This window comes from Sorex araneus, chromosome 3, assembly GCF_027595985.1.
Source record: "Sorex araneus isolate mSorAra2 chromosome 3, mSorAra2.pri, whole genome shotgun sequence".
Lineage (NCBI taxonomy): Eukaryota > Metazoa > Chordata > Mammalia > Eulipotyphla > Soricidae > Sorex > Sorex araneus.
In genome coordinates this window covers 78390599-79354775 of record NC_073304.1, presented here as the reverse complement: position 1 = coordinate 79354775, position 964177 = coordinate 78390599, and the positions used below count along the sequence as shown (strand labels likewise).

At 41.1% G+C, this 964177-nt stretch overlaps 5 protein-coding genes and 1 pseudogene across 10 annotated transcripts; 2 read left to right on the top strand and 4 right to left on the bottom strand.

Moving 5' to 3' along the window:
- Positions 1–19468: 19468 nt before the first annotated feature.
- LOC129403474 (transmembrane and coiled-coil domain-containing protein 5B-like) lies at positions 19469–29219 on the bottom strand. The gene is given in 9 exon segments (XM_055132100.1): positions 19469–19667; positions 21186–21229; positions 21486–21561; positions 23848–23912; positions 25312–25466; positions 27622–27794; positions 28096–28109; positions 28111–28246; positions 29185–29219. Coding segments are annotated over 9 exon segments (897 nt in total).
- A 5953-nt stretch (positions 29220–35172) lies between these two features.
- On the bottom strand, positions 35173–35281 carry LOC129403771 (U4 spliceosomal RNA; annotated as a pseudogene).
- Positions 35282–113461: 78180 nt separating this feature from the next.
- On the top strand, positions 113462–718666 carry RYR3 (ryanodine receptor 3). Of its 6 annotated transcripts, XM_055132595.1 has the most exons (105): positions 113462–113674; positions 308031–308150; positions 343730–343837; positions 374519–374593; positions 376703–376781; positions 383369–383481; positions 384539–384638; positions 387711–387804; positions 393937–394011; positions 396108–396264; positions 407065–407238; positions 411245–411366; positions 417571–417739; positions 421342–421477; positions 423223–423318; positions 424770–424888; positions 432811–432944; positions 440291–440532; positions 448973–449165; positions 458713–458933; positions 461071–461171; positions 467298–467401; positions 470040–470123; positions 472221–472380; positions 475238–475385; positions 476335–476540; positions 477075–477249; positions 486787–486995; positions 488786–488961; positions 490287–490323; positions 491738–491901; positions 495273–495438; positions 504068–504154; positions 504575–504801; positions 506858–507653; positions 510755–510955; positions 516649–516751; positions 517695–517832; positions 537908–538181; positions 540922–541036; positions 542584–542713; positions 543974–544077; positions 547684–547819; positions 572212–572392; positions 574548–574659; positions 577723–577843; positions 584152–584321; positions 587080–587300; positions 590843–590933; positions 592803–592943; positions 595119–595282; positions 598188–598266; positions 604791–604880; positions 605834–605980; positions 606199–606261; positions 607988–608063; positions 608188–608311; positions 612716–612831; positions 613573–613640; positions 614717–614838; positions 618558–618607; positions 619014–619074; positions 620824–621062; positions 623395–623476; positions 628239–628369; positions 639127–639447; positions 642548–642788; positions 651073–651160; positions 651266–651358; positions 654352–654372; positions 655691–655705; positions 659083–659253; positions 659571–659630; positions 667832–667963; positions 668790–668902; positions 671598–671694; positions 673282–673394; positions 673744–673795; positions 674807–674863; positions 676913–677012; positions 677155–677234; positions 679667–679743; positions 682475–682548; positions 682804–682821; positions 683229–683309; positions 683933–684021; positions 684832–684960; positions 688063–688167; positions 689868–689949; positions 690608–691938; positions 693653–693711; positions 694420–694591; positions 696084–696170; positions 697984–698184; positions 702343–702473; positions 706162–706204; positions 707749–707876; positions 708214–708274; positions 708568–708714; positions 711808–711942; positions 713243–713399; positions 714386–714450; positions 715144–715244; positions 716911–716962; positions 717749–718666. In XM_055132595.1, the coding sequence occupies exons 1-105, from the start codon at positions 113624–113626 to the stop codon at positions 717842–717844; spliced, it is 14643 nt and encodes a 4880-aa protein (XP_054988570.1). In that variant the 5' UTR covers positions 113462–113623; the 3' UTR covers positions 717845–718666. The 6 variants fall into 6 exon arrangements, with proteins under 6 accessions (XP_054988570.1, XP_054988571.1, XP_054988572.1 ...); XM_055132596.1 differs by lacking the exon at positions 654352–654372 and having other exon boundaries at positions 574551–574659; XM_055132597.1 differs by lacking the exon at positions 654352–654372.
- Positions 718667–718850: 184 nt separating this feature from the next.
- On the bottom strand, positions 718851–892854 carry AVEN (apoptosis and caspase activation inhibitor). The gene is made up of 6 exons (XM_055132602.1): positions 892465–892854; positions 856343–856520; positions 724824–724894; positions 722636–722731; positions 719844–720159; positions 718851–719140 (listed from the first exon to the last, which is right to left on the bottom strand). The coding sequence occupies exons 1-6, from the start codon at positions 892732–892734 to the stop codon at positions 719025–719027; spliced, it is 1047 nt and encodes a 348-aa protein (XP_054988577.1). The 5' UTR covers positions 892735–892854; the 3' UTR covers positions 718851–719024.
- On the top strand, positions 831985–913403 carry CHRM5 (cholinergic receptor muscarinic 5). The gene is made up of 2 exons (XM_055132601.1): positions 831985–832762; positions 908011–913403. Exon 2 carries the CDS (start codon positions 908111–908113, stop codon positions 909707–909709), a length of 1599 nt encoding a protein of 532 aa, XP_054988576.1. The 5' UTR covers positions 831985–832762; positions 908011–908110; the 3' UTR covers positions 909710–913403.
- A 12715-nt stretch (positions 913404–926118) lies between these two features.
- On the bottom strand, positions 926119–944353 carry EMC7 (ER membrane protein complex subunit 7). Its single transcript, XM_004609538.2, has 5 exons — positions 944064–944353; positions 938410–938529; positions 931790–931928; positions 929669–929749; positions 926119–928361 (listed from the first exon to the last, which is right to left on the bottom strand). Exons 1-5 carry the CDS (start codon positions 944294–944296, stop codon positions 928209–928211), a joined length of 726 nt encoding a protein of 241 aa, XP_004609595.1. The 5' UTR covers positions 944297–944353; the 3' UTR covers positions 926119–928208.
- Positions 944354–964177: the final 19824 nt, after the last annotated feature.

Here is a 964177-nt window from a genome sequence, read left to right as displayed (position 1 = left end):
AAACCAGTAACAATGATGGACTGATCTCATTCCCCTGACCCTGAAAGAGCCTCTAATGTGGCACCATTGGGAAGGACAAGTAAAGAAAGACTTCTAAAGTCTCAGGGCTATGACGAATGGAGATGCTACTGAGAACCACTTGAGAAAATCGACAATCTAACGGGTTGAAGATGATGATGAAAGATAATTCAAGACTAAAATCCTTCATCTAAAATAGAGCAATTACAAACAATACAGCATTAGAATGGCAAACTGCATTTATGAACAATAAAAGGATAAAAAATGTGCCATTTATATCTTATGGAATATTATCTACCCTTAAAAAGGAATGGACAGGGTCTGGAGAGATAACACAGCAGGCAGGGCATTTGCCTTGCATGCGGCCGACCCAGGTTCGATTCCCAGCATCTTATACGGTTCTCCAAGCACCGCCAGGAATAATTTCTGAGTGCATGAGCCAGAAGTAACCCTTATGCATCGCCAGGTGTGACCCAAAAAAGAAAATAAAAAAAGGAATGGACATTATGCTAAGAAAAATAACTCAGGCACAAAATAACATTTATCGTATAATGTACCTATAGTAGAGAGATTCATAAAGAAATAAGGTAGACTGGTGGTTGCCAGAGGCTGGGTAAGAGGAAGAGGAATAATTATTTAATGGGACAGAGTTTCAGTCCAGGAAAGTGAAAATGCTCTGAAGATGTATGATCTTTATGGCTGCAAAACATTGTGAATATATACTTAAAGCCAGTGAAATGTGCACTTAAATGGTTTAAATATTTTTGTACATTTTTCTAAAAAGCAATATAATAGTTCAGGTATGGAAATTATATCCTAATTATTTTGTTTTTTAAATTAAAATTAGAAATGGTATGTGCTGACTATATAACAATTTCACTAGCATTATATAATGATGAATCTTATAATTTGTCACTGATTTTAATAAATATAGATCCTAAACCTTAGAATCTCTGATTTTTAATTGGAACAATAGAGGGACATATAGAATAGGAGTGTTGTAAAGAGTAAGCAAGATAACTATATGTGTGAAGTAGTAAGCAAATTCCAGAAGCTGCCTGCAGTTTTCAGCTTGTGATCCCTCCCATCTTCAAAGTCCTCACTCTGACCTCTGCTCATATCTCCTCCAACATCACTTTCATTCCTAACAACCTTGGTGCTTAACTTTTGGTTCACTTGGAAAAACCAAACAGGAGAATCTCATCTCATTATCATCAACTTAATCACAGCTGCAAATCTCATGTGAGACACAGAATTACAGATTTCAGAGATTAGGATGTGGATATGGAAAGGGATCATTATTTAGCCTACCACATTTGATAAGAGTAAATTGCTTTAGCACCATCTCTTTATACTCTCCATGGAGTGAAAAAGACTCAGTATTGCAGAGAATATCAATGGGAGATAGATAGAAGCAAATGTAGATCTAGTTACAAGATGCCAGAACCGTTATAAAAATAAATAATAATCTTATTTAAAGTCAGTTTTTTCTTCTTCATAGAGAGGTCCTTGTTTTTATTTATTTATTTATTTTCTCTAAGGAAACAACAAAATAACAATCCTTACCTCTCTCATCTATGTATATAATCTTTTTAATTTTATTATTATTATTTTTAATGAGTTACCCTGAGATACACAGTTACAGAGCTGTTCAAGATCAAATTTCAGTCATACAATTATCCAACATCCATCCCTCCAGCAGTGTCCATTGCTCACCAATGACCCCAGTTTCCCTCCCACTACCACCCCTGCCCCCGCCAGCCTCTATGGCAAGCCCTTTGCAAGCCCTTTGCTTCTCTCTCTCTCTCTCTCTCTCTCTCTCTCTCTCTCTCTCTCTCTCTCTCTCTCTCTCTCTCTCTCTCTCTCCTTCTTCTTTTTCTGGTGTCTGCAACACTGATACTGAGAGGTTATCATGTTCATTCCTTTACCTACTTTCAGCACATTATCTAGAGCGATCATTTCCAACTGTCTTTATCCTAATGGTTCTTTCTTTATCCAAGCTGCCTTCTCCCCAAGCACTTGGGGCAGACTATCTATGTATCTGTGTATCTATACTTATCTATCTTTCTATCTATGTATGTATAATTTTAAAGTTATTTTCAATAATTTTCGAACAATGTCTTTTAACTGTGGTCCTTTATATAGAACTATGCTGATTGGGATTTAGGGTGGTAGGGTTCTTTTAAAAAATGTCAGTTCCCTACATGAAACTGAGCTATTAATGTGAGGAGTGGACAGATAATACAGAGTTTGAGGTGCTTGCCTCACATACAACTAACCTTTGTTTGATCACTGGCACTACATATGGTCCCCTGAGCACTTCCTGGAGTGATCCCTGAGCACAGAACTAGGAATGAGAATTCAATAGCACCTGGTGTACTCCCCCACCCCCAAATACTGGTTTGAGGTCCATGTGCTATTATTTTTAAATATCAATGGATAATTTCTAATGCTTTACTAAGGTTGAGAACCTCTGGTGCAAAGGAAGTAAATGAATTTTTCTTACAGGCCAGCAAAATACCCACTCCCCTTATTATTACTAAATAATGGTTCATTTTGATTTTGGTATTTCTGGAGACAAGTGACCATAAAAAATTTAGAAAGAATCACAATATCCCGTTAATCACCGATTTCTCGGGCGGGCTCAGTAACATCTCATTTCGTCCTTTCCCTGAGATCTTAGAAGTCTATTTTGACTTGGCCCTCCTAAAGATGTTGCACTGGGGGCTCTTCAGGGTCAGGGGAATGAGATCCAGCTTGTTACTGGATTTTGCATATGAATACACCATGGGGAGCTTGCAAGGCTGTCCCATGGGGGCAGGAAACTCTCAGAAGATTGCCAGTTTCTCCCTCTGGCTAAAGATATGGCTTCTGAGAGCTTGCTTTTAAGTCTCTCTCTGGATGTTGGCCATTGATGGGATTACACACACCTGGGTTCCTCTGCTGGTACCTTCATGCATGAGGCCTGTCCGAACGTGTGGAGAGGGGCCTCCAGCATGGCTGTAGCTAGGTTCCGGTGGTCTTTGGCCACCAGGAGTTCTGCTTAGGGTGGGAAGGGAAGCTGGAGCCCATCCCCTCCGAGGGGCCCCGGGGAAGACAGCCAGGTGTGCGGGCAAGATACTCTCTACATCACTCTCTTCTGAGAGCTTGCTTTTAAGTCTCTCTCTGGATGTTGACCGTTGATGGGATTACACACACCTGGATTAATAGTCCTCATAATATGGCTGATGCCACGCCACCCGACAAAGGAAAAACAACTGAGAAAGAAGGATATTTTCCATCCTTGGCCAGCGTGGGGCTATGGCTTAGTTCACAGTCTAGAGACATAATGGATATATTTCTAGAATCTTACATTCTAGAACATAATATCTGAATAGACTTTTATTTCCACCACAATGATTGAGACAGTAGTCAGAAATTTCCCGAAGGATAAAATCTGGCCCAGAAGGGTTCATTGGTGAGTTCTTCCAACCTTCAGAGAAGATTTTCTACCTATCCTTGTTCAGCTCATCTCTTCCTGGGCATCTACTCAAAGACACTAAAATGCTAATCAACAAAGATGCTTGCAACCTATGTTTATCAGGGCTGGAGCAATAGCCCAGCAGGTAGGGCATTTACCTTGCATGTGGCCAACCCGGGTTCGATTCCCAGCATCCAATATGGTCCTCTGAGCACTGCCAGGAGTAATTCCTGAGTGCAGAGACAGGAGTAACCCCTATGCACCGCCAAGTGTGACCCAAAAAGCAAAAAAAAAAAAAAAATCCCCCATAAAACAAAAAAAAGCAACCTATGTTTATCAAAGCATCATTTACAATAGCCAAGATTTGAACACAATTCCAATGCCCAACAACAAATGAGTGATTGGTGAGATTGTGTCATACAAACACAATGGAATACTATTCAGCAGTGAGAAAAAATGTGTCTTGCAGTTTGCGGAAACCTGGATGTAACTGGGGGATATCCTGTTAAGTTTGTAGGATATCATAATTCAGAAAGGAAAGAACCAACACCAGATGATGTCACTCACAGGTGGAGTATAATGAAACAAGTATAATTTTTTTAAATTTATTTATTTTTAATTAGTGAATCACCGTGAGGGTACAGTTACAGATTTATACACTTTTGTGCTTATGCTTCCCTCATACAAAGTTCAGGAACCCATCCCTTCACCAGTGCCCATTCTCCACCACCAGTAAACCCAGCATCCCTCCCACCCTCCCCAATCCCATCTCCCCCCACCCCACCCTGCCACTGTGGCAGGGCATTCCCTTCTGTTCTCTCTCTCTAATTAGCTGTTGTGGTTTGCAATAAAGGTGTTGAGTGGCCACTGTGCTCAGTCTCTAACCCTCATTCAGCCCGCAATTCCCTTTCCCCACATGGCCTTCGACTACATTATAGTTGGTGATCCCTTCTCTGAGTTGCCCTTTCCCCAGAATGTGAGGCCAGCCTCCAAACCATGGAGTCAACCTCCTGGTACTTATTTCTACTATTCTTGGGTGTTAGTCTCCTAGTCTACTATTCTATATTCCATAGATGAGTGCAATCTTTCTATGTCTGTCTCTCTCTTTCTGACTCATTTCACTTAGCATGATACTTTCCATGCTGATCCACTTATATGCAAACTTCATGACCTCATTTTTTCTAACAGCTGCATAGTATTCCATTGTATAGATGTACCAGAGTTTCTTCAACCAGTCATCTGTTCTAGAGCACTCAGGTTTTTTCCTGAGTTTGGCTATTGTAAACAGTGCTGGCTATTGTAAACAGTGATTCTGGCTGTTGTAAACAGTGCTGCGATGAACATATAAGTGCAGATGTCATTTCGACTATACTTTTTTGCTTCTCTGGGATATATTCCCAGCAGTGGTATTGCTGGGTCAAATGGGAGTTCAACCTCTAGTTTTTTGAGAATCATCCATATTGTTTTCCAAAAGGGCTGAACTAGTCGGCATTCCCACCAGCAGTGTAGAAGGGTCCCTTTCTCCCCACATCCTCTCCAACAGCGGTTGCTTTTGTTCTTTTGGATGTGTGCTAGTCTCGAAACAAGTATAATTTTAAAAAGCAATGCATCACACAATTCCCAATGGAAACAAACCCTGTAATATTGCCAACAGAATATAAAACAGAGGCAGCAAAGGTATTGCTGTAGGCAGGTAGGTAGGAAAAGGCCCTTGGCAACAAAACTTAGGTCAACAGAACTTCTGGGAGGAAAATCCTAAGACTGATCCATCCTGTGTATACAGAAAACAGAACTGATAAGACCTTCAGCTGACCCTGAGGAGGTTGGACCCATCCCCATTAAGTTCCTCAAACCCTGGGGCCTCTCCCTTAATATGATTAAAATGTGATCCAGTCCCGAGAAGACTCCAGAACTTCCGGATCAAGACAACCCAAGAAGAGCCTATAAAAGACACCTTGAACAAAGGAAGCACACGCGCATGCTGCCTGAGCCCCAGTGCTGCTTGCACCCCCGTGGCCGAGCACATGTGGTGCCTGAGCACATGTGTCGCTCGAATCTCCCCTCTTGAGATGTGTACTTTCATGCTTTCCTATCCAACGCTGGGATGTATGTAGGGGCTCTCTTAGCTCTTGGAGAAGCCCGTGTTCTCTTTTGAGAGCGTTACTCTGTCTCTCTTACTCTCCACTCTCCCACTTTTCTCTTCCTCTTTCCCTTCAAAAATCCCCCAAATAAAATCTGTTTTACTTCACTGCATGTCTACTCCTGAAATCTTTCCTGTGAGCGAGACAAGAACCCAGTAACCCTGGGTCCCGGGTGGCAGAGGCAGATTGGGAGAAAGTGACTTGTCTTTCTCCTCCTGACTCTTGTGAGCCACCTGTGGGCTCCACCTATATCAGAATGAAGGGTGGTGTGGGGGTTGTGGCAACAAAGGACCCTGGAACAATGGTGGAGGCCTAGTGACATTGGTGATAGGATGGTGAAGTAGCGTTAAAAATAAATGGAAACTGTTATAAATGGTATTGCCTCAGTAAAATAAAGTTAAAAAAGAAAAAAGAATTTAGAAAGCTTACCTAGGATTAACTGGTGTATTATCCTCGCCTTCCAGTCTGTCAATACTTAGGCCATTGGAGAGAAAGTTTATTTAATTCATTTTCTCTTTCTTGCATACAAAATGAAAGTGAATAATTGATATAGTCTTTTCAGCAATTAATTAGTAACAAATAAGCTACTGTTCAGATTTTCTTTGCTGGGAGCATTTTCTTTCAGTTCTTAGACATGGGTAGCTCTATCCTCCTCATTAACAGTTTAAGTTCATAATTTAAAAGTCTAGGGGAGTCACTAAATCCTCACCCCTCACCCCCCTCCTTCATCTGTATGGAATAAAATCCTCTGTCAGGCTGTTTCATTGGGGCAACCTGGAACGGGGTGGGTCCCTGCCCCAAGGAGCCAGTCCTGGCAGCTGAAAACCTATAGAACTCAACCACTGCCATGCTCACGGCTGCTCTCCACATGCTCGGACGAGCCTCACCCATGAGTGAACCTATTCATGGACTGATGGACTGTGGGACATCTCATACTTTATACCACTGATACAACAAGAGTAGCACACTACATTTGATGGGGTTTTAAGTAGAAGGCAACCAATCTTAGAGGGAAATATATTTTTCAGATATATATATGCATATATATGTACATATACATATGGGCTGGAGCAATAGTGAAGTGGGTAAGGCGTTTGCCTTGCACGCGGCCGACCCGGGTTCGATTCCTCCATCCCTCTCAGAGAGCCCAGCAAGCTACCGAGAGTATCCTGCCTGCATAGCAGAGCCTGGCAAGCTATCTGTGGCATATTTGATATGCCAAAAAACAGTAACAAGTCACAATGGAGACATAACTGGTGCCCACTCAAACAAATCATTGAACAATGGGATGACAGTGACAGTGACATATATATACACATACACATACACACACTACACACACTACACACACGTCACACACTACACACACTACACACACACATACATACACACACATATGTATAAGCACACAAGGCTCAACCTTTAACAACATGTTAGTAATCTCTTATAGAAGGGCTTAACAACCCCTAGGTAAAATATAACAATCTTCACACACTTTCCTCTAAGGAAAGTTTTTGGGAGTATTTTCAGCACTTTAGTCATAACAAACAATACAAAATAAATTATTTTGCTTCTGCTTTTGGGCAGGGGTTGGGGTTCGGGACAGAAACATCTGAAATATGGTGGTGGGAATGTGTGATGGTGGTGGGATTGGTGTTCAAATATTAAATATAAGCAAATATTGTGAACTACTTTATAAAAAATTAAAATAATAATAATAATAATAATAATAATAAAAAGAAACCCTCTGTCCGTGCTCCTGCCTGACAGTGTATCCCCTGTGAACACTCTCCTGTTCTAGATGCAATCTATTTCCTTTGGCCCTCATTTGTCCTTCATTTTGGCTTCTTCATTCTCTGCAGCTCACTTCTTTTTTACTGGCTAGTAGATTATAAACTCAAGATAGCATGCAGTCCTCTTATGCCAGTTTCTTCTAGCTCAGTAAGTCAGGGAGGAGAACATAAAAATGTGCCAGATTCAGATTTTTCTCTTGAGCTGATCTTTCTGTTAGAACAGAACACTGGGGAGTGGATGGGTTTTCCTGTAGCACAGGAAGTCCTTGCTACACAAGGCTCTAGGTTTACGTGGACTCAGCAACTTCCTAGGCCAGAGTTCCTCAGACCAGGTGGAACTTTCAGCATCTTATCTCATATCAATTTCATTTCCAAAATGCTGTACTGTAAGTTGTCTATGTGTTAAACTATCACGTGCCTAAAGCTTACTGCAAATGTACACCTGGGTGAAACTGTCCTGAAAAGTAAGGAACTTTCTTAATTACCTACTTAAAAAAATTATTTTTCATTGGTGTTTTAAAAATTGAATCACAGTGAGATACACAGTTACAAAGTTGTTCATGATCGAATTTTAGTCATACAACCTACAACTCTTACTAACACCTATTTTTTTTATAATGTAGGAGCACTACTATTTATTCAGCCATTGATTAAGCTGATTTAATTGGGCATGAACTGCACATTACATTTTTTAAAAATTTTAAATTTTTAAGTTAGTTCACAATGTTTGATTACATTTAATATTCAAACACCAATCCTGCCACCTTTACACTTTCCCATCACCAAATTCGGGATGTTTCCATCCCAAACCCCCAATCCCTGTCCCAAAACACAACCAAAATAATATATTGCATATTGTCTGTTATGAAGAACTGCTGAACATGCTTACAAAAAAGTGTTCATATAGGAAACAGTGTGAAGATTGTTCTAATTTGGCAGGAGCTAGTAAGACATTCTATAGGATATCACTAACATGTTGTTAAAGTTTGGGTGATGTGAGCTTTGATATATATATCTGAAAATATGTATATATATGTTTATATGTATATATATTTCCCTCTGTTATTTGCTGACTACTATCTGAACCCCATCAAATGTGGTGTGGTTATTATGAAGAATGGGTAGGGGGTGTTTTATGATATGTCCAGGAATATGTTTACTCATATGTGAGGCTTGGCCCGAGTGCAAGGGGAGCAACCTTGAGCGTGGCTGAGGTTGGGTTGTGGACGGTTTTGGCTGCCAGAGCTGGGTCCCTTGGGCGGGGAGGGCTCTCACACACCACCCTCTGGGGTGCCCTGTGCGAGACAGCCTGGCATGGAGTCTGGTGGCACGACTAACCACCTAATCTTACAGCAGGAACATTCTAGCAAAAGGAAGGATATAGAACCAGAAAATTTAGCCATTTCTGACTAAGACCTTCTCAAAATTTTCCTTTGCCATGCTTTCATAAGACTCCACCTCCCCCACAACTCCCACCCCCACATCTTCACTCCCAACATAGTAGTTCTGGGAACTGCTAAAAGCTGTTCTCAGGCCTCCTTGCATGATGTTGCTACTTTCCTCAGTGGGGCTAAGTAAACTGAGACCTGAAAACCTTAGGTTCTCCAGGCTTCACCAAGCTACCAACAAATCTCCCAGAAGATAAACCCTAAAATTCAAGCAAGAGATCAGATTCCGACTACTGAGAACCCCAACTTGTGACAACTTTGCCTGCAGGAAAATGTCAACATTCATGTAAATAGAGGGAGCAGCATGACCTGTTCCTGGTCCCTGCCACCAAGCTGGAAGGTTTGAGTTTGGGCACCAGAAGGCCCTTCAGGACTCACTCTCATTGGTGTTCTTTCAAGCTGACTCTCCCCTATGGAGAGATGACCTGGGCATAAAGGCAAATATTTCAGAGGAGCTTATGAATTCCTAACTGAAGAGTGAAAATCCCACCATGAACATTTCAAAGGAACTTTGCAATAGAGCAATCTGCTGGGGATAATGGCACCCCAAGATGGAGTTGACTTCCTTCCAAGTTCAATTTTGTTACTCTCAAAGCCCCTACATAAGAGAACTAATTTTTTTCCCACATGACTCACTTTCCAAATCATCTCAAGCAAAGCTACTCTTTGCAGCCATTACTTTAATGGTTATTGTTTTCCCTGTTATCTTCAAGATTCAAGCCCCCTCACTTGGCCTTCGAGGGCCAATGGCCTTAGTATTTCCCTCAAGTTCTCTTTAAAAACCTAGCTCCCCAATCTTGTACTCATTTATTAGTCAGGTATGTACAGCATTGTTTGTTTTCATGGAAATGATTAAACTGAAGATGTAATTGAAGGTCCAGAGTAAAATTTAAGGCAGTGAACTGAAAAGGATGTTGGATTTCTATGGATATGGCAACTTTAAATTATGGAGGGCAGAGGATAAATAATGGAAAAGTAACTGATTATAATGAATAAATCAATTGTTCTACCAAAATGAAGATTAACATAAGATTTAAAGGTGATTTTAGGGTCTTTATTGCATCTGAAAGATAGGTCTCCTGGGGGGGAGTCCTACTGGGGCCTGATGTCCTGGCTCTGCCATATAGTCTATATATTACTAGCTATATAGTCTTGGGCAAATCATCAAACTGTGAAATGCAGACCAAGTATCTACATAATGTACTTAACATAATGTCTTCAGTGCAGTAGATAATCAACAAACGGTTAGTTCCTAATCCCCATTAGATTAGCATTTATGCCTCAAACAAGCTTCCCTGCTCTCTCGGGGCTGTGCCACAAAGCAGAATCCTGGAGAGTATGACTGATGCCAGGGTCATTTCCCTCTCTCCTCCTCCCAGTGTATTTATTATGCAGCACCTCCCTGGCATTTAATGGCAAGGAAGTCAATAAATGTTTGTTGAACTTGATCTTTACTTATTTGCTTATTGAAGGGAACCTCCCAAATGGTCTTCAGACGACTCTGGAGTCCCTCTTGAAGATACTCAACCAACAAGGCTTGTAAGTTCGGTGCAAAGCCCCAAGATCCAGTGATGCTTAGGCCCTGTGTTGCGAGGGACCAGCTAAGCCATCCTTATAGTGTTCAAGAGACCTCTGGGTCACAATTATATACTTTCTCCCAGGCCTTTGAACTGCATTTAAAAATTTTTTTTTTCCTTTTTGGATTACACCTGGCGATGCTCAGGGGTTACTCCTGGCCTTGCACTCAGGAATTACTCCTGCCAGTGTTCGGGGGACCATATAGGATGCCAGGTCGGTTGCATGCAAGGCAAACGCCCTACCCACTATACTATGGCTCCAGCCCCTGAACTACATCTTTAGACTGAACTTTATAACCAGTCATAAGAAATACTTTTTTTTTTTTTGCTTTTATCCTTTACAGTAGATTTTTTTTTTTTATTGAATCACCATGTGGGAAATTATAATGCTTTCAGGCTTAAGTCTTAGTTATACAATGCTGAAACAACCATCCCTTCACCAGTGCTCATATTCCACCACCAAAAAACTCCCCCAGTATACCTCCCATCCCCCCCGCCTGGGTAACTGATAAATTTCACTTTACTTTCTCTTTACTTTGGTTACATTCAATATTTCAACAAAAAACTCACAATTATTGTTAGAAGTTTTTCACTAGAGTCAGACCTGCTGTGAAGAGATATGAGGTTTTGGATTTCCGTATTTTAGCAACTAAGTCCAGGGAAATTTCTTCCAGAAACTGGATCATTGCAAGCTTGTATCTCTCATTAGTGGTCCTCATAATATGGCGGTCGCCACACCCCATGCCCTCCTGCCCCCCACCCCCAAGGGAAAAGGTGAGAGAGAAAAACCTTTACCCTCCTGGGCAGGCATGGGGCTGCGGTTTAGTTCTCAGTCTGGAGACATTCTTCAAGGAACTGCCGGTATCAGAAACACTTATTTTAAGAGAAAAATTATGACTATCCCAATAAAAAGTCTTGACTAAAGAGAAGTTCTGGAAAGCCTCACCTTCCAAATGGATTCTGGGAAAGAGAAGTTGCCCTATGTTAAAATGGGGGACTAAAGCAGCCCCCTCCAAGTCTTAGAGCATAAAGAGAGAGAGAAAGACTTGTTCCTCACACAAGCACCTGAAAGAACTCACTAATAAAATTCAAGAATATCAGCACAAATGATCTTAGAAAGCACCCCAAAAAATCGAACTGTGGGTCATATTAAAAAATAACATATCAGAGGCCAGATGATAGTACAGCAGGTCGGGCACTTGCATTGCATATGACCCACATGGGTTCAATTCCTGGCACCCCATCCGGTCCTTTGAGCACTACCAAGAGTGATCCCTGAGCACTGCCAAGTGTGGCCCCCAAAACAAAAAGCAAAATCAGAAAGGCAAATACATATCAAAAGGGTTAGAATACAGTCCTAGACCTGACTGCTGTTCAATGCCTTTTTTTTTTGAAGGCAGCAATGAAGGTTGCAAAAAGTTGTTATAAATATATTATAAAAATAAGGGCCCTATAGGCAGGTGGTCACAGGGATGTGATCTCCCTAAAATGCAGGCCAGAGGATCTTGGTAGCCACCATGGAAATACTTGCAATGCCAGGATCAAACTTGGCCTCACGCATGATAAGCATATGCCCAACACTTGTGCTAACTTCCTAGCTCATTGGTACATTTTCAAAGGCACTTTTTAATGATGTGTGGAACAAGGAGAGATGAAAAATATAAGATACTCTTAAGAGCATGACGTGTAAGGGTAATAGATGTGTCTTATTTCACATCATCCTTTCCTATCAAGGAAATTATCTTCAGCATGATGAAATAGATAGCCCCAAGTAGTTTACAGGTAATTAAGTTTTTCCCCCCTTTTTTTGGTGGGGGTTCACACCCAGCCATGCACAGGGATTACTCCTGGTTCATGCACTCAGGAATTACCCCTGTCGGTGCTCAGGGGACCATATGGGATGCTGGGAATTGAACCCCCACCCTGTTGGTTGCATGCAAGGCAAATGTCCTACCTGCTTTGCTATTGCTCCAGCCCCCAGTACTTAAGTTTTAAGATAAAGGAGAAGGTAGGAAAGAGTCTACTACATTTATTTCCAACTTTCAGACCCAAAGAAATTCCATTTCATCATACTGAAAGAAATTGCAGTTGTTATAACAATCTACTGCAGGAGAATATTGCTAACCATTTCCAGGAAAAGTTAACTCGCTGTCTGGGACCAACAACTTTTACAAAGCAGGAAGGAAATTGCACACCCAAATCTCCAGGTACTCGGGGTTCAGCAGTTTCTGCCCTTCAGTTAACACTCATCACTAAGCGCATTAATTCATCTCTTATAGATCAGAAATTTTCAATGATTCCCAGCAAAATAAGATGAAACCCAAATCAATACAATGCCACTTAATGGAGCAACCGGGACACTCTATTTTTAGAACTGCTTTTAAATTTTATAACTATAAAACAGAACATGTAGAGTAAGAACAATTCATGTTCAAAGGAGTGAGGAAGTTTAGAAGACCCCGAGCTAACATCAATGTGTGATATGGTTGCCAAATAATTAAGGAAATCTTAGAAAGCATGAATAAAGGCATAGTGTTCAGAACAGAAAGATGAAATAGGTACTGTAGTTTGCCAGTCAGACCTCATTTATAGTGTTATGATCAAGGTATCCGGGAAGGATAAATAAGATAATAGAAGATCTAGAAGTCATGCTATATGACAGCTAAAATATTTATTTGGAGAACAGAAGACTGATCAATCTCAATGACTTAACTATGAAGAAAGTACTCATTTTGCTGTGTTGCTTTAGGTTAGAACTAAGACCAGCTACTAGATGAAGGCACATTTTAATCTAAGGAAAAGAAAACTAACACATTGTTCTTTGTTGTATGAAGTGTTTTACATTTTTTATCACTGTTTCACTGTCATCCCATTCATCAATTTGCAGGAGCTGGCACCAGTAACATCTCCATTCATCTCTGTCGCCTGCTAGTGTCGCCTGATGGCGAATTGGAGGTGCTTTCAGGGTCAGGGGAATGAGGACTGTCATTACTGTTACTGTTACTGTTTTTGGCATATGCCACAGGTAGCTTGCCAGGCTCTGCCGCGCGGGTGGGATACTCTTGGTAGCTTGCCAGGCTCTCTGAGAGGGATGGAGGTTTTGGGGGCGGCCTCTAATCACCTTTACCAGTATTCTCAGTCTACAGAATGTAAGCTTTTGGTCAACTGGCATGTTGTAACGATCTGCACACTGACAAACACACACCTGCCTGTGTCTCCGGCTGCATCTGGGACATTTGTGGCTTCAGGTTGATCTCCTTGAGGTTGATGGAATGTGCCCGGAGGTTGTTTTACATTATCTTATTAAAATATCTCAAATATAACACATGGGTTAAGCTGCTGCCTTACATGTAGCCAATCCTGGTTTGATTCCCAGCACCGAATATGGTCACCCAAGCACTGCCAGGAGTGAGCTCTGAGCACAGAACCCAGAGTAAGCCCTAGGCACTGTTGGGTGTGATCCCCTAACAAAACCAAAACCAAAAACTGCCCATTGCTCGTGATGTAGGCAGGCAGTCAGATAGGGAAGGCCCCTCCCAAGGCGGTGGCAGTAAAGTCCCTGGGAAGCAACACCTCTGAAGCTGCAAAAGCCAACCTTGCAGAAAACAGGAACTAAGGCCTGGCAGTGAGGACCCTCAGGAGGTTGGACCCCACTCCGAACAGAAGCTCCAGCAAGAACAAAAGGCCAAGAAAGAAATTTCAAAGAAGACCATCACCACTCCCTACCTTACACCCGTAGGCAATCTCCTTAGCAACAGATTTTGACCTAGGTAGAAGCCCCACATGGGGGCAGGTTAGAGAAAACCTATAAAGTCACCTTGAACAAAGGAGGCACGCACATATGCTCCTCGAGCCCCTGTATTGCTTCGCCCTCATGCCTGAGCACATGCGGTGCCTGAGCACATGTGTCACCCGCATCTCCCCGCTTGAGATGTGTACTTTCATGTTTTCGTGTCTAATGCTGGGATGTGTGTAGGAGCTCTCTCCACCCTTGGAGAAGCCCATGTTCTCTCTTGACCACGTTACTCTCCACTCTTTCCCCTTTCTCTCCCCCTCTTACCTTCAAAACTTCCAAAGAAAAACTGTAATTTTAACTGCTTGTCTACTCCTGAAATTTTTTTCTGCTAGGCGAGACAAGAAACCAGTAATCCTGCTGATGTCGGTGGGCCCACGGGTGACTTATGCGAAGCAGGGAGGAGAAAGACTTTCTCTCCAACCTCCTCTGCCACCTGGGACCCAGTGTTACTGGGTTCTTGTCTGGCCTTGCAGAAAGGAATTTCAGGAGTAGACAAGCAGTGAAGTAAATAGATTTTATTTGGAGGTTTTTTAAGGTGTGGCGAGAGAGAGAGAGAGAGAGAGAGAGAGAGAGAGAGAGAGAGAGAGAGAGAGATGCACTCAAAGGAGAACACGGGCTTCTCCAGGGGCAGAGAGAGAGCCCCTACACACATCCTAGCTTTAGACACGAAAGCATGAAAGCACACATCTCAAGAGGGGAGATGCAGGTGACACATGTGCTCAGGCTCCACAGGTGCTCAGCCGCGTGAGCGCAAGCAGCACATGGACTTTGGCAGCATATGCGCAGTCTTCCCTTGTTCAAGGTGGCCTTTATAGGGTTTCCTCCAACGTGCCCCCATGTGGGGCTTCTTCCCAGGTAAAAGTCCATTGCTAAGGAGGTTACCAGGGAGGTTGGGAGTGGTGATGATCTTCTTTGGGCTGAATTAATCAGATTAAGGGAGAGGTCCGAGAGTTTGAGGAACTTCGTGGGGAGGGGTCCAAGCTCCTCGGCTTGGAAAGAAATTCATCAGGTCCATTTTCTGTATCCACAGGGCGGATCAGTCTTAGGATTTTCCTCCCAGAAGTTCTATTGACCTAAGTTTCGTTGCTGAGGGCCTTTCCCTATCCACCAGCCTACATCACTAGGTCCCAGGTGGTAGAGGGAGAAAGTGACTGTTTTTCTCCTCCCCACTTCACACGAACTGTCTGTGGGACCCACCGACATCACTTGGAAACCAGATGTCCAGCTTAGGCTTAATCATTTAAAGCGCCCATAACCCCTTCTGCTTTCCAGCCTTGGGAGTGTCATGCAGAACCATCTGCCACTTCCTATTTGGAAAAAGTCCTTTGGGTGGCAGAGGCTTCGGTCACTGTGTTTCTGCAATGTGGATCTCTAACACAGCTTCAAGATTTCAGATCCCACTCGGTCACTGATGGCAATGACGGGGTTACCTAGTGCATGGGTACACAGTTTACCAAACAGCTTTCTCCTAGCCAGTTTCAAATGTTGAGATGGGCCCTGTGCTTGTCATGGGATGTGACTATGGGAGGGCTGGGAATTCCAAGTGTTTGTGAGGGTTTGTATAATTGGCCACAGGAGCCGTTGAGGAAATATGTGTGCCATTGTTTGATCAGTAATCTGTATTTTTCTAAGAATTTTGGTCATACAATCATCCAGCCCCATGGGACCCTCAGGCCAAAGGAATCCTTCCAGTCAGTAAACAGCTTACCTGCCCTTTTCCCTCTGGGCATCAGAGTTCTATTCAAATTCCAATACAGAGAGTTTAACAAAGGGATGGTGAAGGAAGTGGAGCCTATTCTTTCTACCTCACCCACTCATTTGGCTTTTATCACCTAATATTATAAATTATTTCTCTGTCTTAATTTTTAGACTTGGAGTGATAGCACAGTGGGGTAGGGTGTTTGCCTTGCACGCGACCGACCCAGGTTTGATTTCTCCATCCCTCTTGGAGAGCCCGGCAAGCTACTGAGAGTACCCCGCCCACATGGCAGAGTCTGGCATGTGTCACCCACATGGCATACCAGTGGTGTGTTCGATATGCCAAAAACAGTAGCGAGAAGTCTCACAATAGAAAAGTTACTGGTGCCCGCTCGAGCAAATCGATGAACAACAGGATGACAGTGCTACAGTGCTATTAATTTTTTGGTTTTGGGGCCACACCTGGCAATGCTCAGGGATTACTCCTGGCTCTGCACCCAGGAATCATTCCCACTTGTGCTCTGGGGACCATATGGGATGCTGGGGATGGAATTTGGGTCGGCCTTTTTTAAGACAAGCACCCTACCCACTATACTGTCTTTCCAGCCCTCTGTGATTTATTATCTGCTTCTACCTACTAGATGCCTACTATTTTTGTTGTTGTTGTTGATTTTGGGTCACACTCAGCAATGCACAGGGATTTCTCCTGGCTCATGCACTCAGGAATCACTTCTGGCGGTGCTTGGGGAACCATATGGGATGCTGGAAATAGAACCTGGGTTGGCTATGTGAAAGACAAAGGCCCTACCCGCTCTGCTATCGCTCCAGTCCCACTAATATTTTTAATCTGTGTTGTTCATTTGTAATACCAGCACTTCTCCCACCCACAGAAGATATTAAGCATTTGTTAAATGAAAATTACTGGCACATGTTGAGAGAAATGCTGTCCAATCGTGACAGTTGATACCCCTTTCTGGCTTCAAGGTTCTCATCACATTGGATAGTGTAGCAGGTAGGGCACTTGTAGTGTAGCATGGTGGACCCTAATTCTATCCTTGTAACCATACATGTATGACTTGTCCTAACCCCTTCAGGAATGATCCCTGAGCACAGAGCCAAGAGTAAGCTGTGAGCACCATGAAGTGTGTGTGGTCCAGAAATTTAAAAAAACCAAGATACCTATTATAGTTTCTTGTCTCTTTAGGGGGTGAAGCCCACTGGAAACGCATAGTTTTGACTTGGTCACAAGAGGGCAGTGTTGCTCAGATTTTCATCTGTGGGCCATATTCTGAGACCAGGTACCCTCTCCAGCCCCAGAACCCACAAAACAAAACGTTGAGTCTCATGCTCTGGTGGCAGCAGAGAGGGTCGCACCTTCCAGTCCCCGCTTGCTTGGGGTCCTGGTTGTCATGCCCACGATCTGCCTCCAGGGCCATCTCAGCGCATCAAACGCTGACTCCCAAATGAATCTCAAAATGGATTAGCTCCCTATAAAGATGTCTCTGGACCCCAGCCATTTACAATTTTAGAATTCCAGAAGCGCAAAGCTGCGAAACCTCTCGGGATAATGATAATAAGCAGTAGAAAATAAACTACCTAGCATCTGTCCCTGGCAGGCAGGCTTGAATGGTGGTGGGAAATTTTGAAATAATGGTAGTAGGAAGGTGTAATGGTAGTGGGATTGATGTTGAGATATTGAATGTAATCAATGTGAACAATCTTATGAAAATATTTTTTTAAAAGTCTCATGTTCTACCTAAAGTACCTGCCATAGAGGCAGGCAGGGGTGGGGAAGGGGGGTGATGGGAGGGAACCTGGGGACAGTGGTGCTGGGAAATGGACACTGGTGGAGGGATGGGTGTTGCAATACTGTAGGACTGAAATTCAATCATTAACAGATTGGTAAGGGTCTGTCTTACAGTGATTCAATAAAACCGTTTAAAAAATATATTTTCTACTACACACACACACACACACACACACACAGAGAGAGAAAACATTAAACCAGGTAGGGTCCATATTCAAAGCAAATGTGCAATGGGCCTCTTCAGCGCAGGCATTGATGCCCACATGAAATTTAGTTAAAACCTATGTTTTTTGATCTTGGAAGGAGAATATGTTAAGCAGAAAGCCAGACTTTGGGGAATATGTAAGGAGCTGTCAAGGCACCTTCCCCGTTTAGTTCAGTGACCAGGAGGTGCTAGCAGCTTTATGACTGACTCGTGTTATGCACCAAATACCTCTGCACCCTTTCCCATGACTCATTTCCAATAGGCTATACCAGTAAATGGGTGAGCTCACACAATACAGGGTCAGTCACCCTCCAGATGCCAGAAAAAGAAATAGACTCTGAGTAGTCATTATCTCTTTTAGTATGAACCTGCCTTGTAATGTCAATGCTAGGGACCATGTGGGACCACACAGATCAAAGGGGTCATACAGGGCACACAGAAGTGATATCACAAGCCAAGAAATGGGCGACGAAATTCAGAAAAGGTAGAAGGAACACTGGGGGAAAAGCTCCATTGCAAACCACAACACCCAAAAAGGAGAGAGAGAGCAAATGGGAATGCCCTGCCACAGACGAGGTGGGGGTGATGGAAGGGATACTGGGACCATTGATGGTGGAAAATGAGTGCTGGTGGCGGGATGGGTACTCGACCATTGTATGACTGAAATGCAAGTACAAAAGTTTGTAAGTCTGTGTCTCACAGTGATTCACTAATAAAAAATGTTTTATAAAAAGCAGGTGTGGCTCCGAGGACAGGAGGGAGTGGAAAACTATCATGGAAGAGAATATTTGAATTAGAATCTGAACAAGTGGGTGCAAAAAACTATGTTCATTGCACCTAAAGCAGTTATAATTTTACACACTGCCTTTCATACTGCTGTGCAATTATGGTAATCTTCTCCTGCATTGAAGAGAGTGGTGACCATCTGTGAAAATGGTGAGTTTATCTGAATATTCCATTCTTTTGCGACATGGCATAAGGTGGAAGAAAAAAAAAAGAACCATGGGTGGGGATCAGTAATATCCTATTAAAATATCAACCACACAAAAATTTTTATTAAAAAATTAAAAATAAAATAAATAAAATAAAATATCAACTATGAACAAGTTGTATAGCCTTCTAGTGGTCTCTTATTTAAACACCCTTTGTGTCAAGCCACCTTCTTCCTTGCCCCCCAAAGTGGATGGAGAATCAAATAAATGGAAAAACAGGTTTCTTTCTGGATTTTTTTTTTTAAATGAATGAGCCAGAGAAGAGAAATCCCAGGGGGAACTTTTTTTATTTCCCCTTATAGTTTTTTTTTTCCTGATAGGACTGTGAATGCTTAACCTCAGACCAAATTCACACAGACACCGTGAACTCTGATCAAACATGTTTTCATTTTAAAGGATGGCACTCAGAAAGTAAGGGAAGAGAATGAAATAAAGGGGTTACATGGGGGACAGTAACAGTTCCTGGCGCCTTTCTCCATGGGGGGGGCCACAGCCTGGCCCCTTTTTACTAGACATCCCGAGTCTCTGTTGTACTAGTGTGGTAGAACTTCTTCAACCTCTAGAGTAAGGAAGGGGCGTAAGATGTCCTGCAGCCTCTTCAAAGTGTTTCTGCTCATCAACCTGGGCAAGGTGTCCACAAGAAGGTCTGGGTTTCTGTACTGCAGGTAGAAAAACATACAGCCCAGCAGCCTCATGGAAATCATGAGTGTGAAGATGAGGGTCTGGAAATGCCTGCAAAGAGACTTTCATCATTAGCATGGGGAATGGGCTCCAGAACAAAGGAGGGGAGACCTGTCCTCAGGAACAGTAAGTGAATTACTCTCTTCAGGCAAAACTGAGGGACTTGTGGAGAATGGGGACATTAAGGGAAAAGGTAGGGGACAATTACAATTACAGAAAAAAAAAACTGACGTAGTGGTCAGGAATTGAGTATAGGCCTCTGCCCAGCTGAGTCTTCTAACAATAGGTATTCATGTAGAAAAGTCAGAGGTGCCAAGGAGAAGAATTTATATGACCTATATGTGAGGATACCTTTAAAGGGTTGTCAGAAAATGTCAGCAACAGTCACTCTTGTGGATCTCCAGTAAACCGTTTCCGGTCCTCAAGAGCATTCTAAAATTCTAATTACTTTTTTTGGGGAGAGGAGGGTCACACCCGGCGATGCACAGGGGTTACTCCTGGCTCTGCACTCAGGAATTACTCCTGGCAGTGCTTGGGGGACCATATGGGATGCTGGAAATTGACAATATGGGATGCCTGGGTCAGCCATGTGCAAGGCAAACGCCCTACCCGCTGTACCATCGCTCCAGCCCCTAAAATTTTAATTACTTTCAAATTTTTAGGAAGTGGTCGAAATTCAGACGATGACTGGGTTATTTACAACATTAACATTCAGGTAGATGTTATGTAATTAAGTGTATTTTATATCTATGTTAAATGGCAAAAGAGAACATCTCAAGAGGGGACGCTTTCTTGTGCATATGAATGTTTAATGCTCACACAAGAAAGGTCTACCCTGAAAATCATTCAAGCTCAGCTGAGCAGAGCTGTTATATTTTGAATTTTTTTATTAAAGTGATACAGGGAGCACTGCAGGGTCAGTCTCTGTTTCAAAAATTAAAAAAGAAAAGGTACAAAGAATTTAACTGATCTCCCTTCCCCCAAATGTGTTAGCTTTCAGGAAAAGAACTAAGAAAATTAATGCACCCAGAACTGTCTTTCTAGTGAAGGAAATAGCATAAATGATTGTTTAAAACTGTGAAAAACAGAAAGAAACCAAACAATGCATCATTATAAAAGTAGTATGCAGGGGCTGAGCAATAGTATAGCGGTTAGGACACTTGCTTGCATGCAGTTGACCCGATTCAAACGCTGGCACCCCATATGGTCCTCTGAGTCTTACCAGGAGTGATCCTTCAGTGCAGGATCTGATTTTCTCTGACACAACAAGACTGACTGCAACCCTACCACCTCACTGTAATGCCGGGAGTGGTCCCCCCAACCCCTTCTTTTTTAAGTGAAAAGCAACTTACAGCTTTCTTCTTGCATGCTTATAAATAGCTACTTTCTCCAAATACCAAGACCTGTATTAGTCTAGCGTTAACCAAGAAGGGTTGGAAGTGTTTTGAGAAGTCTGGTGCTGCCTGGTGCTTTTCCTGAATAACGGGTATGTTCTTCCCTTTTAAGTTACTTATTTTTACAAAGTGCACATGGCTAAGACTAGGTAAAAGCCAGCAGTCTGCCACTTACCAGTACCAGAAGGTTCTCTTCTCTTTCTTAGTGGATGTCTGCTCCTGTGGGAAGCAATCAAAGCCACAGCTATGCCTTACATTCCTACAGAATGGTAGGAGAGGAGGGTGGCCAAGTGGGCAGAGCGAGCCAGGCTGCCTCCATATGAAGCCGCCATTTTCTGGCTTCCTGGTCTAGAAGAAGGTACTGAAAATTATTATTTCCCAACTCTGAGAGGTTATAATGAGGGGTGGTGTGGTGCGGAGCTGCAATTTGACCGGGGTGGGGAGGGTGCTGCAATTTGAGACAGGAAAGACTTACCCTCTTGCTCTGAATGGCCCCCACCAGAACTGACCCAAGTTTTCTTATTTGGGAGGAATTGTTTTGGGCTCTGAATCTGGATTAAGAAAAAAGAGAGATCCAAGAATTATGTATTATATTTTGAGGGGTTCGCAAGAGATATTAACAAACTAAAACCAGATGAGCTCCAAGAATTATGTAGCGTTATTTTGAGAGTTTGACTAAAGGTATTTGTCTAAGTTTTAGAGCATTTATGCCTTTTTTCCTACATCCCAGAGAACATTCATCATGCTCACATTCCAAATTCATAACTGCTCAAAAGACAAAGAACCAGAATTATGCGGTCCATTGTCAAGAGTAAAGACAACCAACCAATGTGTAAGCCACACCTAACCCAGATGCTGGATTCAAACTGCAAAGTCGGCCTCTTGGTAGTTGTTCAAATCTCACTTCCGGCCTTACAGCTGCAGCTGGGTTATGCCCAGACTTCCCTGAGTAGGCATGGTTTGGAGGGCAGCCAAGAGATCTGGACAAAGGTTGGATATACCCTCTGAGATTCCCAACTCTCTGCTTTCTATCAGTTCTCACAGCCTTAATTTCAGTAATCTCAAGTCTAGAAAGATTGCAGGAGCTTTTTACTAGTGTTTTAGCTGCCCTGATGCACCCAATTCAGCCAACTCTGGTGTTAAAAGTCACCAGATTGTACATTATGATCTGAGAAATTATTTTATATCTGAAGTTTGTACCTTTGACTACCTTTATGCACTTGGTGAATCATAGTGGAGTGGGGAGATATCTAAATGTTTGATTGAAAGAGTGAAAAGGAGGTGAGGGTATATCACAATGTATCTGATAAATTCCTTAAATATTTGAGAAATAGGTCAGAGAAATAGCTTTGGGGGCTAAGTATATGCTTTGCATGCAGGAGGCCCAGGTTTGACCTATGGTCACAGCAGCAACCAGAGCCAACCCTTGAGCACAGAGATGTTACCCCCAGCACCCCAAGACATGGCTCCCAAACTAATGAGGAGCTCCTACATAAACCAATAGGAAAGGCGCTGATAATCCCTCAAACACAGGCAAGAGACATTAACCTAAAAATGATTTGTAAATTTCCAATAAACATTTGAGAAATGATATGGAACATCATTAGTAATCAGTAGTGAAATGCATTATTAAAATCAAATTTAGAAATCAAAATACCCCTGCCAGAATGAATAAAATTAGAATGACTAAATACATAGTGAAAGCGAAGACATTAAGAGTAGTAACTAGATGCATCAATATTCCTCTTGTGAGATATTTGTACTGCCGCTTTTGAAAATTGTTTGTCTTTGTCTCTTACCAAAGTGCAGATTTTCCTCAAAATTAATATTTAAATGGCCCACTCACAAAGGCATTCAGGGTTCCTGGGGTCACGCCCAATGACACTCAGGTTGATACTGTTTGGAGACCACCAGGCCAGAACAACTTGTCTCGTGAATACTTTGCAATTCCACCCCTTGGTATTCCGGGTGAAATAAGTATATGTATTCACTAAAAGACATACATATGAATGTTTGTAGCAGCATCACTTAATAGCTCCACGCTGGAATAATCAAAATGACACAATAGAATGGACCAATTGTGCCCTTATTCAGGCAATAGGATACTTTTATCCCCATAAAAATGACAAACCATAAAAATGGGGGAAAATCTTTTTGAGAGCCAAGCACAAGAGAGAGCCTACTGAATTCAGAATTGTGTTGTTTTTTTTTTTTGTAAGAAGTACTTCATAAGGAGGTCAGCACAGGGTGTCTTGTGGGGGTGCTCTAATATTCTATAAATTCATCGGTGTGCAGTTAACTTGTGTCTGCGCATATGAAAATTCAAGCTATCATCAGGTTTGTGCAATCTGTGTATATCATCTAACACAGCAAAGACTAGAAGGGAAGGACAGACAGAACAGACAGGAGGATAGTCTTGAACCACACAGATCTATAGAGCAGAGCATGGGTGAAAGGGCCCTTCTGGAACACCCCATCAATGTAGAGGCTTGCTGTGTCTGGTAAAGGAATTGACACACCTGGAAGCAGTATACTCTGGTCTTGGGCCTTTATTGGTGGTCTTTCTTTCTGAACCTAGCTTGAGTAAATTTTTAAGACTGACACGTGAGTGTTGAAAGACCTTTTGATATTGATTGCGGAGAAGGGCAGGAGAGAAGGCTGAATGCTGATAAGTTTTCAGCCTGGAACAAAGAGCAGAAGTTGATAGACATGATTTATTGGGGGCCTACTAGGGGAAACAAGGGTCTGAGAAGTGCCCTGCTCTTCAAAGATCCTGGGGACTGTCATTTCAGGTTAACAGAAAGGTCACTTTTATACATGTAAGAGGTCAAACTTACACTTCTTTCTCAAGAATCAGCACCTCATTTTCCTTTTCCATCTTTTTCAGTATTTCCTGGTATTTCTTCCATGGAAATTAAAAAAAAGAGGCATAATCAAGAATTTCTAAATATCTCATTACAATCTCATTAATAAAAGATTTTCTAATGACAAATTCTCAGTATTCCAAGTGATAGCATGCATGAGCATGCACAAATAAGTTGAAAGTTGTTTTTACAAAAAAAAGGAAGTTTTTAGAGAACAAATAAAATGAAAAAAAAAGAAGGAACAACTTTAAAAATGAAAGAAAAAAGAGAAGAATTCTTCATTTGGATCTTGTTGGGTTTTAAATCCCAATTCTGATGCCTACTAGCTATGTTCAACAATATCATCCCCCCTGGAATGATTGAACAAATTGAGAAAAATGCTGTGTATGGTCCTGGCTGGCTCAAAGTAAACCACTAACATACATTGTTTTTGTTCTTCTTGCCACTGTGTAGGTGGTATTTTCCCCAGTGGCAGATTTTAGCCTAATGAAAAAGCAAGCAGCTCATAACTTTGGCTTTATAGAAATTTTGCCTCTGCTTTCAACTTTTCACTAGAGGCATTGTACCTGTATGTGGTCCTTCCAGAGCCAATATGTAGCTTGGTTGTCACTCTATCTAGAAAGAAAAGACAGTGAACATACATGGCAACTTAAATCTGAGCCAAGTTCAGGCTGCTTCCTGGGCCCCAACAGGTGCCCTGGCTATTTGGCAGTTACCTAGCAACTCCAAGGAAAAACAATCAAGTCACAAATCAGTGATCTCCTCATTCAAGAGCAGGGTCTAATTATGAGCAAAGGAAGTTGTTTGCCTGGGTTTTCATGATAGAGCAGTTAGGTTCAGAAGTCAACAGCAAAGTCTGGCTCAAGTAGTTCTGCTCTAGACTTTCTTTTTTTTTCTTTTTTGGAGTGATAGCACAGCAGGTAGGGCATTTATTTGCCTTGCACTCGGTCAACTTGGGTTCTATTCCTCCATCCCTCTTGGAGAACCCGACAAGCTACCGAAAGTATCCTGCCCGCATGGCAGAGCCTGACAAGCTATCCATGGCAGATTTGATATGCCAAAACAGTAACAAGTCTCACAATGGAGACGTTACTGGTGCCCGCCCGAGCAAATCGATGGACAATGGGAGGATAGTGCAACAGTGCTACATGGTTGTATCACCATGAGATGCAATTACAAAGCTTTCATGATACAGTTTCAGTCATACTGAACTCAATGAACACCCATCCCTCCACCACTGTACCTTTCCCACCACCAATGTTCCCAGTATCCCTCCTGTTACCCCCATCCACCCCCATCTGCCTCTATGGAAGGCACTTTCCTTATTTCTCTCTAGTTTTGGGCATTATGGTTTGCAATACAGATACTGAGAGGCCATCATATTTGGTCTTTTATCAACTTTCAGCACACATTTCCCAGGCTGAGCTATCCTCCAACCGTCACTGACTTAGTGTTCCCATCTCTATCCCAACTGCCGTCTCCTCCAGCACTTTTAGACTCTGGACAGTCCCTCAGCGGAGAAGACAATGTCTCGACCTTGTCCAAATCTTTGTCTTGCTTGCTGCCGACTGCTGTCGACTTTGCAGTTTCCCCTAGGGAAGACAGTGAGGGATGGTAGAGAATGAACAGCGTATACTTGGAAGGCAAATGAAACATGATCACCCTCTAAGTAGATGAACGAAAAGCAGGAAAAGAAGTGGCTCTCCTATATTGAGGACATACTGTCACAACATGGGGTAGGCAGACATGGATGAGGAGACATAGACAGCAAAGAGAAGAGCATAACTTATTTAAAAGCCACACAGGACAATGAGGCTGACATTTAGGCTTCAGTCTGTGGTCCCAGCTGTTCTCTTTCCTCCAGTCTAACTGACCAAATCTCGCCAGCTTCTTTCTCCCTGTTATCTCTCAGGGTGAACTCTGAGGCTAATTCACAAAAGAAAAGATAAACCCTGTTCCTCTATTTTGGAGAAAAAACTGGCATGGTGGACTCAGTGAAATCGTCTTATTCACCAGATGAATCTGCATGCAGAGAACTTCTCATTGGAAGCCTTTTATTGGGCATCCAGTTTACTCACTCATTCATCCAATGTTCATTGATCCAGGCATTGCATGCCGTACCAGGCTCTATTCTGGTCACTGGGGGAAATAGGAGTAACATTAGCAAAGTGATATGCCTTTGTTGGGTGATGTAACACAATGTAATACATAGAAATAAAATATAATACCCTAAGGGAGGGGTCACTTTCTTAATTTGTAAGCCATGGGTTAGAAAATTAGAATCACTGGCTCATCCCCAAACAATTGCGAGTTAATATTCTTTTCCTTTTTGAACACTTTTATTTCCAATTTGGAAATAACAGTTCCCTGTGGGCAAGTGCATTCTATTGACTGATCTGAGGAAGAGGTGCTGGAGCAGCTCTCTCTACTCTGATGCCTGCAGTTATCTGCCACCCGTGTGGCCAGTGACTGTGAATGCCTCACAAGCTTTGGGGAGGGGGAGGTGGATGAAGGATTCAGATTCACCTCTGATGAGCACACAAATGTACTTTTGCCTGGAGGCATCCTTGAAAGTCCTTCCTTCTAAAAACCTCAAACTGATGCACCTTCCAGTGCAAATATCCAGGATTGCTATTCTACTCACCTTTAATTCTTCCAACTCTTGTTTTAAAGTTGTTTTTATCAAAGCTTCTTAAAGCTTCTTTAAACCTGAAATAGCCCCTGACCTCCCAATGCGTCCCCAGTTGTAAACTGAACAAGGCAGAGAGACAAGCAAACATGCAGTGGAGGAATTGATTATAGGGGGAAATTGTCACTGGGAAACAACAGGAGTTAATACACATTCAGACAATGTTTGATGACGGTGTTTCCTCCTTCTGTAGGAAGCTGCCTGACTCCGTGAAAACTGGAGAGAACAATCTGTATCCACTACCCAAGGCAACTAGGGTGCAGGAAGAACAAATCCATTTCCCCTCTGCTGCCCTTTCTCTCTCTCTCTCTCTCCCCACAGTCTTTAATTCCCAGAGAACAGAGGGTGGTGAAAACAGACTATGCCAAGATTTCATAGATGACTGGTGAAGGAACACACAATTTTGCTGGTTGCTCCGTCTCCTCTTCTCTGGAGTTTGGAGGACTCTAAGTGGGTTCCTTTAGCTTGGATGGAAGTGGTATGAATAGCTGATAGTGCTCAGACTTTACTTCTGGCTCTGTACACCAGGGTCATTCTTGGTGGACTCAGGGGAACCATATGTGGTGCCAGGGAGCAAACTGGGATTGGCTGTGTACAAGGCCAGTGCCTTAGCTCTATGGAGTTTCTTAAAATATGAGATTCTTTTTGAGACTATCCTGGATTCCTGGAAAACCCAGGCCCGTCATATCTTCTTCTGGAGCTTTGTCACATTCCTACCTACTGTTACTTCTCTCCTGTAAATAGAGTTGAAAGGGACCAGCCACTTTTCTTGTACCTTCGCTGGCAGTGGGCCACGAGACACAGTGTGGGGATAGGGTATGAGACAAAGAGATAATGTCCTTTGCCCTCCCCCCAGCCCACTCCTGAAGACCCACGATGAGAGCCCAAGCCTGGGTTCTCACGCCAAGCGCCCTTTCCCTAAGCACTCTGCTCAACACCTGTGATTTCTACAGACACAAAAGCAATGACTGAGCGCAGAGGATTCCCAGGGAAAGGACAGGCCCAGGAGAGAGAGAAGCTGAGCTACAGTATTTCTGAGAAGGAGAGAGGGCTGAGACAGTAGGAACTGGAGGCAGCAAATGCGCCCCAGAGTCCCTTCCTGGATGCCCCCCTATCAGCTTTGCTGCCTCCAGTTCCTACTCTCAGGCCTCTCTCCTTCTCAGAAATGCTGTAGCTCAGCTTCTCTCTGTCCTGGGCCTGTCCTGCTGTTAGGGTGATCACCTCTGCCAGACTGAGAAGAAGATAGAGTCACCCAGGGACCAGGCCCCAGGAAGACCCCAACTTGGGAAGCCACTGACACAAGATTTTGGAAAGTTTGTGATAATATGTCAAATATGGAAATTTAATATAAAATAATCTCTACATAAAGCCTATTGAGAAACTCCTGCCCCCCCGCCCCATTCTTGTGTTAGAATTAAATTTACATTTCAAAATTTACTTAAAATAAGAAAAGCTTCAGTCCCTTTTCTCTCCACCCCAAGGGGCAGTTAAGTGAGGAACACCCACCACCACCATCAACCGCAAAGTCTGACCTTTGAACAGTTTTTTTCTTTCTCTTGAATTTTTATGAGAAGAACCTGATTCTCCTCATGTAATCTCAGTAGATCCTTTTCCAGGTGTGAATTATAAGAGTCAAGGTTCTGTTTTATGGTTCCTAATTTTGGAATTTTGGTTGTCTCATACCTGCAAGAAAGCCATGTCCATTAGTATACTCAAGACTGGATACTGTACCAGTCCTAAGACCACCTCCCTCTGTGATCTCATTCTTTCTCCACCTCTGATGTCACTATGCTGAGACAACCCTGAATTGTCATTGGGGTCTACAGTGTCTTGTGTAAAGCAAATTTCTGGAGTCAAATTGAATTGAATTTTGAATCTGGAGTCAAATAATTTGAATTTTAAGTCTTAGCTGTGAAAATTATTTAAACTACACAAACTTGTTATGAATAGAGGGTTTTTTTTTTCATATGAAGTTGATCTTGTTTCAAGTTCTTGTGTGGAGTGGCTGGAGTGATAGCACAGTGGGTAGGGTGTTTGCCTTGCATGCAGCCAACCCAGGTTCAATTCCCAGCATCCTGTATCCCATATGGTCCTCTGAGCACCATGAGGAGTAAGTCCTGAGTGCGAGTCAGGAGTAAACCCTGTGGAACACTGGGCGTAACCCAAAAAGAAAAAAAAAGTTCTCGCATGGAATATCAACATCCAAGCCACACCAATAATGCATTTAAAAGTCTACAAGGGAGGGGCTTTTCTTTAATCTTCTCTTCTTATAATAACCTGGGGAGTAGGTTGTGAACACTTTTCAACCCCTGTGAAAGAACACATAAGAAGGGTGGGAAGCGACGATGTACATGGGTCTTATCCCTAGATAAAACTGATTTTGTGGGTTTTAAAACAAGCAACAAACAATATTAGTTATCTCTGGAAGCCTCGATGTTAGTAGAATAAAATCTAAGGAGTTGAAATCATGTCTTTTCTACCCAGACCCTCCTTGTCTGTCCTTCCCCCACCCCAAACCTGGGTAGGGATGGCCTGTACATGTGAGTTTCCTTCCTCATTGGATTGTCACCCCCTTCTCTGAGGACTATGCAATCCTTGTTATTCAAGAGGATTTGAATTACCTAACATTCACTGGGTCTTGTACTAGCTCTTCCATGGTAAGTTTCCTCAAATATAGATGTGCGTTACAGAAATGAAGCCAATGGGTTCCAAGAGAACAGTTATCCTAGAAGGAACGCACACACACAAAAATGTGACCCAGGGCCAGGGCAATAGGCCAGTGGGGAAGGCATTTGCCTTGCACACGGCCCATCCAGATTCAATCCCCGGCATCCCATATGGTCCCCCAAGGACCTCCAGGAGTAATTCCTGAGTGCAGAGCCAGGAGTAACCACTGAACATCAAGAGGTGTGACCAAAAAAGAAAAAAAAAAAAGAAGGTCATCCAGCAAGACAGAATCAAGAAGAAATACTCAAGTTTTCTAAAATCTCTCACTTTCTGGAACTCATGATGCTTCCCTAAGATACATTCAGAACAACATCCTCACGCTTTACATCTCCTAAATGAATCCCTCCCACATGCAGTATAAACATTTTTTTTGTTTTAAAACTTTTTATAGTTTCACTCAGCCTATCCCCTTACTTGCTGCATCTTCTTGGCCCTCAATAAAGTGTTAAGAGTGACCATATTGATGTCTGTGAGGAAATACACGCCAAGTTATGTGTAACACTGACTTTCAGAGAAAATTAGAATAAGTCTACAGTTGGCACCAGAGTTGACTGCCTGGTATGCATTGCCTTCCTATTTCTACAAGCTCTGGGTAATAAAGGGTCCCAGGAAAGGCATCTTCTAATCATTGCACAAAATTATAGTCCAAGACTGATGCGATAAAGAAAGTAGAAATCAACTCTGTTCCATTTTCACATTTTGTTTTTTCTTCTTTTGCCCTCCCTTTGGGCTGTAGTGATAGCAAAACATATAGGGCCTTTGCCTTGCACGTGGATGACCTGGGTTCGAATCCTCTGCCCCTCTCGGAGAGACTAGCAAGCTACTGAGAGTACTCCGCCCACATGGCAGAGCTTGGCAAGCTACCCGTGGCGTATTCGATATGCCAAAAACAGTAACAACAAGTTTCACGATGAAGATGTTACTCATTCCCAGCTCGAGCAAATTGATGAACAACAGGATGACAGTGCTACAGTGCTACAGTGCTTCCCTCCCTTTGATTATCTTTTAAAATAGCTATCATTCTGCATTCCCTTTTCTATTTTTCTAAAAATACCATTCTGTCCATAAAAATGTCTTTGATGCCCATCTTCTCTTAGCGTACCACAGAATTCTTTCAACTGAGATTTTCTACCTGCCAGTTAGAAATTTCAGAAAAGATAACTCCTCTATCCCTAACTGAGTGGGCAGAATGTCATGGTGGGTCGGGGTGGGCTGTAACTGCTAATCATTTTTCCTGTAACAGAGTCAGAGCAGAGTTTAAACCAAAGATCATTTTCATCTTTTTCATCTCCTTCTCAATGATTGCTATTGAACAAATTTCTGAACACAGTTTAAATCTCTTATGAAATAGAAACCATAACTTAGGAACAGATTTCTTCATTTACTCAAATCTTTAGACCTAGTAATAATTGAGTTCACTTTCAATTTTTCTTCCATAATCTGGTATGACAAATTCAGACCCGAACACCTGAAGAATCTGCCGCCAGTACTCATCAATACACTGGCTCGACTCTTCACACGCTACCTGTCTGAATGCAAGGTTCCATCTCAGTAGAAAACCAGTAGGACCGTTCTGTTGTACAAGAAGGGAGACATCCATGACATTGGCAACTATCACCCAATCTGCCTGCTGTCTGTCATCTACAAGTTGTTCACTCGTGTCATCCTGAATAGAATAGGCAGAACACTAGATGAAGGACAACCATACAAGCAAGCCCGGTTTCTAGAGGATTCAGCACGATAGACCATATCCACACAGTGACCAAACTCATTGAAGTTTTGTGAGAGTTCAAGATGCAGCTCTATCTAACGTTCATCGACTTAAAGAAGGCCTTCGATTCTGTTGAGACTGAAACGGTCATCGAAATCCAAGCTGAACAGGGTGTTCAAACTCAGTATATTAAAATTCTCCGCGAGCTGTATTGTGGATTCACCACCAGGATCTCACCATTCTACAAGGAAGTGATCATTGATGTAAAGAGAGGGGTGCGGCAGGGTGATACCATTTCACTGAAACTCTTCAGTGCCGCCCTCGAGAACATCATTTGACGACTGGAGTGGGAAGGAATGGGAGTGAAGATAGACGGTCGACAATTTCATCACCTCCCCTTCACTGATGACATCGTTCTCATAATGCCAAACATTAGCCAAGCGGCACAAATGCTGGCCGACTTCGACCACGAGTGTGGAAAGGTCGGATTGCAGCTCTATCTCAACAAGACAATGTTCATGAAAAACGAACTAGTCCCTGAAGCTCCATTTGCTCTCAATGGATGAACATCTCTGAATGCAGCAGCTATGTGTACCTGGGTCAATAAATCAACACGAGGAATGACTTGGCACCAGAACTGTGCAGGAGGAAGAGAGCAGCGTGGAATGCCTTCAAGAGCGTCGAAGAGGTGGTTAAGAGAACGAAGAACCTCTGACTCCGGGCACATCTTTTCGATTCCACCATTCTTCCTGCACTAACATATGCCTCAGAGACCTGGGCCCTATGCAAACAGGATGAGAACACTATTAGGGTATCCCAGAGAGGAATTGAAAGAGCTATGCTAGGAGTATCACATCTCACTCAAGTGAGAGAAGGAATCCGGAGTTCTGACCTCCGTCGAAGCTGGAGACGCTGTCTCATTTGCCAAGGCATCAAAAATCAGATGGGCCGGTCATGTAATTCGATTCAGAGATGACCGCTGGACTAGAGCTGTTACCGACTGGATTCCTCAGGACGTCAGAAGACATTGTGGCCGCCCACCAACTAGATGGTCAGATTTCTTCGTCAAATCCCTGAATGAACGATTTGAGGCTCTTCCTGTTCCTGGAGCAAGCAGATATCATTGGGCTGCACTAGCATGCGACAGGGAAAAATGGAGACATTACTAGCGCCCGCTCAAGCAAATCAAAGTTCAATGGGATGACAAGTGATAGAAGTGATACAAGTGAATCTGGTATGTGTGTATATTGCTGCACCCAAATCTAAATCATCCAACTTTAGTCAACACTTCCAAGACAAAGGTCTGAGTTTGGAGTATCTGAAGTAAGCCAGGAAGAATTTTAAGAGTCTGAGCCAAGAAAGTCTTTGTTTATACCAGGTTGAATTCTTTTTTTTTTTTAATTAGTGAATCACTGTGGGGTACTGTTACATACTTACAAACTTTCGTGTTTGCATTTCAGTCATACAGTGATCGGGTACCTATCCCTCCACCAGTGCCAGGTTGGATTCTTGGAGCTGTAACATAGCACACACACCACCCCCCATCACCACCACACACACACACACACACACACACACACACACACACACACACACAGAAGTATTCCCTTATTCCCCTGATCTGGCACTGCCAAGTCATTGAGAAGAAGACATCTGCAGTTTCAAACATGGAAGATGTGAAGGTAGGTTATAAAAGAGGAAAAGAAGATGTTAGTTCCAGAGACCCAGTTTTACCATCTACTCCTTCAGAATTATCTTCTCATTTTTGAGGTCGGTCTTATATTTCTTGAACAAAGATGGGATTTCACAAATCACTGTCACTCCACTAAGTTGTTCAAGATTTTTCTCTGTTGGGACTATGAAGAAAGATGAGATCAGATACAGAATTAAAGTGGTATCAACAGACACCAGAGTGATAGGACAATGGGTAGGACACTTGCCTTGCACGTGGACAGCCTGGGTTTAATTCCCAGAATTCCATAGGATACCACAAGCCCTGCCTTGAGTGATCCCTGAGTGCAGAGCCAGGAATAAGTCCTGAGCACTTCCAGGTGTGGCCCAAAAACCAAAATAACATTGTAAAGTGCTATCAATAAAACTACATGCCTGGATTTCAGATCTTTCTATTTTGTTGGTTTGGTTTGTTTTGCTTTTAGGTCAATATCACTAGAGACTATTCCCAACTCTAATTAGGAATCACTGCTGGTTGAATTCCAGAGACCATCCCGTGTCAGAACTGACACAGGCCCTTGCATGCCAAGTATGCACCACAACCTATTACATTACCTATGGATCCCAAAGCTATCCACTTTTGTCCCTCACATATAATTTTCTCCTTCATGATCAAAGTCTAAAGTTTCCAGATAAATTGCACTAATCACAAGTCCCTGAATATACTTTAAGGAACATTTCATTGTTTTCCAGGAAGTGGTCTCTCTCACTGTCTCAAACTTACCCATCTTTCTCAGCTTAGCTCAAATGCTCCTACTTCTAATTTCAGATCCATACCCTCAATCAATCCTGCCAGGATTAATTCCTCTGGCTTGTCTTCTCTTTTGGTGATCCATGTTAGTTTCAGGAATGCACACACAGTGGTCTTCACTCTATAAGTAAGTCATAAACCCGATTTGAGAGAGTGCTGTAAAATTATTTTGATTTTACTCTCCCGTTGTGCTCCAGGGACGCCCCTTGCATTAAATTCAGTGGGACAGATGACCCTAGAGCTGCTTAAGAGGGAATGACCCTGAAAATGAGACTGGAGGTAGACTGGGTAAGATACAGAAAGCTGAGTTCATTCTATCTGGTACTTAATAGCCATGTTATCCTGCACAAGTAGTCTAATCTCTCTGAGCTCTGACCCAGAGAGAAAAGGGCATTGCACCTGCCTTATATAATTGTGAAGATTGGAGGAAATTCTCTATGTAAAGCTCCTAACATTCTCCAACATGGTATCTGTTTTATTTTTCAATCTCATGCTATCTTTTGTTGTAGCTGTATTTTGGGGGCTCACACTTGTGTAGTCACATAGCACGTGCTGAGTGTTTTTTAATGCATTTGTGAATAAATTTCTCAATCCACCAACTTTGTTTAGAACACATAATATTCTCCCCTTCTTTCCAATATCCCAGAGAGAGTTTGCTCCCATTAGCAATACAGTGCATGATGGCAGAAAACTCAACAAATGGCCATTTGTCATAGGATGCTGCTCCACAATCACCAGGGCTGCTATTTGAAAGCCTCTGGTTAACATCCCAGAACTGTTTTTGCCTCTGATTAAGAAACAGATAAAACCCTTCATGACATTGAATTGAAAGGTATTGTCAGTGATTCAATACCGTTAGCTAAGGAAACAAAGCAAAAATAAACAGATGGGACTACACCAAACTTAAGGAGCTTCTATACTGCAGAGGAAACTATGACTGGAATACAAAGATACCCCACAGACTTGGAGAAAATACTATCCTACCTTTTGTCTGACTAAGAACTAATGCCCACCACTTCTGAGATTTGTGGTTTTAGGTAAGTCATCCAACCCCTTGACTATGGGTTGGCTAATTTAAAACTAAAGAAGAGGTGTGCTCACTTCTTATAAGTATTATAACATTAGAAAAAGGACTTTTCCCAATGCTGGTAAAATCAGCATTCAGCCAATAGTTACTAAAACAATCATCACTGCTGTGTGCAAGCACACAGCCTGATTGGTAACATCTCCATTCATGGTCTCATGGTTTGAGTTCCTCTAGGTTCTGCCTCCAATAATGCTCTAGGTTTTATGCTGTCGTGATAGCTCCGGTTTTCTTTATTTTTTTTTGCCACGTTCTCTTTGATTTCTCTTTTTCTTGGTTTTAAGGGTTTATCCCACTTAACTTCATGATTTTGCTGCCAAGTTGACCTTAGATATTTAAGAAAATTTTCTCTTGGACACTTTCTTTGGGATTTGCTTTAGTTTCCCTCCCTCCCTCCCTCCCTCCCTCCCTCCCTCCCTCCCTCCTTCCTTCCTTCCTTCCTTCCTTCCTTCCTTCCTTCCTTCCTTCCTTCCTTCCTTCCTTCCTTCCTTCCTTCCTTCCTTCCTTCCTTCCTTCCTCCTTCCCTCCCTCCTTCCCTCCCTCCCTCCTTCCCTCCCTCCCTCCTTCTTTCCCTCCTTCCTTTCCTCCCTCCCTTCCTTCCTTCGTCTCTGTAGAGACTGTCATCACAGTGGGATATTGGGAAAAGTTTTCAATTAGCAATAATTGTGCCTTGGATAAACCTCATTGGCTATGATACTGTCACTGCACAAAGCTTTTACTTTAGAGTAAAAAGTTGTATGTGGTTACTATCAGAAACTAAGGCTTTAGTGGACTTTTGTAAAATTAAGGGGTCAGAGATGTAGCTCAACAGTAAAGTACATGCCTTGCATTTATGAGAGAGCCACATGTTTTATATCCAATACCACACATACACACAAATTAAATTTAAAAGTCTGTACCCTGGATAGAGAGAAATGAATTAATGTATTTTCATCAACTGGGTAGAAACAAATGTCATTGTTCTCTGACCAGGAAAGAGTATTCAGTGAGATCCAACAAAGATTGAGCATATTGGAGTCCTAGAGTTTATAATTATTTCTCACTTTTTGATAAGTTGCTTCAATATGTAAGTCTGTCACTGTCATCCAGTTGCTCATTGATTTGTTCGAGTGGGCACTAGTAATGTGTTTCATTGTGAGACTTTATTGTTACTGTTTTTAGCATATCCAATATGCCATGGGTAGCTTGTTAGGCTCTGCCATGTGGGCATGATACTGTAGGTGGCTTTCCGGGCTCTCCGATAGGGGTGGAGGAATCGAACACAAGTTGGCGGCATGAAAGGTGAACGCCATACCTCTGTGCTATTGCTCCAGATCATGTAAGTCTATATTGTTTAAATTTTTATTTTGCAATAATAATAGTAAGTTTAGAAATAATGCTAAAGGCATGATATGCCCTTTATTCAGTTCCCACCTAAACATCTTAGTTAACTATAGTATAATAGTGAAACTATGAAAATGATCTTGGTAATATGAGTATGAATATTTCAGTAACATTTTATTCCAACTGTGTCTTTTTATATCAACCACTGCAAGGGAGATTCAGAAGCACTCTGTCTCTCTAACGAACTTTCTCATGCTTTCTTCTTAGATCTATTTCCTTCCCTTCTAGAACCTTAAGTCCCTAGTAATCATTAGTTGGTTTTTATCTAATGTTGGCTTTTTGAGAATGTTATGTTAGGAATTATGCAGTACCTGATCTTTTGATACTGACCTTTTTTTCTCTTTGAAACAAAAAAGGCATTAAGATCTGTCCAAGTTGCTCCATGTATCACTGGTTTATTCCTTTTAGTGCTAATTTCCGTTTTATGGTTATACCATAGTTTTTTTTAAATCATTCATCTCTGCAGGACATTTCAGCTATTTCCAGGATTTACTCATAAATATGAATATATGTCTAAAAAAATATATATGTTTTTGTGTGCATGGTAAATTTCATCTCTCTGGATAAATACTCAAGAATGCAATTGCTTAGTTATGTCCTAAATAGGTTTTATTTCATTTTTTAAGAAACTTTCTAAAACCTCCAGAGTAGCTATACCAGCTGAATCAGCTGTACAAACTAGATTAGCAAAATATAAAAGTTTTAGTTTTTCTTGCATCCTTTGCTAGATTTATTCTAGTTATTTCTTAGGACTTATTTTTTAGCACAATTTTAGGTTTGCTGCAAAACAGAGAGGGAATCACAGAGATAGCACATATTCTCCATGCTTCTCCTTTTGTCACACCATTCAGGCTTACTAAATGGTGCATATTTTTTTTTACCTAGGACGAACCTACAATGATCCATCATTATCACCCTAAGTTCATATTTTACCTCAACATTCACTCTAGGAGTTGTACGTAGCGTGGGTTTGGACAAATTTTAAATAATGCATCATTGTACTGCTCCCCAAATCCTATATATTCTTCCTCTCCATCTTTCTCTCTGTCTCTGCCTTCCTCTGTCTCTCTCTCTTCTTTTAATTCTGGCAATCAATGATCTTTTCATTGTGTGCATTGTTTTGTCTTTTCCAGAATGTCGAAATCATAAGTCTATGACCTCTTCAGTTTAACTTATTCCACCAAACAATTTGCCTCTGAGATTTCTACAAGTCTCTTTATGATCTTATAGTTTTTCCTCTTTTTCTCACTAGAGAGTATGGCATTGTCTGGCTTTAATAGTACACTTATCTATTCACATATTAAAGGATGAATTGATTGCTTCCAAAGCTTGCAGTCATGAATAAACCTGTGATGAACATCCATATCTAGGTTTTTGTATCTACTAAGTTTTCAACTCCTTTAAGTAAATAGCACCAATGAGTGCAATTAATAACATGTACCGGTCTGCTTAGTTGACTGAGAAACCACCAACCTCTTCTAAAGTGGCTGCATTGTTCTGCATTCTTACCACCAATGTGAGCACTCTTGTTGCTCTTCACCCTTACCAGAATTTGGCATTGTTAGTATTCCAAATTTTGGGTCATTCTAATAAATGTGTGCCTATATCCAATACTGTTTTGTTGGCATTTCTCTGAGGCATTTGACATGGCACATCTTTTCAGAAACTTGACATCTGTATGGATTATAATACATTTCTCAATTGGCTGCTTTTTTCTTAAATTTTAAGAGTTATTTTGTGCATTTTGAAAAATAGTATTTTATCACATGTGTCTTTTGCAAATATTTCCTTGTAGATTGGGCTTATCTTCTTAAAATAAATATATACGCAAAGCAGTAGTTTAAAATTTATTTTGGATAGTAGGGCCACATCAACACTGCTTAGATACCATACCAGGGTTGGTGCTCAGGAGTGACCCCTGGTACTTCTCAGGGGACCATATACAGTGTTAGGGAATGAACCAGGGAGGGCCACATGCAAAGCAAATATCTTATTTTCCATCCTATCCTTCCAGCACCCAATTTTTTTTTGGGGGGGGGTCACACCCGGCGATACACAGGGGTTACTCCTGGCTCTGCATTCAGGAATCACCCCTGGCAGTGCTCATGGGACCATACGGGATGCTGGGAATTGAACCCGGGTCAGCCGTGTGCAAGACAAACGCCCTACCCGCTGTGCTATCTCTCCAGCCCTCTAGCACCCAATTTTTAATGTAATTTTTTTGTTGTCCTGGAGGAGGGAACTACATTCAGCAGTGCTCAAGTATCCAGGGTCACTCTTGGTGGTTCCTGGGGGTTATGAAGCACTAGGGATATCTGGTCTCTTACCAATTATTAATTTCATGGATTGTCTTTGGTCTTATATCTAAAGAGTGATCACCATACACAATTATCTAGATTTTGTCCTAGGTTATCTTCTATGATGTATTTTTTAAATTACAATAGTGTAATGACTAAATATACATTAATTCATTTTGCTCATGGATGTTCTATTCCAGTTCCATTCATTGAAGGGATTACCTTTGATTCACTGGATTGCTTTTGCTTCTTTCAAAAATCAGTTGACCCTATGGGGACATATTTCTGAAGTTGCTGTTTAATTTCATTGATCTATTTGTCTATTCTTTCACAGCTGCCATTTTTTTCTTGATTACTAGTGGCTAATAGTAAATCCTGAAATTGGAGATTGTCATTTCTTCAACCTTGGTTTTTCACTAATGAGTTGTCTATTCTGGACCTCCTGTCTCTTTATATAAAGTTTAGAATCAAGTTCTCATATTCGTAAAATAACTTGCTGAAATTTAATTAGAATCCTACTGGAGCTACAGATCAAATTGGTAAGAACTGACATAGAAACATTATTGAGTTTTTTATTGATAGATATAAAATATTTCTACATTGATATAGTTTTTTTAGGGTTATCAGAATTTTGTATTTTCCTCATGTGGATTTTATTTTATTTATTTATTTATTTATTTATTTATTTATTTTTTGCTTTTTTTGGGGGTCACATCCAGCAATGCACAGGGGTCACTCCTGGCTCATGCACTCAGGAATCACCCCTGGCGGTGCTCAGGGGACCATATGGGATGCTGGGATTTGAACCCGGGTCGGCCGCGTGCAAGGCAAACGCCCTACTCGCTGTGCTATCACTCCAGCCCCCCTCATGTGGATTTTAAAGATATTTTGTCAAATTGATATTTAAGTATTCTATTTGGAGCTCATGTTAATGTAAATGGTATTGTTTTTAATTTCAAATTCCATGTGCTCATTGTTTATATTGAGGAAAGCCACTGACTTTTACATGGGTATTGGGCCTCATCTGGCAGTGCTCAGGGCTCACTCCTGGCTCTATGTTCAGGGATCACTTATGACTATGGTTTTTGGGTTTGTTTTTTTTTTTTTTGCTTTTTAAAATTTTGGGGGAGAGGTCACACCTGGTAATGCACAGGGGTTACTTCCTGGCTCATACAGTCAGGAATTACTCCTGGCAGTGCTCAGGGACCATATGGGATACTGGGAATTGAACCTGGGTTGACCAAGTGCAAGGCAAACGTCCTACCCGCTGTGCTATTGCTCCAGCTCCCACTCCTGACCAATCTTAGGGGCTACATATGGGGAACCAGAAATCAAACCAGGTTTGACTATCTACAAGGCACGTGTTATCTGCTGTACTATAGATCCAGCCCCAGCAAAAACCATTTGTTTGTTGCCCTTATATCCTACTACCTTGCTCATAAGATCTTATAAGAACCGATTGTTGTTGCTCTTTTGTCAGATCTTTAAGATTTTCTACAAAATGACTGTGTCATATGCAGAGTGTTGTATATCATATTCCTTTCATTTTAAAGGTTCAGTGCATTTTCAAAGAGTTACAGTACACTGTTGGAAAGGAGCCAGGAACAGGGCCTCTTTGTCTTATTTTGTTGTTGTTGTTGTTGTTGCTTTGCTTTTGTACACACTTGGTTGTGCTCAAGGCTTACTCCTGGCTTTGTACTTAGGGATCACTTCTGATGGTGCTTGGAAAACCATATGTGGTACTTGGGACTTAACCTAGGTTGAGTTAGTTCAAAGCACCTTATCCAATGTATTTATTATCTCTGTGGCCCAGTGTCATGTGGGAAAGCTTAAAGTTCCTCACCACAAATTGGATATTTTTATGTAGACAGTCTTTATCAGCTTGAGAAAGTTCTTTGTTTTCTGAGAGTTGTTATTATTAATGAGTGTTTATCATCATTTTTTATTTAAACTATCATAATAGGTTTTCTGTAATAGCTCATCATATTCTTAATTTACATTTCCCTAATGGTTAATGATGTTGAACATTTTTCATGTGCTTATTAGTCATCTGTGTAGCCTCTTTGTTGAAAAGTCTTTCGGTGTTCTTTGTCCATTTTTCACTTGGAGTTTTATTATTATTAAATATGGATTTTTTAAATATTTCATGATCACGATCATGAAATCCCGTTGATCGTCGATTTCTCGAGAGGGTTTTTGAGCTAGGTTTTCGGCCGCCAGGAGCTCTGCTCGGGGCAGGGAGGGAAGCTGGAACCCATTCCCTCTGAGGGGCCCTGGGGAAGACAGCCGGGCGTGCGGGCAAGAGACTCTTCATCGCTCTCTTCTGGGAGCTTGCTTTTAAATCTCTAGATGTTGGCCATTGATGGGATTACACACACCTGGGTTCCTCTGCCAGTACCTTCATGCGTGAGGCTTGTCCAAATGTGTGGAGAGGGGCCTTGAGCATGGCTGTGGCTATTTATATTTAAAAAATAAAATTATTTGCTGCATATAATATTTGCATGTATTTTGTCTCAGCTTGTAATTCATCATCTTAACAGTTTCAAGAGTAAAATATTTGCTTTGATGTTTAATTAATGTAAGTTTTTAATTTGATGAGTCATGTTTTTGAAGTTATGTCTATCTAGATCATCAATTCCGAGGTCCCTAAGCTTTTTGCTATTTTGTTTTTTTCTAAAGTTTTTAGTTATAGGTTATATGTTTAAATCTATGGTCCATGCTTTAGTTAGTTTTTGGTAAGATGTGAAATTTATGTTGCAGTTTATTTTCTTCCCCAAGGATTTGCAACTGCTGTAGCATCATTTGTTAAAAACCATTCTTCCTTCAGCAAATTGCTTTGCACCTTTGTCAAAAATTAATTGGCCAGACTATGACCTTTTGGCATTCTTTGCTGGCTAAGTCCAGACATGGTGATATAGTGTTTAGTCTTCATTATCTCCTAGGTACTTGCTACTGTAATTCCTCTAACCCTACCCCTGTCAATAATACAGACAGGTTGGAATGTATATTAAAAATATTTTTCTTGACCTTTCAAGTAATCTATCAGCCCTTAGTAAATATGTATGACTAATTAGTAAAATGTATTTGGATATTTATGACATATAGCATATTTTACAGTTGTCAGTTCTCATAAATATGAATTTTTAAGACTATGTGTTTGAATTTCCCCCTTATTTTGCTCTTAAAGTTTTAAGAATATGGACCATGCATTTGATTATTTCCTGTTTTGTAAAGCATTTAAGCCACAAATGTCAACTACATGCTATTAATACTCAACCACTCAACCAAATACTACTTTATATAGTTTCATTTATATCATCCTAGCAAATAGGAAGAATGATACCATAATCATACCAAGGTGACAAAAACCTTCTTAACATCTGTTTTTAAAAAATAGGTTTAAAAGCAAAATGTCTTTCTGACTTACCATATTCTTCCCAATACCAGCCTAGCAAGTGCTCTTAAAATGATATATCCAGGAAGCTCTAAGTTTTAGCAGAGTAGTAAACAAAGAATTGAAAGCCCCTATTATTGACTGTTTCAAATTCTTACTTTTTATTCTCAATGGCTTAGTTTTGTTGAGAAATCCTCCGCTTTTGTTCCAATACCTGAGGCTATAGAAGGAGATCTGTGCTAATTTGTACAACTGTGGAATGCAGTTTTAACCTTTTTGTTAGAAATCCCTCGAGTCAGAGGGTTTATGTTATGCTATTTTGGTTTTCTACAAATATCACATCATGGCAAGATAAATTGTTGCAGTGTCAGGAATTAACTCTGTTTTCTAATTAAGGAGAATCAATTTTCAGTGACTAGATTGTATTCCTGGAAAAAGACCAAAAATGCAAACTTAATTCATGTGTTAGAGACCTGACTTTCCCCCTCTTTACATGCAAATGTGTGAAAATCAAATCTTTTAGGTCTAGAAGAGATCCAACTAATCTGCATTTTTGTATATCATTATCACTAAGTTGCCAGAAAACTAATAGAATTATATTTTATTTTATTTTTTTTTGCTTTTTGGGTCACACCCGGCGATGCACAGGGGTCACTCCTGGCTCATGCACTCAGGAATCACCCCTGGCAGTGCTCAGGGGACCATATGGGATGCTGGGATTCGAACCCGGGTCGGCCACGTGCAAGGCAAACGCCCTACCCGCTGTGCTATCGCTCCAGCTCTAGAATTATATTTTAATAAATTTTTTTTAATTTAGTTTTAATTTGGGGGTCACACCCAGAGGTGCTCAGGGTTTACTCATGGCTGTGTGCTCAGGGATTACTCTTGACAGGGTTTATAGGGATCATATGAGGTGTTGGAGATAGAATCTAGGTTGGCTGCAAGAAAAACAAGCATTCTATTTGATGTACTACCATTCTGACCTGAGAATTAAATTAAATTCTTAGGGCTTGGAAATAGTACAGTGGGTAGGGTATCTGTTTTGCATACAGCTAAAAATCCTGGCAACCCATATGGTTCCCACAACACCACCAGAAGTAATTCCTGAGTGCAGAGCCAGGAATGAACCCTGAGCACCACCGGTTGTGGCCCAAAAACAAGCAACAAAAAAGAATTAAATTTTTAATTCTTCTGTCATTAAAAGAGCTGTTAATAAGGTAGCTGTTGTATCATACAATTTGTAACCAGGGTTTTAAGTGGGATAATGAAATATAATGGAAATTTTGATCCCCCAAAAGAAAATATTTCTCTACCTTATCATGACAAGAAGCTTTTCTCAGGGTTGTCTTACAATTTGTAAAGGCTTTAAACTTCAAGAATTCTTTGGGTTGATTTTATTTTTATTTTTCATTGATTTTAGACCAAAATAAAAGCAACATTAACTTTTTACACATTCTAATATCTGACTTCTCCTTTCTAATGCAGTTTGTGGTAGAGTATGTTGATAAACTCTTAGCCAGTATCTTGCCTTTTATATTAGCTGGATTCACTGGGGGAAAGGTTTGACCATTAATTAGATAATGTAAACCTAATAATTCATGTCCACTGATAAGGAATTTTATACATTACAAGTGGGGTTTAAATTAGCACAAAACCATGGAAATAATTTGGACTAATAATCACTTTTGGAAAGTCACTTTAGAAAAAAAAATGGTAATACATAACATACATAACTTGTAGATGTCCCTATCTACAAGTTAAAAAAAATATACTCTTAAAAAAAGTCTTGCATATGTATTCCTGGAGATAATTTGTTATAATTTTTGCACAACATTGTTAATAATTACAAAACACTGAAAGAAGTCTGAATATACATCACCAGTAGGCTGGAGATTTGGGTGATAAAATACAGAAGAAAAGATAATTTACTATTATATTCAATAACATGATTACATCCCCAAACACAATACTGACCAAAAGAGGTTAATCATGGAAGAATTCATGAATTCTAATTTGAGAAATTAAAAAAATCAAAATATGTTAAATCATATAATATACATTTTACTCCCTATATGCATAGTTCATCTAAAGCATAGAAGCAAGAAATTAATTACACAAAAGTCATAAAAGCTAATGTTTTAATATTACAAACCACAATGCCTAAAAGGAGAGAGAGAAAGATAGATAGAAAAAGAAATAGAGAGACAGAGAGACAGAGAGACAGAGAGGAAAAGCACCTTCCATAGAAGAAGGGAAGTGGATGGGGAGTGGGGGGTGATGGGAGGGAACTTGTGGGCACTAGTGCTGGGAAATGTACACTGGTGGAGAGATGGGTGTTGCAATACTGTATGACTGTAATCCAATCATAAACAGCTTTGTAAGGGTTTATTTCACAGTGATTCAATTAAAAATTTTATAAAAATTTAATGTTTTAGAGGAGAAAGAGGATATTCAAATAGCTTGTTTTCTGACCAGAATACATGAGAATTGACTAATACTTCTTGAACACTATCACATGTGTTCTCATGCTCCACAATATTTTGCAATGTGATGCTTCACAATAAAACATATAGGAAAGGTATCTGGGATTCTGGTTGTTGATATCCCAATTCTCTATATTACCAGTAGGGGTGTAAGATGCTGGGGAGGCAGTTCACAGTTAATAGCTGAAAGAAAAACAGAGAAATAACCTTTACAATAGACAATCCCTAAATCTGACATTTTTGTTTATGGCCATACCACACTGAAAGTGCTCAATCTTGGGGGCTGGAGTGATAGCACAGCGGGTAGGGCGTTTGCCTTGCACGCGGCCAACCCGGGTTCGAATCCCAGCATCCCATATGGTCCCCTGAGCACCGCCAGGGGTAATTCCTGAGTGCAGAGCCAGGAGTAACCCCTGTGCATCGCCAGGTGTGACCCAAAAAGCAAAAAAAAAAAAAAAAAAAAAAAAAAAGAAAGTGCTCAATCTTGTCACAAAGAACCCACAAGGCAGAGCATTCATTTACGCCTTTAATAAGGCATTTTACAATGATACATTTTGATAGTCTAACAAAAAGATTGATACTAAAATGTCCCATCTTCCATTACTTCTATTCAGAAAAGCAAATTTTATGTTTGTTAGTTCATCTTGCTCTTCCTCACTCTCCATTTATGTCTCCCAGAAAGGTTTTTATCCACAAGGTACCAGAGTAGAATCAGAGATGAGTGAAAAGCATCCCAAATATTTTAAAGTGGAAGAAAGAAAAAAATGTAAGAAATAGGCTCAATTGAGCTTCATGACACAGAGGAGGGCAGGAGGGCAGGAGAGAGTGAGTTTCCTGCGTAGGAAGAGACTTGGATGCAACAAAAAAGATTCCTCTAGGAGCCAGGTGATAGACTATAAATTTGAAGGAAATAGCAAGGTGAACACAAAGATAACATCTATTATGAAATAGGCAGACTCCCTTTAATGTTGAGAACATTTCCTATTTATAAATGATAATAAATGATATAAGTCAAAGATCGGAATGGAGACTCAGCACTGAATCCCAGAATACAGCAATTGGCCCGAGATTTCTCCAGACCCTGTGCCAAGTCCATTTCACTGGGCCACCTCAGATGCAGCAGGTGTCCCCTCTTCACCTACTCCAGAAGAACCCCTGGTGACCACAAACTTCCAGAAGATGGGAGGTATCACCTTCCCCAACCTCAAACTCTACTACAAAACAGTAATAATTAAAATAGCATAATACTGGAACAAAGGCAGAGCAGCAGACCAATGGAACAGGGTTGAATATCCTTACATACACCCTCAAATATATGATCATCTAATCTTTGATAAGGGAGCAAGAAATGTGAAGTGGAGCAAGGAAAGCCTCTTTAAGAAATGGTGCTGGCTAAACTGGACATCTACATGCAAAAAAAAAAAAAATGAGCTCAGACCTCTACCTAACACCATGCACAAAAGTCAGATCAAAATGGATTAAAGACCTCAACATCAGACCGGAATCCATAAGGTACATTGAAGACAAGGTCAGCAAAACCCTCCACGACATTGAAGCTAAAGGTATTTTCAAAGATGACTCACCACTGACCAGACAAGTGGAAACAGAGATAAACAAATGGGACTATCTTAAACTAAGAAGCTTCTATACCTCTAAAGAAACAGTTATCAGAATACAAAGACAATCCACAGAATGGGAAAGGATATTCACCCAATTCCCACCTGATAAAAGGTTGATATCAAGGATATACAACGCACTGGTTGCAATCTACAAGAAGAAAACATCCAACCCCATCAGAAAATGCGATGAAATTAATAGAAACTTTCTCAAAGAAGAAATCCAAATGGTCAAAAGGAACATGAAAAAATGCTCTTCATCACTAATCATCAGGGAGATGCAGATCAAAACAACGAGATATCATCTCACATCACAGAGACTGGACACATCCGAAAGAACAAAAGCAACTGGTGTTAGTGTGGATGTGGGGAGAAAAGGACTCTCCTTCACTGCTGGTGGGAATGCCGACTGGTTCAGCTCTTTTGGAAAACAGTATGGACGCTTCTCAAAAAATTAGAAATTGAGCTCCTATGACCCAGCAGTACCACTTCTGGGAATATATCCTGGAGATGCAAAAAAGTATAGTCGAAATGACATCTGCACTTGTATGTTCATTGCAGCACTGTTTATAATAGCCAGAATCTGGAAAAAGTCTGAGTACCCGAGAACAGATGACTGGCTAAAGAAACTTTGGTATATCTGCACAATGAAATACTATGGAGCTGTTAGAAAAGATGAAGTCATGTCATTTGTATGTAAGTGGATTAACATGGAGAGTATCATGCTAAGTAAAATGAGTCAAAAAGAGAGGGACAAACATAGAAGGACTGCACTCATTTGTGGAATATAAAGTATAAGAATGGGAGACTAAAACCCAAGGATAGTAGAGATAAGGACCAGGAGGATTACTCCACAGCTTGGAAGCCAGCTTCACATGCTGGGGGAAAAGAAAGCTCAGATAGAGAAGGGACCACCAAGTAAAGCATCCTTGGAGGGCCTGCTAGGGATGGGAGATGTGTGATGTGTGCTAAAAATAAATTATAGACCGAACATGGTGGTCACTTAATACCTACATTGCAGACCACAACACCCTAAAGGAGAGAGAGAGAGTAAAAGGGAATGCGCCTGCCACAGGGGTATGGGGCGGGGGTGATGGGAGGGATACTGGGATCATTGGTGGTAGAGAATGAGCACTGGTGGAGAGATGGGTACTCGATCATTGTATGACTGAAACATAAGCACGAAAGTACCTCATGGTGATTCATTAAAAAATTAAAAAAAAAAATTTAAAAAAAAACCTTCCAGAAGAAAAACCCGGAAAATTGGGGAAGCAGGGACTAAAGACTCCAGGTCACATGGAGGCAGCAGGGACTGGCTGTCCCTTTCCATCTCCCTGGCCCCCTCAGAGTCCTGGCTGTCTGTAAAAAACTATGGAATGCCAAGGGACTGGACCAGGATAGCCAAAGGAAAAGCGAAGGAAGAGGACACAGCTGGCTGCTGATTTGTTACTCTTTATTCAACCTTTAAACTTCCATCTCCCACAGTTCCAGCTCCACCCTCTCCCTGGATCTACTCAGCTATTTTCTAGTCTCTCTCCTTCCCCATGTCTCTCTCTCGGAACCCCGTTTTGCTCATGGTGCAATACATTGACAGTCACCAAAGGCACCAAAAGATCTTACAGGAAGAACATTGAGGCAACATTATTCTCTTGTATCTGCAGGCCAGTAATCTAGGCCTCTGGAAAGAAGATATAGAACCAAAACCGAAGCCTTCCTTGGGCTGAAAAGCACTCAGATTTACATACCAAAGACTGGGCTGGGCCAGAGCCTGGAATCTACAATGTAACAATTCAAGCTTTCAGCAGGACCCATCAATGATGAAATCCCATGGTTGTGTTTCTCTTCTCCTTGTCCAACAAACATATGAGTTTTGCATGGGCATAGCAAGAGACGTATTAAACTTTTAGAATTGCTCTCCTGGGGTCATCTCAATCTCAGACTACAGTGCTCAGGCCAGATTAGTCTTTCCTATCCCTAGCAGGGTCCTAGTCTCATCATTACTTTAAGATCATGACAGCACTTGTCCATGATCAGACTCTTAACTTACAGTTAAGAATGAGGCACTTTGGCCAGGCCCATCTCGATGCCAGGGTAGCACATAACTTACCGCTTGCCCTGGGTCCGTCTTGTCCCACGTCGGGACCCTGCTTTGGGGATGCTAGGAAGTAAGGGCAGCTGAGGCTACAGTCAAGAAAGCAGATGCCCGGGAATTAATAATATTCAAGGCCAATTAAATGTCTTTCTTTGTCCATACAAAAAGGACTTGCTCTGAATAAACTATGCAAAGGATTCAAGGAGAAGAGAAAAACATTATTTACAAGTTAACAGAACACTAAGAAAGAAGCTACAAATAAACACAGAGGAATGGGAGCACTGTGACGGGAGCAACCCAATAAACCTAAACTACCTGAAGCTATGTAATCCTACAGCTGTCATGCTCACAAACTGCCTCTGGGCCACGGTTAAGCACGTCACCAGTTTTGATCCAGAGACATAAAAGTGAATCTCAAAATGGATTAGCTCCCTAAATAGATGTCTCTAGATCCCAGTCATTTACAATTTTAGAATTCCAGGAACACATAGCCACGTTAGCTGCTGTACAACCTCTCATGATATTCATAATACGCAATAGAAAATAAAGAATCTAGCATCTGCCTGTGGCAGGCAGGCTCGAACGGTGGTGGGGAAATTTGAAATAATGGTGGTGGGAAGGTGTAATGTAATGGTGGTGGAATTGGTGTTCAAACATTGGATGTAATCAATGTTAACAACCTTATGAAAATAAAATTTAAAAATTAAAAAAAAAGGAATGGTGAAGGAGGAGTGGTACAGGATTTTGAGTTAGTTGAGCCTGATGCTAACCCTTTCAGAAACAAGACAAGGATCTAGTACACACTAGGATTACTCATCGTGTGAGATCCAACAGCTCTTTACGTGAAGGAGAGAATTTTCAGTTAAATTGGAGGGACCAGTCCAGCATTGGAACCCCACAGATAAAGGTACAAATCTCCAAGTCTAAGTCCTGAACTCCAGCCAGTGAAGAAGTCACTCGCAGAGGTGTAAGTGATCTGTCTGATGACAACAGAAACTGAGGTTCTGTCCTCATTTCTATTCAGCCTGCTGGACTGGGAAATTCTCCTGTTTAAGCAAGGAGTAAATTGAAGTTAGGTAAATCCTGTATTGTTTGCTGCTGAAATCACTACAAGATCCCATCCAAGGAATGATATTTGGTTTAAAATTTTCCATTTATTTACCTAACTTGACCACTTTGAGTTGCCATTTGTGTGAGATTTATTGGAATGTAAACAAGTTTATAATTTTTCTAATGTTAATCATTTCCTCCTGGAGAGCCTGGCAAGCTACTGAGAGTATCTCACTCACACAGCAGAGCCTGGCAAGCTACCCATGTTGTATTCGCTATGCCAAAAACAGTAACAAGTCTCACAATGGAGATGTTACTGGTGCCCGCTCGAGCAGATTGATGAGCAACGGGATGACAGTGATACAGTGATACAGTGAATGTTAATCATTACATTCTAGATATTTTAATTCAAATATAGTTAGATTAAAATGATTTAAATTAAAAAATTTGCAATGCCTATTGCTTACATGGTATTTTGCTCATTGTACCAATAGTGTTTTTTTTGTTTTGTTTTGTTTTGTTTTTAGTGGCAATAGCCTCATATCCAGGCTATTGCCAGGCTATATCCATTCCATCTAGGATTATACATTTCACACAATTGTAATGTCTCTCTCTCTTTTTTTAATTTATTTTATTGAATCACCAAGTGGAAAGTTACAAAGCTTTAAGGCTTGTCTCATTTATATAATGCTCGAACACCCATCCCTTCACCAGTGCACATATTCCACCACCAAGAACCACTGTAAACCTCTCCCCTACCCACCAGCCCCCCAGACCCCCACCCCGCCTGTGTAGCTGATAAATTTCACTTTACTTTCTCTTTACTTTGATTACATTCAATATTTCAACAAAAAACTCACTATTATTGTTTGGAGTTCCCCATCCCCCCAAAGTCTGACCTGCTGTAAAAGAAGCATTTGATAATTTGTTTTCCATTGCTGAGAATGAAGAGATATGAGGTCATGTGGCCACACTAGCAGCCGCGAGATTTTGGATTCTGCACCTCAAAAGATACAGTGACCAAAGTACAAAGACAGCCTACAGAATGGGAAAGGATATTTACCCAATACCCATCTGATAAGGGGTTGATATCAAGGATATACAAGGCACTGGTTGAACTCCACAAGAAGAAAGCTGCCGACCTGATCAAAAAATGGGGTGATGAAATGAACAGAAACTTCCCCAAAGAAGAAATCTGAATGGCTGAGAGGCACATGAGAAAATGCTCTACATCACTAATCATCAAGGACATGCAAATCAAAACAACAATGAGGTACCATATCACACCACAGAGACTGGCCCACATCCAAAAAAACAAAAGCAACTGGTGTTGGGGCAGATGTGGGGAGAAAGGGACTCTTCTTCACTGCTGGTGGGAATGGCGACTTCTTCAACCCTTTTCTAATGTCTCTTTAGTTCCGTTTTATATGAAATAGTTCTGGCTTCTTTAGTTTTTTGTTGCTTTGATATTTTGAGTACAAGATCTTGTATAGTATGTTCCTCATGGTACATAATACATACTTTAGATGCTATCTTTTAAAAAAAAATTATTGAATCACCGTGAGATAGTTACAAGTTTTCATGTTTGGGTTACAATCTCACAATGATCAAACACCTATCCCTCCACCAGTGCACATTCCCCACCACCGATATCCTGGGTATACACCCCTTTCCCACCCTCCCCCTGCCTCCATGGCAGACAATATTCCCCATACTCTCTCTCTACTTTTGGGCATTATAGCTTGCAACACAGGCACTGAGAGGCCATCATGTTTGGTCCATTATCTACTTTCGGCATGCATCTCCCATCTCAACCGGTTCCTTCAGCCATCATTTTCTTAGTGATACTTTCTCTATTCCATCTGCCTTCTCCCCTCTGCTCGTGAAACAGTCTTCCAGCTATGGGGTAATTCCCCTGGCCCTTGTATCTACTGTCCTTGGGTGTCAGCCTCATGTGATGTTATTTTATACTCCATAAATGAGTGCAGTCCTTCTATGTCTGTCCCTCTCTTTATGACTCATTTCACTTAGTATGATACTCTTCATGTCTATTTTTTTCATTTTATTGAATTTAGATGTTATCTTAATACAAAGATAGATACAGAGACATAAAATAGTGTGCTCAACTACCTGTGAAGTTATTCCGCCTTGCTTAATTGTAAAAGTAAGGAAAAAATCTCTGGAGAGATAGTATAGCAGGTAAAGTGCTTTGACTTGCATGTGGCCAACCCTGGTTCAATCATTGGCACCATATATAGTCCCCTGAACCCTGCCAGAAGTGATACCTGAGCATAAAGCTAGGAGTAAGGCTGTGTGTGGTCCAAAAACCAAAACCCAAATGAATGAGTGTTCTATGAGATATTTTAAAATTAATTTTGAAAGAGTAATTAGACATTAAGCTTTCATCAGAGAATTGGCACATAAGGAACAATTTGGTTTATACATCATATATCCAGAAGGTTCCAAGAAGGAACTAGGAGCCTGAAAATTGGCCAAACTTAGAGAGAAGATTTAGGTACTTTTGTGTCATATTTTATTTTCTAAAGAGTGCCCTAATAGTACCTTCTTCCGAGATCTGGCCACTCCCTATCAGGTGAATTCAAGTCCTCTCATACTTGAATTTGACTGAACTATGTCTGTTTCCATAATGAGAATGCACCAGAAATGACACTGAGGCTAGATAGAGAAAGTCATGGAGCTACTCCATGGCTGTCTTGGAATTCAGCACCATGCTTTTAGGAAGTTCAGGGAAAGAAAATTGCTGGGCCTTAGGGGCCAGGCTGACCTTTGGCACAAAAGAATTGTAAGAAACCATTAAGCAAATAATTATCTTAAAAATCATTTAGAATTACAAAAATAGATGAATATAGCTTTTTACTTATTAGAATAGAATAAGTTGTTAAAAGGGAATGCCCTGCCACAGTGGGGTGGGGGGGGGTGGAGAAAGGAGCTTTAACCTTTAACATTCCATTCTCATTTTGCATACTCAAAACTACATCTTGTCTTTGGCTGCTTGTGTGTGTGTGTGTGTGTGTGTGTGTGTGTGTGTGTGTGTGTGTGAGAGAGAGAGAGAGAGAGAGAGAGAGAGAGAGAGAGAATATTATATTCTCTCCTTGTCTTGTGAGAACATTAAATTCCAGGTAGCTGAAATCAGGACTCTTAAAAATGTTCTATGGAAGTCCTCTTTTTTTTTAAATTTTAAATTGAATTAATGTGAGATTAAAAAAATGTTCAAATCTATTCATGATCCAGTTTCAGTCTTACAATGTTTTCACAGCCATCCCTCCACCAGTGTGCATTTCCCAGCCCCAATATCCCCAAATTTCCTCTCCACCATTCCCATGCCACCTTGCTCCCTCAGCCTGCCTCTATCGTAGCACTCTTCTCTCTCTCTCTCTCTCTCTCTCTCTCTCTCTCTCTCTCTCTCTCTCTCTCTCTCTCTCCCTCTCTCTCTCTCTCTCTCTCTCTCTCTCTTTCTCTCTCTCTCTCCTTTTAGGTATTATGTTAGCAATACAAATACTGAAAGGTTGTCATGTTTGTTCCTTTTGCACCATGCAGTTCTTATGCAGAGTGATCATTTCAACTATCATTGTCATAGTGTTCCTTTCTCTATCCCAACTGCCTTCTCCCCCAACACTTGAGGCATGCTTCTAATAATGGTCCATTCTTCCTGGCTCTTGTTTCTATTATCCTTGGGTATTAGCCTCGTATTATGTTTTTTTAACATCCCACAAATGAGTGCAATAATTCTATGTCTGTCCTTCTCTGGCTCATTTCACTCAGCATGATACTCTCCATGTCCATCCATTTATAAACAAATTTTGTGACTTCATTTTTCCCGATGGCTGCATAGTATTCCATTGTATAGATGGTCCATAGTTTCTTTAACCATCATTATCTTGGGTACTTAGGTTCTTTCCAGATTCTGGCTATTGTGAAAAGTGCTGCAATGAGCATAGGAGTGCAGATGGCATTTCTGCTGTGTGCTTTTGTGCCCTGGGGTATATTCCCAGAAGTGATATTGCTGGATCATTTGGAAGCTCAATTTCTAGGTTGTTGAGGAATGTCCATTTTGTTTCCCAAAAAGGCTGAACCAATTGGCATTCCTACCAACAATGAAGAAGAGTTCCTTTTCCCTGAACCCATGCCAGCACTCGTTGTTCTTGTTCTTTTTAATGTGTGGCAGTCTCTGTGGTGTGAGATGATCTCCTGTTGTTTTGATTTGCATCCCCCTGATGATTAGTGATGTAGAGCATTTTTTTCATATGCCTTTGGTTATTTGTATTTCTTCTCTGAGGAAATTTCTGTGCATTTCTTCTTTCCATTTTTTGATGTGGCTGGATGTATTTTTTTCTTGTAAAGTTCTACACTTCCTTACATATATTTGCCATTAATTCCTTATTGATGGGTAATGTGTAAATAATTTTTCCATTCCACGGGCTACCTCTACATCTTAGCCACAATCTCTTTTGAGATGCAGAAACTTTTTTGTTTAATGTAGTCCCATTTGTTTATCTTTGCTTCCACTTGGTCAGTGTGTTTCATCTTTGAGAATGCCTTTGGTTTCAATGTCATGAAAGGTTATACCTGTGTTTTCATCTATGTACCTTATGAATTCAGGATCAATATTGAGGTCTTTATTCCATTTTTATCTGACTTTTGTACATGACATTAGAGTCTGAGTTAATTTTTTTTTTTGCATGTAACTTCCCAGTTTTTCCAGCACCACTTATTGAAGAGGCTTTCTTTGCTACACTTCACGTTTCCTGCTCCTTTATCAAAGACTAAGTGATCATATATTTGAGGGTCTGTGTCAGGATATTAAACTCTATTCCATTGGTCTGCAGGTCTGTTTTTATTCCAATACCATGCTGCTTTAATTACTACTGCTTTATATTATAATTTAAAGTTAGGGAAGGTCTATTGCCATACCACTATGAACATGTCCAATTCCATCAACAGAAGTTTTACATTACAGACCTGAAGTCAACAAAGGCAGCCCTAGCCATCTGCTATCTTGCTGAAGAAGAGCAACTGAACTCCACAAGATTTTCCACCCAAAGAACCCATGTCCTGATTCCCACTAGAGTCACAATTACCAAAGGCAGATTTTCTCCCATATGCTCCTTGGAAGTCATGGAAAGAGATTTCAGTATTCCTCAATGTTTATTAACATTTCTTTTTTTCTTTTCACAAGTACATCTAAGAAATATTTGGAAAACTTAATTGCAACTTCTTTTTTGCATTTTGGGTCAAATCCAGCGATGCACAGAGGTTACTCCTGGCTTTGCACTCAGGAATTACTCCTGGCGGTGCTCAGTGGACCATATGGGATGCTGGGAATCGAACCTGGGTTGGCTGTGTGCAAGGCAAATGCCCTGCCTGCTGAGCTATTGCTCCAGTCCTTCATTGCAATTGTTAAGCTTTCATTAAGGACTTAGTTTTCCCTGGTGCCTAGGGCCAAAAACCATGGAATCTTATTAGAAAGTTAATTTAATATACTTCTGTTTTATTTTGAGTAATTAGAAAAGAAACTTGAGTGGTAATAAAAAATATTTTATAAGAAAGAAAAAAACCCTTAGATAAATTTCTAAATTACTAAATACTTATTACTAAAGAAAAAACTAATTCAATGTTGTTCAACTTAAAGAGCAAAAATATTTCTTATACCTTAAGAGAAAGTCAAATTCCTTTTCTCATATTTTAAAGAAACAAAGAACCCCAAAATAGCATTCAGTAAAATTAGTTCATCATGAATTAAGAAAATATAATTTTGTTTATAAAGGGAAAATGGAATGAAGATGACCATGGTTAAGAGATATAAATGTTGAATACTCAAAGATGGGATAATACTTCACATAGTTCTTCCCGAATTGTGATAATAGGCAATATTATACTCACATATGTCCCCACCAATCTACCACAATGATTAAAATTCCACAGATATTCTTTAATTTGTAGTAAACCTTCTTACATTGAAGTTCAACAAGTTAATATTAATACAATGATGATTCTCATTCCTCTGATCCTGAAAGAGCCTCCAATGCGGCATCATTGAAAGGACGAGTAAAGAGAGGCTTCTAAAATCTCAGGGCTAGGATGAATGGAGACATTACTGAGACCACTTGAGAAATGGGATGATGATGATGATGATGAATATTAATACAAAAAGTGTTGGATTAATTATAATAAGTTATTAGGGCTTTTATGTTGGAATAAATGAGATATATATATATTTTTTTACCATTGATAAATTTTTTTTAAATTTATTTATTTTTAATTAGAGAATCACCGTGAGGGTACAGTTACAGATTTATACACTTTTGTGCTTATACTTCCCTCATACAAAGTTTGGAACCCATCCCTTCACCAGTGCCCATTCTCCACCACCCGTAAACCCAGTGTCCCTCCCACCCTCCCCAATCCCATCTCCCCCCCACCCCACCCTGCCACTGTGGCAAGGCATTCCCTTCTGTTTTCTCTCTCTAATTAGCTGTTGTGGTTTGCAATAAAGGTGTTGAGTGGCCGCTGTGCTCAGTCTCTAGCCCTCATTCAGCCCGCAACTCCCTTCCCCCACATGGCCTTCGACTACAATGTAGTTGGTGATCGCTTCTCTGAGTTGACCTTTCCCCGGAACGTGAGGCCAGCCTCGAAGCCATGGAGTCAACCTCCTGGTACTTATTTCTACAGTTCTTGGGTGTTAGTCTCCCACTCTGTTATTCTATATACCATAGATGAGTGCAATCTTTCTATGTCTGTCTCTCTCTTTCTGACTCATTTCACTCAGCATGAAACTTTTCATGCCCATCCACTTGACTACAAAATTCTTGACCTCCTTTTTTCTAACAGCTGCATAGTATTCCATTGTATAGATGTACCAAAGTTTCCTCAACCAGTCATCCGTTCTGGGGCATTTGGGTTTTTTCCAGATTCTGGCTATTGTAAACAGTGCTGCGATGAACATACATGTGCAGATGTTGTTTCGATTGTACTTTTTTGCCTCTCTGGGATATATTCCCAGCAGTGGTATTGCTGGGTCAAATGGGAATTCAATATCTAATTTTTTGAGAGTCGTCCATATTGTTTTCCAGAAGGGCTGAACCAGTCGGCATTCCCACCAGCAGTGAAGAAGGGTCCCTTTCTCCCCACATCCTCTCCAACAGCGGTTGCTTTTGTTCTTTTGGATGTGTGCTAGTCTCTGTGGTGTGAGGTGGTATCTCAAAGTTGTTTTGATCTGCATCAATGAGATATATTTTGATGTGAAAAGAACTTAATAGCTTTTCAGAGGAGCACATCTTTGTAGGAATAAATGGATACACAAAATTGAAACTGAAGAAGAGTTTTCTCATAATGTCTCAGTGTTGGCCTTTATCTTTGGTGGTAGAAACAGTGTAAACCAGCTCCTGAATCCTTCTTTAGGAGACTTCCCCCATAATCTGGATGCTTCCTTCCATTTCTTTCCCTTCCTTTCCTTTTCCTTAAATAATTTAGTTTTCTGAATTTTGGGGAAAAATCACAGAATTGAACACAAAGAAATACTGTTCTTTTTAATTCAAACATCCTATTGGACTTCCCCTGGAAAATACTTAGACTTTTATCAAGATTTAGTTATTCTGTTAGCCTTCTGTTCCCTGAGCAATTAGCAATTAACAGTCTCATCTTTAATTTTATAGCACTTTGTATAACTCTTCATTATAAATACATAATCCTATTAAAATATGATTTTCCCTCTAAATTTGGGTGGTGTCTGAACAGTACGAAGGTTAAACAATAAAATAAAGTTTAAGAGACAAAAGAAAAAAAACTTTTTATTTTTTTTAATTAGAGAATTGTTATATGAATTCAAAGGAAACATACAAGTTTTTTTTCCTACAGAAGCTTCAGGAACATACATAATAGAGACAGATAAAAGGCATCAGCAATATGCAAATAAAAGCAGTATTTTAATAAGCATATTTGGCAAACATCTTGCCAAACATTTTTTTCAAGCAAAGCATAGCTCCGAAGAAATAGAATTGATGAGAACCTGTTGTATAACATCTGAACCTGTGTATCTGAAAATCAAACAAACAGAACTCCAGAAAATGGCAGCAAGTGCTTTGATTTAGAACTACTTAGGGTGTATACAACATGCACACAGAAGGATGTGTGTTTGAGGGCTCTCTGGGCTGCTGCTCTCTCTCGCCGCCTGCGTTCGGTGCTCTTGAGCAGCTGTGTGTGGACTGGATCTGGACGGCTGTTGTGGATGGGCAAGTAAAGGAAGAAAGAGGACCAAACTGGTTGCTGATTAGTTGCCATTTATTTAATTTCTCCTCTCTTCCATCTCACATATTCTTCCTTCCTAGCCCCTCATTCCTCGATTCCAGCTCTCGGGATTCTCCCTCTGACTCCGACCCTGACTCCAGATTCTCTCACTCTAACCTCTGGATTCTGACTCTGATTCTTCTCTCCCAAGGACTCCCTGACTCCCCTTTTCTGCCTCTCCCTACTCATCTCTCCACCCCTCACCCTCTGGGCCCAGCTACACCCAGTCTGGTAGCAAAATCAACATAAGAAAGCCCCTCCTGACTGCTCATCAGACTCAAGGGCAGAAACACCACCTAGGGGCATTCCAAAGCCCTTCCTGACTGCTCACCAGGCCCAAGGGTGGAAACACCACCCAGGGGTATTCATCTCCTAGCATCTTAATTAACATCTTAATAAGTTATTTTTGTATGGGCACAGTAAGAGATACATTGAGGCTTGTAGGGCAGCTCTCCTGGGAATATCTCGCCACAGACTCAGACTACAGTTTTCAGACCAGATTAATCATTTCTAACCCTAACAGGGTCCGAATCTAGTTATTACTTTTTGGATCATGACAGAAAAGTTAAGAGCTTGTCCATGACCAAGCTCTTGACTTAGAGTTAAGCATTACAACATTTTGGCCAGGCCCATTTCGATGCCAGGGTAGCACATAGCTCACAGCTTGCCCTGGGTCCATCCAGTCCCTTGTCAGGACCCTGCTTTAGGGGGGCTCGGAAGTAAGGGTGACCAAGGCTTAAATTGAGAGAACAGATGTCCAGGAAGTAAATATCACTGAGAGTCAATTAACTCCCACTTTACAAAAGCATAGCATTTACTATCTTCCTGTGCCCATACAAAAAAGACATTGCTGTGAATAAACTATGCAAAGGACTTAAGGAGAAGAGGAAAACAATATTTGCAATTCAACGGAGCACAAAGAACGAGGAATGGGGGCACTGTGATGGGAGTAACCCAAATAAACCTAAGCTTTCTGTGGCAATGCTATCCTACATTAGGGGACAGAGAAATAATACAGCGGGTAGGGTGCTTGTCTTGCACGTGGCCAACCTGAGTTCAATCTCTGGCATCACATATGGTGTCCCAAGCCCTGCCAGGAGTGATCCCTGAGTGCAAAGCCAGGAGAAAACCCTGAGCATATCCAGGTGTGGCCAAAAAGCCAAAAGAAAAGAAAAAGAAAGAACCATTTAAGACTAGAACAGCATGGAGCAACTCTCAGAATCTGAGAAAGGAGAAAAGACCGAGTAATCTATGAAGTAGAGATATATTGGAAATGTAATCAAATAATGTTTGTAACTTTTTTCCTCCCCTCCCTTCCCACAAAATTCAGAAAGACTTCTTGTGATTAAGAAAGTAAAAACAGGGCCTGGGAAAGAGGTCAAAGTACTGGAGCACATGCCCGACACATGGAGAACTCAAATTCTATTCTCAGCACCATAAGTGGCCCTGAGCACTGTCTGGTTGACCCTGGTGGTCCACAGTACCACTAGGTCTAAGCAACACTGCAATGCCATGACCTAGTGCTGAATTGTTCAGCTAGGAGAGTCAGGAGGAATATCTCTCAGACTGGCCTCTTGTCCACTGAGCACAGCCTGAAAGAGGGAGGGAGGGAGAGAGAGAGAGAGAGAGAGAGAGAGAGAGAGACAGAGACAGAGACAGAGACAGAGACAGAGACAGAGACAGAGACACAGAGAGACAGAGACAGAGGAGAGACAGAGACAGAGACAGAGTCAGAGAGACAGACACAGACACAGAGACATAGAGAGACACAGAGACAGAGGAAAGAGGAGGAGAGAGGACAGGAGAGAGGAGAGAGGAGAGAGAAGGGCTATTATAGAATGTGACAACCTCTCTCTGGGATTCATTGGAGTCCTTAGAAAAATAGCCAGGAGAATGGAAATAACCCAGGCATATAACAACAGAAGAGTGACTACCTTTGTATTCATAAAGGACTCACACTCCTGGCATGACAGAACTGGCCAGCAAAGTCTTTGCACTAGAACCTTTATTGATCTACAACCAACTTTCTCTTCATTGTCTTACTAAAAATCCACACCCCTTCCATGCTTCTCTGACATTTTCTATATATGTACTACATAATTAGTATACTTGTTATATATCATTCAACTATGCATGCCACCTTTACCCATCATAAATATGCATTAGTTTTCTTGGAAAGTGCTAAATATATAGACTATTATGTCACCCTAATTCTGCCTAACATACAATCAAACCCCACTTCCTCAGTTTGAAGCTTGTTTTATTTCTGTGCTGTTAGATCCTTCCCAACTTATAAACTGCCTCTTTATTAATAGCATTCCCCTTTTAAAATCAGTTATTTCTGTGATCTGGGGATGATATATATACTTCCCAAGCACATATTCATATTCTGTACAATTTTGCATTACAACTGCTGGTGCTATGAATGACACAAAGTAGGCAGTCAATAAATATTTATTAGATGACTAAGTAAAGAAAAGATGGTAACAGCTCCTTTTATCTAATCCTCAAAGCCAAGTAGTTGAATGTTATAATGGGAGACATATAGTCTATTTACTGTTGATAGATATCATACAACAGAATGGTTGGTTAACAATTGTTGCTACTACATGAAAATTTTTGTCTTCTCTTCCTATTAGTATACCAAACAACTGATATGTATGCTATCATTTTTTAAAAAACCATTAATGGTATTTTTATAATTTTAGTGAATTAGCTTAATGAGGTCATCTAGAACCCTAAGATACTGGATTTTCTTACTTTAAATTTAACTTAGAACTTTTTTAAAAGGTGTTGATGATTAGAAAGATTTTCAGCTCATACATATAAACAGTATCTTTCTCCAAAGACATGCAATGATCCACTTAAATGCCTTATTTGCAAAACCTCTGATCATATTTCTAGACCAAAGTAAGCCAGAAGAAAACTTTTTTAGTTGAACTCAGATTGATATGAGTTTCTGGAATCTGAATGGAGGTTCTTGGTGTCAGATTTTAAAACTCCTTGACACCAAAGTTGGGCTGGAGCAATAGCATAGGAATAGGGCATTTGCCTTGCGCACGGCCGATCCGTGTTCGATTTCTTCGTCCCTCTCAGAGAGCTCAACAAGCTACCGAGAGTATCTCACCTGCACGGCAGAGCCTGGCAAGCTACCTGTAGCATATTGGATATGCCAAAAACAGTAACAGCAAGTCTCACAATGGAGACGTTACTGGTGCCCACTCGAGCAAATCAATGAGCAAAAAGATGACAGTGACAGAGACCAAAGTTGTATTTTTTATAGTCTTTCAGAATCAGAAAAGTGGACAGTTTACTTTTCTGATAAAAGTGTATGCCATATTTATAATGTTGCTGAAAGTAGATAAAGTAGGAAGAAAAAATATTTAAATCACTTTTTTGGCAGATATTTAGGGTTAAACATACTTTTGATTAAAGTATTTGAAACTAAACAGCATGTCAACACCCTCAGTAACTGTCACTATTTGTACTGACATACCAAGGTAAAATTGTAAGTCTTGGAAAAATGAAAAGTAACAAATAATGATGGATAAGAAAATACCTTTATTAATTTATAAGCAGAGTTATACAAAGAAACCTATTCTCAAATTAGATTCAGAGAGGTGGTTCATGCAAAATGATAAACCTGAAGAAAGACTCAAACCTTAAATATTCCCAGTTCTTTCTAATTTAATTAAAATAACCCTTTTGATTCCTTAGAACAGGCCCCATTCATTGAAAGATCATATTTCTCATTCTCATGTAACACCTTTGTAACCCTAATTAACAGAATAATGCATTTTTTTAAAAAAATCACTCCTTAGTTTATGTTGTTTTCATGGCCATATCTGGCTGTGTTCAGGGATTCCTGCTGCTTTGTGTTCAAGGATAACTCCTGATGGTACTCAGGAGAACATATCAGTACTAGGGATCAAGCTCCTCTCAGCAACATGCAAGGTAAATGCCTTAACCCCTGCGCTTTCTCTCCTGCCCCTAGAAAACAGTTATTTGTCTAGAATCAGAAATATTTTAGTATGAGTCATGTCTACCAGGAATTAAACCAAGAGGCAAAAGGGCTCAGAAATGGTCTCTCTTTATCCAAACCAATCCAGCATCCTCGGAAATTTGGGAAAATAGCAGCACCAAGAAACTCTAAAATTCAGGATGAAGGGGGCATTAAAAAGGTGCCTGAGATAAAGCTGAAAGTCAGGTCAAGAGGCCCCAGCCCTCATCACTACCCAAGCGCTATTAGCTGTTCAAGAAGCCCTGTCTCCTCCTGTACTTTGTGACCAACAGAGAGAGGCCTGATCCGTTTTCATATTTTATTTCCTTTAATTGGCTTGGGGGCCACACCCAACGGTGTTCAGGTCTTATTCCCTCTGCTCAGAGATCTCTCCTGCCTGTGCCCGAGGAACTATATGCAATGCCAAGGTTTGAACTGGATTTGGCTATTTGCAAGGCAAGTGCCTAAACCCCTGTGTTGTCTCTCCAGCCCCAATTTTAGATTTTAGTTGGAAAATGATGATCATTAGACTCTTGGTATATAGAAGGGATTAAATTAAATTAAAATGAAATAAAATTAGATTAATATGATGAATCATATGGATACACACTAACAACCAATCCTAAAGAGCTCTGGGCCTGAGGAAGATCTATTAATCTACTACTCATATTCACTTTTGCCTAGTGAAGTTTATTTTCCATATATATTTTTTCAATATGGAAGCAAGATTTCCATAAAGTCTTGTTCTGCTGATCTATTTTATTGACCTTTTTCCTTATTCATAAGTGAGAAGACTAGTTCCTAGTGCAAATGACTATTATTAAAATGCATTATTTAATGTAAAGGCAGAAAAGAGCTTATTTTGTTAACTTACTCATTCTCCCTCTAAGCTCAAGATGTTTCTCTTTTATCCTTATAGTTAAGGTAATATGGTTACAATAGTGTTAATATTTATGTTTTCCATGTAAAAGGTTATGCACCACCATCAAACTACCCAAAACCCTCTGCCAATGACCCAATGCCAGTTCTTTTTTTATTTTCGTTTTTTTCCAATGCCATTTCTTACCAACTCTTTGTGTGTGTGTGTATGTGGTGTGTGTGTGTGTGTGTGTGTGTGTGTGTGTGTATTTGTACCATAGTTTCTTTTCCACTGATCTGTGAGTTGGACATTTGGATTGTTTACAGATCTTGGTTATTGTAAATAGCACTGCAGTGAATGTAGATATAATATTTTTCTTTTAACCACCTTTACTTCATGTTCCACGCTCAAATCAGATAACTTTTTTCATATTTCACTAAGAATCCAAAAGTAAGCATGAGAATGTCTATGAATCCCCTTCAATTTAACCCAATAACCAGGATCTGTGCCAGAGAACTCAGCCTCCCTTCCTGATACTGGGGTATGTGTTAACTTCTCCACTCACACTTGAAGTCCTATTCTCCTAGTCAGCACCAGAATACCACACCAGTAATGTTCTCTCTTTTCTGTATAATAATTTCTCTAGTGACTCATACTCAATAACATATAAATAAGTTGTAAATAAATAGTCTTTTCTTTTCCACCTCTGACTACCATCCCATTGATCTCTTTCCCTCTAGAGAAAAGCTTTCAGAAAGAATGGTCTATTTTGTTTCCAATTTCTTTTTCCCCATGCTATCTCAAACGGGTAAAAAGAAGCTTCCAACAAGATTTTATTGAGGAATATTCACCATTCCCACTATACCCACCAGTCAGTTTCCCTTCCACAATAAGGGACATCAGTGACCAATTTTGCTCCTTCATTCTGGCTTCCACTCTTGGTCTCTTTTTACCTCCCTTGTTCTCATGTTGAGTTTCATACTCTGAATTTTCTTCCTTATACACTTTCTTTTTTTTTTTTTTTTTGCTTTTTGGGTCACACCTGGAGATGCACAGGGGTTACTCCTGGCTCTGCACTCAGGAATTACCCCTGGCCGTGCTCAGGGGGCCATATGGGATGCTGGGATTTGAACCCGGGTCGGCCGCGTGCAAGGCAAACGCCCTACCCGCTGTGCTATCTCTCCAGCCCCTTCCTTATACACTTTCTATATGCTATGCTGGAGCGATAGCACAGTGGGTAGGGCATTTTCCTTACACACGGCCAACCCAGGTTCGATTCCTCTGCCCCTCTCGGGGAGCCTGGCAAGCTATGAAGAGTATCTTGCCCACACGGCAGAGCCTGGCAAGCTACCCATGGCGTATTCAATATGCCAAAAAAAACAGGAACAACAAGTCTTCATGGAGACATTACCGGTGTCCGCTCGAGCAAATTGATGAGCAACGGGATGACAGTGATACAATGATACACTTTCTAAATAGAGCCAAAATCCAGGGATAGTCCTCAGGCCCTTCTCTTTGTTTTCTCTCAAGACAGACTTCCATTTCAATTGCAGTCAATCCTCAATTATACCCCTAAGAACTTTAAGCATTGGTCATTTTATTTTGGGGCAGTAGGGTGGAGTTGGAGGAACACCCAACTGTTCTCAGGGTTTATTCCTGGCTCTGTGATCAGGGATCACTCATAGAAGTATATGGGGTGCCAGAGATTGAGTCCAGGTCAGGAGTGTCAAGGCAAATACCCTAACCACTGTACTATCTCTCTGGCTCCTGGAGTCCTTCCCCATCCCATCTCTTCTTTCTTCATCCTCTCAACTCCCTCCAGTCTAGACATTCTGGCTGCAAAGGCCTGGACCTTTGCTATTATCTCTGCTTAGAAAGTCTCTCTCTTCCACCCAGATTTCACAGGATTTACTTTCTGACCAACTTCTCATGCCTATTTAAATGCCACCTGTCCAAGAGACCTTCTTTAACACTACTCCCCTCCAACTTTCTGCCTTTTCCCACATTACTCTTCTCAGTAGCATAGATCATTCAACGTGCACTTTGAAAAATTGTTTGCCTCCACCTGGCAACAGAAGTGTTTTTTTTTGTCTTGTTTCTTATCTTCAGTATGTAAGAAAAATGCTCAGAGCAAAGCAGACCGCCAATAAATAGCCAGTGGTTTGACATACAGCAAATGATCCATAGTATCAACAGTAATAATCATCTTGGTCCCAGCTGACCAGTTCTGCTTCCCTGTGTGGGATCAGGTCATTAAAAAACTTCTGGCACACAAGAACATGGGCTAAGCAAAGTCCTGGAATCTTGAGTGTTTTTGCTACTATCTCCTTGTGGGGTATGACTGTTGACAACTCAAAGTGGGGCCAGGACCTTAAGCACACTTGAGTTTCTCCCCCTGAAACACTGCTGACTGTGGACGCTGATGGCTCTCAGTGCCCCGGTCCAGAGGCACTGTGTCCCTGTGTCTCATGCCTTTGGTTGGGATCCCAAGGAATCAGAGTTATTGTGAAAGTCTTTGGGAATTTTATTTTGTGTACTTCTCCTGCCTGAGTTTTCTGTGGCAAAGCAAAAGGAAAGTGCCCCCCAAATAACAAAAACGATGTTTTATAAATAAGGAAGACAAGTTGGGTTCAGAAATTTTTTGGTCAACATTCTGTATTCTGTATCCTAATTTCCAGGATAGAAAGTGCCCCGCCAGGGCAAGAGAGATAGTACAACAGGGAAGGTGCTTGGCTTTCATGCAGTCAACCTCACTGGCACTCATATGGTCCCCTGGCAACCACCAGGAGAGATTCCTGAGCACAGTATCAGGAGTAAGCCCTGAGCACAGCCAGGTATATCCAAAACCATAAAAAGAGGTAAAAAAGAAAGTGTCCTCCCTCACAACGAGGAGTGAAAACAACTTTCTAGAATGGGGCTGAGATGCATCTATCTGTTTCCATGGAGCGTTGGGATCACTTGACTAGGTCCAATTGTCCTGTTGCCATGGACAGAAAGCAACTTTCTGATAATAATTTAATATTTTGGGAAAATCATCTCCAGGGAGCAGGTGCACTCACCAGCATTCATTTGTCTAATAGTTACAGTTTCTTCATTAAAAATTCATGTGAAGTTTCTGGATTTGGTTTCTAAGATGATGAAACTTTTCTTTTCAGATCCTAATAATACAGGAGCAGTATTGGCAGACCTCTCTGTCCACAGTTCCATACTCAGAGTTAGAAAATAGAAAAGTTTATTGAAAAGTGAGTATAAGAGAAAAAAAAAACTCCCCAGAAGGGAGGAACTTAGTATGGGATGACGTCAAGTGTGGTTAATTTTGTAGAGTTTTTTATAGGAAAACTGTGTCTTTGTGTTTCTTTTCAAACTCTCAGCAGATTCCCATTTGATTCCCAGAGATGTCTCATTAATTTATGGTCCATCTGTGTTGCTAAGACAAAACTAACATCCTGTGTGTAATTATTTTTCCAGTTAGGATATTGAGGCTATTTTATAATGGCCTTTTAAGTTATTTATTTGACCATCTCTCTGCATATTGTCCCTTATTTCTTGGTCTCCTGTGAGCCCAAGAACTGGGTAGAATTTATGGTATCAAGAATGTGTAAACTACCAAGTCTCAGAGAGTCCAGAAACTTGCAGGAATGTCTAAAATGTAGACTTAAGTCAGTTAAAATGGAACCACAAACAACAGTGTGCAAAGGGAAACTGAGGCTTCCTCTTTCACTAAAAGCAGAACCTACCCCCAAAGGCTTCTCATTCAAAATTTACTTGCAGTCCAGATCTTGTCCCTCAACTGTGAAGGAATCTAAATCTCTCACTAGCAGCAAGCACGACTAAATTTCAGTAAGTAGCTCTAAGTGATGGTTGAGGTTCTTGCAGAAGACTAAACATTTTGTCACAACTTGGACATGGACTAGAAGGGAAACTCCACTGAAAGAAACAAACATGTCTTGTAATGGCAGAGAAGTGACCACACCTCACTCTGATAAGTGGTCACAAGCTAAACATTTATTTCATACATGTAACTGCCAATTTTCATAATGAATGGCTTAGTTCAAGCACAGTATTATCTACCTACAATTTTATTTTCATCAGAAAATCCTGAAGAGTTAAATTTGGTGTGTGGCAGAGGGTGGAGTGGGGATTATTGGGTTGGGATGGGATGTGTCTTAATCAGTGTTCCGGAATTCTGGGCCTAAATATTCTTGATCAGTTCAACAGCAATTCCATGGAGAGGGCTTGAGGGTGCAGTGCTGCTCAGTCCTGTGGTGTCTTACACTCCTTGGGCCCCTCCCAGCAAGGTGCTTGAGGACCTCTCCTATCACATCCAGCAATGCTGGGGTTGGGGCAAGAGGATGATGTAGTGATGGCCTGAGTCTGACCTCACTTGGCTACTCCTTTTGCATTTGCAAAGACAGCAAGGCTTCACCCTGCCCCCTCGTTCTGCTTTCTTCAATTTCTGCTTCCCATGCATATTGTTCTCTGTCCCAATCTCTGCTGCCCTCTGGGGCTGATGCCAAAAATCCCATCAGCACTGAATTCAGATTTGCCCCCTGGGGCCCTCCTTATTCTTCAGATCCCATAGTTTGACCCTGGTTGAAGGCCCATGCAAAAATGAGAATAATGATTGGCAGCAGTGTCATAGTCAAATCCTTCTAGAAAAAATACAGCTTTCAAAGTCTAGGAAAGAAATGTAAGAAATCTTCAAAATGGTGCTTTATTTATTTGTTTGTTTGTTTGTTTATTTATTTATATTTTGGTTTTGGGGCCAAACACAGCTGTGCTCAGGGCTTCCTATGGCTCTGTTCTCAGGAATCAGTCTGGACAGATTCAGAGGACCATATGAGGTGCTGGGGATTGAACCCAGGTCAGCCACATACAAGGCAAATACAAGACCTGCTATACAATCTCTTTGGCCCCAGAAAAAAAAAAAAAACACCTGTTTTAAACAAGAGCATCAGAGGTTCATAACCTCAGGGAGATAATTCAAGTGGTAGGACACATGTCTAGCAGGGCCAAGTTTCGAGTTCATTCTCAGAATTACATAGTGCCACCAGAGTTAGCCCTCATGGTGGCCCGATGCCTCACCTAGCACAACTGCTTAGTTGTCAGGTACAGTCCTGTTGACCTCAGAAAGCTGCCAGTCGGCCAAGGGCTGACCTCTGCCTGGAGTGGCTCCAGGTGCCCAGCTTTGCCAATAAGTAAAAGTAAAATATAATTTCCCCAGAGGATTCTGATATAGTGTTGTGTGTGTGTGTGTGTGTGTGTGTGTGTGTGTGTGTGTGTGTGTGTGAGTGTCTGGGGAGTGGGTATGGAGAGGATGTGTGTGCATGTGTGCATGTGTACGGGAGTAGGGTGACAGGGATGAAGTCTCTGGACCACATTTTGGACATTTTTAAAGGAGGTATACATTATTCCAGCTATAGATCATAATGAACTAGTGTGTCAATTTTAGCACATAAAAAGAAAAAATAGAATATAAATAAAAAACAGAACAAACCATATTGCATTGCAAGAAATAGAATACATTTCTTACTATATATTACAATTTTTAGAAAGAATATAGATATAGAAATCATTAGTATGAGCATTCAGCAGAAAATGCTGGTTTTGCTTTTTATATTAGAAAAGTACATTTCCCTAGACCAACAGTATCTCTAGTTTAAACAATGTGTGGTTTGCAATTGCTATGGTGAGTTGATATTGGGTCTAGCCCTTGTGATTCCTTAACAAATGGGGTTTTCCTTATTTTCTAAGCTTTTTGTGAAATTTAATTAGGCAAGGCTGAAGATCCTTCTTCCATTTAAATATTCAAAGATTATCCTATAGCATTTTCAATTTCATTCCTGAACATAACAGTGGACAGATATAGAAATCTGCAGGAGTAATTTTAACCAGTCATCAGATCATTCAGGGAAAATGTATAGATTATCCAAAAGTGCAGAAAAACGATATTTTTTTTCTCTGTAAATGAGCAGCCAAGGAGAGAAGAGAATGGACAGCACACTTCTAGGGAAGTGGGTGAGAGAGTCCTCCACATGATTCCATTCCTGACTCCTAGTGCTGCTAATTATATATATATATATATATATACACACACATATATATGTATATATCACTGTATCACTGCATCACTGTCATCCCGTTGTTCATCAATTTACTCGAGCAGGTGCCAGTAATGTCTCCATTCATCCCAGCCCTGAGATTCTAGCAGCCTCTCCTTACTCATCTTTGCCAACGATTGGAGGCTCTTTCAGGGTCAGGGGAATGACACCTGTTATTGTTACTATTTTGGCATATCAAATATGCCACGGGGATCTTGCCAGGCTCTTCCATGCGGGCGGTATACTCTTGGTAGCTTGCCAGGGCTCTCCAAGAGGCATATATATATATATATATATATATATATATATATATTTCCCTTTATGATGATGTGTCCAGGAATATGTTGACTCATGCTTGAGGCTCGGCTCCAGCGTGTGGAAAATGACCTGGAGTGTGGCAATGGTTGGGTAGTGGAGGTCAGTTACCAGGACTGGCTCCTTTGGGGTGAAGAGGGCTCTCACCCGCCCCTCTCTGGGGTGCCCCTGTGCCCCTGGCTGGAGTCTTGGGACATGGTTTTGGGGGCCTCATTTTATGCTCCCTTCTGGGAGAAGCAGCCATGAGTTCTGGAGGGTGGCTGTTGAGGTTATCTGGCACCGGCAGGTGGTGGCTTATGGGTGTGACCCCCTGGGTCACCGGAGATTGGGGGAAGCAGGCAGAGGATCTCTGCTCCTGGGTCCCATTGAGCCCAGAGTCCAAGATCACAAAGTTCTGCATTACCTGGGTTCCGTGGAATTTTGCTCATATGTATATATACACACATATAACAATATATGTAATATATGAAGATATTACATGTGCAATATTGTATTACACATGTCAATAATACATTATAAATATATGATTATAGATATTTTTATAAAGCAAGTATCGTTCGTTTATTGTCACTTATTTTTTAAGTCCAGTACTCTTTGGGCTCTTAGTACTCTAAGCAATCTTGAGACTCATCACACAGGAAAAAAGTTAATATTCCATAGGAAAAAAATACATAGAAAAAAAGAAAAGCCATTTGAATTTCTAATCAGGTTTTTTTTCACTTTGTTAATTTAGTATATTCAAAGTCTTCAAAGCAAAACTTTTGGGAATAGAGCTCTGTTTCTTAACTCTTCCTACCCTATTTATTTCATGTACCCCCTTGTCCTAAGATTGGCCCCCTTAGTTTCATGCCAGACCTCCCCCAACCCAATTTACATGACTTTTACCTTTGGCCACTTTGAAATATCCTGGAGGCTCATGAGAAATGCTGGGATAAAGAACAGAGGTATAAATTCCACAGCTCCTTTCTCGAGCAGTTGCTACCTGGTGTCCTGCCCTTAGGGTCTCAGGTAAGGAGAAGAGTGTGAGATAAAAGGACAAAGTGACAGCGCTGAGCTTGGGCACCTTGAGGTCTGTGAAAAGGAGGGATTTTATCCTCTTTTGGAGCCTTTATTGAGAGAAGTGGAACATGGTACCATTCAGGTTGGTGCTGAGACATCTGTGATTCTGGGGCTTAGGAGAGCTTTTCTCTGAGGTACAAGCAGGACCCTGAGTTTGTTTTCTTATAATTTTTAAAATTTTATAAAGTAGTTCACAATATTTGATTACATTTAATATTCAAACACCAATCCCACCACCATTATACCTTCCTACCATCATATTTTGGATGTTTCCATTCCAAACCCTGCCCCAAAGCAGAACCGAAATAATATATTTTGTATTGTTTGTTATGAAAAACCACTGAAAATGCTACAAAAAACATATCCTTAGAGGAAAGAGTGTGAAGATTGTTGTATTTCACCCAGGAACCATTAAGCCCTTCTATAAGAGATTACTAACATGTTGTTAAAGGTTGAGCCTTGTGTGCTTATACATATATCACTTTATCACTGTTTCACTGTCCTCCCGTTGTTCATTGATTTGCTCGAGTAGGCACCAGTAATGTCTCCATTCATCCCTGTCACATTCAGGGTCAGGGGAATGAGGCCCATTATTGTCACTGTTTTTGGTATATCAAATACGCCATGGGTAGCTTGCCAGACTCTGCCATTCGAGATTCTGCATTGCTCTCTTTTGAGAGCTTCATTTTATAGTCTCTGGATCTTAGTCATTGATGAGATTACATGGTGGGGGACAATTGATGAGATTACATGGTGCGGGTGGGGGGACAGTTGATGAGTTGATGTGATTACATGGTTCCGGAGTTGGGGGGACAGTTTGTGGGTGTGACTGCCAAGCTACTGAAAAACTGGGGATCTGGGTGGAGGAGGTCCAGTCACAATCAGAGCAGGCTTGGAATCCTCAGTCACAGGTCCCACATACCTGGGTTCCTCTGTCAGTTCCTTCATGGATGAGGCTCGTCAGAGCATGTGCAGAGTGACCTTGAGTATGGCTGTGGCTGAGTTCTGGAGGTATTCGGCTGCCAAGGCTCTGCTTGGGACATGGAGGGAGACTCAACCCGCCTCCCTCTGAGAGGGCCCCAGTGAAGACAGTCTGGCATGGGGGCAGGAGATTCTGCCTATACATATAGCCTATACATATATATATATGATATACATATATATCATATATACACATCTACATATCTATATATCTGTAAAAAATATTTCCCTCTAAGATTGGTTGCCTCCTACTTTGAACCCCATTCTAATATGGTATGCGGCTGCACAGTCCAGGAATAGGTTCACTCATGGGTGAGGCTCAGCCTGAGTGTGTGGAGAGCGCCCGTGAGCATGGCAGCAGTTGAATTCTGGAGGTTTTCGGCTGCAGGGGCTGGGTCTCTTGGGACGGGGAGGGGTCTCATCCTCCCTCCTCTGAGGCACCCTGAGTGAAACAGCCTGGCGTGGGTCCAGCAGCATGGTTATGGTGAATGTCATGTTATGCTCCCTTCCAAAAGAGAAGGACATGCAATCTGGATGGTAGCCAATGATGAGATTATCTTGTGCCTGCCAGAGGTGGCTCATAGGCATGACTGCTGAGTTGACAGAAATAGGGGGATGGGGCAAAGGATCTCTGATTCTGGTCCTGTCAAACCCAGGGTTTTCAGTCACGGAGTCCCGCATACCTGTATTTTCTGGGGATTCACTTGTGGACATGGACCACTTGTAAGCACGGCAGGACCCTAAGATTTTAACAATCCTTGACCCTCTAGCTTAGCTCCATGCTCAACAGGGAAGCAGAGTGAAGGATGACCGTAAGCATGGGGCTGTACTTCTGACTCCTTGCTGACCTCATCTTCCCTGCAGAGATCCTGCCTGCCCAGCTAAAGAGATGGAAGGGGGCTAAAAGCAGGGGGCTGACCCACGAATAGCTAAAGCAATCCTTGGGAAAAAGAAAATGGGAGGAATCAACCTCCCCAACTTCCAACTCTACTACAAAGCAGTAGTCATTAAAACAGCATGGTACTGGAACAAAGGCAGAGCGGCAGACCAATGGAACAGGGTTGAATACTCTGACATACACCCCCAAATATATGATCATCTAATCTTTGATAAGGGAGCAAGAAATGTGAAGTGGAGCAAGGAAAGCATGTTTAACAAATTGTGCTGGCAAAACTGGACGGCTACATGCAAAAAAATGGGCTTAGACCTCCATCTATCACCATGTACAAAAATCAGATCAAACTGGATTAAAGACCTCAACATCACACCAGAATCCCTAAGGTACATTGAAGACAAGGTCGGCAAAACCCTCCACGACATTGAAGCCAAAGGTATCTTCAAAGCTGACACGCCACTGGCTAAGCTAGTGAAAACAAAGATAAATAAATGGGACTATCTCAAACTAAGAAGCTTCTGCAACTCAAAAGAAACAGTGACCAAAATACAAAGACAGTCTACAGAATGGGAAAGGATATTTATGCAGTACCCATCCGATAAAGGGTTGATAACAAGGATATACAATGCACTGGTTGAACTCTACAAGAAGAAAACTGCCAACCCGATCAAAAAATGGGCTGATGAAATGAACTGAAACTTTTCCAAAGAAGAAATCCGAATGGCTAAGAGGCACATGAGAAAATGTTCAACATCACTAATCATCAGGGGGATGCAGATCAAAACAACAATGAGATATCATCTCACACCACAGAGACTGGCCCACATCCCCAGAAACAAAAGCAACCGGTGTTGGCGTGGATGTGGGGAGAAAGGGACTCTCCTTCACTGCTGGTGGGAATGCCGACTGGTTCAGCCCTTTTGGAAAACAATATGGACGATTCTCAAAAAGTTAGAAATTGAGCTCCCATTTGACCCAGCAATACCACTCCTGGGAATATATCCCGGAGAGGCAAAAAGGTATAGTAGAGATGACATCTGCATTTCCATGTTCATTGCCGCTCTGTTCACAATAGCCACAATATGGAAAAAACCAGAGTGCCCGAAAACAGATGATTGGCTAAAGAAACTCTGGTATATTTACACAATGGAATACTATGTAGCTGTCAGGAAACATGAAGTCATGAAATTTGCATACAAGTGGATCAACATGGAAAGTATCATGTTGAGTGAAATGAGTCAGAAAGAAAGAGACAGACATAGAAAGATTGCACTCATATGTGGAATATAATGTAACTGAGAAGTACAAGTTGGCAACGATGCAACTTCTGGCAGATATCTCTCTGGACTTAGTTACTAAAATACTAAATTACAGAAACCCAAAACTGAGAGGCCGCTAAGTGTGGTCACTCGACCTCATACCTCTTCATCCTCAGCAATGGAAAACAAATTATCTAATGCTTCCTTTTCAGCAGGTCTGACTTTAGGGGAGAGACTCTCCAAACAATAATAGTGAGTTTTGTTGAAATATTGTATGCAATCAAAGTGAAAGTAAAGTGAAATTTATTAGTTACACAGGCGGGGGGGGTTAGTGTGGGGGGGCTAGGGGCGTGGGGGGGTTTGGGGTGTGAGGGGGCGGGGTGGAGCTATACTGGGATTCTTGGTGGTGGAATATGAGCACTGGTGAAGGGATGGGTATTTGAGCATTGTATAACTGAGATTTAAACCTGAAAACTTTGTAACTTTCCACATGGTGACTCAATAAAAAATTAAAAAAATAAAAAATAAAAAAAAATAAAAGCAGGGGGCTGAAGAGATTCCTAAGATAGGGGAAATTGTGAAGGGGCAGATGCTTCAGTCACACACTCCAGAGGCAGTACCAAGACCTGACTAGAGAGGAACATTTAGAATTACCTACAGAACAAAGATGACCAGTTAAGGGTGCAGACAGAATGAATGAACCTGGCATAGTGCAGACCAGCAAGGCCCCAGAGGATATCCAAATACAGGAGACTTGAAGGGTACTAGCTAAAAGAAATCCAAACCCAAGACACATCCTAATCAGAATGAGGAAAAACACAGATAGAGATGGAATACTGAAAGCAGCGAGATCAAAGAAGAAAATAGCTTATAATGGAGCATTCCTAAGATTCACGGCAGACCACACCCGAAGACAGTGGTGGAACATAGAGAAACTAATTAGGAAATCAATCAGGATTTTCTGGTACCTAGTATTATTTTGGGGTATATATGAGTATTTGTACCGTTTGTTATTTATAAAATTAATTTATTTGTAACTCTGCTACTTTGGCTCAGCAAACACACAGGATATCTCAAGGATATCTTTGCTTCTTTTTTTCACTTTGATTGCAAATACTGCTTAGTCAGAAAGATGGACCCACGGGGTTTGGGAAGGGCATGATGGGAAAGAAACTGGGGACACTGGTGTTGGGAAATGTACACTGGTGGAGGGATGGATGTTGGAACACTGTATGACTGAAATCCAGTCATGAATAGTTTTGTAAGAGTCTATCTCACAGTGATTCAATGACATATAATAATAATAATAATAATAATAATAAAAAGATGGACCCAGTCTACCTAGGCTACCTTACTTCCTATTAATGAGCACAGGTGTCTATCTGTGCTTTGAGACTAGACTCTGTAGACATTCCTCTCATTTTGTACCAAACAACCCCTGCACCTCTCCCTCTTCTCCAGGATTTCATGAGTAGACAAGAAAATGAAACTATTTTTTTGTAGTACGAAGTCTAGAAGCTTCTAATTTGGTTCAGTGATTCAGTAATGGTTCTGAGTTCTGGTTTTGAGCCATTTCTCTGACCTGCTCTCTGAGTTCTGTCTGAGCTCTCAGACTGATGGGAGACAGCTGAGGTGGTTCCAAGAGGAATGTGCAGACACAGCAATATCCCAGGGAGGCAAGACAATTTCTTCCTGTGTGTCCTGAGAGCCCTAAGCTGACTCCTAGCAAAATAGAATTTTTTTACCAGCCTAAGTATAGCCAAACGCTGTCAAGGTGATGAGATTACAAAAATGAAATTATATGGATTATCTTCAATAAAATATGTATTATGAGATATTAACAGATAACCACTTCTCATATTCCACTGGAGGTTCCAGGAATGAGTGATTAATCTCTTCCTATCTCTTGAAGTCATGAGTCTGTTCTTGGTGGAATCTCCAAACCTCTTCAAGCTCTTAACATCACATTGTTCACTTTGATGACTCTTAGTTCTGGGAAAAGGGAGATGCTGAGCCCCATCTTCACATACTTTTTTATCTATTCTTTTTCTCCCAATATAATCATCTTAATTATATTTCATAATTAAAATTTCATTGCTTTAATTTAGCAAGGACACCAAAAAATATCTCCTTCCCTCTCCACCTTTTGCTCCTTTTGTTGTGATAAGCAGAGGTCAAACAATTGGTCTGACACTTGGACATTTGGGTATACTTCAATTGCAATGCTCACACCCCTGGTTGTGGAGAATTCACACTCTTTTGTTTTTGTTCCCCAAATCTCACACTTTGTTATAGAATGGGAATCTCTGAGATTGCTCTCCGGCATATGGGGCAGCATTAGGGATGAAACACTTGACCCAAGGCTTGCAGGGCAAATGATTTTGTCACTGAGCTATACCTGGCCCTAATATCATAAAATTTCATAAGGGAAGAGTCATTACTCCCTATAGGGGCTAATCTTGCGCACAATCTTTGAAGGTAATTGTGCCCGAAGAGTGTTCAACTTCTTGTGAGAATCCACACCACAAAACTGCCTCTTCTTCACTTCCATTGTCCTTGTCTAATTTAACTTTTAGGTGCTAACTTTTCCTTATCAACTTGGCAGATGCTGGAGATGCTAAGATTGAACTGTTACACTGATTATTAAATATTTATCAGAGTGCAGAATGCAAAAAGACTCAATGAAGAGAGAAGATGTTGGATCTGTATATAAATAAAGACCACAGAGATCAGTGTAGAAGGAGAGAGGGAGAGCAATGCTCTACATCTGCGGTGTCTATAGCCACTAAGCCCCAGACTGGGTAGGGCTTGCCTCAGTCTACTTGACTAATCCATCAATTTAATAATTTGGAATCTGATTGGAAAAGGCTTGCAGTTTATTTACATAGAGTAGAGTTTATTATGTAGCTGCAAAACTCCAGTCTTGTCATTAACAATTAATTCTCCTTTCAATTCCACATGTATAAAAACAAAATATTAGCCCCATTATAAAGCACATGTATTAACTAAATGGTCAGAAAAAGTCGTTTACAGAAATTACTTTTTTTTTTAATAATATGAAACCTGTGGGGCTGGAGCGATAGCACAGCGGGTAGGGCATTTGCCTTGCACGCAGCCGACCCAGGTTTGATTCACAGCATCCCATATGGTCCCCTGAGCACTGCCAGGAGTAATTCCTGAGTGCAGAGCCAGGAGTAACCCCTGTGCATTGCCGGGTGTGACCCAAAAAAGTAAAAGTAAAAAAAAACTCAATAATATGAAACCTGTAATTTATTGAAAATGATAAAACACAAAACACACCTCAAACAAATAGCAATTCAAATGTCACCACAGCTAATAATCTGCTTTGCCTTGGTATGACTTATGTATGCTTGAAAATATTCTCTGTGCAAGCACACCACTTTGAAAAATCACTTTTTTCACTTTAAATATGTCATAAATATTTCCCTATTTCATTAGCACTATTAGCACTGCTGTCCCATTGTTCATCAATTTGCTCAAGCGGGCACCAGTAACATCTCCATTGTGAGACTTGTTATTGTTTTGGGCGTATTGAATATGCCATGGGTTGCTTGCCAGGCTCTGCTGTGCAGGCGGGATACTCTCGGTAGCTTGCCGGGCTCTCTGAGAGGGACAGAGGAATTGAACCTGGGTCAGCCACGTGCAAGACCATTTCATTAAGTTATTTATTTAAAATCTGTGTTTGGCTCATTTTTTTTCTTACTGACTAGAAGTGTTCAGAATGAACATCTGGTGCAGTAAGGTGCCTCTGGAAGAGATGCAGGGAAGAGTCAATCTTGTTCCCTTCCCTGGCTTGTGGAAGACACATTCAGAACTAGCCTGGTTTACTTTTGTTAAATAAGCACAGAATTTACAGGAGATTAAAAAAAACAAGTTATGACCCAGGCCTGTTGGCTTCTAATTTCCAATTCAATAAAAAATTATACCCGACATCTCAAATTTTCTGAACTGGTAGGTGTAGTGAAATAGTATTGTACGCGTGAAACATTAACATTATGATAATCATGTACTTAATCCTTTTCTGCCCCATTGCATCATGTTCATCCTTCTTTCTTCTGACTCAGTGTTATGCTGGGATATGAGTAGCAAAATTTGAGACCATATAGATAGCTAGTCCTCTTACAAATAGGAACATGAATGAGAATAGCATCTTCAGAAAATATTAAGTGAAATGTGTGACCAGGAATAACAGAATTTAGTTTACAATCTTGAACTCAACATCCAAAAACTGCCAACCATCTCACTAATAGAAACTCGGTGTTCTTTCCATCAAGATAACACACAATTAATATTTGTCTTTTGTTGTCATGATTGCAATGCAGGTTCCCTGATAATGTGCAAGTCAGTATTAGTCATTTAAGGAATAAGTATTGGGAAGAATATTGGTTTCCAGATATGAAGAAACCAATGGTACACCAGGAAGACATGTCTTAAGGGAGCTGAGTTCATTGAGGACACTCACAGAAAAGAACATGAGTTCCACAATCATGAGTAAACAAAGTAGGATGAGGGTGCTTCACTGGGGGCAGGGGTGGAAAGTTTTGGAAACACTAAAACCAAATTGAACAGATGAGTCAGGAAATCCCTCTCAAATGGTTTCTTTGTTTTGAGGGCAAGGTGTTTTGGGCCACAACTGATGATGCTCAAGGGTTACTCCTGGCTCAAAGCTCAGGAATTACTTCTAGTGATGCTCAGGGGACCATGTGTGATGGCAGAGATTGAATCAATGTCAGCTGTGCACAAGGCAAATGCCCTACCCACTGTACTATGGCTCCAGCCCCAAAGATGGTCTCTTTTTTTTATTTTTTAAATTTTATTGAATCACCGTGAGATAGCTACAAGCTTTCATGTTTGGGTTACAATCTCACAATAATCAAACACCCATCCCTCCACCAGTGCACATTCCCCACCACCAATATCCCAGGTATACCTCCCTTTCCCACCCTCCCCCGTCTCCATGGCAGACAATATTCCCCATACTCTGTCTCTATTTTGGGGCATTATAGCTTGCCCCATAGCTGGAAGACTGCTTCATAAGCAAAGGGGAGAAGGCAGATGGAATAGAGAAGGGATCACTAAGAAAATGATGGCTGGAGGAACCAGTTGGGATGGGAGATGCATACCAAAGATGGTTTCTTAAAGTGAGAGTGGAAGGATAAGAAGGAGTTGGCCAGAGAGGAATACATGGTTGGAGGCATGAATATTACAGTGAAGGAGAAGCACATGTGATCAATGAAAGTGGATGATGATAACTCAGTTTTCTTTAGTTAAACCATAGAGATCCATGTTTGTGTTTATAATGGTTTATCTCAGTCAAACTCTGTCCCCACCTCATTTAAGCCCAGAAATTTAAATGTATTTTTTCTTTGACATTCAACCAGAATTTTCTTTCTTATGTGCTTTACTAGTAGAATTCTTTATTAACTTAGTTATACATTAACACTTAAACTTTAACTTGAGCATAACTATATCCTACCTTAATTAAAAAAAAATACCACCAATAAATAAATAAAATACCAGTAACAACTTTGATTTTCTATGTCATAGGGATGTCTCAGAGTATATAGGAATACTTACAATGCACTTTTTGTCTTTTTTTTCTTATGTCTAAGTTAAGTGTATTTTTTTCTTCTCTCTTGTCAAAATATTACATGTCTCCTCTCATTGATACTGTTAACTCTGCCACTGTACTCCTTCTCTAATTAGAGATGAACTTAAAAGTCAAATAACTATGTTTTTTGGTGTACACAATATATAAAAGTATACAGTTTTTGAATACTCTCAGTAAAATTCATTCATTCCCTTGGGCATAAACTTTGGGATCATTTATGATTTTCACTGTTCCAATCTATTTTTTTTGCATCTCTTTAAGTTGTAGTTTAAAGAGGAAAGCTTTTTAGATAACAAAATTTCAGACTTGTATGAACCTTTGTGTTCTGAATAGTTCCACACACTTCACATATAGTTCCTGATCTAGAAGCTTCTGAAACTCTCAAGGGGGATAAAATAACCAAGATACAAACATATAGGTCAGAGTTGAAATTCGAAGGTCAAAAACCACAGGGTAGGGAAAGTTTATAGGAGTGGCAAGAAAGTTTGAGTTAGAGAATCCTGAAGAATTCTTCATAAACATCTGATGCCAGGAATGAGTGGAATGCCATAAATCAAAGAGATGAGATACTGGAAGTTACTGCTCCTTTTATGGGTGGTAATTATGCTGTGTAATAACTCGTGTTCAGTGAAAACAACAGCGACCTTTGTTTTTCTATCAGGTGTCTGTGCTTTCTATGGCTTTGCTGAGTTCGTTTGGGCTTGAATGAGCTTGTCTCCACATCTGTGTAGGAGTGGGGTTCAAACGGGAAGAGCAGATTTTAACTGACACATGTAGTTCTGACCAAAGATAAGAGGGAAGTAGAATTAGGAGATGCTGCTGCTTAGAAAGAGTCATTTCCTTCAGAAACCCTAATCCAGAGTTAACACATGAGGGAAGTTGAGAAATTTAAGAAAAGCCAAGAGAATGAAAACTTAGCATTTCTAGATACGAAGGTGAAGGCAAAAGGGCACCAGCAAATTCTGGGTGATAGAGAACTGTCTTACTGGATCTCTCTACATAAATTGCAGAGAAAAATATAGAACTGGGGGAATCCCAGGCTCAGGAGAGAGTTGGGAGAACCAGGATAATGGTTAGCATGATTCAGAGCCTACTTTCTTTGGAAAACTTATCTTGCAACTTCAGGGCTTGCATTTATACTTTTCAGTATTTGGAACTTTTATCTTCATTGGGGGGTGAGGCAAATCATTTCTATCTGGCTGGTTGCACAAATAAAAATTTACCAGCTGGATCACAATTAAACTTAATTAGACATCTTAACAGCAACTAAAAAACTGTTTAGCTTACTTATTAAGTTATCAGTGATTCTAGATTAAGTCATCTTTTTTCTAAGACACCTCTTGGTAAAATGATAGTTTTTATTTGGAAATCTTATTATGCCTCTCCTCCATGATCATTATAGATATGTTTTCAGCTGTGAAAACAATGCTACGTTTCTGTCATCTTGAGGTAAAAACTTCAAGTTTTCTGAGTCCCCTGTATCTTATCTATAAATTGCCAAAGGTGGGCATATTTGCCTTTTGAATACCTCTGCCCTTTTTTAAAATCTGTCTGTGTCACCGCTGCACTAATTATCCCTCATACAGAAAATTACACTAGCCTGGGGAGAGGCTCCTAATCAGTCACTCCACTCCATTACTTCATTGGGTGTCTTATTCTTTCTTTTCTTTTATTTGACACGACTTTAGGTCTACAGGGAAAAAGAATTGAAACTTTAAGAATTCTTGAACTTTTGGGGGCAAAGAGGATTTTTAGCTGCATCCATCTTATGCCCAGGGCTTACTCCTGGGTCTATGCTCAGGATCTGAAATATCTAAAACAAAATACATATTTTTGAGGGGAAATATTAATTTTCATCAAATTTTCTTCTTGACCATTCATAGATATATAAATTCCCATATATGTGTAATTTTCTCTTTCTGTTCTACTTACCTTTTGGAATAAGCCTATTACATCATGTGATTTTCATTCTCAACCTTTCTTAGTTGACTATCCAGTTATTTGTTATCTGTAACCATACTTCCTGGATACACTTATTAGAACAGGGCTCCCTCCAGCAGTGATACATGGTTCTGTGTTCTATGTCAACCCTCCACTTCGGCAGGTGTGTTATTATATCTAAATATTTTCCAAAAAATCATCCTAACCTGTCATTCTCAATTATGGGTAGCCACACTACTGCTCATTACTGCAGTGCTAGCTAATTAAATAACCATATTTGTGAACTGATGATGGCTGGATCGATGTCAATTTGGCATGAGCTCACTAGAGAATACTGGATGTATCTGGATTTGGCATTGATCCATTCAACTTTTTAAAATCAAGGACTAGAAGAAAGTTAGAAAATGAATATTTATCAAATTTTCAAATGATCTCATGCAGAGTAAATAGGGACTATAGGCCTTTGATAAGTTAGTAGTGTTATAAAACCACAATGGAAGGGGAAAACTGATCATATAAATATTAAAGTTGATATATGTTTTTAATAAATTACTTTGGTTCTAAACTTCTCAAGATATTTAGACCATAAAAGAGAAAAAGTTGACTCCTAGCAACTTATTCTGTACTATTCAGCAATGCAGTCACAAGTGACTCTTTTTTATACCATGTTATTTCCTATTCTCTTGGCCTTCACTTGATTTGTCTTTTCCATATAGAACAGGGGTGAGTAATGGGCCATCTAAGGATCATGAAATCATGTGTCCTAACCCTGGAACATGATGGAACAGATATGAATGCCTGTCATCAGCTGTCCTCCGGATTGCCTGTTTTGGATGACCCACAGACAATGTTATAAACATCCAATTGATCCTTGAAAGAAAAACATTTCTCTCTTCCTGGTTTAGAAAAATCTTCCCAATTCTTTCATCTGTCCAACTTCTCCACCTCCCATAAGACTCTGACAATCACTTCCTTCAGATATCTTGCTCCTTTCTTTGGCCTTTATACTTCTCTGTCACTATACTGACCACATGACTATCCATGTGACATAAGAGGCTGTGGGGGTTTGAAATTGGGCTATAGGTTTTCTTTATCTTTTATAACTTCTGAGACATGGTACAGAGTAAATGTGGAAGTAGTAAAGATGCTAGAACAGGCTTGTCTTCTTAATCATTTATTCTCCTCAAATCTCACTCCTTGTAGACCATCAAGTTATCTTTCTGACTCCACTGCTGAAACATTATTTTCACAATTGATTATCCCTTACCACAGCCATTTCATTTTTGCATCTAAATTTTTAAAATTTTAATTTGCTTCTTAAATGTTAAGGTTCTAACTTTTCCTTGTTTTCTGGCCAATTCACATTCAGCCATCCTTTTTCATTTTTTCTTGGTCAGGACCCCCCCAAGCCTATGATATGGATTCCCCTCATTCAATTCTCTGCCCATTGGTCTAGATAATATTTGTGAACCCCAACTAGTGCAAGAAACATTTCCTTAGATATGATAGCCTGCCTTCACTGATTTTCTCTGCCCAGTATATATCAGACTTCTGGCCAGGATTATGACTGGAGCAACAGATCTGAAGCATTATTTAATTTTAGATATAATACAAGCCCTCAATGTGTCATACATACTGCATAGCATACACTTTTGAATCATTCATTAGTAGAAGTGTAACAAATATCATGAGATGAAAGAGTTCTATTGTAGTTCAAATAGATCAGATCCAATTTGGTATCCTATTTAAGGACAATATAAATTCATTTCTTCCAGGGAGGCAAATCAAAATGCAGAAAGATCTTCAAGCTTTCTCCAAGAAAACAGGCAAACTAGGAGAGCTGGGTTTACTATTTGAATATCAATGATACTGCAGGGTTTTGAAAACAGCATAGCTTTCTAAGAAAAGATTAAATTAAGAGAAGATTCTTGCTAAATTCTCAGCTAAAGCTATTCAAATGTGTAAGTTATTTCAAAACAGAATTCTCCGATGTCTCTCACCCTTTCACTGCTTTCAGTAAGCACAGTGCATAGAAATACAATATAGAACCTTCTAAATCTCTTGGTACTTAGATATTCCTCCTTTATTTACTGACTTTTAATACTGCTCATTCTTTTGGCTAACAAAAGTAATAAGATTGATGTAGAAAAGTTTAAAAATAAACTGCTCAAATGCAAAATGTCAGTTTTCATAGGTTATAGTTGTAGAATAGGTTGTAGTATAACCAAGTATACCTTTAAAATCTTAAACTCTATCTCGCCTGCACAGCAGAGCCTGGCAAGCTACCCATGTCGTATTCGATATGCCAAAAGCAGTAACAAGTCTCAAAATGGAGATGTTACTGGTGCCCACTAAAGCAAATTGATGAGCAATGATGACACTGACAGTAAATTATTACATATATTACATAATTAACTTAAAGTGTTAAGTAATGACCTTAGATATTCTATAGAATTAATATTACTATGGGAGAAAGTGGAGTGTATGATTTCTAAGATTCCTTTAGATTCAAAAATGTTTTAGACCCTCTGACTGTCTAAAACACCAATTTTAGTTTGTTTTTTATATTTAATGCATAGTTGTCTCATTTCCTACTGTAGCAGCATCCTTCTTGTACTTTTTGAGAGGTAGTTTATATAATTTAACTTTGATATCTATAGAAAGATATGACCATAATATATAAATTTGATTAATTAGGTATCTGATATATAAAGGAACTAATGAATGAATCAGTCTATCAAAAATTATCTGAGCTCCACCAGGGATGTTTTGTGATGTTAGAAATTCCTTTGCTTCCCCTTAATTGATAAAATGGATATTTGCTAACAATCCTACTATCTGCAATGTTAGCGAAAGTAAATATTATATAAATTTAAAGATACTGGAAATCTGAAATATATTAGACAAAGTCTAATAAAATCTGGTAAAAGATACCTTATCAATGACATTGCTCCCATCTCAAATCCTCCAGTTAAAACTTTCTTTTATTTTTCAAATCATGGAGTTCTATTACAAACATTTATGGCTCAGATGCATTTTTATCCAAGAAATTATTTTTTTTACTGTGCCATATTCTTTGTGAAAAATCTTTTACAGAGCTATAAAACCTTGTGGCATGGGCTTGATAGAATACATTAACTTAAAAATATAGTTTAAGTTATACTACAAAAATTCAATGTGGTTTTAAAAAACCCGATCTGCTTCTTTATAGTCAACAATAGCAGCTGCAACAGTAGTATAAATACATACTTAACATGGGCCAGCCAAATACCTCTCTTTTTAAAGACGGATATGTTTATCCCTGCAAACTCTACTGAGTTATCTACTCTAGTTGCCAATTTCATCATCTTCACTCTCTTGGCAGTTACACAAACTCTGACAAAAGTTAGAATCCTCTTTCTCTAAGATAAGAGTTTGAGACTAAATATCAGGTGCTTCCCTGGAGCTGTGCCTATAATATGTCAACTTGGATGTTCTGCCACATTTCTGGTTGTCTTTCAAAGAAACAGAGAAAACTTCCTTATTCATTGTTTCTAAACACATTTATGATGTATATGTACATATTATCGGGTCTATGTTTATTGGCCTTTTCTAAAGAGTATTTCTAATAATGTGTTTGATAGGGATGACAAGTAACATTAGAAGTGTAAGAAGAAAGGAAATGCATTTTGAATTTATCAAGGTATGAAAAATTCAAGAATATGAATAGGTTAGAGGGTGACTGTATTAGGACAACATCCCTGTGTGTTGATTAACTCTGCTGCTTGAACAATTAAAATTTATTTCCTTATTATCTCTAGGATATTTTCAATGATTATAGTCTTAATTTTTTTCTTTTGGAGTCTAGTTTAAGTAGATTTATGAAGGTTGTCCTAAAGAGGTTGTCTCTATGTATTTTTTTCTTTTTTGGGTCATACTTGGTGATGCTCAGGGGTTATTCCTGACTCTACATTCAGTAATCACTCCTAGTGGTGCTTAGGGTACCAAATGGGGTGTTGGGAATCATACCAGGGTCAGTCACTTGCAAGGCAAACACCCTATCCATTGAGCTATTGCTCCAGCCAGACGTTGTCTCTTTATCAGAGTGATTTCTTCACTATCAAGAGCAAACACCTAGTAACCAGACGTTCTGTAAATCTGAGTAACACAGAATTCCTACTAGTGACCCAGCTTCTCTCTTAATAATATAATGGACATTATTTTGGGTCTTCAGACCCGAATTTCTGAATTATTTAGAATAGATTAAATAAGAACTTAGATACATATTGTATTTTCTGTTTCTCCATTCCTCAAAACGTATGCATTTGTATTTGGTACATTTGAAAACAATGTAAAACAGAACATTGAACTCAAATCCTACAGTAAGCACAGGAGACGCTGTTTTCTCAGACACTCTGTAAGCTCCCTGTCGCCAGAGGGCGACCTAACTTCATTATGGACTGTGAGAATCAGTGTGAGAATCTGGAAGTGCTAATTTTTTGCTGTATGAATTTTAAAAACAAATAAGAACACATACTTAGAAAATTAAGATAAATCAACACATTTCCACAATCTTTCACTTTTTCCAAATCACCCCATATTGCTTCTAAAAATACTGTTTTATTATTTCAGGATGTTTTATTACTTGTCATGTGATATTTTTATTTCCTATCTTAGTTATCATTTATTCATTATTTATTTCATTTCTCCACTTTTTTTGAGTCATCACGATTTAAAATAATTGAGTTTCAGGCACACAATGTTCTCATACCCACCACCAGTTTCGGATTCACTCTACATCCAGATTTTCAGGGTCAGTTACCAGTGTCCAATTATTATTTCCTTATTATGTTTGTTTCTGTTTGTTACTATTATTGTTCTTGTTGCTATTATTTTGGTTTGAATGAGGCCAATTGTTGTTACTGTTGTTGGCATATCGAATACGAGATGGGTAGCTCGCTAGGCTCTGCCATGCGGGCTCAATACTCTCGGTAGCTTGCCGGGCTCTTTGAGAAGGACGGAGGCTTTCAGGGCGGCCTCCAATTGCCCTTAGAGGTGTTACCATGGTTCACACTAAATGTGAACCCTATCAAATATAGCATGAGAATAATAGGTATTAAGTGTTTTCTGGTGTGTCCAGAGAGCAACCTGGAGGGTGGCGGTGTCTGGGTAGTGGATGTAGTGGGTTTGGCCAGTGAGGTACTTACCTTGGGTAGGGTGGGGAGTCTGGGTTGGACCCCTCCCTCAGATGCCGGGGATTGGAGGAGGCAGACAGAGGATCTTGTTTCCAGGTCTCATTGAACCTAGAGCTAAGGTCACAAAGTTCTGCTTACCTGGCTTTTCGGGGCTTCACTTGTGCGAGAGCTTCGGCCCAAGTGTCCGGAGAGCAACCTGGAGGATGGCAGTGTCTGGGTAGTGGATGACACCGCCTTTCCTATCACCAAAAGAGCCCCCAATATGGCAGCGTTAAGAAAGATGAGCAATGAGAGGCTGAAAAAATCTTGGGGAAGAACTAGACTGCCAAAACGAAGAAAGACTAAGATGATTGTCTGTACTTTCAATGCATGGTCACTGGCATCAAAAGCATCTATCGAGGACCCAATGGTGCAAGTGCAGAAGATCAAGTACAACATCATTGGTCTGACCGAAACGAGGAGACATCAATCACATCACGCCATTTTCGACACTGGAGAAGAATTGTTCCTTGGAACATGCGACAACAGAGGCATTGGTGGCGTTGGTGTCCTTGTCAACATGAACTTGGCCATGAACATCGATTCATTCGAAGGCCTAACAACCCGAATTGGACGATTACGCTTGAATAGATGTGGCTCACTGCCTGCAGTTTCTATCTTCATCGTCTACGCACCAACTTCCAATTACGATGAAGAAGAAATTGAGAGGTTCTATATGGAACTGGAGAAGTCTATAAAGAAGACCACACCTTCTACAAGATCATTGTTGGTGATTTTAATGCCAAGATAGGTCTGAGAAGGTCGCCCGAAGAACTCCACATTGGGACACATGGCCTAGAATGGAACGATCAGGGTGAGAGACTATCTGAATTCATCATGCTGACCAAGACCATCCATGGTAACTCACAGTTCCAGAAGGATGAATCTAAATGCTGGACATGGGAGTCTCCCGGTGGACAGTTCTACAATGAAATTGACCACATCATATTCAATCAAAGGTTTTGCCTGACTGATGTCGCTGTTGTCCCAAAATTCCAAAAGGGATCAGACCACCGTCTCCTTCGTGCGAAATTCTACTTCACAGAGCAGGGAGAAAAGTCTGCAAAATTTAAGTCTAAGAAGACAACTCCCAGAATGACCACCAAGTGGGAGCTCTTTGCACTATTGCAGCAATGTGGGAAGATGCCGTCCTTGACAACATCGACGAGGAATACGATGACTGGTTCAGCACCTCCCTATCTGTGCAAAGAATGCTGAGAGTGAGAAAGCTACAAACAGACGCCTGTCTTCGGGAACTCTCTAACTCATTCATCAACATGGTTTGGCACGAGCCTCAGGTAACCACAAGCTAACGTCCGAGCTCACAAAGCTGTGCAGAGATGCGATAAAAGAAGACCTCAAAGAGAGAAGAGCAGCAGTGTTGGCCAGGGCAGCAGAGGCCAGGAAAAGTATTCGCAACGCTCGCCTGTCCTTCGCCAACTACAAGACCAAGATGACTGCCCTCCGACATCCTGATGGATCTATCACATCCTCCAGAAAGCCAAAGGAGAAAATTATTCACGAATTCTACTCGGATCTCTTTGACAGCCATGTCCACCTGCCCACATACCAAATTCTGCAGGATGGATATGTCGTTCCCAAAGTTCTCCCTTCTGAAATCCGACACTCCATTTCGCTGGTAAAGATGCAAACAGCACCTGGTCTGGACAAGGTCAGACCCGAACACCTGAAGAATCTGCCGCCAGTGTTCATCAATACACTGGCCCAACTCTTCACACGCTACCTGTCTGAATGCAAGGTTCCGTCCCAGTGGAAAGACAGTAGGACCGTTCTGTTGTACAAGAAGGGAGACATCCATGACATCGGCAACTATCGCCCAATCTCCCTGCTGTCTGTCGTCTACAAGTTGTTCACTTGTGTCATCCTGAATATAATAGGCAGAACACTAGATGAAGGACAACCATGCGAGCAAGCCGGGTTCTGAAGAGGATTCAGCACAATCGACCATATCCACACAGTGACCAAACTCATTGAAATTTCGTGAGAGTTCAAGATGCCGCTCTGTCTAACGTTCATCAACTTAAAGAAGGCCTTTGATTCTGTTGAGACTGAGGCGGTCATCGAAGCCCTGGCCAAACAGGGTGTTCAAACTCAGTATATCAAAATCGTCCGTGAGCTGTATTGTGGATTCACCACCAGGATCTCACCATTCTACAGGGAAGTGATCGTTGATGTAAAGAGAGGGGTGTGGCAAGGTGATACCATTTCACCGAAACTCTTCAGTGCTGCCCTTGAGAACATCATGCGACGACTGAAATGGGAAGGAATGGGAGTGAAGATAGACAGTCAGAAATTACACCATCTCCGCTTTGCTGATGACATCGTTCTCATAACGCCAAACATTAGCCAAGTGGCACAAATGCTGGCCGACTTCAACCCCAAGTGTGGAAAGGTAGGATTGTAGCTGAATCTCAACAAGACGATGTTCATGAAAAAAGAACTGGTCCCTGAAGCTCCATTTGCTCTCAATGGAACGAACATCTCTGAATGCAGCAGCTATGTGTACCTGGGTCGAGAAATCAACATGAGGAATGACTTGGTGCCAGAACTACGCAGGAGGAAGAGAGCAGCGTGGAATGCCTTCAAGAGTGTCGAAGAGGTGGTCAAGAGAACGAAGAACCTCTGACTCTGGGCACATGTTTTCGATTCCACCATTCTTCCTGCACTAACATATGCCTCAGAGACCTGGGCCTTACGCAAGCAGGATGAGAATGCTATTAGGGTATCCCAGAGAGGAATCGAAAGAGTTATGCTCGGAATATCATGTCTCACTCAAGTGAGAGAAGGAATCCAGAGTTCTGACCTCCGTTGACGGTCAAAAATCAAGGATGCTGTCTCATTTGCCAAGGCATCAAAAATCAAATGGGCCGGTCATGTAATGTGATTCAGAGATGACTGTTGGACTAGAGCTGTTACCATCTGGATTCCACGGGACGTCAGAAGACCTCGTGGCTGCCCATCAACTAGATGGTCAGATTTCTTCGTCAAATCTCTGAATGAACGATTTGAGGCTCTTTCTGTTCCTGGAGTGAGCAGGTATCATTGGGCTGCACTAGCTCGCGACAGGGACAAATGCAGATGTTACTGGCACCTGCTCGAGCAAATTGAAGATCAACGGGACTACAAGTGATACAAGTGAAGTGATTTTGGTTTGAAGGCCACACTCAACAGTGCTCAGGGCTTACACCTGACTCTGCTCTTGGGGATCATTCCTAGTGGGCTTGGAGAACCATACAGGATGCTCATGATCAACCCAGATCTACTGTATGCAAGGCAAGCATCCTACCTTCTGCTCTCCCATTTCTCTGGCTCCCATTCCTGTTATCTTTAATCATTGCTATCAATCTGTTATTGTTTAAAACAATAAAGCAAGTATCTCTTTAGATTCAAAGGCTAGAAGAAAATAATTATATTACAATATTTTCATCTCTGCCTAGAATTAAAAATGGGCCCCCTTCTGTTTGAAAGTTTCCTTGAATCATAGCTTCCTGGTTTCCTTCCATTGTTGATGCAAGAGAATGTACCTGGTCGAACCCAATTCTAAACTAGAAACCCACTTTCCTTTCCTTTGTTCTGTAGTAATGGAATTTTTTTTAGATTGTAAAATGGAAGCTGGTTCAATGAAGAGTTCAGTTATAGACTTTCCTTGATGTTATCCTTCTGGCAAAATCACATTCAGTATTTTCATTTCTTTTCAAACATTCTTACTTTCAACCTTTTCTATTATTATCTACCCTCCTCTAACATAAATGATAAGTTTGATTTCCAATTCAGTATGTGCCTGACTCAGCTTCTGCCCTTAGTTTGGCTGTATCATAATAGGGCAGTGTTGAGTGTTTTCTTATTTACTTTGATTTTTAAACACCCTCTGGAGCCAGCCACTCAGTCTGAAGTCACACTGCTTTCTATGCCCTTAGCAGGAGAACTGGAACGCTGTCCCCAAGTCTAGCTCCAGACAAACAATATCTCAGTGACTGAAATCAGGCTTCGATTCTCAAATGCAACTACTGGGGCTCTCACACTCCCTTCCTTGATGATATATCTTTGGGGAAGGGGGAAGGAGGCGACAACTGTCTTGACTCAGCTTTCAGGACCCAGAGGAAAAAGGCCTTTGAAGTCAAATGGCTGCTGTCTTCAACATACATCCCTCTCAACAGTCACCCCTAATAATATCCCATGAAGACACTCTAGCTGGGAAACGATGCAGGCAGCCGCTGCAATCTGTGAGCGGGGCTTCCAAGTCTGGTGTCATTCTGCAAATATGTGGTCATTAAGGAGGATGTTTTCCTGGCTCCAGATCTGCAAGTCAACTTTGTACTGAGATGTCACCAGCAGTCCCAGGATCTATGGCAAACAAACATGCTGCTTGGTAAATGCCTGTTCTTTAAGCACCAGCAGGGCAAGAGAAACTCCTATTTCAACCCCAGCAGACCTGGGGAGGGAGCCGTATTGTTACGCTTGCAGCAGAAAGTCCTCAAAGAAGCACATTTCTTTAGTGTATGAAAAAAATAGTGGGTACTTTCCTTTTTTCTTACCTTCTCTTTTCTTCAGTATCTGGGCATTTGATAAGGAAAAAGAAGCAAGACAAGTTCTATTTTTTCCTTTTTCAGTTTCAGCAAGGATGGTCTCTCAGGTGTTTAACATATTAAATATCAACTACAAAGCAAGAACAGAAAGTTCATTTACCAGCTGCTCTACTCTGCCTCAGAGTATGAGATACATAAATGTAATGCTAAGCTGTTCAGATCTTTCATTGTGCCAGCATCTATGCTAAGTACTTGGCATAAGTAACATTTCATTTTGCCCCAAACTTTTCAGGTAGTATCACTATTATTTCTATTTTAAAGGTGGGGGAACTGGGACTGGCAGTGTAAAAAATGTGTCCAGTATCTCACAGCCAGTTCAATGAGCATTGAATAAGTAGCACTGTAGCACTGTCGCCCCGCTGTTCATCGATTTGCTTGAGCAGGCACTAGTAACATCTCCATTGTGAGACTTGTTGTTATTGTTTTTGGCATATTGAATATGCCATGGGTAGCTTGCCAGGCTTTTCCGTGAGGGCAGGATACTCTCCGTAGCTTGCTGGGCTCTCTGAGAGGGATGGAGGAATTGAACTTGGGTCGGCCGCGTACAGGCAAATGCACTACTCGCTGTGCTATTGTAATAATAATATAGTTCATTCAAGACACCATGGTTGAAGTCAGGTGCCATACTCTGCCAGTTTCTCTAACCAAAAACGAATCTATGGAATTTCCTACACTTATTGACTCAGGGACAGAAAAAGGACAAGTCTTGGAAATATCTATTCCAGTTTTTTTTTTCATGGTTCATTAAATCACAGTGATATACACATTTGCAAAGTTGTTCATGATTGGATTTCAGTTATATAATGTTCCAACACCCATCTCTTCCCGTTTCTTGAGTGTTGTCTGGCCCTTTCTCAAATCTCTTTACTCTCTGCCTAAACTTTCTTGTAATTGCAACCTGCTCCTAGAGAAAAAGTTTCTAAAGTTTAGGGTTTAGAAACCTAGGTGTTTTTTTTTTCTTTTTGGGTCATACCTGGTGACGCACAGGAGTTACTCCTGTCTCTGCACTCAGGAATTACCCGTGGCGGTGCTCAGGGGACCATATGGGATGCTGGGAATTGAACCTGGATCGGCCTCGTGCAAGGCAAATGTCCTACCCGCTGTGCTGTTGCTCCAGCCCCAGAAACCTAGGGTTTGGAAACCCTGACACAACTCAGGGTTTAGTCCCTAAGGTTGACAATAAAATTCTTGAGCTTTATGACATACCCCATTACATTTTCCCTGATATGTTTTGCAAGACTAGAGATGAACAAAGATAAGTCAATATGTTGTCTAAAGTATGTACTATATGCCCACAGCCCTGCTGACACTAAGGAAGGAAGAAACTCCTCTGTGGCTGTCGATGTGGATTTGGACTTTGGAAAGAGGGACAGGGCTGGAGTCTCCCTAGCATTCTAAGTTGCTCCAAAATCCTGAGGCCAGTTAGTCTTAGGGGATGTATTTTGCTAATCCTGAGGCCAGTTAGTCTTAGGGGATGTATTTTGCTTCCTGGGGCAGAAAAACATCATCAGTGGTCTATGGAAGCAGTTTCTTAAGCTTTTTGCTTTTAGGACTCCTTCCACGCTACCAATGAAATAATATGGAGCTGTTAGGAAAAAAAAAGTCATGAAATTTGCTTATAAATCTATGGAGAGCACCATGCTGAATGAAATGATTTAGAAGAAGAAGGACAGACAGAATGACTGCACTCATTTGTGGGATATAAAAAAATATGAGACTAATACTCCAAAACAGCAGAAACAAGGACCAGGAGGATTGGCCCATAGTTGGAAGGCTGCCTCGAGTGCTAGAGGAGAAGGCAGCTGGGACAGAGAAGGGACCACTATGACAATGACAGCTGGAAAGAAAGGTAAATGAACAAACATGATAACATCTCAGTATCAGTATCTGTATTACAAACCATAAGAGGTGACGGGAGGGCTACTGAGGATATCCATGGTGGAAAATGTACACTGGTGAAGGGATGGGTTTTTGAACACTGTATGACTGAAACCCAAGCATGAACAGCTTTGTGACTGTGTATCTCACAGCGATTCAATTAAAAAAATTATTGAGAACATAGGGGCCAGAGCAATAGTACAGCAGGTACGACGTTGCTTTGCATGCAGACAGCCTGACCTGGGTTTGATCTCCAGCACCCCATATTGACCTCTGAGCATTGCCAGGAGTAAGCCCTGAGCACTGCCAGGTGTGGCCCCCAAAACAAAAGCAAAGACATCTTGAGAACACAAAAAGATTTTGTTTATGTGGCTCATAACTGATATTTATCATATTAGAAATTGAAAATCATTTAAAATATGAATTATTTTTTAAAAATAATAAAGCAGTGCATGTAACATTCTATATTGCCTACAATCCCCCCTCTAACATTGGCATTATTTCACCTTTCTTTCAAACTCTTTCTTGGATGTCAATAAAAGAGATGATTTTAAAAATCATAGCATGAGACTGATACCCAAGGATAGAAGAAACATGGGCCAGGAGGACTGGTCCATAGTTGGAAGTCTGCCTCAGTTGCTGGGGGGAGAAGGCAGGTAGAAAAGAGAAGGAACCACTATGGCAATGATAGTTGGAAATGATAGTTGGAAATGATAGTCTGGAGAAAAGAGAAGGAACCACTATGGCAATGATAGTTGGAAATGATAGTTGGAAATGATAGTCTGGATAAGAACTGCATGCTGAAAGTAGGGAAAGGACCAAACATGAAAACCTCTAAGTTTCTGTATGGCAAATCATAATGCCCAAAAGGAGAGAGAGAGAGAGAGAGAGAGAGAGAGAGAGAGAGAGAGAGAGAGAGAGAGAGAGAGAGAGAGAGATACAGAGAGAGAGACAGAGACAGAGAGACAGAGACAGAGACAGAGACAGAGAGACAGAGACAGAGACAGAGAGACAGAGAGAGGGAGATAGAGAGAAGAAAGAGATAGAAGAGTGAGGGGGGGAAGAGAGAGAAGAAAAATGCCTCTGAGTGATAGGAGTGACATTAAAGACATCAGTGGTGAGAAATGTACCGTGGTAGAGGGATGGTTGTTTGGAACATTGTATGACAAACACAATCATGAACAATTATTTTCAGCTATTTGTGACTGAATTTAAATAAATAAAAACATACATAGGTATTTAAAAATAAATGAAATTTAAAAATAAAAATAAGAGATGATTGTCTTGTCTGTTTAATATATGTTTCTTATATGTTGAGATATACTGTTTTGCTTAAAGTATATGAACAAAATACACAGAAATGTAACTGGTAGAGGAAAACCTAGCAGACACCCCAAAGTGTCTAGGGCCAGTAGGGGCCCTAAAGACTGAACTTTGAGAGCAGTTATCTTTATGAATAAGTAGTTTTCACACCTTAGTTTATGATCACCTATTGGTACAAAGGAAAATGTCACTTTGGACAAGATCTGTTAAAAGTAGGTAAAGGGATACTCTTGATAACCTTTCATTATCAATATTGCAAACCACAATGCTGAGAGAGAGATAGAGAGAGAGAGAGTAGAAGAAAAGCACTTGCCATAGAGGCAGGCAGGGGTGGAGGTGTGGGTGTGATGGGAGGGAACATGGGGACACTGGTGCTAGCAAATGTACACTGGTGGGGGGATGGATGTTGGAATACTGTATGACTGAAATCTAAATTAACAGCTTTTTAAGGGTCTATTTCACAGTGATTCAATAGTAAAAGTAATAAATAAATAACTACGTGTGGCCAATTAGTGGTAACACCTAAAAATATGAAGAGGAGTTCCTGTTCCAAAATATTTTCCTTTCACTGACCCCTCTTTGGAATGCAACTGATCATTAGTCTATCTTTGAGTTATGACATTGCTTCTACTTAAAAAAATGTATTCAACCATGAATTACACTGCTCTACTTAAATTTAATAGTCATCTTTTAAACTTGGATTAAGTAAAACAATTCTGTCAGACTCAGAGCCAGAGATATAAATGTGAATAACAACATAATAGAACACATTATTGGTAAGTAATTTCCTGAGGGGAAGGGCATGGCAGGTGTTGATGGGACAGAGTAGAGTGACTAAAAATGTCTACAAAGGTAATGACCAAGGACTTGTTCTGGCCAAAGTGGAGATGCCAAAACACATCATTTGAAGGACATCCAGAATTCTCATTCAGAGGAAGAAACTGCTTATGAAAGCTTATTTCTTTATTATTCAATACTTTTTTTTATTTTTTAAAGTATGTTTATACCTCCCATTCTAAACACTGTCATACCCATTATAAGAATTACTGAACATTCCTACCTGTGTCAGGATATCACCAGAGACATAGAAATCATATATTCTGCATTCATTTGCATATCTCAAATATTTTATTATAACCAAGGCTGGGATTATAGTCATATAAGTATATATATATTAAGTCACATAAGTACATATGCATGGACACATGAAACATACATATGCAAATACCTAAAAACATACATTTTAAAATGTATTGGAATAATGGCAAACAACTGGGAGGGGGAAAGCAAGTTTTTTTAAAAATTTATTTTATTAAGTACCAGGAGGTTGTCTCCATGGCTTGGAGGCTGGTCTCTCATTTTGGGCAACTCAGAGAAGGGAACACCAAGTAAAATGTGGTTGGAGGTCATGTGGGGGAAAGATGATGCGGGCCGAATACAGACTAGAGACTGAACACAATGGCCACTCAACACCTTTATTGCAAACCACAACACCTAATCAGAGAGAGAGAACAAAAGGGAATTCCCTGCCATAATGGCAGGGTGGGGTGGGGGGAGACAGGACTGGGGAGGGGGGGAGGGATGTTGGGTTTACTGGTGGTGGAGAATGGGCACTGGTGAAGGGATGGGTTATCAAACTTTGTAAGGGAGAAACATGAGCACAAAAATGTATAAATCTGTAACTGTACCCTCACATTGACTCACTAATTAAAAATAAACTATTAATTTAAAAAAATATATTGAGACTAAAGCAGAGATAAAAGTTAGGACATTAATATGAAAAGAAATGTGTATAAACAAACAATAAATTTTGTGTTTCTTTTTTTTATTTTTTATTTTTTATTTTTTTTTGGTTTTTGGGTCACACCTGGCGATGCACAGGGGTTACTCCTGGCTCTTCACTCAGGAATTACCCCTGGCGGTGCTCAGGGGACCATATGGGATGCTGGGATTCGAACCCGGGTCGGCTGCGTGCAAGGCAAACGCCCTACCCGCTGTGCTATTGCTCCAGCCCCAAATTTTGTGTTTCTTTTAAAAAAAATAAGTAAAAAATAATAAAAATAAAAATGTATTTTATTGAATCATCATGTGGAAAGTTACAAAGCTTTCAGGCTTAAGTCTCAGTTATACAATGCTCGAACACCCATCCCTTCACCAGTGCACATATTCCACCACCAAGAACCACAGTAAACCTCCCTTCCACCCCCCACCTCCCCAACCCCCCACCCCACCTGTGTAGCTGATAAATTTCACTTTACTCTCTCTTTACTTTGATTATATTCAATTTTTCAACAAAAAACTCACTATTATTATTTGGAGTCCCCCCCACCCAAAGTTGGACCTGCTGGAAAAGAAGCATTTGATAATTTGTTTTCCATTGCTGAGAATGAAGAGATATGAGGTCATGTGCCCACACTAGCGGCCATGAGATTTTGGATTTCTGTATTTTAGTAACCAAGTCCAGAGAAATTTCTGCCAGAAGTTGCATCATTGCAAGCTCGTACCTCTCTGCTACTTTATATTCCACATATGAACGCAATCTTTCTATGTCTGTTTCTTTCTTTCTGACTCATTTCACTCAACATGATACTTTCCATGTTGATCCACTTATAGGAAAGCAAGTTTTTAATCTATAGGACATTCAAGATAAGAAAACTGGAAACTCTCAGATTCGAACTAATGAAGCAGTCCACAGGCAAAACTTCTTCCTCAGTAAGGAAATCTCAGTTTCAACAATTTGGATCAGGCTTCTAAGATTATCCAGGATAATCTTCATTACATGAAGTCAAATAACTATGGATCTCAATTACATGTATAAAATACTTTCACAAAACATCCTGGATTAGTGTCTAAGTGGGCACTCTTGCCTAAAACAAACATACACAAACCTTGTCTACCACATCATCCTGTGAATTTGTTTGACTTTGTCCATCCTAAAAACTTTCTATAAGTTGAACTTTTAAAATAACCTAGGGACTAGTAAGGAAAGAAGAAAAGGAAAATATCCTATGAAATAAAAATAGGAAGAGACAGCTGGTCAGTTGGAAGGGTATTGGAGAAGAACCACCCAAATGAGAGCAAAAAAAAAAAAAGATTGCTAGAGTAACAAAAATTATAGAAGTAACAAAAATTGCTAGAGTAACAAAAAATGCTAGAGTAACAAAAATTATAGACAAAGGACGAGAAGAGAGAGGACAAGGAAAAAGGGTCTGTTCCTGAACCACTTTCATCATCAATTTTAAAACAGGACTTAGAGAAACCATTATTCACTTTATTTACTCTTTACTTTTACTCTTAAAGGCTAAGAGGCAAAGCTATCTATGCTTGCCAGGTAGGGAACATAACTCTTGTTCCTGCCAGAGTTTGCTGTTTAGATCCTGTTGTAACTGATCTCTGAAGTAGCACTTCCCTGTCCCTTGTTAAGGTAGGTTTGGGTCATCTGAATTTGACCACAAGAAAATTGGTGATCTTTCTCCTCTTTCGTAAATATCACACACTCTGCACCCTGTGTGGAAATAATTTAAGATGGTCAAGTTAATGTTTCTGCCCTGTGATATATTCAACTTGGTGTTTTCATTCTCCTTAAGTGAGGGTTAGGGCTGATGAATCACCATTAATGGGCAGACTATAGCAGAGTAGTGGGATGCCACTTTTTTGAGGGTGTGTGTTTGTGTGTGTGTGTGTATGTGTGTGTGTTTTAAGTAAAACAAAAAAGTTCTTAAAGAGAAATTTATAGAGATGTAATGAGAGAGACAGAGACAGAGAGAGATAGAGACAGAGAGAGATGTTTGCCTAAAACAAACATACACAAACCTGGTCTACCACATCATCCTGTGAATTTGTTTGACTTTGTCCATCCTAAAAACTAAAAACATAGAGACAGATGTTCAAGAGATGAACAGGGATTTTCCAGAGTGTAAAAGCAGAGGAAATAAAGTAATGCTTGTTCAAGAGAGAATAGGAGCCTGGGATAAAAAGTTAGAGTAGCATTTCTGAGATTAGATTACAAGAGACTGATTGCCATTTTACCAGATCTCTTCCACCCACCCCACCTAAACTTTCTCTCTCTCTCTCTCTCTCTCTCTCTCTCTCTCTCTCTCTCTGCCTCACTCACTCTCTCTCCCCACTATTACTCTCTCTCATGTTCTAATAACTCAAGATATCAGAGGATTCACTATACAGAGGCCCAGTGGCAAGGTCAAATAAGGATGACCTTTGACCAACAATAAGAAAAGAACTGAGATCTTATCCCAACCATCCACAAAGAACTGAATCCTGTCAGGAGATCTGTGAGATATGTTGAAAGGAGATTAAGCCTTCTCTAATAAAGCCTTGATATGATTTACCCCTGCTGACAAGTTTACCATTGACTTGTGAAAGACCCCAGTCAGAGGACCCCACCAAGGAAAACTCAAATTCTTACCAGCAGACCTGGGAGACCAGTATTATCATTGTAAGTCATAATGTTTGGGGTTACTTAGTTATAAATCAATAGGTAACTCATATAGACTATCTAAATTGAAATCCCACTACTTAGAAGCTATGTGCCTTGGGCAAATAACTTGAATTCTAGCTTGAGTTCATTCATTTATAAGATGTGAACAGATAATACTAATACTTGGCTGCATAGGGCCACTATAGGATCTGATTATTTGATACACATAAAATGCCCTAAACATTTTAAATATCCTGTCAGGAGCCCTAATACTGCCACTACTACCACTGTTATTCATATCATTCTTCATTAAAAGTTCAGAAACGGATCACAGTGTATATCCTTCTAGGGAAACCCACATAATGTCATTGTTAGGTCATTAAGACTAATGGTTACCCCATGGGGAGTTAGCCTTAATTTGTCAACATTATCATCCCAAGTGCCTGCTTATTCCATGAAGCACTAAATTTGGAATGGCATGTCCACAGACACAGGTGGTCCCAAGGAGCCAATGCCTCATGGAGCCCAGAATATCCTAAAGGGCTTTTGAAGTATTTAAGAAATGTCCTTCATGGTCATCTTTTCATATTTGATCTCTTTCATCATGGTGTGATTTTATATAAGGATATTCATGCGTGGTCATGGAGTTCTTGACTGAAAAAGAATGGAGAAGACCTTTGGCCTCAGGAACTGGCAAGCCTAATTTAAACAGAACACTCAGCAGAGCCTGCAATCTGCCCTGCTGTGATTTACTCCAGAATCTTTCAGTTTTTTCTTCTGGGGAGGCAGACTGGGGTAAAGAGAATGGGGAGTCTATAAAAGGACAAGACTCAATTAAAGAGTCATAATGTATCATCTCCCTCTACTTACCTGTAAATTCAGGATAATATCTGGCTTTTCTGTCTTATGAGGGATGAATGAATAATAAATATCAAAATGTATTTGAAATATTCATTACAGAAAAAGGGAGCTTCAGGTAGTGAGAACTTTGGCTTATTTAAATTTGTCGTTTTGTTATTGTCGGGGACCATAAGTCACAGTGATCAGATCTTATTCCTGGCCCTGCATTCAGGGAACATTGCTGGTAAGCTTGGGGACCATATGGAGTGCTGGGGATTTAGCCCAGGTCAGCCACATGCAATATAAACAACCTACCCACGGTATGATCGCTCTAGCTTCTCGGTTTGTTTTTTTCAAGGCCACTAAATGTTAACAGATGGAAAGTGAAGTATTAGTTGAATAAGTCTTGCTATTTTGCAGAAATGAGGCAGAACACAGATCTCAAGGAATGTGTCCATTCCTAGAGACCCAAGAATGACACAGAAGTAACATCTGTTGACCAACACAAGAACCTGTATCTCAGATAGATTAGTATCCTCCCTCTTTTGTTGCTTCTCAATACGTTCTTCAAAAGTTCTAAGAAGTTGTTAAGACACATAGTTTTAGAAATCCTTATAACTCTATTGATACTGAGGGAGACTGAAGAAGTTATATATACAAACACTATAGGTAAATAAACACTTAAGGTTATTAAGCATTATTTTTCTTCTCTTCATTTGACTTGGAGGCATCAAAGCACAGAAGTGGTTTTGAATATATACATACTAGAGTGCAAAGCTCTTAGTTTTAAAATTTTAGGGAGAATACTTTGTCCTTGGACTGGAGCGATAGCACAGTGGGTAGGGCATTTGCCTTGCACGCAGCTGATCCAGGTTTGATTCCTCCATCCCTTTTGGAGAGTGCGGCAAGCTACCGCATGGCAGAGCCTGGCAAGCTACCTGTGGCATATTCAATATGCCAAAAACAGTAACAAGTCTCACAATGGAGAGGTTACTGGTGCCCACTTGAGCAAAAATCAAATAACGGGACGACAGTGCTACAGTGCAGTGCTACTTTGTCCTTATTATAAGTCTTCTCAACAGTAAAATGACAAAATGTCTAATCCAGATGGTTATTGGTAGTAGTTGCCTCTTATGTCATTATGGGAGATTATGTCTGAGGTTGTAGGATGATGAATGAGACTGAAAGTTATATCTGCCCCTGGGAATGGTGATTCGGGGATAGTGGCATTACTACCAGCATAGATATTCTGTCCTTTGGATAAAAACCATAGGCTACCCCAGGGTCTTTAGCAAAACTCATTTTCTTTAACTAATTCTTGAATTTTGTCTTCACTTTTAGATTTTTTTAATGGAATCACCATGAAATAGTTACAAAGCTTCCGTGATTAAACTTCAGTCATAAAATGATCGAACACCCATCTCTCTACCCGTGTACATTTTCCACCACCAGTGTCCCCAGTCCCCAGTATCCTTTCCATCCTCCCACCTTACCCTACTCCTCCTGACCCTATTCCTCTCTCTATGGCTCTATGGCAGACAATTTATTTTTAGATGTTTTAAATCTTGATAACCTTGGTCTACAGTTTGAAGGCAGCTTTCATTAAAGGTGTGGCTCATTCCTTATACATGACACTCAGGGGCTAGAATAGTGACAGTGCAACTGGGAAAAATTTGGTGTCCTGATGCTTAACCGAGTGGGACTAATTACTTTGCTGGCTCCCTTTTCAGTGTCACAAAGGAAAAAAAGACATTTTATGTTAGTCTTTTGTCCATCTATAGATGGTGGTATAATTTCAGAGACAGCTGTTATGAGGAAGCAGAAGTTTGTTGATGTGAAAAGGAGAGTTGGTTGGGAGGTCCCTTACATATAAGATGAATTCTGTTTTAGTCATCTTATATTTGAAAAAGAAAATGTGAAAGGAATGACTGGAAATATTTAATATGCTATTAGTAAAGTGAGTGTGAAAGTTGAAAAAGCTGGTAATAAAGATCTGAATAAGCAAGGTGTGGCGACTAGTGGATCAGAAGAGATGAAAACTGAATTTTTTAGAGAATTAAGGAGATTCAAGGAGAATCTTCTTGGCAAGATGAAAAAGAGAAGCTACAGAAGAGGTGGTGAAGGAAGAGAGCCAGAATAGCATTCTTCAAGGATGAACCCCAAAGATGGAAAGTCATTCTAAGAAGTAGTGTTGTGGAGTGGTTTACTGTGCTACCGTCTATTCAGTGTAAAAACACATCCTGTGGCAAGCACCAAGGAGCCTCATTTTCTTAATTTATAATGAGATAATGTTAGTTTACAAGCCCTTTTGTCAAGGGTACAACTTCATGTCTCCTCAACATGTCTGTTATTGCATCTTCCCATCACCCCAATACCATTTTCCTTCCATCATAGTCCATTGAAGTCCTTTCATTCTTTCACATCTCCCCTTTTGGTGACCTCAGTTTTGTGGTTAGTCTCAGGATTTGTTTTAATATAGTTTTGCCTGTTACCTTTCTTCGTTTCTTCATATCTATCCTACACATAAAGTCATTCAGTATTTGTTTTCCCTTTTTCACTTAGCATAAACCACATCAGTTCTAACCATGTTAGGGCAAAAAGGCAAGATTTTATCTTTTCTCTTAGCCAAATAATGTTCCATTATATATAAATATACCACCCCTACATTAACAATGTCATTATCCACTCATATGTAATTGGGTACTTGGCTTGTTTCTGTATCTTTACTATCATAATTAGTATTGCAATGAATATAGTTTGTGCATATCTTTCTGTGGCTTATTTTGCTTATTTTTCAAATAAATATCTAGAAGTAGAATTGAGAAATCATATATTAAATCTATTTTTAATATTTGGAGAAACCTAAATACTGTTTAAGAGAAAGGCCAAATAAATTTATGTTCCCATCAACAGTAAATGAAGGTTCCCTTTCTCCATACCAGTAGGTGTTGTTCACCAATCAGATATAGGCCATTCTTATTTATAGACGATGTCTTATTTTTTATTGATTTATATTTTCCTTAGCATCAGTGATGATGTGCTTCATATGCCTGTTGGTTTTAAAGACTAGCAAATAGTCTTTGGAGTTCATTTAGGGAACTCTAGTCAGTGGCTAGAGAAAGTTCATACATGTGTTATTGTTTTGTATAGAATTGGACTATTAAATTCACTTAACATCACAACCTTACAGAAGATAAAGTAAATATTTGATGATTAAGGAGGTACTCAAGGATTTTTCTGTAGCTCTGGGGTTTTTGCCCTGACTTTCCCTACAAAAGAAGACTGGAAAAATAATCAGGAGATCTGGAATCTAGTTTTAGTTTTCACCCATTTAATTTACCTCAGAGAGCCTCACTTTCCTCATTGTAAACTGAGAACACTGACTTTATCAGTGATTCCTAAACTGGTTTCTGATATTTTAATCTCTTTAGCAGTAAAGGAAGGAGAACAAAAATTGGAAGTGGAAAATCACGACATTAGTTATTCATAAAGTAAATCTACCAGATTTGAATTCTAGAATTTGTCTTCTCTATTGCTATATTAAAATATCTTTTTGGAGAGACTCAGTTCACTCGTGATTGTTACACTTGGGTCTTTGTTTCTACCTTATTGTGTATCTCTAAGTCCCACATGAGAGAGAACATTCTGTATCTGTACCTTTCTTTCTGACTTCATTCAATATGATAGTCTCTACTTCAACCATATTGCTGCATATTGAATGATTTTGTTCTTTCTAAGGGATGCATATTATTCCATTGTATATGTAACATATGTATACATAAATACACCACAACTTCTTTTTTTTTTGTTTTGGGTCACACCCGGCGATGCACAGGGGTTACTCCTGGTTCTACACTCAGGAATTACTCCTGGCATTGCTCAGGGGACCATATGGGATGCTAAGATTCGAACCCGGGTCGGTCGTGTGCAAGATAAATGCCCTACCCGCTGTGCTATCTCTCCAGCCCCCTTTTTTTTTTCACCACAACTTCTTGATTCATTCATTCATCTGCAGTTGGACATTTGGGTTGTCTTCATACACTGGCTATTGTGAAGTTATGAGCATAGGTATGCATATATCCTCTAAAATAAATGTTTTTGTGTTTGGAGCACAAATCCCAAGAAGAGGTATTGTTGGATCATATGGGAGTTTTATTCCTATTTTTAGGGGAGGGAGACTAGTAAATGGTGATGAGTGTGGTACTAGAATTATTACTGTCACTGTCATCCCATTGCTCATCGATTTGTTCGAGTGGGCACCAGTAACATCTCCATTGTGAGACTTGTTGTTACTGTTTTTGGCATATACACCATGGGTAGCTTGCCAGGCTCTGCTGTGCAAGCTAGATACTCTCGGTAGCTTGCTGGGCTCTCTGAGAGGGGCGGAGGAATCGAACTTGGGTCAGATGCGTGCAAGGCAAGTGCTGTGCCCTCTGTGCTATCGCTCCAGCCCACTAGAATTATGTCCATGAGAAAACATCATTAACAGTATTGTAAAAAAATTAAAAATTAAAAATGCAAGATAAAATCAAATTACTAGTAAAATATAGACAAATATTCTTATAAAATAAAATATTGAAAAAAGAAAAAATATAAAGTACTTTTTAAAATAGAATAATGATTTTCAGAGGTAATCAGATTTTTAAAAATTTTATTTTATTTTTATAAATTGTTCACAATAGTTCACTACAGATAATATTCAAACACCAATCCCACCACCATACACCTTTTCACCACCATAAGAGGAAAGTGTGTGAAGGTTGTTTTATTTCATCCTGCAGCCACTTAAGCTTTTGTATAAGAGACTACAAACATATATGTTAAACGCAAACAATTGTGTGCAACTTTTGGTACATCAGTGGGCTAGAGTATAAGAGGTCACCCAGGATGTTCTGTGTAGCTCTCTTCCGGGAGCTTTATATCATAGTCTCTGAATCTTGGCTATTGATAATATTATATGGTGCTGGAGGCAGTTTGTGGGCATGACTGCCAAGCTACTGGAAAACTGGGGAGCTGAAGCGGGGGTCAGTCCTGTTCCAAACAAGCTTGGGTATCTCAGTCACGGGTCCCGCCTACCTGAGTTTTTCTGCAGGTTCCCTCATGGGTGAAGCTCATCTGAGCCTGTGGAGAGTTGGCCCTGAGCATGGCTGTGCGATTCGGCTTGGGAGTTTTTTGGCTGCAGGTGTTTTGCTGGGGTGGGGAAGGAAACTCAACCTGCCCGTCTCTGAGTTGCCCTGGTGAAGATAACCTGGTTTGGGGTCAGCATGTTCAATCAGATATTTAAAACAAAACAAAACACCTCATGGTGGGGCCGGAATGATAGTGCAGCAGGTAAGGGCGTTTGCCTTGCATATGGCTGACCTGGGTTTGCTTCCAGGTGTCCATTATGGTCCCCCAGCATCACCAGTAGTAAGTTCCGGTTGCAGAGCCAGGAGTAGTCCCTCAGTATCACTGGGTGTGACTCAAAAAGCAAAAGAAAAAAACAAACCAAAATGACCACCCCCTCGCCCCCCCGCCACCCTCACCAAAATTCCCCTAGTAGTGCTGATTTTGATGGGCACCAGGACTGTACCCAATAGTGCTCAGGAACCAAAGTTAGAGCCTTGCACATACAAGGCTTATGTTTTAATACTTGAGCTATCTCTCTGGTTTGGGTTTTTAGTGTGCTTAAATAGTGATTAAAAAGTTAGCAACCTCAAGATACTGCTGAAAACATCCTCCAAGTACTCTTTCAGATTATTTACCTGTTGTTTTTTGTTTTTTTGAGATATCATGGTTTATAATAAGGTCAACATGATTACTTTTCATTTGTGATGCTACTATACCACACCCAGCACCAGAATGTTAATGTACCTCCCATTCTCCCAAGGTTCCTCCCCAACCCAGCTCCCTCTTTGCATCCTATGTTTAAAGTTCTATTGACAAAAATTCAGAGTTTGTTTCCATTAGAGAACATCAAATTCTTTTTTTTTTTTCTTTTTGGGTCACACCTGGCGATGCACAGGGGTTACTCCTGGCTCTGCACTCAGGAATTACTCCTGGCGGTGCTCAGGGGACCATATGGGATGCTGGGATTTGAACCCGGGTTGGCCGCGTGCAAGGCAAATGCCCTACCCGCTGTGCTATCGCTCCAGCCCAGAGAACATCAAATTCTTTTGTTTCTTCCTTATCCTTCACATATGAGCAACATCATCTAGAATTTGTCTTGTTCTTTCTGATTTGCTTCACTTAGCATGCCAACCTTCAATTCCATTTATGTTGCTGCAAATTGCAGATTTCATCTTTTTTAATAGCTAAGCATTATTTTATTCTGTATATATATATATATATATATACACACACCATTGGAGTCTCTTTATCCATTCACGTGTGTGCTAGACATGAGTAATTTGTAGATTTGGGCTATTGTCTGTTCATTGTGAACAGTATAACAATGAACATAGGTGTGTATATGCCCTTTGACTTAATGTTTCTTGCGGTAGATGCCTAGAAGAAGAATAGCTGGGTCTTAGCCAAATAAAATAAATAAATAAATAAATCACTTGTATCACTTGTATCACTCTAAACCCCTTTGATCTTTAATTTGCTCTAGCGGGCACCAGTAACATCTCCATTTGTCCCTGTCACATGCCAGTGTAGCCCAGTGCTATCTAATTGTATTTATTTATCTATTTATTGGCTCACAGTAACAGCAATGAGCCAATAAATAAATAAATAAAATTAGACCCATATCTCAAGCCATACACAAAGGTTAATTCCAACTGAATTAAATACCTTGACATAAGACCTGTTTCTACAAAACATACTGAGAAACACAGAGGCAGAACTCTCCAAAATATTGATCTGACCTTGGAGGAGTCTTCAACAAGAGAATAGCACTGGCAAAGAAAACAAAAGCAAAAATAAATAGGACTACCTACAACTAAAAAGCTTCTGCACTGTGAAAGAAATGAGGCCTAAAATTAAAAGACACCCTACTGACTGGAAGAAAATATTCACACATCATACATTGGACAAAAGGCTAATGTTCAAGATAAATAAAACATGCAAAGCTCAGTAGCAAAAAAATCCTAAAAAAACACAAAACAAAATAAAACACAAATTATCTCATCAAAAAATAAGGGAGAGGAGATGAATGACACTTCTTCAAAGAAGACAAAAAGATGATAAACAGGCACATGAACAAGTGTTTATCATCACTAATTATCAGAGAGATGCAAATCAAAATGACAGCAAGATATCACCTTATACCAGAGAGACTGTTTTATATTAAAATGTTCAGGAAACAATAAGTACTCTCAGGCTTGTGGTGGAAAAGACACTCTCGTTATTGCTGGTAGATCTGTGGGTTTTGTTTGTTTTTGGAGCATACCCATCAATGCTTAGGGGTTACTCCTGGCTCTGCACTCAGGAATTACTCGTGGCGGTGCTAGGGACCATATGGGATGTCAGAGATTGAACCTGGGCTGGCCGCATGCAAAGCAAATGCCCTACCCACTGTACTATCACTCTGGCCCATTGCTGGTAGATCTGATCTGTTGTCTGGTTAAGCCTCTCTAGAAATCGTTTGTTGACTTTTCAAGACTATAAGCATTTTTCCCCTTCAATTTTATTTGTTTATGGACTGACTTGGCTAGTTCCTCTTTAGTTCTAGATGAATGTGGAAGGTAGAGTTAAAATATCTGATGAAATTTGGTTCTTAGCTGAGAGCAATGAGAGTCTCCCAGCAGCTCTGCACATCTCCTGAACGCTGGCAAGTCTGTGAGCAAACTTGTCAGCACCAATGGCATACTGAGAAGGAATGTCACAGCAGATTGCGCATCCCAGGCTGGTTCTGGAGCTCTGAATGCCAACAGAAAACTGGGCCCTGATAAATATAAAGATTTGCTTTGTTAAAGTCCTTGAATCCTTTTAAAGAACAGCTCACAAGCTCAAAGACACTGAAGATGATCCCTGCTCAGAGCAGGTGATTACAGCAAATTGAACCCAGGGCCTGGCCACAGAAACACTCTCCTTGAACCAGAATCAAAGTTATTTATCTCCATTTTTGCCTGCTGAAATGTGGGTCTTACCTTGGCATCTGAAATAAATGAAACAAAACTCCATTCATCTCCTTCCCACTGTGTACCTGCCTGTTTTGGCAGAAACTATTAAAAGTATAGCAGGTCAGAGCAAACTGTTGCTGGCAGTAGCTTCAAAATATCTGTTCAACTGCAGGCAGAATTAAAAGGCAGGAATTAGAAATCAAAGGCATTGAATTTAGTGTAAGTGAGACTTATCTGATTAAGGATAGTCTCATAAACTACTAGATCTCACTCTCTTATAGCCCTGGAGTAAACCTGAGGCAGGAGGGTGCTACTGATTCCACCTTCCAGAGGAAGCCAGGAATTTCAGTATGCCATAGCAACAGAATACATTTCTCATTAAAGATGCAGACATAACACTGCTCAGAACAAAACTCCCTAGGAAACCTAGGAAAAGCGGTATTGGAGTTCACCATTAACTCGCAATGCATGAGATCTGTCCAGAATGTTTTGCTTATTGGGGCAGGAAATTGTTTCCTAAAATCAGCAGCATGCTGCCACACATGCATGCATGTATGTCTGTGTGTGTGTGTGTGAAGTGTGAAGTGTGTGTGTGTGTGTGTGTGAAGGCTTCATGAAAATTGAAATGAGAATGAAACTTTAAGAAAGGGAGGAACACAAACAGCCCCAAAGGGCAGGCATTGGAAACCTATACAAGGTGAGGCAGGGAAACAGATCTGCAAGAGCTATTTCAGGATTTTCTACTGAGCACTTTTACAAGACACTCTGCTAAGCATTTTCTAATCAGCAAGTCATGTAATCCTTAAAATCACCTCTAGAAATGGCATTTTGATCCCCATTTTCCAGAAGATGCTATAGGCTTTAATATTTTAAGTATATGCTTCAGACTGTACACTCTTTAAACTGTAGAGGACTCAAACCCTCCTCAGCTATTGTCAGTTCATACACAAACCTGAGGACAAGTTCCAGGGTAAAGAGGTTAGTTGACTTACGGGCAAATGTAAATGTGTTTTGATACTGGTGGTGGTTTAATCTATTGCTTTGGCAAATGGTTCCAGCTGGAGAAGCCTGCCTGGTGCCCTGTGGATGAGTCAGCGTGGTGGATGGTACCTGGCAAGTGGTTCTACCATCAGCCTTCTGTAGGTATGCTCGGTTAGTCTCCATCTATTAAGACTATTAAGACTACGGAAAGCCCCTCTTTGAGTGGGCAAGTCTAATGTGCCCTTCACTAGAGTGGCATATTAACTATGGCCGGATTAAGTGATCTTTCCATCTAAAAGTGACAGGAAAAAATTAAAAGACATTTTCCTGTAATTCTATGATCTTTCATGAGATAAAATATGTACCAGCAAGAAAAAATATTTTCCTGTTCCAGTCTTGATTTTTAGTGTTTGGATAATACCTGGTGGTGCTCAGGGCTTACACCTGGCTCTGTGTTCAGCCATCACTTCTGGCAGTGGAGACTTTGGTATGACAAGGAAACAAATGCAGGTCTGGCACATGCAAGGCAAGCACCCTAGTTGCTGTATTATCTCTCCAGCCTCAGCAGCATAATCACCTCTTAACAACAAAAAGAACCCAGGCTATCAGATGAAGACAGGCTTACTTTTAAGAATTACCTCTGCTCATGATTTTAATTTGTCACAATATGTCCTTGCCTGTCACCTATTAAAAAATATATAATTTAAATGCGTAAAGAAGAATACAGAGAGGTGCTTTTCTCTTTTCCTCTTTACTAATGAAAAAATAAATCCAGAGTCAGTCTATGGAAAATACTTATGTATATGGTGATATATTTAAAAAGATGGAAGTTGGGAGAGGTCAAATTCCTCAATTCTACAGTTATTCTGACAATTGCCTTTTATGCTTTGTCTTGGTGGAACCTGAGTCAGTGAAGACCAAAGCCCAGTTAAAAATGCAGACCAAAGCACAATTAACTGGAGAACGTATTTTCAGCAAATGAATGAGTTCTATAGTTAAGGGGTGAGGCTGCATTGTCTGTTGAACACAGGCTCAGTGTTGTATGAAATTAATATGCTTGTAATATTGTAAATGAAGGCTATCTTTGTCAAATATAGCATCTTACATACAGTGTTTCTAAGCATTATAGTTCTTATTTAAGTCACCAGACTTGGGCCTGCCTTTTCTATGGCTAAAATATTTGTGAAGCTCTTAACCAGAATGAAGGGGCCAGGGTCTTTGGACAGCAAATGGAGTGAAGCTAACTAACCCCCCAAGAATTGAATCCACAGCCCTCATTGGCGTCATTAGCATCACTTAGGCAAATGGTCACCATGAATAATAGAGCATAGCAAAGGAGATACTGAGTGATATGACTGTGGTCTGTTTCCCTTAGTATTTTAAACGTGTGTCAATCTTGCTGTTAAAATAAAGATAATAGCTTCTGTAATGTGTGGGAAATCCTTAGAAGTATTGGTTCAGATCAAGAATCTGACAGAGTTTGGGAAAATAAATACGTGAACTTATTTTAATAATCAGCTGTCAGATTTTCTCCAGCCTTTATAAAGGTTCAGATGTACATAAAATATTAAAAATATAATTTTTCTTCACCCTAATGGCCAGGCTGTTAACATGTGCTTTCTAGCTATTGTTGATAATTGATAGCATAGCACTTCAAATTTAAATGCTCTTAATTTGGGGGTCTTATGCTAACAAGTTCAACATTCAGGAGTATTTTATTTCCCTGTGGGCACTCACTGCAGTCCTAATAATATCTGAGAGTTTTTATCCAGGGGCCTGAAAGCTTGGAGGCTTGTTTTATTTCTGATGTGAACAAAGTAGCTGCCATATTTTATAAGACCTAATGTCCAAGTGCTGGAGTTCTCACCTTTTAGGTTCTCATCTTTTAGAAGCAGGTTTGGGAAGAGCTTCTATTTAAAATACAGGGTGTGGAGCAACAAACCTGATATGTAAGAGTGTAAGTGATGGAAACAAGGGATAGAAGTCTGAAGAATTTCCACTTTGTGGCCCAAGGAACAAGGTGGTGTAGTGTAAAAAGTCCTACAAAAAAATTAGTATTAGATTTGAGAAGGCATGCAATCGAAGACTAAATGCCAGTGCTGACAATTACCAGATGTCAAACTGAGACAAGTTACTTAATCTTATTCTCTTCTGTATTCAATGAATAACAAAGCAATATCCAGGCTCAGTGTCTCAAATCCATCTGTTTATCTATTTTTTTTCTCTGTATACATATGTTGATATTTACACATACATACACATTTATGTATATGTTTACATTTTTATATATTATAATTAATCTATTTTCTTTCCATTCCTTATTCTCTTTCCATTATTTCAACTGTTTGGAGGATTTTGACTGCCAAATGTTAAACTAGTAAAATGCTTTGATAACCTGACAACAGCATCATTATTGGTAAATTTGGGGAAAATCTTAGAGAATGGACTATAGATTAATATGTTTTATTTCCCCTCACTGCTATGTGAACACTGCTATGTTCACAACATATAGGCCAAGATTAAAATGAGCCTGATTAATGAATCAACTCACTTTGAACACACTAAAGGAACACGAAAAGCTCCAAGGAATCTAAGTGGTTGTGCTAATCATGTTCTAGCACTAACCCACTTCCTGCTGTGGGAAAGGTATTTGTCTGATAAAGCAGATTTTGCTCTTTCTCATGTATCTTGACTTCAAATAAGCTCGTGGAATGGGATTTATAGTTTTCTTATTAGTCAGAAGAAATTTGGGGTACAAATAAGGGATTTAAGTAGATGCTTGACTATTACATAACCATAAGAAATAGTTGCAAGTGTCAGTAGATATGCCATGTTGGTCCGAATAATAAGATTAAAGTTTTAGGGGGCCTCATCTGGCTGTGCTCAGGGCTCTCTCCAGGCTCATCTATCAGAGATCACTGCTGACAAGGTTTGGGCATTGATATGGTGTGCTCTGGTCAGTTGCATACAAGGAAAGTGTCCTGCCTTCTGGACCTTCAATTCAGCCCCAAACTAAAGGTATCTTAAATATGCAGACAGAAATTAATAAAAAGAAATAGGTAGGGTGTGTGCCTTGCACACAGCCAACCAGGATTCAATTCCTCTGTCCCTCTTGGAGAGCCTGGCAAGCTACTGAGAGTATCCCGCCCACACAGCAGAGCCTAACAAGCTAGCTGTGGCATATTCAATATGCCAAAAACAGTAACAAGTCTCACAATGGAGACGTTTCTGGTGCCCGCTTGAGCAAATCAATGAGCAATGGGACATGACATTGTGACAGTGATACAGTGATATTGGAAAGGGATATTTTTTAAAGGTGGCTCTTAGGTAAGTGGACACAGCCATGGTGGACAAGACTTATATGATTGCTTCATATGGAAATGGGGAAAAAAAGAACTACTAAAAATTCTAGTTAAATGCAAACTCAATATGTGTCATTGGTGCTGCACTAAATCCAATCCAATTAGACTACAAGTACAAGCTGTCTGCTAGGGAAGCGACACTTCACTTTGGAGGGAAGAAGACACTCTCATGCTTGCAGTAAGACCATCAGAGGTGGGGTTGACACTAAACTGTGCTATTGGAGATGTAGGGGGAAGGGATTCTTTAAAAAAATACACATTTAAATACAAATGCCCTTTTAATTTTTTAATTTTTCACCTTTTTGGGTCACACCCGGTGGTGTACAGGGGTTACTTCTGGCTCTGTACTCAGCAATTATACCTGGTGGTGCTTGGGGGACATCATATGGGATGCCAGATCGGCTCCGTGAAAGGCAATCATCCTACCTGCTGTATTATCGTTCCAGTCCCACAAATACTCTCTTTTTATATGCAGTCCCTTTGTTCTTTTATTTCCATAACAAGAACGCACACACATGCCACAATGTGGTGCTCACACATTTGTCTATTGTCTATGGTATTGGCTAGGGGACACACTCTCTTATTTGTGCTCAGAGGGTCTTACACCCAGTGATTTCAGTGCCTGCACATGTCTGGTTATGGTGGGCTAGAAACACTTGTGGCATCAAGGAATCCAAAAACACAAAACTGCAGGGACCATTAAAGGCACAGCGATCCAAGTCTGGATTTTAGGCTTGCAAGGCAAGGCTCTTTTGCAACCAAGTCATTCTAGGTGGTTCAGGGAAAGAAATCTTCAGTTAGGAGTTGAAAAAAATGGATGGAGGGTAAGACGTAGAGGTGAGTATAGTAGGTGGCTTTTATTATGTGAAGGGTCACAGGTATACAGTTTAACTTACTCTACGCAGGCTTCAGAAGGGTTGGAGTGATAGTACAGTAGGGTGTTTGCCTTGCACCTGGATGACTCAAATTCCATCTAAGGCATCCCATATGGTCCACCAAGCACAGTTAGGAGTAATTCATGAGTGCCAAGCCAGGAGTAACCCCTGAACACCATCAGGTGTTCCCCTGCTCCCCCAAAAGAAGAGACTCAGAAGGGACATTTGGGAAGAGATGCAGCCTGTAGAAGGAAGCAGTTTGGGTGCAATATGAGGAAAACATTTCTGAACCGTTCTGCTGTCCAATAGAAAAAGTGTGTCTGGAACTCAGGATAAAAATCTTTGGGCAGAATTAAGAGAGTGAGCTTAAGTACAAGGAACCTGGGAGCTTCCCATGTTCACGGTCATCATCATCCAGAATTGTCCATTGCCCACTTTCTTCTGGGTTACTCTTCAGTGTAGTTCTGCATCCCTTCTTCCTGTCTCTTGAAGCTTCTTGGCAACTTCCAGACCACAGACAGAAGGGGGCACCCTATCCTCTTAGCTTAACAGCCTCAAATCCTGGAAAACCAGAAGACTGAGGGGGATGTCAGCGGCCCAAGGACCTGGACCGCGTCCCTCTTAATACAGAACCCTCCGTTCCTGTTCGAGGCCACCATTAGTTTCTTTAAAACGCAGAGTAAGTTTAGGAGGATTCTGATGCCACCGGATCTCTTAATATTCAACGGGGAGCCCTCAAGCTTCCTGGGGTAGAGAGGTCACTTTCTCCAGCAACAGTGGATAGACAAAAGGTTTGGTACTGCTGTTTTGTTTTCTGGACACTGGAAAGGATTCTCTTATGGCACAGAGCGGAATCTCTGGGGCATTGCAAACTTTGTTTTGAATGGACAGTTAGCCTCATCCGTGCACCGTTGTGTGTGTGTGTGTGTGTGTGTGTGTGTGTGTGTGTGTGTGTGTGTGTGTTTTCTTTCTGCCTTTCCAAAAGACCTCTCAGTTTTCTACCACTGGGGTCCCAACAAAGATACAGGTCCGAACCAAGCATCAGAGTTTCCCAAACACAGACACAGAGACAGACAGACAGACAGACAGACAGACAGACAGACAGACAGACACACACACACACACACACACACACACACACACATTCCCAGAGGGCCAAGTGGGCACAGCGAGGAGATCGACGTCCAGTCTCCGCACACTCGAGCAACTGGCCTTTGTTTGTGAATCGAAGCCGGGCAGGGGGCACCCTCCGGTGGCCGCGGGGCGGGCGCCTCCGCCGGGGGCTGGGGGGTGGGGGGTTTGGGGGTGCGGTGCGGCTCGGCGCTGAGCGGGGCGCTGCGGGGGAGGCCCCAAGCTCCAGCCCCGGCCGCCCGCGCCGCCCCCGCCCGCGCCGCGCGCCCAGCGCTGCGCTCTCCAGTCCCGCTCGACCGGCGGCCGCGGCGCGCTTGGCTGGGGCAGAGGCGAGAGGGGTAGGCGGGCTGCTGGGTTGGCGCTGGCGCTCTGCAGTGCAGTGGAGTGTTAGCCCAGCTCCCTATATGGTCGGAGCTTAGCTCGGCGCTGCTGAGACGGAGCCAGAGGTGGGAGGAGGAAGAGGAGGGAGAGGAGGAGGAGGAGGAGAAGGAGGTGGAGGAGGAGGAGGAAGAGGAGGAAGAGGAGGAAGAGGAGGAGGAGGAGGAGGAGGAGGAGAAGGAGGAGGAGGAGAAGGAGGAGGAGAGGAAGCCGCGAAGGAGGAGGAGGAGGAGGAGAAAGAGCGCAGCAGCAGCCGGCGCGCGCCGAGCGGCTGCCGGGGGAAGCCGAGGTGCCCGAGGCTGGGGCCCCGCCGACGCCTTGGGAGCCATGGCCGAAGGGGGAGAAGGAGGCGAGGACGAGATCCAGTTCCTGCGGACTGTGAGTCCCGGCGGCCGGGAGAGGCGGCGGGCAGGTGGGGAGGAGCGCGGGAGCGGGCGAGGAGGGGCTGCGCTGCGCCGCGGTGCCGGCTGCGCGGTGCCCGGTGCCGGGTGCCCGGCGCGGGCTCCGCACCCGCCCGCTGCAGAGGCGTTCTGGCCACCTAGCCCGCGCGGCCGCGAGGGGCCGACGAGTGCTCAGGGGCCCCCTTCTCCTTGCCTCTTCTTTCTTCCCCGCCCCGCACCCCAGACCTCCATCTCCACCTCTATTCGGTCGCCGGGACAACTTGCCACTAGATGGGAATCCTTGGATACCCAAACTTCCAACCGGGGCTCAGCTCCTTGGTTTGCCCGGACCTGGAGAATCACAAGTGGGAAGATCTGGCCCCCAAATCGGCCCTCTCTGTCTTCCCCAACATGCCACCCCTAGGTCTCTTTCGCCTCCTCCGGGGCGCCCCCCATGCTGGGGCGTCTGCACCGAGGTGCTGGCGGGGCACGAGCGAGCGTGGCGAGCGCAGCGGGAGTGGCGGGCGCCCCGTTCCAGTCCCGGGATCGCGGGGCAGCAATTCACCCACTCCCCGACCCTCGCTCTTTCAGCTCGGAACCGGCCCCTGCTGGTTGGAGCCGTACTTGCTCGCCCCGCGGGTCAGAGCCCAGGCTTCTGCCGCTCGCTCCTAGCTAGGAGCCCCGCTGGAGAGGGAAACCCCGGCTTGTGGCTTCGCGTCACTCAGGTCCCCTCGCTGGCACCGGAGGGTGCTGCTCCTCCCACATTTTAGGGGGGTGGTGGGGGAAGGGGAGTCTGTTGTAGCCAAGTCCACCTCGCCCCATTCGGAGGTAAGATAAAGCCCTTCAAGGTGAACGATTATCAGGGGGCATGCTGTGAGGTTGAAGATGAGGATGGGGCGTCGAGGTGCGCCCCAGCTCCGATTTGGGCCAGGTGACCTTGAGCCAATCGCACTACCCACCCTCCCTCGACTCAGTTTTCTCAGTGGTCAAGCGGAGAAAATATTTCAGCCCATTTCCGGGTGGTAGGGATGACATGAGATCGCGAATGTCACAATGTTTGGCCAAGTGTAAATTGCTCGCTAAGTGTTGGACTGTAGTGTGTGCGCTAACTGAAGAATCCCTCCCAACGGAATTCTTTCCTCTTCCTGGCGCCTTATCTTGAAGTGCCCCCATTTGATCGACTAGCTGAAGACCCCCCTTCTTAGCTCTTTTGCTTCTTTGGGGTCCTTCCCTTGACTTCTTGTTTCCTTAGGATTTTCTTTTGTTTCTCTTCAGAACACGGTTCCTCTTTCACAGTTAGGACTTGGGTCACACTTGGGGGACACAGATGGCCCCAATCACCCTTCTGGTGTATCTTTGTCCTGGGACTGATCTGCAGTCCCAGATGCCATCCTCACTCGTTACACTTCACAGGCAGACAGGATGACCCTGCCCACATGCGTCTGCATAGCAGTCTCCTTGTGAAGCTGCTGGTGCTTCCCCAAGCCCCAGGCTCTCCCCCAACAGGTGTCCTTGGTCCTGGCCTGGTGTTAACTCAAGTTTCCCCTGCCCTGATTATTCATTTTTCCCCCTTCTGATCACTGAGGTCTTCTCGGCATTGTTGATAGAAGAAATTTGCTTATGCCAGAGTCAGCATTGAAGAGAAGACCTAATCCCTACATTACATGTTCCCCGGGGCCTTCAGGTCAACAGCATCCCTGGGTTTTTGGTAGACTTGGAAGCAAGGCTTTGCTGTGTGCAGCAGTGCGTGGTGATGGTGTCCTGCATATTTATTATGACAGCGACCAACAAAGAAGCAGCTAGAAACCCCAGTGACGTCACATCACAGGGTTACTATTGTCTTCACTACAGGTGTGGACAGTGGATGCTTGGCCACTAGAGTGGGACTTTGGGCATTTGGAAGGCAGTGTGGGGGTCATCTTGTTTAGGCTTCTTTCTTGCCTTAGAGATCAATGCAGGTGGACTCCTTGAAAACCCATCTATGGCCCACATCCTGTGGAGTTCTGGGACCCAAACTCAGAACCCCATTTGCAGAGGCGCTGTATGGCTGAGAGGGTGGAAATAACTACGGGACAGCGACTACCAATGTGACATTGTCGATTCTTTTTTCTTCTAGCAATCAGCTCAGGTGTTGTTTAGTACTGTTTCTTAGTAACCTTGTAACACAGCTTAGCATTTCCCACTTTGGCTCATAGTAGAGATAATAGGTGATGAAACTGAGGCAAAAGAAATCATGTGACTGAGCCCAGGGTTGTCCAGCAAGTTCCTGAGAACTGTCATTACATAATGATAAATTAAATCTCCACTAGCGCCTCGCATTGAACATTTAGTCCAGAGGTTATAGTCTTATGAATGTACTGAGATGAGAACTGCCTCTTTCTGAACTCTGACACTCCCTCTAGAACCACAAACTAGACACAGTTATTTCTTTGAACCCAGTGACTTTAAATTTCCCATTTACACGGAATTTTGTCTTGTTCTCACTGCTTTTAGGAGAATCACAAATTCGTGAGATTTTCTATTTAGAATTTGCTGAAGTTCAAGAACGTCAGTTCTGTTGGAAGTCCCACACCTCTTTACCTCAGTGTTTCTTTCTTTCCCCAAAACAGTGTCTCTAAAAGAATTTTGGGCACAGCGTGTAAGTCATAGCACAGCTCCTCACATAACATTGCCCTGGACTGGAAGGGGTTGATAAATGATAAAGAAACAAAATCATCTCGTTGCCCCATGAAGCTTTAGAAGACTGTCATTGCAGAAAGTCGAGTCTTTAAACCAACTTTGAAAATTATATGTTTAGAGGGGTCTCACATCCAATTCCTGCTGGTGATGATGTCCTGCTTATTATGACAGTGACCAATAAAGAAGTGGCTAGAAATCCCAGTGACATCAAATCACAGGGTAACATTTTTCTTTTCTGTGGGTGTGGACAGTGGACACTTGGCCACTGTAGTGGGGCTTTGGGCATTTGGAAGGAGGTGAGGTGTGGAGTTCATCCTGGCTCTGTCAGCAGATCCTCCTGAAGCCCACCCTCTCCTAAGTAGGGGGCAGATTCTGAACGAGGGGTTTGATGCTTATGATGTGCTCATGCACATCGTGTTGGCTAACTGCTCCTGTACCCCAAACCTTGTAAAACTCCATGTCCTCTTCTGGCCTTTGGAAATCACTGGCAGTTACTTAAATCAATGAGAAAGAAGCAGGGAGGGAGAAGAAAAGGGAAGGGGGGGAGGGAGATGGAAAGTGCAATAAGACTTCTATAAGCCTAAAATTTTCCCTCCCCCTCCACCCCCCCCCTCGCTGGCTGTAGCATCATCTTTGTCCAATTGCTCCTGCTGACGCTGTAGCTGGTGTCACTGACGTGGCTCTGAAGCTGCTCAGAAGCAGATAAACCTGCCAGCCACTGATACGCAAGCACGAAGTTTAGGGTGAGAAGGGTGACAATTACCCTTTCTGCAGACAGTTGGTGGAGTGGCTGGCACTGTATCCTGCATTGAGAGTGCCAGGGAGAAGATATTTTCCTCCCCCACCCTCCTGATTTCCCCTCTCCCTCCACCTAAAAAAACAGCATATGAAAAAGAAAGGGAAAAATCCCCAAGTCTCAGCTTATTGTTTTGAGAATATTACCCGGAGCCTTCTGTGTGCCAACCCCCTCGCTCCCCCACCAAGTTCATTAAAACACAGCTCCACGTGAGATGGGCCTTCGTTTCCACTTGTTTCAATTAAAGATTGGTGATAGAGGCCTAATTTAGCTCTCCTTGTAGAAAGTTGTCCTCCTTCCTCTAAATTTATGGCTCTCCAGGGGCAAGAAAAGGCACTTGGGCTGAGAATCCAGATTGCTTCCTGCCCGGGCACGGAGGCAGATCCTGAACTGGGGCTGGGGCACAGTCTGCTCTCTCCAGAGCACTGTGCCAAGGTTGGAATGGTCAGGGAGTTTCTTTCTCTCTGTCACTTATACTTACTCTCCTGCAGGCTTCTCCCCCTTCCCTCGCTGGAGCCTATTTACATAACAGTTGTTTGAGGCCAGACTCCAGCTTTTGACCCCTTTCCTTCAGGAGTCCTTGGGCAGAGATGGGATAAGGGAAGGAATGACTTTCCCTTAGGCACAGCCACATGTGGCCTGAATAATAATGGGTAACTTAAGGAGGGGGTCCAGGGATGTGGACCCCAGATATCACAAGTGTCTGCAGTTGGAGAGCTGGCCTGCTGAATTCAGTTTGAAGTTGTCACTGTCACTGTCATCCTGTTGTTCATGGATTTCTTTGAGTGGGCACCAGTAACATCTCTATTACACTGGGCCCTGAGATTTTAGCAGCCTCTCCTTACTCGCCTTTCCCAACGATTGGAGGCTCTTTCAGGGTCAGGGGAATGAGACCTATCGTTACTGTTTTTGGCATATCGAATACACCACGGGGAGCTTGCCAGGCTCTGTCCTGCAGGGGGATTACTCTTGGTAGCTTGAAGTTACTCAGTTTGAAGTAACAAAATGCCGAAAGAGTCCCATACTCCGGGGCTTCCACCATCACTTTCCACCCTTACAGTCTCCTTTTCTCCCCTTTTCAGAGTTGGTCTGATTTTTACTTATTTGTTCTTGCAAAAATAATGTGTTTGTACCAGCTTTATGCTTGAGCAAAAAAACACAAAAAAACCAAACTAAAAACCAAAACCCCAAACTGGAAAGGCACCAAAAAATTACCCATTAAAGTGGAAAGGGGATAAAGTTAGGATCCCAATCGTCTGGTCTGCCATAGAGGTAGGGGGTGGGGCCTGGAGGCGATAGAGGAGGAAACTGGGGACATTGGTGGTGGAAAATGCACACTGGTGGAGGAATGGGTGTTGGATCATTTTATGGTTGAATTTCAATCATGAAAGCTTTGTAACTGTAGCTCACAGTGATTCAGTAAAAAATTAAATTTTAAAAAAAGCATGAATTACTGTTAACAGGCCAAACTGATCTTATTTAAAACCTCACCTTTTAGGTACTAGTAGCTAAACACCCCAATCCCTCTGCTCCCAGGAAATGTCCTTGATGAGGAGGAAGTGAGGTCCTTCTTACAAAGGAACTAGTATCTAAAAGGCCCTATGGCCACTAGCTCAGGATTACCCTTGACCAGGATTGTCCTGAGGGATTTTAAACTGCTTCATTCCAGGAGAAAGAGACAGCTACAGAGTGACTGTGAATTTGGAAATGATTGGAGTGCTTTATAACCCACTGTAAGAGATGTGAGACCAAGAACGGGGTCCACAGATGCCTGATGTCCGTGCACATTCTTTCTTTGGCTAATATGATCTTTAAGCAACACAAATGCACTGTAAGTGAATACACTGTTGAATAATTCTGCATTCCGTTTCCAATATTGACTTAGAAAATAAGCAGCCATATTTCTTTGGTCCCTTAGGACTGAGCTGAGGGGAAATGGTGGTGGTGGTGGTGGTGGTATGTGGTCAGGGAGATGACTCAGAGGGCTGGAGTGACTGTTCTGCATCCAGAGTCCTGGGTTTGATCCCTGCCACCTCGGGGTCCCTGCGACTCTTTCAGACATGGCCCCCATTCACTCCCCAAAGAAAAAGACAAGATGAAATTTATTTGGATGCACAGTAGTTGATAATTTGTTTTGGAAGGATTTGTGTTTAAAGATATCTTACTGTGTCTGTTTATTTGTATCTTCTGTTTCTTGATGATTTTTAAAATTTTCATTCCCTTCCTGGAAAGGATATTTTCTTTACTTTAGCACTTAATGAGACTTTTTTAGAAGTCACTTACTCCATCATTTTCTAGTTGATCTGACATCTTCCTAAATATTCTTACCAATTTCTTATATAGGACCAGAAAGACGGCCCCGTGTCTTTGGAAACCAATATTTCAGCTCAATTCCCGAAGTATTAGTTCTATATCCATATAACCCCTTCTGAATTTGCTCTGCTTTAAGCAACCTTAACACAAGTTTTATCCAGAATGAGTGGAATGAGGTAGTGGTTTTTTTTTTTTTTTAAGTTTTCAATTGAGGCAGGAATTCTTAGCTCATTGTGACCTTGAATTCATCACTTAAGAGCACTGAAGTTTTGTTTCCCTTCTTCTATGAAGACAGAACTTGCTTTAACAACACCTCAGAAGTGGTAGGAGAGGCCTCGGGATTCCAATTCTGCTCCACAGAGAGAAAAGAGTATTTTTGATATATTGGGTGCAGGGCAAACAGGGCTGCCTAAGAATGGGTCTGTGAGTGAAGTAGCACCCTCTCCCTCAGAGGCTCAGTATGCAGGCCCCTTACCTTCAAATTGGTTTATCAGTACATTTTGGAGATTGCTTGACTTAAGCAAATGCCAAGTCCTCTCAAGTTGCTCATCGATTTGCTTGGGTGGGCACCAGTAACATCTCCATTGTGAGACTTGTTGTTACTGTTTTTGACATATCGAATACACCATGGGTAGCTTGCCAGGCTCTGCCGTGCGGGCGAGATACTCTCGGTAGCTTGCTGGGCTCTCTGAGAGGGACAGAGGAATTGAACCCGGTTCCGCCACGTGCGAGGCAAACGCCCTACCCATTGTGCTATCGCTCCAGCCCCCTCTCAAGGTATTTGACTAAAACACCTAATTGAGAAGACAAGTCTGATGATAACAATAGCCTCCTGAAAGTCCAGGGATGCGTCCAGCCACCAAGGAGAACATTCAGAGTTATTTTTGTCGTTTTAGAAAATTACCAAAGCAACTGTTTCCCACAGGGCCACCTTTTCTTATTGAAATCCATATCTCTACCTCTCAGAACTGTCCCTTCATTTCTTCTGTTTGTTCTCTCTGTCTCTCTCTGTCTCTCTCTCTCTCCCTCCACCCCCCTCCCCCCGTCTCTCTCTCTTTTTTTTAAATTAGATATTCCTTCCTTCTAGAGCTCTGGGATCAGCTTGATTATAATGCCAACTCTGCTTTTTTCTACACCGGAGTTTGCTTCTATTCTCACGTCTCCTTGGGAGTCAGAGCCTTTACAAAGTTTCTTTTGGCTGCACCTGGACAGAGCAGATTCTTTTGTGGTGGGGAATCCTGCCAGAGCTGAGGCTGCAGGCCATCGCTTCTCCCCAGGGAAACAAACGGGGTCTATCTGGCTTCAGCCTGGTGTCCTCTCATGTTCATCTTCTTGTAGGAAGTCAGTTGGGACAAAGACATCTCCAGCTTCTGCACTTTCTCTGACTTCAGGGAGTTTTGCCATCCTAGCATCTCTGTAGTTCAAAGACAAGGAAGACAAAGCGCCGGCACCTTAGACCCAATTCTGCTGTGGGAAGGGGACTTGAGAGGTGCCAAGACATTTTCATCCCTCTTGCAGTCATTTCTGTTTCTGAATTGTTAGAAAACAAAGTTCATCTCTGAGACTGATGAGGCAGGATTCAGAAATGAGAGAGCTGTGTCTGCTCTCCTGCCATATCCTCTGTACACTCTCCCTAGCTCGGGGCACATTGCTGAGACTATTGGAATTTTTTAGATTTTTGTTATTCTAGGTGGGACACAGATGTACAGGTAGGAGACACTGAGACACCAGGCACTGTTTAGTTTTAGTGTGTGTGTGTGTGTGTGTGTGTGTGTGTGGTTTTTCTCTTTTGTGCTAAGGATTAAAACTAAGGTAGGGCCTCACATATACAAGGCATGAGATCTATCATGTTAGATGACTACAAATTACATTGGATTTTTGGCCCTTTGGGGATGGGGATGATGGTGGCCCCAGTCCTTGCATTGGGCAAGGCTTAGCTATCTTCTAAAGAAGAAAGGGGCCAGGGTAGTGCTTTGAAATAAGCCCTTCCGAATGGGGTGGGCATGTCTCAAATGTCTGTGGGACAGTGCACCTCCCTTATAACATACTTGGATCTGAGTCTATGTTTCTTCCTGAACTTCTGTAAATAAAATAAAGTTAATATATCCTCTAAAAAAGAGGGGTATGGAGCCATACCTATATCCCTGACCCACCAGGCCCTATTTTCCTGATGTTTTTATTTTCTTTGATCTCTCACCTTCTCTTCTCATTGACTTCTATTCTTCCTCTATCCCCAACATACACACACACACAAACACACACACACTCTACAGGTTTGTCTACTTGAGAAGATCTTATTTTTATTGGCTTCAGCACCCAAGAAAAAGGAGAGCAAACATTATACCTAAAATGAGATTGCAAAATAGTCCAGAAATTTCCTTCACAGTGAGCCGTCCCCTCTGGGCTGACAGCTGCGTGCTGCTGTTTGGAGCAAAAGAGGCAGACGGAAGCTCTGGAGACCGAGCTGCAGCCGCCAGTGCAGAACCTTATAGGCCATCAACAGTTTTTTCTGCAACTTCCGTTTCTGTGTGGTTTCTGTTGGAAGCAGCCCGTGTGATGGGAAAAGCGGCACATCCTAAATAAAAGATGAAAGAGTGGATTGGGGGTCAGTGTCAGTGTGAGCCCTGTTCAGAAGTCTTATCTTTCTCCTTGATTTGCCTTTGGGATAAATGACATTGACTCAGGAAATCTTCTCCATCAAAATACTGAAATGCAAAATCGTTAGCTCAGCAGGTAACATTAATGATTAGCATCTTTAGCAGTGGAGCTAAGCAGAGTCAGTTCCTCAAGGAATAAGAATCAGATCAGTTGCTGAAAGATGAAAGCGCTTGGGAGCATTATCCAGAGGGGAAAGCCTCAGTGGGCATTGCACTGGTTCTTGGGAGAACCCTGAGTAGACAGAAGAAGTCCTCAGGGCATAGAAGTCTGGGTTTGGGGTTGGGATACTGAGAGTCTATCTTTATCTACTTATGACCTTTTATCAGAGTAGGCATACCTTTGAACTACCTGAGGGGAATGGCAAATCTCATTAGAGGAATTGGGAAAAACCCTCTGAAGCGGGCGCCCGGTACGCGCACGCGCGCGCACACACACACACACACACACATACATATAAACACAGTATGTTCTAACTATAAACACCATTGATAGGTGCTTGTAGGAATCTTTAAGCAAAATAATGTGTAAACAGAACAGGTCCTTTAGTCACATTGTTCAGTTCAGTGCTGGCTGTTATTGTTTTTCCTCTCATTACCATTATGATGAAACAACTTTGAATAAAACAATCTTGTTGGAGGACCTGTCATATTTTGTTTTAGGTCATTCTGGATTTGTATCTCAAACTGTATAAGATGAGGTGACTCTACATCAAAGTGAGCTAAGGGGCTGCCTTCCTGAAGGAGAAAGGTGTTTCAGGGAAAAGAAACTCCAAAATCACGGAATTTATTTGTTTGCATGTTACCCATTGACCAGGCCAAGCAACTGCTCTGGAATCCTGAAACCAAGTTGGACCAATTCCTAGAGCAAATCAAAGGAGCATGCCTTGTATAGCTGAGCCAACAGAGCAATCCTCCAACAGAGCAAATGGAAAAGACTCTTACTGGAAGCTGGGTTTGTCAACGGGACCAGTGACAGGGCCTGACATTTTCTCTCTGATAATTTCACAGTTGAATTGTCTAATGGATCTTAGAGGCAAGAGCTAGTCAGTGGAACTATAGGAAAGAATGGAAAGTTCTCCATCAAGGGCACATCAATGTCTAGAGTATAAGAAGTATTGATTCTCTGTGCCATGAACCAGATCCAGACTGTAAATAATACCAGGGTAGTAAGAGAGATCCCGTTAGCCACAACTCCGCATTGAACCAAAAGCTGAATCCAAGAGATTGAATCAGAAGAGGACCACCATGCCTGAAAAGATCATCTTTATCATTCAGATATATGAATGTTGTTCTGAAATAAAGCAGTGGTTCACCACAAAGTCATATGTCTTTTATTTCCAGGCTCACCAGGAGAGGAGTTCAAAAGTAAACCTTAGTGATGTCTTGAGCAAATCTCATTGCCAAAGCATTCAGACTGAGAAAATTAACAGAGAATATACTAGTCATATGGGTAAACTCAGAGCTAAAGTACTCACTCTCTTTGATGGTATTTCTTTTGCCAAATACCTAGAGGATTGTCAGCCGTTCCTTGGGGTGTAGTTCCAGTTACAAAGACCTGCTACTGCTGCTTACAGCTCCAGGGTGCTTTGAAAATAGGAGGAGTCAAAAGATAGTACATTTTTTTGGGTAAATGTCTAGCATTTGCCTAATCCACATACAATTCCAGACGCCACTTGGTCCCCAGCATCTTACCACATGTAGCCTTGAAGGCCTCTGAACACCATCCGGGTACCTTGGCAATTTCCAGAACCAAAGGGTCAGAACAGGATTGCATCCTTGTCCCTTGCACTGTATCATAGCCCAGTTGGCCAGGAATTGATGGTGGGACTCCTAGATCTTTTGAGCACTTTTTGATAAAAAGAAAACAAAAGTGGTGAAGGAACTGAGGGTGTTTGTCAGGAGTACTAAATATTTTTATATAGAAGGGGTTGTTTAAAATAACAGTTGTCCAGTTGCCTGATTATCTAAAAATAGATTCCAATCAACCTAAAGCATTAACCTTAGATTATAAACTATAGGAACACAGAAGTCTTCAATTCAGTCTACTCCAAATATCTAGCTGTACATTGTACATTGTACATTGGAGGACTTTCAAACTTAAAACTTTGGGAGCTGGGAACATAATTAAATGTACGAATTCAGTATTATTTATGAATAAAAGAGGGCTTGATCCACACATTAAAGACTTCGTAAATACTGTCAGACAAACAAGAATACTTGTGCATCAGAATCTGCATTGCCTGCCAGTTTGCATGCAGCCCTGGATGAGTTTTTTGCAGCCTCAAAACCTGAGTGAATACAATCTCTAGAATGATGAGTATTTTTAGGAGGATAGCACTCACAATACACATTAAGGCTCTTGGATGAAAATGTTAGCATGAAGACAATGTATCATTTATCACAGTGTTTAAGAGAGAGATTGGCAGACAGACAGATTAATGGGCTTAATAAATGATAGACTTGATCACCAAAGTGAATTCACATCATGCTAGCATTTAAACACTCCTTAAAATTGTAACATAGATAGAGATGAAATTTAAAGTTAATAGTATATCCATTCAACATTTGTTGACCAGCTACTTATTTTATGTTCCTAAAAAGTTACTGTTAGTTGCATAAATGAATAAAAATATTTTTTTCTTTCAGGGGAGGGTGTGATGTTGGGCTACAGTTGGCTGTGCTTAGGGATTATTCCTGGCTTTTCTCAGGGATCACTCCTCATCGTACTTAGGGGAACCGTATGCCAGGGAGCAAATGCAGGTCAGCCACATGCAGGCAACTGCCTTACCCGCTGTGCTATCTTTCCAGCTCAATAAGACTTCTTCATGTTTGAAGCGTTTCAATAAAAGTACAGCAAAGATACTGGTCATTTCAGATGAATTTATAGCAATTATTTTAACTTTGCCGTGTTTATATGCCGCAAAAATTTTCTTATTAATGTGTGTGATCTCGGTGAAATTTTTAATGTCTTTTCCTCTTCCCTCATGTGCTGAGAGTAAGAGTAGAGTTTGTCTCAAAGGGTCATCATGAGGATTAAATGAGTTAATGATGTAAAGTGCTTGGAAGAGTGTTATGCACATAGTAAGTCCTCAATAAATAATTTTCTGTTAGTATTGTCTTAGGGAACAGTGTAAACATTGACATGAGTTATACTTGCTGTTCTGAATGTCATTGCACACTCATTTTGTGTTTGAAAAATACAAGGGTTTATTACTGAGTGATTGTTCTGTGTTCTTGATTCCTGGCATTATACCTGGAGAATGGGAAAGGGCTTGGAATAGACTTGGAGTCCTCAGGAGTCAAACTGACAGGTCAGTTCTTGGAGGGTCTACTTTGTACAACCTTTTGATGCAAATGTTCACGGATATTTCCTTAAGCAATTTTTGATACTGTATATGATTGGATGGGCGGCAGAAGTGGAGAACACTAAACACAAATAGCTTATTTTCCTGGATTTTGAAGATTATTTTTCAGCCTATGTTTTAGATATGGAAATTCACACCTACTTGGGAATTCACTGTGTTTTCAGTAACACAAGGTAATCCCACCTGGACTGTGCATCAGGACAGACAGATCACCTTTTCAGGTATAAGAATGTAAAACAGGAACTCCATAAATAAGTTCATTCTTGTTACATGCATTTAACAAGTGTCCCCCCTTTCCTCTGAGGGGACATTTTTCCCCTGTCAAAAGAAAAATATAAAGAATGCATAAATATAAAAATATAAATATTAGAACCTAGGCAGGAGTAAAGTCTTATTGCATATGTATAAAGCTCATATCCTAATCAAATAAATTTCAAAATAAAATTAAAGTTATTATGGCATATTTATTTATTTATTTATTTATTTATTTATTTATTTATTGCTTTTTGGGTCACACCCGGCGATGCACAGGGGTTGCTCCTGGCTCTGCACTCAGGAATTACTCCTGGCGGTGCTCAGGGGACCATATGGGATGCTGGGAATCGAACCCGGGGGGGTCGGCCTCGTGCAAGGCAAACGCCCTACCCGCTGTGCTATTGCTCCAGCCCCGGCATATTTATTTTTATACATCAATATTATTGTGCTAATTCACAATTAAGCATAATTGTATACAATTTTCATAAATGACTATCATTAGTAAAAAATTTGCCTCCCAGATCAATTTTAATTTTTATGAAATGTCCTAGTGTTCCCTTACAATCAGTCTTAAAGTTGATGATTTCTCTGGTAGCGCACACCATTTTCATATCACCATTAGCACCATTGTCATCAGTGTCAACCCCATTATCACATGTGGTCTCTGATGAGAGAAGCCTTGAGAGTAAGACAGACCAGAGTGTGAACTTTAGATTCATCTATTGCAGCCTGTGAGGCCCTAACATTTTTTATGTGTTTAAACTGGGAATATATTGTTTTCAGGGGCTTTTTGAGATAAGTGTGAAAATGCTGTGGACTTGAAATAAACTTAATAGCTGGCTCCTCCTATGCACGTTTTCCTTGTGTGTTACAATTACGATGTGGCATAGTTACCATTTTAATGGTTGGTCCTGCTCCTGGACCCTTAGTGAATGGGGATTCCCTTTGCCAGGTCCCCAGCATCCAGGTTCAGCTTTGCTTCCACAAGACACCTGGGGTCTTGGAGCAGCTGCTTTTCAGTGATATGAAAACTGTTTGGGAGTAGAGAATGTACACAAAACTGCTTATTTACTACAATTTCTAACTCAATTAATTGGGAAAAAATTGAAAACGCTATCCCACCTGCTTCCTAGAAGCCTCAGCTAAATGAAAACCCGTGGGCATGTATGCGTTCAAGCTTTATTTCCTGAATCCAGGAAGGCTACAGTCCCAAACTGCCTTTAAGCAGACACCAGGCCCTGACTCTCAGCTGCCGGGTAGGTGATGACATATTCATGGCTTGGTCCCAGGACTGCTTTGGTCTCTGGTCAGGCTAAGTGCATGCCACTCATGTTCATGTCTTGGTGACTCTTCCAGAATAAGCAGACAGATATCTCACCAATCTAGAGAAGGCTTCCTAATATGTTTAAACTCCCCAAGTCAAATGAAAATAAAATAGCAGATTTCGAATTGTAGAGTAAGTGAGATTTAGGGGCAGCCTCTCTCTATAGCCTTTAGAAGTAGCCTCCCTCCTTCCCTCTTTCTCCCTCCCTCCCTGTCTTTCTCTCCTTTCTTTCTTTCTTTCTTTCTTTCTTTCTTTCTTTCTTTCTTTCTTTCTTTCTTTCTTTCTTTCTTTCTTTCTTTCTTTCTTTCTTTCTTTCTTTCTTTCTTTCTCTATTTCTTTCTCTCTCACTCTCTTTCTTTCTTTCTTTCTTTCTTTCTTTCTTTCTTTCTTTCTTTCTTTCTTTCTTTCTTTCTTTCTTTCTTTCTTTCTTACCTTCTTTCTTTCTCTATTTCTTTCTTTCTCTCTCTCTTTCTTTCTTTCTTTCTTTCTTTCTTTCTTTCTTTCTTTCTTTCTTTCTTTCTTTCTATTTCTTCATTTCTTTTCTTTTCTTTCCTTATTTTTGGTTTTGGGGCCACACTGGTTATACTCAGGGATTACTCCTTGTGGGCCCAAGGGAATGTATATGGGGTGTCTGGTATTGAACCCGGATTGGCCATGTGCAAAGCAAGTGTCTTACCCTCTGTACTATCTCTTGGCCACTGAACTATATTTCTTTTTGTTTTTTCTCTTTTGAAGTTGAATTGCTATGAGATGCACAGTTACAAAGTTAATCATGATTAGATTTCAGTCATACAATATTCCAATACCTGTTCCTTCACCAGTGTACATTTCTACCACCAATGTTCCCAGTTTCCCTCCTGACACCCCAACTCCCCAGGCTGCTTCCATGGCAGGCACTTTTCTTCTCTCTCTTTCTCTCTCTCTCTCTCTCACACACTCTCTCTCTCTCTCTCTCTCTCTCTTTCACTATTTCCTTTTGGGTATTATGGTTTGTAATATAGGTATTGAAAGGTTATCATGTATATCCCTTCTGGAGTGATAGCACAGTGGGCAGGGCGTTTGCCTTGCACATGGCCGAGCCGGGTTCAATTCCTCCATCCCTCTTGGAGAGCCCAGAAAGCTACTGAGAGTATCCCGCCCACATAGCAGAGCCTGGCAAGCTACCAGTGGCGTATTCAATATGCCAAAAACAGTGATAAGAAGTCTTATAATGTAGATGTTACTGGTGCCTGCTTGAGCAAATCAATGAACAACAGGACGACAGTGCTACAGTGCTACTTTCAGAACTTCTGGAATATCTTTCATTGCTTTGGCACTCATCACTAACAATACTATATATATTTACTTATTTATCCTGTTTGTTGTTCTTCTAGCACTAGGGACAAGAACTTTGTCTTCTCACTCCCACTATTTTTTTTAATACTAAGGAAAATGCTTTGGACATAGTAGTCATGTTGAAATAGTTCGTGTATTAATGACTAAATCTCACCTGCTGGTCTTCCTGAGATCTTGCTATCAAAATTTCCTTTTCTGTTCCCTTATGGTTGGCAAGACTGGTGCCAATGAAATGTGTTTCCAGCAAAGATAATGAAGATAAAAATAAATTAAACACTCGGGAAGGAATAGTTAATTTTGACTAGGGAGTCAGGGGAAATTGAAGAGAAGGGAATAGGTAAGTTGGTTGAGTTTATTAAGTGTTAGTGGGCAAAAATGGGGTTAAAAGTGTATTTCACTATGTCTGTCCCTCTCTTTCTGACTTATTTCACTTAACATACTTTCCATGTTGATCAGACAAAGAACGATTGAACTCATTTGTGGAATATAAAGTAACAAAATGGGAGAGTAACACCCAAGAATAGTAGAGATAAGTACCAGGAGGATTACTCCACAGCTTAGAAGCCGGCCTCACATGCTGGGAGAAAAGGCAGCTCAGATAGAAAGAAAAGGAAACACCAAGTAAAGGGTGCTGGAAGCCCCACTCAGGATGGGAGATGCGGGCTGAAGTGGACTATAGACCAAACATGATGACCACTCAGTACCTCTATTGCAAACCACAACACCCAAAAGGAGAGAGCGAACAAAAGGGAATGCCCTGTCACAGAGGCAGGATGGGGTGGGGGGGGCGGGGTGGGGGTGGTGGGAGGGATGCTGGTACCATTGGTGGTGAAGGATGGGCACTGGTGGAGGGATGGGTACTCGACCATTGTATGACTGAAATCCAAGCATGAAAGTTTGTAAGTCTGTAACTGTACCTCACGGTGTTTCACTAATAAAAATTTTTTTAAAAGTGTATTTCACATTGAAGGATCATTGTAAACTGTAATTCGAGTTTGGAAGTAGGTGGCATGATCAGGGAGCAAGGAAGACTGTGGGGAGATGACTATGGGAAACCATTTTGGAAGGAAATCAAGATCTTACTTTTCTCCTTTAGGTAATGGAGAACTAGCTAACAAATTCAATTAAGGGATTTGAAAGGCGTCTCCAATGTTAATTCAGTCCTGTAATTTTGGCAAAGTAGAATATATAGACATAGATTATATAAGCGCACTTTTATTCCCCCATGAGCTGCTTCACAATTGGTTTGATGCTGTGAGAACTGAACCCCAAGAATTGGCCCTGGAAGGACAAATTTTGATGATCTGTGCTGTTGTATCTGGAAACTCAGGGGTTGAGAAGTCAGAAATTATTAGTAAGAGTGAACATCCGCTGATAGGACCTGGCCTTACTCCTGGAAACTAAAGTTCAAGTCAGTGATTCCCAAAGTGGGTGATACCATCGCCTTCGAGGTGCTGGAGCAATAGGGAGATTTGTAGGAGCAGGTATACCTCAGGGGTGTTAATGGTGCAGCTTAAGCAGAAATCGTGTTTGCTTAAAGAAGTTAGATTTCCAGGGGAACACACACACACTCTCTGTCTCTGTCTCTCTCTCTGTCTCTGTCTCTCTCTCTGTGTTTTCTGGAAAGGCTGGTAGGCCAAATAATTTTAAGAAACCCTGGTCTAATAGAGGGACTGCACTCATTTGTGGAGTATAGGGTAGCATCACATGAGGCTGACACCCAAGGATGGTAGATACAAGGGCCAGGGGGATTGCCCCATAGCTGGAAGACTGCTTCATGAATGGAGGGGAGAAGGCAGATGGAATAGAGAAGGGATCACTAAGAAAATGATGTCTGGAGGAACCAGTTGGGGTGGGAGATGTGTGCCGAAAGTAGATAATGGAACAAACATGATGACCTCTCAGTGTCTGTGTTGCAAGCTATAATGCCCCAAAGTAGAGAGAGAGTATGGGGAATATTGTCTGCCATGGAGGCAGGGGGAGGGTGGGAAAGTGGTGGGGGATACGCGGGATATCGGTGGTGGGGAATGTGCACTGGTGGAGGGATGGGTGCTTGATCATTGTGATATTATAACCCAAACATGAAAGCCTGTAACTATCTCATGGTGATTCAATAAAATTAAAAAAATTAAAAAAAAAAAAGAAACCCTGGTTTAGGTTTTACCTAAACTTTCCTTCAAGGGACTTAGCACTGCTCTTAGCTGGAGAAGATGAAGATGATTCACCTTGGCTCAGGACAAAGGGGTTAAAGTGACCAAAAAAAAAAAGACATGTTAAGAACATCTAGAAAATAGAAAGTGATTAGCCCGAAGGGCTGGGGCTCTGAGAGCAGCGTTATTGGGGACAGTGGCTATTAAAGTGAAGAGTCAGCAGTGGCGCTGTGTCCCAGACACTCCTGGATCCTTCCTTCTTTTTTTCACACCCATTTCCTCCTCGCTGACTTAGAGGAAAAAAGAGTTTCTGGAAATAAGGTGTTTGGAAAGAATGTCAAGCACATCTGCTGCAGAAATTCTTTCTATATTTTATATGAACATATAAACATTATGTTTTATATATATGTATATATAACAAATATAGAGTGTATATATAAGAACTGGTATGTATTGCCTGGCAAGCTCTCCATAACGTATTCAATATGTCAAATATAGTAACAATGATGGGTCTCTTTCCCCTCACCCTCCAATGTGGCACCGCTGGGAAGAATGAGTAAAATCGAGAAAGGCTGCTAAAATCTCAAGGGTAGGATGAATGGAGACATTACTGGTGCCCACTTGAGCAAATTGATGATCACTGGGATGAAAGTGATGACAGTGATTCAGTGATGTATTGCTAAGATGAATTTCCATGAGCAGGTTAGCAACAAAAATTGGGCTTCTATCCTAATATCCTAAAATTTTTGCGTCCCTCGGAAAGTTGTTTACTGGGGGACTTGAGTGATATTAATAAATACTCCAAAATATTTATATGAAAACTTATCAAGTCAGACTTCAAGTTTACCAAATGAATAATATAATGGTTCAAATCTATTATCTATGTATAGTTTTAAAGTTCATTAAGCTATTTGATGAGTGAAGAATTGATAGGGAAAATAGAAATGGATGTTTCTGAAAGGATGTTTGCCTCAGACTCACACATTTTAGTGTACATCTTGGGTCCTTTTTTGTCACAAGAAGTAGAATGCATAAGAAGCTTCAGCCCTACTAGTAAATACTTACTCTCCAGTTCTCAGTATTCTTAAACACCAAAACTTTTTGCCCCCATCTCTTTTCCTATTAAAACTGGACATGTGACAGTCTAGTTTTCATTCAGTGTGTGCCCACTGGACAGGTCTATGCCCAATATAAGCCACCCACAGGATATTACCCAATTGCAAGAGACTCTTGACCATATTGAACAGAGACATTTTTTCAGTGGTAATATAACTCCAAGGAGATCTTAATTGGAACACAAAAAGTGGAAAAAAAGTTAGGAGTTAGGAAGGTAACAGTTGGTAAATTAAGATGGCAGTGCAAATGGTTAAAAGGTTGTGTATTGAATCTAAATGCAAAGATCCTGAGGGCTCTTCAGGGCAATCTTTTCATAGGCTTGATTTATTTGGGGCCAGCATCAAACCCACAGCTGTGCTCAGGGCTTGGTTCTCTGTTTGCACTCAGAGGTCACTCCTGGTGGGTTTGGGGAACCATAAGGGATTGGGCCAGGGTCAGCCGAGTGCAAGGCAAGTGCCTTACCTGCTGTATGATCTCTCTGGCCTCAAACTGATCAGTTTTTTATGGCCGTAAAAGTTTTGGGGCTTGTTTTATGGCTGTAATAAAGCTTTTATGGCCAAAAGAAAGAAGTGGCACGATTACAAGCTTTGGTATCCATATAGCAGGAAGCAGGGAAGCAGTTGGAAAGTGATTGCCATGGTCCAAGTGACTGAAACAAGTTTTGTTGCAACACTGAGCCAGTTTGGAGACCAGTCCACGGGCCTGTGAAGTTGTATATCTTGGTGTTTGGTGTGCTTATTTGGTCTGGGCTCTGTTGGGGGAAGTAGTACTTTTAGATGAACCAGTCCTTTCTAAGTGTGGTGGATCTCACTGGGGGTCCCAGATAACTACTTTCCCAAGAGCAGGCTTCCAGGTAAAAAGTTAGGAGTTAGGAAGGTGACAGTTGGTAAATCAAGATGGCAAGAGCCTTTTTCTATAGTCTTGTGGACAGAGTTGAGGGAACCATTTTAAATATAAGTTAGTGTTCACATTTTTCAGCTTCTTTAACTCTTTTGTGAATGCTCCTCACCTTTTTACTGATTTATCATTAGTTTATAATATTATATAATTTTGTAAGTTTAACCCCTTTCTTGGGGGTATCGTGCCGCCAGCAGGTCAACCAGTACCTGTGGGGCAAGTGCATCAACAACCTAATGGTGCCTTCAGACTTCCAGATACCCCCAAATTGCTGCTCTGCTTTTTGTCCAGACCTCAACAACTTGGGGCCAACTTTATCAAGAAATTAAACAGCCAAAAGTTAGGTATGTAGGATACACACCCACAAACCACCTCTGGCTCAGCTATATAAGCTCAAAGCTGCTGCCCCCTCTCCTCTTGGAGAGCCTGGCAAGTTACTGAGGATATCCTGCCTGTACGGCAGAGCCTGGCAAGCTACCTGTGACGTATTTGATATGCCAAAAACAGTAATAGCAACATGCTCTTCATGTTCCTGGAGCGAGCAGATGCCATTGGGCTACACTAGCATGCGACAGGGACAAATGGAGACATTACTGGTGCCCGCTCGAGCAATTGATGAGCAGCGGGTTGACAGTGATACAGTGATACAGGGAACCCCTTTCTATGTGTATTTTATTCACTACATCCACCACCAAAATTCTGGTGTCCTCCTAAGCCCCCCCCCAGAAGATCAGTCTGCTTACTCCTTTCACCCCACCTCTTTCCCTCTGCTACACTCCATAGCTTTTATTGAGTTCTGAGTTAGTTTTGCTGTTTTTCACAGATCATTTGTCTTAGTTATTTATATTCCACATATGAATGAAACTACCCTGTAATATTTTCTATTTCCTTGTTTTACTTGGCATAATCACCTCAAGTTCAATCCATTTTTCCCAAAGTAACATGATTTCTTTTTTTTTCTAAGCAGTGAGAGTAGTATTTCATCAAATAGATATGCATCACAACTTATTTGCTCAGTCGCCTGTTTAAGGGCATTTACCATGATTCGATGATTTGGCTATGTTCATATAGCTGTGAACATGGGCACAAACTCTTTTTGAATTTGAATTTTGAATTTGTGTTTTTTTATTCTTTGGATAAATGCCTAGGAATGGTTTCATTTGCTCAAATGATACTTCTAATTTTTATTTTTAAAAGAATGTCTATGCTCAGCCTCTATGTTTACCATAGAGGCTGAACAAATTCACATAACTTTTTGTGATAAATTAAAAAAAATTTAATTACCATGAATTGCAGAGTTATACGGTTATCTATTACTTAGTTTCAGGGCATGCAATGTTCAACACAAATCTCTTTATCACATTCTACCAACAGTGTTGAAGAAGAGGCTTGACCCTTCTTCTTCCAACTCTCACAGTCCTCCAACCCTTCAATATTCATTGCTTGGATCTTTTCTTCTGGGTGTGAGGTAATAAGTTACTGTGGTCTTTATTAGCATTTCCTTACTAATGAACATTTTTTATGTATCTTTTTGCCATCTGCATCTCTTTTTTAAAAAGATCCTTATTTCTACTATATTTATTCTTTAATGCATTGATTATCATTTTTCTAGACAAATATTCCTCGGGTCTTTTGGAATAATAATGTTTAAAAATGGAGTCATTTAAAAATACTAGCTTAAAAAATGTTCTCTTTGATACCTTCCACCTTAGGATACTTTTCACATACTTAGGGCAAAAGAACTCATCCTAAATTTATCCCACTTATTATCCTGTGCTTAATTTGCTGATTACCTTACAAAGTAGACCACTAGCTAATTCCACATTTAGGAAGAGGTACTGAAGCATAGTCTGGTTTAATTAAGTAATTTTTGTTAGCAAATCAGAAATAGCCTACTACCTAGAAAATAAATGGTCTCAGTAGTTTAAGTGGAAATAGACTTAGTTTTCTAATTTAACCTAGTGATGACAGTGTCTTTTCTGATCTCTTGAAAGGTATATTCTTACAATATATATTTATATATTCAAAACAATTGTTGTTATTCTTTTAATGAGTATATAAAATGATTTTTTCATAATTAAATCATACATATCATATACACTTTTACATTATAGTTACATGATTTTAGCAATTATATGAGTAGATATTTTGTGACAAAATCATATATATGATATATATTTGCATGTGAAATATAATTGCTTGATTCTATCATTAAATATGTTGTGACAAAAATGTATGAATATTCTATAAATATTTGTGCATTAAGTGTTAAAAATAAAATATCTAGTGAAATTATCTTTCAAGAATGGAAACAAAATATATATTTACAGACACAACAAATCTAAGAAAGTTTGCCCCAACAAAACTTTAGAAATTAAAATGACCCCAACAGAGCATCTGAAAAGGAAAATAAAACTAGAGTAAGCAAGTCTATATGAAGTAACTTTTAACTTGTAGGATTAGAAATAGATCTGTAGCACTGGCACTGGTGTCCCATTGTGATCGATTTGCTCTAATGGGCACCAGTAACGTCTCCATTTTGAGACTTGTTGTTAATTACTGTTTTGGCATATTGAATACACCACTGGTAGCTTGCCAGGCTCTGCCATGCAGGTGGGATACTCTCAGTAGCTTGCCTGGCTCTCCGAGAGGGACGGAGGAATCGAACCTGGGTCGGTCTCGTTCGAGGCAAACGCCCTACCTGTTGTGCTATCACTCCAGTCCAGACTGGACTAGAAATAGATCAGTGTCCAAAACTCTAGCCAATAATAGCTTATTTATCACTAAGGAAATGATTTGTAATGAAGAATTCTTAGATCCTGGTACTGGAGAAACTGCCTACCATGTTCAACCCCCCAAGTTTGACCCCCTGGTACCTACCTCCTCCATCATTAACCAGAACCCACAACTCTGACTCCTATATCTTTTTTGATCCTATTTAATTTTTGATAGAAAAGTTGTGATATTAATTTTAAGTTTTAATTTAAATACGCAAGTTAAAATGTCCAAATTGCTCTGAAGAAGAAAAAAATTACACATCTTTAGGGGGCTGGAGCAATGGCACAGTGGGTAGGGCGTTTGCCTTGCACATGGCTGACCCGGGTTCAATTTCCAGCATCCCATATGGTCCCTCCAGCAGCGCTAGGAGTAACCCCTGAGTGCAAAGCCAGGAATAACCCCTGATTATCACTGGGTGTGACTCAAAAAGAAAAAAAAAGTATGCAACTTTAAAGCAAATATATAAGGATATGTCATAGACATGCCTCCAGACCTTGCACCAGGCTGTTTCATTCAGGGGAACCTAGAGGGGGCGTGTGAGTTTCCCTCCCTGCCCCAACAAAGCCAGCCCTGGCAGCCCAAAACCTCCCAAACTCAACTGCTGAACTCATACTCACAGCTGGTCTCCACATGCTTGGATGAGCTGCACCCATGAGTGAATCTTTTTCTGGACCATGCAACATCTCATGCTTTGTACCACTGATATACCAAGAGTAGCACACCACGTTTAAAGTAGAAGACAACCAATCTTAGGGGGAAATACATTTACACACATATATTTATACACACACAAGCCTCAACCTTTAACAACATGTTACTACTCTTTTATAGAAGGGCTTAATGGCTTCTGGGTGAAATACAACAATATCCACACACTTTCCTCTAAAAAGCCCTTTTAGGATCATTTTTAGTGGATTTTTCATAACAAGCAATCACTGTATCACTGTACCACTGTCATCCCGTTGCTCATCAATTTGCTGGAGCGGGCACCAGTAATGTCTCCATTGTGAGACTTGTTGTTACTGATTTTGGCATATCAAGCAACACAAAATAAATTATTTCAGTCTGCTTAGCGGCTAGGGTTTTGGGTTTGGGATGGAAACATTCAAAATATGGTGTGTGAAGGTGTAATGTGGTGGAATTGGTGTTCAAATATAAAATGTAATCAATCAAATATCGTGAACAACTTTATAGAGATAAAAAAGTTAAAAAATAAAAATAAATAAAGTATGCAATAAAAATATGGGGGGTGGGGGAAATGTGAGTCAATCTAAAAGAAAAAAAAATAAAATGCTCAAAACAACTCAGGTAGAGCAATAATTATAATAAATCAAATGGATTTATTTTTTAGTGTAAGTCAGATATTCTCACAGTGGACACATAAACAGAATTCAACTGTATTGTTCATAAGAAAACACTTTTAAAACAGAAAACTGAAAACAAAAATGGTGTCAGAAATGAATGAGAACAATGTTAATCTTTATAAAGCAATCAGTTTCCCTAGAAGTCATAAAAAGTTTAATTGGTATATATCCCTAAAAGACAAAGCAAAAATGGTTAGTGATACAATGAAAGTAACAAGTCCACCATTTGGTGACAAATTTTAATGCTTTTCTGAATAAAGTATTGATTAAGTAGACAATCAATAAGCACATAAAAGATTTAATAGATACAAGTAATAGGACATTGCATCCAAGAACCACAAAACCCATTTTTAAGCACACATTTAAAACAGAATAAATGATCCCATACCAGGTCATGAAAAAAAATTCTAAAAGTTAAAAAAAACAGTTTTGTTTCATAAGGACTGGAGTGATAACACAGCGGGTAGGGCATTCGCCTTGCACGCCGCCAACCCGGGTTTGATTCCTCTGCCCCTCTCAAAGAGCCCAGCAAGCTACTGAGAGTATCTCGCCTACATGGCAGAGTGTGGCAAGCTACCCGTGGCGTATTCAATATGCCAAACACAGTAACAACAAGTCTCACTTGGAGACGTTACTGGTGCCCGCGTGAGCAAATCAATGAGCAATGGGATGACAGTGATGACAGACAGTGATTGTCTCATACAAAATCTGTTCTGTCATCACTTGAGCAATTTAGGATAAAAGTCAATCATTGAAAGATAGTGCTGAAAAAACCCACATGGAAATTAAAAACAAAAGTTCTAAATGACCCACAAGTCAAAGAAATCATGCTCCATATTTGTTAAGCACAAAGTTCTGAAAAGTTACAAAAATACTGTAGAACAAAATTCAACTTGTAATCCAAGGAATAATTAGGGGGAAAGATATACACTTAAGACAGCTTTGCAAACATTTCTGGTGAAGGAATAGATAGTAAATCTCACTGTTTACTGTCACAGCTATAACCTAACTACACGGTTTGCTGCAGCAGCATAAAAGCAGTTGTAGGCAATATGAAAATAAACCGGCTTAGCCCATTATCACAAAACTTTACTTTCAAAAAATGACAACGGGCCACTTTGGAAGAAGAAAAGTGGGCTTCCTAGATTATAAACAGGGGACAGTTTCTGCTAGAAAGGCAAGTTCTCTGAACCTGTAAACTCTGTACAGGTTTTGTCACTGTGAGAAGAAAGACAACTACCAAACCATAATACCATGTTAAAAGAAATGTAGATGATACGTAAAATCAGTAGAAGAAGAAATCAAATTGGATTGCTTCTATAATAAAAAATAATTTGATGTATTAAAAATGTTTCCTCCTTTGGTACACAGTGAAATACTATGCAGCTATTAGGAAAGATGAAGTCATGAAAATTTCTTATAAGTGGATGGACACAGAGAGTATCATGCTAAGTGAAATGAGTCAGAAAGAGAGGAACAGACCATAGATGACTGCAGTCATTTGTGGAATAGGTTTTAAACAAATGCTTAAACTGAATTTATCAATAGACGAAAGGTGCATGACTGTCAACATGATTGGTTCAGTCTCTTTGGAAAATCACCTGGCACTGTCCACTAATATAGGTGATGTGAACCTACACATGCCAAGTGACTCCGGGTTCTTCAAAAAAGAGTCTGTGGGCTCATACACATGCACACGAGCATTTCTCCAGCTTGCTCCTCTAATGAATGACCCACACCCATCAAGAACACAAGGGAGAAACTGGGCAGACCATGAAGATAGCACTATGTAGAATTTTTTTTAAGTTTTGGGGTTTTTTTTTGGCCCACAACTGGCAGTGCTCAGGACTTATTCCTGGAGCCTTTACATCACTGTGCTCAGGGATCACTCCTTGTGAGACTTAGGGGACCAAGTATAGTGCTGGGGATCAAATTTGGGTTGGCCCTGTGCAACCACTGCACTATCATCTCCTTGGTTGCTCACCATGTGCTCAGTGAAATGAAGTAGCTACAGTTCCCCATGTAAATCTTACGGACACATTATAAACCTTATAATGTGAAAAAGGCTGCCCTTGAAAAACTACAAAAGTTTGATTTAATTTCGAATAAAAACAAGCAAAACTGAACAATGCATTATTTGTGAGAAAAAGCACATGCTGTGAAACTGAATTGAAGGAAGAAGCTGCAAATTAAGGTAGCTGCTACCTGTGACAGATGGGAGAAGGGAGATGGGAGAAGAGAGTGTCCTGAGATTGATAACATTCTGGGATGCGAAGGGGAATGAGAAAGAGACTGACAGACTTTGACTACAGTCACAGTTTTGGGTAAGTGACTTTTTTTTCTATATCTTGTAAACCTGTATTCCTCACCTGTGGTATAATGCTGGGATTTTGGCAGGGAGAAATGTACTATCACATTTTTTTCTTTTTTTTTTTTGCTTTTTGGGTCACACCCGGCAATGCACAGGCGTTACTCCTGGCTCTGCACTCAGGAATTACTTCTGGCGGTGCTCAGGGGACCACATGGGATGCTGGGAATCAAACATGGGTTGGCCGCATGCAAGGCAAACGCCCTACCCACTGTGCTACACTCCAGTGCCCTAACTATCACTTTTAAAGGTGATCTGTTGTGGCTAAAGGCAAGATGGGGAGGAAGGCAAGACTATGCAGTCATGTTTGAGTATTGTGTTTTGGAAGAAAAACTTCTCATGGGGGAAATGGGACAATATTGAAGAAACAAGGCCTGTGACCAGGGACTCATCAAACTTCAGGTTTATTCAAGGTAAGATCTGACAAAAATGTCATCAGAAGTAATGGCAGGCAGGAAAGAATAAAGTACTTAAAACGGATCTTGAAAGTGCAACTGACGGGTTGCTGCCTTAAGGATATGCGAGATGAAGGAACCAAGAGTGTCAGGGACCAAGTTAAAAAAAAATACTGTTGATGATGCTATGAAACACCTGAAGGGGGGGGGATTTTGTGGCCCAACGGAGACAGGGATAAATGACACATTAGGCTTGAAGTGTTGGCAAGGTCCTTTTTTGACTCTCCTGGGTAAAGCTCACTTAGAGATTTGCCCCCCTCCGAATTCCTGTTTCCTTACCTGTCTTACTGGAGGCTTAGTATCCCTTCCTTAGCTTTTGTCATTTAAGTGGCCCCTGTTGATCTTTTTCTGAAGTCTTATCATGGTGGCCAAACCATCCTCATGTTGCAGGTCCCAAGAACTTCCCGCCTAAGTAGGACTCGACCAGAACCCAGGGCTCAGCCCCCCTTTGCCTGCTCAGTCCTCAGAGAACAGTCTTCCCAAAGAGTTATTTCTTCAGGTGTTCAAGCCTGGCTCCAGAATTCCAAAATGACTTCTCTAAAATATTTTTATCTGGAGAATTAGAAGACCTAGTGTATTCATTTGCTGACCTGCCTTAATAAAATATCCCAGACAGCGTTAAGCAACAGAAATTTGCTTCTCATAGTTAGAGGTCTAAGATTGCAGTGTTGGCAGCTTTGGTTTCTCCTGAGGTTTTTCTCCTTGGCTCGAAGCTGGCTCTTCCTCACTGTGTCATCAGCATCAATGCAGCCTATTTGTGTGTGTGTGTGTGTGTGTGTGTGTGTGTGTGCGCGCGTGCATACACACATTCCGCTGTTTTTTCCTCTTCTCATTTCGTGGGATGGGATCCTTCCCATGTGGCCTCATGTACCGTAATGACCAATTTAAACCTTTTCCTCCAAATTTGGTCATCGAAAGGATGAGGATTTTAATATATGTACTTGGAGGGAGGACAGTATTCAGTCCATTACTCCTGGCTTCTCCTCAAGGGCTTACTTCATACTCGAGGTACAGTCTTGGGCAAGAGGCTTTCTTGCTCTCCTCTCCTCTGCAACTGAAAATGAAGGTGTATGGATTAAAACGGTGTCTCTCAAACAGTGGCATGTGTTAGAATCACCTGTGCAGCTAATTGAAAATTCCCTGAGCCTTATCTCTAGTTTCTGACTCAGTACATTGCAGCGAGTAAGCCCACATTTGGACAAGTTTCCAGGTGCTGTGGCTGTTGTAGGGACCTTTGAATAGAATGAGCTATATCAGAAATTTCCAGACTTATTTGGCTACCATCCATCCCCTTTTAAGAAAAGCAAATTACTCAGCATCCCCCTGAAAATCTATCTTCTTTAGGGGAACAAACAGAAGGTGGCCCACAGTTGCCCTGGTAGCTACTACCGCCACTGCATTCCCCATCACTCCAGTGACCCTTCCCTCAAGAGGGTTGATGGTATCATCCCATTCGGAAACCCCTGATTTATCTTTTAGCTTCATCATGCTCTTATGATTTTATGGGAAGGCAATGTCTTATAGTCTTCCTCTCAGTTCCTCAACTGAGCCATCTCACCTGGAGACTGAGCTATATCTTTCCTGTTTCCTTTCTCTTTTTTCAGCTATCTCAAGGATGGTATCTAACAGATACTACTGGGATGGCAGGGAAATCTGGCTGTGACATCTGTCACTCTCATTGGTTGGCAGGGTTAATTGGGCTGATCTGCTGGTCCGTGAGGTTGCTCCCTCATTGCTCCATGTACTGCCCTCCCAAGCTATGTGAATAGGAGTGTGTATGGGCGGGGAGGGGGTGGTAGGGAGAGGTCCAAGAAGATGATCTTCCCAGACTCAGAGCTTTCTTTGGTCAAGACTCTGTCCTCACTAGAACCACCATAAGGCTCGTGAGGGCCCCGACAGGTTCTAGTGTACATACACAGGAGGGAAGTTCTTTTCCCAGAGAAGGGTTGTCTGAGGATATTAAAGCTGAGCTCTCTGGTGCAGCCCTTGGAAAAGGCTGATACAAATGCCTAGGCATGCTGTAAGAACTCTAGTGAGGAGTGTTATTCCCCTTAAGTGGTGTCCACAGGCTACAGTAGAGCAGAAACCCTTGTATCACTATTTTCTGCCTGTAAAAGATAGAAAAGAAGTCAGAGGGTGTTAGAGATTGTAAATAATTTCTAAAGGAAAGTCATATATAAAAATTATATATCTCAGAGGAGCAAACAGATTCAACTATGACTTGCGTAAAGGCACACAGCTCATCAGTGGCAGGGCCAGAACCACTATTTAGACCAGTTCATATGCTCTGTCTCTGTATTTAGCAAGAGAAACAAGTGATTTATGATGGGAAAAAAGAAAAGTCAACTTGGGAATGGACTACAGGATTTCTGCTTTTCAGTATTGCGGTAGGTCCTGTGCCCATGGCTAGGTGGGGAGGTGACTTCAGCATTTAGGAGAGTTGGCATATGTTAGATAGGCACTCCTGCTGGGCACCATTGCTGAATGTTGGATCCTGCCATCTGCAGCTCTCTATAGCGTGGGTTTAGAAAACAAGAATTTGTTGTATTGGTTTAACTTCGGTTTTACAAATTTAAAATAAAAACAATATAAAGAAAGTTGAGACATTCCTGGCTGAGTTGGGATTTAGTAGTAGTCTTTTATACCAAAATTGCAGCCCTTGATGTTACTTTTCCTTTACAGACCTGCTTGATGAATTGATATCTATCAAGTAATATTTAAAACAAATTAATAGGCTGAATTTCCACAACCTTAAATCATTTAAATAATTTTCAAGAAAAGCAAGTCTGTTATTTTATGTGAATAGTATTGCCCAATTATCTGCTTTTACTGTAGGTAAAGCTAATTTGTATTAGTCAGTTACTTTCAGAAACTCTTTCAGAAGCCTTCTTCCTTCTTCCAAATTCAGAATCAAAATCAAGATGCTTCTTTGCAGAACCACTGAATGATTTTTAAAACTTTGCTCTGGCAACTGGAGTCTATGCCTCAGATTTCTCCTTTATATTGCTATTTGTAGTAATCAAACTAGAGAAATTTTCTGATCATACTCTGAGATTCAACCTCAAAATTATTTTCAAAGGAAAAACTTTTTTTACTGATACTAACTCATCACAGAAGCTCAGAAATTCAGTTAAAACTCATCCCCAAGGTCCGTCTTCATAGGTAACGTTGCCATATGTACCATGGTATCCAGGTAAGTTCTCTTTATGGAATTCTAAATAGCCAGAATTATAAGCCTGAAAGAAACAGATTTGTTTTTTACTTTTCTATATGGATTGGAGCGATAGCACAGTGGGTACAGCGTTTGCCTTGCACATGTCCAACCTGGATTCCATTCCTCTGCCCCTCTCGGAGAGCCCGGCAAGCTACCGAGAGTATTTCGCCCACACGGCAGAGCCTGACAAGCTACCTGTGGCGTATTCAATATGCCAAAAACAGTAACAAGTCTCACAACGGAGACATTACTGGTGCCCACTCCAGCAAATCAATGAGCAACGGGACGACAGTGCTAAAGTGCTAATTTTCTATCTGGACACAGTTAATTAAGACATTAAGATAAAAGCAAACAGGGCCAGGATATTGTAGAGATTTAGGTGCTTGGTTTGCATGCAGCTGACCCTGATTCATTACCTGTATCACTGTATCACTGTCATCCCGTTGTGCATTGATTTTCTCGAGCGGGCACCAGTAATGTCTCCATTGTGAGACTTATCATTTCTGTTTTTGGCATATCGAATATGCATGGGTGACTTGCCAGGCTCTGCCATGGGGGCAAGAGATGCTCTCGGTAGCTTGCTGGGCTCTCTGAGAGGGGCGGAGTAATTGAACCCAGGTAGACCTCGTGCAAGGCAAAGGCCCTGCCTGCTGTGCTAATGCTCCAGCCTAGTATCAGAAATTGATCCCCTGGAGCACCATTAGGTGTGATTGAGTTGCCCCCCGCCCCCCAAGAAAAGCCTGCAATAAACATCCACAACGAAACTCTTTGAGAATGAAAATAAGAAATTGAAATGGGGTGGGATCGGTACATGATTTTCCATCTTCCCACCTCTCCACTGTGTAAAAATAGAAGCAACCATGAAGCCATTGCAGAGTTTCACAGCATCCTTGGGGTATTAATCAAATTGGAAATCTGTTTCCATGGGTCTTTGGAAAGTTCTGAGTTCTTTAACATTATGGTGGTAGCTCTCCTTTCTTCCACAAACTTCCAGTTTCCCAAACCTGCCTTTTTTTGTCAAAGTAAAATTGAAAGAAAAAAAGATCCTTCATCTTTTATTCTCTTTTTTTTTATTCTAACCTAATGAACACCTACTTTTAAATTTCTCTTTGGACTGTCTTTGTGAGACCTCTTGCTAAATCACATTGGTGATCATATTGGTGAATTTATTTTGGGTTATTTTGTCACTTTTTTGTGCTCTCCCCTCCCTTTCTTGACTTTCCAGATGTTCTCTTTTCACTGTTAAATTCTCTTGCCTTGTCTTCACGGGACATTCTTTTCTATCATCTTTGCCTATTTTTCACTGTCTTGGGAAAAATAAAAATATTGTGGAAAAAAGTTTCTTTAGTTTGCCCCTGATTATTATTTTCTATCCTCATTGTTATGATTTCATTTTGTTCAAATGAAGTAAGCTTAAGGACAAAGGAGATGTCATATTCTAGAAATGGAAGCAGGCTTTTCCTTTAGATTCTGATCATCTGATCCGGTTGCATTTAACTTAACTATTAGTGACTCAGAAACTTAGGCGTTTGCATTTTTTCTGTGCACTAGGTATTCTAGATACCTTCTGGTTTGGAAGCATCAGTTTGTGGTATGTAGAAAGTTAAGAAAATTTCCAAAGATGGCAGCTTCTAGCAATAATTCTTTAATATTCTGAAAATTCTTTGCTAGAGAAAAAGTCCTGAATAGTTGTAGCAAGATTACATTAAAAAATGTATAGTAGTAGTCACTTACTGGAATTACTGTTGTCATTTTTTACAAAACAGTATTACTGGAGAGCAATGTAAGGCTAATTTTACTTATCAGCCCCAGAATGTATGCTGTTTGCTCCATTCCTCTACATAAACCTTAACTGAAAATGGAAACCAACCGTGTTTTGCTAACACTGAGTTGTGTAATGAAAAGTCATTTCTTCCTAAAAAATATTTCCCAGTAGTGCTACTTGCCAATTTAAGCTAAAATTAGGAAAATTGGAACCTACCAGGACTGGATCCTACTGTCCTAAATTTTCTAAATTTTTCTAATGAAGTTTTTAGCTTGCTGCTTGCATGTTTTTATGTGTTAATTTTTAGCAGACAATTTTCTTTTACAAAATACATTTTGGAATTAGCTAGTTCATATAACAAAATTATGCATTTATTTTTTTTTCTAGGCAGAGAGCTTTTCTGGATGGTTCTTAAGATTGCTGATTTCAAAACCTTTCTCGAATGTTTCTATTTAATTCTAACTTTAAGAATTGGTTCTGAGTGAAAGACTTAATATGAGGATGAAAATATAAATATTTGAAGATGGTTTATTTTAACAGAAGTATCTCTTTCATGTCATTCTACTTTCAAATGAGTTATCAAACCATTCCTCATCAGAAAGCTGAAGTGGTAGAGGTGTGAGATTTAACTTGATACAAAAAACATAAGAGACCAAAACATCAATCACACAGATATAATAATTGTAATCAAAACACCCAGAGTCTTAGTTAAGTATGACAATCTACTAGTTAAGTATGATGAGCCTCACGCATGAAGGACACGGCAGAGGAACCCAGGTGTGTGGGATCCGGAGCTGAGATCTTCGAGCCTGCTCAGATAGGGACTGGGCCTCCTCCATCCGGATCCCAAATTTTCTAGTAGCTTGGCAGCCACACCCACAAGCAGTGGCCGTGTAATCCCATCAATGGCCAAGATCCAGAGACTATAAAACAACACTCCCGGAAGCATGTGGCCACAAATGGGCCATGCGACCTCTTATAGCCTAGTCCTCCCTCTCAGAGAACCTGGCGAGGTACCGAGAGCATCCTGCCCACATGGCAGAGCCTGGCAAGCTCTCTGTGGCATATTCAATATGCCAAATACAGTAAAAATGATGGGTCTGATTTCCCTTACCTCGAAAGAGTCTCCAATGTGGCACTGCTGGGAAGAACGAGTAAAGAAAGGCTGCTAAAATCTCAGGGCCAGGATGAATGGTGATGTTACTGGCGCCCACTTGAGCAAATAAATGATCAATGGGATGACAGTGATACAGTGATGACAATGTGATACAGCATTTCATAAATCCTGGTCAATAGATCATTTTTAGAATAGTTTTGCTGACATTCACCTTCCAAATCCTCCCTTTATTTTATAAGTAGCAAAGAGGAGTTCAAAGATGTGAGATATCTTGTCAGGCTGACAAATAGCACAACCAGAGCAGACTCATGGTTCTTGTTTCTAATCAGTTACTTTTTCCCTTCCAGATAATTGTGACATTTCCCTGTATGTAACTATGCATAGTGCCCTAAGAACAGGAGCACAAATACAGATAGAAGAATGGCTCAGAGTCTGTCTTCCCACTCCCAACATTCAAATTATGTATTCAATAAATATTTACTGAGTAACCAGTTTATGGCATGCATTGTGCTAGGCAAAGCATTAAATTTGCTATTCAGTATGTCATTGAACAGTTGTTCTGTAATTTAAGCAGCTTCTATATTTTTTTTTGAAATATCAGCAACAACAACAACAACAAAACCCTTATAAGACTGTAACAGCTGTCTTATGAGGTATTGCAGTCATTATTTCCAGCCAGCACTACTCGTAACCACCAGGTGGGATCCAGGGAGCGTTTCTGCAATAGATGGAAGGTTGAGTGAGATAACCTCCTGAGAATGCTCAGGGTTTTCAGACTTCCAGAATCCCGTGACTGCTGAAAATGCTTCTAGAGATATTTTCATGACAACACTTCAAGTGTATATTGAGCTCTTCCTTATTTGAACATGTGTATCTAGGGAAATATTTCTGATACTGACATTCATATGTAATAATTGACATGCTGTTGTCAAAGTTCCAAAACTTCAGAATGCCCTTCCTTGGGAGAGTAGCTTGACATGATTAGAAATCCTGTTGACATAGAAAACAAATGGTAGATAGGTTCTCCTGTGACCCTGTCTTTGTAGGATACCAGAAAGAGGAGGCAGAAACTTTGCTTTTATGGTAAGGGTTAAAAACAGCACATTAGGGGCTGGAGCAATAGCACAGCAGATGGGGTGTTTGCCTTGCATGCGGCCGACCCGGGTTCGATTCCCAGCATCCCATATGGTCCCCTGAGCACCACCAGGAGTAATTCCTGAGTACAGACCCAGGAGTAACCCCTGTGCATCACTGGGTGTGACCCAAAAAGCAAAACAAACAAACACACAAACAAAAAGCAGCACATTAGAACAAAAGTTAGTACTGTTGATTTTTCCAACTAATAGTTCTATTTTTATAAGTTTCAGATCTTCAAGTAAAAGGTGGGCAATTTGTTCAGAACCCCCATTATAATGTCCCTCCCCTGAACTTTCCGGTTTTTTGTTTTGTTTTGTCGTTTGTTTGTTTTTTCTGGGTGGTGGGCACACATGGCTGTGCTCAGGGTTTTTTTATAGGCTCTGTGCTCAGAGGTTCACTTCTGCTGGTGCTCACTGGACTGTATGTGGTGCTGGGATTGAACAGGGGCTGGCTGTAGGCAACATCTGTACTACCTCTCCGAGCCCAGGTTTTTCCATTGTTAACATGTTACATTAGGATGATCTGTTTGTTAGTATCGTAAAACAAATCTTTTAACTTCCTTTTTACTTAATTTAAAAAATTTTTTAATTTTATTTTATAAAGTAGTTCACAATATTTGATTGCATTTAATATTTGAACACCAATCCCAACCACCATTACACCATCCCACATTTCACCATATTTCGGATATTTCTATCCTGAACCCCAACCCCTGCCCCAAAGCAAAACCAAAATAAGTTATTTTTTTATTGTTATGAAAAACCGCTGAAAGTATTCCAAAAAGTTTTCCTTAGAGGAAAGAGTGTGAAGATTATTGTATTTCACACAGGGGCCATTAAACCCTTCTATAAGAGATCACTAACATGTTTGTACAAGCTGAGCTTTGTGTGCTTATATATATTATATGTATATATAATATACACAAATATATATATATATACACATATATGTCACTGTCACTGTATCTCTATCATTCCGTTGCTCATCAATTTGCTCGAGCAGGCACCAGTAATGTCTCCATTGTGAGATTTGTTACTGTTTTGGCATATTGAATATGCCATGGGTAGCTTGTCAGGCTCTGCTGCGCCGGCTCGATACTCTCGGTAGCTTGCCGGGCTCTCCGAGAGGGGCGGAGGAATTGAACTCAGGTTGGCTGCGTGAAAGACGAATGCCCAACCGCTGTGCTATCACTCCAGCCCAGCCCATATATATATATATGCATATATATGTAAATATATATATATATTTCCCTCTAAGACTGGTTGTCTCTTACTTTAAACCCCATCAAATGTGGTTCAGTACTCTTGGAGTATGGGTGGTATAAAGTATGAATTGTTGTGTTCTCTCTGTCTAGGACTAGGCTCGGAGAGTGGCCATGAGCATGGCAGTGGTTGAGTTCTGGAGGCTTTTGGCTTCCGGGGCTGGGTCCTTTGGGGCAGGGAGGGATCTCACCCGCCCCTTTCCAGGGCGCCCTGAAAGACAGCCTGGTGCAGGGCCCAGCCGCATGATTATGGCCTGTGTCGTGTTATGCTCCCTTCCGTGAGGGAAGGACATGTGACTCTGGATCGTGACCGATGACAAGATTATCTGGCGCAGCCAGAGGTGGCTTATATATTGTAGCTAGGTAACACTTTTACTTCCTGTCATAAAACATGTTGTGTATTTCTACTCTAGTCCAACAGGTAGCCACTTCTTTTAGTAGAAAGTATAGACCAGTATAGAAACTGAGTTCTGGATTGTAAGTGTGCTTGTTGCTACTGCTGTTTTAAGTACTTTCAACTGACAGAGCAAAGAAATACACAGTATAGAGTAGCCTTTGCATATGCATGTGTCTATAAATATTTCTGTATGTAACAACCTAGATCTATATTAAATTAAATATGAGTGCTTATTGATGTCTCCAGGTCTAATACATTAACCACATGAATTATTCTAAGCTTCTCCCTTTGCTTACTTAAAAATTCCACTCCCACAGGGAGAAACCTGCTTCCACCATCCACCATCCAATGACTTAATTGTTCAGTCCCAGTCTACATAGATAGCAATATGTACATAGGTAGCAGTATATATAGCGCACAGAGCAGAATTGTTAACCCAAAGCCCAGTGGGAAACAACTAAATCAACTCTAGTGCAGAGCTTTGTGCTATTCATTTTGCCTAGAGTCTTGTAGACTGCGTTCTCCTCCAAAGTTACTTAGGTTAGCATTTTTCCCGCTCTCCAGTCAGAGAAGTTGTATCCTATGTTTATAAACTGGTTGGATTCTCCCATCAAAGTCTTAATTCTTTCCTGATGTTTCTAATTCACCTAAATGATTTAAAAAATTCTCATGCATTTAGGCTCACTTTTTGAACAGTTGTTACAAGGACAGGTGTGTAATGTCCACCGTTATAGTGTCAGGCAGAATAGTTTTTTTACTCCAAAAATGCCGTTGGGACCTGGGGGATGACTCAGTGGCAAAAGATGCCTGTTTTGCAAGCATGAGTCCTAAGTTCCATCCCTGTGCCACCCACATGTGCCAAGAGGGCCCAGTGACTCTGCTGTTTAGGGTCCTGGCACCCAGCAGAGTATGTGTGATCTCCAAGTGTGTGTGAACACCGTAACTAAAAGTGTGTGACCTCCCCAGCATTCAAGCTTCACAATGAGAATTGAGCCCTGTGCCCAGGTGGTCACTATCTGATGAGCACCTGTGCAAGTACTTCAGCCAGAATATGCCTGTGCAGCTGCCAAGCATGTTTGCATGTATTGACATTGATAGCAAGACCACTTCTTGCAAGCATTGTGTCAGACAGCCTGGTGCAGGGCCCAGTGCATGGTTATGGTATGTGTCCTGTTATGCTCCCTTCCGGGAGAGAAGGACATGTGAGTGTCCTTCTCGCATGTCAGAGTGGCAGAGTGTATGAACACTCTCACAGTGGCAGAGTATATGAACACTGCAGGCGGATATGTGACCCCTAGTGAGCATGTATGAGAATCTGTGTCAACAGTCACAACAGAGGGGAAAATGTTCTCTGCTTCATCTCTCTCCCACCTCTCCCTCTTCTTCTAAATTCTTGCTTCTCTCTGACCTTTTCCAGAAGGTCCCATAGTTAAAATCATACAGTCAGGAACCTTTTTATACTGACTTCTCTCACTGGCAACATGAACTATGACATTGTATGGTTTTGTGGCCATACCTCCCCCCCTTTTTTTAGATTAAATCACCATGAGATAGACCATCACAAAGCTATTCATTATTGGGTTTAAGTCATACAGCGTCCCAACAGCTATTCCTTCACCAGTGTATATTTACCACCACTGATGTTCCCAGATACCCATCACCCCTCCTACAATTCCCCACCCCCACATGCCTTATGGCAGGTACCTTTCCTCTTTCTCTCTCTTGGGGTTTTGGATTGTGGGAGCAATTGGCTGTTGGCTCTGTTTGGGAAGGCACTGGGATAACCTGCCCCGCTCTGATGTACCCCTATCTGTTCAGCTTTGTGAGATTAACTGTGGCTTTTGATCTCTTTTGAGATTTATTTTTGGGTCTCTGAAGCAAGGCTGATAAATGAGTTGTATGACTGAGCCAGAGGTGGGTGTGGCTCCCATATACTTAACTTTGGGGGGTTTAATTTCTTGGGACATTTGGTCCCGAGTTGTTGGAGTCTGGCCAAAGGCATAGTAGCAATTTTGGGGTATCAGGAAGCCTGAAAGTACCATCAGGTTGTTGATGCACTCAGCCTGTGAGTCCAGGTTGACTTGCTGGTAGCACCATGATCCCTGGTCCCAGTGGTAATGGCAGCACTGACTCTGGCAGGGACCAGGACCAGGACCAGGACCAGGGCTGCTACCATTTTCTGCTCAGATGCTCTGGGTGGGCCATAGAGCAGAGCCTGCCCATGGGGGCAACCCCTGTCCTGGGTCCCCAGATGGTTAGCACTCAGGGAGATTTTTCTTCATAATATGTTGTGGGTAGAGCAGGCTGCTCTGGGGAAGAAATTATGGTGGGGCCACCCACTGGTGGCAAATCACCGAGGCCCCATGGTGGGAACTTGGGGTGCCCCGTCAATTCTCAGGACCTGTGCTTCCTGGTGGTGCCACGTGGGATCCAAAGAGCCTTATTCAGACACATTAAAACTCTGCTGCTGTCCATAGCGTGGAGAGCTGTGGTAGCTCTGTTAGCTCCAGCCACGCTGCCGTTATTCTCACAGTGCCACTCCAGACTGGTACTCCATGGTGGGCAATCAGTCGGTTTCGTTTAATGGCGCTCTCCAGGAGAGAGCATTTCCAAGGGGCATCCACATTCACTCACGTAGAAATTTTATGACCCCATCGGCTGTTCAGAGAGCTGAGAGCTGCAGTGTCCACTAGCTGTATCACTTGCCACTGTGAAGCCACCATCTTTTGGACATACTTTTTATACTGAATAATATTCCACTGGATGAATATATCATAGGCTTGGTTTTGTTTTACTCTTTAATTCCTTATGAGTTTTGTTTTTAAAGGGCAATTGCCAGACCTTGCAGTGTTCTGAGGTGATTTCTGACTCGGTGCTCAAGAATGTCCCTTTGTGTTGTTCAGGAGAGCATATGTGGTACCAGGGATTTGAACCAGGGTCACAGCTATTGCCACCAGATGCAATGAAACTTCCTTACCCACCGTGATTTCCCTCCAGCCATGTTTTCACTTATGGAAGCACATCTTTGGTAGCTTCTAGTTTCAACAATTATGTTTAAAAAGTTGCTAGAAACAGTACAGGTTTTTGTGTAGACAGAAGGCTTCGATTTAGGCAAATATTATGAATAGTGAATATTGGATTGTGTGGTCAGACAATGTTCAATTTGCAAGAAGTTTCCAAAGTGCTTTGCAATGTGTCTGCCCACTTTGCATTTCCAAGCAATGAGAATCCTGTTGCTTGCTTTTCTTGCTTGGATTTGATAAAACAATATTCTGGATTTAACTATTCTTGTAGATGTGTCGTGGCATCTTATTGTTTTAATTTGCAGTTCCCCACTGACAAATTATGTTGAATTTTTATATGACTTTCATCATCTATACATATATTTTAAAGTGACTATTCAAATACTTTTGTAATGCGATTCAGAGACGACCGTTGGACTAGAGCTGTTACAGACTGGATTCCACGGGACGTCAGAAGACCTCATGGCCGCCCACCAACTAGATGGTTAGATTTCTTCGTCAAATCTTTGAGTGAACGATTTGAGGCCCTTTCTGTTCCTGGAGCGAGCAGGTATCATTGGGCTACACTGGCTCGCAACAGGGACAAATGGAGATGTTACTGGTGCCCGCTTGAGCAAATAGAAGATCAACAGGACTACAAGTGATTCAAATACTTTATCTATTTTTAATTATATATAGGTATCACTGTCACTGTCACAGTCATCCCATTGCTCATCGATTTGTTCGAGTGGGCACCAGTAACGGCTCTCAATTGTGAGACTTATTTGTTACTGTGTTTGGCACATCCAATATGCCATGGGTAGCTTGCCAGGCTCTGCCGTGCAGGCTCGATACTCTCGGTAGCTTGCTGGGCTCTCCGAGAGGGGCGGAGGAATTGAAATGTGTCGGCTGCGTGAAAGGTGAATGCCCTACCGCTGTGCTATCGCTCCAGCCCATATATATGTATATATGTATATATGTGTACATATATACATATATTTGCTTTTTGGGTCACACCCAGCAATGCACAGGGGTTACTCCTGGCTTTGCACTCAAAAATTACTCCTAGCAGTGCTTGGGGGACCATATGGGATCCTGGGAATTGAACCCAGGTCTGCCGAGTGCAAAGCGAATGCCTTAGCCACTGTACTATCGCTGCAGTCCTGTTTTCATATTTCTTTAATAGGGACCACACTCAGAAGTGTGGGGGGCTGGAGTTATCTCCGGAAGCGGCTGGTTTATCTATAAGGGACTTTGGTCACTGTGGCCACATTTGATAGTAGTTGAAGAGCCATAATGTACTAGAGATCAAACTCTTGGCTCACACATGCTAAACCTGTGTCTAGTCAGACATCTGTACTATCTTCAGCCTCTCCTGTTATTGGATATTTTTTGCTTGAGAGCCACAACTGGTGATGCCAGGGGGTCATACAGTGCTGGGGATCAATTAGGGTTTCCACAGGCAATTCTAATGCTCTAGTCTTGAATAATCGCCTGGTTTGTCTGTTATTGAATGGTTGTTTTCTTTCTGCTGTGAGTTTGTGGAGGGCATACCTAGTGGTGCCTAGGGGCTATTCTTGGCTCTGTGATTAGGAGTGACCCATGGCAGTTCTTGAAGGACCATAAGTGGTGCCAGGGATTGAACTGTGGTAGGCAGGATGCAACGTCAGTACCTTAACCCTTGGACTATGGTTCTGGTCCATTACTAAGTTCTAAGAGTTTTTTTTTTATCTTCTGAATATAGGTCCTGGACCAGAGATGAGTTTTGCCAAGTTTTATTCCATTCTATAGCTTGTATTTTTTAAGTCTTTAAGAATTAATGTACAGTTAGATTTGTCATCATTTTCTTAATTCTAAAGGAGTAATATTGGAGTTGAAGCATCTGGTGGTAGACAAGATAAGTTGTTCTGATGGGATCAGGGCTTTCTCTTTCCTATGTTGATGACACATGGTTTAGAATTTAGTATGGGTCCAGGCAGATAGCTAAATGGGCTGGAGGGCATGCTTTTTATGCTGGAACATTGGGTTTGATTCCTTTTTTCAGCCTGGTCTCCTGAGCACTGTTGGGTGTGATCCAAAATTGGTTAGAAAAACTCTTAGAATTAATTGTCTTTTAAAGTGGGTCATACTATTCCCAGGGAGCGGTATGGACTGATCTGTGGTTGGGTGGGGGATGGTGGGGTGGGTACTAATCTTGGCTGCAGTTGGGGATAGGCACTTTCCATTTGCTTAAAAATGCTAACATTCCAGTGAGACTTTTTCCAGGGAGTTACTTTTTAAAAACTTTATGTCAAGTAAGTTTGGAAACCACTGTCTAGATTCTTACTGTTGAGCCATCCCCACCCTTTGGAGTTTTCTCTTGCTAACCTAAGTTGTTTGAAGCAGTTGGAAGTAGGTGCTGAGAAACCTGAACATTTGGGACTTACTTCTGGCTCTTTTCATTCCTAGCTTTTGGGGCCTTAAGTGAAATGAGTCAGAAAGAGAGGGGCAAACATAGAATGACTGCACTCATTTGTGGAATATAAAATATTATAATAAGAGACTAAAACCCAAGGACAATAGAGACAAGGACCAGGAAGATTGTTCCATGGTTGGAAGCCTGCCTTATGAGCTGGGGAAGAAGGCAGCTGGAATGGAGAAGGGATCACTGAGTCAATGATGGTTGGAGGGATAGTTTGGGATGTGTTGAAAGTAGGTAAGGGACCGAACATGATGGCCTCTCACTATCTGTATTGCAAACCATAATACCCATAAGTAGAGAGAAAGTAAGAGGGAAATTGTCTGCCATAGAGACAGAGGGAGCGGTGGCATGGTGAGGGGAGGGAAACTGGGGACATTGGTGGTGGAAAATGTACAGTGGTTGTAAAGGGATGAGTGTTTGATCACTACATGACTGAAACTCAAACATGAAAGTTTTGTAACTGTAGCTCACGGTGATTCAATTAAAAAAAGACAATCGTGGGGCTAAAGAAATTGTTCATTAAGGTATAATTATTAAGGTGCTTACCTGTATGCAGCCAATCATGGTATAATGTCCACAGAGTATATGCCCCCTTCACCCCGAATACTTTCAAGTATGGTCCACTCAAAAATAAAAGCCCGAAGAAAGACAATGATATTTCTCTAAGTTAACTTGGGTCTTGTACCCAGGAAGCTAGTAGTGTATATAATATGCACAAGCAAAAACATTTTTGTGAGAAAGTATTTGGTATTCTCACTGAGGTTCATAGTTGACTAGTGCAGTTAGCTTTTAATATGTATAGAGCAGTTATTGCTTTTATCCATTCATCATGATATTTGAATCAATGTTAAAGTTGTAACTGGGTCTTTTCTAGAAAATATGTACAAGCAAACATAACTTAGCCATGGGGAAAATAGCACTGTACCATCACATTCAAGTTTTGCTATTGTAAGGAATTCCCATGTTACTCTATTTGCCAAGGGATGAAACTAAAGGATTTTAGGGAACATATTGATATGGCTTGATCTCTTTACTGAAGGCATTATTCTTGATGACATGTAGAGCCAGGGAAACAAGAGATGAGCAAGGAAATAACTGAGGAAGTAATTGTGATAGAAAGGTGAGAGAGTGACTTGAATGGTGGTCCCTGTGAAAATGGACGGGAGGGGCTGGGGCGATAGCACAGTGGGTAGGGTGTTTGCCTTGCACCCGGCCGACTCTGATTCAATTCCCAGCATCCCATATGGTCCCCTGAGCACTGCCAGGAGTAATTCCTCAATGCAGAGCCGGGAGTAATGCCTGTGCATTGCCGGGTATGACCCAAAAAGAAAACAGAAAACAAAAAAACAAAAAGAAAACCAAAAATGAAGTGGAATTTAATAGGCAGAGCAAATTATACTTGCTACTGGATCAAAACTGGGTTAGAAATATTTCACTAATCTTCCAGGTTTGCCTGGGCCAAGCTCATGGTGGGAATTACTCCCTCCATTAATTCAGAGGAAACTTCTTCCAGTTCCCAGAAGGTCTGGTGGTAATTGTGGCAATTTTTTTTATGCCAGGGTCAGGTCATACACTTCAGAAGCCAGCTTATTCTATAAGAACTCAACTCATTTTTATAAAATTCATACAGCAGAAAATTCTTTCCTGGTAGGAGTGATATAGCTTCTTGTAGAAGAGAAAATTTTTTAACTGTATAACCCTGAGAAATGGAACACTATGTCTCTTGCATTTCAAAGATTTTTTGAAACCCAGGTGGAACAGTTATTTATCTGAAGACTGAAAAACCAAAGGGAAGGTTGTCATAATCTCACAAGGCCACTCTTGTATCTCTGTCAAGTGGTTTGAGTTCTAGGGTGAGAAAAATTAGCAAATGCAAGTGTTAATGTGTATTATTGTCATTATCCAAGACAAATTTTTACCATCACATTGCCTAAGATTCAGGTGACATGAGAGAATCCCTTAGGAATGAATTTTACCTTGCAGCTGTTCAAGTCAATCTCTGCAGCATCTGCCAAGAAGTCACATGTAAAGAAACAAGGTAGTAAGAAGCCCATTTGTTAGTGTTTCCATCCACATACTCTGTCTCTTTCAAATCAGGTCTGCCTTTCAGTCTTCCAAACCAGCGTTGTGTTCTGTTTGTCTTTCTTCCTGTAAGTGCTCACATTAAATGCAAACACTTGACTAAGGCCAAATGTGATGCCTCAAACCCACCTGAAGGGAAATATCAAGAGGCATTTTTGCATTTTGTCAAGGAGAATGTCTTTACAAAAAGGGAAAACTTCTCAGTGTCAAGGATCACTTCATCCTACTGTTCTTGCATTCTTGCGTGAATGTGAACGCAAGGCCTTTAGTTTTATCTACAGACCTCTTTTGGTGTTGATGTCATCAGCTTCCTGAGTGTGACTTGAAGAAAGGGGACAGGAAGAGTTCACAGAAACTCTCAGAGAGGCTCTTGAAAATAAGAAGATGGAACTAGTTTATATCTAGGTTCACCTGGAAGAGTGCCCTTTATATGATCCTCAATTTGCTTAGCAATTCACAAGTGGAACAGACGGACGTCATTGACCAGTCTGTGACAGCACAGCCTTTCAGCAGCATTCACCACACCACTGACAGCCAGGACCAGGCCATTTGCTAGTTTTGGCAGACTTGCCATCCTTCAACCCTCCTAAAGAAGCACTGGACTGGGGAAGGCTGTCTTTCCAATATTTAAATGGGAAGTTTTCTAGCTTAAATGTCAAAAGAGTCAGATTTGGCATGATACAATCAATACCCTACGTAGCAACCTATCAGTCTCATGTATGTTACTCCCCACTCAGAAGATGATAAAACAGAGGTCTGGGCACTGCATATTCACATTGACATTAAGTATTAGGATGGGTTGAATCTTATTGTGAATATCAAAAGATCAACCACGCCATATGTTTGTCCATGTTTCTCTTCTACTGTAATAGTTCCTTATGGGATCTTAAAGTGTCTTTAACTCAGTCAAGAGACACCCAGAATGTCTAGGTACTCTGTAGTATTGCTCTCTTTGTAGCTGGCTCCAAAGAGGTCCTTTGTTACTGAAGCTTCAAGAAAGAAATAGCTAGGGAATTGCAGCCATGGGCTTGCCTTGCATGAGGCCAAGTGTACTTCATTCCCTGGCATCATATAGGATCCCCAACCAGCATCAGGAGTGATCTCTAAGTAGAGCCACGAGTCAGCCCTGAGAAAAACGGGGTATGTTTCTAAAATAAAAACAAAACAAAATGAAAAATAGCCTCCTTTCATCTGGTTTCTCCCACTTCCTACTCTGTTTTTGTCCCAGCCATTCTTCATGGAAGAGCCTGGTCAGTGAACTTTCCTTTTTTCAATCTGTAAAATCCTAATTTACTTATTCAAAACAGTTACATATGTCTTCCACATTATCACAGATCAATAGTAGATACTGTGGGGAGAAACAAAAGAATAAGACCTTCACTTAGGGCATTCAGATGGAGATGCCCAGCAGATGGATAGCAGAGTTGTGCCTGAATTTCAGAGATAGATAAAGACTGGAAGTATAGATTTGTGAGTCATGCCTATAATGAGGTTTGCTGATCCTAAGTGAAGCTGTATAGTTTGTTGGAAAGAGCCCAGGATTTGAGTGAAGACTGTCATAGTCTCATTTTTGTCTCTTACTAGATGCTTGACCTCAAACAATTTATATTACCTCAGCTAAGCTCTGGTGGCTTTATTTCTTAGCAGAAAAATTATTATTCCTATTCACAGTAGTGTCATGAGGATAACAATAAAGTATTATAACATGCTTTGTAATGTGCTATTCAAATTTCAGTTGATGTTAATGCTGTTATTATTATTAACAAGTGAGAAAGCAAATGTAGGTGAGGACAAATGAACAGATGTAATGACATAGAAGAAATAATGATAGTAAGAACATATCAAAGTAAAATTATAGCTAGAAAACTTTAAGACATTTAACACCTCTAAAACTCAGTTTTTTCAGTAGGAAGGAAATGGTTATGTACACATCATGTTTTTATTTTGAGAATATGATGTGCTATCTTGAAAATAGGATGTGTGTATCACTGTATCACTGTATCTCTCTCATCCCATTGTTCATCGATTTGCTCAAGCAGGCACCAGTAACATCTCCATTCATCCCAGCCCTGAGATTTTTAGCAGCCTTTTTTTTGTTTTTTGGATTGTTTAAAAAAAAAATTAAATTTTTATTGAATCACCGTGAGATAGCCTTTTCTTACTTGTCTTTCCCAATGATTGGAGGCTCTTTCAGGGTCAAGGAAATGAGACCTGTTATTGTTACTGTATTTGGCATATCGAATGCGCCACAGGGAGCTTGCCAGGCTCTTCCGTGAGGAATGTGTGTATAAGAAGATTAAAACTATGTATAAACTCCATAGCATAGACCCCAGTGCAGAGTGACTATGTAAGGGGTTGGCTCAGAGATTGTTTAGAAGTAGCCATTGTATTATACTTGGCATTACTTGCTTTGATCAAGTTCTCTACCCATTGCTCCTTTCTGCTTTTTTTGTGAAAGTAGCTGACATATAGTAAAAATGCAATAGATGATACTTATTAGTAATAATAATAAATTTATATAATGAGTTAGAGAAGTTGATGGAACCCAAGTATTTAGACTGATGAGAATAGATAGGAATTTATCATCTATTTTCTCCCCTTTCAATTTCTTTGTCCCATTTTTCCTTCCTAGACCTATAGGAAGGTAGAATCCATTTTGCATCATTTTGGTATCCAACAGAGCTAGTGACAAAGACAAGTGGACCTGGGATTGCCACAGCTGAGCTATTTATAGGTAAAGGTGAGAGAAGGAAGCTGAAAATAATCAACTAGTTTTATTGTCATATTGCATAAGGAAAAGGAGAGATCAATTTATTTTGCTTACATGAAAAAATTTGACCAAATGTAATATTAAGTTTTGTTGTTTTATGAATTCACTTACTTCCATGAGCATCAACTTTGTAGTTAGACTGTCAAGCAAAATAAAAGAAGTTGCTATCTCTAAAACAATAATTAGAATGATGGATTGTTATGGTACATCATAGTTCATCAAAAGCTATTCACCAAAGCTGTAGTTCTAAGTTTATGTAAGGAGTTCTTAGTTGTATCTGTTATATAAGAAGCACTAGGCTCTTGCTGGGGAAGCTTACTATTAGCAGATTTGAGAATGGCTTTTTAAAATCTGGTGATTCAGTGGTGTCTGAAATTTCAATGTATGTGGTAGGTCACTGGAGTTGAGCAGAATAAATGATAAAGATATCAACACTATATACCCAACTCATTTTAAGAGGTGTCATTTTGGACTAGATTATCAGCTTGAGCTCTGCCTTGACTGAAGGGAGATTTGCTTTAACAAAAGCAGCAGAAGCTTCCTTTGTAATGCCCTGAGCTAGCATCTTGGATTCTATTCCTCAACCCTGGGAGAATTGCTTTCCCAGACAGGCAGATTCCCAGAGCACTGGTAGAAGTCTTCTAAACTGCTGGGATTGAGCCTCAGGTATATATACTTTGCAAACCTCCCCACTCACTTTGACATCTCAAAAGCAGAACTTTCTTTCAAGTCCTATGGAAGTTGTTCGGTAGTTTATCCTAAGTTTTCTCTCCAGGGACCAAAGCAACATTTAATTTCTCTTTCACTTTGTATCTAATAAATTATAGGTGGGTAGTTATAACACAGGGGTCGGAGGCGAGACTTTTGGGAATTTAGCTCTAGCAGCATCATTGATTAATAAAAGAGTGTGGGTGTGTTTTTTGGAGAGGAATGATTCTTTATGGTTTGGGCTTCATTCTCGGATTCTCTAGGAGGTCTCTTTACGAAGTAGAAGTGACTTGTGTCCCATCCTTTTCCTCTATGGTCTACCTGACCTGTCTGTTGGCTCCCTCTGCCTTTGCTTCCTCATCATGTGTGGTGTCTGCAGCACATACATGTCTACATATTTTAAAAAAGAACTTTTCTGCCCTGTATCAGACCTAGGTTATTTAGGCACCAGTATAGCAGTTTTGTTTTTTTTTTAATTCACACTTGCCTTGCATGCAGTTGATTTGCATTTGAACCCTAGGGCCATGTATGATCCCTTGAATCCCACCAGGAGTGATCCCTGAGTAGAGAACCTAGAGTGGTTCCTGAGCACAGCTGAGGGTAGCCCCCCCAAAAATAAATAAAATAAATTAAGTTCTGTTCTTGAATGACCTGAAAATAATTCCTTAACAACTGCAAACATAAATAGAAGCCTGCCCTGTTAGATATGTACTTTGCAAATGTTAACTGCACTCTGGATGATAATTGGTAAGATTATATGCATCAGTGTGACCTTGGCATCGTGTTCCTCCCATAGTGATCTATATGCCTCTCTATATCAACCTATATGTCAGGGCTGCCAGATTCTTCTTAATTGGGCCAGGCCCAGTAGTGCTGGGAGCTACTCCTCACTCAGGACTTGGAGATCGCACCTGATGGGGGAACCATGCAAAGACAGGACTGGAACTCAGGCCTCTTATGTGAAAAGCATGCACTCAAATTCTTTAGTTCACTCCCAGGCCTTCAACTTTCTTCATTTTTGTTTTTACTGTTATCTTATAGTACCAATTTAAATGAGCAGTAGTCTTTCTAAATATTATGAGAAATTTATAATAAATTTGTAATTCCTCTATGAATATTTTAACAATCTCTTTCCACTAATCTGTAGTTACTATTTTGAAGTAAAGTTACAGGGTACACACTTTGCTAATGTTAACTGCATTTAACTGCATCTCTATTCTTTCATCACCATTAAAGCTTATCACGTTTTGGATCTTTTTAGATGAAAATTATTTGGCATGGATGATATTAACACACTTGTATTGGACCAGATGGCAAATGACACTGTGAGGAAGACTGTGTCTTGGCTCTTTTTATGCCAGTGTAGCCTATAAATAAGTAAATGCCAGTCCATAAGGAAAGGGGCACCAAGACTTAAACTGACACTTTATATCTCAGCAGCAGCAGGTCTGGCTTCTGTATTGTTTCCTTCTCTCTGGCAGATTCGAGTCATAGGAGCATGGAGAGTCCAAATCCTGACTAAGTGACCAGTAGCCCCACTCGTCAATGCCTCGAGCCTGACTTTTGGGAGAATAAGTTTAATAATGGACTTGTTTAGATCCACCACCGAGGATCAAGGGCAGTGGGATCCCAGGAGATCTGGATGTTGAGGAATGCTGAGTGCTGGGCGGGATGCAGTGCAATCCTGGTGCAGGGACTTTACTCATAGCGGCGTGATTAGCCGCTTGTGATCTCAGACTGGCAATAATAAAGGGATTGTGGCCAGGTGTTCTCTGGCCAATTCCCTGGACCTCTATTTGACTTGCTTTGACAGTATCTCGAGCTGACCCATCGGATTCATTTTTGGCTCTGCAAATAAAAACTCTTTGTGCTGGGAAAGTGAAAACGGGCTGCAGGTGTGTGGTGACTGGGCATTCAGAATTGAGCCTGAGCTGTCCTCCTGCCTGCTCCAGTGGCTAATCTTTACAAGAGTTTTGATGACATCCTCCCCTAGTAATGACTTTGAGACCAGAGAGATGGGAGCCTGGAACAACAGGGTTGCTCTTAAGTTCATTTTAACACTGTGCTCAGTTCTGCTTCTCTTACCTTAGCTTACTTGGGACGATGAGACCCGCTCGCATTTCTTGGCCCTAAAGAGCCATGGTGCCCTGTTCTGCTGAGGGATGCTGACTCATCTCTTCCCAAAGAGGAGTTGGCATTAGGCTCATGGGCTGAGGACCTAGGGCTTTTCTGGCCCTTTGAAGATTCTGGGCAGATTTCTCTAATTGGCTAATTTTTGCAGTATCAGTGGTTGCTCCTTGAACCTGGCACATGTAAGACAAGTGCTGTCCCTCTGAGCTACATCCCCATTCCTGGTCTTCCTCTTATGTTTTTATCTTTAAATATTTTAAGTAGTATTCAGGTGCTATTTCAGATGATGCTAAGTAATACTTCTCAGGTGCTTAGAGTTTAAAAATTACTTTTTAAATTTTTCCTCAGAGTTTCCTGCATTCCTCCCTGGCAGGTAACCTTCACTCCCAAAGCCCCCCCTGTCTTTTGCCACCTCCAATGTTACACCTCATCCAGGTCACTGTCACCTGTGACTTGGATACTGAGGTGGTCTCTTAATATTTTATTATACTGTCATCCTTTTTCCTCTCTTGTTCACAAAGACACTTTAAAAATAAAAATTAGGGGCTGGAGCAATAGTACAGTGGGCATTTGCCTTGTATATGCCTGACCCAGGTTTGATCCCCAGCGTCCCATATGATTCCTTAAGCACTGCCAGGACAAACCCCAAAATATGACATCAGAAATTATATACATATATAAGTAGATATGTAAATCATATTAAATAATATCTCTTCCCACAAAAAAACAAACTAAAGTTTTCACTCTTCAATATATACTTCACATTCTGGATTTGTGTGTGTGTATGCTGGGGACAGAACCCAAGGCCTCATATATCATTATATATAGTATATATAGAGATAGATCTACATCTATCTCTATATATCTACATATATATATGCTTATTTTAAGTAAATAAATGGTCAGTTCCCCTGTAGTATTAATGCACATATGAGTTTATTGTTGTTTCTGTTTTTAAAATTGTAATGTAATATTGCAAGTATTGCATTGCACTATACCGAACTATCATCGTTTATCAGCTCATCTGTGATGGATATTTGGGTTGTTCCCAGTCTTTGCCTATGATGAATAAAGCTATTATCAACATTTATTTTACTTATTTTTGTGCCATACCTGGTATTATTCAGGACTTACTCTGGCTCTGTGCTCAGGGATCACCCCTGGTGGTTCTTGGGGGGACCATATGTGGTACCAGAGATCAAACCTGGATTAGCATATACAAGGCAAGTCTTGCTTCCAGTGCTATCTTTCTACACCTCCCCACCCATGAACATTTATGTACAAGTCTTCCTGAAGTCATATATATATATATATCTTTATTAATATTAAGTACATTAGTATAGCCTGTATTTCTTCTAGATACATATTTGGATGAATTTGCAAATGAAGAATTGGAGCCATAGAGATAGTTAAATAAATTTACTTAGAACATACATCTGGGGCTGGGACTTGTGCCTGGGTGCTGAAATCAGCCTTTCCTTGAAAGTTTCTACAGGGCAAGGCAGCTAAGGACTCTAGCATATGTTTTTGGGTGGCCATCCCTGTGTCATGAGAGACAGAACTGTAGTCTGGTCTCTGCTGAGAGTGTCACCCACTTTCCTTCTTAACTCCATTCTCCATCTATTTCTTTTCTTGCATCCCTTCTCCAGAGCAGTGAGAAAGAAAAGCCTCTCTTCCTATTAACACAGCTGAACTGGTGTGACTCTGCTGCTCTCCTCCACATGTATGCCAAGAAATAATATGGTCCCCTGAGCTCTGCAAGGAGTGATCCCTGAATGCAGAGTCAGGAGTAAGCCCTGAGCACTGCAAGGTGTGGCTCCCAAACAAAAGCAAGCAAACAAAAACCAGATAGAAAAAAGATAAAGAAATGGACACAGATGCATTATATTTGCTTAAGAAGGTGTTATTTACCCAGTGATTGTTAAATGTGAGACAGATTTATTAAAAGGATGAAATCCTGACATAATCTGCAGTCCAATTGGAAGAATGGTGAACAAATATGCATCAATCAGTTTTTGAAAAAAATGATATGGGAGTAAGACTTTTCCCGGGCCCTACTCTCTTCTTGCCAGTGTGGAGTTATACGGTGATATCAGTAGCATCAATTTTGAGCCAGAGAATGAGGAAAGACAGATTACAGTGCAGCATGACAGTGTCTGCTCTGACTGCCTTAAGTCAGAGCAAAGACATGTCAACAAAACTGCAAGGACTGCAGGTGCGCAGGCCTGAGGCGGCGTCAAAAATATAAACCAGGATAAATAAACAACAGAAAGGATTTGGTCACTGTGAAGTTAACACCTCTCCAACCCAGAGGAGCCTTTGATTCTGTGTTCCTTTCCTGAGTTTGAGTCGCCTGACTTGGATATGAGGCATTGGTCATTCCCCAGTGTGAGAGGAATAACCAGGAATGTACATTCTAGCAGTTTCTAGATGATTCTCATGTCCATTGTCAGGAAATCTTCTTAAAGACAGTGGGATGGAAGTCCAGTGTTTTCTCTGTGAAGGAAGCTGTGAGGAGGCCCACAAAGATGCCTGGAGTCCAGGGCAGGGCCTTCTGGCTATTGGCCTTCTACCCACAGTCAGGCCTGACTCTCTTGGGATCATCTTCATGGTATCCCATGGGTGCTAGATTCGACAGGCTAATGTTGTGTATTTTATAACACCATCCTCCTGTGGTGTGGTGATGAGTATTCTTTGTACTGAATGCTCTGCAGCTCTTATAAATAAGAACTCCCTGTTGGGTGTGTTATTGCATTTGTTGTTTGGTATTTTTGTCTTCTGTTCTCGTTTGCCTCACTGTGTTCCAAAATGAACAGCCTGAATTTCTTCCCTATTCTCCATAGAGCTGTGAGTAGAGTTACCTGAGATAAAGCATGTAAACAGTGAAGACAGGAACTGGCACATGAGCTCACTTGACTAATGTTAATCATCATCGTCATCATTTCATCCACATAAACCTGCACATTTGTAGCAATACATGCATATGTTTAAACCTTCTGTTCAAACGCCTTTATTACTCCCAGTGTTCTTGTTAGAAACCACTCCTGACCTGACAGCCAAAGGGCCTGACATTTCCTTGGATATCCTAATTTCTCTTTTAGCCATACAGTGTTCTTATTGGTTCTTTCTTTTTTTGGGGGGGAATATTTTTCTTTTACTTTTTAAATTGCATCACAGTGAGATAACAGTTACAAAGTTGTTCATATTGGGTGTCAGTCATATAATGTTCCAGCACCCATCCCTTCACCAGTGTGTGCTTCCCAGCACCTGCCGATTTCCTTCCCATCACTGCCCTCTTCCCCACCCCCTGCCTCTGTAGAAGGCACTTTTCTCTCCTCCTCCTCCTTCTCCTCCTCTTTCTCCTCCGCCTCATCCTCCTTCTCTTCTTCTTCTTCTTCTTCTTCTTCTTCTTCTTCTTCTTCTCCTTCTCCTTCTCCTTCTCCTTCTCCTTCTCCTTCTCCTTCTCCTTCCCCTTCCCCTTCCCCTTCCCCTTCCCCTTCCCCTTCCCCTTCCCCTTCCCCTTCCTCTTCCCTCCTCCTCCTCCTCCTCCTCCTCCTCCTCCTCCTCCTCCTCCTCCTCCTCCTCCTCCTCCTCCTTCTTCTTCTTCTTCTTCTTCTTCTTCTTCTTCTTCTTCTTCTTCTTCTTCTTCTTCTTCTTCTTCTTCTTCTTCTTCTTCTTCCTTCTTCTTCTTCTTCCTCCTCCTCCTCCTCCTCTTCTTCCTCCTCCTCGTCCTCCTTCTTCTTCACATTATGGTTTGCAATACAGATACTGATTGGTTCTTATTGAATTGCTCAGTAAACCTCCAATGCTTTCTCCCGCTAATATCACTCCAGACTGCATGTTTGAAAAGCCCTTTTTTGAAACATCACACACCATCCTCCTCCTTCTATACAAAACATGAACGTTCTCTCTCCTTATGTTCCCTGAGTCTTCCTGGACAGTATTAGTATTTCCCTCCTATAAAATCTCAGTCGGGAGATGGGTAGATTCTGGGGCAAGAGTGCAGTGGATAGGGAGCTTTCCTTACATGTGGTCAACTCGGGTCTGATTCCCAGAATCCCATATGGTCCCCAGAGCCCTCCAGGAGTGATCTCTGAATGTCAGGCCTGGCATAAGCTCTGAGCACTGCCATGTGTCGCCCCCAAACAAAACAAAACAAAACAAAACAAAAATATCTCAGGTGGTTCCTGTATTGTTTATCTCACTTCCCTTTTATTACCTACACTTTCTACCTTGTGGTATAAGCACTGGCACTTAGGCCTTCCCCTCCCTATAAGAGAATAAGAGTTGTGACTCTCGGACAAGACTGGGCATTGTACACTTCTTTGTATCTCTACCCTGTTCTACTTGTCTCTTCCCCATCACAGGGACCTACAAATGAGGCATCTCCTTGCATATTAGTAGAAGGGATGAATAAATCTCTAATAAACACCTCACAGGTGTCTTGTGTAGGAATCAGCCTCAGGCAGCAGAGACAAAGCAAGCTGCTTCTGCAGTTCCTGCCCTCCCTTTTCACCTCTCTTTGTCTTTAGCAGAGATGCTGAGTTAGCTGGTTAAGTGTCTGTTCTGAATGTTTTCTCTTACTCTGCTGTCTCACACATGCAGAACAAGTACTCAACTACTGAGCTACACTTCCCTGAAATAACTCTTTTGACATATGTTGTTTGGTAGTTTAAAAAATACACATATAAAAAAAATACACATATAAAAAGTATAATTATGAGTAAAATGAAATTGTTTAAATAAATTTCCTAACACATACCTTTTTGCCAGTTTGCATTGTCTCAAGCTTGAAAGCACTGTTACATGTGGAACCAAAGAAATTTTTTTCCTAAGAAAAATTTTATTAAAAGGGTGGTTATCGGGGCCAGAGATATAGTACAGCAAGTAAGATGCTTGGCTCCCTGGCACTGCATATGGCCCCATACAGAATAAGGGATAAATGCTGAGCACTCCCAGGCATAGTCCTACCCTTTCTTCCCAAAAGGAGTGATTATCATACTCAAATTTTGCTGTGTCTACACTGTGCTGTCCACTGTCTCCTGTGGCTATTATATTTTTTAAATGCATGTGATACAACTGAAAAAATGAACTCCTGAATTGAATTAGCTAAATTTAAAAGTTGATACTAAATCCAGCTATTGGAAAATATTTAAAATGTATTGGGAGCAACTTGAGTATAAGGATCTATTTTTTCCATTGTAAATTTTGTAAAATACATGTACAGATCAAATATTCATGACAATGAAGCCTCTGAAAGGACCAAAGAGCATACAATGGAAGAAAGGAAAGTCTCTTCAACAAACGTTTTTGGGAAAACTGGAAAGTCAAAAAAATGAAATTGGATTATCATCTCGCATCATACACAGACATTTACTCCAAATAGATTTTTGTTTGTTTGATTTTGAATCACACCTGGAAATTCGCAGGGCTTACTCCTGGGTCTTCCTCAGGGGGCACTCCTGGCATGTATCAGGGAATCGTATGGGGTGAGTGCCAACAATTGAACCCAGGTGAGCTGTGTGCAAGGAAAGTGCCCTACTTGCTGTACTGTTGCTTTGGTCCTGACTCCAAGTAGATTAAAGACTTGAATGTTAGAGACAGAACTATAAAACATTTGGGTGAAAACATTGACAAAACACTTCATTGTATTGACCTTGGTGGTATCTTAAGGGATTCAACTCCATTGGCAAGTAAAACAGAAGCAAAAATAAAGCAACTGGGAATACATCACACTATAAAGTTTTTGAACATTGAAGGAAAACAATTATTAAAACAGAAACCTATCCTACTGAGTGTAGGAAAGTAGAAAAGATCCACATACTATATATCTGAAAAAGAGTGGCTATAAAAGTTATATTTTTATTATTTTTTATTTTTGGAGGGTGTTTCTACGTGTGCTGTGCTCAGGGCTTTCTTATAGCTTGGTACCCAGGGATCATTCCTGGCAGTATTTAGGGGACCGTGTTTGGTGCCAGGGATCTAGCCCGGACTGGCCAAGTATACTACAAGCATCTTACCTGCTGACTCTTCAGCCCCCAAGATACATGTTTTTTAAAAAATTACAAAACTCAGCAACACAGAGCCAAACAAGTTCATCAAAAAAAAAAAGTGAGCTCTGACCAGACATTTCACCAAAGAATACATGAAGATGACCAAAAGACATGAAAAATGCCCCTTGTATGTGATTATGGAAATGTAAATGAGATATACCAGTGAGAGTGGCCTATATCAGAAAGGCCAGAAACTACAAGTGTTGACAAAAGTAACAGGAGATATGTGTGTGTGTTTGTGTGTGTGTGTGTGTGTGTGTGTGTGTGTGTGTGTGTGTACGGGGGGTGCTATAGGGAACTTCATACACTTTTTATGGGAATGGAGTTTGGTCCTCTATGAAAAACAGTACAGAGATTTCTTGAAATGTTAAATGTAGGTTCACTGTATGATCCAATAGTTCTACTTGATACTTATCCAAAGAACACCAGAATAAAAATTAAAAACAAATACACACCTGTGTTTACTACAGCACTGTTTACAATAGCCAAGATTTGTAAGCAACTAAGAATCAAATGACAGGTGAGTAGATATTTTTATCTACTGCAGTATACATAAACAATGGAATACTACTTTACTGTCGGATAACAGAGTTTTGCTACAAAATGGTTGGAATTAGAGGTTTTTATGCTAAGCAAAGTCAAAGGAGAAACAAAAATATCAGTTTATCTCACTCATTTGAAGTATTTAAGGAAGCAAAGTGAGGTAATAGACACTGCACAATGACACAACACAACTATACAACCATACAAAACACACGACACAATCATACAAATAAAAACACAACTATACAACTATGCAACACACAATTACACAACACAAGGCACAGTAATATAAGACACTACACCAGCTATACAACTATACAACACACCATTATACAACTGTACAATATAGCTACACCACATGACAACACACAGCTATACAATTATACAACAACCACACAACAACACACAACTATGCAATACACAACTGCACAAGTCAACAGCACACAAGGACACAATGACACACAACTATTCAACATTATTAAACTACTACACAACACAGAATTGTACAACTACACAACACAGAATTACAACAACTATACAACACATTACATAACACAATAACACAAGTACAAAACTACACAACACAAATACACTGTACTACACACAACTGCACAACACACAAACAATTATAATTAAACACACAACTACATAATTATACTACTAAAATACAACTTCACAACTACAGAACACTATATTACAACTATACAATGACACGAAACAACTACATAATATGGTATATCACTTCTACAACATACAATTATACCATTATACAACACAATTGAACAACTGCACAACACATAACACACAACTGCCCAACACAGTTATGCCACATAATACATAACACAACTAGATATCACACAACTAAATGCACAACTACACTACTACATAATATAAAACTACATAAGCATACAGTGACACAACTATATAACACAACCACACAACTACAAACTACGTCATATACAATTACACAACTCCACAACACAATCACAACTCTACAGCACGCAACTACTCAACACACAGCTACACAGGACACAATTATGCAAGTACAAACTAAAAACACAATTACACAGCTACATAAGACACAACTACAGAACTTCACAACTATATTTTGAACCAAATTGAGAGAGAAAAAATTGAGTTATGCTGAAAGTATGCTGATAGATGAATATATTATACTATTTTGGGGGTTTTCCCATGCAGTGCTCAGGAGTCCTGAGGTCCATTCCCAGCCATACTCAGCAAACCTGGCCATTAGCTAGTGCGAGGATCTGAAGATGTTCAGTCCTTGTAGTGCTGGGTTTGATGGTGATGTCAGGTTCTTATGGTGCTGGGGCCACCCAGGCTGCTTCCTCAGTGCTCAGGGGGCTCCAGAGCCCCATCCGAGAGTGCTCAGGACACCATGTGATACCTGAGGAACCCAAGTCTGTCTCATGTCTTGTTTCTTCCCTGACATCTACAGTGTCTCCCCAACCCTTATATTTTATATTAACAAAATTAATATTTTAAAACATACATAATAGATAATTGTAACTAAAGGACACTTCTTATTTGTTACTTACTAGAAAGCAAACAGTGATGTCAATGAACTAAGCAAAGTTGGGAGAAGAGGCTTTTAAATTTTTAGATGTCACGAAGCTTTCAGGAATAGCTCATGTATTGGATGACAGAATGAAAAACAACTCCAGTATGACATTTAGGAATATTAACCCTCATCCAGGAAGATGGGCTTTTCTTTTATGGGGATGGGGTGCACACCCAGTGCTGCTCAGGGATTACTCTTAGCTCTGCACTTAAGATTTACTCCTAGTGGTGCTTGGTTGGTGCTTGGGGGGCCAGATGGAATACCAGGGATCTGACCCAGGTCACCTATGTGCAAGGCAAATGCTCTACCCTCTGTACTATTGCTCCAGCCCCAGGAATATAGCTTTTACTAGGAACTCATGTGGGCTCCTGACCTTAGTTTCAAAAATGAAGAATTAGTAGCAATGGTACATGTGAACTAGACCGAGGGATTCTTAATTGACAATCAGTTTAACATGAGTCAACAGCTGGGTTGCCTAATGAAGACCTAATGTGAACTTGGGTTACTTGGAAACAGATACATTGGAGACGTTGCTAAGACAATGACGGCTATGCTGAACAGCAACTTGCAAACCATTAGCTGGAAAACAGGCTTCCTGGGCGCTTGAACCCAGGAGCACACAGAACAGAGATGGATCTCTTTATCCAAAATTCTAGGAGTTTGCTCTACCTTAGACACATGCCGGGCCTGATCCAAAAGGGCAGCTATTGGACCAACCAATAAAACATGATGGGGGCATTCATTTGAGCCCAGAGAAGGGAAGCATGTTCTAACAGCAGAGGTGGAGGAGATGTCACAAGAATTTAGCCCCCTTCTGGGATGAGGGGTGGGGACAAGGCCCATCTGGATGACCTTGGGTGTATCTGATATCAGAGAGGTCATCATCGTGTTGGGAGGACAGTGTTTCATTGCTTCAGTCCTTTAAATGTGACTAAAGACATTGCAAAGGATTTCAGAATTGAAAAATAACTACCAAAACATCATTTATATTTTTGTATGTAAATTATTTTCAGCAGTAGAGCCTGGTACCCTCCTAGTGGTTATGCCATTAAATCAGAAAATATGTGCTTTATCACCAGATGTTAACTTCTGTCACATGCATTTCTGAAAGTGTTCAGAAAGCAAAAGAACACCAGTAACCAAGTAAAACTTTGGTGACCTCACCTCAGCCTTTCTGGTCTTCCCCCCTCCCCCACCTCTCTTCTCCTTGCTTTCCCCTCTTTCCTACCCATCCTTGTCCCCTTTGCTCTGGATCCTTCCATTTTTCTCAGTTGTAATCTTCAGAGGGTTTTGGAGGGAATAAGGGGGCAGGATGGGGAAGGAAGGGGTCTTCCCACACAGTGCTCAGCAGTACCCAGGGACCCTCTCCTGATAATTCTTGCCCAAGCAAGCCCAAAATTTAATGTAATGCAAGGGCTTGAGGATACAGTACTGTTTAAGTCTTATGGTACTAGGGATTACCAGAATCGCTTAAATGGTGTTTAGGGGCAGCCACAGTCATACTCATTGGTGCTCATCGGCCTTGCAGGCATTGCTTAAGGCATCATGTGGTGCTGGGGATCTAATCACTGTCAGCTGCATATAAAACCTGTGCCTAAAGCCCTGCTCTATCTCTCTAGCCCCCGGGAGTTTAAATATGTGTTTGATTTAGCACTGTAGCACTGTCCTCCTATTGTTCATCGATTTGCTCGAGTGAGCACCAGCAATGTCTCCATTGTGAGACTTGTTACTGTTTTTTTTGCATATCGAATATGCCACGGGTACCTTGCCAGGCTCTGCCATGCAGGAGGGATACTCTTGGTAACTTGCCGGGCTTTCCGAGAGGGACGGAGGAATTGAACCCAGATTGGCTGCATGCAAGGCAAACACCTTACCTGCTGTGCTATTGCTCTAGACCGTGTTTGATTTATCTATATTAATTATTTTTTTGCCACAAAGATGAAAAATTTGCTGTCTACAATATGTGTATGTTCTTTCAGCATATACATGATGCACATATATTGTGAAATACATAAGATTAGTTGATATTTCTATGCCCTCATATAGTCACCATTTTGTGCATTTGTGATGATATTGTGATGCTACTCTAAACTTTCAAGTAGACAGCACAGTCATCATATTAACCATTCTGTACATTTTGATTTCCAGAACATATCCCTTTTCTATGAGTACTTTTAATTATAATTTGTATTGAGGTATAATTGACAAAAAAATAGAGCATATTTTAGTTTCTGGTGTACTCCATGATGATATTTGCATCACGTTAAAATTATCGTAATGCATCTACTTACCATCTTTAGCAGCTTTACAATACTATATTAAATTTAATATTTATTGAAGTGATATTGGTTTATAACATTCCCTCTCTCAGGCAGGTATACAGCATTATAGTTTGACATCTGTTTACACTATGTCATGATCTTCACATCACAGAGAGCTGACTAATGTCCTTCACCATGCTTGGCATTACATATATATATGTGTATATATATATATATATGTTGCTTTTGGGTCTTTGCACTCAGGAATCACTCCTGGTGGTGCTCAGGGGACCATATGGGATGCTGGGAATTGAACCCAGGTCGGCCGTGTGCAAGGCAAATGCCCTACCCTCTGTACTATCACTCCAGCCCTGGCATTACATATTATTGACTTAATTTACTTGGCAACTGGAAGTTTGTATTTCTTGACTAATTTAACCCTTTTTATGGTTTTGTTTTTGGGACCACACTGGTTGGTCAGCGCCTAAGGCTTATTCGTGGCTTGGACTTTATTCCTGGAGGTGCTCATTTGTGGTGCTTGGGACAATACTGGGGTCTGTGTCATGCAAGGCAAGCACCTTACCCTGGTACTATATTTTTAGCTCCATATTTCATCCAATTTGCACCATTGTAACCCTCCATCCTTCTAGTGATCAACTGTTTTCTTTCTCTGTGACTTTATCTTAGTTTGTTTGGATTCTACGTATAAGTGAAATCATAACAGTATTTTTCTTTGTGTTTCTGATTAATTGCACTGATTATTAAATCCTCACATTCCATCCATGTTGTTACAAATAACAATAATTTTGAGATGGACATAAGATTTTATATTTCATTAATATATCACATTTATTTGGTCTGTGTATATTTTGTCGGGAACTTTCAATGCTGAATTCAGTGCAAGTATTTTATTCGGAAAGAGTACTGATTTCTGTGAAGTTGTTAGATTTCTCTGAAATGAAGACCAGTCACATCAGCTGTTTTCCTTTGCTTTATTTACATAACAAACATTTTCTAGAATAAAAGTAAATAAGTGTGTGGGCAGTGTTATTTAGAAAGGGGATTTGAGGCTTAAATTGAACTCTGATTTTGTTCATAGTTCATTATACTGTCAATAAATCACAAAAGCCCTTTAACTTTCCTCAGGCTGCCTAACTGTTTCCTTTGGGAAAACCAGCCTAACAATTCACAGAAACAAACCACAAAAACACCCAAAGATTCAATGAAAAGAACAAACAAGCCCTTACAGCGTCTGAACTACCTTTGCTTGTCAGACCATAAAAGTTGGCCTAGATTCAGGGTCATAGCCTAGTTCTGTCTCCTTGCCTCTATTGCAGTCACTTTTGCTCTTTTTCTCCCCTGCTGATTCCAGAGGGAGCCCTGGCTAAACATTCTGCATCTTTCCTGATAGAGCCAGTAGGCCTTGTAGCATAAAAGTCAGCGGGGTTGGGGCTGGAGCAATAGCACAGCGGGTGGGGCGTTTGCCTTGCACGCGGCCGACCCGGGTTCAATTCCCAGCATCCCATATGGTCCCCTGGGCACCGCCAGGAGTAATTCCTGAGTGCAGAGCCAGAAGTAACCCCTGTGCATCGCCAGGTGTGACCCAAAAAGCAAAAAAAAAAAAAAAGTCAGCGGGGTTCAGTTTTTGCAGCCCATATGTCCTCTGATCTGTATGGTCTGCATCTACTTCTGGCTTTGTTTGGGATGGGGGTGGGGGCCTTCTTGAGGCCATGGAAGATGCAACCACAGGAAGTTCTGAGGTGGAAATATGTTCACTGAATAGTGTTCACATATGTGATCACGCAGTAGGGAATGGTAGCACCAACTGTGAGACACACTGCTCCCAAGAGAATTGCAGTGCATTAGTTTCCTGTTCCACTTTCTTGGTGCTCAATCTCTTGTCTCCACCACAGTTATGCCTGCAGCCACTGTTCAGCATCATTCATGAGGGAACTGCGTGAAAAAAGCCTCTCTCAGCCATAGATTTTTAATGCTGTGAGAACTGAGAAACAAGCAAAAAGACCTAAACTTATAGTAGGTCCAGAGAGAATTTTACATTTAAAAGAACACAGTGTCCTGAAAGCTTTATCATATTTCATTGACCTCAAAGTTAAAGGGCTATTTAGTCATCACTTGAGGCATTTCATGAGGCATTTCTTACTCTGGACCAGCCCTGTTAGAAGGACTTACTTTACCTGGAGCCACCCCTCTTTGCTCAGCTGGTGCTGTGTGCCAGACACTACCTTATTTGAGTTCTGTCAGATCATTTAGTCTGTAAATTAGCTCTGTAATTTCCAGTTTGTTGAGAAGGAATTTGAAATTATCTAAAAGTTGTTTTTGGCCAGAGGTCATACACCTAGGACATGACTGAACGCAGCAGAAACAAGTCCATTTTGCTCTTTTGTGCCAGCTTAACCTCCTTGACTTCCTCCACCTTTTCTCATACCCACACCTTCCATTGTAACCCAACACAGCCGTTCCACTGATACCGTTCTCTCTCTCTGTGCCTTTGGACTGCCTACACAGTCCTTGGATGCCTTTGGTCCTTCCCTGTTTGTTATTCATCATCCATGCACAAGCGCACATGCTATCTCCTCCATTAAGGTTCCCATTCTTCTTCCAAAAGTCACAATTTCCACACCTCTGTGTCTTAGGACACTGTTATTATAGGATCTTATAAGCATCACTTTGTAATCTCTGTCTCTGTTTCTTTGTCTCTCTCTCTCTCATCCATCCATGCATCATCTGTAGAGTACCTACATATCCATCCACGCTACTTTTCCTTTGGTAGCATCATGCCTTATGTCTTATCTCTCATTGTGAAATATTTCTCTGCCACACCTATTATAACCCCCTCCCCCTGCCCAAGGCTTAGAACATAGACTGGCTTGCCTTGTATAGCCCACCATCTCCCTTACCTAATGTACTGTCCCTCGCACATCAAACAGTGCTTAACAAGGTCTGTGGGGTTCACTTGAATTTAAAGGGCCTCATGGCACTTTCAGCCATCTCATTGCCACATTTGAATATTTGAAACAAGCGTTCGAAAATGCATCTTCCCCTTCTCATAAGAGCCTTGGTACCATGGCAACCAAATCAGTTTGACTTAGAAGTATGTTTTAGGAGCTGAAGGCTTTTTCTTCTACCTGCTGCTATAAAAACCTTGTTCTGCAACACTTTCCATAAAAAGGCTATTGTTTCTCTTGGGTGGATTTGGGTAGGTAGAACTTCACTCAGCTTTCTCTGGCACTGTTTCCACCTGGTCAGCCGAACCCCTCCTATCACCTGGAAATGATGAGTTATTTTGAGGTCTGTAATCATGATGTCAGTTGATCAATGGTGAATCTTCCCTGGGTACTCTCTTTGGCTATGACTCCCAAGTCTAGAACTTACATGCGAGATGTGCTGAGGAAAAACATCTGGCAATCGGTGCTGCTCCCGGACTGGACACAGCTGGCTGTCGAGAATGCTGACTCTCAGTTCTTGGCTCTTGTTCTCTTCTTTCACAGAGGTCATCGCTGTCTTGGCTCAGATGCAAAATAAACTTCTTGGAGTGGTTATCTCTACCTAGATTTCCATTTTCCAGCTGGGTACTTTATGGGAATTGTCATATCAGGATGTTGGCAGCTTTGGTGCAAGACAAGCAAGGCTGCGAGCCAGGATGGAGAAAGTCAAGAACAGCATCCAGAGAAGCTGTTGAGAAAACTGGAACCAAGACAAAGTCAGGATGGAGGCATCTTTAGCCAACTGGGAACCCAGATATGTGAGCATCGGAGTAGAAGTTTCTCATAATCAACCGAATAACAATTAGAAATAGAGCTTTTTTTCACACTATGTACCATGTACATTCTATGAGTATCATTTCATACTGGAGGTCTCTGTTTGTTTTCACCCTTTTTTTCAACATGAAAAAGCAAGAGATGTTCCAAATTACATATAGGTATTCCTAGTCTACCAAGTAGATGACAGAATGTGACACAGGATTTATCTTCTTTGAACCTTATTTCTGTATCTGTAAAGTGAACCAAGCAATCACCATGTAAAGTGAACCTGCTTCACCAGGCTGCTACCTTGTTTGAGTATTGTAGGCAAAGTATCTGGCATGATAGTTAATTGACTTCTCCTTAGGAATAATAAGTACTGGTGATACAACAGTTGGTGGAATCCCTATAAATACTTCCAGGCCTCTCAAATACTGATGCAATTATGGTTCCGTGTTGTACTTTGGTCTGCTTTTTGTCCTGGGTAAGTTTCTAGAAGGCCGCTTGCTATTTATATTCTTTTAAAACTGAATTACCATGAGATACACAATTACAAAGTTGTTCATAATTGGGTTTTAGTAATACAGTGTTCCAACACCCAACCCTTCACCAGTGTACATTTCCCACCACCATTGTCCCCAGTTTCCTTATTGCCACCGACCCTCCCACTGTCTCTATGGCAGATACTTTTCTTCTCTCTCTCTCTCTCTCTCTCTCTCTCTCTCTCTCTCTCTGTCTCCTTTTAGGCATTGTGGTTTGAAATACTGATACTGAAAGATTATCACGTATATCACTTTACCTTCTTTCAGTACTCAGTTCTTGTCCAGAGTTATTATTGTCATAGTGGTCTGTCCCTTTTCCGTCCTAATTTCACTCCCCCACAATTTGTGGCAAGTTTCCAACCATTGCTTTTTATATTCTAAGGTAAATTGCATATAATCACGGTAAAAGGTTTCACAATTGCTCAATTCTACTGGAGATCCACAGCAATTAAATTGGATGCCCTTGAATAGATCCAAAATGATTTAACTGAGGGCTTTTGGAAACGGTGAAAACAGGCAATACACTGTCTAATTTGTCTCACAGTTATTTTAATGACGTGGAGTTGCAGCTGGTCCCTGCATGCATGTGCATGGAGAGCGGGAGAGGGACTGTTCTTCAGGGCACAGAAACCCATCCTGTGAGCTATAACACATGCCAATAGCCATGAGTGCCCGATCTCAGCACAAAGTATGGCTGGAAGTGCCCAAACGGCCTCATTTATTAGCAGCTTAAATACTACCTGGTGCTGAACACAGAACATTTCCTCACAAAACAGTAGAGAATTTCCAACATTACTACCTTTCAAATATAATACACATCTCAGGGGGATTGAGCAAGTCATTCTTTAAGGATAAGTGGGTTTGTCCTACCCATCTCCATTCCTAGTTCCGATGATGAACTGCTTAAGAAGACGCTGTCCTTTCACCCCCAGTATTTATGATATTTTTTAGTTTTTAATAATTTTACTTCAATATAGCCTTAAATATTACAGAAATATGCTATATGAAACTTATATATATGAATAACATTTATTTTGTAAAATTATGTAATGGAGAAAAGTGAAAGTTAAGGCTAATTCTTAGTATGCTGTCATTGGAAAAGAAAAATATAGACCAGATGCTATGAGTAATTGAAATTCACAGTTACTTAAGAAAAGGAAATTTAATTTATATGATATTTGAAACCCCCTTCCTCATACTACCTTGAATTAAGGATTCTGTCAGAAAACAAAATTGGCTGCTTTAACTTAATATAATTTGATTTTCTATCCAATGATGTAGCTTATTAGTAATGACTCATTGAAAAAAAGGGGAAGCAAGTAACACAAAAAATAGTTCATAAAAAAGTAATTTCATATCCTGTATTCTCAGTAACTGAAACTTTTCTACTGACGGACACTTTAGCTTACCTCTCATGTAGCCAGTGACCTCGATATTGGCTTAGTCACATTGCTTTTGTGTTTCTGAATCATTCCATTCATTATCTATCTAATATTTATATACATAGATATATTTAGAGGGAGAGAGTTGATCATCTCTTATTTCTAGGCTAGACCCTTTGCCGGTGTTAGCTCCTTTGAACCATCTCTGTCTCTGCTTTAAGCAGCCCCTAATAAAGAGGGGTGGAAGCTGTCCACATTTAATGCCATAAGAAAAAAAATCCCTTAATGCAGGTCCAATATACTCCTTTGGGATAGTTTGAAGTTATATCTGATAGCCTGCATAGAATCTAAGTGGGGTTATCAAGATTGACAGTAAATATGTGCTCTGACTTGTAATGAAATGATAATGTTATAGTTGAGAGCAGGTGAATATACAGCACTAAACATGCAATGAACAAAAACGTAATTGTGACAGCAGGTGCTTGTGGCCTTTGCAGTTCTCCCAGAGTTTGCCAGGACCTTCGGCAGCTGTGTTCAGCTGTTCCATGGCAGTGGCCTGAGGTGGGCCTACCCAGCCCAAATCAGAGCTGCAAAGCGATGCGTCTTGTTTCTTAACAACAGCAAAATGCATTACTGACTTATTAAAAAAAAAGTCTTGGATATTTATTATACTCATCACACCACTAAAATCTTAACTGCTTTGCTTTATTTAAGCAAGGGATTTTTTTTCTTTTTGAGTCACACCCAGTGATGCTCAGGGGTTACTCCCAGCGCTGCACTCAGGAATTACTCCTGGCAGTGCTTGGGGGACCATATGGGATGCCAGGAATCGAACTTGGGTCAGCTGTGCGAAAGGCAAATGACCTACCCACTGTACTATAGCTCCAGCCCAGCAAGGGATATTTTTTTTTATTAAATATAGTATCTGGTGTAGAGGACTCGGCCTTTGGAGTTAGAGTTGATTTGGAGTTCTGGGAGTTTTGCTTATTGACTCTAAGAGTATGTCTGGATTTCAAAATGATTCTAAGTCTCAGGGTTTTTTTTAACCTGTGAAATGGAAATATATCTAACTTAAGCATTGGTCTTAAATTTCTTTTTGCTTGAGTTTTGGGGCCACATGCAGTGGTGCTTAGGAATTACTCCAGGTTCAGGGTGTTAGATTGATCCTGGAAGTACTCAGGAGACTGTCTAAAGCCAGTCGGATTGGCATCATCGACACTCATCTAGCAGGCTTTGGTTGCAGAGAACGAGACAGACAGACACAAAAGGAAACAGACAAACACATGAGGCTGTCCAGGCTTTAGGTCAGTATGTCTAAACTATAGATTGCTTGGGCATATATTCATTATAATGTTTCAGTACATTATTCCCCACAACTCCACTCGTGAGCTATTGTTGACAAAGACATTTAGGACAATTAGTAAGCATATAAGCATTCAGTAAGTGCATGAAGAGCAAAAGCTGTTGTATTTTACATTGCTGTCAGCAGACACCCTTTAAAGAAAAATAATTTGACGGTTTCTAATTCCATTTTTGCCCGTGTAGTTCCTACAACTAAAAAGTGTTTTTTTTTTTTTTGGTTTTGGGGTCACATCCAGAAGTGCTCAGGACTTACTCCTGGCTCTGTGTACAGAAATCACTCTTGGTGGGGCTGAGGAGACCATATAGAATGCTGGGATTGAATCCGGGTTGGCTGCATGCAAAGCAACTATACCCACTGTACTATTGCTCTGGCCCCAAGATCCTAAATAGTATTATTTTATACTAGCTTGACACATATTTGCAGTTAGCAGATGTCAGTTTTATTCTTTCCTGCTATATTATTCTTTCCTGGATGCATTTTCTCAAACCCTTTGCATTCTAATACCTAAACTATCTTAACTATCTTACATAGGGGCCTCTTCCATCCTTGTTTTTATTTTATTTAAAAAAAATTTTATGAGGCGGATGAATTCCCAAAAAGGACCGTATGGTACCAAGAATTTAACCAAAGTCTTCTGCATGTAAAGCATGGGCTCTAGTTCTTTGAGCCTTCTCTGCAGCCTAAGTTTATTAGTGAACTAGTGTATATGCCATAAAATGACATAGAGTGTGAACCTCCGTAATTCATATATTAAACCCTAACATCACTGTAATGGTATTGGGAAACAGAGATTAGGGGAGATGGTTAGCTCATGAGGTGAAATCCACAAGGACTCCTCAGTGCTCTTACAAACAGAGTCCAGGGAACTCCTCCTCTCACTCTCTGGGTGGAGCTATACAAGGAGTGGCTAGTGACACAGGCAGTAGACACTCACTGTGCACCTAATCTGTTGGCACCTGGATCTTGGACTTCCCAGCCTCCAGTAAGAGTAAGAAAGAATCTGTGTTGTTTGTAAACTATTCAGTCCCTAGTACTCTTTTACAGTAGCTTGAACAGAATAAGATAGTAAACAAACACATGGTAAATATTGCTATTTTTATTAACAATAAAATAAAATAGCCTCAAGAAAGGGCAAATATCGTTATTGCTGTTATTGTTAATTAAGACCTTACTGTCTGAGGGTGGAAGAGAGATTGATTTATTGGCTAGCAAACTAGAAGAGTCTCACCATGAATTTCAGAGATGTAGGGTAACTGGGAACGATGTCCTCGGAGAAACTGACAACTTCTTAAAAAAAATGGGGGGGGGGAATTCAGCTAGATAAGTAAAGGCAAAAGAGAATAAGAGGCTCACAGTTCTGGGGGTGGCCAAATAAGGAAATTTCAAAGCTTCTGACTTTGAACACAACATAACATAAGTTGTGTTATGAATCCCTGTTTTGTTTTTTTTTAATTTTTGAGCCACACCCTGCAGTGCTCAGGGCTTACTCCTGGCTCTGCACTCAGGAGTTAGTCCTGCTTAGGGGGCTATATATGATTCTGGGGATGGAACTCCAGTAGGATCAAGGCAAGCACCCTACCTGTTGTACTGTTGCTATGATCCTGAACCCCTCTTTTAAATTCACTGTAATGGGATATTATAGAGAACTCAGTGATAAAAAAACTCTGCCTACACATGGGCTGGACAAAGCAAGAAGATGCCAGCAAACATTTTGTTGTTGTTGAAATAGATGCTTTATGTGGTAAAGGGCACAGAATTTGAACAATTACACACACCTATATAACAAAAATTCGAATTTTAGAATATTTGTCAACACAGAAAGTTCATTTTATTTTTTAAAACACATATTTTAAATTGAAAAAAATCAACAGCTATTTTTAGCCACATCCCTCTTGACCACAGAGATGACCACTCTAATTTCTGCTATAACAATTTAACTAGACACTTATCTGCTGTTTCATATGAAACAGCTATTTAGCAAATAATAGCTACTTTTTAATAACTTGGCTCAGCATAATGTTTTTAAATCGCCTATGTCATTGGGCCTATTGCTAATCTGTCCCTCTTAGTTGCCTACCAGAATTCCTTGGAATGAAACCCCGACCATTTGTTCATTCTACTCTGATCGATTTTGGGGTTTCTATTCTTGTGACTACTACAGATATTCGTAATTCTTTAGTGTACATATTTCAATGTTGTCCCAATTGACACAAGGTCTTTGCATATCATTTGATAGTTATTGAGTGAGGACTGCCTCAGGGGGGGAAAATGTAACTCATGAAATTGGCAGATCCCTTTTGCTAAGGGAAAGTTCTGGATAAATGGAGCTGTGAGCCGCAAGAGCCAGCACCTGCAAATGGAGGGAATGAAAGTCCCAGTCTGAAGGGCAAACCTGTGGGGTACACCGTAGGGCATCTGCTATGCTTGAAAAGTTCTCTTCTCCAACATTGTGTTTTTCTCCCAGAAGCTTTTGGCTTTTGAGTCACATCCAGCAGTTCTCAGGGCTGGGGCTTTGACTCAGTGGTTGCAGGTTGCTCCTTGCTGTATTGAGGGGACCATCTGGTGTCGGGGTTTGAGCCCCCGTTCCTTGCATTCAGAGCATACACGTCAGTCTGTTGAGAAATCTCTCTGGCACTTTTCCAGAAGTTTTGTGGTTCTTTTACATTCATGTCTGTGATTCACCTCAAATTATTTTTTGTGTATCAAATGAGTTGGATTTTTTTAAACATACAGATATCTGGCTGTTCCAACATCATTTGTTGAAAAGGCTTTCCTTTCCCCATTGAATTTCTTATTGCCTTTGTTGAAAATCAATTGACCACATGTGTGGGTCTATTTTTAGACTCTATTCCATTTCATTGATCTATTTATCCTTATATGAGGCAGTGTTTTGAAAGAAATCTGGCAGAAACAGCGTAACCCTTTTGGATCAGGAAGTAATTTGGTAGCTTAGGGGGATGCAAGCAAAGCAGAATGGATCATGCAGGTGCATTTAGGCAGAGGTAAGCTATAATCAGTCCTAATAACTAAATCCTGAAATTGCTTGGCATGTAGTCAGACTTGGCTAGCCTCGTGGCATTCGTGATGATTGTTCATTGGAATCACCTGAGCAGGCTCACTGCTGATGTTTTCAGGTAGTCGTTATGGCCGTGATCTGACTTTGAAACATATTATTTGGAATATTAGTAGATATTACGAATTTTAGAAGCTCTCCCAGGTGATTCAAATAAGGAACAATATGTAAGAACCTCTGATCTGGACTGTACCATGCTTGGAAACCAGTCCTAAATCTTAATGGCTAAACACCATAGAAATTAATGTCTCCCTCATCCTTCTGATGTAAGTAAAGGACTCCTGGACAGCTCTTCTCTGAGCGATGACAAGACACGCTGGTTGTTTCTGTATTATAATGATACCATCTGAAATTTTTTTTTAATTTATTTATTTTTAATTAGAGAATCACCGTGAGGGTACAGTTACAGATTTATACACTTTTGTGCTTATACTTCCCTCATACAAAGTTTGGGAACCCATCCCTTCACCAGTGCCCATTCTCCACCACCCGTAAGCCCAGTGTCCCTCCCACCCTCCCCAATCCCATCTCCCCCCCACCCCACCCTGCCACTGTGGCAAGGCATTCCCTTCTGTTTTCTCTCTCTAATTAGCTGTTGTGGTTTGCAATAAAGGTGTTGAGTGGCCGCTGCACTCAGTCTCTAGCCCTCATTCAGCCCGCAACTCCCTTCCCCCACATGGCCTTCGACTACAATGTAGTTGGTGATCGCTTCTCTGAGTTGACCTTTCCCCGGAACGTGAGGCCAGCCTCGAAGCCATGGAGTCAACCTCCTGGTACTTATTTCTACAGTTCTTGGGTGTTAGTCTCCCACTCTGTTATTCTATATACCATAGATGAGTGCAATCTTTCTATGTCTGTCTCTCTCTTTCTGACTCATTTCACTCAGCATGAAACTTTTCATGCCCATCCACTTAACTACAAAATTCTTGACCTCCTTTTTTTCTAACAGCTGCATAGTATTCCATTGTATAGATGTACCAAAGTTTCCTCAACCAGTCATCCGTTCTGGGGCATTTGGGTTTTTTCCAGATTCTGGCTATTGTAAACAGTGCTGCGATGAACATACATGTGCAGATGTTGTTTCGATTGTACTTTTTTGCCTCTCTGGGATATATTCCCAGCAGTGGTATTGCTGGGTCAAATGGGAATTCAATATCTAATTTTTTGAGAGTCGTCCAAATTGTTTTCCAGAAGGGCTGAACCAGTCGGCATTCCCACCAGCAGTGAAGAAGGGTCCCTTTCTCCCCACATCCTCTCCAACAGCGGTTGCTTTTGTTCTTTTGGATGTGTGCTAGTCTCTGTGGTGTGAGGTGGTATCTCATGGTTGTTTTGATCTGCATCTCTCTGATGATTAGTGATGTAGAGCACTTTTTCATGTGCCTTTTGGCCATTCGTATTTCTTCCTTGGTAAAGTTTCTGTTCATTTCTTTGCCCCATTTTTTGATGGGGTTGGATGTTTTCTTCTTGTAGAGCTCAACCAGTGCTTTATATACCATTGATATCAACCCCTTATCTGATGGGTATTGTGTAACTATCCTTTCCCATTCTGTGGATAGTCTTTGTATTCTGGTCACTGTATCTCTTGCGGTGCAGAAGCTTTTTAGTTTAATGTAGTCCCATTTGTTGATCTCTGTTTTTACTAGATTGGTTAGTTCCATGTCACCTTTGAAGATACCTTTATCTTCAATATCGTGGAGGGTTTCGCCGACCTTGTCTTCGATGTACCTTATGGTTTGTGGTCTAATGTTGAGGTCTTTAATCCATTTTGATCTGACTTTTGTGCAGATACCATCTGAAATTTATGCCTTTCAGGTTCTTTGCATAAGGAAAAGGAATCTTTTTAACATGTTTAAGAGGGATTCCTTTTAAAAGGAATCTTTTTAACAACACATCTTAAGATACTGACCAAGATGTAGTCATATCATTTCCGTCCTGTCTAGTACTTAGTCACAACTCCCTTGCAGTTCAGGAAAGAAGTCTTTGCTAAACAAGTGTATGTGGAAAGATGTGGAACTGAAAATCACTTTGTGTTTTTTTCTTTTTATGGGAGGTGTGAAAAAAGTGCAAAGCTACTAATACCAAAGGTATTAAATGAATAAAATATTGTGCAAGATTTGCCCAGTTTCAAACTTGTCTTATACCTTCTATATGGATGATGTAGAGCATTATTGCTCAGCCAGGGAACAAGAGAGCCACAGGTGATGATTGTGTAAATGATGGATGTGTGGGAGGGATGACTGAAACCAGACTCTACTGATCAGAATGGCAGGAGGTGTGTTTACAGGAAGACATACAAAGTCTGAAAGGGGCCATAGTAAAAAAAAAAATAGTTGATAAGTCTAACCTAAAGCATGTGAAGCATTTTCTGATAAATCAGATTATATCTCTGTAAAAAACAACAGATAATGACACTTCAGGAATTGCCTTGACATGCAAAGAATTGTGTACATCTATAATTATGATATAAAATATACATCAAAGAAGGTTTACATATTCTATCTTTACAGAAGCCTGTTTGGAATTATTTGGCAGATCCAAGAAAATGAGGGTCAGGTCTCGCCCAGCTTTATGCCCTTCTATTCAGTATCTTCACTACCCACAGAATCTTGGAACCCTTGGGAGAAAACAGATCATAAAAACTGAATTAGTTTGTGACCTCTTGCCTGGTTGTGAATCTCAACACACCTTTCAACTTGTGTTGTTCAGGGAGAAATGTCAAGTAATCAGAGACCATTTAAAGAGTGTTTAGAATTTTTATTCCCAAACATCTTGGATTGTAGTTATTTGGATGCTTTCTCTTCTCCTCTAACAGAAACAGACATAGTTGGTAATGCACTGGCTTGTAATGATAGATGCTTTTGTAAACAAGAAGAGAGAAGCCTGGTTTCATTATGGAGTAAACTAGAGAGATATAAAGATGTTTGTACCCCGTGTTTGACTTCAAGGGGAGTACATTGGAATATAAAGTATATTGAAACTGTTAATATTACTTCTTAATTAAAAAGGGCATTGAGGTATGATCAAGGCCCACCAACTTTGCCAGCCTCTCCTTCCCTGCAATATTCTCAACCACACTCTACTCACTGTCACTGTCATCCTATTGCTCATCGATTTGTTCGAGCGGGCACCAGTAACGTCTCTCATTGAGAGACTTATTGTTACTGTTTTTGGCATATCCAGTACACACGGGTAGCTTGTCAAGCTCTGACGCAGAGGCGCGATACTCTCGGTAGCTTGCCGGGCTCTCTGAGAGGGGCAGAGGAATCGAACTCCGGTCGGCCACGCGTGAAAGGCGAACGCTCAACCACTGTGCTATCGCTCCAGGACTCTAGCAGTTGGGCGGTCACCTTTCACTTGGCCAACCGGTGTTGGATTCCTCCGCCCCTCGCGGGGGAGTCCGGCAAGTTACTGAGAGTATCGTGCCCACACAGCAGAGCCTGGCAAGCTGCCCGTGGCGTATTCGATATGTCAAAAATAGTAACAACAAGTCTCACAATGGAGACGTTTACTGGTGCCTGCTTGAACAAATCGATGAGCAACGGGATGACATGTCAGTGACAGTGATCCCTGCTCTGATACTTATTGTCCTTTTTTTTTTCAAATATGCCATTCAAACTGATGTGAGGTAATATCTCATTGATAATTTTGATTTTATTTCCATGATAATCAGTGGTGCGAAACCCCTTTTCTCTTATGCTTATGGTCATCTGCATGTCTTTTTAAATTAAAGTAAAAATCTTATCTAACTTATTAAAATTTTTCTCTCTTCTAAGTAATAGTGGATAAGCCATTTCACAGAGAATGTCAGTATCTCCACACCCATATGACATGAAGATGGTAAAGTTGAACCTCTTTATAACCCTTAGACAGGAAAGGAATGATACTAACTCTTCTGCCTCCTGCTGGGTAATCACACAAAATCTGAAACTGGAGGAATGATATCAATCATGATGTCAATGCTGTGGTCTTCAAGATTTGGAAAGGCTTTTGTTTAATATACTGACATGAGAACAGGTGTCACACTTGGTTTTTGATGACTAGCTGGGGGACTTATTCCTTATTACTCTACAGAAGGAATGGAATTGAAGGACCATCATACAAATAGAGAGTGGGACAGTATGTATGCTAAAGGCTGGTTTGAGGTCTATTTAAAAACATACCTTTCATTATTCTATCGCACTTGTTTTGAACTTAAACTATCGGCCTCCCTGGGTTTTATCTATTCTGCTTGTTTCTACAAACCCATTGGAAGCTAACTTTTTTTTTACCCACTGGAAGTTAAAATGGAATTCATAAGGCAACACAAATAGAATTGTGATTGAGTCATTGAATTGTGTTCTCATTTCCACAGTCATGACTTCTCTCACTTGAAGGCATTTGTACAAAGGTGCTCCCAGAGTCAGGATTTGACAAAAGGAACTGACCAGAGAGCCTGCACTTGAGGCAGGAGGTGGAACTTGGTAAGGGGCTACTTGAGTAAGTGCCAATTACTTCCTCCTGGGAAATCTTTATAGCATTCTATTTTAAAGCATTTTTCTGGCAGGGAACATTTATCTCTGAGTGACTTATAAAGTTCTTTTAGCCATGGGAAGGCTGAACTGGATATGACTGAGAGATTAACTACTAGGGTGATAAGAAGTATAGAATTTTCTAGGGAGAAAGCTAAAGATAGCAAATTCCACTTAGTGTACTCATTATCAGGAAGCCTGGGGAGTCCACTCATTTTACTTGGACTTCACACTGTAGCCAGTCCTTACACAGAGTAGCCAGTCCTTTTTTATACAAATTGTCTAGCTGTACCTTGTTAGTGTTTTACAGCTGGTACAGGACCAGCGTAGTGTTCTTTTGGCATGAAATAGCACATGTACACTCAGCCTGGTCTTGCGCACAATTCCATAATCATCATTAAATGACAAATCTCTTTCAAGTTCTTCAACTTGGTCAGTATGATAGCGATTAAGATAACCCAGCTACTCAACAGAGCCATTAATTTTAGGGAGAAGTGGCTCATTTGTGGTTTATAAGACTTGTGCTCTTCGCTCATGTTTTCCATTTCCCTCTCTTGGGGGGTAGAGGTTTGAGCAGTGCTCAGGGCTTACTCCTGGATCTTCAGGGCTTGGGGCACCATAGTTGACTTCTGGATCTCATGGTCCTTCTCCTCTTTTGACAGTTTCTTCCAATCAAATTCTTTCTTCAAGGCTCAATTCAATCCTTTCACTCCTTGAAATAATTTCTGACAGCCCAGGTCTCAGGGATCTCTTGCTTGATTGGTCTCTGATGGTATCTGCAATATTCTTTTCTTTTTTTCTATTTAGAGCCTTTTATTTGTCCTACTCTGCAATATTCTTGACTCTCTTAATCCAGGGTACTGGTATGGAGGTTCCTCCCCTTGAGCCCCCCACCCTGTTTCTCACCCTTTTCACCATCCTCTGACCATAGGGACTCTCTTTGCTGTCAGTGAGCATGAGAGTGTGATGAGGTGTGATGCTGATTTCATTCAGGCTCATGTGGGCTATATTTGACCTTTTTCATTTGTGTCTCTATTTCATTTATATGCCTGACCTTTATAATCATCTTGTATTTCGAGTGCTAGACACTGATACATGTAATAATTAGTATTTGCAGAATGAATGGAACATAGTATATCTCTGGAATTTAAAAAAAACTCAGAAGGTGAGTCATTAAAATTAGGATAAAATTTCAGTACTTTAAAAAGACCTCACAGTGAGAGTTGTCCAGGGAAGAGCAGAGACCATATTACAGGCAGAGGTAACCTCATGAAACAGTGTTTTAGGAACAGCAAGGATCTTGGGTGGTCAGAAGGAAAACAGCATATGAAAATATGGAGGGAATGAAGAAATGTGTGTGTGTAGACACAGATAGATCCTAAAGGACTTATCTGCTGAGCTAATGCTTTTAAACTCAATTCTGCTTTCATTGCAATTTTGTCTGTAAAAGTAAAGGACTATGAAGCAACATAAATTTCTATGAAAGATGCTTTTATAATTATGCTTTGTATTTTCTGTTGAATACTATGTAAAATAATGAGATAGGTCAATAATATTTAGGTAAATACCATTAATTAGGTAAAATACATTTATATTAAATCATGCACATGCAGAAATTTTATATATAAACTATTTTTTGTTTGTTTGGGGGCCACTCCTGGTAGTGCTCAGGTTCTTATTCCTAGCTCTGTACTCAGAATCACTCCTAGCTGGGTGTGGAATGACCATATGTAGTGCTGGGGATTGTATCCAGCTTGGCTGTGTGCAAGGCAAGCCTCCTCCCCCCTATACTATCATTCTGGCCAGATACATAAGCTGTTTATATAGACACTCCTCAGGTCTGGGACAGGTATAAAAGTCACCTGGGATGCATCATTTCATATCCTTGGGTATCACTGAGAATCTTAAACTTGTGTCTCTATAGCTTTCAGAAAATGTCTATCTGAGTTGTAGTATAAGTAGATCTTCATATCTAGAATCGTATTGCATCTCTGAAAGATTTTGAGTAAGAAAAGGCTGTTAAAACCCTTTGAAAAGACAGTAGGGGGAAAAGGAGAAAGCATGGTAAGTGGTGCAGAAGGAAGGAAAAGATCTAACCAGTTGTAGGGAGGAATCTTGGGACAATAGGCGTCAGGAAATATAGGAAATGTACACACACACACAACACAAACACACACACGGGCAGAGAAATGCTCCAGGACACACACACATATTTGTAGGCAGCAGGAAAAAGTGTGGCATGATTGCAGGATCTTCATTACAGTAACTGACTTGATGGTGTTACGATCTATAGACAGGAAACAGGGGAAAGCTAACACAAATGCAGTTTGGAGGCACCACAGTTTGGATATCTATCACATTTGAGGCTTTATTTGGCAATTAGTACTCTCTGATGAAGAGGACTGGTGGTTCTTGTTTGTGTCTTCAAATAATTGCCTTCTGAATTTCACATTCAGTAGTGTAGATTCACATTCAGCATATTCTCATGTAGTCTGCAGTGCTAACTTAAATCTTGACCTGGACACGGGGTCCCAGTGAGTCTCTTGTGACCTCAAGAGACAGAGCCACTCTCACTCTGTGTACTTTGCCCCTATTTGATAGGTAAGATTCTGATCCTAAGTCTGAAATCTAGGTCTTCTTTCCTTAGGGAATTCTGCTGTGGTGGATATGCAGTTTGGTTTTTTTGTATTGAGGTGGCTTCTAAGTCGTGCTTAGTGGTTCTGGGGTAGTCAGCAGTACTTGGCTATGCAGACCTGACCGTTCTGTCCTTGAGCCAGTGCCGGGGTGCTGCTTGTGGACAGCAGTGCTCTGGCCAGCAGAGCTACACCTTGTCATGCTGGAGATCACTGTAAGGCCCGTGTTCTTGCCCTTTGAGCTACACCCCCACCCCCAGCTCTCTAACGTAATCTGAAGAAGGATGCCTGTATGTATGTGTTCCTATGTAAACATTCATAGAACCAACAACTTAAGCCTCCTGTAGTTACTTGAAAGGATGGAAATATGGGATGGGGGCGTCTTCTGTATAGTTCCCTTGAGACCCCGATTGCAATTTAGTTATGTGAACACAAATTGAGTTTATTTCATTTATTGTTTGATGGGTTTGGCGGCGGCATGGAATTTCCAAAGCTATCTCCTAAGCATTTAACAGCAGAGTAACTATGGAATGACTAGTATAGCAACTCTAACATTTCAACCCTGATACGTTTCCTTCCAGAAGAAAGCTATACTGTTTTCAAGGAAATTTAATGTAAGCCAGTCACTCAGATTTTCTTTATATTAAGAATTGTTGATTTTTTGGATTTGTACAGCTCTTGCCATTTCACTCACAGAAGTGAGATGTGAAATGCTTTCTGATTAGTTAGTAAGTGTTTATTGATTACTTCTGGCTTCTTGGAAGAATTGAATTAGAGCCAGGTAGATAGTCATTTGTGCTCGTGGTAATTTTTTGTTGTTTCCCTGCTGGAGAAATAGTTCTAATGATGAATAAGAGCCATGAAATTTTTCCTATTTGCCCTTGTAAATGTCAGGATATTTAAGCTCAATTTTAGCTGAATTATGGGCAGTGTGAGTCAAGTCATTTCTTCCTGTAGCCCTTTCCCCTACTGCTTCTGTATGTAAACTGAGGACATACATCTGGAAGGCAAAAGGTACCTATATTTTTGTATTAAAACCAGAACCAACCTCAGCGGGTTTTAAATTTGAATAGCAAAGCTAAATGCTCACCTTTTGTGTTCCTGACTTGGGGCTGGAATGACTTGTATTCACATCAAGAATTTTTACAAAATGTTCTGACACTAGGGCTCTTTTCTTTTCTTTTTTTCTTTTTCTTTTTGTGTCAAACTATATTTTAAGAAAAGAGAAATTCTGAATATAAAAGACCAGATTCTTTAGAAAACTCTCTTTACCTTCCAATCATTTTATTTTTCTCCAATGTTGATGGCATTTCATGTCATTCACATAACCTGGAATTCTCTCTCTTTCAAAACCACCTTCATGTTGGCTTTGCTATCTTCCTAGGGATTATGAACTGAGAATCAGAACCAAGTTCTGAGCCATTTTTTTCAACTACCCTTTCTATTTACCATAGTTATAATCATCCCCAAATACAGAACAACGTACAAGGTGACAGAACTGTTTCTCTTGGAGAAACAGGTTTTTGTGAATATGCAATATTAATGCTGATCATGATCACATCTCAAACTGATAAAATTGCCATAAACTGCTACACTGAAATATAATGGGAATTTTGCTAATATGCGTTGAAATGGAAATTTCTAAAAAAGAATGGGTAAAATTTCAATGCTTCTGCTACATACTTCTCCAGTTTTGTTTATTTTTAATTTTGTTTTTTTTTCTGAATGTGAGTATACATTCATTAATGAGAAGCCATTTTCAAACTTTTTCATTATTCAAAATCTGAAACCAATACCCATTAATCAACTAGCCTTTTCTGTTTCTGTTGGGCCTCTGAAACCCCACATTCTCTGTTCTACCTTTATGAGTTCGATGATTTGAGATACCTTATATAAGAAGGATTAAAAAAGTCAGTCTTTTTAAAAATTTCGGTTGGCATAATGCCTCAAAAATAATTCGTGTTGCAGCATGTATTAGACATTTTTAAAAGATTGAATAAATTTGTTAAAGGTTGAATCACATAATTTTCTTCTGTCCATTCACCCATTTGATGGATTCTTAGATTGTTTCTACTTTGGGGCCAGTGTGAATTATTCTGTAAATGTGGATACACACATAACTCTTTAAGACCCTGCGTAAGGGATTTTTTGTTTCATTTTTTTGTATGTATGCCAAAGTGGGATTGCTGGGTCATATGGTAATTCTTTTTATTTTCTGAGAATGACTTAGTGTTTTACATTAGATACAGTTTTCTATTCCTGTCACTTTTGTAAAAAGGTTCTATTTTCTCCACATCCTTGCTGACACTCATTTTCTGCCCTGCCTGCTCCCCACTCTCCCCAACTCCCGCCCCCACTGGTAGCCATACTGAAGGGTAAAAAGCATGGGGGAAAAATGTGCTTTAAAAAAAAATGCTCCTCCTCCCCTTTCCCCAAATGGAAATAAACCAAAGAATAAGAACATTTTTCTTTTTATTGGATTCTCAGGAAAATATGAGTAGGTACTTCACCCATAAAATAATGTTCCAAAAAAGGAACAAATAATAAAATATTTAATATATGCCTACTGGAATTTAAAAGGTACTGAAAGCTTAGGAAATAAATGTTGAGGCAGTCTCTTTTAAGTAGAACAAATAAATATTGTGATGGGAAATACAAGACAAGAAAGTCATAGCGAATAAATCCAGGAAGATCAGGAAGAACAGAAAGGAGAGAAGAATATTATCGAAGACATGCATTACTGAAAATGAAGGATAAGAATTAAAGGAATGTCCAGTACAAATGAATGTGGATCTGGGGCCAGAGAAAGAACTCAACAGAATAAGCACATGCTTTGCATGTTAGAGTCAGGTTTTTATTTCCTAGCACCTCATGGTCTCCTGAGCACTGAGTTGAGAGTAGCTTCTAAGCACCACTGGTCCAGAAACCAAATGAAGTCACACTAAGAAGTCATGTTAGTTTTTTTCTGTTTTGAGCACTTACACCCCAGGATGCTCAGGGCTCACTCCTGGCTGTGTGTTCAGGGGTAACTCTTAGAAGTATTTGGACAATGTGAGGATTTTGTAAGAATTATTATTAATGTAGATTTCTCTGCCCAACAAGTTTCAGGCTAAGGTGAAGATAGAATAGATACTTGATAATACATTCTAGCAGTAATTTAGTTTTGTTTTTGGCCACACTCAGTGGTGCTCAGGGCTTATTTCTGGTGCTGTGCTCAGAGGCCTGTTTTTGGAAGGGCTAGGGGGATCATATGTATTGCTATGGTTCAAACTTGGGTCAAGTGTATGCAAGACCCAGTGCCTTACTACCTTACCTATCCCTATAGCCCCCCCTCCCCAATTTTAATCATACCTTTTCTGTTTAGTTTTGTACACCAAAATTCCTAGCCTCACATATGCAAGCAAGTGTGTTAACACTGACAACATCTTCAGCTCCAGCTCCAGCAGTAATTTAAAAAAAAATGGGTATTCCAATTTGAATAACTAACCCCGGCAGGAGTATCTGTTCTTTCTCTCTCTTAAATAAACTCCTCACTTTAATATAAAAAAAGAAGGAACAAGGAAGGAGAATAGATTGCCTTTGGAGTTGGGGTATCAGGACAGAATATGTGAAAGAGATTCCAAAGACACAGTTCCACCTTTTGTTCTTTATCCGAACCTACTTCATATTATCTCAATGTCGAAAGAGGAAAAACATAGACAACTAGTAAACTGTAGGAGAAATAAAAAGTTCAGTGTTGGGAAGAATCAGTGTCTGGTACTTTGTGCCAGAGACCTAATTCAAGCACTGATACCACACACACAGAAAAAAAAATCATAAAACTATTTAAAACACTGAACAAAATAAACTACCATTATACTTTATTTTAGCTTTAGGGGAATAGCATATATGTATTCATCATCTAATATATGCACATAGTTGATTTCACCTATGCAAGAAAGGCATGGCTACTGGGCATGTTATAGATATAACTTGGAAGTATAATATGGACACCGGAAATTTAAATTTGGAAGTCAAAAGATAAATAAAGGAAAGAATTAGGGACTCCTATCTATTCATTATCACAATGGGAAATTAAGAAATGACTGCTATAGTAGTGAAAGAAGAAACAAAAGAGCATTAGTATGGTGTCTAATTACAAAGAAAACTACAAAGGAAACTTAAAGTAATAATTATTTAATACCCTAAGTTAATAACTTGAAAAATAAATATAGAATTGGTGAAGAAGAAATAAGCAGTAGAAAAATTGAAAACCAGAAAACGTAAGTAAAAGTTGCAAGTTGCTGCTAGGGATTGACAACTGCAAAGTGGTGAGGTAGTAGGCTGACATTAATTTATTTCTTGACTATTTGGCTGTAATGTGTATAAATGACACTGTTTAAAAATGAAATATTAATAGGCATTAAAAACGAGGCTTTGCTAGTACAGTGAACAATGAAAAATAAATATGATGAAAAGAAATATGGGAAATCCCATACATTAAAATCTAAAATAGATGTGCAAAGTCACAACTTCATAAAATTTATAGATTCATATGGACAAGGACTAAAAGGTAATGTTTAACCAAGATCTTTTATGTGATTATGACTGAAATCTCAGTAAAATTTTTTAAAAAACAACTGCTTTTTTCATGGACACACTCTGGTATTTATGGGTTATTATATGCAGCTGTTTTACCTCTCAGGAATATTTATGAAAATGTAATGTGACAGTGAATTACACAAGAAAATAGCATCCTATAAATATGCTGCCTTGGCACAATAAAAGGTCACTTTGGCTATAAAATAGTTATACAATGAGTAGGACCATTTATTTGGGCTATGCTAATCAGTCTACAATTTCTCTTCTTTTAGGTATGTAAATCATTACTGGAAATATGATTATTGTTACTGGTAAATAGATTTTATGTCACTGGATGAATTGACTTTGTTTCTAGAAATCTGCACTTTCATTATAAGTAGGATCTAGTGTTGGGAGAAAGGACAGAAATGATGTTTTTTATTTATTTTTCATTCAAATGAAAGAAATCACGAATAGCTTATTTGTATAGTCTAATTGGGACTAAGACTCATTCTTTGGCGTGTTTTTGTATGGGCTAATGTCTTTAAATACCTATGTCAGGATTTGGGCATGCCTGAACTTCTAACTGAACTACTTAATTCTAACTGTCCCAAACCACTCAGGCCCAAGTTCCTACTTAAGAGAATTCTTCTAAAATATCCCAGGGGGCTAGAGATATCTTAAGGCACTAGGTCTAGTTTAATCTCCAGCAAAGCATATAATTCCTGAGCATGGAGCCAGAAGTAAGCTCTAAGCATCACCCTAGACCAAACTAAAATTTCATACAAGGATGCTTCTCTTTAGTTGTTGACCTTATAATACTGATGTAAGAGAAATCAGATAGTTTTATTTTTGCATCTTCTCATGCTATGGGGACTGGAGCGTGTAGGGCGTTTGCCTTGCACGCGGCCAACCCAGGTTCGATGCCTCCATCCCTCTCGGAGAGCCCAGCAAGCTACCGAGAGTATCCCACCCGCACGGCAGAGCCTGGCAAGCTCCCCATGGTGTGTTCGATATGCCAAAAACAGTAACAACAAGTCTCACAATGGAGATGTTAATAGTGCCCGCTCGCTGGAGCAAATTGATGAACAATGGGGCGACAGTGCTACATACAGTGCTACAGTGCTCATGCTATGGAGGAGGGAGGCATGCAGGAAAGAGTTAACTAAGCATGTTGGAGTTTTTCTTTAGGAGAGGCTCCTTTCAAGGATGGCCTTTGGCTGGCATTTAGGGCGATGGCACTAGAACTCATTCTCTGAAAGAAGAGAGGGCCCATTGGCACAGCCAATGGCTGGGCCCTTGGCACAGCCAGGTGATTACACAGAGTCTGATTCTCCGAGTAGTGGCCCATGTCAGGCAGAGAGCATCCATGCAACCCTACCCCAGTAGAAATTTTGCATGCTGAGTCTCTAATGTAATCCCTGCAGAAACAATCTGTATTCCTACGTGCTGGAGGGAAGCGCATACTTGAATGCGCTTCCTCAACTTGTGTGTTTGTATATTAATCCAGCTGTGTTTCCTTACTATGTGGCTATAATAAATCATAGACAAGAGCGCCACTGCAGGATAAGTCTTTGTGAATCCTCTCAGTGAGCCTCTGAGAGTATGCGGGGGTGCTGTTTGAAACTCACAGTCGCTCCGCATGTTTATGAGTTTCCCATCCCGCTAATCATCCTACCTTCTTGCAAGATCTTTAATTTCAGTGGTTCTCTAACATAAACATCTTCTAAGAAAGAACTGTCTTAAAACTATATAATAAAATACCTATTCTCATTCACATAAATAAGTTTTCAACTCTGGAACCTAAAATATATTATTGCATTGGATTTTATTTTATACTTGGATCTCTTATGGTAATAATCATGTCTTATCTGTTATTAATAAAACTTAAAAAAATTCTGTGCTAATACATTTTGGAGTTTACATAAAATAGGTAAGGCCTACATATGTTACATTCTTTTCCTGTGCACTTTACTTTAGCTCTATGGTTTACAAAGTTGTCCATGACAATTTGTTACAGACATTCAATATTCCAATATCAATTTCACCTCCGCTATCACCTTCCCTCACCATCATCATCTCCATTTTTCCCACTCATGCCCCAAGCCTGTCCCCATAGGAGGCCCACAATAATTTATCTTACAGCACAGGGCTGGAGCGATAGCACAGCAGGTAGGGCATTTGCCTTGCACGCGGCCGACCCAGGTTCGTTTCCTCCGTCCCTCTCGGACAGCCCGGCAAGCTACGGAGAATATCCCGTTCACACGCCAGAGCCTGGCAAGCTATCCGTGGTGCATTCCATATGCCCAAAACAGTAACAAGTCTCACAATGGAGACGTTATTGGTGCCCGCTTCAGCAAATCAACGAACAACAGAACGATGACAGTGCTACAAATAAATTGTTAATGAATGATCAAAAAATAATTATTTTGAAGAAAATTAGTATAAGTTTTTATATGTTACCATGGGGACATTAAGTTCTCGTATGAGGGATTGCTAAAATGGGGTTATAAGTTAAGCCTTCGGTGTTAAGAACTAGAAACCCGTCCTTTGTGCACCTGCACCAGTGTGCCTGTATGGAGGTTTCACTTTCCCTGCAGCTAACTTTATGGTTGAACCATCTAAAGATTTCATGTTTTCCTTTTATCTTCTCATTTTGTTTTGTTTTTGCGCCACACTCAGCGGTGGTCAGAGCTAACTCGTGGATCAATACTCAGGGATCACTCCTGGTGGGACTCAGGGGACCGTATTGAGTTCTAGGGATCGAACCCAGGTTGACTGAGTGTAAGACAAGCACTCTACCTGCTGTACTATCACTCTAGCCCCTACATTTCATGATTTTTTTCAGTGAAGTTTAAAAATATCCACATTCCTGATGGCTGGACCAAACAGGTCCATATCACGTAATGGTCAGTCCTTAACATGAGCTTTTCAATTAACCCCCAAATGAAGTGAAATAGTTCTTCCAGTTTCTTTAGCTCAGTGTGCTCACTTAGGAAGAATTGTAAGACGAAGTAAGTTCTTCTGCAATGCTCCAGTCACATTTGTCTTCTCTCTGCAATGCTGTCTCCACAAGCCTCAGGGCTTTTATGCATATTGTTTCCTCTTCTGGGGACACAATTCCACCAACTCTTCACATTACTCACACTTGCTTACTTTGCCTAAAAACTTCTTCCAGAAGGATTTCTTCCCTCCCCTCCCCATAATTCTCCTTATACACTCTGGTTGTATTTTGCATTTTGTCTTCATATAATTATTTCTTTCTTGTTTTCTTGTCTGTATTTCTTGCTACGCTATGAATTTAATGAGAAAAGGATCTTGTGTTTCTTATTAACTGTTACAGTCATTAAATCTAGCACAGAGACAGGTCTGTGAGGTCAGAGAGATAGGACAGCATCTAAGACACTGTGTTTTATGATGCTGATCCCAGTTTGATCCTTCGCACTGCATATGGTTCACCCCTGCACTTCCGGGATTGACTCCTAAGCGTAGAACCAGGAATAGTCCCTGGGCACTTCAGGGTGACAGGGTGTAGCCAGAGCAATCCCCCTACCTAAAAAAATATTAAGATGTGAAGAAGCTCTACCTTGTCTCAATAGTTGCAGCTTCATGTGGTCTTACTATATGATCAGTATCTGAGGTTGTGTGAGGCTGACACCCAAAGACAGTAGATACAAGGGCCAGGAGAATTGCTCCATAGCTAGAATCCGGCTTCATGAGCAGTGGGAAGAAGGCAGGGGGAATAGAGGAGGGATCACTAAGAAAATGATGGCTGGAGGAATAATCAGTCGGGATGGGAGATGTGTGCTGAAAGTAGATAATGGACCAAACTCGATGGCCTTTCAGTGTTTGTGCTGCAAGCCGTAATGTCCAAAAGTAGAGAGGGAGTATGGGGAATATTGTCTGCCATGGAGGCAGGGGGAGGGTGGGAATGGGACTATTGGTGGTGGGGAATGTGCACTGCTGGAGGGATGGGTGTTTGATCATTTTGTGATTGTAACCCAAACATGAAAGAGTGTAACTATCTCATGGTGATTCAATAAAATTAGAACAAACAAACAAACAAAAACAATGTCTGAGGTTGTATTGATCTAGGAGAGCCTAGAATACTAAAGTTGGAGGATAAGTAATTTCCTTGGAAGGTGATCACAAAAGTGGTACCAGGGGAGCGAAGCGAGTAAAAGGTCAAACCCACATGAGGGGATAGAGGTCACACGTGAGGGCAGTGAGGGCTCTGTTCTGCCCAGGTCCTCAGATTTTACAGATCCTATTGTTCTGAGGGGCGGAGCAGTAGCACAGCTGGTAGGGTGTTTGCTTTGCACGTGGCTGATCTGGGTTCGATTCCTCCGTCCCTCTCTGAGAGCCCAGCAAGCTACCGAGAGTATCCAGCCCCCATGGCAGAATTTGGCAAGCTACCCATGGCATATTCGGTATGCCAAAAACAGTCACAATGGAGACGCTGGTGTGCTGGTGTCTGCTCCAGCAAATTGATGAACAATGGGACTGGAGGACAGTGCTACAGTGCTATTGTTCTGAGAAATGAGAAATTAGTTACTTTGTCACTAATTTCCTTCTGTATTGTTTAAGGGCAACTTTCTGCATCATTAACTCTGATACTTCCATCCTGTTTTCCTTGAGGACCCAGCAGGCTCCTGTGGCGCAAGAATTCCCTTAGGCCAAGAGTAGGAAATACTTGTCATAACAGGCTCTCAGCCTCCCCCAGAATGGAGGTGGGGGATATGGATGGGTCGCCAGCAGCATCTGCTGTAGTCAGAACTGGATAAAATTGAAATGGGAAGAACTCATAATGTGCTGTGCTGAAAAGAACAAATGTGTAGATACAGTTATGTTACATGTGTATATGTGTTTATTATGGCTTAGGTATTTTTAAACATGTGCCAAGGCAGTGAATAGCCTTGAAGAAGTAAGCAGGCAACAAATATATAGCTGTGGCATTAAGGAAGCTCATATTGGCTGTATAGGTGGAAACTCAGAATAGGTCTTTTAAGGTCCTTAGCATGTGACTGATTCCACCTCACCTTTGTCACATGGCTCCATCTCTCTCAAGAGATTGTTGACTAGGGTGTATGGTGCTTCCAGCAGGTCAACCTGTACCTGTGGGGTGAGTGCATCAGCAGCCTGATGGTGCATCCAGGCTTCCTGATACCCTAAAATTACTGCTGTGCCTTTGGCTGGACCCCAACAACTTGGGGCCAAGTTTACTAAGAGATTAAACAGCCAAAAGTTAGGTATATGAGAACCATGCCTACAAACCACCTTCAGCTCAGCTATACAATCTCATTTATTGCCTTTATTTCAGAGGCCCATAAAGAAAGCTTGAAAGAGATCAAAAGCCACAATTAAATTCGGACCCATGCATGGCTGAACAGACTGGGTAAATTGGAGGGTGGGGTGTCAGCTTAGAGCCCGCCCAAGCAGAGCCCCTGGCAGCCTCTTACTTCCACAATCCAAAATTGTTACCATCCCCCTAGCCTGTCTCCACTGTCTCAGGACGGACTTCACCAAGATAGAATCTGCTGAAAATTCAGGTATGCGGGTTTTGTGACTGACATCTCCAGGCTTTCTTGGAGTTGGGATGGGCTACCTCCTCCATTTCCCAATATTTCTAGAAGCCTTGAAAGTCACATCCAGAACTGCCACCCAATTACAAAGCTACTCCAGCCTTTACCATCCCTGAAAATATATGGAATGCCCTGAACAAACACCATGACCTCTTAGCACCTGCACAAATGCATAATGCACAAAAGGAAAAGAAGAAAGAGAGGAAGAAAGTGCCTCCTACAGAGGGAGGCTGGGGGTGAGGGGGAGGCTGGGAGATAGTGGTAGAGAAAGGGAGGACATTGGTGGTGAGAAATGTATACTGGTGGAAGGATGGGTGCTGGATCGTTGTATAACTGAAACCCAATTATGAACAGCTTTGTAATGCTCTATCTCATGGATATTAAATTAAAAAATTTTAAAAAGTAATATGTAGTTCATGTTCAATTCAATCAGATTAATCAATGGCTGAATAAATAGCAGTACTTCTACATTTAAAGAGATAGATAGATAGATAGATAGATAGATAGATAGATAGATAGATAGATAGATAGATAGATAGATAGATGATAGAGAGAGAGAGAGAAAGAGAGAGGTTGTTGACTGAGCATGTGGCACAGTGGTTGACTATATGTCTTCCATGTGAGGCCCTGAATCAGATCCCTGGCATAGCTGAACAGAGAGGTGAGAAATAATGTTGCTATCATTGTATTTAGCAGTTTTTAGGAAACAATTCTGCCGGGTGAATATATGCATAGGATTTTAACAAGGAATTAAAACATCCCAGGCAGAAAGAGAACTCAAGTCTTGTGCCATAACTGTGGCTTATTTTTGAAACTTCAGACTAAGTATCAAGGGAACTTTTCTTACACCTACTAACCTTTCCCCTCATTGTGGTGGTTTTACTTTAACATCAAGGTCATACAAAGACTGCAGGATACTTTCTCAGAACTTACTGAACTTGTGCAAAATTGCAACACTCCTTAAGTCATTTCTGAGAAGGAAGAGAATCTTTAAAGGGGAGAAGAAATGGGAAAAGTTTATTTAGAGTGGGAAGCAGTTGTGAGCTCTGATAATGAGCCACTCTGAACAATCCTGAATGAGGAGCAAGATGAGAAACATGTAACCACATAGAATAATGAGTTGGCAGGGCTCAGGATTAGCATGGCGCATTGCCAGTTTCAGTTCTCAGAGCTCTATTGGATGGTGGTGCCAGACAAGAAACTTGATTTTCAAATCAGGTAAACTCCAAATCTTGGATCCTTGGCATTTCCTCTTATCCTTCCCAATATCTTCTTGGGACAAAACAATGCAATGTTGGGCATCTGCAACACAGGGTCATATTTAACATACCTTGTGACCCTGGGAGATGAGTGTTGTAAATCACCCTTTGAGATGAAGAAACTAAACATGGTCGCTTTCTCAAGGCCAAACAACTAATAAACTAAGGTGTCAAACGCAAAAGTTTCTGGTTCCCCCTTCAGTGCTTTTTTGCTGCTTTGTGAGCCCACTACCTCTCTACCCTCTGGTGAACTTGAGAAATCAGTTGAAGTGTTACTCTTACTTTCCACGTTGGGAATATGGAAAGTCACACTTTAATACTATATGGCAGTAACACCCCCTCTTGGAGAGCCTGGCAAGCTACCGAGAGTATCCCGTCCACACTAAAGAGCCTGGCAAGCTCCCCAAGGCATATTCGATATGCCAAATACAGTAACAATAACGGGTCTCATTCCCTTGACCCTGAAAGTGCCTCCAATCATTGGGAAAGATGAGTAAGGAGAAGCTGCTAAAATCTCAGAGCTGGGACGAATGGAGACGTTACTGGTGCCTGCTCGAGCAAATAGATGAAAAACAGTATGACAGTGTTACAGTGATACAGTGATGGCAGTATCAGAAGAAACTAACCCTTTGTCTGGGTAGGGGACTAACGCTACTACACACTAAGAATCATTGCATTACAGGACACACAAACCTTTCGCTAGGGTTCAGAATTATTTAGAATATTTTACCGAGCCCAAAAGAAGTATGGGAGCTTTAGAATATCAGAGCATAACACAGTCTGGGGCTAAGTGGTCACAGAGGAATGTTCTCTGTCTCATTTCATTTTTCCACACTTTCATGCAGTTTTGGCTAACCCAGATTATAGACTTTTCTTTTTAGACTGGGAGGAGGAGGATGCAGGAAGGGGCACTATGAGCCACCCTAGGTTTTTTCGGTTTGTTTTGTTTTTGACATGTTGAGTCACAAGTTGTCACTTTAGCTGTTGAGCTGATTTCCTGCCCTTACTATCTCTTTAGGGTGTTATCCTGTGAAGAGAACTGTAATTTCAGGGGAAGAATTCTTTTATTGCATAAGATTCTTGGCCAAAACCATAAACTAATTTGATTCTGAAATGGTGCTGTATAGAAAAGCTCATTTTTGAGTCTCTAGGGCTTCCACCAACTGAAGATGTGCCGATTCTGTTTTTCACAAGTCAAGCTAATTTCCAAATAATGTAGCAGTCAGTTAGGCCAATAACTTGAAGGAGTGAAATTGACTTTGAAAGCCAATACTGAGAGATGAATGAAAATAAATTTGTAATTTCAAAGGTAAGAAGTGCTAATACATAATATCTACTAGTCTTGAGTAATTAAATTTTTTAAAAAATTGAATCATCGTGAGATAGACCATAAAAAAGCTGTTCATGATTAGGGTTCAGCCAATACTCATCCCTCCACCAGTGTACATTTTACAGCACCAATGACCCCAGTTTTTCTCCCCCCACATTCCTGCTCCCCCCACCTCCCAGCTTTGTTCCCAACCTCCTCCTCCTCTTCCTCCTCCTCTTCTTCCTTGTCCTCCTTCTTCTCCTCCTCCTCCTTCTTCTTCCTCTTCTTCCTCTCCTCCTCCTCCTCTTCCTCTTCCTCCTTTCTCCTCCTCCTCCCTCCTCCTCCTCCTTCTTCTTCTTCTTCCTCCTCCTCCTCCTCTTTCTCTTCTTCTCCTCCTCCTTCTCCTTTTCCTCCTCCTCCTCTTTCTTCTTCTTCTTCTTCTTCTTCTTCTTCTTCTTCTTCTTCTTCTTCTTCTTCTTCTTTTTCTTCTTCTTCTTCTTCTTCTTCTTCTTCTTCTTCTTCTTCTTCTTCTTCTTCTTCTTCTTCTTCTTCTTCTTCTTCTTCTTCTTCTTCTTCTTCTTCTTCTTCTTCTTCTTCTTCTTCTTCTTCCTGCTTCTGCTTCTTTCCACTTCTCCTCCTTCTCCTCCTCCCCCCTCCTCCTCCTCTCTTATCTCCCTCCTCCTCCTTCTCCTTTATTTTCCTCCTTTCCCTCCTTCTCCTTATTCTTCCTTTTACTCTGCCTCCTTTTCCTCTTCTTCCTCCTCCTTCTTATCTTTCTCCTCCTCCTTCTTCCTTATCCTCTCTTCTCCTTGCTTCTTCTTTCTTCCTTTTCTTTTCTCTCAAATGATTTTTGGGCATTGTGGTTTGTAATACAGATACTGAATGATTATGATGTATAACCCTTTACCTACTGTGAACACTCAGTTCTTATCCAATGTTTTCATTTCCAACTATTATTGTCACACTGGGCCCTTCTCTATCTTACCTATCCTCTGCCACCACCACCCTCCACTTGTAGATTCCAACCATTGACCAGTCCTCCTGGACCCTGTTATTTTTGATTTGGGATATTAGTTGGCTTGCAGATTTTTTTAATGATGTCTGGATTTGGAGCTTTCTGTTCCATTGGTATAGTATGGAGGACAGTACTGATACTGGGATTATGGAATCTCCTAAAAGGCAGAGATTCACTACACTAGAAAGTAACTTGTTCTTTCTAGGATTGAGATGTCAAGGTGATGGTTAGAGGAAAGATTTAAAAACTCAACCTGAGCATAGAGCCAGGAGCAAACCCTGAGTATCATTTGATGTGACACCCCCCACTACACACACACACACACACACAACCAGAAAAAGAAAACTCATTCGAACACAAAGCCCTATTTTTAAAAATTAGGTTTTGATAGTGAGACACTAGCTCCCACCCTAGAAGCTGAGCACAGACCCAGATGTGATTTTTCCCCGTGACTAGACCCAGACCTGGGACACTAGCTGGGCCTGGTGCCTTCGGCAGTGGGCTGATTTTGGGAAGTAACTTTTAATGCAGCCTGATGTCTTTATGCTGCATGCTTTCTCATGCACAGCTCCTGAAGTACTTCTCTGTGATAATTTCTTTTTAAAAAAGCAACTTAAAATGACCCTGGATGGGTTCCATTTTTATCTCCAGCACCTGCTGCATAATGCAATGTGCAGAAGAACTGCAACCCTGGGCATTTCTGAATGTCAGGCTGGGCTCTCAGATGACTGGCAGGCAAACCGGAGACAGGGACAGCATAAAATTTGAGATGGTGATAGAATCCAGGCCAGACACAGTCACTGACAGTCTGCCAGTAACACAGATGAAGCTCTTTTATGTCCTTCCTCTGTAGCTGAATCCCCGGGTCAGACATTCTGGAAGTTCTATCTGGCTGCTCTGTGCAGTGACAAACATCTACATGGCACATTCTGAGGAAACTATCGTGAAGTCTTAGCTTTATGCTTTATCTAGGAGAGGCCTCATCTGGGAATTGTCTTCTTGTCTGTCCAGTAGGGCCTGTCTCCAGTGGATATCTGATCCTAGTGAACATCACAGGCTACCTGGGTCAGCAGTGTGTTTGGGGACACAGAAGTTAGAGATTTCAAACCTTTTCTCTGGTGTCTATAGGGAAATAGGTATTCTCTGAAGTGACCTCATATGCAGGTGTTGGCCCATTTTGCACATTTCTGAAAGCTGGATTTACCCTTACCCAAAATAGTATATCTCATTATGAGAAAACTGCTTTTTAAGGAATGCAAAATTAAAAGTCACAGAATCTATCTAGTATGTGGCACTGGAATAGCTTTTCACCACTTCCATGCCCCTTGGCTAATATCTGATGTGCTATGTTCAACCCATGCCAGAGAGGGCAATCCCAATCCTGGCTTTCACCTCAGTAGTCTTTTTCTAGCCTAAAAACTACATCATCAAAACTTTATTACTAGCTTTGCCAGCCCTTCTAAACTCTCTCAAGAGCAGAGACTTCAAACCCAGGTGACTGCACAGACAAAGAGGTGACACAGAAGTGAGAAACTTCTGGAAAAGTAGGTTGTATCCATATAACTTACATTTCAACTACACAACACGCAACTCCACAACAGAGAACAAAACAACACTACACAACTATGCAACATAACTAAGCAAAATGACACAGGACACACAACATACTAAAAATAAAACAAGAAACAACACATAACTGCACAGAATAACCACACAACTATGCAACACTCAGCTACATAATGCACAACTGCACAATACACAGCTACACAAAACAACCACACAACTACACAACACACAGCTACATAATACACAACTATACAACACATAATTATATAATATAGGATTAAACAACTACAGAACACATGAGTATACAACACGTATACACAGGTACATCACTGCACAACCACACAACTACACAACACACCAGAACCTAGCTTATCACAAATTACAACAACAGGTAAACTCACAGCATAAAAACACTACTCACAGACAATGTACCACAATACAAAACATCTGGACACAACTCACAACAACACTACACACAACACATCACACAGCAAACAACACAACAGAGCACCTGTATTCCCACCAAACTTTTTCTTCAAAGAAAATGTTAAAAGCTCTTTGACTTGTTCACTGGTCACAGGGCCTGACTCATACCAACCCAGTCCCAAAGACAGAGAGATAAGTGATATTAACTGATACTTAAGTAAATCTGGAAAAAAGATACAGCTGTAGTTATGGATAAGATATATGTGTGTAGCACTGTAGCACTGTTGTCCTGTTGTTCATCAATTTGCTCGAGCGGGCACCAGTAACATCTCCATTGTGAAACATGTTACTGTTTTTGGCATATCGAATACGCCACAGGTAGCTTGCCAGGTTATGCCGTATGGGTGGGATACTCTCGGGCTCTCTGAGAGGGACAGAGGAATCGAACCCAGGTTGGCCGCATACAGGGCAAATGCCCTGCCCTACTGTGCTATCGCTCCAGTCCATAGGTGTGTATATATCAAATATTGCGATCAGTAAAATCCTAAGATTTCCTTTTTAATGCAATTTAAAATAGTAGGTCAAACAGAAAAGTGCATGCACCTTTAATATCGCAACATCCACCCAGGTCAAGACAGTAAAATATCACTAGATCTCCAAAGCCCAGTTTTGCCTCCCATTCCCTTCTCATATTACTCTCCCAAGGAAAAAGCTAGCCTGACTGGTAACTTGGGATTTATTTTTTATGCTCTTTTTTCCCATGTGAGTTCTTTTGGGGGACTTCTCAAGTGGATCATAGGCCCTGGGAGAGTGGGGCTCCCAGAAATTCTTGGCCACCTGGTCCTTTGGTTCAAGTCAAAAGTCACACGGTATGTTTCTTTGCCCCCATGGTGCCAGGGATTACTCGGACCACTCCAACAGTATTTGGGGAAACTGTAGGGTTTCACTCAGTGATATTTGGGGTAAGAAAGGGATGGAGTGAAGGAGAGCCTTGAGCTTCAGGGATTGAACCAGAGTTGGCCGCATGTAAGTCATGTATGCTAACTTCTGTACTCTCTCTGATCCTATAGTGTTTTCAAATTTTATTTCAGTGTAGTAATCACTCATATATTTTATGCCCGAATTGTTTAACCAAGTAATAGTCATATGAGTCAAGCATAGTAATACAGGCCTGAACACAGTAAGTAGTCTAGGTCTGAACACTGACTTTAGCAAAGTCAAAACACTCAATGTAAATTTGAATTATGTTGGAGTGATAGCATAGTGGATAGGGCGTTTGCCTTGCATGAGGCCGACCTGGGTTCGATTCCTCTGTCCCTCTTGGAGAGCCTGGCAAGCTACTGAGAGTATCTCACTTGCACTGTAGAGCCTGGTAAGCTTCCCATGGCATATTCGATATGCCAAAAGAGTAACAACGTCTCACAATGGAGATGTTATTGGTGCCCGCTCGGGCAAATTGATGAACATCGGGATGACAGTGCGACAGTGCTACAGTGCTATACCTTTGCATTCTTGAGAGTGTCCTCATTGAATAGGAAATTCAATTATTCACTCTGATTCCACCACTCAGGTAAAAAGATAACATCCTTTCCTTATGGGCTAATCTTTTATAACTTTCTTTTAAAACCCACTCCTAGAGGCTGAAGAGATAGGTCAAAGGACTGAGCACATGTTTGCATGTAGGGGACGGGCCAAGTTTGATCCCAACTCCCCTAGTGTCCCCTGAGTACTTTGGGGAGTGACATCCCAGCACCAACCATAAAAGGGGGTAAAAAATCAACCTCCAGAGACAAATATAATTGGTGAGACCTAAATTTCTTTGTATTTACATGGGGAAGGCCTGGGTGCTGTTTAGAACTGAGAGAAAGCTGTAGAGCATTTGAAGTCTACAGGAAGGAATTTCTCTTCAATTCCTGTGAAATCTCAAACATCAGTGGAATAAAGGTGCTTGATTTGAAGATTTGTACCTCCATTGGGTTGAATTTGGCCTCCATTGGGGTATAATATTATCAAAGTTAACCATCACACTTAGCTTTCTTCCTCCAATTCAACATAGTCAACCCATTGAAGCTCTGATCTAAACAAGAGAAAAAAAAATACCATGAGCCTTTCTTCCATTACAGTGTTTTTTGTTTGTTTGTTTGTTTGTTTTCTTTTAAGTATACCTGATCTCTAAGCTGCTGCCCAGGTAAGTGCCTGGATTCAAGGCAGCCTCAGGAGTGCCTTTTATTTTATTTGTTGGAGAGGGGGCACTCCTGTCTCTGTGCTCAGGGGACCATATGTGTTGCCAGGGATCAAGCAGGGGTCAAATGCATGCAAGGTAACACTTTATCTTCCTGTACTATCTCTACAGTTCTGGGCAGGTACATTTTAAATCAGTGACTTGCAAGGTCAGCAGCATGCCATTCGTGCCTGCTGTGAACTGGTTACCCTTCAACAACTGCTGGTTCTGTCGGAACTATTCCCCGGTGACCAGACGATGTTGAAGGCAGGCAGTCCTGGCCAAGTGTGAACTGGCACTCTGATCTGCATCACAGAGGGGTGCCACTGGAGAGCCACACTTAGCAGCATCTTCTGCTTGACTATTATAAGGTCTTAAAAATAGCACTGCTGTGTTGGGGCAGCCATGCTGAAGGTAAATTGCATCAGAAAACATCTGGATGCCTTCCTTCCAGTGATAGCAACCCGATGGGACATGCTGAGAGTGCTCCGAATTGTCAACACTCATTCAAAGCTCACTTCACTTTTGCATTCATGGCCATTGTCCGGACAACATTTCTTGCAGTCTGATTTTGCAAATGAACTGTTATATGTGATATTAGGTGTATGTACTATATAGTGTGGAGTTCATGAATTTAGGCCACCTGGTAAAATCTGCAACAGTCTTCTGAAGAAGATTTTCAATTCTGTCCTTTTACCTAGCTGAGTGATATTTAGCTAATAATGTAATGGCATAGAAATTCAGATTTTTCTGACAATAGAATCATTTTTTATGAAAAAAGTGTTCATAATGTTTTATTTGAAGTGGGCTCAGTGGGATGTCATATGGGAAAAGTGTTCTATTTAAGACTATGACACATTCTTTTCTATTGTTTATAATTTTAAAATTAGAATGCATCTTATAATGTGAATGTTCCATTCTTGAAAGGTTCTTATGTAAATAGTAAATAAGTGATTTGGAATCAATTATTGTGATTTCTCTCTCTCTCCTCTTTCTCTCTCTCCTTCATTCTCCTATATATATATGTGTGTATATATATGCACATATATATTTGTGTAAATATAATTAAAAAATAAAATTATATATAATTAAAATTATATATGTGTATGATACTTTCCTGAGTATCCTCCAAAATTTTAAAATAATTGTAAGACTATGGATTATTTAAAATTTTCTCCCCAATTATTATTATATTTTTTTGCTTTTTTGGGTCACACCCAGCGATGCTCAGGGGTTACTCCTGGCTTTGCACTCAGGAATTACTCCTGGCAGTGCTTGGGGGACCATATGGGATGCCGGGGATCGAACCCGGGTCGGCCTCGTGCAAGGCAAACGCCCTACCCGCTGTGCTATCGTTCCGGCCCCCTTGCCCCAAATTTTCAGTGAATTGACATTCCATTGAGGACTAAAAGAATCTCACAATGACACAGTAGCACTGTAGCACTGTCGTCCTTTTGTTTATCAATTTGCTCGAGTGGGCACCAGTAACGTCTCCATTGTGAGGCTTATTACTGTTTTTGGCATATCGAATATGCCACAGGTAGCTTGCCAGTCTCTGCAGTGTGGGCTGGATACTCTCAGTAGCTTGCTGGGCTATACAGTAATAAATAAATAAATAAATAAATAAATAAATAAATAGAAGCATTTGTGTCTCACAAGAGCCTTCCTAACAGATGGGGAGACTCAGTTTTCTTTGTATAGCTGAGGAAGGGCAATGAAGACCGCAATGGAAGTGAATGATTAATAAATGACAGTGGAAATCTAAATGGCCTGCTTTGACTTTCTCTTCCCAAATATTGACACCACAGAGAACAGCTGTACATAGGAGATAGTACAGTGGTTAGGGCGTGCAGCTAATGGGGATTTAATTCCTGGTACCACACGATTCATTAGCACCACAAGGGATAGGCGTAGGGGCCCCTGAGCACTTTTGGGGGAGCCTGGGTAATCTCCAGCACCCAGGGGGATCGAACAGGATGACATTCTGAGGCCCTTGCATTGAGCCACAGGTTTAGTTGGCCAAGAATCACTGAAGGCTCTGAGCACCACTTGAGAAGATAACTCCTCTCCCACAAAAGAAAGCAGTTACATTGACTATATGAACTTTGTGAACCTGATGCTTGGCATTTCTGCCATGCTTGTGCCAATTCTCCAAATCTGCCTGGAGTCACAGTCTGATTCATCAGCTTAATCCAGATCTCAATTTTAGAGTCTTGTTTGTGGTAGAACTATAGACAAGACAATTTTTGTTACAGATAGGACTGACTGAACTTAACGTATTAAACAACTTTGCTAGACTTAAGCCACCGATTTTGAAGGTGATCTGTTCAGTGTAAATCCTGCACACACTAGGGGCCTGTCAGCCAGACCCCCTCCCAGGCAGGGGGCACCCCAAAATATTGCTCAAGGAGTCGAAAGATTCAATGCGAGGATATCAAATTTGTGTTTTGTCAAGTCTCTGTAGGATATGGTGGTGCTGTTTGTTGTAATGAAATCATATGTCCAGCAGGACTGAGACAAACTATGTTGAATGTGCTGAGATGTAGACTATGAGTAGACATGCTTTGAGTGGTCAGACCTTCCATCAAAAGACAAGGGACAAGAATTATCTAATGGCACTGAATTTGGGTAAGGCTTTAATTAAGTGTAGTATGAAGCAGTGTGGACAGGACTTACTGAGACAGCTGGCTTGGACATGAGAAGTCAAGACTTCATTTCTGAACTAAGAGGTTTGAAACCCAATAACTACTCAAATATCATTAATTTTTTTCAAAGAATGTCTGTTTATGTTGTTATTTACTTTTAAATTGTGTATAGATAACAAATTAAGCCAGTTAATGGCAATGTTGCTTCTTTTAAAGACTCAGCTGATATTTTAGTTAGTAATAGTCTTGTGAAGAGAAACGTATCTATATAAGTAGGATATCTACTTGATGCCTTGAAGCTAACTCCTAAGAGTACCTGGATAAAGAATAGAATAATAATTTTGCAATAAGTGTTCAGTACACACATCTGATACTTTGATTTAAATTAATATAATTTTAGAATGTATAAGATGAATCATTTTGCTACAAATGAGCAATTTTCTCTTCCCTCAGCTTTATGACTAATAATTATATTGTGGTATTTCTGCATATGCTTGAGACTTATCACTGAACATAAATGGTTAATAAGTGGAATATTTTTATTTTTGTGTGTATATTGTTTTCTTCAGTGTCTTAAAAATATCTTTTTTGGATTTGGCTGAGTTTGTCCTTTAAATAAATTTTGGATGGCTTCCAAATTAAAGCCAAAATAGAGACTTCTAGCCAGCCATAATCTTGGAGGAGTTGTAAAAAATAAATGCAATTGCCAAAAAGCATATGGAATATCTTGTCAACTCAGAGACAAATGGTTGTTTTGTATGGATGTGTCTCATTCTTAATAGCCAGCCACATGTTTCTGTTCTTCCCAGAGTATTTTGTTTGTCTCTCCCTTTCAGGGGTGGGTGTGCTAGATAAATAATGGTTGCATCTGGTGTGGTGACTAGTAGATATGATGAAAGAATTGCTTGTGCTTCTGTTTTTAGCATATAGTGTTACCTATAAATGATAAACATATTGGTGGTATTTAAAGGGAAAGGAACTCACTTTTAATGAACTTTTATGTTCACATGCTAGTTTAGCCTTCAAAAATTCTAAATAGTAATCTCTTAACCAATTAAAAAAGTCAACCTTAAAGTTATGAAGTAGCTTGGCCAAGGTCATCCTAATGGGGGTTGAGGTGTATGATGTGAAAATGAGTTTTTCTGATCTCAAACTCTGCCTCCTTATACTTGATCATTCTTCTTAGCCAGAAGGTTGTCACTGCACTGCTACTGCTAATGAAATAGCCAATCCAATGAACATAATTAGCATCAACAACAGGGTCCTATTTATGACTTTTAAATGGAGAGTAATTTCATTGCTTGGTACCTTTAAATGCCACATATAGACTAGTCTGTGGTGTACAAGCTAAACAAATTATTCTTTTGGGGATCACACCTGCTGATTCTCAGGTCTTCTTCCTGGCTCCGCGCTCAGGGGTCGCTTCTAGCAAAGCTCAGGGGACAATATGGAGTTCGGGGGATCAAACCCAGGTCAGCCACATACAATACAAGCTCCCGACACACTACACTATCACTCTGGCCCTAAGAAAATTATGATTTTTAAAAAGCCAACTAATTAACATCAACCACTACGATGGAGTCTTAATGAAAATGGAAAATAGTTAAAAATGTATAACTTTATAATGAAAGTATCAATTTAATTTTTATAAATTATAAATATAATTATAAAATAAAATTGAAGCACTAATTTAAATTTTAAAAGTTGTAGACTAGAGACTAGGGATGTGATGCAAGTGGTAGAGTACATGCCTTACTTGTGCAGGACTCTGGGCTTGAGGCCCAGTTCCCTGGAGCATCTCAGGGTGTGGCCTCCACAAAAAACCAGACTGTTGTGGACTAATGTGTTCTTCCTTTGTACAATAGGAAGATTTGTATTTAAATATTAAATGCAGGAAGCTTTGTATTTAAAATATTGGTTTATTTCATTTGGGTACCAAGTGTCCTAGGTACTGTCTCCAAGGGAAAATTTCATGACACAGACATGAATCCTTCAGTCAGATGATTAGAATTTATACCCTGGTCTTACACATAGCTACCTGCCTGTGTGATGTTGGGCAAATAAATGGCTGTAGTTGTCTTTTTTGAAAAATGATTACAATAACACTAAGCTCCCAGGTTGCTGTCCCAGTGAGATATGTGTATGGAAATAATATAAAGACACTAAATATTCTGTGAATTAAAGACTGTGATGTATTATGTCCAACTAAACGTTGATCTTCTTGGGTGGAAATGTTTAGTGCAGAGGTGGCTTTGTGATCTGAGGAAGGTGCCGTGGTGATTGGTTCTTTTTTCCCTTAAGGCCATGGTCCTGGCATTGGAAACAGTAGTTCTAAATCTCTCCTCTGACACTGCCATCAAGTATGTGTCTTGAGGTTTAACCAGGTAAATGTTTATTTATAAAGACATTATAAATTGTCATGTGTCCACTTTCTAGGGATGTTCATTAAATCTTGTTTTAAAAATCATTTAGTAAAGCTTCTAGGTTAAAAGTAAGATTCATGAGAGGTTTATCATGGATTTCTTAGTAGGAAGAAATAAGATAGGGCAAGTGTAGAGGACCATGAAAGCTCTCTGGTGTGCTAATATTTTCTTTCTGTGTGTGTGTATGTGTGTGTGTGTGTGTGTGTGTGTGTGTATAAAATGTGTTGAAGAAATAGTTGCCATGGCTAAAGAAAGCACAATTGTCAGCTCACTTTATAGACCAGTGCATCAACCATGTTTTCAAATATGACTGGCCTATAGGTTGGAATGATATGTTAATGATCTCATTTAATTGCAAGTGTTACAAAATTCAACTCAAATGAGCTTATAAAATGGAAAACCATCCTCCAATGTAACTGGATATGTGATGTTAGCTTTAGTCTCAGTGGATTTGAGGATTTAGACGATGTTATCAGGACTTAGTTCTGCTTCCCCAGTAGGTTCTACTGTCCTCAGCTTCATTTTTCAGGCAGGTTCTTCTTTGGGGCAAGGAGGTTCTTAGTGCCTCCAAGCCTAGAGCATCTTCACTACAGTATATCCTGGAGAAATATGTCCTTCTCCTTGTCATATCATATTAATTATGAAAAGGACAATAAGAGCACTGCTTTAAAATTTGGTACCAGCCCTTGGGCTAAGCATTATACTGTACTTAGAAAGATTGAATATTCTTAAATCCCAAGTTGCCTACTCACTCACTCCTGTAGCTAGAAAGAGTGTCCAATGATAATTAGGGGTTAGTGTGGAGAGAGTGACTATCACAGCGGCTCATTAGAAGATTTGTGCTCGAGATGCTAAGGAAATGCTTTATTATCTTTTTATTTAGGTACAGGATTAGGGAGGAAAATGGCTCAAGATATAGATTAACTCATAACAGGCTATTCCTTCAGGTCAGATAGCTGGCCCTTTGGGCATTCAGGAACCCTCTCATTTTGCTCCACCTCTGATTTTATTCCATTCCCATAAAACCTCCATCTATAATCTACTCACATCAGCCTAACAATGAAGGCTTTGATCAGATGAGATTGAATTGCTTCCCAAGTACTTATAAAGATGGTTTCAAAGATGAACTTCTAAGTTGATTTATTATTAGTTTATAATGTTATTTCACCTCTCCATGTGTATGTGATTCGCTGTAGCCACCACCAGATTTCCAATGCCATTGGCAAAAGGCCCCTCCACTCCTTCCTCCCACCCATTTTGCCTCTTTAGATTTAGTAGCTCATCTAGCTTTTACTGAGTTTGTTTTCATTCTGTTGGGTTTGTTTTTCCATGCCAATTTGCTTTTAGTTACTTATAAGTCACATATGAGTGACACTATTTAGTAATTGGTTCACTTACTAGCATAATCACCTCAAGTTCCATTCATTTTGTTCTAAAAGCACAAGTTGATCTTTAATCTCAGAGTAATAGTACACTGAGTGTATGTAGCACAGCTTCTTTATCCAATCATTTGTTAGGAGGTATTTAGGTTGATTCCATGGTTTGGCTATTGTGAATAATGTTGCTGTGTCCATAGATGGTGCAAACATCCTCTCAAATTAGTGTTACAATCTTTAGATAGTTGCCTAGGAGTGTTATTTTGTGGGATCTACCCAGCCCTGTGTTCTGAAGAAAGAATGTGGACATAACTGAAAGTCATCAGTGAAAACACACTAGTTGACAAATGACCATGGAATGGTCATTGATTCCTTCAAAAACTTTTACTTAGATTCAGATATGTTAGGTTTGAGTCTGGGTTTGAACGAGCAAAGCAATTTTCCTACCATAACTCCTCACTCCTTCATACCCAAAGGCCTACATTGAGAGGGGCTTGAGCCTTAAAGGAGTATGTGGAGAGAGTTTTCATCATAAAAAGTAGGAAGTACTTGGTCCAGAACTTGGTGTGATAGAGGACTAACAGATGACATAGTGGGAGCCTGGTCACTGGGACATTCTATGCCACTCTGAAGTCACTGGCTTGTATTTTTGAGGGAGAAGTTAAAACTCTGGAGTGGTGACATGTTATTTCACTGCAGTACTGAAACCTAATTGCTGGATAGCATTTAAAAGTGGGGGACATGGAGCTCATGGGCCATATGAGAACTGTGAAATCCTCTGGTCTGGCCCTACTACTTGATGGGGCAGATATGTACGTTGCTCATTGGCTGCCCATATGTTTCTCTTCTCAAAGTATTGAGAATCATACTGTAGTGTATAACCCTCAAGTGATCTTATGATTGTCCAGTTTGGCCCTCGTCAGAAAAAGGATTTCCTACTCCTTTATTTATTTTTTGCCTTGTAGGTCACACCAGGTGATGCATAAGAGTTACTCCTAGCTCATGCACTCAGAAATTACTCCTGGCGGTGCTCAGGGGACCATATGGGATGCTGGGAATCGAACCCGGGTCAGCCGTGTGCAAGGCAAACGCCCTACCCACTGTACTATCACTCCAGCACAGGTACTCCTAACATAGAGTTTAATAGGACTTGAATAGTTTATGACAGCAAAAATGGAAGTCTCAATCCGTTGCTGTAGAAAAGAGTGAATAAAGAGAAAATGATGGAGTCAGTAGAAAACAGGAGTGTCGAGTCTGGAGAAAGTCTTACTTCCAGTGTGGCCACTGGATTGCAGACTACCTGTGATTGGTTACATATAATTACCACGAACAGTTCCTACAGCTTTGCATTATTTCTTTTTTTAAAAAAATGTTTTATTAGTGAATCATAGTGAGGCACAGTTACAGACTTACAAACTTTTGTGCTTGTGTTTCAGTCATACAATGGTTGAGTATCCATCCCTCTACCAGTGCCCATTCTCCACCACCAATGGTACCAGCATCCCTCCCCCCGTTCCCCCCTGTGGCCGGGCATTCCCTTTTGCTCTCTTTCTCTCTCTCCTTTTGGGTGTTGTGGTTTGCCTTTGCATTATTTCTTTCACCCTTTTTCTCATCTAAGAGTCAGATCTAGGGACCAGAGCAATAGTACAGTGGGTAGGGCATTTGCCTTGCATGTGGGAAACCTGGGTTTTTATCCCAGGCAACCCATATGGACCTCTGAACCGTCAGGAGTGATTCCTCAGTGCAGAGGCAGGAATAATCCCTGCACACTGCTAGGTGTGATCCAAAACCCCACTGCCTCAAAAAAAAAAAAAAAAAGCCCCATTCAAATCCAGTAGTTTTCTTTTGTGTAACATTGCTGGAGAGAGGGTTTCAAGATTAGGGAAGAAAAAAAATACTCTGTTAAACTTGAAGTTTTAGATAAACAACAAATAATTTTAAATCACAAGCATATTCCAAATGCTTTACATCATCCTATATTTTATCTGGCAACCCTGCCAGACCTCTCCCATAAACTTGTAATATTTCTGTTCTGAATTTCAATTGCTTGTACCTGCAGATAAAAAAATAGATCTCTGAAAAGATAATGCCATGTACTTAGTGATTTATACCTAGAAAATTTGTGTCTCTCTCACAAATTTGAAAGATGCTCTGTGCATATATAGCAGAGTTAAAATAACCTTTTATTTAAAGAAACTTAATTTGAATTTATTTTTCAATTGAATTACAATGAGATGAATCGTTACAAAGTTGTTCGTGATTGGGTTTCAGTCATAAAATGTTCCGACACCTGTCCCTTCACCAGTGTACATTTCCCACCACTAATGTCCCAAGTTTCCCTCCACTCCCTGCCCACCTCTCTCCTCTCTCTCTCTCTCTCTCTCTCTCTCTCTCTCTCTCTCTATCTCTCTCTCTCTCTCTCTCTCTCTCTCTCTCTCTCTCCCACATACCCCCTCTTTCCTTTTGAAGCATACGGTTTGCAATACAGGTACTGAAAGTAAAACAGCCTTTACCTTTAGCCATTGCACTCAGCTGCAATGCCATAGGGACTAACATTTTTGTTCTTTATTTTTATTGTAAGGATCACTGCTAGATACTGTTCTGCTCAGGACTGAATATCAGCACCAACAGAGCCACACCCTGCATTGCTGGGGGACAGAGTAGGGAGGTAATTTGATGCTAGGGATAAGACTTAGGGTTTCCCTTACGCAAAATGTGGACTCCACTACTAAAACCACATCCCCTGTCTGGACTCACTTTTGGATTTCTAGCCAGTGACTTTTCTGTATGCAAATGTTGACAGAATTTTGTTGTCTAGTTGATGTGGCAAATATATATCTACTTGCATTCTACTTAGAGATATAGACAGGAATTTTTGTTCTAGGATACTATCTAGAATCACTCTGTCCTCTCAGGACCTATGATTACTAGTTACCTTTGTGTCTCTGTGTTCTTAACTTTGTCTCCTTGACATATCAACCCCATATTTTCTCTCCCTGTGCTACAGACAGGAATTCGTCAGACTAACCTGCCCTCACTGCCTATGTCCATTGTCTTAAAAAATTATTGTTTCATGTAAAGTGTCTTGCTTTACCCTCTGCCAGAAACCCCAGAAAATAAATTGATCTCTTGATTCCATATTTTTTGGCCAGAAGTGGATGAAGGGAAGATAGTACCTTAGGAGTTTCTTCTCGGGTTGTAGCTATGCCTGAAAAGATCCACCTCTTGAAGGGAATAAAAAACATATCTTGTAGACTAAAATGATCTTTTTCAGAGGAAGATACAACTGCCCCCCACCCCGAGATTTCTGAAAGACCCAGGGTTCAATGATCCTGAGGTATAATTGCATCCCTAACTTAAGCCAGGCCAACACAGTGATAAATCTCACAGAACATAGAATCAAGTGAAGAGATTGTTTCCTTTCTTTAACTTTCAGATTCTGAATATGGGAAAATTATACACCCAGTCCACCAGACAACTATGATGTGGAGCATTGTATACAGTGATAAACAAGTGCAGGAAGAACGCCACAACTGACTCACATCAGGCAGCCCGGAGGCATCTGTGTCATGGCACTGATTAAGCAGATATTTGGACCCGATTTGCTAGCTCATCAGATTCGGTAGCATTATTTCTCCTCATGTATTTTTAAATAACCCGAACATAGTGTTTGGCTTCTTCAGAACCCTTCACTTGACAGGCTCGAGGCTCTCTAATTTGGAGTCATTGGAGATGAATTGAAATGAACAGGCAGGTAGCCTCCGTAGTAGAAATTAATTATTCACTACATGTCAAGATGTTGAAAACGATTTGTTACAAGTTTAGACAAACTTTTTGTCACTGAAGTTCATCCTCATTATTCAAACACAGAGAGCCAATCATCCATAATGGATTTGAGAAGAAAAGGCTGTCAGGTGAAGAAAGCGAGCGCTTGGGAAGCCAGGAGCAACCTGGTTGGACCTGGCTCTGCCTAATTGTTAGAGAAAATTGGAATTGAGATGTAAACATCGCTCAGAATTTTGTGTTCCCCTATGAATTATTTCAGCTTCAGAATGATCTAAGGGTGATATGGCTTTGGTGCGGCAGTGGCTGGAGTGCCCCCCTAGAAACATTGCTGTGCCCCCTGTGACTTAGAAGCTGACATCCTGCCAGAGCCTCATTTCTGGCCCCTGTGCTTAAGTTTTTCTTGCACTGGTCCTTTAAAAGTCTTTTGACCCAAGGCTGAGTGTTCTTGTTGAGCTCTGAGAAAGTTTGAAAGTACTCAGACCAAATGTAGATAATGTATGGCTCTTGTCACTACACAATATTTGATACCACCTTGTTGTATTGAGGTATTAAGTGATGCAGGAAAACATGCTTTCTGCTTTTAAGAAGCAGAAATATACAGATAATACAGCAGGTAAGGGCTGGAGCAATAGCACAGCGGGTAGACCCGGGTTCGATTCCTCCATCCCTCCCTCTCGGAGAGCCTGGCAAGCTACCAATAGTATCCCACCCTGCAAGCTATCTGTGGCATATTCAAAATGCCAAAAACAGTGACAACAAGTCTCACAACGGAGACGTTACTGGTGCCCGCTCAAGCAAATTGATGAACAATGGGACGACAGTGCTACAGCAGGTAAAGTGATTGCCTTGCATGTGGCTGACCTGAGTTTGATCCCTGGTATACTACATGATCCCCTGAGCCCCGCTAAGACTCAGAGTGATTCATGAGGGCAGAGCCAGGAGTAACCCTGGGCATTGGCAGGTGTAACCCCCAAAACAAACGAAAGGTCAAACCCCCCCAAAAAAAATATGAAGGCAGGGCCGAGGAGATAGCACAGAGATTAGTTCATATAACTTTTCACCCAGCCCTGTTTGGTTTGATTCCTCGTACCACAGGCCTTTACAAATACCACTGGCTATAGCACTGCTAGAGTCCTCTGGATAATATCTGGACCACAGTCCCCAAGATGTGTCTTTGGTCCTTTGCACTGAATCACTGGCCTGATTAGTTGAGAATTGTTGTTGGGGCCCCCACCCCTTAAATTGAAGTATGAAGGCAGAGACTGGGGATGTGGTTCAAATGTTAGAGCACATGCCTTACATGTAAAATGCCCTGGATTTAATCCCTGGCACCAGTTTCCCTTCCCCACCCTAGAATTGTCAGATGTGACCTCAGTAACCCCCCACCATTGCAGAGAGTAGTCCCCACAATGACCAAAATTAGTATCAAGATAGACATTATAATTGCATGCATTTAAACAAATCTGTGCATTATCTTCAAATGTACATAGTGAGAGGAGATTATATGACTATCTGTGGGCATGAGGAGTAAAACAGGTTGGTTTAAATGGGATACACAAGGGGTGACTAGGCAGTGCCACTTCTTCCTTAGGCATGTTCTGTCTTCAGAGTTACTAGTTTATTGTTTACTGACTAAATAAGGGACAGGAGAGTTTGTATTGGGGTTAAGGCAGTTGCTTGCACATAACTGACCTTAATTTGATCCCCAAACCCTAGATGGTCCTGCAAGAACTTCAAGATTGATTCCAGGAGTAAACCCTTCAAACCACTCTCTCCCCTAAAATAGTATTAAGCAGACAAGATTTCCAAAATCTGACTCATGACACTTGTCACAACATCAGCTTTACCTTCAGAGTTTCCCTATTGCTCACAAAAGCTCATGAGCCCTTCAAAGTTTCATACTTTCCAAGAGGCTGTATTCTTATTTCATTAGAATTTCATGTTTGGGGGCCCAGATCAAGAGTACAGTGGGTAGGCACTTGCCTTATTTGTAGCTGACATGTATTCCTGGCATCTCATATGGTCCTCAAGACCACCAGGAGAAATTCCAGAGTGCAGATCTGGGAGTAAGCCTTGAGTACCACCAGCTGTGGTCCAAACACAAAACCAAAAGAAAATAAGAATATTGTATTTATGGTAGGTTCCCTTTTTTTTGTTATCAAATCTAAAGTCCAGTTGCACTTAATTTGAAGGTCAGTTCTTAAAAGATGAGGATTAGTGTGGAAAAAAGGGGGTTTTACTTTGGTGCTAATCATCTGAGAAGATTATGAACTTGTCCCTAAAAACAGTTTTGGTTTTATGCTGGGTTTTAGGGGTTATAAAAGACTGGTAGAGGAAGTAGGTAAAATTAGAAATGCATAGTGATTGGTGGGGGCTAAGGGACCTCGTCATGTTGTTTGATGAATCATTGGACACATTGACCTATTCTTCGTAAAACTGAAGTGACGCTACTGCATACTGTCAGCCTTTGGCAGTCTGCATGGTGTTTCAGGGATTGTACATATGTTATTTGTTCTTTTCCTCTCATTCATGACTAGCTGCTAGTTTATCATTACACACCATTTATAAGAATTTCTTTAACAAAGGGGAAAGGCAGAAGCAAGGGATGAACAAAGGGTTTAAAGATCCTGTGGAGACCACGATGGAGTTTCTCATGTCTGCTCTCTTCCACAGTGATGGCGGCTCATGCATCATGCCCGAGGCATCATCCTAGCAATAAACTTCAAGAAACAGGGAGAAACCTCTCAGACATTTTGCAAATGCCTCATCTCTCTTTCCTGTCTTTGATATATCTTCTCAAGTAATCAGCTCTGCAAAGACATCTGTAGGGCCAAATTAACCCCCAGAAAGAATTTGTCACAGTTGTCTGTCAAGAAATCTCATATTCCTGCGAATGTAGTATCAAATTTATGTTTCTTGTGTGTCACCTGCACCTGTTGTTGTCATTCAGTCGACTACGTGGGGAGTCGTTTCTTAGTTACATAGAAGGGTCACTCAGACTAACAAATTATAAATATATGATCGTTGGTATGAAATAGTTTCAGTTATGGCTTCCTGGGACCCATGGCTGCAGGTGGGAAAATGGAGTTTTTCAATTTAATAGCCAGTTCAGTCTTGAGGCTGGGAAGGCTGTGGGGGAGTTCTGGGCACTGACTGATTGGTGACCCCTTCCGTGTGCCAGAGGTATGTTCCAGAGCTGGATTTGGCTTAGGGGCCACTTCTCCCAGGGGAGGGAGCTGACAGTGGAAACCTCTGCTCTCTTTAAGGCCTTAGGAGAGGCAGCAGGTGGCAGAATGTGTGGGTTTCAATGAAATAACTTGGTTGTCACCAGTAGGATCACTTTGCAGTCACCCCAATCCTTAGTATTTGAAGGCAGAGGTGTGGCCCTGCCTCCCAGGGACAGGAAAGGAAAGCCCTATCGTTTTCCTTTAGGCCTTGAACTTATCTGAAAAACCTCAGCAGGATGAGACCTGGACATTTTCAGGAACCTCGGCAGGGGTAGAAAGGCTTAGTTTTCACTCTGGAACTGAGCTCCATGGCTCAAATAAGCTCTTGCTCCGAGGCTGAGTTTTCAGAACTGTCCTCTGCTTTGCTGGTTTCACACCCTCCCACTCCGGCGCTTTCCTGTTTGCAAACAGTTTTGCTTGTTAAATGGAGAAAACCAAATTTGTATGTATTTGTGTCAGGGAAAGGAAGAGGATAACCAGTGTTCCTGAGGGAAGGCAGCTGGGGTTGGTGCTGGATCAAGAAAAAAAGATTCTGTTCAAGAAAATGAGATTCCATAGGTGGCTTTCTCCATCTTTTTTATTGCTGTGCTCATTTTAAAGATAAGAGTCTGTCCATTTTTGAGCCTGGAAGAAGAATGAACTATTTGATGTGTTTTTTTTCCCTTTTTTAAATCCAGGATATTTTTTTTCATGTATAAAAGATTCCTCTTTTAAAATAAAAAACAAACAAACAGAAATACCACCCAAAATCAAATCAACCCTGAGGTCTTCCTATACCAATTGAGTTTTGAATTTTTGCCTTTATGATAGAAATGGTAACAGGGCCAGAGTGATAGTACAGTGAGTAGAGTATTTGCCTTGCACACGGTCGACCTGGGTTCAATTCCTGGGTCTCATATGGTCCATGAGCACAGAATGGAGTAATTCCTAAGTGAAGAGCCAGGAGTAACCCGTGAGCATTGCTGGGTGTGTCTCCAAAAACAAAACCAAAACAACCACAAAAAGAAAGGTAACTGGTCATACCTAGAACACTTAGTAAAAACACATTTGTCTTGTCCGAAAAACTATCACTTATTGAGATAATTCTAAAAAGATCTATATCTCTGTCAAAGGTTCCTATTTAATAACTTTATCAAAGGATGAACGTTACAAAGAGAAGTTGTAATGAGCGTGAATTCTAAATGGACTTGAAAGAACTCTGAAACTAAGAGTAGAGACCCATTCATTCCTAGGGAGAAGGTTGCTGCTGGCTAGCTGAGACGGTCAATCATCTTTTAGAAGGAAGCCAGGGCAGTATGCTAAATGCTATGATGGAGAAGTGCACCAGTAGTCTGGGTGCAAAGGAGAGCCAGAAATGGAGTGAGAACTGCCAGCTGGGGAGTGAGGAGCTTCAGAGACTTTGATGCTTGAACTAGACTTTAATAGATCTAGAAATAAATCAGACAGAAAATACTAGGAACAACATATTCTGGGCAGTGGGAAAATTCATAAAGAAATACAGCAAGATATGAAAGAACTAGATATCATTAATTCTAGCAAGATGTTCTTGTGGTGAAAGGAAGGAGTAAGTAGAAGAAAGTAGAGGAAGATTCATTTGGAAAGAAAGTTGGAAAAACAAGACTTTATCCTACAGAATAAAACTAACCTGTAGTGATTTTATTGGAGGTTTTTGAACAAGAGAAGATTTTTTTGAGAAGATTTTTGAATATGCAGAGAGACCAGATTTTTATTTTTAAGGCAACATATTTGAGGCACAGAATAATTGAGGAACTGGGAAAAGCAAAGGTGAATGCCCCAGAAAATTAGACAGAAAGGCTATTGTCAAAGTACATGAAACTAAGTTAAAGTTTGGTTAGACTTTGGAAACGTGGGTAAAGGCAAGGTGACAGCACTCACAATATGTTAAGGTGATGTTACAAATAGAATTTGGAAGTTGAGATGCTTTGGAGAATGAGGCCCAATCTGCTAGCATGGTACAGCAGGAGACAGAATACAGTGAGTTGGGAAGTTAGTGGAAGTCAGGAAATGAGGACCATTGGGACAGAGAGCTCTTCATTTCCAGGAGAGTGAAGGTGCAGGCAAAGGCAGAAAGATGAATTTCCTTGGGAGCAAGAACCTGGAGTTTTTGCTAGTGTATTTCAGGATAAAGAATGTTTGAACTTATAGTGGGCAGGAGGAGGGGGTAGGACCAAGTAGAAAGAGAGAAGTTTGAGATGTGAGCAAAGGGATAAATAATGAAGAGACTTTCCGAAGGGGATACAAGATGGAAACCAAGAATTAGGTAAAGAAGGGAAATGATATTTGAAAAATAAACACTGCAAAGATGAAGCTGCAAACACCTTCAGTTCTCTTGGTAACAGCTACACAGCGGACTTTAAATATTCCAGCATGAAACAAGCATCTTAGCACCATCAGTTCTGTCTCTGTTTGTTGTTGACTTTTCTGGAAAGTGGGGTGGGAGTTCACCTTTAAGTGGTACAGTTGGTGTTGGCGAGTTGGAGGTCAGTCTGTGCCTCACAGTGGTCAAGGGTAGTTTCTGCTGTCCCTAGTTATCAGCACTGTCCACCACTGCCAACTCCCCCACTTTTTTAAAAGGTCCACTATGCTTTCCTGTCTGTTAACTCCACATTCTTTATCTCTAAAGCAATCGCATTAGATCTGACCATCGCCAAGACTCATTTAATAGGCTTTAGTGGTGATATGAATTTGTGCCCACATGCAAGTCATGAAACAAGGAACAAGGTGATGGTTTGTTTATCAGGGAGTAAGCTGGTAAAGCTGAAAAAAAGTGGACTTTAAAAAAAATTATTAAATCATGGTGAGATAGTTACAAGCTTTCATGTTTGGGTTACAATCACACAATGATGCGTCAGTGGACTTTGTATGTATCAAATCCCCGTGTCATTTTGCCAGGCCTCTTCGGAACAGGGACATTTTGCCTGCTTAAGCAGCGTATGCCTCAGCTCAGAATATATGCCAAGCACACTCGAGAACTTCAGTATTTTGCAGCCGAGGCACAACACAGCTGGTCTTCTAAATGATTTAAAGTCTTCCTCTTCACCAGCAGAATTAAAAACGAAGAGACTGTTATGATGCCTTGAAAAGAGCCAAGATGTAACCTATAATTACAAATTTATCAAACAATAGGTGACTTTCCAGAGCAGTCCTTAATGTGTTAGCCTAATCACATTTCCTTCTTGGAGAATCCAGCTGGCTTTCAAGAATTTGAGTTGCACTAAGCCTGAGGAAGTCAATGTAATGGATTTCCTCTGGTCTGTAACTAAGAATTCCAAGAGATAGAAGGATCAAAAGGTCAAGCAGGTGGCATTGTGGGGGTGGGGGGTTCTTAAGTCCTGTGAGTATGCTCTCAAAAAGCTCAATATGTTTTTTTATAGACTGTACTTGTAGTGGCCTTTAAGTTTGACCAATATTTTTTTTAAAAGAAAGGCAAATCTGTTGGATTTCCTGTAGGGTATTCTTTTCTGAATCTCCATTCGTCCAAGCCCTGAGATTTTAGAAGCCTCTCTCTACTTGTCCTTCCAACGATGCCATAATAGAGGCTCTTTCAGGGTCAGAGGAATGAGACCCAGCTTGTTACTGGTTTTGGCATATTAATACACCATGGAGACCTTGCCAGGCTCTCCCATGGGGGCAGGAAACTCCCAGTAGTTTGCTAGGTTCTCCCAGAGGGAGAAGTAGGCTATAAGATATCACGCAGCCACTTCCGGGAGCTTGCTTTTAAGTCTCTGGATGCTGGCCGTTGACAGGATTACCCGGCACCAGGGCAGTCCCTAGGTGTGACCGCCTAGCTACTGGGAGATGGGAAATCTGGGCAGAGCAGGCCTGGTCCCCATCCGAACAGCCTTGGAGGTCTCAGCCCCGGGTCCCACACACCTGGGTTCCTCTGCCAGTTCCTTCATGCGTGAGGCACGTCCGAATGTGTGGAGAGGGGCCTCGAGCATGGCTGTGGCTAGGCTCCGGAGGTCTTCGGTCACCGAGAGCTCTGCTCGGGGTGGGGAGGAAGCTGGAGCCCATCCCCTCCAAGGAGGCGCCAGGGAAGGGGAAGACAGCCAGGCGCGTGGACAAGAGACTCTCTGCGTTGTTCTCTTCCGGGAGCTTGCTTTTAAGTCTCTAGAGAGAAGAAATAAACAGAAATGATAGCCTGGATCAAATGCCCACTGTTGAACAAATAGAATAGGAACTATTGCTTATTTATAATGGGAAACTGTCCTTCAGAAAGTGAATGTGGGATCCTTCAGGGCACCAGAGACACGAGTACAAGATAAATGACAGAGACCTCATCCCCCATTCATGCAGAGCTGAGGCTAGTGAAAGACAGAGGCAAGCAACCAGATCATTTAAATTACATGGAAAATGTTAAGATTTTAACAGCACAGTGTGTTATGTGAACATTACAGAGAAACCTCTACTGTTTTCTGGAGATGATGCTGAGTTAGGGGGAATCATCTTGAAATGATAACAGTTATAATTGAATAGGGCAATAGCCAGGTTAAAAGAGGCAGAACTGGGGAGGAAGAAGTCACTTGCTATTAATTCTATCTGGAACATAGACCTGGACAGAGGAAAGAGCCTAGTGAACTGGAAGAGAAATTTAATGAAAACTAAAATTTTCAGTTAAGAGTGGTGCCCAAGAGGGATGCAAACGAAATGCAAACATTAAAGTTCATACATTTGTAACTGTACCTCACGCTGATTCACTAATAAAAATTTTAAAAGAAAAGAGTGGTGCCCACTGAGAGGAAGAGGTAGAGGCCAGCATCACAAGACTTTGTAGGCCTACAAGTACCTAGAAAGGCTGTTTGTGAAGGAAAATATCTCAGAGGAGGTGTTGTCTCTGTTACTCTGGGGCCTAATGATAGATTGGAAAGAGACAAGATTACAAGCTCAAATACCAATACGGAGTTTGCTCATAATTTGCATTAAAACTCCTGGCATTGAGGGTGGAAGAAAAGTTTCTCAGGGTCTGAGAAAGTTTTAACAAGCCTTGGTGAAAATAGAATGTGGAGAAAAAAACCAAAGAATGTGGGCTTCAAAGATGATGTCTGGGTTTCCAGGTTCAAAACCCAAGGCAGCTGTGAGATAAAGAAGCTGGGCCCAGAGAGATAGTAGTCTTGCATCGGCCAACTTGGACTCAATCCCCAGCATCCCATGTGGTTCCCTGAGCCCACTGGGAGTGATCCCTGAGTGCAGAGCCAGAAGTAATACTATGGAGCACCACCAGGTCCCCTCTCCCCCCACCCCCAACAAATACTTTTAAGGAAACTGAGGCTTGAGCGATCAGGTCATCAAACAATTCTCCTTTAGATCCCTGTAACTTTAAATGAACTGTGAGATATTCAAGGATGCCTAAAATGTCTCCTAAGGTCTAGAAGATGGTTGTGGAATTTTGGTTATAGATAAAGAACTAAAGAATCAAAGCCTTTTGGGTTAAGGGATGTGGTGGGTGGGTGTGTAGTTAGAGGATCTGACCGTGGGGACAGCAGAGAGCAGAATGAAAGGAGAAAGGAGAAAAAACTATTAAAAAAAAAAGCCACAAGGCATTGTTAAGTTTTAACAAAAAAGAGCAATATTGGTGATGATCCTAAGTGTGTTTGAGAGTAGAAAAGAATAGAAAGGACAATAGAAAGGAATTGTCATTTTGGGGAGCACAAGTGCAGGTCAGAAATTCAGAATTGGGTTCCTGGATAGGAACCTAGGTGAGGTAACGATGCTTGGGATCAAGAAGAGGTCAAAATGGTCAGGTACAGGACTGGGGTTCATCATGAAAAATGTCATCTGTTCTTTCAAATGACTGAGTGGTTTCTTAGAATGCTCGGAGTTTCTCTGAGCCCAAGGGGCAGGACTGGTTTACAGGATAGTAAAATGTCACTTTTTTCTGCAGGGGATTTTTTTTTTTCACTAACCGATTATAATATGGCTCCTGGGGTGTCACGTGTTTTACACTGTGCGCTATGTTAGGGGGAGGAGGAGAAGGGCTCCCAGAGAAGATTGAAAAGGCTCTTCAGCATCAATCACAAAGAACACATGCTGTTACGAGTCCACTTACAGGAAATGGCCAGGCCAGGCAAATCCATAGGGACAGATAGTAAATTAGTGGTTGCCAGGGTTCAGAGAAGTTAGAATGGAGGCTGCCAATAGGTATGGCATTTTCTATGAGGTTGTGACAATGTTCTAAAATTAGATCTTGTGAGAATCGCAGAATTCTGTGAGCATACTGGAACCACTAGCTTTGAAAGAAGTGACTTGTTTAATCTGTGAATTTGTGTCAACGTAGCTGTCCTATTAAGGAGCCTTAAAAAATCAAAACACCTTAATTATGGGAGAGATAGGATGAATGGAGGGGTTTAAGGATATGGTAAATTAGTTTTAACTCTTACCTGCTTTTTTTCAAAACCCTTCAGTAATAGGGTCAAACCTATTCCCACATCGAGTTATAGGTACCACTCAGATTTATGCTTACAGTTCAGTAAATTAAAAGCAACACATCAACATGAGAACATATCTCATCTTAGCCATCTCCTCCTTCCCCAAACTGTGAAAAGTGTTTTCCTGGGGTACAAGAAGTGTGAAGCAAATGTAAAATAATTCAGAGGCATTCAAGAATTTGAATTACCATCATTTTTAACATCACTCCTCAGTGAACAGCATCATCTTTTTTACTTTTTAACTACTGAATAAGCAGAACCTGCTTTTGCAAAAAATGAAAAAGGCAACTTAAACTCCTTTACCTTCAGTCACAGACATGTTTTTTTCTGTTACTGCTTGGATGGGCTGGGCCTGAGGCCTGTCTCTCAGGGACCCCGCTGTGTGCTGTCTCCTGTCTTCAGCTTCAATTCCCCAGAGATCCTGGGGAGTTAACATGGGAGTTAAAGAGGAAGTGACTCGAAGAAAATCGGGCCCAGTCAGCCAAAAGTGAGTGAGAGCAGGGAACTGGGTAGCAGATTTGAGGTTGAGGGGGAGACACTGTCTGTAGCACGGTCACTGTCATCCCGTCTTTCATCGATTTACTTGAGCGGGCACCAGTAATGATTCCATTGTGAGACTTGTAGTTACTATTTTTGGCATATCGAATATGCCTCAGGGAGCTTGCCAGCCTCTGCCATGCCGCAGCATACTCTCGGTAGCTTGAGGAATCGAACCCGGGTCGGCTGCATGCAAGGCAAACGCCCAAACCGATGTGCTGTCGCTCTAGTCCTTTCAGGGGAGGCAGGCTCATGAATTAATCTTAGTAATCAATAAAAAACTACAAGTTTATGACTCTTAAGAGTGTGATGAGCAGTTCTGATACTAATTTGCTAGTAAACTTTTCAAGTATTGAGGACTCACATGTGCATGTTAAAACTGGGGAACATGAAGACTCAGAAGTGAGTAATAATCCAAGACTCACGTAGGGGATTGTGACAGGGAGCAATAAGATAATTGAAACTTGAGACTTTACCTTCTCTGAACCTCCCACCTTTCCTCTGTGTGACCTCAGCTACACAGTGGGTCCAGTCCTCTGGTGAGAGGTGGGACTTGGGGAATCTAAGACAGGGATTTATAATTTAGACATACTAAAGGACATACGTGGACTTTCTCTGCCCTAGACACTTTGGTCTAGGCCGAGCCACGTCCTTCTGAGATGAACCTGTTAAAGTCTCTAATGTTCTGAAGAAATATGGCTTAGCCTTTAGGTAAAACTTAGGTGAGGTCATTAGGGACTCAGCACCAACAGAATCCTGCTGTTTCTTTTGGGGATGCCTTTAGAGTCAGTAAGACACCTCCCTTTGAGAGAGAACCCAGCACATTACTCAATTCCAAGCACTCAGCAGGGGTCCAGCTACCCCTTAGATTGGAGCTTTGAAGAAGCAGAAAGACAAGCTTTTGATTCTCTGTAGAGAATACAGTGCACTAGTAGAAGTTTGGGGCATGTGGGCAGGCCCAGAGTAGCACAGAGGAGGTAGAAATGCAATGCTTTCAGTGATTTCCTGTCTGGTAGGCACAGATGCGAGCTTGTCAGTGGCCAAAAGTTTACTTTAAAGCTAGACTGTTTTGAATGTGAAATGAGTTCTCAAAAATAAAATAATACATAAATAGGAGTCATAAATAATTCTTTTGCTCTGTGTGTGTATGTGTCTGTGTGTATATATATATATATATACACTTTATTCGGTAAAGTCACTCTAGTAGAATGCAGACATATAAACATTTAAAATACAGGTATGGAGGAATCAACTGTTAATAGTAATGAGGCATGGTAATGAAACCTCAGAATTTTGGAGAAGGCTTCATGAAAATGAAACTTGGAAGGTTGTGCATTTGCTCACTGATAAATGTTAGGGTAAGGGGAAGAAAGGAAGCCCTTCCCCAAACATATGGAATAGCATATGCAAACAGAGAACTTAGTATATCCTATTATTTTTGAGTCTTAATAAAAGATAAAGTTTGTATGGGAGATGAAATTGGACAGGTAAATAGGAGTCAGATTATAAACAACCTTGTGTCAACTCTCGGAACCTATGGCCACAGCAAAAGCAATACATGAAGGAAGTTCCTAGCAGTGAAGGCATACATCAGGAACCAAGAAAAAGCCCTGCCGAATTATCCTATAATAAGTCTCACATCTTAAGAAACTAGAAGTATAACATGAATAAAAAACAACAAATGAATTGTAAGGGAAGTGGATGGAAGGAAATGGTAAAGATTAGAGCAGAAATTAATGACGTACAAATCAAGAAAATGGTCACTGTCACACTGTCATCCCATTGCTCATTGATTTGTTCGAGCGGGCACCAGTAACATCTCTCATTGTGAGACTTATTGTTACTGTTTTTGGCATATCCAATACGCCACGGGTAGCTTGCCAGGCTCTGCCGTGCAGGTGCGATACTCTCGGTAGCTTGCTGGGCTCTCCAAGAGGGGCGGAGGCGTGAAGGGCGAAGGCCCTACCGCTGTGCTATCGCTCCAGCCCAAGAAAATTATACAAAGGGTAAATGAAGCCAGAGCTGGTTTTTCAACAGGAAGAAAAAAAAAAAGGGATAGCCCAGGTTCAAGCGCTAGCCTTAAGTGATCCCTGAGCAAATCCTGGTGTGGCAACAACACAACAGCACAAACCATCCAACTCCACACAACAAAGCCCCACATCACACCCATTCAGAATATGGTAACTATGTTGTCTACACTGCAGTAAATTTTTTTTTTTCAGAATATGGTGACTATGTTGTCTACACTACAGGAATTTTTTTTCAAAAGATCTGTATCACCTGTAAAATAGTTAGAAAATTAATCTCTAAGTTGTGAGAAGCCATTGAATCACTTCTAATTGCTTATTAAAGTCACCTAAAACTGAAGTGCCAAAATGATAGTGGACACTTTACATGTGGCCTGTGATCCTCTGAGCATTGTCAGAAATAATCTTTGAGTGCAGAGCCAGGATTAAGCCTTGAGCACTGCCAGGTATGGCCTCATAAACTAAAATAAGTAAATGAAGGCATCTAAATATTGGTTCACTTACAAACATTACTAGTTTTACCCAGCACAGGGAACAAATTTGACATAGATTCTTTAGACTACAAAGGTTAAATTGATCCCATCTGGCATTAATTGAGTCAATCCTGTACATTAGTTTGCTATTTTGCTTTCTTTCAGTGGGGCAGAGGGTCCTCCCAAATGGTGCCTAGAAGACTCCAAGGCCACTTCCAGGAATTCTTGGGCTACTGGTACAGTGTATCAATGCAAGGGTGTAATGATGTGCTAATACTTATTGCCTACAGCACCAGGGATTACCTGAGGTAACCCAGCATTGCTCACTGGCATTGCTTGGGGGGTGGAGAATGGGGAGGGGTGCTACAGGGGTGATTATGTTGTGTCCAGGATTAAACAAGTTTCGATTCATGTAAGGCATATACATTTACCCCTGTATTAACTCACAACCACCTTATTTGTGTTTCTTAAGGGAACATATGTTAGTGATAGGAATTTGCCATTTTCACATTTTAAGCATGTAATTTGGTGGCATTAAATACTTTTATTACGTATTGATATGGACACTACTTCCAAAATGTTTCCAACACCCCAGAAGAGAATCTAATCATGCAACATTAATTTACTGTCCTATCTGCCTCACCCCTTTGTAACTGCTAATCTACTTTTCATCTGCGAACTTAGTCTAGTCTAATATTTCATATAAACACAGCCACATTTGTCCTTTTGTGTCTGGCTAATTTCATATATCAGTACTTTCTCAAGGTTCCTTCATGTAATGTAGCACTGTAGCACTGTCCTCCCGTTCACCGATTTGCTTGAGCAGGCACCAGTAACGTCTCCATCTCCATCGTGAGACTTGTTACTGTGTTTGGCATATCGAATACAGCACGGGTAGCTTGCCAAGCTCTGCTGTGCTGGCGGGATACTCTCGGGAGCTTGCTGGGCTCTCCAAGAGGGATGGAGGAATCGAACCTGGGTTGGCCATGTGCAAGGCAAATACCCTACTCACTGTGCTATCGCTCCACTCATGCAATAATATGTAAAATAACTTTATTTCATTTTGTAACTGAGTAGTATTCCATCAGTTCTTTCTACCACTGGTTACTGTGAGTCATACATGAATGACAGGGGCTGGAGTGATAGTCCATTGGGTAGGGCGTTAGCCTTGTATACGGCTGACCTTGGTTCGATTCCCAGTATCCCATATGGGCTCCCAAGCACTGCCAGGAGTAATTCCTGAGTGCAGAGCCAGGAGTAACCTCTGAGCATCGCTGGGTGTGACCCAAAAAGCAAGAAAAAAACAACAAAATAAATCAAAAACCAAAAAAAAAAAAAAACTCCCAAATATCTGAATTTCTGCTTTCAGCTTTTTGGCTATATATCTGGAAGTTAAATTGCTGTCTCACATGATAATAGTACATTTGTCTTTTTGATTAACCACTAATATGTTGTCTATAGCAGCTGCAGCATTTTATATTTCCCCTGGCAATATATTAGAGTTCTAATCTCTCCATAATCTCTGCACACTCTTGTCAACACTTATTTTTCTTAAAATTATTTTAAAGCTATTCTAGGTATGAAGTACAATCTCACTGTGGGGTTTTGTCCACTAATTTTGGAAAATATAGTTTTTTTCTAGTCTGGAATACCAAACTCTAAAGATATTTTTATTCATGTGTTTTAATAAGTGTTCCTTTCTAGCTAAGATGTGAAAACAATATGGAAATAGTCAAGCTACATGCCCATTGGTAGGTGATTGATAAGATGAGAGATAATAAAATAGTCTTCACTGTGTCACTGTATCACTCTCATCTCGTTGTTCATCTGTTTGCTTGAGTGGGCACCAGTAATGTCTCCATTTATCCTAACCCTGAGATTTTAACAGCCTCTCTTTATTTGTCCTTCCCAATGGTGCCACATTGGAGGCTTTTTCAGGGTCAGGGGAATGAGACCCATCATTGTTACTGTTTTTGCCGTATCAATTATGCCACGGGCAGCTTGCAGGCTCTGACATGCAGGCGGGATACTCTCAGTAGTTTACCAGGTTCTCAGAGAGGGAGAACTAGACATTAAGAAGTCAGGCGAATGCAGCCATGCGCTTCCGGGAGCTTTGTTTTATGGTCTCTGGATCTTGGCCATTGATGGGATTACATGGTGGCAGGTTGTGGGTGTGACTGCCTAGCTATTGAAAATGGGGGATCTGGGTGGAGGAGAGGACTAGTCCCAGTCTGAGCAGACTTGGAGATCTCAGCCCTGGGTCCCGCTCACATGGGTACCTCTGCTGGTTCCTTCATGTGTAAGGCTCATCTAAGCATGAGGAGAGGGGCCTTGAGGTCTCAGCTGCTGGGGCTCTGCTCATGGTGGGGAGGGAAACTCAACCCACTCCCCTCTGAGGGGTCCCAGTGAAGACAGCCAGGTGCAGGGGCAGAAGACTCTATGGAATAGTCTTCAGCTACAAAAAAATTAAAAATTCTATTTACTACAAAGTAGAGGAATCTCCAGGTGAGATTGTGAAGTGAAGTTAGGAGTGCAATGTGAAGTTTGAAATAAGGAGAAAGATAAAAGGAGATAAATATTAGATGGTTTTTATCCATATGAGCAATGAAAGGAAACAAAGCACATAAATTGACACTTTGGGTATATACTTCCTTGAAAAGGAATCCAAGCTGTTTGACAGTCTGCACATGCTCCTTCACAAAGTAGGTAACTAGTCCTGGCAGTATATCCTTTCTCTTAAGCACTTCTGAACCACCAGACTATATAGATCAGACACAATGATCTGATTTGAACCCTATTGAACCTCCTAAGAAGAACTTAACTTTTATTCTCAGGTCTAAAGAAAGATTTCTTTTCTTCTTCTTTTTTAAAAAAATTTTTATTGAATCACTGTGAGATAGTTACAAGCTTTCATGTTTGGGTTACAATCTCACAATGATCAAACACCCATCCCTCCACCAGTGCACATTCCCCACCACTGATATCCCAGGTATACCCCCTTTCCCACCCTCCCCCTGCCTCTATGGCAGACAATATTCCCCATAGAGAAAGATTTCTTCTCTGTGCTTGATTTGTTTGGCTGAGTCCTGGTTCACTTATCTCTGTTACAGTGATTATCCATTGACACACCAGTGTGTTTCCATTGTAATCCTCTGTCCTATTTATCTCATTTATCATTTTGATATCATGCAATTGTAGCTGATTAATCAAGATATTAGTACAGGGATAACTTTGTCTACATGAGTCACTTGTAGAAACCATCCGAACTTGCTCATTCTCTAGCTTTCTGTGTAAACATCCTAAAACACACTCATCTTTTTATGTGTTCATAAGTCATCAGAACAAATTACATAGGTGAACCATGGGTGACTTCTATTAGTTACTGTTGATAGTGTTTTATTTATTCAACAGATTCATTGAACACCAAATTTGCTAAGTCAATAAACCTTCTAAGGAAGATAATGGACTTGCTTAGAGATTCTGTTAATGAGGTAACTGAAGATAAATATTCTTTTATTCTCTGGCTTTGAGAAATGTAAAATCCAGAAGGGGGAATGGTTGTCTCTATCCATTTTTTAGGGAGGCTTTGGAATTCTGACTGTTTCATTTTGTTGTATTTTTCAAAAATAGCTCAGTTTTCTTTCATTCTTGGAGGAGGCTCATCCAGTGATGCTCAGGGGTTACTCCTGGTTTTGCACTCAGGAATCAATTCTGGTGGTCCTCAAGACACTGACTGGGGTGCCAGAGATCAAAACCAGGTAGCCTGTATGCAAGACAAGCACCCTACATGCTATACTCTCTCTCTGATCCCATAACTCAGTCTTCTTGATTGGCAAGCAGATCCACTTGTGTCACAACTCCTGAATTCTGGTAAAATTTGAAACTGGAGAGACTGAAGAAATGCTGTTTAAAAAGTAGTCAAGAGGATTTCACAATAGGGAGCAAATCAGAAGAAAACAATAAAACTTGGGGAAGTGTTCTGGAACAATTACGTGAGTGGTGTGTGGCCTTGCATGCAATTGGGGATGCTTTCTATTCTCTCAAGGTTGATTTTCAGGGAGCATTGGATGACTTTTTTTCTGGAAAAAGGGACTTAGTAGACCAGATAAGTTTGTAATTCTTTTTTCTATAGTTTACATGGAGTTTTCTGATGTTGGTTTTTTAGTTTGAAGCTCTACTGGGTTGAGACTGCCAACTCTGTCTTATTTTATCTTAACAGAGTGTATTGATATATTTCTTCATAGTTTATAAGCTGTCTCTCTGACTGTCTGGTCATATTATAAAAGCTACAAATTCAGAAATATTCCTTTGAAAATCTATTAAGGAAAGTGGAGACGAAGCATGAGTCAGGGGAAAAGTTATAAAAAAAGATTATAAGAAAACCATTTTTTTAAAAAACTAGACATAAAACAGTTCCGAGTTGCTTGACAGTAAGGCAAAAGAGAATAATAAAGTAAAAATCAAGAACTGAATTTAAAATGCTATATTTCCAAAACTTTGAAATTGCTTAGTTGTAAGCTTGTTTATAAGAATATTTAGCAACAAAAGCATCCATTGTGGTCCTTCATAAGCATCAAGGTTGCTTTCACATCTGAGATAAAGTTGGATTGATTCTTGGAAATAAGGATGAGCCTTTCTTTCTGAGTTTTAGCTAGTAATTAAAATGTTGCCCTGGGAAATGCAGATGAAGACAATAATATATGACTTCAGAACAGTGAGAATTGGAAAGTCAAGAAACAAGTGTCAGAAGAAACATGGCACTCTCATTCACTGTTGCTGGGCATGTAAACTGTTTCAATCACTATGGAAAACAGTATTGAGACCTCTAAAAATAGAACAACTACCATATGACCTAACAATTCTACTCCTAGGCATCCATCCCAAGAACACACAAAAACACTAGCTCAAGAAGATATGTGCAAACCAATGTTCATCACAGAGCTATTTTCAGTCACCAAGATCTAGAAATAACCCATGTCCAGTGATAGATGAGTGGATAAAGAAGTTGTGGTTTACTTAAACACTGGGACACTACTAAACTCTAAAAAAAGATATTCACATTTTAATACATGAATGGAACTAGAGGGTATCCTGTTATGCAAAACAAATTATAAGGAGAAATACAAATAGAGGATGATTGCACTTATGCAATATATAAATAAAGCAAGAGAAAGGTGTCTAGTGAAAGCAAACCCTTAGATTCTGATCACGGAACTGAGACTGCCTAAGATGTGCTGGGAGGGAAGTGTCTTATGGACAGAGGTGGAGGGATTGCATTCATAGTTATAATGTGGTAACATTGCACCATGAAAATTTATAAGCATTGTTGGAGAGGATGTGGGGAGAAAGGGACCCTTCTACACTGCTGGTGGGAATGCCAACTGGTTCAGCCCTTCTGGAAAACAATATGGACGCTTCTCAAAAAATTAGAAATTGAGCTCCCATTTGATCCAGCAATACCACTACTGGGAATATACCCCGGAGAAGCAAAAAAGTATAGTCGAAATCACATCTGCACTTATATGTTCATCACAGCACTGTTTACAATAGCCAGAACCTAGAAAAAAAACGAGTGCCCGAGAACAGATGACTGGTTAAAGAAACCCTGGTACATTTATACAATGGAATACTATGCAACTGTTAGAAAAAATGAAGTCATGAACTTTGCATATAAATGGATCAATATGGAAAGCATGCTAAGTGAAATGAGTCAGAAAGAGAGAGACAGACGTAAAGTTTGCACTCATCTGTGAAATATAATACAACAGAGTAGGAGACTAATATCCAAGAATAGTAGAAATAAGTACCAGTAGATTGGCTCCATGGCTTGGAAGCTGGTCTCACATGCTGGAGAAAAAGGCAGCTCAGATAGAGAAGGGAACACCAAGTAAAATGTGGTTGGAGATCTGGTGCGGGAAGGGAGATGCGTGCTGAAAGTAGACTAGAGACTGAACACAATGGCCACTCAATACCCCTATTGCAAGCCACAACACTCAATTGGAGATAGAGAGATCAAAAGGGAATACCCTGCCACAGAGGCAGGGTGGGGTGGGGGGGAGATGGGACTGGGGGGTGAGAGGGATACTGGGTTTATTGGTGGTGGAGAATGGGCACTGGTGGAGGGATGTGTTTGCGAACATTGTATGAGGGAAAAACAAGCACGAAAATGTGTGAGTCTGTATCTGTACCCTCATGGTGATTCACTAATTAAAGAATAAAATAAATTTAAAAAATTTATAAGCATCTACACTTGTTAGCCAATTTTACCTCATTAAAATTTTTCCTTGGAAATAATGCATTTCTGTTTTTTTTTACTGATAAGAATAATTGTTTTATGCCACAGGAAACTTACAAGGTATAAAATCTAAACAAGAATTGAGTGACTTATTAAATGTCTTTGCCTACATCTAATTCTATTTTCGTTCCCAGTAGCCTTCTGATTGATTCACTGTCACCTGTATTTAACTAGGATAGAAAATGAGACTCATCAAGGTTAAGCAAATTACCAGCTGAATAGTGATAATGCTAGAATTTGAAACCATGACAGAATACTCAGGTCTCATTTTTTCCATTCCACCATGCTTAACGATTAACTTCCTCAGTTCCATAGTTACTGGCTGGAAACCTAAAGTATCTGATGGATGCAAATGTACAGGAGACAATATGCGTGAAAGCACTGAAGCAAGTATATAAGAATATGAGTGTGAGTCACTGGGTAGTAATTATAAAAGAGTGGTTATCAAAATTAAATCTTCTATTAAAAAATTCCCAGTCTGATGTTGAGGTTTTTAATCCATTTTGATATGACTTTTGTACATGGTGATAGGTGGAGGTCTAAGCCCATTTTTTTGCATGTAGCTGTCCAGTTTTGCCAGCACAGTTTGTTAAACATGCTTTCCTTGCTCCACTTCACATTTCTTGCTCCCTTATCAAAGATTAGATTATCATATATTTGGGGGTGTGTGTCAGAGTATTCAACTCTGTTCCATTGGTTTGCAGCTCTGCCTTTGTTCCAGTACTATGCTGTTTTAATGACTACCGCTTTGTAGTAGAGTTGGAAGTTGGGGAGGTTGATTGCTCCCATTTTCTTTTTCCCAAGAATTTCTTTAACTATTCGTGGGGGCTTATTGTTCCATATGAATTTCAGGAGCGCTTGCTCCATTTCTTTGAAGAATGTCAAGGGTATCCCTATAGGGATCGCATTGAATTTGTACAATGCTTTGGGGAGAATTGCCATCTTGACAATATTAATTATTCCAATCCATGAGCAGGGGATGTCTTTCCATTTCCTCGTGTCCTCTTTTATTTCCTGAAGTAGCATTTTGTAGTTTTCATTATACAAGTCCTTTGCCTCCTTTGTTAAGCTGATTCCAAGGCACTTGATTTTTTTTTGTTTGTTTGTTTGTTTTTAATTTTTATTAGTGAATCACCATGAGGTACAGTTACAAACTTATGAGCTTTCATGTTTGCATTTGGTTTACATCCCTCCACTAGTGCCCATTCTCCTCCACCAATGTTCCCAGTATCCCTCCCACCCCCACCCCCACCCCCACCACCCCACCCTGCCTCTGCAGCAGGGAATTCCCTTTTGTTCTCTCTCCTGTTGGGTGTTGTAGTTTGCAATAGAGATATTGAGTGGCCATCATGCTCAGTCTATAGACTACTTTTGGCACGCGGCTTTCAACCGAGTGGGTCCTCCCAACATTCTGACTTGGTGTTCCCTTCTCTATATCTGCTGCCTTTTCTTCCAGCATGTGAGGCCAGTTTCCAAGCTGTGGGGCAGACCTCCTGGTTCTTATCTCTACTGCTCTTGGGTATAAATGTCCCATTCTGCTACTTTATATTCCACAGATGAGTGCGATCTTTCTGTCTGTCTCTTTCTTTCTAACTCACTTCACTCAACATAATACTTTCCATATTGATCCACTTATATGCAAATTTCATGATTTCATCTTTTCTAGCAGCTGCATAGTATTCCATTGTGTAGGTGTACCAAAGTTTCTTTAACCAGTCATCTGTTTTTGGGCACTCTGGTTTTTTCCAGATTTTGGCTATTGTAAACAGGGGTTCCACGGAACCCCTCCTGGAAAGACAAAAATTATATTCCCAGCAGTGGTATCGCTGGGTCAAATGGGAGTTCAATTTCTAAGTTTTTTTTTTTTAATTAATTTATTTACTTTTAATTCGTGAATCACCCTGAGGGCACATTTACAGATTTATACACTTTTGTGCTTATGCTTCCCTCATACAAAGTTCGGGAACCCATCCCTTCACCAGTGCCCATTCTCCACCACCAGTAAACCCAGCATCCCTCCCACCCTCCCCGATCCCATCTCCCCCCACCCCACCCTGCGACTGTGGCAGGGCATTCCCTTCTGTTCTCTCTCTCTAATTAGCTGTTGTGATTTGCAATAAAGGTGTTGAGTGGCCACTGTGCTCAGTCTCTAGCCCTCATTCAGCCCGCAACTCCCTTCCCCCATATGGCCTTCGACTACATTATAGTTGGTGATCCCTTCTCTGAGTTGCCCTTTCCCCAGAATGTGAGGCCAGCCTCCAAGCCATGGAGTCAACCTCCTAGTACTTATTTCTACAATTCTTGGGTGTTAGTCTCCCACTCTGTTATTCTATATACCATAGATGAGTGCAATCTTTCTATGTCTGTCTCTCTCTTTCTGACTCATTTCACTCAGCATGAAACTTTTCATGCCCATCCACTTAAATACAAAATTCGTGACCTCCTTTTTTCTGACAGCTGCATAGTATTCCATTGTATAGATGTACCAAAGTTTCCTCAGCCAGTCATCCGTTCTAGGGCATTCGGGTTTTTTCCAGATTCTGGCTATTGTAAACAGTGCTGCGATGAACATACATGTGCAGATGTTGTTTCGATTATACTTTTTTGCCTCTCTGGGATATATTCCCAGCAGTGGTATTGCTGGGACAAATGGGAGCTCAACCTCTAATTTTTTGAGAGTCGTCCATATTGTTTTCCAGAAGGGCTGAACCAGTCGGCATTCCCACCAGCAGTGTAGAAGGGTCCCTTTCTCCCCACATCCTCTCCAACAGCGGTTGCTTTTGTTCTTTTGGATGTGTGCTAGTCTCTGTGGTGTGAGGTGGTATCTCGTGGTTGTTTTGATCTGCATCTCTCTGATGATTAGTGATGTAGAGCACTTTTTCATGTGCCTTTTGGCCATTCATATCTCTTCCTTGGTAAAGTTTCTGTTCATTTCTTTGCCCCATTTTTTGATGGGGTTGGATGTTTTCTTCTTGTAGAGTTCAACCAATGCTTTATATACCATTGATATCAACCCCTTATCTGATGGGTATTGTGTAAATATCCTTTCCCATTCTGTGGATAGTCTTTGGATTCTGGTCACTGTATCTTTTGCGGTGCAGAAGCTTTTTAGTTTAATGTAGTCCCATTTGTTGATCTCTGTTTTTACTAGATTGCTTAGTTCTGTGTCACCTTTGAAGATACCTTTATCTTCAATATCGTGGAGGGTTTTGCCGACCTTGTCTTCAATGTACCTTATGGTTTGTGGTCTGATGTTGAGGTCTTTAATCCATTTTGATCTGACTTTTGTGCATGGTGTCAGGTCAAGGTCTAAGCCCATTTTTTTGCATGTAGTTGTCCAGTTGTTCCAGCACCATTTGTTGAAGAGACTTTCCTTGTTCCACTTCACATCTCTTGCTCCCTTATCAAAGATTAGATGGTCATACATTTGGGGTTGTGTGTAGGGATATTCCACCCTGTTCCTTTGGTCTATGGCTCTGCCTTTGTTCCAGTACCATGCTGTTTTAATTGTTACTGCTTTGTAGTAGAGTTTGAGGTTGGGGAGGGTGATGCCTCCCATTATCTTTTTCCCAAGAATTGTTTTATCTATCCGTGGGCGTTTGTTGTTCCATATGAATTTTAGGATTGCTTGATCCATTTCTTTGAAGAATGGCATGGGTATACTTATAGGGATCGCGTTGAATCTGTATAATGCTTTGGGGAGTATTGTCATTTTGACAATATTGATTCTCCCTATCCATGAGCAAGGTATATGTTTCCATTTTCTCATGTCTTCTTTTATTTCATGGAGTAGCGTTTTATAGTTTTCTTTGTATACAGTAAAGTTGCAGGCTACAAAATCAATACGCAAAAATCCATGGCTTTCCTATATACAAACAATGAGGCAGGCACTTGATTTTTTGAGGCACAGTTGTGAACGAGATTGCTTTTCTCATGTCACATTCTTGTCTCTCATTATTTGCATATAGGAAAGCCATGGACTTTTGGGTATTAATTCTATAGCCTGTAACTTTACTATATGAGTCTATTGTTTCTAGGAGTTTCTTGGTAGAGGTTTTAGGGTTCTCTAGGTATAGTATCATATCATCTGCGAATAGTGAGAGCTTGATTTCTTCCTTTCCTACCTGAATGCCCTTAATATATTTTTCTTGCCTAATCGTTATTGCAAGTACTTCCAGTACTATATTGAAGAGAAGTGGAGAGAGTGGGCATCCTTGTCTCGTCCCTGTTCTCAGAGGGAAGGCTCTTAGTTTTTCCACATTGAGGACGATGCTTGCCATAAGCTTGTGATAAACGGCTTTGACTATATTGCCATTCTATACCCATTTTGGCGAGCGTTTTCATTATAAATGGAGGCTGGATCTTGTCAAATGTTTTCTCTGCATCTATTGATATGATTATATGATTTTTATCTTTTATTTTGTTGAGACTTAAACCTGAAAGCTTTGTAACTTTCCACATGGTGATTCAATAAAAGAATAAATTAATAAAAAATCTCAAAAAAATTCCCAGTATTATAATCTGGAACCAGTTTCAGATTTCTGATTAATGATCAAAGGAAATGACTCCAACTGTGATAATTGGTAGTTCTTGGTGGAGTACTTTACTCATGGCTACAATTTCGTGTGTTTGATTGTTCTCTTTGGTGAATATTTATGACAACTCTTCTTCCTTGCAAATACTTTTCGGTTTTAAAAACATCCTTGATCTTATGTGCTGTAATTTGACGTTGTTTGGTAGTATTTTACTGAAAACTTATCTATGACTCTCTGAATGTGAGTGTGTGTGTATTTGTGTGTGCGCAAGCATGCATGTGTGTGTGTGTGTGTGTGTGTGTGTGTGTTTCTGTGCAAAGCTCTCCTCACCTCACCAAAGAGAAAGTCACCAATCAATAGCATCACAAAGAAATCCAGAGGTGGAAAGGGAACAAATCCAGATTCACTAACATGAAACATAAGTCTGACATTATGGAAGCATCATGGTTTCAAGTCCCTTTCTCTGTGAGACTCTCTTATTCTGGATGGAAGATCTGGCCCACAGAAAGTAGCAAAGGATAGACAGATTTCAAGTATATTAGAAAAGCTCATGTGAAAAATGATTCTGGTGAAGCTTTTCTGAAATCTCTTTTCCAACCAAAGAAACCTCTGGCCTCACCTCCACCTCCTCTCTCTTTTCTATTCCAACCTGCGAGTATGATATGAGACCATTATTGCCCATCATTTTAGTGTAATAAACTCCTTGCTGTCAAAGAAGAGATCATGACTTTGACTTTGATTTTTAGCAGTAGTCCTGATACTCTTAAACAATCTGAAATATTTAGAAAAGCCTACTGTTCAGGGAAGAGGTAGGATTATAATATGTTTCATTTTTCTACTTCTGTCTTTTGTTTGGGCATTAGAGTGAATAAGCTGAAAAACAACACAGTGGTACTTAACTTGTGAATTTAAAGTAATTGATAACATTAGGAACCGCCTCAGGTTTAATAAGATCTCCTCCAGACAGGACTGTACTTCCTCACTCCTAATTATCTTTATAAAACTTGCCTGTGCAGATATTAAGTTTTATACTTTGTAGGTTTTAACAATTTTCACTCAAATATTTTGAATCAATAATATGTATAGTATTTTGTATTTTTACTTTTTTTTAATTATAGGCACCATGATTTACAGTACTGTTAATGATAAGTTAGTTACTGTTAATTATAAGAAAGTTTTAACACCACACCCTCCACCACTCTCTCCTAGCTGCTGGTCTACACCCAGTAAGATTAATTCTGTAGAATCTGTTCACAGAATCTGTTGCTTTTGCCCATTACCATGTTCCTTTATATACCAGATGTGAGAGAGGTTATTCTGTATCTGTCCCTCTCCTTCTTAACTTGCTGCACTCTGCATATCTCTAGATCCACCCACGTAGCAGTAAATTGAATGATTTTATTATATAGTCAAGCCATATTTTGCATATGTGTCATAGTCTCTTTATCCAGTCATTTGTCTTGGCACTTGGGATGTTTCTAGATTTTGTCGTTGTGAAAAGTATGGCAATGAAGATAGAAGTGCAAATGTCTTTTCTGAACAATTTTTGGGCCTCTGGGATAGATATGAAGAAATACAATTGTTAGATTACATAAAGACTCAGTTCTTAGGTTTTTTAGATGTGTCCAGGTTGTTTCTGAAAAAGACTGAACCAGTCAGCATTCCCATCTGCAGTGAATAAAGTTTCCTTTCCCCCTCCAAAATACTCCACCAACGCTGGTTATTTTGATGTGTGCCACTTCCACTGATGTGAGTGCTGATTGTTTTTATTTGCATTTCCCTGATGATAAGAGATGCAGAGAATTTTTTCAGAGAGCTATGGGCCATCTATATGTTTTACTCGAAAAAGTTTCTGTTCATCTCTTCTCATTTTTGGATAGCATTGATTGTTTTTTTTCAAGCTTTGTAAGTGCTTCTCTATCTTGGATATTAACCCTTATTAGGTGAGAGTTTCAGATAAATATTTTTCCCCAGTATATGAATTGTATTTTTTTTTCTGGTTATTGTTTCTTTTGCAGTAAAGAACCTTCTGTATTTGATTTAGTCCCATTTGTCTGTTTTCTTGGCTAGTGACATTGAGTCATTGAAGACACCTCTAGTTTCTGTGTCATGAAGGGTTATGCCTGTTTTTTCCTCAATACAATTTATAGATTCATGTCTGTTATCAAGGTCTTTTTGTTTTTGTTTTTGATTTTTGTCTTTTGGGTCATACCTGGTGATGCACAGGGGTTACTCCTGACTCTATACTCAGGAATTGCTCCTAGCGGTGCTGAAGGGACCATATGGATGCTGGGAATTGAACACAGGTTGGTCGTGTGCCAGGCAAATGCCCTACCCACTATGCTATCACTCCAGCCCCTATCAAGGTCTTTACATCATTTTGATTGGCTTCCGTTCATTTTGTGAGATAGGGATCTAAGTTCATTTTTTAACATGTGACTGACCAGTTTTATCAGCACCATTTGTTGGAGAGGCTTTTCTTGCTCCACTTCATATTGTTTTGCTTCTTTTATGAAGATTAGCTGTCCATATATCTAAGGAATTGTTTCTGGTCTTCGGTTTTATACCATTGTTATGAGTCTATCTTTATTCCAATATTGTGATTTTTTAAAATTTCTATGGCTTTTTAGTATAATTTAAACTTGGGGAAAGAGAAGTCTCCCTTCAGTGGGTGGGTTTTTTTAATTAGTAGGTATCAAGAAATGAAAATGTTAGATCATATAATTTTCAGTGTCTTTAAGAATTCAATGTCTTTAAGCCATAGATATTTTTATAAGGACTGAGCTGAATATATATATATATATATATATATAGTGTTTTGAGTAGAATTGTCATTTTGAAAGTATTAATCATTTCAATCCATGAACAGAGGATTAATTGAAAGTCTTTTGCTTCTATTCAACAATGTAGAAGATCTATTTTGTTTTTGTTTTTGTTTTTGTTTTGGGGGGGTCACACCCGGCAATGCACAGGGGTTATTCCTGGCTCATGCACTCAGGAATTATTCCTGGCAGTGCTGGGGGACCATATGGGATGCTGGGAATTACACCCAAGTTGGCTGCGTGCAAGGCAAACACCCTATCCACTGTGCTATTGTTCCAGTCCCCTAGAAGACCTTTTATTTTTTAAAGTCACCTACAATTAAAAGCCACATAGAAGATTTTTTATTTAATTATTTTAATAACCACTAAAAGAGATATGAAGATTGTATATATTGTTGAACAAACAGAATCAAAATAATTCTGATCCATGTTTCTGGATTCTCCTATATCCACTTAAGGAAAAATGTAATGCCTATAGAAAAAATCACTTTCATTTAAATTCAGGAGTTCTTTTTTCTTCTCTTTGAAGAAGAACATGAGCAGGAAAACTTCTCTGATCCATTCTAAGACTACTTGATTGATTCTTTTTTGGAATTTACATAGTCAGATCCAATTAAGTAATTTTTTTTTTGTAACTTGAATTTTTAAAGTGAATAATAAATGAGATGCAGTTTAGAGGAAATATCTTAATGAAAAATATCAAAGTGCTTCATATTATTCCATACAGTATCTGGCTAGGTTGACTAAAATATTTGTTGTTGATTTATAATTGGCATATGTAACCTTACATTAGTTTTGGGAATAAACATAGTGACTCTGTGTTTGTGTGTGTGTGTGTGTGTGTGTGTCTATAAAATCAACGAAGAAATTATAGTTGGCTTTTTTTGTAATGAGAACTTTTAAAATCTACTCTTTTAGCAACCTTAAAATACATAATTTAGTATTATTAACCATACTCACCATATTGTTGTGTAGTCACCATGTAACTATACTCTATAGTCCCATGACTATAGAGTATAGCTAAAGTTTGATGATCTTCTATCACTTTGCATGATCTTCTATCTAACTTCCTTTAATCCCCACTCTGACAATGCCCAACTTGTTTTTTTTAAATATTTGTAACCCTGATTCTTTTTACTTGCACATTCCACATATAAATGAGAAGATCTTGTGTTTGTCTTTTTGACTTAACTCAGCATATTGCTCTTCCAAGATCCATCCACTCTGTTGCAAATAGAATTTTATTCTTATGGCTGGATAACATCACTTTGTGTGTATATGAATATCACCATTTTTATTCATTCATAAAATTGTGGACAGATTATTTCTATGTCTTGGCTATATTAATTCTGCTTTAAACTGGGGTGCTTATATCTATTTATGGTCCCACCAAGAGTGCGTAAGATTTCCTTTTTCTCCACATTTTTGATAACACTTGTTTCTTGCATTGATAATACTTATTCTAACATGTATGAGATGTTACCTCATTGATATTTTGATTGTGTTTCCCTATATTGGACATCTTTTTGTATATCTATTGGCAATTTTTTTAAGAAGTCTATTCAGTTCCTCTACTATTTTTAATCGGACTGTTTTTTCTTTGCTGAAGCTTTTATAAGTTTTATGTCATTGCACTTTTTTGCTCTTGTGGGCTTTTTATTGGTATCAATTGTTAGTGAAAAACTAAAATGATGTCAGATCATCAACAAGTCAAGGAAGTTGCCTATGTTTTCTTTTAGAAGTATTATGATTTCAATTGTTTAATACATTTTGAGTTAATTTTTTTGTGAACTTATGCTATTTTTGTGGTATAAGACACTAGCCCCACTTAAATCTTTTGCTTATGTTTGTTCTTTTTCTCTACACCATTTATTAAAGAAGCTGTCATTTCCCTGTTTATTTCTAAATGCCTTATTGTAATTGGCCATGTATGTGTGGAGTATTTCTTGGTCCTCAATTCTGTTTCGCTGATCTATGTATCTGTTTTTATGTCAATGGCATACAGTTTTGATCACTATAACTGTATTGTATAGTTTGAAATCAGAAAGGAGGACACATCTAATTTTTTTGGTCAATTGTTTCGGCTATTCTGGTTCTCTGATGGTTTCACACAAATTTTAGGATTATTTGTCCTATTCAGGTAGGGCGTTTGCCTTGCACGCGGCCAACCCGGATTCAATTCCTCTGTCCCTCTCAGAGAGCCCAGCAAGCCCAAGAGTATCTTGCCCACACAGCAGAGCCTGGAAAGCTACCCGTGGCATATTCAATATGCCAAAAACAGTAACAACAAGTTTCACAATGGTGACATTATTGGTGTCTGCTCGAGCAAATCGATGAGCAACGGGATGACAGTGATACAGTGATTCCCATAAAAAGAAAAGTCATTAGAATAGCGATAATGATTGCACTTATTTTTTAGCTTGCTTTGGATAATAGGAATATTTTAATAATATTAGATTTTCCAGTCCATGAGTATGGAAAATCTTTGTTATCTTCATTTTTTAAAAAGTAATGTCCTAGGGTTTTTAATGTACAAAATTTTCATCTACTTGGTTAAATTTATCCTTGGGTATTTTATGTTTTGATGCCATTGTTTATTGGACTTATCTTAAATATCTGATGAATTTAATTATTTAATTATTTTAGAATTAAATAATTATATATAGAAACACTAGCAGTTTATTATTTTATATAGAAACACTAACAGGTTTTTGTACATTGATTTCTGTTTTCAACTTTTCTGAATTTACTTTTTCTAACAGTTTTTGCTCTGTGTGTATATAATATATATGTATATATAATGATTGAAATAGTGAGTTTTACCTTTTTCTTTCCAATTTTGAGTGCTTTTATCTTTTTATTTCTCACCCAAAACCTCTCACTGAAGCTTAAAATGCTATGATGAGTAAATTAGCAAGAGTAGGTATCCTCACCTTGTTTCTAATTGTGGAGAAATTTTTTTCTGCCTTCCTCCACTGTGGGTGATGTTAACTGTAGTCTTAATTTGGCCACATCTTGTCATATATGGACTTTATAATGTTGTGTTACATTCCTTTTACGCCAAATTTTGTTGAGCATTTTATTATAAATGTATTTTGTTATGGTTTTGTCTGTATTTATATTATATTATATTTTCTTGTTAATATAATATATCATTGATTTTGTGTGTTGGACTAGCCCTGTATCCAGGAATAAAACCCCTTGTGGTGTATGACCTTTTTAATGTGTTGCTGAATTCAGATTGGTAATATTGATTTTTGCTTGTTTACCAGAGATTTTTTAAATTTTACCAAGTGTTCGTTTGGATATCAAGATAGAGGTGACCTCATAAAATAAATTTGAAAGTATTCTCTTGAATTTTTGGAAGAGTTTGGGAAGGATTGATACTGACATTTCTTTATTTTTTGTTAAGATCCACCAATACCATTGAAGCCTTTGGGTTGGGCTGCAGTTCCACAAAATACCTAAGATATCAGGAATGTAATTTGAGTCTAGAAAATTTTATTCTTTTTTTTTATTAAAGCAACGTGAGATACAGTGCAAAGCTTTCATGTTTGAATTTCAGTCATACAATGATCAAACACCCATTCAACTACCAGTGCACATTTTCCACCACCAATGTCCCCATATCCTCCTCCCCCATTTCAACTCTCACCTTGCCTCTATGTCATACAGTTTACCTCTTAACATTTCTCTACTTTTGGGCATTATGGTGTGTAACATAGATACTGAGAGGCCATCATTTCTGGTCCTTTATCTACTTTTAGCACATATTTCCCATCCCGAGCAATGCCTCTAACAAACATTGACTTCGTTATCCCGTCTCTATACCAGCTGCCTTCTACCCCCAGCTTATGAGGCAGGCTTGCAACTGTGGAGCAATCGTCCTGGCCCTTGTGTCTACTGTCTTTGGGTGTTAGTCTCATATTATATTATTTTATATTCCACAGATGAGTGTAGTCATTCTATTTCTGTCCCATTCTTTTCGACTCATTTCACTTAGCATGATAATCTCCATGTTCATTCACTTATAAGCAAATTTAATGACTTCATCTTTCCTAACAGCTGCATAATATTCCATTGTGTAGATGTACCAAAGTTTCTTTAACCACTCATCATCTGTTCTCAGGCACTTGGGTTGTTTCCAGATTCTGGCTATTGTGAACAGTGCTGCAATGAACAAATAGATGCAGATGTCATTTCTACTGACTCATTTTACTGTGCTTCTTTGCACCCTCAGGATATATTCCTAGAAGTGGTATTGATGGATCATATGGGAAACCCGATTTTTAGTTTTTTAAAGAATGCCCGTATTGTTTTCCAGAAAGACTGGACCAGTCAGCATTCCCACCAACAATGAAAGAGAATCCCTTTCTCCCCCACATCCGAGCCAGCACTGATTGTTCTTGTTCTTTTTGATGTGTGGCAGTCTCTATGGTGTGAGATGATATCTCATTGTTGTTTTGATTTGCATTTCCCTGATTATTGGTGATGTAGAACATTTTTTCTATGTACATATGTATTTTGGCCATTTGTATTTCTTTTTTTGAGGAAGTTTCTTTTCATTTCTTCTCCCCATTTTTTGATGGGGTTGAGGGTTTTCTTCTTGTACAATTCTACTAATATCTTGTATGTCCTGGGTATTTACCCCTTATCTGATAGATATTGGGTAAACAATTTTTCCCATTCTGTGGGTTTTCTCTGTATTTTGGTCACTATTTCTTTTGCAGTGTAGAAGCTTATTAATTTAATGTAGTCCCATTTGTTTATGTTTGTTTCCACTTGCTTGGCCAGTGGTGTTTTATCCTTAAAGATGATTTTAGCTTCAATGTCATGGAGGATTCTACCTTCATTTCTCTCCATGTACCATATGTATTTAGGTCTGATATTGAAGTCTTTAATCCACTTGGATCTGAGTTTTGTGCTTAGTGTGAGACAGAGGTCTAAGTTCTTTTTTTTTGCAGGTAGCTGTCCAGTTTTCCCAGTCCACTTGTTGAAGAGACTTTCCTTGTTCCACTTCACATTTCTTACTCCTTTATCAAAGGTTAAGTGATCATATATTTGAAAGTCTGTGTTAGAATATTTAACTCTGTTCCATTGACCTGAGGGTCTGATTCTTTTCCAATACCATGCTGTTTTAATTACTGCTGCTTTGTAGTACAGTTTGAAGTTGGAGAAGGTGATGCCACTCATCTTCTTTTTACCAAAGATTGCTTTAGCTATTTGTGGAGGATTATTGTTCCGTATGAATTTTAGGAGTGTTTTGTTTATTTCTTTGAAGAATGTCATGGGTATTCTTATAGGACCACATTAATTCTGTGTAATGCTTTGGGAAGTATTGCATTTTTGACAATGTTGATCCTCTCGATCCATGAGCAGGGGATGTGTCCCCATTTCCTAGTGACCTATTTTATTTCTTGAAGTAGTGTTCTGTAATTTTCTTTGTATATGTTCTTCACCTCTTTAGTTAAGCTGATTCCAAGGTACTTGATTTTCTGAGGCACTTTTGTCAATGGTTTTTTTTTAAAAAAATATCTCTTTCTTCTCTTTTATTATTGTATATAGGAAAGCCATGGACTTTTGGGTGTGGATTTTATAGCCTGCCATTTTACTATATCAACCTATTGTCTCTAGAAGCTTCTTTGTAGTCTTTAGGGTTTTCTAAGTATAGTTCCATGTCATCCGCAAATAGACACTTCTGTTCTTTAAGCTATTGAAATTATTTGTGATTGTTGGAGCTCTATCTCCTCAAGAACCTTATCTATCATCCATAAGGATGGCCAGAAGCTCAGATATCTTGGTAAAGAAGTAATGATTAAGAAATGTAGGAATTCCCTCTCTTTATATTTTCCACATTCTAATCCTTTTTGTTTTCTAAGTCACTTAGAATATATATTTTTTAAAAATGATGGAGGCTGTCCTGGATAAAGGAATCCTATGAGGCTAATCTTGCAAACATTTAAGTTTTTTAGCACTGTACCACCGTGGACCCTAAGAAATCATCACTTTATTTCCTTTTGTTCTTGTAGGTTGATGTGGAGATTTTCTAAATAAGCAATTACTTTTTAGTTCAGTGAGTACTATACCAAACTGTAGGCATCACTAAGCACTGTCAAGAAGCTCAAAGATATTTAAATCCTTTCTTATAAACTCCTTCCTTGGAATAATAAGGCCAGATTCTCCTAAGAAAAGTTTTAAAAGCTAAGATAATGAATTACAGGTATATAGCTCTTTCTTCCTCTGTCTTCTTAACTTCTGGGAGGCAGACCCTGATGACCAGATTTGAGCCTTTAATGGTGCTGTAATTTGACTGTTCAAACCCATCATTGATGCTGTGAATGTTCTCGCTGTTTTAATGAAGCTCTTTGAAGAGAGAACTACTCCTTTGAACGTTGAATACTTCCCCAACACTCCTGTATCTCTTCTGAAAACTATTTAAGGTATTTCTCTATTTGTGCATTTTGCTTAAATATATTTATTGAGAATGTTTTCAATATGTATAGAAAAAACACATAAATATAATGATTTAGGAATCTACTTATCGTGACCGGGTAGCTCTGACAGTAGCATTTTTGAAAGATAGAAAGGGTTCTGTTAAATATTTTATGACAAATCAGATTTACCCAAAGTTGTTCTCATATTATTAGTGTTGTCCAGATAATAGAAGTAACCAGAATAGGATCAAAAGATCTCTATGTTTCTATACAATTCTTCATCCAAGCGTTCTCCAAGCAAGTCACCTGTAGAGTGACTTGCTTGATTTCTTTAAGACTTGAAGGGTGAAGGGCTGTGGGCAAGTGAGAGAGTGAAATTTCCAGAGGCAACATTAGGAAAAACTAAAGAAGAAGAGGTACACTCTATGTGTATTGAGAGATGTGACTTAACCAATTGCATGCAACCTTGGAGACTCCAAATAAAGTTCGTCCTTCCTTCCTTCCTTCCTTCCTTCCTTCCTTCCTTCCTTCCTTCCTTCCTTCCTTCCTTCCTTCCCTTCTTCCTGTCGTTCCTTTTTCTTTCTTAATTTCTTTAATTGAATCACTCTGAAATAGACACAAAGCTGTTCATTATTAGATTTCAGTCATATAGTTTTCCAACATCTGCCCCTCCACCAGCATACATTTTCCAGCGTCAGTGTCCCCTATTTCTCTCCTGTCATCAAACTGCTATCTAAGCTCTAGTTTTTTTGGTCATTATCTTTTCTAGACAAATGATTAAACAGAGAGCTCTAAAAATGAGTAAAGTGGGATACTCCTGACAACAATAGTGAGGTTTGTGTTGAAATATTGAATGTAACCAAAGTAAACAGAATGTAAAATGAAATTTATCAGTTACAAGGTAGGGGGTGGGGGGGCGGGATGGGAGGTGTACTGTGTGGGGTTTTTTTTTGGTGGTGGTATATGGGCACTGGTGAAGGGATGGTTGTTTCAGCATTGTATAACTGAGACCTAAGCCCGAAAGCATTGTAATCTTCCACACAGTGATTTAATAAAATAAAATAAAAATAAAAATAAATAAATAAATAAAATGAGTAAAAATTAACTTCCCTAAATAAAAATATTGACAACAGCAAGAGCAGGTGAGAACATTGAATGAAAGGACTTCTCATGCATTGATGGTGGGGCCAAAAGGCAAGTTGAAGTTTATTTACAATCTAGCATTTCTGTGTCAGCTCACAGATCAGTTAATGGATGCTCTGAATAAAAAAAGGTGTTTCTTTACCAGGAGTAGCAATTATAGGGATTAAGCTAAACTGTTCCAACTTAACACAGAAGCATTTCCGAGATGATTTCAGTGACCAAAAATGTAGACACATTCATTTTGTGATATGACATGTAGTTGATATTGTTGCACTTGCATAAATCATACATAGATATGAGTGTTACATGTACATTTATGTAGATTCATCTGTAAGAAGAGATATCTTTTACATCCAGGAAGAAAAGCTACAGGTTATAATGGCCACAGAGGGTTTAATCTTTTTTGAAATGCCAAAAAGCCCATGTGTTTAGATTCTGTGGCTCCAATTTAAAGTATAATGCAAGACCCAAGAGAGGAGAGATGGTACAATGGGTAATTTATTTGCCTTGTATGTTCCTAATGCTGCATCACATATAGTCCCCTGGCAACTCGAGAAGTTATCCCTGAGCACTTCCAGGTGTGGTAAACTTCTCCCTCAAATAGTATTGTCTCTCAGAGGCAGAGCTGGGAAATTTGTGAGGCTGGGAAGGCGATTACATTTACTGATATTGGGGCATATTTTTAAATTTTATTTTATTGTGGGCATATTTTAAGTAGATGATTTATTGCAAGTGGGAATTCCACTGCCATCACCCAGGTACTCTGATTCATTTTGTTTTCTCTTGCCTTCAGGCTTGGTTCCTTGTGAAATGCTCATAAGATAGCTGATGCTTGTATAATTCGTAGGTTCCTCACAATTAATTATGCTATTTCAGATGAGTAAATTCATGTTTTCTTCATGACTGAATGAGTTTATTTTAGGGAGTGCCACGATGAGTGTCACAAGTAGGAGCTTTTGAGGATCAAAAAAATCACAGGTACCAATGGGAAATAAGATGACTGACAAAGCAGAAAAAATGCAAGCTATCCCGTAATTATTGAGAGGGATAAGAGCTTAGTAATAGGGGCATTATTGAACTACATAAATGCAGTTTTCAAAAACAATAACCTACATTTAACTTGCCAGCCCTCAACCTGTAGCTGCATCCTCTGTTAGAGATGAATTGCTGTTCCAAAATTTTCTCTTTCCCTTGGGCTGTGAAACCTCTTTTGTCACCTGAGTCCCACTCCTGGGTTTGCAACAATGCTGCATTAAAGTTCATTTTTCACCGACTATGAACCATATCTTATGATTTAGTTAGTTACCTTTTTTCTTTCCCCCCTTTTGTTGCTGCAGTGCTTGAAGAGTTGCAACTTGGTTGCAGTGGGTCAGGTCCTGCTTATTTTTATACCGGGGGTCCTATTGTCAGTGTGGGGTGTCACACTCAGAAAATGTAGAGCAGTGCTGGAGCTCAGACTCAGTCTATCTCGTGCAAGGAAGCTCCACACCACTGAACTACAGCTCCATCTCCACTAACTCAGTCATCTTAAGTAAAATATGTTTTACCATGAGGATTATTTTGGAGGATATTCCCCAAATATATTTTTATGTTTTAATATAAAGCTTTATAAAGCTTTCTATGATCCTGATAATTTAATGCGTTCGATGATTTTAGTTTTGCAATATTTGCTGTATATGAACTAGAGATAGAATACTTAAGCATGCATTTGTCTTATCTGACTCTGGAAACCATGCCGTTATGACTGCACCAAAATTTATTTATTGATCAATCATTTAATCTAGGATGTTCATTGATTAAAACCAATATTGACCTATTTTTTGTTAGTCTTGGGTTCATTAACCAGCTATATAAATCTTTTTCATGCTGTATCTACTCATGTCGTTCTCTTCTATTTGAATGTATGAGCAAACAATTGCCTCCAGGGTAGGCCCCAGGACCCTTTGTCTAATACAGAAATTCTTTGTGGGTGAGTACCTTGTGCATAGAAGATACCCTTTTTCACAGGTGCACGCGTGTGTGTGTGCATATGTTTTAGACTGTATCAGAGGTTAATCATGCCAACTCCCTTATTTGAACATTGGTACACCTTTGGATTTTTTTTATCATTTAATAAGTATGTATTAAGTGCCTCAAGGTAAAAGCAAATACTGTGCAATGGACATAAAGAAAAATAAAGAAAAAGTAATAATACTCCATAGGATAACATTGGTTTGTCCTTTGTGCCTTGCCACAGGGAGCTTAGGTTTATTGGGTTGTACCCATTCACAGTGCTCCCGAGGCATTCCCATTCCTCTGTGTTTATCTGTAACCGCTTTCTTTGTGCTCTGCTTCCTGAACCAGTCAATCACCTTTGTATCCTAGTCAGACTCTGTTAACTTGTAAATATTGCTTTTCTCTTCTCCTTATGTCTGTTGCATAGTTAGTTCAGAACAATGTTCTTTTTTTGTATAACACAGGAACACAGTTAATGCTATACTTTTGTAACTTTGGAGTTAATTGACTCTGAACAATATTCACTCCTGTGCATCTCTTTTCTTGAGTTAAGGCTCAGTTTCCCTTACTTCCTAGCAACCCAAAAGCAGGGTCCCAATGAGGAACTGGATGGACCTAGGGCAAGCTGTGAGCTATCCTGGCATTAAAATGGGCCACGCCAAAGCGCTATGATACTTAACTGTAAGTTAAGAGCATGGTCATGGACAAATTCTGTCATGATCCAAAAGGTAACAATTAGATTAGGGCCCTGCTAAGGTTAAGAAAGATTAATCTGGCCTGAGCACTGTAGTCTGAGATCTATAGCAAGATGTCCCTAGGAGAGCCACCCTACAAGCTTAATGTGTCTCTTACTGTGTCCATTCAAAATAACTAATATTAAAATGTAAAATTAAGATGGATGTTTAAATGCTTATTGGACTAAGGAGAGAAGAAAAACCCCTAGGTGGTATTTCACCCTTGAGCTGGATCTCCTGACTGCAGGCAATCAGGAAGGGTTTAGATTTGTTGATTGTGCTACCCTACCTAGGTGTGGTTGATACCCAATGCTGAGAGGTTGGGAGAGATGAGACTCTGGTGAGACAGAGCACAGAGAGACAGGAGACAGAAGAAGACTGGAATGAGGGGCATAGCGAGATTAGAACACGTGCGTGAGGAGAATGGAATAAACGGCAACTAATCACCAACCAGCATGGCCCTCATTTCTTCCTTCGTTTGCCCATGGCATTGGGTGTCTAGGGTGGGGAAGTGGCATTAAGAGAGAGCCATGGGATTCCTCGTCATTTGTTGATCACATAATACTCTTAAGGAGTTTAAAAGGCATTAAAGAATGTTCCTGTTCAAGTCAGTGTTTTCCAAAGTGTGAGATTTTACATCTTTGTGGTGCTGGAATGATCTGATGAAGTAGTAGTAGCCTCAGGTAGAATTGGCAATTGGCAGAGTGCTTTCATTTCGTTTGCTAAAAAAAAGTATATATATATATACACACTTATATATATAGTATATATATACTTATATATATATATATATATATATACTATATATATATATAGTAGCCTGGCAAGCTACCCATGGCGTATTCGATATGCCAAAAACAGTAACAACAAGTCTCACAACGGAGACGTTACTGGTTTCTGCTCGAGCAAATTGATGAGCAACAGGATGACAGTGATACAGTGACACAGTGATATATATTTCTAAATAGGGAACAATGAGCCAAATAAGTTTGGGGTCTCTGATTAAATGCAGTGTTGTATGTATGAACAAATATAAGAAAAGATGGTAATTAGAAGTAGTCCCTTTATGTATTTATTCTGTAGCTTATTTTGTAATATTTTGAGTTTCACATTTTTTTTTGAATTTTACATTTAAGTATTTTAAAACTGAATCAAGGGTCAGAAGGTAGTACAGCAGGTCCTTGCCTTGCACACAGCCAACTTGGGATCCATCAATGGCACTACAAGTGGTACCTTGAGCCTCACCAAAGGTGATCCCTGAGCATAGAGTAAGAAACCCTGAATGCCACCTGGAGTGGCCCAATAGTCAAATAAATAAATAAATAAATAAACAAACAAACAAACAAATAAATAAATATGAATCTGTTTAAAAAGCTCCTGACTTACTGGTACTTTTAGGTTTGGGATATTACTTTCTTTTTTCTTCTTTCAAGATTTGACATACCTTGTTCTTAACTTTTGGTATGCTTCATTTCTTTCTAAATCCCATTTTCCACATTGGGGAACATCTTGTATTTAATATCATCTCATTGGACACAACTTCATCCTCTTTACTACTATGCTTAATCCTTTTGAATTTTCTTCAGGGCCATTACATTTGCCTTCAAGTACAATAATTTGAACGGCACACAATGTATTGGTACAGAAGCACCCTTATTGTCCAAAATCATAGAATATTTTGTACCTTTTCTGAGGATAGCTGATATTTTATTGGTCAGTTATCTAGGTAATGGCATACTGGTCAGTGTCATTAAAAATGGTTTGTTTTTCATCAGGGCCTCTTTCTTAAGCTATGCCAGACAGAAAACTCAGGTAGCCAGTAGAAAGATTTTTTGTTTGTTGATTGTCGAGCTGGAGTGATAGCACAGCAGGTAGGGCGTTTGCCTTGCACGAGGCTGACCCGGGTTCGATTCCTCCATTCTCTTGGAGAGCCTGGCAAACTACCGAGAGTATATCACCCACATGGCAGAGCCTGGCAAGCTACCCATGGTGTATTTGATATGCCAAAAACAGTAACAAGAAGTCTCAGAATGGAGACATTACTGGTGCCAGCTCGAGCAAATCCATGAGCAATGGGATGACAGTAACTGACAATTGATTGTCATTCCTTGCAGCTCCACAAATTTGCTCTGCAGATCAATGCCTTGGTGGCTGTAGTGCTCACAGTTCATGAGCTAAAAAAGCCTTCTGCACATTTCAAGTTTTCCTAGTATATTTACCTCAGCAAATATTAGAACTCAGTTATATCCATTATCCTCCCCATATGTTTATGTCTTCAGAAATCATAAATCACGAATCACAAAATCCCGTTGATCTTTGAGTTGCTCGAGCAGCCTCAGTAACCTCTAAATTCGTTCTATCCCTGAGATTTTAGAAGCCTCTCTTTTCAGCCTTCCCAACGATGCCGCATTGGAGGCTCTTTCATGCCCAGGGGAATAAGATTCAGCTGGTTACTGGCTTTGGCATATGGATACACCATGGGGAAGCTTTCGAGACTGTCCCATGTGGGCAGGAAGCTCTCAGTAGCTTGCTAGTTTCTCCCAGAGGGAAAAGTAGGTTATAAGATATCGTGCAGCTGCTTTGTGGTCGCGTGCTTCTGGGAGCTTGCTTTTAAGTCTCTGGATGTTGGCCATTGATGGGATTACACAAACCTGGGTTCCTCTGCCGGTTCCTTCATGCGTGAGGCTTATCCGAACGTGTGAAGAGTGGCCTTGAGCATGGCTGTGGCTAGGTTCTGGTGGTCTTCCGCCACCGGGAGCTCTGCTCAGGGCGGGAAGGGAAGCTGGAGCCCATCCCCTCCAAGGGGCCCTGGGGAAGATAGCCAGGCGTGCAGGCAAGAGACTCTCTGCTGTCTTCAGAAATATCTCTTTTTATGATACAGGAAAGCACTGACCAGTTTAATGACAACATTTTGGAACAAAGTTTGATGTGAAACTTTGGTAATTTTGCAAAAATTTTTTATGTATAAAAAATATAACAATTCTAAGGTATAAAGAATGAAGATTAAGTGAACTCAACTGTACCTTTTCCCTAAAGCACCAGGATAACTGTGTCCCTTTCTAATTATATTCCTCCTCCTCCTCTGCAGAGGTAAACTCTGATAACAGTCTTATAATTATTATTTTCTTTCTTCCCTTTAAAATTTTCTACATATGAATTTAAACACTAAAAATAATAGTTTCAAAATTATTCTTTTTTTTTTTTTTTAAATTTTATTGAATCACCATGTGGAGGGTTACATAGTTCTCAGGATTATGTCGGTTATACAATTCTCAAACACCCTTCCCTTCACCAGTGCCCATCCTCCATCACCAACCCCCCCAGTATACCTGCCGCCCCCTCCCACCTCCCCAGTCCCCACCCTTGTACTTGATAAGTTTCACTTCATTTATGCCTTATCTCGATTACATTCCATGTTTCAACACACAACTCACTACCATTGTTGGGGTTTCCCCCAAAAAAGAAAAGCAGTCCTATTGCCAAGGAGGCATTTGATAGTTCTCCACTGCTAAGAATATAGAGATATTAAGTCCCGCTGTTTGTTACATAACTTTTCTTTTTCCCCCTTGCCCCGCGCCACCGAGTTCACGCCTGTTTAGTAATCGCCACGCTGCCTGACAAGGGAAAAAAAAACGAAAAGGATGGTTATTTCCCGTCATCAGCAGACGTGGGGCTCTGGCTTAGTTGATAGACTAGTAGAGTGTCTGGAAGCAGTTTCTGGAACCGAAGGTCTTGCGCTGGTATCGGCTCCGGCTCGAGATTCCACCAGCGTCCCACTGTTCCATGTACATAATTTTTCCCCTTATATCCCATTCCCACGCCACCAGGTCTGTTTGCTTAATGGACATCACACTGTAGTTGACGACACGCCGCGTTTCTTCCCGAGAAAGAAGAAAATTTCTTCTCAGCTGGCGTGGGGATATAGCTTAGTTTAATCTAGAGAGATGGCTACCGTTTTGATTGCCTTCAATATTTCAGCAACAGACTTACTATTCTTGTTAGGATCTCCCACAAAAGTCCGACCCATTAAAAGCGAACCATTACATATTGCTGATGCTAAGATGACATTAGGTTTTGGGTTTCTGTATAAAGTCCAGGGAAAGTACAACCAGAAATAACATCACTACAAACTTTTACCCTTTTATGGTGCTCATAGGATGGAGAAGTCCTGCGCTGTGTTCAGGAGGGAGGAGTTGAGAGAGAGAGACAGGTTAAAAGAATTGGGGGATGCCCGGTTCCCACTGTTTCAGCGCACCGTGGGGTCTCTGGTCCCATGCCGGAATTAGTTCAGTGGGCTGCCTGGAGTTCAAGGGCGCTCCCTTGGGCTCTTCCATCCTGTTCGCTCCGCAGCCGGATCCAAAGGGCTCAAAATTATTCTTGATAAATAATATCATACTCTACAGTAATGAAGCTTATTGTATTACCATTGATAGTTTTTGTGGCAGTATTAATGGTTGTAATCAGTTTTGGACTAATTCATGATATTTCACTACATATATTTTCTCACAATGTATCCTTTCAGTCAACAGTTTGGTGTTTGGCCCGGGTCATCCTAGCAGTACCGGGTTCTACTCTCAACTCGGTGTTTAGGGATTATGTGGATGTGAGATTTAAACTTGGGCCTCCATCATGCAAAATATACACTCAGTCCCCCTTTTTTTTTTGAGCCTCTGTAATTATTTATTCCCTGTATGATCTTTTTAAAAATTTTTACAATTTTTTTAATGAATCTGAGAGTCCCTGAGAGTTTCCTGCCCACATGGGACAGCTTCTGTGAGTTTCCTGCCCACATGGGACAGCCTTGCAAGCTTCCTATGGTGTATTTATATGCTAAATCCAGTAACAAGCTGGATCTCATTCCCCTGACCCTGAAAGAGCCTCCAGTGTGACATTGTTGAGAGGGCCAAGCCGAGAGAGACTTCTAAGATCTCAGGGAAAGGAAAAATGGAGAGGTTACTGAGCCTGCTCCAGAAATCGACGATTAACGGGGATTTCGTGATTTAATGAATCACCGTGAGATAGTTACAGACTTACACACTTTCGTGCTTACGTTTCAGTCATTCAATGATTGAGTACCCATCCCTCCGACAGTGCCCATTTTCCACCACCGATGTTCCCAGTATCCCTTCCACTATCACTCCCCATCACCCCTTCACCCCACCCCTCCACACCGTGCCCTCCCCCCCGCCTCTGAGGCAGGTGCATTCCCTTTTACTCTCTTTCTCTCCTTTAGGGTGTTATGGTATGCAATGCATATATTTAGTGGCCATAATGTTTGTTCTATAGTCTGCTTTCGGCACACATCTCCTGTACTGAGCAGGTTCTCCAAGCATTTTTTAATTGGTGATCCCTTCTCTATCTTAGCTGCCTTTACCCCCCAGCATGTGAGGCTGACTTCCATGCCATGGAGCAATCCTCCTGGTCCTTATCTCTACTATCCTTGGGTATTGGTCTCCTATTTTGTTATTTTATATTCCACAAATGAGTGCAGTCTTCCTATGTCTGTCCCTCTCTTTCTGACTTATTTCACTTAGCATGATACTCTCCATGTTAATCCACTTATATGCAAATTTCATGACTTCATATTTTCTAATAGCTGCATAGTATTCCATTGTACACTCGGTCCTTAAATCTATCACTGCTCATGTTCTCAATATGGGTGTTTGTGTGATTGTTATTCCAAATTATTTATTTATTTATCTATTTTATTTTTTCCTCAGTATAACATTGATTTTCTTGTAAAAAGTCTAATCAAAGTTAAGCGTTTGATTATGTAAAACAAAGATCCAGTTTTGAATTGTTTCCACTTCATCTGACATTTGGTATTTTAATGTCATCTTATGTATTAGCCTTTCAAGATGACTTTTTTCCTTTTACCTACATTATCTTTGTCTACTATAATGCTAAAAATATTCCCCTCTAAAGTTTGGAAATTTTTTTTTACTAAAATATTTAACTATGTGGAATTAAGTCATGAGGAGAGATCCAGGCATATTGTTGTTCATGAGACTGATCAATTATTTTAGCATTGTTATTGTAAATATTTTATACTTTTACCCCTATTAGTATGAAGACTGTATGTGAGGAGATAAAATGGAGAGGCAATGGAGAGAATAAATTTCCTTTGATTATAAGGAATACTACTACTAAAGTGATCTGTTAAGCAAATAATGGTTGTGTCTGAGGCTATCAATAATTAAGGACAAAGTATTTCAGGCTGGAACTGCCATTCAGAAGCATAAATAAAAGGTCTACTTTGCTTTTATAGTAGAGTTCTTCCATTCTTAAGATTTTTTCCCTCATGGTTATAAGATAGCTGCTGTACCTCCAGGCATTATATTTTAGTTCATGATAAGAATTGGTGAACTAAGTGGAAATCGCAAAGCACAGTTCTATGTGATAATTTACCTTTTAATTTTTCAGTGAGAGAAATTTTCCCTGAGGATTTTTGACAGCATTTTATTATAGAAAGCTGTTAACATATGCTACTCTTAACTAAAAGGAGGATGGGAATTAAAATAGAGAATTTAATTGGGTAGCCTCCATCATACAGGAAAGCAAAAGGAAATAGATTTGAAAATAGTATTGTGTGCCAGCTCAAATTTGCTGCTGCTGTTGCCCATTTCTGATCTTTCCATTGAGCGCTAACCTTCTCTTACCTACACCACCACAGCCTTACTGTAAACTTAAAATTGTGTCGTTGGCACATATGCTGTCTGAGCCCATGTGCTGCTTGTGCCCATGTGACTGAGCACACTTGGTGCCCAAGCACATGTGTCGCCCGCATCTCTCCTCTTGAGATGTGTACTTTCATGCTTTTGTTATCTAATACTGGTATGTGTCTAGAGGCTCTCTCCATTCTTGGAGAAGCCCGCATTCTCTCTTGAGCTCATTACTCCTCTCTCTCTCTCTTTCTAGTGCTCTCTCTCTCAAACCCTCCAAATAAAATCTATTTACTTAAAAAAAAAGTGTGTCATTAGAAGGGAGGGAGATATCCCTTATTACTTATTTATTCTTCTTTCAGGTGTACTTGCTATTCTTATTCCTTTTATCTTTCTAATAATCCTTAGAATTTGTCAAGTTATATACATTCACACTGGATATTTTTGTTGCAGTATGGAACATTGATAAATCAATGAAGATAATTAACCTTTTTACAATGATCTTGATCCTTAGCTATCGTTTGTTTATTCAGATCTTTAATGTCTTTCAGTTAAGTTGATTTTTTTCTCCTAAAAGTGTGAGATTTATAAACTGATAAATACATTAGTAGAATATATCGCACAACATTTTCATTTTCAGTGGAATAACTTACATGAATTTAAATAGTAATCTAACCCTTTTAAGAATTCTGCAAATAAAAGTACACACATTAAACATGTTAGAGCGTTGTTCTGTGGGTACTGTGGAATTGAGGTAGTTAGGACCCGGTGGACCAATAAAGGATGAAGATTAGTTCAAAGTCCAAAATGATTTCTTAAAATGTCCTATAATGTTTTGTTAATATATTTCCTGGTTTCTCTTTTATTGTTGTATGTAATTAAATTTGTTTTGAGGGGGCAGTCCCTGGAAGAGCTGAAGGCTACTCCTGGTCCTGTTCTCTGACCATATTTCCCACAATGCTCAGGGGACCATGTGGTGCAGGGGAGCAAACCTGGGATTTCTGTATACAAAGCATGTGCTCAGCCCTCTGAGCTACCTCTCCAATCTTAAAGCTCTAATTTTTTTGTCTCATTTTTGGGCATCTTTGGTTTTGCTCAGAGCTTCCACTTGGCTTGGGGCTCAGGGTTAATTTCTGGAGGGCTCAGGAGACATTATGAAGTGCTGGGAATCTAACCTGGGTCACCCTCTTGCAAGATAAGCACCTTATCCTCTATACTATATCTTTGGCTTCTATTAAATCTTTAAAAAAAAGGAATCCTTTATTGCTGAAATTTAGAAAAAGTGGGATACCATCTTAAAAATATTTTTTAGCAATTGTGTCTTTGCATTTATTTGAAATTTCTCTTTTTATTATTTATAACATTTTAATTTATTTTGCAAAACATATATATATATTTAATGTTGACAAAGCCACAACTGCTGATACCATTCTAGAATTGAAATGGATTATATAACAAAGTTCAATATTAAAATCAATAAGTTTAGAAATCAATTTTGATGTGAAAATTGTTCTATCTCATTACAGGATTGTTAAGTTCTGGCCTAAAGGAGTTACTAAGTTGTTTGTTGCTAGTTGAGTCTTTAGGTTATTGTTTTGTTGTCTTTAGTTCATTTCTGTGTTACTTTCTCATCTAAGTTGGTGTGCTTCTGCTATTTGAAATTTCCGTGTAAGAAATTATCAAGACTTAATAATGGCATGCTTTTTTTTTACCATATTTCACAGTATAAAGGTCTTAATGGTAGATATACTTGGTTTGATTTTAATTTTAATTGATTAATTTTTTAAATATATTTTTTCCTTTTTAAAATTTTATTTTTACAAAGTTGTTCACAATAGCTCATTACAGATAATATTCAAACACCAATCTCACTATCATACACCTTCCCACCACCATAAGAGGAAAGGGTGTGAAGATTTTTGTATTTCATACTGGAGCCATTTAAGCTCTTGTATAAGAAACTGCAAGCATGTACTTTAAACCCAAACCCAAACAAATGTGTGCTACTTTTGGTACATCAGTGGGCTAGAGTATGAGGTTGTGCAGCTGCACTTGAGGCCCAGCGCTCCAGGATGTCCTGTGTTGCTCCCTTCCGGGAGCTTTATTTCATAGTCTCTGGATCTTGGACATTGATGAGATTATATGGTGCAAGAGGCAGTTTGTGGGTGTAACTGCCAAGCTACTGGAAAACTGGGGATCTGGGGGAAGAGGCCCAGTTCCATTCCAAATGAGCTTGAAGATCTCAGTCACAGGTCTTGCATACCTGGGTTTTTCTGCAGGTTCCCTCATAGATGAGGCTTGTCTGAGCCTGTGGAAAGAGGCCTTGAGCATAGCTGCGTGGTTGGCTTCTGGAGGTTTTTGGCCACCAGGGTTCTGCTGGGCTGGGGAGGGAAACTCAATCCGCCCCCCTCCGAGTTGCCCCAATTTTTATTTTTAAAGGGATTTAAAATTTTAATCATTGACTATGATTTTGCTATAATTTTGTCAAGTTCCCATTACTTCCTAGTTTTCTGGATTACTTTGAAAAAATAAAAAATATATATATATCAATGCATTTTATATATCTATTAAGATTTGAATGTGTTTTTTTCACACTTAATTCCTTTAACATAATTGAGCATAGAAGTATACTTTCTGGTGTTGTACCACTTAACTAGAATATATACATCTTTTCCTTAATCTACTGGATTCAGTTTCATATTTCATTTTTTAAAAATTTATACTTTTACAACTTATTGTCCATTTTGTTTTCCATACAATCTTCAAGTGGTTTTAATTTCACAAAATAAATTAGAGAATATTCCATATGTCTAATTTTTATTCAAAATATGTTAAGACTGAACTGCCTATAACCATAAAATGGTTTTTGGACATAGGCAAGTTACTGAATTGTATTAAAGCTTCATCCTCTTTATAAATAAAATTGAGATCATAGGAGTACCAATGTCACATGGCTATTGAGAGGATTAATTGAAATATGCTTGTGAAGCATTTGCTTATTGGAAGCAAGTATGATAAATATGATAGAGTGTAATAACGTTCATTGTTCCCATTTCATCCATAAAGATGTGGGCTTGCTCTCTACTAAAAACAAGTTGCCTTTTGTGTGTTGTAATTATGCAAATATGGATATTTAAAACCACTAAATGTACTCTAATGAATTCCCTTACAGCACAGTTGAAATAATCAAGTATCAGAGAGTAGGTCTGTAGGAGCACAGATTTACTTCTGACTTAAAATATTTTCTGGTTTGATTCAGAACAAGCAACAAGTAGCCCAAATAAAGCTCCTTGTTCATTCTTAAATGATAACTTTTTCCTAATTGAGCCCACCTTCTATATGGTGTGAGGACAGATACAAGTAAGTAAAAGATCCCTAAATGAGCTTTGCCTCAAGCCTGTTTAAACAAAGAGGCACCTAGATGAAAAAACGAACTTTAGAGCTTCACTAAAGTCATCAGTGTCTTAATCCTATATGTTTTTTCAGTTGGCCTAGATCAGTGGTCTCCAAGTAGGGGGTAATTTTGACCCTCCCAGGAAACATTTGACTGTATCTAAAGATGTTTTTGGTTGTCCCTGCTGTAGCATTGATCAAAATACAGGCATCTGTTTGGTAGAAGGAAGGGATACTGCTCAAGTTTGTATAATGCACAGGGCATTCATGATAACAAAAGAATAATATGATCCAAAATATTAGTAACTCTCAAACATTCGTGTATCAAAAGTAGTAATTCAGGGGCTAGAGAGAGAGAGTTTGGGCAATAAGGTACTTGCCTTGATGTAAACAAACCCAGTTTGAGCACCACATATGAACCCCTGAGCACTACTAGGAGTGACCCCTGAGCACAGAGCCAAGAGTAAGCTCTGAACACAGATGTGACACAGTCACCCCTGCCCCCCCCAAAATGAGATTATCCAACATAATATCTCTGTATGTTGTTTGGATTATCTTGTTTGAAATTCTAAAATTCCAGAATTTTTTCAGTGTGGTAGAAGCCTATAGCTTGGTACATGCCAATGAATCTGAAATCAGTATTCCAGGAAGCTCACCCTCAGAAATACTGACCTGTATCTAGTAAGAATATTTTAATAAATGTGTTAACCAAGTTCATCAAGGGCAGATGGGAACTAATGGGAGTGCAGCAGAAGAGTATCCATGTGTAAGGGTTTTGGATTCAGGAGTAGCCAGGGTCTCTTTGACTAGTGTTTGGGGTGGTACTGATTCCTCAATTCACTAGCCCTTATGTTGTAATGTTTTCTTTAGCCTGGTACATGCAGAGTCAGTGGGTAGGGTGTTTGCTTTGCATGAGGCCAACCTGGGTTCAATTCCTCCATCCCTCTCGAAGAGTCCGGCAAGCTACCAAGAGTACCCCGCCCACACAGCAGAGCCTGGCAAGCTACCTGTAGTGTATTCTATATACCAAAAACAGTAACAAAATCTCACAATGGAGACATTACTGGTGCCCACTCGAGCAAATTGGTGAACAATGGGATGACAGTGCTACAGTGCTAGATGCAGAGCACAACAGAATGGTTTCTGTCATTATCAAGTACTTTGGTGCTCAACCAACCAGATCCTCGAGGTCACTTTAGTGATGTTGACCTGCCATTATTTTAGGCAGGCTGCAAACAAGATTCGGTGCTACAGAACAAATTCATAGAATCTTCATAGAAATATACTTAATGCATTCCTAGTTACAATTATGGTTAAGAAAACCTAGAAGAAATACCACACCAAGTATTATTCTCTGCTTGTCGAAGTATTCATCCTGACTTTTAAAACTACTCATTTAGCAATAGCATCAATTTATTAATATTACTTTGACCAAAAATCCACTTACAGGAGTCATTTTATGTAAAAGACCTTTTTAAATCAATACATTCATTACACTTAAGATTGCAAGTATTTTAAATATAATTAGATAATTTAATTTTCCCAGCAACCTAATGATTTATATTTTAGTACTATCACCATTTTTGAGGGGAGGTACAGAATTGAAGAGGATAATTGTCTTGTGGTCACACAGACACTACAAATGGGGACTTAAACCCAAACATTCTTATCCCCTAGTTACTTGCCCAAACCGGCTGTTTTAGATCTTTTCTATGATTATACAAGATGCTCATGCTTTACACATTCATTGTTTAAAGACCGCTGCCTTTAAGTGAATGCTTCGCCTTGTACACCAAGTCACTTTTCCTTTTTTTATTTTTGTGAATGTCATTTTAGGAGTTTACTTGCTATTGACCATGAAGGGCTTGCTTTAGAGTAAGCCTGTTCTACCTGGGCGCCATCTTGACTTTCAGACATATCATTGGAATATCATACAACAAATTTTCAGTTAGCACTTTTTGGTTCATCTGTGGGAATTTTCAAACTTCACTTTGTCCACTTCGCTTAGCCTGCTGACTGTAGAATGAAACTAGGGTAAGGTCAGAACCAGGAGCCAGTGTTAGTAGGGCCAGTGAATAACACCCAGTGATGCTCAGGAGTTTCTTCTGGCTCTGTGTTCTGGGATCACTTCTGGCAGTTCTTGGGGATCATACGGGATTCTAGGGATTGAACCCGTATTGACTGTGTGCGAGGCAAGAACCCTACCTGCCGTACTATTTGTCCTGTACCATCTCTCTAGCTAATAATTTTTGAGATGTCTCAACCAAATAGAAAAATTTTGGTTTCTCTACTTGATATTATGTTACCTACATTTGTATTTGAAAATCGACTATAATGAAGTAATAATTCTGACAAATTATTCTTTTTTTCATCACAGAGTCAAACTATAGCTAAAAGATAGTTATGAAAGCAGTATTCAGCTAAGAAGTTGACACTTCCACCATGAATTAATTATTTTGTTTCATTTCATTTCATTTTTATATTTCTGAGAGCCATATTTTATACAATATATCTTGAGTATTTATGTTCAATTTGGGGGTTATTTTGCTGAATATTAGGAAGTTAAAACCTAAATATATTGTCTTGCATTGCTTCTAAAAATTTCAAGTTTCAAAACACAGTTCTATTTGAGGAATTCCATGTGAAATGGGTTTCTAAGATGGTTCTGGCAGAAGTAAAGAGAGGAGTAAGATTGTAAAGAAATGACATTCAATAATGGTGATTCTGCTAACAAAGATAATTACCACCACAGGTTAGAACCACTTAATTGTATCAGCAGGCTGCACATGGAGTGAAAATGTCACGTTTGTTTCTTTCCTTTTCTCAAGTCTGTTGGGTTTTAAACAAAATTTCAACCAGAGCAGAACTTGATTTATCTGGAGGTCATTTCTCCAATATCTGTGAACATTCAAAATAAAATTGGTTATCTAATAATAAGCAAATGTCTCTGAACAGAAAATGGCTGTTACAAAGCCAAACAGCACATAAATTTATTCAGAGAAAAGGGCCTTAATCAATGTGTATTTGCTGTTAATTTAGAAGACTTCTAATTGTTTTGATAATTAGATTTCCAGACCATAGCACATTTGAATTCAGGAAAAAGGAGGGAATTACAAACTACATAAACAAAAGAAAAACATTTCTTGTTGACACATCAAAAATGAACTGACTTCTTGAAGTCAGAAGAATTCAAAGGACAGTACCCTGGGCCTGTTAAGCTAGACCAATTTTTCTCAACTGAGGCTCATATCCAGAATATTCCAAGGTAAAAATTCACATACAATTGAGGAGAGACAAATAAGGTATAAGACCAGGGAACCAACCAGTAGGATGCCGGGGGTGGGCACAGGAAGGAAACGAGGTTGGAAGGAGGCATGGTCAGAAGAAAAGACTGAGCAACACTAAGATTGACCACCAGATGCATTAAAGGCTAGAACTTTTCATTTGTTTAGAGTGAGTTAAGGTATAAATAGTTGAGTAAATTATGTTCAATAAGCACCGTTTGATTTGTGTTTGCTCATGGGCCACACGTGGTTGTGTTCAGGGCTTACTCCTGACTCTGTCCTCAGGGATCACTTCTGCATGTCATGTAATTTATTATTTATTTATTTATTTGCTTTTTTGGTCACACCTGGATGCACAAGGGTTACTCCTGGCTCTGCGCTCAGGAATCACCCCTGGCAGTGCTCAGGGGACCATATGGGATGCTGGGAATCGAACCCAGGTCGACCGCGTGCAAGGCAAACGCCCTACCCGCTGTGCTATCACTCCAGCCCCCATGTCATGTAATTTAAAGGTAACATTTGAATCTGTTAAAAGAGAGTCTCCTCCTGTGTTTTGAAAAATTAGTGAACAGTCTAATGTGACATCATATGAAATTTTACCTAAGATGGTAAAAAGAATGAAAAAAATGTGTTGACATTGTTGGAGCGATAAATTAAGTTCTTTATTGTTTTACAAGTCACACGAATCATTGAATATGGAAGTATAAACTGAGCCCACTTAACTAATTTAGGAATTTACTGACAATACTTTAGCTGCATGCCCGCAGCACCGGAATGCTCTTTTTATCAGTCTCCTTATAATTCTCTCTTGTTTCTACCTTCGCTCTTGCTCTCATCTTTGGTGATTTCATCCTCAGACAGTCCACCAGATTTTGTATATAAGATCTGAAATCTCATCCATACCAACACAAGAAAGGAGGCAGCCATGGCATGAAATTACGTTATCTCACTCCCTGGGTGTCCAGTATGCTTGAAATGGATTTGAGAGCTTTGTACCTATATTTATGATATGAAATATGTAGTAAAAGCAAGTTAGGACTCACAAATGATAACATTTTGGTAGGCTTTTGCTCTTTTTCTTTAGCTCTTGATGGGAGTCTGTGCTCTTCGATTGGGTCAGAGATAGACAGGTAACACTAATTATTGGTCTCTGAATGAGAAGTTTGTTAAAACAGGCAATTATTTTAGCAGCAGCTCTTCAAATGAGCTGATTTGCATTTTAATTTGCTTTCTGAAAAAAAATACAAGGTTTGAAAGCATTTCTCATTTTACTCATTTTTATTTCAGAGCAATAAGGAAAAGATTTCCTGCTGTGTTCTGGGTTGGCCATGAACTAGCGACTGTCCCTCCTCTGGTCACAAGGAATCAGTGGTTCACAAAACACAGTGGTAGAAATGGGAAAGAGAACATCCCTGCCCTCATGGAGAAGAGATAAATGAGAATGCACTTGAATAGATAAGTTATAAATATGGCAGCTGCTCCGGGGCCTGTTAATGTAAGGATAGGACAATTAAAAGTGATGGGGGAAGAATTGTGCAATTCATTCCCAGTGTAGACCTGAGTGCTGAGTCAGTGGCTCTTCTGAATGTTGAGTAAGCCAATCACACGCAGAGGCTTTCAGTAAGGCATGGCCAGTGAAGAGATCCGTGAGTTCAGAGCCCTAAAAGGGAAAGAAATGGCAATCACCTTCAAGAAACTCAAAGAAGTCCTGTGTTTCAGCTCCAAGAAACTACAGTGGAATTATCTTCAATTTCCACAGAAAGGAAAGTGTTTGGATTTATCCCGAGGACAACTGGACACTATTAAAGGGATCTGAGCAGAGAAGTGAGGTTTCTCTAGGTCTTGCAAAGCTTTTAAGTGCTAAGCTGAAAGACAGAAGCCAAGCATTCAACTCCCAGCACCAAAAGCAAAACAGAAAAAAAAATGAAGCAGTAAGGAAAGTAAAGTACATATTTCGGTGGCCAGAGTAGAGGTGGGGAGTGAGCTGTGACGTGGAGAGTTGTGATGTGTTTGACAAGTGGTGGCGTTGGCAGTTGGCTGAGGGACTTGATACTAGAGGGGGAAAGTTAAAGGAGAAATAAGACTCCAGAATGAATCTCTAGGTTGAGGTTTCAACACCTGGATGGTGGTGTCATATCTATATTAAGGAATGAGGGTAAATTAAAATATGCTTTGTAATTGTTCACATTGGAAAGGCCTGATAGACATTGAAATACAGAATTATATTTAATTTTTTTTCTCCCACTCAGGATCCTTTCTAGGTAATGTGGCAGAGACATAGAAGGCTTTAGGCTTGGTAAATATTGTTAGATTTCTGTGAATCTATCTGCGTTTTCTCAGACTCAGATAGCAAATGTCAATTCTTGTGCTTATCTTACTTTGCCACCAAATTCACACACACACACATACACACACACATGCACACACATACACCCTTCTGAGACTTGTGAAACAAACTCAGGGATAAGAATGAGATGTTTATTTTGATGAAAGTTTCTAGTCAATTAATCAATATTTAGTACTGAGATATAGGATTTATATATTGTATGGCCAACGAGAAAAATTGATATAATTTGTTGTGTTGTCATTAATCAGTGCTTTGAATTGGGAGAAGGTGATAAAGCTTAAATTTCTGAAGGTTCTGAGATCTTGAGGCATTTTCTCTGGAAAAGAAAGGAAAACTGCATTCCTTTAGATCTTATCCAAAATCTCAGTAGTGCTTCAGTGTTATTGACCAGATTAGAATCCTGAGGATAGTAGAGACAATTTTTTACGGATACTTTCGCCCAAAAATATTCATTCCATTTGAGTGAGTTCTAGAATAGAAACTAGGAACCTATCTTTTTTCTGTCACCTGGAGTGCATGGCTTTATTTACTGTCAGCCTTACCCACTTCTGCTTCTCAAATTCTCCTGAGTTAATTTCAATTCAAATGAATGTTTTCATAAAGACCCCATGAAGAAAATAGGAAGTAAAAAAATTCTTTTTAAATTGAAGGCTAAATTTGTCCGTTTCAGATAGATGAGCTTTAGGGGTAATAACTAGTGCAAAAAAAAAAATAAACTGAATGTTTTTGACTGTTTTTCTAGGGCTGCCAGAACAAAATGCCACAGAGTGGCACAAAGAAAGAAATGCCTTAATACCAGAATAATAGTACCACAGGGTAGGGCTCTTGATTTACATGTAACTGACTGCTTTGATCCTTCCCAAGTCTGAGTGCTAAGCCAAGGATAAGCCCGGAGCAATATCCATTGTGGGCCCCCCCAAAAAAAAAACAACCAGAAAAAAAGGAAATCAATGCCTTTTCTTACAAATCTGGAGTTCAGAGATCTAACCAAAGTGCCATAGAGTTGGTTTCTTCTGAGACTTTTCTTCTGCCTCTGTTCCAACATCTCATTCAAAGGAGAGCAGTTATATTGGACTGGGGCCCAGCCTAGTGACCACATTTAACCTTTATCATCCCTTTAAAAGCTCTATCTCTGAGTACATTCAGTTCTAGACAACACTGGGCTGCTGGATTCTTTAAGTGATCAAGGTTGCACGGGGGAAGGATTTGAGAATGCCAGGGTGCTTTCAGGATGAGATAATCCTCTAAACCGATTATATCTAACATGGTAGCCAGTACCACATATAGCTATTTAAGTTCAAATTAGCCGAAATAAAATTTTAATTTCAATTCCTCAGGCTAAAGACATTTTCAAGTACTTAATAGTCATGTGTGGCCCTATTGAACAGCACAGAATGGGGAACACACAATCATTACGGGAAGTTCTCTTGCTTTGTATGACTAATGCAGAGATCCCCAAATGTATTCACCCTGTAACACTGTAGCACTGTTGTCCCGTTGTTCATCGATTTGCTCAAGCAGGTCCAGTAACGTCCCCATTGTGAGACTTGTTACTGTTTTGGGCATATCAAATATGCCACGGGTAGCTTACCAGGCTCTGCCGTGCAAGTGGGATATTCTTGATAGCTTGCTGGGCTGTCTGAGAGGGACAGAGGATTGAACCCGGGTCAGCCGCATGCAAGGCAAACACCCTACCCGCTGTGCTATCATTCCAGCCCTACCTGGAAAAAAATCCTTTATAACCTCCTGAATATCAACCCATGGGTAGAAAAACAGAACTTTCCCCCTATCTGCTTCTGAGGCTTACGACAAACCCATCATTCCTGTGACTGGGGGTGGGGTGGGTTATCACTGACTTTGGGAAGATTGCTCTAAAGCTTTCATTACAACTTCTTGTTGGCCCTTTTCTTCAGCAGATGATAATTGTACCATTTAGTGTACATTCACCATGTGTTAGACTGTCAAAGAATTTCTTCTTGAGCATGTGAAAATGCAGGCTCAGTGAATTAATTTGCTTAGCATCCCCGAATTAGAAAGTAGCAGCACTAGGATAATTAAAAAATATATTATCTTAAAAATTACTAATTTAAAAATTACGAGATATAGTCCCACATTACAGCTTCAACATACACATCTTTGACAGCGCCGTTAAGTAGCTTTAAGCTATTTGGGGAGAGCTGTCTATCACTGTCGATCAGATTCCTGCTGCCCAACCTTCTCTTGGATCCCAGTGCCTTACGGGGTCTACATCTTCCAGCGAGGGGTTTCCCGACAGGAAGCAGTCTCTCAGGGAAGCAGAAGCTATCCTAGCTGCTAACCACAGGACAAGCAGTTTCACATTCTGTCAGCTCATTTAAAAGAAAGGTTTGAGTTCAATGCCTGGTTTTCTGTCCTCATTTTCTTTATGTGAATTAATGTTTAGCAGGGGCAAAGAGAAGAATCGGACTGGCTTCCATTCACTTTTCAGTTAAAAAAGAAATTAACCAGCACCAATCATCTTATGCTATCTCCCAGAAATCTACCTTCAAATAGAAAGAACCGCCTAATTGCACCTGAGGCTATGGCTGCCCCCCTTCAATCATTCCAGCACCTCCCCCCACCTCCTACCCCCAAGGATAGTATGCTGTAAGACAACCGGGTATTCCAATGAATAGATGAACTGGTTGCAAAAGTATATTTAGGGCCTGAGGATATTGTTCAAATAGTGGAGGCTTTTTAGAGACTCTGGATTAAGCTTCTGTCCAGCATGGAATGGCCCCAGCAACAACACAGACATGGTGTGTAGGGGGTGGTGGGTGAGGGGAGAAGACAGGAGGATGCACATGGAAAAAAGAATAGAACCTTGAACGATTTCAGGCTAATCCTTCACTCCTATTTCTATGTGAATTACAAAGCTCCCCCTGATCAGGGAAGACTAAACTTCCGAGAGAAATGGATAAATACACAGCAGGGAACAGAGTTAGGCTGAAAGTTGAGATTTGAAGTTGACTGAACACTAGTGAAATTAGGAAATACACATAAAACACCTTCCGTAGAAGAGTAACCACAAGTGACAAAATGAGGCGGAGCCGTTTGCAACCGAGTGCAAAGTTGAGATTTATCCAGAAATCAATTTTTTTTGTATTCTTAGTGCTTTGGTGGAGCTAGATTTCTGAAGAAAAAAAAATCAGAGAGGAAAGAAACTTAGGCCAAGGGAAGCAGATCCTGGATTTCTTTAGGTGGCATGATGACAGGTGATGGCACTTTTCTCGCAGAGCAAGCTTTCAAGGACAACTGGCTCTGTCGTGGTGGCCTTTTCCCCTTGGCTGAAAGTGGCTGCTAGAGTGTGGTGTGGAGTGCTAGTTACCCACACCTTCATCAAGCTTAGAAGGGAAATGGTGGTAAAAATAGCCAGAACAGAGAAGAATGGCCCACAGAGGTTCAGTGCTGAGAAATTCTGAATGACAATTTCCTGTTGACATATGACAAATTTCCCCCAGACTTGACATTTTTAATATTTTTGATCTCCCAATTTCAGTGGTTCTGGAAGCTTGGTGCCACTTAACTCTGCCCTGTAGTTAGTGGTCTCTTTTAAGCCCATTTAAAGTGTCACAGGGTCCATGAACCCCTCAGGCTGGGGTTCCGGGAGGAACCACCATCAAGTTAACTAACATGCCAATGAATAGTTTCAGATTTGTGCTGGCTGTTGGCCAGAGGCAACCACCCCTGACCATCTGGACCTCTCCGTAGAACAGCTGGTGTCCACTAGAGAGGGTAAGAGAGGACACACTGTGTGGAAGCCACAGCTTTTTGTAACCTCATGTTCGCAGTGCTGTCACACCATTTTTGCTGAGTTCTTTTCATCTGAAGAAAGATGCTAGGTCTAGCCACACTCAAAAGGCAAGGTATGAACTCAAGAGGTTGGAATCACAGGAGACCATCTACACGTTTGGTAGTGAGTGGGTGGGAGGCAGGAGTTTGAACACGTTATAGAAATACATTTGTTTCCTTCATACTATATTTTTAGATGAAGCAATGTCATGTGTAGTTGAATATAAAAACCCAAATGCTGTCACAAAATCTGGAAGAATCCTGGCAGTTCCCTATATTTGAGTCAGATTGATTTTGTAATACCATCAAGAGCATGAATGTTTTGACAAAGGGTGTAGGAGTAGGTTAGTAACTTTAGAGCATGAATTTCTTTGCTCTCAAAGATCAGTGCTTACACTGGCATGAGAGAAAGATATCAGCAAGAGGGAAGCAGAAAGACTCCAATATTCTGAAAGGAGCGAGACTAATGGCAGTAAGGGAGATGGAATAGTGGTCTGGAGGATCTGAGAATAAGCCCACTGTTTAAATCTATTTTGAATTTTTATGTGAATTTTTATGTGAGGCGGTCCTACTCTTCCTGCCCTCTTTTACTGGAAATCAAATAATGCATGATATACATAATGCAAATATACATTAGATTATGCATACTTCTCACTGTCCCTTCTGAGAGTGAACCCTTGAGACTTGGAGAGATGAGGTAGCAGTGGTAAGCCAGCCTGAAAGAAACTTGACAGGGGAGAGTTTTATGAGCATTAGATGTTAGTCACCTGCATGGTCTCCCTGAAGCAGAGAGTTACCAGAAGACTTACTTTCTGCCATACCTTTCTGCACAAAGAAAGCATCCTCCTAAGTAATTTGGGTCTTGACTTTACTGGCTGCACTTTATTTAGGAAAACAAGAGCTTGATTATGTATTTATAACACATAATTAATTCCTCAGGCAAGGAGCTAATGGAGGGAATGGAAACCTCCAAGCTACAAGCCATGTGCTATAGCTTTGCATGCAGCAAACACACGTGCTGCCCCCAAAATGGGTGTTTTGTTCACTGTTCATAATGCATGGAGCATAGAGATAATGTCAATGTCAGGAAAGAGATATATTTTCAGAAAATGTTTTTCAGGATGCAAGAAACAGAACTTTGACTTCTACTGTGACTGCTTCCCACAGGTTGGTGGTCATAAGCATATTTTTTTTTACTTTCCTCTTTGTGAGTTCTAGTCCTAATTTCATTGCTTCTGCTATGTATAGTGATCATTGAAAGAGGTATAAATAAAATATACTAGGGCCCTTACTGTGTATCCTTGAGATGACCAAACACCCCAACGTTGACAGAAGCAAAGATGAATTGACTTATCCCTTGATCCATTCTGAAGGCCTAGAGTTTCATTCAAGCCCTACCTTGTATGTCTTTGAGTAAACGACATTGACTCTGAGCCTTATTATTTTTCTCAACTGTAAAGTGCAAATGAAGTAACCATTATTATTTAATGATGTACTGTTTATGAAGTCCTTGGGTCTGTGCTCTGTCTAGTAGGCACTCAGTAAATTGTAGTTTCCTTTCTTTTTTTTTTTTTTAGCAGAGAGCAATTGTTGACTGTCAGTTGCTTCTATTCAAATTTGCTCCTCTCAGCTCTCCGCCGAGACGTGACCTGAGCAGCCACACACAAATGGCTCCTCTGTTCCTGAACACTCATGATCCCGAAGGCAACTAACTACTTTCGGCACCAAGCAGCTTCTTGCACAAATGCCTCTAGACTGTGAACTAAGCTATGGCCCTGGGAGGAAAAAGGTTTTTCTCTCTCAGCCTTTCCTTTCCCCAGCGGTGGTATGGTGACCACCATCTTATAAGGCCCACTAAACAGAGGTACGAGCTTGCAATGATGCGATTTCTGGCAGAAATTTCTCTGTACTTAATTATTAAAATACCAGAAATCCAAAATTGCGCGGCCGCAACAGACCTCATATGCTCTTCATTCTCAGCAATGGAAAACAAATTATCAAATGATGCCTTTTTGGCAGGTCTGATTGTTGGGGGAAAATTCCAAAAAATAATAGTGAGTTTTCTGTTGAAATATTGAATGCAATCAAAGTAAAGAGATAGTAAAGTGAAAATCATCAGCCACACAGGCGGGGTTGGGGTTTGGGAGGTATACTGGGGTTCTTGGTGGTGGAACATGTGTACTTGTGAAGGGATGGGTGTTTGATCATTGTATGACTGAGACTTAAGCCTGAAAGCTTTGTAACTTTTCACATGGTGATTCAATAAAAAATTTAAAAAATTTAAAAAAAAATTGCTCCTTTCACTTCTTTTGAGAAAGGTACAGATCCTGTTTGCCTGCTTGACAATCAAATGTATGAACTACAGCGAATGATTGAGTAACTGCATAGTTCTGTTAGAAGGTGTCAAAAGTGTCAGGAGTTATTTTTTGCTTTTGTTGTTGGGCTTTTTTGGGGGTAGGGTGGTGTTCATCCCATTGTACTCAGGAATCTGTGAACACTCCTGGCTTAGTGTTCTTGGAGGAGCACAGATAACTATATGGGGTGCTGGAGATCAAGCTATATACAAGTGCCCTATCCTTAGATTACCTTCCTGGCCCTGTCAAGATTTTTTAATTAAGGAAAAGCTCTACCATCAGACTAGTGAGACCAATGAGCGGGTTATGTTTTGCCAGAATTATTAATGCACTTACAGCATCTTAAGTGAGCTGCCAGATTTAATGAGTGGAAGAGAGAGCAGAAGGTCCAGAGGCTAGGGATCAAGTCTGGAGAGGAAGTTGGGGTTACTTATCTAGGACAAGTGGTGGGGACCCCAGACAAATTACCACGCTAAAAACAGTAAGTTAAAGACAAAGAATTTGAGTTCTAATATTATGATTACGCTCTGTTACATAGTACCAGAGGTGTTTGCTTGCACGATATTATTGCTCACACTAGTCATCGATGTAGTGCATTATTAACTTTTTTCAAATTATAAGTAAGACTGTGCTCACAGCACATGCATCCAGTGAATAATCTAATCAGCACTCAACTGGGACTTGGCTATTTCATTGTGGTGCTGTTTCTATTAAATCACCATTACCATCTCAATCAAGCTGTCTGGAACACTAAAGTCTCATTGCAGAAACAGGAAGTGGCTTCCCTGTTCCCACATGAGGACTTGAGAGTGGGGCAAAACTTTGTAGACTGTGGTGTGTTTATTTGTCTATTAGAATTTGAGTTGTTTTCAAAGAATGGGAAAGAACCAGCTTACTCAGAGAAAGGGGACCAAGAGAAAAGAAGCCTATTTTTTGTGGGGGGACTTTTGGGTCACATCCAGTAATGGACAGGGGTTACTCCTGGCTCTGCACTCAGGAATTACTCCTGGTGGTGCTCGGGGAACCATATGGGAGGCTAGGAATCAAACCCCAGTTGGCTGCATGCAAGGCAAACGCTCTACCTGCTTATCTCCTGTGCTATCGCTCCAGCCCCAAGAAAATAAGCCCATTGTTACCTATTTGTGTCCCTTTGGGTTGTACTAAAAAATTTTTTTCAGGCCAGATCATTTCTCCTGTGACTTCAAAGTTCCATAGCAGAAAGACTGATACTATTAGTTTGAATCAATAAATTGGAAGGACTTCATAGTATTTAGATTTAAGGTAACATCTCCCTTGTCACAAAAAATAAAATTTTTAGAGAAAGAAAATAAATAGTCCTACTTCTCTTTCAAAATCCGAGACAGCAAACTATTCTATTGTTCTGATGAATCGAGCGATTGAATGTTGGTTATTTTCTTTTTTTTTTTCTTTTTGGGTCACACCCGGTGATGCACAGGGGTTACTCCTGGCTCTGCACTCAGGAGTTGCCCCTGGTGGTGCTCAGGGGACCATATGGGATGCTGGGATTCGAACCTGGGTGGGCCACGTGCAAGGCAAATGCCCTGCCCACTGTGCTATTCCTCCAGCCCCAGAATGTTGGTTATTTCCTTCCTTCCTTCCTTCCTTCCTTCCTTCCTTCCTTCCTTCCTTCCTTCCTTCCTTCCTTCCTTCCTTCCTTCCTTCCTTCCTTCCTTCCTTCCTTCCTTCCTTCCTTTCTTCCTTCCTTCTTTCCTTCCTTCTTTCTTCCCTTCTTTCTTTCTTTTAAATTTTTTTTAATTGAATCACCATGAGATAAAATTACAAAGCTTTCATGTTTGAGTTTCAGTCATACAATGATCGAACACCCATCTCTCTACCAGTGCACATTCTACACCAGCAATGTTCCCAGTATACTACCCTTCCTTTTTCAACCCTCCCCCTGCCTCCATGCAGAAAATTTCCCCATACTCTCTCTCTACTTTTGGGCATATGGTTTGCAATATAGATAACTGAAAGGCTATCACGTTTGGTCCTTTATCTACTTTCAGCACACATATTCCATCCCAAACGATTCCTCCAACCATCATTGACTTAGTGATCCCTTCTCTATTCCAGCTGCCTTCTCCTCAAGCTCATGAGAAAAGCTTCCAGCTATGGAGCAATATTCCTGGCCCTTGTGTCTATGGTCCTTGGGTGTCAGTCGCATATTATGTTATTTTATATTCCACAAATGAGTGGAGTCATTCTATGTCTGTCCCTCTCTTTCTAACTCATTTCACTTAGCATGATATTCTCCATGACCATCCACTTATGAGCAAATTTTATGACTTCATCTTTCCTAACAGCTGCATAGTACTCCATTGTATAGATGTACCAAAGTTTCTTTAACCAGTCATCTGATCTTGGGCACTTGGATTATTTCCAGATTCTGGCTCTTGTGAACAATGCTGCAATGAACATACAGGTCAGTGTTATTTCTACTATGCTTTTTTGCACCCTCAGGATATATTCCCAGAAGTGGTATTGCAGGGACATATGGAAGCTCAATTTCTAGTTTTGGAAGGAGTGTCTATATTGTTTTCCAAAAAGGCTGGACCAGTTGGGATTGCCACCAACAGTGAAAGAGCATTTATTTCTCCCCACATTCATGCCAACACTGGTTGCTTTTGTTATTTTGAATGTGTGCCAGTCTCTGTGGTGGGAGGTGATATTTCTTTTTTTTCTTTTTTTTTAAATTAGTGAATCACCATGGGGTTCCATTACAGACTTACAAACTTTTGTGCTTGCAGTTCAGTCAAACAATGATCGAGTACCCATCCATTCACCAGTGCTCATTTTCCACCACCAATGTTCCCTGCATCCCTTCCACCACCCCCACCTTGTTCTCCCATCCCCTACCCTACCTTGCCTCTGTGGCAGGACATTCCTTTTGCTCTCTCTCTTTCTCTCTCTCTCTCCTTTTGGGTGTTGTGGTTTGCAGTAGAGGTATTAAGAGGCCATTATGTTCAGTCTATAGTCTACTTTCAGCCCCCCTTCCATCCCAAGTGGGCCCTCCTAGCACCCTTTACTTGGTGGTCCCTTCTCTATCTGAGCTGCCTTTACCCCCAGCATACAAGGATGGCTTCTAAACTGTGGAGTAATCCTCCTGGTATTTATCTCTGCTGTTCTTGGGTGTTAGTCTCTCATTCTGTTACTTTACCTTCCACAAATGAGTGCATTTTTACTATGTCTGTCCCTCTCTGTCTGACCCATTTCACTTAACATGAAACTTTCCATGTTGCTCCACCTATATGCAAATTTTATGAATTCATCTTTTCTAACAGCTGTGTAGTATTCCATTGTGTTGATGTACCAAAGTTTCTTTAACTAGTCATCTGTTCTTGGTCACTCGGGATTTTTCCAGATTCTGTTGTAAACAGTGCTGCAATGAACATTTAAGTGCAGATGTCATTTCTACTATACTCTTTTGCCTCTCCTGGATATATTCCCAGAAGTGGTATTTCTGGGTCAAATGGGAGCTCGATTTCTAATTTTTTGAGAAGCTTCCATACTATTTTCTAAAAGAGCTAGTTATTTAGGCATTCTCACCAGCAGTCTATGCGTGGTTGACTTCTATCTTCAGTGCATCATGGTATGCAAAGGTGATTGACACAATTTCTATCTTCCTGATCCTATTGAGGTATGTTTTGTGCCCCAGAATATGGTCTGTTTTGGAAAATGTTCTGTGTGCACTGGGAAAAAAATGTGTATTCTTTTTTTGTGGGATGCAAAGCCCTGTATAGATCTATTAGCCCTCTCTCTTCTATCTCTTTCTTCAAAGCCAATGGTTCCTTGCCGAGTTTTAATCTTGTAGATCTATCTAGAGGTGATAGGGCAGTGTTGAAGTCTCCAACTACTATTATAAAATATAATACATAAAAATATAAATAAATAAAAATGAAAGTACATACTTTTATTTGATGGCTATATTTGCTAACTCATTTTTTAAAAATCTTTTATTAGTGAATCACCGTGAGGTACAGTTACAAACTTATAAACTTTCATGTTTCCATTTCAGTGATTCAGTGATCATTTACATCCCTCTACCAGTGCCCATTCTCCTCCACCAATGTTCCCAGTATCCCTCCCACCACCTCAACCCCAACCCCCACAGCCCCACCCTGCCTCTGTGGCAGGGCATTCCCTTTTGTTATCTCTCCTTTTGGGTGTTGTAGTTTGCAATGGAGGTATTGAGTGGCCATCAAGCTAACTCATTTTTAATATTCAGTATGCACAAATAAATTACTATTTCCTTTCAAATTACTATGGAAAAAGAGAGACAAGAAATTAATAAAGTTCACCTAAATTCATGGGGCTAGACTTGGAAATAATATGCCAGCTGGGCCAACCTAGTGTCAGATCCTGGTACTCCTCACCACTCTGCTATAATCGATTTTGCATGAGAATTAAAGTAGAAAATCAATCAATGCATAAGCCAGACTTAAACATCTTAATACTCTGGTCATAATTTCATAAAAATCCACAGAAGTGTGTTAGTGCCAATATTGTTTTTGCATTTAAAAATTTAGTTTGTCTGAGAGAAAATTTCCCTAGGACCAAGGCCAATAGACCCAACAACGATCTTTTTCTCACCCTCTGAAGACTTCTATGAGTTTGTTGCTGTTGAAACTAGGATTTTTTTCCTTAGGGATAGTGATTTAAATTGTAGGCTTTAAAGATGACTGGGGAGAAATAACAAGTTCTGTATTTAAGCTCTAAATGAGTTAGGACTTTTTATTAAGATGCTGAAGATGCTGGTGCCAATTGATTTAGCTTATTTTGAGCCACAGCTTGCTATACTCCTGGCTTTCTGCTCCAAGGATCACATTGTCCTGGCTCGGAGGACTGTATGCAGTGTGGGGGATTGGAGGGTATGCATACACCTTACCTGCTGTAATACCTCTCTAGCCCTGGTGTGCCCATTTAAATTAGAGAAAACTAAGAAATTTTCACCTTAAGTCAGGCTTCGTAGAAAGAAATAAACCTTTAACCTCGATTTAGATGGCATTTGGGCCTTCTATATTCATCTTTCTTTGATCCAGATCCAGGTATAGCTGACTCCGCAGTCTTTTCTCAGCTTTCCTAGTGGATAACTTTATGTTTGGAGGTCTTTTACATATTCCGTTTCCAGAGTAGTATCACCATAAAAAGTCTGGCATAGGATGGAATGAAAGAGACAACAGCTGCTCCTATGATTGCTTAGGTAAGAAAGTCTTATAGATTGATTGCTTGTCCATAAAAACAAAACAAAACAAAGCAGAAATAGAAATATAAAGTAGGACATACAAATATTCTGTAGAGTTAATGCAAAAGAACCAACTGGTATAATATAAATAGTGACAGTTTAGCATGTCTAAAAATGTATATGCATATGCAAATGTTCACTATGTCATTATAGCACAACCTCAATTATACTTGGAAAATGAGCAGGTGATGGTGATTGTCTTTTTTCTGATAGTCAATATACAGATTTTTGGTCATGATTTTTTTATTCATGAATTTTTATCAAGCACTGTAGCACTGTCATCCTGTTGCTCATAGATTTGCTCGAGCAGTCACCAGTAACGTCTCCATTGCGAGGCTTGTTGTTACTGTTTTTGGCATGTTGAATATGCCACGGGTAGCTTGCCAGGCACTCTGTGAGGGACGGAGGAATTGAATCCAGGTCAGCCTTGTGCAAGGCACATGCCCTACTGCTTTGCTATTGCTCCAGTCCAAATTTTTATCAAAAGAAATTTTTATCAAAATCTTATCAGAAGAATTTTTATCAAAAGAAAAATGAGTTTTAAGGGCTTTTTTCTTTCTAAAAGAAGTATTATTTTCCGGGCTGGAGCGATAGCACAGCAGGTAGAGCATTTGCCTTGCACAAGGCCAACCCAGGTTTGATCCCCAGCATCTCATATGGTCCCCAGAACCCACCTGGATTGATGCCTAAGTGAAGAGCCATGAGTAAACCTGTGCACTGCTGGGTGGGGCCCCAAAGAAACAAAAAACAATTTAAAAAAGTATTTATTTAAAAGGACCAAATATATGGTTAACTAACAAACATTAGAACCCCAAAATACTTTGAATGATTTTATTGCTTCCTACTCAGGGGAAGGAGGGAAGGGAGGAGGAAGGCAACACTTGAACAACACAGGGATGAGTTATTTACCTTGGGTGCAATTGGGAAGGGAAGTGTTTATTCAGTTTGGTTAGAGTGTAGATTTCTGGGGGAGGGAGCGGGTGGGCATCAAATAATTTTTTTTCCCTGAAAAAGATAGGAGGCCAACTAACTATTGAAGCCCCCGTGTTAACCATTTGACTCCACTGGAGAGGAAGAGCCTCCTCTTCGTTTTTTTTTTTTTTTTCCTGTTGATTCAAATGACTTGTCATGAATAAAGAATTCTGGGTTCTTGCCAGGAGCTGGCTTGGGGGGAGAGAATTGTCTGTGAGAATTGATAGTAACTCAAAATCACAACAGCAGACATAATGGGAATTAATTTTCAAGCTAGAGGACATCCCCTTGGATCTGTGAAAGTTTCCGCACTTTCTGAGAGTGTGGGTTCATTTGATAAAGTATCACAAATTAAATGGTGTATCTTACTCACCAAACACAGTTTCTGATATTGAGCTACTTCCAGAAAAACTTGACAGCTTGGAGATGAGGTGTTGCACTATTGCTGAACATCCGGAAACCCAAGAAACTGGCCCAACCTGGCAATTGAGACACTTGTTTGCAAGATGTTGTTTAAACCAGCCTCTTAATTCATTACATGAACACTGGCCATTTCTTTCTGTCTGTTTCCCACCCAGTGACCTGACTTAGCAAATAAAACTAAAGAATTAAACTAGAACTGTCTTGGTGTGACATGCTGAGTTTAAATGTAAGACCCTGGGTCAGCTAAGCTCAATCATCCATTCAGTAGGCATTCACTTTCTGTGTGAGGCCTTGTTCTGGGTACACAGACAAATCAGGCGTACTCCTCATCTTTCAGGAACTTACAGTCAGCAGCTCAGATAGAGAAGGAAACATCAAGTAGAGGATGTCAGGAGGACCCATTCAGGTTGGAAGATGCGAGCTGAAAGTAGACTATAGACCGAACATGATGGCCACTCAATACCTCCATTGCAAACTACAACACCCAAAAGGAGAGAGAACAAAGGGGAATGCCCTGCCACGGAGGCAGGGTGGGGTGGTGGGGGATGGGGTGGAGGTGGTGAGAGGGATACTGGGCTCATTGGTGAAGGTGAATGGGCACTGGTGGAGGGATGGGTAAACGATCACTGTATGAGTAAAATGCAAACACAAAAGTTCATAAGTTTGTAACTGTACATCACAGTGATTCTCTAATAAAAAATTAAAAAAGAAAGAGATGGGCAAATCTACCTGTGGTAAGTAATACATGAAATGCCATATAGGGAGTATTATGGTGGTCCTTTCCAGATAAGTTGTGTAGGGTGGGTCTTAGGAAAGAAGTTTTATAGAGATATGCACTCTAGTCCAACAGAATGTTATTTGCAGAAGTTCAGATGTGAGAGAAAACCTGGCTTTCTGCAAGTAGCTCCAGAGAGCTGAAGCCGAGCATTTGGAGGAAAGGGGGTAGACATCGGACTCAAAAGAAGAGGCAGGAACCAGATGAGAAAAAGATGGAACTTACACTTGAAAATCTGAACATTTTAGGGAAAACAGTGACTAGCTTTGCACACCAAAATGTGTAAGAAGGGGCAGGAACGATAGTACAGCGGGCAGGGCATTTGCCTTACATGTGGCCAACCTGGGTTCAATTCCCAGCATATTCCATATGGTTCCCCCAGCACCACCAGGAGTAATTCCTGAGAGCAAAGCTAGGAGTAACCCCTGTACATGTGCAGGTGTGACCCAAAAAAGCCTAAATAAATAAATAAATAAAATGTGTAAAGACTTGTCTTGGGATATCAGGAGCATGGAATGTTGGGAACAGTGACAAAATAGGGCCAAGCTCAGTATGTAAACTATCATAGTAATCCCAGGCCCCTAAATAAACCATAAGCAGGAGGAATGAAAGAGAGGGAGAAAGGAAGGGTAATTCTCATTGAATATGTATGAAGGAGGAGCTAAGAGGGACTTCAGTACTAGGAGTATGTGAATGAGTGATGGTTCTCATCTTGGTGGTGCAGAAAAAACAAGACTGGAATAGGAAAAATAATGAAAGAAGCTTGAGATGAATGGCCTTGCCATGTATTAGGGACATATAAATGGAGATGAACAGGTTCCATTCTGAAAAAGTGGGAAGCTCATATAAAATGGAAGAGCCATACATAAAGAAGATGTGAGCTAAAACTGTGAGCTTGAGTGGTGTGGTTTATGTGCCATAGGAGCCTGAGGAACTAACCAATTCATAGGACTGAGGGGGCTAAAGGATGAGAGAAGAGATGCAATACCACTGTGAGAATAACCCTGGGAGAAGAGTTTTCAGCAAAGTGAAGCAATGTGCACACCACAGCAGTTAAGAAAGGCAAGGTCAGACAGTGTCTCCCAGATATGACAAATTAGAGGTGGCTGGCAACCTAAAGCGAAAGCAATTGGCTATGGGAGTAGAAATGATATCGCACATCAATGAGCAAATGGATGAGTCTTTGTCATATTGTTGCAAGGAACCGACCTCAGGATTCTGGTCTTTGGATAGTTCTAAAATTTTAATAATTAAAAAAAAAGACATGCATAACATTCTGCCTTGTTACATAGAGTACTAAATACTTCATTGCCTATTTCTTTGCACATAATGCCATCTACACAGAGTAAAAGGAAAATTAAGCACACTTTATGCATTCATGAAGTGCATCATTTAGTGCACCAGCATTAAGACTCTAAAAGGAAGGTAAATTGACCAAAAGCAATCTTTATTTTTTTTAAATGGCTGCTTCCATAGAGTGTTCTTACAGAATTCCAGTTACATGATGCTTTAAAAATAACAGAGAAGGGTTTTATTTGTACCTGTAATCAGATATTGATAATTTATGGTTGTGTTTAATTCTCATTTTCAATAAAACCTTTCTCACATATCATTTCACTCTTCTGTATTTATAGGACCAGCCTGTCTCATTCTGACCTCAGTGAAAAACAAATGGTTACCCTCTTCCATATATCAGTCCTTTCCATACTTGCAAATGAGTAGTAAATTTCCTTCTGCTTGAAATTACCAGGCTTAGTAACTCTAATACAGGCAGAATTGATTTTTTTAAAGAATGCTGAGAGAATTAATGGATTAATAGACACTGGATCTTGGTAAGGAGAGCAGGCAAGCATGTGATGAGTGATTTTTAAAAGTGTACAAAATACTATCGAACGTTCCAATTGGTTTGGGGTTCTTTGTTGGTTTGTTTTGATCAGAATTTCTTGCCTCATAAGAAGTGAGGTTTGAACTTCAATGCTGATATTCATCTGTGTGAATGGACCCAAAGCTTGCATTCCATGACTCCTTTGACATTCTAGAAGTCCACATAGACTGGTTTTACTTCCATTGTCTTGACCAGAGGCATACTTTTTTTAGGAGAAACTGATAATGACAGTGCAGGAGGAGAAAGTCTATGAACATTTCCTTAGGATTTTACTGTCAGCAATGAACACCACCTTCTGTTGTAATGTAGAAGTGATATATACTGTATATGGTTTTAGTTGGTTAAGGTTGAATCAAACTTCCAGAGTACAATTAGATGCAACTGTGGGATAAAAGAGGGACCTTTTGGTACTGCTATCTGCTTTATATAAGAGGAGTCAATACTGAAGTTTAGTTCTAAACTAATTCAGAAATTTTCAGCTTAAAAAATATAATGGAAAAAGTTTTTAGTCCCTGTGGGCATGAATATTTGCATTAACACTAGTATTTTGCTTGTACTTAAAACACTTGGATAGCTGCCCATATTTTGAACTATGATTTCAAAAGTCTGTTTGGAATATATTATCTTTTAAAAAATGTTATTAAAACACCATAGTTTACAAAGTCATTCATCAATGAATTTTATTTATTTTTTAAAATTTTTTGAATCACTGTGAGATAGTTACAAGCTTTTATGTTTGGGTTACAATCACACAATAATTATACACACATCCCTCCACCAGTGCACATTCCCCACCACCAATATAACCCAGTATACCCCCTTTTTCCCACCCTCCCCCTGCTTCCATGGTAGACAATATTCCCCATACTCGCTCTCTACTTTTGGGCATTATAGCTTGTAACACAGACACTGAGAGGTCATCATGTTTAGTCTATAATCTACTTCCGGCACACAATAGAACACTATGCAGCTATTAGGAGAGATGAAGTAATGAAATTTGCTTATAAATGGGTAGACATGGTGAGTATCATCAAGGAATTTTAGATGTGCAATGTTCCAGCACCAGTTCCACCATCAGTGTCATTTTCCCTCCACCAGTCTTCCCAACTTCCTTCCCATCTACCTCCAACCCCAGTCTTCCACCTTGACAGGCACATCATTTGGTTTGTTAAAGTTTAGATCTCTTGATTTCAGTACTTTTGACTCTGTTTTGGATATTTAGCTATACTAATTCCTTATACAATCAATGTACATGGATTCTCTTGATACCTCCTACTCATCACTTCCCCCCTATCTCTTCTTACCCCCTCAATATCTTTGCTTCTCTGTCGTTCTCCTTTATCTTTATTTACTCTGGGACCAAGGCATATAATGCATTTCCCTTATACACATTGCATTTACTCATCCAGTAATCTATATATCACATATAAGTGATCGTTGTGTTTGTCCTTCTTCTATCTTCATTTAGCATGATATCTTCCAGTTCCATCTATGTTGCAGTGAATTTTATGATTTAATCTTGTCTTACAGCTCCATAGTATTCCATGTATATATATTACATAAAGATGTGATATATATGTACATATATATCTTTATGATCCACTTGTGATCCACTCTATGGATGCACTTTATGATCCACTTGTCTATCATTGGACACTTGGGTTGATTCCAAATCTGGGGTCAGAGTCATAGCACAGTTGTTAGGGTGCTTGCCTTGCACAAGACTGACTGAGGTTTAATACCTGATATCCCACATGGTCCTTGGAACCCTCCAGGAGTGATTTCATGAACATACTTATCTATTTAAAGAATACATTCGTGCATAGATTTATAAATCCCTAGTAGAGAAAACAATAATGGGAACTGATGGTGTGTTCATCTTTTACAAAAATATAAGCATATGTGTATATATATTTTAGATAAGAGCACAAACTGAATCACCAGGTTCTTTTATTTGTGTGTCTAAATAAACACCCGATGGCACCTTGGAAGGGGGGGTGAGTGAGGCTCCTCTCTGTCCCAAGGGACCCAGCCCCGGCAGCCAAAAACCTCCAGAACTCAACATTTGCCTGCTCACAGCTGCTCTCCACATGGTTGCGCCAAGCCTCACCCATGAGTCAACCTAGCCCTGGACATCACATACCTCACACCACTCATACTCCAAGAACAGCACACCTCATTTGATGGGATTTAAACTAGAAGGCAACCAAACTTAGAGGTAAATATATATTTACAGATTATATATAATATATAAACACACAAGACTCAACCCCTAACACCATATTAGTAATCTCTTATAGAAGGTCTTAATAGACTTTGAGTGAATTACAACAATCTTCACACACTCTCCTCTAAGTAACGATTATTGGGGCATTTTCAGAGGTTTATTCGTAACAAACAATACAAAATAAATTATTTCAGTTCTGCTTTGGGGATTGGGGTTCAAATATGATGATGGGAAGGTGTAACGGTGATGGGATTGGTGTTCCAATATTTTAATATTCAATGTAATCAAAATTGTGAACTACTTTATAAAAATAAAATTAAATTAAAACAAAAACAACCCTAGCCCCCACCCCCGCCACTTTGGATGTCAGTGTAATGTTAGCTTCCTTGAAGGTGTTAGGGAGGATTTCTGTGTCTTAGGTATCTTGGAAGAACTTAAGGACCAATGGCAGTAAGTCTTCTTTGATGGTTTGATGAAACTCACAGGTAAACCCATCATGACCAGGACTGTTGTTTGGAGGGAAATTTTTAATTACTGTTTCAGTTTCCTTGCTTGTGATTGGCTTGTTTACACTTTCTGCTTCCTCCTCATTCAGTTTTAGGAGATTACATGTTTCTAAGAATCTTTCCATTTCCTCTAGATTCTCCAACTCAACAGAGTGGAGCTGTTCATAGTAAGTTCTCATGATGTCTTGGATTTCTGATGGTTCTGTTGGAATTTTTCCTCTTTTATTTCTTTTTAAATAATTATTTTGTTGGGGTCTTTTTGTGGGGACGGAGGTTGGTTTGGCTTTTTGGGTCATACATGCTCAGGGGTTGCTCCTGACTCTGCACTCAGGAATTACTCCTGGCAGTGCTTAGGGGACCATATTAGATGCTGGGGATTGAACCCACGTCAGTCACATGCAAGACAAATGCCCTACCCACTGAACTATCGCTCTGGCCCCTCCTCTTTTATTTCTTTTTTTTTTAAATGTATTATTTCTCTTTATTTTATTTTTTTTTAATTTTATTGAATCACCATGTGGAGGGTTACATAGTTCTCAGGATTATGTCGGTTATACAATTCTCAAACACCCTTCCCTTCACCAGTGCCCATCCTCCATCACCAACCCCCCCAGTATACCTGCCGCCCCCTCCCACCTCCCCAGTCCCCACCCTTGTACTTGATAAGTTTCACTTCGTTTATGCCTTATCTCGATTACATTCCATGTTTCAACACACAACTCACTACCGTTGTTGGGGTTTCCCCCAAAAAAGAAAAGCAGTCCTATTGCCAAGGAGGCATTTGATAGTTCTCCACTGCTAAGAATATAGAGATATTAAGTCCCGCTGTTTGTTACATAACTTTTCTTTTTCCCCCTTGCCCCGCGCCACCGAGTTCACGCCTGTTTAGTAATCGCCACGCTGCCTGACAAGGGAAAAAAAAACGAAAAGGATGGTTATTTCCCGTCATCAGCAGACGTGGGGCTCTGGCTTAGTTGATAGACTAGTAGAGTGTCTGGAAGCAGTTTCTGGAATCGAAGGTCTTGCGCTGGTATCGGCTCTGGCTCGAGATTCCACCAGCGTCCCACTGTTCCATGTACATAATTTTTCCCCTTATATCCCATTCCCACGCCACCAGGTCTGTTTGCTTAATGGACATCACACTGTAGTTGACGACACGCCGCGTTTCTTCCCGAGAAAGAAGAAAATTTCTTCTCAGCTGGCGTGGGGATATAGCTTAGTTTAGTCTAGAGAGATGGCTACCGTTTTGATTGCCTTCAATATTTCAGCAACAGACTTACTATTCTTGTTAGGATCTCCCACAAAAGTCCGACCCATTAAAAGCGAACCATTACATATTGCTGATGCTAAGATGACATTAGGTCAGTTTTGGGTTTCTGTATAAAGTCCAGGGAAAGTACAACCAGAAATAACATCACTACAAACTTTTACCCTTTTATGGTGCTCATAAGATGGAGAAGTCCTGCGCTGTGTTCAGGAGGGAGGAGTTGAGAGAGAGAGACAGGTTAAAAGAATTGGGGGATGCCCGGGTCCCACTGTTTCAGCGCACCGTGGGGTCTCTGGACCCATGCCGGAATTAGTTCAGTGGGCTGCCTGGAGTCCAAGGGCGCTCCCTTGGGCTCTTCCTTCATGCTCGCTCCGCAGCCGGATCCAAAGGGGGCCTCTTTTATTTCTGATCCTGTTTGATTACCTGTTCCTCATGAATTTGCCAACGGTTTGTCTATCTTATTTATTATTTCAAAAAAATAAGCTCTTGGTTTCACTGAATTTTTGGTATCGCTTTCTTGTTTTCTATATCATGGATTTCTTGTGTGGTTTTTATTATTTCTTCCTTCTGCTTGTCTTTGGATTCATTTGTTATTTGGAATGTATTAGTTTCTCAGTCATACAAATATTTTAGTACTGTGTGATACCAGATATGCATAGTCCTTATTTTCCAAAAGAATACTAAAATTTCTCTTAATGTTTCCAGGTAGGAAAAGTAATACAAAGTGAGCTTAAGAGTAGCTCATGGGCAGAGTATAATCTTTGCATGCAAGAGACCCTGGTTTGATTACCTAGAATCAATAATTAATTAGAATCTAGTGGTCTCTCAGGCACCACTTGGTGTGGCCCCCCAATACATACACAAACATATATATATATATGTATACATATACATACATACCACACACACATATATAGCACTGTAGCACTGTCATCCCATTGTTCATCAATTTGCTTGAGCAGGCACCAGTAATGTCTCCATTGTGAGACTTGTTACTGTTTTTGGGTTATTGAATACTTCATGGGTAGCTTTCCAGGTTCTGCTGTGCAGGCAGGATACTCTCAGTAGCTTGCTGGTCTCTCCAAGAGGGAAGGAGGAATTGAAGTCGGATCAGCTGAGTGCAAGTCAATATATATATATATATATATATATATATATATATATATATATATCTTAAGAAAAAGTACATTTTACTTTACTTTTTGAAACATTGTTTAGATATTCTGACTTCTGCCACTAAGAAGGAAATGTGCAGCTGTAGAAAGATCAGAGAGATCAGAAGACCTTGATTCTCTTCCAAGATGTGCCACTGTGCAACTGTGAGCAGTTTTCTTAGTTATTTGAGGCCTTGGTTATTCCTACCTATAAAGCACTGCAGTTTTTTTAGGGAACATAAAGGATATTATTCATTCAAAGTGGTTTTATTTACTGTCCTTTGAAGTCATCAGAAAGTCATTCACACTTGTCATGAAAGGGGTTAAAGAAAGAAATGGAATAATCAAGCACTGTGGTACTAATAGTACCAGGTACTGAGAACATTCACTAAGTACTTGCTGGGGATAGGCTTGGTTTTTGTTTTAAATGTCTCAACTGATTTATTTTAATAATCTGGTTTCAAATAAGAATGTGTGAAATTAGGGGCTGGAGCAATAGCACAGCGGGTAGGGCGTTTGCCTTGCATGCGGCTGACCCGGGTTTGATTCCCAGGATCCCATATGGTCCCCTGAGCACCGCCAGGGGTGATTCCTGAGTGCAGAGCCAGGAGTAACCCCTGTGAATCGCCAGGTATGACCCAAAAAGCAAAAAAAAAAAAAGAAAGAATGTATGAAATTAATTTCTCCTGGTTTTTCACTTACTGCAAACAGACCATTTTCCTATATCTCAAGCATCCCATGTGATAATTTTTTAAAAAATATTTTATTAGTGGATCACTGTGGATACAGTTACAGACTTACAAACTTTCATGCTTGCATTTCAATCATACAATGATCGAGTACCCATCCCTCCACCAGTGCCCATTTTCCATCATCAATGGTCCCAGTATCTTTCCTACTACCCTCATTCCGTCCCCTCCACCCCACCCCGCCTCTGTGGCAGAGCATTCCCTTTTACTCCCCATGAGATAATTTTTTTTAATTTATTTATTTTTAATTAGAGAATCACCGTGAGGGTACAGTTACAGATTTATACACTTTTGTGCTTATACTTCCCTCATACAAAGTTCGGGAACCCATCCCTTCACCAGTGCCCATTCTCCACCACCCGTAAACCCAGCGTCCCTCCCACCCTCCCCAATCCCATCTCCCCCCCACCCCACCCTGCCACTGTGGCAAGGCATTCCCTTCTGTTTTCTCTCTCTAATTAGCTGTTGTGGTTTGCAATAAAGGTGTTGAGTGGCCGCTGTGCTCAGTCTCTAGCCCTCATTCAGCCCGCAACTCCCTTCCCCCACATGGCCTTCGACTACAATGTAGTTGGTGATCCCTTCTCTGAGTTGACCTTTCCCCGGAACGTGAGGCCAGCCTTGAAGCCATGGAGTCAACCTCCTGGTACTTATTTCTACAGTTCTTGGGTGTTAGTCTCCCACTCTGTTATTCTATATACCATAGATGAGTGCAATCTTTCTATGTCTGTCTCTCTTTCTGACTCATTTCACTCAGCATGAAACTTTTCATGCCCATCCACTTAACTACAAAATTCTTGACCTCCTTTTTTCTAACAGCTGCATAGTATTCCATTGTATAGATGTACCAAAGTTTCCTCAACCAGTCATCCGTTCTGGGGCATTCGGGTTTTTTCCAGATTCTGGCTATTGTAAACAGTGCTGCGATGAACATACATGTGCAGATGTTGTTTCGATTGTACTTTTTTGCCTCTCTGGGATATATTCCCAGCAGTGGTATTGCTGGGTCAAATGGGAATTCAATATCTAATTTTTTGAGAATCGTCCAAATTGTTTTCCAGAAGGGCTGAATCAGTCGGCATTCCCACCAGCAGTGAAGAAGGGTCCCTTTCTCCCCACATCCTCTCCAACAGTGGTTGCTTTTGTTCTTTTGGATGTGTGCTAGTCCCCATGAGATAATTTCTGAAAATTTAGGAAAAAAGGTGGAATTTGGTAATGTTTTAGAACATCACTAACCTTTTTCTGAGCATGATCCCTTTTGTAACTTGTTTTTATCCTATAACCCCCCTCTCCCCCCATCCTACTGGCTGTCTCTTTAGTCCCATGATGTGGTGCCCTCATTTATGTGATATTAGCTGATGACACTAGGAATATTCAGGTAATATCTTATGGCCTCCTGTTCAGAAATGTTGTTTTAGAAAAACACAGCTTAGTCAGCACTTACCAGTGATACAGGTTTTTGACTTTTTTTTTTTTTGCACTTTTGAGTCACACCCAGCAATGCTTAGAGGTTGCTCCTGGCTCTGCACTCAGGAATTACTCTTGGTGGTGTTGAGGGGGGACCATTTGGGATGCTGGGAGTCAAAACTCGGGTCGGCTGCATGCATGGCAAACACCCTACCCACTGTGCTATCACTACAGCCCCCAGCTTTTTGACTTTTGAGTCAATAGTAAACTATCTTTTAAACCATGATTAAAAGTGAATGAGGATCTGGTATCTAGTCTCCTTCCCACTCTTTTTTGTTTTAATCACATCCAAAACTTACTTTCCTCATGATTCCATTTCTGTATTCAGAATATTCACTGGCTTCCCTCTGCCTTACAAGCTCCCAGTTCTGCCTAAGTGTGGAAAGGGCTGATACAGAGTGAGGAGGGAGAACTCACCTGTAGAGATGTAATATAAGTGCACCCAGTACCCTGCTCCTATGATACCCATCATTTGGGCTGGAATAGAACCAACACACCCATATATATTTGTAAAATGCTTCAAGAGTTTCTTATGATCACAGGAAGCTCAGCTTAACTGCTTCATTGCAGGTTCAGGTTAGTTGTGTGTGTTTAATTCTCCTCTGTACATACATTAACAAGAGAAAAATTTAGGGGAAATATATGCAGTAAAAATGAGTTCTTTCTTTGCTTTCTTACCAGGACTAGCAGGGTTTTGTGCTCTGAGTATCTGGGGGTTGCTTTTGTCCTGTGGGCCATACTTTTATTCCCAAAGTTTTGTTTCTAGGAGATGAAAATTGAGTGTTCCTGAGAGGGCAAGGGCCTTGGATACTTGGGTAGGGTAAAACTGTGTCATCAGACTTAGAAGGCTTGTTTGGTAGCTGAGAGGGTACGGTGTGATGGAGATAATATATGAAGCAGAGGCCCACAGCTCTACCCATATACTCTACCGGAAAGGGGGCTGGGCATCAGGGAAAAGATGCTGGGCACCTGAGCTCTAGATTTGAAGATTCAAGACTTTGAAGACTGTGGTCTCTGTAGCTCAGAAGAGTAGAGAAGGAATGGTTGTATGCCATCAGATAGGCATGTAGGTTTGGGTAGTGGGTATGGTGATGGGCATTTTGGCAGTAGTCTTGATGCACTAAATAAATTTCCTGGGATCATCATAAGTCCTCGGAAAGAGAAAAATGTCCCAAATCATATCTAAGATTGACATTATTGCAACTGCTGATTCAAAATCAGACAGTTCTATATTTAGAAAAGAGGTGTTATAGATAATTTTTTTCCATCTGAGAGATATAGGGTACATTCTAGTCTCTAACAAATGAATAGTCAGGATCCAACAAATTGGATAACTACATCTCATATGCTTTTAATTTTATTGGTTTTTTATTAGATTTTGGTTTGGCTATAAAAACTTTTGCTTCAGGAGAATATTTGTCTTTTTTTTAGCAGCATGGTAGTGAATGGGGGAGACAGAGAGAATGGTACCAGTGTTAAATTATTTTTATTGGACTTAAAATTATAAAAGTAGTTATTAACATCACTTCAATTATTTTAATTTTTAGATGTTTTATTCCAGTTTAGGTAGTAAGGTTACAATAGTATCAAACTACATGGTATTTATGTACAATGTTACTATACCCCACCACCACCAAGGTACCCATGACACTGATCACTGTCCCTATGTCACCACTGGTTCAATATTTATTTCCCTCATCTGTCCCACCATTGCTTGCGAATTAGTTTTGTAGGCCAAACGTTTGTCACTCTTTGATACTCTTTCATCCTTTTTTCCCCCACTCTAAATTCCACAGACAAGAGAGACCATCTGGCATTTGTCTTTCTCCCTGTAACTTAATTCACTTTACACGATCCTTGCACTTCTATTGATGTTTTAGTGAACTGCATGATTTCTTGTACAGTTGCATAATATTCCGCTGTACATATGTAGCACTACTTCTTCACCCTCTCATCTGCCCTTGGACATTTGGACTGTTTCTATATCCTGGTTATTATACTAAGTACAACAGTGAACCCAGGTGTGCACACATCTTTTTAAAATTTTGTTTTTGGCAATTTTGCTCCCTTCAATTAAATTCAAGGTGGAAAGTTTAAAAGTAGCATCTTTAAGTGGGAGTGGCCCGACCATACAAGCTATTGAGATGCTTTCCTTACAGTTTTAGTGTGGTTGTAACAACTTGGGAGTGGGTTTCTTAAGGAGATTTAAATAACATCCTAGGTTTGCATTTTCATATTCACAGGACCTTAATAAGTAGTGGGATATATTCAGCTCTCAGTGAATGTTAAATTACCAAAGAATAGATGAAAAAAAAGAAAAAGCCACCTGGTTCTGGGAAGTCACTTAACAGAGCTGAGCTTCTTGCATATAGATTGGGCATCCTGATAATTAACTTAATACAGTTTTTATAAAAACTTAAGTATTTAAACTGGTGTCTTGAGGGTTGGCCTTCTTTGGATTTGTGTTGCCTGCTGGAACACAAATCTTTCTTAGTCCTGGGTAATCACTTCTTACAATATGAATAGCCATGTTAAATTGAAATTCTTGAGTATAAAAGCTGTAGCAGAAGACAGCCAACATTCAACTTTTTAAGTTAACTTTAGGCATTTTGATTTACCATGATGTTAATGGTAGGGTTTCATGCATGGAACATTCCAGCAGCACACTCTCTACCAGTGTCTACTTTCCTGCATCACCATCTCAATATCCGCCCCCCCATGTCCCCCCACCCACCATACCCCTGCCATGGTAATTTTCTTACTGAAGACCAATTTACACTTTCTGTTACCTTGGGGGCCTTAATGTGTTTCTTTGTACCTCACATAGGAGGAGGAGTATCATTCTGACTCTGTTCCTCTCCTACTGGCTAACTTCACTCAGCATGATATATATACTCCAGAACCATCCACATAGCAGCATGATTTCATGAAAAGTACCACATTTTCTTTACTCAGTCATCTATTCTTGGGCACTTAGATTATTTCCAGATTTTGGCTATTGTGAGTAGTGCTGCAAAAATGAGCATAGGAGTGCAAATGTCTTTTCTGAGTAGGGTTTTTGGGTCCTGGAGTAGATGCCAAGAATTGCTTGGTCCTATGGAAACTCAACTGCTAGTTTTTTTAAGTATCCATAATGTTTTTTGAAAAGGTAGAACTGGACAACATTTTCACGAGCAGTGAATAAGGGCACCCTTTCCTCCACATCCACATCAGCACTACCAGTTTTTGTTCTTTACAATGTTTGTTCCTTCATGGCAGAGCCTGGCTAGCTACCTGTGGCGTATTCAATATGCTGAAAACAGTAACAACAAGTCTCACAATGGAGATGTTACTGGTGCCCGCTCGAGCAAATCGATGAACAAGGACAACAGTGCTACAGTGCTATACTGTCTGCTGTGAGGTGATACCACATTGTCATTTGGATTTGCATTTTCCTGATAAGAGATACAGAGCATTTTTTTCATATATCTTCTAGCCTTAAGGAAGTTTCTGTTCATATTCTCCCCATTTGTTGATGGTATTGGTTGTTTTCTTCTTAAGTCCCACCAGTGCTTTATATAATTTGGATGATAACCCTATGTCAGATGGGTGGTGGGAAAATATTTTCTGCCTGTCTGTTGGGTGTCTTATTATGTTGGTCATCTTTTTCTTTACAGTACAGAACTTTCTTCCTTTAATGTAGTATATTAAGTTTTTTGAGGCAGCATAACTTACAAAGTTTTCATAATTGAGCTTAAAGTATCCCATGTTCCTCTACCTGTCTTGTCGCCTGTGTCTACTTCCCTCCATCAATGTCCTCAGTTTCCCTCTCAGCCCCAAGCCTGCTTTCTTGTCAAGCACATTTTTAAGTTTGGCTGCAGTTTTGATCGCATACTTTCTGTTTTGTTGGTTCTGCGCTTCATAAATGTAGATAAACTACAGACTACTGTGTCCAAGACCCTGCGCCCATTACCCCAGTCAGCTTCTTTTTACTTTCCTTCTCAATTTCTTTCCTTCCGTGTTTTTCTTAGTAGTTTTTTTTTTTTGTTTCTCTTGGCATGTCTAATGTCATCAAACATTGAGAAGATCTCTGGATTCAACGTCATGAAGCATTCTACCTATGTTTTCCTATTTAATAAAATTTATGGGTTCAGGTCCAATATCAAGGACCTTAATCCATTTTGATTTGACTGTTGTGCATGTTGTTAGAAAGAGGTCTTTAGCTATTGATTTATGTATTCTTATTCCCATTTGACTCATTCTTTCAGTCTATCATTTCTCCTGTCACTTTCTCTATTCACCAAACATTCAGGAGATGTTTGCCATATGTTTACCTTTTAGGGACAAAAAGATAAAAAAGATAAAGATAAAAAGATGCAGTCCTTGCCTTCTAAGCAGAAGAATTCTAGTAAGAGGGCATTTAGATGAAAGATCCAGTAATTCCGATATTGAAGGATAACTTTTCTCCAAGAGACAAACATAGGTGCTCAGCCTGGAGAGAGAAAAGTGTTCAAGCATGCTTGTGTTCTTGTCCCTGTCTTACTCAGATTCTTCTGGTATCTTCAAATTACTACAACTACAAGCCACGGTATAGAAAAAGGTGGCCATTTTTTTGGAAGGGGAGTTTCAGGAGGGCAGATGCCTTGTGTGGTTTTTCTGTTGTTGTTACCGTTTTTTTGTTTGTTTGTTTTTGCAGTTATACAGGGGAAAAAAAAACCTAGCACCTTATATAGTGGTTTACTGCTGATGTATATCCCTAGTATAGCCTTATCTGTCATGTTTACCCTGCTAGCCCTGACCATAATACAGAAACTAGTCACAGTAGGCACTAGAATATTTCTTGATTGAACAAATGACTGAATTCTAAACATAGCCATAAGAAATAGGTCATTTCTTTTTTTAATTGAGTTACCGTGAGAACAGTTACAGAGCTTTTAGGATGGAGTCTCAGTCATACTATGCTCAAACACCCATCCCTTCACCAGTGCACATGTTCCACCACCAATAGCCCCAGCATATCCCCCCTCCCACTTCCCCTCTGCCTGTGTGGCAGATGATTTTCACTTTACTCTTTCCTTACTTTGATTACATTCAATTTTCGACAGGAAGCTCCCTATCATTATTTGGAGTTTTCCCCCAACAGGCAGACCTGTCGGAATGGCTGGATCATTTCTTTTGGATACTAGTGATAGACAGTTCATAGAGCACTATTTGTGATTACATTATGAAAACACTTTTTTCCATTAAGTGACTTTCAGATGTCATCTCATAAATTTAATTATACTCTAGTAACTTTATCAGGAATCCTTTATGGAAAAAAAGCACAGTGCTCTCTAGCTATTAGATTTTGTACAGAAATTGCTTTGTTCTTCTCAGTAAAATGTAATGTATTTGCACATAAACACAGATTTGAAGACACTCCTACATATTGGGTGTTTTCATTTTGTTTACTTCTCTACAAATCTTAGAGGAAAATTCCAGAAAGTACATTGTCTGAGGCACTGCCTAGAGCAAATAAAAAGAATATTAATATTTAGCCTATTCCCCCAAACCAAAAGCAGATAGTATGATGGCCACTTCCTTGTTCACATATGTTGTTAGAAAATTGAACTAAAAACATATTGGCTATCAAGGGAATTGCATTTTTCCAGGGAAGGATTTAGACATAGACTCAGAAGTGAATGATCTTGAATCCAATGACAAAAGCAAAGGAAACTGATTTAAAAATTAGAAATAGATCTAATAACATAAAACATAGGAATTATTACATAATTCATCAAGTCAGTAATGTGATAGTAGAGACAACTGGATGTTCTTTTGCTGTTGTTATTGTTTGCTTTTGTATGTGGTATTGGAAATTAAACCTAGTGGTATTCAGAACTTTCTCCTGGTCCTGTGCTCAGGAAATGCTCAGGAAGATAATCTGCAGTGCTGGGGATCAAACAGTGTCTTCAGTATACAAGGCAGGATCCTTCACTCCTATACTTTCTCTCCAACCTTGCTTTTGTGTTTTTCTGAGTTCAAAATGCTTGAGTATATGGAGATGGAAACAGCATGGACTTAGCACAGCCTACTAGCTTTCATGATACAAACATGGGAAGCTGATGTGTCCAGTCATATCTTCCCCTTGCCCCCATTTTCTCCTTTGTTGTTATTATTGCATGTCTGAGGTTGGACAGAAAGACTCAGACTTGGTTGGTTTCCCAGAGGTTGCATACTTAGTTATGAAGCTCACCAGGGTCACTCTTGGTTATGATGCTAACACTCTTGGGTGCAGTGCATGCAGGGTTGTTCTCTTGGTTGTAACATAATTGTAGTACTCCCACATATTTGGCTGCAGTGTGCCAGAGGTTGAACTTGTGACTCCAGGGATCGTACTAGCAGTGCCACCGGGGATTGCATTCAGTAATGTTAGCAGTACTAGAGATTGAACTCTGTGAATTGAACTTGTACAATGGATATTCTATCATTAAATCAACACCAGGCCACGCATCTTCTTTTTGAATTACATTGGAAACAATATTATATTTCAAGGCCTTACTTTTTTCTCTCTCTTTGTGTCATCCCTTGTTGTGCCTTGGATTAGAAATTGAGGCGGCAAAGAGATATAACAGCATGTATTGAAGGCACTTGCCTTGCTTATGGCTGATTCAAGTTTGATCTGCAGCGTCACATATAGTTCCTCACTGTGCCACCAGGAGTGGTCTCTGAGCACAGAGCTAGGAGTAAACCCTGAGCAAAGTTTGGTGTTGCTCAGAAAACAAACAAAACAGAAGGAAGAGGAAGAGGAGAGCATTTGGGAAGGAGGAGGAGGAGAAAGTTAAAAGAAGGAGAAGAAGGGAAACTGAGCATTGTGTTATGCTTAAGTACTTTGACTTTTCTCTATTGTCCTTCATACTGGCCAACATGTCTAAGAAGAGTGAAACCAAGGGAGCGTGAGCATTTCAACTGAGCGTGGTCACTGACCCACTGCATTCTTGTTGGATGGGAGAGAAGTGTTCAGAATGGCAATGCTACAATTTTATGAAAACTCTTCCTTTGGGGCATAAAATGTGTTGGCACTAACTCATTGATTAGATTTCTGTCTGAGAAGAATAGAAAAAATTTTTTATCAAGTTGACTATTACTTCACGGTCATGTCACGCTTCCTTGTAAGACAGAAGCACCTAGTGCCTGAGAGTCACTGAATTGCATGAGAAACCCTAACTAGCCACTTGTTACTTTTGTCAGCTTAGGGAAAGACTTTCCCTTTATCCTGTTCTCTAAAGGGACTAAAGTAAGGACTGTTATGTATGTGTATGAAGGGAGAGGCTGAGCGTATTTTATAATCAAACTGGAAGCTCTGTCTACTTGACAAAGAGGGATATTATATAGAGGAAATAGAACTGATCTCTCTCCAGACGCTGGAGCAGAGATTGCAGAGCAAACCAAAAGACGCTTCTTTTGTTGGTTCCCAGTGTAAGCAAACAATGTCAATTGAAACAGGATTATTTGGATATTTTGAAAAGAATGAAAGGGTGTTGTAAAGTTTATAAGCTTTGTGGGAACTGTGCTTATTAAGGAAATAAACTGATCAGGCTATTTATTTAACGGTTTTGCGAGTGTCTAGTGTGTACCCTGCAGGCCAGAAAAAGGAGATACTGTGGTTAGCTTTTAAACATGGTACCCATGGCTGGAGCAATAGCACAGCGGGTGGGGCGTTTGCCTTGCATGAGGATAACCCGGGTTCGATTGCCCCGTCCCTCTTGGAGAGCCTGGCAAGCTACTGAGAGTATCCTGCCCACACGGCAGAGCCGGGCAAGCTACCCATGGTGTATTCTATATGCCAAAAACAGTAACAACAAGTCTCACAATGGAGACGTTACTGGTGCCCGCTTGAACAAATCAATGAACAATGGGACAACCCATGTAGATTATATTCTAATGAAAGAGGAAAGAAGTAGTAAAAAGCATTTGAAGTGTGGTGTATGCTCAGCTGGAAAAGAAGGCAAATTAAACAAATGGGAAATACAGACTGGGAAAGGGAATTTACTCTTACTTTGGGTCATCAGAGATGGTCTCTGTCTGACAATTGTCTGCTCACTGTCACCTTAATGGAAGTGAGAGAGGGAAGGCCTGAACATATCAGGGAGAAGAGCTATCTGGAAAAAAAACCCCAAAAAACAACGGAACAGCTAGCCAGGAAGGCTTGGGGGATGATGATTTTTCAAAAATCATAAACTCCCAGGAGGTCGGTATGTTCTATACTAAGCAAATGAAAGAGTGATTGAAGAGAAATATAGTAGGAAGTGAGCTTATTCTTAGAATCTTGATGTTCAGAGTAAGAATTGTCTTTTTTTTTCTTTTTGGGTCACACCAGGCAGTACTTGGGGACCATAGGGGATGCTGAGAATCAAACCGAGTTCAGCCGCGTGCAAGGCAGCCCTAGCCGCTGTGCTATCTCTCCAGCCCAAGAATTGTTTCTTTTTTTTTCAATAAAAGAGAGCTTCTACTTAGAAGGTTTGGAGCAGTGGAATGACATGTTTTCTATTAGGTTTTAAATGACTGGCTATCTCTTAGAGAAGAGATTTGAGAGGGAAACAAGTTTAGAAGTGACTGTGATCACAGTAAGAAGAGATAATGACATGAACCTGGAAATAATGGAGAGGATCCAAGCTGATCTCATTGGAGTTTGGAAGGCAAGGAACATGTCAAGGAGAGCTGAGCAGGAAACAGGTTTCAGATATTTTAAGCTGGAAATGCCTATAAACATCATCCAAGTGGAGATGCTGAATAAACAGAATTCTAGAGTTCAGATAAGTTTAAGCTGGTGATACGAATGTATCATAGGCATGGTTCCAAAATAACAACACAAGACGAAATCAGCAAGGAGGGAGGTACTGGTCAGGAAGAAAACTCTGAAAAAGAATCCCGGAGCCTGACCATTGCATTAGAGAGGAAAGATGAAGAAAAGCCAACTCAGAAGCTGGTGGATCAGAGAAAAAGACCTAAAACAGAATGTGTACCTACTAGCTACATGAGGACAGAATTTAAAGAAGAAAAGGATAATAAACTATTACCAACCTACTCTCTTGGGATCCTGTGCTTTCTATTTGGCAATAATGAGTAGTAATAAGCCAGAGCTGGGGACCCGTCTCTAATTTTTGACAGATCAAACACAATAGAAAGAACAAAGGTGTAAACAAACGGGAATCAAGACAACAGCAAGCAATAGCCCCCCAGAAATGTTGCTGCTGGTGACAAAATATAAGGTCAGCTCGTTTACCTACTCTTTCAGTGTAGAACCTTTAGTTTCATAATTTTTAAAAAGGATTAAGCATATTTTCATATCTCCTAGGGCCATTGTGGGAACAATTAGGTTATCAGTGACCCCCTCCTATAATTCCAACTACTTGTGTTGACATCCAGGTTATAAGAAAAAAGAAGGACCCTTGTACCCCCTCCTATAATTCCAACTACTTGTGTTGACATCCAGGTTATAAGAAAAAAAGAAGGATCCTTGTTGTGCAAACTTAACACATAAACATTTTTTTGTTATTTAAAAAACACATTCTGTCATTAAACCTAGAATAATTCTGTCTTTCTACTCATTATGCAGGTTTTAAGTATTCACAGAAAAATTTCTGTTCCCAGAAGCTCAGACTCTAAGGAAACAAATGGTCAAAATGATTGATATTTAGAATATACAATCACCAGTGTCATCAACACTTGGGACATAATCTGGAATGTCTCATAATCTCCCACGTCCACTTATTTATTTATTTTTTATTTAATGGATGCCTTTCCATATAGCCTTTGAATGAGCTCTCTCCCAAGCTTTTTGCATATATTTAGTAGGTAGCTCTATCATTAAACGAAAATAGGACGTGGTGTTCAAGATGAGTGGCTAGGACACATTCCTTTTTAAAGCAATAAATGGTTATGGATCTCCCTCTGCAGTAGTAATATCTGCACTTAAATATGAACCATGAAATCTGCTGGGCTGCATTTTGTCCCTCGTGCTTCCTGCTCACGCTCCCCTTGGTACCCGTGATGTGCAGATCTAACTTTAGGACTGTCATCAGCTGCCTAATGCTCTACCTTAAATAGGGATATCAACCACTTTGTTTTGTCCCAAAGAGTTCTTTGCAAATGACCTGGGAAAAGAGGGAGAGCAAGGTTGCTGCTTCCCTCAGTTCAGTAGTAGTAAACATGGTCGTCAGGCCCTTGGACTGTAAGCCAAGGTGTAAGAAAAGGCAATAGGGAGAGATGAGACATGCTCACTCCTTAAAGGTTCAAAGTTCCTTATCTAGACAAGGAGAACTTTAATTTGTCAGAGATGACCTGTGAAAATATGAAATCTAAGCAGAGAGCCAAAGGCTGTATATTCTTGTTCTGGGACAATCACTCAACACCACAGCAAGCTGAATCAATGACAGGAATAGTTGGCACTTGTGAAGCACATAGCTTGGAGGGATGCTGACATATGATATACCTTGGATTTTAATCATTTTCCCCTTCTGCTGCAAGTTTTGGGATGATTTTTGCTCCTTCCAGTGCTGCAGTCACTGGGTGCAGAAAATTTTTGTTATATTGGATTATCGTTCTCGGCTGTTTTCTCTGACATTGGGTTCTGTGATTTGATTACTTTTCAATGTTTTATGACCAGGGGAGAGAGCTGGAAGCTATCTATTTTTCATCAACACCGTCACTAAGGGCCTTAGAATCAGAAAGACATTAATTCAAACCTATTATTAAGGTCAGTATTTGGGGGGAAGAGTGAGTTTGACACCATGATAGAGAGAACTGGTGCTTGATTCTGGCAGTAATGTGTTCAGGATCTGAATCTGTTACACATTGTGTTGTTATAGGCAAGTTAATGCTTTAGCAAAATAGTACAACATAATAGATGTCCATTCAATATTCTCTTTGCTTAACTCCTTAACTGTTCTGAACTTTGATTTTTCTCATTCTTAAAGTAATTTCAGTGTCACAAGTGTTAAATAATCTAGGAATATATCTCAGTAGAATATCTGATATAAAATGAATAGTTACTTTTATCAATATAATTAAGGAAATAAGGAAAGAAACTAAAAAATTGAGAAACTAAAAATCTAAAAAATATGAGGTACTTCAAAGCCTCATAATTGCTTATTTCCCATGACTTTTTGAGGTTGACATCTGTTCTTTGCTCATGTGATTCTTCAGTTATGACTCACCAAGAAACAGCGACCCTTTCTACAATCACTACTGTTTTATCAGTGACAGCAGAAAAATCTCTTCCTTGAACTTGATTCCATATCCTGGGATGGTAACCTAGTACAGAGAACCTGGCAAGGTACTGAGAGCATCCCGCCTGCATGGCAGAGCCTGGCAAGTTCTTCGTGGCGTATTTGATATGCCAAATACAGTAACAATGATGGGTCTCATTCCCCTTACCCTGAAAGAGCCTCCAATGTGGCACAGCTGGGAAGAACAAGTAAAGAGAGCCTGCTAAAATTTCAGGACTAGGACAAATGGAGACGTTACTGGAGCCCGCTTGAGAAAATGAATGATCAGTTGGATGACAGTGATACAGTGATACAGTGATCCTGGAAGGATGATAGCTTCCTTAGGTAATGGAAGTCTTGTTTAAATAAAGCAAGTATGATGAAAGTAAGGAAATATGTGCAAGAATAAGAATACTGGATTCACAGAGTAAGATGGTCTCAAATTTGGGTTTGGAGATTTAGGAGAATGGGAATTTTGTAAATTTTGACAAAAAAGTACTCATAAGTGTGTAATTAAACTAGAGTTGAAGTAATTACTTGAGAGCAGTGGTAGGTAGGTCAGCACAGCAGGTAGGTCATTGCCTTGCACGCGGCCAACCCAGGTTCGATTTCTCCATCCCCCTTGGAGAGCCTGGCAAGCTACCGAGAGTATCCTGCCCGCAGGACAGAGCCTGGCAAGCTACCCATGGCATATTCGATATGCCAAAAACAGTAACAAGTCTCACAATGGAGAAGTTACTGGTGCCTACTCGAGCAAATCAATGAACAACAGAACGACAGTGCTACAGAAATACTAATTAATGTTACACGCTTATGCCACTTCATAACATACAACTATACGACATGCAATGCTACACAGCACACAACCACTTAGCACACAGTTCCACAGCACACAATTACACTGCACAACACAACCACAACTACACGGCACACAAGTACACAAATACACAACACAAACACAAATACACAAGCACAAAACTACAACACAATTACAAAACCCACAGCTACACAGTAAAACCCCAGAGTTTTTGTTTCTATCAAAAGAATCATTCTTGATGAGGTAGATGTAACAAAGATGGTGGCTTTTTCTAAGTGCTAAAAATCTTTATGAAGTAAAGTAAATATGATGGAAATAAGGAATAATACACAAGGACTGGCTTCAAAGAGTAAGATGGTCTCGGGTTTGGAGTTTGGTATATCAGAATGGGAATGTTGTAGGTTATGACAACAAGTACTCATCAATATATTACTAAACCAGAGTGGAAGTAATTGAGGCTTTTAAAAAATAGATTATCCACGTAAATATTGGTTAATGAGAATGAAGACCATAGTAGAGTAAGAAAAGCCTGAGAGTCTGTCCAGACTTGTCAGGCTGTTAGTGCAATATGCAAAGGTCTTGTTTCATAAAACATGTGCCATCCATAGTGGCCTGACAGAATGCTTTGTCACTGAAGGATAGTCAACAAATTTGTGCTGAATTCACAAATAAAGTTGTCAGAGTTTCTGTCATTAAAAGTCAGGCCTATGGAAGGAGATGTTGGTTGACAGTCCAAGATGTGGAGATTGCCCAATCACATGCCTCAAAATAGAAGGGGTTTTGCACCTGAATAGAAGAGTCAGAGTCTCACATTGGCATTGGGGGATATAAGAGAATTTGAGCTTTGAAGAAACAGAGATAAAAGGCACAGAAGAATTTGCAACTACCAATTGAAAAGACTTCCTAAGAAACATACCTGGGAATAAACAGATTTGACTCAAAGCAGAGGGATAGTGAGAGAAGAAAATGGATCATTGCAGGGATGAGTCATCTAGGTGGAACTGGTCACTGGAAGGGCTTGTGTTCTGGGTTTTGTCAGGGAGTAAGAAAAGTAACAAAATGGGCTGAGTTAATTCATCTTATAATTCCAAATGGAACTTAGATGCTAAGCTTTCACTGTCAGGCACTCGAATGTTCCAGATGTTTGTTGGAAGTTTGTTGAGATAATAGCTGCTATCTGGAGCAAAGATGGGTACAGACTGCCACTCCAGGTGGCATCAACAACCCGGTCAGCACTGAGCATATGGTTCCAGATGGCATGTGGATAAAAATGAAATTATTTGGAGAGGGCATTTTGGGGCCAATGGTCCGTCCCTATATGTGTGTTGCTCAGAGTGCTGACCTAGGAAGGTACTTCTGTCCAGTGATTTACCAAGGTCAGAGTAAGTGAGGGCAGATTCCTATATTGCATAATTGGACAGGAACCTCTGATGTGAAGTGAATGACAGGACATGGGAGTTTCAAATGACAAAATGGAATGACCTAGGCAGGTCATGCAAGGTCAAGCCAAGGTAGTTGGACACCTTGGGGTGCAAAATGGAATAGAAAATAGGACCATGGGAAGCAACGGAGATACATATTGAAGAGAAAAACGTCCATTTTCAAAGGTTCATGACTGATACATAATGACATTTCTACAATTTGCAAATGCCTGATTCTCTGATGAATTAAGTGCCAGTGGGAGATCCATGTTATTCAATAGGATGTCCTCACCAGTTTTGAACAGAAAAACTGTGTTTTGAGGAATGTCTTAATACTGATTACTCGCACAGAGTCTGCTTTGCATGGCACATAATGCCACTCTGACATTTGTACAACTAAGAATACTTTCCCTTTTCCAGTGCTATTTGTAAAAGGATGGTTTACTGCCCACAGTTGCTGTATGATCATCGGGAGATCCTGCCTGGATAGATCTTATTCTCCTTAGATGTCACTGAGCCCTCATTTTCAGAACGTGGTATTCTGGAGTTTTCTTAAGTAACTATTTGAAAGATGATCATGATTTCTAACTTGACTTTAAGAAGGAGCCTTTGAATTTATTACTGACTAAATTTCATAATGAACAATGACATTAGTGCAGGTGTGGAATTTTTTAATCTTCTTTTCCTATGTCGATGTCTGATTTGTGTCCCCCCCTTTTTTTCTTGTACCCTCTAACCAATTTTTGGGCACCAGAATATTTTTCAGGGATCTGTTTATTCTTTTCACATTCTACCACATGAAAGGATTTGATTTTTCTCCATGACTAGGCACCCTGCAGATGCAGTTTGAGAAAAATCATTCCTCGTGAGTTTGCCATTCTCATACCGTAGAAGAGAAAAACTAGTAGAGGGCAGAAAGGTGGTGACAGGAGTGTGATTGCAAAGAAGGATGCTTCAACTTGTTCTCTTCTGGTTACTTCTTTAACTGCAACTTGACACTTTTTTCATGTTTGATAGTCGATCAAGTGACAGTCTAGAGAGCATAACACATTGGTGGGTCAAGGATGGAGATCGGTAGGGAAATTGTTTTTCTCTTTAGTCTTTTCAAGTTGGACAAAAGGTGAGTGCTTTAGTGGAAGTGCAGGGTGGCCATTTCAGACCATCACCAGGCAACACCATTCGGGTGAGATATCTAGCGTTGTAGGAAGGCTGCCTTCAAGAATGGGGCTGGGGGAGGAGAATTCTTGAGAATTCAAGGTTGCTGCTTTACTTGAACTTCTACTTGGCATTGGGGGATATAAGAGATATCTCTGCTTCCAGTTGGAATCCTCAAGGATTCTTTCCATCTTCCTCTCCTATGACTGAGAAGACCTATTGTTACCCTCCAGAGCATCTTCTATCATTTCCGGCAAATGTTTTTCCCACTAAATACCTCAATCACCATAGAGCTCTTGCCTTCTCCATCACCTGACACAAAATGAACTCTCTGATACACTCTTGTCTCCTGCTCTGTTCTCTGTTCTCTTCAATCACATCTGACCAACTGCATTCTGTATTTCAGAGATATTGCTTCTGTTGACAGATTTCATTCTGTATTGGAGGGATTCATAGATTTACTTTCACATTCTGTTCACCTGGATGGTGTGGTTGACAGTGCTCAGCAGAGAGGCCCTTGCTGTCTGGGAATGTGGTTTCACGTACTGACTCCCACTCACTCCACCCCAGGATTTAGGAGTGCTCTGACTCACGAGAAGCACTCACATGAATAACAAACTATCCTTCCTATGATGCTGCAGAGCATGTACCTCTCGTCAGGGATTGCCAGGGTAGCTGATAAAATAGCAAGGTGACCTGGGCATCAGGTCCAACCTGGGGAGATTGTGCTGACTGCTCACCTTTGTGTCTCTGCTCTCCTGGCAGGAAGATGAAGTGGTTCTCCAGTGCATCGCCAACATTCACAAGGAGCAACGGAAGTTCTGCCTGGCAGCCGAGGGTCTGGGGAACCGCCTGTGCTTCTTGGAACCCACTTCAGAAGCCAAGGTCAGATTGTGTGCCCATCTTACTTCCTTCCCCTTTTGCCTCCCAAGCAGTATTTTTGGGGGAGAGGGCCGTGGGAAGATGATAAATGGAAGTGATGAGGACAAAATTTGAGAGGGCACATTTATTTTTAAAATCAGATCCACTTTAAAACCAGCACCTCCAAAAAAAAAAAACCAGCACCTCCAAACCTGGGTCGCACAGCTGTAGCTCTATTCTGCATTCAGTAGAGCCAAGAAAAGTGGTACCTTGTTCACCAGGATGGAGAGGATGCTCTGAGGTCACTGTCAGTCCTCACAGAAGAGACTATTTTTACTCCTCCCAGAACACCCTTTCTTGTTAATTCTAAACATCAGAATGTATTTTTCTTTACTCCTACTAGTCATTTGATTGCTGCAGACACTTGCAAGTGCTTGTATTACATGACAATCTCAGCCCTTTCCGTTCTGTTGATGCTGAGATTGTTCTTTCTGTCCACTGCAACTTGGGAAGCAAAGAGGAGTGTATGCTCAGGCTCCTGACTACGTGGGGGCATGTAAATTCATTTTTCTTTTGACAAAGTTTTTCCCCTTCCATTTCCAGGTTATTTCTGCTTTTTCATGATCTGTATGTCAATGGGTCTGTGTATTCAACATCCCATAGTTCTTTTCAGTCCTGGCAAAACCTTTGTATCAGTGTTTAGACCCAGAGAAACCAATAGCATAATGATGAATTAAGTTTTTTAAAAAGTAACTCATACGGGGGCCGGAGCTATAGCACAGCAGGTAGGGCGTTTGCCTTGCACGTGACCGACCCGGGTTCAATCCCTGGCATCCCATATGGTCCCCCAAGCACTGCCAGGAGTAATTCCTGAGTGCAAAGCCAGGAGTAATTCCTGAGTGCAAAGCCAGGAGTAACCCCTGAGCATCGCTGGGTGTGACCCAAAAAGCCAAAAAAAAAAAAAAAGTAACTCATACAATTATGAGGGCTGACGATTCCAAAATCTCTACACAATATTGGTATGCTGGTAACTCAGGAGTTAATATTGTCTTGAGTCAGATTTTTTTTCCCTCCCAGAAATCTCTTTGTTCTTGTAAGTTTCATCTGATTTTATGGTCAACCGCATTATTGGAGGAATTACCATAGCCAAAGGATAGCTAATAGTAAATATTACTCACATATATAAAATACCTTCACATGAAAACCTGAGGTTGTGCTGATTGAATAACAGTATACTGTCATCTGTCCAAACTAAAATTGGTTGTCATACTCTATACTGAGTTTTCCATTTTTGTTTGATTTTTGGGCCACATCCAGTGTTGCTTATGGCTTACTCCTGACTCTGCAATCAGGGATCACTCCTGGGGGTGGGGGGTAGGGATCAAGCTGGGTTGGCCACATGCAAGGCAAATGTTCTTCCTCCTCTACTATTGCTTTTAAAGGACCTTTTCTTTGGTAACATGTTGGTGCCAGTGCTGCAATTTGTTTTTCTTTCCACGTCGGCTTCACTAATAGTGCACTCATTTGTCAGACAGAGCCAAATTAAAGTGCCATACAAAATTTTGGCAACAGTAACCATTTCTGTTGGTACAGTCAGTCTAGTAACCTCCAAGTGTGAGCTGCCATCTTATGTACCCATGTCAACGTGTTAAATTAGAAATTGGCTCCATATTCTATCAGGAACCCCTCGTTGCTTATTACTTCTCCACATGATCATACATAGCCATGAGGAGTTGGACAAAATCTGGAAACCCAGATATGAGCTATGATTATCCTATTTATCATGGTTCCTTTTGTATTCTCTCTCCCTCAAATCAAAACAAGCCACAGATGTGTGTGCACATGCACACACACACACACACACACACACACACACACACATCTTTACCAGTGGCAGTTGGGGCCAGTTGTAGTGGGGCAGAGGCACTTTATTCTTTTTTTATTTTTATTTAATTTTTATTTATTTATTTTTAAATTTTAATGAATCACTGTGAGATAGTTACAAGCTTTCATGTTTGGGTTACAATCACACAATGATCAAACATCCATCCCTCCACCAGTGCACATTCCGCACCACCAATATCTCTGGTGTACCCGCCCTTTCCCACTCTACCCCTGCCTCCATGGCAGACAATATTCCCCATACTCTCTCTCTCTCTACTTTTAGGCATTATGGCTTGCAACACAGACACTGAGAGGTCATCATATTTGGTCCATTATCTACTTTCGGCACACATCTCCCATCCCGACTGATTCCTCTAGCCATCATTTTCTTAGTGATCCTTTCTCTATTCCATCTGCCTTCTCCTCTCCACTCATGAAGCAGTCTTCCAGCTATGGGCAATCCTCTTTGCCCTTGTACCTATGGTCCTTGGGTGTCAGTGGCTTGTGATGTTCTATACTCCACAAATGAGTGCAGTCCTTCTGTCTGTCCCTCTCTTTCTCACTCATTTCACTTAGCATGATACTCTCCATGTCTATCCATTGCTAAGAAAATTTCATGACTTCATCTCTCCTAACAGTTGCATAGTATTCCATTGTGTAGATGCACCAAAGTTTCTTTAACCAATTATCTGTTCTAGGGCACTTGGGTTGTTTCCAGATTTTAGCTATTGTGAACAGTAATGCAATAAACATATAGGTACAGATGTCATTTCTACTGTGCTTTTTTGCATCCTCGGGATATATTCCCAGAAGTGGTATTGCAGGGTCATATGGAAGTTCAATTTCTAGTTTTTGAAGGACTGTCCATATTGTTTTCCAGAAAGGCTGGATCAGTCGGCATTCCCACTACAGTGAAGAGCATCCCTTTTTCCCCACATCCATGCCAGAACTGGTTGCTTTTGTTCTTTTTAATGTGTATCAGTCTCTGTGGTGTGAGATGATATCTCATTATTTTGATTTGCATCTCCCTGATAACTAGCGATGTGAAACATTTTTTCATGTGCCTTTTGGCCATTTGTATTTCTTTTTGAGGAAACTTCTGTTCATTTCTTCTCCCCATTTTTTGATGGTGTTGGAGGTTTTTTTCTTATACAATTCTACTAGTGTCTTGTATATTCTGGATTAATCCATTATAAGATGGGTATTGGGTAAATATTCTTTCCCATTCTGTGGGCGTTTCTGTATTTTGGTCACTGTTTCTTTTAAAGTTCAGAAGCTTCTTAGTTTGATGTAATCCCATTTGTTTATGTTTGCTTCCACTTGCATGATCAGTGCTGTTTCATCCTTAAAGATGCTTTTAGCTTCAATGTCATGGAGAATTCTGCCTACATTTTCTTCTATGTAACTTATAGATTCATGTCCGATATTGAGGTTTTTAATCCACTTTGATCTGACTTTTGTGCCTGGCATTAGACAGAGGTCGAAGTTCATTTTTTTTGCAGGTAGCTATCCAGTTTTCCCAGCACCACATCTTGAAGAGGCTTTCCTTGTTCCACTTCACATTTCTTGCTCCTTTGTCAAAGATTAAATGGCTACATATTTGGGGGTCTGTGACATTAAAAAACAATCCCATTCACAATAGTACTCCAGAAAATCAAGTATTTTGGAATCAGCTTAACCAAAGAGGTGAAGGGCCTATACAAGGAAAATTACAAAATGCTACTTCAAGAAATAAAAGTGGACACTAGAAAATGGAGACATATCTGCTGCTCATGGATAGGGATAATTAACATTATCAAAATGGTAATACTGCCCAAAGCACTATACAAATTTAATGCAGTCCCTATCAGGATATGCAGAACATTTTTCAAAGAAATAGACAAAACACTCCTGAAATTCATATGAAACAATACAACCCCACGAAGAGATAAAGCAATTCTTGGGAAAAAGAAGATGGGTGGCCTCACCTTCTCCAACTTCAAACTCTACTACAAAGCAGTAGTAATTAAAACAGCAAGGAATTGAGCCAGAAACGGACCTTCAGACCAATGGAACAGAGTTGACAGAGGCACTTTGAAATAAATGGCAGAGTCAAAAGCTGAGGGAGATTTTTATCTTTAAAAAGGCTTTGACTTGATTTCCCTGAGGACTTTTCTCATTCGTTTTTGTTCTAAACTAGGTATTTTTCTTTTCCTTTCCAGTACTAGGGGTCAGTAGAAAAATCATGAGGTTAAAAGTGTATAAGTCAATCTTCCTCCATTATGTCATGTGACCATGACCAAGCTTCCCAACCTCCATTTCAATTTTCTGCCTGCCAGACAAGGAAGAGTCTGGTATGGCCGAGAAATTGTCCTATACTAGAAAGCAGTCATACTGTTTTCTACTCATCTGTTGATTAGGGTTGGGCCAGTGGTTTAGAGCACAGATATAGGAGCCTGTCACCACTGATCATCTGCTTACTACCTAGGAGGGGATCCTGGCTAAGAAATACTCGAGTGCAATCTTTCTATGTCTGTCCCTCTCTTTCTGACTCATTTCACTTGACATGAGATATCATTTCACACCACAGAGACTGACCCACATCCATAAGAACAAAAGCAACCGGTGTTGACGTGGACTCTCCTTCACTGCTGGTGGGAATGCCAACTTGTTCAGCCCTTTTGGAAAACAATATGGACGATTCTTAAAAAATTAGAAATTGAGCTCCCATTTGACCCAGCAGTACCACTCCTGGGAATATATCCTGGAGAGACAAAAAGGTATAGTAGAAATGACATCTGCATTTCTATGTTCATTGAAGAACTGTTTACAATAGCCAAAATCTGGAAAAAATCAGAGTGCCCAAAAACAGATGATTGGTTAAAGAAACTCTGGTACATCTACACAATGGAATACTATGCAGCTGTTAGAAAAGATGAAGTCATGAAATTTGTACAGAGGTGGTTCTACATGGAAAGTATCATGTTAAGTGAAATGAGTCAGAAAGAGAGGGACAGACATAGAAAGATTGCACTCGAGTATTTCTTATATAGAGAAGAAACTGCCACTTTTTCCAGAAAAATGGGGTTAGTTAATTGAAATGTCTTCTATCCATTTCTAGGATAGTTTTGCTAGTTGAGCCCATTTTCTATGGTTTTAGTCTTCTGGGTCACATACTATAACTATGCATGTATCTCTTCTGTTTTGTCTCTCTCTTTACTAAATATACCCGTCATTATCAGCCACTAAATTTCACAGTTAGCACATAGGTTTTTTTGGAAGCCTAAGTGTATTACAGAGTAAAGTGATATGTAATCCCGCAACTGGTCTGAACATAAAAGGCAGACATCAAACATCATCAGCTGACTACAAGTCAACTGTTGACCTTGACCACTTTTAGTCAAGAGTATTTCAAGCCAATTGAGACTCAGCGATAAAACTAAGGTGAGCTCTAGGGAGAACGCAGACTTCAGTGAAAGAAAAGTTACTCAAAAGCTATCACTAGAATAGCCCTGGAACGAAAGGTCATGCTGTGAAGACATAAAAGCTTAGAAGGAAAAGAAGCCAAAGTATAAGAATTTCATTATATTTTAGGAAAAGAAAATTTAGAACTTCATAGATCCTAGTGACTCCTGTATGACTTGATCCTCCTACCTCTTCATTACTATCTTTTGTTTAAATTTTATTTAGACTGTTATTTACAAAGTTGTTTACAATAGGGTTTTGGGCATACAGTGTTCCCACCTCCAAACCCACCACTCATGACCACAGCCTTCCACCTACCAACCCAGATTCACTCCCCACCAAACTTGAATACTTGACTGATGCATATTTGTTTAAAATTACTGTAATTTTTTCAGTAATGTTGGGTGCTGTGTTTAGGTATAAAAAGGTCTTCTTAAGACTGCTTCATGAACAGAGGGGAGAAGTCAGATAGAATAGAGAAGGGATCACTAAGAAAATGATGGCTGGAGGAACCAGTTGGGGTGGGAAATGCATGCTGAAAGTAGATAATGGACCAAACATGATGACCTCTCAGAGTCTGTGTTGCAAGCCGTAATGCCCAAAAGCAGAGAGAGAGTATGGGGAATATTGTCTACCATGGAGGCAGGGGGAGGGTGGGAAAGGAGGGTAGACCAGGGATATTGGTCGTGGGGAATTGCACTGGTGGAGGTATGGATGTTTGATCATTGTGTGATTGTAACCCAAACATGGGAGCTCACAGTGATTCAATAAAATTTTAAAAATTAAAATAAAAACCAAAATGGTCCTTCTCTTTATGGGTCTTCTTGCCCTATTAGCTGAAAGTAGCATCACTATTATTTCCCTCTTAAATGAGCACAGTTTCAGGAACTAAAAGGTGCCTTGAACATTGGGAAAACTCAGAATCATGAGCAGGAAACATTGAGAGGAGTTATTTTATCAATTGATGCAAATGTTTGGGCAGACAGATAGTACGGCAGGTTGTATGCTTGCCTGTGTGCAGCTGACCCAGGTTTGATCCCCAGTACTGCATATAGTCCCCTGAGGCCTGCCAGAAGTGATCTTAAGCACAGAGCCAGTAATAAACCCCGAGGGCTGCAAAGTGTAGACTCAAAACAAAAACAAAAACAAAATAAGGCTGCAAAAAATTTTTTAAATATATTTTAGTGGAAAATGTTTTTCCAGGGACCAGAAATTTACTGCTCTTCTATAGTCGGGAATATTATTTGCCATTTGGTTTGTATCTACTATGCACTCTGTGTGGGAGGACCATCTTGTTTCAGTCAACTTGGCATCCAGACTCAAAATGCATAGACCACTTGGCATCACTTTGCTCGGTAGGATAAAACCACAGTCCATCTGCTGGGAAGTGCCCAGAGCTCCTGAAGGAGTCCCTGTAGCAGCCCTAGGCCAAGCTGCTAATTTCCTATCCTAGATGACAGTTCAGATGCAAAAAGATGCATGTAGGAATCACCATGACTTAAAGTCTCAGGTAGCCTAGAAACCAGTGTATCTTATAACACTTCCACAGACACAGTTTTGGGACCCCAAAGTGTACCCTTAGCTTAAAGAATCATTTCATTTTGGGTAATGAGAGCTATGACTTCCTTTAGGGAGGAGAAGGGAATAAATAGAGTGAAGAGGAAGTTGAGGAGATGGATGAGAATCGATTGGGGCCAGGGATAAGGAGACCAAGATACATGAGTGGTATCAGGGAAGGATGGAGTTAAACCACAGAATTGACAACAGTGAAAGTGCAAGACTCAAATTTTAATAACCAGATTAAAAAGGTGTCTGTCAAGATAGCTGACAGGTGGCGGGATGCTGGGTGAGGGTGGGGTAGAGGGTAGTTGACACTGGTGGTAGAGCTCGTGATAGGACTATGAAAACCCAACTATGAATCATTTTGCAATTCATGGTGCTTTATCAAAATAAAATTTTGGAAAAAACCCCAAGAAAACAAAACAAACAACACCCTGCTCCCCCAAAGATATGACTTCCTTCCCAGTCCTTCCAAGTCAGGTTTCATTCTCACTCTCGATAACATGATTAATGTATAAATTTTGTCAGGTTTTTCCCAAGAACAGAATTGAATGGGTAACTAAAGATTGAATTTTCATTCAGAGAGAATTTCCTAATCCTTCTGTCACAGTAAACTTTATTAATGACAATTGTTTAACTGCTATGGCTTTGCTAGATGTATCTGAAACTCCCAATATCTTTCCAAATCCCAGCTTCCACATTCCTTTGTGTGGAATTCATCCAAAACTCCCCAAAACTCAAAACAGGAAGAATATGGGAATACATTTTAATGAATAGTTTTTAGAGACCAAAATTATTTCACTGATCTTCTGGATAATTAAAGAGAAATTGATGAAGTGAAGCAGTGTTGTTGCAAAAAAGTCGAAGAATGACATGCCCACTTCAGACCCTATGGCTCAGAATGAGACTCTACTTCTCCTTTTGGAGTATTTTGTATGTCTTCTTGATTTATGCAAAAATAATTTTAATTTGTTTTAGGTAAAATTATCAAGTGGAAAATTTGCAGAAAAAATTTTATTCCTATTTTTTAACCTTCTCTTTTGAAGAGTTGTGTAGACTCTCAAAATCCAGGATTAAGCACAATTTTACAGGTAACATGAATTTTAAAAGTTTTTAACTGAATAAAACTCCTATTTTATTTCCTATAGAGAGTGCTGTTTACTCTAAAAAACAAACCATGTTTGTGTAAAATGTGAGACAAAGGCTCAGCCTGAGGTCGTTCAATCTCCTTTGAACTTCTTCTTGAAATTTTACTGTGCAGTATACTCTGTGGATTTGACATCTCATGAAAGGCCAATCTATTATAAAATTTATTTCAAAAACTCCCTTGTCATGTAATACAAAGAGGCTTGTAAGTTGAAATGTTGATTTCTTGCCTACCTTTTTCTCTAACATTCATCAGTTATATGCCAGGTATTGAAGTGGTACTTATCCATTCTGATTCAATCTTTACAACCTATGGAGCAAATATTGTTCTCATATACAGAGGAAAGAAGACAAAGTGACTTTATGACGATTTTTCATTCTGAACTTGAATCACTGTCTAATTCCTATAACACCCAGCAATACAGAGCATCTTGAATCCTACTTAAGATCAAAGAAATTATATTTTTCTAGGTGGTTTAAGACTACATGGATAGATCTCCTTACCTCTTCAATAACCCTTCCATATCTTTTCTCTGAATACCTGACATATCAAAGTTAGAAATAGATAAATTGCTTAAATCGAACTATGGAAATACAAATGCTGTATTTTATCACATGAAGCAGTTTAAAATTTTATAGCTTATTTTTATATACTTTTAATTTGGTTTTGGGGTAACACCCAGTGGTGCTCAGGACTTATTCCTGATTTAGCACTCACAATCACTCCTGGAGATGCTCAGGAAGACCATATCTGAGGTGCCAGGGATTGAACCTGGGTTGACTGTGTGCAAGGCAAGCATTTTATGCACTGTACTATCTCTCTGGCCATTATAGCTTATTTTTGTAATATATATTCAGTTATTGTATATTTTTTATAATGCAGGTTTGTAATTGGGAGATAAGGTGGAATACTAAGAGCCTCTCGATTTGGATGTTAGTTATAGATGCAAATGGGGAGATAAGGTAGCTTACTAAGTCTCTCGATTTGGATATTGGTCATAGATATTATTGGGAGAGTCAAAACATCTGCATTGATTATGATATTTTACTTATCTGTTTTTCTGCCCTCTACCAATCTGTGAGTACTGAATCAAACACTGTGATTAAGAAGGGGCTGGAGTGATAGCACAGTGGGTAGGGCGTTTGCCTTGCACGCAGCCGACCCAGGTTCAATTCCCAGCATCCCATATGGTCCCCTGAGCACCACTGGGAGTAATTCCTGAGTGCATGATCCAGGAGTAACTCCTGTCCGTTGCCAGGTGTGACCCAAAAAGAAAAAATAAAAATGAAAAGAAACATAACTGAGGAGTTAGATTGCCTGAGCTCGCCATTCTGTCTCTGGTTCTCTAACTTAATAACTTTTTGATCATGAGTTGAGGTTTTCTTCTTTTGCCTTCGTTCCCCAAGGTCTAAAACTACCTATCACAAGATTTTTAAGATTCACTTGCAAGGATCTATAACTTTAAAGTGCTTTTGATAGTGCTTTACCTAAGCAGTAGCCCTTATTATATGCAGAAGTAGATGAAATGCACATCCTGTCTTCAAAAACTGTTGCAGATTCAGTTAAATTACCCATATACTGAATTAAATATTTTTAAGGGCCTAGATTTGAGGATCAAAACATTTTTTTGACCTTTAAACAATCAGCTAGTGGAAGGAAGCATGTAGGATGAGGCCAACAAGTAGTGACATAAGTAGTGACATAGTGGTGAAGAGGCCAAAGAGATAGTTCAGGAGTTAAAGCACGTTTCTTGCATATAGCTTGTCACCACATAGTCCCCCGAGCACTGCCATGTATGGCCCTTGAGGTCTCCAAACTCTGCAGGGGTGGGCCTGCATGATCTGTAGTGTGAACAAACTCTTGCTAAAGCCATAAACATAAACGCTATTGTAACCATGTTATCTAAACTACAATATAAAGAGAAAGTGAGGAAAAAATTGAAACCAATAGAAAAGTTAGGATAAGTTGGATGAAAAGGATTAAGCAATAAATGGTTTTAAAAAGTAAAATAAATTATTGAGATATAGGCTTATACTATTAATTTCAAATCTAATTTTAATCTGGGTAGAAAATATACTCTAATTTCAATGCTTTGCAACTATTAAAACTTTATGACCCAATGTATGGTTTCTCCTGGTGAATGTTTAAGTATTCATTCTTTAGTTGTTAAATTTGGTGTCTTATGAATGCCAAGGTCATTGATATTTGTGTTAAAATCTGCGATTACTGAATTGTATCTATTTTTTCTACAAATTACTGAGATGAGGTATTGAAAACTATGGGGATTTGTCTATGCCTTTAATTATATCTGTTTATCTATGCCTTTAGTATATGTCAGTTTTGTTTTATTTCTTTTAAAGCTGTTACTTAGAGTTGGACATTTTGGGTGAATTGATGAAACTGTCATTATCAAATATTCTTATTTTCTTTGATCTGGTAGTAATCTGATAGGATCATTGAATGATATTAATATAGCTGTGATCATTTTTTATTATTGAACGACTGTGAGATACAAAGTAATAAAGCTGTTAATGGTTGGATTTCAGTCATACAGTGTTCCAATACCCATCCCTCCACCAGTGTACATTTCTCACAACTCATGTCCCCCATATCCCTCCTGCCACCCTCCCCACAGCCAGTCTCTATGGGAAGCACTTTGCTTCTCTCTCTCTCTCTCTCCCCCCCTCTCTCTCTCTCTCTCTCTCTTTCACTTATGTGTTATTAATGTGGTATACCTTGTCTTATCTTTTTAAATTTTCAAGTCACATCTCTCTATATTTATAAAGTATTTTCTATATAAATAGCATATAGTGAGGTGTTGATTTATTACTCTCATTTGATGATTTCTGTTTTATTGAAGTGTCATGTATGTTTGCATTTACTGTAATGATCAACACAGTGGATTTTAGTCTACCATTTTGCTATTTACTGTTTGTTTTCATTTGCCCCTCTGATGGTCATTCTTTCCCTTTTATGCCTTTAAGGAAAATCACAATTCTGTTTTATCTCAGGTCTTGAATTTTTAGCTTCACCTCTATGCATATTTTTACTGCGGTTATATACTAATCTCCATATTAATAAGTACATATTTTTAGTTTGTTATACTTTGGTAATTCCTTTATGGACTATGTGAATTTTTTCAGGAGTTAATAGTTTACCGTTTTTCTTTTATCCTTTGCTCTATTTTTGATATATAGCCTTCCTGGGTTTTAACGAGAACTTCAAAGTGTTTTCTAACTCCCTCACAATAGTGACCCTTTTTTAGACTGACTCAGTGGTGCTCAGGGCTTACTTTTACCCTCTACACTCAGGGCTCACTCCTGGTAGGGCTCAGGGGATTATATGGGATGCTGGGGATTGAACCTGGGTCATCTATGTACAGGGTAAATGCTCTATCTGCTATACTATTATTCCAGCCCATCAGTAGTGACTCTTAAACACCATATTCCAGTACTGGGAAACTTCTGAAATCCTTATCTCCTTTTCATCATTTCAGCAGTTGCTTTTCACTGGTGTTTGGAATGTTACCCTGTGTAGGAGATGAGCTGGCCAAAAAAAAAAAATTAGAGAGAACTTTGTATCCTGACTTCTAATTTTCATTGTTGGTGGCAATTATACCCTTTCTAGCATTCTGATCTTTAATTTTTAAGCATCTTGACATCCCCAAACTCAGGTCTTTAGTTCCACAATTTTTTAAAGTTCTATTCCCCCATTAGCCCCATGAACAGGAAATATATTTGGGAAAATGTGCTTAAGTGTATATATCTCCTTAGTTGACTCCTTATCTTTCAGTAATATTTCTTCCAGCATTATTAATGTTTTTCTCCAATACTTCAGTTCTTTTTTTAAGTACTTGTTTTGAATTTTTAAATTTTATTGACGGAACGCTTATTTAGGTCTAAATTTCTCTATCATTATTTGAGCCAGAATTTTATCAGTCAGTGTCATTAGCCTTTGCCAAGCTGAATACTCAAAAGAAGAGAAAATAGTATAATTTAGGTAAAACAGGAGTTTCAGAGATGAGTCCATAAGCATGTTTCTAAATAGAGAGCAAGGAGGCTCTAAAAAGATAAGGATTAAGGTTGCAAAAGAGAGAATAGACGGCAAAGTGAAGAAATTGAACTGATTGTAGTTTTGTGTGTATAGAAGAAAAAAGGAGATTAGGATACACAATATGAAATAGTAAGAATTAGAGCTGAACTTGAACAGTGCTTATTTTCATGGGCAAACAGGAGCTTGTGGAAGTTATATAATTTCTTAGATATTTTAAAAACTTATTGAGGCAGGGGATATGAATAGACTGGGATTAAGTTTTAATTTAATTTAACTATAGTTAATGAGGTACACAAGATGGTTAAGAGATGAAGGTGGGAAGAGTCCAATGTAACTTTAGTGTTATAGATGCTCAAGATGTCATTTATGGATTATGTTCTAAAAGGAAGAAACTAGGATAGAGGGTGTCAATGAGGCTGATGCACCAATATTTGGATATCTTATATCGTCCAAACCTAGAAGACACCCATAAGGAAATCTTGATGGGTATTTAGATCTGAAGTTCAAAAAAGAGGTTGGAATGGATATTATATTTATTAGCTGTGACTCGGAGACAGTAAAACTGTGTCACTGAGTAAGAGAAAGGTGGATTAAGTCGAGCAGAGGAAACTTTGGGAAACATCAATGTTTTGAAATAAAAATTGAAAGATAAATCACCATAGAGGATGAAAAGGAGGTTGCAGAGGGAAAATGGGCAGGTATGATGTCATGGAAGACACAAACACCACGGAAGAGGCTAAGGAAAGAATATCATCCATAGGGTAGAATGCCACTTGAGGGTTAAGTAATACAAACATGAATGTGTTCACCAGTCTTAATGACATGGGGGCCAGTGGAAAGCTCTGCAAAACCTCTTTTAGTGGTGGCATTGATAGCAGAAACAAATTAGGCAGATCGGAAGACTTAAGGGGGAAATAGGAAAATAAAAACCACTAAGGTTCATAACTCAACTTTGAGAGATAGCTTCAAAGGTTCTGAGATTGGAAATATTTTTGTCATATGAAATATTTAAATATGTTTAAATGCAAATGGAAGATGCATTATAGAAAAGGAGCAGAGAAAGGAGAAGGAAGAGCTAGATTAGTGTGAACATCACTGACCTAAGTGTTGATATTAAGAACAGAAAGAAGGAATTGAACTTCAAGTGAAGAAAGTTATGTTTCATAGAAAAAAGAAGGCAAGGATGGAGTGTGTCTTTAAAATATTTTCCTTTTTTATATATGTAATGTAGATACCATGTTTTACAGTACCATTAGTAATAGTTCACGAATCACGAAATCCCGTTGATTGTCGGTTTCTCGAGCGGGCTAAGTAACCTCTCCATTCCTCCTAACCCAGAGATTTTAGAAGCCTCTCTCCACTCAACCTTCCCAATGATGCTGCATTGGAGGCTCTTTCAGGGTCAGAGGAATGAGATCCACCTGTTACTGGCTTTAGCATATGACTACACCATGAAAAGCTTGCAAGGCTGTCCCATGTGGGCAGGAAACTCTCAGAAGCTTGTTAGTTTCTCCCAGAGGGAGAAGTAGGTTATAAGATATGGCTTCTGGGAGCTTGCTTTTAAGTCTCTGGATGTTGGCCGTTGATGGAATTACACACACCTGGGTTCCTCTGCCGGTATCTTCATGCGTGAGGCTTGTCTGAACGTGTGGAGAGGGGCCTTGAGCATGGCTGTGGCTAGGTTCCCGTGGTCTTTGGCTGCCGGGAGCTCTGCTCGGGGCGGGGAGGGAAGCTGGACCCCATCCCCTCCGAGGGGCCCCGGGAAAGACAGCCAGGCGTGTGGGCAAGAGTTGCAAGCATAAAATGTACCAAATCCACACTGATGACCAGTGTCAGCATTCCTCCACTGTAGGATTACATAGCCTCAGGTAGTTTAGGTTTATTGGGTTACTCCCATTACAGTGCTCCCACTCCTCTTTATTTGTAGTTTCTTTCTTAGTGTTCCGTTGACTTGTAAATATTGTTTTTCTCTTCTCCTTGACTCCTTTTCATAGTTTATTCAGAGCAATGTCCTTTTGTATGGACACAGGAAGACTTAGCAAATACTATGCTTTTGTAACCTGGGAGTCATTTGACTCTACATGATATTTTCATCTATTCTCTTGACCTAAGCCTCAGCTGCCCTTACTTCATACCACCCCCAAAAGCAGGGTCCCGACGAGGGACGAGACAGACCCAGGGCAAGCAGTGAGTTGTGTGCTACCCTGGCATCGAGATGGGCCTGGCCAAAGTGCCTAATGCTTAACTATAAGTTAAGAGCTTGATCATGGACAAATGTTGTCATGATCCAAACAGTGATAACTAGATTTGGACCCTGCTAGGGTTAGGAGTGATTAATCTGGCCTGAGTGCTGTAGTCTGAGCCTGTGGCAAGATGTTGCCAGGAGAGCTGCCTTGCAAGCCTCAATGTATCTCTTGCTATGTCCATACAAAAATAACTAGTATTAAGATGTTAATAAGTGTTTGGACTAAGGAAAGGAAAAAAACCTTTAGAGTCAGGAAGGGCTTTGGAATGCCCTGCCCTCAGGAAAGGCTTTCTTATGTTGATTTTGCTACCTGGCTGGGTGTAGCCTAGAGGGCAAGGTGGGAGAGACTAGGAGGAGGAGAGACTAGAGAAAGCAGAGAGATGCTGCAGCAGATCCAGAGAGAGAGGACAGAGGTGGGAGTGCAGGAGATGAGAAAGATGGAAGATTGAATAAATGGTAACTAATCAGCAACCAGCTTGGTCCTCATTCCTTCTGTCGCCTGCCCTTGACCAACAGCCATACACAGCGGTTCCAGAGCACCGAACGCGGGCGGTGAGACAGAGCCACCCAGAAAGTCCGAGAGTGCACGCGCCCCTTGGTGTGCTTTAGTTTTTTACACTCCACCAATGCCTCAAAATCATTCCCTCCCAAATCCCTCCACCTGGATTCAAAAACTGAGAATGCCAAGTAAAGAGGTAGCGTGTGGGAAGGATGGAGTGTGATACGGCAGACTAGATACCTGTAGGTTTTATGCAGAAACTTTTAGAGACTGAAGTATCTAGAGAATCATAGGATTGCTGAGAATTGTGAGGGCCCACTGCGGTCAGTGGAGTTTAGTATCATGGGATCTTTAGTACTTCCACTTTTCCAATTTGTCATTTTCTGCAGTTAACCTCAGTAGTTCCCGCATGACCGTGAAGAAAGTGGGTCAAAGTGTTGCCAGACAAATGTGACAAACAGCAAAAGGGCAAGTGAGTTGTGATTAGATCACAACATTTTGGAATTTAAATGGAATGAGGAGAAAATGAAAGACCAGAAGGGTGGTGAGCAGGTAAAGGAGACATAAATAGAAATGAGAGTAGTTGAATAGTGAATACTCTGTAGGAGTTAGACAGAGGCTATGTCAGTCACATTTCAATGTTGACTACTTTGGAAACAAGCATGGCATGGATGAGAAAGGGTGGCTGACCAGGAGTATAGGTCATTGGTAGAGAGGAAGCAAAGTAGTTGAGAGGACATAATATGGGAAGATTACTTTTTCTATGTTTCTTAGTTTCCCAGGGCTATTGTTAACAAATTACCAGAAAGAAGATAACTGGTAACAAAGGAAATTTATTCTCTTCGAGTTCTGGAAGCTAGAATCTGAAATCAAGTTGTTGGCAGAACCATGTTCCCACCAAATAGTCCGTGGGAGAATGCTTCCTTCTCCACTCCAACTTCTTAGACGCCCTCCATGCCCCATAGTTTGTGACCATGGAATTTCAGTCTCTGCCTCCATTTGTACATGGCCAGTATGCAGCTCCATATTCACATGTTTACCAAGAATAGGAGTCCTACTGGATTCAGCCTTACCACTCTCATAAATTTATCTTAATCTGTTTATAGCCTCAAATTAAAAAAATTTTAAATAAAATATTTTAAAAATTTCTATTCATAGGCACAGGGGGTAATTTTTTTTTAATTTGGGTGATGGTGGAACAACATATAACAATTTGAAGATTTATATGTATGACCTGGAGCAAGAATGGGAGGGAGTCAGAGGTTTGAGTATAGAAGAGAGTTACAAAAGAATAATATCAAATAGGGGATGAAAGATGTTACCAGATGTAGTAAGCTCAAAGGAGAAGTTAATCTGTAGAAGGATAATGTCTTGCAAACAACCCTGGAGAGAGAAAAAACACTGGCCTCTCCTCCTAATTTCGGGTTACATGAGGTATGAGAGAATGAGCATCCTATAATTGGGAGGACTCCAAGGGAAGATCAGTCTTGGGGGCAAAGGTCAGGTTTCATCTATCAAGTGGTGTTCAGAGAGAAGACAGGCCTTAGGTCAGGAAGCGTGTTGAGTGTTCTAGCCGATTTGAAAAGAGGAAGGGGATCAAAAGAGGGTAAAAACACTAAAAAAATGAGAACCCAGAATAAAAATAATATAACCAAGGATTTTACTGTCATCTAAAGAAAACAAAGGTTCAGGGGATTACTCCTGCAGTCTCTGGAAGATAGTGGTCACAGGAGGCATGGAAAAAATAGATGCTCATTGGACTTGATATGCTTTCTCTCATGTGCCTGCCTGCAGGTCCAAGACTTGCTATCTTATATGTGGACACTGTGTTCACAGCAGGTGACCTGGGTCTATATTCTATTTCATCCCACATCTCAGAGGAGTGTCCTAGGGGACCAGGTAGGTCTCTGCGTTGAGTAGCTACTTCACATTGGGGTTTCATTCAAATTGGCCCGATGACTAGTATTATTTGTAGGTAGGACAGAAATTCTCATATTTAGTTTCACACTTTGTGAATTCAGCATGCTGAGAGATCGGAGTGCAGTCTTACCTGTAATTAGAATCTGAAAGAGATGGCTCAACATTCCAGTTCTTTCTAATTAGTAGCTAAACTGTTTCCATCCAGAAAGTTTGGCTTCCATCTCTACATCCACCTTGAAATGTAGGCCTGCTATTTCTAACAGTCAAGAAGTGAGAAGCAAAACAGATACCCAGAGAAATCAGTAAAAGTCAAGCACAGCACATGTCTGTTTTTTAAAATGCATTTGTCATTTTCCGGATCCATAGACCTAGTTGGAAAAAAGATTTAGTCCAACCTTTTAACCCTGAGATCTTTCCTCATATATAGTTCTCCTTCCTGCTTGAGTTATTAATACTGTTGTGATAACTTATCTGCTTGAGGCAATATCAGTCCCTTTTTTATTTAAAGACAGTCTGTACCTTGGTGGTGAGAGACTCTTCACAAAGAATTTATTCAGGGTGTAAAGTGGCATCATCACTCTGCTGTTCATTTGTCATTTACTGGTTCACAGCAGGCAAATGGCCCAGGTGAATTATGAGTAGGTATTATTCATACTCTGGCTCTTCTGCAGTGCTTAGAACTTTGCTCTTCAGACCTAATAGCTGCTATTTTGGTCTCGATTAGCTATATTTTTTCCTTCCTCCACCAACTCCTGAACTTACTAATTAGATCACAAATACTTGCCTTTTATTTCTGCATTTAGGAGAACATTTTCTTTGCAATTTAAGATTTTATATGAAAGAAAAATGATGCATTGCCTTTGTATTAAAACTTGAGTTGTTAAGAACCCAGGCCATTGTGTTACATGTGGGCATTTTAAGACTTAAGGATAAAGTCAAGTTGTACTAATGACCCCTTTATATTTTGGGGGGGTATGTGCATACTCAAAATTCAAAGAACCAGCTATTATTTATAAGCAACACTTATAGTGAGTCAAAATAGCTGGATTTGCTCTTCCTCCAAATTATTGATCAGTGTTACTCAGAATAACCTCTCAGGTCTGAACTCACCTGTGACAAGAGGGGAGCTTCACAAAAAAATGTTTTAAACTGTTTTTGGAAGTGTTTTTAGATATTTTAATTGACAGCTTTATTTCTGCTTTTTAATATTTCATTTGATAGTTTTATTCTTCAAAATTCAGTTTAAATAGCGATTTAAACAAAATATGAACTGAAGTATTTTATGGGTTACTTATGAACAATATCTTTTTTTTCTTAATTTCATGGCATGCAGCAAAAGAGGTGATTTTTAAATAATTCAAAAACACTCTGGAAATTGATTTCTTATTCTTCACTCAAATTACTTCTGGGAATGATTACACATGTTCCTAACTCAGTTATTCTAGGATTTAGATACTTTCTCTATTAGAACATTTTCAGTTTTTCTTCCAATGCACTTAAACCTTTAAAATGTTGGGAATGTTTAGCCCTTGATACTGTACAAGGCTAAGAAATCCTGTATATGGCCTAAGTATTTTATGAGACAGACATCTATGCTTTTCATCAGCTGCCCAGCCAGTCTGCCTACATTTAATGGCCCACAAAAGATGTTACAAATATTCACATGGCCCTTGTCAGAAACAAGGTTTTTCAGCCCTGCTTTAGAAGATGAGAGCAACTGGTACAAGAAGTTGTTCTGAAACCACTGTTTTTAGCTACAGTGTAGTTGATTAAAATTTTTCAAAACCCTTGACCTAATGATCCACTTCTTATTGGAGTATTCTTATCAAGAATTTTTACCTTGAGCTCTACTTTAACACTTCACAATGTATCTGAAGATAGGGCTGATATCGAGACCCGGAGTCACCACCCATGAACTGCCCCTCTGGCTACTGATTAAGCTGCTTAGTGGCCAGGATCCCAGAGACACATGAACGAATCTTGAAACCCAGTGGCTTTTGGCAGAAATCCCTCCAGATTTAATTATTAAAATTCTACAATTTCAACACTGTGTGGCCGCTATTGTGGCCGCATGACATCATATGCTATTCATAATCATTAATAGAAAAAAAAATATCTGGTGTTGCCTTTTAAGCAGGTCTGAGTATTGGGGGGAAATCCCAAATAATAATGGTGGGCCGGCTGTCGAAATATTGAATGTAATTAAAGTAGAGAGAGAGTAATGTGGAAATTGTCTGCTAAACAGGGAGGGGGAAGAGGTGGGATGGGGGGTATACTGGGGTTTTTGGTGGTGGAGAATGTGCACTGGTGAAGGGACAAGTGTTTCATCATTGTATGGCTGAGACTTAAACCCAAAAGCTTTGTAACTGTCCTCTCAGTGATTCAATAAATACATTTATAAATAAAATAAAATAGGGCTGAGTGCATGCCTTGCATGCAGGAATCCTTGATTTAATCCAAATACTGAGTGGTCCACTGAGCACTGAACTTGGAGTTGCCTCCTTCTTAGCACCACTGGATATGTGTGTTTCTCCCCCACCTGTCTTGAATGGGATGATCCAGGTCATCTACTGCTTATGAGTAGGTTATCTCTGCCTTTTGGTTTCTATCCCAAGATTAATTCCACACCCAAAGTATGTATTTTAAAACTTCTGCAATCTGTGTTCCCCCTTGCATGAGGAGCATGCCATACTTATTCCTCACATGTAAACATCAGTCATGATAGTTAACTCACTCTGAGTAAGCCCAAAAGGAGAAAGTCTGGTTCTCTGTAAGGGCATAGGAGGTTTTTTTCTCATATTGGAAAAAATGTGCCTTTTTTTAAAACTGAAATTCTTTCTAAAACTGCAGTTTTTATGAATATCCATATATTTTGCTTGCCAATTGTTAAAAAATCCAGAATGTAATTTGTAATGATACTATTATTTTTATTTGCTTCCTTTTAATTATTTATTTATTTTGAAATTTTTATTAAAGAGCCATAATTTTTAAAGTTACTGATAGTTGCATTTTAGGCATACAATAACCCAACAATAATTCTATCACTCTACCAAAGTCAACTTCCCTCTCCCAGTGTTCCCAGATTCTCTCCCCATCCCAACCCCCACTCCACCCCACTTGTCAACTTGACAGGTACCTTACAAAGTTTCAATGATTGTTACTTAGATCTTGTGTATTCAGTCCTGTTGAGTCTGTGTTTTGAGTATATGGCTATACTCAAAGTATATGGCTATACCCCTTACTCATATCACTGGTTTAACTGAAGCCCTATGTCTAGTAACCCATTACTTATTGTTCTCTTCTTCCCCACTGATTTTTTTCCTTCTTTGTCTCCTCTTTAAATACTGGGGTTGAAGATGCGTTAGGCATCTCCCATTTACTATAATACATTTACTCTTCCAGTAGTCTGTATTCCACAGATAAATGAGATAATCCCGTTTTTCTCTTTCTTTTTCTGACTTACTTCACTCAACATGATATCTTCCACTTTCAACCATGTTGCAGCAAATTGCATGATATTATTATTATAAGCAAACACTCTAGGGGACAAAAAAGTGAAGACAATGACATTTTCTCATTGGAATTTGAATTTAGTTTGAGTGGGAAGGAGAGAGTGGGAAAAATATGCAAAACATTTGGAGACCAAGGTGTTGTCCTTCCTTCGCATTTCTCTGAGCTACATTTTCACTTCTGACCCTCAGTGAATGAGCCCCATGGGACTGGTGCCACTGGACCCAGTGCGCTGGGGGTTCCTACAAAAACCCAAGTGATGCTTATGACATTGCACCCCTTTTGGACCCCCAGTGTCTCTTCTGTCAGTTTTTCAGCTCCAGCTCTGTGTTTTCCTTTCAGCTCTTGTGGGTGTGGGTGATTCAATATGCTTTCTTTAATCTTCCCCTTCCTGTTTTGCAAGGAATAGACCAAGGGACCAAGTTTTTGGCCCTGCAGCTGCTGAATACCACACCCTCTCTGATAGAGCAAAGCCTCACCATGGTTTCCAAATTCTCCAACCACCACCTCAAAATTCAGAAGAGAGGAGATAGCAAAAAAAATAAACAGCCCAGGGATATAGGGGAGAGTATTGGCAGCAACTGTTCCTCCCTCTGAAACAGAACAAAGCTCTAGACTTAACCAGAAGCATCAAGGGGAAACTAGACTTTCTTACCAGTCTGTCTTCCTACCACTCCTTAGCATTGATTCCATTTCAGTATTCCTGTTCCCAGCCTAATTTGGACTCCCCCTCCCTACACCCTCACCCCATTCCTGGAGCCTGCTTTGAGCACTAACTGATGTTTCTTCTACCTAAACTTTTTCTTGGAACATGGAATAGACTGGCTAACTTCCTCTCCTTTTGGACATTCTGCCTTTCCTCTTCCCATGTCTCTGTCCCCCAGTAAGCTAACTCTTCAGAATAACATCACAGTTTCTCCTGCAGGCTCCTACTGAAATCTAGAGTTGTAGGCATTCTAAGGTTCTGTGACTTATCCCCAGAGCTTGTATTTCCTGTGCTACTTATTAGAGTTTTGTTTATGGAAATATTTTTAGAATCAAAGAGTCCTTGTTTGTTTTTTTCCTGTACTTGCAGAAACAGAACTTGCTGCTTCTGTGCTTCTCCTTCTCCCAGGTTCTAAGTTTCCTCCTACAGGCACCTTGCTTATTTAACATGCTGAATGCCAGGCAGGGAGAGAAACTTGGCTCAATCAAGAACCCAATCAGCCATCCAGCCTGTCAGTTCTGCTTTTTCCCAGCAGGCAGTTTTCTAAGCCAGCTGCCTAGCATTTTGTCTCTGATTCCTTGGCTGCCCCTTCTTCCTCAATTTAAAGAACACAAACTTCACAAGGCCTGATTTTTGTCAGGTTCTTGATAGCATTCTTTCTTAACTGTGCCAGAAACTATTGATGCTTGGCAAGATACAAATGCCCAGGGCACCTCAGCTTTACTTTGAGTTGGGTTCGTATTGGGTAAGATCCAAAAAACATGAGTGTGGATTTCAAATTACTGGGCTCTTCATTTTAAGTGAAATTCTTACATTTTGGTGCCTTGAACTCATTAAAGAAGAATCTAGAATACAAATTGTCTTTCAGAGCCTTGAATATACTACTGTTTGATCCAGATGTGCTGTAGTTTCCCAGAGAGAAATTGGGAAAGCCTTCTGCAAATCCTTTTAAAAGTACCTACGTGGAGAAGGGTCCTGAATAATCTGAAATTTTAGTAGTCTGATTCAGGATATTATTGAGCTGATCATATTTCAATACTGATGCTTCCAATATAAACTTAAATTTGTGATAGCACTGGTGAGAATTCTGAGTCTCATGGAAGAATTATTGATGTGCAAACCTTTTCTTTCCTTTGAATTAATAAACATTATTGGGAGATCAGTGTCAGTGAATCAGCCAATAAGTATCTAAGCATTAGATGGAAGGGGCAAAGAAATGGTGGCTGTAGATATGTTTTTCAATTCCAATTCACTTTGGATGTGATTTCTTAGTAGGATGTTTATCAAAGGAATTTTATTCTGTAATTTCGGTTTTCTGTTTGTAGGGAGCAGTGGGATCTTCTTTCCATAGGAAAAACTTCAAATGTTCTTAAGTAAATATTTAATTCCCTAGAATTATTTAAATTTATCTCTCTTTTTTTTTTTTTTTTTTGCTTTTTGGGTCACACCCGGCAATGCACAGGTGTTACTCCTGGCTCTGCACTCAGGAATTACTCCTGTCGGTGCTAAGGGGACCAGATGGGATGCTGGGAATCAAAGCCGGGTCGACCACATGCAAGGCAAATGCCCTACCTGCTGTGCTATCGTGCCAGCCCCCCAATTTTTTTATTTGGCCAGGGGTGGGCTACCCAAGTGTTCAGGACTCACTTCTGACTTTGTGCTCAGAAATGACCCCTGCCCTGCTTGGGGGAAGGGGTGTGTATGTGGTGTTGGGGATCAAACTGTGTCTGGCCATATGTAAGACAAGTATCTTAATCCCCATGCCACCTCTCTGGCCTTTAACTTAAATTTCTTTTTTGTTTGTTTGTTTGTTTGTTTTTTGTTTTGTTTAGCTTTTTGGGTCACACCCGGCAATGCACAGGGGCTATTCCTGGCTCTGCACTCAGGAATTACTCCTGGCGGTGCTCAGGGGACCATATGGGATGCTGGGATTTGAACCTGGGTTGGCCACGGGCAAGGCAAATGCCCCACCCGCTGTGCTATCGCTTCAGCCCACTTTTTTGTTTTTTTAATATCAGCACTTTTCTGCAACTTCTTGCTTTCCCTAGTGCGTGATCAACTTTCTCCATCCCTTTGCTTCTGAGTACTCCCTCTTAGAGTAAAGTTCAGGGCAGCAAGACATCCGAAACAGCAGCCCTCTGCTCATGGCTGTGTTACTGCTTAATGAGCCATCTTGTAGTGTGATGGTGATTTTCCATAGTTGTCAGTTCTCCCAGGCTGATTCCCTCTTTCCTAGAATGAAGAGCCACCTCGAGAGGGCTCCATTCTGAGAGTATTGCATTCATGTGGTTGATTCCTTAGGCACCAGGAAGTACTTTTTTTACTTTTTGGTGGATACAGTTGGAGGGACTCCACTGTCAGTACTCCAGAGATCTGCAGGCCTCCAGTGATTCTTAGGCAACCAGACTTGTTGGTTGAATGCTAGGACCTAAGGAGTCTGTACTGCTTAGGCTCTGCAGTCCCAGGGACCATCAGGGCCATACCAAAAACACTCTGAGATCTCCAGGTCAGCACCCAGTGATAGAGGAGTCACCTAGTGCCAAGAATAGAACCTAGGTCATGTGCCCAAATTCCTGAACTATCTCCTTCATCTCAGGTCATTCTGTTTTTCTTTTCTTTTTGGATGATGCGCAGGGGTTACTCCAGGCTCTGCACTCAGGAATTTCTCCTGGCGGTGCTCAGGGGACCATATGGAGTGCTGGGAATCGAACCCGGGTCGGCCACATGCAAGGCAAATGACCTACCCTCTGTGCTATTGCTCCAATCCCAGGCCATTTTTAAAAAATTTTTTTTGTTTTGTTGAATCACCGTGAGATAGTTACAAGCTTTCATTTTTGGGTTACATTCTCACATTGATCAAACACCCATCCCTCCATCAGTGCACATTCCCCATCACTGATATCCCAGCCATTCTTTTAAAAGACACATTCTCCTCCCCCCCCCCCCATTTCTTTCAAAAAGAATGTTCTCTAGGGGTGGGGGGTGATAGCTAGTACAATGAATAAGGGGCTTGCTTTGCACATGGCTGACCAAGGTTTGATCTGTGGCTGTGGTACCACCTATGGTCCCCTGAGCACCAACAGGAGTAATCAATCCCTGAGCACAGAGCCAAGCATAAGCCCTGAGCACAAATGGATGTGACCCCAAAACAACAACAGCAAAGCTTCCTAACTAAAAGGTTAAATGTTGTGTACCATACTGCTTATGTATAATTCTGTGACAAGTTCTTAACACAGGCAAAGTCCATTTTCTTAAAATATTTAAAATATTGATATATCTACCCACCTATGGTCCTGGTGGAAGCTTTCCTATTGTGCACAGATATATCTTTTGGAAGAGAAAATTTACCTGGTAAATTGCCTTACACATCAGAATTGCAAAAAGAGAGAAAAGATCTTGACAGAAATCTGGATTTTATAAAGCTCTTGATGCTCATATTCCCACTGATTGCAGTCCACAGTCTGCATTCTCCGGGGTCATTCCAAGCGGGAGAACATGATGTTCTCAACTTATTAAAGTATAGGAGTTGACAGAAACTAGCCTCGGTGGGATTAAAATTCGTCAATCTAGCATTGGGATGGCAACCTTTGCTCTAGGGTATTGACAAAGCATAAATCAGAAGGCATTGAGGAGGAGTTTTTGAAATTCAGCGTTTGCATGCTCTTCCCCATATATGATTGTGCAAATGTGATCAATTTTTGGTTCCTTTTCAAAAAATGGCTGTAAGTTCTTTCTCCAAAAATATAGATTGAGTGGTGGGCTAAACGGTATAATATTTATAAGTTAGCACATGGTCTGCTATAGTTATACAGATAGGTAAATAGATACATTTTAATGTGTTCCATTTTTGCTTCTCCACTAGCCTATCTAAGCATTACTTGATTCTTTTACATCTCAATTGACCACCAAAATGGATGCAAAAATGTATCTATCTTTGCAGAAATCCACAGGGTTGCCAACTTTAGACTTGGGCATTCATTTTACAGCTATTTTTCTAGCAAGCCATCAGTTTAGCCATTGAGGTGATAAAGATAGGCTTAAAAAGCACTTCACTGCATAAATAAATAAAGCCTGGTTGAAATGGAATGTTGGTGTTAATATGGTTAACGACTGCCTCTGCCTTTAAAGTATAAACACGATACAAATAATTATGCACTATCAATAATAGATAGGAAATCAGTAAATGAGCTCATGTCTGCTGTACGTGGATGAGATAATGTCTTTAAAGTGCTTAAGGCTCTTTAAATACAAATTACATTTACCATCTTTGGCTGTCCTGGTGCTGTCCCATGGAAAATTGGACTTATCCAATGCCACAATGTATACCCAATGGAGTCTGGTTAGCCTGGAAAATTTTCTGGAAGGGAAAATAATATTCTGTCCCGAAGGGCTTGAGGAGTCTTTTTCATAGTCTTTGAGCAGGGCTATATTGAGTCCTCCTAGGGAGGATTGTCAGTCCTGTCAGAGAAGGGATCTGATAGGGAACAAACACAATATGTGTAGAAACTAACAGAGAAAGACTAAATTCAAATCTATTTGCTGTTGGCAGGAATATTGCCCCCGGAGAAATAAACTTTTTCGAATATACAATTTAAAATGTAGAATCATGAAAATGAGTATCAGTCATAATGTTTCACTGACTAGGCAGCTCCAAGCAGCAATTGAGAAATAGTTCTCAAGAAACCCAGAAGTATCTTGGCTTAGCCCTCAATAGAGATGGTGAGTACTGTTTAATCAGTACTGTTTTGCTGCTCCATGTGGTTCTTCTGTTGGGTCAACTGTCATCAATCTTTTGGTCAAGAAAGTTCACTTCTTTAATATTTTGTTCCACTTATAAACCAAAATTTGTTCAGTTTTGTCCATATTACAATAAAAATAGGTCATTACTTCCAAAAATAGTTAAAAACATGACTAACATTAGATAGAAGGTCTAATGCATGCCAACCTTTTGACTTAGTTTTCCTTACCTAATTCATGCGCTCAATCTCCCTGTTTCTGTTTATACAGAACTTTAGAGGAAAAAAATGATGTATCCAAGAGCTTTATTTTCTAGCTTTGGATCTGTTTCTGCTTGGATGCCCCCATAAACATATACTGCCCTAGATTTTCTTTTACAATTCTTTTTTTAAAAAATGTGATTCACCTTTCCCAGATAACTCAGCTCTTCTTAGTTCTGATACCTATTCTCAGTTGCTCCTTCTCTTTCAGTGATTGACATTAGAAATTACTTCCACTTGCAGGTAAGACTACCCATAAGAATGGGGTTGAATCCATGTAAACCCACCCACACATAATAACATAATATACCATCTAAAGTTTTCTTCTGATAGATCCTGGGAATAGAATAGGTATAGGTAGAACAATCAATAAGAAATAGTGGCTAGTCATTTTTTTCTCTTCTTTATCACTTTACCAATCCATGATACTTCTAATACTTGACTTTATTCTTAGGTAAATTGGGTAAACAAGCTAAGAGAAACAAGGACAGAGGTATTCTGAAAATTCACAACTTTATGGCTAAATTTAGTGGGAAGAGGGGAATTTAGGAAGTAGGTGCAAGTTTTGGAGTAACCACTTATTTTTTTAGTAACTTTTTTTTATTGTACTGTGTATGTATTCAGGGCACAATGTCTTATCTCTTCTAGACTTATGTTTTGAAACCATAACACCACCACTAATGTACTGATATTCCTCTACCACAGTTTTCTAATGGGATTTTAAATGAATGGGAGTAATATACATAAAAAATGGAAAGAATACATTTACCATTTTGTTCATTTATAAAAAGTCTGAGTTGTCAATATGTACCAGGAACTCCTAGGTCCCACTTCTGTCTGGGCTGCTCTTTCTTAATCTCAGTGTTATTCAGAGACCTCTGGGTCCTGCAGGAGTACTGTCATACCGTCAATTTAGCATTGAATAGACTCTTTTGCATTACTTTGTCATGTACAGTAGATGCATATCTCCAAGAGGTTAAACATTCCTTAAAGAATAGAAATCAGATTTGTGTTCTCTTGTTCTAACAACAGCCAGCACAATACTTGAATGCATATTGCTCTGTCTATTCTGTTCTGTTCTGTAAATACCTGCTGACTGCTTGATAGACATGAAGTGAGGTTGATTGGGCTGACTTTGGTTGCTTGATTTCCAGAAATTCTCTTTCTGTGGAGAGTATATGTCAGTCTCAAATTTCCTCCTCTTCCCCCAGATGAGGCTAGCTCTGCTGACATTTACAGGAGTTCCCATATGCAAGTCTCAGATCCTCCCCAGTCTATCATCACTGTTTTGTGGCCAGAATAGGAGGTTTCTATGAACAATTTGCCAGTGGAATTATTGTCTTTGTTCCTTCTGACACTAGCTGTGACTTATTCTTGATGAGTCCTATCCTTTATATTCACATTCTCATCTTACAGTCCTTCCTGTTCATTTTAACCCAGCCAACCATGATGTCTTAATTCTTCTACCCTCTCAAGACTTTTTAAGTTAAACTCCTTATCTCCATCTCTGCTATTACTTTCAGGCCATCATTGTCACTGCATATCCAGTTCATTCCTAACTTCTGTCTTGATCTAATCCCTTTTACACGGGACTGCAAAGATCTTTCAAAGATAGCAATTTGATTAGATTACTTCTTCCAAATATGTCTTTAAAGATGTCTTCTTCCTCTGAAAACAAAAATCCAAATTCCTTGTCAAAGGTTCTCAAGATCTCTGTCTAATGTCATTTTCTTCCTGAGCCTCACTTCTTACCTCCATTTGCTTGCTTCTCTCCCCATCTACCACTTCATAGTCCAGTCTTCCTCAAGTCTGTAGGCCTCTCACTGGCTTTATAACTCACCTCTGAACCTTTTGAATCATATTTGAAAGTATCTATTTATTTCCCCAACACTCTACAAGATCGTCCAGCCTTGAATGTCAGGTATTTTTGCCTTATCTTTCCATAAAATGCAAAGTTCAGAATTACTATATGGGTAACCAAATACTTAAGTGACTTATTGCTATTTTAATTTCACTGCCCCATTTTAGATAATAACATATTTATTGAGTAGTTACTATACACCATATCCATTTAAATTATTTATTAAGGTAGAATTGGTTTATAACAAGTTTCAAGTGTATAGCATTGCAAAAAAGCATCTGTATTTAATACATTATGTTCACCACTAAAACGGAATTCCAACCTTTACCTATAGCACTGTAGCACTGAAGTTCAGTTGTTCATCAATTTGCTCGAACAGGCACCAGTAACTTATCCATTGTGAGACTTGTTGTTACTGTTTTTGGCATATCGAATACGCCACAGGTAGCTTGCCAGGCTCTGCTGTGCAGGCGAGATACTCTCAGTAGCTTACCAGGCTCTCCGAGAGGGATGGAGGAATTGAACCCGGGTCGGCTGCATGCAAGGTAAATGCCCTACCCGCTGTGCTATAGCTCCAGACCCTTTACCTGAGATACCCATATTTTTCACCATTACCTTTTGGTAACCTCCAACTTTTATTGTAGACTAAAAGTTTTTTTTGTTAATTTTGTTCATTGATGTGTTCTTTTACACTCGACTGACCCAGGTTCGTTTCCTCCGTCCCTCTCAGAGAGCCTGGCAAGCTACCGAGAGTATTCTGCCCGCATGGCAGAATCTGGCAAGCTACCCGGAGTGTATTCAATATGTCAAAAACAGTAACAACAAGTCTCACAGTGGAGACGTTACTGGTGCCTGCTTGAGCAAATAGATGAACAACAGGATGACATTGCTACAGTGCTACAGATGTATTCTTGTATGCATGTACATTTGAATGAAAACATATGCATCATGCTCTGCAACCAACTCTGATATTTTAAGCTCTTTTAAGATTAAAATAAGGAAATTTGGTATGTGTTTGAGGGTTAGAGTGATAGTGCTGAGGGTAGGGCATTTGCCTTGCACGCAGCAAACCTACATTCAATCCTAAGCACTCCAAATGGTTCCCCAAGTCCACCAGGAGTGATCCCTGAGTTCAGAGCCACAAGTAAGCCCTGAACACCACCAACTGTGTCCCCAAAACCAAAATAAATAAATTTGTTAAAACTTATTCTGAGTAGATATTATTGTCTGTTTTACAGAAAAGAAATTGAGGCAAAAATTGATACTAAGTTACCCATTTAATATCTTTAGTATCTAACTGAATAGATATTTGACATCAGGCTGTTCTATGCTTTGTAACTAGTACACTTGTTTTTATTCAAAGTCATGGATGCACTTACCAGTGTATCACTGAACCATGGCTGTGTGAACACAAGATCAACTAACAGAAGTAAGAGGAGACACATGCCAGTGGGAGGCATGTGCCTCCCACTTTTTTTTTTATTGTAAAAGCCTCTTTAACAATAAGCAGGAACCCTGGGAAGGGGCTCAGCCAGGCAGGGGAGTGTTCAGTGTACTTGGTTTACAGCCAAAACCACATCAACCGTGTGCTGTTAAATAGTCTTTGAGGACCTAGCTAAGATCGTAAACTCAGATTAGATCCCCAATGGGGTTGTGTAACTTTTTTTTGAGCCTAATTTTGATTTATTTTAATGAATAACTGTGAGATACAGTTTACAATAGCCAGAATCTGAAAAAAAAAGCCAAGTGCCTGAGAATAGATGACTGGTTAAAGAAACTTTGATGTATCTACATAGTGGAATACTATGCAGCTATTAGAAAAGATGAAACCATAAAATTTGCATATAAGTGGATCAACATGAAGAATATCATGCTAAGTGAAATGAGTCAGAAATAGAGGGACAGACATAGAATGACTGCACTCATTTGTGGAATAATAAAGTAATATAATAGGAGACTAACACCTAAGGATAGTAGAGATAAGGGCCAGGAGGATTGCTCCACGGCTTGGAAACCGATCTCATATGATAGGGGAGAAGGCAGCTGGGATGGAGAAAGGACCACTAGGTAAATAATGGTTGGAGGGATCGCTCGGGATGGTAGATGCATGCTTGAAGGGATTGTGTACCTTTTTTTTTGGGGGGGGGGATCACCATGTGGAAAGTTACAAAGCTTTCAGGCTTAAGTCTCAGTTAGGGATTGTGTAACTTTTTTAAACAAAAATTTATGACAAACTAGCATAAAATGTATAATTTGTATACCTATTTTATATACCTACATACCCAGGGTTGCATAAGAACTTGTTGGATGAAAGGAAGTTATGAGTATAAAAAGTTTAAGTCCTGCTGTAATACATAGAGACTCAGTTCAAGAAGATTTGAGTTGACAATATAATGCTCCAAACATTGTGGAAAGCCAAAGTAGAATGATGTAGAAGTTTTTCAAGAGACCTACAATTAAGTAAAACAAACTATAATATGTGAACTCTGTAAACCCAAACATATTTCTTAATAGTGGAACAAAGGGATGACTATTCCCTTTTGGTAATTACCCTCTTCATTTTGCTAAAGTCTTTGCTAGTATAGTACTGAGTGTATTCTTAGGTAGATAAATGCTAAGTAAAAGCAGGAACAGGGATATCAGATTACCACTACCTTGGATGTAGTTTTACCAGTGAAACATGGAAAGAGTCACATAGATTTATGGAACTCGGAGAAGAATCCATGGTCCTTCCCAATTTTCTATCCAGTGGTTTTTTTAAATTGAATTAATAAAGTATTATGTAAATTTCTAGTATGTCATCATTAAAATCAACATGTTAAAAAAATACCTACCCCCCTCAGTGTCCTGACATCTCAAAGTCTTCTATAGGACAATTAGAAATCTACTGCTTCTTTCTCCAGACAGAGGGTTGGGGAGTGATGAGACACTATTTTAGAAAATCTGTCAATAGAATCTTCTCTCCATGATGAGAATCATCAAGCATATGGTTGAGGTCTGCCAGGCAGTGGGGCTGAGTCATAAGCTTGAGAGCCCAGTGACAGAGAGTGGTCCTGAGGGCATCTCAACCTGCAAGCAAGTTAGCTTTGGTATACTAGTGGCCTTTGTTCATACGTTTTTCTTTTCCTTTTTTGAACTTAAACAATAATTTATTGAGCATCCCCACTTGTAGCCTCACAGGCTAAGTCATTTGTGTGTGTGTGTGTGTGTGTGTGTGTGTGTGTGCGCGTGCGTGCGCGCATATATAGCTTCTGTGCTAACCTTGGGAGCATGGTGAGTGATAAGGGCTCAGTATACTGTTCGAAGAGATTCATGAGGCAGCTGTAATTTTCTTCCGCAGGTTGAGTGACCACAGCTGGCAGATCCAGCTCATCAGACAGTGTCCCCTCCCAGAACTTGTTCTTGGCTTTCGTCTCTTCCTATAGTTTCCCTGTAGACTCTGGTGCTGCTCTGGAGAGGCCCGCTGCATACACTGGACCAGCTGCCCTTATTGTCTTCAATGTTGTCGCCAATATTCCCCATCACACTGTGGTCACCCTAAATGTCCAGGTAATCACACTGGATCTAAAAAAAGAGACTCCCATCTCTAGTAAGATCATGGCATTGGTGTGCCCCATCAATGGCAGCAGTCACTGGAAGATAGAAGTAGAAGATCTTGTACTTGACAATAGATTTGTACCTCTTTTCATCAAATCGCCAAATTGGTGTTCTTCCAGGATCTATTATGAGGCTCAGAGTCTGCCTAGTGTAAGACTGATAGAGGCTGCAAAAAGAACTTGATAATATTCAGATAATAAAGTCCAGCTGTGCCTGGCAGAAGCACTTCCGCAGGCAGTAGGTTAGATAAACATTTGCGGTGTCCACATCTATGCCCCACCCAGCTTCCTATACCAGCATGGTCACTATCACTGTCATCCTGTTGCTCATCGATTTGCTCGAGCAGGCACCAGTAACGTCTCCACTGTGAGACTTGTTACTGTCTTTGGCATATCGGATACACCATGGGTAGCTTGTCAGGCTCTGCTGTGTGGATGAGATACTCTCAGTAGCTTGCCGGGCTCTCTGAGAGGGGCGAAGGAATCAAACCCGGGTTGGCCGTGTGAAAGGCAAATGCCCTATCCGCTGTGCTATCGCTCCAGCCCACAAACATGGTATAAGAGAAAAGTTAAGGATGCATCTTTTGTTTATTCTGAAGGAAAATAGTATAGTGGGTCAGCTGTTGCTTCATTCATGTCACAAATTCTGGTTACATTTTTTTTTTCCTTCTCCAGATCTTTGTGGTTGCCCCATTGCTTCCCTTGCTCATGGTTTTATGTACTGCTGATGGAGTGTGTCCTCATTCTTGAGCTTAAAGAGTCCAGGCAAGGATCAGGTTCCAGAGGTAGACATACTAAAACATAGAAAAAGTAGGAAGACCAGTGGCAAGAAGGCACGCTTCAATATGAGGTGCTTCCTCCTGTCCACACACTTTGTCCCTATTTGAGAGTAACCCCTTCATGAAGTAATTAAATTATGACCACATTGTGATTTTGAATATCTGGAAAACAAATATGTAATTAAAGCATGCCCAGAGTCCTGGTGGATCATTAGGGGAGGACTTTTGTCCAAGTAAGCCAGAAAGAAACAGGGAAAAAAGAAATGTAGAATCATACAGCCTCACCTAGGAGCAACATCTCTGGCATTGGAGTGGTGAAAATTACTATTTTAAAGATGATGGACATCTTTAAAAGTTGAGGTCATTCTGCTGATCAGGCAAAAAGTACATTTTAAGAATATCAACTATAACTGTAGACATTCCTGAACAGTAAAATCTCAAAATTACATGTTTTTAGTGAAGTGGAAAAAGTAATGAAGCTGTATTATTAGCTTCCTAATTTTGGTGACTAAGGTTCAGCAATGGAATAACAAACCTCTAAAATTTTGGGAGGCTGCGTTGGATGATGTGTTTGTGGCATAAGGCTTTTAGGGAAATGCTTTATCATAATATTATAAGCCGTTTGTAATGATGCTATATGAGCTTGAAAACTACTTCCTGGATGTGAAGCATCACCAACTGTCTGCTTGCTCAAGTTCCATACAAATGAGCTAATTACCTGCAGCAAGAATAAAATTTCAAAATAATGCAAGACACATGTAAAACAAAAAGACTGTCATGCCCTTCTGTTGCAGTTTCTCCTTGGGCACATCATTGAGAGAAATAGGAAAATGATGGCAATGCCAGAATTTGAGGAAGACTAAATTTTCAGGAGACAACTTCAGTGGAAATAATATTAACATAGAATAGTGCTCAAGATTGAAGCTACTCAAAGACCAGTCTTTGAGACAGGGTTACTCAGTCTGACCCGAGGGCTTTTAGGAAAGAAATGGTGGCTGGTTCCACAGTGCAGCACCATCTTATTTTTGAAGTCATGGAAGAAGGAGGAGGGTAGAATGAAGAATTACACAAACATGTAAATTAAAAAGCCCTTAATGATTGCAAATCCCAGTATATTTGTTTTTTAAATAAAAATGCTAAAATCAGAAAGGCTATCACTGCCTTAGCAGCAGGATGCTCTAGCTTTTAAATTGGAATTCCATGGAAACAGCTTTGTCTGCAACAGAGTGTTAGACATAGCTGTCAGTGACTTCTGACCCTAATTCATTCCTGTTATTTTCCTGGTGTCCACTTGCAACTAATACCGCATAGAATATCCAGGCTTGTGCTTCACGAGCAGAGGGAGAAGGCAAATGGAATAGAGAAGGGATCACTAAGAAAATGATGGCTGGAGGAATTGGTCGGGATGGGAGATGTGTGCCGAAAGAAGATAATAGACCAAACATGATGACCTCTCAGTGTCTGTGTTGCAAGCCATAATGCCCCAAAGTAGAGAGAGAGTATGGGGAATATTGTCTTCCATGGAGGCAGGGGGAAGGTAGGAAAGGGGGGGGTACACTGGGGATATTTGTGGTGGGGAATGTGCACTGGTGGAGGGATGGGTATTTGATCCTTGTGTGATTGTAACCCAAACATAAAAGCTTATAACTATCTCACGGTGATTCAATAAAATTTTTAAAAATCACTGTAAAAAAATCCAGGCTTGGTATGAAAAGTAATTAAAGTATATTCTCAGGAGGGAATGGTAGAGATAGCAAACTTCTATATAGGAATGACTCTTGTTTTGTGTTTCTTATATTTTTTTAATATCAACTGTTTTACAATAATATAATTCCTAAATATTTGCTGACTGAAATTATTTTAGTTATTTTTTTAAAAAGCTTTAATATTTTCTTTTGTTCTGGGCCACTCCCAGGAATACTCAAGTCAGTTATGACAACAGGCCAGTTCAGTGCTCCACCGGGCAGTGTGGTACTGCCTGTCTTAGCAGTACTGGAAGCCGTAAGGGTCACACTGCCAGTGCTTAAAAGCCTTGAGGCTTCAGAGTTACTTAGGGGTATCTAGAACTGTAACTTGTGGTGCTGGAGTGTGTTGGGTGTTGTGGATAATGGAAAGGTTGTGGTGCTGGGAATCAAACTTGGGTCCTGTTGCATGCTAGGTATGTGGTCTAACACTTTAGCCATTTCCAAAGACCTTTAATCTTTCACTAGAGGCAGAAATAATGTATAGTTAACCATATGCACTTTGGAGACAGGGTGCTTAAGTTGGCAATTTGTGTTCAGCCCAGTGGATGATAAGCCATGGAGGGTGACTTAACTTCTCTGTGCCTTTGTTTTCTTCACTACAAACTGGATTATTAATAACCCCTATCTTAAAGAATGGTTGTGAGGATTAAGCATACTCTAATTATACTCAAGGCACTTAGAATAGTGCCTGGCACAGAGCAAGTACTAGGTAAATGCTGGCCAATACTAGGCAGAGGAGGCTGGCTTTGATTTTGAAAAATATTTAGGAAAAGGTGTGAATATCATGCTAACTGAACACCTTTGTTTTTTATTTTTTGCTTTTGCTTTTTGGGTCACTCCTGGCGATGCACAGGGATTATTTCTGGCTCTGCACTCAGGAATTACTCCTGACGGTGCTCAGGGGACCATAGGGGATGCTGGGAATCAAACCAGGGTCGGCCGAGTGCAAAGCAAATGCCCTACCCGCTGTGCTATCACTCCAGCCCGTGAACACCTTTTAAGTTATAAGGACCATCAATTCTTCACGTTCTGGGAATTTCTTTAAAAACAATTGCTATATAGTTCTTAACTCCTTATCCTCACTATTCACACTAAAGAGTTCTCTTTAAAGAAATATTGATTGGGATTTTGTGATTTACAATACCATTGATGATGGTTTCTCATATGCAGTATTCCAACACCATAGCCTTCACCATACACAGCAGAATTCTTAATGAGTAACCTATTCTTGTGATTATTATATACAAGTACATTCTGATCTATCCATTACCTTTTTACAAATTGTCGAGGTTGACATTCCAGATACTTTCTTCCTTTGATCCCACTCAAACATAGGCATAGATTAGTCTGACCTTCCTTTCCCAACTTTGGTAACTCTATAAACATATTCTTCTGCATAAGCCACCAACCCTTGCTCAACTTGATCTTATCATTATTAGTCACTGCTTATTTGACATTGGGGCTTTTCTTTTTCTCATCATTCAGAATCCATCTTGAAGTTAGTCTTAACATGAATAAAAGAAATTCACCATTGAACTCATACTCAGGGATCCAACTGTCCCTTTGAGTCATAGGCTCTTTGCCCTTATGATGCTTTTGCCTGACTGATCCTTGAATGGTGTGCGTAGATGTTCTCATTTTGGTTTTATTTCCACAGTATGTTCCTCCAGATCTCTGCGTCTGCAATTTTGTCCTGGAACAGTCCTTGTCTGTCAGAGCCCTGCAGGAAATGCTTGCCAACACCGTTGAAAATGGTGGAGAAGGGGTGAGTACTGTGGGCTTTGGGACTTATCATAACCTAAAAGTACATGTTTTGTTTCATTCCTCCAGTTTTGAGCTGGAAGAATCTTGAAATCCTTGATATGATCTTGATAAAACAGATCTTGCCTCCTGAACTTGATTCTTCTTTTTCAGTAGCCCTAACCTTTCTTCTTTTGGATTTAACCAATTTGTACTAGGAAAACAAAAGATCATCATTATTGTTGCCCAAATGACGCATAGAATACTTGACTGTCTCTCCTTCCTTAATCCATAGTTTCTAAGAAATGTGGAGAGGTTAAGTGGCAGGCGCCCATTGGGTAGGTACTTTGTAAGAAAAGTCTCAATGATTTATGAAACCCCCAGGGAGCACAACCAGGTGGGAGACAACCAGATTATAGCAGTTTTAGAGTCTTTTACACTCCACAGTCTCACCCATGATTTCTACAGTTCCTATAGTTAATAAAATAGTCCCTGTTATTGAACCAAAAGATTGTGTTCCAAGTACCTCACTTTAGGTCACCCAGGCAAGATTTTGGCAAGAAGTTTCAGAATACTTTTTTCTTTCCCCCCCTAATAAGGCATGTCCATTTAAGTTTTCTTGTCACCTCATGTTTTAATTCTACAGCCTCAAATCAAAGGACCTTTCTCCATTCCACTTAAGGTCTACATTAGACAACTATCCTTCTGGGTTATGGCAACAGCTTCCAAACTGCTTTGATTATTCTGTACTGAGCATTTATTTTCACTCAGTAGTCATTGTATTATTCTTAAAATGTGGAATCAATTATCATACTTTCTGTTCTAAAGTATTTTGTCTTCTCATTACTTTGTGATAAATTCCAGTGAAAACTGAAGTTCAAATCAAATGGTTCATGATATTTTATTATTAAATATATAATAGTTTGAATATTTATTGGATAAGGATAATAACTATGTTGGATCACATGTCTTTTTGCATTATTTTCCCTGGAGAAAAAAAGAAATCTAACTGTCCTTTTCCTATTTCAACATTGTAGCAATATTGTTGGTATTGAAAAGTAGAAAAAAAAGGCTTAGAATTGAGAAAAGAGCTGGAATACAGATAAATGTTCCTCTTTTAAAATTAAGGCTGTTTATTCATTGGAGGCTCCACTAAATAGTGACTGGAACAACAGCTTCAGTTACTATAATGCTCTAGGAACTCTCAGACAATGCCATCAGGGCTCTCAGTCTTTATTACAAGAAATAATATTTTTATAAAAGCCCTTGAGTCTGATTATTTTTACTTTTCCAAAGTGGTTGCTGTGTACATTTACTATTAGTACTTATTTTCACTTAGATTCTAATATTCATCAGGGATGAAAAAGAAAGCAGAGCAGATATAAAAAAAAAAAAAGGAAGTGAGCTAACAAGTCAGACTCTTATAGTTCTCTGGAGCCTGGGGATGTTTGAGTAGGATGGCACCTCTTTTGCATGCCAGTTCATTTTGTTTGGAAATAGCATTTACTGCTTTCAAATGGATATTACTTTTACTAATGATCATGACTGCCACCAAACGGGATGTTTTGAAGAGTATAGTGTTTATTTTTTTTCCTTCTAGACATCAACAGATCCTTGTGTGGTATATTTCTTCACAGCTGTACAGTAACTGGATACTTTTCAAAATGACTTAAATTGTTTATTGATATGATGGGTGCACAGAGACCTTTTTGTTGGGCAAGAACTTACAATTCTTTAGCTCCTGCAAGCAAGGGAAAGAAAAGGTGTTCAGCATGATTTAACAATAGAGATTTTATTAATGGAAAGAACTTATTTACAGTCAGGATCCAAATTTATGTTGATGAAGAGAATACATAATGAGTATTTAGGAGCAGAGATGTCTGGTATCCCTCAGAGTCCATTCTGCAGAACTCACTCTTGGGTCACTTTATCTCTGATTAAATTTTATATGACTTGGTTGTGGGAAAAACAACCAATACATAGATGCTTAGCAGGATGGGATGGGTCATTAAATGGCATAAGTCAGAAGTAAAATTTCTGCATACAGATTTCAAAGTACTTTCATGTTTTCAATTGATTGGATGTACATTCTATGATACACCTTGCCACCTTTGGCAGAAGACATGGAGTCAACAGAGGTACCAAAAACTTTCTCTCAGACCTCAATCCCCATCCTAGAGAAATGACGTTTAGGTATCACTTCAGTTAGAAAAGCTCAGGCATGTTTTCAGTACATATTATACCAAACTAGATAACTTCTTGGGCAAGTTATTTCTTTTGTTTGTACCATACTGTCCATATCTTAAGAAAGTAACCTACTTCACAGCACTAGGTAAGAAGTAAGTACCAGTGAGTTCTTTGGGTATGCAAGTAAATGAATATTGATTGCTATTTTATCTCTAAACCATTTATTCCCATTGTAGGATCCTTTACATTTTCAGATGTCTCAAAGAAATATAAACAGGTGCTATATAAACAGGTACATGCCATATCTACCACTTAACTCAAAATGGACATTTATAGGGAGGGGCAGAGAAATAGTATAAAGGCTAAGGCAGTTGTCTTGCATGATAGTCAACCCTCATTCAGTCCTAGCATTATGTATGATCCCTGAACACCTCCTAGAGTGTTTCTTGTGCACAGAGCCAAGAGTAAGACCTAAGAACTGCTGGGCCAAGTGTGGCCAAAACAACACAACAATAGAACACTATGTATTTTTATGTGATTGGGCATAAATCATTAAAACAACAGCAACAAAAACAGTAACAACAACAAAAGTCTTAACGCAATTACCAACTATACCCTTTTGTTAAAGGCTTTGGTTTTCTTTAAAAATTTACTTAGTCAGATATTTACAAGTATAAAAAAGAATTAAAATAAATGAAATACTGTGATGTTCACCTTGATATAATGTTATACTTCTCAGAACATATAGGATTATAAATAGTTTATATCATGCTTGACTTTCAGATGTTAAAATACCTAGAATGCTAATATACAACCAGTTTTCAAACTTTGATTGGCAGATGTGATCTGGAAAAATATTTCTACAAGGAACTTTATCACAGCTACCCTTATTGAGAAGTAGAGAATTCATTTCTTTCATTACTTGAGTGTTCATATTCACCCCCAAAGATCCTTCTATTAGTCCCTTTGTTTATAGAGGAAAAATTAGCCATAGCACAGTTGCTAGAGAAATGCGCACTTTTATTTTTTGGTTTTTGGGTCACACCTGGCGATGCACAGGGGTTACTCCTGGCTCTGCACTCAGGAATTACTCCTGGTGGTGCTCAGGGGACCATATGGGATGCTGGGATTTGAACCCGGGTCGGCCGCGTGCAAGGCAAACGCCCTACCCGCTATGCTATCACTCCAGCCCCAAATGCGCACATTTTTGTATGGCACAATGGTAGTGCTCGAGGACCATATGCCTATGTCTTGTTAGAAAATAAGTGTTGTCTACATGATCTTATAAAGGTTATCAAAGTACACATAATGAGATATTTATCTTATGACTAACGAATCACCAAGATTAAGATATTATCTCTTGGCAAGAAAAGTAGTAATACTACTTAAAAAGAATCTACTAAAGATGAATCTACTCCAATATGTTTGCTAATGGTAAAATCAAAGACTCTGAGGGGAGTTAGGATATCCTTGTCTAAATTCCAAACACTATCTGTAGATTTAGAGGTTTGTGTGAGTTTCTCCATAAAGGCTAACAGGATTCTTCTTTGTTCATGGTTCCTGATTTTCTACTATCCTTTCTATCTTACAGAATAAAAGGAAACTCCTATCCATATTTTGTCTCTTGGGCAAAAGGTTTTACCTTCCCTTCATAAGATCAGTCAACAAGACAGAGTGAGGGTTTATGTTGGTATATGTGTGGTGGGAATAAGACTCAAAACACTGATGAAGAAATTATAAATAATTCTCAACCCCACTGATTTTTAAGGCATTTTAAAAAAAAATCATTAGCTAGTAAAATCTAACAGTAAGCATTCATTGTACTTTAAGGAAAGGATGTAAGGTTTTCTTTGGACAAAAAGGAAAAAGTTGCTTTACATGGGGTATGATGTATGTCTGAGAACCTTACCATATGGCCCTTAAGGCCCAAGGAGTTAGAATACAAGCGTACTCAAATAGTACCAAATAGGGTGTTTAACTATGAACTGACTTTGCATGACTTGGTTGCAAAAAAAAAAAAAGCCACAGCAAATTCTTTGGAACCCTCACTCAGGATTTCTGCCACCTGAGTGCCAGCACTGTCAGATAGTCTACCGGGGACATTGCTCTGCCTCACTGTAACCCATGAGGGCAGGATACTACATCTAACCTCATTAAATATTTAGGTGGCCTGCTGCTGCATTTGATATTCAAAGTGAGAGATATCATATTCACACTTCTTAACTTACTATGGGCCATCTATAGCTGTCACCCCAAATTGTTTATATTTACAAAATAGCAACCAAATCTGTTAGGTGAAATTGCTCTTATATGCCAGAGTTGAGGAGTGAGTTTATATGTTGAAATCTACCAACAAATCTGCCCTGTGTTAGGGTTCATATTTCAGATTTCCTTACAATGAAGGAAGCCTGCATTGGTGTCAAGACAGGTTGAAGTTTAATGCTAGCACGCCCATCAACTGGAAGTTTGTCTGTATTTTACTAACCTCTGGACTTTGGTCTCATCGCTTCTAAGTAAAGATTTCATGTCTATGCAAAAATGTTTTCTTCTGTCTCTGTTTCTTCTATCACATTAAAATAGCAAAGTGTCTTATCCTCACCTCACTTCATCTTGACTATTGCCCACCAATGATTGACTGATACTATCCTGTAGGATAACATTGGTTTGCCCTTACTCCCTGGCCTCAGTGAGCTTGGGTTTGTTGATTACTCCCCTAACCTGTCAATTATCTTTGCCCCCTGATCAGACTCTGTTGACTTGTAAATATTGTTTTTCTCTTCTCCTTAAATCAGTAACTTAATTAACATTTTAATTCTACTTTCTAAAACTTCTTATTTTGTATGGATACAGTAAGGGATACATTTAGGCTTAGAGGGCGGTTCTCCTGGGGACATTTCCCTATAGATCTCAGACTACAGATTAATTAATTAAATAATAATTAATCTGGCTCTGGCTGGAGTGATAGCACAGCAAATAGAGCGTTTGCCTTGCATGCGGCTGACCCGGGTTCAATTCCTCCATTCCTCTCAGAGAGCCCGGCAAGCTATCGAGAGTATCTGCCCACATGGCAGAGCCTGGCAAGCTACCTGTGATGTATTTGATATGCCAAAAACAGTAACAACAAGTCTCACAATGGAGACGTTACTTACTGGTGCCTGCTCGAGCAAATCGATGAACAACGGGACTATAGTGTGACAGCACTACAGTGCTAATCTGGCTCAGTCCAGATTAATCTTTCCTAACCCTAGAAGGACCCAAATCAAGTTAATAGTTTTTGATCATGACAGCATTTGTCCATGACCATGCTCTTAACTTATAGTTAGGTATTATGGCACTTTGTCCTGGCCCATTTTGATGCCAGAGTAACTCACAGATTGTCCTGGGTCCATCCAGTCCCTCATTGGGACCCTGCTTTTGGGAATCTAGGAAGTAAGGGCAATTTTGGTTTATATGGAGAGAGCAGATGTCCAGGAGGTATATTATCTGGAGTCAATTTAGCTCCCAAGTTACAAAATCATGTCTTTTTAACTGTCTTTCTGTGTCCATACAAAAAGTAATAGCTCTAAAGTAATTAACCATGCAAACGACATTAAGAAGAAGAGAAAACAATATTTACAAGTCAACAGAGTCTGATCAGGAGGCAAAGGTAATTGACAGGTTGGGGGAGCAATCAACAAACACAAGCTTCCTGCAGCCCAGGAGGAAGGGCAAACCAATGTTATCCTACACTATCCAGTGTGTGTTAGTCTTTATTTTCAATGCTCCAGCTCCTATAGCTTTAGGCGGAAAGAGTCCAAGGATTTATTCTCTTTGCATTTTTGGGTAGAGAATTTCCCAAACTCTACACAGGACAGTAATCCCTGAAGCATTCAGTGATGATCATATATAATTTCAATTCTTTTTTGTTAAGACATCTATAAATTTTATTAAGGAGAATATGTGCTAAATTATGTAGTTCTGACATAGTTTCTTTCTTCAAAGAGTCGGATGTTATTTTTAGGAATTAAATAACATTAAGGCCTCTCAATGAAAATTGATTGTTATTTTCAAACTGTCATTAAATATATATCTCATGACTTCCACTTTTTTGCCTGTTCTTAGTGTTAAATTATAATTTTAAGTTACAACTGTTAAGTTATAATTGCATGCTGATATATTGAATTAAAATTTCTCAAATAAAACCTAGAATCTATGAAAATGTAATAATTCATATTTTAACTGACCTTTTAATAACATGGGATCAGATTCAAATATGCCTTTTGGAATATCTTATTTTATGGTAAGAAAATACCTCTTAATAGCAAGACATGTTCAATTGTTTGCATTATTGGCGGCATAGGAGGATGGGAGTCCCAAGCAGTGCTCAGAGATCCAAGAGTCTCTGTTTTCAGTATTTTTAATGGAATATGTTTGTAATATTTTTAAAGAAATAAGTGCCAGGTTGTTGAATGTAGGAACTATTTTCCTTGGGTGCATTTTTGTACATATATAATTACGGACTAGTGGATCATGCTACAGATAAGTGTAGGCTCTGGCATGTTGCTTTCTAGCTATTTTCTTGATAATGTCAGCACTGTATTGGGGAAGGGGAGAGTTTAGACAAACTTTTACATCTAATGCCACTGGTATCTTGCTGCTAAAATAACCAAATATTTACCAGGTAAGAAATTCCCTTTTATTCTCATGGGAGCTTTTTTTTCTTCTATAGTAAACATCTCTATATTCCTCACATTACTTAAAAGCTTTTAGCAAGACTGGCGCACACTAAAATATCCATTTACTGTTCTGTTTTTGATTTTGCTAGCTCAGTGACCTCTCGGAATGGGTACGTTATTCACTCCTTTAATATACATGTACTTTGCATGAACACCTGACTCCAGCTGTATTTTCACTTATGAGTGTTGAGGGTAATTTCCATTCTTTGTGCCTCCGCAGTTAAAAAAACACCACTGCACCACACACTTCAGTCTTATGGAATTAGAGGTGGCTGCACACTTAGAAATTTGTTGCCAGGCTTGTTAAACTGCTGCTTTGTGATTAGGAGAACGGCTTGCCTGTGCATCCTTTTTCTTTTTCTTTTCCTTTTAAGACACTGAAAGTCTTTATCTCAAAACCTTTTTTCCCCCTTAAATGTTGTCCAGGGGCCCATGTCATAGGTTATGACTTGGTAAAATGACCAAAGTGTGCAGCTGTGCCTTAATCCAAGCTTCCCAGTGCTTCCAGCCCTTTCCAGTGCTATTATGTAACTCCAGCTCTGCTCTTCCATAAGATCTGGAATTCATAATATAAATGGAAAAAGCTAGTTCAGAGTTCTACCTTCCACTTATCATATTTTGTAAGTGAACCAACTGAGTGGTCCACTGTCAGTTTCAACAATTAAGACTAACTGTTAAGATTAACTAGCTTTTTACATTGTTTCATATCCCAAGTAGAAAGCATTTTCAAGTGAAAGAACCCACAGAATTCATTTTTTACAAACTCCAGTCCCAACCAACCTTCCCTTCTTTAAATTAGAGCTTAAGCTTTAGTAGAATTGTCTTTCCTTTGGTGAATTGTTCATTTGGAAGCCAATGCCTCATGTTTAAAACCACTCTGCCTATGTGATCGTGGTGCTGTTTTGCAAATGTGATAACATTTAGCTTTGCTAATGTTATACAAGCCCTGAATGATTTCCATCCTTGCTGTGGACATTCAAATGTTCTTAGTATATTTAGTCCTGTCATAATGACTGCAATCATCATAGGAAGCTTAAGCTTATTCTCCATGTCAGCACGAAAAGGGATTTAATGTGTGTGCGTGTGCATGCGTGTGTGTGTGTGTGTGTGTGTGTTTGTGTAGACAGACAGGAAAATTTTAACTGTAAGAATGTAAACAATTTTTATTAGAGTGTCTTAGAATTAGGAGAAATTGGAATATCTGAGGTCCTCCCAAGCATGCAATGTAAACAATTCCATAAGGAGGGGCATTTTTTTTTGCTGACATTAAAAAATGTTTAATTTGAGGGAGGGGTAAATTCAAAGGCGGAAATGAGTGTAATATAGGTTTTAATTTAATTTTTAATGAATATGCTTATATTCCCATTTGGAAGATATTTGACTTTAAGGAAAATCTTTTAAGACACTTGCTTACCTTTCAAACAATTAAGCACATGTAGAAAACAAGAGCTCCTGATGGGCATAGAAACTTCTCACTTTATTAGACTTTTCCCTTGGTCATGTGATTTTTAATACATATCAGAGTTGACTTTATATCTGGAAGAATGGAATGTATTTAGAACAAAAACAACTTACTTCTACTTCATGAAACTCTCATTAAAAACTGCCATTTGAATATCTTGTGAAAATAAATGAAATTGGTGCCAGATAAATCCTAATGGCAACTGATATTTTTCTCTTTCTTGAGGTTAAAACCCTGAGACCAATGCCCTCGCCCTGCTGGTTGTTGCTACCTGGTATTAGCATGGAAGAATCTAAAATAATGAGCTAGAACAAGTGAAAGAAAGAAAGATGCTTGCAACCCAAGTGTCCTAGAACAGATGACTGGTTAAAGAAACTTTGGTGCATTTAGATAATGAAATACTATGCAGCTGTTAGGAGAGATGAAGTCATGAAATTTGCTTATAAATGGATAGACATGGAGAGTATCATGCTAAGTGAAATGAGTCAGAAAGAGAGGGACAGACATAGAAGGACTGCACTCATTTGTGGAGTATAGAATAACATCACATGAGGCTGACACCCAAGAACAGTAGATACAAGGGCCAGGAGGATTGCCCCATAGCTGGAAGCCAGCTTCATGAGTGGAGGGGAGAAGACAGATGGAATAGAGAAGGGATCACTAAAAAAATGATGGCTGGAGGAATCAGTCGGGATGGGAGATGTGTGCCGAAAGTAGCTAATGGACCAAACATGATGACCTGTCAGTGTCTGTGTTGCAAGCCGTAATGTCCAAAAGCAGAGAGAGTATGGGGAATATTGTCTGCCATGGAGGCAGGGGGAGGGTGGGAAAATGGGGGTAGACCAGGGATATTGGTGGTGGGGAATGTGCACTGGTGGAGGGATGGGTGTTTGATCCTTGTGTGATTGTAACCCAAACATGAAAGCTTGTAAGTGTCTCATGGTGATTCAATAAAATTTTTTTTAAAAAAGAAAGCAAGATGATTTAGCATAGTATTTCTCCACCTCCCCTCTCATGTACCCCCAAGCAGTCACTGATAAAAAGAGCATACGTAGTGGGGAGGGCACAGCACAAGACTAGGGAGCCCAACTTATAGGACAAAAGGATCAGGAAGGAACTAATAGGGACCCACAGCTGGGAAGGATTGAGAAGTACATTTTTAGGGGGCCCAGGAGGGTAACAGGTGCTCACAGCTTACACACGCCGTGAGAAGAGCAGGAGTGCAGGAGATAGATTGCTTGTTCACACCTTAGAATCGTCCTGGCATCAGTGTCCAGGTACAAAGAAGGATTTTGTAAGTCATCGGGGAAATGAGGAAATGAAGACAGTGTAAGAATTGGAGTTTCCAGGTGTGAATTACAGGTCCTTGTTAGTAAAAATTATTTGATTACAAGATAGAGGAGGAAAAAAATTAATCCCAGCTATGATGTAATGAAATAGGGGCTGGAGCGATAGCACAGTGGGTAGGGCGTTTGCCTTGCACGCGGCCGACCCAGGTTCGAATCCCAGCATCCCATATGGTCCCCTGAGCTCCGCCAGGAGTAATTCCTGAGTGTAGAACCAGGAGTAACCCCTGTGCATCGCCGGGTGTGACCCAAAAAGCAAAAAAAAATAAGATGTAATGAAATAATATGTTATTCGAAGATCTGAATTTATTCTAAGAACCTCTGAACCATAAAAAAATGAGGACCTACTGCATGAAATGGGAGGGAAGGGATATTTAGAGTCTCTTGTTCCTGTTATGACATGTTGCACTGTCGAGGAGAAAACCTGGACTGCCAGGAGATGGGCATTCGGGCCTGGGCACAACCACTCTGGTGGCATAGGAGTCCTGTTCAGAGCCTGAACAGTATCAGAGTATCAGTGGTTCCAAAGCACCTTAGAATCATCCAGGGACCAGTATCTAGTTACGAAGGATTTGTAACTCATCAGAGAAATGAGGAAAATAAAGATGAGGTAGAAATTGTTTCATTAAGCTAACGTTTTAAGTGGAAAGTTCTGCCTATTAAATTTTCTCTGATTCTGTCCTTTTTAATTCTTACTTTGCATGTCACTGTCACTGTCATCCCCTTGGTCATCGATTTGCTCGAGCGGGCACCAGTAACATCTCCATTGTGAGACTTCTTGTTACCGAATACGCCATGGGTAGCTTGCCAGGCTCTGCCGTGTGGGCGGCATACTCTTGATAGCTTGCTGGGCTTTCCGAGAGATGGAGGAATCGAACCCGGGTTGGCTGCATACAAGGCAAACATCCTACCCGCTGTACTATCACTCCCGTCCTACTTTGCATGATTTCCATTTTTAGAGCTTTAATCATATAAGGTTGGCTTATTTTCTTGTCGAAAATTTTGGTGGTAATGTAGATGATAGCTTTCTTTCCTCTTTATCCCCTTACTGGAGAAAAAATGTAAAATTAACCAATTATGTTGATAATTAGTTTTGTTTCTGTAGTTGAAGTTGTACAGTTTCTTGAACTGTTAACTCTGACTCCTATTTTTGTGTATTGCTGTGCATAGACTCCATGTTCTAAGTAGTTTTACCCAAATACCAGTTACATATATTTACTTAAAAGTTATTGCCTGAGGCTGGAGAGATAGTAAGTCACTTGCTTTGCATGCAGCCAACCTGGATTTGATCCTCAGCATTGCAAATGGTTCTCCAAGCACTGCCAGGGGTGATCTCTGAGCACAGAGCCAAGAGTTTTTTCTGGACACAGCCAGGTGTGATCCCAAGGTAAAGCACACACACACACACACACACACACACACACACACACACACACACCACCCCAAAACAGAAAAAGCTTTTGCTTAAAAAATTTTTTTTAATGTTAGTAGGCAGTTGGCTACCTATTTGGTTATAGTTAATCACAACTTTCTCTATAGATATCTCTGGGGGTGAAAGGAAGAGGTAGTCTCAGTCAATAGACCCCAGGTGTTCCTCCTTTAGTTTTTGTCATTTTATATTTGGGTTGGGAAGGGCATACTAACATTGATCAGGGGAACCTGTTGGCTCTGTGCTTAGGGGTTATACTGACTCGTGTTTACCGGACATTATGCAGAATCAGGATCCAACCTGGATAAGCCACATTCAAGGCAATTGTCTTAACCTCTGTACTCCCTCCATCCCCTGTTTTCATCACTGAAACTTGCACTAGAGCTAGAACTTGAACAGCAATTGTCTTTTCTCCTCATTGTGTATAAATGCAAGGTGGGTCCCTGCATCCATTTCTGTGATGCTCATTTACATGTGTAAGGTGTATGGCAGCAGGGAAAAGATCCAGGTACAGACCTCGTCAAGTGGGTCTCTGCTGAAGAACATTCTTTGGGAATTGACTTGAGAAGTCGATGCCTCTTCCTAGTGCCCCTAAATCTTGCTTTCTAAGTTCAGGGAGGGGAATCATAGAAACATGTGGCAGGACAACTCCTGATAATACCTGTATTTTTATAATTATAGACAAGAGAAAAGAAAGATAGGTTGGATGCATTGGATTTTTTTAAATTTTTAATTCTGCTTATTTAAATAATCACTCAATTTCTAATATGTATGACGTTTGTGTTATAAATGTTCAGAATTACTACTTGAATACAAAAACCTTTAGAGTTTCTCTATAGTTAGAGATCACTATTATATTATATTACATTATATTATATTATATTATATTATATTATATTATATTATATTATTACTGAGGCACTGTTGGTCAGAAAAGGCAGGGAAGAGTTGTGGTTGGTTTTCTAAACCTTTTGTGGTGCTTTAAACTCCAGAGTCAGCACACAAGTACCCAGAAATGGTAGCCAGTCACTTTGTAAAACGGTTTTCCCATCATACAACTTTGACAACTGTGCCATCTACCCTACTCTAATGAGTTATTTTCCATGCCAGCTTGATAAAGGGACTGTTTGAATCATCCGACCCAGTTCAGGTTTTACACAAATTTGGACATAATGGCCTCATGCAGTAAAACATCTCAAATGTAATTTCTTTCAGCCTTGAAAGGGATCCAATAATGTGTTTCTATTCCAATATAATGTAGAGTTTTCCAATAATAGGGAGTGCTGAGTAGTGAATATTTAACCAGATATAGCCTTTCAGGGTGGTCCATTTGATGATGGTATTGACTCCCTGTTCTAGTCCACTCTGACTCCCAGAGTGGAAATAAGGACTTGAGAGTCCTAAATAGGAGCTACAACTCCATGGCCCAAGACAACTGCCCAGGTTATCAACAGAATGTGCTACTATGGGTTCCAGGTACATTGTTTCTGCACCCGAATATGCAGAGCAGCAGACTGAAGCCCAAGAATATTCAGATCCATGATTTATCAGCGCCATTGATTTCTGTCACAGTTGAAGAAATTAGAGGATGAGGCATTTCCAGGCTCTCTCGAATTAGCCTATTTTATGGATCTCTGATTCCTTGTTTTCAAATGTCTGTGCCTTCCTAACCTGACACAAATTCCATTGAAACTTCTTCCCATATCTCTAACCAGCTGTGTAGTCCTCTGTTGCTTCATGTCTATCCCTATTTATTTCATTTGCAATATTAGATTGAGTGGCTCCCTGGGAACAAGCATGTTAGTTGTGCTGAATTCTGGTCCTAATAAGTTCAATTCCAACTGCTTTCTTTTTCTTTTTTCTTTTTTTTTTTTTTTTTGCACTTGCAGCAATGCAAACCCACCTTGATTATGCCAGTCTGCTTCCCCTGTTTTTCGGTCTGTTCATAAGACCTTGTTGAATACACACTTTAAAAATTGCATTAACTTTGCATTAGTCCTATTATCAGCCTTGGAAGTTTTATGTGTTGTAAATAATAGCACTTAACAGTATCCCCCATTTGCACTTGTCTTTCCAAATTTATTCCCTTGTCTAAAGGAATCTGTTACTTTTTTTTATTTCATTAGGTTTCCCCCTATGGTATTCTGCAACTGGAATACAGTTCTAATAGGAGAAAAGAAAAAAAAAAACAATCTCTATGTTGCTTTTTCTATTAACTATGTTTAAACTATGTTTAAAAATCAATGGCTTCAAAACCTTCTCTTTGAAGAGTAATGTCTCATTTGCTACATCTTACAAAACATGCCAAAATAATAAAGAGTTCCAGATTTGGTATTCACCTATGTTTTATGCAATATATGGTATTTAAATTAATTACTCAGCACCAAAATGATTCTCTGTACAACATATATGTATTCCTCCAAAATAGAGACCTTTGTATTTATACAATCTACATTAAATGTACTCACTTGTTATAGGAAGGGGGTCTCAGGTAAATTCAGATCTTGCTTACAAATCCCAAGGTTCTCCAAAACAAAAAGCTGAGATAATATCCCACCTTAGTGTCCCCAAACTCCCTAAAGTCACACACTCTGGATCCAGATAGTAGAGTTAGTAGCTCACCAAATCTACACACTTGAACGGCATACTTATCCAGATGAAGGTCCTGTACTTTTTAATAATGGTTGGAGGGATCTCTCGGGATGGGAGATGTGTGCTGAAAGTAGATAAAGGACCAAACATGATGGCCTCTCAGTAACTGTATTGCAAACCATAATGCCCCAAAGTAGAGAGAGAGTAAGAAGGAAACTGTCTGTCATAGAGGCAGGGGGAATAATAGGATAGGGGGAGGGGGAGAGATACTTGGGGACATTGGTGGCAGAAAATTTACTCTGGTGGGGGGATGCGTGTTTGGTCATTGTATGACTGAAACTCAAACATAAAAGCTTTGTAACTGTAGCTCATAGTGATTCAATAAAAATAAATAAATTAATTAATTAATAAATAAATAAAAGTAAAAAAGAAAAAAGTTATGGTTATCAATAAGCCAATAAGTGACAATCAAGGTTGCAGTGTTAACAAAATAAATGTTAGAGCTAAACACATGATCTGTGTGTTCTCCCACCATCTAACCAGCCTTTATAACTTATGTCCTAAGTTTATAATCCAGTGGTTGAAAAATGACATTGATACAAAACAATCTTAACTTGAAGCAAGAACCACTACTTTAAGTCTACATTGGAGGTGCCAGAGAATATGCTTCAAGAAGGCATGTCCAGGACCATACATGTGAAAGGTCCTGGATTCAATCACAAATATTTCAATATGCCCTGTACACAGCACTTCCAGGTATAATTCAGAGATATTAATAAAAATTAAAAACTATATTATGAAATATTTTATTATTTTTTAAAATAATTTTTAAAATTTTTAAATAATATTTTTAAATGAATTTAAATCACAATATTATTTTAGCTTTATTTTCCTGCTTACTAAACTATGAGAATAATACTGAGCTATATTTTTTTCTGTTTGAGGTATCAGAAGAGTTATTTATTTATTTTTTTTGCTTTTTGGGTCACACCTGGCAATGCACAGGGGTTACTCCTGGCTGTGAACTCAGGAATTACTCCTGGCGGTGCTTAGGGACCATATGGGATGCTGGGAATTAAACCCGGGTTGGCTGCATGCAAGGCAAACGCCTACCCTCTGTGCTATTGCTCCAGCCCCCAGGAGAGTTCTTATAGCTCACATTATTATTGTACTTTATCACATTTTACTGCTTACTTAAAGAGCACATACAGGGCGCTTTCCATAATGTAATTTTCACACTCTGGTTTCTGGTTTTAAGGGATATCTTTCTGTTATTTAGCTTTTTGAACTGTGGGTCAAGGCCCCATGTGGGGTTGCATAACTTCTAAAAACTTTTAAAATAAATTTTTAATGACTTTTTAAATAAATGCTTTATTTCTATACCTATTTTTTATTCCTAAATACCTAAGGTTGTATAAAAATTTCTTAGGTAAAAGTAATTGAAAAAGTTTAAGAAGCACTATTTCAGTATACTAAGACCATCTTCCTTGATTCTCCAAGTTGTATAAACAGCTGTAAATGCATATGGATTAGTAGACAGTAATATATTATCAAGAATTTATAAGCCTGCCCTGACTCTCCTCCATCTGTCTGTCTTCTTTTCTTTCTCGCTGTGGATTCAGATAAGTTACTTGCCTCTTTCAATTTCTGAGAGTCTTTTATAGTTAGCAATCGCTTTTAATCTAAAGAACATTAATGAGAAAATACAGTCAATATTACATACATTTAAGATGTGTAGTATAAGAACTTACAAATTAATTGTAAAATCATTAATAAAATTCACCATCACATATAGCTAAAAATAGTGCAAACAAAAAAATTTAAAAATAAATTAAATAAAATTACTAAAAAAATAAGTGCAAGATTTTCAGGATTTAAGCAACTTTCAAACACAACAGAGCAGCTTCGACTGTGGACATCCAGCTGTAAACTCCATCCAAGGTTCTTAGTGATCTTGCAACTGGGAGTATGTATATTTTGTTGACCACTTTCACCCAATTCTCCCATTCCCATCTCAACTTTCACCATGGGTAAACACAGAATGATCTTTATTTCTGAGATTTTTTATTTAGATATCATGGACTGAAGCGATAGCACAATGGGTAGGACGTTTGCCTTGCACGCAGCTGACCCGGGTTTGATTCCTCCTTCCCTCTAGGAGAGCCCAGCAAGCTACCGAGAATATCTCACCTGTACGGCGGAGCCTGGCAAGCTACCCGTGGCGTATTTGATACGCCAAAAATAGTAACAATAAGTCTCACAATGGAGATGTTACTGGTGCCCACCTGAGCAAATCGATGAACAATGGGACGACAGTGCTACAGTGCAGTGCAGATTTCACACATAAGTGAGATTTTTGTGCAGTAATTGTCACTTTCTGATGGACTTACTCATGCTTAGCAAAATGCCTTCAAGTTTTATCCGTGTTGTAGTAAATGGCAGGATACCCTTTTATGGCCAAGTATTATTCTTTTGTATACTTACAGCACTTTCTTTATCTTTCCATCAATTGATGGGCAGATATATTGTTTTCACATCTTGGCTACTCTAAATCAGGCTGTGTCATGACACAGACAGTTCTTTAAAAGAGTGATTTTATGAGCTGGAATGAAGTACAGCGGGTAGAGCACTTGCCTTACTGATGGCCAGTCCAGGTTCAATCTCTAGCACCCTATAAGGCTGCTTGAGTACCACCAGAAGTGATCCCTGAGTACAGAACTAGGAGTAAGCCCTAAGCACTGTGGAAAGTGACTCCAAAACAAAAGACTGATTTAGTTTATTTTTAAATAAATTCCCAGAAATGCTATAATGATTCTGCTTTTAATTTGAGACTCCTCTCTACGGTTTCCATAGCAGTTCTACTTGCTTACACACCAGTATCCAAGGGTTAGCAATATCTATGTGTTCCTTTTCTCCATTTCCTCACCAGCATTTGTTGCTATCTCTTGTCTGTTTCATGTGTGCCCTTATAACATACATGAAGTTTTGATTTATACGTTTCTAATCATTAGGCTTTTGTTGGGTACCTTTATGTGATTTGCTGGTCATTTTTCTTGGAAAACTATATAAATTTGTTGTCCATTTTAAATTAAGTTATTTGTTTCATGTACTTAACCATTTTATTGAAAAAATATCTGAATTTATTGCCAATTTTAAATTAGATTATTTGTAGGTTTTTGTACATCCAAGTCATTTGAGTTGATTTTGTATTTTCATATTAATTCCTTATCAAATATATTATTTGTAAATACCACCTCCCAATCATGGGGCATCTTTTCATTTTGTTGTTCACTTCTTTTACTGTGCAAAAGCTTCTTGGTTTGATATAGTTAAATTTATTTATTTCATTACTTGTGTTTTAGGTGTCACATCCATAAATCATTGTCAAATCTATGTAATGGAAATTTACCCTTATGTTTCCTGAGGAATGTAATCCATTTCAGATCTTATATTTAAGTTTTAATCCATCTTGAGTTGATTTTTTGCAACCGATATTACAGAGGTGTCTAGTTTCATTCTTTATATGCATGTATGCATTTTTCTCATAAGCTCATGTTAGAAACTATTTGTTCTCCATTGACTATTCTCAACTTCCCAAATATTATTAGTTGATTATATTTATATAAATTTAGTTCTGGGTTCTTGACTCTGTACCACTGGTTTCCCTTTTTGTTTCTATTTTGATATGATTGCTTTGTCATGAAACTGTTAGGACAAAGGAACTGTTATGGCATCAACTTTCTTTCTCAGTTGCTTTTATTGTTCATAATCTTTTGTGATTTCATATACCTTTTAAGATTATTTTTGTGATTCTGTAAAAGCTGCTATTGCAACTTTAATGTTGATTGGAATGGCAGTGACTCTATAGATGGTTTGAAAGAAACGTGAAAAAAGTAATGATAAGGCTACTAATTAATGAATACAATGTAATTTTAAATTTCTTTGTATTTTCAGATCTTTTCATCACTGTGTATTTTCTACACAGACCTGTTTCACCTCCTTGATTAAATTCTTATGTATTTTTTGGATACTATTTTAAGTGGAATAATTTTCCTTATTTCCTTTTCTGATAACTCATTGTTTGCAGCTTTGTTTTTGTTACCAAGCAATCACATTACAATAATGATAATTACCAATCCCACCAGGAAAAGATTTATTATCTTTTTATTTATGTTTCTATAATTATTGAAAGAAGCAAACAGTACAACACGTTTTATTTGGTTGTTTAAATTGGAATTTGTCCTTGGTATTTCTCAACCACACTCCTCTGCTTCCGGATAGCAGGTGCTAATTTTAATATGCAGTCTTTCTCTGCCCACAAAGAAGCTTCTTGTAGCTCAAAAAGAAGTTTAGATTTTTGCTGTCAGTCCCAGTAGGTTATCTTCTGATGTCAGTGTAATGAATTTTACTCCCTGAAAAATGTGGAGAAAATAGATCAGTCAGTGGTTATTCTATCCAGGTCCTGGCTTCCATTCACAGAGAAGCACAGGAGACATTCTTTCAAAAATAACTTTTATTTTTCTCTTTGATAGAAGAAATGGGTAGTTGGTGGCAGGAATACTGAGATATGAACTGGGTCTTCTGAAAGGTGGCTTTTGAAAACTGCCATCTGAAAGGCACTGTCCAAAGTGGACTCAGATTCAGAGCACCTCCAAGAGATACTTAATCTTCTTTAGACACAGAAAGAAGTAGAATGTTGTAAATAAGAGTACAGGTTTCTGAGGAACACCCATAAAATCTAGAGATCTTTAAGTCACAGAAAGCTGCATGAGAACAGGCAGAAGTGACTGGTGAGAGGAGTAACCAAATAGAGCAGCAGGGGGGCGGGGAAGTTAGTTCCTCTTTCCCAGTTTGTTCTATTCTTTGACTCTCTTCCAGCCTCCAGAGTTCAGGCAGGTGACAGGGCTGGGTCCAGAACACAGGCGATGCAATACAAGAAGAGTCTAACTGACCTTCCAAATCATGAAAATGGGTGTATGTGTGTGGGGACAAATTGGGCTTTGCACATAGATTCTGTAGTAGTAATTTGTATGGTTCTACCTGCCACACATATGGCAATGAAGCTAAAAGAGACAGTGTTGAGTGTGAGTCCAATTACTGGGGAAAAACAAGGGAACACAATTATGTTTGTCCTTTGTTTTAGTGAGTTTTGGAGAAATGCTAAAAATAAAATCAGTCAGTGGTGCATGAGAACTGCTCTGAGAACAGAAGTACTTATTGACTGTAAGCATCACGGTGAATACTTGGACAAAGGGTTTGCTTGCCTGGAAAGTTTTAGAAGAGTCATTCTCAAAAGTCAGCTGTATATCAGAAGTTCTAGGAGGTAATGTTCCCTTTAAATGAGAATCTTAGACAAGGGTCACCTTTGGCCTATGATTTTTTTTTCTTGCTTTGTTTACATTTTTAAGCTCTGTTGGTGATTCTGATGCATAGAGGGGATTGAGGAGAGCCTGAGAGGTTTAAAGGATCCTGCCATTGCTCTCAGCACAGTCTCCAGTCCCCAAACTGGTAAGAGGTATTAGGGGCACTTGCTCTCTCTATCCACAAGATCATACATACAAAAAAATTTTAAACATTCTGCTCCTCTACCCCGCAAAGCAGAGCCTGGCAAACTACCCATGGCGTATTTGATATGCCAAAAACAGTAACAACAAGTCTCACAATGGAGACATTACTGGTGCCCACTCAAGCAAATTGATGAACAGCAGGACAACAGTGCTTATGGTGCTTACAGTGCTCCTCTACACGAGGCTGCTTCAAATACTTCAAAGTAAAATCAGGCTGTCTCTTGAAATATGAACTTGACCCTGTGCTTACCATGTAGGTGTAGAGAAACAGGATACACTGATCTTCACCCATCGAGATCTTAATTAGGACATGCAAGTGGTTGAGAGGGAGGAAGGAGACAGATTGTGTTGGAAAAGGACATGAAGACAAAAAAAATAGGTTTAAGGATTTCAGGAGGAAGGGGAGAGATGAAATAATTACTGATAATGAGCTCATCTTCTGTTCCAGTGTCTACATGGATAGAGTTATTTGCTCATAGTTGAGTTCAAGGGGATTTATGACAAAATGTTACTCTTATTTTGTTATTCTTACGATGAACAGCAATATTATTTTTACCCCTAGAGAGAACAGGATATGATGTTCAATTTTTCATGTCAAGGTAATCTGACTTTTCAAATGCCAAATTCTTTGTAGGAAATATTTGTGATTCTTAGGTGAAAGGATTTACTGAAAAGTTTCTTTGTCTTGACCCTGTGTGACCACCATTTCATCAGAGGTCTGATCCTGTTGGTCATCGATTTGCTCGAGCAGGTATCAGTAACGTCTCCATGGTGAGACTTGCTTGTTACTGTTTTTGGCATATAGAATACGCCACGGGTAGCTTGCCAGGCTCTGCTGTGTGTGTGGGATACCTTTGGTAACTTGCCAGGCTCTCCGAGAAGAGAAGGATGGAGGAATCGCACCCAGGTCAGCCACATGCAAGGCAAACGCCCTACCTGCTGTGCTCCAGTCCCAGAGGTCTGATGCATGATATATATCAGTGGTATATATATATATCAGGTGAAAACCAGAGCAGTAACTAGAAAACAGTCCAGCTTACAGGGTTCTTTGGGTAAAGAAGGAACTTGGCAACAAGAGATTCTTAGAAGTCTTTTGTCACTGACGGAAGTAAAGGGGGAATTCACACAGAGAAGAAAAAAATTGATTCACCTCTTTCCAAAGTACACTTGCTATCCATCTAAATGTCATTAATCCCCTGTCATTTTGTTCTTTTAAAAGACATTGTACTAAGAACTGTGTGTTAGAGTTGCCATGTTCAGTTTGGAGGCAACCCAACAACTATTTTCTCCCTCAGTGGGAAATATTATCCTGTTTCAGAGTCATTGTAGAATTCCAGACCTAGGGGAAGCCTCACATTCAATTTGTCTCCCCCAAACTCTGAAATGGTTACATGTGTCTATATAGATTCGCAGATGATCAGACATCTTATTTTTCAGTACTTGAGAGGTAGGAGTTTGCTCAGTTATTTTCAGTTGTACTTCAGAGTTTGAATCTGCACCATCCAGGGACTCTGCCTTATCTTAGACTTAAATGCTTGCAGGATATGATGGACTAGGGTCATCTAGGGGGATTTCTCTCACATTCACAACTCACCTGAGCCACTATCAGATTCTACTTCCCATACGTAGGTCAACTGTGTGCAGGAACAAAAACAAGGGGACATTGTCCTGGCAATGAGCACTTCCTGGTGCAATGTGTTGCTGCCAATGATGCTCCTGGCCCAGAACTTGGTGTATCACAACAGTCTCTGGCCTCTCATCCTTCTAAGCCTAACCTACTGCTGTGAGGCTGTGAGATTAATGACACAAACAAAAATGAGATTGCTGAAATTGCCAGAATCTTCTGACCCAGAAAAAAAATAGTAACTCTTAGGTGCTTCAGGAAGAGGGACGGTTGTTTAGATTCAATGAATTTTCCATGATAACATTATATTTGGCATTCATTTTGTGATGGGTGTAGAGGGATGAACTGTTCGGGTTTGTCTCATGTTCCCTTCTTTTAAAGGAAACATAGCCTGCCTTTGTGCATATTTCATTCTTTGGACCTGTGTTGTGTGGCAGGATGGGGAGAAGTCAGTCCTGGGGATCTGGGACGTGGGGGGCCCCCCAGAGTCAGCAGTTCCTACCTGTCCTAACTGCAGGAGCAGGGCAGCAGACAGTGTCCTCTGCTGATCCATGGCTGTAATGACCAAATGTGGAGCAGTATCAGATGCCCATCTTCCTCCTCCTCTTTTCTGAACTTTATCAAAATTCAATCGCAAGGTTTCATCTTCTAATGATATTCCAAAAGGCCCATGAATTTTTCAAAGAACAAGACCTCAGTTCAAGTGCATTTCCCTTCAGGTCCTTCATGTCCTGTTTTTCAGACTCACATGCAGGATTTCTTACAGACGCAAGTCTTTTCAGGGAATTCCCTCATAAAATTATGCCTGTCTATCCCATGCCTCTGGCATGTCCAAGAGTGTTAGATCATTTGATGCATCCCATTACAAGTAGAAAATTGGGGTGTAAGTGGAAAGTGTAGTGTAGTGTTCTTATGTCCCAAGGCAAAGAGCCCAGGAAAAGCTGGACTTGACAGCTACCAAGGTCAAGAGGAAAGTATCTGATTCAGAAAGGGTGCAGCAGAAACAAGTGTTTGTGTCCTATATTGGGCTCTTCAAGATTGTGTACATAGGAAGAGAATCACATGCCCTAGTGAATTTATTTTTAATTTTAAAAAATTGTGTGTAGGGGGGAGTTGGGGGGCCACACCAATTGGTGCTCATGGCTTACTCCTGATTTACTCTTGACACCGCCCTGGAGATCATGTGGTGCCAATATTGAGCCTGGGTCAGTCATATGTAAGACAAGTATCCTGTTCACTGAAAGATGGTGGCTGGGGGAGGTGGCTTTAAGAAGTATGGAAGGGTGTAGAAACAGTCCCCTAGAACAGTAAGAAATTCCAAGATCCGCATAGGGTATCAGAAGAAATTCTGCATCTGGGACTCAAGCAGGAGTGAGTCCCTCTGACAATAGATTTTTTTCTCATGAGTTTTAGAGGGAACTAGGATGGGCCAGACTGTCAAAAGACTGCCTGCCTGAGGCTTCCCTTTAACTTCAGGATAGAACTAGATCCTGAGTTAATGATTAAGAGCAAGTAAGCAAAATTGCTACACCATCAACCTTTCAGATATGCTAGGATATTAGTTTAGAATTCTGGCAAATTGACCACACCCTGAGCCTCTGAAGCTTTAAGCAGATGCCAAACACTACTTTGTGCCCCATATCTGGCGATGCTAGAAGTCACTTAAGATGATACTCAAGGAACCATGTGGTACTAAGGACCTGACCTGAGTCTCCCACATTCAAAGTGTGTGCTCCAGCTCTTTAGACTATCTACGCAGGCCCTGAAAAATCTTTTTTTTCTTTATTTTATTGAATCATTGTGAGATTGTTACAAGCTTTCATGTTTGGGTTACAATCTCATAATGATCAAACACCCATCCCTCCACCAGTGCACATTCCCCACCACCAATATCCCAGGTATACCTCCCTTTCCCACCCTCCCCCTGCCTCTATGGCAGACAATATTCCCCATACTCTCTCTCTTCTTTGGGGCATTATGGCTTGCAACACAGACACTGAGAGGTCATCATGTTTGTTCCATTATCCAAAATATGGAAACAATCCAAGTGCCCTAAAACAGATGACTGGTTAAAGAAACTTTGGTGCATTTAGACAATGAAATACTATGCAGCTGTTAGGAGAGATGAAGTCATGAAATTTGCTTATAAATGGATAGACATGGAGAATATTATACTAAGTGAAATGAGTCAGAAAGAGAGGGACAGACATAGAAGGACTGAACTCCATTTGTGGGGTATAGAATAACATCACATGAGGCTGACACCCAAGGACAGTAGATGCAAGGGCCAGGAGGATTGCCCCATAGCTGAAAGCCAGCTTCATGAGTGGAGGGGAGAAGGCAGATGGAATAGAGAAGAGATCACTAAGAAAATGATGGCTGGAGGAACCAGATGGGATGGGAGATGCATGCCGAAAGCATATAATGGAAAAATCTTTTATAGCATTTTATTTCTTTGATCACACGACACATATAGTTACCTCCCTCTCTGATACACATACTCACAATATATACACATTCATGTGCTCTTTTCTCTTTTCTTTTCTTCTTTTTTTAAAAAAAATTTTGGGCCATACCTAGTGGCCCAAAATAGGAGTTAGAAATAACTCCTTTCTGACTCTGTGCTCTGTGATCACTCCTGCTAATGCTCAGGAGACCATACAAGTGTCAGCTATTGAACCTGGAAAATGCCATACCCTCTATACTACCTGACCCCACACGCATGCTTTTTATTGAAATCCTGATGTGGTAGTAGTGTTAAAAGTGGAAAACTCCAGTGCTTCTACAGTCAGCCAAATGGCTGTTTCACTTCCATAAGTTTCCTCTTCATTCTGGTATACACATATACACATATGTATGTCACTGTCACTGTCACTGTCATCCCCTTGGTCATCAGTTTGCTCAAGTGGGCACCAGTAATGTCTCCATGGTGAGACTTGATGTTACTGTTTTTGGCATATCGAATACTCCACGGGTAGCTTGTCAGGCTCTGCTGTGCGGGCGGGATACTCTCAGTAACTTGCTGGGCTCTCCGAGAGGGACAGAGGAGTGGAACCTGGGTTGGCAGCATGCAAAGTAAACAAACGCCCTACCTGCTGTGCTATGGCTCCAGCCCCCCCCACATATATACGTATATGGCATATATATACATATATATGGAAACTTTTGTATTCTGTATTTACAGTGGTATGTTATAAATATTTTTCTCTATTTCCAATAAACTCTCTCTGTATATATATATATATGTATGTATAAATGGATAGGTAGATATTGAGTTGCAGTAGAGGACATCTTGAATATCCATGACTTTTTAGACAACAAATCTTCTTTCGATATTCAGATTTTCTCCAGAGTTCTGGATTTACCAGGTTATAATGCTCTTATTACAACAGTGCAGATTCTTTGCTTCCTTTGAATTATTCCCAGATGTAAAATTTCTCCAGTAAGGCTATGGGTTCCTTTACAACCACATTGCTTTGCAAAAAGTTCTTTTCAGTGCCACCCTGTAGAACATAGAAGCAGCTAAATCTGAGCCTTGATAGCACATTTTTTCCTATTGTTGCAAATTTAATTGATGTGAAATGAAATATCAAAGTTGCTTGCATCATCATTTCTTTCACCATAAGAAGAAATAAAATTTCTTCCATATATTTTATTTTCATTCCTGATATGAATCATTTGTTCTATCCTTTACATATCAGTCTTTCTTTTTCTCCCCTACCTTTCAATAAATGTTAACTCTTTTGTTAAAGTGATAATATTTCTTTATTAAATACTGTTCTGAAGTTTAGTGACCTTAGTATATCATGTGTCTTTGTCTCGTCTGAGTGCATCTCTTGACTCAATACATGGAAAAGTATTAAATCTGTAAAGGAATGTAGACTACTTATTACATGCTGGTTTTAGAGTTTAATTTTAAAATGAAATATTAAAATATATTATCCACACAGAATCTTCCATTTCCTGTGGACCTTCTTGAATGTGTTTTTGATTTATCTATAGTATCATAAAGACATTTGCTTAATAATCCTTTATTCACCCCATTATACTAGTAATTTACTTTATTGTATGCTACATTTCAGATTTGTTTATGTACTATGTATATTGTGCCACATTTTTCTCTGAGTTGAAACCAGGATGAATGAATTTTTCTTTATAATATTTACTAAAGCTTTGTTTCTTTTCAGAATAAAACTTTCATACTGTTTATATATATATATCCAGTTTAATTTTATGGCAATTTTGTTGAGTTCTAAGGCACTCTACTGGAATTTTCATTAAATTTGCACTACATCTATAAGTTAAATAAAGTTAAATTTAGAAGAATAATGTTACAAACATCAGTATTCTCATTTTGTAACAAAGTGCACCTTTCCATTTCACAGAATCAAGTTTCCTTGTATAGAATGAAGTTTTGTCGTTTCATTTTGAAGGTTTTCATCTAAATAAATTCCTAAAGTTAATATTTGGTAGCGCTAGTAATAGACTTTCAGTAGGTTTTCCAACTGAACGTATGAGGTTTCCTGATTTTGTACTGCTGAGCATCACTGTTCTTTGGTTGGTTGGTTTTTACGTATATGGCATCATTATGACTTGGCCTTTTTAAATTAATAGAATCCTCCTAGGTGATGCTGAAGACTTCCAGAGTGCTTATGAAATGTTGGTCTATGACCTCTGAGAAATGTTTCTTTCTTTGATAGCCTATTAGATTGTAATAGAAATGGAATAAGGAAGCAAAGGAAATGAACACCCATGTAACCACATCTTGAAAATAGTTTCATGCCCTATAAACCCCCTTCCCTAAAGATTTTAATGATTTAAATTAGTCTGCTACCCTCCCCCTTCCCACACACATACCAAAATGATCTCAAGATTTCAGTCTAAAAATGTGACTAGATATCTAATGTTTATTTACACACACACACACACACACAGAAGCTCCTTGGTTACTATTGTAGGTTTATCTTACAGTGAGGCAGTGTCCTCTGGGAACAATCAATAGGGATGTCAGTCTCAGTATTTTGAAATTACAGGTCCTGGATGAATTAATGATCTAGTAGAACACATTTTCCTCTGGACATAGCATCAGGGCACTGTCACCTACTTTGCCCTGTCCAATCTTGTGAAGTCATATTAAATGTTCTCCTGCTGCCAATGGCGACTGCTAAGGTCACTCCTGACAGAGACAGAGACTGCATCTCAATGAACTCTCAGAGTCATGAACTCTGGATCCCCTTCGTGAACAAACCCGCACCATTTTCTACATAGCATAGTGTATATTTCCTAGAATGTTACTTAAGAAGTGGCATCAGAGAGAAAAGTTATTGGAATTTATGACTAGGCCATACGTATCTAGAGAGCTCTGCCTAAATTCAAGCTTGGTGCTTACAAATCAATGTTGAAAAAGTTTCTTTAGTTTTCTATTCCTCCGTCACTAATATGGAGATGATTATAAATTTATTAAAATTGCTCATCGTGTACATGTTCATGTTATTCATAAAAATGTTAATATGAAATATAACCATAGGCACTTCCTGTTTGCCCACTGACCAAGGGAATCTTGATATGGGAGAAAACAAAAATTCATGGTGCTTTTGCCCCAAGGAATGGGAAGCAGAGTCGTTGTTTTTAGAGCTGGGCTGGTCGAGGGGCTTTTCTCTAAGGATCCATGAGCAAACCACTGAGCAAGTGGTAGGAGCAACTCAGGAGTCCTTTGGAGAATGGGCAGCCAGGCACATGGGAATAGTGCAGGGATCCTGCAATGAAAACATGCTTATCTGAGGAATCAGGGAGGATCACATAGCTGGAACAGAGGGAGGAACTGAGAACATGGTACTTGTTGGGTGAAGTCAGGCAGGGGAAGGACCAGATTAATAAGGCAGGGGATGGGAACACCAGACACAGGCTAAGTCAAGCCTGTAACCTCTTTATGCAGAGCTCTCTAGATATGTATGGCTTTTAAATAAGGAGGGTTGAGGCAGAGAGATAGTACAGTAGGTAAGGCACTTACTAGCACACTGTAGACCTGTGTCCAATTCCCAGCACAACATAATGGTCCCCTGAGCCCCATCAGGAGTGATCCATGAGTACAGTAATCATACATTTTGAAGAAAAATAAATTGGCATGGTTGGGAGTGAGGTTGGGTCATACTTGGCTATACTCAGGGCTTACTCCTGGAGCTGGTTCTGTGTTCAGGGATTACTCCAACCTCTAAAATTTGATATTGTTGAAGATTACAGAATAAACTCTATAGTAATAGTTATATTTATTTATATTATATGTTATATATATTTTATAATGCTTTAGTATATGTATATAATGGGCTGGAGTGATGGCACAGTGGGTAGGGTGTTTGCTTTGCACGTGGCCGACCTGGGTTTGATTCCTTCACCCTCTCAGAGAACCCATCAAGCTACCAAGAGTATCCTGCCTGCACAGCAGAGCCTGGCAAGCTCCCTGTGGTGTATTCAATATGCCAAAAACAGTAACAAGTCTCACCATAAAGACATTACTGGTGCCCGCTCAAGCAAATCGATGAACAATGGGACAACAGAACAGAACATTATATAATCCCTAAATATTATAACTCTATGTATTTATTTACTTATAATATCTAAATATATATTTATATACTAACTGTTCTTTTAAAGAAAACTTACTGACTCCTGATGTAGGACCTTAAAGACTATGATGAGGGCATAAAAAGGAGTGGGCAGCATGGGTGCTATTGCTCTTGTCTGGGTTGGAGTGTGAGGTCTGTGGATCAGCACAGAAATATCCCACTCAGCTCCATTGAGTCCCAAAGTATTTCTGTTGGTACCATACTTATTCCACTCCTCTGGCACTCTGGAAATCTCTCCCAACACTCATGTCTGCTTTGGGAGTGAGCAATTCTACATTCTTAGAATTACAGTGTTAAGGGAAGCAAAGAAGAGTTGGAGGCAGGTGGCAGCCTGCCTAGATTATAATTCTATAGGAACTTTAGTGAGTTTAATTTGAGGCATTGTACTACTGGATAGTATCCACCCACCGTATCAACCACCGCAAGCTATCAATTAACTTGTAATAAAAGAAGTGCACAGAGAATGTTTCAGTTAGACTGACAGGATGTGAAAATTATTTAGTATGACAAATTTTAATGTAAGCTGTTGACACATTTGTAAATACAGAAACCAAAGCTCCAATGACTTCAAGAAAATTGGAAATTGTGAGGAGTGTTTAATTCTTTCATAACAGTAAAATCTTGAGAGCATTTAAATATCTTCACAGCTATAGAAAAAGCACAGCCACATTTGCAAATAGTTGTATGCTGTAAAAAAAATATGATGCCAGAATTATCTTTTATCTTTAGGCTAATTGTGTGACATGGAAATCATCTCTTTGACAGAGTGATTCTGACTATCTAAATAGAGTTGAAATAAAATTACTCCAGGCATTATTACCTTGTGCCTTCCCTTCTGGCTTTAATCTTTCATTGCTCATTTCTCTGATAGGGCCACATGTAGGAGACAAGCAGAACCTCAAACTAGCTTCCAGGATTACTGACCTGTAACTCTGAACCAAAAGCAGTGCCTGTGGGAGGAATATATTTGAATCTCTTTTCATGATTTGTTGTTGTTGTTTTTTTTTTCTTCAGAAGTGAGCCTTTTATTTTTTCCCCTACTTTATTTTTTATTTTTAATTGGATCATCCATGCGATACAGTTACAAAGCTTTCGTGATTGGGTTTCAGTCATACAGTGTTCCAACACCCATCCCTCCTCTAGTATATCCCCTAGTATATCCCACACTAATATCCCCTGTATCCCTCCTGTTACCCCTACTGCCACCCCAGCCTGCCTCTATGGAAGGCACTTTTTCTCTCTCTGTCTCCCTCTCTGTCTCTCTCTCGGCATTATGATTTGCAATACAGATACTGAGAGGCTATCATGTTTGGTCCTTTACCCACTTTTAGTACACATCTCCAACTTTATTTAAATACCCTAGTTTACAAAGTTGTTCATGATGATTTGTTACAAGCATTCAATTTTCAAATACCAATCCCACCACCACTGCTATCTTTTCCCCACCATTGTCTCCATTTTCCCAACCACCCTTCAAACCTGCCTCCATAGCAGACCCACATAATTTTATATTGCTTGCTACCACTAAATGCTTAATAAATGGTCAAAAAGTACTTTTGTAGATGAAAATTCATGAAATTGTTGTATTTCAACATGGGATTATTAAGTCCTTATCTGAGGGCTTACTAAGCTGTTGACAGAAGTTAAGTCTTCTGTACTAATGTTTTTATTTGTTAAGATTGTTGGCTTCTGCATTACATTCCATCCAATATGATGTGCTGCTACTGGGATGTCAGTATTGTAGAATTTGGAGATTTTGCTCCAGGAAATCCAGAATATTTAACTGAACAATCCATCCGGGGGCGTGGCGGTGGCTCTTTGGGCTTTGTTTGGACAAAACCTGGCCTGTTCATGATGATTTGTTCATCCATGATCATCGGATCATCCAAGATCGCTCCAGACATCTCAACAAATACCCCAAATTTTTGCGGTTAGTTGATCTCTTTCAAGATTTATGTAAGAGTGTCTGGAACAGGGATGTTAGATGAGCTTACATAGCAGCAGAGGTGGGAGGTGGGCATGGCTTCTGGGTTTTCCAGAAGTACCAGGAGGTGCGGGGGAAGTCACCCACCTTGAGTCTGAGAGGGCCTGGAGTTTTCAGCCACCAAGACCCATGTACCTGGAGTTTTCAGCAGATTCGATTGTCTGTGGAGCTCATCATGATTTGGTTTTGATCTCAGACTTTTGATTCTCTTCTCATATGTATTTGGAAACGGGGACTAGTGCACAATTTTGTCTCCTAAAAGGAGCATATTAAAAAAATTAACTCCGAGGGCAGTTCACATGATAGGGCTACCAGAACAGATATTTCATATAAAATAGAAAAGGTTGATGCCCTAAATTCCTAGAACTGTCTATGACTCTGTTCCCCATGTTACCTACTGCCTCTGACTAGAATATTTTTATCTCACACCATGAATGGTTCAGTTCAGAGAGTGACGTGTGTTCAGGATCGAAGGCGAAAAAATCAGAAGCAGATGTCATTGACTCTGTGTCAGGCTATCTCTTCTTCTGGTACCTACCCCTCTTGCTCTTTGTGCTGCTACCAAGCAAATAGCCAGAGTGGATGATGGGTGAGGCAGCAAAGGTGCTGAGAAGGACCCTCCACTGTTGGGTCTATTTCTGCATAATTGGTTGCCCTTTTCAAGATCTGTATTTCAGAGCCCTTGCTCACTGGTGATATCTGGGCCAAAAAGGCCTGTTAAAGGGAGTGGACATAGGCACTTGCATTGAGGTAAAAGGGCCTCCAGACACAAAAGGGGACCATATACCTGTGCATCATACTGCCTTTCTGTCACTGGGCTGTCGTTATATCCCCATTGTTTCTCTCTCTCACTCTGACTGCCTCTGAGAAGTTTCAAAGGAAGGTAAGCAGCACCTGTCTCATCCACATGCTTCCCTGATAGAAGAGCTCTGTGTTTCTGCTCACCTGGGCACGGGCCATTCCCGAACAGCAGTCTGGCCCAGCCTCTCCCCAGGATACTGCATGCTGTGACCACGAGTCTCTCCCCCTTCACAGACTGCCATTTGCTTTTAGAATGAATTTCTAAAAAGCTTTGCAGCGGGTCTTTTCCTTTGTAGTCTGTCTCCCAGAATTGTTGGCTTCTTTGCACTTGGGGCCCGCCGGATGGTGCTGACTTTACCCTCCTGGTTCTCCACAGGCAGCCCAAGGCGGTGGCCACAGGACCCTGCTGTATGGCCACGCGATTCTCCTGCGGCACTCCTTCAGCGGAATGGTAAGCACGGCCCTATCTTGTGTTTGGGTCTACAAGGATACCCAACATAGGAGAGAACATCATGGCCATGGGATTTCTGTGCCTTCTCTCCTCTCTCACTGGCTGAATGAATTGGGATAGTGGTGACTGCCTCCTGTTCCAGAAGAAGTTGAGTAAAATGGGTTAGTCCAGAGGCAGGTGGAAAGGAAGCCACTTCGCAGTCAGAAAAAGCCAATCAAGCTGTACCTAATTAAGAATGTGGAAGCAGAATATGCCACATTTGTGATAATTCAGTGAAAGAAACTAAAAGAGAAAAATTCTAGTTTGTAATAAATTTGTTAAATACATACTGCAGGTATTTTACAGGGAGCATTAGGAAAACATTGTGATCTCAATCAACTATCATACATGCTAACTCTAATAACATTTGCACATTTACTTCCTTTCCTACATGTGTTATCCTCAGTGTCATCTGTACATGGAAAAGGTGTCATCTTAACTCTAGTCCTCATGGAAAACTGTTGTGGTGATACCAGACTATTGCACACATTTATACCTACAACATGCTGCAAAGTTCATCTCAAAGTCCAAACTATCAAATTGGCAGAACAGTAGTTACCTATTAAATAATGTATTTGTTGCAGATTTTTTTTTCCTGAGCACTGGTAAGAAGTTGGCCTTTTCAGCCTTGACTTTCTTTATTGTATTCCTTTCTGCAAAAGACAGAACTGAAATGAGCATGTTTCAGGGAGTGAGGAAGGGGCAGAGGAAGGTGGGACTATTATCTAAGCAGAAGATGGGGTCATTTAGACAGGTACAAAATTTTGTTCCACAGCAATCTCTAGGAGTAAGAGGTGATTATTTTTCTTACAGAATATGGTGTTTATAAAAAAAATTAAATAAAACTCAAATATCTCTGTTTTACTATCTCTGTAGAATAGCAAAATTTCATAGCACACACTGAGGACTTGAAGATTCAGGCTTATGTCATGTCAGAGATCTGAAGACTTCATTATTTATCTTTAGATTTGCTTCCCCCAATCCCAAAATTCCCACTCACAATTAACATAACTGTGGACTAGCTAGTTCTCTAGGACCAGCTCTGATGATAAAGCTCATGAGATAGAACTCGTATAATGCGCCAATTCTCCATTTCCCTCCTGCAGAGAGCTGGAAGTATAATCTAGAAACATGCCCCGATCAGTCAGCAACCCCATCTAGTTCTAAGACCAGCCTTTGTGTCTATTAATGATGGAGGCAGACAAAAGGCTATGTTTTTATTTCTCCTTAATTATTTTATTTTATTTTATTTTGATTTGGGGCCATACCTGGCAGTGATCAAGGCTTACTCCTGGCTCTCCACTCAGGAATTATTCCTGGTGGGCTCAGGAAACCATATGTGATGTCAAGAATCGAACTTGAGTCAGCACATGCAAAGCAAGTGCCTTACTCACTCCTCACTCTACTATCACTCTGTCCCCATCACTTTATAATTTTAGAAGTCCTTTTTAAAGTTTTACATGCGCAACATTTTTATAATAGAAAAAATAGACATTATCTGGTAGTTTTGAAACTTAGAAGATTGCACAAGCAGAAAGTAAATAAAAGTGGAGAATCATCTTGGCTCATCCCTCCTACTGTCCAAAGACAACTCTGTCGTGAGCTTGGTGCGAGGCATTAAAATTTTGCTAGTAGAAACAGGGATGAAACTCAGTGGTAGAACAAATGCTGGCAAGTGTGAGGTCCCAGATTTGTTTGTGATGTGCTGGCAGTTATACAATGATCTCTTAAATATTGTCTACACAGTAACCTTTTAGATAAAACTATTTTGAATACCTTTTGTAGTTTTTCAGGGTATCTTGAACTTAATTCTATTGAATACACCCAATTTATTTATATGACATAGAGTATGATGAGTTAAATCACTGGGTTATTAGGGAAGAACGTCTTTGAGGTTTTGAGTATACTTTTAAAGTATTTGCCAAAAGCACTGCACTAATGATAGAGACAAACAAGTTTTTTTTCACATTAGCTCAGTGTTGAAATTGGCAACTGGGAATCAGTTACTAGTGGAATCCCAGGATTGGACCTTCCATTTTGACTTCACTGGCTTGTGCTTTTCTTTCACAGTATTTAACATGTTTAACAACATCAAGATCACAAACAGATAAACTTGCCTTTGATGTTGGTCTGCGGGAGCATGCCACAGGTAGGTCAGAATTTTGAGATCTGCTCGGTGGGTTCTTGGAGGAGGGGCTTTGGGATAGGATCTTAATGTTGTTCGCCTGAGATTCCAAGCCAATCTCATCAATAATTAGTGTGATAAAGTTCTGGGGAATAAGAAAGAGTTGCAATGCAAGCATGTAATTCTGATGGAGAATTAAGAAATAATAGGAATTTAATACTTTAACCACAGTGTTTCAGAAGATGATTACCTTGGGCTAGGTGCTAAAAATAAGTAAAGAAATTATTAATAATATTCCTGATAGTAAGGTTGCAATGGTAATGCTAAGGAAACACAGTTTGCTTAAGGGTTTACATGGTGAATATATGTATGTCCAAATGATAGGAATAGTTCCTAGTCCCATTATTCATCGGGCTGTCAGCTCTTTAAAAAGTCATGCTTCCCAAATGTCAGTCAATGATATCCACCATTATTTTTGTAACTTTCACACACCCCTTCTATCATTTGCTTAATATTTTATTAATTTAAAATTTTATGGCCGCAGTGATAGCACAGTGGGTAGGGTGTTTGCCTTGCATGCGGCCAACCCGAGTTCAATTCCTCCATCCCTCTCAGAGAGCCCGGCAAGCTATCGAGAGTATCCTGCCCACATGGTAGAGCCTGGCAAGCTATCCATGGTGTATTCAATATGCCAAAAACAATATTTGTAAAGTATTACAAGTCACACATAGAGACGTCACTGGTGCCCGCTCGAGCAAATTGATGACCAAGGGGATGACAGTGACAGTGACAGTGAAATTTTTATGGGCAGAGCTTGACATCATTGCCATAAGTAGGAAACTGGTATTGCTTGCCATTAAAATAAGTGTAATGAAAATACAACCCTGTTATTTAATAATTGAGATGTTGGTAAAAGTTACAAAATTACTAGTGATATAAAAGTGCCAAAACTTTCTATGAATCAAAGAAACAAATGAAGAGTAAGAAGAAAGCAGATGTATCACATTATGGTTTAATGTCATTAAATTTCTCTTTCCCATTAGTGCTATGTATCACATGCTTTTGGAATTAATAGCTCATTTTTTTAGGTCAGTCAAAAATTATGACAGTCAAGTTGGATCATAAGGAAGGTGGCAACCAGGATTGTGCAGGTTCTCCCAGGATACCAGACATAAAGAATAAAGGACTAAGATAGCTATAAATATTTATAGTTAGAGCATCAAATAAAAGACCTACTTGCTGTGTTGATAGAAGTGGAGCAATGGATAGAAGTTAAAAGGAGGCACATTTTTACCTCAGTCAAGGAAACCACTTTGTGTTATCTGCAACTATCTAGCAAAGAAGCAGCTAGCACTGGGAAATGGGGTGCTTCCTGTGGCTAGAAATATTCATGGACAACTTGACCATCTGTCAGGACATTTGCATGTGGAATTTTTGTTTTTATTAGCTTAGCGGTTGAGCTATATACTAATGAGATTTCTTAGTTGCAAGCAATGGAGATGATTCAGGAGAATGAGAACTCAAGCAGAATGAGAATTTACTGTTGGGTAGAACCTGCTCTAAAGATAAAGCCCATACTTTGGAAAATAGGCAGGAAGAAAGAAGACAAGTAAGAGAAAACAACCCTTCAAGACTTTGTCTTGTAAATTGTCTTTAATATAACATTTCCCCCCAAATGGTAGGGGGGATGGAAGAACTGGGTGGACTGAGAAAGAAAAAGGTGATTTTGTTCTTCCGAAGTTGTAAATTTGTAAGGGACTGATGGAAATTGTCTGGTATTACAAATGAACTAGAAAACGAAATCCTCAAGTTTAAACCATATCCGCATGCTCTTTGCCCATCATGCATAGTAGTATCCTAGAAATTCATGGGGGAACTACTTCTTTTCTTGCTCTTGTATTTGAGCAGAGCACAAGAGTAGGCCTACCCTCATCCATTAAGATTTTTTTCATAAGATAAGACTATATTTGAATTTGATTTGGATTTGCTTTGTTTTAAGCTAGGGGGTCTTAAAATACATTCCCCTCTAAGGTTAATACCTATACTGGAAATTTTTTAAATGAGGGAACTATCACACTCTCTGAATTTAAGTTGGCCTCTGAGTCTGAACCAACTGTTAGTCTCAGAGAACAAAGTCAAAGAAGTTATGTATGGCCATTTTTCTTCTGTCAGTAAAAATGACTTTAGACATTTAAAACTTAAAAGAAAATTGAGAAATACCACTTTCTGGTGATATGATTGGGAATCCTATTTATATATGTCTCTGGTCAAAAAAATATAGAGGGAGATAGAATCAGAGAGGACCACTCCTTCTTGCATTCTTTTCATAATTCCTAAAATCACACTTGGCATGAATTCTGCTGACACACCGGACAAGCACATAAGCTAACTCTTGTGAAAGTTGACAGATTAAATGTTGACTTTGGCATAAGAGGTGGGAAAGGGTTGAACAGGTGTTCATGAAAACCCAGAGTCTAAAACCTCCCTTCATCCCAACCCCGTTTAGTTCTACTTGAAGTTGGCTTGCTGTTGTCAAAAAAAATGTACATATAGCTCAAATAAGTATTTGTTTTCTCACTCCAGGGTGGATATTGGCTCAAAATAACAGACTACTATTCTTTTTCTTACTCAGGTCTTTTTGTCAATGTACCCGAAAATATATTTTAAATTGAAAATAAGTGCTGAGAGTTGAGTTGACTCTCTAGTAGAATGTGTGTCAAGTTTTGAACGCAGTATCTTGAACAATTCTGGACATTTTTACCCCTGCACAATGGATAATAAATGTTTTGATATTCTTATCAAAACTGGTGATCACTTGGCCCTTGATCTGTTACTGAATCCATTTCTCTTTTAAAAAGATTTTTATGTTTTTTTAGCATTTTATATATTGCTAGAATTATATTTAGGAGGGAAAATATGAAGAAAAGACTGCTGGAAAAGTTTTTTTTTAATACCAGTAACTTGTCAATACTGTAGTGGTTCAGGGAACAGATCTATCTATTTCCAGGCTCTTAGTTCACTGACTGCAGCCAGACAAGGGCAGGTGAACATCCCTTCTCTGGTGGGTTCCTCTTCAGTTCCAGCTTCATTCCACATTGCTTGGTGATCTGGAGAAAATAATAGGTAGGCATACATTGTTCCACTTCAAACATACGGGTTAGCTGCATCTGTTCTGTCATATTTTATTTAATTAAAAGTATTTAGAGCCTTTAAACTAAATTAAAATAATACCGATACATAATTCAATGAGATCATTTAATGAGGTAAATAGTGATCTGGACTTATTGAAAATATGTCTTTTGCTCCACATGCCCCAGTTCTAGATTCCTTAACTCTGTGGAGTAGAATTCTCTGGAGTTCTACTTTGTACTCCTAGCATCGTTTCCCATTTATTTATGAATAGTATTGTATACTTGTACTTCTTTTTCGAGATGAGGTATTATCTCTTGATGTCCTATGTGCATAATAAAATGTTAGTGTGTATGCTCTGCTCTTCCTTGTTCCTCCGATACAATCACATCTTTTTCAATGTAAATGCAAAATCAATATTATTGCTGATATTGGTATAACTCTAACTTTTTTCAAAGGAGCTTTGTTATATAGTGATCCAGTCTCTTTGTTATAGTACTTTTAAGTTTTTCTTAGTTACTCATTGCGTTAGTTCTCTCACCAGTTTCATTTTCTTGGCATTACCCACGGTCTTCGAGGAAACTCCCTTTGCTTCTCTTCTGGACCTCTGTTTCCTAGATTCCATGTTTTCTTCTTCCTTGGTCAACCACCCACCACAAATACCTAGTCATTTTTAAAGGAAAGATCCACAGGAGACAGATTGTCAAGTGCTTTAATTATCCACCACAAATAATTCATAACATTCTACATTTTTCCCCCTCAGGGCTGGAGCAGTTGTACAGCAGATAGGGTGCTTGCCTTGCTTGCAGCCATCCCAAGTTCAATCCCCAATGTCATATATGGTCTCTTGAGAACCGTTTAAAGTTAATTCCTGAGCATAGAGCCAGGAATAAACCCTGAGAATTGCAGGGCATGACCCAGAAACAACAAAAAAAACCCTTTTTTTCAGCCTCCTGCTGGCTTCCATTTGTTTCTAGTTTGTGGTCTAGGTGTTATGAAATCTATATTTTAACTACTGATCTTTTGTGATCTCTTTATATTTCTCCAAGAGCTACTTATATCTTTCACTTTGCTCTGATTATTCAAATTCCAAAGTGGTATGTCACTTAGCCTGGATCCTGCCTATCCTGCATCTCATAAGAATGGACCAAGGTGTGAACCAGAGCAATAGTACAGAGGGTAAGATGCTTACCTTGCACACAGCTGACCCAACTTCTATCCATGGCACCCCAAATGGTCACCCAGCCCTGCCAGGTATGATCTCTGAGTGCAGAGCCAGAGAGTAAGTCCTGAGCACTAATGGGTGTACCACTCTCATGCAAAAGAATGGACTTAGCTGTGAGGGTTTCTATTCTCCATTATGTTGGGGACTTTTCAATCTGAGAATGCTAGTCTTTTAGCTTGGTAAATGTTTTGTATTATTTCTTGGTAGTTTTTATCTCTTGTTTTCTTTGTTCTTTGCTATCTGAAAGTCCTCAAGATTGATTTTCTGGTATTTTTTAAATCAATCACACTGAAACAGAGTTACAGACTTACAAGCTTTCATGATTACGTTTCAGTCATACAATGATCAAGTATCTATCTCTCCACCAGTGGCTATTCTCCACCAACAATGTTCCCGGCATCGCTCCTACCACCCCCACCCCATTCCACCACTACCCCCACCTCTGTGGCAGGCACATTCCCTTTACTCTCTCTCTTCTTTGGGGTGTTATGGTTTGCAATACAGGTACTAAGTGGCCATCATGTTCGGTCCATAGTCTACTTTCAGCACGCATCTCCCATCCCGAGTGAGTCCTCCAAGCATCATTTACTTAATGGTCCCTTGTATACCCCATCTTCTGGGTTTTTTATATTCCTATTTTAACCTATTTTTCTTTGTTATTTTTTTGGCAGAGAATTTTTCAATTTTACCCTATTATCCACTTGTTTTTTCCCTCTTTAGAAGGTTCGGTTTCTGTTTCCTCTGAGTACATTTTTTGTTTTTATTTTTTGCCTCACAAATGTAACTTTCTCATCTGTGTTTATTAATTCCCAAAATATTTTCTTATGGGGCAGAGAGCCTTGCAAGGATGTTAGGGAGCCAAGGCTCATTTCCAGAAACTCTTGGCCGTTGGACCAGTAGCTCAATACTAGCACCTAAGAACGCAATTGTCCTTGGGTCCTTTGGTTCCGAGGATCACCCAAGCCACCCCTCTAGTGCTGTGAAGCTATTTGGTACAGGGGACTGAATTGGCATGTGCCCTAATCTTGGTACTAGTAACCTGGCCCATGATATATCTTTCAGAGTTTTCTTTGGCTCTCTGCAACATGTTTTCTCCAAGTCCTTTCTCCCTAATTTTTTTGTTTTAAATTCCTTCTTGGGTTTAAATTCCTCAAATTGTCAGGTGGTCCTTCATCTTCACTCACTTATATATCAACGTAGTAAAAGCTTACTGGAATTTCTGTACTGGAGGCTCTGATTTACCATCTGTTTGCCCTCGCTTGTAGATAATCTCTCAGACACCTAGACACTTTACTATAGTTATCCAAACAATTGTATTTTTGGATAACTTTGGATGGTTTGACTTTGTCAAGGCATAATCCTCAAATTCAGAATGAAGTTAAAGAAAAAGGAGCTAAGGTTTTACTAGTAAGGGCCTATGATTTTATTTTTTCTCTTATTTTTAGTATTATTTTTCACTTTTTTCTTCAGTGATACCTGGTATTTTTTCAATTCCAAGTTTTCTGTGGGTTTTCATTATGCTGATTAAATTTCTTATGAAGAGTGCAGGAGGAATAAGCATCTGCTGTACAGGAGAGAGAAAAGGATATGGGGAATCCAAGGGCCTTTTAAATTTGGGTCACTGTTTGATTTTCAACCCCATCTTCTGCTGTATCCATAAGTAACTGTTACTCCAGTTTCAGAGACTTTCTGGGAACTAGGCAGTAGGAATAGACTTATTTATTTAAGATGACCTCTCCATTTTCTTATCTACACACTCAAGCTTAAGCTTCCTCTTGTGTAAAAGCATCCTCTGCTTACTCATCCAAAATGTCAATTTTACTTCTTTGCTATAAATATCATATTTACCCCTTAAGTCCTTGTTATTTAGACCCTTTTTTTAAAATCTCATTTTCTAGTGATTTTCACAGTGGGGGTGTTAGGTGGAAACAAATATAAAGTTAGATGAGAGGTCAGTGAACCAGTGAAGTCAATTCTTAAAGTTTTCTAAGCGCTTATGAAGGAAGTATTTGTCTAAATGTATTTAAAAATATTCAAAGATTGCTATAGACTCTGACTTCCAATACTCTTTCTCAACCATTGTCTTTAAAGAAAATTAAAGTGATAAGCACAGTCACAGCAGGTGCAGGACTAGCTGGATGCTTATATGCAATTTCAGGCTGTGGGAGGGGAGGGCAGTAATAGGAGGAAGGGGAAAGAGGAGCAGAATTGGGGCACTGGATTCAAGCAATAACTGACTCAGTGAGCCTCTCTGTAGGGGAAGCCTGCTGGTGGACCATACACCCTGCTTCCAAACAGAGGTCCGAGGGAGAGAAAGTTCGAATTGGTGATGACCTCATTCTTGTAAGCGTGTCCTCCGAAAGATACCTCGTAAGTATCTCCTAACAAGGCACTTTTCATCTGTGCATGACTTTCCTTTAGAAGTAGGTAACTAAGAGAACTAAGGCACAAGAGGTTGGGCAGGTTGTGGAATCTTGGTACAGGGGACTAAGTTCTCTCCCCCAAGATTTAAGTGGTAACTGCTTTTTCCAGCTATTTACAATAATGTGTTTAGAAAACTCTGCTGCTATCCCATTACCCACTATGAATTTATTACCCATTTATCATTTATGAATTAATCACACTATCTAGCTTTGTTCCACTGAATAATGAGCCGATAAAAGGGGGCTGGAGCGATAGCACAGCGGGTAGGGCTTTTGCCTTGCACGAGGCCAACCCGGATTCGAATCCCAGCATCCCATATGGTCCCCTGAGCACCGCCAGGAGTAATTCCTGAGTGCAGAGCCAAGAGTAACCCCTGAGCATCTCCGGGTGTGACCCAAAAAGCAAAAAAAAAAAATGAGGGGGTATATATCAAAAATAAGCTTCTATTGGAGAAAGAGCAGTTTCAGTGTTCCATTAAGTGTGCAGTCCCAGTCAGTGGTCGGCAGATGCAGATGAGAACCTGTACTAGGATCTTATACTTGGGTGAGTAGCATTGACATCAACATTTAGGGGAGGTGGAGGGGGCCAGGAGATCAGAGAAGTGTTAGGACTAACTTTTTAAGCTTCTCAGCTCTAATCCCCATGGCAATTTTTTTCTTTGCTCTAGGCTGAATTCGAGTGTAGATTTTCCCATGTGTGAATTCCCTGCTCTCCTACCAAGAATAGACATTTTATGACTTCCTGTTGAATCAGGGATCCAGCTGAGAGAATGAAGTCAACACTTGTCTGCCACCTCTGTAACTGAATCCTTCTTCTTCCCTGAATAAAGCATCCCACTTGGAAGCTGCTTCTAGGTTAGGTAGAGAAATCTCCCACGGGCAATGTAGAAAGAGCCAGATGACAGGACCACAGCGGCCTTCAATCCTGGCAATTTTTAGAAAGAGTTGGCTCTGTCAAGTCTGGCCTGGTGATTTAAAGGATGTCTCATTTGTTTCTGCTACAGCATCTCTCAGTCTCAAATGGTAACATACAAGTGGATGCCTCCTTTATGCAAACACTCTGGAATGTACATCCCACCTGCTCAGGAAGTAGCATCGAAGAAGGTGTGCTTTTGGGTATCTGCATTCAGCCAGCCGGTCTGTCTTCTGCTATGGATGTTGGCATTGTCTGCTACTGTTCAGCTTCCCCACCCTCTCCACTGAATGTCTTGGCACACTGCATGATTTCTGTTCACTTGAATTTTTTTCTCTGATTTTGGAAGGGATTATTTTTCTATCCCGATGGCATGAGCATTCCTGACATTTAAAAATTTTTTTTTCTTTAGCATTAGTTTTGCATTATCTGCTTTTGGGACTTGCCTAGCCACCTTCCTTCTCACACTGCCTTTTCATTTTTATTTTTTTTATTTATGGTTGTCAGTTGTAAGTGTTCAGACCTCAGTACCATCAGTTTTAGAAGAGGTTATTTGCCAAAATGGTAGTATTGTTTTTATTTCTCTCCAGTGCATCCCCACACAGATGGGAAGAAGATTTTATAATGTGTTTGGCCATTTGTTTTTTACTTGTGTTTATGGAACACCACTTAAAAATAATGATATTTCTCCCATTTGTTTCTCTTAAAGTACGATCATCAAATTTTGTTCAGAATACCTTTTTTGTCTGAGCCAAAGTCAACATAACTGTTAAGATGTATGATAAATATGTAACCTCACTGTGCTTGTCAGCAATACGAAGCTGAGCAGAATAATCAAATGTCAATGACCTGTGAGTCGGTGCATTACACTTTGGCATTTTTTAGAAATACCGGAATCTGAAAAAAATAATTATATCACAGACTTTTTAACCCTTTTATCACCTTGAGATTACCCATTTCAAACCAGAAATGCCCTTCTATGACATGTTTGAAAATAGAGGAAGAAATGATCAAATTGATACCCTAGTTTCAGAAGGAATTATAACTCAACTGGAGAATTAGCAAACTAACTGATTTTTAACTCTTTTTTTTTAAAGAGTTTTAAAAGTCCTTAAAAGGTAGATTATGTTTATTCTCTTCTTTGATGCCAGAATAAACCCACCACCGTTAGTCTTTTGATAATTATTCTCCTTCTATCAGGAATAAAAAAACTCTAGGGTTAAATTGAATTTTGATTCAGTTGAGGTTTTGGTTGAATCTTCATGTTAAATTTTTCATTTGCACTGTAGAAATAAAATTACTTCCAACCCAACAGAGGGCTTGTAGAAATTAATTAAGGAATATTTTCAGTCTTGTCAAAAAGGTCCTTAAAGAAGTGTTAAGTGCTAACTGCTCTTGTGCTGCAGTGCAGATAGCTCATCACTTGAGTCACCTAGTCCTGTAGAAATGTGTTCTTTACACTTCCACTTGCGAGAAACCCTATTTAGCACAGAGACTGTGAGTGATCCTCCTCCTGACCCTCCCCCACAACTAGTACCCTCATCTGTTTCACTAAAGGGAAATTATGATGCACAAACACCTGTCAAATTTCTCTGTAGTAGTAAAATATTGATTGGAGGAGCTTGAGGATTGTAAATGATGAGCTTCTACGTGGGTGTGGCTTCGCTATCACAATGTTAGAGAGTTAGCTTACGAACTTGATCCTGGGACCAGGGGGAAAGCTCCAAAGAGAAAGCACCTGCCAAACATTTTCAAGGCCCTGAGTTCAATCCCCAGTACTGTTTGCTCTGTCCCTCCCTGCCCCAGCACCACCTAGCAGTGTCATCTTGATGGTCCTGGCCAAACCCTTACTAAACATAATTTTCAAAAGAATGACCTCCGAAGGTTTGGAATGTCTCTAAGTAAATTAACTGCTAAGAAAACCCTTATGGCATGAAGCATTTTAATGCAAAAAATAAATTGAAAGAACCCAACTGAGGCGCCAGCGAGACAATACAGCAAATAGAGCACAGTCAACCTAGGTTTGATCCCTGGCACCCCTGATGGTTCCCCAAACCCTGCCAAGAATGATCCCTGAGCTCAGATTACTCCCCAGAAGTAAGCCCTGAGTACTGCCAGGTGTGGCCTCCCAAAACAAAAATTTAGGATAAAAAAGGACACAAATGAAATTGTTAGTACAATAAAATAGAGGAAAATTGGAAATGGTCTTCTAAATTTTTGAGAAAAGTTTAAGAAAAAGTTGCTTTGCCTGAATGAAAAAAAAAATAAATGAGGGAATATCAGATGGTCCTGGTACAGATTGCCCTGCTAATACTTTTTCTCTTCTCTGGCATGTCTTATTCTTACTGTTTTAATCCAATACCCTAAATAGTTTGAAAATCCTTAAAGTAACTTAATTATGTGACTTAAAAAAACCCTGATACAAACACTGGGCATGTTAGGTCCATATGTCTCCTGAGAACAGGCTGATCTAAAAAATATTTTCATTTGAAGGGATATCAAATTACATTTCTTTCTATAAGATAAAATTTAGACTGAAATCTCTGCTACCATGTCCTCTGAATTAAGACTCAAGTTTTATTTGAAAATGACTGGGTTATTATGTCCCTCAAGTTCAGTTTTTGAATTCTCCTCTCAATTCTGTGGCTATTGAGCTTTCTTATTTTGAGATCAAAGTGCCTGTTGACAAGTGTGTCTGCTTGAGGATACTGTCATGTCATTCTGCCTTTTATTCCATGAATGGGAACAATATACAGGTTTGATCTGTGCTTGTTAAATGCACTCAAAAGCTAACTTCTTTGGTGACAGTGCTCAAGAAGAGTGTGTTGCTTCTCTTCTCCCAAGACAATAGTTTGATATTGTTTCTACTACAAAATATACACACTAAGGTTGTATGAGTTTATCCAGAATTTTGGTGTGGGGTATATTTGCATTCTAAAAAATGGAAAATCTTTATCTTTGAAGCAGTAGCAAATTAATTTTCCTTTTGGTTTTTAATGATATGGATTGACACTGCTTTTACCTTACATTTTTGATGTCAGATGTTGCTCATATCTGAAACTATTTAACTTGCAATTTTAGAATTGCTTTGACTTTATTTTTTCTGTCTCAGGTCTGATTCATGGAATCTGTACTTTCCCAAATGCTTCCTGTTTTGTTTTTCATAACCAGTTCAGACTTGCATGAATTTATCCTTTTAAACATGCTGTACACTGTGTTAAAACTTACCCTTCTGTTCATAGCAGAATACAATTCTTTTATAGGATATCTTCTTGGTGGGCATGTAGTACGTCTTTTCCATGGCCATGATGAGTGTTTGACAATACCATCTACAGACCAGAACGATTCCCAGCACAGGTAACAGCTTGATCCCCTTATCCTTGGTCTTCGGGTGTCTAAAGACTAAAGTTTGGATATGACTGCAGATTAATTCTCTGTTAGTAAACTGACAGTTCTGCCGAACCATGATCTGCAGTTGGTAAAAATGGAATGGCAAGTCCAGAGAAATAGTGCAAGGGTTAAGATGCTTACCTTGCCCGAAGCTAATCCAGGTTTAGTCCCTGGCATCATATAGTCCCCTTGAAAGTCCCAGGTATGACCCATACCCACCCCCTAAAAAAAGGAATGGCATTACACTACAGTTGGCTTATAGGAATCATGCTTCTTAGGCAAGTTCATCTGTGATGTTTCAGTTCTTTCATTTTTATGAGCAGTAACTTTGTCTAAGGAGTTTCTAGTAGACTGAAGCACTCATTTTGTTGATGAAAATAAGGTCAATCATATTAGTGAATCTGTGTATTTACACAAATTATTCATGAGGCTCTTCAGTGCAGGTTACCTCTATTGTTCCCCTTTTGTGGACTAAGTTCTTAAGGTAAAGTTTAGTAGTCCATTTTAAATAATCTAAAATAAAATTTTATAACCAATTATTTTATGAAACGAAATCCTTATTACTAAGTATAACTTGAGAAATCAATTGTCAATAACTATCAGGGACTGGATTTTACAGGGACAAAGCCATGAATAACATTTAGAGGATACTGTTGAAGGTAACACACTCTTTGGTCATATGTTGACCTTTCAATTAATGTTTTCTAAAAATTCAAAGGGCTTAAGGGAGAGTAAAGGGATTTAAGTGCTTGCTTTGTATTAATCCAACCCTGTTTGATTCCTTGGCACCACATATGATTCCCTGAGCCCTGCCGAAGTGATGACTGAACCCAGAGCCAGGAGTAGTCACTGAGCACTGCTGATATGGTGCAACCCTTCCCCCAAAATTAAAAATTTAAAACCAAGGAGAAAGAAGATAAAAACCAAGTTTCTATATGCAAATGGATGTGTATTTTTAACATTCTGTTTATCAGCTTTTATCAGTAAAAGTACACAACATAAAAATCTTGGCCTCTAACTATAAAAATCTGATATATACATATATATTTAAAAATTCAAATTTCAGATCCAGATCTACATTAGTCTGCATTTGAACAGCAGTGAGTTTGATTTGAGGTGAAACATTCTTTGTATTTCCCTAATGTCTACTGGAACTTTGTCAACTGTGTTTCTTCATTAAAAGCATGGCATCACCTTCACTTGATTCTGAAATCATCTAGACCAGGCTCAGCTAAAGGTCACATACTGGCTTACTTCAGATGACAACCTAACAACCACAGCTGCTGGTTTTCTATCTAGGGTTCATTCTTTATTTGATTTAGTAAAGACCCCCACAAGCAATATATTATTATATATCTTAGAAACGATCCAATTGGCAACGTATATTATCCTGAGTCTCTGCCTACTTGCTCTATTCTTTGAGTGTCCCTTCATAGGAACCAGATGTACTCCCAAGATAATGTCTAGAACATATAAATCAGGCCAGTGACAAGTGTATGATCAATTTGCTCACTGCCTCCCTGGCACTGGTCCAGGTACAGTTGCCTCTCAGTACACAAGGCAGGCAAATCCTTGAGAATTTAAGATTCCCTAGATGGTAATATGAGAACTGATTCGGTTGTATTCTTTTTATTTCAATGGCGAAATTATTCAATAACACATGCTGTCACTTCATTGTCCTATTGTGATATATCAAGTAAGTAAAGAACTAAAATTTTGAGAGTGAACCTTGCAGAGCTATCCACACCTAAAATGGGACATACCAGAATTTTCCAGTTCTGTTTTACTATTCATCTTCTTCATTTAAAGACAGAAATTTAGAAAAAATGAAATTTTCAACCTGTGCATACTTTAAGCTAACCCTTTCCCCTATACGCACACACACACAACTTGTCATTAGAGAAAAATTAAAAACAGTCTAATTAGAAAGAGACAAATCAGAAGCAGCCCCAACTTTGGAGAAACTTTTTTGGTAGGTGTTCTTGTTGAGTGGTTTAGGGTCCTGACTGAAAGAAAAGACTGGGCATATATTTGGAAAAAGGTCTGGGAAAGTGATGGACAGGTATTCCCAAAATGGGTTTTCTGAAGCATGAATGCATGCCATCATAGTAATAACAGCAAAGTTTGCCTTTTGAGCTGAAAATTTCCAGAGCACCTGATTTGTATTTTTGAAAAAAAAATAAATTTACAAATTTAGAAAAGGCTGTTTATTTATAACCTTTACCAGGAAGCAGGGAAGGTAAGGAGAAGGCAGATTGGTATGAGTTAACAGCTAATCAGTATACTATAACCTGAGTTTTTGCACTAGTTATCAGCTGGCCTCAATCAAGGTAGAGTTCCTTGGCACTTTTTTGATGTCTAAGTAAGTCTGTTTATTATCAGGTAAATCCTCAAAACTAGTGCCAGAAATACTGGATTCTGGGAGAACATCATAAAAATGGGAAAAATACAGTAACAGATTCTAATAGCCACTTCTACCTGCAAGTGATTCTTCTTATGACATTGCAAAACAAATCACTTCTTTTTTCTCTCAAGCCTGAGAAAATTCAAGTTAGGTAGAGAGACTGGTCGTCCCAGACAAACCCCAAGTCAACAATCTAGCATTCTGAGCTCTGATTCTTGGCTCTGCCTCAGGCTTGTCAAGCACTCTGGAATAAGTCACTTAACCTGCTGAAGCCAAGGCTAAGCTGTCAGCCAAGCTTTCAAAGCACCTCAGCTTACCACCCACTCTACTCCCCTCCTTGGCTAATTCTTTTAAAGAGCAGGGAACAGGTTGTTTCAACCTCTGTAACCTTGTCAGATTAAATAGAGCATGCTGCCTGCATTTCCTAGGTGGGAAGTATTAACTTCCCAGAATTCTTCAGATATCAGAGGAAAGGAGCTCTTCTACCCTGGCTTCCTTGCTCCTTCACTGACCTAGAGTGTACTGCTTAGCTAGCTCCACCTGACAAATTTTTCTAGTCCTCAATGAGGGTGACAATGTGGGCATAGAAGTGGGGCAGAAGGCTGGGATATACTATGATGAGGAACCATCACTGTAAAGCTGGGAGATCAGGGCAGTATTTTATTCTTGGTTGGCACCAAGATCCCTGGGTGGCAGAGCCTCAAAGTGTAATCTAGGATTTCTTTCCAAATATTTACTTCATGTTTCCTGATAGCTTGGTTTTAAGTCTCTGGATGTTAGCCGTTGATGGGATTACACACACCTGGGTTCCTCTGCAGGTTCCTTCATGTGCGAGGCTTGTCTGAACGTGTGGAGAAGGGCCTTGAGCATGGCTATGGCTAGGTTCCGGTGGTCTTCGGCTGCCAGGAGCTCTGCTTGGGGTGGGGAGGGGAGCTGGAGCCCATCCCCTCTGAGGGGCTCCAGGGAAGACAGCCAGGCATGCAGGCAAGAAACTCTGTGCCAACATCCAGAGACTTAAAACCAAGTTCCCAAAAGTGCGCGGCCACTTTTCGGCCTCGAGATATCTGATATCTTATAACCTATTTTCCCCTCTGAGAGAAAATAGCAAGCTACTGGGAGCTTCCTGCCTACATGGGACAGCCTCGCAAGCTTCCCATGGTGTATCCATATGCAAAAGCCAGTAACCAGCTGAAACTCATTCCTCTGACCCTGAAAGAGCCTCCAATGCGGCATCGTTGGGAAGGCGGAGAAGAGAGGCTTCTAAAACCTCAGGGATAGGACGAATGTAGAGGTTACTGAGACCGCTCGAGGAACTTGACGATTAACAAAATTTCGTGATCGTGATCATGATCGTTTCCTGATAACCAAGGACACTTGAGATGTAGAATGGCATATATAACTCCTCCCCCAAGACAGCCACTGTAAATGTAATATTTCATTGCTATTGAATATGTTTTATGCGGCCTCCATACAACTATAAGTAAAGTTTAAGTAATTTCAGTTATAGAATTGTTTTTATTCCATTAAAGTGTTTTGTGTGCATTGATTACCTAAAAAAAAACACTAACAGATTAAGGGCCAGAGAAATAGCTCAGGTGAGAGAGCATGGTCTGAACAAATTGGTTCCCTGATCTGCCCTATAAATACTAATGGGTGTGATTATGATGGTCCCCTAATGGCACCCTTCTGAACAGTGCTGCATGGCACAGGAAGACCCTAAAGATTTCCAAAGCTGTGCTGGGTATACCACTGTCAAACATGCATGTGTTCACACATACACAATTTGCAAACCTAGACTCTTATTTTATAAATGAGGAAACTGAGGCACGAAGAATTAAAAGAATTTGATCAAGACCAGACAGCTTACTGCTTCCAACTCAAGTCTGCCTAACTCCAGGCTTTTCTTTTTAACCAACTCATTGTGCTATTTCAGGAACAAAAATTAACTTTTTTTTCTTCTAGTCTATTGATTTTCTATTGTGTCAAAATCTAGGTCAAAATTCTTCTGAGATTTGAGTGATTCATTTTTGATATATACAAATGCCTCTGGAGGTGGGATTTTAGATCATTGTATTTAAATGCAATTATCAGTTTTGATCTGTAGTCACATGATTCTCAAAAAGTGTCTGAATTCACATTATTGGGTAACTCAGAAAGCTGTGTTTATATGACAAACTTATAGTAAGGGTAGTTCATTTAATTTCTCAAAAATTTTGATATATATGAGTTGGTCCTTAATGTACTGGTTTTATAAAAGTACTTTGCTGTTTGGTTCTGGAGAGATAGTACAGAGGTTAAGGCTCTTGCCTTATATGTAGCAGACTCCGGTTCAATTCTCCATAAATGATCCCGTAAGTACTGCTAGGAGAAATCCCTGAGTATAGAATCTAGAGGAAGCTCTGAAGCTCTGAGAACCACAATGTAATGCCCAAGAACCAAAATAAAATAAATAATATGTGTTGTTGCCCTCTATTTTAAAAAAATATGGGCTAGAGACAGCTCAACAAGCTAAGCACACGTTTTGCCTGTGGGAGACCTGGTACAGTCCCCAGCACCACATGGTCCTCCAAACACTGCACTAACTCTTGAGCACTTCATGGCGTACCTACCTCCCAACCCAACAATAACAAAATGACCAAACATTATGCAACCATAGATATATTACAGGAATTAAGGGGTTTGTCTTGCATACAGTCAATCCCAGTTTAATACCTGGAACCATGGTTCCCTGAAAAATGATTTCACTTAGCATCAGATAATCAAGATAAAGTCAGAGAAGTTTTACAGAATATCTGACCAATACGCTGCAAAATTATTAGCCATGAAAAACAAGGAAAAAATTGGAAGCAGGAAGCAGGAGAGATTTGACAACTAAATGCAATGGGATATCTTGTCATGGAAACTGGAACAGAAATAAAACATGGTTGATGAAAAAATTGGCAAAATCAATATAAATTCTTAAATTTAGCTATGTGATAACATGTAAGTGTTGGTTTCTTAGTTTTGGCAAATGTACCATAGTAATAGAAGATGATAAGCCAGGGAAACTAAGTAGGAAACTAAGTACTATTGTATGGACGCTCTCTGTGTACTGTTGTTACTACAGTTTTCAAACCTAAGTTTATTGCATATTGTTTTTTAAATAAAAATTAAAAGCGTACCTGTAATGGAAGAAAGGAAACAAAGTTGCAGTAATAACAGCATGAACACTGAGTAACAACTGAGCATAGAGCTTCCTAAAACAAGGGGAATGAATTCATACTGTGCTGCATGTTTTTCAAGTAAAATTGCCTTTCAGAAAGATGTACAACTTCATCTGGGAATTTTTTTTTATTTTATTGAATAAAATTCATCTGGGAATTTAACCTGAAAGAATAGGAACATTCAGTATCTGATCTGATGGTACCTGTCTACCAACCCTATGAGGTGCAAATGTAGGTGATCTTTTCTTTATGCCTTTGATGGCCCCGGGATGTCCTTGATATGGATGTGGCAAGCAGCTTCCTCCTCTTCAGCAACTTGTTTCCTCCTAAGAGGATGAGACAAAATCCATGCTGTGGGGAAGCGACTCTTGCTTTGCTGACCCCAAGAGGGCTAGATCAGCAGGGTAGCAGCATCCATTGCAGGGAGCTGTTCTCCGCTTGGTGCTGACCCATGTTACCCACACAGAAGCTAATCTCTGTCTCTGCTGACAGGAGGATATTCTATGAAGCTGGGGGAGCTGGGACGCGAGCCAGGTCTCTGTGGAGAGTGGAACCCCTTCGAATAAGGTAAGGGAGGGTTGAGGTGGGGCTTTTGTAGACTCCTCTCCTCTCCTCTTACAGTCAATTTCCTCAAATATTTCACTTGTTCCACAACATGTGGCAAACTGTAGCATTCTTCAGTATGCGTGCACACACAGAGAATTTCCCAGACCTCTGGTGGGACATGGAGCACACTTCCATCTGCAGCTCTGCTGCCTTTCTAGTGATAAGTTATGAAAGGAAAACCCAGTTGTTCTTTGAAGCTCGTGGTCCATTTGTTTTCTTAAACAGAATCTCCAGAACCCATGCAACCCCCCCCTAAATAGAATGTGTTGGCTCCAAAGGAGAGTTTGCATTAAATGACAGCAATGGCATGAGGTAGAGAAGACTCAATCATCACTGAAAGTATAGCTGTGATGGATACAGGGATTTTCAGACATTTCATATATAGCAATATGACTGGACTAAAGGCTGAGATTTTGGAGCCCTGGGCTTCGATAAGAACACATGATCTGGGCTGGAGAGATAGTACAATGGGTAGGGTGCTGACCTTGCATGAAGTCAATGCGGGTTCAGTTTCTGGCACTGCATATGATCTCCCGAGCCCCATAGAGGTGATTTCTGAATGCAAAGTCACAAGTAAACCCTGAGCACCTCCGCCTGTGGCTCAAACACCCCTCCTTCCCTACTCCCCCCACAAGAGAAAAAACAACAACCATGTGATTTCCAAATGTCAAACTACTTAAGCCCTGGACCACATCCTTGCTGAGGTTTGCAAGTTATGCTGGAACTAAATTGTTTGGGGTCATAGGAAAGGTCTGTGTTGCCCTGTTAGATTTTTCGTTTCTGCCTCCCTTCCCTGAAGCTCTCTGCCTGGTCACTTCCTAGACACATGTTTACAGTAAAAGTCTCTCTTTTGAAATGTGTATGTCCTAAAGGTACCGTCAAAGTTATCCTATAGCCTATAGAGAGCAGAAGAAAATATTAGCACTTCTCTTATACATACATACACATAAAATCAAGTTTTTTCTAAGAAACTCTTTTCAGACTGCTGACCTAAAAAATAAACAAACTGGAGGGGCTATCCACCTACTTGCTAACTGGATTGTGCATTTGCACTTTCTTTTGAGTATTGTTAAAACTCTTAAAATAACATAAAGATGTTCCTTTATTCTACTTTGGTTCTTGCATAATAGACTATTTTATAAAGACAATAGGGTATATTCAGTTTGTATTATGGTTGTTTATTTATCTGGAGACATAAACATTGGAAATTTAAGTCCTTTGTCAATGTTATTTGGATTCTTTAGTGCTTCAAAGCACTTGGTAAAGAGGAGAGACTTTTAGACTTGATACATCTAGCTCTTAAACATTTTATTTTAGCTTAAAAAATAAATGAGTTGTAGGTATTAGGTGACATTTCTTTTCTAATGCTGACAGTAACTTTTGTTGAATGCCAACCTTTGATGTAGGACCCTAAAAGGACTGGCATTCAACATAGGATCTCTCTGATCTCAATCATTATATGCTGCTTTACTTCCCTTCCCCCCATATAATTTATTACCTTCTAACATACCACAGTACTTACTTATTTTTCTAGACTTACTTACAACAGCCTCTTCCTGACAAGGGTAAACTGGAAGGATATTTTTACTGTCTCTCTTAAAAATGGAACATCATAGTTTGTGATTGTAACAATGTTAAATTCAGACAGCAAATTTGGAAAGACTTAGCTTTCTCAAAAATAGTTTTTCCATAAAAGGCAATATGATTCTTTTTTGTTACAGATTTTGGAGGTTTTGTTTGCTTTGGAATCAGTAGCATGAAAGACTCTTCAGTGGAGCAAAGGAAATATTGGGAGCTTGGAACATCCGTTCACATAAAACCATTGCCCTGTCTCAGTATCTAACTCCCTTGTTGGTTCCCTTGAGAATTTAAAGAAGGCACCAGGATAGTTGTAGATGTAAAATCTTAGATCAAGCCAGGAGCTTGGTTATTTGTCCCTTGGTGGATGACACTCAAAAGAGTTACATATCTGCTGGCATTTACAGGAAAACTCTGAATAAATATTGAAAAGATGCATTTTCTGTAAATGTGATTTCTTGCCCGCTTCATTTTCCCAGCTGGAGTGGCAGTAACATCAGATGGGGCCAGGCTTTCCGTCTTCGGCACCTAACCACAGGCCACTACTTGGCTTTAACAGAGGATTTAGGCCTTATTCTGCAAGATCGGGGCAAATCAGACACAAAGTCCACAGCCTTCTCTTTTCGGGCATCAAAGGTAAAGTGTGATGGAGGGGATATTTTACTCTGTTCTGAAACGGAATGCTCTGACAAAGAAAGACAAGCATGGTATCATCTCATCTCTATATAAAGAACCAAAAGTGGGCCAGAGAGAGTACAATTGTTAAGATGTTTGTCTTGCAATTCAATTTCTGGCAACACATAGTCTCACAAGCATCACTAGGAGTGATCCCAGAGCACAGAGCCAGGAGTAACTCTGAACACAGCCAGGTGTGGCACCAAAACCAGTAAATGAAAAAAGAAAACTGAAATTAGTGAACTGAATAAATAAATAGAACAAAAGAAAAAATATAGATAAAGGACTATTTAGACTTAAGCTTTAAAAGCAAATTAATGATTAATAGAAGTGAAGAGGAAGATAAGTTAAAGGTGTCAATAGCACAATAATGGCTAGAATTAGACTTTCAGTGGTTAACTTAATGTTCTATATGCAGATGTCAATTTATAATGCTCCACACCTGAACCCTGTGTGATGTTCTGATATAAATCAATGTTACTTCAATAAAAGATTGAAAATTAAAGATTAAAAGGAAAGTAGGACTGGAAATAAATTGAATTGGAAATTAGACCTATGACACATATTTCTTGTGTCTTTTTCATTGAGTTTATAGGACAGAAAACCCTCAAAAACAAAAACATCATAGGAATGATGATATTCAGAAGTGAATAGAAAATACTGCTTCTTTGTATTGTTTTAAATACTTTTAAGTTGTATGTGTCACCCTATAAAGCAGTGGTAACACAGCAGCATAAGTTTTAGTATTTACCTTTACTAATCAAAGAGATTCTTCCTTTCTGAAAAATGCACAGAAGACCTGGACTTGACATCATTTTCAGTCATTAGTATTTTGTAAAATTACTAATGTTCTCCTTATCATTAGAGCATCTCTTATTCACAGCTCTCTCAGCTTTCTTCTATCCATACCCAATGTGCATAAAGAGTGGATCTTTTATTTATTTATTTATTTATTTTGCTTTTGGGGTCACACCTGGCGATGCACAGAGGTTACTCCTGGCTCTGCACTCAGGAATCACTCCTGGCGGTGCTCAGGGGACCATATGGGATGCTGGGGATTGAACCCGGGTCAACCGCATGCAAGGCAAATACCCTACCCGCTGTGCTATTGCTCCAGCCCCTAGAGTGGATCTTTTAGAGTTCGAAAGGCCTGGGTCACATGATTGGCATGTAAGAACCCTGGGCTGGATCCTGAGCACTGCCAGGTGTACCTCCCCTTCAAATAAAGGATATACAAAGTGGATCCTTCGGTGACTGGTTAATTCCAAATATTTAGTTTTGATATTTGATGGGTAGATAGGCCACTTGCCCTTTATTTCAAATGTTCAAGTCAGACTTTGACTGCATGACTGGGAGCTGGATCCAGTTAGCTGGTCAACACTTCATGCTGACCTAACTTCTGACAGACAGCTAGACGCTCTGTCACTTTATGCTTCTGGAAAGAGCGTTCAAGCATGAGAATGGCTCACCCAGACATTTGCATGGTTCTCAGGGAATGTGCTCTTCTCCTCAGAGGAAAGGCTGACATCTCCTCAGGGGAGCTTCATCCTGAGTTTCATTATATTTTTGCTCTCTTCCAGAAATAGATCTTGATTTGCGTTCTCAACACGATTTCAGTTAAGGGTTATTGATGATTCTGCTCAGGTTAAACTCGGTGTGAAGCCGACAGTGGAATTTTCTGTGGAGCATCAGTGCTTCCTAAAGAATCGAGAATAGTCTTTCAGGATTAACCTTCCTTGAAGCGAGGGCTCAACTCCTTTCTTCTCCTTCTTATTCCGGTTGTCTCTTCAGGTAGAAAAGCTCTTAGCAAACTGGACTGCATGCCTAAGTTGCTGTATGTCAGAGTTAAGCTTTTTTCCACACCTCTTTCAAACATTAAAAAATAGAGACTGGAGAGATAGTATAGAAGTTAAGGCACTTGGGGCTGGAGCAACAGCACAGCGGGTAGGGCGTTTGCCTTGCACGTGGCCGACCCGGGTTCAAATCCCAGTATCCCATATGGTCCCCTGAGCACTGCTAGGGGTGATTCTTGAGTGCAGAGCCAGTGTGACCCAAAATGCAAAAAAAAAAAGAAGTTAAGGCACTTTTCTTGCCTGAAGTCAACATGCATTCAATCCTGAGCATCACATGTGTGCCACTGAGCACTATCAGGCATGGCCCCCATGTCATCCCAAATAAAAATAAAATCAAGCACTAAAATTAGATCTTCCTCTTTTCTGCAGACACGCATCTGCTTAATGCCATCTTGGCTCCTTAGCTTTATTCTGATTTCCTCAGCTTTATATGACCCTAACTTCTGTTTGTGAAGAGTTTCAAAACTGAGAAGCTTTTAAAATTCAAACATATATTTATGTAGTAAAAGCATTTCAGCCTCCAGGAAGTAGTTTAGGGCAGGGCCATTTACTAAAATAATTATTGACAGAGAAGTCCCAGGAGGCCAAGAGAAACAATATCACACTGCTCCCCAAGACAGCCCTTCAAGGAGGGCTCAGGGGTAAGAGAAAGTGTGGAAGGCAAGAAAGAGGTGAAGGGGAAGACATCATCTGTCATGACTAATGACCAAGACATGGCTTTCTAAGGAAGCTATATTGACTTTTTCCTTATTTGAGAGCTCTTCCTTGATCACCAAAGACTACTACCCATGTTCAGCAGACCTAGGACACTGATATCTTCACCATTGAAGAATGGGAATTCTGTTAGGACATCAGGGCCAGCCTCAGGTGGTCCTCTAGGCAGGATCCTGTTGGTAGGATTTTGTTGCAAAAATGGGAATGGGGTAGGGGCAAGTGATCTTCCTTTTATGCCTCAGCTCATGGAGGATGGCTTGGTCCAATGCCATCATCTCCAAGGAAAGCCAGAAATGTTTTCAAGCACCCTAAAGGGTCCTATAACTCCTTCCACTTGGCAATTTTTCTGACCTGTGAACACATTTTCTCTAAGAATTTTCACTGCTTATGTCCAAGTCCCTCCATTTCTATGTCCATGGAGGCAAGCAAGAGATAGCTGGAAATCATACAGGCATGGGCAGGGGAGGCTGCCAGCATAGAAGAACTGGACTGAAAAGTCACTATGTCCTGTGCATTTACAGAGGTGGTTGTTTTTCCTCCTTGTGACTGCATTAGAGGTTTGAATCAACTTGCTCTATGGCAGTATCCAGCACAGATACTTCACATTCACTTGAAAGGGACTGAACTTAGTCAACTTTGTGGTGGGTCAAGATATGGCAATGCTCTGGAGACTAAGTCTCCCTTGGGATTTTTGTTCTGGTAGAGCATATGACATCTTAAATGTGAAGCTACAGCAATAAAAGAAGAAAGTAAGAATGTGGGGGGGCACATTTATGCCAGGCACATTCCAGTGAGTTCTTGGGGCAAGAGCTTGGAAATGTCTTGATCTCTCAGGGCTTCTGGATTCCTCCAAAATACATTCTTGGTGTCGCCCATCTTCTGATGAATTCTCTGGCATTTCCCCCTCACCTGGAAAAAATGTTGTTCCCTAGCAGAGAGATAGATGACTCTATTTTCCAGCAGTGTGAAGGCACTGAATCATCTTGCCAGCTCTTGCCTGGTCAGGTGTCATGCAATAGATCAGACAACAGACTGCGGTCTGAGATCAGTGTGTTAAGATCTGGGTAGTGACACAGGGATTAAGGGAGTCAGTGAGAAGACTGAGAGGTGTAAAGAGCGTGTCCTTGGGTCCTTGGTATATCCTCTGTCCCTAATCAATGTGTTTGGTTGAAGGTATTTATCTAATTGTCTGTGTACTGGAGAATCTGGAAAATACACACATACAGAGAGAGAGGGGGGAGACAGAGAGAGAGAGAGAGAGAGAGAGACTCCAAGGAGGGTGATGTTGGCTCCCATGTACTGAAAGGATACTGCATTAGCTTAGACCTGTCACATGATGGTGACTGGCTTTCTACTCCATGTCTTTGTCAAGTTGCATTAGACTGTGATATTAATGAACTCACTTGGGGTTAGGGAGAAGCTACAGGTTCATCTTAACATGCTTAGCACATTGCCCAGAAGAGGAAGATGGCAGGTACCCCTGTGACTCTTGTACAGACAGGATAGAACAGGGATACAATGGAACCCCAGAGAAGATGGAAAGACCCAGAACCTGCTGCAGACATTGGCCTGGATCAGCCGGACTCAGACTGGCAGATCTGTGAAGCTTGCCCTCTAAGGAGCAGGTGTTGCTCCTCAAAGGTTTCTCTTCCCTTTCCTTCAGCGGGATGATCTCAGTCACACAAGACATCTGGATGCATTGCTGCCTCTAAATTCAAGTGTTCATTCTACAACCTTACTCATTTGCAAGTGGTGCCATGTAAAAGAGAGCATAGCTTCACATTGACTAGACCCCCATATATTCTATCAGACCATGGATATCATTTTTAATCTTGTTTTACCTCAAGGCTGCCATAAAATTCTTTAAGTTTTGACTCCTACCTATCCTCCCTTCCTGTCTATTGCTATTCACTCAATAAGGTTGTCTTGAATGTCAGCATACTAAATATTGGACTTTATTCAGTACGTTGCTTTTTCCCTCTTACTGCTAAACCAGTACCAGGAACACATTACCGTTCACACACCTCCATTAGTGAACTCTTTCTCGTTCTTCCAGACCAACATTAAATGCCTCTTAGGGGAAGAAGTCTCATTTATTGTGCTCCTGAGAAGGCCTTTGTTTGTGCTTCTCTGACATCACTTATTCAACTAGAATCCCCTGAATGACAAGGGTTATAATTTCCCCCTTTCTTTCACCCCAACATCTAGCACAGCGTAGATCATGTGGTTAATTTGAAAATTTCCTGCTTAACAGATATATAAATGTGGTCATACATAAAAGGCAGAGTGAGATCCATTATATTTTAATACCTCCCCCACATCTTCATAGAATATTCTGCCATCAATTGTGTAATTGTTTTGGATCACAACACTGTTCCTATAAACATTTGATGAGATGGGCTCATTATTTTGAACATCTAAGTCAAATTTCTATACACTTGATTTCACATTATTTTCCCATGGTCTTGACATTGCAAGGCCATTCTCTAAGGATTGTCCGATAAATATGATTTAGCATTTGCTCTGGTATAGCAATGCTATCTATTTAGATGTCATATCTCAATGTCAGTTTATTCCTTTCATGGAAGGAAGAATTAATAAAGGTAAGGTGAACCTTGTCACATATCTCTTTAAAGCTTATTTGGGTGGTGGGAGTGCATACAAAAAGTGCTTAGGACTTACCCCTGGCTCTGTACTCAGGGGTGACTCCAGGTGGGCTTGGGGGACCATATGGGGTGCCCATAATTGAACCCATGTCAGCCACACAAGACAAGTGCCCAACTCACTGTACTATCGTTCCAATCCTTTAGAGCTATTTTAAATGATTATTCTATAAATCTTGAATAATTTATATAAAGCTCATATTTTTCCCATCTTAATGCAGAAGGGAATAGTTATCACTGTTTTAGTGTTTTGCTCAATGTATAAAATTAATGCATTCAATTTTGTCAGCATTTACCATACCAGCACTGGATTCTTAGCTATAAGTAACTTTCATGCCTACATTCAGAACCTACCCATATCTCCCTCACCTCTGTTTGGAAAGCATTTCTACTGACTGTATCTTCATGTAAATTTAACCTATTAACCCCTGACATCTCAAAACAAGATGGCCACTGGTTCACAGTGCTTCTCCCTATGAAAAGATCAGTGCTGAAATTGTACTATCTGAGTCTGTCCACCTCTTGCTCTGCTTCCTTACCAAGTTATCATTTAGGAAAGAGGAAGTGAAACAAAGGATCAAGGGTCAAGGGAATGAGGAGAAAATCTATCCCTTATGGTTCAAACATCTAGTCAGCGCAACACTCTTTGAAGTAGTATTTAAAATAAAATTTAGGAAGTAATTTTAAAATTTAAATAAATTACTTCCCACATTGTTATTGTTCCTAGTGTACCAAATATAGAAGTAGTCAAAGAAAACCATGGGGGTTGAAACAGAATAAACCTGGGTCCGAGTCCAAATTCTGCCCTTTGCTGTCCAGTTTTAATGTTCCTTTGAGGTCAAGAAGTGCTTTTTGAGAGTCATTATGAGGATTACATGGAACCAGGAAGATAACCTGAGAGTATCTTTCCTTATACATAATATTAAAAATAATACTGTCAAGGGGTGTAGTGACAGCACAGTGGCAGGGCATTTGCCTTGCATGTGGCCGACCCGGGTTCGATTCCTCCGCCCCTCTTGGAGAGCCCAGCAAGCTACCGAGAGTTATCTCGCCCACACGGCAGAGCCTGGCAAACTACCCATGGTTATTCGATATGCCAAAAATAGTAACAGTAAGTCTCAAAATGGAGACATTACTGGTGCCCGCTTGAGCAAATCGATGAGCAATGGGATGACAGTGACAGTGACAGTGACTGTCAAGGGGAAGGTGCTTGCCTTGTATGTGGCCAATTCTAGTTTGATCTCCAGCACCACAAGTGGATGCTCAAGCACCAAAAGAGTGAGCACCACCAGGTGTGGCCCAAAAACAAACCAAAAAAATATAAATTTTAAGAGTTTATCAGTCTCTAGCTGTACTTCTGTTTGCTTTATGTTCTAGGAACTCATACCAGTGCATATTATGCTAATCCTAATTTTTCTTTGAGTCTTTGAAGATGATTCAGAACTTGTCAAAAGTCCTCTTTTCCCAGGATCTCTTTGGGAAAGTCAGTGTGAGTTGAGAAATATGAACCTCTAAGATAAAGTTCAGAACCATTGTTCAAGTCTGTTTCTGTGCTCCTAATCCCCTTGCCACTCTCTGCCAATCTTACATATGTAACCTACCCACTTCCATAGTTCACTTTCAGATTCCCCCTCTATCCACCTTCATCTAAATAAACTCATTTCTGCTGCCAATCTTGCACAAAATCATTCCTAACTCTCCAGAACAGAAAGTCATTATCTCTTACAAACTCCAATTGCACCTTCAATATAAAGTGCATCATCTTATTACTTGTTTTAGCTCTTTTTATGAAACATGAGCTATTTTTCATCAAATAAATATAACATATTTCCAATTTCTTATACTAGATTTTAAATGGTTAATGTATTGGTACAGTTACTACTGGACTATAATTATAATGATGGGCTTTAAAATGCAATATTCAAATTATAACTGGACTTTGAAATTGCCTTGGTTTTGGATTCTGTTAATTATTAGCTTTTTGGCTTTGAAAAAACTTGTGTAAATTCTACAGTCTTCATTTTTTTGTTTTGGTCACACCCAGCAATGTAGAGGGGTTACTCCTGGCTCATGCACTCAAGAATTACTCCTGGCAGTGCTTGGGGGAACGTAGAGGATGCTGTGAATCGAACCCGGGTTGGCCACGTGCAAGGCAAACACCCTACCCACTGTGCTATCGCTCCAGCCTCCAGTCTTCAATTTTAACACCTGTAATATAGGGAAAATATAACAGCAGAACCATGGAAAGGTTTAGAGAAAATATCTTTACAGTACTATGTAAAACACCACTTTAAAGCATTATGTAAAATATATCACTTTGTAGATTCTTTGTCCTACATAAATCTTAAATCAATTTGTAGAGTAGCGATGTATTTATCCAAACCAATACTAACATGTCAACTATGACACAATACCTAGCTTTTTCTTTCGTAAGTGTTCACTGGAGACAAGAAATACTTCCAATCACCCTTCAATACATCACAAGTCAAGTAACTTGTTACCGCTTACAATCAGTTCATCCTCTAACTTGGAAGGTTAATGTAGATAAAGAGACACAAATTGATGTCCACAGAACCATAAAATAAAACCAAATTATTTGAGACCTATTTGAAGCACAGTAGAGTATGAAAGACACAGATAAACAAGCCCCAACCTTGATCTTGGAGAGTCTGCAACCTGGCAGGGCACTGAAAGTATGTTGGCAAAGGAGAGAGGTGGAAGAGTTCAGGAAAGATGCAAACGTGGAAGAATAGCAGGCATCATGGGTGATGGAAAGAAAAGGCAGGGGAGATCCAACAAAGAAGTGTAATGCTAATAAAGGCCCACAGAAAAGAGTTCCAAGGAACATAGTCCAGTCTTCTTTGAGCATAATATACAAGAACTTTAGAAATGAGAGAGGTGTCCCAGAGACATGGGGAGCTATTGAATAGGAATGATTGGAGAAGTGCCTCCCTTTAGAAAGACTCTGTTACCAGTAGTAGAATAATTACGTAGGAGCCATAGTCCCCTGAACACAAAGGGGAATGTGAGTCAGATTGTCAGCCTACTCTCAGCCAATTCAACTTAAGCTTGTCTTTAGTGGTTCTTTGAGTTTGTGCTGAGCTGACTTTAATATTTCTTTGTTTCTAGTTTGGTTTTTTGCTGTTGCTCTTGTTCTTCTCTTATACTGTAGGCAATATAGCTACAATCACAGATCTTTGGGTCCTGATGCTGGTGTGTGTGTGTGTGTGTGTGTGTGTGTGTGTGTGTCTGTGTAAGGGTGGTGGAGGTGAGAGGGGAAGGGAGAAAGAAAGAGACAGCATTCTGTACACAATGAGAGTGATTTGTACTATTTATTTTTATTTGGCAAAGTAATGTCTAAATAAATGAAGCAGGAAAACATATGACCAAGTCATTGATAGTTTGGAAACATACCTTATTTTGTCTGTGGCTTCCTAGCAGTCAGTTAATTATTGTTTAACAGTAAACATGTGTATTATTCTTTCAGTATCAATATTGCAAACCACAATGCCCAAAAGGAGAGAGAGAGAGAGAGAGCAAAGAAGAAAAGAGTCTGCCACAGAGGCAGGCAGGGGGTGGGAATGGAGGGTGATGGGAGGGAACCTGGGGGCACTGGTGCTGGGAAATGTACACTGGTGGAGGGATGGTTGTTGGAATAGTGTATGACTGCAATGCAATTATGAACTGCTTTGTAAGGGTCTATCATACAGGGATTCAATTAAAATGTTTTTTTAAAATGTGTGTTATTCTTATTTAGATGCATTGATTATAATAGTACCAGACTAGTGGTAGAAATGTTGACATTTTAAGCCCCACTTAACTGGCCTGAGTGTCTATAGAACCAGATAGTTCTGAAATAGAAATCAATTATCCATTGTTTCATAGAATAAATATTTTATTGACCTCTACCTATAAGGAAATTCCAACATATCAAACTCTTTTTTTCCCAATAATTTTCATTTGTAAAATCAGAAATATATTTCTTTGGAAATATTTATTTTGAATAATATCATAGTTAATTCAGTTCATTTTAACAAGTTTAAAACAAGCATTTTCTTTTCAAATATTAGCTTTGTCCCCAAATGATCCTGTGAATGTGCAAAATAATGATTTTTAATTTTATTTAGCTTTAAAGTAAATAAGAGATTAGATGAAAGTGTATTTGAAAGAAAATACCCTTAAGTAGCATTATTTCTTCAATATATTTTATTATATAATAGGTGCTGCATGCAAAATTTATGTCAATCTGATCATGTCCTTGATTATTTTATAGCATGGCAGAAAGAAAGTTACATGAACAAATACACCTCTATTGCAAAAAGTGATAAATGCTAAGTAGAGCAATGAATGTGTACTGAAGAAATGCAGTACAGGGAACTGACACTGCCATCACAGAAAAAAACACATCTGGCCTGGGTATTGAAGGATCAATAGGAGTTTGAAGTGGTGGGAAGTTAACAGTCTCTAGCTGTACTTTCTGATTTAAATATTGGCTTTTTACTATTTCCTGAGTGACACTGGGCAAACCACTTATTTCTCTGCCATTGCATGTTCTCTGTAAAACTGAGATAATATTTGTAGCTGCATCAGAGATTCTCATACAAAGTTAACAGGAGGAAAGAACTTAGAACTCTGCCCTCTGCGTGGGAAGGACTCAAGACAAGTGTAGGTGCTGTTCCATCATGAAAACACAAGGGAAAAGGAGCAGCGTGCTTCATTTTTCATTCTGCACAAAACATACCTAATGTGCCTAGCTAATGGCTTTTACAAATGAGCAACTGAATGCAAGATATGGAGAAGAAATGGAAATCAAGTAGAAATGCTTAGGTGCTTGGATTGATGACGAGAGGGTGCTAACTTGAGACACACAGGAATCTGACTCCTGATTCAATCTGATGAGCACCTCAGATTGTTAGTGAGTGCACCCTGGAAGCCCACACCTCTTTTTGTTCATAATGGAGAATATGCTTTGTGAAGCAATGGCAAATGAAGAATTGAATCCACTGACTAGTATACACAATCACGGAAGCCATCGTCAAGACAGAGTGGCTCCTTCCTGCTCAAGGAACTTGCTCTCTCTGCTGATTTCTATGGGAGTTACATGCTTGCAGATATATTTAAATCCCCTTACTTTAAGTTTATTATGTAAGATAACTATTACAATTATGAAATATGCAATTGGCAAGAAAGAATTAAGATCTCTTAATAATTATTAAGATTAATTATTAAGTCAGGATAAGGAAATCAAAATATGTAAATAATCCAAACTAAAGAGAGGACCTACTAGCTGTTTCCTTGTCCCATGTATATAAGTAATCACTGAAGTAGAAGAAATTTGAAAATCATTGATTTTACATCTACTAGCAAATAGGGGAAGTAAAATGTTCTGAAATCCTGACTTCAGAAGGCACAGAAGGATTATTTTAGTAATCAGTTTCCTGGGTTACAAATTCTGCATAAGTAATGTATCTTTATATATTGTTTCTATTTAATCAGGCATGCCTCCTACATTTTTATTTTCTGTGCAATAGGAAATCAAGGAGAAATCAGATTCCACTCACAAGCGAGATATAGAAGGCATGGGAGTTCCAGAAATAAAGTACGGAGATTCTGTCTGCTTTGTCCAGCATATAGCCAGTGGTCTTTGGGTGACTTACAAAGCACAAGATGCCAAAACATCTCGCCTTGGACCACTAAAAAGAAAGGTGAGAGGTTATAAAAGCTATCCAGCGTTGTGTAATACTGTAAGCTGCTGAACAATAGAAGTGATTGCAAGAACAGGTTGACATAGTGTATGTTTATTTTCCATTATTATTACTAATAATAATATGTTGTTGTGGCAGACTGTAGAGCATCATTTGGTTACCTTATCCCATATTTGGCAAACACACACAGACATATACACACACATACACACACACACACACACCCCATTAAATACATGGGAAATCTGTAGGGAGGAGTAGAATTTATGCAATACTTTCTAAAACCTAAACTAGAGAACACTTTGTTGCCATGCTTTTGTAATTTGCATAAGATGAAGAGTGGATATAATCTTTACAAAGAAAAGGCAAATTGCATGACAGGTTCACAGGAAGTGACGTGCAGGAAGATGAGATGTTGTGAACTGATATTGCCTCAAAAAAATGTATTGTGATTTGAGTGGCACCTCATCGCCCATTAAAGTGGGAGATCCTTAGATATACCCAGCTTTTAACCAGGAGGCCAATTACACTAACAATGTTTCTTTTCATAGGGTCCAGAAAATGAATGCAAGGGCATGATGTATTTTCTCCCTTGGGGAAAGCCTTACTACAATACACCTTTCCCAGACTCTGAGTCCTAGAATGCATTGTGCCCCATAGTTCCAGTATATTAGTCTAACTTGAAAATGATGAAAAGTTTTCTAGGATGCTGGTTTTTACAAATAAAGAGGTTGAGACCAAATCATATTAGGTTGCTTTTGTGTAAACTTTAAAACAAAACATACTTGGAAAATACCAGTAAAAGAAAAGAATCACAAAGAGGTAAAAAATATAATAAAAACAATATATCACACAGACGGGCTGGAGCGATAGCACAGTGGTAAGGTGTTTGCCTTTCACGGGGCCAACCTGTGTTCGATTCCTCTGCCCCTCTTGGAGAGCCTGGCAAGCTACCGAGAGTATCGCGCCTGCACAGCAGAGCCTGGCAAGCTACCCATGGTGTATTGGATATGCCAAAAACAGTAACAATAAGTCTCACATTGAGAGATGTTACTGGTGCCTGCTCGAACAAATCGATGAGCAACGGGATGACAGTGACAGTGACCACACGGACTATTTTTTTAAAAAATTTTATTAAATCACCGTGAGATAGTTACAAGTTTTCATGTTTGGGTTGCAATCACACAAGGATCAAACACCCATCCCTCCACCAGTGCAAATTCCCCACCACCAATATTCCCAGTATATCCCCCTTTCCCACCCTCCCCCTGCCTCCATGGCAGACAATATTCCCCATACTCTCTCTCTCTCTCTCTACTTTTGGGCATTATGGCTTGCAACAAAGACACTGAGAGGTCATCATGTTTAGTCTATTATCTACTTTTGGCACACATCTCCCATCCCAACTGATTCCTCCAGCCATCATTTTTTCAGTGATCCCTTCTCTATTCCACCTGCCTTCTCCCCTCCGCTCATGAAGCAGGCTTCCAGCTATGGAGCAATCCACCTGGCCCTTGTATCTACTGCACACAGAATAATTTAAATGAGCCCAGCCATTCCTCAGCAATTATAAAAGTCATATAAAATTATTTTTAAAAAACCCACCCACCACCATCATTTAAAGATTTTAGCAATTTAACCATGACAAACAATATATAGGTGCAGTATGGTGGCCTTAGTCTCCACTCTCTCATGAAAGTATTTGCTGAGTTCAGCATGAAAAGTGGAATCTTGTGATAGTCTGAAGATCTTGATACTAGAAGGGCCAAGAGTCCAAAGTAAAGGAAACCTCAGAAATATGAATCTGCAATTCTATATGTACTTTCCCTAGATTTTAAGCTACCCTTGGATGGAGTGTTAAGATAAAAGAGGTACATCTGACAGAGAGGCAGAGCAGAGATGTAGACTAGATGACAGGACTAGTGACATGGTAGCTGAAGGTCAGGACCTCTCCAGATGGAACATCCTTTAAAAATATAGTAGACAGTCAATTCATCTCAGATAGGTTGTCCCCCAGGAGTAAGGGCTGGATCATGGTAGTAAGGGCAAACTTAAGCAAGATACCATATCCCATCATCTACTATGCCAAGCCAACCAAAAGAAATTTCAGTCCTCTATAAAGTATGACAATTCCACCTGGAGACTATGAAAATTCTTATGCCTATGAAAGTAATGATGCTATTGAAAGAGAATAGCGCTGTAGCACTGTCATCCCATTGTTCATCAATTTGCTCGAGTGGGCACCAGTAACGTCTTCATTGTGAGACTTGTTGTTACTGTTTTTGGCATATTTAATGTGCCACAGGTAGCTTGCCAGGCTCTGCCATGCAGGCAAGATACTCTCGGTAGCTTGTGGGCTCTCTATGAGGGGCGGAAGAATCAAACCCGGGTCAGCCGCGTGTAAGGCAAACAACATACTTGCTATTTAGAGACAGTAAAGAGACTCTGGAATAATGGCATTAACTCCAGGTGGCATGAAACCCTATCAATTAGGAGAGATTCCAGTTTATTGTTGTGCTGTCCCTACCTTTCTCACCAAGACCACAGATTATACATATGTTCCTTTAACTGCTAGCAAATTGAGACTTTCTCAAGCCCTCCCTTGACAAAAATGTCTCCTCCATATTGTGAAGAGCAAATTTAGGCTTCCTCTAAAAATACAAATGATGTCTAATTCTGCTAGTATATATTTTATGAAACATAACAGGAACCTAGAAAAACCAATGGAGAACTAATATCAAAGCTTACTAAGAAATAGATAATCAGAAAGCTTTCTCTGTCCCTGTCCTATCACAAGCCTCTTCTCCAGGTTACGGAATTCCTCCTACAAAATGGACTTTAGGAACTGGATGCAGCCATCAATAGGGCATAATAAAACTAAAAAGAAAAAAAAGTTGTTCTCCATCTCCCAATATTGCATCATGGTGTCACTGGTGATGAATAAGTATATGTAGCCTACATTTAACTGATCTAAGCTCAATAGTATATCAGTAACATATAAAAACATTCTTTAGTTATATTCACATACTTATCTCATTGAATTCATAACTCTAAGAACTATTCTGAGTAAATCATCTAATATGCCAGTGGTTTCAACTATTTTGCACCCATGAAATAGTGAAAGGAAATAGGAATGTTTTCCAGACACAGAGAGAAGAAAATATTACAATAAAATATGTATATATGTATATCAAAATTTATAATAGTACTACGACATGATTCAGGCATACCTTGTGTTGGTAAGCAGCAGTAACTTCTTTTGCTGATCAGCAGGAAATTTCCATGGCCTGTCACCAGTCCAATGACTGGTGGTTGGAAACTACTCTTCTAAACAACCCTCTAAGATAAATCAATTTGCTGGTGATGGTAATGTTGAAGTAATAATCACAGTAAGTAGCTAGCCCAAGAAGTTTGGGAAGTGCAAGAGCAGGACAGCTGCCACCTTGATCAATATTCCCACTCCCACAGTTGGCTGATGCAGTATAGTTGCCTCTCAGTTCAAGAAGTTTTAACCCTAGAGGCATTGGTGGTATAGTGGTGAGCATAGCTGCCTTCCAAGAAGTTTTAACCCGATCCTAACAGAGGTTTTTGCTTTAATTTGTCTATCTTCCTCAATTTATCTCTGGAGGAAACAACTCTGAGCAAAGTGACTCTTACCATCCCAAGGGTAAATTTTAGCGTTCACTTTAAGAGAAAAAAATATTATAAAGTATGTTTTCACCCTTTCAAATTGGTCATCTAGGCTCCATGAATTTACTGTAACTTGCACCATAGTGGGACATAAAATTTCATTTTCATCAAAGAACCAGGCCTCAGGAATGATTCATATGTCAGTAATAGGGTGTGTGGGCACAATAACCTTTTTAATGTCATATTTTTGAAATGGGCCAAGGGACCATGGTTGGGGGAAGGAGGAGAAGGAGTGAGGGTAATACTACAATAAATGTTGACTGACTACTCAGATACAGAACAATATGTGACCCAGTGTCCTTTGCATTGTGGACAGGTCATACTCCATCAGGAAGGCCACATGGATGATGGATTGACACTGCAGAGGTGCCAGCGTGAGGAATCCCAAGCTGCTAGAATCATCCGGAACACAACTGCCTTATTCAGCCAGTTTATAAGGTGCTTGTGAGCTCCATTCCTTTTGACCTATCAGTTTGTACACAGTGGCTTTCCAATTTTACGTGCACAGTCCCTGTCAGTATTAAGGGTGTTTTCAAGAAATAAGGACCAACAAATGAGAACCAACAAAAAACAAGCTGAATCTTGAAGCTGGAACTTATTTCTCAACAAGTAACCTCCCACCAGCTTCATTCATTGCCCAACAAATGTCCGAGCCTTGTTGGTTATTCAGTTTGGTATCATAGACGCTCATGAAAACACTTAAGAAAATTGAATTAAGAGCGGTTAGAGCAATAGTTTTTAATCATTTATCCATGGACCAATGTTGGTTTCCTGGTGTATCTGTCTGTCTGTCTTCCCTGTTGTTGATCGATTTGCTCGAGCAGGCACTAGTAACGTCTCCATTATGAGACTTGCTGTTACTGTTTTTGGCATATCGAATATACCACGGGGAGCTTGCCAGGCTCTGCCGTGCAGGCGGGTGTATAATGACTGAAAACCACTGAACTAGAGTTCTTTAAATTTCTTTTGTAGGACTGGAGAGATGATAAATTCTGTAAGTTTCTTGTCTTGCACGCGGTCAAACTGGGTTTGATCCCTGACATCCATATGGTCCCCCACACCCACCCGAATTGATTCCTGAGCACAGAGCTAGGAGTCAACCCCTGCATATCACTGGACATAGCCCCCAAACTAAAAGTCAGTCAAATAATACATTTCTTATGTATTAGTGTATGAAGGGATTAATAGAGAAGAAAAGGACTCATGTCTTTTGCAGTGTTTAGAAAGGCTTTCCACACCATTCAGAATTGTTGCTATGGTCTGAATCCAAGTGGATTTGCACTGCATTGAAAGCCATGGGCTACCCACTACTATATCTCCGACTTGAGTGAAAAAAGTAACTAAACTATTTGCTTGAATCATAATACCTCCAGCCTCAGCAGTGTTGCCAAAATAGAACTCTGTGGATTGTTTCCACCAGTCATCTTGAGGAATGAATTCTCTTACAAACGTAAGATATGACTGCATCTTCCAAACCAGCCTTCTTACTGGAAAATATTTCTAGAGCCAAGACAGTTTAAATTATATGTGTAAATTTACATGAAATGAGCACAATTGTATACCTTTGCTTTTCTTTCTCTTGAGATGCTGATCGGGGAGATGTATGTGAGGACATGTAGACTAAGTTAATAGTACAATTCAGATAGATTTTTATCTCTTAAGTAATATTGAAAGGTAGGAAAGCAATTTAAATAAAATCAATATACTATCCCAGGTGCTCAGGTTGCTTCCATTTTCCTGCCCTGAGATCTTCTAAAGGTTCTTGGAATGTTTCCCTGGACCAACATACTGGTGAATTTGTTTTCATCTAGACCTACTAATCAGATACCTCAGAATAATATATGCAAAATAGCAAATGATAGGCTCTTGCAGATAATGCTGATGTATGGTGAAGTTTGCAAATCATTACCATAAAAGAAAGGCCATATATTACTTTCAGCTGTGGGGATTTTTGTTTTTGTTTTTGCTTTGTTTGTGGGCCATACCCAGTGGTGTTCAGGGCTTACTCCTGGTTCTGCACTCAGGGATCACTCCTGGCTGCTTGGGTAACCATATGTGGTACCTGGGATCAAACCCAGGTCAGTGCATGACAAACACCCTACCCTCTATACTATCTCTCTGGCCCCTCATCTGGGGGAATGTTTAACAGTTTTGGTGGTCAGATGGCATCTCAAACTAATTGCAGCAGGATTTCTGAGATGGGACCTGAACACAAGCTTCAGAAACAGCTCTGACCAACAGTTCCATTGTGTTTTCTTCAATCGTTTGGTCAAAAGTAGTTTACTCCTATTATCTTTACTGGTATTATATATATATACTTATATATATTTCCAAAGATATAGCTCAGGAGTAGATAAATTATTATATTGCATTCTTATGATTTAAAATCCTTCAAAAGGTTAATCATATTGTTGCCATATAATCTAAAAATTTAATTTATAGGTACACCTAAGAGTTATATGCCACATAAAAACTTGTACATAGATATTTAAAGCAACATTTTTAGCCAAAATATGGAAACAACTGAAACACACATCCACTGAAAAATGAATATGCAAACTATCCAGACAAGTGATTGTTATTTGTCCAGAAAAGGTAATGAAAGATAACTATAGTGTATACATGGATAGACCTGAAAACATGCTAAGTGAAAGTATCTAGTAACAAGAGACCATGCATTGTATGACTCCACTTACATGAAGTATGAAGACAGAAAATAGATTAGTGGTTTGACTCCTTCCCTGTGTAGGACAGCTTGTGGAAAGCTGATGAGAAAGTCCTGAAAATGTTGAAGGAATGGTTTGGTCTGTTCTATAAATAGACTGAAACTCATTCAACCATTGAATTTTATCGTTTATAGTGATAATTGTATCTAATACGTGAATTATATTTCAGTAAAGCTGATATTTCTACAAAGTCAGTGGGAACTTCATGCCTGACAATGAGAAGATTATTTTTAAACATTTGTAGTGTGTTATAATTTACATATCATAACATTTGTCCTTTAAAGTGTACAACTAAATAGAGTTTAATAGTTCACAGAGCTGTACAACCATCACCAAAAATGAGTTTTAGAACCCTCTCCTTGACCGCCAATATGCATAATACCCACTGAAACTTATACTTCTTGTCATCTATATCGTTAAACAACCAAGTGCCTTCTATTTTGATATATTAAATTAATGAATCATACAATATATGTTCCTTTAAATCTAGCATTTTCACTTAGAATTCTACTTTTGAAGTTTATCTCTGTGTTATTGCTGTAGTTCCTATTTATTGCTGAAGAGTATTCCTGGGAGCACACAAATGCACATGTGTATGTATATAAATATTACTTGTTTGTATACATATATACACATAAGTATGATAGAGAGATATCCTTATAGAGAGAAATTGGGTGATACAGACACCCCTTGCACCATGATTTTAGTTGTGGAACAGAGTATGATTTCTATTTTCCATTGTTATTAATGCTTGTACTGATGTTAGCATGAACAGTTTTTGCTGTTTTTGTTTTCCTTGTGTAAATACCTAAGGAAGAAATACTGACATGTCTCTCACAGTTACAGACATCATTCCCATTCCCAGGGCTTATTTCTTTGTGTGGATTTTAGTCACTGTCTTCTGTGATTTTCTCTGAGCCTGAAAGACTTCTTTTAGCATTATTTGTGAAGCAAGTCTGACATACCACCCTATGCTGGTGGAATTGCATACAAGTCGAAGACTACATTCAAGTTCAAGCTGTTTTCAATCTGTCCGGGATTGTGTTTACTGCTTGCAGAAGGCCTCTGGTTCAGTTAGAGATGGTAGCCAGTCCTGTGAGCAGGTGTGGGTTCCTGAATATGGTTATCCCCACCCCAGTAGAACTCTGCCATCAAAGTAGGAGAAGATACAGGAACTGCCTCAGATTGGAAATAGTATAGATCTCCTGTATTTTTCCAAGTTTGTTGTTGCTTTTAGATGCATGCTTCTAAACCTATTGTCTGCTTTTGGTCAATTTTTATGAGTCTTTAAAATATTGAATGAGGGGCTGGAGTGATAGCACAGCGGGTAGGGCGTTTGCCTTGCACGCAGCCAACCCGGGTTCTAATCCCAGCATCCCATATGGTCCCCTGAGCACTGCCAGGGGTAATTCCTGAGTGAAGAGCCAGGAGTAACCCCTGTGCATCGCTGGGTGTGACCCAAAAACAAAAAAAAAATATTGAATGAATTTGTCCCATTATATTAATTTGTGAAATGGAACATTTACTGAGCCTCTCACTTACCCTTTCTGGAAAGTCATGTCTCAGCAGAGGACAATTCTTGGTCCTTCTACTCACAGGATATTTTTGCAGAAGGGAGGACGAATAGAAATAAACATATAACAGTGTGTTTGTGGGGCAGAAGTAAGGGGGTACCACCAAAGGCATAATACTTGAGTTTTGCAAGAGCTGGGAAGTGAAAGATAAAAAATTTAATTTGGAAATAGATTTTCTTCTCCCATTTCTGGAGAAAGCTGCATTGCATACTGTGTATAAATGGGGACCAGAAGGGCCAAGGAAGTGGCTGTCTGGAGAAAAACTGAAGAAGAGAGAAAGAAAAACTAGTGTTCCCAGTTCTGCCTTGTTCTCTCTGGTGCTGCGAGGAGCCACCAAAAGAACAAATGAAGGAGCACTAAGGGAGAGGGCAGAGTCTGGGAAATTCTGCCAGAGAGGAAACGTTGTCTATTTTGGGTTTAATCTTGGGATAAAAACAATATATAAAAACTGTGTGGTGGTAATATTTTGATAAATATTCAGAATATTCATAAGTCTGAATTTAATCAGAAAAATACTTGGTGAAGTTTCGAGAATGCAGTAGGACAGTGACATAGATGAGGCTAAGGGAAAGAGAGGCCAGTTGCAGTTTGCCTGTGAACTGAGCTTCTTCTCCATCTGGGATTATTTGGTTTATGACCCAAGCATCCAAGCATGTATATATTCTTGTCCCCCGACCAGACTAATAGGTCAGGGTGAAAAGAAGTGATCCAGCACTGAGAACCCTGAGAACAACTCAAAATTGTGACTACAAAACCACTAAGAATTGTAGACTACACCGTTCCTATTTTCCAGGTGTTTAATTGCATTCCACTGCCTTAGAGACACTCTAAATACTGCATGTCTAGTGGCAAGGACTTTGTCTTGGGTTACCCAATCTTTTGGGTTAAATAGACTCTAATCACCAACCAGAAAAAGGCCTGAAAATCTCCTCTTTCATCTCGTCCCCTAAGAAGCACTTCTAATTGGTATCAGTGTCATTAATAGACCCAAAATCTTGAGAGTGAGGGAGGAACTCTGCCAATGAACAAAACATAGTTGGGGGAATGTGTTAATGCCTTCATGGAATCTAGAATTGGAAAGTGATTTTTGACTACTCATTTCCAAAATTCATATCTTCATGGCATTCTCATCCCACTGCCTTTGCATCCAATGATACCCACATAGACAACAGCAAGTGCTTCTTGAGTCAGAATATAAAATTGGAGTTATGTGTCACTTTATAACCTACTCAGGTTTTCAAAGTTTGTTTTTTGCTCCAAGCATGTTTCCAGACTAATATATGACCATGTGTACTGAAAATACAAAGAAAATCCTACCTGAAAATAGACTACCAAGGAAAACTGATATCAGTGACCAACATTGGTTGATCAATGATCAACTAGTTCTCCATCCCCAAGGGCCAACAGTATAGTCCAATGGGGCTGAGCTTCTTCCTCTTAGCCTTTTCTCTCAGAAAGGCTCAATCATGTACCCCTCAAGGGGTCAGGAAAATTAAGATTTATAGTGGCATCTGTGGAAGTTTGTGTCTCTGTCTGGCAAGGACTTAATTATATGACATTTTAGAGAATTATGACAGGATCAGAGACAAATACACAGGTAGCATGGGAGAAACAGAGAGCAGGAGGTCACACACAGAGAGTCAGAAGGAGAGAGACACATACAGAGAGTGAAAGAGATACATACAAAGGAGTGGGGAAGCATACATGTCCACACACTCAGAGAAACATTGGGGAAAGCTGGGGTGGAGAGATCTGGGAAGAGATAAAGGAGATGGTGGGGACAGGGGAAGGAGAGAGTCAGTAACAGAAACATTCCAGCCTCGCATTTAACCTCTTCTAGGAAGGTGTGATGGTGTGAAAGAACCATGCGTTCCTGTGTTTCTTCAACTGTGATTTTTTTAAACGAGAAAAATATCTGGTGGCCTCTAAGCAGTCATTTCCCTTTAGTTATGAAATGGCTTTAATATCACATCAGGGCCAGAGAGATAGTGCAGTGGATAAGGTACTTGACTTGCATGCAGCCGACCAAGTTCAATCCCAAGCAGTCGATATAGTCCCCTAAGCACCATCAGGAGTGATTCCTGAGTGCAGAGATGGGAGTAACCCCTGAGCATTACCAGGTGTGGCCCCAAAACAAAACCCCCAGAAAAATCATATCATAATGTCCTTTCATTCCTCTGCTGGTTGATGAACTTCAGCCAGGGTTTATTATGCTGTACTACTCAGGAAGCCTTTCATTGGGCCCAGTGAGGGCAAGGTGGGACCTTGAGCCTGGGATCAACCTGTCTGTCAGTGCTCCTGCAGAAGGCCTAGGAACTGAATCATACTGCTCTTGTTTTCAGTGGAAACAATCGTACTGCAGCCCCTGTCAGCCTACCCATAGAAGAGGTATTACAGACTCTACAGGATCTAATCGCCTATTTCCAGCCCCCAGAAGAGGAAATGCAGCATGAAGACAAGCAGAACAAACTTCGTTCACTCAAAAATAGACAGAATCTTTTCAAGGAAGAGGTGAGTACACAAACAAGAAAAAATGAAGGTTTTCTTGGTGTTCAGAGCAAAACTATCCCTACAACTGTAATCCCTACAACTGCTTTGTCTCTGGGCATGCACATGCTTGTGAAAGAGCCAGAGAACAAGAGAAGCTAAGAAGAAAAGAATTAATTGCAAACCAACTTCTCTGTCAGCCATTCAAGTCATATTAGCAGTGACATTGTACAGTGTATGTTGACACATTCAAACCAGATTGTATTATAAAGCCTCAGTGTATATGAAATTCATTTTCATTCCATCTCAATGATTCAATCCATAACATTGGATATGCTTCCCAGATTTGGGAACACGTCAGCATTACCTAGATAACCTGTTTAAAAAACAAGTGCAAAAATGTTGAAGAGATGGCTCGAAGACCTCGGCACACATGCTTTGCATGCTTGAGACCCTGGTTCAATCCCTGGTACCACCTTGTCACCAGTCACTACCAGGCATGACCCCACCCAGCTCCCCCCTTGCCCCACGAATCTAAATATATATCATCATCATCATCATCATCATCATCATCATCATCATCATCATCATCATCATCATCATCATCACCATCCCATTGATTGTTGAATTTCTCAAGCGGTCTCAGTAACTTCTCCATTCTTCCTAGCCCTGAGATTTTAGAAGCCTCTCATTACTTGTCCTTCCCAATGGTGCTGCATTGGAAGCTCTCTCAGGGTCAGGGGAATGAGACCTATCATTGTTACTGGTTTTGGCATATGAATACACCACAGGGAGTTTGCGAGGCTCTCCCATGGGGGCAGGAAACTCTCAGTAGCTTGCCAGGTTCTCCCAAAGGGAGAACTAGGCAATAAGATGTCGCTTCCAGGAGCTTGGTTTTATAGTCTCTGGATGTTGGTCATTGGTGGGATTACATGACGCCAGGGGCAGTCTCTGGGTGTAACCGCCTAGCTACTGGGAAATCTGGGCAGAAGAGGCCCAGTCCCAATCCAAGCAGGCTTGGAGGTTTCAGCCCTGGGTCTCACACCCCTGGATTCCTCTGCCGATTTCTTCATGCGTGAGGCTCGTCCGGATGTGTGGAGAGGGGCCTTGAGCATGGCTATGTGCTAGGCTCTGGAGGTCTTCAGCCACAGGGACTCTGGTTGGGGCAGGGAGGGAAACTGAAACCCACTCTCTCCGAGGGGTCCCAGTGAAGACACCTGGGCTCAGGGGCAAGAGACTCTCTTGATAATATATATGCACACACACAGACATATACACATACCATACACACATATACAGATATTTAGGTTGTACTGTATCATAAATGTTCAAGAAATGGGACTGAAAGATAGAAAGGATGTTAAGGGTGTTAGGATTGATGCAGAGCATCTCAGTTACTAGCAATGGGGTCTGACTATCTGAGAAACACTATAGCTAGGTACTCAAGGTCTCCTGCTCAAGTTCTGACTCCATTCCTCCTTCTGTATGACCTTAGACATCACACATACCTTCTCCACACTTGGACATAATTATTTGGCACTACTAGGATACGGTCATGGCAAAAGTGGAGTAGTTCTGGATGTGGGTCCTTGAAGTATTACATGCAAAATAAAATTAGTATTATATGTAAAAAAGATTCCAGAAATTGATGATAGAACTCTTTTTCCTAATTTTTTTAAATTTAAGAACTGTGTTTTACAAAAATATTGATAGTTGAATTTTAGGCATATAGTATTTCAACACCAATCCCACCACCAATACCAGCTTCTCTCCACCAGTGTTCCCATATCCCCTCCCCACCTTAAACCACACCCCATCCCCACCTGTCAACTTGACAGGCACAATACAAAGTTTCTGTGGTTGCAGCTTTAGATCTCATATTCTCAGTTTTGTTGAGTCTGTGATGATAAAATTCTTAACATCTTTAAGTCGGTAGTTTTGGGTCCCCAGCATCCTCTGAAATCTTTGTCCACACTGGTTTCTTGCTGGCTCTCTCCCTCAGTGTCCCATGTCCTCCACTGGTCTGTTCCTCAACGTTCCACAATTCCATGGTTCCAGTGTTCCTCAATGCCTAATATTCCTTTCTCTCTTCTTTCTTTCTTTCTTTCTTTCTTTCTTTCTTTCTTTCTTTCTTTCTTTCTTTCTTTCTTTCTTTCTTTCTTTCTTTCTTTCCTTCCTTCCTTCCTTTATCTTCCTCCTCCTCCTTTTCTTCTTGTTCTTCTTCTTGTTCTTCTTCTTGTTCTTCTTCTTCTTCTTCTTCTTCTTCTTGTTCTTCTTCTTGTTCTTCTTCTTCTTCTTCTTCTTCTTCTTCTTCTTCTTCTTCTTCTCCTCCTCCTCCTCCTCCTCCTCCTCCTCCTCCTCCTCCTCCTCCTCCTCCTCCTCCTCCTCCTCTATCTCCTTCTTCTCCTCCTCCTCTCCATCCTCTCCTCCTCTTCTTCATCTTCATTTTTTGTTAACACTCTAGGCACTATGAATTATTTTGCTGTTAATGACAGGGATTCGTGCATATAACATTCTAGCATCACACCCTCCACCAGCATGTCCAGTTCCTTCCACCATTGTCTTAGAGCTCATAACTGCCCCCCACCAACCATGTGAGCTCTATTCTGTAGACTAGTTTTCAGGTGCCTGGTGCTATTTATTCTTGGTGGCCCCTGGTATGTTGATGATGCTCTATATTCTGCCTCTTGGATGAGAACTTCCTTCAGCCAGGATCAGGTGAAGGAATCGAAGGGAAGCCTCCATCCCTCCTGACAAAGGAAGAGGGTTTCAAATTCAGGTCCCTGTATTTAACTAGATTCCTGGTGTCCCTTCAACTCCCCCTTCCACTTCTACCATGACAGTTATATTCCACCCTCATTTGCTGGGCCAATGCTTGACCTTTGGGCATTTTCTAAGTTAGTGGTGTGGATTAGGGATTCACCTCTGCCCAGTGTTCCCACCTCAGTTGACTGTAGCACTGAGGACATTCTGTGTGTACCTTAGAAGCTTTTGAAACCCTGTGACATCACCTGCCTCCACATTACTAACACCTAGGCCTAGACATTTTTGCTGCTGGAATAATATTATAAATTTTGTGGAAAAGTAATTTAAAGTTCTCTGTTGGCCTGATTATCTTTAAATCCTATGGTTTGGTTTTTGCAGGGGGAGGGGAGGGGGAAGGAAGGAAGGGGGCAAGCATCTGAATGGAATTTCTTGAACTAACTTGAGATTACAGAGAAAAACATACACTCTCGCCAGGGCTGTTTCAGGGTGAGTCAGAATCATTTCACACCAGACGCGGAGCAGGCGTAAAGATTCATTCACGCTCCTTTATCCTCAATCTGTCCTTGGTTTGAGTTAAACACATGGGACATGCCCGTCAGAGAACACTGCTGACTCATTCTTGAAATGGATGCTATTTAGGTCCCAGAGGCATAAAAACCCGCATATTTTGTTGTTAGGCAAAATAAATAAATAAATAAATAAATACATAACCTGAACTGGCTCCTGGAAGAGCTGTTTGCGTATTAGTTTCCTCAGCTTTAGGGGTGGGGGGGGGCAAGGCGGAGGGAGGTCCTAGGAGGGGAAGGCCACTGAAGGCATTTCAACCTGAAGTGTTAACTTACTGCCCCCCTCCTTTGCAGGGAATGTTGGCTCTCGTATTAAATTGCATTGATCGCTTAAACGTCTACAACAGCGTCACACATTTTGCAGGGATTGCAAGGGAAGAAAGCAGCATGGCCTGGAAAGAAGTTCTGAGCCTCCTGTACAAATTACTGGGTGAGGACTCTCTCTGCACTGGGGGGTGTGTGGATTTCCAGGGTTGAACTATGAGGAGGTTTCTCACAGCAGCCCTAAGGAACCATATAGCCTCCTCCCTTTTAATGCTTTCTGGTAAGCCGGTGATCATAGCCCAACCATTCATTCTGGCAACTGGGGATAGCTTATTGTATGAGCAAGAAGTAAGTAGCATTTGGAGACAGAGAGTTCTCCTTTAGGCCAGAATTGCCCTGAGGTTGCCTTCTCAGAATCGTTGTTACTTGTCTATAAAATGAAGGAAAAAGGACTGGGGAGATAGCTGAAAAGGATTGAGCACATGACACCATACCATATAACTGCATGCCCCGTGTGCACATGCTTGGCACCCCTATGACTCTAGTGTCCTCTGAGTACTGCAGAACCCAAGCAGTACCCCATCCCTGGGCTTGGTCACTGAGCCATCAAGTGCTCACTGCCAGGTCAAGTATCACCAGGTAAGGCCTTCTATCCCCAAGGGCTGCTAAATGCCCTCCCAATAATACAAAGCAAAATGAGTCAGACTAGAACAAATTTATAGGGCCATCCATCTTTAGACTTCTGCAAAGCTGTCACCTGCACCTACAACCTGTAACCTGTGATTACAGAATTAACTTGTCCTTCCACTATTGCCTTTGTTGGCCTAGTCCTTTTTTTACATTTTGGTGCAAAGAAGGCAGTGACGTGAAGGCTTTCTTCTGCATAGCTGGTGACCTCCTAGTGTCTTCTGGTTTTACTTAGTGCCATGCCACCACCAGACCCGGGTCAGGAGCCTCTGGAAGAAAGTAGAACTCAGTATTGACCTGTGTAAGATGAAGGTATCAGCCGTTTCTACACAGAGATGAGGCAGCTTTATAGGCTCAGAAACCTTTGCCCCATTAGATATTCTGAGAAAGTTGAACAGGCTAGAGGGGTGCTCAGAGAAATCCAAATTGAATCCACTCTAGATAGAAACTTAGTCCAGAGTCACATTTATAGTATTTGCCTATGGAGATAAGGATACCTGGTCTGGGTGCGTGAAAAATCCAATGCTATCATATTCTCTCCCTTTGCAAAAGCATCCGCCAATGACTTTCAAACACAAGTTGACTTCAGACCTTCTGGTGATTTGACTGGAATCCAGATGCTTGACCCTTGATCCTAGAGTTTTCAATTGGTGGCTCTGAGATAAGACAGAGTTTGCACCACTAACAGGTTCTTGGTGACACTGACATTCCTGTCTCAGTATAGCGTTTTGGGAACTGCTGTCACAGACTGATGTGTTCCAGGTATCTTAGAATGTCACTTTTAAGCTAAAACAGTATTTCCAACTGTGTTTGTTAGATTCCCTTTGGCACTGAAAAGCAAATATTTATACTTAAGAATATGTTGTGAGAAATGGATTTCTTAAGCTAGTGACCAAACGGATATTGGTTTTTTTTCCCCCTTATTACTTCCCAGAGACCTGTTACTTTATGTGTATTGACTTCCTATTTCATGAAGACAGGGAATAAGCTATTGTCTTCCCACTGTCTGGCTCCCAGCAAGTAGACATTGTCTGATGTACGTTCTCTGGAAATAGTTGAGTGAATGCTGGATTTTCACCCTTCTCAATATAGGGACAGAAATTTTTCGGATGGTAAGGTACAGGAAAACTGTCACTCATTCCTTTTAGTTGCTTTGTAGGTAAAGTTCTAAGAGCTTTCCTACCCCTTTACCACCATAACCATTAAATATGTCCTTGCTTGCAGCTGCTCTCATTCGAGGAAATAGAAACAATTGTGCTCAGTTCTCCAATAACCTTGATTGGTTAATCAGCAAATTGGACAGACTCGAATCTTCCTCAGGTAAGAGCAGATCAGAAACATCACTGGAACACTTGATGAGCTTGTCCCTTCAGTTAACAAACAATGTTGAATCATGAGCAATTCCTTTTTTTTCCTACTAGATCACACTCTTCAAATAATTACTTCAGCAATAAGAAACAGTCAGAAATTTCTGGCACATCCCTGTCACTTGCTTTAATGACTCTAGCCCAGACATCAACAATCTCCCCATTTTTGTTTCATTTTTCACTTCTTTGTCTTCAAGTTTACCCCCTAGGTTCTTAAATTGCTCTCACTCAGGAGGACTGGCCTTCTTCTGACTGATGCTGGGACTTTTATTCTCTGGGTTGCTTAATCTTCTCTGGTTGTGAACCCTTTGGTTAGGACAGGGATGAGTATGAAGTGGATAAGAGGAAGTGGTGATCTTACCCCTCTCCTCAGCATCTGTCCTGTCCTATCATGCTCCCTTCTTGCTAAGACTAGAACTGAGCTAAAAGCATTGTTATTTAAAATGCCCATCCTGTGAGGCTCTGTGGGTCCATTGCTCAAGATGAGTGAATATGACAGGTAGAGTTCTCTCCACTCAACCTCCACCCTGCTTCCCCGGAAGTGGAAAAATGTTGAGGCCTCCTTTTCATTGTGTGATGGTGATAGGAACTTAGACAGATCAGGGAAGGGATCCCTGAGAACCAGCCACCTACAGTTGTCTTCAAGTCCCTTTATTTTCTTCAGTGACTCCTCCAGCCAGGTTACATTTCAGGGCAATTTATGTAAATCTAAATAAAAGCAAAATCAAGAGGCACTTTCTCCTTCTACCTCTTGGGGTAAAAAAAGAGGAAAAATGTGAAATATTGGCCAACTACATCCCATGCTGGTACCCTTGTGTATGCCTGGCCAAAGCAACATAGGAAGCATTTCTTATATATCTGCTTAATATGGAAAACCATCCGGTGTGTGAGGTAAAGGAGGGGAAGACTAATTGTCTTTATTTACTGAGCTATTAGTTTGATTGATACCTAAAATTAAAATAATGTCTGGGGTGGTTCCTAGGAAAATTCTGATTCAAGGAACACTCAAGGATTTTCTAAATTACTTTAATGGCCTGTAGCATTAATAGTAAATGGCATCTGGTTTTCTGTCTATTTTTAAATATAGAATTGCTTGGTTTTTATCACATCAAGAATTCTGCTTTACAGCTGTTCCTCTATCATTTTGCCATAGAACAATAATGTCTTTGTCCAGGGACAGGTAGGTGGGGTTTGTGCTGAATGGAACTCCACTCTCAATGACAGTCTGTTTGCCCCCAGAGGCTCCTGGAGTCTACCAGAGCTGGCAGCATCATTCTTCTGGCTGGAAATATTTAATGGATTTTTTAATCGTATTTTTCCCCCTTGGGACGGTTAATTCACTCTTGGGATTTGAAATTATGTACAGTTCGATTCCAACTGATTTTTTTTGTGGCTTCCCTGTAGGTATCTTGGAAGTTTTGCACTGTATTCTGATTGAAAGCCCAGAAGCCTTAAATCTAATTGCAGAGGGTCACATCAAGTCCATCATCTCCCTGTTGGACAAGCATGGGCGGAATCACAAGGTAGGGAATTGAATCAAGAACCCAAACTGTGACTGATTTGACATGGCTTTTCCCTCCGTGCTGCTTACTAATCAGTGTATGGTATCTAGATCATGAGAGCTACTATTTCTCTTTTCTTTTTTCTTTTTGGACCACATTCGGTGATGCACAGGATTTACTCCTGGCTCATGCACTCAGGAATTACTTCTGGCGGTGCCCAGGGGACCATATGGGATGTTGGGAATCGAACCCGGGTCGGCCGCGTGCAAGGCAAATGCCTTACCTGTTGGGCTGTCGCTCCAGCCCCGAGAGCTACTATTTCTTGGCTTTGATTGTTAAAATAAAGCAAAAATACCTTGGAGAAATGAGGGAGTGAAGGAGCATTCCTTGCCTAGAAACTGAAGAGCTCATTAGATTTTGAATGTTCTCCCTCAGCTTCCACTAGCTTCCTCAGACTGGCTCACCGTCATCATTTGACCTTACCACACTTAACTACACTCCATACAGAGCTACTTGCTCTCACACTAGGTAATAAAGTAACTAATACCAAACTTTATAAAGAAGATGTACAGAAATCAAACTAAGAACATGCATGGAAATCAATCAAATGTATAAAAGTACTGTCAACATATTTATTACCAAATGGACTCATAGTTACCATGAATCCAACCAGAAAGAAGTAAATGAATCTTTCTGACAAAGTCTGAGGACTAAAGCCACATGTGTCTTACATAAAAAACAGGTACATGACTTGGTGCCTCAGTTATGTCTCTAAGGTTGAGATGATACCACCTCACAAAAAGAATAAAATATCAAATTTTTGAGATAGACATTTCAGGCTCTCATTTTGCAGAATTGGATAGCACTGACACAATGATCTGCTACAAAGGTCTATTAAAATGCATTTGTTTGGTTTTTTTTTTCCTGACCCTTGAACATCTGCTCCTTCGCAACTTAGTGAGCAGGCAGGTACTCCAAGGTTGAGAGGGCTTATTTCAAGAGCAGATGGCATGATTGGACATAAGGGACAGCAGCTGGGCTCCTGCAGAGTGGTGATAATTCAGCTTGGTGACTGGCCCTCTCTGATTACCATCATTTGGGGGCATTACACATTTGAGACACGTCTCAGGGGGTCCAGGAGAACAAGCCTCTGCAGCATTAGCTGGAGGATATATATCATTCCAGGATGTGAAAAAAGCCATGGTCTTTAGCATCTGTGAAATTGCTTGGCAAAGCAAAGAAAGATCTATGTAGGGTCTATAATTGCTTTCCCAAATGTAGTAAATCAAAAGTAGGCATGAGACTCCCAATTCCATTCAACTTCTCCATGTTCAAACATGTTCTTTCCTGCCTACAAAGTGTAATAAGGGTAACTGATGTATACCTAGATAACATGGAGTGCAAGCCATCAGCTACAAACAGATGTCAAGAGGAGCCCTTAACAGAAAGGTTTCTTATGTCATTGTTCCCCAAGATTCTTTAAGATCTTGATGTGCTTACTTAATAATTTTGTTGTGGCTTATTTCAAACAAAAGGCACAAAGCACCTAATGATGTGTCACCTAAATGTGTTGCCTGGTGACAAGTTTATCATCATTGTTTTTCATTGTCATCAAAGTAATATGGTTTCAATAGTGTTAACATTTACACTTTTATTGCACAAAATTATTGTATCTCCACCATCACCAAATTCCCCAAACCCTCTATTGTTGTACTCATACTGATTCTAGTGGCAGAGTCTCTTGGCCCCGTGCCTGGCTATCTTCACTGGAGTCCCTGGGGGGAGGAGGGGTTGGGTTGAGTTTCTCTCCCCGCCCCGAGCAGAGCCCTGGCAGCCAAAGACCTCCGGAACTCTCTAACAGTCATGCTCAAGGCCCTTCTCCACACGTTTGGACAAGCCTCACACATGAAGGAACTAGCAGAGGAACCCAGGTGTGTGGGACCCGGGGGTGAAATCTCCAAGCCTGCTCGGATCAGGATAGGCCTCTTCTTCCTCCACCCAGACCCCCCATTTTCCAGTAGCTTGGCAGTCACACCTACAAACTGTCCCCTTCGCCATGTAATCCCATCAACAACCAAGATCCAAAGACTATAAAACAATGCTCTTATAGCCTAGTTCTCCCTCTCAGAGAACCTGGCAAGGTACCTAGAGCATCCTGCCCACATGGCAGAGCCTGGCAAGCTCTCCATGGCATATTTGATATGCCAAATACAGTAACAATGATGGGTCTCATTCTTCTTATCCAGAAAGAGCCTTCAGTGCTGCACCACTGGGAAGAACGAGTAAATAGAGGCTGCTAAAATCTCAGGGCTAGGACAAATGGAGATGTTACTGGTGCCCTCTCGAGAAAATTGATGATCAATGGGATGACAGTGATACAGTGATACTGCTTCTAGTTTGCCTCTTCCTTCCCTACCTCTAGTCCCCTACATGCAGCACTTGGTAAGCCTCAGTTCTGTAGTCAAATTCAAGGGCTTGTTACTGTTAGATACTGTCTATACCCAGGCTTTGCTATTCTCTTACCACATATGAGTAAGATCATTCATCATTTATTCAGTTTTGACTCACTTTGCTAAATACAGTGCCATCAGAATAATATAAATTGAAAGATTACTTATCACTGAGTAGTATTCTGTTGTGTATATATCACAACTTCTTTGCCTACTCTTCTGTTATTGGACATTGTATTTCCATATGTGGGCTATTATAAATATTACTTTAGTGAGCATAGGTGTAAATACATCTTTTCAAGTTAATGTTATTTTGTTCTTGAGATAGATGCTAAAGAGTGGAATCACTGGGTCATATATGAAAGGCTTATTATTACTCCACCCAATTCACAGTTGAGAAAACTGAGGCCTAGGAATTTGGTTCAAATGATGCTTCTTCCAAGAAGCTTTTGCTGACTCTAGCTGAAGGTGGTATCTTCTCCTGAAATAGTAGAATCTGTAGTCTGTTGTGTGTTAGAGCCTGGAAGCCTTTCCAAGTTGTTATTTCCACATGCACTTTTTTCTCACAATGGCAAATTCTGTCCTGAACAGGCATCATTTTTGTAATGTTAATAGTACCAAACTTGCATGTTATATGCAGACATTTCATACATTTCTGTTTAGGGTATAGTAAGTAAGTAAAAGACAAATGACTGAATGGAGTCAGACATCCCCTGTGTCTCATATGGATGGAAGGAGATTCACAGATATGAACCATATCCCTCTCATTCAATAGATAATTTAAGTTGGGGCTGGAGCGATAACACAGCGGGTAGGGCGTTTGCCTTGCACATGGCCAACCCGGGTTCAAATCCCAGCATCTCATATAGTCCCCTGAGCACCGCCAAGGGTAATTCCTGAGTGCAGAGCCAGGAGTAACCCCTGTGCATCACCAGGTGTGACACAAAATACAAAAAAAAATAGATAACTTAAGTGGCCAGAAGCAAACTTGCTATGTTAGTAGCACTGATTTTTTTTTGTTGTATAGTAAAATGAACAATTCTGTTTAGTTTGGGGGCCATACCCAGCAGTGCTCAAGGGGCTATTTGTGGCTCAAGAGTGACACTTACCAGTGATCATGGGACAGAGATGTGCAGTACCAGGGATTTGAACTAGGTTTGTCACATACGAGCAAGCTTTCTAACCCCTTTGACTATCTCTCCAGCCCCCAAATAAATAATTCTTAAGAATTAGAACAGTCACTCTAATTTTTCCATGGAGACAATTTTCTAGTGATAAAAATAAAATATGCCCTATTTACTTGCTTCCTAACCTATTTTTCTCCAAATCTGCCTGATGTTGTCACAGATAAATGTTTTTATTACTTCTTTGTTTCACAAGGATTTTGAGTCACAATGAGAAAAATACGTGGCAAAATAATAATGTCATTGTCCCTGCAAAAGTATAAACCAGAAGTGAAGGGCAATCCTAGGTTGAAAAGAAGATAGGTGAGCAAGTTATTAATTCTGCACAGTTACTACAATAGCTCCATACAATTGACTCTGATCTCCTGGGCAGCCAAGATAATAGAAAAATATTCCCCACCACCCAGTTCTCAACCACAACCACAGGGAGAACAAAATCTGTTCCTCAAAGGCTATAAAGCATTCACTTTTCCAATATAGGGCTTGATGAAAAAAATTCAGAATAAGTACAGCTACCATTTTACTAACTTGTTTTTATAACCCAAAGTGAGGACAAAGTGAAATAGAAAAGTCAAGTGTTCTTTCCATGGATATATAGTTGAAAGGGTATTCCCACTATTGTCCATGTTTGGAGTAGAGTTAAATCATAACAAAAGCAAAATTGAGAAGGTCATGAAGGATATATAGAATCACTGTTGAGATTGACCCCAGTCAGAAAGAAATCAACTGCACCAAATCTGTCAGGAACATTCTCCAAGTGGTCCAGGGAAGAAGTGAAAAGAGCCAAACTCTATAACCAGTGGCCTGAGATTTCCGTGGAAAATCAAGTTTGCTTCTGTCATAGTTCAAGTCATGTCAGGGAGAGGTCGTTGTAAGGTCCCTCAGATACAGGTTCCTCATCTCCACTCCTCAGTCACAAAAGACAGGACATCACAGACTGTGACATGCTTAAGAATTTCAACAGGATCCTATGAAAAATGAAGGCTTTGATCTGGAAAGTTGGGGAACAGAGGCAGCTGGCAGGTGTTCTGAGCTTGTTTCTAGTTGGTTCCTCAGTGATCCCAGAGCTACTAGGTCTCAGTGGGAGTAAGGAGACCTTGGAGCTCCATCCTCCCTTGAATCACTTCAGCTGGCAGAAGAAAGTTCACAGAGCACCATGTTAGAGGGCTGTAGGGCAAGCCTGCAAGCAGCTTTCACTGCATTCAGCTACTTTCCACTGGCCAGCGTTTAGTCAAGTGACCCTCCATCACTGTGGGGAAGCTGGGCAATGTAGTTTCAGTGCATGCTCTGGACTATATAGTACAGTGGGCAGGGCAATTGCCTGGCTCATGGCTTAATCCTTGGCACCACATATGGTCCTCCAAGTCCCTCAGAAATGATCCTTGAGCACAGTCAGGAATGAACCCTGAGCACCTCCAGGTGTAACTCCCCGATCCCCACTCCTACAACCCCTGCCCAAAACAAAAAACAAACAGACAAACTACCAAGAAAAGAAGGAATCTGGTGACCAATCAGCAGTGCCTGTTCTTGCCTCTGGGTCACTGTGTACAGATGACATCCAGGCACTCAGCTGGAGGACTGGCCCTGGATGCACAGCCTTAAGTCTTAAGAAAACATACTAGATGTCTTTATAAAAGAAAACTTGCCTCCATCTACCCCAAAGAAGCAATGTCTGCTCAAACAACACCTAGAATAATGGAAGCACTAATTCTTTCAGACATCTATTTATAGGTAGGTTTACTCCATTGGGATCTGTGCCCTTCACAGTCTTTATTTCTCTTTGCTGTTCCTATTGTACATGGCTCAAGCACTGCTTTCTTTCTGGCTATGATATGGAGCTTCTTGCAGTCCTCACTGGAAGGCAAAATGGAGCAAATGTATAATGGGCTAGATGATAAGTATTTAGTTTTTTGGCCTATTCTTAGGATGAGAAATTATCCTCCATATTTCCAGTTCCATGGTTGATATATTTCATGGAGTGGTAATGATAGGAATCCTCCGTAGACCTACATTTGCAGTTCTTCTCTGCTTATCTCATAGCTGCTTTGCATTCATCTGGTATGAAATTGGCATTCAGAGAGCCAAGTGGAAAGTTGGCAGGTGAGAGTCATGAATAAAGATGCCATCCACAACCTGAAGACATCCAACCCCCACTAAGCCATGAGTCTGCGGTGGCAACTTTGAAAGGCGAAAATGTGGCTGCCCCTCCCTGTCTATACAGCCTACTCCCGCCCTTGATTTATCATATAAATCAACTCTTATTTGCACATTCCTCCCTGTAGGAGAAATGAGTGGTTCCTGGCCCAGCACAGATTGCTCTGCTAGGATAAAAACACAAATCTGAATGAAAGAGGGGATGCAGCACAGTGAAATAAAAGAGACCAGAGGCAGTGGAGAGGGCCAGGGACTCTTTCAACTTGTCAGGCAACTGATAAACCTCGAGGAACAACTTAATGATGGTTCTTAGAGATTTAGGGGCCACTTGGGCTCTGGAAGGCTCTCTGCACTTTTTATACTTCCATAGGAAGGAATGGAGCAGAAAAATCTTTTGAATACTGGCATCCAAGTATACAAGAGCATCTAAATAAGTTTTGACAATGTCATAGCAAGAAACTCCAATATAAGAATCAGTCCTACCATTACTCCTCCCCACATGAGAATTCCCAAGTTGGTTACATCCAGAGATTTATCCAAATAGAAATTCAAGTGTTTTTCATGAAAGGCTGCAGGACCTACTGGTTTTGGCGCAAAGGGAATTCAAGGGGGAGGCGGGAGCTTCTGGGGACACTCAGCATAGCTACCCCTCTCCCCTATTCACATGCCTTTCCAGGAGAGAATGCTGCCCTCTGATGCCCCAGAGGCTTATCTGGCACTTATCCTCGCTCTTAGTGGGAGGGTAATATAAAGTCTTAAGGGCTAAGACACCTACTTGAACAGAACAGGGGCCGCAGGTGATATAAACAGAGTTTAGAGAGAAGGGGCACCAGACTGAGACAGATAACATAGAAGGAAACCGAACTTTCACTTTCTCAAGAAGTGACCAGCTCTGGGGCATCGCTCAGGTTTGCTGAGAGAGCTTAGGCTTCCCTGACCAGAACAAGTCCTTTTGTCAGTGGGAAATCTATACAACTAGTGGGTTCTTATCTATAAGCACAGGAATAATCACCCACAACAGAGTTGGGGCACATAAAAGTTAATTCCTGGGGCTGGAGCGATAGCACAGCAGGTAGAGCGTTTGCCTTGCACACAGCCAATGCGTGTTTGATTCCAAGCATCTCGTATGGTCCCCTGAGCACCACCAAGAGTAATTCCTAAGTACAAAGCCAGGAGTAACCTCTGAGCATTGCCAGGCATGACCCAAAAAGAAAAAAAGAAAGCTGATTCCTTTTTTTAAGTGAACACTTGAGTGGGAAATTCCAAGCCAGAGTGCAGCAACTTTTGTTTGCGAAGATGGTAGCCCTTCAGTGGGTTTTTTATAGTTTTCTAATTCTAGGTCCAGGCTGTGATGTGGGTCTCAGTTCAGCATCTTGTCCTGAAAAGCAAGGTTCTATCAGACTTGCAGGGGAAGGAGGGAACTTGGGGATGAAAGGCCGGCAGAAACTGGAAAGATGATTAGAATGTGAAATTCTTTGTTACTTTTCCTGCCCTGTGGGCCCGGGGAAAATAGGGTTTCAAAAATCTTCATTAGTTTCTACCCTGTGGCATCCCTGTGAATGATTCTATCTGGTGCTGTGGTTCAGCAGAAGTCACTGTCTTACCCCAAAAAAATTTTTTTGCAGTCACGTTGTTCACCACCTATCAAGTCATCAAAGATTTACTGACATCCTGATAAATGACAGAGTATTTAACAATAATAATAATAATAATGATGATAATAATAACATGGGGCTGGAGCAATAGCACAGTGGGTAGACGTTTGCCTTGCGCGCGGCCAACCTGTGTTCGATTCTTCGTCCCTCTTGGAGATCCCAACAAGCTCCCAAGAATATCTTGCCCGCACAGCAGAGCCTGGCAAGTTCCCTGTGGTGTATTCAATATGCCAAAAACAGTAACATGTCTCACAATGGAGATGTTACAGGTGCCCACTCGAGCAAATCTATGAACAATGGGATGACAATGCTACAGTGAAATAACATGAGGCACTGCTTCTTTTCTCCAAGACTTCCTGTACTAACATTAACATGTACACCTTTGCCCAGGCCCCACCCCCTGCCCAAGATATACTTCCTTCCATTGTGTGACACACACATCAGGTGCTGCCCACCAGATCCTGCAGTCCTAAGTTGTGAATGGGTATGTCCTGCTGCAGGTTCTGGATGTGCTGTGTTCCCTGTGCTTGTGCAATGGGGTTGCTGTGAGAGCCAACCAGAATCTCATCTGTGACAACTTGTTGCCCCGGCGAAACCTGCTTCTGCAGACACGGCTGATTAATGATGTGACCAGGTAAGACCACCACTGCTCTACCAGCCCACCATATCTCCAGCAGGAAAGGAAGAGGCTAATCTCAATGCTGGACTTCCACCCCTCCTTTCCATGTGAGGCCGATAGTTGAGACAGGACCAGGCAGTTGCATACTACCTCAGGGCCTGTCCTCGAACCCCACTAAGCAGTTCTCAAATTTTCCACCCAAGGGTAGAGGGGTATATACCACTTAAGGACTGAAAAATTTGACTTGAAGTAGACTCTCATGCTATATATCTTATTTTTATAGTTCAAACAGCATGATTACAATAGTCACTGTCACTGTCATCCTGTTGCTCATCTGTTTGCTTGAGCAGGCACCAGTAAGGTCTCCACTTTGAAACTTGTTGTTACTGTTTTTGGCATACAGAATACATCATGGGTAGCTTGCCAGGCTCTGTCATTCAGGTGAGATACTCTTGGTAGCTTGCTGGGCTCTCGAGAGGGGAGAAGTAATCAATAGTATTAACATTTAGAGTTTTGATGTTTATAGTTACTGCATTTCTCGCCAACACTAATTTGGCCCAAGACCCTCCACAATTGCCCTTGAATTGCGTCTAATCTGTCTCTTCCTTTCCCTCTGTCACCTCCCCTATCCTTGGTAATTGCTGTTTTGTAATACAAGGCCAAGAGTTTGCCATCATTTAATATTCACTGCCCTTTTAATATTTCTCTATATACAACAGATGAGTGAAATCATCTGGTATTTGGACTTTCTCTGACTTATTTTACTTAATATAATGCCCTTTAGTTAAGTTCAAGTTACAGCAAAGTGCAATATTTCATCTTTTCTTATTGCTGCATACTATTCCATTATACGTATATATTTATGTATGTATATATGTTTGTGTGTGTATATATATACCACATATATACAAATACTAAACTTCTTTATACATTCATTTGTAATTGGATATTTAGATTGTTTCCATTTCCTGGCTACTGTAGTGACTAAAAACAGCATATATTTTCCAAATAGATGTTTTTCTTGTTCTTGCACTAATGTTGAGAAGTGAATCACTTTTTCAAAGATAGAGCTTCAGTCGAAGCTCTATTTGAGAAAACTCTATACTTTTTTTCATAATGACCGAACCAGGCATTTCCAACAATAGCTAAAGAGAGTTTCTTTTAAGTACAGTCAGCCAGCATTGGTTGTTTCCAGTTCTTTTGATACAAGCCATTCTTACTGGTGTATTATGTACAGATATTTTCTCCCACTCAATGGTGTATTTATTCAGTTCAAGTATCTTTTGTTTCACTAAAAAAGCATTTTCTTTTTTTATTTAACAGTGGCCTCAAATCATTGAAAGTATCGCTGAGGTCCATATTCTAGGGTGTTCGTCCTGTGTTTTCTTCAATGTACTTTCTGAATTCCTATCTAATACTGAGATCTTAATCCACTTTTATTTAACTTTTTTCTATAGTGAGAGAGAAAGATCCAGTTTTGATTTTTTGCATCTGTTCAATTTCCCCAGCGCCATTTGTTGAAGAGACATTCCTTACTTCACTTTATGCACCCAATTCACTTATCATATATGAACTGTTCATAAATCTGAGAGTTCATCACTAGGTTACCAATTCTATTCTATTGATTTCAGAGTCTATCTTGATTCTAGTAGCATAGTTTTATTTATTGCTTTATAGTATAATTTAAAGTCAAGAATTGCTATGCCTCCTATCTTTTTTCTCAGTTATGTTGGCTATTCAGAGAGTTTCATGATTCCATACAAATTTCAGTAGAGTTTGTTATGATTCGTCAAAGAATGTCATCAGACTTTTAATGGGGATTGCGTTGAGTATATATAATGCTTTGGGTATTGTGGTAATTTTTACCACGTCACTTTTCTGTTTCCTACTGTCCTCTTCTATTTCTTTCAATAGTGACATCGTTTTTCATGTTTAAGTTTTTCACATCCTTTAGGTTGATTTCTAGATACTTGATGTTTTGAGACACTATTTCAAATGATTCTTTCTTCTTTAATTCTCTCCTATTTCATTACTTGCATATAGAAATTCAACATATCAATTACGTATTAATTTTATAGCCTCCTACTCTACTGCATTTGCTTTTGTTTGTAAATGGATTTAGTGGTCTCTGTTGTATACAGATATATTTCCATTCTCTTTTTGCTTATAGAATTTCATTTAAGCAATCTTATGTGACTTTTATATTCCCTTAATATTTGAGATTTGCTTCTCTCTTGCTGCCTTAAAGAAGAGTCTCTTTAAGGCAGTGTCTCTGATTTTGTCTCTCTCTGTCTCTATTTCTCTCTCTCTCTTTCTCTCCCCACACCTTCATTTTGAGTATATTGTGTCTTGGTGGTGTTCTTTTGAGGTTATGATGTTTCATGACACTCTTTGGATCTACTGAATCAGTGTACAAATTCAAATCTCCTCAAATACTATCTCTATCACTAGCCTTTCTTTCTTTTCCTTTTCCCCTTCCTCTGGAATTCCTATAATTTAGAGGTTCTTCCTCCTGCATGTTGTCACATAAATGTCTCAAATTTTCTTCATTCTTTTAAAATCTATTACCTCTTGTTTATTGATGATTTGTTCCTTTTTCTTCACGTTGTTTATTGGGTTTTTCACTTGTATTCTGCTACTTTGTCCTGCTACTATATTCATTAGTTCCTTCATTTATTTTTGAATGAGTTCTTTCACCTTTTTAATTAATCTTTCTCTGAGTTTATTGAATATCTCTTCTAATATTTTTTAGTTCAGTAAACATTAAGAGAATTTGTTCTGAAGTTATCCTCAGGTAGCACTGAAGGTTCCAGTGTTACTTAAGACTTTCCTGGGCTTCTGATCCTATCCACTTATATGGCTGAATTCCTTTCTTTTTTTTTCTCTTTTTTGTTTTGTTTTACTTTTAGCTATTCCTGGTACTTCATGGGAGTGAAGGGTGGAGTTCTGTATTCCAGGAAGTCATGTTCACAGTATCAGGCTAGTTCATATGACTACTATTGATTATGGGCAGTGACTTCTGCCCTGTAAGAATTTCTTAAATTATTGAAAAATAGTACTGATGGGGGTTGGAGTGATAGCACAGCAGTAGGGCATTCGCCTTTCACATGGTCAACCCGTGTTTGATTCCTCCGCCTCTCTTGGAGAGCCCGGCAAGCTACCTAGAGTATCTCACCCGCACGGCAGAGCCTGTCAAGCTACTCATGGCGTATTGGATATGCAAAAAATAGTAACAATAAGTCTCACAATGAGAGACATTACTGGTGCCCACTCGAGCAAATCGATGAGCAATGGGATGACAGTGACAGTGACAGTGACAGTACTGATGCCTATTGCTCTGATTTGTGTGCACCTGAATGCCAAGAGCAACTGTGTGACACCCTATAGTTGTTATGGCTCCAAGACCTAGCTGACCTGAGCTCTTGCGCAGGGCTCATAGTTGCTGGTATATTCAGTTGATGTGACATCACAGTCCAATTGATTTGGGCAGCAACTAGTGATTGTGTTTCTGTGTACCCAGTCACAGCTGTTCAGCAAGCTGATCATCGTTGCTGCAGAGAAAGTTTCCATTTGTCAATACCAGTTTAGGGATGGCTGCTCAAACCATGGCCTTATGGCAGGGCTCATTTCCAGGGTGACTGCTTTTTATTCCAACCTCTGGGAAGGCAGTTCCCCATATCTTTCTCCAGAACAGCTGTTCCTAGCTGTGGCCAGAGGGGGACTGCATTCTGTCTGTTCTGGGTGCTGCCCATTCCAAATCTTTATTTCTTTTTCTCTTTTAAGTAGTTTTCTCACTTTTTTGTTTTTATTTTATTGAATCACCATCAGATACAGTTACAAAGCATTTATGATTAGGTTTCAGTCATACAATGTTCTAATACCCATGTTGTCCCTCCACCAGTGTGTTTCCCACCACCAATGTCCCCAGTATCTCTCCCCACTCCCCTTTCCCCAGCCTGCCTCTATGGCAGGCACTTTTCTTTTTTGTCTATCCTTCTCTTCTTTTGGACAGTCTTATGGTTTGCAATACAAATACTGAGAGGTCATCATAGTTGATCCTTTACCTACTTTCACATCTCCCACCCAGAGCAATGCTTTCCAACCATCATTGTCATAACGGTCTCTTCTCTATTCCAGCTGCCCTCTCTCCAGCCCTTGAAGCAGGCTTCCTAACATGGACTAATCCTCCTGGCCCTTGTTTCTACTGACCTTCAGTGTTAGTCTCATACTATTGTTTTTTACATCCAAATCTTTCTGATACTGTGAGTGAAGGCACAAAACAGCCTTTCTTGATCCTTTGGGCTCAGAATCCACCAACTTAGATCTGGTCTACCTACTTTGGGGGCACTTTCTTTGGCTCTGAACTGGATCCTTGCTGCAGGGTTATCAGATTATGTGATATCTGGAAACTGAATCCTGGGACTGAAACTGTTAACCAGTCAAGAGGCCCCAGGTATCCAATGCTTGTGGGGTTGGGGTCAAGACTATAAATGTTTTGGGGTCGAACTGTGGTTCTGACTCCTGCTGGGCAGAGCTCCCCTCCAGAATAGCTGCTCCCAGCTGAGACAAGTATGGCTTTACCACCCTTTTGCTGCATTTAACAAGTTTTGAGATTCTATAACTCATGAGTTCAGTAGAAAACTGAGTCCTATGAAATGCCTAAGCCTGTGGGGTTGGGCAGGACTGCATCAGCCCAGGGAACAAGCCTGTGGGGTACAGCCAAGACTACAGATCTGTTGCATATGTGTCATAGGGAGTGGCTGCTCCTTGCTCCTTTAAGATCAACAACTCTCTGTGTTGGGCTTGATAATGACCTTAAGTCCGCTTCTGATTTCATTAGTGTCTGCATAAAATGGTTGCTTTTAGGTTTTTTTGTTCTCAGCTCCTTCCTTCCCTAGCCTGGGCTTTTCAATATGGTACCAACTTGCCAGTCCCTTTCAGTCTCTGCTTCTCCTCCTCTTCCACCCCAAGGAAAGCTCTGCTTAGCTCTGAATGCCTGCAGTTCCACATTGTATTGACTTGAGTCTCCCTGGAATTATGACTGTTTTCTTCAACAAATCTTAGCAAGACTCTGCTTCTTTTTTTATGTTTTATGAGTGACAACTGGCTCTGCACTCAGGAATCACCATTGTGGGGCTTGGGGAACCCAATGGAATGTCAGATATTAAACTGAGATTGGCTGCATGTAAAACAAGTGTCCTACTCTCTTTACTATTGCTGCAGCCTGCTCTGTTCACTTTTTATGAGTTCTTTTGTGTTCATTTATTTGTTTGTTTTGTTTGTTGATGTGGGCCACACCCACTAGTTCTCAAGGTTTACTCCTGGCTTTGCATTTAGGAATAAGTCCTGGCTATGTTTGGGAGACCATATGGGATACCAAGGATCAAACTTGGATTGGCTGGATTAAGCTAAGCACACTACCTGCTGTATTGTCTCTGGCCCCTACTTTTCATGAGTTCATGAGTTCTTTTTGTTGAAGATATAGAAGCATTCACAGAACTGCTCCTTGGGGTCATCTTGGTTTCCTCCCATCTAATTTTCCCATGCCAATTTTATTTTTTAGTTTTACTTAAGCACCATGATTTACAATGCTGTTAGTAATAGGATCTCATACACAGACTGTTCCAGAACCACACACACCCTCCACCAATATGTCCACTTCCTTCCATCATTATCTCATCTGCTCCTCCCCCAGTTCATCCACTATCCTCTCCTCCAACGTGGTTATATATTTTAAATACGAATGCAAACCTTGTGCCTTCTTTGTAACACATATTAATTTTTATAAACCCTCTTCTTTCTAAATACATTTTAACAAAATGACTGCCCATTGCTAATACTGAGTTTTCTTGTGACCTCTAGCAAATGTCCATTTACCCCAGGATTATCAGTGAAGGTCAGTGTGAAGGGTATAGACCCAAGCAGAACCCTAACCTGCTGGTCCATACATGTGGCCATATATGAGACATTTGAATAAATCTCTTCAGCAGCTTTCTTCCTTGGGCCACTTCCTTTAAAAAGTGTGGAGCATCCCACAAACCTCAGCTTCCACAGGGATTTTTCTCTCAATATCGTGTTTTCCAAACCTACCCAGAAGAGAACACGGTCCAGATAGGTAAATCTCTAAATGTGTCCAGCCAGAAATACTTCAAGTGGTTTGTTGAATATATCAAAACCTCTAACCCCTAATGGGTTTGCCTAATATTAACTTCTTTCCCATCCCCAATATTTTATGGCATTTTGGTTCATTTTATTTTTGCTTTGCTGAAGTATAATTGACACATTAAATTGAAAAGACATCCAAATGTACAAGGTGATGAATATATACATATGCATTGTGAAAGAATTCACGCAATGAATGCATTCTATTCACATATTTTACCTTTTTCCAATGAGAATATTTCAATTTTACTCTTAGCAAATTTCACTTCTATAATGCAGTGTTATCAATTATTATATTATGTTATTAAGTTATACTCTCGTACTTTATTCATCTTAGGGATTTTCCCCTTTCCCAATCCCTCCCTATTCTGCCCCAAACCCTGCAGTCTACATTTTACTGTTTCTATGAATTATCTTTTTTTCATTTTTAGATTCTACATGGGCTGGAGTGATAGCCTAGTGGCTAGGGCGTTTGCCTTGCATGCTGCCGACCCGGGTTCGATTCTTCCATCCCTCTCAGAGAACCCTGCAAGCTACCGAGTGTATCTCGATCACATGGCAGAGCCTGGCAAGCTACCCGTGGCATACTCAATATGCCAAAAACAGTAACAATGAGTCTCAATATGGAGATGTTACTGGTGCCTGCTCGAGCAAATTGATGAGCAATGGAATGACAGTGACAGTGACAGATTCTATATACCAAATGTGTCTTCCTGAGGCTTATGTCTCAGAGTGAGCTTCTTAATGTTTCCCAGAGGCCGTTGTTCCTAATAATGCTTGGGCAAAAAAACTGTGGTGGTGAAAATAGGTTTTTTAAAGTCACTTACCAGAAAAAAATGGATCTTGAGTCATTTTTTTAGCTTAAAAGAGGATTGGTAAATCATACAACTCTATATTACATTTTCAGCATCTTTACCCACAATGGGCACTCCATAGCTGTTATTGCCTTGAATGGAATGTTTAAGGACACATCCTTGATGCCTGTAATGAAATTGATGTTGTCTTGACAACCTCCCACTAAGAACTTAATCAAATGTCAAAATCTCGAATTTTGTCTACTTTAGAGCACTAGGAAAACCACCAATTGGCTCTTGCTGTTTGTATTTGGGCATGGGAGGGCAGAACCTGTTGTCTGGTTCTACTTGCTTTCTGAGTTCTGATGAGTCTGTAGATGCCACCTGTGCCATCTTTAATTTCAGTATCCGGCCAAACATCTTTTTGGGAGTGGCTGAGGGCTCGGCACAGTACAGGAAATGGTACTTCGAGCTGATTATCGACCAAGTGGACTCCTTCCTGACAGCAGAACCCACACATCTGCGAGTGGGCTGGGCCTCCTCCTCAGGCTACGCTCCCTACCCTGGTGGTGGAGAAGGATGGGGAGGCAATGGTGTTGGTGATGACCTGTACTCCTACGGTTTTGACGGACTTCACCTTTGGTCAGGTGAGTACCTTGCTCTCACCGTTTCCTCATTTATTAGGCTTGATTGAGTCTCAAATTATTCAAGTTGAAACGGTCACTCTCTGTTGAAATGATCCAGTTAAGTGGGAAGGGCTTCAGATCTGAAGTGAATCATTGCTTTTAAATCCTGCTCTAACCCTTCTAGCTCCGTGATCTAGTGCAGATCACTTAACTTATTGAACTCTGTGTCTATATCTGCTCCATCCTGATGCAGACAATCGTAGGGATTATATGGACAAATAGTGAAAGAGAAAGAAAACTGGCATTTATTTACTTAGCAATGAGCTACACGCCTTTCGTACACTTTGCCTTTCGGATGTGGAAACTGGAGGCACAAAAGTTTTTAAGTATTTTAGTCACAGTCATACTGACTATGGGTCCAGTTTAGACTACAAAGACATCACCTTGTCAGTGCAGCATATTGCTTCCTGAATCACTTTATAAAGTACCTGGATCTATACTCAACCTACAAAGATGATAATTTCTTAATATCTCAAACTTCCATTTTTTAAGATAAACATTGATGCTTTCCCTCAGCTTGCCCATGGCTTGTGCTAGTAAAGATTGACTTCTGTGTGGATGAAAATGCAAAAGAAATCTTGGGTTTTCACACCAAAAGAGAGCTCTACCTCTGTTATCTCCTGTCCACAGAATATCTGACCCATATCTTTTGCCAAACTATAATTGGAGACATTATATTCCTTCTAGCAATTCCTTATGTAAGCATTGTGCTGCCTCTTTCTTAAGGAACCATGACACTCTTTCTTAAACCCCTTATTAGGAAAATGTTTGTCTCTACAGCGCAAACCCATGTACTTCCTCTTGTAACAGGAAACACTAAAACCTATCACATGTATCACATTTAGCTTCCAGGCCAAACTTGCTTTCTCAGGTCCTGGTGAAATATATATATATACACACACATGCACACACACACATATATTTATATTTACATTTGTATATGTATGAATATTGGCATACTGTCTAAATATTGTTTTTTGCTTTTTGGGTCACACTCAGTGATGCACAAGGGTTACTCCTGGTTCATACACTCAAGAACTACTCCTGGCGGTGCTCAGGGGACCATATGTAAGGCTGGGAATCGAACCCAGGTCAGCCACGTGCAAGACAAATGCCCTACCCGCTGTGCTATCGCTCCAGCCCTGCTGTCTAAATATTTTAACTCAGTTTAACATTTAAGAACTGTTAGGAGTAGTATGAATTTTTTACATATTTCTATATTATTTGTACTAAGATATGTTCATGTTTTGCATTTCTCAGGGATGGCATAATTCAAGCAAAAGCAGAAGGAAAATGACAGGTTAATGGGTTGGAGTAAAGCCTTCTTGTTTCTTTCTAATCGCAACTCAACCAGCACTCATTCCATCTTCATGGGAGTTGGGGAGAAGATCTCCTTTTGTAGCTCTTAGAGTGACTCAGTGTGAACTCATTGAGTCTCTGGCCATACAGTGAGAGATGTTAGTTTAAGTCAGCATCTCATAAAGCTCTCTCTAGCTTCAGGAAGATTTGGGAAGAATGTTATTATGTTGATATGCATTCTCATCAGCTGGGTTTGATAGCATTGAACCTACCAGGGGAAAAACAGGATTCCCTCAGGAAAGTCAGTGGTTCTCCTGTCTGTTGATTGCAACTCATCACCATCAACCAAGCACATTCCCCGAATCTCAGACCACCCCTGAAGACAGTTTTGTGTGGGGACTGGATTTTAAGACTCTGGGATGGAGTCAATTGGACCAACCTTTCAAATAGAAACTAATCATTCTAAAAGGAAATGTTCACTCAGTTGTTTCCAGATTCTGCAGCACTGCATGGGGGCACTTAGTGTATTTCTTTGGAAAATGTGTGGAAGGAATGCATCAATGACTCAGAATGCAAAGAGCCCACTCGTTGAGCATCCCAAAAGGCTGCCTTCTGGCATAGAACTTGAGCATCTGCCTAACAATAGATCATTCCAGGAGTGCACAGTACGCCCCTCTTCCCTCTGGCCCTGCCTCCTCTGAAGACTAGGAAAGTTGATTTGCCTAACCCACACTCATCACGAACAAAGGCTCTTAAGAGTAGAGATAGGGAAAGAACATTTATTCAGCTTTCCAGAAGCTTATGTTGGCCCCTGATCATTAACAAAACTAAGTAATCTCATTCAATACAAGTAAATCCAGGGAATTTTACTCTTATGTGCTCAGCATCTGATGCGAGATGGGGTAACTATAGCATAGCAGATTCATACTTAAGCTCATGAGAATACAGTGTTTCCTTGGATGTGGGCATCATTCTGAATTCTCTCATCTATTCACAGGAAACACAGGTCTTACTAAAGACATTGCACATAAATATTTCAGGTGGGCTTCAGCTAACAAAAGTGAATTTCTGTTAATCACACCCACCCGTACAAAAATACTATAGTGAATTCAAGACTATCTGATGAGAGAGTAATAGTCCAGTGAAGAAATGCAATGGGAATGACACTCTGACATACTGCATAAGAATAAGGGTGGCTAGGGGGAGATACTGGAAACTCATCCTAGCAATTTTTCTCCTTTTGCTTGAGATGAAAATGTCCTTATCTATTAACTTTAAACATATCCATGTTCATAAATTAAGCCATTGTCTCAAACTGGTCTTTAAAGCACTTGGAAAGAATTGTCTTGCTCCTAATGCTTTGTAAATGGAAAGAGTCAAGAAGGAGCAGCCTGCCTTTGGAATTTTGCCTGGGTTTGTATCCCTGCTCTTCCTCTTAATCATTTTTTGACATTGGGACAGTTACTTAACCGCTCAGAAACTTGGTTTCTTCCAATAAAATGAAGAGAATATTAGGCCCTTACGGAACTTAAATGAGATAATGGATACCAAGTTCTTGACACTTGTTAGATATTCCAGAAATGTGATTAATCCTTCCCTCATTGTCACTGTGAACCTCGCTGGAATCCCAGAGACCTGGTCATGCGCTCTGGGTTTCACCCTGGATTCCATGAGAGCAGCTCCCTCCAGAGAAAAAGCAGGTTCCATGCTGAATGGGAGAGGAAATTGCAAAGGGAGATCTTCTGTATGAATGAGCTTTTTCTCTACACAAGAGGATAGCCGTTACTATGTCTTTTTAGCCACCAGAGTCTAAGAAGACATTTTCAATTTTCACCCGGTCCACTCTTCCCTGCAGAATCCTTTATCTGCTCAGTCACTGTGATTTGCCTCTTAGTGGAGTGACTCCCTTCTTCCCAAGGCTTCAATTTCCCTCTCCTGACCTAGCTTGAATTTCGAACTTTTAAGGATACAATTGGTGTTTAATTTGGCTTGGAGAAACCCACAGTACAGTACTGACTAGGAGGCAATTTCACTAGACAAAATCAGACCTATCTCTTCTCTTTGAACAATTGTTGCCTTGCAAAATTGAAGTAGAGGGATTCACCTTTCTCAAAGATAAATGAGTGGAGTAGAATAGTTTCTTGATTTATTGTGATTTCTGACTGTCCAGATAATTGAGCTCTGTCATTAAGTGTTAAGGGAGGTCTCCTTAGAAATGGAGCCTGTCTCCCTAAGAAGTCCCAGGATATTGGTTTGTCTATCAAAGCACACTCCACTGACATTCAGTCCTCTTCAACCCCAGTAGTCTGAAAAGAATCAGAGGAGTGTCTGTTGGATTCCAGAACTAAACATATTTAGATCTCTTTCATTCCAGATGGCCTAAGTATCTGTGTTTATGTTGCCATGCCAAGTTCTGCAGTGCCCAGGGCACTGGAGATGTTGAGTATTAATGTTGCCAGAAGCCTATATTGCTCATCAGAAGCAATGAAATACTACAATAATATATCCCCAAGTTAATATGAAGATGTATGGCATATGATTAAGTGGCTTTTTCCTTTATCTTGAAATGCCTGGTTTAGAATGACCTTTCTCAACTTCTGGGACCTTCAGATGGATCCAAGCCTCTAAATTGGGAAATTATTTTCTTTTTACCAAATATATATATTTTATCATTTAGGCACCATAATTTACAAATGTTTCCATAATTAAGTTTCAGCATACAATGCTCCAATATCAAACCCACCCCCAGGGTCAAATTACCTCCATCAGTGCCCCCAGATTCCTTTTAGATATGTAGATGCAACAGGTTCCCCCATCCTGTCTCAGCAGATACTTTTACTCAGAGCTACAAACACTTTAAAAAAAAAAAACAGTCGAAAGACTCTAAAAAGTACAACTTTCATTCTTTCATTTTTCCTTCCCACAGCATTTCAGTCTGTGTGATTGTGTGTTCTTTCCGTGTGTGTGTGTCTGTGTGTGTGAAGCAAGGTAGTTTTTACTGAAACTTATTTAGAAAAGATGTGAGGAGAGAAAAAGGAAGAAGTCTATGTTCGAGAGAACACAGGCTTCTAGAGTAGAAATAGGCAGGCAAAGAAACAGATAAGGAGACAAGATAAACAGACAAGGTAACTATTCAAGAGAACACAGGCTTGAAGAGCAAGACTGTGTGATATTCTAAAAGAGTTAAATATGTTAAGATGTTAAGCTTGTTTGAAAGCAGCTGTTTTTAAGCAATTGTTTCAATGAAAGGATCTGCTAATTTCAGTATCAAATTTTTAATAATAATTGTCTGTACTTAGCCCTTAATTCTACCACTTTTCTCGTTTTTTTCCTGATATTACTAAAGATAAACCATTCATCCCATGTTTTGGCAACATATTGCGTATAGGAATTAAACCTTCTGGAGATATAAAAACAAAAGTAGCCTTCATTGTCAATTACAATGTGTCACACACTCTTCTAATCACTCTGCATAGACTCATTCATTCAACACTCAATGTTCCCTGAACATTATTTTTTTCACTTGACAGATGAGAAAACCTGAGTCCTCTAAGATAAGTGACTTTGCCAAGGTCACAGGATTAATAAGTGACATAGTAAAGACTTGAAATCTAGATCTAGACATACTCAGAACTACTACATGGTCTATCCCTCAACTAGCAGACACACAAGTCATTTGTTTCATCAGCATCATAAGATTCGCCATAGTACCTTATAGATAGTTCTTTATAGCATCATTGCCATCATTACTGAACCCACTTTATAACTGAGGAAGCCAATTCTAAAAAAAAAGAAGAAGAAAATCACAGTTCCAGGTTCATGTAGCAGATAATGTTGGGCTTTGAACTGAGCCCTCTGAGACTTCAGTACACTTCCTATCTACACCACCACCCCATGCCCAAATAGCTGGAAGGACATGCTTTTTCTTTATTCATTTTTTTACATCAGGGCCAGTATCATCATTTTATACTCACAATGCTGCTATACTGTGTCCACCACCAGAGTGTAAAGATGCTTCCACCTGTTATTTTGCAGTCCTTCCTCACCCCACCTTAATATGTTGACTTTATTGAAGTATCTGTTTCCTTTGGGGATTGTCTGATCATTTGTTTTGTTTCTTTATAATCTGTGTGTGTGAGTGAAATCACATGGTTTTTGTCTTTTTCCTTCTGACTCACTTCATTCAGCACAATTCCCTGCAATCCCATTCAAGTTGCAACAAACTGAGAGTTCATCTTTTTTTTATAGATACATAGTGCAATTTTTTCATTCACTCAACTGTTATGTAATTTAATTGCTTTGAAGTCTTGGCTATTGTAAGTAATGCTGTGATGAACATAGGTACTTATGTCCTTTCAAATAAATGTGTTAATATTCTTGGAGTAGATGCCCAGGAATGAAATAGCATATGGAAGCTGTATTTTTTACATCTTTTCTTGGTGAAGATGGGAATTGAACCCATTTCTCAGGCACTAAGAGAGAGTACTTTGCCATTGAACAGCATCCTCTGGCCCAAGGAAGCTCTTTTTCAGAGATTGAACCAGACAACAGTCCCACCATCAGTGAATGAAAGTTCTTTACTACATCTCCATCAGCACTCATTGTTTCCAGACTTTTTTTTTCTTTTTGGATCACATCCAGCGATGCCAGAAATTACTCCTGCTCATGCACTCAGGAATTACTCCTGGCGGTGCTCGGGGGACCATATAGGGATGCTGGGAATCGAAACTGGGTCAGTCACATGCAAGGCAAATGCCCTACCCGCTGTGCTATCATTCTAGCCCCCAGAATTGTTTTTTTTAATGCAGGCCATTATTAATGGTGTTAAGTATTTTTTTTATTTTCACATAAGTATCTTACTGAAGTTTAGGGTACAGTTTGTTGTTGTGATGGAGTTTTTTGAGTTCATTATATATTTCAGATACGAGCCCCTGGTATGTACATTTTGAAAATACCTTCTCACATTTAGTATGAATCCTTTTATTGTTTTTGTTGCTGTTGTTTCTCTATTTTTGAGCTATACCCAATAGTGCTCATTCATCAGACCCAGTGGTAGACCATGTATTGCCACCGTTGAATCTGGAACTTCCACATGCTAAACATGCACTTTAAGTGTTTGATTTCTGGACCTTTAATTTATTTTGAATTAATGGTGTTCATGGTCTGGTTTTATTTTTTTTGGACATGGATGTCCATTTTCTTCTCTAACATAATTTTTTTGGAAGAGACTTATATTGTTACTTGGTTTGCTCTTAGTTCCTCTGTCATAAAGTTTTGGTCCATAAATCTGTACATTTACTACTTTGCTCTTATCTTGTTTGCACTAATCTGAGTATCTGTTTTTATTCTAATACCATGCCATTTGAGAATTGCTGCTTTGCAGTATAGTTTAAGGTAAAGGAGTATAGTGCCTCCATTTCCTCCCCTCATGTTTTTTGCTATTCACAATCTAAGTTTCAAGTAAATTTCATTATTTTATGTTTGATCTCTGTGAAGAATTCCATTGGATTTTTACAGAAATTGGATTGGAGTGATAGCACAGCAGGTAGGGCATTTGCCTTGCACACGGCCGACCCAGGTTCAATTCCTCCATCCTTCTCGGAGAGCTCAGCAAGCTATCGAGATTATCCCACCTGCACAGCATAGCCTGGCAAGCTACCCATGGTGTATTTGATATGCCAAAAACAGTAACAACAAGTCTCACAATGGAGACGTTACTTTGCCCGCTTGAGCAAATTGATGAACAACTGGACAACAGTGCTACATTGCATTGATCTTATGTTGTATATATTGCTTTAGGTAATAAGGACATTTTAATAAAGCTAATTTTTCCAGTCCATAAACATTTCCCTTTCTCAATATCATTTTGCAGTTTTCAGTGTACAAGTCTTTTACTTCTTTGGCTAAATGTATTCTTCAGCATTTAATTATGATAAAAATGCAAATGATGATTTTTTTCTGATTTCTCTTCATGCTAGTTCATATTTTCATAGAAAATGCAAACACCTTGCATACTACTCTTGTACAAATAACCTCATTTTGATACCTAAATTCTGCACCTTCCGTGCTCTCCTCCCAATAAAATAGAAATGTGGTATGGGGGTGGTGAAGTGATTATGATGATTTACTTTGGGAACTTTTAGAATTGGATGGTGTGAGACAAAGGTTGAGAAGTGATTTTCTCACCACTTTAAGTTAGGTCAGGAAATAACAAATTTTATTAAAGAGATATGCAGCTGCAACACAAGTCACCCAAATATAACCAGCAAAATATTTCCATGCCTCTGAAGTCATTGTTTTTTAAAACAAACAAAGTTTGCTGCATATTTTTTCATCTTTTTTTATTCTTTAATTAGTAAATCACCATGAGGGTACAGATACAGATTCACACATTTTAGAACTTGTTTTTCCCTCATACAATATTCAAAAACACATCCCTCCACCAGTGCCCATTCTCCACCACCAATAAACCCAGTATCCCTCCCCCCAATCCCATATTCCCCCCACCCCACCCCACCTTGCCTCTGTGGCAGGGTATTCCCTTTTGATCTCTCTCTCTCTTCAATTGGGTGTTGTGGTTTGCAATAGGGGTATTGAGTGGCCATTGTGTTCAGTCTCTAGTCTACTTTCTTGCTGCATATTTTAATGGCAAACTGGTCTCACTGTTTTTGCTTTGATGGCCTCTTCATCCAATACTAAATTCACTATATAGTAGAACAATTCAAAGCAAACAAAGTCATTCAGCACTGTTGAATACTTATAAACATACATGAACACCCCTCTCAAAGAACATACACACAAGCAAAGGCAATTTGTCCATTGCTTCAAACAGTAGGCCAGAATCTGGACACACACTGAATGTGTTGAATTCTGGTTTATTCTAAGTCTGAAAGTTTGAGAATTTCTTCTGGCTACCCATTTACCACCGGCTTAGGAAATAATTTCTCACACAGGGAAAAGCAAAGTTGCTTTTCAAATGAAAAAGTATACCTGGATGTACATGTGCCATATACCTCTTCATCTCTAACTGTTGGCTTGTAAGTATTTCCTCCATCTTAAGTGCTTCAAAATCCCACATTTCTCTCTCTTCTCTGATCATTAGGCCGGATACCCAGAGCTGTGGCCTCTATCAACCAGCACCTCCTGAAATCAGATGATGTGGTGAGCTGTTGCCTGGATCTTGGAGTTCCTAGTATATCCTTCCGCATCAATGGTCAGCCTGTGCAAGGAATGTTTGAGAACTTCAACACAGATGGGCTCTTCTTCCCTGTGGTGAGCTTTTCAGCAGGTGTCAAGTAAGTTATGGCTGCGATTTCATGAAGAGTGGCTATCAGCCCCTGTGGCTGTTATCTTCCCTCTCCACCATTCCTATGAACTGGAACCCAAATAATCCCCTTCAGCATCAAAAGACAAACTCCCCAAGAAAGAAACCTCCTGCCAGGGCTTATATATTACCCTCAGAGCTTCCTCCAAACAAGCTCTCAAGATAAATTATGAGCCAAAAGCGCCATAATTATGAGTTTTATATGCATATTATAAAATTGATAAAATTGTTATTATATCACCCATACTCCTATAATTTAGCTATAACATCTATTAATATTTTGTTGTTAAGTTTTATATTCTACAAAAACATGTATTCTTTCAATGGTCTAACACGGAGTATGACATTTTATGTCTTGATTGTTTTTCAGTCAACAATAAGTAATGAACACTTTCCTCATTAAATATCCTCCTTAAAATATTTTATGTCCATATAATTCACTTTTATTAGGATGTTCCATAATATAGCAATTTCTTCCTTATCAACTTCATTTCTTTATTATAAATTTACATATGTACATAAAATTATTACAACTTCCTTGGTCATAATTCTTTGTCTGCGTTTTGGTTCAGTTCTGCCTAGAAGTAGGTCAAAAACTACATACTTTCAGTGTTTAAGTTTATAATCACACAGACAAATTGTTTTTCGAGGATTATTGAATGAACAGTTTTGGAATCATTATGAACAATTCTAAAATATAAAAAGGGGGGCTGGAGCGATAGCACAGCGGGTAGGGCGTTTGCCTTGCATGCGGCCGACCTGGGTTCGATCCCCAGCATCCCATATGGTCCCCCAAGCACTGCCAGGAGCAATTCCTGAGTGCAAAGCCAGGAGTAACCCCTGAGCATCGCTGGGTGTGACCCAAAAAGCAAAAAAAATAAAATAAAATAAAATAAAATATAAAAAGGACTGAAAATCATAAATTTTTTTCATGACTCATTTTGTAGCAAAATATGATCCATACTCAGTAGCTAAGTCTGCCATCAAAAAATGAGAAATGAAGCTATTTGGTCGTTTGTTTATTCCCCTTCTTGTGAATATTTGCATGTTTAACTTGAAAATGTTAATGGCTTTGATTAGGTAACCTATCTCCTACCTAGATATTCTGATAAATTTATATGTCCATTCCTTTTTAAAATCTCTTTATATTTTGAAGTCTAAAACACATCTCCAAACATTTTTAGCAAAAGGTTTTGGGCCTGTTGTACTATTATAAAACAACATATGGAAATACCCAACTGATTGGGTCCTCATTACCTTTTATTATTATTAGTTATTTTTTGAGATTTACCAATTTAAAAACACATGCTTTTAAGCTTTCATTTTTGTTTTGTTTGACAGTAGCGTTAAGAAAACTGATTGGAACAAAAACCCTTTGCATCAGGCAGAAAACCCATATAAGCTCCATTGTAGTGTTAGGGTGATTGATTTGCATGTTGGTGACTGGCATTTGATCCCTGACATCACATAAGGCCCTGCAATCCCTGCCAGGAGTGATCCCTGAGCACAGAGCCAGAAGTAAGCCCTGAGCACCACCGGGTGTGGCCCAAGAACAGAAGCAAAACACAAAAAATCCCCTTTTTAAAAAAGCTTCACTATCAATCCTCACCCACTCTATTATCTGAATATAAAAAAAATAAATAGAAATCAAAATGCAACATGTCAGCATTTAGGTCATCAACCCATTGACTTGAGAGGTCACTTCCCGGATCCATATTTGTCTGGATAATAAATGACCTTAGTCACCCAGCATCAGTGTCCTTCCCTTCCTTGCTCTGACCGCATCCTTCTCACTGGGTTTTAGTTATTTCCCATGAAAGAATTCCCAAGTGCTTCATCTGACAGAACTATAGCTAGAAGTGATAGCTCAGGAGAAAGGGGTCTCTCTTCCAGACTGTAGGCTAATAGCCTTATTCTGTCTTCTGTGTTTAGAGAACAGGATATTGGATCCCCCTCATATTACATAATGATTTTTAAATCATTTGCTCATCCATCCAGTCTCCCTCAGAGAAATGAGGCAAGATTTCCAAGGATGTGGATTTTATTTTTCAGGGGATTGGGGGAACCATACAGTGACTCTTAGCCAATTGAGCCAGCGGTTCGGTTCAGCCTGAAGATACAGTACTGCTTAAGCCCACCATGTCGGGAACTCTTGGGTGGTCTTTAGAGAGATGTTATTTATTCCTTTGTTTGTTTTTTGGGGGGGTGAGGACAAATAAAAAAATCTCCTCCTAGCAGATAAAGAAACAGTTGATGGAAATATAGTCACTGGCAGGAGCTGTTACTAGTACCTTGTGTCTGGATCATCAGATCTTGCAACTTTCTCAATGCCTAGAGGAGAAGCAGAGAAACAAGATAAGGAAAATTAGTTGTGAGCTGATTTGTGTAGCACTGCTGCTGAGTTTAAAAAATGGAAGGGTCCAGATGTGTTGATTCGAAAAGTCAGCACCGTAAGTATGAGAGCTTCTTGCTCATAGCAGCTGAACATATGACAAGCTGTAAGAGTGGTGCTCAGGGTGGGCGACGGCTCATAAGCCTCCTTTGTGTCAGGGAAATAACAGTTCTGACATATTCCTGTGTGGTTCTCAGAACATGATATGATCTGAGAAAGATGACATGACAGTTTCTTGCATACTTAGGACTTGCATTTTAGTGAAGTACATGCAGTCTATCACATGATGTCTTTGCCAGAGCCTATGCTGATCCTGTCTTGGACAGTGGGTCATTCTGTTTATTTTTACTTATGAGCACATGTAATCCAAACAGTCATGTGTGTCACTTAAAAATGGGGATTAGGGGCTGGAGCAATAGTACAGCGGGTAGGGCGTTTGCCTTGTACACGGCCGACCCGGGTTCTTTTCCCAGCATCCCATATGGTCCTCTGAGCACCGCCAGGGGTGATTCCTGAGTGCAGAGCCAAGAGTGACTCCTATGCGTTGCCAGGTGTGACCCAAAAAGCAAAAAAAAAAAAAAAATGGGGATCAGTTCTGAGAAACTAGGAATTTGATCAGTTGTGCCAACCATAGAATGTATACTGATAAACCTGAACAGTAAGGCCTGCTACACACCTAAATCTCTATATGTGAACTGTTGTCATGTTGGAGTCCATTATTGATCAAAACTTTATTATACAGTGCATGGCTATATTGCAGTACTCTGACATCAGCCAGTAAATTGATTTGAAGCTGATTATTGGTCAATTGGAGTTGATAAATTTTCAAGTATGATTTTGGTATACTTTGGTATACACAATAGTTCCTTTCTGTGCTACTTTAGTTCTGATGTGCAAATATAGAATATTAATTCCAATTTAGTTATAATATCTCACTGAAATGTGTTTAATAATAAAGTTGGAATGAGATTTTTTTTACCCAATATTGTAAAACACTTCTCTGATCATTTGGTCTTTGCAAAGTGTAAGAAATTCTTCTTCCCTTGTAAATATATTCAGAATTTTACACAGTTTTCTCATTTTTTAAACTTCTGTGTGACTTTTAAATTAGATTTCTCTTTTAAAACTATTTCCACCTATTTAATGATCTTTACTGAGATCATAATCTTAAATTTGTGGCCCTGTTACTTTTATAATTGCAAGCTATATTGTTAATAATTCCTGATTAGGATGTCCCTGCCAGCAGTCATCAGAGAGCAAAATCTTTTCAATTAGATTTACCCACAGTGAAGTCAAGAAAGCTTGAGTAATTACCAACCAAATGCATAAATCAATATGTACTTCCTTTTCTAACTGTCATGAACGTAACTTCTTAGTTTCTCAGTATGTGCTTTGTTTTGTTGGGAGGTATTACTGATTAGTAGATCTTTAATAACTCTTTGTGTTATAGGATAGAATTTGTGATGAGACTTGTATAGATTGGAGCTTACCCATAAGTTAAGTTCCTTAGATACTAGAACGACTTACTAAGGTTGTCTCCCAGCCCACTTGACATGTCCTAAACAATTTGGGCATCATTTACATATAAACCTAAAGTATATAGTAAAATCTGGATACTACTATTTTTTATTGAAATTGATTTATCAAATAGTAGGGTATATTTTATGTTAATAGTTTGTTTCTCCCTAGATCTATTTAGTCATCTTACATAGCTCTTTAACTAGTTCTTTCTAATTTATAAAAAGAGCACGATCCAGAGATGGTTGGTATTTGTGGTTGCTGTTTGTTTTCTGTTGGCATACACCAGACTTGGCTAAAATTCAGGTAACCAACAGCTTAGCTATTTCTAGCTTGCTGTGGTCAATGCTGTGGAAATTATTACTGAGATAAATATACCTTTGCGGAGAACATGATGAGTCCTGGCTGGATTGCCCTGGGTTTTCATCAAACACTGGCCCAAAGAAATATGAATGTAAGAATGTACGTCACTCAGATGATTCTCCCATGTTAGTGATAAAGATGTTTAAAGATGCAATTATAAATCATGACTTCATGAGTTGAATTCAGGTTAGCAAAAGCTTGCTAGTTTTTGTTCCTCTTGAATACAAACCATATCCTTTTCTTCTTTGGAACACTATTGCACCTCTTTGGGAGGGATTCAATAACAGATGAGCATAATAAGACAGTAAGTAAGATGAAAGCAGTGCTTGCTAGTAAGCTATGAATAATATTGTAGCCCAATGAAAGGAAGCATAGCCATCCTCTTAGATCAGGGTAAAGCTTTGTCTTGATATTTACTACATTTTTTATTTATGGGTTCTGTCTTTTAAGTCTCAGAATTTGTGATAGATATTCTTATCTCATCTGAAAATTGGCAAACAAAACTGCACAAATCTCAAATGATGAATTTTAAAATGCTAACAGGGATTTTTCTATATAATTTGGCTCTGTATCATCAAAATTAGTCAAGTAAATTAAAAATTCCTCTACACATCCCAAAACTTCACTACTCCCAGGCGACTATTACAGAACCTATTGCTCATCGCTGAGGTGGAGGAATCTAAGGACATGGTTGCTTACCGTAATCACTTTAGAAAGGGAAAAAAAAAACCTTTTTGAAAGCTGATGGAATGCCTGAGTTATGTATGGGAAGAACCCCAGAAGATGATACAAGTACTTTAGTGGAAAAGATTAAATTGATTAATGAAATTGATTTTTAAAATCCATTTCTGCTGAGAAAAACCTGAGTATAAAGAACTAAATTTAATGAACCTTTTTTTATCCTTTAATTTCAAATTTAACTATGTGGGGGGGGGGGGGTGGGGGTGTTGGGGGGAAGCTAGGAGGTTCAATGGAACCCAAGGAGCAGGGAAGAAAATTACCTAGGAAAAAAACATGTTTATATTCAAATTGGAAACTACCATCTATAAATGAGACCGAGAATCAAAAAGATAATATTAGGTGTGAAATAACACATTTATCGAAAGACATAGACTAGGGAGCTACAACTATTTCCTTTCCTACCTCTTAAAATTCATGAAAGAAATTCTTGGGCATATTCTACCACTTCTACTACTCTTCTTCACAATACGAACATAGTGATCAGTAAGGTAAAAGTTCCCTCTACTTGATGAGAAAAACTCAATATTCATATCCAGTTGGCTTCAGTCCTCCTTCCCCTGCTGGAGATGGCAGTAAAGTCAGCCTTGGATTCCCTTTGCCCACGCTCAGACCTTAATATGGCTCAGATCCTCTAGAGCTGAGCCCAGGGGGTGAGATAGCTGGGTAATGGCACATTCCACAGAACTGGGACAACTAAGATGCTCCAGCCTTTTGTGGAGCAGGAGTGCCAATGATGTTTCCTTCCCTTCTAGCATCCGTTTGTAGTTTTCTCGGACAGCTTCATACTGGGACTTTCTGACTTTGCCCGAACTACCGCCTGTACTATTGTTCTCTCTGGCAGACCTCAAGTCCCACCTCTCTCAGCTGCTAGTTTTCTGATCTCTACTTAATATTTGCCTTTGCGGGTAAAATTCCTTCCAGGATGGCTGACATTTGTGAAGAGAAATGCCTCTCTGGCCTTTCTAGGCATACCAGAGGGACAGTTGGTTCCCACAAGCCTCCTCTGTTTCGTTCCCCCATCTGCTTCCCTTTTCTCCATCCCTCTCTTCTCTGTCGCCAGATAAATAGTCCCTCGCTAAACTCTAGGGCTCACATGCTGGCTTCTAAGTAATTCCTTAAAAACCTCATGATTTGATTTCCGAAGGGAAATACCTCCTCACTTTCCTCCTGGGAGTTACCTCAAATGAATTCTTTGCCTTTCTTCCCCACAAAGAGCTCTGTGGTAGGCCGAAGTCTACGTAACTGGTCTCACACTTTCTTGATGGATTCTTGTGGTTGCTTTGGTTTTTATTCCAGGATATGAAAACATTGCATTCCCTGAGACCTTTGTTCAAAGCCTCATACAATGGGAAGTCCACTTTAATATCATCAAAGAGTTAATGTGGACTTTTTTCGTCCCTTTCAAGCCTTTATTTTATCCTTTGTCATTTCCTTCAACCCTGTCATCTGGGTCCCCCAAGAGAGTTTTGAGGGTGATCAGTGATATCAGTGACAGGTTGTTGGATCATTTGTAGATGACTCTGGGCAGCTCTTCATCAGCACTGAGGGAAAGGGGCATTATCAGTGGTATGCGCTGGCACCAGCAACCATCCAGGCTCACTTGATGGGGCTTCGGAAGCAATGGGGGCAGTTTCTTCCTCCCACTGACACACAGCATAGTGGCCCTCGAAGATGAATGTGTCCTAAAACAGTAAATACTGATGTCTTCCTATGTTGATTTTTCATGTTGCATTTTTCATTTCTGTTAGAGGAGCTAAGACCAAGATGTATAACCAAATTACCGTTCTCCTTTTAATAACTGCACATAAAAACAAAGCATTGTTCTCCTTAAATGCTCCATGGAACTCCACCTTTCTGGATTTGTTATCTACCCAGAAAATGACAACTGATTTTAAACTGTAAGAGAAATCTTAAGACAAAAGAGAGTGAGAGTTCATGAATAATTAAGTTGATCTTGAAGACTCTCTGAACCATGAGTTACTTGTTCTTGGAATTTAGACACGTGCTGTGTGAGCTTCTGGGCGCTCAGCTTCTCACCAGAGTGATATTCAGTGAGAAGAGAGTGAAAGAAACTTCCCACACTAATTCTTTGCTCGGAAAGATCCATTTTTTTAATCCCTTACTTTCAACTTGTCAGTAATACAATCTATTATGTGGCAATTGAATTGGAACGTTCTCAACAAATAATTTCAAACTAAGTCATTATTTTCTGAAGGTTCACTAAATTAGTAGCATTTCAGGCTAATGACTCAATTTTGTTTTAATATCATTGTTCACATTCTTAATGCACATAGATGGGGTCCTATTGCATAATGTTTTATGTGAGAACATTCACCAGGGATGATTGTGGTTCTAATTCTATATCAGTATTGCTTAGTTCTTTAAAATGGGAAAGTGGGAGGCCTCATAGAATTTTCATAATTAATTTCAAAGTAGCAGTTTATAAAATGCTGCTTGGATAAAGAATTTGTACTGGGAAAGAAAAAAATAACTTTGTCTCTCACTTGGAGAAATATTTATTTTTCAATTTCATAATTAGACTCCACAGTCACAATAACTACACCAACAGTAAGACACTCTCTACAATTTTACCTTACAGAATATTCCCATAAGAGGATATGGGGCCTCATCAAGCGTATTGCTATGAGATCTTTGCTAGATTATGATCCTATGATCCTTGCTCCACATACCTCATGCCCCTCTCTGTATACATACTTCCTCCATCAGCAATTCCTAAGAGTTCTAAATCTTATATCGGGAATCATGTGGCTTCTTTGCATCTTTGCTATCATCACTGTGCTCTACTCACTTCATCTCCCACTAGGACTAAATTCTTGTCAGGTGTGTCCTTACTGGTTCCTTCAGATATCCACACAGAGCAACTAAAGCAGTTAGAAGAGCCTCTTATTATTCTTAAGATCCCTCAGAGGTTTTCCATTTGAAATTAAATTCCAGCTAACCCTGAAGTAGCCCTGCCTCCTGTACCTGTACGCCTGGAGCTTGCCAGATCTTTATCCACTCCACCATCACTCAGGCTCTTTGCTACCTCAGGGCCTTTGCATGTATGTTCCTCGGCCTGGATTGCTCTGCTCTCTATTTTGAACTCAGTGACTCCAGCTCAGTCCTCTAGGTTAAATTGCAAGTCTCCTCCTCAGGGAGTCCTTCCTTGACTCTAGACTTGGAATCACCCCCCTTCCAAGCAGTCACACACAGTTCTCTTTATTATACCCTCACCAAATGTCTGCCAATTGGTAATGATGCCTATTTGCCTACTTAGTTGGACATTGGCCCCAGGACGCCAACAATGCAGTATGCTCTGTTCATTGTTGAATCTCCATAGGAAAGATTATTGCATGTCATATGGACTCCACAACTCATTGTTAAATAGAGGGCAGGAGGCAATGCTGGATATGGATACTACATGTGTGGCGCGATATTTTCCCTTGTCAAATATTTGCTGACCCTGCAGATATATATATATATATATATATATATTGTCATGTTTTAATTAAACTGCAGTTGTCTTTAACCATCAATCCAATGTGGTTTCAGTTGATTTACAACGACTGCATGTCTAGTTATAGACTGAGGCAATTATGAGGCCATTGAGAAATAGTTCACTGACCTATTCTCTTTGCAACAAGGACTTTGGAGTCTAGCCCTAACCATACCTTGCCTGTATTTATGGGGCTGAAATTCATTCAGAACACCACACTAAAACATTGAATGGCCACTGTTAGCGATTAGTGCCTGCTGCGACTACTAGGCCCCAAGTGCCCTCCCCCTTCCTTGGAGGGCTTCTGTGGTCAGTACTAGAATAGAACAGAGCGCCAGGCCTGGATACCATGAAGAGATTGGCACCTCTGATTATCTCTTGGCTCTTTTCCACTGTGGTAGTAAAACTGCTCAGGCTCTTCAGAGTCGCCCTCAAATGGCTGCATTGGGGAATTGCAGCCTCTATAGTGTATCATTTCTATTAAATAGCATCTGCACCATCTGTAGTTAATGCTCTGATGTTGCTTAAACTTTCATCTGAATCTTAAGAATTTCCCCCAGACAGGTAAGACATTATTTTTCTCACTGATATATAAATCTTGTCACCAAATAAAAGGACTGGAAATTCTCATGTTATCACTTTAATCTTTGCAGAAGAAAAGGTCATCAGTAACACCATTAATCTCTCAGTACCCTGGTAATAAACATCTATAGTATTGATGTGCCCCCTAGAGGGAGGATAAATTTAATTTTAAGATTTTAGTGATATTTATATGTAGCTTTATTTCTAAGAACTCAGCTGATATGGTTCAATGAGGAGCATGTATCAATATTCCCTTCTCTCTCCACAACTTTTTTGCACACTTTAGGAAGTTTGCTCCTAATTGAAATTAAGTCACTTCCCAAAAAAATAATCTGGAGATGGGGAAGGCCCAATAATTCAACGTAATTTATTCAGGCTGGGCATTTTATTTTAAATCTCTCTTTTCTTGGTCTCTCCAAATGACAGAGTACGTTTTCTGATGGGTGGACGTCATGGAGAATTTAAGTTCCTGCCTCCCTCTGGCTATGCCCCTTGCTATGAAGCCTTACTTCCCAAAGAGAAGATGAGATTGGAGCCTGTGAAAGAATACAAGCGCGATGCGGAAGGTGTTAGAGATCTACTGGGTACCACCCAGTTCCTCTCCCAGGCCTCTTTCATCCCATGCCCCATAGACACCAGTCAGGTAGGTTCAAGATGTCAGATAGAGTGATTTGATTAAATCCTCCCTTTCACCTTTGACACATGCTTGGCATGCATTAGAATTGTCATGTGATGTGGACACTGCTGTGTCTCATGTTTCTGCTGAATATGTGGATTGAACTCTCGAAGGGTTTTGCACCCATGAACAAACTGAACACTTGCTATGTCCTAGGCACTGTGAGGCATAGAGGGAAATATATCACGGCTTGGATCATTAGGAAGCATATAGGTTTTTGAGGGATCATACTGGGCAGTGCTCTGGGGTTCCAGTGGTCACTCCCAGCAATTCTCAGCCTCAGGGCCTCAGAGTTGGATGTTTCAGTCTAATACTGCTGTGCTCAGGACCCAATAGTGCTCCATGAGCCCATGTGTTACTAACACCGGGACTTACATATACCAAGTATGTGTCCCACCCCTTTCATAGCCACGGTCCATCAAATAATGTAATAGTAGTAATATTTCTTAATCAACATAGCACTGTAGCACTGTCCTCCCGTTGTTCATCAATTTGCTCAAGCGGGCACCAGTAATGTCTCCATTGTGAGACTTGTTACTGTCTTTGGCATATCGAATATGTCACGGGTAGCTTGCCAGGCTCTGCTGTGTGGGTGGGATACTCTCGGTAGCTTGCCAGGCTCTCTGAGAGGGACAGAGAAATCGAACCCGGGTCGGCCGCGTACAAGGCATACGCCCTACCAACTGTGGTATCGCTCCAGTCCCTTAGTCAAAACAAAAGTGAATAAAGAAATGTGTACAGGTAAATACTAGGTATTTTCTTTAGGCTAGAAGGTTTCTAGAAAAATCTGCAGAGGATAGATTTTCCTACCAATCTTTAAGAGACTTAAATGTGGAGGGACATCAGGTCAGAAGTAGCAGAAAGAGAATTGGAATTAAGGATTATTAGTAGAAACACACAATGGACACAAGTAGCAATGACTATTCTCGTGTGGTTGGATGCTTGAAGCATTAGAAGAATTGAAAGCAAGACTGAGAACAACGGGGGATAACACAGAGAGCTCTGAAAGTGCTGGTAAGTAGACGTGATTTTCCCTTTCCAGGACTATACTGTGAGAGAGACACCATCACATGAATGTGACAAAGGTGATGACAAAGGGTAGGCTACAGCTTTCAGTGTGGCCTAGATACCTCCACCATCATTCAGGATCTAGTTTATATGGTCCCAGAATATTCATTCAACCCTGTGACATGACATGCAGTCATGGGTGCTCGATCCTCATCCATGCACCTCTGGTAGCTGATGATCATGAATCCCACGTGTATTTCTCTGCCTCCTAGAAACCTACTGCACCTTGACAAAAAGATGGGGTTTGAGAATGTTGATAGGAAATGGATGATGTTTGTGAGTCAGAGAACAGGAATTGGATTATCTGCTTCCTGTAGATGATTCCTAAGGAGCACTATCAATATCAGCAGAGGAACACAGCACAGGCTTGAACCTGATTTCTATTTCTCTGCTCTGTCTTCTTACTACATTATCCAAAATGGATATGTTGTTCAGGAAATGTGTGTTGTGGGGTGGGGGGAGGAAAGGGCAAAGTTCAGTTAGGATAGAGAAGGGATCAGAATGACAATAATTAGAAATGATCCTTCTGGACAAGAACTGAGTATTGGAAGTAGGGAAAGTGATATTCATGATAAACATTCAGTATATGTATTGTGAACCATAATGCCCAAAAAGGGAGAAAGAGAGAGACAGATGGAGACAGAGACAGAGAGACAGAGAGAGGAGAGAGAGAGAGAGAGAGAGAGAAAAGGGTCTGCCATAGAGGTAGGTGTTGGGGGGCAGGAGAGAAACTGTGGGACACTGGTGGTGGGAAATGTACACTGGCGAAGGGATGAGTGTTGGAATATTATATGAAACCCAATCATGAACAACTTTGTAACTGTGTAGCTCACTGTGATTCAATTTTTTTAAAAATGAGCATGGATGGGAAAGAAGGTATCTGGGGGAGCATTCCAGTCTGGCAGACTTTGGTGACCCTTTGGTCTATCCTGGGTTACGGTACCTTTGAATTCAAATGGGGCACCTCTTCCTTGTGAAAGATTCCAAAAACCATTGATCTTTATTCTGAATCCGCGCTTGTGTCTTTTCCTTTTAGGTAGTGTTACCACCTCATCTTGAGAAGATCAGAGACAGACTAGCTGAAAACATTCATGAGCTTTGGGGGATGAATAAAATTGAGCTTGGCTGGACTTTTGGCAAGGTATGTGTTTCATTGGTGGATGGCTAGATAATCTAGAAACATTCTTTTCCTCCTGATCTTACACCTTTGATTATTTTTTGGTATTATTTCACTGGTAATATATACAGCTACATTACACCAAAACCTCTAGGATAAAGTTGAATATTATTAAAGAGGCAGATATCCTTGTTCCTTTTTCTGGTTATAAGGGGAAAGTGGCCTCATTTTTAAATATAAATATTTTTAAATGAATCACTTTTAAATATAATCTTTATGTAATTTTGTAGAATTTCTCTTGGGTTTGAATAAGACTTCTTTTATTTTCTATTTACTATGGCTATTTTTAGACTGGAGCGATAGCACAGCAGGTAGGGTGTTTGCCTTGCACGCTGCCAACCTGGATTCAAATCCTCCATTCCTCTCGGACAACCCGGCAAGCTTCCGAGAGTATCCTGCCTGCACAGCAGAGCTTGGCAAGCTACCTGTGGTGTATTCGATATGCTAAAAACAATAACAAGTCTCACAATGGAGATGTTACTGGTGCCCACTTGAGCAAATCGGTGAATAATGGGATGACAGTGCTATAGTGAGAGTGATGGCTAATTTTTGTCCATTTTATTTTGGAAAATAAAACTAAAATAAGTTTTTAATTCCCTGCAGAATATATTTAACATCATTTGCAAAATTATTTATATTTGGGTTAGACATACAATGTCCCATCACTGATGCCACTCCCAGGCTCATCTTGCCTCCATCAGTGTTTCCAGGTTACCTCTCCTACCCCCATCCCTACCCCAGCCTGTCATTCAATAGACACCTTTTTTAGTTTGTTTATTTCAATTCTGGGCTCATAATTTCAGTGTTGTTGACTCTGTAGTTGAATATTTAGCTCTATCATTCCTTAACACCACCAGTGTTACATTGAGACTTGCACCTTCTTGCTTCTCATATCTCTCTCCTCCCCCTACCCTCCCTTATTATCTTTCCTTCTCCTCCCTATACTTTGGGACCCACGGTTGATCTAGGCAACCCCTCTTTAAACCATTGCATTTCTTCATCCAGTTACTCTAAATACCACATATAGATGATTCCATCCTGTATTCATCCTTCATTTAATATGATGTATTCCAGTTCCATCCATGTTACAGTAAATTGCATGATTGCATTATTACTGGCTGCAAATTGCATGATTTTATCATCCCTTGCAGCTGTATAGTTTTCCAAAACATATGCTGTTTTATGTAAAACATAGGCTCTTTTTAAAACCAGGAATTAATGAGGGAATTTTATGATGCAGTCAAAAATGATGCAGTAAACAATTTTTCTTCTCTTTTGGAAGTGAGAAGATCCTGGTTACTCCACCCTTTTAGCTGTTAACATAGTGAATTATACTGGTTGATCGGCTGAATATTAAACACATCTTGCTTTCCTTGGTTAATATTACTTGGTGATTGTATACCTACCTGTTGCATAGTTATTTGTAATTATTTTTACTTACTACAATTTAATTTTTTCACCCATATTTATAGAATTTTTTCTGGCTTTGTCTTGTTGTCTATTGTTAATATCAAGGAAATACTAGATTTACATAATGAGTTGAAAATATTGCTTTTTCTTTAATTTTGTAGAATTTATATAGTGGTTATTTCTGCCTTAAATATATAGTGCAAATTACCAGTGAAGCCTTCTGGAATTGTAATGTTCTTTGTGGGAAAGTTTCTAACTACAAATTCAATTTCCTTAAAGGATATTAACTATGCAGGCTATTTTATTTTTCTGGAGTGAATTTGTAGTTTGTATCTCTTGGATAATTTGCATATTTCACTAAATTTATTAGAATAAAGTCCCAGTAGTCTTTGGGTAGCTGTTTATCCTGTAGTAATGTTATCTCAATCATTCTTGACATGCTTTGGGTCTTCTTTCTTTTTCTCCTCATAACTTCTTCTGGCTAAGAAGTTTATTATTGAGCTTTTCAGGCTTTTTCCTAAATTTTTGTTTTATGTTTTTCTTCTATCTTGTTGAGTTTTGCTCTCATTTATATATATACTATATATATACATATATATGTATATGTATATAGTCTCTGCCTTTCACGCCACCAAGCAGGGTTTGATTCCTCTGCCCCTCTCAGAGAGTTTAGCAAGCTAGCGAGAGTCTCTTGCCTGCAGGGCAGAGTCTAGCAAGCTACCCGTGGAGTATTTGATATGCCAAAAACAGTAACAATGAGTCTCACAATGGAGACGTTACTGGTGTCTGCTCGAGCAAATCGATGAGCAAGGGAATTACAGTGATACAGTATATAGTCTCTGGATATTGACCATTGATGGTATTACATGGCGCCGGGGGCAGTTTGTGGGTGTGACTGCCAAGCTACTGGAAAATAGGGGGTCTGGGTGGAGGAGGCCCAGTCCCAATCTGAGCAGGCTTGGAGATCTCAGCCCTGGGTCCCGCACACCTGGGTTCCTCAGCTGGTTCCTTCATGCATGAGCCTCGTCTGAGTGTGAAGAGTGGCCTTCAGCAGGCTATGGCTGGATTCCTGAAGTGTTCAGCTTCTGGGGCTCTGCTTGGAGCAAGGAGGGAAACTCAACCCAGCCCCCTCCGAGAGGCCCCAGTGAAGAAAGTCTAGCCCGCTGATGTGCCTAAAGCAGCACACCTGTTTGGTTTTAACATACGTGCTTGTATTCTCTGATATACATTCTCTGTCCCTCTTGGAGGGAGTCCAGCAAGCTACTGAGAGTATCTTGCCCATACAGAAGAGACTGGCAAGCTCCCCGTGGCATATTCGATATGCCAAATACAGTAACAATAACAGGTCTCATTCCCCTGACCCTGAAAAAGCCTCCAATCATTGAGAAAGATGAGTAAGGAGAGGCTGCTAAAATCTCAGTGCTGGGACAAATGGAGACATTACTGATGCCTGCCCAAGCAAATCCATGAACAACGGGATGACAGTGATACAGTGATATGTATATATGTATGTGTATATATATATGTCATTGTCATCCCGTTGCTCATTGATTTGTTCGAGCGGGCACCAGTAACGTCTCTCATTGAGAGACTTATTGTTACTGTTTTTGGCATATCCAATATGCACAGGTAGCTTGCCAGGCTCTGCCGCGCTGGCTTGATAGTCTCGGTAGTTTGCCAGGCTCTCCGAGAGGAGCGGAGAAATCGAACTCCGGTCGGCCGCATGAAAGGCAAACGCCCAACCACTGTGCTATCGCTCAAGTTTAACATGACTTTTCTAGTTTAATTTTGTTTTCCTCCTCCAACCCCCTTCTCCAAGACAAATGCAAAGGAACTTCATGAGAACAAACTTTACACTTCCTTTCACCTATCCAGCTTCTGCTCCTTTAGCACGGCCTTGCTGGGTTGTTGATCTAGTGCAGTCAGGAGTACTGAGGAGAGAGAGCTTAGACAGAGCTTAGACATCCACTTCCCTTCTTACTCTCAGAGTCTGGCTTCCTCTGGCGTGGGGGGAATAGAGCATTTGTTCCTCAACACCTCTTTCCTATTGCCCACATTTTCCTTTTTCTTCAGTGAAACCTGTTTTCTTTGCAGGGTGCATAAAAGACGCTGTTTTATTTTATTTTATTTTATTTTATTTATTTATTTATTGCTTTTTAGGTCACACCTGGCGATGCACAGGGGTTATTCCTGGCTCTGCACTCAGGGATTACTTTTGGCGGTGCTCAGGGGACCATATGGGGTGCTGGGAATCGAACCCAGGTTGGCTGCGTGCAAGACAAATGCCCTACCCACTGTGCTATCGCTCCAGCTATTTTATTGTTGTGAATCAGAATTTGTGTAATGTAGTTTTCAGATATATTACTAAGATTAATGTTACACAGATGAGGTGAGGGAACTAGTTTGCTGGAAAGTATTTTCACAGAGGATGTAAATCGATTTTTTCCCTGTGATTTGTGTAAGGTCATGTGTAAAGGTAGAGGGTAGGTGAGTTTTGAAGTTCCCTCTGACCCTGACAATCTCAAATTGCACATATTCCAGCTTAGTTATTGCAAGGGTTCCTGCACTCTAGCACATGTATTTATGTAGCCCCCATAAAAATAATGAGATATATGAACTTCTCTGCTCTGTGCTCAGATGCCAACACAAACATCTCCTTTAGAGAACCAGTCACAATTGCTATTTTACACTCATTTTAATGATTTTTTAAATGATTGTTTTGTTATTGCTTCAGGCCTCATTCTGCTGTATTTCATAGGGCAGGGACCATCCTGCTTTACCACTGGACTGCTAATATCTAGCTCAGTGCCTCCCATGTAGCAGGCATTTAATCAGTGTCTATTGGATTGATTTATTAGTTATTGTCTGAATCTGCTTTGCCCAGTGTAATAACCATGAGCCACTGTAGCTACAAAGCACTTGAAATATGCCTAAAACTGAATTTAAATTAAGATGTGCTATAAATTGGGGGCAGGATGGTAATACAGGAAGTCAACCAGTGATCTATCCTGGCACTCCATATCGTCCCCCAAGCACTACTAGGAGGGATCCCTGAGCACATCCAGGAGTAAGCCCTAAGCAGCTTTGGTTGCGCACCCCGAAAAAATATGCTATCAGTATAAAATACATACTAAATTGTGAGGAATCACTAGCAAAAACTAAAGGAAAGGTTAATAAAAAAATATCTCATAAACAATTCTTAATTGTTTAAATGTCTAATATTTTAGAAATGATAGGATAAATAAGATATAGTATCAAAATTAATTTCAGGGGCTGGAGTTATAGCACAGCGGGTAGGGTGTTTGCCTTGCACGCGGCCGACCTGGGTTTGATTCCCAGCATTCCATATGGTCCCCTGAGCAACGCCAGTGCAAATTCCTGAGTGCAGAGCCAGGAATAACCCCTGTGCATTGCTGGGTGTGACCCCCCAAAAAAGCAAAAAAAATTAATTTCAGCTATTTATGCTTTGTTATATCTTATTAATTTCATTTATTTTTAATTTATTTTTTAATTGAATCACTGTGAGATACAGTTACAAAGCCTTCATGTTTGAGTTTTAGTCATACAATCATCAAACATCCATCCTCCACCAGTGCACCCAGTATACCCCCTTTCTAACTTCCCCCCCGCCTTTATGGCAGACAATTTCCCCCATACTGTCTCTTTATTTTTGGGCATTACGGTTTGCAATATAGATACTGAGAGGCCATCACATTTGGTCCTTTATCTACTTTTAAATTTATGTTTTACTTCTTATGTGACTTAGCATAGTGGTAGAGCGTTTGCCTTGCACAGGGCCAACACAGGTTCAATTCCTCCGCACCTCTTGGAGAGCCTAGCAAGCGACCAAGAGTATCTCACCCACACAGCAGAGCCTGGCAAGCTACCCGTGGTGTATTCGATATGCCAAAAACAGTAACAGCAAGTCTCACAATGGAGACATTACTGGTGCCTTCTCGAGCAAATCGATGAGCAATGGGATGACAGTGACAGTATGGCAGTGACAGTGACAGTGTGACTTCTAGAAATTTAAAATGAGGTACACATGTGAAACTGATGTCATTCTTTGGGACAGTGCTGATCTAGATTGTACAGTCTTTATCTTCTTGAAAAGACCAATCAGGAGTCACAATATGATGCAAGAGTAGCATTGTTAATTTTGAACAGTCAAGGATATGAATACCACATACTAAACAGTTTTTTAAAGTATGTTCTGAGTGCAGGCACTTTACTAGAAGCAAATACATTGAGCATAAGCAACTGGCATATTGGGATTTGAACCCATGACCATATGTGTGCAGGGTTGCAGGGTTTCGGTGCTCTCAGGCACGATGCTATTCTGCCAGGCCCCCTATAAGTTGTTTATAGTTTGTCTTTTTTTGAGGATGGTAACTAAAATCACAGACAGCAAGACTCTTGTCAGGCCGGATCGCAGAGCTGAATCAATTGTGCTGAGTTTATTTGGGACACTGGGGCTAAGCCACTGGCACCTTGAGAACCCTTGAGAATCATATGTTTTGTGCATTAGGGAAAAGATGGCCAATTTGCATATCGGCAAATAGCTGTCTTTGTCTTCTCTGATATGCTTCCCCAAGTCCTGTTTCAGTGTGTCCTTTTTGTTTTCCATAGTAGTGCCACTGTCAAAACTTAAATTATGTTCTTTCTTATGTTGTCACCTAGATACGGGATGACAATAAAAGACAACACCCCTGCCTTGTGGAGTTTTCAAAGCTCCCTGAAACAGAGAAGAATTATAACCTGCAAATGTCAACTGAAACCTTAAAGTGAGTACATAATTGAATTGAATTTTGGCACAACGGTGAGAGGATGATTCAGTGCTATCTAACTAAACTGCAAAAGTATGCGTCTTGCCTTGAAAACATGATTCGTTCTGATAAATTAGAAGGGACCGTGATTATTCATGCCACAGCAGATTTAATATATTGAATAACATATCCCCCATGGTTATTTACTATTTATTTTTATAGCCATTTGCTATTTGCCTGGGACAGGGAAAATGTAGAAACAAAAAAGGGAAAAGAAATATAGAAGCAATGAACCAAATGCCTTTTGTAGTTCGTATTAAATTAGGCAAAAAAATATGAGACATTTCTGAAATCCAATGAAAAAGCTGATGGTTTGATTCATTGAAATTCAATTTATAAAAATCTTTTAACTTTTCCTTGATCCTGCCCATTTAATAGCTCAAATCAGACCTTAATGTTTTTAGCTCAAGTTGGTACTTTCCTCTTTGGATTCCTTTGTGTTTGTGTCAGGGCAGACCTTTCAACACTGTGATTTTGCTGATTTTACAGTGTTCTGTATTACACCTTATCTCCCAGGCGCACATATGTGCCATGTTCAGTGACATGGATGCTTCTTGAAGGAATGGCTTTGACTCCTCATCACTTAGTGCACAGGGAACACACAGTAAATTATTCTGTCTATTCTCTGGGACCAAACTGGATTGGGATACAATCCTAATGCAATTTTTTAAAATTTTTTACTTTTATGAAGTAGTTTACGATATTTGATTACATTTAATATTCAAACACCAATCCCACCACCATACACCTTCCCACCACTGTATTTCAGGTGTTTCCATCCCATACCCCAATCCCTGCCCCAAAGCAAAACCAAAATAATATAATATTTCCCTCTAAGATTGGTTGCTTTTACTTTGGATCCCATCAAAAGTGGTGCAGTAGTCTTGAAGTATGGGTAGGGTGTGTGGTATGAAGTATCCAGGAAAAGGTTCACTTGTGAGTGAGTTTCAACCCAAGCATGTGGAAAGCAACCATGAGCATAGTGGCTGTCAAGTTGTGGAGGTTTTTAGCTCCCAGGGCTGGATCCCTTGGGGCAGGGAGGGCTCTCACCCACCCCTCTCTGGGACACCCCTAGTGAAACAGCCTGGATCAGTGGCATGGTTATGGCAAGCATCCTACTGCAAATTTATAAGCTACTATATATCCAGGAAAAGTCATTGATAAAATTTTTATTTTTTAAAAAATTTTTTATAAAGTTGTTCACAATAATTCATTGCATTTAATATTCAAATACCAATTTCACCACCATTATACCTTTCCACCGCCATATTGCAAAGTTTTCACCCCAAATCCCAAAACGTGCCCCCCAAAGCAGAACCAAAACCATTAATTTTGTATTGATTGTTATAAATAATCTTCTAAAAATGGTTCAATAATGTGTCCTTAGAGGAAAGTGTGTGAAGATTGTTGCATTTCATTCTGGAGTCAGTAAGCCCTTGTATAAGAGATTACTAACATGTTTGTTAAAGCCAATCAAACGTTGTGTGCTACTCTTGGTATATCAGTAGAGTATGAGAAGTCGCTCCAGGAATTCTAAAATTTAGTATATGATTATAAAACAGATTCACTCATGGGTGAGGCCTATGTTGCTCTCTTCTGGAAGCTTATTTCTGAGTCTCTGGATCATGGCCATTGATGAGATTATATGGTGCCAGGGGCAGTTTGTGGGGGTGACTGTCAAGCTACTGGTAAACTTGGGAGATGGGGGGAATAGACCCATTCCCGCTCCAAGTGAGCTTGGATATTTAAGTCACAGGTCCCATATACCTGGTTTTTTCTGCAGATTCCCTTGTGGGTGAGGCTTGCCCATGCCTGTGGAGAGCTGCCGTGAACATGGCGGCGATTGTGTTCTGGAGGTTTTTGGCTGCTGGGGCTCTGTTGGGGTGAGGAGGGAAACTCAACCCACCCCCCTCCAAGTGTTCCCAGTGAAGACAGCCTGGTGCAGGGTCAAGATGTTCTAGATCATTAATGAGCTTTATAAATTGCTTGTCTTGCTATCATCAAAATTGAATGCTGGCAAACTGTGACCTAAGACCACAGTCACCCTTTGCCTATTTATGTAAATAAAGTTTCATTGCTACAGATTTGTGTTTTGTCTCTGGTTACTTTTGCTCTAGCATGGCAAAATTGAGTATGGTTCTATGTTGGTTAAGAATGGGAATACCTTCTGAGAAATGCATCATTATGAAATTTCATTGTTGGGTGTACACCATATTAGCAATAATTTTAACGGTGAACAAAGCAATGCAAAATTAAATTATGCACAAGAGAAAAGTATGCTATTGAAAGACACAAAATATGTCAGATTATTGCTGTAGGGTATTACAAGGTCTGTGGCATCACTGGTTGCTAGGAATTTGAGGAGCTCCATCTCATGTGTCAACTGTTTTTGATCAAACAAACATTATGTGCTGGGTGACTGCCTTTGTAATAGAGATATTTGTACCACAGAGCCTGAAACTTTTGTTATCTGTTCCTCTCACAGAATAAGTTTGGGACCCCTCATCTGAGTGAGAGTCTGGTTTTATCAGCTGGTGTGCAGGGTAAGGTCCAGCTGTCCTTATCTTGCAATTTAACCTTGTTCTCTCTCTCACAGAACCCTCCTGGCCCTTGGATGCCACATTGCCCATGTAAATCCAGCTGCTGAAGATGATCTTAAGAAAGTAAAACTTCCCAAAAAGTATGTTATTTAAAAAAAATTAGTGGGTTTAATGCTCCAGTTTGGATTTTCTAAATTGGGAGGATGGGAAGCTCAGGCAGAAAAGCAGGCATCAGTCGCAGTTACGTTCTAGTCTCTGCTCGGGATGCTTCCCCAGTTACTTAGACTGCACTGAGACACCCTCCCCCGTCAGCAGAAGTCTTTAAAAATAAATCTTTGTTAGATTTCTCTGCCTTGGCTCACTCCTTTTGGTCACTTGGGACCAAGAGATGTGCCACTGTCTGGTCCACAACACTTTTCCCCATAGGTTAGGGGGATCCTAGAATGATCGAGAGGGTGTTAGTCACCTCTCTGAAAATCAAGGTAAGGGTCACTTTCTGTTCGTCTATTGAAGGGAAATTTATGGGGGAGCACTGAGTGATGAGCTTTTATGAAAAGGGGCAGTAATAGGCCAAGTGATTCGGAAAACCTCTGTTCTATAAGAATAGCAGTTGACATAAGAGCTTAAAAATAGTTGACAGTTATGATTTTACTCCTCTAGCATTGGACCACCATTATAAATCCTTTGTGTAAAGTGGTGTCTCTTCCAAGATTAATTTGACCCCTAAATCTGCTTGTGTTCTGCACTCCCACTCACCTTATACATTGACCCAGAGTTATACATGTTCATACATTCAGACTTGAATTCACTAATGCTCCTCCTTAGCTGGCTTTCTCTCCCTCACCTATGGTACTCTCCATAGGTGTATTTCACAGACAGGTGTCAGAACTACTTAAGCGTCCAGGTGGGGTGCTGGAGTGATAGTAAAGTGGACAGGGTGCTTGCCTTGCTTAAGACTGGCCTGGATTTGATTCCCAGCATCCCATAGGGTCCCCTCAACCACTTTCAGGAGTAATTCCAAATCATTGCTGAGTGTGGCACAAAAACAAACAAACAAAAAGAGTTAGTTAAGATGCTACCAGCTTTAATGAAACTCCACTCTTCCATTTATTCCTCATTAACTACATTCCCAGGCTGCCCACCTGCTCTCAGAAGCACATCTGAGAGGTAGTAGCTAGCAGGGCAGTCTCTGCTGAAGAGCCTCCTGAAGTTAATACTCAGCAGCCAATGTTTGTTCACTTGAACCTGCTCAAAATTTTCCAACAAAAGTGATCCCTGGTCCACTGGTTCTTACATTTCACTTCTTGACCTGCTCTGGGCTGTTAGAGGCCATCCAACTCTGGAATCAGTGCTCTCCTGGCTGTGATGAGTTTCCTGTCTGAAGCCATCCCAGAATGGCCCCCACCGTTCCACTCACATGGTACAGCAACCTGGACTCTTGTCGATTTGTCCTCCCATCTTCACAATAGCTGTCAAATTATCTGTCCCATTTTAGGCATTTGGGTCTGTAACACCTGCCCAGATACTAACTGCAAAAATCTACTCAGGTTTACAAATTCTCTAATGCTATGCTCTTTTCCCCTGAGTCTCAAATTGAAGGCTTGGTTTTTTAGTGTTCAGCAGTTATTCTATGCTGATTTACAAAAGACCATTTGACTCAAGATCCTTGTCTTGCCAAATCTGGTTTTGAACCTTTGGAGTGGGAAGAAGGAGTTTCTGGGTACTGTTTCAACATACTGAAGGTGCCCGTCATGTGTAGGGATCTTATGTAAGTTTCTTAAAATTAAGGATGGATTCGCACCTTAGGACCATCCATTTTCTCCAGTGTCTTCCGGTCTTCTTTGAACTTGTGACACACTTTTGGCTGGTGTGGTCGATTTCAGTCTTGGTCTGTGGACTCAGTTTTAACTTAGAACTGAGTTAAAAGTAGAATCTGTGACTATAATCTTATTTTCACAGTGGTCTTAATATGTGTCATTGCAGGGGCTGGAGCAATGGCACAGTGGATAGGGAATTTGCTTTGCTTGAAGCCAACCTGGGTTCAATCCCCAGCATCCCATATAGTCCCCCGAGCACTGCCAGGAGTCATTCCTGAGTGCAGAGCCAGGTGTAATCCCTGAGCACCTCTGGGTGTGACTCAAAAAGCAAAGAAAAATGTGTTATTGCTCTAAAATATGGGATGGGGGTATCATGCATATATCAAGTTCAAAATACATATTTTTTTCATTTACTTATAGTTATATGATGGCTAATGGCTATAAGCCAGCTCCTTTGGATTTGTCTGATGTGAAATTGTTACCTCCTCAAGAAATTTTAGTGGATAAGCTTGCAGAGAATGCCCATAATGTTTGGGCAAAGGACAGAATAAAACAAGGATGGACCTATGGCATTCAACAGGTGAGAAATACTGGGTAAGACCCACTGGAAAAGTTATATATTCATCCATCAAACTGCCGCTTTTGGGGTTTTAGCTTGGAAGATGGAGACTGCCCTTGGATTCTACCTTTCATGCCCCAGTGCATTCATTATTTATAGAACCATGAGACTAGACAGAATTTGTAACGGTCACATTGACATTAACTCCAGAAACAATTCTAATTCTGCACAAATGGATATGCTTACCTTTCTTAATTTGCTTCTTTTTTGACCATGTTTCCCTGTGCCCTAAGGCTGCATATTCTCTCAGTCCTTGTCTCCCGCTTGCATCATAGCCAAGTTAATTTTCATAATCACTAAAGCCAAAATCAGTCTCTTACTTCTTACATCAGATGTCGGCAATCTTTGGGGGATGGTTTCAAGCATCAAATACTGGGGGAGAAGGAAGAGATACCAGTCCAAGAGAAGGGCACATTATTATGCCAAGAAATATCTCTCCCCTACCTCTCAATCTCAGGCTAAGATTCCTGGACAGAATTCTTGGCTTAAATGGGAAGCAACCTAATAGTTATACAGAAAAAAGAATTAGGTAGAGTTTAAAACCAGGCTTCAAACACCCAATATTCATCATACCCTTTCCCTGTACTATTTCACTAATCTTAGTACATGCCAGAGTTGTGTCAGGAAGTGCAAGGATAACTGCATGCACATGTGTAGTTTTATGCACACATGGCCATTCATTCTTGAGCATTCTGGTAGCCAAGAAGATCACAACTGTGCAAACCATGTCAATATTTCAAAACCAAATATTAAACATATTACTCCTGATCACCTATCACAGTAGTTGTTCTTATTGTCTTCTTATTACCCTCCAAGTATTTCATGACTTCATTTTTTCTGGTGGCTGCATAGTATTTCATTTCTGTTTATTGCTTCTCCCCATTTTTTGATGAGATTGGATTTTTTTTTCTTGTAAAGTTCTACCAGTGCCATAGAATGACTGCACTCATTTGTGGGATATTGCACTGGTGGAGGGATGAGTGTTTGATCACTGTGTAATTGTAACCTAAACATGAAAGCTTGTAACTATCTCACAGTGATTCAATAATTTTTTTAAAAAGCATAGCATGAGTAGTATGAGACTAATATTCAAGGCCAGGAAAATAGGGGCCATGAGGACTAGTCAATGGTTGGAAGCTTGCCACAAGTATGTGGGGAGCAAAGGGCAGTTAGGGTAGAAAAGGAACCAGTATGACAATAACAGTTAGAAATGATCACTCTGGACAAGAACTCAATGTTGAAAGTATGAAAAGAATATACATGATAACCTTTTAGTGTCTGTATTACAAACTATAATGCCCAAAAGGAGAGAAAGAGAGAGAGAGAGAAATACTTTCCATAGAGACTTGGGGGAGTTGTGGGAGAGACATTGGTGGTGGGAAATGTACACTGGTAAAGGATATTGGAACATTATATGACTGAAACCCAATCATTAACAACCTTGTAACTGTGTATCTCACTGTGATTCAATGAAAAAAATTTAAAGTTGTACCAGTGCCTTATATATCTTGGATATTAACCCCTTTCAGATATGTAAATAATTTTCCCATTCCGTGAGCTATCTTTTTATTTTGGTCACCATCTCTTTTGAGGTGCAGAAGCTTCTTAGTTTAATGTAGTCCCATTTGTTTATCTTTGCTTCCACTTGCTTGTTCAGTGGTGTTTCATTTTTGAAGATGCTCTTAGCTCCAATATCATGAGGGTTCTGCCCACATTTTTCTCCATGTCCCTTATGGATTTAAGTCTGATATGGATGTCTTTAATTTGGTATCATACTGAGTGTGAGGGAGAGGGAGAGGGAGTTAGAGGGAGAGGGACAGACATACAATGATTGCACTTATTTGTGGGATATTAAAAAAAAATATGAGACAAATACCCAAAGGCAGTAGAAACAAGGGCCAGGAAATGGTCCGTGGTTGAAAGCTTGCCACAAGTAATGGTGAGGAGAGGGTAGCTAGGATGGAGAAGTGGGTCACTATGACAAAAATAGTTGGAAATGATCACTCTGAACAAGAACTGAGTGCTGAAAGTAAAGGGGCAAACATAATAAACTTTCAGTACCTATATTGCAAACCATAATGCCCAAAAGAAATGATAGAGAGAAGAAGAAGAAGAAGAAGAAGAGAGAGAGAGAGAGAGAGAGAGAGAGAGCCATTGAGGCAGGCGGGGGGATGTGGAAAGGAAACTGGGGGCACTGGTGGTGCAAAATGTATACTGGTGAAATGATGGGAGATGGAATACTGTATGACTGAATACCAATCATGAGCAACTTTGTAACTGTGTGTCTCATGGTGATTTAATTTTAAATTTTAAATACTCTCCAAGGAACTCAGGACTATAATCAAAGATGTGTCCACTATAATAAAATGAACTCAATCTTATTTTCCTGATGTCTTTCTACAAACATGGATATTTCCTTATGGTATCTTTATTTTTCAAAGAAGCTGTTTCTTATGAGGAGGCTGTAATAGTTTGATCATAGTATGATCTTCCATACGGGAATAGTTACGTAAATCCCCCATCTGCTTTGCCTTGGAAATATAACCAATTTCATGACTCTTTATTTTATTCACAGTCTGGCATTATTAAAATGTGGCTTTGATGTTAGCCTTGAACATTATTAAAAAGTTTTCCACTTCTTTAATCCTGAAGAGAAATGGTAAATATGTGTTCTGCAAAATTTAAAAACACTGGGGGAGGAACTAGTAGACTAATGTGAAAAAACCAAGATCGTTGCAGGGAATATGTTAATGGTACAAGCTATTTGCTAAGACAAAATTCTATTTTCTCAGCACCTCTTTTCTTTGGCTTCACACAGGATTTGAAGAACAAAAGGAATCCCCGCCTAGTGCCATACGCATTACTTGATGAGAGAACCAAGAAGTCAAACAGAGATAGCCTTCGGGAAGCTGTTAGGACATTCGTTGGTTATGGGTATAACATTGAACCATCAGATCAGGAACTTGGTATGAGTTGAAATTTTTCATCTTTCCTCTAATTTACAGAACAGTTTTATTCAGGAAAAATGCTAACTTTGAATAAGTCTGTCTTGTGTAACTAATGATATTGATGCTGATGAGCACTCAGCTAAATGGTATGTTTCAGGAAGCAAGGAGAGGTGGGAATAAGAAACACGACTGATAATAAAATATTGTCCTATTGATACATTTTTTTCCTGTGATTATAATTTGAATCACCCGGTGCCATAGGAAATAGAAATCAAACTTGGGGGAGGGAGGTGGGTACAATGGTCATGGGGGTGGTTTTGGAATTATGTACAGAGGAAACTGCCATTAACTATATTGTTAATGACTACTTCAGTCAATAAAGGAAAAAGGAAATAGATATCACTCAAGGTGTCCATGAGTTTTTAGGAAACTGGATCACAAAAAGAAGTAAATTGCCTTTATTTCTCTTATTTCCAAACTTGAATATCAGCTTACTTTTGGACCAGGTAATCTCATATCCAAATCTTAGCATTCAGTTTCTAATTGATGAAGATGTTATTATCATGCTATATCCCAGATGGGTTCTATAGGTTATTAGGCCAGTTTTATAAGTAGATAAGGGAGTTATCTGAAGGCAGACCTATATTCAAATTCTTGTTCTCCTTTATCAATTGGCTCTGTGACCTTGAATAAATGACCTTTCTGATTCTCAAGTTTATATAGTTTTACTGATTTCATAGAATTGTTGAGAGAAATAATTGAGATATAGTCTCTATACTACAAAGGATTTTGTTCAATGAATGGTAACTCATCATTACATGATAATGATTATGAACATATGCTGTACTTGATAATAGAGCATGGTTATCAAGTATTCATTATAAAGTTATTTGGATGAATGATTCTTAATTATTAGAGCTCTCTCCTTCTCTTCAATACACACTGCTCCTTTTCCTTCCATTCATAGCTGACCCAGCTGTGGAAAAAGTCAGCATAGACAAGATTCGATTTTTCCGGGTAGAGCGGTCCTATGCTGTGAGGTCTGGAAAGTGGTATTTCGAGTTTGAAGTCGTGACTGGAGGAGATATGCGTGTTGGTTGGGCCAGGCCCGGCTGTCGATCTGACATTGAGCTGGGGGCTGATGACCAGGCCTTTGTATTTGAAGGCAGCAGGGTGAGTCTGCAGTCTGTCTCCATTCCACAGCCCAAGCTCTTCTTTTCCAACTACATTTCCCTAGAAGTGAGGAGCACTCAGTACCTAGATCTCACCAAGTGACCACTCACTTTCAACAACTTCTTATTACCAAATAATTGTCACTTTGGTAAGGGGGGTGGGGATTATATGCCCACGTCCATCCCATAATCACCTCCATACCCGCTCCTACACCTGATAGCATTGCCTCTGCTCTAGAGGTGTTTCACAGAACACTGTGCAGCAGTGTGAGAGGAAAAGTGTCCACCTATCCTGGGCAGAAGTCCTGCATGTTGCTAAGGCTGACTAGGACTTGTGAGACCCATTCATTCAGACCTTTCAGATGCTCGATCATCCAAAACTTTGACCTCTAGAAATTGTCCTTGGTGGAAAAGTGAGTGCCTTGTAGAAATAGGGGATCACTGTTGGTTAGGAGTTATTCCTGTGGTCATCTCTCTGCCTTTGGGACATTTCTGGAACCTCCGCTTTTCTAAGGACTGAGGCCTTGTTTTCTAGGGTCAACGCTGGCACCAGGGAAGTGGGTATTTTGGACGAACCTGGCAGCCAGGAGATGTGGTTGGATGCATGATTAACCTGGAGGATGCTTCGATGATCTTCACACTGAATGGGGAGCTGCTGATCACCAACAAAGGCTCAGAACTTGCCTTTGCTGACTACGAGATTGAAAATGGTAAATCTTCCCATTTCCCCTATTATAGCTCCATGAGTCAAAGGGAAATCCAAGGAGCACAATGGGTGAACTCTTCTACCTCCTTTTTTAGGGAACCCTGTTATTTGCATATTTGAAACTCTGAAAGTCCTTCTTCTTTCTATCTTTAAGAATCAAGACAGGGGCTGGAGTGATAGCACAGCGGGTAGGGCGTTTGCCTTGCACGCGGCCGACCCGGGTTCAAATCCCAGCATCCCATATGGTCCCCTGAGCACCGCCAGGGGTCATTCCTGAGTGCATGAGCCAGGAGTGACCCCTGTGCATTGCTGGGTGTGACCCAAAAAGCAAAAAAAAAAAAAAAAAAAAGAATCAAGACAAATAATTATCATCGGTATGTGCCATATAACTATAATTTTTGCAGTTCTATACTGGCCAAAAAAGCACTTCTTTAATTCCCTATCCTCTGCCTTGGCCAGAGGAATTGTTCATTTGCTTATGGAATAATGTCCCTGGCAGGAGAAGTAAAGTCGGTGAATTAAAAAATTATCCTTTTGTTCTGCTTTGAATTGTGAGTCTATGTATTTGTGTAATTGAACCTGATGCATTGATGAAAACCAATGAAACATGAAGTTAACGGTTCCTTTGAATGAAACATAATTTATTTTGAAATTCAGACATGCTGTGAGATCCAAGCACAGTGGCCTTTATTAATGGCCATGAATAGACCACAATCAGGCACTGCTTCCAGCTACACACAGAGGAGCAATGGGTGCTTCTTATTTCCCATCTACATGACTGAGCTATATGCATAGGGTTGTTTAGTGCTTATTCTCTTTTATACCAGCAACCCCAAGGATACAGAGTATTCAGTAGATGGAAATAAGAAGCACCCATTGCTCCTCTGTGTGTGGCTGGACGCACTGTGCAGAATCTTGGTTAGACTTGTTGAGACGACCTGATTAGAGAAGAGGGGGTTAGATTATATGAATTGCAAAATCCAGGTATAAAATACTGTGGCAATAACTTTGTATCTGCTGTGTACATTTATCCCATCCCCCTACCTTGGTGCTAATTTATTAGCCCCACTGCTAATTTATTCCTGATGAGGAGGATTCCAAGTGGTACAGAGGGAAAGCAAGGAGTTCCTTGCTCTGGGTCAAGGCACTCCTCCTGCCTCTGGCCTTTCCCACCAATAACATATTTACCTGCCCCTGCAAAACCCTTCCCCATCCCACCTGGAACATTTTGGATTCCCCTTAATCTCTTTGCCTCTCCTTTCTCCTCTGTAAATGATTAGTGCTCCAGCTGTTGTAGTTTTTGAGCAGAGGAACGCTATCCAAAAGAGGACCGTTTTAGAATAACTGCTCTTAAGGATCATCTGTGTTGATGGAAAGAGATGCCTCAAAGACCTTTAATGTACTAGGGACATGGTTTGACCTTCAGAGCCACAAAGTCTATTATTAGAAGAGGTTTTATAATAGAATTGTACTGTGTTATGTTAACACACTATACCGTAGTCTCATGTTGCACTTTAATAACCCAGAGACAAGATCACTGAAAGGTTCCTCTGGTTCTGAGGTGGCCCAGGAGTCACTCAAAGGGCAGATGAAAGAAGACAGCATGCCATTCTCCGTCTCTGCTAACAATAGCCCAGAGGCCTGGAATAACCATATAGCATCATTCTGTTCTCTGCATAAAATGGAAAGAGGTAGAAATTCTTGCCTTGAGCTTTTAGGAAAAGCTTTTATTGAAAATAAAGTATTTTATACATTGTATCCCTCAAGAAATCACAAATCTGTTCTCTGCTTGTGTTCTGATAGCTGAAGCCCCAGCACTGATTCAGGCCACTCGCCCAGTACGAGTTGGGCAGTGGGAAGATTTTAGTCTTTAGGGAAAATACACGCAAGCATTACAATTCATGAATAGCTTCTATTCCCTGCATTCTTATAAGTTATCATCATCCTTTTCTGTGTCACAGTTAAATTCGGCTCCTATCCACCTTGTTCAAGCTTCACTAATCACTGTTGTTTACCTGATCTCTAGTCGGCATTGTCGTGGTCATATATGCACCCTAAAACCACCTGGAAACTCAGGAACTTCTAAGGTAAAATCTTAGCTAGTCCCCATGTCTTTGATTCCAGTTAGAGAAAAGGAAGATAAGATCCTGAACACCCTCTAAGACCTCAGAACATAATCGGGATGAGGCTTTAATGTGATCTCCTGTGCTCCCTCACTGCCAGACATTCCCTATGGACATCCTGCTCCTGCTATAGCTTTGGCGTCTGCTGGGGCAGCCTCCCAGGATACTCCTACTGTTGGCTGTCAGGGTGTAACATCTCTGCAGCTCTGCTGGTAATTTTTTTTCTGTCAGCAGCAAATGAAACTCATGTGCAGGGAGTTTCACTGCCATCTGAACACAAACACACTGAGTCCCAGCGTCCCCCTGTCCCCCTGCCATTCTTCTCCAGATCTTTGCTGGGCTGTGACTTTGGGGGCTGGGAGCGGGGGCTGCCTGCTTACTGTGTTTTCTGCACAGCCTCTGAGCACCGTAGGGCTTCCCCCTTTCTGCTTCCTGAGGCTTACTGGAAAATGAAAATCAGTCAATAAATCATACCCTGATGGAGGCCAGGGATATATCTAGAGGCCAAGACCCAAGTTTTATCCCCAGCACTACATGGTCCTCTAAATACATGGGATGTAGTTCTGGACACTCCCAGCACCACTGGGCTGATGTAATGCCCCATCACAGGGTCCAAGTCTTGAACACTTTGGCCTGGATGGCCAAGTATTGCTTCAGGCCTCCTGAACTTGGGGGCCCCTTCCCCACAAAAGAAGGTCCTGCTTATGTGAGATTTGCAAATATTCTGGTAGCAGTTCCAATAGTCACTTTATCCACCATCCCATGGAATAAAACTCTCATTTTTTCAATGACTGGTAGTGAATGCGTGTTTTTTCCTCTGTTTGAAATAGTTTGAAAATTGACCCTTGGTTTTGATGGACCAGTTCCTCTCCAAGCTCCTGAATTATGGAAAGCTGACCTTGGACTCTTCTCTTCCTTATGCATAAAACCAGTTGGTGACCTCACAATGAGGAGTTTATCAGAGCATCTGAGGAATTTAAATGTGTGTGTCCCTTCCTGGGACATGTATGGTCTGGATACCTTGATTAGGCCCATACAAAATTTCTCCTCAGTCCCTTCACATATGTCCATGCACCTCATTTCAAGCTCCCCATGGGGAGGGGGCAATTGCTTACCCCTTATTTTTCCATCTTCTTATTTATCCATTCCAGTGCAAAACTGTGGGCCAGCTGAGTCGTACATAAAGTGCACAGTCCTGCTGGGAGAGTCAGCACCCTCATTTGGGTCGTGTTGCCTTATTGCACAGACCTTCCTATCCAGACCAATTCCAGGGAGCCTGGGGATCCCCGTGATTGGTAGCCCTTTTCTTCTAAGGGGTTTGGAGGGTTTTGTGATCACGTGGTGCCAATTGCTTATTCAAGAGCCAACCAGATCAACTCGATGCCCCTTTGAAAACTGAAGGGAGTGTTCCTCACAAGCAGTGTAGCAAGAACTGGCAAGCAGGCATCCTGGCCTTGGTCCTTGTTGGTTGCCCTGGAGCTTCCACATGCTGCCTCCCCCTTCCCACAGGACACAGACTTTAAGTCAGTTATTTCATTTGCTAAGTCTCCATTCCCTTATCTGTGCATAGGACCAGTAAGATAAACCTCTTGAATACTAAGCCCAGTGCCTGGGACTTAGAAAGTAGTTGATAAATATTAGCTGTTGCAGTTCCTCATCACTGCTCTTCCTTATCTCTGGGTCATTCTGAATGATATGGTCACATGGTGTTCAGTGCCTGAAAAAAAGGTGTGTTAGAAGTGGGAAGACCTGCCCTAGGTAGAGTCCCTCCACCAGGTGGAGGGAGCTGATTAGGTGAGTCCATTTATCAAGTGTTCTTCCCAGGAGACAGTGTGGGCACCTTCAGGTTTATCTTTGTCCTCCATCCTTTGTGGGGTTTCTCTCTTTTGCTTCTGGCTTCTCTTCGGTAGCTCTTTATATAGCTGTCCCAGTGGTGCCCACTTATCCCCTACAAAACTCCATACTCTCCCCCTCCTGCTGCTTTCACATCCATGACCTTTGCAGCTGTGCCTCTCCCCCCGTGGTGCTCAGCTCTCGCCTGTGGAGAGGGCTTCTGCAGAGGCGAGACAGCGCGTTACTCTGTAATGAGTGATACCTTCTGCCCCAGGAGAGAAGTGCTACTTAAATCCAGGGCATTTATTCTCAGTCCCTTCTTGAAGACTGGTAGGCAGCTGGTCTGAGTCTGAGGCTGTGGGATCTTGTTCCAGTCTGTCACTTGCCCATTTCATGACCTTGGCCAAGTCCCTGAGTTCCTGGGACCTTCAGTTTTATATCCTATAAAGTGTTCTATCTACTGATAGCTCAAGAATGAGGGGAAGCCTACATCATTTAATTTTATTTAAAAAATAGAAAGATAAACAAATAATCTCTGGGGCTTATATCATCAGTGGATGTGGGACTCAGAACAAATTCATATGACCTAAGCTATTCGAACTTCAAACTTCTCGTCCCTCTTCTATCTCAGGCTTTGCATCTGCTTCTTTATTCCATCATTCAAGTTCATCAAGATGCAAGAAGAAATGTTTGCTTAAAATGGCCTATCTCTGCTCACATCAGAGCTGGCATGCTTCCTGGTCATGACGTCCAAATAAAATGACTGTCGTGATGTCTGTGCTGGGTTATTCAACTCCTCACAGAAACCAAGATACTTCCTTGGAAGCAGGGATGTTTTACAGATCAAATATTGCTACTTTATATTCCATTTGTTACTCCCATTTTCATAAATTCCTTGGTCGTAAGGCAGTTTGTCCTTCCTCCACAACCCTCATGGCACCAAGCAGAGTCTGTCCTAGTGGGAATCCAAGAAATTATGCTGAGAAGCAATCCTAGACCCCATTGGAGTCATATTTTCAACGGTACCTTATTTATCAAAATCTCTATGAGTAGAAAAAAAGAGGTTGCTTCATCCATCAGAGTCCAGAGCACAAAAATGCAAGGAGCAAAGCAGTGCTGGCAAGGGTCCATTAATGGGTCTCTACCTCACTGACCAGTCCTCAAGTCTCTTTGGGACTGACACTGCCAGTAAACTTCAAGCATACCTGGATCCTTGGACAGACAGACATCACCTGTCCCTTGCTAAGACTCCATTGTAGTCTGTTTTTATATACGGCATGAAATTGTGTTCTAAATGAATTAATCGACTCTGAAAGCAACCAACTTAAGCTTGTAAGGGGATTTCCCTTTCATTTCTTTGACTAGTCACCAGTCAACCTATGGTAGTATGTACCATACACATTAGGAAGAGTGCATTTGGCTTTGCTCTCTGTAAATGTTAGCTATTGGAGTTATGAACATAGTTCCCAGATTGGGCTGGAGCAAGAGTATAGTGGTCAGGACACTTGCCTTGCAAGTGGGCAACTCAAGTTTGATCCCTAGCATCCCATATGGTCCCACTGAACACTATTAGGAGTGATATCTGAGCACTACCAGGTATGACCCAAAAAAATTGCCTCCAGATTGACCCTAACTTTTCTTTTAAACATGCCTGTTCTAAGAGTGTCCCATTTTATTTGGGAAATCCCCCCTCTTGTGAATCCTTCCTGCTCTCCTGAGGGCTCTTGGCAGCCCCAGCTGCCCTCTAGTCTCCTGCCTCCTACATCCAAATCCAAGAGAATTGGTGCTGTGCTCCTCTGCTTATTTGTTGGTCCACAATTATGTTTTATAAATAGCTTCCAAATATGACAACCAAGAAGTGTGAACTTCTGTTCTGGTATATTGCACATGGCAGTGTGTGTGCGTGTGTGTGTGTGCACGCACACACACACGCATGCACGTGCACGCACGTGCACGCACGCACGTGTGAAAGAGAGAGACAAACAGAGATAGAAGTGAGGTAAGCTTGTTGAGACAATGACCACAGGAATAAAGAAATATTTTCTCTGCAAACACGCCCCCTTGAAAATATCACATTAGGCTAAATGGGAACTGGAAAGTATCACTTGTCATCCCATTGCTCTTCGATTTGCTCGAGCGGGCGCCAGTAATGTCTCCATCCATCCCTGTCGCATGCTAGTGCAGCCCAATGGTGTATCTGCTTGCTCCAGGAACACAAAGAGCCTCAAACCGTTCATTCAGGGTTTTGATGAAGAAGTCTGACCATCTCGTATGTGGACAGCCACACAGTCTTTTGATGTCCCGTGGAATCCAGTTGGTAACAGCTCTAGTCCAGTGGTCGTCTCTAAATCGCATTACATGTCCAGCCCATCTGATTTTTGATGCCTTGGCAAATGAGATGGTGTCCCTGATTCTTGATCGTTGAGGGAGATAAGAACTCAGGAATCCTTCTCTCACTTGAGTGAAACATGATACTCCAAGCATAGATCTTCTGATTCCTCTTTGGGATACCCAAATAACGTTCTCATAGGGCCCAGGTCTCTGAGGCATATGTTAGTGCAGGAAGAATGGTGGAGTCAAAAAGATGTGCCTGAAGCTGGATGTTCTTCGTCCCCTTAACCACTTCTTCAATGCTCTTGAAGGCATTCCATGCTGCTCTCTTCCTCTTGTGCAGTTCTGGCACCAAGTCATTCCTCATGTTGAGTTCTTGACCCAGGTACACATAGCTGCTGCACTCGGAGGTGTTCGTTCCATTGAGAGCAAATAGAACATCAGGGACTACTTTGTTTTTCATGAACATTGTTTTGGTAAGATTCAGCTGCAGTCCGACCTTTCCACACTCTTGGTCAAAGTTGGCCAGCATTTGTGCCATTTGGCTACTATTTGGTGTTATGAGAATGATATCATCAGCAAAGTGGAGGTGGTGTAATTGCCGACCATCTATCTTCACTCCCATTTTTTCCCATTCCAGTCATCTCATGACGTTCTCAAAGGTAGCACTGAAGAGTTTCGGTGAAATGGTATTCCCCGCCAAATCCCTCTCTCTATGTCAATAATCACTTCCTCGTAGTATGGTGAGATCCTGGTGGTGAATCCGTAATACGGGTCATGGAGGATCTTGATGTATTGAGTTTGAACACTCTGTTCAACTAGGGCTTGGATGACTGCTTCTGTCTCAACAGAATCAAAGGCCTTCTTTAAATCAATGAACAGTATACAGAGCGGCATCTTGAACTCTCGCAAAACTTCAGTGAGCTTGCTCACTGTGTGGATATGGTCCATCATGCTGAATCCTTTACGAACCTGACTTGCTTGCATGGTTGTCCTTCATCTAGTGTTCTGCCTATTCTGTTCAGGATGACTCAGTGAACAACTTTTAGGCAATGGACAACAGGTAGATTGGGCGATAGTTGCTGATGTCGTGGATGTTTCTCTTCTTGTACAACAGAATGGTCCTGCTGGTTTTCCACTGGGATGGAACCTCACATACAGACAGGTAGTGTGTGAAGAGCCGAGCCAGTGTATTGATGAGTACTGGCGGCAGATTCTTCAGGTGTTCGGGTCTGATCTTGTTTAAACTGGGTGCTGTATGCATCTTTACCGATGAAATGGTGTGTCGGATTTCTGAAGGGAGAATGTTAGGAATGACATATCAATCTTGCGGAATTTGATATGTGGGCAGTTGGACGTGGCTGTCGAAGAGATCCGAGTAGAAGTTATGAATAATCCTCTCCATTGCCCTTCTGGAAGATGTGATAGATCCATCAGGATGTCGGAGGGCAGTCATCTTGGTCTTGTATTTGGCGAAGGACAGGAGAGTTGTAAATACTTTTCCCAGCTTCTGCCACATCAGCCAATACTGCTGCTGTTCTCTCTTTGAGGTCTTCCTTTATCGCTTCTCTGCACAGCTTTGCGAGTTCAGACATTAGCTTCTGATTGTCTGGGGCTCATGCCAAACCACATTGGAGAATGAGCTTGAGAGTTTCTGAAGACAGGCATCTCTTTGTGGCTTTCCCACTCTCGGCATTCCTCTCGCAGTCATGGAGATGCTGAACCAGTCAATCATATTCCTCATCGATGTTGTCAACAATGGCATCTTCCCACGTTGCCACAATAGTGCCAAAGTGCTCCCAGTTGGTGGTCATTCTGGGCATTCTCTTCTTAAACTTAAACTTTGCAGACCTTTCTCCCCTCTCTGTGAAGTAGAATTTTTCATGAAGGAGATGGTGGTCCGATCCCGGAAATACTGGAAAGTATTTTATAAATAAGCCAAATGATGTTGATAGCATTTAATACTTTCTAGGCTCATTCTCAAACAGGAAGTCTCTTAACCCCACATTTCACCAGGAAAAATGTGGAAAGTTTGAAAAATTAGGAGAGTTTGGATGTTTACGGTTTCATAGTGTTTTTCTTTGGGCAGTATTTACAATTTCTTAGGGCTTAATATAAACTATGATATAGATTAGTGTTCTTTGACTTTTTTATGCCTTTGGGCCTGGAGAAATAGAAATATTTCACAGACCAGCTGATGATTAAGACAGAAACAGAAACCAATGTAGACAGAATTTTATTTATTGAATCAAATATTATATAATTACAATTTTTAGCTAGTGTGACATCTGCTGCTGCTTAACCACTATGTGATTGGGTGGGGTGGCAGGTGGCAGGGTGCGGGTGGGAAGGCAGGGAGGAATTATTATCAGCCTGCAAACCCACCGGCTGAAGAACAGAGATATAGATAAAGAATTTTACTTTTTCTCTCACAGGTTTTACCTTTCTAGGTAATAATATCTTTTAATTTTGTTAATTGACTGTTTTCTTTACAATTATTGTCATCTTGTGATTTATGGTGGCATTGGTACCAGTGTTCCAGGCACGCAGTGTATTGCACTGCACCACACCCACCACAAGAATGACAATATTCCCCCATCCACCACAGTCCCGAGGTTCCTTATTTCCCAAACTCCATCACCACTTGGAAGATATCATTCTGCAAGGAAAATCTCAGGGTTGTCGTGATTAGGCATTGCCTGTTCTCTCACTTTATTTCTTAATTTATCTTTTTTTTTGTTTTTCTGGGGTCACACCCAGCGATGCCCAGGGGTTACTCCTGGCTCTGCACTCAGGAATTACTCCTGGAAGTGCTGGGAGACTATATAGGATGCCAGGGATCGAATCTGGGTCAGCCTCATGCAAGGCAAAAGCCCTACCCGCTGTACTATGGTTCCAGCCCCCTTAATTTATCTTAATATACTTGTTTTGTTTTCTGGATGTTTTTCACCACATCATTTTCACCTATTTTGGGGTTTCAATTATTACAGTTCAGGTCATTGCTTAGCAATTCCCTTGACCCTGCAAATCATTTGGAAGCAAACCCACTTATTTTTCCTCATACACCAAGGATAGCATAGACCACAGGTGGCTTCTCACTGTTGAGTTTCTACATCAAGAAGAGTAAGGAGGTTGCCCCGTCTTCCCTACTGGACTCAGAACTGTGAAGGAAGCAAAGTCTTAGCTTCCTCCCAGTGCTGGAGCCAGCTTAGGGGCTGAAACAGGACTCTCATTTCTCCTCTGCCTCTCTTCAGGCTTTGTGCCCATCTGCTCCCTGGGCCTGTCTCAGATCGGTCGCATGAATCTTGGGATGGATGCCAGTACCTTCAAGTTTTATACCATGTGCGGCCTCCAAGAGGGCTTTGAGCCTTTCGCTGTCAACATGAACCGAGATGTTGCCATGTGGTTCAGCAAGCGCCTCCCAACATTTGTCAACGTGCCTAAGGATCATCCGCATATAGAGGTAACATGATATACTGTGGGTGGCGCTGGCAGGCAGGTGGACCAAGGCACCTAAGCTCCAACTAATGCTCCTGTCAACAGGCAGCTGCTTACCTAAGTTCATGTCCTGGCCACTTACCAACCACCTCCTTGTGGCCCTTGCAGCTGTAGTTGCGACACACTCATTGCAGGAAGCTAAGTGGCCTCTTGCGAATGGCAACCCTGTGGCAGATAAAATCTTACCATTTGATTCCCAAGCCTTTGAGCCACTACATTTGCCCCAGACACCCTTATGCTGGTATTGTCATAGCAATATATTAGCTGGAGACCTTATGTTATCATTTTAAGAGATTTACTGCAGTGTGAAACTATACTCATGAAACATAATATTATAAACCTGTGGTGAATCAATGGAGAAAATGTCACTGCATCTACTGAAGATGATTAGCTCCAGATGTGATTCTTCCATGCCCATACCTTGATGTCTTCAAAGTCCTATTTAATGTCTAGAGAACCACCTCTGGTTCTTTTAGCTGAGATCATTGATTATGATGATGAGAGAGACTTTAATGATCCCCTTGTAGCAGGGAGGTCTAGGAGGAGCCCAGAATTGTAAAGTTAAGTTCTGATTTGGCTTCTGGTTCCCCACTGATTTTCCTCAGTTTTGTCCAAACCTTTCAAGTTTGTTTGTTTGTTTTTTAAATTCATAGGGGATAGTGTATGGAGAAGGAGGAATCTGGTGGAATAACAGACAAATTAACTCTGTTGAATCACTGCATTGAGTAGCTTTCTTCCACCCAACCATAAGTCTCCTTAATTTGCATTCCAGTCTGCATTCAGCATGCAGCAACTCCTACTGCCCAACTACCCCCAGCAACTCTCAAGTACCCCCAGTAGAAAGAAGAAACTTTTGTTTCTGTGATTCCTGATCTGACCACTCCTTTAGCAATTTATTTCATAAACCATGGGAAATTATGCATCTCTTTTTACAGATGGGTAGAATGTAGAAGCCCTTCACTTACAAAATTTTGCAAATGGCACAAAATTATTCAAACATGCTTATAAACCCCAGGACAGAACAATTATCTAGAAGGCAGGGAGAAATTCTCAGATCATTCAAAAATGATGCCAAATCTCATTTTGTGTGCCTGGCTATTTCCCACACCTCCCACACCCCCTCCCCAACACAAACATTACAAAAACCTCACTGTTGATCTTTCACCTTCAAAGCTCCCCGTTTATTTTTGTGTAGCGGAACTGGGAACTCCCCCGGTATCTAGAGAACCTCTGATAGCCTAGGACTACTCACAGGGAGCTCATTCCCTTGAGAGAGCACTGCTGTCTTTTCTGTGCTTTGGAGTGCTGGGTATTTTCATGCCCTCTGAAAAGGAGCAACTTTGGAAAGAATGACTTTAGCAGGTACTATGCTGTACCACTGACACTCTTCCTCCCCCTACCATCCTACACCTGTCCTCCACCCTGGGCCTTGCAGAAACCCATTATATAAGTGTCTGACCTTCTCTTTTCTCCAGTCAGAGGCAGATTCTTCAGAAGAGGTCAGTTAGTACCCAACAGTGCCCATGGATTACTCCAAGCTCTGTGCTCAGGGTCACTCCTGGTAGTGTTTGGCAGATGTTATTTCTACAGAGGAGAGTCCAAGTAATAAACACCATATGGAATAGGATGTCACTGGTGACAGTTCTTACATTTTGTGGAAAGCCTGGACCATGCCTGATGTTAATGAGAGATGGAGGGATGGGGTCAAGGCCAGATCCTTGGGTATGTCAGGGTGAGGGCCTCACTTATTTCCAGGTCGTGAGGATCGATGGCACCATGGACAGCCCCCCGTGCCTCAAGGTGACCCACAAAACGTTTGGCACACAGAAAAGCAGTGCCAACATGATCTACTGCCGCCTGAGCATGCCTGTTGAGTGTCACTCCTCCTTCAGCCACAGCCCCTGCCTGGACAGCGACGCTTTCCAGAAGAGGTGAGGGCACGCCACCAGCTCGCAGAGGCATTTGCTGTGTCTGCTGTGGAGCTGGCATTCCTGCTGCTTTATCTCACAATGTCTTGGCACTGCTCTCTCTGTGGATAGGGTTCTCTGTGCTTTCAGCTAGGGATATATAGGCTCATATCTGTGCATACACAGGTATGTGGATTTGTGTGGTGCTTCATTCAGGAACAAGTTGCAATGAAGTGGCCACATTCAGTACAAAAGTTTGTGCTCTTCTTGAGCCCTCGGAGTGCATAGCCTCCTGATTATCTAAAGTGTATACAAACAGGGAGTAAAAGGTACAAGAGTGCATGAAAGTACACCATTGTTATTGCCTTTGGATGAAATTAGAAGCTTCTGGAAGCAAAAATGTTTCCCTTGATATTAATATGGTCAGTGTCCAACCCAGTGGCTGTGTCCTTGGGAGTAATGTAAATTCTTTCCTTCTAATAAGGATTATATTGCTTTTCCTTTATAAGGTGTATGTATATGTGTGTAAATATTATACATACATGCATCACTGCATCACTCTCATCCCCTTGCTCATCAGTTTGCTCAAGCAGACACCAATAACGTCTCCATTGTGAGACTTGTTACTGTTTTTGGCATATCGAATATGGCACAGGTAGCTTGCCAGGCTCTGCTGTGTGAGCGAGATACTCTCAGTAGCTTGCCGGGCTCTCTGAGAGGGGGTGGAGGAATTGAAGCTGGGTCAACCACGTGCAAGGCAAACACCCTACCCGCTGTTGCTTATATATATATTTGCACACATATCTATATCGTGTATTTATTTTCTTTAATATGTGGTTTCAAGTTTAATTATTATAGAAACCACTCCCAGTTGTATTTGAGGGGATCATCCATGCAGTGGACCAAACCTAGGGCCACACTAATTCAAGGCATGTGCTCTATGCCATAGGCCATCCCCTGCCCCTTTTATTGCATTCTTTCTCAGATTGTCTTGTCTAAGTTTCCTCTAGAGTTATACCATCTACCAAGTTTTATAACAAGTACATTTGCTTGAGAGAGTAGAATAATATATTCAGAGGTATCCCTGCTTATGTTATTATAATTTGCCCCACTGCTAATCTGCCATCAGGATTGTGAAACAAGCATTAGAAGTCACAGCCAGTCTGCCACTGCCACTTTGCAACAGGTCACCAATGGAAAAAGCCCCTTAAAGTTGGGAATCACTCATGTGTAGAAAGCAGATAGTCTCCTAAATTTGCCTTCATTGTGAAGATAGAGAAATTGACTTTCAGGTTTGTAGCATTCTCTATACAACTGAATAACTAAAATATGGATTATCTTCCCCCCAGGAAACAGATTCAGGAAATGCTCTCTCATACAACAACAGTAAGTAAATGTGCTCAATTATGGTTTTAATTATTTGGTTCTTTGCTGTGCCTCGTAATATGCCCCTTACAGCAAGATCTGTCTAGAGAACCTCTTTAATTGCCAATTACTCTGTCTTAATATCCATCATAATGCTTCCAGAGGATGTCAAAGGCATTTCTCGAAAAGGGAGAGACAGTTATTCAGTGCACAGCAGAAGCTCTACCTGGAGCTCCTAATTGGGCATCATTGTGTAGTTGTTGCTCATTTGTCACCAAGGACCCAGCACTGCCTGTTTGATTAAAATAAACATCAGTTGTATAAGGGAGGGGTTCTTAATTTAATCCTTTTGTTTGCTCTTTTATGTAAACTTCTATGAGTCAGCTCTTCCATGTCTCTGAGTAGAGCCAGGAATAATGTTAGAACAATCATATGCGAAGGAGCAGGGAGCCAGCCCACAAGCCACTGGGGATAATTTTTGGTCCCCTTCTATTTTGCAACTAAACAGTAGTCAGGAAACCACACATCCCAATTTCTTTATTTGTTTTTAATTTTTTTAAATCACATTTTCTATATGAATGCCTGTCACCTTTTCTGTGAGGTTCTCCTGCAATCTGGAGGGCACAGGGACAAGATTCTTGTAGCAGCGTGTCCCCTTGTTTGTATTGTGGGCATATTGTTCACGTTCCTTTTCTAACTCCAGCAACCCCAGAAGATGGACAATATTTTGTGTTTTGTGTCATCAGGAGGATTAATGATTTGTTCAAGGTCACACGATTGATAGCTGACTATACGAGTGTGTTTGACCCTGAATCTTGTCAAAAAATATGACAGACTGCAAACAAAAATAACTTTATTAAGAGGAAATGTGCTCAGTTTTACCAACCAAGTGATAAGCAGTCACTTAGCTCAGTCTTTTCGCTATTTTCATAAGACATGGTGATAGACTTTACAAAAAGATGTGACATGTGCCGAGGGCTGCTGTCATGTCCACGTGACACATGTGGTCACCAGAATTTTCTTAGAGAACCTTTTTTTTCAGCTAAACCCAAAATAACAAAAAACAGAAAGTTACCTGCAGGTCTCATGTGGAATTTGAATGTGTATGAGGCATTCCCTGACCTTGATTTCTCTCTCAAGATGAGGGACAGTGCCCAGCTCTTGCCATCAGCCCAAGTGCCCTGGGAAGGGTTAGGATTCTCTGCTGAGCATTCTGATAGCTGCCACTGACTTCAAAGATGGTAGATTACATGCTTGAATCTCTAGGTGCCAGCACACAACAGACATGGAGGAAATAAGCCAAACTCCAAGCCCAGGCATGAAGCTGAACACTTCAAGAATCGTGTGTTTTTGTAGAATGTCAAGTGTTATTCCTGCCGGTTGAGCCCACTGCCCTTGGCACAACTACTCATTCCCCTCTGTGGTCTCTTCCCAGCAGTGCTACTATGCAATCCGCATCTTTGCTGGACAGGACCCCTCCTGTGTCTGGGTTGGATGGGTGACTCCGGACTATCATTTGTACAGTGATAAATTTGACCTGAGTAAAAACTGTACAGTGACAGTTACCCTGGGAGATGAAAGAGGCCGGGTCCATGAAAGGTAAGGGGGCCCATGGGATGGTCATGACATACCTAAAACCTGGTCCAGTTCAGAGAGACTGAGAGGGACTGTTGGGAAATCTAGGCTCCCCGTGTGATTTCTAGACAATTCTTAATGTTCATATCAGAATATAAGAGATTCAGTTCCTTGGTACTTGAGAGAAGTCAGTAAGAAAAAATAAAAAAGGTGTCACATCACACAACTGAATGACATAGAATTCCTCGTTCCCAAAGTTTGTAATAGCAGAATGAATTTTTAATGTGTGCATATATATGTATAAATGTGCATATATACACATGTATATGTATATATATATATATATATATTTGCCCTAACAGGAGTGAAAATACAGCAGTTAGGACACTTGCCTTTTATGTAACCAACCTAGGTTCTATCTCTGGCAACCCATATGAGTCCTCTGAGCACCACCAGGAGTGATCCCTGAGCATAGTGCCAAGAATTAGCCTTGAGCATTGTGGGCTGTGGTCAAAAATATATGTAATAAAAATATCAAAAAGAGCAAACTCATTATTGACCACTAATAAAAATCAGGGTTCTTTAGGACAAGCAGTTTTAGGGACAGTGATGCCCTTCCATTGGTAAGTTTGTCTTGATGCCAGAGAAAAGTGCTCTGGCCAACTGGTCCCTGAATGTGATGCAGGAGATGTAACCTCATTCCTTCCTAAGTGAGACTTGATAGAGTCTTTTCTCTTACAGGCACGTAGAGAAATGTGAGTTGTTTCTCAAGCTGACCTTTCCCTTTACAAAATCAGATCCGCTTTGCCCTCAATTCTCTTTAAATGCTACTGGATCATCGAAGACTAGTTTGGCCAGGGGTCAGTTACAATTGCTATTTCAGAGAGAATATTGTCAGCAAGCGAATAAGAGTATGAACTCTAAAATCAAACTGCCTGAATTTCCCCCCACTTTATTATTTCTTTTAAAGCATGACCATCAGAGTCTTTTTCATTTTTTCCCTTGATGGAGGTGGAGACTTATGACCACACTCAGTGGTACTCGGGGGGTTACTCCTGTTTTGTGCTCAGGGGTGATTCCTGGCAGTGTTTAGGAAACCATTGATGGTGACAGAATTTAAATCACTGTCTGCTTCCTCTGAGGCAAGCACTTTAACCCCATACTATTCCCCCAGTCCCATCTATTTTTTTAATTGATAAATCCGTTTACAACAGCATAGAACTTCAGGAGTATAACATAGCATTTACAGGTAGAAATAGTTTACTATGCCTCTGATTCTCCCTTCCCTCTCAAAACCACCTTAGGTTTCACTGAATCTAGTAAATAATCTCCCTAGGTTTAATCTGGTTTCTCTTATTTCTAGAGTTAACTGTGGATCATTCACTTAAACTCCAGGGCTTCCACTTCCTCAAATATAAATTAGAATGCTAGCTCCAATCTCAGTGTTGTGAGGCTTAAATGAAATAACCAGTAGAAACAGCCTAGTAAAGTTCCACAGCATGTGCTTCTTAAACATCAATACCTCCTATTATTATTACTGTATGTCATATCTCTGAGACCCATAGAAGATGCCAAGAGCAACATCTGGTCATCTGGGGAGGAAAGTACACAAGAGCAACATCTGGTCATCTGGGGAGGAAAGTACACAAAGTCAATTAACCAACCCTGAAGTTTTTCTTCAGTCTGAAAAACTTAATGCAGAAAAACGAAACCCATCCCTGTTAGATTTTTCTATTATTAATGGCTAGTTGCCATGCCAGACACATCACTTGATTTACCTGAGCTTCCATGATTATGTTTCTTATAAAAATTGATGTATCAACATCTAGAATAAGACCCAGTACACAGAAGATAATGAATAATTTCTCCTTTGTCTTGCACAATAAGAAATAAATGTGGATTTGGGGATACAGCTCAAATATAGTACATGTGTTTGCATGTCAGAGGCCTGGGTTCAATCCCCAGCTCCATTCTATCCCTGGAGGAGCACACCTGAGAATAGCCCTAAGCGCTTTCAGGTGTGATGAGGGATGACATGGGAATAAATAGGGAGATAGAAGGAAGTAGAGAGATGGATGAATGGATGCATCATCCATTTCCAGGTTTCTTGGGGCATTTCTATTGTGTATCTCATAAAATTTGAGCAAAGCCCAACACTTGACACTTGCACAGCTTTGATACAATATCATAATTCTCTAATAATAGTCAATACATTGGAGCTTCAGTAACTAAAAATCAGTCATAATCTTTTACAGAAATCTAACAGTGGCGTTAATTCACTGGAAAAGGGAGTTGTAGCTGCCCTTTCTGGGGCAACTGAAAAGATGAATGTCCCAGATGAGAGAGAAGAGCAAGTGCATACTTGTTTACAAAGGAGACATCCAGTCTCAGGGGCAGTGACAGGTTTCTAGAGCCAGGAAAAACTCCAAAGAATTCTAGTCAAACCTTGACTTTCTATATGAGACCATAATTCAGAGAAGTAGAACAGCTTTCAGAGCCTGCCATTTCGGGAGCTGTCCACCAGGCAGTGCTGACGTCTCACGGTGCAGCTGAGGGGAAAAACAGAACAGACTGGGTCCTACCAGATTGTCCTGGCATCTTTAAAGGGGCTGCTATAGGACCATGTACAGAATACCTCTCTTGTTTTTGTATCTTGTTTATATCACTTCAAGTCGTTGGTTTTCTTGAGTGATGTATACCAGGGCTGGGCTTTGGAGGAGACCCAACCAGCTGACTCCTGCTCACAGACATTGAGGGGATTCCCAGAACTACTTCTCCAATCCTCATCTACGATGTGAAATTCTAAAGTTAGGGAAAATTATACTTTGGGGCCATAAAGTCTTTTCAGATTTTGTAGTTGAATTTCAGTCTACATGTTTACAATGGACCTGCATTCCAGTATTGTTTTTTTGAGAAAGGTACCCACCATTGGTAGGTCATAAAAAGTTCAGAAATAGACTAAGGAAGTGGTGTGGCATCAGAGAGAAACTTTTTCCTCATTTTCTCATATTCCTTAGAAATAGGTCTGAGTTCTTAAGTGTCCTATAAATTTTACACTAAAACTTTACTGGAACTGAGAACCTAGATTTTCATTTCTGTGGCATAACAAGTACCCATAAAAGTTCACCAGAGTTAACCACCCTTTGTACAGCTCCATTCCATCTTTAATATGGGCATATTCCCATCCCCAAATTCCCATTATCTGTGTCAGGAAAACATTTAGCCCGGAAACTGTTGCTAAACATTGTGTTCTTTTGAGGGAAGTAGATTGACAGATTGCCACCTCCCTAAAGTTAAAGCTTCCTTGGAAGTTTTTTTGGTCATTTCATTTCTGAATCTTGATGATAAACTTCCCCAGTGCAAATTCTGGGCCTTTTCCTCTCTTTGGCTCCTAGTGTGAAGCGCAGCAACTGCTACATGGTCTGGGGTGGGGATGTTGTGGCCACATCCCAAAGATCAAGTCGGAGCAATGTGGACCTAGAGATTGGCTGCCTCGTGGATCTGGCAATGGGAATGTTGTCCTTTTCAGCCAATGGGAGAGAACTCGGCACCTGCTACCAGGTAGGACAGCTTCTGGCCCTGAGACAGTGGCCACCAGTCCTGTGTGTTTATAGCTCTGTTCCCGCATGCTTTTGGAGTGGATAAGCCCCTCAAAAGACAGAAGATCACAAATCACAAAATCCCGTTAATCATCAATTTCTTGAGCGGGCTCAGTAACCCCTCCATTCATCCTTTCCCTGAGATCTTAGAAGTCTCTCTCGACTGGACTCTCCTAATGATGTCCCACTGAGGCTCTTTCAGGGTCAGGGGAATGGGATCCAGCTTGTTACTAGATTTAGCATATGAATACACCATGGGAAGCTTGCAAGGCTGTCCCATGTGGGCAGGAAACTCTCAGAAGCTTGCCAGTTTCTTCCAGAGGGAGAAGTAGGCTACAAGGTATCACTTCTGGGAGCTCACTTTTAAGTCCCTGGATGTTGGCCATAGATGGGATTACACACACCTGGGTTCCTCTGCTGGTATCTTCATGCCTGAGGCCCGTCCGAACGTGTAGAGAGGGGCCTCAAGCATGGCTATAGCTAGGTTCCGGTGGTCTTCGGTTGCCAGGAGCTCTGCTCGGGATGGGGAGGGAAGCTGGAACCCATCCCCTCCGAGGGGCCCCCGGGGAAGACAGCCAGGCATGCGGGCAAGAGAAAGTAGATAAAAAAAGAAAGAAGATGAATTAAAAATATTAATAATAATAAATAAATTTTAAAAGCAGATGAGAACGGGATTAATTTTATGTGATAAAATGAGTGGAGGGGCCTGAGCAATAGTATAGTGTTAGGGCTGTATATGGCCAACCTGGGTCAATCTCTGGTAGCCCATATTGTCCCCCAGAACAGTCAAGAGGAATTACTAAATGCAGAGTCAGGAGTTACCCCTGAGTATTGCCGGCTATGCCACAAAGAATGACTAAAATAAAATGAGTGGAAAATATCATGTATATTGGTTGTAAGAAGATACTGATCATCTTTTCAGAAGATAAGGTTCTTTCCTGGATGATAAATAAGCTCATGTATTCCATAAAGGCTTCTCAAATGACCTGTACAGCACAAGATGCAAAGTGGATGTGATACTATTGACTGTAAGAGGTGGACAGGGGTATTCCTGACTATAAGATATTTTCTTGCTCAAACTACAAACCTATAGCAACATTAATTTCCCAGTGAGTGTTCTCTTTGCAGAAAGATTATTCTCATTTCTTATAGATCCTTTTAAAGCATTTATATAAATCAGTTGTCCAAACTTATTTGACTTACCACCACTTGTTAAGAAAAAAATAAATCACTCAGTTCTCCTCTGGAAATCTACTTCTGTGAGCAAACAGAAAGTAATCCCCAACTGTCAGAAGCTGCTGACACCTACACTGGAGCACTCCAGTGCCTTCTGAAGGGTACCATTGCCCCCTTTGGGAAATACTGATACAAACAGTGTAATTTCATGTTTAGTTGGTAGTGATCACTCCAATAGAAAGAGCCATAGAAAAATACAGCTTTTAAGGCACTTGTCTTGCACAAAATTGGTCTGTGTTTGTTCCCCACAGATGGTCATCTGAGTACCAAGTTGTGATACCTGAGCTAAAAGGCAGGACAGCTAGAGTGACTCAGGCTCCCCTCCCCCGAAAATTTTCAGGAAAACCATTAATTATGCATAGATAGATTGTCCCAATCTCTTTTAAGTAGAATTCTCATCACTGATGACCAGGTTATCTGGGAAATGCTACTTGTCATTAACCTCCTTCTGAAATTTGTCAACGAACATGAATTCGCACAGGGAGACTTTGAGAAATGCTTTTGGAAAGAAGTCTCCCTAATCAAGCATTTCTCACTTAAACAAGGAAAGGAATTTTAATTTAACAATCATTTATATTCTGTGAACCTAGAATTCTACAGGGTGTAATTGGGAAATGCTAACCAAAAGAGTTAAATTTTTCTATTAGACCTTCTTAACTCTCAGAAATGTCCTGAATTCAGAGAAGGAAGATCTCACTTCCATCAGGAATTGTCAGGAAAATTCCCTGTGGAATAACCTTGACTTTGAAGGCAAAAAATATCAAAATAATTTTCCATGTGGAAAAATAATTAGTAGGCTGAGATAATTCAAAGAAAATTTATAGAGGTAGGGAAACATAAGGCATGTTTGAGGAACAAGGGACAGAACAGAGATAACCTTTTATGAGTCATGGTGACAAATTCCTCTGGATAAGTAGGGAAGTATTGGTAAGAAACAAGAAGCCACTGCAAATTGCTGACTAGAACAATTCCAGTCAGTGTTGAGCAAGCCAGTAGTCTACCAGGGTCCCTAGTTTAGCTGACTATAGCAGGAGAAAAAATCCTGCTTCCGGGGGCTGGAGTGATAGCACAGCAGGTAGGGCATTTGCCTTGCATGCAGCGGACCCGGGTTCAATTCCCAGCATCCCATATAGTCCCCTGAGCACCTGAGTGCAGAGACAGGGGTAATCCCTGTGCAATGCCAGATATGACCCAAAAAGAAAAAAATTCCTGCTTCCATGCAAGTGAGCACATCCCCAGAGTCCAGCATTAGCCCCAGGGTACAGGCTCCGAGATGAAAAATCTCTTGGTGACAAGTTGGACCCTAGTCAGAAAGGTAGTCTCTGGAGGGGAGGCATAGAGTGGTTCCACATCTGAAATGTTTCATAACCAAACACAGATGGCTCGAGCCCTTCCTAGAGGCTGAGGACAGCCTGCTAAAGAGGTACTAGAGTACTAGGTACTAGAGTACTAATAGGTACTAGAGCACTCTAGTACCTCTTGGCCTGAGCCACTGTGCAGCTGGGGAAATGTAGCCTCATTAGCCATCCACAGTAGGTCTGGCCCAACAGCTGCAGCCCAGCTGACCATTCCAGAAAGAGTCCTCAGAACTTGGCTTTGAGGCAGAAAAGTATTATTGGTCTAGTACTTTCTCATAGTTCCACCTTCCCCTCCTTCCTGCCCATTCCCTACCGGTTCCCTGCAAAAAAAAAATACTTAACTGATGTCCTTCAGAATTCCATTAACGTTTTCCTATTAACTCTTGAAATGAGTTTGACTGAAGGGCTCTCCCTATGCTGCAGAGAAGCTCTACAGGATCTAATAAGTTTTAAGGCCAGCTGGGCTTTGGAGGGCCATCAATAAATAAATAAAGAAAGAAACAAATAGCCATGGCATTTACATCTGTGAAGCTGTAGCACACAGAATAGACACTGTGACTCTTGTGGATTCAATCTGTCTCCAGTGGTGCTGGGCTGGTCATTTGCCTTCTCTGAACATTGAGTAAGTTCTTTCCATCTGAGCTCCTTCCTCTGACCTCCCTCTTCCTGTCAATCCTTATCACTCTGTTTTGGGCTGGGATTCCAATTATATGCACAAGGTTCCTTTAGGAATCCCGTCCCTGCCCCAGGGAAGATGATAGCATGTCCACAGCTGCATGCCTGTTTTTCAGGCAAAGGGATCATTGTTATTCTGCAGCTGTAGCCATTTTCATTTTTCAATTATCTCAAAAGAAGCAGGCCAGCAATATTTATACACTGATGTTCCACTCAGAAAGGACCGGTAACCAAAACAGTGAGAGAAGGGAGTCTCTCCAACAGAGTTCCTAGGCCTCCCCATTAAATACTGCTGTGAAATTTGTAAACCCTTTTTTTTTGCCCCATTTAATGTAATCATGGGAGAAATGAGAGCTAAAATGTATGTTCCAGAGATATTGCTCATTTATAGTCGCCCTAGCCACACTGCTCCGAGAACTGAGCCCAGCTATGATTCAGATTTATGAAAGGGGTTAGCTTTCAATTCAGACCCGTTCCTATGCCCTGACCTTCACACATGATTAAAAATAAAATGCCTGTTATTGCAAGGACAAACTAGATCAGCCAGTGATTAAAGGAACATTAAGGAGAAAGGGCAAACTAGTATGTGATGCTTCAAATGGTAGCCTCGAATCAGGGCTTTCTGCTCATGCCTCTTAGCATGTAAATTCCCCTTCTCCCTCTTGTATCCTCTCTGGCATCCCCTAAAACAGCACCTGGCACCTAGCGAGAACTTGGTTTTTGTGGTCAAACTGACCCACTTGGCTGGGAAGCTGCTGTTCATTTTCAAATTGCTGCCTTTCAAGTTCCCACAGAATTAGTAGCATAGAACAGCCTGCATTGATTGCTTCATGGCTCTGCAAGTTTGACAGGGTTTGCGGCTCAGTTTCTCACAAGCCAGCACAGACTCCACCTCTGTCTGGAGACCCTGGAAGGAATCCCCTCTAAGCTCAGTCAGGTTGTCAGAGTTCTGAACTCCTTGTGTCCTGCTTTCCCCGGCTGGGCTGCTTTCTGCTCCTCAAAGTCTTCCATACTCTTTGGTACATGGCCCCTTCTGTCTTCAAAGCCAGCAGGGCATATCTGGTTCTTCTTGAGCTTCAGACCAGACTCACTCCTGGCAGAGGAAATGTCAGGTCTTTGAGGATTTGGCTCATGCAGTTAGATTAGACCCATGACAATAATTTATTTTATCATCAATCAAGAGTGCCTTATCTGCAGAATTTCTTTCACCACATAGCACAGCCCAATTCTAGGAGTCACACCAGGGCAGGGGTCCTGAAACAGACGAGGGTTCAACTTACCACATCGCACTCATTGTTATCCTTAGCCTTCTGTATTGCCCAGCATTAGAATATCCTTGGGTTTTTTTTTTGTTATTTGGAGAATTTTTCCATTTCTTTTCATGATATACTATATTATGCACAGTAGAAATACACCTATCCCCTGGGCATCTAAAATGCTTTCAAAGCACTTCACTGCAGAGAGATTAGAAAAGTTTGACTCGAGTGTGGCTGGGTGGTTTGCGAACTTTTCAGAGTTCCTGAAAAAACTGAAAATGTACCACCTTCAACAGTCTGGAGCTTTCCTGTTCAGCATAGGAAACAGCACAGTCCCCTGTCCCCATCAGCATAGACACAAAAGCTTCTTCATTGATACTAGTGAAGCATTTCAGCCACCAGCATTCATCCTGCTTCCAGTGGCAATGACTTGAGAGTTGCTTCCTGTTCTCAATGTCACATATTTGGGAACTTTTGAAATCTGGAAATCTCTCAAGGATGACTCTTGCCTCATCATCAAAGTCACAACATATCAAATCAGAAGTTTCTATTTGTGTCTCTCCCTGCAGATAACCCAGAGACTGACACAAAGCTGGTAAACAATCAAAATGAAGTATGCATGCATTAAGTATTCTTTCTGAAGCCTAATTCTGACATAGCCAGCATTTGTGGCAGTTCCTTCTCCATATCTTATTTCTATAAGCATATATCCTTTCCCCGTGGCACCCAAAGCATTGGGTGTATACCAAATGTTTGTACCTGGATTGGAAGCTCGCTGCAGTGTGCAGGCATGAGTATATGCTGGCACACATCTGAGAACTGGCAAATATGGCCTGTCTCATCATGAGTAAATGATACCATCATACCATACAGCTTTTAAAGTAACTTTGAGCCAGAAAAAAACAGGAAGGGGGGAACTTGTTTTGTTTAGAAGTAGAATCATTTTAACTGAGAGAGGATATTTATTCTCTGGAAACTGGGGAGACATGTGTTCCCTAAAGAAGGACATAGGTAACATTTGTAGAATGCTGGTAAGGTGAGATCGCAACCCAGAGTTGGGGTTCAGGCAATGCCAGAGTGAAAAAGTCACCAAAATGTGTTTTTATCAATTTAGTATTTATTTTTGTTTGTTTGAGGGCTGCACTTGCCAGTGCTCAGGAATTACTTCTGGCTCTGTGCTCAAGGATCACTTTGGTGGGCTCAAAGAACCATATGGGATGCCTAGGATGGTACCAGGGTCAGCTGCCTGCAAGGCAAATGCAATACCCATTGTGGTATCTTTCTAGCCCCTAAATCTTTAAGCATAGAGGAAGTTAATAATGAAATAAAGCCTATAGGGCCAAGATTGAGCTCAAAGGGGTTCACCAGGAAGCTGGAGAAATTATACAGTGAATAAGACACTTGCCTTGCACCCAGCCAACCCAAGTTCAATCCATGGGACACCATATGGTTCCCTGAGCTCCACCAAGAGTGAGCACAGAGCCAGGAATAAACCTGAGCACAGCTTGGTATAAAGCAGCCAACCACACACACAGTCAAAATCCAAAATTTAAAAAGCAGGCTTTGTAGGTTTGATCCCTGCCACCACATGGTCTCCCAGGTACAGAACTGGAGAAGCCCTTTGAGCGTCTCTGTGTGTGTCTCAAAAACAAACAAAACCACACATTTCACAAATGCTCTGATGAAAATAAATTGCACCCATATTTGCTTCCCCTCCCCTGCCTTCCCCTTGATTTTGGAACCACACACAGTGTTGCTCAGTACTATGTTGTCAGCATACACAGCAAAAAGCTGACTCCACCAGTGAGTTTCACTGGGTGCTCAGTGGATTTGAGCATTCAGTGGCCAAGAGTCACCTCCCCAGCCGAACAATGGGAACAGGTAGACAAAGGACCAGGGGAACAGAGAAACAGGAACCAAGCCCCAGGCTGGTTGGTAGACAGTTTATTTCTCTCTCTTCCCCACATAGTCCAGTCTCTCCCCATACAGCATAATCATAGTCATCATTTTGGTAGTCCTGGTCATCACAGTTCCATCATCCTAGTCTCCTTGTAGACCTAAAAGTCCTCTCCATTGTTATATCTTTTTCCTCATTTCATCATAGCCTCATTGTCCTCTGCTTCTGGTCATCATCATCATCTACTCCTCAAAAACCTCAAAATCTCAAAGTCTCAGTTCTCATCTTCCTAGTCATCGACTTTCTAGTCCCAAAAGTCCCAAAGTCCCTAAATCTCCAACTTTCCCATTCTCATCCTCTTTCTATTCTCAAAGTCCCAAAGTCTCCGAAGTCCCCATTTTCCTCCTCTAGTCTTCAATGTCTCCTTATCGACCCTCCTGTCTCCTCTTACCCTTTACAGCAGAGTTATACAGCGATCACGAAGGGTGGGGATACATAAAGGTGGGTTGAACATTATCATAACAATAAAGCTACTCCATCAGGAGATTAACTCAAGGATAAAATCTCATCTGAGGGTTCAGCACTCCAGATTAGTAGGCAATCCGCTCGAGGGCAGGATTCCATCCAGGGTGTATTGCTTTCTCTTTTCCTCAGCTAGTAATCCATTAACACAATCATAGTAAATTTACTTCTTATAATATTTCTGGGCATTTTGTATGAACACAGTAAAAGATATGTTAAGCGTAAAGGTTGACTCTTCCTGGGGACATCTCGCTATATATTCCAGACCTCATTATATATTCTACATTTGTAGAACTCATGCCATTGTTTCTGTCACCAGCCGCAGACTCTTTTAAGACTCCAGAATTATTGATTACATGGTTTCCTCACAGGCTCCCCTCAACAAAGCAATGCCATTGAGCTTAGAGAAGTGCCAACCTCACATAGGACTACCTGATCAAAGCAGTGGCCATCCATTCACTGCAGCTCCATTCAGTTTGCTAGAAACAGGAACAGATGCTGTGGGAGAAATATTAGGCAAAGGGAACAGTCACTGGAGGGAACCTGAAGGTATGCCCACAGCACTCAACAACCTCTAATTTGAGGACTCCCCAACATTGCAAAATTCTCTAATACCTAAATTGCCTAAAGGGCTTTCTTTAATGCAGCCGAAGTCCCAGTTTAGTTGGCAGAATGAAAGTTCAGTTTCTTTCACAACCAGTCATCAAAAAGCCCTACATCAAAGTGAGCCTTCTAAGTGGAGCCCCTGATATCATAAATAAATAAACATACATGTCTCATTTAAGTGGCAGCTGAGAGATAGTGAACCCTGCAGCTTTTGATACAAGGATTGGAATGGTTGAGAGTGAGAAAGAGCGTGGCAAGAGATGGAGGAGACCAGAGGATAGAGAGGAGACAGACTGCAGAGATGGGGTCTGTGGCTGGAACCCAGCAGTGCATCTTTCATCCATGAAATGTCTGGGAGTCTCTGCAGAGACTTTGGGTTTCTATGACTAGGGAAAAGGCTACAACTGATATCTGGCAGGTAGTGGCCAGGGGTGCCATTGTGAGACACAGGACAGCACCAGGACAAAGACTTACCCAGCCCGAGATGTCTGCAGTGCTGAAGTTGAGAGCACCCTTCCCTCATCCCCCTGTCTAAGAGTTTCCCTGCCTTGCTGTAATAATATGTGCATTTGCCTTCAAAGTCAGACTGAAGTCATCATGCTGCCCTTGGGCATTACCTTCATTGCTCAGCAATGACTGAGGAGGTGCCAGGTACATCCATTCTCTGTGAAGAACTCAGTGTTCAGTGCCCAGCAGTGGACACTGCCTTTGGTGGCAAGTTGGTACAACCCCTACCTGGGACATTGCAGTGGGGGAGGGGAGGGTGGGGAAGAAGAGGGCATTGGCTGCAGTTACCCAAGAAATAGATGAAAGGGCATGAGATGGCTTCAGACCCTGGTAGAGAAAGTGTGAGAACTTCCAGTGCAGGGGTTCTGTTTGCTAGAAGAAGTGTCGGGTCTCTCTGAAGTGCCGGGCAGTGGGGTCCTGGTGGCACACTGGCTCCTTTCTCTGGAGTTAGAATCGCAGTGTAGATGTTCACCCCCAATGACTTAGCCCGCAGTGCTGCCATCTGGGCTACCCTCACTCCGTCTCTCTTTTCAGGTGGAGCCCAACACGAAAGTGTTCCCAGCAGTTTTCCTGCAACCTACGAGCACTTCTTTGTTTCAGTTTGAACTGGGGAAGCTGAAGGTATTTATCTGCCCTCAATCACACTCCCCAACCCCTGTCTAAGGGTTATGGTAAGAGAAAGCAGCATTCTCCTTTAGGGGAGTACATTCCAAACCTCAGAAAATACGGGACACCCTTGCGTCTTGCTTCTCACATGCTCCTGGCCTTAGGCTATGAATTTCATGTGGTAGATACAGTGCTCTACCCAATGGTAGATTCTCAGTGTCCCCTTCTCCTACTTCTCCTGGATGCTGAAGGAGTTAACATCCTCTAATACAAGGTCTTCATTAATGTTGATGCACCCTTAGAGGTCCCCAAATATCTCTGTCTTTCCTTCATTTATTCTAAGCATATCCGTTATCATGAGCCAAGTGTATGATCCAGTCCCTGACTCTGTATCACAAGTGTTTTTCTCACTAATGCCCCTCCACCTTGCCTCAGAATACAATGCCCCTGTCGGCAGCCATATTTAAGAGTGAAGAGAAGAACCTAGTGCCTCAGTGTCCCCCTCGGCTTGACGTCCAAACCATCCAGCCTGTGCTCTGGAGCCGCATGCCCAACAGCTTCCTGAAGGTGGAGACTGAGCGGGTGAGCGAGCGCCATGGCTGGGTGGTACAGTGCCTGGAACCACTGCAGATGATGGCGCTCTACATCCCTGAGGAGAACAGGTAACAGCAGGAGCCACAGAGGAATGTGCAGACTTGGGAGGGAGGGAAAGGCTCACAGAGCAGGAAGACCATCTTCACTGACCAGGGACCCTGCTCAACTCTAGAATTATTCATCCCCACCCCTAACTCTACCCCTAACACACACACACACCTGATTTCTTTCCTCTCCCTTCTCTGCTATGATTATTCAGAAACAGCACAATATTCACAATGATATGCCCAACACAGGGCCTTTGGTATAATCCCAAGTGCATTCACCCAGTAACATTTCCATGCCTTTCATTCAAAACTCTTTTGTGTTGGGTCTGGAGCGATAGCACAGCGGGTAGGGCGTTTGCCTTGCACGCGGCCGACCCGGGTTCGATTCCCAGCATCCCATATGGTCCCTTGAGCACCCCCAGGAGTAATTTCTAAGTGCAGAGCCAGGAGTAACCCCTGTGCATCGCCAGGTATAACCCAAAAAGCAAAAAAAGAAAATTGAAAAAAAAAACCTCTAGTGTGTAGATGGAACTGGGGGTCATCTTGTTAAGCAAAGTAACTCAAAGAGAGAATAAATAGTAAACGATTTCATTAATCTGTGGTAGACACAGATGCAAGACAAGGGAATGTAAGGTATCGAATGATGGCAAGCTCTTGACACTGAGCTACTGTACTGAGAATGCCAAATCAGGGCATTGGTGGAGGGTTTAGGGTTCATCAGTGGTGATGAGTTAACTAGGTATATCAATACCAAGATTTAACACTATTATAAAAACATGTGACCCAGACTGTAATAAAGGTTTTAAGTTTTCCAAGAGGGTTGAGACTGGGAGGGCATGTTGGTATAAGGACATTGGCGCTGGTGGAGAGGTGTGGTGTTGGAGTATTGTAAGTCTGCAACTCTGCGATTAGCAGTATTGTTAATAGTGGTGCCTGAAAAAAATTGAACAAGTGGGGCATGAGTAGTAGTGCAGTGGCTAGAGTACCTAACTTATGGTCACATATAGTCACCACATATGGTCCTCCAAGCCTGCCAGGAGTGAACCCTGAGCATTGTCAGGAGTAATCCCTGAGAACCTATAGTTGTGGCCCCTAAAATATTTGAGGGGGAAAATCTCAAGGAACACCATGAAATATGAGTTATTAATGACAAAAAAGGGAAGAATGTGTCATGGCTAAGATGCTTAGAGAATCCAGAATCAGGCTTTTGGCCCCACCATGGTAATAGATACCCCCAATCTATAATTTTGTGAACATCCTGGACTTTTGAAATGATATAAATGTGCTATTCCGAGCTGGAGTGATAGCACAGTGTGTTGGGAGCTTGCTTTCCACTGGGTCAACCTGGGTTCGATCCCTGAGAGAGTACAGGGCCAGAAGTAATTCCTGAGCATCACTGGCCCCCCAAAAATACAAAAACAAAAAACAAATGTGCCATTCAAAAATAGTAACCATGATGGTAAATAGATAGTCTGGGGCCCTACGTATAATCCCTAGATAAAATAAGTTTAATCTTAAGGTGGGGAAAAGTGCCCTTGAATTATGGTCTGGATCCAGCCACTGTGCTTGTGTGACTTAGGACAAGTTACTCATGTATCTGGACCTTAGTCTGGTCAGTCTGATTCAAGAAATTTCCCCCCGTGGGCTGGAGCGATAGTACAGTGGGTAGAGTGTTTGCCTTGCACAAAGCCAACCCGGGTTCGATTCCCAGCATCCCATATGGTCTCCTGAGCACCACCAGGAGTAATTCCTGAGTGCAGAGCCAGGAGTAGCCCCTGTGCATCACCAGGTGTGACCCAAAAAGAAAGAAAAAAAATGCCCCCTTTCAGATCAGATAAATCATGCCTTTTAAGACTTTTGAGATGCTTGTGGTTAGAGTGGTGATGGGGGTGGGGGGCTATCAGGAACTGGGGTACAGGCTGGGGTCAAAAAATGAGAAAGAGAAGCTGGAAGAGGAAATGGGGCAGAGATTCTTCTGTCCCATTCCCTCTGCCTTCACGGGGTTGAGCGAACTCCCTGGGTACTCAAAGATGGAGACTTCCACTGTGGACTGGTTGACCGCTCGTCCTGTCCTCAGGTGTGTGGATATCCTGGAGCTTTGTGAGCAGGAGGACCTGATGCGGTTCCATTTCCACACACTGAGACTCTACAGTGCTGTGTGTGCCCTGGGAAACAGCCGAGTGGCTTACGCCCTGTGTAGCCACGTTGACCTCTCCCAGCTCTTCTACGCCATTGACAACAAGTACCTCCCTGGCCTCCTTCGGTCTGGTTTCTATGACCTGCTCATCAGCATCCACCTCGCCAATGCCAAGGAAAGGAAGCTTATGATGAAGAATGAATACATTATCCCCATTACCAGCACCACTAGGAAAATCCACCTGTACCCAGATGGATCCAAGAGGCATGGACTGCCCGGGGTGGGCCTAAGGACGTGCCTCAAGCCAGGGTTCAAGTTCTCCACCCCTTGCTTTGTTGCGACCAGCGAAGAGCACCAAAAGCAGAGTCCTGAGATTCCCTTGGAGATTCTCAAGACAAAAGCACTGACCATGCTGACAGAAGCAGTGCAATGCAGTGGGGCTCACATCCGGGACCCAGTTGGGGGATCTGTGGAGTTCCAGTTTGTGCCTGTGCTGAAACTCATCGGAACCTTGCTGGTCATGGGGGTATTTGATGATGATGACATTCGGCATATCCTCCTCCTCATCGATCCCTCTGTATTTGGGGAGCACAGTGGAGAGACAGAGGAGGGAGCTGAGAAAGAGGAAGTGACCCAGGAGGAGGAGAAAGCTGTGGAGGCCGGGGAAAAGGCCAGCAAGGAGGCCCCAGTCAAAGGCTTGCTGCAGACACGATTACCAGAATCCGTCAAACTGCAGGTAATTTGGGGCAGCAAAGATGGCGCCCTTGAAAAAAAGCTGAGGAGGGTGGCAGTGTGGCCTGGTGTTGAGGTTCACATCATTGGCTGGAGAACACTGCTGTAGAATGCTCAGAGACAGTGCTCACTGGTGTGCTTGCTTCTGACATGAGCTATATTCCTTAAATCACCCTGTCACAAAATGAAAACATCAGCCCTTGTGAGCTTTAGAGTTGTTTTTTTCTGCTACTAGTGATGGAGTTGCCCTCATCATATCTCTTACCCTTTGAGATTGAAAGACTTGTTTGTGAGATCCTGTCACAGGAGAGGGGGGCATATCTGCTGTGAAGTAGACCGATGCTGTGGTTCACATGGTGATCACACTTATCACTTGCTGTTTTTCAGCCATGCTGATGCAGACCTCTTGGCACTCACATTCAAAAAAGTTGCCAACTGAGTTTAGGAAGAGCCAAGCTCACGTAGGGCCACCCTTTGCATCACCTAAGGGGCCTTACTGGTTCCTAAAACATATTGATAGGGTAGAACTCAGATTCTCATAGTCCTACCCAGATACATGCCAATTTCAATGATGCATTAAGGAGAGTAACTTGTGTTTGCTGAACACCAATAAAGACAAATGAAAACGAATAAAGTTGAATATTCCACCTTTTGGAGTGAACCTGGCTGAGGCACTCTCCATGATTTTCATTTCTGCTCCTTAATCTCTTTCCTCCTACATGAATGTGCCCTTAGTGGCCCATCAGAATCTTAGTTTTATTATTTGTAATAGCACTGTAGCACTGTCCCGTTGTTCATCGATTTGCTCGAGCAGGCACCAGTAACGTCTCCATTGTGAGATCTTTTGTTACTGTTTTTGGCATATCAAATACACCACGGGTAGCTTGCCAGGCTCTGCTGTGCAGGCAGGATACTCTCGGTAGCTTGCCGGGCTCTCCGAGAGAGATGGAGGAATCAAACCCAGGTCAAACCCAGGTCGGCTGCGTGCAAGGCCCTACCCACTATGCTATTGCTCCAGACCTTTTGTAAATAGCACTGTCCTCCCATTGTTCATCAATTTTGCTCAAGCGGGCACCAGTAACGTTTCCATTGTAAACCTTGTTGTTACTGTCTTTGGCATATCAAATACACCACAGGTAGCTTGCCAGGCACCATGACTTATGTAATACTTACAATTGATAGTACAGCGGGTAGGGCTTTTGCCTTGCACGTGGCCGATCTGGGTTAGATTCCTCCGTTCCTCTCAGAGAGCCTGGCAAGCTACCAAGAGTTGTAAATGTATGTATATTATTATTTAATTTATTTTCTAAGATGATATATAAAATATCATATGCTATGCTTACAAAATATGCAATCAAAGCTCTCCTATCCAAGGTAGTGGGATGGGTAGGTGGTCAGTTAATGAGAGTGCTGAGTCTGGAGGGGAAGTGTAACAAATAAATCTTAAACATATCATTACAACACTTTAATGTGCCCTTCCGATTTGGAGCCAAGACCTTTTCTTTAATGTGAGTTCCTATGGTCCCTAGAGTCCTCTTTTCAGAGACATGGTCACACACCCGGTGTGAGTGCTAGTCTGGAGATTTTTAAGTTAGATGACAGAATTAAAGGTACTTGGAAAGATAAGTGTGGTGACTTTTAGTATCTCTCCCCCTTTATTTTTCTGGTTCTTTTTTTTTCGGCGGGGGGGGTCAGACCTGGCAATCCTCAGAGGTTACTCCTGACTCTGCACTCAGGAATTATTTCTGGTGGTGCTCAGGGGACCATAAGGGGTGCCGGTTATGGAATTTGGGTCAGTTGCATGGAAGGCAAACACCCTACCTGTTGTACTATCACTCCAGTCCCCTCACCATTTTTTGTATGTGTCTAACACACTTTAAACTTTTTTTAAAAAAAGATATAGAAAACCACTTACCTTTTAAAAATGTTCCCCAATCATTCAACTTAGTTTTCCTACTTGGTTGGCCCATGTAATTCTTAATGAAGAGTTTGACCATTGCCAATATGACTGGCAGAAGGTGTGGTTCACCTGGGAGGAGCAAGGGTGAGCAGCAATGCCAGGCATCACCCTGAGAGGTGAGAGCACTCCCCCTACCACTTAGCGGCTTTGTCTGTCTGTCACGTGTGGGGCAGTATGTCCTTGCAGTCAGCATTGCCTTATAAGAGTGAGTGGGTAGATGACAGTAGGATCATAGAACTGCTCTCATAAAAACAGGAGCACGCTGAGAACCAAAGGAACTGCTGTCTGGCAGATGGTCAGCACTGTCTGGTACAGAGCGCTCAAGAAGCTACAACAATTGTTTTTCTTACTAGTATAAATCCTAGCAACAATAAGATTGACAGTCATAACAATCCTAAGGGCTGGAGCTTTACACCTTGGTAGGGCATTTACCTTGCAAGCGGCCAACCCAGGTTTGACTCCCAGCATCCCATATGGTCCCCTGAGCACCGCCAGGAGCAATTCCTGAGTGCATGAGCCAGGAGTAACCCCTGTGCATCACGAGGTATAACCCAAAAACTAACTAAATAAATAAATAAAAATAACAATCCTAAAGTCCTGATCGCAGAACACAGACCAATGAACAAAGGTAATGAACAAAGGAGAGATGAAAAGATCATCAAAAGGCACAATTTCAAAGGACTGGAGAGATAGTACAGAGGATAAAGCACTTGTTGAACCCAACACCACTTGAAGAGTTCCTTGGGCACCTCCAGGTGTGACCCCTACTTCCCCCGCCAAAAAAGTCACAATTTCCCATACTCCAGAATCAGAAAATGCAGGAAGGACCCAAAACTTTTAAGAACCATCTGGATGGTGGGTCGTGGTTTCTGTCCTGTGGCTAGAGTCCCGAGAGAATTCTTTCTTAGAAATACTGTTCTTTCTCCACATAGGCACATTTAAGGTCTCCGGGAAGCTCTGCTCTTCTGGCCTCCAGCTATGAAGAGCTGGTCTTTGGATTCAGGCCTCCTTCGATTCAAGTTACAGTTCTGTGATTTTTATGTGGCACAGGACACATTACTTAAATCACCTAAGTCTCAGTGTTATCACCTTTAAAAAAGAGGGCATATGAGTTGCGGTGATATTAACATATACTTTTGTTGCAGATGTGTGAGCTCCTCAGCTATCTCTGTGATTGTGAGCTACAGCACCGAGTGGAGGCCATTGTGGCATTTGGCGACATTTATGTCTCCAAGCTCCAGGCAAATCAGAAGTTCCGCTACAATGAGCTCATGCAAGCCCTGAACATGTCTGCAGCCCTGACTGCCCGGAAGACCAGAGAGTTCCGCTCACCCCCGCAGGAGCAGGTAAGAACTCAATCCCCTTCCTATAAGAGGGCCTGAACCTTGCACAGCAGGGCCCAGGAATGCTTCCTGGACCAATGCGCAGGCTGTGAGGTCAGCACAGAACCAAGAGTCAGGCCTTCATTATTATAAGTACAAAGTACAGCTCACTGACAACCACCTACTAGTTATCTGGAGTGGATAAATAATCTTCCTGATACAGCACATAGGATTCTGCTTCCTCTCTCTCCTCACGAGCTCATGTCTATGCCCTGTCATAGTCCAGTTAACTGTCTACTTTTATCCAGCAAGGATTTTCCACTTGGTAGGAAGTCACTAATCCAGAGGAGAGATCAAGAGACTATGATCAATAGTTCTAGACTTAGGGCAGTTACTGCATAGTCTACCTTATCCAAATGCTAAAAAAAAAAACCTTGCCCTTTGATCCAGACCCACACAAAGCCTCCAGCCCTAATGAGGGATGTGACATACGTGATTGGGACCCTGAGTTCCATTCCCAGCCCTGCCAGTTTCCTCAGTCACTACCTGAAACAACTAACAAAAAACAAAACAAACAAAAAACAGGGTGCAGAGAGCTAATACAGGGATGATACAGGTCTTGCCTTTCATGTAGCTGACCTGGTTTGATCCCTCACACCACATGGGCCCCTGAGCACCACCAGAAGTGAGCTCAGAACTAGGAATAGCCCCAGAGCATCAGCAGGTATGACCCAAACTCTCCCCCAAATGAATAAAACATGAAATCAATAACAGTGCTTTAAAAAAAAAAAAACATGAAATCTAGAAAATAAAACTGGACAGGTTAGAACCCCTCTGTCTTGGGAGTCTTCATTATTTGCAGTACCCCCTTTTCGTCAGCATTGCCCCATAAGAGTGTTGCTTTAAAAAGAATCAAAATTCTAGTGACTTGTAAATGGGAGCAGAACTTCTTATAAAATAGTTTTCACTTGTCCCTGGGCTGGAGCGATAGCACAGCTGTTGGGCGTTCGCCTTTCATGCGGCCGACCCGTGTTCGATTCCTCCGCCCCTCTCAGAGAGCCCAGCAAGCTGCCGAGAGTATCGAGCCCGAACGGCAAAGTCTGGCAAGCTACCCGTGGCATATTGGATATGCCAAAAACAGTAACAATAAGCTTCACAATGAGAGATGTTACTGGTGCCCGCTCAAGCAAATCGATGAGCAACGGGGTAACAGCGACAGTGACAGTGACTTGTCCCTGATACTCAGTTGCTCACATATATCCTGACACTGCATGGCCACTGCTCCCTGAGTATTCAAAAAAGAAGGTAATAATTCAGTGAAAATATTTGTCTCCTGTCTCAAAAACCAAATATTCAGATCTTAGATATTTCACAAGCAGCCTCTCTGTAAATGATTGGTATAATTATCACCATTTTATATTACTGACATAACCATGGATTGGCCCAATTACTTTCTTTACCTATTTTTTGGAACATAGATATTTGTATTACCTTAAAAACAGCATACATGTCTCAGCTTTTCAGAGAGGCATGGGGCTAAGGCATTTGCCTCGTAGATAGCAGATCATAATTTGATCTGTATGACATGTGGTCAGTCAGACCCTAATTTGATCTGTATTACATGTGGTCAGTCAGACACTACCAGAAGTCATCCTTGAGCAAAAAGTCAGAAGTAAGCCCTGAGCATTGCCAGGCACAGCCCAAGCCTCCCTCAGAAATAACTCGTGATTCACTTACATGACATTAATCTTCATAAGAGCTGAAAAAGTTTTTCTCTTTCCTTGAGGTTCAATAGATTTTGGGGTTGATGGGAGTATATCCTTTATGCTGAGTTGAGGAAAAGGCAGTGAATGTAAACTGTTCTTAGAGACTTTACAAATGTGGTCAAGCTGTACTTGACTACAGGTTCGAGCCATCCCCATCACTCTGGGCAGATGTGATTCAAAATTGTAAATCATGGGGCTGGAGCGATAGCACAGCGGGTATGGTGTTTGCCTTGCACACGGCCGACCCGGGTTCGATTCCCAGCATCCCATATGGTCCCCCTGAGCACTTCCAGGAGTAATTCCTGAGTGCAGAGCCAAGAGTAACCCCTGTGCATAGTCAGGTGTGACCCAAAAAGCCAAAAAAAATTGTAAATCACATAAAGGGAAAAGATGGGATTTGGATGCAGGCGTTGTCTTCAGACCTACTTTTCTTCATTTCTGTGTCAGATCTGACTCCCCCATCACTTCTGTGTAATTATGGGTAGTTACCCTCCCCGCTATCTCCTTTTTCTTCAGCAGCAAAACACAGATTTCTCTATCTCCTAGGGTTCCTATGAGAATCTCATGAGATCATTTAGATTGCTCAGGACAGTACCTCACATATAGCAACTATTCTTAAATACTACAGGTTGTCATTCATCTTAGTGTGGAGAGCCTTTCATTGGCCTCATGCCCTGTTATAGGATCTTCCATCAGTAGCCCTGTAAGTAAAGTTTGCTCATATTCACTGACATACCTTAACACGGACAACACTGAAGCTCACTCTCCTTGTTGGCATGAGTTCATGATCTTGACTCCTGCAAGTGCCACGTTAGCCTCCCCTTCTCCTGTCCCCATTTTACCTCCTACCTTCTATCCTGCCATCCCAAAGCCTACCATCAAGGCCCACTTTAGTCTTCCAAAGAACTCTCAAATTTCTGACTCATTTCGCAAGTCTGTAACTAAAGACATTCTTCCCTAATGTGTTAGACCAGTGATTCTTGAGCACATATCAGATCACTGGAAGGGCTGACTACAACACAAACTACTGATCACAGCTCCAAGGTTTCAGTAGACCTAGGATAGTTCTGAGAACCTGCATATTTAGCAGGTTTTCAAGTGATAGGACTGCTGCTGGTCTAGGAAGGAAATATAGAGGGGACATACTAACTGCTCTCAAGCTCATTTGCCACCCCTTCCAGAGTATTCATTTCTGTGAAGAAACCTACTCAAGGAAACTTTAAACCAATTTCATAAAAGAACAATGCAAAATCACCTGAAACAAGGATGCACAGAAATTCTATTTTTAAAAACAATTATGTGGCTGTTTTATCATTCTATAGTCTTTAAGGGAAAAAATAGAGAACTTCAACTCGATACAATATTTGAATATATGGATATAAAAGGAAATTGGTGGATATAACTGAGTGGAAAAGAAAGGAAAACTAAGATTATACAATGGCAAACAGCCCATAAGTCAAAAGCATAGTCAACAAGCCTGTCATTTTCAGGACTTTATCAGCAGAAGTGACCTTCAGCTGAAAATTCAGCTCACACCTTTTTTTGGTATTGGCCTACTGATTGAGTGCCCATTCTTTTTTAATGGGTTGAGATAATATTGGTTTATAAGGCAGCACATGTTTTATATTTTGGTTTTGGTTTTGGTTTTGGTGCTAGGCCAGAGCGATAGCGTAGCGGGTAGGCCATTTGCTTTGCACATGGCCAACTCGGGTTCGATTCCTCTGCCCCTCTCGGAGAGCCCGGCAAGCTACCGAGAGTATCTCGCCCACACAGCAGAGCCTCGCAAGCTACCTGTGGCATATTCAATATGGCAGAAACAGTAACAACAAGTCTCACAATGGAGAGATATTACTGGTGCCTGCTCAAGCAAATCGATGAGCAACGGGATTACAATGACAGTGACAATGACAGTTTTGGTGCTACACCTGGCAGGGCTTATGACTCACTCCTGGCTCTGCACTCAGGAATCACTCCTGGTCGGTTCAGGGAACCATATGTGGTGCCAGGGATCAAACCCAGGGTTCGTTGCATACAAAGCAGGTTGTGCTATCACTCCAGTCCATAGGCAGTTTATGTTTTAGAAGTTCATTTCCCATCACATTAAAGTAAATTACCGCATAAGATCTACCACCAGATGTCAATACCTCCTCCCACAGTAGCTAGGACAAGTGCTCCTACATATTTTTGTCTGATGAGTTAATAAACAAATACATATGTTCCTAGATTGCAAATTTGTTTATGATTTTGTTAACACTACCAGTGTAACTGTTTTCATTTGAAATATCCTATATTTTCTGTACTTACAATGTTAATCTGGCCAGCAATCTGTTTTTTCCATCAGACTACCAGAGTAGTCCAGAGCACTATAACAGCCAAGAATCTCTGAGATAAAAATAAGGGAAAATGTGGCTGCAAAGCATAAAAATCTACATATCAAAAAATTCTGTCAGAAAAATTCAGAAAATTATAAGTTTAGTGAAGTTGGGGAATATATTTAGAGCATATACGGCAAAGAATTAATAATCTAGTGATGCACAAAGTACTTACCACTTAATCTTTAAAAAGAAAACATGGAACACATAAATGGGAAACTTATATCACTGTATCACTGTCATCTCATTGCTCATCGATTTGCTCCAGTGGGCACCAGTAATGTTTCCATTGTGAGACTGGTTGTTATTGTTTTAGGCATATCGAATACGCCATGGGTAGCTTGCCAGGCTCTGCTGTGTGGGCAAGATACTCTCATTAGCTTGCCAGGCTCTCCAAGAGGGGCAGAGAAATCAAACTCGGGTCAGCGGCGTGCAAGGCAAACGCCCTACCCGCTGTGCTATATTTTAAAAATGAAAAAAATGACTCCTATGTGTGGAAAAGTAAAGTTCAGTGTCACTAATTGTAAATTACAGCAACAGTGATAGGACGTTTTTCACCAATTAAATTGGAAAATATTTGAAAATGTGTTAGCTCTCATTACTATAATGGAGCTGGCAAAGCAATACACACTTTGGTTTAAATTTAGTAATAATGTTAATTGTAGCTTTCTGGAGGGCAATTTGGCAATTCACATCAAAAGCTATTAAACTATGCAAACCTTTTGATCTAGTCATTTTGCTTATAGAAATTTATTCTGAGAAAATAACCATAGATGTGAGCAAAATTTATTTAAAAGCAAATTCAAACCAAATTTACTTATAAGGATAAAACATGGACACAACATAAATATGTAATAACATATTATTGACTGTACATCCATTTTACAGAAATGTTATTCATCCACATGATTAAATGTAATGCATCTGAAAAGTAGATTAAAAGGCCAAGACGTAGTTTAGTGTTAGAGTGCTTGCCTTACCAGTGTGAGGTTCTGGGTTAAATTTCAAGCATAGAAAAAACAAATAAATAAAAGCAGTGTTAGTAAAAAATAAAGTGCTCAAGATAACATATTAAGTAGAAATATTAGGTTTCAAGGGCAAGAATAGTACAGCAAGTAAAGCCATTGTTTTTCATGGGGCCAACCCCAGTTCAATCCCCAGCACCATCCACGATCCAGAGCATTGCCAGGAGTGAGATCCCTAACACAGAGCCGGAAATAAGCCCTAGGCACAGCCAGGACTGGCCTATAAAACAGGAAAAGAAAACAGTTGGGTCTGAAAATAATTGTGTCGAGAATATAATCTCCATCTGCATACAGTCTTTAAAATATTACGCAAAATCTTAACTGTGGTTATCTGGAAGTGTAAGTGATGCGATTTCAGCAAACTTTTCTTTGGGTATTCTCCATATTTTTAGTAATTAATAAATTACCTTTATACTCAGGAAAAAATGAAGGGCAATATTTAAATATTGACCTAATTATTTTAAAGAATTAAATACAGCACTGAATGCCTAAGGCAGGATCTGAGTTCTTTTGACTAACAGTGAGCATCAACTTGTCATTCTTGTACCTCAAAGATCAACATGCTGCTTAACTTTCAACTGGGGGAGAACTGCCCCTGTCCAGATGAGATTCGGGAAGAACTCTACGACTTCCATGAGGACCTGCTCGTTCACTGCGGTGAGCATCAAGGATGGGTCTGTTCCTGATTCCTGGTTAGGAGCTAGTGGGAGAAAGGGAAGGTTGGAGACTGGAGGTGGCTACTTCTCTATTTAAAATAATAATAATATTGTTAGTTGTTCAAGAAATTATCCTATCCAGACTGCCTGGGTGAGAGAAGATACAGAAAATAATCATGGCATAATACTGGACAGGAATTCTTTCAATCTAGGAAACTTTGCTCAGAAAAGAGAGGGAACTTGATCTTCAAGCTAAGAAAGAAAATAAGAGAACCTTGTCTAGTTCTTATTCAATTTACTTAAAATTATGTCCTTGGGATTCTGCTCCCAGATGAGCCAAGAATTCGTCCCGCTTTGCCTGCTTTTATAGTTATACACCTGTATTAACCTGTTACCCTAAGGACTGTAAGCCAGCAGACCCTACCTAATACATATCTGCTGGCTCTGGGTGCCTCTCTGCATCTGTATTGATTGTATATGGGCGGATTGAATTGTGTATAGTTTCCAGGTGATAGGATAGGAGATTATTCAGTATTGATCCCATCCAGAGACTCTAGAACCTATATGGATCTTAGGGGTTGAAATTCCTATATATTCTCATATACAATAAATCATCCTTCGGGGTGAGGGTGGGGAGAACCTTGTGGGCCAGATTATTGGTACAGGAGGTGAGCCACTTTGCAAAGTGCATGACCGACTCCAGTTCAGTTCCTGGAACTACATATGATCCCCAGGCACTACCATGAGTGATCCCTGAGCACAGCTGTGTACCTATCTCACCCCCCCCCTGCAAAAAAATAAATCTTGTAAAGGTATTTTATGGGAAAACATAAGGCTGCCTATGGTATTGGAAAGTCCAGAAGAGTCGAAGCAGCCCTTACTGTTCTTTCTGTGAAACGGGCTTTCAGATGCTGACTGAGACTTTTCACTCCATGACTTTGCAGGGGTTCCCTTGGAGGAAGAGGAGGAGGAGGAAGAGGACACCTCCTGGACTGGGAAGCTCCGTATGCTGATGTCTAAGGTCAAAGGACCCCCCAAGCTGGAGAAGCAGCAGCCAAGGGAGGAGGAGGAGCGATGCCCTAGTGAGTGACTGTGCATTTCAATCATGTTCTCCCTGCTCCCAGCTCTTCTCAGAATCCACTAAGGTCAATAGTTTTCTAGCATATACCACAAGGTAGTGATGGTCTCTTTGACTTTCGAGAAAGGATCTGGGAATTCTAGTACATTAGGTGGTAGTTGTTGAGTATTGGAGACTTTGCTTTTCTTATAGTTTACAGAATTTGCTTTGAAACCTCAGGGATCAATTTCTATGGGCATGTCTAGGTCCAAATGCTAATTAGCATATTTCTGCTCTCCATTCTTTTACATTTCCCCATTCTTCCTCTTCTTTTTTTAATTTTTTTTGCAATTTTTATACATTTTATTTTCATAAAGTAGTTCACAATAGTTCATTACAGATAATATTCAAAGACCCACCCCAACAACAAGCATCTTCCCACCACAGTGAGAGGGGAAGTATGTGAAGATTGATGTATTTCATTCTGGAGCCATTTAAGCCCATATTTAAGAGAATATAAGCAAGTATGTTAAAACCAAACAAATGTGTGCTACTTTAGGTACATCAGTGGGATATAAGACGTCCAGGAAATATTGCATCACTCTCTTCCAGGAGCTTTATTTTATAGTCTCTGGATCTTGGCCATTGATGAGATTACAATGGGGGCAGTTTGTGGGTGTGACTGCCAAGCTACTGAAAAATTGGGGATCTGGGTGGAGGAGGCCAAGTCCTGATACAAGAATACAAGCAGGCTTGGAGATCTCCGCCACGAGTCCCGCATACCTGGGTTCCTCTGCTGGTTCCTCCATGGGGGAGGCTTGTCCAAATGTGTGGAGAGTGGCCTTGAGCATGGCTGCGGCTGGGTTCTGGAGGTTTTCAGCTACCTTTAGGGGTTCTGCTTGGGGCCGGAAGGGAAACTCAACCTGCCTCCCTCCGAGGTACCCCAGTGCATTTTTTATTTTCTAACCTCTGTTATTTATGTCATTTGAACTTGTGCTTCCTTAGCACTGAAAAGTGCCTTAGTGGATTAATAAAAAATAATAAAAGGGAGAAAAGAAACTAGAATGTGAGGCGAGGAGTGTTGGAGCTATTAATTTCCTAATGTAATCTCCTAAAGGACTTTAACATTCTAGTTTTTAACAATGCCAAGCCCTGTCCACATCCATTTCTCTTGTCTCTCTAATGTAAAGAACTTGATAATTTTTGTCCATGTTGAAACAACACCATAATTTTCTTTGAAGAACACATTATTGCTTATAAATTACTACCACTTTTACAAGAAGAATTTTACATGTTTCATATAATCAGTCTACCCCTTGCTAAATTCTGAAAATATTTATCTAAAGAAAAAGTAATTTCTCAGGCTTAATACAGTTTCCTATTATCTTGTTCACTGTTACTATCCATCTTTGAATTATGCTTTCAAATCATATACTAGAGCAATAGGCTGTCAAAATATCATAGGCTTGTATAAAAACACTTCTTTGGGATTCATACATCTTTTTGCCCTTTATATCCGCCTCTTATCTTTGTCAGAACATCTCTGAAGGGCACGAATACTCACCATTGATCAGTGGATGCACTAAGTTCTCTGGGAAAGGGGATGGGATAGATGGCAACAATTACACTGGCAATCCTTACTCAGTCCCATGTAAGTTACCATGTGAAGAAAGGCTTGGTGGGGACATACCAGTATAATACTGAAGGCACCAAAAAAGTGAATTTAGACTCAGGACTGGAGCAATATAGCACAGCGGGTAGGGCGTTTACCTTGCATGCAGCCAACCTGGGTTTGATTCCTCCGCCCCTCTCGGAGAAGCTACTGAGAGTATCTTGCCCGCATGACAGAGCCTGGCAAGCTACCCGTGGTGTATTCAATATGCCAAAAACAGTAACAACAAGTCTCACAATGGAGACGTTACTGGTTCCCACTTGAGGAAATCGATGAACAACAGGAGGACAGTGCTACAGTGCTACAGATCCTTTTGGTGTTTATTGACAAAGCAGAGCTAAAACTAGACCTAACTGACTTATACGATTTACTGAGGATCTGTTTTGAAAATGATGGGTACTTTCTTACTTATAACAGAGTAAGTCATAACTTGCATCCTCCACCGTGAGCATTTCACTATTAGGTAAATAGAGTCTATGAAGTTACATCACCTGACTCTGTGAAGTCCCCTTACTTCTAAGAAGGATGCCCAGGACCCAAGGATTCCTCACTTTATGCTGCCTTGGGTAGGCAGAACACATTTTGTCTGTAGTGGTAAAGGCTGTTCAGCTCTGAGGGTGCCCCAAGATGAAATTATTCTCTCTCCCTTTTTCTCTCTCTCTCCCTCTTCCTCTCTGTCTCTGTCTGTCTGTCTCTCTGTCTCTGTCTCTCTCTCCAACATATTTATTTCCTTCACAAACAGTATTGTTGGGAGATTCAAACTTTGTGTCTTCAGTCCTCATCCAGAAATATCTAGAGTGGTCAAAGGTAATTCTTTTGGAGGACAGGGGACCTTTATGATTGTCAGCATATATTTCCCTGCTGAAAGTTCCAGAGACACAGAACCCCCTCACTCAGGACTGAATATAAAGCCTTGGAAATAGTTGAACTACCTCTCCCGAAAAGTTGTTTATATTAGGTGGCATAGAGACAATGTCTCTGGATACATTAAAAAAAATGTAATAAAGAGGACATATCTTTCAGATTATTAATGATTAGGTAATATTATTACATAACTGATATTACCATTGCAGTTTAAAGAATAATACTATGGAGCATTCAAATGAATTCTGTAATGTGTTGGCTGTTTGACACTTCACATGTATTGGTTTTGTCCTGAAACATGAGAATCTGCTAGCTGGCTTAATGTCTCAGATTTGCCAAGCCATATTGTTGATGAAAGCTGTTACAGTCTTATTGAAAGTTCATATGATAATGAAGAGATTTAAAAGAAAAGACTAATCATGTGATCCACCAAAATAGTCACAGTCTTCTTCAATTCCAACCCGGCACATTCTCAATAAAGTCTTTTGCCTGTTAATTCTAGGTCAGTACTTCCCACACATTACAATATTATCTGTGCTTCCTACAATATCGATCTGTAATCACTGGGTTATTCTCCCAGAAGAGGCCAACTGACTCTTTCTGCTAAATTCTAAAATTAGCAAAAATGAAAATCACCTGTCCCTTACAGTTCCAATTTGGTGCATTCCTGATCCTCATCTATTTACTTGCCTTGGGGGAGGTTTGTTTTGATTATTCTCTTCTCAGAAAAAAAAAATGTTACAAGGAATATGACACCCTTAAATAGTTTGAGGGAGAAGGATGCTCTCTGTTGACTTTTCTATGCTTAGACACTACCTTAGGACCTAGTGAAATTGACTTTAGGTCAGATTAGTTTAGAGTAGACTCGACCGTACATACCTAGCACCATCTAACAGAAGGAGGGAGTGTTGTCCAGCTAGACCTGGCCTCTCCTAAAGATGATTTTGTACTAACTGATCACTAAGTTCAGATCAAATAATAAAGGTCTTTCTCCCCCAGAGCAGAGTTGGTACTTTTGCTATCCGATGATACCTCCCCTCAACACCCTTCTTTTGCTAAAGATCTGAGCTGGAAGCAACCCCATAGGTGTCTCAATAAGCCCCAAAGTTGCCTTGCTCTAGACAAGAAGATCTTTGGATTAGAATAAGGATAATATGGTAATAGCTCTGAAGCACGTCCATGTTCTAATCACTGGGACCCGTGAATATGTTAGGTTAACTGATAAAGAGAAATCTAGGTTGCAGATGGGATTAAGGTTGCTACTAATTGCCAGACTTGCTAGGGAAGTCTGTAATTCTATAATGGACCCAAAGTCATATAAAGTCTTTCAAAGTGATTGGAAGTAGCAGAAGATCCAGATAAGTGGGGGTATGGTAAGAGTGTGGATCATTTTCTGCGGGAGATCGGACCATAAGTCAAGGAGGACAGGAAGCCCTTAGAAGCTAGAAAACAAAGAAACATTCTCTCTTCGGGCTTTCAAGAAAGGCACATGCCTTGCCACACCTTCACTTTTAGCCAAGATCTAGGTCAAACTTTTCTACAAAATGGTAAACTAATAAGCACACATTGTATTAAGCCACGCAGAGGGTGGTGATTTTTTTTTGTGACTGCAGCTGTCAACAGCAAATGCAGGAGTTAACAGCAGAAAGTGAGTTCTCAGTTTCAGTGCTGCTGAAGGTGAGGAGAAGATGGCATTTCCTATGGTCCCAATGTGTCCCTAAGAGATACGATTACTAGTAGCTGACACAGGGAAGGTTAGTTTGACTTCATCTGTGTTAGAGACTAGGTTTTTCCCATCTTGAAAGTCTCTCTGATAGAAGTGCCCCAATCAGAGCTTATTTGGCTTTGGCCTGAGCTTCCTACCCTGCAGTTCTCAGCCAGAGAGGTGTACTGGGTTCCCTGGTTCGTTTAATCAGTCAGCACCAGTTCGACCTTGTGGGTAGTCTGTGTTTTAGTGACAAAAAAGAGAGCCTGGGTGTCAGGAGAGAAAAGAAACAAATCTCTCACGTTTATTGAGCACCTACTTTGTGCCAGGGACTGTGCATGAAACTACATCTGATTTTCTCCTTCTAGCAGACATCCAGGTACCATGACAACCAGGTTCCAAATTTGCATGCCTGTCAGATAAGCCTATGAGCAGCAAAACTTTTTGGACAAGTTTCTTGTGACCAGTAAGAAAGATTTGTATCATGATATTCATGTCTGAGGGCCCACACTCATGAAGAAAACATGTGCAGGAAAGCTTGGGATGAGTGGGGTGGAAGAAGGGGTGACAGAAACATAAATACTGTGAATGCAAAGCTTGTCTCATTGTAGTCCTCTGTACTCAATAGATGCAGAAACTAAAACCATTCTGATACTTTCCCTTCAGAGAATAGGCTGAGACAGACCTCAGGCCCCTGATTCCTTTGCCATTCATCTGCTCTGTCTTCATTTCAGCGCTCTTCCTCCTCAGCACATCAGCAAACATCATCTCTTTGCTCTTTCCTCATTGTCATCATCGGTCATTTCATTGCCTGAACGTTTTTTGAGAAAGTGATTATGAGGCCGCTTGACTGATTTCAGAAACAACAGGCTAATTATCTCCATGTGATGGATGCGGCCCCCTGGGGGTACAGCGACGGGCTGACAGATTAGGCCACTGCACCAAAATGCACGCTTGCCTGTGGCTTGCACAGCTGCCTCTTGACAGTGAGGGGGTGAATGGGGTGTCCAGCCTACTGAGGGTGAAGTATTTTGTTTCCATACTTATCTTCACCCTCAGGGGTGGGGAAAGTCAGACCAAGGTCAACAGCCACCAACAAAGGAAATTTGAAACCATATTTACTGCAGAAGCATCCAATTGCCAGTCGGCTACATATGCAGGCCACCTGAAGGTCATGCTCTAGGGTGGCCAGACCAGCCGACAGGGCTGGAACATGGAGACAGGAGGCCCTATGATCTTATAGCATCCATGCAGATGCATCAGCAGACCATTCACCTTTGGTTTAGAATGTTGTTTTCTTGCTTAGTTAAAATAGTAAAGTGAGCATTAAGCTAGTAGCTGGTATAACTGAAGAGGGTACTTGGTCCCCACTATGTCTGTCTTATCCTTCCATGGTTGTGAGAAGTAAGTGACTGTTCAAGCACGGCATCCACGCACAGGAAGCTCTTAACAAAATCGAATTATTATTCTTGAAATTGGAAGTAGAATATTCTAGCAAGCACTTGAACTTTTTTACCCACATTCGGTAGTCAATGGCGCCAATAGAGAAGGAATCAAGTGTCCGCATCCAAAAATTAAATATAGATCCAGGATGAATGGGAGCTGGACACTTTGGGGAGCCACTTAGCTGTTTGCTGCAGAGTTTAGGGAGGACCCTGCACCATCTCAAGTGTCTGGGGGTTTGCCAGCCAGTGCCCATGCCAGGAAACCTGCTGATGTGCCCAGCTGGTCTTGCTGGTCACCCAGGAATAGTGCTCCAGGCTCTCTTTGCAACATTTCAGGTGTTTAGAGAACCTGGCATCCAGGTTCCCACTTGTATTAATGAAGTGAGGCAAACTGGTAACTACTGCACAACCCAACAGGCCAGGGAAGACTCAAAGAAATTAGCAGGCTGAATTTCCCAAATTTCCTGGGAGTTCGACTTCGTCCCTGTCCTCCACTGGTAGTAACTAGAAGGGCTTTGATTACTCAGCACTTCAGGCCAAACTTCCTTCCCAGAGGACACTCAGGGACCCAGGGGGCAGGGGTTCCCCCCAGTAAATTGCCCCAACTGAATCAGGAGGATGCGATTGTGCCACCTAACCCCTGGCAGGGGAAGTCATTTCCCCACTGGCCATCAGGGAAAACAATAAAAAGGCCAGCAAGTTGCCGTTGCTCATCTCCTGGACATAAATGATTGGTGGTGTGTGGTGAGGCTTTGATAATAACCACTCACTGCAGGCAGTAACCCGAAGAATTGTAAGTTTTTATTTCTTCAATCTCAACATTGACTTAATAAATCAGAGGATACTGGGTAACTTCAAGGTAGGGTGTGCTGGTATTAGAACATGATAAGGAACCAGGATGTGGCTCAAAGGGCAGAAACAAAGCTTTTGGGAACGCCCAGTTAGATCCCTGGCACTTCACAGTCCCCAAATCATTGCCAGATATGGCTCAAAAACAAACCCAAAAATGTATAGATTCAGTCCAGAAAAGTCATGGGGCTTGTTTAGCATTTTAATAATATAGGACAGCCTTTGTAAGAATTCAGCGATTCAGATAAACATAACCTGCCATCTTATGTCACATGCATCTTGACTTCCTAAAAGTGGGCAGAAGCACAGAGAGGTAAAGAGATTTTACAGAGGTAAAGTTCACACAGCCAGAACTGAAAAAGTACCCAGCCCTGTTATTACTACACCCACCTGACAATCATTTTCTTCAGCATGGCTTTTATATTGCTGATTTTATTTTATTGATGAAGTCATAAAGACTTTGGGCAAGTGCTTAATCTGCTCAGCTTAGAGTCTATTAGCAGAAAAGCTAAAGCTTTATGATTTTTAGGATTTATTTCTGAGTTCATTTCAAAGTTTATTAAGGGTCACTAGACAGCAAAATATAAATTTAAAGCATTTCTAAAGATAATGACTTTTTGGATTTTATGAAGCTGTTGAAAATAAGCAACTCTGGGGTTGGAAAGTAAATGGATCTGGATCCAGCAGCTGTGGTTCGAATCCTAGCCTGTCATTTATTAATTGTGATATTAGGCAAGATGCTTCATCTCGGTATTTCCATTTCCTAATCTGTCAAATGAGAATAATAATAGTTCCTACCTCATGGGGTAGGGTGGGGGGACAGGAGGGATAGGGAGTAGAAGGATTCAAAATATTGCATTCCTGGACTTAAAAGTGTGTATAGCTCTCAGCTTTTCAAGAGAAGGAATGACATACAGGTCATAAGAGCTTCATCTTCACATTTGTCATTTCAAATACATTCAATAAAAATGAAAGAAACTCTAGCTTGGGTCAAGTAGCTGATAAGGGTCTGCGTTGGCCACTGTACCTGGAACTGAGTGTTGGATGCAGTCACTGGGTTGAGTTCTGCACATGAGCAGAGCATGCTTCTCACTGTGGTCTTGTTCCACGCTCAAATTTTGCCTCAAGCTGGAAGTCAGATAGTGATGGCATTTTCACATCCAAGCACTGCAGCCTCCCTGGGGGGGGAAAACTGTTTCTCTTACTCTGGGGTTCACAGTAAGGATCCTGATGTCTCTCCTATGGTTGTAGAATATGGTCACAGGCCAACTCACAGATCCCTGCGGGTGACCTAGAAAATAAAATGTGATGGCCGGCTTATGTCAACAAGCCCCATCTTTAAATTGGGGGGGGGGGACATCAGGCAGCTGCCATGAAGGAGCATAAAGAGTCAGGGAGAAAGGCAGAAAGAAAGTCCATCAAGTGCAAGGTTCTGGTAAGAAGAGAGAAATGATTGCTGGAAATCTAGTCAATGCTATAGCAATGGTTAGCATCACCTGCATCTTTCATAGCCCAGTGGTCTGGGTTGAGGCATAGGCAATCCTAGTCCTTGTCATTCGAGGCTCAGAGCTGTGTCAACTGTGCATGTAACATGCTTCCTTTTACCTGTGCACATCATCAAATAGGCCACCACAGTGCCCTCTACATTTACTGTTGTTCTGGTTTCACGGGAACTCAATGTGGATCCTGCCAGACCTTAACTGTGTCCACAATCCCATCACTTCCTCCAGTTGCATCTGCAAAAACTTAGAAAATGGGAGTGCTATCGTGTCCCAGCTTCTGTGAACAGTTCTCCAGGACTTGCTCATGGAGTTTCTCCAACCTGACCTATAGTTTCCACTCAGAACTCACCATCAGTGGGCATATATTCATTTCTTACTATTTCTAAACAAACAGCACAAACTTGGTGAGTGAAAAACAATGCAGTTTGGGCCTGAAGAGATAGAAAAGGGTTTAAGGCTTAAAAAAAGGTTAAGGTTTAAGGTTGTCTTGAATTTGGTTGACTTCAGTTCTTTTCCTGACACCACTTGGAATGATCCCTGAGCACAGACAGGAGTAATCCCTGAACAGTGTTGAATATGCACCGCCTCCCCATTGCAAAAAAACAATTTTATATGTTTCCAATTATATGAAATCTCCATAGTAAACCATTAATAGAGTCAGTGTAGATAGTTTCTTAAAAATACAGGCAACAGAGAGATAGAATGGAGGGAAGGAAATGATGATAATGTGTATGGGGTATTTTTAGTGATATTTTTTATTCCAAGACATGAATAAAATGCATATTATAGACATTCCAAAATTAAGATGAATTAAAAAACTATTTTTAGCGGTCACTTTTAGGATCTAGAGTAAAATTTTTCCATTTTTTTAAAATGACTTATAGATTTTTTTTTTTTTTGGCTTTTTGGGTCACAGTTGCTGATGCACAAGGGTTACTCCTGGCTTTGCACTTAGGAATTACTCCTAGCGGTGCTCAGGGGACCATATGGTATGCTGGGAATCGAACCCAGGTCAGCTGCATGCAAGGCAAATGCCCTACCTGCTGTCCTATCGCTTCAGCCCCAAAATGACTTATAGATTCATAATGTGAAATTTTAAGTTTTTGTTTTTGTTTGGGGGCCACATTCCAGCAATGCTAAGGGCTTACTCCTGAATATGTGCTCAGGGATCACTCCTGGAAGGGTTAAGGAGCCATATTTGGTGCTGCGGGTCAAATCTGGTTTAGCCATGTGAAAGGCAAGTGCCCTACATGCTATACTGTCTCTCCATGCTCATATTATGGAATTTGGGTCTGTTCCTTCATACCTCTGTATGATTATAAATATCAACATCCCGGGGCTGGAGCTATAGCACAGTGGGTAGGGCGTTTGCCTTGCACGCGGCCGACCCGGGTTCTAATCCCAGCATCCCATATGGTCCCCTCAGCACCGCCAGGGGTAATTCCTGAGTGAAGATCCAGGAATAACCCCTGTGCATCGCTGGGTGTGACCCAAAAACAAAAAAAAAAATATCAACATCCCCTCCAGGAAAGTTCCAATGCCATCAATTCCTTCCCTTTCTGTATGGCAACCACCAGAGTTTTCACTATGTCTAGGAATTAATTTATTTTAGGGTTATCTTGCCAGTTTGTTTGCTTTAGTAATTTACATTCCACATATCATTTAAACTATGTTATAATTGTCTCTAACTTACTTATTTTACTTAGCATAAACTCAAATAACATCCATTTTGTTCCAAAGAGAACAATTTCCTCTTTTAATGGCAGAGTAGTTTTCCATTGAATCTGTCTACCAGAGTTTCTTTATCTAGTTCTCTGGTGATAGGTAATTAGGCTGATTCATTATCCTATTCTGGAGGACATAAATCTAAAATGAGTTGCGTTCTTTCTAGAGGCTCTAAGAAAGAATCTTTATCCTGCTTTCCCCAACATCGAAAGGTTTCCTGCATTCTTTGCCCAGTGAATCTTTCCACCAGTGGTATTGTCTGACCTCTGCTTGCCAACACTCTGCTTTCTACCACTCTGACACTCCCACTTTTTATAAGAATCTTGTGATTACACTGAGCTCACCGAGATAATACAAGGTAACCTCCACATCACACAGTCCTTAATTGCATCAGCAAAGTCCTTTTACCCAATAATTTATTCACAGGTTTCAAAAAATTAGAAAGTAAAAAACTCTTTGGGAAACCATTTTTCCATCATTCATAGGGAGGAAGAAGGCAGAGGTGAAAGTCCATTTGTTTCTTACCTTGGAAATGATCTGCTACCTGTTTTCCCTCCAAAGGATTAATGCCTACCATTTAAAAAACCTGACTTTTCTAATCACCTAGAATTTCAAAGTAAGTTTGTATAATTTAGATGCACTAATTAATTTTATTTTCCCATTGCATTATAATTGCTTTCCAAGTTTACTAACAATCCCATTGCATTTTTGTTTGCTCTCTCAGCGTAATCAGAAGATTTTTCTTCTAATCTGACCCAATTTTCTCTGAGTGTATTTAAGAATACACTCATAGAAATATATAACCAACATAGGTGTAAAGTCTGTAAACTCTGGGGATTAGCTTTCCTAGTGACCAATATCTGATCTTTGGTAATAAGCATGTGGTCTGTTGCCAGATTACCACTCGTACTGGGACTCATATTGAGAAAAGAAAGGAAAGAATCTTTCCAGACCACTGCAATCTAAAATTTTAAGTCTGAACCATAAAAATAAATTACCTTTCTCTTACTGTAATTGACATCGCAGAGCTGGTAATTTTACTACTTTAAACGGAGTTATGCCCGGGGCTGGAGAGATAGCGTAGCAAGTAAGGGATGTACCTTGCATGCTTCAGACCCAGGTTTGATCCCCAGCATCCCATATGGTTCCCCAAGCACCACTGGAAGTAATTACTGAGTACAGAGCCAGGAGTAACCTAGTAGATCACCAGATGTGACCCCAAAACTAAAAAACAAAACAAAAAGAAGAGTTATGCCAGGGCCAGAAAGATAGTACAAGTATTAAGGTACTTGACTTGCATACAGCTGACCCTTGTTCAAACCCTGGCACCCCATGTAGTCCCCCAAGCACACCAGGAGTGATCATACCAGGAGTTATCGCTGAGCACAGAGCCGGACATAAGCTCTAAACAACTGCAGGTGTGATCCAAAAGTCAAAACAAACAAAAGTCATATTCAAGGAGTGTGAGTGACTTGAAAATTTCTTGTCAGATTTAGAGAATGGTGGATTTGAGGGACTGACATCCAATGGCATGTTAGAAAATGGCAAGTGGAGGGACATAAACAACTTGACAATAAGTAACAGCTGGGATCCCAAGCAGATGTTTAAAACTAGTTTTAGTTTAAAGATTGTTAAGCCTTGTTTTATTATTATGGAATATCTGGCTAGTCCAGAATGACAAAGAGAGCTATTTTTCTTTTAAAGTATCTCTCAGGCATTAAGTCTGCCTAAACAATGTATCACCTTAGAAATATTCCTATTCTGACTTAGCCTGAACAATCATTTAAGATGTGGTTTCTAGATCATATATTTGATATAATTGCCTAAATGTGTCTATCCCTCATTACGCTAATTGCAAAAGTGGAGTGAATTAGAATGTTAATAATAATTTCTTAAATGAAGTCATTTATAATTATCAAAGAAACCACGTGAAACCTTAAGCTTCCCTAAGGCATTCTATTTCCTAGAATTTTTTTAACTTTTCACCAGAAGACAAGTGCTGGGTTACATCCTTTTCCTCTTTGAGAAGAACACTAGCTTTTATAAAACTCTAAGAGCTTAACCGTCAAGTGTACTTGATAAGGCTCTCTTAAGATTAATCAAATCACTGGGTGAAAATCCTAGTATTTCAGCAAAGACTGCAGAAGCACCTGCATTTCATGTGGTGAAAGTTCTAAGCAGTGTGATGATGCATGCACATGCATGAGAAAGAGCAGGAATACATCATACATCATAGGAAGCACTCTCACCTCTGTCTCACTCTCCTCTTTCCCCCAAAATATCTGTGGGGTGTTTTTGTCATTGAAGGGCAGCTTTTCTGAAGAATTTAGAATGGAATCTTTATTTAGTGATGACTCTTTTGAAGGTATCTGTCTCTTTGATTAAGAAAGAGGTTCAAGAATATCTCAAGAATGAATCCCCTTTGCTATTTGAAAATTCTACTGAAAGTGTCACCATTCCTCCAATGATGCCAGGAAAAATAAAAGTATTTACTATAGAGACTATTTGCATGAATCATCTCCTGAAAGGAAATGGCATTCTAAAATAGCCATAGCAACGTAATGTATTTTGCAACAGATCAGTTCATACATCCTTTGACGCCTTCTTTAGCTCCATGATAGAGCTGTTCCTCTCTGCACCATTAGGCACCGTGTAATAGAGAGATGGCGAGGTGAGGGGAAGGAAGGAGAGGAAAGAGTTGCCTTTCCTATAAAGAACCTTGGGAGAGATGGGAGAGAGAGAGAAAGGGCAGTCTTATCGTTTCTTTTCTTGAATATCTTTTGAATGTATGCATTACTATTAAAGTTGTAGCTTTTTAATGAATCACCTTATTTCCCAAATGTTTGAGACAACACGCTTTTGCCCATTATTTTGTTCTTTAGTTTTTATTAAGTACTTCACTGTATATTTAGTTTTCTCAACTAGACTACTGTGGGTACTAGTTTTATCTTGAAATGGTCATATATCAAGGTAGAGAAAAAAACTCCATATCAGATGCTTAACAGAAAATACCACTCACTGAGCTAATTTAGGAATGAATCAACTACAAGTAACTAAGTTGCTGGGATTTTCATAAGGCAGAACCTTACGGAAAGATCCTGAGACCTGTGTACTATTGATTGGAGCTCAAAGCTTTCTGGAGTCAACAGTCCTGAACTCCAGTATTAATGAGATAAAGTCATTGATGAAGACTCAACTAGTGCAATGGTCAGTCTTTTGTTTGTTTGTTCATTAATATCTGTCTTTTTTATTTTTTATTTTATTTATTTTATTGAATCACCATGAGATAGAGCATTGCAAAATTGTTCATGATTGCATTTCAGTCATACAATGTTCCAACACCCATTCCTCCACCAGTGTAATTTCCCAGCACCAGTGTCCCCAGTTTCCCTTCCACCCCTTCAAGCCATCCCCTCCCCAGCCTGCCTCTGTGGCAGGCACTTCTCTTCTCCCTCCCCCTCCTTCGTTCCCTCTATCTCTCTCTTTCTCTCTGTCTCTCATTTTAAGCATTATGATTTAAAATACAGATGCTGAAAGGTTATCATCTATAACCCTTTACCTGCTTTCAACACTCAGTTCTTGTCCAGAATGATCATTTCCAAGTAGTATTGTCATAATGGGTCCTCCTCTATCTTAACTACACTCCACCTCCCACACCATTGACCAAACATTGACCAGTCCTCCTGGCTCATTTTCCCTGGCCTTGGATATTAGTTTCATACTGTTGCAGTGGGCAGTCTTAAGTAGCTACTTCTGTAGCCTGTACCCACCTTTTCTCTGTGTTCCCACTATACAGTCTAAAGAGCATCTAAGTCTTTCCACACAGTCTCAGCAGAACATTACCAGCTCCCATCTTGCTCTGAAGACAGATGATCTAAGCCTTGTCCTGTAGAGGGAAGTATTGAGGGCCCTTCAGACTGGCAGGGAGCCCTTTGGTGGTGAATGAAGGGCTCTTGCTGACTGCCAGGATTCAATTTTCAAAATAATGATTTTCTAATCCTCACTTTATTTCTCCCCGTGAGATGTCTGTGTCTTATACTCACACTTAATCTATCCCCCATCTAGAATCAGAGAGAGCTTTCTAAGTTGTAATTTTCCAGGTTCAGGTCTCAACTACTTGATTAGTATCATAGTCTGATAGAACAGAGATTCATCTTAGTGGGAGAAAGAGCTTTGTCTCATCAAAAAAGCATGACCAACATCTCAACAGGGGTCTTTTGTATGGCTCAGTGGTTCTCAAGCCCTTTGGTCTTAGACTCCATTATGCACTTGAAAATTTATCAAGTATCACGTTACATGACTGAAACCCAGTCATGAACAACTTTGTAACAGTATATTTCACTGTGGTTCAATTAAAAAAATGTTTTTAATTTATCAAGGATCCAGAAGAGCTTTCATTTATGTGGATAATATCTATCAGTATCACTGAATTAGAATTTCAAACAGGAAATTTTAATAATATTTAAAAATAACAAAAACCCACTAACCCACTATATATTTATTTACATACCTAAGTAAATTTATTTATTTACATACCTAAGTAAATTTTAATACAAATATATGATGAAAAACGTGACAGTGTTTTTTATATTTTTATAAATCTCTTAAGCGGACTTATTAAAATAGAACTGGATTCTTTTAACCTGGTTGGAGATCAGGAAGAACAATAGGTTGCTGCTATATTAGAACGTGATTGAACTGTTTGCTATCAGAAGTCAATAAAAAACTTCTTTGACTTGAAAAGATAATAGAAAGAAAATTAGTCTCAACAGATAAATAGCTGAAATGGAAGGAATCATCATATTATTTTAATTTAAGGGGCAGCTTTGGGGGCTACGTCTGGCAAATCAGGGATCACTCCCCGCAGTGCTTAGAGTAACATGTCATGCTGGGGATCAAATTGGGATCAGGCACAGGCAAGTTACTTAACTCCTGTGCTACCTCTCCAGCCCCTTATTTTAGACACTTTTTATATAAAATCAGACCCCTTCTTTTTTGGCACATGACAGCAAATTATAGGCTATGGTTCCACTGCATCAGATTCCAACAGTTCTGCTGACCACTGTCCCTTCAGTGCAGCTATCAACGCAATGAAAAAGGCATATAATATCCTGGAATCATGAAAGTCCGTTTGCTCCGTGAGCTAGCAGATTTTGGAGACCCTGAGAGTCTATGGGCTGCATTTTTATAACTAGAAATAGTATAATAGTTCATCTTTATTAATCCCAAGGGATGTGCCAGACATGCTTATGTGCATTAATATTTTTAATCCTCTGATAAATGGAAAAGCGACCACATTCTAGAAAATGTATCTTTTTAACCTCTGCACCCTGGTATATTGATGTTGCTCTGCCACAGGTACATGGGAGCTAATGGAAATCTGAGGAATTTTCAATGACATAGCTCTCGGGGATTATAAAGCTCCGTTTTCTTAGTCCCAGGGGTGTTTAAGCCATTAAAACGGCATTGATTCAGCCTAGGTTTGCTTGATAGGTGCTGAGTCTCTAAGGCTATGTCAGACCACAGAATACATTGTTTGGGGGGTACTCTTGAGAATATCTCCTCTCCCTCCCCCATGCTTCCTCTCTTCTCATCATTATCATGGCTCAAACTTTCTGGACCCCAATCTCACACAACTGAAATCCTGCTGACAAGAATGGCCTTAAATATAATACCATCTACTGAATGGCAACTATCCCTCGTAATACATTACTCTTGCGTTTTTTGTTTGTTTGTTTGTTTCTGTCATGATCTTAGGGCCAGTTTTGTTTTGTTTTGTTGTTTTCTGGTTTTTGGTTTTTGTTTTTCAACTGAGCTTTTGCTTTGCCATGCACCAATTTCTTTCTTCAATTCTTTTGTTCTTATCTTAAAGACTAGGTTTGACTAAGAATCTGTGGGACATTTTCTCTTCCATTCCTTCAAACTAAAGGGTTGTTACTTTTTCATATACACTCCAGTGAGGTGTTTTTTTGCTGTAAAATGCTCATTCTCTGGACTATAAAAGTTGATTGGGCTGTTAAATCTGTGTGTGGCACAGAGCTCGCTCAAATCCTGGATTGATCTGAAAGCCAGGATAACAGAAAGCTAATATTTACTTGGTTTCATTATAACTCTACAAAATTCCCCTTTGATAAGGGAATGATCCTTGGGCTGATCAACTCATCTGAAGGTTGCTTTTGCTGTTTGGTAGAGACTATAATGATCCTGTTCTCCCTACAGAAAATTTATTTGGCAGTTGATGGTATCAATGTATCACTGTATCATCACTTGTCATCCTGTTGTTCATCAATTTACTCCAGCAGGTGCCAGTAACGTCTCCATTCTTCCCAGCCCTGAGATTTTAGCAGCCTCTCCTTACTCATCTTTACCAGCAATTGGAGGCTCTTTCAGGGTCAGGGGAATGAGACCTGTTATTGTTACTGTTTTTGGCATATCGAATACACCACAGGGAGCTTGCCAGGTCTGCAGTTAATGGTACAAAGTACAGTTCTTCTAAGCCAAAATCGGGGTTTAAAAAACAACTATGTTTCGAGGACTGGAGAAACTTACATTGAGCCCAGGAGTATCTATGGATCTTGTTTTCGGTCCTCACTCTGAATATTAACAAGAAGAAATGGGATCTATCACACTTGGCCGCTGAGAAAACAAGTTCCCTGAGAGGAGTCCAACCTCACCTATAAATATCCCTTTTCCCCCAAAGTGTTCAGGTATAATCTGACATAACAGATCTTAGTCAACAGTCCCTGCCTAGTGAGATCTCTGAGGAATGTCTTCTAACTGTGCCTCTTTCTGCCTTGGGTATCCTTTTTTAAGTTTTTCAGCTTATTTCTCCAGTCTGAACCTGAAACACCCACGGGGCTGACAGACACAGCAGTAAGTTAAATTAATCCTTCACATCAACATCTCTTCTGGAGCTTTGGTAACCACGTTCTATTTTTATGTCCTTATGATGCGCTTGCCTGTATGTAGAGCAGACATCTGCCGTCTACGATACTGTGGGAGTAGAAAACGGTGGACTCTGAGATGGCATAGCACTAAAAACTCCCATCTGAGTTTGGGGTCCTTTCGTGAAAAGGCTAGGTGATTTGGATCAGCTCTGCCTGCATCACCACATGTGAATTAAGAATCTTGGCACCACCCCTTCCTGCCCCAGGAGAACGTCTCAGCTATTTCTCACCTTGGTCACTGTGCCTGAAGATTGTGTGTCAGGATGAAAAAATCAGAGAAGCATCTTTCTGGTCATTCTGGCTTCATCCTTGAGCTTGCACTCAGATCCCCCGATCCCCTCCCACCAGTGCCAACCAGTACCTTTCAGGCCATCCTCAGAAGGCCCCACATCAGCTGACTTTCCAGTACTTGTACAGCCCGTGGGATTTCTGAGCCCTCAGAGTTCTGAGAAAGTCTTGAGTTCCAGTCACATTGGCCCCTTTCTCCTCATGAAAGTGAAAGGACTTATTACTGCCAAAGACCCAGTATGACACGGTGTGAGTTCAGGCAGGGAGGATCACATACCTAGCTGCAAAGTCTTCCAGCCAGAGTGTTCAGTCCACTTTTTATTTGCCTCCTGATGTACTATTTATATTTATGGTATCTAAATTGGGGGTTCTTAAGCTTTATTTACTCATGAGTTCTTTCACCTGAGTAATTGTTATTTGAGTCTCGTTATACATGTATAAAAATGTATACAATGTGTACAAATGTGTACACCAAATGTGTACAAATCAAACATTTGTTGATAATATAAGCTAATTTAAAAATGTTTTATTTATGGGTTTGTAACCCACAGTTTGAGAACCTAGGATCTAAAATACCTTGCAGAATTATTGAAGCAATGCCATGGCTTACTCAGATCATGGTGTGCAGTATTTTTAAACCACTTGGAGATGATATTACAGGAGAAAAATTCATCACTTAACATTGTTTACTCTAGAGATGGTGTCAAATGTCTTCTCGTGTGTCCATCGATCCAAAATTCCTCCACTCTATCCTGTAGCAGTTGTACATTCTCTTATTTTAATATTTGCTGGAGCGATAGCACAGCGGGTAGGGCGTTTGCCTTGCACGTGGCTGACCCGGGTTCCATTCCTCCACCCCTCTCGGTGAGTCCGGCAAGCTACTGAGAGTATCCCGCTCTCACAGCAAAACCTGGCAAGCTACCTGTGGCATATTCAATATGCCAAAAACAGTAACAACAAGTCTCACAATGGAGTCATTACTGGTGCCTGCTCGAGCAAATCGATGAGCAACAGGATGACAGTGACAGTGACAGTGACTACTTTCTATTAGAAAAATTAAATTTTTCTTTTATGAAATCAAAATGAAAATGTAAAGAACTGATTTGTGAATGGGTTAGAATGGTGCCTTATTTATTTAAGTCATCTATTTCCAGCATTGATCCAAACATCATCCAAGAAAATAGAATTATTTAGAATTAATTAGAAACTTTGATTCATAATTAAGATACTCTTGTCGTTGGCCAAAAAAGAAGGCCCATAGACTGAGTGCATGCAAAGAATGCAAGAGGGCAGATTCACTCCCTGGCACCTCATGGTCCCCAGCTTGATGCAAAAGATGCTGGGGTGGCAACAGCAGGTCTCACGATTCCCAGGTTCTTCACGATTTTCAAGAATTAAAATATTGAGTAATAAAGATGCTCAGGGGCTGGAGTGATAGCACAGTGGGTAGGGCGTTTGCCTTGTACATGGCTGACCTGGGCTCGATTCCCAGCATCTCATATGGTCCCCTGAGCACCGCCAGGAGTAATTCCTGAGTGCATGAGCCAGGAATAACCCCTGTGTATCGCCAGTGAGTCCCAAAAAGCAAAAATAAAATAAGTAAATAAAAATAAAGGAAACAAAATAAAGATGCTCAGACTCAGAAATAGAAAGTAGAAAAGTTTGTTACAAAGTAGAGAAGAAAGGAAAGACTCCCCAAGTGGGGAGGTACTTAGTATAGGACTAAGCTAAAAAGGAGTTTTCTGTAGACCCTTATAAAGGCTTCATACATTCCTTATCAATTAAAAAGTGTTTACAAAAGATACAGGAAAGTCATAGGCTTGTCTACCTGGTTTAAATCACTCGTGCATTTCCCAATATCTTAGTCTCCCTCTCAGCCTAGGCTTCAGGGCAGAGTTTTAGGGTTCTGAGAAACCCCAGGAGTGAAATGTGTGTCAGGCTGGTAGGGGAGAAAAGGAACGTCTGGCAAGGGGAAACTGTGGCTTCCTCTCTCGCTGGCAAGGGGAAACTGAGACTTCTTCTTTCAACCTCCACTAGCAGAGGCTCCTGAGAGCCAGGAGTGGTCCCAGGGCACCCCGGGGTATAAGTTGTCAGGATGAAGAGTCTGCTTCCTGTATGCCATAGCAGCCCTTGAAATAGGGACCTTTTAGGGTGCCAGAGGATAGTACATGGATTAAAGCACTTGCCTGGCACATGGTGGACTCCAGTTCAAACCCCAGCACCCCATATCGTTCCCTGAGCACCACCAGGAGTGATTCCCTAAGCACTACTGAGCATGGCTCTGTATCACTATATCACTGTCATCCCGTTGTCATCAGTTTGCTCGAGTGGGTGCCAGTAACATCTCCATTCGTCCTAGCCCTGAGATTTTAGCAGCCTCTCTTTCCTTCCCAATGGTGCCTCATTGGAAGCTCTTTCAGGGTCAGGGGAATGAGACCCATAATCATTACTGTTTTGGGCATATTGAATACACCACGGGGAGCTTGCCAGGCTCTGCTGTGCTGGCATGATACTCTCTGTAGCTTGTTAGGTTCTCCGAGAGGGGGAACTAGACAATAAGAGGTCTTCCGGGAACTTTGTTTTATAGTCTCTGGATCTTGGCCATTGATGGAATTACACGGTGCCGGGGGCAATTTATGGGTGTGACTGTCAAGCTACTGGAAAAGGGGGGATCTGTGTGGAGGAGGCCCAGTCCCAATTCAAGCAGGCTTGGAGATATCAGCCCTGGGTCCCACACACCTGGGTTCCTCTGCTGGTTCCTTCATGCGTGAGGCTTGTCCAAGCATGTGGAGAGGGGCCTTGAGCATGACTGTGGCTGGGTTTCAGAGGTCTTTGGCTGCCAGGGCTCTGCTCAGGGTGGGGAGGGAAACTCAACCCGCACCCCTCCATGGGGCCCCAGTGAAGACAGCCAGGCGTGGGGGCAGGAGACTCTGCACATGGTCCTAAAACCGAAAAATAAAATAATTCATGAGATAAAAGGAACTCTTTAACTTTGACACCTAGATGGTGTGTTTTATCCTTGGATAAAGTAACTGAGGTTCCTGGTTCTCCCTGACTCGTGATAACCACCGTGTACAACAGGCCCCTTCTGCTGTCCTTCTAGCCACCCTCAAGGAGCTCATCTCACAGACAATGATCCGCTGGGCCCAGGAGGACCAGATCCAGGATGCAGAGCTCATCCGCATGATGTTCAACCTGCTCCGGAGGCAGTACGACAGCATCGGGGAGCTGCTGCAGGCACTGCGCAAGACCTACACCATCAGCCAGGCCTCTGTGAATGACACCATCAACCTGCTGGCAGCCCTGGGCCAGATCCGCTGCCTCCTCAGCGTCAGAATGGGCAAGGAAGAGGAGCTGCTGATGATCAATGGGCTGGGGTAGGTCATTCATGCACGGAGAGGTGAAACCGGCCCCCATGAGACAATGAAGACATTCAGAAACAGGGACAGAGCACCCTGCCATATAGGAGAGGAGCCTTGGAGGTGCTGGACTGTTGGAATAGAAGTCTTTGAGAGCTCCCTTTGCGCCTTGCCATCACCTGCTCCCTTCCTTTCTCCACACTCATCTAGAGAGTCATTTTTCCTCTGTTCTGTGAGACAGTTTTGCCCAGAATAACAGCTCATGATTTTTTCTTAGAAACCATGTCGTCTAAGAGATAGTATTTTAGACATCAGAAAGATTTCCTTTAGTTCGGCAGTGGAGCACCCCTAGCATTTTGTTTTGTTATTTTCACTAATTTGGTTTCTTTACCTTCCCTACCTGTCTTGCGGCGGGATCCTCTCGGTAGCTTGCAGGATTCTCCAAGAGGGGTGGAGGAGCCTGGCAAGGTCCCCGTGGCATATTCTATGTGCCAAAAACAATAACAATAAGTCTCACAATGGAGATGTTACTGGTGCCCGCTCTAGCAAAATCGATGGGCAATGGGACTACAGTGCTACAGTGCTACTTCCCTATAGAAGTGAAATAATTGTCTTTCTCTGACTTTTCATTCATTATAATACCCTCTAGGTCCACACATTTTTATAACCAACCAGTAGCAATATGTATCTCCCTGGGGCATTGAGTTGTTTGCAACCCTTTGTTATGTAAATAGCACTGCTCTGGGCCTGGCAGAGGGCATGTGTCTCTTCAAATCTGTGTTTTCACTTTCTACACCTTGTGTTGTGAACCTGAGTTCTGTCCCCAGAATTGCATATGGTCCCCCAGAGCCTGCCAGGAGTATTCCCTGAGCCTAGAGGCAGGAGTAACCCCTGAGCACTGCCGGATATGCCCCCAAAACAAAGAAATAGATATATCCTTAATGTAAATGGAAAATGTAGAACAAGTGGTTCAGACAAACTTCAAAGCAGAGTGATATCATTGAAGAGAGTTTTATGGGGGGAAAAAGCTACAGAATTAGCCTCTCCTGGCCCCTATTGTCAGCAGAGCAGCTGTTAAAAACTGGTAGGATGCCTCTTATCACTGTAGCTCTTAGAGAAGGAGAATGAGGAGGGGTGGGCAGAGAATAGCACACACACACACACACACACACACACACACACACACACACACACACACCCATCCCTCCAAGAATCACACATTCAGGTAATAGGCTATGTCTATGTTTTTATTTTCCTGCAGTTTGATTATGTGAATTGATATTGAATGACTTAAAAACTTGTAGGGGTGGAACAATAGCACAGTGGATAGGGCATTTGCCTTGCATGTGGCCGACTGGGGTTCGATTCCCAGCATCCCATATGGTCCCCCAAGCTCCGCCAGGAGTAATTGCTGAGTGCAGAGCCAGAAATAACCCCTGAGCATCACCGAGTGACCCAAAAAAAGCAAACAAACAAACAAACAAAAACCTTAATTAATTGTTTTGCATTTTGGACTTGTCAATTTCCTTGGTTTTTAAGAACTACTTTCCAAACAGATCATTGATGCCTAGTGTGCAATGGCCTCAAGAAAGGACCCAGGCCAGAGATGTAGCTCAGTGGTTGAGCATTTTCGAGCTTAGGAGACCATCAATATGATCCTCAGCACCACAATAAGTGTAGAGCCCAACTCTTAGGGAAACAGAAATCCCGGAGACATAGATATACAAAAGAAGAAAATATATATATATATATATATATATATATATATATATATATATATATAGTACTCAGAGTACATGGATAAAGAAAGACCTAGAGATTTGGGCTGACTGAAAGCTGTTAGAAGCAAAAGACCCAGGGACACTGTTGAATATCTCATTTTGAGAAAATGTTTTCAAGAGAGAACTCAAGTATTTAATAGAAATAAAAGAGAACAAAATATTCCCATCAGCTAAAATATTTTTAAAAAAACCATTTCCCCCATATTCTAACAATCAGGTACATTTCTACTATCAATTCTTCCTGTCATGGTTACATTAACCCCACCCCTAAAATACACACACTATTTTTCATGCTTTTGTGTGTTCTCATCCTGACATTTTCTTTTTTGTTTGTTTTCACTTTGTTTGGGGGTCACACTCAGTGGTGCTCAAAGTTACTCCTGTGCTCAGAAAACCATATGCGGTGTCAGGACTTGGTTTGAGGTTGCTGCATGCAAAGAAAGCCCTCTATCCCTGTCCCTCTGACCCTTCATCCCTGCATTCCCATAGCATTGACTAGCCCCTACCTAGTCAGAAATAGTGGCTAGTATAGAAAGGGTCAGACCCACCTATATGCAAATCTCATGACTACAGATCGATTGAATGATGGCAATTCAATACCTATATTGCAAACCACAACACCCATAAGGAGAGAGAGACAGCAAAAGGGAACACCCTGCCACAGAGGCAGGGTGGGGCTGGAGGAGGGGGTGGGAGTGGTGGGAGAGATATCAGGATCATCGGTGGTGGAAAATGTGCACTAGTGAAGGGATGGGTACTTGATCATTGTATGACTGAAATGTAAGCACGAACATGCGTAAGTCTGTACCCCACGGTGATTCATTAAAAAAATTAAAATTTTTAAATAAAAGGGTCAGACCATTTCCATGACATCTCCAGATGATCAAAAGTCTCACTTGACATCTATTGTCTTTGAAAGAAAGAGACCTTAAGAGCTCTGAGCAAGCACTGAAGTTTTTCTCTGATCCTCACTCTAGAGACATCATGAACAACAAGGTGTTTTACCAGCACCCCAACCTCATGCGCGTCCTTGGCATGCACGAGACAGTGATGGAGGTGATGGTGAACGTGCTGGGAGCAGAGAAGTCCCAGGTCTGTGACTTTATTTTCTGTGCAGAGGGAGCCTGTGGGAGGATTGGGGCAGGTGTTCCTGGTGTCAGTTACTCTTTCCAGGGAGAGACAGGGATGAAGGAGTCCCGGGAAAAGCTACAGGAGTCCAGCCTGATCTTGTGCCTGACTCAGGAAGCCCAGGCTCCCACACTCATTCTACCCCTCTCTATGCTACTGGCCTTCCTTCCTGTGCTACTTGCCCTACTTCCTGTACTGCTCACCTTACTTCCTGTACTGCTCATCCTACTTCCTGCACTGCTCACTTACTTCTTGTACTCCTCATCCTATTTCCTGCACTATTCACCTTACTTCCTGTACTGTTAATCCTACTTCCCACATTACTCACTGTATTTCCTGCACTGCTTGCCTGCATCCTGTTCTTGACAATTTCCTTGGTTTGAATCCCCTTCCGCAGTGGGATTCCTCTGGGATCTTCTTGGGAGCCAGGCCGTTTTTGTGCTGTGTCAGGAAAAGGCTGTTCTAAAGGGGGAACAAGCTCTTAACAATGATGCTGGCAGTGTTCCCTCAGGAATGCTTCTTGTGTGAGCCAAGTTCCTAAGGCTGGCAGAGGGGAGGGAAGGGAAATCGGGCCTAACTGGGCATTTGTCCCAGCTTCCTGAAGGTTCTACTCAGTTAAGTAGCTCTAAAGGTGGTCACAAGGTATGTTTTCAAATAGTGGAAATTTTAGAGATCCAGGACCCTGAAAAAAGCAGCTCCACCTTGCACTCCTGGGAAAGCAGAGTCTCTCACGATGCCTCTGAGGAAGGAAACCTACAGAGAGACTGTAGGTTTCGGAACTTTTTTCCATAATTGGCCATTCAAGGACTTTGGGGGATCTTGAGCTAGGTTAACACGTTTATTCAGCATTATTGGGTTGAAAATAAGACACAGCCCGATTGGGGGTTAATTGCTTTGTTTAGGAAAGAAGCCAAACTCAGTCAACAGAAACCTGAGCATTTCAGCACTAAACTGAAGGAATCCCCTTCAAATACTCTGGGAGCCCATGGAGAGACACTATCAGGATTATCAGGATGAGCCATCACAGGGTTCAAGAAGCAATGCTGTTTAGGCTTCAAAAAACGGAGGGACCAGCAGACAAAAGACTATAATGTAGTGCATATATATAATATACTTTCATCCCTGACTTCTAGTCTTCCTTTCTGAAATATGGCACTGAAGTCCCATCCTGCCCCTACCTAGTCAGAAATAGTGACCAGTATAGAAAGGGTCATGTCATTTCCATGACATTTCCAGATAACTGAAAGTCTCATTTGACATCTATTTTCTTTGAAAGAAAGATATCGTAAGAACTATAAATAGCACTCTATTTTTGGAAGTCTTTTCTCAGGAATCTACTCTCTCTGCCCTTCCTATGAATGAGTGTTAGAATAAACTGGAAGTAAGAACAGTCACTTTCCCGACTGTTTCTAAGCTTGAAAGACTTCAACCTAAGACTTTCAGGAGTCAGACTACTGTAAAAGACCTCATGGTAGTTCTGTTCCTTGACATCTCCTAAATTCTCCCTCCAGATCGCTTTTCCAAAGATGGTTGCTAGCTGCTGCCGCTTCCTTTGTTATTTCTGTCGAATTAGCCGGCAAAATCAGAAGGCCATGTTTGAGCATCTAAGCTACCTACTGGAGAATAGCAGTGTCGGTCTAGGTATGTCATGTTAAAACTTCCACATTTGGTGGCCGGGGTCATAGCTCAGCAGTAGAGTGGAGTTCTGCATTTCATTCCTGGTACTGCGTAAATCGATTAGCCAAGAAGTCTTTCCCATTTCAGAGGACATACAAACCCTACTGACCACTGAGGAAGTGAAGGAAAAGAGATCATGCATACGCCGTGGTATTTTTAAACAGAAGAAGGAAAGCTGTCTGATCTTAGAATGAGTGCAGTAATGATTTCATGTCTCTACTCCCCAATCTTAGTAGAAACATGGCTACCAACCAGCACTGGTGACCAATTTTTTGTTGGCGCAGGCACTCAGTTAGAGCACCAGATACAGATGTCTGGGGCCCCTGCTCCTTGCAGTGCCCTGGTCTAGCCAGGGAACAGCATTAACCAGCCACGCTTACAAATGAGTCCATTCGTGGCAGATTGGCTCTCGGGTGCTTACCTGTATGTATCACCAGCTGGCTGGCCGGAGCTTTCCTGAGTTATATGGCAGAGTGACAAAGAACTACGGTGGACAAACAGTGGGTGACCCATCACACCTACTAGTAAAGCAGTGCACACACATGTCTTATTACCCTGGTGTGAGTCAGATTAATTTCTGGGGGGTGTAACCATGCACGTGAAATCACGTTTTTCAATTTTTCAAGTGAAACCCTCAACTACCAACCTTCTGGTAAAATACCCCTTGATTTACAGGAAAATTAAAGACTCCTGGCCCCTGTTACACCTGGCAATGCACAAGGGGTTACTTCTGGCTCTGCACTCAGAAATTAGCCCTGGCATTGCTCAGGTGGTTCAGGGATCGACCCCAGGTCAGCAGCACGCAGGGCAACGCCCTACCTGCTGTACTATCTCTCTCTGGCCCCTACTTGAGGCTATTTTTAAATCTCAAGGGGGCTGAGTCATTTGGATACTCTGAAAGTGACGTCAGAATTCTTTTAAGACGTCATCAAATGGGAATCCCAAGAAGCTTCCTATAAGAAATCACTTGAGAATACATAGTCCTGACTGCTCCTGTGAACAAATTGTCTAACTCAGTTCCTAGTCATAATCATTAATGAATGTGGGGAGGAAGAATGGCTAGTAAAATTTTTAAGTTGGGAGGGCAGCCCCGTTAGAGAACGGCTGTGAGGTTTGGTGTATCTGCTGCCCTCTCCTGGCTGATTTTGTGCATGACACCCTCAACTCGGAACTGGGTTGTTCCTTTTCCCTTTCTAACTCCTTCCTTCTCACCTCCTTCCTCAGCCTCCCCTTCTATGAGGGGATCCACCCCACTGGATGTGGCAGCTTCCTCTGTGATGGACAACAACGAGTTAGCGCTGGGCTTAGAGGAGCCAGACCTCGAGAAGGTAACCGGCCCCTGGAAGAGGCAATGTGCTTGCTCTCTTCTGCTTACCGACATCACGTCAAGGAAATGACAGCCAAAGGCTGGGTTTCCATCTAGACTTCTTCAGCACATGATGACAATGTGGGAGAATGTGAGGGCCCGGCCACCCTCATGCGCTGGCCATGCACAGTCATGCTGGCCAGAGCATGTCCTGGGGTGACAGGCAACTTCATAGTTCCCGAGAGGTGGACCTCTCTCTGTGCTGCTTCGGCCCCTTGGTCTGCATGGAACTCCACCGGACTCCTATGCTTCCTCATAAAATTCTGTGCCAGTAAATTTATGTTTGCAAATGTAAAAAATGGCTTGAGGTAAAAGTGGGTGAGTATGACAAAGGTAGAGAATGCCCACCCCTGTCCTGTACACATGTAAGATGGACACAGCCGAGCTGTCCCCTTGGCACTGAGACTTGCACTCCTAGATGCAGTGGATGGGGTTGAGGTGTATCCATCTTTTCTCTTCTCCATGGTGGAACAGTTCCTTTTCTTTAATTATTTTTTTAATTGGATCATAGTGAGATACTCAGTTACAAAGTTGTTCATGATTGGGTCTCAGTCATACAATGTTCCAACACCCTTCCCTTCACTGATTCACTATTTACATTTCCCACTACCACTTGTATCACTTGTATCACTTGTCATCCCACTGATCTTTGATTTCAAGCAGGCGCCAGTAATGTCTCCATCGTCTCTGTCACGTGTCCCTCTACCAATGTCCCCAATTTCCCTCCCGCCATCCCCACCTCCCCAGCTTGTCTCTATGGTAGGCACTCTCCCTCTCCCTTTCTCTCTCTGTCTCTTTCTCCTCTCTCTCTCTCTCTCTCTCTCTCTCGGCAATATAGTCTACAATACAGGTACTGAAAGGTTATCATGTATATCTCTTTACGTACTTTCAGCTCTCAGTTCTTATCCAGAGTGATCGTTTCCAACTGTCATTGTCAGAGTGGTCCCTTCTCTATCCTAACTGCCCTCTCTCCCATGACCCATTTGTGGGTTTGTGGCAAGCTTCCAGCCATGGGGCAGTCTACTGGCTCTCATGTGGAATGGTTCCTTAACTGGCTGGCAGACTAGATAACCAAGGGCACTTATTGCATATGGGGGGAAAAAACGTGTAGTGAGCGAGGAGGGGGAGCAAAAGCAAAAGGTCATTTCTGAATGGTAGATTGGGGAACACACAGGGAGCAGTGGCTAACCCTGGCAAGGGGGACAGGAGAAGCTTCTCAGAAATGTGATGAGCTGGGGTTGGGATGTGGGGGCGTGTGGAAGCAAATAAGCCATGTTGCTTGGAAGAGCATGCCAGGGACACTGATGGCTCAGAGAGTATGGTGTACTGGAGAAGTGGAAGGTTGGGGAAGGCTGGAGCACAGAGTACTCAGGAGGATTCTGAGAACTGAGACGGGAGCAGTAGGGACGAGGCCCTGCTGTTAGTTCTCATCCCTACAGAGTGACTGGATGCTGACCCCTTCCCCCTGCCATCCCCCAGAACGTAAACTTGCCTGAGCCTCAGAACCACCTTTTTTATTAGTGTTCCCAGTAATAAAGAGGAAAGTAAATACCAGGGAGATAGAATGACATCCCTAGAGGTTGGGGGCTTTGTAGGAGTCACCGCCAGGATTCCAAATTGCTGGGCTACAATCTAGTACAGAATCTCACTGTGAGGCCCAAAGGGATAAAAAAAAAAACACATTGAAGGTATTTAGGAGGACACAAAATAACTTGTAGTTTAGAAAGTATGCCCTCATCCAATATTACTGATTGGAACTGAAACGAGACTAGTGTCCCTTACACAGACTCCAAGCCTGTGCCATTCGATTCTTCTTTGTATGATGACAGCAATGGCACGAAGCCCATGGATACTCCTGTTCTCTGCTTCTAGTGAGTCACACTTGAGTTGAGCTCTGTTTTCCTACATTTAAGCAGCAAAATCTCATCATTGTTTTTAGCACTGAGATGATAACCAATGCCTGTATGTAAACAAAGAAAATAAGGAACTAGTATTTCTCTTACTCTAAGAGAATGCCATTAGATAGACTCTCCAGTACACAAGTCATCTTTTGAAATGATGTTGCTTGATTCGCCTCTTTGAAAATGCAAGATATAATATGATATTCGGTGTTGGAGACTGGGAGAAGGGAGAGAGAAGAACTTGGGAAACCTGTGAAAGGCATGATCAGATTTGCCTCCTTGGTTTGACACAGGACCACAGACTTTATCCAGATCAGTGCCAGGGAAATAACCCACTTGCAGTTCCTAGGTGGAAGGAAAAAATGAGTAATACATGCCAAGATTCCCCACACTCCCGCTTATTGTTCACAGCTTGAATTAGGCTTCTTAAGATTGAACAGCCACCCAAAGATGTGGACTCATATTTTTGGCCAGTGTAAAAGGCCCTGTACGTGTAACCCTGGAAGCTGTGCTTAATTTCTACCATTATTGATTATTTTCCCACAACATTTTTAATACCAGATCTGCTTAAGCACCAAGCAGAATATCTTTACAGGTTCAAGAACAAAAGAATGCAGGATAACTTCTGACTGAGTTTTTACTTCGATTCACTCTTCTTGTAATATATTTGAGAATATTTGACACCAGAAAATGCCTGATAAACATGTACTGTACATTTATGTGCCAGATCCTGGGGGTTACAAAATGGCAGGGGTTGCAACTTCTGGACTTAGAGTATTTTGCAACATAACAAATGATCTGCACATATAAAACATCAAAGACTAATTTAGAACAGCTACTATATTTCAAACAAGGATATATTTTCTAGACCTTTTGCCTGATACCTATTAAGAAGTAAGTAGATTGTAAAGTTTTCAATAAGATGGTAGAACTGGTATCTTGTGTTTATGTCTGGTAACCTGGAAGTGAAAACTTTTCTAATCCTTGACCTTAAAGGTATATCATCTTCACTGGTCATTCCAGCCATAACATCTTAGCTTTTAACTCTTATTGATGAAGACCCTGAGTAGGGACCTCTGATGACTCAAGAAGTCCCCCTAAGGGGCCGGAGTGATAGCACAGTGGAGAGGGCGTTTGCCTTGTGCACAGCCAACCTGTGTTCGATCCCTGGCATCCCATGTGGTCCCCTGAGCACCGCCAGGAGTTATTCCTAAATGCAGAGCCAGGAGTAAACACTGAGCACTGAGCATAGCTGGGTATGACTCAAAAAAGAAAAAAAAAAAGAAGCTCCCTTAGGAACCAACCATGTTTGGTCTTAAAATACCATGGCCCAGTGAACAATCTACATCCATCCTTATTTTTCCAGGTAGTTAAACCTATTTTTTAAATAGCTGTTTTCTCTTTCCAGAGCTGAGGGAATCAGGGAACTGACAGCTGGTGATAAACTCCTCCATGACAGTAATCCTCCCTCCCCTGGATCCCTCGGAAACAGAAATGGATTGGAGGTCGTGGTTTCAACCCTACTAAATTACTTACTTGACAAATCCTGAACTCTCTCATCTCTAAAGACATGAGAACCTCTCACATCCCTGAAATTGTGAAAACTTTGAGAAAACTTGAAAAAGAAAAAAATGTACACTTTTGCAAGTGACTGTTCTTCTTGGCAGGTGGTGACCTACTTGGCAGGCTGTGGCTTGCAGAGCTGCCCTATGCTTCTGGCCAAAGGATACCCTGATGTTGGCTGGAATCCCATCGAAGGAGAGCGATACCTATCTTTCCTGAGGTTTGCCGTCTTCGTGAACAGTGAGTCCCACACTTCCTTTCAGACGTAGCATGCCTAACTGTGGGTATATGCCAAGAGAAGATCCTTTGTATCCATTCTAATGTATAATCAATATATCCTACAGGTAGGTGACAACCAATGAAAGCCTAGGTGAGAATCCCAGGGAGAACTAGGCTAGACAAGGATCAAGAGTCAAGTCCAAAGGAGTCCAGTGCTCAGGGGTCAGATCCAGCCAGAAACTTCTTGCATGAACTTGGACTTGTTAACACTCTTTGCCTTTTCAATCAGTGGAAGGGGACTTATTAATATCTTCACCTTGCTTATTCCATAGGAATAAAAGCAACTATGCCTCTGTGTCATTAAACTGTTGTGTATTTTTAAACTGTTAAGATGATTGTGTGGATGGATAGCTGGATAGATGCTTTCTTCCTTTTTAATTTTTTTATTTTTAATTGAATCATCATCATATAGAATGGATAATTTCTGAATAACTGTGAAAAATAACTAAAGCCCCAGAGAAAAATTTCTATAGTGACCCTAAATATTGATCTTCATAGTACAAGTCACCTTCCACTTCTAGACAATTCCAAGACTACAAATGTTCTTTACTTTCGCTAATCTAATGTGACGCATATTATGTGAAATAGGATTGCCTTCTTGGAAATGCACCTTAAAAAATGATATAAGGCTAATTCATTTGTGTTCACTTTATGGTTATGATCCTTCCACTTTCTCCCTGATTAGAATTCAAGGCTAATAATTTCAGCTAAGCTGGTTGAGTGATTACAAAGGGAGGGTACAGTCAATAAACAGTCATGCCATTTATTCCAAAGTTTGAGAATGTAGCTCACAGTATAGTGACATGATGTGGTCATTGAATCCATCTGTGTTTGTTTCCTTGTTGTCTTCCTTAACCCCCACCCTAACTGCTTGCTTTTTTATATACCACCTGAATTCTGTTCTTAGTGCTTAAATTATCTCCATTGTTTTGTACTCTCTTTTGACTGGGCTGCAGACCTAAATATGCCTATCTATGGTTCCCTAGGTCTCATCCAGCCAGATTCTTTTTGGGTTTTGTTTCTTTTAATTAATATTTTACACATCCTGCCTTCTCGTTTTTACCCACCTCTTCTCCAATAACCTTAGATCTGTTACCAATGTACACTTATTTGTCTTTTTATTCTGTTTTGCCTATTCACTGGGTTTATATCCTTATATTGTACACATAATTAAAATCATCCACTATGTGTCTTTTTCCCTTCTGACTTATTTTGGTTTGCATTATTATGGTCAGGCTGCTTCCATTTTGTTATGAATATAAAAACTGTATTTTTATAGACGAACAGTACTTCATTGTATGAATGTGCCACACGTTTTTTAATTAATTTATTTTTATTGACCTCACCATGAATAGATCGATGAGCAATGGGATGACAGTGACAGTGACCATGAATAGAGCATTAAAAAATTATTCATGACTGCATGTCAGTCATACAATGCTCTCACACCAATCCCTCCAACAGTAAAATTTCCCAGAAAATGTCCCCAATTTCCCTCCCACCCCTTCAAGTCACACCCCCCACCCCAATCTGCCTCTATGGTAGGCACCTCTCTTTCTTCCTCTCTCTCTCTCTCTTTCTCTCTCTCATTTTAGGCATTATGGTTTGTGATGCAGATGCTGAAAGCTTATCATCTATTGGGATGATACCTGCTTTCAACATTCAGTTCTTATTCAGAGTGATCATTTCCAACTAGTGCAGTCATAACTAGTTGACTATAACTAGTTGACTATGACTATGACTAGTGCAGTCATAACTAGTTGACTTCCTCTATCTTAACTACTCTAAGTCTCCCACACCATTGCCTACCATGGACCAATCCTCCTGTCTCATTTTCCTTGTCCTTTCCTTTTCCTTTTCCTTGTCCTTAAGATATTAGTTTAAAGGAGCCACCCTCCAGCGTTGCTTCTGGTTTTCTCCCTTTCCCAGGTCAGCAATCAGATCCGGGACGCTATTTTCCTCGCCCCCGCACCTTAGACATCTCCCCAAACCCTGAGCTGCCCCACCTCCTAGAGCACCATCCCATCCGCCCCTGAGCCACCCTTCAGCTCCCGTCCGAGTTTTCTCCCTTTCCCAAGTTCCTGTCCTCCCACCTGGCACCCCCTCCACACTGTGGTAGTGGGCATGGCCTCCACAGAAGTGGGCATGGCCTATTTTGGGTGGCCGAAGTTATTCTCCCCTTTCCTGGCACTGAGAAATCACATTTTCATTTCCATCACCTAATTCTGTGTTGATTTTCCTGGCCATCTCAAACATATTAGGCCAGTAGTCCAGTAGCATATTCCAATTGCACCATAATACTGGCATCACTAGAAGCTCTACAAGTCCAATATAAAAGAACAAATCCTCCGAAGCTTCACTAGAGACCTCACCTAAGCCGCTGAGGAGCACCTGAGAGGAAGAGGGCAATACTGATAATGAACTGGAAGGCTCCACCACCACACTACTACAAAAACATGAAGAAACAACAAAAATCCCCACCACCAGGAGGAGATGATGAAAAGGGTCCAGGTGCCTCAACAAGCATTACCCACAAATACAATCTCTCCAATAAAGAACTTAGAGATAAAATGTTGAAGACATTCAATGAACTCAAAGAAATGACTCAACAGACATCCAGGAAATTAAAGGAGGACATGAAGAAAACATGGAACGGACAGCCGAGAAAATACCCGAAGAAAGCTACAAAATGAAGTGTCACGAATTAAGGCTTCTGTAGATGAAATTAAAAACTCAATGAGTGCCCTCAAGAGTAGAATGGCCACAGCCGAAGACAGAATCAGTGAGCTTGAAGATGAGCTGCAGGAAGCTTTACAGGCAACAACAAGCAATGAGAAAAAGACCTCAAAATAGCTCTTAGGCGAGTCAGAGACCTAGGTGATGATTTAAAGAGAAAAAACATTAGAATCATCGGAGTACCAGAAGGACAAGTAAACAACCTCAATGAAAAAGTCAAAAATATCATTGCTGAAAAGTTCCCAGAGCTGGAGAATGCAGGCATCCAGATCCAAGGAGCCTGAAGAGTGCCAGCTAAAAGAGACCTTAGTAAAAAGATTCTAAGACATATCATAGAATGATGGATACCACAGATAGAGACACAGTACTGCAAGTAACAAGGTCAAAGAAGAAAATCACATACAAAGTAGCACCCCTTAGATTTACAGAGACCTATCAGAGGAAACCCTCCAATCCCGAAGACAATGGTAGGATATATGAAAAAACTCAATGAATGAATGCCTCACCAATAATACTTTATCCGGCTAAACTCTCACTCAAACTTGAAGGAACCATACACTACTTCATGGATAAACAGCAGCTCGGGAACTTCATAGACTCAAAACCAAACTTAAAAGAGGGACTAAAGTAGCTACTATTAGACAAGGAAAAAACCCTACAAGCACAACAAACAGAAAGATGGCACAAAACCCATGACAATAACCTCCCTCAATGTCAGTGGTCTAAATGCACTAATTAAGAGACACAGAGTGGCAAATGGGTTTGGAAACTAAACCCAACATTCTCTGCCTACAAGAAACACATATGGATAGTCAGAGCAAACATAGACTCAAAGTCAAAGGATGGAAAACAATCCTGCAAGCAAACAACTCTCTCAAAAAAAGCTGGGATGGCCATACTAGTATCCGACAACATAGATTTTAGGTTGAAAAAGATTAGAAGGGACAGCGAAGGCCAATTTTTACTAGTCAAGGGATATGTACAACAGGAAGAAATCACACTCCTAAACATGTACATGCCTAATAAGGGGCCAGCTAAATACTTAAAACAACAGATTTTAAGAAGAACATTGCTAACAACACAATAGTAGTTGGAGACTTCAACACTGCCCTATCACCTCTAGATAGATCTACAAGATTAAAACTCAGCAAGGAAACACTGGCTTTGAAGGAAGAGATAGAAGAGAGAGGGCTAATAGATCTATACAGGGCTTTGCTTCCCAAAAATAAAGAATACACATTTTTTTTCCAGTGCATATGGAACATTTTCCAAAATAGACCATGTGCTGGGTCACAAAACATACCTCAGTAGAATCAGGAAGATAGAAATTGTATCAACTACCTTTGTAGACCATGATGCACTGAAGATAGAAGTCAACCATGCACGGACTGCTAGTGGGAATGCCGAGTGGCTCAGCCCTTTTGGAAAATAGTATGGACGCTTCTCAGAAAATTAGAAATTGAGCTCCCATTTGACCCAGCAATACCACTTCTGGGAATATATACCAGAGATGCAAAAAAAGTATAGTAGAAATGACATCTGCATTTACATGTTCATTGCAGCACTGTTTACAATAGACAGAATCTGGGGGAAAAAAACGAGTGCCCGAGAACAGATGACTAGTTAAAGAAACTTTGGTACATCTACACAATGGAATATTATGCAGCTGTTAGAAAAGATGAAGTTATGAAATTTGCATGTAGGTGGAGCAACATGGAAAGTATCAGGTTAAGTGAAATGAGTCAGAAAGAAAGGGACAGACATAGAAAAATTGCACTCATTTGTGGAATGTAAAGTAACAGAATGGGAGACTAACACCCAAGAACAGCAGAGATAAGATAAGGAGGATTACTCCACAGCTTAGAAGCCAGCCTCACATGCTGGGGGAAAAGGCAGCTCAGATAGAGAAGGGACCACCAAGTAAAGGTTGCTAGGAAGACCCACTCAGGATGGGAGAGGCGGGCTGAAAGGAGACTATAGACCGAACATGATGACCACTTAATACCTCTACTGTAAACCACAACACCCCAAAGAAGAGAGAGAGCAAAAGGGAATGCTCTGCCACAAGGAGGGGTGGGGGTGGGGGGTGAGGGTGGGAGGGATGCAGGGACCATTGGTGGTGGAAAATGGGCACTGGTGGAGGAATGGGTACTCGATCATTGTATGAATGAAATGCAAGCACCAAAGTTTGTAAGTCTATAACAGTACCCCCACAGTGATTCACTAGTAAAAAGAAAAGATATTAGTGTCATACTTTTTTTATATCTCACAAATGAATACAGTCATTCTATAAATGTCCCTCTTCTCTGTCTTATTTCACTCAGCACGATACTCTCCAAGTACATCCATTTATAGGAAAATTTCATGACCTCATTTTTCCTAACATCTGTGTAGTATTCCACTGTGTACATGTGCCATAGTTTCTTTATCCATACGTCTGTTCTCAGGCACTCAAATTGTTTTCAGATTCAGGCTATTGTGAGCAGTGCTGCAATGAACATAGAGTTGCAGATAGTTTTTCTGCTGTGTGTTTTTGGGTCCCCAGGGCATATCCCAGAAGTGGTATTGCTGATCAAATGGGAACTCAATTTCTAGTTTTCTGAGGAAATCCATATTGTTTTCCAAAAAAGGCTGAACCAATCAGCATTCCATCAGCAATTAATGAGGGTCCCTGTCTCCCCATATCTGTACCAGTACTGGTTGTTCTTGTTTATTTGTATGTGTGCCAATCTTTGTGATCTGATATGATACCTCGTTATTGTTTTGATTTGCATCTCCCTGATGATTAGTGATGTAAAGCATTTTTTGCTGTGTCTTTTGGCCATTCGAATTTCTTCTTTGAGAAAATTGCTGTTCATTTCTTCTCCCCATTTTTTGATGGGTTGGGTGTTTTTTCTCTTGTAAAGTTCTCAGTCCCTTGTATATCTTTGATATTAATCCTTTATCACATGGATATTGGGTGTATAGTTTTTCCAGTTCCATTGGCTGTCTTTGTATCTTAGTCACTGTTTCTTTTGAGGTGCAGAAGCTTCTTAGTTTAATGTAGTACCATTTGTTAATATTAGATTCCACTTTCTTGGTCAGTGGTGTTTCATCTTGAGTATCAATGTCATAGAGGGTTTTGCCTATGTTTTCTTCCATGTACCTTATGAATTCAGGTCTGATGTTGAAGTCTTTAATTCATTTTGATCCATTTTGTGCATGGCATTAGGTAGCAGTCAGAGTTCATTTTTTAACATGTGGCTGTCCAGTTTTCCCAGCACCACTTGTTAAAGAGGCTTTCCTTGGTCCACTTCATATTTACTGCTCCCTTATCAAAGATTAGGTGATCATATATTTTAGGGCCTGTACCAGGACATTCAATTCTATTCCATTGGTCTGAGAGTCTGTCTTTGTTCCAATACCATGCTGTTTTAATTACTACTACTTTGTAGTAGATTTGTTATTGGGTAAGGTGACGCTCCCCATCTTCTTTTTCCCAAGAATTGCTTTAGCTTTTGTGGGAGTTTATTGTTCCGACTGTACCACATCTTATCCAATTATCTATCATGAGTACTTCCATTGTTTCCAAGTCTTACTGTTGTAAATATTAATGCTTCAGTAAACACTGATCTGGTTATAACATTCCAGGTCAATGTTTTCATGTTCTTCAGAGAGAGATACCAAAAAAGGATCGTTGGATCATAGTAGCTCTGGCTTTAACTTCTGGAAAATCTTTCGAAAATGGTTGCTCCAGTTCCTACGAGCAGTGCATAGTGGTTCCATCTTATTCACATCCTCTCCAACTCTTGTTATTTCTATTTTCTATGTAAGTTGTTCTCACAAGTTTGGGATGGTCTCAGTGTGGGTCTGAATATGCATTTTCTTGATGATTAATCATGATCTAGTTTGCCATCTTTTTATTTCTTTTTTTTTGAGAAATGTCTACCCAATTTTAAATGAGTTTATTAGATTTTTTGTTGTTCAATTATGAGTTCCTCATAGAATTTATATAATTTATACTTATGATAAAGAATATTAATCCTTTATCACAAGTATAATATGCAGTAACTTCTCCCATGCGATAGGACGTCTTTTCATTCTATTTTTATTTTCTTGAACTGTGCGAAGCTTTGCAGTTAAATGTAATCTCAGTTGCTTATCTTTCATTTCACTTGCTGTTGGATTAAAGTCCAAAAAAACTGTAATGCTGATGTCATAAAATTTTTCATCTCTAAAAAGTTCTGGTTTTCAGTCATAATCTAGGTATGTAACCCATTGGGTTCTCTTTCCTTTTTTGATCTTGTTTTTGTTTTTAGACAAATCCATCGTTGCTCAGGTCTTATTCCTGGCTCTGACCTCAGGTGATGCTGGGTGGACTTTATTGAGTGCTGGAGATAGAACACAAGTTGACCAGGTGTAAGAAAAAATGCCTTAACGGCTGTGCTATTTCTTCAGTTCTCTATTGGATACTTTTTTTTTTGCTTTTTGGGTCACTCCAGGCGATGCACGGGGGTTACTCCTGGCTCATGCACTGAGGAATTACTCCTTGCAGTGCTTGGGGGACCATAAGGGATGCTGGAAATAGAACCCGGGTCAGCCGCATACAAGGCAAACACCCTACCCGCTGTGCTATTACTCCAGCCCCTTGGATGTATTTTTTTATTTCTATGTATTTTTGTTGAATCACTATGAAATACAGTCAGAAAAATTTCATGTTTGAGTTTCAGTCATACAATGATCAAACACCTATCACTCCACCAGTGCTCATTCTCCACCACCAATGTCCCTAGTATATTCCCCTCCTCCACCACTCCCCCTGCCCTCTAAGGCAGAAAATTTCCTCCATACTCTCTCTACTTTGGGGATTATGGTTTGCAATATAGATACTGAGAGGCTATCACATTTGGTCCTTTATCTACTTTCACCACTCATCTCCCATCCCAAACGATTCCCCCAGCCATCATTGTCTCAGTGATCCCTTCTCTATTCCAGCTGCCTTCTTCCCCAGCTCATGAGACAGGCTTCCAACTATGCAGCAATATTCGTGGCCCTTGTGTCTACTGTCCTTGGGTGTCAGTCTCATATCATGTTATTTTATATTTCACACATGAGTGCAATCATTCTATGTCTGTCCTTGTCTTTCTGACTCCTTTTACTTAGCATGATACTCTCCATGACCTGGTATATTTTTAAAATATATGTTTTGTAAAGCGAGCTTAAGGAGACCTAGGGGATCTGGAGTCACTCTTGGTGCTCAGTTTAGCCTTGTGGTCCTGATGATCTAGTGTTTGAGCCTAACACTGAACATACTGTTTAATATGAACTTAGAGAAGTCTAGCTTCATTCACTGCATATGATTTTCCAGATTTTCATCACCATTAGTTAAGAAGACTCTCCTTGGGACCAGTTTGATAGAATAGTGGGTAGAGGATTTGCCTTGCATGCAGCCAGTGCAGGTTCAATCCCTGGCACCCCATATGATTCACTGAGCACTGCCAGGTATGACCCCCCCCCAAAAAAAAAGACCATAAAGAAACTCCTTTCTCCATTGTATAATTTCCAGTTGTTTACTATAAATTACATAATGCTAAATATGTGAGTTTATTTTAGGGCTTTCAGTTCTATTCCATTGATCCATGCATCTATTCTTATCATAGTATCATACAGTATCACTGTATCACTGTCATCCCGTTGTTCTTCGATTTACTTGAGCAGCACGAGTAACGTCTCTATTCCTCCCAGCCCTGAGATTTTAGCAGCCTCTCCTTACTCATCTTTCCCAAGGATTTGAGGCTCTTTCAGGGTCAGGGGAATGAGACCTATTGTTACTGTTTTTGGCACATTGAATACGACATGGGTAGCTTGCTAGGTTATGCCCATGTGGGCAGGATACTCTCAATAGCTTGCCAGGCTCTCCAAGAGGTATGTATAGATATATATTACTCTCTATGATTTGTTGCCTACTGTCCGAACTCCATCAAATATGGTGTGGTAATTATGGAAAATGGGTAGGAAGTGTGTTTATAATGTGTCCGGAAAGCGTCCTGGAGCATGGCAGCGGTTGGGTAGTGGAGGTCGGCTGCTGGAGCTAGGTCCCTTGGGGAGGGATAATTCATACAGTATTAATTATTTTTTCTTTGAAATGTTGTTTAAAATTAGGTAATACATTGTCTTCATTTTTTTCATTTTTCCATCAGAATCGCCATAGCTTTTTGAGGCCTATTATTTTATACAAACCTGAATATTTCTTGTTCTATTTTTTAAATATCACTGGATTTATTTGGGATTGCATTAAATCTATATATTACCTCTAATATAATGAATACTTAAACTATGCTAATTCTTCTCATCCATGTATGTGGAGAGTATTTCCATCTCTGTTTTGTTCAAACTATTGACAATGTCAGTTTTTGTTGCACAGATCTTTTATCTCCTCATTTTCTATCAGTTATAAATAAGTTTTTTTAAATTTCTTCTCTTTTATGATATGCATATAGAAACACAATAGAATGGGGCTGGAGAGATAGTATAGCAAGTAGAGTGTTTGGCTTGCATGTGGCAAATCCAGGTTCAATCCCCAGTATCCCATATGCTCCTCTGACACCCCTCTACCTCCAGGAATAATCCCTGAAAAGTGAAAAGTAAGCCCTAAACTTTATGGAAAGTAAGGGAGGGAAGGAGGAGGGAGGGAGGGAAGGAAGGAAGGAAGGAAGGAAGGAAGGAAGGAAGGAAGGAAGGAAGGAAGGAAGGAAGGAAGGAAGGAAGGAAGGAAGGAAGGAAGGAAGGAGGGAGGGAGGGAGGGAGGGAGGGGAGGAAGGAAGGAAGGAAGGAAGGAAGGAAGGAAGGAAGGAAGGAGGGAGGGAGGGAGGGAGGGAGGGAGGGAGGGAGGGAGGGAGGGAGGGAGGGAGGGAGGGGAGGAAGGAAGGAAGGAAGGAAGGAGGGAAGGAGGGAAGGAGGGAAGGAGGGAAAGAGGGAAGGAGGGAAGGAAGGGAGGGAGGGAGGGAGGGAGGAAGGAAGGAAGGAAGGAAGGAAGGAAGGAAGGAAGGAAGGAAGGAAGGAAGGAAGGAAGGAAGGAAGGAAGGAAGGAGGGAAGGAGGGAAGGAGGGAAAGAGGGAAGGAGGGAAGGAAGGGAGGGAGGGAGGGAGGGAGGAAGGAAGGGAGGAAGGAAGGAAGGAAGGAAGGAAGGAAGGAAGGAAGGAAGGAAGGAAGGAAGGAAGGAAGGAAGGAAGGAAGGAAGGAAGGAAAGAAAAAAGGCAGGCAATAAATTTTTCCTTGTTGATTTTATACCAGTTACTTTTCTGTACTCATTTTTTCTGAAAGCTTTTAATGGCATATTAGTGTTTTATAATAACATACACACATATAATTATCATCAAATAATGATTGTTTCACTTCTTAATCACCTGTCTTCTGCTTCTATTCATATATATATATATATAATTCTCCACTGCCCTTCTACTACTCACCACCAGCAAAGCTAAACTCTATTTCCTTCCTTAGAGGTCTGTATCAGAATATTCTTCACTTCCTATCCAAATAATCACGTATCTAAAATTAACAGAGAATTATGGTAATAATAAAATTAATGTTATAAAGTAAACTTAAAATTTTTGTGTGAGTCACCAAATTATGAAAATAGCACAATGAGGTCAAGCAGGATCAAATAATTCATCTTGGCCACCTTTGCATCATGAGCAAGGACTTTATGGGTCATTTAGTGGGACTGTCTACAAGAGTTATGAATGTCAAGAAACCCGCTGACTGTGTTCCTATCTCAATTTCCCAAATTCCAATCTTTGCTTATCCTGATTAGGTGTAACCATACTGAATTAAACCCTGGAACAAAATGTTTAGTCTGCTCCATTTGCTTTCAGGCTGTTTTATGACTTTTTAACACTCTCTACAGTCCAGTTTGATAATGCAACAAGCTCCAACATACTGGCCCCAGCAGTAGGAAGATATGTGCATTTTAATTTAATGTTGATTGTGTTGTTGTAATGCAATTGTAAAGGAATTTTAGCTTCTGCTTTCAAAGAATTTACAGTCTACGAGGGGAGATGTAGACATGGGTCATGATAATAAGTGGACACGAAGTGAGCACAGAAGTGCATCGCTGTGGGGTGGTGCAGGAGGTCAGACACTCCTTTTAAGATATTTTCTTTAATGTTTCATGGAGGAGGTGATGTTAAAGGTGAATTTTGAAAAGTCAGGCTTCCAGATGCAGAGATGCAGGAAACAGTAATTTAGTTGGGCAGCAGAATAAGTAGTGTCCTAAAGGCTAACACAAGCTATACTCAGGAAATAAAATAATTTATCTGTCTGAAGAATATAGACATCCGTAGATGACAGCAGTAAAAGATGAGATTTTAAAGATAAGTGGGAAATTGTAATGGGGACAACTGAAATTTCAAACAGAAGACTTTTATTTTGATTCAATGTGAAGAGAACTGGGAAACATTTTTAACAAAAGATACTAATTGGAGGAGGGGTAAATAATATAGCAGGTAGGGCATTTGCCTTGCACATGGCCAATCCAGGTTCGATCCCTGGCATCCCAAATGGTTTCTCGAGCCAGGTGTAATTCCTGAGTGCAGAGTAATCCCTAAGCATTGCCGAGTGTTAAAGAAAAAAAAAAGCCAGGGGGACCACTGGGATGTCTGTGCTTGGGTGAGGAAAATAAGGTTTTGCATGATATTTGTGACAATAAAAAATGAAAGGGAAGAGATACAGCTAAGAGGAATTACAGAGACAGAATTTTTACTTTTTAACTTTTTTGTTGTTGTTTTGGGTCCTTACCTGCAGTACTTGGGGCTAATTCTTAGCTGTTTATTCAGGGATCACTAGAGAGGGGCTTAGGGGATCTTTCACAGTGCCAGTGAATGAACTCAGGTCAGCTGTGTATACCTTACCCATTGTACTAGCTCTCCAACCCCCAGAGACAGAACTTTTAGAATGAAGTGGTGGTGATCATTAGTGAGTGAGCATGGGTATGTAAGAGAAATAAATAGAAGCCACGTGAACTATTTAAAATAAAAGAGTAGGGCTGGATCGATAGCACAACGGGTAGGGCATTTGCCTTGCACGTGGCCGACCCGGGTTCGATTCCCAGCATTCCATATGGTCCCCTGAGCACCGCCAGGAGTAATTCTTGAGTGCAGAGCCAGGAGTAACCCCTCTGCATCACCGGGTGTGACCCAAAAAGCAAAAGAATAAAAAGAAAGAAAGAAAGAAAGAAAGAAAGAAAGAAAGAAAGAAAGAAAGAAAGAAAGAAAGAAAGAAAGAAAGAAAGAAAGAAAGAAAGAAAGAAAGAAAGAAAGAAAGAAAGAGAGAAAGAGAGAGAGAGAGAGAGAGAGAGGGAGGGAGGGAGGGAGGGAGGGAGGGAGGGAGGGAGGGAGGGAGGAAGGAAGGAAGGAAGGAAGGAAGGAAGGAAGGAAGGAAGGAAGGAAGGAAGGAAGGAAGGAAGGAAGGAAGGAAGGAGGAAATAATAGTACATAACTTATCATGCTGTTGTGAAGCTTAAATGAAATAATCCATGGGAAAATTAGATTCGTGTGGTGCCAGGAATTTGGTCTCCTCGATGATGTTAGTAGTCATTGTTGTTTCTGATTGTCACAAAAGTGTTAAGACATTTGAAATAGGGGATTCTATATATAGATTCCTTGTGATTTCAAAGAGTTGCTATTTGGGGAAGCACCAGGAATCAAACTCAGGGTTTCCCACATGAAAGTTAAATACTCTGTCATGAAGCTATAACCGAAACCCTGATCTCACTGTCTCTTTATAAGTCTTTGTCTAAGAGGCCTTTTAAACATCTTCTCTAGTCACGTTATGGCCTCTGCAAGCAGTGAAAGCTAACAGTGTTTTGGGTGACCATGTTAAATTAAGGGGAGGTGGTCAGTGAATCATGAGGGCAGTGGTGATGATGGTGAATGATTATGAATTATACATAGAGAGACAATGGGTGTGTGTGGTAACCAATGATATTTATATCAACTTATATCTCTTGGTATCATATCATTTCGAGGTGATTGAGGAGGAGGTTGGTGGTTAGTGGCAGAAAGTGTAGCAATAACAGATTATGTCTGATGATAACTAGTTACCGAGGATCATCATAGGTGACAATGGCTTGATGAAACATCATGATTGACTTGTATCACTTGTCATCCCGTTGATCTTTGATTTGCTCGAGCGGATGCCAGTAATGTCTTCATTTGTCCCTGTCGCGTGCTAGTGTAGCCCAGTGATATCTGCTCTCTCCAGGAACAGAAAGAGCCTCAAATCATTCATTCAGGGTTTTGACAAAGAAGTCTGACCATCTCATTGGTGGGCGGCCACTCAGTCTTTTGACATCCCGTGAATCCAATCGATAACAGCTCTAGTCCAGCAGTCATCTCTGAATTGCATTACATGATTGACTTATAGATGGCTAATGTAGGTGATAGAGGGGTCTGGTTGGTGACAGTGATGATGAGCTGGTGATAGTTGGTGATAGTAATAATAAGTAAAATGTGCATTTTTTACATATTTTAGCTTTCTAAACATCAATTTGATGACATCTTAATTTAATGTTGCTTCTTAATATTATGGATAAAACCCCAGATTTTTAATAATTATATGTTATATAATTCTTTCCCAGAATTATATAACTAGTAAATAGAAATGTCAAATGTACAGCTAGGATTTGAATCAGAACATTTTGGCTTCAAAGACCAAATCTTATAGACCATTATCTCTAATGGACAGGAGAAACAGCGTTTTTTCCCTTTGAATGTGTCAAAAGTCGTGGTATTACTTAATTACTGTTTGATGCTAATGTATAAAAACACACTTTGAATGTTTAGATAAAAACTCTTGCTATATGAAAATAATAGAATTGGAAATTTCTTTCCGCATTATTTTAATAGTATCTCCTAATGTCTGTATTAAATCTTCTTAAACAAGATTTGTCTTTAAAAGAACTCCTTAAAGCCTATAATTTTCTTTATTTTTAAGCACTTGCTGGGAAGCCTTGGGTGGTGTTTAACTCTGGGAATAATGAAATTAGGAAGCTTCTATTTACCAAGCAGTTACAAACTCTATAACTATCCTAGACACAGATGCGTCTGATAAATCCCTGCTTAATGTAGATTCCAAGGAGAGAAAAAATGTTTTTACCAAATTTCAACAAGGGAAAAGTTATTCCATGCTTCACTGGGTTCTTAGGAAGACTGGTAATGTCTTCTCTGAAGTATATACTTAGTTGTGATGAAAACACAATTGCTCTTAGCTTTGCTAAATCTGTTTCCCAAGATATACTTATATCACCAGTGGCCATAATTTGGGCATCTATCATGTGGACATGTGACAAGTATATGATCATCTGTGAGAGGAGACATCCTCTAGACATTCTGCCCTAAAGTCACTTACATGTCAAAGCAGAAGACAATAAACCTAAGTAGAACTAACAGACACATATATGGAAAATCAGAACTCTGTACTCAGCCTGTGAAACTCTGTAACAGATTCATTCATGGAGTACTCAAAATTCTGTTTGCAGCCTCACCTACCTGCATGGAGACTTGAATGTGCCCAGAATTTCAGAACTTATTGGCACCTTGTAAAGTGATTGTAGGGATGCCTGAATGGTATCTTGAAGAAAGAAATGCACATAGAAAACAGTGTGAAGAGCACTCCGATAGGCCCCTGATCTGGGAGATGCGAATCTTTTAGCATATCTAAATAACAGTTCAATAAAGCCTGGGAAAATATTTTTGAGTGGGGCCAGGAAGATAGTACTAAGGAATAGAAAGTGCATGATTTTTTTCAGTCCCCGTATTTGATCTCTGGTACTTCACTGTCTCCCAAGCACGTGGCTCTGGTAACCCCTGGCACCACTGAACGAGGCTGAGCTCAGAACCCTCACTTTACACTACTGAGCCAAATATACCCAAGAGTAGCGCCTGGGCCCCATGCATTGCTGAGAAGCCTCAAAAGTAATCATTTAATAATAATATTTTAGGCTGCATAAAAGAGAAATGCCCTAGCTGCTATACTATCATTACAATTTTAACACCTGTCTTTTGCAAACAAAATAACTCTAACTTGAGAAGAAAATCATTTGTAAATGCATAGTAAGTTTATATTTCTGGCATTTTTCATTCTCAGTTCAGTCTTTAGCAATTTTCTTTTTAGAAATTATTTTTAATCTCCACGTTCTCTAAGTGAGCTGATCTATATTCTATACTGTCAAAAATTAATTAAAAGTAAAATGGTACCATTAAATATCTTTCTGCTAAAGTCAAATTTTCTCCCTAATACAGATAGGCAAATTTCATCCCAATTCTAAGCTGACTATTCTAGTTTGCTTCTTGTAGTGTGTTTGTTTTTCTTTTTTTGTAAGGCATGAGTAAGATCAACTCTAACAGAAATGTGTCAATTTGTACATGTTGATTTCTAAAAATATCACCAGCCGCAACTATTTGCTAACTTTTTACTAGTAAAAACATATCCTTAACTTTTAGTTTTTGACTTTTGGTCCTTACCCAGTGGTGCTCAGGGTTTACTCCTGGCTCTGCACTCAGGGATCACTTCTGGCAGTGCTCGGGAAAACATTACGTGATGCCAGGGATTGAACCCAAGTCAGGCATCTGTGAGTAAGGCAAGTGCCTGCCCACTGTACTATCACTCTGGTCCAATATACTTAACATTTCAAACGCCATATGGTCTGCCAAGCCCACCAGGAGTGATCCCAGAGCACAACTGGGTGTGGTCCTCAAACCAAAAGAAAACAGACTGCTAAAAAACAAAACCCTAGAAAAAGAACAACTACTTTTAAATATGTACCTGTTAAGTGTCTTTCAATCGTGCTTTTCAGATCTTCTTCCATAATTTTCTCATTTTTTGGACCCACTTTGGACATGAAGTTCAGTCAGCCACTTTGTTTGTTTAATTTTATGTTTAAGAAAGTGCGCCTATTCAACTCAGAGAAGGGAACACCAAGTAAAATGTGGTTAGAGGTCATGTGGGGGAAAGATGATGCGGACCGAATATAGACTAGAGACTGAACACAATGGCCACTCAACACCTTTATTGCAAACCACAACACCTAATCAGAGAGAGAGAACAAAAGGGAATACCCTGCCATAGTGGCAATGTGGGGTGGGAGGAGACGGGACTGGGGAGGGGGGAAGGGATGTTGGGTTTACTGGTGGGGGAGAATGGGCACTGGTGAAGGGATGGGTTATCAAACTTTGTAAGGGAGAAACATGAGCACAAAAATGTATAAATCTGTAACTGTACCCTCACGTTGATTCACTAATTAAAAATAAACTATTAATTTAAAAAAAAAAGAAAGTGCGCCTATTATGACTCAGTGCACATTCTCTGAATCTGATCTCAGGGGCCTTCAGTACTGCTCCACAGTCTTCCTTTTTTCAATATTTTGGTCAGGTGTAATACTTGACTCCCTTCTCCTAAGACCTACTGCATTAATTAGCCTATTACACACCACATAAGTTTGCATTTGTTTCTGTTTACCATAGTTAATATAGAGCCACCATATTCTATTTGTCCTCTTTTTTAAAAATTTTTTAAAATTTTATTGAATCACTGTGAGATAGTTACAAGCTTTCATGATTGGGTTACAATCTCACAATGATCAAACACCCATCCCTCCACCAGTGCACATTCCCCACACCAATATTCCTGGTGTACCCCCCTTTCCCACCCTCCCCCTGCCTCCATGGCAGACAATATTCCCCATACTCTCTCTCTACTTTTGGACATTATAGCTTGCAATACAGGCACTGAGAGGTCATCATGTTTGGTCCATTATCTACTTTCGGCATGCATCTCCCATCCCAACTGGTTCCTCCAGCCATCATTTTCTTAGTGATCCCTTCTATTTTTAAACCTACATTGGCTCCTCATACATAAAATGGCTATGTCATGCTGGACTTAACAAAGATCGGGGAATGGAGAGGGTATTGAAGGGGAGGGGACAGGGGACACTGAGACAGTGGTGGAAGGAATCAGACACTTGGATGGTGGTGTGAAATGCTATCATTAACAATACTATGAATTGCGGTGCCAAAACTCTTTTTTAAAAATTTACTTAAAAAGTAAATTAAAGGTGCTGGAGTGATAGTACAGCAGGGAGGGGCTTTGCCTTGCATGCGGTAGACTCAAGTTCAATCCCCAACATCCCATATGGTCCCCTGAGCACCTCCAGGACTAATTCCTGAGTGCAGAGCCAGGAGTAACCCCTGTGCATCGCTGGGTGTGACACAAAAAGCCAAAAAAAAAAAAAAGTAAAGTAAAAAAAAAAACAAAACATGCCCTTACCCTTGGAATCTAAATATTTATTTTTTATCAAAAAATATCTGCATGTGAGCAGGCCCGCGGGCACAGAAACTCATACTAGGGTCATTTCCTGTCCACCAGCGGCCATGAAGGTGCCAGAGGCGCAGGATTGTCCTTGGGAGGGTGGGACCGCCAGGGGGCGCTACAGCATGACTGCGGGGTTGTGCTCCTCCACGACCCTGGCAGCAGTGCCAGGCTGTGGCGCAGGTTGGCGTGCCAGGCTGTTTTCACTAGGGGCACCCCAAAGGGGGGCGGGTGAGAACCCTCCCAGCCCCAAGGGACCCAGCCCTGGCAGACGACCTCGACTACCCAACCCGCTGCCACGGTCCAGGCTGCTTTCCGGACCTGGAAATTATAAGACACTTTCTACCCATTTTTCATAATTACCACACCATATTTGATGGAGTTCAGACAGTAGGCAAAAAATCATAGAGAGTAATATATATATGTATGTATACACACACACACACACACACACACACACACACACACACACACACACACACACCTCTTGGAGAGCCCAGCAAGCTACCGAGAATATCCCGCCCGCACGGACAGAGCCTGGCAAGCTACCCGTGGTATATTCAATATGCCAAAAACAGTAACAGTAGGTCTCATTCCCCTAACCCTGAAAGAGCCTGCAATCGTTGGGAAATCGAGTAAGGAGAAGCTGCTAAAATCTCAGGGCTGGGATGGAATAGAGACGTTACTGGTGCCCTCTCAAGTAAATCGATGAACAACGGGATGACAGTGATACAGTGACTATTTTAGGATCAAGAGAACAAATAGCATTTTGACTTTGAAGGGCATGGCAGGTATATGTGCTTAAAAGAATCAGATGTATAATTTCTGTTTATATATTCAGGTAATAGCCATTCTTCAAAAATGTAAGATGTGTATCTTTATTATCAAATTGAAAATGTCTTGTAAATCACCCCAAAATTAATCATTAGTTATAGCTTATCATTAATAATAGTTTGATACAGTTGTGAATGATATCCCAGTGCTGTCCCCAGGTAATAGGGTGGGGAGACAGGGTTATGAGGCATATGTAACATCCAGGGAGTGGATATTGAGTGTTCAGAATGAATCTTACACCTTCTCAGTCTACGCAGTATCTTCTGTCCCACCTTTTCCATTCTCCCATTGGAGATTCTGGAATCTTTTTTCCTGACAGTAGAAAAGAAATTAGGAAGGTCAGAGAAAGGAATCCCATTTCCTTGCTTCCAGGCAGAAGCAAGGAAACGGGATTCTGTAAAATCACGAAATGTGACCAAAGCCCAGAAATAAGGATGGAGTCCAAACAACACAAAGAATAGAAAATTAAAACTCGAAGAAGCTAGTGATAACCAGTGTGCAGAGCACCAAAATGAGGGACTGTGCCTGGGAGAAAAGAATGTTGCCCTGTTCCCTTCACATTTCACAAACCTGGCAGCATTTTTCCGTGGCTCATGAAGGGTCTAGACCGCAGTTGCCTGCTGATTGTCTGGGGCCCAAAATTTTCATGTCCTGGTGTATGTGGATTCCTTATTGATGTGTTGACTAGAATGGTAAATGAAGTTCAAAACAAAATATGGGCTGTATCTAAGGTAGGAAAACAGCACTGTAGCACTGTAGCACTGTTGTCCCGTTGTTCATCGATTTATTCGAGCAGGCACCAGTAACATCTACATTGTGAGAATTTTGTTACTGTTTTTGGCATATCAAATACGTCATGGGTAGCTTGGCAGGCTCTGCCATGTTGGCGACATACTCTAGGTAGCTTGCTGGGCTCCCTGAGAGGAATGGAGGAATCGAACCCAGGTCAGCTGTGTGCAAAGCAAATGCTATGCTATTGCTCCAGTAAGGTAGGAAAAGAGTTTTAAAAAATTACTTCATCAAGATTATTCATCCATAATGGCAATATTATGAACCTCATGCTTATCACAAATTGATTTTAGTTAAGGCAATGAGAATGTTAATTTTTGGCAGGTGAGAGATCCCTGGGAAGCAGATACAACCCAGTCTGCTGGTTGACTCTGAGGTTCAGGCAGGGCTATCTATTTCATTACTCGTCCAGGGATCCTGGAATTAATGACAAGTGAGTGAAGTGGGCTAAACGAATGGTTGGATTAATGGCCATAGGGTAAATAGTACTTGATTTACTTTCTTTATTGTGATATTAGTTTATTCACAGATACTCAGCACTTCCCTTTGCAGGTTAAGGTAGAGATTATATGTCCTAACCAAACTTGCAATGACTTTGTTCATGCAAGTTTCCTGCTACCATATAAAAGTTGGCACATATCAAAAGAAAAAGCTTTGAGTCCTGGCCATTAACCCTCCCTTATGATTCTCTAATTTAACTAAGAGTTCCTCTAGAATCACTCATCCTAAGCTCCAAATTCTTTCTCTTATTACAGTAGGACTTTACTGGAGATATGTTCTATTCCTTGGGACTAATTATCTTTGAGAAGATAGACAATTCAATCTCTTGTAAACAAAGATTTTAAATCAATCTACTAATGCAAAGACAGATTTTGATTCTCAACTTCCCATTCAATAATTTCAAGTCTTTATCCTTAGCCTCAAAGTAGCTTATTCATTTATTCAAAAATATTTTTGAATGCTTATGATATTTCTGATGTTAACATAATACTTCAATAAGTAGGGTTGGATAATTCTGACTTGGAACTCTGTTATTATTAAATATACAGTTTAGTGAGAAATTAAGATAACAAAATGCAGTGGATGGAAGGTAGAAGTATCACATCCTTACTATTATCTCTGTAGATAAATGCCTACTTTAGAGTTGAATGGGGGGAGGGGGCTGGAGCAATAGTACAGTAGGTAGGGCATTTGCCTTGCACTCGACCTACCCGGGTTCTATTCCCAGCATCCCATATGGCCCCCTGAGCACTGCCAGGAGTAATTCCTGAGTGCAGAGCCAGAAGTAACCCCTGTGCATCGCCGGATGTGACCCAAAAAGTAAAAAAAAAAAAGAGTTGAATGGGGAGAATCATTCCCATTTCTATTCAATCTCTCAGGAATGTTCAAAGAACAACAATACAGCTGGAGAGATAGTACTTGCCTTGCACACAATCAAAACAGGGGACCCAGTTTTGATCCCCTGCATCCATATATATGGTCCCCTCAACCCTACTAGAAGTGACGCCTGAGCGCAGAGTCAGGTGTAAGCCATGAGTTCCACTGAGTGTGTCTCAATAAACAAAACAAAATGAAAACAAGAAAGTAAAAATATTGTAGTGATGTAAAGACAGTGTTGAGAACCTTTGAAGAAAGCCCTGTGAACATTCACGCTATTCATTATCATTTTGGAACTCAAGAAAAAAATTATAATAAGCCCCTGGGCAAAACAAGTTTATCTCAGATCTCTCTCTCCCTTGAAAAATTTCCACAAGGTCAGTATTCAGCTTCCCCAGAATAGATTTGGTTTGCAGTCCAGTTTGCTGAGATACAGGTAATTAGAAAGAGAATGTTCACTCTCTTCTAATCATAACATCCCCTCTACCTTTATAATCTTTGGAAATTCTTTTCCTTGGATCTCTAATTAGCAGCACTGGTTACACTTCAGTTCCTTCCTCTTACGGGGTGCCCTCTGCAGCGCCCACAGGCATCCACAATTCAATAATCAAATGACAGATCCCTAAGACAGTGGTATAAGCTAACCTAATTAGCTTAGATCTAAAGACCCGAGGCTTCGATAAAAGAAGACTAATTTGGTAAATTTCAATAGCAAACTCGATATAGAACTCAATGTTGGATTTTTCAAATTCTGTTGCACACTGTCGTCCATGACCCATTAAATTCCACGATGCCGATCACTATGGAAAGAGCTAAGTTGAATTAAGTATGGTGCTAACGACCACATCTGACCCACAATTGTTTCCTTCCTGACAACAGACAGAATCAAATTATAATACTTAAATAAGCATGATCACTGGGGTTGTTTCTTCCCATTTTTGACACATTTAAAGTTCCAAAACGTTAATTTCATTATTCTTGTAAGAGCAATGTGATACCTCTTCAGTTTTGGATACTGACAACACTCAAAAGTAGTAGACTGAGTTATATCTATAACTAAGAGTTTCTGCTTTCAAAAATGTGATTCTTCTCTTGATTTTTTCTAAATATTCTTTCTGTGATTAACTAGGTCAAATATAATGTGAAATTCAAGAAATAGGAATGGATGATCTATTCTATGATAACTTAACATTATCACTTTTCTGAGCTCTTGAACTAACTGCACAGTCTCCTTGATTTCTCTCCACTGCATGTTTCCACCATACCATTAGTGTGATTGTTATATCCTTTTAAGTATCCCAATAATTTCTCATGGATTCTGATTTAGTATAAAAAAAAATTTGTGATGCCACATGTCACATAAAGTTCAAAGAAAAGCTTCTTTATGCACCTTTTAGCTTCTGTGAAGGATTGAATTAGATGTTATTGAATGTGTGCTGATGGGATACTTAAAATCAGTTTAATGAAAGTTTTTCTGAATCAAGTTACACAATCTTAAAACTTACGATGACATATTTAAAATTTCTCATTTTAACTGCAGTTCAAAATGTTGAGTGATAAGATCAGATTTCAGCAAACAAACTCTAGACATATCAAGTGTCTTCAAGGATGAGTTTGTGTGACCAAAAGCACAGTTAATTGCAAACATTCAGACAACAAGCTCAAACCCTGTGATCCTCTGTCATGAGGGGAGAAATCTCTGCATATAAGTTAGACTTAGTATACCAACTCTAAAACTAAAGGAGGCATGAGTATCTCAACTAGGCAAATAAAATCTTGTGAGATTATGCAGTGTATATGATGTCAGTGATTAGCTCAAAGGCTAGTTCAAAATCTCAAAAAACTCAGGTTCTTTGGGTTGCAAATCAAATGCTCTAGTCACTACACTTCTAGGTTGGTTCAATAAAAATTTTGTTAGGTGAAGTAACTCAGAGATAGAGTGCATGCTTTGCTTGGATTTTTTTTTAATTGAGTAACCTATACGAGATACATGGTTACAAAGCTGCTCATGATTGGGTTTCAGTCATACAATGATCCAACACCCATCCCTTCACCAGTGTCCATTTACCATCACCAGTGACCCAATTTTCCACCACCACCTCTCCCGCAGCCTGCCTTTATGGCTCTATGGCAGGCACTTTGGGGCACTATGGTTTGCAAAATATACAGAGAGGTTATCATGTTTGTTCCTTTACGTACTTTCAGCATGCAGTTCCTATCCAGAGCAATCTCTTCCAGTCATCTTTGTCATATGCTTACTATTAATGATTGCATAGTAAATTCATTCCTTTCCAGAGTGACAATGGACTGGAGCAATAGCACAGTGGGTAGGGCATTTGCCTTGCACGAGGCCGACCTGAGCTTGATTCCTCCATCCCTCTCGGAGAGCCTGGCAAGCTACTGAGAGTATCCCGCCCGCATGGCAGAGCCTGGCAAGCTACTGGTGGTGTATTCGATATGCTAAAAACAGTAACAACAAGTCTCACAATGGAGACGTTACTGGTGCCCGCTTGAGCAAATAGATGAACAATGGGACGACAGTGCTACGACAGTGCAGTGCTACCATTTTTTGAGTACAGAATTCTTTTCTGCAGCTCACAAGTCCACACTCAAAGTACACGTTCCTTTTTTTTATTAATTAATCATAAATTAAAATGATTTTAAACCTAAGTCTAAAATTTCCACCATCCAAAAGGCAAAGCCCAGTCTTCCCCCTCTGGGTATGATTCTCTGGGTTGGATTCAACAAACTTTGCAACAAATAGAGTATCACAGAAATGACCAGGTGTGGCAAGGTTCTAAAAGGCATTGCCACTTCTGTGAGTCTCTCAGATCTTGCTCTATGGGAAGCCAGTTTCCATGTCATCAGAGCACTGAAGCAAATCTATGGTGTGTTCACATGATGCAGAATTGAGGCCTCCTACCAACAGCCATGTAAGTGTGGAACATGAGATTCTACATCTGCTGAGGACTTTAGAAGATCACTGCTCTGCTTACTCTTCTACAAGCTTCATGAGACCTCCTACATGAACTTAGTTTTTCCCCAAATTCCTGACCACTAAAATCTGAGAAATCATTAGTATTGTTCTAGCCTACTAATATTTGAGATAACTTTTTATTTACAAATAGCTAATGCAGTATGTCAAAGGGTACCTCTCTTAGAGAGCTCAGTCCTCCAAGAAATATGTAATGATTTTGTAGAAAAGTTTTTCTTCAGGCTTCTTCCAATACTCAACACCAAAAACGTCTTGAGTCTTGGCCCAGGAATGAGTTCTCAAACACAAATTAAGATATTTTCTGAGACATAAGGTGTATTTTATGAAGTTGTTCTGAAAGGCCGATGAACAATTTGACTGTAATGCTTTCTTCTGAGCAGCATTCACTGTCCCTCTCAATGTGTGCCATTCCTATTGCTTAATCGCTTCTTCAAAAATTAAGACACTATCTTGGTTGCCTATACTTCTCCCATAATAAAATACCAAGAGAATTCTCCATGTGGAGCCCATTTCTCATTGGCCGTGAGCTTCAACGATATTTTTTTCTGAATAAATGATTTCAGAAATGCCTTCAGGTCCAGCCTCACAAACCTGGTTGTTTTGATATATATCAGAGCATATTAAAGTTGTGAGCTCACTCACTTGAAATATTAATTGAAGCACACTAACGTCGGTGACCATGTTATTCCCTGTCAAAGAAGAAAGAAGATACCATTTAGCAGCTTCTTCCGAGTTAGTGAAGATGTAAAGTTCTTTTAGTCCCTAAGTTATCTGTGAATGAATCAGTAATCTGTGGCAGAATCAGATGTGTATTTACTGACATCCAAGGACCTAAATTAAATACAGTACAAAAATCTGAGCAGCACAAAATCTTGAACTAAAATGTATGATTTTGTTGTAACGAAGTTCATCCTTATTTGGTAGGGGCAACACCCAGAGATGCTCAGGACTTGCTCTTCACTCTGCACTATGGATCACTCCTGAAGGGATTTGAGGACTAAATGGGGTTCCAAGAATTCAACCTAGTCAGGAGCATGCTTGGAAAGCACCTTACCTACTGGCTATACTATTGCTGTGACCCTAGTTGTTCATATTAATACTGAAAATATCCTAACTTTATATAAGCATACCTTTTATCTAAATAGTATCACCTCCTGATAAACTTAAAGTGAGTGACAAGCATAATCTAATGATATTTCCTGGCCTCCTCAAGTAGAAATAAATTCTGGTGTTGTCCTTTCCAATAAGAAAACAATAATGTGCTCTTTTCTTTAAGGTGAAAGTGTGGAGGAAAACGCAAGTGTTGTGGTCAAACTACTCATCCGACGCCCAGAATGCTTTGGTCCTGCCCTGAGGGGTGAAGGAGGAAATGGTCTGTTGGCCGCCATGCAGGGCGCCATTAAGATCTCAGAGAATCCAGCCCTTGACCTGCCCTCACAGGGATACAAGAGGGAAATGTAAGTGAATGAAATTGACTTGGACACGGTTATGATTGGTGATTCCCCAAGCCTTGTCAGTGCAAGGATGACAGAGGACTTGTCATTGATTTTCTTGTGGTACAGAAAGCACAAATCCTTTACGTTGATAATTAAAACATTTTCAGGCACTCGGCTGTTTTGACTCTCCCAAGGTCTTCTGCTGTTCGGTATCACCTTCTCCTTGTTCCATTTCTCCTTTACTTGGGCCAATTGGCAGATCCAAAAGGCAGCAAACTCTTTTAGCCAAAACTGTACCTCCCTCCCTTATTATATTACCAGAGAAGGAAACTGATTATAGGCTAAAAGACCAGGACCAAGGTTAAAGCCCAGCCCTTTCCTGCCTCCTCCCCTGCCCGCTAGTCCTGGTGGTGTCAGGGATAGAATCCAATAGCTCATACACAAAAAGCAATGCTCTAATGCCAAACCACATCCCTGGCTCTCCTTCAGTATTTACATCATGGTGTCACCTCACTTTTGAAGAAAAAAAAAAACAGTAGTATTCTCCATTTTCTCTTCCCAAAATTGAGAATTCATTAGAAGAGTGTTTTTTTTTTTTTTTAAAGAAATATTTTATTAAACCACCGTGAAAACACAAAAAAAAAATACAAAGCTTTCAGGTTTAAGTCACAGTCAAATACTGATTAAACCACCATCCCTTCACCAGTGCACCCGTTCCACCACCAAGAACCCCAATACACCCCCCTCCCACCCCTCCCCCCATCTAAGTAGCTGATGATATTCCCATTATTCTCTCTATATATTGAGTACATTTCATATTTCCATACAGAACTCACTATTGTAGATTGGAAAATTTTCCCCAACAATCAGGCCTGCTGAATAAGCATCATCTAATAATTTCTCTTCCTTGGTAAAGGTGAAGACTTTGAGTCCGCGCGGCTGCAATAGCGGCCGCGTGGTTTTGGGTTTCTAATATTTTAGCTCAGTTCACAGTCAAAATGGATGGCTGCAAGAATCTGCTCTGGTGCCAAAATGGGTTAGGAGACCTCAGGATCACAGTCAGTAGGCGGGAGGCTCTGCTTCTCGTGCCGCGGCTCTTGGTTCATCTCTGGGCGGAAGGCGCGCCGGGAACACCTCCCCTCCCAGGATCACCTACAGGCTACGTCACTAAAGAAAGTCCTACCTCCTGGTGTAGGGGTCTTAGAGGGTGGCTCTCACCGCGTGGCTGCTGCCGCTGCCGCCATTTTCGCTCAGAAAAGTGGGGTGGAGAGGGAAAAAAATCCCTCCCCGGGCTGCACGAGGTTGTAGTTCAGTTCGCAGTCAAAATGCATGGCTGCAAGAATCTGCTCTGGTGCCAAAATGGGTTAGGAGACCTCAGGATCACAGTCAGTAGGCGGAAGGCTCTGCTTCTCGTGCCGCGGCTCTTGGTTCATCCAGAAGAGTGTTTTAGTTTCACATTTTAGGTTTAAACGGAAGTAGCATATTTTTCCTAAATCACAGTATTAATAATCTGAGTGCTCAAAGGTTAAGGACAAATTTGTCCAGTTGCCTTGTTATTTTCCTTTCATGTGTCTTCTGACCTTTTCTCTGTCATTTGTGGTAGCATCTAGATTCTAGTATCTCTAGATTGGAGAATAGGCTACCTAGAAGAGTTAACTCTCCAGTAAGTTGGCTTTTGGGTTATTTTTCTAGAAGATGATCTGGTAAAACTAGAAAAAATACAAAACATGAGCTTTTCCCACTGTCTCAGGTAGCGTGAGATAAAAATGAGACTCGGGGTCGTATAGAAAGAGCAACAAAGTCAGGTGTAGACTCAGCCCTTTCAACTTTTTGTCTAATGTGTTTTTTCATTATATTCAGCAAGGAACAAGGAATGAGTAGCTTAGGGTATGACTTTGTGCCTTCTGGTATATATGATCTGTATGTATGTATGTATCATCAGTTCATGTCAGTACTAAAAGCTTAAAGTTCATGGGGACCTAGGAATGCCACTGGCAAACGTATTTGAGTCTTTTGAACCTAGTAACTGGAATCACATTGTTGGCTTCTGAAGAGGAGAGAAGATAGTCTAAAGTATGCTCAGAACAAGCAGAGTTCTTTCTGCAAAGCCATTCAGGTCTCAAAGTAAGCCATGCCTGCCAGGCTTCCTCACATCTCCGTGTTGGTTCTTTCTCAGCAGCATGGAAGATGATGAGGATGAAGAAGAGATTGTGCACATGGGAAATGCAATTATGTCATTTTATTCTGCTCTCATAGATCTACTGGGCCGTTGTGCTCCCGAAATGCATGTAAGTAGTAGGGTTCTCAGACAGCAGGTGTAAAGGGCTTGAGCCAAGAAAATGGTACCTTTCCTAATTGTAATTTCTTCTTTTGTCTCTGGCATTTCTAATATGCCTTTTCTTTGTTCCTTTTAACTAACCTCAAAAGTAGCTTCATCTCTGATACCAGATCCTGAAGCTTTCTAAGAAATGACCTCTCAATAAATCTTGTTTTGTACAATTTCTCTGGCCACATCGCCTCCCCCTTTTTTTTCCCAGAGCCTCCCAAAAGTATGTTCACCTGTTCTAATTTTCTCAAAATTTGATTAACTTTCAATTTTTAATTGTGGCCATCAGGATGCTGCCCATGGAAAATCCACTCTATTTTTGTTGTTTTTGTGGGTTCACAGCTCATGGTGCACAGGGGATTAGGAGAGGCCACGGAACAAGCTCAGGGTTCAGCTGCTTGAGCCACATCTCTGTTCCCTCGAATCCTGTTTTCTTTCCTTATTAAAGAACTGTGATTTACAAAGTTAGTGATCGTTGAGTTTTCGGCATATAATATTTCAATACCAACCCCACCACCACTTCCCTCCACCAGTGTTTCCATATTCCCTCCCCACCCCAACCCTCACCCCACTGTCAACTTGACAGGTACATTGCGAAGCTCCAGTGGTCGCAGTTCAGATCTCATGTTTTTGGTTTTTTCTGAGTCTGTGTTTTGGATATATATGGCTATACCACACACCCGTCTCACCTGTTTATCTAAAGTCCTGATGCCTGTTCACCCATCATTTCCAATTATCTTCATCCCCCTTGATCAAATCCTGTTTTCATTGGGGGATGATTTCGTTATGCAACAGGAAAGCAATCTCTTACGTTGGTTTGTGTTTGATTATTTCCCAGAGGTAAGCTTCATAGACATACCAAAAACGACGGTTCTATTTTTATGAGATGTCTTCTCAGACTTACCAGCTTTGACCTAAAAAAAATGATCTTTTTCTTCTCTTCCCACCTCTGCTAGGGACTGAGGAGATTGACCTTATTTTATGTGAGGCTCACATCACAAGTGTTAGAGGCAATAATGTCTCTCATGTGAAAACAGAAAGGAGAGCCTTTAAAAAAATTTTTTAAGTTATTCTTTAAAAGAGTCTTTTTGATTTGCTCACTTTGGTGCCTGATCTGTAACTCCCCACCTCCCTCCACAGTGCTCACTGCAAGTGGATAAATCCAAGCATCTTGAAAAAGCATTTGCAATGCAGGGAGATTGTTAGAGGCAGTGGGAACTGATATTTAATTTGGTATTGATGAGATTCTATATTTGGTGCCTTCCAAGTTAACAATGAATGTAATTTTTTTGTTTAAATGCTAACAAAAACTACAGTTTATTAAAGTAGTGGCTTTCAATTGTATTTCTACCAAAACACTTTGTCTTGATCATATCAAGATATACATATTGCTATTATATAAATACTCCATAAACAATTTATCCTTATGAACAATCATAAACTCCTTTCTACTTTATATTAGTCTATTTTATGCTTTTTAATACTGAAGTCTCTAGATCGATTTTACAGCTCATAAGTTGGTTTTGATCTAAAATTTGAATTACACTGCATTTGAATATCCAGCCTTAGCCTTCTTCTAATACATGAAGTCAAATGTTTGCAAATCCCTCTGCAAGTTGTTCGGGAAATATTCTGATGTGGAAGAATATTGGTTAAAGGTTCTGGAAATAGAAGTTTAAATCTCAATAAGCGAGATAGAAATCTTAACTCAGAATTCGAGTTAATGCTATGATGAAGCAGCCTTACACACATGGGCCCATCTTTCTGTTTACTGCTTTTGAACAAATAAAGGAGGCTTGACTGGAAGTGAGGGAATAATAGGGTGTTCTACAGTCTCGGAGAGGAGGGTAAAGTGAGTTTAATGATCATCCGTCCTCAATTCTTTAAAAAGCCAATGATACTGTTTGCTTGCCCTCACGGAATAGCACAGTGGAGGGTAATTAAGCCATCAGAACGCCCTCTGGGAAAAAGGCTTTCTCCTTGCTTATTGCCTCTCTAGTCTCCTAACTCACCCTTTCCCTCCCTCCCTCACCCCTCCTCTCTCCCTCCTTCCCTCACCCCCCACTTTCTCTCTCCCTCTCTCTCCCCTCTATTTCTCTCCTCTTTCTCTCCTCTTCTTTCTCTCTGTCTCTGTCTCTCTGTTGTCTCTGTTTCTGTCTGTTTCTCTCTCTCTCTCCCTCCCTCCCTCCCTCCATCCATCCCTCCTTATGTTTCTATCTCCTCTCCACTCCCCTCCAGCCCCTGCTCTGTGAGTTTGGAGAGAGATTCTCTCATTACTGACAACCCCCTTCTGCCCATAGGAATGCAAGGTGGTAGCTGACATGACTGCATAGCCAACATGGCTATCCATGGCTTGAAGGCCCCTTTCCTGAGTCCTTCAAACTTCACATACTCAGCTGGCAACCTGCTTACTTGGGCTAAATTCAAATTGAGTTCATCACATTAAAATTCCAGAAGCATACCCACATCCTCATGTATGTGCTGGGTGGCTCACCTGTAGCTGACTGGCCCAGTATCTCTATCCAGGATGACTCCACTGAGACAATCCAATTCTCTTGGAAGTCCCCGCAGCCCTCTCACCCTACCTCTAATCATAGCGTAATAAAAATTTTTGGAAATTAAAACTGGTGGGTCATTTCAACATTTAGCAGAATGCTAGAAATTGGAATGAGAGAGTAGAGTTTGGAATCATCAACACATGTCTTGGCTGCTAGGACTGTCAGCTCCATGTCATATCATCCACTGAGAATCACCAACAAGCTACCTGCTACCAAAACTGTGTGACCATCATGATCACAGCAAATGAGCCAGGTGACTTCCTTGGCGGTTAGTCCTTTGCAGCACCTCTTCTAGAAAACCGAGTCAAGTTCTTCACTTTCCCTGTGGCCATGATGGTGTATGACAGCCAGGAAGTCTGTGATAGACTGCCCCTTCAAGAGAACCGTTTGACAGCGGGAGGTTTGGGAGTGGGCTGGAGTCTGCGTGTGGGAACTGCTTGATCTCATTCTCCAACCCTGTATTGCAGCTTATCCAGACAGGAAAAGGGGAAGCCATCCGGATCAGGTCAATCCTGCGCTCCCTAGTCCCCACGGAGGACTTGGTTGGGATCATCAGCATCCCGCTGAAACTGCCATCCCTGAACAAAGGTAAGGAGAGCTTCTTACCGCCCAGTCCTGCTGGTCTCTCGGGAGCCGCTCTCTGGCCTGAGCGCTGCTTCTGTTGCAGGCTCACTGCAGGGTGTGCTGCAAAATAAGGGGGAAGTCTTTTGCTCTTCTCTGGTGATCAGTTCCCTCTTCCTGGCCCCACCTGACTGTTCTCCTCTACTCCCCCGTGTCAGGACTTCCTTATGCTGGGCCTCAGAGGTAAAAACACTCCAGCGTCCCCCTTCCCTTGAAGAAAGTTAATGAAAAGGAACCAGGAAAAGTTCTCAGAAGGGCTTTCCCTCTCCGTGGCCTCTGTGTCTCCCAGTTGAGTAACCAGCTAACAGATGCATGCACAGCGCCCTTCTAGAGCAGTCCTGAGTACCTTCATGCCAAGAGTTCTTTCCTCAGAGCCATGAGTGATGCTTATCAATCAGTGTTAATCTTACTAAAGTTTATTCTCTCCCAAAAGCCTTGAGTTCCTCCACATCACTGCGTCTGCTGTCCAGCATATTTCTCCTGATAGGTGGTGGAGTTGGAAAGAGTCTGACAAAACATTCCAGGGTGTATGTTCTATGGGATATTTTGGTAGGGGCAATGATTTGGTGGGTGTTTGTGAACTGATACATATACACAATCATACAGTTAACTGATGTTAACCTGGCTTCACTGATATTTCAGTTGATGACAGATGGCATGGATAGCAGTAGTTCCCAGCAAGCATCTCCATATAGCCTGGGTATGGAGCCAGGCTCTGTCACCTGGGTCTGTTTAATTACTCTCACAATGAGTTCACCTAACACATCTCTCAAAAAGTACCCCTACTGTTAAACCATGCATGACTGGGTGCGAAGCATTTATCCCAATAAAGTTAACATAGACTTTACCTCATAATGTTAATCATAATTACCATTAGCAAAAATGGTGGTAGTAATGATGAAACATATAAATTCTATTCTCATAGCAACTTTAGTGTATAATGTAGTCAATGGATAATGCATACATATCCAGAATGTGTTTATCTAACTGAAAGCTTACACCCTCTCTCCAGTATTTCCCATTGCTTTCATTTCCCATAGTCCCAATACCTTTCATCTTCTCTCCATTTCTAGAAGTTCAATGTTCTTAGATTCCTCAAGTAAGAAGCAGATTATTTGTCACGTAAGATTTGTCTTTCTCTGACTAATTTCACTTAGCATAATGCCCTCAAGTTCTGTTTATGTTATTCAACTGGCAGTATTTCATTTTTATGGCAAAGTATTATTGTGTTTATAGGCATATGTATTGCAGTTTCTTTATTGTTTTTGTTCTTATTATTTAGACACTATGATTTACAACAGTACTGGTATTAATATGTCAGGAATATAATGTTACTGACACCACACCTACCGCCACAGTCATCAGCATCCCTCCACCATTGCCTCTGGATATTTTCTCATTCCTCTCATCTTACTTAGCAAACTCGGTTGTAGCCCCATCTCAGGGTCTTTTATCTTTGGCCATTGGTTATTCCCTTACTGTGTTTCTCAATTCTGTTTCTTCTTTATTCTTTCTTATTTTCTTGAGCACCCATATATACCTTTGGCCATGTGCCATATATTTTCAGTTGTTGTTACGTCATTAATTTACATTTCTGCTTAAAGAACTCTTGAGTATTTCTTATAAAGCTGGTCTAGTGCTTATCAACTCCCTCAGCATTTGTTTGTCTAGAAAAAATATTGCCTTCATTTCTAAAACACAACTATTTTGGGTATTCATAATTTTCAGTATTTTTCTTTGCACAGTGAAATACATCAACCACTCTGTCATGGTCTAGGAAACTCTCATAGCTTTATGGGTTTTCTTTGTGTAAAGGAAGGAAATTTTTTTTCATGTTACTTTAAATTTGGAGCTTGGTGGGCAGTGTGATAGGACAGCAGGTAGGGCTCTTGCCTTGCATGAAACTGACTTGGGTTTGATCTCCAGCATCCCTTACGGTCCCCCAACCCCTGCCAGGAGATCCCAATCCCCGAACACCATCAGGTGTGACCCATAAATAAACAAATAAATGTCACATGTTGCTTTAACTGTCTTGGAGGAAAATATTTTATAACGTCTTGGAGAAAAATGTTTCAGATAGAAATTTTGGCATGACCTATTAGTTTTATTACCTTGAATGTTCAGATTTCCCACCAAGACTTGAGAAGTTCTAGGTCATTATTTCTATAAGATTTCTGCCTCTTTCCCCTTTTTTTCCTTGTTTGAATAATATCTTATTTAATTAAATAACTTATTTAAAAGTTATAGGTAGTTGAGTTTTAGACATATAATATTTCAACACCAGTTCCCAGAATCCAATGAGGTGTGTGGTTTGTTTATCTTGATGGTGTGCCATAAGCCCTGTATGTTTTCTTCATTTGTTTTTATTCTCTTTTGGTTTTGTACCTCTTACTGGATAATTTCAAATCATCTATTATGTCAGTGCTTCTCAGATGGGGTGATTATGGCCAATAGTGTTTCCCCCAGGTGGAGCAATAGCACAGCAGGTAGGGTGCTTGCCTTGCATGCGGCTGACCCAGGTTCGATTCCTCCGCCTCTCTCGGAAAGCCTGGCAAGCTACTGAGAGTGTCCTGCCCACACAGCAGAGCCTGGCGAGCTACCCATGGCGTATTCAATATGCAAAAAACAGTAACAAGTCTCACAATGGAGACGTTACTGGTGCCCACTTGAGCAAATCGATGAACAACAGGATGACAGTGACAGTGACAGTGTTTCCTCAGGATATTCCAAGGGGCCACAAGTAAATACCACATAAATGGGGGTCAGTATAAAACTAGAAAGCCCAACAGCAAAACATGGAGGTCACATGAAGGAAATAAAGTCAGATGGCTACAGTGGTCAGAAAAAAATTTGAGAAACACTGTTTTATTTTACTGATAATTTTGCTTGGTCCAATGTGCTATTGAAGTTCTCTATTGAATTTTCAATTCAGTAATTCTTCAGCTCTTACATGCATGTGTATCTCCTTGGACTTTTCATTTGAGTCTTGTATTTTTTTTGTCACATTTATCTCTGCTCTCTTAAGCCCTTTGAATATCTTTAGAAACATTTTGAATTTTGAATTTTTTCCAGGAGACCCACAGATCTCTATTTTTCTGGGGTCAGTTACTAAAATGTGAGTATGCTACCATTGTGTATCACTTTTTCTGACTCTTCATGATCTCTGTAGCCCTGAAAAGACCTTGAAGCAGTCACCTCTTATTTTTTGTGGCATGACCTTGTTAAGGAAGACCCTCGCCTGAAGGTGAGACAAAGTTCAAGTGTGCTCTGAACCCAGAGCTGGAGCCGCAGAGTAACAAGAACGAAAGTGAGGGAGGTGTCTTGTTTTCCTTGTCTCTAGATATCTTAGTTCTGTGGTTCTCGGGGTCCAGTAAAGTCAAAACTGGCCCTTCAAGTCATACTCCTAAAGGTTCAGGAAGCTGATAACTCACCCCTTTTGTTCCTCCTTAGCATTCAGCAGTACTAGCCTGGGGTATGGGTGATACAAGCAAAACCATGCCGTTCTTCCTTTCTCTTCTTCTACAGGTATTTTCAGACTGTGCGTGTTTCTGTGTTCTTAAAGTTTAAGTGAACCCTTGAACTCTCAGAGGGAGCTCTTACTGTTCTTGGATAACTGTATAATTATCAACCTTTATGGGAGGTAAAAGGATGGAGGCTTTTGCTTCTTCTTTTTTAAAAAAATTTTTTATTAGTGAATCACCGTGAGGTACAGTTACAGACTTACAAACTTTCGTGCTTGCATTTCAGTCATACAATGGCCGAGTGTCCATCCCTCCACCAGTGCCCATTCTCCACCACCAATGATCCCAGCATCCCTCCCACCACCCCCACCACCCCGTCCTCTCCACCACGACCTGCCTCTGTGGCAGGGCATTCCTTTTGCTCTCTCTCTCCTTTTGGGTGTTGTGGTTTGCTTTTGCTACTTCTTAATGACACTCATATATATTACATGCTTTATAACTTTATAAAGCACAATATTAAAGCCTCTGAGAAAATATATTGTAACACATGCTGAACACAGTCAGTGTTTTCCAAAATCTTTGAACACAGAACAATCCTTTATATCCTGCAAAAGTAATAAGCCTCTGAACACCAGGTGTTCCTGAGATTTATTGGCCAGTTCGAACGGTGCAGGTCTGGCTCCCCCTGGTGTTCAGGAGTGGAGAGGCAGGTTGCTTCCAGCCGGACGTTTCCTCACTCTGATAGAGACCAACACTCACCACTCCCCACCCCACAGAGTAAAGCTCTAGGCTGCATGCACCAAGTCTTTGCCCTTTATAAAGCAATGAATGAAGCACAGTACTTAATTATGCTCAAACTTTAACTTAATCATTTAGGCACACACTCTTTTTGTTACCAGTTTTTTGTTATAAATGGAAGAAAGATTTTGTTGTGTCCTTTTTTTCTTAATATATTGTCTCTGCTCTTCAAGTTAAGCAATTTTTTATTTTCCCATGGTTTTTCCATTTCACCTTTGAACCTGCGTTAGTGTGAACGTGGATTTTCCTGTGCTAGTAAGTTCTTGAGAATTATATGAAAGATTTGTATATACAACTCAGAAGGTTAAGAAGTTAGAGTTGATTGTACAGTTTGAATAGATGGCTCTGGGACCCTCCCCAAATGCCCAGGTCTCTCCTTTACCTGTGAATAACATCACTCATCCTGTCCCTGGTGCTGTCCCACCGTGTGAGATGTCCTAGTCTCGTCCTATGCTGTCTACTTGCCTTTGGTGTACGATGGCCCGGTCCTGTCCCTGTAATCTTATTTCTGGGCCTTTCCTGAGCTGTACCCCAGTGGTACCCTGACATTCCAGGCTTTGCTTAGTTTTAAACTCTGGGCTCGTGCTTTGGGGTGCTCGGTACCTGTCACTGGGCCTCTCAATTATACCCCAGTAGTTCCTGTTATCCGGTCCCAGCTTTCCTAGTTTCCAGCCATGGTCACATGCACATCAGTGAGACCCTGGTGCTCTGTACCTATCCTGCCTGTGCATCCAAGCCCTGGCTGAACCTAAACTTGCCTGGATGCCTGAGCCCTGCCTGTATTCGGCCCTGTCTGGGTCTCTGGAGCCTATCTGTACTTTGCCATCTGATGCTGAAGTCTACTGGGCATGTGTGAAGGGAGAGGGGTGTGTGCAGGGAGAGAGAAATAAGAGAGACTGAGGACCTCCTTTTATCTGCTGCCATCTCCCACCCCCAGCCATCTCAGTATCTGTCCGATGGGTTACCTGTTCCATGGGAAAGATTTAAAGTGACCAACTTAATTCACCTGGTGCTCCACTTTTCCACTCATGCTGTATCATCTCTAAATTTTAAAAGTCCAAATTATTGGGTAATGTCATCTAAATTTCTACATCAAATAATAGTTTTCTAGATACTAAAAAACATTTCCTCCGCTTTTTTCTATTTAGGATGCAAAAGACATTAACACATTTTTAAATTAATCTGCCATACATTTTCTTTCTTGTTGTTATGAGCAAAACAGTAAATTCAGTTCCAGTTTCTGGCATTTGCCCATTTTTTGTGGTGTCTTTTCTCTTCTCTCATTGGCCAATTTCAAGCTACCAATGCAATGTCACTGAGCATGCAGTTGGAAAAAGAAGCACCGTTCCACCTGATTTTGAAAATACAAATACAGTAGACATGAGTAAGCTCAAGTTCACTTGGGTGGTGAAGCAGTAGCAAATGATGAGTTTTACATTTTGAGCACTGTCATCCCGTTGTTCATCGATTTGCTCAAGTGGGCACCAGTAATGTCTTCATTGTGAGACTTGTTGTTATTATCTTTGGCATATGGAATATGCCATGGGTAGCTTGCCAGGCTCTGCCGTGTGGACAGGATACTCTCGGTAGCTTGTCGGGCTCTCTGAGAGGGACAGAGGAATCGGACCCGGGTCGACCCCGTGCAAGGCAAATGCCCTACCTGCTGTGCTATCACTCCAGTCCGACTTTTACTTATTATTTTTTTAAATTTTTTATTAGATAATCACTGTGATGTAGTTACCTATGTGCCTGAGTAACATCCTAGCTATCCGTATTATTATTTTTAACTAAGTAAAAAGTTTAATTTTTAATAATGAGCACATCTAATAACTGGCTCACATAATTCCTAAAGCTCTGACAATCAGCTCCTCCGAGTCAGTAAAAGCTGACCCCAAGGGCAGCAATGTATGATTTCCCATATTCCTATTGTTTGTCAGGAGAATCACAAGATAAGCTCTGCTTTTTGAGACTGTGGAGATAGAAAAGAAGCAATGACATTGTTTGTGTGTCTTTCAGATGGGTCAGTGAGTGAGCCAGACATGTCAGCCAACTTCTGCCCTGACCACAAGGCTCCCATGGTGCTCTTCCTGGATCGTGTCTATGGCATCAAGGATCAGACTTTTCTGCTCCACTTGCTGGAGGTTGGATTTTTACCCGATTTAAGAGCCTCCGCCTCTCTAGATACAGTAAGTTATTAAGATAAGGAAAATTATTTTCCAAACATTATACATTAGTCGTGTTGGATTTAGGAGTGGATTTTTTAAGCTGCTAATCAGTTACATAGCAATAGTCAACCTGTTTTATTTTTTAATTTTTATCATTATTATTATTTATTATTAATGTATCACCATGAGGTACAGTTAGACTTATAAACTTTTGTGCTTGCATTTTAGTCATACAATGATCAAGTACCCATCCCTCCACCAGTGCCCATTCTCCACCAACAATGATCCCAGTATCCCTGCCCTCCCCTGTAGTAGGCACATTCCCTTTTGCTCTCTCTCTCCTTTTGGGTGTTGTGGTTTGCAATATAGGTATTAAGTTAGCCCACCTGTTTTAAAGGGTGAGAAAACAGAGGTACCAAGAAATAGATCTTAATTTCTTGGAACAGATTTGATATAAGTAAGGTAGACTTCAGATATTCATTTTATCCTTCTCTATTTTAAGTTTGGCCACTTTGACACAAGGAGAGAGGAAGTATCCTGTTCTTCGTAGAACATTTAGCAGCATCCCTGACCTGTGTCTACTGGGTGTTGGCAGTACCACACCACAAACCAATTCTGGGTACCACCAACACACCCCAGAGGACAAAATCACCTTAGTATGAGAAACATGATTGAATTGCTTCTGAAAGACTGTAGGCAACATTACAGACCAACTCCCTCAATTGCATGCCTTGATCAGCAGGAATCTAAGCCTGAAACCCAGTGCATGACAAGGGCTGATCTAAGTATAGAAGTTAATGGTAGGGACTAGAAATCCAATATTACCACGTATCAAAATAGCAGTAGACTGTAGTGATTAAAGAGCAAAGATCCCTGATGAACCAAAAAGTGACTGGGCCAGGAATCCTGGGCCCAAGAGAAATCAATCAGATCAGCTTAAATCTAATAGCATCTTTCCAGTTTAGGGGTTGGTTTTAAAGAGCTAGAGGTATACTTCTAGATCATTCATAAAGTATCTCAATAGTTCCACCTGTTGCCCAACAGTGATAGAAATCTGAGATCTAGAGTGGATGTTCAGCTGGCCAATGCCTGAACTGGCTGGGATGGAGTCCACTTGAAGAGGTTACTCAGAGAGGGGAGTAGCACAAAAGCAATCTGAGTCCTAGTCTGAATGGGAGTTCCATCCCTGACTTCAGCAAGAGAATAAGGAACAGTATATCCATAACTTATCAGTGGACTTGTGATCCTTTTCAATAATTAAAATAATGCTTCTGTAGTTTTATTTTGAGCCTCTCTATGAAGTCCTCGATTTAAAATTAATAATAATTTTTTAACTTTCTGGACTACTCTAAGATTGCTGATCAAAGTGTTTTATTTTTTACAGATTACCAAAAAAAAAAGAGAGAAAAGGGTTGAAAAGGGGGTCCTCCACAGCACCCAAAAGGAGAGAGGGAGCAAAAGGGAATGCCCCTCCACAGAGGCAGGGTGGGGCGGAGGAGACAGGGTGGGGGTGGTGGGAGGGATGCTGGGACCATTGGTGGTGGAAAATGGGCACTGGTGGACGGATGGGTACTCAATCATTGTATGACTGAAACACAAGCACGAAAGTTTGTAAGCCTGTAACTGTACCTAATGGTGATTCACTAATAAAAAAAGAAAAGAAAAGGGAGTCCTCTGAGACCTTGGTGGAGGAAAGTGAGGTCTTTGGTGATGTATGTGATGTGGGAATGATATATGTGTGAACCATCACTATCAGCATTTTAAATCACAATACTTTAGTAAAGTGAGAACACATTGAGGTTGAGAGTTACCCTAATTTTTCTTTCTTGTACACTTTTTTTCCTTGAGCATAATAAGGTCCCTTTAGTGAGATCCGATCCACTGTCCTGTCATTTCTCAGACTGTGAATTACTCAGTGTCTTTAATTGACTGGCTGGGAAAAAGTTTACGCTTTTTCTCTGAAACTGTCACAAAACCAGTGAGTCTGAGAGTTTGCCCAATTTCTAACCATGCACGAATCCCAAAATCACCTGACGAAAGCTTGTGATTCTCTGTACCGTGAGAACAGAATTAAACCCAGGATCATAAGGGAGCAGCCTGGCAGTGGGTGTCCTCATCAGGGACTGTGGATTAGCTGGTCATCAGCTGACTTTAATAAGTGTTGAGATTTCTTCTTAAGGAGGAACTACTGTTTGTGGGATCATTTAGTATCTGCTAGAATCAGCCAACCTTTCAGTTTCATCTTTCATTTCCAGACTTAATTTTAACATTTTTAAAGTAGTGCTAATGTTGAATGTCCATTCCTTACTTTTCTTTTAACCTTATGGTTGGTTTGTCTATGATTTCATTTCTACAAGAGACAGGACTGTATTGCAAACCATAATGCCCCAAAGGAGAAACAGAGAGAGAGAGAGAGAGAGAGAGAGAGAGAGAGAGAGAGAGGAAAAGTGCCTGCAATAGAGACAGGCTGGGGAGAGGGTGGTGGCAGGAAGGAAACTGGGCACATTGATGATGGGAAATGTACACTGGTGGAGGGATGAGTGTTGGAACACTGTATGACTGAAACCTGGTCATGAACAGCTTTGTAATTATCTCACAGTGATTCAGTTAAAAAAATTAATAAATAAGTAGATAGGACTCTGCTGATTACACTAGAGCATTCTTTGTTCTGCTGCCGTGAGCTTCCTTGACCGGCTAGATGGGGTCCAAGCAGAGGAGTGGAGGGTACCCTCCTCTGTCTTTCCCTGGAAGACTAACCCAGGTCTGTTCCCCTTTCCAGGTTTCTCTGAGCACCACCGAGGCGGCGCTGGCACTCAATCGGTATATATGTTCTGCAGTGCTCCCACTGCTCACCAGATGCGCCCCGCTCTTTGCGGGAACTGAGCACTTCTCCTCTTTGATTGATTCCACACTGCAGACCATCTACCGGCTTTCCAAGGGCCGTTCCCTCACCAAGGCCCAGAGGGACACCATTGAAGAATGTTTGCTCGCCATTTGCAAGTGAGTCCCTCCCTGGGTTCCCTTCTGTGTCTTCTTCTTTCAATTGCATTGAATTAGGTAGCCTAGAAACTCCTGAGTCTGAACTGCATAAGTTTCCTGACCACCACCCCACCGCCCCCCTGCCCCGGTCTCACACACACACACACACACACTCTCACACACACACACAAACAACCCTGGCATACCAGCTCCTGTTAGATGTTGCTCGGGCTCCTCCGCTTGCTCAAGGCTGTTGATCACCTCTGCCTTGCAGCTCAGCTGATGTGGAGAAGTTCCAAGGAAAGACTCAGGACCTAGACCTCAGAATGAGGGAACCAAGGATCTAAGACCTTTCAGACCGGAAACACTCAGATTCGCACGTTAAGAATGTTTCCGTCCCTAACATCGAAGCTACGCAGGATCTTCTCCCTCTAAATAAGCAGAAGTCTGCACAGAGGTCAGCCCCTCAAAATGTGGGATCAAAACAACACTCCTCTAGGCCCCAGAGGACACAACAAAGATCTTCGGTCCCACAGCGAATGACAGACAGCGATTTTCACCCTGCAACTGACATCAGAGCCAAGCAAGGGCGGCCACCAAAGTTAGCCCCAGAGTTTTGGACTCTCAGGAAACTATGTCAGGTCTGGCTAGGTCGAACAGAGAGAGGCCCTCCCAGCAACATAGCCCAGCAGCAGTATGGCCCAGCTCTCTGGTATGCTCATGGCCCAGAGTCTTCTACCTCAGTTACACATTACAGCCAGGTGTGAACATAGTAAATACTCAAGTACTCATGACACACCTCAGCGCCCAAAGTCAAGCTCTTGAGGGATGTATTTGAATACTCAAATGTTTGCCATATAAATTAATGGCAACACCAGGGATGTGTAACTCAAAGGTAGAGTATATATTTTGCATGTCTGAGGTTCTGAAGTCAATCCCCATCACTACACCAAAATGAAATAAAACCAATAAAGTTAATTCATGGTAACCGTGTTCCCAAACTCGCAAATAACCAGACACTCTAGTAAGATTATATTTTATTATTATTATTATTATTGAATTTCTGTAAGATAGTTACAAACTTTTGTGATTAAATTTCAGTCATACAACGATCACACATCATCCCTCTACCAGTGCACCTTTTCCGCCACCAATGTTCCCAGTATCCCTCCCGCCACACCCACCCCATCCCACCTGCTGCCTCTGTGGCAGGCACATTCCTTCTTTCTCTCTCTACTTTTAGGCATTATGGTTTGCAATACAGATACTGAGAGGCCATCATGTTTGGTCCTTAGTCTACTTTCAGCACACACCTCCCATTCCGAGCGATCCCTCCAACCATCACTTATTAAGTTGTCCCTTCTCCATCCCAACAGCCTTTTCCCCCATCACATGAGGCTGGCTTCCAAATCGTGGAGCAATCCTCCTGACCCTTATCTTTACTATTTTTAGATCTTAAAGACTCTATCTTTGAATAGCAAGGGGGACGCTGTAACTAGCAGAGTGTACCTTAGAATGTTTTTGGACTTGAAAGAGAGACCAGGTTTGACAGATGCACTTACAGGCCTCGAGGAATTAATAGGGTTTTCACTCTGCCACTTCACAAGGAAGAGTGATGGTGCCATTACTTGTGTATAGGTCTCTACTTTTCTTCTTTATGGTGACACAAGGAATAACTAATAGGTTTATCCCCAGAGAGAAATCGATTTTGTTATGGACTGGTAACTTCACAAACAGCAGTCACAGATCTTGTTCAGCCTTTTGCTAGCTCTAGACTAAGCAGGTGTCTTAGAAACCAAATCAATGAAGAAGCCCTGTCTACTGCAAAAGCTACTTCTTAAGAGAAAAAACTAATTTTTCTTGTAACGAAATTTTGTTGGCTAGGCTGGTCTTAGTTGCAAATGCTTCTAAGAAATCAGACCGTGGGGACTGGAGAAATAGTATAGCAGATATGGCATTTGCTTCACATACAACCAACCCAGGTTTGATCCCAGCACTCCATATGATCCCTCAAGCCCCAACAGGAGTAATTCTTGAGTGCAGAGGCAGAAATAAGCTCTGAGAACCCCCAGGGTGTGCCCTCCTCCCCCAAAATAAGAAATCGGACCTGGACTGGAGCAATAGCACAGCGGGTAGGGTGTTTGTCTTGCACATGTCCAATCTGCATTCGATTCCTCCGCCCCTCTTGGAGAGCCCGGCAAGATACCGAGAGTATCCCACCCACACAGCAGAAGCTGGCAAGCTAGCCATGGTGTATTCGATATGCCAAAAACAGTAACAACAAGTCTCACAATGGAGACATTTCTGGTGCTACAGTGCTACACCAAACTACAGCTCATAGTCCTAGTATTTTAAGTGCTGTCCACTTTCCTCCTCTTGTCCTATATGAGCTCTAGATATCGCCAGCAGGTATTTAACTGGATATTTTCGTTCTTTGTAATAGAGTTACAAAGCGAGTGAGACTTGTATTTCACTGCTTGTTTTTATTCAGATTGGTCCATCTTAGATGATACCACTAAGTGGCTAAGTCAAAATATAAGGAAGAAGGAGTTTTAGGTTGTGGTTACTAGATTCAGAGACAAGACCAATTACTTGTTACCTATCTTTGAGTAACTCTTGTGACTCTTGGGCTTTACCTCCCAAGACCAGCTCTAGGAAGGGTGAGAATCAGGTGAGTTCTGCTGTTCCTCCCCTTTCACCACAGTCCTTCTCACGTGGATGTCTAATGGTTGCTTTCTTGGAACTCTGGCATTCAACACCCTTTGCCTCCAGGATTGCTTAGGTCTTCGTGGGAGCAATTCAGGGTTTCATAGCCACCTAACTTAGGTGCCAAATTGTGGGTCCATGTATGCAAGCATTTCTGTAGAGAGAATTCAGGGTTTCCAGTAGGCTTTTTTATTTTATTTTTTTAAGGTTTGAAAATAGAAGCTAAATCAGTGTTACTCATCTCTCCTTCTCTATCAAGAATCTACAAACAACAAATAACCAAAGTTATTTGCTCTGGTAGTTTTCTAATTTGTTACTGTATTTGTCTCTGGAAAGGGTGTTTTGAGAACGTAACTCAAAGCCGTAACTCAAAGAAATTAGTCTAGTAATGAGTATTTCACGGGCTACACAGTAACTCAAAGGACCTTAATGTGCTCTTCACATCACACCAGTAGGTGGCCTCAGATACCACGTCTGCAGCTGGTCAACTCTGGCTTCAGTCTGAGTCCAAGGAGACTTCAGTCCTTAGAAATACACCATCGTTTAGTTCTGTTGTGTATCTTTTACCCACCAGCAGCAAATATAATTTACATGTGGATAGTCCCTTGAACTGCTTGTTACATGGTGACTGGAATTTCATCCATAGGTATTTCAGTTGATCAGCCACAAGTATACCTCTTTCTGTATTTAGATTATCCTCGGTTTTTATAAAGTGTTTTATTAACTGCGTGGTTTCCCAGGATCTTGCACTTTTTTAATTGCTTTGAGGATTCATTCTACCATATGGCTATGATGTTGTTCTTCTTCATTTATTCTCTTTTGTAATTTGTCCTTGATTTTCTCATTCCACCCCACAGCCACTTGAGACCTTCCATGTTACAACAGCTCCTGCGACGTCTTGTTTTTGATGTCCCACAGCTCAATGAATACTGCAAAATGCCTCTGAAGGTAAACTCCCTTAATACAGAAATGCAGACTCTGGCACAGGAAATTCGATTTATAAAATATGACCTCTTCACACCCCAGGGAGCAAAATACACATTAAGGAGTTTCATTCCTTTAAGTTGAGGGTGACTATACAACCAACAAAATCAGATCTTTCCTTGGGTATCTAAGTGGAAGGCAGCATATTCACTAATTGCTTCAATTTCCTTTAATTGCTTTCCACTGGCTACATGTTATTTAGCAGAGACAAGTAAGAGAACTTGGGGGGGGGGGGGGGGCCGGTGCTTACTTTTTTCAGAATGTTTTCTATCTAAGAGAGTATTAGAGGCCCTTTGAGTTTTCATTTAAAATCAAAATGAAATGATCTCTTCTATTTATTACTGCTTGTTTTTTTCCCCTCCTTTAACAGATCCTCTTTTTAGCTTTTTTTTCTTATTCTGCTTTCTTCATGAAAAGATTTCAGGCTCCCACTCCCATTCCTTTACTCCATTTTTGGCCTATTCCTGATTTTTCTAAGAAATCACACACATTTTATCATGAGCCCTGGAAGGCCCTGAGCCTGGATCAGCCGCCCACACCAGGGGTCATGTTCTCTCTTTTACCTTGGAGCCACCTGCCACATTTCATCTTCAGAAGTGTCATCTTCAGCCAGCCATGCCTGACAGTTCTTACCTAATGATTTTAACAGCACTTTTCCTTCTTTTCAGAAATAGTCTAAGCAAGGATTTCAGAAGCACTTTGCTGGAATTACAGAATTCCCGGGAGCCCTTAGTTCAGTCCTCTTTCTCCAATGCCAGGCTGCAAACAGTTTGGCTGATATGAGAGATTCCACAGCCCTCCACGGACTCATTCTTTCCAACCCTGAGTCCCAGTTTTAATCGTGAAAGGTACTTGCGCTGAAAGCCAGTTTGCACAACTTGGCGATGCTTTCTCAGCAGGCCTATGCCGTTAGCTGGATTCTGGCTCCGGGAGAGGCGTCACTGATGCATCCAACATACTCACTTTCACCTCTCCAAGGCAGCTGAGATTTTTCTTAGGACTGTGGCTCCTATGGGACCATTGGCAGTTTTCTCTTGCCCTCTACTGGCCGAACATGGAAGTGCAATATGATGTCTGTGCCGTTAGAGGCTCAAAGTCAAGATTCCATATAGTAGTTAGTGTAGATCAGAGTTCCTCAACCGTTCCACACACTCAGACAGGCACGCTGGTCCACCAGTCAGCAATTTTAACCCAGGTGGCAGACCAGTGCTCGCAATCTTGTTATCCCTTCAGACCAGCACCGGTCTGTGGACTGGTCTTGAAAACCACTGGTATAGACAAAGCCCTCAGACCTGCTGTGTGCTCCCCGCCATCTCCTAACCAGACTGGCATCAATCTCAGAATAAGCAAAGGTCTCAGAAGAAATTCTTCCTGCCTCGGGCAGGCTAGAGTGGCACACAGTGACTATTTTTGGAGGACTACTTTCAGGGACTACTTTTGTCACAGGAAGTCTTTCTCACAGAAAGTCTCTCTCTCTGCCCAGTAGGAAGCGTGAATAATCAGTCATGCAGGTTCCACTGGGCTGAAGCTCCTTAGCCTGGACTGCCAGCGGCTGAGGGGCACAGTAGGAGGCGTGACTAATCAAGCAGACAGGTTCAGCTGGGCCGAGCTCCTGTGAGCGCCCACCTTTCCCCCGTGGCGTGTGGTGTGGGAGGGCTTCCCCTCAGGGGCCCTCCTGTTGCAAATATTGGCTTCGTTCTCCTGACGAGCTTGCTCTTTCCTCCTCCTCCTCCTCCTCCTCCTCTTCCTCCTCTTCCTCCTCCTCGCATGCTGTGGACACCTGTGGGCCTTCTCTCCCCGACCCCCGGTACAATCCTGTTCTCAACCACCCAGCTTCTGACAAATCACTATGAGCAGTGCTGGAAGTATTACTGTCTGCCTTCAGGATGGGGGAGCTACGGTCTCGCTGTGGAGGAGGAGCTGCACCTGACGGAGAAGCTCTTCTGGGGGATTTTTGACTCCCTCTCCCATAAGGTAATGGTGCTGCTTCCCTGGCCCCTTACAACTGAGAACAGTTCAGCTCTGTTCAGCCTTTCCTCAGTACTTCTCACATCTATCACCTTCCTCTTTAGCCCTAGTCTGAAATCGGAACAGCGCTACCCCCTACTTCCGGGCGAGGGATGTCAGAACAGCTGAGTAACTTCTTGCCCAGATGCATGAAGCTCATGTGCAGGAGAGTGACAGTCAGAGTCACTCACCAAGATGTGCCCTGGCTTCCATGTAGGTGGCCTGTGCCCACCATCCTTAGTGATTTCCCCCTGACTTTGTTGGCTCCTGTTAGAGTCAAGCCTATGGGGGAAGCCCTGACCTCTGCTCTGAGGTGGGCTGACGGGATTTGTCGACCTTACTCCATTCTTGGAGCGTTTCCTCATGACCTTGCTGAATAGGAGGCTGAGAAGAAACTGAAGTTCTCAGTCCCTAGTCTCAGTGGGGACAGGTGGATTGCGATACAGCACCAATCTGCAGATGCCTCCACTTCCGTTCACCCATTTATTTAGACTTTTGAGACCACCGGCATTCAAGTCAAAAAGTGAGCAAGTTGGATTTTCTTAGCGAAGTGTGAAATGTGTTTGTTGTTCACCTGCACTTGAATTTTCTTTTCCTTTCTTTTCTTTTTTTGTTTTGGGGCCACACCTGGCAGTGCTCAGGAGTTAATTCTGACTCTGTAATCAGGGATCACTCCTGTTGGGCTTGGGGGGACCATAGGGGGTGCCAGGAATCAAACATGAGTTGACCATGTTCAAGGCTATGTTCAAGACCTTACGGATTATACTATTGCACCAACCCACACTTGAATTTTCCCTATTCCTGGATGCCTTTTCTCTAAGTAAGTTCTCTCCCTATCATCAAATTCTTACACATCCTCAAATTCAACTAACTGGGTGAAAAATCCGTGTGATATAGTATGAAACACAGGATTGCTGTGTCTGTACTGAGTGTGTTTGGGCTTTTTTCTTATTATTCTCTAAATACTACAATATGACAACTCTTACAGCTTTTGTGTTTTGTTTGGTACAGTATGGCTAAGCTACATGTGATTTGAAGTATACAGGAGGATGTGCCTAGATTGCATTGTATTTGTATAAAAAAAATTGAGCAGCTGAGCTGCAGAGTGGGTTACCTAGGGTGGGGGTGGGAGGACCCTAGAACCATACTACCTGGATATAGAAGGGTATTCAATCCCTGTATCAGTCCACCATAGAGATCACTGTATAAGTCAATCTAAAGCTTTTCCTAATCCCATGTTATTTGACCAAAATTCCTTCCTCACAGGGCTCAGAAGAATGACTGTGATATTATGCATTCTGCAGATGCTATCAACATATGTTCCCTATCAGTATTGAGGGTAGTGGCAAAGCTTCAAATGCTCTCTCCATTCACAGGTTGTATCAGTTCTTATAACCATCTATGGCAGACCAGTTAGCAGACATTCCTAGCTTGGAGGGCTAGGACAATAGCTCAAGTGATAGAGCATGTGCCTAGCCTGTGCAAGACCCTGAGTTCAATTCTCAGCCTCACCTGCCCATTATCTCAAAACCTTGCTGGTCCTGGGACTCCAACACCACTGGATGTGGCCCCTATAAAGTTATGTCTTGAAATTAACTCTTTAGGAGATACTGGTTTGTTTATTGGTTTTTTTGAGTCATATCCTATAATACTCAGGGCATCTTACATTGCCAGGAATTGAAAGCACGTGTTCCAGCCATTGAGCCATCTCCCCAGCCCTGGGAGATACTGAATTAAACCTTGATTTCAGACTTTTATTCCCTTCAAGCAAATGGTGACTGAAGAGTTTATAGATTGTCCCTTCATCCTCTAGTATCTACCAGAAAGTTTTATAAAAATAGGCTCATCTGGGGCTGGAGTGATAGCACAGAGGGTAGGGCGTTTGCCTTGCACATGGCTGACCCAGGTTCGAATCCCAGCATCCCATATGGTCCCCTGAGCACCGCCAGGGGTAATTCCTGAGTGTATGAGCCAGGAGTACCCCTGAGCATTGCCGGATGTGACCCAAAAAGAAAAAAATAGGCTTATCTGTTTCTCCTTTTCATTTCCCTGGACAAAGACAGACATTCTGATTTTTCTAGCATTGGTGAACTGTTCTGCCTGGAACATGTGTACTAACAAGCTCTATACTTTCCCTCACAGAAATATGACCCGGATCTTTTCCGAATGGCCCTGCCTTGTCTCAGTGCCATAGCTGGGGCCTTGCCACCAGATTATTTAGACACCAGAATCTCAGCCACATTGGAAAAACAGGTCTCAGTGGATGCAGAAGGCAACTTTGACCCCAAACCTATCAACACCATGAAGTGAGTCTCTAATTGTCTTTAGTTGGTTCTATGGTTTGTGTGGTCAGTGTCTTTCCTTCCGAAGGCAGCAAGAAATTAAATCCTTTCCTGCCCACACTCTTCCTCTCTTCCTCATTGTTATCTCCTCATGTCACTGCCAGTTGCATCAGACACTGATTTTGTCCTCAACTCTTGAAGGTTTAATCCATCCATTTCATATTATATACCACATCATTATTGATATTTTTCTGAATGGTGGAGTTCATTTATTTCTAACAGTTACACCAAAATATATTACATACAGATATGTGTATGTATATATATTTTGTCTGGGCCACTGCAGGAACTACCTTAATAAATGATACAATTAGTTTATTAACGAGTTTTTTGACAAAATCCTTGCTTTTTGTGAATTGCACCTATACAGTTCTAATAGCATCATACATCAAAACAACTGCAATAAGTAAACTCAGCTGAGCTTGGGTAGGGAGTCGGGTATGAAGGCAGAACAGCACAGGTGCTAATTGGAGGCTGGACCTGCTCTTTGCTATGGGAAGGGATGATGGAACTTTGGAATCAACCCACACTAGTGCCTCAGTCTTTCCTTCTGATTCCTCAGCAGTCCTCCTTGGAACTGCTCAGGCCAGGGTCCAGGTATGCTCCGGTGGCAGTCCTGCCCCAGGTCTGATTATCTACCATGGGTCATGGGGTCTTCATCCCAGGTTCATTTTTATTTGAGAGTTCTCAAACCCCTTTAGAGTAAAAAGAAGAAGTAAGGCATCTTCAGTGATTCCCCTAGACATGTGCTTTGCAGCAGTAAATCTCAAATGAGAGGCCTAACCTGCATACCCAGAGATATTTAGCTTTGCTGTACAAAATTCATCTTTGGGAAAATTAAATACACATTCCATCAGACACCCTTGATCAGAGATATTGTAAAACAAGTCAAAGTTTTTTCCTCGTTATTTTCTCTAATTTTTAAAAAGAAACTTATTGAATCACCATGAGATACACAGTTACAAAGTTGTTCATGATTGAATTTCAACCATACAATGTTCCAACACCAGTCCCTTCACAAGTGTACATTTCCCACCACCAATGTCCCCAGTTTCCCCAGTTTCTCTTCCTACCCACCTCCCATCCCAGCCTGCCTCTATGGTAGGTATTTTTCTTCTCACTCTCTCTCTCTCTTTCTCTCTGCATTATTGTTTTCACTACAGGTACTGAAATGTTATCATGTTTGTCTCTTTACCTACTCTGAATACTCTGTTCTTCTGCCCTCTCTCCCCGCACCACCACTTGTGGCAAGCTTCCACCCATGAACCAATCTTCCTGGCCCTTGTTTCTACTGTCCTTGGTTATTAGTCTCATACTGGTTTTTTTTCATATCTCACAAATAAGTGCAGTCATTCTATGTCTGTCCCTCTACCTCTGACTCATTTCACTCAGCATGATACTCTCTATGTCCATCCATTTATAGGAAAATTTCATTATTTCATTTCTCCTAACAGCTGTATAGTATTCTATTGTGCAGTTGTGCCATAGTTTCTTTATCCAGTTGTTTGTTCTTGGGCACTTGGGTTGTTTCCAGATTTTGGCTATTGTGAATTGTGTTGCAATGAACATAGAGATGCAGATGTCATTTCTGCTACGTGTTTTGGGGCCCTTACACTTTTTAAGGAAGCTGTAAGAGGTGTGCCATCAAGCTGGTGTTGACTTAGAAGTACACTGGCCTTTGCAATTGTAGTGCTAAAGGATGATTATTGGAGTTACAACTGGGTGCTTTGATCAGCATTGTGAAACAGTGCTATACTCTAGCATTCTGTGCTAATGGCAAGTGGCTCCAAGCTACTTGTCAGAGTTATGACTTCTTCAATTCTACCTCTGATATCAGATTGATCCTTTGAATCATTTTGATGGTGGAGCAAACTTGCTCTCATACACAGAAAAGAACCTCATTACAAGAACACAGAGTAGCTGTCAACATCTAGTTAAGATCTTGCCAGGTGTCACTAACATCAAAAGCCAAGGCAGAGTCACCAAATGAATGATCTTCAGGGAGGTTCCATTGAAGGCATCACCTGAAAAGGTTGCCACCCTGGTCTCACCCAACATTCCAGGGAGAGGGAATCTAGTTGGTCCCATCAGATGATCGTTGTCAGCAAGACTGCAAACAATGCAAGAAGATATATTCCTTTAGTGGAACCCAGAGACATTGTTACCCACAGAAGAGACAAGAGCTTCTGGGCTACCAATGTAAGAGGGGTCTACACTGCTTTCACTTGTGCCGTATTTCAACTCAAGTAACCAAGCCTCAAGGGTAGACAACCACAACTTTGTATGATAGCACAGCGGTAGGGCATTCGCCTTTCACACAGTTGACCTGTGTTCGATTCCTCCGCTCCTCTCGGAGGGCCCAGCAAGCTACTTAGAGTATCGTGCCCACACAGCAGAGCCTGGCAAGCTACCCGTGGCATATTGGATATGCCAAAAACAGTAACAATAAGTCTAACAATGAGAGACGTTACTGGTGCCCGCTCGAATAAATCTATGTGCAACGGGACAGTGACGGTGACAGTGATTTATGGCCCTCCCAGATGGAAGTTCTGAGAGGCCATCCCAGTGCTTTGGATGAAGAGCTGTTGCTATCTGCCCTGGGAAGTTCTAGCCCAGGAGCCTGGGAAACCCAGAGCAGGAATCAGGGAAGAAGCCATCACTGCCACAGAGACCTGCTCTGCAGGGCGAGTGTCTGGGATCTAGCTGTTCCTTTCACTCAGGCTGCCCATTCTGGACTCCAACTTCAGCCCCAGGGCTAGCTGGTTGATCAGATCCCACTTCTGATGCCTGATTGTTGGTTATGGTCATATCTTCAACACTCTGGGTGAAGCATTTGTCAAGGTTATAACTGTTTCCCCTTGTTTCACAGTTTCTCCTTGCCTGAAAAACTGGAGTACATCGTCACCAAGTATGCTGAGCATTCACATGATAAATGGGCCTGCGACAAGGTAGGGATTATCGTCCAATAGACAGTTGTCAGGGGAGAAAAACAGCTCAAGAACATTAAAGGTTCCAGTTCTGGAAATGTGCCTGATTTGTCTAAGTGACAGACTTGCCATGCCAAGAGCATTCATTACTTCTGAGCAGCAATTTTCCAGAGTTGGTGGAGGTCGGAGAATGAGGGAACAACAGCTGCTGGGGCTGATTTTTTTTTATTTCTTAAGAAAATGATTGATTCTGGGAATATTAACTTCTTAACATTACATTTCCTGGAGTCTTTTCCCAAACCCAGTCTTCTATGCATTCAGCATAAATGCTTAATACCAAGTGGGAGGCATTGATTAATTTTTTTCTTGGATAAATAGCACTGTGAAAGAGAAAATTAAAGTGAAAACATTTTCCTTGCATTTTGCCAGGAGCTGAATTTTATTCTAGGGAGGACCCTTGTCTTCCTATGGCAGACAGCAGTAGAACTTCCAGACACTCCCTTATGAATAAACCCGTCCATCTGGTGTTTAAAATTCCTCACCACATGAGGTCAGGCTGCTTAATAAGTTTAATTGCTCTGTCAGCCCTTTAATGCTGGCAGGCAAAGTGGGAGGAATGTGCCAAAGACATCCAGGATTCCACTCCAGGATTGAGCAGCCAGTTAAGGATTGGGCCATTGCTCAGCTGCAGCTTGTCCAACGTAATGGTGGACCAGTTCCCACAGCAAAGCCACTGAGATCCACCTGCACTGACGCACCTGGATAGGGGATGCCTTGAATGCTGGTTCAGTCCTTATTTCATGCATCACTGCTTGGGGCCAGTGAGCACAAGCATCATAACTCTCCAGGGGCTGAGAATGCCCCATGTTACAACAACTGAAATAGGAATTAGCCACACTTCTCTATAAAGGACCAACGAGTGAACTACAGTAGTAGTCTTTGCAGGTCAGGAAGTCTCACTTGCAGCTAGACCTCCCTACTATGACAGTGTGAAAGCAGGCATGACCACACATAACTAAAAGAGTGCACCTGTGTCCTTGTCAGGCTGTGTTGATCAGGCAGGGAGTCTTCTGGAGTTAGCTCCAGGGTTGTTGCTGACTCAAAAGCATCTGCATTTTCTCAGCACTCTTTACCTGTGCCCGTTGGGCCAGGTTAGGACATTAGGAGGAAAGGACACCTCCAGCAATCCAGAGAAATGAGCAGTCTATCATGGATTTGACCTTGTCTCTCTTGAATTTGAATAGTTCTCTCTCTACCCATGCTGTGGCCTCAGTCCAAGCTACCATCTTGTTCTGCCCAGATGATTGTGATAACCTCCTCACTAGTCTGTCCACGTGCAGATCCTCTCATCTGCTCTTCACACTGCAGCGAGTAATAGTTTGGGTATGCAAATATGGTCTCATGCTACCACTGTTCTCCAGCTATGCCCCTCCTCCTGAAACTATAAATCTTTCATAGTTTCAATTTTTAATGTAGAGGCCAGAATCCTTAGTACAGTATTCCTAATTTGCCCTCTGCCACCTCTGCCCAATCTCTAACTGCACCCTGTGCTCTTCATGTTCACACACACACACACACACGTGCATACATGCAAACCCCAGATACCTGAAGCCTTCCTCTGTATGAGCACACACATGTGCGCACCTTTCACCAAAACATCCTTCACGCCCCTCAAGTGATTTTCTAGGACATCTCTTCCCAAGATTTCTCAGATTTAGGTTTACTAAGCCCCTTGTTTTTTTTTGTACTATTTTGTAACATTTTTATATATTTATGTTTACAACAGTTGTTTGCTTCTAGATATAAACTAGATTTTCTGCACGATAAATCTATAAACTTCATATTTGCAAAAACAAAGTGTTTACCATTGTTTTTGTGATCTTGATTTCATAATGCAGAGAAGAACATTTTTCACATGTATTCTACAACCTGTATCTTGTGAAACTACAAGGAAAAAATACCCTTAAACCATCCACTGAGGCAAAGATTGCTTAGTGCTGGGATATACATGAACTCCCAGAGGAGTCTCTAATCCAGTGCTTCCTCAAGCCATTGACACCTATGATATGAGGTCCAGGATTGGTAGTTGTTTGAGCTCAAGAAAGTGTACATTGAATGCTATTAGAACAATAGATCCAGACCAAGGGAAGCAAGGAAGACTTGGCTTTAAGGAATTAGAGTCAAGATGGCAGGATCATGGAGCAGAGCAGAGCAGAGAAAGAGGGCAAGAGATGCTTCTAGATAAGTCAATAAGATCTTCTCTGTAACTTTAAAGACTAGAAAAAAATTATCAAGTTGGCAGTTGATATTAAGAGAGATGAAGGCATGAAATTTGCTTATAAAAAATAGACATGGAGAGTATCATGCTAAGTGAAATGAGTCAGAAAGAGAGGGACAGACATAGAAGGACTGCACTCATATGTGGAGTACAGAATAACATCACATGAGGCTGACACCCAAGGACAGTAGATACAAGGGCCAGGAGGACTGCCCCATAGCTGGAAGCCTGCTTCATGAGCGGAGGGGAGAAGGCAGAAGTTATAGAGAAGGGATCACTAAGAAAATGATGGCTGGAGAAATCAGTCGGGATGGGAGATGCATGCCAAAAGTAGATAATGGACCAAACATGATGACCTCTCAGTGTCTGTGTTGCAAGCCATAATGCCCAAAAGTAGAGAGAGAGTATGGGGAATATTGTCTGCCATGGAGATAGGGGGAGGGTGGGAAAGAGGGGGTATACCAGGAATATTGGTGGTAGGGAATGTGCACTGGTGGAGGGATGGGTATTTGATTATTTTGTGATTGTAACCCAAACATGAAAGCTTGTAACTATCTCACGGTGATTCAATAAAATTAAAAGAAAAAAAAGTTGGCAGCTGAGAGTTAGGAAATTTTAATTTAGTACAGTTCCTGGCTAGGATGAATTATAAATATTACCCAACAGTGGTATAGAACATAGAGGCTATGGAGAAGTGAACTAAGCAGGGAGATAAGTAGTGATTGCAGTAAGCAAGGTGGGAGATGATGGTGCACCTGAGGTTGGGAGAGAGAAGATTAATCCATCTGGGATGTGGAGCACAGATGAGAGAATGAAGAAACAAAAGTGTCAAGACTCCCTATTCCTGAGTATGGAAGGGAGTATATGTTGGTGTCATGCAATGAGTTTTAGAGGATACCCAAATGGAAGGGCCATTTGGAAAAATGGTCGTGCTACTTAAGTTTATACTAATTGGTATTTAGGCCTAGGCTAGCATAAGGTTAACATAGTGTTATGGTTATGTTTGGCGTTAGGCTTAGGGTTTAGATGTGACTATGTCTAAAGTGACAAATCAATGTTATTGCTGAAAGTAGGTAAAGGAACAACCATGATAACCTCTCAGTGTCCCTGTATTGCAAACCATAATGCCCAAGAGGGGGAGGGGAGAGAAAAAGAGAAAGAGAGAGAGAGAGAGAGAGAGAGAGAGAGAGAGAGAGAGAGAGAACACAAACCTGCCATAGAAGCAGATTTGGGATCTGGGGAGAAGCGAAGGCAGATTGGACATTGGTGGTGGGAAATGTACACTTGTACACTGGTGGAGGGATGGGTGTTGGAACATAGTATGACTGAAACCTGATCATGAACAGCTTTGTAACTGTATCTCCCAGTGATTCAGTTTTTTAAAATATTAATGATATATAGAGAGCTAATGTTATGTTTAGGTTAATTGGTAGCTTTCAGCCTAGCTAGGGTAAAGTTAATGGAGGGTTGGTGTTAGGGGTAGGGTTAGCATTGAAGTTAGGATTAGAGTTAGGTATTTAAATAGGTTTAGGTTTGACTACATTCAACATTTAAGATCAGTGTTATATATAGGGTAATTTGTTAAATTTAGGCTTCGGTTAAGGTAGGCTTAGAGTTAGGGCTGGAATTGGGGTTACGTTAGGTTTTGCAATTGAGTTAGTGTTTATATTGGGCTATGTTCAAGGTTAGAAATCAGTTACGTTTAGGATGATTGTTAGACAGGCTACTTGGTAGGTTAGTCCTAGGCTAGGGTAACGTTAATGTAGGATTAGGGTAGACCTTAACTATTGGAGTTAAGGTTCAGGTTAGTTTTTCAAAAGGATTCAGGTTTACATTTGTCTGCGTTCAACCTTCAAAATCAAGATAGAGAGCAATTGTTAAATTTAGGCAAATTTGTAGGTATAGGACCTGGCTAGGTAAGGTTAATGTATATTAGAGTTAAAAGTATAGTTAGAAAAGGATTTAGGATTAAATATTGTGATTGATTTAGGGTTTAGATCGTGCTACATTAAATTTTTTTTAAATATGATGCATGTAATGATTGTTAAGTTTATGCTAATGGGTATTTTAAAGGTTATTAGCCTAAATTAGAATAGGTTAGGGTTAGTATAAATCAGGGTTAGGATTAGGGTTAAAGTTAAGAACTGTATAGGGGTTAGGTGTGGGTTTTGCTATTTTCAAAATTAAAAATCCAAGTTAAGTATTGGGTGATTATCAAATATTGGCTAATTCATAGTTTGAGGACTAGGCTAGGATCAGGGATAGTATAAGTTAGAATTAGTGTTAGGTTAGTATTAGTATTAATAATGGAGGAGAGATATTAGGTTTGGCTTTGTTTAAACATAAAAATGAAAGTATAGGTGACAGTTAAATTTGGGCTAATTCATCATTTTAGGGTTAGGATTAGGATGAGGGCTAGGATTAGGGTTTGTGTACAGGTTAAGTGTTAGTTTTTCTATGTTCAAAGTTAAAAATTAATTTATTAGGCAGTTGTTAATTTTGACTAATCAGTAGGTTTATGCCTAGGATTCAGTCAGAATTAGTATTAGGATTATGTTATGGTTAGGGTTGATAGTAGTTTAAGAATTAGGTATTATATTTGACCTGTGTTTAAAGTTTAAAATGCAATTTAACAGCATGATTGTTAAAATTAGGCTAATTGGCAGTTTTGGGCTTATACTAGAATCAAGGATAGCACAGGGTAAGGTTCTGTGCTAAGATTAGAGTATGGTTTGTAAAGGGAGTTAAATGTTGATTTTTCTGTGTTTATAGTTTCAAATGCTAGTTAATTATAGGATGATTGTTAAGTTAAAATTATATCTCATCAAATATGGTGTGCCGCTACTGGGATGTCAGCATTGTAGCATTTGGAGATATCACTTCGAAAATACAGGATATTTAACTAGGTAGTTCAGCTAAAGGCAGGCAATGACTTTGAGGTGTAAGAGTATGGCCAGGACTTTATTTGGGTGGCAGCTGGCCCATCCCCTCTGAGATCATCCTGGAGTTCTCACCTAGGGATGGGTGTCTGAGAAATTTTTGTGGCTAGTTGATCTCTTTGGAGATTTATTTATGAGTCTCTAGAGCAAGGTCAGTAGATGAACTTACATAGCAACAGTGGTGGTGGGACTGGGACATGGTGTGACTGCTGAGCCTTCCACAGATATGGAGAGATGGGGGTTATCACCCATCCTGATCAGAGAAGGCCTGGAGTTTCAGCCTTAAAGACCCATGTGCCCAAAGTTTTCAGCAGAATGTGTTCTCCATGGAACTCAGTCCTGAGGTGGTAGGGTCCTGCCAGAGAGAGAGGCATGGTGGCAGCTTTGAGGTATGAGAAAGGCTCCTGTGGCCAAGTAGATTTTGAGTAGGTTTGGAAATAATGACCAATATTTGGGTTGGAGATACCCAGCTATTTGGTAATTTGAGATTAGTCCATTTATGGATCAGTCGTCTTGTTTAGACCCTGCCAGTGGAAAATTTGTTCTTAAGAACAGAGAGAACTTGCTAAACATAAGCAGTGTGCTTCTATATATGAATTAGACTAACTAGTAGGCAGAGATGAGATTGAGAAAAAGAAGCCAGTTGTCTTTGGGCCATAAGGATATGAAAATCAAGAATACTTATTTCTATCTATGGTACCTGGGCCAGTGACACCTATTATAGAAGTTGTTCAATCAATATTTGTCAAATGACTTGAAATTCCTAAACCTCTATGATAATAGTAGCACTGTAGTCCTGTTGTTCATCAATTTACTCGAGCGGGCACCAGCAACATCTCCATTGTGAGACTTGTTGTTACTGTTTTTGGCATATTGAATAGTAGACATGCATAACTGCAAATGTTGCTATGGGGTTGGCAGTGAAGGGTGCAAACCATATCAGCCCCTCTGTGCATGGGCGATGAATCCATCCTCACATGCCTCAGCCTTGACTTTTCGTCTTGCCTGTGAATATGGCACATTGACCTGAAAAGCTTGTTCCTAGGTTCTTTCGAGACACCCTTCAGCTTTAAGTTGGCCTGAAGCACAAGCAGGTAAATGGAAAGGACAGCAATGAAACAGGAAAGAACACAGAACAGAGTTCAAGATTCAGAGGGCAGAGGATTTAGCCAACTTAGGGGATCAATTAGACATTTCTGAAGGGGTATTTCCAGACTCTGTCACATTCCATTATCTCATTTGTCCTGTAAAAAAAAGAAGCTGAGACTTGGGTGCAGAGTGAAGCTATTTGGATGCCAGGGAGATTTTAACCGAAACTCTTTCTACAGAGCCAGAATGGATGGAAATATGGAATTTCCCTGGATGAAAATGTGAGGACCCACCCCCTGATAAGACCTTTCAAGACATTAACAGAGAAGGTGAGAACTGGGAATCTGGCATCACCAGGTCTCCCTACTCATTTTTCTTCCTAAAGGCTGTATCAGATGGTCAGAGACATTTAGGGCACATTCCTCTCAAGAGCCTTACAACTGTTGCTGAGCACTTTTAGGAACCCCTCTCCGAAGCTGGCCCCACACAAGTTTCCAAGATCCCTGTCTTCCATTCTGTTCTGTTCTTTTGCTCTGAACCTCCACTGGAATGAGAAGTCAGCCCACAGAGACTGGGCCAACATGCATTTATGATTCATTTGCAACTCAACTAGGAAGTGCTTGATTAGATAGTTGTGTTGGGGCTATACATTGCTGGATACAATTTAGGTAAAAATAATTTCCAGGCATGGAGGATAAAGGGAATAGAGAGAATCCCCAGGGAAATATTTGCCCTGTCTCTTGAAATTCTATCTTTTATTAAGAAATTTGGTTCACTTCCAACTTGAATTCCTTGCTGTTGGTAAGAGTTCCTTGTAAGCTTCAGGCTTAGTATCACACATGTAGCAAAGGCAGGCCTGTGTATCTCTGTATGCTTGTTGCCCATTTGTAAAATTGTGTATAGCTTGATACCTAAGAAATCCTCTTTACACAGCTCAGTCGATCATTTTGTGCAGATGCATTTTGACAATGTCTCATCTTATACAACTAGTAAAACATAAGAAATCACTCTCCTCATGGTAAGTCTGCTCCTTATTATCCACAAACTATGGCTAATGTCTAGTATATTCCCACTATGTACAGGACACTGGGGGATCTTGTACTTAAAAATGAGATGAAAGTATGGCTCTATTCTTGGCTCAGATGCTACAAAGGGTAATTTGACCTACTGAGAGGAGACTGCAGCCAATTAACACTTAGTCTACGTTAGGGTCCCTCTTCACAGACAGTTTTGTTGGAGAGCTGGGACATACTCTAAATTCTTCTCAAATGTCCTTCCCCAGGAAAAGGAAATCTACCGCTGGCCTGCCAGAGAGTCCCTGAAAACCATGTTGGCTGTGGGGTGGACTGTTGAGAGAACTAAAGAAGGAGAAGCCTTGGTTCAACAGCGGGAAAACGAGAAGCTTCGAAGCATGTCCCAGGCCAGCCAGGTATGACTGTCACAGCCAGATGCCTGTATCGAGCCAGCAGACCCCAAGAAGAACCTGGAAAAGCTTCCTCACAGTGGTTGTATCAAAACGAAAAGGACCACCAACAGCAAACATTGGAGACTTGTTTGTACACAACTTTGGCGCCTGAAATAGGAGTATTGATAAAAAAAAATAAGGAAAATAGTTGCAACCCAATAATTCTGCCTTTGTTTTCTTAGGGCAACAGCTATAGCCCTGTTCCCCTGGACCTTTCCAATGTTGTGCTGTCCAGAGAGCTCCAGGTCAGTGCTGATACTATCAGAATCTCAGAACTTTATTACCCTCCGAATGTTTTTTTAAAGAGAGTCAAGGAGGAAAGGCCAGAATGTCTAGAATACAAAACCATTAAAATAGAAAGCAACCCAAAATGTCCAACAAGAGTTGAATGGATCAAGAAGTTGTGGTTTATATATACACACAATGGGGTATTATGCAACTATAAAAAAAAGATGAAAACTTGCAGTTTGCTGCACCATGGATGGAACTGGGGGGTATCATGTTAAACAGGGTGGAGGGCAGGAAAAGCCAGAGGTAGACAGAAAGTACTGGATTATCTCACATATCTAGGTCTACAGAAAAACAAAACAATAGACAGTATCAAACAATGAGAAAGCCTTGGCCTAGATTACAAAACTCAGATTACCAAGCAGTGGGGCAGGGGAGGAAAAGGTGAACTGGAGTAACATAGGGACAGTGATGGGGGCCTTGAACACTTTGGTGGTGGTGAGGAACAGCAACTATATATAAATTTTATATATAGCACTGTAGCACTACTGTCCAGTTGTTCATCGATTTGCTCGAGCAGGCACCAGTAACATCTCCATTGTGAGACTTGTTGTTACTGTTTCTGGCATATCAAATACGCCACGGGTAGCTTGCCAGGCTCTCCTGTGCAGTCTTTCTGAGAGGGATGGAGGAATCAAACCCGGGTCGGCCGCATGCAAGGCAAACGCCCTACCCACTGTGCTATCGCTCCAGTCCCAAATTTTATATATAATTTATATAAATACATAAACCGCAAAAGTTAATACTATTATAGGCATGCTACCTAAACTTATAATTTTACAGAATTATTTAAAAAAATACATAACAAAACTGATCAGGCAGAGGCCACAGGAAAAATCCCAGCAGATTTAACCAGACATCCAAGAAGGTGAGACTTGACACTATTTCCAGGGATAACCTAATAGGCAATGACTCAAAGCAAAAAGAATTACCCCAAACAGAAGTAGTGAAGAGCTGGTTTAACTGTAGCTCCTAGAAGAGAATCTGTAAAATAGCCCATAGCCCTTGGACTTCCAGTAGTGGACTCATTCAAGTTCCCCGTGGAGGTACACATGCTGACTCAGAGCCACTCGACCCCAAATGTCACACAGTTTTTTCTCCTGCTGGCCTCAACCTTTCTTTTGTTGGCACAGTCCCTCAGACTAGCCCTCTTAAGCCTTTAAGAAAGTTCCTTTCCAAAGCCCACCCTTCATTCCAGGCGAGTGATTTATCAGCCTTATGTGGATGAATTCGATTTGAGAAATCTTACTTTCAGTGTTTTTCTCCAGGATGTTGTTATTTTTAGTAGTAGTTCAAGCTGAAGGCTCTTGGTGTCCCTAGCCTCTCAGACCGCACCCCGTTTTTGAACCACCTATGTCAGTCATACCTATGCCTCTGTGGCTTAGAGTTGCTGCCAGAATGCAGTCTTGAATGAAAATGTGTTTGTCCTAAATGCCTCCTACTGCCAAGGAAATAGGTTACAAAGGAAGGGCAGAATTCAAAAATGTTTTCTGTGTGTATGGGAAGATGTCAAACTAATGAGGTGCATAAGCACAAACTAATTTATCTGGGAAGATGCTCCCCCATGCACCATTATCCTTTGCCAGTGCTGTTACCAGGGATCCCTGAAACAGCCAGGCAGATAAAGACCCCATTTTTCTTGTTTGATTTTTCTCGGCCTCTCCTCTCTTTGGTGGGCCACAGGGCATGGTGGAAGTCGTGGCCGAGAACTACCATAATATCTGGGCCAAGAAGAAGAAACTGGAGCTGGAGAGCAAAGGTGAGTCTCCTGGAGAAGGTGAGCTCAGTAGTGGAGAGGGGGAGGGATGGACATGACACACAGCTGTTTTGCCAGAACTACAAATTGCCAAATACTCCATCATCTCTCACTATGTGGACTCCAGGTGGTGGCAGTCACCCTCTTTTAGTGCCCTACGACACCTTGACAGCCAAAGAAAAGTTCAGAGATCGAGAGAAGGCACAGGACCTATTCAAATTCCTCCAGGTGAATGGCATCACAGTTTCTAGGTGAGTCACTGTCACCATCCAGGTGAGATTGGGTGGGGGTGGGGGAGTGGGTGGCCTTGTGGTCTCATCTCTCCAGGCATTTCATCATCTGCCTCCAAAATATTTCAGAGTAATAGTCTTTTAAAACAACATATTAATTTTGGAAACAGAAGCTCTCTTTTCTGACACCAACCAAACTGGTTGTCCTCAGTATTTTTTTTCTTTTTTTAGAGGCCATACCTGGCAGTGCTCAAGGCTTACTCCTGGCCTCTGTGCTCAGGGGTCACTCCTGATGGGGCTCAAGGGGTGATATGTACTGATAAGGATCAAACCTGGGTTGGCCACATGAAAGACAAGTGCCCTACTTGCTGTATTTTCTCTCTAGCCCTGATGTCGGTCTTTTAAAACAATGAAAATTATGTCATATTGTATACAGATATCTTATATGTTTGTTTTCTATTTAAAACATTTATGTATACTCATTTACAGACCTTATACTTTCCCTATAGGTATTTGACCAATTGAAGTTATAAATCGAGTTGTAATACAAGACAACCTCAAAACATTTTTAAAAGAGTGGTGACAGGGCCAGGAAGCTGGCTTAAAGGGCAGGCACATATGCTTTGAATGCGGGACCCAAGGGTTAATCCCCAACACCACAGAGCCCCTGGAATGCCATGAGAGTAGTTCCAAAGCACCACACCAGGAATAGGCCCCAAAAAAGAAAAAAGAGCAGTGAGAATTCTCAGTCTTTCCCCTCCACCATCTTTTACACATGTCTGTCTTTACCAAATTCAAAAGTTGGCCTTTGAAGACTGGCCATCATAGGTCTTTGCAAAATATGTAGCTTAGCTTAGAGTCAACTGTTCTAATCCCACTTTCATCTTGTTTATATGATATTTACTCAAACCAATAACCTTAATAATAGTTATAATCATTATTATTACTGATGATAATGTAATATATATGATAACCATAACTGACATTAGCAGACTTTGAACAAAAGGAACCAGTTCTTGCAAGGATTGAAACCCATCCTGAGGATGCAAAAGAGCACAGTAGAAATGATATCTGTACCTATATATTCATTGCAGCACTGTTCACAATAGCCAAAATATGGAAACAACCTTAGTGCCCTAAAACAGATGACTGGTTAAAGAAACTTTGGTACATCTACACAATGGAATACTATGCAGCTGTTAGGAGAGATGAAGTCATGAAATTTGCTTATAAATGGATAAACATGGAGAGTATCGTGCTAAGTGAGATAAGTCAGAAAGAAAGGGACAGACATAGAGGGACTGCACTCATTTGTGGAGTATAAAATAAGATCACATGAGGCTGACACCCAAGGACAGTAGATACAAGGGCCAGGAGGACTGCCCCATAGCTGGAAGCTTGCTTCATGAGCAGAGGGGAGAAGACAGATGGAATAGAGAAGGGATCACTAAGAAAATGATGGCTGGAGGAACCAGTTGGGATGGGAGATGCATGCCAAAAGTAGATAATGGACCAAACATGATGAACTCTCAGTGTCTGTGTTGCAAGCTATAATGCCCAAAAGTAGAGAGAGAGTATGGGGAATATTGTCTGCCATGGAGGCAGGGGGAGGGTGGGAAAGGGGGGTATACCCGCGATATTGGTGGTGGGGAATGTGCACTGGTGGAGGGATGGATATTTGATCATTGTGAGATTGTAACCCAAACATAAAAGCTCGTAACTATCTCATGGTGACTCAATAAAATTTAAAAAAATTTTTTAAGTAAAAAAAATAAATAAAATAAAAACATTATCTTGTGTCACAAAAAAAAAAAGGATTGAAACCCCACTTAGGGAGACTGGAGGAGCCTAAGATTTTTTTCAGACTCCTGTTTGTAAGAATTATTGAGTAAGTGCTCTGGATGCTTACAGACTGAACCTGTCTTCTAGCGGTTCAAATATGTAGGATCCTGTTTGCTGAGCCCTTTGTGAAATTAAAAAAAACAAGTCTCTTCTGATGTATCTATTCAAAAGAAATGTTTGCTGAGCCATAAGCTGTTTCTTCATTCTAGAGTCCTAAAAAAATTAGCCCTAATTGGCAAAAACTCAAATTAAAAAATCTATACAAATATTTCTATTATCTTTCATATGAAAAAGCAACAATACTATCTGCTATATTGTGGAGTCAAAAAGGTTAGTCAGCAGGAGTTAGTGTCCAGAGAAGCTTTTGAGAAAGAATCTCACAGATTCTAACCCTGTTCTCTTTTTTGGGGGGGGATGGGGTCACACCTGGCAATGCACAGGGGTTACTCCTGGCTCTGCACTCGGGAATTACTCCTGGCAGTGCTCAGGGGACCATATGGGATGCTGGGAATCGAACCCAGGTTGGCCATGTGCAAGGCAAATGCCCTTCCCACTGTACTATCACTCCAGCCCCCTCAAACCCTGCTCTTAACAGGAAGATGAGTGCTTACTGTGATTTACTGATAACTTTTGGAGATGAAGGATTTCTCTTTACTATAACTAAAAAGGATGGTGGGGAGAAGGGGAGAGAAATATGCATTTTGTAAACACCTTTCCTCCTGCTAGTTTTCAGGCAGGCACCTGGATGCACAGATAAGAAAAGGGAAACCCGGTCTCCAAGAGCTCATGCCCAGCTGTCCACACCATACCCTGCCCCTTTCTCAATTTCCACACCACTCTAAGACAGCCTGTCCTCCAGGTGTTCAAAGACAAAAATCGTGTCTCTTTTTCCCAGCTCACATCCTCTCCTTGAGGAAAAGGGGACAGTTTCACCTTTAAAAGATTCCCAGTGGGCCTGCCCAAACAGAGCCCCTAGCAGCCACTTGCTTCCACAACCCAAAATCACCACCATACCCCTAGCCTAACTCCACTGTCTCAGGACAGACCGCACCAAGATATAATCTGCTGAAAATTCTAGTATGTAGGTTTTGTGTCTGAAATCTCTAGACTTTTCCAGACTTGGGGTGCGCTACCTCCCTCCACTTCCCAATACTCGTGGAAGCACTGGCAGTCACTGCCACAAACCAACTCCAGTGCCACCCTGTAAGCTCTGCTACCAGCCTTGCTTCAGAGACCAATAAATCTTGACAGAGACCAAAAGCCACAGTTAAGCACAGACCTGTGCATGACTGAACAGATGGGTAAATTGGAGGTGGGGGGCGGGTTGCCCTGTGCCAGCCCAAGCAGAGTCCCCAGCAGCCACTTGCTTCCACAATTCAAAATCGCCACCATACCCCCGGCCCAACTCCACCGTCTCAGGATGGCCTCACCCAGATATAATCTGCTGAAAATTCTGGTATGCAGGTTTTGTGACTGAAATCTCCAGGCTTTCTCTGGGTCGGGATGGGCTATCTCCCCACTACACACACACCTCCCTGTACATCCAGAAGCCTGGGAAGTCAAATCCACACCCCAAAGCTGCCATGCAATTGAAAGCTACTCCAGCCTTGCTGTCCCCAAAAAAATATCGAATGCCCTTAACAAACACCATGACCTCTTAGCACCTGTATTGCAAACCATAATGCATGAAAGGAAAAGGAGAGAGAGAGCAAGAAGAAAAGTGCCTCCCATAGATGGAGGCTGGGGGTAGGAGGTGAGTGGTTGGAGGATGATGGTGGGGAAACAGTGATATTGGTGGGAAATGTACACTGGTGGAGGGATGGGTGCTGGATCATTGTATGACTGAAACCCAAATATGAACAGCTTTGTAATGGTCTATCTCACAGATATTCAATCAAAAAAATCTTCTAAGATTTCCCCCACATGTTCTTAAATGATTCACCCCTTTGCCTGCCTGTTCATTGTCATTCCATCCACTCTGGCCTCTACCATGTTCCTTCAGCTCAGCGTAGGCTTTCCTGTCTCAGGACCTTTACACCACCGCCCACTTCAAACCTAGAAGACACTTTCTCCAGATGTTACACGACTCCCCTTCTCATCTCCCTCAAACTCTACTGTCTTCCTCCCTGAGCACTAGCAGAGCCCCAGTTCATCCCCACTAGAGCACTCTTGGCCCCTTCCCTCCTACTTCCATTTTTCTTCACACAATTTACTAACTTGCAACATTCCACAGAGTTGTTTTACATGTTGTTCAGATCAGTTTAGAATTAACATCTAAGTTTCATGAGGGCGGGGATTTCTGTTGGCATCTCTACTTTATCCCCCCCCCACCTCAGTATTGGTTGAATGAGTGCATGAAGGATGAAAAGTTTCTGAAAATTCTTTTTCAAGTGCATACCGCCAGTGTCAGTATATGCCCAGAGTCAGTTTCCAAATATACAGGAAAACAGTCGAGTGATGGTCCATTCACTGCTGCAGAAAAACCGTTCACCTTTGCATAGTCAAGTCAGTGGGCAGGATTGCTGGAGCTCTGAGGCCCCGTTGTTCTGTCTGTCATTTCTTATCCACCCCTTTTCAACCTAGAGGAATGAAGGATTTGGAGCTGGATGCTTCTTCCATGGAAAAGAGATTTGCCTATAAATTTTTGAAGAAGATCCTAAAATACGTCGACTCTGCTCAGGAGTTTATTGCTCATTTAGGTAAGCATCATTGTGTGACATCACAAAAATAATGTTTCTCTTAATAGTCATAAAATCCCAAAAAAGCACTTGATATCCCTTTATCAAACAATGATCCTTTCATACTGTAGTTCTTTGTGATTCATTTAAATATTTGGTGAGCTTTTCATTTTTTTTTCTTTTAGGGGGATTGGTGGAACTTGACCTGAGATTATTTTTCATGCACTTAAAATAAGTCCATCTCATCTTTGTTTTCCCTATCAGGTTTACTGAACCCTTTGTCATTGTTTTGATCTTATTCACCTTATCTTTTCCCCACTCCATACCCACGATTTATTTTTCTTTGTGACTGTGTGCATAAGACAGTTCTGAGGCCACTTTTTCTTGTTGATAAAGTAGAAAAAAGGGAAGCAGAACAGCTTAGAGAATTTACAAGAAAAAAAAAAACTACCAGCACAATACTAAAGCGCTTTGTGAAATACAAGATGAAAATCAAATGGTCTTTAGAAATGCTACTCTGACTTGGGGCCAGAGAGATAAAACAAGCATTAAGATACCTGCTTTGCATGCAGCCAACCTGGATATGATCCCTGATACTGCATATGGCCCCTGACCACAGAGCCAGGATAGTCCCTGAGCACTTCAGGATATGCCCCAAAAAGAAAATTTACTTTTTTCTAAAATGCTGTGTCTATTTTTGGGTGTGTCGGGGGGGTTAAATTTTAATTTCTGACCAACTTTATATTACTTGTGTCTCTGTAGAAGCCATTGTCAGCAGTGGGAAAACTGAAAAGTCTCCCCATGACCAGGAGATCAAATTCTTTGCCAAAGTAAGTCTTTTCTGATGAACTTCAGCAACTTTTTTCCCTTAGGATCTCTCTGAGTTAGTGTACAGGTTAAGCAGTTCCAAAAAAAAGCTATCAAATGACCTAAGAGATAGAACAGCAAGTAAGGCACTTGCTTTGCACACAACTGACCTGGTTTTGATCTCCAGCATCCCATTTAGTCTCCTGAGCACCACCAGGAGTGATTCCTGAGTGCAGAGCCAGGAGTAACACATGAGTATCACCAGGTGTGGCCCGAAAACAAAAGTTCGATAGAGCTAATGAGATGGATGATATTTCTGAAGAAAAGTCAAAAATAGTGGGTGATCTGAGTAGCTGGGGGAGGTGACCATCCCTCAGGGACTCAGGCTCATCCTTTCATCAGTCCTGAAGTGTCTTTGGGGTCCAGACGGTCTCTCCTGCACAACTTCTATGGAAAAGAGTGGGAAAGGAGAGGAGGGCAAGCTGCTGTATTTGTAACATTTTATCATCCCCATGTGAGCTTTTCCTGTGAGTTTTGTTGTGATATTTCCTCATCTCACTGCAAGGAAAAGTGAGTAAGGTCCCCAGGCCTAGCTAAACTACAGGTGGTAGTGGTGGTGGTTGGGTGGGGGGCGGTGGTTCTCCTTTGAAGAGTAAGGGAGGATGGAGTTTATGTGCCCGTGGGCAGTCTACCAGACAACCTCTTGAGAAGAAAATAGATACATGGGGTCTGGTAGCGGTGTTCTGGGCAGTGAGCGACAGTACAGGCTCTTAGACTAGGCAGCCCCACGACAGAGCCTGGAGGCCGCCATGTTGAGGCAGCCCATTAAAGCACAGGAGCCCCTTGGGTCTTCCCTAACGATGCCGACCCAGGGACGCATCTGTGTGTGTCTTTAGGCCCTCTTCCTGTCCCGAATGCCCACGACCTCTGGTTAAAGGCCTAGAAGAGTAAAATGTGTTAGACTCTGGGAGTAGTTTCCCAGAGATCCCAAGACCATCATGCAGAAATTTGTTATTTACTGAGCAAAAACTTTTTCAAAGGAAATAAAGGGAGAGCTTTGGCTAGCTTCCCGAAAGTGAACATCTGCTGGATTTTTCAGGTTCTCCTCCCTCTAGTTGACCAGTACTTCACCAATCACCGCCTCTACTTCCTGTCTTCCCCTCTGAAGCCCCTGAGCAGCAGTGGGTATGCCTCCCACAAGGAGAAGGAAATGGTGGCCAGGTTAGTGTACCAAGGAAAAGGTCATGGCGTGGATATAATTGATGTAAAATTAGCAGATTAAAAAGTAAATCTTTTGAAGAAATGATTTGTTGCCTGATGATTACTAGCACAGAGGTTTTGCTTATCATTATGGTTTTGAAAGTGAGTTTGTCCGTACTTTTATCTGCATCTTATTTTGGTAGCCAAGAAAAGTGTTGGGAGGAGGGTATCAGTGGGGCCTAAGAAAAAATTTAAAGTCAGATCAGTCCCACTCCTGAAATAACATGTAGAAAATGGTGAAGGTAATCCTGAAACTTGGTAATAAACAGACAATGTTAAGAGGAAACGGATTAAGACGACTTTCATTTTCCAATCATATAAGGCTTTTAAAATTTTTTCTATTATGTTTTTAAAAACCAGATCTTGCAAATCCTGCCTTTGCTGAGCTGAGCTTTAAAATCTAGAGCAACAAAACAATTTAAAATCTCAATAGGAAAAAATACGATCATCAAAATCACCAGCCTCTCTTCACCTCCCACTAGACTTACCATATGGATAACTCCACAGAGATCAAAACAAAAAGGCTGCCTCCTGATCAGACTAAGATATGGAGCCCCCAGGCCTCAGGTCATTCTCATGTTTAATTTATGAATGACAAGGAATAGTTAAGCCTTTGAATGTCAAAAACTTAAGGACTATAATGAAAGCAAACTTTTTCCAAGCATTCAGTTTTGTTTGTTTTTTTTCTTCATCTCTTTCCCTGGCATTTATTGTGAACAGTATACATCTACCTTGTAAGGGTGGAACCACTTAATATCAACCTCTTTAAGAGAATATTCAACTTTAGGATTTAGCTAACACCCGACTAACATGGCTAAACAATGAGCCCAGTTTTTCAGATGCAAAAGTTATTTCCCCTGTGGAGAAGAATGACCCATCACACTGACTCATCACAGTGCTTTTAGTCCGAAGAGGAGCCTGCAAAACATGATCTTCAGGGCTGGAGCGATAGCACAGCCGGTAGGGCATTGGCCTTGCACCCAGCTGACCCGGGTTCAATTCCTAGCATCCCATATTGTCCCCAGAGCACCACAGGAGTGATTCCTGAGTGAAAGCCAGGAGTAACCCCTGAGCATCCTTGAGCATTGCCAGGTATGTCCCAAAAAGAAAAAAAAAATGATCTTCAGGCTGCAGGTGAGAAAAGTGAGCAGTGGGCAGGTTCCCTCCCCTGCCTAAAGAACCCAGGAGGCAAGTTAGAGCAAGAATGAAAGCCTGGATCTCTCCATTCGCACTGAAGGCCATTCTCTTCATATCACACATCAGTTCATATGTTAGCAGAGGAGGGGTCTGAACTGTGCTCTCCAAATAAGTTGCAGGTAGGAGCCATGACAGACCAGCGACTTCCTAAATATTTTCAGTTCACACCATGTGTTTTGTCAGCAGTCAAGGGAGTGAGATATTCCGACAATCCAACAGAGGGCAGATGTGTCTGTTTTCTTCATCTGTTTTTTTTTTCCTCTCTGATTATTAATTCATGGAAATGTAACATTTGTTCAGCTAGGCTCCATTTGTCATGGCTGGAATACAACAACCTGGAGCTGATCAGCCTTGCAAATCACTTTCAGATGCATCAGGGTGCTCACTGCCCTCCCACGGAAGCAACAGCCCTACACTGTCCACACTTCCAGGCCCCTCCTGTTCACCTCCTTCACCGTCGTGCTGCCAGCTCTGCCTCTGATGCCCTGCCCCCAGGTGTCCCAGGCACCCATCATGAAATCTTGCCCTGATTCTGAGATACAGGGGCAGTGTCTGGATTCTGTCCCCACCTAACTCTGGACTTAAGTAGGAAGCTTCCTTTTACGTCCTGGGCTCCTTAAGTTTGGAGAGAGAGGACAGTGGTCAAGGGCATTTGCCTTGCACAGGGCCACCCTGGGTCTGATCTTCAGCATCCCACACAATTCCCTGAGCCATACAAAAGTGATACCTTTAGTGTAGAGCAAGGAGTAAGCTCTGAGCACTGCCAAGTATACAACCCCCTCTCCCCACTCTTGCAAAACAAACAAACACAAGTCTTGGGTTTCCTATGGAACAGAGAGCCCCAGGAAAGCTTAGCCTCTGCCATTGGATGTAAGACTCACGAATACCTTTGGGTGGACACCTGTGGCACAATGGGAATAGACCAGGGTTGGAATCAGACACCCCAGACCTCAGCTTTAGTGAGAAAAGCATTATTTTTGTACTTATAGTGAACTAGTGCCTATATGAGGGTATCTCATCAGAAATGTCTCAATTTTTCAAGTCCCAAATTCTAAACTCTAAGAGAACCTGCTTCCCAGATAAGAATACTGATGCTAAGAGTGGTTATCTTTATCAGGACAGCCCGATGAGTCATGGCAAAGTATAGAACTTTTTTTTCCTGCCTTATTTTTCATCAAGTACAACTCTCTGGAAGAAAAAAAAATATGATGGTAGAGGGGATTTAAAAAAAGTTCAGGCAGGTTTTATCTCAAAATGGCTGCCAAATTTCTGGCAAATGAGTATAAATTTCCATAAGCTGCCTGCCAGGGGCTTCCAGCTCTTGCTACTGCAAATTAAATCACTAACCCTGGGGTTTTGGACTGTGAATTTCAGTAGCCAATTCAGAAAGATTTAGGGCATTAATTGAAAAACATTGAAGGCGATTACAGTGTCATCCCTACCAAGATGCAGGATGTATTTCTTCTCCACTTGATCTGTCCTTCAAAAGAAGTCAGTCCTCTGCAGGGCCCAGAGCCCGGGGGATGGACAGTGAGCCTGAAGGGGCGACTAGGAAGGCTGTGTCTCAATGTAAAGACCTGTACCAGGCATTGAACACTACTTTCCCTCTTTGTGTGCCTTGTAAAATTTTGCTAAGCTCTTCTTTAGCCCTGCCAGTGTGAAGTACTGCCAGAATTTTGAGAACAGAACTCTCACTCCAAAAGCCTCAAAAGCATAGCAGTGTAGAATGAGGGTATTGTGCCCCTCTGACAGGGTCAAGCAACCCATGTTCAGGAATACATTTGGGCTCTAAATGCTCAGAGCCTTCTTCCAGACTCTGGGGAAATTCAAATAATGAGAAATATACACCAGCAAGGAGTTCCAGAGTGAAAATCTGGAGAAAAGCAAAAAGGAAGTTGCATATCAGGTGGGCTTTCTTAGCTTCCAAGGACACGGCTGTGTCAGTAATCCAATCAAGCCCGGATGTGTTTCTGCTCTACATCATGTCATCAATACCTGGACTGTTGACTCACTTCCAGTCTCACCTGCCAGCTAAAACCTCACACCTCCAGTGAAGGCTGAAAAAAAAATGAAAATTGCAATCCTTTGAAACAGCAGAAAAGTCACACTTCTTTTCAGAATCCTTTTTATTCCTTAATGTCATACAAACGAACATTTCAGCACATTGTACCTAAATGCTAAAGGAGGATTTGCAGTAACTGGATCTCACAAAATAATGTCAGTGTTGCAGAGGAATTGTTTGCTGTAAGATTGGAGCTGCCTGTGAGGGAACTTTCAAACATGCTTCTCCAACAAAGACAGAAAGAACCACACCTTTTCTTCATGTAATTCAGAGGTGTCTTTGAGAGGAGTGCAGTATATCTTCACAGAATGCCATTCTATACTCTGCTTTACTGTTGGGGAGGGGGTGGTGGGGAGTGGTTGGCATAGAATTAGTCCTTGAATCTTTGTGCCTTTTCGACTTGCATTCTTTTCTGCTCCAGCCTGTTCTGCAAACTCGCTGCTCTTGTTAGACACAGGATTTCTCTCTTTGGTAAGTGAACAGAAGTATTATTAAAGGCTGACCTTCTCCCTATAACTACCTGAACTTGTGTTTTGCCTTTATGTGTGGGTCTTGCAAACAACCTGAGTCTTGGGACTAAAGGGTCTCCTAAATTTGCCATAGAAAACTGACCTGAGTATGATAAATAATGTCCCTATCCCTCTAACAGCACCAATTTTCCACACCAGTGATTGTGTTCAGCTCTCCCTCTTACAACCATCATAACATGAATGTGTCAGGGCAGAGATCAATGCATTGTCCCTGAACACAGGCCTGGCCATGCTCTGTATTGTTAGAGGCTGGTTAGCTCTGTCTGTAGCTTGTACATATCAAGAAGATTGTATATGAAAGGGACGCTGAATGGCTTGGGCAATCACTGGCATTATTTTTATTCTAGGGAGTGATTCTACTACAATGGTGAGCTGTCTTCATATCTTAGCTCAGACGCTTGACACACGGTAAGTTGATCCAGTCATTTCCATAGTTTCTCAAGACCCTTCTCTGACCTCTGTTCTCACTTATTACTGTGAAAAAGAGAAGACTTGTCACTGCTTAGAGGAGCTGGGGAGAGGAGAGAGACAGGTAGAAGATGAATCTACCCTGAACCACGGTGCTCCGCATTTCTCAGCCAACATGATGGAGAACCCCTGTCACAGCATCTACTGAACACTTAAGACTGAACATTTGATTAGTTCTTGTCTTTTCTTACTGGGAAGTTCATGTCTTAGTAGCTATAAGTATACAATGTGACAAAGTACCAGCTTGTTCCTCATTATCTACACAAATAGAAATGCCACCTCATGGGAAAAAGGAACCCAACCCAGTTTCTCCCCCCTACTCCCCACCCCTCTCCCCTGCCCAAGTCTCTGAATTTACAATGACTAAGGAAAGTAATGCTGGGAGATGTGACTGAAAAAAGAACAAAGATGTAGATAGGTTTGGGCCATTGGCCATGAGAACATGAAGGGGAAATCAATCTCTCTCTCTCTTTTTCTCGCTCCCTCTCTCCCCCGCCCCCCCCGTATCTCCCCCTCTCTCCCTCTCTCCCTCTCTCCTCATAGAAACATAAATGTTTTTGATGAGGTAAAAGAAGTCGTGAACAGAATTGACGGGGCTTTCTTTAAAATGCCCATTAAGTGGGGCTCTAACTAGCTCTGGGAGCTAGGCATACCTCACAAAATCCGGTGGAGGGTGGAGAGGCCAGACAACAAAAAGCCTATCCAAATTCAAGGAAAGTTCCAGAAAATAACAAGCCCTGAGGCAGTGGTAGGAGAAAGTGGTCACTCTGGTGGAGGGGGTCGGGACTTTCAGACATGAAACTCTTGTGAACAGTATTGTGAATCATGACAACTAAAATAAAAGAATAATAAACAACAGAAGGTCACGACGTTAGCAGGACCACTCGTGAATACTTCCAAGGCCAGCCCCACAGCCTTGATTTTTCCTTGTTTTTGTTTCTTGTACTTCAAGTGGTTGGATGATGATCAAGAAAATGCTATGGATCAAAAACATCTGTTCCTGTAGCAAATCTGTCATAATCTTGTGAATAAGATGTAGAAATATGGAAAATATGAGCTGATTTGTTGGCTTTGTTCCAACACTGTTTTAGAGACTAGGTTCAGGGGAGGCCTCTGATACGCAGAGCTCATTTCCATTCCCAAAGGTCATATGTTGGAAGGATAAGGGGGGGGGGGGTCTGGTTGTCCCTCTTCCTTCCCTTTCTCCAATCCCTGTAAGCAAACTCAAACCAAAGCCTCAGTTGACCATTTTGTGTCTTCTAATAAGTTCTTCATCAGAGGAGATGAGTATTTCTTGCTGATCCTTATAAAAATGACCCCATGGTAATGTGCAACCAAAGTTTACCTCTTCCTCTTTGAAATTAAATCTTTGCAGATGATAAAAGTTAGCATTGCATTCTATAAACAGCAGGAGATCCTTGTCAATTTTATTCTCATTCTTTGATCAGCCTCTGCTCTGCTTGTTCCCTCACAAAGAGCACCCAGTCTGGTGCACACCCGCTTTGGGAATTTGACTCTGGATGTCAGCTGTGCTCTGTTTTTCCTGCTAGAGCCATCCAGTTAATTGAGTAACAAATGTCAATCAAGGCTACACCCTGTCAACAGTCTGTAGGGGGGGCGGGTAGGAGGGGAGGTGGTTCACTGGGAGATTGCCCACTGGTTCAGGTTGTAAACATTATTTGCTCACAGGACTGTCATGAAGTCCGGCTCTGAGCTGGTGAAAGCCGGCTTGCGAGCCTTTTTTGAAAATGCTGCCGAAGACTTAGAGAAGACTTTGGAAAACCTGAAGCTGGGGAAGTTTACCCATTCCAGAACACAGATTAAAGGCGTTTCTCAGAACATCAACTATACCACGGTGGCTCTGCTCCCCATCCTCACTTCCATCTTCGAGCATGTGGCTCAGCATCAGTTCGGGGTGGATTTGCTCTGTGAGTCACGCTGCTGTTTGTCAGGGATTTGTGGACGTGTAGCCACAGAGAGGACGTGGGTGGTTCATTAACATAGGATGACCTTGACAGAGCAGAAGGAGTTTGTGGATTTAGAAGTGAAGTCCCAGATTTTTCACGAAGAAAAAGAAAAAAAAAAATTCCCTTAGTTTGAGCATGTACTACTTCATCTTTTTCCCACTTTTACTTTAGACAAGAATTTTCCACTTGCTCACTTCACCCTGGGCCATTGTGCTCCCACTAACTTTGCAAAGGTTATCTGAGTAAGCCAGCAGGAAATAGAGTTTAGCTCCCAGGGTTTTTCAGGCATCAATTTTCCTGTGAAGAATCCCTAATTTATTCATTGGATATCAGGAGCAAGGGGAAGATGCTATGGTTTCATTATCTGAGTTTTCAGAAGACCTGAGTTTATTTTAGTTTGCATTTCATATGTACAGATCCTTGTGCAAATATTCTGCCACCAAACCTAGAGTTTCACACTTAACATGTTGGCACATGATTGCATTTAATTTAGCCACTTGCTGATATCTAAGACTGGTTGTTTCATATAACAGAACAACCGAAAAAGTTCATGCCATGCAGGGGTATAGTAAGAGTTGTTGGTATTTCATGACATGGGGACAATGCATTTCCTTGTTGAAAAAATAAAAATTCTTTTTTGCCATAGATGAGTTCCAGCCTTAAGAGGAATTCGAGGCATTTATAAGGCATCTAGGCTGCAGACAAAAATCTTTGAGATCATGCATGGAGCATACCCCTTCTCATATGAAACATAATCAGCTTTTGGAAAACTTGATTCAGAGAACTCAGTACAGGCAGATGTTGGATATTAACCCTAAATATTTTAGGCTTCATCAGTGAGTTGCCCCTTTTCCTCCCCCCAGAGAAGCTTACAGTGCTCTTGTGAGCACTCCTAATCCCCTGAGTTTATCTTTAACCTTTTCTTTGTGTTTTACATCTCATAGTCACAATTCCCCAAGTCCATCTTGGTTATTTATAAGCCAAAACTTTCTGGTAACTCTGGACTTTGTATTTGTAGTGAATCACCTGCTTTTCTATTTCTCCTATAGACTTTTTTATATTTTGCCATAGAGCAATGTTCTTTGCCTAAACACAGAAAGACCATTAATGCTGCCCCTAATATTTGGGAATTGATTGACTCCGAAATATATCTACTTCTGGGCATCCATAATAATTACTTGACTCAGGCTTCAATTGCCATATTTCCTAACACCACACAAAGGGAGGTCCCACTGTGGGACTGAGATGAACCTGGGGTGAGCAGCAAAGCTATCCTCGCATCGAAATGGGACAATCTAGAAAGTGTTAAAGTGTGGTCTTGATACAAGCTGTTATGACTTAAGAGACAGGACCTCCATGGGGAAGGACAAGCTGAACTGACCTGAGGACTTAGTCTGGGATTTGCAATAAAGGCCTTGCTTGCTCTCAGAGCCCAGAGAACTAAGGTTTGGAACTTATATCTCTTACGTTGTCTAGCCAAATAACTTCAAGTGTTAATAAGAAGTAAACTTAATTGTTTAATATGTACAATAAAGGAAACAGAAAAGCAATATAGATGTTGCCTGGGAGTCAGAGCATCTCCTTGAGTAAATTTCCCACAAGAGAATTGCCTCCGCCAAAACACCTTACCTCTATAAATCATCATGCAGTCCTATACCTCAAACCCCTTCAGATGTTCTATAAGTATGCTAGCAGCTCTGCATTAAACAGGCCACTTTCACTATCTATCCGTGTAAGTCCCCTGTCTCTTTGTTCCTCTGCTGGAGGGACCTGGGGAGGAAGGGGAGGTGGCTCTCAGCCACTGAACACACACATTGCACACCCCCATACTTAGTGAACTGACAGGCAGACACAAGGGATTTTGCTCCGACTCTCAAAACACAGGAATTTTACTCTGAAAACACATATCTTACAAGGAAATGAGGTAACATAAAATTTCTTGTATCCTCCCTTTCATGGGAAGGATAAAATTTGACTAGCCTCTCCAAAACTTGAAAAAAATAAATAAATACTTCATGAAAAGACACATTCCTTTCCCTGAATGGGTCAGTAAGATCTGTACAAACTGTCCCACAGTGGAACAGGAAGACTCTGGGTGGTTTCTTGCCCAATTTGGCCCTTCCTGCTCAGCAGTCATCTGGATAGAAAGGGGCTCCAGCAAAAAAAAAAAAAAAAAGAACTTTGACTCTTGGGTGAGGTCGACACTTCTTTCTCCTAGTGCTGATGAACTCTGGGTGTGGGAGGCAGAAAGCTGGGACCAAAGTGCAGGAATGACATCTCTTATTCTTTTCAGTGGGCGACGTGCAGATTTCATGCTACCATATATTGGGAAGTCTGTACTCCCTCGGGACAGGAAAGAACATCTATGTTGAAAGGTAATTAGTGAACAAAAGGGATGAACATGCTATGCTGGTGCTCAGGCAGAAATGTTGCTTGCAGTCTTTAAACACTTAATAACATCTTTTCCATCCAGAAAAGTCAAAATGCTCACTGAAAAGGGGTGGTGATTTTGAGCCTGGGTTATGAAATGTTTATGGCATATTAAGAAGTGTAATGAGGCTGTGGAGGTTTTTTATTTCTGTGGAGTTGACTGGCAGACGTGCATGACAGGAAAGGCAATAGCGCCAAACTAAATCATAAAATACTGAACGCCCCTCCCCCCCAAAAAAATGCCAAAGGGAATGTCTATTTATTCATAAGCACAGTTTCCCAATTGCTTCCAGGGATCCTGTGGTTAAAGCTTGCCGACAAACTGAGGGGACTCGAAGCAGTTGTTTTAGAGCCTAATGAGCTTCTGTGCGATGCAGTCCTGGACCTTAACCATTCTCGGCTGTCAGATTAGCTAGGGTTTTAAACAGGTGCAGACTCAGGCTGCTGAAATGCTATTCAGTAACGCTGAATCCGAGCAAGCTGGTTTGTGAGAGGTACTGGAGTCCCAGCTTTGCTTTCTAATCTGCCTGGAGCAATGAAAGGCCCTTGGTGACCCCCTGCTTTTGAACTTCAAATGCTTTGTTGTTGTGTTGTGGTGTTGAAGTCCACCTGAAGATCAAAAGGATAAGCAGAATATTATCAAGCTCTGAATTTGCTTGGTCTTATCCTTGGAAGACATGTTTCTCCCCAACTCTCTTCCCCCCACCCCCCCACCCCAACCCCGCACTTTCAAATGAGTATTAATAGTAGACATTCTATCTGTTTAAAATTACTTCATCTAGACATCTTCTTGGTGTCTCTTACTCATTATGCTCCTCAAGGCATAATGCCTTTATAAACCAAAGATAAAGGCTTATTTCACATTAAACCTTCCATATTTTCTCGTTGCAATTTCTCAATAAAAAAAAAAAACATGTTGGGGCTGGAGTGATAGCACAGCGGGTGGGGCATTTGCCTTGTACATGGCTGACCCGGGTTCGAATCCCAGCATCCCATATGGTCCGCCAAGCACCGCCAGGAGTAATTACTGAGTGCAAAACCAGGAGTTAACCCCTGAGCATCGCCAGGTGTGACCCAAAAAGCAAAAAAAAAAGAAAAAAGAAAAAGAAAACCATGTTTTGGTTCCTTCAAGAACCAAAGAATGAATAAATTGGCATTACCTACTATTAACCAAAAAGCATTTAATAAATCTCTATCTTCATAATCACAACTCCTGTTGGGAAGGGGAGGTCAGGGGTGGGGGGCTCCAAAGCAATTATTAGGGGGCCCAGCTTCTCCCAGAAATTCTTGGCCAGCTAGTCACTTTACAATGTGACAGTCCAAGGATTTGTAACTTTCTTCATTGTTTTACATTAAATGTGAATAAATAATTTTGTCATTCAAGAATTGAAACTAGAAAGATAAGTTTTAGTGTTTCATACCAAGCTAATAAGAGAATTAACATTTTTTCCACTTAACACTGACTGCACTTTAGAAGGTATCTCTCTTTCATTTCTTCCATTAAGCATTCGAGAATATTTTCTCAATATGTAAGTCCATTTCTATGTATGTGCATACATTTATTTGTGTGTGTCTTTTCACAACTTTTTGAAAATCTTATGCATTTTTCTCTCGGGAAAAAAGTCAAAGGTCAACCCTGAAATGTCAGGCCAGAAAAAAAGACTGCTCTTCAAGACATTTCATACTTTATTCATATATTCATTCTTTTTATTGCTTATCTGCCCTCCACTATTCTGTGAATATTGGCATCCGTTTTTCAGAATCTATGTTAGCAGAAGTCAGTGGTAGAAGTTCCTGGGCCAGGACTGCCCATTGACTCTCTCATGGTTAAACAACTAAGGAATTAGAAATTGGAAATCCCACATTTGTGATGATGTTGCTATTATTAACTTTTATGTATTCACTTTATATTGTATTATGAAAGTAAGATATTTTGTTCTTTAAAAAAAAGCACAAAGGTATGTAAAATCTGTTTTCTTCAACCCAGACCTCTCTGCCCCTACACACCTTCCACTACCATACACATGTGGATCCAATTCCCAAAAGAATCCACTTATAGCTATTCCACATGTGCCATTCCAGATATGTTCTAAATATACTCATATTTATACCTGGTCTATAAAGCAAAGAAAAAGCCTGAATTTATTTTATCACCCATATATTTTTATGTATCATTTAAATGAGTTCTCCACTTAGAGTAGAAAAATTTAAACACCTATTCCCTGTCCCCTTTTTTTATCCAATTTATTTTGGGGTGCATTTGGTCACACTGAGTAGTGTCCAGGGGTTGTTACTGGCTCTGTGCTCAGGGACCACTCCTGGCAGTGCTCAGGTTACCGTATATGGCACCAGGGATCAAATCAAAGTCAACCACATATATGATATCTCTGACTAATTTCATGTTGATGAGATTTTTAAATGGCCAGTTGTTACTGGTATGAGTGTAGTGTTGGAATTATGTGCTTGGGAAAACACCAATAACAGTGTTATAAATCACGGAACCTCAATCAATTAAAAATACTTCTAATTTGAAAATAAAATAAATGGCCAGTTGTATTTGCTAGAGTCACCGTATTTACTAGATTAGAGGTGCCTCTTCCATACCCCAGCCCTTACTTCTGCTTAACACTGTCCTCTGTGGTTTTCACCCAGGGTTCTTTTCGTCACTGATCTCCTATTTGCATCTCTTCCCAGTACACAGTTTAATTCTTCACCTCCTCCTCTTCCTCCAAACACAAGGCTGGAGGGAGGAAATATAGAAGTTTGCCTCTTGGCCACTGTGCTTGGTGATACCATTGACCAAGCAAAACCTGCCATGGGGAAGCTCCTCCTGGTGGAGGTACACCTGTCCTGTTATTCTAGCCATCACTAGGGTGTTGGTCATTCAGATCCAAAGTGAAAATGAATCTACTCTTCTAACACCTTCCCACCCCACTGACACCTTAGCAAATAAGGGAGACCTGAGGAAGAAATAGTGATGAGGCCTAAAAAGCAGGGGCAAGGGGAGGTATGCCCTGGGGTCTGCTCCAAAGTAAAGCAGTTTTGCAATGCTGCCCAAAGATAGCTGTGCATTCTTCACAGCTGTACTCGCTCTCCATTCACCCCAGATCTAGCCTCTGAGCAGGTCCTGTGACAGCATTCCCACAGGTGCTCTTGCTTTCTCCAGTGGTTGCTGCTCTGGGCTAAAGAGTATCTGTACTAGAGACATTCTGACAGCCAAACCTGCAATGTAAGGACAAATTCTATTATTAGCCAAGAAACAATGGCATGACAGAGAGACTCTGTGTTTGCTGGAGGCAGCTTATATTTTATTTTGTGTTCATTGTATTCATTTGTGACATTGCAAAGCAAACATGATAGGCTTTGAACACTGTAGGCCCATCCAGTTCTTAATTATAGACCAACTGTATATTTTTTTGTCCACAAAAATTGTCTTTGAGTCCTAGCCTGACAGAGGACTCACTTTCTTGGTTTATTTGAAGTTTTCCCTTCTGTTGGAAACTGACATTGCATGTATAATTGACAGAATAGGTGTGTAGTCTGCCTATGACTGAATGCCAGTGCATGGCAGAGAAAATTGGTAGAAAACAGATGCCTGAGGTCTCACTCATCAGTGAGCAATAGATGTCAGCCCCCATTCAGGGGTCTTGACACCAGCACTGTCACTAGATTGTCACAGTAGCAGAAAGGACCTGCTGGGCTTGAAAGAACAAGTCCATGGCTTAGTCCATCATCATCATCATCATCCCGTTGATTGTTGAGTGGTCTCAGTAACATCTCCATTCATCCTAGCCCTAAGATTTTAGAAGCCTCTCTTTACTCATCCTTCCCAATAGTGCTGCATTGGAGGCTCTTTCAGGGTCAGGGGAATGAGACCCATCATTGTTACTGGTTTTGGCATATGAATATGCCATGGGGAGCTTGCTAGGCTCTTGTGGATAAGCCCAGATTTAGACAAGAAAGCACTATTTCAGTCCTGCCTCTACTTTGGCCATTCACTGGTTATAATCAATTAACCTTGAAATTGGATACCCTGCAAGCACTCACATGTTCCCTCTGTTGGAGAACTCAATGTCTAAACTAAGAGTCCCAAGAATTTTTGTTTTGATTTCTTATTTCACAGAAAGACCTAAAACCCAGGACTTGATAAATAATGAGCCCTGAAATTTTTGTGATAAGAACCAGGAGAAGTGATAGATGTTAGAGGTATTTCCTGCACATAAAGCAATATGTATATAAAACACATATAATGTACTTTTGGCCTATTATCTGCTGTTCCTACTATACTATTTCTAAATACTCTATCCGTAGCAGAGACTAAACACAGATATTATACTAATAATCTGAAAGCATTTTGAGAACAAAAAAGGAGGATAAAATTCAATTTGGATACCGATAGAACTAGTTTTCAAATATTCTGACTGGGCAAGAATAATGCTATCCCATCAATAATTTTCACTTCAGCCAGTTAAGAATTAGGTTGAAAAAAGTAAGAAAATACTAGACCATTTTTTGTTTCCAAATAAATATGGGGAAGGAATAAGTACACACAATCTTGCTAAGCCCAGGGACATCCAGTGATGCCCTCACTAAGAAAACAGGAAAGGGGTCAATGTCATCAATGGGATTCTAGGAAGCGGACCTTGTCCACAGTGCATGCAGCCAACACAGGTAACACCACTTCTAAATGGACTCTTTCATTTGCAGGCAACGCCCTGCCCTTGGAGAATGTCTGGCCTCCCTGGTAGCAGCTATTCCAGTGGCATTCCTGGAGCCCACCCTTAACCGCTATAATCCTCTCTCTGTCTTCAACACCAAGACCCCCAGGGAGAGATCTAGTAAGTATCTTCCCACAGCAGTCACCATGGAATGCATGGACTCAGAGGAGAGCAATGAAAAGTGAGGCTGTGAATGCAGAGAATTTCCCTCTATACCATGGTTCATACCATCTGAGAGGTCCCAAAAGTCAGCAAGGGACCTAATAACATGTTTTCATATTAATAGGAAATGGGCAAGTACTTTTCATGTTACTAGGCTTTGGCTTCTCCTGTAAAGTGAAAAGACAGTGCAGTTAATATCTATATCCCTTCCTGCCTAACAACTCAGGTTCTCGTGTCTATTTCCCTTCTGCTCCTAAAATTTAATAATAGTTCTTCTTTGGAGAGGGTCTCATCCCAAGGGAAATTTAACACATAATTTAAGTACATTCTTCAAGGCCAAGTAAAGATTGAGTTTCCAAGGACTATTACTGCACAGTCTTCATTAACTCCGTGAAAAATCACTATCACTGTCATCCTGTTGTTCGTCGATTTACTCGAGCAGGCACTAGTAGCATCTCTATTCCTCTCAGTCCTGAGATTTTAGCAGCCTCTCCTTACTCGTCTTTCCCAATGATTGGGGCCTCTTTCAAGGTCAGGGGAGTGAGACCTATCGTTACTGTTTTTGGCATATTGAATACGCCATGGGTAGCTTGCCAGGCTCTGCCTGTGCGGGCAGGATACTCTTGGTAGCCTGCCGGGCTTTCCGAGAGGTATGTATATACTGTCATCCTGTTGATCAATGATTTGCTCAAGTGGGCCCAGTAACCTCTCCATTCATCCTTGCCCAGAGATTTTTAGCAGCCTCTCTTTACTCATCCTTCCCAATGGTGCCACATTAGAGGCTCTTCAGGGTTAGGCGAATGAGACCCATCATTGTTACTGTATTTGGCATATGAATACACCACAGGGAGAGTGCCATGTTCTCCCATGTAGGCAGTAAACTGTCCATGGAAAATAATGTGAAAAAAAAAAACACCGAAAGAAGCTTTGAAAAAAAAAATCTAGCAAGGGGTGCTGATACACTAAGTTCTAGATCATTGGTAGTAGACTATGGACATGGACCAAATCTGGTCCACTGCCTATTTTGTAAACAATGATTTATTGAGATACAGTCTCACCCAACCTCTTGCGTGTGGTTGATATATTGACTGCGACTGTTTTTAGCACTATGTAGAGAAGGGGGTAATTAAATTCCTTCCACCTTTCACTATTCTTGCCTGAAACCTTCAAAAAAAATCCAGCTTAAGAGGAGGAGAATAATTCAATTATATGCATACTTACATAAGTCCCACAAATATCTGAGACAAAATATAGCAGGACCATGGAACTTCTGTAACCTAAACCTTCCTGAGTTAAGAAAAGGATAGAGGTCTGGGGCTTCAACAGAGGGATATGGAGGAGTGAAATTCACAAGAGATGAGAGCCACGTCAATAGTTTTCCCTGTTATGCAGTAAATCTGTGCAGTGAAACATGGTATATGTTAACAACTGTTTTGCTAGTTCAGACACCCTTTCTGCCTACTATAGGTTATCTTTATAATTGTAGACTTCCTTAACTAAAGGTCACTACCACCATTTCCAGAGCTCCTTTTATGTCTGTAGTTCCTTAAAAACAGCCAATCAGATCATAGCATTCTTCATGTTGAAGAGGCATATTTTAGGATGACACATTCTGCGACCCATCAGTCAGAGTAGGTAGAGTAGTAGCAGCAGCAAGATTAACTGGCTTCAAATGCCAACTATATCTGCTGTCTGCATCTTTATGGAGCAACATTTCCTTCCCCTATTGTAGATGATTTAGAACTAGAATCCAAGGCGGGGGGCTGGAGTGATAGCACAGCGGGTAGGGCATTTGCCTTGCACACGGCAACCCAGGTTCAATTCCCAGCATCCCATATGGTTCCCTGAGCACCGCCAGGAGGAATTCCTGAGTGCAGAGCCAGGAGTAACCCCTGTGCATTGCCAGGTGTGACCCAAAAAGCAAAAACAAAACAAAACAAAAAACCATTTAAAAGAATCCAAGGCGGATTGATAACCTGTTTTTGGAGGATGGAGGGAATATGTCCTCATATGTGGGTGAGTTGTAATCTGAATGCATTCACACAATGAAATGGTGCAAAGGAAGTTCAAGTAATAAATTGCACACTTGGACTATAATTAGAAAGAGTAAGGGCAAGTTGGTGACACCAAGAAGCAAAAATCCTAGACCTAATTCATGGTAAGGTGAAAGAGGGACAGATTAAATCATTTCGGACTCTCCTCTTCAGAACCAATATTTCCTTCAAATATTGGTACACAATGCCACTAGATGCCTAGCACTTCCGTTTAGTTCCAGTCCATTATTCTCACTGTGGTATGACTCTGAGTGGGAATTCTCAGAGAGTAAGGACTTATGCCACATTTTATTTTGCCACCACTCTTTGTTTAAAATGCAGAGTACTAAGCAATGACAGCTTTATTCCCACTTCTCCTTTAGAGAAAAGAAGTGATGGCCTTAAGAAATGATGACCAAAAACATTTAGACAAAGTTCCTTAAGACAGAGGTTTTTACCCTGAGCTGGAATTGGGTGGAAACTAATGTTCTCAGAGGTAATCAAGACAGACAGATTGGTCAAGGACCCTCCACTTTCCAAAGGCTTCTGTGAATCTCTTAAGTAAATTTCCAAACCTTTTTGGCCTTCTCTTTCCCTTTCCTTACTTGGGGCTATCAAAAATACATTCTGATTCCCAGTGGATATATTCATTGTTGCTGGGGAACTGAGCAGCTGTGGTAACAATGAGAAATGGCCTTGATGGCTGCAGATGATGATGCCAGCCCAAGGCTTGTTGCTTACCAAATGTGAAGGAAGAGGTGCCCAGTCACAGCAGTTTGGATATTCATACTTTTATTCTGCCCCAACTCTGATTCCAGAATTAGTTTCTCTCCCCTCTTCCTCTCTCCCAATCTCCTTTCTCTTCCCCTCCCTTTCTTCTATTCTTCCCCACAGTATGGAAAGCTGCAACTTGACAAAAAGATCGAATCTAGTTCCTGAACTTTTAGAGGTACAGTCACAGGGAAAATGAGAACTATTGGCTTTGATTTGACACTCTTTGGATCTCCTGGATCAGTGCACAAATCTTCCTCCTCAAACTGGAGGAGTTCTGAGCTTTCTCTTCTGTAATTCCTATGATTCAGAGGTCTCCTTCTTTCAGTTTTCCATTGAATACCTTAGATTTTCTTTATTCTTTTTTGGTCACTTTTATACTGTCTCTTCCTTATTATGTCATATGCCTTGTCTTCTAATTCGCTGGTTTTATTTTCAGCTTCTTCATTCCTTTGCTGAGTCCTACTAGTACATTCTTTAGTGCCTTAATTTTTGTTTGAATGAGTTCTTGCATTTTTTTTTCATCCACCTTCAAGTTTTTTTAATCTCTTTCAATGATTCCTCAGTTCAGTGACTATCCAGAGAATTGTTGCTCTGATGCCATCCTTGGATAGTGTCCAAAGACTTGATGTACTTGAGGCTTTTCCTGGGTATCTGAACCTATATGTTGATGTGGCTGAATTCCTTTTTTCTATTAATGCTGGTGCTTTGTGGGAACTAACCACAAAGCTCCAGTTTCAGGAGTTTCGAGCAGTTGGTGGTGGTGCTCCCATTTTCATTACCAGACTAGAGCCTATGATAATAGATTTTTGGTGGTCATGAACCTCTTGTGAGGATTTCTTAAATGCTTGCAAAACTGGCCTCATTCCTGTGATGCTGATTTGTGTAGTCCTGAATGACAGCAGGGTATTTGTAGAACCCTTGCCTTATAGTTGTTACAGTTCCAAGGTATTACTTGCCTAGCTCTGGTTCAGGATTCACATTTTCTGGTATCTTGCCATAAATGTGGTGTCACAGTTCAGTTGACTGGCAGTGCATGGGAGTATGGTCATGTGTACCAAATTACAGCCGTTCAGCAAGCCGATCATTATATCTCCAAGGGAATTTTTGCATTTATGTCTACCAGTTTGCATTTACGTCTACTATATGGCTACTCCCCAATGGACAAGGTCTACTTTTGGGGTTTATTTTGTGTTTTAAATTTTTGTTTTATTTTTATAAAGTTATTCATGATAATTTTTTCATTCAATATTCTCACACCAATTCCACCACCGTTACACCTTCCCACCATAATTATCTCCAATGTTTCCAACCACTACCCAAGCCTGCCCCAATAGCAGTTCCTACATAATTTATTTTGTGTTGCTTGTTATGAATAATTTGCTAAAAATTATCCGAAGGATTTCCTTGAAAGTATATGAAGATTATTGTATCTTACCCTGGAGCAATTAAGTCCTTGTGTAAGAGATTACTAACATGTTGTTACAGGTTAAGCCTTGTGTGTTAATATTATCTTAATTGAGGTTGATTGCCTTCTACTTTGATTTTATCCAGTATGGTGTGCTACTATTTTATACCAGTGGTGTAGAGTATGAGATGTCATTCCAGAAATTCTAAAATTTTTAATGGGGTGCTCAAAATTTCAGTAAGCAAAAAAAGCATTTCAGAAAAATATAACTTGTATTTTACCTTTTACTTTGAACTAGCCAGCCAGCCAGGGCTGGAGAGATAGCACAGCGGGTAGGGTGTTTGCCTTGCACATGGCCGACCTGGGTTTGATTCCTCTCTCCCTCTTGGAGAGCCCAGCAAGAGTATCTGGCCCACACGGCAAAGCCTGGAAAGCTATCCGTGGTGTATTCATATGCCAAAAACAGTAACACAATGGAGACTTTACTGGTGCTGCTCAAGCAAATTGATTAACAATGGGATGACAGTGCTACAGTGCTTAATGGGGTGATACAGCTTAAGTTAAAATTTTAACTGGATGCTGACTTTGGGATCCAGAGGCATCTCTGCAGCTTATTGATCTCATTTGAAATTTATTTATGAGTCTCTGGATCATGATGGGTTAATTAGTTTAAATGGCACCAGAGGCAGTTCATGGGCTTGACTGCCAGGCTCCCAGAAGAACAGGGGAATGGGTGGTGGGGGTGGCGGTCACCGATCTCCACCTCCATGAAAGCCTGAAGATTTCAGTCATAAAAACCTCATTCCTGAGTTTTTCAGCAGATTCATTCCTGAATAAGTCTCATCTCAAACCTGTGGAGTTCGGCCATGAGCATGGTGGTGATTGGGTTATGGAGGTTTTCGGTTGCCAGGGCTGTTTGGGCGGGTGGTGCGTATCCTTGGTGAGACTCAGCCTGGCGCAGGGTCTGGAGGTGTCTCTTGCAAGGCCTATTTTTGGGTGATATCTTCTATATATTGTGCCTCTATGAGGGCAGCCCCAAGCTGCATTCAGGAAACTGGCTATTTTCCACTGTAGCTATGCACTCTGCCTGCTCTGTACTGTGTACTGCCAGCTCCTGGTGTTTTTCTGATCCAGTGGGTACAGACATAAACCTGTACCTTTTTGGATTTTTTGCACTAGGTTGTATATTAAATCTAATACTCCCACTTTGGGGAGGTTCTTTGGTTCTGAACTGGCTGCCACTACAAGCCTGTTGGATTGGCCAGTAGCAGGAACCTGAAAGGTCTGGCCTGTTGAGGCAGAGCTGAGAGTATGAACTTAGAAGTTAGAGTCAAGGCTGCAAACTTCTAGCAGTGGAGCTGTAGCTGTGACCCTCTGGGGAGAGCTGAGGCGGTACCCTGCTGGGTGGTGCTCATTGTAGGTATTCCCAGCCTGGTCCTGGTGTGACCACACCACCATTTGTTGGGCTTATGAAGAGACTGCAAGTCATGGGATCAGTTGCAAAAATGAAATTTGTGAAAGCTTTACTCACTGTGCAGGAATCTGAATAGGAGTGGAATGAGACCACAGCAGAGCAGGATGCAAGCCTACTGGACAGGGCTGAGACTGAGCTCCTTGGGAGAAGGCTCACCTTGGGACTGGCTGCTCTCTGCTTAGGTACCATGTCATGCTACTGAGACCTGATATCTGAGTCTGTGTTTCGACTTAGGAGTTCAAGATTTAAATAAAAAAACAAAACTGTCCTGTAAGTCCTTTGTCCTCAGCTCCCTCCTGCCCAGGTTGGTGTTTTCTGCCCAGTGCTGGACTTGCCATCGTTTTTGTTTTTCAGCTCCTGCTTCTCCCCTTTACCCACCCAGTGGAAGCACGCCTTAGCTCTAAATGTCCTCAGTTCTATAACCCAAAGAGTTGAGACTTTGCTCTCTTCAGGTTTTGTAAATTCTTTCTGTTGATGCCAACTAGTGCTCATAGAACTATTTTTTTCATCACCGGGGTGGTGCTGTTTAAAGACTATTGGCTTTGGGAGGGAGACAGTAATTATTTTATTGGTCTCAAGACCTTTGGGGGAAAAAATGTTCCTTCTCACATGCTTTTTCATTGATTTAATAAGGCATTTATAAAAATAAAATTATCAGTCATGACATTCTCCACAAGAATGAAGAGAGACAAAGTTGTGTTTAGACATACTTCACAGTGCTGAGTCCCCAAGCTCCTGCTTTTCATTATTCAGTTTATCTGTAGAGAGTGACTGCGTACCATGTTTATGCCTCTTTAAAAAGTAGAATGCACAGGACCGGGTGTAACTCAAAGGTACATCCTAGGAGATGCACATATGTGGGATATTAGTTCAATCCCCAACACCACTTTAAAAACACAAATTTTGTTAAAAAAAAAAAAAAAAGACTTCATGGGTAGGGTTGGATATGTGGCTCAAGTGTTAGAGTACTTGCCTTACATGCATGAGCCTTTGCATTAGTACCTGATCCATAGGCTCCCCTACCATAGGGTATGGCCTGGACCCCCCCAGCCAGTGGTTGTGATGCCCACAACATTAATAATTTTAAAAACACATGTATATGACTGTGATATATTCTGCTTGGATTGCTTGGAACAACTTTCCAGAGAATGACTAATGGCTTACTGCATTCTCTGAAGGTACACACTTTACTCATGATTCTAAGTGGGCGATCTGAGGGCTAAGGAATGGTAAGAATGTATAAGGTGATAAATTATATAGGCCCTTACTTTAAAAATACAACATAATGTGGTTTATCAAGCCTTTAATCAATTGGAATTTTCTATTAGTTAACACTTGGCATTTTTCCAGCAATTACACATCTAGTAACTCTGTAACATCCTGAAGCATCTCCTGACTCATAAAAAAATAATAATTAGCATGTGCCTAGAATAGGTATAATACCATTACTATAATATTATTATCATAGTTTTATTCAAAGCTAAATAAATCTTGTGTTACTGTAGCAAAGATCTATAGACAGAATATTAGATTGGCCAAAATATCCTAGGAGCCAGCCAGTTGACTTTCTACACCCTTATTAGGAAAAAATCTATCAGAGAGGAAATCTAGCTACCAGGTATGTTATCTGATCCTGCTGCAAAAAGGTGGATGGGGCTGGGGAGAGAACACAAAGGGCTGGAGTGCATACTTTGCAGGGGGAGCCCCAGGCTCAGTCCCCCTGGGGAGTAAGAGGCTTTTCCCCCTACCAGGAATAGCCCTCAAATATTTCTGGGTGTACACGCCAAAAAACACAAAAGAAATGCCATCTTCTTGATGGAAGAGTTAGTTGTTTAGACTCTAATTCAGTGATTCCCAAACACTAGCATATACTGCAACCACTCAGAAGACTTAAAATAGAGATTTCTGAGTCCTAGTTCTAGAACTTCTGATTCAGTGTCAGATCCTAACAAGTTTCTAGAGAAACTTGAAACTTGCCGTTTTAACTCAGGCCTCCCAGTGAATATAATGAGTTTCAAGGTAAAATCGCAACTGCTAGTAGGAGGATCCAATGTGGGGAATCCTTAATCGAGAATCATGGTTTTCAACCATCTTTCACACGTGAGAGTCAGCACCTGGCTGAGTTCTCATTCAAAGACCAGTTAATAACCATCACAGCAGCAGACCAGTGGTTTTCAGCCTTTCTACGGCTATAGAAGAGTTCCAGTCTTTGGATTAGTGGCTGAAAACAGTTAATCATCAAAGCTGCAAGGACGGTGTTTTATAATGATTCCCTCTGTCTTGTATCTGATTCTAACAGGTATAAGCAGGAAATGTTTTTTAGGTATCAATAATTCAGCAGCCATCATTATACAGGTTATCATGTGGTCTTTGAAGTACAAAACACCATCTGAATCTCATTGTTTTTCCACTAAAAGACCAATTACATATAAATAACTTCTAAAGGTCATTGCAATGATTCCAGGGCAATAGCCTTCAACAACTTTGGGTTTTTCTTAGATGAAAGAAAAAGTGTCTTTGATGAAGTATTGCCAGTGTGACATTCAAACACACATATTTGAGCCTTTTCACTTATAAAAGTACAACAAGTATATATAAACTTTTGTCACTTATATGACAGCTGATATTGTTCTCTGCAAATGACCATCCCCAGCAGTGGACCATATCTGCCACATAAACCCCTTCCTTTATAAATCACAGAAATTCAACATTCTCTGGTTTTCATGCTACTAGTCCTTCTGAATTACCTGAACTTTCTTTTTCTTTTTTATTATAGTCAAAATATTTTAACCTTTTTTATCGATTGAAGTTCTGTGATTTAAAATACTATTAATGACAGCTCCCAGTGTACATAAGTTCAACACCACACCCATCACCAGTGTACCCACTGCCATCTCCCAAAAAACTCAATGTCCCTCCCTTTCATACGACTCCCCCACAAACTGTGTAGTGTAGATCAGTTCTTCTGTTGTGTTGCCTTTTGCCCCTCGTTGCTGCCATGCGTGTATCTTTAAGTCCTACTATAGGAGAGAGGTCATTCCCATATAAGAGATTATTCTTATTCTTATTCTCATATAAGAGATCATTTTCATACAGAAGATTATCCCTTTCCTTCCAACTGAGCTCACTCAGCATATCCTCTAGTTCCACCTGTGTCACAGCAAATGATATGGTTCTGTTCTTACTTAGAGCTGCATAATATTCTGTGGTGTTTATATCAGAGCCTTGTTTTTTTTTGTAAACAAGGGCATTCACGTTGTTTCCATATCTTGGCTATTGTACTAAACTCTGTAATAAATATAGGTGTGTATATATCCTTTTGAATTAGTGTCTTGTACTTGGGAGATACCAAAAAGTGGTACGGCTGAGAATTCTATTCCTGTTTTTTTGAGACATCTCCATATTTCTTTTCATTGAGACTGAACCAGATAACATTTCCACCAACAGTGCTTGAGGGGTTCTTTCTCACAAGAATCTTGCCAAGACCTGAATTATCTGAGTTTAAAAAAATCGTGTTCCACTTGTGAGTTCCAAAGAAGAGATCTTAATCCTGCTTCTGTATTCTTACAGCAACAAGAACAAAATCTTAGGGAAAAGGTTTTAGGGCTTTATGAGTCTGTCCATAGTAGGGAGACTCCTCCATGACATCTTCTTGTGTTACATGCCATCCAACAATTACCTCAGTTGAGGTGGCATTGTGCTCCAGGTAGCCAGGATTATTCCATGTATCTACTCCAGCTCTATCCTGGAAGAAGTCAAAATAGACCCTTTCAATTGGCAAATATTCCAATTTCAAAAGGTCAAAGAATTTGATCCAACCTTTTGATCTGGCCTCTTACTAGCCCTTCAGTTCCCATGGTCATGAAGTCTCCAGAAGAGAGAAACCAGCAGGGGTCCCAGTGGTAAAGGGCCTGCAACCCAAATCCAGTTCACTAAACACAAAATATTTTTCATTAGACATTTTCTGCTTTGCCAGGAGAACTTTTGCTTTTGATTCTTAACATCATAAACAGTTTCTTCAAAACTTCCAATGAAAGTTATGGTTTGGGTAGTGATTGTGAGCTCAGGAAGGACTCCTGCCAAGCTCTGGGCCACTGCTGCTTTCTCAACAGGCCCACATCCCCTCACCTAAAGCCTTTGTTATCTTCTCACCTCTTCTCTCGCCTCCTATCCTATGGGAAAGAGTGTCCTGTAGGGAGAACAAGAAAGCTATCTCCCGGATGCTTCTGTCTGTGATTCTTGTATCTGACAACCTTCCTCCGTTTAATATTGATCCCTGTCGGTTGCCACTTCATCCTGTTTTTGTTCAGTGAAGCGACCTCGGCCTTTGGTGTGAGGAAAAAGGACTAGCTTGTGCTTCCTTGCACGTAAGCCTTCCGAAACAAAAAAAGTTGAAGTTGATTGATAGGAGGCCTTGGCAGGTCATCTTGGTTTCTGTTATGAAAGCAGAAATAGTCTTCTTCTCCAGCCCTGCACCTCCCAAATTTCAGACAGAGGGAAAACATGATTCATTGTCTCTGGACCTGCTGAAGGGCTGTTTAATAAGACAGGTTTTCCAGGACACCTATGGTCCTGGTGATTGAATCATGAATTGACAACTAAGCACATCTGAGTTGCTTTTCACCTCCTGGTGCTGCCTTTTTTGCAGTGAATCCAATCAGGTCAGGGGCTGAGGATGGGAGTAGCATGGGGCTCTGGGGAAAAAAATCATGAGGCTGTCTTTTTATGCCCCCCTCCCAAAGCTGTATGAAATGTCTCTTCACGGTATCTCTCAGTGATGCTCCTTCAATCTCATGCTGGACTGTTTTAACCTCATTTGACTTCGAGGACAATCATGCAGCCCTCAGAAGCTGCAGCTTCCCAGGACCAGCAGGAAATTGGCATCTCCCCCACATTCACGTGCCTTCAGCCATGATGCTGGGAGTGGGAACTTACCTCTCCAGGCCACAGGAGCAGAGAGAGGGGTGTACCATTTATGCTTTTGAATTAATGACCGTTTTTTTTTTCCTCCCTGTGTCATCCCGGTCAGTCCTGGGGATGCCAGACACAGCAGAGGAGATGTGTCCTGACATCCCACATCTGGAAGGCCTGATGAAGGAAATCAACACACTGGCCGAGTCGGGGGCCCGGTACACAGAGATGCCCCACGTCATTGAGGTGATCTTGCCCATGCTCTGCAACTACCTGTCCTACTGGTGGGAGCGGGGGCCTGAGCACCAGCCCCCCAGCACAGGGCCCTGGTGCACCAAGGTCACCTCTGAACACCTCAGTGTTATCCTGGGCAACATTCTGAAAATCATCAACAACAACCTGGGCATCGACGAGGCCTCCTGGATGAAGCGAATCGCAGGTACCATAGGGGGACTGTTCTCCTGGCTCAAGGTCTGTACTAAGAAGCTGGGCTCTCTGTTCATCTCCTACTCTAGTTTAAAGAAATTATTCCAAGACCAGAGCAATAGTACAGAGGGTAGGGTACTTGTCTTGCATGCAAGCGACCCGGGTTTAATCTCTGGCATCCCATGTGAGCCTCTGAGCACTGCCAGGAGTGATTCCTGAGCAGAGTCAGAAGTCAACCCTGAGCACAGCTAGGTGTGCTCATTCCCAAAAGAAAGAAATGATGCTTCCTACCACCAGTTATTTAACAGTAACTTAATGGACTCCCTCCCTTGTAGATCACCCCCTTTAAAATGCTCTTGCTCTGATCCCCCAACTAATACTGGCTCCTCAGATCTCCAGAAGCCCTTATTGATAAGCTCTGGCTGGCTCAGATGTTCATTGCCTTCAGTTACTTAAGAAGCACCAACAGGTGTGGCACCGACCCCACAAAGGAAAGACTTAGGAAATGATTAAATTTACCTTCCACGGCCAGGAAATCATGGATTTGAATATCCTTGTAAGTGAAAGGCAGTGAAGGCTAAGGCAACACCATTGCCTTTGAGAGACTTATGATTTAGAAAGACACCTTCATAGTCTCACCCATAAAATATGCTGCATCATGAAACAAGGTAGAGAGGTGAAAGGGAACAGCTGCCCCAATCCTAGGTATTGATCTCCCTGGACAAACAAGTACACATTGTTCTATCAGCAAGGAAGAAAAGGTTCTACCCACTTTCTCAGCAAAGAATTGGCAGGGCCAGAGTGATAATACAGCAGGTAGGGCACTTACCTTGAATACAGCTAACCCAGGTTAGATCCCCAAATGGTTCCATGAGCCCTGCAGGAAGTTATTCCTGAGCATAGAACCAGGAGTAAGCCCTGAACACCATTGAGTATGCCTCTCCCCCCAAAAAAGAAAACTGGGATGAAATACTCAATATTTAGGGTGTTGATGGCTCTAGATAAGCCTCTGTGAACATGTGCGTGAACCAATTTGATGTTCCTTTCTCATCTATAAGCCCTAGAATATGGTTAACCCTTAAGCAGGTTGTTAATGAGCTCTGATTTTTTTATCTGGATTAAATGGGGGAAAAGGGATCAGAGGATTGGTTCCTGAAAAGGACAGCATGTGGGGCTGGAGCGATAGCACAGTGGGTAGGGCATTTGCCTTGCACGCAGCTGACCCAGGTTTGATTCCCAGCATCCCATATGGTCCCCCAAGTACTGCCAGGAGTAATTCCTGAGTTCAAAGCCAGGAGTAACCCTGTGCATCACTGAGTGTGACCCAAAAAGAAAAAAAAAATGGACAGCATGGAAAAGTGTCACAGCTCCTGAGTCTTGGCCTGTGACCAAAAGGTTGCTGTCAGGTCCCTTAGTTCCTGATGACTGAAGTGAACCCAAATCACCGATATCTGCAATCTCCATTTTATTCCACCCCCAAACCCAGATGCTCTGTGAAGAAAGGAGTGTGAAGCACAAGCTCCCAGCAGGATAAAAGTCTTTAGGCCCTCTGGTGCATCTCAGCAGCGCTCTCTATTTGCCTTGTCTTTCAAAAACATCTTTTTTTTCTAATTACAGGAAAAACAAAACTTACAGTGAGATTAAAAAGGAAAGGTGCTAAAATGTAGGCTGTGCCAATTAAAATGGCCTTGCCTTCAAGAAACTTTGAAATATGTGCTGTGTATTGTAATTGGTTTGTGACCCTTTGTTGATTCTATTTCACTAATTCTTTATTATAAATGAAACTGATAGAATATTTGTCAGAATCTATTTTGGGAGGGTAGGGTGTGTTATATCTGGTGCTCAGAGGGCCCAGGGCCTCTCCTGGTGATTCTCAGCCAGCTGCGCCACTGGTTCTAGTGAGAAGGAGCTTAGGACACAGTGCAACTCCCTACAGTGCTGAGGTTTCCCTGGGCCATGCCAGCAAGGCTCATGGGCCACCAGGTCTGCACCCAGCCTTGCTCAGGGGTCCATATGGTGCCAGGGATCAAACTGGGGGCAGCTCCATGCCAGGATTTACTCTACCCTCTCTTTAAAGAAGGCAAAAATCTTACTCCCACAAATCACTGGTGGCTTTTGTACTTTGACTCCTAGTGTCCACTCTCTCCTACCCACCTTCCCATCCAAGCCCTCTCTGCCACGCCATTTTAGTCATTTTAGCTCAGAAGAATTTCCCTTCCTTCCTTCCTTCCTTCCTTCCTTCCTTCCTTCCTTCCTTCCTTCCTTCCTTCCTTCCTTCCTTCCTTCCTTCCTTCCTTCCTTCCTTCCTTCCTTCCTTCCTTCCTTCCTTCCTTCCTTCCTTCCTTCCTTCCTTCCTTCCTTCCTTCCTTCGGGCCCAGAGGAGCCTCCAGGCAATAAGTTAGAAATCCTCACGTGCTGAACTGTGGTTGAGTTCCTGTGTTTTTATCAACCATATTCTCTGTCAAACAGAGGAAGCACATGTTGACTATCTACTCTTGGCCCAGTGTAGTGCCGCTTGATATGCACTATGAGACCAACCCTATATGAATGTACTATAAAATGATGCAAGCTAGTCTGTTTCCAGGAGCACAGAGGTATGACAAATGCCATTTGGGGTTCAATGGTGGCGAAAGGTCCTGTGACCAGCAGAAGAACAGGAGAGGCAGAAGAACAGGAGACATTTTGTTTCTGGCTAATTACCTATAGTCTGCTACCCTTTCTTCCATGACCCCCTGCCCTGGAGCCACTCTGATAAACTTCCCTCAAGTAGAGTGCTCCCTTCTTCCCTCAAGAAGGGAGCAATGGCAAATACCCTTCTGAGTTGATGGGATTTTCACAGCCTTGCCTCCCATCTTCACATCTTGCCTTTGGTCAGTTGTCATATAAAATGAGAGTCCCGGGGCTGGAGCAATAGCACAGCGGGTAGGGCATTTGTCTTGCACACAGTCAACCCAGGTTCTATTCCCAGCATCCCATATGGTCCCCTGAGCACCGTCAGGAGTAATTCCTGAAAGCATGAGCCAGGAGTAATCCCTGTGCATTGCCGAGTATGACCCAAAAAGCCATAAATAAATAAATAAATAAAATGAGAGTCCATTTGTTTGTGAACACAGTGTACGCCCAGCCGATCATCAGCAAAGCCAGGCCTGACCTGCTCAGAAGCCACTTTATCCCAACTCTGGAGAAGCTGAAGAAAAAGGCTGTCAAGACCGTGCAGGAGGAAGAACAGCTGAAAGCAGATAGCAAAGGGGACACTCAGGAGGCAGAGCTGCTCATCCTGGATGAGTTCGCAGTGCTCTGCCGGGACCTCTACGCTTTCTACCCCATGCTGATCCGCTATGTGGACAATAACAGGTACAGGGCAAAGTGGGGAAGCCTCGTCATAGGATGGTACAGTGACGCGGGTTATGCTGCAGGTAGAGTAAGGGAGATCACATCTAGAGCTCTCACCCCTAGCATCACCACCTCTTCCACCCAGTTCCTGTATAAGATGTCTGGGCAGTGCCTTCCCTGAGCAATGATTCTGTACATGCAAAGGCATGGCCAACCCTCCCTTCCTTAGCTTATGAAAATAAACTGGTCCAATAAGGGCAACAGTGACTTATCCCGCCCGCCAGCTTTTCTGAAGTGGTGTCACAAGGAGGTTTTTCAAGAGGGGAAATTTGTTAGCTTGTTTCTTCAGTTATGGAAATGACCAGTAGATAATGTGTGTAAAAGTGAGAGAGAAGTCTTGTTTTGGTCTGAGGGGCCACACCTGGTGGTGCTTAGGTGCCAGGCTCAGTGTTCAGGAGTCATTCCCAGTGGTGCCATCAATCAAATCCAGACCTCCTACATGCAGGAAAATGTTTTTAGTAATCTCACCAACCTGAGAGGGAAAATTATTTTTTAAGTTTTTATTTTTTTAATTGAGTCACCATGAGATACACAGTTACAAAGCTGCTCATGATCGGGTTTCAGTCATACAATGACCCAACACCCCTCGCTCCACCAGTGTCCATTTTCCACCACCAATGACCCCAGTTTCCCACCCACCACCACCCACACCACCACCCCCTACCTCCCCAGCTTGCGTCTATGGCTCTATGGCAGGCACTTTCCTTCTCTCCCTCTCCCAAGGGGGAAGATTTTCAAGGTGATGTTTTGGAGCAGGCAAAGGGTCAGTCTGTGCTCAGAACACTGATACTGATAGAGACATATGTGTGTATAGAGGTGTGTATTTTTACACAAGCATGGACACTGAGGCTTACTTATACATTTCCACATAGACATAAAGAAAGAGGAGTTTATAAGGGTTCTTTGCTTTTTGCTTCAATTTACAAGTAAGAAGCGAGGTAGACTGAGAATGGAGGGGAACTTAGAGATTGAGGGATGGAGAGAAGGAATGAGCACACATCTATGGAGAGTAAAAGAGTAGATGAACCAGGTAATGCCAAGCAAGGTAAAGAGCTCAGGTGTTACATGTGATGAAAAATTTAAAGTGAGACTCACCAGCAGGCTGTCTTTTTCTCTCCAGTCAGTTCAGCCACCAAGAACAATTCCAGAGCAGGACAAGTCTTATTTAACCAGGAATGGGGATTTGTAAAGAGAATTTGAAAAAGGAAAATGGGCTAAGGAGTAGAAGGTGTATAAGGGAGTCATTTGCCAAGACTAGACAATGAGAGAAGTGAATATGTGGGATAACATCTGAAAGCAAGCAAAGGGACAAAGGATTGTTGGTGGCAAATATGAAATGCACAGTTTTATTTTACCATGCCCTCTTAAAGTTTACAGATAAAAAATTTTTAATCTGGGGAAAGTTTAATTTAAATATATTTCACTGTAAATGTCGAAAGGACTTAGAAATGTCAGAACATTGCTAATTTTCTGAGCTGTACATCATATGTAAGAAATAGGTCTAAATATTCCCCCAAATTGCATTTATTTTACAAGGTAGGTTGTATTTGATATTTCAAATAATTTACTATGATATGTGTAGATATATATAAATGTATATTTACATGGTGTGTGAATATATAATGATATATATACATATAGGAAAACTCTACTTAAATAGAATTGTCCTATCAGTCACTTATGATAGCATAATTGTATCCCAGTTTAAAGAAGGCGTTTTCAGAGTTGAGAAGAGCACTAAAAGGGAAGTATAGAGTAAGTTTGCTCCTAGAATAGCTCTTTAGTTGCATTTGTCACTATTGATGATCAAACCCCAAGATAGAATATGTTCCACTTACACCATGTTTGACAGTTGCTAAAAATGGCAATGTCAGAGAGTCTTTGAGATCATCATTAATTCATTCATTCCCACTTTTCAGCACAGGAAGCATTATGATCATTTGAGTCTTGTTTTGAAATACTTCCTCCTTGTGTGTGTGCCTTTTGCTTCTTAGCTCCTTTCTTCACCACCCACGCCCCAAATTAGTGGGTTTCCAATTATGGCATTGTGGAGTTGGCAGAAACATCAGAGTTTATACCTTCTTACCTCTGGATGAGTAAAGCCCCCCTTCTTCCTACCATTGTATTTCATGTCTCTTGATTCTCCACCTCCATCAGAGACAACAGACTCAGCCTTGCCATATAGTCACTCCCGTCTTCGTTTCAGTCTGAACCATTTTGAGCTCAATTCTGTGATTCCTATCCATTAGTTCTGATTTTGCCCTTTAGTGCTACACAAAATGACTCCAATCTCTCTATGGCAGCTGTTTAAATATTGAAAAGGCCACATTATCTTTTCCTCTTCTCCGCTTGACCTCATCCTAGTAAACCTTTATACTTCTTTCTGCCATGCAGTGGCAGCATTTCAAGTTTTTCACCATCTGGAACACTTCTGAAGGGATATTTCTGTTGGTCAGTGTTCAGTGTTTACCTTGAAGCTGGTCCCATAATTATAGGGGAGCTTTGAGTTTGGAGTAATCAGAACAGGGCAGATTGAATCCATGTCTCCTCTTTCTGGGAGCCAGACACCAACCTGTGTTAAACAAATCTCCCCACAAGAATCAACAGCTGTTCATCCTCCTTTATAGAAAATCAAACAGAAATGAGTGACTTTAGCACAATTTGAGACTTTTAAAAAGTCTTTTAAATTGTTGGGGGGTAAACACCAGTAAATCCTAGGTGTTTATTATCCTGGACTACGTCCTCTCCAGGCATTTGGGTTTTTTTGTTTGGGGGCTACACCCAGCAGTGCTCAGGGCTTACTTCTGGTTCTGAGATCAGAGATCACTTTTCTCAGGCTTAGGGGACTATGGAGTGGACCAGAGATCAAACTCATGTCTGCCTCATGCAAGGCAAACACTCTACCATCCTACCTGCTATACTGTCTCTCCAGCCCCACTCTCCAGCAGCTTTGGAACAAGGGTGAGATATGCTCTTTAACCTGATAGTGAGCAGAGAAGTGTGGCTTTACTTTTTCAAAACCTCATGGGTGTTGTTTTGTGTGTTTTTAAATTTTTTTTAATTTAATTTTTTTAATTGAATCACCATGTGGAAAGTTACAAAGCTTTTTCAGGCTCAAGTCCCAGTTACACAATGCTCAAACACCCATTCCTTCACCAGTGCCCATATTCCACCACCAAGAACCACAGTAAACCTCCCCCCCGCCCCCCAGCCCCCCACCCCGCCTGTGTAGCTGATACATTTCACTTTACTTTCTCTTTACTTTGATTACATTCAATATTTCAAAAAAAACTCACTATTGTTTGGAGTTCCTCCCCCCAAAGTCAGACCTGCTGGAAAGAAAGCATTTTATAATTTGTTTTCCATTGCTGAGAATGAAGAGATATGACGTCGTATGGCCTCATTTGGATTTCTGTATTTTAGTATTTTAGTAACTGAGTCCAGAGAAATTTCTGCCAGAAGTTGCATCATTGCTAGCTCGTACCTCCCTGCTACACTATATTCCACATATGAGTGCAATCTTTCTATGTCTGTCTCTTTCTTTCTGACTCATTAGAAAGCATGAAGTCATGAAATTTGCATATAAGTGAATCAACATGGAAAGTATCATGTTGTGTGTTTTTTTTAACCCATATCATTTACCCATGATTTTCTCACACCTTTCTCATTTAATGTGCTCAGTCATTTCATCCACATGGGTTGTTCCAACTCTCAGCCCCATTGACCATCATTCTAAACCCAACCCAGTCTTGCTTTATCCAACTGCCTCTTGTCAGCCAATGGTGCATATAATAAGAGATCCACAGATCAGTCAAGTGTCTCCCAAAAGATTAAGAGATGGAGCAAGATCTCAAATTGCAAAGACGACTGACAGCTGGGAGGAGAGCCTGGGCACCCCCTTTGTGGGTAGAAAGGTGGTGGGTAAGTAAGAGACTTCACTCAGGTCAGCATCTTCCATTCTTTTGCATATACTGCCTCGACCTGTTTGCAGTTTGTGTGCCCAGGGAAGAGCATTTGATGGGTTGTTCTTCATACACAACCATCACTCTGAACCCGAAGAAAGGAGCTCACTAGAGGTAAAGAATTACAGCTCACAAGAAGAGTGATGAAAATTAAAGGCATTTAGCAGAAGCTGCATTCCACATCGGGGCAAAGGGATCAAAATGGTTTTCCTTCTCCTTTAGTTCTCTTCTCTTGAGAGGAAATGTTCACTGTGATGCTATTTTTGATGCTCCTGCTCCTCTACTCCTCGTGCCTGTCCTTTTCTTTGGCAGCATAGGAGATGGCCTCCCTAGTCTTCCCCGTAAAGAGCATGGTGTGAATCTGCAATGCTCATTTAAACCAAAGAACTGAAGAATGAACAGCTGAAGTTCTGATAAAATGTGACACCTGAACCTGAAGAATTGCTCCCATAAAATCAACATGAGAGAACTCAGAAAAGCATTGCCAACCTCAAGTGTCAAATTTGAACTGCATTTGACTTCTAGTAATGAATTCCTGATTATAAAGGCTTCAACAAATTAGAAGTGGAATCCTACCCATAAAGCAAACCTGAAGATCTCCAATCCAGGGCCAGTAGGATCGTCCCTCATTTGAGACCTTTACTCCTTTGACTCTTCTTTTTTCCGTTTCCAAAATGGCTTAATGATATGATGTCAATTTGAGTGAGATCCATCTTGTTTTCTTTTTTCTTCCTTTAATTTTGAATTTTTATTGTAGTTTAGGTAACATGGTTAACAACAGTGTTAACTTTTATGGTTCAGATGTAGAAATATTACTGCATCTTCACCACCACCATCATTCCTAGTCTCCTGTATTTTCCACCATCCTTCTCAGTTTAGTAATCTCTATTCTGCTGTCAAATGCCAAGGTGTGTCCTCATTCTATATTGTCTGTTTCATTGTTTTGTTTCTCTTTATTCTACAGAACAGTGAGGTCATCTGTCTTCCCTGTGTCATATTTCACTGCACATGATGCCCTCCAGTTCCGTCCTGTTTCAGCAAACCACAAGGCTTCATTTGTTCTTCTAGTTGTGTAATATCCTGCTGTGTAAATATACCTCAGCTTCACTCATCTGTCATTGGACATTTGGGTAGTTTCCCTATCCAGTCTATTTTTACTAAGAGCAGCAATGTATATGGGTGTGCATATATATATATATATATATATATATCTTTTTGAGTTAATGTTTTTGTGTTCTAGGGGTGAGTATCAAAAAATGGGATTGCTGGTGTGATTCTAACTTTTTGAGAAATTTCCATATTGTTTTTGATAGATAAATGTAAGTTTCAAATAATAAAAGAAGAAAAGGGTTGCAGGTGTTTCAATAGTGGACCCATGCACAAGGACATTCGGTGGCCAAGAGCCACCTCCCCAGACCAAACGACGGGCAAAGGACTGGGGAAAGGGCAAATGGAGGAATAGGAACCAGGCCCCAGGCTAGTTGGTAGTCAGTTTATTTCTCTGTCCTCCCCAGCATCGTCTGATCTCTCCCTTTATGGCATAGTCATAGTCATTGTTTTGGCCATAGTCCCGATCATCAAAGTCCCATCATCCTAGTCTCCTTGCAGACCTCAAAGTCTCCAAACTCTCAGTTCTCCTCCTTGTCTTCAACATCTCATCATCGACCTTCTCTTCCTCAACATCTAGTCTTCAGCATCTAGTCTTCATCTCCTTCTCAGCATCTTCTTCCCAGAGTCCAGTCCTAAAGTCTCATTCCAGAGTAGTTCTGGTTTCCTTCCCCAATGTCTAATCTCATTCTTCTGTTCTGTTCTCTTCTTCTGTCCTGTTATTCTGGTCTTCTGTTCTATTCATCTGTCCTGTTCTGTTCCATTCCGTTCTTACCCCTTACAGAATAGTTATATAGAAATCAGGGAGGGTGGGGATACAAAGGTGGGGTTGAACATTATCATAACAGCAAAGAGAGGCCACTCCTGCAGGAGATTAACTCAAGGACAAAATCTCATTTAAAGAGATTACTCAAGATTACTAGGAGACCCCACTCAAGGGCAGGATTCCATCTAGGGTGTGTTGCTTTCTCCTTTACTCAGCTAGTAATCCATTTAAATAGTTATAGTAAATTTAATTTACTTCTTATAATATTTAGTAATCCATTTAAATAGTTATAGTAAATTTAATTTACTTCTTATAATATAGCAATGTCATTTTGTATGAGCACAATAAGAAATATAGTAATCTTAAAGTTTGGCTCTTCCTGGGGACATCTCACTACATATTCCAGACCACAGAACTCAGACCAGGTTAGTCTTTCCTAACCCTAGAAGGGTCCTTATTCAGTTACCTCTTTTTGGATCATGACAGAGTTTGTCCATGACCGTGCTCTTAACTTATAGTTAAGTATTATGGTACTTGGCCTGGTCTATTTTGATGCCAGGGTAGCTCAGTTTGTCCTGGGTTCATCCAGTCCCTCGTCAGGACCCCACTCTTGGAATGCTAGGAACTAAGGGCAACTGAAGTTTAAGTCAAGTAAATATGTATGCCCAGGAATAAATATTATTTTGGAGTTAATTAACTTCCATGTTACATAATATAGCATCAACTGTCTTCCTGTGTCTATACAAAAAGGAGATTGCTAAATTAACCATACAAATGACATAAAGGAAAGAGAAAAGCAATACAAAATTATTAGTGCCTGATGGAATTGGGTGTGCCTCAGTTGCACTGTTGTGCGAGTGGTTTAATAAACCTTAAGCTCCCTGAGAGAGCAGCAAGGGCAATCCAGTGTTATCCAACAGACAATCATCATGTTTTCATTCCAGAAAAGCAACAAGGGAAAGCGAAAAGGGAAACTTAATACCTTTTAAGAGGGCTCTCCCTGAGAGTTCTCTACTCATTTCCGCTTCCAGCTCCTTGGTCAGAGCATGGCTGACTGCCAAAGGAGGCTGGGTAATGTGCTCTTTAGCAGGACACTACACCACTCTAAATAAAATGGAATTTTGTTTCTAGAGGAAAACAGGAGAGAAAAGAAAAGGACCAGGTAGACATTCTGTATTTGCCATGTTAAGAAGAGGCTATTAGAGGTTAATTGAAACAACAATTAGACAAGAACATCTCTGAGCTTTAACTCCAGGTAGTAAGAATTTCAGATGATAAAACATCTAAAAGTGTTCTTGACAGGTGTTGGACCATTATATGACTGAAACCTAGTTCTGAACAACCTTGTAACTATATCTCATAGTGACTCAATAAAAAATATATATCAATAAAATAAATAAAAATGGTGTTGTCCTCAGGAATCTTCAAGTCTTATTTATTTGCTTATTTTTGCCTGGTGTTTGCCCCTACAGGGCAGGAGTATAGGCTGTCTATGGGATTAAGTCTGACATCTCAGGATTTAGGAAACTCATTTCTTACAGTTATTATCCTGATTGCACCAAGTGACGCTGGGATTTTCAGATCATTTCTTTAGCTTAAGAAAGGCAGTTTAACTTCTAATATGTCTTTCAAGTACAGATATTTGAAAATGCCAACTCACCCAATCCTTTCAAAATGTGATTTAATTCAAATGTGTGAGACAAGACAACTTTTATAAAAAGTCTTCTCATTTCCACTGTGAAATTTCTTAAGCTCACCTGGTTTAGTGACAGAGTGACAAGGAGGGGGGCTGAATAATTCCTGTTTATAGGGAGTTGCCCAGTCATTTCAGAGGGCATAGGAGATGTTTACTCTCTCCCTAACACTTCAAATGAGAAAGGAAAGCATTGGTTTATGAATTCATTTATAAAACTGGCCTTCAAAAGAAGAGGAATAAGATCTGAACTATTTTTTGGGTTCTCCAGAATACAGAGTCTTCACCTTGATGAGTGTCAAAGACAAGATAGTGACCAAAGCCTTCCTAGAATTTCTAGCTTCCTGTGTTGAAGGAGACCTATCTGCCAACTTAGTGTAATCTTAATTACCTCATCAATTTAAAAAAAAACAACTTGTCTTTGAGTTTTTTTGAAATGCTGGTATCTGGCATCTGTTTTCTGAGATAATCCTCAAATCCTTTGGTGAAACAGAAATGATTATTGTAGATCCTTCAAAATCATTGACAACAATTACATGCCTCTTGTCTAAGCAAGTGAGGAATGTATTGATATGTAGTGTCTCTGAAGATTGCCTTTGTACACAGATTGAATTTTATCTGGAAAGAGGTGTACTCTGATATCAATATAATTTGTAGGTTACGATTATCTTGATCAGTGCTGAATTCCAATGCATTTTCATTTCTTTCTCAATTCAGATCTAACTGGCTCAAAAGCCCTGATGCTGATTCCGACCAGCTTTTTCGCATGGTGGCAGAGGTCTTCATCCTGTGGTGTAAATCTCATGTAAGGACATATGTGGGTGCTGGACTCGGAGGCTGCTGTGAAAGGGGCAGGCCTGAGAAAATATGTCTTTGTCATGTTTGCATCTTTATTTCCCACTCCACTTAGAACTTCAAGAGGGAAGAGCAGAATTTTGTGATTCAGAATGAAATTAATAATTTGGCATTTTTGACTGGAGACAGCAAAAGCAAGATGTCAAAAGTAAGTTTTTAGAAATCAATCCCAAAGACCTTCTCACCTTGACCTAAGCTCTGTATCTTGGATGTCTGAAGGGATTAGCTCTATATTGCTTCAGATCAAAGGACAAAACCTGATAGTCTCTACCATTGTTCTTTGAGAATGAACTAGAAGAAACTGCTCTCAAATAAGCATGGTCATTACATCTTGTGAATAAAATAAATAGCTACTTGTATGTCCAAAAGTTTTAAGTTTCAAGATTTGCCTAAGGCATTGGAGAGGTCTCTACAACTAAAGGTGATCTTGGACACTTTAACAAAAAAATACTTCCTGTATAGTAAAGGTACCAAAAGACTTGTTTTCATCTTTTGGAGTATCCACTGACTGTTATTTTGGCAGAGCTGACCTCTTAATGCCTTCTATTTATTTTCCATGTGATTTACATTCAGAAAACACAAACATTTGTCCATTTTCCTGCAGGAAATGTTTGAAAGAAACATACCAGACATCTGTATGATTTTAGAAAAGGAAAAGAAAGGGGGGAAAAAAGAAAAAGGCTGTAGTGAGAAAAGTAACAGGAATACAGGAGGAAAACTGGTCTCCCAGTGACTCCCGAGTCAACTCTGTGCAATGAGGCTTTGCTGTTTTGTTTGAAGAGAATTCTCAGACACACTTCTTCAGGTGCACACACATGGCAAAGCTGGCACTTCAATTGATGTCGGTTTGAGCCGTTAGGATTCTTCCCTGAGAATTGTGCCTCCTGAGAGTTGACTGTGTACATCAAATATAAATTGCCTAACACCTGAGATCTGCATCTCTCTCATTGCTGGCAAAAGTGCTGCTTTTGAGGAATGTGAAGGTGGAGTTTGCACAGGGACCGACCCCTCAGAAGTGAAAATCTGTTCTGGGAGAATAATAGCCATGGGTTCGTAGCAAAGCCTTTGAGGCATCTTTCAAAACCATTATGTGGTATAGAAGTCCTGTGTGTATGGAGCTGCAGACCAAGAGCCTTATATGACCCCAAAAATGAAAACTTCAGTACCCCAAACTTCACCAAGAGAGGCTAGCTCTGGTCAGCTCCCATCACTCAGGAGTTTTCTGTTTTTGTTTTGTTTTTTTTTTTTGGTCACACCCGGAGATGCACAGGGGTTACTCCTGGCTCTTCACTCAGGAATTACCCCTGGCGGTGCTCAGGGGACCATATGGGATGCTGGGATTAGAACCCGGGTCGGCCGCGTGCAAGGCAAACGCCCTACCTGCTGTGCTATCGCTCCAGCCCCACTCAGGAGTTTTCTGTCCCTTCCGACTATTAGCCATGTTGACACTAACACTTCTTCCACTGTCTAAAAATTGACTCTTCGAATTTAGAATCTTCTAGATGAAATTTTATAACTAATTGTGCACACACAACGTAGAGCTTTCAGGGGTAGATATTCATATTCAATAGTAATCTTTGCTACAAGGGACCCTTAAGGAGACTACTTTGTCATTAAGTCATTTTTATTTGACTTTTTCTAAATTTTAACCTTTCAAAAATATTTTCTACCCATGTGAGGACCATAAGGTAGAGTTTTCCAGACTCATACTCTCTGGACCTCTTTTTAATAGCATCACAGACTCTCCTTGGATCCATTCCAGGTACAGAAAGTCACTAAATACAAGATTTCATATTATCTTTAGCTTCAGGTGTGTTAGTTCTTGACTCAGAACTAACACAGCTAGTTTACACTGTGATTACCAAAGGGTGGCATAAAGCTATGGAAATGATTGAGATAGAATGTGAATCAAAAAAAAAGATAAGAAATGGCAGAGACACCACAATATTCTAGTGATAAGTAAATACTCATGTACTCATTTATGTGCAGAAAGAGATGAGGTGACAAAGGATGGCATTTCAAAACTAATCTACTGAAAAATTAACCTACCATTATACCTATTTACATTTCTGAATGAGAAAGGGATTGTTTGCTTTGTCAGAGGACAGTCATATTCAGAATCTGCGCATCTAATCTCTTGCTGAGGTTAGACTATGGGAGAAAATGCTTTCATTTCATTCCCATTGACATTGTATTCCAAAATTTTCCAAGCCACATGGAACAAGTTCAAAGTTACAGGATAATCTTTGCAAGTATGCTCTTTAAATACTGCAGAATATTTTCCATTTTTCTCATAGGAACAAACATTTATACTTTCCAATAGCCTCAGCTGAGATACAAAGTGTAATAATAAATAGGACAAGAGGCTGAAAGAAAGCTAAGTCCTACCCTTGGTCAGCTTTGAGTGGAGATGTCACCTGCATTACTCACCCATTGGTTCCTGATTTATGAATCTATAGAATGGGACTGAGCTTATTCCCTGGCTTCCCCCAGCTCTATATAAGGATGCTTTGTTTAAAAGTCAGTTTTAAACTCATCTTGCAAGCTACGGCAATACACAAATGCACTGCATACTTTAAGACAGATCGTACTTTCAGTAAACAATTACCCAGAGCCGTTCTGGTGGCTTTTGGATGTTGAAGAATATGCTGAGAGGCCAGAGACAGGGTTTTCCCCTTTATTATCAGGTGAATTTCCTCATTGCCTTGGCCTCCTGGAAATTCTAGGTATTCTGTCCTACCAGATCTGAATGGTCAGCTGTCACCTGTACTTGCTTTAATCTCCACTCTTACATAAATTCTGGTTTGTATCAATGACATTGACCTCAGTGCCTATGGCAGCCATTGCACAGACACAAGTTCGGGAATGCTGCATGCCCCCAACATGCTGTCCTTGCTGATGGAAAGGGAGCAGGGAAAAAAATATACAGTGGGCCACACTGTTCAAATCTGATTTATTGAAGGTCAGTTCAAAGACGTATTATTTTCCCTGGCAGCAAATGTTGATATTTTTGGAGAGCTCATTGTATATTTTGCATCTATGACACCGGTTTGCAAAAATATGTTAAGCTGTACATAACTAAGCTGAGAAAGTGTCTTTGTTTTGTTTTTAAACTTGTTTTGTTTTCTGGGAAAATGGCAGCAGCTACCTCGGAGGGCAACGGTAAGTTTAGAATGTGTTTAGTCCAAGAAATGTCAGGTCCTTGACCAAGTTTATAAATAACAAAAGAATTGTGACACAAGAAATATTAAAATGTGTTATTGACCAAAGCTGCTCCACCCCGTGGAGTGTGTGCTGGAAAAAGATAGGGGAATGCTTTGGAGGGATCTTTGCATATTTTTTTAAGGGCTACAGGAATTTAGAATTACATGGATGCGTTTTCTTCTTGTTGCAATCTCCCCTGCTGCTCAGTCTCTCCTCTGTTTTCTGCTGCCCCCACAGCTTTCCCCACTTTCCTTTGTTCTCTCTGCTCTTGCATTTGTGAAGCTTGAGTGCTCTCATCTCCACTTTTCCTTCAATATCTCTTCCTCTTGATATATTTCTCTACCTCTCAATCAATCTGTTTCTCCATTTCTGTATTCTGTGTCCCTCTCTCCCTGACCTCCCCACCCACACACCATCTTTCCCTCTCCTCATTCTCAAACTCAAACAGACTTCCAGAAATTGACCTTTTCCTTAGCTTGATTTTTCTGTGGCTCACCGACCCTCTCCATGGGGACAACTTCTCGTGGTTCGAGTTTGCCTTTGTTCAGAAGTTTCTGAACAAGCACTTCCAGCTTTATGTGTTAGCAGTCTGTGAAGAATGTAATAAAATTAGAGCCCATCACATTTAGGAGCCTATGCCCTAAGGAATAATTTAGGATCACAGCACAAAAGGGGAAATGCTCCATCTCTGGGCTTCAGGCATCTTTGATTTCACACCATCCTGGCTAGTCCTCAAGTACTTCTCCTTTTTAAGTACCAGGTAATTTTCAAGTACTTTCTTTTAGCAGACGTACCAACATTGCCTCTTAGCTCAGTTCTCCCTCTTTATTTGCAACTCCACTGGGAGGTAATAATGTGGTGAGTAGAGGGAAGGGGGTGAAATGGAATTGTTGATAAATGACAAATTGTCAGCATTCCCTCCCAGGTGACAGAAGGAAAATCGGGGGGGGGGGGGACTTCAGACTCAAGAGTTCTTCTGGGCAACCTGATCTAAAGATCATGGTGTCAAAACTCTAAAAGACTGAACTCTGAGCTCACCACTCCCAAAAGATGCATTGCTTGGTCTGAGCAAAAGTCCCTGAGACCAAAATAACCTCCATTCTAACCTCCCATTTGTTCTCCAATGCCAGGCTCAATTGGCTTCCAGAATGGTTGAGTTTTTGATGTGTTGACTAAGAAAAAGGTCTAAACAGCTATGACTAACGTGGCAGAAAATGCCTTGGACCCCTGCTTTTACTGACTCTTCTTGTTTCTTTTCTTTTGTCTTTCCACACAGGCCATGCAAGTAAAGGTACAGGTCAAATGCATGATGTGTCTTTTCTGTCCTAGTATTAGAGGTGCCAGGTCCTGACTCCCCTCTGCACTGTGGTCATTGTAGGGGTGGTACTGAGTGGATTTTCCCACCTGAAGTTCCCCGAGGCCTGTTCTGGGAATGACATCTTCTACGTCAAAGAGTAGATGTAGGTCTACCCACCCTTAAAATGGGAAGCCAGCCAAGCCTTGCCCCAAGCGAGGTCTCTTTGCTCTCTCCTCCAATCCCCACTGCCCACTCTTCAGCCAACACATGAACAGAGATATGGAGAGCAGCAGGGCTTGGGAACCAGCAGACTCACTCCTCTGCTGTGTGACACCAGTCAGAATTCAGTATTCCCAGTGGTTACCACCCTTTTTCATGAAACTTGCTCTCTTTCTTGGACAAAGCTCCTGTGACAGGAGGACTAAACTCCAGGATTCAAAATCAGCAGCCCACCAGTTGCATCACTGTATCACTGTCATCCTGTTGATCATCAGTTTGCTCGAGCGGGCCCAGTAATGTCTCCAGCCCTGAGATTTTAGCAGTCTCTCTTGACTCATCCTTCCCAATGATGCCGCATTAGAGGCTCTTCAGGGTCAGGGGAACAGGACCCATCACTGTTACTGTTTTTTGACACATGAATATGCTATGGGGAGCTTGCCAAGCTCACCCATGTGGGCAGGAAACTCTCGGTAGCTTGCGAGGTTCTCCGAGAGGGAGAACTAGGCTATAAGATGTCGCTTCTGGGAGCACTACATGTATAAATAGTAAAATAAGCCTTGGGAAATTTCAGTTTTCCATGCAGGTTATGGCTTGGAAATACATTTCTATGTTATGTTCTCTTTGGTATGCGACAAAGAAAGAGCGAGGTGCAGGAAGGTCCTAGGCAGCCCTCATTAGAAACTGGAAATGGTGCTAGGGTTAGGCAGATTAGGGTCTGGATTTTGGCCCAGAGACCTACTTGCACGTGACCTTGGAAAGATTCACTCATCTCCCCGAGAATTCTGTCTTCAGTTATCAAGATGAGTTGCTTACATCTCAGTCATTGGGAGGATTAGAAATGTTTTGTCTAACAAATTCATTGTCATCGCATTTTAGATGCACCATTGGTATTCAAACAACTTATGACAAGCCAAAGAATGTGGAACAAGAAATTATTTAAGTTGTATATTTGCATACTTACTCCAATAGATAACATGTATTCCTATTTCCTTCTACGTATATATATATATATATGTATATGCACAATTCTTTGTCATTTATATCCACAAAATTAGATTTTATCATTTATGGGTGGTCTGATATTGAAGTTTAATTTAGATAATTTTGACTATAAGTCAGCATTAGGCACCGCCTTTAGAATTCTGTCACTGATGATAGAACATGTAAAGAAACTAGCAAGCACTCAGTGACAGTTACATCTTTCAAAGCATTCATCTGAACAAGCTTTCACTCTCTTTTGTGCTCTGGAACACATGAAATCTCCTTAGCTTCATTCTCCCACACACACACACCCCACACATGCCCCATTTTCACCCTGCTTCTCCACTGCTGTCATGACCTGCTGTTTTGGAGCACTGAGCACAAGTACCCCTGCATTCTTACAGGTGTTCAATTTACCAGTAGAACTTTCTCCTTTTTTATGATATAATAGTATTTTTGCCAGAGTTTTATTAAAGCACCATGAATTACAAAGTTATTCAGAGTTGGGTTTTTGACATCCAGTATTCCATCACCAATTCTGTCACCAGTTTCAGCTTCTCCCCACCCCAGCCCCAGCCTTCCATCTTGATCGGCACCTTTGAAATTTGGTTATTAAAGTTTGGGTCTCACAATTTCAGTGTTGTTGACTCTAGAATTTTCTAGTAGTGTTTGCCCACCGTGGATTTTGCAGGCAAGGAGCTTTGCTGGGTTTCTGTGATATGACCACTTGAAGGCACAAGCCACCACAAGTTGGGTAAAAGAAATAATATTCATTTAGGGAGTGTCCTCTAAGGATGGAGATGTATCTCAGAGGCAGAACACATGCCTTTCATGAGTGAGACCTGGGTTTAACCCTTGGTGCCATTTAAAAGGGGAACACATTAGTAATATCAACCTCTTGACTCCTTTAGACACTAATTTAAAGTAATTAGATTTGGCCAGTTCCAACTCTACCTCCCATCCACCTTCCCTCAGTGTAAAATAATCTACAAGATAACACCTCAGAAAGCCAATCCTTCATCAAATGAATTCTTTTCCAGCCCAAAAAATTTCCCAAATCTCTTCCATGCTGGCTTCAGGAGAGGCATCTTGTCACCTCCTGCTTCCAACTCCTGTGCCTGCCTGTCATTGTAAACCATGGCTCTGCCCCCCTTGTTACTGCATACAGTCCATGGGGACCCCATAAGGCAAAGCTCTGCTTCTCTTTCTCTTGTGATCCCTGTCTCTGAGATTGGCTTCCAGTTCTTCCACACTCCAAGTGCCACTGAAGTTTGTAAGTGAAATCTCATGTGGCCATCATGGCTTTTCCCAAAATCTGGTCTCTGCCATGCCTTGTCTCCTTGACCACCTTACCCCCACTCTACCATATCTTTTGATGTGAATGAATGGTGAGGTTCTCATTCGGTTGTCTGGAGTGGCCAGAGAGCACCCTGCGTGGTGCACTAATCTCTGAAACCAATCTAGCTTCCCTCAATGAACTCTCCCTGAGAGGTGGAAATGTCTAAAGAAAATACATACTAGCAGACTTGCTACTCTCTCATCACTTCAGTGTTCTCCTAGACATTCCTACAGCCAGCTCCCCACACAGCTCTACCTGGGAATTTTCCTTTCCTTGCAAGAATTTGTACTGTCCCCACAGAAAGGCTGAGCAAGACACGGTGCTCCAAAACACCACCGTCAGTCCCAGATCAAACAGGGCATTGTCCTCTGGCAGATGTTCAGTCGTCTTTACTGGTGCCCAGGCCTCCGAATTCTCCATTCTTTTCTGAAGTCATTTTGTCAGCTTATTGTTCTTTTTTTTTTTTTTTTTTTTTTTTTTGGAAAACACCTGTTCCTCATCCATGCGGTCCAGAAGCGAGCAGGCCCTGGAGGTGTCTGTGGTGTGTGTATGTGTGTATGTGTGTGTGTGATTCTGTGGTTCTGTGGTCTGTGGTCCGTGGTTTGGTTCCGTGGTTTGTATGCATGTGCACAAGCAGACGGGGCAGGGCAGAGCTGGTCCTTTCTGGCCACCAGGTTGTCTTTGTTAAACATGCTCCTTTGACTGTGCTGTGAAATGTAGTAGGGACCAGCCTGTACTGACAGGGGCTGCCAAGGAGGCAGGCTGCCTCGAAGGGAGGTGGTCCCTTTTGGACACTCACTGAGCCGCTCTTTATTTCAACCTCATCTCCTAGTCTGGAGGCCAGGACCAGGAACGGAAGAAGACCAAGAGGCGGGGGGACCTGTATTCCATCCAGACCTCCCTCATTGTGGCCGCACTCAAGAAGATGCTGCCCATTGGTTTGAATATGTGCACCCCCGGTGATCAGGAGTTGATCTCCCTTGCAAAATCACGGTACAGCTATGTAAGTCTCTATCTGCTCTGGCTGCGGGTGTCACAGAGGTGGTGACTGGTGCCTGTCTGGGTCCTGAAGGATCAGCCTTCTGCGGGTAAATAGTGGGGGTGGGAGAGAGCCAGAGAAACCTATGTGCACAGACACAGCACAGCCCCTTTTAACACTGGTCAGTATGCGCATTTGGGGGCAAGTCTCTGTAATTTCTCTTCTTTCATTCATGGGATAAAGATCCCAGCAAAACTGGCCATCGACTGTCTGTGCAACCCCTGCACCCCACTTTACATTTCTATCATTGTTGATGTTGAGTGGAACCTCTCCTTCCACAGAGAGACACAGACGAAGAGGTTAAGGAGCATCTTCGGAATAACTTGCATTTGCAGGAAAAGGTGAGGTCACCAGAGAAAGGACTGGGGGGTGGGTGGGGTGGGGAGATCCTCCCATTTCATTTGCTCTCTTTTTGCTTGTATCATATAAGCTGTCTCAGTGTACTGCTGTTACATTGGTAAGACTTGCTCTCTGCCCTTAATTTTTGTTTTCTTCTTTGCCTTTCATTTTTCTTGAATTTGCAATTGCAAAGTTAAAGTCAGCCTTACTCCCTCATAACAGGAGAATAGATTAGCTCCCAGAATCTTAGAACATACTAATTTGAGCCTTGCCTGACCTGAAAAGGACACTTGGAGGATGTTGAGGCACTTCTTACTCTAGAGAGATTTTGAAACAAAATAACTTCATATCCAAGTTGGTGTCATATATGTAAATATACATTTGTAAAGGTTATTAGAGATATTTCTCCCCAGGTCTCTGAATCTAAACAACTCTTTCTCCAGATACTAACATGGAGGACTAAGAAAATACAGGTACCCTGTCCTCTCTACCCCAAACATAGAGCAATAGTGGAGAAAATATATTACGAACAAAGGCTGTAAAAAGAAATCTCAGGGAGGGAATGTGTGTGTGTGTGTGTGTGTGTGTGTGTGTGTGTGTGAGAGAGAGAGAGAGAGAGAGAGAGAGAGAGAGAGAGAATGCTTGCATACAATTAGCTTTCAACCAGTGAGACATATAAATGTGTGTGTGTTTGTGTGTGTGTGTGTGAGAGAGAGAGAGAGAGAGAGAGAGAGAGAAAGAGAATGCTTGCATACAATTAGCTTCCAACCAGTGAGACATATAAAGAAAATCATGAAACCACTTGGATAGCATCTACTTCCTAGAATATTTTAATAAATGAAATACCAACTGAAGGTAGACTCATACTTAAAATAAAAAATACAAAACATGAAGGAAGAAAACCCTAACACCAATCAAAAGACAGAAAATGCCACAAAGGAAAAATACAAGCCAAAGATATGATTAAAAGAGCTGAATGGAAAAACCTATTTTGTTGTACTCTTTGCAACTGTTTCCCCTAAAGAACATTCTTTTTTTTTTCAGCATATTGACTTTATTTCTGAATATTTTCAGGCATTCAGGAGACAAAAGGGTTTGGGGTCTTAGTATTCTGCGAAATGATATGTGCCATTAAAGAACATTCTTTTGTGTCTATTGTGTTCCTTTTTATCCTCATCTCACTTTTTAACTTTTTTTTAAATAGGGTTTTCCACTTAATGTGTTTGTGATTTTTTCTTATTGTTTTTTTCCCTGAACTTCAGTTTTCTCACTTCTAAAATAGGAACCAGTATCTCAGTGATTGTCCTAAAGGATCAAATAAAATTTGATTGCTATATTTATGTTAGTAAAAATAATGTTAATAAAAATATGTCCCATGCAATATTTGGAGCAATAAATACTAAAAAATTGTTGCTAAATTTTAATTTTAAAAAAATAGAACACTTTTCAGAGTTTTTATTTTGACATTCCTGATGAGTGATAGAAAAAGAAATTAAGGCTAGGATCTATAGAAAAAGATCATTCTTCTTTCTTGTCCCTGGAACCATGTCTCCTATGATTATGTAATTTGATTAAAAATTGAGATAATTTATGAAAAACAATAGCATTATATCTTGATGCTTGAGAATGTAAAGAAATTTGGAACTTGGGAGAAGCCCCCCTCCCCGCCCCCTGCCCGCCGCGGCTCGGGGCTTCTCCTGAAGCCCCTGCCTGGCACCTTTCCACCACCGCCGTCGGATCCTGACCAATCTCCATCCTGCAGGTAAAGAGGCAATCCCTTGGAGAGCCTGCCTCAGCGCGGAGAAGCCCCGTCCCCGCCCCCTGCCCGCCGCGGCTCGGGGCTTCTCCTGAAGCCCCTGCCTGGCACCTTTCCGCCGCCGCCGTCCGATCCTGACCAATCCCCACTCTGCTGCTTAGGGGCATGTCCTCATCTCAGGGGGCGTGGCCTAAAAAGTGGGCGTGGCCTCTTTCCAGAGCGGCCAACGCAACGCGGCCGCAGTTATTTTTTTTTTTACCATTCCATGCCTTCTCCTTTGGCCACAATTGATAGAATTCATTCTATCTGTGTCTTAGTGAGCGTGGTCTAAAGTGGGCGTGGCCTCCTCTCAGAGCGGCCAACGCTAACGCGGCCGCAGTTATTCTTTGCTACCTCAGCTCAATCCGTACTGTGTATTCCTTTGAAAACTCACTTTTGCGATCTCAAACATTTACGCAAAATAGCCATTAGCTTAGGCTAACAGTATAAAAGCTATCAGTGAATAAGGGAAGTTTAGCACAATCGGAGCCCCTTCTTCCCACAAAAAGGAAGAGGAATAAATAACTACAAGGTTCCAACTCTGCACTTCCGTGACAATATGAAGAAACAGCGAAAATCCCCTCCACGAAGAGAGGGAGAAGAAAAGATACTAGAAACCTCAAAACAGTCTCCCAACATCTACGACCTCTCAGATAAACAATTCAGAGAGGAAATATGGAGGAGAGTCGACCTACTCCAAGCAACTATGGAACAGACATCCAATAAATTAAGGGAGGAGATGAATCAAGCGCTGGAACGGTCTACCAAGAAAATACAGGAAGAAATGAGAGCAGAAATGAGAGCAGAAATTTCAAACCTTCGAACCGAAGTCTCACAAATAAAGCAATCGGTAGATGAAATAAAAATCTCACTAGATGCCCTCAACAGCAGAATGACTACAGCTGAAGACAGAATCAGCGAGCTTGAGGATGAGCTGCAGAAAGCTTACAGACAGCAACAAATCATGGCCAAAGACCTCAAAATGGCTATAGAGCGAATCAGAGCCCTGGGGGATGACTTCAAGAGGAACAACATAAGAATCATTGGAGTACCAGAACCACAGGGAAGTAACCCCAATGAAAAAAACATAGTCAAAGACATCATCACTAAGAAATTCCCAGAGCTGGAGAAGGCAGGCGTCCAGATACAAGAAGTCCGAAGAGTGCCAGCAAAAAGAGACCCAAATAAAAAGACTCCAAGGCATATCATAGTCAGAATGGCGGATGCTGTAGATAGAGACACAATTCTACAAGTAGCAAGGTCAAAGAGGGAAATCACATACAAAGGAGCACCCCTCAGATTTACGGCCGATCTGTCAGAAGAAACCCTCCGAGCCCGAAGACAATGGTGGGACATAGTGAAAAAACTCAACGAAATGAATGCCTCACCAAGAATACTTTATCCGGCTAAACTCTCACTCAAACTCGAAGGAACCATACACTACTTCTCGGATAAACAACAGCTCAGGTCCTTCATAGACTCAAAACCAATCTTGAAAGAAGGTCTAAAGGGGCTACTGTAAGACAAGGAGGAGCCCCATAAGAACAACAAATCCCACAGAAAGATGACACGAAACCACATCACAATAATCTCTCTCAATGTCAATGGCCTAAATGCACCTATCAAGAGACACAGAGTGGCTAAATGGATCGGGAAATTAAACCCAACATTCTGTTGCCTGCAAGAAACACACCTGAACAAACAGAGTAAACATAGACTCAAAGTCAAAGGATGGAAAACAATCCTCCAAGCAAACAACCCCCTTAAAAAAGCTGGAGTGGCCATCCTGGTATCCGACAACATAGATTTCAGGATGAAAAAGATCAAAAGGGACAGCGAAGGTCATTTTCTGTTTATCAAGGGATATGTACAACAGGAAGAAATCACACTCTTAAACGTATATGCTCCTAACAAACGACCGGCTAAATATTTAAAACGACTCCTAACAGACTTCAAAGAGGACATCACTAACAGCACAATTGTAGTCGGAGACTTCAATATGGCCTTATCACCTCTAGATAGATCCACAAGAACAAAACTCAACAAGGAAACACTGACTCTGAATGAAGAAATTGAAGAGAGAGGCCTAATAGACCTATACAGGGCCTTACACCCCAAAAAGAAAGAATACACATTCTTTTCCAGTGCACATGGAACATTTTCAAAAATAGACCATGTACTGGGCCCCAGAACATACCTCAATAGAATCGGAAAAATAGAAATTGTATCAACCATCTTTTCAGACCACGATGCGCTGAAGATAGAAGCTAACCACCCACAAATACGGAAAATCAAATCAAACACCTGGAAATTAAACAATTCCATGTTGAACAATGAGTGGGTCAAGAAGGAAATCAAGGAAGAAATCAAAAGATACTTAGAAACAAATGAGAATGAAGACACGAGCTACCAAAACCTATGGGACGCAGCTAAAGCCGTGTTAAGGGGAAAATTTATAGCTCTCCAAGCATTCCTCAGGAAGGAAGAAAGGATCCACATAGATAGCTTGACTTCACGACTCAAGACCCTAGAAAAGGACCAGAGAAAGGACCCCAAACCAGATCGAAGGAAAGAAATAATAAAAATTAGAGCAGAAATTAATGACATCGAAACCAAAAAAACAATCCGAAAGATCAATGAAACAAAGAGTTGGTTCTTTGAGAAAATAAATAAGATTGATAAACCGCTAGCAAGTCTCACAAAGAAAGAAAGAGAGAAAACTCTAATAAATCGAATCAGAAATGAAAAGGGGGACATCATAACAGAAACCAGTGAGATTCAAAAGATCATTAGAGACTACTTTGAAAGTCTTTATGCCACAAAAAAGGAGAACCTAAAAGAAATGGATGGATTCCTTGATTCCTATAATCTCCCAACACTGAAGAAAGAAGACCTGGAATACCTGAATAGACCCATCAATGTTAAGGAAATTGAAACGGTAATCAAAAACCTCCCCAAAAACAAAAGCCCAGGCCCAGATGGTTTCACTGGCGAATTCTTCCAAACATTTAAAGAAGACCTATTGCCTGTTTTCCTCAAACTTTTCCAGGAAATTGAAAAAACAGGAACTCTCCCAAACAGTTTCTATGAAGCACATATCTCCCTAATACCAAAAGCAAACAAAGACACCACTAAGAAAGAAAATTACAGACCAATTTCCCTGATGAACACCGATGCGAAGATCCTCAACAAAATACTAGCAAATAGGATCCAACAACTCATCAAAAAGATCATACATCACGACCAAGTGGGATTCATCCCAGGGATGCAAGGATGGTTTAACATTCGGAAATCAATCAACATAATCCAGCATATCAACAAAAGTAAAGATAAAAACCATATGATCATATCAATAGATGCAGAGAAAGCATTTGACAAGATCCAACATCCTTTCATGATGAAAACCCTCGCCAAAATGGGGTTTGGAGGAACTTTCCTCAAGATAGTCGAAGCCATCTATCACAAGCCTACGGCAAGCATTATCCTCAACGGGGAAAAACTAAGGGCCTTTCCTCTGAGATCAGGCACAAGACAAGGATGCCCACTCTCACCACTCCTCTTCAATATAGTACTGGAAGTACTTGCGATAGCTATTAGACAAGAAAAAGAGATTAAGGGCATCCAGATAGGAAGGGAAGAAATCAAACTCTCACTATTTGCAGACGACATGATACTATATCTAGAGAAGCCTAAAACCTCTACTAAGAAACTCTTAGAAACAATAGACTTATACAGTAAAGTTGCAGGCTACAAAATCAATACCCAAAAATCCATGGCCTTCATATATGCAAACAATGAGGCAGAGGAAAGGGACATGAAAAAAGCAATCCCATTCACAATCGTGCCCCAGAAAATCAGGTACCTCGGAATCAGCTTAACCAAGGAAGTAAAAGACCTTTACAAAGAAAACTACATAACGCTACTCCATGAAATCAAAGAGGACATGAGGAAATGGAAACATATACCCTGCTCGTGAATAGGGAGAATCAATGTTGTCAAAATGGCAATACTCCCTAAAGCATTATACAGATTCAATGCGATCCCTATAAGTATACCCATGACATTCTTCAAAGAAATGGATCAAGCAATCCTAAAATTCATATGGAATAACAAACGTCCAAGGATAGCTAAAACAATTCTTGGGAAAAAGATGATGGGAGGCATCACCATCCCCAACCTCAAACTTTACTACAAAGCAGTAACAATTAAAACAGCATGGTACTGGAACAAAGGCAGAGCCGTAGACCAATGGAACAGGGTGGAATATCCCTACACACAACCCCAAATGTATGACCATCTAATCTTTGATAAGGGAGCAAGAGATGTGAAGTGGAGCAAGGAAAGCCTCTTTAACAAATGGTGCTGGCACAACTGGACAACCACATGCAAAAAAATGGGTTTAGACCTTGACCTGACACCATGCACAAAAGTCAGATCAAAATGGATTAAAGACCTCAACATTAGACCACAAACCATAAGGTACATTGAAGACAAGGTCGGCGAAACCCTTCACGATATTGAAGATAAAGGTATCTTCAAAGGTGACACGGAACTAAGCAATCTAGTAAAAACAGAGATCAACAAATGGGACTACATTAAACTAAAAAGCTTCTGCACCGCAAGAGATACAGTGACCAGAATACAAAGACTATCCACAGAATGGGAAAGGATATTTACACAATACCCATCAGATAAGGGGTTGATATCAATGGTATATAAAGCACTGGTTGAACTCTACAAGAAGAAAACATCCAACCCCATCAAAAAATGGGGCGAAGAAATGAACAGAAACTTTACCAAGGAAGAAATACGAATGGCCAAAAGACACATGAAAAAGTGCTCTGCATCACTAATCATCAGAGAGATGCAGATCAAAACAACTTTGAGATACCACCTCACACCACAGAGACTAGCACACATCCAAAAGAACAAAAGCAACCGCTGTTGGAGAGGATGTGGGGAGAAAGGGACCCTTCTTCACTGCTGGTGGGAATGCCGACTGGTTCAGCCCTTCTGGAAAACAATTTGGACGACTCTCAAAAAATTAGATATTGAATTCCCATTTGACCCAGCAATACCACTGCTGGGAATATATCCCAGAGAGGCAAAAAAGTACAATCGAAACAACATCTGCACATGTATGTTCATCGCAGCACTGTTTACAATAGCCAGAATCTGGAAAAAACCCGAATGCCCCCAAACGGATGACTGGTTGAGGAAACTTTGGTACATCTATACAATGGAATACTATGCAGCTGTTAGAAAAAAGGAGGTCAAGAATTTTGTAGTCAAGTGGATGGGCATGAAAAGTTTCATGCTGAGTGAAATGAGTCAGAAAGAGAGAGACAGACATAGAAAGATTGCACTCATCTATGGTATATAGAATAACAGAGTGGGAGACTAACACCCAAGAACTGTAGAAATAAGTACCAGGAGGTTGACTCCATGGCTTCGAGGCTGGCCTCACGTTCCGGGGAAAGGTCAACTCAGAGAAGCGATCACCAACTACATTGTAGTCGAAGGCCATGTGGGGGAAGGGAGTTGCGGGCTGAATGAGGGCTAGAGACTGAGCACAGCGGCCACTCAACACCTTTATTGCAAACCACAACAGCTAATTAGAGAGAGAAAACAGAAGGGAATGCCTTGCCACAGTGGCAGGGTGGGGTGGGGGGGAGATGGGATTGGGGAGGGTGGGAGGGACACTGGGTTTACGGGTGGTGGAGAATGGGCACTGGTGAAGGGATGGGTTCCAAACTTTGTATGAGGGAAGTATAAGCACAAAAGTGTATAAATCTGTAACTGTACCCTCACGGTGATTCTCTAATTAAAAATAAATAATTAAAAAAAAAAAGAAATTTGGAACTTAAAAAAGGATGACTTTTCTTTTTTTCCCATTGACATTAAAACATTGACAAAACAGAAAAACAAAAGAACTGCATATAAAGTTAAAATATTTAAAGAGGATGACAATTGCAGTAAAATCCGTAAAAAAAAAAAACCAATTTGGAGATTATTTTCTTTTAAGATGAGAAAAGATGGGGATTGGAAGAAACCTCAGCATGATTACATGACTTAAAATAGTTTGTTGAAGTCAAAATTCCTATTTATGGATTAAAACACAAACATCACTGAAAAGAGAATGTATGGATAGGAAGATAAAAGGAAATTAGAATGGAAAGCAGTACAGAGAAAGGACATGGGAAACAATCCAAATGTTAAGACATAGAAAGGCTAAAATGGAAAGCTCCTACATGGCCTGTACAGTAGGAATAACAGTGAAAATAACAGAGAAAATGAAAGTGAGGTAATAGACAAAGCTAGAGAACGATGCTGCCAGGGCAGGAGCAAAGTCTTTCTCCATCAAAGAGGCCCAATGGTTGCTTTGTTTCTGTGTGCGTCCATTTTCAGTCTGATGACCCAGCTGTCAAGTGGCAACTGAACCTCTACAAAGATGTTTTGAAGAGTGAAGAACCGTCCAATCCAGAAAAGACAGTGGAGCGTGTGCAGAGAATTTCTGCAGCTGTCTTCCATCTGGAGCAGGTCAGGAGCACCTTCCCTTGACTACAACCCTTGGCAGTGTAATAGCCATCCTCTGATCTGGACTGGTTAAGGGTGTCTCATGAAAGTCTGGGGAAAGAAATTAATTTGCAAATGCCTGACTTTGATCCCAAGCACTGCACACTGTTTACACACACACACACACACACACACACACACAAATACACCGCTCCCTCCCTCTGTCAGGTGTGGCCCTGGTGTCCCTGAGCTCTGCCCAGCTGGGCAAGAATGACTGGGAGTGGCAGTGCCCAGTCCCCAGCATCACTGAGGGGTGACACCGCTGTACAGAATGCCTCAGAAGACAGAAAATAGGGAGAAAGGATCATCTCAGCTCATACCCAAATACCACCTTCTTGTCTTCTCAAAGCAGATTGCTCAGTCCTTTCCCATTGTTTCACAAGTGCTTGTCCTTTAGCTCAGAGACCCTGTCCAAGTCCCCTACCTATCTATAAAACTTCTCTAAGCAATAGGTGTCTTCCAGTAGTTGGGAGAAGGAATATCTTAGAGCTCCACAAATGAAATTATTTCTTTTGCTGAAGACAGCTGTAGCACTGCACTGTAGCACTGTCATCCCATTGTTCATCGATTTGCTTGAGCAGGCACCAGTAATGTCTCCATTGTGAGACTTGTTGTTACTGTTTTTGGCATATCAAATATGCCACAGGGAGCTTGCCAGGCTCTGCCATGCGGGCGGGAAGACAGCTAAGAAATCAAAATTCTGCTTAGGTTAATCAGACTGAATGGTGGAGGCTTGTCTTCTGTCACCCAGAGAGCCTGGTGTACACCTACCCCTGTGATTTCTCTCCAGGTGGAACAGCCTCTGAGGTCCAAGAAGGCTGTCTGGCATAAACTATTGTCAAAGCAACGCAAGCGGGCTGTGGTGGCCTGCTTCAGGATGGCACCTCTCTACAATCTGCCCAGGCAAGTATGCAGCTGTTTATTTATCTGGGCCAGTAAACCCATGAAAAGTGATAGAAATTCAGGTGTTCCCCCACAACTGTGTTCTCAACACTCCTGATCCCAGCAAGGGGTAGAAACTGGCATCCTTTGCCCATGAAGCCATACAATCTGCAATCAGTATAAAGGTCTGCTAAGGATGTCAAGGTAAGCATTCCTATCCCCAGCCTGCCTTCGCACCTCTTGTATTACCATGAGGTCAACCCAGTAAGCATAAGGAAACTTAATACTTTTAAGAAGGTGGTATTAGTGATGAGGAGGTAAAGAAGACACCCTGGGAAAGACAACCGTATTCCTAAAATGCTTTGCCCCAAATTCCATGAACAGAACAAACTTTGCTTCTGTACACTTGGATGACACAATTATGCTATTTGCTCAGACATCATAGGAACACAACTTGAGTGAAGAAAGGCACTAGAGAGACACACTCCAAGAGGCCTCTTTGAGATTGGTGCCTTCACCTGTGTTTAGTTTATTTTCTGAGTCAGAAATAGGTGCTGAACTTTCTGGAATACATGAGAACACAGGCACAGAGCATCAGTGCAGACTTAGTCACACTTTTCACTGGGACTGACTCATGGCACATTTTCATCATTTCTGTCCCCAGCTTACAGAACCAGTGAGGCTGGGTCTGTGGTCAATAAATGAATCTCAGACTGTTTGACTGACTGCAGGATCAGTAGGCGCACCCACACCTGCTTGGAAAAACAAATTGAACTTAGCACGTGAATTCTGTCCCATGTAAATGAATGTCGGTATGGGGTGGGTTTTGTTAATTGCAGAAAAAGGACTACTACACTTGACATTTTGTCTTCATCTGGTTATGCATCTTGGCCATCATGTGTCCAGTGACCTATGCCAACTGATGCATGTCCCTAGTGAGGGCCTTTAATGGTGGAGAATAATAGCTTCTGAAACAAATTTCTATTCTTACAGGTCTTTTGAGAAAAGAGACTATTTGCCTTTGGGAAGGGATGAGTCACCTCAAAATCAAGTCAAATTCATGACTAAAAAGCTACCAAAAAAAAAAAAAAGCAGTTCTTAGCATATAGGCTACTGCAGTTCTGCCCAAAAAATGTGAAGTAGTCCAAAAAGAAAAAGCAAGAATGCATGGGATTTTTGTCCGATTTCTAGAAGGCATTCACTCTCCCCTCTGTTGGAGCATCAGACCTAGTATAATATTAACTTCCCTTCAGAAGAATTTGACCCTAAGCTCATGTCTCTGGGGACAGCTTGGCAGAACTTATATTTCTCAAGCATGTTTTCTGAAATCACTGAAAATTATAGTACTGTCCTTTCAAATTCTGGTTGCTCCTTTAGTAGCTCTACCCATGTGTAGGACCTAGTGGGGGGACAGGAATCTTAAGTATTCTTGATGAAATGTGCCCCCACCCAAGCTGTAGTGCAGTAACCTGGCTATTCTCTATTGTAGGTTGTAAGTAGGTGTCTTAACAACAAACACTAAGAAGCTCATGGTAGAAATTCTCCTTTTCTCCATTTTTGTGATGATCTAAACTTGCATGAAATCTTCCAGACTTAAAGGCTAAAGGGATTTTTTTTAATTATGTGAAAACTGTTTCTCTGATGTTAGTTTTTAAAAAAAAACCTGTATGCTTTTCTCCAGACACAAAATTAACAATTTCTTCCTGAGCACCTTTCAACGGGTTTGGCTGGAAAAGGTTAATGAAAAAACTCAATATGACAGGCTTATACCCATTTTAATGGTAATGTAACCTGTACAGAGAGCTGCTCATTCTCTGCACATTCCTCCTCTTTTAACCATGATTTAACAGCACCATAAAAAGAAAACCCACAGATTTGTACAATTTTTTAAAAAGAACTCTGATTGGTCAGATTTTGAAGAAAGTTGATATGAGCCATATTCTACCAGAAACCCTCACCAGATCTCAAGGACTCTAGAACTGACCTTTCTCTTCCTTTCCTCTCCTTTTTCAGTCCCTGACTATTCCCCTCACATTTGGTAACCTCTTAACTGCCATTCCAGGATTAATTTTTTCAGAAGGGAGACGTGGTTTATAAGGAATAAGTGGCTTATGCCAGCTGTTCCTGGGTCCTGTGATTCCAGATACCAGGGCCACAACTCAAATTCACAGAACCCACAGAACTTATGCACCTGGGCACAAAAACACCCAAGTCTTGCCTTTCTGAGCAAATGCTGCAACTCCTTCAGGTGGAGGCTCTGTGAAGTCAGGCATTGCAGCTTTCAGTGTGTCGGGGACTAAATCACTGAAGATCAGCATGATTTATACTGACTTACCTACATAGTTCATCAGCCAAAAGGAAAACCAAAGAATCCATATGATTGCCAATTTATCAGGACCATTCCTTGGCCGCATGAGGGCCTTTAGAAGAAGTTTAATAATTTTCCATGAGTTCAGAGTGGGCAAACAGTTATGACTAGGTCTGCCACCAACCATTGTTAGCACCTTTCAGATGGTATTTCAGACATCCGGGCACTGCCTTGTTGGAGGGTTCTAGTTTTTCTGGGATATTGCTTATGATGCACTGTTGACTGTCCTGACCAATCAGAAGTGAAGAATTGTACAAAAGTTTGTGCTGCTTACTAACAGTGACCTCCCCAACTAAGAGAAGGCGTCCATGGACCCCTCTGACCTCACTCTCACCCCCTTCCGCTCAGGCACCGCTCTATTAACCTCTTCCTCCATGGCTATCAGAGATTTTGGATAGAAACAGAGGAGTATTCCTTTGAAGAGAAACTAGTACAGGATTTGGCTGTAAGTACTGACTCAGCTGGGAGCAGTTATGGGTGTGAATGAATCTGTTTTTTCTATGTGTGTGTATAACAAACATTCACAAAGACTGGAGTGTATATATTTAAAAGGAACGGAGTAAATGACCAGCAGAAAGACCAATTAATGGTCAGACGAGCCAGAGGATGAAATTCCCTGAAGGTGCTCCTACTTGCTCTCATCCTCACCATCAGCTGTATTAACAACTAACACTTCTGGAAATGCATGGCCCTGGGGTGGAAAGTTCATGTTAAGTCGAGTTTTGAACACCACTGGCTGCAGGAAGCCCCTTTTATACCACACCTCACCCCTCTGCCCCTGACAGGGCCCTGTGCCTCTCATTCTGCATCTGGGAGATGCCTCTGAATCCTTTTCCTACATCTGTTTTGGCCCCTCAGAAAATGTGTCACACCCAGTCTCTGGCAGAAGTCAGACTCTAAAACCATTTTTAATGAAAGTAAACCCTCCTCTCCTTCTGCCAGCTCAGGGTTCTCTTTCTCTTTCTCTGTATTTCTCTCATTTACCTTTTTCTCTCCCCCTTTATTTCCCTCACCAGCCTTCTCCCACTTTACTCCAATTCACTCTCTTCCACCCTTCTTTCCCTTCCTCTATCCTTTCTTTTTTTTCTCCTCCCCTATCTTTATTGAGGCGTAGGGAGTGGCACCCCCAGTGGTGGCCTCACACCACACCTGAGGTTCCCATATGCAAAGCAGGCACCCCAAACCTTTGAGTTACCTCCCCTTCCCCTTCTTTTTTTCCTTTCAATTCTTACCCCATTTTCCTTTCACTAGTCTATATTCCCTTTCTCTGCACAAATCTCCTGTCAGCGAGAAAAACAATTCCTTGACTTTCCCAGTTTCCTACTTAGAGGAAGCTGGCTGTGAGCATCCATCTGCCCTGCACTTCTGAGTCATCCACACCCCCGCCAAGTTCTCCCCTATTGACTGACTATGGTCCACCTCACTGCCTCTGCGCTACCAAACCCACTGTTCCCTCTGGCATCCACAGCTGTTTCTCTGTGAAAGACAGAGACTTGCAGCCCTGAGGCCTCTCTTGGGAACAAGACGGTTAGAATCAGGAGTGAGCTTAAGAAAGAGAAATGTTTCAGCTGGATTGAGTCTAGAATCAGGTTAAATCCCAGATGACCCTGATATAGCTCCTGTCCCAGCTCTATTTCCAGCCAGGACTTCCCAGCCCAAGGTTAGGATTGGGGCTGAGGGATTAAGGACTCCTCCTGACCTCAGGTGCCCAGAGTTTGCATGGGAATTCTGCTCTTGGGGGTCTGTAGCTCCTGTAGTCAACAGTTTGCTTTTTTTTTTTTTTCATTTTGTTCTAACCTATGATTGGAATGTTTCTTGGATTGGCTGGAAAAAAAATGTGTGCCGATTTGCACCTTCCACCTTGCATACCGAGGGGTATCCATCCCGAAAGAAAGCGAGAGCATAGCCTTTTCTCTTTGTGCTGGAGGTCTGATGCCCTCGGTGCCTTGCGCTTTTTCGTCCTCTTTGTTTGCATGCAGTTGTGTGATGCCCGCTGAAATCATGCCTGAAACCCATCTGTTGGTCTGTGTAGAAATCTCCCAAGGTGGATGAGGAGAAGGAGGAGGAGGAAGAAACGGAAAGGCAGCCGGACCCACTCCATCAGATCGTCCTACATTTCAGCCGCAATGCCCTCACGGAGAGGAGGTCAGCACCGCACAGGCGCTCAGATCCACCTAACGCTTCCTCTCCCTGTGGCCATGTGTGAGACAGGGATGAAAGATTTGAGCATTTCTCCTTGCTGCCCTGGGCAACTACCCAAGCCTCAGCTTCATCCTATTTAATGTCTCCATGAAGCCACTTGAGACTGAAACTTTCCACACTGAATCCCCGGTCAATGCAAAGCTGACTTCGATTTTCATAGTGGTTTCTAGGAACTGGGACAGGGAAAGGGGATTTTCTGATTCACTTGTGTCAAATTTAAGATTCACATGGCTTTAGCTTTTCTGCTGGGTCCTAATATCATCCTGTTAAATATTTCCTCCCTTCTTTCCAGCAAACTAGAAGATGATCCTCTGTATACTTCCTATTCCAGCATGATGGCCAAGGTACGCCCGGGTTTTCTGCCCATTGTCTCAATCTGTCTTCCCTCAATTTCTCAGGCACACTGAAACTCTCATGTGGGATACAGTCTGGGATTTGGCTATAATGCATTCTGGGCATCACATAGACATGTCATCCTGAGGGTGACATGAGTAAACCACACTGATACCCTAGGAGACCTTGAAGCTTTATCAAATATTGGATGCCTGAGGCTACGTTCTCATGACTCAGTGGGACTGAATCAGAAGGACCGTCCTGGTATTTTCTGTGTTTAAAATACATCCAGTGATTCAAATGCACCTGCAGTCCATTTGGAGATCCTGATGTTCTGGAATAGGCATAATGATCCCAGCTGTTTCTATGTCACATAAAGGGATGGTGGGTGACCTCAGAAATGCCGAGTGGATAAGAGAACTGATCCTCTCAAATGGGGGAACCTCCAGGTGGGGCAGCAAGGGGTACTGGAACACAGTACCACCTGCACCACAAGGTCACAGGAGGAAAGAGCACACCCTAGGTGTCTCTGCTCTTCTTACCATTTTCTGGTTCTTGATTGAAAAAAGATCATTCTGTACCTCTCTGTTTCCTATTTCACCAAAAATTTATTAGAGTTCAAGAGGTAATGCAGTGGGTAAGGCACTTGTCTTGCACACAGATGACCTGAGTTTGATCCTTGGCACTATATATGGTTCCCTAAGTTCCACCAGAAGTAACCCCTGTGTATAGCCCAGTGTGATCTAAAAGCAAAAAGAAGAATAACTCAGGTCTGTCATTAAAGCATATATGCCCCCCACTAATGACATAATCTCAGTGATCCATTTCTCATCTTCCGTGCCCCTTGGAAACCACCAAGGTGTCTTTAAGAAGAGAATGTAGCCCTGCAGGAGTTCACATGTTCTTGGTTTTGCCAAGTGCTGAAGTTCTGGGGCTCCTGTGAAGTACATCCTGTCCCCTGCACTGATTTATTAACTCACCTGTAACATGACTATCTCCTTTTCCTGCTCTACTGATTCCAGAGTTGTCAGAGTGGGGAAGATGAAGATGAGGAGGAAGACAAGGAAAAAACATTTGAAGTGAGTTTTTACTTACACTGAATACGAGGCCACCCTCTAATAATTTGCTGCTTTATAAAATGATCTACAGAGTCTCATGTCGAGTGAAGTTAGTCAGAGTGAGAGGGACAGACTCAGAATTATTTCTCCCCTATGTGAGATAAAAAGAAACTTCGTAGGGGAATAACAACAGCCCAAAGGCAATACAAATGAAGAGCAGGAGAAGTGGTCTTCAGTAGGAAGCGTGACACTGCAGCATGGCCGGGGAAGGGGGATGTGTTATAGAAGGGGACATTAGGACAATGGTGGAAGGAAAAGGTGTCTGCCACAGAGGCAAGCTGAGGGATGGGAGGAAAACTGGGGACATCGGTGGAAGGAAGTGGACACAGGTGAAAGAATTAGTGTTGGAACACGGTACACCCGAAACTTAATAATAAACAGCTTCGTAAGTCTGTGATTCACAGTAACTATTATACAAATAAATAATAAAATAAAATTCATTAACAACAATAACAAAAGAGCCTTGCAGGCAGAAGTGACCCATGAGGCTCATCCACTGTGAGTCTGGTGGCCTGCCCAGGTGAAGCACCCAACCACTGGGGGCTGCTTTCTGCCTGCCCAACACTAGGTTGAAACAGCCTGTCAGGGAGCAAGCTTCCCCCTGGACTTTGTTTGGGGAATTTTCTACTACCCAAGTATGGTATAATAATAGGAATTGGGGAGGGACAAATACAATTAGCCAAAAGTAAAAGTCCAGGGCAATGGAGGCTCTGGAGTGGCTTTGCATATTATTCTGTGGAAAACTATCGACATCTGTTGTTATTTTAAAGCATTGCAGGGCACTGAATCTCCCAAAATTAAACTGTTTATTTGTATTCTTTTTTTTTTTTTTTTTTTTTTTTTTTTTTTTTTTTGCTTTTTGGGTCACACCTGGCGATGCACAGGGGTTACTCCTGGCTCTGCACTCAGGAATTACCCCTGGCGGTGCTCAGGGGACCATATGGGATGCTGGGATTCGAACCCGGGTTGGCCACGTGCAAGGCAAACGCCCTACCCGCTGTGCTATCGCTCCAGCCCCTATTTGTATTCTTTAATAGTTAAAATATTCAACAGTAAAAATAAATGAATCTTATATAATTTATGTATTTTATATTCCACAAATGAGTGCAGTCATTCTATAAAATAACATAATGAGACTAACACCCAAGGACAGTAGAGACAAGGGCCAGGAATATCGCTCCATTATTGGTAGCCTGCCTCATGAGCTGGGGGAGAAGGCAGCTGGAAATAGAGAAGGGATCACTAAGTCAGTGATGGTTGGAGGGATTGCTTGGGATGGGAGATGTGTGCTGAATGTCGATAAAGGACCAAACATGATGGCCTCTCAGTATCTGTATTGCAAACCATAATGCCCAAAAGTAGAGAGAAAGAAGGAAATTGTCTGCCGTAGAGACAAAGGGAGGAGTGAGGGGAAGCCGGGGATATTGGGGACATTGGTGGTGGAAAATGTACACTGGTGGAAGGATGGGTACTTGATCATTGTATTACTGAAACTTAAACATGAAAGCTTTGTAACTATCTCATGGTGATTCAATTTAAAAACATGTAAATAAATCAATCAATCCAAGTAGAGTTCTGAAAGTCTTGCCAATTTGGTACCCCATATCTCGGTGTGGCAGCCCCTTAGAGTCTAGTCAGTGGTCTCTGATGATTCTTGGTCAGTGGGTGTTCTTTAAAAGCAGACTCTACCTGACACTCTGCAGGCCCTCATAGGACAGAACGCTGAAAACCAACACATTGTACTGGGCTTACATTCTATCATTACAGTGTCAAAGGAAAGTGTACTGTTACCAAATGCGCAAAAAAAAGGGGAGAAACTCATCATTAAATGAGAGAGTTATGGGTGGAATTTTTGAAAGCTAGCATTTAGAAATAAGCTGCAGAGGCCTGAATTTCTTTGTCAGAAGTTATGGGGGTTGTCTGACTTTGATAAGTAAACATTCTCTCCACTTACCCCATCACTGTCAATTCCCTGGATGTGAACAACTTTTCTTTGTGTTTTTCTCCTAGGAGAAGGAAATGGAAAAGCAGAAAACCCTTTATCAGCAGGCTCGGCTGCATGAGCGTGGAGCAGCAGAAATGGTCCTGCAGATGATAAGCGCCAGCAAAGGTGATGTAAACTGGGGCCTTGTGACCACCGTCAACATATCACACTGTTATGTGGAGTCATTTTTAGAGTCCCAAGAACACCCCAGTAGGTGTGATGTATCCTCTGTTTCCTTGGTAATTAAATCAAATCTTCACCATGGCAGGTGAGATGAGCCCCATGGTGGTTGAGACGCTGAAGCTGGGCATCGCCATCCTGAATGGGGGCAATGCAGGCGTGCAACAGGTAAGGGGAGCAAGGGGGAGGCGCAGACTTTCTGAGCAGTGTCCATTTCAGAGCTGTTGCACTCCAGTCCAGAGGCGGCTACTGAGAAACACCTTCTCTGGTGTTGCTCCTTAGTGGCCAATTATATCAGATTAGCTGGGAACACTGATAAAATGAAACCTGGGAGTATTTAGTCTTCTGTATCCTGAACAAAGAGGGTCTGCCCATTGTGGAAAAATGAAAATGATTTGATTTTTCACAAAAAAATAATAAAAGCATGTTGTAGCAGAAGTTTCCTAAGCCTTACAATTTTAGAAAAAAATAAATAAAAATTTTAGGCTCAAAGGGGTGGAGAGCATGCCTGGCATACATAGTTTCATCTATGTGTGGCCCAAGTTTGGCTATACATGGCCCAAGTTTGATCCATGGTATCACATGCCAGTGTCCTCTGCACCTCCCAGGCTGGACCTGAGAAGCCTACCACTGACCCATTCATCTGCACAGTTAGACTAAGTATCACCAGAATAAAGTAAATTGTTATTGATAAGCTAAAATGTTATTTAGGATAAAAAATACTGTTACTGATTTACCATGGACTGGAGCAATAGCATAGCGGGTAGGGCATTTGCCTTGTACACAGCCCTCCCGGGTTTGATTCCTCCACCCCTCTCGGAGAGCCTGGCAAGCTACCAAGAGCATCCTGCCTGCACGGCAGAGCCTGGCAAGCTACCCGTGGCATATTCGATATGCCAAAAACAGTAACAAGTCTCACAATGGAGACATTACTGGTGCCTGATCGAGCAAATTGATGAGCAATGGGATGACAGTAATTTACCATTGTTTACAACACAAAGCTTGTACCTCACTAAAGTCACAACTAAAGTTCTAGTGCCATGCTAGAAGTAGCAAATTAGCCTCCTCTGTCCATTGCATCCACATAGACCCCTTTCCCTCTGATAACCAGAATATTTGTTCCAGTTTAAGAGTTGCCTGTGTTTTGTTGGTTCATTTGCTTTACTTCTGTTCCTAACATGGATGAAATTATCCAGTAAGAGTCTTTATGTGGTTTATTTGGCATGTTCATCTTGAGTTTCATCTATGTTGTTGCATAAAACAAGATTTCATTTTTTTAGAGTTGTTTCCATTGCATATATACATCACAAATTCTTTATTCAGGCATCCACTGATTGACAGGTTATTTTCATGTCTTGGCTATCATGAATAATACTATAAACATAAAAGTGTGTATATCTTTTCAAGTTCGGTATTTTGAACAACCTCCTAGGAGTGATATCACTGGATCATATGATTTTGTTTTGTTTTGAATTTCAAGCCTCTTGAAAGCTGCCTTGTAGTGAGCAAGAAGTATAATCAGCTGAATAGACTCATGGCTGTTGTTTGTTCACCAGCTGCCAGTGGTTGTTCTCTATGTGTTACAGCAGGGTCTTTGCCACCAGTCTGCAGATGTGAAAGGTTGAAGAATGCTGCCCTGGAGGCAGGCTGTGTCCTAGGGCTGAGAGTTGCACCATGCCGATAAAAATCCCTGCCATCATGGGGCTTGTGCTCCAATTAGCATAAATGAGGTGGTAGAGGGATCACACTGGAATGCCCAGAACATGGACCACATTTGAAACTCTGAACTAGCATTGGCTGTAGAATATGAGAAAACACCAATTCTCCCAGGCATTCGGGGCTCTGGCTGTAAACGTAAGAGACGTGGCGTTCTATAGATACCTGACATTCCTGAGGGTTATATCCCAAGGTCTTTGTGCATCACCAAATTCATATCTACCAGTATTACATGCCAACTGTCTCAGATACATGTCTCATTAAGAGTAAACATTCTCTAAAACACCTCTCACTTTGTCATCTCTTCCATCACCACCCCCTGTGAGTTGACTTTCTTGCCAGACCTTTTTGAGAGAGAGGAAAAAAAGGAACAAAATTTTATTACATTAAATTTTCTGTCTTCCTATTAACAGTAAACAGAGGAAATGGAGCCTCACTGTAAAAGACATATCAAGTGCTCAGTGAGGCTCATTACTGGCCAAACTCTTGACTCCTGTCCCCCCAACTGATATTCAGATTTTATCTTAACACTAAGCATTACTCTATCATGATCCACATTCTTATTCCAAATAGAAATTTCAAGCTGTAAATCTATGAATACTAAAGAACTATGCTGCTGCCCTACAGAAATACCTACCTCCCTTATAAAAGAAAGGGTCCACCCTAACTGAGTCTGTTTCTGTAAATGGAGGGTAGGCTCAGGGACATGGAAAGTCTAAGTCAATGGGTGGTTCCGAAGCTTACCCAGTTTCACACACTATTGCCTTATGCCTGGTTCAGGATACCTAGATGGCTGAGATTTGCTATTTCTCCATTGCAAGTAGATCATCATATGCCTGGCATGGTTTTCACTGTTTTCCTCTTAAAATGTATTTTCCTTACAGAAAATGCTAGATTACCTAAAAGAGAAAAAGGATGCTGGATTCTTTCAAAGCCTTTCTGGTCTTATGCAGTCTTGCAGGTAAATACAAGAAAAACAATCGATAGCGTTTTAAAACATACACACACACACACACACACACACACACACACACACACACACACACAACAAAACGTCTCTATTCCTCAAAGGAAACCAGGCCAAGGGTGGGTGGTGAAAACAAGATGGGGAAGATCACAAATGGAAGTGCTGTATTGTGGAATTATTAAAGAAGTGTGATCTACTTAAAAAAGTTAAGAGGGTGAATGGTTTTTCTCCAGCCGTTAAGATTCAATCCAACAGCATTCAGAGGAGAAAGTGGAATCTCCTTTAGATATACATATACACATATTTGTTTAATCTTCCTTTCCTTCTTTTTGGTTATGTTTTCCTTGAAGCTAAGTGTGCAAATTGAGTTTCTTCTCACATATATGCTCATAAAAGCCCAAAGAGAAAAGAATGCAAAGAGGCACTTAATTCATGTCTCTGTTTTCATTGGACACAGTAGGACTTTGTTGATCTTTATCCTCAACATAGTTTTTTGAGCCTGATAGAAATTCAAAAGGTACATATTTTGACATATCCATTTTTAACAGATTTTCATCCTGATATGAGACTATCTTAACATTACATTTAAAATAAAGCATTAAAACTTCAGTTTACTTTATCAAATTGTTTAAACCTCCTTTTAAGGTTGAACTTCCAACACATGAACAATATGTAACTGAAAGTCATAATGTTTGATCACCTCAGAGATGAGCCAATAGTCTTTCTAAGAAGAGTGTCAGCTTGGGACCAGTGATAGTACAGTGGGTAGGGCACGTGCCTTACACATGGTTGACCCAGGTTTCGATCCCCAGCATCCCATATGGTCCCCAAGCACCACCAGAAATGATTCCTGAATGCAGAGCCAGGAGTAATCCCTGAGCACTGCTGGGTGTGGCCCCAAAACAAATAAGGGAGAGAGAAGTGTCATCCTATTCTTTAAGGTTTAACTTATTCTCAAAGTTGAGTCATCTTCAACATATTCTGAAAGGAGTAACAGTTATAATTATCTAACTCATTTTCCTCTAATATTCTTAATAGAACACTAGGGTTATTTTTTTTCAAAGGTTAGGAGGATGCACATTCTTTTGGTAGACTTAATCATTTTGCTAACTTTATTTAATTAGGCCAATACTGTGCCTTTGAGTTGTAGAGAAGGTATTAAAGCTGTAGTACAATTTGTAGTTCTCAGCCCCATTTTTTCCCCACTGATAGTCAATTCGTTGATTATCTCTCACAGGAGGAGAAAATGTAATATTGCCAGACCTGACTTCAGAGGATTAAATAGAACTTGTGGACTCAGATGACAAAAATCAAGGCAGTTCCCTGTTGTTCATGGAATTCTCAATTAAATTTCTAAGAATCCTCTCTGTCATCTGTAATATTTAATATTGCTGAACTCTTTCATAACGACAGCTTGGAGGGACTGTTGATAAACCCTTAGAGGCCAGCTGAGTTCTAACAGAAGATTTAAGATATTCTTCTCATCATTTTTTGCTGGTTATAAAAATAAAGCATTTATAAAAACAGTTAAGTAGTAGATAAATGTAAAAATTTCCAAATCAGAGCTTGGGGACAATGGGACAGGATAGAAATATCTGACTCCGACTACAGCTTCAAAGCAGCTCCATTTAAATGTCCTGTTTCTGTGTCTTTGCACCTCTGTAGCAAAACTAAAATAGAGGAGTAATTCTGAGTTATAATTGAAAAAATAGAGGATAATTCTGTTATTAAGCAGACCCTTTTTTTACAGCAAGATTTGAGGAAAACCAGCAAGATTGCAATGATTATTGTTTTCTCATTAAGAATCTCCCCAATATGACTGTCATTTTCTTAGCTTGGTGACAAAGGAAGGCAAGGTTTGTACAGTCTCACTAGACTCAGTCAATAGCATCTCTAAGAGGACAGTCTTGTGAAATCATATGTTTTTCCATTCGTTGAAACCTTTAGATTGGAAAAAAAGTAAGATTCCATTAGAAAAGTAACCCAGCCAAAAAAAGTATTGTCCAAAATGTTCTGGTTATGAAGTTTTTTGGTTGCACCTGGGAGTCTTAATTAAGTAGAACTGGATGGAAACCATAAAGGAGAAGTTTAGGGAAAGGGGGATAAAAATGAAGCCCCTCTTGCAATTCATTCCCACTAGAAAACTGTAGCTCAGCTACCACCGACTTTTAAAATAGGCAAGGGTACTAAAAGGATGTGTTGCTTCAAAATCTAAAGTTTATAACTCTCTGCATCGATATTTATCCTAAGCACCGAACCCCATAGTTTTTTTATTATGCTCAAATAAAGGAAGAAAGGCATGAGAAGAAAACATTAATCAGCTTAAAGTAAACTTTCCCTTGAGAAATCTTAGAAAATAAATTAGGGGCCAGATAGTACAGTAGGTCAGGCACAACCAAGAGTGATCACTATCTTACAGCCACGAATATGCTGTGAGAAAGATGATTTTTTTTATTCTGGAAGCTTTTCTAAGTCTTCCTGGGAATACAGTGACACTTCTTCTATGTGTTTCTATGTGTTCAAACTCCTCCTGTGAAGTCTCGGCATTGTGGGCATCACTGGACACCGTGCTTGACACAAACCCAGGGGACAATAAGACTCTCACTTCAGTGCTTTAGTTCATTTATGACAATTCAAGGACAAGATAATCATCATCGCTGATGTGAAAAATCCATGTTCCCTGTTTAGCTAGCCCTGATCTTTGTTTTCTTTTGTCTCTTACAAGTGTCCTTGATTTGAATGCATTTGAGCGACAGAATAAAGCTGAAGGCCTGGGGATGGTTACTGAAGAAGGAACACGTGAGTAACTCATAAATGTGAAGGCCACTCTCATCCTGATTAAAATCTGAATTAACTGTTACTGGATAGAGGCCCAGCTTCTGCTTTGAGATCTGCAAGGACTTGTTCCATTTTAGCAAAATCTTTCCTTCCTTATTTTGTAAAGCAGGCATCCAAGGCTAGATGTGTTCACAGAGCCATTGTTAAACTGAAGAGTTTTTCATGGTGATGATGACTTTCTTACTATGTGTTTCTCTGTCTTTCTCTTATCATCAGTCATTGTTCGTGAGCGTGGTAAGTTGTCTAACTTGTGTGTGAGTTCTAAAGGAACTGATTACATTGTCTCAGTTCCAATATGTTTTAGGCTTTGTGGTTGCATGTCAAGTTTAACTCAGCAATCTGATGCTTAATTAAAGTGCTCCATTCGTAAAGCTTGGGTTATGAATTGTGGACCATTGTTGCCATTAATTCTATTGTCTTCCTTACAAACACATCTGAGGTGCAATATTTCAACCTGGTTGCTTGTTGTGTTTCATAGTCTCGGTCCCAGTTTATTCAGGTTTTCCAACATTCATCAGAGTTCCCTTTTCCAACCATTCTGACACAGCTTTATTGATAATTTTGTTGCCATTTGCATTGGAAGCTGTTCTATGTAGAAAAGTCCAACAAATAAATGCTCACTGGTCTTCTATGTTTTCAAGGTGACAAAGTCCTCCAAAATGACGAGTTTACACGAGATCTCTTTAGATTCCTACAGCTACTTTGTGAAGGACATAACAGTGGTGAGTGAAACATAATAATTGGTCAAGGGAAAACAACAGTCAGGTGCCAAGTTGTTCATTTTTGAACACCACATTTACTGTAAACAGTTATTACAGGCAATTAATCTATTCCTCAGTAAAGATTACAGTTCCAGGCCAGAAGAGAGCTCAAATGGTAGAGTCGGGCATAGCAAGGTGCAAGGCCTGGAGTTGGCTTCCAGCACCACTTGTCCCCCTGGAGTGCCAATTACTAGGTCACACCCAGGTTGAGCACCACTGAGCACTGCTCAGTGTGACCCCTATGCAAAATGAATGGGTACATGAAAAAGAAACCAAAGTAAACTAACCATTGACTTCACAACTAATGTTATTTGGTATCACCAGGTTAAGAAGCTCCCAGAATGTTCAGATGGTGAATCCTCTGTGTGTGCAGTCTAGTTTGGGTGGGGGGGCGGTTAGAAGAATGGGAGGGCTCTCTATCTTGAGACTTCATAACTCCTGAGGCACTTGTACAGACTTGCCAAAATCCAAACTATATGTCCTTGTAAAGCTTTTCATGTAATATGTCTCTTCCAAGCTTATCCCAGACGGCACTGGTCAGGCGTGACAAGGACAGAACGAAATCCTAACTCTGGTGTTTTTAGACTTTCAGAACTTCCTGCGGACCCAAATGGGCAACACCACCACTGTGAATGTTATCATTAGCACTGTGGACTATCTGCTGCGTCTGCAGGTGAGGATGGAGGGCACTTAGTTTAGCTATCAAGGGGAGAATACAAATAACATCAGGAAAATCTATAAAAACATAAAACAGAATTCTTTTCTCCTTGGTAATCCTTTATTTTTGCTCTGCCAATTGCCAGCTTGGGACCTGAAGCCAATGTTTTAAGACCCCTGTGTTTCCACTTTCTTATCTATAAAATACTTAGTAACTCTTTTTTTCAGAATGGAGAGATTTGGCATGTAAAATTTGCTTGTAAGAGTACCTGGCACCATTATATCCTGTTCTTATGTGGCTTGGATGATTATTATTATCTTAATTTTTGGTTATTATCTTTAATGTGTGTTGTCATTGTGAATAAATGAGTCTGTCAGTACCCCACGTCCCATTAAACACTGTCCTCAAAAAAATAAAAAATAAAAGTGGGCCAGAGCGATAGTACAGTGGGTAGGGTGTTTTCCTTGCACTCAGCTGACCCAGGTTCAATCCCAGGCATCCCATATGGGCCCCTGGCACTGCCAAGAGTAATTCCTGAGTGCGGAGCCAGGAGTAATCCCTGAGCATCGCTGGGTTACCAAAAACCAAAAAAGAAAAAAACCACTGTCCTCTTTCCTCTTGGTTCTTTCCTGCAGAGGGATACATGTGTTTAAATGATACTAGGGATGATGATAGCTCTGTGCTTCTCCACAAAGTCTTAGGCTTCCATTTTAAAGACCAGGGCACAGAGATGGGGGATTGCCTTGTACTCTTCCTGAGCATTATGTGTAGCTGCTGCAGTGACTGAAGTCTGAGAAATACTAAACTCTACTTACTTGTTCTTAGGAATCCATCAGTGATTTTTACTGGTATTATTCTGGGAAGGACATCATTGATGAATCTGGACAGCACAATTTTTCCAAAGCTTTGGCAGTCACCAAGCAGATTTTTAACTCTCTAACAGAATATATCCAGGTATGTGCCTCAGAGTGCATGTGTGAAGGCAGAACCTTTATAATGGTCTCAGGCTCTAGAGTTCCTGGAGACTCCTTCGTGTGTCTGTGAACTCTGCATCCACCGCTAGTGCTGACCGCATTTCTTGTTTCTAAGAGAGAAGCAGTAGTGTCTTACTTTGTGGGAAGCTGTGATTAGGACCCCTGCTGAGACTATTTCAGAATATAGTTACACTGTATTTGCATTGATCAAGTCACATTCTGCTTTTCCTCCTAGACCAAAAGAACAAAAAAATTTTTTTTCTTTATCTTAAAATTTGGACTGGAGCGATAGCACAGCAGGTAGGGTGTTGGCTTTGCACGCAGTTGACCCAGGTTTGATTCCTCTGTCCGTCTCGGAGTGCCCAGCAAGCTACCGAGAATATCCTGCCCTCACGGCAGAGCTCAGCAAGCTAACCCGTGGCATATTCGATATGCCAAAAACAGTAACAACACGTCTCACAATGGGACATTACTGGTGCCTGCTTGAGCAAATTGATGAACAATGGGACAACAATGCTACAGTGCATCTTAAAATTTGTCATTTCAAGTAAATGGGATACATCTTTGGTGGTTGATAGACATGAAGAGTATAGTCTAGAAATGACTGTTGAATGAAGGAGTTAAAAAAAAACAATGATATTATCTTGAGTCCCAAAATTTAAACAAGATCCTGCTGGTTTGTCTGAAAATGACACTCTGAAAAGGAAACTCGAGAAGCACCTCAGTTGGGTGCGTTGGCAGCCAAGTCCACAAGGTAGTTTCAAGTTGAAGGTTTGACTTTTACCACATTTTTTTGCCTGGTCCCAGTGACTCTTTTTTTTAAGCCCATATGATGAGCCCACAGATCGTGTTTGAACAATCATAAAGCTAAAACTATTAACTGGAAAGACTTTAAGGGAGAGATTATTAATCCTTTCACTCAGGATTGTAATATCACAAAGATAAACCTGGGAATAGGTAAGTGATCCAAAGGGTCACAGTATGTGAAATATCTATGAAGACCACTGAACGGATTTGGTAAGCATTTATTAGCTCTTTACAGAACTTGGTCTAATCTTCAGAATTTCCATGCAGCACTTAACTCCAAAATAAAGGAGAAGAGGGGCTGGAGAATGGTACAGCGAGTAGGGTATTTGCCTTGCACATAGCTGACCCGGGTTCGATTCCCAGCATCTCATATGGTCCCCTGAGCACCATGAGGAGTAATTCCTGAGTGCAGAGCCAGGAGTAATCCTTGAGCATCTCAGGTGTGACCCAAAAAAGAAAAAAAATGAAACAATAAATAAATAAAGGAGAAGCTTCTGTTGGGTAAATGAGTTTCTTTGGACAACAAATATTGTTCCATAAAGAATATAGAGGCTTCTGGGATCAGATATGAAATATTTTATGTTGATTTTTTAAGTATCAGTGATTTTTAAACAAACTTACATCCTTGGTTTAGGAACGTAGTCAATACTTCTACTCATCTCTTCTCTGGGAATTCTACCAAAAGCTTTTTTAGAATTCTATTTGCTCAGGAATTATTTATGACTCTGTCTATGCTCTGGGATCAATAGTGACATGCCCTGAGGGGTCATATTATATTGGGTGCCAGATCGATTCCAGGTTGGCTGTGAGAAAAACAAGCACCCCACCTGCTATACTATCTCTCCAATCTCCTTTCCCTAGAATTTTAGATAGCAGCAGTGTACTTTTTGAAAATACCTTATTGAAGAATATCTTGGAGATTATAGAAATAATAGACTTAAAAGTTAAACTCTAAGGGCAGTCAGTAGGGCATTTCCCTGGCATGGGCTGATCCAGTTTCAATTCCTAGCATCTCATATGGTCCCCCGAGCACCCCAGGAGTAATTCCTCAGTGCAGAGCCAAAAGTAACCTCTGAGCACTGCTGGATGTGGCCACCAGGAAACAAAAACAAACCGGAAAGAAAATCTTGATCTCAGTCAGGTGCTAGAAATGTGGCTCCGATAGTACATTGTATGTGTGAGGTCTCAGGTTTGATCCCCAGAACTGCATGGCCCCTAGAGTCCTGCCAAGTGTGACCCTCACAACTGAAAAAAAAAAGATATTATTCTATAATGACCTTTAGAAATAGAAAAGATTAATGACATGAAAATGCAAATTACCTGCTTTCTGATAAGATAGAGATGGTACCAGATGACTGAAGGTTAGTGATAAGAACATCTTAAAAATAGTTGAACACTAGGAATATTATTCAATTAAAAAAAAACTCAAATGGGTAGCCATATGGTGAAAGCATTTATATGTAGCTTTGCCTAGAAATAATAGGAGCACTAGCGCTCCACTTTCAGAGCACTCCCTGGGTGCATGAGAACTCATCTGAGGCCAAAATAAAGGTGAGAGTGGGCAGGAGAACCCTTTAGTCCTCTCTGAACCAGAGCATTGAACTCTCAGCTAGTGTTCTTCAGTAAGAGATGTGAAGAATGCATTCTGAAGTGGAAAGAAACCCTTTGTGTTGGGAAAAGTGGAGACAATGATGGGGGGTTGGAATATTGAATACCTATAACAAATACCTATAACGAATCAGCATGAACCACAGTGTTTATATAGTGCAAGGGGAACATTGGAAAATATAAATTAATTAAAAGGCAAAAAATAAAACTTGGGGCTGGAGCTATAGCACAGCGGGTAGAGCGTTTGCCTTGCACGCGGCCAACCCGGGTTTGATCCCCAGCATCCCATATGGTCCCCTGAGCACCACCAGGAGTAATTTCTGAGTGCAGAGCCAGGAGTAACCCCTGTGCATCACTGGGTGTGACCCAAAAAGCAAAAAAAATAATAATAATAATAAATAAATAAAAATAAAACTTAAAAAGAAATCCTTAGAAAATCATACAAGTGTGAAATACCTAGTTAACACAAGACCTTATTATGATAGGAAGGGCATGGAGGGGAGGAAGGAGAGGAAAGTAATATCTTAAGGAAATATTGAAAAGGACATATGTGACTTTTAGGAACAGCAGTCTGCTTCTGTAAGCAGGTGTCAGCTGCTGGTTTTGGCACACATGTCAGAGCCGCTTGTGGCGTGTGAGAGAAGTAAGACTGTGCTCCTCTCCCCAGGGCCCTTGCATTGGGAACCAGCAGAGCCTGGCTCACAGCAGGCTGTGGGACGCAGTGGTCGGCTTCCTCCATGTCTTTGCTAACATGCAGATGAAACTCTCTCAGGTACTGTGGCCATTCCCCAACATGTTCATTGGTGTGAAATGCTTGGTCAGCCCCCACCCCCTGGTGTTCTCATTGTGGACAAGGCAACTTGATCAAATGTCTGGGAAAGCCATGTAGATTAGGCCTCACCCTCACGTTTCCAATTGAGGGCTTCAATGGGGCCTGGAGGGAGGGGAAGAGAAACTAAATGTCTCCAGGGGGCACCAGACAGGCTTGTGCATGGATGCAGCTTCCTTCCTTGTGTCTCCTCAACCTGCCCTTCCCATAATGGCCTCAACACTTGCTTTCTGTGGTGCTAATCTCCTTTGCTTCCTTGTCACTGTTCTGTTCATTAATGAACACTGTCTCCCAGCCCTGTCTGATGCATCAGATGTCTGCATGTCTCTGTAATCCACAGGTTCCTTCTTTCACATCCGTGCTTCCCCTCTCTCCCTGTTTCTGCCTTTCCTTCTCACTCCCCATCTCTCTGGCAAGATGAATCAGAATTGCTCAGAGCACTTATCATGAACAAATACATGTAGCGGATGTAGAAGTCTATTTCTTCTCTCCATGGCAACACATGAGGGAGAAGCTCAGGATGTGTTTCCGACTGATGAGAGTAACATTTGCAGTATTAATTTATATTATAATGTGCATTGAAAATTTTCAAGGCTGTCACATCTGCCTCCTCTCTTCTGGAATGTGCTATTTAACCCTTTCATTTTTTTCCCCTTTTGACTCTGGCCTATGGGAAGGCTGCTAATTCGGCGGTAAGATGTCCACTGCCATGTCAGCCCAGCTGGGTCAGTGCAGCATAGAGGCCTGGAGACAAGAGCCTGGCCCTGCCACCTCCTCAGTAGTGACTTTTAGGGAGTCACTTCCCTTTCCAGTTTTCAGTTTCATCATCTATGAAATATTGGAGTGTAGAAGAGATGAGCCCGGGCCTCTTCCAGCTCTGAAGCCTACATTTCTCTGATATTTTATGCGTAGCTAACAGGTGGAGGAAATTCCCTCCGAACTTTGAAGAACTAAGTAGAGAACTATCATTGTGTGTGTCTGTAAAAGAAATGTGGTCCACAATGCAGTTTCCAATAGCAGCCAGAGCTTGCAAGGATTCAACTTTCCTTCTTTGGCATACACAGGTCCCAAGCACAGGGTTATCTTGGCAAGGCCCTGTCTGCAGTGCTGGAATGAGAACTAAACAGACTAGTATCCAAACCACCAAGAGGAATAGCCTCATTATATAACATCTTAAGGGACCAGTGGTACCCAGATCACCACCAACTAGAGCCAGGAAAAACTAAAGCAACACAGAAAGGAAGGAGAACCCGCTTGGTGATTTGATGTTGTAATTGGACAGCAATCATAGTCCCCAAAGCTTATTAGTCATGCTCCAATATCAAAAAGAACACACATTATGAGAGATCTGCTGGCTCTCTGGATGACTGGCTAGTTCAGTAGCATTGAGCAATACCCAGTATGTCTGCTGCATCGTGCTGAGAGGAAGCTGAAAAGGAGCTTTCGTGGATGAGTCTGCCCCAGGGAGCTTCTGCTCCAAACAGTGGATGAAATGACATCCGCCTTCCCAATGAGCAGGGAGCTCATTTCGGAGCTTGATGCACCCTTCACCCAGCCTTTCCAGAGCAGGCTCTTCTTGCTCACTGCCCTGTCCCTTGCTGAGGTGTCAGATAGCTCAGGGGTATCTCCTGTTTCTGTTCTAGGATTCCAGTCAGATCGAGCTGCTGAAGGAACTCTTGGATCTCCTTCAGGACATGGTGGTGATGCTTCTGTCCCTCCTGGAAGGTTGGGCTGTTTGGTATAACTAGGCATTCACAACTTTCATTGGTCCGAGCACTAATCATATTAATCATGCAGAATTATCCTTCTGGCAGTTCATTGATGCCATATGACATTGGTTAGAACGCCAAATTTTCAGAAACAAACAAAACAGAAAAAAATGAGTGAGGGGCACATGGTCTGATGGACAAAGCCTGAAACCAACTCATTTTATATCAATAGGAAAGCCAGAATGAACTGGGGAAAACCTCCAAGCTTTGCTCCTCCCTATCCTCTCCCTCTCCCCATTGCTTTTCAATACATCTGGCTGCCAGTGTGTATGCCAGCCATCTAGTTGGGCACCCTGTAGTCTAAGGGGATAAGAGGGGGTGCTGCTTATCCCTACGTGTCCACGGTAATATTATGAAACCACTTCCCAGGGCCCCAGGCCAGATCAAAGGCACTGGTGTGGCCAATCTCCTCCTCCCCTTTGTTTCTTTCCTTCTTGGCTCCTAGTGGTGTAGTCTTTATGGCTTGCTGCTCCTCCTGCCCATTTCTAAATCATCGAAGTCAGGAAATAACTGATTTGGTATATAAAAGTCTTCTACAAATAGATACCTGATGAGGTATACACGATGACTTGGGTTTATTCATTATATTTGTATTTTTTTAACCTGTTTCACAGGGAATGTGGTAAATGGAACTATTGGCAAGCAGATGGTTGACACACTGGTAGAATCATCTACCAATGTAGAAATGATCTTGAAATTCTTTGACATGTTCTTGAAACTTAAAGACTTAACCAGCTCAGATACCTTCAAAGAATATGACCCAGATGGTAAAGGGATTATCTCCAAAAAAGAGTTCCAGAAGGCCATGGAAGGGCAAAAACAGTACACCCAGTCAGAAATTGACTTTCTCCTCTCATGTGCAGAAGCTGATGAGAATGATATGTTTAATTACATTGATTTTGTAGACCAGTTCCATGAGCCGGCCAAGGACATAGGGTTTAATGTGGCAGTGTTATTGACAAATCTTTCTGAACATATGCCTCATGATTCTCGCCTTAAGTGTTTGTTGGACCCAGCAGAAAGTGTGCTCAATTACTTTGAACCTTACCTAGGACGCATTGAAATCATGGGTGGGGCCAAGAAAATCGAGCGTGTTTATTTTGAGATCAGTGAATCCAGTCGAACTCAGTGGGAAAAACCCCAAGTGAAGGAATCTAAGAGGCAGTTCATCTTTGATGTAGTCAATGAAGGTGGAGAGCAAGAAAAGATGGAACTATTTGTGAACTTCTGTGAGGATACCATCTTTGAAATGCAGCTAGCATCACAGATCTCTGAATCGGACTCAGCCGAGAGGCCAGAAGAGGAAGAAGAAGAGGAGGAAGATCCTTCATACACATTAGAAATGGAAGGCGTAGAGGAGGAGGACACATCTTTTGAGTCTGTCTCTGCATTTGCTATGGCCTGTGCTGCTGTAAAGAAAAATGTTGCCAACTTTCTGAAAAAGGCAACCCTGAGAAACCTCAGGAAACAGTACAGGAAGGTGAAAAAGATGACTGTAAAGGAGCTAGTGAAGGTGTTCTTTTCATTTTTTTGGATGTTGTTTGTGGGTCTGTTCCAGTTGTTCTTCACCATACTGGGAGGAATCTTTCAGGTCCTCTGGAGCACAGTGTTTGGAGGGGGCCTGGTAGAAGGGGCAAAGAACATCAGGGTGACCAAGATCCTGGGTGATATGCCTGACCCAACCCAATTTGGTATCCATGATGATGCTATGGAGGGTGAGAGGGCAGAAGTGACTGAGCCAGGTATCACAACTGAACTAGTGCACTTCGTAAAAGGTGAGAAGGGAGATGCGGATCTTATGTCAGATCTCTTTGGATTCCACCAAAAGAAAGAAGGTGGCTTAAAGCATGGGCCTGAAGTGGGTTTGGGTGATCTCTCTGAGATTATCGGCAAGGATGAGCCTCCTACACTAGAAAGTACTGTACGGAAAAAAAGGAAAGCACAGGTAAGCACAATTTGTTTTTATACTTCTTCATCCCTCAGAAAAGACAAAGCTACTGTATCTCATATAAGTACTGATACCAATTCCCTAAGAGCCAATATTGTATTAGACACCAACTCTTTCTCCTATGAGTGCTCTGCTCTGATTGTTCCTGTGCTATCCTATCTTGGAGAGATTGAGATTTAGATCTTTGTCCTGGTGTCTAATTGCTGAGGGTTATTCTAGTTTACACTAAAGAGTTGGAACTGTGACCCTTCCTTTGCTTCCACACCTTTATTTGGGGGGTTAGTCATAGAGCTCGGTTTATTCATTGAGCTGGAAGAAAGGAAAAAGAAGTCTAATATAAAAGGAAGCTTGTTTTAATGAGACAGAACTTCTGTAGTGTCTTAAAAGATCCGCATAAACTTCTATGATTGAAGCACAGCATCCTGATGAATTTAATCATGCTTGAGTCATTTTTATCCCGTGTCATTTACCCACTGTCCAATCTGGACTTTGAATTGGTTATCTAGATTAAGTGAATAGATGGCAGAATTCAGAGCCTCTGGGTCATGGGTGGTCCCCTCTATTGTGGTTTCTTATAACTTCTTGCTAAGATTACAGTGTGAATAGAAGTGTGAAGAGATCACAGCCCAAAGATTAATATTTAGTGAGTAGTTTTCTAATGTTTATTGAATAATGAGAAATGTACTGTCCCTATACTTTAATGGAAAATATAGACATTGGACAAGTCAGTACAAGAATGGACAATATTAGTAAGGTGGAATGTCAGTTCCTATGGAAAACATATGGAAGAGAACTAGAACTCTCACCTGACTTGGAGAGAAAGCATCAGAATAATAGGCATTCTTATTTTATTTATTGCCTGACACAGTCCCAAGGCCTAGAAGAGAATTTTCTTTATTATAAAAACTCATTCATGACTTGCTGCTAAATGCCATGCTGTCTTCTTAGGATATAGAAATATACTGGTAAAAAAGAGACAGCACTTGTTTTGGTAGTAGGGCTTAACTTCTAGAAGAAGACAATGACTATTTATGATGCATGCTAAAATAAATTAACAAGTTCATGTGCTAAAGAGTGAACATTGACAGTCATAATTAGTACAGGCAAGTGGCTTCTGATAAGGTATCATTAGAACCAAATTCTAAAAGATATCAGGCATTTGATATGCCTAGACAGAGGATAGATAATTAGGGCTAGTGCAAAGGTCCTAGGGCAGGGGATGATTTGAAATGTCCCAGGAAAGGGAAAGAGGTCTGGGTGTTTAGATACAGCAAACAAGACAAAGTATCATATAGGAAGATGCAGGGAAGCCACTATCCTATAGGCCTAGTAAGACTTGATAAGGAGCTTGAACTTTATTCTAAGTATCTTTGGCATCAGTTAGAGGAACTGGGGAGTGAGGAATCTTATCTAATAGAATAAGTTTCTGTGTTGGAACTGGTGCAATGTGTGTCCCATTTCCACTGTTGTGGGGCTCATGTAAATGTTCTCGAGTTAACCAAAAATGGGGCAACTGAGTTTTCAAGTTTGAAATCTGCCTTGGCATCTTTTCAAAGCAACAGGTCACTTATATTCTACCACTCTGAGGAAAACAGAAGCACACAAAGGAAACCAGTGGACATTGTGACCTCGATGCTGAAAATTGCCAAAACAGGGCTCATCACTGTACTTGTATTTGATCATGCCCTCACTGGTTGTCATTTTTGTTTAGGCAGCAGAAATAAAGGCAGCACGTGATGCCGAAGGAAAAGTCGACTCTGAGAAGACAGAGTAAGTCTGGTTAGCCTGGGCCTGGACTCCCTAAAGTCTATAATAGATAGTTCTGGATAACATCTTCTTTATACCATTTATCATCCTATTGCTATGTTGAATAGAAATCTTAGTTTCTGTTAATATAAGAAACAGATATTCTCCAGGCCCTACATAACATTTCTTTTAACCCAAGCTACACAAGAAGAATGCTCTAGTAATCTTGTTAGCTTTATCATTTAAATAGTAGATCAGTTTCACCATCTGGCCAAGCAAATTATCAAACACCCACACTTAGCAACTTTATATAATGTTGATGAGGATGATGACTAATAATTGTCAACAATATGCCAGGCTCTAGACTGAGCTCTTTTATGCAATATTCCTCATTTCATTCCTATCATATATTTACAAGAATAGTTATAATTGCTAAGTTCCTTCAAGACTTTGACAATTTTTCTGAAGGAAAATACAGTGTAAAAGTCTATGACAGATGACTACAGTATTGTATGTAACGGATGAATTCCTATGGCTGTGGCTCATCCAACAGTTACCACTCATTATATATAATATAGACATCCAGCCACTGTGGGGTGATAATAGCTGAGGCTCCACCTTTCAGGAATTAGTACATCATCTACCCTCATCAACTTCATTCTCTTTATTCCCTTTTGCTGAGTCAAGCCTCCCTCTAACTTCCCATACTGAGTGGGCTTGTCATTCCTGCAGTGTGGAAGATGGGGAGAAGGAGGATAGAGCCAAAGAAGAGGAACAAGCTGAGACCCTATGGGCAGAAACAACAAAAAAGAAGAAGCGACGGCGTGGCCAGAAAGTTGAGAAGCCTGAAGCCTTCATGGCCAATTTCTTTAAAGGACTGGAAATCTATCAGACCAAGTTACTGGTAAGCGCTCTGACTCTGGCCCCATTCTGGGTGCAGAGATTGATCAGACAGACCAAGAATGTATGGGCCAGAGAGATAGAGGATATGGCACTTGCCTTGCACACAGCTAACCCAGGCTTGATCCCCGGCACTACATATAATCCCTGAGCACAACCAGGAGCAATCTCTGAGCACAGAGCTAGGCGTAAGCTCTGAACACCACAAGGGGTGGTCAAACAAACCAAAGGTGCCACTGATTTCATTTCCCCGTTGGGTTAGTAGGACTTCCTCCTCAACCCTTATCTTTTTGTATTAGAGGAAAAGAAAAAGCCAATTACTGTCTTCTCTGACCAGCACCTGCCCTCTCTGACCTGTGGTGTTCTACCCAGAGAATAGAAAGGCCCCTTATAAATGATCTCTTAGCCCATTCTAGTTCAAAAGTGCAGAAGTCACTTGAGCATTTAAGAGACAGAATATTTCTGGGGCCGGAGAGATAAGACACTGGGTGGTGCTTGGTAGTTCCACCAATTGCAATTATATTCCCTGAGGACTGCCAGTAGTGATACCTGAACACAGGTGTGTGTCCCCCTCTCTCTCTCACACACACTCATACACACAAAGAAAATGAATATTCCTCTTAGGTTAGGTTCCCTCACCAATCCAAGCTGTATTACTGCTCATGCAAGCATCCTCATCACAGCTTGTGATATTCTCCCTGGTTAATTGCTCACTGAGGTGGGGTTGCTGATGCTCCTTCCCCAGCACCATTGGTGAGAGAGATGAAGCACTTTCTCTAGGCAGTCCTGCCTTCCAGTCCTGGCTTTCTTAAGGGAAGGGGAGATGGCAGTAAGATGGGAAGGTGAATCCCTGAGAGGGAAGAAGCAGAGGCTCTAGGGCTGAGACTTACAAAAGGGACAGGAATTCAAGCCCACAGATGGGTTGCATCTAGAGAGGAGCATCACAGGTCATGCCCTCACACACATGTAAATGCATGTATGCACCACACTACCCAACACCAGCCCTTTTATTGTGGCATTTGGTTTTCCAACAGGTCAGTCCGAGTAGAAGTCCTGAGCAATTTTAAAAGTTAAAAAAAAATTTAATCAGCATTACTGTATCACCTGTATCACCGTCATCCCGTTGCTCATCAATTCGTTCAAGTGGGAACCAGTAAGGTCTCCATTGAGAGACTTCTTGTTACTGTTTTTGGCATATCTAATACGCCATGGATAGCTTGTCAGGCTCTGCCGTGTGGGTGAGGTACTCTCGGTAGCTTGCCGGGCTCTCCAAGAGGGATGGAGGAATCAAACCCTGGTCGGCCGTGTGCAAGACAAATGCCCTACCCGCTGTGCTGTACCTCCAATCAATATTTCTGGTTTTCCTTAAATATGTCCTAAAAGACTGGGAAGAGTGAATTCAGCCCTGCTTATATTTCTAAGAAGAAAAAATGTTCAGTGTAGGAAAGGACAAGTCTTTTCCGCTCATAGACTTCTGTCTGCCCTTTTCTTTTCAGCATTACCTGGCCAGGAATTTCTACAACCTGAGGTTCCTTGCTCTGTTTGTAGCTTTTGCTATCAACTTCATCCTGCTCTTTTACAAGGTGATACTGTACTTGGGATATTTGATAAGTATAAATATATACTTTAAAACCCAGAAATAGTTATATTTTAAGTTGATGGGGAAAATTCTGATATCTAAAAAAGGACACTCTTAGCAATACAAAGCATGATTACAGGGGAAATCAGTGGGGAACTATTTCAGTTATTCAGGCTTATTCTAGCCAATGCTTAATTCTTCCAACTTGTATTGGGTATTTAGTATGTACTACACTCTATTCTGTGAACTGTTATGTGTTTTAAAATGAGTAGTCCATTATATATTTGAGGAATACAATAACAGAAAACCAATATGTTAAGTTCAATGTTAGAATCCAATTGAAGGAAGAAGAAACAGGTGTTTTTTGCTAGGTGTGGAAGAAAGGGTCTAATGCATTAAATGAGAATTCTGAATACAGGTTAACTGCCTTGCACATTGTAGGCATGTAAGTTCAAGTGGAATTGATTTATAAGTGGAAATCCTAGTTCCTTGGTACACATACACTCTAATCTAACTTGTCTATCTCTTGCCTCCCTCATTTAAAACATGGGGACTAAAGAGAAAGTAGAGCGAGTGAGGTGCTTGTCAGTTCAATCCCTGGCACTGCATATGTGACTCCCCAGGGACCACCAGAAGTGATCCCTGAGCATAGTTTTGAGTGCCCCTGTACAACCAAAAATAAATAAAGAAGCTGATTTTTATCAAATGTTCCCTCATCTACATCAAACTGAGCATCCACTCAACAAATTCATGTCTTCGTATATAATCCATAGGACTGAAAAACAGGTGTCTGTAGAGGAGTGCGGTGAGCCTTGCCTGTAAACACAGTGAGGGTGAGGTGACTGCAGAGAACCATCCAGGTGAAGGGAGTGAGCAGGCATTTGGAACAGCAGGGGTGAAAGGTCTTTCACACCACACAGATGTGAAAGTCCTAGGTGTGAGAAAGGCAGCTGAAGTCATTAACATTCACAGCATCTCAGAAAGAACAAAAAAGGTGGGGTGCATGTGTACATTCATGCCTTCATATGTTTATATCTTTGTCTCCTGCAGCATAGGGTTCATACCTTATAGAGTACAATGCCTCTTAAGTGTTTTGCGTTTTTGGCTCAAGACACGTTTTGTCTTATAAAAGTCTTCTTTGCATCTAGTAGAGATGTTAGAAATTCTTAGAGTGTAGGAGACTAACACCCAAGTATAGTAGAAATAAGTACCAGGAGGTTGTCTCCATGGCTTGGAAGCTGGCCTCACATTCTGGGGAGAGGGCAACTCAGATAGAGAAGGGAACACCAAGTAAAATGTAGTTGGAGGCCACTCGGAGGAAGGGTGATGCGGGCTGAATGTAGACTAGAAACTGAACACAGTGGCTACTCAACACCTTTATTGCAAACCACAACACCTAATTAGAGAGAGAAAACAAAAGGTAATTCCCTGCCACAGTGGCAGGGTGGGGTGGGGGGAGATGGGATTGGGGGGTGGGAGGGATGCTGGGTTTATTTGTGGTGGAGAATGGGCACTGGTGAAGGGATGGGTTCTCGAACTTTGTATGAGGGAAACATGGGTGCGAAAATGTATAAATCTGTAACTGTACCCTCACTGTGACTCACTAATAAATAAATTAAAAAATAATAATAATAAATTTAAAAAAAAGAAATTCTTAGTTAGGGTACCCCTCCCCGCCACACCCGGGAATACATTTACACATCAGACAATGCTGTGCCACAACTTCTTGCCTAGCCTTTGTGAGAAATAGGAACTATGTGGGGAAGTCCCTGTGGCAGAGGCGCCTTCTGATAATAAGAGTGTGTCTCTTGGGCCAGGTCACTGAAGAACCTTTAGAGGAAGAGTCAGAGGATGTTGCAAACCTGTGGAATTCCTTTCATGAGGATGAGGAGGAAGAAGCCATGGTGTTCTTTGTCCTGCAGGAGAGCACTGGCTACATGGCACCAACGCTGCGGGCCCTGGCCATTATCCACACTGTCATCTCCTTGGTCTGTGTGGTGGGCTATTACTGCCTGAAGGTGAGTCGCGGGCCACTCGGAAGCTAATCCACCTTCTTGAAAGAGAAGTATCACTTTGGAATCCAGCCAGCCCTTTGTTCCCTAAGACTTTGCTACTTGAGCAGTAGCATGGGCACCAGCTGGGAGCCAGTCAGAACTTGGGGTGATAGTGCAGGGGTTGGGGTACATTGCTGGCATACACCCAACTGGTTTCCCCCCCTGGCACCACACAGTCTTCCAAGCGTTGCTGCGTGTGGTTCTGCAAACACTACAGGACCCAAGCCTTACCACCTGCTCAGGAACTAGCACTGAGCCACTGGTTGAGTTATCCAAGTATCACTAGCAGTGGCCCCCACACATTTCCCCCCCCACCACCACAAAAAAGAAAATTCTGCAGAGCCTTGGTCAAGCTTTGAAATTTTCTGGCTGTATTCTATAAAATTGCTTTCACCTTCCAAAAGCTATTTATTTTAGAGATATAGCACAGGGGTTAAGGTGCTTGTCTTGCACACTGGGACCCTGGGTCGATCCCTGGCATCACAGATGGTATGCCCTATGCACAGTGCCAGAAGTTAACCCAGCCATTTCCACCCACCAAAAAAAATAAGAAAAGTGACTAGGTTTTAACTATTTGAAATAACAAAATAAAAAGGACTGATGACTTAACTATTTTAGTCATCACTGCAACATAATAAATAATTCCAGATCTTAGTAACTTGAATTCACAATAATTTTATCACTGATGCTCTCCAGAATGACTGCACCCATTTGTGGAATATAAAATAACATAATATGAGACTGACACCCAAGGATAGTAGAGACAAGGACTAGGATTACTGTTCCATGGTTGGTAGCCTGCCTCCTGAGCTGGGGGAGAAGGCAGTTGGAATAGAAAAGGAGTCACTAAATCAGTGATGGTTGGAGGGATCATTCAGGATGGGAGATGGGAGATATGTTCTGAAAGTAGATAAAATACCAAACATGATAGCCTCTCAGTATCTGTATGACAAACTGCAATTCCCAAAAGTAGAGAGCGTATGGGGGAAATCATCTACCACAGAAGCAGGGGAAAGCGTGGCATGAGAGGTGGATACTGAGGACATTCATGATCACGATCATGATCACGATCACGATCATGAAATCCCATTAATCATCGATTTCTCGAGCGGGCTCAGTAACCTCTCCATTTGTCCTTTCCCTGAGATCTTAGAAGTCTCTCTCAACTCGGTCCTCCCAATGATGTCACACTGGAGATTCTTTCAGGATCAAGGGTATGGGATCCAGCTTGTTACTAGATTTAGCATTTGAATACACCATTGGGAAGCTTGCAAGGCTGTCCCATGTGGGCAGGAAACTCTCAGAAGCTTGCCAGTTTCTCCCAGAGTGAGAAGTAGGCTACAAGATATCGCTTCTGGGAGCTTGCTTTTAAGTCTCTGGATGTTGGCCGTTGATGGGATTACACACACCTGGGTTCCTCTGCGGTACCTTCATGCGTGAGGCCCATCCGAATGTGTGGAGAGGGGCCTCAAGCATGGCTGTAGCTAGGTTCCAGTGGTCGTCGGCCACCGGGAGCTCTGCTCGGGATAGGGAGGGAAGCTGGAGCCCATCCCCTCCAAGGGGCCCCAGGGAAGACAGCCAGGAGTATGGGCAAGAGACTCTCTGGGGACATTGGTGGTGGAAAATGTGCACTGGTGGAGAGATGGATGTTAGATCATTGTATAACTGAAACTCAAATATGAACGTTCTGTAACTGTATCTCATAGTGATTCAATAAAAAAAATTTTTAATTAAAAAAGAAAAGAAAGTATCACTGATGCTTGGACTGTCCAGGCACACGGGGGCACTTCCTATCTCATGAAGAGAGTTCCATGAGCAATCCTCCCAGGCCAGGTGCAGGCTGACTATCCAATAAGGGACATTCATGCTGCCATATTTGTGAGGGAATGAAAGGTTGGGAGGTCAAACTCTGATAAGGTAGATTCTCTCTCTCTCTCTCTCTCTCTCTCTCTCTCTCTCTCTCTCTCTCTCTCTCTCTCTCTCTCTCTCTTTCTGTCCATCACTCCCTTTCTCTCTCTCCCTCCATCCCTCTACCTGGCATAGTTTAAGAACTGTAGCATTTAAACTACAACTCTAGTTCACCATCCTAACTTAATTTACAGGATGGGACAAAGGTATACTGATGGCCTCAAGAAAACAAAAGTGAAACACTATCTCCAGGATAAAAATGTTGCATTTCTGCTGACACCTGAATGCAAACTCCCAAAAGATTGTTGGGGTTGGAGGTTGGTGGGAGGTTGGTGGGATGTTGGTGGGGTTCTCAGGGATCAGTGCTGCTCTAAAACTTGATATTATTATTGTTATTCAGAATCATTTCAAAATACAGCAGACATTAGTCAGAGCAGTTTTATCTTGCTTCTCCTCCCACGCCCTCCATTAACTAACAGCAATCATCGATTCCTCACAGTCTACAATGTCTATTATTAGCCTTTGCCACCTTCCCATTGGGACTCTCTTTATTTTCTCAGTGTTATGTTGTTGTTTTAAAGCGAAAAAAGGGCAAGAGATAATGCTGTACAAATAATTATTTAAATTGTGTCCTTTTGTCTAAAAAATAAGGCATTTGGAGTATAGAACTAATGTGAGTTTTGAGACTATTCCTTTTAAAAATTATTTGGTTTTGTTTTGGGGCCACATCTGGTGGTGTTGGCTTTGTACTCAGGAATTACTCCCAGCAATGCTCGGGAGACCATATGGGATGCTGGCGATCGAATGTAGCAAAGCAAGGGCCCTCTCTACCATACTATGACTCTGACCCCTTGAGACCATTTTTTTAGAAATAAATTGGAGACCAGAGTCTCAGGAATGTTGCCGATGGCTTCCCAGCTGAACTGAGAGCCCAGGCTCTGAATTAAGCTACTCTGCTTTCTCTGGGATTTCCCTGATATCCCTTGAGCTCTCTAACTCTTTCCCATGTTCGGCATGTACATAGATTATCTTCTTAGCTATTTCTGTGGACCTCTTTGATAGTGAGTCTTTACTGCGATTCCACTGTTTCCAGACTAAGATCAGTTATGACTAGAGAATAGGAATGACAGCAGAGAATGGGCAAGGGTACTCTTATCTGACAGGAGCTTCTCTTAGGAAGAAAACCTAAAGTCTCCAAAGCAAATTTTCTCATTCTATCAAACCATGTTTCATTAACCAAACTTCTGAGCCATAAATTGACTATGTCCCTAAGCATTAAAGTGAGGTGGAATCTTCCATGGTATTCCAATAGCTGACCATTCAACTCTAGAATAGTGTTTTGTCCTCTCTAAATCTTGATTTAACTAGAAGACTTAATTCATTCAACCCTGAGACTCGTCCAAGTATAACCTCTTGCTAGGAGACATCAGGAAATACAATTGGTATCATACTTTTTTTTAATTTTTTAAAAAAATATTTTTAAAATTTTATTGAATCACCATGAGAGAGTTACAAGTTTTCAGGTTTGGGTTACAATCACACAATGATCAAACACCCATCCCTCCACTAGCACATTCCCCACCACCAATGTGCCCAGTATACTCCCCCTTTCCCACCTTCCCCCTGCCTCCATGGCAGACAATATTTCCCATACTCTCTCTCTACTTTTGGGCATTATGATTTGAAATACAGATACAGAGAGGTTATCATGTTTGGTCTATTATCTACTTTCGGCACATATCTGCCATCTCGACTGATTCCTCCAGCCATCATTTTCTTAGTGATTTCTCCTCTATTCCAGCTGCCTTCTCCCCTCCGCTCATGAGGCAGGCTTTCAGCTATGCAGAAATCCTCCTGGCCCTTGTATCTACTGTTCTTGTGTGTCAGCCTCATGTTATGTTATTTTATACTCCACAAATGAGTGTAGTCCTTCTGTGTCTGTCCCTCTCCTTCTGACTCATTTCAATTATCAGGCATCATACTATTTCAAACGAACTTTGAGTGACGGTCTGAATCAGATAAGTTTTTGAACAGGAAGGTATACGTTAACTAAGGGAGTTAGATGAGTTATATTTGGCCTTGTACTTACAATGAAGCATCCTAAGAACCCCACTACAGTAAGTCTGATGCAGTGAATATGGGAGGCTAATTTGTGCAAAGTGCTGTGAATGGGTGAAAACCTTCTCTGAATCATCTGTGTCTTTCCATTCCTAGGTTCCTCTAGTGGTGTTTAAAAGAGAAAAAGAAATTGCCAGGAAGCTGGAGTTTGATGGCCTGTATATCACCGAACAGCCATCTGAAGATGACATCAAGGGACAATGGGATCGCTTAGTAATCAATACACCGTAAGAGTCTCCTCTGTCCCCCTCCACCAAAAAAAAGAAAAATCTCTCCAACAGAGAGACCCCCACCTTCTTTTTTGTGTATATGTGAAACAAAAAAGGTTTTATTGAAACCTATTTAGAAAGATGGGAGGAGAGAGAAAGGGAGAAGTGTGTGTTAGAGAAAGAGAGTCTTGTCCAGAGTGGAAAAAGGCAAGCAAAATAACAGACAAGCAAGAGACATGTATTCAAGGGAGACTGAGAACAGGAAGTGTTGATGGGCTTAAGGAGCAAGCTGAGGCCACCATCTTATATACCACACTTAGGGACCATGGGTACAACTTTCCTTGGGCTGCCAGGGCTCATTTTCTCTCTTGACTTTGCAGCTTCTTTGTTTTAAATAGGGGCTATATCTTGCAGTGCTTATGGGGTCCTGCAGTGCCAGAGGTCAAACTCAGGGTCCCACATATGCTAGGCAAACTCTATACTTTTACCCATCACCTTAGTCCTTTCTCTTGCCTTTTCAGTCAAGTGGCTTGTATCTGAGGGGGAGAAGGTATTATCAGGAAGTGCTGAGCATATCTAGTGAAACTTAGAGTCCTGTCCTTAACTTAACATGTTGACACCAGCATGTTAAGCCAGACAGTGTATCGCCAGGAATGGCTAGGAGTCTCCCAGAAAAAGAAAAATCATTCAAAATTTTGATCTTTTGATCTTTGATTAAATTACAGATATGTTGGATACAACTTATGTTGGGGTACATTTTCTGTAGTTACTAGTAATGCTTGTCACTATGGTATGAGTGATTCATCTTTTAAAATCCAAGTATAGGGGCTAGAGCAATAGAACTGTGAATAGGGCACTTGCCTTGCACACAGTTGACCCAAGGTCAACCTCCAGCAATCCATATGATCCCCCAAGCCTGCCAGGAGTGATTCCTGAGCACCACCCGGTGTGGTCCCAAAACAGACAAACCAACCCAAAAAAAAGTCCCAATAAAAAAGGCAATTCTGTTTCTAGAAAATCACTCTAAGATAAATACACTACATATACTAAAATGTCACAATGTTATTTGCTAAAAATAATTTAAATGAAGTTTTTAAATGTCCATAATTAAGAAATTCATAAATAGCTGTTTTTCAATTCTTTCACAATAATGCCACTATATCACATGTAGTACTTTATAATCTTTTTAAAGTATATATCATAAATGGAGAACTTTTTCAATTTATTTTGTTAAATATATGTAAAAAATATATAAGCTGTATATGTACTTTTAAAATGTAAAGACAGAACCACAGAGATTAAAAAGTAGGTCACTAGTGAAAGCCTCTAAGTCCTCGGAATAATTTTCTCTAACCTATCCTCCCCAGCCACCAGCTAGGTGTTCTCCAAACTTTAGTAATACCCTTTGAACAGTTTTACCTCTTAGGTAAGTGTCCTTAAAGAGGCTGTTTTGTTTTAGCTGTTTTTGAGCATTATGTAAGTGTGATAATACATATTGTGCTCCCATTTGAATCATTTGCTCAGCACTCCTTTTGGGAACTCTTCTTCACTGACGTGGGTAGCCACAGGTAGTTCAGTCATTTTCAAAATTGTGGGGTTTTTCCATTAGTCAAGTATATTTATCCATTGTCCCAACATTGGTCATTTCACCATTTCTGGATATTACAAATGCTACAACATTTGTAATAGCCAGAGTATTTTTAGCACCTGGTGTACAAGCAAAGAAGTTTTCTCTAGAGATTCAAAGGTCGAATAGTAGAAATAAAGATGCAAAGATGCAACTGTTCCAATTTACATTCCAACCAGCTCTGCATCAGAGTTCACCTCTCTGCCTGTTTGTCAGTACCTATTACTGTCAGATAATTTTCTCAGTCCAGTAGGTGTGAAAGAGCAGTTCATCTTCCCTTTTTGCTAAAGTATTGCAGCACTTCCTGTTATTTTCCTTGATCATTCATGTATCTGCTGTTTATTAATTTATATACTTCTTTTTTTTATTTTTGGGTCACACCTGGCAATGCACAGGGGTTACCTCCTGGCTTTGCACTCAGGAGTTACTCCTGGCAGTGCTCAGGGGACCATATGGGATGCTGGGAATCGAACCCGGGTTGGCCCCATGCAAGGCAAACACCCTACCCACTGTGCTATTGCTCCAGCCCCCAATTTATATACTTCTAAAGATCTAGTGTCTGCCCCACACTATAAGGAACACTATCAAAAACAAAAACAAAACAAAATTCTTTCCATCCTCAAAGAGTTAATATGCCTATGCAAGGGACCCAAGGAAGCTCATCTGGGAAAGAATTATGCCCAGAGCCTTCAGTTAGTGGCTTTCCAGCCTCATTTGAGGAATTTTCTATTCACTACAAAGTGTTACCCCAACTGAATTGTATGTTACTGACCATTGACAGAAAGGATAAAGGAGAAAAGAGGCATGAGTGTGGATAGAGGAAACCTGGCTTGATTTTTACTTGTTTTGTTATTTTTTAGATTCTAAATGCAATAGTGAAGGGGAAAAAACCCAAGTAGCAGAAAAACATACAAAAGAGAAAGTGAAATTAATTCTTTGCAATACTCAGAGATGGCCTATTAACAGAGTACTCTATAAACCTAGCATTTGTTTTAGCTTGTGCATGGCATTTAGACGTTTAAGACAAACTGCTTTAACTGTCAAGAACACATTTTTCTGAGATTAACACCATATTGAGAGAGACATGCCATTATTCTTCTGAACAGTCTATGAAAGGTCTATGAATAGAAAGCCCCCACGTCCCCATCATCAAACTTACATGGACTCTATAGCAGGGATTATTGTGTTTCAGAACCAACCAGAATGACTCAGGTAACATAAAACAGGAAAAAGAATTAATATGCCAAAGATTACAATCTCAACTCACAAGGAATACCCCCCACCACCCAGAGAGAGAGAGAGAGAGAGAGAGAGAGAGAGAGAGAGAGAGAGAGAGAGAGAGACTCAGTCATTCTGGAGAGTAGCAAATAGCAAAATACCTAACATGGTTTTTGTTACTATATGAAAATGATGAACAATTCTTTCTTGATTTTAATAAGAAACTACTTAGAGCTGAGCTGGTTCCAGCTACCGAGTAAAAGTTTCTGCTGGGAGTTAGGAAACGGCACAGGAACCTGCCTCCAGAGGGGAACCTATTTCCCTGAAGAAAACAGGTCCCACAAAAGTTAAATAAGACTATAGAGTAGAATAATACTCCAGATTTAAAAAAAAAATATGTGAAAAATATGTGAATAAAAGGGTGATTCCCAGAGTGAAAATTCCATAAATATATCTAATCTGTACTATTGTATTCCCCAGCTCCTACTATTATTGACAAATAAGTTTTACCTCACTGTCTGGTTGAATGCAAGTGCTTCTTACAGGTTTGATTCCTAGTTACCCTAGAGACTGAGGGAAGGCTCAAAAAATCAATCTGCTTCGAATGAGTTTGCCATTACAATTCCTGGCTCTTAGCCTAATTTTGACATAGAACACACACTACAGAGCTGTCCCAGGTGTTTCAGAAGCCAAAGCAAAGTCATGAAATCATAAATCAGACCTGGGGTAACTCTGAACTTCAATCACGTCTTGAAATCTTCAGTGAGCAAGACAAAAGCCAGAGAGATCATAAACCCAGACACTCATTTCTTGATGTGGTTGCCTTGATGTTAAACTCTCTTTTCCCCCTTTCTTTGTTAGGTCTTTTCCTAATAACTACTGGGACAAGTTTGTAAAGAGAAAGGTATGTTTTCCCATGGGAACGAGTTCCAAAGCCACTAAAATAATGCAGTTTTGTTTTATTTCCACATCCAGTGATGTTTGTGGGGAACATGCTATACCGGGGGGGTCCAGCTGGGATTGGTTTAATGCAAAACAAGAGCCTTAGTCCTGTACTCTCCAACCAGAGATGCAGTTTTTTAAAGCTATTTACACACCTAAATAAATATTTTGTTGCTTTTACTGTGGCTTCAAGATGAGTAAGACACAGGAGATTACATTTGGTCTCATTGCTACAGTTCATCTTCCTTTGAGAATTTAATATCATTTGCAGCTCAGTAGGGTTTTTTCCTCTCCCTGTAGGATACCATTGGTTTGTCCTTTCTGCCTTGCCACAGGGAGTTTAGGTTTATTGGGTTACTACCATCACAGTGCTCCCATTCCTCTGTCTTTATCTGTAATCTCTTTGTGCTCTGCTTCCCCAATTGGTGAATCACCTTTACCTCCTAATCAGACTCAGTTAACTTGTAAATATTGCTTTTCTCTTCTCCTTATGTCCTTTGCATAGTTAATTCAGAGCAAAGTCCTTTTTGTATAGACACAGGAAAACAGTTAATGCTATGCTCTTGTAACTTGGGAATTAATTGACTTCAAATAATATTCACTTAGGGCATCTGTTCTCTCAATTTAAGCCTCAGTTGCCCTTACTTCCTAGAACCCTAAAAGCAGGGTCCCAACAAGAGACTGGATGGACCCAGGGCAAGCTGTGAGCTACCATGGCATCAAAATGAGCCAGGCCTAAGTGCCATAATACTTAACTATAATTAAGAGCATAATCATGGACAAATTCTGTCATGATCACAAAAGTAACAACTAGATTAGGAACTTGCTAGGATTAGGAAAGATTATCTGGCAGAGCACTGAAATCTGAGATCTATATCGAGATATCCCCAGGAGAGCCACCCTATAAGCTTAATGTATCTTTTACTGTGTCCATACAAAATAACGAATATTAAGAGTATACTAAGATGTTCATTAAGGTGTTAATTAAATGACTGTAGGACTAAGGAAAGGAGAAACACACCCTTGAGGGCTTTCATATATTGATTGTTGATTATGCTATGTACAGGAGTCTGGTTGCTACCCCCAATGCTGGGGAGTTGGGAGAAACTAGAGAGAGACCGAGGCAGTGAATCCAAACACAGAGAGAGAAGCAAGGGATGGAGACAGGAGGAGATAGGAATGAGGGGCTTAGGGAGATTGGAATAAACAGCAACTGATCACCAAGCAGCTTGGCCCTCATTTCTTCCTTCATCCGCTTATGGCATCGGCCATCCCAGGTGGGAAGTGGCCCGAGACCACCGAATGCAGGCGGCGAGAGAGCCGCAGGACTCGCAGTTGTTAGGTGATTACACATCTCCCCTCCAAAATGATACCAGCTTGAAAAGAAGTTTTCACTTGCGCTTATCCTATTTATTGCCTTTGAAGGTTGCTTTCCTCTCCTTCATTTCTCTCTCTGTTGTATCTTGAATTGTATCTTTATTCACCATCATCTTCTCTTTGCTTTAGGTGATCAACAAGTATGGAGACCTCTATGGAGCAGAACGTATTGCTGAGCTCCTGGGTTTGGACAAAAATGCCCTGGACTTTAGCCCAGTAGAAGAGACTAAAGCTGACGCAGCCTCTCTTGTGTCATGGTACAAAGCTCGGAAGTCCAAACCCAAAGTCTTGACTAAAGTAGATCTTGGCTTTCCCAGGCCTGTTTGGCACATTCTGGGGAGAAACTGCAGGGGTACCTTTGTTCTCAAAGGCTAATGAGTTTTTCCTAGTTTATAACACACGGGAGGACAGTGCCTGAGAGAGAATAATTAAAATTTCAGAACCTGTGATCAACCAGTCTCACTTCTGGGGAACATATACAACTTGAGAGCTCAGAACCATATTTAGATTATTAAACCTGGGAGAAAAGGTTTAATTTCCCCCCGCCCTTATTAAACACTTAGTAATGTTTTAAAATCATTTGTTCCCCTTTAGGCTGAGTTCCATTGACATGAAGTACCATATCTGGAAGCTGGGAGTCGTTTTTACCGATAATGTAAGTATGGCTTCTGGAAGGGAAAGATTGCAAGGTTCTGTGCTGTGGGTGCAAAGCTGTCACTAGATACTATAGGGATACATGCTATTCATGATGCCCAGAAAGATCCTGGGACTGTTCAGACAGCATCTGAGAAAGGGCTAAAAACACCCTTCTCGTGCACTAGTGCAAGGCACATGCAGTTCACTATACCCAAGTACTTAACTCTGTGCCCCAAGGAAAGGAAAAGTCTTGATGAGAACAACCCAAGGCAACGTGCCTGGAGAGCTGCTAACATTCTTCCATTTCCACAGTCCTTTCTCTACCTGGCCTGGTACACGACCATGTCAATCCTGGGCCACTACAACAACTTCTTCTTTGCTGCTCATCTACTAGATATTGCAATGGGCTTCAAGACTCTGAGGACTATCCTGTCATCTGTAACTCATAATGGCAAACAGGTATGGGGTTTATACTGATAGGAAAAAGGAAAAGAACAGGTACATACACATGTGATGGTATTACATGTCATGACTGATATTACGTTTTTCTGGGGCAAGCCTTCAATTCATAGGTATTACTTTTGCAAAACTGCACTTATCTCTTAAGTGGAGAAGAACTTAAGTCTAAAGCCCTTACCAATGAAAAGGGGGGAAAATGGAGGTGATGAACATGTCACCTTTCGTATATCACTTTCTTCTTTAATTTGTGGTAAGAAGAATGGAGAACAGCTGGAGAACAAAATTTTCTGCCGCTCAGGATCAGCTACAGTTTGGGGATGTCACAGAACTTGTGATGTTTGCATAGAGAAATGGCATCATAGAGCTGAGTGTGCATCTTGGGGAGTTTCCGCCTAGAAGACTGTTTCCCAAAGTGTGACCAGAGAATGTTTGTTCTATAACATAGTCTTTCAAAAGTACTCCTTTCCTTTTACTTAGATAAGTAAACCGTAATAGCTAGTTTTGCATAAGGTTATTAGGCTAAATGAGTATTTTATTTTTTTGCTTTTGGGGTCACACCTGGCAATGCACAGGGGTTACTCCTGGCTCTGCACTCAGGAACCACTCCTGGCAGTGCTCAGGGCACCATATGGGATGCTGGGAATTGAACCTGGGTCGGCCGTGTGCAAGGCAAATGCCCTACCCGCTGTGCTATAACTCCAGCCCCTAAATGAGTATTTAAAAGTGACTTCTTATGTGAACTTGCTAAATGGAGTCTGGCAAGAATGTAGCACTGTAGCACTCATCCATCCAGTTGTTCACTGATTTGTTGAGAGGGCACCAGTAACACCTCTACTGTGAGACTTGTTACTGTTTTTGGCATATCGAATATGCCACAGGTAGCTTGCCAGACTCTGCCATGCAGGCAGGATACTCCAGGTAGTTTGCTGGGCTCTCCGAGAGGGATGGAGGAATCGAGCTCGGGTCGGCTGCATGCAAGCCAAATGCCCTACCTGCTGTGCTATTGCTCCACCCTGGCAAGACTGTAAAAAAATGAAATGTGCCAAGTTTACTCATGAGGTAGTTTTGCTCACTTGGTGAGAACTGAAGCTCAGAGAGACTGTGTGTCTTGTCAAAGACCACACACTATATGTGGCAGAACTGGCATTCAAGCGCATGTTTTTTCCCCCATCTTTTTCTACACCCATAGTTATCAGTGATATTTGGCAAGTTCTATTCAGTTTTTAGGGGTAGGGCACTGAATATGCCTCTTCTGCTACTAGGGTTAGAATCTGTGCTCAGTGCCTGTTGAATAACACCTCGAGGGCACACTGTATCTTGTTTCTTTTCTCAGCTTCAGCTCTGCAGCTAGTACTGCAGAAGTCATGACCTACCTCCTATGCCAGGAGGTATGGCATGCCCTATGACCCCTGCAAAGGACTTGGGCAGATTTTTTTTTAATTTTCATAAAGTAGTTCACAATATTTGATTACACTTAATATTCGAACACAAAATCCCACCACCATTACACCTTCCCACCACCATATTTTGGATGTTTCCTTCCCAAATCCCTGCCCCGAAGCAGAACCAAAAAAAATTGTTTTGTATTGTTTGTTATGAATAAACTACTAAAGATGCTCCAGAAAACTTTTCTTAGAGGAGAGTGTATGAAGATTATTGTATTTTACCCAAGGGCCATTAAGCTCTTCTATAGTTTTGTGTGTGTTACACCCAGCGATGCACAGGGGTTACTCCTGGCTCATGCACTCAGGAATTACTCCTGGCGGTGCTTAGGGGACCATATGGGATGCTGGGAATCGAACGTGGGTTGGCCAGGTGCAAGGCCAACGCCCTACCCGCCGTGCTATCGCTCCAGCCCCTAAGCTCTTCTATAGCAGGTAAGGCATTTGCCTTGCATGTGGCCAACCCAGGTTCAATTCCTCCGTCCCTCCAGGAGAGCCCAGCAAGCTACTGAGAGTATCCTGCCCACACAGAAAGGCCTGGCAATCTACTCGTGACATATTCTATATACCAAAAACAGTAACAAGTCTCACAATGGAGACGTTACTGGTGCCTGCTCAAGCAAATCAATGAACAATGGGATGACAGTCCTATGACAGTCCTATAAAAGATTACTAATATGTTAAATTAAACCCCATCTAATGTGGTGTGCTACTCTTGGAATATTAGTGGTATGAAGTATGAGACATCGCAAAGTGGCCGCACAGTCCAGGATTTCGGCTGCCAGGCCTGGGCCCCTTGGGGCCGGGAGGGACCTCACCCCCCCACCCCAGGCCTCCCCAAATGGAAGAGCCTGGCATGGAGTCTGGCAGCACGGCTAAGGCAGTGTCAGTGTCATTTTATGCTCTCTTCCAAGAGAGGACAATGAGTCTCTGGATCGTGGCTGTTGAGATTATCTGGCACCAGCCAGAGGTGCCTTGTGGGTGTGACTGCTGAGTTTTCTTGATGATGAAAAATGGCACTTTGCCCAACCATCTTCAATTTTGTAACTTTGAAAGTGTGAAATGAACCAGTTGGTGGTGATTAATGAACTAGTGTAGTGAAGTCCATAGAACCACTAGTTTCTTTGGAATTGCATTAAAAGTCCCTGGGTCACTGCTGTTACAAAAAAAAAAAAAAAAAAAGCACCACTCTCCTAGCACCTTTATGCAAGTTCTGACGGCAAACCCCGGGATTTTGGTCTACTGTAACACAGTATCACAGATTGGGTGGTTTAAAGCCCAGAAAGTCATTTTCTCATAGCACTGGAGGCTGAAAGCCCAATGTGAAGGGGTGGAGATGCTTGGTTGCCTCGGAGGACTCTCCCTGACTCCAGCTGGACTTTCTAACTACAAGTCCTGTCTCCAAATTTAGTTACAAAGTACTGGATTTTAAGGGTTCAACATGGAAAAAGTAAGAAACAAGCCATCATTACTCCTTCCCTCCTCCACCCCCATAGCGCCTGCTTCTCTCCCCAGAATCTTCTCTCCCTGCAATGTAACTTGTCTTCCTATGCTTGGCCTCACTCTTCCTGTGTTTTCCTGGGGTCTCCCTCGAACCTTTCAGGGCAGGGAGGAGCCCCCTCCTTCTCCATCTCTCCCTGCCCCCTCCTAGTTGGTGCTGACGGTCGGTCTCCTGGCTGTTGTGGTTTATCTCTACACTGTGGTGGCCTTCAACTTCTTCCGCAAGTTCTATAACAAAAGTGAAGATGACGACGAGCCTGATATGAAGTGTGATGACATGATGACGGTGAGATTCCCCTGTAGGCTGCCTGTCCCCTGCCTGGCAGGGAGCAGTTTTGGGGGATGTGTCCTATACAGAAGAGATGTGAAGTGGGAGCTTTCAGGGCCACGTGCCTAAGCCTGGGCGAGGGGGAGGTGCCCCCCGGCTGGGCGTCCCTTCTTCAGCTCCATTTGCTTATGGGGGGTTGGAGTGGGAGTGAATGGCCTGAATCTGTGTGTGCTGATGTCCCCATCACATTCACCAGAACCCGGTGTGACAAGCTCTTTTTTCACACTGCCACAGCCTAGGGTCTCCTGTCCACTCATGTGGCAGAAGGCACCCATCCCACATGCCTCAGTGGGAGTGACTCCCCTCAGGTACTGCAGGAGTTCATGGGGTCTTTCCCTCCAAAGCGGCAGCCTGGCATCTGCCCTGCTCCTCAGGACTTAAAGGTCTTTCACACTATGAATGAATTCTCTTGTATGTATCAAGAAATATATTTTAGGAGCTAGAGAGAATACAGGAGGTACAGTGTTTGCCTTACATGCAGTCAACCCCAGTTCAATTCTCATCCCCTTTTAAAACACTCCTACATTGGAGCTGGAGTGATAGTACAGCGGGTAGGGCATTTGCCTTACACACGGCCGACCCGGGTTCGATTCTCCAGCATCCTATATGGTCCCCTGAGCACTGCAAGGGGTAATTTCTGGGCGCAGAACTGGGAGTAACCCCTGTACATTGCGCTGGGTGTGACCCAAAAGGCGCAAAAAACAAAAAATCCTACATTTCTGGCACTGTGCCTTGTAAATCACAACGGACAAAACCAACATCAAATTTAATCTGAGTCTTTTATGTAGAGAATGCCAGTTTCCTTGATTTCTTTTCCACCTCATTTGTTTTCATTCATTAATGAAAGTATACTACCGGTTTTCTAAAACTAGAAAAGAATTCGGTGGAAGAGATAAAACAGGAGGTAAGGTGCTTGCCTTGCATCTGGCTGGCCCCAGTTTGAATCTCTTGCACCACATATGGCACCCCTTCCCCTGCCAAAAATCAGAGAAAAGAAAATATTGCCTCACAAATTTTATAGATAACAACTGTGGTTCCATTTATTCTGTTACAGTCAGAAAATGGAAACCAGAGCCAAAAAAGCCTTTTAAAAGCTTAATAACCTTTCCATTTTGTAGATACCCCAAACCAGGCAGGTGAGTGGTAGAGAGTCAGTAATGTCGGTACCCCAATCACTGAAGAGCACCTGATGCTCATCCTCTGATCTAATCCTAGGCCTGAGCTCACGCCATGACAATACTGTCCTCTCCTTTCCTAGTGTTACCTATTCCACATGTATGTGGGTGTGAGAGCAGGAGGCGGCATTGGGGATGAAATCGAAGACCCTGCTGGCGATCCTTATGAAATGTACCGCATTGTCTTTGACATCACCTTCTTCTTCTTCGTTATTGTCATCTTGTTGGCCATCATTCAAGGTATGGTTGCTAGTCATGCTATGTATGAACAGGGCTTCATTAGTCAAGTTCTCTTTACCTTCCTGCATCAATGAGCTGTTTTACAAGAAGTGTATTTTGTTAAAAGCCATGGATTAATTGGGAGGGCTGAAGCAATAGCACAGTGGATAGGGTGTTTTCCTTGCATTCGGCCAACCCGGGTTCAGTTCCCAGCATTCCCTGAGTACTGCCAGGAGGTAATCCCTATGTATCGCCGGCTGTGACCCAAAAAGAAACAAACACACAAAAAGCTATGGATTTGGCTTTATCAAAAGGCAAAGCCAGGCAGTGTGACATGAAGCATGAGAACCCTTCCAGAAGACACACCACACTTCCATTCCCCTCTCTGAACTGATAATGTTTTTATTCTGCTTCCCAAATACCTCCAGAGGTTATATAGGAGTACCAAAGAATATTCCCTCTTTGTATGGATGAGTGCTATTTTACACTGCAGCATGCTGAGTTAAATTACATATAAGATGATGTGGGCACTAGCAGAAGTTAACTGTACTTGGATTTTCAAGAGATAAGTGAGGAATGAAATAGGACGGGTATAATAAATACACTGTAAACTGATAATAGAAAATAGGTCCATGAGTTGTATAGGGCAGCTAAAGAGGTGAATCTGGAGATGTCCCAGAGAGAGACATAAAAAAGGGGAACATCTCCAAGGGGCCAGAAAAAAAAATAGGCAATGAAACTGAAAACGCAGTGGTCAGGCAACATGGTAGGACAAGGAGGGAATTGGGAAAAGAGTAAGTCACAGAGAAGTGAGCAAATATTACAGAAATCAAAATGGAAAAGGAAGAACTGGTTCAGCAGGCTACAGCATTTGAATGTGCAAGTAGTTCCTTCTAATGTGACTTAATAGTTATGTTTTTTCCCTTTTTTTTAGAAACCAAATGGGCTGTCATTCTTCTACCCTGAACCACTGTACAAATTATTTAAAACACTCAATTTAATTACAGGTCTTATCATTGATGCTTTTGGAGAGCTAAGGGACCAGCAGGAACAAGTGCGAGAAGATATGGAGGTAAGTGAATAGGCACTGGTATTGCTTAGGCCTATCCTAGGCAAAATTACTAACAAAGTCTATTTTCTGTGGTTCCATGTATGGGGGATCCAGCTGAAAAATAGGTCTGCAGCAGGATGGAATTTTAGATGAGTACTAGTAAAAAGCATTGAAGAAAATATTTCTACACCTGTCAATGGAGACCTCTTGAGGGAAATCTAGTATATAACTTCAGTTGTATTGTGCTAACAGGAATGCATCAGGTTATGTATTTCCAGTAAAGACCAGTATTTGGGATATAACAGGATTTTAAGCCATCTAACAGGTAGAGCCTCCTCAGATGCCTTTGTTCCAGATAACTTTGTTTATCCAACATCTTTGCTACTAAACACACACACACATAAAAATGTAAGCCCTGAAAATAATATCTTCCATTCTTTCAAGCTCATATTTTCATCCTGTTTGAAACATTAATTTTGAAAGATATTTAAGGATACATGAGAGTACTCATATTGTAAAATGAAATAAGATATAGCCATGGAAAAATTAAAGAGAAATACATTTGTGGGGGTACAGAGAGATAGTTTAGTGAGGAAGGCATTCACATGGTCAACCCAGGTTTAAAAGCATTATCTCTTAATTTAGTATTATCACCTTGTTTCCACCTGCCAATAATGTCATTCATGCCTTTTGCTACCTTTTTTTTCCCCTCAGACTAAATGTTTCATCTGCGGGATTGGCAATGACTATTTTGACACCACCCCTCACGGTTTTGAGACACATACGTTACAAGAGCACAACTTAGCCAACTACCTGTGAGTATTCTTGTTAGTAGGGAAAGCAGCTGTGGAGGAGAATCAAGTTATATCCCTGTTCTCATCTCTGGGAGTGTCATCTCCTTCCACTGCTCTCAGAAGCTGAGGCAGTCATGAAGTCCACTCACTCTCCCTCCCACAGGTCTGGATGTGTTCCTATTCAAGGTCTTCCCCACAGTCTGGGGTGACATCCCACACCAGCCAGGCCTAGCTGTGTCTGTCCAAGTAATACATACATGCTCCATGAGGGATCTTGTTGGGTTCCTATGGATTCACACTGCAGTATTCCAGTAGGTGTTACCTGGCAGTCAGTAGGCAAATATTTCACTCTAAGGCAATATACTCATTCAAAAACAGGTTATTTGGGGCCTGGGAAATAGGTCAAAGGACTAGAGCAGAGATGGTCCTGGGTACCATCATATCCCTCTTCTCCCCCCCAGCACTGTTTGGATTACCAAAAAGTAGTTTATAGAAAATGCAGATTACCTGATAAACAAGCACACACACAAAATAAGGTTCTTCAATCTAGCCTTTGCCTATACTTTGTTCAGAAATCTTAATCATTCTATAGAGTGGAAGAAGCCTAGTCTTTGGAAAAGGTAATATAGTCAAAAAGAACTAGCAAAGCATACTTTGTGCTAGGAGTTAAGGTATTTTTTTAAATTGTTTTTACTTAAAGATGCTCTATTTCAAAATTATTGCTAGTATGAGTTTGCATCGTAGTGGCCAAGAGCAAAATGATGTCTTTCTATGAAAGGTAAGCACAGGGCCATAGATAGTTTTATTAAGCCCAGTGGAAGTGGGGTGGAAGGTATCATTTTCTGTACTGGGCCATCCTTCTGCATCTTTCTAAGTCAACTTTAGTGATGGAGAAAAGAACTCATTAGATTCATGTGTGAAACCTAAACATGAAGCTTTGTTAATACTTGCCTGTAAAGAGAATGGACACATCTTCTTCCTTAGTCTTGATAAACTACAAGGGAGGGAGGAAACTTATATACAGCCTCTACTGTGAGCCTGAAACTCTTGTTTCCACTTGTCTTGTGGAAACTTGTCTCCAAGTCCAAAGACTTGTCTCCACTCCCCTCAGGAGAATGTCATTTCTATTTTTGTCTCCTGAGCTCACAAGGGTACATGATGGTTCTTCTGGAAGACTCTGTCTCTGAAATTGTGTCGTGTAAACAGAAGCCTCCTGAGATGCTCACACAGAGCTCACAGTAGAGCAGGTGAAAACTGAAATTGCATATCTCAGTACCTACGTTTAAACAAAACTATTTTAGAAAGAATGGGAGCAAATTAATAAGGTGAAATGCTTTCCAGCTTATTTATGACATAGCCTTGAAACACAATTTCCATTCTATGTTAGAGGATATAAAACAGTAACTAAAACACCAGTATAATCCTTAGAATGCCAATTTATCACTTAAGACTTTTATAACAAAATGGTAGCCCAAATGCTTTCACACAAATGATCTTAGCTCAAGATTTGAGGGTGTCAAAAGGGCCTCTTGAGGTTAATGTATAAAGTGATGGCATGTATCATATTTCTCCCATCATGAAAGGCATAGTAGACAACAAGACAACCTAATAAACTTTAGTTAGGAAAACCTAAGCATCCACTATTGTCTGACTTTTCTCACTGATTCTTCTTTCTTCCCTTGTTCAGGTTCTTTCTGATGTACTTGATTAATAAAGATGAAACAGAGCACACAGGTCAGGTGAGAACTAACCTAAGAACCACAGACCTGCGATAGCACTTCCCTTGCCCGCATCTCAGCAGAGCTAATATAGTATCTGCAATCAGCAGCCTCTCCATGCCTTTTTCTTTATTTTTTTGGCAACTCCAGTCTATTCCACAAGTCCTTCTTCCCAACCAAACTGATATTTTCTAAACCTTCACAGGCACTCTTTTAAAGTAAAATTGATAGAGGTGCGGTGAACAGTAGAGAGAGAAAGACAGTAAGAATCTGAGTGGGCGGTTACAACAAAGAGCGGAGAATCAGAGTCAAATAAACAACTTCAGCAAGCAAACAACTGTTTGTGGGCATTAGACTACCTTTTTAGAGGAATTTGGTGACAAAATGTGAAGGAGGAAAAGGTAGTTTAACAAATTAAACTAGTGTGTGTGTAGAAAACTGGTGTGTAGGAAAACTCCAGTTCACTTGCTTCCTGATCTTCCATTTTCCAGGCATTTTCCTCTGCTGGCACTAAATGTTTCTTCCATGGGTCTGTTTTTGCCTTCACCAATCACAAATGACATGGGCTCAGCACACTGTGGCATCTTTTAACTATCTTCAGGGTGATCAATGATTTAGTTTCATTAGGGTGTGCTTTTTATTTGCGTGGGGGGAAAGAGGGGGAGCTGAAATGACATACTGCTTTCAAATTACCCTTGGGCATGTCAATATTCTTAAAATAAGTCATGTAGAATTAAAAGGGGAAAAAAAACACAGGTTTTGGCTGGCTGGTTTAAAAAGAAGTACCTTGTGTTTCCCTGATTGCAGGAATCTTATGTCTGGAAGATGTACCAAGAAAGGTGTTGGGACTTCTTCCCAGCTGGTGACTGCTTTCGAAAACAATATGAAGATCAGCTCGGATAAATCTGGATGGTCAACTACCAGTGGAATAAAACTCTGCAGTATCTTTAAACTATGACATTTTCAAAATACCATTTTGTTAAAATCTGTGCCATTTGGGGATTGATCTGGCTTTTTGTGCCTAATGGATGGATACTGTGGGAAATAACTTGTCAAAACACAGAGTGCAGAAGGATGTCAAAGACTTTCTCGGGAAATGCCTTCAAGATTTTCATTTCTACCCAATTCGATGGGATTGCATCATTGAAAGAAGGATGAAGTCTCAAATGCAGAACATCTGAAAATTTAAACACTGGAATGTCACAGGATAGTAGCCCCCTAGTGTCTAGCAGTCTGAACGACGAAAACTTATTTTAACTGCAGTCCAATTTTTCCCAAGGTACTTGCTAGTGAATGTACTCAGAATCAGCTTGAAAAGCTTTAAGCAGTTAAAGAAATAGAAAAAACAAAACAACACTTTGTCGACACTGAAATATCGATTAAGTGCCTTAAAACCTCTTTAGATATATAGCTATGCAAGTTTTTTATGTTTATGTTCCAGATGGACAATTCCATTAATTAGTTGTTGATCCTTTGTCTTATTTTATGAAACTGCACTTGAAGGTTATTCATAAAATTTTTTTCAGTAACAGCTTGTCAAGTGCTGTTATTAGAAGAAAAGTACTGTACTGAAATTTCAGAAAAACAACAACAACAACAACAACTCAGTCTTATGCCAAATTGAGTAATGCTTTATGGTCCTTTGTAAGTAGTGGAGCTGCTATGTTTAGGTGAATCTCCTTAAGTAAAATGAAGTGCCCACTGCAATAAAGTAATACAAACCAATCCCTGGTTTGGTCTCTTGTAATACAACATCACTTCTGGCTGATTCCACAACCTGCATCCCTACCATGGCTGCCAGAAAAAGGAATGTAACACCAACATTCAGCAGAGAATGGAAACAGGCACTAAACGTGCCCTCTCCTTAAATGAACGATAGGTTATGAAGCCAAAGAACACACACACACAATGAGCCTCGTATATGTATTTCAGATGTTGTCAAACAGAGGTAGGCATTTACTGCGGGAAGCAGGATAGAACACGTGGGCTTGGGCATGCTTGTGTCCAGCTGTCCCGGAAGGACAGCCTTGTGCCCACCTGACTTACAAGGCAACCAAAATGTGCTTCAGGCACTCTTTCCCCCCTAGGAGATCATGCTGTCCAACCAGTCTTCAAGCTCTTCCTCAGTAACATTTTTTGATATTCTTGGGTGCTCAGATTCCACATTCTTTTCTTCTATCAGAGATGGTTTTGTGGGAACTGGGAAAATAAAAGGAATGTTAACAACAAGCTCAAATTAATCCCAAAGTTGAGGGCTAAAGCGGCCCTGGGTTTTGTTCTATGATCTAATTTATTACTTTCCTTATGACAGGGAATGTTCTATTAATATTCCCTAAGATCCAATATTATGGGAATGAATGGGGTTGAGGTTTGCTCTCCCCGTGGCATTTACAAGAGATCAACAACTGGTTTTCCCTTTGTACTACTGAGGAAATCCCAAAAAGTCATTACACATGGTCTGAGGCTGGGCTGCTCACCCTAATCTCCCTCTCTATATCCTCTGAACCACCTTCTTGCAGAACTTGCACACATGGCCAAGTGTTCATTTGTGAAAATGTAATAAAGCTCAAAATATACAACCAAGTGTGAAAGTTGATGAACAGCCTGGTTCAGTTAAAGGTCTGCTGCTGTACACCTGAGGCTTATCAGTGTCTTTAATGCCTTTTTTCTAGTTCAATTTCCAGCCCCAACCTTAGTATTGCGATCATGCAGCGTACATGGAGTGAGCAGAATGTTGTCAGAAAGGTCAGCTCAGGGGGAAGCGGGGATGTGAGTACAGAAATAGATGGCAGTGGACACCTCTAGATCAATATCTGCCAGCAACAGAAACAGGAACAGATGTACTGTGGGTGGAGGGAGGGTGCAGAATCAAGATGATGAGGGGATAGCAGGCGAGCCATACCTTTTTCTTCTTGGGCCGGCTCCCTACCCTCCTCGGGTCCCGGGTTCTGAGGTGTCTGGTCAGATGAGATGGGACCACCCTCCTTGACGGGTGCATCTAAACTAAGCAGCAGGTCTAGTTCTTCTTCCAGGTGGTCTGCTGCTGACTGCAGCCCTTCCGAAGGAGCTAGGAGGGAGTTGTCTTTGCCCGGGAACATGGGGCAGCCAGCAGGTTTCAGCTCGGAGACAGAACCCAGGGGCCCTTTTAACTGCAACCCTAGCCCCTTGCCTTCGTTTCTCTTTGGTTTCACCTGCGGAAGTTCTAAAGGAAGGGCGGTCTGAAAAAGAAGCATGATGGCAGTTTAAAATGTGGGTCCTTCCTTATTTGCGTAGGCACAGAAAACTAAGGAAGATACTGAATGTCATAAATCACAAGGCATTCGCCACACATCTCATTAGGTCCCACCCCTGCATGCTTCCTTACTGAGCCAGTGTGTATAAAGGAGACATTACCAAAACCTGCTGGGACTACGCAGTTCACTCCACCTACCTCAGCTCCTTGCTAACTAGCTCAGAATTGAAGCCAAAGAGCCTGAGATCAACCACAGGCCTAGAAGCAACATTGCCCCAGATCTGTTTGCCTGTAGATGGCCAGCTATTATTGGTGCATTTCACACCCTCAACTAACAGCGATTCAAAAATATAGACCACAGGTGGTTGCAAGGTGCATGGGCTGGATTTTTTTCTTGTCATGAGTCGATATACCAGATATAACTATTTAGCATTTCATTGTATTGAAAATGACTATACATGATTACAGTTTATGAAGGATGTGCATATGTTATATACAGACATTACACCAACCTATAAAAGGGACCAGAAATTCCTGGGTTTGGGTATCTGCAGAGCCCTTGAACCAATCCCCTGAGGATACCTAAAGACAACGTATACTATACTTTCCTGTGATGAGACTGAACCATCCATAATGCTCACCAAGAAATGATTAGCAGATGAGATCTATTCATGATACTTAAACACACTAATATAAACCAAGGAGAAAAGAATGACCCTCAACTGGATTCCAGTTATCTACATCTGCTTTCCTGATGTGTTCTGCTAGTTATTTCTTGTGCAGAACACATGTCAGAATTCTGAGCATCTCTGGACACCCTACAAGAAAAGTGGCCCTCTCTCCCAATCACTATGACAACCCGAACACCACCTATCATTTCTGAAGACCCTACAAGGTGATATCCCATCAGAAGTACATACCACTCTGCTTCTCTGCCCTCCAACCTGAATTCTACTTGTTTCCCTAAAAGTCAGGTCAAAGAAATGCAATGGAAACAATTGGACAGATAACCAGGTAATGGCTATGTGTGATCTTAGCATTACATTTCTGCAGAAGGAAGATGATTTATTTCAGTTGCTGAGTTTCTATTTAGTCAAGCCACAACCAAACTTTGCAGTTCTGTTGAGTGTCAACCTCGGGCTTCCTCCTCTCTTAGTCATTTCAACCAGTGTCACTGAATACTGATAGCTTCCAAACTTATATTTCTAGCCCTAAATCGTAAACCCTAAGTTTGTACATCCAACTGACTTACACTTCCACTTTCAGATTTCAGAGACAAACTCAAAATGTGCAAAGCCTCACCCTTCCCTCAGACCACTTGCCCAAGTTACACAAACTAGAAATTTTAAAATTCTCTTCCTGCTTTCTCCAAAGTTCTAATACTTCAATCTTTTTATTTTACTTTAATTACTACTTAATGAAGTCCCATGAACTCTCATCTCAACCATCATTGCCAAGGTCCATACTTCAGTTCTGCCCACCTGGACCTACGCAACAGCTTCCCAGTTTGTCTCCCCTAACCACTCTTGCTTGTGTATGTACTAACCCACAAACAACACACATCCCATCCCATTCTCTTCTCTCCATTCAGCAGCCAGAATGCTCTCTGTCATTACAATAACATTAGCATGGTTGTTAATGCAAATCTGACTGGTTTGCTGCTTTACATTCCAACTCCAATGTTCTTATACGTTGAACCTCAGTTCAACTGCAAACAACAGTTATTTCTTTGGAAAATCATTTTTTGTTGTTGTTTTATTTGAAGACTATAACTCAGCATTTCTGAGGGCTTACTCCTAGCTCTGTGCTCAGAGATCACTCCTGGCGGGGCTTGAGGAGCCATATTGGGTGCCAGAGATAAAAAAACAGGTTGGCCGTGCAAGGCTAGTGCCCTACCCACTATTCTATCACCCTGGTACTATGGAAAGTTACATCAAGGTACATTGTCTCCTTGGTGCCTAACATGGAGCAGAACATAAATCTTTTGAGTAAAGTATCAGCCAGACTATACAGTTTTACATTTCATTCAATTCCAATAAATGTGAACCTCTAAAATGTTTCAATAACCTTTGTAAAAAGTATTTCCTTCTTTTTGAGTTTTTTTTGGGGGGAGGGGTTGGAGTTTTGGATTTTTCTTTTTTTTTGGGGGGGGGGGTTGGGTCATATCCAACACTGCTCTGGGCTTACTCCTGGTTCTGTGCTCAGGGATCACTCTTGGAGGGCTTGGGGACCATAAGTAGTGCCAGGGATTGATCCCAGCTTGGCCCCGTGAAAACCAAGTGCCATATCTCCTGCACGATCTCTCTGGCCTGTCCCTTACAGCTTTATAAAATGCATCTTACTACAAAGCCCTCTACCTAATGAAAGGCAAAAATCTGAGTCTGAAACACTCTGTGGAGGATGGTTTTTTCAGGTCTTTCTGTTTTGTCCAATCCATACCAGAATGCCTTTGGAGTTCTTACCTGGACCAGTTCTGCAGCAACATTGAGTCGGAGTGAGAGTGGCAGTTCTTGAAGGGCTCGAACCAATGACTCACAGTCCACATAAAACGTTGAATTCTAGATTTTTAAAAAGTGAATATATCAGGGGATGATTAAGTATGATGTTTTAGAAATAAGAGATGAGAAGTAATGATAAAATACCGATGAAATTACTTGAAGTCAGATCATAAATCACATTTGATGATTATAATTTCTATCTCCACAGTCAGATAATTTAAATTACTTTTTATTTTTTGGATCCACAGCTCAGGGCAGTTAATAAGTGACCTGGAAACTGTGTGGGCTTTTGCAATTAATGTGACAAATTTGAAAGAAATAAAATCTCAGCGTCACTTCCCCCAAATTCAAATAGCTAAGTGACTGGAAAAGGAGGGAAGAATTTAGGATATAATTTATATGTAATAATATAATTTAGGATTATATTATTACATATGATATATTATTATATTATATATGTAGAACTATATATAAATTCCCAGTCACCATGTTAAGGTAAAGGGCCAGTGTGATAAATAGGCATCATCTCAGTCTGATTTATCTTTGAAGAACTGCATCTAATACACTATCCAACAAATAAAATCTGCTCAGGGCTTTGCTGACTAAAGCATCTTAGAATGATCTGATGCTCTCAGGAAAGCTGGACTAGGTGCTAACAGTCAACATGCTCCAAGAAGAATTAAAATGCAGTTTAGTGTGGCTTGCACTGTGAATCCTCAATGACCTCAGTTTATTCTCTTGTCCTAGAGTTCTCAGCTATCTCAGATATATGCCCAGACTCAAAGATACATAAGGTTTAATTCACAGACTTTTGGATATTATATTAGATACTCTTTGCAAAGTGTTAGGCACTTAAAAAATTTCTTCTACCACCACCTCAAGTGCATGACAACATGGTGTAGAATCCCGCACAACTAAGTATAACACCAGCACAGAGTTAAAATTTAAAAAAAAGTCACATCCAATTCTGTTCTCATTTGGTAACAAAACAAAGAGAGGAGGATGGTTTGACCTCTGGGCTTCAGGTCCATGACTCGATTCCCCGACGAAGCTGTGGGAGCAATGTCTCATTCTTCTATCAGACAGTGTGCTCTAGTCTGGAGTCAGGGAGCATATGGTAAACCACCACTAATTCTCTCTGCATTTTTAAAATGCAAGAGTACCTGTCATTTCTCATATGGTAAAAATCAGTGAAATCCCACTTCAAAAAATTATCTAAATTCTTTGAGGAAAAAAAAAACTGTTGCATGAACGCAAAGCTAATTATTTAAGCTTTAGGCATTCGCAGGAAGACCCGCTATGATATTTGTTCTTATTTCATAGCTTTACTCTCTTAACTGTAGAAGAAGAGCTACTTAAAGATGTTAAGGTAAGAATTTTCTCATCTACAACCACAAACAACTTGAGAGTAAAAAAACTTTAAGTAAAAAACTTAAAACTTAATGTTGAGCCAGAAGGGCAACTTTCACAGAAAGAAATGTAGGACGGCTAACTAGCAAAGTAACCTATTCAAATCCATGGCTACAAACGTTCTTGCAACCTAGTCTTATGTGAAGAACTCATAATCAGGTTAGAGTGAATTCTAGTTTTGAGGGCCTTTGTAATTTAGGCTCCCTGAACATGTTCTGAATCATTTATTTCATTAAGAAGGAAAAGAATTAGTAGATCTTTGCTATGTCAAGATTATCTCAACAGAGGCTGGAGCGATAGCACAGCGGAAAAGGCCTTTGCCTTGCACGCAGCTGCCCCGGGTTCGATTCCCAGCATCCCATATGGTCCCCCAAGCACAGCCAGGAGTAATTTCTGAGTGCAGAGCCAGGAGTAACCCCTGTGCATCGCTGGGTGTGATCCAAAAAGAAAAAAAAAAAAGATTATCTCAACAGTCCTAAATGGAATTAGCCTTCAGTGTTAAGAAGGATCAATTCAGGGGGCTGGAGCGATAGCACAGCGGGTAGGGCGTTTGCCTTGCACGCGGCCGACCCGGGTTCAATCCCCAGCATCCCATATGGTCCCCCAAGCACTGCCAGGAGTAATTCCTGAGTGCAGAACCAGGAGTAACCCCTGAGCATCGCTGGGTGTGAACCAGAAAGCAAAAAAAAAAAAAAAAAAAAAAAAAAAGAAGGATCAATTCACTCACTTTTGAGAGACTGACCTGTTTTGGACATGAAACTTCACTATCCCACTCTTTCTCCTCAGCAAACCGGAACTGCGAGAAGGAGTCCCCTAGGAACAGGAAGGGAAAAAACAAAACATAAAATTTCATTCAAAAATTAAAGAAAAATACCCAGTTCTCTAAATTTCCCCTTTGGCATACAAGTAACATTTCTGAAGAGCTAACCATCTGAATTCAGTGAAGGTCCAGCTTCCACACCTATATAGTGGGGCATGCAGGGAAATTCAAAAATATTAATGGGAACTCCACCCGTTGTTTCCATTGCCACTAATCCACATACTACTTGAGGTAAACTAAAGAGTACAGAGCCACAGACAAGGCCATCTACACATATCTAGCATATTTTCCTTTCATCTGCCTAATGTATGCAAAGAAACTTATTTTTTTTTTTAATTTAGGGCAGAGTAGAATATGAACAAGATGCAAACTGGCGGAGAGCAGTTAAGATGGATCCATGATATGAGGGCATTAAAATACCTCCTCGAGGATAAAGGGAATAAAGTTATAACAACCCCAAACATCATTCCACAAATCACTAGGTTAGCATGTCAAATTCAAAACACAACTCAAGGAATGTGCATTAATGTGAATCATGGCATTCTGCTCTGAACTCTTGGGATAAACAGAAATGAACATGTTAAGATCAATAAAAACAATGCAACAAGCTTTGATATAAGGCACCCTTTACAAATGTATGCATATCTGATTTGCATTAAGGATAGCTAACAAATTATCTTCAGCATCTTCTAATAACCAATCCTAACCCTTTAACCTATGTTTATTTCCTATTTTTTCAGACTTTCTGCTCCAGAGTCAGCCTCTTTTCACCAGATTGCACACCCTGTCCAACCCTTTTTCTTTTTCCCTTCCCATTATCTAGAGGATTCACATACTTCTATATCTATTTTTGCACACACTTCTATATCCCATTCACATCATATTCAGTTCCAGGCCCACTTCCTCTTCCTATGATACATATCTGGTGATTAACCATAGGATCCATTCTTTAGTTCTAAATTAAAGTTTTGGAGAAGAGAAAATTTCTAAATAAAAGAGACTAAGATAAGATGATAACCAGTAACACCTCCACCACTTCTAAAACACATGAGTCACAACAATAACATTTGACAGGATGGAATTCAATGGCCAGGAAGACTACTTTTCGTTATGAGAGAGGGAAAAATAACTTCTCTTAGTCACTGTAAGTCATTTTGGTCCCTAAAAAGGCATAATATACATGAGTTTAATAAAAACAATGCGAGGGGACAGAGTCATAGAACAGCAGGTAGAGCATTTGCCTTGCACGCAGTTGACCCAGGTTTGATCCCTGGCATCCCAAATGGTCCCCAAGCAGTTCCAGGAGTAATTGCTGTGTGCAGAGCCAGGAGGAGCCCCTAAGCATCATCAAGTGTGACCCAAAAAAGCCTAAATAAATAAAGTGAATGTGGATATGTAAGGGTGCAAAGTGTAATTGTGTGTACTTTATATTTGTGCAAAAAAATTTGAGGTTAATAAAAAGACAAAAAAGTTAAGTCAAGGGGCTGGAGTGATAGCACAATGGGTAAGGTGTTTGCTTTGCATGCAGCTGACCCGGGTTCAATTCCCAGGATCCCATATGGTCTGCTTAGCACTGCCAGGAGTAATTCCTGAGTGCACGAGCCAGGAGTAGCCCCTGTGCATTGCCGGGTATGAACCAAAAAGAAAAAAAAATTAAGTCAATAAAGCAGTCATATAAACCACACTTTCTAGTGATGACCCTTTTCACTAGTAAGGAAAAATAAATAAGTATATATGTGATAATAAATAATGAGGGAGAAGTTGATATTAGTGGTGGGATTAGTGTTGGAACACTATGTTTGAAACCCAAGTATGAATAACTTTGTAAACATACTCTCTTAAAAAATTAATTAAAAATCAATGATACTTTTTAGAACTTGATCAAATATCCAAATGCCTTATTCAACATTCGTTTTTGCATTCTGGACTTCTCTATTATAAATGATCCTCTATGACTGCACAGATTACCATATTACCAGAAAAAATAATCACAGTGCAGAACAGAGTGTTGTGTATGATTCCATCCCAAGTGCAAAACAATTTGCTCTTCTACTGAGCTACATTCCTGTCTCTTGTATGCATTTAATTTTACTATTTGAATATTCACTTTCAAATACAGGTCTGAGTCCAACGATGGCTTGTTGTAAGACAGTCGTGTTGGTGAGAACAGTTAAGCACATAAGTCTTCCCCCAAAGAAAAGAGAATCTACCTAAAGATACTAGAAAGTTCCCAAGGCAGTGAGGCCTAGAAGATAAGCACAGGGAGGACTGAAGAGGTGATCCCAGGGGTAAAGCACGTGCCCTATCTATGTGAGCCCCGGGATAGGTCCCTCTTACTTCCCTACCCTCCCCCACCCCAGTGCTGCCCACAACAATCAAGGAAAAGTACGAGAGATTAAGTGAGATATGTAAAACTACCGGTCCCATTGAACAAACTGAGCAGAAAGTGACCGCCACAGAACCTGTGGGGCTGCAGAGAGCTGCTGCTAGTCCCACAGCATTACTCACTGAACAGAAATTGGAGTTCGGTTCCCAGGGATGAGTAAGAACGTTGGAAAAGTCAAGGCTTCCATCAGACCTTTGCTGACAAATTCTTGGAAGTTGGGAGGAAAAGGAACAGATAGCCCTCGCAAAGTCTGAGGCAAAGCTATGTATGGGTCAACTAAATTTATGATTTTTGCCTACAATCATCAAAAGTAAATCCTTTATGGGGGGAAATGACACTATCAATAGCCTAAATGATCTCTGCAATGTTATACACAATGCCCAAAAGTATCTTTAAATTATCAGTTCTATCAGGAAACTGAGAAGGAAAAAAGGAAAAGAAGGAAAAAAATAGAAAAAGCTCTACAGAAATCAAAACATTGGTTTTTATCACATCTGGGGTTTAAAATTTTGCCATGTAAATATTTCAACAATAAGTAAAACTATAAATTAACAATGATATCCATGAAGTCTTTGATAAGATAAAGTATACAAATAAACATAAAGAGGAGGGGTCAGAGCGATAGCACAGTAGGTAGGGTGTCTAACTTGGCACAGCCAAACAGTTCTATCCCCATTATCCCATATGGTCCCCTGAGTACCACCAGGAGTAACTCTTGAGTACAGAGTCAGGATTAACTCCTGAGCATTGTCGGGTATGGACAACCCACCCCCCCCCCACCCCGCCGCTGGCACAAAAAATAAAACCAAATAAAAATCCCACAGAGAAATAGCTAAAATATTTTTTGTTCATAATATACAATCTTGAAAATAACTCAATTTTTAAATGCTTTTTAACAACTCTTAATGAATTCTATGGACTAATTTGGCAATGGAGAGGGTGCGGTGGACAAAGTTTGTTCCCAGGACAGCTAAAGAATGCTACCCTCTCTGTTCCTCTCATGGAAGGAGGATGTTCAAATTACCAAATCTACATGCCAAACTCAAACATACTTTTAGAACACATGCTACCAAATTTCTTTCTGAATGATGTTGTGACAAGCACAACAACAGTGGTATTAGCAAATGTGTTGCTGCTGTCTTGCACATCAGACATCTGGACATGCAGAAACAAGAGCACAGTGCAGTAACAATGCATTCAGTGCTTGTCCTGCTTTATTGGACTGCGGGAAAAGTTCTTGACTTCCAAGCTAACCTGATGAATTTGACTGAAAACCCATGGAAGAGAAGTGAGTAAAGAATCAAGTGAAAGAGGAGAGGTCCCTGTCATAGAAGCAGGCTGGGGTGAGGGGTGGTTTGAAGGGGTGGGAGGGAAACTGGTAACACTGGTGCTGGGAAATTACACTGGTGGAAGGATGGATGTTGGAACACTATGACTGAAATGCAATCATGAATAATTTTGTCCTGCTCTACCTCAAGGTGATTCAATTAAACAAAAAATAGCACTGGCCAACTGCTGCTAAAATACACACACACATTATAAAAGGAGTGTATCACTTTTTCTTTCAAAGGTTAATTCCATAACATAATAAATTACAGAAGGGCCTTACTGTGCAATTATAAAATAGCCTCAAACAAGATGAAAGAGCAGCTTGTGTCTTTACACAGGTTAAATAATGCTACTTAAACAAAAACCCCATAGTATTTTATTTTGAAGATTAACATACCCAGAAAACTGATCCCCTGAATCTAATGATTGCTTATTAAGAATGTCACTTATTTACTAGAATATGAAAAAAAACCTAAAGGAGGGATTCAAAGAGAATATAAAGGGTTAAAGCATGTATTTTATGCAGTTGACTTCAGTCTGTTTTTTTGCACCATATTTGACACCCCCCTACACACACACACACACACACACACACACACACACACACACACACAGACCCGCGCCCATGCAGCAGAAGTGATCACTGAGCACAGAGTCAGAAATAAGCTCTGAGCACAGCTGGGTAACGTTCAAGCACCCGACAATGGAGGTTGGGCAGGGAGCAGAGGGCAGGGGGTGGGGGCGAGGGGTGGGAGCAATTAACAAAACTGATACCAAGTCACAAGACAAGGAGTTGGAAGCTATCAAATGATGGCAAACCCTTGGCCCTAGGTTATGGAAATAAGAATGCCAAGGAAGCAGAGGAGAGGGGCAGGGAGAAAATGGGACAGTGGGCTGGCAATACCACAAAGACTTTGGTTCTTGAACAATGGGTTTGAAGTTGGAACATCAAGTGATCCAAACAATTATTAATAGCTTGTAAATCTCATTGCCTTAAAAAAAATAAAAAAGCAAAGCAAAACTTGCTATTCCTTGAAAACATACATTTTTCTTACCATAGTTAAATATTTTCATTCTAGCAACAATACAGGCAATAAAAGCTGAGATGTACATGCTGAGATAATTATATGTGCATAATTGAAGCTGAGATAGCAAGGATCTTTCAGTATTACCCCTTAGTCTTGAAAGTCAATTTACATTGCTCTATTGACAAATTTTGATAGTACAGCACGTAGGGTGTTTTTGCGTTACACACGGCTGACCCGGGTTCAATTCCTCCATTCCTCTTGGAAAGCCCAACAAGCTACCAAGAGTATCCCACCCACATGACAGAGCCTGGCATATTCAATATGCCAAAAACAGTAACAACAAGTCTAAGTCTCACAACGGAGACGTTACTGGTGCCCGCTGGAGCAAATCAATGAGCAATGGGATGACAGTGATATAGTGATTCCCACATTTCTAGAGTTAATATCAATGTCACATTTTTCAATCAACTAATTGTTTAAAGCAACAAGAACATTAGAAAGTTAGATGTATGTGATAGCATCAACCTTAAGTATGTTTCGGAAAATATGCTGGAAGGATATGTTCAGCAGTGCATACGGTTCAATTTCCCAGATTCCTTCAGTGAAACTCCAGACCACAGAACAAATTTCCAAGTCTTGGGGAGAATGAATACTTGGTTAGCTCCTATTTGTTTCAGTGGGATGGGGGGGGGGGGGTAGAGGCAGCGTGGTTTGGGCAGTTGCTCAGGGTTTACTCCTGGCTCTGAACTCAGGACTCACTCTTGGTGGGACTCGGCACCATCTGGTGTGCAGGGAATGGAACCTGGGTTGGCTGCATGCTAGGAAAGTGCCTTACCAGCTGTACTATCAGGACCCCCTATCTAGTTACTATTAGAGGTGATACTAGATTTAATTGTTGAAAGGAGACAAGCAACAGCTGTAGCTATTCCGACAGAGCTGACCAAACAGCACCTTGCTTTCCCAGCCACTTGAGCTGACAGCTCCATCTATTCAATACCACGAATCTGTGGGCTAGTGACTTCAGGAGCAATTCCACAGCAGACAGTAATGGGAAATAAGAAAGCTTATATACTATCAAAAATAAATCTGCTACTGAAACCTTTGTAATAAAATTTTTATTATTTTCTTGAAATACCAGGGTTTTTTTCTCATATGTCTCTATGACAGTGACATTTACTGTTTAGTTTCAGCAAAACAAAATTTACCACGAGACTATTTGGCCAAAGTATATTTGGCATATTTCTAACATTCAGTGAGTGACACTCTAAGATGCCATTTTAAAAAAATAAGATCGTTTTGGGGGACAGAGAGGGAGTATAGCAACTAAAGCACTGGCTTTGTATGAAGCTGATCAAGATTCAATCCCGAGCATTGCATGTAGTCACCAAACACCTCCGGCAGTGATCCCTGAGCACAGTCAGGAGCACTGCCGGTATGTTCTCTCAAAAATGAAAAATAAAATAAGGTAGCCTAATATGTACTAATACAGAAAAGATGCCATTAACATCACAGTCTTTAAAAAAGAATTTAGTAAAATATGAATAACACAAAAACCTGTGCATATAATATATATATGCACACATATCACAAAAACATACAGGAGTAGATCAAACAATTATATACTCTTAAAAATGGCTGTCTCCCGACAGAATTTCCCCTTTCTACATCAAATATTTGGATGTTTAATTTTTCTTATACATGTGAATTTTCCTTAAAAACAAGTACATGAGTTTTTGAACTAAGCCGAAGAGAAACAAGGAAATCTGAGAGAAAAGCTAAAAAGAGCAGGGACCTTCTTGGGATTCCTAAATCTCAAGAGTGTAATCCAGATGTCATTCATTCTCACCTCATTATAGAACAAAAAAGAAGCTGAAGCTGGGGCAGCTCAGTGACCTAAGGTAAGAGAGCTCCTTGGTGGCTAGATATCAAGACCTCTTGGATCCTAATAATTATTTTACTATAATAATAAAGTTCTTTCTACTATTTCTACTAGGTTTCTCTGCCATCTGAGTTGTCCGGCAAAAAGAGATATTCAAATCATTTCTGACACTGTAGTATACTATTATTTTATATGTAGGTAACATTTAAAGATATAAAAATCAAAAGATATCATTACTGTTATCACTGTCATTCCCTTGCTCATTGATTGGTCCTCGAGCGGGCACCAGTAATGTCTCCATTGTGAGACTTGTTGTTACTGTTTTTGGCATATCCAATATGCCACGGGTAGCTTGCCAGGCTCTGCCATGCAGGTGAGATACTCTCGGTAGCTTGCCGGGATCTCCAAGAGGGGTGGAGAAACCAAACCCGGGTCAGCCACATGCAAGGCAAAAGCCCTACCCGCTGTGCTATCGCTGGAGCACACGGCCGACCCAGGTTCGATTCCCAGCATCCCATATGGTCCCCTGAGCACCTCCAGGGGTGATTCCTGAGTGCAGAGCCAGGAGTAACCCCTGTGCATCGCCAGGTGTGACCCCCCAAAAAAGCAAAAAGCATACAAAAGATATCATACAAATCATATTTATACAATAGTGTTAGTAAAATAAAAGTAACACACTGACTTCAACACAAAAGTACTCAGGATGCTCACTCTGCCTAATCTCTTTAACTGCTTGTTCTAACACATCTTAGGAGCAACAGCAAAGTGGACACTAGACATGCTAGAATAGAACTCCACAGCAAGCACCAATCTACCTTCCAAAAGCTGAGTATCTGGGCCAGAGCAACAGTGCAGTAGATAGGGTGCTTCCCTTGCATGTGGCCAATCCAGGTTCAATCTCCAGAACCCCAATTGGTCCCCAAAGCCATGTCAGAAGTGATCCCTGAGCACAGAGCCAGGAGTAAGTCCTGAACACCTTGGGTGTGGCCAAGCCCCCTCCAAGAAGAGAAAATTTTTAAAAAGTTGAGTATTGGTCATAGACAACATATTTCTGAAGTTTTAAGCTTACTCCCCCTTTCAGTCTCATCAGCAAAAATCAGTGTTCAATCAAGTAAAAGTACTTAACATACCATAATGTGTTCCAGTGGAAGTTTAGATGAGGCCAATTATAAGAAATGTAACTGGGTAAAGAGAAACCTGCAAAATCTGTTTTGATAAAACAGATCAGGTATATATGAAAAGTGACAGTGAAAGGTGGAAAATCTTCCCAAGCCTAATAATAAATTGGTCACAGCAATTCTCCATACATGACATCTGTCCTAGGTATATGAATCTTTTTCTTACAAAATTAGCCCAGAATCTTTCCTTCTTTTGGAAAGCAACTCTACAATGCAAAGTAGTATATTACTAGTTCTGGATGGCCCATTTTCTTGAATCTTCTTTATCATTTTCTCTTATTTTCCCCCAAGGCACCTAATATCCCTTCAATTAGGATACCAAGTATCTGGAAGATCACAAAAAACCTTTATGGGCTGACAAAGCCTACATGAAAAAAAAAAATTCCTTGCCACAGTCAATTTCTAGCTTCCATAAGTAAATTTTTATGGATTTAGATGTCAAGCAATATTGATCACTAAGCAAAACAGCTGCTAATACTTTGTGATGAAGACAATGTAAGCCACTATAGTGATTAAAAAGTTAGGTTGAGCCAAAAGAACAAGAGGTAAGGGAAAATCTTTTCTCTTGATCAAAGGTGACTTATAACTAGCTTTCTCACCAGGTCTGGGGCCCCAAGAGCCCCCGATCATCAAATATCCACATTGAGCACTACATAATAGGATGTGCCTATCTTCCTAATGCCCCTGCTTCCCCATCTACCTGGATCGTGCTGAAAGCTAAATACACTCAGGTACCATATAAAGGTTCTAAGCTTTATGAGAGAAGGATGATGCTGATATTCTGGAATTTAGAATTGGTCCTTCCCTCCTCAACCCCTAAGTAGTTAGCTAAAGTTCCAAGTTAATTATAGAGTAAAATTTCTTGGATCAATTATTTTCAAAAACAAGGTCCACATCAAAGCCTGGCGTACAACTCAAAGAGGAGAATAAATGGCTAGACAAGGCCAAATCAATAGGAGAATATAAAAGTCAATCCTTGGATGGACAGTGAAGTCATAAGATTAATATACTGATCTGCCATAAAATAGTGTCAGTCAGAATTAGGTCTCACTGTATGAAACAAAGATCTCCCCAAATCAAGGCTTAAACTAAGTAAAATTAAGCAGGAGTTTTGGTAGGGAAGGCCCAAAATCTACAATAACCAAAAAGACAATCAGCACAATAAAATAAAAACAAAAATCCTAATGAAAAAGCACAAAAATTTAGATCCCTGAGTACACAAGGTTTATTAACTTTATTTACAGCACCAAAGACTTTAGGATGCTCAAGAACATGGTAAGGAGTTAGAAGCAAGGATCTTAATGAGGAACTCCAGAAGAATTTAAGTATCAAAGAGTCTTGAGCACAATAAAGTTGAAAAAGGTGCTAACAATTTATGAGTGAAAAGCCCCAAAGGTCTACAGTATAATAACCAGGCATGGACAGTCTTCTCATTAAAATCACCAAACCAGTAAAAAATAAAATTTCCCCTTAACTGCACATGCTCCTCCCTGCTCTATAAACTTCCTCTGGGAAATTCTTGACAGGTATGGGCAAAAACAGAAGAATACAGAGGCCTGGACAGAGAGGACCAGGGCTAAGGTATATGCCTTAGCACCACATAGCCCCTGAGCAATGGTGGGTGCATTTCTGGAGGCCCCAAGCACCACTGAGGTGAACCAGGTAACCTCGTTTCTGCAAGGCCCAAGTGGCTCAGGATTTTGCATTGAATCACTGACTTCCAGCTTTTCTGGGCACCATTGGGGAGACCCCACTTCACCAGAAGTGAAATATGCATGCTCATAATTTCAAAGAACAGGGCATACAGGCCTATGACTTTCTACCTCTGGCAATATCTTCAATTTGTGAGGGCCTTTACGGTGCTGCCCCAGGGACAGAAACAGCATAGTGGACCCAGCATCCACGTAACAAAGAAGACTCAGGAACCTTTACTCCTCTGGGTAAAGAGATGCTCACACCACTCTCACGGGTGAACTATTATTTTAATAAACTCTCTTTCCACTTTTCCATTTCTGCCCCATCTCCCTACTCATTCTATACCTAACCTGGGACTGCAATAGAGTTGCTATATATTGCCGGTCCACTTTTTTGGACAGAAAGAAGTATCCCAGCGGGGAGGAGGTGGGCTCTATCCCCCACTATCCATTCTGCTAGTATCCTGATGAGCATAATGTTAACCCTTTTGCCAAAATCACTGCAGAATTTAATAATTTTGTCCTGCAGCAGTTAAAACTTGCCTGGATTCCCTGGCCTTTCCTCCATCCCTTAACTTTCCATTTTCTTTTGTGTACACCTTTTAATAAATGACTGAGGTACATTTTAAAAAAATAAATCACTATTACTACTTATCTCTCTCAAAAATGTCTTTATCTTCATGTACCCCAAATTTTCTTTTTCACAACTATAAGTTTTACATCATGAGTAAATTACAAAATTAGCATTTCCACATGTTGTAATCCATGCTCTTCATCAGCTATCTAGGCTCCCTGCTCAACATGTATTCCAAAGCAATAACAGGATATTTACTCAAAAGCAACTAATCCCCATTCTTGTATGTTAAATACATTTTACACCAGTACTCAAACACATGCTAATTTTCAAGTATCTATTACATAAAACTTTCTACAAATGAAATAAAAGAATAAGAAATAAAACATTGGGGGCTGACAAAGTATCACTTTCAAAGGAAAGAAGGCAGAATATAAATGGTTTTTGTTTTTGCAAAGATTAAAGGATCCTTCTAATTAATTAATGTTACTGTTACTTTATGGCATCTCAAGTTCAGGAATCCAAATATCAAGCTAAAGAATCAGGGGAGTTGGTTCGATGGGTAATTTGCTCAGGAAAAAATTTTGTAGAACTTTCACAGAAACTTTAGACATGCATAAACAATTCATATCTAAGAATATTCCACATGATTCAGAGTCACTGACCAGAGAGAACCAGACTGCCAAACAGAGTTAGAAGGGGGAGGAAATGTAGTGAGACCATAAAACGGGCGAGAAGTATAACCTCACACTAATATTAAGTCCCAGATAAGAGGCAAATTAGCACAGAGATCCAACTCATCTCCTCACTGTTTCTACCCAATGTTGCCCAGACAACCTTTTGTCTGATGTTGGGTCACTAGACTCTATCTCCTAGTCTCTAGTTATTTAAGACTATTGTTACTGTGAACAGCGCTTTTCCTGATCAAGACCCTATGTGTGAATGTTAGTCTATGTTTGACTATGTTTAATGCCAGCTTTTCTAACTTTCCTGGTTTCTATTCCTTGGGTATTTTTCCCTTCACACAGAGGGATAGTAGTATGTATTTTTGCTTATGTTTAAGTACGACACTTGGAAGCAGAATTGCAAACAATCATGTTCAAAAGACTAAGTGTTTTCTATTACCAAACACATTTTTGATGGGTGCTTTTGATGTCCAGAAGTATTTATGTAATAACTTATATGTACTACGCTTACTGGAGAGTCACAATTTATTTTGTATTTGGTAGCTCTGTTTGAAAACTCACTGGTAAGATTCTCATTATTTATAGCTGCCTTAGCATGTATTTTGGTTTTCTTTTATCTAACATCTCAATCACATATCTTCAAGACAGTGTTGAGTATTTTAAAATCTAGCATATGACACAAGTTTATAAAATAATAATTTGAGAAAATAAGTGAAAATTTATTTTTACCAAAAGATCGGTGAGTAATTCACTTAGGCATCAAAATTCCTTAACATATTTATTTTTTTTTCTTTTTGGGTCACACCCGGCAATGCACAGGGGTTACTCCTGGCTCTGCACTCAGGAATTACTCCTGGCGGTGCTCAGGGGACCATATGGGATGCTGGGATTCGAACCCGGGTCGGCCGTGTGCAAGGCAAACGCCCTACCCGCTGTGCTATCGCTCCAGCCCCTCCTTAACATATTTAAAAGGTGACTTTATTTTCAAAAGTTTTACATGAAAGCTTATACTTTTATCATTATATGGCAGGAATATCGGTGAGACATCTATAAAGAAAGATCTATTGCTTGGATGCTAAATCCCAAGTGCTTCTGGTTTGATGATCATATCTGTATTTTACTGTAGACTCAAAAATTTTGCTTGTCAGGGCTGGAGCGATAGCACAGCAGGTAGGGCATTTACTTTGCATGCTGCCGACCCAGGTTCGATTCCCAGCATCACATATGGTCCCCTGAACACCACCAGGAGTAATTCCTGAGTGCAAAGCCAGGAGTAACCCCTGTGCATAGCTGGGTGTGACCCCCAAAAAAAATTTTGCTTGTCATGGACATAGAAAAAAAGCAATTTTTTCAGAATCCCAAAATTCAAAGTAGAATTTGCATGCTTTAACTATCAAAAATATATATTATAAATCACTATTATAATTGCTCATGTTTGAGGAATAAGATGAGGGTAACAAACACTAGGCTTGTGTTTCCCTGCTCTTTTAAAGGAGAATTATCTACTTTTTATCACCACTGCATAAGAAACTTTGGCTAAGCAAGGTACCAATGGAATCCGGTTGCCAAATTCCACTTGACTAGTTTCAACAATCACTTTTTATTATTCTTAACCTGCTTTGCTCCAATTAATGTTGTGTTCCCAATGGACTACAAACTAATTTCTTCTAGAGTACTCATATTTGTCTATTTAATCTTATTTGAGGCTTTCTGAGTAGTAACCAAATAATGATCAAAAAGTATGTTTATTTGTTCTAACTTTGGTTTATACTTCTAAAGTATAAGGTCTCTTTTTAATAACACAATGATCATATTATATCTAAAAATGGAAGAACTTTAAAATATCAAATATGCAAAATAATATTCCCAAATATTCAGAATTTCTTCCTTTGTAGAGGAAGGGCTGCTTTTTTTATAGTTGGTATATTCAAATTATGATCCAAATAAATTCCCACTATGTATTTAAATGGATGTGGCCCATAATTCTCTTTAGTATTCATTTCTATATTTAACTTTTTAGTATCTTCACTTCCTGGGTTTTGTTGATTTGTTCCCTTATGTTGCTGTCTAATCTATTCTTTATTCTTTGTGTAAAGTCCTTAGAACTAGGAACTTGATCAGATTAAAATTCAACTTTTGGGAAGGATCCTTTTAACTCAGAAAACAAATTCTAAAATCAGTCAATTTTAGATAAAGGTATAAAGGTGACTTTATAGTGATTTTAACTTGAGGAAAGTATTTCAGACCTATTATTAGCTTGACATTTTAGGTAATGCGTAGATCCTAAAGTTGCTTATCTGTAATACAATTCAGTAACGAATTTAAGATAAGCTTAAGTTAAAAAAAGAGAAAGGGTTTTCATTTTGTTTAGGGGGTGGACACCACCAGTCGTCCCTGAAGGCTACTCCCAGCTCTGTGCTTTGGGAACCACGTGGTACTAGGAATTGAACCCTGGTCTCCAGTACGCACCACATGCACTCAGCCTGCTATGCTATCTTACCTCTGGCCCATGAAAAAGGTTAAATAAAACTACTGATAATAAATCACAACCTGTATGGTCATCAATAATAACATCATATAAAACCTAGGATATTAGCAATGAGCTTTCATTCAAACAAGAGCAGATTAAACCATGACCATATAGGGAAGTATTTCTTTCTAATCCATTTTCTTTTCTAAGGAAAAGGGGTAACAAGAGGAAGAGATCAGAGCCTCTTACTTTACCATTCTCTTATATTTATAATTTAAACACTGAATACAAAGAGATTCATGTTTGATGTTAATAAGGAAAGGTTATGCTATGAAAATTTTCAAAATATGTACACTGGGGACAGAGTGATAGTAAAGCAGGTAGGGTAAGGCATTTGCCTAGTACACAGTCAACCCAGGATTCATTCTCAGCACTACATATGGTCCCTAAGCCCCACCAAGCTTACCCCCGAGCACAAAGTCAGGAGTAAGCCCTGAGAATGACCTGGTGTGGCTCCAAAACAAACATAAAGAGTAAATAATTAAGTTCAGAGTTCTACAGAACTCCATATGTAGGTTTCTAATAAAGCTGCAGAAAGTACTCTTTTGTGTTCCCAAGTTAAAATTTAGTGAATGTCATATATTAAGCTCATTTATTTGTAACTGTCATTGTGAAGACCTACTGTTGCTAAAATAGTCTTCTTGACAGAATTGTAATTGAATTGTAAAGTAGTATTTTGTTACAAAATGAAATTTCAATTATCCCCCCCCACTACCACCAACTCTACCACTGGCAGAAGATGTTACGGTTCTGGTGACGAATGAGGAAAAAATAGCTACTTGAAATGTCAATGTTTCTAAAATATATATATTTTAAACTGTTTAAATGCAATAAATTCTGACATTGCTGTTCACCAATTGCTTCTCTGGATAGATCCTTCCTCCTACCAAATGGAATGGAGATTGTTTTTTCTTAACAGTGTATGTAACATTCAGACACTAATAGTTCTACTAAAAGAAGTAAAACACTTCAGGGAAACACTGACTCTAGAGAAAGTCTGGGTTATGTAGATTATACATTTAAAAAATATTTTGGATAATTTGTATAATTCACACAATCGACTTTCAATTTAAGTTGTTTGCTGGACCTGTGATCAGGTAACATCATGAAGGCTAATTTAACAGAGCTATTCTTAAGCATCAATTATCAAGCCATCACCAAATATGTACTAGCAATTATGTAAAAATTAAGATAGCCATGAAATGGAAGCCAGAATAAAATCCGGATAGTCATCAAGGGGTGAGTACTTACATTTGCATTTTCTAAAGTTCTCAAAGCATCAAAAATCATCAAGAACAATGAGCCAAACTCCATGTGTAGCATGGAAGGCAACGTGATCTAAGTTATGCAAGATTTGAGATGACAGATTTGCTCTGACCAAGATTATGAACCCAAATCCATGGCTCAGAATGGTTACTGCCAACACTCTCCAGGGATGAGAGTAAACTGTCAACCATAGAGAGGTCTTTAACTGAACTCCCAGAGAACTGATTACATGTAAAATTCCTTTCTGACTCAAGGGTGCCAGATCCAACAACATAAAGTAACTTTTTTGACAAGGGATATGATAACTAGATACCAAAAATACAATTAAAAAAATCCATGTATTATGCATCTGGCACTATAAAATTATTTTAAATATATTTTTTAATGGAGGCCTCTGCCAAACTGAGCATCCTTAGAGAGCTGAACTGCTGGTGTTCAGAAGGTCATGTGATTCAAGGATTCAAACTCAAGACCCCGCTCCTGTGAGATTTTCTAGCCCTTTATGATTTTAAAAAAATAACAAAGGTTTACCTAATAGATCTAATGATGCTTCACAGTCATTAAATATTAAATAACACATAGAAGTAGGTGAGCAGGGCACACCCAGAGGTGCTCAGGGCTTATTCTAACTCTTTGCTCAGGGATCACTCCTAGTTCTGTATGCAGGGTGCCATATGTAGTGGCAGGGATTGAATCATTTTTTGTAAAGTTGCTTGAACTTTGCATGCACCCGCTTCCTTTCTGTCAAATGGGAGTATTAACCATTCCCAGCAATACTGAGACTACGGGACTTAAACAAGCTGTGCACATAATTTGCTTTAACACTTTCACTGGCATGTAACAAGAGCTTCACCACATTTAATTACCATAATCACCAAACTGTCAATACAAACTATAATGTTCTTCCAGATTGAGATATTGTTTTCCCAAAAGCCAAGTCATGCCAACATTCTCCAAATTTTTCATTAGATACTAGCTCAGGCTAGGTTCTCTGTACCAATTTTGGAAAGATGCCATAACAAGGGGGTGGGGGAAAACTTTTGCCATGGAATCACAGTTTACTCAAACTGAAAGAGTGATGGCTGAGTACTGTTCGAATGTTTCTATTTGCTTCCTACTGTAATAAATGTCTAATGTAATCTGGAAGGAAGGAAGGAAGGAAGGAAGGAAGGAAGGAAGGAAGGAAGGAAGGAAGGAAGGAAGGAAGGAAGGAAGGAAGGAAGGGAGGGAGGGAGGGAGGGAGGGAGGGAGGGAGGGAGGGAGGGAGGGAGGGAGGGAGGGAGGGAGGGAGGGAGGGAGGGAGGGGAAGGAGGGAGGAAGGAAGAATATTTGCTGGGTGGAAAACCATTCAAGAAGGCAGGTGTAAGTAAAGAGTTTGAGATGATTTAAGGAGCAGCAGAGTCCAGAGAAACTAGAATGGTTGTTCCTCACTCCAGTGAAACCATCTTTTTTTTAAAAAAAAAACTTTTTTTATTGAATCACTGAGATAATTACAAGCTTTCATGTTTAGGTGACAATCACACAATGATCAAACACCCATCCCTCTACCAGTGCACATTCCCTACCACCAATATCCCTGGTATACCCCACCTTTCCCACCCTCCCCCTGCCTCCATGGCAGACAATATTCCCTATACTCTCTCTCTCTGCTTTTGGGCATTATGGCTTGCAACACAGACACTGAGAGGTCATCATGTTTGGTCCATTATCTACTTTCGGCACACATCTCCCACCCGGATTGATTGTAAGGAACAATCTTATCCACAAGATATTCTGGGAGGGCCTACAACAATGTATAAATTCATTTAAATAGGCTATTGACAATTTTATTAAATAGATTTAATCTTGGGTCATTTAAAATAGAAGAGTCTTTAGACAAAGGTGGGGAGAGAGAGAAAGTCTGGCACTTTGGTGAGGGGTAATGGTATGGTGATACTATAGATACTGTACCACTATAGCACAGAAACATTTACACTCATATAAACCAATGCAAATCAATGCATATGTACAATATACATGTAAATGTATTGCTTAATTATTGTAAGCTTATTATAAATACACATAAAATGCTTATGCATGTATATTTACATATACATATAGTAAAGGCTATCTTAGAAAATACTTTGGGACCAGAGAGAGAGCTCAATGGGCTGAGCACAAGCTTTGAATGAAGGAGGCCTGGGTTTGATCCCTGGCACTATATCCCCGGTATGATGTCCAAGCACAGAGCTAGAATACACCAAAGGCATACCAGGCGTGACCTCAAAAAAGAAAATTATTATGGGTTTTACCTTTTTTCCTATTCTAACTCTAGTAAATGTACTTCTTAAACACACTGATAAATCATTCTTTAATTTTATATACTTCAAAATATACCTTTCACAGCTATTTAATAACATATTACATTTTGAACATTTCCAGATTTCTAAGTAAAAAAAAAAATCTGAAACCCATTAACAAAAGTATGAAAAATGGGCATCTTTTGACTGCTCCATTACGAAGATTTCAAATAATGAATAGATTTAATTCAAAATTTTAAGACCCCATTATCTAAACAATGATGGTCTATTAATCTAAGTCAGTATAATAAATCCTTTTCCAACGATTACCAAGATCATATCTTTTAGTATCTTTGAGTGGCTTTCTGACTTGTATTGCCCTCTCCACTGGTTTATGAATGTTTTATTTTATTATTGGTTTTGCTGGTTCATAATGGGCTCAGTTGAAACTCTAAAATAACAGTAGGATCATTAGGAAGTCTTTGCTGTCCAGGGATCTGCCCTCTCACTTGCTAACTTACACTGTTTCATGGTCTCTTCTCCATCCTATTCAACCCAGTCATTAGGAATATATTTCTGTGAAAAAGACAGAATCACACCCAACTTGCCTTCTCATCCCACTTGATTTCTTTATTCTGTGTTAATTTTTTTTAACCACTGAAGCATTAAAGTTAACAGGTAAGTGATACGCAAAGTCATTTGAAATTTATAAGTTTTCTGTTTTGCTTTCCTGCCAAAATTTAAAGCCAATTGTACATAAACTTGTGGTTCTAATCTTCCAGTTATCTTTTATAAAGACTTTTATAGCAACTATCATTCCATTTTCCAGTATACACAAAAAATCTGGTATACAATTTGATTCAGCGGGTAGAGGGTGTCATAAAGTCGATCTATAAAATGATGGGGAAACAAATATGCTTCCCACCAATGGTGTGAAGGTACCAAAAAATCACTATAATCCCTAAGCTTTTTAAACCAAATTTCAGACAAAACCAATATGCAACAAGACTATTGCAAGTTCCCTTCCAAGTATGCCAAACTGATTCTATGCTGGTGGTATTCATTCATCACTGATAGTACCTAAGTTAGTCCTCTGATACTACAAATCTTTCATATTTTTGTTTTTGACAACCTTGAGGGAAAAGATGAAATACAAGTTCAGTAATCTAACTGGAGTAGGCAAGAATCTGATCTATGTGGCTACTCCTTAACACATTGTCTCAAAGCCAAGATCATTTCCACACTTTACACACCCTCACTAAAACAATTATCTTAAATATTTATTGAAACCGTCAAAGCTCCATTCTTTTCATCATCACATACTTCTGGGACAAATATAGTGGCTGACACATAGCAGGAAGGAAATAAAACTGTGCTCACTGTATGAGTAATGTATACATCTAGGCCTGCAGTAGATCAGGCTGGGAAATGGCTCATCAGAAATCAAGTGTGAGATCCTGTCCTCAATCCCTAAAGTGTGAATGCATGTAGGTAGGCATATGCACACATATGCATGTATAAACACACACATAAAGATCAAATAATTGTACAAATAAAAGAATAAATCAGCAAATATTAGTGTTCTATATAACATAAAAGGGATAGGACATTTAAAAATCAAAGACACTGGAGCGATAAAGCATTGGCTTTGCATGCAGCCAACCTGGGTTCAATCCCTGGCACCCCATATGGTCCCCCAACCTCCCACGCCTCCAGAAGTGATCCTTGGGTAAGGAATCAGAAGTAAGCCCTGAGCACCTCCAAGTGTGGTTCAAAAACTAAAAACAAGAAAAACAAACTAGGAAAAGGCATTTGCCTTGCACACAGCCTGTCCTGGGTTTGATCCCCAGCACTAGATTTGGATCCCCAAGCAATGTCAAGAGTGATCCCTGAGCACAGAGCCAGAAGTAAGCCCTAAACACAACTGGGTTTAACCCAAAACAAAAACAAAAAAATAAAAATACTAAACATGTTGCTTTCAGGATGCTTGCTAAAAACATAAGGTAAATATAAAACACAGAAGTATGTTTACTATCAATGTTAAGACTTCCATAAGAGGAAACTTCTGTTCATTTCTTCTCATTTTTTGATGGGGTTGGAAGTTTTTTCTTACACAATTCTACTAGTGTCTTGTATATCCTGGATATTAATCCCTTATCAGATGGGTATCGGGTAAATATTGTTTCCCATTCTGTGGGTTCTTTCTGTATTTTGGTCACTGTTTCTTTTGAAGTGCAGAAGCTTCTTAGTTTGATGTAGTCCCATTTGTTTATGTTTGCTTCTACTTGCATGGTCAGTGCTGTTTCATCCTTAAAGATACTTTTAGCTTCAATGTCATGGAGAATTCTGCCTACATTTTCCTCTCTGTACCTTATATATTCATGTCTGATATTGAGGTCTTTAATCCACTTTGATCTGACATGAAAAAATGCTCCACATCGCTAGTCATCAGAAAGATGCATATCAAAACAATGAGATATCATCTCACACCACAGAGACTGGCACACATTCAAAAGAACAAAAGCAACCAGTGCTGGTGTGGATGTGGAGAAAAAGGGACACTCTTTCACTGTTGGTGGGAATGCCGACTGGTCCAGCCTTCCTGGAAAACAATAGTCCTTCAAAAACTAGAAATTAAGCTTCCATATGACCCCACAATACCACTTCTGGGAATACATCCCGAGGATGCAAAGCACAGTATAAATGCCATCTGTACCTATATGTTCATTGCAGCACTGTTCACAATAGCCAAAATCTGGAAACAAGCCAAGTGTCCTAGAACAGATGATTGGTTAAAGAAACTTTGGTACATTGACACAATGGAATACTATGCAGCTGTTAGGAGAGATGAAGTCATGAAATTTGCTAATAAATGGATAAACATGGAGAGTATCATACTAAGTGAAATGAGTCAGAAAGAGAGGGACAGACATGGAAGGACTGCACTCATTTGTGGAGTATAGAATAACATCACATGAGGCTGACACCCAAGGACAGTAGATACAAGGGCCAGGAGGATTGCCCTATAGCTGGAACACTGCTTCATGAGTGGAGGGGAGAGGGCAGATGGAATAGAGAAGGGATCACTAAGAAAATGACGGTTGGAGGAATCAGTCGGGATGGGAGATGTGTGCCGAAAGTAGATAATGGACCAAACATGATGACCTCTCAGTATCTGTATTCCAAATCATAATGCCCAAAAGTAGAGAGAGTATGGGAAACATTGTCTGCCATGAGGGCAGAAGGAGGGTGGGAAAGGGGGGTTATACTGGGGATATTGGTGGGGGGAATGTGCACTGGTGGAGGGATGGGTGTTTGATCATTATGTGACTGTAACCCAAACATGAAAGCTTGTAACTATCTCACGGTGATTCAATAAAATTTAAAAAAAAAAAAAAGCTTCCATAAGAACAAGTGGGAAGGCCAGCGATATAATTCAAAGGAAATATTAGTACTTGGCATGTAAAAAGCCCTGGATGTTATCTCTAATATACCTCACCCACCCATCTCCCAAAATAACAAGCGACTGGGCAAGAGACAGTACAGCAGCTAGAGCGCATGCCTAACAAATGCACCAAACTGAGGTTAGGTTCCCTGCACTACTGGTCTCCAAAGCATGCCAGGTGCACCCCTAGAGGCCTAGAGCACCATCAGAGAGATGTGCAAGGACCTTCCTGAACAATAACTGACAAACATGATTCTGTAGGTTTGGGTTGAGAATGAAGAAAAATACAAGGAAAAGTAGAAAAAGGGAAGGCCAAAAATATTTACTATAAAATATGGCTTTTAAACAGTCACCTTTTTTTTTTCAAAGACTGGAAAATGTGACTCAAATCACTTTAATAATAGGGCAAATACTTTGGTTTACATAGCTAAAAGGTTCAGTGCTTCAGGGAGACTCATTCAATTGCTGAGTTAGGATGCTTGGGACACAACCTGTTAAACAGTCACCTTTCATTAGTGTTTTAGAAATTCATCTCCAAAGACACATTCACATGTTGGAAGAGATCCGCCAAGCACCAGCCTTGATTATATTAGAGAGTCTCTTCTCTTAATGAATTCTCTATTTTTGAACTTATTTTGTTGTTGCTTCTGATTTTTGTGCCACATCCAGCAGTATTCAGGGCTTACATCTGGCTCTGTGCCCAGGGGACCATATGTGGTGCTGGAGATTGAACCCAGGTCAGTTGTACGCAAGGCAACATACCCGCTATACTATCTTTCCAGCCCCAGCTTTTGAACTTCTTTGGTAACACTTAATGACCTGATATAAATTGTTTAAAAACTTGTTTTTCTTCTTTTTGTGCCTTACCGTTTCTGAATGGAAGCTGTGGCCAATACTACTAGAAAAATACAAATGATGGGCAAGCTCCAGCAGATTCCAGGAACATGGGAAGGAGGCGCACTCCGTGGGTCCTGTCTTTGCTCCAGCACCAGCTCCCATCTGCGCTGTCTTGCACAAAATGTGCAATGAAGCAAAGCAGCAGTTGGAAGGGAGTGTATTCACAGTGTTCCATGAATGATACCAAGTTCCTTCTCAAGATTTCCCAAACAGAAAAGAGTGGGAAGGAGAACAAACATGATGCCAAGAATTTTTAAAGGCTCCTGACTCCTAAAAACAGAAATGGGAAGAAGGTGCTGAATCCTGCCCCATCTCCAGAAGGAGGCCCAGCTGGAGGGGGAAGGGAAGAGGGGGTTGCCAAGCCCTGGGACAAAATAGGCTTTTCTCGGGATCTCACTGGTCTGTTTTGCTGAGTTTCCACTCAAGGAAGACCAATGGATGTGACTTTCCTTTGACAACAGATACTGAACACCTAACTCCCAATACTCCAAACACAAAGTAAACAGCAGATTTGGGGAGATGGGAGTCAGTCTCTCTCCCTCTCCTCTCCCTCTCTCTCCTCTCCCTCCCTCTCCTCTCCCTCTCCTCTCCCTCTCCTCTCCTCTCCCTCTCCTCTCCCTCTCCCTCTCCTCTCCCTCTCCTCTCCCTCTCCTCTCCCTCTCCTCTCCCTCTCCCTCTCCCTCTCCTCTCCTCTCCTCTCCTCTCCCTCCCCCCCCCTTTTTTTTATTCTCCCTCTTTCTCTGCCTTTCTTCCTCACAGCTGATTTATCAAAGGTCATACTTCAAAATAATACTCAAGTTTGGGGCATTTTGTTGTTGTTCTTGGTATATATTCCAGGAACTGTATTTAGTGACCTCAAGGATAAAATGTATGTTGCTCTAATGATTTGCTGGATCGAATTTGCAATTAGATTTGCAATGTGTCCATCCATTTTTACACAAATATTTATTAACTCCCTCCATCAAGTGCCCATACCTAACACTGGAGATACAGAAGTTTAAACGAAAGCCTCGACTCTCAGAATTCTTTTTTTTTTGTCTACATACTATTTCATCAATACCAATATCCTATTCTTATCGAAAACAAGCAGTTAAGATACAGGTGTCAATAGGTGATAAAAGTATTAGTAATGAACCAGAAATAAGTCAGAGTCGAGTCTCAGAATTCTTATGTTACTACTTATATAGCTATTAAAGAGAAACAAATTAGTTGGTCCCATAGTCCCATCAGTAGTACTTCTGTCCACAACTGTACTAAGTATTATTTCTTATTACCTCAAGAAGACCACATCCACCCGTGCTTAGGGCTTGCTTCTAGCTCTGTGCTCAGGAATCACTCCTGTTAGTGCTTGCAGGATCATATAAGATGTCAGGGATTTAACTGGAGTCAGCTGTGTGCAAGGCAAAAGCCTAAACTCCTGTATTATCTTCCTAGTTCCATGGCTTCATATTATCTAAGCATTTTTTATTAAACACTTAACTGAGTAGCACAAATTTTTCTTGCATATGAAAACAGTATAGGGGCTGGAGCAACAGCACAGCGGGTAGGGCATTTGCCTTGCACGCGGCCGACTCGGGTTCGAATCCCAGCATCCCATATGGTCCCCTGAGCACCGCCAGGGGTGATTCCTGAGTACATGAGCCAGGAGTGATTCCTGTGCATCACCGGTGTGACCCAAAAAGCCAAAAAAAAAAAAAAAAAAAAGAAAACAGTATAATAGTGTTTTGATTTGGGGGGGTTCTCCCAAGCAATGCTCAGAGATCTGGTAGTGACTGGGGAGGCCAATTGACACCAGGAATCAAACACAGGGTCCTGCATGCTGGCCTTTGAGCTCTCTCCCAAACCCTGATGGTGTTTTAATTTGTATTTCTTGGTAAAGCTCTCTTCTTCCACATCAATATTTTCTAATGTTTACTTCCGTAGATGCTGTTGTGCACTCTCTGTGTAATGAAAAAGTGGTATGCAGTGAAAAAATGCTCTGCATCACTAATCATCAGGAAAAATGAAGAAACAATGAGATATCACCTCATACCACAGATACTCAATCATGAACTTGATAACTTTGTGACTCACCGTGATTCCATTTAGAAAAACAACAGAAAGTGTTATGTAAGAAACTAAAACTTGAACCATATTTTGGAAGAGCCAATTCTATAGTAGATTCAAGAATATGTGTGTATATATGTATATGTATATATATATCCATATATATGTCTCCAGTTCCAAGAATGTTCCCTTGATGAAAGCATGTTTTCTTCTTCAACTTTCAAGAGCTCAGTGACACAGCTCTTTCACATTCATTCACAAATTTTCATATTCTACCTCAAGCAGAGATCCTCTCTGAATGAATTAATTTACTTTTACTCTAGTATGGTAATAACTTTACCATATGAACTAATTAACTTTACCATATAAACTAATTTACTAATGAATTAATTTACTCTTACTTTTACTTTAGTATACTCTAATTTAATGTACTTTTACTCTAATTTACTTTTATTTTACTTTTTACTCCAGGATGGTAATAACTTTAAAAAAGTTAAAACTTAAAAAATAAATAAATCAAGCCTGGATTCTAATGTGCTTGTTGTCAATCAATGCTGATGATTTCTTCGCATCAATCACTACTATCTCGTCACCAAACTACTTTAGAAGCAGTTTGCCTGGTTTTGTTTTGTTCTTCAGGTTTCCAGCAATTTAAGCAGAATAACCCATTCTCCATATCAAATTCTGACTGGTGCTTTTTTTTGAGGGGAGGGTAATAAATGCTCAGGGGTTACTCCTGGATTTGCACTCAGGAATTACTGCTGGTGGTGCTCGGGGGACCATATGGGATGCCAGGGATTGAAGCTGGGTCAGCTGCATGCAAGGCAAACACCCTATCCCCTGTTTTATCACACTGGCCCCACTGACTGGTCTTTTAATAAAGCAAACCTGATCCTGTCAACATCTGATTTACACCTCTCTTCACTTTTCTTCCTTGATTTTAGGATTCTAACCAAGACAGAATATTAAGAACCTAAAATCTTCTAACATACAACAACCAAAAAATCTGGGGGAAGGTATGCAGAGTTCAACAATCAGTCCTCATCAACTGATACACAACAGCATTCATTCCGCCCATCACAGATTTTGAATCTAATCATTCCTCCTCTGGTTTTAAGTTCAACATTACTTCCTCTGGGAAGCCTTCCATGAGCCTTTAAGTTAGTTGAAACTGAACCTTGAATGGTTTTATAACTCTGTATATCACAGTGATTCCATTTAAAAACATAAATAAAAAGTTTTAAATAAATCTAAAGTTAACTGTTCCTCTCCTCTGTGCTCCCCAAACACATAGCACTTTCACTGCCCCAGCACTTACAACACTTCCTTTTTACCTGCCTCGCTCATAAATCAAGACATAGTAGAGATAATTCCCACCTTAAACACAGTATCTGTAGACCAAAGAATAAGAAGATGGATACACAGGGAAAAGTACATTTTGATGAAGGCCTTTGCTCCAAATGTTAGGGTAACTCAGAAAAGTGGAAACTGAAAAGGTATCCAAAGACTAAATAAGGATCCTGTACTTGATGGTGGGGAAGGGGAGAAAAAGCCAGCCCTCTTTTATCAGCCTGGATAAGAAAAGGCAGCAGCAAAAAGTTTCACAATATGATTGAGAGCTTTCAAATATAGTTCTTTGAAAACTGAAGTTGCAACACTGCTACCCAAATTCAACCAATATCTCAACTACAAAGGGCTGGAACTGATACATCCAATTCTCTGCTTCTATGTTGAATCTATTTTATTCATCTGCTAAAAGTTTCCTGTTAAATGCAACATGAATTCAAAAGTATTTGCATTTATTTGTTTAAGAAAGGCTTTTTCTATTGTTTTTGTTTTGCTTTGGGTTTTTTTTAATTTTTTTCATTTTATTTTCATAAAGTTGTTCCAAATAATTCATTACATTTAATATTCAAACACCAATCCCACCAACATTGTAACTTCCCACCACCATATTTCAAATGTTTTCACCCCAAATCCCAAATCGTAACCCCCAAAGCTTGGTATATCACTGGTATGGAGTATGAGAAGTCATGCTGTCACAAATATGCACTCCAGAAATTCTAAATTTTAGTATATGATTATACAGAAGATTCACTCATGGGTGAGGCCTATGTTGCTCTCTTCCAGAAGCTTAATTTCTGAGCCTCTGGATCATGGCCATTGATGAAATTATATGGCACTAGGGGCAGTTTTGCGGGTATGACTGCCAAGCTACTGGCAAAGTTGGGAAATGGGGGAAGGAGGCCCATTTCTGCTCTGAGTGAGATTTCAGTCACAGGTCTCACATACCTGGGTTTTTCTGCAGATTCTCTCATGGTTGAGGCTCACCCGAGTCAGTGGAGAGCAGCCATGAGCAAGGTGGCGGTTGGGTTCCGGAGGTTTTCAGCTGCTAGGGGCTCTGTTGGGGCAGGGAGGTCCACACTCAACCTGGTGCTCGGTATCGACCAGTTTTGTGTTTTTGAGGGGATTTTTTGGGGGGTGGGTTTTGTTTTCAGGATACCCCTGGCAGTGCTCAGGGCTTCCTCTTGATAATGCACTCAGGGATCACTTCTGGTGGGGCTTGGGGGAACATATGAGGTGTTGGGGATAAACCCATATCAGAGACATGCAAGGCAAATGCCTTGCTGGCTCTATGATTGCTCTAGCCCCAAGGCCCTTTCTATTGTTAACTTGCAATCCATCATATAATACTTTTTAAAGGCATCTATCTTGTGGAAACTCTAATCTTTCTCAGGTTATTCCTCTCTCCAAAAGAGTATTCCCTGATCACAAACCAATAGATTCAACTGAAAGCTCCCAAAGCATCCTTGTTTGATTTTTAACACAAGAGAAGAAAGTCAGGTGCAAACAATTGAATAGAAAATTTAATTGACAGCAACTACACTGAAATTCACAGTGAGAATGCCAAGGTCACAATTATTGCACGCATTCTTGTCCTGGTATCTATATCTGTATTTAATAAGCTTCTCTTTTTCCTTTTCCTTTTTTCTATGCCCTTTTCTAGCTCTAGTAATTGTTCTATCTAAATCAATCTTTGAAGCCCTTTGGGATCTGCAAGGTCACCTCTCCTATAAAGCTAGAATTTGTTAAAAATGTTCTCAAATGTCTGAGATTATACCACTTTAGTGTTGAAAAGTGGACAGAGTTTTGGGGAAAACTTTTTAATTTTAAATACAAAATTAAATCATCAGATTGCATAACCAGATCAATCCATAAAACACCATTTTTGGTGTCCCATTTCTTTTTTTAAACAATATATTTTAAAGAATTTTTTTAAATTTAAATTTTTTTAATTTTTACAATTTAAACAATTTTTAAAACATTTTAAACAATAAAACAATATATTTTTTTCAGGTCAAAAATTTGACTTTTAATTAGAGGTAACAAATTTAAATCAAATTGCACTTCTAACTCCCAATGTTCAATTTCACAAAGAGTGATATCAGTCAACTCTCAATTACCAATAAATAATTTATCATTTTCCCCTCAGTAATGGTAATCAGGAAACATTCATTCCTCCCTTCCCCACACAGATCCCTCAGTTAGGGTAGAAACCACTGATGCAGTTTGTCCTGTTTTCAATAGAGAACAATTTTTTTCCAAAATTTCTGCTTCTAGGAGGTGCAGCAATAGTACAGCAGGTAGGGCTCTTGCCTTGCACAAAGCTCACTCGGGGGTTCTAGCACTTCCTAGGCACCCCCCTGAACCCCACCAGAAGTGATTCCTGAGTGTCTCACTTGCTTTAAATGCTAAAGCCCTCACAACATGCCCTTCAATGTCAAGTCCAAACTAATCTCCATGAATTCCTTCTTCTAAAGTAGGCAAAAGGAAAAGTCATTCCTGGACACAGTCCAGCCAAATGCACTTGCCCGGGGACACAGCACCCTTCCATATGATTAGTGCACCAGCCATACACTCAGTATTAACAGATCCTGTCAGCACCTTCTGGACAACTGCTACTGTCCTCATAACGAACATGGTTATTTATACTAATTTTCGATTCAATTTTATGACTTGAAACCATCCTATCAACAGCAACAAAAGGAATGAGGTCAAGCTTAAAGTTATCTAAGAATAGACCCAAATTTCTCTTGATGCAAGTTTGTGCCTGTTCTCCTATCAGTGTGAGATGGATGGCGCAGGATGGCAAACTCTGGAAGAAATGGATTAGGTACCACAAAGATTAACGCTCTGTGTTAATGCATGCATAGGATATCAGAGATAACCAGAGAGGTCACCTTTATAGACATACATTACAAAACAAACAAGACCCAAATCAATGAACTCACTTTACATTGTCCAAAAACTAGTAAGTAGTGCAGTTAATGATTCACAGTGTTTTCCAGCAGGCTATGAACAAAATAGTAGTAATAATAATAATAATTGTTTATTTGGAACGCCCCCCACTGTGGCATCTGGAGTAACTCTGGTGTATTACCACTGGCATCCAGGACATGGCCCCACTTCTTAACTCCAGTACTGCTGACAGCTACAGATGCTACATTAACTGGACCATTCTTTACAGATGAAACTTCAGCAGAGGGTACTGTAGGGTGATGGCTTTCCGGCCCAGTCAGCTGGGCATGTGGGGGTTTGACACAAACAATCCTCATTCACAACACAGGGCAGGGACCTACAGGCTCTCATGCTAGAGATGAGAGGGAGGTTGGGGCACCAGGGTCAGTTATTTGGCTTTCAGACCAGATTATGGTTTTAAAGGAACAAAACCACTGAAAGGCTGAGGGTGAGCGCGGGGGGGGGGATCTACTAGGTGAGCTCATCAAGGAGGAAGAAAAGGTGACCTTGCATTAGACCAGCATGTGGCAAAGTCCTGAGTCATGCAAGCTGCCTTGGAACTGATTTCCCATCACTGTGTGTCCTTCATTCGCCTTATCTCTCCCTTCTGACAAGTTATACTCAGCGTTGAGTTCATAAGGATCATACAGCAAAGGTTGCTTCCCCAAAGTCCTAATAGTCCTTGAAAATGACAAAGCGCTAGAAATATCCCTGCTACACTGTCCTAAGCCACAATATCCCAACGCCAAAATAAACAATGTGAAACAAAAGTTTAAACGTTAAGAAAGTTTAAACATAAAGAAAGTTTAAACATTAAAAGGAAGTGCTAGAAGAAAGCATGGGCAACTAAACAGATGAAAGACTATTCTTCGTCTAGTACAATGTTCACTTCACAAATTGCTTAAAAATTTTTTTTGGAATATTTTGGGGGTTATTTTGTTTGTCTCTTTGTTTTGAGTTCATGCTCAGGGGTTACTTCTGCCTCTGCACTCAGACAGTGCTTGGGGGACTATATGGGATGCAAGGATCAAACCCTAATCAGACATGTGCTAGGCAAGTACCTATCTTAGTGGTAGGTACTATCTTTCCAGCCCATGTAGTGATTCTTTTTTTCATAGAGGCCACAACCAGTGTGCTGGGGTGGGGTAGGCAGTGCAGTTCCAGAACGGCTTGGGGCCTGGTGGGGCCCAGACCTTTGTGAACTCAGGATAAGCGTGAGTTCTACCTGTTGACCTCTTCCCTCATCCCTGAAATGCTAAAAGCTAAACAGACATTTCTCCAGGAGACATACAGAGAAGCAACAGGCACCGGAGGAAAAAAAACCTCTTGCTATCAGAGGGGAAAATAATCACTATCAGGGAAAAACAAATCAAAATGACAGAAAATTATCACTTCTTACCAATGAGGAATGGCCTATGTAAAAAACAAACATAAAAACAAATGCTGGTGAGGGTGTGGAGGAAAAGGAATCCTCATTCACAAACAGTAGAAAGAAAACTGGTTCAGCCTTCAAGGAAATTTGCCCCTAAATTTAAAATAGAACTATCAGATGATGCAGCAATTTCACTTCTAGGTATCTCTCCAAATAACAAAAATGCTAATTTGAATACAGAGAGAGATCATATATATATGTATATATATATATAATCACTGTCACTGTCATCCCATTGCTCATTGATTTGCTCAAGCGGGCACCAGTAACGTCTCCATTGTGAGACTTGTTTGTGACTGTTTTGGGTATATCAAATACACCACAGGTAGCTTCCAGGCTCTGCCATGTGGGCGGGATACTCTCAGTAACTTGCTGGGCTCTCTGAGAGGGGCAGAGGAATCAAACCCAGGTCAGCCGTGTGCAAGGCAAACACCGTACCACTGTGCTATCGCTCCAGCCCATAATATAATATATATAGAGAGAGATTCTCATATATATTGAGTATATAGTTGGGCACCTATGTTTACTACAGCATTATTTAAAATAGTCAAGATCCCATGGCTGGAGAGAGTACAAGGGTTGCAGAAATATAAGAGCTTTCATGAGAATAAAACATTTGTCCATTTTGATTACTGTGAGGAAATTCTGCTATTGTATAGTTCAAGTTTTAAGAAAGAAAGCAGCAATCTTTTGTTCCAGTAAACAATCATGCTTGCTGTACAAAATACAGAACTGTCTTACATGAAGGTCAGCGCTTCTTAATTGTAGGCATCCTGTTCCTTGGAATGAATCACTTAGCTTCAGAAGTAAACGATTTTTGATTAGATGCTAAAAGTGTCACCTGTATTCCAATTGCCATCCTGCCACCAGTCAAAATCATGTAAGTTTGTTTGTTTGGGGGTGGGGAGGGCACAGCCAGCTGGGCTTAGGGCCTACTCTCAGCAGGACAAGTGGCCCATGCAGGGCGGAAATGCAAAACATGCACTCCAGTCCTTTGAGTCAATTCCCTGACCCTAAGTAGTTCATTTTCTAATGTTTAAAAGCAAAACAATTTTAACTTAAATTACTATAATCTTTCACGTAAAATTATAAACACCACAACTTTGCATTTACCAAGGATTTCTCTTTTAGGTATCAACTGCTTGAGGTTTAAATAGGCAACGTTTTGCCTATTTAAATGAGTTTCCTGAGTTTTGGAGGAACTTTCCTCAAGATAGTCGAAGCCATCTACCACAAGCCTACAGCAAGCATTATTCACAATGGAGAAAAACTAAGGGCCTTTCCTCTAAGATCAGGCACAAGACAAGGATGCCCACTCTCACCACTTCTCTTCAATATAGTACTGGAAGTACCTGCGATAGCTATTAGACAAGAAAAAGCGATCAAGGGCATCCAGATAGGAAAGGAAGAAATCAAACTCTCACTATTTGCAGATGATATGATACTATATCTAGAGGAGCCCAAAGCCTCTACTAAGAAACTCTTAGAAACAATAGACTTATACAGTAAAGTTGCAGGCTACAAAATCAATACGCAAAAATCCATGGCTTTCCTATATACAAACAATGAGGCAGAGGAAAGGGACACGAAAAAAGCAATCCCATTCACAATCGTGCCCCAGAAAATCAAGTACCTCGGAATCAGCTTAATCAAAGATGTAAAAGACCTCTACAAAGAAAACTATAAAACGCTACTCCATGAAATAAAAGAAGACATGAGAAAATGGAAACATATACCTTGCTCATGGATAGGGAGAATCAATATTGTCAAAATGACAATACTCCCCAAAGCATTATACAGATTCAACGCTATCCCTATAAGTATACCCATGACATTCTTCAAAGAAATGGATCAAGCAATCCTAAAATTCATATGGAACAACAAATGTCCACGGATAGCTAAAACAATTGTTGGGAAAAAGACGATGGGAGGCATCACCCTCCCCAACCTTAAACTTTACTACAAAGTGGTAACAATTAAAACAGCATGGTACTGGAACAAAGGCAGACCTGCAGACCAATGGAACAGGGTGGAATATCCCTACACACAACCCCAAATGTATGATCATCTAATCTTTGATAAGGGAGCAAGAGATGTGAAGTGGAACAAGGAAAGTCTCTTCAACAAATGGTGCTGGAACAACTGGACAACCACATGCAAAAAAATGGGCTTAGACCTTGACCTGACACCATGCACAAAGGTCAGATCAAAATGGATTAAAGACCTCAACATTCGACCACAAACCATAAGGTTCATTGAAGACAAGGTCGGCGAAACCCTCCACGATATTGAAGATAAAAGTATCTTCAAAGGTGACACAGAACTAAGCAATCTAGTAAAAACAGAGATCAACAAATGGGACTACATTAAACTAAAAAGCTTCTGCACCGCAAAAGATACAGTGACCAGAATACAAAGACTATCCACAGAATGGGAAAGGATATTTACACAATACCCATCAGATAAGGGGTTGATATCAATGGTATATAAAGCACTGGTTGAACTCTACAAGAAGAAAACATCCAACCCCATCAAAAAATGGGGCGAAGAAATGAACAGAAACTTTACCAAGGAAGAAATACGAATGGCCAAAAGGCACATGAAAAAGTGCTCTACATCACTAATCATCAGAGAGATGCAGATCAAAACAACCACGAGATACCACCTCACACCACAGAGACTAGCACACATCCAAAAGAACAAAAGCAACCGCTGTTGGAGAGGATGTGGGGAGAAAGGGACCCTTCTACACTGCTGGTGGGAATGCCGACTGGTTCAGCCCTTCTGGAAAACAATATGGACGATTCTCAAAAAATTAGAGGTTGAGCTCCCATTTGACCCAGCAATACCACTGCTGGGAATATATCCCAGAGAGGCAAAAAAGTATAATCGAAACAACATCTGCACATGTATGTTCATCGCAGCACTGTTTACAATAGCCAGAATCTGAAAAAAACCCGAATGCCCTAGAATGGATGACTGGTTGAGGAAACTTTGGTACATCTATACAATGGAATACTATGCAGCTGTCAGAAAAAAGGAGGTCATGAATTTTGTATTTAAATGGATCGGCATGAAAAGTTTCATGCTGAGTGAAATGAGTCAGAAAGAGAGAGACAGACATAGAAAGATTGCACTCATCTAGGGTATATAGAATAACAGAGTGGGAGACTAACACCCAAGAACTGTAGAAATAAGTACTAGGAGGTTGACTCCATGGCTTGGAGGCTGGCCTCACATTCTGGGGAAAGGGCAACTCAGAGAAGGGATCACCAACTATAATGTAGTCGAAGGCCATGTGGGGGAAGGGAGTTGCGGGCTGAATGAGGGCTAGAGACTGAGCACAGTGGCCACTCAACACCTTTATTGCAAACCATAACAGCTAATTAGAGAGAGAGAACAGAAGGGAATGCCCTGCCACAGTGGCAGGGTGGGGTGGGGGGAGATGGGATTGGGGAGGGTGGGAGGGATGCTGGGTTTACTGGTGGTGGAGAATGGGCACTGGTGAAGGGATGGGTTCCCGAACTTTGTATGAGGGAAGCATAAGCACAAAAGTGTATAAATCTGTAAATGTGCCCTCACGGTGATTCACTAATTAAAAATAAATAAATTAATTAAAAAAATAAAAATAAAAATAAATGAGTTTCCTGAGTTGGGGAGATGGCTCAAGGGACATAGCATCATGCTATGCACGTGGGAGGTCTAGGCCCAATCCCCCACAACACATGGTCCCTGGGCCACTGCAGGGAGCAACTCCCAAGCACTGTGCCGGGCTCTGCCAGGCAGGGTCCCAAATCCAATCCTAAATCAAATAAAATTAGTCTCTTCTAGGAGTCTCGTTGGCATCTGTGCAAAGCACACGTGCCTTTCCTTTCTCTGAAATGTGACAGTGAGGAGCTAGAATGTAATAAACAGCAAGGCAGGAAGCTGTGAGGCAGCTGAGAACCAGGTGGAGCTACCATGAATGTGATTTAGAAATTACTAGCAAAACAGAACCACCAAATACACAGAGCAAACACAAGTCACAACCTACAAAACCAGTTATCTTCAAGGCTTTGTGGCACTGGCCACAAAAGTAAAGCACAGGCAGACACAACGGGGGCCAAGGAGAGATCCATGGCTAGAGTGACGCTCTGCGTAGGCTTCCCCTCTCACAGCCGCGGGAGGATTTCCTGGTCTGACTTTCAAAGTGACAGGGAAGAAGAATGCACCTCTTTAAAAGCTCAACTCAAAAATAAAAAATGACTTGAGGACAGAAATTGACTTTTGTTTCTCATGCCTGAAGTAGACAAGTACACAGAGTTCCCTACCACCAACATGCTGAGACTTAAGAAATCATTATTTGTGACCTGAATCACCATGAGATCACTGTCACTGTCATCTCGTTGCTCATCAATTTGTTCGAGCGGGCACCAGCAACGTCTCCATTATGAGACTTGTTGTTACTGTTTTTGGCATATCGAATATGCCATGGGTAGCTTGCCAGGCTTTGCCGTACGGGCAGGATACTCTCGGTAGCCTGCCGGGCTCTCTGAGAGAGATGGAGGAATCAAACCCAGGTCAGCTGTGTGCAAGGCAAACGCCCTACCCACTGTGCTATCACTCCAAGTTCTTGAAGAGCCGGCAAACTACTGAGAGTATCTCGCCTGCACAGCAGAGCCTAGCAAGCTACCCATGGCATATCCGATATGCCAAAAACAGTAACTGTCATCCCATTGCTCACCGATTCGTTCGAGCGAGCACCAGTAACGTCTCTCATGTCTCTCATTGTGAGACTTATTGTTACTGCTTTTGGCATATCCAATACGCCACGGGTAGTTTGCCAGGCTCTGTCATGCAGGCGCGATACTCTTGGTAAGCATGTTGGGCTTTCCGAGAGGGGTGGAGGAATCGAACACAGATCAGCCACGTGAAAGGCAAACACCCTACTGCTGTGCTATCGCTCCAGCCTATTAGTACTGGATTGGAAAAAAAATTGCTGTGGGGGTATACTCGGCAATACTCAGGGGTTATTCCTGGTTCTGAACTGAGGAATTATTTCTGGTGGTGCTTGGGGGATGATATAGGATACCAGGAATTGAACTCCAGTTGGCCGCATGCAAGGCAAATGCCCTGCCTACTGTACTCTGTCCTCTGTAAATAACAAATTATTCTGAACCTACATTTTCTATTATATACCATTGAAATAGGGGCTGGAGAGATAGCACAACAGTCTGAGCACAGGCTTTACATGCAGGCGGCTTGGGTTTGATTCCCAGTCCCTCATGGTATCCGGAGCACCACCAGAAGAACCCTCAACCAAAGAACTGGGAGTATTCCCTGAGTACTGCTAGGTGTGGCCACCAAAGAAGCTGCAATGTCTAAAATTGAAATACTCAAATACTCCTCAGTTGTTTGTTTTAAATGTTACAATATTTCTGTAATGTTTACAGCTCAAAAAATAGAGATCCAAAAACATTTTTCATGTGTAAACATTTAAAATTAAGTATTTGTGAAAATTAAATAGATAAATAAACTCTAAACTCACCCCAGGGAGTCTTAAAAACTATTATGGCAGAGGAGATCTAGATACCAGGACACACCAGTGAGATTCAGCTAACAAGACTATGTTGCAGATGGGTCAAGACATCTAGTTATGTGGGGACCGCTAGGTTTATCCGACTTCTGCCTAACTGATGCTGGTGGGGGTCCCCAGGTGATATGTGAAGTGGGGAGGAGAAAGGTGCCTTGAAGAAGGGAATCTACCCCTTTCTCTCTCCCCACCTTTGCCACCCCAGGAATAGCTGGGGAAATCTAGGATTGATAAGAGTCTCCTGGGAGACTTGCTCTTTGCAGAAAAAGGAAAATCAGTCCTAGACTTTACAATGGCCTTTTGGGTCCATTGTCTTTCCCTTATAGAAAAAGAATTTTCAGTAGGAGAGAAACAGTGAAGTAAAAACAGGTTTCATTTGGAAGTTCTGAGGGGAGAGGGAAAGGAGGAGAGGAAAAGTAACGTGCTCAAGAGAGAACACGGGCTTCTCTGGGGTGGATAGAGAGCCCTAGCACACATCCCAGTGTTGAAGTATGGAGGTACAGACGCACACATCTCAAGAGGGGTGACACTCGGGCACCACCTACACGCAGCTGCAACACAAGGGGACAGGCAGCACATGGGCATGCTTCCTTTGTTCAAGTTGGCTTTTATAGCATTTTCCCAACCTGCCTCAAGTGGGGTTTTCTACCTAGATAAGAGTCGGTTGCTAGGTGGTTGCTAAGGGAAAGAGCTGGGAGCAGATGATGGTCTTCTGTGATATTCCTTTCCTTTGTTCCTGCTGGAGCTTCTCTTGGAAGGGGTTCCAGCCTCCTCTGGGTCTGTGCTGGTGCTAGGCAAAAGGTCTTACCAGGCCTTAGTTCTGTGCTGCAAAGATGGGTTTTATCAGCCTTATAGCTGTTGACTTTGTTACTTCCCAAGAACTCACTACCCTAGGGCCCTTCGCTAGGTACCTGCCTGCTGGCATCATTGTCACAAGGCAATTCTAACCAAGGGTCAGGAGTCACACGAGCTCCACCATCACTAGTTATCACTTCAACTTTCCATTTACCTATTTCTCCCACTATCACACAAGAGACACTAAGATCATAAATATTCCTACTTTAAGTGCCAGGAGCTCTCTGGGATGAAAGCAACTTTAAAAACACTGACTCAACACTAAGGTGGAGAAGAAGCTAAATCAGTGGGAACAGTTTAGTTGCCAACACTAACTTGCACTGAATTCAATTAAAATCGACTCTCACAAAATATTATAGATCTTTGACAGATGTTCCTTACTCCTCGGGGTAAGGAACCACCACCTTTTCTCTCACTCCCAGTGTCAAACCTCTGTGTTGCAAATGCTTTGTCAGGGGGCCAGCAGACCGCAAGATTCAAGCCTATATGCCACCCACAAGGTTAAAGACACCCATGTTGGGGGTCTCCTGTAAATGAGAATAGCAACAACAGCAACACAATCAATGTTGTCCTGAATTATAATCATTGATGCTTTATTCCTGCTCATCAGATACAACGAAATGGTAAAATACCTTATGTAGTCTTTCATATGGTATTATATACTTTTCAATGTGATTTTTTAGAAAAATATAATGCCTGGAAATGGAAATTCACATTTTATTCAATACTACAAGACCAATAGCAAAATGATCCTCATTAAAACCAAAAATTAAGTTGAAAATCCAAGCACTCCCAGGGCAATAGTATTAATATAACTTATGAGCCATAAATTTAGACAATTAAAGAGCGGAACACAAACACCACAAATAGTGAGAAATATAGTGAGAAAGCTATAGTGAGAAATAAGGAATTGGAGCTACTTCATTACCTAACCTGAAATTATACTATAAAAGCTCTAGTAAACAAAACAGTATGGTTCTGAAATAAGAACAGACTTCAACCAATGGGTTAGAATCAAGTCACCAAATACAAACCCCAGATCTATGGTTAACCATTTTTTGACAAAGAAGCTCATGCATGAAACAGATTAAAGATTTCCTCTTCAACAAATGACACTGGGAAAATTGGTTAAGCACATTAAAAAAACAAATAAAAAAGAGCAGGATCTGTATCTGACAGTTTACAAAGATTGATTTAAAGTAGATCAAAATCTGAGATCAGGCCAGAATCCTTAAAATACACTGAAGAAAATATAGATAGAACATTCCAAGACTTGGATCTCAAAGCTATTTTCAATTATATGATTCCAGGGTCTGAAGTGACAGGACAGTGGGGAAGGCAGCTAGCTGTCTTGCATGCAGCTGACCCAGGTTCAATCCCCAGAACCCTATAAGAACTTCCAAACGTGCCAGAAGTAATTCCTGAGGACAGAACCAGGAGTAACCCCTGAACACTGCTGGGTGGCTCCAAAACCAATAATAATAAAATAAATAATTATTTTAATTATATGGTTCCATTGTCAAAACCAACAGAAAAAAACAAATAGGATTACATCAAAGAATCATGGCAAAAGAATCACAGGCTAAACCTAAGACACCCAAATGAACAGGAGAGAATATTCACATCAGATAAGGGTATCAGATCCAAGATATATAAAATGCTCACAAAGATCAAAACAAAAAGAACCAAAAACCCTATCAATAAATGGGAAGAGGTTAATCCGAAGAGAGAATATAGTGATTAGGACACTTGCCTTGCATGTGGCTGGCCTGGGTTCAATACCCAGAACCACATATGGTCCCCCAAGTCCCACCAAGAGTGATCCCTGAGTTCAGAGCCAGGAGTAAGCCCTGAGTACCACTGAGTGTGACCAATCATCATCATCATCATCATCATCATCATCATCATCATCATCATCATCATCATCATCATCATCATCATCATCATCATCATCATCATCATCATCATCATCATCATCATCATCATCATCATCATCATCATCATCATCATCATCATCATCATCATCATCATCATCATCATCATCATCATCATCCCATTGATCATCCATTTTCTCGAGCAGTCTCAGTAACGTCTTTATTCAACCTAGCCCTGAGATTTTAGAAGCCTCTCTTTACTCATCCTTCCCAATGGTGCCGCATTGGAGGCTCTTTCAGGGTCAGGGGGATGAGACCCATCATTGTTATGTTTTTGGCATACGAACACACCACAGGGGGCTTGCCAGGCTCTCCCATGTGGGCAGGAAACTCTTGGTAGCTTGAGAGAGAGAGAGAGAGGGGAGGGGGAGAGAGGAGAGAGGAGAGATAACTAGTGTCTCGAGCTTCCATTGATGGGATTACACATTGATGGGATTCCATTGATGGGACTGGCCATCATGAGTAGCTTCCAGGTCTATGAGCGAGAGGCTTCTATAATTTTTGAAAAATATAATGTCACACAGTGTATAATTTTATATAATTATACAATATCTAATAATACAGATACCTGAAAATAAATGCATATTAAACATTAAAATACCACTGCATATCAATTTAACTCGCAACATGATAAATAACAAATCTAATTTCTTACAAATTACACAGAAAATTGGAATAGCAATTAAGGACCATTTAGTTTAACTTCCCATTAGTTAGAGGCTGACAATTAGGTAAGTAGTGACCTAGTTATTTTTTTTTTCACAGCTATATCCTGGGAGTCAGGGTGAAGTGCCCAGAAAGAGCAAAGAAAGGGGAGAAAAATGCAAGCCTTTGTCTTGGATTTTCCAATACATGGATTTGATGAGGTGGAAGGTAAGAACCTCTAGGCTTCAAGATCTGTCATCTATGTATTTCTTGTATTATGTAAATTATCTATGGATCTTTGGAAGCAGCATGAGACAATGGAATAAAAGAGATGCATTTAAAACTAAGCATCACAACTATTAGCTCTGTGGCTTAAATAAAGCTAAACTAACTTTTTCATCCGTAAAAATGAAACTTAATACTATACATTTCATAAAACTATTGTTGAGTTTTAGTGGGAAAAAAAGCATGTCTTTTAGAAGAGACACAATAAACATCAGTACTCTATGTGCTGTCCCTTCCTATTCACCACTCACAAAGATCAAAGTTGGATGATAGCCCACATAATATCATAGATAGCTTCAGATTAATTTTTTTAAATGATAAGTTAGAGAATAATTTCCATTAGAATTGGATTTGCCATAAGTTATTTAAGTATGCAGAAATACAAAATTTTCACAGAAAAGGTACATTGAAATCGGGTTACCTAAATAAGATTCCTTACCCAATTTTAGCATTAAGGACAATTCTTAGTAAAAGGGCAAAAGTACAATGTAAAACATCATGAAGCAGAGATTTCCATCAATAAGCAACCCAAGTCCCTTCCAAAGAGAACACTTTAGTAGAAGTTCTCGCCCTTTGCAATGTTGAGCTGTTCTAATCTTAGCTTTCATGCTTATCTTTCATCGCTAATGGAACAAATCAATCAGCACAGTCAGACTGGTGACATGGAACACTTCAGGGAACACTACTCCACTAAGGCCAATGGGAAAAATTGAGTTCCTATTGAGCAGAGTCAAGATCCATATCTGGCAAATCTATTATTTTATTAATCTAAATTATTTTATTAATCTGTCACTGTCACTGTCACTGTCATCCCGTTGCTCATCGATTTGTTCAAGCGGGCACCAGTAACGTCCCTCATTGTGAGACTTATTGTTACTGTTTTTGGCATATCGAATACGCCACAGGTAGCTTGCCAGGCTCTGCCATGCAGGTGCAATACTCTCGGTAGCTTGTCAGGCTCTCCAAGAGGGGCGGAGGAATCGAACATGGGTCGGCCTCGTGAAAGGCGAACGCCCTACCGCTGTGCTATCACTCCAGCCCTTTATTAATCTAAAGAGTAATAAAAGCTATTATTTATAGACCAACTAACTGTATAAACACTATCACTATCATCATCACTATCATCCCGTTGATCGTCGATTTGCTCGAGTGGGCCCAGTAACGTTTCCATTCATTCTAGCCCTGAGATTTTAGCAGCCTCTTTTTACTTGTCCTTCCCAACGGTGCCGCATTAGAGGCTCTTTCAGGGTCAGGAGAATGAAAACCATCATTGTTACTGTATTTGGCATATGAATACAGCACGGGAACTTGCCAGGCTTTCCAGTGCAAACAGAAGAGCTCTCGGTAGCTTGCCAGGTTCTCGGGTAGTTTTTAAAACACTACCATTTTTTAAAAAACAATAGGAAAAAAGAAATGCAGAAGAAGTGAATAAGATAGAATGACATCAATTTAAGTCATATGTACTTTTATACAAAAGTTAAAATCAGGGGCTGGAGCAATAGTATAGGTAAAAGGTAGGGCGTTTGCCTTGCACACAGCCGACCTGACTTCAATCAGGCCAACCTGAGTTCAATCCCTGGCATCCCCTATGGTCCCCCAAGCACCACCAGGAGTAATTCCCCAGTGCAGAGCCAGGAGTAACCCTGAGTATTGCTGGTTGTGACTCAAAAAGCAAAAGCAAATAAATAAATAAATAAATAAATAAATAAATGTATGTTAGAATAAAATGCTACACTTTTGGGGCCAGAATTCAACCCACTGTCTCATATGTTCTCAAGCCACATTCTCTACATTGAGTCACATTACAGGCCTTCAAAGACTAAACTTTTGAACTGATTTGTTTTTAATTTTTTTTTGGTCACTCCTAAAGTACACAAAGGACCATGAGATGCAGGAACTGTGACTGAGCCCAGATCTCCCACATGCAAATTCTGCGCCATTTCTTTGGGCCATTTCCCCCACCTTAAACTGATAGTTTTAAAAATCCAATTAAAATACGCATACACGTCTCAAATAATGCTAATTCTCCAACAGAAACACTACAATTTTTCTATTAATGAAGAAGATAGCAGAGACAAGCAAATATCATTAAATTGGGGGGTGTAGCACATTACAGAACATAAAGGCTTTGAGATTTACATTCCTAATTATATTTTGCTTACTCTAATATTAAAATTACTTTGCAATATTTACGAAGCCTATGGTCGGCTCACTAGCACTATCTGAATGACAAGCACAGCTAATCAGAAAAAGATCTAATGTGATAACTCTCATGTACCAACCACCTTAAGTCATTAAAGATTTATGTGCATCCTATAAGACTAAAAACCACCCCATTGCATCACAATAAAATGATCAAGAATGCATTCAGACACTCTCTTTATATATATATGTGTGTGTGTGCGTGTGTGTTCTTTTTACATATATACACACATACTTTCCCCCATAAAATCAGAAACAAGGCAAGACGTTCCTTTTGAATGATTCTATTCACAGACATAAAACCAAGACAAGGGCATTCCATGCTTTTGGTTAAGGACATCTCAAATTCTTCAAAGGACATGTATCACCTGATAGAAAATCATATCTACAGAAATCAATAAAAGGTACTGGTAGTGATAAACATGAGTGTATAAGAAGACCCATTTTTTTCTTTCCTCTTATTTTCTAATGTTTAAAGCCAACTTATGTTTAAAGCAGAAATAACATTATAAGGTGGGGTTCAAAGGAGATTACAGCACAAAGACAGGACAGGAGGTGAAGGAATTATACCATTTTTTAAAATTATACTTAATTTTGCAGAGCAGAGTTAAATGCCAGCTTTTCCAAATATTTGATAAAATCACCTAAGATGGCTAAAAACTATTTTACAGAAGTTTCCTACTTGTTCTTCATAAAACTTAAATGCAAAGATAAACTGGAAAACTGTAATGCCCAAAGGGGGAGGGGCAAGGAGAGAGGGGGAGAGACAGAGACAGAGAGAGACAGAGAGACAGGCTGGGGTGGGGGGTAGGAAAGAAAGTGGGGATATTGGTGGTGGGAAATACACTGGTGGACAACGGGTGCTGTAACACTGTATGACTGAAACCCAATCACGAACAGCTTTGTAACTATCTCACAGTGATTCAACTGAAGAGCTTGAAACATACTGAAAAAGGCAGTCATGAGATTAAACCACAAATAAAATCCCTCTTTGATTAAAATCGTGTGCAACACACGCATACTCAGAGATGCCAATGTCCAGAAATAAAGCTATAGCTAGCATATGATACATATATTTCAGGTCACTCAGACCACTCAGTTTCTTTTATTTTAAAAAGGTCTTTTTAATAATTAGAATTATAGGGCCAGAGCGATAGCACAGCAGGTAGGGCGTTTGCCTTGCACTTGGCCGACCCGGGTTCGATCCCCGGCATCCCATATGGTCCCCCAAGCACCGCCAGGAGTAATTTCTGAGGGCAAAGCCAGAAGTAACCCCTGAGCATCGCTGGGTGTGACCCAAAAAAAAAAATTAGAATTATAAAACTATAAGTAGGCCCATTCATTATAATCATAGACAAGAAAAACTTCAAATGCATGAAGTATCTAAAATATATCTACAGGGCCGGAGCGATAGCACAGCGGGTAGGGCGTTTGCCTTGCATGCGGCCGACCCGGGTTCGATCCCCGGCATCCCATATGGTTCCCCAAGCACCGCCAGGAGTAATTCCTGAGTGCAAAGCCAGGAGTAACCCCTGAGCATCGCTGGGTGTGACCCAAAAAGCAAAAAAATAAAAAAAATAAAAATAAAAAAAAAAAAATAAATAAAATAAAATATATCTACATATCTAAAATATATTAATTAAACAAACATTAAACTTTACAGAAGGAAAAATAAAGAGAAAATATATGTAACATGCAACAGAGATAAAAGGCTGATATCGCAAATACAGAGAGCCTTTTGAAATAAAAGAAAATAGCAACCTATAGAAAAAAAAGTCAAGAAAATATGAAAGGACAGATTATAGAAATGTAGGAAATTGCTCTTAAAATATGAAACTATAAACAACCAGAATCGATAAGAAAAATGCAAATTTGAGCCATAATGTGATATCATTTCCAGCCATTTTACAGGGGGTAAAATATCTTAATGCTTGATAAAAAAAAACTCTGTTGGCCAAGTTATAGGTGATACACACTCCAACTCACTGCTGATAGGAATGCAAAATAGAATAACCTCTTTGGAGGAAAACTGGCAGTATCTAATAAAACTGCCATAAGCATTTTCCCATTCATCCAGCAATTCTACTTCTAGAAACATACCCTTAAAATAACCCTCCAACAATGTGAGAATATATATGCACGTGGTTATTCACTGCAGCATCATTTATAATTTTAAGACTGGTAATAGCACAGTAGGTAGGGTGTTTGCCTTGCACGAGACCGACCCGGGTTCGATTCCTCCATCCCTCTCAGAGAGCTGGCAAGCTACCGAGAGTATCCCGCCCGCACAGCAGAGCCTGGCAAGCCACCTGTGGTTTATTCAATATGCCAAAAACAGTAACAACAAGTCTCACAATGGAGACGTTACTGGTGCCCACTCAAGCAAATCGATGAATAACTGGACGACAGTGCTACATTCTGGTGTCAGATGTCATGTGGTAACATATTTTGAGGAGCTGTAATGTTGTACTCCTAAAACAAGAAGTCATTCATGAACAACTTTGTAACTCTTTCACTGTGACTCTATAATTAAAAAAAAAAAAGTCACACTGAGTCAGAGAGACAGTACAGGGGGAAGGTACTTGCCTATGGCAGCTGCAACTCTGGTGTGAATCCCCAGCACCACATATGATCCCCACGTACAGAATCAGGCGTGACCCCTGAGCACCATCAGATAGAACCACAAAACAAGTCTTGCAAACTAGTATTAATTCAGTAAAAATAGAACCCAATTGCTTAAATGAAAACAAAAAATACATAATTTTAAATTACTGATATTCACATACATTCTGTTCACCCACTTAACAAGTGCTCAATTCAGAGGCGAGGAATACTCCCAAGTAATGTTCAGGGCTCAGGGGTGCAGGCCTTGCACATGCAAGGACCCAGATTTGATCCAGCCATCACAAGGCCTGCCAACCAACGTTAGGCATAGCCTCCAACCACCACGGTGGTCTATGGCCCCTAGGACTGCTGAGCCTGGCATTGAACAAGCTGGTCCAGATGACCAAGTATTGCCGGGAGCAGCTTTCCTGGGATACCTGAGTAAAGTCTGGGAGGCAAGCAATAGTCACAGTCACAGTCATACCATTGCTCATTGATTTGTTTGAGTGGGCACCAGTAACATCTCTCATTGTTACTGTTTTTGGCATATCCAATACGCCACGGGTAGGCTCGGCCATGCGGGCACAATACTCTCGGTAGCTTGCCGGGGTCTCCGAGAGGGGCAGAGGAATCGAACACGGGTCAGCCGCATGAAAGGCGAACGCCCTACCACTGTGCTATCGCAAGCAATAGTAATAAATAATAAAATAGTAATAAATACTAAAAAAACGGCATTTTTTATTATCTTAAGAAGTCCTGTCCCCATTAGCAATTATTCCTCATTTACCCCCGAATCCCTTAGCAACCACTGATCTACTGTCTGAAGATTTGTCGATCCCAGACATGGTATGTGCAATGAAAGGGGAGAATAACACACACACATATATATATATATACATATATATACATATATATATATATGCTGACCTTTACCAAATGAAAGAAGAATGAGCAAAAAATATCCAATGGAGTGGAAACCAGGCTGGAAGAGGTATTGGAAGAAAAACTTCTGTGTCTTGTTTTAGTTTTCACTTTGGGAAGCAAAGCAACATTATAGTTCTATCAATAAAAGGAAGTAGACGCTGGCGTCATCATCCAATCATGAATAAATTTGTAGCTTCGTAACTCACAGTGATTCATTCAATTAACACAATAAATAACCTCTCCTCGTTGGGGGCTGGAGAGATAGTACAGCAGGCAGGGCCTTTGCCTTGCCTGAGACCAACCAGGACTTGATCCCCAGCACCGCATCTGTTCTCCATGCCACACACGCAGTGATCCCTGAGCACAGAACCATGAGCCCTGAAAACTGCATGTTGTGGCTCAAAAAAAAATACTCCCCCAGATCACCCCAAAAAAAAACCTATTCCTCCTGATTCCTCCCACCCCACATTCACTAAGGCTAACCACCACAATTCTCACTCATTCTAGGGATTTTATTTTATTCACCAGTCTAGGGATTTTATTTTATATTTTGCTAATTTCCTTAGCTATTTCTAGAACTAAATATGAGTGAAACTATCCAGTAATTCTTTCACTTTCTTGTTTCAATTAGCATAGTCATTTCTAAATCGTTTCTTTTGTCCCAAGAGGCACAGTTTCACATTTTTAATGGCACAGTAGTATTCCATTGAGTATAAATACACCACAGTCTTTTTATTTAGTAATCTATATTGGCATTTAGGTTAATCCCATGTCTTGGCTATTGTCAATAATGTCACTATGCATTGTATTTTTTTCCACACAAGGGACCCACTGTATTTGATAGTTGATCCTTTTTATTTCTCTATTTTGTTTTGTTTGGGAACTGCACTCAGCACTGCTCAGGAGTTACTCCTGGTTCTGCACTCAGGAATTAATACTGGCAGTTCTTGGGGACAATATGGGGACAGAACCCAGGTCAGCCACATGCAAGGCAAGCACCCTTCCCACTGTATTATTGTTCCAACCCTAAATGATGTCACTATGAAGGGATGCAAATATTATTTCAAATTAGTGTTTTCATATCGTTTGGATAAATGCCTCAGGGTAGTACTGGTAGATCATATAGAATTTTCATTTTTACTTTTCTAGGAATTTCTATAACATTTTATACAGAGACTGTACCAGTTTATATTCTATCTGTATGCCTTGTTTGGAGAAGTAACTATTCAGGTCTCTATTTCTTGATTGAGTTACGTGCGTTTCTGAAATAGAGTTGTTTGAGTTCTCTCTATATTTTGGATAGTAACTCCCTGTCAGATGCATGATGTGCAAATATCCTTTCCCTGCTCCTAGGTTGCCTTTCTGTTTCAGAGGCAGTTTTTCATTGTGTAAAGGCTTTTGAATTTGCAGTAATCACAGCAGTTTTTCTTGCTTTTCCCCCTTTCCATTGGAGTCCATCTCCAAATACACTTCTCATAATTAGGTCTTGGGGTGTATCACCCATATTTTCTGCTGTGTATCTTATAGTTCCAGATATGCCTGAACCACATCTTAGTCCTCAGGCAACCACAAGCTAACGTCCAAGCTCACAAAGCTGTGCAGAGATGCGATAAAGGAAGACCTCAAGGAGAGAAGAGCAGCAGTGTTGGCCAGTGCAGCAGAAGCTGGGAAGCAGGGAAAAGTATTCGCGACGCTCGCCTGTCCTTCAGCAACTACAAGACCAAGATGACTGCCCTCCAACATCCCGATGGATCTATCACATCTTCCAGAAAGGCAATGGAGAGGATTATTCACGACTTCTACTCGGATCTCTGACAGCCATGTCCACCTGCCCACATACCAAATTCCACAGGATGGATATGTCGTTCCCAACGTTCTCCCTTCAGAAATCCGACACGCCATTTCGTGGGTAAAGATGCGTACAGCACCTGGTCCGGACAAGGTCAGACCCGAACACCTGAAAAATCTGCCGCCAGTACTCATCAATACACTGGCCCGACTCTTCACACACTACCTGTCTGAATGCAAGGTTCCGTCTCAGTGGAAAACCAGTAGGACCGTTCTGTTGTACAAGAAGAGAGACATCCAGACATCAGCAACTATCGCCCAATCTGCCTGCTGTCTGTCGTCTACAAGTTGTTCACTCGTGTCATCCTGAATAGAATAGGCAGAACACTAGATGAAGGACAACCATGTGAGCAAGCCGGGTTCCGAAGGGGATTCGGCACGATAGACCATATCCGCACAGTGACCAAACTCATTGAAGTTTCATGAGAGTTCAAGATCTGCTCTGTCTAACATTGATCGACTAAAGAAGGCCTTCGATTCTGTTAAGACTGAAGCGGTCATCGAAGCCCTGGCCAAACAGGGCGTTCAAACTCAGTATATCAAAATCCTCCACGAGCTGTATTGTGGATTCACCACCAGGATCTCACCATTCTACAAGAAGTGATCATTGATGTAAAGAGAGGGGTGCAGCACTGAAACTCTTCCGTGCCACCCTAGAGAACATCATGCGGCGACTGGAATGGGAAGGAATGGGAGTGAAGATAGACAGTCGGCAATTACACCACCTCCGCTTCGCTGATGACAATCGTTCTCATAACACCAAACATTAGCTAAGCAGCACAAATGATGGCCAACTTTGACCACAAGTATGGAAAGGTTGGATTGCAGCTGAATCTCAACGAACTGGTCCCTGAAGCTCCATTTGCTCTCAATGGAACGAACATCTCAGAATACAGCAGCTATGTGTACCTGGGTCGAGAAATCAACATGAGGAACGACTTGGTGCCAGAACTGCGCAGGAGGAAGAGAGCAGCATGGAATGCCTTCAAGAGCATCGAAGAAGTGGTTAAGAGAACGAAGAAACTCTGACTCTGGGCACATCTTTTCAATTCCACCATTCTTCCTGCACTAACATATGCCTCAGAGACCTGGGCCCTACGCAAACAGGATGAGAATGCTATTCGGGTATCCCAAAGAGAAATCGAAAGAGCTATGCTGGAAATATCATGTCTCACTCAAGTGAGAGAAGGAATCTGGAGTTCTGACCTCTGTCGATGGTCAAGAATCAGGGACGCTGTCTCATTTGCCAAGGCATCAAAATTCAGATGGGCCGGTCATGTAATGCGATTCAGAGACAACTGCTGGACTAGAGCTGTTACCGACTGGATTCCACGGGACGTCAGAAGACCTCGTGGCCGCCCACCAACTAGATGGTCAGATTTCTTCGTCAAATCCCTGAATGAACGATATGAGGCTCTTCATGTGCCTGGAGCAAGCAGATATCATTGGGCTGCACTAGCATGTGACAGGGACAAATGGAGACGTTATTGGCGCCCGCTCGAGCAAATCGAAGATCAACGGGATGACAAGTGATACAAGTGATACAATCTTAGTCCATTGCTTTAAGATATTTTAAACATAGGAATTACTTTAAAACTCCAGAGAGGTCTAAAAATAGTGGGAAGGCCTGAGTTGTGGTGAGGAGGAGGCATGGGGAGGACTCCAGGGGTTTGAAGTTTTACTTTTTAACCCTGGTGGTAACTGCAAGAGTATTTGTCTCCATTAAGCTAAAAATCTGCATTGTGCAGATTTCCTGCACCTTCAAACTATTCTACAATAAAGGCATGCAACAAAAACTGAAAGACCATGTCATTTTAAGCTTTCTGATATTAAAACTGATTCATCTATGCATCTAAGAAAAGCACTGCAAATGTTACTGGCAGGAAAGTTTAATCAACTTTTAAAAACTGCTTTTAGGTTATATTAAATTACCCCAAATTTAAGCTTATTTAGCTCCTAATGTGTACTTTAGAAGTCAAACTACTAAAATAAATTTAGCAAAGGTATTCTAAATCTTATTTATTAACTTAAAACACAAGCTGAACATTTTTGTGTCCAAAATAGAATTTAATGTATGTCTTCCCAGTCTTCTGTATCAAAGCATCCAATTTACAAGTAAGTTTTTTCTACTAAATCACATTTTTTGGATGACTAAGCAAAATTTCTTCTCAATGTGGGTAATATTTTGTGTTAAACACTGTTGACGTCCCATCAAACACATGAACTAGCACATGCCTCTACTTTTGTGTTTTTAGTGTGGGGGGGGGACCTGTATCAGGATCTTGCTGACATAAATTAAGTCTAAGCTATACTCCAAATTTCAATAAAGCCTAAAAACACTGGATAGTGAAAATATTAGACAAAAAAGTCAGAGGAGAGTAATTCAAACTTTAGAAAAACAAAGTTGGTACTTCCCAAACAGAACTGATAAACTGATACAACTGTAGTGCACACAATCAACAGAAGAGCTCTCTGAACCTAGAAATGCCTCGGTCTGATCCAAAAGTAATTAAATAAGATCCTACAAGGTGAAGCTGGCATTGAAATATTTTTCCCAGATCACTCTAGAGTATCAATTCCCTTCACAGAATAAAAAGGGTACAGGTGTGGACCATATGAATTTTAAGTTCTAGTTGGCAAATACCTCAACAATCTTTGGCTCAGAATAGAACCACAGAAGGAAGAGATGGGCAAGCAAAAGGCACTTTTTATGTGTGGGCTGCTATTTCCAAATATGTTAGACTCAATATACACAGACTCTTTAACTGATCAAGGATTTTGAAGGGCTGGAGCAATAGTACAGTGGGTAAGGCACTTGCCTTGCATGCAGCTGACCTGGGTTCTATCTCCGGCATCCCTTATGGTCCTCTGAGCCCATCAGTAATAATCCCTTAGCACTGAGCCAGGAGTAAGCCCCGCTCAGGCAGGGTGTGACCCCAAAACCAAAAGGAAAAAATTTGAGCACATTTAGGGATTTTGTCTTGTTCCCTCAACTATCAGAGTATAAATATGAAACTACGCAGGCTTCTAAAGTCAGGAATGGGCCCCCTCCACCCATCTCCCTGCATTTTCCTGGCAGTCACACCCACAAACTGCCTCTGGGTACCATTTAAGCACATTAATGGCCATGATCCAGATGCACAAATGAAAAGAGAGCAACACACTTTAGAGATCACTCAGGACCCCAAAACTACCATCCAGTTAAAAAAAAAAATTAACTCCAAGTCTAGCACCCTATGAAAAAAGTTTAATATTCCAGGAACATGCACCCAAGACAACCTCATACAATTATGCTACTGATATGTCAAGAGTAGCATACCACATTTGATGGGATATATGGTTGAAGACAATGAATCTAGATAAAAATAATAATAATATATGTGTATATATGTACATAAAATATATATGTTAGCACTCAAAACTCAATATAACAACATATTAATGATCTCTAATATAGGGGTTTAATGGCTCCTAGGTGAGATACAACTATTTTCACACATTTTCCTCAAAGGAAACCTTTTTGATCACTTTTAGTCAATTATTCATTACAAACAATGCAAAACAAACTACTTAGCATCTGCCTTTTGGGCAGGCTTGGGCAGTGGTGGGAAAACTTGAAATAATGGTGGTGGGAAGGTGTAATGTTGTGGGATTGGTGTTAAAATATTGAATATAATCAATTACTGTGAATAACTCCTTGAAAATAAAATTTTTTAAAAAACTAAAAAAAAAAATATGAACCACTCAGAGCAACCTCTGATGTGCTTTCCATCTGACAGAATAATGCATGTAAGCATCCCTTCCACTGAACACAGTCCATTTCATATGCTCGATTATGATCTCCTGGTGACATATCTGGTCTTTAAAACTTTTAACCTCCTACTCTTCCCCTATCCATTCCTCTGATGTTAGAACTAACTAACCACACGTGTTATTTCTCACTAGTACCCTTAGTTACTTCCACACTGGCCCAACAAAACTCTAGCCCTAGATTCATGACCTATAAGCTTGACACAACAGGATACTAAAGATAATCATACATGCAGTTTTCCCCACAGCTTTAAAATTATGTTTAATGCTTGCAATTAAAAATACCATCTTCTCCATTTTGTGCTACCAGTCTGCAAGTCTATTTTTATATTGCAAAACTGAAATTCTATGGGCTAGGTTTATAAAACAGAACAGTGGGGGGAAGGGAGGGGAGGATGAAGATCAAACCAGAAACAACATAAGAACACTGGTGGAAGGTCTTGGGCACGTCAGTGGGAGTGGCATACAGGGACTTTGGACATCATTACTTCATACCTAAGCACTGCTGTAACCCTATTACCTAAATTATAATTTAATTTTTTTGTTAAAATTGAAAAAGAAAATAAGAAATGCAATTTTTTAAATTACTAAATGGTGCTGAGGAAACGGAGAAGTCCATTCAGAAGAAATACAGCACTACCTCATACTACCTCATACAAAAATTAATTCAAAATGTATGAAAGACTTAGATGACTAAAAAACATCAAAAAATTTTTAATAGGCAATTCTTCCTTGCCACTAGACTTGGTAGAAGTTAGAGATGTGTCTGGATCTTAATTTCAAAGACAGAAGGAAAAGAAGCAAAAATGAACAAATGGGATCACGTCGAGCTAAAAAAAAAAACTGCACAGTGAACGAAGCTTGCATCAAAATAAAAACTAAGCTGAGAGCAGCCCCTGAGCTGTGTGTGGTGTGAAAAAAGACACCCTACAAACAGAGAAGGATTTTGCACTCTATACAACCAACAAGAAACCAACCAAAATAAACAGAACTCATCTGAGTCAACAAAAAAAGCAAACTGGGTAAAAGGTAAGCAGAATGGAATGGAGAGATAGTACAGCAAGCAGTGTTTGCCTTGCACATGGCTGGCCCAGGTTCAATTCCTGGCATCCCACGTAGCTCCCTGAGGGATTCCTGAGTAATGAGCCAGGAGTAAGCCCTGAGTATCACTAAGTGTGGCTCAGTAACAAGAAAGAAAGAGAAAGAGAGAAAGAGAGGAAGAGAGAAAGAAGGAAGGAAGGAAGGAAGGAAGGAAGGAAGGAAGGAAGGAAGGAAGGAAGGAAGGAAGGAAGGAAGGAAGGAAGGAAGGAAGGAAGGAAGGAAGGAAGAAATTTGAAAAGGCTTTTGAGAGAGCGAGAAGAAAAAAAGATGAAATCCTGTCATTTACAACAATTTGAACGGAGACCTAGAGGGTATTATGCTAAGTAAAATAAGCCAGACAGAGTCAGACAAACACCAGATGATTTCACTCATATGTGGCATATACAGAAGTCAAGCAAATGAACTAAATAAAACAGAAACAAGCTTTTAGACTCTAAGACCAATTTCACGTTTACCAGAAGAAAAGAAAAGGAGTGGGTAAATCAAATATAAGGCATTGATTGGATGGTGATGGAGAAAATTGAGCTCTCAGTGGGGAACCTAATGTGTCACATTGATTTGTTTGTTTCTGGTTTGGGGACCATGCTGGCTGTGCTCAGGGGCTACTTCCTGCCTACCCATTAGCATCACTCCCAGCCGAGCTCTAAGACCATGCGGTGTGAAGGACTGGGCCTCCTTGTGCAAGGTTCCAACCTTCTGTTATCTCCCCAGCTCTCTATGTTGATTTTCAGTGAACACCTCAAATAGATTGGCTTTTAGTTTTCATATCTCAACAACGACAAAGGAAGCAGCAGCCACTCTAACATTTGCCAGCTTTACCATCTACTCCACACACGTCACACAGTATTGTTCCTTTGTCATAACCACCATGTACACTCAGTGCTACTATTGCCCCATTTTACAAGTGAGGAAACTTGGAATCAGTTATGTGACTCCTGTAAGGCCAGACATATGCAACCTGGTGCCCACACAATTTGCAAGGGCTAGAAAGTCTTCCTTGTTATCCACCATGCTGCCTTCATAAAGCTGGCCCAGGCAGCTGGACAGGGCTGGTTTCAAAACAAGAACAAAACATAGAGAAAAAAGTATCTTGCCAACTTGAAAAAGGGAATCCTGCTATCACTCAAGCCATCTCTCCACACACATGGATGTGCTGCAAACTCCTAATCTTGGCAATGCCTTACCTATACCTGAGGACCTGGAGTAGGCAGGCAGCCCACATTTAGGGACAAAAGTTCAAAAAAATAGTCACAAACAGAAACTATTTGCATTTCAGAAAACAGCCTGCAGGATGTATCCCCATAGTCAAAAGCAGTTTTGCAGAAGAGGTGAGATTTAGTTTGGGATTAAGAGAGTCGAATTCAATAAACAGATCTGGCTGAATAAGAAAACTAAGGGGGAAAGCGTGACAATCACAGCAGAGGGGACTTACCAGAAATAAAGGAAAAGGGAGACATGTTGGAGGTTCTATCTTGTTGGCAAGGATTCTTTAGGAAAACAGTTCTGAGAGTTGGAGAGATAAGCTGAGGCCCAACTGCAGCAGCCTTGAAATGTAGGGTAAGATATTTAAACTGGTGACTCCAGAATATTGAAAAAAAATCCATTTTGGCACTTCTCTTACTCTGAAAGTACAGTTGCAAGAATCAGACTCAAAATCTAAGAACACCCACAGATATCAATAAATATTAGGGGGAAGCAGAAAAAACAAAACCTCAGAGGACAGACTATCTTGATATTGCTGTATTGTCTGGTATCCTCTTCCATGGCACAAACGTTTGTATCTGAGAATGCAAAGCAAGGAGGGCAAGGCAAGAGAGATTGGGTAGAAATGGCCAGCCACAAGACTACAAGTCAATTTTCTCCCTATGTCTGAGTGGTAAGGACTAGGGTGTAAAAAGGTGACTAGGCAAGAAAGAAGGTAATTATTAACCAGGTCAGCACTTGTGCACATAGTAGTGATCAGGTTTCTTGACAAGCAATTCGAATAGTGCTGATTAGTGAAAGTACTTATCTGTGGAATAATTTGAATTTTTTCCATTTCTTTTTTTTTTTTACTTTTTTTGTCTTCTTTTTACTTTTTGTTTCATTTTTTTCTATAATTTGAATTATTTTAGCAGGATGTATCTAACACAAAATCTATGGATTTATGGAGTCTAATTCCTTAGAAAATGTGTTTGCAAGAACTGTATGATCATCAGGAGACAAAGTGGAAATGTTTATGGACAGGAGAGATAGTCCAACAGGTAGAGCACTTGCGTTGTTGACAGTCAACACAGGTTCAATGCCTAGCACCCCTGAGCACCACGGGGAGTTATCCCTGAAGCCAGGAATAAGTCCTAAGGCATTGCCAGATGTGGCGCCAAAACAAAAATAAAAATGAAAGTGCTTATTAATAGAGCAAAGATCTAACACAACTTGGGCACTGATAGAAGTTCTAATACCTTAAAGCCAGGCTAGAGCCTCCAGTGAAGGATAGGCCTCCGGAAGCTGCTGAGAACAGGCCTTCCCAAGATAGGTCAGTTCAACACATGTATTACTTGGATCTTTTACCACTTCTGTAACGACCTGGAAGGCTGAAAACAGGGGATGAGGGGAGGCACAAAGGAACAGTACGGCGACTTAGCGCACTACCTCACAAGCATATGTTCATGATTTCAAGTCCCTGGTATCCCAAAGACGCAGGCGTGAGCCTGACAGCTCTGTTCCTAAGGTCCTCACCATCACATCCAGGTGTGAGGAAGTACCACAGGAAGAAGTGAAAGCCCCAGCGAGCCCCACAACCATAATTCATGCGCCTTGAGACAAGAGTGTAAGTACTGGAGGGCATGTGTAAAAGCACCACAACTCTGGGAATGCAGTGAGCACTGCAGACAAGTGTATGAGCAGCACAGCAGGTTGGACCAAACCCAGCAAATGCCACGGCTAAAAATGTACATGACCACAGGGAGATGCAAATCAAAACAACAATGAGATATTATCTCACACGACAGAGTGGCACACATTCAAAAGAACAAAAGCAACCAGTGCTGGCGTGAATGTGGGGAAAAAGGGACACTCCTTCACTGTTGGTGGGTCGACTGGTCCAGCCTTTCTGGAAAACAATATGGACAGTCCTTCAAAAAGCTCAAATAGAAATTGAGCTTCCATATGACCCCGCAATACCACTTCTGGAATATATCCCAAGGATGCAAAACAGCACAGTAGAAATGACATCTGTACCTATATATTCACTGCAGCACTGTTCACAATAGCCAAAATCTGGAAACAACCCGAGTGCCTTAAAACAGATGATTGGTTAAAGAAACTTTGGTACATCTACACAATGGAATACTATGCAGCTGTTAGAGATGAAGTCATGAAATTTGCTTATAAATGGATAAACATGGAGAGTATCATGCTAAGTGAAATGAGCCAAAAAGAGAGGGACAGACATAGAAGAACTGCACTCATTTGTGGAGTATAAAATAATATCACATGAGGCTGATACCCAAGGACAGTAGATACAAGGGCCAGGGGAATTGCCCTATAGCTGGAAGACTGCTTCATGAGCGGAGGGGAGAAGGCAGATGGGAAGAGAAGGGATCACTAAGAAAATGATGGCTGGAGGAACCAGTTGGGATGGGAGATGCATGCTGGAAACAGATAATGGACCAAACATGATGACCTCTCAGTGTCTGTGTTGCAAGCCATAATGCCCAAAAGTAGAGAGAGAGTATGGGGAATATTGTCTTCCGTAGAGGCAGGGGAGAGTGGGAAAGGAAAGGTTTATCCGGGATATTGGTGGTGGGAAATGTGCACTGGTGGAGGGATGGGTCTTTGATCATTTTGAGACTGTAACCCAAACATGAAAGCTTGTAAGCTTGTAACTATCTCATGGTGATTCAGTAAAATTTTTAAAATTTAAAAAAAGAGAAAGAAGCGGCAGGCATTCTGGTGAGCAACGCAGCCCGGAAAATGCTCCGGACCCGAACTGGGGCCAGCAACACCGGGAAGCCGGAAGGAGGAGGTGCCGCCAGCACACCTTCTCCAGATGGAGCCCTGGCGACACTGAGCAGCAACTAACACAGCTCCAGGATTCGGGACTGGGACACATCCGAGCCGGGGGGGGGGGGGGGGGGGCACTGGAGTGGGGCGGCGCCAGCCCAAAACTCCAAGTGGTCCCAGCCGCCGGAAGTCACGCCCTCGACCCACCCTCGGCGCCATCCTGCCACAATCAACAGAGAAGCGGCAGGCATTCTGGTGAGCAACACGGCCCGGAAAATGCTCCAGACCCGAATTGGGGCCAGCAACACCGGGGAGCCGGAAGGAGGAGGTGCCGCCAGCACACCTTCTCCAGATGGAGCCCTGGCGACACTGAGCAGCAACTAACACGGCTCCAGGATTCGAGACTGGGAAACATCCGAGCCGCGCGGCCGCATATGCGGCTGCGCGACCTTTTCTAAAACCTGAAAACATACAATCTTTTAATGGAAAACTAATTATCAAATGCTTCCTTATTAGGGTTATCTTGTTTGGGGGTATAACTCCCACAACAATAGTGAGTTTTGTGTTGAAATATGGAACGTAATCAAGGTGAAGAGAAAATGAAGTGAAATTCATCAGTTATACAGTTGGGGTGGGGGGCGGGGGGGTATACCGGGGATTTTGGTGGTGGAATATGGGCACTGGTGAAGGGATGGTGTTTGAATACGGTATAACTGAGACATAAACCTGAGAACTCTGTAACTTTCCACATGGTGATAAAATTAAAAATATATAAATAAAAAAAGGTAAAAAAATTAAAAAAAGATATTTTTGAAATATTTTAAAAATATATACATGACCAGAGTCAGGCACTGCCAAACATCAACAGTGACAACAAAGAAAGGGGGTGTTAAAATTTTTTTTTAAAGTTTAAAAACAAAAACAACTAGACATAGGCTAATAATACAGAGTTAAAATATATATTTTTTTAGATAATGAGAATTTCGGGCATGATCCAGAACCAGGAAGCTGGAAGATATTAGCACAGCAAGGCAAAGAGCTAAAGAGCAGAATCAGAATCCATATCCATGAAGACTCACTATATGTATGTCATTAAATTTGTTCTGTTCTCCTATTAATATTTCTGATTTTGATTTATCTGTTCAACTACCATAAGAACTACTTGGGCTGGGAGTGAGGTTTCCTCTAGCTGGCATTCCTGCCCTCATCAGTATATCTGGATCGTTGGCATCTTTGCAAAGTACCAGTGGAGTCTAATGCAGAATGCAATCTGATGCTGATAAATCTGATTTGACAATCTAATCCTGTGTTCTCTTCTGAACTGTTTGCTTTAAGACATGTGTGCTATGCTTTAATTGTGCTACTTTTGCTTTATTTTAAGGATACATATGGATAATTTGGCAGTGAGAAGGGCAATGATTTGGTTCATCAATACCATAAATTGAAACATTACTGTAACCATAGTACCTAAACTATAGTAAAAGCATTTTCATATAAAAATAAAAAATTATAATTGGTACTAACATTATGAGAGGTAAATGCAGCTCTCAGGAGAAAATAGATGCTTTATTCTACAAACAAATCTTTGGAGGGTTAACAATACCCAGTACAAGTTTTTTTTTTTTCAGGAACAAGAATAAATGAATGCTAAATTTACATCCATATAGGCATGCTAATAAGAATGCCATATGTGTCTAATGCATATCAACTTAAATATAATGGCTGGGGTTGTGGCTCAGTGGTAGAGCTTTTTTTGCTATGCAAGAAGTCATGGCTCAGTCCTCACTATCACACACATACATACACACACACACACACACACACACACACCCCTACCTCAGATCAAGTTAGGCTTTCTGAGTTAAACTACACATATCTTAAGGATGCATATTTTATACTATAATTAGAAAGTTTTCTTAAGATCAAGGCAATTAGTAACATAAGATTAAGTCAAACATCACTTTACCAATTCAAGGAATGATTATCTGGGCATTTATTCTATCCTTGAAACATGTTTTTAACTCCCATAATGTTAATGATAATTATATGTAACCTTATAATAATAGTCAAGCAAATGAATTAATGAAAAGTAGTAATCAGTTACTTCTTCTAGGCATGTTAATTGATTCATTTTGTGACTTTCAACTTGTAAGATATGCAACTGTGAGAACCTGTAATGTTAAAAATAAAAAGCAGAGAATGGAAAACTGTTTTTGGCATAAAAGGGCCAATTAGGGAATATTTTAGGCTTTTAGGGTTACATAATCTCTGAAGCAACTCTTCAACCCTTCCTTTATTATAGTGCAAAGGCACTCATAAGTAATAAGAAAACTAATGGGTGAGGCTGTGTTCTGATAAAATTTTGTTTATAAATGCAGGCAACAGGTGAGATCCGACCTTCCAATGGAAAACTGCCCATGCATGATGCAGAATCACTCCATCTCTACCTACCCTTCACTAAATTCCTGAAGCACAGAGGACATACAGTGCAACATTTCTCAGGTGAAGGCCAGATAGCCTGCTGTTGCCCCCTCCCAAATATTCCAAGAGGGTCACAACATAAGTCTGGAGGCTAACCTATAGTACAGGGTCCACAGCATGGAAGCAAGGTTGGAATGCAGCCCCCAGGAAGAGTTTTCAAAACACACAGAAACCAGGATAACAGTTTGCCCCCAGACTCAAAAAAAAAAAAAGCTATTCAGTATTCAGTGATATAAAGCCCAAATATAGAGGATAAATAGTTGAAATGAAATGGGATTTAGACAATGGAAAGGGTGTGAGGAATGGGACTATAACCAGTGGGCAGAGAGTGGCAAAGAAAGGCAGAAATAATCTAGAGAGTATAATAGCAATTTTGAAAAATGCAGGAGAGGTGAGGGGGTGTGGGTTAAATGACACACAGAAAACAGGGTCCTTTGAAACCCCAAGACACCTGTCCATGATTATTAGGTAATGGGAAGCTGTTAGAATTAACGTTAATTAACGTTACTCTGAAGAGCAGAGTTGTGTCCGGCAGAACTTTCTGCAAGGATGGAGGAGCCATTCTCAGTAGGGTCCAGGAGTCAGTCCACAGAGTCTCGTAGATTCTTGAGACTCATTCAAAACCCCCAAAATGACATCTGTATTTGCCCACTTACATTAAATCATACCCCCAATTATTGTTTTTGTGGCATAATCTCTTTTTAAGGGCTTTGTTAAGATTATCTTGCACAATTTGATCAAGTATACTCATAAAACTTTTCAAAGCACTAAAGTTATACACTCAGAACACACCCCTGCTTAGCATGTAGAATATTTCACTGCTATCATGGATTCATAATTACTAGACTATTTGGAAGAGGTAGGCAATATAGCTGAAACAAAGTGGCTCCTACTCTGAATCAGAGAAAATTGTGTTCATCATAAATTACATAACTGACTTTGGAGAAATAAATATTTTAAAGCTGACTTTGCCTCATCTTACAAATATCCTTCTGTTATAAAAAGCATTCATATTTACGGAAGTCAAAATGAGAATTAAAATTCATTCCTCATTAAACTTTGTACCAACCACGTTAACTTTCACCCAGCCTCTGATGTATAAAACAATTCAGTGAGGACTTCACATAAGCTCCTTGACCTTTCCTTCTGCTGATTCCCTGCAATAATTGCCCCTAAAGTACTACTACTCTACATCCACCTAAGAATCATTTTTGCAATGTCCCAGAATGATAATGAATGCTGGCAGTGACAGAGAGAAATCTTCCCCATCACCATCTTCTCACACCTTTCCAGAAGACAAAGCCAGGGCTGCTCCCTTGATCCCAGAAGATGAAGGTGAAAACTGGCAATCGAGTAAGTGTCTGATGTCCATCTCTAACACCTCAAAGGAACGAGTGGAAATGGTCTGTTCCAACTATCATTCATTTCCCTGTTCTCCAGTCACTGTAGTAATAACTGTGCAATGATTCTACTTGTTATCAGAGGCATAAAGCAGTGCCTTTAAGATGCAACTGTAAACTAATGGCTGTTAATTGCATAAGGTACTTGAAAGTAATTCCCGCACATAAGCACAGGTGAGAGCTGAATAAAAGAAACCAGAAATACTGCAGTGAATGAGGTACATAGTTAAAAAAAAAAAAAGTGTATTAATCTAACAAAGTACCATCTCAAAAATAATTCATATGCTGTGTCTTTCTTTAGTAAGAGAAAAAATCCTGAGCCAGGGCTAAAATTTAATCCCTAACATATCTGAGATGAAAAGCTCTTAGTCATTATTGTATATGCCTTCAGAGACTGAACTTCTGTACCTCCTTTTTCTGCACAGTTCTAATTTTATCATTCACAAGGCGCTGGAGAGACAGCATGGGGGTTAAGTTTCCTATTCTGCATGCAGTTGACCCTGGTTCAATCAACCAGGTGGTTACCCAAGCACTAATGCAGTGGGCCCAGATAATTCCCAGCACCACAGGGCCAGAGCAGCCATGCATCCTCTTGGCCTCTGCATTGAACCACATTGGCCAAGACTCTGGGAAGCCTGAGGTCTCCTGAGCACCACTTGGGAGCACTCCAACCAAAACACACACACACTGAAAGCTTTCCATATATCCAAGACTCCCCTTGCGCTGTTGAACCAATTTTCTCCCCATTATTCTTTTTCAGTAAAAGAAAATACTGACCATGCCTCTTTTGGGGGGAGTATGGAGAGAGCAGATACCACACCCAGTGGTGCTCATGGGTTGATCCTGGGCTCCATCCTCAGCAGTTACTCCTGGCAGTTCAAGGCCAGTGCCCTAACAGCCCTAATCACTGTAATACAGCTCCAGCCCAGTCCCCAGGCAAGTCTTTTTGTATAAGTTAATTATATACTGTCTTTGAAAGATATCACTATCATTCAGATCATTTTTCAAAAATAGCTTTTCAGATGTAGGGTCAGAGGACACTACCACATGACCCCTAAACATTTATAACATATGGCACTGCTGAAAACATTTTTTTCTTTTTGGGTCACACCTGTTGATCACAGGGGTTACTCCTGGCTCTGCAATAAGGAATTAATCCTGGCAGTGCTCAGGGGACCATATGGGATGCTGGGAATCAAACCCGGGTCAGCCACATGCAAGGTAAATGCCCTACCCACTGTGCTATCGCTCCAGCCCCTGCTGAAACATTTTAATGTGGAAAGAAGTATTTCCTGGGATCTAGAAAACAGTAAAATTAAGTACCTATTCAATAACTGACGGTTCCTGAGACTAAACAGTTGGAATTACTGTGTTTTCCTAGGAACCCTATCTATCACTTCTTTGGTCATGTTTTTTTTCTCCTCCTATGAACATTTTTTTTAATCCCCAGAGTAGGGTAAACAAAAGAAATGCATATGAAGTACACCAGAAAGTACACCAGAAAGGTCCCTGTCCCAACCTTGTATGTGAGGACACAAAACATGGTCCCTTTGGAAATAGAGAGGAAGGTGAGTGGGGGCCTCAGGACTCAGGCTTGGGAGCCTAGGCTTGAAGACAAGTTTATTGGCTGTGGCTCTTATTTAATCTTCCAGTGGCTCATATTTCTCCTCTAAGAAAAGTGAAAATAATGCTGCCACACTTATAGGGATATCCAAAGGATAAAATCAGATAATATGCTTCTTTATCTGGTTCTAGGACACTCAGTTGTTTCCAGATCTTGGCAATTATGAATAGTGCAATCAATATAAGGGCACAAATGTCATCAAAATAGTGTTTTGGGGAGCCCTTTGGGGTAAATACCAAGTCGTATTTATGACTTTGGTATTTATTAAATGCGGGGTCATATGGAAGTTCAATTTCCAGTCTTTTAAGAAGTGTCACATTGTTTTCTAAAGTTGGACCAGTTTACTTTTCCACCAAGAGTGGATTGGGGGCAAGGGATACCAAGAAATCCATACCAGCACTGGTTGTTTCAGTACCTTTTTCTGTGTGCCAGTCTCACTGACATGAGGTGTTATCTCATTGTTGTTTTGATTCACATTTTCCTGATAAATGTTGCCTTTTCCCCCATATACCTATAGGCTATCTGTATGTCATTTTTTTTTTTTAAGGAAGCGCCTACTCATCACTTGTCCCCATTTTTTGGATGAGTTTATTTGCGTTTCAGTTTTACATAAGCTTTGTATATCTTGGATGCTAACCCTTCATTAGATGAGTGGTGGACAAATATTTTCTCCCATCTGTAGAGTGTCATTTTTTTTAAGGGGCTGGACTCTGGCTGATGTTTTATTTATTTATTTATTTATTTATTTATTTTTCTCTCTCTCTTTCTTTATTGAATCACCGTGAAAACAGTTACAGGGCTTTCAGGATCAAGTCTCAGTCATACAATGATCAAACACCCATCCCTTCACCAGTGCACATGTCCCACCACCAAGAACCCCAGCATACACCCTCTCCCACTCCCAATCAAAAAGTGATGATTTTCACTTTACTCTCTCTTTTACTTTGATTACATTCAATTTTCAACAGAAACCCACTATTATTATTATTTGGAGCTTCCCCACCTACAATCAAACCTGTCGAAATGGCATCACTAGATCATATGTTTTCTATTGTTGATAACAAAGAGCATATGATGTTGCACGGTCTCGAAAGCAACCGCCCAGTTTTGGGATTCTGGTATTTTAGTAATTAAACCCAGAGGTATTTCTGCCAGCAGCCACTGCATTCCAAGATTGGTTTATGTGCCTTAGGAATCATGGCTGTTCAGCAGCGGAGGAGCTGTTCGTGGGCAGCCGTGTAAGGTGTCTTTGATTCTAGTCATTTCTTCCACGCACAGAAGTTTTCTTCTCCTCTCCCCACCCCCCACACTCCGATGTATAAAACAAACTTACTCCTGGGACTTTAGAACCACAAAACCTGTGATTTGGATGTCCAAACCAGCACAATCAGCTCTGTCCAGCACATAACAAGTGCACATCTTATTACCTCAGCTCTGAGTCAGCTGCATGGTAACCTCGGCTTCCCATAAACATAGGATTCCCTCCCAGATTTTATGTTGACTTGTAAACACTGAGACACAAATTTAAATCCTGGTCACACAGGAAGTCTAAAGTAAGACGTCATCACACCTTGATGATGGCAAGCAAGTGGCCTTTACCTCACAGCTACAGAGGGCTCAAAACTGGTAGTGCAGAGCCAGCCTGTGGCAAGCAGGGGACGGAAAAGAACTGGAGAACCGGGGTGGTGACTTACTGAGGGAAGGAGGTCACTTGGTAAAGCTGCCAGATCTACAATCGTTGTAAGGATCCATCAGATTGTTAAGTGTTTAAACAAGTCATGAAACTAAAGTAAAAATTCTCTACCATCATTTAAAAATTACAATCTGTTTCAGCAAGCAATCTAAATTTGCACACAACATGGAAAGGGGGGCGGGGGACCCATTACTGTAACTAATTACTCTTTACTACCCTTTTCAAAGATAGATCAAAACACACTTTAACAAATGTCTATTTAATTTTACTGCTAAAGATTAGCAGCAGGTGATAAATGGGAAACACAGTGTCCCTAAATACACAGTGAAGTACATCAGTTTAATCTTCACATACCAAGGAAGAAAATTTATTCTGAATAAATAGGAGCATAAGGCATTAAACAACTAGGAAACTGAATAAAAAGTATATGATAATAAACTGAGGAATGCAAGATAAGTATGCTCGATTATAACTGGTACAACTTCTATAAAAGTAAAAAAATTCATCCAGTCCTTTCTTCAAAAATGCTATGAATTAATCATCTGCTTGAGACAAACTGAAGGGACCCTGGAAATGTACCAGCACCCTCATGAACAAATGGGAAATTGTCTTCCTCAGAACTAGTCAGGTCCAAGCAACAGGAAAAGTGAACAGATACTTTCTATTGTTTCACAAATTGTGTTTGCTTTCTCTATCCTCTGTCTATGGTTTCACAATCTTATCAGTTGCCAGCACCATATCCCCAAATGGATATTTTATTTGGGGAATGAAAGTTTGATTCAGCATAGCATCTTGACACTTCATCATTCAAGACAAGGAAGTAAAGGATCAAACTAATGATACTTTGAGTCATATTAACACTATTTTGAGTCCATCTGCAGCTAAAGTCACTTGGGTAATCCTTACAGCTTACTAGCAAAATACTAATTTGAGGTCCAGTTTAAGCCAAGGAAAATTCAGGATCTCTATATAAAGATATATATCCAAAGATATTTCCTAACCAAGGATGCACAGTAAATATGCATGAAAATTTATAATGGTCTCTCAAAGATTGCACAAAGGGACAGAAAGATCGTACAGCAGGTAGGGCATCTGCCTTACATATGGCCAACCTGGATTCGATCCCCAGAACCCCACGTGGTTACCCAAGCATCTCCAAGAGTAATCCCTGAGCATTGCCAGTGTGTCCCCCCTCAAAAAAAAAAAGATCGAACCAAATATTTACATTTCTTTTGGCACAAGACATTCTCAAAATCCTTTCTTGCTACATGTAAAGTGCTATAAAAAATAGTCTTTGTAGGACCCAAAGTTAAGATTATTACATTGAACATAAAATTCTGAATGAAAAAGATCCTGTTATAAAGAGGGTTTAACAGATGACTGGTTAAAGAAACTTTGGCACATCTACACAATGGAATACTATGCAGCTGTTAGAGATGAAGTCATGAAATCTGCTTATAAATGAATAGACATGGAGATTATCAAGCTAAGTGAAATGAGTCAGAAAGAAAGGGACAGACATAGAAGTACTGCACTCATTTGTGAAGTACAGAATAACATCACATGAGGCTGACACCCAAGGACAGTAGATACAAGTGCCAGGGGGATTGTCCCATAGCTGGAAGACTGCTTCATGAGCAGAGGGGAGAAGGCAGATGGAATAGAGAAAGGACCACTAAGGAAATGATGGCTGGAGGAATCAGTCGGGATGGGAGATGTGTGCTGAAAGTAAATAATGGATCAAACATGATAACCTCTCAGTGTCTGTGTTGCAAGCCATAATGCCCCAAAGAGAGAGAGTATAGGAAAGGGGGGTTTACCGGGGATATTGGTGGTGGGAAAGTGCACTGGTAGAGGGATGGGTGTTTGATCATTGTGTGATTATAACCCAAACATGAAACCTTGTAACTATCTCACGGTGATTCAATAAAATTTAATTAATAAATAAATAGGGTTTAATTGAGGGCTGCCTGCACAATAATCAGAAACAATGTTTCACTATCTTTAGACATTTTACTTCCTCTAAACCTTGATCCTATATTTTGCATATGCTACCCACTCAAAAAATAAAATCAAACTTCCTATAAATGCTTTTTTTTTCAGAATTGGTAGAATGACTACTAATGATAGATGTAATATAAATAATGAGTAAGCTGTCAATGGTCTAAATCAAAACACTAGCCCCCTTCATTTAAAGGCACCTTTTAAAAACTAAAAGTTAAATATTTAATTTCATTCATAGGATCATTTGAATTATCTTTAATTATTTCAGACATCATATAACCTCAAATTAAAGGACCATATAATTGGTCTTTATATTTCTGCCAAAAAGAAAACACAAATTTTCTAAACATTTTCATTAACATGGCATAGCAATAATAAAAGCTCACACTAACATTCATATAGCAATGAAAATAAGTGATAATTAGTTAAGACTCTTTCCCTACAGATAAGGTTTAAGTTGCAGTGGAAAAAAAGTGTATCATCAACAAAAACAGTACCCTGATCTAAGAGGGAGGAGAGATCCCAGGACGAATAAAACACTGAGTCGTCACACTCACTTGGATGGGTCTGATTCTGAAATGACATTATCTCTAAGAAAATTAAACCAATGAAAAAACATCCAGCATCGTATAAGATTATTTTGAACAACTTCTGGCACAGAAAGATAAGGGGAGGGGTATGTAGTAAAGCATGTGCTTTACAAGTGTAAGGTCAAGGATTCAAGCCCCATTATTCCCCTAAAAAATTGTACCACTGTCATCCCATTGCTCATCGATTTGTTCGAGCAGGCACCAGTAACATCTCCATTGTGAGACTTGTTGTTACTGTTTTTGGCATATTGAATATGCCACAGAGAGCTTGCCAGGCTCTGCTGTGGGGGCGATATACTCTTGGTAGCTTGCAGGGCTCCCTGAGAGGGACGGAGGAATCGAACCCGGGTCGGTCACGTGTACGGTGAATGCCCTACCTGCTGTGCTATCGCTCCACTGCCCAAGCAAGAAAATTTGAGACATCACTAAGAGTTAAGATGCAGAATACCATGAGTAGCATCCAATATTACAGATACGCTACACTACTGATGCAAATAGCAGAAGCATAGAAACCAATTATAAAACCATTTGGTCCTCTTAGCAAAATTCACTATATAATAGCATATAGCCAAAGTGTTATGTTCCTGTTGTCTACTATCTCCAAGTCAACAAAATAGTTTGGGGTTTCCATTTCCAGTAGTGAGCATGCATACATACATGTTAAAAAGCCATACAGAGGAACAGATGGGAGGGAGAGGGAGTAGAAAATGAACTAGAGGGGATGGAGCAATAGCACAGCAGGTAGGGCGTTTGCCTTTCACGCGGTCAACCTGGGTTCGATCCCCAGCATCCCATCCCATATGGTCCCCCGAGCACCGCCAGGAGTAATTCCTGAGTGCGTGAGTCAGGAGTAACCCCTGTGCATCACCAGCTGTGACCCAAAAAGGAAAAAAAAATGAACTAGAGGGGGCAAAAGATGGTGGCATGAGACAGTGACATAGTATAGTGGCAGAGGACAGTGGCAAGGGGTGTTGGGCACTGCATGGTTAAGATACAGTAATTTTGTACATGTAAACCATAACTATTATAACCATATTATCTAGACAACAAATATTTCTGTTAAATGCTTTTTAAGCCAGACAGCAATTTTTGTTGTTGTTTAGGGCCACACCGGGCCGTACTCAGGACATACTCCTGGATCTATGCACAGGCATCACTCCTATGGTGTGCAGTGAACACTGTGTGTTGCTGAGGATTGAACACAGGTCTCTGACATGCAAAGGAAACTCATTATCTGCTGCATTCTCTCTTCAGGCCACCACACAGTAATATTATCAGTTACATGAGTCCATAAAATAAACACGGCTCCCAGGGCAATATATATACAGTGACATTTACAACCTACACATTTTTGGAAGATTACTTCTATGAGGAAGTTAAATTAATGGGAATAAAAAGCAATTATGAAGGAAAATAACAGATGATCTCCTTCAGTCAATTTATTTTTGAAATTGAAGGTCTTGACACATTAGTGGTTTATTAATCAACAGTGTGTGTCAGCATTTTCAAACAGAAAATACCAAAATGTTGCATGTAAGTAAATGTTAAGATTTATTTCATGAATCTTGTTTCTGGTGCAAGGAGGCAGGCTGCATTGAAGTGGTAACAATATACACTATTTCTTAAGCGGATCCTGCTCAACAAAGATTGAAAGCCTCTGCCCCCAAGCATTGCCTTTACAAAACAGATATCATCAGGGCCAGAGACATAGTACAGGTAAGGCATGTGGTCCCCGAGCACCGCCAGGAGTGATTCCTGAGTGCAGAGCCAGAAGTAATCCCCGAGCATCACCAGGTGTGGCCTCAAAACAAAAATAAACCCAAAAAAACTACAGACATCAACCAATGCTTGAGAAGAATGAATGCTGAAAAAAATCAGAATCTTTCTCACAATTTGGCAGGCCCAGGTCACAATCATGTGTGGGGGCACAGATATCAACTAGACTTACTGTGGTGATCATCTGATAACATGTACAGACAGCAAATCACCACATTGTGCACCTGAAACCAATCTAAGTCAATTTTACTACAATGTTTGAAGTTAAATAAGATCCACACTTGCTACAATATTTATGAGTACTTTTCCTTTTAATGATAAGTGTGCAAATTTGTTACATGTGTATGGCCAACATATTTTGTGACTACACACAGTCCTTCACATTATCAGATCATTTTGAAGAGAAAAGAGTGAAGCCTCATTCAAAATGCTGTTCGGTGTGATGGGCTCTAAAAGAATCAGGTCAACATTTCCAAGGCAATGAGCACACGTACAGAAGCAAACAGGCCAAATGCAAGATCACAAAAGGTATGAGCCTTAAATAGGGTACTCTCAACCATATCATCCATCCCCATCAGTGAAATTCTGCTTATTTCCATAAAGCAGAGTAAAAGGCTTTGGCAACCAAAGGTTGGCAGTAGAGCAAAGCTCAAAACCCAGGACAGCCACAAAACTCCCCCCGCCCTTCCCCAAATAAAAGGTTGTATCTATCAATTTCGAAGACCAAAGAACTGTACAAAACTTGAACAAGCATAGACAGGCAACTTCCTATGTCATTTTGAATAAATACAATACAAACTCCCCCATCTTACCCCAAAGAAAAAGACAATGAGAGATTAAGCATATTATTACATTTCCATAATAAAATTTACTTGATCATGGGGGTGAGGAGGAGTTATTTGATTTTTTTTTAAGTCACCAAGTCAGTTAAGTGATTTGCACTTGCAATGAAGATTTGAATCACAAGTTTTTAAAAGAAATCTACCAGGACTTGGTGGCGGGAAATGTGGACTGGTAAAGTGATGGGTATTAGAACATTGTATGACTGACCTCAATTATAAACAACTTTGTAACTGTATATCTCAGAGTGATTCCATTTAAGTAATAGTAATAAAAATAATAAAACAATATTTTTTATAAAAGAGATCTACCAGCTTATGTTCCATTTATCAAGCATGCTTAAAATTAAAGATTAGCATTAGTGAAGAGAGGGAACAGAGACATAATGGTAAGCCACTGATTTAAGAAAAGGAATTCTCACTGCCAAAGAAAATACTTTTTTCTCATAGCTGCGGTTCAGTCAGTCTTTTTTCCATAAACATACCTAATTAAATTAAAATAACATAATGGAAAAAATCTCTAGTGGTTATATGTCAAAGCTGTTCTTCCAGGAACCCAAAGAATACAAAAGAATCTGCAGGGGTGGTACAGGATAAATCACAAAGTTTTATCTTGTCCCTGAGGTTTTGTTCTACTTTGTTTTTATGATAATCTATCTAAACAACTTGGACAGTCGTTCTGAGTAATACAAATGTCAAGTGGGTCCTTTCACTGAAACTTCAGTTACGTAAATTCTCTCAACAGCATATTAACTTTCTCACTAAAGAAGATGACTAACTGGCCAGTAGTGGGTATGTTTAACTCTTTGCAATGTGATATCAATACAAAAACAATGTGAATACAGTGTATTTACCTAGTTTCCTGGACACACTTCTCAGAAAGAAAATAACAGTGAAAAGAATGTGGGCTCTAGAGTCAGAAAGAGTCACTGTCACTGTCATCCCATTGCTCATCGATTTGTTCGAGTGGGCACCAGTAATGTCTCTCGTTGAGAGATCATAGTTACTGTTTTTGGTATATCCAATACGCCACGGATACCTTGCCAGGCTCTGCTGTGCGGACGCGATACTCTCGGTAGCCTGCCAGGCTCTCCAAGAGGGGCGGAGAAATTGAACACGGGTCGGCCGCGTGAAAGGCAAACGCCCTACTGCTGTGCTATTGCTCCAGCAGATGTAACTCTGATTTTAGCTTGAGCACGTTCCAGTTGTGGAACCACAGAAGTTACCTATCTAATCCCAAAGTTCAGTTGGTTCCAATGTAAAGGATGAATGAAAACACCTAATCTATAGATCTAGAAAAGAGCAGAATCAAAGTGCTCTCATAAGTAGACAACACCACTGCCTGGCCCATTTACATTCAGTTATTAATACTGAAAAACCAGTAATCATAACCATTTCAAATCCCAGAAAGTATTTCTATTTTTCAGTTTGCTTATCTACAAAAAAAAAAGAGGGAACTCAAACAAATATCACTAAATTCCCTTGCAGAAGATAACAGGATATATCAAAATGCAATTAACATGGCATCGGATCAATGCTATAAAAAATGTTTTATCAGCATTATCAGACATAGTCAATGTATTGATGACTATATTTTCTCTTTTATTTTGAACTACAAATGTGCAAAATGACTGAAAATTTTGAGATAGAAGTGGAGACATCACTTTGTCATTAGTTACAATAAAAATAATATTCAAGACACAGAAAATATGAGATAGAGCAGATGTGAAAGGTTCCTTTTCCCTAGGAACCCAGAACACAAATGCCAGCACAGTAGGTGAAGAATACGCATAAGTATGTGTTCAAAGTCTGTTGTTGCCAGAAATATTGTACTCATATGTGGAATATAAAGTAGCAGAGAGGTACAAGCAAGCAATGATGCAACCTCTGGCAGAAAGCCCTCTGGACTCAGTCACTAAAATACTAAAATACAGAAATCTAGAACCTCACAGCCGCTACTGTGGCCACACGACCTCATCTCTCTTCATTCTCAGCAATGGAAAACAAATTATCAAATGCTTCTTTTCCAGCAGGTCCGACTCTGGGGGGGGGGAAACTCCAAACAATAATAGTGAGTTTTTTTGTTTGTATGTAATCAAAGTAAAGAGAAAGTGGAATTTATCAGCTACACGGGTGGAATGGGGGGCTGGGGGGCAGGGGGAGGGGGGGGAGAGGTTTAGCGTGATTCTTGGTGGTAAAATATAAGCACTGGTGAAGGGATGGGTGTTCGAGCATTGTGTAACTGAAACTTAAGCCTGAAAGCTTTGTAACTTTCCACATGGTGATTTAATAAAAAAAAAAAAGGGGAGATAAGGGTGATGAAAGGGTTGAATATATTTTTGGTGATGGAATAGCACTGGAACTTTGGTAATGGGTGTGATAAGGATTGTACAGATTTAGTGATGTGTAACTGAAGCCTTAAAATTTAATGATTTTATGAACATCTTTAAATCTTTACAAATAAAAAACTAAGAATTTAAAAAAAAGTCTGTTGTTGCAATAATCAAAATAAGGGGAAGGGTTACAGTATTCTTTACAGCACTGTTGCAGTCCGTGGAAACAACCTATGCATCTGTGGACAGATGAATGGATAAAGAAATTGTTATGACTGCTGGTAAAATAAAAACTAGACTTATAGTAAAATAAAGGCTGGCGAACAAAGCTCCCACTAAGTACAACCAGAAATCAGCTACAGAGCATATTAAAAATACCGTCTGCAATCTTGATAACCTTTCAGTATTAATATTGCAAACCACAATGCCCAAAAGGGGGGGGGAGAGAGAGAGAGAGAGAGAGAGAGAGAGAGAGAGAGAGAAGAAAAGTGCATGACATCATGACATAGTGGCAAACAGGGGGTGGGGGGTAGGAGGTGATGGGAGGGAACCTGGGGACACTGGTGCTGGGAAATGTACACTGGTGGAGGGATGGGTGTTGGAATACTATGACTGAAATCCAATCATCAACAGCTTTGTAAAGGTCTATCTCACAGTGATTCAATTAAAAAGTTAAAAAATATATCATCTGCTCACAGCATGGTTTGCCTGATGGACACAACAGCATCCATGCATCTGAAGGTATATAATCCTATACAAAATAAAATCAGATGGACCTATGAAGGAATCTCCAAGTAGACTGGTACATACCAGCAGATCTGGCCCACGGTGGAAAGCCAAAACTTGAAAAATAACAGTCCAGCTTTAAGAACCGAAGTCTAAGATTAAACTGCTAGCAGAAACCAAGCTCTGGGAAAACCTCCAAAAAGAGAACCACCTGAGACCCCATGTCTCAGAGGAGCAACAGCTGAAGCAGCTGAATCCCCTTTCCTCTCCATCAGGGAAGATCCCAGCATCCAGTCAGAGCCCGGAGTGAAGACTGAGACAGGAATAGAGGCTAGGAGGACAGCTCTGGTCGCATCCAAATTGCCAGGTATGGCTACAGTGGACTCTGCACCACTGTGCCCGAGTTAAGGTACCATGGCACCAAGTGTTAGCATTGAACTGTCTGGCACAGAGAGTAGCCAGGAGTGGGCCCTAAAGGGTTCTGAGCACGGTTTGAGAGCCCCCCAATATAAAAAATATATATATTTTTCCAGCCTTTGTTCAGGGAACCATCCAAGCAACCTGCCCTGTGTTCTCTCCCTTGTGTACAAACTTACAAACGATGAACACAGGCCAAATCACTCCCTGGTTTCATGTTCATTTCTATTTACACTGGCAAAGTACCTTGGCTTGTATAGCATAACAAATAGACAAGCATAACAAATAGACTAAAGCTCACAGAATATCGTAAATCAAAGATAACATCATACCAATGGCTAAGAATGGAAGGAGAGAACCAATTATTTGGGCAAAATGGAGAAAAGTCTGCAAGAAACACCAGACTCCATTAGTAGAGCAAATTGTTACCGAAGTACAAAAAGTGAAGAGAGGGAACAGAGACCACATTCAAGAAAATAACAGCTGAAGGCTTCCAAACCTAAGACAAGAATAAGCAATAGATTCCCAAGCTGAAAGGATGCCTAAAGTTTTTGATCAAAAATTGATCTATACCAATATTATCAGTGTTAAATTATCAAAAGGTGCTTGCTTGCCTGCAGCCAACCCGGGATCAATCCCCAGTACCACATATGGTCCTCTGAGCCCTGTCAGGAGTGATACTGAGTTCAGGCGCTGGAGAAAATCCTGAGTTAGCCAAAAGCCCCCAAAATTAAATAATAAAAAACAAAACTGTCATCCAAGTAAACCCATGCAAATTGTTTTTGTTTGGGGGCCACACCCAGCAGTGCTTACTCCTGGCTGTGCTCAGGGATCACTCCTGGTGGGATTCTGGGGACAATATGGGATACCAGGGATCCAACCAGGTCTGCCACATGCAAGGTAAACACCCTACCCACTGTCCTCTCTCCAGCCCCAAACAATGCAATCTCATTCAAATATGATGGAAGAATTTTTCAGATAAATTCCAATAAAGTTCAGTACCCCAAACCTGCTCTATTAGAAATGTTGAGAGGAGTTATCCTACATAAAAAGGGTGAGGGGTGTTGTCGGGGTGAGGTGGGGGGGGAGATGAGATGGGGGGGTGGGGGGAATACTGGGATCATTGGTGGTGGAGAATGAGCACCGGTGGAGGGATAGATACTCGAGCATTGTATGACTGAAACACAAGCACGAAAATATGTAAATCTGTAACTGTACCCTCATGGTGATTCATTAATAAAAAAAATGATAAATTTTAAAAAAGGGTGAGGGGGGAAATCACAACATCTTTATAGCAATGGAAGAATATAATAATAAGTAACACAAACCAAAAAAAGCAGCTACTGTATGTAAAACTCAGATTATCATGCTATGGGAGGGGATGGGGAGGATGAAAATCAGTCTAGAGGTGACAGGGAATATGCAAAATGATATTTTATAATTTTTAAATGTTTTATTTAAAACATTTTAAATGCCCATGCACCTGGCTGTCTTTCCTAGGGCCCCTCGGAGGGGGTGGGCTCCTGCTTCCCTCCCCGCCCCCCAGCAGAGCTCCCGCAGCCGAAGACCTCTGGAGCCTAGCCACAGCCATGCTCAGGGCCCCTCTCCACACATTCGGACGAGTCTCACACATGAAGGTATCAGCAGAGGAACCCAGGTATGTGTAACCTGGGGCTGAGACCTCCAAGCCTGCTCAGATCGGGACTGGGCCTCTTCTGCCCCAATTTTCCATTTTCCAGTAGCTAGGTGGTCACACCCAGGGACTGCCCCCGGCGACATATAATCCCACCAACGGTCAACATCCAGAAACTTACAACCAAGCTTCCAACATCTTATAGCCTACCTCTCCCTCTGGGAGAACCTGGCAAGCTACTGAGAGTTTCCTGCCCACATGGGAGTGCCTCGCAAACTCCCCATGGCATATTCATATGCCAAAACCAGTAATAATGCTGAGTCTCATTACCCTGACCCTGAAAGAACCTCCAATGCGGCATCCTTAGGAAGGATGAGTAAAGAGAGGCTTCTAAAATCTCTGGGCTAGGACAAATGGAGACGTTACTGAGACCACTCGAGAAATTTGACGATCAACAGAATGATGATGATGATGATGATGATTTAAAAGACACCAAAAAAAGACCAGAGATGTTGTGGTTCAGTGGTAGACCACTTGACTTGTTTGTGGGATGACTTGGGTTGAATTCCTATCACTGGCAAAATTAATAATAAAAGATCCCCCAGAAAGGTTGCTCACTTATTTCCCCACATCACCACCATGTGAGGACATAGAAAAAAGGGAGGTATCTGCAACCCTGAGTTTCCACCCTGCTGGGCTAACATCCCAACCGTGGGCTTCAAGTCTCCAATACCAAGAGAAAAATGTCTGTTACTTCCATATGACCCAGCAATACCACTCCTGGAGATGCAAAACACACAGTAGAAATGACATCTGCACTTGTACGTTTATTGCAGCACTGTTCACAATAGCCAGAATCTGGGGAAAAAACCCAAGTGCCTGAGAACAGATGACTGGTTGAAGAAACTCTGATACATCTACACAATGGAATACTATGCAGATGTTAGAAGAGATGAAATCATGAAGTTTGCACATAAGTGGATGGACATGGAGAATATCATGCTAAGTGAAATAGTCAGAAAGCGAGAGACAGACATAGGATGACCACACTCATTTGTGAAATATACAGTAGCATAATATGAGACTAACACTTAAGGACAGTAGAGATAAATTCCAGGAGGACTACACCACGGTTTGGAAGACGGCCCTAATTACTGGGGAAAAGGCAGCTGGGATGGAGAAGGAACCACTAAGTAAATGATGATTGGAGGGATCACCCAAAATGGGAGATATGTGCTGAAAGTGGACCAAACATGATGGCCTCTTAGTATCTGTATTGTAAATCATAACGCCCAAAATTAGAAAGAAGGATTTTACCTGCCACAGAGGCAGGGAGCAGGATGGGGTGGGGGTAGTGGGAAGGACACTGGGAACAATGGTGGTGGAAAATGTACACTGTGGAAGGATGGGTGCTCAAGCATTGTATGACTGAAATGTAATCATGCAAGTTTGTAACTATCTCACAGTGATCCAATAAAACTTATTTAAAAAAGAAAAAAGAAAATGTCTGTTAGTTAAACTACCCTGTCTCTAATATTATTATGACAGCCAAAAATAACTAAAACAAATGCCTACTAGACACATACACACACATGTACACACATATACCAACTTAAAGTACTACATACAAAGATTAAGAAATTAAAGAATCCAAAGTAAATATTTGTAAGACCTTGGAAAGAAAAACAAACCTATAGAAACAAAGGGAAAGGCTGCTACTTTGAGCCCTGTGACATTTAAAACTTTAATTCAACTAAAGGTACCATAACCCAGCATTTCTGAATCAGAGTTCTTATTTTCCAAGGAATTACATGTGAAAATCAGGTAAAAGAAGGGTTACTATATGAAACAAGGGAGCCAACTGGCAGGATGGGGAAACCAAGGAAGGAAACCAGGTTGAGTCGGCTCTACTATTGCTCCGTTCCCATTTTCAACTTTCAGCTTTCTTATCCTTAAAAATATGTGGAACAAAGTTTTGAAAACTTGACAATTTGATGGGGTTTTATTTTTAACTTTTTCCACAATGGAGAAGTGTAAACAGTGAACTAGAAATTCTTTGAACCAAAAAAAGTAATGTGAATCAGTATCTCTATGTTTCTTTTTACCAACCTGAAAATGCATGAAGGCACTTACACATTTTTTCAAAATCAAGTAATATCAAATATTTCAGAATAACAACTTCCTTTTATTTTTTTCCCCTATCATTTCAACGTCTCCCAGTGTTCTGAAATGTGAATACAATGTTCCTTATCACTGTCAAGCACATCTGGCCCTCAGAATTCTGTGTCTCTAAAGCAGACTTTAGTCACAGCTATGAGACTGGGGGACGGGACACATCGAGCTGGTGTATCTCTGTGATCTCTAAGATCCCTTTTTGGAGCAGGGGGTATAGGCACCCCTTATGGTGCTCAGGGCTTACTCCTATCTCTGTGCTCAGGGATCACTTCTAGTAGTGCTGGGAGGGACCATAAGGAATGTCAGAGATGGAGCCTGGGTTAGCTGCATGCAAGACAAGTGTCATACCTACTACACAATCTCTCCAATCTCACATTTAAGTGAGACGGCCCTTCAGAAATTCAACATCATTTGGAGCACACAATCCACCTGTCTTTGGTAACTCTACCACAAAGCTCTGCTTTGAATTAATTCCAATTCTGTCTTTCTGCAGTCTGTTCTCAGATTATTCCTGCAGGATGCTCTAAGCAAAAAGAAAGTCACAAATGTTTCAGAAGTTCAGGACACTGTGCTTCATTTTTTTTTTATTTTTATTTTTTATTTTATTTATTTATTTATTTATTTTTTTGCTTTTTGGGTCACTCCTGGTGATGCACAGGGGTTACTCTTCGCTCTGCACTCAGGAATTACCCCTGGCGGTGCTCACGGGACCATATGGGATGCTGGGAATCGAACCCGGGTCAGCCGCGTGCAAGGCAAACGCCCTACCCGCTGTGCTATTGCTCCAGCCCCTGTGCTTCATTCTTGAGCAATCCACAATAAGCATGCAGATGTTAAGGACTCTGAGAAGCCCTAGAGCAAGATTGGGGAAGCATGTGCCAAGGGCCACTGGATATGCATTATGTCATCCAATGGCCATACAGTAGAGGCAGACGGACAGCCCATGAGAAATACATGTGTCATGTCATGAACCATGCATGGCCAGGCCACAGAGTGTGTGGACATTATACAGCCCATGAGCTGGACATTCTCCACCTCCACCCTAGAGTAAAAATATCTGACTCAGAGGCCATGGAGATAATCAGGTAGAGCACATGCCAAGAACGTGCAAGACTCTGAATCTGATCCCAGGCTCCACACGGCCCCCAACCACGTGTGGGCAAAACCCCGAGTGGCCCCAGCACAAACAAATACCCCTAGAGAAACACCTTTAAACATAAAAAAGAGGGGCGGAAGAGATAATACAGCAAGTAGGCCCCTTACATGGGACCGGCCAGGGTTCAACTCCTGGCATGCCATATGGTCCCCCAACCCCTTCAGGAGTGATCCCTGAGTGCAGAGCCAGTAGTACCCAGAAATACTGCCAGGTATGGCAAAAAAAAAAAGGGAAAGAAAAAATTTTTAAAAAGAAATCTGACTTATTACTTAATCCAGGGTTCAATTAATAAAATATCAATTTGTGCCCTATAAAATTAGTGCTCTGTGGAAGCTTTAAAAAAGTGCTAAGGCATAATTTGTTCAACCCGTATTATTTAATTCACAAGTTGTAAGCTGCAATATCTTTTTGCTTCTGACATTTTATAATTTATCTTATTTAGAGTCATTTACTAATTTCTAAATATAAAGTTAATTTCCCAACATCCAGTGGCTCAAGGATAGACAGTAAGACTTTCCTCCTGACATAAGCCTCTAAAACCTAAGAACCCGGCATAGCCAAGAGTGAGAGAAACCAGCCAGTGTTTCAGTCACTGTGTCTCAGTATAACTTAGTTAACTTAGCACAGCTGTTTGTTTAAGTTTCTGGTAACTACAGGTTTTAAAAACAAAACAATGTTCAAGCCAACTGGAAATTAAAGTAGAGTCAAAGTGAGACTAACTTAAATAACCAGCAAAAATTATTTTAAAAAGCAAAAGGGGGGTTGCAGAGGAGATGAAGAAAGTACAGGGGTTAAGGCATTTGCCTTACATTTGACCAACTTGCCTGTCCCAGCACTGAATGATTCGCAAAGCACCGCCAAGCAACGCACACTGGTTGACTGAAAATCTCCAGAAGGGGGCCCAGGAGTTGCCCCCAAGGCCCTCTGAGTACTATTTGGATTTCACCCAAAAATAAATAACTAAATTCCAAGAATAACTGGTAAGATATACCCTTTAAAAAAAAAAAAAGATGTACCCTTAAAAGGGGAAAAACATTTTTTTTAAACGCTAATGAACAAGCTTAAGCTCATCATTCAAAAGGAAACCATAACTAATCATTTGCATCTAGATCAACTAAGAGGTCAAAAGGTACAAACTTGCAGGTATATAAATGTATCTCAAAAAATAAGGGGCTGGAGCGATAGCACAGCGGGTAGGGCATTTGCCTTGCACAAGGCCGACCCAGGTTCTATTCCCAGCATCCCATATGGTCCCCTGAGCACTGCCAGGGGTAATTCCTGAGTGCAGAGCCAGGAGTGCATTGCCGGGTGTGACCCAAAAAGCAAAAAAATAAATAAATAAACATTTTGATGAGAAAGGAGTAATGGGGAAATAGAATTGGGCTTTGGTTACACTGACAACGTGGAGAGTGGTGTATATCCAAAGCACAGGCTCAACAATACTAAATGCATGAGATTTAAGCTGCAACCACCAAACCTTATACTGTGCCCGTTAAGGAGGCAGGTAGTGCGGAGAGATGGAGGGGGAACAGAGTATGAGAACATTGGTGGAGGCAAGTTCATACTGGTGGTAGGATTGGTGTTGAACTATTATATACCTAAAACTCAACTATCAATAACCTTGTGAACCATGGTTCTTTGAATAAATAAAATTTTGACTAACTTTTAAATAAATAATTCAATGAAAAATTTTTCCATCCCCAACACTCCATATGATACCCTGAGCCCCACCAGGAATGATCCCTGAAACAGAGCCAGAAGTTAGCCCTCAGCACAGGTTTGGTATGGCCCCCAAAAATAACAAAATAGATATCATGAGGATGTAATGTGCAGTATCATGACTGTAGTTACTAATACTCTATCACTGTGGAAATCATACCTATGCCAATATCCAATCAATATGCTGTGTACCTGAAACTAAAACAATGTTATATACCCACGTTGTCTCATTAACTGCTAATACAAGTCAATAGTGGGGAAAACCGACTTAAGTGTACAAAAAATTGGGAGTAATACTTGCAAAAAAATAGAACATTTAGCATTCTGGACTTATGTTTTTCATATACAGTAAATTCTCTCCTGCTTCCAGCCACGTCAAAGAAAAAGACAAAGAAAGGTTCAGAGGTGTGGCTCACTGGTAGAGCTTTGCATGTGCTAGGCACTGGGACCCATCAGCACCCTACCCACTGCTGGCAGAAACCCTGACAGGCCCCACTACCAGGGGAGGGGGGAGGGTAGGAAGAAGGGAAGGAATGAAAGAATGAAGAAATGAAGGACAGACTTCACTCTCACTATCATCAAAAGATTAACACAGTGGTATTTCTCAGGCAGTCTTAAATCTATTCTAAGAATTGTGTGACACAAATCATTATAGCCTTTGAAGCCTTATTTTCAGATCGTGATGAAAAAGCACAACAAAAATATTAAACCTGTTCTCAGTAAAGAAATTCCAATTTCAGCTTCCAATTCCAGCTCTGTACAGTTATTACAAGATACAAACAAAAAGCACTGAATACTAGCTCCTAGTGCCAAACTCTGACTAGACAATTAGAAATAAAGTCACATCTTCCTTTCCATCAGTGTGCATTCTTCTTGCTGTGGATTCACACTACCTTTCTTCAAACATGCACCCCAAATGTATCACTTTCATGAAGTCTTCCATTACCGACAGAATTAGACTCCACTCCCCGTTAGCTGCACTGAGTGTTTCGAAATGGAGACATCCTTGGTGACACGCTGCTTTTTTGCTGCTCTGCTTGATGTTCAGGTATGTGCCTGGATTGATAATTAAGACTATCCTCAGGGTTTCTTTCATAATTCAGAGGGTTATTTTTTTTCCTCACAAATCTTTCTACCGAAACATTTTTATCAGCAAATCCACCACAAAATCAAATTTTATTTAAAATATTCTATTTAAAGAGCCAGAAAGCCTAGCATATGGCAGGCCCTTACACACACACACACACACACACACACACACACACACACACACACACACACACACACCTGCCCCAGTCCCTGTCCCTACTCCCCCAGCCCTGTCAGCACTACATGGTCTCCCGAGCAACCCCAGGGATAGCTCTTAGACTATCCACTGGGTGTGGCCCAAAGTCCCACCTCAGCCTCCAAAAAAAGTGCATTTTAAAAAAATCCTATTCTACCTTTACAATATATGCAAAATCCAAGATGTGTCAGTACAGTAGACTATGTTAACATAAAACAAAATAATTTTGTGTTGGTCAGGATGTAGAGAAATTGGAATACCTTGTTGGTAGGATTGTAAAATGTTGTGATTGTTCTGGATAATAACCTAGAGCATGTTCATATTCCTAACAGCACCATTCACAATATGCATAATAGTTAACAGTTAGAAGTGGCCCAAATGTCTTTTGTGGTTTGGGGGACACAGCCAGCGGGACTCAGTGCTTATTTCTGGCTTATTACGTGGTTCAGGAGACCACATGAGGTTTCGGGAATTGAACACAGACAGGCAACGCAAGCTCCTCACTCACTGCACTCTCTCTTCGGCCCAACCCAGATATCTTTTGACAGATGAATGAACTAAAAATAAAAGGGGGTGTGTACACACACACACACACACACACACACACACACACACAATTAAACATTACTCAGCCTTTCAGAAGAAGTACTGCTACAAAAATAAATCTTAAAATCAGACTAGGTGCAAACAGTCTGCCACAGAAAAATAGAAAAAAGAAAATAGATACTTCAGGCATCCACTTCCGTGCCAAGTCTGAAGTCAATTTCATACAAACAAGTAGAAGCCAGGTTGCCAGAGTGAGAGGAAGAGAAAAAACAGGAAGCTGGATTAATGGGTTATCAAGTTTTAGATTTGTAAGACAAAGAGTTCTGGAGGTTGGCTTCACAACAACGTGAATATGCTTAATACTATGAAACTATAAACTTCAAAATGTTTGAGATGGTAAGTCTAACATGATTTTTACAGTAACTGAAAAGTGGGTTTTAAATATCAGGTGATTTGTATTGAATCTTAAGTGAAAATGGTATTTATGTAGTTATCCAATGCATAGACACCAGGTCAAGTTGCCTGCAAGTCCTGTACAGCTCTAAATGGGACTCACAGAACAAAACCTAGTTTTCTCAGAGCCCTGCCCAAGTCAACAGTCACCAAACAAACACAGTGACAGCTAAAAGAACAGAAGAGGGCTGGAGAGATAGCACACCCAGTAAAGCGCTTCTTGCCTCGCAGCCAACCTGGGCTCGATCCCCAGAATCCCAGGCAGTTCCCTGAGCCCCACCAGGCGTGACCCCTGAGGACAGAGCCAGAAGAAGCCCTGAGCAGTGCCAGGGCTTATTCAAAAGAGAGCAAGACCATGAGGCTGCTTATGTTAGACCATGATCCCTACTTCTGAGCCACTTAGAGAATCCGCCTGCACTCAGTTCAGGGCTCGGAACCTTTATCTGTGCAATGTATTGACCGAGTTTGTGGTTCGACACAAATACCTGCTAATTTATAGCAGCAAAGTGAGATTTCTGGGGCTGGGGAAAACAGCTCAATTGGCAGAGAGTCAGGTTTGTATGCAGGGGTCCCAGGTTCAGTCCCCAGCCCCACTGGCAGTAGCCCCCAATCATCATTGGGTAAGAACAGAAAAACAAAACACACAAATAAGAACAATAAGACTTCTCTGAACTAAGTTTCGATAACAATAAATGCAAAGGAGAGCACATGATTTGCATGCAAGATGCCCGGGTTCAATCCCCCTGCACCATACGGTCTGAGGCCCCACCTGGAGAAGCCTCCCAGAGCACGCCCAGGTGTGCTACCCAAATAACAATATATAAAGGAATATCCCACGTGAGACAGATGCCAATATAACTTTTAGAACATTCATCTGAAGCTTCTTCGCTACAGAAGGAAAGCTTGGAATGAAATGATGTATTTCTATCCCCTTCCACTATAGCGGATCTCCAGAGAATCCTTAAGGTACACATTAACCGAGCAGAGCAAGGACAGACTCTCCATAGCAACGAGAGAGAGAGAGAGCCAAAGCTGTCCAGTGAAATAGAAATAGGCAGCCCAGTAGAAAATCCATAGCTGAGATAACTCTAAGGAAATTTATTAGTACAAACTCTAATATTATGTCTATCCCTTCATCCCAGGCATTGCTCTGGGCAATGCCTCATAATGACAGCGCAGAGCTGTCCCCGAAGAGTGATAATCTGTTACTTTCTGGTAGGTCTTTCTGTCTTCTGCAGAGTCAATTTTGCCATAAATCCTAACACTTTGTCTCTAGTATACAACCAGAAGAAACACTTAGACTATAAGGATGAGTTTACTTTCCTTAACAACATCAGCAGGCTCTGTTACCACAGAAACAGCTTCGCCTCCAAGGGAATCTGATAGAATGGGCATTATGGGAAAAGCTGCTTTTCTCCATCCTCGGTGTCTCATCTTAGGCCTTCATCATTTCTGGATTATTGCTAAAGCCTCCTGTCTGCTCTCCCTCTTCCTCCAGTCTTGCATGTCTCTAACCTATTGAGTTTGTGCTCAGAGTTAATCTTTCAAAAATCACAAAACTTAGCACAGTACTCTCCTGCTTCAAACCATCAACCCTCCTGCAAAGTTTTCAGGATCCTGGGATGGTTGGGGAGGCTCTTCCCATTTAATCTCTGCATGTCATATTTAAAACAAAACAAAACTGCTTTAAAATTAAATCAGACTTGCAGGAAAGTTGTCAGAATAGTAAATATCCCTTATCTGATTCATTCAGATTCAACCAAATTCACAACCTACTAAGCCATAGCCTCAGTGAGAGCAGAAGGTCGATATTTTATTCACACTGTCTGGCACAGAGTTAAAATAGACAAGATTTGTGGAAGAAATTAATTGGTAAATGAGCAGAGGATGAATTAATGAAGGGCCCCGAGTTTTGGTTAGACAGAGAAGACTGAACACAAAATTTTTACCTCCCTTCCTGAACTCTCACTTAAACTGGTTCTCCCCAAACCAACACCCAGCTACACAGAAAAGCATAAAGTTGCCTCAAAAATATAAAAAAATAGAATTACTGTATGACTTCTGGGTATCTGCCCAAAGAATAAAAACACAAAAGACATATGTTTCCCCAAATTCACTGCAGCAATGGGAACAAAAGCAACATTTGCCTAACACCCGCAGTTAAAACAACTCTAGGGAAATGCTCTCATCTGACAGTGCACAAGTTCCTCTGCCAGGAGCATTGAAACCCATGGGGATATACAAGCCATCAATACTTCGACAGATAAGAACTGTGGCAACTGCTCAGAAGATGGGAAAATGGAGCAGGGGCAGTGAGGACGATGTTGTCATTGCTACAAACAGAAACTGGAAAGAAATGAAAAGGGAGCCCTGCAAAAGGAATGCAGGGAAAGAACATTTCTCACTGAATGCTGGTTTACAGATCTTGAGAATTTAAAAAAAAAAAAAAGATGCCTGGTAAACACACAGCAAGGTAGCTGATGACAGGGAAGGGTTAGGTGAAGGTGAAGAGGGCAGCAGGGTTTGAGATGTACTCAGCAGCTAAAGAAGGGATATTGGAACAGTGATCCTCCTACCCAGCTCTACAAAGGGATTACTTGAACAACTTATAGGGGCCAGAGATATAGCTCAAAGAGCTGAAGCACATGCTTTGTCTGTGGGAAGCCTGAGTTCAATCCCCAACAGTGAGTGTCTCCCAAAACTGCCCCCTACCAAAAGATAAAAATATGTATATGTATGTACATATGTATATACATATATATACATATATATATTCTATCTGAGCTGGAGCGATACCACAGCGGTAGGGCGTTTGCCTTTCACGAGGCCGACCCGTGTTCGATTCCTCCGCCCCTCTCGGAGAGCCCAGCAAGCTACCGAGAGTATCTAGCCCGCACGGCAGAGCCTGGCAAGCTACCCGTGGCGTATTGGATATGCCAAAGACAGTAACAATAAGTCTCACAACGAAAGACGTTACTGGTGCCCACTCGAACAAATCGATGAGCAATGGGATGACAGTGACAGTGATTCTATCTGAGGGCTAGGGATATAGCTTCATGGCCAGGCAAATTCCTTGCATGTGTAAGGTCCTAGATTCAATCCCTAACATCATACATCTAAATCCCACCTAAGAACTCCTGATGTAAATTTTGAGCAATGGCTTAAATCAAAATAATTTTGATTGTTAGGGAGCTACGACTGGTAGCTTCAGAAATTCTGCAAGTGATGCTACCGTGCAGATGTGGTTAGAAGCATGGAGTCTGAGGGGCACTAGATCAGCTGTCCTGGAAAGAAGGGGAGGGGCTCCACTGTCCCCAGGAAAGTTAAGCAAATGGTGATAAACTCCAGAGCAGACCCTCGTCCACCAAAACCACTGACAGAGAAGACTGGCAGCTAAACACGGGCATAGATTAGAGACTTAAGGAGTAAAACTGATGGCCAACTGCCTCTGGACTCCTGCCCCAGGGAATGGGACTGAAGTATAAGGAGTCGGGGGGAAGGAGGGAAGAGGATTGTTTCTGACATGTAGGTGCACTTAGGGACTACATAACTGAATACGTAACTAGACCAAGAAGTAGAATCACTAAGACTCCTTAAATACAATCACTTATATGACAAATGTCAGCTGTGCTACAGGTGTCACAGATAGAAACTGGTGCAATAATGAGCTTCGGCTAGGTAGAAAAATACAGTAATAGTTACAGCTGTTTTAGAGGTTTTTCATTTTCAAATATAATCAGATTTTAACTAAGATGTAAATATATATACATCTTAGTTATATATACAAGTACAAATATAGAAAAAATATATATATAAAGAGAAATTACCATAAAGGCCACATTATCATCCTATTGATCATCAAATTTCTCGAGCAGTCTCAGTAATATCTCCCTTCGTCCTAGCCCTAAGATTTTAGAAGCCTCTCTTTATTTGTCCTTTCCAATGATGCTGCATTTGGAGGCTCTTTCAGGGTCAGGGGAATGAGACCCATCACTGTTACTGGTTTTGGTATATGAATATGCCACCGGGAGTTTTTGAGGCTCTCCCATGTGGGCAGGAAACTCTCAGTAGCTTGCCAGGTTCTCCCAGAGGTCCCCTGAGCACCACCAGGAGTAATTCCCGAGTGCAAAGCCAGGAGTAACCCCTGTGCATAGCCGGGTGTGCCCCAAAAAGAAAAAATAGAGCTCAAAGGTTGTAAGGGACATAGGTACCTGCACAAGTCATCCCAACCATGAGAACACAGGTTCCCAACTGAGAGGTGACACAAAGAAAGACCGGCTTGATTAAGTACACTGAGCATCAGGGATTATTTCAGGAAGGAACTGATTGATTGGGTGTTTTTAAGAAAAAAAGGGGAAAATTGATCAGGGAGAGGTGTCAGATAAAATAACCAGTAAAAGGGTAGAGAGAGGGCAGTGTATAGAGAGACTATAAATAGTGTGCCATCAATAAAACAGGGTGGACTGGTGAGAGGAGGCTGGAGTTTTGGGCTAAGGTTAGATCTTGGAAAATCACACATAGTACACCTACCTTCCGCACCAAAAGTTTTATAGAAAGGCCTCCGTGTGGGAGGGAGGCAAGAAGTGTATGGCATTCGGGACTTACAGAGCATATGTACTTTCATCACAGTCCATGTACTTTCATCACAGTCCATGTGCTTGTAGTAATTTCTCTGACCATGTAAACTAAACACTTGTCATTATTTTCTGAATGAAAAGTTAAAGACAACAGAAGCCCTCCACCCCTTTCTCTAGGGCTGGAGAGATAATACAGCGGTTAAGGTGCTTGCTTCAGCATCCTGCCCACCCCAGTCTGAATACATGGCACCCTGAGCACTGCTGAGGGACACTCCTGAGCACAGTGCCAGGAACAGCCTCTGAGCACTACTGGGTGTGGGTCAAAAACAAACCAAAACTTCCCTTCTCTAATTCCTTTTTTCCTCCACATGAGGCCCCATGCCTCATCTCGAGCCCACATGCTGCCATTCTTATCAAATCTGTCTTCTTAGCAGCAAGGGACATGTTGCCCAAATGATTTCCTATGTACATATAAACATATGCATATACATACCTGCATACACACATACACATCTCCACATGAACTTGAAATAAACTTCTTTGCCAATCTATCAAACAAACAGTGCGCAAACAGCTCTACAGCGTCTCCTTTGGCCTACATCTTTTGTAGAACAACATAATTCTATCACCCCTATGCATAATTTCTAATTTATCATCTTCCTGAATTCACCTCTCTGATGCTGAGTTTAAGAGTGGGCTCTGTTGGGAATTCTGCTACTACAGGCATACCAATCTCCAGAAACTGATGCACAAACCACTGTCCTTTAGGGCTCAAGGGAAACAAAGAGTGGAAACACAAACAATGATCTTTAATATCTTACATCCCCTCCTACCTCTTTTGTTTTCCTTTAATCTCATCCTTTATGGTTTCTTCTCAACCCATCAAGAAGCTCCCAAACATTAAAGTAATTTAAACCCCCCAAAGTCTGGGCCAGAGAGACAATTCAGGAAGCTGGAGCACAGGCTTTTGCATGTGGGAGCCTCGTGTTTGATGCCCAGCACTGAGTGGTCCCCTTAGCACTACTGGGTGTGGCTAAAAAAACAAAACAAAAATTTAAATAAATGAATACTCCACAATCCACAAGCAGCATCCTCCCTTTATACTTGTCTCTCCTCAGACTTTTGCTGCCTCTTCTACAAACCTTTGAAGCAGTAAGATACACCTCCTTTGTTATCTGAGCACTCTTGGTTATGAATAAAATGATACCTACATACCTAGTTAGGATCACCTTACAACAAATAAAAAAAATTAAGGCATGGGAAAATGAAGATGTGGGTTACTTCTTAAGTTTAAGATGAATTGTATTTGTAAAGTATCAAACATACAAAGAATATGAAATAATTACAAGAGAATTTGTTTAGGAAAGACAGTGACAACCCAGGAAGAAGTTTAATAGGCTTCCAAGTTAAAATATTTCTTAATCCTAGGATATTTCTGTTCTTCAGAGCAATCACTCTCATCTGCATCTACAAAGCTACATATGACCAATGCCAAACATCTCCTAAATTCCTACCACACGCAATTCACTATCTCTATCCACATAAGCACAGCCGTAGAGCCCAAACATTCATTTATCTCAATAGCAAGATATCTACATCACCCAAGGTTTACATGGCTGCAGTTAACAAAAGGAATGTTTTAGAACCAAAATTTGTCAGGCCTTGCTTTACAAATAAAAGTATGTGTCAAGCAACTATACAGATAACAGCAGCTCACAAAAGGAGGTAGGGATAACTCAGATTATCTGCCATTAGAAAAGTAAGTCCAATCTCTCTTCTCCATCCAAAAAAATGGGGGAAGTTGGAAGAAGCAATGTGAAGAGGAGACAACATAATCTATATCCTGCAATATTGGAAGATAACTCCTAAATTTATTCTAGTTTGTAAGCTGATAGGTACTTTTTTGTACAACACCTATAGTACTGGACTGGAGTGATAGCACAGCAGGTAGGGCGTTTGCCTTGTATGCAGCCAACCCGGGTTCGATTCCTCTGTCCCTCTTGGAGAGCCCAGCAAGCTACTGAGAGTATCCCACTGCACAGCAGAGCCTGGCAAGTTACCCGTGGCATATCCGATATGCCAAAAACAGTAACAACAAGTCTCACATTGGAGACGTTACTGGTGCCCACTCGAACAGATCGATTAACAACGAGATGACAGTGCTACAGTGCTACCTATAGTGCTGGTGGTTAGTGGAAATTAAGTCTCCTTCACTGAATTTTTTTGGTTTGTTTTTGGGCCACACCCAGGGGTGCTCAGGGGTTACTCTTGTCTCTGCACTCTGGGTGTCAGGGATCAAACACGGGTGGGCTGGCTCTGTGCCAGGCAAATGCTCTACCCACTGTATTATGGCTCCAGCCCTTCTCCTTTTAAGTCAGATACCAACACACTTGATAGGGACAAAATAACTACAGTGAATCTTTGAAGAGATTGTAAATTTGTATGAATAATGAAATAGTTTTATACTAACTCTTTAAAAAAGAGTTAATTCCCTGATCGGCACAAATTTAAAAAATAAACAAATTAAATATGCATCTAGTTTTTGTCTAAAAACTCAATTTTAACTAATTTTCTGAGATGACTGAACTGAGTCTGAAAATCAAATTGTTCAACTAATGAAACAAAATAGACAATTAAGAGCAAACGTCAGTGCCTAATATGGTACAATACCAAGACCACTATACATTATATATACACACAAGAACACCAATTCTAACATGACCTTGATCTACAAGGTCCTACAGACGTTTTCCTGTAGGGGAAAGGAGGTTCATTTGGGATCATACCCAACAGTGCTCATAGGCTACTCAGGCTCAGTGCTCCCTGTGGTACTCAGGTGATTGTAGGATTCCCAGAGTCACAATATTTGAATACATTTAATATTCAAACACCAATCCCACCACCATTACACCTTCCCACCACATTTCTATCCCGAAACCCAAACCCTGCCCCCCAAGCAGAACCAAAACAATTTATTTTATATTGCTTGTTATGAATAATCTGCTAAAGATGAGACAAAAAAAAAAAAACAGTGTTTCTTAGAGGAAAGTGTGTGAAGAGTGTTGTATTTCACCCACGAGCCACTAGGCCCTTCTGTAAGAGATTAGTAACATGTTGTTTATAAAGGTTGTTAATGAATCTGTATAAATATATCAGATTTGTTGCCTTACCAATCAAATGTGGTGTGCTTCTCTTGTTATATTGGTGCCAAACCCAATCTTGAGATGAGTAATACCTCAGTTATCAAGACTGCTCAGCTATTAGATTTCATACTTAGACAATTCCCCAAAAGGAGCACTGAAAAATATCTTTCTGCAGATATGCACTTGAGAGAGTATAAGAGATCTTGGGCCAGTGATTACCTGTCCAAGAACTCAATACAAGATTAAAAACATACTAGCAGCTACCTTAGGGAATACTTTGACGTTACAGCATTGTCTTTGAACAGCACCTGCAGTGTTGCCTATCAGAAAATACTGTAGAATCTGAGCTGATCAGCATTCAAACAACTATGTTGGGTTTATCTTTTTGCTTAAGCTTTTGCCTTAGTGATTCAAAGGGACTTTGGAAATACACTTGGGCATAGGATTTAAAATTTTTAAGTCTAGATAGCAACCAAATTGTGAGTGAAAAGGAAAAATGTAAATCAAGTTAACTTCTTGGCTTGAGCATATAATTACATTCTTTGTTAGAAACATAAGCAGACAAGAATCTCATTAAATATTTGGTGCCCCATTTGCCCCTAATATTTTTAAATCTGAAGGCATAATCCAAATGCACAATGCTTAAAACCATAATATATTGCCGCAATAACATCCTAGACCACAAGTATCTCAAGTACTTATCAGATCTAACCTTTTGCCTCCAATACTAAATTAATCATGGAAGTGGTAATAACCTCAATTTAAAGATCAGCATGAATTTTAGGATTCTGTAAGATGAGCAATGAAGTCGAACTAATAAAAGAAGGATAAGTAATACTTGGAGCTGGGGGGGCGGGGCTGGTGGACACAGAAATAAGAGCAGTGATACAACATTGCCCACTGTCAGAGAAGCTAAGGGAGACAGGAGGATCCTCCGCTAAAGCCAAAAAAAGGTCTAAGTGGTGGGATCCATGCCACAGACATGAAGGCCTTCCCCGAATCTGGGTGGATACTTGCCCTCACTTTCCTGCTCTCCATGGGATCCCCCATGGAGAAGACACAGCTGATCCAGGAGGTAAGGCTGAACGACAGGGAGCACAACCTGCTCTCGGTGGCCTACAAGCAAGTGGCCAGCCACAGGTCTGCCCACAGGCTCCTCTCAAGCATCAAGAGAAAACTAATACCAGCCAACAAGGAGATGCAGTTGATTAAGAACTATAACAAGTAAAAGAAAGTGCAGTCTGAACTGCGATCCATCCACACCATGGGATTTGGGAATAAGTATTTAATAACCAAAGTAACCAAGCTGGAGAGTAACATCCTTTATCTGAAAACAAAAGATTACTTCTGATACGTGGCTGCAGTGTGAGTGGAGATGGTCGAAAAACAACCACTGATAATTCCCTAGGAGCTTACAGTGAGGCTCCTAAGACTGAGATACAACCAATACACCTGGTTGATGCAGGTGCTTTATTACGAGATCTCCAATAACCCAGAGCTTGCCTGAACACTGGCTAAACGGGCTTTTGATGAGGCTGTGGCAGACCTTGATATGCTGAAGTTCACAAAGAGTGTCCTTGTCATGCAGTTGTGCTTTGAGACAACCAAACCAAATACGACATCAGGCGAGTGCAGCTTTGGGAAAACTTCATTCCTTGATGTGTTCTTGTCTTGGCCTTTCTGATAGGAAGCTACTACTCTAGTAAAGTATTAACAGCATGATTTCAGGTAAGTCTAAGTAACATCCGAACACTGGTACAGAGAATTAAAAATGCACCTGGTATTTAAACCAGTTCTGCAAGTGACTGTTGTGTATTACTGTGATGATATGAAAATGTAGTTAATTAAAATTGCAAGAAGGCTCTGTTTAATTTCCACTCCTACACTCCCTGCCCTATTATTCTGTATTTCTTGTCCAGACTATTAATATATTCCTTTCTGATAGAAATGCAGAAGTATCCGACTGCATGAAAAAGGCATCAGCAATCTGAGCCATAGGTCACAAACCAAAATGCCTCCTATTACATTCTATGCCATTGAGGCTGTGTGCCTCTGTGATAACAGGAGTTTCCTTACTCTTCATTGATGCTGCTTAAATTGACACCTTCCCTTTCCCAGTAAAATTCACTTACACCTGCCTTTGTAGTTCTGGTGTTCACTTTACTATGTAATGGAAGTAGCAAGCTGCTGTCAGAGTACAGACACTGCTCTTGGCAAAATGAAGTGCAAATCACTCCTTAATACACTCAAAGAGGAAAATGAAGCACACAGCTTAAGTCTAAAAGTTCAGGACTTATCCGTGGAAATATGTATACAAGTGAGTGAGCCTTTTGTCCGGTGATGGTTATTTAGGGCAGTGTTTCTGGACCTTTTCCAACCATGGATCCCTTTCCAACCTTCCTTCCTGTGCCACTCTGTCCTACCATTTGGCCCCCTAGTGTCACATGGAACTGACACAGAGGTTTAACTAGCAACAGCAGTTTAGTAAACTGATGTTTAGTAAGTTTACTAAGTTGGTAGGTGGTGGGGTGGGTGAGAGGGAGGAGAGGTGGGATCCTTGGGGAAAGGAGACGGGTACGCTGGTGATGGGTGTAGGGTTGGCATTATGCCCATGAGAAACCATTATTAACAGTACTGCAAACCAAAAACTAAAAGTTTTTAACTTAAAAAATAAAAAATTAAATTAAAAAATTCCACCGTTGCTGTGTACTGCCCATCAGAGTCTACAGTCCTCAAATCACCTTGTGGAAATGCTATGCCGTATGGAACAATAGAGCAACCAGAAATAAAATAATACTTTACAAATAAAACAATAATATGGAACTCCCCTCTCGAAGAGCCCAGCAAGCTACTGAGAGTATGGAGCCTGCATGGCAGAGCCTGGCAAGCTACCCGTGCATATTGGATATGCCACAAACAGTAACAATAAGTCTCTCAATGAGAGAAGTTACTGGTGCCCTCTTGAACAGATTGATGAGCAATGGGATGACAGTGACAGTGACAGTGACAGTGAATATGGAACTAAAACCAGTAGAGAATGCTTCGTTTATATAGTACTGTCAAGTGTACACATCTAGAATTGAACTTACGAGGGCAGATCATTTTAAAGATCCATTTTCCAGTGAAGTGTGCTTACATTTGTTTACTTTAAAACTCTAATGTTTTTCCAAGTAGGGGATGCAGCACATAATGCAGAGTGTACCCATCAGCAGTGACCCCGATCAATCATTGTACCGACACAGTGGGAGAGTTGCCAGCCTCCATGGCAGCATGGTCACTTACTGCTTTCATGTGCATGCCTGCTTCTCCACTCGGCTCCCTGGACACTTGCTGTCATCACTTGCTCTCATCAGTATGCTTGCCCTGACTTTCCTGGCTTTGCTGTGACCTTTTAGTCTCTCTCCTTCCTCCCTCTCCTCCTCTCCCCCCCACTCCTCTCCTCCTCTCCCCCCCCCTCCTCCTCTCCCCCCTCTCCCCTACTCCTCTCCTCCTCTCCCCTACTCCTCTCCTCCTCTCCCCTACTCCTCTCTTCCTCTCCCCCCTCCTCCTCTCCCCCCTCTCCCCTACTCCTCTCCTCCTCTCCCCTACTCCTCTCCTCCTCTCCCCTACTCCTCTCCTCCTCTCCCCTACTCCTCTCCTCCTCTCCCCTACTCCTCTCTCTCCCCTACTCCTCTCTCTCTCCCCTACTCCTCTCTCTCTCCCCTACTCCTCTCTCTCTCCCCTACTCCTCTCTCTCTCCCCTACTCCTCTCCCCCCCCATACTACTATGCACACAATACAATGCTTCGAATTTTCTGATCTCTCAATCTGATAGCTGAAAATCTGAATTTCCATTTAATTTTAATTTGCATTTCTCTCACCATGAGTGGGTTGAGCTTTTTTTTTTCCACATGCTTGAGAGACATTTTATTTTCTGTGAACAGTCTGCTTATAGCCTTTGCCCATTTTTAAGAGAGCTGTCAAAAAGGGCTATTACATGAATTTGAAACTGGCTCTCTGAGTTCAATCTATCCCACCAGCCCCACCACCTCGGTGCACATCATCATTTGGCTCTGGATATGATGGGTTTTACCTTGTAGAAATTCTTAAATCCTATAAGATCAAAGTTAATGTTGTTCGTGTATTTTTGGTTTTTTTTAATGGTTTCTGCATTGTGTGTCTGGATTAGAGAATTTCCCATTTTCACATTGGAAAGGCAATTGTTAGTGACTTGTTTTAATATCTTTGGGGGACTTGGGGCACCAGTGACCAGGGATTGAATCCAAAGCTTCAATACATTTTTCTGTTGCTTGTTTTTGTTATTTGGCAGGAATAAGCCCAGCAGTGATCAGGGTTTATTCCAGGATCTGCACTCAGGAGTGACCCCTGGAGTTCCTCAGTGGTGCCAGGGGTCAGCTACATGCAAGGCAAGCATCTTCTCTTTCATACATTTTGAATCTACACTACACTTTGATCCACATAAACTTCATCCCAATCAATGGGGATTGAATCAACATTTTTCCCAGATGATGGCTCCACTTAGGATAACACCATTGACTGACAAATGCATCTTTTCTCCGATGATTTGAAATACTGAAACTTTTTCGTGTTTGTTTTTCATTTATGTCCTGATACTTAGGATTTCTAGAAAATATTCAGATTAAAATAAAATTAAGAGCAGCTCAGACTTAAGACTTTGCCATACACCTTCTTTACAAGAAACAGAATTTCTCTGTGAACTCAGGTCAAGTATAGGATAGATGTACCCTTAGGTGACAAGCACCGAGTAACTACTTAACAAATGTTCTTTGACTGAAAGTAATCATGTTTTAAAACAATTTAAAAATATATTTTTATTTTGTTACAGTCTAAAGAGCTGCACCATTGCTGATCAGCCTTGTGTCCATATCAAAGGGTAATCTTGCCAAGCTTCCTTATCCACCCTAATTCCTTCTTTGACAAAAGTTTCAGTCTACACCATATCTAGCAACTTCACTAAGGCCAATGAAAATTTAGTCATAATTCAACCAGTTACTGGCACAATTCAACCACTGGCAGTAAGGTAAAAAAAAAATTTATCTTACAAACCAGCATTCCTTCTAAGGTATTTGCCCAATAAATACACATGGCTTGGGGCCAGGTAAAGAGTACGTCAGGGAGGGCGCTTGCCTTGCATATAGATGATCCAGGTTCCCAACATCCCACATAGTCCCCTGAGCACCACCAAGAATAATTCCTGGTTATAGAGCTGGAAGTAACCCCTGAGCACCGCTGGGTATGGCCTAAGAGCAAAAAGAAAAATAAATAAAAACACAAACACATAGCCACAAAAGTTTTAGTCCTAATAATCCAAATTTGGAACAGAAAAAATTGTGTGACCTGGAGAATTGTTCAACAAAGTGGTCTATATGCATTTGATAGAAGACCACTAGAGAGCACTAAAGGGGATAAACTACAAGCAACAACATGGGGTGAATCTCAAAATTAGTCTGGGAGGGGAAAGCCGAACAAAAGAATATGGACTGTTAGATTCCATTTATAAGCAATCCAAAAATAGGCAAACTAATCATGTTCATAGAGATCAACCCATGGTTTCCTGGGGAATGGGGGAGAAAAGAGAACACGCTTTATGGAATGACTGTAATTTTATGTCAGATTTTCAAAGTGCTGCCCCTGAAAAAAAGCAGTAACTGGGAATTACTTGGAAATGTAAAATCACAAGTCCCGGACCCAAGTCAACCTCTAAAAGTTGGGGCTGCCTCTACGGTTTAACAAGTCTTCCAGATGCTTCTCTGCAAGGTAAGGGCTGAGAACCATTTTTATATAGCTTGTTACAGGAGGCGACTGTACAGGTGTATATGAATTGTTAATGCTCATTAAACTTCACTTAGGAGCTGAACATTTTATATGTAAATTATAGCTCAATCTTTTAAATTCTTTAAATATTATCTTTCACCCAAGGCTGTCTCTTCCTCCTGCTTTCATTACTTAGAAAAAACTGGCAAAATAATCCGCCTAGAAGTCTGAATGAGAAAAACGCCCTCTTCCTCTCCTTTGCTCCGTGCACTCAATTACTACAGCAGAACATTTAGCTCTGAAGTATCTCTCCTTCTTCAACTCCTGCCCTTCATTTCTGGCTTTCTAATCCCAACATTCCGTTTCAATAGAAAACTGCATTTGTTATCTGGTTTAAGAGAACAAAATATCCCCTCTCCTTCCTTTATAACAAGGTCTGCTCAATGCCTTCCTACTGCTCTTTAAAGAGTACGGCTCCGTTCTATCAAAGCGCAAAGTCTATAGCCCTTAGTGGGATCACCAAAAACCCTGGGCGACCTGGTCTCAGCCCAGCAGATCCAGTCTCATCTCAAGCCATTGGCCCCCTCGGGCCTTACACTGCGCTACCAGCAGCTCACTCGAGATCTTCCTTTTATGCCAAGCATGTTCTCCCCCCCACCCACCCCCACCCAATCCTTTGTTCAAGCTGCTTCTCTTCTCTAAAATGCCATCTCCCTCACTTCCCTACCAGCTGCATTCCCTCACTGCTGCATTCCAAGGTACCCATCACAGTCCAACTGAAATGCCACCTTTTCTGTAAAAGTTCCCAATCATCAGGTCCCATGCACAATTATTCCTTTCTCTCCCTCCGTTTGCAGGAAACTGCAGATAGAGGTCCCTATTATCTGTTGACAGCAAGTCTGCTTTCAATGCAAGTCTATCTTCAGGGCCCTATAAAGCACTTTGACCTTTCCCCAGGCTCCCTGTGCTTTAGTCCAAGGGGCAGTCCCAAGGCACCTCATAAATTTCCAGGTGTTGGGGGTTGGAGCGATAGCACAGCAGGTAGGGCATTTGCCTTGCACGTGGCGGACACGGGTTCGATTCCCAGCATCCCATATGGTCCCCCAAGCACTGCCAGAAGTAATTCCTGAGTGTAGAGCCAGGAGTGCTGGATGTGACCCAAAAAGCAAAAAACAAAGAAAGAAAAATTCCAGATGTTTCCATGTGCTTCCCTCTCAGCTCTCTATTACACCCACTTCTTAAACCCACTTCTCTAATCTTCTCTCATCTCATGCTCTCATGTTCTTGTGCAAAAGTAGAGTTCTAAGAGGTGAACAAACCAGCCACAGGTCATTAGGTCCAAGACCTAGGAAGAGGCAACAGGGCAGACAGATGCCAGGGAACTGGAAACCAGAACCAAGAGGGAGAAGAGACTAAGCCAGGTTTTTGCCAGCAAGTGCGGGCACAATCATGAGACCAGCATGCCATCTGACCTTGAGAAGCTCAGTTTAGTGGAGACCAGACAGGCACAAACACATTCCTATAATGCAGCATGTAGCAAAGGACTGCTACAACAGAAGAAAGGACATCCATGAAATACTCGGAGACATATTTACATAAATTGAAGGCATGTCACGGTGAGACTTTAAAGAAGATCAAATCACTAAGCTTGTGATGCTGACCTCTAACACCTGCATTCCAGCAGCAGATGGCCAACTAAATTTCTGTGAAATCACCTGATGCTGGTCACCTCATTTAACCCTTCAGAGCCTCAACTTCCTCTTCATAAAGGGTGGAAATGTGATCAGATATTGAAGTCTACTTTAACAATAAAAACTTACACACAAAAGCAAAGTCCTCGACACTGAATATATGAACTCCCGAAATACTGAGGGGTGGGGGGACAGAAGAAGGGTTTGGGGGTTATTTAACTGTAAGGGCACATGAAACCAAGAGACAGAAATTTCTATGTCACTTCATCAAGTGACAGTGAATCTTAAAATCCTGAAAATTGCAGTTTAAACTGGAACTGCTGACACAACCTCAACCATGGGAGCAAATGCACAACCATAATCAGGTTGTTATGGCAACTAGAATCGTTGGGGAAGAAAGAGGGAGAGAGGGTGTATGTGTGCACTGCGGATTTTGTCGCTGCTTCCATTAGACCCTTTTAAGTATTTTTATATCATCTCAGAATGACTTTCCTCCCCTGGCACATATCAAGCCCCGTTCAAGGTTTGGGGATAAACAAGATGAAAGGATGAAAAAGATTTCTTGAAACTGATTCTTCTGGAGGCATTCCAAGAGCACCTGGACACTGTTCACCAACAACTCCATTTACAATACCTTCCTGATGGCTCTGCTGAAGCTGGCTCCTTCCTCCTGATGGATTTCCTAGTCTGGAGCCACTTTCGTCACGAACACACTACTGGTGACATTCATTTACATGCTCGTCTCTCTCACTCTGCTCAGCTGCTGGAGAAACAGTACTTATCCCTTGTCAACTTTATCCATCCACTGACTCACTGACTATAAGGACCCAAACTTCTTAGGGACACAATTGTTCATCTGAGGATTAAGTCATCCTCTGAAACTTGCAGGCAGATAGACACGGGGAGGGGAGGGAGTGCAGAGACCACCAGTCAAGAGATTTTTGGGAAATAAGAAAAATTCAAAAGAAATTGCCTAGACCTGAAGTAGCCTAAAGGCATGAGGGAATTGTCCCTTTGAGATGAAAACCCTAAGCTGTTTGGAGATGGAGAAACTGAGGCACCACTGAGAAAAGGTTGGACCCCCCAGAAAAGGAGAGGCTAGAGGAGAATATGAAGGAAAGGGGCCCCAGTACTCCAGCGGAGAGGGCATGTGCCTTGCACACTGCCAACCCAGATTTGATCCCCAGCACCACACCTGGTCCCCTGAGCACTGAGCCAGGAGTAAGCACTGAGCATCACCAGGTCTGGCCCACAAAATACTGTTTTTAAATAAAGGTCAGTATAAGAATATAAAGGACCCATGAAGGGTCTAAAGCTTTCCCTGTGACAACACCCAGATTAGCTTTCCCGTGTGCAGAGAACTCCAGGTCAAGACAATTTGGAAAAATTGTATATAACCTTCTCTTCAAGCCATTCTCTGCTCCTCCAGAGAAGCCTGTGCTCGCGCTCTCTGGAACATATATCTCTATCTTCCTCTCCCCTCACACTTCCCTGAATTTCTTTTAATAAAAATTGTTTTGCTACTTCGCCTCCACCTGAAATTCTTTTCTTCCAGAGACAGCAACAGACCTGAAAAGCCTGGGCAGAGTTTAGAGGTCACTTTCCTCTGCTGCAAAGAGCAATTCCTCACTGCAGCCTTTGTCCGTGAGACCTCAGGTGGTAGGGACCCACTTCCGGGTGGTGCAGAATAAGTAGTCTTCAGGCACAGCGTGACAGATGCCGGATGGGAGTGTCCATGCTGTGCAGGTGCCACAGCAGACTTCCCTAGTCCTGACCCAAGCCAGGCATTTCCCCAGGCGGCCAAGGTGCATCAAGCCAAGAGAAGGAAGCCCTGTTTCCTCGAGGCTACCTCCCTCATCTCCTAGGTCATGAGCGTAATCTCCAGTTACTACAAGTTCACCAAATTTTTACTCTGGTCACAGCACTCTGAATGATGGGGCTTTCAAAAACAGAGTAGGGAGGGCTGGAGAAATCGTATACAGCGGGTAGGGTGTTTTTACTTGCATGCAGCAGCCCTGAGTTCAATTCTCAGCATCCCATATGACTGCCTCAGCCCACCAGGAGTTATCTCTGAGCACAGAGCCGGAAATAAACCCTGAGTACCACCAGGTGTGGCCCCAAAACAAACTGTCACTGTCACTGCCATCCCGTTGCTCATCGTTTTGCTCAAGCAGGCACCAGTAACGTCTCCATTGTGAGACTTGTTACTGCTTTTGGCATATCGAACACACGATGGGGAGCTTGCCAGGCTCTGCTGTGCGGGCAGGATACTCTTGGTAGCTTGCCGGGCTCTCCGAGAGGGGCGGAGGAATCGAACCTAGGTTGACAGCGTGCAAGGCAAACGCCCTACCCGCTGTGCTATTGCTCCAGCAACCCAAAAACAAAACAGAATTTTTTTTTTTTTTTACTTTTTGGGTCACACCCGGCAATGCACAGGGGTTACTCCTGGCTCTGTACTCAGGAATTACTCCTTGCAGTGCTCAGGGGACCATATGGGATGCTGGGATTAGAACCTGGGTTGGCCGCGTGCAAGGCAAACGCCAAGGCAAACGCCCTAACCGCTATGCTATCGCTCCAGCCCCACAAAACAGAAATTTTTAATAAAATCTATAAAATAAAGCAGGAACCAGGAGAGATCGCTGAGATGACTGAATATATCCCAAGCATATGTGAGGTCCTGGAATGGATCACCAATACCACACGGCCTCTGAGTACCACTGGGTATAGTTCTGGGGGACCCCAAGTACTCACCAGGCCAAGCACCTCGCTTCGGGGGTCACACTGCTGGGTGAGAACTGCCTAGCATGACCTCTGGGCACCTCAGTCACCACTGGCAGCGGCTCCCCTATTATTTTTTAAAAACAGTAAATCATAGCATGCGTGCCCATGATTAAAAGCTGTAATTTCCCTCTTGTTACATATCATCACACACTATAATCAATATTAGTTTCCCTTGTTCTTCTACTATTTCTCATTCTTAGAACTTCACCCTAGAATTCATTTTTTAGCGCTTTATATATTACTACTAAACTTCGCTCTTTCAGCTGTCTTCCAGATAATTTTTTAAATGTTACATAAAATTTGTCTTAAGTCTCAGAGTCTTTCTAAAGCTCCACCATTCCAAGGACTGAAGTCCTGCCCTAGCGCATTCTTGCCGACTTAAGACAACTGACTAGTCATTTCAAAGTTCTCAAGGTCACTTATATATTTCATTATTAAGGTTTTAAAAATATGCTTTAAGCCAGAGAGAGCTCAAGGTGCTGAGCACATGCTCTGCATGCAGGAGACCCTGAGGCTCCATCCCCCAGAACATGATCCCCTGAGTATGGCCAGGTATGGCGAAATATATGTGTGTGTGTGTGTGTGTGTGTGTGCATATATATATATATATGTGTATATATATATATATATATATGGAGTTACAGAGGTAGCTCAATGGGGTGAGCACTTGCTTTGCATCCAGGAGGCCCTGAATGTGGTCCCAGAGTATCACAAAGGGAGACCACCACTGCCCCCAGCACAGAGAATAGTGTGAGCACCTCAAGGTGTAGCCCTAAAGCCAATGTAAATGAGACTTTAATATACAAGGGTTTTTCCAAAAATTGTATATATATAACCCATTTATCTATTCATCCATACAGTTGTTTCTGAAACCAAAATTCCTTTTTATCAATAATTATATTCCGAAGGATTCAAGGGTTTTGTAGTTTTTAAAGTTGGATGGATCACTCACAAAATCATAAATCTAAGATGTCCAGTATTCCCTCTGGAGCTTTTGTTACAGAGAGTAAACAAACTACTTCCTATACCAGGCCGGATTGAGAGTACAGTGGGTTGGGTGCTTGCATGTGGCTAATCCAGGTTTGATCCCCACCACCTGAGCCCTACCAAGAGCAAGTCTTGAGCACCACCAGGTGTGGTCCAAAAACAAACGTATTTTCTATAACATCACAGGTAATGTGCAAATATTTTGTTTGTTTCCCAATTTCATTTTAACTTCTTCTAAAACTCACAACTGCCAATTAGCTCATAATACTTATACACACACAAATTTCTTATGAAGTGGTTTGATCATTAAGCCATTTAAATGGCTTCCCTGATTTAAAAATAGAATTCTATGGAGCCAAAGCAATAGTACAGCAGATAAGGTGCTTGCATTGCATGTAGCAGACCCGGGTTCCATCCTTGGCACCCCATATGGTCCCCCAAGATTGTCAGGAGTGATCCCTGAACACAAAGCAGGAAAAATCCCCTGAGCATAGCTGGATAGGGCCCCAAAACAAGAAATAAATAAAAAATAGCAACTCCAGTTACACTGACCACATAAAATGGGTGGCTTAGCAAATTATTGCTGAAGTAGTCCCTTCCACCATTAAAATCAAGTTCTGTAATAACAATGACAACTTCTAAAATTTATTGAGCCCCTGCCTGCCACATAGCAGGCACTAGGTGCTTTCATAGATTATTTAGAATAAGTTTAGAAGCATGTTATTATTAGAGTTATGTGTTCTCTACTTAAACACCCCTAATACTCGAGAGAGAAAAACAAGACACAGGCACTCAAGACTGTAAAAAATTTCTCTAGTATATGGAGCTATAAGAAAAGAAAATCCTGTACCTTGCTGCAATGTGGATGGAGCTGGAGGGAATGATGTTAAATGAAGTGCCTCAGTGAGAGAACAATAAATAAGAGGACAATCTCATCCGTGGTATATAAAGAGACAAAACAAGGGAACAGACAGTATCCAGCAAGGACAAGGCCCTTGGCCTTGGATTATAAAACCAATTACCAAGCAGTGGAGGGGAAGGACGAGAGGGAGCCGGAGAAGGAGGAGGTGCACTAGAAGTGACATGAAGACAGCAGTGGACAGTCATGGGCACTTTGGGGCAACTTTTATACGTCAAAACCATAAACCATGTTATCTAAACTACAGTTGACTTTTCAAGCATTTTTTTTTTAATTCTCATTACTCAACTTTAAGAAAATGAGGGTGGAGAGTTGAGAGCGAAAGGACAGCAGGTAGGGCATTTGCCTTGCATGTGGCCAATCCGGGTTCAATTCCCAGCATCCCCTATGGTCCCCTGAGTACCGCCAGGAGTGATTCCTGAGTGCGGAGCCAGGAGTAATCCCTGAGCATCACTGGGTGTAACCCAAAGAGAAAAAAAAGAAAAGAAAGAAATTGAGGGTGGAACTGGACTGTAACATGCTGAGTGAAGTTAGAAGGAGAGGGACAAATATAGAATCATCTCTCATGTGTCGAATATCAAGAAACATGGTATGGGAGTAACAAATGGCCTACAGAACTGAGTTTTTTCCAAGGCAGGAAACACTTCGAACACTGGTGTAGAGACACTGGCGAGAGCATTATTGAAATTTTATTATTAACAGTATTATAATCATGGTGCCTAAATAAAAACTATAAAAACGATGTTCTTAATTCCCTAGGATGGAGCTGAGAGATGGTTCAACAGACTGAGTAAATGCAGCAAAGCTTGATCTCAGATACCACTTTTGGTCTTCTGAGTGACTCCAAAGCACAGACCTGGGATAGTGCCTAGCACTGATGGGTGTGGGAACCTCTAAGAGTAAATTAGAATTGGAGGATTCCAAATGATTGGTCCTGCCCATTTCCTAGGCTAGCATTTGTGTGAAGTTCCTCCCTAAAGACATAATGCCTTCAGCTTCTGAGAAGGGTATCAGGGAACAAAAACCAAAGCCCATCCAAATAACTCTCCTTCCCGCAGAGGATGGCGCCTTGCCACTCTGATAAAGATGCAGCAAGAGAGTTCAGAAAGAGCACAGAAGTGATCTTGCGGGGCTAGAGCATTAGCAGGGTGGGTAGGGCATTTGCCTTGCATGCAGCTGACCCGGGTTCGATTCCCAGCATCCTATATGGTCCCCTGAGCACTGCCAGGAATAATTCCTGAGTTCATGAGCCAGGAGTAACCCCTGTGTGTGACTGGGTGTGACCCAAAAAAGGAGAAAGAAAAAAGGAAAAAAAAAAAGAAGTGATCTTGCTACAGATGAAAAGGTACAGGAAAGTTCAAGCATTGTGATACTCTCACTACTAAAAACCATACATGAAAATTAACCCAAAATAGATTCAAGATTTGGATATTAGACCCCAAAGTCATAAAATATGAGACCTGGTGAAAGCAATAGTGGTCAACAAAGAAAAATGGCAGGGGGAGGGGAATAAGAAAAGAATAGGGGGTACTGTTGGTGGCTGGAATTTTGGTGGTGGGTGTGGTGAGTCTTAGAGAGTGTGTGTGTGTGTGTGTGTGTGTGTGTGTGAGTGAGAGAGAGAGAGAGAGAGAGAGAGATAAGGCATATCCCTGAAATGTTACAGTATTTTGAACTAATGATAAATTTTTAGAAGAAAAATTGTGTGATTTGGCATGTCTACCATGTGAGCTTGTGATCGTGCATTCACACTTTAACATCCCCTTCAGGCTTCAGGATTCTTCAGGGCAGAGAGCATGTTTTTATTTTATTTTTTTTTTCAAGTATATGTTGATTTATTTTCCAGCTGTATACTTGCTCTGGACCTACAAAGTTCACAACTTGGGCCATAAAACAGAGACAGAATATATAGACAGGCTCCATTTGTAAATAATAGACAATTTTTCATTTAAAAAAACAAATTATCTTTAGTACGTCCTTATGTATCATAGTTACGGTAGACTATAAAACACAAAATGAATATGACTTCAGAATTAGTGAAATGTGATCCCATAAGACACAGTCTAGAAGAAATACAGCATTGTCTAGGGAGCACTTTAAATACCATGAATGCTAGCACTATTGATACCTAAACAATACGTATATTTTTAAATATAAATAAATATCTAACATGAATGTTAGTAATCAATTTCCCTGAGAACATGTGTGATTCCTCGTGCCTAGAATCAGAGGTTTCGCAAGCGTGGGGTGGAGACCTCTAGTGGTCATCCGCAGGTGTTTGAAGGAGGAGGGATTAGAAAGGACCCAAGAACCATGGGACACAGGTCAAACCGGAGATGGTGAAACAAGTAAGTTCTGTGACACGAGTAGTCAACTAAAGAAGTTTAATAATGAAATGAAAAATTCAAATAGGAAGATAAAGATGCAACTGGTGTATCAATATTTGATACATAAGAACAATTATTTCCTATAATTATATTGCGAAGTATAAATCTAGTTCATATTCCCTCAGAGCACCAATTTAGTTTTTTTTATTTTAAATGTAAATATCTAATATTATACAATATATTGCAATTTGAGAGACTGTAAAATAATAGAAAACAGTTTTGGAGGGGAGGAGAACTTTTCTCTTTACAAATTCTAAGCATAGGAAATAGAAACTTAATTAAGCCTTCTACTTTTTATTCATTGGGTTGTTTTGTTTGATTTTTTTTCTCAAAGACAATATTTGGATCACGTGGGACCTTAGAAAAAAAGATAGGTGTCATTGTAGGGTAACGTTGGTCATGTTGGAGGGGTTGAAAATTATTGTGAATAACCAGTTGGGATGGGAGATGCATGCCAAAAGTAGATAATGGACCAAACATGATGACTTCTCAGTGTCTGTTTTGCAAGCTATAATGCCCAAAAGTAGAGAGAGAGTATGGGGAATATTGTCTGCCATAGAGGCAGGGGGAGGGTGGGAAAGGGGGGTATATCTGGGATATTGGTAGTGGGAAATGTGCACTGGTGGAGGGATAGGTGTTTGATCATTGTGGGATTGTAATCCAAACATGAAAGCTTGTAACTATCTCATGGTGATTCAATAATTTTTTTTTTCTTTTTGGGTCACACCCGGCGATGCACAGGGGTCATTCCTGGCTCATGCACTCAGGAATCACCCCTGGCAGTGTTCAGGGGACCATATGGGATGCTGGGATTCGAACCCGGGTTGGCCGCGTGCAAGGCAAATGCCCTACCCGCTGTGCTATCGCTCCAGCCCCGATTCAATAAAATTTTTTAAATTTTTTTAAAAAGAAAATTATTGTGAACTTCTTACCATGAAAGGAAAAGTCTGATCCTTTCTTCACAGTAGAATATCTGACTGGATTCAGACTTAGAACCATCTTATCTATACTCACATCACCACCTTGCCTATATTCACACCATCGGGTAACATCTTATTGGATTAACTGCTGGATGAACTTCTGCTTTCTCCATCATAAAACAGGATTGGTAACAGTCTACTACAACACTGTACAAGTTGAGGTATTATTAACCTAAGAACCAAAAATTACAGTATCTACCTGGTAACAATTTTATAGCATTTGTCATTTATTACAATCAATGAAGTAAAATAATCCAAAGTAACCCAGGTAAGTCAACAAAGGTTTGATGTTTGTACCAAGAGCAATAAGAAAGCCTATTTTTATAAGAACTTGCGTGATTCTATAATATTCTCCTAAAAGCAACTCTTTGTTTAGTAACTGAAAAAAATTACATTCCTTTGAGATTTATTTTAAATGACCTAAAAAAAAATGTAGCTGAAATAGAAGAAATTCTTAACCATAAATCCTACCCTTTCTATGAATAGAGAATATAAAGCAATTATTTAATTTTTTCCCTCAAATATATATTGCCCCCCTTTTATTGACAAGTACTTCATATGTAACATTCTATTAGCTTCAGATCCACATCATAATGATTCTTTTTCTTTATAAAAGCAGTCATTTTGCAGATTCCAAAACAAAAACTGTAAACCATCAGGAAAAGAACTTTGTAGGGTGAGGGGGGGACATTTCTCTTATACATAAAGCTCTTAAAATCTAAGGTCAAGGAGAAGACCCCTAAGGGCCGGAACAGAGTGCATGCCCCAGGTGATACCTGCACACATGGTTCCCCACCACCACCACCACCACCACCCCTAGCAATGCTTCGAGTAGCCCTAGCACCTCCGAGTATGTCCCAAAAACGTTTTAAAAAGGAAAAAAAAATTAAATCTGTAAAATCAATGGAACTTCTGATACTGTATGTTCAGCTTCAAAGTATAAATGGTTTAGGTTGAATACCAGAATAAAAGGAATTGCAAAATAGGAGAATGGAATTGAGACGTTGGAACAGAAGAAAATTATGCTTTATTATATGCTTCAAAGAGAACATAAATGCTATTTCCCCCTCTTCCCCTTCCCTGGGGGGCCTGGTGGGAGGGGCAAACAAGCCATCTCCATAACTACCTACTCAGAGTTATTAAGATCTCTGGAATCGTTACTCAGGGAGAATGCCTTGCTTCAAAGCAGAAAGTCCTATGGGAACTTAACAAAGAATGTAGTTTATAAAAGCAACAGAACCCAAGCCCAAAGTCTTAGAGAAAATAAATCTCACAATGATTAAGAGGCATTTTTTTTTCTTTTTCCAAGCACCTATTTTTAGTTTGAAAGTCTACAGGTCACTGCTAGAATCAATTTTTTTTTTCTATTCATTCAGTTTCTAGCTAATGAACTGGGAGATAATAATTATAAATAGAGTGAGGCTGGCACCTAAAGTGCATTCACAATCTACTACCGTAGCTCCCTCTGAAACCACTGTCACCAAGCACATATTGTTCTCCAATAGAAACTGAACGTTCACCAATGTTTATTAAAGACCCACCTAATGTTGACTCTGCTATAAGTAAATGATTAAGGAGAAAATGACACAGACAACTTAAGAAAATAGCAGCCTTTTGGGCTCACTTTTTTCCCATTTAGTTATCTGTGTATGAGAATCATAGTTTCTATTTATAGAACTTTCAACAAAGACACGAAAAGTATGAAATCCATATATTTCTCATTTGGTAATATTTAAGAGGGCATGAACTAAGAATATCAAAAAAGAAAGTGCTACCAAAAACTACCATTCCTGACATGACATGATATGACAGAAAACAAAGCCAGAGATGCACCAATAATTTGGAGAGCAAAGATGTTATACTCATTATATTTCGTGTCTACAAAACAGTTCAGTCATTGGTCCTTTTGAACACAATGACCCCCATTTGGTTTTTGCTTTTTAAATCACAGAACTAAACAGTCAAGTGCTGAAAGTGGCTTAATAATCAATTATTTAAAACTTAGTGCATTATAGCAGTGTTCTATTGTATCTAAGGAAACAAGTCTTTTCAACCATTTTTTTTTAACTTCATCTTAGAATGCTATTGATAAAATTTTCCCAGGCCAAAAAATAGTTTCATTAGTTTAAGGCAAAGTCTTGAGCCACAATTTCAGAACAAGTCAACAATTTTTTTTTCATCTTTGGGTCACACCCAGCGATGCACAGGGATTACTCTTGGCTCTGCACTCAGGAATTACCCCTGGTGGTGCTCAGGGGACCATATGGAACGCTGGGAATCAAACTCGGGTCAGCCGTGTACAAGGCAAATGCCATAACTGCTGTGCTATTGCTCTAGCCCCAAGAAAAAATTTTTTAAAAAAATGTAAAGCAATGAATTTAACAATCTATCTGTCATAAAATTATATTCCTGACCATACATGTTGTTAAGCTAAATAAGAGATATTCTGGAGATATTCTGATATATTCATATTACAAATGTTTCTCAAAGACTAAATTTTACCTTTTTATATGATCATTTATGTTTGTGTTTAAAATTCTAATAACTAAAAAATTCTAATAACAACTAAATATCTGGGCCTTGTCTAGTCTCTAATTTTTTTTAACTTTCTAGACATAAGATAGTAAAAGCATTAAATTTACTGGATATTATATGATCCAAAAAATTATTACCAATTCCACTGTTAATGTTGTTACTATTATTGCTAGTTGTTATGACAGAGATGGTGTGAGAAACTGTTAATATTTCTAAAACTACATACTAAAAGTATATAAAGGTGAAATGAAATTCACTTTAAAATATTTCAGCTAAGGATTAAAAAAAATTAAATGAAACTAAAGTGGCAAAAATCTTAACTCTACAGCTCAGAGAAAGAAGAAAAACATGCAATGTGCCACAACATAAATGGAACTAGAGGGAATGCTGAGTGAATCTGGTCAGAAAAAAAAGGGATACAGAATGAGCTCTCTCATTCTCATTAACTAGGTGGGATTTAAACCACACAGTAGTAAGATAGAAACAAAGGGCCAGAGGCAACACAACAGGAGAACTGATGCACACAATTGAGTGTTGTTGGGAGAAGGTTGAAAGGCAGGGACGTAGGGGGAGGAAAGGGGCAGAGTGGGGACACTGGTGATAGGTATGTGTTGTAATTATGTACATGAGAAACCACCTGTAAGTCACAGAGCTTCAGTTAATTTTTTAAAGTTCTTCAGGGGGATTGGAGTGATAGCACAGCAGGGAGAGCATTGCCTTGCACGTGGCCGACCCGGTTCGATTCCCAGCATGCTACATGGTCCCCTAAGTACTGCCAGGAGTGATTCCTGAGTGCAGAGCCAGGAGTAACCCCTGAGCACCAACAGGTGTGACCCAAAAATCAAAAAAAAAAAAAAGTTCTTCAGAATCTTAATATCTTAATTACTTAACCTGAGTAAATGGGTTATGCAAATTCATGTATTGTTTCATGGTTGTTTAGGATGCGTTTATAATAATTATTTTAAACAGTTCAGAGTATCCTATTCTCCAGATACTCTTGAACAAAAAGGGGGGTTGGGTGGGAAATCACCTTGTGTAATTTGAAATAAAGCACAAAACTATTAAATTGATACTTAAAGATCTATTATGTTGTTTAGCTACTCAAAATTCTAATTAAGGGAAAATTTTAAATGAAGACCCTGCAAAAATTGTATGCCAAGTGATGACCCCTAATGCTTTTTTCCAAATAAACAAAAATCACATGCCTCAAAGACATATAAAAATGCATGTGCTTTTTAAAACCCACACTATATTACCTAAGACTTTTTCTTTGTTTTTGTTTGGGGGCCACACCGGGGGTATTCAGGGATCATTTTTGGCAGGGCATGGAGGTCCACTGCATGCAAGACAAACATCCTACCCTCTATACTATCACTCCAGCTTCTAATTTCCCTTTTATAGGGAAAAACTATATCATGACAAAACCACTCAGAAAACTGTTTTTGCAAAATACACAGGTAAAACACAGAGTGCTGTCTTTGAGCTAAAAGATCTAACAGGGAAAACATTTCAAAAACAACTAGAATCTTTTTGTTTCCCTTTTTTTTTTTTTCAATTTGGAATCTTATTCCAGCTACCTCTGTACTTAGCCACATTTTTTTTTTCCTCCCTAAATACGTCACTTAACTGTCTGTCAAAACAACTCTTGCCCATTCTACCTGATCACATTCCAAAGCTGTAGCTTTTCCTGGATTCACTTCTCAATGACAAGCTGCTCATACAAAGTACCTATCAAACCGAATATGATCATCTGCTCGTTTCTTTCTTCCTTTCAGGGAATACTGCTGTCCATCAGAAGAAGTAATTAATGGGTTTATTATGTACGGAAAGCGTCATCCCATCAGTTTGCTGTCTGGCTTGAATAGCTCACATCAGCTCTTCATTCATGCCAAGTATGCTCACTGTCCAGAGATATGATAAAACCGTACCTTCCTTCTGGATTTTCCCTCACGCTTCAAAAATCAGTGTATCAAACTATGTGATCCAGAGCCTAAAAGTGACAGGAGAAATCTCTTCATCCTCTGCAAAAAGGAAGCTGATGGACTAAAAAGTTGGTAAAGGAAAAGAAAAGCAAAGCCAGAGAGTGCAATGCCAGCCACGTTCCGGTCCAGATCACTGTTTGAAAGCCATTGGATGTGGGAGCATGTGTAATTCTCAAATATGAACAACAGAACTTTTCCAGACGGTAAAGCATCTATGGAAATGACCAGGATTTCTCATTGCTGAAACATTCCATGAATTTTTAATAAGTTCTGAACACTCAAGTTGTCTGTGGTCAGATCAACTGCTGGTATCAGAGAAAGGCAAAATGCAAGCTTCTATTTCTATAATTCTATCAGAATGGAACCTTTACCTAGTGTTGCTCTAACTAATGCTGCAGGATTACCAGGAATACAGATATAGAAAGACTGCAAGAAATTAAACCTCTCTTCAGAGAGAACACAAGAGGAAAGTACAGAAGGCATTTCAAGTACTGAAGCTTACTATTCCCAGCCACATTACTGATCTTCAAACAAACCACTGCCAGGTAAGATTTCATTTATAACATTAATTTATAACCTGACTACTGAAACTAAATCTGCTGAAGCTGTGAGTGAGCTAGGAGATTTGGATTTTATGCAATCCTCTCGCAAGATTTATATAGACTTAAGCTTCCTGAGGTAAACACTTGTTTTTACTTATGATGTATAAACCATTTATAACTAGATAATGAACCTTGAAAATTTCTTACTGTATTTGTCCCATCTTGCTTTCATGTCTTTGTCCCAATATTCATTTGGTAGCTTGAAAAATGCACAAAGACTTAAAGAATCATTCACAGATGTTATTTACCAAAATCCTCAAATGATTATTTGCTTTCCAGGACAGTTAGCAAAACAAAATTTTATGCATTTTTAACATTTCTATTAATGCAAAAGAACAAAGCTCAATGAGTGATTTTTAAAATTAACTCTCCCCCACCTTACCCCCACACACAAAAAAAGCTGTGATGTCACTCTCATTCACACTAAAGAAAAACAATCTCTAGTAAACGAGGGCATAATACTTCAGCAGGATGAAGCTGATTTACCCTACAGGTATTGGGGATATTTTCATAACAGACTAAATGGGCACATTTATTCTGATTTAACAACGAGCAAAAAGATTCCTGGTATCTTAACTCAAAAAGCTTTCATTCAGATCAATGGTTCAAACTGTAAAATGCAAAGAACTACTAAAGCCATCAAAGAATTTTAACGGGTGCAGTGCCTTTTAAAAATTCCCTAGAAATCCCTCCATAATGACACTATCTTGTACAAAGAAAAAAAGATTGCCAGTATATTAATTTCCTTCATAGATTTTCAGTCAAAATTCAACCGTAGCACTTTTCATGTAACTCCAATAGGAAAATTTCAAAGCTCGTCTTTTCATTCAAAAAGCTGTACAATTAATCATATTTCTATTATCATAGGAGACAGGAGATAAAGAAAATAGAAGCAAATCATGCTTAACTATAGAAATCTTCTGTAACCATATAGTGCTTGTCTATAATGTCAAACTGGCAAGGCTTCTCTATTTCACTACATTCCTTTTTTCAAATTTTATTAATGGGGTGAATACTATGATCCCTTTTCTCTTTTTAAGACAGCCAGTAAACATTAAATATCATAGACCTTTTGCTTTTGCATGGATTGCAGAAATTCACCCATCATTTTCCAATATCAAAAGAAATACAAGCAATGGTGATAAAATATGCTAATTTGTTTCAGAGAAAAAAAATTTGAAATTTCCAATTAAGTCATTTGTATACCAGCCCTAACTAAAAAGTATCACATTTTACCTACATTGAGACTTACCTGAACCCTTAAGGTCTTTCATCTTTTTTTTCCTCCTTATTATGATGTTCTATTTTATGAACCAATTTGATTTGAAAATGTGAATTTTGTAAAGAAAAAAATCAATATTCCAACTCATAATTAAGCAATTTTTAGACAGGAAAAACCTAACAAGAATATCGTGCTCAAATAATTTTTTCCCATAAAGTGTAATTGAAGGGGACATAAGTTATATTCCTGAAATTTTCTGGGTTTCATTTCATTGACTGCAACGTACGGCAATTAGGGACTTAGCTTCCATGGCTTCTCTTCTCCTGGCAATGAATGGGGCAAACCAATATTCCCCTCCTCGGCTTTGGCCTTAAGCATCTTTAATTCCAATGAATCTTCATATCTTTCCTATCTAAATAAAGGTTTTCTTCTAGAACAATCCATTCTGACTAGTGATTAGAGGTTGAAATGACAGCTTTAAAAAATCTCAAAGACAAACTGGGATGGTATTTTTTTTTCATTTTAGCCAAAAGCATAGTTAAGTAAAAAATCACTAGCTAATTATCATTGATAAATAATAATAATAATGCATTAAAAAGTTGAAAATAAGGGGAGGTTAAGGGGGGAGTTGAAAACTGCATTAACTCGATCATCTCACGATACAAAAGAAGGAAGTTTATGCTTGTTATCTGAGACTTTGTTTATGTGTTTTATTCTATTATGTTAACAGAATTTGAACCTAGGGAAGTATTAATGACTCTTTCTCTAACTTATATTGCATTTTATAAATATATAATATGATACATTACAAAAATAAATGACTACATGCTAATGGATTCCTGCATAGAAACTGAGCAAATATTGTGGATACCATATTCTTGCAATAATGTATTTTACCATATCCTTAGATTCTGGGTTGTTTGTCTTGGGTTTTTTTTTTTGCGGGGGGGGGGGTATTTTTGGTTTTGGGGAGGCCACACCTGACAGTGCTCAGGGCTTACTCCTGACTCTGAGTTCAGGGATCACTCCTAGTAAACTCAGTGGACCAAAAGGGATACTAGGGATTAAACCCAGGTCAGCCAGGTACAAGGCAAATAACCAACCTGTTGTACTATTGTTCCAGATCCTCTACTCATTGTAAATCATCCAAAAGCTATATACTTTTTCTTTAAGCCATGAGAAAATAAAAGCATTTATACAGGTCAAAATAAATATGTCTCTGCTGACATACCATTCCAAAAAAAAGTCATCTTTGTCAGAAATAATAATCAACATGATTTTTATATGTAAAAGTAGCAATATTTGTGCAGTATTATCATTTTAATTAGAATTTTTGAAAGAAAAATTACTTTCCAATATAATAGTTAAGTGATTCAAGCATAATTCAACAGGGTATTTCAATCAGTCAGTGTATTTGTTCCTTATTATATTTGATTTTCCCTATGAAGTGACCAAATTGAAATAAAGATGATGGTTCATCAACAAGATTCATCTCCTCTCTAGCTTTGCCTGCTGATAGAGAATAATCTTTGGTTTGTGACATCACAATCTGTAGCTGGGGAGGTGACTGTGATATCAAACAGATGATTATATCCTTTCAGTGTGAACTAGCTGCAAAAGAGATGTGAGCACTATCATTTCAAGTCATATCACAGAGCCGGGTGACAAGAGCCAAATTAGACAGGGATGCTTTCAGTGCATTTGTCACTTTTATAGCATCTGCTTTTAAAGATAAAAGTAGCATTTCACAGTTTTCTTCATTAATAATTTAAAAGATAAACATTTTCATGTTAATAAAACTCACAGATGATAAAAAGGGAATGGAGAAATACCATTCAGTAGCGAGACCTTCAGAGAATAGGAATGCAGAGAAGCAATAGGTGCAAAATTTCATCTTAATTCAAAACATTGCTGCTCTTCAAAAAACAGGAAATCATCAATCTACTAAAAATGAAAAAGTGTTTCTCTGGATTAGAGATTCCTAAATAAAGATTTTAACAAAGTGACTCCACGATAAAAATTAATTATGTGTCATATAATACAATTATTGTGACAGGGTGGTAGAAATAGGATTGGTAATTATTTTTATAAGAAAATAATTCACAAAAGAATAAGAATCACTTTAATAAGCAAAATTCCTGTCTTCTAGAGAAGTACAACAAATATTTATAGAGAATGACCAAATGATAAAAAAAAAAAAGCCAGAGCTTCACAAAGGAAATAAAATGGGCGCTTCTCTTACAAATACATGCTCATGTATAGTTGCTCTTTTTTTTTAATCATTTTTTAATCATCTTTTAAGTAGCTATAGTTGCCAAAGACAAAGCCGACCACAAAATCCTTCCATGCTAGAAACATGCAGTTTATCTTATGGAGAGCTACAACAGCCCAAATTCAAAACATCAGTCATCTTTTACTATGCCTCTTAGAACATAAAGATTATGTGCATTTAAAAATAAAAACATAATTGACTACAAGTCAAGCTTATGCCTTGTTATCTGCAGCTCTACAGATGATTAGTGGTTTATTAGAGGATGCATATACTACTGAGTCTTAGAAGCTGGGTGATTACTATCACTTTATTGCTTAATAGCTGTTTGGATATCCTGATATCTTCATTTCTCAGATGATACTCAAAGCATAAGTGGACCAGCTCCAGAATCCAGATCAATTACAAATCCTTACCACTGTTACAGACACATAGTTTGATGACACAGTTATCTTCATTAGGATCCGTGGGCCTCCCTATTTACTAAGTATCATTTTAAAAACGTAGAATTGAGTGATGTGCAATTTGAGTACCAAAAGCCAGACAAATTTCAATTAAATTATCCTCATAAAAATATTTAGTGGTTTACAGAATTTTCTTACTTTAATAATCTAAATATGCTGGCTGCTACATAATCAATCTATCAGGCTTAGAATGTAACATGCATGGTGCTATAAGTGCAAATGGCACTATTCTCATATTTAACTCTTCATCAACTGCAAGTCTTCCTCCATATGTGTTGCAAGAACACAATCCTCTGCATGAAGTCATTTCTATAACTTGTAACATAATAACATGTTTTTACACCTATGGGGCCAGAGTGGTAGTACAGCAGGTAGGGCATTTGCCTTGTACACAGCTAACCCGGGTTCGATCCCCAGCACCCGGTGACCTACCAAGAGTGATCCCTAAGCACAGATAAGTGTAGCCACAAAACAAAATAACCAAACAGTAACAGTTTCTTGTATCATACTTTGACAAAAAAAAAAAATTATTGGATAACAGCTTGTCACATTGCACTGAAAATCTATATTTATACTTGTTTTTTCCTAAAGAATTCTAAGTTTTAAGGGTAACAGCCTCAAAAATAAAGTCACTGAGGCCAGGCAACTAGCACAAAAGGTTGGAGCAATTGCCTGGCAAACACAGGACCCAAGAATTTATCCCCCAAACCATATAACCTCCTGTGTACCAAAGTGTATAACCATGATAGCCACAGCACTGCTGCAAAGTGACCCCTTCTAAAGAAAAGAAAATGAGGGCCCCATTTTCTTATTAGCCTATTTCCAGCATTAGCATGTGAGTAGTTAATCGGTGCATTACATGAATGAAGAATGCATCTTAACACACTCTCAGTCCAATCTCATAATACAACCAGCAGAAAGAATGGTCTTAAAATCTACTTTCCATTCAATACATTCAGTACATGAGCAAATGGGACAAAATACAGTCAAGTCTCAATGTGATCAACTTAGAGCAGGCATACTAAAACAATGTCTTTTTAAAAAGCAGATCTGTTAATTACACAATATACAAATACAGAATAGCAAATAGATCCCTTCCATGTTTGCTATATTTGGCATATAGAAACCATATTTACTGGTGAAGGGATGGGTGTTTGAGCATAGTATGACTGAGACTCAATCCTAAAAGCCCTGTAACTGTTCTCACGGTGACTCAATTAAAAAATAAATTTTTAAAAAATTTACTTCTTTAAAAAAAAAGAAAAGAAATCATATTTAAACATACTTAATATTTGATCTTTACTTCATCAATAATCCAAAAGGATCTGAACTGACCTTGTTATTAAATTGTAATTACAGGGGCATCCGGATAAACATTTTGCAAAGGAAACTAAACATAAATCACAATCAAATTTCCAAAGACTAAGAGTGAAGAAACTGATGAACCTAAAAATCTGACATTTTATTCCATCACCAGTCTCTACACCCACCTCTCCCGATTCCACTCTCTTCCTCCTCTCTACCTCTCTCTTTCCTCCCTTGATGCCTATAGGCAAATATCAGTCAAGTCATCTTTCTGAATTTGAGAGACACAGTAGATTTTTCTACATATCATGCCAACAACGGCATTCTTTCAAAGTAAAGACAAAGATTAAAGCCTATCTATATCTCTTCATCTACAATAGGAATTTAGGTAAAAGGAATGTTGAAGTAGGCTAAAACCACTCTACAGTTCATTAGCATGTATGTTAGAATAAAGGTAGTTTGCAGTAATGTCTCTACAAGTGCTTTGAATACACATATACAAACATTGTGGTTTGATGTTTGTGTGCACAACAAGACTTTTTTTAGCCTGCTTTTGGATGACCACCACTTTACAGCAGTTATAATCTATCAAGCATTATCTTAGATAAAACATAAAGATATACAGCATATAAAAGCAGATTTGCTGCGCTGGAGATAAAAATAGCAGAGGGGGTAGGGGACTTGCCTTGGATACAGCCAAGTTGAGTTCGATTCCTGGCATCCCATATCGTGCCCCAACCCCTGCTTTTAGGAGTGATTTCTGTGTGCAGTCAGGAGTAAGGCCTGAGCATTGCTGGGTGTGGCCCCAAAACAAAAATAAATAAATAAATAAATAAATAAATAAGATTTGCCCTGGTTGGTTTAAGATGGAAACACTTAGAATCCTAACTAGAAGATTCCCTTTTCTCCACATCTCTCTTCTATTCCCCCTGCCCATACTTGAACTGTCTCTTAAGGAAATCTGTTGTAATTGTTCTGCCATCTAGAGGTTCCACAAAGGTATTCTCATTTTAATACAAATGTTTTGTTCTACATAGATACTGCCAAATACTCCAATATAAAATCCTTGGTATGAATTACGTCAAGCACTCTTATCTAGTCCAAGTGGGCAAAGTTCATGAAGCAATGCTTCTTAAAGTTGCAGAATGCTACTCAATTATTCTATTGTCTCATCAATAATAAAAGAGAATTAACCCAGGATTTAAATAAATTACACACAGGTAAACAAGGAGTGAAAGTCTATCATTTGGTTTACAACATCCCACAACAAATCTCAGAAAATTCTATCATTTGCAATAAGGAAGACAAGGAAATAAATTAAGAGTTGATCATAGAGGTGTGGAAAGATAGTACAGCAGGTAGGGCATTTGCCATGCACCTGGCCAACTGGATTGATCCCAGCATCCCATATGGTCCCCCATCTTGTCCCCCAAGCATCGCCAGAAGTAACTCCTGAGTGCAAAGCAAGGAGTAATCTCTGAGCATCACTGGTTGTGGCCCAAAAAGAAAAACAAAACAAAAAGTTAAGGGCCAGAGAGACAGCACAGCAGGTAGGGTGCTTGCCTTGCATGTGGCCAACCTGGGTTTGATCCCCAGCCTCCCATATGATCCCCAGGCACTGCCAGGAATAACTCCCAGTGTTGCTGGGTATGCTCCCCCAAAGTAATTTGTTGTTGTTGTTTAATTTAAAAAAATTATCATAGTAGAAGTCAGAAGTCAGCAGGAAAACCAACAGAGGGGCTGAAGTACAGTGGGTAATGCATTTACCTTGCATGCTGCCAACCTAGATTCAATCCCTGGCACCCCATATGGTTCCCTAAGACCTACTGGGAGTGATCCCAGAGTACAGAGCCAGGACAAGGCCTGAGCACCACCAGGTACGGCTACAAAAAAGAATAAAATTAACTGATTTGTTGAAAATACCATGAAGAATTCTTTATAATATTTCTCTACATATAACATCAGACCAAACATGTTTGCTGCCTTTAGTTGATTTTCAAACTTATGAATTCTGTAATTTATTTTAGTTTTAAAGTGAAAGAGATGGAGCTAAGCATATAAATTAAAAATCATCACTGTTTCACTGTATCACTGTCATTCCGTTGCTCATTGATTTGCTTGAGCAGGCACCAGTAACGTCTCCAATGTGAGACTTGTTGTTACTGTCCTGGTATATCGAATACACCACGGGGAGCTTGCCAGGCTCTGCCATGCGGGTGGGATACTCTCGGTAGCTTGCCAGGCCCTCCAAGAGGGACGGAGGAATCAAACTTGAGTCGGCCACATGCAAGGAAAATGCCCTACCCACTGTGCTAACACTCCAGCCTCTAGAAATCACATATAATAAAACATTTACAGAATATAATCAATAAAAGCAACCTTTATTTTAAAGAATAACTTCAACTGCCACCCCTTCCCAAAGAAAAAAGAGAGAAGAAAAGCATGTTTCCAACTATGGTGACATGCTGGTTATGCAAATTTTAATTCATTTCCAATCCATGTTTATTTCCTGTTTAATAAGGCATTCTCAACTATTAATGCAAAATCTCAAATGTTTCCTATTTGGGAAGCTAATTTTCCAAGTTAGCAATGTCTTTTCCCCCCCTTTAAAATGTTTTGAGACGTGCTGTTGAACTTTTATTTTAATATTTTACAAGTGTTTCAAAAAGATGATCAATGTCCATGTATTTATTCAACTGTGACAGATCAAGTTTACCATTTTACACCAGATAAGCAGCTTTTTATCTGGCTTCTCTGTAAATAGATCTGGGAAGAGATTTGCCAATGGCTAATTCAATTTTATTCTTGAACATAAATTAGAAGCTTTTGTTATAATTTATCTATTGTTAATGGTTTTCAGTATCAAGAGAACTTTCAATAGCCATAAATCTACAATTATCTTATTACCAATACTGGGGATGGGGAATCAGGCCACTCCCAGTGGTGCTCAGAGCTTACTCCTGGCTCTGCTTAGGCATTACTCTTAGCAGTACTTAGGGTACTACATGTGGTTCTCAGGATTGAACTAGGATGCATGCAAGGCAAGTGCCTTACCTGCAATACTATATCATTCGATCCTCATTACAAATCTGGTACTTGGGAGAGGTGGAGGGTAGCCATACCTGGTAGTGGCTGGAGAACCATCTGTGGTGTCAGGGTATAGAACCCAAGTTGGCGCATGCAAGGCAAAAGTCCTACCCACTGTCCTAGCTCTCCAGACCCATTACCAATATTTTTAATAAAGTCAAGGATGAAAGAAAGCAACAAAAACCTTTAATCTGTTGAACCTTTCCTATCTCAGATATCCTGATTAACTTTTGACATGTATGTTCCACATAGCAGGAAAATAGACCGGTTTCTCTACCCTCCCCACCTGCCTTAATCTCCTGTACTAGAAGCAAAGTGTACACACACACACACACACACACACACCCCAACATTATGCACAAACTATGACAGCAAGATTAATTATCTTACAAAGGAAAGTGTGGGCCAGAATGATAGTACAGCAGGTAGGGCACTTGCCTTGCACACAGTCAACTGGGGTTTAATCCCCAGAATCCCATATGGTCCCCCAAGCCCACCAGGAATGATCCCTCAGAACAGAGCCAGGAGTAAGCCCTGAGCACTGCATGGTGTGCCTCCACCCTCCCAAAAGTACACTTGTGAGCTCCAGTTGGTACCACAGATCAGGGAAAGTTTAAGTGCAAGTTTCCTAATGACAGAAAGTCTACCCACTCTCCTTTTGTTTTATTTTCATTTTTTTATTGAGATTCTGTGGTTTACAATACTGTATATAATTGTTTCTCATGCCTACAATTCTACCCTCTCCCCTTTTAAAATCGAAAACTGCAACAATAGCAACACATAAAGGAAACACAAAAATCTGGACTTTTTAATAGTGAGACAGGGCTTCCCTTTGTCTTCAGGATAACAATTAAAAATGGGTTCCAAACCTTCACCTTAAAAGACACTATTACTCATAGTCTGCCACTAAAGATTATCTAGTAAACATTTCAAGGGATGCTGAAGATGAGACAGATTCAAATAAATCTTTTGATTTATTCAAATCCTCCTCACTTCATCCTATTCTCCCTTTGTGATGATCACACATACCTAAAGATACTGCATGTCACCCAAACTTCCTCACACACACAGTTCCTTTGGTGAGGAGGCACAGCTCAGGTCAGACTGCAGAGTTCCAGCTAAGTGGACTCCCTGAGCACCATTCATCTGTTCTCTCTCCAAGGACACTTTAAAAGAAATCACGGTTTTAAAAAAAGAAGAAAGGAAGAAATCATGGCTCATGAATATTTCCTTCTCATTACTTAATCTATGCCTGTGAAATTTTGAGCCTTGAAACTCAACTATCTCTACAAAGAGAGAACCTGTGATTTTCCACGTTTTCAGTAACAGGTTCATGGGCTACACTGGCCCTCATTGTCAAAGCAGCTGCACTTAAATCAGAGACCATTTTAGACACCGCTGCTCCTTAAAACTATATACAGGGGCTGGAATGATAGTACAGCAGGGAGGGCCTTTGCCTTGCATGCGGCAGACCCAAGTTCAATCCCCAGCATCCCATATGGTCCCCCGAGCATCACCAGGAGTAATTCCTGAGTGCAGAGCCAGGAGTAACCCCTAAGCATCGCTGGGTGTGACCTAAAAGGAAAAAAAATCTTATATACAAGACTGGTTGAGAAAACCTTAAAGTAAATTAGAAAGGAAATAAGCCCTCAGATCGACCAACTAGTCTGACTTGGGGGTGGGGGGATGGTTTTTGAAGACATACCCACTGATCATGAAATCCCGTTAATCATCGATTTCTCGAGCGGGCTCAGTAACCTCTCCATTCGTCCTTTCCCTGAGATCTTAGAAGTCTCTCGAGACTCAGCCCTCTCAATGATGTCGCCCTGGAGGCTCTTTCAAGGTCAGGGAAATGGGATTCAGCTTGTTACTGGATTTAGCATATGAATACACCATGGGAAGCTAGGAAGGCTGTCCCATGTGGGCAGGAAACTCTCAGAAGCTTGCCAGTTTCTCCCAGAGGGAGAAATAGGCTACAAGATATGGCTTCTGGGAGCTTGTTTTTAAGTCTCTGGATGTTGGCCGTTGATGGGATTACACACACCTGGGTTCCTCTGCCGGTACCTTCATGTGTGAGGCCCATCTGAATGTGTGGAGAGGGGCCTCGAGCATGGCTATAGCTAGGTTCCGGTGGTCTTCGGCCGCCGGGAGCTCTGCTCGAGGTGGGGAGGGAAGCTGGTGCCCATCCCCTCTGAGGGGCCCCGGAGGAAGACATCCAGGCGTGTGGGGAAGAGACTGCCATCCCACTGATACTCAAGAGTTATTCCTGGCTCTGCGCCCAGAATTATTCCTGGTGGTGTTCAGGGCATCATATGGGATGCCAAGGATTGAACCTGGGTCAGCCAAGTACAAGGCAAGCATCCTACCTACTGTGCTATCTCTCCAGCCATTTTGAACCAGCCACTCTGAACAAAGCAGTACTCAGGCATTATTAGAGTTTCCTGAGCACTCTCTGAGCATGATGTAATGCTAGACTACAAGTCCACTGTAGACAGAGAATGTCTCTAGAGGAAATTAAAATACAAAAGGACAAGAGAATACAACAAGTAAAACCAAAATACCAAATGAAAGCTGTGTTGTACAAACTTGGTCCCTACAGGGCGAGAAAAACAAATCAGCCTGTTTTCTTTTCCCATGGTTACAACACATAAGAAACATCAGAAGTATATAAATAGCAAACATGGAAACCAGTGATGCTCATGTTTACCCTGAAGGTACAAGTCTAACAGAAACAAATTAGAAAAACAGGAAGCAGTGTGTCCCTGTCAGGCAAGACAAGGGAGTAACAATGGAACATAATAGACTAAGAAAACAGATCATAAACGGGACTTAGTATTTTATAGAATACTTGAGGTTTATTTGTCATCCTATACAATCTTTACAGGAATTTTGTAAAAAAAAAAAAAAAAAAAACTTGGGAAAACTCAGAATTCTAAGTCTGGAGGGAAAAAATGTTCTACTTCTCTAATTATAGTTTACCCCAAAGGAATCCACTCCACTTACTCCCCAAATTAAAAAAAATGTAATTTAAATTTAAATGTCTGTGTACAGCTATGATATAAAGACTGCACTATCAACCCACACAAAATATGATTACTGGAATAACTCATCTCCAACAAGTATCTCTACGCTCTAGGGTTAAACTCTATAGGAGTCCTAGTTCTCCCATTTGAAAAATGAGAGGTCTGGGCAAAATGGAAGCTAAGATTTATTTTCACTGTGAACATTCTACAAAGTCCCTAGAATTAAAAAAAAAAAAAAACCTGAGATTTAGAACATACTAATATCACTCATCTAAGAGTACTTGGGAAATAAGAAGCTGAAATGGTGAAAAAAAAATAACATTCAGCGGCATATTGATTACTAGATTAGAAGGAAACTTCCAAGAGATTTATGATTGGAAAAGACAGTCATCTAGATGAACTTGTTCTAGTTATCAACTCATTACACAATGACAGTTCTTAATTCTCTATTATCTCTCAAAACAACAAACACCTCTCTTTTACACTATTATTTTAAATGTTAAATTAAAATAAGTATAATAGAATAGAATATTTCAGATAATGTCATTGAATTAATGCTCTTTTAAATATATAATCCAACAGGGGCTGGAGTGATAGCACAGAGGGTAGGGCATTTGCCTTGCACGTGGCCAACCTGGGTTCAATTCCCAACATCCCATATGGTTCCCTGAGCACCGCCAGGAGTATACTTATTTATTATACTTATATATATTTACTATACTTATTATACATATATAATCCAACAGTAAACTAGTATGGTTCATAGTAACCAGGCAAAGTGACACGGATCTGAAAATTCAAGCATGTAGTGTGAAAGATCCATTGTTTTCAATTGTATCTGAAGCAGCAAATTCTTATGTAGAGGCTGTACTCTCTTGTTGACAGACATACATACTCCTACACAGACTGGATTTAATAATCTTTTTTGTTAACAGCATGACTTTCAGGTATCCGTGCACTGCTACCAGTGCATTTAATGCCATAATTTGACAAGGCCTCACAGAATAGCTGACTCTAAAGTGTTGTCACTTTACATGTTACATCGTTTATATAAGGGTATTTACAACTAGTCCCACAAGAGAATGTGTCACATGAACTGCCTCCTAAACACATTCTGATTTCTCCAGTTGTGGCCTAATGAGCCCAAAAGTATAAAGATGAGACATACATGTAACGGGTTTCTTCAGAGAGGAACTCTGAGACAAGACAACGCATAAATGGTAGCAGAGCAAAGCCCCAGACATTATCACAAGTAACCAACACCCTAACCGGGAAAGAGGGAGCACCACAGAGAAAAGAGGCAGAAGTCCAAAGGGAAAACTTGCCCACAAGTTGGCCCATTGACCATTAACTTTACACAAAGGACATTCCAAAATTACACCCTACTGTGAGTAAAAGGTATCCCAACTAGGACCCAAATTCCACTGATACTATAATGCAAATGTAATCATCAAGAAGAGTATGAAAATTACTAACGTGTACTGTCATTCGAACTTTGAAATTAAAGGGGAAGATGCACTCTTCGAGCCCATCTTCTCCCTTGAACACGTATCTCGCTTGCTGGTCTCTATTGTTTCTTTGCTTGCCCATTTCCACTCTGGAGAAGTTCGTGTTCTCTCTTGAACACACATTTCTCCCTTTCTCTCCTCTCACTTTCTTCTTCTATCTCGCTTCACAAAAAAAAAAAAAAAAAGGGAGGAGGAGAAGGAGGGGAGGGACTGGAGCGATAGTACAGTGGATAGGGCATTTACCTTGCATGAGGCCAACCCAGGTTCAATTCCTCCATCCCTCTCGGAGAGCTCGTCAAGCTACCAAGAGTATCCCACCTGCTACCAATAGTGTATTGGATATGCCAAGAACAGTAACAAGTCTCACAATGGAGACGTTACTGGTGCCTGCTCCAGCAAATCAATGAACAACAGGACAATAGTGCTATAGTGCAGTGCTATGCTTATATCTAGTTTACCCTAAAAATGCTATCTTTAATGCCTGCGATCAAAATATATATATATATATATATATATATACATCAATCTGAGGTTCCAAAATATCTTACAAATAAGTAGGCTCTCAGTTTAAAATAGAGATCATCTTTGGGGTCAGAGATGTGATTCTATATATCTAGAAAATCGTCTACGTGTTCAGATCCAGGATTCAATCCCTGGTACCTCATGCTCCCGGGCCCTACGGCTTCACTGAGTATAGTCTCAGCCCCGTAACTAACATTATTTTGAAAGAAACTGCAGGTTGAAAAAATGCTTAATGGTCTACAAAGGTTAAAGTAGATTTATATCTAAGTATAAAATCAGATTTTCCAGGACTCCCATCAACTCCTCTTGATTTTCCTCTTAAGATGATGAGTTTGGGGCCTGAGAGATAGCACAGGGGGTAAGGTAATTTCTTGCCTGGCCAAACCCAATTCGAATTCCCCAATACATATATCGTTCTCTGAGCACCACCAAGAGTGATTTCTGAGGAAAGAGCTAGGAATAAACCCTGAGCAGCAATATGTATACCAACCCCCCCCACACACACACGTAATATGTATGTATGTGTGTGTGTATATGTATAATGGGTTTTAAATATTTAAGCAAGAAATCCAAGAAGGTAATGTGAAAACTATTAATAGTGATGCCTTATCAAATTCTAATATAAAGTAGATGAATTTCATTTACACACAGCATACATAACTTGACACATAATTATCTTTTTGCTTGAGTTAATTATCAGCAGTCAAGAAAAACTCATTTCCATATTAGAGCTCCAGAGAGCTCTGTCATAATATAAGTGAGACTGCTGAAATATATCCATACTTTGTTTTCCACATTTTTCAATTTAAATCAAAAGTAGCAGAAGTCATGTTTCCATTGTCACAACCAGATTAAAAGGCACCAAACTATTCAAAGAATCTAAGTAGCAGAAAGTTGGGAGGGTTTTTGCTTTGTTATTTTGTTTTTTTTTCCCCAGTTACAAGGCAGTGCTATAGCCACTGAGCTGTCTCCCAACCTCTGAAGACAACTTCCCCACTAACACAAACCCTGTCCTAAATTGAAAAATTTCCAATCACAATGTTTCTAATCCTCTTCTAGATGCCAAATAGCATCTTACATATAAAATGCACAAAGACAGATAACCTAAATCCCTTTCATTTTTGTTAAACATATTTGCATTTTTCTATTACCTTGGAACACATAATATTAAAACCTTCTGCAGGGCCAGAGAGATAGTGCAGCAGGTAAGGCGCCTACCTTGCATGCAGCCTACCCAGGTTCTATCCAAGGCATTCCATATGGTGGCCCCAGCACTACCCGTAGTGATTCCTGAGTGCGGAACCAGAGTAACCCTTGAGCATGACCAGGTGGCCCAAAATCAAACAAAGTAAACAAATAAAACTCTTCTCAGTCTGCTTTTTAGCATAAGCTCTCATTCATCCAGATCCTCTTGCCTGTTTTTAATCATTTTTCAAGCTCCCTGTATCATTCTGTATTTGTTGGCATGGAAACAAGTCAGCGAATGATATGAAAAGAATTAGTAAAAGAGAAAATAGGAACCAAGGATATATTTCAATGATAGGGTACAGATAGGCCATGCCTATATGAAGCCTGAGCTCAATCCCCAAAACCAAAACAGATCATCATTGACCATTGTGTTTTATAATCCAATAACATGCGCCAGTAATCCCTGGAAATTTTAATGGCAGTCCCATAATAATGGTCTCATTTTGACTATGACACATTCCTCTCATTACATTTACAGAGTATATCTAGTCAGATCGTTTTTAGGGGGGGGTGATGGTCACACCCAGCAGTTCTCAGGCTCTGTGCTCAGTGATCACTCCTTGCAGTGCTCAGGGCACCCTATGTAGTACCAGAGATTGGGGCGGAGAGTGGGCACACCTTAGCGGTGCTCAGGCCTTCTCCTGGCTCTATGCTCAGGGATCACTTTGAAGACCATATAGAGTGCCAAGAATCGAAACCAGGGTCAGCTGCATGCAAGGCAAATGCTTTAACTGCAGTACTATCACTCTGGTCCCAAAACAGTTTTGTTTTTTTAATGCCAGGAATAGAACACAGGGCCTCACACATGCAAGATACGCATGCTATCACTGAACCGAATTTCAGTCATAGTTTTTCTTTTCTTTTCCTTTCATCATGAGGAGACTGGGGAGATAGCTCAAAGGGCTGATCACATGATCTGCATGCAGGCAACCCAGGTCTCAACCTACACAGCATGGTCCCCTGAGCACTAGCAGGAGTGACCCCAAACACCAAGCAAGAACAGCACCAGATTACCAGGGGGAGGGAGGGAGGGAGGGAGGGATGGAGGGAGGGAGGGAGGGAGGAAGGAAGGAAGGAAGGAAGGAAGGAAGGAAGGAAGGAAGGAAGGAAGGAAGGAAGGAAGGAGGGAAGGAGGGAAGGAAAAGAGGGAGAGAGGGAAGGAGGGAAGTAAACTATGTAATTAGTAAAAATCAGAAGAAATTAGAAACATCAATAAAGTGTTCTCCCTTACCACAGACACACAGACACAACACACACACGTGCGTGTGTGTTGTGTCTGTGTGTCACTTAATGAAACAGATAGCTTTGTTATCATAATCCTAAAGTTACATCTGGCCTTTTAATACAAAGTATATTAGCTTAAAATGTGTATTATTATATTTATATTAGAAGAGGTCCTAAATGACCTTCATTAAAAGTTTTGCCAAATAAGTTGATACTTTTTTTTATGTAACAGAAAAAACATTATTGGCTTCCATTTAAATATGACACTGCTCATGAGCATTTATTTGCTCTGTTTCCCAAAATCCTCCTTAAAACATAAGTTAATTTGGGGGCTGGAGCAATAGCACAGAGGGTAGGGCGTTTGCCTTGCACACGCTCTGACCCGGGTTTGATTCCCAGCATCCCATATGGTCCCCTGAACACCACCAGGGGTAATTCCTGAGTGCAAAGCTGGGAATAACCCCTGTGCATCACTGGGTGTGACCCAAAAAGCCCCCAAAAAAATTAAAATTAATTAATTTGGAGTTGGAGGGATAGTACAGTAGGTAAGGTGCTTGTCTTGCACAAGGATGATCCGGGTTCAATCCTAGCATTCCATAGGGTCCCCCAAGCACTGCCACACCAAGTGTGACACAAAAACAAAACAAACCAGAAGTCAATTTCTTTTAAGGGACCTATGAATCTATAAGAATGAGCAAAGAGTAGACAGCAGCAGGTGAGAATATGGCAGATGCTATTAAAATTCAACAGGTTAGCTAAAGCAGCCCATTAGATACTTATCCATCAGAGCAGGAAGAAGAGTAAAATCAAAAAAAGATTCACAGATGTACTCTATGACATCTTCTGTAAGAAAATTCTACATTAACTATCTGAATAAGCACTCAGTTCAAATTAACTTGAGATGCTGTGGTCATTGCCAGTAGTTCTGTGGTTCACTAAGTAGCTTCTCTGACTGTGGGAAAGACAGCCACACCAGGGCAAAACGACAGAATAGCAGGTAAGAGATTTGCCTTGCACACTGCTGACCCAGGTTCCATCCCCTAATCATGTATGGCCGCCTGAGCCAGCCAAAAGTTATCCCTGAGAGAGTCAGGGTAAGTCCTGAACACTTCTAGGTATGGCCCCAGAATCAAACAAGTCAAAAAACAGATAGCCACAACAGCCAAAAATGTGACCATGAAAATCAGCTGCTCTGGAACTAAAATTTGACATCAAATCATCAACTGCCAAGAGACAAATTTTAAAGGGGCGGATTAAACTGGATATAAGCATGGTGTCTCTAAAGATAAAAATTCAATAAATTGAACTACCTAACAATAGACTTTGATATAATAGATTGAGCAAGTCAAAGATTAAGTTAACATCAAATGTTCTCCATACAACCCTCTCTCTGATCCTAAAATGTCTCTGATGACTGATGAATATAAAAAAATTATGTGAAAACAGATCCATTTGTATGAAATATTCCAAACTGGTAAAACCCTTAGTAACATAAAAGGAAGATTATAAGATAAAGGTCAAGCACAAAATATTCTAATGAAAAAAGGCATTACACAGCATTTAAGGAATCAATATTTGCAGTGTCTGGTTTTGCTAAGAAGTTAATAGACCGCTGGCCAAGAGCATAAAGACACAGACTTTCGGTTGCTTTCCAAGGAAGATTACTTTGCAAAAAAATGAATGAAAAAAGCAAAATGAAGTATAAGCTAACTAAAAACAAGAAAATTAAGAGGATAATAAATGCTTAATGATATCTCTACAAAAAAGTATGGATGCTTGTTGAAATCTTTGGATGACAGATGCTCAAACTTGTTCGGAAGAGCCACACTACATTTTTTTCAAATACTGAGGAAATAAAATGCATAGACTTCGTCCAAGAAGCAAAAGAGGGAATAATTCTATTTAAAGTGAAAGCCAAAACTTCACAGGCTAAAGCCAAAGAAGCCAATAGTGGGAGCTGACAATGAAGAAACAAATAAAATTTGGGAAGTACTGGGGGGGGGGGAGTGTTGGGGGAGGCAGGGGCGGGTGTGAACAAAATGAAGGATCAACAAGATCCCTAAACAAACAGAAATCTAAAGGTCACCATTTTAAAGAAAAAGAAGGAATTAAAGCTGCCTGGTCTAGGTGTGCTAAAAGGACAGTACAGTTTCATGGCAAGCAAATGAAAGTGGGTTGTGATCGATGAAAATGATACAGCTGGACTAGCAAACTGTAAACACAGTTTTTTTTAATCTTAATTTTATATGAATAAAATTAAGCTGGAGCGATAGCACAGCGGGTAGGGCGTTTGCCTTGCACACAGCCAACCCAGGTTCCATTCCTCTGTCCCTCTCGGAGAGACTGGCAAGCAACCAAGATTATCCTACCCGCATGGCAGAGCCTGGCAAGCTACCTGTGGTGAATTCGAAATGTCAAAAACAGTAACAAGTCTCACAATGGAAATGTTACTGGTGCCCACTCAAGCAAATCAATGAACAATGGGATGACAGAGCTACAGTCCTACAATTTTATATTTATAAATTTGTTTACAATAAATTTGTTCACAATTATTTATCACATTCAATATTTCAACACCAGTCCCACTACCTTCACACCTTTACATCATCATTATTTCAAATTTTCCCACCACTACCCAAACCTGCCCCAAAAGCAGGTCCTAAATAATTTGTTTTGTATTGCTTGTTATAAAAAATCCACTATGAATGATCCAAAAAAAATACCCTTAAAGAAAAGTGTGTAAAGGTTATTATATCTCACCCTGGAGCCATTAAGTCCTTGTATAAGAGACTACTAACATGCAAACACAGTTTAAGATTCTTAGCTGCCATTATCTTTACAAATTTGGGGAAAAGTAGGCTCAATCAATGTGCTATAAGAAACTATAGATATTTTTGGTTTGTTGAGACAGGTCAAAAGTTGCACTTGTTGAGGCTGGAGCGACAGCACAGCGGGTAGGGCGTTTGCCTTGCACGCAGCCGACCCGGGTTCGATTCCCAGCATCCCATATGGTCCCCTGAGCACCGCCAGGAGTAACTCCTGAGTACAGAGCCAGGAATAACTCCTGTGCATAGCCAGGTGTGACCCAAAAAGCTAAAAAAAAAAAGTTGCACTTGTTGCAGTGTCTGGGGGGGTACACTAACTGGGGTGTTCACAGTAAGGATAACCCCACCAGTGGGGAACATGGCCATGTGACATGATTCTGGGGGAAAAACCTCAGGGCTTGGCACAGGTAAGAAAGGAATTTCACCACACAGCCACATCCCTGGCTGAAAAGAAAGGATATTTTAGGGGGTTGGCCTATCTTTGTTTCATTATCCAAATTTTTTAAACCTTTTTTAAATGTGCTATTTGTGTTCTTTCGGCTGATTCAAGTATCCAAGGTATCTTTCAAAGTATCTTCTGCTAACCTGCATTTATAATAGGAGACCTTTATATTAGTAGAAATTAACATCATATGAAAAAGAAAAAAAGATTAATCAATAAGAGCTAATACAATTGCCCTTTTATTTCTCGGAGTGGGCAGGAGGAACAGTTAAAAGTTTAATTTTGAAGTACAGGTTGTGGGAATTGAAAACAGAAATAAAACCACACATATGGACAACTGATTTATGACAATGAATCCAGAGCATATAAGGAGCAAGGAAAGCCTGCTTAATGAATGGTGATACAGGCACTGGAGAGATAGTACAGGGGTGTTTGCATAGCATGCAATAGACCCCAAGTCCATCTCCAGCACTGCATACAATCCCCTGAGCACAGAGCCAGGAGTAAGTACCTCTGGGTGTGGTTTCAAAACCATATACAATGTTGAGGGAAGACTGGACAGCCATATGCAAAGAATGAAACTTGACCACTAACACCATTAATAAAAATCAACTCAATATGTGTTAAAGACTTAGGGTCAGGGATATGGTGAGCACACACTGCGTTTGTGGGGCCCAGGGCTCTGAGGAGGAAGAAGGGAGAAAGGGAGAAGTGGCTAGAGAAAACAGAGGAAAGGAGAAGGGGAGTAAGATAAAAGAGAAGTAAATGGAAGACCTGAAGCCATAAAAATAGAAAGAAGCAAACAGGTGATATACTCCTTAACATCAGCCTTAAAGATGTGTTTGGCAAATGGACCTCAAAAGGAAGGGAAACAAAAGTAAAATAATAAACAGCAGGATAACATCAAACTAAAAGTCTCCTGCACAGTCAAAGAAACGTATCGAAATGAAGACCTACTGAATGGAAGAAATATGTGCAAAAAGTTCTGAAATCAACCCTTGTTGGATGGATTACCAAGAACTCAGTAACTCAATTAAAAAACAAGCAGATCCTAAAAATGAAGCCAACAGTCGCAATAGACACTTCTCCAAACACACAGGTGAAAAGGAGGCACGTGCAGAAATGCCCATCATCGCTAGGAAGACTCAGAGCTTCCCTAACATAACGTGCTATCACTTAACACCTGAGAATGGTTATGAACCCAGAGACAAGAAACAACTGGGGATGTAAATTAGTGCAGCCATAGGGAAAGCAGCATGGAGGAGATTTCTTACAAAAACTTTAAGTGGGGACCGTGAGCCTGGCTGGCCTGCAGGAGGTCCACATTCAACCCTGACGCCACAAGATCCCCTAGGCACCAAGCCTGAAGTAGCCTCTGAACACCACCAAACATTTAAAAATTGAAATTCCAGGGTCTAGAGCGATAGCACCGCGGGTAGGGTGTTTGCCTTGCATGCGGTCGACCCGGGTTGAATTCCCAGCATCCCATATGGTCCACTGAGCACCGCCAGGAGTAATTCCAGAGTGTCTTAGCCAGGAGTAACCCCTGTGCATTGCCAGGTGTGACCCAAAAAGCAAAAGAGAAAAAAGAAAAAAAACAAATTCCAAATGATCTAGCTATTCCACCTCTGAAGATTTACCAAATAATAATAATACAAAAACACTATTTTCAAGAGTTATATGCACTACCAATTGCACTAAGCAAATGCTGCCAAAAAACTAAGTGCCCTACATCAGGTCGGACACTTGTCTTGCACACTCCCAGCCCAGGTTCCAGTTCCGGCACCCCATATGTTTTCAAGTCTACCAGGACTGATCCCTGAGTGCAGAAGCAGGAGTAAGCCCTTGGGCACTGTCAATTGTGGCCCAAAACCAAAATATAAAAATCAGAATCATTACATGGGCTACAACCAGCCTATCCAGAGAACATCTTCAGCATGTTATTAAGATATGCACCTGACCTCTAAACATACGCCAACAGAGACAGGAAGAGACAGATGAAAAGGCTGCATGTGGGAACCCTGCATCAACCTCAAGTACACAGCCCTGAGAGTGCAGCCCCCAGTCCAAAAGACTAAGTAAGTCAACTGTAACAAATATGAAGGTATTATAGCAGCTTTTCATGGACTTCTGGCATCGTAAAAAGGAAATGATAAATCAGCAACAAAGTGGGATGAAACATAAGCACAGTTCAGGAGACGTGACAGTTGTGATCTCCTAATATTCTTTTTAAAGTCACTTGAGGAGAGATGAGAAGGCAAAAAGACAGACAATAAGAAAAATGCATGAGACCTCAAGCACTCCGGGCTTTAAGCTTTAAATAAAATGCTTAAATAACCTAGCTCATAAGCCACCAGGCGTACTTGCCTGGTTGGACTAGAAATTTGAATTGCTTTCAAACATCTATGTCATACATTTTATTGCCAAATACCATTCTAATCGCTGGCTCCACAATATGTTCAATTAAATTCAAAGAGAGTCAACCTTTTAATTTTATTACACCACCTCAATTTTCCCCCTAAATCTTTTAGCAAGATGGTTGATAAGCACTGAAAGTAACTATTAACTCCACATTTGACCTTTCGCTCCCCACTGTGAAGAAAAGTACTTACAACCCCATACTTCGCCAAAAAGTGGTTAACAAGGAAAAACAGCAGCTGATTAGCAAAGAGAAATGAGTTGTAAGTCCATGAACAGCCAATGAGTTGGCAGTCATCAGCACAACCTGTCCTCAAATGGTTATGCCAGATGTAAACAGAACATAATGGCAAAGTATTGAATCTGCTCTCCCACTGAAACTCTCTCTCCTCTGCCCTCTTCCCTGATCAAAAGGTTTACTGTATTTACTTGGAAGGAAAACCCAACACTGAGTGATTTTTAGCCTGCAAAGGTATAAAATACAGGCAGGTGAGAAAAAAGAAAGGTAGAACACAGCAGGAACATTAAAAAAAAAAAAATGGGGAGAGAAAGAATTCAAAACAAACTATAAAACATGCTTTTATTTTCCTTCTCTACTTTTCAAATCTTCATCCTTTAACTTTTTTTGAACCTGGCACTAGTATTTTATAGAAACTACTGTAGATTCACATACAGTTGTAAGAAATAATGGAGAGCAGGGGCCAGAGTGATAGTAAAGCAGGTAGGACGTTTGCCTTGCACACCGCTAACCTGGGTTCAATCACCGGCAACCCATATAGTCTAGTCCATATAGTACCACCAGAAGGAATTCCTGAGTGCAGAGCCAGGAGTAACCCCTGAGCATCACAAGGTGTTCCTTTCCCCCACCCCAAAACAGGAATAATAGAGAGCTCTCCAATATACTCAGCCCGTTTCCCAAAATGACAATATTTTATGAAACCATAGTATAACATCACTCACAGGATACTGAGATATACACTCCAGTCTTGTATGAATTTTGCCGGTTCATTTATCCTCACTGATTGTGTGCATTTCTAAACAATTTTGTCACTTGCGTATGCTTATACAACCATCACCAGGGTCAAGATATTGAAAAGTAGAGCATCACAAGCATCCTTCAAGTTACTCTTATGACCAGATGACCCACCTCTGCTCCCATCTCTCCCCTGGAAAAAGCACCAATCTAGCCTCCATTCATTTTATTTAATTCTTATACCAATAAAAATAAAATTAAAATAATTTAAATAATTTAAAAATTAAAATATTAGTAAAAATAAAAATTCTTACACCATAGGATAGCAAAGAGTAGCCACACTATGTATCCCAGCCCTGCTCCAACATTTCCTGTGTAATAGCTTTAACTTCACACAGCTGCACTCCGGGGGAAATTAATCTTAACCGAGCTGATCATAAAAGAAATGAGCTAGCTTTCAGGCTGTTTTTAGTTTTTTTATATACATATGTGTGTATATATATATGTGTACATATATACACATATATATATATATTTGCTTTATTAACAGAAAACCTTCCAAAAGCAAGGCAAACACGTTTTGATGGTAAGTTGCACACAGTTCTGGTTTTAAGGGCACATATACTATACGCATCTTCCTGATTATAGGAGAAATATATACATTCTAGAGACTTTGGAAAATTTTAGTTTAAATTAATTACTTCTTTCTATTCAAATTAGAGAGGTAGTGTTTAGCATTTTTCATTTCTACAAAGCCTCTTAATCATTTTATCAGAACTTAAGTCACTCTACATTAGTACACAGAAATACTAACTTCCATTGAAAGGTCATTTTTCCCTTGCAAGCCACTGTTCTTTACTTGGACTTTTTTTTTTTTAATTTTAAAAAGAACCAAGGACGAATTGTTAATTAACGAAATGCAATTGCAAAAAGAACATAAATGTCTGCCACTTTCAGATCACCAAGCAGCATGCACGCAGCTGGAATTCATACCTGCAGAGCTGAGGAGAACACTGAAGTCTGTTCCTCTCTGGGACTCTCCACCTTCCTTATCGACCTCTTTCTCAATATCTTGATATCGATCCCAGTTAGAGACTACTTTTCTTTTAGAATAATTTCCATGTTCTTCATTCTCTTCTCCATAAGTCTCTGCATCACTGTCATCTTCAACCTGCAACCGTTAGAAACAGATCAATAAGCATACAGTTGCAATCTTGACCTTAGAGTAGTACAATAAAACAAAAAAAAATAGTGCATAGGTATCACAATAATGAGCAAATTCATAGGCCACACTCCCTAAGAATGGCATTTCAGAAGAATCCCCTATTATCAGAATGTACACTCAGGTAAACTTTCCATTTAGCTTTGAAATAAGAAATCTGACAAGTTCTTGCCTAGAAACTTGTGTGACTGACATCTCTAAAGCCTATCTCCAGTACATCCTATTTCAATCATCCTTTCATCCAGTTAAAGTGATCAGTAATAGTCACACTGAAAGGACATTAGAAGGGAAATCAAGTTCTTCAGTTTACATAGTTTTCACATTCCTTGAACATATTATATATTTTTAATGAGAACTCTTCTCACTGGTGTTCTAGAAAAGTTTATGGGTGGGCATTTGAAAGAGAAAGGTGCATGCAGAAAAATGCAGAATCTGAGCAATTGTAAAAGATAAAGGGCCTAGTTTCATTTTAAAGTAAATATATTTATTTATTTATTTTTGCTTTTTGGGTCACACCTGGCGATGCACAGGGGTTACTCCTGGCTTTGCACTCAGGAATTACTCCTGGCGGTGCTCAGGGGATCATATGGGATGCTGGGAATTAAACCCGAGTCGGCCACGTGCAAGGCAAACACACTACCCTCTGTGCTATTGCTCCAGCCCCGAAGGGCCTAGTTTCTTTGTCAAATAAATTGCAAGGAGGGAGATATGAATGAGGGGAATAAGTGTATAGTTTAGGGTTTAAAGAATGCACATCCTGTTGCAATGTCAATAACTTAACTTGTACTCTGAAACAGTTTACCAGAGAAAATCACAAGACAACTTGAGAACCCTGACCAATGACTGGATATATGACCACATTAAGAAAATATGATGATACAGGACCAGAGTGATAGTACAGTGGGTAGGATGTCTTGTTTGTGGCCAACCAGGTAACCCTAGTACCCCTTATGGTCCCCTGAATCCTGCCAAGAGTGATCCCTGAGCACAGAGCCAGGACTAAGCCCCAAGCACAGCCGGGTGTGGCCCAAACACAAAAACTGAATAAAATATTATGTTTTACTTGTTATTTAATGTGAGGTCAATACTGTGACATTTTTCAACATTCTTATTTTTTGAAATGACTTAAAATATTTATGGATGGAAAGATATGGCATATAAAATCGACATCAGTATAGGGGGAAAGATGGAGATGTGGCCCAATGTTAGAGCACTACAAAAAAGAAATGTTAATAGTAAGTGGAAAAGAATGATTTGGAAGGGGAAAAAAACAGACTGGCATAATGGTTAACTGCTAAGGCTGGGTGTTGAGTGTATGGAAATTATATTATCCTATTCTTATATATAAAATTCTTGTCAAGAAAAATATTTGTGAAATGTACTAAACCAATACATCTGTACAGATAAGTTTGTATAGACTTTCTCTAAAATAAGTTTTTGGGGGCTGGAGAGATAGCACAGCGGGTAGGGCGTTTGCCTTGCACGCGGCCGACCCGGGTTCAAATCCCAGCATCCCATATGGTCCCCTGAGCACGGCCAGGGGTAATTCCTGAGTGCAGAGCCAGGAGTAACCCCTGTGCATCGCCAGGTGTGACCCAAAAAGCAAAAAAAAAAAAAAAAAAAACAAAAAATAAAATAAGTTTTTGTCAACACAAAAACAGCATACATGTATTTGTAGAAAATTAGGGAGAGACCAACAAAATCAACTCCACTACGGTTTCATCACCCAGAGAGTACCAGTATTTACACCGTAGTGAATATATTTCCAGGTCCTTCTCTATGTATATTTCTACATATAATTTTTGTGAATATATTCCAGTTTCTTTTCTATATATATTTTTACATATATTGTATGGTAACCAGATTCAAAGCAGAGGAGCAGGTCTGAGTCACACCTAGTATGACTCAGGACTTACTCCTGGCTCTGTGCTCAGAGATCACTCCTGAGGATCAGGGGATCATATGAGGTGCCAGAGATCAAGCTAGGGCCAGTTATGTACAGTGCAAAGCAAGTACCTTAAGCCCTATAGTATCTCTCTGACCCCATCACCAGATAGTTTCATAAAACAATTTTGCAAACTAGATTTTATACCTCCACTTATTTCAGTAAATTTCCATAACATACTATTTCCTATTTTCCCTGATCTAATATTTCCATTATGCTGCTTTGTCAAAGCCAGCATACAATTCAAGACCATTAATTATGTCTCAATATTTATTCCCCAACTCTGAGTCAAAAATAATCTCTATTGTTTTGTTTGCTTGTTTTGGGGGGGGGGGGTTTTGACAAGGGATAAGGGTGGTTTTGCTTTGTTTTTTGGGGGGGATTTGAAGCTATAGTCATGCTCAGGGTTTTCTACTGGCCCTGTGCTCAAGGGTTAACACTGGTGGTGGCAGGGACAGAATCAGGATCCAACACGTAGTTTGTTCTCTCCCTTTCTCCCTCTAGTTTGTTCTCTCCCTTTCTCCCTCTCTCCCCTCCCCTCCCTCTCCCCTCCCTCTCTCATTCCCTCCTCCTCCCCGCTCCCCTCCCTCCCCCCATCTCCCTCCCCTTTGTTTTATTCTGGTTTTGCTTTATTTTTTAGTTTAGGGGCAGTACTCAGAGGTTACTCCCTGCTATGTTCAAGGAATTTTGCAGTATCAGGGATCAAACCAAGGGATTCTACATGTAAAACTTAAGCTTTGCACCACCTCCTGGCTCAAATCTCTATTTCTTCACATTGATTTATCAAAAAGACCAATACGCACAGAGTGCAGAAGGACCATCCTCTTCTATGGTACTCGGACCCTTCTGCTACATCACATAAAATAACATGACAAATGGCTAGACCATCATGAGTAACACTAAGATTAACCACTAAATGTAGATGATGAAGTCTGAGCTACCCAGTGCACAGATGTTTTCCCTTTTTGTGGCTAGGAAATTGTGCAATGTTCTTTCATTTCACTACAAATTTCTATTTTTCCATCGACTGAACAAACATAACCACAATCAAAACCCCTTACTTGAATCAAACTTCACACCCTTTCATGAAATGAAATGATTAACCTTCCAAGATGACTTCCAGCCCCCAAACATTATAGCCTCCTTGAGAGCACAGTAAAATGGCAACTGACGGTATAACCTAAGGATTACAAAGGCTTACTGAAGCCTAAAAGATTTGTGCCAGCCCAGTAAGTTTCTCATAACTAAAAGATGCTGGCAGATTAAAAGACTGAAGAGCTCTTCTACAGAAAGATCAAACACTATGGACAGTCAGGGAAATAGCTTTGTGGGGACAGAGCAGTAGTACAGCAGGTAGGGTATTTGCCTTGTCCACAGCCGAACTGGGTTCCATCCCTGGAGTACATGGTTCCCTGAGCCCACCAGGAGTGATCCCTGAGAAGAGCCAAGAATAAACCCTGAGCACCACCAGGTGAAGCCCCCTAAAAAAGACAGAAAGAAAATAGCTTTTTGACTGAGGAGAATTTGGACGACAACTACAGCTGAAAATGCTAGCAGAATTAATCTAGGAAAATCTAATATTCTTTTGTTCCCCCACTGGGTAAACAAAGTTCAGAGTGGCTTCTCCAGTTACGAAACTTCTGAATACAGCTATTACACGTGGTAAAAACACAAACCTGTGCAAAATTATTAGCTTGATTTGAAGGAGACAGGCTCTGAAACTCCTGAGCAACTATTAACTCAAAGCAGCAAGCACTTAAATGGGAAACAAGAGACCCAGACAGAATTATTGGCCCTACCATCACCATCATTTAATATTTACAAAGTGTCTAGAATATGTTGGGCCTCACACAGCTGAATGACTCACTAATCCCTAATTCAGAGGAATCACTCAGCAAGGATCTCATTACCCCACCCACTGCAGAGACAAGAGTGGCCATTAGCCTCGGTCACAAGAGAGTATTAAGGAGGAATGAAGTTTATAAGACATTTGCTCTAAGTTAGAGAAAGGGGCATCTTGATGTCTGGGATCCAGAGAGATAGGTCAATGGGCTGAAATGCATGCCCTACAAGCCAGAGTCCTAGGTTTGATCCATTGGACCACATGATTCTTCTGAGCCGTGAGGAAGCCCCAACCATGGCCACATATGGACCCCAAATCCAAAATAACTAAAAGAGAAAGGGTGCAAAAAAGAATTTCATGTTTCATTCATTTGTAAAAATACAGGACAGGTGATAGAAAGACAGTACATAGTTAAGTCACTTGCTTTGCATGCAGTCAGCTGGAGTTCAGGCCCTGGCAGCACATATGATCCCCTGAGCACTGCCAAGTGAGCTCTAAGTTCTGACAGGTGTGGCCCAAAAATCAAACAAAAATGAGATGGGACAAAAAAAAAATCGACAAAGCCCCAAAGAAAAAGAACAGAACAAATGAGAAAATATTGATGGAAACAATACAAAAAGTATGATTGTAAACAGAAAAGCCATCACTATTAACATCATTAAAAAATTAGTTGTGTACATTGAAAACTGTAAGAAAAAACTTAAAACAAAAATATACCAAAGAATCTCCATGCTTAAGGATAAGAATATTGTTAAGATGTCTACACTACCCAAAGTAACTCCAGCTCAATGTAATTTTCATACGATGGCACATGTTGTAGGAATCCTAAAATTTACATGGAACCACAAAATCTGGATGGATTCCCAAATAGCCATAGCAACCTTGAGAAAAAAGAATAGGGGCTGGAGTGATAGCACAGCGGGTAGGGCATTTGCCTTGCACGCGGCCAACCCGGGTTCGATTCCCAGCATCCCATATGGTTCCCTGAGCACCACCAGGGGCAATTCCTGAGTCCAGAGCCAGGAGTGACCCCTGTGCATCATCGGGTGTGACCCAAAGAGCAAAAAAAAAAAAAGAAGAAAGCTGGATGCATCAAGACTCCTTGACTGCAAAGTATTATCATCAGAACAGTATAGCACTGACATAAAAATAGAGACAGAGAGGCTGGGAGACAGCAAAATGGTTAGGGCCCATACCCAGCATACAACTTCAATTCCCAGCATCACATGGTCTCCTAGCATCAAGCGTTTTCAGATAGTCATAGACACTCCCAGCACCACTGGGTGTGGCTCTGATGACCCCTGAGCAAGTGGCCCAGGGCCTGAACAGCATTGCATTCTCTGGCCCTTGCACTGAACCACTGTCCACCTGGCCAAGAATTGCTGGTGGGGCCTCTGGACCCCAGAGCATTACTTCTGGAATAGAAATTCAATAGCATTGCATAGCATTGCAATGGAATAGAACAAAGCACCAAATAATCCCACACACGTGTGGTCAGTTTCATTATGGCAAAGTAGCCAAAACCATACAAATGGGGCAAAGGTATACCTTTTAAACAAACAAATCTGGGGAAATTGGAGAGCCACATACAAAAGACAAAACTCAGGGGCTGGAGTGATAGCACAGCAGGTAGGGCGTTTGCCTTGCACATGGCCAACCCGGGTTCATTCCCAGCATCCCATATGGTCCCCTTGAACACTGCCAGGAGTAATTCCTGAGTGTAGAGCCAGGAGAAACCCCTGTGTGTGACCCCAAAAAGGAAAAAAAAGGACAAAACTCAGACCCTCACACCATACCAAAAAACAAGACATGAACCCACTAAATACAGAAAACATAGGGAGTAACTTCTTCACTTTAGGCTTGGCAATGCTTTTTGGGATTTGTCAACAAAAGCAAAATTAAACAAGTGAGACTATATCAAACTGAAAAGCTTCTGTGCAGGCAAAAGAAACCATCAACAAAATAAAAAGGCAATCGAAGGAATGGAAGAAAATAATTACAAATCACATCTGACAGGGTGCCGCCCCATAACTTATTTTTAAATCTTCCAGAAAACAGAATTCAATGTGTACATAATCATATCCGTATATTTTAGAACAGAGTATAAAAGAGGTGAGTGGGAGCAAGACTGTTAGAAAATACTGAATATAGGGACTCAAATACACAGAAACAAATGGAGAAAACTAGAAATAGAAGGCTAGCAAAAGCTATAAATATATGCTTATTCTTTATCCTGTCATGCTCTCTAAAAAAATATAAAATTATGGCAATAAGTAGAACAGCGCATTACTGGTGTTATAACACACTGAACAATGTGACAGCTAAAAGAAGGAAATGGAAACAGTTCTATTGCAATAATGTTTCTCTATCTCGCTGAAATTGAGTTCAAATAAATCTGAAGCAGGTTCTGATAGGTACAAATACACCTGGTAATCCTTGGAAGAATCACTATGACTTTTTTTTTTTTTGGTGGAGGGGGGAGGGCATATCAAAAACACACCCAGCAGTGCTCAGGGCTTACTCCTGGCTCTGTGACTCAGATCACTTCCGGTAGTGCTCCGGGGACCAGATCAGCTCTGTGCAAGTCTAGCGCCCTACCCACTGTACTATCTCTCCAGCCCAGCCCTACGAAAACATCTTTTAAAAGGCAAAAAGGCAAGGGGAAATGGGCCAGGGATAGCTCAGTGATCAGAAGCACATGCTTTTGCTCAGGGACTCTTTTCTTTGCATGTGCTCCTGGCACCACATGTCCACCACCTCAGACAAGCCGGTAAAATTTGAGAAGCTGAGCTGAAGAGATGGTACAATGGTATCTCACACACAGCTGGCCTGAGTTCAATCCATGGCACCACATATGGTCCCCTGAGCCTGCCAGGAGTGAAACCTGAATTCAGTAAGTTAGCTATGAGCACCACCCAAAACAGCCCCTCCAAAAAAAAAGAAAAAAGAAAAAAGAAAACTTTTTTTAAGTTATTACTTCAAATCAATAACTTCAATGAAACATAACCAGGCAAGATCCTATTTAAAGTCTTTTATACTCAGGAACCTATCTTTTGAAGGTCTGTATTCCATTTGGGGTAAAGGGCCAGAGAAAAGACTTTCCTGTTTTGAACCTAGTAAGGAGGTTGAAAACAGTCACTCACAAGGGTTTTATTAAGATCTAAGTTCCCTTGACCCAGCAGCTCCACTTCTCAGAGTATGCCTCAAGGGCCCTAAAGCAAACTGGAGAAAAGACCTTTGCACCCCTATGTTCCTTGCAGCACTATATACAATAGCCAAAATCTGCAAGGAACCCAGTTGCTCAGGAATAAATGAAGAATAAATAAAGAAAGTATGGCATATAAATACAATATTACTCAGCCATTAAAAAGTCATGAAATTTGCTGTTAAGTGGAGGGACCTGGAGAGTATCATGCTGAGTGAAATTAGAGGGAGAAAGACCGACACAGAATGTTCTCTTTCATATGTGAGATATAAAGAAACATAATGGTGAAATAAACAGTAGAAACAAAGAACAGGAGAACTGGTATTCAATTGGAAACATGCCGCTTGAGGGGGCTGGGGGATAGGACAGGGAGAAGGCAAATGGTGGAGGGAAGCATTCAACTGGGGAGATGAGGTGATGCTGAAAGGGGTAAAGTGTTACTATGAAACCCTATCAGTAACAATACTGTAAACAATGCAAAAAATTATATATAAGTGCAAATATATATTATATATATGTATATATATACACATGGACTGGAGCGATAGCACAGCGGGTAGGGCATTTGCCTCGCACATGGCCAACCCAGGTTCAATCCCTCCATCCCTCTCGGAGAGCTTGGCCTGCTACTGAAAGTATCCTGCCCGCACAGCAGAGCCTGGCAAGCTACCCATGGCATATTCTGTATGCCAAAAACAGTAACAAGTCTCACAATGGAGACGTTACTGGTATCTGCCCGAGCAAATCAATGAGCAATGGGATGACAGTGCTATATATACACACATATAGTTATATGTATATATACGTATATATGTATATATATGTATATATGTATATATATATACATACACACACAACACATATATTTAAAAAGAGCCTCCATAGAAGCAGACTAGTGGATGGGAAGCAAATGGAGTTGGAGGAAATTGGTGGAAGCAAGTGGACACCGTGAAGGGACTGGTGTTGAAACATTGCATGTCTGAGGGGCTGGAATGATAGTACAGCAGGTAGGGCATCTGCATGGCCTACCAGAGTTCAATTCCCAATATCCCAGGATGGTCCCTGAACATTGCCAGGAGTAATTCCTGAGTGCAAAGTCAGAAGTAACCCCTGTGCATTGCTGGGTGTGACCCAAAAAGCTAAAACATAAAAAAAAGTTGCATGCCTGAAATCCAATCATGAATAACTTTTGTCATTTAATGGTAATTAATTAAAAATAATAATAGTTTTTTGGCTTTTTGGGTCATACCTGGCAATGCTCAAAGGTTACTCCTGGCTTTACACTCAGGAATTACTCCTGGCAGTACTCAGGGACCATATGGGATGCCAGGGATCAAGTCCAAGTTGGCCACGTGTAAGGTAAACACTCTACCCACTGTACTACTGCTCCAGCCCTCCCAAAAAATTTGAAGACTTAAATTCTTCACAAAACAATTCTGTCATTGAACAAAGCCAATGAAATGGGAAGATTTCTAAGAAAACACACTGAAAGTCTCAAATGTCACTTAACAAAAAAAAACTTGAATTTTTTTTCTTTTGGGGTCACACCCGGCAATGCACAGGTATTACTCCTGGCTCCGCACTCAGGAATTACTCCTGCGGTGCTCAGGGGACCATATGGGATGCTGGGAATCGAACCCAGGTCAGCCGCGTGCAAGGCAAACGCCCTACCTGCTGTGCTATCACTCCAACCCCAAGAACATTTAATTTTCTCGAAGAACCAGCTCTTTGTTTCATTGATCTTACGGATTGTTTTTCGGGTTTCCATGTCGTTAATTTCTGCTCTAAGTTTTATTATTTCTTTCCTTTGATCTGGTTTGGGTTCCTTTTGCTGGTCCTCTTCTAAGATCTTGAGCTGCGAAGTCAAGCTATCTATATAGGCCCTTTCTTTCTTTCTGAGGAAGGCTTGCAGAGCTATAAATTTTCCCCTTAACACAGCTTTAGCTGCGTCCCATAGGTTCTGGTAGCTTGTGTCTTCATTCTCATTTGTTTCTAGGTATCTCTTGATTTCTTCCTTGATTTCCTCCATGACTCACTCATTGTTCAATAGTGAGTTGTTTAATTTCCAAGTGTTTGATTTGGTTCTCCGCGTCTGTGTGTGATTAACTTCCATCTTCAGTGCATCATGGTCTGAAAAGATAGTTGATACAATTTCTATCTTCCCAATTCTATTAAGGTATAATTTGTGGCCCAGAACATGGTCTATTTTGGAAAATGTTCTGTGTGCACTGGAAAAGAATGTGTATTCTTTCTTTTTGGGGTGTATAGCCCTGTATAGGTCTATTAGCCCTGTCTCCTCCATTTCTTCCTTCAGGGCCATCGTTTCCTTGCTGAGTGTTGTTCTTGTCGATCTATCCAGAGGTGATAAGGCAGTGTTGAAATCTCCAACTACTATCGTGGTGCTAGTTATGTCCTCCTTAAATTCTGTTAGGAGTTCTTTTAAGTATTTAGCTGGTCGTTCATTAGGTGCGTATACGTTTAGGAGTGTGATTTCTTCCTGTTGTATATATCCCTTGGTGAATATAAAATGACCTTTGCTGTCCCTTCTGATCTTTTTCAGCCTGAAATCTATGCTATCGGATACTAGTATGGCCACCCCCGCTTTTTTTTTGAGGGGGCTGTTTGCTTGCAGGATTGTTTTCCATCCTTTGATTTTTAGTCTGTGTTTGTTCTGACTATTCAGATGTGTTTCTTGTAGGCAGCAGAAAGTTGGGGTTAGTTTCCGAATCCATTTTGCCACTCTGTGCCTCTTGATTGGTGCATTTAGCCCGTTAACATTAAGAGAAATTGTCATGGGATTTTGTGCCATTTTTCTGTAGGGTTTGTTGTTCTTATAGGTCTTTTTCCTTGTCTTATAGTAGCCCTTTGAGTCCTTCTTTTAAATTTGGTCTTGAATCTATGAAGTTCCTGAGCTGTTGCTTGTCCATGAAATAGTGTATGGTTCCTTCAAGTTTAACTGAGAGTTTAGCCGGGTAGAGTATTCTTGGTGAGGCATTCATTTCATGAAGTTTTTTCACTATATCCCACCATTGTGTTCAGGCTTGGAGGGTTTTTTCTGATAGGTCTGCTGTGAATCTAAGGGGTGCGCCTTTGTATATGATCTCCTTCTTTGATCTTGCTGCTTACAGTATTGTGTCTCTATCTGTGGCATCCATCATTCTGACTATGATATGCCTTGGGGATTTTCTATTTGGGTCCCTTTTAGCTGGCACCCTTCAGACTCCTTGTATCTGGATGTCCGCATTCTCTAGCTCTGGGAATTTTTTAGCAATGATGTCTTTAATGGTGTTTTTTTCATTGGGATTGGTTCCGTGTGGTTCCGGCATTCCCATGATTCTTATGTTGTTTCTCCTGAGGTCATCCCCTAGGACTCTAACTCGCTCTAGAGCCATTTTGAGGTTTTTTGCCATTATTTGTTGTTACCTATATGCTTTGTGCAGCTCATCTTCAAGCTCTCTGATTCTGTCTTCGGCTGTAGTCATTCTACTATTGAGGGCTCCTACGGAGTTTTTAATTTCATCTACTGATTCTTTTAGTTGTGTGACTTCTGTTCGTAGCTTTGAAATTTCTGCTCTCACTTCTTCCTGGATTATCTTGGTGGAGCGTTCCAACGCTGCATCCATATCCTCCCTTAATTTATTGGATATTCGTTCCATAGTTTCTTTGAGTTCGTGAACCATCCTCACAATTTCCTCTCTGAATTCTTTATCTGAGAGGAGGATGTATTTCTGGGAGGTCGCTGCTGAGGTTAGTGAGATATTTTCTTGGCTCTCTCCTGGTGGTGGGGATTTTCTGTTTCTTCATGTTGTTATGGGCTTTGCTATCTGGAGCTCTCGTTAGCTTGGGAGGAACCTCAACTGAAGATTTGGGGCTATGCTCTTTTGACAAAGGACTTTTCTGTGCAAGTTGATGTGTTCATTGACAGTTTTCGTGAAGTTAGGATAGGCTAGGTTAGTTGAGTATTAACATATAGTAACTAAGATGATCAGGGAATTATTCGGAGGAATGGGTTCTATCAATTGTGGCCAAAGGACAATGCATGGAATGGTAAAAAAAATAACTGCGGCCGCATTAGCGGCCTGTGCTCTGGAAAGAGGCCACGCCCACTTTTGAGGTCATGCCACCTAAGGAGAGGACACGCCCCTTACCTGTTTGGATATGGGAGGGCGGGGTCAGGCGCGGTGGGCAAATGACTGAGACCTGCCAGGCGGGGCTGGGGTGTTCCGAGCTGGCCCACAGCCTCAGGCGGGCACGGGACCCCCAAGAATATTTAAGAAATAATGTAAAATATATTCACCAAGAAGTTTTATGTGTGTAATTAGAAAAATGCACTAATTCAACCCACTTTACATATTTTAATGTTATCAAGTGCTCAAATATCACTAATCATCAATTAATAATCTAATTGCCAACTTACATCTTCTTAACACTAGTAAGATTTTGCTTGATTTGGTCAGGTCACACCCAGCAATGCTCAGGGGTTACTCCTGGCTCTGCATTCAAGAATTATTCCTGGCAGTTCTTGGGGGATATGGGATTCCGGTGATCAAACCCAAGTAGGGCACCAGCAAGATAAGCACTTTCCTGCTGCATTACCTCACCAGAATCTATTAAGATTATTTTTATCTTGTGTATCATTTGGGAAAAAAAAGCAGTAATTGGGGTCAAGGAAATAACTCACATGAGGAATGTATGCTTTGTATATTAGAGGCTAGGGTTCGATCCCTGGCACCACATGGTCCCATTCCCTCCCTCTCCCCGGCCCCAGTACCACCAGAAGCAACTCCAGAGCACTACAAGGGAAGGAGCCCCTAAGAAACCCAGAGTGAGGACCAAAATAATTTTTAAATACTAATGGGGTCCAGAGCATGGCCAGATGCTCCCACAACAGGTCCCAAGTGGTGTCACATCATCATCCAAAGGTTCAGATATCTCCTGGAAATGTCCTAGGTCTCCTGAAAACTGTTTGGGAAGCCCTTTCTTTTCCCCAAAAATACATCCGGGAGCTGGGGGTGTAGTTCAGTGGAAGAGCACCAGCTTTGCCTAAGTGAGGCCCTAGTTTCAATTCCCAGCTCTGAAAAACTAAAATTATACTACTCAATACTTAACATTAAGACCTACAAATGTTTCCACTTGTGAATGTAGGGGCTGAAGAGAGTACAGCACAGCAGGTAAGGGTCTTGCTCGCAGTGGATGTAGATCCACTAGCATCCCATATGGTCCCCCAAGCAATGCCAGGAGTAATTCCTGAGCACAGAGCAAAGAATAACCACTGAACATTGCTGAGTGTGTACCCCACCCCCACCCCCGCCAAACAAAACTGTGATCCAGACTGTAATTAAATGTTTCCCTAGCAAAGGAATTAAATGCAGCTCTTTCTTCCCTTCCCTGTGGAAGCAGGGAGAGAGATCTCAGACTGAGGAAATGATGAATCAGTCCTCAAAGAGCTCGCCAGGCAGGTCCACAGAACTTTCCTCCACCCCAAGTGCTTCTATCTTTCACACCAGTACTATTTTGTTTCCCAGCAACAGTCAAAGGCTGCCATGGAAAGATAATCCCCTTCACTGGTGGCACACAGGCCAGGGCCAGCTTACCATAAACAGCTGGAGGATTTTATGCTTCCCTGATTGAAGGGTGGTTTGGAAAATTAGAGTAAAATGTGAATTGCTTTTAGAGTAAAAGTGGAGTAACTTTTATGGAACTCATCGGTGGTTTAAAATAGTTCTACTATGAAGAGAAAGTAAAGTGAAATTTATCAGCTACACAGGCAGGTGGGGGGCTAGGGAGGTGGCGGGGAGGTTTACTGTGGTTCTTGGTGGTGGAATATGTGCGCTGGTGAAGGGATGGGTGTTTGAGCATTGTGTAACTGAGACTTAAGCCTGAAAGCTTTGTAACTTTCCACATGGTGATTCATTAAAAAAAATAAATAATATAAAATAAAATAAAATAGTTCTACTATGATAAAGTAGTTCCATAGAGTCCCTGTGGAAAGGAGGAAATAACCACAGAACCACTTTCAATGACAGGCCTTATACCTGGAGCTTCATATGAAAACTCAGGCTGGAAAGGTTTTAAAATCTTTTTTACTACTTGGTTTGATATCAATCAACTTTGCAAGGCTCAACTCCCAGTAAAATTCTATCAACTAGATTAATGCCAACACCTTTTTTACTAAAAGACAGCTCTGTACGGAACTATCATGAGGACAGATGCTTCTTTGTATGGTTATGATCGAAGAAGCCTGTTTTACTTTGCTAATCTGATGAATAGAAACACAATCACAACTAGAGATGCATCTAAGAGATCTTCTGATCAAAACTTCTTTGTTAGGGGCCAAAGAGTGTAGGGCATTTGCCTTCCAGGAGACTGACCTGGGTTCTAGCTGACCTGGGTTCGATCCTTGGCATCCCATATGGCCTCCCAAGAACCACCAGGAATGATTCCTGAGTGCAGAGACAGGAGTAATCCTGAGCATCGCCAAGTATGGACCAAAAACAAACCAAAAAAAAAAAAAATACAACAAACTAAAAACTTCTTTGTTAAATCATTTAACGCTTTCATATGCAAATATATATAAATATATGTGTGTGTATATATATCAAACTTTCTAATGAAGACTGAGTAGACAACAAACAATTCTGGGGAAGTTCAGTGTCCACATACTCGCCTCCCCTGGGGCCAGTGATCAGCCACTGCACTCCCTACAGGGGAAACGGGAGTTGAGGTGCATCCAGTTCTGTTTCGCTTTCCCTGGGATCTCAATACTTGAACTGAGGTGTTCACAACGTTCAGTCAAATTTTCATCTCTTCTATCCACCAGCACAAGTCCAGTTTCCTTGATTACTCACTTTTTTGTTTTGTTTTATGGGTTATTGTTTTGTTGGTTTTTTTTTTTTTCACATGGGGATGCTCAAGTGACTGCAGTGCTTCTCCTCAGATCTCAATAGCATCACCTTCCACAAAAATAAAAAACTTTTTAACATAACCAATTGATACTTTAAGACATTCCCCAAAGTCTCAAGTCATCAAAAGGAGACAACCCACTTAAGAATTACTAGGGGGCCAGAGAGATAGTACAGTGGGTTGGGTGCTTCCTTGCATGCAGCCCACCTGTTCGATCCCTGGCACCCTGGTTGGTCTCCAGTGCCATGCCAGAAGTGATCCCTATGCATCCAGTCAGGAGTAAGCCTTGAGCATAGCCAGGTATGGCCCAAAAAACAATTAAGAAATAAAAAAGAAATTTCTAAACTAAAACCAGGGAGATCCTGGAGTCAACACCAAACTATTAGGCCCATACAGTCAGACCAAGTGGCATCTAGGGGCCCCAAAGTACTGCTTAGGGTCTCCCCAAAATACTACTGAGCAAGAAGGAGCCTAGAAATCCCTGGCCCAGTCTTCCACCCCTAAAGCAAGACTGGAGAGGGGTTAAGGTGATAGTATAACAGGTAGGGCATTTGCCTTGCACGGAGCTGACCCAGGTTCGATCCCCATCATCCCATATGGTCTCCTCATGGAGTAATTCTTAAGCAATTCTTAAGAGCCAGGAGTCAGCATCGTCAGGTGTGACTCAAAAAAAAAACAAATAAATAAGTAAAAATAAAGCAAGATTAGAGAGGCCCAATCTAGGCCACACTGGCCTGTGTCATGATCTCCATACAGATCAGGCCTACTGCTGTCTTTACCTGCACAGACTTCCTAGTTCTTCCTCCTTACTGCTGTCAGGATTCAACTTTCCAAACCTTCGCCACAACAAGAAGGGTTTGGCAGATGCAATGTGACTTATGCTACTAGCGCCCATGATAAATGTTGAGAAATTTAAAGTTACCTTTAGAGGTCCCCAGTGAAAATTTTAAAGTTACCTTTAGAGATACCAGGGATGTGATTCAAGTGACAGAATTTTACTACTGTGTTCTATCCCCAGGGTTAGCCCCAGTGGCACCCGAGCTAGGGTATACATGGCCCCAACAACAACTTTTGGGGAATTTTTTTGTGATTTGGGGGCCATACACAATAGTGCTTAGGGGCTATGCCTGGCTGTGCTTGAAGGTGGCTCCCGATGGTGCTCAGGGATCCTGAGCAGGTGCCAGAGACCGAATCCAGGCCTCCCTCATGCAAAGCACACAACTCAGCCTGTTGAGCAATCTCTGGTCCCACAGCAACTTTTTTTTTAAGTTACCTTTATAGTCCCTTCTCAGGACACAGTTCTTTCTTTAAATAGAGAGCGCTAAGTGGCACTTTTCTTTCCGTCTGTCTATCCTCCAATCTGTCTGAAGAGGACAGCTTTTATGCCTTACACTCAATTGCCAACATTTATGGAAGAAGCATTTCTGGAGAGCCAGACACCAGGTTAGTTACTGGAAACACAAAAAGAAAAGAGGGAAAGAGCCGCAGCCTTTTTTGATCCATAGCAGGACTGATAAGAACTCAATCCTGCAGGGATATCAGAGAAGCTGGCCTGAAAGCACTGTAATAAACGCCTCTGTGCATTCACAAACCCTTAGGAACACAGAAAAGGCACCAGCAGTGGTGGAAAAAGAGAGACTGGAATACCCACAGGACCAGTCATGTGAGGCACAGAGAGAAGGAGGAAAGGTGTTTCGGGCTGCAGGAACGTGTTCATCCAAACAGGAGGCCTGACATGAGTCTCATGTAAGGGAACAGTCACTCTCTCCTTCTGGAAAGCCGTTCTAGCTCCAGGACAATCTGCACAGAAACACTTCCAGGCTAGGAACAATCGGTGTTCAAAACCCTCAGAGGTCCAGAATGGACCAGTTTAGAGAAAGAGAATCATGGGGACCAGGGAAGTAACTCAAGAGTCACTTCACCTGCTGGGCACATGTGTGGCCCTGGATCAGGTCTCAGCACCCCAAAAAGGACAAAACAAGAGGCTGCTGGAGAGGCATGAAATCTAAAAAGCCTTCCTCTTTACAAGTATCTAGTTTGGGGAAACTGCTTCCACTTGAAAACCTGGAACAAAAGACCAAGGTCAAAGTCCACTCAAAGTTACTCTAAGGATAAACTGCAGCACTGTAGCACTGTCACATTGTCATCCCATTGCTCGTAGATTTGCTCAAGCAGGCCCTGTAACATCTCCATTGTGAGACTTGTTGTTACTGTTTTTGGCATATGGAATACGGGGTAGCTTGCAAGGCTCTACCGTCCAGGCAGGATACTCTCCTTAGCTTGCCAGGCTCTCTGAGAGGGATGGAGGAATCGAACCCAGGTCGGCCGTGCACAAGGCAAACAAACGCCCTACCCGCTGTGCTATCGCTCCAGTAACAATAAATTCCATGAAGCATCTAAAAATGCTTTGTTGCATGATTTCACAGTTTTAAATATGTAGCCAGAAATTCACCTTCAGTTTTTAGGGGTGAAGATGAAAGTGAACAGCTGTCCAAGACTAGACAGACTCCGAAACATCGGTACGTGTAACAAGACCAAATAAAAAGGAGAGAATCTAAGAATAGAAAAAAAAATGATAAATCAGCCCACAAATTCAATGATGGGATTCACTATCCCTTTCCTTCCTATAAATTCTCTTCTCCTTAGTGTCCTTGTATTTCCAAGAACTTGACAAAAAATGAGAGACATGAAAAACAACTACCCTTGGTTAACCAAATCGAATCCTAGAAAATACAAATAATTTTTTCCCTGTATTCCCTGCTCCCTCGGGGCCTTTAACTTTGCTGAGCCTTAGACCTGCACAGCAACCGTTATGTAGACTCATCACTCCTGCCTCTGCACTCAGGAACCACTCCTGGCAGTGCTCGGGCAACTGTGTGGGGTGCCAGGGATCGAACCCAGGTTGATTGAAGAGAAGCACCTTCCCTGCTGACTATGGCCCTATCCTCCTTTTCGTGTCTTCCCTGATGAACAGAATTGTGTATAATGCATGATCTCTCCTTGGTGACTGGTTAATTTTTTTTTATTTTTGCTCAGAGATTATTCCTAGTGCTGCACTCAGGAATTACTCTTGGTGGGTTCAGGGAACCAAATGGGATGCTGGGGATCGAGCCTGTTTCGGCCACATGCAAGACAAATGTCCTACCCACTGTACCATGGCTCCAACCCCTGCTGATTTTTTTTTTTAATGACAATATTTTCTTTACTGTCAAGAGCATTTACACAATATTAACATGAAGAGAAAAGGAAACCACTCTTTATTGAATCATTGTGAGACAGAGCATTATAAAATTATTCACGATTGCATACACACAATGTTCATACAGTCATACAATGTTTTGACATCCATCCCTTCACCAGTGTAATTTTGAACACCAGTGAACCCAGTTTCCCTCCCACCCCTTCAAGCCACACACCCCTGATTCCATCTGCTTCTATGGCAGGCATCTCTCTCTCTCTCTCTCTCTCTCTCTCTCTCTCTCTCTCTCTCTCTCTCTCTCTCTGTCTCTCTGTCTCTCTCTCTGTCTCTCTCTCTGTCTCTCTCTCTGTCTCTCTCTCTCTTCCTCTTTTCTTTCTCTCATTATGGTTTGTAATACAGATGCTGAAAGGTTACCATCTATATACCTTTACCTGCTTTCAACATTCAGTTCTTGTCCAGAATGATCATTTCCAACTAATATTGTCATAATGAATCCTCCTCTATCTTCACTACCCTCCATCTCCCACACCATTGACCAACCACTGACCAGTCCTCCTGGTTCATTTTCCCTGGTCTTGGATATTAGTTTCACACTGAGGAAACCATATTCTCAACAGCCACTCCCTCGCAAGTCCAGAGAAATCAAACTACTGCAAAGACCAGGTTTAGAGATTCTAAGTACAAAGTTTTGTAGAGGAAATGAAACAGAATTATTCACCGTGACAATTAGGAAATGCATTAAATCTGAAGTCCTCTTCATCCACACAATGTGTGACATTTGCAGGGTGCTTGGCTGACACCCTATTTTCTGTCTGAACTGCACTCTCCTGTTCGTTAGCCAGCAGCTAGCTGACCTCATGGCTACTACATATTAACCCAAAAACCCCCTCCTTCCCATCTTCACAGCATTCACCAAAAATCAAGAAAGAAACCGAAAATGCACCTTTCAGAGGCAGGGATTCAAGAAACCATTTTCTCCCCAGAAAGCACAGAATACATATCATCTGCAGCTCTTTAAAACTGTGACCTTTCAGAAGCTCTTCCAACATTAGGGAGACCATTTTAATTAAAAGAAAGGGCAGCAGAGAGCCTAAGGAGAGGAGAATGCTTCTTACCCTATATTAGAAAAAAGGTGGATTTTCTCAGAGTTCCCTGCCCACAAGGGAAATGCAAACCCCAGGGACAAGACTCATGAAAAATGCAGAGACAGAAGCACAGGTGCTGAGGGCCACAGCATAAGGAGCCTGACAGACTCCAGAGGGGTGAAATTCCCTCGGTGTTAATACAGCTAACAAAGCAGACACCTGATCTTTTAAACAAGAAGATTCTGTTTCTCTCCCATTCACAGGAATTTAAAGCAATGCTTAATCCAATTCTACCTTCTCTAGATCCCTGCCAATAAGTGTCTGAATATCCTTCCGCAGGAGAAGTCCAAATTCAATCCTAGTATTGTTTTTCTCTAATGAGGCCTGCGAATTTAAAATTGTAATAGAAACAAGCCTGTAACAACTCCAAGCCCACTAGGAAATGAGCTCCCGCTCCGGCATTTCTGTATAGGCGACCTTGACACACAAAGCTGGAAACTAAGTCCTCCCCTCAGAGAAACACACTGCCGTTATCACATTTCTGACAAGGAGAGAAGAAATAAATTGTCTCAAGGGGGTTCTGTCCTAAAGAGAGAGCATTCTGGAAAGCCTTGGCAGAGACATCCGTGGAGGACAGAAAGGGAAGGGGAGAGGGACGGGAAAGAGGTTCTTATCCCAAAGGACCCATCATGATCGCCAGCAAGACAAGTTTATTTTTGCTCAGAGATTATCCCTAAAGCTGCACTCAGGAATTACTCCTGGTGGGTTCAGGTAACCAAATGGGATGCTGGGGATCGAACCTGGTCCGGCCAATATTTGAACCTAGCCAATCGAACTTGGTCCACCCAATAATTCCTGAGTGCGTGAGCCAGGAGTAACCCCTGTGCATTGCCGGGAGTGACCCAAAAAGCCCCCCCCCCAAAAAAAAAAGTTTACAAGACCCAGACCAGACATCAGGTTTATCCACAGTAGTTCAGTGTGTTCAAGGTTAATGCGGGGAAAAAAAGGAAAATTCCCTCCTGTGCCTAGTGGTCCTAAAGCCATGCCATAGAGAAGTCAGCAAGAGTTTACAAGAACAAGGCTGGAGCGATAGCACAGCAGGCAGGGCGTTTGCTTTGCATGCGGCCGACTCGGGTTCAATTCCCAGCATCCCATATGATTCCCTGAGCACCGCCAGAAATAATTCCTGAGTGCGTGAGCCAGGAGTAACCCCTGTGCATTCCAGGAGTGACCCAAAAAGCCCCCCCAAAAAAAAGTTTACAAGAACAGAGTCCCTTGGTGGATCGAGACTACAAAGAATACAGGGCGTAGGGCTCTTGGCTGACACATCACACACACACCACACACCTTGCTACACATATGTAAGTGGATATGTGGCAAGGTCAAAGATCTTTTCAATGTCTGCAGTGGCAGATACAATGGATCTGTCAAACTATCTTTAGAGATGACTGGAAAGGCACAGCAAACACTGGGGGAGGAGGGGGGTGGAATAGCCATATATCCTTCAAGAGAAATGGTCAGTTCTAGGACTGGGACAGAAAAATAAGATGAGCCTGGAGCTTATCCCTGCACAATACATACTCTGAGACCACATACAAATAAAGGCCATAGCCTCATTTTACAAACTGCTTAAGCTGACACACCACGTCAGAAATTTAGCTTCAAACCAACTAATAAAGATAGTAGGTCTTTCACCTTTTCTGATCAAGCACCCTCTATGTTCTACCCATCTCTTAAGTTTACATACATGTGTAAAAAAATATGTTAACAAATAATCACTAATGGGGAAATGGAGGTGATGGTCAAACTCAAGCAAACATAGGTAGGTTCCAAGTATGAGACACAAGTGTGAACAATGCATCTCAGGACCTTTAATGCACAATCTAAGACAGTTATCCAGATGTCGGCTACAACAGGTGTGATGAGCTTTATTTAGACCACAGAGTGGGGAACTGGTTATGTGGCAATTTTTAAGGAAAAGAAAACCACTAATGGGCTGCACAGAGTGTCCAGGGCTCAGAGCACTTGGCTTGCATGTGGCTAACCCAGGTTCAATCCAGGAAACCACAAATGATCCCTTGAGAATAGCCATGAGCGATCCCTGAGCTCCACTGGGTACGACCCAACTCCTCTCCTTCTCAAAACAAAACACGTGTGTGTTTATCACTGACCACAAGAGTTTTGTTTTTCAAAAGAGGGCAAGAGTCTCCAGCACTGAGAACCATTAACCCAGGAAGGATGAACTGAAAATCAAGAACTCCAGCAGATTGCAAAACAAACCTTTATGTTTTATTTAATACGCCACTTTCTGCCTGTGATAAGCAAGATGAAAGCCCCACATGTGGGGATTCGTGTGTTAAACCCCTGAACTTGTGATTATTTCAAGTACCAAGCAGAGGGGGGAGGCTGCCAGTAAGCTACCTGACAAGAGCAACACTAGCTTGGATAATCCATGTGGGCCCGATGTAATCACAAGAATGCTTACAGGGGCTGGAGCGATAGCACAGCGGGTAGGGTGTCTGCCTTGCACGTGTTCTATTCCCAGCATCCTATATGGTCCCCTGAGCACCGCCAGGGGTAATTCCTGAGTGCAGAGCCAGGAGTAACCCCGATGCATCGCCAGGTGTGACCCAAAAAAGGCAAACAAAAGAAAAGAGACTCCAAATAAGAAAAGGGGGGGAAAAACCTTTTTTTTAAAAAAAAAAAAAAAAAAAAGGAATGCTTGCAGGTGAAATAGGGAGGCAGGGAAAGAGACATCAGAGATAACCAAGACATCAGAGATGCTATGTTTCTTGCTTGGAAGGTAGAGAGAGGGTGCTGGCGAGCAGGGAAACATTCTCCCCTCCAGCTCAAAGAGGACACATCCTCGCCAGCACCTTAATTTCAGTCTAGGAAGCCTATTTTAGGCCCCCAAACAAAGTCTGGGCTGATTCTCTGTAGTAACAATAAGAATGAGCTAGTGCCCTTCTGCTTTTATGAGAACCCTTTTAACCCAACACTTGGGGGGAGGGGAAGGGGGTTTTACCACAAGCCAATGAAAGGGGGAGAGAGGTCATTGATATTTCAAAGTAACAGCCACAACTAGAGGACTCAAAAGATCAAAAGCTCAAAGAATTCAGGAACTGGAGCACAGCAGGTAGGGTATTTGCCTTGCACGCAGCCAACCCAGGTTCGATTCCCAGCATCCCATACGGTTCCCCAAGCACCACCAGGAGTAATTCCTGGGTGCAGAGCCAGGAGTTTCCCCTGTGCATCGCCGGGTGTGACCCAAAAAGCAAAACAAACAAACAAAAAAAAACCCTCCAAGAATTCATCAATGTGAATTCTGTGCTTGAGATCTTCCCACTAACCCACCTGGAGCTTCATGAAACAACAGAAACTTACTTCTCACAGCACCACAGGCTGGATGGCCCAAGACTAAGGTGGAAGCAGATTCACTGTCCCAAGAAGACTGGCTTAGCTTCCTGCCTTCGTGAATCCGCCTTTCAGCTTCTTGTCCTCGAGGAGTCAGACAGAAAGCACTGCTTTCTTCCCTTTATAAGGGCATCAGCTCTATCTGATTAGAGCCCCACCATCAGGACTTCATTTCACCCTAAACTACCTCCTCACATGTCCTAAGTATAGCCACCTGGCTTAAGGTGTTTTAACAAGTGAAATCCTGTGAGATGTAAACACTCCAAAGACACAAAACAATCTCTCTTATATGTGGGAAATAAAATAAACAACCCCCTCCTAAAAAAAAAAAAAAAAGGGCTGGAGCAATAGTACACCGGGTAGGGCGTTTGCCTTGCATGCAGCTGACTAGGTTCGATTCCCAGCATCCCATATGGTCCCCCTAGCACTGCCAGGAGTAATTCCTGAGTGCAGAGCCAGGAGTAAACCCTGAGCATTACCGGGTGTGACCATCAAAGCAAAAAAAAAAAAAAAAGAGTGAGAGAGAAGAGGCACAGATGACTGCAATATATATATACTGTATCTGTAAAACTATAACCATAAATTTACTTTCTACAACTGAGTAAACTTAAGAAAAGTAGCATAAACTAAAACCACTTATAAGAATCAGAAATGATTGGTAACCCAAAGAAAAGAACTCAAAATTCATTCTTTTTTTTTTTTTCTTTTTGGGTCACACCCGGCGATGCACAAGGATTACTCCTGACTCTGCACTCAGGAATTACTCCTGGCGGTGCTCAGGGGACCATATGGGATGCTGGGATTCGAACCCGGGTCGGCTGCGTACAAGGCAAACGCCCTACCCACTATGCTATCACTCCAGCCCCTCAAAATTCATTCTTAATGCCACAAACAAGTTTTTCACTTCTGGGCCACACCCAGCGGTATTCAGGGGTAACTCCTGGCTCATGCACTCAGGAATTACTACTGGCAGTACTCAGACGACCATATGGGATATCGGGGATCAAATCTAGGTCAGCTGCATATAAAGCAAGCATCCTAACCACTATACTCTCACTCTGGCCCCAATGCCACAAATTTATTCTGTAGATATAAATTCTACCATTAATGCAAGCTATTAATGCTCAGTACCAAATGAAACTACTGAAATTTCACACATGTGATAATACTTAGCAGATTTGAAATTTATCTTAGAAGTCAGTTTGAGTCTACCATTTTGAAATAACTATGTTAAAGATAAAATATTAAAGGGAATGTTAAATTCTGCCATTAGGTGAACAATCCTTGCTTGAATTACCCGCAGCCATCACATATACATTGATGGTCAAAATTAATGTCAAACACGAAGCCACAGAGATAGTACAGCAGGTAGGGAGCTTGCCTTGCACACAGCCAACCCAGGTTCAATCCCCAGCATCCGATATGGTTCCTGGAGAACTGCCAAGAGTAATTCCTGAGTGTGAAGCCAGAAGTAAGCACTAAGTGTCGCTGGGTATAGCCCCCCTCCCACCAAAAAGAAAAAAAGAAGAAAGAAAACTTAATGCCAAACATCCGACAGAAAAACAACACCATCATCAAAACAAGCCTTTTCTCTGTAACCTGTTTCTCTAATTCTTTTTCCAGTTGTAGGTTAAGTAACATGTTTACAATCAATAGTGTTAACATTTGTTAACATTTGTGACTTTGACATATACTGACTGCACCTTCACCACCACCAAAATGCCTCTACCACAGCCTCTATATCACTTCTTTCCCACCTTTTCCTCCCCACTTCCATCTACTGCTTAATAATCTCAGTTCTGCAATCCAAAATCATTATTCAAACTGTCTATTCCCTTGTTTTGTTTCTCTCCATGCCTACCACAGATGAATTAAATCATCTGGCATTTGTTCTTCTCCCTCCAATGTATTTCACTTAATATGATGCCCTTCAGTTCCATTCAAGCTGCAGCAAGTTGAAAGATTTTATCTTTTCTCATAGCTGTGTAATATTCCATTGCGTATATACATCATATATCTGACAATTGGGCTATTTCCAGAGCTTGGCTATTGTACTTAGCACCACAAAGAACATAGATGTGCATATATCTTTTCAGGTAAATTTTCTAGTGGCTTTGGAGTAGATGTGAAGAAAGGCTCTAAAAGCTCTATTCTTACTTTTTTTTGATGCCTCCATGCTAATTTCCATAGAGATTAAATCAGACAACATTCCCACCAACAGTGAATGAGGTTTCATTTTGCACTATATCCCTGCCAACACTGGCTGTTTCTAACATTTTTGCTATATGCCAATATGCTATATGCTATCATCTCAATGGTGTGAGATGGTTATCCCACTGCCAATGTGATTTGAATTTTCCTGATAGAAGTGACAATGAATATGTCTTAATATACCTTCAGAATGTCATATGTCCACTTTGGGAACATGTCTGTCCATCTCCTCTCCTAATCTGTAGATGGGGTTATCATTTTGTTGTTGTTGAGGATGATGAACTTTATGAGTGCTTTATTTATGTTGGATACCAGTCTTTCAAGTTTGTTTCCCCTGTGGATAAGACAGTTCAATTCAAACAAATCAAGACAGGAGGAACACAGAGAGAAGAATCAATGTATACTGTCCTCAAATTTCCCACTCTAGTTTGAACTAATATCAACAACCGAGAAAACAGTCAAAATTGTGGAGTAAAAGATAAGAAATGCTAGCAAGATTTTGTCTTTAATCGGCTCAGCTAAGGTTTGACTCATCTTTGCTTACAATCAATGGTTCAATCAATGACTAAAAGAGGAAACGAATGTCATGCCCATTTGGGAAAATGTCAGACTGTTACCCCACCTACTGTTCACTGTGAAAACTGCTTTAGTTGCTGTTTTCATTTCAGCTGTTAGCAGACACATTCGAGTGGCAGATGAAACCTAGGACTGACCTGAAATGTTCTTTTCATTGTTGTGTGAGAACTGGACAAAGGTTTTGAAATTAAATCTCTAAGTTCAGCCCTCATTAGCTAAATGATTTGATTTTCCTTTGATTACCCTAAGATAAAAATGCACCTACACATTTGCTTTTAACCGTACTATTTGTTTCTTATTTTTAAATACCTCTTTACTCAAAAGATTAGTAATGAATAAGGAGGCACTGACACTTCAGGCACTTGTGTTTTGTTTTTTGGGGGGTCACGCCCAACAGTGCTCATGGCTTACTCTTGGCTCTGTGCTCAGGGATCACTCCTAGCAGGGCTCGGGGCACCATAAGGGGCACTCAGCCATGTGACAGGCAAGTGCCCTATCCCATTACCAACAGAGCAACTCTAGTGAAACCCAGTCACACAATTAGGCCTGAGCACTAAGCCACCAGCCCCACACAGCCTAGCCAAGTGTGGCCAGGAATGGTCCAAGCCCCCAAGCACATGAGAAAGCTCCCCCTCACACACACACACACACACACAAACACAATAATAATAATAACAAAAATAAGCCTGGGACTTGGGACTATAGCCCAATGGACAGGAACTCACGCATTATATATTGGAGCCTTGAGATTTATCCTCAGAACCGCAGAGTCTCTCCAAGCTGGCACAGCCAGGAGAAAACCCAGCACTAAGAAGGTACTAACCCAAAGTAATAATAATATTAAGTTACCTAACTACAATTTTTATGTGCAAAAGATGCATAACCTTTTTCTAAAATGACCCTGATTATATCCCTGCACAATACATGGTCCCCTGAGCACCACCAAGAGTGACCACTGAGCACAGAGGTTGGAGTAAGCGCTGAGCACTGCCAGATGTGCCCAAAAAACAAAGGAAAAAAAAAATCTGGACCAGGCCAGGTGTAGCTCAGTGGCTCAGCATATAGCACATGTTTCATATAGACTAGGCCCTGGATCAGAGTCCAGCAATTAAAACAAAATAAAATAGAAAGATACTTAAATATGGACTGGAGCTATAGCACAGTGGGTAGGGCGTTTGCCTTGCCCTCGGCCAACCTGGGTTTGATTCCTCCATCCCTCTCGGAGAGCCCGGCACGGCAGAGCCTGGCAAGCTACCTATGGCATATTCGATATACCAAAAACAGTAACAAGTCTCACAATGGAGACGTTACTGGTGCCCGCTCGAGCAAATCGATGAACAACTGGACAACAGTGCTACAATGCAGTCTTACGGTAGATATATTCCGACTGATCCTTAGCAGGGATAGGACACAAAGACAGTAGTAAGTACTGGAAGCAGGCAATGCATTCTATCAATCTTCTACATATTTTCAGTTTTCATGCTGTCCACGCCTATCAGTGATGCGACGCAAAGTGTGGTATGTGCATCCCTGGAAACACTGCACTTTACAGAAACTCTCTTTCAGGTAATTGTAGGCTGACAGATCAAGTTGGTAAATCCTTTTTTGAAAGGTATTCTAGCAACAGCAGGATAAAATTAAGTACATCAATTTATGTTTCTTTTCAACATCTTTTTGACAAAATTGACTCCAAAGGGAAGTGCTGTCTCTTAGTAACTGTTTGCACTGCTCCATAATGCCTTAATGGAAAATGTTCAGACCTCAAAGTTGTTGGTTATTTCCATCCAAAAGAAAAGCATTAAAAAGCATTGAGTTTTGGCACCTCATCACATACACACACAGACACATGCACATGTGAGTGGGTTCTAACAAAAGAAAATGAAAGTTTAGAGACAGGAACCTCAAACCCCAATAAGTTCATCAGAATAAATCTATAAAATTGAAATAATTATGTGCCACCGTGGCCTTTACTTCTCCCTATGATATTTCAAAGTGACAACTAAATTAAAAAACACCTTTTCAGCTACTTAAATTAATTTCTAAAGAAAAGAGAAAATGCTAGTATGTCACGCAGTAGAGATGAGGACCGAAATGAGCTACATGACTCTCTAAAGGTCACTTGCTGGGAACTGTGGAAGGCAATCATTTCTTTTTCTGGAGAAAACAGGAGGGGAGGAAAAAAAATCAATGGCTTAATAGATGATCTCACAAGAAACAGGACCTAGTAGTCTCAAGCCATGAGCTTGACACTTTCCATTGTAGCAGCAGTTTAAAGTCAAGACAGTGATGTTATTTTTTTTTTTTTTTGCTTTTGGGGTCACACCCGGCGATGCACAGGGGTTACTCCTGGCTCTATATTCAGGAATTACTCCTGGCGGTGCTCAGGGGACCATATGGGATGCTGGGAATCAAACCTGGGTCGGCTGCGTGCAAGGAAAATGCCCTACCCGCTGTGCTATTGCTCTAGCCCTAAGACAGTGATGTTATTAGGAATGATAGAAAGCTGTAAACCAAATCATGCAAATAGTACATAGCACCACCAGTTAAAAAAAGGCAAAAAGATACAATCCTCCAGATAAATATCTGCAATAACCTATCATACTAGAAATTGTTTCCAGGTAAATAGCATAATTTCAGTCCTCAAAATAGAGTATGATTACAACTAGGGGATTCATAAAGATCTTTCAAGGGATATGCGAGCAAGAATGTTCTTAAGGGAATCAAGTTCAGATACTCTTCCTGAAAGCAAAGCACTTCAGTGGGAACAGAGCTGTCCCTTCTCACCCTGTCTCATTCTGATTCTCTGGGTCATTCCTGAGCTCCCAGCAAAAAGGTAATTTCAAAGATTCCTTTTTGGTTTTTTTAATCTGTTTTTTGTGGTGCCATAGATCAAACCCGAGACCTCACCCATGCAAAGAAAGTGTGTCTACTGCTGAGCGGCATCCTGGCCTCAAAGGATGTAAATAAAGTTGTAGTTTTGAAAGCATATCTCTCAAGACCATATAATAAGTCCTTTTGCAAATTAGGTAATTTTCAGTTGCACGGCTCTCAACCAAACTGGATGACCTAACCCAGTAAGCAGCTGGGAGACTGAAAGATTTTTATAAGGGGCCCAAGTCATAGTACAGAAGTCGGGGTGCTTGCCTTGCACTCCGTGGATCTGCAATCAATCCCGTCCCCCAAGAACTGCCAGGAGTGATCCCTAATTGCAGAGCACTTAAGTAAGCCCTGAACGCCGCTGAGTGTGGCCCAAAAATACATAAAATAGGTTTATAATAATGACTTTTGGCATTCAACTAGAAAGGTATTCAAAGAATTGAGTAACACTTACTATGATGAAACTCCAACCATTGCCATCTGCCTATCTGTGAGAATAACGTTTCTCTGTGCTTTCATCTATAAAGACAAAAACTGGGAAGCGAATCGATGCTGAATCCTGTCTCATTCAGGCAGAAAGTCAGTCATCCGCATGCCACTAGAAGAGCGAGGGGAGATAAGATGTATCTACGATAAACTGTTATCTTTATGTGTAATAACTGCAATTCCAAATAATTGTATATGAATCAATGTCACAGTAATCCCATCTAAAAGAAAGATTTTTAGGAGGTTGATGCTCATGCCTTGCATGCAGCCTACCCCCAGTTTGCAACTGTTCTTTGAGCAACACAGGGTGTTGCTAGAGAGCAGAGAACGGAGTGAGAGTTGGAATAGTAGGTGGCACCACATGGAACCACCGGAAGGTGCTAGGGCACTGCTTGGAGTACCCAAATATAAATAAGGAAATAAAAGATTTTATACTCAAGCTGTGCTGGAGCGATAGCACAGAAGGTAGGGCATTTGCCTTGCACGTGGCCAACCCGGGTTTGATTCCTCCGTCCCTCTCAAAGAGCGGGGCAAGCTATAGAGAGTATCCCACCCACATGGCAAAGCCTGGCAAGCTACCCATGTCATGTTCGATATGCCAAAAACAGTAACAACAAGTCTCACAATGGAGAAGTTACTGGTGCCCACTCGAGCAAATCGATGAACAATGGGATGACAGTGATACAGTGATACCCAAGCAGTAAGGTTACAGGCATTTTCTTCACATCCACCTCCTCCCTCGCCCCACCCACCCTTCTTTCATGTTGCTGATATGAGGATGTCACACAGCAGCTGTGGTGCTGTGCTCAGGGGCTACACACCCTGCTGCTTGGTCCTCCCACGCTGCTCCCCATGAGCCATGCTATGTCCATGAATTTTCGGTGGGGGCGGCACTCTAGCCTGTGTGCACAGACACTCTGCATCTAGTGCTCAGAGGGGCTCACTCCGCAGTACACGCAAGCACCGGTGGGATCAGTGCCCACACATCTGTTTGAGAGGCAGTGCCCGCCGGGGGCGTGCACCCCATTGCCATGGTGCCTTACCACCCCTGGCCGCAGGCAGGGTGGGGAAGGGGGTGAGGGGGAGTGGTGAGGGAAGGGTAGGCGATCATCTGTGGCACCAGAAATAAGAGAGAGAACTTCCAACCTCAAAGGGTCACACTTGGCACAGGGGGAGTGCAGGGCGTTAAACTCAGCAGTTCACCTCCAGGCCTCTAAGGGGCACTTTCCCGCCTACTCCAAATGGAATCCCTGTGACTGAGAGCTTCCACAAGCAAGGCCCAGTTATGCGGGTTCCAGGACTGAATCTCCAGGCTGCATGGCGGCAGAGAACCTGGGCTGTCCCTGGGATCCCCAGATCCCCGCCCACCCAGCAGACTGGCTGTCATGCCCACAATTTGCCTCTAGGTGCCATCTTAGCACACCAACAGCCCAGGCCCAGAGACTCGCAATTGAATCCCAAAATGTACTAGTGTCATACAGAGATGTCTCTGGAACCCAACCATTTGCAATCTAGAGATGTACATTTACAATCGCGACCATGTGAACTCTCATGATATTCAAAATGAGCAACGGAAAACAAATTATCTAGCATCTGCCCCTGGCAGGTAGGCTTGAATGGTGGTGGGAAATTTCAAGCAAAACATAATGCCCAAAATAAGAGACAGAGTATTGGGCACATTGCCGTAGCGGCAGGGTGAGGAATGGGATGTGGGTGGTGGAAAATGTGCGCTGGTGGAGGGATGGTGTTCCATCACTGTATGGCTGAATCTCAGGCATGAAAGCTATGTAACTCTATCTCATGATGATACAATTAAAAAAAAGTAATGTGGAGTTCATGCCCAATTCAATCAGCTCAATCAATGGCTGAACAAATAGCAGTACTCCTACATTTAAAAAAAAAAAAAGGGAGGGAGGCATTTTCCCCCCCACAAATTAAAATTAAAACTAGCTCTCAGGGTGGAGAGCTAGTACAGCATGTAGATCACTGGCCTTCCACGCAGACAACCTGACCCCAGCACCTCATACGCCCTCCCCACCCCAAGCATCACCAGGAGTGATCCCTGAGGAGCCAGCCAGGATGTAAGCCCTGAGCACCACCAGGTATGGGAAAAAAAAAAAAAAATTAATTAAATAAAATGTTCTGCCACTCCTACAGGGAAGCAGAAAAAGTCATCAAACATTCTGAAGACCCGCTAATTCGGAATAGACAGTACTGCACAATAACAAACCTGGAGTTCAAAGTCATAAGCAAGCAGCGTGGGGAGGGCGGGCAGTGGGGGGAGTTGCTGGGGGCGAGGGGGGAGGAAACTGATTTTATATATTGATTCCATTCGTTAAACACAACTGCAACCCAAAGTAGAATCAGTACAATTAGTTTTTTTTAAAAAAAAAAAAAACATCCATTTGGATGAAGTTCTATGGGAATGTAGAATTAAAACAAAGCTAGGGGCTGCCCAGTTAAATAGTCTGGATTTTTCTGGAGCATGTAGCCACATTCACGGCCACGACATGTCCAAACTCTACAACACTGACATCCTAGTAGTAGCACACCAGATTGGATGGAATATAACGCAGAGGTCAACTAAACTAATATGCTTAATTTGCAACAACAGCTCAGTAAAATCTCAGATAAAGACTTACTGTTCCCAGGATGAGAAAGTTTTCTACAGAAATAATTTTTGTTTTTTTTTTTGTTTTTTTTTTTGTTTTTTTGCTTTTTGGGACACACCTGGCGATGCACAGGGGTTACTCCTGGCTCTGCACTCAGGAGTTACTCCTGGCGGTGCTCAGGGGACCATATGGGATGCTGGGATTTGAACCCGGGTCGGCCGCGTGCAAGGCAAACGCCCTACCCGCTGTGCTATCGCTCCAGCCCCAACAGAAATAATTTTTGATCATTCCTTTAGCCATTAATAGTAGCACTGTAGCACTGTCATCCCGTTCATCGATTTGTTCATCGATTTGCTCAAGGGGGCACTAGTAACATCTCCATTGTGAGACTGTTTTTGGCATATCGAATACGCCACAGGGAGCTTGCGAGGCTCTGCCATGCGGGCGGGATACTCTCGGTAGCTTGCCGGGCTCTCCGAGAGGGATGGAAGAATCAAACCCAGGTCGGCCACGTGCAAGGCAAACGCCTTACCCGCGGTGCAATCGCTCCAGCCCCATTTAACAGTAACAAACAATATAAAATAAATTACTGTGGGCCTGCTGCAGAGGCAGGCTTGAGCAGTGGTTGGGAAAATGAGACAGTAATGTGACAGTGGTGGTGGGAGTGGTGTTGGAATAACTGAATGTCTAACAAATCATCATGATCAATTTTGTAAACCACGGTATCTAAATAAAGAGAGGAAAAGATTAAAATCAAACAAAGAGGACCAGAGAGCTAGTGTAGGGGGTTAAGTTGCTGGCCCTGCATGCAGACTCAATTCCTGGCAGCGAATATAATCCACCAAGCACCAGCAGGGATGACCCCTCACCACAGAACCAGATGTAAGCCCTGAGAAGCACTGGGTACAACTCAAACCCAGCCCCAAAAATAATAAGTCAATTAAATATCAACCTAGGGTTGGGGATACAGTTCAGGAATTAAGGCACAGTCCTTCCATATGGCCAACCTTGTTTTGATCACTGGCACCACAGAGTCCCTGGACACCACTAGTGGCCCCTGAGTACCACCCCAGTGGCCCAGGTAATCCCTAGATATGAAGAGCCCCAGAACCGTCACATCCTTGGTTCCTTGCACTGAACAGTTAGTTGGCCCAGACACACCAAGAGGGGCCCCCAGGTCTCCTAACTGCTATTTGGAAGACCCAAAATAAATAAGGTTAAATATTGATATGATATACTAGAAATTTTATGTCCAGAAACTACCTGAACCATTGACTTGCTTTTTTGTTCAAATATAAAATTAATTATATATATTTATAATTATATTTTGAACAAATATATTTTGTTCAAATATAAAATTAAATTACAATGTCATACATGCTTTCTAAAAGAACTTTTTGAGTTGAATACAGAGTTTTCAGAATCAGAGTTTCAAGAATCAGTTGTCTGTGTCAATAATGAAACATGGAAGTAAAAATGATGGTCAGTGGGGAAAGGAGACCTCAAAACAATACACAATGACAAGAATTAGGATGCCAGAACAGTATCTGAGTGGCAAAAGAGGGACAACTCCATACATCCCAGGACCAATTCTAAAGCAATTTTCTATCAGGACACTTCAGCATATGTAGTTTCTTTTTATTTATTTTCGGCACATTTAGTAGTGAGGCAAATTTGCTTCAGTCTTTCCAAAAAGGGGGAGAAAGAATAGTCAAGAGAAGTGATCTTCAGGCCTTAGTCAGTGGACCGTCCCACAGCCAGTCTGCAAGTAAACAGGCTGAGAAGGATGACTGGAAGTTGTCCTTTGAGCTGCAGCTGTAATAGGCTCCCGTCTTCAGCTGGCGGCATGAAGGCAAGTCCCTTCAGCAACACTGAGGGAGGGGCTTTCACATTGTTGCTTCCGGGTCCTCACCAAATTTAAACATTAGAGTCTGTTTTAGGAGGTGAAACAGCAGTGATGGAAAACTCCAAAACTCACAGGCATTTCGTATTGTTATTCAAGCAATTAATACTGCTTGCACATAAAAAGTCGGATATGACTAGAGAGATAGTACAGTGGGCAGAGCGCCTGCCTCACAAGCAACAGACCTGAACTGAACCACAGGCACCCTGCATGGTCCCCAGAGCACTGCTGGAAGTGATCCCTGAGCACAGAGCAGGGAGTAAACCCCGAGAACCATGGGGTGTGCACCCCCTCAAAAAAAAAAAAGTCAGGTGAGGGGGAAAGCAATGCCTCCAAGCTCTACTCTTCTTAAAGCAGTCAGAAATATCTTTGTATCTTAGACTGGACATAAGTAACTTAAAAATGAAAACCACGGGGCCAGAGAGTGAGTACAGCGTTTAAGGCACATGATTTGCATACAGTCCCCGAGCAATGCTGAGTGCAGCTGTGGAGGCCCCCAAGCACCCCAAGGTGACCCAGGTGGGTGATGCTTAGGCCCTTACACTGCACAGCCAACCCAGGTGGCTGAAAATGGCTAGGCAGATCCCTCCACCCTCTGCTTGGGAAATCTACCCCTTTAAAAAATAAGGGCCATGGAGATGGCTCAAGATGCTTGAGCCATGCTCTGCATGCACACAGGAAGCCCAGATTTGTTCCCAGGCACTGCATGGACCCCCTAGCACCAACAAATGTGAGCCCCCAAAAATAAATGAATATAAGTAACTGCCATTAAACAAATCAAGAAAGCAAAGGCTAACTGCAAAGATCCATAACAACTGAGCACTGTATCAGTTCCCATTTCAAATTTCAAACTTCTGTCACATTTCTTTCATATGTGAAGTCCTCGGTTCCATCCCCAACACCAGACAAACAACACCATAGAAATAATAATCTCACAATCACCCCTGATGCCATTTAGAGAAGTGAAAGAGCAGACCCTGGAAGGCCAGAGAGATGTTTCAGGGGGTTGTGTTGCATCTTGCATCTCCAGTCCTAAATTGGAATTCCCAGTGCCACGTGGTTGCCCAAGCACCACCAGGGGCCACTCCTGAGCACAGAATCAGGAACAGCTGTGCGAACTGCCTGGCGTAGCCCCTTCCTCCAAAAAAGAACAGGCTTAGGAGTTAGAAACACTGGTTTGAATCAAGGATCTGGAAATTGCTGGCTGAAAGGAAACTGGTAAATTATTTAACCTCCTTAACTGTAGGTGCTATTTACATGCTTCAGTATTTCCATCTCACACCTGGTGCTCAATAAATGAGTTATTCTGGGGAGAGAAAGAAAAAAAGAACTACCAATAGAACTTGTGTTCCCCTCTGTCAATATGGCTCATCACATATACAATATATATTATACATATATCATTACTAAACAAATCCTAGCACTTGAGGTTTTTCTTTTTGTTCATGATTGTATCAAGTACAACACTATGCTTATAATGGGTAGCCCATGAAGTAGCTTTGCGATATGCTTAACCAAACTCCACAGGCTAAGGGTTCGTACCATTTTGAAAGATTAGAAAATGCAAAGTAGGGGGCCTGAGTAATAACACAGCGGGTAGGGTGTTTGCCTTGCATGCAGCCGACCTGGGTTCAATCCCCGGCATCCCATATGGTGCATCCCATTGGTGCATCCCAAGCACTGCCAGAAGTAATTCCTGAGTACAGAGCCAGGAGTAACCCCTGAGCAACACAGGGTTTGATCCAGAAAAAAAGAAAAAGGAAAAAAAAAAGCAAAGTAATCATGCAAGTTTCCTTGAAGCCTTACCTAGCTAGAAGTTATTTTGTTGGCTTTTATTTTGTCTTGTTTTCCTAACCAGGATCTAACCAGGGTCAGCAAGAGCCTTTCCACTATACCATCTCTCTGGCACCAAACTCCACAATTCCCTTTACATACATACAAATATTTTCTGCTTTAGCCCTTGACTACCATTCTCCATCCTGTGTATACCTGCAGACCCGACGGTGTGCACATAGGTCCAGAGACCAGCAGTTATGACCAAGAGAGTAGACCAGTGGCTTTAACCTTTTCTACACGTGCTGACTCACTGCTTAAAACCACTGATCTAGGAGCCAGAGGATAGTACAGAAGACAGGGCGACTCAGTAGACCCGGGTTCTATCTCCGGCATCCCAAATGGTCCTCGGAGCACCACCAGGAGTAATTCCCAAGTGTAGAGCCAGGAGTAACTCCTGAGGAATGACCCAGAAAATTAAAAAAAAAAAAATTGAAACCCCACTAGCTCGGGGCTTACTCCCAGCTCTGTGCTCTGGCTTTGGGTTCAGGGGTCACTCCTTGAGGGTTCGGGGACCATATAGATGCCAGGGATCCTACCAGGGTCAGCATCCTGCCCGCTGTACTATTGCTCCAGCCCCCAGTTTTAGTTTTACAATGACAGAATGAAGTACCTAACCACACCCCAAATACAAGAGTTCAGTTCGTTCTCAGTCAATAACACCAATAAACACTTATCATGTGCCTACAGTGTGCCAGGAACAGGGTTGTGGGTGGGGCAGGGGTGGTTGGTGGGAAGAATGATTTTTTTTAAAACCTATCTGATAGTAAATGTGTTTCCCAGCGATTAAGACTGCCCAGGTCAGGGGTCCATGCTGCCCAGCAGGTGGTGGGCGGGGTGCATCAACAGGCTGATGGAGCCTTCAGGCTTCCTGATACCCCCAAATTGCAGCTGTGGCTCCGGCCAGGCCCCAACAACTTGTGACCAAGTTTCCCCAGAAATTAAACAGCAAAAAGTTAGGTATGTGGGAGTCACACCCACAAACCACTTTGGCTCAGCTATACAAGGTCAGCAAACTATTTAGCATCTGCCTATGGCGGCAGGCTGGAGCTGTGGTAGGAAGATTTAAAGTAATGGTGCTGGGAAGGTGCAATGTTGGAATTGCTGTTGAAATAATGGATGTAAACAATTAGTTTAAACAATTTTCACTGTCACTGTCATCCCGTTGCTCATCAATTTCTTCGAGCGGGCACTAGTAACATCTCTCATTGAGACACTTACTGTTACTGTTTTTGGCATATCCAATACGCACGGGTAGCTTGCCAGGCTCTGCGCCCCCCCCCCCCCCCCCCCCCCCGCGAGACACTCTCGGTAGCTTGCCCGGCTCTCCGAGAGGGGCGGAGGAATCGAACTCGGGTGGGCCGCGTGAAAGGCGAAAGCCCAACCGCTGTGCTATCGCTCCAGCCCTTAAACAACTTTATGGAGGAAAAAAATCTTTAAAATTAAAAAAAACAGGTCTCAGCACCTCGAAAACCAGTCCTGGGCGCACCCCCATCCCACAAAGGTGAAATAAAAAACAGCCCGCTGGAACCCTAGGGGCACCTAGACTCGCAACCCTGACACACAGCTCCGGTGGGTGTTCACACAGCAGTGGGGGGCCGACTCCAGGGCCAGGATGAGAACCCGGAACCCCCCACCCCGAGGGGCGGGAGACGCAGCCCCGGACGCGCCACGTGCACCCCCGGCGCGCCCCCGCCCGCCCCGCGCAGGCGCCGCCCGCCCCGCGCAGGCGCCGCCCGCCCCGCGCCCCGCGCGCCCCTCCCGGCTCCGCGGCCCCGCGCCCGGCCCCGGCGCTGCTTACCGGCTCGGTGGGCCCCGAGAAGCGGCCCCCAGGCTCCCGGCGGCCGCCTCGCGGGCCTCCCCGGCCTCCCCCTGCTCCGCCGCCGCCTCCTCGGCCGCGGTGGCCTCCGCGGAAACCCCGGCCGCGGGCCCGGCGGCCGCCTCCGTCCCCGCCGCCGCCGCCGCCTCTCGCCACCGCCGCCGCGGCCCCGGCCCGATCGCGATCCCCTCCGGGCCGGTCCCGGCCGGGCCGGCGGCCACGACCTCCCCGGGCTCCGCGCTCCGCCTGCATCGGGCCGCCGCCGAGCCGCCCGGGCCTCACCGGAAACGGGCCGCGCCGAGCCGCCGCGAGCGACCGGCCCCCGGGACCCGCGTGCACGGCCTGCGGGGCTGGAGTGGGAGCTGCCGGGGGCGGGAGTGGCCCCGGGGCCCTGCGGGTGGGGTGGAAACCGGAGCTCGGGCGAGGCCCGGGGTTCCAGGAAAGGCCCTACCAGCCAGGGTTGCAAGTGGGGTACAGAAGGGGCGTGAGGGGTGGGGGGACGGCGGTAAGTTAGAAGGAAACAGCTAGGGAACAGTTTGTATCCTGTGAACTGGACTTTCTGCTTTAAAATGCACATATGCATGTGTTTGCAGAAGCACAGACTTTTTAGTGTAGCCCAAAAGGTTAGCTAGTGATTAGTTTCAAGAATGAAACTGCGTTTTCTACGCGGTGACACTGAACTCGACTTTCTGGAAGATGTATTGCGGGTGCTGGAGACCGAGTGCAGGCAGCGAGTGGGAAGGAAGGAACCGGCTAAGTTGGGAGATGGAGAGAGGAGGCTTGGAGCTCAGACTTCCCAATTCTAGTGGCTCAGAAGGTGCGGCCCAGTGCGGGGCTGGAGTGATAGCACAGCGGGTAGGGCATTTGCCTTGCACATGGCGGACCCGGGTTTAAGATTCCCAGTATCCCATATGGTCCCCTGAGCACCGACAGGGGTAATTCCTGAGTGAGTGCAGAGCCAGGAGTAACCCCTGTGCATCGCCGGCTGTGACCTAAAAAGCAAAAAAAAAAAAAAATGGCCGGTGAGAGAAGTAACCGTTTTACTGGTGTGAGACAGTTAAGTTGGGGTGGAACTGACACTCCACCTGTCTTAGTGCAAGCTAAGTGTGCCCATGCCATTTATTTAATCGGAGAAGGAGGTGCATCCATATTAAAAGATATAATAACTTACTAAGGAGTAGGATAGCAGTCCAAACTGTTGCTTTTAAGTCAAGGGGAAGATGAGTTGCTTATACAACTACTAGGGAGCTGTATTAAACGTTATGTTACAGAAACCACAAAAAACCAGTTTTAAATGAATAAGGGCCTGAGCCATAGTCTCTCGTCCAGTGGTGTTGGGACCAGAGACCATCCCTCAGTATTCAGAGAGACAGAGTCCAGCCAGGAATGCAAATTACATAGCGAGATTTATTATTCCGGCTAGCTGGGGCCGAGATGGAGCTGGACCCAGAGTGCTTACAGCCAAGGGTTTATATGGCCATCCAGGGCACAAAGACCTCAGGAGCAAGCTCAACAAGAAAAAAAAAAAAACTTGGAAAGGCAGAAAACATTTCAAAAGCGAACAAAGGCATACAAAAGTAATCAATGCCGTGAGACTAATACTTCCAGGAAGCATTCCCATACATCAAGAAAGCATCTTATCAGCCAGACACAGGATACGAGATACGGGTATGTTGACTCCTAACCCTCCAGCTCCGTGTCTGTGTAAACACCAGATGGTACTTTCAGCCAATTATCCCTGTCAGCGTCCTTCGTGACCAGAGCTGCCTCTCACCAAATGGTACTTTTAGCCAATTATCCCAATCAGCGTTATGTCCTTCATAACCAGAGCTGCGTCCCACCGTCTTTACGACCAGGGTAAGAGATGGTGGGCTAGCTGCTTTTTTACAACCAGGATAGGAAATTGTGGGCTAGCTGTTCTTCACAGTGGGTAGGGCAGTTGCCTTGCATGTGGCTCACCTAGGTTCATTGCCCAGCATCCCTAATGTTCCCCCAAGCACCAACAGGAGTAATTACTGATTGCAGAACCAGGAGTAACCCAGAGTAGCACTGTAGCACTGTCATCCCGTTGTTCATCAGTTTGCTCGAGCAAGCACCAGTAACTTTTCCATTGTGAGACTTGTTACTGTTTTTGGCATATCGAATATGCCACGAGTAGCTTGCCAGGCTCTGCATGCAGGCGGAATACTCTAAGTAGCTTGCCGGGCTCTCCAAGAGGGACGAAGGAATCGAACCTGGGTCGACCGCATGCAAGGCAAACGCCCTACCCGCTGTGCTACCGCTCCAGTTCTGCTATCGCTTCTACTATCCAAAAACCAAAAAACAGGAAAAAATCATAAAAATGAAATCAACCAATATCCAATCAGCTAAACAAAGCAAGTGTTTTCTTATTTTTCTGTCATTTTCTTAGATCTATATGTTGTGAATGCTGTTTGTTCCTCTGATTGTCTATTTCTATAGACAGGCCAAACTCCTGAAGGTTGTTTTGTTTTTGTATTTGGGTTTGGTTTTTTTTTTCTGCTTTTTTGGGGTCACACCTGGCAATGCACAGGGGTTACTCCTGGCTCTGCACTCAGGAATTACCCCTGGCAGTGCTCAGGGGACCATATGGGATGCTGGGAATCGAACGTGGGTCGGCCTCGTGCAAGGCAAATGCCCTACCCTCTGTACTATTGCTGCAGCCCCTTGTGTTTGTTTTTAAGTTACTATACCTTTCTCAAGTAGCTCCCTCCCACAGAGAAGAAAACCTTGCACATAGTACCATGAGAGGTAGAAGGGGAGAAGTGAAAAACTTGCCTACATGAAAGACAAAGGCCTTCATGAGAAGTTGATCCCTGAGCCAGAAGGAATGTGCCTGCTTGATAACTGTAGGGGAGTTTTCCAGGCAGAGAAAGAATTCATATGAAAACAGAGAGGTATAAGGCCCACTAAAGAGAGGTACAAGCTTGCAGTGACGGGACATGTGGGAGATCTAGGGATGGGGGGACGTTACCAGCACCACTCTCCATCCAGATGTGACCCTGAGCGGCCGCACGGACACCAACAGCTCCTCCGTTCCTGAATGCCCATGATCCCAGAGGCCCACTAACTACTTTCGGCACCCAGCGGCTTCTTGCAGAAATGCCTCTAGACTGTGAACTAAGCTACGGCCCCATGCAGCCCTGGGAGGGAAAAGGTTTTTCTCTCTCGGCCTTTCCTTTCCCTGGCAATGGCATGGCGACCTCCATCTTATAAGGCCCACTAAAAGAGGTATGAGCTTGCAGTGATGCAACTTCTGGCAGAAATTTCTGTGGACTTAATTACTAAAATACCAGAAATCCAAAACTGTGTGGTAGCGATAGCGGCCATATGACCTCATATGCTCTTCATTCTCAGCAATGGAAAACAAATTATCAAATGATGCCTTTTCGGCAGGTCTGATTGTTGGGGGGGTGGGGGGAATTCCAAATAATAATAGTGAGTTTTCTGTTGAAATATTGAATGTAATCAAAGTAAAGAGAAAGTAAAGTGAAAATCATCAGCCACACAGGCGGGGTGGGGGATGGGATGGGAGGTATACTGGGGTTCTTGGTGGTGGAACATGTGCACTGGTGAAGGGATGGGTGTTCGATCATGGTATGACTGAGACTTAAACCTGAAAGCTTTGTAACTTTTCACATGGTGATTCAATAAAAAATTTTTAAAAATTAGAAAAAAAGCAATGTTTAAAGCTATTTCACTGTTTTTAAAAATGTATAAAACATAAAAAAATTAAAATTAAAAAAGAAAACAGAGAAAAGCAGTCTTGATTTTGTGGACACATCCAGAAATGCTCAGGTGTCCCCTAAGGCAAAATCAGCCTGGATTAGAACCACTAGCTCAAACTGATTTAGCTATCCTTCAAGAAGTCTCCAAATAAGAGAGAACAAAGGGGAATGCCCTGCCACAGAGGCAGGGTGGGGTGGTGGGGGATGGAGGGGTGGGAGGGATCCGGAGATCTGTGGTGGTGGAGAATGGATACTGGTGGAGGGATCATTGTATGACTGAAACACAAACACAAAAATTTGTAAGTAGTGATTCACTAATACAAAAATAATAAAAATAAAGACTCAACAAGGAAAAAATTCGGGTTTTTTTTTTGCTTTTTTGGTCACACCTGGCTCTGCACTCAGGAATTGCTCCTGGCGGTATGCAGGGGACCATATAGGATGCTGGGAATCGAACCTGGGTAGGCCGCATGCAAGGCAAATGCCCTACCCGCTGAGCTTTCGCTCCAGCCCCTAAAAAAAATCATTTTTGTGTGGCCAAAGCAATAGTACAATAGGTTGCCTTGCATGTAGCAAACCCAAGTTTGATTTCGGGCACCTCATACTGTCCTTGGAACCAACCAGGAGTTATCCCTAAACTCAAAGCCAGGAGTAAGCCCTGAGCACCGCTGGGTATACCCCCCCCAAAAAAAAAAATCATTTTTTAAGTAAAAGTAGAGAAATTGTTCCAGGAGTAAGGCATTTTCCTTACAGCCTTACAAACCTCAAGGTTTGATCCCTGGCCCCTGGGTCCAACCAGTCCCTCATCGGGACCCTGCCTTTGGGGTGCTAGGAAGTAAGGGTAACAGATTTAAGTCAAGAGAACAGATGCCCAGGGGTGAATATCATTCAGAGTCAATGAACTCCCATTACAAAAGCATAGCATTAACTGTCTTCCTGTGTCTATACAAAAAGGACATTGCTCTGAATAAACTATGCAAAGGTCTTAAGTAGAAGAGAAAAAGCAATATTTACAAGTTAACAGAGCACAAAGAAAGAAGTTACAAGTAAACACAGGAATGGGAGCACTGTGATGGGAGTAACCCAATAAACCTAAGCTCCCTGTGGCAAGGCAGAAAGGATAAACCAATGGTATCCTACACCTGGCACTAGATACTGTTCTCCCCTAGCCCCTAGCACTCAAGGAGTGATCCCTGACATAAAGCTAAGTCCTAAGCACGACTAGATGTGGTCCCAACGCCCCCCAAAAAAATATAGTAATAATTTTTGAAAGACACAAGTTCACAAACTTATTTAGCCTATCACCCCTCGGAAAATATTACCCTGCCACCCCCCCAAAGCCTACCTTCTTTAATCGAGCAAAGTGTCCCCCAGTTGTACTCAAGACTATGTCCCACCTTTCCACACTCATCCCTGGAGGGTATCACCCACTCTGCAAAATGCTGTTCTATAATACTGAAGGGCAGCCCTGTACTTGCTTACAAATAAATAGTGAGAGCTAACACTTTCCATTTACTTCATGCCTGGCACTACTCTAAGCACATTTTACTCACAGCTCACTTAATTCTCATAATATTTCTATAAGGCAGATACCATTCTTATTCCTATGTCAGATAATAAAACTTTGTCACGGGGGAGGTAAATGATTTGCACAAGATACTGGCACACACTGAGTTATACACTCCATAACCCACTTGGATTTGGAATCTGCATCTTTAATGGCCTCTGCTACAGATGCCATCAACGCCCCCAACCCCAGATGTTAATTCAGGGTTCACTGGATGTTTTTCCCAGTCCAACCAGGAGTATTTGAAATATGGAGAAGTCTGAGATTCCACTGTATCACTGTCATCCCGTTGTTCGTCGATTTATTCGAGCGGGCACCAGTAACGTTTTAGCAGCCTCTCCTTACTCATCTTTCCCAATGATTGGAGGCTCTTTCAGGGTCAGGGGAATGAGACCTATCATTACTGTTTTTGACATATTGAATACTCCACAGGTAGCTTACCAGGCTCTGCCATGCGGGCGGGATACTCTCGGTAGCTTGCTGGGCTCTCCGAGAGGTATGCATATATATTTTACTGTATTTGGAATATGAATACACCATGGGAAGCTTGTAAGGCTCCCCCATGAAGGCAATAAACTCTTTGTAGCTTGTCAGGTTCTCCAAGGAAGAGAACAAGGCTATTACATGTCCGCTTCCAGGAGCTTGGTCTTACTTATAGTCTCTGGATGTTGGCCATTGTTGAGATTACACGGCGCTGGGGGCAGTTTGTGGATGTGGCGGCCAAGCTACTGGAAAATAGGGGGGTCTGACTGGAGAAGGCCCAGTCCCAATCCAAGCAGGCTTGGAGATCTCAGCCCCGAGTCCCACACACCTGGGTTCCTCTGCCAGTCCCTTCATGCTTGAAGCTCATCCAAGTGTGTGGAGAGTGGCCTTGAGCATGGCTATGGCTGGGTTCCAGAGGGAGATCCCACTAATACTTCCAAATTAGAAAACTAGTGAAGTTCTCTCCACTGGCTGAAGTTCTTTCCTTTAACCAGTTGAGAGTTGAGACTGCTCTCCTCATTGGTTTCTGGTCACAGAGGAAGATGTCATCAAGAATGAAACTGTCACATGAGTCTCTTCTATGTTCTAAGAAAACAGTTCACTACTAGGAGTGAACCCTGAGCACAGAGCCAGGAGTAAGCCCAAGCACAGTCAAGTATGGCCCAAAATCCAAGAAAAATTTAAAAAGAGAGAAACATGCATCTTTATTATTTGATTAAATAACAAAGATTTTCTGTTACTACTTTTACTTCCTATTCAATTATAGAACATGTGCCACCCCATATATTTAAAAATACAGCTTTCCCTTAGAAAGTATTCGTGAGCTATCAAAAACAAAATATTAGGTTATTTAGTAGTTTCTTAATAAAATAATTTATGTTTTGCATATTTTTCACTCAGCGTGTGTAAAAAATTATGGCACGCCGACGGGTGTGTGCACTCGCAGGCTCTCTGAGCGGCTCTGTCTCACCGCCCATGTTTGGTCCTCTGGAACCGCTGTGTGTAGCTGTTGGTCAAGGGCAGGCGATGGAAGGAAGAAGGCCAAACTGGTTGCTCAATCAGTTTATTTAATTCTCTCTCTCTCTCTCTGTTTCTCTCCCGGCTCTGGATCTCTCTCTGGATCTTGCCCCCGAGTCTGGCCCCCTCTTACAGCCTAGTTAAATCCCCCCAGCATGAGGGGGTTGGGGCATACACATAGGTGTGGTCACTATACATAGGAGTAAAGTTCTTTCCCTTCAGGGAATGCTGCTTTTAGGACAGATTCTCCTTCAACAGGACCATCCACCCAAGGGCGGAGTCCCATGAGTGTGTTTCTCCTCTCTTCATCCAGCAAACATATAAGCATTCATAATATGAATCATTTTGTATGGACACAATAAGAAATGCATTAAGCTTATAGAATTGCTGTCCTGGGGCCGTCTCGATCTCAGACTACAGTGCTCAGGCCAGATTAGTCTTTCTTATCCCTAGCAGGGTCCTAGTCTTGTTGTTACTTTTGGATCATGACAGCATTTGTCCATGATCAAGCTTTTAACTTATAGTTAAGAATTAGGCACTTTGGCCAGGCCCATCTCGATGCCAGGGTAGCATATAACTCACCGCTTGCCCTGGGTCCGTCCCATACCTCGTCAGGATCCTGATTTTGGGGTGCTAGGAACTGAGGGTATCTGAGGCTTAAGTCGAGAAGCAGATGCCCGGGAGGGAATAATATTCGAGGCCAATTAAATCCCAAATTACAAAAGCATAATATTGTCTTCTTGTGTCTATACAAAAAGGACATTGCTTTAAAGTAAATTATTCAGGATGAACCAAGAGCCGCGGCACAAGAAGCAGAGCCTCCCGCCTACTGACTGTGATCCTGAGGTCTCCTAACCCATTTTGGCACCAGAGCAGATTCTTGCAGCCATGCATTTTGACTGTGAACTGAACTACAACCTCGTGCAGCCCGGGGAGGGATTTTTTTCCCTCTCCACCCCATTTTTCTGAGCGAAAATGGCGGCAGCGGCAGCAGCCACGCGGTGAGAGCCACCCTCTAAGATCCCTACACCAGGAGGTAGGACTTTCTTTAGTGACGTAGCCTGTAGGTGATCCTGGGAGGGGAGGTGTTCCCGGCGCGCCTTCCACCCAGAGATGAACCAAGAGCCGCGGCACGAGAAGCAGAGCCTCCCACCTACTGACTGTGATCCTGAGGTCTCCTAACCCATTTTGGCACCAGAGCAGATTCTTGCAGCCATCCATTTTGACTGTGAACTGAGCTAAAATATTAGAAACCCAAAACCGCGCGGACTCAAAGTCTTCACTTTTACCAAGGAAGAGAAATTATTAGATGATGCTTATTCAGCAGGCCTGATTGTTGGGGAAAATTTCCAATCAACAATAGTGAGTTCTGTATGGAAATATGAAATGTACTCAATATATAGAGAGAATAATGGGAATATCATCAGCTACTTAGATGGGGGGTGGGGTGGGAGGGGGGTGTATTGGGGTTCTTGGTGGTGGAACGGGTGCACTGGTGAAGGGATGGTGGTTTAATCAGTATTTGACTGTGACTTAAACCTGAAAGCTTTGTTTTTTTTTTCTTGTTTTCACGGTGGTTCAATAAAATATTTCTTAAAAAAAAATAAAAAAATAAAGTAAATTATTCAAAAGACATAAGGAGAGGAGAAAGGCAGTATCAACTTATAATATAAGTTCAGTGTCCTAGAAAGGTCTTACCTTACAAATTAACAGAGTCAGATTAGGGGGAAAGCTGACTAACTGTTTTGGGGAAGAGAACATAGAGAAGTAGTTACAGATAAACAAAGAAATGGGAGTGACTCGGGAGCACCTTAATGGGTGTGACCAGGATGAACCTAAGCTCCTTGCCTCAAGGGGGGAAAGGATAAAGCAATATCATCCTACAAGCACGATGCTCTCCATGTCCATCCATTTATAAGCAAATTTCAATGGAATACTATGCAGTTATTAGGAAAAATGAAGTCATGAAATTTGCTTATAAATGGATGGACATGGAGAGTATCATGTGAGTGAAATTAGTCAGAAAGAGAGGGACAGAGATAGAATGACTGCACTCATTTGTGGAATATAAAAAAAAAATAATATGAGACTAATTCCCAAGGCCATGGTAAACAGGTGTCAGGAGGACTGGTCAATGGTTGGAAACTTACCACAAGCATTGGGGATGCAGTTAGGATAGAGTAGCGTCCAGTATGGCAATAATAGTTGGAAATGATCACTTTGGACAGGAACTGAGTGTTAAAAATAGGTAAAGGGATAGACTTGTCAGTTTTTAACCTCTAATGGACCATCCCAGTAGCTACAAACATCATTTCTATCTTTCTTTTTTTTTCTTTTTTTTTTCTCGATTTTTGGATCACACCCGGCATTGCACAGGGGTTACTCCTGACTCATATACTCAGGGGACCATACGGGATGCTGGGAATCGAACCCAGGTCGGCCGCGTGCAAAGCAATCTCCCTGCCCACTGTGCTATCGCTTCAGCCCCCATTTCTATCTTTCTAAAACAAACAATCAAACAAAAGCTCTTGGGCTAGTGAAATGACTCAAGCAGTAAGTAGAGCGTCTGCCTGGCATGTATGAAGCCCTGAACTGAGTTTCCATGACTGCATAGCCCCATTGAGTACCACGTACTTCAAAAACAAAACCTTTTGCTCCACATTCTAATCCAATTTCTCTGCTTCCTTCTATGGGAAGTTTTTCAGAAGAGACCTCCAAAGCAGTGTTTTTCAGCCCCTGCTGGGCCTCCAGATCATTCTAAGGTAAAAATCACATCAATGTTGGGGCCACAGCCCACAGACTGAGGGGTTTATCAATAGAATGAAGCCACAGGAAGAAAACAAGTCTGGAAGGGGTCACAGTGGGAGAAAGGTTGAGAAAAGCTGCTCTATAGCACCAGCTCCTGTTCCCTCAGTTTTCTAAGTTTCACCTTCTAGGCGTTTGTGTCACCTGGCATGCTTCACCAAAATTACTTTTAATGATTCACAATGATCTCCAAGTAGCTAACTAACTGTCGTCAGGCCTCATTCCTGATATTTATTTTCCAAGTTTCATTAGATACAATGATTACGCCCTCCTCTTAGCCGTGGGAACTGTCTATTGGGAAGACTTGGAAAGTATAGCCAAGAGTTTCTGACTTCCATACTGACATAATTCCACATGTGATGATCTTCCCAAGTCTTTTTCATGTCATGCTACACATTGAAAGTATTTTCTGGAATAACAAGACAAGATTAAGCCCCATAGAAAGTTTCCTATCAAACCCAACTGGGGTGGGGGAGGGGGAGGGCGGGGCACAGTTTCAGTTTCTTCTGTTGATGCTTCATGTAAAATAATCCCATCTCTGTTTCCCTATATTTATAAAAAAAAAAAACACACACACCACAACTATTTCACATACTTGATTACAGACTTCTCTGTCACATAAGTGTGTTAAATAAAAGTGTGGGGGCTGGAGCGTTTGCCTTGCAAACGGCCAACCCGGGTTCAATACCCAGCATCCCATATGGTCCCCTGAGCACTGCCAGGAGTAATTCCTGAGTGCAGAGCCAGGAGTAACCCCTGAGCATCACAGAGTGTGACCCAAAAAATAAATAATAATAAAATAAAATAAATTAAAAATAAAATAAATTTTAAAAGTGTGAAAATTCAGGACTGGTTCTCAAAAGGCTGAGTGCACACTTTGCATGTGGGAAGTCTGTGTTGAACCTGGCATATTCATGCTCTGAGCATCACCAGGAGTGCACCCAAGCACAGAACAAGGAGCAAAATCTAGCACTACCAGGTGTGATCCAACCTCCCCTCTCATAGTTTGCAAATAAATTCTTTTATATTTTTGTCTTTGGGGAGCTTTCCTGACCGGGCTGGGCTTACTCTGAACTTGGTGTTCAGGGGACCATGTAGAGCTCGAGAGCCAACCCAGGCCTTCAACATACAAACCATGTGCTCTAGTTCTTTGAACCATTTCCCCAGCCCCAAATGCATTCTTTTTTTTTTCCAAAAAGAACCTGCATTCAGATCTTGTTTTGGGGTCACACCCAGTGATGCTCAGGAGTTACTCCTGGCTCTGCACTCAAGAATCACTCCTGATGGTGCTCAGGGGACTATGTGGGAGGCTGGGAATTGAACCTGGGTTGACCGTGTCTTAGGGGAGGGACTATGTGAGATGCCAGGGATGGAATCTGGGTCAGCTGCATACAAGGCAAACACCCTACCCGCTGTTCTATTGCTCAGGTCCCCCCAATGCATTCTTATGTCCTGTTTTCTTAGAACTATAGAAGAAATATTCTGCTGTTCAATAATTATTAGATACTAGTTATATGCCCACAGCATCTAGCAGAGTTCTGAATACAGAATAAAAAAAATAGTCTCATTAAAATTCTGCTTCAGGTAGTATTGCTTCAGCAACACTGAGAAGTTATTTCTAAATCATCTTGTATCTTTGGGGAGCATTTCTAATCCAAAAGAGTTTAGATAAACCCTGCTGTAAAAGGAAAAACTTGAAAAGCCAAGTTCAGAAACTTCCTTATGTTCACATTGCCCCTCCCTTGGTAGTTCTTCCTGATATCTCACCCATTGTTACAAGTAATTCATCCTACTTTCTCTTGATTCCTCCTTGAAAAGGAAAGCACCTCGGGAGGAACAAACTCTAGCATGCCCTACAAGATAACAACACAAGCTGGTGATAATGATGTCCTGATATCACTGCTGGAGCAATAGCACAGCGGGTAGGGCATTTGCCTTGCACACGGCTGGGTTGGATTCCTCCGTCCCTCTCAGAGAGCCCAGCAAGCTACTGAGAGTATCCCACCAGCAAGGCAAAACCTGGCAATGTACCCGTGGCACATTGGATATGCCAAAAACAGTAACAAGAAGTCTCACAATTGAGACGTTACTGGTGCCCACTCAATCAAATGGATGAGCAATGGGATGACAGTGATACAGTGATACAATGAAGTGTTCTTCTTTGGTTACTATAGAAACAACAGAGGGTAGTTTACTTTTTTTAAAATTTATTTATTTTATTGAATCACCATGTGGAAAGTTACAAAGCTTTCAGGCTTATGTCTCAGTTATACACTGCTCGAACACCAGTCCCTTCACCAGTGCACATATTCCACCACCAAAAACCTCAATATACCTCCCACCCCCCACCCCCGCACCCCCACCTGTGTAGCTGATAAATTTCACTTCACTTTCTCTTTACCTTGATTACATTCCATATGTCAACACAAAACTCACTATTGTTGTTGGAGTTTCCCCCAAAAAAACAGCCCTGCTGAAAAGGAAGCATTTGATAATTAGTTTTCCATTACTGAGAATAAAGAGATATGAAGTCACGGCTTGGGATTTCTGTATTTTAATATTTTAGTAATTAAGTCCAGGGAGATTTATGTCAGAAATTGCATCATTTCTCTTCCTGGGGCAGCATGGGGCTATGGGTTAGTGCAGTCTAGAGACATTTCTGCGAGCAGCTACTGGTACCAAAAGTAGTCTAGCTGGCCTCCGGATTGTGGTTGATCAGCTGCCGAGCGGCCGCACAAATGTGCGGCCATCTGGGTCACATCTCGGTGGAGAGCGAACATAGGGTAGTTTAGACCATAAAGCTTTCCAGAGAAAAGATTTCAGAAAAGCAAAATCGAAGCTCACTTGATACAAAGCCTCAGAAGTCACCTAGGCTGGGGCCAGAGTGATAGTATTGCTGGTCCGGTGCTTGCCTGTCACACAACCAACATATGTTTGATCCCTGGCATCTTGCATGGTCCCCTGAGCACTTCCAGGAATAATACCTGAGTGCAGACCCAGGAGTAACCCTGAGCACTGCTGGGTGTGGCCCAAAACAACAACAAAAAAAAACAGTCACCAAGGACAGGCTAAGGTAATGCACAGTGTTCCATTTTGTGGGGCTTATATGTTGTTTCACTTTTGCTGTAGTTTATTGACAACAAAGAAGCAAATGCAGCAATCTCAAGGTGGGAAACAAACTATTACCCCTGGATTTTTTCCTCTTCTGTTCAGCGATTAAAAATTCATTTGGAGTGATCACTTGCTCTCTGTTGATATTAGCACCAAGAAATAAATGTACTGTTGACAGGGTGGTCAGGAGAGGGATTGGAGGCTGGAGGGCTAGCACAAAGAGCTGGAGTATATATATGTCTCACTAGCAGGAGGTACAGGTCCTCTGGTACCACAGGGACCCCTGAGTACCATCAGGAGTGATCCCTGAACGCCACTGCATGTGGCCCACAAACAAAAACAAATACGAACAAGAATTTGTAAAGTTTGATTAATCAAATAAGAACTCAAAATGCTCCTTGGTGCAGAGTCTCAAAATTCATCTTATATGCCCAGATAATCAATTATATTTTATTTGCCTCTCCAACCCAGAAACACAAATAAAGTTAACCCTCTATGGATCTGGAGAAATAGCACAGCGGGTAGGACGTTTGCCTTGCATGTGGCTGACCCGAGCTCAATTCCCAGCATCCCATATGGTTCCTTGAGCACCAGGAGTAATTCCTGAGTGCAGAGCCAGGAGTAACCCCTGTGCATTGCCAGGTGTGACCCAAAATGCAAAAAAAAAAAAAAAAGAAAAGAAAAGAAAAGAAAAGAAAAGAAAAGAGAAAAGAAAAGTCAACCCTTTAAAAACACAAGCTTTTGGTCAAAAAACCTTCAAGTGTTGATTGTGAAAGACTACCAGACTTGGGGGCTGGAGTGATAGCACAGCAGGTAGGGCGTTTGCCTTGCACTCGGCCGACCCGGGTTTGATTCCCAGCATCCCATATGGTCCCCTGAGCACCACCAGGGGTAATTCCTGAGTGCAGAGCCAGGAGTGACCCCTGTGCATCACCGGGTGTGACCCCCCCCCCCAAAAAAAGAAGAAAGACTACCAGAATTGAAATTCAGTCTTCACACTCTGCTATCATTCATACAATGAAATAAATCCTTCTGGGGACTGGAGAGATAATATAAGCGTGAAGGAGCTTGCCTTGCACGCGGCTGACCCGGGCTGACCTGGGTCTGATCCCCATATGGTCCCCCAAGCACTATCAGAAGTAATTCCTGAGTGCAGAGCCAGGAGTAACCCCTAAGCACTGTTGCGTGTGGTCCAAGAAACAAACCAAAATTTTTTTAATTAACTAATTAATTTAAAAATAAACTCTTCAAAAAAATAAAGAGGTAAGAAAGAAACCTATTTTTTTTTGGGGGGGATGCACAGGGGTCACTCCTGGCTCTGCACTCAGGAATTACCCCTGGCGGTGCTCAGGGGACCATATGGGATGCTGGGAATCAAATCTGGGTTGGCCGCGTGCAAGGCAGATGCCCTACCCGCTGTGCTATCTCCCCAGCCCCGGAACCTATCTTTTACCCTTTTGTATTCATTAATTTTTTTTATCGTGTACATCAATTTTATTTTACCCTAGAAAAGAAAAATTTCTTTTATTTTTTTAAAAAGTCAAATTGGGGACCAGGGAGATATTATTGATGGCAGGATGCTTATATTGCATCCCACATGGTCTCCTGAGCCCACCAGGAATGATTTCTGAGTTCAGAGCCTGGAGTAAGCCCTGAACACCATCAAATATGGCCCAAAAATGAACCATCCAAATTAAATAAAAATAAAAGTAAAATCTGTTGCCGAGATGTAACTAAAAGGTAGAGTATATACTTTGCATGTATGAGGCCATACAAAAACTAAAATAAAATTTCTCAACAAGGAAAGTGATTAAATTCATTGTACTAATATCCATTAAACGGCATCATGTCTAATCATTAAGAGGGTCAAAGAGATAGTGCAATGGATAGGGTATTTGCCTTGCATGTACCAACCCAAGTTCTATCCTAGTACTCCACATGGTCCCCAGAACACTACTGAGGGTGGCCCGGAAACTTACATAAAAAATCTTCCAGGCAGTAGGGCACAGTTTAAAATAAAGAAAGAAAGAAAAGAAAAATAAGAGAAGAGGGGCCAGGGATATATCACAGGGGTTAAGACACATGCCTTGCATGTTTACCATTACTAGCATTGTTTACCTCTGCAATGAAATAGAAACTTTGGTCACTAAAGTCATATATTTCTTAATTGTTTGTGCTCATATAATAGTATTACTTTCTAGTCAGAAAAATCAATCAATAAAAATATGTGCGTTGCACATAGCCTCAGTTGGGGAATCACATATGCACTGGGATTTTTCACATTACGTCAGGGTCAGGGAGAAGTTGAATAATACAATCCTGGTTCATGAGTGCCTCACTGTTCAATAATTGAAAGTTTATATTTGATAATTGGACTAACATAGATTCAACTTGCCATTTTCTCAATTCAAGACTGTATTTTTATCACCAGGAGCTTGAAAAATAGCTATTGCCCTTAATGCCATTGCATCTAAGGTAACTTAATGACATCTGCCTTTCTACCCCCCAATACTCCTGTTCTTTAGGTTTCCTTTATTGAGGTCCACCCTGCCCTCTGTTTTTGTAATTGCTTGTGGAACCACAAGAGGGCAACACTCTCACACACAAAAAGGGCTCTAACTTTCGTAATATAAACCGCAAGGGGATTACATATGTCAATTCTAATCCTGAAAACATAACCAAAATGTTAGCCTCCGCATATGTGCCCACCATTAACATTCTGTGAGAAAATGATAAAGCAACGAATGGAAGAGAATTGCATGCTGGTGACTGGGCCTAACGTGCTTCCCTCTCTTCCAGATGCTGTCTGAGCAGAGATGAAATAAAAAAAAAAAAAAAAAAAAAAAAGAGGCCAACCCAGAACCCAAGATTTCATCCTAATGTAATTCCTTGCACCAGGATGGAAGGAGAATCTTACCACAATGCAACCACGGCCAATGGGACCCGAGTAAGTCACCAGGCTCTGGGACGCCATGGCCTGTGGGAAGTCATCACCATTGCTGCCGTGACAGCCGTGGTGAGTCTCATCACCATCGTGGGCAACGTCTTAGTCATGATCTCCTTCAAAGTGAACAGTCAGCTGAAGACGGTGAACAACTACTACCTGCTCAGCTTAGCCTGTGCAGATCTCATCATTGGGGTCTTCTCCATGAACCTCTACACGACCTACATCCTGATGGGGCGCTGGGCTCTCGGCAGTCTGGCCTGTGACCTGTGGCTCGCCCTGGACTACGTGGCCAGCAATGCTTCTGTCATGAACCTCCTGGTGATCAGTTTTGACCGTTACTTTTCCATCACAAGACCCCTGACCTATCGGGCCAAGCGGACCCCAAAGAGGGCCGGCCTCATGATCGGCTTGGCTTGGCTGATCTCCTTCATCCTCTGGGCCCCGGCGATCCTCTGCTGGCAGTACTTGGTTGGGGAGAGAACTGTTCCTCCTGATGAGTGTCAGATCCAGTTCCTTTCCGAGCCCACCATCACTTTCGGCACTGCCATTGCTGCCTTCTACATCCCCGTTTCCGTCATGACCATCCTGTACTGCCGAATCTACCGGGAAACAGAGAAACGGACCAAGGATCTGGCGGACCTGCAGGGTTCGGACTCGGTGGCTGAAGCTGAGAAGAGAAAACCGGCTCCCAAGGCTCTGCTCAGGTCCTGCTTCCACTGCCCTCGCCCCACGCTGGCTCAGAGGGAAAGGCACCAAGCCTCCTGGTCATCTTCACGTAGGAGCCTGTCCACCACTGGGAAGCCCTCCCAAGCCACCGGCCCCAACAGTGAATGGGCCAAAGCTGAGCAGCTCACTACCTGCAGTAGCTATGCATCTTCAGAGGAGGAGGAGAAGTCCACCACTGACCCCGTCTTCCAAGTGGTCTACAAGAATCAGGCCAAGGAAAGCCCTAAGGAAGAATTTGGTCCGGAAGATGCCCAGGAAACGTTTATGAAAGGCCACACTGGGAAAAATGACTATGATGCCCCCAAATTCTTCCTGTCTCCAGCTGCCAGTGGTAGGCCCAAGGGTAAGAAATGTGTGGCCTACAAGTTCCGGTTGGTGGTAAAAGCAGATGGGACCCAAGAGACCAACAATGGTTGTCGCAAAGTGAAAATCATGCCCTGCTCCTTCCCAGTGTCCAAGGACCCTTCAACGAAAGGCCTTGACCCCAACCTCAGTCATCAAATGACCAAACGAAAGAGAATGGTCCTTATAAAAGAGAGGAAGGCAGCCCAGACCCTGAGTGCCATCCTCCTGGCCTTCATTATCACATGGACCCCTTATAACATCATGGTCCTGGTTTCCACCTTCTGTGACAAGTGTGTCCCAGTGACCCTGTGGCACTTGGGCTATTGGTTATGTTATGTCAACAGCACTGTCAACCCTATTTGCTATGCCCTCTGCAACAGAACCTTCAGGAAGACCTTTAAGATGCTGCTTCTCTGTCGCTGGAAAAAGAAAAAAGTGGAAGAGAAGTTGTATTGGCAAGGGAATAGCAAGCTGCCCTGAAAGGTTTACAACTCCCCTCAAAAGAATGACCATTGTAAGCTTCCTCTGAGTCCTGTGAGCCAATTCTGGCTTATTTTCCCCAAAGACCCCTTCTTTGGAATCCCTGCGATCTTTGGAATGGCTTGAAACCTGTCATGAAAAGAAAAGGGTGTCGCTTCCACGACTGCTGCCCTAGGTTCCGCAACCGTGCCCAAGGTTGTCAGATGCCACTGGAGTTTGACATTGAAAGCAAGACTGAGGTGGGCAGCTGGGCTATGAGGAACAGTGATCTAAGTCATCTGTCTGATCTTCTGTGGGGAAAGCAGGACTGGGTGGAGATTTCCCCTGAAGAAATCAAACCTGACATAGAATTTTGTGCAATATTGATGTCTACAAAGTAGCTGCTCATTCCAGTGAAAATGGTAAAAATGCAAATCAGTGTCACCTGTTACCCAGAGTGCTATTCAAGTGGCTTCTGAGATTTTATTTCTTTACAAACCGACCAGTATTTATTTAATACACAGCACTCATGTGTTCTGTACTATGGTTTTCCTGTTCCTACTTCTGAATGAAGCTCTAAATCTTTACTTTTGCAACAAATGCCAGTTTCTGGGTACGCCCTAAAAGTCATGTTGGTTCCCATGGAACCAGCCTTCCCCTTGGAATCCTGGACCTGGAAGGTCACTGAAAACTGACCACAGTCAGTTGTGGGGACAGGGATAGGGATGGTCTGTATCTCACTAAAACAGATGAAAAAGTCTCTTCTGTCATTTTAACTCTCACTAATGGGAATTTATCCTTTCATCTAAACACATATGGTGCATTCCATTTTTGTGCCCATTTGAACCCACATACAGAATGCTATAGAATTGTGTAAATAGCCTTTTATGAGTACAGATCTGTTTTTGTCATTGTTCTCTTCAACCATGACAAAACAGAGGTCTTATTTTTTTTCTAATCTCTTCAAATAATCAAATGTAAAAAAATTTCAATTTCAATCCATGTTTTTTATTTATTTTGTTTTATTTATTTATTTATTTATTTTTGCTTTATATTTTATTTATTTTTGCAGGGGAAATCACACCCAACAAAGCACATGGGTTACTCCTGGCTCAGCACTCAGAAATTACTCCTGGCAGTGCTCGGGGGACCATATGAGTTGTTAGGAATCGAGCCCAGTTCAGCCACATTCAGGCAAATGCCCTACACTCTGTGTTACCACCCCAGCCCCAATCCATGTTTTTTTAATTTTTAATTTTCTCTTTTTAAGTCACGCCCGGCAATTCTCAGGATTTCTCCTGGCTCTGCACTCAGAAATTACTCCTGGTGGTGCTCAGGGAACCATATGGGATGCCGGGGTCAGCGCAGGTCAGCCACGTGCAGGCAAATGCCCTACCCACTGTACTATCAGTCCAAACTTAAGCTATTTTTTTTTTGCTTTTTGGGTCACACCCAGCGATGCTCAGGGGTTACTCCTGGCTTTGCACTCAGGAATTACTCCTGGCGGTGCTTGGGGGACCATATGGGATGCTGGGGATCGAACCCGAGTCGGCCGAGTGCAAGGCAAATGCCTTACCCGCTGTGCTATCACTCCGGCCCCCTTAAGCTATTTTTTTTAAACACCCTCCAAGACCCCAGTTTCCCTCATCCAGATCCAAATTGCTGTACCTCCAGCCAAAATGCTTTTTAAAAAATAGGTCTATTAAAATAGGAGGAGCCAGAAGTGACTTGTTCATTACCCTCCACATGCATTATGAAATTTGAGAAACACAAGAACATAGAGGAGGTGCAGTGAAATTTACCATCTACGGTTATTAAAGTCTTTGGGGGGAGAAAAGCACAAGGGCCAAGACTCTTCTCTTGAGTGCAGTTGACCCAGCCTCAGTTCCTAAGTACTATACTATGAGCAAAGAGTCAGGCAGGACTAGCCCCTGAGCACTGCTGGGTGCGGCTCAAAAATACCCTTCGTCTCACGTATACACAGGAAAAATGAGCCTCATCTTTAAAAACAAGATGTAGGCTGGAGAGATAGTATGGTGGGTAAGGCACTTGCTTCGAACATGGCCAACCTGGGTTGGGTCCCTAGCACTCCATTCAGTACAGAGCCTGTCGGGAGTGATCCCTGAGCACAGAGCCAGAAGTCAGCCCTGAGCATTGCCAGGAGTGACCCAAAAACAACCAAAAGAAAAAAATCATTATCAACAGAAGAGTACCAAGATTATTAAAATCTAGTCTTATTAAAATTCTCATCGCTATAAAGATGTTTCTTTCATAATTCTGAAAATAAAACACTGTGCCAAGAAATTGAGTATAAAAAATAAGAGCATAAAATTATCATAAAAGACCCATGAAGAAAGCATCAGTGTAGCAGAAAGCAGGGATTTTAGAGAAGCAACATGCCTGCCAGACAGAAGCTCATGATTTAACCTGTTGATTCCATCTGCATTGTGTAAAAAGTTCCAGGGACCTCATTTCCCTTACGTAGGCATTATGCTCTCTCTCAGTCTCATTTGCAAAGGAGACGTAAAAATAGTTGAATTCGTGTCTTGGAATTAGGTATGTAGTTGGTTATAGGAGACCCTCAATCTATCACAGAAGGGCAAATTTGCCTGGCACTGAAGATTCCAGAAGGCAGCAGGGCTGTGGAGACTCAGGCAGGATGGAACTGGTGCATCCAGGCGCCCTTCCAGCTCTGCAGGGACTGGATGTAGAGATGAAACATCTCAGACGCAATGTAGCAGATGAGACTTGGGAAGGGCAGGTTAACACCTGCCAAGAATTTGGTCGGGAACATTAATGAATTGGCTCAGTTCTCCAGGACAGAGGCTCTCCCGGGCCTATGAGATACCAACAGGGTGTGACTTCATGAGTAAACCCGTTCCACCAGGTCTGCATAACCAGTTGACGCTTAGTTGAAGACTTTAATTCCTGAAATTGAACTTTAAGTCCATGTTTGGCATTCACTGTCCATAGTAGAGAAACACGCTAATTTCAAAGAACAACGAAATGTGAGTTGGAAGGGAACTCTTTTGGGACACACATTTCACATTTGCCACCACTGCCTTAGCGTCAACCAATTTATTATTATTATTATTATTGTTATTATTATTATTGGTTCAGCTTTTGTGAAGTTAAGAGGCCAAAGCTTTTTCTGATTATTGGTTTGGGGAGGTAGCCAGTTCTGCAGACTGCCTATAAAATGTTATCCCCTCTTCACATAGACCTTCCAAAATTGACACAAACTATCAGAAGAATCTAGGCCTTGGTAAGTCTCTATGAACTTATCCAACTGTAAACTACAGGGACCTGGTGGGTGGGTAGGTGGGGTGTGGACTGACTTTGTATCTTAAGCATTCTATGCCCCCATGGTCCCCGAGCTTTGTCAACGAACCATGTGCAGCTTTGACTACTTACCTTTCGGAGATGCTGTTCCTTTGCCAACACTGCGGTTTGTTTTGCCTTGGTTGTGAGTTTAATGGCTTGCTAGGGAATCTGTTCTCAGTACAAGTTATGGTTGAACAACGCATTTTGTCAATATTTCTGACCTCTTCTCTGCTTGTTTGAGAGTCACTCGTTCTTTCTTTGTAACTGTGAAATCTGTGCCAAATCCCTGGTTTGGAATGGCCACCTGTCTACTGTAAATACTGGAATCGCAGCAAAAGATGTGGGGATCTGGGCTTTTCTGTGTCATGTATTATTCTGAATATTAAAGAAATTGAACAACATTGGAGTCCAGTGCAAAGTGTTTTAAGGAAGAAAAGTCACTCGGGTTAGCCTTATTGATCTGTCTATATAAAAGACCCCACAAACTTCTGGACAGTTTGGTCTTTTAAGAGGGAAGGAACTGACACACAACACAGACATATGTATTGATTGCTACCTCTTGTGATCTCCCTATTTGTTCAGTTACCAGTGACAGAATTTATATGAAACAATGGCCACATTACTCCTATTAGAGTGCTTCCCCTTTCCTTCAGGACCAGGGAAGAGGGAAAAACCTCAGACCATGGCCGGTAAGTTGGCAGAGACCTGGCTTGTCATAGGTAGACTAACAGCATTTCCATTTCAATGTCTCCAACACTGAAGCTCCAGTCACCGCCTTTCCTTCATAAGTGCAATGACTTTCCATCACCCCACACCATTTCCCCAGTAATGTTTGGTGCTTATGGAGGGAGGGTCTTCCCATCCAGTGCTCAGTGCGCCTAGGGACCACTCACAATGACACTTGGCCAACAGACCAGAAGGCAACATAATGCTAGGGCACAAAAATGAAGAGCTGCTCGACCCCAGGATGACAGGTGGCACCTGGAGGTCACTAGGACCACATTCAACAGTGCTCAGGGTGGGGGATGCAGTGATGGGGATCAAAATGGAACCCTGCACAAGCAAAGCTTATACCCCATGCCCGGGGCTAGCTCTTCAATGCCTAGTTTGAGATTTTTTTGTTTTCAGGCCACATTTGGTGCTCAGAGATCTCTCCTGGTGGGACTTGGAAGACCATATGTGGTGTTGGGGATCAAACCTAGGTCAGCTCCATGAAAGGCAAGCACCTTACATGATACTATTATCTCTCCAGCCCTGGCAAGTTTGAGATTTTTTTTTTCTTTTTGGGTCACATCTGGCAATGCATAGGGGTTATTCCTGGCTCTGCACTCAGGAACTAACCCTAGTGGTGCTCAGGGAACCATATGGGATGCTGGGAATGGAACCCAGGTCGACCGCATGCAAGGCAAACGCTCTACCCGCTGTGCTATTGCTCCAGCCCCCACGTTTGAGATTTTTTATGTAAACTTTTGCTTAGTAGACTCCTATGAGTTGGAAAGAAAATTGGAAATGTGTTTCAAGTATCTGAAAAATATATTTCAGCAAATTTTAAAAGAAGGTGTGTGTGTGTGTGTGTGTGTGTGTTTGGCGGAGGGGGAGCAACACCCAGAGCTCAGAGCTTACTGCCGGCTCTGCTTGCAGGGATCACTCCTGGAAGTGTTGCGGATGGAACCAGGATCAGCCACATGCAAGATAAGTGTCTTAACCCCTGTACTCTCTCTAGCCCTTAAAATATTTTTTTAATAATTAGCCTTAATGCAAAGCTATGAGAAGTAAAACAAAACTTCCTATACTATTCAGCCATGTGTACCAACTGTTAATATTCTGGCATATTCATTTTCTCCTTTAAATATCTGTATACGTTAATCACTGACCTCTAAATAGTCCAGTGGGTATTTCTTTTTCTTTCTTTTTCTCTATTTTTTAAAAATGACACTTGAAAAATCCTCAAGACTGAATTTTATTTATATGAATTTCCAAGTGGTGGGAAAGATATTTAAGAAATATTGAACTCCAAAGGCCTAAGGGCAAATAAAATATCCACTAAGCCACAATTCATTAAATGAATTTCTAACAAGTAACAGAATGAAGAGGTACCCTCAGTGCATGCATGATGATTACTTGTGGGGGGAGCGATGAAAATTCTGTCACTCCTTCTATTATGAGGCAAAGTCTCATATATATCTTCTTGATTCTGGGAAAACCCCTAACCCACAGATTAGAATCAAATGATGCTCTGTGCTTCTCAGACTGAATTGTAAAAAAGTCTTGAAACTTTCACCTGGCCCATTAAAACACTTGCTCTTGGATGTTTAAGCCTCAAAAAAGTCTGACTACCTTGGGAATGCTCTTCTGGAGAGGTATGAGGTAGGAGCTATTCTATCAGTTAGTTCAACCTGAACCCAGCCTCGAAGCCATCCCTGCCAACAGGTCAGCCATCCTCCAGCCCACAGAACAGTTCCTCTCAACCCACTGAATGACCCCTGATGGTTCCATGAACACACCAAAGCCCTGTCCAAACTCCAAACCTGCTCGGTATTTCTTAAGAAAAGATTATCTTACATAATCACAATTCAAATATAAAAATCAAGAAACTTAATATTGCTACAATATTTTTTGTTTGTTTGAAGGACATACCTGGTGATGCTCAGGGGTTACTCCTGGCTCTGCACTCAGAAGTTACTCCTGGCAGGGCTCAGAGCACCATATGCGATGCTGAGATGACTCTATGTCAGCCTCATGCAAGGCAAGAGCACTACTCAGTGTACTATTGTTCCATCCCTCATGCAATATTTTTATATAACCTACAGTCCACACACAAATTTGCCAGTTGTCCAAATGATTTTAATTATAAGAATTTTTTTTTCCACATTTCCAAATCTAATCTGAGATCACAAGATGCACTTAGTTGCCAAGTTTCTTTAGCCTCCTTTTATTTGGAAGATGTCCTGGTACTTCTTTGATTCTTTGACATGGTTGGTTTATTAGTTTGCTTTTAGATCACAATCAGTATTCTCAGGGGCTGATCCCACCACATTGCTTGGGTATCACTCCTGGTGGTGATAAGGAGATCATAAGATAAGAGGGATTGAACCCAGGTCTCCCACATGCAAAGCATAGACACTCAACACGGTCATTTAAAAAGAATATAAGCAGGGCTGAAAAGATAGTATAGCAGGTAAGGTACTTGCCTTGCACGTGGCCACCTAGCTTCAATCCCCAGCACCCCATGTGGTCCTCCAGCACCACTAGAAGTGATCCCAGAGAATGGAGCTAGGAGTAAGCCTTGACCACAGCTGGGTGTGGCCCCCAAACAAACAAATCTCTGTGTTTGGGATTGGAGAGATAGTACAGTGAGTAAGGTGCTTGTTTAGCACACAGCAGACCCAGGTTCAATCCCTGACAGTATATATAGTCCTCCAGCCCCTGCCAGGTGTGCAGAGGTAAGGCACTTGCCTTGCACATAGCCATCCCAGGTTCAATCCCTGGCACCTCATGTGGTCCTTCAATACCAACAGGAGTGATGCCTGAACACAGACTCAGGAGTAAACCCTAAGCACCACAAGGTGTGGCCAAAAGCAAAAGTAATAATAACATAAACAAACAATACTATTCAAATTTTTTTATTCATTTGCAACATATGTTCTCGACTTAACACAAGTGGGAATATCACAAATGTGTTTATATATTCTCAATACATTGCACAGGAAAATATACCATCAATCCATTATGGATATATTAATATTGGTTATCTGGATAATGCGTTCCTTTCCCCTGAGTTTTCTCTACTATAAATTTACTGTTTCCCCCTTTGCAACAAGAATTTTGAGAAAGAGCATTTTAGCCTATATAAATTTCCTACTGGGGCCACAGCAATAGCACAGCAGGTAGAGCGTTTGCCTTCCACACAACCAATTGCATATTTGCACGATTGCACATTCAATCTCCGGCATCCCATATGGTCCTCTGAGCATCGCCAGAAATAATTCCTGAATGCAGAGCCAGGAGTAACCCCCAAGAATTGCCACGTGTGAGAGGAAAAAAAAAACACCCAAAATTTCTACAGGTAATCAGTGCTTTTTAAAAAAAATTTTCAGTCATACCCTATTGTGGGCCACTCACAACTTGATGGTCAGAGGGTCAGTGCTGGCTAGAGAGACCATATGGTACTGGGGATCAAACCCAGGTCCCACGCAGACACAGCATGCACTCCAGCCTTTGCAGGCATCTCTCCAGCCCCAGTCTTTCCCCCTTACCTATTTATTTATTTATTTTGATTTGGTGGCCACAGCCAGCTATGTTGAGGATTTATCCCTGGCTCTGCGCTCAGGGATCACTCCTGATAGTGCTCAGGGGATGTGCACATTGTATGTGCTGTGCTGTAGAACACAGGTCAGTTGCATGCCAAGCAAGAGCTTTATCCTCTATTCTATCTCTCCAGCCCTCCCCCTTATACTTAGTTACTTATATAATTTACTTATGTAATTTTCTTATATATCATTATGAATTTATGGGCTGGAGCGATAACACAGAGTTAGGCCATTCGCCTTTCATAGGGCCGACCCGTGTTCGATTCCTCTGCTCTCAGAGAGCCCGGCAAGCTACCAAGAGTATCACGCCCGCATGGCAGAGCCTGGCAAGCTACCCGTGGCGTATTGGATATGCCAAAAACAGTAACAATAAGTCTCACAATGTGAGATGTTACTGGTGCCCGCTCGAACAAATTGATGAGCAACGGGATAACAGTGACAGTGATGAATTTATAAACTTATTCTAGTAACTAGTTGTTAAATTCGTTACTGTCTTTCAGGATAACTTCTGTTTGGCAGCTGAACATTTTCTAAGTATTCCCATAGGGTCTGGTACAAGACAGTCCATCCTCACACTCCCCACCCCAGCCCAGGTGCCAGCCATTTATTCAATGAATTCTTATTTTATTGCACAGAGGGTGACACCTGGCTTGGATCTGGATTCAGGAAGTATTCATTTCTATTAGCACCTTTCAGTGTATGTGCCTGCTTTTTTTTTTAGATTTTTAATTTAATTTGTATAAAATAGTTCACAATATTTTATTACATTTAACACTCAAACACCAACCCACCACCATACACCTTCCCACCACCATATTTCAAATGTTTCCATCCCCAACTCCAATCTCTGCCCCAAAGCAGAACTGAAACAACTTATTTTCTATTGTTTGTTATGAATAAACTTTTGAAAATGATCCAAAAAAGTTTCCTTAGAGGAAAGTGTGTGAAAATTGTTATTTTCCACCCAGGGACCATTAAACCCTTCTATAAGAGATTGCTAACATGTTGTTGAAGGTTGAGCCTTGTGTGCTTATACATATATATGTGGGGGAGAGGGGGCTGGAGTGATAGCACAGCTGTAAGGCGTTTGCTTTGCATGCAGCCAATTTGGGTTCAATTCCTTCGCCCCTCTCGGAGAGCCCCGCCCGCACCGCAGAGCCTGGCAAACAACCCATGGTGTACTTAATATGCCAAAACAGTAACGACAAGGCTCAGAATGGAGATGTTACTGGTGCCCGCTATAGCAAATTGATGAGCAACTGGATTACAGTGATATATATGTGTGTGTATGTATATATATGTATATATATTTGTATATATCATGAAATGCCGTTGTTCGTCGTGTTGCTCGAGCAGTCTCAGTAACCTCTATATTTGTCCTATACCTGAGATTTTTAGAAGCCTCTCTCTTCTCGGCCTTCCCAATGATGCCACATTGTGGGCTCTTTCAGGGTCAGGGGAATGAGATTCAGCTGGTTACTGGCTTTGGCATATAGATACATCATGGGAAGCTTTTGAGGCTGTCCCATGTGGGCAGAAAGCTCTCAGTAGCTTTCGAGTTTCTCCCAGAAGGAAAAGTAGGTTATAAGACATCGCACAGCCGCAAAGAGGCCATGCGCTTCTGGGAGCTTGCCTTTAAGTCTCTGGATGTTGGCCGTTGATGGGATTACACACACCTGGGTTCCTCTGCCAGTACCTTCACGCGTGAGGCCTGTCCAAACGTGTGGAGAGGGGTCTTGAGCATGGCTGTGGCTAGGTTCCAGTGGTCTTCGGCCACCGGGAGCTCTGCTTGGGGAGGGGAGGGAAGCTGGAGCCCTTCCCCTCCGAGGGGCCCCAGGGAAGACAACCAGGTGTGCGGGCAAGAGATTCTCTGTATGTGTGTGTATATATATATATACACACACAAATATATATGCAAACATATATATTTGTATATATGTTTGTAAAAAATTATTTCCCTCTAAGATTGGCTGCCTCCTACTTTAAACCCCACCAAATGTGTGCTACTCTTGTAATATGAGTGGTGTGAGATATGAGATGTTCCATGGTCCAGGAATAGGTTGACTCATAGATGAGGCTTGGCACAAGCATGTGGAGAGCGGCCATGAGCATGGCAGCGGTTGAGTTCTGGAGGTTTTTGGCTCTGCCAGGGATGGCTCCTTGGGAGGGGAACTCACCCGCCCCCTCCGGGATGTTCCAAATGAAGCAGCCTGGAGCAGGGTCCCGTGTCTGCTTATTAAAAGCAATGAGTTCAGATTGTCATGTGGCACATGGTATTCCAACTCTATTATGAGAGGGTTCTGAGTCTTCCTTTCATATTTATAGTCTGTGCTCTACAACTGCAAAATATATCATTTGTTCTACCCTTTTAATAATATCAGAATTGCAACACCCATATCACTATAAGGAAATGTTTGAGTTCTAAGACATTTACATTTCTTTCTTTCTATTTTTTTTGGGGGAGTCACATCTGGCAATGTACAGAGGTTACTCCTGGCTTTATACTCAGAAATTACTCCTGGCGGTGCTCAGGGGACCATATGGGATGCTTGGAATCGAACCCAGGTCGGCCATGTGCAAGGCAAAAGCTCTACTCGCTGTGCTATTGCTTCAGCCCCTTCTTTTATCTTAAGACAGGTAATATAGCCAAATCACTATGTTCAAAAATAGCTATTTTCGGGCTGGAGCGATAGCACAGTGGGTAGGGCATTTGCCTTGCACGCGGCCAACCCTGGTTCGAATCCCAGCATCCCATATGGTCACCTGAGCACCGCCAGGGAAGATTCCTGAGTGCATGAGCCAGGAGTGACCCCTGTGCATCGCCGGGTGTGACCCAAAAAGCAAAAAAAAAAAAAAAATAGCTATTTTCTCCTTATTTTTTGAATAAAATATTAACATGTAAGTCAGACCTATATATGTTTTCAAAGAACTACCACTTCCATCCTGTTTATTACTTACCGTTCATACCCTCCCCCTGTATGTATTGAATTTTATTTCTGGATTATGAATTGTGTTTCTTTTTCTAGCAAGCAAATTCTTTTAGCCACTTCTTCAGTTGTTTTCATCTATAAATTAAAATACCATGCATAGAGTTATATTTTTATGTTTTTTGGATTAAAAGACAAGCTACAGACTTTCTAGTTTGGGGGCCCACATCCAGTGATGCTCAGGGGTTACTCCTGGCTCTGTACTCAGGAATTACTCCTGGAAATGTTTGGAGGACCATATGGGATGCTGGGGATCGAAGCCGGGGCAGCTGTGTGCTGTGAAAATGCCCTGACTGATAAACTATTGTTCCAGCTCCTCCACAAAAACATTTTTTTAAATGGTAGAAACAGTCATGGCTGTAGCACGGTCATCCCATTGTTCATCAATTTGCTCGAGGGGGCACCAGTAATGTCTCACTCTTGTGAGACTTGTTACTGTTTTTGGCATATCGAATGGGTAGCTTGCCAGGCTCTACCATGTGGGTAGGATACTCTCGGTAGCTTGACAGGCTCTCTGAGAGGGTTGGAGGAATCGAACCTGGGTCGGCCTCCTGTAAGGCTAACGCCCTACCCACTGTGCTATCGCTCCAGCCCAGTCATGGCTAGAGCGACTATTTTGAATGTGGTCCCAAACACTATCCTCCCAACTCTCAAATTACAAAACCACATACTGAAGTACCTTAAGGAAGTGGCTCCTAGATGACTCTGCTCTCCATCCAGCTAAGAAGTGTATCTTGGGGAACAAGCACATTTTTTTTTCTTTTGGCTTTTTGGCTCACACCTGGTGATCCTCAGGGATTATTCCTGGCTGCTCTGCACTCAGGAATTACTCCTGCAGCTTTATGGGATGCCAGGGATTGAACCCAGGTTGGCCACATCACCCTTTCCACTGTACCATTGCTCCAGCCCCAGAACAAGCCACATTCTATCCTTGGAGCACCTACTAACACTGAGAGCACTGAAGACACCATGTACGACAAGGTGAACAACTCTGAAGGTGCTAAATAATAAGAGGCAAAAGGTCGATACTTAAACATTCATATTAAAATGAAAGAGTGCACATCAGACAGAGTGAATTAACCACCCAATGAAACTGCTCCCAGGGGCTGGAGCGATAGCACAGCGGGTAGGGCGTTTGCCTTGCATGCGGCCAACCCGGGTTCGAATCCCAGCATCCCATATGGTCCCCTGAGCACCGCTAAGGGTAATTCCTGAGTGCAGAGCCAGGAGTAACCCCTGTGCATCGCCAGGTGTGACCCAAAAAGCAAAAAAAAAAAAAAGAAAGAAAAAAGAAACTGCTCCCATGTCCCTTGCTAATATGTGTGAAGATGATGCATGAGTGGCTGGTGACATGGCAGGAGACCTGCCACCTAAAATTTACATTATTGGGCCCAGAGAGTGTAGTCAGTGGCCTTGACATTGTCTGCAGGCCCTGCATATCCAAACTTATCCATATTAATGGGCCAGAAGCAGTCTGTCCAAAAAGTCCTGATTTTTCTGTTGTTGTTTTGGGGTTATCCGATCAGTGTTTAGGGCTTACTTGTAAAAAACTAAAGAACGCCGAGGGGCGAGTGCACTCGCGGGCTCTCCGGGCGGCTCTGTCTCACCACCTGCGTCCGGTGCCCCAGAACCGCTGTGTGTGCTGTCAGTCGAGGGCAGGCGACGGAAGGAAGAAGGAAGAAGGCCAAACTGGTTGCTCGATCCGTTTATTTCATTCTCTCCCTCCGCTTCTCTCCCGCTCTCCTGGATCTCTCCCCGTGGATCTGCCCCGTGGATCTGGCTCGTGGATCTGGCCCCCCAACCCACTCTTACAGCCTAGTTAAATCTCCACAGCATGAGGGGGTTGGGGCATACACATAGGTGTGGTCCCCATCAATAGGGTAAGGTTCCTTTCCCTTAGGGGATGCTTCTCCTAGGACTTAATTCTCTTTCAGCAGGAGGATCCACCCAAGGGCGGAGTCCCATGAATGTGTTTCTCTTCTCCTCAGCCAGCAAACATATAAGAATTCATAATATTAATTATTTTGTATGGACACAATAAGAGATGCATTAATGTTTATAGAATTGCTCTCCTGGGGCCATCTCAATCTCAGACTACAGTGCTCAGGCCAAATCAGTCTTTCCTATCCCTGGCAGGGTCCCAGTCTCATAATTACTATTGGATCATGACAGCATTTGTCTATGATCAAGCTCTTAACTTATAGTTAAGAATTAGGCACTTTGGCCAGGCCCATCTCGATGCCAGGGTAGCACATAACTCACCGCTTGCCCTGGATCCTTCCTGTCCCACGTCGGGGACCCTACTTTGGGGTGCTAGGAACTGAGGGCAACTGAGGCTTAAGTGGAGAAAGCAGAGGCCCGGGAGGGAATAATATTCGAGGCCAATTAATTCCCAAGTTATAAAAACAATATTGTCTTCTTGTGTCTATACAAAACAGACATAGCTTTAAAGTAAATTATTCAAAAGGCACAAGAAGAGGAGAAAGGCAATAATTAACTTATATAATATAAATTCAGTATCCTAGGAAGGTCTGACCTTGCAAATTAGCAGTCAGATTAAGGGAAAGCCTTAATCTGACTATTTTGGGGAAGAGAACATGGAGAAGTGATTATAGCTAAACAAAGGGATGGGAGAGATTCGGGAACACCTTGATGGGTGAGGCTGGGGTAAGCCTAAACTCTGGGTAAAACCGGGACAAGCTACTTGTGGCAAGGAGGGAAAGGGCAAAGTAATGTCATCCTACACTTACTCCTGACTTTGTGCTCAGGAATGACTCCTGGTGGTGTTGAAGGACCACATGGGGTACCAGGAATTGAACCCAGAGTGGTCATATGCAAGGCAAGTGCTTTACCTCTGCACTCAGGGATCACTCCTGGCATGGCTCAGGGGACAATATGGAGTGTCAGGGATTGAACCTGGCTTAGCCACTCGCAAAGCAAGCACCTTATCTGCTGTACTCTCTCTGGTCCCATGATCATATTTTATACAAAATAAAAAACTTCATACCACCCTTGAACAAACTTCAAACCACCAAATGCCTGCCCTCCCCACCCCGCCCTCACGGCCCCCCCGCCCCCAGGATGTCCTATGTCCTGCAAAGAGCAGCTTGCAGGGGCAGGGATGTGGCTCAGTGGCAGATCACTTTCCTTAAATGTGGATTTTGATTCCCAGCATCACATGATCCCCTGATCACTGCCAGGAGCACCCCCCAACCACTCACTGGGAGTCGCCCCTGAGCACTACTCGGTGTGCCCCCTGACTGGAGAGGAAAAAAAAAACAGTCTCATTTCCCAGCCATCCACACTGGTTTTCTAGAATAGAGAATCCTCTTGTATAAATGCCTATGTGGTGGTGTCACAGTAAAGGAATTCAAAAAGAATGGCTCATACTCAATCCACTAGCTGGGAAGCTGATGCTTATTTTTGGCAATTTCACAATATAACCGCCCACCTTCAGCCAAAATCCATGAAGCTATTAACCACCACAGCTCACTTTTCCTACTGTGGAAACAGTAGGTGGGAAGATAGCAAAGAGAAAACAGAAATGGACTTAAATTGGAATTTAAAGGCTCACTTTTCTCTATGAAAACCTAGAGTGCAACAAGCATGTTTGAGGTCCTGAGTTTGACCCCCAGTGCTTCATGGTCCTCTGAGCACTTCACCTCCATTATGGCTGGGGTGGTCCCTATTTCAAGAAAAAAAAAACAACTAGATGTGGATCTTCATGCACATGTTCTCCCTTGAGCACAGATCTTGCTTGCTTGTCTCTGTTTCTTTGATTGCTGATTTTCACTCCGGAGAAGCCTGTGTTCTTTCTCCAGACAAATGTTCTTCTCCCGCTCTCTCCTCTCACACCTTTCTAAATAGGTTTCAATAAAAACTACCTTGCATCAAAAAAAAAGAAAGAAAGAAAGAAAGAAAGAAAGAAAGAAAGAAAGAAAGAAAGAAAGAAAGAAAGAAAGAAAGAAAGAAAGAAAGAAAGAAAGAAAATAATTAGATTGTTAGGATTAAAAATCCTTTTGACAAGTCCTTTGCATCCAGAAGTATGGCCATTCTAAGAGCATCAGAAACTATAAAATAAAGTCTGAAACTGGAAACCTGTATTAGGTTTTTATAGTCACTATATTTTGTAATGCAGTGATTAATATAATCATTATATTTGCTTAGAAAAATTAGAAAATAAGATAACAAGTAACATAGAACTACCAGTAATTCTACTACCAGAAGGTAACTACTACTGCTAAACATCTCAGTATCTATCCTTGCAGTGTTGCAGTTTTATGTATAATCAGATTGTTTTTGGGGGGGAGTTGGGAGTATGGTTTGGATCTCACTTGGCAGTGCCGAAAGGTCACTATCGGCAATGCTCAGGGTACCATGTGGTGCCAGAGACTAAACATGGGCTTTTTGTGTGCAAAGAATGCACTCAGCCATTTAAGCTCTCTCTTCAGCTATCTCTTCAAAAGAAATTCATAGGAATTGAGAAATTCGATTGTACCAAGGATCTCTCCATAAAAGACAAGTGCTCTACTACTGATCTATATCCTAGTTACATTTATCACTGTCATCCCATTGCTCATCGATTTACTTGAGCGGGCACCAGTAACATCTCCATTGTGAGACTTGTTACTGTTTTTGGCATATCAAATACATCACGGGTAGCTTGCCAGGCTCTGCGGTGTGGGCAGGATACTCTCGGTAGCATGTGGGACTGAGAGGGACGGAGCAATCGAACCCAGGTCGGCCATGTGCAAGGTAAACACCCTACCCACTGTGCTATCACTCCAGCCAATTACATATATATGTGTATATATATTTGTACACACACATCTGTATATATATGTATACACCATATACAACTATATATAATACATCTGTGTGTACATATATATTGTATATTTACATATATATATTTGGAGGGGCCACATCTGGCTCTCCCAAAATTATTTTAAATGTTTAATATTAAATATTATAACATCACCTATTTTAATTTTGTAAAGCCTATCTTACAATTTTTCTGAATAACACTTTTATGAATTGGATACTTTCAGATAGTTTACAAATCAAAAAATATTTGACTGTAGGGACCAGACAGCTCAACAAACTGGGGTACATGCTTTACATCTGGAAGAAGGCTGAGGTCTGACTTCTGGTACTGCATGATTCCCCAAGTACTACTAGGAATGACCTGTAAGCATAGTGCCCCAAAAACTTTGTTTTGGGAGTTGCTCACTTGCTCATGTCTGTTTCTTTGCTTGTCTATTTCCACTGTGGAGAAAGCTGCTGTGTTTTCTCTTCAACATGTACTTCTCTCCTCTCCCTTCACATCTTCCTCCCTCCCTCCCTCCCTCCCTCCCTCCCTTCTTTCCTTCCTTCCTTCCTTCCTTCCTTCCTTCCTTCCTTCCTTCCTTCCTTCCTTCCTTCCTTCCTTCCTTCCTTCCTTCCTTCCTTCCTTCCTTCCTTCCTTCCTCCCTCCCTCCCTCCCTCCCTCCCTCCCACCTTCCTTCCTTCCTACTTTTATAATGAGATATATAATTTTTATAATGGAGGAGAAGGGGTGCTGGAGAGGTAGTACAGCTGGTAAGGCCTTTGCCTTGCTTGAGCCCAACCCTGCTTTGATCCAACATCCCAGATGGTCCCCCAAGGTGGGGAGGGAGAGAGGGAGAGGGCAAGGGGGGGGAGAGAGAGAGAGAGAGAGAAGAGAGAGAACTGGATTAAAATTTTAACCAAATTTTAGAACCCAGAAGAAATTTAGAGATTTAATGCCAATCTCTCAAATTACAGATGAGAAAACTCGGAGGTCCATGTGTTTACTCATTCAACAAACATTTATTGTGTGCCTAAATGCTCAATGCTGTAAATAGAACAATGAACAAGACATGGTCCAATGAGGCAAAGCGACCTGCCCACAGTCACAAAGCAAGTTAGCAGCTAACCAGGGGCTCTCTGCACTAAACCCCATATCAACAATGGTACAATTTTCTGCATTTGTAAGCACACTAAGCATTTCATGAAGGTTCTATGCAAAGATTCTTTTATACAAATGATGCAATAATATTCTGTAATATAAGGATATATATATACCTACACATAAATATTTAGACAGTATTAGAATCTATATACTGTTTCTTAATTAGAAAACAAAATGGTAATTCCTTGGAAGTGTTTTCCACTTTCCTGCTTACACCAAGTATAAATTTTGACAAGACAAATTTTGAATTTTATCAGTATTTCTGGTCATACAACTGTGACCCACCTTTGTCTCTTGAAATCTAGCTTCCATTCAACTGTTATAATATTTAGTTATTCTCAATAAATGGCTTTAGAAAAAAAAAAACTAGTTCTACTAATAACCAGTCTACCTAGCTTAAATCATTCATTACTTCACCAACTGGATATGAAATACAAATAGTTAATAAAATTTTCTGCATATGAACTTTTAAAAGCAAATGTATATAGCTCATTATAAAATGAACAATTTCAAAATAAGCAAGCACCTATTACAGAAGGAAGTTAGGAATCAGTCCCCGTTTTTCTGATACCTGGGGGGACACATCAAGTGGTACTCGGGGGCTATTCACAGCTGTGTTTGCTGATGTCAGGGACTGAACTGGGGCCGGCCAAATGCAACATGCATCTTAACCCCTGTACTCTCTGATCTAATCCTTATTTTTGGCTGATTTGAAAACCTTAAGAAAGCAGTACAGTAATTCTTTCACTAGTAATACTGTAACTTCAGAATTCATCTCTAGCTAAAACAATTCAAGAGATATAAAAAAAATTTTTTAGAACTTACTGAAATAAAAGCTTTGAGGTAATCCTGAGTGGAAAGTACTTATTTATAGTCCAGCAATTCAAAAATCAATAATAGGAGATGAGGGCACTTATGAGTTATCTGTGCTAGGGCTGAGGAGTGCACATGCATTGCATGCAGAAGGCCTGGGTTTGATCCCTGACACTGCATGGTCCCCTGAGCACATGTTGGAGTGGCAGCTCAGGATCTCTGGGTGAGGCTCAAACACAAAAATAGAAAATAAGTCAAATTTTACAAATAAAAAATAAATAAAAGCTCCCTGTGCTGTATTACCAATATCCTTGTATGGAAGTCTAGGATTAATCTTCTATACTTAGGCTCTAGAAAACTCTCCCATTGTTGCACTTCTCTCCACTGGCCATTGCTATTCTCTGCACTTCCTCCCTGTATTAAGCTATCAAAGACTGGCAGAGTAGCACTCACTTGAAGAATAGTACAGAGCTGATACTTAACAATGAAATCCCACACAGAAACCAGAACCTTAAAAGGGTCATTTCTATCTTTATACTCATAGTTAACTGTAATCATAAAAAGTTTAAACTACCTCAGGAATATTGTCATTGTCGCTCAAGTAACGGGTCATGTTAAATGGCAGGGAAGGGCTGATGATTTTGAAAGATCTAGATATACGAAAACCACGGTGCATGCTGCTCTGAAAATATCAACCAATTCTCTTTAATCAGGAAAGGTAAAATTCAAGACTCAGAGTTTAAAAAACAGAAAACTGTCAAATAAAAAACACAAAAAAGACAAGATAGTTTTATCTCTGTGTTAAGACTTATTTTAATATACATAACGTATAGTACTTCATATAATTTATTAATGTCATTTTCTGTAGGACACTGTAATTAATTCAGTGACAACAATATTGACCTCATACAGACAAAGGACCAAAGGACGAGAGCTGGATTTTCTTGTGTACCAAGTATAAAACATGTGCTAACGAGTTATCACACACAACAGTTACAAGAGATCAACTTTCAGGATGACTCAAGTTTACAGTAGTTGCTTTACACGATTTTCCTCGACTTGAATGCCATCCAGTGTTGCCTTGTTTGTGCAAATGCCAGCTCCAGACCACCTGACTACCTCCTTTTACCAGCTCCACTTTTGCCAGTTTTACTGCTGCCACTGCTAGATTTGCCAGATGACTTTGAAGAGAAGAGTCTTGTCATGAACTCAGAAACATCAGGCAATTCATGGTTGGAATTCAGCATGTTCATTGACTGTTCCATTTCCTGTAGGAAGACAAGGTACAGAGGTATGAAAAATACTGGGATCCTTCAAGTGTGGGAAGAGGGGCACACTCAGCTGTAGTCAGGGCTTACTCCAGCTCTGTGTTCAAGGATCGCTCCTGGCAGGGCTTAGGGGACCATACAAGACATCAGATATCAAACCCAGGTCAGTCATGTGCATGGCAAGTGCCCTACACACCGTGCTTTTTTTCCCCCAAAACATTCCCCCAACCTTCTCCCTTCCCTCTGTTTTTGTGATGACAAGGACTGACCAGCACACACTAGATTACTGTGTTTGCATTAAGCTGTAGTGTTTGCTAAGGATTGCACATCAGGTTACGGTGCTGACACACTTGGCTGTGGTATGGCCAGATGTGACTTGCAGAGCTGGAACAGCAGAGTTGTTGGTACAGGTAATGGCACCAGGAATCAAACTCAAAGTTTCCATTTGCAAGGTAGATACTCTAAGCCACCAAACTGTCACCTGGGCTCTTCAGTCAAGTCTGTTAACAGCTAAAACTTCTATTAAGAAAGGGGATCATGGGGCTGGAGTGATAGCACAGAGAGTAGGGCGTTTGCCTTGCACACGACTGACCCAGGTTTGATTCCCAGCATCCCAGCACCCCTGAGCACGGGCTGGAGTAATTCCTGAATATATGAGCCAGGAGTAACCCCTGTGCATCACCAGGTGTGACCCAAAAACAAAAACAAAAAAAGGGATCACAGTGTGCTTTGACATCTATCACTACGTAACTTGGTTGAATAAGAGATAATATAGTGGCTCAGGCATCTGCCTTACACAGTTATGCCTGATTCAGTCTTTTGCACAAATGGTCCCAGATCAGTGCCCAGAGAGACCCCCTAATCACAAAGCTAAGTGTAGCCCAAGAACCACCAGTGCTGTGGTCCAAAACACCTGCCTGGGGGGAAAAATTCCTTATTTTAAATCAATCTGAAAGTTATACTACTTTGGAGGAACTTCTGTAAAAAATGAAATGCTTATTATCTCTTTGTTATCAGGCAGAGCCAATGTTTACAGGACATCTAGATAAATTTGGTTTGGGAATTAGGAAAATGCTGAAACATGCAAGTGATCAGTCACAATGAATAGAACAGGCATGAGAATATCTCAGAAATCCACAGGGGCCGGAATGAGTAGGGCATTTCCCTTGCACATGGATGACCTGGGTTTGATCCCCCGCATCCTCTACGGTCCCCCGAGCCCACCAGGAATAATTCCTGAATACAAAGTCAGTAGTAACCCAGCGGTACAGCCCCGAAACAAACAAACAAATCCATAATCATCTTACCCGTCTCATATCAGGATCACTTGTGTTGACTACTTTGGGCAGAAGCACAAATATCAATAATGGAAGGACCATCATCATAACCTGTGAAGGTATAAAAATTGAGAAAAGATTTCTCCCATTTGTAACAGAATCTGCACTTAACAACAAATAATGAAATTAGAAATTCAAATAATGTACACAGAATGAAAGTAAGATAGTAATAACCACCTCAACTCTTCTACACTAGACCTGCTGATAGCAAAGTACTCCTCAATCCCTACTGTAGAGATTAAACCTCTTATCTCTCTATGCTTGGATTTATCGCTTCTTTCATGTTTGTGACACCTAAAATTTTGTGGGCTTAGCAATTTTAAAGAACATAAAATACTTTGTAAACTACATCTCACTTTTTGAGAGAATAGAGGGATAAAGAAGGGAACCTCTCAAGCAGTGCTCAAGGGCCCCTAGGATTACTCCCAGTGAGCGATACTCCACCTGACAGTGGTGCCGGCAGACAGTTCAATTAAACAGGCATGGCAACGAAGTGATACACAGAAGGAGAGGAACTGGGAGATACCAGGCTAACTCTGTAGTGCTCGGCGACTCCCAGGGCCACACCCAGTCACGCAGGGTGGAGTTGGGGTACAAAGCCGTACCAGGCACACACTCTAACCATCTGACCTGTCTCCCTTGTCCCAGGTTGATTTTCATTTTTTTTTTTGCTTTTTGGGTCACACCCAGCAATGCTCAGGGGTTACTCCTGGCTCTGCACTCAGGAATTGCTCCTGGCAGTGCTCGGGGGACCATATGGGATGCCGGGGATCGAACCCGGGTCGGCCGCATGCAAGGCAAACGCTCTACCCATTGTGCTATCACTCTGGCCCCCCAGGTTGATTTTCAAATCTGCAGTCTGGCATTGAGATTGTGATCCTCGTGCCAACTGAACTGCTCCTTCCAGATGACTCTGTGGTTCTTGGAGAAAACACTGGATTGTCCCTTTCATCGATGCCTATCTTTTGCAGTTTCTATCATATACCAGATTTTTAAAATGGCCCAAAAGGTTCTAATGCTAGATATGTGTCCATGCAATTTTAGAAAAAAAACAAGGAAGATACTTCTCAATAATCTTTCTACTCTCAATGCTGATTTCTCCCATTTGTTCCACCCTCCTTTCTTATCCATTCTACCAGACTCTAGGTACTAATCTGTCTCTTGAAAGGAGGTATACAGTCCCTAATATTTCCGTTTATCTCTAATAGATATCAGGAAGGACAGAATCAAAACAGACAATTCTAAAGTAATTCAACTTTCAAAATAGCAAATATAGAGGTCAATAAAGAACTTCTTTGGGGGAGGAGGGGTGCTGGGGATTGAACCCAGAATACTCCATGTAAGTGTTCTACCACTGAGTTCAATGCTCAGGTGTGGAAATGAAATGATGCACAGGCATATATCTCTGGGAAGTTTTATCATTGGTGGACATCGTAACATTATAGTTTGATGTTGGTAACATGGCAGTTATGATAATATCAAGTACTTAAATTACCATAGTATAACTTCTTTGATCACTACTTAGGCTAAAACAGGAGAAAAGAAAACCTCACTCATTCAGTCAACAGGGACTGGCTAACAAACAATGGCATGTGCCAGAGCGATAGTCCAGAAGGTAGGGCATTTACCTTGCGCAAGGCCTACCCCAGTTCGATCCCCCCAGCATCCCATATGGTCCCCTAAGCACTGCCAGGAGTAATTCCTGAGTGCAGAGCTAGGAGTAACCCCTGAGCATCGCTGGGTATGACCCAAAAAGAAAAACAAAAAAAATAACAATGGCACATCTATCAATGGACTAGTACAAGGAAAGGGAGAGCACAATGTGCAACTTACCATAATCTCTTCCATTTGAACTTTAAAATGTTCAATTATAATTATTCAAGCACTGTTTCACATAGTAGTGGCAAATTATGAGGCAATTCTCACTTTATTCTTTTCATCATATATTTTAAGCAACTATTCAATTTTTCTAAAATTCAGTAACTATTGACAAGTATTCTTTAATCCAACAACCAGACCTCTAGAAGTTTTTAAATACTTGGAGGAACATGTAGAGATTAATAAATAAGCTTTACACAAATTGATACATACCATTGGGTTCATAAGAAAGTCTGTCCAGCCCCAGGATTCCCTTTTAATAAAATAAGAAGGTGGGCCTGAAGACTTCATTTGGAGAGGATAGGGCAGTCTGACCACTTCTGATGTTTTGATGTAATTCACATATCTTGCTCTGATAAAGCAACATTAAAGGATCATCAGTAATTCTATTTTTAAAATTATTACTCAGAAGACCTTCCTATAACATATTAGTAATGCCTTATAATTACAATTAGCTTCTTCCAAAATGCTTTGGTATTTAAATTTTTGACCTATAAAATCTGATCAAAACTGTTTTATCAATATTTGGTTAACAAATGTAAACAAGGCACACTAGACTTGGAACCAAGAAACCCACTTCTTAGTTGTAATTGTTATTACCTAGACACTGTGGGTTAGACAAAATCTTATTTGCTGCTGTTTGATTTGTTTTTTGGCCACACCAAGCAGTGCTCAGGGCTTTTTCCTGGCTCTGTGATCCAAGATCACTCGTCGTGATAGAACCAGGAACAGAACCTAGGTTCATCATGTGCAGACAAACTCTTTACCAAGTATACTATCCAATCAAATTCTTAATTGCTTATAGCCTCTCTGGTCATAGAAAAAGCTTTTTAAGGGCTGGAGAGATAGTACAGGGGTTAAGGCACATGCTTTGCATTTAGACAAACCCAATTTGCTTCCTGGCACCATACAGTCCCCCAATATCTGGCTCTAACCCCTAAGCTCAGACCCATAGCCCCCAAAGTCTCTCCCCCTTTAAACACACACACACACACACACACACACACAAAACCATAAAGTTTTTTTAAAAATCCAAGGGCCAGAGAGACAGCTCCATAGACTGAGCATACGCTCTGCATGGTAGAGACAGAGGTTCCACCCCCAGCACCACATGCTCCCCAAGCATAACCAGGTGTAGTCCAAAACAATCATTTCTGCCCTAAGGCTTTTCGGTTACATTTAATAATTACAACTGCAATAGTGTTGTATTTGTAAACTATTACCAAAAAAATACAAATTGAAATGCTGGTATCTGATTGTATGAGATATATCTAATTGTGTAAATTGAGTAGATTGATACTGGTTACATTTTAGGATGATGCACCCAATTTTAAATGTTTTCCAAGGAAAATTTATTAGAAACACCTGAAATGGGGTCAAAGGTAACACTGTTTCAATAGATGCCATTAATTTCTATCACAACCTCTCACCCATGTTCATAACATATTCCATATCGACTTTTTGGAAACTCCCATCTCCTCATTTCTCTATCATTTCCTTCTGAAAGTTCTATCAGACATATGTAAGATGCTTCCTTCTCTATTTTTTTCTTTTTTGAGTTTTTTTCTTCTTGGACCACACCCTGCAAATGCTCAAAGGTTACTCCTGGCTCTATGCTCAGGGGACCATATGGAACACTGGGGATAGAATCCGGATCAGTCACAAGCAAGGCAAGCAACCACCCACTGTTAATATCACTCACGCCACAAGGCATTGCCTTCTTTACATCTTGTTCCAGTCTCACTTTCAGTGTCTATCCCTTAACTGGGTAGACTTTGGGTAATTTCTTTCTTTCCTATTTGTTTTCGTTTGGAACCACACCCTGGTGATGCTCAGGAGCTATTTTCAGCTCTCTGTGTGTGTGAGGCGGGGAGAGGGTCACTCTTGAAGGTGCTTGTGGGACCAAGTGGTGGTGGGGAACAGTTTCCCACGTGCAAAGACTGTGTTCAGCTGTTCGAACAATCTCTCTGTCCTCTGAGTAGTATTCGTTAACCATCCTTTTTTTTTTTTTTTTTTGGCTTTTTGGGTCATACCTGGAGATGCACAGAGGTTATTCCTGGCTCTGCACTCAGGAATTACTCCTGGTGGTACTCAGGGAACAATATGGTTTGCTGGGTATCAAACCCGGGTCACCTGCGTGCAAGGCAAAAGCCCTACCCGCTGTGCTGTCACTCCAGCCCCCTTGTTAAGCATCTTTTAATGCAAACTGTTCAGTTGCTTTGAGTACACGTACATTGAGTATTCTGATGCTATATATATTGTGGAAGTTTCTTTGATTTTCCAAACAATGATCAATTTTGCAATTTTGGTACTATCTTTATTTGTTTGGGGGCCACACCCAGTTGTGCTTAGGGCTTACCCTTGGCTCTACATTCAGAAGTCACTTGTGGAGGTGTTCAGGGGACCATATGAAATATTGAGAATCAAACCCGGGTCACATGCTTTATCTCTCACCAATCCATACTATGTCTATACATATACAGACATATACGTGTGTGTGTTTGTGTGTATACATACATATATGGGTTGGAGAGGGTATAGGGTTAAGGTGCATGCATCGTATGCAGCTAACCATAGTACTATCCCTAGCAACACATGGTCCCCCAAACATCATTGGATGCAGCCCCAAAGGCCCCTGAGCTGTGCAACTTGACCAAGGTAATCTCCAGAGCTAGAGCAGCACCATATCCTTGGACACCTGCATTCAACTGTCAGCCTTGTAGGCGGAGGACTGCCAGGAAGAACCCTGAGACTCACTCCACAAAACAGGAAAAATTATAGGAGCCACAGAGAAAGCTCAGAGGACTGAATGACATGGCTTTTGTCAGAGCCCTGAGTTCAACTACCAGGACCTAACACAGCTCTCCCAGAGCACTGCCAGGTATGGCCCTGACAGATCCCAGGGGCACTAAACTGTAGAGCTGCACAGTCAGTCCAACTATTGCTAAGAGTGGTCCCAGGGCTCCTCTGTATTGTAGGGGAGTCCCGTCCCCTCAACCCCAGACAATTATAAGCATATTTGCAAGATATTACCCTCAGTATAAACTTCACTATTGCTCTCAGTAAACAACAGCCAAGAAAGCAAAGATTCAAATTTGGGCAAAGTAGGGGACCAGAGAGCGCACAGTGGGCTAAGCACTTACCTTATATGTGGCAGACCCAGGTTCAATTCCTGGCATCCTTTATGGTCCCCTGTACACCACCAGGAGTGATTCCTGAGTGCAGAGCCAGGAGTAGCCCCTGAGATTGCTAGGTATGGCCCCAAAACAAAAAAGGGGAACAGGGACTAGAGATATAATACATCAGAGGGCAATTTCCTTGCACACAGCCAACCCAGGTTCAATCCCCAGCACCTCCCAAGATCAAGACCCACCAGGAGGAGTGATCCCAGAACACAGAGCCAGGAGTTATCCCTGTGTACTGCTGAATGTGCACCCCTTAAGTAGGGAATAATTTGTTTCTAAATAACATATTTAGCATAATCATAATATTGGTTTAATAATATCAAGAATGTGGGGCTGGAGTGATAGCACAGTGGGTAGGGCGTTTGCCTTGCACACGGCCAACCTGGGTTCGATTCCCAGCATTCCATATGTTCCCCCGAGCACTGCCAGGAGTAATTCCTGAGTGTAAAGCCAGGAGTAACCCCTGTGCATTTGCCAGATGTGACCCAAAAAGCAAAAGAAAAAAAAAAAGAAAAAAAATTAAAATAATAAAATCAAGAATTTAGATTACCACAAAATTATTGTCTTTGTTCGCCATGTGTGCTAAAATAAAGGGGGGAAAACCCTACCTGTCCATCAAAAAAACCTGGTTATATAAACAATGGCAAATCTGTCAATGGGCTAAATAAAGGTAAGATAGATCTATGTGTGACTGTATTTGAAATATAACACACATACACATACGTGTTATATTTAGGAAATTTCAATGGTTAAATAAAGCAAAAGGGGCTGGAGTGATAGCACAGCAGGTAGGGCATTTGCCTTGCATGCGGCCAACTGAGGTTCAAATCCCAGCATCCCATATAGTCCCCTGAGCACCGCCAAGAGTAATTCCTGAACACAGAGCCAAGAGTAACCCCTGTGCATCGCCGGGTGTGACCCAACAGGGAAAAGAAAAAGCAAAAAGGGAAAATTTATTACAACCAAAACTTCATACTACATCAGTTCGACTTAAAGTCTATCTACAGGGGCTGGACCAACAGTACAGCGGGTAGGGCATTTGCCTTGCACGCAGTCAACCTGGGTTCAATTCACAGCATCCCATATGGTCCCCCGAGCACCGCCAAGAATAATTCCTGAGTGCAGAGCCAGGAGTAACCCTTGTGTATCACTGTGACCCAAAAATCGGGGGAAAAAAGTCTACCTACAAATCAACTTATGTATGAAACACATAACAAAATAGTAAAACACAGGTCTCTTAACCCCTAATTATTTTTTTCCTTTTCATGATTACTGCTTTAGGACTGTAACATAAATTTGGTGATAGCTCAAAGACATATTACTACCTAAAATTGTTTCATATTTGCCAACTGTGCTGAAGTTAGAAAAATAATTAAATTTCATCATATATTTACTGGTCAGATTAAGCCAAAGAGAATGCTACTGGCATGGAACTAACTAACTCAATGCAAATAGTGGTTATAGCAGAAGGCTGAATCAGAGTACCACGAACATCTATATAATTGATTCCAACTTTAGTTGCATTTGTGATATTCTGTATTTCAGTCTTAAGTAGTCCAACATTTTTTCAGTTCAACTTGAAAACATATGTTCATCTACTTAATAATTCTAAGATTTTTTTTCCTAGTTAACTTCTGTGCTTTTTTATTTTATTATCATGAGCCTTACTTTGAGATACTCTACAATATAATCTATCATTTTCCCAAGAAATATTCAATTTTCATTGTATGCTAAACACTTTAGAAAGAAAAAACACACAGAAATTTCTAGATTGACGTACAAATAGACATCAAGAGGCATAACTGAAATATCCCAGTGCAGGGCTGGAGAAATTGCACATTGGGCTGAGCACACGCTTTGCATGTAGGAGGTCTGAGTATGATACCAGCAACCATGGTTACCTGGGTAGAGCAGGGCCAATTTCTAAGGACTGCTGGGTATGGCCCCAAACCCAAAAATAAATAAATAAAATATTCCATTAGAAACAGGTGAGAAAGATAATTCTAAATTAGAAAAGTTAAAATATTTCCAACTAATGATAACTTTCGGACTCCACGCCTGGCTGTCTTTACTCGGGGCGCCCCATAGGGGGGCAAATAAGAGGACACCCGGCCCCAAGGGACCCAGCCCGAAGTCAACCTCCACAACCCAACCACCACACGCTCGGGCCGAGCTTCGAGTATGAGTGAACATATTGCTAAACATAAGACACTCCCTACTCATTTTCCATAATTACCACACCATATAGGATTGGAGGCAAGATGGCACCGCCTGAACCCCTCATGCTCTCCCGAACCCAGCTCACCATCTCTCCTTAGTCAACATGCGGCTCAGCATGCCAGGCATGGAACTCTATGCGTGATCCCTGCTGGAACTCTACGCCTGATTCCTGATGGACATCGCCGGCTGTTTTGCAAGATTCAGACAGAATGGCGACAGCGGGGCACAGAGAAACCACGGCTGCTGCCTGCCCTAGCCGGGCTGTGAGTCGCAGCGGCAGTGCACACAGTGGATCATCCTGTCAGCCAACCACTGGGCGACCTGGGACTCGGTGCAGGTGTTTGACATGACACAGACCCTCTGCAATACGGTCTTGCTCTGCCAGGTGCTCAACAACCTTCGGGCGCACTCCATCAACCTCAGGGAGATCAACCTGAGGCTACAGATGTCCCAGGTGCTGCCCAGAGACGCAGGCAGGTGCATGTTTGTCAGTGTGCAGATTGTTACAACATGCCAGTCGACCAAAAGCTTACATTCGATCATTACAACATGCCAGTCGACCAAAAGCTTACATTCGGTAGGCTGGGAACACCTGTAAAGGCGATTTGAAGCCGTCCCAAAAGCCTTCATCCCTCTCGGAGAGCCTGGCAAGCTACCAAGAGTATCCCGCCCTCACATCAGAGCCTGGCAAGCTACTTGTGGCGTACTCGATATGCCAAAAACAGTAACAGTGACGATCGTCATTCCCCTGATCCTGAAAGATCCCCCAATATGCTATCGGGCTACACTAACAAGCGACAGGGACAAATAGAAACGTTACTGGCACCCACTTGAGCAAATCAATGAACAACATGATGACAGTGATACAGTGATATAGAATGATAAATTTCAGTATTTTTTGTTTCATAATAAATACTCTTACCTCTTTCTTTTGTTTTTTTGGCTTTTTGGGTCATACCTGGCGATGCTCAGGGATGACTCCTGGCTCTGCACTCAGGAATCACTCCTGGCGGTGCTCGGGGAACCATATGGTATGCTGGGAATCGAACCTGGTTGGCCACGTGCAAGGCAAACACCCTACCCCCTGTACTATCGCTCCAGCCCCTCTTACCTCTTTCTTAAACTGTCATATTAGGAACTTCAAAATAAAATGTAAGCCATCACAGGAGGAAGCGCAACTTACAGTATTAGCAATGCTAGATTAAAACAAGATTAAAGAGGCTTTGAATAGTTTAAGGACTAGCTTTAGTTTAAATAAGAAACTTTCAACCTTAACTATAAATTCTGACAGAAATCTAAAATCTACAATGAAATATACATAATATATAAATATACATGAACTACACATAACCATATATAGATATACAACTATACAATATATAGTTCAGTAACCTAGACTTTCGTAAAAATCAAATCTGGTATCCTCACCTCATTTTTCCTTTTGAAGTAATATCTACTCGAACAGGATCAAACTTGTATGCTGGAGAAATAACTTCTACTACATAAGATCCAGAAGGTATATCATGAACTACAAAACTCCCATCTGTCCTGGAAAAATAAAAATATTTTTTATTTCTGATTAACAGTTTATTCTTATGTTTTAAATCACATTAACTCATGATTTAAGCCATATCCCCCACTCTGCCCTACCACACTGAGAAGTTAGGCCACACCGAGTGATGCTCAGGTGCTGTTCCTGGCTTTGTTCTGAGAAGTGCTCCTGGAGAGTGCTCAGGAGATCATGTGGTATGGAGGATTCGAACCAGGGCCATGGCTATTGCAGCTGCATCCAAAGCAAATGCCTTACTTCCTGTACTGTCTTTTCAGCTCGCATCAAACAATTTTTTTTAGAGAAGCAATTTTTTGGGGGGAGTGGAAGGCTGAGCCATACCCAACAGTGCTTAGGGCTTTCTTCTGCTCCATGCTTATGATCACTTCTGGTAGTGCTTGGGGAATCATATGCTATGCCAGGAATCAAACCCAGGTTGACCACAGGCAAGGTAAGCATCTTAGCCACTTTACCATCTTCCCAGCCCAAAGAAATTCAGATGTGAGGGGAGAAAGAGAGAAAGAGAAATTAAGTGTTTAAGAGAGAACACGGACTTCTCCAGAGGGAAAAAGCCTTGCTTTCCAATTTCTTAATTTAAAATGGCTTTTTAAAAATTTATTTTAAATTTTCATCTTGCTGTTTGTCATTATTTTTTTAAACAAGAAGGTAGGTATTCTTTGTTCCACAAATAGTTCCCATCTACTTAGGTTACTTTTGATAGCACTGTAGCACTGTAATCCCGTTGTTCACTGATTTACTCGAGTGGGCACCAGTAACATCTCCATTGTGAGACTTGCTATTACTGTTTTTGGCATATCGAATACGCCACGGGGAGCTTGCCAGGCTCTGCTGTGGGGGCGGGATACTCTAGGTTGCTTGCCGGGCTCTCCAAGGAACAGAGGAATCGAACCCGGCTCGGTCGAGTGCAAGGCAAACTGCCCTAGCGCTGTGCTATAGCTCCAGGTAGATACAGTTGAAGCAGTTAAATCCCATCAAGTACTGGTGATTTGGGGCTGGAGAGATACCCAGTGGTATTTCTGAGATACCACTTTTGTCTTGCACGTGGCCAACCCAGGTCAATCTCTGGCACCCATATGGTCCCTGAGCCTGACCAGGAGTGATCCCTGAGTTCTGCCAGGTGAGACCCAAAAACAAAACAAACAAGGTGATAATGTCATGTCCACAGATCAAAATAACACTTCTTAAATCATTATTAGGCTCTTTCATAGTTAAAGGAATAATTAATACTATAATAACTGCAGTATTCACAAAAATGTAAATATTCTTTGCTACTTCAACAGAATTGATATGTAAAAAAAATTAACTTGTTATTTCTAGGCTGGAAGACTTCCAAATGTGTTACAGACCAAATTTCCACCCTTCTCCCTGCAGACTGGAGGGAGGGGAAGACAATGAGTTTGTTTAGCATATTAGCTTACTTGGTAAATTCTCCCCCTGGCTTTCTCTCTAAGAGACCAACTCTAGTTGGCTGTGTACGGAGGCAGAGCTTCTTATAAGGCAGTCTTCTCTATAAGGCAGTCCCTTCTTCCATTATAAGGTCCAATAACCTTTATTACAATAGTTTTATCTAATTATAATAACAAGATGTAATAGTCTTACTTGGTTATAATTGAAGTTATAAGCTTGAGGGTATAAACTGTATCTCTACAGCATGACTATATTATTTAATCTTTTATTAACTTTACTTCAATTATTCTGAATATAGCTTCCATTTTTTTTCTTTGGCAGTCATATGGGGGGGGCAGTTGGGTGACACCCGGCAGTTCTCAAGACTAACTCCTGGTCGGGGCTGGAGCGATAGCACAGTGGGTAGGGCTTTTGCCTTGCACGTGGCCGACCGGGTTCGATTCCCAGCATCCCATATGGTCCCCTAAGCACCACCAGGGGCAATTCCGGAGTGCATAGCCAGGAATAACCCCTGTGAATCGCTGGGTGTGACCCAAAAAGAAAAAAAAAAAAAAAGACTAACTCCTGGCTCTGGGCTCTGAGATCACTCCCTCCCAGCAGGCTCAGGGAACCAAATAGGGTGCCAAAGACCAGACTCAGGTTGACTGTGTGCAAGACAAGTGTCTTACCCGCTGTCTGATCTCTCTAAGGTCCTGCATTTTCTTCCTTAACAGAGGCCATTCCTGGTGATGCTCAGCTTGGTACTCAGTTTAAGCGTTGTTTTTGTGTTTTTTTTTTTTTTTTTTTTTGCGGGGGAGGAATATAAGCAGCTTTAGGAACTGAACCCAGAACAATGTACATTTGTCTTGGTTCATTTCAATATGTATTATATATACATATAAAACATACCATATATGTATATAAATAATAACTATGCAGTGCTCTAACCCTAACAAATCTATAATCTAACAAATCTTATAATAATTTCTGGATGTTAATAATCTGGGTGTTTTTCTATTATAATAATTCTGGGTGTTTTTTTAGCCACTCTAAGTGAAGAAGAAAAACATCTACATAAACCCTCCGAGAGACTTTGTTAAATAAATTTTTTGTTTTGTTTTGGGGCCAACCCAGTAATGCTCAGGGGTTACTCCTGGCTCTGCACTCAAGAATTACTCCTGGGGGTGTTCAGGACACCATATATATGTCAGGAATAAAACCAAGATCCACTGTGTGCAAACAAACACTCTACCTGCTGTACTACTCTCCGTCCCCCTGGTTAATTAAATTATGAATTACATAAAGAGTGAAAAGAACACGTAGTAATAGGTAGTCTCAGTTGAAATTCTAAGTTCAAGCCACTTTCAATAAATATAAGTTAAAACTGCATGCTAGTTATGCAATAGGAGGAATGCAAATTGAATGCTCTACCACTGAGCCACATTCAGTCCCCTTCATACTAATTCTTATAAATTTTTCTACATATAAATGGAAAAACATTAAATGGTATCAGAAGCTGCTATTAAAAGTCAAAAGAAGTTAACTAAGACTATGTATTTTACTATTAAAAACAGGTAATATGATTCCAAAAAGACACAAAAGAGGTAATAAGATGTTAAAACTCTACTTTCTATGTTCCAGTCCCAACAAATGCTTTTTAAAAAGAATTTTACGTCATAGAAAAGAGAGGCTAGTGGTTAATTAAAATGTCAAAAATTAGGGTACAGGACCAGTACAACGCGCAATGCATTTGTTTTGAAATTGGGCAACCTGGGTTCAATTCTGAGCACCAAGTATGGTACCCCAAGCTCCACCAGTGATCTCTGAGCACAGAAACAGAGTAAATCCAGAGCAACTCTGGGAGTGTCCCTTGCCCCCCGAACAAAACAGGTAATAATCAGGGTACAACCTAAAAGAATATCCCTAAGTTGGGGGCCAGACAGGCTCTGAAGAGATAGTATAGCAGGTAAGACAATTGCCTTGCACATAGCTGCCCCGGTTTGATTCCTGACACCACATATGGTCCCCAGAGAACCTTCAGGAGTGATGATCCCTGAGCATAGAGCCAGGAGTAAGCCCTGAGTACAACCAAATATAGACCCAAAAACAAAACAAACAAAAAATAGTAAAAGCTTAAGGAACTTGCCCTGCATGTGGCGGCCTCAGCTGGATCTAAGCATCACATCAACATTGTAGTGACCCCACTACGATGTTGTAGGGTACCAAAAAATACCCTAAGTCAATGACAGTTGGAAGGATCATTCGGGATGAGAGATGTGTGCTGGATCAAAAGTGATAACCTCTCAGTATCTATATTGCAAAATAATGCCCAAAAGTAGAGAGAATATGGGTAAACTGTCTGCCATAGGAGCAGGGGGAGGGTCAGGATGGGGGGGTGGAATACTGGGGACACTGGTAGTGGAAAATGTGCACTGGTGGAGGGATGGGTGTTTGATCATAGTATGACTGAAACTTAAACATGAAAGCTTTGTAACTGTATCTCACGGTGATTCAATTTTTTAAAAAATACCCTAAAATCAGATTTTAATTATTATACCAGTAATGGGCATTTGCTGCGGTTAAAATTCTCATTTGGGGCCAGAGATAATAAAGCAGGTAATTGATTCCATGCAGGAGACCCAGGTTCTAGCCCCAGTGCCCCACATGGTTCTCTGAGCACCACCAGGAGTGATCTGAGTGCAGAGGCAGGAGTGCGCCCTGAGCATAGCAGGATATAGCCCCCAATAAGAAAACTAAAAACAAACTAATTTTAAAGGCACCTGGAAGATACAGATATTTACAAGTCAGATTTAGAATTAAATATCCACATTTCACCTATCTATTTTTTAAGACACCACTTGCTGGAGTACAGATCCACCAGCCACTTCTAAACATTTCTGAATCACAGTTTCACTTTCCAAACAGCGTATCCGACACATAATTCAGTATATATTTAATGTACAACCCCCTCCTACGAGGGTTGGAGCAATAGCACAACGGGTAGGGCTTTTGCCTTGCATGTGGCCGACCCGGGTTCGATTCCCAACATCCCATATGGTCCCCTGAGCACCGCCAGGGGTAATTCCTGAGTGCAGAGCCAGGAGTAACCCCTGTGCATTGCAGGTGTGACCTAAAAAGAAAAAAAAAATCGCTACGATGTTTAAAACATCAGGCCTGTTCCTAGATTTCTGAAAAAGCAGGGTGCTGCAAAATTAGAGTGCTAATTAATTTACCACATCTCTGAACATGGGCTAACATTCCATTTCTACTTAATTGCTAGAAAAGACAAAAGCAGTACGCATTGGGAAGGAAGTCTAGTCTCATATAAATGCCAAGTGTGATAGTGCAAATCCCTGGATGAACTCAAGTGAAAAAAAGAACAACCCCACCTCCAGCTAAAAAAGAAAAAAAAGTGCTTTGATTAGGGACTTGAGGGCCCATTAATTTTAGAAGCAGCAACATTAGCCTCCAGGTCTCTGTCATCACAAGCGGCCCTTGGGGCTTTGAGAATTCCCACTTGCTTAGCATCTTTCTACGGCAACCTCAAGCTACGCAGAGATGGATAGGAACGCTCAGGCGGCCAGATTCCAGGGAGACTGGAGGAGAGGCGAAGGAGAGAATCCGGTGAGAGAAAAACAAGGGGTTCACCTGTCCCCTCCGGGACCCAAGAGTGCTCTTTTCCGGTAAAAATGGAATGCAAGAGGGGCCGGAGCGATAGACAGTACAGCGGGTAGGGCACTCCCCTTGCACACGCCCCGACCCGGGCTCGATCCTCAGCATCCCGTAAGGTCCCCCGGGTACCACCAGAGTGATCCCTGAGCACCAAGAGAAAGCCCGCCAGGTGTGACCCCTCCCCCCCAAAAAAAAAAGAGGAAAAAAGGAACGGTAGATCACTGACCCCACGACCGTGGGCCGTATAGCTGCACTTGCCATCCGCATTTCGCTGGACCACCCAGGGGAAAGCTTGCCCCGGCTTCCCGACCCAGGCCGCTAGCGTGCCCACCCCGGCACCCTGGCACAACCCTGGCACGGCGACGTCGTCGGGTCTTGACACGCCTCTCCCCTAGCAAGCATGTCCCCCCCGCTTCCATCCCGACAGTTTTCCCGCTGCCTTCAGGATGCTCACTTAAGGAAGCCGACGTGTTCCTCGCCGTCCACCAGCACTCGGGCCGCCGAGATCCAGTCCTGGGGCTTCACCCCGGGAACAACAGCACGCCCTTCGATCTTGAAACGATCCCCCAGGCTGGCCGCACCCCCTCCCAACCCGTCCGCAGTAGCCCCGGGCGCCTCCGAGGTGTGGGCGTCCCCTGAGAGCAGCAGCAGGAGAACAGCCAAAAAGCCCCACCGAGCGGCCGCCATGACAGCAGCTCTCAGCGGTCAGGCCGGCAGCCCCGGAAGCCCGCCCCTTCCTCCCAGAGGCCGATGTTCGCCGCCGATGTTCGACGTCATCACTGCGCGCCGGCTTCGGGCGCGAGGTCTGAGTTCAGAATCTGGAGGAATTTGGGCCAATCAACTTTGAAGGGGGCGGGGTAAAAAAAGAGGCGGAAGTTCTGCGGAGCCACGTTTAGGATTGGAAGGCGGTTGTGCTTGTCAAGTGCGGCTGAAGGCGGGCCCGCCCTCAAGCGAAATCAGTGGCTTGTGTATTGCTGTGGCAGCCACCGAGGCTGCGGACCGCTGGAGCATCAAAGGTGGTAAAATGCAGAGGGACGACGATCTGAAGTAATGTCTGCAAATTGAGGCGCTGGCTTCCAGGTCCAGACCAAAGCGCTTAAAAAAAAATAAAAGCAGCGAAAGCTAGAGGTTCCCCAAAATGAGCGAGCTGCAAAGCCCTCCTTGGGTGTGTTGAAAGATTCTGCGTGGAGAGTAGCTGGAAAAACACGTAGACTCTTTGCTAAGGTTTGCCTCAGGAGGGGGAAAGGGAAAGAGTCTGGGAGATGTCGTTTACCCTTCGTCCTGTTTGGGATGCATTACAGTGAGCATAACAACGTGAGGAGCAGAGTGGGATAGAGAAATCTTCCAGTGTTGATCATGGGAGCTAGAGCCAGAATTTCAGCCCGAGTCTGCTCCAGTCCTTATCTTCAGGATAGAAATGGAAGTGACATGATGGCTGCTTGTTACCTGTATTGCAAACCATAACACCCAAAAGGACAGAGAGAATAAGAGGGATTGTACCTGCCACAGAGGCAGGAGGTGGGAAGGGGTGGGGGAGGGATACTGGGAACATTGGGGGTGGAGAATGGGCACTGTTGCAGGATGGGTACTTGAACATTGTGTGACTGAAACTCAGTCATGAAAGCCTGTAAGTTTGTAAATGTATCTGATGATTCATTTAAAAAAAGAAGAGGAAGTGACTTGCCAGTAGCTTTTTTTTTTTTTTAATATTGCCCTCTCTCCTACAGATTGGACTGGAGCGATAGAACAGTGGGTAGGGTGTTTGCCTTGCACGTGGCTGACCCGGGTTTGATTCCTCCCTCCCTCTCCGAGAGCCTGGCAAGCTATTGAGAGTATCCCGCCTGCAGGGCAGAGCTGGCAAGCTACCTGTGGCATTGGATATGCCAAAAACAGTAACAATAACTTTTACAATGGAGATGTTACTGGTGCCCCGCTCGAGCAAATCGATGAACAATGGGATGACAGTGCTATAGTGCTCCTACAGATCATTAAAGATTACTGAGAGAAGTACATGTTTTAGCCGGGCACTTAGGGTTTGCCTCCCGAGGATGAGTAACAACGTTGGGAGGTTAGGGTGAGGTGGAAGATGACAGAGATAAAAGAGTCCAGAACTCTCAGTTCTTTCAGAGATGGATAGGAAAGAGGATCACAGCACTCTGGCCCACTGCACCCTACTCTCCCAGCCCTCAGTAGCTGCTGATGAGGAGTGTTTTCTTATCAGATGTTATTTCTCCATATCTAACTCTGGAAGAACTAGGGCTTGAAAAGGATGATCATGGGTTATGATCATGATTAAGACCAAGAGCCATTAAAGTTACGACAAGCGGTGAAATAAAATTTTATTTTTTGAAATGATTATTTCTAAAATGAGCTGAAATCAAAGTCATTTCATTCCAATGTTTGATTTTTTTTTGTACACATATCTTTAGTTTTCATGTATCTTGGTGCCTTATGTTTAATCACCTTTGGTGTTAATACCCCAGGTAGGAGCTAGAAAGTTCACTTAAGTTATGTAGGACAAAGGGCGGAAGAGGACGTGCAGCACAGTAATTGAACCCTATATCCCTAGTCCTGACTTTTTCTTCCTCTATTTTTTGCCCCTCATTCCAAAGTATTCAATCACTTGAACCCCTCAGATGCCAGGCTTATGCTTCGGTAAACTTTAATTAGAAAAACTTCTGTAATGTTTTAAGGTAGAAATTTTGGTTTCTCTTTCCAAGTAAACTATCAGAGCTACATAGATATCCAACTTTACAGCTGGTAGGGCTGGTTGCCTTGCTGACTGCAGACTCTTTTATCTCAGTCATCTCCCACCCAAGCCTAACTTCCCAAAGTTGTTACTCTTCCTCTAGGAGGCAAACCCTAAGTGCCTGGCTAAAATATGTGCTTCGGGGCTGAAGGGATAGCACAGTGGGTAGGGCGTTTGCCTTGCATGCGGCTGACCCGAGCTTGATTCCCAGCATCCCACATGGTCCCCCGACCACCGCCAGGAGTAATTTCTGAGTACAAAGCCAGGAGTAACGTTACCCCTATGCATCCCCCGGTGTGACCCAAAAAACAAACATGTCCTTCTCTCAGTAATCTTTAGTGATCTGTAGGAGAGGGCAGTGTTGAAGAAAAATTTTTTAAAAAGCTACAGGCAAGTCTGCTTCACTCCCCAGCACCCGATATGGTCCCCAGAGCAGAACCAGGGTAGTCCAATGCCCCCCACTCCAAAGTAAGTTATGTGAGCTAATTCCATAGTTTAGCCTATGGACTCATGCCTTAGAAAAGAAACTATAAGTATAATTAAATGTTCTAGAATTTTTTTTGTCCTGGACTAGCTTTGTTTTCCCAGCAATATCCATTTTCTCCCTTTCTCTCTACATTATGTCTTGCAAGACTGAATCTTGAAGGATTACAAAAACCTGGGTGGTTGTTTTTTTTTTTTAGTTATTTATTTTATACTTTTTTTTTTTGCTTTTTGGGTCATACCCGGCGATGTACAGGGTTTACTCCTGGCTCTGTACTCAGGAATTACCCCTGGCAGTGCTTGGGGGATCATATGGGATACTGGGAACTGAACCCGGGTGGGCCGAGTGCAAGGCAAACGCCCTACCCGAGGTGCTATTGCTCCAGCTCCAAACCTGGGTTCTTTGTCCTCCGGGTGCTTCGAGTTGGACTCAGCTGGTGGAAAATATTTGCTTTGAGATTATCTTACCACCACCATACTTCAAAAAAAAAAATGTAATGAAGGCATAATTTATAATCCTTCAAGTCTTCCATATATTTTCTTTTTCTTGTTTGTTTTCAGGTCATACCCAGCCCTGCTCTGGGGCTCTTCCCAGGTCAGTTCTGGGGGTTGCTCTGGGGACCAAGTGGTTTGGGAATCAGACCCAAGACTCCAACATGCAAAGCATGTGCTTGAGCCTCAGGAGCTCTCTCCCTGGCTTCACCATTGATTTTTCTGCCAAAATACAGATCCATGTAGATTTAAAGCAGACCTATTTATTTTGATTATGGAAAAGAAAGTTTGAGGGAGAAGCGATCCAGACCCTTTGCGTTTCTCTCTTGAAGTTTCACACATGGTCACAAGGGGGTGAACAAGGATTGAGATTGAGACAGACAATGCTCAGAAACCAGTCTTCAGAAATTTTCATTAGTAATTCAGGTTAACTCTGGATTTAAGAAGTGGTATTTATTATCCTGTTTAAAAGGGTGTCTTATATTGCTTGTTTTTTAAATATTTCAAAATTATATCTTATTAAATGCTAAGAATTTAATTTATAAGTTATACAAGCAAAGTTTTGGGGGGAGGAGGCACACCTAGCTCTGTTCAGGGGTACACTCCCAGCAGTGCTTGGTGGGTGAGGGGGACCATAGGTGACACCAGAGATCTAATTTGAGTCGGCCTCGTGCAAGCAAGCACCTAAGCCCCTGTACTACTCTCTTGCTCTCATCTATTTTGATTTTTGTGTATTCACCTAGTTTTGGTTTGGGGGCCACACTCAGGGCATACTTCTGCCTCTGTGCTCAGGTATTGTTCCTAACTGGCTTGAGGGACCACAGGGACGTTGGGAATCAAACCTGAGTCACCCACTTGCCCTGCCCACTGTTCTATCTTTCCAGCCCCTCTATTTTTTTTTTTTTTTTTTGCTTTTGGGTCACACCGGACTATGCTCAGGGGTTACTCCTGGCTTTTGCACTTAGGAATTACTCCTGGCAGTGCTCAAGGGACCATATGGGATGCTGGGAATCGAACCCGGGTCGGCCGCTTGCAAGGCAAACACCCTGCCCGCTGTGCTACCACTCCAGCCCCTCTATTTTTTTTAAATAAAATAAAATAAACTGCTTAAATGATATCATAGGGTTTGCTTTGAACCTGTTTTTGGGTGTGGGCCACACATTATCTGTGCTCAGGGCTTATTCCTGATTCTGTGCTCAGGAGTCATTCCCAGCAGGGCTCAAAATATCATAAATGGTGCTGCAGGATCAATCTCCCAGGTTAGCTGAGTGCAAAGCTAGTGCATTAGCCCTGATAGTAATTCTCTGCCCCCTGAACTTATGTCATAATGCATTGTTACTTCTATTAAAATTTTTTGGATTAAGGCATGACTTTTCTAAAAATTTGAATCAAGCAAAACTCAGCCTCCATTTTTAAATAGAATTCTCATGCTCACTTAAAGCGGCAGCTTTAATGATGGTTTCTGGTCTTTTTTTCCCCCAGTTAATGTCACAGTTCTGCTTGTCCACATTTCTCAGTGTCACAGTGCTTTTCAAACTATTTGCTGCACACTGGCTATGACAGAAGAGGTAACAGGTTGTGACTACAAAACAAAACAAAGAAGGTCATATCTTTAGCTAGTTATCATGTACTTGAGTTTGTGGGTTTGCTTTTTAAAATTAAGTCATAATTGCCGAATGCTTGGGAAACATTAGCTGTGCTAATCGCCAAACACCTTGCTGAGTGCTTTAAGTGATTTCTTTTTCTCTTTGAGTTTTCAAATCACTCACTTTAATTAAACAGCTAATCTTTTTCACTAAGTAAACTGGGGCAAATCCCCTTACGGTTTTTAAAAAAAAGCCTATCCTTTGGTAGGATTCTGGATATGGCTCTCAGAAGTTTCCTGTAGAAGTCCTCTAGAATGGAATATATCTGGCTCGATTTTCAGGAAGAGATCAAGGAACAGCTAACTTGCTCTAATGTCCTACAAGGTAAATTACAATGGAAAGGTTTAATTTTCTTTATTTTACACTAAGTTCTCATTTCTTCCACCAAGTTCTGTGACAAACATAAGTTGAAGTGTGAAGATACACTTAAGAACATATAAGCACAAACAGTTCCCAGTGCCACCAACAGTAAATGAGGGCTCGTTTTCCTCCAAATCCCTGCCCGTACCAGCTGTGTTTCTAGCCTTTTAAGTATATGCCCTTCCCTGAAATGTGTGAAGAGATACCCCATTGTTGTTTTGATTTGCATTTCCCTGATAATAAGTTGTGAGCATTTTTTCATGTGCCTATTGGCCATCTATATATCTTTGGTGAAGCATCTGTTGAGCAACTCTCTCTTCGCTCCCTCCTTTCCCCCCCTTTTTTTTAAATGGGACTTTCATTGTTGTTGAGTTTTGTGAATTCCTTCTATATCTTGGATATTACATCTTTGTCAGTGATATAGTGTAAAACGTTTTGCCCCATTCAACAGAATTTATTTTGGGGCTGGAGTGATAGCAACAGTGGGTAGGGCGTTTACCTTGCACGCGGCTGACCCGGGTTCGAATCCCAGCATCCCATGTGGTCCCCTGAGCACTGCCAGGGGTAATTCCTGAGTGCAGAGCCAGGAGTAACCCCTGTGCATTGCCGGGTGTGACCTAGAAAGCAAAAAAAAAAAAAGAGAGAAAAGAATTTATTTTGATCAAGGATCTTACTTTATTTTATTTGTTTTGAGGTTACCCCCCAACTCAGTATTTGGGGATCTCTCCCTGAAGTGCTCAGAAAACATACAGTGTCAGGAATTGAACTTGGGCCTCTTTTATGCAAAGCCCATTGATCTTTTTCTGGCCCTTATGCAGATTGTTTAAAAGTCAACCATATCACTTTTGGAGGAAACCTCTCTGAATACAGAGTATTTCCTATCTGTAGACTCTAAAAGTGACAATGCATCTCGATTTTCCAAAGCATACAGTCACCTGAGAACTTGATCAAGTTTTTTTCTTTTGGGATCACACCTGGTGGTGCTCAGGGGTAACTCCTAGCTCTGCACTCAAAAGTTACTCCTGGGGGCTGGAGCGATAGTACATTGGGTAGGGCGTTTGCCTTGCATGTGGCGACCTGGGTTTGATCCCCAGCATTCCACATAGTCCCCTGAGCCCTGGCAGGAGTAATTCCTGAGTCAAAACAAGAAAAGAATTACTCCTGGCAGTGCTTAGGGGGTCATATGGGATGCTGAGGAGCAAACCTGAGTCAGCCACATGCAACCCATGTCCTATCACTTTGGCCCATGGCCCCAGAATTTCATAAAATTTTATATTCTTATTAGGAAGTCTGGATAGTGAATTAAGTTTTTTCTTTACTACTAATCTTGCTCCTAGCTTATGCTGAAGACTTTGAATAGGTAAGTGGTAGGCAGGGGTATGTGTGAGGGTGAGGGGTGACTGTGAAATTATGTCCCTCCATTCATGGGCCAGCTGTTAGGTTTCTCCAGCCCAAGTGCTAAATACTGAGTTCTTTCTTTAGATCTTAACGATTATATGAAAAATAGTTCCATAGAGCTTCAGGTAGCACTGGATGTTCTGTAAGTTAAGAACCATTAAAATTGGTGTCCATGTATTACATTAGCAGCCTATTAGCTTTTCCCACAGGACTGAATCATATTTGAGGAAGTCTGAGGCACTTTTGCCTTTATAGATCCATTAAAAAAAAGCTTAACATTCTATGAGAGCAATGATACAAAGACAAATGTAATCCAGACAGATTTATTACTGTTTCATTATAAAACCTGACATTTTTGTGGGTTTCTAAGGGTATTCTGTACCCCAGACTTTGTGCTCACAGTGCCTAATGCATAAGTTGGCTTTGGTTAACTAGACAGTAAATCAAAAATTCCTAAAGGAAGAATGGCAGCCATACAATACTTGGCAGATTGCTGTGCTTGCACAACCGATGAGCAGAAGCAGACAGAATTCCTAAATTTTCAGGCAGGATAATATCAGAAAAGCTATATTAGCAGTGTTTTCAGTTATGATTTTCAATATTCTTCCTGCCTTCAAACTATATATCACCACTGGTGTACTTTATCTTTAAGTTTATGGAAACTAACACTAGGAAGTTTAGTGAAATAAATTTTTTTTTGCCTGTAATTTTTTTAAAGACTGATTTTAAGATAGCACAGCAGGTAGGACATTTGCTTGCACGCGGCTGACCTGTGTTCGATTCCTCCATCCCTCTCAGAGAGCCTGGCAAACTACCGAGAGTATCTCACCCCCACGGCAGAGCCTGGCAAGCTACCCGTGGTGTATTCGATATGCCAAAAACAGTAACAACAAGTCTTACAATGGAGATATTACTGGTGCCCGCTAGAGCAAATTGATGAGCAACAGGATACAGTGACAGTGACAGTGATTTTTAAGATGTATATTATTATAATACAAATGCCAGTTATTTTGGATTTTATTGCTAAACTAGATGCATGATTTTCATTTGTTTTAAGAGCAAGTATATAAATTCCTATTCTATTGTAAAATCAGTACAGTACAGTAACTCATTTATTTTTGTGCTTTGTTTTACCTCTGAAGAATCTACTTTAATGTTCATAATATCACCACGATGATGGTAGGAACTTAGGTGAGAAAAAGAGGCTTAAGGAGCAGTGACAAAATGTCTTGACCAGGTTGACTAAGGGTGACCAAAAAGGGTCACATTAATCTCAGGAAAAAAGATCTAGGATAGAAGACAAAGTATACAAAAATCTGGGGAGTTAGAAAACTACCTTCTCATTCTGGCTCCAGGAAAGGGCTACTGAAGAAGGTCTGATCTCTTGGATAATTGACCTTCACTTAAATTATAGTTGAACTCCAGATATTCTTTTATGCTAATATGGAGTGTCGTTTTCATGTGATAAAGTTGATTTCACCATGACCAGTCTGTCAGAACCATCACGGTAGTAACTAACATTCTTTAGCTTATCTTTGAAATCTGACCTTACCTCCCAAAGCAGTTACAGCAAGTAAGTTTTACCATGAAAATATTTGTCTGTAACTATAACCCGACTTATCTTAACTGCTGTTGTATTGGATCCGGAGCATGGCCAGGGAGAGTACATGCGTCACTTGTGTGTGGTCCTGCATTTGATCCCTGGCACCAAAACAAAAACAAATCCTTGAGGGGCTGGAGAGATAGCACGGTGGGTAAGGCACTTATTTTGGGTTTTTTTTTTAAATTTTTATTATATCACCATGTGGAAAGTTACAAAGTTTTCAGGTTTATGTCTCAGTTATACAATATTCAAACACCATCCCTTCACCAGTGCCCATATTCCACCACCAAAATCCCCAGTATACCCCCCGCCACAGCCCCCCCCAACTGTATAACTGATGAATTTCACTTCATTTTCTCTCTACCTTGATTACATTCCATATTGCAAAACAAAACTCACTATTGTTGTTGGAGTTTCCACCCAAGGAAGACAGCCCTACTAAGGAAGCATTTGATAATTGGTTTGTCATTAAAAGATTGTATGTTTTCAGTTTTTAGAAAAGGTTGCGTGGCCGTGTCAGCGGCCGCGCGGCTCGGATGTGTTCCAGTCCCGCAACCCGGAGCCGTGTTAGTTGCTGTTCAGTGTCGCCAGGGCCCCATCCGGAGAAGGTGTGCCAGCTGTACCTCCTTCGTCTGGATCCCTGGTGTTGTTGGCCCGGATTCGGGTCCGGAGCATTTCTCCGGCCGCGTGTTGCTCACCAGACTAAGGCACTTATTTTGAATATAGCTGACTCAGGTGCAATCCCCAGCATCCCACCTGGTCCACTGAGCACTGCCAGCAGTGAGTACTGAGTACAGAGCCAGGAGTAACCCCTTGAACATCACCAGGTATGACCTTAAAAAGAAAATTGAAGACTGATATCAGTAGCAATTGGACAGCTGGTTAGTAATGCATTTGCTGTTTTATTCTTGGACTTCAGAGTTCTAGTCTTTTGGAAAGAATAGCTAAAAGAAGACGTGTACCCCAAAGAAGCAATGTGAGAGACAAAAAGTCCTCAGCAGTGAAGACACAAATGTTCTTTTTCTCTTGAGCTTCACAGGACCAAATGAATCACGGTAGCCTGATATGCAGTGTTTCTCACTTTAAAAAGGCAACCCCGGGGGCCAGAGCGATAGCACAGCCAGTGGGTAGGGCGTTTGCCTTGCACGCAGCTGACCCGGATTCAATCCCCGGCATCTCATATGGTCCCCCAAGCACCGCCAGGAGTAATTCCTGAGTGCAAAGCCAGGAGTAACCCCTGAGCATCGCTGGGTGTGACCCAAAACAAAATAAATAAATAAATTAATTAATTAATTAATTTAATTAAATAAAACAAAAAGGCAACCCCTAGATTCTTAACATGTTCCAAACACTCAGGGAAAGTGAATATCTTAAACTTTCAACATGGTTGCTACTTTTAGAATATCATGCTAGTGAGATTAATGTAATCTATAGAAACCCTCAGGATGTTGTGACAAAACGTAAGATCACATTTTGTTCTGTCACATGGACTGCTGAGCACTCTATAACAGACCTTTCTAGATAGAATTCCTTAATTTATTTATTTTAATGCCAATTTGAGAGCTATTGCTCAAAGAGGTGCAAATCCAATCCCCACCTCCGCCTGGTCCCCCAGCACCACCACCTCTGAGCACTGATGGATGTGACCTCTGTAAAAATTACCAATATGAATCATTAGTCTAAGTCCTATAGGTGTAAGTGTCTATACTTAGAAAATAGCCTTCTAGGTGATCTGGCCATGGTAAAAGCACAATTTACATTTAATAGTAGGGCTTCCTATGAACTTTCAGGAAACAATAGTCAGGAAGTTAGTAACTTAAACAACAACTTTGGCTAATTTGGTTTTTCTTATCAGAAAAGTTATGACAAGGGGCTTCAAACTAGTACCAATGAAATGAGAGCTTTAGAGGAATGCACTTTACCTTACCCCACAGGAAAGAACTTACTAAGCAGAGAGAAATGTACAGTTTCCAGGAAATGCCAGACATATAACAGGAATAGGCCACTTAACCACTTGGTAGAAATGCCATAAAATGGAGAATTCAAGTAACATATGGCTGTATAACATGACTTTAATCCTGGGATTTTGTGATTCTTTATTTGGAGTCTGAACAGTTGTTTTAAATTGCTTGGCATTTTATTAATAGTGGTTACAGGAAATACAATCAGCATTTCTCACATACCAAGTCAAAATAATCAACACATACAAAACAGTACAGGCTGTTATTACTATTAAACATTCTTTCAAGAAAAAGAAAGAAAAATGAGATAACAGTTCATTATAATAGGTCATATCACAGATGATTCCAACTATTAAATTTAGATAGACTGATGGCATGGAATTATGCATAATAATTTAGTCATTCCCAAAAATTCTATGAGGCCATAAGTGAATGTACAAATCTGAGAATTGTCTTTTCAAAACAACGCTGTCCAACTAATCTCAGACCTCAGTGATTCTCAAACCTGTCAGAATCACCTGTGAAGTTTCAGATGCCTGGGACCCACCCACAGCTATTCTGACTCAATGAGCCTGAGATGTGGCCCTAGGAATTTCCTGTTTACAAGCTTTCCAGGTGACTCTGATGCATCCCAAGTTTGAGAGTCACTGACTTATTTCAGGAGGAATATTTAACTGCATAAGTAATCTAGTAAAATTCTTAGAGATTGTAGTACAATTTAAGTGTGGAGTTTTATCATTTTAATCGGGGGTGCTCCCAAAGTGGTATTCAGAAGGCTCAGGAGCCCCTCCCAGAAATTCTGACCAGCAGGTCAATACACAAAAATGAGGTGCAGTGCTGCATGGGTCCTGTGGTGCTAGAGCTTCCTGGGCCACTCCAGTGGTATTAGGGACCTCTGGGTTCACACCAGGTGGGCCTATGAGCTGCCAGGGACAAGTACAGTGATATTTGAGCGATCAGATTGTGCTATGGATGGAACCAGAGTCAGAAATATGCCTGGCATGTATCTTAACCCTTGTACTATCTCTCCAGTTTACCTGAGCATTGTTTTTAATCAGAATGTTTGCTGCATTACTGTTATTCACAGGTTTCCGAAAGCAGAAAATATGTCTATTTTTCAGATTACTGACAAATGTCTCTCCAGTCCCAATTTAACTTTTCAAATGGTGTAGGAATCAATTCAGGGTTTGAGTCTTGACTCTGATAGTTACTAACAGTGAAACATTGGCCTAGTGGCTTCACCTTGATTTCCTCATGGGAAAGAAACAAATTAGCATCCTTACCTCACAGGCTTGTTATGAGGATTAAACAAGATAATGTATGCAAGGCATCTCTAAGAAAATAACCAGAGGAAGTACTAGTATTCTTTTTATGGCGACTAATTATTACATGGTTTCATTGTGACCTTCTGTGATTGACGCGGGATTAGAAGCAGAATTAATTTAATATGATTTTTGTCTTATATTTGTTTCCCTTACTTGATTGTGACTAACAATCACTGGCAAACAGGTAACATAAATTTAAACAACTATATGTGCTTAGGGCAAAATACACATACACTTCCATTACACACTCTACAATAAAATGAATTTGTTTATTGAGGGCGAGAGGTTTGGACCACACCCAGCAGTTCTCAGGGCTATTTCCTTGCTCATGCTCAGGTGTGACCCCTGGAGGTGCTAGAGGACCACCAGGGATTTGAATGTGGGTCAGCCACATGCAAGGGATAGTACCTTAAATCCAGTACTATCTCTCTGGCAATATTCTCTATTTTAAAATAATTTTATCTAATTCTTTTCACTAATCTATTCTCCATCCATTTATATCACTTTGGAATAAACTCTCCTACAATCATATAGGGAGATCAATACAGCTAGAAATTCATTGACTGAAATGGTCACCTGTGTTATATTCTCAGCCATGTAGCAGAGATAAATGGAAATCTGAGATTTGGGAAAGTAAATTTGTATCCCAGAGTGAAGTTGTTCAAGACAGAATGCTAGTAAGAGCTAAAAAGTTAGTCAGTCAGTAAGGTGCTTGCCTTGCACATGGACGACCAGGGTTTGATCCCTGGCACCAGATATGGTGCCCTGGGTAAGCAGGAGTGATCCCTGAGCACAAATACAATAATAAATGCTTGGGCCACAAACAGCTCGGTGTGGCCCAAAAATCAAAAATAAAATAAACACAAGTAAAGTAGTATTTGGGAATCATATAAATAAATATACAAATAATCTCATAATGATGAGCAGTAAATCCCTCTCATGATGAGAGGTTGTTATAACAGGACAGAAGTAAAGTGGTAACAATAGCAATCAAACAGCATTGCAGTTCTTATGTCTGGTGTGCTGACCCAGTAAATTGAATCACCGCTGTCATCCCGTTGCTCATCCATTTGCTCGAGTGGGCACCAGTAACGTTTCCATTGTGAGATTGGTTGTTACTGTCTTTGGCATATCGAATACACCACGGGTAGCTTGCCAACCTCTGCCGTCGGGCAGGATACTCTTGGTAGCTTGCCAGGCGGAGGAACCGAACCCAGATCAGCTGCGTGCAAGGCAAATACCTTATCCACTGTGCTATCACTCCAACCCAGTAAACTGAATATAAACAATTTTCAGATAATCTCTAGCAACTTTCCATAGAGCAATTCATTTTCCCACCCTCGACTTAACAAACTCTGATCCTTAGAAAATTTTTGTGTATGTTGGGGGAGATGTTGAGCCACGCCCACTGGTGCTCAGACTTCCTCTGGGCTCTGTGCTTCAGGAGACCTTATGTGGTGCCGGAGATCAAACCAGGATTGGTTGGCTGCATGCAAGGCAGGCACCTTGCCCTGTACTATCTCTATGGATGCTAACTCTGATTCTCAAAGATGCCTAATCTTTATTCGTGTTGTTTCAGATACTTCAGGAGTTAGGGATGGGAATGAGAGGTGAGAAATATTCAGCAGTTAACCGTGAAATCCCCGAAGAGACATGGACAGTGCTGACAAGAGAGTTTCTCAGCTCCCAACCAGCCACTCTGGGAACCGGGCAGAGAATCGCCTGATATGCTAGAGGCACCATTCTTTATCCCAGATTCACAGATATCTTAACAAGTTCCTGGAGGTTTCAGGCTTTACTGTCATTAACAGCCTTCCATTATCAAACAATAGGACTGAAAGGGTACTGTGTTGGGTACCTTACTGAGCAAGCTCTTGACATTAATTCTGCAAAAATATATGCGGTCTCGCCACTAACGATGCATGTGCCAGGCAGTAACAGAGAGCTTACGGATGTGCTCACTGACAATATGGCAGGGTCCCGTTACAGGGTTCTGTTACTGAATTAATTTCACCTTAATTTAAAACAAAACAAAGCAAAAACAGATGCTAGTTGGTAGCTACAGATCAGAAGGGTGGAAAACAGATAAGCACCTGCACCTGGGTCATAACTATTCCTGCATAGTAAAGATATCCCGTAGCCCTTTATTTCTTGGTTTGCTTATTCCCAACAGATTAGTATTCAACATTAAGATAGAATGAGGGGTGTATGGAGATGAGGCCACGATGGTAGGTTAAACAGAGTTTGCCTATCTAACAACCTCTCATAAGAAGCAGTAGAGACGGTTTATATTTATGTACTATGAGGGAGGAAGTGCAGAGTATCCTAAGAGCATGAAGGAGGAACACTTGACATAAAAAAACTGGAAATAAAAGGAGCTGGAGCGATAGCACAGCACCTTGCACGCGACCAACCTGGGTTTGATTCCCAGCGTCCCATATGGTCCCCTGAGCACCGCCAGGAATAATTTCTGAGCGCATGAGCCAGGAGTAACCCCTGTGCATCTTTGGGTGTGACACAAAAAACAAAAACAAAACAAAACAAACAGACAAACAAAAAACTTGGAAAGTAAGAATAAACTGAGACACAAAGTCTCAGCCAGAGGGTTAGTTTAGGAAGAGGTAGCACAGTTGGAGGCGAAAAGCAGAGAGTAGAGAGAATGGCATTTAAAATTTATTTTTATTTTTTGTCTTTTGGGCCACACCCTGTGGTGCTCAGGGCTTACTCCTGGCTCTGCACTCAGGGATGTGTCAGATGAGATCGCTAAAGATGTACTGGCACCCAACTGTGTGTGCGTGCATGCGCACGTGTGTTTGTGTGATGTCATGTCAAGATGAGATGAAGCTGGAGATGAATGCAAAGCCAAGAACAGGAAGGGTCTAGTAAGCCAAGATATCTCATCCTGAGGCAACACACAACTACTGAAGTGTTTGAAATCAGGAAATTACTTGTTCTTATTACAAGCTGGAAAGATCCCTACATATATTTGTACAAAAGACCAGGGAGAAAATTGTCTCTCAACTACTGCCTCAAAGATAGTCTGCCAAATATGTTTACAGAGTTGTAACATACAAAGTAGCACCCATGGTATTTTCTCTTATTTCTCAAAACCTTATTCTTCCCCCCTTCCAAATTTTAGGGTTTTTTCTTTTTTCTGGGGGTGGGAGGTTTGGCCACAGCGGGCAGTGCTAAGGGTTTACTCCTGGAAAGCTCAGGAAACTATGGGTGCCGGGAGTGGAACCAAATGGAACCATTTGCCATGTGCAAGGCAAACCTGCTGTACTATTACTCCACCCCCTCCCACAAATTTTATTTTTATTTTATTATTGTGGGTGGTGACTGGGGCACATCCAGTGGTGATCAGGGATTTTCCTGGCTTTGTGCTCAGGACTAACTCCTGGTGATGTTCCGTGGCCATACATGGTGTGGTGGATTCTAACCAGGGTCTTGGCTGAGGCAGCCATAGGCAAAGCAAGTGCCTTAACTCCTGTACTATCTCTCTAGCCTGCCTGTGGTAGCACTATAGCACTGTGTTCATCCCATTGTTCATCGATTTGCTCGAGCGGGCACCAGTAACGTCTCCATTGTGAGACTTGTTGTTACTGTTTTGGGCATATTGAATATGCCGTGGGTAGTTTGCCAGGCTCTGCCGTGCGGGTGGGATACTTGGTAGCTTGCTAGGCTCTCTGGGAGGGATGGAGGAATCGAGCCTGGGTCGGCCACGTGTAAAGCAAATGCCCTACCCGCTGTGCTATCGCTGCAGCCCATGGTATTTTCTGAATTTACTAAAACAACAGAGAGGAAATTACATTTAGCTCACTAGTAACAGTGAGAAAAGTGCTTGCTGAATTGAAGAGAGTACAGCCTTTTGTTTGATTCTACTGTAAGTACTTACACACACATACCCCACTTTCTTTGTTTTTGTCTTGGGGTCACACCTGGAGGTGCTTAGGACTTACTCTTGGCTTTGCACTCAGGTATCACTCCCGGCAGGGCTCATGAGAGTCATCATCTCCTTTTTCTCACTGCTCTCTCCCTCCTTGTATTATTCACAAAGACAAGGAAAAGAGCTGATCTCATTCCTTTGATCTAATTTCTTTGCTAGAGAAACAGCTAGACCACACCTTTTTGTTGTTGTTGTTTGGGGGTCACACCCTGTGATGCTCAGGGGTCACTCCTGGCTCTTCACTCAGTAATTACTTCTGGGGGACCATGTGGGATGCTGGATCCAACCCAGGTTAGCTATGTGCAAGGCAAGTGCTCTACCTGCTGTACTATTGCTCCAGCTCCTTCACACACACCCCTTTTTAAAAAACCACCTTTTTAATTTACTGTAAATTATAAAGAACACAGCAGTTTGTCAATATCAGTATAATGCAATTTCTAGGGGCCGGGAATGTGGCACAAATACAAGAGCACATGCCTAGTAGGTGTGAGGTGCTGGGTTCGGTCTTAGACACCAAGGGACACCACCCAACACCACTCTCTTTACATATTTTGTTTGATAGTTAATTTGAATGAGTATTATTTTTCACATATAAAAGGGATGTTAGGAGCTGGAGCGATGGCACAGCGGGTAGGGCATTTGCCTTGCATACGGCCGACCCAGATTTGATTCCCAGCATCCTACATGGTCCCCCAAGCATCACCAGGAGTAATTCCTGAGTGCATGAGCCAGGAGTAACCCCTGTACCCCTGTGCAATGCTGGGTGTAACCATAAAAGCAAAATAATAATAATAATAATAATAATAAAGGGATGTTATTTAATAAACTGCAAAAATAAATTACTTTAGAAATAATAATGTAAATTATTTCTTTATACTTAAGGCATTGTCTTATTAGTTCTTAAACATTAATTTTAAAATAGTTTTGCTTGGACTGGAGCAATAGCACAAGGGGTAGGGTATTTGCCTTGCACATGGCCGACCCGGGTTCAATTCCTCCATCCCTCTCGGAGAGCCTGGCAAGCTACTGAGATTATCCCGCCCACATGGCAGAGCCTGGCAAGCTACCCGTGGCATATTTGATATGCCAAACACAGTAACAAGAAGTCTCACAATGGAGACATTACTGGTGCCTGCCTGAGCAAATCAATGAACAATGGGATGACAGTGTGATAGTGCTAACAGTGCTATCTTTATCAATCAAGATATTTATTATAATTTCACAAGTTACACTAAATTTACCAATTTGACTGCAAAGAGGTTGTAATATGAAAAATTTGTAGCAAAACAAAAATGTCAGCAGAAACATCTTTGATTATTGCTATATTCAGCAAAATAAATATTAAGTAGAACTTTAAATTCTGTTTGACCTGTAACTAGAAGGGCAAAACACCATGAAATGGTTTTATCTGGCACTATAAGAGTGACGATACATAGCTAAAAGTACTACAACATTCACACATACCTCATACTAGGCCACGGATGTGACTCAGTGTTAGAGCCCACTTGCCTTGCTTATGGGAACCCCAGGTTCTCAGTCCCTGGCCTGAAAGAGTTATAGTAATAACTATTTAATTGTCATTTGCAAAGATCAAGTTTTGCTTCCACTGCCACTCCACTCTTTTCTCTTACTAGTCTGGGAGAGTACTGTGGCTAAGTGGTTAAGAGCACTAGACTCTAAAGTTAGGTTGCCTCTTTGCTATTTGAGCTGGGTAGACTTGGGCAAGTCAGCTCGAGTTTCTGTACTTCCGCTTCTTCCTAAGGACAAGTACATCACCCACCTATGGCTGTGAGGATAAAACGAGTTAGTACTTGTAAAGTGCTCAGATCACTGCCTGCAAATAGTATTCAGAAGATGTTAACTATTAACATCCTCAGAAACTTTTTCTTCTGAGAGCGTTCAGTGGCAGCAAGCGCTTCTAAAAAGCTGAAATTGTGGCTGGAGAGATAGTCTGGCAGGGAAGGCATCTACCTTGCAGGAAGCTGACTTGGGTTCGTTTCCAGGCACTTAAGATAGTCCTCTGAGCACTGCCAGGAGTTATCTTTGAGCATAGAGCTAGGAGCAAACAGCACAGCTGGATGTGTCCCAAAACCGAAAAAATAAAAGTGGTGAAATTCTTAGGAATTTTAGAATTATCTTTTTTTTGCTTTTTGGGTCACACCCGGCGATGCGCCGGGGTTACTCCTGGCTTTTGCACTCAGGAATTACTCCTGGCAATGCTCAGGGGACCATATGGGATGCTAGGAATCGAACCCGGGTTGACCGTGTGCAAGGCAAATGCCCTACCTGCTGTGCTGTCACTCCAGCCCCTGTAATTTATATTAATAAATACTTTTATAATCATTTGCCTCCTCATGGATATTGAAAATGTGTATATTACTACAGGTTAAAGATAATTCTAGGGGCTGGAGCGATAGCACAGCGGGTAGGGCGTTTGCCTTGCATGCGGCCAACCCGGGTTTAAATCCCAGCATCCCATATGGTCCCTTGAGCATTGCCAGGAGTAATTCCTGAGTGTAGAAGCAGGAGTAACCCCTGTGCATCGCCAGGTGTGACCCAAAAAGCAAATATACATATATATGTATATATACACATATACATATATATACCCAAATATATACATATATATTTGCTTTTTGGATCACATATAATAAATATGTGATATATAAATCACATATTTATATATGTGTAATATATAAATTACAACCGAAACTTACCTGGTCTGGAGCAAAATAGAAAGGAGGGAGAAAAACCTTAATTCTGAAATATATGACAAATTGGGTAAAGAGGTATAAAATATTCGAAGAGCTCATGCATGGAAATCAAGATTTAAATGTCAGAGTCAAAAATGTGCAATAGTAGGGGATAGGGTGCTTGCCTTACACGTGGCAATGGAGTTTGATCCCTGGCACCACATATGTTCTCGTGTGCCCCCAGGAGTGATTCTTGAACAGAGAGCCAGGAGTAAGTCCTGAGCTATGCCAAGTATGGACTAAATAACAAACCCAAACCAAAAAATGCTTGTGGTTGCCAGGAGCAATACGCAAACATAGAGTTGGGAGTAGCCTCCGTATGACCCCCAAACCCACCTGCCCCTAAAAGAAGTATATTTGTGGAACATAATTCTAGCTTTGCTGGTGCTTCAGAGAAAGAATGTTTAAGTTCCTTGACAGTGCTGAAGGAATTACAAACTAAATCAAGTGATTCCACATATCCTGTTTGTAACAACAATATATTTATTGAGTATTCTTCAAAAATAGTGTTGAGGTGTTTTTATAACTACAGAAAAGCTTATGGCCAACTTGTTATTGTATACTTCTCGAGATCTTTAGTATGTCAGGTATACAAAACAACTGGCAGGTCGGGCTATTGTGAAGGAGCTAATCTTGTGAAGGATTAAAGAATTAACTTGATTCTGGTCCAACCTTTGGAGGAACAAAAAAAATCCAATTGTATAAAATATTGTGGCTTTATCAAGATATTCTTCCTAGAGGGTGTCAAAACAAACTCTTCTGAGAGTTTCTCATGAACTAAAGTGTTATTTTATGACATTCATTCAGATTTGTTTTTGCTGATCTTTATAAATCTATTTCACCTGATAATCCCTCTGGGCTTCAATTTTCTTAGCTCCTGATCCTACTCCATTGCTCCTTCCACTCTGTTAACTCTTTCTAACTTGATGTGCTAAGGAACAGTTTCCTTCTGACTCTTAAAAGGAACAAATTTAAATTCCATAGAACATAAGCATCTTTGCATGGAAGGAGAAATTTAGCAGTTTCTTTTGGGACAAGTCAGAGAATGTATTTATTTTAGGCTAATCATGTCCCTACAAAGGGAGTGCCTTCCGCATATATTTTTATCCTTTCATTAGGGATGCAGTATGTAATCATTGCAAAATGACTGTAAATTCCAGTTCTAGGGAGGCAATGGTATTTTAGCTAAAATGGGAGTTCAGCAAGAGAAGGCAGATACATAAAATGATTGTGATTTTACATAATCTATATATAAAGTAGTTCTTTTATCTAAAGTATAATGATGGCATCACTAACCCAGAAAAGATATGGTCTTGTTTTATATTATAATCTGTAATTAAAATACTACTTTCTCCTTAAGAACCAGAAGTGCAACTTAGAACGTATGTTGCTGTCAAATTCAAGAAAATATGTGAAAAATGAATAGATGGAATTCATCAAATAGCTATTTACTTAGTGTGATGTAGGACACATCGGGAAGGGTATGTGAAATATATATATATTTATATATAGTCTCTCTATATGTATATATATGATTCATAGTCAAAAGTAAATGTAAACCAGGAGTAACATAGCATGTAGAAAATACAGAAGCAGAGCCAAAGCAATAGTCCAGAGGGTATGGCACTTGCCAACCCAGGTTCAATTCCCAGCAACCCATATGATTCCTAGAGCAGTGCCAGAGCAATTCCTGAATGCAGAGCCAGGAGTAACCCATGAGCACTGCACTGCTGAGAGTGACTCCAAAACTATGAAGGAATAAGGGGAGGGAATAAAGGAGGAAGAGAGATACAAAAGCAAAGTACCATAAAGAAAGATTAAAAAGTGAACTTTTGGGGCTGGAAGACAGCAT

Bases quoted from the DNA above. Each gene is read 5' to 3' on its own strand.
- CHRM5 (XM_055132601.1), top strand. From the start codon at position 908,111: ATGGAAGGAGAATCTTACCACAATGCAACCACGGCCAATGGGACCCGA.
- AVEN (XM_055132602.1), bottom strand. From the start codon at position 892,734: ATGCAGGCGGAGCGCGGAGCCCGGGGAGGTCGTGGCCGCCGGCCCGGC. The intron at 856,521-892,464 runs GTAAGCAGCGCC...TAACGGTTGCAG, and splicing joins TCTCGGGGCCCACCGAGCCG to GTTGAAGATGACAGTGATGC. The intron at 719,141-719,843 runs GTATGGCTCGCC...TTATTTTCCCAG, and splicing joins GCCGGCCCAAGAAGAAAAAG to TTCCCACAAAACCATCTCTG.
- RYR3 (XM_055132595.1), top strand. From the start codon at position 113,624: ATGGCCGAAGGGGGAGAAGGAGGCGAGGACGAGATCCAGTTCCTGCGG. The intron at 587,301-590,842 runs GTGAGTCCCTCC...TCCACCCCACAG, and splicing joins TGTTTGCTCGCCATTTGCAA to CCACTTGAGACCTTCCATGT. The intron at 659,631-667,831 runs GTGAGGTCACCA...GTCCATTTTCAG, and splicing joins ACTTGCATTTGCAGGAAAAG to TCTGATGACCCAGCTGTCAA.
- EMC7 (XM_004609538.2), bottom strand. From the start codon at position 944,296: ATGGCGGCCGCTCGGTGGGGCTTTTTGGCTGTTCTCCTGCTGCTGCTC. The intron at 931,929-938,409 runs GTGAGGATACCA...TTGCTTTATCAG, and splicing joins ACTTCAAAAGGAAAAATGAG to AGCAAGATATGTGAATTACA. The intron at 929,750-931,789 runs GTATGTATCAAT...ATACCTTCACAG, and splicing joins ACTTTCTTATGAACCCAATG to GTTATGATGATGGTCCTTCC.